The 1153433-nt window shown below is 44.1% G+C and overlaps 6 protein-coding genes and 1 long non-coding RNA gene across 17 annotated transcripts; 6 read left to right on the forward strand and 1 right to left on the reverse strand.

The window, feature by feature from the left end:
* Positions 1–89270: 89270 nt before the first annotated feature.
* On the forward strand, positions 89271–90524 carry LOC116986566 (protein FAM187B-like). The gene has a single exon (XM_033042163.1). The coding sequence runs from the start codon at positions 89271–89273 to the stop codon at positions 90522–90524; it is 1254 nt and encodes a 417-aa protein (XP_032898054.1).
* A 119073-nt stretch (positions 90525–209597) lies between these two features.
* LOC116986567 (protein FAM187B-like) lies at positions 209598–210848 on the forward strand. The gene has a single exon (XM_033042164.1). The coding sequence runs from the start codon at positions 209598–209600 to the stop codon at positions 210846–210848; it is 1251 nt and encodes a 416-aa protein (XP_032898055.1).
* A 110794-nt stretch (positions 210849–321642) lies between these two features.
* Positions 321643–322875, forward strand: LOC116986568 (protein FAM187B-like). The gene has a single exon (XM_033042165.1). The coding sequence runs from the start codon at positions 321643–321645 to the stop codon at positions 322873–322875; it is 1233 nt and encodes a 410-aa protein (XP_032898056.1).
* Positions 322876–361460: 38585 nt separating this feature from the next.
* On the reverse strand, positions 361461–875110 carry nav1 (neuron navigator 1). 11 transcript variants are annotated; one of them, XM_033042454.1, is made up of 35 exons: positions 874871–875109; positions 854933–855039; positions 765933–766044; positions 750060–750199; positions 712673–713642; positions 689827–689933; positions 625453–625555; positions 618373–618759; positions 516926–517064; positions 502706–503000; positions 474924–475620; positions 467093–467527; positions 459849–459890; positions 452518–452642; positions 446745–446930; positions 431182–431234; positions 429271–429294; positions 428886–428963; positions 423683–423766; positions 421940–422051; positions 418517–418638; positions 417431–417439; positions 412791–412969; positions 409686–409839; positions 404917–405085; positions 401776–401873; positions 397652–397747; positions 393039–393207; positions 391089–391324; positions 388109–388263; positions 379859–379930; positions 376731–376927; positions 373127–373245; positions 367003–367200; positions 361461–363306 (listed from the first exon to the last, which is right to left on the reverse strand). In XM_033042454.1, the coding sequence occupies exons 3-35, from the start codon at positions 765941–765943 to the stop codon at positions 363211–363213; spliced, it is 6057 nt and encodes a 2018-aa protein (XP_032898345.1). In that variant the 5' UTR covers positions 765944–766044; positions 854933–855039; positions 874871–875109; the 3' UTR covers positions 361461–363210. The 11 variants fall into 11 exon arrangements, with proteins under 11 accessions (XP_032898345.1, XP_032898342.1, XP_032898350.1 ...); XM_033042451.1 differs by having other exon boundaries at positions 446745–446933; XM_033042459.1 differs by having other exon boundaries at positions 405034–405085; positions 446745–446933; positions 874871–875108.
* Positions 568008–583892, forward strand: LOC116986779. Its single transcript, XR_004415569.1, has 3 exons — positions 568008–568059; positions 581639–581641; positions 583876–583892. It is a non-coding gene; the product is annotated as an uncharacterized LOC116986779 (long non-coding RNA).
* A 34385-nt stretch (positions 875111–909495) lies between the features above and the next one.
* On the forward strand, positions 909496–941549 carry csrp1 (cysteine and glycine rich protein 1). Its single transcript, XM_033042463.1, has 6 exons — positions 909496–909618; positions 926314–926426; positions 933847–934015; positions 937051–937180; positions 938267–938360; positions 940525–941549. Exons 2-6 carry the CDS (start codon positions 926315–926317, stop codon positions 940599–940601), a joined length of 582 nt encoding a protein of 193 aa, XP_032898354.1. The 5' UTR covers positions 909496–909618; position 926314; the 3' UTR covers positions 940602–941549.
* Positions 941550–1060518: 118969 nt separating this feature from the next.
* phlda3 (pleckstrin homology like domain family A member 3) lies at positions 1060519–1069088 on the forward strand. The gene is made up of 2 exons (XM_033042464.1): positions 1060519–1061120; positions 1068653–1069088. Exon 1 carries the CDS (start codon positions 1060704–1060706, stop codon positions 1061088–1061090), a length of 387 nt encoding a protein of 128 aa, XP_032898355.1. The 5' UTR covers positions 1060519–1060703; the 3' UTR covers positions 1061091–1061120; positions 1068653–1069088.
* The last annotated feature ends 84345 nt before the right edge of the window (positions 1069089–1153433 follow it).

Genomic DNA, 1153433 nt, shown 5'->3' on the forward strand with positions numbered 1-1153433 from the left:
CATTCATTAAACAGGCATCAACAACAGAAGAGTATTACCCTTTAAAAGCACACTCCCTATCACAACAGAAAACAACATCAAATACAGGTCCACCACTGATTTTCTGGCATTCTTGGTTCCAGAGCCTTTTTGGATTATCCACTTTTGCCGGACCACCGGAGTTCGCCTCCTCTGAGAGGAGTCAAACGGTACCAGAATTGTTCGGATTGGCCGCCGAGGGACCAAGATACTGGCCCGCAAAGTTGGGATCGGAAGTCAGCTATGGGAACAGATCTGCCGTCTCCGGCCGGGCTGGAGCTCCAGAGCCCCGACCGCAAGGGGCAAATTTGACCCACCCGATGGGCCACAGAAGTCGGCTAAGGGAACGGATCTGCCAGCTTCGGCCAGGCTGGAGTTCCAGATTCCTTGCCACAGAGGCAATTTTGACCCGCCAATTGGCTGCAGAAGTCCCGATGAGGTTAAGATCGGCTGCTTCACCTGGCCTAGGCGCCACATTTTCGGGGGGACTTCTGAAGGTGATTTTAAGTGCACCCTCATCATTTTGTCTGGATTAAAGGAGGTGCCGGACCACCAGTTGCTGAAAAATCGGTGGTGGACCTGTACCACTGCAGAGAAAAAAGCAGAGGGTTATGGAAAAACCGTCATGGTTCATGCAAACCAGCTCTGTGTAAAATACTGGCCCCACACATGTATAAACTTTGCCCCTCTCATCTGAAGCTATGCCTTCTAGGATCACAAAGCCATACAGCCTGGTAACAGGCCCATTGGCCTGACTTGCTCGTGCCGACCAACATGCCCCATCTACACTAGTCCACGTCTGCATTTGGCTTATATCCTTCTAAACATATCCTATCAGTGTATCTGTTCAAATGTCTTTGCAATGTTATTGATAGTACCTGCCACAACTACCTCCTCTGGCGGTTCATTCCACCACCCTTAGCGTAAAAATGTCACCCCTCTGGTTCCTATTAAATCTTTCCACCCTCACTTTAAACCTATGTCATCTGGTTCTTGATTCCCCTTCTTTGGGTAAAAGATTCCATGCATTTACCCTATCTAATTTTGTTACGATCTTACACATCTCTATGAGATCACTCACCCCTGCATCGTCCTGCACTTCTAGCCTGCTCAACCTGAATTAGTGTTTTTCGATTTCTCGTATTTATTTTTGATCAAGTATTTGATATTTCCATCGTGGGGAAAAGGTTCCCAGGATGTTCTGTTTTAAGCTCTTTTACAATTCTTCTTAAGATAATTATTGAATGCTTAGATACTTTTTCAACACTTTATTAAGGAAGGGACTCAATGACGTAACTGATAATTAACAATCAAAATGCAAATTTAGGCAGAGGGAACACTATCTGGGTTGTTACTCCATTAAATAAATATGCTTCAGGAGGTAGAACTATTAGATATAATTAATGCATGTCAACAAACGATTATCAATTATCTCGCACTTTCTGTTTCATTCCATTATCCAAATTGCAAAAGGAGAATAATAACTGATTGTAAAACGTAGGTGATAGTAAATGCCATCTTACATCTCACTAACAAAAGAGAAGAGAATCAGGCAAAATATATATCAGGCAGCCTCTGTATCATTTGTTTTGCCTGCCAAGCAAAGTTAACATTACCTCCACAGACACCTCTGGGACAGCTATCTATTCAACTCTCATTAGCTGTTACCTTGAAACATGCTCTGATAGCAATTCCCTCTCACCTCTCAAGGTTCTGTTAATGGTCAACTGCTCAATTTATTCCACATTAATTATCTCCCTTCTTCAAACTGGAGGGCCCTCTAACACAAGCTGGCACACAGATGCTAATTAACTTACACTCCTGTGTGCTAGAAAATGAATGCAGATCTTGTAGTTCATGCAAAGAGTCTAAAATACATTCAGTGCTTAAGCTTGAGAACTGTTAAAAAATTCCCAGCTAATGCTTTTGAGAAAACTAATAGCAAAAGTACATATAATATAAATATTTATTTTGTAGACAAGTTTAATGACATTGTAGTAAAGTATGCCAAATAATAAATTATAGATCAATTTGAACCAAAGAATTGAAAGTTTATGATAAATAACAATGAAAATGATAAGATCTTTGGATAGAACCATTGACCATGGAAAGGTCTTAACATAAACAAGAGCAATTCTACAGGTAATGATAATAAGGGCCTTTTGCGATGATGGACTAACACAGCTATGGGGTATGCCAAGAACTGGCCTGAACTACTGACTACATTGTATCTCTTTGACACATTTCAGGCATGCTCTAGTTACTGACCTGTTGATTTTATACAGGGTGTCATGCATCTGGGAGATCTTCCAGTTGCTATACACTTTAACTACCCCTCGCATTCCCATACTGACCTTTCTGTCTTGAGCCTCCTCCACTGTCAGAGTGAGGCTAAACGCAAATTGTAGGATCAGCACCTCATAGTTTGCTTGGGCAGCTGACGACCCAATGGTATGAATATTGAAGGTAGACACTAAATGCTGGAGTAACTCAATGGGACAAGCAGCATATTTGGGGAGAGAGAAGGAATGGGTGACATTTTGGGTCGAGACCCTTCTTCAGACTTCAGATTAATATTGATTTCCTTAACTTCAAGTAACCTTTGCTTTCCCTCTCTCTCAGTCCCTCCCCCACCCTAGTTCTCCTACTAGTTTCACGGTCCTCCTGATTAATTTTACTGTTTGTATGCCTTGTTGTCAACTTTCCCTCAGCGAACAATGAACCATTGTACATTTCATTGATCGTCTGCTTTGATCTGTCCTTTTCACACCTTACATGCTTTTTGTACCGTTCCATATCTCTAGTTTCCCTCTCCCCTGACTCTCAGTCTGAAGAAGGGTCTTGACCGATTCCTTCTCTCCAGAGATGTTGCCTGTCCCGCTGAGTTACTCCAGCATTTTGTGTTTATCTTCGGTCTTTCTGCCTGATTGCTTGCATAACAATGTTATCTGTCAATTACAAAAAAAGTGACAACAAGCTGATGTGAAATTACTGGTGAGTTAACCAGGTAGCTATTTCTTCAACATAAGATAAAACAAGATGATAGATTCAAGGTTTGCAACAGTTTGTGAACAAAGACTAAAAGACAAACTTAATTGTGATTAAGTTTGAATTGTCATCAGTCTGAAGAAGGGTCTCGCCCGAAACATCATCCATTCCTTCTCTCCAATGATGCTGCATGTCCCGCTGAATTACTCCAGCATTTTGTGTCTACCTTTAATTGTGATTAACATTAATTTTAACAAGTGCTTATAAAATATTCAGCAATTCCTTTTCTTCTCTAACCATTAAGACTGGTAGTTGATTATATGTATGTTTTACATGGACGTCTGATTCCATGGACTTCCAATTGAATATAAAAGCCATGTGGCTGATTTGTTCTGATTTCCTGCAGTTCAGTGCTTGATCACTGCTTGTCATTTCCCCACTTCAATGTAGCTGAAATCAAAGTTTCTCTTTAGGCAATAAGTTCTGTGGGAAGGCCTTCTGACAACTCTCTTCCTTCAAAACTGCCATTAGCTCACAAATGGTTGTTGAAAAGAATTTAGGAAGAACTTCTCACCAAAAAAACTGTACTGCAAAGCCACGAAACCCAAAGATATCAGGGTGAAAGCTTGTTTAAGAAAGAACTGCAGACGCTGGAAAAATCGAAGGTAGACAAAAATGCTGGAGAAACTCAGCGGGTGCAGCAGCATCTATGGAGTGAAGGAGATAGGCAACGTTTCGGGCCGAAACATTTCTTCAGTTCAGGGGGAGTTGAAGTGCTGGGCCACCGGGAGATCAGGTTGGTTATTGTGAACTGAGCGGACGTGTTGGGCGAAGCGATCGGCAAGCGATCGTCAAGAAGTGAAAGCTTTTGATCAGCATATGAATAAATGCCTTATTGAATCCATGTAGTGTCAAGTTACTGGCAGCAAGGAACAGAGGGCCTGGAGGGAGACTGGCTGCAGGAAGCAGTGCAGTGCACCTTGATGGTGGAGTGGGCCGCTGGAGGCCCTGCAGCAGCCTGGGGCTTGGTTGGATCGGGCACCACTCCAAGACGCCGAGCACGCGGCCCAGATACGGCCTGCAGCAGCACGGAGCAGAGAGCAGCGGAGGAGGACATTAATGGCTACGTATGGCCAGGCTGACCCTGCAATGCCGTCAGGACAACAGGCCTTCATGACCAGGTTCAGAAACTACACCTATAACAATTTAGGCTTGAAAATGGCACTACACCTGACATACTGTCTCAGTGCACTATTCCTATATACTTACACTGAATCTAAGATGCGCTTAAATATAGTAATACTTTTACTGAACTTTATGCAAAAAAGAATTGCACTGCACCTCAGTACATGTGACAATAAATTAATATTGATGGATTGGGATAGTCATCCAGAGTCCAGATCTGGGGACAAGCTTGCAACTTTACACGCTAAGGGGCCTGTCCCACTGTACGAGGTAATTCAAGAGTTCTCCTGAGTTTCCCCTGATTCGAACTCGGAGAATTACGGTAATAGCCGTTCGTAGGTACTCAGGGCTCTCGTGGACATTTTCACACTGTTGAAAAAACTTCACGAGCTTACCGCTTTTTCCCGAGTACCTGCCGTTAGCGTTACGAGCCGCTAAGAGACGTCCCGAGCTCCGACGTACCCGCTACGTACATTCTACGTGCTTACCACGAGTTTGATTATTTTTTTTAACTCGGGAGAGCTCTTGGGTAAACTCGTATTGTGGGACAGGCCCTTTACTGTGTAATTTAAATTCATATTATTCAATAAATCTTGGATTAAGTAGTATAATTCATTCATAACTAAATCAATTCATAACTAAATCAATTCAATCAATAAGTGAGAAAAAACATTAATTGCACGTTGCTATTTAGTTGATGCATTTGTCGCTTTCTTTTTTTTTGTTTTTTTTTTTGTTTATTTTATTAGAAGTTAATACAATACAAAACAATACAGTGGCACCTAATTTTAGGTGCCAACTATGTCATACCATAATCCATTCTATGTACAACCTCTAGTTTTATGTTATGAGTAAGCAAGACAAGAAAAATAAAACAATAGAAAGGGGAAAGAGTGGAAAAATAGATGGTCGAGAGTAGAAAAATGTGAAGTGTGTATATAAAAAATAAAAAGAAAAAAAGAAAAGAAAAAAGAAAAGGTGGAAAGTAGAAATAGAAGAAATGGCCCCTTAAAAGAGAATTTTTCAAATCTATATTCGGAGATGTAGATCTATCCACGTCATGAACTGAAATCAGCAATCCTTATGGTACCGCTGCATCACATGATTCCAAAAAGTCGATGAAAGGAGACCAACTCCTTAAGAATTGGTCATATTTATCTATTAGTCGGAGTCTTATTTCTTCAAGGCGTGCTATGCATTTGTCGCTTTCATAGTGAAAAATTGCATTTTCGTTGAAAAATAATCCACCCCAATTTTTCTTTGAAAAGTAATGCAACCCAATTCCACTACTCTGAAAAACAATTGAAATTACTGGTTGCACTGTGAGTGGTAACAATAATAAAGTCAAGACTATCAGACAAGCAGCTGTACAGCAATCTTGCCAACGTATCAGAAATAAAACAAGATGACGAGCTAAAGATTGCAGCTGCCAGATATCTGAAATAAATGAAACCTGAAAATGCTGGAAAGACTCAACTGGTCAGGCAGCATCAGAGGAAAGAGAAACTCATAGACAGTCAAAGATTCTTCATTATCCCCTCAGGTGCTGTCAGTGTGGGGTTTGCACGTTTTCCCTTTGAACATATGGACTTACTCCGGGTTTCATAGAAAATAGGTGCAAGAGTAGGCCATTCGGCCCTTCGAGCCTGCACCGCCATTCAATATGATCATGGCTGATCATCCAACTCATTATCCTGTACTTGCCTTCTCTCCATACCCCCGATCCCTTTAGCCACAAGGGTCACATCTAACTCCCTCTTAATTATAGCCAATGAACTGGCCTCAACTACCTTCTGTGGCGGAGAATTCCACAGATTCACCACTCTCTGTGTCAAAAATGTTTTTTCTCATCTCGGTCCTAAAAGACTTCCCCCTTATCCTTAAACTGTGACCCCTTGTTCTGGAACTGTGACCCCTTGTTTCCTCACATATCCCAAAGCCATGAAGGTTTGTAGGTTAATTGGCCCTTTGTAAATTGCCCCTAATGTGTAGCGAGTGGATGTGAAAGTGAGATAACATTGAATTAGTGTGAACGGGCGATCGATGGTTAGCATGGGCTAGGTGGGCCGAAGGGTCTGTTTCTATGCTGTATCTTTCAATCAATCTACCTCCACTGCCGCCAGCAAAACACAAAGTGCTGGAGGTACTCAGCGGGTCAGGCAGCACCAGTGGTGGGAATGGATGGGTGAAATGGATAGGTGACATTTCGGGTCAGGGCCCTTCCTCCAAAACACAAAGGTTTCGACGATATATCTCTAAAACTAAAACTAAATCCTATCTCTCAGAATTCTTTCCAGTAACTTACTGACCACTGATGTTAGGCTCAGCGGCTACAGGGTCACCGGACTTCAGTTCTCTGGCTTGACCTTGTAGCATTTCTAAAACAGAAGCACAACATTAACCACTCTCTAGTCTTCCCGCACATGAACCATGGCAAAAATTATTCATTTAAGACCTTGCCTATCTCCTGTGACTCCACAAATACTGTAGACAACTACATGGATCTTTAAGGGGACCAAATTTCTATTTTGATATCCTTTTGCTCTTAATATAGAATCTCAGCCTTCTCCTTTGTTTTATGGCCTTCCCACTTAGGCAACTTTTTAGGCGAGTGCAGGAGACTGCGCTTGCCTCATGATCGCCACATGGCCGCCACATGTTCGCTGTTGGTCTGTGGTGAGTCTCCTTCATGGTCGTGAGGAGTTCCCGCATCCTGGGAACTAGTCGCGGCCTCAATATAGTCGCAGGAAATTTTTCAACATGTTGGAAAATTTTCTGCGACCAAAAACTGGTCGCCATGGAGAAAATCGGTAATCCTGTAGTCGTAGGTGCAGTTGTACTGGGGTCGCCATGTAGTTATGGGTAGTCATGGTAGTCGTAGGTAGTTTTGGTTAATCGCTTTTGCTGACCGGGCATTTTCATTGGCTTATTGGGGGGAAAAAAACGTAAGCACGAGTTTTCAGAACCAGGGATAACTGACCGGTAATGTTAAATGCCTGCCAAACTTCTCAGCTGTGTGTGTCTGGCTTATTAAAAGTTGTCTGGCTTCTTAAAAGTGTCTCCACTCCTTCTCCACCTTTCTCTCCCCCCTGAGAGGGAGTAGGTTACAGGGAAACCATTGGGTGAATGGGACTTGGATATATCATCTTGGATCTGGCATAGTCTCAATGGGCCAAATGGCCTCCTTCTATGCTGTGGGAAATGTGAGAAAGTATGGGGACATGGGGAGGTTTAGTTCATAAAGTTTAGAGATACAGCATGTAAACAGTCCCTTTGGCCCACAGAGTCCACACGGACCATTGATCACTTGTTCATACTAGTTCTATGATATCCCTCTGCCGTATCCACTTTTGACACATTAGGGCTAAATTTACAGAGGCCAACTATCCTACAAGCCCGCATGTCTTTAGGAAGTGGGAGGAAACCGGAGCACCCAGAGGAAGCCCACCCAGTCACTGGGAGAATGTGCAAACTCCAAACAGATAGCACCCGAGGTCAGGATCAAACCGCGGTCTCTGGAGCTGTAATGCCCCTGTCCCACTTAGGAAACCTGAACGGAAACCTTTGGAGACTTTGCGCCCCATCCAAGGTTTCCCTGCGGCTCCCGGAGGTTTTTGTCAGTCTCCCTACCTGCTTCCGCTACCTGCAACCTCCGGCAACCGTCTGCAACCTCCGGGAACCGCACGGAAACCTTGGGTGGGGCGCAAAGTCTCCAGAGGTTTCCGTTCAGGTTTCCTAAGTGGGACAGGGCCATTAGACAGCAGCTCTACCAGCTGCACCAATATTGATGATGGCAACACAGTGAGGTGCTTGGTGCTCAATGAGTTAAATGGTGCTCCCTTTTGCAGCTGCACATATGGAGGTAAATCTGCATTGTTCTTCAAAGTCTTTGTAGCTCCATGGAAGGTCATTCAGAGAGCTGGCATGTGCCTTGTGGATGGTTTTGCAATGCGTCAAATGCCATATATCAACCTATGCCATCTGGAATGATTCATAGGGAAAGATGCTCAGGATGACAATGACCTTCTCTTCCACAGGCACGAGTGAATGAATGGAGATCTGCCCACAGAAGATGCCTGATCTCTACCACAACAGTCTTGGAAGATCATGGCCTCTCAATGAATTTCTCCTGAGAACGACAGTCTTATATAAGACATTGGTGAGGCCACATTTGGAGTATCATGTTCACTTTTGCTCACCATGTTGTAGGAGAGACGTTGTCAAGCTGCAAAAGGTGCAGAGAAGATTTATGTGGATGGTGCCGGGACTCAAGAGCTTGAGCTATATGGAGAGGTTGAACAGGCTAGGTCTTTATTCCTTGTAGCGCAGGAGGATGAGGGGCAAAATTATATAGGTGTACAAAATCATTAGAGGAATAGATCGGATAAATGCACAGTCTTTTATCCGAAGTAGGGGAATCGAGAACCAGAGGACATAGGTTTAGGTGAGGGGGGAAAATTTAATGGGAACCTGGGGTGTAACTTTTTTACACAAAGGGTGGTGGGTGTCCATGTCATATCTCTAAACTAAACCGAGAGAACAAAGCGGGACCTGACGTGGGGCAGCAACAGAGTGAACAAAGGGGGAATCGTGGACTAAATAGAATAGAATCATAGAGTGACACAGTGTAAAACAGGCCCTTCGGCCCAACTTGCCCACACCGACCAACATATCCCAGCTACATTAGTCTCACCAGCCTGAATTTGGTCCATATCGCTCCAACCCTGTCCTATCCATGTACCTGTCTAAATGTTTCTTAAATGTTGGGATAGTCTCTGCCTCAATTACCTCCTCTGGCAGCTTGTTGCATACACCCACCACCCTTGCGTGAAAATGTTACCCCTCAGATTCCTATTACATCTTTCCCCCTTCACCTTGAACCTATGTCATCTTGACTACTTTGTCAGTGCCCTACATGTGGCGACTCTTTGCATACTTTAGTATGCAAACCAAAGAATCTCATGTGACATGTTACAATGAATCATTCATTCATTCAAGAATTTGATTCACTTTATTTTGTATGTAGGAGAGCATAGTGCAAAAAACATAGTGGCAGTAACTTTGGCAATTCTGTCCTCTTCAGCAGAGAGTTTGTCAAGGGAATGGAAAGACGGAGTTTGACCACAAAGCTAATAGCCGGAATAGCCGTAAGTTGTGAATCACAGAGTTGCAAAAGACGAGAATCCCTGCTTTTGATTCCATGGAAAATATATAGCCATTATAGTGTATGTCCATTCAATGCAGCCCGTTGTTATAATTGCAGTTCATACGTTATAGGAGCAGAATTCGGCCATTGGCCCATCAAGTCCACTCTGCCGTTCAGTCATGGCTGATCTTCCTTTCTCTCTCAACCCCATTCCCTTTGCCTTCTGCCCATAAACCCTGACACCCTTATTAATCAAGTAAAACAGAACATCTTGCAGCAATGTTTGCAAATTAGACTGTGCAAAAAAAACTACCACATCCAAATTAGACAGTATATAGGAAATATTTAGATTTACAATCAGCATCCTGTACTAGGAGTAACATATGTGCAGAGCAAACTAGGAGAGGTCCATAAATGGAAGTAAACAAAGACATGGAAGAGTGCAGGCTGAACAATATTTACATTACAGATGACAGGAAAAGACTGCAGTGAATTAATAGCAACATTTCAGATAAATGATGGGAGTGTTGTGAAGAATACTGATACTGCAGCAGATTGTTCAGTTTAATTTTATTTAGTTTTGAGATACAATGTGGAAACAGGCCCTTCGGCCGTACTGACTCCGCTTTGATCAACAATCACCCATATACTAGTTCTATGTCACCCCTGTTTCACATCCTACACACGAGGGACAATTTACAGAAGCCAATTAACTTACAAACCTGCATGTCTTTAGAAAGTGGGTGAAACCGGAGCACCTGGCTGGAGAAAACTAACCTGATCACAGAGAGAAAACTGTACAGACAGCCCCTGTAGTCAGGATCGAACCAGAGTTTCTGACGCTGTAAGTGCTACTGCGCCGCCCCAAAAACAAACACAAAAGAAGAAGAAGAAAAAATGGGAAGGTGGGGCCCAGTGAGTTAATAAACAAGACTTTTAGACCAGTTTCTGCCAAATGTCTTCTGTTCTGGTATTCTTCAGCATTACAATCAATGAGTAATTTTGATTACATAATAAATAATAAATTATAATGGCTGAGCTAAACTACAAATTAACACAAATGGCAAGAGTTATTCTGGAGTAGATAATTTCACAGTCAGGGCTCAATGTTACTGCTGGTCTTCAGAACTTTTCTCAATTAAAATACATCAAAAGATGCCAAGAAACCAATTATCCCTAATAGTGTTCCCAGTTATAAAGCCAGAAACTAGACACTCCCAATATGGCAAATATTTCTTATTATGCTATTATGTTAGAATTGTGTTATCTCAAAACACCATGCTAAGAGAGCTTTAAAAAACTCATTTAATTATTACATTAAATTACTTTAACGTAGAAGTATTAAAAATACACAATGGTGTAAGGAAGGAACCATACAACAATCCAAACACAAAATGGATCCTTCAATCTGCCCTTGGCTTTTTTTCTCACCTCCAGTTCCCTCCACTCTACTTCCAGTCTGAAGAAGGGTCCCAACCTGAAACATCAAGCATCCTCCGGATATGCTGCCTGACCCGCTGAGTTACTCCTGTACATTGTGTCTATCCTGGTTTTTATAAGGTTGGTTATTGTAGGGATGGGATTTCCCCAATCTGATTTCTTGGTTTCAGCGTTCATTTTTACGAATAGTAATTAATGCCTCACCAACCAAAATCTAAAGCCAGCATTCGTTCGCTCGTGTTTCAGACGACGTATAGCTCGCTGTTGGCTTCCGTCGTCGTCCAACATGTTGACAGGATTGGTCGCCCGACGCGTCAGTGTGCATCGTGTCACCGTTTCCGGGGATCGCCACGAGGAGGCTTCTGTCATGATCCCCAAGCCAGCATTAATTAGGTGTAAATAACCATTATCAATCAAAGACCAGCCGAGTGTGAAATCTAAACCATCTCACTAGTTTCCTTCGCTCCATAGATGCTGCTGCACCCGCTGAGTTTCCCCAGCAATTTTGTGTACCTTCACTAGTTTGAGTCTCTTATTTGCATTGGCAACATGGAAATTAAAACATTATTTCATCCCACTGAGAAGGAAAATTTTAAGAAAATGCAATTGATTGGATTGATTGAAAGCTACAGCGTGGAAACAGGCCCTTCGGCCCAACGAGTTCATGCTGACAACTGATCACCCATTCAGACCCGTTCTATGTTATTTCATTTGCACATCCACACCCCACACACTTAACCAATTAACCTATAAACCTGCATGTGTTTGGGATGTGGGAGGAAAGCGGAGCACCAGGAGGAAACCCACACAGTTACATGGAGAATGTTCAAACTCCACGTATGCAGCTCCTAAGGTCAGGATCGAACCTGCATATCTGTGTTGTAGCTCTACCAGCAGAGCCACTGTGAGACTATTTCTTTATGATGTAACCAATTCAATGCTTCAAGAAAGCATTCAACTGCATGGGAAGCACTGTGGAGATTTCATAAATCACAGCAGTGCCCCAAATATAATTACTTTCTTTGAGTTCTATCACGTCACAAATTTAGGCTTCATAATTTCCTTTCTATAAACAATTTAAATGCAGGAAACTTGCTCTCCATGATTTTACGGAGTTGAATAACGTTTCAATCAGGTGTGACTTGAAAGCACAGCAAGCAAGTGAGTGCATTTATGCTTATCATTTATGTAAATCAGTCCAACATTAGGATTTTGGATGTAAAACAATACAACAATACAATTTTGACCTTTTGTTTCTGTGCCCAATCCATCCAAAATAACCATTTTTTTATGTATAGATAGACACAAAGTGCTGGAACAACTCAACAGGTCAGGCAGAATTTCTAGAGAAAAAGTGCTTATCCCTGTGGTCATGAAAGAAGGAAGGATCACGTGTAAGATTGAGAAATGCAAGATCAGTGCATTGTCACAGACAGAACACTCTCCAAACGGACATATACTCTAGACAACAACTATCAAACTACCAGCAAAGCAAAATCTCTTGAGATTGCAATCAACTGTACTGAGCACTGAACCGTAGGAGTGAACACAACACCATCAACATAGACTAAGGAAGAGCATATTGACAGGCAACATAGATAGAACATAGAACAGTACAGCACAAGAACAGCCCCTACAGCCGAGAATATCTGCCGATAATGATGCCGTTGATCAATTATCTACCAGCATCTAATCAATATCCCTCCATTCCCTACTTATCTGAGTGAAATCTTAAAGTCTTGTAAATGCCACTAACTAATCTTACCTCAGCCACAATCTCCATTATCAGTAAAAAATGGAACGGGGACATAAGTGGCAGCATTAGCGGGCGGCACGGTGGCGCAGCGGTAGAGTTGGTGCCTTACAGCTACAGAGACCCGGGTTCGATCCTGACTATGGGTGTTGGCTGTACGGAGTTTGTACGTTCTTCCAGTGTCTACATAAGTTTTCTCTGGGAGTTCCGGTTTCCCCCCACACACTCCAAACACATACGTTTGTAGGAGAATTATCTTTGGTAAAATTTGTAAATTGTCCATCATGTGTAGGATAGTGCTAGTGTACGTGATCACTGTTAGCCGTGGTCTCGGTGGGCCGTAGGGCCTGTTTGCACTAACTTAAACTAAACTAAACATTAAATTACTAAAAAATATTTGGAGATAGACAAGCCAAACTTCATCAATATGGTTCCACTATAGATTTTACAAAAAAGAATTCTGAAAAGATTAATGCCAACACTAAAAATCAAACTTTAAGCATTTGAATTGTGTGACATATATGTAATTCAAGCTTTCTCTTCATAAAATATTCCTTCCTACCATAGAGCACTAGTTGATCGTCACTTTGACTCTATTTTCTGTGTGCTTAAGCAAAGCAAGAATTTCATTGTCCTATACAGGGACACATGACAATAAACTCACTTGACTTGACTTGAGTTTGACAACCAATGCCATTGGGATAATGCAGTGTGGGTTTGGAACCAAGATCCAGGAGCAAGATCCCCAATCCCAGATAACTGAGCATGACTAAGAGGAGCACATTAACGAGTAGCAAGAAACTGCAGAGAATTGTGGACACAACCCAGACCATCGCACAAACCAACCTCCCTTCCAATGACTCCATTCACACTGCCTCAGCACGGCCACCAGCATAATCAAAGACGAGTCTCGCCCCAGTCACTCCCTCTCCACATTTCTCCCATCAACACCTCCAGATTCAGGGACAGTTTCTTCCCAGCAGTTTCTGTTCTTATGTCTTATAGTTTTTTGGTTCTTGTGGCCACAGTTAATATGGTCCAATTCCATCAATCATTATGCATCATGCCACAGTGTATATTATCATGTCTCTTTGGTGTTTTTACATGTCTCTTCAGAATTCTTTCTTTCCAGTTAATCTATCTTGTCTTCACAATTTCACATCCCTTTCATTTTGTTGGAGACACAAGAGACTGCGGATGCAAGAATCTTCATCAAAAAACAAACGGCTGGAGAATGTCAGCAAGCCAGGCAGCATCTGTGGTGGGAAATGGACGGACAACGTTTCATGTTGGGATCCTTCTTCATTGTGAAAGGGTAGAGGGGAGTTAGAAATTGGTGAGAGGAAAGGGTGAGGGAAGTTGGCAAGGGACAGATGGATCAAGGTGAGGAGATGCCCATCACATTGTTCCCTCATCCTCTGTCACTGTAACAGTACCAAGTTGCAGACGAGATTGACTTATCTTGGTATCATGTTTGGCACAGACAAGTGGGCCGAATGGCCTGTTCCTGGGCAATGGGCCTGGCTGCAATATTTTCTTTGTTCTGTGATCTATGAACGTCATATTCACAAATGCTAAACGTTTACTCTAACAGCCACATAAACAATTGGTGCTTTTGTTATATGCATTTTCTGTTGTACTTTAATTGTAAAGAAAAAGTATTTGTTTCAGTTGAAATACAATATTCAAACGAGTCAGATTTATGGTTTTTAGCATGATCCTGACTATGGGTGCTGTCTGTGTGGAGTTTTTACGTTCTCCCCATGACCGCATGGGTTTTTCTCTGAGAACTTTGGTCACCTCGCACACTCTAAACAGGTACAGGTAGGTAGTTAAATTGGCTTGATAAATGCAAAAATTGTCCCTAGTGTGTGTAGGATGGTGTTAATGTGCTGGGATCGTTGTTCAGTGTAGACTCGGTGGGCCAAAGGGCCTGTTTCCGCGCTATATCTCTAAACTAAACTAAACTGAGAAAGAAGACTCAAGAAAATGGAGGACAGATTAGCTAATGATCAGTACACTCTTTGTATAATGGGCCTACAAATGCTTACGTGCTAGCCAATTTATACAATACATGAAACCACAGCAAAATCAGTCGGCTTTAAAACATCAGCCTCTCAGCCTTGACAACATGAAAATTAGGATGAGAGAAATCTCAGTACTTAAACAATATTAAAGATTTCTGCGTAACTTCAACAAAACTATTAAAATTCACCAACCAAATTTTACTTCGGAGTCACGTGAGTGACTACGTGAAGAACCCGTCCAGCACGCATGCGCGACATGAGCGTTCACGCAGTGCAACAACGATGAACGGGAGTACAGGCGCTCTCGCTACAGCTTAAAAAAGACGGACCGTCGGGTAAGTTTATTCTGAGGTAGTTTTTTCCAAAAAGAAGTTGCTTTGTTTTGTCTAACCAGGAATATGAGCAAATCAAGGCAAGCCAAGAAGACCGCCCCCCGTGCTCCAACGGAGGAGCGTTCCATCGGTGGGGGGCAAGACGCGGTAGGACCGCACACCCTGCGATCCGCCATCCCCGACGCCGAGCCCAGTCCCGCTAGCGCAGCCTGAGTAGCGGGCTAGATGTAAATCAGCACGGAAGACCAACCGGCCGGTGGTATCCGACTCTTCGGACGGGGACGTCTCACCGCCCATGCGGGGCAGAGACAGCCGCCTGAGCCGCATGGAGCGGCTCATGGAGCAAATGCTCCAGCGAGACTTGCTTCGGGAGCTGGAGCAGCCTCGCAAAGGGAATTCAGGCACTCCCGCCACAGTGCCTCACAACGCACTGGCCATCGCTTCCCCCTCAACCGAGGGCAGCGTTGGCGACCAGGGCTGGGCTGGTCAAGAAGAAGGGTCACTGGCCGAAGATGTCGGGAGTACGCTTGGGTAACAGGACCAGGAAGAGCTGCTGGGTGTGGTCAACCGCTACGTGATAGCTCCACGAGCAGGACGGCCATTAGAGCCAAAACTGGCGGCCAGCATTAATTACCTGTCCTTCAAGCCCCTACAAGAGCAGGTAGTTAATGAGGCCCTAGAGCTGTATTCGGCCCCAGAGAATTGCGCCTCGCTCAACGTGCCGGCCGTCAATAGCCAAATCTGGGGGCACGTTGGGCCAAACATCCGCAACCAAGAACTAAAATTACAGCGGATCCTCAGGCTCCTGACGTCAGCCATCACTTCCTATCTTCGTTCCGTGGATGAGGTGGAAATGACCACGAATCAGCAGGATACACTGGCACTGCTGTGCAATACCCAATTCGAAATCAACAACCTCCGTAAGGAGATAATAAGACCTGCCCTCAACCTCGAAATTCGCGGGTTTGTGCAAAACGCCGGCCACAGAGCCACAAATCCTGCTCTTCGGCAAGGACCTCCAAAAAAGTAAAGGACATGGAGGAGGAGTCCAAAACATTTGGCCTCATGAGGGCAGGCCCCGGGACGAGCAGACCCACAAAACCCAGACGGCAGTACTCCACCGCGTCCACCAGTCAGCCTCATGGGACTGGTGAAAGCTCGGGGTCCGCACATTATCCCCAAAAGCCTTTTTTAGGCCAGGGCCCAGAGCGGACCCCATGGAAAATGCGCCACCCCCAACCAGCAACACATCAGACAACACATCGTCCGACAAAGAAACAGAAGAAACACCCGTAACCATGGAGGTAGGTGGGTCTGGTTCCTACCAGCATATAAAAAGTGGGGGTTCTATACTAACGGGGGGAGATTACACCTGTTTGTGCAAGCATGGAGGTCTATCACGAATGACAAATATATACTCAACAGCATTCGTGGATACAAAATAGAATTTACTCAAGAAAACATGCCACCAGTTCAGCATACACCCCAAAGGGTCTTTTCCCTCTCAGTTAAAGAAAAACGAGAGGGACAAGCCGAACTGGTGAGGCTAATTACAAAGGGTTTCATTGAAAAAACCAAACATGAACCCTTGGAATTTGTCTCAAATATATACACTAAAACTAAAAAAGATGGTGGATGTCGCATCATCATTGACTTAACTTCACTAAATATGTTTGTTAAGTATATACATTTCAAAATGGAAACATTTGTAACTGCCAAACAACTGATTTCCAAAGGATACTTCATGACAAGCATCGACCTTAAAGATGCTTACTATTCAGCACCCATTCAAAAGGATAATCGCAGATACCTGAAATTTACCTGGATGGGGCAACAATGGCAGTTTAAAGCGTTGCCTAATGGATTAACATCAGCCCCAAGATTATTCACCAAGATACTAAAATCAGCCTTGGCAATATTAAGAAAACAGAAACATATTGTCATGGCATATCTTGATGATATCTTAATAGGAGGCAAAACCATGGAATTGGCTATATCAGCTGTGTCAGCTACCAAACAATTGTTTGAAACCTTGGAATTTGTCTTACATCCAGATAAATCTAAGTTGACGCCATCCACAACCATGTACTATCTGGGATTCACAATTAACTCAGTCCACATGTCTGTAACTTTGCCAAAAGATAAAGCAGCAGAATTGGCACAAACATGTAACAATTTAATGGTCAACGATCGACCAACCATTCGACAAGTGGCAAGAGTAATTGGAAAGATGGTAGCAGCATTTCCAGCTACACAATTTGGACCTCTGCTCTATCAAAACTTACAAAGAGCAAAAGTGCAGGCGTTAAAACGACATGCAGGTCACTTTGACCGAGTCATGAAATTACCCACTGAAGCAATATCAGAGTTACAGTGGTGGGTAGGGAACATTTGGCATAGTTCCAGCCCTATCATCATCATTAACCCCACGTTAATTATTCAAACATATGCCAGTGCTCAAGGCTGTGGAGCAACTAATTCCATATCCAGCACAGGTGGATGATGGACTAACCTAGAGTCATCGTTACTACTTACACTGGGCATAAATTATCTGGAAATGTTGGGTGCATTTTATGGATTAAAAGCATATTCAACAAATATGCATCACCTGCATGTTCGTTTACAAATAGATAATACCACGGTGGTGGCCTATATTAACCATATGGGCGGCATAAAATCGATATCATGTGACAAATCGGTCAACACAATCTGGCAATGGTGTGTCGACAGACATATTTGGCTATCAGCAACTTACCTACCAGGTAAGCTAAATACAGTGGCAGACACCAGGTCACGCAAATTCAATGATAACACCGAATGGATGTTAAATCCCAAAGTATTTGCTAAAATTACAAAGCAATATGGCAAGCCAGATATCGATCTATTTGCATCCAGACTAAATCACCAGGTTCCTATGTATGTCGCTTGGGAACCAGACCCTGAGGCAGCAGCGGTAGATGCGTTCACGCTGGACTGGGGAAAATTCTTCTTTTATACATTTCCTCCCTTCTGCCTCATCAGTCGGGTACTACACAAAATACAAATGGACTCTGCTTCAGGTATTTTGATAGTACCCGACTGGCCTACACAGCCATAGTTCCCAGTGCTCCTCGACATGATCGCCGAGACCCCTATGACTTTCCCCAGTAGCCCAGAATTGCTAACTCACCCAGTATCTGGCATAAGCCACCCATGCCACGATAAAATTAAACTCCTGGGTTGCAGATTTTGAAAAGGCCTCTACTGGGCCTGGGATTGTCAGAAAACACCATCAACACTATGACTGCATCCCACCGCGTATCCACAAGGAGACAATACTTGTCAAGTATCAAGAAGTGGGGAAAATACTGTTCGGACACAGGAACCACATACTCAACCACAACTGTGACCAATGTACTGGAGTTCCTGGCAGGCCTTCACCACAATGAAGGACTCAGCTACAGCGCCATTAATACAGCCAGAAGTGCTCTGTCAGCCTATTTAATTCAGGCACCAGGACAACAGGCCATGGGATCCCACCGGCTGGTGATCTAGCTCATGCGAGGGATATTTAACTCCAATCCCCCCAGACCTAGGTACACCCAAATCTGGGACGTCAGTGTGCTCCAGAAATACCTTAGGTCCCTCACCCTGGAACAATTAACTCTGAAGACGGTCATGCTGATGGCACTTGTGTCAGCACAAAGAGTCCAGTCACTTCACCTATTACGATTGGACAACATGGTTGTAACACCAGACCATATCTCATTTACTATCCAAGGGCTGGTCAAACGGAGCAGGCCAGGAACATCAAACCCAGTCATGGCTTACCCACCAGAACCATGGTTATGTGCCATGACCCATTTACTGAACTATATTGACACTAGAATCCCTCGAAGGAGAGAAAAAGCCTTATGGGTCAGCCACAAGAAACCTCATGGTCGGGTGACGAGCCAAACCATTTCAAGATGGCTCAAGCAGGTGCTGAAAGCCGCTGGTGTAAATACTAACGTGTATAAATCTCACTCCACCAGGGCAGCATCCACGTCGGCGGCTAAGAGAATGGACGTGCCAATGGACCACATCCTGGCTACAGCGGGGTGGTCTGGGGAAAGAACGTTTCAAACATTTTATAATAAGCCGTTGGCAGAACCTGCATCATTTGCAGTAAAAATATTAGAATCTGCAAATATATAATTTAAGCCCGGGGGAGCAATTTGTTTTTTGTTATTGTTTAATAAACACCATTATTGTTTTTACAAACAGATTCATGGTTGATTACGATAACATACTTCCTCCCTCGAACGACTTCGGCAGTGAGTGAAGTATGAACTGTTACACGGTTTGAAATCACAGAGCTTTAAAATCTTCACGTAGTCACTCACGTGACTCCGAAGTAAAATAGTATGATTAAACGAGAACTTACCAGTTTGAAGTTTGATCTGTATTTCATGAGGAGCTACGATGAGGGATTACGTGCCCTCCGCTCCCACCCTCAATAATAGAGATCAACTGATATTTAAGTTCTCCTTTTCTTTACTATGTTTATTTCAATTATTGTGTCTTTCTGTGATTCCACACCGCTGCTTTGAAGTATGTCGCGCATGCGTGCTGGACGGGTTCTTCACGTAATCCCTCATCGTAACGCCTCATAAAATACAGATCAAACTTCAAGCTGGTAAGTTCTCGTTTAATCTTACTATTAATTAGAATCCTGACACCCAATTCAGCTGAACATCTGAAGAGCTCCAAATAATTATATGTAGGAAGGAACTGTTGATGCTGGTTTACACCGAAGATAGACACAAAATGCTGGAGTAACTCAGCGGGACAGGCAGCATCTCTGGCTGGAGAAGGGTCTTGATCCGAAACATCACCCATTCCTTCTATCTAGAGAGGCTGCCTGTCCCCGCTGAGTTACTCCAGTATTTTGTGTCTATCCTAAGAATTATATTGTATTTGAGAAACAATGAAGATAAATGTTGTCACTTTCGCAATGGTCGGTTGCTATGTGCATTTTCAAGTTTCAATGCCCTTCTTTATTAGTCAGAGAAAATCTTTGATTCAGGATGCAAATTTAATAAGGTAATGGAAATACTGACTTTCAAACTTCTGCCTGAATTATTGGTTGCATTTACCGATTGTAATTGAGTAACCTACTTTTATAAACTAAATAGTTTCTGGAAATAGCAAGCATTTGGTGCCCTCTTCTGAACTAAATGCAAAAAGACAACTTTGAAAATCGTGAGTTGTATTACCGGATTATAAATGTGAGCATCTTTGGAGTCTTTCTGATATCTAAATGTTAAACGAGTTTCCAAAAGCTTAATTTATGGATCCCTTCAAATGTATCAGCTTCTTCAGATAACAAAACATAAGAAAAATAAGAAATATCACATGAAATATATCCCGTGCTTTTTTTATGTATCCTGTCTTCACGCTGGTTGGAAATGAATCAGAGGCTAGGGGAATCTGAGCCAAATTCCCAAGTATCTTCTTAAGCAGAATAGACTAAAACAGGCCGTTCGGCCCAGTATCTATCTATCTAATGCCGTTTGTCAACATATGATCCATTATCACCATGCCTTGGTCATTAGAAAATAGAAAATCGGTGCAGGAGGAGGCCATTTGACCCTTCGATTCAAATGCTTTTTCAGATACTTTTTAAGTGTGACACTATCTGCCTTCAACTCGGTCTTAGGCAGTCTAGATGGTAACCACCCTATAGATGAAAAAAAAACACTCTACCGCTGCACCACTGTGCTGCACAAACCATGCATGTCTTTGGAATGTGACAGAAACCAGGAGAACGTACAAACTCCATACAGACAACACCTGCAGTCAGGATTGAACCTTAGACTTAGACTTAGATCCTTTATTTGTCATTCAGACCTTTCGGTCTGAACAAAATGTCGTTGCCTGCAGCTATACATGTAATAATAATCAACAAAACACACAATAAACACAAATTAACATCCACCACAGTGAGTTCACCAAGCACCTCCTCACTGTGATGGAGGCAAAAATCTTAGGGTTACTGTCTCTTGCCTCCTCTTCTCCCTCTGCGCTGAGGCGATATCCCACCGGGCGATGGTAAGTCAGTCCCGAGGGTCACCGAGCTCCGCGAATGTGCCGGTTCAAGCTCCGCGGCCCGGGGTGGTCGAAGCTGCCGCCCTCCAGTCCAGCGGACGCAGCTGTTGCCGCGGGAGCTCTGGAAAACAGGCACCAGCCTGTGACCTGCGAGTTCCCGACGATGTCGCCTACTGGCCCGCGGCCGAGCCCCGGATTCAGGTCGCCGCCGCCGCCTGGTGGTATACCACCGTCACCCTTTACACTGAAGCCTCTCGAGACAAAGACTATTGAGTGAGGCTGGTGATCAACATAATCATATGCAGCTTCCTGCACCAATTTATATTAGCATACGTCACATTCTCATTCGGTAGACACAAAGTGCTGGAGTAACTCAGTGGGTGGAGGCCGGTTCTCTGGATACTTTCAAGAGAGAGCTAGATAGGGCCTTTAAAGATAGCGGAGTCAGGGGATATGGGGAAAAGGCAGGAACGGGGTACTGATTGGGGATGATCAGCCATGATCACATTGAATGGCGGTGCTGGCTCGAAGGGCCGAATGGCTTATTGTCTATTGTCTATTGAAAAGACACACACTGTTGGCGAGGCTGCCATCGTGCGGCGCCCCCTGGTGGTATACCACCGTCATCCTTTACACTGAAGCCTCTCAAGACAAAGCCTCACACCTAGAGTCCACACAGCACTTCACCTCAACATGGTCACTTCCAACACCGTGTGGTATTGAATCAAATCACCCAAAGCCAGCATGTTATCTCTTTAACTATTGAGTGAGGCTGGTGAACAACATAATCATGTGCAGCTTCCTGCACCAATTTATATTAGCATGCTTGACATAATTAATCTTCTCATTCGGTAAACACAAAATGCTGGAGTAACTCAGCGGGTCGGGCAGCATCTCTGGAAAAAATAAAACAGGTGATGTTTCGGGTCAGGACCTCTCTTCTTTGTCATTGGGTAAGCAAACGCAATAATATAAATGCCCCTCATAGTGCCAGTCCAATTCAGTGTCTGATGTGATTAGACCCAGTAATAATCTGCACTTGACCCAATCAAACTGGAATAGCGTAGCATTTACAAAATAACCAGCACGATTGGGGTGGCACAGTGGCACAGCAGTAGAGTTGCCAGAGACCCAGGTTTGATCCAGACTACGGGTGCTGTCTGTACAGAGTTTGTACGTTTTCCTCGTGACCACATGCATTTTCTCAGAGTCCTCGGGTTTCCTCCCACGTTCCAAAGACGTGCGGGTTTGTAGGCTAATTGGCTACTGTAAATCATCCCTAGTGTGTATGATAGCATGGGTATGTGGGTGATGATGGTCAGCATTGACTCGGTGGGCCAAAGGGCCTGTTTCCATGCTGCATCTTTAAACTAAGTGCTACCCAATTGAGTTTCTGGCCTTCATGCACTGAAGGTGATCAAGAGCAGCATCTTCAGTCAGAGGCTGATTGTACCAATGTGCAAAACGGAGAGATACAGGAAGTCCTGTTTACCAGCTGCTATAAGACTTTATAATGAGCATAAATAACTGCACGTTTTTTAAATTAATTGTATTTTAACTTGTATTTTAACGTATTTTAACTTGTTATGTATGGAAGCCTTTTGAGGAAATGTGTGTGTGTTATGTTTGTCTTGAAGCTGTCGTGGCACTGTAATTTCCTGAAAAGGATTATTAAAGGAATAATCAAAATCAATCAATCCATCAGTGACCCTTCTTGGACAATTATTGTGAGTAATCCAAACCCTCGTGGAGCTTGACCGAGGTCCCAACTAAAATGATGAAAACAAAAGACCCAATCCTGCAGTTATTATTTTCATCAATTTCCACAGGCAGCTTGAGGGGGCAAATTTGTTTTTAGCCTAATAAGTCCTAGAGCTTTTCCCATAAGAAAAGTTATCCAATTGAATGGATTTGCAGATGAACACAACATTAACTGAAATCTGACTTTTAGATGGCAATTAAGTTTCTGATAATTACAATGACATTGCAATCTTTCTATAAAGATTTTCATATTCCAGACACCTGGCAATCATTTTACTATTATAATTATATTGCGCCTTTATCCAGGCTCAATATTTGAGATGGCAGTCTTAAATGCTGCGCTAAACTGTTATGTTGTTCCTCTACTGACTGAGGGGGTGATCTTATCAAGGGTCAGGAGAAGGATTAGGACCTGAAACATCACCCATACCTTTTCCCCAGAGATGCTCCAGTACTTTCTGTCTATCTTCAGGGTGATCTCATAGATGTGTATAAAATCATGAGGTGAATAGATTGGGTGAATGCAGTGTCTTTTACACTAAGTAGGGTAATCGAAAATCAGAAGGGCATAGGTTTGAGGTGAGAAGGGCAAGAACTCGAGGAGCACCTTTTTCATTCAGAGGGTGGTGGGTATATGGAACAAGTTGCCAGAGGAGATAGTTGAGGCAGGTACGATAACAGCATTTAAAAAACACTTGGATTGATACTTAGATAGGAAAGGTTTAGAAGGATAAATGTGGGCGAGTGGGACAAGCTTAGATGGGACACTTGGTTGCCACGGATGAGTTCGCTCAATGGACCAGTTTCTACACTGCATGACTCTATGACGTTGTGGAATTTCCAGAAGTAAATAGTTTTTACAGGAGAAAAATATGTTCCACTCTGTATGATCGTGTCATGCAAGTTATATCATTATTGTTGCAAAATTTGGAAGCGATCAACCTAGTGATAGGAGCAAGTTTTGAACGGAAAAGGAAATTTAGCTTATTAGGAGGTGTTCCAATTTTGCCGATGTAAGATTTTTTGTGGATTTTATGCTGATTTCCATGGAATAAAATAATTCAGATCAATCAAAGGTGGCATGATGGCGCAATGGTAGAGTTGCTGCCTTACAGCGCTTGCAGCGCCAGAGACCCGGGTTCAATCCCGACTAAGGGTACTGTCTGTATGAAGTTTGTACGATCTCCCCGTTACTATATGGGTCTTCTCCGAGATCTTCGGTTTCCTCCCACACTCCAAAGACGTTCAGGTTTGTAGGTTAATTGGCTTGGTATAAGTGCAAATTGTCCCTAGTGTGTGCAGGATAGTGTTAATGTGCGGGGATCGCTGGTTGGTGTGGACTCGGTGGGCCGAAGGGCCTGTTTCCGCACTGTATCTCTGAACTAAACTAAACTCAACTTTCTGGTGATTATAAAATTGCCACAAATTACCCATAACAATATTCACATGTCACAGATCTCGTCCTATATGATGTTGATTGCTGAAATTGAACCAGGATGGAATCTAAGTCTTTGGGACATGCAAAGCTTAGCTTTGTTTAGTGAATCAGGCTATTTAATTTAGTTAGCAAACACACGATTGACAAAATGTTTTCATTTCCCTCTCAATCATCAAATGGAGTTGTGAGAAATAACATTTTCATGGTCTTTCTTTCTGTATATCTTTCAAGGGTTGCTTTGTGTGGATGGTGGGCAATAGAAGGGTTTTGTGAATCGCAAATTCGAAACTAGTTCTCGTTTATGAAATGGCGTCACACTGGCAGAACTTCTGCCTCACAACGCCAGAGACCCCCCAGGTTCGATCCTGACCTCAAATGCTGCCTGTGTGGAGTTTGCAGATTCTCCCTTTGGTCCCCTCCCACATCCCAAAGAAATCCAGGTTCGTAGGTTAATTGACTTCTGTAAATTGCCCTAGTGTGGGGAGTGGACGAGAAAGTGCGATAACATAGAACTAATGTAAATGGATGATCAATGGTGGGTGTGGACTTGTTGGGACGAAGGGCCTGTTACCATGCTGTCTCTCGAAACTAAACTAAACTAAACCGTCAGTAGGCTGTCACAATCAGTTTCTCAAGAAGTATGGTTTAATAATAGAAAGTAATACTCCTTACTTTGTATAGATGCAGGTGAACAATTTATTTTGCACCCATGTGATTTACCTGGCAAAATTGCCTGTTACTTCTTCAAACCCTATGCACAAAACGGATTGCCAGCACCACAGGGTTGATTTACAAATGTAGATTAAATATGCTGAGGCGGTTAATCCTTGGAAAGAAGGCATCCGAGGGAGTGATTCTCAAAGTTAGGCAGTGCAGTGGTAGAGTTGCTGCCTTACAGTGCCAGAGACCTGGGTTTGATCCTGAGTACGAGTGCTGTATAGAATGTGCACGTTTTTCCCATGGGTTTCCAGGCAGACCTGCCTGGATTTACTCCGGCTGCTCCAGTTTCCTCCCACATTCCAAAGATATAGAGGTTTGTCGATTAATCTGCTTAGGTAAAATTGTAAATTGTCCCCAGTGTGTGCAGGATAATGTTAGTGTACGCTGATCGTTGGTCGGTGCAGACTCGGTGGACCGAAGGGCCTGTTTCCGTGCTGTATCTCTCAACTAAACTAAACTAACATTTGCAAGCTATCAAAAAGGTAAAGCAAATTATGTCAGAGTAAATCAACACAGCGTGAGAAGGCAGCCGGGTGCGCAGTGTGGGAAGAAAAACAAATTTTGTGCATATATCAGTAATAGCCCTGACATTAAAGATGACACAGACTCAATGGTTGATCATCTTCTTGAGTCCTCCAGCGTACTTCCTTGATTTATGCTTCACCCTTACCTCAGGTACTGCAATGATATTAAGCAGTCACAAATAAATCAACAATTGGAATGTATTTGACAAGGAAAATAATAAAGATGGAAAACCTTGAAACTGTTCTAGATCATGTTGACTGGTGGCGTGGGATCACATTTTGCCTTTGTCAGCTAAAGAGATAAAGTAGGTCCTCATTTTAGAGAGCATTCTCTTAAAATAACAGGGCAGGAATATGGATTCATGTATCTTTATTGTCTACTCAAGGGCTATTTTGCCATTGTAGTCTCCATGGTGCATTTACAAGAGGATCTCCAAGGCAACCCGGGTGGTCAGGTTTCGCACTACCTTGGTAAAGGAAATGTGCTGCAGTCAGTCACTACCCTGAGCATTAGGCCCCAAAGCATATTTAAGAGGTTGCATTCCATTTTGCTGCTTGTAACTCCAATATGATATTAAAATTTCATCTGCATTCCTAATTGCTGATATATTAATGAAGTTCTGGCCCACAGATAGGAGTTGGTAGCCGGAGCTTAGTGAATCTCTGGAGAAGGGCGGCACAGTGACGCAGTGGTACAGTTACTGCCTCACAGCGCCAGAAATCCGGGTTCGATCCTCCCCATTCCCATATGGGTTTTTTGTATTGTATTGTATTCAATTTATTGTCATTATCTCAATTAGAGACAACAAAATGAATTTTCCTTACAGTCGAGTATCATAAAAAAAAAAATAATAATAAATAAATAAAACATATTAAACTTTAAAAAAAGCACAAACACAGAAGTCCACGACACACCATAACACAGTGGCACCAAGTTGAGGAAGGTACCATAGTCCAGCCAGCCTCCTCTCCGATCTTCCCAGATGTTCAGATTTGCTTTTTGCTTGCTGCTTTTGCTAGGTGCTCCGGTTTCTTCCCACACTCTAAAGTGGCTTTTTCACGGGGCGACTTGACGCAAGAGTGAACCAGAGTTTAACATCGTGGGAACCTCGTGCGATAACAGTACGGCATTCGTGGACCACCGTGGACCACCGTGGCGCTAACGGCAGGTAATCATGTAACTTGGTCACTCGGGAGAAAATTCAAGAAAGTTGGAATTTCTCCAAGAGTGACTTGTACACTTGTGGGTAAGCATTGCAACATTATATGAACATAGTGGCCAGTGCGATATCCGTGCGATATCCGTAATAACTCTTGCGGGTACCGTGGGAACTCCTGCGAACGGTGAGTAGCTGAGCAGTTTGATTGTCAGTGCTTGTTTTACCTCATTGTTAAATAAATATATTTTTTATTATCAGATTGATGTCTGCAATTCTTCATTAACACATCACTACAAGATGAATGTCTCTAATGTTATAATCCCTCTCATGCTGAAACACAAAATAGTTGAAGGGAGGTGAAATAATCACATTTTCATTCTTTTTCATTTTTGAGTGTTCAGGTACCTCACTTGCTGAGCTATGTTACTCCAGCAGTTTGTGTCTCTTTTTGTCTAAAGCAGTTTCTAAGACTGTAGGAACTCCACGGGCCAGGCAGCAACTACGGAGGGAAATGGACAGGCGACCCTTTCTTCAGGCTGCCTTATCTCTCTCCCCTCCCCCCTACTCCCACCCACACACACAAATGCTGGAGAAACTCAGCGGGTGCAGCAGCATCTATGGAACGAAGGAAATAGGCAACGTTTCGGCCCGAAACGTTGCCTACTTCCTTCGCTCCATAGATGCTGCTGCACCTGCTGAGTTTCTCCAGCATTATTGTGTACCTTCGATTTTCCAGCATCTGCAGTTCCTTCTTAAACACAAATGCACCGAGTTCCTCCAGCATTTCGTGTTTTGCTCAGTATTCCAGCATCCGCTGTCTCCCGCGTCTCCAATAAAACAAAACTACTGTCAAAAGGGTGAAGAATAGGGGCAGAGATAGATACATTCCTGATTAGTGCGGCTGTCTATAGTAATTTTGCTCCTATAACTAACAAAGATTGTAATTGTTAGGGAAATGTAGTTATTAAAGACGAGGGGGAGCAGAAATGGGCAGTCTGGGATGGCTCGCGAGATACTTGCATAGAGGCACAAAAGTTAAAGAAAGGGCAGATAAACAGAGGGGGGGGGGACTTCCCTCAGTGCCCATCTGTTACCATTAATTGGACAGTTCGGTCTGTGAAACGCAACACGCCAGCCCCGACATCCAGCCCGGTGGTCAGTCCTTTGAAGATAGACACCAGTTGCTTGGAGCAACTCAGCCGGACAGGCAGCAACTCTGGAGAGAAGGAACGGGTGGCGTTTCGGGTCGAGAGCCTTCTTCAGACTGAGGTCAATCCCCTGCATGGATAACAGGAGTCCCAGTCAACACGACAATCGCCCGCTGCACAGTCTCGGAGCTTCCACTGCGAAAACGGTGCCTACATTTGAGCACTTATGTAACTGAACCATCCTAACAACAACCACAGATCATTCCTGAACTACTACCTACCTCATTCGAGACCCTCGGACTATCTTAGATCGTATACTCACTGGCTTTATCGAGTTACAGTGTGGAAACCGGCCCTTCGGCTCAACTTGCCCATACCGGCCAAAATGTCCCATCGAAACTAGCCCCATCTGCCTGCGTCTGGTCCATATCCCTCCCAACCTGTCTTATCCATGTACCTGTCTAGCGATGCTGCCTGACCCGCTGAGTTGCTCCAGCGCTTTGTGTCTTTCCACTAGACCTGTAATAAGTCTCGGCTGGGTGTTTACTGGGATCTCTGGTGTTTAATAGACGTCCTGATGTTGTTTTTGATCGGGTTTACTACTGACAGTATTTAATCAGATCCATATTAAATCATTTCCCCTTCACCTTAAACCTATGTAATCTGGTCCTCGATTCGCCTACTCTGGGCAAGAGATTGTGCATCTACCTGATCGATTCCTCGCATGATTTTAAACATTATCTTGCACACAGCGTTGTTCCCTTCGCCATGTATACACCATTTATGGCTCGATTGTTACTATTTATTGTCTGTCTACTGACTGGTTAAACGTTTGAAAGTTCCACCTCTCAGTAGATAATAAAATAAGACAACCATCACGGCAATGTGAGACAAAGTCTTTATTCCTATTTGACAAAATAAAAAGACGACTTCTTGCACATATTGAGAGAAGGTGCATCACACCAAACAACATTTGTCTAAAAAAAAACAGATTATTCTTCAGCTCATTAAAGAGCTCGGGTGAAATTCTGACAAAGTTTGTGAATGCAATTTTATCCTCTTCGCACAGCACATTAAGCAGCTGATCATATTGTCCAAATTGAGGTCTCCGTTGAAAGATGGGCTTCACCCAGTGAGACTTCCTCTTAATTCTCTTTTTAATTAATCTCACCCTTCTGCCTTCACGCAAGCGTTCTCGATGCACATAGTGGGCTGCTGCATACAGCGCGTCAATGAAAATAACCACCATCCTGTACTCGTAAATACTTAGTATAGGCATGTCTCCAAATGAGCCAATTCAACCAAGGGAGGAATATAGTGTGTGAAAAAAACCAATATAGTGTGTGAAAACAAAGTAACATCATTTGTGCCACGTGATTAACAACACTACAGTTCACGATGTTCATTCAAGATTAACGGGAAAGCTCGGGAGACGGACAAGTCACTCGCACAAATAACAGAAATGCCGAGTACCGTGGGAACTCTTTATCTACCCCCCGTTATATCGTGCGAGACGCGTGCTGGACCACGACCACTTCACTCTGGTGACATCTTGCGTCAACTCGCCCCGTGAAAAAGACGCTTAAAGACGTACAGGTTTGTAGATTGATTGGCATCTGTAAATTGTAAATTGTCCCTAGTGTGTAGGATAGTGCTAGTCTGTGGGGTGATTGCTGGTCAGCACGGACTCGGTGGGCTGAAGGGTCTGTTTTCACATTGTATCTAAAGTCTAAACTGAACAGGAATAATGAAGTCATTTCTTAGGATTACATAGACCACTTAATACAATGTGCAGCTTCCACTGTTTAGTTTAGCTTAGTTTAATTTAGAGATGCAATATGAAAACAGGCCCTTCAGCTGACTGAGTCCACGCTGACCATCGATCACCCGTTCACACTAGTTCTATGTTATCACACTTTCGCATCCATTCCCTACACACTAGGGCCAATTTACAGGGACCAATTAACCTACAAACCCGCATGTCTTTGGGATGTGGGAAGAAATGGATCACTCGAGGAAACCCTCCCGGTCACAGGGTGAGCGTGCAAACTCCACACAAACAGCACCCACGGTCAAGATCGAACCTGGGTCTCTGACGCTGAGACAGCCTTACCAGCTGCACCACTGGGCTGCCCCACATGTTTTCATGCTGATCAAATATTGTGTCTGAAGAAGTAATTTGACCCATTGCTAATACATCACTATGCTTTAATCTAGAACTACCCATCCTGTGGGGAATCTTGCACCATAACCTGAAGCAGAGGAATCATTTTCATTCTCGAGATTTTTAGTTTAGTTTAGAGATACAGAGCGGAAATAGACCCATCGGCCCACCAGGTCCACGCCGACCAGCAATCCCCGCACTAACACAATCCTATACCCACTAGGGACAATTTTTACATTTACCAAGCCAATTAACCTGCTAACCTGCATGTCTTTGGAGTGTGGGAGTAAACCGAAGATCTCGGAGAAAACCCAAGCAGATCACGGGGAGAACGTACAAACTCCATACAGAGAGCACCTGTAGTCAGGATCGAACCCGGGTCTCCGGTGCTGCATTCACTGTAATGCAGCAATTCTACTGCTGCGCCACTGTGACCAACAGAGATCTTACAGGAGATTCACATCAACCCAGTGGAAGAAAGAAGAAAAGGGGACGAGGAAGCTGCTGCAAAGAAACAAACAAGGGAATGAGTGTAGAGCAGCCTCAAGCTTAGAATGACCCAGTGCTTAGGAGGCTAGTCATATCAGCAGTAAAATTATTCCCTCAGGTGCTCTCTCTCTACCCATTCCCTCTCACTTCCTCTTATCATTACCTGGCTTTGGGAAGGAAGTTAATGAACTAGATACAGTGCAGAAGCAGGCCCTTCGGCCCACTGAGTCCGCACCGACCAGCGATCTCCACACACTAACAATACCCTACACACAATAGGTACAATTTACACATACACTAAGCCAATTGACCCACAAACCTGTACGTCTCTGAAGTGTGGGAGGACGTACAAACTCCGTACAGACAGCACCCATAGTCGGGATCGAACCCGGGTCTCCAGCGCTGCAAGCAGCAACTCTACCGCTGCGCCACCTTGACCGCCTGGAAGAGGGGGCAGAAGGATGTTGCCTGGACTGGAGGTTTGAGCTACAAGGAGTGTGTGGATAGTCTGGGACTGAGGGGTACAGATAAGATAGATAGTCACAGTCATTTTCCAAAGGTAGGTCAGTCAAACTGCAGGGCATAGATTTAATAAAATAGATAGTCACAATTATTTTTGAAGGATAGAGGAGTCTAAAACTAGAGGGCATATATTTAAGGTGAGAGGAGAAAGATTTAAAGGGAATTTAAGGATCAATATTTTCACTCAGAGGAATGAGCTACCAGAGGAGGTAGTAGATGCAGATATAATTACATTCAAAAGACATTTGGTCAGGTACATGGATAGGAAAGGTTCAGAGGTATTAGATAGAATTTATTACCATACAACCAGGGTCGGTGGAATTTGGGTTGTCAGCAGCGATACAATAATAAAGAACACACAACCACAATAAAAATGTAACACAAACATCCACCACATCACTGTGGTGGAAGGCACAAAATGTGGCCAGTCCTCCTCCATTCCCCCCCCCCCCCCCCCGTGGACAGGACCAGAGCCCAGAGTCAGTCCAGGATCGGCTCTTCCTCACCGGAGACCGCAGCTTTAAGTTGTTGTAGGCCGCAGGCCGGCGGTCGAGATTTAAAGTCCCCGCCGCAGCGTAGACTGCAGGGCCGGCGGTCGAAGCTCCCCCCCAGGGGTGATGGTACGTCCATGCCGGTCCCGCGGTAGAAGTTGGCCGCGGGCCGGCAGTGATGGCTTCTTCTTCCCCCGGGTCCCCCACAAGGGATCCCGGGCTGTAGACGCCGCACCAGCTGGAGCTCTGCAGACCGCGACTTCAGGCTGCGACTTCAGGCTGCCGGCTGCCCCGGGCCAGCGAAACGGAGCGCTCCCCTCCAGTGAGCCCCAGTGAGGGCTCACCCGCTCCACAACGAGAGTCCACGCTGCGCCCGCCGCTGATGTCCCGGGCGCGTCGATCCTTGATGTTAGGCCACGGGGGAGGCAACCTGGAAAAAGTCGCCTCTCCATGGAGGAGGCGACCGAAGCGGTTTCCCCCACACCACCCCCCACACAAAACACACAAAGGAACATTAAGCACATACTTTAAAACATACTAAAAAAATTAAAAAAGTTGAAAAAACTGACGCGCTGCTGACATGGCTGCTGCCAGAGCAGCGCCACCTACCAAGTGTATATGGGCCAAATGAGATAAACGTAGGTAGATATCTCTGCTGGAATGGTCAGGTTGGGCCAAATGGCCTGTTGATGTGCTGTATAACTGATTCCATGGATCTGTGGTTTTTCCGAGGATTATATGTCTCTGCATCTGTAATCTACATTCAGGACTCAACTCAGATGGTGGTGAAGCATATGTGGGGGGTGAAAGATGGATCATATCCTTGGAGACCAACAGAGATAAAACTCAAAGAGTTATTGTGCTAGGGGCAAGACCACCACATTGACAATACGTGCGATGAGACCACATGGAGATAATGAATGATCCTGAGAGAAGAAAGAAGCAGTTGTGGGTACATACCTCTTGTTGACTTGTCACCTACTCTGCATGTGACCACAGTATATCTACATTCCTCCCGAGTACCACAACATGGTCAACCCAAGGGGGTAGATTTTCTTTAGTTCAGCGTGGAAACATGACCTTCAACCCACCTGAATGTCTTTAGAATGTTGGAAGAAACCGGAGCACCTGCAGAAAACCCACGCAGTCACAGGTAATCGGCATCCTGGATTTCCGCCTGTCCATGTCATCTGGTGCTGTAAAGCAGCAACTCCATCGCTGCGCCACTGTCCCAATGTTATAGACAGTTCATATCATGTTTGGGCGGCATGGTGGCGCAGTGGTCGACCCAGGTTCGATCCTGATTATGGGTGCTTGTCTGTACGGAATTTGTGCATTCTCCCCGTGACCTTCATGGGTTTTCTCTGAGATCTTTGGTTTTCTCCAACACTCCAAAGATGTACAGGTTTGTAAGCTAATTGGCTTGGTATAAATGTAAAATTGTCCTTAGTGTGTAAGGTAGTGTTTGTGTACGGGGATCGCAGGTCTGGTCGCTGGGCCAAAGGGCCTGTTTCTGCGCTGTATCTCTAAACTAAATTAAAAAATGCTGCCTAACCCATTAAGTTCCCCCAGCACTTTGTCTTATGCTAATAGGTAAATTGGGCACAGTGATTTATTCCTAATAATAAGTAACCGGTAGAAATAATCTATGATAAGTTCATGGGTATGTCGTGTCTAGATGGGGCATCTTTTTGATGAATATTGTGACTCCATCTTATAAGAATTCATTTAAAACAGTTTTGGTTATTCAATGCTCTCTGCAAACAAGTTTTTTTTTAAATTAGTAGGCTGCATTTTGATTTATTAATAATTAACAAATTTTGAATGTCCTTGCCACTGATGAATGATTAAGGCAAGCTTACTTTCATACCCAAAATAGATAATGTTGATAGACAAGAATGACTGAAAATCATAATAAATGAGAAGGAATGGCAGGATTTGCTCAGCCCACACAAAATTTAATTTGGGATATTAAATAGGGCCCACAGGTTATGTCTTAGAAGCCTGAAGTATTCAATATTAACAAATACCGTTGTGGGAACAAATGAGGAAACCTGATGGCCTGTTTCCGTGCTGTAATTGTTATATGGTTATATGGTATGGAAATAAAATAATTATTGAGACAATAATCAATGTTGTGGTCTAAATCAATGTAAAGAGAGAGAATAATAGCCTGGTGATACTTTACATCTAAGTAGGAAATCTAATGATTATTTACTACTTGGAAAGACACATTAGTTAAATGTCCCTCATCATGCGAACAAATGCTTTAGATTGACCAAAATATATAAAATGGAAATGGGCCCTTTGGCCCATCGAGTCCATGGCGACCATTGTTCACCCATTCACACAACTTCTATGTTATCCCACATTTTTGTCGACTCCCTGCATGCTGAGGACAATTTACAGAAGCCGATTAACCGACCGACCCGCAGGTCTTTGGGATGTGGGAGGAAAATGGAGCTCCCGGAGAAAACGTACGTGGTCACAGGAAGAACATGCAAACACCACACAGACATCACCTGAGGACAAGATCAAATCGGGATCTCTGGTGCTATGAGACAGCAGTTTTATCAGCTGTGCCATTTTACCGTGTGGGGGACAGTATTGTGGGATCTCTTTGCACTTGCTGCCCATGGTATCAGTATATCCTAGTTTAAGCCTTGGATGATTAATGATATGAGCGTTTGACGGCACTGGGCCTATACTCGCTGGAGTTTAGAAGAATGATGGGGAACCTCATTGAAAGTTACAGAATTGTGAAAGGCCTGTATAGAGTGAATATGGAGAGGATGTTTCCACTAGTGTAGGGTGTAAGTTGCAGCAGGAGTTGAAACTGGCATGTAACAAAGGTAATGCCACTGTGGTGATGGGGGATTTCAATATGCAGGTAGACTGGGAAAATCAGGTTGGTTCAGGACTCCAAGAAAGAGAGTTTGTAGAATGCCTCCGAGATGGATTCTTAGAGCAGCTTGTAATGGAGCCGACCAGTGAAAAGGCAATTCTGGATTTAGTGTTGTCCAATGAACCATATATGATAAAATAACTCGAGATAAAGGAACCGCTTGGAGTTAATGATCATAATATGATTAGTTTTAATCTGCAATTTGAGAAGGAGAAGGTTAAATCGGAAGTGTCAGTGATGCAGTTGAACAAGGGACTATGAAGGCATGAGAGGGGAGCTGGCCAAGGTAGACTGGAAAGGGATCCTAGCAGGAATGACGGTGAACAGCAATGGCAGGAATCTCTGGGCATAATCCGGAAGACGCAGGATCATTTCATTCCAAACAGGAAGAAAGATTCTAAGGGGAGTAGGAGGCAACTGTGGCTGAAAATAGAAGTTGGGGATAGAATAAAACTAAAAGAAAAGATGTATAACACAGCAAAGAGTAGCCGGAAGCCAGAGGATTGGGAAACTTTCATAGGACAACAGAAGGAAACAATACGGGCTGAAAAGATGAAGTACGAAGGGAAGCTGGCCAGGAATATAAAGAAGGACAGTAAAAGCTTTTTTAGATATGTTAAGGGAAAAAGAGTAGCAAAGTCAAATGTGGGTCCCTTGAAGGCGGACACGGGTGAAATTATTATGGGCAACAAGGAAATGGCAGAAGTTGAATAGGTACTTCGGATCTGTCTTCACTAAGAAAGACACAAACAATCTCCCAGAAGTACTGGAGGACAGAGGATCTAAGGGGGTAGAGGAACTGAAAGAAATTTTCATTGGGCGAGAAATAGTATTGGGTAGGCTAATGGGACTGAAGGATGATAAATCCCCTGGGCCTGATGGTCTGCATCCCAGGGTCCTCAGGGAGGTGGTTCTAGAAATAGTGGACGCATTGGTGATCATTTTCCAATGTTCAATAGATTCAGGATCAGTTCCTGGGGATTGGAGGATAGCTAATATTATCCCACTTTTCAAGAAAGGAGCGAGAGAGAAAACGGAGAATTACAGACCAGTTAGCCTGATTTCGGTGGTGGGAAAGATGCTGGAGTCAATTATTAAAGAGGTAATAATGGGGCATTTGGATAGCAGTAAAAGGATTAGTCCAACTCAACATGGATTTATGAAAGGGAAATCATGCTTGACTAATCTTCTGGAATTTTTTGAGGTCGTGACAAGTAAAATGGATGAAGGGGTGCCAGTGGATGTAGTGTATCTAGACTTTCAGAAAGCCTTTGATAAGGTCCCGCACGGGAGACAGGTGACTAAAATTAGAGCACATGGTATTGGGGGTAGGGTGTTGACATGGATAGAAAATTGGTTGGCATAGAGTAGGAGTGAACGGGTCCTTTTCAGAATAATAATAATAATAATAATAAATTTTATTTTTGGGCGCCTTACAGAAATCTCAAGGACACCTTACAGAGATTAACAGGAATAAAAAACATATAATCAGAATAAAATAAATAATAAAGACATCACAGAAACACAAATTAAAAACAGAATTCAGTCCAAAAACAAAAAATCAAAAACACAATGTGAAAAGAGAGCAGCGGCAGCTAAAGCGCGCCAGCGTCCACTGGCAGGCAGGCAGTGGCGAGTGGAGTGCCGCAAGGGGACCACTACTGTTGGGATCGCTACTGTTTACCATATATATTAATGATTTGGAAGAGGGAATAAGGAGCAACACTAGCAAGTTTGCGGCTGACACAAAGCTGGTTGGCAGTGTGAACTGTGAAGAGGATGTTAGGAGGTTGCAGGGTGACCTGGACAGGTTGAGTGAGGGGCAGATGCGTGGCAGATGCAGTATAATATAGATAAATGTGAGGGGGCAGATTATTATCTCAATGGGGTTAGGTTAGGTAAGGGGGAGGTGCAGCGAGACCGGGGCGTTCTCGTACACCGGTCACTGAAAGTTGGCTTACAGGTACAGCAGGCAATGAAGAATGCTAATGGAATGTTGGCCTTCATAACAAGAGGATTTCAGTATAGGAGTAAAGAGGTTCTTCTGCAGTTGTATAGGGCTCTGGTGAGACCACATCTGGAGTATTGTGTACAGTTTTGGCCTCCTAATTTGAGGAAGGACATCCTTGTGATTGAGGCAGTGCAGCATAGGTTCACAAGATTGATCCCTGGGATGGCGGGACTGTCATATGAGGAAAGATTGAAAAGACTAGGCTTGTATTCACTGGAGTTTAGAAGGATGAGGGGGTTTCTTATAGAAACATATAAAATTATAAAAGGACTGGATAAGCTAGATGCAGGAAAAATGTTCCCAATGTTGGGCGAGTCCAGAACCAGGGGCCACAGTCTTAGAATAAAGGGGAGGTAATTTAAGACTGAGGTGAGAAAAAACGTTTTCACCCAGAGAGTTGTGAATTTATGGAATTCCCTGCCACAGAGGGCAGTGGAGGCCAAGTCACTGGATGGATTTAAGAGAGAGTTAGATAGAGCTCTAGGGGCTAGTGGAGTCAAGGGATATGGGGAGAAGGCAGGCACGGGTTATTGATAGGGGACGATCAGCCATGATCACAATGAATGGCGGTGCTGGCTTGAAGGGCCGAATGGCCTCCCCCTGCACCTATTTTCTATGTGACATTTCGGGTCGAGACCCTTCTTCAGAATGAAAGGGAAACGAGAGATATTGATGGTGATATAGAGAAATATAGAACAAATGAATGGAAGATATGCAAGCAGGTTAGGATGTACACTGAAGTTTTCTAATCACACGTTGTGTGAATTATTCCAAATAGTGCAGGTGGAACTGACTGCAAAAGTTTTTATAGATATGTGAAAAGAAAGAGATTAGTTAAAACAAATGTAGGTCCCTTGCAGTCAGAAACAGGTGAGTTGATCATGGGGAACAAGGATATGGCGGACCAATTGAATAACTACTTTGGTTCCGTCTTCACTAAGGAAGACATAAATAATCTGCCGGAAATAGCAGGGGACCGCGGGTCAAAGGAGTTGGAGGAATTGAGTGAAATCCAGGTTAGCCGGGAAGTGGTGTTGGGTAAATTAAATGGATTAAAGGCCGATAAATCCCCAGGGCCAGATAGGCTGCATCCCAGAGTACTTAAGGAAGTAGCTCCAGAAATAGTGGATGCATTAGTAATAATCTTTCAAAACTCTTTAGATTCTGGAGTAGTTCCTGAGGATTGGCGGATAGCAAACGTAACCCCACTTTTTAAGAAGGGAGGGAGAGAGAAAACGGGGAATTACAGACCAGTTAGTCTAACATCGGTAGTGGGGAAACTGCTAGAGTCAATTATTAAAGATGGGATAGCAGCACATTTGGAAAGTGGTGAAATCATTGGACAAAGTCAGCATGGATTTACAAAAGGTAAATCATGTCTGACGAATCTTATAGAATTCTTCGAGGATGTAACTAGTAGCGTGGATAGGGGAGAACCAGTGGATGTGGTGTATCTGGACTTCCAGAAGGCTTTCGACAAGGTCCCACATAAGAGATTAGTTTACAAACTTAAAGCACACGGCATTGGGGGTTCAGTATTGATGTGGATAGAGAAGTGGCTGGCAAACAGGAAGCAAAGAGTAGGAGTAAACGGGTCCTTTTCACAATGGCAGGCAGTGACTAGTGGGGTACCGCAAGGCTCAGTGCTGGGACCCCAGCTATTTACAATATATATTAATGATCTGGATGAGGGAATTGAAGGCAATATCTCCAAGTTTGCGGATGACACTAAGCTGGGGGGCAGTGTTAGCTGTGAGGAGGATGCTAGGAGACTGCAAGGTGACTTGGATAGGCTGGGTGAGTGGGCAAATGTTTGGCAGATGCAGTATAATGTGGATAAATGTGAGGTTATCCATTTTGGTGGCAAAAACAGGAAAGCAGACTATTATCTAAATGGTGGCCGACTAGGAAAAGGGGAGATGCAGCGAGACCTGGGTGTCATGGTACACCAGTCATTGAAAGTGGGCATGCAGGTGCAGCAGGCAGTGAAGAAAGCGAATGGTATGTTAGCTTTCATAGCAAAAGGATTTGAGTATAGGAGCAGGGAGGTTCTACTTCAGTTGTACAGGGTCTTGGTGAGACCACACCTGGAGTATTGCGTACAGTTTTGGTCTCCAAATCTGAGGAAGTACATTATTGCCATAGAGGGAGTGCAGAGAAGGTTCACCAGACTGATTCCTGGGATGTCAGGACTGTCTTATGAAGAAAGACTGGATAGACTTGGTTTATACTCTCTAGAATTTAGGAGATTGAGAGGGGATCTTATAGAAACTTACAAAATTCTTAAGGGGTTGGACAGGCTAGATGCAGGAAGATTGCTCCCGATGTTGGGGAAGTCCAGGACAAGAGGTCACAGCTTAAGGATAAGGGGGAAATCCTTTAAAACCGAGATGAGAAGAACTTTTTTCACACAGAGAGTGGTGAATCTCTGGAACTCCCTGCCACAGAGGGTAGTCGAGGCCAGTTCATTGGCTATATTTAAGAGGGAGTTAGATGTGGCCCTTGTGGCTAAGGGGATCAGAGGGTATGGAGAGAAGGCAGGTACGGGATACTGAGTTGGATGATCAGCCATGATCATATTGAATGGCGGTGCAGGCTCGAAGGGCCGAATGGCCTACTCCTGCACCTAATTTCTATGTTTCTATGTTTCTCCATAAAACTGATAAGTTAAGTGTGTAGGGAAATGTGGGAAGGATGCACACCAATCTGGATTCTATAATGACAATTCACAGCATTTTTGAAATGTTGGTGAGTTCTGTAGATTACCAGCAGCCATCGGCTCACAACAGAAATCAATCCTAAAACATTATTTCAAGAGATTTGTATTGAGTATAGAAGTTGGGAGGTCGTGTTGCAGTTATACAAGACGTTGGTGTGGCCACTGTTTTGGTCACCATGTTATAGGAAAGATGTCAAGCTGGAAAGGGTGCAGAGAGAAGATGTACGAGGATGTTGCCAGGACTGGAGGGTCCTGGTTAACTATAGGGAGAGGTTGAGCAGGCTAGGACTTAATTCCTTGGGGCGCAGGAGGATGAGGGGTGATCTTACAGAGGTGTACACGGGACGACAGATGGCACAATGGGCTAAGTGTTCGGCTGGCAACCGGAAGGTAGCCGGTTCGAATCCCGCTTGGAGTGCATACTGTCTTTGTGTCCTTGGGCAAGACACTTCACCCACCTTTGCCTGTGTGTGAATGTGTGTGAGTGATTGGTGGTGGTCGGAGGGGCCGTAGGCGCAGATTGGCAGCCACGCTTTCGTCAGTCTGCCCCAGGGCAGCTGTGGCTACAGAAGTAGCTTACCACCACCGAGTGTGACTGAGGAGTGAATGAATAATGCGATGTAAAGCGCCTTGAGTATTAGAAAGGCGCTATATAAATCCCATCCATTATTATTATTATTAAAATCATGAGAGGAATAGATTGCGTAAAGGCACAGTCTCTTGCCCAGAGTTGGGGAATCGAAAAGCAGAGGGCATAGGTTTAAGATGAGGAGGGAATGATTTATAAGGAACCTGAAGTGTAACTTTTTCACACAGATGGGTGGTTGGCATATGGAACGAATACAGGAGGTAGTTGAGGCAGGTACTATCGCTATGTTTAAGAAACATTTAGACTGGTGCATGAATAGGATAGATTTGCAGGGATATGGGCCAAACATACTGTAGGCAGGTGGCAATAGTGTAGATGTGACGTTGATTGGTGTGCGCAAGTTGGGCCGAATGGCCTGTTTCCACGCTGTATGACTCTATGACTCTAAAAGTTTATGACTTGAAGAGTTCTGGTATTCAGAAAGAAAGAAGTTACTCTTCACTCATGTAGAGATTAAGAGGTAGTAGCTGCACAGAGGCAGCAGCAGCTTAGTGGCTCAGGTACGTTCAAACACACTGGGGCGGGGCACAGTGGTGCAGTGGTAGAGTTGCTGCCTCACAGTGGCAGACACCTGGGTTCAATCCTAACTACGGGTGCTGTCTGTGCGGAGTTTGTACATTCTCCCCATGACCACGTGGCTTTTTCTCTGGGTGCTCTGGTTTCCCCTCACACTCCAAAGACGTGCAGGTTTGTAGGTTAATCAACGTTGGTAAAATTGTAAATTGTCCCTAATTTGTAGGATGGTGCTAGTGTATGGGGGGATCGCTGGACTTGGTGGGCCGAACAGCCTGTTTCTGCGCTACATCTCTCAACTAAACTCAAATCTAAACCCTGCAAAAATGCGAGGAATTCTTTAGATACTGTTCAAAACTACTATTGTTATTATTGCACTATTATTGGTTGTTTGTTTGTTATGTGCACGTATGTGTGCGTGTGTGTGTGTGCGTGTGTGTGTGTGTATATACACACACTGAACTTTTTTTTTCCTCATTTATTATCTTGGTACAGTGTACTATGTTTACATATTCTCTTGTGCTGCTGCAAGCAAGAATTTCATTGTTCTATCTGGGACATATGACAATAAAACACTCTTGATTCTCTTGAATGTTGGATCTCACTCTCAACAAATAGAGGTGTAAACCCTATGCAATTAAAACTGCCTTCACCAGTTTGGGAGCGAGCAAGTTTGTTCTATGTGTGCATACATTATTTGTATATCATGTTGGAATGATGTACCTGACTAAAGTAACACACTGCAGAGCTAATATTTTTTTACACACAGAACCTGCTGCTTTGAAAGATAATAACTCCACAAGCTCTTTTACAGCCCAGTGAGATTGTACAGGGAATGTACAGCCACGGCACCACAAGAGAAGTCTGCTGATGATGACGGAACTCTCACTGGTGTTATGATAAATCACATCATTTGCTGAGTCCCATGTCTGTAGATGAGGTGAAATTGTAAAGTATTACTATAGGATATTGAGTTAAGAAACAGGAACAGATTGATTAGTTTATACAATCCACAGAAATGAAGGTTGTCTTTTTCAATCCAAAGTGAAGTAGATCTAGTTTGAACGTATCCAGTCTCCATCTAGATCGGATTTCATTATGTACACTTGGCGTACTTTAAAGATGGTAAATATGTTAACACGTTAAAGGCTATCAGGATGGCCCGGTGGCGCAGTGGTAGAGTTGCTGCCTTACAGTGCTTTAGACCCAGGTTCGATCCTGACGACGGGTGTTTTCTGTGTGGTGTTTGTAAGTTCTCCCCATGACCGCCGGGGTTTTCTCCGAGAGCTTCAGTTTCCTCCCACATTCCACAGGTTTGTAGATTAATTGGCTTGGTAAAATTGTAGAAATTGTCCCTAGTGTGTCTAGGATAGTGGAAGGCTGCAGGGATCGCTGGTCAGCGCAGACTCGATGGACCGAAGCACCTGCTTCCGCGCTGTATCTCTAAACAAAAGTAAGCCGAACTAAATCAAGGTGACCACTATGTATTTTAAGTCTCTAACAATAAAACTAGCTTACGATAGCTTGGAATTCACATTTCACTGCGTTGTCCCCAAAAAATGCAAGCGAAGCTCAAAAAGCGATTATGATCTTCAGCACGGTGGCAGAGCAGTAAATTTGCTATTTTACCGTGCTAGAGACCCAGGTTCCATCCTGCCTATGGGTGCCGTCTGTGTGGATGTTGTCAATAAATTCAAATCCAGTGATGACGATTCTTGCCCCTCCAAACCATTCCTTGAATACTTCACATGTTCCAGTACTACCCTTGTTTGCCTTTAGTCATTCCGCTTCTCCTGTTTACCATCATGTCACCTCATTTTCCACTTGGGTAACTTGCAACCTAACGGCATGAACGTTGAACTCTCCAATTTTAGGGAACACCACTGCCTATTATTTGTCTTCTTCCTTCCCCCCCCCCAACCCACCCCTTCCCTCCAACCCGTTCCTGACCGGTCCTCCCACTATTGTGCCCTGTTCTCCCCTGCTCATTCCCAAACTCAACCTCTTCTTAAAGGGATGCGCCACTGAGCCAAACCAAATGGATCTGGAAGGCTACCACGTTCAAAGACTAGAGGATCACCATGAATGAAGACCTGGCGGGCCGTCCACGGCTATGTGCGGCAACAGGCCTGGTTCACCACCGCAAAGAAGGACCCGGTGGGTCGCCGCCTGCAGAGGAAGCTCGGAAGCCGCTGAGCTCGGCCCCGGAGACTGGAGAGTTAAGGGGGGGGGAGCAGCTGGAGGCTTGGACGCGAGGAGTGGGCCGGTAGGAGAGGGATTGAGGTATCGCCTCCAGCGCCTTCTAGGTCGGCTGCAGGAGGTGCCCCAGGACACAGAGATGGTCGGCGAGGAGAGGGAAGTCGGTTTGCAGGCCGAGCCAGTCGAGGGTGACAGAGGAGGGCCTGCAGCAGCCTGGGGCTTACCTGAGTTTACTTGGACCGGGGGCGCTCCAGTACATACAGCATGTGAACTAGACTTTGGACTTTTTCTTTTGTAAATGGCGTTAAAATATGGCGACATGTTCAAGAATTTCACTGCGCATTGCAGACGTGACAATAAAGTACAATTGAACCTTTGAACCATTCAGTTAGTGTTTGTACTGTTCAATATCCTGGTGGTTGTCAGGAAGAAACAGTTGCTGAATCTGGAGATCTATCCATGTCTTCTAATTTGATGTATATACTGTATCTATCAGGGCAGCACAATGGTGCAGCGATAATGTTGCTGCCTTAACTCGCCAGTGACCCAGGTTCGATCCTGACTATGGGTGCTGTCCACGTGGGTTTTCTCCGGGTGCTCCGGATTCCTCCCATACTCCAAAGAAGTACATGTTTGTAGGTTAAGTGGCTTATGTAAAAAAAATTGCAAATTGTCCCTAGCGTAAAGGATAGTGATCGCTGGTCGGCACGGACTCGATGGACTGAAGGGCCTGTTTCCTCGCTGTATCTTTAAAAACTAAAGGTCCAGCGCTCCAGGGAAAACATTGCATCCAAGCTCGTCCCATAACTAAAGTCTTCCAATCCACGCAACCTCCTAGTGACTATCCATTACGTTTTCTCCAGTGCAATTACATCCTCCTTGCAGTGTGGTGACCAGAATTGCACACCACACTCCAAGTGCAGTCTAACCATCACTTTGTAAAGTTCAAGAGCTAAGAGTGTTTTATTGTCATATGTCCCAGATAGAACAATGTCATTCTTACTTGCAGCAGCACAACAGAATATGTAAACATATGTTCTGGAAACAATATAATAATCAAAATAAAATTGATCAGTGCACACACACACGCACGCACGCACGCGCGCGCAAAGGTACACATAAAAAACAAACAACAATATTAGTGCAATAATAACAATAATAGTCTATGTAGTTCAGAGCTTAATGGAGGTTGTAACGTTTAATAGCCTGATGGCTGCAGGGAAGAAGCTGTTCCTAAAACTGGACATTACAGATTTTCTGGCTCCTATACCTTCTTCCCGATGGCAGGGGTGAAATGAGTGTGTGGCCAGGATGGCATGGGTCGCTGATGATGTTGGCCCAAAAGCATCCCAAAATTTTATATCCTGGCTGTGACTTATGAAGCCAAACATACCATGTAACCTCTTCACCAACCTTTGTTTGGCCTTGGACATAGAGAAGAGAGAAGGTAATTAAGCAGTTGTTGGAATCTGCCCTCTATTGCATCCACTAAATATTATACTGTGCACATGTTAAGCTCATAAAATTCAACATCAGTGACTACCATCAAAGTAAGTTTCAGAAAGGATGTTCAGTGATCTTACCCTATTACGTGTTACAAATATTTTTTATTTGACATTCGGAATAGAGCAATCAGTTTTTAGTTTTAGTTTAGTTTAGAGATTCAGTGCAGAAACAGGCCCTTCATCCCACGGAGTCCTTGCCAACCAGTGATTTTACTTCGGAGTCACGTAAGTGACTACGTGAAGAAGGGCCGTCCGTCTGCGTGCGCGTCATTTACGTCTGAACGCAACGCGCGCGACGGACTGGCAGAGGCATTGTGTCCTCCCAGTTCGTCGGGATGGGCAGGTAAGGGTAGTTGAACTACTTACCTGCGTTCTTTCGGGCTTGAAGCTTTTTGTAGTTTCAGGGCCCAGATGTCGAGGAGACGGTCCGCGGGGAAGTCGGCTGCTGAAGACCGCAGCATTCCCAGTAGCGGGGGACAGTCTTGTTTCCCGACATTTAGCGCCGGCAGCTGAACCGGCAGGACACTTGTTGCAGGAGGAGGAGCTCCGTTGGTGGTCCCGGTGGGACGTAAATCCACCCGCAAGTCAAACAAACCCGTTGACTCAGATGAGTCCGGGGGGGAAAAGGGATACCCTCCCTCAACGGAGAGCGTCTGAGGACGACTCTCCCACATGGAGCAACTTGTTGGAGAAGTTGCTCCAACAATGACCTGCTCCAAAGGAGGGAGCTGTGTCAACCCGGGGCATACAGCAGGCAGTACCGGGAGCCTCGCACATGGGGCAGTCCAATGTCTTCCCCATTGGAAGGGGAAGTACATATGGAAGAAACCACTCTGAATCAGAGTACAAAAGCAGGGGGGTGGGAAACCTTCCCATGGACAAGCAGAAGAAAGGAAGTAAGTAAGTATCTTTACTTATATAGCACTGTTTAAGTTCTTGCATTGACACCAAAGTGCTTTACATAAAATAAATAAAAGCACAAAAGAAAAGAAATACTTTTGCAATCATCAAGGTTCCACTGTGTGCTTCCCTGGATAGAGATCTAGCAAATGTCTCCTGCTCTGAGGAGAGGAGCATTCACGGTCAGTTTCAGTCTGACCCAAAGCAAGAATCTCATTTAGGCCCGCTGGAGGGGCCATGTCAGCGCAGGTATCCTCAGGGGCCTGCGGCAGCACCTGCTTTCAGGGCTGCCTACAAATCTCACTCTCAGTGGAGGGGAGTGCGAGTGATCAGTAGGTAACTGATCTCGAATTAAAGTATGAACATACTGAAGCACATGCATATGGCCTCAAGAGACAGCAGTTGGCAGAATATCCGCACAAATGCCGGCAAGGGAACAGCGCTATCAGGGTGACTTTGGAGAAACCAGCCGCTGAATCCTCTCTTCAGGTAAGACCAGAAGAAGGAAGCAAAAGCTGTCGGCCCAATCAAGGTACCAACGACAAGCAAAACTTCATCAGTAGGCGACAACACACCCCACACCTCCATAGGGGGTAAGCAGTTGATTGAAGCCAGTGGTAGCTTGAAAGCTGGGCACGGAAATATGATCAGAGTCGTCTTTCAAGGCACACTCAGAATTATGGCCAGAATTGTCCTACAAGGCAGGCTCAGTATGATGAGGTTTTCAGACCAAGACCCAAGCAGATGTCAGGAGAAACATGGAATCCACACTCCCTACCAGTCCTACTCCCAATCAAGGAGAGAAAAGGAACCCGCTTCAGGGGCCTTTGGGCTTACCACAAGACCACCGGTAGCCATGGAGGTAGGCGGGTCTGGGTTTACTGAAACAAGGGATTGTGGACCAGTTACATGTTGGTAATTTTACTCTTGTGTTTTTGTTCAAAATGACAATAACATGAATTTCAGATCTGGGTTTAAAAAACAGATAACAACATGTGATTATTTATTACTGCACAACATACATAGGTTCCAAGCAGACTTGGAACTCAGACCGGAGTTGTCTTCAAGGCAGGCCCAGTATTTTGGGCAGGATTGCCTTCCAGGACAGGTGACAGATGGAGGATGTCACTTCATCCAGGTTTAACTCATTTGTGCAGTACAGACTTTCAGAAACAGCAATTTTTGTTACGGTCTAACTACTGTTTTATAGGAGCTTCCAATAAAATGGTCACATGGCATGCATCGACCTCAAAGATGCATACTATTCGGTGTCTATTCACTAAGAACAGGAGATATTTGAAGTTTATCTGGATGGCATGGCTCTGCCAAATGGGTTGACATCAGCTCCTAGACTATTGACTAAACTACGGAAACCAATTCTGGGACTACAAAGGTCTCAAAACCACATAGTAATGGCATATTTGGAGGACATTTTCATGTTTGGAGTCACCAAGAATTGGCAGAAGCACCAGTCAAAGCAAACCAAAACCCTGTTTGAAAGAATTGGTTACCTCATCCATCCAGTTAAATCAAAATTGAAACCTACAAGGGTAATTGATTACCTAGAATTTACTATCAAAAACAGTAAATATGTTGGCGTCTTTGCCTAAGGGCAAACGACGATATTAATTAAGCCTGCTATGACCTGATAGTCAAATACTAGCCATCTATCAGGCAAACAGCGAGTGTAATTGGCAAATAGTAGCTGCATTCCCAGCAGTACGTCACGGGCCTATGCATTACCAGAATTTACAGCCAGCAAAGGAACAAACACTCAGATTACATGCAGGCCGAATTGGCAAACTATGGATTGCCAGCAGAGGCCATTGTTGAATAACTATGGTGGATAACGAATGGGAGACAGCTCAAGGGAAATTTTGCTCAAAAGCCATCGGGGGGTTCTTCAGACCTATGCAAGCGGCTAAGGATGGGGAGCCACCAACACAGTCTAAAGCTGTGAGGGCAGATGGAATGAGCAGGAGTCTGTAATTCCCCAACACATGGAATCAATTACCCAGAATTGTTGGGGGCACAATATGGACTCAAGGTTCTCTGTAGCGATATGCAACATTCAAATTCAGATTGTTCAAATTCAGATTGATAACACCACTGCGGTGGCATATATCCATTAACAAGGTTGGTGTAAAATCTGTATCTTACGACAGATTGTCAAAACTTATTTGGCACTGGTGTATCGAGAGGAATATTTGGGTAATCTACGAGGTAGATATAAAACGGTGACAGATGCTGGATCACGAATGTTTAATAACAACACAGAATGGATGTTGAATCAGACAGCATTTAACAAAATAACTACACGATTTGGCATACCAGCTGTTGATCCGTTTGCATCTAGACTAAACCATCAGTTACCAAGATATGTGTCCTATGAGCTGGATCCAGGAGCAAAGGCAGTGGATGCTTTCTCCCTCAATTGGGGAGGAATGTTTATGTATGCTTTCCGCCAATTTGTCTCACAAACCGATGCTTGACAAAAATCAAGCAAGACTAAGCCACAGGCATATTGGTAGTGCCAGATTGGCCTACTCAAGTCTGGTCCCCAAAAATTTTGGGAATTATAGTCCAGCCAGTTATGGCTGTACCCAAGAGCAGGGACCTCCTAATGAACCCAGTTACAGGGAGCAATCATCCACTACATGAACGTTTTAACTTGTTGGTCTGCAGATTCTGAGGAGGCCATTTCAAGGCATAGGAGTGTCCGAACAAATAAAGACAGTTCGGATAACGGATGTCTTGGAGTTCCTATCAACTCTGTACTATAACCATAAACAAAGTTATAGTGCAATCTATAGTGCCAGAGGCGCACTCTCCTCCTATCTGATGCCGGAAGCCTGGCACGGTTCGATAGGAACGCACCCCTTTACAACAAAATTCATGAAGGGAATTTACAATTTAAGACCTCCAAGGCCAAGGTACACAGACACATGGGATGTGAGCGTGGTACTAACCCTATTTTGACAGTGGGGACCGCCTATAACTAACCCTGAAGGTGGTATGCTGACAAAGAGTCCAGACACTGCAAAAGCTACGGTTGGACTACATGACCACCAATATGAACAACATAACATTCCTAATCAGGAACATGATAAAACAGAGCAGGCCAGGAATGCCAAGGATGGAGATCCAGTTCTTGGCATATCCAGAGGACCAACGGTTGTGTGTGTGGTAACATACTAACACCACTATCTGAGAGTTACGGAGAACCTCGGAGGCTCAGAACAATCGGTCCTCATCGGCCATAAAAAAACACACCAAAAGGTGTCAACTCAAACCATCTCCAGATGGTCAAAAGAGGTAATGGCGGTAGCAGGAATAAACATTTATATGGTTAAATCTCACTCCACCAGGGCTGCATCTACGTCGGCAGCAAGAGCTATGGACGTGCCTCTTGACGACATCCTAGTGGCTGCAGGATGGATGAATGAAATAACGGTCTACCGGTTTTATAACAAACCCATAACCGGGCTGGGGGTGTTTGCACGTACCATTTTAAGTTCTGTCCCTTAGTTTCCCCCCAAGGTTGGGAGGGGTAACTTTTTTTAAAACTTTTCTTTCATTTAAAGCATCAGTGTCTTTACTTAACTACGTAATGTCTGAATGCTTTAATGATTACACGCATCCATGGTCAATCCATTCAGTGTGTGACACCTGGATTTGTAACCGGCGTAAAATCACAGAGCTTTGAAATCTTCACGTAGTCACTCACGTGACTCCGAAGTAAAATAGTAAGATTAAACGAGAACTTACCAGTTTGAAGTTTGATCTTGATTTTATGAGGAGTTACGATGAGCGATTACGTGCCCACCTCTCCCACCCTCATACTATCAAGGTCATATGGAAGTTCTAGTTTCTTCACAATCTTACTATTCTCAGGTCTTCTTTTTATCAGTGATTTAACACCGCTGCTTTGAAGATTGACGCGCACGCAGACGGACGGCCCTTCACGTAATCGCTCATCGTAACTCCTCATAAAATAAAGATCAAACTTCAAACTGGTAAGTTCTCGTTTGATCTTACTATCCCTGCACACTAACACTATCCTACACATCAGGGACAATTTACAGTTTTCACCGAAGCCAATTAATCTGCAAACATGTACATCTTTAGAGTGTGGGAGGAAACCCGGGGCACCATGCGGTCACGGGGAGAACGTACAAACTCCGTACAGCCAGGACCCACAGTTAAGATCAAACCCGGCACTATAAAGGGCCTGTCCCACCAGCATGCGACTGCATGCGGCTAGCACGACCTAACGTGGTCGCTTGAGCCAGACGGCCTCGCGGGGCCGGTCCCACTTCTATCGCCGGAGGCGTTTGGAGTTGTGCGGGGCTGGTCCCGACATCGCGCGGGTCTCCGAAAAACTGACTGTCCAAAAAGTCCGCGCGACAACGGCATGTCGGCCCGCAGCCGCATTTAGGTCGTACGCAGCGCCTCGACGGGCATACGCAGCGTCTCGACGTCGTACGCAGCGTCTCGATGACGTACGCAGCGTCTTGACGGCGTATGCCTAGCGCGTGCCGTTGCGTGATGACGTTAGCGCCCAACGCCGTGCGACGTCCAAATTCAGTCGGCCTGCCTCCTGCCCTGCTGATTGGTGAGTATGATGTCGGGACCAGCCCCGCACAACTCCAGACGGCTCCGCAGTTGGAAGTGGGACTGGCCCCGCGAGGCCATATGCCTCAAGGCACCACGTTTGGTCGCGCTAGACGCATGCAATCGCATTTTGGTGGGACAGGCCCTTAAGGCAGCAATTCTACCGCCATGCCACTGTTCCGCCTATAATTTATTCTGCACTTGCCTGGGTAGTTCCTCTGGAAATGGAGAGACTGTTGGGAATGATTGAACAGCAGATTAGCCCACAAAATGTATCTCATCGATATTTTATTGTTTTATTTCACATTTTCAATCAACACAGAATTTTACTTTGGTATAAAACTATTTACAACTCATAAAATTTCGAGTCCCTGAAGTTAAAAAAATCCAAGGGAATTTAACAGGGTCACTAACCACTTATCAAACAGCAAGCACACAATGTTGTGAGTGCATTTGCTATCTTGCCCCACACTACCTAATTCAGCAAGCAAAGACAATTGTACTAATTGCAGTCACAAAACAAACAGATCATGGCAAATCGCATTTTGCGTGGGTAGTTCCTCTGGAAATGGAGTTCAGTCGGGGAGGATTTCAACTGCTTGTTGAATTAACATGGCAAATGATCACTTGATTTTGGCTGAGTTGCCTTATCCAACACAGTTGCTTCATGTGAAATGAAATTCTGTGATGTTTAAATTGAGTGACTGACCAGAACAGATTCCCAATTCTGGTGTCATGGATAATACATACAGGGGGAGAGCACGGCATATAATTGTATCTAACTAACTTTGATACAGCACAATGCTTTGTGGTTTTTTTTTGTGATTTGTGCCGGATGACAATGCAATGGCTGTTTCTAATTTATAACATTGCTTCAAAGGCTATAAAGAGAAATTTAATTCAACAAGCAGAACATAAAGTGCTTCTGTCATGAAACAATAAATGATTGTTTTATGTGCCGGGCCACATGAATGATAAAACTTTACACTTTGCTTATAATTTCATTTTGAAAGTACAGGTCCACCACTGATTTTCCAGCAACTGGTGGTCTGGCACCTCCTTTAATCTGAACAAAATTACGAGAGCGCACTTGAAATCCTCCCCAGAAATCCCGGAAAATGTGGTGCCTAGGCCAAGTGATGCGGTCGATCTGGACTTCTGTTCCGATCGGTGGGTCGAACTTGCCCACTGCGGCCAGGGCTCTGGAACTCCGGCCAGGCCGGAGCTGGCAGATCCGTTCCCAGAGCCGACGTCCGAGGTCGACTTTGCCGGCCAGTATTTCGGCCAACTCGGCGGCGTAGGCGGACCGTTCCAGTAACGTTCTTCTACTCTCAGAGGTCGTGACCTCTGTTGGTCCGGCAAAATGGATAATCCGGAAAGGCTCTGGAACCACGGGTTGCTGGAAAATCAGTGGTGGACCTGAACTTTGTATCAGTTGCTTTCTTCCTTCCAATTTGTATCTTCTAATTTGTATAGTAGAAGGAAAAACAAATAATGTAAATGAAGGAACTGCAGATGCTGGTTTACACTGAAAAAGCTAGGGTAAGTCAGTGGGACAGGCAGCATCTCTAGAGAGAAGGAATGGTGATGTTAGGGGTCAAGGCCCTTTGTCAGAAAAAATAATGTTGCAGGAACAGCGCAAAACAATGACTGAGTATTGCCACCCGATGAAGAAGATTTAAACTATACATCATCAATATTTAATTAGAAAAATCTCATTGTGCATTAATATACAAAAGGCTCTTGCTAACCTATCGGCTGGGCTGATCATTTTTATAGCACTGAAGTAACATTAAGCTTCACATTTATGTGTATTTATTTGACTTTCAGGTTCATAAATCTTTTATTCTTTCCTTGAGCAGCAGTCGTTAAATTATTACTTGCACGACAGCTCTGGAGTATTTGCAACAGAATCAGGAGTTCAGAGTCTCAGATGAAGGATGCTAAATATGAAAGTAACAAGCCACCTCCCCCTACTGCCCAGTCGCACTCACAACACTGCTCTGGTTATGCCAACATAGTCATTATGAACATTGAATTCTCCAATTTTAGGTAATGCAATATCTCCCCAGCCCCTCTCTTTTTCCAATGCTGCCCCACCCCAATGCACGCTCATTTTCCCCACTATCTACCCCTCTTCCCAGTCTCCCTGTCCCCTTCCACACATCCCCTTCCACACATACCCTTCCCACTGGCTTTACATTTCAATCCTCTTCTCTCCTCATCTGACACCCTTTTGCATCATTTTGTCTAACCTTTGTTACTTACCTCACCTCTATGACATCAGTCCCAACCCCCCCCCCCCACCCGCCATTTCATCTGTATCCATCTATCACTTGTAGAAACAAGCAGTTGCAGATTCTGGTTTATACTGAAGGTAGTCACAAAGTGCAAGAGTAACTCAGCGGGTCAGTAACTATCTGGTTGTGGGTTATGGGACAGTGAGTAATGTCTATCCACCGGGTGGCAGGGTGGCGCAGTGGTAGAGTGGTCGAACCCACCAGAGACCCGGGTCCGATCTTGACTCTGGGCGCTGTCTGTACAGAGTTTGTACATTCTCAATGTGACCGCGTGGGCTTTCCCTGGGTGCTCTGGTTTTTCCCACACTCCAATGACGTACAGGTTTGTAGGTTAATTGGCTTTGGTAATGATTGTAAATTGTTCCAAGTGTGTAGGATAGTGCTAGTGTACGGGGATTGCTGGTCAGCTGGACTCGGTGGGCCGAAGGACCTGTTTCTGCACTGTATCTCTAAATTTAAAACGAAACTGAACGAAAACACCTATCACTTGCCAGCTTCATCCCATCCCCCACCGATCTTTTCCAGCTTTCTCCCCCCTACTACACTCAGTCTGAAGAAGGATCCCGATTCAAAATGTTGCCTATCCATTCCCTCCAGAGATTCTGCCTGACCCACTGAGTTACTCCAGCACTCGGAGGAAATCCACACAATCACAGTGAGAATGTGCAAACCCCACACAGACAGTACCCAAGGTCAGGATCGAACCTAGGTCTCTGGCATTGTGAGTCAGCAACTCTTCCAGCTGCACCACTATGCTGCCCTTGAAGTGTGTTGAGATTCACCGAAACAAATAAAACTTAAACACACAATAAATTCTCAAATTATGAAACAGATTTTAAAAAGACACAAAAGTACCATTAAAGACAGTTCGAGGAAGTTAGTCTATTAAAATAAAACGTAAATCCTAAATTTTACCTCCACACTCTTCAGAACCATTCCTCAGTAATTGTATAAGAAACCCAAATGTGGGCTCTAAAAATCTGGAGATAAGTTCAAATCTTACTCACTTGCTCATTTATGAGCCTGAATAAATGTGGAATAAATTGCTTGTCTCAATAATAGTTTTGCTATTACATAATCATTACAGTTTAGTGGTCTGAGAACCGACTACTGGAGTTTTCAACAGATCTTTATTCAAAAGGTCGATATCCAGTATACAGGTTCTTCAGACACGCCTGCCCACAACGGTGATCAGCGCTGAACTAATGCGCGCAAGTGAAAAAACGCGCGAAACAAGCAGCCCCTCCCGAATCATGTGATCGCGGCTTCCAAACGCCGGGTTCGATATCTGCGTGCGCTAGCAGGCGCCGCCACAACAGCACAGAATGACTGGTAATTATATCCTTGTAATATAGTCATAGTCATAGCCAGAGTCATACAGTGTGGAAACAGGCCCTTTGGTCCAACTTGCCCATACGGACCAACAATTCCCATCTACATTAGCCCATATGCCTGCATTTGGCCAATATCGCTCTAAACCTGTCCTATCCATGTACCTATCTAATTGTTTCTTAAACATTGTGATAGTTCCTGCCTCAACTACCTCCTCGAGCAGCTCGTTACATAAACCACCACCATTTGTGTAAAAAGGTTACCCGTCAGATTTTTATAAAATCTTTCCCCCTTCTCTTTAAACCTATGCCCTCTGGTTCTCAATTCCCCTGCTCTGGACTACCCGATCTATTCCTCTCATGATTTTATATACCTCTATTAGATCACCGCTCATCCTCCTGGGCTCTAAGGAATTGAGTCGCAGACTGCTCAACCTTGCCCTATAGCTCAAACCCTCGAGTCCTGGCAACATCCTTGTAATTCTCTGCACCCTTTCAAACTTCACAACATCTATCTTATAACATGGTATCCAGAACTGAGCACAATACTTTAAATGTGGCCACACTAACGTCTTATTTAACTGCAACATGACCTCCCAACGTCTATGCTCAATACTCTGACTGATGAACGACAATTTTGACCTACCTTTTTGACCTACTTGTGCCGCCATCTTCAAGGAACTATGAACCTGATATATATCTTGTAAATTCTTTGGGAGTTCACTTATGTCCCTTTGGTAAGAAAACTTATATTCTTACCCAGTCTATAATGTAAAAATATTCAAACCAGCATCATAGTTGATGCCTGCCATTAATACAATACAATCAGTTTTATTTGTCACTTGCACATAAAGTGACGAATAAAAACACAATAAAAATTAAAAACAAACATCCACCACAGCATTCATCACTGTGGTGGAATGCACAAAATTTGGCCAGACCTCCTCCAATTCCCCCGTAGTCGGGATCTCAACCCTCCGCAGCCGCCGCTGTGGGCGTCCAGATGTGTAGACAAGGTAAAGTCCAGGTAAGTCCAGAATCGGTGCTTCCCCACCGGTGACCACGGCTTCAAATTGGTGTAGGCCGCAGGCCGGAGGTTGAAGATCTAAAGTGCCTGCCGCACTGCAGCCAGAAGCACCGCAGAGCACAGGGCTGGTGGTCAGAGCTCCTCTCCAGGGGTCCCCGGATAGGGACCCCGCTCAGGATGGTAAGTCCCCGCCGCGCCTACGGTAGAAGTTGGCTGCGGGCCGGCGGTCAGAACTCTTCTCCTCCCGGGTCCCCAATGAGGGATCCCAGGCCCAGGACGCCGTACCAGCTGGAGCTCCGCAGACCGCGGCTTCAGCCTGCCGCAGGCCAGCGAACGGAGCGCTCCCCTCTGGCGACCCCCGGCGAGGGCTCGCCCGCTCCGCATCTCTGGGAAAGGCCGCACCGATCCTCGATGTTAGGCCATGGGGGAGGAGACATGGAAAAAGTCGCCTCTCCGTGGAGGAGGCGACTGAAGCGGTTTCCTCCTTACCCCCCCACACAAGACACACAAAGAAACATTAAAATCACACATTAGGACATACTAAAAAGAAAGTAGAAAAAACTAACATGCTGCTGGCAGGGCTGCCGGCTTGCGGCCCCCCCACCGACCAATCTAAATAAAGTGGCCTAACAAAGCCCTACAAAAAAAATCATTGTCTAAAATTTCTGGTAAAATGCCAACAAACACACATAATACTTGTGGACAGTGGGTGTGGAATGTTGGAAGGTGCTGGCGAAGGCATTTTGAGTTTGAGTTTAGTTTATTGAGTTTACCGAGGTACAGTGAAAAGCTTTTGTTGTGGGCTAACCAGTCAGCGAAAAGACAATACATGATTACAATCGAGCCGTCCACAGTGTACAGATACAGGATAAAGGTGATAACGTGAATAATGTTTAGTACGAGGCACGGCATTCCCTTCCACTGCTATGCAGACGATACACATCTCTATCTCCCCCTGAAGCCCAGCAACCGATCTAATCTACTCAGCTTTATCCACTGCCTCGAGGATATAAAGTGTTGGATGGCCCAGAACTTCCTCCAACTAAACAAGAGTAAGTCTGAGGTCATCCTACTCGGCCCCTCGGACTCAATCAAAATGATAGCAGGCAGCCTTGGAAACCTTACCCCATTACTCAAACCTTAGCGTGATATTTGACAGCATTGAAATTTGACAGTCAATGCCGTGGTAAAAGCTAGCTTCTTCCAGCTTCGGACGATAGCTAAAATAAAACAATTCCTCCAATTTGACAACCTCGAAAAGATCATCCATTCATTTATCTCCTCCCGCCTTGATTCACTGGCATCAGCCAATCTTCCCTGTCCCGCCTGCAACTGGTCTAAAACGCCGCAGCGAGACTCCTGACGGGCACCCGAAAAAGGGACCACATCACCCCGATTCTGGCCTTTCTCCACTGGCTCCCTGTGTGGTTCCGAATAAATTTCAAGCTCCTTCTTTATGTATACAAAGCCCTTAACGGGCTTGCCCCCACTTACATCAAAAATCTGCTTACCCACCACACTACCTCCAAGTTCCTCAGATCGACCGACTTGGGGTTACTGACCATCCCGCGGTCTAGTCATAAGCTCAGGGGCGACCGCGCTTTTGCGGTTGCAGCTCCTAGATTATGGAACAGCATCCCTCTTCCCATCAGAACTGCCCCCTCCATCGACTCTTTTAAGTCTAGACTTAAAACTTATTTTTACTCTAAAGCCTTTCTTGAGGTCCTCTGAGGGAGCGCTGTACGTATGTATTTATGTATGTATCGTTGTTCCATGTACCACTGTTTGTAAAACGTTCGTACCTGCACCCATGTAAAGCACTTTGGTCAATGAGAGTTGTTTTGTAAATGTGCTACAGAAATAACATTGATTTGACTTGACTTGATAAAGCCTGATCAAAGATAGTCCAAGGGTCTCCAATGAGGTACACAGTGGTTCAGGACTGCACTCTAGTGGTTGGTAGGATGATTCAGTTGCCTGATAACAGCTGGGAAGAAACTGTCCCTGAATCCGGAGGTGTGCGTTTTCACATTTCGATACCTTTTCCCCATTTTGGTTACTTTCATAGCTTTACCATAGGTTTAAAACTCCATACAAAACAGGATGAATTTCTGTATTACTGATTCCTCCTGTAAAGTTCCGCCCCATGGAGCCGGGAAATCTAAACTGACACCAGATCAGCAACGCTCATGACAGCAATGGCTCTGGGACGTGTGGAGGTAACATTTAGGATTTAATTTAGTAAGGGCAAACAAATGTGCAAGGCCATCTTCATCTTACGCTCATTTTATATTGTGTTTCTTTGCTTCTGTTGAAAGTCTGTCGGCAATATTAAGCAGGCATGTTTCTTGACATGTCTTTCATTTCCTCGTCTTTTGATCTTTTCATTCCTGACGTGATCAGGTTTTTGAAAGAAACCATAATGGACAATACACAGATAATAGAACCAGCGAACATCCACCTGCTATCAGGAAAATGCAGTGGCGCTAATAATCTCAGCATGCCCTCAAAGGCACATTGGAAAATGGATCAACTCACCATCTAGGGCTTGCACTGGAAATGCACAGTTACCATAGTGTTGATGAAGATGAATTAAAAGACTAATAACAGTCGTATCATCATCAACAACAACTCCATGGAAGTACGTGAGCTCGCGAACATGTGGAATGTGTTAGCAACAGAGGGAGATTGGCAAAATGTCAACACAATATTATAGCATCAAACATAGGCTCTTACAGGCTCTTCAGCCCAGCAGGATTGTGCCAACCATCGCTCCCTTTTTACACTAATTGTATTCTAAGCCCAACTCCATTAATAAAGCTAAATTGCCCATTGTCATATCAAAGAATATCCAGACATAGAAACAACGACAAACCTAAGGACATTCCAAAGCATAATACTCGGTGTGTTGGTGTATGCCGTAAAGAATCAGAAGCTTATGATGAATAGCTCACAACCACGATGTATTTCTGATTCTGAGTTATCTGAGAAGAATCTCAAACCAGGGGTTTCCATCAGAAAGCAAAAATGTTTTGCTCAAATGATGAGAAGGAAAATATTGTAGGGTCTTGGGCGAAGGAGAAAAATGCCACTGGACACAATGGCCCCAAACTGCCCTATGCTGGTCATCAAACTACATGCCCAAGTGGGCCATCCCAACAAGCCATGATGTTGATGAATGTAGATACAAGGAGCTGCAAATGCTGCTTTACAAAAAAAGCCACAGAGTGCTGGAGTAACTCAGTGGGTCAGACAGCATCTCTGGAGAAAAGGAATAGGTGATGTTTTGGGTCGAGACCCTTCTTCAGACTGATGTTTCATGTTCCAGGTCAGAATTTTTTTAAGGAAAATGAATGTGTGTGGTCCTGCATGGCAGATCTTCATCAGGCTAACCACACTCAGTAGACAGATTGATGTTTGCCATCTGGTCATGAGGCCATAGAATAACTAAACCACCTGCTGTGTAATTGTGCCAAAGTTTACTGAGCTCATAAACAGAAGAGCAGGCAATAACAGTGGCAATTAAAGTTTAGGTTTATTATTGTTATTATTATTATTATTATTATTATTATTATTATTATCACGACTACTGAGGTACAGTGAAAAGCTTCATTTTGCATGCTAACCAAACAGATCAGATGTGACATACATGAATACAATTAAGTCAAACTCAAGTACAATAGATAGAGCAAAGGGAATGATACAAAGTGCAGAATATAGTTCTCAGCATTGTCGTGCACCAGTTTCATAGATTTTAGACTTTAGAGATACAGTGTGAAAACAGGCCCTTCATCCCACTGAGTCCGCATCGACCAACAATTACCTCGTACATCAGCACTCTCCTACACACTAGGGACAATTTACAATCATCCTACAAATCTGTGCTTCCTTCCTTGGAGTGGGAGGAAACCGGAGCACCCAGAGAAAACCCATGCGGTCACAGGGAGAACGTACAAACTCCATACAGCATCCGTAGTCAGGATTGAACCCAGGTCTGCGGCTGTGAGGCAGCAACTCTACTGCTGCACCAGCTTGCCGCCCTCAACATTACTAGACATTATCATTCATATTTCACCATTTATGAATATTCATTTATATAGAAATGAAAGGTGATTTACAAATCATTATGCTGCAGAGTTTTTTATGTTGTTTTTTTGTTTGCTTGTATACTTTTATTTATCTAATTTTGGTGTGCTTGACCAACCATGCTACGGTATTCAGGCAGTTGTTGCTATAAGCAGCAGAGAACACAAAGTGCTGGAGGAACTCAGCGGGCCAGGCAGCATCTCTGGAGGAGTTAGGTGACATTTTGGATCAGGACCCTTCTTCAGACGGGTGTGCTATAGAATGTATATGAAGGAACTGCAGATGCTGGTTTAAACCAAAGATAGACATAAAAAGCTGGAGTAACACAGCGGGTCAGAGAGCATCTCTGGAGAAAAGGGATAGATGACATTTCTGTGGAAGGGTCTCGACCCGAAACGTCACCTATTCCTTTTCTCCAGAGTTGCTGTCTGACCTGCTGAGTTACTCCAGCTTTTTGTGCCTATCTGGGGTGTGCTATAAACAGCTGTGGGCACCGCAGTGAAGCATTGCCTGAGCTGTATTCTTCTCACAGGCAGTTCATCTGTGCAATGTCACACGGCTTGTGTTATTTATTATCTGATCGAGCAGATACAGGAGGCAACGTGAACTGAATTCCGAATTTGTTACTCTGATATCATGATTAAAAAGGCTTGAGATCACTAAAGTGATCAGTTTCCGATTTCAACTGCACTTGCTCTCCTCCCAATGTGCATCCCGTGGGCCAGTAAAATGGATGCTGCAAATTATGTGTACACAGTGAACAGTTCACCACTGGGACTCTAATGACAGCAAGAGGTCCCGCTCTAAGGATGCTTCTCACTCTCTTGAGAAAGAAACCCTTCAACATATTGCAGCGGCACCTAGTGGTGGGGTGGAGAGGGCAGAACCCTCTTCATTGGTCGGTGAGGTCATGTGACCGCGGGGTGTTGGTTTTCGCAAGCTTTTGGGGTGTGTCGGTAATTAGTCAGTGTTCCTGGGATGTCAGGACTTTCATGTGATGAAAGACTGGATAGACTCGGTTTGTACCCGCTAGAATTTAGAAGATTGAGGGGGGATCTTATAGAAACGTACAAAATTCTTAAGGGGTTGCAGGCTAGATGCAGGAAGATTGTTCCCGTTGTTGGGGAAGTCCAGAACAAGGGGTCACAGTTTAAGGATAAAGGGGAAATCTTTTAGGACCGAGATGAGGAAAACCTTTTTCACACAGAGAGTGGTGAATCTGTGGAATTCTCCCCCGCAGAAGGTAGTTGAGGCCAGTTCATTGGCTATATTTAAGAGGGAGTTAGATGTGGCCCTTGTGGCTAAAGGGATCAGGGGGTATGGAGAGAAGGCAGGTACAGGATACTGAGTTGGATGATCAGCCATGATCATATTAAATGGCGGTGCAGGCTCGAAGGGCCGAATGGCCTACTCCTGCACCTATTTTCTATGTTTCTATGTTTCCATCACAGCGGCCTCGCCGGGCTGTTCCTCCTCGGGATGACTTCGCTGGCTCGCCGTCCACTGCCGTGGTTCGCAGTAAGCACCAGTGGTGTTATCACCACCAACGTTGGTGTGCGGAGGCCCGTCAATGCCGCGCCCCCTTGCTCATTTTCGGGAAATGCCTCAGCCGATAGCCAGTAGAGGTTATCGCGGTCGGCCAGAAACATAGCCTCTACATCAGGGATCGCCATTCCGGGCTTCGTTTCCTCGTGGACTGAGAGTAGGTATGTTGCAAAGCCTACCTGAAGCGTCGTTGAAAATCTGCCGCTGCGGGTGTGCGCGATTTTGGCGGCGTTTAGAGGGGGCGGGTTTAAAACGCGATTTTCTCTAGGCTGTTCAAATTGAAGATGCTCAGCCTAGCTAATTATTAACGAAAAATCGCTGGAAGACCCCGTCGCAAAAGCTATTATTAGGTTTAAAGGCCTCGTAAAATAGTTATAGTAGTTTAAAAATCAATCTCTAAACCCGCGACCGCCAGCAACCGCAGGGTCTCATAAAGCAAACAACTGAAGTTAGGTTGTATATTTTTACATTAAAAAGGGCTTCTAAAGATCCCTTTATACAAAGTTTAATATTGCGAGTAGCTCATTTTGGGCCCATTATATCCCACGGTATTTTTCTGGGCATTCGGGGCACAAATCTACCGCAATGTGAACATTCTAAACCAGCGCGTTCCACAGGGACCCACTGGAAAGCTGATTTAAATGGGCATTTATTTACAGCAATTGAACACTGAATTCCTTCCATTTGGCCTATAAATTAATGTAAATGAGATTTAAAAATCATGTTTTATTGTGAATTATTTGTGAATATTATTTGGACATTTAGGCTATTTAAAAATGTTAATCATTTATTAAGAAATGGATAGATGTTTAGATCTAGTAATTGAAGTCTGAAATTAGCTACAATTAGGTAACTAACTAATTATATGCTTTAATTTCAGGTCATCCAAGTAAGATTATTTTATATTTGTTTCAGAATGCTTCAATCTATGATAACTGAAAATTTCATTCAGTTCTCTTAATTTTTAAGAAAGTTATGGGCTTTTGACTGTTCACGATCACAGCTTTTTTGTTATGTCCATAGAAAATCAATAGGGAACAAGATGCTCATTTCCGAGTATGAAAATGGCCATAACTTTTTAAATACTTGAGATATGAAAGTGAATTAGGTGTCAAATTAAACTTATTTTTATGCTTTATCTGATGGGATAAATTACAGACTTGATTTTTAAAATCTCAAAATTTTGTAACATTGCTACTGAGAGCAGCATCTTACCTTCGACCAGCCTCGATACCCGTGCTGGTAAGCGTAGCCCTGCCCTGATCGCCATTAATGGCAGCCCCATTCGCACCTACGGGACTCGGACTGTTTCATTTGTCCTCGATTCTCATCGTTATTCGTGGCCCTTCACCATCGCGGACGTCTTCCAGCCATTGCTCGGGGACGATTTTTTGTGGGGTTTTTCCCGCATGGTGGAAGTTGGGGCCAGCTCCTCGTTCCACTGACCCCCCCACCCCCGCCTGTGGCCTCGCGGCCCCGTGGTTTCTCCCGATCCGCAGCTCGGGTCTGTGTCGGATGTGGGTGGGGCCTATGACCCGAACATGGTGGAGATCCTGACCCCGCAATTCCATTCGGCTGCTCCTAAGCATGGGATGGTGCATCACATCCTCACTGCTGGCCCTCCACTGCATGCTAGGGTGCACCTCCTCCCGCCCGACAAGTTACGTTTGGCATGAGAGTAGTTCCAACGGATGGAGGACAGGGGGATCGTACGCCGTTCTGACAGCCCTTGGGCTTCCCCACTTCATATGGTTCCTAAGTCGTCCGGGGGTGGCGGCCATGTTGGGATTATCGGCGCCTGAATACCGTCATGACTGCCGATCGCTACCGGGTCCCACATATCCTGGATTTCACGGCTCATTTGGATGGTGCTACCATATTTTTGAAGGTCGCTCTGGTGCGTGACTACCATCAGATTCCCGTCCACCCCGATGATTGAATTGAATTTCCTTTATTGTCATTCAGATCTTTCAGTCTGAACGAAATTTCGTGCCTGCAGTCATACATACAACAATACAATAATAGACAACAGAACAGACAGTAAACACAAATTAACATCCACCACAGTGAGTCCACCAAGCACCTCCTCACTGTGATGGAGGCAAAAATCTTAGGGCTGCAGTCTCTTCCCTCCTCTTCTCCCCCTGCGCTGTGGCGATACCCCACCGGGCGATGGTAAAATCAGTCCCGCGGCTCACCGAGCTCCGCGAACGGGCCGGTTCAAACACAGCGGCCCGGGGTGGTCGAAGCTGCCGCCCTCCAGTCCAGCGGACGCAGCTGTTGACGACGTCGTCCACTGGCCCGCGGCCAAACACCGGACTCAGGCCGCCGCCGCCAGAACGCCGCCTCAGCCACCGGAACACCGTTCCAGCCCCGAGCCGGGTCACCCCCACGGGAGCGCCGTTCCACCCTCGGGCTGGGCCGCCCCGACGGGAGCGCCTGTCAGAACTGAACGAGGAGGAGGACACAAATGCAGGCTCAGACACAGGGAAGATCAGTCTTCGGCGTTTAATCGGTCCAAGTCAGTACACAGGTAGGCAAAACAGAGGCAACAGTACCATATAGGAGCAGGCAAGAACCAGTGGTCGAAAATACAGGCAAAGGTCGCGATCACAAGGTCACAAGATCACAAGATTTCGAGAGCAGGAACGAGGTGATACCAAGTAGCATACACCACGAACTGGCAATGGGAACTAAAACACAAAAGGCTTAAATACAGACTAGCAGGGGATAACGAGACACAGGTGAAACACATCAGGGCGTGGCCAACAGACTAGCAGGGGATAACGAGACACAGGTGAAACACATCAGGGCGTGGCCAACAATCACATGAGGGTAAACGACCTGACAGGAAATGGGACCTGAAACAAGAGGAGATGTGAGACACCAAAATAAAACAAGAATGCAAACTCTAATACTAAAAACCAATAAGAAACAGAAACTAGATCAAACGCGAGACCTGACAGCGCCATTTCCCTCGGGCTGGGCCTCCCCCATGGGAGCGCCGTTTCCCTCGAGCTGGGCCGCCCCAACGGGAGCGCCGTTTCCCTCGGGCTGGGCCGCCCCCACGGGAGCGCCGTTACTCTCGAGCTGGGCCGCCCCGACGGTAGCGCCGCCCTCACGGGAGCGTCACAGCCCCTCACGGGAGCGCCGTTCCAGCCCCGAGCCAGACCGCCCTCACGGGAGCGAGGCCAGGGTGAGTCCTGACAGGCTGCCTCCGGAGCCTCGAGGTCGCCAGCTCCGCCATTAGTCCTCAGCGCAGACGGAGGCAGAGAAGGGGGATACGACAAAAAAGTCGCATTCCCCGAAGGGAGAGACAGCAAGTCGTGTTACAACCCCCCACCCACACATAAACACAACCTAAAAAAACAAAAACTTAGCTAGACAAAACGAAAGAAACAACACAAAAAAGTAAAAACAAACGGACTGCAGGCGAGCCGCAGCCGTGCCCAAGACTGCTATCACCACTCCCTTTGCCCTGTTTGTGGCTGCGGATGCCTTTTGGACTTAAAAACGCAGCGCAGGCTTTTCAACGCCTGATGGACATGGTTGCTCGCGGTTTAAACTTTGTATTCGTTTATCTCATTGACATTCTGGTCGCCAGCCGTTCTCATCGCGAACACTGTGGGCACCGCCGCATGCTGTTCCAGCGGCTCCGGGATCACGCGTTGGTCATTAACGCCGCCAAGTGCCAGTCTCACTACAATATTCTAATTCCTTTGCTGCAAACCACAAGAACACCGGATCATTTTTCTTCATGTTTGATTGCACCATTCTCCAAAGCTTACTTGATTCATTTTGCAGCTTCAAGATGGCCTGTTACATTTCAGCTCCGCATTTGGAAGGGAACATAAAGAGATATCCCAATAATCAAGAGCTGATGTTGAAAATGTCTTACAACACTGCGATAAAAATATGCACCGCTTTTTTAAAATTCTTAATGCAGGACAAAGGGCAGGTTACCATCATAGGGCTTTATCTCCTGGATTTGACTGTTTTATCTTCAGGCTTGTTGAAACACCTTGAAGTTCTCTTGTATAAAGTCATGAGAGGAATACATTGGGTAGACACATAGAGTTTCTTGCCAAGAGTAGGGAAATCAAGAACCAGAGGATGTAGGTTTAAGGAGAGAGGGGAAAGATTTTATTGGAACCTGAGAGATAACATTTTTACATAAAGATAGTGGAATGAGCTACCAGAGCTGGTAGTTGAAACTATCACAATGTTTAAGAAACATTAAGAAATGTTAAGACAGGTACATGGATAGGACAGGTTTAGAGGGATATGGGCCAAATGCTGGCAGGTGGAACTAGTGTAGGAGGGACATGTTGGACGGTGTTGGCAAGTTGGGCCAAGTGGCCTGTTTCTAAACTGTAAGACTCTGTGAATCATTTAGACTGGTACATGGATAGGACAGGTTTAGAGGGATATGGGCCAAATGCAGGCAGATGGGACTAGTGTAGTAGTAGATAGGACATGTTGGGCGGTGCGGGCAAGTTAGGCCATGGGATATGTTTCCATACTGTAAGACTCTATCACTATGACTCGTCCAGACATAAATTACATTACATACCTGTACCTACAATTTGCTTATGATTTCAACAGCATTACTGAACAAAGTCTCCTTTTCAGCCTATATTATGCTATTGGTGATATTTGGCATGCAGAGAATAAACCTAAAGTTTACATGTCCTAAGTGAGATAACGCTTCGAAAAGACAAAGCCTTCTGCCATCAGTGAGCTGCCCGTTGAAACACTGGAGACAACAAAAAACAATGAATAGATACAAAGTGCAAGAGTAACTCTGTGGGTCAGGCAGCATCTCTATGAAAAAGTTGCCAGCCTTTTCTCGCCTCCAGTTTATTCCCCCTGCCCTTTCCCCATATCTACTTTGAGTCCAAAGAAGAAGGGTTCCAACCTGAAACATCACCTATTATATTTATACTGCTTGACCCGTTGAGTTACTCCAGCATTTAGTACATATCTTCAGTATAAACCAGCGTCTGCAGATCCTTCCAACACAGAAAACATGGTACGCAATCTTTGGTAGGCAATCGATGTGTTTGCAAAATACTAAGTGCTGGAGTAGTAGAGCTAATAGAACTTGATGTTTCAATACCTGTAATAAGTTAGCACTCTTGCTATTAGCAGTGGGATTGGAGTAGTGACAGGTAGGGTAGGTACATCATCGGGGTCATCAGGTGGGCACCCTCCTTCTTTGACGTTTCATTGATAAGCCCACAACATCTTATCAGTCTTATCAACAACCCAAATTTCCACCAGCCTGGCTGTGTGGCAATAAATTATATCTAATCTAATCTAATCTAATCTCCAGAGGGCTCAACGGTGATACCTGGTGTCCCAGTTACACCCCCCTCAATTCCATACCCTCCTGTCTTCAACTTGCAGCCCAATTGTTGTCTCTCCTTTTGAATTTGATAATGATTTAATTGCTTGTTGGAGGGAGCGACCCCTCACCCCCATTTTCTTTAATAACCTGGTCATAGATGTAGCAACAAATCCCCTGCATCCCACTTCAACAGGGAAAATCTTGGTCTTCCAGCCATTCTGGGAAGCTTCAGTTGCCAGTTCTGAGTACTTGGTCTTTTTCCTCTCATAAGCTTCTTCAACACCATCTTTGAACTCAGTTGTTCAGAAGAGTTCCTACAGAATTGTGTTTTGCTCAAGATTCCAGTATCTGCAGTCACTTGTGTCTCCAAACTATCATTAGTTAGTAGTTTGGCTCCCCCCTGTGTACAAGTTCAAAATTGCACCAATTCTATAGGTCAGGAAGCACTGGCTTTTAAATACAACATGGATAGATTTAGGTTTATAATGTCAATTGTTCCGAAGAAATATGAGATGCTGTTCCTCCAATTTGTATTTAGCTGACAGTCCTACGCAGAATATAGTTCTCAGCTTTGTCACGCACCAGTTCCATTGACAAAGTCCAATGTCCGCAATGGAGTAGAGGACATTGGACTTTGTCTCTACCCCATTGCTGACATTGTAATTAATACCTAGGCTTATGGAAGTACTGTAAAGAACCATGATAACAGAGGGGGAGAAGCTGTTTCTGAGTCTGATGGTGCGCACTTTCAAACTTCTGTATTTTCTGCCTGACAGGAGCAGGAAGAAGAAATAATAAGCGGGTGGGACAAGTCTTATTTTAGGCGGGCTGATTTTCCCAGCCAATGTGTAGTGTAGATGGAGTCAATAGTGGGAAGACTGGTGTGTGGACTGGTCCGTGTGACGGACTGAGCTATATCCACAACCTTTTGCGATTTCTTGCATTCTTGGGCAGAGCTGTTCCCAAACCAGGCTGTGATGCCACACAATAATATGCTTTCCCTCGTGCATCTGGAGAAGATGATAAGTAACGATAAAATGAACTAACAAAATGACCTTCCACTGGGAAGTGTGATAATTATAATATTAGGGATTTTGAGGAAATTAAAACAGGAGTCGGGCATTGAGTTTGTTTTGTACGTTCCACCGTTCAAGATATTTTACCTCAGCATTTCTTCCCTGTGTTAAAGCCATATCCCTTGGTTCCCTTTATAACTAAAAAAACATTGATCTCTGTCATGAATATGCTCATTGATTGAGCCTCCACAGCTCCATTGGATCGTGAATTCCAAAGATTCACAATCCTTTGGATGAAGAAATTTCTTTGTCATCTCTGCCAGAAACCAGGGCTCGATCCTGACTATGGGTGCTTGTCTGTAAGGAGTTTTACATTCTCCCCATGACCTTCGTGGGTTTCCTCCGAGATCTTCAGTTTCCTCCCACACCCCAAAGACATACAGGTTTGTAGGTTGTTTAAGAAGGAACTGCAGATGCTGGAAAATCGAAGGTACATAAAAAAGCTGGAGAAACTCAGCGGGTGCAGCAGCATCTATGGAGCGAAGGAAAAAGGCAACGTTTCGGGCCTTCTTCAGACTGATCGGGAGTGGGGGTGGGGAGAAGAAAGGAAAAAGGAGGAGGAGCCCGAAGGCTGGGGGATGGGAGGAGACAGCTGGAGGGCTGTGGAAGGGGAGGAGACAGCAAGGATTAACAAAATTGGGAGAATTCAATGTTCATGCCCCCAGGATGCAGACTCCCCAAGCGGAATATGAGGAATTGGGCGATCGTTTCGCCGAACACCTCCGCTCGGTCCGCAAGAACCTACCTGACCTCCCGGTGGCTGAGCACTTCAACTCCCCCTCCCACTCCGTATCCGACCTCTCCGTCCTGGGTCTCCTCCATGGCCAGAGCGAGCAACACCGGAAATTGGAGGAACAGCACCTCATCCTTGCTGTCTCCTCCACTTCCTCAGCCCTCCTGCTGTCTCCTCCCATCCCCCAGCCTTCGGTCTCCTCCGCCTTTTTCCTTTCTTCTAAAAAGAAACACAATAATCCATTTTTTCATCTGATTATCTCAGATTTGTCCATGTTATATTCTATCTGCTATTCATTTGTTCATTCATTTAATGTGCATTTATTTCTCTGATTTGTCTCAGCACCAACCCCTCAGCCCACACAGTTCTGCCACCCAGCTTTTTATCAGCACAAAACTGTTCTGCAATCCCTCGACTTCAAATAGATGGCTGATTTAAACAAATGTATTTACAGTATATTTATATAAAGCAAATAATGAAACAAATTAATTTAAGGAGAACACATCTTGGCAAGTAAATAAAGCAAGTTTTCCCCAATGAGAGAATGTGGAAACAAGGAACTGCAAATGCTGATTTACAAAAAAAAGACACAAAGGACTGGAGTAATTCATTGGATCTGAAGAAAGGTCACAACCTGAAATGCCACCTTTCCATGTTCTCCAGGGATGCTGCCTGACCTGTCGAATTACTCCAGCACTTTATGTCTTTCTTTTCCCCAAATGAGAGCTTTGGGATGCAATAAAACGGTATTTATTCAATTTACATTTAATAGTATATCGGTATAGCTTATTACTTTGGCAACAGTTACAGCATTCACAGATGGCAACATGAAATTTGTCTATTTTTTAAAATATGTAATGTGTTAGTGCAATTTATTTTCCAAATAAAATATTTTGGCATTCACTTCACAGAGATGGGATTTATATCTGATACCTGACTTTCATCATCTCATTAATTGATTGAATGCTCCAGTTACCAAAAAAATGCCATTTGAATATTTGCAAAATTATTCAGTTTGCAGTTTCATTTTCCATCTCTTTGGATCTTCAAATCCTTTTTGAAAGAAATACTCCAATTATCATGTGCAGTTTACTGTACAGAATAAAACTTACAATTGAGGTCTGTGCTTATAAAGATTAAATGCATTCAATGAACTATAGGGATCATGTAAAAGAAAGCTTGAGATACATCCACAGTGGCTCAATATTTGAACAGATTTTAATACAGTACAGCGACTCCTCGACCTACAACGGGGTTATGTTCCAGTTAACCCATCATAAATTTAAAATATCGTATGTTGAAAACGCATTTAATACAACTTGATGACGTGACCGGAAGAGACGTGCGACTTGCTGCTTTTGCACCATCGTAAAGTCAAGATATCGTAAAGTCGAGATAGCGTGTCGAAGCATCGTAAATCGAGGAGCATCTGTATTTGTTTCAACAAAAACGCAAGGAAAATAAGTGTCACCACCACATGTGGTGGCACAGTGACACAGCGGGTAGAGTTGCTGATTTACAGTGCCAGGGACACGGGTTCGATCCTGGCTAAGGGTGCTGCCTGTACGGAGTTAATACGTTCTTCCCGCTGACCAGCTCCACGATGTTAGGCCACAGTGCGGACGGAGGAACGATACGGAAAAAGTGGCATCTCCATCGAGGAAAGAGATTTTAAAAGTTTTATAGTCACCAGGTCAGACTCCATGCTTAACTTCCCATGAGGGTAACTTATACAATAGATCAACGTATGTCGGCAGGGTTTAACAAATCTCTTTCATAGTGTTCCTGAAGGTGGAGCCATTGGTCCAGCTTGCGTTCCATTTCATTTTTGTACCAATGCAGCATTGTTTCATTGCCTGATGCCCACTCACATTTGAGTTGTTCATCTGCATACATACATGTCAGATAAAACAGAGAACAGCACAGCACAAGAATAGGTTCTTTGGCCCCAATGTCAGTGCTGAATATGTTGCCAAGTTACAATGTAATAATAATTAACTGCAGATGCAGGGTTATACCAAAGATAGACACAAAATGCTGGAGTAACTCAGCAGGTCAGATATCATCTCCTTATTGAAAAATGGATAGGTGACATTTCAGGTCAGGACCCTTCTTCAGACTCAATGATGCCAAGTTAAACTGATCTCCTTTGCCTGTATTTTATCCATATACCTACCTAAAGCCTACCTAAACACCAATATCAGATCTGCCTCCACCATTACCCCAGGCAGCTCATTCCAAGCACCCATCACCCTCTAAAAAAACTTGTCTCGCACATCTCCTTTTAACTATGTCCCTCTCGTCCTAAAGCTATGCCCTCTAGTCTTTGACATTTCCACTGGAAATAAAAGGTTCAGACTGTCTACTCTAAATTCTTTCAACTGAGTTCTGACTGGGATCAGGTCACAAATCATTAATGTTTGATCTCGACATTGGCTTCCTCGGTGAAAGACAAACTTTCACGTAAGGTAGTCATTTCAGATTACAATGATTAAGAAATTCACAAGTCCCGAGAATCCTATATGTCAACAGTGGTTGGAAATGATGACACTGTTTGAACGTGTGCCCATGTTGTATGTAATGGCGTTCCTGAAACCACTTTGTGGCTGTTTTGCTTTGCTACAAGTCTAACACAAAAAGCAATGTGATATAAAGCTTATGGCAAATTACCAATAGCAGAACCCAGCATGTGTAGAAAGGAACTGCAGATGCTGGTTTATACCGGATAATGGACACAAAGTGCTGGAGTAACTCAGCGGGTCAGGCAGCATCTCTCGAGATAAAGGATGGGTAACGTTTTGGGTTGGGTCAGTCAGAAGAAGGGTTCTGACCCGAAGCATCACCCATCCTTTTTCTATGGAGATGCCGTCTGACCCACTGAGATTTTCCATCACTGTGTCTATCTACAGAATGTGGCATTTTCCTTGTGAACAGTGTGGAGTCCATATTGTTTTGCACCTAACTGTCTCAGAGATGGACACACTTAAAAATTGGTAGTTTCCATGAAAGGTCAACTTGTTAGGTGTTTCATTGTACATAGAATGTAAAACAATAACTCATATCTCAGTATTTCCATTCACCGTGTCTGAGACAATCTAACTAATTCCATCTGCCTGCACATGGTCCATATCCTGCTAATTCCGGCCTATTTATGTGTCTGTCTAAATGCCTCCTCACCATTGCATTTGTATTTGCTTCTATCCCCTGCCCTAGCAGTATATTTCAAGCTCCTACGACTTGTGGATGTAAAATAATTACCTCACGCAGCGCCATTTAATTTCCCACCCCCACCTCCTCATCTTAAAACAATGACCACTAATATTTGACTGCTCCACTCAAGAAAGAAGACTCAGACTATCTAACCTGTCTATGCCTCTCTCATAAGTTTTTTTCATACATAAATTGGGTCACCCCTCAGCCTCCAACACTCCAGAGAAAAAAATATTTCAATTTGATCCAACCACTCGGAGAGGAATAGATTGGGTAGATGCACAGAATCTCTTGTCCAGAGTAGGGGAATCGAGGACCAGAGGACATAGATTCAAGGTGACGGGGAAAAGGTTTAATAGGAATCTGAGGGATAACTTTTTCACAAAGGGTGGTAGGTATATGGAACAAGCTGCCAGAGGACGTAGTTGAGGCTGGGATCATTTAAGAAACTTAGACAGGTACATGGATAGAACATGCTTGGAGGGATATGGACCAAATGCAGGCAGTTGGAACTAGTTTAGGATGACAGATGGTGCAATGGGCTAAGTGTTCGGCTGGCGACCGGTAGGTAGCCGGTTCGAATCCCGCTTGGAGTGCATACTGTCGTTGTGTCCTTGGGCAAGACACTTCACCCACCTTTGCCTGTGTGTGAATGTGTGTGAGTGATTGGTGGTGGCTGGAGGGGCCGTAGGCGCAGATTAGCGGTGGAGGGTCAGAGCGGTGAGGGCTTGAATCGGGCACGGGGCTTGTTCTCGCGGAGACCCAGGACCGTTGGAGACAGCGGTGGAGGGTCAGAGCTTACCAAATCCCGTGACGTTCCACACTCCATAGGGAGGGTTTCTGGGGAAGCCGCTGATTGGTGGGAGCAGACTAGAGGAAGCAGCTGATTGGGTGCAACCTCAGGTTAGCATTTCTGCTTTTTGGTTAAAGGTACAGTGATTTAGTAAGGGTACAGTGAGCTAAGGGAGGCTAGGGAAGCGGAAAATCAAAATGTGACAGGAGGATCCAGAATGTGTGAAGATAAAGCTCTAGATGTAAAAGGGGCAAAAACGGAAAGGAAGGGTAGTAAAAATCATCTGAAAGTGCTTTATCTAAATGCGCGGAGTATTCAAAATAAGATAAATGAATTAACGGTGCAATTAAGTATATATAGTTATGATATCGTGGCCATTACGGAGACATGGCTGCAAGGGGATCAGGACTGGGAGTTGAATATAGAGGGGTACTCGACAATTAGAAAAGATAGACAGGAAAGAAAGGGAGGAGGGGTGGCCCTTTTAATAAGGGAGGGAATAACGGCAATGGAGAGGAAGGATATTGCGATGAAGGATCAGGATAGTGAAACAGCTTGGGTACAGATAGAGAATAACAAAGGGAAAAAAACACTAGTGGGTGTAATTTATAGACCTCCAAATAGCTGTGACGCTGTTAGTCAGAACATAAATCTGCAAATAGTTGACGCATGTAACAAGGGAACTGCTGTAATCATGGGGGACTTCAATTTTCATATTAATTGGGCAGACCAAACTGGGCAGGGTAGACTGGAGGAAGAGTTTATAGAATGTATTAGAGACGGGTTCCTAGAACAGTATGTCACGGAACCGACAAGGGGGGAGGCAATCTTAGATCTGGTCCTGTGTAATGAAGCAGGATTAATTAAAAATGTCATAGTTAGGGACTCGTTGGGGACAAGTGACCACAATATGGTCGAATTCCATATTCAGATAGAAGGGGAGCAGGTTGAAACTCAGGCTAGGGTGCTTAGTCTAAATAAGGGGGATTATGAAGGTATGAGGACTGAGCTGATCAAAGTTGACTGGGATAGCAGACTCAAGAATCAGACGGTACATGAGCAGTGGTGTACGTTTAAAGGTCTACTGTATAACCTTCAAGATAAATTTATTCCTATGAAGAAGAAAAGGGGTAAGGGTAAGAACAGTCAGCCATGGCTCAGTAAAGCTATAAAGGATAGTATTCGACTGAAGGCAAGGGCATACAAGGTAGCCAGAGGTAGTGGGAGGGTAGAGGATTGGGAAGCATTTAAAGGTCAGCAAAAAGTAACTAAGAGATTAATTAAGACGGGGAAAATAGGCTATGAAAGGGATTTAGCGAACAACATAAAAACTAATAGTAAGAGTTTTTATAGCTATATAAGAAGAAAAAGGGTGGTTAAGGTGAACGTTGGTCCATTGGAGGGTGAGACTGGGGAGTTGTTGGTGGGGAACATGGAAATGGCAAAGGCATTAAACGAGTATTTTGTATCAGTCTTCACCATAGAAGACACAAAAAATATTCCAACGCTGGATAAACAGGAGGCGGTAGGAATGGAGGAGCTAAATACTATTAAGATCACCAAGGAGGTGGTATTAGGGAAATTAATGGGACTGAAGGAGGATAAATCCCCTGGACCTGATGGATTACATCCAAGGGTCTTGAGGGAGATAGCAGTGGGGATTGTGGATGCATTGGTGATAATTTTCCAAAACTCCCTGGAGGCAGGAACGGTCCCAGTGGATTGGAAAGTGGCCAATGTAACACCTATATTTAAAAAAGGAAGTAAACAGAAGGCGGGTAACTATAGACCGGTTAGTCTAACATCGGTGGTGGGTAAAATGTTGGAGACAATTATTAAAGAATCACTAACGGGCCACTTGGATAAACATGAATTCATCAGACAGAACCAGCATGGTTTTGTGAAGGGGAAGTCGTGTTTAACGAATCTGCTCGAATTCTTTGAGGAAGTAACAAGCCGAGTGGATAAAGGGGAACCGGTGGATGTGGTATACTTGGACTTCCAAAAGGCTTTTGACAAGGTGCCACATAAGAGACTATTGCTAAAAATAAAAAATTGTGGGATTGGGGGTAATATATTAGCATGGGTAGAGGATTGGCTAACGAATAGGAAGCAGAGAGTGGGGATAAATGGTTCATACTCGGGATGGCAACCGGTAACTAGCGGGGTTCCGCAAGGGTCGGTGCTGGGACCACAGTTGTTCACAATTTATATAAATGATTTGGAGGAGGGAACCAAGTGTAATATATCAAAATTTGCGGACGATACGAAAATGGGAGGGAAAGTAGGGGATGAGGAGGATAGGAAGTGTCTGCAAAAGGATATAGATAAGCTAGGTGAGTGGGCAACAACTTGGCAGATGAAATTTAATACTAATAAATGTGAGGTCATTCACTTTGGGGAAAAAAATGATAGGGCAAGTTATTTTCTAAATGAGGAGGAGCTGCGTTGTAATGCAACGCAAAGGGATCTAGGGGTATTAGTACATGAATCACTTAAAGTCAGTATGCAGGTGCAGCAAGCAATCAGGAAGGCCAATGGAGTTTTGGCCTTTATTGCTAAGGGGATTGAGTATAAAAACACGGAGGTCTTGCTGCAGCTGTACACGGTATTAGTGAGACCACATTTGGAATACTGTGTACAGTTCTGGGGTCCATACTTAAGAAAGGATGTACTAGCCCTGGAGGCAGTGCAGCGAAGGTTTACTAGATTAATTCCTGCAATGAGGGGATTGACATATGAGGAAAGGTTAAGTAAGCTGGGACTCTACTCTTTGGAGTTTAGAAGAATGAGAGGCGATCTCATTGAAACGTATAAGATCGTGAGGGGCCTTGATCGGGTGGATGCACCGAGGATGTTCCCAATGATCGGGGAGGCTAGAACTAGGGGACATAGTTGCAGAGTGAGGGGGGGCTCTTTTAAAACTGAGATGAGGAAGAACTTCTTCACCCAGAGGGTGGTTAGTTTGTGGAATTCACTGCCCCAGGGAGCAGTGGAAGCAGAAACGTTAAATTTATTTAAGTCAAAAATAGATGGTTTTTTAGCTGCCAAGGGGATAAGGGGCTACGGGGAGAGGGCAGGGATATGGACCTAGGTATGGTTAGTATAGTAGACCTGAGTGATCTCCTGGACAAGTGTCGATCGCCTGGATTGGGGTCGGAGAGGAATTTCCCGGATTTTTTTCCCGAATTGGACCTGGGTTTTTATCCGGTTTTTTGCCTCCCCCAGGAGATCACGCGGTTCTTGGGGTGGAGAGGGGTGATAGCGGTATAGAGGGGAGGGTAGTGTCTTGTGTTCTGTGTCTTGTGTCTACTGTTTGTGGGTAAGTGTGTCTGTTTAGTGTTCAGCCATGAGTGAATGGCGGTGCGGGCTCGACGGACCTGATGGTCTACTCTCGCACCTACTTTCTATGATTCTATGATTCTATGATTAGCAGCCACGCTTCCGTCAGTCTGCCCCAGGGCAGCTGTGGCTACAGACGTAGCTCACCACCACCGAGTGTGACTGAGGAGTGTATGAATAATGCGATGTAAAGCGCATTGAGTATTCTAGAAAGGCGCTATATAAATCCCATCCATTATTATTATTATTAGTGTAGCTGGGACATGTTGGTGGGTATTGGGCCGAAGGGCCTGTTTCCACACTGTATCACTCTATGACCCTCCTTATAGCTAATACACTGCAATCAAGGTAACGTCCAGGTGAAACCTCTTCTGCACCCTTATCATTTGGACCAACCTACAATGAAGAATATCATCAAAGACCTTACATGTACACAACATCCACCGCTTACCCGCATCAGTCACCTTCATCACTTCCTCAAAAAACCACGAGACTTGTGAGACACAACCTCCCCTTGTATAATCTGATGCTGACCACACCTGAAGAAGGTCTAAAGAAGGATTCTGACCCAAAACGTCACCTATTTCATTTCTCTGGAGATGCTGCCTGACCCGCTGAGTTACTCCAGCATTTTGTGTCTATACCCAATATATCCAGAACAAGGGGTCACAGTTTAAGGATAAGGGGGAAATCTTTTAGGACCGAGATGAGGAAAACATTTTTCACACAGAGAGTGGTGAATTTCTGGAATTCTCTGCCACAGAGGTAGTTGAGGCCAGTTCATTGGCTATATTTAAGAGGGAGTTAGATGTGGCCCTTGTGGTTAAAGGAATCAGGGGGTATGGAGAGAAGGCAGGTACAGTATACTGTGTTGGATGATCAGCCATGATCATATTGAATGGCGTGCAGGCTCGAAGGGCCGAATGGCCTAGTCCTGCACCTATTTTCTATGTTTCTAAGTCTATCCCATTCCAAATGTGAAGAAATCCTCTTCCTAAGGATCTTCTCCAAAAATCTCTCCACTACTGGTATAAGGCTCACCATCCTATAATTTCTCAAATTATCTCTGTTAGCCTTCTTAAACAATTGCTCCTCTTCTGGATTTGATATTCTATTTTTGTTTACATGATGAACATCTAAATTATTTAAAAACGCATCAAATGTGTTTTAAAATAAACATTTTCCCATGTGTGATTCTGCTAGATAAAACCATGTTTATTTTGTATATGGAAAAGTTAACATTTGCAAAGAGATTGTTAAGACCTAATGCTTTGAGTGTATGCTTTATTATTCCACATCATACTCTTTTGTACCATTGATATTCTTCCCTTACCTGGTTTGATAGTTCTTCCATTTTGATAGATGTACAGATTTTATTTTATTCCATTATGGCAATTAAATGGATGATTCCACTTTTGCAGACTAGGTGGAAGAATTGCCTTTGAACTCTTAATTATGCAAGGCCAGTTCTATCGGTAATGACACCTTGGGACTTACACACATACAAATCTATTTTTAGCAGCCTTTACACAAAATGTTTGTTGACCAGCAATATGGCACACATTTATCTCACCTCTCCAAGCACTGGAACATTTCCAACCTTCTGTGCATGTTCTACTACCTTGGCATATTATTCATGTTCAATAAATTCCAGAAAACGTTCCTCAAGTATGTGTATGTAGAAACATAGAAAATACTATAATTTTATATGTTTATATAAGATACCCTCTCATCCTTCTAAATTCCAGTGAATACAAGCACAGTCTTTCCAATCTTTCCTCATATGACAGTCCCGCCATCCCGGGGATTAACCGCGTGAACCTACGTTGCGCTGCTTCAATAGCAAGGATGTCCTTCCTCAAATTAGGAGACCAAAACTGCACACAATACTCCAGATGTGGTATCACCCAGGCCCTGTACAGTGGTTGTGTTTAGTTTCAGTGTTTGTTTTAAAGATCCAGCTTGGAAGCAAGCCCTTCGGCCCATCGACTCTGCACCGACCAGTGATCCCGGCACATTAGCACTACCTTACACACACTAGGAACAATTTTACATTTATACCAAGCCAAATAACCTACAAACCTGTACATCTTTGGAGTGTGGGAGGAAACCGAAGAATTGGAGAAAACCCACGCAGGTCACAGGGAAAACGTACAAACTTCGTACAGAGAGCACCCACAGGAGGATCAAACCCGGGTCTCTGGCGCAGTAAGGCAGTGGCTCTACCGCTATGCCACCATGCCGCCCTAAACTGGGGAAATCAACTAATCTCAAGCTACCATGTTTATGAATCGAAAAGCATAGAATCATGCCGCATGGAAAAGGAACTTCAGCTCAAAATCATTCCTGCTGACCAAAATGCCCCATCTAAGACAGTCCCGTTTCCTTGCATTTGGCCCACAGCTTTCTAATTCTTTCCTACCCATGCACCTATACAAGTGTCTTTTAAATACTTTTAGCAGAATGCTGCCTGGTTAGAAGGTTTCAGTTGCAGGGAGAGGTTGGATAGACTGGATTGTTTTCTTTGGAACGTCGGAAGTTAAGGGAGATTGTGAGATACATAGACAGGGTAGATGTCAGAACCTTTGTTCCAGGGCAGAAATGTCCAACACTAGAGGGCGTAGCTATAAGGTGAGAGGGGGAAAGTTTAATGGAGATTTGCGGGATAAGTTTTTTACACAGAGGGTGGTGGGGGCCTGGAAAGCATTGCCAGGGGTGGTGGAGGAGGCAGGTAGGATAGTGGCATTTAGAAGTTTTTCTATAAGCACATGGATAAACAGGGATCATGTACAGGCAGATGAGATCAGTTCAGCGAGGCGTCTTGTTCGACAAAAAAATTGTGAGCCGAAGGGCATGTTCTTGTGCTGTACTGTTCTATATTCTATGTTATAAAAATACTTTTATTTTACCTGCCTCAACTACCTCCACTGGAAGCTCATTCTATATAGTTTGAGTGAAAAACCTGCCTCTCAGATTCCCATTAAATTTTTCTCCTTTCACATTAAACCCCCTGTGTCCTACTTGATTCCCCAGCATTGGGTAAAGGATTTTGTGCGTTCACCCTGTCTATTCCCCTAAGAAGGACACAAAGTGCTGGTAACTCAGCGGGACAGGCAGCATCTCTGGATAGAAGGAATGGGTGACATTTGGGATCGAGACCCTTCTTCATACCCTTCTCTTAGTCTGAAGAAGGGTCTCGACCCAACATGTCACCCATTCCTTCTATCCAGAGATGCTGCCTGACCCGCTGAGTTACCAGCACTTTGTGTCCATCTTAGGGAAGGTACTCACGGACATCACCCCAATTTCCCAGGGGTTCCGGAGGAAGGAGCTGCGGCACGTTCTTTCCCTCCGGCGCCAGCTGTCAATGATGCTGGACCAGGAGGAGGTAGTTGATGGGCGCTTCTGTGTCCAGCAGGATGGGCGTAATTTTACCATCTTCTGGACATCGGAGCGCCCAAAGTGCCATGCCTGTAAGGAAGTGGGGCATATTCGGCTCCAGTGCCACTAACGCCCCTCTCCCCCCTGCTCCCACCCCCCATGTAGTTGAGGCAGCGAATCCTGGGGTTGCGCAGAGCATGGGTGGGGGTGGGGAGGTTCAAAAGAAGGGGGGAAGGTGGAAAAGAAGGTGAAGCACCTGTGGAACAAAACCGCCAAGGAAAAGAGCGATCCACTCATCCCGTCACCTTCCATTAGGGTGTCTGTAAGCCCCATAATCCAGCCGGGGGCAGTGGGGATCGGGCGGGACGAGAGGGAGCCGCAGAAAAAGTTTGCTAAGGCGACCCCGGAGTCTGTGAGCTCCTCCCCTGCGAAGAAAAGAAGGAGGAATCCCTCTAGGGAGGAGCAGAAGGGGGACGAACGGGAATCCTCCAGGGGGGAGGGGAGTACTCTGTTGGAGGAAGACTCCCGCCTTCTGGCTCCCATGTTCTGGAGGAGATTCTGAGGAGGGTGATGATGGGTACCACTCGGGTGTTATGGACCAGGGGGAGATTCCTGTTGGGGAGGGATTCCCGTCAGGCACCCGAGGAAGCCCAGAAGCAACCCACCCAGGACGAAGCGCAGAGCACACCTCTGGAGTTAGAGACTGTAGGTGGAGGGGGGGTTGGGGAAACCAGCCTTTCTCTGCCTCAGGACCCGGCTCCAGAGGGACTCCCTGAGTCTGGTACACCAGAGTCCTCTCTGGGCCCAACTGGGGGAGGGATAGTCACCCCCAATGTCAATGGTCTTGAATTCCTGCGTACACCTGGGGAAGGCCCCTCTACCACTGGTCCCAGGGTTGGGACTGAGGTGGTGGAGAGGCCAGCGGATGGGGAAGAGGCAACCGCTGCACAGGGTGAGGCGGGTGTTTTGAGCACAGAAGGTGTGTCCGGAGTTGGGGATGGTGACTCCATCTGCACTGAGCAGGTGGAAGGGGACTCCTCGGGCAATGAGTCAATGGATGTTCTCGCTCCCCCTGACGCCACTCCACTCATTCCACCGAAGGAGCCCAACATCGGCCCAAACTGGCCTCCCTTCGGTGGCCGAACTTAAAAGGCTCACTAGCTCGCTAAAACTCATCCTCAAAAAGAGGGGGAGGGGCAAGGGGGTGAAGGGGAACGACCGGCGTCAGCTCAGGTCCTTTTTGGACGACCTGGAAAAGGACGCCAAGGCCGAGAGCAGCGTCGTTCCTGCTGAGGGTAGAGGGAGCAGTAGAGTGTCCCTTGTAGCAAAGATCCAGAAGGTAAGACCCACCACCAATCCACCTGGGGTCCGTAGGGGGAGGAGCAGCTCTGCTGTCAGCGACCGGAGGACTGGTGAGGGGACCTAGTGTACTCCTGACATGGCGATCACCATAGCCAGTTATAACATAAATGGCAGCAGGAGGCCTCTCCGCAGGTTTAACCATCTCTCAACCCTGAGGGATAGGAAATATGCGGTGAGCTTCCTGCAGGAAACCCACACCACCCTCGGAGACAAGTCCACCTGGCTCCTGGAGTGGGGTGGCGAGGTCTTAATGAGCCACCTCAGCTCCATTTCCAGTGGGGTGGCCATTTTGTTGGCCCCGAATTTCCGGCCTGAGATTCTAAAGGTCCAGGAACTGGTGCCAGGCCGCTTGCTTCACTTGGCCGTGTGCCTGGATGGCGTGCCGTTGCATTTTGTCAACATGTACGCCCCCAAGCTCGCCGTGTTGCAGACACGCCTGTTCCGGGAGGTGTCTGCCCTGCTGAGCTCCATCGATCCTGGTGACTGCGTGATCCTCGGGGGTGATTTCAACTGTACCCTCGAGGAAGGAGACCGTTCCGGTCTCCAGCGCGGTCAGGAGTTGGTGAAGAAGTTGAAGGAGCTCATGGGCTCCTTTGACTTGGTAGACACCTGGAGGAACCTCCACACCGACTCTAGAGCCTTCTCCAGGAGGTCAGAGGGGGGGTGGGTCTCGCATCGACCAAGATTCCAAGATCAGGCAGCTTGGGAGATAGCTGCTCGATTTGGATTTGTGTCTAAGTCAGATCGTCGGGGACATGATCCTCTGGAGGGAATACCAGAAGAAGAAGGACGCGCTGATGGAGCTACAGTTAGAGCAATCTCGATGCGCGTACGTGAGGTCGCGGATCCAATTGCTCCACGATTTGGACCGCGGTTCACTCTTCTTCTACTCGCTGGAGAAGTGGCGGGGAGTCCGTCAGCAGTTAGTGGAGCTGCTCGCTGATGATGACTCCTCCGTCACTGAACCAGAGGACATTAACGCAGCAGTTTGTTCCTTTTATGGGACCTTGTTCTCACCAGATAGTTCCGGCGGGGACGAGTGCAGTGATCTGTGGGAAGGTCTAGCCACGGTCGACCCGGAGGGTGCCGAGCGTCTAGATGCCCCCCTGACACTGGATGAGCTGACAGCGGCCCTCCTTCAGATCCGAAGGGGCAAAACCCCTCGCCTGGACGGACTGACAGCAGCGTTCCTCCGCACTTTCTGGGGGATCCTTAAGAGGACTACACCATGGTACTGAGGGAGAGCCTGGCGACCGGAGAGATGCCCCTTTCTTGGCGAAGGTGTTGTCGTGGTCCTTCTGCCCAAGAAGGGCAAACTCCGCCGTCTAAAAAACTGGCGCCCAGTCTCCCTCCTCTGTACTGACTACAAGGTCTTTGCCAAGGCAATGGCAAACCCCCTGGGCACTAGGTATGTTGCAAAACTTACCTTCAGCGGCGCTGCAGTTCTGCCGCTGCCCGTGTACGCGACTTTGGCGCCTTTGAGAGAGGGGTGGGTTTAAAACGTGATTTTCTCTAGGGTATTGAAAATTTTATGTTGCGAGTAGCTGACTTGGGGGCCCATTCAAACCCGCAGTGTTTTTCATGCCATATGGGCTTCAAATCCACCGCAATTGCAACGTTCCAACCATCGTGTTCCAGAAAAACACACTGGCAAGCTGATTTAAATGGCCATTAATTTACAGCAATTAAACACTAAATTCCTTCCATTTGGCCTATAAATTAATGTCAAATGAGATTTAAAAATCATGTTTTATTGTGAATTCTTGTGTGAATGTTCTTTGGACACTTAGGCTATTTAAAAATGTTAATCTTTTCTTAAGAAATGGATAGATGTTTAGATCTAGTAATTGAATTTTGGAATTAGCTACAATTGGGTAACTAACTAATTAACTTAACTTTAACTTTAATTGTCATTCAGGTATACACATAGACACAGTGCACATTGAACAAAATTTCGTTGCATTGACTCTTCAAAGTAGCAGCAGAATATAACATTTATATCAGGCGATCAGTAAAAGTGCTTAGTGTGTCCATAAAAAGTGCTTCATGTGCATAGTTCTGTAAAATAGATATGTAGGAAAGCTTTTAAAAGTGGCAATGTATAAGAAAGTTCTCGCCTCGGTTTGATTGTGAGTTCAATAGTCTTATGGCCTGGGGGATGAAGCTGTTGCAGAACCTGGTTGTCCCGCTCTTCATGCTGCGGTACCTCCTCCCAGAGTTCAGCAGTGTAAACAGTCCATATTGTGGGTGTGTGGGGGCTCTGGTAATGCCCTTAGCTCTTGTCAGACAGCGTTTGTAACCAATGTCCATGATGGAAGGAAGAGAAGTCAAAATGATTATTTCCGCTGTCCTCACCACTCTCTGAAGGCACTTCCAGTCCGCAGCTGTACAGCCGCCGCACCACATAGAGATGCAGCTGGTCATGGCTGATTCAATGGTGCTTCTGTAGAATGTGGTGAGGATGGGAGGGTGGAGGTGTGATCTTCTCATCCTGCGGAGGAAGTACAAACGCTGCTGTGCCCGTTTTACCAGAGATGTGATGTTTGTAGTCCAAGTTAAGGTATCCATTATATGCACTCCCAGGAACTTGATGCTTTTCACCTGCTCCACTGCTAAGTTGTTGATGCACAGCGGAGTGTGACTGGGCCGATTTTTCTTTCTGAAATCGACGACAATCTCCTTGGTTTTGTCCACATTTAGGAGAAGGTTGTTCCTGCTGCACCAGCTCACCAGCTGCTCCACCTCCTCTCTGTATGCCTGGTCGTCATTGTTGAGGATGAGGCCCACTACTGTTGTGTCATCCGCGTATTTGATGATATGGTTAGTAGTGGACCTGGCGATACAGTCATGTGTCATCAATGTGAAGAGCAGCGGACTCAGGACACAGCCCTGAGGGGAGCCGGTGCTCAGTGTGATGACCGAGGAGGTGTTCTTCCCCACCCGCACAGACTGGGGTCTTTCAGAAAGGAAATCCAGGATCCAGTTGCATAGTGTGGTATTGAATCCTAGGGGTGCCAGTTTGCTCACCAGATGCTGGGGGATTATCGTATTGAATGCTGAGCTGATGTCAACAAACAGTATCCGCACGTGGGTGTTCTTCTCCTCCAGGTGTTGTAGGCTCAGGTGGACTGCAGAGGAGATAGCATCCTCTGTGGAGCGGTTCGGGCGATAAGCAAACTGGAACGGGTCAAAACTGGAGGGGTGTTTAGAGACCATGTGCTGCTTAATAAGCCTCTCAAAGCACTTCATTATTATTGGTGTGAGTGCTACGGGGCGGTAATCATTCAGGCAGGTTATTGTGGACTTTTTGGGAACTGGTATGATGGTGGCTGTCTTGAAACATGATGGAACAATGGCCTGGTTCAGGGAGGTGTTAAAAATGTCTGTCAGAACCAGGGCCAGCTGGTCGGCACATCCCCTAAGCAGACACCCCGGTATGTTACCCGGTCCGGCTGCCTTTCGCTTGTCAATGCCCTCCAGGATTCTGCCGACTTCAGCAGTTTCAAAAGACAGTGTCTGTTCTCCTGGTTGAGGCTCTAATTTCCTCACTGTAGTGGTGTTCAGTGCCTCAAACCTGCCGAAATTATTATTGAGTTCATTAAGAAAGTCTGTGTCATCCTTACAAGACATCTGAGGGGCCTTGTAGTTTGTTATAGCCCGGATGCCTTCCCACATGTTCCTGGTGTTGGTATCATCTTGGAAGAAACCCTGGATTTTCTGCCCGTGGGCGCGCTTTGCTTTCCTTATTTCACGGTTGAGGTTGGCTCTCGCTGTTCTCAGAGCCCCCAAATCACCAGATTTAAAAGCCGCATTCCGTGCTTTCAGCATGGCACGCACCTCTGCAGTAATCCAAGGTTTGTGGTTGGCCCGGGTTGTGATGTTCCTGATGACAGTGACGTCCTCCATGCACTTCTGTATGTACCCCGACACAGACATGGCATACTCATCCACATTGATGTTTTGATTGTAAGTGGCTGCTGTCCTGAACATGTCCCAGTCCGTGCACTCAAAGCAGTCCTGGAGTGCTTCTAGAGCTCCCTCAGACCAGACTCTAACCTGCTTCACAGTGGGTTTCTCTCTGATCAGCAGGGGCTTATAGGCTGGGATGAGCATTACAGAGAGGTGGTCAGAGGAGCCGAGGTGAGGCCGGGGTGCTGCTCTGAAAGCCTGCTTGATGTTACTGTAGACCCGGTCCAGCGTATTCTCTCCACGTGTAGCAAAGTCCACATATTGATGGAAATGAGGGAGGACAGTCTTCATGTTGGCCTGGTTAAAGTCCCCAGCAACAATGACAACGCCCTCTGGATGATTTCTTTGCAGCTCACTGATGGAACGGTAGAGAATACGCAGAGCCTCCTTAGTGTTGGCCGCGGGGGGGATGTATACAGCAGTAATGCTAACCACAGTAAACTCCCGTGGCAGATAGAATGGCCTGCATTTCACAGTCAAAAACTCTTATGTCCGGAGAGCAGTGGCTGGAGACAGCGGTAGCATTATTACACCAGCTGTTGTTTGTGTAGATGCACACACCCCCACCCCGGGATTTACCAGTCAAAACAGTGTCCCTGTCGAGCCGGAATGTTGTTAGCCCCCCTATGCTAACAGCCGCATCAGGTACAGATGAGTTTAGCCATGTCTCTGTCAGAACTATAGCGCAGCAGTCTCCGGAGGAGGCGCTGTCCTGAACGGCTGCCTGTCCTGCAGCTGTCTGTTTTTTCCCCTTCTTTTTTATTATTTTTAGTTCGTTAAATGTATAGTCAGGGGGTCTAAATCTTTTATGTGTGGGGGGTGGTGGGGGGGAAGGGGGAAACTGCTTTTCTAAGTCCCTACCTGGTCGGAGGGGTTGCCTTCCTCCGAGCAGCGACTTCGACCTGTCCTCTCGGCCTACCAGCGGGTCCTGGAGCGACGTTTCCCTGAGGGGACCTGGCCAGAACATCGGCTTTGGCGGCGGCGCAGAACGTCGGCGTTGGCGACAGTGCAGCGCTGGAGCGCTATTGCGGAGCGGGCGATGCCTTTCCTGGGTCGCCGCGCTGGAACTCCGGTATGCTGGGACCGCCGAGGAAAACATCGTGGAGCCGCGGTTCTGCGGAGCGGCCAGCTGCGGCGTTTGAACTAACATCTCGCCGAGATCACCAGTGTGCGGAGCTCCGTCTGGCGTGGTCTGTTGGCTTGGAAGCCGCAGGCTCCGGTGGGAAGGCGGCCGTTCCTGGCACCCCAAGCTGCTGGGGGTTCTCCCGACGCCGGAGTACCATCACCCGGCGAGAACATCGGGCGCCGTGGCGGCGACTGTGGAGGCCTCAATAGGCCCGACTATGGGTGGACAAGAGGATGGGGACTGGACTTTGTGCCTTCCCCCACAGTGGGAATCACTGTGGGGGGATGTTTTGGTGTTGAATTTCTTTATGAATACTGTGTTGTATTTTTATTAGTGTGCTACATGGACATCAGAATTTCCCCTGAATAAGGGGATTAATAAAGTATTTATCTATCTATCTATCTATTTATCTCTCACCTCCGTTTTTGTTGTGAGATCCAGATGTAAATAATCCATTTTATTTTCCAAAGAGCGGACATTCGACAGGAGAACGGATGGGAGCGGTGTCCTCCACGGGTTAGCCTTTAGCCTCGCCGTTAGCCCACCTCGACAGCCCCGCTTCAGTCTTCTGTAGCGCCGCCTCCGTGTCCTTCTGTAGCGCCGCCTCCGTGTCCTTCTGTAGCGGCCAGTGTTTGTGAATGTCTCCGCGGCTCTGCAGGCCGCTGGGTCCTCCCGACGCAGCAGTCCGAGACAGTGCAGGCGTTCCTCAAGTTCAACGTCCACGTAGTCTCTACTGCTTAACTGTTGTAATTCCAGTAATGACCCATGATCGTACGTTAACTTGCAACCTGCCCGCTGCAAGTTATGAAGCCGGTTTGTAGAAAACTTGTCACTAATCGTAGAAAACTTGTCACTAATCGTAGAAAACTTGTCACTATCACTATCGAGAGTCAATGCTGCCGCAGCCAACCAGGGCGCCGCCATATTGCCAACCTAACCAACCGTCCGCTCTTTGGCCCCGCGCCGTGACGACATTATATGCTTTAATTTAAGGTCATTCAAGTAAGATTGTTTAATATTTGTTTCAGATTGCTTCAATCTACAATAACTGAAAATTTCTTTCAGTTCTCTTAATTTTTAATAAAGTTATGGGCTTTTGACTGCTCTTGATCACAGCTTTTGTGTTAAGTCAATGGAAAATCAAGAGGAAACAAGATGCTAATTTCCGAGTATGAAAATGGCCATAACTTTTTTAATACTGGAGATATGAAAGTGAATTAGGTGTCAAATTAAACTTATTTTTATGCTTTATCTGATGGGATAAATTGCAGACTTGATTTTTAAAATCTCAAAATTTTGTTACATTGCTACTGGGCCCAGTGCTGGCCCAAGTGATCCACCCTGACCAGTCTTACACGGTCCCGGGCCGGTCCATCCAGGACAATATCCATCTGGTCCGGGACCTGGTCTACCTGGCTCAGGAGACCAGTGTACCCACTGCCTTTCTCTCCCTCGACCAGGAGAAGGCTTTCGACAGGGTAGATCATGAGTAACTGTTGAGGACTCTGCGGGCGTTTGGGTTCGGACCGCACTTTGTGTCCCGGATCCGGCTTTTATACGCCACCGCAGAGTGCCTCGTGAAAGTCAACAGATCCTTGACGGCCCCCATTCCCTTGCACAGAGGAGTACGTCAGGGATGCCCCATGTCAGGCCAACTGTACGCCATCTGCATGGAGCCATTCCTTAGTCTGCTTCGGAGGAAGTTGACGGGCATGGTTCTACGCGAGCCGGACATGGAGGTGGTCCTCTCCGTCTATGCCAATGACGTGCTCCTCATGGTCACTGACCCCGTCGACCTGCAGAAGATGCGTGAGTGCCAACGAGTCTTCTCGGCCGCATCCTCTGCCAGGATCAATTGGGGGAAATGTTCTGGACTATTGGTGGGTCCCTGGCAGGTGGACTCCCTCCCGGAGGAGATGAGGTCTTTCACGTGGAGTACCACGCACCTCCTCTACCTGGGAGTCTACCTGAGTCCCGGTGCGGAGATCTGGCTGGCGAACTGGCAGGAGCTGGAGGTGAAAGTCGTCACCCGGCTGGGGCGCTGGGCGGGTCTCCTCAGAGTGCTTTCATACCGGGGCAAGGTGTTGGTCATTAACCAACTCGTGGCCTCCATGCTCTGGTACAGGTTGACCACATTGGTCCCATCAGCCACCTTTGCTGGGATCATCCAGAAGAAGTTGGTGGACTTCTTCTGGGGCAACGGAAAGCACTGGGTCTCTGCAACGGTCCTGAGTCTCCTGATCGAGGAGGGCAGTCAGTCGCTGGTGTGCATTTGCACCAAGTTGGCAGCTCTCCACCTCAGGACCGTGCAGAGATACCTGTACTCAGGGCATCCTCCCAGGTGGCACGTGTTGGTGACGCATTTTTTCCAACGGAGCCGCTGCCTTCAAGGGGGTACGCGGATCCCAATGGTGGGCGTCAGCTGTGCGGTCCTGATGGGGATGCCCGGCTTCTACAGGGACTTGTTGAGAGTCTGGAACCTGGTTGCCGTTGACCGGGCCCCACCTCCACCAGCGGAGGGTGACGGCCCGGGCGTGAGAGCAGCCGGTCCTTGTCCCGCCCCACCGGGTGTCGGGGGGGCTCAAACGTGTGGAGTAGAAACATAGAAACATAGAAACATAGAAATTAGGTGCAGGAGTAGGCCATTCGGCCCTTCGAGCCTGCACCGCCATTCAATATGATCATGGCTGATCATCCAACTCAGTATCCCGTACCTGCCTTCTCTCCATACCCTCTGATCCCCTTAGCCACAAGGGCCACATCTAACTCCCTCTTAAATATAGCCAATGAACTGGCCTCAACTACCTTCTGTGGCAGAGAATTCCACAGGTTGAGCAAGCCCCCGCTCAGCTGGAAGTATTCATCGGACCAAGGCGCCACAATCCATCTCGGGACCCGGTCCCACACAATTTGAGCCGTCTTTCCTCGACACCCTTCGTCTCCCTCCGTGACGCAGGGAGGCGTGTCCTGTACAGCTCCTCCTCCAAACCCTGCACTTCCTCACCCTGGTCCACCGTCCAGACACCAAGTGGCGGTCGGTGTTGCCTTCAGGTCGCGAGGGGGGCCCCCGGTGGGGGTCCCTCTACGCCGGGATTCTCCCCCTCTATATTGGGGCGGAGGGTATTGCACCGAGGTGTTCCCTGCAAGCTGTTTCCCTCACGGTTCACAGACTCGCTAGCCGCCTGCCACTTTTGCGGGCTGGAAGAGTCTGTGTACCACGTGTACATGGAGTGCGTGAGGCTGCAGCCACTATTTGAATACCTAACGGGGCTTCTCCTTGCCTTCCGGCTGCATTTTTCACCCACCATCCTCATCTTTGGACACCTGTGCGTAGGGGAGAGGGTAGGGCTGAAGATGTCCTGGTTGGGTTGCTCCTTGGGCCTGGCCAAGCTGGCCAACCGTGAATCAAGGCGCCAGGCGGTGGAGGGCTCTACCTGAGCCGGCTGCCTGCCCCTTTTCCGGGGATATGTCTGTGCCCGGGGGCAGTTAGAAAGGGAATACGCCCTGTCCACGGGCAACCTGAGGGATTTCCGGGACCGCTGGGCTCCGCAAGGTGTTGAATGTATTCTCAATAAGGATTGTATCATAGTTGTATAGTATGTTATTATGGATATATGTTAGTATTGTATTATGGTGGTGGGTTCTGGCTTGTTTTATTGTAGTGTAATTATTATTTTTTAATAATTTAATAAATTTTTGATTAAAAAAAAAGCTGGTTACCAAGCACGGAACTGGGCCCCTGCGCATCCCTCTACACTTGGATCCCCGACTTCCTCATCCACAGACCACAGTCTGGTCCTTGTAATTAACCTTGTAAACCTACGTTGCACTCCCTCAATAGTAAGAATGTCCTTCCTCAAATTAGGGGACCAAAACTGCACACAATATTCCAGGTGTGGTCTCACTAGGGCTCTACAACTGCAGAAGGACCTCTTTGCTCCTATATTCGATTCCTCATGTTATAAAGGCCAACATGCCATTCACTTTCTTCACTGCCTGCTGTACCTGCATGCTTACTTTCATAGACCGATGTTCAAGGACCTCCAGATCCCGTTGTACTTCCCCTTTTCCCAACTTGACGCCATTTAGATAGTAATCTGCCTTCCTGTTTTTACAACCAAAGTGGATAACCTCACATTTATCCACATTAAACTTCATCTGCCATGCATCTGCCCACTCCCCCAACCTGTCCAAGTCACCCTGCATTCTCATAGCATCCTCCTCACAGTTCACACTGCCACCCAGCTTTGTATCATCTGCAAATTTGCTAATGTTACTTTGAATCCCTTCATCCAATTCATTGATGTATATTGTAAATAGCTGCGGTCCCAGCACCGAGCCTTGCGGTATCCCACAAGTCACTGCCTGCCATTCTGAAAGGGACCCCTTAATCCCTACTCTTTGTTTCCTGTCTGCCAACCACTTCTCTATCCATGTCAGCACTCTACCCCCAATACCATGTGCCCTAATTTTGTCCACTAATCTCCTATGTGGGACCTTATCAAATGCTTTCTGAAAGTCCAGGTACACTACATCCACTGGCTCTCCCTTGTCCATTTTCCTCGTTACATCTTCAAAACATTCCAGAAGATTAGTCAAGCATGATTTCCCCTTCGTAAATCCATGCTGACTCTGAGCGATCCTGTTACTGCAATCCAAATGTGCGGCTATCTCATCTTTTATAATTGACTTCAGCATCTTCCCCACCACCGATGTCAGGCTAACTGGTCTATAATTCCCTGTTTTCTCTCTCCCGCCTTTCTGAAAAAGTGGGATAACATTAGCTACCCTCCAATCCGCAGGGACTGATCCTGAGTCTATTGAACATTGGAAAATTATCACCAATGCATCCACGATTTCTAGCGCCACTTCCTTAAGTACCCTGGGATGCAGACCATCAGACCCTGGGGATTTATCAGCCTTCAGTCCCATCAGTCTATCCAACACCATTTCCTGCCTAATGTGGATTTCCTTCAGTTCCTCTGTCACCCCAGATCCTCTGGCCACTACTATATCAGGAAGATTGTTTGTGTCCTCCTTAGTGAAGACAGATCCAAAGTACCTGTTCAACTCATCTGCTATTTCCTTGATCCCCATAATAAATTCACCTTTTTCATGCTAATTCACCCATTGATGATGTCACGGGGAGTCACAAGGGGCCCATTGATGAGGTCAGGGGAGGCATCGATGTGGTGACATTTACGTCCTTGCTCCAGCCCACAGTTCACTGGACGAAGCATCAGTGAAGCATGATTCGCCGAATACTGCTTTTGACTCTGGGCACGCTGGCTCTAATGGGCGGCTTGCCCAACTTCATGAAACAGGAGGACGACTTGGCTTACTGCTTGGGCACAGCCCCCTGCTCCCTGGCCTTCCTGTCAAACAACCCACTCAGCCTGCGTTGCCCAGCTGCCACTGAAGCACTTGAAGACTCCGTCTACTGGCAGTACCAGGACCTCAGCCAGCCTCAGACCAAACCCCGAACCTTCATCGGACCCGGGCACTTGAGGGTGTACCGTGGGCCAATGGGCAAACTGGGAAGCCGAGCTAAACTACGGAGAGGCTCCTTGATCATGAACAAGGCGGAGACCTCAGACACGGGCCTGTACCTGTGCAAGTCGGCTGATTCCATCCTAGCCGCCTACCAGGTGGATGTGCAGGACTCGTCTCTGCTTTACGTGTCCCACCAAGGGCTGGGGGAGAGCACAATGTCAAACTGGAGCCTGAGGGTGAACTTGGGCTCTTCCCAGTACATGGTCCGGCTCTACACCCGCTGGGGACCATGGCAGGACTGTGACCGATGCAAGGTGATGGGGGAGCAGAAGATGGTGGGCTTCTGCTACGCCAAGCTTAGCGAGATCGACAAGGATGAGGAAGAGGACGAGGAACTGGAGGTAAATGGCGCCACCTTGCCCTGCGGCCTAATGGAGCTGCACATTGTGCAGTCCTTGCCCCGGCGCGGCGCCGAGCTCCACTACCAGATGTGCCGCGAGCCGTGCGAGAAGGAGGAAATACCAACGGAGATCGTAGCCAATCTGTTGCCGGAGATTGGCGATTGGTGGTGGTCGGGTCGGGAGACTGCGTTCAACTGGATGAAGCCTCGCATGCTACTGCAGACGGTGTACCTCGACATCCACGACAACGCCCGGATGACATGCCCGGGTGCGTCGGTGTACACGCCCGTTCTATGGCAGCGCGACTCCACATTCATCACCCGTGGTGGCAACTGTAACGGGTCTCACCAGTTGGACGACACCACGGGCGGCGGCATCTACCAAATCGAAAGCGTGAAGCCCTCCGACCGCGGCATCTACCGCTGCTGGGTGCATGGGCATTGGGTCGCCTCCTTCCACCTCGAGACGCCCGAGCTGCCAGTAGTACGCCGCCGCGTCACCTGGCAACTGCTCAACGGCATGAGAATCTTGGTCGGCACGATCGCCATGGTCTTCGTGATCAGCGCCGTGGCTGAGACACTGTACGCCTGCTTGTTTGAGATCTTCTAGTTCAACTGCCTCCTCCAGAACATAAAAACCACAAGACACAGGGGCAGAATTAGGCCCACCTCCACCACTCTATCATGGCTGATTCATTTTTTCCTCTCAATTCTTGACCACTTCCAAATTCTTCTGCCCTCTCCCCGTAATCTTTTTTATCATTAATAATTACTTATCCATCTCCCAAGGACTTGGCCTCTCATGCCCCAGGCCATGGATGATTCAGCTGGGCTGCAGCAGCAGGGGCAAATGTGCAACTGGGCTGCGTTGGCTCCAGTGGAGCTGCAGTGTGAAGCGCCGAATAACATTGGTGCATGTGGGCTGCTTTCGGGAAATCAGTATGCTGCATGGTAGAGTGCCGACTGCATTGCTGCTGTGTCAGTGTTCATGCTGCATTGGAGCACAATGGGAGCAATGCCACCACCTTCAACGGTCACTGCCCGCTGAGCTGCCCTAGGGGCAGAGCTGCACTGGACACAGCCCTGAGCGACATGCATGTCAGCTTGCTGCAGTGAAGGGACATAGGCAGAAGGGAGAATACTCACACGGCTGAGCGTGGCCTCACCACTTTGGGGCTTCCGCAGTCGGCGGCACTTCCGCAATCAGCGTGACCTCAGCACTTACCAGAAATTACGCAATCAACGCGACCTGTCCACTAAGCGGAAGTCACGAAATGAGCGGGACGTTTGAACCAAATACAGTCGGACTTAATAAAGTATTTATTTCTTCCAAACACAGTTGGACTTAATAAAGCATTGCAGTTTCAAGCACAGGCAGGGCAGCAGGCCACACAACTCATGGCATTGTGATTAAGCCTAACAAATCATGTATTGCAAACACTTGGCAGACTCACAGTTCAGTTGATTCACAGCTTAGAATGAGAGTCGTGGCCTCTCCCTCGTGATCTTGCAGAGTGACCGAGACACGTCCAGGCATCCTTTAGTCCTCCCCCCCCCCCCTCCCCCCGGAAGGGGCGTTACCATCATTGCTGTGATTGACAGGTGAGAGGACCTCAAGGTTTTTTAAACACTCGTAACTTTTTTTTTCATCGATGGGAAACATCCTCGTGGCCTGTTCAGCAGAGGAGGACTTGTGTGAGTAAGATGGGTAAAAATCATAGCGATATATGGTTGCGTTTTTTCTGAAATCAATATACAGCACAGACAGGAAGTGGTCAAGTTGAGACTTTTAATTATATAGATGATGTGAACTGTTAAATAAAAATGATAAATAACAAATGTAGAGTTAGGATTAGGGTCAGTCAGTCTGTCGGTCAATCAGTCGGTCATTCGGATATTCGATCGGTCGGTCAGTCAGTCGGTCGGTCAGTCATTCAGTCAGTTGGTCAGTCGATCAGTCAGTCGGTTGGTCAGTCAGTCAGTCAGTCGGTTGGTCAGTCGATCAGTCTCGGTCAGGCTGTCGGTAGGCCGATGGACGTTGTGGAGGATCGGTCGGGCCGCCAGGCCGCCGGTGGTTGCTGAGAGTAGTGGTCAGTTCGGTCAGGTTGCCGGTGGGTGCTGAGTGTGGTCAGTTGGGCTGTCGGTAGGCCAGTGTTGCAGCAAGTGAGCGGGCGGACTGACGGAGCCAGAACTATGTGGGTGCAGAAAGTGGCCCGGGCTGCGTGCAGCGCCGTGCTGCTCCCCACAATCATCACCACTATGATCCAGAAGGACATGCTGGCCGAAGTGGACGCGCTGCTGGGCCACACGTATGGAGCCCACAGCCGGTCCCAAAGCGGCACCAGCTCCAGCCGTGGGGAGCTCTGGAAGGGGGGCAAGTTAGGGTTACAGTTAGGCATTTTCCTGTCAGTGGAAGATGCCTCAGCCTTCCCCCAGCCTGGCATTGCCTTAGTCCCACTATGGCTGTGACCTCCACTCTGCACACTGGCAGTCAGTGTGGTTCAGTAAACGGGGGAACCTACAGGAACTGCCCTCACCTCTTAATGCGGCTGGTTCTGGAGCCGGACCATTGCGGCAGTCTCATTCAAAATACACACACAATTATTTTCATTATATTATACATATATATATATATATATATGTGTGTGTGTGTGTATATATATATATATATATATAGTATATTATATATATATATATATATATATATATATATATATATAGTATAATTATATATGGTTTAAATAGACCAGCCAGAATTAGGCTCCCCATGGTGTAATATGGGCATTGGACACTAGATGGCAGAATTTTTTAATCTCATTTTCTAATTAAATTAATTAAATAATGTGCAACGTTTAGCACTGACAAGTTAGGACTTTCTTCCCAATTATATTTTATCTAAATCTGTGCAAAATTTAATGTAGTTCCGAGGTCATGAAAGTTAAATTCTAGACACATTTTCGGTGAGGCTGACGTTCACTTGCACCTCCTCCAACCTCATCACTGCACCCGCTGTTCCAGGTGCCAACTTCTCTACATTGGCGCTACCTAACGCAGGCTCGGTGAACAGTTCGCTGAGCACCTCCGCTAAGTCAGTCTTAGCCAACCTGATCTCCCGGTGGCCCAGCACCCACGCCCCCCCCCCCCCCCCCCCCCATTCCTAATCTGACCTTTCTCTCCTGGGCCTCCTCCATTGTCAGAGTGAGGCCCAGTGCAAATTGGAGGATCAGCACCTCATATTTTGCTTGGGTAGTTTACACCCCAGCGGTATGAACATGGACTTCTCTAACATGTGGTAGCCCTTGCTCTCTCTCTTCATTTCCCCCCTTCCCATTTCTCTCACTGGTCCCACTGTCTCCGCCTACATTCTTTCTTTGTCCTCCCCCCTCCCCTGACATCAGTCTAAAGAAGGGTATCGACCTGAAACGTCACCAATTCCTTCTCTCCATATATGCTGCCTCACCTGTTGAATTTCTCTAGCATTTTGTGTCCACTGGCCGCACCAATTTCTCCCCTCTTGCCTGCCTCCATTAACATTCCTTCCTCTGGCTTCACAATTTGCAACTCTTTAATCCTCTTCAGTCTCACACCAGCGTTTAGCAGCTAACATATTTTTCTTAGATAAATCAAAACTCGTTCCTTGCGTTTCTTCGGATCCAAATGGTTGCTAAATCCCAGTCAGTAATCACACTATTTAACGTGACTTTGATGTGAACGGAAGAATAGAATCTGAAGAATAGTAGCCGCGGTCACGTGGCTCTGGAGGGGCTGCTGTTTTTCACGCGGAAGTTGAGTGCTGACCACCGTTGTGGCCAGACGTGTTGTAAGAACCTGTAAGCTAAGAAACTATTTTCAGAATAAAATAAGTTACAAAACTTAGTTGTCGTTCTTGCGAACGCCAAATTTGTGACCCCGACCTGTCTAGTCATCGGTACACAAAAATGATGGATAAACTCAGTGGGTGCAGCAGCATCTAGGAGCGAAGGAAATAGGCAACGTTTCAGGCCAAAACGCTTCTTCAGATTGATGGGGGGAAGGGGGGGGTGCGGGGAGAGGAAAGGAAAAAGGAGGAGGAGGAGCACGAGGGCTGAGGGAGATAGGAAGGGGAGGAGACAGGAAGGGCTAACAAAATTGGGAGAATTCAATGTTCATGCCACCAGGATGCAGACGCCCCAAGCGGAATATGAGGTGCTGTTCCTCCAATTTCCGGTGGTGCTCGCTCTGGCCTTGGAGGAGGCCCAGGACGGAGAGGTCGGATACGGAATAGGAGGGGGAGTTGAAGTGCTGAGCCACCGGGAGGTCAGCTTGGTTAATGCGGACCGAGCGGAGGTGTTCAGCGAAACAATCGCCAAGTCTATGCTTGGTCTCACCAATGTAGATCAGCTGACATCTAGAGCAGCGGATGGAATAGATGAGGTTGGAGGAGATGCAGGTGAACCTCTGTCGCACCTGGAACGACTGCTTGGGTCCTTGAATGGAGTCGTGAGGGGAGGTAAAGCGACAAATGTATCATCTCTTGCGGTTGCAAGGGAAAGTGCCCGGGGAGGGGGTGGTACGGGAGGGAAGGGAAGAATTGACAAGGGTGTTAGGGAGGGAGCGGTCTTTGCGGAAAGCTGACAGGGGGAGATGGGAAGATGTGGCTAGTGGTGGGGTCACGTTGGAGGTGGCAAAACTGACGGAGGACTACTTGTTGTATGTGACGGCTAGTGGGGTGAAAGGTGAGGACTTGGGGGACTCTGCCCTTGTTGCGAGTGGGAGGATGGGGAGAGAGGGCAGTGTTACGGGGTATGGAAGAGACCCTGGTGCGAGCCTCATCTATGGTGGGGGAGTGGAACCCCATCAGTTCCCTGAAGAACGAGGACATTTCAGATGCCCTAGTGTGGAACGCCTCATCTTGGGAGCAGATGCGGCGTAGATGGAGGAAATGGGAGTAGGGGATGGAGTCCTTACAGAAAGCAGGGTGGGAAGAAGTGTAGTCCAGATAGCCATGGGAGTCAGTGGGTTTATAGTGGATGTAGGTCAGAAGTCTATCACCTGCGATGGAGATAGTGAGATCAAGGAATGGTAGGGAAGTGTCGGAAATGGTCCAGGTGTATTTGAGTGCCGGATGAAAGTTAGTGGTGTGGCGGATGAAGTCGGTCAGTTGTGTGTAGGTGCAGGAGGTAGCACCAAAGCAGTCGTCGATGTAGCGGAGGTAGAGGTCGGGGATGGGGCCTAGGTACGCCTCGAACAAGGATTGTTCAACGTACCCGACAAAGAGGCAGGCGTAGATAGGGCCCATGCGCGTGCCCATAGCTACGCCTTGTATTTGGAGGAAATGGCAGGAGTCAAACGAGACATTATTGAGGGTAAGGACCAACTCTGCTAGGCGGAGGAAAGTATCAATGGCCAGGTATAGGTTGCTTCTCCGGTCGAGGAAGAACCAGAGGGCTTTGAGAACACCCTGGTGGGGGATGGAGGTGTAGAGTGACTGGACGTCCATGGTGAAGATGAGAGGATGGGGACCTAGAGAATGGAATGTGCGGAGACGACGGAGAGTGTCTGAGGTGTCTTGAACATAGGTAGGGAGGGATTTAACCAAGGGGGATAGGATGGAGTCAAGGTATGTGGAAATGAGTTTGGCAGGGCACGAACAGACAGAGACAATGGGTTTACCGGGACAGTCAGGTTTGTGGATTTTGGGGAGAAGGTAAAATTGTTATGCTGACTATGACACAATCCATATAGACACAAAATGCTGGAGTAACTCAGCGGGGCAGGTCGCATCTCTGGAGAGACCTTTCTCTCGACCTGAAACGTCACCCATTCCATCTCTCCAGAGATGCTGCCTGTCCTGCTGACTTACTCCAGCATTTTGTTGCTATCTTCGGTTTAAACCAGCATCTGCAGTTCCTTCCTATGACACAATCCATCTTGGTCCAGCTGTGGACTTAATTGTTTGACATATAATTTCTTATGCTATTGATTTTTACTCAATGTTGGCAATGTTTAAAATGTAGAAGATAGAATATAGAGCAAGACAGCAAAGGCATAGGCTCTTTGGCCAACCATGTCTACATGGTTGTCTATCTGATGTCTATCTAAACTACTCCCATCAGCCTGCACATGGCCCATGTCCCTCTATGTGTAGGAACATGCAAGTTTACACCAAAGATAGACACAAAATACTGAAGTAACTCAGCAGGACAGGCAGCATCTCTGGAGAGAAGGAATGGGTGACGTTTCTTCAGTGTTTGAAGAAGGGCCTCAACCTGAATTGTCACCCATTCCTTCTGTCCAGAGATGTTGCCTGTCCCGCTGAATTACTCCAACATTTTGTGTCTATGTCTCTCTATTCTTCGCCTGTTTATGTATCTGTCCAAAAGCCTCAAATGCTGCTATTGTATCTGATTCTTTCACCAACCTATCAGTGCATCACGGACCCCTACCAATTTCTCTGTAAAGAAAACCTCCCTCGCACATTTCATTTAAACTATCCCCCTCACACCATAAATCTATGCCCTCTAGTAGTTAACATTTCTCCCACAGGGTAAAGGCGCTGTCTATCCAATTATATCTATGCCTCTTGTGATTTTATTTCTACCAGTTTATTCCTAAGCCTCTGTCACTTCTGAGAAAATGATCCAATTTTTTCTCCAAACTCTCCCATTTGCTCCATTCTAGATTTACAGTGTAAATTTAAAATGGGCTTGAGTTGAGTTCATTAGTTGTATAGCAACAATAATACCGCACAGCATGCCTTACATACTTGGAGTACACAATGTTCAAATTGCTCACAACATGCCAATTCAGATCTGGTGCAACCAGAATTTTTGGTTAAAACCAATTCCCTACATCTCTTCATCTGTTCCCTTCATTGAAATGTTTCCTTCATCAAAGTATAATTTCCCTATCATTGATTAACTTTTTCAAGGCATCTGAAGGTGCAGATCTGCCATTCTGATGAGTATGAAGGAACTGCAGATGATTTATACTGAAGATAGACACAAAGTGTTGGAGTAACTCAACAGGTCAGGCAGCATCTCTTGAGAAAAAGAACAGGTGATGTTTTGGGTCAAAACCGTTCTGCAGACTGGTCTCAAGTGTGGGTCTGAAGAAGGGCTCCACCCCGAAACATCACCTGTTCCTTTGCACCAGAGATGCTGCCTGACCCGTTAAGTTGCTCCAGCACTTTGTGTCTATCTCTGGCATTCTGATGATGTAGGCTAGTGAATTCATTCAGCAAATTAATGTAATAGAATGGGAAACAAATGGCAGTTTATATGAAGTGTGAGGAGCACAAACTGAAAAGTTAACTTTCAAAGACCAAGGAAGATATCAATGTGGCAGAATGAACTGCAGATGCTGAAGTCTTGAATAGATGAGACAGAGGTTGACATGCATAACATCCATCACTACACCTCCTCCCTCGCCTCAATCCAGGGACCCCAGCAGCCCTTACAGATGAGACAGAGGTTTCCACGCATCTCTTCTAACATCTACCTTTTACTCAAGATATCAAGTTCAAATTCAAATTTATTGTCACATGCACCAATTAAGGTACAGTGATATTTGAGTTACCATACAGCCATATTAAGTGAAAAGCAACAATACACGCAGCCACATAAAATAAAATTTAACATAAACATCCACCACAGCTTAATTTACATACCATACTGTGATGGAAGGTAATAAAGATAAATAATCTTCTTCCTTGTTCGCCCGTGGTCGGGGCTGTTAAACCCTCCGCAGTCGCCGCTGCCGATGGTCTGATGTCTGAAGCCCTTGCGACGGGATGATCGAAACTCCGGCGTTGGGATAGATTGGAACACTCTGCGCAGCATGGAGCTCCCGAGTCAGCCTCTTCGTCGAGTTAAGTGATTGAAAAAAGTTTCCCCCGATCCCCCCCCCCCCCCCACATAAAACAGACCAAGAAACACTAAATCATACTTTTAAAACATACTTAAAATAGTGAAAACAGAGAGGGGACAGACAGACTGTTGGCGAGGCAGCAATTGCGGTTTCGCCACCTGGTCAAAATATATTTGACATAGAATTGAGTAACAAGTTGTCATGTCAGATAATGATAAAAGTTCAAGGATTTCCCTTTCTTATATATGTGAGGGATACATTGACACACCAGAATGGTGTTGTAACCGGACATTTTAGTCATTTCCACAGACTACTGAAAAAAGATTGGGAAAATCCCCGGCTGTGCTATTTTCTTATTAATTTCTTATGATTTAATTATTTTGTATTATTTTAAATCGTAATATGAAAAAGTATTGCGCCAAATTATTTCTGTTTTTATTGTGATAAAAAGATATGAAGACTGGGGAACGTTGGGTCAGTTAATGGAAATGTCTCGATGACAGTCAGAATTTTGGTCATCCTAAAGGATGTGAATTCAGGTGGATAAATGTCCTGGTCCTCAGATATATCTGAGGACATGGTGAGAAGGTTGAGAAGAAATTGTAGGAACTCTGGCTGAGATATATCACGACAAGATATGCAGCACCTAAACTGTGGAATAGCATCCCGCTCCTCATCAGAACTGCACCCTCCATCACCTTTAAGTCACGACTCAAAACCTATTTCTACACCCAAGTGTTTTTGAACCCTGCTGAGGAGGCGCTGTAAACATTTTATGTATGTATCATTAGGTCTGTCTACAGTTGTATTTATCAAATTTAGTACCTGCACTGATGTGAAGCACTTTGGTCAATGTGAGTTGTTTTTAAACGTGCTATACAAATACATTTATTATTATTATTATTATTATTATTATTATTATTATTATTATTATTATTATTATTATTATTATTATTATTATAAGAATGAGTATTAAACAGATGTGGTGCAGGAAGACTGGAGGGTGACTGATGTTCCGCTTCTATTTAAGATGAAATGAGCTGCAAGGAAAAACTTGGGAACTATATCCATAATTTGAACACCTTCTTACATTCGCTTCTTTTCCTCCAACATGAATATTTCAAGATCAATTTTGAGGACACCGGAAGTAGATGCCAAAAAAGACTAATTCCCTGAGTCTACCTCCAGTGAATCATCTTTGCATCCCCACTCTCTAAGGCTATTCATCTTCACGCTTTGTTCCCATTTATCTGAAGTTTCTGTTTTACTTCAATATAACCTGTTATTTGCAGATAATCGTGCTGTTGCCCTGTTATGAAGTCCAGTGTTCAAGAATATTGCTGAATATTGGCTGAACGTATTTTCCGTTGGCATCTGGTATCTTCAACTCTTGCAAGGACGAACGGTACTATTTTAAGAATTACTGCTTGGCTCTCTTGACGTATCCTGGGGCTACATTGAACCAAAGCATTCGGTTTGACAGTATATTTATGACATTGCCAATGTTATAATCCCTTTCATTATCGTTATTTCTAAGCTTTTAATCTTCACCTTGGGTCTATTTTTCGTGTAACATAATATTGCTGCAGCTCTAATTTATGCTGAGGTCTCTGATCTGTGTTGCAGAAGAAGAGAGATAACAATTAGTCTCAAAGCTCGAAGGAAACTAGTTTGGATTTCCTCCTGTGGTCATTGAAACTCACTAGAACATAGTTTATCATAAAAATTATTGATTGCTGCTGAGGAAAGAATGTCACGTTGAATAATGTTTCATGTTCCTCAATATCACCTACAGAGCACTATCAGATTCCTAAAGTCTCTAACAAGGTGGGTAACTGTTTGAGGTCATATTTGAGGGCAGCATAAGCAAATGCCTTGAAGAAACCAAACTGTCGTTGAGCTCTTGTATCATGAGGAAACTCAGAAGTGCGGCATATGTTGGTTTTACAATCAGCTCGAGGATAAACGAGAGGGAAAGCAATGGCAATAGTCACCTTCATGGCCATAACTATTCACAGACTGTTACTCTTACATAGAACATGGATCAGTACAGCACAGGAGAAGGTTCTTCGGCCCACAATGTTTGGGCCAAACATGATGCCATGTTACATTATTTCTCTAATCGAGTCATAGGGCCATAGAACACAGAAACAGGCCTTTCGGCCCAATTTGCCCAACCGACCAAGATGGCCGTCTGCACTAGTCCCACCTGCGCTCGTTTGGTCCATATCTTTGTAAACCTTTCCTATACGTGTGCCTGTCCAAATGTCTCTCAAATACTGTTACAATACCTGTCTCAACTATCTTCTCTGGCAGTTCGTTCCAAACCCACCTCCCCCTGTGGGAAAATTTGCCTCTCAGGTTCCTATTAAATCTTTCCCCTCTTACCTTAAACTTATGTCCTCTGGTTCTTAATTCCCCAACTCTTGAGTTAAAGACTCAAATAGTTAAGAGACAAAGTAAAATAGTTCGGAGCCAACCCTAACTATTTCCCTAATTATCTTACACCTCTATGAGCTCACCACTCTTTCTCCTGCTTCATAACTATGAGATGCTAGACGCATTGCAGGTTTACTAAACACATCACTTAAACAGCATAGTCAGTCGCCATTACCAAGTTTTACGCTTTGTCTTCACTGTATTGTATTGTATTGTATTCTTTACAATTGTCATTGTCTCAGTTAGAGACAACGAAATGAATTTCCCTTACAGGCAGTATCATAAAAAATAAATAAATAATAATAAATAATAAAACATATTAAAAATAAAATAGAATTTAAAAAAAAAAGCACAAACGCTGAAAGTCCACGACACAACATAACACAATGGCACCAAGGTGAAATAGCACCCGCAGTCGCCGCCCCGGTTGGCCCGATGTTCAGGCCCTCACGCCGGGCTGATGAAACACCGACGCCGAACCCCGACGGTGAACATCCTCCTCCTCAGCGGCCCGGACCTCCCAATCAGCCGCCTCCCGCAGCTCCCGAGTCCGCAGCTCCCGAGTCCGCAGCTCCCGAGCCGGACAGAGTCGCAGGACCCCACGATGTTTGTCAGCGCCGCCCGCGTTGGGAGCTCCGCAAACCGCAGCTCCATGATGTCGGTGCAGCAGGTCCAGCACTCCGGGCTCCAGACGGCGATCCCAGTTGCAGACTCCCAGAGAATATGACCTCAACCAGCCACACTGGGTGGAGCATTCTACTGGAGAACCACTGCATTGATGTGGCGAAGGTCATCACATGATTGCCCCTGACACCATCCAACACCGACTCATGTGCTGGCACTGTGAGGGGTGATGAGATAGATTAGAGATGTAGAATACATGTGGAGAGAGACACAAAATGCTGGAGTAACTCAGCGGAACAGGCAACATCTCTGGAGAGAAGGAATGGGTGATGTTTCAGGTCGGTACCCTACTTCAGGTCTCGACCCGAAACATCACCCATTCCTTCTATCCAGAGATGCTGCCTGTGCCGCTGAGTTCCTCCAGTATTTTGTGTCTATCTTCGGTGTAAACCAGCATTTGCAGGTCCTTCCTACACATGTGGAAAGACATCCGGCACAAGGGGGCAGCAGTCATCACCAGAGAGTGAGGGGGAACTGATGTGCAAGTTTGCTGCAGGGGGGGGGGGTCACTCGTTAGCTCTACTCCAGGGGATTTATATGAGGACTAGGACAGGGGAACTGATTCAAGAAGGTTGCTGCCAGTGCATGTCGAAAATCTTGGCAGCAGTTTTTCATACCTACAGTTCTCCGCCCCAGAGAGTTGTAGATGCTGAGCGGAGTACTTTGAAACATTTGGAGTAGTCTGCACAGAGAACTGTTGTTGTACAGTAACCAACACAATAAATGCACAAAATGCAAGTAAAATTTCATATTGCAAAATAAATGATGCAACTTAGAAATTTTGAATTCCAAAGTTAATGCAACACATCTGGCTGTCTCATCATGTCGTGCTGACGTATGCTGTCCTGCGGGTGACGACCGGTTAGGGTTAGGGACCACAGGTGGGCTGTAAAATATTCTTCCTTCAATGCATGGATTTTAAACATTAATATATTAAAATTAATACAATAAAATCAATTGTGCAAATGAAAAGATGTCGGTCCAGTTTTATTTACAGATGTATGGGTCCGCTTCCAGATCCAATCACCATCTCTAACTTTTCACAGGGATGGATTCAGTGAGTGTAACTGAACTCCTCTCTCCCCTCCACGCCCCGCTTCCCTCCTCCCGCCCCAATCCCTCCTTCTCCACTACCCCCCCCCCCCCCACCCTTCTACTCCCCCCTTCTTCCCTTCCCCCCGCTCCACTCTTCTCCCCCTTCGCCACATCACAGGGCACTCACTTAACTTTTTCCCCCTGTTGCCAGCCGGGCAACCTAGGCAGCTTTTTAGGTTGTCAAATGACAGTTTAGGTGGTCATTTAAGACGGCTTGCATGACGCGTGCATTAATGTGCTTGGACGAAGTACGTAGTTACCAGTCGGAACTATGCTCAATGAAGCATTCACATATTCTTTCTGCTTCAAATAGTCACAAACTAAACATATTCACCAATCAAGACATGATATATACCACAATGACATGCAGCAAAATTATAATACAGTATCTCAACACTTTTTACACTGCAATTAATGCAATTTCTATTATTTCTTTCCACTTCCAAACAAAAGTGTGGTTGGATTATTCAGCGTATGATCAACGTGTGTCAATAAATCCTGGACCATGGTAACATATATGCTTAACCATGCACACTACAGATTGATGCAAGCATGTTTTTTGTGAAGGACCAAAAATTATCATGACATGGCCATAGCATGGGTCGTTATTGCTATTGGTACATAAACACTCTCGCTTCCCACATAATTTATCCACAACAAAATATACAGGTTGCAAGGAATGCAGCCCGGACAGTTCCAAACCTCCTGCACCCAGAATCCGCCAAATGATTCGAACATGGCCAAACCCAGCCCAAAACCTCCATATGTATAAGCAAGGAATTGCAAATGCTGGTTTACACCAAAGATAGTCACAAAATGCTAGGCTAACTCGGCGGGACAGGCAGCATCTCTGGAGAGAGGGAATGGGTGACGTTTTGGGTCAAGACCCTTCTTCAGACAGACCCTTGATCGGAAACGTCACCTATTCCTTTTCTCCAGAGATGATGCCTGACCCGCTGAGTCACTCGAGCATTTTGTCTCTATCCCGAACATCCATACATTATATGTGTTCAGAGATTTTCAAACATAACTTAAGTGCATGAGACCTACTGCATTTCAGGTGTAAATTATGGTTGCACCTTTTTCTTTTGCATTCACCGGTAGATTTACTTATGAAATTGCAGTCCACAATTATGCACTCCCCATCCATCGATCAAATTAAAAGCCTTGGTGCTTCAGAAATAAAAGAGTCACTATCTAGGCACGAAGAATGAGCACATTTGATGTAAGGGTAGACACAAAAAGCTTGAGTAACTCAGCAGGATAGGCAGTATCTCTGGAGAGAAGGAATGGGTGCTGTTTTGGGTCGAGACCCATCTTCAGACTAGTCAGGGGAAAGGGAAACAAGGGTTATAGACATATAAGCGTGATGGTGGAATTATATTTACTACCTCTCAATGCTCATTACCAACCCGAGAAAAATGAACTGATTCTATCAATCAATCAATCTTTATTGTCATCTTGCAAAGCAACAGTTGTACAGTGCAAAATGAGAAGACGTTTCCCAGGGAATGCGCATCGCACATGAAACTTAAAACATTTCACAGATAATAACAGTAAAAACAATCCATTCCCTGATGAAATAGTATAAATAGTTAAAAGCTAAGATGACGGTGAGCACAGTCGCAGCAGCCCCTCGGGAGATTGTCGGATTCTACAGAACACAAATATAAATTCAGGAGAGTTGCATGAAGGAAATAATGAACCTTAAGATTCGTCGAAGATACATTATCCGCAACGACCAATAATCATAGATTAACGGAATATTGCAGGAAACAAACTTTTCAAAGTAAAATGGAATATATTTATTGGAACAACAATGGGTCAATCTTAAATATATATTAATTGGAAACAGCAATAGGTAAATATAGTTAAAATATCTGTAGCAGCAGTGCTGGAGTGGTTATTTGTGCACCCTTGGGTGCTGCTGCTGTACTTGTGCACCCTTGGGTGCTGCTGGTGTAGTTACTTGTGCACCCTGGGGTGTTGCTGGCGAGGTTGCTGTTTCTCCCTGGAGTGCTGCTGGTGTGGTTACTTGTGCACCGTGGGGTGCTGCAGCCTCTGTCCCCTCCGCTAATTCTCCCCCTTCCGACGTTGCTGCTCCCGTTGCCAGCCCCTGCTGCTTGTCGCCCCGGCCCCTAGAGCAGGGCAGCAGCCAACGGACCAGGCTGCCAGTGCCCTTGAAACTGCGGGCGCTGTTGGTGGCCACCGCAGGAGGGGAAAAATAGGAGTGGCCAGTAGACACAAAATGCTAGAGAAACTCAGCGGGTGAGGCAGCATCTATGGAGAGAAGGAATTGGTGACGTTTCAGGTCGATACCCTTCTTTAGACTGATGTCAGGGGAGGGGGGAGGACAAAGAAAGAATGTAGGCGGAGACAGTGGGACCAGTGAGAGAACTGGGAAGGAGAGAACTGCCCCATCCTCTTCCTGCCCTTCCACCTCCTCTTCCCCCTCTCCTTCCGATCTCCCCCCCTCTCTCCAACCCCCCTCTCTCCCCTCATCTCCCTTCACCCCTCTCTCCCCTCATCTCCCTCCCCCCCTCTCTCCCCTCATCTCCCTCCCCCTCTCCCGCTTACTCTTTCTCTGCCCTACTCGCTTCGCCCCTCGAGATAGGTTGGGGATGGGGTAAAAGGAGCCAATGAATAATATTAATATAATATCAAGGGGGGTGGTTAGTGTGTGCGTGTGCTGTGGGGGGGGTGGTTAGTGTGTGTGTGACGCCGCAGCCTCCTCTCCCCCCCCCCCCCCCCCCCCGCAACCGCGTGTTGAATGGACAGGACGCTCTTCCCCTCTCCCCTCCCTTCCTCCTCCCCTCTCTCCCCCCTTCCCCCTCCCTCCCTTCCCCCTCCCTCTCTCCCCCTTCCCCTCCCTCCCTCCCCTACCTTCCCCTCCTCCTTCCCCCTCCCCCTACCTTCCCCCTCCCTCCCTCCCTCCCCTACCTTCCCCCTCCCCTACCTTCCCCCTCCCCTACCTTCCCCCTCCCCTACCTTCCCCCTCCCCACTTTCTCTTCCCTTCCCCCTATGCCCCCTTGCCCCCCCACCCCTTTCCCCTCCTCCACCCTCATTCTCCCCATCTCCAACCCCCCTCTCCCCTCCTCCGACCCCCTCTCTCCCCCTCCCTCTCCCCTTCCTCTCCCCCCACTCTCTCCCTCTTCCTTACCCTCTCTCTCTCCCTCACTCTCCCTCTCTACCTCTCCCCCCCTCTCTCTCTCTCACCCCCTCTCTCCTCCACTTTCTTCCCTCCCTCTCTATCCCCCCCTCTCTCTCCCTCACCCTCTCTCTCTGTCGCACATTCACGAACCACAACTGTCAACGTTCGCCCCCCACACACACCTGTCAACGTCCGTTAAACCTCACGGTCCTTGCGCCCAATCGCACCTCCCATCAGCTGTTGACGCCCGTTATTTCCAGCTCGCTCCAGAATATTCTTCTCCAACGGTCATTCGGACTTCGTTTCTCGACAGAGCACCCCTAGCGAAGTTCTGATTCTGATTTTTACAATCTAAACGTTCGCAATAACTAACCCCATCTCCCCCTCCCATTCCGACCTCTACTTCCCCCTACACATGTGACTAGGGACATCCCCTACACATGTGACTAGGGACACATCCCCTACACATGTGACTAGGGCCACATCCCCTACACATGTGACTAGGGACACATCCCCCTACACATGTGACTAGGGACACATCCCCTACACATGTGACTAGGGACACATCCCCTACACATGTGACTAGGGACACATCCCCCTACACATGTGACTAGGGACACATCCCCCTACACATGTGACTAGGGACACATCCCCTACACATGTGACTAGGGACACATCCCCTACACATGTGACTAGGGACACATCCCCTACACATGTGACTAGGGACACATCCCCTACACATGTGACTAGGGACACATCCCCCTGCGCATGTGACAAGGGGGTCTCAGCACCACATAATCCCCCCCTCACACGTGGCCCTTTTCCAGAACATTCATCTCCAACGGTCATTCGGACTTCATTTCTCGACAGTCCCCCTGAAGCAAAGTACCGATTCTGATTTTTACAATCTAAATGTTCGATTTAAACGCTGGATTTCTGCTGTTTATTTATTTTTCATTTGACAAGTTTGTTTTGAAAATCTTTTTATTTTTGATTACATTCATTATTTCGATTTACACTTTTTCCAAAAGGTAGACGCTGTAGACGATGTTTTCAATATTTATTTATATTTGAATAATTCTTTTTGAAAAGATTATTGCATAACTGTTTAAAAACGTGGCGCTTATTTGATCCACTCAACTGAAATCGTCTTGCGAGTAAACGGATAGGCAGTGAGGCACAAAGATTATAGAGACAGACAGAGAGAGAGGGGAGGAAGAGAGAGAAAGGCAAATGGGGCAGAGACCGAGATAGAGAGAGACAGGGAGAGAGAGAGAGAGAGAGAGAGAAGGGGCAGAGAGAGATGGGGAGAGAGAGGAACGATGGCACGTTATAACGCACAGCCGTCCCATTTTGACCGCCGCCGAACCCCGCACCGCACCATTGCACCCTTCTTCACGGCGGCCCAGCGATGTCTCGGCTCTGACAGTTCGAGGGATCTAATCGGTAACAACACTGAGAGCAGCCCCGGGCCGCCGCGCTCCCCGACTCGAATCTGAGGTTAAACTCTCGTGATGGGCCTGATGTGTCTCTCTCCCCATCTCTCTCTGCCCCTTCTCTCTCTCTCTCCCTCTTTCCCTACAGACCATATTTTGGAGACTCCTGCAGTACAGAAACAAAAACAAAAATGACAGAAGAACAAAAATTGGTGACTTTATTATTGTGGTAAGTTTAGATCTATTAAAAACAAAATCTAGTAACTTTCTAATGTACCAACAATCCTAGTTTCCCAATGAGTGTTGATAGGGGAACAAAAAATAACATTTTCAGGACAAAATAATGTCGACAGAAAACAATAATATTTCCTCACCTTTCTTTGTAGTTGGGGAACCTGAAGAAAGACAGGTTGAGTTGTCAACATTGGCGATTAGAGCAATTTACACCGAGCTGTAGATGTGGACGCCATGACGTGGACGTGTGGGGGCAGTCCAGTAAAATTGCGTCGACCATCACACACGTCATACTACGTGTTTTTTGCTGGGTGGCGCATCTTTCTCCTCTAGTAACTGGTGACACAGATCGGCGGCTCTCACACACGTGGCTCTCATCTCCCTCACTCCCTCTCTCCCCCTCACTCCCTCTCTCCCTCCCTCTCTCCCTCCCTCTCTCTCTCCACACCCCCCTCTCTCTCTCCACCCCCCCTCTCTCTCCCCTCTCTCTATCTCCCCATCCATCTCCCCTTTCCCCTCTCTCCCTCTCCCCTCCCCCCCCACTCTCTCTCCCCCTCCCTGTCTCTCCCCCCTCCTCCATCTCTCTCCTCCCCTCTATCTCCTCTTCCCTCTCTCCCTCCCTCTCTCTCCCACTCCTATTATGGGCTCTTGAGGTCATTTGTTTCCAGCCCTGATTTGTTTTGGACTTTTCTCACCTCTAGTTTATTCCCTACCGCCCCTCATCTCTAGTTTCAGTCTCAATGAAGGGTTATGACCCACAAGGTCACCTATTCTTTTTTCTCTAGAGATGCTGCCTGACCCGCTGAGTTACTCTAGCATTTAGAGTCTATCTTCGGTATAAACCAGCATCTGCAGTTCCTTCCTACACATTCTATGACCGCATTGGTTTTCCCATGTGCTCCTGTTTGTTCCCACATCCCCAACGTTTAGTTCAGTTTTGTTTATTGTCACAGGTACAGTGAAAAGCTACAGTGGAAATATGCTGGTAAGTCAATTGGCTACTTCCTGTACATTGCCCCCGGTGCTTGTGGGTGGCAGGAGAATCAACATAGCATGGATGAACATGTGAGAGAGAATGGGTTTCATGAAATGAGGAAGAATGGCACATTGATGTGTCTTGAATGTGTAGACTAATTTGACCGATAACCATCTTCTGTGTAGTAAGCAAATATAATAAGTATGAGATTCAACCCAATGTTTTTCTGGAGTTCGTTCAGTATTGACTGGATTTAATTTAGTTTAGTTTAGAGACACAGTGCGGACGCAGGTCCTGCGGCCCACCAAGTCCTCGCTGACCAGCGATCCCATACACTAGCACTATCCTACACACTGGGGACAATTTATCAAACCCAGGTCTCTGGTGCAATAAGGCAGCAACACAACTGCTGCACCACCATGCCACCCAACTATAAATTTATTACAATTAATTGATAGCGTTATGGATTATTGTATATTTATTTGTGCTTTTACATGAATGAGGCTGTGAAGGTGTAGCAAGTAACTAGCGTTCCCCATACACTATTTCTATCTTATAGATTAGGGGCAATTTACAGAAGCCAATTAACCCTACAAACCTGTACATCTTTGGAATGTGGGAGGAAACGGAGTGCCCGGAGAAATCCCACGTAGTCACAGGGAGAACGTACAAACTCCGTGCAGACAGCACCTGTAGTCAGGATTGATCCTGAGTCTCTGGTGCTATGAGGCAGCATCTCTACTGCTGCGCCACTGTGCCGCCCTGAAAAAAACAAATAAATATACTCCTCGGTAATCCACACCCTAGTTCAGTTTGGCCACCACTGGCCTCCCTATGATTTGTTAGGCATTTGCTTTCGCTGGTTGCCCTCTTGTGTCATTCAGCCTAATCATGGTCCACTTGTGGATCCATTGGAATGCAGCCTGGACAGTTCGAAACCTCCTGCACCCAGAATCCACCAAATGATTCGAACGTGGCCAAACCCAGCCCAAAACCTCCATATGTATAAGGAAGGAATTGCAAATGCTGGTTTACACCAAAGATAGTCACAAAATGCTAGGCTAACTCAGCGTCTTTGGAGAGAGGGAATGGGTGAAATTTCAGTCCACAATTATGCACTCCCCATCCATCGAAGAAATTAAAAGACTCGGTGCTTCAGAAATAAAAGAGTCACTATCTAGGCAAGAAGAATGAGCACATTTGATGTAAGGGTAGACACAAAAAACTTGAGTAACTCAGCAGGATAGCCAGCATCTCTGGAGAGAAGGAATGGATGCCGTTTTGGGTCGAGACCCATCTTCAGACTAGTCAGGGTAAAAGGAAACGAGATATAGACAAATAAGGGTGATTAGATTAGATTAAACTTTATTAAATTAGGGGGGAATTATATTTACTACCTCTCAATGCTCATTACCAACCCGAGAAAAATGAACTGATTCTACAGTACATGAATATAAATAAATAATGAACCTTAAGATTCGTCGAAGATACATTATTCGCAACGACCAAATCAATAATTATAGATTAAAGAAATATTGCAAGGAAACAAACTTTTCAAAGTAAAATTGAATATATTTAGTAGAACAATAATAGGTAAATATATATTAATTGGAAATAACAATGGGTAAATATAGTTAAAACTAGACCAAGTGCAGACCCGTTGGGTCTGTACCCCCAACGTGCGGTTGTGGGGGGGGTGGGGGCGGAGGCGGCATGCAGCGTCACACACACTAACTATCCCCCCCCCCCCCCCGCACTCACGCTAATTACCCCCTTGATATTATATTAATATTATTAATTTGCTCCTTTTACCCCATAACCACCCTATCTACTGACGCATAGCCCCCAACTTGCAGTCACATCTGGGGGGGGGGTGGGGGTAGAGAGTGAGGGCAGAGAGAGAAGGGGCAGAGACAGAGAGAGAGACAGAGACACAGAGAGAGGGGCAAGAGGGAGAGGGGGTGGAGAGGAGGAGAAGAGGGAGGGTGGGTGGGGGAGGAGATAGAGAGGGGGTGCTGAGAGGTGGGGAGCAGGGAGGGAGAGGGGAGGGTGGAGGGAATAGGGTAGGGGGTGGAGGGGAGGGAGGGTGGGAGAGAGGGAGGGGGTGTGCTGAGAGGGGGATGAGGTGAGGAGGGGGAGAGGTGGGGAGCAGGGAGGGTGGAGGGAAGGGGGTAGGGGTGTGTGGATGGGAGGGGGGGTTTAGGGGAGGGACGGTGGAGGAGGGGAGGAGGGGTAGAGAGGGGGGGAGAGGAGAGGAGGGGGGGAGAGGAGGGGGGAAGAGAGGAGAGGGGGGGAGGAGAGGGAGAAGAGGGGGGGGAGAGAGGAGAGGGGGAGAGAGGAGGGGGGGAGAGAGGAGAGGAGAAGGGGGGAGAGGGGGGGGGAGGGGAGAGAGGAGAGGGGGGATAGGAGAGGGGGGAGAGGAGAGGGGGGGAGAGGAGAGGGGGGGAGAGGAGAGAGGTGATTGAGACATTTGTTCAGTGTCATTCAGAGCTCAGAGTGACCTCCATATTGCAGAGACTGATTGAGGCACACCACTTCCTGGTTTTATAGGGGGGGGAGAGGAGAGGGGGGGAGAGGAGAGAGGGGGGAGGTGGGGGAGGAGAGAGGAGAGGGGGGGAGAGGAGAGGGGGGTGGGGAGAGAGAGGAGGGGAGAAAGAGAGAGAAAGGGAGGGAGAGAAAGAGAGAGGGATAGGGAGAGAGAGGAGGGGAGAGAGAGAGAGAGTGCCTTTTTACTTCAACTCAACCCCCCCAAACAACCATTTGCAGGCAGTGCTTTTTTACTTCAAACTAACCATATTTTTATGAGAGGAGGGGGAGGGGGAGAGGAGAGAGGGGGTGAGAGAGGAGAGAGGGGGGGTGAGGTGGGGGTGGGAGAGGAGGGGGGGAGAGGAGAGAGGGGGGGAGGGGAGGGGGGGAGAGAGGAGAGGGGGGGGAGCGGAGGGGGGAGAGAGAGGAGGGGGGGGGAGAGAGGAGAGGGGGGGAAGAGAGGAGAGTGGGGGAGAGAGGAGAGGGGGGGAGAGGAGGGGGGGATGGGGAGAGAGAGTAGGGGAGAGAGAGAAAGGGAGAGAGACGGGGGGAGAGGGAGAGAAAGAGAGAGAGAGGTGGGGAGAGAGAGGAGGGGAGAGAGAGAGAGAGTGCCTTTTTACTTCAACTCAAACCCCCTAAACAACTAATTTGCAGGCAGTGCTTTTTTACTTCAAACTAACCATATTTTCATTTTCAAAACACATTAAGGGTACTCACAGCTGTGTAGACATTTGTTCAGTGTCATTCAGAGCTCAGAGTGACCTCCATATTGCAGAGACTGATTGAGGCACACCACTTCCTGGTTTTATAGTCCCTCCCCCTCCCTCCAGCAGGGGCAGCAGAGAGAATGGTGAATCTTTTAAAAACATTATTTTGCTCTGATTTTTCATCGATGGGAAAAATACTCTGGTCCAGACAGGCAGACGTGGGCTCTGATCGAGGTGGCCAAAAATGACGGCCGTAGATGGCGGCGTTCTCTTGAAAATCGCAGCACAGTAGGCCAAAAGCGGTCAAGATCAGACTTAGTAATATAGATATCTATAGCAGTGCTGGAGTGCTGGGTGCTGCTGGTGTACTTTGCAGTTAGTTATTGTGCACCGTGGGCTGCTGCTGGCGAGGCTGCTGTTTCTCCTTGGCCTGCTGGAGTGCTGGGTGCTGCTGGTGTACTTTGCAGTTAGTTATTGTGCAGTTATTGTGCACCGTGGGCTGATGCTGGTGAGGCTGCTGTTTCTCCATGGCCTGCTGGAGTGCTGGGTGCTGCTGGTGTACTTTGCAGTTAATTATTGTGCACCATGGGCTGCTGCTGGCGAGGCTGCTGTTTCTCCTTGGCCTGCTGGAGTGCTGGGTGCTGCTGGTGTACTTTGCAGTTAGTTATTGTGCACCGTGGGCTGCTGCTGGCGAGGCTGCTGTTTCTCCTTGGAGTGCTGGAGTGCTGGGTGCTGCTCATGTGGTGTACTTTGCAGTTAGTTATTGTGCACCGTGGGCTGCTGCTGGCGAGGCTGCTGTTTCTCCTTGGCCTGCTGGAGTGCTGGGTGCTGCTGGTGTATTTTGCAGTTAGTTATTGTGCACCGTGGGCTGCTGCTGGCGAGGCTGCTGTTTCTCGTTGGACTGCTGGAGTGCTGGGTGCTGCTGCTGTACTTTGCATCCTTGGGTGCTGCTGGTGTTGTTATTGTGCACCGTGGGCTGCTGTTGGCGAGGCTGCTGTTTCTTCTTGGAGTGATGGAGTGCTGGGTGCTGCTCATGTGGTTGGAACCGTGGAGTGCTGCTGGTGTGGTTGATTGTGAACCCTGGAGTGCTGCTCGTGGTTGCTGCCTTCCTCGGAGGCAGAGCTGCCCCAAACCATTGGGCTCCACTTTGCACCACCTCGCCGTCTGGCTCTTCAAGGGCTTGGTCTTGTCGGCAGCCAGTCTCACCACAGCTCTCTGCTGACCCCGCCTGTCCCCATCCTTCGTACGGGGCTGTAGTTGCTAAACACTGGTCTGAGACTGAAGAGGATTATAATTGCAAATGGTGAAGCCAGAGGAAGGAATGTTAATGGAGGCAGGCAGGAGGGGAGAAATGGGAGTGGCCAGTAGACACAAAATGCTAGAGAAATTCAGCGGGCGAGGCGGCATCTATGGAGAGAAGGAATTGGTGACGTTTCAGGTCGATACCCTTCTTTAGACTGATGTCAGGGGAGGGGAGAGGACAAAGAAAGAATGTAGGCGGAGACAGTGGGACCAGTGAGAGAACTGGGAAGGGGGGAATGAAGCGAGAGAGCAAGGGCTACCAGATGTTAGAGAAGTCAATGTTCATACCGCTGGGGTGTAAACTACCCAAGTGAAATATGAGATGCTGATCCTCCAATTTGCACTGGGCCTCACTCTGACAATGGAGAAGGCCCAGGAGAGAAAGGACAGATTAGGAATGGGGGTGGGGGGAGTTGGTGCTGGGCCACCGGGAGATCGGGTTGGCTAAGAAGGACTGAGCGGAGGTGCTCAGCGAATGATCACCGAGCCTGCGTTAGGTAGCGCTAATGTAGAGAAGTTGGCACCTGGAACAGCGGATGCAGTGATGAGGTTGGAGGAGGTGCAAGTGAACGTCTGCCTCACCTGGAAAGACTGTTTGGGTCTTTGAATGGATTTGAGGGGTGAATTAAAGGGACAGGTGTTGCATCTCCTGCGATTGCAGAGGAAAGGGCCTGGGGAGAGGGTGCTTTGGTGGGAAACAACGAGTTGAGCAGGTAATTACGGAGGAAATGGTCGCTGTGGAAAGCAGAAAGCGGTGGAGATGGGAAGATATGGCCAGCAGTGGGATCGCTTTGGAGGTGGTTCCCCCTCCCCCCTCTCGTAACGTCCCAAGTCCCCCTTGTACTCACCTTCCACCCCATCAGCTGTCGCATACAGCATATAGAAGCGGTGGGCCGAGCATCGAAAATGTGTCTAGAATTTAACTTTCGTAACCCATGTCTCGGAAATACATTAAATTTTGCACAGATTTAGATAAAATATAATTGAGAAGAAAGTCATAACTCGTCAGTGCCAAAAGTTGCACAATATTTAATTAAATTAATTAGAAAATGAGATCAAAAAAGTAAGTGCCATCTATTGTCCAATGCCCATATTACACCATGGAGAGCCTAATTCCATGCTGCAGTCTCTTTAAACCATATATTCTTATACTATATGTATATCTGTGTATATATATATGTATATATATATATATATATATATATATGCGTGTGTGTGTGTGTGTGTATATATATATATATATATATATATATATATTGTTAGCCCTTAATGACAATGCCCTGCCTGTGCTTGAAACTGCAATGCTTTATTAAGTCTGACTGTTTGGAAGGAATAAATTCCTTTTTAGGTCGCGCTGATTGTGTAATTTCCGGTAAGTGCAGAGGTCACGCTGATTGCGGAAGTCACGCTGACTGCGGAAGCCCCAAAGTGGTGAGGCCGCGGCCATGTTAGTATTCAAGAAGGTTTACTGTCATATATATGGTGTGTGAGTCAGTGAGTGTGTGTGGATGTGTATGTGAGTGTTAGTGTGTGTGTGTGTGTGTGTGTTTGTTTGTGTGTGTGTGTGCGGGTCTGTGTGTGTGTTTGTTTGTGTGCGGGTCTGTGTGTGCGGGTCTGTGTGTGTTTTGGTGTGAGTGTGTGTGTCTATATGTGTGTGTGTATGTTTTTGTGAGTATGTGTTTGTGAGTGAGTGGGAGTGTGTGTGTTTGTGTGAGTGTGTCTGTGTGTGTGTATGTGTTTGTGAGTATATGTTTGTGAGTGTATGTGTGTGTGTGTGTGAGTGGTCGAAGAGACTGTTGCCAGCCCAAGAATCCATTTGGCCCACAATTTCCCTACTAGCCCTCTGGAAACCAGTCCCTTCGGCCCGCAACACCATGCTAGCGCTCCAGCAAGCCCCCCCCCCACTGGCCAGCAATATTGAAATTGTTGGAGAGGTGGAATATTGCGTTGGGGGACCAGCCCTGCCGTGTGAAGCTGGGACCCAATGGGTCCCACTTAGTCTAGTAACTTTATAAAGACAAATCAATTGAAAAACAAAATTATCAGCAAGGTTAGCAATACCTATATTCCTTGGAAACCTTGTTATTGTTTTGATGTAATTAGGATGCAGCCATGATCCCAGGGTCCTCGCTGCCTAGCGACCATAAAATAAAGCGCGGGATTGGTCAATTTGCGTCCGACCTCAGTCAAATGTGCATTGATTGGACAATTACTCGGAAAAAATTGAGGTTTTTCTCATATTTTAAAAAAATCTGCAGGTTTTGGTCTTGACGAGTTTGAGGTATGATTTATATAATATTTATACACAATATGTTAAAAATTCAGGTAGTTCCGCGAGTTGGGTCACGAACTTGAACAAAACAGTTCCTCCGTCCACAGCCTAACAATCCTCCAACATTTTTGCCACCACCAAAGGGATCCCACTGCTGGCCGTATCTTCCCATCTCCACCCCTTTCTGCTTTCCACAGAGACCGTTCCCGCCATTCCCTCCTCATGCCGCTGTCTCACTTAGGAAACCTGATCGGAAACCTCTGGAGACTTTGCGCCCCACCCAAGGTTTCCGTGCGGTTACCGGAGGTTCCTGAGGTTTTTGTTAGTCTCCCTAATGGTCGAAAATGGTTTCCGCTTCTTCTATGCTCCGGCGATCATTTGAAAAATTTTTAAACCGGCCGCGACTAAAAATAGGTTGCCGTTTTAAAAATCGGTAATTTTTTAGTCGAAGCCGGTTGCGATGCTAGTTGAAGGTGGTTGCCGGAGGTTGCAGGTAGCCTTCCACTACCTGCAACCTATTACCGATTTTTAAAACGGCAACCTATTTTAGTCGCGGCCGGTTTTGAATTTTTTGAAATAATCGACGGAACATAGAAGAACCACTTTCGACCATTAGGAAGACTGACAAAAACCTCCAGTCTCTGTGGAACGCAGAAAGGGGTGGAGATGGGAAGATACGGCCAGCAGTGGTTTGGAAAGGCACACATCTGTCTGTATAAGGTCCCACAGTTGACAGTGCATGTCAGAGCAAAAACCAAGCCATGAAGACGAAGAAATTGTCTGTAGATCTCCGAGACAGGATTGTGTCGAGACACAGATCTGGGGAAGGGTATAAAACAATTTCTGCAGCATTGCAGGTCCTGAAGAGCACAGTGGCCTCCGTCATTCTTAAATGTAAGAACTTTGGAATCACCAGGACTCCTCATAGAGCTGGTCGACCTGCCAAACCAAGCAATCGGGGGAGAAGGGCCTTGGTCTGGGAGGTGACCAAGAACCTGATAGAGCTCTGACATAACTCCAGAGTTCCTCTGTGGCGATGATAGAACCTTCCAGAAGGACAACTATATCTGCAGCCCTCCACCAATCAGGCCTTTATGGTAGAGTGGCCAGACGGAAGCCACTCCTCAGTAAAAGGCACATGACAGCCCGCTTGGAGTTTGCCAAAGGCATGAGAAACAAGATTTTCTGGTCTGATGAAACCAAGATTGAACTCTTTGGCCTGAATGCCAAGCATCACGTCTGGAGGAAACCAGGCACCGCTCATCACCTGGCCAACACCATACCCACAGTGAAGCATGGTGGTGGAAGCGTCATGCCGTGGGGATGTTTTTCAGCAGCAGGAGACTAATCAGGATCCAGGGAAAGTGGAACAGAGCAAAGTACAGCGAGATCCTTGATGAAAACCCTCACCAGAGCATTCTGGACCTCACCTTCGAACAGCACATAGCCAAGACAACGTAGGAGTGACCATGACAAGTCTGTGAATGTCCTTGAGTGGCCCAGCCAGAGCCCGTACTTGAACCCGATCGAACATCTCTGGAGGGACCTGAAAATACCTGTGCATCGACGCTCCCCATCCAACCTGACAGAACTTGAGAGGATCTGCAGAGAAGAATGGGTAAAATTACCCAAATGTGCCAAGCTTGTAGTATCATACCCAAGAAGACTTGAGGCTGTAATCACTGCCAAAGGTGCCGCAACAAAGTACTGAGCAAAAGGTCTGAATACTTATGTAAATGTGATATTTCAGTAATTTATTTTTAATTACTTTGCAAAGATTTCTAAATACCTGTGTAGATTGATGATAAAAAAAATGAATAGGGCTGTAACGTAACAAAATGTGGAAAAAGTGAAGGGGTCTGAATATTTTCTGAATGCACTGTATTTCACTTGGGTAGTTTACACCCCAGCAGTATGAACATTGACTTCTCTAATAGGCTGTGGGCCGAGCATCAAAAATGTGTCTAGAAATAGGTTTTCGTGACCCAAGTCACCAAACTACATGAAATTTTCCACAGATTTAGATGAAATCTATTTGAGAAGGAAGTCATAACTCGTCATTGCCAAAAGTTGCACATTAATTAATTAAACTAATTTGAAAATGAGATCGGGAAAATAAGCGGCATCTAGTGGCCAATGCCCGTATGACACCATAGGCAGCCTATTTCCGTGTTGCAGTCCATTTAAACTATATATTATTATACCAATATATATATATATAACCTGTTAATATGAATGTTATCATATATAATTAAGTATAATTATATTATATAAAAATAATATGATGAATATAATTGTGAGTGTGTTTTTTTTAATGACACTGTCGCAGAGGTCCTGCTCCTGAACTAGCCTAATTAATGGGTTAGGGCAGTTCTTGTGGGTTCCTCCCTTTACTGAACCCCACTGACTGCCAGTGTGCAGAGTGGGGGTGACGGTCATAGTGGGACCGGGGCAGTGCAAGGCAGGCATGTTCCAGTCACTTTAATAGGAAATTAAATGAGACTGCAGCAGATGTTTACTCGATGAATATTCATTTTAAGCTGCAATGAGCTTATATTTATGTTATATACCCCCCCCCCCCCCCCCCCGATGGTGCCTATGCAAATGAGGGCTATTACCTTTGACCTAAAAGAACCCTAAAAGTGTTGCATTGTTTATCTCTAGTTTGTGTGTGTGTCTGTGTATGCCTTTCAAACGTGTATCTGTGGATGTAAGTGCGTATGTACGCGTGGATGGATGTATGTGTGCATGTATGTTTGGATGTGTACATGTATGTCTGCGTGTGAATGGATGTGTGTGCGGATTTATGTGTGCATGTATGTGTGTTTGCATGTTTGGAAGTGTGCGTATGGATGGGTGTGTGGATGTGCGTATGTATGTATGTGTGGATCGGTGGGTGGATTGTTGCAGTCATTCACCGGCACGCCATTATCATAAGTAATTCACTCATTGTTTAAATAATTTGACCAAATAAACAGTGAAACGATCCACATTAAAATAAAACTTTATATAATCATTTTTTTCCACAATTTATTTCTTTTGTGTACTTTGAACCTTTACAAATGATGTAATGCGCTGGTAGGACATAGAAACATAGAAACATAGAAAGTAGGTGCGAGAGTAGACCACCAGGTCCGTCGAGCCCGCACCGCCATTCGCTCATGGCTGAACACTAAACAGACACACTTACCCACAAACAGTAGACACAAGACACAGAACACAAGACACTACCCTCCCCTTTATACCGCTATCACCCCTCTCCACCCCAAGAACCGCGTGATCTCCTGGGGGAGGCAAAAAACCGGATAAAAACCCAGGTCCAATTCGGGAAAAAAATCCGGGAAATTCCTCTCCGACCCCAATCCAGGCGATCGACACTAGTCCAGGAGATCACTCAGGTCTTACTATACTAACCATACCTAGGTCCATATCCCTGCCCTCTCCCCGTAGCCCCTTATCCCCTCGGCAGCTAAAAAACCATCTATTTTAGACTTAAATATATTTAACGTTTCTGCTTCCACTGCTCCCTGGGGCAGTGAATTCCATAAATTAACCACCCTCTTGGTGAAGAAGTTCTTCCTCATCTCAGTTTTAAAAGAGCCCCCCCTTATTCTGCAACTATGTCCCCTAGTTCTAGTTTCCCCGATCATTGGGAACATCCTCGGTGCATCCACCCGATCAAGGCCCCTCACGATCTTATATGTTTCAATGAGATCGCCTCTCATTCTCCTAAACTCCAAAGAGTAGAGTTCCAGCTTACTTAACCTTTCCTCATATGTCAATCCCCTCATTGCAGGAATTAATCTTGTAAACCTTCGCTGCACTGCCTCCAGGGCTAGTACATCCTTCCTTAAGTATGGACCCCAGAACTGTACACAGTATTCCAAATGTGGTCTCACTAATACTGTGTACAGCTGCAGCAAGACCTCCGTGTTTTTATACTCAATCCCCCTAGCAATAAAGGCCAAAACTCCATTGGCCTTCCTGATTGCTTGCTGCACCTGCATACTGACTTTTAGTGATTCATGTACCAATACCCCTAGATCCCTTTGCGTTGCATTACAACGCAGCTCCTCCTCATTTAGAAAATAACTTGCCCTATCATTTTTTTTCCCAAAGTGAATGACTTCACATTTATTAGTATTAAATTTCATCTGCCAAGTTGTTGCCCACTCACCTAGCTTATCTATATCCTTTTGCAGACTCTTCCTATCCTCCTCATCCCCTACTTTTCCTCCCATTTTTGTATCGTCCGCAAATTTTGATATATTACACTTGGTTCCCTCCTCCAAATCATTTATATAAATTGTGAACAACTGGGGTCCCAGCACCGACCCTTGCGGAACCCCGCTAGTTACCGGTTGCCATCCCGAGTATGAACCATTTATCCCCACTCTCTGCTTCCTATTTGTTAGCCAATCCTCTACCCATGCTAATATATTACCCCCAATCCCATAATTTTTTATTTTTAGCAATAGTCTCTTATGTGGCACCTTGTCAAAAGCCTTTTGGAAGTCCAAGTATACCACATCCACCGGTTCCCCTTTATCCACCCGGGTTGTTACTTCCTCAAAGAATTCGAGCAGATTCGTTAAACAGGATTTCCCCTTCACAAAACCATGCTGGTTCTGTCCGATGAAGTCATGTTTATCCAAGTGCCCCGTTAGTGTTTCTTTAATAATTGTCTCTAACATTTTACCCACCACCGATGTTAGACTAACCGGTCTATAGTTACCCGCCTTCTGTCTACTTCCTTTTTTAAATATAGGTGTTACATTGGCCATTTTCCAATCCACTGGGACCGTTCCTGCCTCCAGGGAGTTTTGGAAAATTATCACCAATGCATCCACAATCCCCACCGCTATCTCCCTCAAGACCCTTGGATGTAATCCATCAGGCCCAGGGGATTTATCCTCCTTCAGTCTCATTAATTTCGCTAATACCACCTCCTTGGTGATCTTAATAGTATTTAGCTCCTCCATTCCTACCGCCCCCTGCTTATCCAGCGTTGGAATATTTTTTGTGTCTTCTATGGTGAAGACTGATACAAAATACTCGTTTAATGCCTTTGCCATTTCCATGTTCCCCACCAACAACTCTCCAGTCTCACCCTCCAATGGACCAACGTTCACCTTAGCCACCCTTTTTCTTTTTATATAGCTATAAAAACTCTTACTATTAGTTTTTATGTTGTTCGCTAAATTCCTTTCATAGTCTATTTTCCCCGTCTTAATTAATCTCTTAGTTATTTTTTGCTGACCTTTAAATGCTTCCCAATCCTCTACCCTCCCACTATCTCTGGCTACCTTATATGCCCTTGCCTTCAGCCGAATACTATCCTTTATAGTTTTACTGAGCCATGGCTGACTGTTCTTACCCTTACCCCTTTTTTTCTTCATAGGAATAAATTTTTCTTGAAGGTTATACAGTAGATCCTTAAACGTACACCACTGCTCATGTACCGTCTTATTCTTGAGTCTGCTATCCCAGTCAACTTTGATCAGCTCAGTCCTCATACCTTCATAATCCCCCTTATTTAGACTAAGCACCCTAGCCTGAGTTTCAACCTGCTCCCCTTCTATTTGAATATGGAATTCGACCATATTGTGGTCACTTGTTCCCAACGAGTCCCTAACTATGACATTTTTAATCAATCCTGCTTCATTACACAGGACCAGATCCAAGATTGCCTCCCCCCTTGTCGGTTCTGTGACATACTGTTCTAGGAACCCGTCTCTAATACATTCTATAAACTCTTCCTCTAGTCTACCCTGCCCAGTTTGGTTTGCCCAATTAATATGAAAATTGAAGTCCCCCATGATTACAGCAGTTCCCTTTTTACATGCGTCAACTATTTGCAGATTTATGTTCTGACTAACAGCGTCACAGCTATTTGGAGGTCTATAAATTACACCCACTAGTGTTTTTTTCCCCTTGTTATTCTCTATCTGTACCCAAGCTGTTTCACTATCCTGATCCTTCAACGCAATATCCTTCCTCTCTATTGCCGTTATTCCCTCCCTTATTAAAAGGGCCACCCCTCCTCCCTTTCTTTCCTGTCTATCTTTTCTAATTGTCGAGTACCCCTCTATATTTAACTCCCAGTCCTGATCCCCTTGCAGCCATGTCTCCGTAATGGCCACGATATCATAACTATATATACTTAATTGCACCGTTAATTCATTTATCTTATTTCGAATACTCCGTGCATTTAGATAAAGCACTTTCAGATGATTTTTACTACCCTTCCTTTCCGTTTTTGCCCCTTTTACATCTAGAGCTTTATCTTCACACATTCTGGATCCTCCTGTCACATTTTGATTTTCCGCTTCCCTAGCCTCCCTAGATGAGCCCTCCAATCTATCCTTCCAAAGCACTGCTGTAATATCTTCCCTGACTAGCAATGCAACACCACCACCTCTTGCCCCTCCAATTCTATCACACCTGAAGCAACGAAATCCTGGAATATTTAGTTTCCAATCACAGCCCTCCTGCAACCATGTTTCACTGATCGCCACAACATCATACTTCCATGTGTCTATCCAGACTCTAAGCCCATCCACCTTTCTTACAATGCTCCTAGCATTAAAATATGCACATTTAAGAAACCCCCCGTCTCTTCTTCTCTGTTTATTTCCTTTTTTTTCTTTCTCCTCTTGTGTCCGAGTGCTTCCCTTTTCTGCTTCCTGCCTCCCATTCGGTCTACTAGCTTTCTCTATTTGAGTCCCTCGCCCCAACCATTCTAGTTTAAAGTCTCCCCAGTGACCTTTGCAAATTTCCCCGCCAGGATGTTGGTCCCCCTCGGGTTCAAGTGCAACCCATCCTCTCTGTACAGGTCCCACCTTCCCCAAAAGAAGTCCCAATGATCCAGAAACTTGAATTTCCGCCCTCTGCACCAGTCTTTCAGCCACGCATTTATCCTCCACCTCGCTCCATTCTTACTCTCACTGTCGCGTGGTACAGGCAGTAATCCTGAGATTGTTACCTTTTTGGTCCTTTTCCTTAACTCTCCTCCCAACACCCTAAATCCTCCCTTCAAGACCTCTTCACTTTTTTTACCTATGTCATTTGTACCAATATGTACCACGACCTCAGGCTCCTCTCCCTCTGATTTCAGGATATCTTGGATGCGTTGAGACACGTCCGAGACCTTGGCACCAGGGAGGCAGACCACCATCCTGGTCTCCCGACTGCGTCCACAGAAACGCCTATCTGACCCCCTAACAATAGAGTCCCCAATTACTATTGCCCTCTTCTTTTTTTCCCTACCTTTCGGAGCAACAGGGCCGGTCTCTGTGCTGGAGGCCCGTCCGCTGTTGCTACTCCCGGGTAGGCTGTCATCCTCATCCGTACTCAAACAGGAGTACTTATTTGCAAGGTGTACCGACATTGGAGTACTCCCTCGTTCCTGCCTCTGCCCCTTGCCCTTCCTTAGCGTGACCCACATGTCTCTCTCCTGTGGTTTTGGAGTGACCACCTCCCTATAACTCCCCTCTATGACCTCGTCACTCTCCCTGACAAGACAGAGGTCATCGAGCTGCTGCTCCAGGAACCTAATACGGTCCCTTAGGAGCCCCATCTCTCTGCACCTGGTGCAGATGTGGACGTCTGGAGGGCCATCCGACACCATGACCTCCCACATCTGACATCCAGAACAGTACACTGCTCTGACTGTCATTCTCTCGCCTTACCCTGGATCCGATACCAGTACAATACAATAGAAACTGCTGGGAGAAATCAGCAGGTATCTGACTCACAACAACTGCTCCCTCTTGCCCTTTAAACTGTACCTTTATTATATAAACAAAAAGCACTGTACCTTTAGCCCACTGTACCCTTAGCCCACTGTACCCTTAGCCCACTGTACCTTTACTAAAGCACTGTACCTTTAACCATAAAGCATAAATGCTAACCTGAGGTTGCACCCAATCAGCTGCTTCCTCTAGTCTGCTTCCACCAATCAGCGGCTTCCCCCAGAAACCCTCCCTATGTAGTGTGGAACGTTACGGGAATTGGTAAGCCCTGACCCTCCACCGCTGTCTCCAACGGTCCCGGGCCTCTGTGAAAACAAGCCCCGTGCCCGATTTAAGTACTCACCGCCCTGACCCTCCTCCGCTGTCTCCAACGGTCCCGGGCCTCTGTGAAAACAAGCCCCGTGCCCGATTTAAGTACTCACCGCCCTGACCCTCCTCCGCTGTCTCCAACGGTCCCGGGCCTCTGTGAAAACAAGCCCCGTGCCCGATTTAAGTACTCACCACCCTGACCCTCCTCCGCTGTCTCCAACGGTCCCGGGCCTCTGTGAAAACAAGCCCCGTGCCCGATTTAAGTACTCACCGCCCTGACCCTCCTCCGCTGTCTCCAACGGTCCTGGGCCTCTGTGAAAACAAGCCCCGTGCCCGATTTAAGTACTCACCGCCCTGACCCTCCTCCGCTGTCTCCAACGGTCCCAGGTCCTCTGACATGCCTGCTCGACAGTTGCTGTTTGTTGACTATGATTGTCATGGATCGAAGCAGTCTCTTTGGGGCCGGCTCATCTGCTTCACCATCAGGAACTGCCTCTTGAGGTGATTCACCTGCTTCAGGCTTTTCAGCGTCTTGAACTCAATTGAAAGAGGAAAAAGAAAACAGAAAAGGAATGAAAAGTAAAATAAATCAACATCCTCAAATATATCTTTTCATTTTTCAAAGTAACATCATATGACCATTACCTTTCTTCCTTCTAGACTTTGCTATCGCTCGATTTATTGTTGTTATGTTGCAGAAGTGACGATAGCACTCTGCATGATAACCCGGGATACACTGCTGCCTCCTAATAATAGAAGATAATATGTGTCAGAGTGTATTTTACATCTTTTCATGTTTTATATTATGTAAGACAATATAGACATATCAATGAGGAAATTAAACATGTATGCATGTCCAGGTAGATGTGATGGCAAGTCTGCAAATTATCAAATTAGTGTTCATTAAAGCACAGTGCATGTCCACACAAAACACTTTTTTGTGGACAGGCTCTGAAGAGTGGAGGGTCAGAAGCTGCAGAAAAAAAAATCTCATATTACTTAGGTCTGCATGGACTTCAATTCATAAAGTGTCAACCTCTAATGTCAATGAGACTTACACTGTAATTTACTACAATTGATAAGTTATTTCAAATTTAAGTAGAGGCTACAGAAAAAAAAATCTCACAGTCATTGTCTGCATGGACTTCAATTCATAAAATTTCAACCTCTTAATGTTAATGAGAATAACAATAGGTTATTACCATAGAAAAACTAGTTCAAGTTCACATATCACCAATTCATTTCTACAGAAACATCAACCATTTCTGACAATTTCTCACTGCAATGGCAGCCTATAAAGTGCGATCAATATCCCTCCATTTTTCTCCAGTGGTCGGGCACCCCCCCCCCCTCCCCGCCCGCGGCGATGATCCGCGGCTCCGCATTCGCGAATCGGCCGCTTCTTAATTGAGACCACGGCTTCACTCTATTAAGTACCTAGGCCCCGCGGTCGGAGCACTTTTTCCCGGTAAGTTATCGCAGGCAGCTCCGAGATTAGCTGTTAAAGACTTATTAGACTACAACAAGCTGGCATTAGTTACAATGTTTAATTGACTGTGTTATGGATACATATAGTTTAGGCCCTCAACTTCATGAGTGAATGAATGAATGAATGAATGAATGAATGAATGAATGAATGAATGAATGAATGAGTAAGTGAGTGAGTGAGTGAGTGAGTGAGAGTGAATGAATGAATTTATTCACATTATAAAAGGGTGCAATTAAATTAATTAAAGTCCACACAGATAGATTTTCATAAATTCAGACTTTAGATCTAACCTTTCAGTTAGAGTTGATTCCTGGCTGCCTTCTTTGTGTTCCAGCACCTCAGCAGGGACTTTGCTTTCAAGGCTTTCTTCCACTTAGCAGCACATTCTTCAGCCTTTTTCATGCTTTTCTCACTAAATTCAATTACCTTGCTGCAAGTTTCCACGACATGTATTCCACAGAACAACAAATCGGAATCTCCAGTAAAACAGGCATCAGTGAAGCCCTCTCAGCTATGATGTGTGCTAGCCTGAAGCAAAGCGCGTGATTGGCCAACTGGCATACAACTCAATGTTAAACGTGCTTTGATTGGACTAAATATTACCCGAATTTTTTCCGTTTTTTCTCTAATTTAATAAAAATGTGCAAGTCTTGTTCATGACGGGTTTCAGGGGTGATTTATATCATTTTTTTACACAATATGTGAAAATGTCATGTAGTTTGGTGACTTGGGTCACGAAACAGTAGAATAAAGCTCCTCGGTCCACAGCCTATAACTTCAGATAGCTCTTGCTCTCTCACTTCATCCCCCCCCCACCCCACACACCTTCATATTCTGCCACTAGTCCAACTATCTTCTTTGTCCTATCCGCTCTCCTGACATCAGTCTGAATAAGGGTCTCGACCCCTCCCCAAAGATGCTGCATTTTGTGTCTACCTTCGATTTTACCAGCCACTGCAGTTCTTTCAGAGTTCCCTTTAACACACCTAGGGTGCCATTCTTCCAATGCAAGCATGTCCCAGTCTCGCTGGAGGTGGTGGCATTGCTCCCAATGTGCTCCAATGCAGCATGGTCACTGGCAGAGCAGAAATGCAGTCAGCACTCTATCATGCAGCATATTCACTTTCCTAAAGCAGCCCACTTGCACCAATGTTATTCGGCGCTTCACACTGCAGCTCTACTGGAGCCAACGCAGCCCAGTTGCATATTTGCCCCTGCTGCTGCAGCCCAGCTGCGTCATCCATGGCCTGGGGCATGAGAGGCCAAATCCTTGGGAGATGGATAAGTAATTATTAATGATAAAAAAGATTATGGGGAGAGGGTGGAAGAATTCGGTTGAGAGGGAAAAATTAATCAGCCGCGATAAAATGGCGGAAATGGGCTTAATTCTGCCCGTATGTCTTGTGGTCTTTATGTTCTGGAGGAGGCAGTTGAACTGGAAGATCGCGAACAATTAGGCGTGCAGTATCTCAACCACGGCGCTGATCACGAAGACCATGGCGATCGTGCCGACGATGGATGTTATGCCTTTGAGCAGTCGCCGGTTGATGTGGCGGTGTACCACTGGCTGCTCGGGCGTCTCGAGGTGGAAGGAGGCGACCCTACGCCCATGCACCCAGCAGCGGTAGATGCTGCGGGTGATGGGCATCACGCTTTTGATTTTGTAGATGCCGCCGCTCGTGGCATCGACCAGCCGGTGTCTCCCGTCACTGTTGCCACCTCGGGTGATGAAGGGGGAGTCGCGCTGCCAGAGAACGGGCATGTACACCGACGCCCCCGGGCATGTCATCCGGGCGTTGTCGAGGATGTCGTGGTACATCGACTGCAGTAGTGTTGTGCGAGGCTCCATCCAGTCGAACGCAGGCTCCCGTCCCCACCACCACCACCATCAATCGCCAATCTCCAGCAACAGATTGGCTACAATCACCGTTGGTGTCTCCTCCTTCTCGCACGGCTCGCAGCACATCTGGTAGTGGAGTTCGGCGCCGTGCTGGGGCAAGGACTGCCCAATGTGCAGCTCCATTAGGCCGCAGGGCAAGGTGGTGCCATTTACCTCCAGTTCCTCCTCCTCGTTCTCGTCGATCTCCTGGCTGAGCTTGGCATAGCAGAAGCCCATCATCTTCTGCTTCCCCATCAAATTGCATCGGTCACAGTCCTTCCATGATCTCCAGCGGGTGTAGAGCCGGACCATGTACCGGGAAGAGCCCAAGTTCACCCTCAGGCTCCGGTTTGACAAAATGCTCCCACCCAGTCCTTGGTGGGACACGTAAAGCAGAGACGAGTCCTGCACATCCACCTGGTAGGCGGCTAGGATGGAATCAGCTGACTTACACAGGTACAGGCCCGTGTCTGAGGTCCACACCATGTTCATAATCAAGGAGCCTCTCCGTAGATTGGCTCGGCTTCCCTGTTCGCCCATCGGCCCTTGGTACACCCTCAAGTGCCCGGGTCCGATGAAAGTGCGGGGTTTGGCTTGAGGTTGGCTGAGGTCTTGGTACTGCCAGTAGACGGAGCCTTCCAGTAATTCAGTGGCACTCGGGCAACGCAGGCTGAGTGGGTTGTTTGACAGGAAGGCCAGGGAGCAGGGGACTGTGCCCGAGCAGTTAGCCCAGTCGTCCTGGTTCATGAAGTTGGGCAAGCCGCCTATTAGAAGCAGCATTCCCAGAATGAAAAGCACTACATTTTCTTTACACATCGTACTTCACTGATGGTTCGTCCAGTTAACTGTGGGCTGGAGCAGGGACGTAACTGTCACCACATCAATGCCTCCCATTAGTTTAGTTTAGAGATAGAGCATGGAAACAGACCCTGTGGCCTGCCGAATCAACACCGACCATCAATCACCCTGTCACACTAGTTATCCCACTTTTTCATCCTCTCCCTACACATTAAGGGCAATTTATTTTACAGAGGCCAATTAACCTACAAACCCACACGTTCTTTGGGATGTGGGATATGTCTGGAGCAACCAGAGGAAACCCCTGTGGTCACAGGGAGAGCGTGCAAACTCCACACAGACAGCAACCGACGTTAGGATCGAACCCAAATCTCTGGCTCTGTGAGGCAGCAGCTCTACCTTCTGCACCACTGTGCTGCCTTATTTCTTCATTGACTCTTTGTTCTCATGTCCTGCGCTACTTTTACCTGAGGCCCAGAATGGAGATGTTAATATTTTGTTTTGTTAATTTCATTTTTCTGCATGTTCATCTAATTTTCCTGTGGACAGTATCTACAGAAGTTTCAACAGTACACAGGACTCGTGGGACTGAGCTCTAGGGGGAGGTTGAGAGGGCTAGGACTTTATTCCCTGGAGAGTAGGATGATGAGGGGTGATCTTACAGAGGTGTCCCAAATCATGAGAGGAATAGATCGGATAAAGGTAGTCTTTTGCCCAGTGTAAGGGAATCGAGAATCAGTAGACATAGGGTTAAGGTGAGGAGGACCTGAGGGATAACTTTTTTACACAAAAGCTGGTGGGTGTATGGAACAAAGTGCCAGAGGAGGTAGTTGAGGCAGGCACTATCTCAATGAGACATTTAGACAGGTACATGGATAGGTAGGTTTAGAGGGCCAAAAGCAGGCATGTGGGACTAGTTTAGAGGCATGTTGGTCGGCGAGGGTAAGTTGGGCAGAAAGGCCTGTTTCCACGCTGTATGACACGATGCAATAAATCCGTGGATTACATAGAAATACAGAATTGTTAAGGAACAGATGGAAGCCAAAAGCCCTGTTGAATCTAAGTAGAGCAACCCCATCTGTACGGGTTCCTGCTCTTTCCTCACAGCCCTGCAAATGATTTATCTCATGCCTGTCCAATTCCCCACTGCAGGTACTGATAGATTCTGTTTCTTACACCAAGTTCCAGATCATATGCACGATCTGGGTGAACAAGTATTTTTATACAACTTGTATCTCTTGCTCAAAGGTATTATGTCAGGAAATTCCAGGCACGTAGTTAACAGTGGGTGAAACCCAACATTGAAATGAAGTACATCCTGAACCGAAGCAGATGTGCTGTAAATCGTGGATGAGTTCAGTTACAAATTGCTGGCATGTCTTTAACTCTAATCTGCTACTGGATTCCCCATGGAGTCTAACTTCAAACCCTGATCAAGTGCTGACTTCCCACCATTACAGGTTTAGTTGAGATAATTTAGCTTAGTTGAGTTTAGTTTAATTTAGTTTAGTTTAGATAATTTAGTTTAGTTTTAGTTTTGTTTAGTATATTGTCACGTACACCGAGGTATCGGGAAAAGCTTTTTACTGCATGCGATCCAGTCAGTGAACCAACTATACATGATTACTTACAATCAAACCGTCCACAGTTTGCAGATACAGGATAAAGGGGAATAACGATTAGTGCAAGATAGAATCCAGTAAAGTCCGATCATAAATAGTCCGAGGGTCTCCAATGAGGTAGATGGTTGATCAGGACCACTCTCTCCATGGTGATAGGATGGTTCAGTTGCCTGATAACAGGTGGGAGGAAAGAGTCCCTGAACCTGGAGGTGTGCATTTTCACACTTCTGTACCTTTTGTCTGATGGAAGAAGGGAGAAGAGGGAGTGTCTGGGGTGAGGCTGGTCAGTAAATATGCTGGTGGCCATGCCGAGGCAGCGTGAGGTGTAGATGGTGTCAATGGAAGGGAGGTTGGATTGTGGATGCTCTTGGCTACATCCACAACTCTTTGCAATTTCTTGCCGTCTTGGATGGAGCTGTTCCCATAACCATGCTGTGATGCATCCCGATTGAATGCTTTCTACGGCGCATTGTAGAAGTTGGTGAGGGTTGTTGGGGCCATGTGGAGTTTGCAGATGATTGCTGAAGATATACACAAATTCCTGGAACAGCACATATTTCGCTTGGGCAGCTTACAAACCCAGCGGTATGAACGTTGATTTCTGTAACTTCAGGTATTCCTGCATTCCATCCTCTCGCCACTTCCCCACGTTAGTCATCCTACCAGTTCCGCTATTGACATCCTTGTATCCTCTTGTAGTTACATCGCCCTCAACAATGGACCATTATGGGCTCTTGAGGTCATTTGTTTCCAGCCCTGATTTGTTTTGGACTTTTCTCACCTCTAGTTTATTCCCTACCGCCCCTCCATCTCTAGATTCAGTCTCAATGAAGGGTTATGACCCGCAAGGTCACCTATTCTTTTTTCTCTAAGATGCTGCCTGACCCGCTGAGTTACTCTAGGATTTAGTGTCATCTTCGGTATAAACCAGCATGTGCAGTTCCTTCCTGCACATTCTGTGGTTTTCCCATGTGCTCCACTTTGTTCCCACATCCCCAACGTTTAGTTCAGTTTTGTTTATTGTCACAGGTACAGTGAAAAGCTACAGTGGAAATATGCTGGTAAGTCAATTGGCTACTTCCTGTACATTGCCCCCGGTGCTTGTGGGTGGCAGGAGAATCAACGTAGCATGGATGAACATGTGAGAGAGAATGGGTTTCATGAAATGAGGATTGGCACATTGATGTGTCTTGAATGTGTAGACTCATTTGACCGAAAAACCATCTTCTGTGTAGTAAGCAAATATAAAAAGTATGAGATTCAACCCAATGTTTTTCTGGAGTTCATTCAGCATTGACTGGATTTAATTTAGTTTAGTTTAGAGACACAGTGCGGATGCAGGTCCTGCGGCCCACCAAGTCCTCGCCGACCAGCGATCCCATACACTAGCACTATCCTACACACTGGGGACAATTTATCAAACCCAGGTCTCTGGCACAATAAGGCAGCAACACAACTGCTGCACCACCATGCCACCCAACTATAATTTATTACAATTAATTGATTGCTTTATGGATTTTTGTATATTTATTTGTGCTTTTACATGAATGGGGCTGTGAAGGTGTGGCAAGTAACTAGCGTTCCCCATACACTATTTCTATCTTACAGATTAGAGGCAATTTACAGAAGCCAATGAACCCTACAAACCTGTACATCTTTGGAATGTGGGAGGAAACCGGAGTTCAGTTTGACCACCACTGGCCTACCTGTTAGGCATTTGCTTTCGCTGGTTGCCCTCTTGTGTCATTCAGCCTAAGCATGGTCCAATCATGGATCCACTGGAATGCAGCCCGGACAGTTCCAAACCTCCTGCACCCAGAATCCACCAAATGATTCGAACATGGCCAAACCCAGCCCAAAGCCTCCATATGTATAAGGAAGGAATTGCAAATGGTGGTTTACACCAAAGATAGTCACAACATGCTAGGCTAACTCAGCGGGACAGGCAGCATCTCTGGAGAGAGGGAATGGGTGACATTTTGTGTCAAGACTTCTTAAGACAGACACTTGACCGGAAACGTAACCTATTCCTTTTCTCCAGAGATGCTGCCTGACCCGCTGAGTCACTCAAGCATTTTGTCCCTAACCTGAACATCCATACATTATATGTGTTCAGAGATTTTCAAACATAACTTAAGTGCATGAGACCTACTGCATTTCTTTCTTTCTTTTAAAATCTTTTTATTGTTTTTTTCCCCCAAAAAAAAGTAAAAATAAAACATAAAATAACAGAGCAAAAAGAATAATGATAAACAAAACAATGGTATTGATGCATAGGGATCAGGATTACATTAATAACAGGTATAATCTAATATGAGACCAGTGTTTAAAAGGAAACTTATAAATGTAAAAAAAAATACAGATAAAAAGACTAAAAGAAAAAGAAGCCGCAGGTCTGGTGGACAGTAACACCGGGAGCCCGTGGGTCCCTGGTGGGAGATCGCTTTTCGGGGCTTCCACAACGGCGACTTCTCCCGCCCAAGTTGCGGGGTTGAGGATGACCTGGAGCGGGGCCTTACATCGCCCGGCGCGGCTTTAAATACTTGCACAAAGTGTCTATTGGTTCTAAAATGGTTGCAAAAAGTGTCTATTGGTTCTAAAATGCTTGCAAAAAGTATCTCTATTGGTTCTAAAATGCTTGCAAAAAGTGTCTATTGGTCCTAAAATGCTTGCAAAAAGTGTCTATTGTTTCTATAATGCTTGCAAAAAGTGTCTCTATTGGTTCTGACATGCTTGCAAAAAGTGTCTCTATTGGTTCTAACATGCTTGCAGAAAGTGTCTCGATTAGCTAAAATGCTTGCAGAAATTGTCTCTATTGGTTCTAAAATGCTTGCAGAAAGTGTCTATTGGTTCTAAAATCCTTGCAAAATGTGTATATTGGTTCTAAAATGCTTGCAAAAAGTATCTCTATTGGTCCTAAAATGCTTGCAAAAAGTGTTTATTGGTTCTATAATGCTTGCAGAAAGTGTCTCTATTAGTTCTAAAATGCTTGCAGAAATTGTCTCTATTGGTTCTAAAATGCTTGCAAACTGTGTCTCTTTTGGTTCTAAATTGCTTGCAGAAAGTATCTCTATTGGTTCTAAAATCCTTGTAAAGTGTTTCTTTGAGCTAAATTGCTTGCAGAAAGTGTCTCTATTGGTTCTGACATGCTTGCAAAAAAGTGTCTCTATTGGTTCTAACATGCTTGAAGAAAGTGTCTATTAGTTCTAAAATGCTTGCAAAAAGTGTCTATTGGTTCTAAAATGGTTCCAAAAAGTGCCTCTTGGTTCTAAAATGGTTCCAAAAAGTGTCTCTAGCTTGCAGAAAGTGTCTCTATTGGTTCTAAAATGCTAGCAAAAAGTGTCTATTTTGCTTCTAAAATGGTTGCACTGTCTATTGATTCTAAAATGCTTGCAAAAAGTGTCGCTATTGGTTCTAATATGCTTGCAAAAATTATCTCTACATCGCCCAGCGCGGCTTTAAATAGTTGCACAAACGGTGCTCTATTGGTTCTAAAATGGTTGCAAAGTGTCTCTATTGGTTCTAAAATGGTTGCAAAAAGTGTCTCTTGGTTCTAAAATGCTTGCAGAAAGTGTCTTTTGGTTCTAAATTGCTTGCAGAAAGTGTCTATTGATTCTAAAGTGCTTGCAAAAAAGCGTAGCTATTGGTTCTAAAATGCTTACAAAAAGTTTCGCTATTGGTTCTAAACTGCTTGCACAAAGTGGCTATTAGTTTCAAAATGCTTGCAAACAGTGGCTATTGGTTCTAAATTGGTTGCAAAAAGTGTCTATTGGTTTTAAAATGGTTGCAAAAAGTGTATTGGTTCTAAAATGGTTGCAAAAGGTGTCTATTGGTTCTAAAATGGTTGCAAAAGGTGTCTATTGGTTCTAAAATGGTTGCAAAAAGTGTCTAATGATTCTAAAATACTTGCAAAAGTGTCTATTGGATCTAAAATGCTTGCAAAAAGTGGCTATTGGTTCTAAATTGGTTGCAAAAAGTATCTATTGGTTTTTAAATGGTTGCAAAAAGTGTCTATTGGTTCTAAAATGGTTGCAAAAGGTGTCTATTGGTTCTAAAATGGTTGCAGAAAGTGTTTCTATTGGTTCTGTACTGTAGTTATTTATTGAGCAACATTCACAGCTGTACATTGGATTTATCCAAGTTTTACTTCTACAGTTGGTCATATACATCACGAATTTAGTCGAGATATTTCAGTTGTAATTTTAACGTTAATTCTGAAGTGGGGATGATGGAAACAGCATTTATCAATATATTTTTTTTAATCTGGTGCGTACAAACTGGGTATCTTCATTGCTGTACACAACACATTCATCTAATCTGAATGTCTGGTAATGTGGCGTTTTGACACCTTTAAACATATTGCCAAAAGAACATTCGCTGCATTTATGTCCTTTCTCTTGTTTGTGTAATGTTTAACCTGTCAGATGGTTATAGTCAGTTTTGACAGCTATTATCATAAAAATGTCCTTGCTACCTGTATATTTTGTCGTGGATAAATTATGTGAGAAGCGAGAGTGTTTATGTACCAATAGCAATAACGACACATGCTATGGCCATGTCATGATCATTTTTGGTCCTTCACAGAAAACATGCTTGCATCAATCTGTTGTGTGCATGGTTAAGCATATATGTTACCATAGTCCAGTATTCCATAGACTAAGGAAGAGCATATTGACAGGCAACATAGATAGAACATAGAACAGTACAGCACAAGAACAGCCCCTACAGCTGAGAATATCTGCCGATAATGATGCCATTGATCAATTATCTACCAGCATCTAATCAATATCCCTCCATTCCCTACTTATCCGAGCGAAAACTAAAAGCCTTGTAAATGCCACTAACTAATCTTACCTCAGCCACAATCTCCATTATCAGTTAAAAATGGAACAGGGACATAAGTGGCAGCGTTGGTGCCTTACAGCTACAGAGACCGGGTTCGATCCTGACTATGGGTGTTGTCTGTACGCAGTTTGTACGTTCTTCCAGTGTCCACATAAGTTTTCTCCGTGAGTTCCGGTTTCCCCCCACACACTCCAAAGACATACGTTTGTAGGAGAATTATCTTTGGTAAAATTTGTAAATTGTCCCTCATGTGTAGGATAGTGCTAGTGTACGTGATCACTGTTAGCCGTGGTCTCGGTGGGCCGTAGGGCCTGTTTGCATGCTATATCACTAAATTAAACTAAACTAAACATTAAATTACTAAAACATATTTGGAGATAGACAAGCCAAACGTCATCAATATGGTTCCACTATAGATTTAAAAAAAAGAATTCTGAAAAGATTATGTCAACACTAAAGATCAAACTTCAAGCATTTGAATTGTGTGACATATATGTAATTCAAGCTTTCTCTTCATAAAATATTCCTTCCTACCATAGAGCACTAGTTGATCGTCACGTTGACTATAGTTTGACAACCAATGCCATTGGGATAATGCAGTGGGTTTGGAACCAAGATCCAGGAGCAAGATCCCCAATCCCAGATAACTAAGCATGACTAAGAGGAGCACATTAATGAGTAGGAAAGAAACTGCAGAGAATTGTGGACACAACCCAGACCATCGCACAAACCAACCTCCCTTCCAATGACTCGATTCACACTGCCTCAGCATGGCCACCAGCATAATCAAAGACGAGTCTCGCGCCAGTCATTCCCTCTCCACCTTTCTCCCATCAACACCTCCAGATTCAGGGACAGTTTCTTCCCAGCAGTTTCTGCTCTTATGTCTTATAGTTTTTTGGTTCTTGTGGCCACAGTTAATATGGTCCAATTCCATCAATCATTATGCATCATGCCACAGTGTATATTATCATGTCTCTTTCGTGTTTTTACAAGTTTCTTCAGCATTCTTTCTTTCCAGTTAATCTATCTTATCTTCACAATTTCACATCCCTTTCATTTTGTTGGAGACACAAGAGACTGTGGATGCAAGAATCTTCGTCAGAAAACAAACGGCTGGAGAATGTCAGCAAGCCAGGCAGCATCTGTGGAGGGAAATGGACAGACAACGTTTCATGTTGGGATCCTTCTTCATTGTGAAAGAGTAGAGGGGAGTTAGAAATTGGTGAGGGGAAAGGGTGAGGGAAGTTGGCAAGGGACAGATGGATCAAGGTGAGGAGATGCCCATCACATTGTTCCCTCATCCTCTGTCACTGTAACAGTTCCAAGTTGCAGACGAGATTGACTTATCTTGGCATCATTTTTGGTACAGACAAGTGGGCCGAATGGCCTGTTCCTGGGTAATGGGCCTGGCTGCAATATTTTCTTTGTTCTGTGATCTATGAACGTCATATTCACTAATGCTAAATGTTTACTCTAACAGCCACATAAACAATTGGTGCTTTTGTTATATGCATTTTCTGTTGTACTTTAATTGTAAAGAAAAGGTATTTGTTTCAGTTGGAATATAATATTCAAACGAGTCAGATTTATGGTTTTTAGCATGATCCTGACTATGGGTGCTGTCTGTGTGGAGTTTGTATGTTCTCCCCATGTTTTTCTCTGAGAACTTTGGTCACCTCGCACACTCTAAACAGGTACAGGTAGGTAGGTAAATTGGCTTGATAAATGTAAAAATTGTCCCTAGTGTGTGTAGGATAGTGTTAATGTGCTGGGATCGTTGTTCAGTGTAGACTCGGTGGGCCAAAGGGCCTGTTTCCGCGTTATATCTTTAAACTAAACTAAACTAAACTAAACTGAGAAAGAAGACACAAGAAAATGGAGGACAGATTAGCTAATGATCAGTACACTCTTTGTATAATTGGCCTACAAATGCTTCCGTGGCATGCTAGCCAATTTATACAATACATGAAACCATAGCAAAATCAGTCGGCTTTAAAACACCAGCCTCTCAGCCTTGACAACATGAAAATTAGGATGAGAGATATCTCAGTACTTAAACAATATTAAACATTTCTGCGTAACTTCAACAAAACCTTTAAAAATCACCAACCCAATTAATTAGAATTCTGATACCCAATTCAGCTGAACATGTGAAGAGCTCCAAATAATTATATGTAGGAAGGAACTGTTGATGCTGGTTTACACCGAAGATAGACACAAAATGCTGGAGTAACTCAGCGGGACAGGCAGCATCTCTGGCTGGAGAAGGGTCTTGACCCGAAACATCACCCATTCCTTCTATCTAGAGAGGCTGCCTGTCCCCGCTGAGTTACTCCAGTATTTTGTGTCTATCCTAAGAATTATATTGTATTTGAGAAACAATGAAGATAAATGTTGTCACTTTCGCAATGGTCGGTTGCTATGTGCATTTTCAAGTTTCAATGCCCTTCTTTATTAATCAGAGAAAATCTTTGATTCAGGATGCATTTACCATTCGGTGGCAAATTTAATAAGGTAATGGAAATACTGACTTTCAAACTTCTGCCTGAATTATTGGTTGCATTTACCGATTGTAATTGAGTAACCTAGTTTCATAAACTAAATAGTTTCTGGAAATAGCGAGCCCTCTTCTGAACTAAATGCAAAAAGACAATTTTGAAAATCGTGAGTTGTATTACCAGATTATAAATGTGAGCATCTTTGGAGTCTTTCTGATATCTAAATGTTAAACGAGTTTCCAAAACCTTAATTTATGGATCCCTTCAAATGTATCAGCTTCTTCAGATAACAAAACATAAGAAAAATAAGAAATATCACATGAAATATATCCCGTGCTTTTTTTAATGTATACTGTCTTCACGCTGGTTGGAAATTAATCAGAGGCTAGGGGAATCTGAGCCAAATTCCCAAGTATCTTAACTTAAGCAGAATTGACTAAAACCTCAAGTTATTTGTATTCATTTATGCAATGTGAATTAACGTAATCCTAAAGTAAAGACACTTAAGAATTGTCTATTCAACTAATTGCCTAGGATCAAGCAACAAAGAAACAGGCCGTTCGGCCCAGTATCTATCTATTCTAATGCTGTTTGTCAACATATGATCCATAGCCTACCATGCCTTGGTGATTAGAAAATAGGTGCAGGAGGAGGCCATTTGACCCTTTCGATTCAAATGCTTATTCAGATACTTTTAAGTGTGACACTATCTGCCTTCAACACCCTTCAGAGTGAGAGGTTATTGGGAGCAGTAAGACTGGGGAGGTTACAATAAGATGCAAACTCCGTGCAGACAGCACCTGTAGTCAGGATTGATCCTGAGTCGCTGGTGCTGTGAGGCAGCATCTCTACTGCTGTGCCACTGTGCCGCCCTGAAAAAAACAAATAATAATACTCCTCGGTAATGCACACCCTAGTTCAGTTTGGGGGCTGTGGCGGCGTTCCGGCGGCGGCGACCCGACTTCGGAGCCTCGGAGGCTCGACCGCGGGCCCAGTGGACGACATCGTCGGGAGCTCGCAGGTCACAGGTTAGCGACCTGTTTTTCCGAAGCTCCCACAACAACAGCTTCGTCCGCTGCACTGGAGAGCGGCAGCTTCGACCGCCCCGGGCCACGGAGTTTGAACCGGCCCGTTCGCGGAGCTCGGATTCAGCCGCGGGACTGACTTACTTGCCATCACCCAGCGCGGTCACAACATCGGAAGCCTCAGCGCAGAGGGAGAACAAGGAGAGAAGATACAAGGATTTTTAAGACGTTTGCCTTCCATCACAGTGAGGAGGTGCCTGGTGGACTCACTGTGGTGGATGTTAAATCTGTGTGTTTTTGTTATTTTATTCTATGTTATGACTGCAAGGCACGAAATTTCATTCAGACTGAAAGGTCTGAATGACAATAAAGGATACTTGTTAGTTTGGCCACCACTGGCCTCCCTATGATTTATTAGGCATTTGCTTTCGCTGGTTGCCCTCTTGTGTCATTCAGCCCAAGCATGGTCCACTCATGGATCCATTGGAATGCAGCCCCGGACAGTTCCAAACCTCCTACACCCAGAATCCGCCAAATGATTCGAACATGGCCAAACCCAGCCCAAAACCTCCATATGTATAAGGAAGGAATTGCAATTGCTGGTTTACACCAAAGATAGTCACAAAATGCTAGGCTAACTCAGCGGGACAGGCAGCATCTCTGGAGAGAGGGAATGGGTGAAATTTCAGTCCACAATTATGCACTCCCCATCCATCGATCAAATTAAAAGCCTCAGTGCTTCAGAAATAAAAGAGTGACTATCCAGGCAAGAAGAATGAGCACATTTGATATAAGGATAGACACAAAAAGCTTGAGTAACTCAGCAGGATAGGCAGTATCTCTGGAGAGAAGGAATGGGTGCCGTTTTGGGTCGAGACCCATCTTCAGACTAGCCAGGGGAAAAGGAAATGAGATTTAGACATATAAGGGTGGTGGTGGAATTATATTTACTACCTCTCAATGCTCATTACCAACCCGAGAAAAATGAACTGATTCTACAGTACATGAATATAAATTCGGGAGAGTTGCATGAAGGAAATAATGAATTTTAAGATTCGTCAAAGATACATTATTCGCAACGACCAAATCAATAATCATAGATTAAAGAAATATTGCAAGGAAACAAACTTTTCAAAGTAAAATAGAATATATTTATTGGAACAACAATAGGTAAATCTTAATTATATATTAATTGGAAACAACAATAGGTAAATCTAGTTAAAATATCTGTAGGAGCAGTGCTGGTATTGTGATTTTTTTCCTGCAGATTGCAATATCTTAAAGAGAACATCCAGATTTGCAGCAATTTTCAATCGGTCATCCCTTCTGTTGCTTAGCAACCCACAGATTCTATTCTTCCGTTCACATCAAAGTCACGTTAAATAGTGTGATTAATGACAGAGGGATTTAGCAATCATTTGGATCCGAAGAAACGCAAGGAACGAGTTTTGGTTTATTTAAGAAAAATATGTTAGCTGCTAAATGCTGGTGTGAGACTGAAGAGGATTAAAGAGTTGCTTCTTCAGTTTCTTCTTCAGAGCTTTCTGATGTTGTTTGCAGAGTTTTACCCAGCTCTTTAAGAGGTCTTGTAGTAGGACTTTGGGGAAGTTTCCTCTTTCGCATTTAAAAGTACCGTTATTCCCCGTTATTTAGCGGCGATTTCTGATGACGTCACTTACGCAACGTCAGGCATCTCCGGTGAGTCTTTTTAGATCGGTCCCATCTTCCTAATCGTCTTTTTTAGTGATTTAACGTATTCGTCGGAAGCGGAGCTGAATGCTGCGCCTCTCACAGCTGCATGGCGCCACCAGAAGTCCCCAATAATAGATTTTAAAAATATTGCAAGGAAACAAACTTTTCAAAGTAAAATGGAATATATTTATTGGAACAACAATACGTAAATCTTAATTGTATATTAATTGGAAACAACAATAGGTAAGTCTAGTTAAAATATCTGTAGGAGCAGTGCTGTTATTGTGATTTTTTTCTGCAGATTGCAATACCTTATAGAGAATATCCAGATATGAGAAAAATATGTTAGCTGCTAAACGATGGTGTGAGACTGAAGAGTATTAAAGAGTTGCAAATTGTGAAGCCAGATGAAGGAATGTTAATGGAGCAGGCAGGAGGGGAGAAATAGGAGTGGCCAGTAGACTGCAGACACTGCAGTTCTTTCAGAGTTCCCTTTAACACACCTAGGGTGCCATACTTCCAATGCAAGCATGTCCCAGTCTCGCTGGTGCAGTTCAGTGACGGTGTCTGTAATACAGATTGTCTCCACAGTATCAGTACGCTTAATGCAGCCAGGTTCACGGGCAGAGCAGTCACCAAATGCAGCGCCGTAATTGTCTGCTTACACACCAATGTCTTTCCAATTCAGCTGTTGCAACAGGTTCCATTGTGCTGCCTCTGTCCCTTCACTGCAGCAAGCTCACATACATGCCGCTCAGGGCTGTGTCCAGTGCAGCTCTGTCCCTAGAGCAGCTCAGCGGGCAGTGACCGTTGAAGGTGGTGGCATTGCTCCCAATATGCTCCAATGCAGCATGGTCACTGGCACAGCAACAATGCAGTTGGCACTCTATCACGCAGCATATTGATTTTCCTAAAGCAGCCCACATGCACCAATGTTATTCGGCGCTTCACACTGCAGCTCCACTGGAGCCAACGCAGCCCAGTTGCACATTTGCCCCTGCTGCTGCAGCCCAGCTGCGTCATCCATGGCCTGGGGCACGAGAGGCCAAGTCCTTGGGAGATGAATAAGTACTTAATTAGTAAAGACAAAAAAGATTACGAGGAGAGGGCAGAAGAATTCGGTTGAGAGGGAAAAATGAATCAGCCATGATAGAATGGCGGATATGGACCTAATTCTAGCCCCTATGTCTTGTGGGCTTTATGTTCTGGAGGAGGCAGTTGAACTGGAAGATCGCGAATAACTAGGCGTGCAGTATCTCAACCACGGCGCTGATCACGAAGACCATGGTGATCGTGCTGACGATGGTTGTCATGCCTTTGAGCAGTCGCTGGTTGACGCGGCGGTGTATCACTGGCTGCTCGGGCGTCTCGAGTGGAAGGAGGTGACCCTACGCCCATGCACCCAGCCGCGGTAGATGCCGCGGTCGGAGGGCTTTGCATTATTGATTTGGTAGATGCCGCCGCCCGTGGCGTCGTCCAGCCGGTGGGACCCGTTACAGTTGCCACCTCGGGTGATGAAGGTTGAGTCGCGATGCCAGAGAACGGGCGTGTATACCGACGCCCCCGGGCACGTCATCCGGGCGTTGTCGAGGATATTGTGGTATACCAACTGCAGTAGTGTTGTGCGAGGCTCCGTCCAGTCGAACGCAGTCTCCCGACCCCACCACCACCAATCGCCAATCTCCAGCAACAGATTGGCTACGATCACCGTTGGTGTTTCCTCCTTCTCTTACGGCTTACGTACTTCTTAAGATGCCTTTAATCAAAATTTTAAGTTACGAGAAGGTGACTTGGAGCCCATCCGAACTGGCAGTATTTTTCATGCCGACATGGGGCTCAAATTGACTGCAACCGCAACGTTCCAAACCAGCGCGTTCCACAAAATCCCACTCGCAAGATGATTTAAATGGCCATTAATTTACAGCAACTAAACACTAAATTCCTTCCATTTGGCCTTTAAATATATGACAATGAAATTAAAAAATCATATCATATTGTGAATTTTTGTGTGAATGTTATTTGGATATTTAGGCTATTTTAAAATGTAAATCTTTTCTTAAGAAATGGATAGATGTTTAGATCTAGTAATTGAATTTTGGAATTAGCTACAATTGGGTAACTAACTAATTATATGCTTTAATTTCAGGTCATCCAAGTAAGATTGTTTAATATTTGTTTCAGAATGCTTCAATCTATAATAACTGAAAATGTCTTTCAGTTCACTTAATTTTTAATAAAGTTATGGCCATTTGACTGTCCTTGATCACAGCTTTTGTGTTAAGTCAATGGAAAAGCGATAGGGAACAAGATGCTAATTTCCGAGTATGAAAATGGCCATAACTTTTTTAATACTGAAGATATGAAAGTGAAATAGGTGTCAAATTAAACTTCTTTTTATGCTTTATCTGATGCGATAAATTGCAGACTTAATTTTTTAAATCTCAAAATTTTGTAACATTGCTAGGTACAGGCTCGTGTCTGAGATCTAGCCAAACCAAGCCACGATGCAACCAGTCAGCATGCTCTCTTCCGTGAACCTGTAGAGGTTTAGGAGAATCCTCTTTGTCATGCCGAATCTCCGTAAACTTCTCAGGAAGTAGAGTCACTGATGTGCCATTTTTACAATTGCATCAGTGTGCTGGGTCCAGGAAAGATCTTCTGATATATGCACGCCCAGGAATTTGAAGTTATTGACCCTTTCCACCATCTTCCCATTGATATAAACAGGATTGTGTGTCCTCATCCTTCCCCTACCAAAGTCCACAATCAGTTCCTTGGTCTTACTGATGTTGAGAGCCAGGTTGTTGTGCTGGCACCATTTGGTCAGTCATTCGATCTCACTTCTTTCTATACTCTGTCTCGTCTGTGATTCGTCCAACCACGGTGGTGTCTGGACGGTGGACCAGGGCGAGGTAGTGCAGGGTGTGGAGGAGGAGCCTGTACAGGACACGCCTCCCTGCGTCTCGGAGGGAGATGAAGGGTGTCGAGGAAAGGCGGGTCAAATTGTGTGGGACCGGCTCCCAGGATGGATTGTGGCACCTTGGTCCGATGAATACTTCTGGCTGAGCGGGGGTTTGCTCAACCACAAGTACTCCACACGTTTGAGCCCCCCCGACACCTGGTGGGGCAGGACAAGGACCGGCTGCTCTCACGCTCGGGCCGTCACCCTCCGCCGGCGGAGGGGGGCCCGGTCGACGGCAACCAGGTTCCAGACTCTCAACAAGTCCCTGTAGAAGCCGGGCATCCCCATCAGGACCGCACAGCTGATGCCCACCATCGGGATCCGTGTACTTCCTTGAAGGCAGCGGCTCCGTTGGAAAAAGTGCGACGCCAGCACGTGCCACCTGGGAGGATGCCCTGAGTAAAGGTATCTCTGCAAGGTCCTGAGGCGGAGAGCCGCCAACTTGGTGCGAATGCACACCAGCGACTGACTGCCCTCCTCGATCGGGAGACTCAGGACCGCTGTAGAGACCCAGTGCTTTCCATTGCCCCAGAAAATGTCCATCGACTTCTTCTGGATGATCCCAGCACAGGTGGCTGATGGGACCAATGTGGTCAATCTGTACCAGAGCACGGAGGCCACGAGTTGGTTAATGACCAACGTATCAAAGCACTCTGAGGAGACCCGCCCAGTGCCCCAGCCGGGTGACGACTTTCACCTCCAGCACCTGCCAGTTTGCCAGACAGGTCTCCGCACCCGGGACTCAGGTAGACTCCCAGGTAGAGGAGGTGCGTGGTACTCCACGTGAAAGACATCATCTCCTCTGTGAGGGAGTCCACCTGCCAGGGACCCACCAAGAGTCCAGAACATTTCCCCCAGTTGATCCTGGCAGAGGAGGCGGCCGAGAAGACTCGTTGGCACTCACGCATCCTCTGCAGCTCGACGGGATCGGTGACCATGAGGAGCACGTCATCGGCGTAGACAGAGGACCACCTCCATGTCCGGCTCGCGTAGAACCATGCCCGTCAACTTCCTCCGAAGCAGACTAAGGAATGGCTCCATGCAGATGGCGTACAGTTGGCCTGACATGGGGCATCCCTGACGTACTCCTCTGTGGAAGGGAATGGGGGCCGTCAAGGATCCGTTGACTTTCACGAGGCACTCTGCGGTGGCGTATAAAAGCCGGATCCGGGACACAAAGTGCAGTCCGAACCCAAACGCCCGCAGAGTCCTCAACAGTTACTCGTGATCCACCCTGTCGAAAGCCTTCTCCTGGTCGAGGGTGTGAAAGGCAGTGGGTAAACTGGTCTCCTGAGCCATGGAAACCAGGTCCCGGACCAGATGGATATTGTCCTCGATGGACCGGCCCGGGAGTGGTCAGGGTGGATCACTTGGGCCAGCACTGGGCCCAGACGGTTTGCCATTGCCTTGGCAAAGACCTTGTAGTCGGTACAGAGGAGGGAGATTGGACGCCAGTTTTTTAGACGGCGGAGATCGCCCTTCTTGGGCAGAAGGACCACGACAGCCCTTCGCCAAGACACGGGCATCTCTCCGGTCGCCAGGCTCTCCCTCAATACCATGGTATAGTCCTCCCCCAGGATCCCCCAGAAAGTGCGGAGGAACTCTGCTGTCAGTCCGTCCAGGCGAGGGGATTTGCCCCTTCGGATCTAATGGAGGGCTGCGGTCAGTTCATCCAGTGTCGAGGGCATCCAGACGCTCGGCACCCTCCGGGTCGACCGTGGCTAGACCTTCCCACAGATCACTGCACTCGTCCCCGCCGGAACTATCTGGTGAGAACAAGGTCCCATAAAAAGAACGAACTGCTGCGTTAATGTCCTCTAGTTCAGTGACGGAGGAGTCATCATCAGCGAGCAGCTCCACTAACTGCTGACAGACTCCCCGCCACTTCTCCAGCGAGTAGAAGGGTGAACTGCGGTCCAAATCATGGAGCAATTGGATCCGCGACCTCACGTAGCTCCTTCAGCGCGTCCTTCTGGTATTCCCTCCAGAGGATCGTGTCCCCGACGGTCTGACTTAGACGCAAATCCAAATCGAGCAACTCGCTCCCGAGCTGTCCGATCTTGGAATCGCATCTCTTGGTCGACCCTCTAGTGTACTCCTGACAGAAACTCCGGATGCCCACGTCCCACCATAGCCGCAGGGAGTGAAATCCTCCCCGCTTCCCCTTCCAGGTATTCCAGAACCTCTCAAACGAGTTCCGGAAGCGGCGATCCTCCAGCAGCCGGTTGTTAAAATGCCAGTACCCGGACCCTCCCCTCGTGCGCAGCGGGGTAAACTCCGCCCACAACGGGTGGTGGTCCGAGCACGGCATCGGCAGCATGGAGACCGCCGAGACGCGGGAGACGTACGCCCGAGAAATATACAGGCGGTCAATGCGAGACCCACCCCCCTCTGACCTCCTGGAGAAGACCCTAGAGTCGGGGTGGAAGTTCCTCCAGGTGTCTACCAAGTCAAAGGAGCCCACGAGCTCCTTCAACTTCTTCACCGACTCCTGGGGGCGTATACGTTGACAAAATGCAACGGCACGCCATCCAGCCGCACGGCCAAGTGAAGCAAGCTGCCTGGCACCAGTTCCTGGACCTTTAGGATCTCAGGCTGGAAATTCGGGGCCAACAAAATGGCCACCCCACTGGAAATGGAGCTGAGGTGGCTCATGAAGACCTCGCCACCCCATCCAGGAGCCAGGTGGACTTGTCTCCTGGGGTGGTGTGGGTTTCCTGCAGGAAGCTCACTGCATATTTCCCATCCCTCTGGGTTGAGAGATGCTTAAACCTGCGGAGAGGCCTCCTGCTGCCATTTATGTTATAACTGGCTATGGTGATCGCCATGTCAGGAGTACACTAGATCCCCTCACCAGTCCTCCGGTCACTGACAGCAGAGCTGCACCTCCCCCTACGGACCCTAGGTGGATTGGCATTGGATCTTACCTTCTGGATCTTTGCTTCAAGGGGTGCTCTACGGCTCCCTCTACCCTCAGCAGGAACGATGCTGCTCTCGGCCTTGGCGTCCTTCTCCAGGTCGTCCAAAAAGGACCGGAGCTGACGCCGGTCGTTCCCCTTCACCCCCTTTGACCCCTTGCCCCTCCCCCTCTTTTTGAGGATGAGTTTCAGCGAGCTAGTGAGCCCTTTTAAGTTCGGCCACCGAAGGGAGGCCAGTCTGGGCCGATGTTGGGCTCCTTCGGTGGCCGTGATGAACTCGCGGATCTCCACTGGAATGAGTGGCGTGCGTCAGGGGGAGCGAGAACATCCATTGACTCATTGCCCGAGGAGTCCCCTTCCACCTGCTCACTACAGATGGAGTCACCATCCCCAACTCCGGACACACCTTCTGTGCTCAAAACACCCGCCTCACCCTGTGCAGTGGTTGCCTCTTCCCTACCCACTGGTCTCTCCTCCACCTCAGTCCCAACCCTGGGACCAGTGGTAGAGGGGCCTTCCCCAGGAGTACCTGGGGATTCAAGACCATCGACATTGGGGGTGACTATTCCTCCCCCAGTTGGGCCCAGAGAGGACTCTGGTGTACCAGACTCAGGGAGTCCCTCTGGAGCCAGGTCCTGAGGCAGAGAAGGGCTGGTTTCCCCAACCCCCCCTCCACCTACAGTCTCTAACTCCAGAGGTGTGCTCTGCGCCTCGTCCTGGGTGGGTTGCTCCTGGGCTTCCTCGGGTGCCTGACGGGAATCCCTCCCCACCAGGAATCTCCCCCTGCTCCATAACACCGGAGTGGTACCCATCACCACCCTCCTCAGAATCCCCTCCAGAACATGGGACCCAAGCCGGAGCCAGAAGGCGGGAGTCTTCCTCCAACACAGTACTCCCCTCCCCCCTGGAGGATTCCCGTTCGTCCCCCTTGCGCTCCTCCCTAGAGATTCCTCCTTCTTTTCTTCGCAGGGGAGGAGCTCACAGACTCTGGGGTCGCCTTAGCAAACTTTTTCTGTCCCCCTCCTCTCGCCCGATCCCCACTGCCCCCGGCTGGATTATGGGGCTTGCGGACACCCTAATGGGAGGTGACGGGATGAGTGGATCGCTCTTTTCCTTGGGGGTTTTGTTCCCCAGGCGCTTCACCTTCTTTGCCACCTTGCCCCCCTTCTTTTGAACCTCCCCACCTCCACCCACGCTCTGCGCAACCCCGGGGTTCGCGTGCCTCAACTACATGGGGGGTGGGAGCAGGGGGGAGAGGGGGGTTAGTGGCACTGGAGGCGGAGGCCCCCGCCCTGGATTTGGGGCAATTCCTTCGAATATGCCCCACTTCCTTACAGGCATGGCACCTTGGGCGCTACGATGTCCAGAAGATGGTAAAGTCACGGCCATCCTGCTGGACAATGAAGCACCCGTCAACTGCCTCCTCCTGGTCCAGCATCATTGATAGCTGGCGCCGGAGGGAAAGAACGTGCCGCAGCTCCTTCTTGCGGAACCCCAGGGAAATTGGGGTGATGTCCGTGAGTACCTTCCCCAGGGTGTGAAGGTGGGGAAGGAGGGCCTCGTTTGTGATGCAGGGTGGGACATTGGACAGAACCACCCGCTGCGCAGTGGTCACCAAGGGCTCGACCTGCAAAAACATTCTCCCCACTGTGACCCCTTTACTCACGGCCGCATTCACCCCTTCAACAGACTCAAGGAAGAGCACGGCCTTCCCAAACATTTTGCCCACGTACAGGACACCTGCGGGCTTGGCCGCCACCGCAACGGCAGCCGAACAGTCCTCCAGGTTGATCTGGGGGGGCAAGTAGCACCTTATCCCATGCTCAAACAGCAGGTTCATCATGGGGAACCGGGACCCCAGAGAAGCAGCTGTAGCAGCCACCTTTGCATAGCTCCTGGAAGGCCCCGCTCACCCAGAACACTGACCCGGCATAGTAGCAGATGCTACAATTTAAAACATTGTAGAAAAGCCTGAGACGCATCCAGAAAAGACTGAGACACAGATAGTCCAAATGGCACGAGGCCAAGTCCAAAGACAAAAAACAAATAGAAGTTCGAGAGAGGGAGGCAAATTGGTGTCGCCTCAAATGCTGATAATGGTGGCTCCCCCAAAAAACTGCTGCGTCACCACCTCTTTGCTGGATTATCTCGGTTCTCCTGCGTTCCCTGGCGAGCTGCTGACCTTCGCAGGCAATCCCAGCTGTTCTTCACCGCTCCTACAGCAACAAAAGGGGACATGCCTGCAGTCTTGTTGTTGGAAGCCTCTTACCTCCCTCGGTCTTGCGGAGAGAAAGGAGGCTTCGTCGTCAGCTCCACGCTCCAAGGCCGCAAAAGAAGGTTGAGATGGTGGAGATGCAGGAAACCTCCCACACCCCACGAAAACCTGACCGGGCCGGTCAGCTCCGACGGGGCAGTAAGGGGGTTGTTCTGGACGCAGTTGTGCAAGACCAGAAAGATTTTTCTCCCCTTTTTGGTTCGCAATCAGTTTCCTGGCAGGTTGCCAGCCACCGTAGTGGGAGCTACCCAGTCAATTGATAAGACTGCTTGCAGTCTCAAAGCAAGCAGAAAACTTTAAAACAAGTTGATGTGCACCAAAACCAAGCACTTCATCACCACAGACATTAGTGCCACTGGTCGATAGTCATTGAGGCATGTCACATTACTCTTCTTGGGCACCGGTATTATTGATGCCCTCTTAAAGCAGGTGGGAACGTCAGACCTCAGAAGTGAGAGGTTGAAAATGTCTGCAAAAACTCCCACCAGTTGGTCTGCACAGGTCTTGAGAACTCAACCGGGTATGCCATCAGGTCCAGGCGCTTTCCGAGGGTTCACCTCCCTGAAGGATCTTCTAACGTCAGCCTCTGTGACTGTAACACCGTCAGGGCGAATGGGGGCTCGGGAAGGCACATCAGTGTTCTCCCTATCGAACCGTGCGTAGAAAACATTGAGCTCGTCAGGGAGTGATGCCTCGCTGTCGTTTGAGCTGCCTCCAGATTTTGCCTTATGGCATTCAAGCCCAGCCACAGTTGCCGAACATCCGTCTCATCCTCCAGCTTGAGCAGAAGTCCCTTTCGACCTTTTTGATGGCCTTACCAAGGTCGTATCTGGACTTAAAGACCTCTGCATCGCCAGACCTGAATGCCCGGGATCTGTTCTTCAGAAGAATTGCGGATCTCATGGATCTCCAGAGATGCTGCCTGATCCGCTGAGTAAAGGGCCTGTCCCACTGTACAAGGTAATTCAAGAGTTCTCCCGAGTTTCCCCTGATTCGAACTCGGAGAATTACGGTAATAGCCGCTCGTAGGTACTCAAGGCTCTCGTGGACATTTTTCAACATGTTGAAAAATCTTTACGAGCTTATCGCATTTCCCGAGTACCTGCCGTTAACGTTACAAGCAGCTAAGAGATGACCTGAGCTCCGACGTACCCGCTACGTAATTCTACGTACTTACCACGAGTTTGATTTTTTTTTTAAACTCGGGAGAGCTCTTGAATTACCTCGTACAGTGGGACAGGCCCTTTACTCTAGCGCTTTGTGTCTTTTTAAACATCATTCTGGTAAACCTCTTCCACACCCTTTCCAAAACCTTCACATCCATCCCCGACCAGAACTGCATGCAAAACTAAATGGACTTTGACTTAACCAAAGTCCTATAAAGCAGCATCACAACTTCCTGACTCTTATACTCAATGCCCCGGCCTATGAAAGAAAGCAAACCATATGCCTTATTTACCACTCCACTCTGTGAGATCTTGGGAAGGTAGATGCGGAGAAGATGTTTTCTCTAATGGGAGAATATATAACCAGGAGTCGGCCCATGTAAGGCAGAGAAAAGGTATTTTTTTCCTTCTGGATTATTCTTCCACAAAGGGTGATGGAAACAAAATCTTTGAATTTTCTTAAGGCGGACATGAAAACTTGACAAGCACGGAGTGAGAGGGTTTGAAGAAGGGTTTCGGCCCGAAACGTTTCCTATTTCCTTCGCTCCATAGATGCTGCTGCACCCGCTGAGTTTCTACAGCATTTTTGTGAACCTATCTATCTGCCTTAAACTCGGTCTTAGGCAGTGAAATCTTGATGGTAACCACCCTATAGATGGGAAAAAAACACTCTACCACTGCACCACTGTGCTGCCCAAACCATGCATGTCTTTGGAATGTGACAGAAACCAGGAGAACGTACAAACTCCATACAGACAGCACCTACAGTCAGGATTGAACCCGGGTCTCTGGCGCTGTAAGGCAGCAACTCTGCCACTGTGCCGCCTGATAAACTAAACTAAACTAAACTACCTGTACCCTCTTCAGTCTCCCGGATGACCCTGAGATCATCCAGCTGCTGCTCCAGTTCACTAAAGCAGTCTATAAAGAACTGCAGCTGAATGCAAATGTAGCACTCAGGGACATTGGAAGTCTCATTGACTTCCCACATCCTACAGGAAGAGCATACGACTCCCCTAACTGCCAAGTTTACTGCACCAGAACAAGGAAGATTTATGATAGAAATGAATAAAAACGCAGCCTGTACCTTACAATCATATTCATAATCATAATCATACTTTATTAGCCAAGTATGTTTTGCAACATACAAGGAATTTGATTTGCCATACAGTCATACCATTAAAATGCAACACACAAAATGCATTTTAACATAAACATCCATCACAGTGACTCCTCCACATTCCTCACTGATGGAAGGCAAAAAAAAGTTAAATCTCTTCCCTTCTTTGTTCTCTCGCACTCGGGGGACTCGAGCCTTCCGTTGACGGGACGATCTTGGCTTCCGTAGCCGGCAGTCGGGCCCTCCGCATCATGGGGGGATCAAGCTCCTGCATCGGGAGGATGTCAGCTCACCATGCCGGGCGATCGGACCCCAGGTCAGGGCTGCTCGTAACTTTCTGCGTCGTTTGGAGCTTCCCGACGTTAGTCTCTACCCGAGACTGCGAGCTCCTCGATGGTGAAATCTGCAGGCTTGGAGCGTCATTCCCAGGCAAGGGATCGCAGGCTCCGAAGGAAAGTCAATGGCCTTGCAGTGGGGCTCAAAGTCAGTCCCGAGCAAGGCCTCCAGCTCCATGATGTTAGGCCGCAGAGTGACCGGAGATACGATCCAGAAAACAATTGCATCTCCGGCAAGGTAAGAGATTAAAAAAAAGTTTTCCCCACCCCCCACATAAAACAAACCAGAGAACATTAACACAAACTTTTCAAACACAATAAATAACAAAAAAAAGACGATGTTGGGGGAGTCCAGAGCCAGGGGCCACAGTTTAAGAATAAGGGGTAAGCCATTTAGAACAGATATGAGGAAACACCTTTTCACACGGAGAGACGTGAGTCTGTGGAATTCTCTGCCTCAGAGGGCAGTGGACGCCGGTTCTCTGGATACTTTCAAGAGAGAGCTAGATAGGGCTTTTAAAGATACCAGAGTCAGGGGATATGGGGAAAAGGCAGGAACGGGGTACTGATTGGGGATGATCAGCCATGATCACATTGAATGGCGGTGCTGGCTCGAAGGGCCGAATGGCCTATTGTCTATTGAAAATACAGGCAGACTGTTGGCGAGGCTGCCATCGTGCGGCGCCCCCTGGTGGTATACCACTGTCACCCTTTACACTGAAGCCTCTCGAGACAAAGCCTCACACCTAGAGTCCACACAGCACTTCACCTCCACATGGTCACTTCCAACACCATGTGGTATTGAATCAAATCACTGAAAGCCAGCATGTTATCTCTTTAACTATTGAGTGAGGCTGGTGAACAACATAATCATATGCAACTTCCTGCACCAATTTATATTAGCATGCGTGACATAATTAATCTTCTCATTCGGTAGACACAAAATGCTGGAGTAACTCATAGGGTCGGGCAGCATCTCTGGCGAAAACAAACAGGTGATGTTTCGGGTCAGGGCCCCTCTTCTTTGTCATTGGGTAAGCAAACGCATTAATATGAATGCCCCTCATAGTGCCAGTCCAATTCAGTGTCTGATGTGATTAGACCCAGTAATAATCTGCACTTGATCCAATCAAACTTGAATAGCGTAGCATTTACAAAATAACCAGCACGAATGGGGTGGCACAGTGGCACAGCAGTAGAGTTGCCAGAGACCCAGGTTTGATCCAGACTATGGGTGCTGTCTGTACAGAGTTTGTACGTTTTTCTCGTGACCACGTGGATTTTCTCAGAGTCCTCGTGCGGGTTTGTAGGATAATTGGCTACTGTAAATCATCCCTACTGTGTAGGATAGCATGGGTAGGTGGGTGATGATGGTCAGCATTGACTCGGTGGGCCAAAGGGCCTGTTTCCATGCTGCATCTTTAAACTAAGTGCTACCCAATTGAGTTTCTGGCCTTCCATCCATCAGTGACCCATCTTGGACAATTATTGTGAGTAAACCAAACCCTCGTGGAGCTTGACCGAGGTCCCAACTAAAATGATGAAAACAAAAGGCCCAATCCTGCAGTTATAATTTTCATTAGATTCCACAGGCAGCTTGAGGGGTCAAATTTGTTTTTAGACTAATAAGTGCTGGAGATTTTCCCATAAGAAAAGTTATCCAATTGAATGGATTTGCAGATGAACACGACATTAACTGAAATCTGACTTTTAGATGGTAATTAAATTTCTGATAATTATAATGACATTGCAATCTTTCTATAAAGATTTTCATATTCCCGACACCTGGCAATCATTTTACTATTATAATTATATTGCGCCTTTATCCAGGCTCAATATTTGAGATGGCAGTCTTAAATGCTGTGCTAAACTGTTTAATTTATGTTGTTCCTCCACTGACTGAGGGGGTATTCTTATCAAGGGTCAGGAGAAGGGTTAGGACCTGAAACATCACCCATACCTTTTCCCCAGTGATGCTCCTGCACTTTCTGTCTATCTTCAGGGTGATCTCATAGATGTGTATAAAATCATGAGGTGAATAGATAGGGTGAATGCAGTGTATTTTACACAAAAGTAGGGGAATCAAAAATCAGAGGAGCATAGGTTTGAGGTGAGAAGGGCAAGAACCCGAGGAGAAAAATTTTCATTCAGAGGGTGGTGTATATATGGAACAAGTTGCTAGAGGAGATAGTTGAGGCAGGTACGATAACAGCATTCAAAAAACACTTGGATTGATACTTAGATAGGAAAGGTTTAGAAGGATAAATGTGGGTGAGTGGGACAAGCTTAGATGGGACACTTGGTTGCCACGAATGAGTTCGCTCAAAGGACCTGTTTCTATACTGCATGACTCTATGACGTTGTGGAATTTCCAGAAGTAAATAGTTTTTACAGGAGAAAAATATGTTCCACTCTGTATGATCGTGTCATGCAAGTTGTATCATTATTGTTGCAAGATTTGGAAGAGATCAACCTAGTGATAAGAGCAAGTTTTGTATAAAATTGTATAAACAGGAGGAAAATTATAGAAAAAGTCATTCCTATAGCTATCCGGGACTGTACCTTTAAGAATGCTTATGTAAGCAGATGCTTGCTTGTAGACATTGCTCATCGTTAGTAACCGCAGACCCCGGGCCTTGCGAAAAATAACTATTTTAGTTAGACAAGCAGCTGCAATCTTGTAGACATAAAGCTTACTGCCATTGCTGCAATCACAGATGTCCGATATTATGTGCTGATTGTGGTTTGCACTTTGTACGACCTTGTCCAATATTATGTGCTGACTGTGGGTTTTTACTTTGCTTGACCTCGTGATAAGATAAGATTGTAGTCAAGACCTCCTTGTTTACTCCACTGTATAAAGGACATGCATGGGGAGCTGCTTGGGCAGAGAGACTTCTGCACTCTGTGATTTTCTCTCATTAAAACATTCAGTTATATCCTAATTACTGTGGCTGTCGTGTGTTGGGAAAAAATATTTCTAACATAATTAGCGCCCAACGTGGGGCCCCAATACCTCTGTTGCCTTCTTCCAAAAAACGCTCACTTTAAGGATTTGCAGAAGGTGGAAACAGAGTGACGGGGTCCAATCGACACGACCGAGATAAAACTGAATGTTCCGTTAGAGGGGCCCCCGGGTTAAGTAATTTGACTGTCGAACCGTTTGATTTGAAGGAGATGAAAAATGTATGTTTTTACAAAGTAAACGCAATTGTAAATACTTAGTTATGTGGAAACAGAGATACGGGTTTAGTGGGAAGTTACTGGTTGATGATTGTTGTAAACTAATGTCTGCCATTGCGAGAGATGCCACTCAACAGTGAACAGACAAGGAGAAGTTGAGGTACCAAGAGGCGAGAATCTGGCATGGCGTGGCCAGGGCGAGAAAGGAAAGCCAGAAAGAGAAAGAGAAAAAGACGCACCACGGCGTATCAACAGAAAAGAGACAATGAAGTATTCTACCGATCGCCGGCTGCTGCGCCAGCACCACCACTTGGGTTGGCAAGTGCCCCCCCCCCCTCCATATACAACAGGAGGAGGAGTGGCCTCGCCACCATTGGGAGAAGGGGAAGCCTCAGGACTACCGAGAACGATGGTCCAAGTCCATGGGGCGCAGAATGTTCCACAACAATCAGGTTTGCAAAATCAGAGTGTCACCCGAACAGGTAGGCCTTACAGCCCCTTTGTAGGTAATGTGGTAAATCTAGCCGATGGAGTAAGCCATCCCCTTAGTTCCGTAGCGCCAAATTTAAATGGTCTTAATGGGGGAGGGATTTACCCTATGATTGCGATGCCAAATCCAAACGCCAACGGTGGGACAATATATGTGTACCGTCCGTGGAACAATAAAGACGTAAAAAGGGCCGTAGAGGGCATTCCCCATCCACGAGACAATTTTGCAAGGTGGCAGCGTGATTTTGTAAACCTGGTTGTCAGTTATCGTTTAAATAGTGCTGAATATGAACAAGCGTTGCGAAATGTAATCGGGTGTGATTGGTGTCTCATTGAGGGAGACTGGAATGCTATAGAGAACGGAGAACCCATCCAATGAGTAGCAGGACCAGGAGTATATACCACTAGGAGATAGGCCATAGAGGCACAAATACTGGAATACTTCAGGAGGAAAGTAGATTATAAAAGAATCAAGAATGTACCCAGGTTAAGGATGAGGAGGTTCTCCACTACTTTGCCCGACTTAAAGTGGTTTATAAAGCCCATAGTGGACAGATGCCTCCGGCGGGGGCATACGATGACGCGGGACTATATGCCCAACAATTAAAAATAGAACTGTTAAACGGATTAAAGCCAGAAATTAGTTTGTATATCCGGAAACATATGGTGGGATGGAAAACAAAGGCATTGAAGGGCGTAAAAGATTGGGCGGTCCATGCCGAGGAAAACATTAAAAAAAAGAAAACAACAAAAAATTTCTATCTGACAGACGTGGAGGGGATGGATGATAATATGGTCTCAGTATACTACCAACAAAAGGGAAACCCAAGGGGGTGGGGTAGAGGCCGAGGAAGGGGCGGGGGGGGGGGGGGGGGGGGGGGAACTCCTAAAGGAAATGGATGTTTCGTATGTGGGAAACTCGACCATTGGGCTCGAGACTGCCCACAGGCGAAAAGGGGTCCCGCAGAAGGGGACGAGGCGGGAGACCCAAATCCCCGTGCCCAGGAGCGAGCATGACTGACGGAAGTTAGCGAAGGGGGGTGGGCAGAAATAGAGGACAAAGATATAGATTCTGAAACCAATCGAGACGCACCCTCCAACTCAGACACCCTCCATGTATTGGATCTGGAATGTATATTGCATGTCTTGCAAGATTTTGTGAAACCGACAATAAGTTTAATTGTTAGTGGAAAGAAATTAACCTTCCTGTGTGATAGTGGAGCATGCAAGACAGTTATCACAAAAGACGAAGAGCCCCCGGGAACGGTCTATTCAAAAGTCTCAATAACAGCCAAGTCCGCCACCGGACTCACCAATGTAGAATACCTGACCGAACCATTACAGTTCGAAGAACCCCTGTCCCACGACAAATGGGAAGAGCAGGTACTCGTGTCCGCCACATGTCCAGTAAACCTCTTGGGAAGAAATGTTATGATGGGACTGAAAATAGGTGTCATGCCCATGGCACAAGGAGTGAGGGCGGTACATCTAGCGCCAGGCAATGCAGACATAATGGTTCAAGAAGGGGCAGGCGAACCCCACTATTATTACACCATCGACCTGGCAAAAAATGGACCGGTGGGAATAGGGGACGAATTGACTAGAGAAGTAAATGGAAAAATTCCTCCAGAAGCGGTCTTACATAGACCTGGAGAATTGCATTGTACCATGTGGTTTAAATATACCACGGGGCCAGATAAAAATTATGAGAAAAAGTTCATCAAAGAACCATGTTCAATTATGTCACTGACCTATCTGTACTGGGACGAACAAGGGAACCCGGCCGCTGCTGTCAAATTGTGTAAACAAGACTATGAGTTATTCAGGGGATATCCCTCCCGGCCACATCCTTGTATCCAAGAAACAAGGAGGGAGATGGAGATACTTGGGGGAGCTGGTAGCCAAAGGAGATGCAGAACAGAAGTGGAAAGCTGTGGATGAAGGAAGACAGGTGTTCCGAGGGGACGATACAAAAATATTCACCCGCACGTTGAATTGGACGACGAGGGGAATGAAAGAGGTCCATCTAGCTGAAGGAAGGGGATGATTGGATGAGGAATGGGGACAATGGGTTCTGATCCTCACGGACCAAGAGGAGGAACTGATAGCACCCCTTCCGACGGAACTATGGTCGACAGGACCATCCGATGTGGGACAGATGAAAGGAGTCAGCCCCATACGAGTGACCCCACGAACATCCCACCGACCATACCAAAGACAATACCCCCTGAGAAAAGAGGCCATTGATGGAATAAGGCCAATATTCAAAGCACTAAGGAAAAAAAGGGGTTATAATTCCTTGTGAAGATTCCCCGTGCAACACGCCAATGTTTCTGGTGAGAAAAGCGGCACCCTCCAACGGATGGAGGATGGTCCAGGACCTGCAGGCAGAAAATCGCGCAGTTATTCCCAGGGCTCCATGCGTCTCAGAACCCAGCACCCTTTTAAGTGACATCCACCCCACTCATAAGTACTTCACCGTTATTGACTTGGCAAACGCTTTCTTCTCCATTCCAGTACATCCGAGTGCCAGTTCTGGTTCGCCTTCACGTTTGAGGGGAAGAGGTGGACATCGAATCTGGAAAGATTCACACTCCCTCGAGAAAATAAAATCCTTCTATACGTGGACGACATCCTAGTTTGCTCTCCAACCCTAGAAGACTGTAAGGAAGATACCATACGTCTATTAGAGCTCCTGTCAGAACAAGGTCATAAAGTAAGCAAAGGAAATTTGCAACTGTGTAAGGAAAAGGTGAAGTACCTGGGACATGACATATCCCAGGAAGGACGGGAACTGGATGAAAACCATAAGTTGGGAATGCTCGCCGCCCCCAAAGCCCAACACCAAGAAGGAAATGATGCAGTTCCTTGGTATGGCTAAATATTGTCGGGAGTTATGCTGAAATGACCGGACCACTGCTAGAACTTATCTATCACCAACCTATGGCGGCGAGGGAAAAGATAACATGGACAAGGGAAGGGGAGCAAGCCTTTGAACAGGTAAAGAGAGCACTGGTATCATCCACTGTACTAGCCCTGCCAAACTCGGAGAAACCATTCATCAAAACTGTCGACAGTAAAAATGGATACATGACATCCGTCTTCTTGCTGGAGCATGGACGAAAGCTGAGACCAATAGCATATTACTCGACCAAAGTTGCTCGGGCTCTACCAACGTGCCTCCAAGCAGTAATAGCAGCAGCGCTGGTGGTACAAGCCTCCGCCACAATCGTTTTGTATCGACCAATGGTGTTAAGGGTACCCCATGCTGTGTCGATCCTATTATTACAACAAAAAATATCATACTTGTCGCCAGCACGGCATCTATCCTGCATGGTCATCCTGCTGTCACAACCTAACCTGACGATCGAGCGATGTACGACTTTGAATCCATCCACGCTGATGCCAACTGAGGAAGACGGGGAGCCACATAGCCTGGATGAGACGGATAAATTAGTGATGCCAAGACCAGATCTGAAGGACGTGGCACTGGGAAACTCGGATTTAACCCTGTATGTTGATGGATCCCGCAAGAAGAATGAGACGGGAATTAACCAGTCACCGACACCAAGACATTGAAGGCGCAACCGTTACCAGCCCACTACTCGGCTCAGGCCTCCGAATTAGTGGCCCTCATCGAAGCATGCAAGATGGGGAAAGGAAAGAGAATAAATATTTATACAGACAGCGCATACGCCTTCTCGACAGTACACGTCTTCGCCGCTCAATGGAGAAATAGAGGGATGGCCACCTCCACGGTAAACCAATTCTGCATAAAGACCTCATTCTCGACCTGCTGAACTCAGTCCTGCTACCAAAAGCCATAGCCATCTGCAAGTGTGTGGCCCATACGAAAGGAAAAGATCCAATTAGTAATGGAAACCGCAGAGCAGACACCGCGGCAAAGGAAGCAGCCCAAGGAGGAGTGAGAGAGGAAGAGGTGATGGGACTAGAAATACAGGAGGTGGACCATGATGTCCTTTCAAACATGCACGTCCTGTCGGTGTCACCAACAGAAAAGCACAAGTGGAACACAGAAGGTGGAAAACAGGACGACGGAATGTGGAGACACAAGGACGGACGCCTGATACCCCCAAAATCTCTATTTCGGTATGCGTGTATAATGAGTCATGGGGAAACCCATGTCTCAACAGGAGGAATGATACAGATAATTGAAAAAGTATTCAAGAAATACAGATTCGCCAGTTATGCCAAAAGATATTGTGAGATATGTGCCAGGTGCAATCCACAGAGGGGAGTGAAAGAAACCAGGGAAAGGTCCACAACCAAAATATCCATTTCAAATTTTAAATATGGATTTTATTGAATTGAGCCCCTTGCAAGGGAAGAAATACTGTTTAGTGATTATTGATGTATTTTCCCGATGGGTTGAAGTTTTTCCCTCTGCCAATGCGGACGCATTGACAGTGGCAAAGGCTCTCCTTCGGGACATCATACCAAGGTTTGGGATCCCAGAAAGAATCTATAGTGATAATGGTTGCCATTTCGTGAATTAAATAATAGAGAACTTAACACAAACCGTAAACATACAAATAAAACACCATTATTCCCACCAACCCCAATCGGCAGGGCTGGTGGAAAGGACTGATGGGACTACAAAAAGCAAATTAAGAAAGGCAATGGCTGAGACTGGATTCAAATGGATAGATTGCCTTCCACTGGTAATGCTAAATATGAGAATGTTGCCAAGCGTAAGGGGAATATCCCCATATGAAATACTGTATGGAAAACCCTTTCAATATCCCATCCTACAGAGGTTCTCAGAAACTGTAGCTGAGGACGAGACGTTGGCAAGTTACATGAAAAGTATGTTAATAACCAAATCTCGTATGTTAAAGGGAATAACAAGCACTGAACCAACAGAGGCGGACCTCTCAAAAAGTTGGAACCAGGAGACTGGGTATTCGTCAAGATCATCAAGAGGAAAAAGTGGTCGAGCCCTCGGTTGAACGGGACATACCAAGTGCAACTCACCACTCCCACTGCAGTAAAGATCGCCGAAAGACCAACGTGGGTACATGTAACACACTGCAAAAGGGTAAAAAAAACCTTGGAACAAAGGGAGGAGGAGCAGGGATTCAACGACGGCTGACGGCCTGTATAGGCCCAGTAACGATTGATCCCTGATAAATCTTCCCCCCAGATTGTACCCACGAATGGCAGCTGGAATTGTGTCATAACTGATAGTCAACTGCCTGATATGCGGGGGTCTAGGGGAATACGTCATCTGGCTGAAGGAGGGGGAGACCAGTACATTCCGAATTGACCCTTGTCAAGACTATAGGAGAAAGTGTGCAGACCGGGGAGGTGTTCGGAACAAGGGAATGTTTTGGAAATTGTTAATAAATTGTTGGAAAATTGTAAAAACAGGAGGAAAATGATAGAAAAATTTGTTCCTATAGCTATCGGGGACTGTACCTTTAAAAATGCTTGACCTCGTTGTTAATATTAGTGCGGTTATTCGCCATCTTATTTAGCTATTTATTCATGTTAGCTGCAACCTCCATTTTGTGAATAGAATGCTGGTTAAATTTAAAGATTGACTACAGAAGTCTGCAGAAGCTTGTGAGCATGACCGTCACTAACTAAAGGGAACAGAGATAATGGCCTTTCCCTAGCATCTCGTTTCTTTGCCATTTCAGTGTTCTGTCTGGACGTTGCAATGAATACAATAGTGCTTTCTTGCCTATGTAGCTGGGCCATGTATCTCTATACCCCCATATCTCTTTAATGTTAGTTTGAAGGATTTCCCAATGTAACTGAGGGGACCCATTATGTTTAACTGAAGCCTCTTTGTTATTAACCATGCGCTTATGGCTGTTGTATTAGTATAAAGATGTGTGTAATCTTCTGTATTGCCAGTCTAAATAGCGCCAGCATTTGGTTTGGACGCTCTGTGCACATCGTTGCTTGGGTCTCTCACCTTGGTGAAGTAAAGCTATTGCAGAGATTTTCTGACTCTTTGATTTATTTGAGCATAAACATTCAGGTTATATCTTTAATTGCTGCAAATGTTGTTGGGAAAAACATTTCTAACAGACAGCTGCCTGCCAGCAACGTGTTCGTTATTTCAACTTTTTTTTTATTTTTTAAATGTGTCCAAATGTTTGTTTTAGTGTCTCTCGGTGTGTCTTGTGTTGGGGGTGGTGAGGGGGGATAAGGGGGAAACCGCTTTCGATCATCTCCTCCACAGAGAGGTGACTTTTTCCATGTCGCCTCTCTCGCGACCAAACAGCATGGATTGGAGTTGCCTTTCCCGGAGTTTCAGCAGCGGGAGCAGCGTGGACTTTTCATCGCGGAGCGGGCGAGCCCTTGCCGGGGTCGCCAGAAGGGAGTGCTCCGATCGCTGGCCCGCGGGCTATTACATCATGAAGCCGCGGAGCTTCTAGCTGCGGGCGTGGCGTCCGGAGCCTGGGATCCCCCGCCGGGGATTCGGGAGAAGAGCTCCGACCACTGGCTCGCGGCTATAACATCCTGAAGCCGTGGTCTACGGAGCTTCTAGCCCTGGATGCGGCGTGGACCTTCCGTCTGGAGCCTGGGTTCCCTCACCGGGGACAGCTAGAGAAGAGCTCCGACCGCCGGCCTGTGGGCACATCCTAAAGCTGCGGTCTCCGTTAGGACAGCGCCGATTCGGGACCTCCAAGCCGCGGAGTGTGTTCGACCGTCCCAACGAGAGGGCCTGTACATCCGGCCGCCAGTAGTGGCGACTGCGGAGTTTTATGGCGCCGACCACATGAACAATGCTGTGGTGGATGTTTGTGTTAAATGTTATTGTGTGTTCTTATTTTTTATTGTACCGCTGCTGGCAAATTCATTTCATGCACTTATATGTGTATGTGATGAATAAAACTGATTGATTGATTGATATACAACTGCAGAAGCACCTCTTTGCTCCTATACTCAACTCCTCGTGTTATGAAGGCCAACATGCCATTCACTTTCTTCACTGCCTGCTGTACCTGCATACTTACTTTAATTGACTGATGTACAAGGACCCCCCAGATCCCATTGTACTTCCCCTTTTCCCAACTTGACACCATTTAGATAATAATCTGCCTTTCTGTTTCTGCTACCAAAGTGTATAACCTCACATTTATCCACATTAAACTGCATCTGCCATGCATCTGCACACTCACCCAACCTGTCCAAGTCACCCTGCATTTGCATAGCATCCTCCTCACAGATTACACTGCCACCCAGCTTTGTGTCATCTGCAAATTGGCAAATGTTCCTTTGAATTCCTTCATCTAAATAATTGATGTATATTGTAAATAGCTGCGGTCCCAGCACCGAGCCTTGCAGTACCCCACTAGTCACTGCCTGCCATTTTGAAAGGGACCCGTAAATAGGGGACCGCAGTTCTTGTTAAGACTGGAAATAACCAAAGAAAACGTTGCATTCCCTTCCTTTGCAGTCAGTCTCCAGATTAGCTCATGTTACAAACAGCTCTCTGTGTAATTGCAATGTGCAAAGGTCTGGTAGGAATGGTCTCTGACTCTGAAACTCTTATTTATTAAGGAACCCTTATTGTTAGATGGAGTTGCTGCCTATTTTTCAACAACATGTGTGAGAAAGATATACATTCTCCTCTGATTCCTTCCTATCTCCTTTCATGATAGGCTCCTAATGTGAATATTCAAAAATTCTAACAGAAACTTCTTCCTATTTCATAATTCAAAATTTGTCTTTGATTTTAAATTCACTTAAAAGTTCTCAATCAAAAGAGAGAAATCTTTGATCTGTCCTTTGACTGAAGTCAGGCCAAATAATTTAATAGTGATTTAATAAATCTTTTGTCTTCATGGAAGTGTTTCAATCAGATACCTACTTATGTCGCAATTGAATGTGCAATCTATTTACTGTAAACATGTGGAAAATGGAATGATATAAACACTGATTTCTCCATTGAAACTTTGCTCTTTTGGTAATTAGATAACCGACAGAGAAAAACTGTTAAAAAATGGTTTGAAAGCCATTTTAGAAAACCAAAAATTGTTTCCCAGTTAGAAATCTACGTAAGCGCAGCTTTGAAATGTGGCGGTTCACTTGCACAGCGGTTAGAACTGCTGCTGCACAGCTCAAGAGAACCCAGGTTCAATCCTGACCTTAGGTGTTCAATGTCTGAAGTTTGCATGGTCTCCACGCGACCGTGCGGGTTTCCCTCGAATGCCCCTGTTTCCTCCCACATCCCAAAGATGTGCAAGTTTGTAGGTTTATGGATAAATTGCCCCTAATGTGTCGGGAGTGGATGATGAAGTGGGATAACATAGAACTAGTGTGAACGGGGGAATCGATGGCTGGCGTGGACTCGGTGGGCAGAAGAGCCTGTTTCCATTCCGTATCTAAATATATTGAATTGTTTCTAACCCCATTACTAAATTGCATCACCCTTCATGGGTGAACATTTTCCTACACCATTTGTATTTCTCATCGTTGTTCAATAGGTTTCTTGAGAAGAAGATGTTTTCACAAACATGTTCTTCAAACTCAGCATCACCAGTTTATTTTCTCTGATAGACCATTGAGGTCACATAAGTCTTTATCTCTGACCTTCAATCTATCAGCAACTTGTGTGACAGCTTCTTATTTCTACAAGATGAAAATGTTGATGTGTGTATTTGAGAGGGCCCCTCAGAGAGTAATGGTGTATGATATTGCACTCCAACAAAATAAACTCTACTTCAATGATAAAGGCACAAATTAAAATTAGAACGAGTAATAAATGTAGGTCATTTATCACTTTCCACCAATAAATGTGGAGTTTCTGCTGCGTTAAAATGTTAATGCTTTCTATAATTATTAAAGCCCAGAGGTTATGTTTATTTTCCATTGTTAGAGATATAAATAGTAATAATTCATTAATTCAAAAAAGGGGGGCCCGGCATGGGGGGGGGGGGGGGGAAACCACAACGAGAACAAAGGGGGACACGGCAAGGGGGGGGCACCAAGGAAAAATGGGGACCATTGGCGACTACATTGAACACTTTTTAAAAACTTTGTCGGTGCCCTATACGTGGCGACTCTTTGCATACCTTGTGCATGCAAAACATAGAACCTCACTGTGACATGTCACATGTGACAATAAACTTTCATTCATTCATTAATGATAAATGTGATGAGAGTTCTTATCGTCCTGATTTTGTCTGTAAAATTAAATACTAATGTACACAATAGTTCTGAGAGGGCAGGAATTCAGCCTAATTTCAGATGTATTTTGAGCAAGTTCAGGGTTATTCTACTGACACTTACTCACATAGGATAGTCACAAAAAGCTGGAGTAACTCAGTGGGACAGGCAGGATCTCTGGAGAGAAGGAATGAGTGACGTTTCGAGTCGAGACCCTTCTTCAAATGAACGGTCTGACGAAGGGTCTCGACCCTATACTTTAAAAGTAAAAGTCTATTCACATTCCCATTGCAAACTGAGAGGTAGCCAAGGCATATCCTAGCTTCTTTTAAAAATAATAGGTTTCATAAAATCTCAAGACCAATTAAGGAATGGAAAAAAAAGTTAATATTTACTTTCTGAGACCTCCTTTGATGCTGTGAAATCTTTCACGGAGGCTTAACATCAGCCTTGCAGTGGAATGGAAAGAGGGGAGTCCAGAAGAGTCCAAACACATGTCTAAGTCTCCTCATAGTTTACTCACATTCCAAACCAAATCATATTTAAATGCTTATATGTTCAAGGCAGGAAAAATAATTCACATCTATTTTTTCATTGATATATTAAACATAGAAACATAAACATAGAAAATAGGTGCAGGAGTAGGCCATTCGGCCCTTCGAGCCTGCACCGCCATTCAATATGATCATGGCTGATCATCCAACTCAGTATATTAGTATATTAAGCAAGTGGTTTAATGGGCTTTGAAGAGAAACTCCATTGGTTATACAGAGAGCAGCAGGATAATGATACTAATTGGGGGAAGACAAAAATGCTGCAGAAACTCAGCCGGTGAGGCAGCATCTATGGAGAGAAGGAATAGGTGACGTTTCGGGTCGAGATCCTTCTTCAGACTGATTGGGGGAATAGTTAGGGTGAATGCTTGTTATTATTAGCATTCTTATTATTACAGAGTGTTATGGCAACATTTTCCTTTTGTATTGCAAAATATTTTACTGCAATCCTAACAAGACAACTTTACAAGGCTTTCATGGAACCACTTTACTCAAGGAAGGTGCTCCTCAACGAATTGAGTCAATCAAAATCAATCTAGGAAGGAATTACCATGGCTGGAATATTGACCCACAATTTATGGGAGTTTCCCTTTGTTGTATACACATAGTTTTTTTACCCAGAGTAGGGAGATCAAGAATCAGAGGACATAGGTTTAAGGTGAAAGGGGAAAGATTTACTTGGAACCTGAAGGGGAACCTATTCACTCAGAGGGTGGTGGGTATATGGAACAAGCTGCCAGAGGATGTAGTTGAGGCAGGTTCTATAACACATTTAATAGCCACTTGGACAGGCACATGGATCGGAAAGGTTTAGAAGGATATGAGACAATCATGGCCAAATAGGACTAGCATAGATGAGTTGGACCGAAGGGCCTGTTTACATGTTGTATGACTATATGACCTCTAATCAAGGTTCAACCAGGTGAGAAAAATGGAACATACCCATACCAAGAGTGTTTACTTTATTTAAACCTAATATATCAGGACAATGGTTAAAAATGTATAAAACAATCAAAAAGTCAACTAAGAATAAAAGATGCAGTTTAAATAGCAATACAATATATACATGTTGCATTTGTTGATGACATTTCATGTACCGGGAGAAGAAAAAGCAAATGGATTACTGTTCAGAAACAGGGGCTTGACAGGGGCTTTATGAATTTCCCACCTCCATCTTTAAATAAAATCTGAAGAAATATATAAATTATAACGCAGTTTTGAACCTCAATTCAGATTAATATCTCAGCTGAACATTATTTTGAAATCCTTGACCATTATTTCATTCCAACCAACTTTTATGAAAAAGGTCTATATTTTGGAGAAAATAAATTCCCTTTCTACATGACAGAAAGATCCACTTTGAGAGATGCCAACAGCTAAATTGTGGTTCAATGTCACGGAGCATTTCAATGGGTCTCTGTTTTATTCTCTGGCAAAGTATGGCCTTGGATCTTTTTTATATGGTCCTCTCTTCTGCAAATCGAGCCTTCTGCAACATAATCTAACAAATGATTTTATATCAGTCACGTAGATTTACTTGGAAAGATTAGACAAAAATGACCTTGCCATCTGCCTATCTTTATTATAGCAATCAAACCACTCACTCCACCTTCTGCGCTCACAATAAAGACTACTTTCCATGCATAAAATAGTATATAAAGTAGATTTTTTTTCCTTCATTTCTTAACCATATATTTCACATTGCAGTGCTTAGTAATATTTTATGAGCTTCTTTACTACGCAATTGCCAATATTTTTCAAAGATTAACTCAGCCTTGACATTCTAAAGGGCCTGTCCCACTTGGGCGACCTAATCCGCGAGTTCAGAAAAGTGCCTTCGACCTTCAAGCTCAAGGGCACTTGCCTGGAAAGCCTCGAGCTGGATCGACCGTCCGCGTTTAAACCGCAAGCTGGATCGACTAAACCGCGAGCTGCATCTACAGACCGCGTCGCACACACACACACATACAAACACATCGTGAAGGTGGGGGCCAGGGACAGTGGAGGAGCGCTGTCTGCACGATGAAGAGGAAGGTAAACGGCTGTCACAGAGTACCGTAAGTCCTTTAGAGAGCGCGGAGGGAGGGGGGGGGTTGTTGAGGGGGGGAAGAAGGGGAGAGAAGGGGGGAGAAGGGGAGAGAAGGAGAGAGAAAGGAGACAGAAGGGAGACAGAAGGAGTCAGCCCAGTCAGCGAAGGAGATTGGCGACGGCTACCCTCGAGTGCCTGTAACTATTAGCGACCCCACTCCATAAGTTAAAAAGACCCATGCCAACCAAATTTTACTCGCGGAAAAAGTTTTAAGATGCCGAAAATGTTTCCGTGACCTAGCTGAGGCCGCGAGTAGGCGGGAACCTCCCTCGAGCATGAAGGAGAGTTCCAGCCACCTCATACAACCTCCTAGGACCTCGTGTCGACCATGCTGCGAGTTTGAATCCAGGGCAAACTCTTGTAAACTCGCAGTTTGGGTCGCCCAAGTGGGACAGGTCCTTAGTCACCTTTCAATCTAATCTCTCCTTATGATGTGTGGGGCAAGTATTTGATACAATGGTGAGTGACTGGAAAGCGCTGCCAAGGGTGGCAGTGGAGACTGATACAATAATGGCATTTAAGAGGCTTTTGGATTGGCACATGGATACATCGAAATGCAGGGATTGGAGGAATATGGATCATGTGCAGGCTGAGATAGTTTTAACTTGGCAATGTGTTTGGCATGAACATTATGGGCCAAAGGCCTTATTCCTGTGGTATACTGCTTTATATTCTATGTTCTGAGTTTCTTCTTTTTGAGGATGTTCCAATATTTCATAAGGTTGTGTTACCATATATTTTGTGTGTACTATTTTGCACACACATACATACATATATATATATATATATATATACACATATAATTCTCTGCTGGGTGCATTGGGTTATGGCACTTTCAATGTATAAACTACTCGTACAATGTATAAACTACTTTGATTTATGTTTAGAGATACAGTGTGGAAACAGACCCTTCGGCCCACCGAGTCCATGTCGACCATCGATCACCCATTCAAACTAGTTCTATGGTATCCTACAAACTAGGGTTAATTTACAGAAGGTAATTAACCTACAAACCCACCCATCTTTGGAGTGTAGAAGGAAACCTGTGCACCTGGAGAAACCTGAGCACCGAGGAGAACATACAAACTCCATACAGACAGCACCCATAGTCAGGATTGAACCCAGGTCCCTGGCGCTGTAAGGTAACAACTCTACCGCTGCACCCCGTCAGCTTGGAAAAGTTGGGGAAACATTCCTTTGTTTTGGAAGAAGAGTAAATGGCAACTTCCAAATGATGTTTTGTTAATTAGTATTGGTTGGCAAAATAACTGACCTAGAAAATCCACTACACAAACAATGCAATTCAAAATAAGAAGCATGTAAGAGGCAAGTGCAACGAGTGGCAAGAAAAATGGCAGTAAAATAATAAGCAAAAGTATAAATAATAGGTTTTTTTATTTCTGCAATGCATGAAACTCAGTAATTTCAGCTCTTTGATAATCGTTGAACAACATAACCTGCTTATCTACGCCCATCGATCTCAATTGGAAAAGATTTAAAATAAGGCAATTTAAGACTTGTCAATTCTGTTAGAATTGCTTCAGATTGTTTCACAAGGGCCTCCATAATGACTACCCACAGGAGATGTAATTATACTTTATGTGTGCTTTTTGAAATATTGGCTTAAGGTAGTTTGAAAGATCATCTGACAATGTCTAACTGCAAATGATACCAAATACACAATAGATTTCAAAGCAAATTAATTACTTATTGATAAATATCGCAGCAATGTCAATGCTAATGGATTGTTCAGAATGCATTATAAAAATCTACCTAATAATAGTGAATAAAACTCAAGAAGTGAGTAATGAAAGAAAAGCTGGCAATGTCTATCTGCAAATGGGACCAAATAAACAAAAGATCCTGAAAGAGTAAAGATACATTCCCAAATGTCTGTGCCGAACATGAACTATAACCAAAGATAGACACAAAAAGCTGGAGTAACTCAGCGGGTCAGGCAGCATCTCTGGAAAAATGGAATAGGTGACGTTTCGGGTCAAGACCCTTCTTCAGACAGGGTAAAGGGAAATTAGAGATATAGACGGCACAGAGGGGGAGCAGCGAGAGAGGGTGCTGCATAACTCTTGTCGAAGAGAGGAGGAGAAGTTTTGTAAGAGATTTCGCAGTGGAGCAGACAAAGTAGTAAAGGAAGGTATAGAAAAAAGCTGGAGAAACTCAGCGGGTGCAGCAGCATCTATGGAGCGAAGGAAATAGGCAACATTTCGGGCTGAAACCCTTCTTCAGACTGATCGGAGGTGGGGGGGGGGGGGGGACAAGAAAGGAAAAAGGAGGAGGAGCCCGAAGGCTGGGGGATGGGGGACTGAGAAGGGGAGGAGATAGCAAGGACTAACAAAATTGGGAGAATTCGATGTTCATGCCCCCAGGATGCAGACTTCCCAAGCGGAATATGAGGTGCTGTTCGTCCAATTTCCGGTGCTGCTCGCTGTGGCCATGGAGGAGACCCAGGACAGAGGTCGGAGACGCAGTGGGAGGGGGAGTTGAAGTGCTGGGCCACCGGGAGGTCAGCTTGGTTATTGCGGACCGAGCGGAGGTGTTCGGCGAAACGATCGCCCTTGGTCTCACCGATATAGATCTGCTGACATCTAGAGCAGCGGATGCAATAGATGAGGTTGGAGGAGATGCAGGAAAACCTCTGTCGCACCTGGAACGACTGCTTGGGTCCTTGAACAGAGTCGAGGGGGGAGGTAAAGGGACAAGTGTTGCACCTCTTGCGGTTGCAAGGGAAAGTGCCCGGGGAGGGGGTGGTACGAGAGGGAAGGGAAGAATTGACAAGGGAGTTATGGAGGGAGCGGTCTTTGCGGAAGGCAGATATGGGGTCCTTACCCTCAATAACTTCACGTTTGACTCCTCCCATTTCCTCCAAATACAAGGCGTAGCTATGGGCACACGCATGGGCCCCAGCTATGCCTGTCTATTTGTCGGTTACGTCGAGCAATCCTTGTTCAATACATACCAGGGCCCCATCCCCGCCCTCTACCTCCACTACATCGACGACTGCTTTGGTGCCACCTCCTGCACCCGCACACAACTGACTGACTTCATCCACTTCACCACTTACTTCCATCCGGCACTCAAATACACCTGGACCATTTCCGACACTTCCCTACCATTCCTTGACCTCACTATCTCCATTGCAGGTGATAGACTTCTGACCGACATCCACTATAAACCCACTGACTCCCATGGCTATCTGGACTACACTTCTTCCCACCCTGCTTCCTGTAAGGACTCCATCCCCTACTCCCATTTCCTCCATCTACCTCCAGCACCTCATATTCCGCTTGGGGAGTCTGCACCCTGGGGGCATGAACATCGAATTCTCCCAATTTTGTTAGTCCTTGCTATCTCCTCCCCTTCCTCAGTCACCCATCCCCCAGCTTTCTTTTTGTGTACCTTCGATTTTCCAGCATCTGCAGTTCCTTCTTAAACACAAAGTAGTAAAGGATGTTTGCTGATATCCAATTCATTAATATGGTTCCATTACATTTAACTGCATGTTCTGCTTAAATGGTCATCTTTACCCTGAGGTTTTGCGTGTTCTTAAAACTAAAATTGGAAACTTAACGCTTCAAATATTAAGGATAGAAATTATACTTATAACTAATAGATGCTATGATTTAGATTATTTAATGCCCAAGTTTTTGTGCACTCTGTGATCCAATTTCTATCAAAACATCATTGGTAATCGGAAACCATGTGGTTTTACAGTTCCAATTGCAGTGCCTGATGTACCAATGACTTTGGGCATCTGTGATGCCAACTCATGATATTGAACATGAGCCTACTGTATACCCATAACCATATCCATGGAACTCATGCTCTACAATGCTGAGAACTATGTTCAGCACTCCCTTTGTTCTACCTATTGTATTTGAGTTTGATGTGATTGTATTTATGTATCCTACATCTGATCTCTTCGGATAGCGTGCAAAACCTGGGTACATGTGGCAATAATAAACCTAAACCTACCTAGATACAGCATTTGGATTTTTTAATAGTTCACGTGTGACCTGATAGACCATAAGCCACTCATGGAGAAGCTAGTTCTCGCTGTGTCCGTGGGGGTGTTTCTGCGTTAGTTTAAGGAGCGAGCAGGCCCACTCAAAAACCCTGGGATAAATATGACCATTAATGCAAACATGCAGTGAAGAAAATTGAATCAAATTAATGAATTGGACATCAACACACACCCTTTACCATGGTTCATGTTTAGCTCAGGCAGCTGAGAATGTATCTTTACTCTTTTGGATCTTTTGTTCATTTGGCCCCTTTTACAGATAGACTGTCAGATTTTCTTTCAAGACTCACTTTTTGCGTTTTACTAATTATTGTGAGGTAGATTCTTCCAATAGATTCTGAACAATGTATTAGCATAGACATTGCCGTGATGTTTATGGATAAATAAATAATTAGCTTTGCTACATTCCTCTGTCTACCACTTTTGGACTAACATGAATATTAAAGGAGTTGACAGTGAAATGATGTGAACATTCATCACACCAGCAGAGATTTCTAGTGTATTAGCAATTTACAGGAAAATATGTAAATATACAAAGCACATGCACACTTTTTGTAAATCCATTGATTACCTAAAATGGAGATTTAAGAAAACGTAACAAGTTATGATTAAAGCTTATATGGATGTTTTTAACTTTGCAATAAAATATCAATAAACATTCATACACTTTATACGTGAAATTGTTCTTGATTGTACATTGTTCGATTCGCTCCTGCTCGATTGGAATTCCATGAAAATCAAATTATGATGATGCTTTAATTTATGATGTGTCTTATCCTCTCACTCACTTTCTGACTCTCTCTTCAATCTGAACTACTTCAATTACCAATTTCTACTCTGTTGCTTTTACCATTACTAATTTTCATCTGTTTTGTTTCTGTTTCACTTCCTGAAGTTATCAGTTACAGTCAAATGAGCAATTTCAGCTCAGAATTTGATATTGGAAACAATGGCAATGTTTTTTCTTTAATCGGGATGGATTAAATTTTATAGTTAATCATTTTATTCCCCCACCCCTCCAAAACTTTCCCTTTAATGTTAGGAGAAATATTGATTGATTGAAAGACAAAGCAAGGAAAAAGGCCTTTCTGCCCACCGAGCACAGGCTGAACATTGATCACCCGTTCATAATAGTTCTATGTAATTCCACTTTCCCATCCATTGGCTACACTCTAGGGGTAATTTACAGAGGCCAATTAACCTACTGACCCACACGTCTTTGGGATGTGGGAGGAAACCGGAGCACCCAGAGTCACAGTGAGATCAGGCAAACTCCACACAGACAGCATCCGAGGTTTGGCTTGAACTGGCACTCTGGCACTGTGTGGCAACAACACTACCAGTTGCACCACTGTGCCAACCTTACTAAAGATCTGAAACATACCAAAGACCTGAAGAAAGTGCAGCAGAACAGTCAAGGATTTTAAGCACTCCAATAAGCAACTGATCTTTTTAAGACCGAGAATCATAATGATAAGGAAATATTCCTTTATATTCTTCATTGCAAAGGCAATAGCCAAAATGAAAAGCAGTATTTGTGGTGGTGTAGTGGTAGAGCTACTGCATTACAGCGCCAGAGACCCGGGTTCGATCCTGATTACGGGGCTTGTCTGTACAGAGTTTGTATACTCTCCCCGTGACCTGCGTGGATTTTCTCCGAGATCTTCAGTTTCCTCCCACACTCCAATACGTACATGTTTGTAGGATAATTAGCTTGGTGAAATAATTATACCCAGTGTGTTGGTGTACAAGGATCGCTGGTTGGTGCAGACTGTGGGCCGAAGGGCTTGTTTCCACACTGTATCTCTAAACTAAACTAAACTAAACTCACCACTAGGTGGCGCCCGTAATGGTTGCCTCGCCAACAGCGGCGCAGCACTGAATTCCATCATGAACCAGGACGATGCCTTGCCGGGGATCGCCTGTGTTGAAGCTCCGGAGTGTTGGGCAAGCTGCTTTAACATCGTGGAGCTGCGGTTTGCGGAGCTTCTAGCCGCGGGTGGCACTGACTTTAACATCGCAGAGTCCTAGGATCTTTTGCCGAAGATCACCAGTGTTGGAGCTCTGCCCAGCTCGGCCTGTGGACTTTGGAAGAAGCGGCCTCCGGTAGAAAGTGGCCGATTCGGATACTCCAAACCGCTGAGTGTGTTCTCCCGTTCCGACGCCGGAGCTCTGTGATCCCGGCGAGAGGGCCTGAACATCGTGCCGCCATAGCGGCGACTGCGGAGGGCTCAAAGGCTCCAACCACGGGGAACAAAGTAAAAGATGACTGAACTTTATTGCTTTTCCTCACAGTCGGAAACGTTGATTCTGCTGTGTGGGGATGTTTATGTTAAATCCTATTGTGTATTGTGTTCTTTTTATTCGTATGGCTGTACGCTAACTCAAATCCAATTGATGCATGTGACAATAAATGTAACCCGAACTTGAACTTAACTTGAACATGAACTTGAACTAAACTAAACAGTGTAATCAAGGGACAACTATAGTCCCTGTTTCAGGAGCCCATATCCATAAACCCAGCAGTTCAGATGATGAGGTCCATAAATTAAAAAGCCAATATTTTCAACATCAGTGAACAATCTCCTGGAACTGCAGGAAATAGCTGTGTGCAATAAATGGATTGGAGTATTCTAGTTGCAGGGCTCCAGGTAAAGAGCAGGGAAGTGGTGCTAATTGGATAACTGTTTCCCTGGGTCACAAAGACATAAATGATTTTCCTCTGTGCGGTAACAATGGCTGTTTTTATTATGTTTGCAAGCAAATTGTGGAATGTTAAAAAATAGCATGACAATAAAAGATTGCCTGGCAGTGCAATTTAAATGGTGGTTAGGTCTGGTCTGAATAATTCATACATGCCTGGATATGTGAATAGTGAATTATGTTAAGAATATATATGCAAATTCACAGAGCTCCGAGATGCACTTCAGGCACATTCTTCCTAACAGCATTTTTTTTGTTGTTGTTTAATACAGGACAATTAATAAATATATGAACCACACTTTTATTCAAGTTATTTTCTACTGGACACTTCACAACTTTTTGGGTCAATAGATCTGTGGATGATGCAGTTAACCTGGGCCTGCACTTCATCCTACAGCACCTGGACCGCCAGGGGACCTATGCGAGGATCCTGTATGTTGATTTTAGCTCTGCATTCAACACCATTGTTCCAGAGCTACTACACTCCAAACTTTCCGAGTTGACTGTGCCTGAACCCATCTGTCGGTGGATCACCAGCTTCCTGACAGACAGGATGTGAGGCTGGGAAAGCACATCTCAGAAGCACAAATGATCAGCATAGGAACACCGCAAGGCTGCATACTCTCTCCTCTCCTCTACTCTCTCTACACCAACTACTGCACCTCCATAGATACCTCTGTCAAGCTTCTCAAGTTTGCGGATGACACAACCCTGATTGGACTGATCCAGGATGGGGAGAAATCTGCCTACAGACAGGAAGTGGCACAATAGGTGCAGGAGTAGGCCATTTGGCCCTTCGAGCTAGCACCGCCATTCAATGTGATCATGACTGATCATCCCCAATCAGTACTCCATTCCTGCCTTCTCCCCATATCCCCTGACTCTGCTATTTTTAAAAGCCCTATCTAGCTCTCTCTTGAAATCATGCAGAGAACCTGCCTCCACCACCCTCTGAGGCTGAGAATTCCACAGACTCACAACTCTCTGTGAGAAAAAGTGTTTCCTCGTCTCCGTTCTAAATGGCTTACTCCTCATTCGTAAACTGTGGCCCCTGGTTCTGGACTCCCCCAACATCTGGAATATGTTTCCTGCCTCTAGTGTGTCCAAGTCCTTAACACTCTTATATGTTTCAATGAGATCCCCCCTCTCATCCTTCTAAACTACAGAGTGTACAAGCCCAGCTGCTCCATTCTCTCAGCATATGACAGTCCCGCCATCCCGGGAATTAAACATGTAAACCTACGCTGCACTCCCTCAATAGCAAGAATGTCCTTCCTCAAATTAGGGGACCAAAACTGCACACAATACTCCAGGTGTGGTCTCACTAGGGCTCTACAACTGCAGAAGGACCTCTTTGCTCCTATAATCAATTCCTCTTGTTATAAAGGTCAACATGCCATTCATTTTCTTCACTGCCTGCTGTACCTGCATGCTTGCTTTCATAGACTGATGTACAAGAACCGCCAGATCCCGTTGTACTTCCCCTTTTCCCAACTTGACACCAGCTAGCGTCCTGGTGCCGTCGCAACAACCTAGAGCTCAATGCTCTCAAGACAGTGGAATTGTTTGTAGGCTTTAGGAGAGCTCCCCCTCCCCTCACCCCACTCACCATCAACAACACCACAGTCACATCTGTGGAGTCTTTTAAGTTCCTGGGAACCATCATCTCCAAGGACCTTAAGTGGGGGGGCAAGTCTGGATTGACAAAGCTGCCACAGCCAGACATAAAAACAGTTTTTATCCACGAGTAGTTGCTCTACTCAACAGCCAAAAATCTGTAACCTCCCTTTGATCTGGTATTTTGTTGGTTCACATGCTTAATCAATGGTGTTTTATTATTAATGTTTTATTATTATTAATGTTTAGTATTTTCTGAGTCATTCGTAACTGTCACTGTATGTCATGTTGTTACTTGTGGCGGAGCACCAAGACAAATTCCTTGTATGGGAATACTTGGCCAATAAACTTACTTACTTACTTACTTACTTACTTACTTTTCACAGCTTATACCATGTTCAACATCTACAAACCATCGCTATTGCTTTCATTTTCTTGTGCATCATGTGCATGTTACTATTGTGCTCTGTAAGGCACTGGCTTTGACTGATTAATTGGAATGTGCATCCAAATCTTAATTACATCTATTGACTGAGTGAAACATTCTTGTTAAGATCAAAGTATTGATCTAATGAATAGTATAGTCGTACAGGATTTATTTTAACCTTACAAGACTGTACTGGTTGATTTTATCTCTTCCCTGTACGTTGACACCTCTTGCAATTTGTATCCCTTATAGTTTTGCTCTTATCAATTAATATGTTATCGTGGCTAAAGGGACACTAAGAGATGCAGAAAAGTTTGAGGAAGGATGCATGCTGAGGTGACACATCCATTTCACTTTGCCGTCTATTTCCATATCTGATAGATTATTTAGAGGGTTGGATGGGACAGGTTTACGTGAGACGGCACTCGTGAGAAATATTGGCCTTCGCTGAAAATCTGCCCTTAATTTGATCGCATTCATTCGTTTCAAATTGACTGATCCAACATTTGATACATCATCCGTTGTGCCTCATTGTGTTTCTTCAAAAATTCAATTGTAGCAATAGTTTGCCATGGGCCTCAATTGTAGCCATGGGTGAGAATATTCATAGTTGAATGATTGTGCACTTCACTGGGTTTGAATGTTAGCTCCACTGCGTATCTCCTTTTACAGCGCCTTCTCCTTTGGATGCCGCTCTGATCCGTTTAATAGCTGACAGACCAGGAGAGGCCAATCCTCAGCATCATTGGTAATAGCTGGGTCCAATTAGCTGTTATTGGTTTGCCACTCGATTGGCCCACTCACTATAAAACCCATGCATTCGAGGCAAATGGGAGAAGGGAAAGTGGGAGAAAAGGGCCACTTTACTTGCCTTCTTCCCCCCCTCCCCCTCCCCCTCCCCCCCCCCCCTCCCCCTCCCCCCTCCCCCCCCCCCCCCCCCCCCCCCCCCCCCCCCTCGTCCCCCCCCCCCCCCCCCCCCCCCCCCTCGTCCCCCCCCTCCCCCCCGTTCCAGGTTTGAGGAAGATTGAACCACTGGGACAAACCCAAGTCCACCAACATCACTGTGTGGTCAAGACTGGGCTGTCAGGGAAGAAGCCCTAGACAGCCAGTGCCTCTACCCGAGGCTGACTGAATGGTCAGGGCAAGCCTGAAGTGTCAGAACCTCTTCCTGCCCTCAGACATGAGGGACTGCGCCCGCACATACACACACGGATACAAAGACAAGCCACCAGGATAATCCAGAGACCGCCAGCATTGCCTCTTCAAAGCTGAGTCACCAGGAAGAAACCTGTACCATCAGCACCTCCTCGTGAGGCAACGATGAACTGCAGGAAGAGCCCTGAGATTGCCACGCATCTTCCTTTGTATGCCATTTCTAAGCTGCAGGGACAAGCCCGAGATTGCCATTGTCAACACCCATGTGCATTAGGGACAGTGTGCCCACGCGATCCTGGACATTTTTGCCACTGTAAATAGAATAAATCCCACAAGTTCACCCTACTGTGAGTGTTGGTGTGGTCACTGCTGAATCTGGCATCATCCCCGACACCACGCTCCCTACCCATTGAATGACAATGATTACCTTCTTATCCATTGAATAATAATCTCCCTACATAGTTCTATTCCCCTATACTCCCCTGTACCTTGCTATACAGAACCGGATTTACGTATAAGCTAGACAAGCTTAAGCTGAGGGCCTCGAGATCTAGGGGGCCTATGCTCGCTGCACCAAGGTGTGTTCAACTTTTGAGATAGTCGCGTTGTTACGAACCCTACCATCGGTGGCGCTGTGCTTGCGAATCCGGGGGCTTTGGTGGTGTGGGGGGGAGGGGTTAAAATGCAGGCGAGGTTTATATTTGTTGTGGAGAGGAATTTTCTCCACAGATGCTTGGAAGTGCAGGACAAAGAAAGAGGTATGTAGTTTATTTAACCCTTCCCCCTGCCGAACCTCGCCGCTGCACCTGGGGGCCTATCCACCTCGCATCCACACCTGGCCGACCCACCTCGCACTGGGCCCATCCAACATCGCCGCCGGATCGGACCTACCGAACATCGCCGCCGCACTGGGCCCATCCAACATCGCCGCCGGATCGGACCTACCGAACATCGCCGCCGGAACGGGGCTCTCCGAACATGGCCGCCGCACCGCACCCTACTCACCTCGTCGCCTCACCGGGCTGGCCGATCCGTGCCGCCCCACCCACCATCTGCCCACCGGGACCTGCAACGCATCGCCCGCCGACCCTGACTCTACTGCCCGCAGACTCGTACCAGCGGGTCCGCCGACCCTCGCCACTGCACCTCCCTCCAGCAACCCGCAGCCGTCGCCTTACATGGAGCCTGCACTCTGCACGGGGCCTGAAGCCTCCATGCTGCTAACTCCCACTCTCCTGGGTTTGACTCCACTGGGTCCTAGTGCTAATCTGCCCAGCCTTGTTAACCTCAGTGGCAGTTCCACTGAGTCTTCCCCATCCCCCTCTAACTATGTGACCCCTGCTCTTCCCCACCCACACTACAGCCCTCTCACCCCCCCCCCCCCCCCCCCCCCCCCCCCCCCCCCCCCCCCCCCCCCCCCCCCCCCCCCCCCCCCATCAGATATTGCCTCGGCCTCAGTTCTGTCTTCCTCCGGCCCCAACCCCATACCTGCCGTGTGGTCACCATTCCCCCTGACCGCCCCCTCTCCGACACCAAACGGTCGGTCCTCAGCAGAGGCGTTAACTTTGTCCCCCTCCGTCCCCACCTCAATGAGTTCCGCGCCCACCACGACTTGGAGCTCTTCTACCGTCGCCTCCGCCTCACAGCGTTCTTCCATGGGAAGGAGTCCTCGCCCCCTATTGATGATCCCTTTTCCCGTCTCCAATGAGCTGCATTTAGCGCTGGATTGAGCTGAAATTACCGTTCACAGAAGCCTCGCGCGTGTGTGTGCATGCGCGCGCGGCCGCTTTGATATTCTGTCCGCGGTTGCGATTTCCGTGCCTGACAAGTGTCCGAGGAGCGCTGGCCTTCATCCCACCTCCTCTGCCCATTCCTCTCTCTCTCTCTCTCTCTCGTACGCCCCCCTCGAATCCCCTTCTGAGACCCCTCCTCTCCATCCCGCACTGATCCCCATTCATGTCTCTATTCAGTCCTCACTGACATCCCCTGTGCTCCCCACTCCCCCCCCCCCCCCCACCCCCATCTATAGGGGGGTTGCACGAAAGGTCACTGGATCATAGGGCTCGAGGCACGGAGCAGCTAAATCCAACTGGAAGACATCCGTCACTTCCGGTATATGTATTAATGCTAGAAATGCGTACTTTCCTACCTGTTAAAAACCGCCAAAATTTTGGATTTTTGCGCTGAAATAAATTGTGGAAGTCGGGGTAAGCGTGAGAGACATGTACCCAACTTCAGAATTCCAAAAGTGAAGCGAAATGAAGGTATAGGGAAGCGAGAACTGAAGGGACTACAGTAGCTAAAGTGCCTGGTAAACATTGAAAATATTGGGAATTATCGCATTTGCTCACTGCATTTCATCAAGTAAGGCATTATTTGTGTTTTTTCTTGATTCCTTTGGTATCTAAAAATTCTCAGAAGTGATAAATCTGGCTGTAAATTTTTCTTCAGATGCGTTTTCATTTTGTATGTAAAAACCCACGAGAGCCATGGGCGATTTAAAAAAATGACAGCCAGATTTATCACTTCTGAAAGTTTTTAGATGCCAAAGGAATCAAGAAAAAACACAAATAATGCCTTACTGTTGATGAAATGCAGTGAGCAAACGGCCAGTTTTAACGGGCACGCTACGCTGGAAACAATGGTAAGTGCCTACCTGCTGTACATCGCGTGTACTCCACTTGGCGTAGCGTAACAACAGTACGGGTCATGGGTCGTGACCCGACTGCCGTGAAACCTCCCTATTCATCCTGCACTGATCTCCCTAGCCACCTCGCATTGATTCTCCTGCCACTCCCCATCAATCCTACACTGGTCCCTCAATTCATCCTGTACTGACCCCCCTTCCCATCCATCCTGCACTGCTCATCCCTTCATCCTGCACTGCTCCCCCCCATCCATCCTGCACAGATCCCCCCCACTCAACCCCACTGACATCCCCCGTGCTCTCCCCTCACAATTTTACCTACTCCAACCAACACTCACGAATTCCCCTGCCTCAATCCATCCAATCCACACCGATTGCCTTCTCAAGCCCACCCACCATCTATCCATCCTGCACTGATTCATACACCACCCCCACCCCCCTTCCCAACCCTATTGTGCTGGAAATGTCTTCAGAGCTAACATTGACCATGTTTGATAACGTAATGCAATCAAATATGTTTTAATTCCCAATGTTATTATTTGTTTTAATCCATAAAGATGGATTAATTAAATTTTGAACACGTGAAACATTAAAACCGCAGTGTTCGATTGCCACTGACACGTTATTACAGAATTCATTTTAATGGCAAATCAATGCTGTTAATATGGAGTATCAGTACTGTAGTTATTTAATGAGTAACATTCACAACTATACGTTGGATTTATCCAGGTTTTACTGCTACAGTCAGTCATATACATCACAAATTTGGTCAGGAGATATTTCAGTTGAAATTTTAACGTTAATTCTGAAGTGGGAATGATGGAAAAAGCATTTATCAACAATTCTTTTTAAAAATGGTGCTTACAAACTGGGTATCTTCATTGCCACATACATCTAATCTGAATGTCTGGTAATGTGGCGTCTTGACACCTTTAAATATATTACCAAACATTTGCTGCATTTATGTCCTTTGGCCATCTCTTGTTAGTCAGTGTGATGTTTAACCTGTCAGATGGGTATAGTCAGTTTTAACAGCTATTATCATAAAATGCCTTTAGAAAATTCCTTGCAACCTGTATATTTTGTTGTGGATAAATTATGTGGGAAGCGAGAGTGTTTCTGTAACAATAGCAATAACGACCCATGCTATGGCCATGTCATGTCATTTTCGGTCCTTCACAGAAAACATGCTTGCATCAATCTGTACTGTGCATGGTTAAGCATATATGTTATCAAGGTCCAGAATTTATTGACACAGGTTGATCATACGCGGAATAATCCAACCACATTTTTGTTTGGAAGTGGAAAGAAATAATAAAAATTGCATTCATTGCAATGTGTAAAAAGAGTTGAGATACTGTATTATAATTTTGCTGCATGTCATTGTGGTATATATCATGTCTTGATTGGTGAATATACTAGTTTGTGACTTTATTTGAAGCAGAAATAATATGTGAATGCTTCATTGAGCATAATTCCGACTGGTAACTACGCACTTCGTCCGAGCACGCGTCATGCAAGCCATCTTAAATGACCACCTAAAATGTCATTTGGCAACCTAAAAAGTTGTCCGGCTGGCAACAGGGAAAAAAAATGAAGCGAGAGCCCTGGATCCTAGCAGGAATGACGGTGGAACAACAATGGCAGGAATTTCTGGGCATAATCTGGAAGACGCAGGATCATTTCATTCCAAACGGAAGAAAGATTCTAAGGGCAGTAGGAGGCATCCGTGGCTGACAAGAGATGTTGGGGATAGAATAAAACTAAAAGAAAAGATGTATAACACAGCAAAGAGTAGCCGGAAGCCAGAGGATTGGGAAACTTTCATAGGACAACAGAAGGAAACAAAACGGGCAATACGGGATGAAAAGCATATTTTCTATGTTTCTATGTTGATTGGTGTGGGCTAGTTGGGCCGAATGGCCTGTTTCCACGCTGTATGGCTCTAGGACTCAAAGAGTTCTGGTATTCAGAAAGAAAGAAGTTACTCTTCACTCATGTAGAGATTACGAGGTAGTAGCTGCACAGAGGCAGCAGCAGCAGCTTAGTGGCTCAGGTACGTTCAAACACACTGGGGCGGGGCACAGTGGTGCAGTGGTAGAGTTGCTGCCTCACAGCGCCAGTGACCTGGGTTCGATCCTAACTACGGGTGCTGTCTGTGCGGAGTTTGTACATTCTCCCCATGACCCCGTGGCTTTTCCCCTGGATGCTCTGGTTTCCTCTCACACTCCAAAGATGTGTAGGTTAATCGGCGTTGGTAAAATTGTAAATTGTCCCTAATTTGTAGGATGGTGCTAGTGTCTGGTGGGATTGGTGGGCCGAACGGCCTGTTTCTGCGCTATATCTCTCAACTAAACTCAAATCTAAACCCTGCAAAAATCCAAGGAATTTTTTAGATACTGTTCAAAACTACTATTGTTATTATTGCACTTTTATTGTTTGTTTGTTTGTTATGTGCACCTATGCGTGTGTGTGTGTGTGTGTGTATTCACACACTGAACCTTTTTTTTCCTCATTTATTATCTTGTTTACAGTGTACTATGTTTACATATCCTGTTGTGCTGCTGCAAGTAAGAATTCCATTGTTCTATCTGGGACATATGACAATAAAACACACTTGATTCTCTTGAATGTTGGATCTCACTCTCATCAAATAGGTGTAAACCCTATGCAATTAAAACTGCCTTCACCAGTTTGCGAGCGAGCAAGTTTGTTCTATGTGTGCATACATTATTTGTATATCATGTTGGAATGATGTACCTGACTAAAGTAACACACTGCAGAGCTAACATTTTTTTAGGCACAGAACCTGCTGCTTTGAAAGATAATAACTCCACAAGCTCTTTTACAGCCCAGTGAGATTGTACAGGGAATGTACAGCCACAGTACCACAAGAGAAGTCTGCTGATGATGACGGAACTCTCACTGGTGTTATGATAAATCACATCATTTACTGAGTCCCATGTCTGTAGATGAGGTGAAATTGTAAAGTATTACTACAGGATATTGAGTTAAGAAACAGGAACAGATTGATTAGTTTATACAATCCACAGAAATGAAGGTTGTCTTTTTCAATCCAAAGTGAAGTAGATGTAGTTTGAACGTATCCAGTCTCCGTCTAGATTGGATTTCATTATGTACACCTGGCATACTTTAAAGATGGTAAATATGTTAATACGTTAAAGGCTATCAGGATGGCCCGGTGGCGCAGTGGTAGAGTTGCTGCCTTACAGTGATTTAGACCCAGGTTCGATCCTGACAACGGGTGTTATCTAATAAAACTAGCATGGTGGCAGGGCAGTAGATTTGCTGCTTTACCGTGCTAGAGACCCAGGTTCCATCCTGCCTATGGGTGCCGTCTGTGTGGATGTTGTCAATGAATTCAAATCCAGTGATGACGATTCTTGCCTCTCCAAACCATTCCTTGAATACTTCACATGTTCCAGTACTACCCTTGTTTGCCTTTAGTCTTTCCGCTTCTCCTGTTTACCATCATGTCACCTCATTTTCCATTTGGGTAACTTGCAACCTAACGGCATGAACGTTGAACTCCCCAATTTTAGGGAACACCACTGCCTATTTTTTGTCTTCTTCCTTCCACCCCCCCCCCCCCCCCCTCCCAACCCACCCCTTCCCACCAACCCGTTCCTGACCGGTCCTCCCACTATTGTGCCCTGTTCTCCCCTGCTCATTCCCAAACTCAACCTCTTCTTAAAGGGATGCGCCACTGAGCCAAATCAAATGGACCTGGAAGGCTCCCACAATCAAAGACTAGAGGATCACCATGAATGAAGACCTGGCGGGCCGCCCACGGCTATGTGCGGCAACAGGCCTGGTTCACCGCCGCAAAGAAGGACACGGTGGGTCGCCGCCTGCAGAGGAAGCTCGGAAGCCGCTGAGCTCGGCCCCGGAGACTGGAGAGTTAAGGGGGAGGGAGCAGCTGGAGGTTATGGACGCGAGGAGTGGGCCGGTAGGAGAGGGATTGAGGTATCGCCTCCAGCACCTTCTAGGTCGGCTGCAGGAGGTGCCCCAGGACACAGAGATGGTCGGCGAGGAGTGGGAAGTCGGTTTGCAGGCCGAGCCAGTCGAGGGTGACAGAGGAGGCCCTGCAGCAGCCTGGGGCTTACCTGAGTTTACTTGGACCGGGGGCGCTCCAGTACATCCAGCATGTGAATTAGACTTTGGAGTTTTTCTTTTGTAAATGGCGTTAAAATATGGCGACATGTTCAAGAATTTCACTGCGCAGTGCGGACGTGACAATAAAGTACAATTAAACCTTTGAACCATTCAGTTGGTGTTTGTACTGTTCAATATCCTGGTGGTTGTCAGGAAGAAAGAGTGGCTGAATCTGGAGATGTATCCATGTCTTCTAATTTGATGTATATACTGTATCTATGGTGCAGCGGTAGAATTGCTGCCTTAACTCGTCAGTGACCCAGGTTCGATCTTGACTCTGGGCGTAAAGTGCAAGTGAAATGAATTTGCCAGCAGCGGTACAATAAAAAAAGAACACATAAAAACACAACAAAAATTTAACACAAACATCCACCACAGCATTCATCACTGTGGTGGAATGCACAAAATTTGGCCAGACCTCCTCCACTTCCCCCGTGGTCGGGATCTCAACCCTCCGCAGCCGCGGCTGCGGGCGTCCAGATGTGTAGACAAGGTAAAGTCCAGATAAGTCCAGAATCGGTGCTTCCCCACCGGTGACCACGGCTTCAAGTTGGTGTAGGCCGCAGGCCGGCGGTCGAAGATCTAAAGTCCCCGCCGCACTGCAGCCAGAAGCACCGCAGACTGCAGGGCCAGCGGTCAGAGCTCCTATCTAGGGGTCCCTGGCAAGGGACCCCGCTCAGGATGGTAAGTCCCCACCGCGCCTACGGTAGAAGTTGGCTGCGGGCCAGCAGTCGGAGCTCTTCTCCTCTGAGGTCCCCAACGAGGGATCCCAGGCCCAGGACGCTGCGCCAGCTGGAGCTCCTCAGACCGCGGCTTCAGTATGCAGCGGGCAAACGAACGGAGTGCGACCCTTGGCGAGGGCTGGCCCGCTCCGCATCTCCGGGAAAGGCCGCACTGATCCTCGATGTTAGGCCACGGGGGAGGCAACATGGAAAAAGTCGCCTCTCCGTGGAGGAGGCGACTGAAGCGGTTTCCCCCTAACCCCCCCACACCACCCCCCACACAAGATACACAGAGAAACATTAAAAACACACATTAGGACATACTAAAAAAAAATTTGAAAGAACTAACATGCGGCTGACAGGGCTGACGGCTTGCAGCGCCCCCACCGACCAATTAAAAGTGGCCTAACAAAGCCCTACAAAAAAAATCGTGGTCTAAAATTTCAGGTAAAATGCCAACAAACACACATAAAACTTGTGGACAGTGGGTGTGGAATGTTGGAAGGTGCTGGCGAAGGCATTTTGAGTTTGAGTTTAGTTTATTGAGTTTACCGAGGTACAGTGAAAAGCTTTTGTTGCGGGCTAACCAGTCAGCGAAAAGACAATACATGATTACAATCGAGCCGTCCACAGTGTACAGATACAGGATAAAGGTGATAACGTGAATAATGTTTAGTACGAGGCACGGCATTCCCTTCCACTGCTATGCAGACGATACACAATTCTATCTCCCCCTGAAGCCCAGCAACCGATCTAATCTACTCAGCTTTATCCACTGCCTCGAGGATATAAAGTGTTGGATGGCCCAGAACTTCCTCCAACTAAACAAGAGTAAGTCTGAGGTCATCCTACTCGGCCCCTCGGACTCAATCAAAATGATAGCAGGCAGCCTTGGAAACCTTACCCCATTATTCAAACCTTAGCGTGATATTTGACAGCGTTGAAATTTGACAGTCAATGCCGTGGTAAAAGCTAGCTTCTTCCAGCTTCGGACGATAGCTAAAATAAAACAATTCCTCCAATTTGACAACCTCGAAAAGATCATCCACTCATTTATCTCCTCCCGCCTTGATTCACTGGCATCAGCCAATCTTCCCTGTCCCGCCTGCAACTGGTCCAAAATGCCGCAGCGAGACTCCTGACGGGCACCCGAAAAAGGGACCACATCACCCCGATTCTGGCCTTTCTCCACTGGCTCCCTGTGCGGTTCCGAATAAATTTCAAGCTCCTTCTTTATGTATACAAAGCCCTTAACGGGCTTGCCCCCACTTACATCAAAAATCTGCTTACCCACCACACTACCTCCAGGTTCCTCAGATCGGCCGACTTGGGGTTACTGACCATCCCGCGGTCTAGGCATAAGCTCAGGGGCGACCGCGCTTTTGCGGTTGCAGCTCCTAGATTATGGAACAGCATCCCTCTTCCCATCAGAACTGCCCCCTCCATCGACTCTTTTAAGTCTAGACTTAAAACTTATTTTTACTCTAAAGCCTTTCTTGAGGTCCTCTGAGGGAGCGCTGTACGTATGTATTTATGTATGTATCGTTGTTCCATGTACCACTGTTTGTAGAACGTTCGTACCTGCACCCATGTAAAGCACTTTGGTCAATGAGAGTTGTTTTGTAAATGTGCTACAGAAATAACATTGATTTGACTTGACTTGCTAAAGCCTGATCAAAGATAGTCCAAGGGTCTCCAATGAGGTACACAGTGGTTCAGGACTGCACTCTAGTGGTTGGTAGGATGATTCAGTTGCCTGATAACAGCTGGGAAGAAACTGTCCCTGAATCCGGAGGTGTGCGTTTTCATATTTCGATACCTTTTCCCCATTTTGGTTACTTTCATAGCTTTACCATAGGTTTAAAACTCCATACAAAACAGGATGAATTTCTGTATTACTGATTCCTCCTGTAAAGTTCCGCCCCATGGAGCCGGGAAATCTAAACTGACACCAGATCAGCAACGCTCATGACAGCAATGGCTCTGGGACGTGTGGATGTAACATTTAGGATTTAACTCAGTAAGGGCAAACAAATGTGTAAGGCCATCTTCATCTTACGCTCATTTTATATTGGGTTTCTTTGCTTCTGTTGAAAGTCTGTCGACAATATTAAGCAGGCATGTTTCTTAACATGTCTTTCATTTCCTTGTCTTTTGATCTTTTCATTCCTGACGTGATCAGGTTTTTGAAAGAAACCATAGTAGACAATACACAGATAATAGAACCAGCGAACATCCACCTGCTATCAGGAAAATGCAATGGTGCTAATAATCTAAGCACACCCTCAAAGGCACATTGGAAAATGGATCAACTTACCATCTAGGGCTTGCACTGGAAATGCACAGTTACCATAGTGTTGATGAAGATGAATTAAAGGACTAATAACAGTCGTATCATCATCAACAACAACTCCATGGAAGTACGTGAGCTCTCAAACATGTGGAATGTGTTAGCAACAGAGGGAGATTGGCAAAATGTCAACACAATATTATAGCATCAAACATCCTGGATACAGGCTCTTCAGCCCAGCAGGATTGTGCCAACCATCAAGCTCCCCTTTACACTAATTGTATTCTAAGCCCAACTCCATTAATAAAGCTAACTTGCCCATTGTCATATCAAAGAATATCCAGACATAGAAACAACGACAAACCTAAGGATATTCTAAAGCATAATACTCGGTGTGTTGGTGTATGCCTTAAAGAATCCGAAGCTTATGATGAATAGCTCACAACCTAAAGATTATTTTCAAAGTAAACCCCGATGTATTTCTGATTCTGAGTTTTCTGAGAAGAACCTCAAACCAGGGGTTTCCATCAGAAAGTAAAAATGTTTTGCTCAAATGATGAGAAGGAAAAGCTTGTAGGGTCTTGGAGAAAAATGCCACTGGACACAATGGCCCCAAACTGCCCTATGCTGGTCATCAAACTACAGGCCCAAGTGGGTCATCCCAACAAGCCATCATGTTGATGAATGTAGATACAAGGAGCTGGAAATGCTGCTTTACAAAAATAGTCATAGAGTGCTGGAGTAACTCAGTGGGTCAGACAGCATCTCTGGAGAAAAGGAATAGGTGATGTTTCGGGTCGAGACCCTTCTTCAGACTGATGTTTCATGTCCCAGGTCAGAATTTTTTTTAAGGAAAATGAATGTGTGTGGTCCTGCATGGCAGATCTTCTAAGGCTAACCACACTCAGTAGACAGATTGATGTTTGCCATCTGGTCATGAGGCCATAGAATAACTAAACCACCTGCTGTGTAATTGTGCCAAAGTTTACTGAGCTCATAAACAGAAGAGCAGGCAATAACAGTTGCAATTAAAGTTTGGGTTTATTATTATTATTATTATTAATATTATTATTATTATTGTTATTATTATTATTATTGTTATCACGACTACTGAGGTACAGTGAAAAGCTTCATTTTGCATGCTAACCAAACAGATCAGATGTGCCATACATGAATACAATTGTCAAACTCAAGTACAATAGATAGAGCAAAGGGAATGATACAAAGTGCAGAATAGAGTTCTCAGCATTGTAGTGCCCCAGTTTCATAGATTTTAAACTTTAGACTTTAGAGATACAGTGTGAAAACAGGCCCTTCAGCCCACTGAGTCCACACCGACCAACAATTACCTCGTACATCAGCACTCTCCTACACACTAGGGACAATTTACAATCAACCTACAAACCTGTGCTTCCTTCCTTGGAGTGTGGCAGGAAACCGGAGCACCCAGAGAAAACCCATGCGGTCACAGGGAGAACGTACAAACTCCATACAGCATCCGTAGTCAGGATTGAACCCGGATCTGCCGCTGTGAGGCAGCAACTCTACTGCTGCACCAGCTTGCCGCCATCAACATTACTAGACATTATCATTCATATTTTACCATTCATGAATATTCATTTATATAGAAATGAAGGGTGATTTACAAATCATTATGCTGCAGAGTTTCTATTTTGTTTTTTTGTATACTTTTATTTATCTAATTTTGGTGTGCTTGACCAACCATGCTACGGTATTCAGGCAGTTGTTGCTATAAGCAGCAGAGAACACAAAGTGCTGGAGGAACTCAGCGGGTCAGGCAGCATCTCTGGAGAATATAGTTAGGTGACATTTTGGATCAGGACTCTTCAGACTGGGGTGTGCTATTGAATGTATAGGAAGGAACTGCAGATGCTGGTTTAAACCAAAGATAGACACAAAAAGCTGAAGTAACACAGCGGGTCAGAGAGCATCTCTGGAGAAAAGGGATAGATGACATTTCTGTGGAAGGGTCTCGACCCGAAACGTCACCTATTCCTTTTCTCCAGAGTTGCTGTCTGACCTGCTGAGTTACTCCAGCTTTTTGTGTCTATCTGGGGTGTGCTATAAGCAGCTGTGGGCACCGCAGTGAAGCATTGCCTGAGCTGTATTCTTCTCACAGGCAGTTCATCTGTGCAATGTCACACGGCTCGTGTTATTTATTATCTGATCGAGCAGATCCAGGAGGCAATGTGAACTGAATTCCGAATTTGTTACTCTGATATCATGATTAAAAAGGCTTGAGATCACTAAAGTGATCAGTTTCTGATTTCAACTGCACTTGCTCTCCTCCCAATGTGCATCCCGTGGGCCAGTAAAATGGATGCTGCAAATTATGTGTACACAGTGAAGAGTTCACCACTGGGACTCTAATGACAGCAAAAGGTCCCGCTCTCAGGATGCTTCTCACTCTCTTTAGAAAGAAACCCGTCAACATATTGCAGCGGCACCTAGTGGTGGGGTGGAGAGGGCAGAACCCTCTTCATTGGTCGGTGAGGTCATGTGACCGCGGGGTGTTGGGATGTGTCGGTTAGTTAGTCAGTGTTCCATCACAGCGGCCTCGCCGGGCTGTTCCTCCTCGGGATGACTTCGCTGGCTCGCCGTCCAACGCCGTGGTTCGCAGTAAGCGCCAGTGGTGTTATTACCACCAACGTTGGGGTGCGGAGGCCCGTCAATGCCGCGCCCCCCTGCTCGTTTTCGGGAAATGCCTCAGCTGATAGCCAGTAGAGGTTATCGCAGTCGGCCAGAAACATAGCCTCTACATCAGGGATCGCCATTCCGGGCTTCGTTTCCTCGTGGACACTGGGGTTGAGTTCAGCATTAAGAAACGTTAAGACAGGTACATGGATAGGACAGGTTTAGAGGGATATGGGCCAAATGCAGGCAGGTGGGACTAGTGTAATAGTAGATAGGACATGTTGGGCGGTGCGGGCAAGTTAGGCCATGGGATATGTTTCCATACTGTAAGACTATCACTATGACTCGTCCAGACATAAATTACACGACATACCTGTACCTACAAATTGCTTATGATTTCAACAGCATTACTGAACAAAGTCTCCTTTTCAGCCTATATTATGCTATTGGTGATATTTGGCATACAGAGAATAAACCTAAAGTTTACATGTCCTAAGTGAGGTAACGCTTCGAAAAGACAAAGCCTTCTGCCATCAGTGAGCTGCCCGCTGAAACACTGGAGACAACAAAAAACAAGGAATAGATACAAAGTGCAAGAGCAACGCTGTGGGTCAGGCAGCATCTCTATGAAAAAGTTGCCAGCCTTTTCTCGCCTTTATTCCCCCTGCCCTTTCCCCATATTTACTTTGAGTCCAAAGAAGAAGGGTTCCAACCTGAAACATCACCTATTATTTTTATCCAGTGATGCTGTTTGACCCGTTGAGTTACTCCAGCATTTAGAATATATCTTCAGTATAAACCAGCGTCTGCAGATTCTTCCAACACAGAAAAGATGGTACGCAATCTTTGGGAGGCAATCGATGTGTATGCAAAATACTAAGTGCTGGAGTAGTAGAGCTAATAGAACTTGATGTTTCAATCCCTGTAATAAGTCGGCACTCTTGCTATTAACAGTGGGATTGTAGTAGTGACAGGTAGGGTAGGTATATCATCGGGGTCATCAGGTGGGCACCCTCCTTCTTTGACGTTTCATTGATAAGCCCACAACATCTCCAGTGGGCTCAATGGTGATACCTGGCGTCCCAGTTACACCCCCCTCAATTCCATACGCTCCTGTCCTCATCTTGCAGCCCAATTGTTGTCTCCCCTTTTGATCCAAATTCAATTGCTGCTTTTTTCTGCAGAATTTGATGATGATTTAATTGCTTGTTGGAGGGAGTGACCCCTCACCCCCATTTTCCTTAATAGCCTGGTCATAGATGTAGCAACAAATCCCCTGCATCCCACTTCGACAGGGAAAATCTTGGTCTTCCAGCCATTCTGGGAAGCTTCAGTTGCCAGTTCAGAGAATAATTTGGAGAAATATAGAACAATGAATGAAAGATATGCAAAAAAATAACTGATAAATGTTGACTGTTTGTTGGGTGAAAACGAGAAGCTGGAGCAACTTGAGTGGGGGAGGGTTGGGGAGAGAAGGAATGCCGGGATACTTGATGTTAGAGAAATCAATATTCATAGGTCACTGGGCTGTAAACTGCCCAAGCGAAATATGAGATGCTGTTCCTCCAATTTGCAATTAGCCTCACTGACAGTCCTACGCAGAATATAGTTCTCAGCTTTGTCACGCACCAGTTCCATAGACAAAGTCCAATGTCTGCAATGGAGTCGAGGACATTGGACTTTGTCTCTACCCCATTGCGGACATTGTAATTAATACCTAGGCTTATGGAAGTACTGTAAAGAAGCATGATAACAGAGGGGGAGAAGCTGTTTCAGAATCTGATGGTGCGCACTTTCAAACTTCTGTATTTTCTGCCTGACAGGAGCAGGGAGAAGAAATAATAACCGGGTGGGACAAGTCTTAGGCTGGCTGATTTTCCCAGCCAATGTGTAGTGTAGATGGAGTCAATAGTGGGAAGACTGGTGTGTGGACTGGTCCGTGTGACGGACTGAGCTATATCCACAACCTTTTGCGATTTCTTGCAGTCTTGGGCAGAGCTGTTCCCGAACCAGTCTGTGATGCCACACAATAATATGCTTTCCCTCGTGCATCTGGAGAAGATGATAAGTAACGATAAAATGAACTAACAAAAGGACCTTCCACTGGGAAGTGTGATCATAATATTAGGGATTTTGAGAAAATCGAAACAGGAGTCGGCATTGGGTTTGTTTTGTACGTTCCACCGTTCAAGATATTTTACCTCAGCATTTCTTCCCTGTGTTAAAGCCATATCCCTTGGTTCCCTTTATAACTAAAAAAACATTGATCTCTGTCATGAATATGCTCATTGATTGAGCCTCCACAGCTCCATTGGATCGTGAATTCCAAAGATTCACAATCCTCTGGATGAAGAATTTCCTTGTCATCTCTGCCAGAAACCAGGGTTCGATCCTGACTATGGGTGCATGTAGAAACATAGAAACATAGAGGGTAGTCAGCCACAGAGGGTAGTCGAGGCCAGTTCATTGGCTATATTTAAGAGGGAGTTAGATGTGGCCCTTGTGGCTAAGAGGATCAGAGGGTATGGAGAGAAGGCAGATACGGGATACTGAGTTGGATGATCAGCCATGATCATATTGAATGGCGGTGCAGGCTCGAAGGGCCGAATGGCCTACTCCTGCACCTAATTTCTATGTTTCTATGCGTTGTCGGTGCGGACTCGTTTGGCCGAAGGGCCATTTTCCATGCTGTATCACTAAACTAAACTAAAACTAAACTATACCTCACAAGACAAATTCTTATTCTTGGAATTAATGTAGAGAACCTTTTCTGCATTCCCTTCATTGCAGGTGTATGTTTCATTCAGCATTGAGACCAGGCGCCTTTAGTTTAATTTAGCTTTGAGATACAGCAATACATATCTTGCAGTCAATTCCTCTTACACTAAAGTCCAACACCTTACTAATTCCTCGTTGAACATGCATGTTAACTTTCAGTCATCTGCTTTCAAGGAAACCCACACCCTCTGAATACCTTCAATTTTTCACATCTAAAAAGAAACACAATATCCCATTTTTTCATCTGATGATCTCAGATCTGTCCACGTTATATTCTATCTGCTATTCATTTGTTCATTCATTTAATGTGCATTTATTTGTCTGATTTGTCTCAGCACCAACCCCTCAGCCCACACAGTTCTGCCACACAGCTTTTTATCAGCACAAACCTGTTCTGCAATCCCTCGACTTCAAATAGATGGCTGATTTAAACAAATGTATTTACAGTATATTTATATAAAGCAAATAATGAAACAAATTAATTTAAGGAGAACACATATTGGCAAGTAAATAAAGCAAGTTTTCCCCCATGAGAGAATGTGGAAACAAGGAACTGCAAATGCTGATTTACAAAAAAAAAAAAAACAAAGGACTGGAGTAATTCATTGGATTTGAAGAAACGTCACAACCTGAAATGCCACCTTTCCATGTTCTCCAGGGATGCTGCCTGATCTGTCGAGTTACTCCAGCACTTTATGTCTTTCTTTTCCCCAAATGAGAACTTTGGGATGACAATAAAACGGTATTTATTCAATTTACATTTAATAGTATATTGGCATAGCTTATTACTTTGGCAACAGTTACAGCATTCACAGATGGCAACATGAAATTTGTCTATTGTTTAAAATATGTAATGTGTTAGTGCAATTTATTTTCCAAATAAAATATTTTGGCATAAATTTATACCAATTCACTTCACAGAAGTGGGATTTATATCTGATATCTGACTTTCATCATCTCATTAATTGAATGAATGCTCCAGTTACAAAACAAAAGCCATTTAAATATTTGCAAAATTATTCAATTTGCAGTTTCATTTTCCATCTCTTTGGATCTTCAAATCCTTTTTGAAAGAAATACTCCAATTATCATGTGCAGCTTACTGTACAGAATAAAACTTACAATTGAGGTCTGTGCTTATAAAGATTAAATGCATTCAATGAACTATAGGGATCATGTAAAAGAAAGCTTGAGATACATCCACAGTTGCTCAATATTTGAACAGATTTTAATACAGTACAGCGACTCCTCGACCTACAACAGGGTTATGTTCCGGTTAACCCATCATAAATTAAAAATATCGTATGTTGAAAACGCATTTAAAACAACTTGATTACGTGACCGGAAGAGACGTGCGACTTGCTGCTTTTGAACCATCGTAAAGTCGAGATAGCGTGTCGAAGCATCGTAAATCGAGGAGCATCTGTATTTGTTTCAACAAAAACGCAAGGAAAATAAGTGTCATCACCACATGTGGTGGCACAGTGACACAGCGGGTAGAGTTGCTGCTTTACAGCGCCAGGGACATGGGTTCGATCCTGACTAAGGGTGCTGTCTGTACGGAGTTAATATGTTCTTCCCCCTGACCAGCTCCACGATGTTAGGCCACAGTGCGGACGGAGATACTATACGGAAAAAGTGGCATCAAGTTTTATAGTCACCAGGTCAGTATCCATGCTTAACTTCCCATGAGGGTAACTTATACAATAGATCAACGTATGTTGGCAGGGTTTAACAAATCTCTTTCATAGTGTTCCTGAAGGTGGAGCCATTGGTCCAGCTTACGTTCCATTTCATTTTTGTACCAATGCAGCATTGTTTCATTGCCTGATGCCCACTCACATTTGAGTTGTTCATCTGCATACATACATGTCAGATAAAACAGAGAACAGCACAGCACAAGAATAGGTTCTTTGGCCCCAATGTCAGTGCTGAACATGTTGCCAAGTTACAATGTAATAATAATTAACTGCAGATGCAGGGTTATACCAAAGATAGACACAAAATGCTGGAGTAACTCAGCAGGTCAGATATCATCTCCTTATTGAAAAATGAATAGGTGACATTTCAGGTCAGGACCCTTCTTCAGACTCAATGATGCCGTTAAACTGATCTCCTCTGCCTGTATTTTATCCATATGCCTACCTAAACACCAATATCAGATCTGCCTCCACCATTACCCCAGGCAGCTCATTCCAAGCACCCATCACCCTCTAAAAATACTTGTCTCGCACATCTCCTTTTAACTATGTCCCTCTCGTCCTAAAGCTATGCCCTCTAGTCTTTGACATTTCCACTGGAAATAAAAGGTTCAGACTGTCTACTTTGAATTCTTTCAACTGAGTTCTGACTGGGATCAGGTCACAAATCATTAATATTTGATCTCGACATTGGCTTCCTCGGTGAAAGACAAACTTTCACGTAAGGTAGTCATTTCAGATTACAATGATTTAGAAATTCACAAGTTTAACTGAGTCCAGAGAATCCTATATGTCAACAGTGGTTGGAAATGATGACACTGTTTGAACGTGTGCCCATGTTGTATGTAAAGGAGTTCCTGAAACCACTTTGTGGCTGCTTTGCTTTGCTACAAGTCTAACACAAAAAGCAATGTGATATAAAGCTCATGGCAAATTACCAATAGCAGAACCCAGCATGTGTAGAAAGGAACTGCAGATGCTGGTTTATACCGGATGATGGACACAAAGTGCTGGAGTAACTCAGCGGGTCAGGCAGCATCTCTCGAGATAAAGGATGGGTAACGTTTTGGGTTGGGTCAGTCAGAAGATGGGTTCCGACCCGAAGCGTCATCCATCCTTTTTCTATGGAGATGCCGTCTGACCAACTGAGATATTCCATCACTGTGTCTATCTACAGAATGTGGCATTTTCCTTGTGAATAGTGTGGAGTTCATATTGTTTTGCACCTAACTGTCTCAGAGATAGACACACTTAAAAATTGGTAGTTTCCATGAAAGGTAACTTGTTAGGTGTTTCATTGTACATAGAATGTAAAACAATAACTCATATCTCAGCATTTCCATTCACCGTGTCTAAGCCAATCTAACTAATTCCATCTGCCTGCACATGGTCCATATCCTGCTAATTCCGGTCTATTTATGTGTCTGTCTAAATGCCTCCTCACCATTGCATTTGTATTTGCTTCTACCCCCTGCCCTAGCAGTACATTTCAAGCTCCTACGACCTGTGGATGTAAAATACTTAACTCACGCAGCGCCATTTAATTTCCCACCCCCACCTCCTCATCTTAAAACAATGCCCACTAATATTTGACTGCTCCACTCAAGAAAGAAGACTCAGACTATCTAACCTGTCTATGCCTCTCTCATAAGTTCTTTTCATACATAAATTGGGTCACCCCTCAGCCTCCAACATTCCAGAGAAAAAAAAAATTCAATTTGATCCAACCTCACGGCGTTGGGCCGAAGGGCCTGTTTCCACACTGTATCACTCTATGACTCTCCTTATAGCTAATGCACTCCAATCAAGGCAACGTCCTGGTGAAACCTCTTCTGTACCCTTGTCGTCTGGACCAACCTACCATGAGGAATGTCATCAAAGGCCTTAAAGTACACAACATCCACCGCCTACCCACATCAGTCACCTTCATCACTTCCTCAAAAAACCATGAGACTTGTGAGACACGACCTCCCCTTGTATAAACTGATGCTGACCACACCTGAAGACGGTCTGAAGAAGGATTCTGACCCAAAACGTCACCTATTTCATTTTTCCAGAGATTCTGCCTGATCCGCTGAGTTACTCCAGCATTTTGTGTCAAAATCCAGTAAGCCTATCCCATTCCAAATATGAAGAAATCCTCTCCCCAAGGATCTTCTCCAAAAATCTCTCCACTACTGGTATAAGGCTCACCATCCTATAATTTCTCAAATTATCTCTGTTAGCCTTCTTAAACAATTGCTCCTCTTCTGGATTTGATATTCTATTTTTGTTTACACGATGAACATCTAAATTATTTAAAAACGCATCAAATGTGTTTAAAAATAAACATTTTCCCATGTGTGATTCTGCTAGATAAAACCATGTTTCTTTTGCATATGAAAAAAAGTTAACATTTGCAAAGAGATTGTTAAGACTTAATGCTTTGAGTATGCTTTATTATTCCACACATCATACTCTTTTGTACCATTGATATTCTTCCCTTATCTGGTTTGATAGTTCTTCCATTTTGATAAATGTACAGATTTTATTTTACTTCGGAGTCACGTGAGTGATTCCGTGAAGAACCCGCTCAGCACGCATGCGCGGCATTACGTTCAGCAGAGCAACAGCGGCACAGCGGGAGTCAGGCGCTCCCGCTATGGAGGTGAAAGAACGGACCGTCAGGTCAGCTGACGTCGGGGTTTCTTTCACAGGGAGCCTTCTGCTTTCAGGCAGAGAAGAAAGGCTCTAGAACAAACCTGTCCCCCGCTCGACTCCACGGAGGAGCGTTCCATCTGGGGGGCAGCATCAAGGCGGTAGGATCACTTACCCGGCGCTCCGCTATCCCGACACCGTGCCGAGCCCAGCCCCGCTAGCGCCTAAGCAGCGGGCTGGAAGTACCGCCACGGAAGAGGCGTCCGGCCGGTGGCTCCGACTTGTCGGACGGGACATCTTTCCACCCGCACGGGGGGAAAGACAGCCGCCTGAACAGACCTGCCCCCCGCTCGACTCCACGGAGGAGCGTTCCATCTCGCGGGAGCAGCAACAAGGCGGTAGGACCGCTTACCGGGCGGTCCGCTATACCCCGACACCGCGCCGAGCCCAGCCCGCTAGCGCCTGAGCAGCGGGCTGGAAGTAAAGCCATGGAAGAGGCGTCTGGCCGGTGGCTCCGACTTATCGGACGGGGACGTCTCTCCACCCAGGCGGGGGAGAGACAGCCGCCTGAGCCGCATGGAGCGGCTCTTGGAGCAGGAGCTCCAGCGAGGTGCACCCCAGGAGGGGCGCTCTCGCAGAGGGGGGTCAGGCACTTCCTCCACAGTGCCTTGTGCACTGTCCATTGCTTCCTCCTTTCCAGAGGATAGCTTTGGTGACCAGGACTGGGCTGGTCAAGAACAGGGGCAATGGCTGAAGATCTCGGGAGTATGCAAGAGGTGCAGGAACAGGAAGAGCTGCTAGGTGTGGTGGACAGCTACGTGGAAACCCCACGTACAGGAGGCCGTTAAAAGCCTGACATCAGCCATCACATCGTTTCTCCTCGTTCCATGGACAAATACGGAGATGACCACAACCTTTGTAAACAAGTCATAAGACCGGCCATAAATCCTACATTACGGGATTGTGCATACCCCAGCCACTGAGCCAGACCCACTGCTCTTTGGCAAAAACCTCACAAAGCATATGAAGGACATGCAAGAGGTTTTACAAAACTTTCGGCTCATGAGGGCAGGGCCGGGACGAGCAAACCAAAAACAGTAATTCCTATGCAGCAGCACCCCATCGTGTCCATCAGTCAACGTCTACCATATGGGACTGATGAAAGCTCAGGGTCCGCATTCTATCACCGAAAGTCTTCTTTAGACCAGGGCCCAGAGCGGACCCCATGGAAAATGTGCCACCCCCCAACGTCACCGCCACGTCAAGACGACGTGCAACACTCGTTGGACCAGCAGGAAACTGAAGAATACCCATAACCATGGAGGTAGGTGGGTCTGGTTCCTACCAGTATATAGAGTAATACTAACACATGGGATTCTATCACGAGTGATCAGTATATACTCAATGGCATTAGTGAATTCAAATACAGTTCATACTAGAAACATTGCCACCAAGTCAACATTCACCCCAGAGGGTATTTTTCCCCTCTCCGTTAAAGAAACAAGAGGGACAAGCTGAACTAGTGAGAATAATTACAAAGGGTATCATGGGGAAACCTGAACCCTTGCAATTCGTATCAAATATATTCACTAAACCCAAAAAAGATGGTGGATGTCGCATCATCATTGACTTAACTTCACTAAATATGTTTGTTAAGTATATACATTTCAAAATAGAACCGGTTGTTACTGCCAAACAACTAAATTCCAAAGGATACTTCATGGCAAGCATTCATCTTAAAGATGTTTACTATTTAGTACCATTCACAAGGATCATCGCAGATTTACCTGGATGGGGCAGCTATAGCAGTTTAAAGCATTACCCAATAGGTTCACATCAGCCAAGAGTGTCACCATGACACTAAAACCAGCTCTGGCAATATTCAGAAGACAAAAACATATTGTCATGGCATATCTTGATGATATCCTAAATGGTAGGCAAGACCATGAAATTGACTATGTTAGCTGTTCAGCTACCAAACAGTTATTCGAAACCCTGTGGTTGTCTTACATCCAGATAAATCTAAGTTGAAGCCATCCACTGTCATGGACTACTTGGGCTTCACAATTAATTCAGTCTACATGACTGTAACATTGCCAAGAGACAAAATAGTTGAATTGGCACAATCATGCAACAATTTAATGGTCAACAAACTACCAACTACTCGACAAGCAACAGAATAGTTGGGGAAATGGTAGCAGCATTTCCGGCTACATAATTCGGATCTTTGTACCAAAAACGACATACAGGTCATTATGATCATTTCATGAAGTTACCCACTGAAGTAATATCAGAGCTACAGTGGTGGGCAAAAAACGTTTGACATAGTTTTTCAGCCTATTATCATCACTAACCCTACGTCAGTTATCCAAACAGATGACAATGCTCAAGGCTGGGGAGCAACTAACTCTATATCCAGCACAAGTAGTAGATGGACTAACCCAGAATCATCGTTACCACTTACACTTATAATTAATGGGCATTAATTATCTAGAGATGTTGGGTGACTTTTATGGTTTAAAAGCATATGCATAAATATGCATCACTTGCATGTACGGTTATAAATAGATAATACTACGGTGGTGGCCTACATTAACCATATGGGCGGCATAAAATCGGTATCATGCGACAAGTTGGTCAACACAATTTGGCAATGGTGTGTCCAAAGACATATTTGGCTATCAGTAACTTACCTGCCAGGTAAGCTAAATACAGTGGCAAACACCAGGTCACGTAAATTTAATGACAACATTGAATGGATGTTAAAAACCCCCAAAAAATGTTTTCACAAAAGTTATCAAGCAATATGGCATGCCAGATATCGATTTATTTGCATCAAGGCTAAATCACCAGGTACCTATGTATGTCGCTTGGGAACCAGACCCTGAGGCAGCAGCGGTAGATGCGTTTGCGCTGGATTGGGGAAATTCTTCTATGCATTTCCTCCCTTCTGCCTCATCAGTCGGGGACTACGCACAGTACAAATGGACTCTGTTTCAGGTATTTTGATAGTACCCGACTGGCCTACACAGCCATGGTTCCCAATACTCCATGACATGGTTGTTGAAACTCCGATGGTATTCCCCAGTGACCCAGTGTTATTAACACCCAGTGTCGGGCACAAGCCACCCGTGCCATGAAAAAATCAAACTCCTGGGTTGCAGATTCTGCACAAACCACTTCTGGGACTGGGATTATCATAACAAACCGTCGACACCATGTCAGCATCCCTCCGAACATCCACTAAAATACAGCACTTGTCCAGCATCAAAAAATGGGAGAAGTACTGCTTGGATACAGGGACCACCTACTCAACCGCTACAGTTACCAACGTACTGGAATTCCTGGCGAACCTTCACCACGATGAAGGACTCAGCTACAGAGCCATCAACACAGCTAGAATTTCCCTGCCTGTCTATTTAAAACCAGCTCCAGGACAACAGGCCATGGGGTCCCACCAGCTGGTGGTCAAACTAATGAAGGGTATTTACAACTCTAACCCCCAAGACCAAGGTACACCCTTATATGGAATGTCAGTGTGGTCCTGACATACCTCAGGGGATGGCCACCAGCCAGATCCCTCAACCTGGAACCATCTATGCTCAAAACACTAATGTTGATGGCACTTGTATCTGCACAGAGGGTCCAGTCACTACATCTATTGCGACTGGACACCATGCTCACAGCTCCAGACCAGATCTCTGTCGTTATCCAGGGAATGATCAAACAGAGCAGACCAGGAACACCTAATCCAGTCGTGGAATTCCGGGCTTACCCGTCAGAAACACGGTTATGTGCCATGACCCTACTATCCTACATAGACACAACCAAAATACTCGAGGGAGATGAAAAGCCTTGTGGATCAGTCATAAAAAACCTTATGGTCGGGTGACGAGCCATTTCGAGATGGCTCAAGCAGGTGCTAAAAGCTGCTGGGATAAAAACTAACATGTACAAATTTCATTCCACCAGGGCAGCATCCACGTCGACAGCTAAAATAATGGACGTGCCTATAAACCACATCCTGGCTACAGCAGGATGGTGGGGTGAAAGACCGTTCAGAAATTTTATAATAAGCCGTTGGCAAAACCTGTTTTATTTGCAGGAAAGATTTTACAGACTGCAAATATTTAATTTAAGCCCAGGGGAGCAATTTAATTTCTTTGTTGTTATTGTTAAAAAATACCATTGTGTTTTTCTACAAACAGATTCATTGGTTGGTACGATAACACACTTCCTCCCTCAAAGACTTCGGCAGTGATGTAGTAATAACTGTTACACGGTTTGAAATCACAGAGCTTTGAAATCTTCACGGAATCACTCACGTGACTCCGAAGTAAAATAGTAAGATTAAATGAGGACTTACCAGTTTGAAGTTTGATCTGTATTTTATGAGGAGTTACGATGAGGGATTACGTGCCCTCCGCTCCCACCCTCAATAATATGGGTCAAATTCATGAACAGATGTCTCCTTGTCTTTACTATGTTTACTTCAATAACTGTGTCTATCTGTGATTCCACACCGCTGCTTTGAAGTATGCCGCGCATGCGTGCTGAGCGGGTTCTTCACGTAATCCCTCATCGTAACTCCTTATAAAATACAGATCAAACTTCAAACTGGTAAGTTCTCGTTTAATCTTACTATTTTATTCCATTCTGGCAATTAAATGGATGATTCCACTTTTGCAGACTAGGTGGAAGAATTGCCTTTGAACTCTTAATTATGCAAGGCCAGTTCTATCGGTAATGACACCTTGGGACTTACACACATACAAATCTATTTTTAGCAGCCTTTACACAAAATGTTTGTTGGCCAGCAATATGGCACACATTTATCTCACCTCTCCAAGCACTGGAACATTTCCAACCTTCTGTGCATGTTCTACTACCTTGGCATATTATTCATGTTCAATAAATTCCAGAAAACCTTCCTCAAGTATGTGTATGTAGAAACATAGAAAATACTATAATTTTATATGTTTATATAAGATATCCTCTCATCCTTCTAAATTCCAGTGAATACAACCACAGTCTTTCCAATCTTTCCTCATATGACAGTCCCGCCATCCCGGGGATTAACCGCGTGAACCTACGTTGCGCTGCTTCATTAGCAAGGATGTCCTTCCTCAAATTAGGAGACCAAAACTGCACACAATACTCCAGATGTGGTATCACCCAGGCCCTGTACAGTGGTTGTGTTTAGTTTCAGTATTTGTTTTAAAGATCCAGCTTGGAAGCAAGCCCTTCGGCCCATCGACTCAGCACCGACCAGTGATCCTGGCACATTAGCACTACCCTACACACACTAGGAACAATTTTACATTTATACCAAGCCAAATAACCTACAAACCTGTACATCTTTGGAGTGTGGGAGGAAACCAAAGAATTGAAGAAAACCCACGCAGGTCACAGGGAAACGTACAAACTCCGTACAGAGAGCACCCACAGGAGGATCAAACCCGGGTCTCTGGCGCAGTAAGGCAGTGGCTCTACCGTTATGCCACCATGCCGCCCTAAACTGGGGAAATCAACTAATCTCAAGCTACCATGTTTATGAATCGAAAAGCATAGAATCATGCCGCATGGAAAAGGAACTTCAGCACAAAATCATTCCTGCTGACCAAAATGCCCCATCTAAGACAGTCCCGTTTCCTTGCATTTGGCCCACAGCTTTCTAATTCTTTCCTACCCATGCACCTATACAAGTGTCTTTTAAATACTTTTAGCAGAATGCTGCCCGGTTATAAGGTTTCAGCTGCAGGGAGAGGTTGGATAGACTGGATTGTTTTCTCTGGAACGTCGGAAGTTAAGGGGAGTTTATGAGATACATAGACAGGGTAGATGTCAGAACCTTTGTTCCAGGGCAGAAATGTCCAACACTAGAGGGCGTAGCTATAAGGTGAGAGGGGGAAGGTTTAATGGAGATTTACGGGATATGTTTTTTACACAGAGGGTGGTGGGGGCCTGGAAAGCATTGCCAGGGGTGGTGGAGGAGGCAAGTAGGATAGTGGCATTTAGAAGTTTTTCTATAAGCACATGGATAAACAGGGATCATGTACAGGCAGATGAGATCAGTTCAGCGAGGCGTCTTGTTCGACAAAAAAATTGTGAGCCGAAGGGCATGTTCTTGTGCTGTACTGTTCTATATTCTATGTTATAAAAATACTATTATTTTACCTGCCTCAATTACCTCCACTGGAAGCTCATTCTATATAGTTTCCATCCTCTCAGTGAAAAACTTGACTCTCAGATTCCCTTTAAATTTTCTCCTTTCACATTAAACCCCCTGTGTCCTATTTGATTCCCCAGCATTGGGTAAAGGACTTTGTGCGTTCACCCTGTCTATTCCCCTAAGATGGACACAAAGTGCTGGTAACTCAGCGGGACAGGCAGCATCTCTGGATAGAAGGAACGGGTGAATTTTGGGATCGAGACCCTTCTTCATACCCTTCCCTTAGTCTGAAGAAGGGTCTCGACCCAACATGTCACCCATTCCTTCTATCCAGAGATGCTGCCTGACCCGCTGAGTTACCAGCACTTTGTGTCCATCTTTGGGAAGGTACTCACGGACATCAACCCAATTTCCAAGGGGTTCCGCAGGAAGGAGCAGTGGCACATTCTTTCCCTCCGGCGCCAGCTGTCAATGATGCTGGACCAGGAGGAGGTAGTTGACGGGCGCTTCTGTGTCCAGCATGATGGGCGTAATTTTACCATCTTCTGGACATCGGAGCGCGCAAAGTGCCATGCCTGTAAGGAAGTGGGGCATATTCGGCTCCAGTGCCACTAACCCCCGTCTCCCCCCTGCTCCCACCCATCCCGTCACCTTCCATTAGGGTGTCCGCAAGCCCCATAATCCAGCCGGGGGCAGTGGCGATCGGGCGGGACGAGAGGGAGCCACAGAAAAAGGTTGCTAAGGTGACCCCAGAGTCTGTGAGCTCCTCCCCTGCGAAGAAAAGAAGGAGGAATCCCTCTAGGGAGGAGCAGAAGGGGGACGAACGGGAATCCTCCAGGGGGGAGGGGAGTACTCTGTTGGAGGAAGACTCCCGCCCTCTGGCTCCCATGTTCTGGAGGGGATTCTGAGGAGGGTGGTGATGGGGACCACTCGGGTGTTATGGACCAGGGGGAGATTCCTGTTGGGGAGGGATTCCCGTCAGGCACCCGAGGAAGCCCAGGAGCAACCCAACCAGGACGAGGCGCAGAGCACACCTCTGGAGCTAGAGACGGTAGGTGGAGGGAGGTTGGGGAAACCAGCCCTTCTCTGCCTCAGGACCTGGCTCCAGAGAGACTCGCTGAGTCTGGTACACCAGAGTCCTCTCTGGGCCCAACTGGGGGAGGAATAGTCACCCCCAATGTCGATGGTCTTGAATCCCCAGGTACTCCTGGGGAAGGCCCCTCTACCACTGGTCCCAGGGTTGGGACTGAGGTGGAGGAGAGACCAGCGGGTAGGGAAGAGGCAACCACTGCACAGGGTGAGGCGGGTGTTTTGAGCACAGAAGGTGTGTCCGGAGTTGGGGATGGTGACTCCATCTGTAGTGAGCAGGTGGAAGGGGACTCCTCGGGCAATGAGTCAATGGATGTTCTCGCTCCCCCTGACGCACTCCACTCATTCCAGTGGAGGAGATCCGCGAGTTCATCACGGCCACCGAAGGAGCCCAACATCGGCCCAGACTGGCCTCCCTTCAGTGGCCGAACTTAAAAGGGCTCATCAGCACGCTGAAACTCATCCTCAAAAAGAGGGGGAGGGGCAAGGGGTCAAAGGGGGTGAAGGGGAACGACCGGCACCAGCTCAGGTCCTTTTTGGACGACCTGGAGAAGGACGCCAAGGCCGAGAGCAGCGTCGTTCCTGCTGAGGGTAGAGGGAGCAGTAGAGCGTTCCTTGTAGCAAAGATCCGGAAGGTAAGACCCACCGCCAATCCACCTAGGGGGAGGAGCAGCTCTGCTGTCAGCGACCGGGGGACTGGTGAGGGGATCCAGTGTACTCCTGACATGGCGATCACCATAGCCAGTTATAACATAGATGGCAGCAGGAGGCCTCTCCGCAGGTTTAACCATCTCTCAACCCTGAGGGATGGGAAATATGCGGTGAGCTTTCTGCAGGAAACCCACACCACCCTAGGAGACAAGTCCACCTGGCTCCAGGAGTGGGGTGGCGAGGTCTTCATGAGCCACCTCAGCTCCATTTGAAGTGGGGTGGCCATTTTGTTGGCCCCAAATTTCCAGCCTGAGATCCTAAAGGTCCAGGAACTGGTGCCAGTTCGCTTGCTTCACTTGGCCGTGCGCCTGGATGGCGTGCCGTTGCATTTTGTCAACGTATACGCCCCCAAGCTCGCCGTGTTGCAGACACGCCTGTTCCGAGAGGTGTCTGCCCTGCTGAGCTCCATCGATCCTGGTAACTGCGTGATCCTCGGGGGTGATTTCAACTGTACCCTCGAGGAAGGAGACCTTTCCGGTCTCCATCGCGGTCAGGAGTCGGTGAAGAAGTTGAAGGAGCTCGTGGGCTCCTTTGACTTGGTAGACACCTGGAGGAACCTCCACACAGACTCTAGAGCCTTCTCCATGAGATCAGAGGGGGGTGGGTCTCGCATCGACCAAGATTCCAAGATCAGACAGCTCGGGAGTGAGCTGCTCGCCGCTTCCGGAACTCGTTTGAGAGGTTCTGGAATACCTGGAAGGGGAAGCGGGGAGGATTTCACTCCCTGCGGCTATGGTGGGACGTGCGCATCCGGAGTTTCTGTCAGGAGTACACTAGGGGGTCGACCAAGAGATGCGATTCCAAGATCGGACAACTCGGGAGCGAGCTGCTCGATTTGGATTTGCGTCTAAGTCAGACCGTCGGGGACATGATCCTCTGGAGGGAATACCAGGAGAAGAAGGACGCGCTGAAGGAGCTACAGTTAGAGCAATCTCGAGGCGTGTACGTGAGGTCGCGGATCCAATTGCTCCACGATTTGGACTGCAGTTCACCCTTCTTCTACTCGCTGGAGAAGTGGCGGGGAGTCCGTCAGTAGTTAGTGAAGCTGCTCGCTGATGATGACTCCTCCGTCACTGAACCAGAGGACATTAACGCAGCAGTTTGTTCCTTTTATGGGACCTTGTTCTCACCAGATAGTTCCGGCGGGGACGAGTGCAGTGATCTGTGGGAAGGTCTAGCCACGGTCGACCCGGAGGGTGCCGAGCGTCTGGATGCCCCCCTGACACTGGATGAGCTGACAGCGGCCCTCCTTCAGATCCGAAGGGGCAAATCCCCTCGCCTGGACGGACTGACAGCAGCGTTCCTCCGCACTTTCTGGGGGATCCTTGGGGAGGACTACACCATGGTACTGAGGGAGAGCCTGGCGACCGGAGAGATGCCCCTTTCTTGGCGAAGGTGCTGTCGTGGTCCTTCTGCCCAAGAAGGGCAATCTCCGCCGTCTAAAAAACTGGCGCCCAGTCTCCCTCCTCTGTACTGACTACAAGGTATTTGCCAAGGCAATGGCAAACCCCCTGGGCACTAGGTATGTTGCAAAACTTACCTTCAGCGGCGCTGCAGTTCTGCCGCTGCCCGTGTACGCGACTTTGGCGCCTTTGAGAGAGGGGTGGGTTTAAAACGTGATTTTCTCTAGGGTATTGAAATCGAGGTTGTTCAGCCTGCTTAGTTGCTGATGAAAAATCGCTGCGAGGTTCGTTCGCTGCAGCTATTTCTAAACAAAATTTAATTACTATAGTAGATAAAAAATCACCCTCTAAAGCCGCGACCACCGACAACGGGACGGATCTCACGTAGGGGACAAGGCAAGGTAGGTTGTTTAATTTTACATTAAAAAGTGCTTCTTAAGATCCCTTTATAGAAAATTTTATGTTGCGAGTAGCTGACTTGGGGGCCCATTCAAACCCGCAGTGTTTTTCATGCCATATGGGCTTCAAATCCACCGCAATTGCAACGTTCCAACCATCGCGTTCCAGAAAAACCCACTGGCAAGCTGATTTAAATGGCCATTAATTTACAGCAATTAAACACTAAATTCCTTCCATTTGGCCTATAAATTAATGTCAATGAGATTTAAAAATCATGTTTTATTGTGAATTCTTGTGTGAATGTTCTTTGGACACTTAGGCTATTTAAAAATGTTAATCTTTTCTTAAGAAATGGATAGATGTTTAGATCTAGTAATTGAATTTTGAAATTAGCTACAATTGGGAAACTAACTAATTATATGCTTTAATTTCAGGTCATCCAAGTAAGATTGTTTAATATTTGTTTCAGAATGCTTCAATCTACAATAACTGAAAATTTCTTTCAGTTCTCTTAATTTTTAATAAAGTTATGGGCTTTTGACTGCTCTTGATCACAGCTTTTGTGTTAAGTCAATGGAAAATCAATAGGGAACAAGATGCTAATTTCCGAGTATGAAAATGGCCATAACTTTTTAGTACTGAAGATATGAAAGTGAATTAGGTGTCAAATTAAACTTATTTTTATGCTTTATCTGATGGGATAAATTGCAGACTTGATTTTTAAAATCTCAAAATTTTGTAACATTGCTACTGGGCCCAGTGCTGGCCCAAGTGATCCACCCTGACCAGTCACGGTCCCGGGCCGGTCCATCCAGGACAATATCCATCTGGTCCGGGACCTGGTCTACCTGGCTCAGGAGACCAGTGTACCCACTGCATTTCTCTCCCTCGACCAGGAGAAGGCTTTCGACAGGGTGGATCACGAGTATCTGTTGAGGACTCTGCGGGCGTTTGGGTTCGGACCACACTTTGTGTCCCAGATCCGGCTTTTATACGCCACCGCATAGTACCTCGTGAAAGTCAACGGATCCTTGACGGCCCCCATTCCCTTTCACAGAGGAGTACGTCAGGGATGCCCCATGTCAGGCCAACTGTACGCCATCTGCGTGGAGCTATTCCTTAGTCTGCTTCGGAGGAAGTTGACGGGCATGATTCTACGCGAGCCGGACATGGAGGTGGTCCTCTCTGTCTACGCCGATGACGTGCTCCTCATGGTCACTGACCCCGTCGACCTGCAGAGGATGCGTGAGTGCCAACGAGTCTTCTCGGCCGCCTCCTCTGCCAGGATCAACTGGGGGAAATGTTCTGGACTCTTGGTGGGTCCCTGGCAGGTGGACTCCCTCCCGGAGGAGATGAGGTCTTTCATGTGGAGTACCACGCACCTCCTCTACCTGGGAGTCTACCTGAGTCCCGGTGCGGTGACCTGGCTGGCGAACTGGCAGGAGCTGGAGATGAAAGTCATCACCCGACTGGGGCGCTGGGCGGGTCTCCGCAGAGTGCTTTGATACCGGGGCAAGGTGTTGGTCATTAACCAACTCATGGCCTCCATGCTCTGGTACAGATTGACCACATTGGTCCCATCAGCCACCTTTGCTAGGATCGTCCAGAAGAAGTTGGTGGACTTCTTCTGGGGCAACGGAAAGCACTGGGTCTCTACAGCGGTCCTGAGTCTCCCGATCGAGAAGGGCAGTCAGTCGTTGGTGTGCATTCGCACCAAGTTAGCGGCTCTCCGCCTCAGGACCTTGCAGAGATACCTTTACTCAGGGCATCCTCCCAGGTGGCACGTGCTGGTGACGCACTTTTTCCAACGGAGCCACTGCCTTCAAGGAGGTACGCAGTTCCCGATGGTGGGCGTCAGCCGAGCGGTCCCGATGGGGATGCCCGGCTTCTACAGGGACTTGTTGAGAGTCTGGAACCTGGTTGCCATTGACCGGGCCCCCCCTCCGCCGGCGGAGGGTGACGGCCCGGGCGTGTGAGCAGCCGGTCCTTGTCCCGCCCCACCGGGTGTCGGGGGGGCTCAAACGTGTGGAGTACTTGTGGTTGATCAAGCCCCCGCTCAGCCGGAAGTATTCATTGGACCCAGGCGCCGTAATCCATCCCGGGAGCCGGTCCCACACAATTTGAGCCGCCTTTCCTCGACACCCTTCATCTCCCTCCGAGACACAGGGAGGTGTGTCCTGTACAGGCTCCTCCTCCACACGCTGCACCAAGTGGCGGTCGGTGTTGCCTTCCAGTCACGAGGGGGACCCTCTACGCTGGAATTCTCCACCTCTATATTGGGGACTTGGGGTGGAGGGTATTACACCGAGGTGTTCCCTGCAACCAGTTTCTCTCACGGTTCACAGATTCGCCAGCCACCTGCCACTTTTGCGGGCTGGAAGGGTCTGTGTACCACGTGTACATGGAGTGCGTGAGGCTGCAGCCACTATTTGAATATCTAAAGGGGCTGCTCCTTGCCTTCCGGCTGCATTTTTCACCCACCATCTCATCTTTGGACACCCTGTGCGTAGGGGAGAGGGTAGGGCTGAAGATGTCCTGGTTGGGTTGCTCCTGGGCTTGGCCAAGCTGGCCAACCGCGAGTCAAGGCGCGAGGCGGTGGATGGCTCTACCCCAGCCAGCTGCCTGCCCCTTTTTCGGGGATATGTCTGTGCCCGGGTGCGGTTAGAAAGGGAATACGCCCTGTCCACGGGCAACCTGAGGGAGTTCCAGGACCGCTGGGCTCCGCAGGGTGTTGAATGTATTCTCAATAAGGATTGTATCATAGTTGTATAGTAGGTTATTATGGATATATGTTAGTATTGATTTATGGTGGTGGGTTCTAGCTTGTTTTTTGTAATGTAATTATTATTTTTTAATAACTTAATAAATTTTTGATTAAAAAAAAAAGCTGGTTACCAAGCACGGAACTGGGCCCCTGCGCATCCCTCTACACTTGGATCCCCGACTTCCTCATCCACAGACCACAGTCTCATCCTTCTAAACTCCAGAGTGTACAAGCCCAGCTGCTCCATTCTCTCGGCATATGACAGTCCCACCATCCCGGGAATTAACCTTGTAAACCTACGCTGCACTCCCTCAATAGCAAGAATGTCCTTCCTCAAATTAGGGGACCAAAATTGCACACAATATTCCAGGTGTGCTCACTAGGGCTCTGTACAACTGCAGAAGGACCTCTTTGCTCCTATATTCGATTCCTCTTGTTATAAAGGCCAACATGCCATTCGCCTGCTATACCTGCATGCTAACTTTCATAGACCGATGTTCAAGGACCTCCAGATCCCATTGTACTTCCCCTTTTCCCAACTTGACGCCATTTAGATAGTAATCTGCCTTCCTGTTTTTACAACCAAAGTGGATAATCTCTCATTTATCCACATTAAACTTCATCTGCCATGCATCTGCCCATTTCCCCAACCTGTCCGTCACCCTGCATTCTCATAGCATCCTCCTCACAGTTCACACTGCCACCCAGCTTTGTATCATCTGCAAATTTGCTAATGTTACTTTGAATCCCTTCATCCAATTCATTGATGTATATTGTAAATAGCTGCAGTCCCAGCACCGAGCCTTGCGGTACACCCCACAAGTCACTGCCTGCCATTCCGAAAGGGACCCATTAATCCCTACTCTTTGCTTCCTGTCTGCCAACCACTTCTCTATCCATGTCAGTACTCTACCCCCAATACCATGTGCCCTAATTTTGCCCACTAATCTCCTATGTGGGACCTTATCAAATGCTTTCTGAAAGTCCAGGTACACTACATCTAGCAATGTTACAAAATTTTGAGATTTAAAAAATCAAGTCTGCAATTTATCCCATCAGATAAAGCTCAAAAATAAGTTTAATTTGACACCTAATTCACTTTCATATCTTCAGTATTAAAAAGTTATGGCCATTTTCATACTCGGAAATTAGCATCTTGTTCCCTATTGATTTTCCATTGACAACACAAAAGCTGTGTTCGAGGACAGTGAAATGGTCATAATTTTCTTAAAAATTAGGAGAACTGAAAGAAATTTTCAGTTATTATAGATTGAAGCATTTTGAAACGAATATGAAACAATCTTACTTGGATGACCTGAAATTAAAGCATATAATTAATTAGTTACCCAATTGTAGTTAATTCCAAACTTCAATTACTAGATCTAAACATCTATCCATTTCTTAAGAAAAGATTAACATTTTTAAATAGCCTAAGTGTTCAAATAACATTCACAAAGAATTCACAATAAAACATGATTTTTAAATCTCATTGACATTAATTTATAGGCCAAATGGAAGGAATTTAGTGTTCAATTGCTGTAAATCAGCGGCCATTTAAATCGGCTTTCGAGTGGGATCCTGTGGAACTCTGTGGAACGCGCTGGTTTGGAACGTTCCCATTGCGGTGAATTTGTACCCCAAATGTCCAGAAAAATACTGCGGGATTTAATGGGGCCCCAAATTAGCTACTCGCAACATAAAACTTTGTATAAAGGGATCTTAAGAAACGCTTTTTAATGTAAAAAGCCACCTTTTCAGAAACCTACCTTCCGTTGTCCCCTGTATGAGATCTGTCCCGTTGTCGGCGGTCGCGGGTTTAGAGGATGATTTTTAACCTACTATAACAATTAAATTAACCAATTAAGTTTAAAAATAGCTCCAGCGATGAACCTCGAAGCGATTTTTTGTCAGCAACTATATAGGCTGAACAACCTCGATTTGAATAGCCTAGGGAAAATCGCGTTTTAAACCCGCCCCCCTCTCAACGGTGCCAAAATCGCACACACGGGCTTGGACAGATCTGCAGCGACGCTGAAGGTAGGTTTTGCAACATACCTACTACATCCACTGGCTCTCCCTTGTCCACTTTCCTCGTTACATCTTCAAAAAATTCCAGAAGATTAGTCAAGCATGATTTCCCCTTCGTAAATCCATGCTGACTCTGAGCGATCCTGTTACTGCTATCCAAATGTGCGGCTATCTCATCTTTTATAATTGACTTCAGCATCTTCCCCACCACCAATGTCAGGCTAACTGGTCTATAATTCCCTGTTTTCTCTCTCCCGCCTTTCTGAAAAAGTGGGATAACATTAGCTACCCTCCAATCCACAGGGACTGATCCTGAGTCTTGAACATTGGAAAATTATCACCAATGCATCCACGATTTCTAGCGCTACTTCCTTCAGTATCCTGGGATGCAAACCATCAGGCCCTGGGGATTTATCAGCCTTCAGTTCCATCAGTCTATCCAACACCATTCCCTGCCTAATGTGGATTTCCTTCAGTTCCTCTGTCACCCCAGATCCTCTGGCCACTACTATATCAGGAAGATTGTTTGTGTCCTCCTTAGTGAAGACAGATCCAAAGTACCTGTTCAACTCATCTGCTATTTCCTTGATCCCCATAATAAATTCACCTTTTTCATGCTAATTCACCCATTGATGATGTCATGGGGCGTCACAAGGGGTCCATTGCAGAGGTAAGGGGAGGCATCGATGTGGTGACATTTACGTCCTTGCTCCAGCCCACAGTCAACTGGACGAAGCATCAGTGAAGCATGATTCGCCGAATACTGCTTTTGACTCTGGGCACACTGGCTCTAATGGGCGGCTTGCCCAACTTCATGAAACACGAGGACAACTTGGCATACTGCTCGGGCACAGCCCCCTGCTCCTTGGCCTTCCTGTCAAACAACCCACTCAGCCTGCGTTGCCCAGCTGCCACTGAAGCACCTGAAGACTCCGTCTACTGGCAGTACCAGGACCTCAGCCAGCCTCAAGCAAAACCCCGCACCTTCATCGGACCCAGGCACTTGAGGGTGTACCGCGGGCCAATGGGCAAACTGGGAAGCCGAGCCAAACTACGGAGAGGCTCCTTGATCATGAACAAGGCGGAGACCTCAGACACGGGCCTGTACCTGTGCAAGTCGGCTGATTCCATCCTAGCCGCCTACCAGGTGGATGTGCAGGACTCGTCTCTGCTTTACGTGTCCCACCAAGGGCTGGGGGAGAACATTTTGTCAAACCAGAGCCTGAGGGTGAACTTAGGCTCTTCCCAGCACATGGTCCGGCTCTACACCCACTGGGGACCATGGCAGGACTGTGACCGATGCAAGGTGATGGGGGAGCAGAAGATGGTGGGCTTCTGCTACGCCAAGCTAAGCGAGGTCGACAAGGAAGAGGAAGAGGACGAGGAACTGGAGGTAAATGGCGCCACCTTGCCCTGCGGCCTAATGGAGCTGCACATTGGGCAGTCCTTGCCCCGGCGCGGCGCCGAGCTCCACTACCAGATGTGCCGCGAGCCGTGCGAGAAGGAGGAAATACCAACGGAGATCGTAGCCAATCTGTTGCCGGAGATTGGCGATTGGTGGTGGTCGGGTCGGGAGACTGCGTTCGACTGGATGAAGCCTCGCATGCTACTGCAGGCAGTGCACCTCGACATCCTCGACAACGCCCGAATGACATGCCCGGGGGCATCAGTGTACACGCCCGTTCTATGGCAGCGCGACTCCACATTCATCACCCGTGGTGGCAACTGTAACGGGTCCCACCGGCTGGACGACACCACGGGCGGCGGCATCTACCATATCAAAAGCGTGAAGCCCTCCGACCGCGGCATCTACCGCTGCTGGGTGCATGGGCATAGGGTCGCCTCCTTCCACCTCGAGACACCCGAGCTGCCAGTAGTACGCCGACGCGTCACCCGGCGACTGCTCAACGGCATGAGAATCTTGGTCGGCACAATTGCCATGGTCTTCGTGATCAGCGCCGTGGCTGAGACACTGTACGCCTGCTTCTTTGAGATCTAGTTCAACTGCCTCCTCCAGAACATAAAGACCACAAGACATAGGGGCAGAATTAGGCCCATCTCCGCCATTCTATCATGGCTGATTCATTTTTCCCTCTCAACCGAATTCTTCTGTCCTCTCCCCGTAATCTTTTTTATCATTAATAATGACATATCCATAATCCCAAGGACTTGGCCGCTCGTGCCCCAGGCCATCGATGACGCAGCTGGGCTGCAGCAGCAGGGGCAAATGTGCAACTGGGCTGCGATGGCTCCAGTGGAGCTGCAGTGTGAAGCGCCGAATAACATTGGTGCATGTGGGCTGCTTTCGGGTAATCAGTATGCTGCATGGTAGAGTGCTGACTGCATTGCTGCTGTGTCAGTGACCATGCTGCATTGGAGCACATTGGGAGCAATGCCACCACCTTCAACGGTCACTGCCCGCTGAGCTGCTCTAGGGGCAGAGCTGCACTGGACACAGCCCTGAGCAGCATGCATGTCAGCTTGCTGCAGTGAAGCGACAGAGGCAAAAGGGAGAATACTCACACGGCTGAGCGTGGCCTCACCACTTTGGGGCTTCCGCAGTCAGCGGCACTTCCGCAATCAGCGTGACCTCTGCACTTACCGGAAATTATGCAATCAGCGCGGCCTGTCCACTAAGCGGAGGTCACGAAATGAGCGGGACTTTTGAACCAAATACAGTCAGACTTAATAAAGCATTTATTTCTTCCAAACACAGTTGGACTTAATAAAGCATTGCAGTTTCGAGCACAGGCAGGGCAGCAGGCACACAACTCGTGGCATTGTGTTTCAGGGTTAACAAATCATGTATTGCAAACACACGGCAGACTCACAGTTCAGTTGATTCACAGCTTAGAATGAGAGTCGTGGCCTCTCCCTCGCGATCTTGCAGAGTGACCGAGACACGTCCAGGCATCCTTTAGTCCTAACCCCCCCCCCTCCCCCCGGAAGGGGCGTTAACTTCATCGCTGTGATTGACAGGTGAGACGATCTCAAGGTTTTTTAAACACTCATAACTTTTTTTTTATCGATGGGAAAATTCCTCGTGGCCTGCTCAGCGGGAGAGGACTTGTGAGTAAGATGGGCAAAAATCATAGCGATATATGGTTGTATTTTGCTGAAATCAATATACAGCACAGACAGGAAGTGGTCAAGTTGAGACTTTTAATTATATAGATGATGTGAACTGTTAAATAAAAATGATAAATAACAAATGTAGAGCTAGGATTAGGGTCAATCAGTCTGTCAGTCAATCAGTCGGTCATTCGGATATTCGGTCGGTCAGTCGGTTGGTCAGTCAGTCAGTCGGTCGGGCTGTCGGTAGGCCGATGGATGCTGTCGAGGATCGGTCGGGCCGCCAGGCCGCCGGTGGTTGCTGAGAGTAGTGGTCAGTCGGATTGGGTTGCCGGTGGGTGCTGAGTGTGGTCGGTTGGGCTGTCGGTAGGCCAGTGTTGCAGCAAGTGAGCGGGCGGACTGATGGAGCCGGAACTATGTGGGTGCAGAAAGTGGCCCGGGCTGCGTGCAGGGCGTGCTGCTCCCAACAATCATCACCTCGATGATCCAGAAGGACATGCTGGCCGAGGTGGACGCGCTGCAGGGCCACACGTACGGAGAAATCAGCCGGTCCCAAAGCGGCTCCAGCTCCAGCCGTGGGGAGCTCTGGATATTAGGAGCAGGAGTAGGTCATTCGGCCCTTCGAGCCTGCACCGCCATTCAATATGATCATGGCTGATCATCCAACTCAGTATCACGTACCTGCCTTCTCTCCATACCCTCTGATTCCCTTAGCCACAAGGGCCACATCTAACTCCCTCTTAAATATAGCCAATGAACTGGCCTCAACTACCCTCTGTGGCAGAGAGTTCCAGAGATTCACCACTCTCTGTGTGAAAAATGTTTTTCTCATCTCGGTTTTAAAGGATTTCCCCCTTATCCTTAAGCTGTGACCCCTTGTCCTGGACTTCCCCAACATCGGGAACAATCTTCCTGCATCTAGCCTGTCCAGCCCCTTAAGAATTTTATAAGTTTCTATAAGATCCCCTCTCAATCTCCTAAATTCTAGAGAGTATAAACCAAGTCTATCCAGTCTTTCTTCATAAGACAGTCCTGACATCCCAGGAATCTTAGCTTCCGGAAGTGGCGGCGCTGCCTTGCAGCTACGGCTCGCCTGCAGTCCATTTGTCCTTTCTGTTTTTTGTTTTCTCTTGTCCCGTTTTTAGTTTATTTCGGTTTATTTAGTTGTGTATGTGTGGGGGGGTGGGTGGGTGTAACATGTTTTATGACTCTTCCTTCGGGGGGATGCGACCTTTCCTGCCGTATCCCCCGTCTCCGTGTCTGCGCTGAGGCCTATCTCGGAGCTGGCGGCCTCCAACTACGACCGACCTCGAGGCTGCGGAGGCAGAGCCAGGACTTACCAACGCGAGGCTGGTCAACTTCGGGGCTGTGGTTGCGGTGCGACCCAACTTCCGACCCGATTTTGGAGCCTCGGAGGCTCGGCCGCGGGCCAGTGGACAACATCACCGGAGCTCGAGTTCTGTTTTCCGGAGCTCCCGCAACTACAGCTGCGTCCGCTGGACTGGAGGGCTGCAGCTTCGACAGCTTCGACCGCCCCGGGCCGCGGAGTTTGAACCGGCCAGTTTGCGGAGCACGGATTCAGCCGTGTGACTGACTTACCATCACCCGGTGGGGTCACAACATTGGAGGCTTGGATTGCCTCAGCGCAGAGGGAGAGGGAGAGCAAGGAGGGAAGAGACAATGACTTTGGGACTTTAAACTGTGTTGAGTGTTTGTTATTTATTCTATGTTATGACTGCAGGCTAAACCATTTTGTTGCACTGAAAAGTGCAATGACAATAAATTGAATCAAATCAAATCAAAATCAAATCAGTCTGGTGAACCTTCTCTGCACTCCCTCTATGGCAATAATGTCCTTCCACTGATTTGGAGACCTAAACTGTACGCAATACTCCAGGTGTGGTCTCACCAAGACCCTGTACAACTGCAGTAGAACCTCCCTGCTCCTATACTCAAATCCTTTTGCTATGAAAGCTAACATACCATTCGCTTTCTTCACTGCCTGCTGCACCTGCATGCCTACTTTCAATGACTGGTGTACCATGACACCCAGGTCTCGCTGCATCTCCCCTTTTCCTAATCGGCCACCATTTAGATAATAGTCTGCTTTCCTGTTTTTGCCACCAAAATGGATAACCTCACATTTATCCACATTATACTGCATCTGCCAAACATTTGCCCACTCACCCAGCCTATCCAAGTCACCTTGCAGCCTCCTAGCATCCTCCTCACAGCTAACACTGCCCCCCAGCTTAGTGTCATCTGCAAACTTGGAGATATTGCCTTCATTCCCTCATCCAGATCATTAATATATATTGTAAATAGCTGGGGTCCCAGCACTGAGCCTTGCGGTACCCCACTAGTCACTGCCCGCCATTGTGAAAAGGACCCGTTTACTCCTACTCTTTGCTTCCTGTTTGCCAGCCAGTTCTCTATCCACATCAATACTGAACCCCCAATGCCGTGTGCTTTATGTTTGTATACTAATCTCTTATGTGGGACCTTGTCGAAAGCCTTCTGGAAGTCTAGATACACCACATCCACTGGTTCTCCCCTATCCACGCTACTAGTTACATCCTCGAAAAATTCTATAAGATTCGTCAGACATGATTTACCTTTCGTAAATCCATGCTGACTTTGTCCAATGATTTCACCACTTTCCAAATGTGCTGCTATCCCATCTTTAATAACTGACTCTAGCAGTTTCCCCACTACCGATGTTAGACTAACTGGTCTGTAATTCCCCGTTTTCTCTCTCTCCCTCCCTTCTTAAAAAGTGGGGTTACGTTTGCTACCCGCCAATCCTCAGGAACTACTCCAGAATCTAAAGAGTTTTGAAAGATTACTACTAATGCATCCACTATTTCTGGAGCTACTTCCTTAAGTACTCTGGGATGCAGCCTGACAAGTTAGGACTTTCTTCCCAATTATATATATATATATATTTTTTTTTAAAATAATATTTTTATTAGAAGTAGACATATTATAAAGTATAGTTACATATTATAGTAAAAAAACTTTTCATATACATCAGTCATACATTATTAAAATTTTCAATTGTCGATTACTTCTGCTTCTAGTGTTTTTTTTATATAGAAAAAGAGAGAAAGAGAGAATAAAGAGTTACAAATATCAAAAAAACAAAAAAGGTGGAATGGATTACTTATAATACGTCATTGGAGATAGGTTCGTAGATTATAAAGTATGACTTTTCATCTAATCCTGAGTTCAAGTTTCAGTTGGGTTTTCGTGCTGGACCAATCTATCCCGTCAGATAATTAATGAATGGAGCCCATATTTTATCAAAAAGTTCTTGTTTGTCCATTAAGACAAGTCTAATTCTTTCTAGATATAGGGTCTCCGACATTTCCACAATCCACATTTCAATTGTGGGGGTTGTAGGGCCTTTCCAAAATTTTAATATTAATTTTTTCCCGGTTATTATACTGTAGTCGAGGAAATTTCTTTGGCTTGTTGTGAGTGTTAAACTTTGCTCTGATATTCCAAGTATTATTAATTTTGAGTTTGGATCCAGTTTTGTATTAATAACTTCTGAAATTATTTCAAAAATATCAGTCCAGAAATGTTTAATTTTTATACAATTTGCAAACGTATGTGTTAAATTAGCATCTAGATGTAGACATTTATCACAAATAGGAGAGATTTAGAAATAGAAATAGAAATAGAAATAATTTTATTGCCACACAACCAAGGTCGGTGGTATTTGGGTTGCCAGCAGCGGTACAATAATAAAGAACACAACCACATTAACATTTTACACAAACATCCACCACAGCATTCATCACTGTGGTGGAAGGCACAGAGCTTGGCCAGTCCTCCTCCATTTTCCCCCGTGGTCGGGACCACCACCCTCCACAGCCGTTGCTGCGGGCGTCCAGATGGTAAGGGACAAAGTCAAAGTCAAGGTGAGTCCAGGATCGGCTCTTCCCAACCAGAGACCGCGGCTTCAGGCTGGTGTAGGCCGCAGGCCGGTGGTCAAAGTTTTAAAGTACCTGCCGTGCCGCAGCCGGAAGCACCACAGTCTGCAGGGCCAGCGGTCGAAGCTCCCCTCCTGGGGTGATGTTAAGTCCATACCGCGCCCGCGGTAGAAGATGGCCGCGGGCCGGCGGTGGAAGCTCCTTCCACCCGGGTCCCCAACGTGAGATCCCGGGCTGTAGACGCCGCACCAGCTGGAGTTCTGCAGGCCGCTGCTTCAGGCTGCCGGCTGCCGCGGGCCAGCATAACGGAGCGCTCCCCTCCAGCGAGGTCTCACCCGCTCCGCGCCGAGAGTCCACGCTGCGCCCGCCGCTGAAGCTCCGAACGCGTCTCCGGGAAAGTCGGCGCCGATCCTCGCTGTTAGGCCACGGGGGAGGCGGCCTGAAAAAGTCGCCTCTCCATGGAAGAGGCGGCCGAAACGGTTTCCCCCTTACCCTCCCACACCACCCCCCACACTTAACACACAAAGAAACATTAAAAACACACTTTTAAACATACTAAAAAAATTTAAAAAGTTGAAAAAAGACGGACACGCTGCCGACAGGCGCTGCCAGTGCAGCGCCCCCTACCGAATTTTGTGGGAAGATTCTATTTAGTTTTATTTTAGAGTAATGGAATCTATGTAAGACTTTAAATTGTATTAAAGCATGTCTGGCATTTAACGAACATTGATGTATATGTTGTAAACTTTCGTCCCACAAATCTTTCGTTATAGGATGACCTAATTCATTTTCCCATGTGTGTCTATATGGTTCCGTCGGTGGTACCTCGTTGTTTAGGAGGGTGTTATAAATAAAAGCTATTAATTTTTCAGTGTTGGGATGCTTGTTCAAACATTCATCAAGGATTTCTGGTTCCCTAGTCCTGTAGACTTGTGTGTTAGATTTAACATAATCTTTAATTTGTAGATATCTGAAGAAATTATTTGAGTGCAGTCCATGATTCTGTTGTAACTCCTGAAATGAAAGAAAAGTGCCTTTCCCATAAAGATGTCCAATCTTTTTAATTCCATAATTTTTCCATTGTGTGAAACCCTTATCCAAAAAGGATGGCTTGAATAAAGGAATATTTACAATGGGAAGGCATAGTGGTATATTATTCAATTTTAAAACTTTTTTAAATTGTTTCCAAATTCGTATTCCACTATGTATTATGGGGTTTTCCTTATAGGTTTTTTTGTGCAGTTTTGTGGTAGCAAATATGATCGGACCAATTTCAAACGGTAAACAGTCTTCCTTTTCCATCATTAACCAATCTGGTTGTTGATCCATTTCTTCCAACCAGAAATTCATGTTTTTAATATGGACTGCCCAGAAATAAAACAAGAAATTTGGCAAAGCCAAACCTCCATTTATCTTTGACTTACATAAATGTTTTTTACTTATTCTATGATTCTTATAATCCCAGATAAAACTTGTAACAATGGAGTCGACTTTTTTGAAAAAAGTTTTTGGGATATATATCGGGATTAATTGAAATAGGTACAGTAGTTGCGGTAAGAAGATCATTTTTATAGCATTAATTCTACCAAGCATTGAAATGGGAAGTGTTTTCCAGTACTGAATATTCTTGTGTAGTTTATTCAGTAAGGGTGGAAAATTTAGTTTAAATAAAGAGGTATATGTCTTAGTTACATAGATTCCTAAGTATTTAAATTTATCATTAACTATTTTAAAAGGGGATTGTTGTAATGTATGTAAATTGAATTTTGTTATTGGCATGATTTCACTTTTATTCCAATTAATTCTATATCCTGAGAACTGACCAAATTGAGTTATTCAATTTAATAGATTTGGAATACTAATTTCTAACTGTAATATATATTAGTACATCATCTGCATATAAGGAAATTTTATTCCTTGTGTCTAGTGTTATATCCGTATATTCCTGTATGGGTTCTAACGCTTTCTGCTAAGGGTTCGATTGCAAGAGCAAATAATAGTGGGGATAGTGAACATCCTTGTCTACAACCTCTAGAGAGATTAAATTTAGTTGATAACATTTGGTTTGTTAATATTCTAGCTGTTGGATTAGATTATAACAATTTAACCCATGTACAGCACTTATCTCCCAATTGAAATTTTTCCATCACCGAAAATAAATATGGCCATTCTACCTGGTCAAATGCTTTTTCAGCATCTAACAAAATAATTGCTAGATCTGCATTAGGAATTCTATTGGAGTATATAATATTGAATAGTCCTCTCAGATTATAAAATGAATAACATTTTGGAATAAAACCTGTTTGGTCGGGGTGTATTAATTTGTTAATCACTAAGCTCAATATATGAGATAGAATTTTAGTTAATATTTTCTGATCAGTATTTAAAAGGGCTATTGCTCTATATGAACCTGGGTCTTCAAGATCCTTATCCGTTTTTGGTATGAGTATGATTGTAGATTCATTTAGAGTTTCTGGGAGTTTCTGTTGCGTGTAAGCATATTTGTACAGTGTCTGTAGGCGTGGAGAAACCAGATCATAAATTTTTTAATAAAATTCAGAACTTAGACCATCAGGACCTGCAGCTTTTCCATTTTTTAAAGATTTAATTGACTCTTCGATGTCTTTTATCGTAATTTCAGCACCTAGTGATTCTCTCTCTTTCTGATCTAAACCCGCAAGCTTACATTTCTGTAGAAATGTTTCCATTCCTGCTGATTGTTCTGTCATTTTAGATGAGTACAATTTTTGATAGTATTGTAAAAATCTATCATTAATATCTTTAGGCAGTGTTAGTGTTTCTCCCTTGTCTGTTCTAATTTTGTAAATTGTTTTTCCCCGTCCAGTTTACGAAGTTGTCGCGCTAATAGTTTTTGTGGTTTATCACCAAATTCAAAATTTAATTGTTTTGTATGTTGATAAAGTTTTATAACTTGGTCTGAGTATATCTTGTTCAATTTATATTTCAGTACTGCAATTTTATTGTGTTTTATCATGGATGGTGCTGCTGCATTTTCTATGTCTAATTGCCTTATTTCCATTTCCAATTTCTGTTGTTTGGCCCTATTCTCTTTGTTAAGAAATGATTGAGAAGAGATTAATGCTCCTCGCATAAATGCTTTAAATGTTTCCCAAAGAAGGGAGGCAGAGATTTCAGGGCTATCATTGGCCTCAAAAAACATATTAATCTGTTTTACGAGGTATTCATTACATAACTTTTCTTTTAAGATTTGGGGATTAAGTCTCCATTGTGACTGTGTCTCTACCATTCCATTTAGTTTAATCATAAATGTTAGTGGAGCATGGTCTGAGATTATGATATTATGATATTGCGAGTTATAGGTAAATGGGATAAGTTTTGAGTCTACTAAAAAATAATCTATCCTTGAGTAAGTTTTATGTACTGGTGAGTAAAATGAATATTCTCGACCCGATGGGTTTTCAATTCTCCAAACATCCTTAATGTTGGTAGTATTAATATATGAGTTTAGAAATTCACTTGATTGAGATTTTAGTTTTCTTTGAGTTGATGATCTATCCAAATAAGCATCCAATGTACAATTTAAGTCTCCACCGATTATTAAGTTTTGTTGTGTACATTCCGGGATATTGTTAAGTATTCTCTTAAAAAACAGGGGGCTATCAAAATTTGGTCCATACACATTAAGGAGAGTCACCTTTTTTGAGTATAACTCCCCTATTATTACAATATATCTGCCTTCAATATCTTCTATCGTTGATATATGTTTAAAGGGTATACCTTTACGAATTAATATTGCAACCCCTCTAGATTTATGTAAGAATGAGGAGTGGTACACTTTAGCAATCCATTTTGCTTTCAATCTGTGCTTCCTTTTTAAGGTGTGTCTCCTGGAGAAATATTATATCTGTTTTCAATGATTTTAAATGAGCTAACACTTTGCCTCTCTTAATAGGTTCATTAATTCCCTTAACATTCCAACTACAGAATTTAATTCCTTCACCCCCAATTTTCCTATTCACGTCTTGCATCTTGTGATTAGAGTGGTTAGAGCAGATGGCTCAGCACACTCAACCCTACCTTATACTCGAACATCAGGTAGATGAATTTTAAGTCTCGTCTGTTTTCCATCCGAACATATCTCCCTAAATAAAATATGTAATTCCATTCCAAATACAAAATATAATATATTATAAGGTAGAAGAGGTAATAAAAAATGGTATTAGTAATTTGTAAAAGGTTGAAAAATAAAAAAACTACAACTAAGATTAGTGCAGTTAGTGATAGCCACCCTAATGTGGCTAAGCATCTAAGGACTTCCGTAGCTTTTGGTAAAAAAAAAAAAAATTACTAGCTCCGTACTTTCCTTAAAAGAAAAGTTTCAAATTCAGTGCAAGCAATTTATGGGACGGAAGGAAATAATGGTTATATTACATTAATGATATAATTATTAGTCTCAAATTGAAATGTTAGTCTCGTATAACATAAACATTTGTCAAAGAATAATCAAAATCAAAAATATCAGAGAGAGAACCACTATACATTTTAATTATAAAATACCTGGATCGCACTTTACTTATATTTCATACTTTTAGTTAATTCTTAGTTGATCCAGTTAACAATAATTAGTGTTAATTAGTATTCATGATTATTAATAGTTGTTAGAAATTAGTACTAAAATGTAAATATTATATATCAGTAGCAAGATATTTGCCCAATTCTTGTTGCCGATTTTGGGCAGCTCTTAAATATAATAGTTTAGAGTTCCATATCTTCTCTGCGGGATAACAATATCCAGCAAGTGTTGAGTGTTGAATATTATTCAATCTTCGGTCTTATCCTCGATACTCTTGGCGAATTCAAGTGCTTCTGTGTGCTTGATGAAGAAGTGTTCCTTCTTCTCGTAGGTAACTCTTAATGTTGCGGTGTATAACAGTCCGTATCTCAATTTTTTAATGTTCTTCATTATTCTTCTTGTTTCTGTAAACAACGCTCTCTTCTTGGCAACTTCCACAGGATAATCTCTAAATATACTAATCTTATCTCCTTCAAATACGAGATTTCTGCTTTGGACAATTTTCTTCATCATATCATCCAAAACATGGTCATATTGCACCTTCACTATCAGTTGTCTTGGAGGGGCGCCCTCCCTTGGGCGACGTCTCGATACTCTGTGCGCTCGGGCAAATAATGGTGCTTTATCCAGGTTCAAGACTATTTTCAGTAGCTCTGCAGCAAATTCACGGGGGTCACGACTCCCCTCTCTGCCTTCCTGGACGCCCACGATTCTTAAATTCTGACGCCTCTGTCGTCCCTCCAAGTCAGTACATTTTTCGGTTATTTGATGCAATAACTTTGATAGGCGTTTGTTCTCGGCGATAAGTTTTTTTGTAGTTTCGGTGCTTGTCTCAGCAATTTCCTCTAGTTCCTTTACAATCTCTTGGTGTTGATTTAATGTCTGGAGGATAGGTTCCAACTTAGAATCAAATCTAGATTCCATCGAATTCAGCTTATCATTTACTTCTTCAATATTTTGAGTCAGATTTTCTTCTATATTTAATTTCCAGTCTTCCAGAACTTCATGTACAGTATCTGTAACCTCTTTAATTTGTTCTTTAATTTCATTTTTAAAAGATTTCAGCTCTTCCTTGAAGTTCTGTTTAAGATTTTTTAGTTCTTCCATTAAATTAGAGATTTTCTGTGCAAGAAAATGTTTTAATTCTTCCATTTCAGTCTTTTTCTTCTTTGAGATATCTTCTTGGGATGCTGTTAAAACTGAGGCCGAGGCTTCAGTTTGGCCTACCTCTTTAGCCCTGCCGGTTTTTCTCGCCTTGGGAGGGGAAGTATGCTGTGTCGACATACTGCCGGTGTTGCGCGCCTGATGACGTCACAAACTTACTGCAAACAATCGGTGCCGTTTTCAGCAGGTAGGACCTGTCTTTTTCCCCCGTTTTTTGCGCTTTTTCCCCGGAGCTAGTTGGTGCAAGTCTCTCCTACTCCATAGCGCCACCAATTATATTTTATCTAAATCTGTGCAAAATTTAATGTAGTTCCGAGACATGGGTCATGAAAGTTAAATTCTAGACATTTTCGATGCTCAGCCCTCAGCATCTATATGCTGTATGCGACGGGTGATGGGGTGGAAGGTGAGTACAAGGGGGACTCGGGACGTTAAGAGAGGGGGTGGGGGAACCACCTCCAAAGCGATCCCACTACTGGCCATATCTTCCCATCTCCACCGCTTTCTGCTTTCCACAACGACCATTTCCTCTATAATTCCCTGCTCAACTCGTCCTTTCCCACTCAAACCACCCTCTCCCCAGGCACTTTCCCCTGCAATCACAGGAGATGCAACACCTGTCCCTTTACATTCCCCCCTCAAATCTATTCAAGGGCCCAAACAGTCTTTCCAGGTGAGGCAGACGTTCACTTGCACCTCCTCCAACCGCATCACTGCATCCGCTGTTCCAGGTGCCAACTTCTCTACATTGGCGCTACCTAACGCAGGCTCGGTGATCAGTTCGCTGAGCACCTCCGCTAAGTCAGTCTTTGCCAAACTCCCAGTGGCCCAGCACCAACTCACCCCCCCCCCCCCCATTCCTAATCTGACCTTTCTCTCCTGAGTGCAAATTGGAGGATCAGCACCTCATATTTTGCTTGGGTAGTTTACACCCCAGCAGTATGAACATTGACTTCTCTAACATCTGGTAGCCCTTGCTCTCTCCCTTCATTTCCCCCCTTCCCATTTCTCACTGGTCCCACTGTCTCTGCCTACATTCTTTCTTTGTCCTCCCCCCTCCCCTGACATCAGTCTAAAGAAGGGTATCGCCCTGAAACGTCACCAATTCCTTCTCTCCATAGATGCTGCCTCACCTGTTGAATTTCTCTAGCATTTTGTGTCTAATAGCCGCTCCTATTTCTCCCCTCTTGCCTGCCTCCATTAACATTCCTTCCTCTGGCTTCACAATTTGCAACTCTTTAATCCACTTCAGTCTCACTCCAGCGTTTAGCAGCTAACATATTTTTCTTAAATAAATCAAAACTCGTTCCTTGCGTTTCTTCGGATCCAAATGGTTGCTAAATCCCCGTCAGTAATCACACTATTTAACGTGACTTTGATGTGAACAGAAGAATAGAATCTGAAGAATAGTAGCCGCGGTCACGTGACTCGGGAGGGGCTGCTGTTTTTCGCGCGGCAGTTGAGTGCTGACCACCATTGTGGCCAGACGTGTTGTAAGAAACTAAGCTAAGAAACTATTTTCAGAATAAAATAAGTTACAAAACTTAGTTGTCATTCTTGCGAAAGCTAAATTTGTGACCCCGACCTGTCTAGTCGTCGGTACACAAAAATGATGGAGAAACTCAGCGGGTGCAGCAGCATCTAGGAGCGAAGGAAATAGGCAACGTTTCCGGCCGAAACCTTTCTTCAGCCTGATGGGGGGATGGGGGGGGGGGGTTGCGGGAAGAGGAAAGGAAAAAGGAGGAGCCCGAGGGCTGAGGGAGAGATAGGAAGGGGAGGAGACAGCAAGGGCTAACAGAATTCAATGTTCATGCCACCAGGATGCAGACGCCCCAAGCGGAATATGAGGTGCTGTTCCTACAATTTCCGGTGGTGCTCACTCTGGCCTTAGAGGAGGCCCAGGACGGAGAGGTCGGATACGGAATGGGAGGGGGAGTTGAAGTGCTGAGCCACCGGGAGGTCAGGTTGGTTAATGCGGACCGAGCGGAGGTGTTCAGCGAAACAATCGCCAAGTCTATGCTTGGTCTCACCGATGTAGATCAGCTGACATCTAGAGCAGCGGATGGAATAGATGAGGTTGGAGGAGATGCAGGTGAACCTCTGTCGCACCTGGAACGACTGCTTGGGTCCTTGAATGGAGTCGAGGGGGGAGGTAAAGCGACAAATGTAGCAACTCTTGCGGTTGCAAGGGAAAGTGCCCGGGGAGGTGGTGGTACGGGAGGGAAGGGAAGAATTGACACGGGTGTTACGGAGGGAGCGGTCTTTGCGGAAGGCAGTCGGGGGAAGATGGGAAGATGTGGCGAGTGGTGGGGTCACGTTGGAGGTGGCGAAACTAACATAGGTCTACTTCTTGTATGTGACGGTTAGTGGGGTGAAAGGTGAGGACTAGGGGGACTCTGCCCTTGTTGTGAGTGGGGGGATGGGGCGAGAGAGCAGTGTTATGGGGTATGGAAGAGACCCTGGTGCAAGCCTCATCTATGGTGGGAGAGGGGAACCCCCATTCCCTGAAGAATGAGGACATTTCAGATGCCCTGGTGTGGAACGCCTCATCCTGAGAGCAGATGCGGCGTAGATGGAGAAAATGGGAGTAGGGGATGAAGTCCTTACAGGAAGCAGGGTGGGAAGAAGTGTAGTCCAGATAGCCATGGGAGTCAGTGGGTTTATAGTGGATGTCGGCCAGAAGTCTCGATGGAGATAGTGAGGTCAAGGAATGATGGGGAAGTGTCGGAAATGGTCCAGGTGTATTTGAGTGCCGGACGAAAGTTAGTGGTGAAGCGGATGAAGTCAGTCAGTTGTGTGTGGGTGCAGGAGGTGGCACCAAAGCAATCGTCGATGTAGCGGAGGTAGAGGACGGGGATGGGGCCCAGGCACTACTTGAACAAGGATTGTTCGACGTACCCGACAAAGAGGCAGGCGTAGATGGGGCCCATGCGCGTGCCCATAGCTACGCCTTGTATTTGGAGGAAATGGGAGGAGTCAAACGAGAAGTTTTTGAGGGTAAGGACCAAGTCTGCTATGCGGAGGAGAGTATCAGTGGACGGGTACAGGTTGCTTCTCCGGTCGAGGAAGAACCGGAGAGCTTTGAGACCATCCTGGTGGGGGATGGAGGTGTAGAGTGACTGGACGTTCATGGTGAAGATGAGGGGATGGGGGCCTAGAGAATGGAATGCGCAGAGACGACAGAGAGTGTCTGAGGTGTCTTGAACATAGGTAGGGAGGGATTTAACCAGGGGGGGTAGGATGGAGTCAAGGTATGTGGAAATGAGTTCGGTAGGGCACGAGCAGGCAGAGACAATGGGTTTATCGGGACAGTCAGGTTTGTGGATTTTGGGGAGAAGGTAAAATCGGGCCGTGTGGGGCTGGGGAACGATGAGGTTGGAGGCTCGGGGGGGGGGTGCAGGGAGTTGGAGTTGATGAAGTTGGTGATGGTGCTAGAGATTTCACAACAATTATCCAACCGGGTCTCTAACTGTCTAGCCGTCGTTAGACAAGCAAAGATCATGCAGGAAGACTACTTTCCCGCAGAATCGGCCGGCGCGAGGCAGGGCTCGCCGGGCTTCAAACTACCCTCGTTTTGGCCGGATCAACCTCAGGTGTGGTTTGCCCACGTTGAGGCACAGTTTCACCTGCACCGCTATATTGCGGATGACACCATGTATTTCCATGGGATAGGAGCTCTGCCACAGGACTGTGCCTCGAGGCTGTTGCTTTACATTAGAGACCCGCCGACGATCGCCAAGTATGAAGGTCTGAGGGCCCTCCTGCTCCACACCTTCGGTCTCAATCGCAGAGACAGGGCGGCGAAGATTCACCTTCACAGCCTCATTCATGTAAAAGCACAAATAAATATACAATAATCTATAACGCTATCAATTAATTGTATTAAATTTATAGTTGGGTGGCATGGTGGTACAGCAGTTGTGTTGCTGCCTTATTGCGCCAGAGACCTGGGTTTGATAAATTGTCCCCAGTGTGTAGGATAGTGCTAGTGTATGGGATCGCTGGTCAGCGAGGACTTGGTGGGCCGCAGGACCTGCGTCCGCACTGTGTCTCTAAACTAAACTAAATTAAATCCAGTCAATGCTGAATGAACTCCAGAAAAACATTGGGTTGAATCTCATACTTATTATATTTGCTTACTACACAGAAGATGGTTATTCGGTCAAATGAGTCTACACATTCAAGACATAGCAATGTGCCATTCTTCCTCATTTCATGAAACCCATTCTCTCTCACATGTTCATCCATGCTACGTTGATTCTCCTGCCACCCACAAGCACCGGGGGCAATGTACAGGAAGTAGCCAATTGACTTACCAGCATATTTCCACTGTAGGTTTTCACTGTACCTGTGACAATAAACAAAACTGAACTAAACGTTGGGGATGTGGGAACAAACTGGAGCAAATGGGAAAACCAATGCGGTCATAGAATGTGCAGGAAGGAACTGCAGATGCTGGTTTATACCGAAGATAAGACACTAAATGCTAGAGTAACTCAGCGGGTCAGGCAGCATCTCTAGAGAAATAAGAATAGGTGACCTTGCGGGTCATAACCCTTCATTGAGACTGAAACTAGAGATGGAGGGGCGGTAGGGAATAAACTAGAGGTGAGAAAAGTCCAAAACAAATCAGGGCTGGAAACAAATGACCTCAAGAGCCCATAATGGTCCAATGTTGAGGGCGTTGTAACAACAAGAGGGATACAAGGATGTCAACGGCGGAACTGGTAGGATGACTAACGTGGGGAAGTGGCGAGAGAGGGGAGAGGATGGAATGCAGGAATACCTGAAGTTACAAAAATCAACGTTCATACCGCTTGGTTTGTAAGCTGCCCAAGCGAAATATGTGCTGTTCCAGGAATTTGTGTATACCTTCAGCAGTCATGTGCAAACTCCACATGGACATGTCCCCAACAACCCTCACCAACTTCTACGATGTGCCGTAGAAAGCATTCAATCGGGATGCATCACAGCATGGTTATGGGAACAGCTCCATCCAAGATGGCAAGAAATTGCTAAGAGTTGTGGATGTAGCCAAGAGCATCCACAAACCTGTTCAGACCTTGTGTGAACTGAACTGGTTTAATATCAGAGCATCTAATCATTAACTCAGGGAGATTTTATAGACTACTTATTTCCTTAGCAACAGCTAATGCATCTCATACCACCTGATTCGGTAATTTATGCCAGCCAATTCCTGTAATTGATTTCACCATGAGCCTGCCATTAGAACAATTCTGCGGGTAAACAGAAGCAGAGGAAAGCATCCTGAGTAATCATAATTTGTGGAGGTGACTGAATTTTTTGGACTTCTTAATACATGTCCACTTCAGCTTGTTAAATGCATACTAAGTACCTGGAGTCTGATGCAATGGAAAATGTCCTTGAAAGTTCCCCCCAGCTCTTGCGTATTTAAATAGAAGCAACATCAAAGTGTGATTAAAATAACTGCATCCAAAATAGGATGACATCTTCTGCCAGTAAATATTTTATTCGCAATATTTTTATAAGAATAACAATTTATACTAAATTGAATCATTGCATCTGAATGAAGGTTAAAATCCAAGATGTTAGGAAGTTTTTGGGATGATGGATAATCACATGAAATTAAAATGTTCAGTGTTAAGATTTGAGGTATATATTCATCTCCAATATTTAGTTTAATTTAGTTTGGTTTAGTTTGGTTTGGTTATACAGCAGATACACAGACCCTTTTGTCCACCATGTTCGCGCCGACCATTGATCACCTGTTCACACCAGCTCTATCTTATCCCACTTTCGCGTCAACTATAGACAATAGACAATAGGTGCAGGAGTCAAACCCAAACACTGCGACCGCGGGCTTCACAGTGTTAAAGTCCACAGGCCCCTCAGTTGGAGCCACTATCACAGGTGATCCCCTGCAGAGGATCGCAGGCTCCGCAATGGTAAGTCCGCGCCGCACCCGCGGCTTAAGGCGGTGGGCCGGTCTTCAGGAAAGGCCGCACCACTCCACGTTAGGCCACGGGAGGACGGAGATACAATACGGAGAAAAATCGCATCTCCGTCGAGGTAAGTGATTGAAAAAAGTTTCCCCTGATCCCCACAACCCCCACATAAAACAGACCAAGAAACACTAAATCATACTTTTAAAACATACTTAAAATAGTAAAAACAGAGAGGGGACAGACAGACTGTTGGTGGGGCAGCCATTGCGGTGTCACCACCTGGTGCATAATCAAAATATCTTTGACGTAGAATTGAGTAACAAGTTGTCATGTCACATATTGATAAAAGTTCAAGGATTTCCCTTATATTAGTGAGGGATACATTGACACATCAGAACGGTGTTGCAACCGGACATTTTAGTCATTTCCACAGACTACTGAATAAAGATTGGGAAAATCCCCTGCTGTGCTATTTTCCTATTGATTTTCCTATGATTTAATTATTTTGTCGATTTTAAATCGTAATATGAAAAAGTAATGCATCAAATTATTTCTCCTGTTTTTATTGTGATAAAAATATATGAAGACTGGGGAACGTTGGGTCAGTTAATGGAAATGTCTCGATGACAGTCAGAATTCTGGTCATCCTAAAGGATGTGAATTCAGGTGGATAAATGTCCTGGGCCTGATCAGATATATCTGAGGACATGGTGTGAAGAAATTGTAGGAACTCAGGCTGAGATATATCACGACAAGATATGCAGCACCTAAACTGTGGAATAACATCCCGCTCCTCATCAGAACTGCACCCACCATCGACTGCTTTAAGTCACGACTCAAAACCTATTTCTACACCCAAGCGTTTTTGAGCACCGCTGAGGAGGCGCTGTAAACATTTTATATATGTATCATTAGGTCTGTCTACCATTGTATGTATCAAATTTAGTACCTGCACTGATGTGAAGCACTTTGGTCAATGTGAGTTGTTTTTAAACGTGCTATACAAAAACATTTATTATTATTATTATTATTATTATTATTATAAGAATGAGTATTAAACAGATGTGGCGCAGGAAGACTGGAGGGTGACTGATTTTCCGCTTCTATTTAAGATGAAATGAGCTGCAAGGAAAAACTTGGGAACTGTATCCATAATTTGAACACCTTCTTACATACCTCCATTTACTTCTTTTCCTCCAACATGAATATTTCAAGATCAATTTTGAGGACACCAAAAGTAGATGCCAAAAAAGACTAATTCCCTGAGTCTACCTCCAGTGAATCGTCTTTGCATCCCCACTCTCTTAAGACTATTCATCTTCACGCTTTGTTCCCGTTTATCTGATGTTTCTGTTTTACTTCAATATAACCTGTTATTTGCAGATAATCGTGCTGGTGCCCTGTTATGAAGTCCAGTTCAAGAATATTGCTGAATATTGGCTGAACATATTTTCCATTGGCATCTGGTATCTTCAACTTTTACAAGGACGAACGGTGCTATTTTAAGAATTACTGCTTGGCTCTCTTGATGTATCCTGGGGCTACATTGAACCAAAGCATCATTCGGTTTGACAGTATATTTATGACATTGCCAATGTTATAATCCCTTTCACCATCGTTACTTCTAAGCTTACTTTTAATCTTCACCTTGGGTCTATTTTTCATGTAACGTAATATTGCAGCAGAGTAATTTATGCTGAGGTCTCTAATCTGTGTTGCAGAAGAAGAGATAATAATTAGTCTCAAAGCTCGGAGGAAACTAGTTTGGATTTCCTCCTGTGGTCATTGAAACTCACTAGAACATAGTTTATCATGAAAATTATTGATTGCTGCTGAGGAAAGAATGTCACGTTGAATAATGTTTCATGTTCCTCAATATCACCTACAGAGCACTATCAGATTCCTAAAGTCTCTAACAAGGTGGGTAACTGTTTGAGGTCATATTTGAGGGCAGCATAAGCAAATGCCTTGAAGAAACCAAACTGTCGTTGAGCTCTTGTATCATGAGGAAACTCAGAAGTGCGGCATATGTTGGTTTTACAATCAGCTCGAGGATAAACGAGAGGGAAAGCAATGGCAATAGTCACCTTCATGGCCATAACTATTCACAGACTGTTACTCTTACATAGAACATGGATCAGTACAGCACAGGAGAAGGTTCTTCGGCCCACAATGTTTGGGCCAAACATGATGCCATGTTACATTATTTCTCTAATCGAGTCATAGGGCCATAGAACACAGAAACAGGCCTTTCGGCCCAATTTTTCAACCGACCAAGATGGCCGTCTGCACTAGTCCCACCTGCGCTCGTTTGGCCCATATCTTTGTAAACCTTTCCTATACGTGTGCCTGTCCAAATGTCTCTCAAATACTGTTACAGTACCTGTCTCAACTATCTTCTCTGGCAGTTCGTTCCATTACCCCCCCCCCCCCCCCCCCCCCCCCCCCCCGTGTGAAAATTTGCCTCTCAGGTTCCATTAAATCTTTCCCCTCTTACCTTAAACTTATGTCTACTGGTTCTTAATTCCCCAACTTGAGATAAAGACTCAAATAGTTAGGAGACAAAGTAAAATAGTTAGGAGACAACCCTAACTATTTCCCTAATGATCTTACACCTCTATGAGCTCACCACTCTTTCTCCTGCTACATAACTATGAGATGCTAGACGCATTGCAGGTTTACTAAACACATCACTTAAACAGCATAGACAGTCGCCATTACCAAGTTTTACGCTTTGTCTTCACTGTTGCGGACTCCCAGAGAATATGACCTCATCCAGCCACACTGGGTGGAGCACTCCACTGGATTGATGTAGAGAAGGTCACCACATCATTGCCCCTGACACCATCCAACACCAACTCATGTGCTGGCACTGTGAGGGTTGATGAGACAGATTAGAGATGTAGAATACATGTGGAAAGACACAAAATGCTGGAGTAACTCAGCGGAACAGGCAACATCTCTGGAGAAAGGAAATGGGTGATGTTTCATGCTTTGAGCGTGAGACTCACGCCCTCAAGCAAACTCTCACGCCCTCACGCTCATCAGACATTTCTCACGCTCAGTGGTGAGAGATTTTGTGATCAATGAAAATTTCAAAACTCGGATAAACTGCATGGTCCAGGGCTGCGGGAGGGATGGAAGCAGAACCAGCGGCGGGAACAGATGCGGGGAGCCGGGACTGGTGAGTTTGCGGCACTGTCGAGTGTTTGCGCGGCTAGCGAGTCGCTCGCTACAGCTCTGGCCATGGTGCACTCCGGACAGTTCGAGTGTCCCGGGCCGCTGAGGCGTCGGAAGCTCCGCTGCCGTGAGAGTCTCTGTGCCGAAGGGACAGACTCTCAAAGGGTGGTGGAGAGAGAGAGAGGGTAAGGAGACAGGGAGACAGTGGGGAGAGAGAGAGGGTGGTGAGAGGAGACAGAGGGGGCGTGAATGGAGAGAGAGAGGGGGGAGAGAGAGGGAAGAGAGGGGGGTGAGAGGGAAAAAAAAGGGAAGAGGGGGTGGAGAGGGTAGGAGAGAATGAGAGAGAGGGGGAAGAGAGAGGGGAAAAGATAGAGAGATGGGGGGGCAAAGAGAAAGAGGAGATAGAGACAGAGGAGAACGAGATAGGGGCGAGAGCCAGGGGGAGAGTGAGGTGTGAGGGAGAAATGGGGGAGAGAGGGAGAGGAGAGACAGAGAGAGAGGGGAGAGTGTGCAGGGAGAGATAGAGAGGGAGGGAGAAACATAGAAAATAGGTGCAGGAGTAGGCCATTCGGCCCTTCGAGCCTGCACCGCCACCGCCATGAGTTGGCTGATCATCCAACTCAGTATCCTGTACCTGCCATCTCTCCATACCCCATGATCCCTTTAGCCACAAGGGCCACATCTAACTCCCTCTTAAATATAGCCAATGAACTGGCCTCAACTACCTTCTGTGGCAGAGAATTCCAGAGATTCACCACTCTCTGTGTGAAAAATGTTTTCCTCATCTCGGTCCTAAAAGATTTCCCCCTTATCCTTAAACTGTGACCCCTTGTTCTGGACTTCCCCAACATCGGAAACAATCTTCCTGCATCTAGCCTGTCCAACCCCTTAAGAATTTTGTAAGTTTCTATAAGATCCCCCCTCAATCTTCTAAATTCTAGCGAGTACAAAACGAGTCTATCCAGACTTTCTTCATATGAAAGTCCTGACATCCCAGGAATCAGTCTGGTGAACCTTCTCTGTACTCCCTCTATGGCAAGAATGTCTTTCCTCAGATTAGGAGACCAAAACTGTACGCAATACTCCAGGTGTGGTCTCACCAAGACCCTGTACAACTGCAGTAGAACCTCCCTGCTCCTATACTCAAATCCTTTTGCTATGAATGCTAACATACCATTTGCCTTCTTCATTGCCTGCTGCACCTGCATGCCTACTTTTAATGACTGGTGTACCATGACACCCAGGTCTCGTTGCATCTCCCCCTTTCCTAATCGGCCACCATTCAGATAATAGTCTACTTTCCTGTTTTTGCCACCAGTGGATAACCTCACAGAGAGAGAGAGAGGGGGGGGGGGGGGAGAGAGGGGGGAAGAGAGAAGAGGGAGAGAGAGAGAAGAAAGAGAGGGGGAGAGAGTTAGGGGAGAGAGAGTTAGGGGAGAGTTAGGGGAAAGAGAGTTAGGGGAAAGAATGGAGAGAGGGGACGAGAGAGGGGGAGAGTGAGGTGGGAGGGAGAGAGGGGGAAGCGAGAGCGGGAGAGAGAGAGGAGAGAGAGAGGGGGGAGCGAGGGGGGGGGGCAGAGCGAGTTAGGGGAAAGAGAGGGGAGAGAGTTAGGGGAAATAGAAGGGAGAGAGAGGAGAGGGGACGAGAGAGAGGGGGAGAGTGAGGTGGGAGGGAGAGAGAGAGGGGAAGAGAGGAGAGAGGGGGGGAGAAAAAGAGGGGAGAGAGAAGAGAGAGGGAAGGGGAGAGAGTGAGGGGGGTGAGAGGAGAGAGAGGGGTAGGGGAGAGAGAGAGGGGTTGAGAGGAGAGAGAGCGGAAGAGAGGGGGAGAGAGAGAGGGATGAGAGTGAGGTGGGAGGGAGAGAGAGAGGGGAGAGAAAGAGAGGTGGAGAGAGAGAGGAGAGGGGGAGAGAGAGGGGGGGAGAGGGAGAGGGTGATTGAGAGGCAGGGCTGCCAACTCCCATGCATTGAGCGTGAGAATCATGCATTTCACCAGATTCTCACGCTGATCACAAATTTCTCTCGCTCTGTTGTGAGAAATTCTGTGATCAACGAAAATTTCAAAACTCATATCAACTGCATGGGCCGCGGGTGTTGGAAGCAGAAGCAGCGGCGGGGACAGATGCGGACGGGGAGTGGGGCTGGCGAGTCGCTCACTGCAGCTGCGGCCATGGAGCAGCCTCAGTGCAAGAGTCCCGGGCCGTCGGAGGCGTCGCGCCGCTGCCGTGAGAGTCTCTGTGCCGAATTCGCCCAGGTGACTGGCATGGATCAGGCTGCGGCTTGGTGCATCCTGGAGGACAACCAGTGGCTGCTGGAAGTAAGTACCAAGCACTGGGTAGATACGGTGGAAGATAGTGGACTTCAAATGGGGGTGGTTGGTGAAAGCATCCTGCTTGCCTGCTAGATTTTCACTTACTGTAACTGCAGGAAAAATGTTCCCGATGTTGGGGGCGTTCAGAACCATGGGTCACAGTTTAAGAATAAAGGGGGGGCCAGTTAGGACTGAGATGAGAACAAACTTTCTTCACGCAGAGAGTTGTGAATCTGTGGAATTCTCTGCCACAGAAGGCAGTGCAGGCCAATTCACTGGATGTTTTCAAGAGAGAGTTACATTTAGTTCTTGGGGCTAACGACATCAAGGGATATGGGGAAAAAAACAGGAAAGAGGTACTGATTTTAGATGAATAGCCATGATCATATTGAATGGCAGTGCTGGCTCGAAGGGCCGATGGCCTATTCCTGCACTTATTTTCTATGTTTCTATGCTTGAGTATATGGCAATAAAACTCGGTCACTTGATTTTGAAGCATTCATGCATGGTGGAGGTATAATGTAGTCATAGAGTGATACAGTGTGAAAACAGGCCCTTCGGTGCAACTTGCCCACACCCGCCAACATGTCCCAGCTATGCCACCTGCTTTTGGTCCATACCTCCAAACCTGTCCTATCCATGTATCAGTCTAACTTTTTCTTAAATGTTGGGATGGTCCCTGCCTCAACTACCTCCTCTGGCAGCTTGTTCCATACACCCATCACCCTTTGTGTGGATAAAGTTACCCCTTAAAAAGTTACCTCTTAAAAATATTTCATACAAAAAACATTGAAATCATACTTCTATAGTGCACTAAAACATGATTTTAATACATCAAATTTCAAAAGGTTCCTACCCTGGAAGGGGGGGACACCCTTCCCCACTCGGTTGCTCCACTCCCTCACTGGGTACCCCCAAGGCCAGTGATCAGTGATTGCACAGCCTCCCCCCTTTCAAAAACGCTCCAATCCAATTTAAAGCATATATGTTGCATTTGTGTAAGTTAAAAGACTCGCTACAGTATGCACCATATTGCACAATTTCAAGCTGAAAAATGCAAATGTTCCGTACCAATGGGAGAGGGACACCCTCCTTCCCCCCCCCCCCAGGCCGCTATGCTCCCTCGGGCTTGGTCTTTCGCAATTTCTCACTCCCAACTCTCACCCAATGTTGGCAGCCCTGTGGTACCCTACTTCAGGTATCGACCCGAAACATCACCCATTCCTTCTATCCAGAGATACTGCCTGTCCCGCTGAGTTACTCCAGTATTTTGTGTCTATCTTCGGTGTAAACCAGCATTTACAGTTCCTTCCTACACATGTGGAAAGACATCCGGCACTAGGGGGCAGCAGTCATCATCAGAGAGTGAGGGGGAACTGATGTGGAAGTTTGCTGGAGGGGGAGGGGGTGGTCACTCGTTAGCTCCAAAGATTATAGAGCTCCTCTATAATCTTTGGTTAGCTCTACGCCAGGGGATTTATATGAGGACTAGGACAGGGGAACTGACTCAAGTAGGTTGCTGCCAGTGCATGTCGAAAATCTTGGCAGCAGTTTTTCTTATCTACAGTTCTCCGCCCCAGAGAGTTGTAGATGCTGAGCCTTCAAGTACATTGAAACCTGAGATAGATTATCAGGCATTAGGAGGATCAGGCAGGAATGCGGTGTTGAGACCAATATTTAAATCGCCCATGAGAGGCAAAATGTAATGGGGTTGTGTGGGGCAAATTTTTATACACAGAGGATGGTGAGTGCCTGGAACATGCTTCTTGGGTGAAATGGCTGTTCGAGTTTATCCCGAGCAAATGTGAGGTGTTGTGCTTTAGGAGTTTGAATGTAAGGGGACAATATACAGTTAATGGCAAGACCCTTAACAGCATTGATGTGGAGAGGAATCTTGAGATCCAAGTTCACTGAAGGTGCCAGCACAAGTCGATGGGGTGGTAAAGAAAGAATCATGTCTGCCTTTATTGCTAGTGGCATTGAAGAGTCATGTCACAATGGAGTTATATGAGTTATTGGTTAGGCTGCATTTGGAATATTGTGTGCAGTTGCCTCATTACAGGAATATATTTGGAGGCTTTAGTTTGTAGAGGGTGCAGAGGAGGTTTACCAGGATGATGACTGAATGAGAGGGATTCAGCTACAAGGACATCATGGCCGTCCGAAGAGGGGGGGGGCGGGGGGGGAAGGTGGTGACCAAAGACGCCGTCTCTCCGCGCGTGCGCAGTGGGCGGGATCAGATCGCCGCCATTTTCAATGCATCGCCTCGATGATCCGGGCCTAGTTTGGGTGAGTAGGGCCGTGGAATATTGCGTTGCGTGGAGGGGGGAATCTGTTTGTTTTATATCGGGGGTGTTAAACTACCCGCGAAGGGTCCAATCCGACCCGCGGGGGTATTTTGGGGGGAAAAGGAGATCCCGTTTCTCCAGGCGGGGGTGGGGGGTGCGGTGTCCGCCCGCCCGGTCCATCGGCTCCATCGTCGGCGCCGGACCGTCCCCATCGGTCAGCCTGGCGCCTAGTGGGTCCCGTCCGCTGCCGTCGGTCGTGCGGGGAGACCGTTCTCCCGTCGCCGGGCGGGAAGCAGGAACGACTGACTCTGAACCCAGTCCTGGCAGCGGCCGTGACCCGACAACAGGCGCTGCTCCGGCCGCGTCTACCCTCCCCCACCCCCCCCTTTTACCACCCTTGTAGCGGGCCCACGCTCTCCCTCCCCCCCACGCCGGTCCCTCGCACCCCACCATCTCCTTTATCGGAGTGAATGACGGGCCCCGCGCAGCAGCAGTGGCGATGGCGGCTCCACTTCCTTCTCCACCCTGCCTGCCCTCAAACCGGCCACTGAGTGCCACTCCGCCAACGGCGTTAGCCGCTTCCAAAACAAACCCTCCTGCATTCCGAGGCTGGGAGGAGAGAGGGAGCGAGGAAAGAAGGGGGAGTCCCCCTTCCGTCGTCTGAAGCACCTGCACCGCTCGGCCCCGCACCTTTCTGTTAGCTGGCGGAGAAGAGGAGGCGGTGACGAGGAGGTCCCGACTGCGTCCCCATTTGGCGGTGGGCAGGGACGGGCTGCGGGGCCATGATGCCGGTGTTGTCTGAGGAGCGCTGAATATTTATTCTTTCTCTCCCTCTCTCTCTCCCCCCCCGCACTCTCTCTCCCTCCCCCCCTTACTAGGAGTCTGAGCCGGCATTCTCTCAAGATTCAAGAAGTTTATTGCCATGTCAACAAGTTGATAGGAATGTGTCTTGGTTCGCTCTCAGACAGATACAATACAGTACGATACAACCACCACATACACCACAATAAATAATACAGACAATACCGTACGAAGGACAATATATACAGGAAGGACAGTACCCAGCAGCGTCATGTTAAGCGTAAGTGCAAGTGCAAAAGAAAGTGCAAAGTGATTAGTGCAAATTCAAATATCTGATGGCTTGGAGGTAGGTGCTGTCTCTGAAGCGAGATGTTTTACTTTTAATGCTTCTATATCTCCTTCCTGATGGGAGGAGATTAAAGAGGTAATGTGCCGGGTGAAAGTGGTCTGCTATGATTTTTTTGGCCTTTCTGGTGAGTCTTGTTGAGTGAAGTGATGTCACTGAGGGAAGTCTGCTGCAACCGATGATCTTAGAAGCTCGGCGCACTATTCTCTCCAGCCGAATCTTATCCTGTGAGGTTGTGTGACCATACCAGACAAGCATGGAGAATGTGAGTATGCTTTCTATGGTAGACCTATAGAAGTTTTGTACCGCTTCATTTTTTGAGCTTTAAAAAAAAGATAGAAGTAAAGGAAGTAAGGAAAGTGCGCAAGAGTCGTGAAGGTGCAGGAGAGTGTTGAGAAAAGAAAGCCCCTTAGGAAAGAAGTTAGAGAAGGAAGTAAAGAAAGAAAGTAGACCCTAGAAAAGAAGGAAAAAGAAAGGAGAAACAATCGCTCTATTATAACATTAAACTCCGCAGAAAGGGAACTACCAACCAAGTCCATTTTTGTTGGGGTTTTTTTACCCCCGTTGCCAGATCCTGGCACCTTTTATTTATTTATCTATTTATTTATTTATTTATTAAACTGCTATTGCACCTTATGCTTGTAATAGTTCCAAAAACGTAGACCACGTCTTTTGGAAGTGGTCTGCTTTGCCTGCTAAGAGGAATCTCATCTCTTCCAAATGTAGTGTTTCAAACATATTTGATATCCACATTTTTATTGTTGGTGTAGGCGCATTTTTCCAGAATTTAAGTATGAGCTTTTTTCCCATTATTAGCCCGTAATTGAGTAAATTCTTCTGAAACACGTTTAGTTCAGGGTTACCTTCCGATATTCCAAAAATGATCCATTCTGGTTTTGGTACCAGTTTTATTTTAATTAATTTTGTAAAGATGTCAAATATTTCATTCCAGAATTTTTGGATTTTTGTACAAAAAACAAAAGAATGCGCTATGGTAGCTTCTTGACACAGACATTTATCACAGATGGGTGAGACATTAGGGAAGAGTTTATTTATTTTAGCTTTTGAATAATATAGTCTATGTAATGTTTTGAATTGGATGAGAGTATGTCGTACGTTGATCGAACATTTATGCACCTGTAGTAAGTGATTATCTCAGCTCTCTTTTGAAATTTTTATAGCTAATTCTTGTTCCCAGTCTCTTCTAATTCCATCAGTTGTGGGTATTTCTATGTTTAAGATGATGTTATATAAGTACGATATTAGATTAGCTGATTCCGCCTTTGTCTTCATTGCTTCATCCAATAAGTCTGCAGACATATTATGATAGTCTTTTGTGTATTTTTTCAGATAATCACGAATTTGAAGATATTTAAAATATTGATTATTTTTCAAATTATATTTCAGTTGTAGTTGTTGAAATGATAATAATTTTCCCAATTCATACAGATCTCCGTGCGTTTTGATTCCCATTCTTTCCCATTGTATAAATGATTTGTCTATAATTGATTGTTTAAACGGTGGATTATTAACTATTGGTATTAAAAGAGATGGGTTTCTTAATTTTAGATTCTGTTTTATTTGTTTCCATGTTCTAATTGTGCTATGTATAATTGGATTTTTATTATGATTTTTGTTATTCAGGAGTATTGGTGAGAGGAGAGTCGCTCCTATATTACACGGAGAGCAGTCCTCTCTTTCCATTACAATCCAGTCCACCTGCTGGGCAGAATTGTCCAGCAGATGAATCATATTTTTAATATTTACTGCCCAATTATAATACATAAAGTTAGGGAGCGCTAGACCACCCAACTCTTTTCGTTTATTAAGGTGTGCTCTTTGTATTCTATGGGATTTATAATCCCATATAAAATTTGTAATGTCTGAATCCAATTTTTTGAAAAACTTTTTTGGGAGATATATAGGCATTGATTGAAATAGGTATAGGATTTGTGGTAAAAAGATCATTTTTATAGCGTTTATTCTGCCTATTAGGGACATCGGAAGTGTTTTCCAGAATTTAATCAAATTATTTAGTTTCTTAAATAAGGGATTATAATTGGCTTTAAACATATCATGGTAGTTTCTAGTAATTTCAATTCCCAAATATTTGAATTTTTCTGTGGCTATTTTAAAGGGGAATTTCCGGAGGTGTGTTGAGTCTTTTGGTTTTATCGACATAATTTCACTTTTGTTCCAGTTTATTCTATATCCTGAGAAGGATCCAAAGTCTTCAATTAAATTTAATATGTTTGGTATACTAATTTGTGGTTTTGTGATGTATAATAGTACATCATCGGCGTATAAAGATATTATGTTATTTGAGTATTTTGTATTATAACCATAAATATCCGGGTGTGTTCTTATTTTTTCAGCAAGGGGTTCAATTACCAAAGCAAATAACAGCGGTGATAGTGAACATCCTTGTCTATTGCCCCTTGATAATTCAAATTTCGTGGATAGTATATTATTAGTTAGTATTCTAGCCGTGGGTTTGTTATATAATAATTTTATCCATGCGATGAAGTTCTCTCCCATTTGGAATTTTTGCAATACTTTAATCATATAATCCCATTCTACTTGATCAAACGCTTTTTCTGCATCCAGTGAAATGATAGATAACTCTTGGTCATGAGATTTATGTGAGTGCATTATGTTAAGCAAGCGTCTCAGATTATTGAATGAGTGTCTCTTAGGTATAAATCCTGTTTGATCCTCATTTATCAATCTACTAACATACTTGCTTAGTCTTCTGGCTAGTGTTTTTGCTATTATTTTTTGATCCGTATTTAACAAAGCAGTAGCTCTATATGATCCTGGTTCTTCTATATTTTTATCTTTTTTAAGTATTAATGTGATCGTTGATTCTGCTAATGTTTCAGGTAAGCTTTGCTCTTTAAAAGCATATGTATACATTTTCTGTAAGCGTGGAGTAACTATGTCGTAAAAGGATTTATAGAATTCATTACTGAATCCGTCTGGTCCTGGTGTTTTTCCGTTCTTAAGTGTGTTTATTGTGTCTTCTATCTCCTTAGAAGTAATTTGTGCTCCCAGTTCCTCATGTTCCCTCAATTCTAATTGAGGGAGGTTACAATTATCCAGAAATTCTGAAACTTTATTATTGTCTATTGACGTTTTAGATGTGTATAGATTCTGGTAAAATTGAGCAAATCTTTTATTGATATCCTTGGGTAGTGTTAATAATTCCCCTCTATCTGATTTAATCTTTAGTATTGCATTCTCTTTTTCCCGTTTTTTCAATTGGCGTGCTAGATGTTTGTGGGGTTTGTCCCCGAATTCGAAATGTTCTTGTTTTGTAATTTGAAATAGTGTTATAACTTTCTCTGACAATAATTTATTTAGCTTGAATTTCAATAGTAGAATTTTATTATGTTTACCCATAGCTGGATCTTTAGCATTATCTGTATCTAATTGTTTTATTTGTTCTTCTAAATGTCTTTGTTCATTCTTATTCTTTTTATTTTGAAAAGCTTGAAATGAAATAATGACTCCTCTAATAAATGCTTTGAAGGATTCCCATAATAGCGTGGGGGATATATCTGGTGTATCATTTATCTCAAAAAATAGGTTCATCTGTTTTTGTAGATATATACTCCCTTGTGGGTCTTTTAAAATTTGCGAGTTAAACCTCCAGAACGATTTATTCATAGACATTCCTTCTAATTCTAAAACAAAAGTTAACGGAGAGTGGTCTGAGATTGCATTGATGTGGTATTTAGGGTTCATAGTATGCGGAATTAGTTTTGTATCCACTAGGAAATAGTCTATACGTGAGTATGTTTTGTGTACCGTTGAATAAAATGAATATTCCCTTCCCGTCGGGTTTGCAATCCTCCAAACGTCTGCTATATTTGTGTTTTTTATATATGTATGTAAGAGTTCACTGGTTTTAGATTTCATATCACCTCTTTGTTTTTGCATCGATTTATCTAGATAAGGGTCTAAAACACAGTTGAAGTCTCCTCCAATTATAACATTTTGATAATTAAATTCTGCGATTATATTCAACATTTTATTGAAAAATTGAGGATTATCAAAATTGGGCGCATATATGTTTACCAACGTAATTGGCGTAGTATTGATCTCTCCTGTTACTATAAGGTATCTCACTTCCTTATCTGATATAATATTCTTTGATTTAAATGGTATTCCTTTATGAATAATGATTGCAGTGCCTTTAGATTTGGAAGTGAATGAAGAGTGAAATGTTTGGCCTGTCCAGTTCGCCCTCAGTCTCGTCTGATCTTGATGTTTAAGATGCGTTTCTTGTAGAAACGAAATGTCCGTGTTGTATGATTTCAACTGAGCTAGTATCTTGCCCCTTTTAATAGGTTCATGAATACCCCTTATATTCCAGCTACATAGTGTGATTCCTCCCATTTTCTTTTGATTGTCGTCATGCATTTTTACCAATTTTAATGACCTTATTTATTGCGGTGCATCCATACCTCAGGACTCTGGTTATTTGGGGGGCGTTTATATTATAGACTTCTTTGGTAGTTCCCCTCTGCGATTGTCCTTGAAAAAAAACCACATAGATGTGACATATTGTGATAAAAAAAAAAATAGAACAAGTAAATTTACAGTGTCTGAGTATTCGACACTGTAGTGAGTGTCCCACTCGTCTGTGGGATTCGACATCAATACAGCTTCTGGTGTAGATGTTATGAAGTTAGCCCCGCTGCCTTTATTACCCTAAACCTAGGGGGTCGGTACCATTTCCAAATCGGTTCTATTTCACCCAGTTGCACTATATATATATGTTTCATTCCGACTTATCAAATCTAATCATATATTCAATTACATATATTCCTCACACTTTATCTATTAACTATTTATAATTGGTTTTAGCTTTGTTAATAGTGAGCTGTTCACTGAGAGGATTAACCAGAGTCAGGCTCCTGGAATTATGCCAGGTGCCTGAGTCTCCTCCCCTCCCCACTCGGGCTGCGAAACACATGAGATTACAGTGTTGTCTGCGTTATATAGCAGGCAACGCATTTTTACAATTTTTACCATTATATACCTCGTCAGTTTCCATTATTATTTCTATATTAGTATTGTTAGTTATTAATTATTATTAATTCTCTATATTTTGTGAAACTATGTAAAATCGTAAAGCGCCACTTGTCCTTGTAATGTTTTCCACTTTCAACTCAGCTCAACAGATCGTCACTCCCATGTTTATCAGTCTTTCCTCGTTTGAACACAGAGTGTCCTTGAGTTGGATTCCACAATGTCCGAGGGGAGATAATAATGTCTAGACACGTCTCGTGGAAAAGCTGTCGCGTTTAATAATTTTTAAAGATTGGTGTTATTTCCCTTTTCTTCTAATATTCTCGTTGGGGGAATAAGCAAATTAGTTTGTTCATAACGTCCTGGTGCCGTGATTAATCTTCTGTTCCTACGCTGTGAGTTCTGCCACGATTTCTTGAGCATATTTAAGAGATGCTACCGAATTAGTGAATGTTTTTGAAACTCCCTTGACAGTAATACGCATCCTGGCCGGATAATACACTCCGCATATGACATCCTTAACACCGTAAAGAGCTTCTCTTGTCTGTGAGAACTTTCTTCGCTTTTGCACAATCTCGTAAGGGTAGTCCCGTAGGAGTTTGATAGAATCATTTCTGTACATCATCTTCTCTCCGTGTTTAATTTTTTTCATCAGCTCTTCCACTGTTGAGATATCCCGAAGTTTGACTATGATCTGTCGTGGATAGGCTTGGTCCCCTTGTGATCTTGGTTTAAATCTGGGTAGTCGATGTGCTACTTCAATTACAGGTGCCTCAGGTAGCTTGAGTACGTGTTTGATTAGATTGGCAGTGAACTCACAGGCATTGTCCCCCTCAGCTCCCTCTGTTACTCCACGTATTCGTATATTTTGGCGTCTTGAGCGAGCTTCGAGGTCAACACATTTATCAGAGACTTTTGTCAGTTGACTCTTGAGGCTGTCTAATTCTAACTTCATCGCCTGCATATCTCCGGTCATCTGTTCCACAACAACTTCCATATCTTTCACCGCAGTTACATTTGCAGAAACAGTTTCCTGCACAGCCTCAAACTTCTTTGTGGACTCTTCCTCCACCTTATTAATTCTCCCCATTAGTTCTTCGTGCACACCCTCAACTCTTTTTTGCAGAGCGCCAATGCCCTCAAGAATTTTTTGATTACCGGCATTAATGGTTTGCATATTTTCCATCATTTTTAAGTTTCCAGCTTCAATGTCATTTCTCAAATCTCTTACTGAGTTCTTTATCTCCTCCATTTCGGTTTTCTCTTTTGTGGCCATCTCAGTCTTGGATCGTGTAGACATTCCAGAGACCACTCCAGTGGTCAGTTCTGCAGTTTCTTGAGGTTTCTGAGTCTTCAGCAGGTGTTTTGTAACTCTCCTCTGTGGGCTCTGACCTGGAGACGTGTTTTTCATTTAAAATGCCTTTCCCTCCGTTAAATTCATGGCGCTTACTGATGACGTCATCAGCACAGCAATCCGGGGCTCCGGTAAGTTTTTAAAAACGGTCCCGACCTCCAGACCCGATTTTAACGCGAAAAATCGCGATTTTTTCAGCGGAGCTAAAAATTTTGCGACTGCTAGCAGAGCATGACGCCCCCCTTACTAGGAGTCTGAGCCGGCATTCTCTCAGGGATAGCTGCTGTCCTTGGCTCAGCCCAACTTATGGGTATCCTTAACCAGTAACCTCCTGACTCATCATCCGAGTCAGATGTCTCTGCATTCTCAGTTCTGTCTCTTATGTCACTCCTTCTCAACTGAGGTTTCCTTTGCGTCTGGCTTTGAAGTTGGTTTGGTCTGCTGCGGTGGGAATTCCACTGGTAAATCATTGACCAGTAAAAGCAGGTTTCTATGCAGCGTCCTCAGTTTCCCTTTGCCATCGTTTTCTGGATGAATAACATACACTGGGTTGTCTGACACTTGTTCCTTCACTACATATATCCTCTTCTCCCAGTAGGAACGTAGTTTACCAGGCCCGCCTCGCTCTCCCAGATTTCTAACCAACACTTTATCCCCAGGCTTCAGGACCACTCCTCTCACCTTCTGATCATAGTAGGACTTTCCTTTTGCACTTGAAGACAGACTGTTTCTAATTTTGTAATATATATTAGTATATCATCTGCATATAAGGAGATTTTATTCCTTGTGTCTCTAGTATTGTATCCAAATATTCCTGGATGGTTTCTAACGCTTTCTGCTAGGGGTTCGATTGCAAGAGCAAATAATAGTGGGGATAGTGAGCATCCTTGTCTACAGCCTCTAGAGAGATTAAATTTAGTTGATAACATTTTGTTTGTTAATATTCTAGCTGTTGGATTAGAATATAACAATTTAACCCATGTACAGTACTTCTCTCCTAGTTGAAATTTTTCCATCACCGAAAATAAATATGGCCATTCTACCTGGTCAAATGCTTTTTCAGCATCTAACGAGATAATTGCTAGCTCTGCGTTAGGGATTCTATTGGAGTATATAATATTAAATAATCTTCTCAGATTATAAAATGAATACCGTTTGGGGATAAACCCTGTTTGGTCGGGATGTATTAATTTGCTGATCACTAAGCTCAATCTATTAGATAGAATCTTAGTTAATATTTTCTGATCAGTATTTAAGAGGGCTATAGCTCTGTATGAACCTGGGTCTTCAAGATCCTTGTCCGTTTTTGGTATAAGTATGATTGTAGATTCATTTAGAGTTTCTGGGAGTTTCTGTTGAGTATAAGCGTATTTGTACATTGTAGGCGTGGGGAAAGCAAATCATAATTTTTTTAATAAAATTCCGAATTTAGACCATCGGGTCCTGCCGACTTTCCGTTTTTTAAGGACTTTATTGATTCTTCAATGTCTTATCGTAATTTCAGCCCCTAGCAATTCTCTCTTTCTGATCTAGACCCGCAAACCTACAATTCTGTAAAAATGTTTCCATTCCCGTTGATTGTTCTGTTATTTTAGATGAATACAATTTTTGGTAGTATTGTAGAAATCTATCATTAATATCTTTAGGCAGTGTTAATGTTTCTCCCTTATCTGTTCTAATTTTGTATATTGTTTTTTCCCCGTCCAATTTGCGAAGTTGACGCGCTAATAGTTTTTGTGGTTTGTCACCAAATTCAAAATTTAATTGTTTTGTATGTTGATAAAGTTTTATAACTTGATCTGAATAAATCTTGTTTAATTTATATTACAATACTGCAATTTTATTGTGTTTTATCGTGGATGGTGCTGCTGCATTTTCTGTGTCTAATTGCTTTATTTCCATTTCCAGTTTCTGTTGTTTGGCCCTATTCTCTTTATTAAAAAATGATTGGGAAGAAATTAATGCTCCTCGTACAAATGCTTTAAATGTTTCCCAAAGAAGGGAGGCAGAGATTTCAGGGCTATCGTTAGCCTCAAAAAACATTTTAATCTGTTTTACTAGATATTCATTACATGACTTATCTTTTAAGATTTGGGGATTAAATCTCCATTGTGACTGTGTCTCTGCCATTCCGTTTACTTTGATCATAAATGTTAATGGGGCGTGGTCTGAGATTATGATGTTATGATATTGTGAGTTATAGGTAAATGGGATAAGTTTTGAATCTACTAAAAAATAGTCTATCCTTGAGTAAGTTTTATGTACTGGTGAGTAAAATGAATATTCTCGGCCCGATGGATTTTCAATTCTCCAAACGTCCTTAATATTAGTAGTATTAATGTATGAATTTAAAAATTCACTTGATCGAGATTTTAGTTTTCTTTGAGTTGATGATCTATCCAAACAAGCATCCAAAGTACAATTTAAATCTCCACCGATTATTAAGTTTTGTTGTGTACCTTCCGGGATATTGTTAAGAATTCTCTTAAAAAACAGAGGGCTATCAAAATTTGGTCCATACACATTGAGGAGAGTCACCTTTTTTAAGTATAACTCCCCTATTATTACAATATATCTGCCTTCAATGTCTTCTATCGTTGATATATGTTTAAAGGGTATACCTTTACGAATTAATATTGCAACACCTCTTGATTTATGTGAGAATGAAGAGTGGTACGCTTTAGCAATCCATTTTGCTTTCAATCTGTGTTGTGCTTCCTTTATAAGATGTGTCTCCTGGAGAAATATTATATCTGTTTTCAATGATTTTAAATGAGCTAACACTTTGCCTCTCTTGATAGGTTCATTAATTCCCTTAACATTCCAACTACAGAATTTAATTCCCTCACCCCCAATTTTTATATTCTTGTCTTGCATCTTGTGATTAAGTGGTAGAGCAGATGATTCTGGAGTAGTTCCTGAGGATTGGCGGGTAGCAAACGTAACCCCACTTTTTAAGAAGGGAGGGAGAGAGAAAACGGGGAATTACAGACCAGTTAGTCTAACATCGGTAGTGGGGAAACTGCTAGAGTCAGTTATTAAAGATGGGATAGCAGCACATTTGGAAAGTGGTGAAATCATTGGACAAAGTCAGCATGGTTTTACAAAAGGTAAATCATGTCTGACGAATCTTATAGAATTTTTCGAGGATGTAACTAGTAGCGTGGATAGGGGAGAACCAGTGGATGTGGTGTATCTGGACTTCCAGAAGGCTTTCGACAAGGTCCCACATAAGAGATTAGTTTACAAACTTAAAGCACACGGCATTGGGGGTTCAGTATTGATGTGGATAGAGAACTGGATGGCAAACAGGAAGCAAAGAGTAGGAGTAAACGGGTCCTTTTCACAATGGCAGGCAGTGACTAGTGGGGTACCGCAAGGCTCAGTGCTGGGACCCCAGCTATTTACAATATATATCAATGATCTGGATGAGGGAATTGAAGGCAATATCTCCAAGTTTGCGGATGACACTAAGCTGGGGGGCAGTGTTAGCTGTGAGGAGGATGCTAGGAGACTGCAAGGTGACTTGGATAGGCTGGATGAGTGGGCAAATGTTTGGCAGATGCAGTATAATGTGGATAAATGTGAGGTTATCCATTTTGGTGGCAAAAACAGGAAAGCAGACTTATCTAAATGGTGGCCGACTAGGAAAAGGGGAGATGCAGCGAGACCTGGAGGTCATGGTACACCAGTCATTAAAAGTGGGCATGCAGGTGCAGCAGGCAGTGAAGAAAGCGAATGGTATGTTAGCTTTCATAGCAAAAGGATTTGAGTATAGGAGCAGCGAGGTTCTACTGCAGTTGTACAGGGTCTTGGTGAGACCACACCTGGAGTATTGCGTACAGTTTTGGTCTCCAAATCTGAGGAAGGACATTATTGCCATAGAGGGAGTGCAGAGAAGGTTCACCAGACTGATTCCTGGGATGTCAGGACTGTCTTATGAAGAAAGACTGGATAGACTTGGTTTATACTCTCTAGAATTTAGGAGATTGAGGGGATCTTATAGAAACTTACAAAATTCTTAAGGGGTTGGACAGGCTAGATGCAGGAAGATTGCTCCCGATGTTGGGGAAGTCCAGGACAAGGGGTCACAGCTTAAGGATAAGGGGGAAATCCTTTAAAACCGAGATGAGAAGAACTTTTTTCACACAGAGAGTGGTGAATCTCTGGAACTCCCTGCCACAGAGGGTAGTCGAGGCCAGTTCATTGGCTATATTTAAGAGGGAGTTAGATGTGGCCCTTGTGGCTAAGGGGATCAGAGGGTATGGAGAGAAGGCAGGTACGGGATACTGAGTTGGATGATCAGCCATGATCATATTGAATGGCGGTGCAGGCTCGAAGGGCCGAATGGCCTACTCCTGCACCTAATTTCTATGTTTCTATGTTTCTATTCAGCACACTCAACCCTACCTTATACTTGAACTTCAGGTAGATTAATTTTAGGTCACGTCTGTTTTCCATCCGAACATATCTCCTTAAATAAAATATGCAATTCCATTCCAAATACAAAATATAATATGATATAAGATAAAAAAAAGGTGATAGCAAATAGGGTTAGTAAAGTGTGGAAAGTAAAAAAGAAAGGCAACTACAACTACAATTAGTGCAGTTAGTGATAGCCACCCTAATGTGGCTAAGCATCTATGGACTTCCGTAGCTTTTGGTTTATAAAAATACTAGCTCCGTACTTTCCTTGAAAGGAAAGTTTCCAATTCGATGCATACAATTTGTGGGGGGAAAGAAATATTGATTATATTCCATTAATGGTATAATTAGTAGTCTCAAATTGAAATGTTAGTTTTGTATAATATAAACATTTATCAAAGAATAATCAAAAACGAAAACATCAGAGAGAGAGCCATCAAACATTTCTCATTATAAAATACCTGAATCATACTTTACTTATATTTCATACTTTTAATTAATTCTTAAATAATCTAAATAATCTTATTATCATTAGTTAGTGTTAGTTAATATTCTTGATTATTAATAGTTGTTAGAGGTTAGTACTAGAATGTTAGTATTATATATCCGTTGCAGGAAATATACCCAATTCTTATTGCGAATTTTAGGCAACTCTTAAATATAATAGTTTAAAGTTTAGAGTTCCATATCTTCTCTGCGAGATAGCAGTATCCGGGTAGGTGTTAAGAGTTGAATATTTTTCAATCTTCGATCTTGTCCTCGACGTTCTTGGCAAATTCAAATGCTTCCGTGTGCTTGATGAAGAAGTATTCCTTCTTCTCGTAACTGACTCTTAGTGTTGCGGGGTATAACAGTCCATATCTCAGATTCTTTATGTTCTTCAGTATTCTTCTTGTTTCTGTGAAAAGCGCTCTTTTCTTAGCAACTTCCACAGGGTAATCTCTGAATACGCTAATCTTGTCTCCTTCATATACAAGATTTCTGCTTTTGCCAATTTTCCTCATCATGTCATCCAATACATGGTCATATTGGACCTTTACTATCATTATTCTTGGTCGGTCGCCCACCTTTGGGGGACGTCTCGGCACTCTGTGCGCTCGGGCAAGTAATGGCGCCTGGTCCAGGTTCAAAATAGTTTTCAGTACTTCTGCAGCAAATTCACGGGGGTCACGAGTCCCCTCTCTGCCTTCCTGGATGCCCACGATTCTTAAGTTCTGACGCCTCTGTCGTCCCTCCAAGTCTGTACATTTTTCAGTTATTTGATGCAATAACTTTGATAGGCGTTGGTTCTCAGTGATGAGTTGTTTTGTAGTTGCGGTGCTTGTCTCAGCAAGATCCTCAAGTTATTTTACAATCTTGTAGTGTTGGTTTAATGTCAGGAGAATATGTTCAAGTTTAGAATCAAATCTGGATTCCATCTTATTCAGTTTTTCATTTGCTTCTTCAACATTTTGAGTCCTATTTCTTTCCATATCTAATTTCCAGTCTTCAAGGACTTCGTGTACAATCTCTGTAACATCTTCTTTAATTAGTTCTTTAATTTCTTTTTTAAAAGATGCCAGCTCCTCTTTAACCTCTTGAAAGTTCTGTCTAAGATTTTTAAGTTCCTCCTTAAGGAACGTTTTTAATTCTTCCATCTCAGTCTTTTTCTTCTTCTTTGAGATGTCTTCTCGGGATGCTGTTAAACCTGAGGCCGAGGCTTCAGTTGGGCCTACCTCTTTAGTCTTGCCGTTTTTTGCCTTGTGGGGGGGAGTATGTTGAGTCGACATACTGCCGGTGTCGTGCGCCTGATGACGTCACGGGCTTAGTGCAAAACAATCGGTCCCGTTTTCTGCAGGTAGGATCTGTCTTTTCCCCCCGTATTTTCGTTTTTTTCACGGAGCTAGTTGGCGCGAGTCTCTCCTACTCCATAGCGCCACCGGAAGTCCCATACCTCTTTATTTAAACTAAATTTCCCACCCTTACTGAATAAACTACATAAGAATATTCAATACTGGAAAACACTCCCCATTTCTATGCTTGGGAGAATTAATGCTATAAAAATGATTTTTTTACCGCAACTGCTGTACCTACTTCAATTAATTCCCAAAAACTTTTTTCAAAAAAGTCGATTCCATTGTTACAAGTTTTGCCTGGGATTATAAGAATCATAGAATAAGTAAAAAACATTTATGTAAATCAAAGATAAATGGAGGTCTGGCTTTGCCAAATTTCTTATTCTATTTTTGGGCAGTCCATATTAAAAACATGAATTTCTGGCTGGAAGAAATGGATCAACAACCAGATTGGCTAATGATGGAAAAGGAAGACTCTACCTTTTGAAATTGGACCGATCATATTTGCCCCCACAAAACTGCACAAAAAAACCTATAAAGAAAACCCCATAATACATAGTGGAATACGAATTTGGAAACAAATAAAAAAAGATTTAAAATTGAATAATATACCACTCTGCCTTCCCATTGTAAATAATCCTTTATTCAAATCATCCTTTATGGACAAAGGTTTCACACAATGGAAACATTATGGAATCAAAAATATAGGACATCTTTATGGGAAAGGTACTTTTCTTTCATTTCAAGAGTTACAACAGAATTATGGATTGCACTCAAATAATTTCTTCAGATATCTACAAATTATAGATTATGTTAAATCTAATACACAAGTCTACAGGAATAGGGAATCAAAAATTCTTGATGAATGTCTGAACAAGCATCCTAATACTGAAAAACTAATAGCTTATATTTATAACACCCTACTAAATAACGAGGTACCACCGACCGAACCATATAGATACAAATGGGAAAATGAAATAGGTCATCCTATCACGAAAGATATGTGGGACGAAAGTTTACAACAAATACATCAATGTTCATTAAATGCCAGACACACTTTAATACAATTCAAGGTCTTACATAGACTACACTTCTCTAAAATAAAACTAAATAGAATCTTCCCACAAATCTCTCCTATTTGTGATAAATGTCTACATTTAGAGGCTAATTTAACACATACGTTTGCAAACTGTATAAAACTTAAACATTTCTGGACTGATATTTTTGAAATAACTTCAGAAGTTATTAATACAAAACTGGACCCAGACACAAAATTAATAATACTTGGAATATCAGAACAAAGCTTAACACTCACAACAAACCAAAGAAATTTCCTCAATTACAGTATAATAACCAGAAAAAAATTAATATTAAAATTTTGGAAAGGCCCTACAACCCCCACAATTAAAATGTGGATTACGGAAATGTCGGAGACCCTATACTTAGAAAGAATTAGATTTGTCTTAATGGACAAACAAGATCTTTTCCATAAAATTTGGGCTCCATTCATTAACTATCTGAAGGGATAGATTGGCACAGCACGAGGACCCAACTGAAACTTGAACTCAGGAATAAATGAAAAACGATACTTTATAACCTACGAACCTATCTCCATTGATGTATTACAGGTAACCCATTCCACCTCCCTTGTTTTTCTGTTGTGTTTTTGTTTGCTTTTTTATTTGTAACTTTCTACCCTTTCTTTTTCCCGCTTTCTATAAAAAATAAAAACACTAGAAGCAGAAGTAATTGATAATGGAAAATTTTAATAATGTATGACTGATGTATATGAAAAGTTTTTTTTACTATAATATGTAACTACATTTTATAATATGTCTACTTCTAATAAATAAATTAAAAAAAAAAAAAAAAAAGAAGACAAGACTGTTGTTGTTAGCAACACGGTATGCTTCCGCCATCCTTTTTTTCCACTTCTCAGCATAACCTTTGTGCGTCACTGGATCTATTTCTTCAGCCAACCCAATCAAGAGATCCACAGGAAGGCGAGGGTGTCGACCATAGAGAAGATAGTGAGGCGAATAACCAGTGGACTCATGGCGGGTGCAGTTATACGCATGTACAACCTGTGGGAGATGTTCTTTCCATGTCTCCTTTTCCTTGTCCGCCAGAGTTCGCAGCATCTGCAGCAATGTTCGATTGAATCGCTCTGCTGGATTACTTTGAGGGTGATATGGGGATGTTCGGGAATGTCCTACTCCAGAGAGCTGGCCAAGGGTTCGAAACAGTTCATTCTCGAATTCACGTCCTTGGTCATGATGGAGCTTGTTTGGGAATCCGAAACATGGTACAAAGTCATTGTAAATCCGTTCTGCTGCCGTCCGTCCAGACTTGTTTTTTGTAGGGTAGGCCTGAGCAAACCTTGTAAAATGGTCAATTATTACTAGGATGTACTCATAAACCACTTTGCTCTTTTCCAGGTGTAAGAAGTCGATGCAAACCATTTCCAGGGGTGAGTTAGACTTCATTGCTCATTGGTGCACGCACATGGACTTCTTCTGTTTGATGCAACTGCACTTCTTTGTTACATAGTCGTCAACACACCTTTTCATGTAGGGCCAGTAAAACCTCTCCCTGGCGAGGTAAAGAACTCTCTCCATGCCCACATGTCCCATGTTGTCGTGGAGGTGCTTTAATACCACGGGTTGGTATTTCAGAGGTAGTACTAATTGTTTCCTATCTGTTATTCTTCAGTACAGCAATCCATCCTCGATGTGCAACCTGCTCCACTCATGCAGAAGCTTGCATGCGGTTCCTTTCACAGTTCTTCTGATGTCGTCTGTCAATTTGCTGTTCATCTCTTTGAGCTTTAAGATCTCTCCTATCTCGGGAACTTCTCTTTGAGCTTGAACCAAATCGTCATGCCTAATGCTGTGTAGAGGGGCGCGGGGCTGTAGGACAACATCTTGAGAGGAGACAGCAAGAGCGGCTATCCATGCCACATCTTTCCTCTGGGCTGCTTGACTTCCTTCCCAAGCTGCATTCACCACATCCTGCGACAACTCCTCTGTGCACGTTAACATGTACTTGTCAATATCAAGAGGGACTCGGGACAGAGTATCTGCGTCCGCGTTGACTCTTCCTGGTCTGTACCTGATGTCAAAATGGAAGTCTGACAGTTCTCCCACCCACCGGTGACCAACCGCATTGAGTTTGGCAGTGCTCATGATGTAAGTAAGTGGGTTGTTGTCAGTGAAGATGGTAAAGTGTGGAGCATAAAAGAGGTAGTCCCTAAATTTCTCGCACACTGCCCACTTAAGTGCAAGGAACTCCAACTTGCTACTATGCATATGGTAGTTCCTCTCTGCAGCTGTCAAAGTCCGTGACCCATACCCAACGACTCGCAGCTTTCCCTCCTGTTGCTGGTAGAGAACAGCTCCTAGACCTTGCTCCGATGCATCGGTATGCAGGACGAAAGGCATGTCGAAGTTTGGGTATGCCAACACCGGTGGATGTGTCAACATGTCAATCAGTCTCTCGAGTACACTTTGATGTTCAGCAGTCCACTGTATGGGTGCCCTGGATGACAGTTGGGGTCCCTTGGCTTTAATTTGTCGCGGCTGGACTTGAATTGGGGATTTCCCTTGGAGCATCTCATACAATGGCTTTGCTATCTTTGAGAAGTTTTGAATGTACGACCTGTAGTAACTGAGAAAGCCGAGAACCTTTCTCAAATCACCTACGGTCTGTGGTGTTTTGTCTTTCAAAGCCAGCACAGCATCCAGGTCCTTGGGATCAAGTCGAATAACGTCAGCAGAGACAAGTCGGCCAACATAGCGAACTTCTAGCTTGAACAACTCACACTTTTCAGATTGGAGCTTTACCCCTTGGGGTTGCAAAGCTTGGAGAACCTTGCGGACCACTTCCATGTGATCTTCAAACGACCGCGAGTAGCAGAGGATGTCATCGAGCTAGGGTATACAGCACTCATCCCTCAGAGAACTCAACATCTCCTCCATACTTCTCTGGAATGCTGCTGGCGCGTTTGATAGACCAAACGGGATCCTTACCCACTCATAAAACCCCCAGGGTGTGATGAAAGCAGTGAGATGACGTGAACTTTCAGCCACGAAACCCTGGTGGTAGGCCTTACCCTGGTCAAGGATGCTAAACCACGAGTAACCACCCAAGGTGTCCAGCAAGTCTCGTATTCGAGGCAGTGGGTGTCTATCCGGCACCGTTTTCTGATTCAATAGACGATAATCTATGCAGAGGCGCAGTGTACCGTCTTTCTTCTGCACACACACAACTGGAGCGGCATAGAAGGACTTAGATTTCACAATCCATCCCTTGACAAGGAGGTCTTGAACATATTCCTTTACCTCTCTCAACAGCGGTTTTGGTATGGACGTGTACGTTCTCTGCACAGGAATGTCATCTTTCAGATTTATCACCATTTGCAGGCTTAGGTTGCATCCAATGTCATTTTCATCTCTGGCAAAGGCTTTAGACTCCTCAAATAACATTTTCCTGACAACCTCTTTCTGATTTTCCTCCAGGTGATCAAGGTTCACGGGCGGATGCCACAGTGGTGAAGTTGGTTGAGAAAGTTGAGAGGTGACCTCGTTGACTGTTGTCATGGATGCCACTTTGCTTGGAGGGTCAGCTTCCACAACCCTTTCAATATGCTGTAAGGTGCCCAGGGCTGTCTTGCGTGGCAAGATAATGTCATGGCTGGTGTTGTTGCCAACAGCAATGGTGACATATGGTTTTAAAGGATTCTGCATTTCAACCAAACCTGCTCCTAGATCTAGCTGATCTACAGGCTGACTGCCTTCGTCTGATTCGAACAACACCAGACGGCCATAGGAGTTCATGGTTGGGGGAACCCGGCATCTCACCCAGCTGACTTGTCCAGCTGAAATGACCACGTCCTTTGCACCAGTTCTTAGGCGTCCTTGTGGCATGCTTGGCTCCACTGTCTGAATAAAACTCACCACTGCTTCTGCTTCCTCACTTGAAACACGGGTGGCATTCTGAAACAACTGTATCAGAGTAGGTACTAACCTTTCTGGCTGTCCTTCAACAAGCTGCTCCAGAGCATTAAAACCAATCAACGGTTTTTCCATGGTCAAGCTGCTGACTAAGAATGGGACACTGATGGCAAGACTTGGGTCCTCATTCCCAGGTAAGTTGGTCATTATAGGAACCCATCCATCAAAAGGAATGAGCTCTCCGTTGACTGCATAAACCTTTAGCTCATCCAGTTCCTCAATGATCTCGGACATTGGTCGAACGTTTAGGTCAGGCAGGTGTAGATCTTTCCAGGCACGGCTGATAATACTAACTTGTGCGCCTGAGTCAAGCAATGCAGTTACCGCCAAACCACTTAGATTACATTGCATCAGAGCCTTCTTTCCTATCATGTTGGCGACAGCTTTACGTTTGGTACATTGTGGTTCAAAAGAGAACTGAGAAGATGATTTGCTTTGCTTGTCATTGTACTGTGCTCGCTACTTCTGAAGTAGTGGACAAAGGAAGATCTGTATTGTTGTCATCACAATCAGTTTGAGTTTGGGGACGTTTCTCAGATCCGATCACTGGGTTCCCTGACTCTTCTGTTTCTTTAAGCAGCCAACAGCTCTGTGGCCTTCCTCCCCACATGAGAAACAATGGTTACAGTCTGGGCGGTTTTGTTCAACACATTTTGGACAACCATATGGTTTATCTCTCTTGGGTCTCATTTTATTTTGAGAATATTGGTTCATCACATCTGTTGGTTGTGGCTTAATTTGTTGTTTCATGGCCTCAATCATGCTTGTGAGCTCATCTACTTTGGCTGTAAGCTCTTTAATTGGGTCTGTCTTTACTTTTGGCGTCGCGCTCTCTTGCTTGCTGCACTGTTCTTTTGCTGTATTAGGCTCAAACTGTGCACCATGTGCATGTACTGCAGCCTGCCGACGAAAAGGACCTATCCTCTTTTGTCTCTCACTTTCTTCACTGGTGATTCTCATTACATGGCGCAGTATTGTCTCATCACTTACTTCACCACTGGACAAGAGAGGTTTTATTTCTCTGCGTATGTCACTGTGTTTGTAGCCTAATCCCTGGTAAACTATGTAGGAAGACATCTTGAACAGTAGCTGCACTGTATTTTATGCCTGCGTCTGACAGTTTTTATGTGAATAGGACACGTTGCTTCAAACCTATGACACGATAGAGGAATTGTTGTGTCTCGTTCTCATCCTGTTTGGCACATATTAACTCTTGGAATAACTCTACTGTTTTTTTCTCTTAGGTGAATACAAACGAAAATACATATAAAATTCAAAATTATTTATATTTGAATTCCTGCCAGATTTTACCAAATAAATTAAATCAATGTGGTCACACCGTCTTAGGTGCGCCACAAGAGCATTTATAGTTACATTTATTTAAGAAGTCATATTTTCTCTCCTGATACTTATAACAGAACAACCTCCTGATAACCGTGCTGTTTTACTTATCCGTTAATCTTCTTTGTTAGTTCTTGTGCGTTTTTGTATGCTTCTGGATCAGTAAAAACGTGTTTCAAATTCTTGTAAGTAACCCTCATTTTTGCAGGGTAAATTATCCCATATCTTAGGTTTGGGATTCCTTTCAGGATCCGTCTTGTCTTTGTAAACGGGTCCCGTTTCTTAGCCACCTCCGCTGGATAATCTCAAAAAAATCGAGCAATTTCATCTTCAAACATCAGATTTATTGCGAATGGAATTTTTTTCATAATGTCTTCCAGAGCAGAGATGTCATGAAAATTCACTATGATCTGTCTTGGGGGGGCTCCTGGCCTCGATTGAGCTCTTCGAACATCTATTTTCGGTTTGTCAGGCAGCTTGAATACTTGTTTAGGTAAATTGGCAGCGAACTCCCGGGAATCCATTCCAGTCTACTTTCCCTCTATCAGTCCAACAATCGTTAAATTCTGCCGTCTTGATCGGGCTTCCAAATCAAGGCATTTGTCAGTCATTTTAGCCAGTTGCCCCGAGACACGACCTTGGTCATTCCTCATTCTCTTCATCTCTTCAGACATTTCCTTCATCGCAGTTTCCATTTCTTTCATAGCAGTGCTGTATGCTTCAGTGGTATGAAGAACAGAGTCCAAATTTTCATTGCACTCCTTTTCTACCCGTCCGATTTCTGCACTTAAGTCGGTCTCAACTTCATCAATACTTTTCCTTAGAGTACCGACTGCCTCAATAACTTCCCGATTCCCGAGCTTCATATTTTTAGTCAGACTTGTATCCAGTGCAGAAATCTCCTCATGTAGCATCTCAGCGAAGTCTTTCGTTACCGAAGCTCTTATAGATTGTTGCATTTGTTCCATTTGTTTTTCCTTTGTAGCCATTTCAGTAGCTAATCTTTGAGCTTCAGTTTCTTCTTCAGAGCTTTCTGATGTTGTTTGCAGTGTTTTACCCAGCTCTTTAACACAGAGTTTGTAAGAGGTCTTGTAGTAGGTCTTTGGGGAAGATTCTTCTTTCTCATTTAAAAGTACCGTTGTTCCCCGTTATTTAGCGGCGATTTCTGATGATGTCACTTATGCAACGCTAGGCATCTCCGGTGAGTATTTTTAGATTGGTCCCATCTTCCTAACCGTCTTTTTTAGCGATTAACGCATTTGTCGGGAGCGGAGCTGAATGCTGCGCCTCTCACAACTGCATGGCTCCACCAGAGTCTCCAATAATAGATTCAAGAAATATTGCAAGGAAACAAACTTTTCAAAGTAAAATGGAATATATTTATTAGAATAACAATAGGTAAATCTTAATTGTATATTAATTGGAAACAACAATGGGTAAATCTAGTTAAAATATCTGTAGGAGCAGTGCTGTTATTGTGATTTTTTTCCTCCAGATTGCAATACCTTAAAGAGAACATCTAGATTTGAGATCTAGATTAGCTGCTAAATGCTGGTGTGAGACTGAAGAGGATTAAATAGTTTCAAATTGTGAAGCCAGAGGAAGGAATGTTAATGGAGGCAGGCAGGAGGGGAGAAATAGGAGTGGCCAATAGACTGCAGCCACTGAGTTCCCTTTAACACACCCAGGGTGCCATTCTTCCAATGCAAGCATGTCCCAGTCTCGCTGGTGCAGTGAAAGTGTGCAATACAGATTGTCTCCACAGTATCAGTACGCTTAATGCAGCCAGGTTCACGAGCAGAGCAGTCACCAAATGCAGCGCCGTAGCTGTCTGCTTACACACCAATGTCTTTCCAATTCAGCTGTTGCAACAGGTTCAATTGTGCTGCCTCTGTCCCTTCACTGCTGCAAGCTCACATGCCCGTTGAAGGTGGTGGCATTGCTCCCAATGTGCTCCAATGCAGCATGGTCACTGGCACAGCAACAATGCAGTCGGCACTACCATGCAGCATATTGATTTCCCTAAAGCAGCCCACATGCACCAATGTTATTCGGCGCTTCACACTGCAGTTCCACTGGAGCCAACGTAGCCCAGTTGCACATTTGCCCCTGCTGCTGCAGCCCAGCTGCGTCATCCATGCGCCTGGGGCACGAGAGGCCAAGCCCTTGGGAGATGGATAAGTACTTAATTAGTAAAGTCAAAAAAGATTACGGGTAGAGGGCAGAAGAATTCGGTTGAGAGGGAAAAATGAATCAGCCATGATAGAATGGCGGAGATGGGCCTAATTCTGCCCCTATGTCTCGTGGCCTTTATGTTCTGGAGGAGGCAGTTGAACTCGAAGATCTAGGCGAGTAGTATCTCAACCACGGCACTGATCACGAAGACCATGGCGATTGTGCCGACGATGGATGTTATGCCTTTGAACAGTCGCCGGTTGATGCGGCGGTGTACCACTGGCTCCTCGGGCGTCTCGAGGTGGAAAGAAGCGACCCTACGCCCATGCACCCAGCAGCGGTAGATGCCGCGGTCGGAGGGCTTCGCGTTATTGATTTGGTAGATGGTGCCGCCCGTGGCGTTGCCCTGCCGGTGGGACCCGTTACAGTTGCCACTTTGGGTGATGAAGGTGGAGTCGCAATGCCAGAGAACGGGCGTGTGCACCGACGCCCCCGGGCATGTCATCCGGGCGTTGTCGAGGAAGTCATGGTGCATTGACTGCAGTAGCATTATGCGAGGCTCCGTCCAGTCATATGCAATCTCCCGACCCCATCACCACCAATCGCCAATCTCCAGCAACAGATTGGCTACGATCACCATTGGTGTTTCATCCTTCTCGCACGGCTCGCGGCACATCTGGTAGTGGAGCTCGGCGCCGCGCCGGGGAAAGGACTGCCCAATGTGCAGCTCCATAAGGCCGCAGGACAAGGTGGCGCCATTTACCTCCAGTTCCTCTTCCTCGTCCTCGTCAATCTCCTGGCTTAGCTTGGCGTAGCAGAAGCCCATCATCTTCTGCTCCCCCATCACATTGCATCGGCCACAGTTCTTCCATGGTCCCCAGCGGGTGTAGAGCCAGACCATGTACCAGGAAGAGCCCAAGTTCACCCTCAGGCTCCGGTTTGACAAAATGGTCCCACCCAGCCCTTGGTGGGACACGTAAAGCAGAGACGAGTCCTGTACATCCACCTGTTAGGCGGCTAGGATGGAACCAGCTGACTTGCACAGGTACAGGCCCGTGTCTGAGATCAAGTTTGCAAACCAGGCCACGATGCAACCAGTCAGCATGCTCTCAACCGTGCACCTGTAGAGGTTTAGGAGAATCCTCTTTGTCATGCCGAATCTCCGTAATCTTCTCAGGAAGTCGAGTCGCTGATGTGCCTTTTTTTGTGTCTGCAATACAGATTGTCTCCACAGTATCAGTACGCTTAATGCAGCCAGGTTCACGAGCAGAGCAGTCACCAAATGCAGCGCCGTAGCTGTCTGCTTACACACCAATGTCTTTCCAATTCAGCTGTTGCAACAGGTTCAATTGTGCTGCCTCTGTCCCTTCACTGCTGCAAGCTCACGTGCCCGTTGAAGGTGGTGGCATTGCTCCCAATGTGCTCCAATGCAGCATGGTCACTGGTACAGCAACAATGCAGTCGGCACTCTACCATGCAGCATATTGATTTCCCTAAAGCAGCCCACATGCACCAATGTTATTCGGCGCTTCACACTGCAGTTCCACTGGAGCCAACGTAGCCCAGTTGCACATTTGCCCCAGCTGCGTCATCCATGGCCTGGGGCACGAGAGGCCAAGTCCTTAGGAGATGGATAAGTACTTAATTAGTAAAGTCAAAAAAGATTATGGGTAGAGGGCAGAAGAATTTGGTTGAGAGGGAAAAATGAATCAGCCATGATAGAATGGCGGCGATGGGCCTAATTCTGCCCCTATGTCTCGTGGTCTTTATGTTCTGGAGGAGGCAGTTGAACTCGAAGATCTAGGCGAGTAGTATCTCAACCACGGCACTGATCAAGAAGACCATGGCGATTGTGCCGACGATGGATGTTATGCCTTTGAGCAGTCGCCGGTTGATGCGGCGGTGTACCACTGGCTCCTCGGGCGTCTCGAGGTGGAAAGAAGCGACCCTACGCCCATGCACCCAGCAGCGGTAGATGCCGCGGTCGGAGGGCTTCGCGTTATTGATTTGGTAGATGGTGCCGCCCGTGGTGTTGCCCTGCCGGTGGGACCCGTTACAGTTGCCACTTCGGGTGATGAAGGTGGAGTCGCAATGCCAGAGAACGGGCGTGTGCACCGACGCCCCCGGCCGTGTCATCCGGGCGTTGTCAAGGATGTCATGGTATATTGACTGCAGTAGCATTATGCGAGGCTCCGTCCAGTCATATGCAATCTCCCGACCCCACCACCACCAATCGCCAATCTCCAGCAACAGATTGGCTACGATCACCATTGGTGTTTCATCCTTCTCGCACGGCTCGCGGCACATCTGGTAGTGGAGCTCGGCGCCGCGCCGGGGCAAGGACTGCCCAATGTGCAGCTCCATTAGGCCGCAGGACAAGGTGGCGCCATTTACCTCCAGTTCCTCTTCCTCGTCCTCGTCAATCTCCTGGCTTAGCTTGGCGTAGCAGAAGCCCATCTTCTGCTCCCCCGGTCACAGTTCTTCCATGGTCCCCAGCGAGTGTAGAGCCGGACCATGTACCAGGAAGAGCCCAAGTTCACCCCCAGGCTCCGGTTTGACAAAATGGTCCCACCCAGCCCTTGGTGGGACACGTAAAGCAGAGACGAGTCCTGTACATCCACCTGTTGGGCGGCTAGGATGGAACCAGCTGACTTGCACAGGTACAGGCCCGTGTCTGAGATCAAGTTGCCAAACCAGGCCACGATGCAACCAGTCAGCATGCTCTCAACCGTGCACCTGTAGAGGTTTAGGAGAATCCTCTTTGTCATGCCGAATCGCCGTAATCTTCTCAGGAAGTCGAGTCGCTGGTGTGCTTTTTTTTGCAATAGCATCAGTGTGCTGGGTCCAGGAAAGATCTTCTGATATATGCACGTCCAGGAATTTGAAGTTATTGACCCTTTCCAACACTTCCCATTGATATAAACAGGGTTGTGTGTCCTCATCCTCCCCCGACCAAAGTCCACAATCACTTCCTTGGTCTTACTGATGTTGAGAGCCAGGTTGTTGTGCTGGCACCATTTGGTCAGTCATTCGATCTCACTTCTTTCTATACTCTGTCTCGTCCCCGTCTGTGGTTTGTCCAACCACAGTGGTGTCGTGGGTAAACTTGATGAGCATTATGTCCGTTGACAAGTGTTATGTCCGGCTACGCAGTCATGAGTATAGAGTGCGTAAAGCATGGGGCTGAGCACAGTCTTGAGGTGCTCCAGTACTAATTGTTATTGAGGATGAAGTGGTTCCTCCAATTCGAACAGACTGTGGTCTGTGGATGAGGAAGTTGGGGATCCAAGTGCAGAGGGATGCGCAGGGGCCCAATTCCGTGAGCTTGGTGACCAGCTTTTTTTCTTCTTCTTTATTCCCCGGAAAAGAGGCTGGCAGGCGGCTCGGGCAGAACCCTCCACTGCCTGGCGCCTTGACTCGCGGATGGCCAGCTTGGCCAGGCCCAGGAGCAACCCAACTAAGATATCTTCAGCCCTACCTTCTCCCCTACGCACAGGGTGTCCAACGATAAGGATGGTGGGTGCAAAATGCAGCCAGAAGGCAAGGAGCAGCCCCTTTAGGTATTCAAATAGTGGCTGCAGCCTCACGCACTCCATGTACACGTGGTACACAGACTCTTCCAGCCCGCAAAACTGGCGAATCTGAACCGCGAGAGAAACAGGTTGCAGGGAACACCTCGGTGCAATACCCTTCACCCCAGGTCCCCAATGTAGAGGGGGAGAATCCCTGCGTAGGGGGTCCCCCACCAGGGGTCCCTGTCGTGACCAGAAGGCAACACCGACCGCCAATTGGTGTCTGGACGGTGTACCAGGGCGAGGAAGTGCAGCGTGTGGAGGAGGAGCCTGTACAGGACACGTCTCCCTGCGTCTCGGAGGGAGATGAATGGTGTCGAGGAAAGGCGGCTCAAATGAGTGGGACCGGATCCCGGGATGGATTTTGGCGCCTAGGTCCGATGAGTACTTCCGGCTGAGCGGGGACTTGCTCAACCACAAGTACTCCACACGTTTGAGCCCCGCCAGACACCCGGTGGGGCGGAAAAGGACGGGCTGCTCTCATGCCCGGGCCACGTAGAACCATGCCCGTCAACTTCCTCCAAAGCAGACTAAGGAATGGCTCCACGCAGATGACGTACAGTTGGCCTGACATGGGGCATCCCTGAGGTGGTACTCTGTGGAAGGGAATGGGGACCGTCAAGGATCCATTGACTTTCACGAGGCACTCTGCGATGGCGTATAAAAGCCGGATCCCGGACACAAAGTGCGGTCCGAACCCAAACGCCCGCAGTCCTCAACAGATACTCGTGATCCACCCTGTCGAAACCCTTCTCCTGGTTAAGGGAGAGAAAGGCAGTGGGTACACCGGTCTCATGAGCCAGGTGGACCAGGTCCCGGACCAGATGGATATTGTCCTGGATGGACCAGCCTGGGACCATGTCAGAGTGGTCAGGGTGGATCACTTGGGCCAGCACTGGGCCCAGACGGTTTGCCATTGCCTTGGCAAAGACCTTGTAGTCGGTACAGAGAAGGGAGACTGGGCGCCAGTTTTTTAGACGGCGGAGATGGCCCTTGGGCAGAAGGATCACGACAGCCCTTCGCGAAGACAGGGGCATCTCTCGGGTCGCCAGGCTCTCCCTCAGTACCTTGGTGTAGTCCTCCCCCAGGATCCCCCAGAAAGTGCGGAGGAACGCTGCTGTCATTCCGTCCAGACGAGGGGTTTTGCCCCTTCGGATCTGATTGAGGGCCGCGGTCAGTTCATCCAGTGTCGAGGGGGTCGACCGTGGCTAGACCTTCCCACAGATCACTGCACTCGTCCCCGCCGGAACTATCTGGTGAGAACAAGGTCCCATAAAAGGAACGAACTGCTGTGTTAATATCCTCTGGTTCAGTGACGGAGGAGTCATCATCAGCGAGTAGCTCTACTAACTGCTGACGGACTCCCCGCCACTTCTCCAGCGAGTAGTAGAAGGGTGAACTGCGGTCCAAATCGTGGAGCAATTGGATCCGCGACCTCACGTACGCGCCTCGAGATTGCTCTAACTGTAGCTCCTTCAGCGCGTCCTTCTTCTCCTGGTATTCCCTCCAGAGAATCGTGTCCCCGACCGTCTGACTTAGATACGAATCCAAATCGAGCAGCTCGTTCCCGAGCTGTCTGATCTTGGAATTGCGTCTTTTGGTCGACCCGCTATGTACTTCTGACAGAAACTCTGGATGTGGGCCTTGCCCACGTCCCACCATAGTTGTAGGGAGTGAAATCCTCCCCACTTCCCCTTCCAGGTATTCCAGAACCTCTCAAACGAGTCCTGGAAGCGGCGATCCTCCAGCAGTCGGATGTTAAAATGCCAGTACGTGGACCCTCCCCTCCTGCACAGCGGGGTAAACTCCGCCCACACCAGGTGGTGGTCCGAGTATGGCACCGGCAGCATGGAGGCCGCCGAGACGCGGAAGATGTATGCCCGAGAAATGTACAGGCAGTCGATGCGAGACCCACCCCCTTCTGACATGGAGACGGCCCTAGAGTCGGGGTGGAGGTTCTTCCAGGTGTCTACCAAGTCAAAGGAGCCCACGAGCTCCTTCAACTACTTCTCCGACTCCTGACCGCGATGGAGACCAAAACGGTCTCCTTCCTCGAGGGTACAGTTGAAATCACCCCCAAGGATCATGCAGTCACCAGGGTCGATGGAGTTCAGGAGGGCAGACACCTCCCGGAACAGGCGCGTCTGCAAAACGGCGAGCTTGGGGGCGTACACGTTGACAAAATGCAACTGCACGCCATCCAGGCGCTCGGCCAAGTGAAGCAAGCGGCCTGGCACCAGTTCCTGGATCTTTAGGATCTCAGGCCGGAAATTCGGGGCCAACAAAATGGCCACCCCACTGGAAATGGAGTTGAGGTGGCTCATGAAGATCTCGCCACCCCACTACAGGTGGACTTGTCTCCTGGGGTGGTGTGGGTTTCCTGCAGGAAGCTCACCACATATTTCCCATCCCTCAGGGTTGAGAGATGGTTAAACCTGCGGAGAGGCCTTCTGCTGTAATTTATGTTATAACTGGCTATGGTGATCGCCATGTCGAGTAAACTAGATCCCCTCACCAGTCCCCCGGTCGCTGCCAGCAGAGCCCTATTCCCCACCCGCTGGTCTCTCCTCCATCTCAGTCCCAACCCTGGGACCAGTGGTAGACGGGCCTTCCCCAGGTGTACCCGGGGATTCAAGACCATCGACATTGGGGGTGACTATCCCTCCCCCAGTTGGGCCCAGAGAGGACTCTGGTGTACCAGACTCGGGGAGTCCCTCTGGAGCCAGGTCCTGAGGCAGAGAAGGGCTAGTTTCCCCAACCTCCCCATCACCTACAGTCTCTAACTCCAGAGGTGTGCTCCGAGCCTCGTCCTGGGTGGGTTGCTTCTGGGCTTCCTCGGGTGCCTGACGGGAATCCCTCCCCACCAGAAATCTCCCCCTGCTCCATAACACTGGAGTGGTACCCATCACCACCCTCCTCAGAATCCCCTCCAGAGCATGGGACCAGGGCCTGAGACAGAGGGCTGGAGTCTTCCTCCACACAGTACTCCCCTCCCCCCTGGAGGATTCCCGTTCGTCCCCCTTCTGCTCCTCCCTAGAGAGATTCCTCCTTTTCTTTACAGGGGAGGAGCTCACAGACTCTGGGGTCGCCTTAGCAACCTTTTTCTGCGGCTCCCATCCGATCCCCACTGCCCCGGCTGGATTATGGGGCTTGCGGACACCCTAATGGGAGGTGACGGGATGGGTGGATCGCACTTTTCCTTGGGGGGTTTTGTTCCCCAGGTGCTTCACCTTCTTTGCCACCTTGCCCCCCTTCTTTTGAACCTCCCCACCCCCACCCACGCTCCGCGCAACCCCAGGGTTCGCTGCCTCAACTACATGGGGGGTGGGAGCAGGGGAGAGAGGGGGATTATTGGCACTGGAGGCGGAGGCCCCCGCCCGGGATTTGGGGCAATTCCTCCCAATATGTCCCACTTTCTTCCAGGCATGGCACCTTGGGCGATGTCCAGAAGACGTTAAAGTCACGCCCATCCTGCTGGACACAGAAGCACCCGTCAACTACCTCCTCCTGGCCCAGCATCATTGACAGCTCGCACCGGAGGGAAAGAACGTGCCGCAGCTCCTTCCTGCGGAACCCCTGGGAAATTGGGATGATGTCCGTGAGTACCTTCCCCAGGGTGTGAAGGTGGCTTGCTGAAACTCATCCTCAAAAAGAGGGGGAGGGGCAAGGATTCAATCCACCTAAGGTCCGTAGGGGGAGGAGCAGCTCTGCTGTCAGCGACCGAGGGACTGGTGAGGGGATCTAGTGTACTCCTGAAGTGGCGAACACCATAGCCAGTTATAACATAATGGCCTCAGAATTGAGAGGTTGAAAATGTCTGCAAAAACTCCCAGCAGTTGGTCTGCACAGGTCTTGAGAACTCAACCGGATATACCATCAGGTCCAGGCGCTTTCCGAGGGTTCACCTGCCTGAAGGATCTTCTGACGTCAGCCTCTGTGACTGTAACACCGTCAGGGCGAATGGGGGCTCGGGAGGACACATCAGTGTTCTCCCTATTGAACCGTGTGTAGAAAGCATTGAGCTCGTCATGGCGTGATGCCTCGCTGTCGTTTGAGCTGCCTCCTGATTTCGCCTTGATGGCATTCAAGCCCTGCCACAGTTGCCGAACATCCGTCTCGTCCTCCAGCTAGAGCAGAAGTCCCTTTCGGCCTTTTTGATGGCCTTACCAAGGTCGTATCTGGACTTATAGACCTCTGCATCGCCAGACCTGAATGGTCTTCAGAAGAATGCGGATCTCATGGATCTCCAGAGATGCTGCCTGATCCGCTGAGTAAAGGGCCTGTCTCACTGTACAAGGTAATTCATGAGTTCTCCCGAGTTTCCCCTGATTCGAACTCAGAGAATTACGGTAATAGTCGCTCGTAGGTACGCAAGGCTCTCGTGGACATTTTTCAGCATGTTGAAAAATCTTCACGGGCTTATCGCGTTTCCCGAGTACCTGCCGTTAGCGTTACATCCGCTAAGAGACGTCCCGAGCTCCGATGTACCCGCTAAGTACTTACCACGAGTTTGATTTTTTTTTAACTCGGGAGAGCTCTTGAATTACCTCGTACACTGGGACAGGCCCTTTACTCCAGCGTTTTGTGTCTTTTTAAACATAATTCTGGTAAACCTCTTCCACACCCTTTCCAAAACCTTCACATCCATCCCGACCAGAACTGAATGCAAAACTAAATGGACTTTGTCTTAACCAAAATCCTATAAAGCAGCATCACAACTTCCTGACTCTTATACTCAATGCCCAGGCCTATGAAAGAAAGCAAACCATATGCCTTATTTACCACTGTAAGATCTTGGGAAGGTAGATGCTCTAATTTTTACTCTAATGGGAGAATATATAAGCCCATGTAAGACAGAGAAAAGGTATTTTTTTCCTTCTGGATTATTTTGAGAGACCTCTTCCACAAAGGGTGATGGAAACAAAATCTTTGAATTTTCTTAAGGCGGAGATGAAAACTTGACAAGCACGGAGTAAGAGGGTCTGAAGAAGGGTTTCGCCCGAAACGTTTCCTATTTCCTTCGCTACATAGATGCTGCTGCACCCGCTGAGTTTCTCCAGCATTTTTGTGAACCTACTATCTGCCTTCAACTCGGTTTTAGGCAGTGAAATCTAGATGGTAACCACCCTATAGATGAAATAAAAACACTCTACCGTTACACCACTGTGCTGCCCAAACCATGCATGTCTTTGGAATGTGACAAACCAGGAGAACGTACAAACTCCATACAGACAGCACCTGCAGTCAGGATTGAACCCGGGTCTCTGGCACTGTAAGGCAGCAACTCTGCCACTGTGCCGCCTGATAAACTACACTAAACTAAACTATCTGTACCCTCTTCAGTCTCCCGGATGTCCCTGAAATCATCCAGCTGCTGCTCCAGTTCACTAAAGCTGTCTATAAAGAGCTGCAGCTGAACGCAAATGTAGCGCTGAGGGACACTGGAAGTCTCCTTGACTTCCCACATCCTACAGGAAGAGCATACGACTCCCCTAACTGCCAAGTTTACTGTACCAGAACAACGAAGATTTATGATAGAAAAGAATAAAAATGCAGCCTGTACCTTACAATTATATTCATCATAATCATACTTTATTAGCCAAGTATGTTTTGCAACATACAAGGAATTTGATTTGCCATACAGTCATACCATTAAAAAGCAACACACAAAATACATTTTAACATAAACATCCACCACAGAGACTCCTCCACATTCCTCACTGTGATGGAAGGCGAAAAAAAATTAAATCTATTCCCTTCTTTGTTCTCCCGCACTCGTGGTCCTCGAGTCTTCCGTTGACGGGACGAACTTGGCTTCCGTAGCCGGCGGTCGGGGCCTCCGCGTTGGGAGGATCAAGCTCCTGCATCGGGAGGATGTCAGCTCACCATGCCGGGTGATCGGACTCCAGGTCAGGGCTGCTCGTAACTTTCTGCGGCGTTTGGAGATTCCCGACGTTAGTCTCTACCCGAGACTGCGAGCTCCTCGATGGTGAAATCTGCAGGTCGCGGTTGGAGCGTCATTCCCAGGTAAGGGATCGCAGGCTCCGATGGAAAGTCAATGGCCCTGCAGTGGGGCTCAAAGTCAGTCCCGAGCAAAGCCTCCAGCTCCATGATGTTCGGCCGCAGAGCGACCGGAGATACGATCCAGAAAACAATCGCATCTCTGGCAAGGTAAGAGATTGAAAAAAAGTTTCCCAACCCCCCACATAAAACAAACCAGAGAACATTAACACAACATTTCAAACACTAAATAACAAAAAAAAAGACGATGTTCTGGGTGTCCAGAACCAGGGGCCACGGTTTAAGAATAAGGGGTAAGCCATTTAGAACAGAGATGAGTAAACACTTTTTCACATGCAGAGTTGTGAGTCTGGAATTCTCTGCCTCAGAGGGCGGTGTGGAGGCCGGTTCTCTGGATACTTTCAAGAAAGAGTGAGATAAGGCTTTTAAAGATATCAGAGTCAGGGGATATGGGGAAAAGGCAGGAACGTGGTACTGATTGGGGATGATCAGCCATGATCACATTGAATGGCGGTGCTGGCTCGAAGGGCCGAATGGCCTATTGTCTATTGAAAAGACAGACAGACTGTTGTCGAGGCTGCCATCATGCGGCGTCCCTGGTGGTATAGCACCGTCACCCTTTACAATGAAGCCTCTCGAGACAAAGCCTCGCACCTAAAGTCCACACAGCACTTCACCTCAACGTGGTCACTTCCAACACTGGTATTGAATCAAATCACACAAAGCCAGCATGTTATCTCTTTAACTATTGAGTGAGGCTGGTGAACAATATAATCATATGCAGCTTCCTGCACCAATTTATGTTAGCATGCGTGACATAATTAATCTTCTCATTCAGTAGAAACCAAACACCTCCCTTCCCCCAACTGCCCTCACCACCTGTCTTTAAGCTATCAGCAACTGGATGTCACTCAACCTTCTAAAACTCAATGGAAATAAAACAGAAATCATGCTAATTGGCTCAAAGTCCACACTCTCCAAAACCCACCTGTTCACCATTTCAGTTGATGGCTCACCCATACCCACCTCCTCCTATGTCAAAAGTCTCGGCGTCATTCTGGACAGTACATTTTCCTTTGGCCCCCACATCAGCAATATCACACGCTCTGCATACTTTCATCTCCGCAACATCTCCAGACTCCGCCCCTCCCTCTCCAAAGACAATACAAAAGTCCTCATCCACGCTCTGGTCACATCCCGCATCGATTACTGCAACGCCCTCCTCACTTGCACCTCCAATAAACTTCTTCATCGCCTCCAATGCATTCAGAACTCTGTAGCCCGGATCATCACCCGCACCAGATCATCGGACCACATCACACCCATCCTCACTCAGCTCCACTGGCTCCCTGTGCACCACCGGATTAACTACAAGATTTTACTGCTGACCTCCAAAGCCCTACACCACCTTGCTCCCCAATACCTCTCTGACCTGCTGCTGCCATACACTCCTTCCCGGTCACTTCGTTCCTCCTCAGCTGCAATTTTAACTGTCCCCACATTTAGACTCAGCACCATGGGTGCCAGAGCCTTCAGCTACTCTGCCCCACGCCTCTGGAACATTCTCCCACCTCCCATCCGTCACCTGGACACTATCGATCAATTCAAATCACAACTCAAAACACACCTGTTTACATTAGCATACCCGACATAACTTCCACCATGTTCACCCTGATTTTAATGACTTAAAATGTTTTGTGTGTTTTTTGTTTTTAATCAACTTGATTTTAATATTGATAAATGTATTGTGATTTTATGTCCTTGGGTGTCCAGAAAGGCGCCAGCAAATAAAATGCATTATTATTATTATTATTATTATTAAAGTGCTGGAGTAACTCAGCGGGTCAGGCAGCATCTCTGGAGAAAATAGACAGGTGACTTTTCACGTCAGGACCCTTCTTCTTTGTCATTGGGTAAGCAAACGCAATAATATGAATGCCCCTCATAGTGCCAGTCCAATTCAGTGTCTGATGTGATTAGACTCTGTAATAATCTGCACTTGATCCAATCAAACTTGAATAGCGTAGCATTTACAAGATAAGCAGTGCAATTGGGGTGGCACAGTAGTAGAGTTGCCAGAGACCCAGGTTTGATCCAGACTACGGGTGCTGTCTACAGAGTTTGTACGTTTTCCTCGTGACCACGTGGATTTTCTCAGAGTCCTCGGGTTTCCTCCCACGTTCCAAAGACGTGCGGGTTTGTAGGCTAATTGGTTACTGTAAATCATCCCTAGTGTGTAGGATAGCATGGGTAGGTGGGTGATGATGGTCAGCATTGACTCGGTGGGCCAAAGGGCCCATTTCCATGCTGCATCTTTAAACTAAGTGCTACCCTATTGAGTGTCTGGCCTTCCATCCATCCTTGACCCATCTTGGACAATTATTGTGAGTAATCAAAACCCTCGTGGAGCTTGACTGAGGTCCCAACTAAAATGATGAAAACAAAAGACCCAATCCTGCAGTAATAATTTTCCTCAGTTTCCACAGGCAGCTTGAGGGGGCAAATTTGTTTTTAGCCTAATAAGTCCTGGAGCTTTTCCCATAAGAAAAGTTATCCAATTGAATGGATTTTCAGATGAACACAACATTAACTGAAATCTGACTTTTAGATGGCAATTAAATTTCGGATAATTATAATGACATTGCAATCTTTCTGTAAAGATTTTCATATTCCCGACAACTGGCAATCATTTTACTATTATAATTATATTGCGCCTTTATCCAGGCTCAATATTTGAGATGGCAGTCTTAAATGCTGCGCTAAACTGTTTAATTTATGTTGTTCCTCTACTGACTGAGGGGTTATTCTTATCAAGGGTCAGGAGAAATGTTAGGACTTCTCCTAAGTGTTAGAAACATCACCCATACCTTTTCCCCAGAGATGCTCCTGCACTTTCTGTCTATCTTCAGGGTGATTTCATAGATGTGTATAAAATCAGGAGGTGAATAGATAGGGTGAATGCAGTGTCTTTTACACTGAGTAGGGGAATCAAAAATCAGAGGGGCATTGGTTTGAGGTGAGAAGGGCAAAACCCGAGGAGAAACTTTTTCATTCAGAGGGTGGTGTATATTGAATTGAATTGAATACCTTTATTGTCATTCAGACCTTACGGTCTGAACGAAATTTCGTGCCTGCAGTCATACATACAATCATACATAAAAAACAACAATAAACACAAATTAACATCCACCACAGTGTACCCTCCAAGCACCTCCTCGCTGTGGTGGAGGCAAAAATCTTAGGGTTACTGTCTCTTCCCACCTCTTCTCCCTCTGCACTGAGGCGATACCCCACCGGGGGATGGCACAAACAGTCCCGCGGCTCACCGAACCCCGCGAACGGGCCGACTCAGACACCGCGGCCCGGGGTGGTCGAAGCTGCCGCCCTCCAGTCCAGCATACGCAGCCGCTGGCCCGCGGCTGAACCCAGGACTCAGGTCACCGCCGCCAGAACGCTGTCCCAGCCACCGGAGCACCGTTCCAGCCCTGAGCCGGATCGCCCTCACGTGAGTACCGTTCCTCCCTCGGGCTGGGCCACTCCGACGGGAGCGCCCTTGCTCCCTAGGGCTGGGCCACTCCGATGGGAGTGCCGTTCCTCCCTAGGGCTGGGCCACTCCGACGTGAGTACCGTTCCTCCCTCGGGCTGGGCCACTCCCACGGGAGTGCCGTTCCTCCCTCGGGCTGGGCCACTCCGACGGGAGTGCCGTTCCTCCCTCGGGCTGGGCCACTCCGACGGGAGTGCCGTTCCTCCCTCGGGCTGGGCCACTCCGACGGGAGTGCCGTTCCTCCCTCGGGCTGGGCAACTCCGACGGGAGTGCCGTTCCTCGGGCTGGGCCACTCCGACGGGAGTGCCACAGCCCCTCACGGGAGAGTCTCAGCCCCTCGCCAGGCCGTCCTCACGAGAGCGCAGTTCCAGCCCCGAGCTGGGCCGCCCTCACGGGAGCGAGCTCAGGGCGAGTCCTGGCGGGCTCTGCCTCTGGAGTCTCGAGGCCGCCAGCTCCGCCATTAGGCCTCAGTGCAGACGGAGGCAGAGAAGGATACGACAAAAAGTCGTATTCCCCCGAAGGGAGAGACAGCAAGCCCCGTTTCAACCCCCCACCCCCCCCCCCCCCCCCCACATAAACACAACTTAAAAAACAAAAATGTAACTACACAAAACGAAAAAGAACAACACAAAAAAGTAATGACAAACGGACTGCAGGCGTGCCGCAGCCGTTCCCAACGCCGCCACTTCCGGGTTGGAATATATGGAACAAGTTGCCAGAGGAGATAGTTGAGGCAGGTACGATAACAGCATTTAAAAAACACTTGGATTGATACTTAGATAGGAAAGGTTTAGAAGGATAAATGTGGGCGAATGGGACAAGCTTAGATGGGACTCTTGGCTGCCACGGATGAGTTCGCTCAAAGGACCTGTTTCTATACTGCATGACTATGACGTGGAATTTCCAGAAGTAAATAGTTTTTACAGTAGAAAAATATGTTCCACTCTGTATGATCGTGTCATTCAAGTTATATCATTATTGTTGCAAGATTTGGAAGCGATCAACCTAGTGATAACAACTAGTTTTGAACAGAAAAGGTGATAAAAAAATTAATTCCTATAGCTATCGGGGACTGTACCTTTAAGTAAAATGCTTATGCCAGCAGATGCTTGCTTGTAGACATTGCTCATCGCTAGTAACCACAGACCCCGGTCCTTGCGAAAAATAACTTTTAGTTAGACAAGGAGCTGCAATCTTGTAGACATAAAGCTTACTGCCATTGCTGCAATCACAGATGTCCGACATTATGTGCTGATTGTGGGTTGCTATTTGTCCGATGTTATGTGCTGACTGTGGGTTTTTACTTTGCTTGACCTCGTGATAAGATAAGATTGTAGTCTAGACTCCTTGTTTGCTCCACGGTATAAAGGACATGCATGGGGAGCTGCTTGGGCAGAGAGACTTCTGCACTCTGTGTGATTTTCTCTCATTAAAACATTCAGTTATATCCTAATTACTGTGGCTGTCGTGTGTTGGGGGAAAAAACATTTCTAACATAATTGGCGCCCAACGTGGGGCCCCAATACCTCTGTTGCCTTCTTCCAAAAAACCAAGAGTGCTCACTTTAAGGATTTGCAGAGGTGGAGACAGAGTGACGGGGTCCAATCGATACGACCGAGATAAAACTGAACTTTCCGTAGGAGGGGCCCCCGGGTTAAGTAATTTGACTGTCGAATCGTTTGATTTCCTGCTGACCTGTGTTGGACCTGGCAGGGAAAGAATTCTCCGGGACAAAATTCAGAGAATAGTGCGACTACTTCTCCAAATGGTGCGGCTGTAGGACAGAAGTCTGGGACTTCAAGAGTCGAGTGAATCAGGTGCGACTTGACCACAGAAGCCGTAAGTACTAACGGGAATGTGGGGAGTATGGGTTCGGCAAACTCAAAGAATTATGAAAAATATGTTTTTACAAAGTAGACGCAATTGTAAATATTTAGTTATGTGGAAACAGAGATACGGGTTCAGTGGGAAGCTAATGGTTGATGATTGTTGTAAACTAATGTCTGCCATTACGAGAGATGCCACTCAACAGCGAACAGACAAGGAGAAGTTGGGGTACCAAGAGGCGTGAATCTGGCATGGCGTGGCCAGGGCGTGAAAGGAAAGCCAGAAAGAGAAAGAGAAAAAGACTCACCATGGCGTATCTACAGAAAGGAGACAATGAAGTATTCTACCGATTGCCGGCGGCTGCGCCAGCACCACCACTTGGGTTGGCAAGTGCCCCCCTCCATATACAACAGGAGGAGGAGTGGCCTCGCCACCAGTGGGAGAAGGGGAAGCCTCAGGACTACCGACAACGATGGTCCAAGTCCATGGGGCGCAGAATGTTCCACAACAACCAGGTTTGCAAAATCAGAATGTCACCCGAACAGGTAGGCCTTACAGCCCCTTTGTAGGTAATGTAGTAAATCTAGCCGATGGAGTAAGCCATCCCCTTAGTTCCGTAGCGCCAAATTTAAATGGTCTTAATGGGGGAGGGATTTACCCAGTGATTGTGATGCCAAATCCAAACGCCAACGGTGGGACAATATATGTGTACCGATCGTGGAACAATAAAGACGTAAAAAGGGCAGTAGAGGGCATTACCCATCCACGAGACAATTTTGTAAGGTGACAGCGTGATTTTGGAAACCTGGTTGTCAGTTATTGTTTAAATAGTGCCGAATATGAACAAGCGTTGCGAAATGTAATCGGGTGTGATTGGTGTCTCATTGAGGGAGACTGGAATGTTGAGAACGGAGAACCCAAGCAATGGGTAGCAGGACCAGGAGTATATACCACTAGGAGATAGGCCATAGAGGCACGAATACTGGATCATTTCAGGAGGAAAGTAGATTATAATAAGATTCAAGAATGTACCCAGGGTAAGGATGAGGAGGTTCTCCACTACTTCGCCCAACTTAAAGTGGTTTATGAAGCCCATAGTGGACAGATGCCTCCGGCGGGGGCATACGATGACGCGGGACCATATGCCCAACAATTAAAAATAGAACTGTTAAATGGATTAAAGCCAGAAATTAGTTTGTATATCCGGAAACATATGGTGGGATGGAAAACAAAGGCATTGAAGGACGTAAAAGATTGGGCGGTCCAGGCGGAGCAAAACATAAAAAATAAGAAAACAACAAAAAATGTCTATCTGACAGACGTGGAGGGGATGGATGATAATATGCTCAATATACTACCAACAAAAGGGAAACCCAAGGGGGCGGGGTAGAGGCCGAGGTGGGGGGTGGGGGGGGGGGGGGGGGACGACTCCTAAAGGAAATGGTTGTTTCGTATGTGGGAAACTCGACCATTGGGCTCGAGATTGCCCACAGGCGAAAAGGTCCCACAGAAGGGGTCAAGGAGGGAGACCCAAAACCCCGTGCCCTGGAGCGAGCATGACTGACGGAAGTTAGCGAAGGGGGGTGGGTAGAAATAGAGGACAAAGATACAGATTCTGAAACCAATCGAGACGCACCCTCCAACTCAGGCACCCTCCATGCATTGGATCTGGAATGTATATTGCATGTCTTGCAAGATTTTGTGAAACCAACAATAAGTTTACTTGTTAGAGGAAATAAATTAACCTTCCTGTGTGATAGTGGAGCATGCAAGACAGTTATCACAAAAGACGACGAGCCCCTGGGAACGGTCTATTCAAAAGACTCAATAACAGTCAAGTCCGCCACCGGACTCACCAATGTAGAATACCTGACCGAACCATTACAGTTCGAAGAACCCCTGTCCCACGACAAATGGGAAGAGCAGGTGCTCGTGTCTGCCACATGTCCAGTAAACCTCTTGGGAAGAGATGTTATGATGGGACTGAAAATAGGTGTCATGCCCATGGTACAAGGAGTGAGGGCGGTACGTCCAGCGCCAGGCAATGCAGACATAATGGTTCAAGAAGGGGCAGGCGAACCCCACTATTATTACACCATCGACCTGGCAAAAAATGGACCGGTGGCAATAGAGGACGAATTGATTAGAGAAGTAAATGGAAACATTCCTCCAGAAGCGGTCTTACATAGACCTGGAGAATTGCATTGTACCATGTGGTTTAAATATACCACGGGGCCAGATAAAAATTATGAGAAAAAGTTCATGAAAAGACCATGTTCCATTGTGTCACTGACCTATCTGTACTGGGACGAACAAGGGAACGCGGCCGCTGCTGTCAAATTGTGTAAACAGGACTATGAGTTATTCAGCGGATATCCCTCCCGGCCACATCCTTGTATCCAAGAAACGAGGGAGATGGAGATACTTGGGGGAGCTAGTAGCCAAAGGAGAAGCAGAACAGAAGTGGAAAGCTGTGGATGAAGGAAGACGGGTGTTCCGAGGGGACGATACAAAAATATTCACCCGCACGTTGAATTGGATGACGAGGGGAATGAAAGAGGTCCATCTAGCTGAAGGAAGGGGATGATTGAATGAGGAAGGGGGACAATGGGTCCTGATCCTCATGGACCAAGAGGAGGAACTAATAGCACCCGTTCGGACGGAACTATGGTCAACAGGACCATCCGATGTGGGACTGATGAAAGGAGTCAGTCCCATACGAGTGACCCCCACGAACGTCCCACCAACCATACCAAAGACAATTCCCCCTGAGAAAAGAGGCCATTGATGGAATACGGCCAATATTCAAAGCACTAAGGGGAAAAGGGGTTATAATTCCTTGTGAAGATTCTCCGTGCAACACGCCAATGTTTCCGGTGAGAAAAGCGGTACCCTCCAACGGATGGAGGATGGTCCAGGACCTGCAGGCAGAAAATCGCGCAGTTATTCCCAGGGCTCCATGCGTCTCAGACCCCAGCACCCTTTTAAGTGACATCCACACCACTCATAAGTACTTCACCGTTATTGACTTGGCAAACGCTTTCTTCTCCATTCCAGCACATCCCGAGTGCCAGTTCTGGTTCGCCTTCACGTTTGAGGGGATGAAGTGGTCATATATCAGATTGCCGCGGCGGTATACCGAGAGTCCGACCATTTTTGCTATGGCCATGGGCTCGAATCTGGAAAGATTCACACTCCCTCGAGAAAGTAAAATCCTACTATACGTGGACGACATCCTAGTTTGCTCTCCAACCCTAGAAAGATACCGTACGTCTATTAGAGTTCCTGTCAGAACAGGGTCATAAAATAAGCAAAGGAAAGTTGCAACTGTGTAAGGAAAAGGTGAAGTACCTGGGACATGACATATCCCAGGAAGGATGGGAACTGGATGAAAACCGTAAGTTGGGAATGCTCGCCGTCCCCAAAGCCCAACACCAAGAAGGAAATTATGCAGTTCCTTGGTATGGCTAACTATTGCCGGCAGTGGATCGCGAGTTATGCTGAAATGACCGGACCACTGCTAGAACTTATCTATCACCAACCTATGGCGGTGAGGGAAAAGATAACATGGACAAGGGAAGGGGAGCAAGCCTTTGAACAGGTAAAGAGAGCACTGGTATCATCCACTGTACTAGTCCTGCCAAACTCGGAAAAACCATTCATCCAAACTGTCGACAGTAAAAATGGATACATGACATCCGTCCTCTTGCAGGAGCATGGACGAAAGCTGAGACCAATAGCATATTACTCGACCAAAGTTGCTTGGGCTCTACCAACGTGCCTCCAAGCAGTAATAGCAGCAGCGCTGGCAGTACAAGCCTCCGCCACAATCATTTTGTATCGACCAATGGTGTTAAGGGTACCCCACGCTGTGTCGATCCTATTATTACAACAAAAAATATCATACTTGTCGCCAGCACGGCATCTATCCTGCATGGCCATCCTGCTGTCACAACCTAACCTGACGATCGAGCGATGTACGACTTTGAATCCAGCCACGCTGATGCCAACTGAGGAAGACGGGGAGCCACATAGCTGCCTGGAGGAGACGGACAAATTAGTGATGCCAAGACCAGACCTGAAGGACGTGGCACTGGGAAACCCGGACTTAACCCTGTATGTTGATGGATCCTGCAAGAAGAATGAGACGGGAATTAACCAGTTACCGACACCAAGACATTGAAGGTGCAACCGTTACCAGCCCACTACTCAGCTCAGGCCTCTGAATTAGTGGCCCTCATCAAAGCATGCAAGATGGGGAAAGGAAAGAGAATAAATATCTATACGGACAGCGCATACGCCTTCTCGACAGTACACGTCTTCGCCGCTCAATGGAGAAATAGAGGGATGGTCACCTCCACGGGTAAACCAATTCTACATAAAGACCTCATTCTCGACCTGCTGGACGCAGTCCTGCTACCAAAAGCCATAGCCATCTGCAAGTGTGTGGCCCACACGAAAGGAAAAGATCCAATTAGTAATGGAAACCGCAGAGCAGACACCGCGGCGAAGGAAGCAGCCCAAGGAGGAGTGAGAGAGGAAGAGGTGATGGGACTAGAAATACAGGAGGTGGACCATGAAGTCCTTTCAAACATGCAAAATGCGGCACCACCAACAGAAAAGCACAAGTGGAACACAGAAGGTGGAAAACAGGATGACGGAATGTGGAGACACAAGGACGGACGCCTGATACTCCCAAAATCTCTATTTCGGTATGCGTGTATAATGAGTCATGGGGAAACCCATGTATCAATAGGAGAAATGATACAGATAATCGAAAAAGTATTCAAGACATATAGATTCACCAGTTATGCCAAAAGATATTGTGAGACGTGTGAGAAATGTGCCAGGTACAATCCACAGGGGGGAGTGAAACAGAAACCAGGGAAAGGACCACAACCAAAATACCCATTTCAAATTTTAAATATGGATTTTATTGAATTGAGCCCTTTGCAAGGGAACAAATACTGTTTAGTGATTATTGATGCATTTTCCCGATGGGTTGAAGTTTTTCCCTCTGCCATTGCGGACGTATTGACAGTGGCAAAGGCTCTCCTTCGGGACATCATACCAAGGTTTGGGATCCCAGAAAGGAACTTTAGTGATAATGGTTGCCATTTCGTGAATGCATTGATAGAGAACTTAACACAAACCTTAAACAGTCAAATAAAACACCATTATTCCTACCATCCCCAATCGGCAGGGCTGGTGGAAAGGACTGATGGGACTACAAAAAGCAAATTAAGAAAGGCAATGGCTGAGACTGGATTCACATGGATAGATTGCCTTCCACTGGTAATGCTAAATATGAGAATGTTGCCAAGCGTGAGGGGAATATCCCCATATGAAATACTGTATGGAAAACCCTTTCAGTATCCCATCCTACAGAGGTTCTCAGAAACTGTAGCTGAGGATGAGACGTTGGCAAGTTCCATGAAATGTATGTTAATAACCAAATCTCGTAAGTTAAAGGGAATAACAAGCACTGAACCAACAGAGGCGGACCTCTTGAAAAAGTTGGAACCAGGAGACAGGGTATTCGTCAAGACCATCAAGAGGAAAAAGTGGTAGAGCCCTCGGTGGAATGGGCCATACCAAGTGCTACTCGCCAATCCCACCGCAGTAAGGATCGCAGAAAGACCAACGTGGGTACATGTAACACACTGTAAAAGGGCAAAAACCAACTTGGAACAAGGGGAGGAGGAGTAGGAACTCAACGACGGCTGACGGCCTCTATAGGCCCAGTAACGATTGATCCCTGATAAATCTTCCCTCCAGATTGCACCCACGAAAGGCAGCTATAATTGTATCATTACTGATCGTCAACTGCCTGATAGACGGGGGTCTAGGGGAATATGTCATCCGACTGAAGGAGGGGGAGACCAGTACATTCTGAGTTGACCCTTGTCAAGACTATGGGAGAAAGTGTGCAGACCGGCCACCACAGATGGGACATACGTGTGTCGAGCCCCCTGCACAGGATGGGCCCATGTGTTCCAACACTCAGAATACGGGGGTTATAAGGATAGGAATGCAGAACAAGGGAAAAGGTGGTCTCTGATTAAACCTCCTACCCCGCACCATCGCCCTGGTTGGCAAACATCCGTAACAATAAAACAAATAAGTAAAAAGGATCTGAGGAATTATTACCTATGCGTTGATATGGCGCTGGCCCAAGATAGGTGCTGTCAGTTCAGACTAGAGGTGGAAGACCGGACTGAACCTAAAGCCACCCGAGAGCCAGACCCCGCTTTGACGATAGTAATACCAGAAGAGCAGGCGATCAAAATAATCCCAATAAAAGACCTGAAAAAATCCCTGGAAATAGAAACTAGGTATGCAGACGAGAATGCTTGGCTGGAGTGGATGCGATATACGACTAAGACTTTGGGGCGAACGGATTGTTATGCCTGTGCTTCAGCCAAGCCACAACTCATCCCCACCCCATTTCCCCTGAATTTTAGTAACTCGCCAGAAGGGGTCACACGCATGCTATCGCTGTTCACAGGGGAAGGAAGCACCAAAGAATAAAAGCTGCTCAGACCTACATTATCTGTTCCCGGTATTACTGAAGGACATGGTCCCACCACCATTCACCATCCCAACAGGGGGAGTATTTAATTGCTTCTCTAGGTGGAGTGAGGAAGGAAAGTTGGGCCACTTGGGGAACCGTGTAGCTACAATAAAAATTTCCGGAGTCAAACCAGCTACGGGCCCAATTCCCCTGCTGGGATAAGACGTCAACCTCCTGACTCAACAGAAGGTTGGGAGGGCAGATGTATGGTGGTACTGTGGAGGTAGAATATTAAGAAAAAAGCTACCCCAGAACTGGAAGGGGACGTGCGCAATGACCCAGCTGATGACCCGGCGTTCGGGATGGGGGAATTTTTGGAAATTGTTAATAAATTGTTTGGAAATTGTATAAACAGGAGGAAAATGATAGAACAAGTCATTCCTATAGCTATCGGGGACTGTACCTTTAAGAAAAATGCTTATGCAAGCAGATGCTTGCTTGTAGACACTGCTCATCGCTAGTAACCTCAGACCCCGGGCCTTGCGAAAAATAACTATTTTTGGTAGACAAGCAGCTGCAATCTTGTAGACATAAAGCTTACTGCCATTGCTGCAATCACAGATGCCCGATCACCGCAAGAAATGCAACACCTGTCCCTTCACCTCCCCCCTCGACTCCATTCAAGGACCCAAGCAGACGTTCCAGGTGCGACAAAGGTTCACCTGTATCTCCTCCAACCTCATCTACTGCATCCGCTGCTCTAGATGTCAGCTGATTTACATCGTGGAGACCAAGCGTAGGTTGGGCGATCGTTTCGCCGAACACCTCCGCTCAGTCCGCAAAAACCTACCTGAACTCCCGGTGGCTCAGCACTTCAACTCCCCCTCCCATTCCCAATCCGACCTCTCTGTCCTGGGTCTCCTCCATTGCCAGAGTGAGCAACAGCGGAAATTGGAGGAACAGCACCTCATATTCCGTCTGGGGACCTTGCGTCCTTATGGCATTAACATTGAATTCTCCCAATTTTGCTAGCCCTTGCTGTCCCCTCCCCTTCCTTAACCCTCTAGCTGTCTCCTCCCACACTCCCATCCGCCCGCCCTCGGGCTCCTCCCCCTCCCCCCCTTTTCCTTCTTTCTCCCACCCCCCATCAGTCTGAAGAAGGGTTTCGGCCCGAAACGTCGCCTATTTCCTTCGCTCCATAGATGCTGCTGCACCCGCTGAGTTTCCCCAGCAATTTTGTGTGCCCGATATTATGTGTTGATTGTGGTTTGCAATTTGTACGACCTTGTCCTATATTATGTGCTGACTGTGGGTTTTTACTTTGCTTGACCTTGTGATAAGATAAGATTGTAGTCAAGACCTTGTTTACTCCACTGTATAAAGGACATGCATGGGGAGCTGCTTGGGCAGAGAAACTCCCTCAGACTTCTGCACTGTGATTTTCTCTCATTAAAACATTCAGTTATATCCTAATTACTGTGGCTGTCGTTTGTTGGGAAAAATATTTCTTACAGGCATGGACTCGGTGGACTGAAGGGCCTACTTCCTCGCTGTATCTTTAAAATCTAAAAAAAAAATAAAGGTCCAGCGCTCCAGGGAAAACTTATCCCATAACTAAAGTCTTCCAATCCACGCAACCTCCTAGTGACTATCCACTACGTTTTCTCCAGTGCAATTACATCCTCCTTACAGAGTGGTGACCCGAATTGCACACCACACTCCAAGTGCAGTCTAACCATCACTTTTGAACAAAGTTCAAGAGCGTTTTATTGTCATACATCCCAGATAGAACAATGTCATTCTTAAGCAACTGTCGCACTTAGGAAACCTGAATGGAAACCTCTGGAGACTTTGCGCCCCACCCAAGGTTTCCGTGAGGTTCCCGGAGGTTTTTATCAGTCTCCCTAATGGTCGAAAGTGGTTTCCGCTTCTTCTATGTTCCGGCGATTATTTAAAAAAATTCAAAACCGGCCGCGACTAAAAATAGGTTGCCGTTTTTAAAATCGGTAATTTTTTAGTCGAAGCCGGTTGCGATGCTAGTTGAAGGTGGTTGCCAGAGGTTGCAGGTAGTGGAAACCTGCTACGGAGAAAAATATAGGCACAATCCCATAACATAGTAGGAACATGTACCGAAGACGAACCATGCCGGGAAGTGTGAACCGGGACCAAAGCGCGCAAAACCGAGCCATAAACCAACTCGGCCGATGAGGCTTTGAGGTCCTCGGGCGTTGTTCTGATCCTAAGGAGGACCCAAGGTAACTGGTCGACCCAATCAGGGCCGGTGAGTCGGGTTTTTAACCGCTCAACCAACCAGTTGGACTCCGGGTGATAAGCGGTAGTCTGCGCCATACCACACTACAGGGAGGACATGAACTGGGCCTCACGATCGGTGATAATATCTGAGGGGACCCCGAAACGAGCAACCCAATGCGATACAATGGCCCCCGCGCATGCATTAGCGGAGATATCCGTCAACCGGATCGCCTCCGCCCACCTGGTAAACCTGTCTATGATAGTCAGTAAGTCGGTAGCCCCACGTGAACAAGGCAAGGGACCTACCAGGTCGACATGGATGTGCAGGAACCTGCCTTCCGGGACGGCGAAATCCTGGACCGGTGGATGCACATGTCTCTGCACTTTGGAGGTCTGGCATGGGATGCAAGAACGAGCCCATGCAGCGACTTGCTTCCTTAACCTGTGCCAGACGAACTTCACCGCGACCAAGGCAGAGGTGGCGCGAATGCACGGGTGCGCTAGGCTGTGGATGGTGTCGAAAAAACGACGTCGCCAAGCGATGGGCTCCCCTGCTCAGCGGCTCATGTCTCGCACCACCATGCCCCCGATCCCGGTGGCCCAGCCCTCCCTCATGCCCTCCATCCTCAAACCCGCTGTTGTCCAGGAACGCATTGCCCTTAAGAACGAGGTCCAGAAGCGCTCCCATGATAAGTCCTGCCACCCCCTTCCGCGCCTCTTCCCCGGTCAAGTCGTCCGCCTGCAGTCCCCCTCCGGTCACTCCAGGCTCGCCACCGTCGTCGGCTCCGCGGACTCGCCTAGGTCCTATCTGGTTGACCATGCGGGTACAGTCTACCGCCGGTCCCGCCAACCTGCGGCTCGTCAACAAGCCTCCACCACCGCCCGCGGACCCCTTTGCTCCTCCGCTGCAGTCTCCTGCTCCACCCGCCGCTCCTCGCATGCCTCGGTCTCTGCCTTCTCAGCTCTATCAGTCCTCTCCTCCTCCGGCTCATCCTCCCTCGCCTGCCTGCTGCTGCGCCCGCGTCCCCTCTTTCCTCTCCATCTCCTCCCAGCTCCCCTGTTCTGGTTCGGCCACCTGCACCTGCACCTGCACCTGCACCTGCTCCACTTCTTCCTGCAGGGAGGGAGGATGGCGAGATGCGAACCCGGTCGGGACGTGTTGTCAAGCCGCCTGTCCGTTATGGCGACTTTGCGTAACCGTGTATAGCGAATGAGACGTGGTCGCCCTGTCACTACCTTGTCGCTTTTGTTTCTAAGGGGAAGGATGTAGATGATATGTGCATGTACCTTTAATATAGTTACCTCATCACTACTAACCACTCCCCATATCACAAGTATAATTACAACCTCCCCACCCACTGTTCTCTCTCTAGTTCCCGTGACAGACCACGTACAGCTAGTGCTCACTGTAATGTTACAGTATGAATAAACGAAGTAAAGTTACAGTGTGTTGATGACACTTCTTTACAGCATCCTCGACCTCCACTGTTGCTTTAGCTGGCTCCCCCCCCCCCCCCCCCCCCGGGGCTTCACTGTTACTCTTAAACACCGCTGGCCACTCCGGACCTCCAATGCTGCTGCTGGCTCAGCCGTTGCTGTTGCTTCTGCTGGCTCTCGCTATCTCCACCGGCTGGCTTTTGCTGCTTTGCTGGCCAGCTTGCCTGCTGACCTTCCTCTTTACCACTGCTCCGCCGACTTGCCTGCCTGCTGTCTCCACAGTCCTCCCGGCTGCTACTGGACATGGCTTGTCGCTGGCTCCCGTGGCCACCCTGCGGAAGGTGAAGGTGAATCGCTGCTCGTTTCTGCTGCTGGTCCCCGCTGCTCCAAGCGTCGGGACTGTGCCTCTCAGCTTTCTCCACTCTCAGCCGTCCCTTGCGACCGGGCTTTCACGGCTCTCCGCTTCTCTCGAGGGCATGTCCGCTTTTCTGTTCACGGTCAGGCTGACTCTGCTCCCGACCGGGCTTTCTCTGCTTTCTTCCCCCACCGGGCTGACTGTTCCCGGTTGGGCTGAAGATTCAGCCTCTGTCGGTGGCTCTCTGGACCTGTCCGTGGCCTACACGGTACGAGGCCCTCACCTGACGTCTGGGGCTGGCCGTGGGCTACACGGTCCTCTTGTCGGTGGCTTTTCCAGACCTGTTCGTGGCCTTCATGGTACTAGGCCCCCACCCGACGTCTGTGGCTGCTGCTTGGGCTTGGCTGTGGGCTGCACAGTCCTGGATACATTCCAGGTAAGCTGACACCGTGCTCGGTGACCCTTACTGCCCCTGCTTGTTTTTCTAGCTCTTCCCTGAGCTATTGCGTCCCGTTCCTACCTTTTTTTCTTTTTGGCGCCAATTCAAAACCATTTGTGGCTTGGTGCTGTTCCACTTTGTTTCCAAATACACTTCTATTTTTAAATTTGTTTTTGATTCTTCTTGCTGGCCTTGTTCTTATCTTCGTTCTTTTATCCTCGTCGCCAATTGTTGTGTATTTGGATGCTTAGAACACTTGAATAAAGGCTCGGACACGGGAGGAATCTTACAAGCTTCTTTACTGCAGGACGCCACCTTGAGTCTCCCTTTGCACATGCATACTTGCACAAGATATCACCAGACTCTAATTACATATGTTAATTATCACATACCTAACACATGCGACCACCTCGCACATTGACTAACAGGGAGAACGCACGCAAGAAATCGGCCACCAGGATCGGTTGGGCGACGTCAGCAATGATAAACTTGCACGTGTACTGGTGGGAGTCGAAATCTAGGTGCGAATGTTGCACCTGTTAACGGCCGAGAGGACGGGTCCCACCTTACCAGCTTGATCGTCTCGGGCGCTTGGAGACAGGATACTGGCATGGGCACCGGAGTCCACCAGGAAACGGCGATCGCGGACGAAGCGGAGTACTCTGGGGACTCTATGGACGATCGGCCTGGGCGTTTCCCGGAAACGCCCAAAGGCTCCGGCATCTTCAAGCTTCGGATCCGTATCGTTGGTGGTAGTAGCACCATCTACGTTGGCTGTAGACCGCTGGCCGTGGCGATTCTTCTTTGGCGCTGGACTGGACCGCTTCTCAATGTCGGCTCGGCTGCAACCGTTGTGTGACCAGGGGGCGGGCAAAAGCGAAAACATCCCGCCACCTGTGCGCCACAGTTCATCAGCCCTCTGCGAGCCGTTGTGGGTCGCTGAAATGAGCGGTGAGCATGAGCTGGACTTCGTCGGGCATCTGCTCTAAGAACGCTTGTTCGAAAAGCAGGCAAGTGCAGTGCCCGTCCATCAGGGCTAACATCTTCGCCATGATGGTTGATGGCCGCCGGTCACCAATACAGTCCAAGTGCAGCAGCCTTGCTGCTCTGTCTCTTCGGGTAAGGCTGTAAGCGTTGAGTAACAGGGTCTTCAGCCCGTCGTACTTGCCGCTGGACGGAGGGTCCCTGATTAAGGCAACAGCCTCAAGGCACATTCCTGTGGCAATGTGCCCACCACATGAAAATACATGATGTTGTCCGTGTCAATACGATGAAGGTGGAACTGTGCCTCCACATGGGCGAACCACACCTGAGGTTGATCAGGCCAAAAGGCTGTCAGTTTGAAAGGCGGTGAGCCCTGCCTCGTGCTGACCGATTCTGCGGGAACACTCTCTTCCTGCATAATTTTACTAGTCTAACAATGGCTAGACCTGATAGGGCCACCAATTTAGTGGTCTGAGAAACGACTACTGGAGTTTTCAACAGATCTTTATTCAAAAGTTCGATATCCAGTATACAGGCTCTTCAGTAGTTCGATATCTGCGTGCGCTAGCAGGCGCCGCTACAACAGCACAGAATACCTGGTAAGTATTTCCTTGTAATATAGTCATAGAGTCGTAGTCAGTCACACAGTGTGGAAACAGGCCCTTTGGCCCAACTTGCCCATACCGACCAACAATTCCCATCTACATTAGCCCATATGCCTGCATTTGGCCAATATCGCTCTAAACCTGTCCTATCAATGTACCTGTCTAATTGTTTCTTAAACATTGTGATAGTTCCTGCCTCAACTACCTCCTTTAGCAGCTCGTTCCATAAACCACCACCATTTGTGTAAATAAGATACCCCTCAGATTTTATAAATTCTTTCCCCCTTCTCTTTAAACCTATGCCCTCTGGTTCTCAATTCCCCTGCTCTGGACAATTCCCCTGCTCACTCTACCCGATCTATTCCTCTCATGATTTTATATACCTCTATTAGATCACCGCTCATCCTCCTGGGCTCTAAGGAATTGAGTCCCAGCCTGCTCAACCTTGCCCTATAGCTCAAACCCTCGAGTCCTAGCAACATCCTTGTAATTCTCTGCACCCTTTCTAACTTCACAATATCTATCTTATAACATGGTATCCAGAACTGAGCACAATACTTTAAATGTGGCCACACCAACGTCTTATATAACTGCAACATGACCTCCCAACTTCTATGCTCAATACTCTGACTGATGAAGGCCAATGTACCAACAGCCTTTTTGATCTACCTGTGCTTCAAGGAACTATGAACCTGATATATTTTGTAAATTCTTTGGGAGTTCACTAAAGTGCAAGTGAAATGAATTTGCCAGCAGCGGTACAATAAAAAAAGAACACATAAAAACACAATAAAAATTTAATACAAACATCCACCACAGCATTCATCACTGTGGTGGAATGCACAAAATTTGGCCAGTCCTCCTCCACTTCCCCCTTGGTCGGGACCTCAACCCTCCGCAGCCGCCGCTGCGGGCGTCCAGATGTGTAGACAAGGTAAAGTCCAGAATCAGTGCTTCCCCACCGGAGACCGCGGCTTCAAGTTGGTGAAGGCCGCAGGCCGACGGTCGAAGATCTAAAGTCCCCGCCGCACTGCAGCCAGAAGCACCGCAGACCGCAGGGTCAGCGGTCAGAGCTCCACTCCAGGGGTCCCCAGCGAGAGTCCCCACTCAGGATGGTAAGTCCCCGCCGCGACTGAAGCGGTTTCCCCCTTACCCCCCCATACAAGACACAGAAACATTAAAAACGCACATTAGGACATACTAAAAGAAAAGTAGAAAGAACTAACATGCTGCCAACATTGAGAAGAAGAGAAAGTCCAGCCCAGCCCCACCGAGCAATCTAAATAAAATGGCCTATCAAATCCCTACAAAAAAAATCATGGTCTAAAATTTCTAGTAAAATGCCAACAAACACACATAAAACTTGTGGACAGTGGGTGTGGAATGTTGGAAGGTTCAAAGGTTATTGTATTGGTCACATACACCTAAGTGTAGTGAAATGCTTCTTGCCAATGCAGCACATAAAGAAAGAATACAGACATAACAGTAATGAAGAAATGTAAACATAAAAACATCCCCCCACAATGATTCCCATTATGAGGGAAGGCACAATGTCCGGTCCCCATCCCATGTCCACCCATAGTTGGGCCTATTGAGGCCTCCACAGTAGCCTTTACGGAGTCCCAATGTTCCAGGCCGTTCTTGCCAGATGATGGTGCTCCGGCGTCGGGAGAATCCTCTCAGCGGCATGGGAACCCTGGAATGGCCGCCTCCCTTACCGGAGAGCACGGCTTCCAAAGCCAACAAGGCCGCGCTGGACGGAGCTCCACCACTGGCGATCTCGGCGAGAGATCCCAGGCTCCTGATGTAAAGTTCAGCGCCGCCGCCCACGGCCGGCCATTCCACAGACCCGCAGCTCCGCGATATTTTTCTCTGCAGTCTCAGCATACAGAGTTCCAGCGCGGCGACCCGGGCAAGGCATCACCCGCTCCGCAATAGCGCTCCAGCGCTGTGCCGCCGCCGAGGCACTGGGCGGTCCCTTCAGGAAACGCTGCTCCAGGCCCGCTGGTAGGCTGCGAGGTGCAGCCCGGAGAAAAGCTGCCTCCGACCAGGTAGGGACCCTGAAAAGTAGTTTTGGTGTGTTGGTGTATGCCTTAAAGAATCAGAAGCTTATGATAAATAGCTAACAACCTAAAGATTATTTTCAAAGTAAACCACGATGTATGAACCTCAGAGTTTCCTGAGAAGAATCTCAAACCAGGGGTTTCCATCAGAAAACAAAAATGTTTTGCTCAAATGATAAAAAAGTAAAAGATTGTAGGGTCTTGGGCAAAGGATAAAAATGCCACTGGACACAATGGCCCCAAACTGCCCTATGCTGGTCATCTAACTACATGCCCAAGTGGGCCATCCCAACAAGCCATGATGTTGATGAATGTAGATACAAGGAGCTGCAAATGCTGCTTTACAAAAAAAGTCACGGAGTGCTGGAATAACTCAGTGGGTCAGACAGCATCTCTGGAGAAAAGGAATAGGTGATGTTTCGGGTCGAGACCCTTCTTCAGACTGATGTTTCATGTCAGAATTTTTTTTCAAGAAAATGAATGTGTGTGGTCCTGCATGGCAGACCTTCATCAGGCTAACCACACTCAGTAGACAGATTGATGTTTGCCATCTGGTCATGAGGCCATAGAATAACTAAATCACTTGCTGTGTAATTGTGCCAAAGTTTACTGAGCTCACAAACAGAAGAGCAGGCAATAACAGTGGCAATTTAAGTTTAGGTTTATTATTATTATTATTATTATTATTATTGTTATTATTATCACAACTACTGAGGTACAGTGAAAAGCTTAATTTTGCATGCTAACCAAACAGATCAGATGTGCCATACATGAATACAATTAAGTCAAACTCAAGTACAATAGATGGCAGGTACGGGATACTGAGTTGGATGATCAGCCATGATCATATTGAATGGCGGTGCAGGCTCGAAGGGCCGAATGGCCTACTCCTGCACCTATTTTCTATGTATCTATGTAATAGATAGAGCAAAGGGAATGATACAAAGTGCAGAATAGAGTTCTCAGCATTGTAGTGCACCAGTTTCATAGATTTTAGACTTTGGATTATAGAGATACAGTGTGAAAACAGGCCCTTCAGCCCACTGAGTCCGCACCGACCAACAATTACCTCGTACATATAGTTAGGTGACATTTTGGATCTGGACCCTTCTTCAGACTGAGGTGTGCTATAGAATGTATAGGAAGGAACTGCAGATGCTGGTTTAAACCGAAGATAGACACAAAAAACGGGTAATACAACGGGTCAGAGAGCATCTCTAGAGAAAAGGGATAGATGACATTTCTGTGGAAGGGTCTTGACCCGAAACTTCACCTATTCCTTTTCTCCAGAGTTGCTGTTACTCCAGCTTTTTGTGTCTATCTGGGGTGTGCTATAAACAGCTGTGGGCACCGCAGTGAAGCATTGCCTGAGCTGTATTCTTTTCACAGGCAGTTCATCTGTGCAATGTCACACGGCTCGTGTTATTTATTATCTGATCGAGCAGATCCAGGAGGCAACGTGAACTGAACTCCGAATTTGTTACTCTGATATCATGATTAAAAAGGCTTGAGATCACTAAAGTGATCAGTTTCTGATTTCAACTGCACTTGCTCTCCCAATGTGCATCCCGTGGGCCAGTAAAATGCATGCTGCAAATTATGTGTACACAGTGAACTGTTCACCACTGGGACTCTAATGACTGCAAAAGGTCCCGCTCTCAGGATGCTTCTCACTCTCCTTAGAAAGAAACCCGTCAACATATTGCAGCGGCACCTAGTGGTGGGGTGGAGAGGGCAGAACCCTCTTCATTGGTCGGTGAGGTCATGCGACCGCGGGGTGTTGGTTTTCACGGGCTTTTGGGGTGTGTCGGTTAGTTAGTCAGCGCTCTTCCCAGCAACAGGAGCTATTATTGTTAGTGCAGTCAGACACGCGGATTTCACGGGTCTTTGTTCGTTTTTTAATTTTATATTTCGCTCAACCTGTCTGGTCTCACTACATCTTGTGACCCCGATGATCCGAACGGTTTAAGGATATCTTCTCACCGTGTTCCCCGACGAGAACTTCAACGACTTGCCCGCCCAGCAGAATGCGGTCGCAGTTAAACTGCCCGTGTAGTGGGCGGAGCAGCCTTAAGTGTGGTTCGCACACATCGAGTCCCAGTTTGAGCTCCGCCAGATCATCAGGATGTGACCCGCTACTTCTACGTGGTGGGTGCTCTCACCCATGAAACGGCGTTGTGGTTGCTGTAGAATCCGCCGGCCGTTGGTAGGTACGAGGCCCTGAAGGCGTTGCTGGTGCGCATCTTCGGGCTCAGCCGCCGCGATCACGTGGCTCGGCTGCTACATATGGACGGTCTGGGTGATCGGCAGTCGTCGGTTTCCATGAGTGAGATGTTAGCGCTCATGGATGGACATCAGCCTTGCCTGTTGTTCGAACAGGCGTTCCTGGAGCAGATGCCCGATGACATTCGCCTGCGTCTCGCTGGGTCTGATTTCACTGACCCCCTGCAGCTCGCAGAACGGGCAGATGAGCTGTGGCTCTCCAAACAGCAGGATGGTTGTTCCATCAGCCGGGTGTCTGTGCCGTCATCACAGCGACCTCGCCGGGCTGTTCCTCCTCAGGATGACTTCACTGGCTCGCAGTCCACTGCCATTGTTCGCAGTAAGTGCCAGTGGTGTTATTACCACCTACGCTGGGCTGCAGATGCCCGCCAATGCCGCGACCCCTGCTCGTTTTTGGGAAATGCCCTGGCCTATCGCCAGTAGAGGCTATCGTGGTCAGCCAGAAACATAGCTTCTACGTCGGATCGCCTCTGGGGCTGAGAGCAGCATCATTCCTTCGACCGGCCACGATACCCGTGCTGGTAAGCGTAGCCCCGCCCTGATCGCCGTTAATAGCAGCCCTATTCGCACGTACGGGACTCGGACTGTTTCATTTGTCCCCGAAGGCAGGTACGGGATACTGAGTTGGATGATCAGCCATGATCATATTGAATGGCGGTGCAGGCTCGAAGGGCCGAATGGCCTACTCCTGCACCTAATTTCTATGTTTCTATGTTATTCGTGGCCCTTCACAATCGCGTACGTCTTCCAGCCGTTGCTCGGGGCCGATTGTTTGTGGGATTTTTCCCGCATGGTGGACATTGGGGCCAGATCCTCGTTCCTCTGCCCCCCCCCCCCCCCCCCCCCAGCCTGTGGCCTCGCGGCCCGTGGTTTCTCCCGATCCGCAGCTCGGGTCTGTGTCGGATACCTGGTGGAGTTCCCGGAGATACTGACCCTGCTGCTCCTAAGCATGGGGTGGTGCATCACATCCTCACCGCTGGCCCTCCATTGCATGCTCGGGTGCACCGCCTCACACTCGACAAGTTACGTTTGGCATGAGAGTAATTCCAACGGATGGAGGCCATGGGGTATCGTCGCCTGAATACCGTCATGACCGCCGATCGCTACCCGGTCCCGCATATCCAGGATTTCACGGCTCATTTGGATGGTGCTACCATATTTTCGAAGGTCACTCTGGTGCGTGGCTACCATCAGATTCCCGTCCTCCCCGATGATGTGCCCAAGACTGCTATCACCACTCGGTTTGTCCTGTTTGTGACTGCGGATGCCTTTTGGACTTAAAAACGCCGCACATGCTTTTCAACGACTGATGGACATGGTTGCTCGCAGCTTAAACTTTGTTTTCGTTTGTCTCGATGACATTCTGCTCGTCAGCCGTTCTCACCACGAAAACTGTGGGCACCTCCGCATGCTGTTCCAGCGGCTCCAGGATCACGCGTCGCCAAGTGCCAGTTCGGTCTCTGCTTCATCTCCTTCCTCACAGGGTGCTACCTCCTCCCTGCAAGGTGGAGGCGATTCGGTTACATGTGCCGCTTACCGTCAAGGGTCTGCAGGAGTTTGTGGGAATGGTGAATTTTTACCATCATTTTGTGCTCGGATCATGCGGCCTTTGTTCCTGTGCCTAGCCGGTAAGTTGCGGGATATCGCGTGGACTGCCGAGTCTGATGCTGCTTTCGAGCGTGCCAAGGAGGTGCTAGCTGCGGCCACGTTGCAGGTGTACCCGCGGGCCGCTGCCCTCACCACCCTTACCGTGGATGCTTCAGATGCTGCTGTTGGAGGGGTCCGCGAACAGTTCATCGGTGGTCGTTGGCAACCGCTTGCTTTCTTCAGCCGGCACCTACGCCCTCCTGAGCATAATTACAGTGCGTTCGACCGCTAGCTTTAGGCTCTTTGTTTGGTCCGACATTTCCGGTATTTCCTGGAGGCCAGGACATTTACCGTGTTTACGGACCACAAACCTCTCACGTTCACCTTAGTGAAGGTGTCTGATCCCTGGTCTGCTCGGCAGTAGCGGCACCTGGCTTTCATTTCTGAGTTTACAACCGATGTTCAGCACGTGGCCGGCTAGCTGAATCAAGTGGCCGATGCTTTGTCTCGCCCTGCTGTCCATGCTGTGCTGTCCGCCACCCTGGGATTGGACTATACTGCGCTTGCTGCTGCTCAGCGCGTTGGTGACGAGATGCAAGGATATCGTACTGCTGCTTCGGGTTTGGTGTTGGCCGGTGTGCCGTTCAGCCCAGTGCGATACTTCCACCGGCCAGCCGCGACCTGTCGTTCCGGTTGGTTGGCAGCGGAGAGTTTTCGACTATTCATGGACTGGCCCATCCTTCCATCCGGGCGACTTCTGCATTGGTGGCGGCCATGTTCGTGTGGCATGGCCTTCGTAAGCAGGTTGCGACATGGGCCAGGGCCTGCATTCTTTGCCAGACGTCCAAGGTTCAGCGGCACGTGCGGGCGCTGCTTCAGGATTCTGTGGTTCCTTCTCACCGGTTTGCGCACATTCATGTGGATCTCGTGGATCCTTTGCCGTCGTCTCGTGGGGCCACTCACCTGCTCATGGTCGTGGATCATTTCACACGATGGCCTGAATCTATTCTGCTATCCGCACCTCTGCTGCGAATTGTGCCCGGGCTCTTGCGGCCCACCGGGTGGCGTGTTTTGACATTCCTACTGATATTTCTACTGATCTTGGTGCCCAGTTCACCTCTGCCTTGCGGTCGGCCATGGCTCAGCTGTATAGTGCGCAGCTGCATCATACCACCGCGTATCACCCTCAGGCCAACGGGTTGTTCGAACGCTTCCACAGACATCGTCCCGGTGTATGTTCCGCCGGTGCTTAAGGACTGCTTTTTTGTCTTTGTTCGCAGGGACTTGCATCGCACTCTGCTCCAGAGGCCTTATGAGGGGCCTTTCCGGATGTTGCGGCCTGGTGTCGCGACTTTTGTATTGGATGTCGGGGGTCGTGAAGAGATCGTGTTGGTAGCCCGCCTGAAGCCTGCTCATTTGGATGTCGACAGCCCAACCCCGGCGTTGGGGTCGTCCACCGGCCGCTCTCTGTTCCTCTGTTGCACCTGTTGTGCCTGTTTCCCCTTTTCCGCCTGTTTGCCCAGTTCCGACTGTGGCACCGGTTGTGCCTGTCCCTCCTGTCTCCACTCAGTCTGGTCGGGTCGTTCGGACGCCTGCTCATTTCCTTTCCTTGGGTTCTGGGGGGGGGGATCCTGTTGCGGCACCTAGTGGTGGGTGGAGAGGGCAAAACCCTCTTCATTGGTCGGTGCGGTCATGCGGCGTGTTGGTTTTCGCGGGCTTTTGGGGTGTGTCGTTTAGTTAGTCAACGCTCCTCCCAGCAAAAGGAGCTATTATTGTTAGTGCAGTCAGACACGTGGATTTGACGGGTTTTTGTTCGTTATCATTAAAAATAAATAATAATACTAAGTGTTGGAGTAGTAGAGCTAATAGGACTTGATGTTTCAATCCCTGTAATAAGTCGGCACTCTTGCTATTTGCAGTGGGATTGGAGTAGTGAAAGGCAGGGTATGTACATCATCAGGTGGGCACACTCCTTCTTTGATGTTTAATTGATAAGCCCACAACATCTCCAGAGGGCTCAACGGTGATACCTGGCATCCCAGTTACACCCCCCTCAATTCCATACCCTCCTGTCTTCATCTTGCAGCCCAATTGTTGTCTCTCCTTTTGATCCAAATCCAATTGCTCTTTTTTTCTGCTGAATTTGATAATGATTTAATTGCTTGTTGGAGGGAGTGACCCCTCACCCTCATTTTCTTTAATAGCCTGGTCATTGATGTAGCAACAAATCCCCTGCATCCCACTTCGACAGGGAAAATCTTGGTCTTCCAGCCATTCTGGGAAGCTTCAGTTGGTAGTTCAGAGTACGTGGTCTTTTTCCTCTCATAAGCTTCTTCAACACCATCTTTGAACTCAGTTGCTCAGAAGAGTTCCTACAGAATTGTGTTTTGCACAAGATTTCAGTATCTGCTGTCACTTTTGTCTCCAAACTATCATTAGTTAGAACATCTCCGCTCGGTCCGCAAGAACCTACCTGACCTCCCGGTGGCTCAGCACTTCAACTCCCCCTCCCATTCCCCGTCCGACCTCTCTGTCCTGGGTCTCCTCCATGGCCAGAGTGAGCAACACCGGAAATTGGAGGAACAGCACCTCATATTCTGCTTGGGGAGTCTGCATCCTGCGGGCATAAACATTGAATTCTCCCAATTTTGTTAGCCTTTGCTGTCTCCTCCCCTCCCTCAGCCCTCGGGCTGTCTCCTCCCATCCCTCAGGCTCTTCCACCTCCTTTTTCCTTTCTTCTCCCCGCCACCCCCCATCAGTCTGAAGAAAGGTTTTGGCCCGAAATGTTGCCTATTTCCTTCGCTCCATAGATGCTGCTGCACCCGCTGAGATTCTCCAGCATTTTTGTATACCTTCGATTTTCCAGCATCTGCAGTTCCTTTTTAAACAAATCATTAGTTAGCAGTTTGGCTCCCCCCTGTGTACAAGTTCAAAATTGCACCAATTCTACAGGTCAGGAAGCACGGGCTTTTAAATACAACATGGATAGATTTAGGTTTATAATGCCAATTGTACCGAAGTATAGTGAAAAACTTGCATGATCAATATCAATCAGTGCAGGGGCGGCACGGTGACGTAGCAGTCAAGTTGCTGCCTTACAGCACCAGACTCAGGTTCTATCTGACTATGGGTGCTGTCTGTACGGAGTTTGAACGTTCTCCCTGTGACTACATGGGTTTTCTTTGTGTGCTCCAGACATTCTTCCCACATTCCAAAGATGTGCAAGTTTGTAGGTTAATTGGCTCCTATTGTGTAGGATAGAACTAGTGTAGGGGGTGATTGTTGATCAATGCGGACATAGTGGGCTGAAGGGCTTGTTTCCACGCTGTATCTCTAAACTAATCCAAACTTGAGTTTAGATAACGCTATACATAAATGCAATCAAGCCAAACTCAAGTACAGTGGACAGAGCCAAGCAGAAGATAATGAGTGCAGAATAAAGTTCGAAGAGAGACACAAAAAGCTGGATTAACTCAGCAGGACAGGCAGCATCTCTGGAGAGAAGTAATGGGTGACGTTTTGGGTCGAGACCCTTCTTCAGACAGAAAGTCACGGGAAAGGGAAACGAGAGATATAGACAATAATTTGGAGAAATTATGATAGAACAATGAATGAAAGATATGCAAAAAAATAACAATGATAAATGTTAGCTGTTTGTTGGGTGTAAACGAGAAGCTGGAGCAACTTGAGTGGGGGAGGGTTGGGGAGAGAAGGAATGCCGGGGATACTTGAAGTTAGAGAAATCAATATTCATAGGTCACTGGGCTGTAAACTGCCCAAGCGAAATGTGAGATGCTGTTCCTCCAATTTGCATTTAGCCTCACTGACAGTCCTACGCAGAATATAGTTCTCAGCTTTGTCACGCACCAGTTCTATAGACAAAGTCCAATGTGCGCAATGGAGTCGAGGACATTGGACGTTGTCTTTACCCCATTGCGGACATTGTAATTAATACCTAGGCTTATGGAAGTACTGTAAAGAAGCATGATAACAGAGGGGGAGAAGCTGTTTCTGAGTCTGATGGTGCGCACTTTCAAACTTCTGTATTTTCTGCCTGACAGGAGCAGGGAGAAGAAATAATAACCGGGTGGGACAAGTCTTAGGCTGGCTGATTTTCCCAGCCAATGTGTAGTGTAGATGGAGTCAATAGTGGGAAGACTGGTGTGTGGACTGGTCCGTGTGACGGACTGAGCTATATCCACAACCTTTTGCGATTTCTTGCAGTCTTGGGCAGAGCTGTTCCCGAACCAGTCTGTGATGCCACACAATAATATGCTTTCCCTCGTGCATCTGGAGAAGATGATAAGTAACGATAAAATGAACTAACAAAATGACCTTCCACTGGGAAGTGTGATAATTATAATATATGGGATTTTGAGGAAATTGAAACAGGAGTCGGGCATTTAGTTTGTTTTGTACGTTCCACCGTTCAAGATATTTTCTCAGCAACTCTTTCCTGTGATAAAGCCATATAATAATAATAATAAATTTTATTTAATGGGCGCCTTTCATACATCTCAAGGACACCTTACATAGTAATCGGAATAAAAACATATAATCGGAGTAAAACAAGTAATTAAAGACATCACAATGACACAAATTAAATACAGAATTCAATCCAAAAACAGAAAATCAAAAACACAGTGTGAAGAGAGAACAGCGGCAACCAAATCGTGCCAGCGTCCACTCTCTCTTCACGGCAGCCATCTTGGACACAGACCTACAAGACTACAGTTAGACAAAAAAAATCATCCCCCCACAGTGGATAGCACTGTGGAGGAAGGCACAATGTCCAGTCCCCACCCCATGTTCACCCCAAAGTCAGGCCTATTGGGGCCACCGCAGTTGCCTCTACGGAGGCCCGATGTCCCTGGCCGTTCTCACCGGGTGGTCTTGCCCCGGCGTCGGGAGAGTCCTTTCGGCGGCTGGGCCACTTGGTTCCCTTTTAACTAAAAAAACATTTATCTCTGTCATGAATATGCTCATTGATTGAGCCTCCACAGCTCCATTGGATTGTGAATTCCAAAGATTCACAATCCTTTGAATGAAGAAATTCTTTGTCATCTCTGCCAGAAACCAGGGTTCGATCCTGACTATGGGTGCTTGTCTGTATGGAGTTTTACGTTCTCCCCATGACCTGCGTGAGTTTTCTCCAAGATCTTCAGTTTCCTCCCACACCCCAAAGACATACAGGTTTGTAGGTTAATTGGCTTGGTATAAAAACATGTACATTGTCCCTAGTGTGTATAGGGTAGTGTTAATGTGTGGGGATCAGTGGTCGGTGCGGACTCGTTTGGCCGAAGGGCCTTTTTCCATGCTGTATCACTAAACTAAACTAAAACTAAACTATACCTCACAAGACAAATTCTTATTCTTGGAATTAATGTAGAGAACCTTTTCTGCATTCCCTTCATTGCAGGTGTATGTTTCATTCAGCATTGAGACCAGACGACTTTAGTTTAATTTAGCTTTGAGATACAGCAATACATATCTTGCAGTCAGTTCCTCTTACAATAAAGTCCAACATCTTACTAATTCTGCGTTGAACGTGCATGTTAACTTTTAGTCATCTGCTTTCAAGGAAACCCACACCCTCTGAATACCTTCCCTTTTCAATTTTTCACATCTAAAAAGAAACACAATATCCCATTTTTTCATCTGATGATCTCAGATTTGTCCACGTTATATTCTATCTGCTATTCATTTGTTCATTCATTTAATGTGCATTTATCTCTCTGATTTGTCTCAGCACCAACCCCTCAGCCCACACAGTTCTGCCACCCAGCTTTTTATCAGCACAAACCTGTTCTGCAATCCCTCGACTTCAAATGGATGGCTGATTTAAAGTATTTACAGTATATTTATATAAAGCAACTAATGAAACAAATTAATTTAAGGAGAACACATCTTGGCAAGTAAATAAAGCAAGTTTTCCCCAATGAGAGAAAGTGGAAACAAGGAACTGCAAGTGCTGATTTACAAATAAAAAGACACAAAGGACTGGAGTAATTCATTGGATCTGAAGAAAGGACACAACCTGAAATGCCACCGTTCCATGTTCTCCAGGGATGCTGCCTGATCTGTCGAGTTACTCCAGCAATTTATGTCTTTCTTTTCCCCAAATGAGAGCTTTGGGATGACAATAAAACGGTATTTATTTAATTTACATTTAATACTATATTGGTATAGCTTATTACTTTGGCAACAGTTACAGCATTCACTGATGGCAAAATGAAATTTGTCTATTTTTTAAAATATGTAATGTGCTAGTGCAATTTATTTTCCAAATAAAATACTTTGGCATCAATTTATACCAATTCAATTCACAGAGATGGGATTTGTATCTGATATCTGACTTTCATCATCTCATTAATTGAATGAATGCTCCAGTTACAAAAAAAAATGGCATTTGAATATTTGCAAAATAAAACTTACAATTGAGGTCTGTGCTTATACAGATTAAATGCATTCAATGAACTATAGGGATCATGTAAAAGAAAGCTTGAGATACAAACACAGTTGCTCAAAATTTGAACAGATTTTAATGCAGTACAGCGACTCCTCGACCTACGACAGGGTTACGTTCCGGTTAACCCATCATAAATTAAAAATATCCTATGTCGAAAACGCATTTCATACAACTTGATTACGTGACCGGAAAAGACGTGCGGGTCGCTGCCTTTGCACCATCGTAAAGTCAAGATATCGTAAGTCGAAGCATCGTAAGTCGAAGCATCGTAAATCGGGGAGCATCTGTATTTGTTTCAACACAAACGCAAGGAAAATAAGTGACATCACCACATGTGGTGGCACAGTGACACAGCGGGTATAGTTGCTACCTTACATCGCCAGAGACCTGGGTTCGATCCTGACTAAGGGTGCTGTCCTGACCCAAGGGGTTTTCTCCGGGTGCTCTGATTGACTTCCAGGTTTGTAGGCTAATTGGCTTTGGTAAAATTGTAAATTGTCCCTAGTGTGTGTAGGATAGTGCACAGGGATCGCTGGTTGGCATGGACCTAGTGGGTGGAAGGGCTTGTTTCCGCGCTATATCTAAACTAAACTAAACCACGTTAAATATATAATCGGCAAATTAGTTTCATTTGTAATAAGTTCCCGATCTAAAACCTAAGTCTGAAATAGGTTCCCAATCCAAAAAAGAGCCTATCCATGTTCTCCAAAGAAGCTGCCTGATTACTCCAGCACTTTGTGTCATTTCTCGATTAAAAATAGTTCCTTTAAATAATGAGTTTGAAAGCCATCTTTTGCATGTATCATTTGAGTTATTCAGCTCTCGGCAAGTGTATTCCCAATTTACATTACGTTGCTTAACTATTTGTAAATTAAAGGAGTTTGCGACACAAACAACGCATTAAAAGTCAGTTCGAATAAAATAATAGAAGCAGAATAAATGATAAGCAGAAGTATGTAGCTTATGAACAAAGGAGATCAGTCCTTTGAGATTCTACCTATTTACATGTCTTTGGAAGAGTGGTGTGTTTGACAGGTTATTTGAAAACTAACATGACAAAAACCAAATGGTGGTCCAAAAACACAGACCCACGTGCCAATCTTTTATGGGACTATACGATTTTCTGCACTAATTACACGTAGATGCAGAGTGAGATAAAGAAAGAGGCAAAATTTGGACCAAATCTGGGTTTACATTGAAATTTTAGAATTTATCTTTTCACAAATTAAGTTTTCGTTGCCCCAGTTTCCCCGTGTTGATTTTGCCCGTGTCTTTCGCAAGCTCGAAGATATTACATTTAATTCTTTCACCTAAATATTGTGAATAGTTCCATGCAACCACTAGACCCTGCATTAGCCTAGTCACTGGTTGCTGATAGCAAAAGGCCATTGTTTCTACATATTTCTTGAAGTAGGAGTGGCTTCTCCACTGAAATCTCCTCAAGGTAAGCCTACTTTGAAGACGTTTTCCTCCTCTCTCTCTGGATTGGGCTGAAGAAGGGCCTCCCCCGCGGACCCACGCATCTCGCCCCCCCCCCCCTCCCCCGCCACGGGCCCTTCAACGCTGCGTGGGAGGGAGGAAGGTGAAAGAGGGGAAGAGAGAGGGGATTAGAGGTGGAGGGCAGAGGGAAAGGGGGATTATCTTTAATGACATTGCAAAATTAAGGTGGGTTTTAGAGCTATTAATTTTTCTCCATACGAATGATATTAAACAATATCAAATAATATCAAACAACTGGAACTCCTTTCTTTTCCTTGATAACAATACGGAAAAATATGAATTCCATAGTTTGTGACATAAATACACATTTTAATGGGATCATTATATATAGATGTAACATAGAAACATAGAAAATAGGTGCAGGAGTAGGCCATTCGGCCCTTCGAGCCTGCACCGCCATTCAATATGATCATGGCTGATCATCCAACTCAGTATCCTGTACCTGCTTTCTCTCCATATCCCCTGATCCCTTTAGCCACAAGGGCCACATCTAACTCCCTCTTAAATATAGCCAATGTACTGGCCTCAACTGCATTCTGTGGCAGATAATTCCAGAGATTCACCACTCTCTGTGTAAAAAATGTTTTTCTCATCTCAGTCCTAAAAGATTTCCCCTTTATCCTTAAACTGTGACCCCTTGTTCTGGACTTCCCCAACATCGGAAACAATCTTCCTGCATCTAGCCTGTCCAACCCCTTAAGAATTTTGTACGTTTCTATAAGATCCCCCCCTCAATCTTCTAAATTCTAGCGAGTACAAGCCGAGTCTATCCAGTCTTTCTTCATATGAAAGTCCTGACATCACAGGAATCAGTCTGGTGAACCTTCTCTGTACTCCCTCTATGCCAAGAATGTCCTTCCTCAGATTAGGAGACCAAAACTGTACGCAATACTCCAGGTGTGGTCTCACCAAGACCCTGTACAACTGCAGTAGAAACTCCCTGCTCCTATACTCAAATCCTTTTGCTATGAATGCTAACATACCATTCGCTTTCTTCACTGCCTGCTGCACCTGCATACCTACTTTCAATGACTGGTGTACCATGACACCCAGGTCTCGTTGCATCTTGCCTTTTCCTAATCTGCCACTTCGTATTCTCCCATCTTCACCCATCTGCCCAAGCCCACTCTCCCCCCTCCTTTCCTATGTTCCTTTCCACCCATAAACCTCTCTCTGCCTTTACATTACACTCCTCTTTCAAATCTGCTCTACTTATGTACATGCATTTTTCTTCTTAACTTTTTAGTCATAGAATGATGCAGTGTGGAAACAGGCCCTTCAGTCCAACTTGCCCACACCGACCAACATGTCCCATCTACACTAGTCCCACTCACACGCGTTTGGCCCATATCCATCTAAACCTGTTCTATCCATGTACGTGTCCAAATGTCTCTTAAACATTAGGATAGTCCCAGCCTTAACTACCTCCTCTGACAGCTCATTCCATACACCCACCATCCTTTGTGTGAAAAAGCTACCTCTCAGATTCCTGTTAATTTCTGAAATATTGGTCATAAATTTGGTGCTAAAATGCTCCAAAATACGTCTCAGAATGTATCAGAGAGTATCTAAAACCCCTGGACCCCGGCATCGAGGGACTTCACACTCGTGATGTGCGCAGCGCGCACATTATTTCACATTAAATTTTTGTAATCCGGTCATGCCCCCCCCCCCCTTTTTGAAAAGCTTCGTTCGGGCCTGGAATTTGATTTGCCATATAGTCATACCAAAAAAGCAGCAAGACACACAACTTAAAATTAACATGAACATCACCACAGAGCACTGTGATGGAAGGCAATAACGTATTATCTCGCAGTCGGGGCAGTTGAACCATCCGCAATCGGGGCGATCAAAGGTCCAGCGATCGGGGCAGTCGAAGCTCCTGGAGTCGAAGCTCTCGGTTGATCCCTTACAAAGGGGTCACAACCTCCACGATGTTAAGTCCGCAGCTCACGCGGTGGAGCTCCCAAAAGTCGATCCTCAGCAAAGGGATCGCCAGCTCCACGATGTTAGGCCACAGTGCGGACGGAGATACTATATGGACAAAGAGGCATCTCCATCGAGGAAAGAGATTTTAAAAGTTTTATAGTCACCAGGTCAGTATCCATGCTTAACTTCCCATGAGGGTAACTGATACAATAGATCAACGTATGTTGGCAGAGTTTAACAAATCTCTTTCATAGTGTTCCTGAAGGTGGAGCCATTGGTCCAGCTTGCGTTCCATTTCATTTTTGTACGAATGCAGCATTGTTTCATTGCCTGATGCCCAGTCACATTTGAGTTGTTCATCTGCATACATACATGTCAGATAAAACAGAGAACAGCACAGCACAAGAACAGGTTCTTTGGCCCCAATGTCAGTGCTGAACATGTTGCCAAGTTACAATGTAATAATAATTAACTGCAGATGCAGGGTTATACCAAAGATAGACACAAAATGCTGGAGTAACTCAGCAGGTCAGATATCATCTCCTTATTGAAAAATGGATAGGTGACATTTCAGGTCAGGACCCCTCTTCAGACTCAATGATGCCAAGTTAAACTGATCTCATCTGCCTGTATTTTATCCATATACCTACCTAAGCCTATCTAAGCACCAATATCAGCTCATTCCACGCACCCATCACCTTCTAAAAAAAACTAGTCTCGCACATCTCCTTTTAACTATGTCCCTCTTGTCCTAAAGCTATGCCCTCTAGTCTTTGACATTTCCACTGGAAATAAAAGGTTCAGACTGTCTACTCTAAATTCTTTCAACTGAGTGACTGGGATCAGGTCACAAATCATTAATGTTTGATCTCGACATTGGCTTGCTCGGTGAAAGACAAACTTTCACGTAAGGTAGTCATTTCAGATTACAATGATTAAGAAATTCACAAGTTTAACTGAGTCCAGAGAATCCTATATGTCAACAGTGGTTGGAAATGATGACACTGTTTGAACGTGTGCCTGTGTTGTATGTAATGGCGTTCCTGAAACCACTTTGTGGCTGCTTTACTTTGCTACAAGTCTAACACAAAAAGCAATGTGATATAAAGCTCATGGCAAATTACCAATAGCAGAACCCAGCATGTGTAGAAAGGAACTGCAGATGCTGGTTTATACCGGATGATGGGCACAAAGTGCTGGAGTAACTCAGCGGGTCAGGCAGCATCTCTCGAGATAAAGGATGGGTAACGTTTTGGGTTGGGTCAGTCAGAAGAAGGTTTCCGACCCGAAGCGTCATCCATCCTTTTTCTATGGAGATGCCGTCTGACCAACTGAGATACTCCATCACTGTGTCTATCTACAGAAGTGGCATTTTCTTTGTGAATTGTGTGTAGTCCATATTGTTTTGCACCTAACTGTCTCAGAGATAGACACACTTAAAAATTGGTAGTTTCCATGAAAGGTAACTTGTTAGGTGTTTCATTGTACATAGAATGTAAAACAATAACTCATATATCAGTATTTCCATTCACCATGTCTGAGCCAATCTAACTAATTCCATCTGCCTGCACATGGTCCATATCCTGCTAATTCCAGTCTATTTATGTGTCTGTCTAAATGCCTCCTCACCATTGCATTTGTAATTGCTTCTACTGCCTGCCCTAGCAGTATATTTCAAGCTCCTACGACCTGTGGATGTAAAATACTTACCTCACGCAGCACCATTTAATTTCCCACCCCCACCCTATCATCTTAAAACAATGACCACTAATATTTGACTGCTCCACTCAAGAAAGAAGACTCAGACTATCTAACTTGTCTATGCCTCTCTCATAAGTTTTTTTCGTACATAAATTGGGTCACCCCTCAGCCTCCAACACTCCAGAGAAAAAAATATTTCAATTTGATCCAACCTCTCGGAGAGGAATAGATTGGGTAGATGCCACAGAATCTCTTGTCCAGAGTAGGGGAATCGAGGACCAGAGGACATAGATTTGAGGTGACGGGGAAAAGGTTTAATAGGAACAAGCTGCCAGAGGAGGGAGTTGAGGCTGGGATAATTTAAGAAACTGTTAGACAGGTACATGGATAGAACATGCTTGGAGGGATATGGACCAAATGCAGACAGTTGGAACTAGTGTAGCTGGGACATGTTAGCGGGTGTGGGCGTTGGGCCAAAGGGCCTGTTTCCACACTGTATCACTCTATAACTCTCCTTATAGCTAATACACTCTAATCAAGGCAACGTCCTGGTGAAACCTCTTCTGTACCCTGATCGTTTGGACCAACCTACCATGAGGAATATCATCAAAGGCCTTACATGTACACAACATCCACCGCCTACCCACATCAGTCACCTTCATCACTTCCTCAAAAAACCATGAGACTTATGAGACACAACCTCCCCTTGTATAAACTGATGCTGACCACACCTGAAGAAGGTCTGAAGAAGGATTCTGACCTATTTCATTTCTCCGGAGATGCTGCCTAACCCGCTGAGCTACTCCAGCATTTTGTGTTTATATCCAGTAAGTCTATCCCATTCCAAATATGAAGAAATCCTCTCCCCAAGGATCTTCTCCAAAAATCTCTCCACTACTGGTATAAGGCTCACCATCCTATAATTTCTCAAATTATCTCTGTTAGTCTTCTTAAACAATTGTTCCTCTTCTGGATTTGATATTTTATTTTTGTTTACATGATGAACATCTAAATTATTTTAAAACGCATCAAATGTGTTTAAAAATAAAAAATTTCCCAAACGTGATCCTGCTAGATAAAACCATGTTTCTTTTGCATATGGAAAAAAGTTTGCAAACATTTGCAAAGAGATTGTTAAGACTTAATGCTTTGAGTATGCTTTATTATTCCATTCATCATACTCTTTTGTACCATTGATATTCTTCCCTTATCTAATTTGATAGTTCTTCCATTTTGATAGATGTACAGATTTTATTTTCTTCCATTATGGCAATTAAATGGATGATTCCACTTTTGCAGACTAGGTGGAAGAATTGCATTTGAACTCTTAATTATGCAAGGCCAGTTCTATCTGTAATGACACCTTGGGACTTACACACATACAAATCTAATTTTAGCAGCCTTTACACAAAATGTTTGTTGGCCAGCAATATGGCACACATTTATCTCACCTCTCCAAGCACTGGAGTATTTCCAACCTTCTGTGCATGTTCTACTACCTTGGCATATTATTCATGTTCAATAAATTCCAGAAAACCTTCCTCAAGTATGTTGTTACCGAACTGAACTCACAGTGGAATGAATGCATTAACGGAACCAGTCTGCTGCTGGATCGGAAGTTGTCCCTGCCGCTGACGGTAAAGTCTGTGAAAGTGGCCCCATCAGAGACTGTGAGACCTCGCATCCGCGACTCTGTTACGCTGGCTGTTCCCCCGCTGCTTTTCGCCCTCGGGCGAAAAGCAGCGTTTGTACATCCAATGTTTGGCTTGAGGCAGTGTGACAGAGCCGGGCCGGGCACCAGCGGTTGGGAAAAAAGTCGACGTTTTTCGAGCAGAGCCGGGCGTCAGCAGCCGTTATGGTCGCTGGCCAGCAGGAGGCGACAAAATGGGGGAGGGGGATTTTATTTTAAAATGTGTACATAAAAATGTCCAAATGTTTTGAGGAGTGCATGAGTGAATGTAAAAGTGAATTAGCTAGCGAAATGGAAAAAATGACGGAGTTTCAGCGTGTGGTTTTGGCGGACCAAGGAATCAAAGGCCGAATCTGACCCACAAACACACACACACACACACACACACACACACACACACAGTTTTAATAGTATACTAGACCAAGTGCAGACCCGTTGGGTCTGCTCCGCCAACGCAGCCGTTCCCTACCCATAGCCCCCATGGGAGACGTGGTCCTCCCCTCAAGCGGGTCAGGAATCAGCAGTGCGGCTGTTTTTAAATGGCGTCTTTGAGGGGCGATGCGGGCGCCAGCAGCCGTTATGGTCGCTGGCTAGCAGGAGGCGACAAAATGAGTGAGTGTGGGGGGGGGGGGGGGGGGAGAAGGATTTGATTATAATTGTGTACATAAACACCACAAAATTTAATGAGGAGTGGATACTTATAATGAAAACCACAGGCTGGCAACCACAAGTCAGGCAGAACGCCGGCAGGCAGCCACACAGTTTTATATATAGATAGATAGATAGATAGATGGATATAAGATACCCTCTCATCCTAAATTCCAGTGAATATAAGCACAGTCTTTCCAATCTTTCCTCATATGACAGTCCCGCCATCCCGGGGATTAACCGCGTGAACCTATGTTGCGCTGCTTCATTAGCAAGGATGTCTTTCCTCAAATTAGGAGACCAAAACTGCACACAATACTCCAGATGTGGTCTCACCCAGGCCCTGTACAGTGGTTGTGTTTAGTTTCAGTAATTGTTTTAAAGATCCAGTTAGGAAGCAAGCCCTTCGGCCCATCGACTCAGCACCGACCAGTGATCCCGGCACATTAGCACTACCCTACACACACTAGGAACAATTCTACATTTATACCAAGCCAAATAACCTACAAACCTGTACATCATTGGAGTGTGGGAGGAAACCGAAGAATTGAAGAAAAGCCACGCAGGTCACAGGGAAAACGTACAAACTCCGTACAGAGAGCACCCATAGGCAGGATCAAACCTGGGTCTCTGGCGCAGTAAGGCAGTGGCTCTACCGCTATGCCACCATGCCGCCCTAAACTGGGGAAATCAACTAATCTCAAGCTACCATGTTTATGAATCGAAAACCATAGAATCATGCCGCATGGAAAAGGAACTTCAGCTCAAAATCATTCCTGTTGACCAAAATGCCCCATCTAAGACAGTCCCGTTTCCTTGCATTTGGCCCACAGCTTTCTAATTCTTTCCTACCCATGCACCTATACAAGTTTCTTCTCGCCACCCCTATCAGTCTGAAGAAGGGTTTCGGCCCAAAACGTTGCCTATCTCCTTCGCTCCATAGATGCTGCTGCACCCGCTGAGTTTCTCCAGCATTTTTGTGTATCTTCAATTTTCCAGCATCTGCAGTTCCTTCTTAAACACCTATACGAGAGTCTTTTAAATACTTTTAGCAGAATGCTGCCTGGTTAGAAGGTTTCAGCTGCGGGAAGAGGTTTGATAGACTGGATTGTTTTCTCTGGAACGTCGGAAGTTAAGGAGAGATTATGAGACACATAGACAGGGTAGATGTCAGAACCTTTGTTCCAGGGTGGAAATGTCCAACACTAGCTATAAGGTGAGAGGGTGAAGGTTTAATGGAGATTTGCGGGATGAGTTTTTTACATGGTGGTGGGGGCCTGGAAAGCATTGCCAGGGGTGGTGGAGGAGGCAGGTAGGATAGTGGCATTTAGAAGTTTCTCTATAAGCACATGGATAAACGAATCATGTACAGGCAGATGAGATCAGTTCAGCGAGGCGTCTTGTTTGACAAAAAAATTGTTGGCCGAAGGGTATGTTCTTGTGCTGTCCTGTTCTATATTCTAAGTTATAAAAATACTATTATTTTACCTGCCTCAACTACCTCCACTGGAAGCTCATTCTTTATAGTTTCCATCCTCTGAGTGGAAAACCTGCCTCTCAGATTCCCATTAAATTTTTCTCCTTTCACATTTAAACCTCCTGTGTCCTACTTGATTCCCCAGCATTGGGTAAAGGACTTTGTGCGTTCACTCTGTCTATTCCCCTAAGATGGACACAAAATGCTGGTAACTCAGCGGGACAGGCAGCATCTCTGGATAGAAAGAACGGGTGACGTTTGGGATCGAGACCCTTCTTCATACCCTTCCCTTTGTCTGAAGAAGGGTCTCGACCCAGCATGTCACCCATTCCTTCTATCCATAGATGCTGCCTGACCCGCTGCGTTACTCCAGAATGTTGTGTCTATCTTCGGTGTAAACCAGCATCTGCGGTTCCTTCCTACACAATCTATTCCCCTAATGATTTTGTACACTTTAATGAGCAGATGAGTGAGCTGGAGAATCGAGGTCTGTGTATCTGAACTTCAATAGTCAATAGTCAGATTTATTCGTCACATACACAATAAAGTACAGTGAAATGCACTTTCCAGCAGCGGTACAATAAAAAAGAACACACAATACACTTCCGTTACACTGCAGCCTCACCACTGAATCCAGCAGCCAAACGTAAATCCCATGAGCTGAGAGTGTGTCGTGAACAAAGTAACACAAAGCAAACTAAATAAGGAAACAAGGAACTGCAGATGCTGGTTTACAAATAAAGAGACAGAATGCTTGAGTAACTCAATGGGTCAGGCAATATCCCATTAGGAGATGGATGGGAAGAAAGTAAATATATCTATTTCTTCAAAATCTGGGTTTTCTCCGAGATTTCTGGTCTCCCACACTCCAAAGACGTGCAGGTTTGCAGGTTAATTGGCTTGGTATAGTTGTAAATTGTCCCTAGTGTGTGTAGGATTGTGTTAGTGTGCGGGGATCGCTGGTCGGCGCGGACCTGGTGGGCTGATGGCCCTGTATCCGCACTGTATCTCTAAACTAAACTACAATTCTGATTTGCTTTTTGCTCCAAAAAATGGGTTTCAAAACACATGCTACTTTATGTAACCTAAAGAATCAAGTTACTACTTCAAAACAAATGTCAGCTATTCATTCTCAGGGGGGAAAAAACGCTTCGGTTTGAAGTCTTAAAAACAGCGCGTAACTCCAAAGGGTAACATTTATATAGGGTGGGAAAACTGATCACAGCTTAATTTCCCTTTCACAGCAGTGCAGACAAAGGTGATTGTCTATTGATCGTATCTTCTAAATTTAGAAGTCTCAAGGAGAATCAATTTATAAAGTAAATGGATGAAAATTCTGATTCAAAACATCTGTGCTATCGAGCTCATGCGGTAATATTTGATTAAAACCTGCAGGCTGTGTCGTGAGGGTATCAGAGTTACATCAAATCAGCCTCAGTGTATATTGCCTCAATCCCACACTGTTAATAAAAACACAGATTTTTTTAAGTTTGGAGTGAATTCACTACACTACTTCCCAAGGATGGAAACTAAACTTCCTGAAGGTGACTGGTGCTATTTTCAGCTTATTTAGTAAATCCACTTTCATTGAAATGGAAGCTTGTCTGAGAGATAAATTGGTGCTTGGCAGCCTAAAAGAATTTACCAGCATGGGGGCGGCACAGTGGCGCAGCGGTGGAGATGCTGCCTTGCAGCGCCAGAGACCCGGGTTTGATCCTGACTACAGGTGCTGTCTGTACGGAGTTTGTACGTTTCCCGTGTGACCGCATGGGTTTTCTGCGGGTGCTCCCGTTTCCTCCCACACTTCAAAGACAAGCAGGTTTGTAGGTTAATTGGCTTTGTAAAAATTGTAAATTGTCCCTAGTGTGTAGGATAGTGTTATTGTCCACGGTGAGCTCTGGTTGGCGTAGACTCGGTGTGCCGAATGGCATGTTTCCACATTGTAGCTCCAAGGTCTAAAATAAAGCATGCGATTGAAAGCTGGTACTGCTTGTGATTGTGTGCAGCAACATTTATATTGACCTTTCTATTAAGATGTAATGATTGCTGGGAGATGATTGTGCTTCTGACAAAATAAATAAATAATTATGAAGTACTTAAATCTATTATGATTTTCCACATCATTGGGCAAGCAGCGGACTTTCTTTATAGATGCCAGAGTAAATCAGCTGATAACATAGAGACAGTAGTTTATTTGTAACAGACTGCACATAAAGTGTACATTCAGCAGTGTCGTGCTCTTGGCCTTCGATAAATAGTATATTCAGAATGTGCTTTGCTGTGCAAATTTCAGGCTTCACAAAGCTCAGCACAAAGATGGTGAGGCAGCAAAGGAAGGGAGTTTTGGACGATTTCTCCCCCCAGCCCCCAGTCAATAGGATCTGCTACAGTTCAGCAGCATTCAGAAGCTTCATTTTGTTAATTGCTCTCACACAAGCGTGGGTTTTCTGCTTGGATAGACCCCTGAGCAGACGTGTGCATTTCGCACCTGCCCAACAAGAAATGGATCAATCTTATTTTTTATTTTTATTTATTTATTTATTTATTAGAAGTAGACATATTATAAAATGTAGTTACATATTATAGTAAAAAAAAACTTTTCATATACATCAGTCATACATTATTAAAATTTTCCATTATCAATTACTTCTGCTAGTATTTTTATTTTTTATAGAAAGCGAGAAAAAGAGAGGGTAGAAAGTTACAAATAAAAAAGAAAGCAAAAAAAACCAAAAAAAACACAACAGAAAAACAAGGGATCAATCTTATTTTAATGTTGAATGTGTTTAATGTTGAATGAGGGAAGAAGGGCAACATTTGTGGTATGTGTGTGTGTGTGTTGCTGCATTGCTGACAAGCTCCTTTTCTTGGAAGGAATCACAGCCTCGTGCTGTGTCTTCTGCAATTTGTTTCCAATGCTTCTTCAGATCGTTCGTTCCACTCGCAAACATTTCAGCTGGGCTTGAAGTGGCAAAATGAAAGACCTGTCGTCTTATAACCTTATGGATGGCATGGTGGCACAGCGGCGGAGTTGCTGCCTTACAGCGCCATAGAACAGGGTTCAACCCTGACTATGGGTGCTGATGTATGGAGTTTGTACGTTTTCCCTGTGACTGTGTGTGTTTTCCCCGAGTGCCGCCCTTCCACACTCCAAAGACGTACAGGTTTGTCAGTTAATTGGCTTCAGTAAAAATAGTTAATTGTCCCTAGTGTGCAGGACAGTGTTAGTGCACGGGGATTGCTGGTCGGTGTGTTCTCGGTGGGATGAAGAACCTGTATCTCTGTTACTGTATCTCTAAACTAAAACTAAACTAAACTTAATGTTTTGAAAAGATAGATTAGGTAAAAATGCAAAAGGATTTAATGATTTACTAACTAAGTGGGACCCGTTGGGTCCCATGTTCACACGGGAGGGTTGGTCCCCCAGCGCAATATTCCACCTCTCCACCCATTCCAATATTGGTGGCCAGTGGGTGGGGGGGGCTTTCTGGAGCACTAGTATGGGTGTGGTGGGCCGAAGGGACTGGTTTTCGGAGGGCTAGTATGGACATTGTGGGCCAAATGGATTCTTGGGCTGGCAGTTCATTTGCATTTTGCAGAATGCAGATTGCATTTTCATTTCACTTTCATTGCCATTGCAATTTCAAGCACAGGGCAGGCCAAACAGCTGATTGCATTAGCATTTCATTTCCAATCCCATTGCAGTTTCAAGCACAGGGCAGGCCAGGCCAGGCCAAACAGCTCATTTCATTTCCTTTTCATTTCCATTGCAATTGCAGTTTCAAGCACAGGGCAGGCCAGGTCAGACCAAACATTTCATTGCATTTTCATTTCCATTGCCATTGCAGTTTCAAGCACAGGGCAGTCCAAGCCAAACTGCTCATTGCATTTTGATTTCATTATCATTACCTTTGCAGTTTCAAGCACAGGGCTGGCCAAACCAAACAGCTTGTTTCATTTTCATTTCATTTCCATTGCCATTGCAGTTTCATGCACAGGGCAGGTCAAGCCAAACAGCTCATTGCATTTTCATTTGATTTCCATTGCCATTGCAATTTCAAGCACAGGACAGGCCATGCCAAACAGCTCATTGCATTTTCATTTCCATTGCTATTGCAGTTTCAAGCACATGGCAGCTCAAACAGCACATTGCATCTTCATTTCCATTGCCATTGCAGTTTCAAGCACAGGGCAGGCCAAACAGCTGATTGCATTTTCATTTCATTTCCATTGCCATTGCAGTTTCTAGCACAGGGCAGGCTAAGCCAAACAGCTCATTGCAATTTCATTTCATTTCCATTGCCATTGCCGTTTCAAGCACAGGGCAGGCTAAGCCAAACAGCTCATTGCATTTTCTTTTTATTTTCATTGTCATTGCAGTTTCAAGCACAGGGCAGGCCAAGCCAAACAGCTCATTGCATTTTCAATTCATTTCCATTGCCATTGCAGTTTCAAGCACAGGGCAGGCCAAACAGCTCATTGCATTTTCATTTCATATCCATTGCCATTGCAGTTTCAAGCACAGGGCAGGCCAAACAGCTCATTGCATTTTCCTTTCATTTCCATTGCAGTTTCAAGCACAGGGCAGGCCAAACAACCTATTTCAGTTTCTTTAAGGGCTAACAAATCGTTATTGCAAGTACATTGCAGACTCACAGTTCAGTTGATTCACAGCTTAGAATGAAAGTCCTGGCCTCTTCCTCACGATCTTGCATAGTCTCTGAGTCATGTCCAGGCATCCGGGGTTTCATAGTCTTGCCCCCCCCACCGGAATGAACGTTACCTTCATCGCGGTGATTGACAGGCGAGAGATTCTCAAGGTTTTTTAAACACTGGTTATATATTCTCCCATTAGAGTAAACACCCTCTCCGCATTTACCTTCCCAAGACCTCACAGAGTGGAGTGGTAAATAAGGCATATGGTTTGTTTTCATTCATAGGCCAGGGCATTGGGTATAAGAGTCAGGAAGTTGTGATGCTGCTTTATAGGACTTTGGTTAAGTCAAAGTCCACTTAGTTTTGCATGCAGTTCTGGTCGGGGATGGATGTGAAGGTTTTGGAAAGGATGCGGATGAGGTTTACCGGAATTATGTTTAAAAAGACACAAAGCGCTGGAGTAAAGGGCCTGTTCCACTGTACGAGGTAATTCCAGAGCTCTCTCGAGTTAAAAAAAAAATCAAACTCGTGGTAAGTACGTAGGATGTACGTAGCGGGTACGTCGGAGCTCGAGACCTTAGTGGCGGTAAGCTTGTGAAGATTTTTCAACGTGTTGAAAAATTTCCACGAGAGCCCCGAGTACCTACGAGTGGCTATTACCGTAATTCTCCGAATTTGAATAGAAACATAAGAAACATAGAAAATAGGTGCAGGAGTAGGCCATTTGGCCCTTCGAGCCTGCACCGCCATTCAATATGATCATGGCTGATCATCCAACTCAGTAATCCAATAATCTTCCTAAATCTAGCCTGTCCAACCCCTTAAGAATTTTGTACGTTTCTATAAGATCCCCCCTCAATCTTCTAAATTCTAGCGTGTACAAGCCGAGTCTATCCAGTCTTTCTTCATATGAAAGTCCTGCTATCCCAGGAATCAGTCTGGTGAACCTTCTCTGTACTGCCTCTATGGCAAGAATGTATTTCCTGAGATTAGGAGACCAAAACTGTACACAATACTCCAGGTGTGGTCTCACCGAGACCCTGTACAACTGCAGTAGAACATCCCTGCTCTTATACTCAAATCCTTTTGCTATGAATGCTAACGTACCATTCGCTTTCTTCACTGCCTGCTGCACCTGCATGCCTACTTTCAATGACTGGTGTACCATGACACCCAGGTCTCGTTGCATCTCCCCTTTTCCTAATCGGCCACCATTCAAATAATAGTCTACTTTCCTGTTTTTGTCACCAAAGTGGATAACCTCACATTTATCCACATTATACTGCATCTGCCATGCATTTGCCTAACCTATCCAAGTCACCTTGCAGCCTCCTAGCATCCTCCTCACAGCTAACACTGGCCCCCAGCTTTGTGTCATCCGCAAACTTGGAGATGTTGCATTCAATTCCCTCATCCAGATCATTAATATATATTGTAAATAGCTGGGGTCCCAGCACTGAGCCTTGCGGTAACCCACTAGTCACTGCCTGCCATTCTGAAAAGGACCCGTTTACTCCTACTCTTTGCTTCCTGTCTGCCAGCCAGTTCTCTATCCATATCAATACTGAACCCCCAATACCGTGTGCTTTAATATTGCATACTAATCTCTTATGTGGGACCTTGTCGAAAGCCTTCTGAAAGTCCAGATTTAACACAACCACTGGTTCTCCCTTATCCACTCTACTAGTTACATCCTCGAAAAATTCTATAAGGTTTGTCAGACATGATTTACCTTTCATAAATCCATGCTGACTTTGTCCAATGAATTCACCACTTTCCAAATGTGCTGCTATCCCATCTTTAATAACTGACTCTAGCATTTCCCCCACTACCGATGGTAGACTAACTGGTTTGTAATTCCCCGTTTTCTATCTCCCTCTGTTTTTAAAACGTGGGGTTACATTAGCTACCCTCCAATCCTCAGGAACTACTCCAGAATCTAAAGAGTTTTGAAAAATTATCGCTAATGCATCCACTATTTCTGGGGCTACTTCCTTAAGTACTCTGGGCAACTTACCTGGCCCTGGGGATTTAGCGGCCTTTAATCCATTCAAATCAGGTGAAACTTGGCAGAACTCTTGAATTACCTCGTACAGTGGGACAGGCCCTTTACTCAGCGGATCAGGCAACATCTCTGGAGATCCATGATTTCCGCATTCTTCTGAAGACCAGATCCCGGGCATTCAGGTCTGGCGATGCAGAGGTCGAAAAGGCCGAAAGGGACTTCTGCTCTAAGCTGGAGGTTGAGACGAATGTTCGGCAACTGTGGCAGGGCTTGAGTGCCATCACCTTCTACAAGGCGAAATCAGGTGTTACAGTCACAGAGGCTGACGTCAGAAGATCCTTCAGGGAGGTGAACCCTCGGAAAGCGCCTGGACCTGATGATATACCCGGTTGAGTTCTCAAGACCTGTGCAGACCAACTGGTGGGAGTTTTTGCAGACATTTTCAACCTTTGACTTTTGAGGTCTGAGGTTCCCACCTGCTTTAAGAGGGCATCAATAATACCGGTGCCCAAGAAGAGTAATGTGACGTGCCTCAATGACTATCGACTAGTGGCACTAACGTCAGTGGTGATGAAGTGCTCTGAAAGGTTGGTTATGGTGCACATCAACTCCTACCTCGTCAAGAACCTCGACCAACTACAGTTCGCATTCTGCCACAACAGGCCAACGGAGGATGCAATTTCACTGGCTCTCCACTCCACACTGGACCACTTGGACAAGAAAAACACCTACGTCTGGCTGTTGTTTATAGACTACAACTCGGCATTTAATACCATCATCCCTTCCAAGCTGGTTACACGAGGAGGTGTGGTGATTAGGAGCTCCCGTCCAGACACAAGAACTAGTGCGTTTTACATCTTTATGGAATTCGGAGGAGATACAGCTGTACCATAAACATCTTTGTGTATCGCTGCAATGCTGCAGAGACTTGTTTTAAAGTTTTTCTGCTTGGTTTGGGACTGCGAGCAGTCTTATCAATTGACTGCGTAGCTCCCACTACGGTGGCTGGCAACCTGCCAGGAAACTGTTTGCGAACCAAAAAGGGGAGAAAAGTCTTTCTGGACTTGTACAACTGCGTCCAGAACACCCGCCTTACTGCCTCGTCAGGGCTGACTGGCCCAGTCTGGTTTTTGTGGGGAGTGGGAGGTTTTCTGCATCTCCACCATCTCGACCTTCTTTTGCGGCCTTGGAGCGTGGAGCTGACGACGAAGCCTCCTTTCTCTCGGCAAGACCGAGGGAGATAAGAGGCTTCCAACAACAAGACTGCAGGTAATGTCCCCTTTTGTTGCTGTAGGAGCGGTGAAGAACAGCTGGGATTACCTGCAAAGGTTAGCAGCTCGCCAGGGAACGCAGGAGAACCGAGATAATCCAGCGAAGAGGTGGTGACGCAGCAGTTTTTTGGGGGAGCCACCATTATCAGCATTTGAGGCGACAGCAATTTGCCTCCCTCTCTCGAACTTCTATTCGTTTTTTGTCTTTGGACTTGGCCTCGTGCCATTTGGACCGTCTGTGTCTCAGGCTTTTCTGTGATATGTTTTAAATTGTAGCATCTGCTACTATGCCGGGTCAGTGTTCTGGGTGAGCGGGGCCTTCCAGGAGCTATGCAAAGATGGCGGCTTCAGCTGCTTCGGCTGCTGCTCTGGGGGGCCCGGTTCCCCATGAAGAACCTGCCGTTTGAGCATGGGATAAGGTGCTACTTGCCCCCCCAGAACAACCTGGAGGACTGCTCGGCTGCCGTTGCGGTGGCGGCCAAGCCCGCAGGTGTCCTGTACGTGGGCAAAATGTTTGGGAAGGCCGTGCTCTTCTTTGAGTCTGTTGAAGGGATGAATGCGGCCGTGAGTAAAGGGGTCACTGGGGAGAATATTTTTGCAGGTCGAGCCCTTGGTGACTACTGCGCAGCGGGTGGTTCTGTCCAATGTCCCACCCTGCATCACAAACGAGGCCCTCCTTCCCCACGTTCGCACCCTGGGGAAGGTACACACGGACATCACCCCAATTTCCCAAGGGTTCCGCAGGACGGAGCTGCGGCACGTTCTTTCCCTCCAGCGCCAGCTGTCAATGATGCTGGACCAGGAGCAGGTAGTTGACGGGCGCTTCTGTATCCAGCAGGATGGGCGTGACTTTACCATCTTCTGGACATCGGAGCGCCCAAGGTGCCATGCCTGTAAGGAAGTGGGGCATATTCGGAAATCCCGGGCGGGGGCCTCTGCCTGCAGTGCCACTAATCCCCCTCTCCCCCCTGCTCCCACCCCCCATGTAGTTGAGGCAGCGAACCCTGGGGTTGCGAAGATCGTGGGTGGGGGTGGGGAGGTTCAAAAGATGGGGGGCAAGGTGGAAAAGAAGGTGAAGCACCTGGGGAACAAAACCCCCAAGGACAAGTGCGATCCACCCATCCCGTCACCTCCCATTAGGGTGTCCGCAAGTCCCATAATCCAACCGGGGCAGTGAGGATCGGGCGGGAGGAGGGGGAGCCGCAGAAAAAGGTTGCTAAGGCGACCCCAGAGTCTGTGAGCTCCTCCCCTGTGAAGAAAAGAAGGAGGAATCTCTTTAGGGAGGAGCGGAAGTGGGACGAACGGGAATCCTCCAGTGGGGAGGGGAGTACTCTGTTGGAGGAAGACTCCCGCCCTCTGGACTGTGGGTGGGGCAGAGGCAACCGCTGCACAGGGTGAGGCGGGTGTTTTGAGCACAGAAGGTGTGTCCGGGGTTGGGGATGGTGACTCCATCTGTAGTGAGCAGGTGGAAGGGGACTCCTTGGGCAATGAGTCAATGGATGTTCTCGCTCCCCCTGACGCCACTCCACTCATTCCAGTGGAGGAGATCCGCGAGTTCATCACGGCCACCGAAGGAGCCCAACATCGGCCCAGACTGGCCTCCCTTCGGTGGCCGAACTTAAAAGGGCTCACTACCTCGCTGAAACTCATCCTCAAAAAGAGGGAGAGGGGCAAGGGGGTGAAGGGGAACGACCGGCGTCAGCTCAGGTCCTTTTTGGACGAACTGGAAAAGGACGCCAAGGCCGAGAGCAGCGTCGTTCCTGCTGAGGGTAGACGGAGCAGTAGAGTGTCCCTTGTAGCAAAGATCCGGAAGGTAAGACCCACCGCCAATCCACCTGGGGTCCGTAGGGGGAGGAGCAGCTCTGCTGTCAGCGACCGGAGGACTGGTGAGGGGATCTAGTGTACTCCTGACATGGCGATCACCATAGCCAGTTATAACATAAATTACAGCAGAAGGCCTCTCCACAGGTTTAACCATCTCTCAACCCTGAGGGATGGGAAATATGCGGTGAGCTTCCTGCAGGAATCCCACACCACCCCAGGAGACAAGTCCACCTGGCTCCAGGAGTGGGGTGGCGAGGTCTTCATGAGCCACCTCAGCTCCATTTCCAGTGGGGTGGCCATTTTGTTGGCCCTGAATTTCTGGCCTGAGATCCTAAAGGTCCAGGAACTGGTGCCAGGCCGCTTGCATCACTTGGCCGTGCGGCTGGATGGCGTGCCGTTGCATTTTGTCAACGTTTACGCCCCCAAGCTCGTGTCTGCCCTGCTGAGCTCCATCAACCCTGGTGACTGCGTGATCCTCGGGGGTGATTTCAACTGTACCCTCGAGGAAGGAGACCGTTCCGGTCTCCAGCGCGGTCAGGAATCGGTGAAGAAGCTGAAGGAGCTCCTGGGCTCCTTTGACTTGGTAGACACCTGGAGGAACCTCCACCCCGACTCTCGGGCCTTCTCCAGGAGGTCAGAGGGGGGTGGGTCTTGCATTGACCGCCTGTACATTGCTCGGGCGTACGTCTCCCGCGTCTCGGCGGCCTCCATGCTGCCGGTGCCGTGCTCGGACCACCACCTGATGTGGGCGGAGTTTACCCCGCTGCGCACGAGGGGAGGGTCCGCGTACTGGCATTTTAGCATCCGGATGCTTGAGGATCGCCGCTTCCAGGACTCGTTTGAGAGGTTCTGGAATACCTGGAAGGGGAAGCGAGGAGGATTTCACTCCCTGCCGCTATGGTGAGCAAGGCCCACATCCGGAGTTTCTGTCAGGAGTACACTGGAGAGTCGACCAAAAGACGCGATTCCAAGATCAGACAGCTCGGGAGCGAGCTGTTCGATTTGGATTCGTATCTAAGTCAGACGGTCGGGGACACGATTCTCTGGAGGGAATACCAGGAGAAGAAGGACGTGCTGAAGGAGCTACAGTTAGAGCAATCTCGAGGCACGGTTCACCCTTCTACTACTCGTTGGAGAAGTGGCGGGGAGACCGTCAGCAGTTAGTGGAGCTGCTCGCTGATGATGACTCCTCCGTCACTGAACCAGAGGACATTAACACAGCAGTTCGTTCCTTTTATGGGACCTTGTTCTCACCAGATAGTTCTGGCGGGGACGAGTGCAGTGATCTGTGGGAAGGTCTAGCCACGGTCGACCCGGAGGATGCCGAGCGTCTGGATGCCCCCCTGACACTGGATGAACTGACCGCGGCCCTCCATCAGATCCGAAGGGGCAAATCCCCTCGCCTGGACGGACTGACAGCAGCGTTCCTCCGCACTTTCTGGGGGATCCTGGGGGAGGACTGAGGGAGAGCCTGGCGACCGGAGAGATGCCCCTGTTTTGGCGAAGGGCTGTCGTGGTCCTTCTGCCCAAGAAAGGCGATCTCCGCCGTCTAAAAAACTGGCGCCCAGTCTCCCTCCTCTTACCGACTACAAGGTCTTTGCCAAGGCAATGGCAAACCGCCTGGGCCCAGTGCTGGCCCAAGTGATCCACCCTGACCAGCCCTACACAGTCCCGGGTCGGTCCATCCAGGACAATAACCATCTGGTACGGGATCTGGTTTACATGGCTCAGAAGACCAGTGTACCAACTGCCTTTCTCTCCCTCGACCAGGAGAAGGCTTTCGACAGGGTGGATCACGAGTAACTGTTGAGGACTCTGCGGGCGTTTGGGTTCGGACCGCACTTTGTGTCCCGGATCCGGCTTTTATACGCCACCGCAGAGTGCCTCGTGAAAGTCAACGGATCCTTGACGGCCCCCATTCCCTTCCACAGAGGAGTACGTCAGGGATGCCCCATGTCAGGCCAACTGTACGCCATCTGCATGGAGCCATTCCTTAGTCTGCTTCGGAGGAAGTTGACGGGCATGGTTCTACCCGAGCCAGACATGGAGGTGGTCCTCTCTGTCTACACCGATGACGTGCTCCTCATGGTCACTGACCCCGTCGACCTGCAGAGGATGCAGGAGTGCCAACGAGTCTTCTCGGCCGCCTCCTCTGCCAGGATCAACTGGGGGAAATGTTCTGGACTCTTGGTGGGTCCCTGGCAGGTGGACTCCTTCCCGGAGGAGATGATGTCTTTCACATGGAGTACCACGCACCTCCTCTACCTGGGAGTATACCAGAGTCCCGGTGCGGAGACCTGGCTGGCGAACTGGTAGGAGCTGGAGGTGAAAGTCGTCACCCGGCTGGGGCGCTGGGCGGGTCTCCTCAGAGTGCTTTCATAGTGCAAGGTGTTGGTCATTAACCAACTCGTGGCCTCCATGCTCTGGTACAGGTTGACCACATTGGTCCCATCAGCCACCTTTGCTGGAATCATCCAGAAGAAGTTGGTGGACTTCTTCTGGGGCAACGGAAAGCACTGGGTCTCTACAGCGGTCCTGAGTCTCCCGATCGAGAAGGGCAGTCAGTCGCTGGTGTGCATTCGCACCAAGTTGGTGGCTCTCCGCCTCAGGACCTTGCAGAGATACCTGTACTCAGGGCATCCTCCCAGGTGGCACGTGCTGGCGAAGCACTTTTTCCAATTGAGCCGCTGCCTTCAAGGAGGTACGCAGTTCCCGATGGTGGGCGTCAGCCGAGCGGTCCTGATGGGTATGCCCGGCTTCTACAGAGACTTGTTGACAGTCTGGAACCTGGTTGCTATCGACCGGGCCCCCCTTCCGCCGGCGGAGGGTGACGGCCCAGCCATGAGAGCAGCCGGTCCTTGTCAAGGGGGGCTCAAACGTGTGGAGTACTTGTGGTTGAGCTCAGCCGGAAGTATTCATCGGACCCAGGCGCCGTAATCCATCCCGGGAGCCTGTCCCACACAATTTGAGCCGCCTTTCCTCGACACCCTTCATCTCCCTCCGTGACGCAGGGAGGCGTGTCCTGTATGAGGCTCCTCCTCCAAACCCTGCACTTCCTCGCCCTGGTCCACCGTCCAGACACCAAGTGGCGGTCGGTGTTGCCTTCCGGTCACGAGGGGGCCCCTCGGTGGGGGTCCCTCTACGCAGGGATTCTGCCCCTCTACATTGGGGACCTAGGGTGGAAGGTATTACACCGAGGTGTTCCCTGCAACTTGTTTCTCTCACGGTTCAGATTCGCCAGCCGCCTGCCACTATTGCGGGCTGGAAGAGTCTGTGTACCACGTGTACATGGAGTGCGTGAGGCTGCAGCCACTATTTGAATACCTAAAGGGGCTGCTCCTTGCCTTCCGGCTGCATTTTTCACCCACCATCCTCATCTTTGGACACCTGTGCGTAGGGGAGAGGGTAGGGCTGAAGATGTCCTGGTTGGGTTGCTCCTGGGCTTGGCCAAGCTGGCCAACCGTGACTCAAGGCGCCAGGCGGTGGAGGGCCCTACCCGAGCCGGCTGCCTGCCCCTTTTCCGGGGATACGTCTGTGCCCGGGTGCAGTTAGAAAGGGAATACGCCCTGTCTACGGGCAACCTGAGGGAGTTCCAGGACCGCTGGGCTCCGCAGGGTGTAGAATGTATTCTAAATAAGGATTGTATCATAGTTGTATAGTAGGTTATTATGGATATATGTTTGTATTCTAGTATGGCGGTGTGTTCTGCTTGTTTTATTGTTGTGTAATTATTATTTTCTAATAATTGAATACCTTTTTGATTTAAACAAAAAGCTGGCTACCAAGCTCACGGAACTGGGCCCCTGCGCATCCCTCTGCACTTGGATCCCCGACTTCCTCATCCACAGACCAGTCTCATCCTTCTAAACTGCAGAGTGTACAAGCCCAGCTGCTCCATTCTCTCAGCATATGACAGTCCCACCATCCCGGGAATTAACCTTGTAAACCTACGCTGCACTCCCTCAATAGCAAGAATGTCCTTCCTCAAATTAGGAGACCAAAACTGCACACAATACTCCAGGTGTGGTCTCACTAGGGCTCTGTACAACTGCAGAAGGACCTCTTTGCTCCTATATTCAATTCCTCTTATAAAGGCCAACATGCCATTCGCTTTCTTCACTGCCTGCTGTACCTGCATGCTTACTTTCATAGACTGATGTACAAGGACCCCCAGATCCCGTGATACTTCCCCTTTTCCCCTTCCCCTTGTCATTTAGATAGTATCTGCCTTCCTGTTTTTGCAACCAAAGTGGATAACCTCACATTTATCCACATTAAACTTCATCTGCCATGCATCTGCCCACTCCCCCAACCTGTCCAAGTCACCCTGCATTCTCATAGCATCTTCCTCACAGTTCACACTGCCACCCAGCTTTGTATCATCTGCAAATTTGCTAATGTTACTTTGAATCCCTTCATCCAATTCATTGATGTATATTGTAAATAGCTGCGGTCCCAGCACCGAGCCTTGCGGTATCCCACAAGTCACTGCCTGCCATTCTGAAAGGGACCCCTTAATCCCTACTCTTTGTTTCCTGTCTGCCAACCACTTCTCTATCCATGTCAGCACTCTACCCCCAATACCATGTGCCCTAATTTTGTCCACTAATCTCCTATGTGGGACCTTATCAAATGCTTTCTGAAAGTCCAGGTACACTACATCCACTGGCTCTCCCTTGTCCATTTTCCTCGTTACATCTTCAAAACATTCCAGAAGATTAGTCAAGCATGTTTTCCCCTTCGTAAATCCATGCTGACTCTGAGCGATCCTGTTACTGCAATCCAAATGTGCGGCTATCTCATCTTTTATAATTGACTTCAGCATCTTCCCCACCACCGATGTCAGGCTAACTGGTCTATAATTCCCTGTTTTCTCTCTCCCGCCTTTCTGAAAAAGTGGGATAACATTAGCTACCCTCCAATCCACAGGGACTGATCCTGAGTCTATTGAACATTGGAAAATTATCACCAATGCATCCACGATTTCTAGCGCCACTTCCTTAAGTACCCTGGGATGCAGACCATCAGACCCTGGGGATTTATCAGCCTTCAGTCCCATCAGTCTATCCAACACCATTTCCTGCCTAATGTGGATTTCCTTCAGTTCCTCTGTCACCCCAGATCCTCTGGCCACTACTATATCAGGAAGATTGTTTGTGTCCTCCTTAGTAAAGACAGATCCAAAGTACCTGTTCAACTCATCTGTCATTTCCTTGTTCCCCATAATAAATTCACCTTTTTCGGTCCATTGATGAGGTGACGGGGAGTCACAAGGGGCCCATTGATGAGGTCAGGGGAGGCATCGATGTGGTGACATTTACGTCCCTGCTCCAGCCCACAGTCAACTGGACGACCGATCAGTGAAGCTCGATGTGCAGACACATGATACTGCTTTTGACTCTGGGCACGCTGGCTCTAATGGGCGGCTTGCCCAAATTCATGAAACAGGAGGACGACTTGGCTTACTGCTCGGGCACAGCCCCCTGCTCCTTGGCCTTCCTGTCAAACAACCCACTCAGCCTGCGTTGCCCAGCTGCCACTGAAGCACCTGAAGACTCCGTCTACTGGCAGTACCAGGACCTCAGCCAGCCTGAAACCAAACCCTGCACCTTCATCGGACCCGGGCACTTGAGGGTGTACCGTGGGCCAATGGGCAAACTGGGAAGCCGAGCCAATCTACAGATAGGCTCCTTGATCATGAACAAGGCGAAGACCTCAGACACGGGCCTGTACCTGTGCAAGTCGGCTGATTCCACCCTAGCCGCCTACCAGGTGGATGTGCAGGACTCGTCTCTGCTTTACGTGTCCCACCAAGGGCTGAGGGAGAACATTTTGTCAAACCAGAGCCTGAGGGTGAACCTGGGCTCTTCCCAGCACATGGTCCAGCTCTACACCCGCTGGGGACCATGGCAAGACTGTGACCGATGCAAGGTGATGGGGGAGCAGAAGATGATGGGCTTCTGCTACGCCAAGCTTAGTGAGATCGACAAGGACGAGGAAGAGGACAAGGAACTGGAGGTAAATGGCGCCACCTTGCCCTGTGGCCTAATGGAGCTGCACATTGGGCAGTCCTTGCCCCGGCGCGGCGCCGAGCTCCACTACCAGATGTGCCGCAAGTCGTGCAAGAAGGAGGAAATACCAGTGGGGTTGTTGGATATTGGCGATTGGTGGTGGTGGGGTCGGGAGCCTGCGCTCGACTGGATGGAGTCTCGCATAATGCTACTGCAGACGGTGTACCTCAACATCCACGACAACGCCTGGATGACATGCCCGGGGGCATCGGTGTACACGCCCGTTCTATGGCAGCGCGACTCCACATTCATCACCCGAGGTGGCAACTGTAACGGGTCCCACCAGCTGGACGACGCCACGGGCGGCGGCATCTACCATATCAAAAGCGTGATGCCCTCCGACCACGGCATCTACCGCTGCTGGGTGCATGGGCGTAGGGTCGCCTCCTTCCACCTCGAGACGCCCGAGCTGTCAGTGGTACACCGCCACGTCACCCGGCAACTGCTCAACGGCATGAGAATCATGGTCGGCACGATCGCCATGGTCTTCGTGATCAGCGCCGTGGCTGAGACATTGTACGCCTGCTTGTTTGAGAACTTCTAGATCAACTGCCTCCTCCAGAAAATAATGACCACAAGACATAGAGGCAGAATTAGGCCCATATCCGCCATTTTATCATGGCTGATTCATTTTTCCCTCTCAACCAAATTCTTCTGCCCTCTCCCCGTAATCTTTTTAAAATGTATTTATTTTTTTATTTGTATTTTTATTAGAAGCCATGTACAGTAGTATAAACCGCGGCATATGACAAAATACATTTAATGTACATCTTCTATTTTTAATTTAACAAGAGAAAAATAGAACGAGAGAGAAAGAACGAAAGAGAGAGAGTGAAAGAAATAGTGATGTGTAAACACCTAGACTAGCATAGTGCAGTCCAGGAGTGAACGAGTAAAAGCCTATACAAGAATAAAGTGAAAAAAAAAAAAGAGACCCTTATGTGTTGATATACCTGCTTCATTTCTCACCACACCCATCACCCTGTTCGTGAATCGGTTTAATTCCAGAGTTGTGTTGCACCATACTATACTTGTAATTAATCAATAAAAGGAGACCATATCTTTAAAAATTGCTCTGATTTTCCTGCTAAGACGAGTCTCATATCTTCAAGATGTAGCGTCTCAGACATGCTTGTGATCCACATTTTGAGCGTTGGGGTAGATGCATTTTTCCAAAATTTAAGTATACGTTTTTTTTGCCATTATCAAGCCGTTGTTAAGGAAACGTCATTGAAATATTGATAGCTCTGAGCAGGCTCCTGTTGTTCCAAAAATAATCAATTCTGTATTGGGGTCCAGTTTTGTTTTTAATAATTTTGAGAAGATTTCAAAGATTTCTTTTGAAAATATAGAGTTTTATGCAAGAGGCGAAGGAGTGTGTTATAGTTGCTTCTTGGGATAAACATTTGTCACAGATGGGAGATACATTTGGGAAAATTTTGTTCAGTTTAGTTTTTGAGTAATATAGTCTATCGTATTTTAAATTGGATTAGAATATGCCTTACATTAATCGAACAGTTATGTACATATAGAAAATATTTATCCCATCTGTCTTTGAGAATTTTTTTACTTAATTCCTGTCCCCACTCTCTTCTAATTACATCTGACGATGGAATTTCTATATTTAGAATGATATTGTACAAGTATGAAATTAAATTATTTGATTCTGCATTTCTATTCATACCTTCATCTAATATATCTGGCAGCAGAATTTGATATTCGTGGGTATATTTTTTCAAGTAATCTCGAATTTGAAGATATCTAAAATATTGATTCCTTTTAGATTGTATTTGGATTGTAATTTCCGAAATAATAAGAGGTTTCCCATTTCGTACAAATCTCCAACCTTTTTAATTCCTAGTCTTTCCCAGTGGATAAACGTTTTATCTATAATAGATGGTTTAAACGACGGATTATTAGCTATTGGAGAAAAAAGAGATAAATTTCTTAATTTAAGAGTAAGTTTTACTTGTCTCCAAATTCGTAAGGTGCTGAGAATAATCAGGTTTTTCTTGTGTATTGTATTCTTCAAATTTATTGGGGACAGAAGGATCGCGCCTATGATAAAAGGCGAACAATCCTCTCTCTCCATTACTATCCAGTCTACCTGTTGACCTGAATTGTTCAACCAGTGAATTACATTTTTAATATTCACTGCCCAGTAATAGTATAAGAAATTGGGGAGCGCCAGTCCACCGAATTCTTTGGGTTTACATAAATGTCGTCTATGAATTCTATGTGATTTGTAGCCCCAAATAAAATTTGTAATGTGGGAATCAAGTTTTTTTTTTTTAATTTTTAGGTAGATATATTGATTGAAATAGGTAAAGAATTTGTGGAAGAAAAATCATTTTTATGGCATTTATTCTGCCTATTAGAGACATCGGAAGTGTTTTCCAGAATTTAATCAAAGTAATTTAGTAACTAAAGGCAGGAAGTTTGCGTTAAATAAGGAATTATATTTTCTGGTTACTTGGATACCCAAGTATTTAAATTTTTCTGTCTCTTGTGGTTTTATCGCCATGTCAAAGTCAAAGTCAAAGTCAAAAACTTTATTTACCATTTGTGCTTACACACATAGGAACTCTTGTGCGGCTATTCAGAGAGTCAAGTTACGTTAAAAAATTTAAATTAAAAATTTTTAAATTTTAAAAAAATTTAAAAAGACACACAGAAGACACATAGAGCATTGTAGCTTGCACAAACACTATATCAGGACATCAGTTCATTTTGTTGTGTTTTGGCCAAGAGTCTCACTGTTGCAGGAAAGAAGCTCTTAAAAAAGCGTGTTCTTTTTGTGGCGATACTGTCCGCTCGTCTGTGCCTGAGGTTGTATGTGCAGTTTTTGTGTTTGAGCAGGGAGTGAGCTGGATGTAGTGTGTCTCTAATGATTCTCCCTGCTCTTTTTTGACAGCGCTGTGTGTAGATTGTGTCCATGGAGGGGAGTTCAGTTCTGATGATCCTCTCAGCAGTCTTTATGACTCTTTGCAGAGCCTTCCTCTCTATCTGTGTGGTGTTTCCATACCACACCGTGATGCCTGTGGTGAGGATGCTCTCTACCAGTCCTTTGTAGACCTGTGTGAGAGGGCGACAGTGCAGACCAGCTTTTCTGAGCAGCCTGATGAAGTACAGTCTCTGCTGGGCTTTTTTCACTGTGGCTGCAGTGTTCAAAGTCCAGTTCAGATCTGATGTTATTTGTAGTCCCAGGTATCTGTAACTGTCAGCCCTCTCCACCACAGTCCCCTTGATGATGAGGGGCTGCAGGGGGGGTGGATTTTTTCTGCAGTCCATTATTATTTCTTTTGTCTTGTCTGTGTTGAGGCTTAGGTCGTTCACCTCACCATAGGCAAGAATGTCGTTCACCAGACTCCTGTAGCCCGACTCGTCCCCCCCCTTGATGAGGCCCAGGATGGTGGTATCATCCGCATACTTAATAATGATGGTGTTTTCCTGGGTGGAGACACAGTCGTGTGTGTACAGGGTGAAAAGTTTGGGACTGAGACAGCAGCCTTGTGGTGATCCTGTGCTGACGGTGAGCTCTGCAGACACCCTCCTTCCCATCCTCACCACCTGTGGTCTTTCAGTCAGGAAATCTAAGATCCAGTTGCAGGTGGGAGTCGGGACGCCGAGGTCTGTCAGCTTCTCAGTCAGCCTGCCCGGGCGAATGGTGTTAAAGGCCGAGCTGTAATCCAGGAACAGCGTTCTGACGTATGTTCCTCTGCTGTCCAGGTGTTGCAGGATGTGGTGTAGAGCAATGGCCACTGCGTCGTCCACTGAGCGGTTGGGGCGGTAGGCGAACTGGAGGGGGTCGATCGTGCCCGGGACCATGTGATTGATGTGTGTGAGAACCAGTTTCTCTAGACACTTCATGGCAACTGGCGTGAGTGCCACTGGCCTGAAGTCATTCAGGGTGGATGGGTTTGTTTTTTTTGGAACTGGTACAATGGTGGAATATTTAAAAATACGGGGGACCACTGCTTGGTTTAAAGACAGATTGAAGATGTCTACATACACTCCCGTGAGTTGTTCTGCACAGGCCTTCAGAACTTTAGGAGGGACGCCATCTGGTCCCACAGCTTTGTGGGGGTTCACCTGCCTCAGAGCTTTCAGGACCTGTATGGGTGTCACCTGAAAGACAGTGTCCGTGGGGTTGCATGGGGCTTTTGAGGGGGTGTCTGTGTTCAGTCTGTCAAACCTGGTGTAGAAGGTATTAAGGCTGTCTGGGAGGGTGACATCCTGGGGGTCTGTGGTTGGTACTGTTTTCTTGTAGTTTGTGACTGCTTGGATTCCCTGCCACATACTGCGTGTGTTGTTACTTAGGTAAAAGCTTTCAAGTTTTTGGGAATAAGCCCTCTTTGCAGCTCTGATGGACTTCTGTAGCTCGTACCGGGCTTTCTTGTACTCCCTTTGATCTCCTGACTTAAAAGCTTCCTGCCTTTTCCTGATCTTCTGTTTTATGTTTCCATTGAACCAAGGTTTCTGGTTTGGAAACACACGCACAGTTCTGGGAGGGGCACATATAGATGTGCACCAGCTGATGTAGTCACTCACAGCCTCTGTGTATTCATGAATGTCATCTGTGGCCACCTTAAAGATGTTCCAGTCTGTAGCCTCTAAACATCCCTGCAGGCTAGCCTGTGCACTGTCCGTCCAGGTGTTAACAGTTCTGACTGTGACTGGCTGTGCCTTAAGCCTCTTGGTGTAGGTGGGCTTGAGCCGAATTGCCAGGTGGTCAGACTTGCCGAAGTGGGGTATTGGTTCAGCTGTAAAAGCATTTTTGATATTACTGTAGCAGTGGTCCAGTGTCTTATTTCCTCTAGTTGGGAAAGTCACAAACTGATACAGTTTTGGTATGTTTTTCTTGAGGTTGCAATGATTAAAGTCTCCCAGAATAATAAAAGCAGCATCAGGATATTTGTTTTCATGCTCATTGATCATGTCGTGTAGCTCCCTGAGTGCAGCCTCTTCTTTGGCAGAAGGGGGAATATACACGACACTCACAATAATACATTGCAGTTCTCTGGGTAAATAAAACGGCCGTAGCTTCACAGTTAGATACTCCACATTCTCAGAGCAAGATTTAGAAATAAGCTTGCAGTCGGTACACCAGGTTTGTTTGACGAGGACAGCCGTTCCTCCGCCGCGGGTCTTGCCGCTGTCCGCTGCGCTCCGGTCCTCCCTGAAGGCCGTGTAGCCGTCTGGTGTTATCGCCTCGTCGGGTGTCCCTTCCCCCAGCCATGTTTCACAGAAGCACAGCATGGAGCAGTCCTGTAAGTACCTCTGCGTGGAGATCCGAGCATGGAGCTCATCCATCTTATTTACCATTGACTGGACGTTAGCAAACAGTATAACCGGGAGGGCTAACCTTCCACTGCTAACCAAGCGCCGGAGTCGTCGTTCGGTCCCTCCCCGTCTGCCGCGTCTCCGCCTGGGCCTGTCGTTGTCCGGGTGTCGGCTTAGCGACGAGTCGCCGTAGCGTATTAGCTCAGGGTAGGGGTTAGACGTGCTCGGGTCTAAATGTCCGAAAGGACTGCACTCTCAGCCGTAGTAGGGTCGCCCGGTCATAGACGCCGTTTGCTGACCATGCTGTTACCGTAGTATGGCACAAAATTACAAGAAACAAACAAAAAAACAGGTTGACTCTGAGAGCTCCGCGACGTCGCCCTCTCAGGAGCGCCATCGCCATTATCGCCATGATTTCACTTTTATTCCAGTTTATTCTATATCCTGAGAAAGAACCGAATTCCTGTATTGGATTTAATATATTTGGTATACTAACTTGAGATTTTGTAATGTATAATAATACGTCATCTGCAGATAATGATGTTTTATTATTGGAATATTTAGTATTATAACCGTAAATATTCGGATGCATTCTTCTACTTTCCGCTAAGGGCTCTATCGCAAGAGCAAATAGCAGGGGTGATAATGCACAACCCTGTCTATTGCCCCTGGATAAGTGAAATTTCGGAGAAAGTATGTGGTTGGTCAATATTCTAGCAGCGACCTGTCATATAGTAATTTTATCCATGAAATAAAGTTCTCTCCCATCTGAAATTTTTGCAGTACCAAATACAGTCGGACCTAATAAAGCATTTATTTCTTCCAAACACAGTTGGACTTAATAAAGCATTGCAGTTTCAAGCACAGGCAGGGCAGCAGGCCAAACAACTCATGGCATTGTCATTAAGGGCTAACAAATCATTTATTTCAAACACATGGCAGACTCACAGTTCAGTTGATTCACAGCTTAGAATGAGAGTTGTGGCCTCCCTTGCAATCTTGCAGAGTGACTGAGTCATGTCTAGGCATCCTTTAGTCCTGCCCCCCCCCCCCCTCAGAAGGGGCGTTACCTTCATCACTGTGATTGACAGGTGAGAGGATCTCAAGGTTTTTTAAACACTCATAGCCTTTTTTTTCCGATGGGAAAAATCCTCGGGCCTGCTCAGCGGGGGAGGATGTGAGTAAGATAGGCAAAGATCATAGCGATATATGGTTGCATTTTTTCTAAAATCAATATACAGCACAGACAGGAAGTGGTCAAGTTGAGACTTTTCATTATATAGATGATGTGAACTGTTAAATAAAAATGATAAATAACAAATGTAGAGCTAGGATTAGGGTCAGTCAGTCGGTCGGTCAATCAGTCGGTCATTCGGATATTCGGTCGGTCAGTCAGTCGGTCGGTCGGTCATTCAGTCGGTTGGTCAGTCAGTCAGTCGGTCGGTCAGTCGGATCAGGTTGCCGGTGGATGCTGAGTGTGGTCGGTTGGGCTGTCGGTAGGCCAGTGTTGCAGCAAGTGAGCGGGCGGACTGATGGAGCCGGAACTATGTGGGTGCAAAAGGTGGCCCGGGCGGCGTGCAGGGCCGTGCTGCTCCCCACAATCATCACCACGATGATCAAGAAGGGCATGCTGGCCGAGGTGGACGCGCTGCAGGGCCACACGTACGGAGCACACTGGAAGGGGGGCAGGTTAAGGTTAGGGTTGGGAATTTTCCTGTCAGTGGAAGATGCCTTAGCCTTCCCTCAGCCTGTCACTGCCCCAGTCCCACTATGACCGTGACCCCCTCTCTGCACACTGGCAGTCAGTGTGGTTCAGTAAACGGGGGAACCTACAGGAACTGCCCTCAACCCTTAATTAGGCTGGTTCAGGAGCCGGACCTCTGCGGCAGTCTTATTCAAAATACACACACAATTATATTCATTATTTTATTTTTATATATTATAATTATACATTATACATACATATATATATATGTGTGTGTGTGTATGTGTATATATATATATATATACTGTATATATATATATATATATATACAGTATAATAATATATGGTTTAAATAGACTGCAGCACGGAATTAGGCTCCCTATGGTGTAATATGGGTATTGGACACTAGATGGCACTTACTTTTTTTATCTCATTTTCTAATTAGTTTAATTAGTTAATGTGCAACTTTTAGCACTGACGAGTTATGACTTTCTTCTCAATTATATTTTATCTAAATCTGTGCAAAATTTAATGTATTTCTGAGACATGGGTCACGAAAGTTAAATTCTAGACACATTTTCGATGCTCGGCCCACCGCATCTATATGCTGTATGCGACGGCTGATGGGGTGGAAGGTGAGTACAAGGGGGACTCGGGACGTTACGAGAGGGGGGAGGGGGAACCACCTCCAAAGCGATCCCACTACTGGCCATATCTTCCCATCTCCACCCCTTTCTGCTTTCCACAGAGACCATTTCCTCTATAATTCCCTGCTTAACACGTCCTTTCCCACCCAAACCACCCTCTCCCCAGGCACTTTCCCCTGCAATCACAGGAGATGAAACACCTGTCCCTTTACATTCCCCCCTCAAATCCATTCAAGGGCCCAAACAGTCTTTCCAGGTGAGGCAGACGTTCACTTGCACCTCCTCCAACCTCATCACTGCATCCGCTGTTCCAGGTGCCAACTTCTCTACATTGGCGCTACCTAACGTAGGCTCAGTGATCATTCGCTGAGCACCTCCGCTCAGTCAGTCTTAGCCAACCTGATCTCCAGGTGACCCAGCACCAACTTCCAACCCCCCCTCCCACCCCCATTCCGAATCTGACATTTCTGTCCTGGGCCTCCTCCATTGCCAGAGTGAGGCCCAGTGCAAATTGGAGGATCAGCATCTCATATTTCGCTTGGGTAGTTTACACCCCAGCGGTATGAACATTGACTTCTATAATATCTGGTAGCACTTGCTCTCTCGTTTCATTTCCCCCCTTCCCAGTTCTCTCACTGGTCCCACTATATTCTTTCTTTGTCCTCCCCCCTCCCCTGACATCAGTCTAAAGAAGGATATCGACCTGAAACATCACCAATTCCTTCTCTCCATAGATGCTGCCTCACCCGCTGAATTTCTCTAGCATTTTGTGTCTACTGGCCGCTCCTATTTCTCCCCTCCTGCCTGCCTCCATTAACATTCCTTCCTCTGGCTTCACAATTTGCAACTCTTTAATCTTCTTCAGTCTCACACCAGCGTTTAGCAGCTAACATTTTTCTTAAATAAACCAAAACTCGTTCCTTGCGTTTCTTCGGATCCAAATGATTGCTAAATCCCCCTGTCAGTAATCTCACTATTTAAAGTGACTTTGATGTGAACGGAAGAATAGAATCTGTGGGTTGCTAAGCAACAGAAGGCATGACCAAAGATACTAGAGGAGCAAGATAAACCACTCGACGAAAAAGCTGTAGTACGGTCATGGGCTCATGGGTAATTTGTGGCGCGCCATTTTGGGAATCATATATATTAGGCTTTTTTTTTAATGGGCTTCAGTCATGGCGCCCACATCTACACGCGTAGCGAGCCGTTCTGCTATAGTGCTCGAATCGCCAATGTAAGCGATTCAAGCACTTTATAGCAGTGTTTCTTCAGATTCCCCACTAAAGACGAAAGGTAAGAAAAAAATTATAACTTTCTGTCTTGAGGCCGATCTCTTCCTTTAGCTCAGATCGCGGAGCCGGGGGTCACCAGAAGAATTGCTCTGATCTCTGGCCCCGCGGACTATAACACTCTGAAGCCGCGGTGTGTGGAGCTTCTAGTCGCAGGGGCAGCGTGCACTTTCCCTCGCGGAGTCTGGGATTCCTCGCCGGAGAAAAGCTCCGATCGCCGGCCCACGGCCTATAACATCATGAAGCCCTGGTCTCTGGTAGGAGGCAGCCGTTTCAGGACCTCCAAGCAGCGGAGATCCCGAATCGGCTTGTGTTTAAGCAGGTTTGAAATAGTGTTAAAAAAACAGGAAAAAAATGATGTTAAATATGCACAATGTACACGATCAGTGGTATTTAAAATACATGATAAATAGAGTTATAGGGAACAATGACATGCCACGAGGAGCACACATTAAAGCCTTAATTTCCTTCCCAATGTATGATGAATGTAACATATATAATTCTATTCTTATGATCCTGACAATGTATTATATTATATAAGACATTTTTTGGTACATCAAGTTATTAGAAAGTCTTCTTTTATAGATATAGACTTAGCACAATAATAAAGGTAGACAAAAATGCTACAGCTCCATAAGAATTTCTCCAGCATTTTTGTCTACCTTCGATTTTCCAGCATCTGCAGTTCCTTCTTAAACAATAATAAGGGTATCAATTTTTACACTGCTGTACATTTTTGGTTTTGTTCTTGTCGTAAGGCAGGCATGGTATTGTAAGCTCTTCTACATTTAAGTTAAATCAAGTCAAGTCAAGTCAAGAGAGTTTATTGTCATATGTCCCAGATAGGACAATGAAATTCTTGCTTTGCTTCAGCACAACAGAACATAGTAGGCATGAATACCCTTTATTCAGTAGGAATACATTGACCTACTAGAGGAAAAATGCATCTTCAATATACATGTCTCTCCCCACCCCTGAAAACAATTGCATTTAAGTGACATATCATCCATTCTGCAGTTATGTAGTTAGATTTGTTCTTATAAGTTAATTCTATATGGTATTTTACTGTAATTTCAGATGTTGACAGTGGGTCCAGAATACTCGTTGATAAGATCTCCTACAGCGAACTACGGAGTACTTGTCAAAGAACTGCCGTCTTTGTTCTGAACTCTCGGTATATCTCACACATAAAACAATAAATTATGTAAATCTTACCATAAATGACAGAAATAAAAAGTGTTATCCTTGTTTATGAATTTTGTTGTAGAATTATTTAAAATTGAGTGGATTGATGCAATATACTGCTAACCCACAAATGTTTAGGTATGAGATATTCATATTTAAAAACTCACTCAGAGCTCGGGTGGCTGCGAGCGGCTGCCGGGCCCGGACAGCGGAACCGCAGCTAGACCCGGGGCTCGCAGGTGACCTGGGAACTGAAGCTGGTCCTGGAGGGTCCTGGCTCCTATGCAAAAAATGCTGCGGACCCCTGGACTAAACCAAACCCTTGATCCTGTCCCGCCATCCTTTTTTCAAAATTTTGCAACTCAAATGGTGGTGTGTCTTCATTGCCGGGAAATAAGATAACTAATTTCCCTCAAATATATGTTAAATTAAAAACTAAACTATGGTAGCAATGCACAGTTTTCATGTATAATGCTCGCACTTCTGCATTAATGTAGGTATGTATACACTATATTTCTTTACACTAATATAGAATGAAAAAATATCTTGGCATGTGTTCATTTATATTTTATTCACAATATTAGGATTTCAGAGAGGTTGAATGAAAGAAAAAAAAGTTCAACATAATTAGGAGATCACAAGAAAGAAACTAGAGAAACATACATATGTGTGTGTTATATATTTATATAATAATAATAATAATAATGGATGGGATTTATATAGCGCCTTTCTAATACTCAAGGCGCTTTACATCGCATTATTAATTCACTCCTCAGTCACACTCGGTGGTGGTAAGCTACTTCTGTAGCCACAGCTGCCCTGGGGCAGACTGACGGAAGCGTGGCTGCCATTCTGCGCCTACGGCCCCTCCGACCACCACCAATCACTCACACACAGGCAAAGGTGGGTGAAGTGTCTTGCCCAAGGACACAACGACAGTATGCACTCCAAGCGGGATTCGAACCGGCCACCTTCCGGTCGCCAGCCGAACACATAGCCCATTGTGCCATCTGTCGTCCCGTATATATACATATATATCACACATATATACGCATCATATATACACATCATATAATGAATATATGTGTTTATATATATAAGAAACTAGAGAATTATGCATGTGTGTTATATAATTATATACATCAATATCACATTTATATACCTGTGTATCATATATATATATATGTGTTTATAAAATATAAATATAGGCAAATATATTGGCTTATGGCTTATGTTCCTTATATCTTATAGCAAAATATAAAGGCAAATATAATTGTCTTTATGGCTTATGTACATCATGAGAATGGCTCATGTACATCATGAGTTGCTTTAAATCAGTTGCTTCTGATCTTTGAGGAACTTTGAAATATATTATCTCTATCTTGCCACTCACACACAGAAACACACACATACCGTTCCCCCACAACACTGATTAAACAAAAGATCATAGAATTCATATGGTCCAGAGACCTTTCATTGAGCATTGTTGCTCATTTTATACGCAGTTTCCCTTTTTAAATTTTTTTTTTAAAAGGAGCACCGTCTTTATTATAAACAATGATAATAATAGTCTAACAATGAAGGCTAAGAGAACAAGATAAACTACAAAATCCAATGGACTGACGTGGATTAAACTGCGAGAGGCAGAACGGAGATCGGGGTCTTATTCCTAAAATGGTGAAAGTGACGTTCCATTGCGTTCTGATCCGTACTACACGTCAGCTAAGAATATTAATGATCTGGATGAGGGAATTGAAGGCAATATCTCCAAGTTTGCGGATGACACTAAGCTGGGGGGCAGTGTTAGCTGTGAGGAGGATGCTAGGAGACTGCAAGGTGACTTGGATAGGCTGGGTGAGTGGGCAAATGTTTGGCAGATGCAGTATAATGTGGATAAATGTGAGGTTATCCATTTTGGTGGCAAAAACAGGAAAGCAGACTATTATCTAAATCGTGGCCGACTAGGAAAAGGGGAGATGCAGCGAGACCTGGGTGTCATGGTACACCAGTCATTGAAAGTAGGCATGCAGGTGCAGCAGGCAGTGAAGAAAGCGAATGGTATGTTAGCTTTCATAGCAAAAGGTTTTGAGTATAGGAGCAGGGAGGTTCTACTGCAGTTGTACAGGGTCTTGGTGAGACCACACCTGGAGTATTGCGTACAGTTTTGGTCTCCAAATCTGAGGAAGGACATTATTGCCATAGAGGGAGTGCAGAGAAGGTTCACCAGACTGATTCCTGGGATGTCAGGACTGTCTTATGAAGAAAGACTGGATAGACTTGGTTTATACTCTCTAGAATTTAGGAGTTTGAGAGGGGATCTTATAGAAACTTATAAAATTCTTAAGGGGTTGGACAGGCTACGGAAGATTGCTCCCGATGTTGGGGAAGTCCAGGACAAGGGGTCACAGCTTAAGGATAAGGGGGAAATCCTTTAAAACCGAGATGAGAAGAACTTTTTTCACACACAGAGTGGTGAATCTCTGGAACTCTCTGCCACAGAGGGTAGTCGAGGCCAGTTCATTAGCTATATTTAAGAGGGAGTTAGATGTGGCCCTTGTGGCTAAGGGGATCAGAGGGTATGGAGAGAAGGCAGGTACGGGATACTGAGTTGGATGATCAGCCATGATCATATTGAATGGCGGTGCAGGCTCGAAGGGCCGAATGGCCTACTCCTGCACCTAATTTCTATGTTTCTATGTTTCTATGTTTCAATCCATTGGATTTCGCAGGAGTGGTCTATCTTGCTCCTCTATAGTCTTTGGGCATGACCGATTGAAAATTGCTGCAAATCTGGATGTTGTAGCGGCACCTGCTGGCGCACGCAGGTATCGAACCCGGCGGTCGGAAACAGCGGTCACGTGACTCGGGAGGGGCTGCTGTTTTTCGCGCGGCAGTTGAGTGCTGACCACCATTGTGGTCAGACGTGTTGTAAGAACCTGTGAGCTAAGAAACTATTTTCAGAATAAAATAATTTACAAAACGTAGTTGTCGTTCTTGCGACCGAAATTTGTGACCCTGACCTGTCTAGTCGTCGTTAGGCAAGCAAAGATCATGCAGGAAGACTACTTTCCCGCAGAATCGGCCGGCACGAGGCAGGGCTCACCGGGCTTCAAACTACCCTCGTTTTGGCCAGATCAACCTAAGGTGTGGTTTGCCCACGTTGAGGCACAGTTTCACCTGCACTGCATTATGGCGGATGACACCATGTATTTCCATGTGATAGGAGCTCTGCCACAGGACTGTGCCTCGAGGCTGTTGCCTTACATTAGAGACCCGCCGACGATCGCCAAGTATTAAGGTCTGAAGGCCCTCCTGCTGTTAGCCCTGATGGACGGGCACCGCCCATGTCTCTTCTTCGAACAGGCGTTCCAAGAGCACATGCCTGACGAAGTTCGCTTGATGCTCGCCGGGGCTGATTTCAGCGATCCCTAGCATCTCGCAGAGAGAGCTGACAAATGTGGGCCCACAGATGACGGAACGTTTGTGCCTTCACCCGCTCCCCTGTCACTGCACGGGTGCAACCGAGACGACATCGGGAGGAAGAGGAAGCCCAGCCCAGCGCCGAAGAAGCATCGCCGCTCCCAGTGGTCTACAGCCGACGATGTTAATGCTACTACCATCAGCTCTACGGTACCGAAGGCCGAAGATGTCGAAGCCTCTGTTCATTTCAGGGAAATGCATTGGCCGATCGTCCATAGAGGCTAACGCGATCGGCCCAAACGAATGCCTCTACATCCGTGATAGCCACTCCGGCCACCGTTCCCGGTGGACTCCGGAACCATAGCCAGCATCCTGCCGCCGACCGCCCGAGATACCCGCGTCGGTAAGGTAGGACCCGTCCTCTCGGCCATCAACGAGAGCGACATTCGCACTTACGGTACGCGGACCCTGGACTTAAATTTCGACTCCCGCCCATATAGGTGGAAGTTCACCGTTGCTGACGTCGCCCAACTGATATTGGGGACTGATTTCTGGCATGCGTTCTCCCTGTTAGTCGATGTGCGTGGCGGGCGCATGGTTCCAGTGTCGGACCTGTGCCCTGCCAAGCCGTGTAATCCGTCCACGCCTCGACGAGTTAGCTGAGATCCAGCAACCTTTCGCAGCCCGTCTCACCGAATTCCCAGGGCAGCGCCCAGTCATGGCGTGGTCAACCACATTCCCACCGAGGGCCCACTGGTTCACGCCCGCATACGCCGCCTCTCGCCGATAAACTGCGCATCGCACGAGGCGAGTTCCAGCTTATGAAGGACATAGCGATTGTCCGGCAGTCGGATAGCCCTTGGGCTTCCCCGCTGCACATGGTAGCCAAAGCATCCGGGGGTTGGAGACATTGCGGTGATTACAGGCATCTTAAAGCCGTAACCACAGCAGATCGGTACCCAGTCCCGAACATCCAGGATTTCTCGGCTCATCTGGAGGGCGCAACCTTCTTCACGAAGGTCGACCTCATTCGCGGGTATAATCAAATTCCGGTCCATCCCGACGATGTTCCTAAGCCTTCCACCATCACCCCTTTTGGCCTTTCCGAATGGCTAAGAATACCTTTTTGGGATACAAGATGTGTAAAAATGCTTGTTCACCCAGATCGTGCTTATGATCTGGAACTTGGTGTTAGAAACAGAATCTATCAGTACCTGCAGTGGGGGATTGGACAGGCATGAGAGAAATCATTTGCAGGGCTGTGAGGAAAGAGCAGGAACCCGTACAGATGGGGTTGCTCTACTTAGATTCAACAGGGCTTTTGGCTTCCATCTGTTCCTTAACAATTCTGTATTTCTATGTAATCCAGGGATTTATTGCATCGTGTCATTCAGCGTGGAAACAGGCCTTTCTGCCCAACTTGCCCATGCCGACCAACATGCCTCATCTAAACTAGTCCCACATGCCTGCTTTTGGCCCACTAAACCTACCTATCCATGTACCTTTCTAAATGTCTCATTGAGATAGTGCCTGCCTCAACTACCTCCTCTGGCACTTTGTTCCATACACCCACCACCCTTTGTGTAAAAAAGTTATCCCTCAGGTCCTCCTCACCTTAACCCTATGTCTACTGATTCTCGATTCCCTTACACTGGGCAAAAGACTACCTTTACCCGATCTATTCCTCATGATTTGGGACACCTCTGTAAGATTACCCCTCATCATCCTACTCTCCAGGGAATAAAGCCCTAGCCCTCTCAACCTCCCCCTAGAGCTCAGTCCCACGAGTCCTGTGTACAGTTGAAACTTCTGTAGATACTGTCCACAGGAAAATTAGATGAACATGCAGAAAAATGAAATGAACAACAAAACAAAACATCAGCCCTTGAGAACAGGCGGTGTGCGACCAACTCCTTGCCTCCGAGAGCAAGCAACCCCCTCCCCCTAAGGGCAACAACCTTTGTCCGAGAAGGACAGAAAACATCTAAACATCCTTCCACCAGATCAGAAGAAGGAAACCTATGCAGGGCCCGCGACTGGAGGATGCTGGCGGACATCGGCCGACAACTAGTTTTTCCACCTGAAATTGCTTCCACCAACCTCAGGCCAGACTTGGTGTTCTGGTCCCCTTCACAGAAGACGGCTTACATCATAGAGCTCACAGTTCCATGGGAGAACTCTGTTGAGGAGGCCTATGAGCGTAAGAAGCTGCGTTACGCAGAGCTTGCAGCAGAGGCAACGCAGCGTGGCTGGAACACCAAAGTCTATCCAGTTGAAGTGGGATGCAGAGGATTTGTTGCGTCATCTACCATCAGACTGCTGAAGGAGCTTGGAATCCACGGTCAGGCTCTGCGGAAGACCATAAGATCACTCTCAGAGGCGGCTGAAAGAAGCAGCCGGTGGATTTGGCTCAAGCGGAAAGACCCATGCTGGGCCCCAAGTATTTCAGGGTGAATCTTTGGGACGGTTTGACACGGGACACGCGCTGATATTAACATCTCCATTCTGGGCCTCTGCTAATCATCAGACAAAAGTTGCGCAGGACATGAGAACAAACAGTCAATGAAGAAATAAGGCAGCACAGTGGTGCAGCAGGTAGAGCTGCTGCCTCACAGTGCCAGAGATTTGGGTTCGACCCTAATGTCGGTTGCTGTCTGTGTGGAGTTTGCACGCTCTCCCTGTGACCACAGGGGTTTCCTCTAGTTGCTCCAGACATATCCCACATCCCAAAGAATGTGTGGGTTTGTAGGTTAATTGGCCTCTGTAAAATAAATTGTCCTTAATGTGTAGGGAGAGGATGAAAAAGTGGGATAACTAGTGTGACAGGGTGATTGATGGTCGGTGTTGATTCGGCAGGGCACAGGGCCTGTTTCCATGCTCTATCTCTAAACTCTAAACTAAACTAATGGGAAATTTAAGGCAGATGTACGTAGGTTTGCCTCGAATCTAAATAATTTACACTTCCAAAGGCAGCACATCCCTTGATGAAGATTCATTTTCAGAGGAACTCACCTCCTTGACAGCAGTACTGCGTTAGCCACCATTATCATGAGATAGATGGAGATATTTTTGCTGGGAGGGTTTGGTTTAGGGTTGAGAGATAGCAGACTGACAGTTGTTGTATTCTGACATTCAGTGCATGGAGCCTGAGCATCGTCTGCACATTATTCACCATTGTAGCGCAGCTGACCTGAAGCAGGCATGTACATGCCCTCCCCAGGGTACACCAGGGTTCCATGCCCCTATAACACTGGGGACAATTTACAATTTTACCAAGTCAACCAACTTACAATTCTGTATGTTTTGGAGTGTGGGAGGAAACCGGAGCACCTGGAGAAAATCCATGTGGTCATATGGAAAATGTACAAACTCTGTAAAGACAGCGCCTGTAATCAGGACTGAACCCGGGTCTCTGGCGCAGTAAGGCAGCAACTCGACCACTGTTCCACTGCAAAACATCCGCAGAGCGATCCTCTTCCACATCAGAATGTAGAAGTGTTCTGTTGTTGCAAAGAAGGCAAGACTGGGCATAACTGTCAGAAGGATTGAGTCATGGTCCTGAATTCAGTGTGGACACCGCTTCTATGACCTTACCACGGCATAAAGAGTGAGTTGGACTTGAATGCTCACCAATGTTCAGTTTGAACTGCTCACTTTATTTGAGGATCAAGATCAGAGTCACTTTGACATTTCAGTGAAGAGGAGAATCATTGAATAGCAACAGGCAGTGTGCAATTCCGAGGGCATGTTTACATATTGTGATGATTTGGCGGGTAGTTTGGGGAGCATTGAGCAACATACAGAGATGTACAGAGTCCTGTGCAGTATTTCCTCCCATAAGATGAATTCAGTCCTGAAAGATAATGTGTATTGTATTCCAGTTCTGTCCCAAGTAATCCATGCTGCCATGCCCGGCAGCAGGCCTGATTCACTGCAGCAAAGGAGGTCCCGGAGGGCTGCTGCCGCAGGGGAGGCTCAGAAGCCACCGGGCTCAGCCCTGAAGACCGGAGAGTGGAGGAGGAGGGAGCCGCTGGCGACGATGGATGCAAGGAATGGGCCGGTAGGAGAGGGACCGGGGTATTACCTCCAGCGCCTTCAAGGTCGGCTGCAGGAGGTTCCCCCCAGGACACAGAGGCAGACGGCCAAGGAAAGGGATGCCGGTTGGAGGGCCAAGCCGATCGAGGGTGACAGAGGAGGCCCTACAGAGTCTTGGTGCTTGTCTGGGCTTACTAGATCGTGGCCCTTTCAGCATATCCAGCATGTGGACCAGACTTTGAACATTTTATTTTGTAAATGGCACCAAAATATGGCGATGGATGCAAGAATTTCACGGTGCAGTGCAGATGTTACAATAAAGAACCATTGAACCAAGAACTTTAAAATTACTTGAAATATTGCTCTTAATGAGACATCATTATCCGTTAATAAATCCAGCTGGACTTAGAATGCCATCGATGAAGCCCTGATTCCACCCAAAGTAACAGTGGAAGACAACTGTTGACATTTGGTTTAGATTCCATTCCAAACTCTATTATTCCCAACACGCACCAGCACACAAACACCTTGGGCCGCCCGGAATAGAATTCATCTGTTTTATTTTATTTTAGTAGAAGGCACTTTTAAAAAAATGGAACATGAGATTTTCAAAAACCTAGTTAAGAAAAGATTCACTAGACATTTGGCCCTGAAGCAGTCATATTCCCTATAGTCTTATAACTCACATACAACGCTTGACACTCTTAAGACTTTATTGGTTGGGAGGGAAGGGGTATGGGATGAATTAATTCTGGTTAGTAGTGATTGAATCAATAAAATAAGGAAATGGAAGGCTTACGTGTGTGCCCCTTGCATGTTAATATGTTGATACATCATCACCAAAGATTAATGGATTGATATGTTCCATGATTAGTATCAGGAGAGTACAAATCATGAGTGAAACTAAACAGACTATTGAATGTGGAATACAATTTCCTGTAAGGATTGCAAGCCTTGAAAACGTCAAACTTTCGTTTCCAAATATCATTAATTTGCACATTGTAACCTTTGAACACAGGCAGACTACCTGACTAAAGTTGATAATGTATAAATGCCACTGTATTTCCATAATGGGGCGGCATGGTGGCGCAATGGTAGAGTTTGGGCCTTACAGCGCTTACAGTGCTTACAGCGCTAGACACGGGTTCGATCCCGACTACGGGTGCTGCCTGTACGGAGTTTGTACATTCTCCCCATGACTGCATGGGTTTTCTCTGAGATCTTCGGTTTCCTCCCACACTCCAAAGACATATATGTTTGCAGGTTAATTGACTTGATATAAATGCAAATTGTCCCTAGTGCGTGTAGGATAGTGCAGGGATCACTGGTCGGCACGGACTCGGTGGGTCGAAGGTCCGTAGCCATCTCTAAACTAAACGAAACTGTGATGGATCTCATCATCACAGTGAGGTGATTGAAAGAAAAATGCGGCACAGTGGCATGGCGATACAGTTACAGTGCCATAGAACCAGGGCTTAATCCTGACTATGGGCGTTTGTCTGTCTGGAGTTTGCACGTTCTCCCTGTGACCGATGGGTCTTCTCCGGGTGCTCTGGTTTCCTCCCACACTCCAAAGACTTGCAGGTCTGTATGTTAATTGGCTTCTGTAAATTGTTCCCAATCTGTAGGATATAACAAGTGTGCGGGGATCGCTGGTTGGCGCAGACTCGGTGGGCCGAAGTACCTATTTCCACGCTATATCTCTCCAAAACAAAAGTGTTGTTCATGAATGAAGCACTGAATACTAGTTGTTATCATGCTGACTATGACACAATCCAGATAGACACAAAATGCTGGAGTAACTCAGCGGGGCAGGCCGCATATCTCTGGAGAGACCTTTCTCTCGACCTGAAACGTCACCCATTCTTTCTCTCCAGAGATGCTGCCTGTCCCGCTGACTTACTCCAGCATTTTGTTGCTATCTTCGGTTTAAACCAGCATCTGCAGTTCCTTCCTATGACACAATCCATCTTGGTCCAGCTGTGGACTTAATTGTTTGACATATAATTTCTTATGCTATTGATTTTTACTAAATGTTGGCAATGTTTAAAATGTAGAAGATAGAACATAGAGCAAGACAGCAAAGGCATAGGCTCTTTGGCCTACCATGTCTACATGGTTGTCTATCTGATGTCTATCGAAACTACTCCCATCTGCCTGCACATGGCCCATGTCCCTTTATGTGTAGGAACATGCAAGTTTACACCAAAGATAGACACAAAATACTGAAGTAACTCAGCAGGACAGGCAGCATCTCTGGAGAGAAGGAATGGGTGACGTTTCTTCAGTGTTTGAATAAGGGCCTCAACCTGAATTGTCACACAATCCTTCTCTCCAGAGATGCTGCCTGTCCCGCTGAATTACACCAGCATTTTGTGTGTCTCTATTCTTCGCCTGTTTATGTATCTGTCCAAAAGCCTCAAATGCTGCTATCATATCTGATTCTTTCACCAACCTATCAGTGCATCACGGACCCCTACCAATTTCTATGTAAAAAAAACCCTCCCTCGCACATTTCATTTAAACTATCCCCCTCACACCATAAATCTATGCCCTCTAGTAGTTAACATTTCTCCCACAGGGTAAAGTCGCTGTCTATCCTATTATATCTATGCCTCTTGTGATTTTATTTATTTCTATCAGGTTATTCCTCAGCCTCTGTCACTTCTGAGAAAATTATCCCATTTTTTCCAAACTCTCCCATTTGCTCCATTCTATATTTACAGCGTAAATTTAAAATGGGCTTGAGTTGAGTTCATTAGTTGTATAGCAACAATAATACCGCACAGCATGCCTTACATACTTAGAGTACACAATGTTCAAATTGCTCACAACATGCCAATTCAGATCTGGTGCAACCAGAATTTTTGGATAAAACCGATTCCCTACATCTCTTCATCTGTTCCCTTCATTGAAATGTTTCCTTCATCAAAGTATAATTTCCCTATCATTGATTAACTTTTTCAAGGCATTTGAAGGTGCAGATCTGCCATTCTGATGAGTATGAAGGAACTGCAGATGATTTATACTGAAGATAGGCACAAAGTGTTGGGAGTAACTCAACAGGTCAGGCAGCATGTCTGGAGAAAAGGAACAGGTGATGTTTTGGGTCAAAACCATTCTGCAGACTGGTCTGAAGTGTGGGTCTGAAGGGCTCCGTCCCGAAACATCACCTGTTCCTTTGCTTCAGAGATGCTGCCTGACCCGTTAAGTTGCTCCAGCACTTTGTGTCTATCTCTGGCATTCTGATGATGTAGGCTAGTGAATTCATTCAGCAAATTAATGTAATAGAATGGGAAACAAATGGCAGTTTATATGAAGTGTGAGGAGTACAAACTGAAAAGTTAACTTTCAAAGTCCAAGGAAGATGTGGCAGAAGGAACTGCAGATGCTGAAGTCTTGAGTAGATGAGACAGAGGTTGACATGCATAACATCCATCACTACGCCTCCTCCCTCGCCTCAATCCAGGGACCCCAGCAGCCCTTACAGATGTGACAGAGGTTTCCACGCATCTCTTCTAACCTCATCTACCTTTTACTCAAGATATCAAGTTCAAGTTCAAATTTATTGTCACATGCACCAATTAAGGTTCAGTGATATTTGAGTTACCATACAGCCATATTAAGTGAAAAGCAACAATACACACAGCCACATAAAATAAAATGTAACATAAACATCCACCACAGCTTAATTTACATACCACACTGTGATGGAAGGTAATAAAGATAAATCATCTTCTTCCTTGTTCACCCGTGGTCGGGGCTGTTAAACCCTCCACAGTCGCCGCTGCCGATGGTCTGATGTCTGAAGCCCTTGCGACGGGATGATTGAAACTCCGGCATTGGGATAGATTGGAACACTCTGCGCGGCATGGAGCTCCCGAGTCAGCCTCTTCTTACCGAAGACCGCGGGCTTCACAGTGTTAAAGTCCACAGGCCCCTCAGTTGGAGCCACTATCACAGGTGATGTCCTGCAGAGGATCGCAGGCTCCGCAATGGTAAGTCCGCGCCGCACCCGCGGCTTGAAGCGGTGGGCCGGTCTTCAGGAAAGGCCGCACCACTCCACGCTGTTAGGCCACAGGAGGACGGAGATACAATACGGAGAAAAATCGCATCTCCGTCGAGGTAAGTGAATGAAAAATGTTCCCCCGATCCCCACAACCCCCACATAAAACAGACCAGACTAAATCATACTTTTAAAACATACTTAAAATAGTAAAAACAGAGAGGGGACAGACAGACTGTTGGTGGGGCAGCCATTGCGGTGTCACCACCTGGTGCATAATCAAAATATCTTTGACGTAGAATTGAGTAACAAGTTGTCATGTCACATAATGATAAAAGTTCAAGGATTTCCTTTTCTTATATATGTGAGGGATACATTGACACATCAGAACGGTGTTGCAACCGGACATTTTAGTCATTTCCACAGACTACTGAAAAAAGATTGGGGAAATCCCCTGCTGTGCTATTTTCCTATTGATTTTCTTATTATTTAATTATTTTGTAGATTTTAAATCGTAATATGAAAAAGTATTGCGCCAAATTATTTCTCCTCTGTTTTTATTGTGATAAAAAGATATGAAGACTGGGGAACGTTGGGTCAGTTAATGGAAATGTCTCGATGACAGTCAGAATTCTGGTCATCCTAAAGGATGTGAATTCAGATGGATAAATGTCCTGGTCCTGATCAGATATATCTGAGGACATGGTGAGAAGGTTGAGAAGAAATTGTAGGAACTCTGGCTGAGATATATCACGACAAGATATGCAGCACCTAAACTGTGGAATAGCATCCCGCTCCTCATCAGAACTGCACCCTCCATCACCTTTAAGTCACGACTCAAAACCTATTTCTACACCCAAGCGTTTTTGAGCACCGCTGAGGAGGCGCAGTAAACATTTTATGTATGTATCATTAGGTCTGTCTACCATTGTATGTATCAAATTTAGTACCTGCACTGATGTGAAGCACTTTGGTCAATGTGAGTTGTTTTTAAACATGCTATACAAAAACATTTATTATTATTATTATAAGAATGAGTATTAAACAGATGTGGCGCAGGAAGACTGGAGGGTGACTGATGTTCCGCTTCTATTCAAGATGAAATGAGCTGCAAGGAAAAACTTGGGAACTGTATCCATAATTTGAACACCTTCTTACATACCTCCATTCGCTTCTTTTCCTCCAACATGAATATTTCAAGATCAATTTTGAGGACACCGAAAGTAGATGCCAAAAAAGACTAATTCCCTGAGTCTACCTCCAGTGAATCGTCTTTGCATCCCCACTCTCTTAAGACTATTCATCTTCACGCTTTGTTCCCGTTTATCTGATGTTTCTGTTTTATTTCAATATAACCTGTTATTTGCAAATAATCTTGCTGTTGCCCTGTTATGAAGTCCAGTTCAAGAATATTGCTGAATATTGGCTGAACGTATTTTCCGTTGGCATCTGGTATCTTCAACTTTTACAAGGACGAACGGTGCTATTTTAAGAATTACTGCTTGGCTCTCTTGACGTATCCTGGGGCTACATTGAACCAAAGCATTCGGTTTGACAATATGTTTATGACATTGCCAATGTTATAATCCCTTTCACTATCGTTATTTCTAAGCTTACTTTTAATCTTCACCTTGAGTCTATTTTTCATGTAACGTAATATTGCAGCAGAGTAATTTATGCTGAGGTCTCTAATCTGTGTTGCAGAAGAAGAGAGATAACAATTAGTCTCAAAGCTCGGAGGAAACTAGTTTGGATTTCCTCCTGTGGTCACTGAAGCTCAATAGAACATAGTTTATCATGAAAATTATTGATTGCTTCTGAGGAAAGAATGTCACGTTGAATAATGTTTCATGACATGAATATGAATATGAATGTTCCTCAATATCACCTATAGAGCACTATCAGATTCCTAAAGTCTCTAACAAGGTGGGTAACTGTTTGAGGTCATATTTGAGGGCAGCATAAGCAAATGCCTTGAAGAAACCAAACTCGTTGAGCTCTTGTATCATGAGGAAACTCAGAAGTGCGGCATATGTTGGTTTTACAATCAGCTCGAGGATAAACGAGAGGGAAAGCAATGGCAATAGTCACCTTCATGGCCATAACTATTCACAGACTGTTACTCTTAACATAGAACATGGATCAGTACAGCACAGGAGAAGGTTCTTCGGCCCACAATGTTTGGGCCAAACATGATGCCATGTTACATTATTTCTCTAATCGAGGCATAGAGCACAGAAACAGGCCTTTCGGCCCAATTTGCCCAACCGACCAAGATGGCCGTCTGCACTAGTCCCACCTGCGTTCATTTGGCCCATATCCTTGTAAACCTCTCCTATACATGTGCCTGTCCAAATGTCTCTCAAACACTGTTACAGCACCTGTCTCAACTATCTTCTCTGGCAGTTCGTTTCAAACCCACCTCCCCATGTGAAAATTTGCCTCTCAGGTTCCTATTAAATCTTTCCCCTCTTACCTTAAACTAATGTCCTCTGGTTCTTAATTCCCCAACTCTTGAGTTAAAGACTCAAATAGTTAGGAGACAAAGTAAAATAGTTAGGAGCCAACCCTAACTATTTCCCTAATGATCTTACACCTCTATGAGCTCACCACTCTTTCTCCTGCTTCATAACTATGAGATGCTAGACGCATTGCAGGTTTACTAAACACATCACTTAAACAGCATAGTCAGTCGCCATTACCAAGTTTTACGCTTTGTCTTCACTGTTGCGGTCTCCCAGAGAATATGACCTCAACCAGCCACACTGGGTGGAGCACTCCACTGGAGAAGCATTGCATTGATGTAGAGAAGGTCACCACATAATTGCCCCTGACACCATCCAACACCGACTCATGTGCTGGCACTGTGAGGGTTGATGAGATAGATTAGAGATGTAGAATACATGTGGAGAGAGACACAAAATGCTGGAGTAACTCAGCGGAACAGGCAACATCTCTGGAGAGAAGGAATGGGTGATGTTTCGGGTCGGCACCCTACTTCAGTTCCAGACCCGAAACATCACCCATTCCTTCTCTCCAGAGATGCTGCCTGTCCCGCTGAGTTACTCCAGTATTTTGTGTCTATCTTCGAGCATTTGCAGTTCCTTCCTACACATGTGGAAAGACATCCGGCACTAGTGGGCAGCAGTCATCATCAGAGAGTGAGGGGGAAAAGGAGCAGGTGACGTTTTGGGTCGAGACCCTCCATCAGTCTGAAGAAGGGTCTCGATCTGAAACGTCGCCTACTCCTTTTCTCCATAGTGCCTCACCCGCTGAGTTTCTCCAGCATTTTTTGTCTACTTTCGATTTTTCCAGTATCTGCAGTTCCTTCTTAAACATCAGCCTGTAAGCCTGTATGCCTTTGGAGTGTGGGAGGAAACCGGAGCTCCCGGAGAAAACCCATATAGGTCACAGGGAGAAAGTACAAACCCCGTACAGTTAGCACCCATAGTCAGGATGGAACCCTGGTCTGGCACTGTAAGGCAGCAGCTCAACCGCTGCATCACTGTGCCACTTTGTGAGATGTGCGGGGCAAGTTTCAGCATTTCTTTATCATAGAGTAAAAATTCAGAAACTCACTATTAAATATGATTATGTGCAGACCTTATAAAATGCTTCAAAAATAATTAGCAGAATTAGGGAGGACATGAAATCTGACCTTACTAATGACACCCACGTCCCATGGTTGGACAAATAAAAGAAGGCAGACAATTGCATTTCTATTTCAGCAGATACAATCACCTACTTAAAGTTATTGGCTTACACCTACTTTATAAAGTGACAGGATTTAATTTTAAAACATGCCTGTCACTCCCACCTTTATTTCTTGCCTTATTATTCTGAATAATTGCTTGTGCTGAGTTTGATCAACTCATCAACACTAAGTAACAGGATATGAATATGAGTGTTGTTTCGTTTGCATGGCTACTTTTCCATCTTTGAGCTTGTTGTGACATATTTGAACAGGTGCGTTAAATGCTCACCATCCCTTTCTTGTATATTTATTTCACCATTTTGCTGTTTTGATATTAGTTGTATTTAGGCATATTGGCTTTAGAGTAGTTGTACTTGAGCAGAGAAGTGGGGAGTTATTCTTTCCTGCTTTGGTAGTTTAATACAGTTACGTCACGCCTTGTACACTGTTTCCATTCATTGGGTTCAATAGAATAATTACAAAGCTTATTGACCTGCTTATTGTAGCACGCATAGCATTACCAACAAGGAGTGAATTTCTAGGCAACTATATCCATAAATTCATTCTTTCCGATTTCAATCGAAGACATAATGAATAATGAGTTTAGATTAGTTTAGTTTAGAGGTACAGCATGGAAACAGGCTCATCAGCCCACCAAGTCCATGCCAACCAGCCATCCCCATTACACTAGCTACACACTAGGGACAAGTTACACATTTTACCAAAGCCAATTAATCTCCTAACCTGTATGTCTTTGGAGTGTTGGAGGAAACTGGAGCACCTGCGGAAAATCCACACGGTCACGGGGAGAATGTACAAACTCTGTCCAGGTTACACCTGTAGTCACAATTGAACCCGTGTCTCTGGCGCTGTAAAGCAGCATTCTCAGGACTAGGAAATTAAATGAATCAGCCCCACTAAAGTCTGAATGATGTGCAGGGTCAAGTGTAAGTATTCTGTTGCGAGTGATTCACTAACTTATCCTCTCAATGATCAACAAGGCACTAGGCAATGGTGTGTAACTTGTTATGTATAACTTGTTTTGAATAATTACACTCAAGAAGCTTAACTCTATCCAGACTAAAGTAGATTACTTATTTGGCCCTGCGTCTGCCATAGAGTCATACAGTACAGAAACAGGCCCTTCAGTCCAACTCGTCCAAGATGGCCCATCAGAGCAAGTCCCTTTTGCCTGCATTTGGTTGATATCCCTCTAAACCATTCTATCCTTGTGCTTGGGCAGGTACCTGGATATGGGAGGTTTAGAGGGTTGTTTGAAGACCTTACCTGCCTCAACTATCTGCTTTGGCAGCACACTCCCTATACCCACCACCCTCTAGGCACCATCTTAAACATTTATTCCCTTTATCACTGTTATTCGTAAAGTATTTCTAAACCATTATAAATAACGATCAAGCGTTTGTGCACTACCATTAACAGCATTAACACTTAATACTCAGATCAGTAAAAAGCAGTGGCCCGTGCAGGGATTAATCTTTCCACTATTGATTTCCATACTGAACACACATTAGCTGCAGCTATATAAATACGGCAACTTAAATATGAAGCCCATTCATCATTCAATTGGACAGTAGAAGAATAACTGACAAATATGTAGCATCACTTTAATGGACAGAAAGTTAGACAGATGATAATTTTGTTGCCGTTGAGACATGCTTCAAGTTGGTATTGAGCCAAGAGCAAAGGCAACCGATAGCTTACTCCGGCATAAAGAATAGAATCCATTAGTTTCTTTGAAAGACTACAGACACTTTAAATGATTGCTGTCGCCAACATTGCCTATTTACATTGTATACATTATGATGTACAAAATATAAAGCGAGTTTACAAATAACTGCTTTGCAAAACTTGTTCATAAAAAGTAACTCAGAACAGAGCACCTAGCCAAACATAATAACATGCTAACATGGGAATCTATGACTTCACAGTTTAGTAAACATTTTAATGTTAATGCTTTTAAATCCTAGAAATCCAACTTTATGGCATATAAACAAGACTATTCAGCAATCTGTATTGGCTATTTTGATTTGTTAGGGTACAAAGCGACATATGATCAAGAACCATTGCATGATCCTGGACAGATGCAATAGTGAAACACATTTAATTCCTTTGAAAGTTTTAATTTTAGTGACTGCTTCTAAATTTGTAATTTGTTCCACAAAAATTAGTTAACCATCATACAATTTGCGTGCGGAAATACCTATTCTTTAATCATTTTAATAGATAAAATGACACCACGTCTGAATTTTTAAACATGAATATCAAACATGAATATTATAGAACATAGATATCTTTGACGATTGTTTCTATTCTGTTATAGATTCTTCAATTGTTTATGGATTGCAATAATTTTACAGCTGAAGAAATGCAGCAGAACTTTCCCAGAGATCGAATAGTCTTCCTGCTAATGTTTCAATATCCAATGAATTTGGCTGGCAAAAATGTATTAACTTACATCGGCCTTTAGTTTTAATAATACCTTCAAAACAAGGGGTGTAAACATGTGATAAAATTCAGACTTTAAATCTTCCGAATTAAATTTGCCTCTCCATCGATTCAATTTGATGAAATCAAAGGGTAATTTTGGATTGTCTGGTTAATTCTTTTAATACTTAAAAAAATTAAAGAGTGCCAAAGAGGAGTTGTTATCGGAAAATTTAATAAAACAGGTTGCCGAGAATCCTTAAGAAGCTAACTTTAAAAAAGCCAATAGAAATTGTTACACAGTCTCTTACAATAAATCACTGCTTCTGTTTCGCACATTAATCCACACACAATATTGGAGATACCGATCAGAAGCACATCATCACAGAGGCTTGGTTGAAAGTGGTACCAAACTCTATACTTACAGAAAAAACCTTTTCAAATATATCCTACAACTCCAAAAAACATGACACGAGAGAAACCAGTAAAAAATTCTAAACTGTAAAAAGCAGTTTCTTTTTAATCACTTAACCAGTAACTGTGCAAATACCCTGATAATAAAGCCAAGGTAACTGATCACCTCTACATTTGTATAAAGAACCATTTTGAATTATAAAAGTAAAACAAGGGAAATTAAAAGCCGAGCTTCATTAATAACATTTCTAGTTACACTGAAGAACATTAAAAAAAAAATAAATATTAAAATATTAAGATGCTGTGACGCATTATCATGCTTAACAGATAGTTGCTGCTTATATGTTTCAGCTTTCTTTAAATTTTTGCTCAATTGTACTCTTATATGTATCAACAAAGGAACACAGGCTATTCCACAACTGCTCATATATAAAGTATTCATGGTGCATCTTCCAAATGCACACCTTCAATATCACAGACACTTTCTGCTTGTTGGAAGTTAGCAATCGAGAAAACTAGTAAAAGGCTCCGAGGAACTAATCTCTAACAAGAGCCAAGATGTGTTTCAATGATTTTCATTTACACAATGTGATTAAGCATTAAAAAGAAGCATTTTCAGAGAGGGAGAGAGAAAGACAATGCTTCCAACTACCTGAAATGTCAGTAAAACATTTACAACATTTAAGGGTAAATCTAGTCTGCTGCTAATGGGATTTTGAGATTGCATATTTACACAGTTGACCAGGATGATTATTTTTTGGTTGCTGCAGTGTATATTTACATGAAGGAAGAAGCACCAAATATACCTTTGTATAAGTGTGGCACGATGGTGAACACTTAATCTGCACTTTTTTTTTGCTTTTATGTAATTTAAAGTTCATTTGGAAAAAAAGACATAATAAATTGGTTGAGATATGTCTCACATTAATACAATTCAAAATTAACTTTTGGAATACATTCAAAATTAAAAGATCTTTGATGTTATTTATTAGCAAATATATGTTTGCATTGTGCCTGAAAATTGTATACTTTATTGATGACCCAAAGTGTTGGAGGCAGCATCTCTGAAGCTGAATCCGCTGTTACTCCACCACCTTGTGTCTTTTTGGGGGGTAAACCAGCATCTGCAGTTCCTTGTTTCTATATTTTATTGATGTAGCACTACAAAATTTAAACAAACCTCCAGCAGGATCAACTAAAGGTAACAATTATAACATAGAGAAATAGTTGCTGTCTCTCAAATTTGCCTCCCAAATTTGATGATGCCACTTGTTGATTCTTTTTTAAATTACAATATTTAACTGTTTGGAAACTCAATTGCTAATTGATGAGTAATTGCTCAAGTTGGTGATGTTTCATAATACATAGTTAAAAATGGCAAGAGGAACTTCTGTTGACCGATTCAAACATATTGCACATATAAAAATGCAAGACTATTGCTTAAATTATATATATACTTTAAATCTATAAGGGGATGTCGCAGGTAAGCCAGACCAGTCAATTGAGTTTTTAAAAATAAAAATTAAATATTCATTGTCATTTTCTCATTGGAGAGACCAAATCAGAGTTTTGCATATAAATGACGAGATGTGGATTTAGTGACAATGATCTTAGCTATCAGCCATGATCTTATTGAATGGTGGAGTAGGCAGGGGCCAAGACAAGACATCGGACTTCACTGGCTTTATCTTACACTAAATATTATTCACAATATTCCCTTTATCATGTATCTGTACTCTGTGGATGTCTTGATTGTAATGTATTGTCTAACATGCAACAAAAGCTTTCACTGTACCTCGGTACACGACAATAAACTTAACTGAAATCAATAGGTCTACCTCTGCCTCTTTCTCCCTGTAATTGTATCTCATAACACTTCATACCCTATCAGGCATCTGGATGCTGCAACTCACTATGGGAGTATCCACAATATTTCCACAACGGTTTCATTTGATGGTGTTAATATGCCGTTTGGCTTTGCACAGGAAATTAACTTTTTGAATCTTTCTCTAAAAGATTGTCCTTGGTTTTGATGTACCAGATTGGCAAATTCAGAACTGACACATGGCCAGGTTTACTTTTCATATTCAAGCTGATGATGATACAGTGACATTAAAGATACAAATACCATATACTCAAGAGTACAACAATCAAAATCTGCACATATAAGGGAACAGAACCTAACATGCCCTGATTTGGTGTGTTGAAGCGCGCTGTGTTTTGCCCTAATGGTAGTCTGGGGGGAAAAAAAATCAATAAAAGACATGCTACTTTGCTGCAGGGAAGCGAAGGAAGTGGATCACAACCTTAAAGGACTCACCTCTTGATAGCCACAGTGCAGTGAAATTGATGGCTCCTGACGGGATGCCTTGGGCGAGGTAGACACATCTTTAGTGAGTATGTCCTTTCACCATCCTGTGACTGTCGCCACAGGCTATGGGGCCCCGCACCACTATGATGTACAGACTCACTGATCAGGCAAGGTTTGTAGCTGCACACTATATTGTGCACGGAACACTAACAGAACAAATATACACACGACAAAAGACTCAGGCCTGAACATACAAACAGCAACACATCTACACCCCAACAAGGTCCTTTACTCAGTTTTCTTAATACCCTGTGGGTTTGGATCCTTCCTTTACTGGATATTATAGATGAAGGTTTTCTGTGGTGCTTCATTCATCCAATTGCTGTTGCTAAGGCAGAAGTGAGTGTCGCACACATCAATAACATTATTGAGTTTATTTTAGTTTAGAGATACAGTGTGGAAACAGGCCCTTCGGCCCACCGAGTCTACACTGACCAACGATCACCTGTACACTAGTTCTATCCTACTGACCAGGGACAATTTACGGAAGCCAATTAACCTACAAATGTGTATGCCTTTGGAGTGTGGCAGGAAACCGGAGCATCTGAAGTAAAACCACGTGGTCACAGGGAGAACGTACAAACTCAGCAATCATAGCCAGGATCAAACCTGGGTCTCTGGTGTTGTGAGATAGCAGCAAACTCTACCGCTGTACCACTGTGCCATTCAAATCATGATCCAGAGACATAACCTATGATAGGGGCCAACTGCGAATGGGAATGTCTAGCCCAGTTTTTTTAATTGACTAGAAATGATTGCCTTTACATTAAAACATAAAATAGCTGTTATGAATAATCTATGCATAAAATTCATAAGATTAATTACAACGAGCAACAATCATCCCTCAGATCGAGTCCTATAATTCACAAAGATCCAAAAGGGATCATTCTAAATACCCATCACCTATTCAACATGTAATTGCTTATTTTCTGAGTGAGATACAAATGGACAGTTGTGCAAAACCTCCCACTGTGACTCCAAAGATTTAAACAAGCTCTGGAGTGAAATAAGTAGGTGGCCTCCAATATGATTGAATTAATCATGATAGAATTTGATTGTACTTCACCTTGAAAGCAAGGAACTATTAAGCTGATATCCCATGCATTCATCACATAGCTCTCCATGACGACATTAAAAAAAAACATCATAATATATCGCAATCAAATTTTAAATCGGAACTCTCGTTCTCCATCCTGACCCTTAGAGGGAAATTAATAATCATTCACCAGCTTCCTCTTATGGCTGAATTAGTGTGATGTGGAGACATATCTGAGATACCAATGAACTTAAGAGAAAATAATCAGAAACCACTCTTATTATTATCTGACATGTAGCTGCGGGGAGATTTAGGTTCACTGCGGAGAGCAGACTTCATTTTTTGACTAATTTGCAACGGTTTGGTGCTCTGCCTCGTATTTGTAAATATTCAGAGAGTCACACAGCACAGAAACAGATCCTTCAGCCCACCATGTCCATGGTGATCATCAAGAAAGGTTTAGAGGGATATGGATCTACTGTGGGCAAATGAGACTACAGTAGATGGACATCTTGCTCAACATGGACGAGTTTGGCTGAACAGCCTATTTCCATGGTGAATTATTCTATCACTGCTAATACCTATCTGTACTAACCCATTTATCAACATTCGATCAATGGGCTTCACAGCCTTAGGGATTTCAATGCTCAATCCAGATACATTTTAAATGTGGAAGTACCTGCCACCACTATTTTCTCTGGCAATGTGTTCAACATTGCACCCATCCTCTGGATGTAAAACAAATTATCAGAACCCTTTTAACCCTCTTATTTCTCACTTGAAACCAATATCATATGGTTAGAGTAAAGAACTAAAGCAATGGTGAGTTTCAGAGGCAACAAGAACAGTACAGCAATGGGCTGTAAAATATATCGTCCTTCATACATATATGAAATAGCACTGGTTTAAAAAGCCTTGCTCATGCCAATGTCTGGAATTAATTTGCAGTTTGAGATTTTAAACTGTGGTCTAATAACCTACGATTTATACTAATACCCACCTAACTGATATTCCTGAGATCAAGGAATCCCAAAATTAAAATTCCCATCTGACCTCAGTAGCTGCAGTCAAATTTGATTAATTAATTATATATCAGAGAAAACCTCTTTGCAAATTGCATTGGACACAACATTGCAATTTCTGATTTTCTCCTGTCTTTTCTCTAAATGTGGACTTTGTTCAAAGCTTTTTCCCTGAGAGTCTAAATTAACTCTTGGTATCTGGTCAAGTGCAGCTTGTAAAGTGGTGTTCTGTCATAGTTAAATTATCAGCAGGTATACTAGAGAGATCTCTGCATAAAGAGATCCATCTTTTTCCATTCCCTCCCAAAGGCAAGCTGCTTGCAACGTGACAAACCTTCCCTTTGGGTAAACCAAAATAAAAATGACAGATCTAGCAAACCAACAGACGCAGTTTATAGGTTAAAAAAAAATCATTTGCTTTTATTTATATTCAAAGCAGTTTAACTTATTTCAAAAAAAAATTATTTTACCGGCAAAATGCTGGGAATGTTCAGCAGGTTAAACAACATCTGCACAGACATAAATAAAGTTAATGTTTCAAGTCAATCTCTCATGGTTCTGACCTGAAGCACTAAACGTATTTCCTGACCTACTGAGTATTTCCAGCAATTTCTGCTTTTATTTCAGATGTCCACAATCTGCAGTTTTGTGCTTTGTAATGAAAAAATCTTGAAACTTATTGGAATTTTTGAACCTACGTTAGAACTAGTTATCTTTGGATATTTGAATTAGATTAGAAACATTTCTTATTTTCAATGGTACTCAGTTATGATGAACACCAATGTAAATGCAGAGCTTAATTACACATTAATGCTCGTCTAATAGATTTGGACGAGAATGTACAAGGCATGGTTAGAAAGTTTGCAGATGGCATGAAAGTGAATCGTATTGTATATACCATCCATCCTTGAAAATGGTTATCAAAAGTCACAGTAGGATCTTGATCAGTTGGGCACATGGGTTGAGGAATGGTTAATAAGTTTAATGCAAATAAGTGCGAGGTTTGGGAATTCAAATGAGAGCAGAACCTTCCCAGTAAATGGAAGGGCTATGGGGAGTGTTGTAGAGCAGAAGAATCTAGGAGTGTAGGTCCATAGTTCCTTAAAGGTGGTGCCACATGTAGATTTGGTGGTATATAAACCATGTGCAGGCAGATAGTGGTGGGTGTATGCAACGAGCTACCAGAGGAGGTAGTTGAGGCAGGTACTACTACAACATTTAAAATACATTTAGACAGGTAGATGGACAGGAAAGGTTTAGAGGGATATGAGTGCAAAGTAGGCAGTGAGACTTGAGTTGATGGGCCAACTTGGTTGCATGGCAAGTTGGGCCGAAGGGTCTGTTTTCATGCTGCATGACTCTATGACTACTAGATCTAGTAGCAATTTGAGTAATAATATGTTATACTATTTTGTATTTGACAGTAATGTTATGTTACATTTATAATTAGAAAGAATTGAAACGTGATTAATTAACCTAATCTTCAAGGCATAGTTTCAGCATTTGATATGTCCTAATTATAGAAAAGCAAGATGTTAAGACAGTGATACAAACTTTCAGACAGTAAATAATATGTATTATGTTCTTACATCTAGTTCTTAACTGAAACGTGTATCGTTCCACTGATGCAGTAAAAACAACTTAATTAGATGTTTTCCAATCAGGAGACACTTGGAAACACTGAAAAGATCAATTTTGCAGCAAAGTTGTTAATATTGGGATATTACAGCCAACTAATAATGTGCCCATTTTAAAAATAGTACTTTATTTCTGCTATCTTTTTTAAACTACAAGTGTTCTGCACATGTTGGCTAGCCTGCATGAAGCCTGACCCAATATTAATTGAAAGTCATGATATGATATTTTTGATCAACTAGGTTAAACTGACCAAAACGATCAACAAAAATAAACTAAGTCCACCCAAGAGGATAGCCAACATTAAACCCATTAAATAGTGTCCTAGTTTTTAAGGGACTGTTCCCATAGCATTCAATGAAGATGGCTATATTTGTACAGTTTGGCCCAGATCTTGAACTGACAGTATCAGGTTAAATTTCAACATTCTTTTCATTTGGAGTTACGTAAAGGATGCTATTTTAACTCCTCAGAATGCAGGTTCCATCTCCAGAAAGGGCAGCACAATGTTAAAATACAGAAAACCATGCAATATATGAAATAAGCTATACCAAATGCTAGAATAACAAATAACATACAAGAAAAAAAGGCTGAAACATTTATACCTTTGGAAGTATCTATTGTATTCAATGTTAATTCAGTTGGTCACTGGACAGATACATGGATAGGAAAGGTTTAGAGGGATATGGACCAAATATGGGCAAATGGGACTGGCTTAGATGGACCATCTTGGTTGTCATGTACAAGGTTCCGGTCCATACCTATCCATTCCAAATACCTGTCCAATCCATTATCCAAGAACATTTTGTCTTTGTGACACTTACCCAAAGAGCAAGAATATCCCAGTATTGCAAATACCTGAAAACACAATGAGAACAACATGCAAAATCACCGTAGTCAATTATGCTGAAAGCATTATACAACAACCCTAACACGTTCTGCTCTTGTTTCCGAAATGCAATTCATGGAAGTGAATGGAATTAATTTTGGGGGTAGATTACCACAAGTTGACACTGTTACTGACCAGGGACAAATTTCAGGGCACAAAAATCTGACATGTTAATCATAATCTTTGACAATATTTAGTACGGGTTTATTACAAACAGCTAATATCGTCAACAGAAATGTACTTGGTATTTTTTTTTAACGTTTTCATATTTTTCTTTAATGAAGTTAAACTGTACATCAGTAGCAAGGATTATGGCTCAGGCCTAGAACCGGTTATAGATTTACTTTGCATTTTACTGAAGAAAATTCCGTATCACTCCTTTCAATAGCTACTCAGACCATACATCCTCATGACTTTGTGGAACGAGATTGTCAATTAGAGAGAGTCAGAGTCATACAGTACAGAAACAGGCCCTTCGGACCAACTTGTCCATGCCAACTGAGCTGCCTCATCTATGCTGGTCACATTTACCTGCATTTGGCTCAGATCCCTCTAATCCTTTCCTATTCATGAATTTATCCAAGGGTCTAAGAACTATGAGCAGCCCTATGCAGTTTTCACCCTTATTGAAAGTCTTAACTAATTGTTTTTTGTTTGATCATCTTTTTTTGAAGTCCTCAATTGCCCATGTGTTAAAACCAGTGATATCCAACTCAACTACTCATCACAAAGTAACCCAATGCCTTACATCATGTAAGAAGAAAACTTTACTTTGAAGGATCATTACAGATAGATACTGGAAAATAAATAATAGCTGGAAATAAAACCTGAGATACCTTCCAGTTATTAGATATGATTGTTTCATATTGAACTACAGGCTAAGTTGAAACTCTGCTTTGAGTATGTGCAGCTCCCAGTCCCTTTGAAGCAAGTTATGGGAAACCAAATTATTCTTAATGCCATTCAATGAGGTCAGTACACATGACTTGGAGCACCCATTAATCAGAGCACACTGCAAACAACAATTTATCTTAAAACGATTAGCAGTTCATGTTCAGTAATGTTACATTTTGTGCTTTTGGTCACAGAATCCTTTAAGTACCATTGTTTAGCAAATCAGACATGCATATTGGGAAGTAAATTTCAATTTCAATTTCAATACAATGATCATAAATTTGTCGGAGTAAAGATCTTTCTTAAAGGATGAAATAGAGCTTGCTGACTTACGACATAGTTCTACATAGAACAGCAAGGAAACTCATTGTCACTGATTTGCAATTGTGTAAAAGTACTTGGCAGACTAGCCGTGCAATACAGAAAAATACACAATGTTGATTTTTGTTCTAATTTAAGAAAAATTAAAACTACAATGTTTTAAAGAAAATCACACAGGAAACACCTAGTTATGCATAGTAACTGAAGGCTAGAAATTATATGAGAATAGGCACTGCATCATGAATGAAAATTACAGAGATTTGGACAGGGGGCAGTAATTCCCTATTCTTATCAGCATAATGCCAAAATGTTTAATTGCAAAATTCTATGCACGGTGGAACTTAAATTTGATGTTCTTTTCCTTCCAAAAAATTCCCAAAATTTGAACCGCCCACATATTCTAGAAATGTGAGATTTTTTTCGTCATTTGTATTAATGAAACGCATCACCAAAAAAACACAATCTGTACAATATATATTTGAAAAGCCAGCTACATCATATGTAGCTATATATTTAAAGGTTCGTTTATCCATCTGTGGAGTGCATGTTGCAGGACAAAATGGCTGAATACAAAGAAATTTCACATTTAACACTTACTAAGGCCCAATCTTCACTCCTCTTGCAGAATAGGCAAAATACACCCCAAAAAAAAAATTTACAATGTTTTTACATAGTAACCTCGTAACATTATTTGAATGTTGCATTAACTTTGGAATTCAAAATTTCTAAGTTGCATCATTTATTTTGCAATATGAAATTTTGCTTGCATTTTATGCAGTTATTGTGTTGGTTACTGTACGACAACAGTTCTCTGTGCAGACTACTCTAAATGTTTCTAAGTACTTTTGGGATTGCCAGGAATTTATATTAAAAGAAGAGGGGGAAAAAAACGACCATAGAACAAGGTTTGAGGCAATGTGTACAGACAGAGATGAAAAAATAAAATATTGACAAAATTCCTTGCGCTCCATTTAATTTGGTAGAAATCCATCTCTGCTTTGTTGCAATTGTGTTGAATTGTAGCAGTTGTACATTCTAGTTCGCTTTTAAAATTTTGTTTAATTAAAGTCGGTGAAACAAATTTTCCAAAACAGAACAGATTGAACTACTGCTACTGTTTAACATGTTAAGTGAAATGCATTAGAGATCAAACTCTAACTAACTCTTTGAAAAACTTCAGTTCTCTCATTGTAAATGTACACACTTTGTTAACTTATCATTGATTATTTATGCTATATTTTCTCACACTTAAAGAATAGTCATGAAAATAATAACAGTTACCATCTGGCCGAAATGATAAAATTGAATGTTTTGTGTTAAATAAGAGATGATAGCTTGTGATTTTAGATTCCATACATTTGAGTTGTAATTTTTAAAGTTACACATTGACAGTGAGTTGGAATTATTCTTTTGTCTTATTCATTAACCTGGGTGGTTGAATATTTCCAAGAACGAGTCAAAACATAGAAGAAATGTGGGAGAATTTAGTGTCCTTGGTTATGTGTAGGAAGGAACTGCAGATGCTGGTTTATACCGAAGAAAATGCTGGAGTAATTCAGTGGGTCAGGCAGCATCACTAGATAGAAGGAATGAATGGATGACGTTTTGGGTGAGACCCTTCTTCAGACTGAGATTCGGGCAAGAGGGATTCACAGCGTCATGTTCTTATCCTTGATCTGTATCTTAATTTAAGAATGTATTGCATTTAAATAGCATTTTATTTCCCCATGTGATATATTCTTAAACAGTTTGCTACATCTTTTTAGTGCACTAAGGCTTGAAGTGTTTTGCTTTGTGTTGAAATATTATTGTTGGAAATATGGTGAAATAATGAAAATTCAGGAATTGTCTCAATTCTTCAGTCAAGAAAAGTAGATTCACTGCTGAATCTGAAGGAAGACGGGAACTGATCCCTGCAGTAAAATAAGTTATTTGAGTGTCAAAGAGTGTTTGAATAATTTGATTAAGAACAACAAATAAGCTCAAGAATATAAAGTACATTAACTTAGAAGTCATAGGGGTACTGGATTAAATTAGGCAACATATAAATATAAGGGCAATGTTTGTTTTTTGGGGGAAAGGGGGATGACAGTCACAGATGCACAAACTATGCAATCAGAGCTTACTTTATGTTTTGCAGATTTCTGTTTGGAGCTTTCACGTTCTCCCAATGGCCATGTAGGTTTCTAGGTGCTTCAGTTTCATCCCACATTACACAAATCAGCTGGTTGGTAGGTTAATTGGCTACTGTAATTTACCCCTGTTGCAGATGCTGGCAAAAAAAATGGGTGAGTTGATGTTTGAGAGAGAATAGGTTACAGAGAAATAAGTCGGGAATTGGAACTCATGGGAATGCTTCTGCAGGAACTGCAGATGCTGGTTTACACCAAAGATAGACACAAAAAGCTGGAATAACTCAGTGGGTCTGGCAGCATCTCTGTAGAAAAGGAATAGGTGAAGTTTCGGGTCGTGGCCCTTCTTCAGACTGAGATTCGGGGGCGAGGGAAATGAGAGATATGAAAAGAAACAAATGAATGACAGGTATGCAAAAGGACGAATCAAAGCCAGCAACGATGATCAAGGAAGGGTGGAGCCCACAATGGTCCATTGGTGGCTGTGGAGAAGGTGAGTGAGTCCGGATTAAAATGTAGTCGCAGAGCGGGGAGCGGAAGGAATCACAGCGGGGGTGCAGCGAGAGAGGGTGTTGCAGAACTCTCATCGGAGCCAAGTGGTGTATGTTATATTAAATTCATGGCCAAAGTCCCAGCTTTACAAATAGTTCTATTCAGAGACAGGAGGAAAACTGAACTGATGAATGAATAATGAGGATGAAATTGGTAAGTTGATGATTTGATTTAATCAATAACCAGAAAAATCACAGAATATTGTGAAAAAGCTAGTTCAGAAACACATTAAAATCCTTACAATGCTGCCGTTTACACCATAAGGAAAGTGTACAGGCCAGAAATTCACTTTCTACTGTTTGCCTTAAACGTACAATGTAATAGTGAAGACACAGAGAACTGCAGATGCTGGAATCTTGTCGAAGACAAAGTGCTGGAGTAACTACACGGGTCAGGCAGGATCTCTGGAGGACATGGATAGGCGATGTTTCAGGTAGAGATCCTTCTTCAGACGCAGTCTGAACTCTTCAGTTTGCACGTCGCCTACCCTCGTTCTCCATAGATGTTGCCTGACCCACTGAGTTACTCCAGCACTCTACGTTCTAATGTAATATTGAAATTTGGCTCCATTGACTTCAATAAAATTTGTTAAGTAGAGGCTAATGGACATGGCACTGCTTCAAACATTGACCTCGTACAGCAGAGGGTGAATCTCTTCCCACACAATTTTATTGCAAAAGCTCCAAGTAATAACTCATGCTGCGGGTGTTCTTCATAATAACGTTGAAGAAGTTCAGAAGAAATTTTAAATATGACATTCCTGCATCTATTTTCAAAAGTTGGATATTTGCAGCATTATAAACACAAGGAACACATACTGTGCTGTAGCTAAAATTTAAAAAAAACCTGCTCTTACCATTATAGGTACTCTTTAGGATGACATATGCATATGGACTAGCCATTGGGACACAAGTAATATGCCCCAAAAACAGATAATACTTAGAAGGGATTAAACATTTGTTTGCTGTACATCTTCAAGTAACTAGGTACAAGTAGGTTTTAGGTTATCTCTGGGAAAAGTCAGTTTGGCCCCCTGTTAATAGGTTTAGTGCAGGGGATCTAATGAAACTAATTAACTTAAGCTGCGATGTTGAAGGAGGAAAAATAATTTGTTCCTGAGGTTAACAATTTTGTTTCCATAATGTACACTCACCCCTCCCTCAACTGCCTTTGTTTAAAAAGCCTTCTCATATGTGCATAGGGAAACAGGTACTTAAAGGGTTCCTATAATACACATCAACGGTGAATGAAACCAAAATTTAAAAAAAGACATATCAGTTTGAAATTCAGGATACAAAGACATTTCATTTCCTGTGTGCACCATTTTATCACTTGGGAAATAATAAATTCCTGTTTTAGTGGTTTCACTATGATTCACATTTTTTTAGCTGTGCTTTTGTGCACACAAACTGTGTGAATGAATGAGGTTTTGAGCACTATCAACTGCAAAGTTTGGTGGAGAGTTTCTCCAATAAGCACCGGTGTGACATCTGAGATGATAGCAGTAGTGGAACAGCGACAGTTCCCTGTAATTGTTTGAGTTGTACTTTCGGAGTTAACCTTAATAAAGCTCACTAAAATATTAGTTGTTTCTGCTTAAATGATTGCCATGCACTTTTGAAGATTGAATTATAAGGTACAAACACAGCATTAAAAGTCCATACAGTCAGATTGTATTATTCCTTCCAGATGGCTAGGTGATATGATTTACAATAAATGATCACAGTTAACTTACATATGATTTTGGGCCTTAAACCTACAATTTTACCCATGAATTAATTTAGCCCCCTATCTAACTACGTCTATCACAGAATATACATCTGCCTCAGGACTACAATATTCATAATGTAGTTATGACACATTTAAAAACAAGATGGCTCCCATATTCCTTGCTTTCTTTTCTTTCAATGTGTTGATTGCAAAGATAATTCCAAAACATTGTCTCCTTCACAACTTTGGGTGTAATTGGCTGCCTCCTGGAGCCTCAGTAGCATACTCATCTGTGAATATAAGAGAAGGAACATTTAATTTTGAACTGTTGCTAATGTTGCCAATTAAAGCAAAATACCAGGTTGTCATTATTAGCTATGATGTTGCTTTTGCTAGAATCACTCATAACCCCGTCAACGGACAAAGTTACACGTTAACAGAAAATTGCCCAGGGCGGATAAGGGAGGCACAGTGGTGCAGTGGTAGAGTTGATACCCTACAGCGCCAGAGACCCGGATTCGATCCTGACTACAGGTGCTGTCTGTGTGGAGTTTGTACGTTCTCCCTGTGACCGTGCTAGTTTTCTCCGGGTGCTCCGGTTTCCTCCCACATTCCAAAGACGTGCACGTTAATTGGCTTCTGTAAATTGTCCTTAGCATGTAGTATAGAACTAGTGTACGGGTGATCGATGGTCAGCGGAGATGCGGTGGGCCGAAGGAGAGAGGGAGAGGGAATGGGAATAGGAGGGGGAAAGGGTTGCGGAGAAGGGGAGGGGGTGGGAGGAGGAGGGGGTGGGGGAGTATGAGAGGGAGGGGGTGAGGTCGAGAGGGAGAGAGAGGGGGAGGGAGAGGGAGAGGGAGCGTGCCTGGTGCACCTTGTAATTAAACAGTTCATTTTAGTGGAGGAAGAGGATTTCTGGGGTCTTTAGTTGATTTTGTTTCTTTTAAATTGTTTTTGAATGCTTTAGATCTAATTTAACCTTATGTTTTACATTTTTATAAGAAACTATAACAATATCTTGAATGTTTGAAGCATTTAAAGTATTCGACAACTTTGAGTAAGTTTGGGGTCATGAGTCAGCCAGGGGTCATAGGTCAGCCAGCTGCCAATGTCTTTTACTCGCTGTATGTAAGAGGAGCCTGTTCTGATCACTCTCAACCTTCAACATGTGGTCAAAATACACAACGCTGCAGGGATTGCCAGGAAAAGCTGAGACAGTGCAGCTGTCCTGATTTCTCCAGGCCGTTTTGGGATTTATTTGAAGTTAGCACTGAAAATCAATGCTTGTTGCCGACCATAAATTCTGACCACATGATTTTAAGGATAAATATAATGATCCTATAGAGTCAGAGTCATACAGCGTGGAAGCAGGCCCTTCGGCCCAACTTACCCACACCGGCCAACATGTCCTAGTCCTACCCGCCCGCGTTTGGTCCATATTCCACCAAACCTGTCCTATCCATGTACCTGTCTAACTGTTTCATAAATGTTGGGATAGTCCCAGCCTCAACTACCTCCTCTGGCAGCTTGTTCCATACACCCACCACCCTTTGTGTGAAACCCCTCACATTCCTATTAAATCTTTTCCCCTTCAACTTAAACCTGTGTCCACTGGTCTCGATTCACCTACTCTGGGCAAGAGATCTACCCGATCTATTCTTCTCGTGATTTTATGCATATTACAGTGTACGCCAAACTAATTAGATACAAAAATATCAATGTATTATTTTACTGAATTGTAACTTCAGAGATGTATATTATAAGCAAACACAATTTACCTCTTAAAAAAAAATTGCTTTAAGGGTTATTAGAAAAAATACCTGCTTGGGAATTTGTATTTAATGTTACTTAGAGCTGAATAAATAAGCAGCTCCTAGTCAAATTATATGGAATATAATGCACATTATTGTTCCTTAATGCAGAAACATTAAATTATGTGTAGTTAAAAATCAATGTATTCCAAAAATACTTCACAGTGGAATAAGATGTGGGAGTTCAGCTGGCAAGTCATTTATAAACCATTACTCCTTTTCATGAGACTCTCCTCCTACTCTCTGGTTGAAATTCATTCTAAGCGTCTTCCTTTGTGGTACCAACGTCCGCTGATTTTGTTAAAGGTTCCTTCTCTTGAGGTATTGTACCCCTCGCTTTCAAATCAGTCCTCTCCACAAAAAAAGACCATCAGTTCCTAGAACCTAACGCCCCAACTTCTCTTTTCTCTCGCAAACTTCTTGACTGAGCTGCAGCCTTCTAATTTCTGCCATTATAAAAGCCAAATGGAATGTTAGTACATGTCCACCACTGATTTTCCGGTATCACTTGGTTCCAGAGCCTTTCTGGGTTATCCGTTTTGCTGGACCAACAGTGGTGGCGGTCTCCGAGAGGAGTCTAATGGTTTTGGAACGGGTCCGCCTAGGAGCCAAGATGTCAGCCCGCAAAGTCGGCCTCGGAAGTTGGCTATGGGAACGGATCTGAAGGCTCTGGCACGGTCAGAGTTACAGAACCCCGGCCACAGAGGGCAAATTCGACCCGCCGATCGGTGTGGAAGTCCCAATGAAGTCAAGATGATAAAATTAAGGATGTAATGTTGACGTTTTATAAGGCACTATTCAAACCACATTTGGATTATTATGAGCAGTTTTGGTCCCCATTTCTGAGGAAGGATGTGCTGGCATTGGAGAGGTTCCAGAGGATGATTACAAGAATGATTCCAGGGATTATTGGGTTAACATTTAAGGAACATTTGATGGTTCTGGGCCTGAAGGATAGGCGTGATCTCAATAAAACCTACCAAAAAATGAACTGTCTAGAGTGGACTTGGAGAGTATGTTACCAGTAGTGGGAAAGTCACAGGCCAGAGGGCACAGCTTCAGAATAAAAGGATGTACCTTTAGAATGGAGATAAGGAGGAACTTCTTTAACCAGACAGTGGTGAATCTGTGAAATCATTGCAACAGACGGTAGTGGAGGCCAAGTCATTGTGTATTTTTAAAGAGGAGATTGGTAGGTTCTTGATTAGTAAGGGCTTCAAAGATTATGGGTTGAAGGCAGGAGAATGGGGCTGAGAGGCAAAAATAGATCAGCCATAATCGAATGGCAGAGCAGTTTCAATGGGCGAATGCCCTAATTCTACTCCTATATCTGATGATCTTATGATTATAGATACAGCTTATTTGACCCTCTCTATTTAGTCTTCAGCGGAAAGGGAAACAGTGTTAACACGTTAGGTCAAAGACACATCATTAGTTAGAACCTTTCAGGTTTAACTCATCTTCAACCTAAAACGATAACCGTTTCAAATTCTGCAGATGCCACCTGACGTGTTGAGTGGTTCCATCATCTTCTGTTCACACTTGATATTTCAGTGTGGTTGGTGAACAATGATTCACTGCTGAAAGTGCCAGTTTTCAAGAGAAATGAAAAACCGAGATCCAATCTAAATAACTGGGCAGCTGTAAACAGATCTTAAAGATTTTAAAGCATTATGCAAAGAAGAGCAATTCTTTCAGTTAAAATATGTATTTTTTCCAATTAACTAATATTTCACTAATATTTTTAATTCAACAGTAAAAGTAAACACAGGTATAAACTGCTATTTCAACATTTGATATGCGTGCCTACTTTCACTCTATTGTTAGTAATATTCAGAATATCACCAGCAATAAAGACCGCGCACACAAGCTTTGGAACTTTGGCAGGCGCCAAATCGAGCAAATTGAAACAGAATTCAATTGCGTTTTGCACATGTGACAATAAAGCACCATTGATTCTGTAGAAAGGAACTGCAGATGCTGGTTTAAACCGAAGATAGACACAAAAAGTTGGAGTAACCCAGCTGGTCAGGCAGGCAACATCACCTATTCCTCTTCGACAGAGAGGCAGTCAGAGAACCCGCTGAGTTACTCCAGCCTTTTGTGTCCAAGCACTATTGATTGATTACTATCCATCGATTGATATAAATAATAAAACAATGTTACACTGCTTACAAGTGGGTCAGATTCAATTGACGTTGGTGCCGTCTCTTTGATCTTTCTTTCATCTGCAGGAGGTCCAGTAACATGGGATCCTATGCTTGGAGGAGGCAAATGGAAGATCTTGGAGCGGTCTTGTGGGGCAGTTGACCAAGGTAGAGTATCCTGTACCCATTTGGCAGGGTCTTCCCACACAGCTTTTCTTCCATAGGTCTAAAATGAAATTAAAAAAAAAGAAAATGCATTCCAATAATTATACCCAACAGCTCAAAAAATGTCCCAAAATGTAGACACACATTGGGAATTCATGTAGAAACCCATCAAGTATTTCTATGGTCAATTTTAATTCTCAATTTGATTTCCCATGAGATGTGTATGTAACATGTTGCTTGCAGTGGTTTATTTAAATACTGCCTGTTGCCTCTATAGACATGGGTGGAAATCCCAGGGGGGTGGGGATGGGGGTGGAGGGAGGGGGGCGTGTCCCCCCCCTCCCATTTCTTGAGAGTTGGGGACAATCCCCCCCATATTATCTCTTCCCTGCTTCTTCTCCTGTGGTCAGGCAGTCAAACTGCTGCATCACGGCTCTCGATGTTGGAGCCCCCGCCGGGCAATTGTAGATCCCGCGGCCAATTTTAAGCCACGCCGGGCGCTGAAAGGCCCCACGATCGGGCCAATTCAAGCCCCACGATTTGGGGCGGAAGAAGCTGCTGTTGTTCCTGGAACTCCCGAAAATCGGTCGCCAACTAGGGACCTGCGAGCCTCCAAAGTCGAGTCGCAGCCGCAACGCCACCACAGCCACGGAAGTCAGCCAGCTCCGTGATGGTAAGTAAGATGTGTGTGTGTGTAAGGGGCGGGAGGAGATAAAATTGTTAGTTGTCAAAACTTGTCATGCACACTTGTCATCGGGCTACCAGGAAATTGTGTGTCCCCCCCCCTCCCCCGTGTTTTAAAAGCGATTTCCGCCCAAATCTAGACACTCCCCGACTTATGTAAGGGTTTCATCCTGTGGACCTTTGGGAGCTCCGACACAGAAACCACAGGGGAAGCTCGGACACAGAGACCATGGGGGAGCTCCGACTCAAGACCATGGTGGGAGCTCCAACCTAGAGAGCATGTTGGAGCTCCAAGGTGGAGACCACGTAGGAGCTCTGACGCGGAGACCATGTGGGAGCTGCATGGCGGAGGCGATGTGGGATCATCCGTGAGAACAGCTACTGAGACTACGAGACACGCAACTCAGAAATAAAGCAGTGGGCTTAACGAATTGCTTACGTAAGTACGAGTTTACACAAGTCGCTTATTACGTATGCCAGGGAGTGTCTATACTTCCTTAAAAGATTGAGGAGATTCTATATGTCAACGGATACTCTCTAAAACTTCTGCAGGTGTAAGGTCGTGAGCAAAGTGACTGGTTGCATCATAGCCTGGCTCAGCAACTTGAACACCCATGAACAAAGAAGATTGCAAAAAGTGGTGCATCACAGGTACTGACCTCCCCACCATCGAAGGGATCTACAGGAGTCGCTGCTTCAAAAAGGCAGTCAGCATCATCAGAGACCCACACCACCCTGGCCATGCTCTTAATGTCCCTTTGGGAAGACGGTATAAGAACTTGAAAACTGTAACATCCATGCTCAGATTTAGCTTCTCTCCAACAACCATCAGGCTATTGATCACTACGAACTTCAACTAAACTCCAAATTATGAACTACCTTGTTCGTACTAGGGACCTGGGGGGATTGTTTTTAAAAAAAAATCCTTGCACTATATTGTTCATTTGTTTTCATGTATTGAACTTTTTATTGCTTATTAAGATGTCTACTGAGTACTATGTTTACATATCTGTCGTGCTGATGCAGGTAAGAATTTCATTGTTCTGTTTTGGGTCATATGGCAATAAAACACTCTTGACTCTTGAATATGTGTAATCTTCCCAACAGCTTTGGGCAGTGGTAAACATAGATTATAACTTCTGGAAGATGGTTAGATCTTATTGAATGAAGTACAAAGCGCTCTTGATGGGAAAACAACATATTTTCACTGTCTGGTCTTGAAATGTTTTTATCCCTCATGGCTTTAGTCCCCCCCCCTCCCCCCAAATTAGTCCATAATAATGTGTATTAAATAAATACAATAAATCGACATTTGCAAAGCATGGGTGTCCTTGGGTGACATCAATTAATAATCTCCACAAAGAATGTAACTAATGAGAAACAATCGAATTTGAGTGTTAGTTGGAAGTAGTGGTGGATTTTAGTCATAGCAAATGTGGACCTAATTCATGGAACAGTCATTGCATTTGTACACAAACTCAGAGACAAATTGATTGAGGGAGAATAAAGTCATGGGAAGCAGTATACAATACATGCACACTTGAATGTGAACACTCTCTCATAAATAGAAACACATACTGTTTTGTATTTACAGTTTAAAATCAAGAGGGTTAAATTGTTATGTGTACTGACAACAGAACAATGGAATTCTGATTTGCAACTGCATAACAAGCCTGTAACGCAATACATACAGGTACATATATAATTTTAAAAATTCAATCAATAATACCAGTGCAAAAATATCCAAATTCGTTAGTGCAACCAAAGGCAGTCCATGGATATAGGTTAATGTTACGCTGTGTTCAAGAGCCTGATGTTTGTTGCGAAGAGGCTGGTTGTTTAATACATTGATCCTACCCCCTCTTCTGGAAGGCCACAGAAGGCTGTGGAGGACAAGTCAGTGGAGCTTTTTAAGGTAGAGGTAGATAGATTTTTGATTAGTAGAGATGTCAGGGGTTATGGGGAGAAGGCAGGAGAATGGCAGTTAACAGGAAGAGATAGATCAGCCATGATTGAATGGCAGAGTAGACTTGATGGGCCGAATGCCTAATTCTACTCCTATCACTGATGATCTTATGACTCATGCAGACTGGACAATCATTTTGCTGACCACCTTTGCTCAGTCCGCCATGGACTACGTTCATACCTCTGGGTTGTAAACTGCCCAAGCAAAATGTGAGAAGCCTTTCCTCCAATTTGCGTGTGGCCGCATTCTGACAGTGGAGGAGGCCCAGGACAGAAAGGTCAGAATAGGAATAGAACTTTGCAAATCTGTTTAACACGTCTATCCACCTGTCATAGATTGGGATTCTCACCTACAGATACTTTATCACAAATGAATAATTCCTACTCTGGCTTCTTGGGTATCCCAACCTCAACAACACCGATGCTCAAGGATGGACCTTCATCAAATTGGCCAGGATCAGAGCCATCAACAATCCCTCCCCATCCCTCTATCTCTGTCTCTTCATTTTAAGATGCTCCATGTGTCAAACATCAGCCTTTACTTCTCCTGGTGAAAATCTAGTTATATATAGTTCCAATAAAGCGTCTTAATATGCCAAAGGCACTGTAAATATATATGGTTGTCAAGATCATTTTGCGGATTTTGCTATTATAATTACAAATTATCTCTTCAAAGTATGAATTCATTTTTGTATATAAATCACATTCACTGTTTTCTTCCTAACTGGTCCTTACATTACGAATGTTGAAATGCAATCAAATCTTTTACCGTTCACGAGATACTACAGTCTGTTTTTAAGTGATTAGGAATTACGAGTGCTCTCTCATTTGTGAATCATTGCTTCCTCTGTAGCCAGCCACGCGATTGCTAGCAAAGTTGTCACGAGGGCTTTTTAAAATGCATACAACCCCTACACTTGATACAATTACAGTTCCTCTCTTCCTTTTTAGGCAGCACAAGAATATAGAAGGAGCTGCAGTCCAATAAACTAAACTCAAACAAACTGATCTGGCCTTTCAGCAGTTATCAAGGTCATAGCTGATCTTCTATATCAGTGGCATACACTTTGATTTTCTTAATATTCAGAAGCTATTGATCTGTTTTGAATGAACTCCGTGACCGGAGGCTCCACAACCCAAAGGCTACTTTCTTCACTTCAGTCCGAAGAAATTTCTCCTCATCTACGTCATAAACGGTTTATTCATCAAAAGGTGCTCCCTGGTCCAAGAGAAACATATTCTCTACATTTTAAGGATCCCTTAAGAATTTTGTAAATTTCATGGTCAGAGTCCAACAGCACAGAAAAGTCCCCATGGCCACCGTCCCCATTGCTTTGTCCAACTTACCTAAAGTAGTTCATATATCAGCACATTTACCCACTGTCTTCTTTGCATTGGCAATTCAAGTGCATATACAGATATTTCTTAAATGATGTGAGCCCATGTCCAAAAAACACAGGCAGTTTTTAACTATTTCTAAGTAACTCTTTGTACATTCCATTCTCCTGAGGAGCCTCACTTGTTTTCACTACGCCCTACCTGCCACATGCTTCTCTTTCTGTGAAGGAATTTCTGTTGATATTCCTTCACATTCAGGATCTTCAGAGCTTGCCTTCCTACTTTCAGACTTACAGAGACACATTGGTTCTCAATTCTCACTATTTCATTTTTAAAAGGCCTGCCCCACTTGGGTGAACCAATCCAGGCGTTCTGGCGAGTTTGCCCTCAACTCATACTCGCAGCATGGTCGACACGAGGTCCTAGGAGGTCTTTGTAACTTTCCTTCATGCTTGAGAGTAATCCCCACATACTCGAGGCCTCAGCTAGGTCACGGCATATTTTTCAATATGTTGAAAAATGCCCGCGAGTAAAATAAGGTCACCAATGGAAAAATCAAGTTTTTTTACTCGTAGGTTTAGTCGTAGTAGGTCGGCATGTTAGTCGTAGGTAATCGAGGGTAGTTGAAGGTAATCATAGGTAGTCGAAGATAGTCGTAGATAGTCTTCATCATAGTCGAAGGGAGGTCGAAGGAGGTTGTCTTCACTCTCCATTATTCGGTGTCTAATTTTCCCGAAGTTAGTCGTAGCTAGTTGAAGCTGGTCTTCAACATAGTTGAAGGAGGTGGAAGGAGGTCTTCTACATAGTCGAAGGAGGTCTTCAACATGACATTTTTTCAAACTCTTCTAAACTCGCCAATTAGGTCGCCCAAGTGGGACAGCCCCTTAAGTCTCTCTCTATTGAATTACCCACAAGTAACTGCTCCCAATTTATTTCTGCCAGTCACTCAGACTTACACATATTCACATTCTACAGACACACACACAAGCTCTCCTCACACACACTCTCGACACACACACTTTTTCCCACACATACAAACTCACACACACTGTCAAGCACACAACTCTCTCACTCACCTACTCTCACTCACACTTTCACTCATATGCACTCTCTCACATGCATTCCCACACAACTCTCTCAACAGACACACACATACTCTGTCTCCCACATACATTCACACTGTCACTCACACCCTTACACACACTCACTCACACATACTCTCACCCACACACACTCTCACCCACACACCTCAAGCGTGATATCAAAATGCGTCTAATTCCCCCAATTCAGGACTTTAATTTTCAGTCGACCTATATCCCTTGCCAGGACTATCTTGGAAGGAACAGATCGAAGGCCACTATCCCAAAGACTGGAGACTCCTGCCTGACCTTTCTTAACACCATCAATGTACTGCCTCAATAATCTCGCTGGAAAATTGGAAACTGCTTAATGGGGTAATATTTTAAACATTAACTATACAACAGAATGAAAGGAACTAATTTCACCGTGCTAACCAAGTGGATTAGTAAATTTTATTTCATTAAAAAAAACATTTGCTTTATCATTCTTTAAATTAAAAATATTTACTTGCATGGTCCTTTGTTACTGCTTCAATAGTCTTCCTTTAATAATTTTGATGGCCAAAGTTATAGTCATAGAGTCATAGAGTGAAACGGTGTGAAAACAGGCCCTTCAGCTCAACTTGCCCACACCGGCAAACATGTCCCGGCTACACTAGTCCCACCTGCATGCGCTTGGTCCCTCCAAATCTGTCCGATCCATGTACCTGTCTAACTGTTTCTTAAATGTTGGGATAGTCCTAGCCTCAACTACCTCGACTGGCAGCTTGTTCCATACACCCACCACCCTTTGTGTGAAAAAATATTTTATTGCAATCATTTCAGGTGAGGGACCCATGAAGGTTATATTGTATGACATAAACATTCAATTTGATTTAAAAAAATGACTGGCATATCTGTATCATTAATATAAATAATCACCTTAACACCATCATTAACGCCTTCCTGAAGATAAGGGAGAATGGAATAATTCCACAGGTCAATGAACCATTCTCTAAATTCAGCCATGTTGACAGGAGAAGATAGGAAAAAGCAAGGACCTGGAAGAGAAGAAATAAAAGAGAAGACAATTAATAAAATATAATGTTAATGCATCACAGTGGCTACGATATATCTTAAACTCTTGCCTTGAAACTTAATAAGCCAAATTGAATAAGTCTATGTCTACAATAAAAAAGTCCATGGCTTTACAATGAGTAACTCTTCAAACCTGCCTCACACCTTCCTTCCTATCTTATCTCTGCTGTTGTTATAATTATTTGCCTATCAAAGCCCCCCCCTCGCCTATGTTGACCTATTATCTGCCTTGCTTTGTCCTGCCTCCTCCATGTTTCCAGCTTTCTTCTCCTCTCCTACAATCAGTCTGAAGAAAAGGGTCTCAATCCGAAACGTCACCTATCCATATCCTCCAGATATGCTGCCTGACCCGCTGAGTTATGCCCCTGTCCCACTTTGGAAACCTGAACGGAAACCTCTGGAGGCTTTGCGCCCCTCCCAAGGTTTCCGTGCGGTTCCCGGAGGTTGCAGGTGGTTGCCGGAGGTTGCAGGTAGTGGAAGCAGGTAGGGAGACTGACAAAAACCTCCAGGAACCGCAAGGAAACCTTGGGTGGGGCGCAAAGTCTCCAGAGGTTTCCGTTCAGGTTTCCTAAGTGGGACAGGGGCATTACTCCAGCACTTTGTGGCCCTTTGAACTTTAAATGTCTGCTAAAGTTAACTCATTGGCAAAAGAAAAGGACACATAGTGCTGGAGTAACTCAGCAGGTCAGGCAGCATCTCTAGAGAACATGGATAGGTGATGTTTCAGGTCAGGTGTCTGAAGAAGGGCCATGAACTGAAATGTCACCTATCCAAGTTTTCCAGAGATGCTGCATGACCCACTGGGTTACTCCAGCACTTTGTATCCTTTTATGTATACCAGCATCTGCAGTTCCTTGTTTCTACTCATTGGCTAAACAGCTGTTTAATACCTCTGCTCCATTCATTACATGCCTAATTTCTTACCTGTGGATGGTATCAAATTTTGTACACTCATACATAGACACAAAATGGTGGTAACTCAACGAGACAGGCAGCATCTCTGGAGAAAAGGAATAGGTGAAGTTTTGGGTCAAGACTCTTGGGACTGAGAGTCAGGGGAGATGGGAACTAGAGACATGAAAAGGTGTAGAACAAATCAGAGCCGGCAAGGATGACCCAGGAAAGGTGGAGTCCACAATGGTCCATTGTTGGCTGTGGAAGAGCTGATAACGAGGGGGTACAAACACTGATACAAGCTGGATGATCAGGGTGGGGGAGGAACAGAGAGAGAGAGAGAGAGAGAGAGAGAGAGGGAATGCAAGGGTGACTTGAAATTAGAGAAATCAATCATACTGCTGGATTGTAAACTACCCAAGTGAAATGAGGTGCTGTTCCTCCAATTTATGCGTGGCCTCACTCTGATTAGGGGACAAGACCAGGACAGAAAGGTCAGTGTGGGGATGGAAAAGGGAGTTAAAGTGTTTAGCAACCGGGCCAAGGCGGACTGAGCGTAGGTGTTCATCGAAATAATCGCCGAGTCTACGCTTGGTCTTATACTTCATTTTAAGAAAACCTAACCACTGGGGATATCTGGCTGAATATCTTTAATATTTTCATTCAATATTCAATGGCAGCAGGAGGTATGTGCCAACAATGGTATGCAATGTGATGCAATATAGTGTCTCTGACAACAATGTCACATTATTAATCTGCAATTGTGTTAGATTTAACTGGATTGGGCTCAAATCCAAGCACTGGCGTTATCAGCTGTTCAATATAATTATAGAAATAAATGTTTTTAAAGGATAAAGAACAAGAGCAGCTGTGAAAAGCTAGTCAGTTCCTTGCCCTAAATTACTACCTATCTACATGTTTGCCGCAACCTATACTTGCACTCTGTCTTTCTCGCTCTCTCCCTCTCCCTTTCCCTCTCACACACATCCTCTCTCTCTCACACACATGCACACTCTCTCACATACATGCACTCTCTCTCACACTCTCTCTCTCACACACTCACACTTTTTTTTTCCATTCCAAGAACTTTATTCAACAATTGCATATTACAGTATACCAAAAGCACATAAACGTTCAATGGTCACAATACATCAAGCAGTCATTATAGTACAATGGTTCAATCTTTATCTACAATGCTCTCGACTCCCCGTGGCGACCAGCGTTGACGGAAGGCCTCTAGAGTCCCCATGGACACTACGTGTTCCCTCTCCAGGAACACGCGAGCATGGACGTAGGCCCGGAAGAGGGGCAGGCAGCCATCTCTGGTGTGGCCATCGACCGCCCGCTGCCTGGACCCGCAAATGTCCATCTTGGCTAGGCCCAGGAGCAAACCGACAGGGAGATCCCACCTTCCCGGTCAGCCCTCTCCACTCCCTGCCCTGTGCCCAAACACCAGGATCGTGGGACTAAAATGCAACCAAAACTTGAGGAGCAGCCCCTTCAGATATTCGTACAGGGGCAGCAAACTCTCACTCCATATACAAGTGGAACACGGTCTCTTCACTCTCTCTCTCTCTCACACACTCCCTCAGACACACCCTCTCTCTTGCACACTCACACACTCTGACACACTCTCTCACGCACACCCTCTCTCTCACACTCGCTTTCTCACAAAGTCACACCCTCACACTTTCTCTCTCTCACACTTTCTATTTTTAACCAAAGCCAACTAACTTACAAACCTGTACGTCTTTGGAGTGTGGGAGGAAACTGGAGCACCAGGGGAAGAGTCACGTGGTCACTGGGCAAACGTACAAACTCCGTACAGACAGCACACGTAGTGAGAATCGAACCCGGGTCTCTGGCGCTGTAAGGCAGCAACTCCACCACTGCGCCATCATGCCGCACAATTGGGTTAAAGCGTCTGTAGCCGTGCTGTATGACTCAACACTATAACATACTCTTATGATAGAGTGGTAGCGTTGCTCCCTTACAGTGTCAGAGCCGCAGGTTCGATCCCGACTACGGGCGGTGTCTGTACGGAGTTTGTACGTTCTCCCGGTGACTTTGTTTCCTCACACACTCCAAAGATTGTCGGTTAGTTGGCTTTGGTAAAAATTGTTCCTTGTGTATCGGATAGTGTTAGTGTACGAGGATCGCTGGTCGGAGCGGACGGTGGGCGGATGGGCCAGTTTCTGCACTGTATCTATAAACTAAACTAAGAGAGAGGGGAAGTAACACTTTAAATTGAAGAATTCAACATTGATTTCCATGAATGATTTAGATTTCACATCAAATGCATATACATCATTACTATCGCAACGGTTAAGAAACGTTTAGACAGGTACATGGACAGGACAAGTTTAGAGGGATACTGTATAAGACAAATGCAGGCAGATGGGTCTACTGTAGATGGGACATGTTGGCCAGTGTGGGCAAGTTTGGCCGAAGGGCCTGTTTCCACGCTGTAAGACTGACTATCATAATGATAGACATAAACATTTTCTGATGTTTATTAACCATGTTCTAATATCATCCATTTAGTAGCACCTACCTATGAGGAAGTCAGATGTACTGTGCATTTCCAGAAACGTGTGTAGATGATACCATAACTTGGGCACCCAGTTGAGAATGTTGAGGATTTCGTTATTGTTCGCATTTGCGACGTTCTCTGACTCAATCAACTTTCGCTGTAAGTAGCGACTAAGGAATCCGTTGGCGGGTTCCGCGTTGTTCGAAAATGGGACCAACCTAGTGATTAAAGTTGCAGGTTATTCCATCATTTTAATTTGCAATTTCAGAAAATCCCATGGAAAATAGCTTGTTGTTATCTATTTTCTTACAAGGAAAATACTGCACACAACATTGTGATTTATAAAAGCAGCCCACTCTTGCTCTGTCCCGGCAGTTACTGCATCAATTCAAAGAAATCTAATCATCCCATAGCCACAATTACAAATATACTGTGGATGTGGAGTCCATCAACTCAGCGTACAACCCAGCAGTGTGATTTCTAGTAACCCTCTGCATTCCCTCTCCCCCCCAGGATTCGAGAGCCTGGGCTATAAGGAGAGGTTGAGCAGGCTGGGACTCTATTCCAGGAGGATGAGGTGTGATCTCAGAGAGGTGTACACAATCGTGAGATGAACAGGTCTAGTAAACGCGCAGTCTCTTGCACAGAGTTGGGGAATTGAGAACCAGAGGACATAGGCATAAGGTGAAGGGGAAAGATTTACTGGGAACCTGAAAAATAACTTTTTTATGCAAATGTTGGTGGGAGTATGGAACGAGCTGCCAGAGGAGGTAGTTGAGGCAGGTACTATTACAATGTTTAAGCAACATTTAGACAGGCACATGGATTGGATAGGTTACGACAAGGGTTCCCAACCTGGGGTAAATTTCGCCTTCCCAGGGGGTAAATTTATTGATTCTAGATTTGTACATAATTTTTCTCATTGACTGACTGTGTTTGGTTCTGGTATACCGGTATCTGTTCATCAGTAGTTGTTCATAAATAAGTGAAATAACATTGTTATGCGCTATTAAAGTTGCCAGGGGTAAACGGGACGAAAAAAGTTGGGAACCCCTGAGTTACAAGGAAGATGGAACAAGCACAGGCAGGTGGGACTAGTAGAGTCTCATTTGTGGAGGCCAAGTCAATGGATATTTTTAAGCAGAGATAGATAGATTCCTGATTAGTTAGAGTGTCAGGGATTATTGGGAAAAGGCAGGAGAATGGGGTTGAGAGGGAAAGATAGATATGCCATGATTTGAATGGCGGAGTAGACTTGAATGGCCTAATTCTGCTCTTATCACGTGAATTTGCTAAGGAAAATTAGTTAAGCAAGTTCAAGTTACATTTACTGTTACATGCACCAATTGGTACAGTGAGATTTGAGTTACCATACAGCCATACGAATAAAAAGAACACAATGCACGATAGAGTTTAACATAAACATCCACCCACAGCGGAATCAACGTTCCCACTGTGATGGAAGGCAATAAAGTGCAGTCATCTTCCTCACTGTGTTAGGGGGCGCCGTCCTGTGCGTTAGTTTTTCACTCTTTTTTATTTTTAGTGAGTTTTAGTGTTTTGTTTTTGGAGTTCTAGTCTTTTTTATGTGGGGGGTGGTTGGGAAGGAAGGGGGAAACTACTTTTCAGGGTCCCTACCTGGTCGGAGAGGCAGCTTTTCTCCGGGCTGCAATTTCGACCCGTCCTCGCGGCCTACCAGCGGGCCTGGAGCGGCGTTTCCTGTCGGGGACCGCCCAGAACCTCGGCTTCGGCGGTGGCACAGCGCTGGAGCGCTATCGCGTCGCGGAGCGGGCGATGCCTTGCCCGGGTCGCCGCGTTGGAGCTTCGGTGAGCTGAAGACCGCCGAGAAAAAACATCGTGGAGCTGCAGGTCTGTGGAGCGGCCAGCTGCGGGCGGCGGCGCCATACTTAACATCGGGAGCCTGGGATCTCTCGCTGAGATCGCCAGTGGTGGGAGATCCTTCCGGCGCGGCCTTGTTGGCTTCGGAAGCCGCGGTCTCCGGTAAGGGAAGCGGCCGTTCCAGGGTTCCCATGCCGCTGAGAGGATTCTCCCGACGCCGGAGCACCATCACCCGGCGAGAACGGCCTGGAACATCGGGACTCCGTAAAGGCAACTGTGGAGGCCTCAATAGGCCCAACTATGGGTGGACATGGGATGGGGACTGGACTTTGTGCCTTCCCTCATAATGGGAACCATTGTGGGGGGATGTTTTTATGTTTAAATGTCTTTATTACTGTCATGTCTGTATTCTTTCTTTATGTGCTGCATTGGCAAGAAGGATTTCACTACATCTAGGTGTATGTGACCAATAAAATAACCTTTGAACTTTTGGAACCTTTGTTACAGATTATAATCAGAAAAATTAAATTTTCTTTGCTGTCGATTAATGATTTCCACCTGTATGTCCATTTATTTTGTTTCCTGGACAATGATTTAAGTATAATTCATATTGTATTTCCTTTGTACTTCCTGCTTTGTCATCTATGTATTTCACTTGACGTGATTCAGTGGGAGTTAAAAGCTGAACAGCAGTTCCTCCTTGTAAAAGGTGATATGAAAGAATTGCAGATGCTGCTTTATTCCAAAGATAAACACAAAATGCTGGAGTAACTCAGCGGGTCAGGCAGCATCTCTGGAGAAAAAGGATAGGGGACGTTTCGGGTCAGGATCTTTCTTCAACCCGAAGGAGGGTTCAGATTGAGTCTGTAGAATGGTCCCGACTTGAAACGTCACCAAACATTTTTCTCCAGAGATGCTGCCTGATTCGCTGAGTTACTCTGGCACTTTGTGTCCATCCTTGTTGACTTTAGAGGCCATTACATTGAGGCAGATGCTACATCTGGCAAAGTCTCAGCTGAAAAATCTGTGCATATTTGTGCATGGTACAAACAGCGAAAGGTGTCTCTGCTCCTCCTTCAGTTTCCTTCACCGAATTTGAGAAACTTGCACCTACTATGAAAATTAAATCAAGTCCACAGGGAACGATGGCACATTTACTCAATGTTTTCAAGAGTCAAGAGTGTTTTATTGTCATGTGTCCCAGATAAAACAATTAAATTCTTGCTTGCTGCAGCACAATAGAATATGTAAACATAATACTAATTCATAATACATTCATTTCTAAATATATCAATCAATCCGTACTTTACCTGAAACTTAGATGAAGGCCATGATTTGGTGTTGTCTTGATCGGCTGGTTGGTGGTTCCAATTACGTATGGGCTACATTATAAGAAAACGTTTCACAAAGTTAAAATTAAAGCTAACAAACACATTAATAGCCAAGCTTCCGTATCAATTGGTTTCCAATTTCAGAAATGTGATGAACTTTTGAAATCCATTTTCTGCAGTTGCACGCATGGTTTTATTTATCCAATAATCATTTAACACTTTCACCGATTGTCAGAAATACATAGAATACGCAGTAAAATCACTTATTGCTAACGGGTTTTTTGGTGGTAGTTATTCAATGGTCTGTTACAATATGCTAAATAGCTCATACGTGAATCATATTATAATAATCAAAGAATGTCATAATTTTAAATAATATTAATGTTATTATAAATTATAATAATTATATAATATAATTATAATAATATAATAATATTATTTGGACAAAATCATGAAGTTAGAGAAGTCAATATTCATACCGCTGGGGTGTAAGTTACCCAAGCAAAATATGAGATACTGTTCTCCAATGCGTTGGGCCTTACTCTGACAATGGAGGAGGCCCAGGATAGAAAGGTCAGATTGGGAGTGGGGGTTAAAGTGCTGAGCAACCAGGAGATCAGGTAGGTTAAGGCGGACTGAGCGGAGGTGTTTAGCGAAACGATAGCCGAGCCTGCGCTTGTTCTCGCCAATGGTCTCGCAAATTGGAGGAACAGCACCACATATTTTGCTGTGGTAGCTTGCACCCAAGCGGTATGAACATTGACTTCTCTAACTTCTCTAACTTCTCTAACCAGAGGATATTTGGTGGGCGGCGCGACTTTCGTCAGCAGCGGCCTCTGCAGTCCGTCTGCGTTTTTATTATTTTATATCTATGTTTTTATGTAGTTTTTGTTATTTTTTGTTGGGGTATGTGTGTGGAGGGGTTGGGGTGGTGTGGGGGTAACTTTTAAATCTCTCCCTGCATGGGAGACCCGACCTTTTCTTTGTCGGGTCTCCGTTGTCGTTGGGGCTGCAACGAGGAGCGGCCTCCAACAGGAAGACCGGGGGCTGTGGTGCCGACTACTCACCTCACCGTCGCGGAGCTGGCCGAGTCCGGAGCGGGTGGAGCTGTGGTGGACGCTGCTGCGACCCGACCCCCGGAGATTCGGAGGTTGCAACTGCGGGTTTGGCGGACGGCGGCACCGGGAGCCCGCGGGTCCCTGGAGGGAGACCGCTTTTCAGGACTCCCGCAACGGCGACTTCTCCCGCCCGAGTTGCGGGGTTGAAGAGCTCCTGGAGCGGGGCCTACATCACCGCCCCGCGCGGCTTGGAATGGCCGCGGGACTCTGCGAGCGCCCGCCGGGGGCTCTAACATCAAGAACCCGGTGCGCGACCTTGCATCACCCGGCGTGGCTTTAAGGGCCGCTGGGACAATCGCCATCGCCCGCCGGGGGGCTTTGACTTTGACTTTGACTTTGACTCTGACATCGGGGGGAGAGTGCAGTGGAGAGATAAGTTTTTTTGGCCTTCCATCACAGCAATGTGATGGATGTTTATGTAAATTATGTTGTGTCTTGGGTCTATTTGTTTGTAATGTATGGCTGCAGAAACGACATTTCGTTTGGACCTCAAGGGGTCCAAATGACAATAAATTGAATTGTATTGTATTGTATTGTATTGTATTGTATTGTATTCAAATAGCCTTTGCTATCCCTCTCTCCATCCCCTCCCCCTTCCCAGTTCTCCCACCAGTCTTACTGTCTCCGAATACATTCTATCTCTGTCCCGCCCACTCCCCTGACATCAGTCTGAAGAAGGGCCTCGACCCGAAACGTCACCCATTCCTTCTCTCTAGAGATCTAGAGATGTCCTGCTGAATTACACCAGCATTTTGTGTCTACTTTTGATTTAAACCTGCATCTGCAGTTCTTTCCTCTGCATTTCTTTTGTTAGGTTAAAAGTATAGGCGATTGAAGTGACTGATGACGAAGGGAAAGAATCACGAAGGTCAAGAAGGTGCAAAGAAAGCCTCATTTATTTAATATTTATTTAACAATTTCAAGCTGCATATATTACAGAGGATATACTGCCTCAAGGAGTGCAGCAAAGATTCACTAGACTATTCCAGGTCCGTATGTGAAAAATTAACTGGGCCAGGTTCATATTCTCTAGAATTTATTAAAGAGAACAAATATTGCATTTTACAAGGCTTGACATGCTGGATGCATGGAGGATCTTTCTACTGGCTCAGCCATCTGGAATTGTGGGTTACAGTATCAGAATGATACTTTCAGAACTAACAGAAGCAGTAATTCCTTCACTTAGGAGGTGATGAAAATGTGTTAGGTTCTACTCCAACGCACTGTGGAGGCTCAATTGTTGAATCCATGCAACACAGAATGCTGGCTTTGTAGGAAATAAATGGTTGTGGGTTAATGCAGAAAGATGGCTGTGAGAAGATTGATCAGCCACAATCTTGAGGACTGATGAAGGGTAATTTGGGGTGGCGTATGAGTGCAGTAGTAGAGTTGTTGCCTTGTGGTGCCAGAGACCCAGATTCGATCCCGAGTAATGATACTGGCTGCACAGAGTTTTTTGATTGCTTCCTAGGACCACGTAGGTTTTCACCGGGAGCTCCAGTTTCCTCCCACATCCAAAGACGTAGACGTTTCTAGTTCAATTGGTTTCTATAAATTGTAAATTGTCCCTAATGTGTAGGGTTATGTTAGTGTACAGGGTGATCGCTGGTCGGCAAGGACGTGGTGGGCTGAAAGGCCTGTGTCCACATCTCTAATATCTAAAGGCTAGTGGAGCTGGCTTGATGAAATAGTTGGCCTCTTCCTACTCATACTGTATTATGTTCTCATATAAGGCATAATTTCAATGTACTGTATTTCCCGGCAATGAAGACGCTATTTTTTACCCCAAATTAAGGCACGAAAATGTACCTATGTCTAGGAGGTCGAAGGTTAGGTTGTTAGCCAAGAAAGATAGAGTTGGCTATCCCTCAGTACAGCAACATCAAGAACGATGTTGCTGTACTAAGGGACAACCAAGTCTATCCCTCATTGCTGGCAGCTGATGGGAAGCGGCTGTAAAGTGGGATGCGGCTGTAAAAGGACAGCGCCGCTGGGGGGGGAGAGTTCCTTTCACAGCGTGTGGGGAGTCAGGCCCGGGGAGGGAAGTAGCTCGGGAGGCTGCAAGCGGCCGCCGGAACCGGACAGCGGAACCGGCCGCCAACTCAGCGCCTTCTGCCGGCACAGGCGCAACTGGTGGAGGTGGTGGTTGGCGGGTAGCTACTGGGCGTAAGACTGTCTGCTCCGTCCTGGGCTCTCTTTCTCTCTCTCTACTAGTCCCGGGGCAGGCGACCTGGGAACTGAAGCCAGTACCAGGGATCGCGAGGGATGTGGGAACTGCAGCCAGTCGCAGGCGATGTTACCGACCCCTAGACTAAACCAAACCCTTGATCCCGTCCCGCCATCCTCGTTTCAAAATTTAGCAATTTACATCGGGGGTGTGCGGCTTCGACGCAGGCGCGTCTTCATTGCCGGGAAATACAGAAACTCTATATTATAATGCTGACTGGTTTTAAGGATAAACATTGCTTGCAAAGATATTAATCTTCACTATCTCCTGGTGTGCTAAGCTTGTGCTACATATTTTGCTGACGTTTATTGTGAATTTCATCTTACCTTCCAAAATTAAAATCACAAACTTGAGCAAAGATCAGTTACAAATAGTAATATGGTATGTTCCACACCAATTTGTGTGTTAAGATTTGACTTGCCTTGATCTATCTGGATACCTGCCTTCAGCGCTCACCACCATTGTTGAGCTGGCTGCTCAGAATTGGATTTAGATTGAAGGGTTTAGTTTCCCACAGCAGACATTGTACAGTAGAAACAAAGGCTGTTGTACATTTGTGGGAAGATATGAAGTCTGGATAACACTGTGTCCACTGAACACAGTGTTTCGCTGAACACCTACGCTCAGTCCACCTTGGCCTACGTGATCACTTGGTTGCCAAACATTTCAATTCCCCTTCCCATGCTGACCTTTTGTGTCCTGGGCCTCCTCCACTGTCAGTGAGGCCACATGCAAAATGGAGGAACAGCACCTTGTATTTCACTTGGGCAGCTTACAACCCAGCGGTATGAATATTGATTTCTCTAATATCAAGTAACCCTTGCTCTCTGTCTCTCCCCCACCCTAGTTGTCCTGCTGGTTCCACTGTTTGCACCCATATATCCCTTCGTTAATACCTTTTCCACAGCCAACAATGGATTATTGTGGGCTCCACTTTTCCTTGGTCATCGGTGCTGGCTCTGATTTGTTCTGAGCCTTTTCATGCCTCTAGTTTCCTTCACCCCTGATTCTCACTGAAGAAGGGCTTGGACCCAAAATATCACCTATTTATTTTCTCCAGACATGCTGCTTGACCCACTGAGTTACTCCAGCATTTTATGTCTATCTTCAGTGTAAACCAGCATCTGCAGTTCCTTCCCACTTTTGTTTTGGAATGGAGAAGCGAAAATTACAATGACCATGAGCAAAATACGTAACACAAACTTAGCACATTAATAGAAGGTGAAGACTAATATCTAGGCAAGCAACCTTTATCCTTAAGGCCAGTCAGCTTTAAAATTGGACTTTATTTGATCATGACAAAACAAAAGCTGCGATCAGTAAAGGGAGCTCCAGTGAATAACATTAACCACTGCAAAGCGAGGCTGGGAGATACTACGTGTTGGACGTTGATGTGGTAATGTAGACCTTCTAATTGCTACCTTGTTCCCACATCCTGAACTTCAATTAATAATGAAGATTTCTGCTGGCAGTAGATGAAACATGCATTGTGAAATTTATCATGTCATTATCTCTACAACTAATGCCAGGCAAACATTAGCTGCACTAAAGTAAAACATAGCTCGCCAGCTTTCTAATGATCACTGATCAAACTGGGAAATAATCGCTCACATCTAACATGTTACAATATATGTGCAATTTGTAAAATGCATGCAAATGCACCCATTATCTATGCATTTCCCCTCCATGTAAATACATTTCACTATGTGCAATACTCTCCCATGACTGTAACGTTAATTGCAGAAAGACATTCAGGCCAGTAAAATGAATGAACTAAACAGCAATTGTTAGGTAGATATGTTAGGTGGTCATTCATTGCAATTACTCTTCCTACTTTAGTTTAGAGACACTGTGTGCAAACAGGCCCCTTGGCCCACTGAGTCCACACCGACCAACGATCACCTGTACACTAGTTCTATCCTACGCATTAGGTACAATTCACAGAAGCCAATTAACCGACCAACGTGCACGTCTTTGAAATGTGGGAGGAAACCGGAGCACCCGGAGAAAACCCACGCGGTCACAGGGAGAACGTACAAACTCTGTACAGATCGAACCCGGGTCTCTGGTGCAACTCTAGCGCTACGCCACTGTGTCGCCCCTTAACTATCAGTACACAAGGAGAAAATTATTGTATGATTATTAATTGCTGTATATTCAATATTTCTCAACAGGTGTTTTTGAAGCAGAAATAAATGGCAGTCTAATCCATGTGCAAAAGTGAACTGTCTCCAGAATCAATGAAACAGAGACCAAAGAAATTGAATATGCGTTTTTATGTGAATACTAGACCAAGTGCAGACCCGTTGGGTCTGCTCCCCCAACGCAGCCGTTCCCTACCCGTAGCCCCCACGGGAGACGTGGTCCTCCAACTAAAGCCGTTCAGGACTCAGCAGTGCGGCTGTTTTTAAATGGCGTCTTTGAGGCGAGATGCGGGCGCCAGCAGCCGTTATGGTCGCTGACCAGCAGGAGGCGACAAAATGAGTGAGTGGGGGTAGGGGTGAGAAGGATTTTATTTAAAATGTGTACATAAACACGACACAATGTAATCAGGAGTGGATACTTGGAATGAAAAGTGAAATATCTACCGAAATGGAAACAATCTGGGCGTTTGTGGGTCTGGTGTTGGCGTAGCAACGAATCAAAGGCTGGCACCCACAGGCTGGCAACCACAAGTCAGGCAGAAACACAGCCAGCCAGCAGCCACAGAGTTTTAATATTATATAAATGCCAAACAGTGACTTGATTGCAAAGATTCACTGTAAAAGTTATTTCACAGTGAAAAGGAAATTGCTGGAATAACTCAGCGGGTAAGACAGTATCGGTGAAGGGAACTGGATAGTCTTGAGTTGGGACCCTTCTTGAAACTGATGGAGTATGGAGAGGACATGGTGGCAGGCGGCCGAGGATGGGCCCGTGTGAGTGCTGGAAGTCGAACGGGCCTGCGGTGGGTGCCCGAGGTCGGACTAGGACACGCCTGAGTGACAAAGGGGGACCCAGCATGAAGGAGCCGCCGAAAACAAAGAGGGGCCTCACGGATTATATTGAACGATATGTAACTCTGTCGGCGACCTGTATGTGGCGACTCTTTGCAGACATTGTGTGTGGTACACAAAACAAAGAATTTAACTGTGATCTGTCGAATGCGATGATAAAGTGTAATCAATCAATTAATTAATTGATTTACTCACTCCTTCGTAAAGTATCATTCAGTCATTCATCTAGCTGGTAGAAAGAAGGGAAGGGATTCTTTCCCTTCTGCCGCTTCCACCTCCATCTGCTCAGCATCCCCCCTGCTTATTCCAGAACCCCATATTTTGCCCCTAGCCCTCTATCCACATCTACCCATCCCTCTCTCTGAATCTACATTTCACTCATCACTTTCCTTTCTTACTAGATCCAACCTTGCAACCTCTTGTCTTCTCCACCTCCAGCCTTGGAACTATCTCCACCATATTTCCCCCATTTAACACAACTGCTAATGAACCCTCCCACATGGAGCCACCTATGTCTTGCCAACTCTTGTCCCACTCCTTCCCTCCACTTCTTTCTACCAGTCATATCCCCTCTGATCCATCAAACTGAAGGGACTTGACAACTGGAGGTAACAATGTTTTAAAGTTCTCTACAGCTTCTTAACTACTGCAGTGGTACAAGTCATTCTCGTAATATGATCTACTTTAACACATATTAGTTGACGGCGCGACTCACCCGTTGCAGCGGCCCCAACAGCCTGTCTGTCTTTTTTTATTTTTTGTCTAGTTAAATGTAGTGTTGGTGGGTTTTTTTAATACTAGTTTTAAATGTGTATATGTGGGGGGCGGGGGGAAACTGTTTAAAATCTCTTCCCTGTACGGGAGACCCGACCTTTTCCCTGTCGGGTCTCCGTTGTCGTTGGGGCCTAGCACCGTGGAGCGGCCTCCAGCCTAAACGACCCGGGGGTTCGGGAGACTGCGGAGCTGCGGACTACTCACCATCGTGGGGCTGGCCGGCCTCGGAGCGTGGGGAGCGGCGGTGACTCGCTGCTGCGACTCGACTCCTGGGGCTCGGAGGCTCCAGCAACGCAGCCGCAGGTCCGGTGGACTGGGACATTGGGAGCTCGCGGGTCCGGGGGGAGAGAGAGACTGCTTCCCGGAGCTCCCGCAACACGACTTCTCCAGCCCGTGTCGCGGGGTTGGAACGACCTGGAGCGGGGCTGTACATCGCCCGGCACGACTTCATGGCCGTGGGACATTCCAGCGCCCGCCGGGGGCTCCAACACAGTGACTTTTAGACCGGGAGCGGGGCCGTAAATCGCCCGGCACGGCTTAAAATGGCCGTGGAGCTTAGCATCGCCCGATTGGGGCTTGGATATCGGGAGAGACATGGAGAACAGGGGAGAGAAAATACTTTGCCTTCCATCACAGTGGGTCCACTGTGATGGATGTTTGTGTGAATTAAATTGTGTGTATGTCTAGGAAATTGTCTTTGTTTGTATGGCTGTGGAAACAGAATTTCGTTTGAACATCACTGAGGCTCAAATGACAATAAATTGTAATGACAATAAATTGTATTGTATTGTATTGTATCTATATTTATGGCAGCGCACTGATAATATGTTCAGATTTCCTTCACAAAAAACTGTATAACCTTTTACTCTTGTACCTATATCAAAGCAAGTTACTTTAAACAACATTCTAACAACGCTTTCATTGTCAAAGGATGGGTTAGATTAAAACTGAGCCTTTTGTCTTAACGAATGTCTTGAAAAGCTGCCGTATTGTAAGTTCTGTGTGGTTTTCAGACCAAATTGTGACTAATGACACCAATAGTGAATATCATTAGCCTTGCAACATCATGGAATTAAAAAGATTTAAAATGGTTAAAAAGATAAAATATCATTACCATTTATGATACTTGCATGTAAGGGCACCATTGACAAGTTCACTGAGAGAACCAGGCTCATTGAGATCATCAAGAATTATGACCAGCGGCACATTGCCTGTGCTCGTCTCTCTGTCAATTTGATTGGCGAGGTTGGAAAGATACAGCTGTAAATCCTACAATGGTAATGCATAAACATGTGAAAAGTGAGATAACTTTATACTGATATGATCATTAAAGCAACATATATTAAAGTAGATAGAGACAAAATGCTGGAGTAACTCAGCAGGACAGGCAGCATCTGGGCTTATATTCACTGGAATTTAGGATGAGAGGCGATCTTATAGAAACATATTAAATTTTTAAGGGGTTGGACAGGCTAGATGCAGGGAAAATGTTTCAGATGTTGGGGGAGTCCAGAACCAGGGGTCGCAGTGTAAGAATAAGGGGTAGGCCATTTAGGACTGAGATAGGTAAAGCTTTTTCACACAGACAGTTGTGAATCTGTGGAATTCTCTGCCACAGAAGGCAGTGGAGACCAATTCACTGGATTTTTTCAAGAGAGAGTTAGATATAGCTCTTTGTGCTAATGGAATCATGGGATATGGGAAGAAAGCTGGACTGATTTTTGATCAGCCATGATCATATTGAATGGCTTGAAGGGCCGAATGGCCTACTCCCACACCTATTTTCTATGTTTCTATCTCTGGATAGAAGGAATGGGTGACGTTTCAGTTCGAGACCCATCTTCAGATTGAAGTAGGGTCTTGACCCAAAATGTCACCCATTCCTTTTATCCAGAGATGCTGCCTGTGCTGCTTCTTCTTCTTATCGAGTCCACACGCAAGATTAGAAGTTATTCAGCCAGAGGTGAACACACTTCTCGGCATCTGCATACATTGGTGTCTGTCTTGTGCTTCTTGTGCCTCTTGTAGGTGGTGGTGGAAAGATTGGTGGCAACAGGGCCACGACGTGAACGCTCTTTCTTTGACCCCGCATGTGCTGCTGAGTTACTCCAGTATTTAGTCTCTATCTTTGGTGTAAATCAGCATCTGCAGTTCCCTGCTACATATATTAACGTGAACACAACAATATTTTCTTCATTTCTAAAACAATGTAAAGCTCATTAGCGAGAATTTGTTTAAATGCATGACTTGTACACTGTATACACCATAAACAATGAAGGTTCATGGGGTTTGAAACCACGGAATACTAAAGCAAACCAATACTTAAGTTTATATCAAATCCCTTTGTTTATATTTTAATGAACAGAGTAATTCAATGGTTAGGTGTTAAACATTTGTATAATAATATTCAAACAAACCTATTTTGAGGTTAGTGTTTTCAATTTCACTGCATGATAGGTTCTACTTTACATAAAATTACATTGAATTTACTACAAAATAGGCAATTTCGCAAAATATGTCTGCACAACACTTTATGTTCACACGGGCTTTCTCCCAGCCTATTCTGGTCTTTCACCTTAACTGTAGGGAGGTTCACATTCCAACTAGTGACTAGATTTTAAAAACGTTTACCATGGATTAATCCACTAGATTTAATTAATGCCATAACTCTTTGTCTTCCACATGTCTTATCTTGTCTTGGTCTAACCTACCAAGCCCTCTCAAAATCTTAACAATCTCTGTTAGATCAACATTGTAGCGCATCAGTTCCATGGACAAAGTCTAATGTCCCGTTGAGTATAGAAAGGATCTGCAGATAGAACAAAGGGTGCAGGCTATAGATCTCAGCATTGTAGCGCATCAGACAGACACAAAGTGCTGGAGTATCTCAGCAGGTCGGGCAGCATCTCTGGAGAAAAAGGATGGGTGGCGAATCGGGTCAGGACCTTTCTTCAGTCCGAAGAACTATATCTTGCACTCTGTATTTTCCCCTTTGCTCTATCAATTGCACTTGAGTTTGACTTGATTGTATTTATGTATGGCATATCTGATCTGTTTAGACAGATGCAAAGTTCTTCACTGCACCTCGGTACATGTGATAATAACATACCTAAATCTAAACCTAAATCACCTAAAACGATTTTCTTCCTGCTTCCAACATACATGAAGACGCACATTGTGATAATTATCATGCTGAGGGGCAACTTTTCACACCATGGGTGACGTATATGAAACGAGCTACTAGAGGAAGTAGTTGAGGCAGGTACTATCATAATATTTAAAATATATGTGGACAGGCACATGGATAGGAAAAGTTTAGAAGGATATTGGCCTAATGCAGGCAGGATGCGCTAGGGTAGATGGGACATCTTGGTCAGTGTGGGCAAGTTGGTCCGAAAGGCCCGTTTCCACGCTGTATGACTATAACATGAAGGTTTATGACCTGGGTTACAATTAGGTTTGACTACTGCTTCTATTAACCATAGGAGGGAGTTAACTTGCATTGTTAAATATTACAGAACTGCTTTCCAATCCTTTCATTTCACAGTTAACAGTGCTCATATGTCACAAGCATACTAAGAAGAGTCACAGTGACAAAATGAATCACGTGGATGACATACTACGTGATAATTATCCATGTATTGTATTATTTAGCAGGGACTATTTTCTGCTCACATTCTGTCCGCACTATCAGGTTATAAACAATTAAGCTAAAATTATTTATTTGATACAGTGGAAATATCTAAAAAGTTTCAATAAGTTTTTAAGCCCCGGATATTCAGCAGTTCCTTTCAGTAAATTCAATGCACCAGTCATTGACAATGGGCCTTGGAATTAGGAAAATATAGCTAACTTAAGTCATATTATCCTGTTAAATAAAGACAAGATCTAATGCAAAATAAATCCAGAAGCTTAGTGTTTGAGATACAATGGTCCATTGTTTCTGTTATAGATTAAACATAAAGAAAAATAAGCATATTTTGGAAGTCCTGGTTGAAAAGTTCAAGCCCCTTGCAGCTTCTGCAATATGTAAAATAAACACACTGCAAAGGCAATGCAATAACCACATGGTGAAAATAACTTCTAAAAATTACCTTGCAAGAATGTGTGTCCATGCTAAACGTGACAATGATTTCATCCGTGACCTCTCGTCCTGACCGCTGAACCAAGTATTCAGCCAAACGAATGGACAGGTAGGACTTGCCAGTCCCACTGGGGCCAGACAAGATAAGCCTTCGGTGCTTGAGCAGTAGACTGAGGTAATGCTGCATCATTGGCTTGGGAATCAGTGTTTCAAAGACCAAGCTGTCTATACTTTTCTCTTGTAATCCTGAAAGGGAACCACGTTGGTTATTTTAGACTGGTCATTATTAACACGCAATACATATGGAATACGTAAACATAGCAACATAGAAAGTAGGTGTACGAGTAGGACATTCCCCATATCCCTTGATTCTGTTAGTCCAAAGAGCTATATCTAACTCTCTCTTGAATACATCCAATGAATTGGCCTCCACTGCCTACTGTGGCAGAGAATTCCACAGATTCACAGCTCTCTGGTTGAAAAAGCTTTTCCCCATCTCAGTCGTAAATGGCCCTTATTCTTAAACTGTGACTCCTGGTTCTGGACTCCCCCAACATAGGGAACATTTTTCCTGCATCTAGCCTATCCAAATCCATTAAGAATTTTATATGCTTCTATAAAATTCCCTCTCATCCTTCTAAATTCCATTGAATACAAGCCCAGTCAATCCATTCTTTCATCATATGTCAGTCCCGTCATCCCGGAAATTAACTCCAACGTAGTAAGATTGTAAATCAGGCTACATCCATGGTACCAGATTCACCAGACCTGCAAAATTCCACATTGTAAAATACGAATGGGAATCAAAGCTACATTTCTCGTGAAATTACCAGTCCAATTTTCCTCATGAACGTCACAAACATATGATGAGCGTTTGACAACTATGTGCCTGTACTCGCTAGATTTTTGAAGGGTGAGGGGGGGATCTCATAGAAACTTACTGTACAATATACCATTAAAGGTGGCACTGTGGTACAGCGATAGAGCTCCTGCCTCACAGCGCCAGACACCCGAGTTCGATCCCTACTACGTGTGCCGACTGTATGCAGCTTGTATGTTCTCGCTGTGAACGAGTGGGTTTTGTCCGGGTGCTCCGATTTCCTCCTACATTCCAAAGACGAGCAGGTTTGCAGGTTCATTGGCTTATGTAAATTGTCCCAGATGTGTAGGATAGAACTAGTATACGTGTGGCCGATGGTCGGCATAGACTCAATGGGCTGAAGGGCCTGTTTTCACACTGCATCGCTAAACTAAACTAAATGAAAGGCCTGGATAGACTGGAGATGGAGAGGATGTCTCCACTAGTGGGAGAGTCTAGGACCAGAGGGCACAGCCTCATATTAAAAGGAGAATGGAGATGAGGAGGAAATTCTTAAGCCACAGGGTGGTGAATGTGTGTAATTCATTGCCAGAGCCCAAATCTTTGGGTATTTTTAAAGTGACAGGTACTTGATTAGTGAGGGTGTCACAGTTTTGGGGGAAGGCAGGGGAAAGGGGTTGAGGGGGAAAGATAGATCAGTCAAGATTGATTGGCGGGGTAGAGTTGATGGGCAAAATGATCTACTCCTGCTCCTGTTATAACGATATATCATAATCCATTTCAGTCGCTGCAACTCAATGGAATGAATATTGAATTTTCCAATTTCATGTAACGCACATGCTTGATGTTCTTCACCCATCCACACTCACCTGTCAACCCTAGTTTGCTTCTTCCTTGGTCCAACTTTCTCATCCCCTCCCATCTGGTTCCACCTATCCGCATCTTCCCCCACCCACAGATTATTAAATAGTACTTTCTCTATATTTTCCGTAAAACACAGCCTCCAACAGAACACACATTTCATTTCACACCAGAAACTGGAACAGTGTACAACGATCACAACATTGTCATGTACTAACCATTTGTTCATCTTTAAACATCAAAGGCCGGGAGATACCACATCATTTTTTTGTTACTGACCTTTCAAAGTGACGGAGAAGCTGGTGACTTCTTTTCCCATATATCTGTGGGGCAGCAGGTCTGGTGGTTCAGTTCCAAACACTCGCTTCGCATGATCAACACTATAGCTGTAGATGGCATCTGTACTCAAGCCAAGACAAGACACTGGGTCCACTTTTGTAATGTAGTCCTAAGAGAGATTCAGAGAGTCACAGAGTCAAACCGCACGGAAAATAGCCTTTCAGTCAAACTTTAATTTAGTTTAAGGTAGACATAAAATGCTGGAGTAACTCAGCGGGACAGGCAGCATCGCTGGAGAGAAGGAATGGGTGACGTTTCGGGTCGAGACCCTTCTTCAGTTTAGTTTAGTTGAGAGATACAGTGTGGAAACAGGCCCTTCAGTCTGCACCAACCAGTGATCCCCGTGCATTAACACTATCCTGCACACTAGGGACAATTTACAATTATACCAAACCAATTAACCTACGTCTTTGGCGTGTGGGAGGAAACCGATCTCAGAGACAACCCACGCAAGTCACGGGGAGAACGTACAAACTCCATACAGACAAGCAACCATAGTCAGGATTCAACCCGGGTCTCTGGCACTGTAAGGCAGCAACTCCACCACTGCGCCACCATGCTGCCCAACGCCCAACTTGCCCATGCTGACCAAGATAGCACAAGTACACTAGTTCCACGTGCCCCTGTTTGGCCCATATCCCGCTCAACCTGAGGAGGTGAGAGATTTTACTGAACATTTTGTTTAACTTACCTTAAATTCCATGGTTTGTTCTTCTTGTGGTAATTAAATTAATTGAAAAATGTCATCCTGCCCTAGATTAATGAAATACGTGCACTTTTACTTGGTTTCTGTACTTTCTACGTAAGGATTTTTGGTAACTAAGATTAAGCCATTTTAGGAGAAAGTACAGGAAAGATACATTGGAGAAAGTGACCAATCATTATAACTATTAAAGAATGGGGATCACAAGAGACACAAGAATCTGCAGATGTTGGGATCTTGAAAACACTAAATGATGGAGGCACTCAGCAGGTCCTGTGAAGGGAACGGGCAGCACGGTGACGCAGTGGTAGAGTTGCTGTCTTACAGCGCCAGGGACCCAGGTTTGATCCTGACTACGGGTACTGCATGTACAGAGTTTGTACATTCTCCCCGTGACCGCCTGGGTTTCCCCGGGTGCTTCGGTTTCCTCCCACATTCCAAAAACGTACAGGTTTATTGGCTTCGGTAAAAATTGTAAATTGTCCCTAATGTGTAGGATAGTGTTAGTGTATGCTGGTCGGCGCAAATTCAGTGGGCCGAAGGGCGCTGTATCTCTAAACTAAACTAATGTCAGGCGATGTTTCATGTCGGGACCGCCTTCAGGTTCAGGGATTGTAGAATTTTTAGATCACGTCCCAAATTTAGGGATCTTTGGATTTTCGAACAAAGCAGCGTAAAAAATAAGATAGTTATGGTAACTCTACCGCTGCGCCACCGTGCCGCCTTGGGACTTGATGGGATAGTTCTTAGATCTCTTGGATCAGATGTTTTCTCTGATTTTAGGTTCAGTTACATGAACAGAATAAAGAAGATGGGATTGTTCTTCTTGCAATATAGAGAGTTAAAAGGAGATTTGGTGGCAGTAATCAAAATTATGAATAATATTGATAGAGTACATGAAAATAAATTGTATCCACTGTTCAACAAGATTCAACAGCCTTATTAAATGTACTGCAAGGATTATATTGATATGGAATGAACTGTACAGATGGCAGCGGACTGTAGATTTAGCAGTTACATTCAAAGAAAATAAATGACAAGGGAAAATATTTACATGGCTGAAACAGGGTTGGGATCAATTGGACAGTTCATTTGGTATAGTTATGATGGGTTACATGATCTACTTTTGCACTATAACTTTGTATATTTCTGTCACTTGAGTCTTTAGTGTTTGTGGCTCAAGAGGTTTGCAAAATATATGATTAAATGATAGAAAAGAAAATAGCTTTTGAATTAAGACTGAGAATAACCTAGAAATAATATTCGGCATTTACGATGCATTTCATGTTGTTAGTTATATATTGCTGGGTTTTACATTTCTTAAATCTTTCATGAGGCACAATTAGATAACTCTTTCAATATATTTATAGCTTTTTTATATATGCTATTACCTCCACTATGAACTTTTCAATTCCTTTCTGTTTATTAACTGCATCTTCTTCTGATAGTTGTCATGCTGCCTTTGCATGGCACATTGGATGTGCTTTTTCCCTTCATGAGGTAATGTCCAGTTTCTAACTCCTCCCTTTGTGCCTTTGCCTTAATTGTCATTTCCAGTTTACTTCGGCAACATCCCATTTGAATTAATTGGAATTATCTCTTGAAACCAAATTATGAAGAGCTCACTAATAGGTGAAAAATCTATCCCTTCATCACTCATCTCTCCACTGCCATCGGGTAGAAGGTACAGGAGCCTGAAATCTGCAACATCCAGATTCAGGAACAGCTTCTTCCCCACAGCCATCAGACTATTAAATACAACTTCAAACAAACTATGAACTAAAACAACTTATTGCACTTTATCTGTTTACTGATGTGTGTGTATATATATATATATATATATATATTCTACGGCATATGGACACACTAATCAGATCTGTATTTGTATCAGACCTGAGGAGACTAAAGAAGGTCCATCTGTCTCCTCAGATTCTGGTGAACTTCTACCGCTGCACCATCGAGAGCATCCTTACCAACTGTATCACAGTATGGTATGCCAACTGCTCTGTCTCCGACCGGAAAGCACTACAGAGGGTGGTAAAAATTGCCCAACGCATCACCGGTTCCTCACTCCCCTCCATTGAGTCTGTCCAGAGCAAGCGATGTCTGCGAAGGGCGCGCAGCATCGTCAAGGACTCCTCTCACCCCAGCCACAGACGGTTTACCCTCCTCCCATCCGGGAGGCGCTACAGATCTCTCCGTTGCCAGACCAGTAGGTTCAGGAACAGCTTCTTCCCTGCGGCTGTTACACAACTTAACTCTGCACCTTGGTGATTGCCAGTCACCCCCGCCCCCCGGACACTCCTTTCCCCAGAAAAATTGCACTACTGCTACTGTATGTACATATATATATTTTACTGTTCCATTAGTCTATGTTCGCTCTTCAGAGTGAGATGCTAACTGCATTTCGTTGTCTCTGTACTGTACACTGCACAATGACAATAAAGATCAAATCTGAATCTGAATCTATTTATGACTACAATATCCTGTTGTGCTGCAGCAATGCAAGAATTTCATTGTCCTATCTGGGACACAAGACAATAAACTCTCTTGTCTTGTCTTGACCATCCAGAATATCTACTGTTACAGACACTACTTGTCCAAATTCATCTTGGGCCCCATATATGAGGAAGGGTGTGCTGGCATTGGAGAGGGCCCAGTGGAGGTTTGGGTCTTAAATGAACCATGTCTACATTACTGCTACCGCTTAATAATCCCACAAGACAGGTGACACTGTAGCTCATAGACTTTATCACTATGTTGACCAGATGATGATACAGATAATTGAAATACAAGTTTAGTTTAATTTAGTTAAGAGATACAATGCAGAACCAGGCCCTTCAGCCTACCGAGTCCGCGCCGACCAGTGATCTCCGTACACTAACAGCAACCTACGCATACTTGGGATAATTTTACATTTATTCCAAGCCAAGTTGCAAACCTGTACATCTTTAGAGCGTGGGAGGAAACCGGAGCTTCCCGTAGAAAATCCGCACAGATCATGGGGAGATCGTACAGACTCCGTATAGACAAGCTCCCCAAAGTCAGGAACGAACCCGGGTCTCTGGCACAATAAGGCAGCAACTCTACTGCTGCACCAACATGCCGCCAAGATTGTACAAGTGACAAGCCATTACATAATGAAAAAAAATTTGCTTGATTTCAGAGTTTTCCTAGGAAAAAATTTGGAAAAATTATACCACTCGGTTACCACAGACAATGAAGATTCATCCTTGGAAAAGGTTGGTGCAGGCACCAGCTTTGTATTGAAAATACTTTGTCTGGCACTTGTGATTTGATGTGAAAATAGGGTTTGATGTGGAGTAGGGAAGGGTGGGCAAGCATCTCTGAGATCCAGTTTCTCCATTGCATGTGAGCTAGGAAACAAATTAGAGATTGGTATTTCAAGGTAGTTTGGGTGTCGGTGACTTTAGTTCACTAAATATGCTAATCAATCCCAGTGGAAGTTAGAATAAGATGCAGATTTTTACCATATTTTCAGCAATATAATCAGTAATCGCTGAACTCCAGGTAAAAATGTGTGATTTATCTTTGTAGTTAATGTAGAGTAAGAAGGAGCATTCTTGTTCCATCAAGTTCCAATAGATAACTGCACTCCCCGTCCGGACAGGCCAGATTTCTGACCCTCTCAATGATATCAGGGACATTTTGCGAGCTAGCTTGCCCTTTAAGCTGGCCCTTTCAATTATTTAAATGTTATTAGCGGTGAGCTGCATTGGGGACTCGATAACTAAATACATTGTATTGTTCTTGATAAGAAAATCCCATCACCTACTATGAGAACTTTCTGAAAGGAAACCAGTCATATAAAGCAATAAACTAAACATACCTTAAAAGACTGGCAGATAACTCCATCTAAAGTAGTCCAGTCAGTTGCTCCATTTACTTTGGCAAAACCAAGGAAAAATTCTTGCTGCTTTGTAGTCTGTTTGGAGATAAACAAATCTGTTGAGTTTCATGTAAATACAAGGAACAGCAGAAGCTGGTTTACAAAAAAAAAGACGTAAAATGCTGGAGTAACTGAGCGGGAAAGGCAGCATGTCAGGAGAGCATGGACAGGTGAGGTTTTGGATTGGGACACTTCTTCAGACTCCCATTTCAGGTCATGTTTCAATCTGAAGAAGGATATCACTGGCCTGAAGAGTCATCTGAACATGTTCTCTGGAGATGCTGCTTGACCCGCTGAATTATTTCAGTACTTTGTGCCATTTTGTGTTGAGTTTCATATCTGCATCTGCCTGGAACTTTTGAGACATCTATTTACAATAAGTGTATTTGTTTTGCAATTGGACATGAAGTCAAAGTGGTCCTTTTGCAGTTTTTGAACTCATGAATTTCCTGACAGAAATGTAACTGGAAACGAGATCATTTATCACAGTGTTCTCAGAATTGAGGAAAATTAGACATAATTGGGAAGGCAGGGTTGTTCATTTATCTCAGAGATGTGTAGAAATCTCTTGATACAGAGGGCTGAGAATGTATGGAGCGCTGTGGATGCCTATCCATCGGATTAAGGCAGAGATAGATAGATTCTTGATTAGTACGGGTGTCAGGGGTTATGTAGAGAAAGTTGGAGAAAGGGATTAGGAGGGAGAGATACATCAGCCATGATTGAATGGCAGAGTAGACTTGATGGGCCAAATGGCCTAATCCTGCTCCTATCACTTATCACGTTATGACCTTATGTACTTAAAAGTACCGAAGCACAGATTTTTGGACACTGAAGAAAACAAAGGGATTTGGGGACTGATACATAAATGAGTTACCAAATAGTGGGTTAGGCTTGAAGGGGAAAGATAACGTTTTTTTCAGTGCAACTCACGATTATTTTCTCCTGTGCGCAAGTTCTTCCAAATTACAACGAGAAAAGGTGGATCGGGACATGCAAATTATGAGGGAAAGATATTATAATGCTTCCCATGTTATTTACCAGGATTTACCTTCAAAAACCGGCAAATGAACATTGGATTTGAGAATCCTCATTTTGCAGAATGGTAGTAGCTTAAAAATGGTATCTCAAAATATGCAATCATCTAGCTGTGTACAGGGTAGTGTAGAAACAAGCAACTGCAGATGCTGGTTTACACAAAAATACACAAAGTGCTGGAGTAAATCAGTGGGTCAGGCATCATCTCTGAAGAACATAGATAGGTGAGGTTTTGGGTTAGGACTCTTCTTTGGACTCACATTTTGGGTCATGTTTCAGTCTGAAGACCTGAAGCGTCACCTATCCATGTTATCCAGGGATGCTGCCTGATCGGCTGAGTTACTCCAGCACTTTGTGCCCTTTTGGGTAAAGTGCCGCTAACCAGTTTTGATGGAAACTACATACACTATATACACTGGGCAATACACTATAACCCATTTAGCATTATACACAATAGATATATGTTGCACTTGTGAAATATGCACGCAGGTTTATCACGGGTTGACCTTGAAATGGGGTTGGGGTGGAAGAGGAATATCTATATGAGGGGGAGAGTTGGTGAGATTAAAGGTCCAGTTGGGTGGGATGGTCAGGATTACAGGAACATAAATAGACCTGGGCAAATCAATGTGTAGGAAGGAACTGAAGATAGACACGAAATGCCAGAGTAACTCAGCGAGACAGGCAGCAACTCTGGATAGAAGGAATGGTGACGTCTCGGGTCGAAACCTTTTTTCAGACTGAGTCAGGGGAGAGGGAGACAAAGATAAGTAAGTGTAAGGTGTGAAAACGAGACATCAAAGGGGATGCAGATCAAAAAATGTAGAATAGATCATTGTTGCCTAGAAGAAGCTGACAACGAAGCATACAGAGATAACATTCAATCAGTGGGACAGTCGGACTGGTCGGAGAACTAGGGGAGGGATGGAGAGAGAGGGAAAGCAAGGGTAACGAAGTTAGAGAAGTCAATATTTTATTCTACATTTTCCTTGAGCTGCATCCCGTCTGATGTCTCATTTTCACACCTTACACTTCCTTATCTCCTCTGACTCAATCTGAAGTAGGGTCTCGTCCTGAAAAGTCACGCATTCCTTCCATCCAGAGACACTGCCTATCCTGCTGAGTTACTCCAGAATGTTGTGTCTATCTTGGGCATAGTAATGGATGAGGGTCAAATAGGGATATGTATTGACTCCAGCAGCGAGGCCCAATTGGGATGGGCAGTGGGTGCAGTGGGACAGTTGGCAGATGAGCATAACTAATAAGCTTATGAAGAAAACAATATGTTAGATTCAATGAGGGAACAGAGTAGTTAAGGCAGGGCCCCTTTAAGCAAGTATCAACCATCCTATGAAGGCATACTCCTGTGTGAGTTGCCCACATGGTTTTTCGGGCAATGAACGTATAAATTAAAGTTGGACGTCCCATCAAACACCGTGCATTACATATGTTTGACATCTTTGTGCTGATTGACAATCACTATGAATATGCAAGATTTGCATGAGAAGCATTAAGTAATCTTTCACTTTCATTTGAAGCTTTCAAATGTGATGGGGGACGGGATGTAGGTGAGCGGAAGGAGTTTTAAAAGGCATCTGAGAGGAGAGAGTGATTGATATGTAGAACATGATGCCAGAGAAGGTGGTGGAATCAGATACAGTCTCTGTGCATAAGAAGCATTTAGAGAGGCTCTTAAATATGCAAGGCATTGAAGGATATGTACCTAATGCAGGCAAATGGGCTTTATGTGGCTGGGCAAAAATGATCAACATTGACAGGGTAGGTCAAAAGCCTATTTCTGTACTATGCAACTTTATTGCAGCAAAACTACAATAAGTCATTGTGTGATTAGCTGGGGAGAAATAAATATACTTTTTGCCTCAATTAAATTTTCTATTTTGAACTGTGTACAGAACGATGGAAGGGCTCATAGATTTTTTTTCATTCTGAATGAGAAAGTAGGAACTGTGAAGGTCCAATGGGTTTGGGTGTCCTGGCATGAGAAACATTGAAAAGCAACACACATGCACAAAAAAGGAAACAGGGCTCTGTGGAGTAAAGGGAAGGAAGTTTGGCTTCAGTCACGTAGTGCCTCGGTTGTTCTGCTTTTGGCACTGCTCCTTATAGGGGGATATTTAAAATAAAATTCAACATGATCATGGGGCGTTAAAAGGATTTAAACCCAAGGACAGCTTTTATAAACTTGGCACACTTCCTCTTTCCCTTCATGAGCTCTTCTTAATCTGCTCCTCATCTCCCTTAGTCCTGCCACAAAACAAAGTTCCTCCATTTGATCAATCAGCTACCTAATGGCATGCCCAGGCATGTTACTGTTCCCTTGCTTAGGAACTGCAGGTTGGACTAAAAGGACTTAAACAGTGATACAATCTTTTGCTTTTAATCCACACGCTTACCCCTTTATATGCTTTTTTTGGGATAGAGTCATAGTGATACAGTGTGGAAACAGGCCTTTCACCCAAACTTGTCCACACCGGCCAACATGTCCCACCTACACTAGTCCCACCTGCCTACGTTTGGTCCATATCCCTCCAAACCTGTCCTACCATGCACCTGTCTAACTGTTTCTTAAACGTTGGGATAGTCCCAGTCTCAACTACCTCCTCTGGCAGCTTATTCCATACACCCACCACACTTTGTGTGAAAAAGTTACCCCTCGGATTCCTATTTAATCTTTTCCCCTTCACCTTAAACCTATGTCCTCTGGTCCTCGATTCACCTACTCTGGACAAGAGACTCTGTACATCTACCTAATCTATTAATCTCATAATTTTATACACCTCTATAAATCACCCCTCATCCTCCTGTGCTACAAGGAATAGAGTCCCAGCCGACTCAACCTCTCCCTTTCGCTCAGACCCTCTAGTCCTGGCAACATCCTCGTAAATCTTCTCTGTACCTTTACCAGCTTGTATAATGCAGAATAATGAAGACTTTAATCAGAATTTCACTTTCTCACAAGTTAAACATTGGATTCCCAGTTATCCATGTATTAATATCCATCTTACCTCATTGCAAATCTGCTCTTCAGTCAGTAGGACCACAATTCGAACATTTCTTTCTTCCTTTGAGGAGGAACAGGTCACCCCATCCATTGGGGATGTATCTAAATCAGAGAAGGAAGAAAATAATGCAACAAGACCAAACAAGACCAATGTTTCATAACACACCAATTCTGTATCGTATTACTAGTAGGGATATGAAAACGTGTGTTTTTTTCACAGAAGTAGGAAATCAAAATCAAGTAAAAGTAATTTCTTAGACTGGACTGAGAACATCCTTAAGTGAGTGTGTGAAAATGAGTAATAAACTTCATTACTAATCGACTATCTTCACCATGTACACATAAAAGCTATTATGTACACATGAGCAGTGGTACAGTTTCGAAGGAACGATAGGAAAATGGCAATCTTTTCTCGCCTGTTTCAAATACAGCCAAATGATCATGCTTGTTTGTTATTCTATCATGAATCACATGAAACTGATTGATTGAATGAATTGATTGGAATATACAGCATGGAAATAGGCCCTTTCGGCCCACCGAGTCCACGCCAATCACCTGTTCACACTAGTTCTGTGTTATCCCAATTTCACGTTCACTCCCTATACACTAGGGACAATTTATAGAATGCCAATTAACCTACAAATCCACATGTCTTTGGGATATGGGAGGAAACCGGATAATCCGGATGAAACTCATCCGGTCACAGGGAGAACGTGCAAACTCCACGCAGACAGCACTTGAGGTCAGGATTGAACATGGATCTCTGGCGCTGTGAGGCAGTGGCTCTACCATTTGCACCACTGTATAGCCCTCAATGAAAATGAAAACAAAAAAACATATCTTTACTATTTTGGGTGTGAGCAGATAAATTATACTTTTTTATACAAGGAAATAATTTCACTCCCTCATTAAATAAGTTTAGTTTTATTTCTTCCACACACAAACGACATATTGCCCTAAGTAGATTCATTACTCAGCATCAGGAAAGGTTGGGCCATTTTCTTTTGCTCTGCAATTCCTTCCACTTAGTCATATAGCATGGAAACAGGACCTTTGACCCAACCTGCCCAGGCTGACCAAGATGCCCAATCTACACTAGTCCCACCTGTCCATGTTTGGCCCATATACCTCTAAATACTTCCTATCCAAATGTCTTATAAATGTTGTTATAGCACCTGCCTCAACTACCTCCTCTGGCAGCAAAAGTCACCCTCTTCTTCCTATTAAATATTTCCCCTCTCACCTTATAGGGATGTCCTCTTGTTCTGGATTCCCCTATTCTGGCTAAAAGGCCCTGTGCATTCACCCTATCTATTCCTCTGATGATCTTACACATCTCTATGAGATCACCCCTCATCCACCCCTGTTGAACAAGGAATAAAGCCTGGTCTGCTTAACCTCTCTCTACAGCTCACTTTACATATTAAATGTTCTCATTATGTATGCCAAAAAAAACAAGAATATAACTTACCAGAAACACAGCAGTGACTATTATATAAAATCTACTAATTTAAAGAATCCTTGGTAAAAGATATTTGTCAAGCCTCTAAAAACATGAGATTTTGTTGATGGCTCCAATAGTAGTGACAAAGGTCCAATTTACAATTTGCTTAAGTGCAATTTTCCACCAGCACTGTACAGTTCTATCAATGCAATATCTATTTACATCAAAACAGCTGTTATAATTTACTGATATAATGGAAGATAAATTGTCTAACACACGATCTGCAACAATACAGCCTGATGAAGGGTTCCGACCCGAAACGTCACCTATTCTTTTTCTCCAGAGATGCTGCCTGCCCGCTGAGTTACTCCAGGATTTTGTGCATGTACACGATTAGCTTGAATGGATTCAGGATGATACAACACAGAAATATGTCTGTTAAGTCTGTGTTGGTGTTTCAGTCCCAAAGAATATTTTTACTCAATTCTATCCTGTTACAAGAAATTTCTTGTACATTTTTTAAATAGCCTTGTTCTCCAGAGATGCTGCCAGTCCCGCCAATTTTAACATATTGATGTCCATTACAACTGATATTTAATAAATAAATTAAAAACTCCGCAATTTTGCGGCATCTGCAATTAGTTTACTTTAGAGATACAGCATGGAAACAGGGTTCACTGAGCCCACATCAACCATCGATCACCCACTCATGCAAATTCTATGTTCTCCCACTCTCTCATCCATTTCCTACACACTAGGGGCAATTTACAGAAGCCAATTAACCTACAAACCTGCTTGTCTTTGGGATGTGGGAGGAAACCGGAACACCTGAAGAAAACCCATGCAGTTACAGGGAGACGGTGCAAACTCCACACAGGCAGCACTCGAGGTCAGGATCGAACACGGGTCTCTGGCGCTGTGAGGCAGTGGCTCTACCTGCTGCACCACTGTGTCACCTAGTAACAAGGTTATAAAATTAAAGTGGCGTTAACTACATTCTATATATTCTCATTTGCAAACACCTAAATGAGGAACAAAGACACAAAGTACTGGAGTAACGCAGCGGGTTAGGGAGCATCTCTGGAGAATATGCATATAACATAAGGAAAGAAGTGAAACATAAAGACACAGGGAGGGATATAGGTGGAAGGGGGCAGGGACGGGGGGCGGTGTGTGGGGAGCAGTTTCTGATTGAGGGTTAATTATGAGAATGTCAAATAAAAGGCTGAGCGAGAGGAAAGGCTGACCAGAATTTGGAAGAACAAGAAAAACTTCAACAACTGCTGATTGTAGGGAGGAGGGGCAGGGACAAAACTTTTGAAGCAGAGATGTTGATCTCAAAATTAAACTTACTCTGGCCAATTTAATAATAATCAATAGTTCATGTTCTAGGAGAGGAATTAGGCCATTTGGCCCATCAACTCCACCATTCAATCATGGCTGATCTATCTTTCTCGCTCAACCCCATTCTCCTGCCTTCTTCCCATAACCCCTGACACCCGTACTAATCAAGAATCTGTCGATCTCCACCCTAAAAACATTAATTGACGGCCACCACAGCCGTCTGTGGCAATGTATTCCACTACCAATAAATCTAGTCAACTAACTTTCCACCATAGCATAAATGCGCAGAGACATTTGCAATTTGTGAAATGGAGTGTTGGGAGACACAGATGAAGTAGAAGCTGTATTTAACATTACCTTGGTCAACAGAGTCTGTAAGACTGAGACTGAACGAATGAGCTAATGTGAGCCCTAGTGATGGCCGAGGAGAGGAAGTGGCAGAAGTAATTGGCACAGTTTGTGAAGTTCCTGTACCTGTATCAGATTTAAGACGGTCGTTTTCCATTTTCAGTGCTTCAATTTCCACCTACAAAGACAAGGTTTAGGTTTATTATTGTCACATGTATCGAGGTATAGTTAAAAGCTTTGTTTTGCATGCTAGCCCATCAGGTGGGATAACAATCAAGTCAAACTTAAATGCAAATAGGTAGAACAAAGGGGAAGGTGCAGAGTGCAGAATATATGCAAAGAGTGAACATGATTCAGTAAAAAACACGTGGTTTTCCTTTGAAAATAAAGTTAAATAAGTTAACAATAAAGACAGAAGGCTGTGGAAGCCAAGTCAAAGGATATTTTTAAGGCGGCTATTGACAGATTCCTGATTAGTACAGGTGTCATGGGTTATGGGGAGAAGGCAGGAGAATGTGGTTGAGAGGGAAAGGTAGATCAGCCATGATTGAATGATTGAGCAGACTTGATGAGCCGATTGACCTAATTCTGCTCCTAGAACGTATGCACTTATAAAAGTTACTAATTCAAAACAACAGGAAACCCACCGATGTCTAATATTTCTAATAATATTTTGATTCAATTTTAATATAAACACTTAACTTGAAATTATTCTTTGTTCAAGGCTAATCGGCATAGTGGCTAAATATAGCCTTTCATTTTGCAGAAAATTAATTTGATGGGTGTTTTGAGTGGTTATTTTTGTATTTTATCATCTCATCAAATCTAAAAAGTAAATCCCTTCACGAAGGATTTTATGACGTAATGCACAACTAGAAGATCATATTACATTTTGTGAAATACGGGTGGAATATTGATTCTACATTGATGGGTACAATGCAGGATCTCTTTAGGATCTGTCTGCTTTTCATTCCACTGAAATTACTGGTATGAAAATGTTACCACAAGCAAACTCTACAACATTACCACCCAAGCATTTGAGATGCAAATCTGCCTCATTTAGTCAATCTGTTCAGCCTGTGTAATTTTAGTTTCATAATTCTGAACAGAACAATCATTTTGAAATTGGTAATATGCCACTTGAACAGCTAATAATTCCTCTAAAATTGTACTGAAAGGAAATAATGGTAGGTACAAAGAATTACAATCCATGTCTACAGCACTACAACTTTTAAAATAATGAGCTGAAAAATTGGCCCTTGGTTTCATATTATTGATCAAGGTAAAATAGATTTCATGAATTCATCAGAACATGAACTTGCCACAGTAAATTAGCACGAGTATAAATATATTTCAGCTGCATTCATATTTGTCGTTAAAATCAGGAGCTATGACTCTTTGCATTTGTTACTATGTCAAAGGGTTTGTGGTGTAATAACTGAATAGGAGGCTTTTAGAGAGGCACGTGGATATGCAGGACATTAGAGATATGGATCACATGCAGGCAGAGGAGATTAGCTTAATTTGGCATTATGTTTGTCACAGACAGAATAGTGAAAGGCTTGGACAGAGTGGATGTGGACAAGATGTTTCCACTAGTGGGAGAGTCCAGGACTAGAGGTCATAGCCTCAGAATTAAATGACGTTCTTTAAGGGAAGGAGATGAGGAGAAATGTCTTTAGCCAGAGGGTGGTGAATCCGTGGAATTCTTTGCCACAAAGGCTGTGGAGGCGAAGTGGATATTTTTAAGGCAGAGATGGATAGATTCTTGATTTGTACAGGTGTCAGAGGTTATAGGGAGAAGGCAGGTGAATGGGGTTAGGAGGGAGAGATAGATCAGCCATGATTGAATGGCGGAGTAGACTTGATGGGCCAAATGGCCTAATTCTACTCTTATTCCTTATGACCTTATGACAGACACTGTGAGCCGAAGGGCCTGTTCCGATGCTGAAATGTTCTATGTCGTTGTTCTATACAACGTTGTGAGATTAATTCTCTACTTCACAAGCCTTGATTCCATCTGGCCTGTCAGGTGCAGTCAGAGAAGTGTCTCTTCATGGGAGGGACAGACTTGGCAATCCTTACATTGCCACCAGCGATTGCTTGAAGGGATTGTGTGATTGTTCCCTCAGCTGAGAGGTTTATGTGCTGAATCAAGTCCTTAAATAGACGTTTAAATGTGGCAATGATTGAAGTCGCTATTCATTTTTGCAAACCATGGATTCACACAAAGGGTGGTGGGTGTATGGAACAAGCTGCCAGAGGAGGTATTTGAGGACTATCCCAACATTTAAGAAACAGTTAGACAGGTACATGGATAGGACAGGCTTAGAGGGATATGGATTAAATGCTTGCAGGTAGGACTAGTGTAGCTGGACATGTTGGCCGGTATGTGCAAGTTGGGCCGAAGAGCCTGTTTCCACACTGTATCACTCTATGACTATGGATCAGCAATGAGCTCAGCAAAAATAGAAAAGATATTCAAGGTATGATATGGCTAAACTTGTTCTAATGCTCCATCAATCTGTCCAAATATTGTCGGTGTGTGACTATTAGGTGGTTGTTGGTGTTATATAGCGGAGAAACAGGCTGTTCAGCCCTCTATGTCCATGCCATCTGTACCTATCTACACTATTACATTATTTCCACGTTATGCCCATAGCCTCCTTTGCCTTTGATTCAAGAACTCGTCTAAATGCTTCTTAAATGGCATGAGAATATCTGTTTCCATCATCACTTCAAGAGATGCGTTTCAATTTTCAATCAGCCTCTGTGTGAATAAATATCCCCTTCGGTTCCCTTCTGAGAGACCATGCTTGGAGTACCACATGGCGTACTGGCTGGCCAGTTATTGGAAGGATGTCATTAAGTTGGAAAAGATTATCAAAGAGATTGATCAGGATGTTACCCAGACTTGCGAGGTTGAGCCACTGGGTGAGGTTGGATAGGCAGGGACTTCTTTCTTTGGAGGCTGAGGAGTGACTTTATTGTATACAAGATCATTATCGGCATGGACAGAGTGAGTGCTCACAGTCTTTTTCCACAAGGTAGAGGGTATAGGCCTAAATTGAGAGGGGAGAGATTTAAAGAAGGGATACAGATGCAACTTTTTCATTCAGCAGCTGGTTCGTATCTAGAATGAGCCACCAGAGGAAGCTACAGAAGTGGACCCAATTGTGAGTTTTTAAATAAATTTGGACAGAAGTGTGGAAATGATGGGTTTGGAGGGCTACAGGTCACATGCAGGACTAGCCCAGTATGCAAACATGGACAGCATGGACAAGAATGGCGAAGGGCCTGTCACCGGAATCAATACCCTCATTGTGTATTTTTACTATCTGCCCTATCCACTCCTTCATAATGTTATATACCTCTATCTTTATATCAGAATCAGAATCAGATCAGAATCACACTTTATTCGGCAAGTATGTTTTGCAACATACGAGGAATTTACCTGCGGGACTTTGGTGGCACAGGGGGAAAATGAGCAGTTTGTAAATTAATTAATTTATCCAGATGTAGACTGGCTTCAGGAGTGAATTCATTAAAGTTTCATAATTTCTCATTCAAGCGTCATATAACTGGCAATCATATCTGGTACATGTATTGACATGTTTACACCACTTTTAACATCATCTTTGATTGTAAGTGTTGCACCATCTGCCACAAGTACAAATGATAATGATTTTATAAGACATGAAACATTTTAACTGCTTGCTCGGAAGTACTCACATCAGTGAGAAACAGAATCAAGTGAGATTGCAGCTCATATCATAATCTTAAGGATAAATTAATCTGGCTATTACGAAGCTATTTCTATCAAATGTATTAAAAAAATCACCAACAGCTCACAGCATAGAGGATTCTTTCATGTGCATGAGTGAAATCTATCATGTACTTAAAAATAAATAGGATAGTGGATGTTATAAATGTTTGAAAAACTGAAATTAGACTAATAACATGAATAAATCAATGTGGGCGTGAACAACTCAAGATGGATCAGATATTCACAGATGCTTAGTGCATAATATATCAACATGTCTCTCAAATCCTGTCAAAAACTGATGTGTTTAATTTTTTATCACCGAGAGGATCTGCCATGGTCACACTGGTACAACATTCAGCAAGAAACTGTGAGTCAAATGTTAGAAGCACTGCCTTAAAAATGAGCAGATCATCAACAACAACAAAAGCACACACAAGGTTTTTTTGTTGTGTCTCACAATAATTTTGAAGAATATTTTGAAATTTTTTGAAGGCAGTAAAGTGGTGCATCTGGTAGAGCTGCTGGCACCACACAAGGTGGGAGAGACCCGGGTTCAATCCTGACCTCGGGTGCTGTCTGTGTGGAGTTTGCACATTCTCCTTATGACTGTGTGGGCCTTATTATTTCCGCGCTGTATCACGGAAGTCTAAAGTAAAGTAAAGTCTAAAGAGAGGATCTATGAACCTGGAAAGGTCTCCCCAGAAACATTCTCCCTATGACCACGAGGGTATCCTTCGGGTGGCTCTGCTTTCCTCCCACATCCCAAAGACCTACGTGTATGTACGTTAATTGACCTCTGTAAATTGCGCCTAGTATGTCGGGAGTGGATGTGAAAATTGGATAACATAGAACCAGTGTGAAGGGGTGATTGATGGTTGGTGTGGACTTGGTGGGCTGAATGGTATGTTTCCTGTTGTACCTCTAAACTAAAGCATTTATAAACAACTCCCATTTACTAACGTCAACACTTGTATTCGATTTAATACACTCTTGTTCACGATGTACAACATACCTGCATATTGTGCATAGCCTCTCGCAGTTGCTCGAGCTGGTGAGCTGAACTTAGAGCCTCCAGGCGAATATCCGTCAGTTTCCTTTCCTTCTCCCACAGCTCACCCCGTAGTACTGATACATCCTTCAGGCCAGTCTCACCGGAGTCAAAGGCCCTGTGTTTAAGGGGAGTTCTTATTATTTTCCGGAGTGCAAGACTGATTTAATGTCAGGTTGTAAATTCATCTGTTTGAATTGGTCGGTGGAATTGAATTTTTCCTCATTGTTAAAAATAGTGAACATAATTGGCGCAGCGGTAGAGTTGCGGCCTTAGAAACTCTACTGGGATAAATAAAGTTCTATCGTATCATTACAGCGCCAGAGACCTGGGTTCGATCCTGACTATGGGTGTTGTCTGTACGTAGTTTGTGACCACGTGGATTTTCCCTGGGTGCTCCGGTTTCCTCCCACACTCCATTACAGGTTAGAAGGCGAATTGGCTTTGGTAAAGATTATACATTGTCCCTAATATGTAGGATATCGCTTGTGTTTGGGGATCGCTGATTGGCCTGTACTCAGTGGGATGAAGTGCCTGTTTCCACACTGTATCTCTAAACTAGACAAAACATAATTATGATGTAATATATTAAGGTAGCTAAACCATAGTAATTAGAGTAATTCAACTAAAGTTTGGCATAAAGCTATATAAAACAAATTAAGACATGGCTAAAAGTTTGAGACTAGGGTTAATGGCTACACAGAGTAGTAAAAGCCATATAGTATGTTCACCTTCACTGGTCAGGGCATTGATAAGAAGAGTTGGAAAGTCATGGTGCAGCTCGACAGGACTTTGGTTAGGTCGTATTTGGAGTATTGCGTGCATTTTGTGTTGATATATTTCAGGAAGGATGTACAGGCATCAGAAAGAGTGCCGAAGAGGTTTACAGAATGATAGACAAAAAATGCTGGAGTAACAGCAGGACAGGCAGCATCTCTGGAGAGAAGGACGGATAAGGAGAAGGATGGAGAGATGAATGATGCCCGGATTAGGGGCTATTCTATGGAGAGTTTCGACAAACTTGGATTGTTTTCTCTGGAATGCCGGATGTTGGGGAGAGAACTGATAGAAGTATATAAAATCATGAGAGGTGTAGAGAAGGCAGTCAGAACCTTTTTCCCCAGGGTGGAAATCTCAAAGACTAGAGGACAAAGCTTTAAGATGAGAGGGGCAAAGTTTAAAGATGATGTGCAGGATAATTTTTTGTGTGAACGTGCTGCCAGGAGTGGTGATGGAGGCAGATACGATCGGGGCATTTAAGAGGCTTTTAGATAGGCACATAGATATGCAGGAAATGGAGAGGTATGGATAATGTGCAGACAGATGAGATCAGTTCATCTTGGCATAATGTTCGGTACAGACATTGTGGGCTGAAGGGCCCATTCCTGTGATGCACCTTTCTATGTTCCATGGTCTATAACCACCATATCCCTTTCCATTTCCCAAATGCCACCCCTGTCCCCCCAGAACGTTACAATAAGCCCCACTCCTCTCTCAGAGGCACAGGTACAGCTGATGTCAGTAACTGATGTCAGTAAGCCAACCCTCACTAGAGGTAGACACAAAATGCTGGAGTAACTCAGCGGGGCTGGCAGCATCTTTGGAGAGTAGGAATGGGTGACGTTTCGGGTCGAGGCCCTTCTTCAGATTGAAAGTCACGGGAAAGGGAAACAAGAGATATAGACGGTGATGTGGAGAGATATAAAACAAATGAATGAATGATATGCAAAAAAGTAACAATGGTAAAGGAAACAAGTCATTGTTAGTTGCAGCTAGGTGTGAACGAAAAGCTGGTGTGGCTTGGGTGGGGGAGGCATGGAAAGGGGGGAGAAACAGTGGTTATTTGATGAGAAATCAATATTCATACCCCTGGGTTGTCAGCTGCCCAAGTGAAATAAGCCTCACCAGAGACCTGACTTCAGGAAATGGGGAATGGGGAATGAACCGCGAGTGTGAAAGTCTATTGCCCATTTATTTAGTTAACCGAGGGCTGTTGTTTCATTTCAGCGCACTCTTTAACTTCTTGACATTTAGAAAGCTCCAAGCAAATAAAGAAGTAGCAGAGAAAATAGAGCACATGAAGACCGAAGTGATGAAGTGGCACTTCCAGGAGAAGCCAGGGCCTGATATATAAGACATAGGAGCTTCATCATAGCTGTTCTAGCTGTATGGAGAATCTAGATGCAATCCAGCAAATTGAGGGTATCTGAGGTTTCTCACAGGTAGATCAAATGAGTTGCTTACAACTCTATCACTAGTGCAAACCTTGCACTCACTAATAGTGCCTTTACTCCCCTCCTAATCTGTCAGAATCTGACCGATAGAAATTCAATCCTGTCCACTTACGCTAAACCTTTGTGCCCCATTGAAGGCAATTAAATAGAATTGCAGATACATAATGTCACTATTACACGACCCATTTAGCTCATACGACCAAGGCCAAATCGCTCTCTCTAGCTGTCAAAGGATCTCAGGCAAAGGATAATCTTGGCCAATATTCACCACTCAACGATGTTACTCAAACCTTCACTGCAGCACGATGTTGATGTACGGGGGAATTTTGGGGTCCAAGTCCATAACTCTTGGAAAGTGGCTAACAAAAGTCAATGGAGTGGTAAAGAAGCCATATGGTATGCTTGCCTTCGCTCGTCAAAGGAATGAGCATAAGAGTCAGGAAGTGATAAAGCAGTTTTACAGGTCTTTTTAGACCGCATTTGGAGTATTCCATGTCATTCTTTTTGTGATGTGTTTTGTTAGAATTTAATGCATCAGGCATTTAAATCTCTATAATCATGAAACAAAAAAGTAAATATAATATATTTTGATGAACTATTCAATGGAGAATCTGTTTACTCTTTAAAGATGGATAAATAGAACAATGCAGCACAGGAACAGGTCCTTCGTCCCACAATTTCCATGTTGAACATGATGACACGTTCATTTAATCTCCTTTGACTGCATGTGATGCCCATCCCTCCATTCCCTGCATATCCATGTGCCTATCCTAAAGCCTCCTAAATGCCACTTTCATAATCGAAACAAGTTCACAACAACAAAATTAGCATTTACTTAGTGGTTGAAAATGATGGCGTCATGGAGAGAGGTGATAACTCTGCGTCTTCATGCTGTACTTTGGGCGAGGATGGAACAGAAGAGTCTGGCGTTGCTATCTCTTCAATGTCAGAGTATGAGGACGCTGATTTGGGCGCCTTTTTGAGGGTAAAGGCTTGCTTAAATGAACTTCTCAGCTGAAAAGAGAATAGAGTTTGACAGCATAGTGTAACCTCACAAAACATGCACAGATGACAGCTTGCAAAGTAATGTGCTTCATGTCTGCATACGCACCGGCTGCTCACAGGAAAGAAAAACAAAGAAAAATGATGCAAGTTTGAGTAAAGTTCAATCCTCAAATGGCCTTACTGCACCAGAGACCCGGGTTCGATCCTGACTACGGGTGCTTGTGTGTAGGGAATTTGTACATTCTCCCCGTGACCTGCGTAGGTTTTCTCCGGGAGCTCCGGTTTCCTCCCACACTCCAAAGACGTGCAGGTTTGAAGGCTAATTGTCTTGGTATGATTGTAAATCAGCCCTAATGTGTGTAGGACAGTGTTAGTGTGCAGGGATCGCTGGACTCGGTGGGCCGATGGGCCTGTTTTCGCGCAGTATCTCTAAACTAAACTAAAACAGCATGAAACACATTTCAGTAAATGCTTAAAATAAAGCTTTTATTTTGAAACAAAAAAAAAAATCACTCATTGCTTTTTAAATTTTTCTCCTGGGTCAGACTCGTCCTTTGGTCAGGAGGTACGCAACCCTGGCCCAGCCACTGGGGACAGTGATTTGTTGTATGTGATACCAGCTGTTCACTTCAAATTGTGTTCAATAAGAAATTCCCCCAAGGTATTCCACTAAAAGTCATTCAATGGAAATTGCAAACTAACAGCAGATGCATTTCAATTTTAGAGTCAAACAGGGAATAGATGTCCAGTACTGTACTGTTGTAGATGTCAAGTTAACTTGGACTGCATTTTCACTTTGGTATGAAAAGCAAAGTTTGCTTGATTAAAAAAAGTGTACTTTGTCCTCCAACTCCGCAACGTAGAACTAGAAATAAAATCATCGCAATTTAAAACAATCAAATTATCAATTGGACTTCAGGTCTATGTTTTTGGTTTGAATTAAAACTACAAAAAAAGAAAAATAAGTGGTGCAGCGGTAGAGTTGCTGCCTTACAGCACCAGAGACCGAGGTTCGATCCTGACTATGGGTGTTGTCTGTACGGGGTGTGTACATTTTCCCTGTGACAGCGTGGGTTTTCTCCAGGTGCTCCGGTTTCCTCCCACATTTCCAAGATGTTAATTGGCTTCTGTAAATTGCCCCTAGTGTGAAGCATGTGAACGTGGGATAACATAGAACTAGTGCACAGGTGATCGTTGGTCAGCATGGATTCGGTGGGCCGAAGGGCCTGTTTCCACGCTGTATCTCTAAAACTAAATATCATAGGTGACATCAGAGAAAATAAATCTCAAGATACAAATTATAAAATATTTGCATCAACAGCTTTAATCCTGCACAAATATAATTCTTCCAATAACATACAATTTTACAAAGAAATATAAATAAGAGTTAATACGTGATGATTTTAGGGCTGTCATGACATTGATTCTTTAGAATATGTGGAGATTCAATTAAGAATATTCTATTAATAAATCTTTTCATTTTGCAACTGGCATTAAAATAAATCTGCCTGAAATTATTCCCTAGCCAACGTTGCCATATATTTTCAGCCAAAATAAATGATATCTTTTCCACATTCCATATTTGTCAAATGCATTTTATGGGATAAATGTGAAGGGCAGTAAGAACAACAAATTACATGGGCAGATAAGAAAGGAGAGATTCAACCCAAAATGTGGCTTAAAAATGAACTCAATCTCACACATCCTTTAGTTTCAAATTTACAGTGTAAGGTGAATTGGATGAACAACTAGATAAGTGTCTGAAACGCCACCTATACATCTTTTCCAGAGCTGCTGTCTAACCTGATGAGTTACTGCATCACTTTGTGGTTTGCCTTTTGTAAACCAGCACCTGCAGTTCCTTGTAACACAAAACTAAGGAGGTGAACTAAAAAACTGCATAACAATACCAAGTATCGAATGATCAAGAAAATTATTTTATTTCAATGAATGATTTCACAATTATAGGTCTGGGAATGTGATGAGTTAATACATCAGTCCCACAATGGAACAGTTGGCCTGAGTATTCATCTTAGGGAAGATTAAAATGTGAAGGGAAGGACTCACTGAGGGAAGTGTCAAACGTGCCACAGAGCTGAGCAGAGGGAGCAAGAACACAGTGTTTAGGCGTTTCAATAACTGGAAATGCCAATTTTTCTGCTCAAGTTGGGCCAATGTTTTGAACTTACTGTTTCCTTCCACTGCTGAACCTCGTGTGGTGTATGGTGAAGGAGCCCACCTTTACCTAGATTCATCTGTAACAGAGTGGGCAACCTGCTTCTCTGATTGTGTGTGGAGTCATCCCTGGCACCGGATCCAAGACCACACCAGCGCTAATGAGGACTATGACACGGCAGATTAGGCAAAGGTGACGTTAACCTCTTTAATATAAAATTATGTTAGTGCTATATTCCCTGCATATCCAAAAACCTCTTAAATTACACTATTGTATCTAAGATAGACACAAAATGCTTGAGTAACTCAGCAGGACAGGCAGCATCTCTGGAGGGAAGGAATGGGTTATGATTTGGGTTAAGACCCTTCTTCAGGTTTGAAGAGTCTCGACCCAAAATGTCACCCATTCCTTTTCTCCAGAGATGCTGCCTGTCCCGCTGAGTTACTCCAGCATTTTGTGTCTATCTTCGGTGTAAACCATCATCTGCAGTTCCTTCCCACACTATTGTATCCACCTCCACCACCACCACCCCTAACAGAGCATTCCAGGCACCTAATGCTATCTGTGTAAAATAACTTGTCTTTAATGGGACTGATGATGAAGCCTGCAAGAACGCCTGTCTGATTCCCACTGCTGATGACGACTGCCCTTCTACATTTGGAATGGAATGGAAGACTTCTTTGCCATCATACCCAGGGTATACAAATAGTGGCCACCTAATGCGCTGACAAAGTTACAAAGTACGGCGGCTCCTCCTTTGTTCACCCTCCCCCCGATGACAATCTAGCTTTTGATAGTTAAAGTTGTACCTTCCTCATTTCTACACAAGGTATAGGAGTCTGACAACTGCGAACAAAGGTTCTGGAACAGCTTGTCGCCAACAACCATCAGGATCTTGAACACTACAAACATCAACTAAACTATGAACCATTAACTATTTTCATTGCATTACAGACTTCAGGCTTTTGCTTTGCATTATTCGTGCTTCTTTTTCCGAATTTAATGATAGTTTTTGTGTTTATTGTGTTATCTGTGAGACCTCATATGCTGCTGCCAGTAAGAATTTCATTGTGGATAGACTCAAAATGCTGGAGTAATTCAGCAGGTCAGGTAGCATCTGTGGAGAAAAGGAATAGGTGATGTTTCAGGTCTTCAAACCCTAGAGGTTCTGATCCAAAATGTCACCTATTCCTTTTCAACAGAGATGCTACCTGACCCGCTGTTATTCCAGCATTCTGTGTCTATCTTTGGTATATAGCAGCATCCGCAGTTCTTTCCTACACAATAATTTTATTGTTCTGTTTTCAGTATATATGACAATTAAACACTCTTCACTCTTGAGCCTTCTACTGGCCCCTTCACCACATCATATCCTGTTGGACTTTATCTCTCTTCTTCCCCATCTACATTACATACACCCCTCCCTTCCCTGTAATGCTCTAAGATGACCGTTATAATATTTAGTATGCTTGTTGATTATTGTATAAAACTCATCTATAATTCTCTAGTTATATTTCAGAATAATGTTATGGGAGATTGACAATTATATTAAAATCGTTGTCACTTTTAAAGAAAATGTGTAGTTACTGTGTACATTCACCCAAAATATTTTGCTAATTTCCACAATTTTGTTGGAATCACCACCTCATATTTCATATTACTCACATCCTTGCCCTCACATTTACTTGGACTTATTCTCACTCCTATTGTGAATATATGCTCAGTTACATCACGGGAATTGTTTTAGATACCCCAGAAAATTTTGACTCTAAAAAATCATTTGACACAAAACGAATCAAACTTAAAATGTTCTTAATCAAATACTCATGACAGCCCTATTTAATCAATAAACAGGGGACCACAAACTGTTCATTAGTAAAATATTCAATTCACTCCATTTACATCGATAATAATGGATGCATATCGTTCTTATAAACTGTTTGCATCTACCCTTAAATCACTTGTTGCGAAGTACAATCACATCAGATTTTGACTGAAGTTTCAAAGTGTAGTTAAATTAAGAACAATCCCAACAAGTGATACGGGATAAGCATTATAAAAATTAACAAAATGAAAGTTACAAAGCACAGACTACAATGAAACTACTGCAACAGACAAATGTCAAAGATTGATAAATCATGAGGTCATGCACCACTGCTGGACTGCATGAGGAAGGGAGGGTGGTTTAAGGGACTCAAAGAGGCTGATGGATTTAGATGTCAGGAGGGAGCACTCATCCATACTAGATGAATTATATGATTTCCTCGTATGGTCGACATACTGAGAGTACTTACCTCATAAACCTGAAAAAAAGTTTTGGGTCAGCATGGGAGGAAAAACAAAGCAATACTTGTTACCTTTCTATGCCGTTTACAAATCCAGCTGTCTTCTAATTTTTGGATAATAATGAAATTAAAATTGTCTAATGTAATCTCAATTGTATAGTGCTTAATCATTAATAATATCTATCCACCAGGTAAAGTTTCTGCCTTACAGCGCCAGAGACCCGGGTTTGATCCTGTCTGTACGGAGTTTGTATGTTCTCCCCGTGACCGCGTGGGTTTTCCCCGGGTGCTCTAGATTCCTCCCACACTCCAAAGACGTACAGGTTTGTTGGTTAATTGGCTTAGGTAAAAACTGTCCCTAGTGTGTAAGATAGTGCTAGTGTACGTGGATCGCTGATCAGCGCGGACTCGGTGGGTCGAAGGGCCTGTTTCTGTGCTGTACCTTTCTGTGTTCTATATTATTTATGCTTTCCTATTTTCCCAGTGTCACATCATTCTAGATAAATCTAGAATATTTGCATGGAAGACAATATTTTAATAACTTCTGTGTAATAATGTATGGAATATACATATGAACCGTTTTTGGTTATGAAGGTTACATTTAACTGTATCAATGTAACATGTAAATTCAGAAGTAATCTTACGGTGGCATAGTGGCGCAGCAGTAGAGGTGCTGCCTTACAGTGCCAGAGACCATGGTTCGTTCTGACTATCGGTGCTGTCTGTACAGAGTTTGTACGTTCTCCATGCAACTGTGTGGCTTTTCTCCAGGGGCTCCCATTTCCTCCCACATGTTTTCAGGTTTGTACGTTAATTGGCTTCTGTATATTGTCCCTTGTGTGTATGACAGAACTAATGTATGGGTGATCGTTGGTCGGCACGGACTCGGTGGGCCGAAGGGCCTGTTTCCACCTTGTATCTATCTCAAAACTACATTAAACTAAACTAAACTAAATGGCTGCTTAATTTTTTGTCATCTTGTCATGTTGTAATCTTGCATTACAGAAGTGAAATACAAGCGTAAACTTGAATGCATTGCAGAAACTGTGCCACTGTATCACATTTGACCATCATAGAACTGAACACATCACCTACCCAGCTTTTCTTTTTCTTCTTTTTGGCATCAGCATCTTTACCACTCCCAATGCTGGAGTGGCTTGTAATGCTATTGAGGCTGGAAATACTGTCTGATGAATTCTGCCGTTTTATACGCAATTCTGTAAATAAGACAACTTGGTTTAGGTCAAGTCAAGTTTACCGTCATATTCGCAAGTATGGTAAGGTGCAAGTACAATTAAAAAAGTCTTGCGTAGGAAGGAACTGGTTTAAACTGAAGATAGACACAAAAAACTGGAGTAACTCAGCGGGCCAGGTAGCATCTCTGGAGAGAAGAAATAGATGACGTTTCAGGTCGAGAGCCTTCTTCTGACTGAGTCAGGGGAAAGGGAAAGGAGAAATGTAGATGGTGATGGTAGAGAGATATAGAACTATATGAACTAATATAGAATATTAGATATAGAACTAATGAATATGCAAAAATTTAATTATAATAAAAAGGAAACAGGCCATTGTTCGCTGTGTGTTAGGTGAAAACAAGCACAGACAATGAGGCTCAACAAACAACTTTGAAGCTGGTATGACTTTCAGCTATTTGTCAGCTGGCCAAGTCATTGGGTATTTTTAAAGCAGAAAATGACAGGTTCTTGATTAATAAGGGTATCAAACAGACAGTCATAAGTTTATGTTCAAGGAACAGAATTAGGCCATTTGGCCCATCAAGTCTACTACACCATTCGATCATGGTGGATCTATCTTTCCCTCTCAACCCCATACTCACTCCTGTCTTCTCCCAATAACCCCTGACACACTTACTAATCTAGAATCTGTCAATCCAAGCCTTAAAATATCCATTGATGGCCTCTACAGCCATCTGTGGCAATGAATTCCACAGATTCACCATCCTCTGAGTTAAGCAGGTGGGAACAAAGGATAATGTATAATGCGAGATGTGTTTGGCTGCAATTGTCTTTATGAATGATAAATATATATATCTGTATTTCCCGTGGTGGAGGGAAAGGACATAAAATGTTGCTCCCACAACAGTATTGGAACCGAAGGTACACAAAAATGCTGGAGAAACTCAGCGGGTGCAGCAGCATCTATGGAGCGAAGGAAATAGGCGACGTTTCGGGCCGAAACCCTTCTTCAGTCTGAAGAAGGGTACATTTTTGTGTACCTTCGATCTTCCAGCATCTGCAGTTCCTTCTTGAACAGTATTGGAACCGATCCTCCTTTGTCAAAGAGCAATCGTCTAAAGTGGTACAACTTATTTTTTGAATTGCTCAATAGCAATGGAAAATGAAAGGCAAACTACAGCAGGATATGCAATTGATTATATATTTTCAAGCAAAAAATAATAATTTTTTCCTTCTGAGGTTAACAATTTTCTTTACATGCAAAATAGCTATTTAATTCTAGCTAAACTGTGAAGTCAATAAAATATGTGGGTGGCATGTTGCAATGTCTTTAATTTCTATGAACTTCCCAGTTATTTACAGACAATGTTCAACTCGGTTTTTATCATATTTGTCCTATTTTTTAAGTGTTGGCTTTGTTCGTGCTCCCAGTGTGTTCCACAACCGCTGGCCTCAAGCTGGTGTTATTTGCTTGCATCTTTGTGCTTCCTTTCAAGACCCTTTGGGCATTGCAAAGTGTTGCTTTCTTTCTCTAGGTCGGGCTTAATGTTATTGAATAATTCTATCAACACAAGGTGGTGCGGCACGGTGGCCAGAGACCCGGGTGAGATCCTGACTATGGGTGCTGTCTGTACGGAGTTTGTACGTTCTCCCTATGACTGCATGGGTTTTCCTCGGTTGATCAGATTTCCTCCCACATTCCAAAGATGTACAGGTTTGTAGGTTAATTGGCTTCGGTAAAAAATTGTGAATTGTCCCTAGTGTGGAGGGTAGCGCTCGTGAACAGGAATCGCTGGTCAGCATGGACTCGGTGACCGAAGGGCCTGTTTCTGCGCTGTATCTCTAAACTGAACACACCATGTTCTCCTGAAATGTCATCTATCCCTGTTCTCCACGGTCTGATCCGTTGAGTTACTCCAGCACTTTGTCTCTGGTTTTATTGTAAACCAGCATCTGCCAACATTTTTTTTCAATCGAGTTTAGAATTAAGGGCCTGTCTCACTATGGCGACCTTATTGGCGAGGTTAGGAGACTGCGCTCGCCACAAGCTCGCAACATGGTCGACACATGGTCGTAGGTGGGTCTCTGGTAAGTCTCCTTCATGGTCGAGAGTAGTTCCCGCATAGTGGTCACTACTCGCGACCTCAGTATGGTCGTGGAACGTTTTTCAACATGTTGAAAATTTTTCTGCAACCAAAAATTGGTCGGCAGAAAATCGATACATTTGTAGTCGTAGGTTTAGTCGAAGTAGGTCCTAGTAGGTCGTAATGCTATTCGTAGGTGATCAAAGGTAATCGAGGGTAGTCGAAGGTAAAGCTCGTTGAGAAAAAAAGGTAAACCGACCGGTAATGTTAAATGCCCGCTAAACTTTATTAAACGTTGTCTGGCTTCTTAAAAGTGTCTCCACCCCTTCTCCCCTACCTTCTCTCCCCCTCTCTCGCCTTCTCTACCCCCCCCTTCTCTGCACTCTCTAAAGGACTTACCGAACTGTGCCAGCGTCTTTTACCTTCCTGTTCATCGCGGGTGTGAATTTCAGACCACACACACACCTTCCTTCACCAGCCCATGTGAACATTTTAACCAGCGCTCCCCCCGCTTGCCCTGTCTAAAAAAATCACACGGTGCAAAGCCAAGGTGATACAGACACACGCCACGATGAACAGGAAGGTTGGCGCTGTAAAAAGGTGGCTAAAGATGGTAAGTCCTTTAAAAGAGGGGGGGGGCGTGGGTGGTGAAGGGGGGAGAAGGAGTGGAGACAACATTTAAGAAGCCAGAGATTCACGGCTGTGAAGCTCGGCGGACATTTAACATTACCGGTCGGTTATCCTTGGTTCTGAAACGTACTGCTTACCTTTTTTTGTCCAATGAGCCAATGAAATTCACCGGTCAGCACTGGCTCCAACCTACAAGAACTCCGAGAACCTTCGACCTCCTGGCGACCCACTAGGACCTCCTGCCGACCTACCTACGGCTTGAGAATTCTCGCTACTCTCCACGGCAGCTTCATTCTAGTCGCCGCTAATTTTTCAACTAGTTCCCAGAATGCGGGAACTTCTCACGACCATGAAGGCGACTCCCCGGCAACCACCCGCGAACATGTGGCGACCATGTTGCGAATGTATAGTCTCCTGCAGTCGCCTAAAAAGTCGCCGAAGTGGGGCAGGCCCATTATGCACAGTGATTTGGAGTAATTTGTAGTGAATAAGGTTGTTGTGAGAAGAGGGGATGACTAGAATTAAAGAGATACGAGTGTCCAAAGAACATTTGGAAGAAACCGTTCAAACGCTAAAGAACATCTAGTTTTTAAATTAACGAGAGTTACCTTTGGGTGTTAAGTCTGGGTGGTTCAAGGCTCCATGTATAGCAGCTTGTGCTTCAGAATTCTTTTTGTGCAACATATCAATAGTTTCTTTAAGATCAAATAACTCTGAGTCCTATTTGAAGTTAAGACAACAAAACTTAAGCAAAAAACATAATCTCAAGCAAAATATATCACTGTACGCAAACTAGAGAACAGCACGAAAATAATTCTCTCATAAAAGGTTAATATGGTAATTCTAGCACACAACATCATTTAAAGCACCAAATCACCAATATGACTATAAATAATGCAATTCCTACATGGAGATAATGCAACTATAATTTTTACTTTTAGTATAATTTTAGAAATACAGCAAGGAAACAGGCTCTTCAGCCCTCCAAATTCACGCCGACCTTTCACACTAGTTCTAAGTCATCCCACTTTTGCATCTACTTCCTACACATTAGAGCAATCTACAGACGGTACTTAATCTCCAAAGCCGAACGTCTTTGGATGTGGGAGGAAACTGGAGCACCCGAAGGAAACCGACACAGTTAGGATCGAACCCAGGACTTTGGCGATGTGAGGCAGTAATTCTACCAGATGCGCCACCATGCCGGCCTGTAAGACTGCAGCAGAATGAATTCCTGATCCCTGATTCGAATGAATTCCTGACATTACCTTTATTGTCAGAGTAGAGCAACTCCAACCAATTTCTATCTGGCTTCTGGAACTTCACAGATTAAAATTTAAATGTTTATAACATTGATTATAACATATGATGACATGTGACTTTTGTTTCTGGGGAACACCAGTAAGGGCAGCACGGTGGTGCAGCAGTGGAGTTGCTGCCTTACAGCGCCAGAGACCAGTGTTCAATTCTATCTATCTGTATGGAATTTGTACGTTCTCCCTGTGACCTCATGAGTTTTCTCCGGGTGCTCCGGTTTCCTCCCACACTCCAAAGACTTACGGGTTTATAGATTAATTGGCTTTGGTAAAATTGTAAATTGTCCCTAGTGTGTGTGTGTATAGGATTGTGTTTGTGTGGAATGGGGAACGCTGGTCGGCGTGGGCTCGTGGGCTGAAGGGCCTGTTTCTGCGCTGTATCTCTAAAATAAACTAAACACAGATTCTCCATTGTGAAGCAGACTCCATTTCCGAATGGAGTTTTCTCTCTCCATACTAATATTAGATCCTACTTCTCAATCATAAATGCCACCTTCACACATCTTGCAGAGTATTATCATTAATGTAATGAATTATTTTGCACCCTGATAAAGCAACAATTCCTGTTGTCTACCATCTGCCAAAATGATAGAACAGATGGCAATTTTCCATTGATTTCTTTTCCTCCTTCTCAGTTCTCTCCCACACGTTGAGTTAGTGACTGTGTTCAAAATGTACCTTACTTATGTGGAACGCAATAATATGTAATGACAGTATGATTACACAGAGAGAAAGGTGCTTGGAGCACACCGAAAGGGAAAATGGTGGAAGCAGATACTATAAAAATAATATTTAAGAGTCTTTTAGACAAGGATGTGAAGGAACAGAGGTATATGAACCATGTACAGGCAGATTAGTTTAAATTGGCAATAAGTTCAACCCAGACATTGGGGGCTGAAGGGTCTGTTCCTGTGCTATACAGTTCAATGTTCTACATTCTACATTGCCTATCCTCACCTTAATAACAGAATCAGCATTTATTAAGATTTGGCTTGATTTGGTCCACAATTCACCAAAGTTGGAGGTCACACTCACCTTTTGTTCTGCAGTCGCAGCAAGATTCTGTAGACGAGATGTCATGTTAGTCAAACTTTGCTCAAATGCTGCCACAAGATGAGACTGAAAATGAGGACAAAACAAAATGGCGATTTTTTATTTTACTTTGTCAGCTTTTGAGGTTGTTTGACAAAAGCCCAGAAACAATTGCACGATGACGCATGTTCATCACTAAATCAGTGCATAGTTTAAGTCAGGCTGATTGAATTCCATGCTACAACGTAATCAAAAGTAATATACAGGTCCACTACTGGTCTTCCGGCAACTGGCGATCCAGCACCTCCTTTGATCCGGATAAAAGTACGAAAGCGCACTTGAAATCCCACCTGGAAATTCACCGGTAAATATGACGCTTAGGCCGATCTTTTGACTTCATCGGTACTTCCACGCTGATCAGTGGGTCGAATTTGTTCCCTGTGGTCGGGGCTGTGGAACTCCTGCCCGGCCAAAGCCGGCAGATCCGTTCCCATAGCCGACTTCTGAGGCCGACTTTGAGGGCCAGTATCTTGGCTCCCCTGCGGCCTAGGTAGACTGTTCAGTACCGTTGGACTACTCTCAATCACCGTGACCTCTGTTGATCCGGCAAAATGCACAATCCAGAAAGGCTCTGTTATCATGGGTGTTGGAAAATCAGTGGTGGACCTACAGTTTTGTACGTTTTCTGACCAAGAACCAGCTTCAATGGCTTTGTGTCCAGCTTTTGAAGTTCAAATGGTTCACATATAACATGGTCGATAAACTGATAAAATGGCCGGGTTAGAAATTAGTAACTATATTTGTTAATTTCCTTAAAAACAACATAAACTCAGCAGGTCAGGCAGCATCTTTGGAGGAAAGTGAGTAAATGATGTTTTGAGTTGGCAACCTTCTTCAGACATAGAGTAAAATGGAGAAACCAACTTGAAACATTGGCCAAAAGGGCAGCCATGGTGGCGCAGTAGTAGAGTTGCTGCCTTCCAGCGCTTGCAGCGCCGGAGACCCGGGTTCAATCCTGACTACGGGTGCTGTCTGTACGGAGTTTGTATGTTCTCCCCGTGACCGCCTAGGTTTCTTCCTACACTCCAAACACATACAGATATGTAGGTTAATTGGCTTGGTATACGTATAAATTGCCCATAGTGTGTGTAGGATAGTGTTAATTGTCTGTAAAGCCAACCTGGGTTTTAGGATGGACGGTGATTTTAAACTAGATAAACAAATAGGCGCGGTGGTTAAGTCCAGCTTCTTTCACCTAAGGAAGCTGGCAAAGGTGAAGCCCATTCTCGAGCGGGAGCATTTTGAAACAGTAATCCATGCCTTTATTACATCTAGGCTGGATTACTGTAACGCACTCTACTCTGGAGTCGCACGAGCTTCATTGGCTCGTCTCCAGCTTGTTCCAAATGCTGCCGCTCGCCTTTTGACTGGAACTCGAAAGAGGGAGCACATTACGCCAATTTTGGCCTCCCTTCACTGGCTCCCAGTGCACTTTCGAGTTCATTTCAAAATTATTTTATTTGTTTTTAAATCGTTGAATGGGCTCGCCCCGCCTTACCTCTCTGAGCTGCTCCACCTATATGCTCCTGCCCGGTGCCTCAGGTCAGCTGATCAGCTGCTCCTTGAGGTACCAAGGTCTAAGCGGAAGCTCAGAGGGGATAGAGCCTTTTCTGTTGCTGCTCCGGCACTCTGGAACACCTTGCCGCTGCACATCAGACAGGCCCCCTCACTGTCCATCTTCAAATCCTCCCTAAAAACACATTTTTATTCTTTGGCTTTCGACACTGGCTGAGGCATTGCTCCTGTTTTTAGTGCTTTTAATGTCTTTTAATTTTTAGTGTGTTTTTTATAGTCCTTCGTTTTACGATTTTTAATGGTTTTTAATTGTTTGTAATAGCTTTTTGTTCACGAGTTCTCATGTACAGCACTTTGTGGCAACTGCAGTTGTTTAAAGTGCTTTATAAATAAAGTTATTATTATTATTATTATTATTAATGTGCGGGGATCGCTGGTCAGCGCGGACTTGGTGGGCCAAAGGGCCTGTTTCCGCACTGTATCTCCAAACTAAACTAAATCCGTCTATCTCCCTCCGCAGATGCTGCCTGACCCACTGAGTTCCTCTCACGGTTCCACTGTTGCTCAGGATTGCAGCATCTGCCTCCATTTAATTTTGATGGCTCAAATTAAAGGAACTGCGATAATTGTGATATTGTAAACATGTAGAATGTTAAAATAAATTGAATGATGTGCAACTCGGAAACTCATAGGTCTGATCACTGGTCTGCATTTAGTTAGTTTATCGTGGCTGAGGCAGCATTTATTGCTGATTGGTTTCATCTTCCTCTGATAATGACTGAGAAAGTCACCAAGTCAGTTTTAACTGTGTCATCCCTGTACTTCAAGTGAGAATAGAACTGGTTGCCCTCGACTGAGCTCCAGGATGCAAAAAGACAAAAGACAATTGTTTTGCAGAGAGATGTGAAAGGACTAAAGACAGACACAAAATACTGGATTAACTCAGCCAGTCAGGTAACATCTCTGGAGAACATGAATATGAAGGGCGAAGAGCTACTGCCTTACACCGCCAGAGACCCGGGTTCGATCCTGACTATGGGTGCTTGTCTGTACGGAGTTTGTACGTTCTCCCCGTGACCTGCGTGGATTTTCTCCGAGATCTTCGTTTTCCCTCCCATACTCCAAAGACGTACGTACAGGTTTGTAGGTTAATTGGCTTGTTTTAGATGTAAAATTGTCCTTAGTGTGTGTAGGATAGTGTTAATGTGAGGGGATCGCTGGTCGGAGCGGACCCAGTGAGCCGAAGGGCCTGTTTCCACTCTGTATCTCTAAACTACACCAAACTAAACTAAAAGGTGATGTTTCGGATTGGGACCCTTCTTCAGACTGATTGTAGGGGGGTGGGGAGGACCCTGGAAGCAATAACAGGACAAATCAAGGCCAGCAACAGATTACCTCAGGTAGTCAGGTTCCCTGATAGGCCGATTATTAGCTGGGAACGGTGTGATCCCAAGAAGGACACATTGTTGCAAACTGTGGAACTGGTTACGTAAAAAGACTACTTTAGGTTCGGCAACAATATGAACACAGCAGGGCCTCATGAGCTGTGGGGAAATGGCAAGGTAGTTTTTGATTACCAGAACTTATTATAGTACAACACTGTTGATATGGCATGCCTGGGACTGTGGTGGTGCTGGAACTTTCTGGACTTTTGAATATCATTCTATTAATGCCCCAACACACATTTAAGTCGCTTTTTCCTTTCAATGTTACACAGTGGTATAATATTTTATCCAGTGAACCCAATCAGTTTCAAGGAACCACAGTTAACAAGACCAGGTGCGTTTGAAAGGAACCCAGGAAATAGAAGCAGCTATGATTTAAAGAAGTGCAGCCAACAGGACCAGGTGATTTTACAGGGAAGGTAGGAACCAGGCCCTGGGTGAGTGGACAAGGACCTTGTGAACTGTGAGTGGCTCAATTGTGATCATGTATTATCTTTCCGCTGACTGGTTAGCACGCAACAAAGCTTTTCTCTGTACCTCAGTACATGTGGTCGGGTCGGACTAGAATCTCAGTCTGAGCGCATGGGAAGGAAGCATGGGAGGTAGGGCTGGGCAAAGGGAAAGGGAGCATGGCAGACATAACCTTGTGAGATAGACACAAAATGCTGGAGTAACTCAGCGCGTCAGGCAGCAAGTCTGGATAAAAGGAATAGGTGACGTTTCGGGGCGAGACCCTTCAACGAATTATCTTGTGAGGTCGATGCTGAACCATCAGGATCAGAACAGTCATATAGCAGATGTTTAGAGAATACTGTGGGAGTATTTACACGGTGGCACAGGAGTACAGCGGTAGAGTTGCTGCCTTACAGCGCCAGGGACCCGGTTTTTATCCTGACAATGGGTGCTGTACGGAGAATGCACGTTCTCCCTGTGACCGCGTGGATTTTACCCAGGTGCTCCAGTTTCCTCCCACATTCCAAAGACATGCAGGTTTGTGGGTTAATTGGCTTCTGGAAATTGCCCCTATATAGGATGCGAAACAAGGATAACATAGAACTCGTGTATGGGTGATCGTTGGTTGGCGTTGACTCGGTGGACCGATGGGCCTGTTTCCCACACTGTACCGTCAAACAATAAAGAAGATCCCTGCAGAACTCCAGCCAGAATATCTACCTTCCGCCACAACCTTCCGTCTTCTATGAATGAGTAAAGTTAATTAATTTAGGGCCCTAACAAGCAACAAGGAAAACAATAGTGTTCATTCTATTGTATTATCTAGTTTCAGTGGTAGATCACACGATAGTGTACATGATAAAGCAATTGAATGAGGAAGGGTTTATGCATTCTCATGGATGTTGTGGAACCCTGTGACCTGTTCTTTCAACACCTCGGCACTTAGGCAGAGATGCTGCCCGACCCGCTGAGTTACTCCAGCTTTTTGTGTCTATTTTCAGTCCTGAACTACTATCTGCCTCACTGGAGCCCCTCGGACTATCTCTAATCGGTCTCGACTGGACTTTATCTTACACTAAACATTATTCTCTTTATCATTCACCTGTACACTGTGGATTTATCGACTGTAATCATGTAAAGTCTTTCCGCTGATCGATTAGCAGGACAGAAGCTTTTCACTGTACCTCGGTACACGTGACAATAAACTAAACTAACTATCCTTGGCTGGAGCTGTGAGACCAGTGCTAATGCCATACTGGGTCACAACACTGCACTCACCAAGTTGGTGGTTCAAATGTGACACGAAACCAAAGCCCCATCTTCTCACTCAGGTATAATGAAAACCTTTTATCATGCTGTAATTGAGCAGGCAAATTACCCATAGCTTCCTGGCCATTATTAATGGACAGCATCATCAAAAAAAAGCTGATCTGGTCATTACCACATTGCTTTAAGTGAGAGTTCCTTGTGAATAAAATTGTCTGCTGCCATTTCATCGTAAAGGAAAAGTAGCTCCCTTGGAGGTAAAGCACTTAGTTATCCTGAGCCTGAGGCTGGGAGAGGTATCAAGTCTAATTTTCATCATCAAAGGGCAGCAACTGCTCAGAATAGTCACTCTTTCATGAGCCTACTCAGTATCATGTACTTGCAACAGAAAACCAGTAACAGATGGAGAGAACAAGGTGTTGTTTTATGCCTAGCACCAATGAAGGAAGTACAAAGAAATAACCTACATTTGTAGACAGTTGTGATGTAAGTGTAGAAACCTTGTCGTGTGAAGATTCAAGCTCTCTACGTAGTTTTCGGATATGCTGTAATGAAGAATTCAATATTAACTCGGCTTATTTATAGGGCTGCAATTACAACATAGTTTGCAAGCATCTGAATCAAGACACCCTCTTTATTTAATTGAACAAACCAAGGTGCCAATTACTGATATAGTGTCAGAGATGCAGATCTAAAATAAATTATAGCTTACGTTATCTTGGTATTCAATGTGGATGAGTGACAATGTATTAATTCCTTTGTAAGCTCACGTTAAGTCAACTATATTTTAATTAACCAAGCGCCCATTAATTGTGACATTGCTACATAGCTATAGGTTTTCAACCATCATACCTCTCCTTGGACCTTGTCTTCACTCTGAAAAAATAACAAATAATGATATTTAAAATCTATAAATCAGCTCAAAATTCAAATTTCTTTTAATTGTGACAACTCTCTACACTAGTTTGCAGAATCAAATTTTAAAAAATGAAAAAGAATATTCAAGTCCCTTTTGTTCTTCCAAACACATTGCCACTCAAAATTCCATCATAAGGAACTGAAGATGCTGGAATTTTGTGTAAAGCTCAATGTGTTGTTACTCAGTGGGTCAGGCAGCATCGGTGGAGGACTTGGATCTGTAAAGTTTCAAGACTGGGACCCTTCGTCAGACACAGCTTGCTGCCCGCTACTACAGTCAATCTGATGAATGGTCCTGACCCGAAACATCGCCTATCCATTCCCTCCACAGGTGCTATGTGACCTGTTGGGTTACTCCAGCATTTTATGTATCATGCAATATGCAGTGCAGGTGTAATCAACAGACCTTCATGGTCAGATCAAGATCCCTGCACTTACAACTGGGACCTGAAAATGGTGCCAAACTGGTGACGCTGTATACCAGGAGTTGGCAACCTACGGCCGCTGGGCCGAATGTGGCCGGTAACCCGAAATCTTCCGGCCGGCAGCTGGATTTTTTTTCCCGTAATCATCCGGCCCGCTGAGCGCCGAGCGCAGCCGAGTGGCGAGCTCAGGCTGTACCGCACCCTGAGCAAAGCCGGCGGCACGGTCGCGCACTTTCTGTGAACACGTGATTCGATGCCTGCCATCTGGGGCGGGAATCTATGTGTACACGTGATAGATGTGGCCCGCCATCTGTTCACAGACATGCGTCCTGGTCCCTATGCAGCACCAGGTTGCCGACCCCTGCTGTATACTGTATTAGCGTACTACTGCTATATATTTGAACTGTACCTGAGATGCTTATCCAATATGTTTCTAAGTGCTTACGTATAGTGATACGTACTGACTCCCTGTGGACAAAAATGGATTTCACTGTACCTCGGTACATGTGATAAATAAAGTACCCTGAACCATGAATCAACATCCATACATATCCATACATCAAAGACTCCAGGACGACAACAAAAATAATTCAGTTCACCCGACTTTAGGAAAGATAACCTTCCTTAAGGCAGACTGCCACTCACTTATATCTTCATTGATACACTAATTTCTATGTTGATAATTTTTGAACAGCAATTCATTCCCTCATTAAATTTCAGGTCAAGATATTTCAACTGGGTTTCCTCAGATTATGAGGCAAATGGAATCAAAGGTTACTTTTAAAATGCAGTTCACGAGCATCACAGTATGAATTTTGAAAAAACACCCAACTTTCAGCTGTCAAATATAGCTTCTTCAGATAAACAATTTTATCTGAAACTTTTTTTTCTCTCTCTAAACATTTCAATACTTAATTTCTCAAAATTGAACAGACATGATGGACGGAATGGAATCCAGTCTTGTATTACTCGATGATTTCAAATAAATCGTAATAATGAATATATGGCTTCATTACTTCCTTCTTCGGAGGAGAAACTCATCTATAAATCGAAGTGATGTTTGTGCTGGTAAATGTTGCTGCTGATATCTTGTTTCTACATTAAGTCATTGATTTGGCTTTAGATAGAAAGCAGATTGATTAAGAATATTGATGTGATGGAGACTAATAAACAGACCATGATGTAGATCCACTCTTCGGCACGTTTCATTGTATATTAAATAGGATATCGATTAGGAAGAACACCAGATATAAAAGCACAACTAATTTAACTGTCCTCAAAATGACATTAACTAATATCATCCAATTATGCTATTGTGATGTAAAACCACAAATGTATATAAATCTTTAAATAAATGTATATAAATCTTTACATTTAAAATATGATCCGAGAACTTTATAAGAATTAAAACAAGGCTTACCATAGAATGAACGGATGATGTGGTGGAGGCAAGGGAAAGCACTGAGCCATGAACTGCAAAACAGGTGCTCAATAAAATTAATTATCTGATTATTACATTAAAGTACATTTACATTCTCAAAATAGAACCATCTACCCATAAACTAACACTTGATTGCTGCATCAGGGCCTCATGGTGTCCATTACCATGTGTTGCTCAACTTAGACAACTGTAGGGGAACTTGGGCCATGATATGAGCATGCGTAAGGAGGGCTCCTGTCACAGTGTGATCTGACCATTGCTGCATTTATCTGTGACGCCTGGAAGACATTCCCTCCCTCTGTTCCGCTCCCCACCCCCAAATCTCCAAACCTCCTCCACGCAACCATCTCCCCAAATGGATCTGAATCCCAGCCCCCTTCCTCACCCTTGTATGCGATGGCTTCCCCGACCCCTGGTGTCAGTTCTTTCTTCCCCATTCCCCAATGATGAATGCTGCTTCCTACCACTCCCCCACCCCAGGTCCCCAAGTACCGCAGGTCTCTTCATCCATCCTCCTGTTGGATAGTGTCAATGGGGTTCATGTTTTTGGTTGGCAACCAAGATCAAAATGACAATATGCAATTGTATCTTGTAGAAACAAGGTACTCCAGATGCTGGTTTACACAAAAAGACTCAAAGTGCTGGAATATCTCAGCAGGTCAGGTAGCATCTCTGGAGAACATGGGAATACATCATGTATCGTGTATTAGTACACTGTGGACGGCTTGATTGTAACCGTGCATTGTCTTTCCGCTGACTGGTTAGCACGTAACAAAAGCTTTTTACTGTACTTTGGTACACGTGACAATAAACTAAACTCAAACTCAGCTGGGGGTGGGAGATTGCAACCTTCACGTGGTCCACCCTGTTTCGACGAATGCAATCAACCTGGCGTGCACAATCAAATAAGATCAAATAGAACAAGTTGTCCTACAACTTTAGGCTATGCATGCCATATGCAAGAAGAAGAAGAAGAAACTCAGGTGATATTTTTGGTTGGGACCCTTCTTCAATCTGAAAAAGGATCCCAATCCAAAACCTTACCTATCCATGTTCTCCAGAGAAGCTGGTTGACTCGTTGAGTTACTCCAGCACTTTGTGTCCTTTTTTACCAATTGCTTCTCCACAACCTTTTAGAGTGCCCGGCAATTTACAGGATTGGCTGTTTTAGCATTCGTCAGGCCACTGCAAAAACACTGGTCTTTTCTGAATAGTACCCAAATGCCTTTTAAACACATCCATATACCTGCACTGGATTTCTTACATCCATCTAACCTAGACGTTTATAATCATAGATGAAAATTGGCACCACTTACATCAGTGTACTTTTTGCAGCACAATAAAATCTATGTTTACTGATGTGGGAATAATCACAAAAACATCTACAAAAATCAGTCCTTGGAATGTTCCATTGAAACGTTGCAATTTTCATTGTCCTTTGCTTTGAGCCTAGCTTGAACCAAACCTGTTTGATTATTTGATCTTTTGTTAGTTTTTTCCACAGGAGATCAGTTGCCCCCATGTCCACCTCCTCTTCCTCCCACCTTCTAATTAAACCATGTTATTATATTAAGAAATTTGAAAGATAACTGTCTATCTTCTAAACTCAACAAATGGTTGATGCAATGTGTGCTGAACAATGTAAGGTTGGTTTGAATCTAGTGAGTCCACCTTGTATCCAAGGTCATTGCAATGTTTTCTGGGCTTTGGAGTAAAAAATGGTGCATCGTATTCATAACAGTCTGACAAACACACACTAAGCAACAATTTCATCTTAAGTAAAGCTTGCAATAAATAACATTCACTATGCCAGAAATTCTAAATCACCCTTATATTTGTCTGTTACCAACATCAAAAGGATTTGTTATGCATCATTCCATTAACGTGTTTGTTACTAAGTATCAGGAAAGCAGCAACCAATTCTGAACAACAAAAAAGTGTATTTTTCCGAAACGCCACCCATTCCTTCTATCTAGAGATGCTGCCTGTCCCGCTGAGTTACGCCAGCATTTTGTGTCTACCTTCTGAACAACAAACTTCCATTTACAGAATGGCGACAATGGCAAAAAATATAAATCTTCACCTACTTTCCCTACAATTGTGTCGTTTACCAACATCAAAAGGATTCATTTTCAAGGGGAAGGAAAAGTAACGCTATTTTATTATTGTTCTCCGTCTGGGGTAGTTTCTCAGAGTGAAAATGACGGTTCCATTTTGGGTATTTATTGTGTCACTGGGACATAAAGGGGATGTGGGGATAGATTTAACATGAAGTTTAAATTTGTGTGGAAGGTTTTGGTTTAATTTATAAAACTGCAGCCACGTTATAAACAAACAACACCTTTGAGACACAATCTGCTTCTGGCATTTGATATATAAGTGTCCTCAAGGACTCACACTGGCAGTATTTCTTGTCTGATTTAGAAGGATGAGGGTCTAAGTTCCACTCAAGAGCTTTGAACACAAAAATTACGCAGACTCAAGTCTAGTACTGAGGACGTGCGACGCATTCAGAAGTGCATATTTACAGAGGAGATTTTTTTTTAAATTATAGTGCTGTTTAAATCAAGTGAAAGCAAAATATTTTGGAACAATATTTAGAAAAGGTGAGTGTTCCTTGGTGGCCTCATCAATGCGTTTTAATTTGTTTTAAATTGATGGATTGATTGTGGGTGTATGGAACAAGCTGCCTGAGGAGGTAGTTGAGGCTGGGACTATCCCAACATTTAAGAAACAGTTAGACAGGTACATGGATAGGACAAGTTTGGAGGGATATGGACCCAGCGGAGGCCAGTGGGCCAGTGCGGGCAAGTTGGGCCAAAGGGCCTGTTTACATACTGTATCACTCTCTGACTCTATGGAAACAGGCCCTTTGTCCCACTGTGTCTATGTAAACCACTGATCATCCATGCACGTTAGTTTTATATCATCCAACTTTTGCATCCACACCCAACACACTTAGGACAATTTACAGAGGCCAATTAACCAACCAACCTGCACGTCTTTGGTGTGTGGGAGGTAACCAGATTACCCCTAGGAAACCCACATGGTCACAGGAAGAACGTGCGAACTACACAAAGACAGCACCCACGGTCAGGATCAAACCCGATTGAGAGGAAACCAGAGGATCTGGAGGAAACCACGTAGTGACAGGGAGAACGTGCAAACTTCACACAGGCAGCACCCGAGGTCAGGATCGAACCCAATTTCTGGTGCTGTGAAGCAGTGGCTCTACCAGCTACGCCACTGTGCCACCCTCACTCAACATTTCTAAATTATGAGGTAAAATATTAAGACACAATTGTAGGAAAACTAAGTAAAGCTTTCTCTTTTTTTGTCATGAGCACCATACTATAAATGGAAGTTTGTTGTGTAGAATTGGTTGCTGCTTTTCTTATACTTTAACAGACACTATACCCTTCAAAAATACTTCAATGGCTATAGTGTGCTTTGCAATGTCTCAATGGGAACCTGAAAATGTGTCATATATACCCAGTGGTATGAATATTGATTTATTTAACTTCAAGTATCCCTGCACTCTCTCTCTCCATCCCTTCCCCTACCCTAGTCACACCAGGTTCCTGTTCTCACCTAGCAAACAGCTAACAATGGCCTGTTTCCTTTATCATCATTACTTTTTTTGCTTATCTTTTATTCATTTGTTCTTTATGTCTTTGCATCACAGCCTTTATCTCTCATTTCCCTTTCCCCGACTGGTCTGAAGAAGGGTCTTGACCCGAAATGTCACCTATTCCTGCTCTCCAGGAATGTTGCCTGTCCAGCTAAGTTATTCCAGCATTGTGTGTCTATCTTCAGTTTAAACCAGCATCTGCAGTTCCTTCCTACACAAAGGGTCACACATGTTTGTTCTTCTTACTTTTATTGCTTACGGTTTTGTGATCTGCACTGAACAATATTTGAGATGAATGCAAAACAGATTTGAAGTCTTGTGTGTTCCTAAGAGTTTGCAAACATTTTATTGTCTACACAACTTGGTTATGCTTCTATGCCAGCCTTTTCCAATCTCATACACAATGATCAACTGCACACTAAGGTGGTGTTTTTCAGAGTCGACAACTATTTCAATTACCTCTACAAAATCTGAAATTCAACTCAAATACAATAGAAAAGGGAAACAAAAGCACCGGTGACAATGAAAGAGAAATCTGGACTTGGTTTTCATGCAATGTTAATACAGAAAGGGTTGTTATCCTAAACCATATGACAAGCTTTGGAAAAATTTGAAAAGGCACGTATTGCTTGATTACAAAGGGAAACATGAGCCCCTTATGCCAGGGTTTTCAGTAAAACAAAGGTGAATTTTCAAAGCATTTTAACCGACATCTCGCTTCGGGTCAATCCGGTAACAACCGCCGGATAATTTCACAGGACTTTCCAAAGCGGAAGAATATGGGAATACTGGGGAATATATGACAAGTAATGTTTTTTTTTCCTTTGTAATACACAGAGGCAGGTATAATATGCCAACAAGTTAACAATCGTATTGAGGTGTAGAAAATCACGAGGGGATATATTGGGTGAGTGCACAGCGTCTTTTTACCCAGGGTAGGGGAATCAAGAATCAGAGGACACAGGTTTAAGGTGAGAGGGGCACGATTTAATGGGAATCTGAAGGGCAACTTCTGAACTCAGTGGGTGGTGGGTGTATGGAACGAGCTGTCAGAGGAGGTAGTTGAGGCAGGTACTATAATGGCATTTACAACACACTTGGACATGTCCATCCATTGGAAGGGTTCAGAGGGATATGGGCCAGACATGGGCAACGTCATGTCTTCATAGGTCAGGGCACAGAATATAGAGAATATAAAATATAACGAATATAAGAATATAGAATATTAAATGTAAATGTGAGGCATGGTGGCGCAGCACTGGAGTTGCTGCCTTACAGCGCTTGCAGTGCCAGAGACCCGGGTTCGACCCCGACTACGGGTGCTGTCTGTATGGAGTTTGTACGTTCTCCCCGTGACTGCGTTGGTTTTCTCTGAGATCTTCGGTTTCCTCCCACACTCCAAAGACGTACAGGTTTGTAGGTTAATTGGTTTGGTACAAATGTAAATTGTCCCAAGTGCGTGTAGGTTAGTGTAAGTGTACGGGGATCTCTGGTCGGTGCAGACTCGGTGGGCCGAAGGGCCTGTATCCACGCTGTATCTCTAAACTAAACTAAAGGTTGGGGGCATTGAGTATTGCTTGTCATTTACACAATCTACAAGATCGGGTGAACATTCCGCACAGACAGCACCGAAAATCAGGACAGAATCTGGTCTCTGTTGCAGTGTGACACCAATTCTACCATGAGACACATTGGCCGGCATGGACGAGATGGGCCGAAGGGCCTGTTTCTATGCTGTATGATTTTATGACTCAAACAATTTTACAAAATGTATGGCAATCAAGTGAATCTGACAGAGATTTCTGGTGAAGATAGACACAAAATGCTGGAGTAGCTCAGCGGGTCAGGCAGCATTTCTGGAGAAAATAGGTGCCATTTCGGGTCGAGCGATGGACCACAATGGACCATTGTGGGCTCCTTGGCCATCAGTGCCGACTTTGATTTGTTCTGTATCTATATTGTTTTGATACCTCTAGTTTCCCTTTCCCCTGACTCTGTCTGAAGAAGGGTCTCAACCCGAATCGTCACCTATTCCTTTTTTCCTGAGATGCTGCCTGACCTGCTGAGTTACTCCAGCGTTTTGTGTCTATCTTCAGTGTAAACCAGCCTCTGCAGTCCCTTCCGAAAGATAGATATCTGGCCTTTGGAATCTGTAATCAGTGTGTCTGGGACCCCTACATGATAACCTGTGCACCACAGAAAACTTTCAATACAACTTGAAAGCAATGAATGCCTATTTTTGCAGGACTTGTCTTTGCGAATAACTGCTTTGAAGTTTAACACTGCTAAACGACCACCATAGACTTTTCCATCTGTTCTTAATAAATGTTGTAGAATTCCACAGGAAGGGAGAAAAAAAACCTATGAAAGACTACTTTAAACTTTGGTAGAAGTAGTATTTCCTAAAATGTTAATTGTGGCCTCAAGGTAGCTAATCTCAGAGCTATCTGACTAGGGTTTGAGGTGGTTATTTCCCCATTGGGAATTGCAGGCTTGTACATTGTAATAAAAGCCTGAAACATAGCGTTAATAAATGGGAAGTAAATGTAAAAAATAACAAGCAATGCTTAATTCCCCCAATTATCTGAAACGGCCACAGAGAGGCTCGATGTGATGGAGCGAGTCAAATAACGAAATGTTTACCAATCTGGAAATGAAAAGGTACATAACGCAAAGGCAGGCAGTCCGATTGTAAAACAAAATGAGATCAACTGAAAAAAAAATCTGTAGTAGCTCAGTGCTTCAGGTAGCATCTCTGGAGAACATGGAAGAGAGGGGGGGAGGGGGAGAGAAGGGTAAGGTGGGTGGGGCAGGGGCTTGCAGGGTTATTTGTGGGTTAGTTACCTACAATTTTCATACTGTTGGGTTGTAAGCTCCCAATAGTGGAATATGAAGTGCTGTTCCCCCAGTTTGTATGTGGCCTCACTCAGGCAATGGAGGAGGCCCGGGACAGAAAGGTCAGAATGGGAATGGGGAGTGAAGTTAAAATGGTTAGTATCCAGGAGCTCCAGCAGGCCTTGATGGACCGAGTGCAAGGGTTGGGTGAAATGGCCGCCCAGTCTACACTTGGTCTTGCTGATGTACAGGAGGCCATATCAGGGACAGCAAGAGTAGTAGGTGAATCTCCGTCTCACCTGGAAGGACCGCTGGGGTCCCTGGATGGATGTGAGGGAGGAGGTATAGGGATAGGTGTTACATCTCCTGTGGTTGAAAGTACCTGGGGAGAGGATGATTTGGGTGGGAAAGGATGCTTGAAGCAAGGAGTTGCGGAGGGAGCGCTCACCGCGGCAGGCAGAAAGGGATGGAGATGGGAAGATACGACTGTTGATGGGATCACGTTGAAGTTGGTGGATATGTCGGAGAATGATGTGTTGGATAGCAGAGGGGTGAAAGGGGAGGACGAGGGGAACTCTATCCTTGTTCCGTCTGGGGGAGGAGGAGTGAGAACAGGGCAGAGCAGAAGGGACACAGAGGAGCTATGGTTGAGGGATCCATCTATGACAGCAAAGGGAATGCACATTTACTGGTTTCTCTGAGATCAACTTTGATTTTACATAATGGCATATAATAATAAGATTAAACGAGAACTTACCAGTTCAAAGTTTGATCGTTATTTTATGAGGAGTAACGTTGAGGGATGACGTGAAGAACCCGCCAGGACGCATGCGTGTCATTCTTCAAAGCAGCGGTGTGAAATCACAGATAACAGTAATGACTGAACATAGTAAGATTAGAGAAGAGGATACCAGTTGAACTGTATGATCAAGGGCGGGAGTGGAGGGCACGTAATCCCTCAACGTTACCCCTCATAAAATAACGATCAAACTTCGAACTGGTAAGTTCTCGTTTAATCTTACTATTTTACTTTGGAGTCACGTGAGTGACTACGTGAAGATTTCAAAGCTCTGTGATTTCCTGCCGTGGAAACGAGTTCATGCATCACATCTGCCTTAATTGACTAAGGGAGGAATTGTGTTAACATGTTTAAACATGAATCCGACATTGAAATCCATGATAAAGTTATTAACAACAAATTATAACCCCTATTTCATGGGGTGAAATCATATTACAGAACTTAAAATTGATTCTGCAAAAGTTCCAGGTTTAACCACTGGTTTATGGTAGAATTGTTGGAACGTTTTTTCCCTTGACCATCCTGCTGTCTCCAGGATTTGGTCCATCGGTACGTCCAACTCCATACTGCTGATGTAGCTGCAGCCCTGGTGGAATGAGATTTGAATATGTTAGTATCCACTCCAGCTGTTATTAAAACCTGTTTCAGCCATCTGGAAATAGTTTGAACCGACACTTTTTTGTGGGGTTGCTTGTGGCTGATTAGTAGTGCCATCTCATAGCCTCTGATGTTTTTGGTGTTCTCCATATATAACAATAAATGTCTTATTATACAGAGACGATCACCTATAGGGTAAGCCCTAAATTATATTTTGAGGCCTGTTCTGTTTGACTAATTCGTGAACATGAAAAGTTATATTTCTTGTTGAAGAAGTCATATTGTCCAGCCTTAACTTATGTAAAGACTGTACCCTTTGTGCTGTGACCAAAGCCATCAGAATGACTGTTTTATGCGTCAGTTTTTGCAGGGACAGAGCTGTTGCTGGAGACAGTTCCTTAGCAACGTTAGGACAATACTCACATCCCATATTTGAGAGTACCTGGTTCTTGGGGGATTGATATTAAAAAATTCCCCTCATAAGTTTGGTTACCAGGGGGTGTCCCAACAGAATGACGCTCTGATCCTCGCCATAGATATGCTGAAAGGGCACTTCTGGCGCAGTTAATGGCACTGTAACTGAGCCCCTCATCATAATGGAGGCCTGCCAGGAATTCCTGAACAGACGTTTTGTTCGTCGTACAGTAGTGATGTTGTTCCTAGAACAATATTTCCCACTTCCTGATGTGGACCCGATATAGTTTCTTCGTGGACTGCCTGTGAGCCGCTGTATATGTTCATTGTTCGGTTCGTTAGTCCCAGGTCCGGAAATGGTTACTTAAGATTCTGCTGACGAACACATTTGTCCTATTATGGTAGGGATGATTTTCCCGCCCATTACGGGATGAACCAACAATCTGGTTATTTCGGAACGGAGAGCCATGTTTAGTTGTATTTTGCGTAATACCCGACTGATGAGGCAGAAAGGAGGGAATGCATAGAAAGAACAACCCCCCCCCCAATGCAGCGAGAAGGCATCCATCGCTGATGCCCCAGTCTGATTCCCAAGAAACACAGATAGGCAACTGGCGATTAAGCCGAGATGCAATAGATCAATCTCTGGTGTTTCATATCATGCTACAATGTCAGCAAACACTTTGCGGTCCAACATCCATTCGATGTTTGTCATGAATTTGCGTGACCTGGTGTCTGCCACTAAATTTGAGGTTACCTAGTAGGTAACTAGCTGATATTCAAATGTTTTTCTGAATACACCATTGCCAAATTGTGTTAGCCGGATTATCACGATACCGATTTGATTCCACCCATGTAGTTAGTATATGTCACCATGGTGGTGTTATCAATCTGTAGTCTAACATGCAGGTGATGCATTTCTGAACAGTATGATTTTAGTCCTAGAACGCACCCAACATTTCCAAGTAGTTTATGACATGTATCTGAAGCAATGATGCTTCTTGTGCATCCCATCTATATCCACAACTAGAGATGGGGTTAGTAACACGCCAACCATGAACACTGGCATCAGTTTGTAGCACCACTGAATGGTTGCTGACAATGATAGGGTTTGAACAATGCCCAATATTTCCCCTATCATTGTAATTCCGTGATTGCTTAGATTGGTAGCCTCATTGGCCTCTACACATGACCAGTATTGATTTTAAGTGCTTATACCTTTGTCCTTGTAATTATTGGTAATACAAAGGTCAAACAGTGTGGCTGGAAAGGCCACAGTATTGCCAATTACCCTTGCTACCAGTCGAATAGGTGGTTTACTGATGTCAATGAGGTTGTTGGCCTCAGTTAAGTCTGTACCTTCCTTTGATAAGTTACCCACATGTAGACTAAGTCAAAGGTGAACCCCAAGTAGTCCTTAGTGGTGGAAGGTGTTAGCTTAGAATTAATAACGTCTATAATCCTCCGCATAGGCACCGTATAGTAAGCATCTTTTAATGGATGCAATTCATAAAGTAGCCTATGGAATCAATTGTTTGGCAGTTACAAAGGTTTCCAATTTCGAATTAATTTACTGCACAATGTATTCAGGTTTGTCAGACCTGAATGATTGGTAACCACATCTTTTTGTTTTTCGTGAAGATATTGACACGAATTCCAAAGAGTTGTGTTGGGATTTCCCCATGATTCCCTAGCATCTAGCCTCTCCAGTTCAGCATGCGCTTCCAGTTTTTCTTATCGTGAAGGCACGAACATTCAGTTCGGCACATGCTGAACCGGGAAATTTTGTGCACAAATTCAATTGTATATCCCTGAACACTAGGTAGAAAATAAGTGTTAGTAGTTATTGCACTCCATGCCTCCCAAGAAAATGTAATCTACACACCAATTTGTGTTATTTACACCTCCTGTTTTTTGGAAGAGACCAGACCCCCCTACCTCCATGGTGACCAGTGGAAAGTTTGTTTTCTTCCTTGCAGTCGCCGTAGAGGTTGTGCCGTCGGTTTTTGGATTTGGGGTTGCACGTCTTCCACGAAGGCCGGTCTGGGCCAGGCCTAAAAGACCTCTGTCCTGTAGCCCGGCCTTTGAGCTTTCACCAGCTTCTGTGTGTCTTCCTGCTGGTGGGTGCGTGGAGGTGCTGTTGTCGTGTGTGGGAGATCCTGCCTGTTGCCGCCTTTATGAGCCCCAGGGTATTGGCCTCCTTATTGAGCTCTTTTACCTGTTTTGACAGGTTGCCCCCAAGTAGTAATATTGGTGGTTTAATCCCTCCAGGTCTGCACAGCTCTGCAAACTTAGGGTTTAAAGCTGGGCGGATGGCGTTCTCCTGAGACTATTAATCTCATACTCCGTATTGCAGAATAATGCCACAGCGTCTTAGCTAAACATCCTGCCTTCTGGCTCCCGTTCCAATGTGTTTTCAGATGTAACTGTTCACCGTGGGAAATTTTTGAGGGATACCCATTTTCCGGTGCCAAATATTTGGCAGTAGTGTCTATTACAGCCATGTTCCTGTAGTTGTTTTTAGATGTACAAACTTGGACTCCTTTTCCAGGAGGTTTCCTTGTTCTTGCAACCCCTGCACACTGATTTCTTCCTTCAGCAAAACCCCTCTTCAGAGCCAGCCCAGAATTGGCTCCCAGTACTCCCCTCTGTCGAGGGAGATGCACTGTGCAGCCCTGATAAGGTGCTGCCATGGGTGTATTATATACCTATTGTGCCTAGACTCCATCTCCCAGAGTCTGTCACAGTGGAGCATGTGCTCCATAAGCCGCTCCATTTGGCCCCAGTAACGCTGGTCCCCGCGGCATTTCTTTGCAGTTCGACTTGTCAGCCAAGTCGGGCACTGCTGATCCCACTAACGGTGATCTGGTGCCGTCAGCCGCTGCTGGCTGTCCGCAACTCCGTAGTTCTTCCCAGCCAGTGCAGCCCTTGTGGACTCCTGTCCATAGTTTCCCCCTGTGAAAACCAGCACGGGAAACAAAGCATGACCGCAGTAATTCCCTTACCTGTCGGTCTTGGTTTTAAAAAACTTGCTGCTGCAGGGGAATGCTCCCCCCGCTGGCCGTTTCAACTTGTCAGAGTCAACGGCTCTGATCTGTGTAGCCTTCCCGCCCGGCCGTGGTGTTGATCTGGCCGGCGCGGATGCTAAGTCGGGCACAGCTGATCCCATTCATGGTGATGCTGGTGCCTTCAGCTGCTGCTGGCTGCCCGCAACTCCGCGGTCCTCCCCAGCCAGCTTTAGACGCAGCCCTTGTGGACTCTATTTTTGTCCAGTTTCCCCCTGTAAAAAACAGCGCGGGAAACCAAAAATGACCGCAGAGTAATTCACTTACCTGTCGGTCGCGGTTTCAAATTTACCGCTGCGGGGGAACGTCGTTCCACCCCGTCTGTCGTTTCGCAATGCTTGAAGCGATATGACACGCATGCGTCCGGGCGGGTTCTTCACGTAGTCACTCACGTGACTCCGTAGTAAAATTCACGAATGTAATTGCAGTACTTGAAAGAAGATACTAAATCACGCTGATCCTCTCCTGTTCCTTTTCATTTATGGTTATTATTTAGAGCAAGAAGGTATTTCCCAAGTGCACTGTTCTAAATATATTGACCCTGATACTCGACAAGATTTGTCGTTGCAGCTGCTAAACCTTTGTGTTAACTGTCGTTACGGATACTTTAATAAAGTGGTTGGCTCATCCAGTGCTGGTGGGCTGCAGCAACCCGAAGGAAGAGATTACTAACTGGGCCAGTGTGATCAGTGTAGCATTAGTGGCTGCTTAATGGTGTACGAAGGAACTGGAGATATTAGACATAGACAGTAGACAATAGGTGCAGGAGTAGGCCATTCGGCCCTTCGAGCCAGCACCGCAATTCAATGTGATCATGGCTGATCATCCCCAATCAGAAACCCGTTCCTGCCTTCTCCCCATATCTCCTGACTCCGCTATCTTTAAGAGCCCTATCTAGCTCTCTCTTGAAAGTATCCAGAGAACCGGCCTCCACCGCCCTCTGAGGCAGAGAATTCCACAGACTCACAACTCTCTGTGTGAAAATGTGTTTCCTCATCTCCGTTCCAAATGGCTTGCCCCTTATTCTTAAACTGTGGCCCCTGGTTCTGGACTCCCCCAACATCGGGAACATGGATGCTGGTTTACACTGAAGATAGACACAAAATGCTGGAGTAACTCAGCGGGACAGGCAGCATCTCTGGAGAGAAGGAATGGGTGATGTTTCGAGTCGAGACCCTACCTCAGTCTGTGTCTATTTTGTGTCTACATTCTGTGTCTACCTTTCGCGGCTTAATGTTTGCAGTTTACTTGATGGGCTGAAGGGCCTATTTCTGTTCGGAATGATTCTGTTGTAGTTGCATTGACTATCTCTTAGTCTGCAGAAGTATATAACCTTTACAAATCCTTTTCCAAGGGAGCCAATATCCTGTTGGGGCTTTAAGTATTCTTTAAGGGATGGCACAGTGATGCAACGATAGAGTTGTCACCTTACAGCGGCAGGGACCTGGGTTCGATCCTGACTATGGCTGCAGTCTGTACGGTGTTTGTATGCTCTCCCTGTGACCTCGTGGGTTTTCCCCAGGTGCTCTGGTTTCCTCCCACACTCCTCCAAAGAAGCACAGGTTTGTAGGTTAATTGGCTTTGGGTAAAAATTGTAAATTGTCCCTAGTGGGTAAGAGAGTGCCAGTGTATGGAGTGGCCATCATCTTTGGAGTTTGTGAGGAAGCCGGTGCACCCAGAGAAAACCACGAGGTCACAGGGGGAACATGCAAACTGCATACAGACAGCACCCGTAGTTGGGATTGAACCCGGGTCTCTGGCTCTGTAAGGCAGCAACACTACCGCTGTACCATTGTGTCACGCTCTCGGTAGGAACACTTTGCAAGAGGCACAATCAGAAACTGCCTGATGAGACAAGGCAATCTGCAGGCAAAACATGGCATTACTTACTGGGGAGACGCAATTCACAGTATCAGGCAAAGTGGGCATTTGTATAAACAACATGGTATCCAGGTTATTTTAAACGCCACCGTTCTCCTCCTGAATATGCTATTCCTATTAAATTATGTTGTTTGCTCTTTGAAACAGCAGTTGATTGTGCAAACGATCGAGTGGAACACATGGTGAAAATGTTAATATTTCCACTGGGTTGAAAATATTGATTTATGAATGGTATAAAATGATTAATATTAGTCAGGAAGATTGGATATCAGATTTCACAGGTGATAATTAATGTTCACAATGTTCAGGGGCACTGCTTTGGGATATCCTAAGGTCGTGTAAGTCATTAAATACTTAGCCCGCTTCCTCTTTTCTTTTGTGAGGTTTGATTGAAAGTATTATGTAAAGTTAGACAGGCTTTACAAGTGCAAGGCTTTCATAGTAATGGCTTGGAATTTGCAATCTAAACCAAGGGTCTACTGTTTGCTGACCTTGAGTAAGATTTCTCACAAAGATTTAGCACACTGAGTGTGTTGTGTCTCCTATTACAATGTGAGTTCCACACCAGCAATATCCTTTGACACCATGTGACATCTGGGAATAGTGAAGACATAATGTATGCTGAACAGCCAGTCAGAATGGAGAATTTACAAAGTAAATTGAGAGTGAAAAATTGGGCACAAAATGCCAGGAGTAACTCAGAGGGCCAGGCGGCATCTCTGAAGGGAAGGAATAGGTGACGTTTCGGGTCGAGGTCCTTCTTCAGTCTATTCCTTTTCTCCAGAGATGCTGCCTGACCCGCTGACTTACTCCAGCATTTTGTGTCTCTCTTCAGCGTAAGCCAGTGTCTGCAGTTCCTTCCAACACATTGAAAAAATGGGATTATAAATAACTTTATGCTCATTTTATAGTCAGTGGGAAAACACATGGCATGGCATTCAACAGAAGTAGAAATGTTGTTCCTCAAAAGATTTTATCGGATCCTTTATCATGGGCTGGTGTTTCCGATACTTCACATAAAATTCTATTTTCGGGGACAGAGAGCTTATTCTGCAATATTTATGAAGTAGTGCACCATTACAAACTTGCTTATAACTAATTCAATAAATTGAAAGATACAGCATGGAAATAGGCCATGAAGCCCATCGGATATGCAACAGCCATCGAAAACCTATACACACTTGTTTTATGCCATCCCACTTTCACATCAGCTCCCTATCACCTTTTCCAGGTAGCTATTCTCATAGCAGTATTGACAGAGAAGATGTTACTCTTTTTTCGGGCACAAGCTTCCCAGAGGCTTTGGCCCGAGTCCGTCATACTTGCCCGGGGCGAGCTCCATCTCTCATGCTGTATATTTGATGCTTGCTTTTCCCGTAACGGGTTAGGGTTTTACGGGGTAGGGGTGCCAGCCCTAAGCCAAACCCTCCTCCTTCGTTCAGGCTTGGGACCGGCACTGGCTTGGGGTGTCCATAACCAGAGGTGGAAAAATCACTTTTGGGGTGGTTTATAGAGGCCAATGAACATACAAACCCACATCTTTGGGATGTGGGAGGAAACCAGAGCACCCGAAGAAAACCCACGTGGTCACAGAGAGGAGGTGCAAACTCCACATATACAGCATCCAAGGTGGGGTTTGAACCCAGGTCTGTGACCGTGCGGCAATGACTCTACCAATGGCTCTACCAACTGTGCCACCTTTAATGTTATAAATTGATTTTGCAACTAAAATCGTGCTTAAAATATTGAAATGCACATCAACTACTTTTGATTGCACTGTGCTTCAAAATCACTTCAATTTACCCTTGGTTACCACAGGCAGCAACATCTGGATTTACGCATTTAATTGCTCACTAGGGGAGGCCTGAAGTGGAAGACTACTTTAAAATGAACCAACAGTAAGTGCGAACAGCTTTGCGACCTTTACAACCACATAAGGCAGCACAATGCCGCTGCGGTAGAGTTGCTGCCTTACAGCACCAGAGACCCATGACTACAGATGCTCTCTCTATGGAGTTTGCACGTTCACCCCGTGACCGTGTGGGTTTTCTCCGGGTGCTCCGGTTTCCTCCCACTTTCCAATGAGGTGCGGGTTTGTAGGTTAATTGACTTCTGTAAATGGCCCCTAGCCTGTAGGATAGAACTAGCATACAGGTGATTGCTGGTCGGTGCAGACTGGTTGGGCTGAGGGGCATGCTTCCGTGCTGTGTGTCACTCTAAATATCCTGGGGTGATATTTATACAAGCTGCTGGATGATCCTACACCTTAGCAAGCACCTGAAAAATTATTTAATTAACACGTTGAAAAGTTTAATCTTACCGTCATCCACAGGATCCCTAAATGAACCTGAGCGAATCATCCCCTTTGGTCTTTCCGCCAAAGAAATTGTGCTTCCCATCTGTAAACTTCCATACAAATCGAAGGCGGATTCATGGGTGGGAATGCTGTTGGAACGCATTATCTTCGGGGTGGGGCTGTTGAGCTGTGATACCACTGTGGGGCTTGCTGCTAATAAAGTAAAACAGTGCTTACAATATTGAAGAGGACATCAATTATTGTTACACACAAGTTCAGCTAAGCTGCAAATTGCAAAATGAAAACAGATACAAGTCCATATGTGGAATCATACGTGTTAGAAGATGTACAGAGATGAAAAAAAAGATTCATTTTGTTTTGGCTTGGACAGCATTGCTCATTGACCTGAATCACATCCAGGTAAATGGAGCAGATATTTAACAATTTATGTCTTTATATTATTTTCATTGATGTAATTATGCTTCAAACATTGAGTGTCACTGTTGTTGTCAAGGAACTTGCTTTAATATCTATTTGAGGGGTGTTGATTTGTTCTGAACCTTATCGTTCCCCTCCCCCTTTGACTCTCAGTCTGAAGAAAGGGTTTCGACCCAAAACGTCACCTAATCCTTTCCTTCAGAGATGCTGCCTGACCTGCTAAGTCACTCCAGCATTTTGTGACCATCAACATTTTATCAATTTTTATCAATGCGGTCTGTGAGTAATACAAATCTTTAACAATAGCTGTTTCTAGAAGTAAAGTTGAAGTAAAATGCACCGAATTAAAATGGCAAAAATGTCATTCTCAAAAGTGGATTTTTAACCATATTACGGCAGTTCTTAACTTATTCACCTCCGAAGTATAACCATGACATTACCATCACTTTGAATAGTGCTCAAAGCATTTTGATAATGAAGGAAGTGATCACTGCATTTTTTAAAACAAAATCTTGCTAACTTCAACACCAGTTTATGGGTTAAACTAATAGTATGAACTGATACTTTTAGCACAAGTTTCACTGATTAATAATGAAAACAGATGCACTCTTGAGAAATAAATTTAAAAAAAATTCATGCTCAAAGGTCAAATAAATAAGTTACTGGAACTGTTCATCAAGTAGTCCAAAGTTTAAGATAATTGTCACAGCAATTAAATACAATTTTACTTGTTCTTTGAATACTTTTCCTTGAATATTTTTGATTATGTTTGCAAAGACCACATAATTCCACTAGAAGGATTGGGACTAATAAACAGGTGTTGAATATAACTTAGACTTGATCTAGCATATTTCACAGTGGGGGGCTGTTAATTAGCGATCACTCTGAGAAGCTCACCACTCTTGTATAATTGCCACTTGTTTACTGTGCCATCCACCAGAAAGAGCCCTTTGTCATACATCATGGTCACTAATAAGTCTAAATTAACTGTCAATTCCAGAAACACCTCATTAAGGCGCCAGTTAAACATATTTTAGGTTTAAAACAAAGTCAGATTCTGAATTCATAAATATTATATCTGGATGATTGACTCCATAGAAGTTTGCTTTTAAATTGTCGAAGGTTCTCGGAAATTCTGGGTGGTACATAGGCTAGTCATTATTAAGTTTGCACACTGTAGTTCACACACTGAAATGTTGTGTCAAGGATGGGTTTTAACCACGATTTTGCCATCGGTGTTTGGCTCATCTCATCAGGCCAACCTCCTGTGTAAAAGTGAGGACTTCTTCAATGGAGTGGCAAAGGATCTTCTGGACACCGGGTAGACATCTCATCACAGCGGAGATGGGAGGAAATAGGGAGTTGGGAAATAGGTTGTACGGGAAAGGAGTGCATAAAATAAGTCCCATCCACAGAATTACTGATGAGTAAAACAAACTGCTGGAGAAATTCAGGCTGCATCTGGGGAGGGAAATAGACAGATGACATTTTGGATTGGTAGTAATTTGACAGAATCACTAAGACTCCCCTTAGGCTTAGCCTGCTGTTAAACCGTCAAAACAGGAAGTGTATTTCTGAAATTCAGAATAATTAAAAAAATGTTGAAAACTATGAACATTATTCAAACTATTTAAAAATAATTACTACCTACAGAAGTTTTAAAACAAGAAAGTCACGAAATATTTAAATATGTGCAAAAAACACAGTTATGAATGAACAAAAATAAGGGTTTGTCTTGTACTCTGAGTTAGGTTTAGTTTAGTTTATTATTGTCACGTGTCCGATAAAGTCCGATTAAAGATAGTTCAATGGACTCCAATGAGGTAGATGGGAAGTCAGGGCCACATGCCAACTGATGAGGGAACCGTTCAGTCGCTTGATGATAGTTCGGAAGAAACTGTTCCTGAATCTGAATATTGTCAATAATTACTGAATATTTCATTTCTCTCCATACAATTGAATGGATGTTCAATTAGTGTACAGATTGTCTAGGTAATTAGTTGATTGGCAAATTGTAGGAAACAATAATTCACATGGATATATGTTGTTCATAAATTATATGGATGACAATACACAATAGGTGTAGGTGTAGGCCATTCGGCCCTTCAAGCCAGCACTGCCATTCATTATGATCATGGCTGATCATCCACATTCAGTACCCTGTTCCTGCCTTCTCACCATATCCCCTGATTCCGCTATCGTTAAGAGCTCTATCTAATTCTCTCTTGAAAACATCCAGAGAATTAGCCTCCACTGCTTTCTGAGGCAGAGAATTTCACAGATTCACAACTCTCTGGGTGAAAAAGTTTTTCCTCATCTCCGTTCTAAATGGCCTACCCCTTATTCTTAAACTGTAGCCCCTGGTTCTGGACTCCCCCAACTTCGGGAACATGTTTCCTGCCTCTAGTGTGTCCAATCCCTTAATAATCTTATATGTTTCAATAAGATTCCCTCTCATCCTTCTAAATTACAGTATACAATCAACATAACAGTTCAAAAAGAGGCATCATTCAAATTGTAAGAAAGAAAATGTGGTAACAAACTTTACTCCCCTATGGTAGTGAATTCCAGTTTAGTTTAGAGATGCAGCGTGGAAACAGGCTCTTTGGCCCACCGAGTCTGCATCGACCTGCAATCACCCACACACTAGTTCCATGCTATACACTAGGGACAATTGCTAGAAGCCAATTAACCTACAAACCGGCATGTCTTTGCGATGTGGGAGAAAACTGGAGCACCCGGAGAAAACCCATGCAGTCGCAGAGAGAATGTACAAACTCTGTGCAGACAGCACCTGTAGTTAGGATCAAACCCAGGTCTCTGGCTCTGTATGGCAGCAACTCTACCGCTGCATCATTGTGCCAACCCTTACTACCTGTTCTAACCTGCACCGAATAATTCTAACCTCACTCTGGGTTAAGTTCTCCGGAATTCATTCCTGTCTTACATTACCTGCCCATGTGTTCAGATATACCAGAAGGAAATCTGTAAACCCTTTCATCATCTTAAACACCTCTCGATTTGCTCATTCAGTCTTAATTTCTACTTTTGCCAGCATTTCCTGACAAATATTATTTCACATTCCTGGTATCTTTCCAGTTATAACATTTTTTTTTGCACTTTTCCTTTTTGATGAAACACTGAAGTGCAGTTCAAATACATTTCATTTCATTAAAGGCTTTGTGTGCATTGTTGCAATGGTCTTTGGCAATTAATGACACCTCTCCATCCTCCAATTTGGTATTGATATTATAATTATATTTCCATTTCTCATGCCTATTTCATTTATGCATATGCTGCACAACAGCCGTTAGCCTACCAGATTCCAGCTCCCCACCATTTATCAAATGATTTTGTTCTCTCCTCACATGGAGGTCATCAGGCATTACAACAATCGTCAATTGTCAAAAGCATCTGTGAAGACCACAGTTGTAAGTCTCCACAGATGCTGGTTGACCCACTGAATTCCTCCAGCTTTCTGTTCAAAATCTAACCACGGCTTGACAAACAGTGACAAATGTATTTGACTTGAAATTGCTCTCCATTTTACACTCTATGGGAAATGAAACAAGATAAATGAATGAAACATATTTTGTATGCGGCAGGCATATGATGCTCATACATATGGATTTAATCTGTAAGGTTTACAAAAAAGTGTAACTTAGTTATTTTGTGTATTGCTTTGGATACACAGACCGTAGCCCATTTATTTTAAGCCATTTAAAACATTGAAGTGTGTGTATACAAAAGGCAGCAGGGTTAGGATCAGCATTTATATATAAACGTCATTAATCAAAATTCTTACTTGAATTTTCGACATTCCTCAAATGGCAAAGGTATCTTGGTTACAGTATGAAGCTTTTTTTAAACAATTTGTAAACTAATTTTAAAGTATTCAACGAGACAGCACATATTTGAAGATATGAAGATTGGGCAGTACAGCACAGAAACAGGCCCCTTGACCCATATTGACAGTGTTGGACATCACGTCAGGTTAAAATAATCTCCTCTGCCTGCACATGATCCGTATCCCTCCATTCCCTGCATATTCCCTGGATATATCCATGTGCCTATTTTAAAGCCTTAAATGCCACCACCATATCTACTTCTACCACTGCCCAGGCACCACATTCCAGATACCCCCCACTCTCTCTGTAAAATTACTTGCCTGCACATCCCCTTTAAACTTTCCCCCTCTGACCTTAAAAATATGCCCTCTGTTCTATGACATTACCACCTTGGAAAAAGAGGTTCTGACTGTCTCTCCTATCTATGCCTCCCCTCAGCCTCCGACATTCCAGAGAATACAATCCAAGTTTGTCCAATCTCTCCCTGTGGCTGAAACCCTCTAATCCAGGCAGCATTCTGGTAAACTTTTCCTGCACCACCTCCAGATCTTCCCTATAATGAGATGACCGGAACTGCACACAATGCACCCAAACAAAGTTTCATAAAGCTGCAACTTAACTTGTTGAGTTGCCTCGACCATTAAAGGCAACCATAATATACACCTTATTTACTATTTCAACCACTTATCTTGCCAATTTCAAGAAACAATGGACTTGGACCCCAAGATTCCTCTATACATCAGTGCTGTTATGGTCTAACCATTAACTGATACTTTCCCATATACGCCAAAGTGAAACCTCACGTGCTCAGATTAAACTCCGTGCCATTTATCCACCCTTATCCATTATTGATCCTACTCTATCCTTTGATGGGCTTCTTCACTGTCTGCATGCCCTCCAAATTTAGTGTTGTCTGCAACAGTACGAACCAGCCCATCTGCATTTACATCCATGCCCAACACCATTTCAACCAGAATATCATCCTTCCACCTTAGTCTTCCATGGATAGCCCAATTCTGAATCCAAACTACCAAGTCATCATGGATCCCATGCATCATAATCTGCTGGATCAGTCTACCATGAGGGGCTTTATCAAAAATCCATGTAGACAACATCCACTGCCCAACCCTCTTACCCTCATTGATCACCTTTGTCACTTCATGAACAAACCCAGACAAACCCATGTAGACTGTTCTAATTATCCCATTATCTTCCAAATATAGTAGGAAATATCAAGCTGAAGAATCCTCTCTGATAGTTTCCGTGTCATTGGTGTGAGGCTCACCGGCTGCTAATGTTCAGGATCATCTCTATTTCTCTTCTGAAACAATGAACAACACTTTCCAATCCTCGACGTCCTTGCCTGTGTGCGCGCTTTACTTATAATACTCACTAGCTGATTGGCAAAACGTTTTCCTCCATAAAATTAGATATTAGATAAAAGACAAATGGAAAACCACAAGACTATAGGTTTTGTTTACACCTTAATTGAAAATGAAATGTGTACTTACCTAAATTTGACAATGGGACAGCAGAGGGAGAAGAAATTAATTGGGTATCGGAGTCCATGGATCCACCGATAGGACGTGTGTGGAGCCATTCCTTGGTGTCTTCAGGCTGTAAACTTGTTCCGTATCTGTAAATGAAGTGAAGCCAGACACACATAAATTATCATTCACGTTGCTAATGTGGGAACCAGGCTAATAATGTGGAGTAAAAGCACTAATTAATGTTTTAAGTTGCGGATAGTTTCATGCTGCTTGGTGGCATAAGCTTTTTAATTCATTTTCAAGGAAATGTTAAATGCAGCAGAAGTTTGGCATTAACAAATAGAGAAAATTGAGTTCTTAACTATGTTAGCAGGATGAAATAGAGACGCATTTCTACAAAGGTCATGCTTTAGTTGCTTGTCAGCTGTTCTGCCCAGGGTTCTGAACACCACTTCCATCAGAATGACTGATTTTGTAACTGAACAGAATGAGTGTAACTAAACCAGAGAGGTGGCAAATAATCACTCTATTCCTTACCTTTTGAACTAAGAACATAATTAGAACAGCTTTCTTAATCAAAGATAGTAAGCCTGCTTAAAAGTAGCCACATAGAACAAACACTCAATTTCCCTTTGACACGATTATTTGCTGCTTAAATTCATTCCGAGCTAAAGTTTCCCCACCATAATTCTGATGTAAACCTATTCTGTGTATTTGTTTTGTGCTTGGGGCAAATTTACCTGTATGTGGTAAACTCAAGATTAAATACTAGTCTTCAAGTGAAATTGAATACTTCTGAGTACAATGACCAATTCAAATCCTTGGGTACTATTGGTTTAAAGCCACTATGATTTGACATACATAAAATAATGCAAAGAACATTATTTATTTAGTATTGATTAGTAAGGGTGTCAAAGGTTACGGGGAGAAGGCAGGCGAATGTGAGGGAAAATAGATCAGCCATGATTTAATGGTGAGCAGACTTGACGGGCCGAATGGTCAAATTCTACTCTCTCTTATTGTTTGATATAAACTGTTGAAAGCACAGAACTGGTTGAAAGCCATCACCCTTGAGACCTGATCAGTGCGTGACCATGGAAAATGCTCTGCAATCATCTTCCTCTGAGCAAGAGAACTGGTCTTTTTATGTATAAATACACTCCCCAAATTATGTAAGTGTTCTGAGAATCATCCATCTCAGTTTTCATTAATTGGAAGTAGTGTCGACTGGGATCACTGTCAGCTGAAATGGCAAAAACTGCACTGATAGGTTAACTATTTAGAATTTAGAGATACAGCATGGAAACAGGCTCTTCAGCCCGCCCAGTCCACGCCAAACATTGATCTCATTCACACTAGTTCTATGTTATTCTACTCTCCCATCCACTCTCTACGCACTAGGGCCAATTCCCAGAGGCCAATTAACCTATAAACTTGCACATCCATGCCGACTATCAATCTCCCGTTCACACTAGATCTGTAATCCCACTTTTGCATCAACCCCTTACACACTAGGGGCAATTTGCAGAGGCAAATCAACTTACAAACACGCAAATCCTTGGGATGTGGGAGGAAGCCGGAGCACCCGGAGTAAACCCACGTGCAAAGGGAGATAGCACACAAGATCAGGATCAAACCCACATCTCCGGTGCCATGAAGCATCAGTTCTACCAGCTGCGTCACTGCGCCGCGTTGATTATCCACAGATTCGTACAGATAGATACAGTTTAGATTTTAATTGCAATTAGCTGGCAGTACAGATCGGTATTACAGGATCAAAACATGCTGGACGACAGGAGTTGCTGGACCAGGGAACGTTAGACCACAAAGTTTCAACCTGTAACAGTGAAATATAGACCAAGAAATGTGTGAAATGTGCATTAGCACCATGCTCATTCCTGGTTTGTAGCTTCAAGCAGTCACAGGTCAAGTGCTTCATCAAGAAGCTACATGCACAACATTACACCCATTAGTGGCTTTGAGAGATTTGAAGACCTGACTTAATTTGCATAGTGTGTTCGGTCACAGATTTTTCATCCAGCATCATTTATATTATTTAAATAAGGTTACAAAAACTGACATGGATCACATCTTCCAAATGTGAATTTAAGGTAATTTTATAATGGGCTTGCTCAACTGTTCATTCTTTCATAGTCAGAATTCATTGACACAGAAGGCCATGGAGGCCAGGTCAACGGATTTTTTGTAAGATGGAGCTTGACAGATTCTTCATGTGTACGGGTGTCATTGGCTATGGGGAGAGGGCAGGATAACAGGGTTGAGAGGGAAGGATAATTCAGCCCTGATTGAATGGAGGAGTAGACATGATGGGCCAAATGGCCTAATTCTGCTCCTATAACTTATGAACATGAAATTAAGGTGGACATTTTTTTTTAAATTGCCATTCGAGAGGAAACATGAGAAGTAGCAACATAATTCAATGGAAAGGTTCTGTGAAATGAACAGAACATTTGATATCATTCTATAAAATTAAGTACAGAGTGACAACGTTAGGGAAAAAAAGGAATTGTGAGATAAAAATAGGGTTGAAGGAAATAAAAAGCAAAAAATAAATTTTCTCAATCTCAAAGAGACAGTTTTTCCCACGTTCTTCAACCAATGATATCAAAGTTGCAGAAACCACATGGCAACCCATGTATACCAGTGATAAAACAAGGAAGGAGCGCTTGAGATATTACAACTATTTGGAGTGCGATGGAGATCCTAACTTAAATCGAGTTGCTTTGAATTATGAAGTTTTATGAATGGGGAGAGACCATTTCCCTTTTGTTTTAATTTCGAGGATGTAGATTAGGAGAAGCTTATTGATTTTGAGCTATTGGAGCGGAGATTGTTGCTCTTGGGAATAACTGATGTTTGGAAAATTTTACCTTTTGAAGAAAAATAAAGAAGATACAAGGCCATGCGGGAGGAAAAGCTTTGGTTCAGAACCGAGTTGATCTGACTATAAAAATCCAGCACAGACATGCTAAGTTATCTGACCTCCTCCTGGAAATCTCAATGGTCATGAGCTTCTTAAACTGACATTAAAAGCTTAATTTATAAATATCCAAACTGTTCTTGATTCCATTGCACATCAAACTGGTAATAAATCTTTGCAACATTCTCCTGAGACAAATCTAATGCTATTTAATTTAAAATAATCACTCATGTCAGGTTCAAAATACATCGGTCTAAAATTCCACACCCACACAGCAGAACTTTTAAGTTTATACTATGCATGTGAATGTTATCAAAGTCCAGCTAAATGCGATTAGTCACTTTGTGCATGCAGCTTGTGCATTCAGAAATGCGATTCTGTCTCTCCACATGCAAAAAGACCACCCGAGGAAGGCAGGACAAAGCGCATGCACAATCGCCTCAACTCGCAAGTAATGCATGACTTGCAGCAGTTGCATGATCTTAAACCATGCGTACACAGTTCATAACCAACACTGTCCCTGCTTGCTGTAGCTGGGCTTAAACGGAGGGGAACGTATCCTATGAATGCATAGTCCCCAGCAGGACTAAAGCCAGGAAGTCCAATTAATTGATCTACTTTGCAGCTGGATCTATTTTGCAGTTTTATCTTCCCCCAAATTGTGATTCTCTTACCGCTTTTCTAGAATCAGACCCCAGCCACAATAAGTCTCCACACCTTCCTGATGTTCTGTTTCTCAGAATACTCCCCATTTCTCCACTGACTTTCTGCTGATCTCCCTACACTAGTTCCACCTGCCTGAATTTAACCGATATGCCTCTAAACCTATCCTATCCATGCACCTGTCTAAATGTGTCTTAAACATTGCAATAGTACCTGCCTCAACTATCTTCTCCAGCAGCTCGTTCCATATACCCACCATCCATTATGTAAAAAAGTTGCCCCTCAGGTTCCTATTAAATCTTGCCCCGCACCTTAAACCTATGTCCTCTGGTTCTCGATTCCCCTACTCTGGGCAAGAGACTCTGTACATTTACCCAATCTATTCCTCATGATTTTGTAGACCCCCATAAGATCACCTCTCATCCACCTGTGTTCCAAGAAATAAAGTCCTAGCTTGCTCAATCTCTCCATATAGCTCACCTTGAGTCCTGGCAATATCCTCATAAATCTTCTCTGCACCTTTTCCAGCTTAACACCATCTTACCCCCCTCACCTTAAACCTAAGTTTTCTGGTTCTCGATTCCCCTTCTCTGGGTAAACGACTCTGTGCATTCTCTCATGATCTTACATGTGCGGATAATGTAGGGGGTATTATTTCTGAGTATGTTTTTGGGGTATTGCAGTCATTTTAACTGTCTGCACTGATTCTGTGAATGAGTAAATCCTAGTGCATTCTGAGAACGTCTCATGGGGAAATAACTAAAGCCACATAATGCATCTGTGCCACACAAAAATAAACATAGTTTGTTTATGAGGTGGTCATAAACACATAATGGAAAGCAAACATTGCAACACAGAGCATTATTATTAATGGTTTCACATAAATTTCCTAGTTATATTTTATGACTGGAAGCCTGAAAGTTAGCTCCAGTTCAGAGTTAATTATAACCAGCTAAGAGCATATAATGAGAGATTTCTCTTCGAATGCGTGTGGGATTAATATAACTCTTTAAATTCATTGTTTTCCTTTTAAGGATTTTTTTCTCTAATTTTCTCGCCAAATTTCCTGTTGGGAGACAAAAGCAAGGATATCGGTCATCCCGTATTAATTCACTGACAGATCACTATATACATGGGAGCCTTCACTTTATAATCAATGGTTTACAGTGTGATTTGTTTCTCTCTCCATAGATGGGGCCTGATTTAGTGGTCGATCGATTGCCACAGCTGAGGACATGATTGGAATAGATATCCTGGATTTGACTCCTGCCTGTAGTCCCCAGTTACATTGTCTGGAAGAGGAGGGCCAGATTGTTGACCCACCATGCCTGTGAGATCCTATCACCAACTAAACAGGGGTCCTGATCTACTACATTCCTCATCAAAGACCCTCGGACCATCTTTAATCGGACTTTACTGGATTTTATCTTGCACTGAACGTTATTCCCTTTGTCCTGTATCTGTACCCTGCGGACGGCTTTAGACTTTACACTATAGAAACACAGCGCAGAAATAGGCACTTGGATCCACCAAGTCCGTGCCGACCAATGATCACCCCGTACAATAGCACTATCCTACATACTAGGAACAATTTACAATTTTACTGAAGCCAATTAACCTATAAATCCTGCACGTCTTTAAAGTGTGGGAGAAAACCGGAGCACCCAGAGAAAACCCACGGGTTCACAGGGAGAACGTACAAATGTACTGTACAGACAGCACCCGTTGTCAGGATGGAGCCTGATCTCTGGAGCCATAAGGCAGCAACTCTACTGCTGTTTCACTGTGCTGCCCTTAATGATTGATTGTAATCATGTATAGTCTTTCCGCTGACTGGATAGCACAAAGCAAAAAAGCTTTTCTCTGTACCTCGGTACACGTGACAATAAACTAAACTAAACTAAGATGCAGCAGGCTCCAAGGGACAAGAGTGCTTCACGCAGTCTAAAGATCAAAAATGTTCTGATCCACACCAGTTGTCAAAGGTCTTGAAAATATTATAAATGTCTTTGCCTGTCAAAGACATTAAAAAAAACTATTTAAATAGACTCAGCGAGTTAAATAAAAATTGAAGGTAACACCAATTAATTGAATTGAATTACTAACAGCCAGTTTACAAAATATTGAAATAAGTTGAGCACTTCTTTCAAATGAAAGGGATTGCTGTTTCGATGCCAGCCAGACTTGGCTTTGAGCGGAGGTGCCTACAGCAAACTGCTTCTGGGGCCCCTTCCCTTAATCAGTCACTGCATCACCGCTGGGCTCTGTGGAGAATGGTGCAGGAGGCCCCAAATGGTCAGGATCAAACAGCTTCGCTCAGAGGGTGAACATGGACTTTTCTACACCCGAGGATCCCGAATATTCAGTTCAAGAGCATTTTCAAGACAGGTGTCCATCATAGGTACTGACCTCCATACCATTGAAGGGATGTACAGCATGTTAAAAGTTTGCATATTGCAAACTTCCTCTCTGTTATTAGGCTACCAAACTGTATTTCCATAAACCAGGGTACTATCCAATTCACCTCTTCCCCATTGCGGACATTGGACTTTGTCTATGGAACTGATGCGCTACAATGCTGAAAACTACATTCTGCACTCTGTATCTTCCACTTTGCTCAATCCATTGAACTTGAGTTTGACGATTGTATTTACGTATGATATTATCTGATCTGTATGGATAGCAAACGAAAGATTTTCACTGAACCTTGGTGAACGTGACCATAATAAAACAAACCTACACATTCTCCCTGTGGCCACGTGGGTTTTCTTCCACTTATATCCTTGGATAGAATGGATGTGGAGAGAATGTTTCCACTAGTGGGAGAGGTCATAGCCTCAGAATTAAAGGACGTTCTTTTAGGAAGGAGACGGGGTAAGAATTTCTTTAGTCAGAGGGTGGTGAATCTGTGGAATTCTTTGCCACAGAAGGCTGTGGAGGCAGTCAGTGGATATATTTAAAGCAGGGATAGATAGATTTGTAATTAGTAAGGGTGTCAGAAGCTATAGAAGGCAGGAGAATGGGGTTAGGAGGGAAAGATAGATCAGCCATGATTGAATGACGGAGTGGACATGATGGGCCAAATGGTCTAAATTCAGCTCCTATTTCTTATGATCCCAAAGACATGTAGCGTGGCAGGTTAGTTGCCCACTGCCAATTGTCCCTTGTATGTAGATGAGTGGTGGAATCTGGGAGGGTGGAAAGGGGGTGGGGGGGGGAGGTAAATGTTTCTTGAGTAGTATGGGTGTCAGAGATTATGAGAAGACCGGAGAATGGAGTCGATAGGGACAGACAGACCAGCCATGATTGAATAGTAGAGTAGATTTGATGGGCTGAATGGCCTGATTCTGCTCCTATGACATGAACTTATGAATGTGAATACTGGGGGACTAAACTGGGGTTTCTACTGGATTGGTGTAAATGGGTGCGTGATGGTCAGTGCAGAGCTAACGTGCCAAAGGATGTATTTCCACGCTGTACAGCATAGTACCTCTACGCCTCAAAATATTGTTGCACCTGTCATTTATTTTGTACATTTGACCATATTTTCTGTTCATTGATCCATGGGGATGGAGTTATGGCAAGAAGTAATGGATAAATCCACAAAAATAGTTGAGGGGAGGGGAGAGTTTCAATTTAGTTCCTTTACGTTGGAGCTTTGTACTTCACAACTATATCTACAAAGACATTCTGGGATTTAGTATTTAGCAGCAAAAGATGAACCAAGCTACAGCAAAAGATAGTTTACCTTAGTCCCTTTTTCGGCAGAGTATTTCTGTCACGTTTTGCACTACAAAATAAACAGGGAACACTGATACAACATCATACACAACAACAGACTGTACAACACAGACATGGAATTACTAACCAACTATTCAAAAGAAAGATAAAAAAAAACAGCAAAACAGATGGATTACATTTTGATGGGGGGAGATTAAAACAGACGATGATCTTACACTCACGCCAAAAATGCTTCAGCCTTTGGATCATTAGTACCATTGCTTGCTCCTTTGGTACCTTGGTTCAATTATCATCCTGAGCTGTAGGTTTAGACATTTACACTTCCCTCAGCCTTACACACGAGCCAACCGTTTGATCAGGTTGATATCCAGTTCCGAACGACTTTACATTTCTTTTCTCTTTCTTGCTGGAAAACTTATTTTTCATTGAGAGCGTTCTCATTAAGAAACAGCAAAGACCCAATCTACACCAATCTAAAGTCAGAACATTGGAGCACCTGTAATTCATAATTGACATTTTCTGAATAAATGTTATACATTTCTCATACATTAAATTAAGCCTATGTTATTTGAATTATTTTGCAGCTAAGGTATAAATTTCCTTTTAAAATAGTCTGATTGCAATGCAGTCAAAGAACCATTGGACCAGGATAGACACAAAATGCTGGAGTAACTCAGCAAGACAGGCAGCATTTCTGGAGAGAAGGAATGGGTGACGTTTCAGGTCGTGACCTTCCGAAAGGCCACCCATTCCTTTTCTCCAAAAATGCTGCCTGACCTGCTGATTTACTCCAGCACTTTGTGTCTATCTTCTGTGTAAACCAGCATCTGCAGTTCCTTCCTGCACATTGGACCAGGTTCCTGGATATTTACTGCTGGAAGTTTCCTGGCATTTTTATATAAAACTTGTTTCACAAAAGAATGTATTGCTCAACAAATTTGAGCTTGCATGGGATTAGCAACAAATATATATTCAGAATTCATTCCAATCTGAATGATATCAGCAATTGGTGGTTTCTGTGAAGGATAAAAAACATAACAACTAATGTGTGTTATGTTTCACTCAGTGAATGAATGCCAGTAGCGATCAAAGATAATGTCATTTCATCCGGCATCATATCAAACATCGACGTTTTACTTCCATTGAGTCAACTTGATCTACTTCAACCAAAATGCAATACTATTGCAACTGAACCATATTACCAACTCCTAGAGAGCAGTCCTGAACTACTATCTACCTCATTGGAGATCCTCAGACTATCTTTGATTGAACTTTACTGGCTTTAACCTGCACTAAACGATCTTCATGTTATTCCCTACATACACTGTTGATGGCACAATTGTAATCATGTATTGTCTTTCCGCTGATTGGTTAGCACGCAACTAAAGAAAACACTTGGAACACATCATTTACGTATAAGTCTCCTCCAAAGCACTTCAACTTTACAAAATGCTATATAAAGCAGTTTTATAAATGAATCCTAAAGGAAATGGCAGGTTGGTGGAAGACTTTTGCAATTGAAGCACAAAATAGTTGCTACAAAGTATTGTGCATTTTCAGTACGTTACCAAGGACGACTCCCTTGCTTTCTGAGATTTTCTCCTTGGATTTAGACTTTAGATTTCAGACTTTTGACATACACCGCAGAAACAAGCCCTTTGGCCCACCGAGTCCGTGCTGACCAGCGATCGCAGGGAAAACGTACAAACTCGGTACAGCCAACATGCGAGGTCAGGGTTGAACCTGGGTCTCTGGCGCTGTGAGGCAGCAACTCTAGCGTTGTGCCACTTCAGAACCAAACACTTTAAGCAAGCTTTGATCATACGCCTAATCTCTCTTCCTGGCTCTGCACATTCTACATCGTCAGGGAGAAAGTGCATAAATATCTCCATCAATCAGTCACGCAGTTAGTAATTTGAGAAAGGGAACAAAAAAGGGGCAGGAACTCTTATGTTCTCTTTCATGTGTGAAGTATTAAGATTGCACATTTCAAAATCTTCTAACTTTGAAGAGAAAAGTACTGATTCATTATGTTACCTTGGAGTTTTACAATGCTATGTCCTTTACATATTGTCTAATGCTCCTTTGGTTAATTTGGATTCTATCTATTCCCTGGGAGTTACTGCCTGAAAGTGCAACCCTTGGTTGTCAATGAAGTATGGATGCCAGAAATAAAACCATAACTAACAATGTTGATCTGCAAAGTGAGAGTATTTTGGTTTTATGGATGTGACCTTCTTTTGCTATCTAGATAATTTACCAACAACTTCAGTTTCAAGTGTAATTATTCGATGGTTTCTTTATTATCACATATACCAAGGTACAATGAAGTAAAGTGAATGGGTGTTAGGTTTTTGCATATAGATCAGCAAGGCTATCCCTGTAAATGACCAAATCCCCAGTTAATACTGAATGCAGAAAACAGCCACTGAGTTCCATATGCAAGAGGCACTATATTGGAATCAGAATAGGAGATAATATTGACTAGTTACCCCATGATGATTTGTTATTGTTAATTGTGCACTGCACAGTGGAATTATTTTTGCATAGATCACACATTCACACGAGTCGCCATATTTTGGCGGCATTTACAAAAGTCTAAAGTCTGGTCCATGTGTTCGATGTACTGGAGCGACTTCTGATCCAGGTAAGCTCCAGACTGCTGCAGGGCCTCCTCCGTCACCCTCGAGCAGTTCGACCTACAAGCTGACATCCCTCTCTCGCCCGACCGCGTTTGCGTCCCCGGGGCACCTGTTGCAGCGACCCTGAACGCGATGGAGGCAATTCTCCGCTCCCTCTTCAACCAGCCCACTCCTTGCGTCCTTCGTTGAAAGCAGCTTCCTCCTCCTCGACTCTCTGGTCTTCAGGGATCAAGCTTAGCGGCTTCCGACGACGGCCCTCCGGGCCCTTCTTCATGGCGGCGAGAAAGGCCTGCTACCCAGCGTATTCGTGGTGGCTCGCCTTCCATCGCGGCGGCTAGTCGAAACTTTTTTCATGGCGGCCCACCAAATCCTAAAGCATGCTCCAGTTGCCATTTTGTTGAATGGAGTTCTTTCCATCAAGTAAAGTCAACATCTGAATGCTGAAATGCACTGGGTCTATCAAGCGACGACATCTTCAAGAATATCTGCAGACAACCAAAGGAGCATCCCTGGGTTCACATCCCTAAAGTTTAGTTTAGTTTAGAGATACAGCATGGAAACAGGCCCTTTGGCTCACTCTGTCCACGCAGTCCAGTGATCCCCGTACACTAACACTATCCTACACACACTAGGGCAATTTACAATTTAACCAAGCCATTTAGCCTACAAACCTGTACGGCTTTGGAGTGTGGGACGAAACCGGAGGTCCCAGAGAAAACACACACAGGTCAAGGGGAGAATGTACAAACTCTGTACAGACAGCAACCAGAGTCAGGATCGAACCCGGGTCTCTGGCCCTGTATGGCAGCAACTCTACTGCTGTGCCACCGTGCTGCCCCTCAGGGTGTTACTGCAAAAAGTGGATCATAATGACCAATGGCCTTAAAACTGAGCTTCACTGCGGGGATACAATCAGCCTTCATTTGGTTTCTATACAGCAACCAATGCAGGACACAGGTGCATGATTTCAGCGTGACTCATCGCTTCTGCAACACTGCCAAAGGTGTTATCACTTGGAGGCTGATTCCTGCAGGAAGTTCTTAAATAGACAGACTGTGATGTTAGACATTAAGTGTACCAGCTAATGTCCTTTTATTACATCATGTAGCTGATCATATGCTCTGCAGCGATTTATTCCCTCCAACCACTCTCTTAAGTCAACTACTTGCAGATTCATCGCTGATTAATGTCACTTGGCTGCTGGGCTTATTCTACAGGTAGAGCTTCAGTGCTAGTCCAGAGGGAGCGATGTACCAGCTGATGAAAGTTATTTTGCTTGTATTTCAAGCCTCTTTACATTGGCAGCTTCCATTGATGGCTTTTCCCACAGAGTGTAGCACGTGGGGGAGGCTGAACAGTGAGAATGCAGAGCTGGAAAAAGTGCTGGAAGGAGGAAGGAAGAAGGGGGAATGGGGCAAAGGGGGAGGGAAGGCTGAAGGGGGGAAAAGGAGGGGATAATAAAGGGGAGAATAAATGAGAGAAGGGTGAAGGTGAGAAGGGAAGGGGAAGGGGGAGAGGGGAAGCTAAAGGGGGGAAAGGGGTGAATAAAGGGGGTGAAGGTGAGAAGGGGCAAATGGGGAAGGAGGGGGAATAGGGGAGGGACAAAGGGGGGAGAGAAGAGGGGGTTAAGGGGGAATGGGGGAAGGGGAGGGGAAATGGGGAGGGGCAAAGGGGGAGTGTGGAGGTAGGGGATGTAAAGGGGAAGGGGGATGAGGGGATGGAAGGGAGGTGTGGGAGGGGCGAAGAGGAGAGAGAGGAGAGGGAAAGGGGAAAGGGAGGAAGGGGATTGGGGGGAAGGGAGAATGGCATGGAGAGAGGAGGGAAGAGGAATGGGAACAGAGGAAGGGGGGGGGGAATGGTGGATGTGATGGATGTGCTGGCAAATGTAGTTCAGATGTCCTGGTGATGTGCTTATCCTGCTTACAGAGATGGTAGTTGTGCAACCTTGAAACACAGGTGTCAGATTTGGAGCAGTGTTCTGTGCATGAGGAGAAGAATGTTGTACTTGAGTGCTGATTAGGAAGAGATCATTGATGGATGAGTAATGGAGGTGAGGTGGTCTTAACAGTGTGTGAGATCTGTGCAGTAGTAGTGTGACATCCACAATGTATATAGCTGTCTGAAATATGACAAGTTATCTGTGAAGAAAGAAAGCAAGCACTTCATTTTGTATTAAGAGCTTCTGGCTGCAATAAGCATTTAAATTAAGTGCTTAAAACTACTTTTACAAACATTGTTTACATTTAAATGTACATCTATGCTTATGTGTTAATTCTCATTCGCTGCTTGGTAAATGCTATGGGAAATTTTATATCAATGAAATAGGTCAACATTAAGACAAAAGGGCGGCAAGGCGGTGTGGCGGTAGAGTTGCTGCCTTACAGTGATTACAGCGCTGGAGACCCGGGTTCGATCCCGACTATGGAGTTTGTATGTTCTCCCTGTGACCGCGTGGGTTTTCTCCGAGATCTTTTGTTTCCTACTACCCTCCAAAAATGTACAGGTTTGTAGGTTATTTGGCTTGGTATGAATGTAAATGGTCCCTAGCGTGTGTATGATAGTGTTAATGTGCTGGGATCGCTGGTTGGTGCGGACTCGGTGGGCTGAAGGGCCTGCTTCCACGCTGTATCTCAAAACTAAACTAAACTATTACACGGCAAGAATAGAGTGAAGTTGGCAAATAGCTTTTTAAAAATTCCAACCCATCATATTTTTAATTCTAGTTCACCAAGGAGAATCAAGAACCAGTGGGGAGAAGGTTAAGGTGAGATTTAATAGTAACCTGAGTGGCATCTTTTTCCACATAAAGTGTGGTGGGTGTATGGAACAAACTGCTAGAGGAAGTAGTGGAGGTAGGTACAATATCAATATTTAAAAGATAAGACGTGGATAAGAAAGGTTTGGTGGGATATGGAGCAAACATCAAACATAATTCGACTGCCTGAGCTACAGGGAGAGGTTGAGCAGGCTAGGACTTTATTCCTTGGAGCACACAAGAATGAGAGGTGATCTTATAGAGGTGTACCAGATCTTGAGAGGAATAGATGGGGTAAATTCACAGAGTCTTACCCAGACTTGGGTAATCCAGAACCAGAGAACACGGGTTTAATGTGAAGGGGGAAAGATTTAATGGTAACCTGAGAGGCATCTTTTTCACAAAGTGTGATAGGTGTATGGAATGAGCTGCCAGAGAAGGTAGTTGGGGTAGGTATTATCACAACGTTTCAGAACCATTTAAACAGGTACATGGATAGGATGGGTTTAGAGGCATATGGGCCAAACGCAGGCAGGCAGGACATGTAGGTCGGCATGGGCAAGGTGGGCTGAAGGGCCTGTTTCCCTGCTGTATGAATCTATGACTCTAAACGGCAGACTAGCTTAGATGGGCCATCTCGTTCGGCATGGGCACGACAGGCTGAAGGGCCTGATTCCGTGCTGTATGGCTCTATAATCACTTCCAATTAGTGACATTGTATTTAAGGAACAAGAGATGTTGCTGTACCTCATATTACTCTCAACCTTTCATCCCCAAAGTCAATCAAATTTTCCTCTTGAAAATGCATTGATTTTACTTCCAGGCAAACGCTTGACACAAATCCAATTACTGCATTCTATTTCAAGAATATACAATATCTCTTTGTTAATGTGCTGTAAATATATGTGTAGTTGTAGTATGGAACTGTTGTTTGTGCATGCAATATCTCTTCATAGATTCAGATGTTTTCCCATCACCAAGTTCCGTAAACAATGTAACTGTGTCACAAAGGCATCACGGGCAGGTTAAAGCATTGTAATGAAGTGACGGTGTTTGGATTGCAAACATATAAATTACTCTGAAGCTTTATCAGGTTGTAAGCAGCAAACGAGAGCAGCTCAACGAATCCCATTTAAATCAAATGCTATTATCCCATGCTGATTTAGCAATTGCATCCATTGAGAGCAAAAGACATCAAGAATATAGCCATTGAAACCGAGAATTGACATCTGTGAATTAAATGGGTTACCATTTCATTTGTGGAAAAACAGCATAATTAGTGACATTTTGATGCAAATTCAAAGGTTGGGAACTATCACCAAATGCACATGTTTAACTGAACCACCAATTCAACTTCTCAAATGCATCTACTGAGAGCTAAAGACACCACAAGAGATTAACACTTTTTAACTTACTGCTCCACAAACTGAATGTTCTAATATTGAATCAACATCATTTTATCACATCATACAGTGATTCATTATTCCTTACCAACAATATGATTGCATGAGCTGGATCTTGACATCTATTAAAAAGGAACTCACTTAAATTTAAGATAGATACAAAGTGCTGGACTTACTCAGCGGGTCAGGCAGTATCTCTGGAGATAAAAGATGAGTGACATTTCAGGTCGGGAGCATTCTTCACCCAAAACGTCACCCATCCTTTTTCTCCAAAGATGCCGCCTAACCCAGCTGAGTTACTCCAGCACTTTAAATCTATCTTTGGTATAAACCAACACCTGCACTTCTTTGTTTCTTCACTTAAATTTAATATAATTTATCTACAATCTTGCGCTCTTTCTATCTCCAATTCCTTAACATGAAAGTAACACGTGTCAAATGAGTTACTTACCTCTCCATCTGTGAGAATCTAGAACTTCCAGTCCACGTAAGAGTGCTGTGGTCTTCTTCCCTTGAAAGTGTACGGTTAGGTGGGAATGAACATGGAACACTCAACGGGAGATCCAAAGATTCCATGCTGGTGTGCAGGCTACTTAGCTTAGGGTACATAAGGGTTTCCTTGTTGTTTATGAAATTGCTACCTAGTCCAAGCCCTTGGCTAAAGCTACTGGAATTCACGTTAAGGACAGGGGCAGGGCTTGGAGTTAGACATGGAGTTAAGCTGATTGTACTTGTCTGGACATCGGGGAGTTTGGTTAATGTTTCATTGGCAATACTGTTGCTGATCAAAGGATGTCCTGAGGTGGATGAATCTAGGCTGTTGGAGTTGATTTTGTCAATGTTGGCCATTGTAGGTGGCTTGCTGATTCCTTTTGAGCTTATCACCCTAGAGTGGAAAAGAAATGATGTTCAATCAACAATATTGACAAGGCAATGGAAAAGCCACAATCTACTCTGAGCAAATGTAGAATTAAGCACAACATTTTACTCTATAGAGCATATTTTCATTGCCACAGATGACTGTGGGGGCCATGTCATTATATCTAAGGCGCAAATTAACAGAAAATTCTTGATTAGTACGAGTGCAAAGGATTATGGGAGAAGGCAGGAGAATGGGGTTGAGAGGGAAAGATAGATCAGCCATGATTGAATGGCGGGATAGACTCGATGAGCTGTATGGCATACTTCTGCTTCTATGACATGAACTTGTGAATACTGAGGAAATAAACTGGGATTTCTGCTTGATTAGTGTAATAATGGCCAGTGCAGGCCAAATGGGCTAAAGAACCTGTTTCCACGCTGTATAGCAAAGTACCTCTTTGCCTCAAAATGTTGTTATATCTGACATTTATTTTATCCATTTGACCAGATTTCAGCCATGATTGAATGGTGGGTAGACTTGATGGGCCGAATGGCCTAATTCTGCTCCTATAACTTATGATCTTAAAATTAGTCAAAATGTTTAATAATCAGACAGAAATACCAGGTATTTGAGAAAGATGTTTAAAAAAAAGTGCATTTGCCAAAAGATTTTCCCCCACAAATGGATACACAACTTGTAGACAATCATCTGTGAAAAGTCTTCTCTATGGTTTTTGAAATCATTATGGTATTGATAATGAACAAAATCTTTCTTTGCGGTTTACAGATCAGAATTTTTTTTTAAAAACATGGTAAAGTTCCATTTGGTTTTAAACTAAAGATCACAAAACGTCATCTCAAACAGTATCCCATTAACAAGCAGCTAGTAGAGCTACTGCCTCACAGCGCCAGAGACATGGGTTCAATCCTGGCCTCTGGTTACCTTTGTATGGAGTTTGCATGTTCTCCCTGTGACTGAATGGGTTTCATTTGGGTGCTCCGGTTTCCTCCCACATCCCAAAGACATCCGGGTTTGTTGGTTAACTGGCCTGTGTAAAATTGGCTGTAATTTGTTGGGAGTGGGTGAGAAATTGGGCCAACATAGAACTAGTGTGAATGAGTGAATGATAACCGGCATCGACTTGTGGGCTAAAGGACTGCTTTCCATGTTGTATCTGAAACTAAACTAAACTAAAATTAACTATATTTATCTGTGATGTGCCTTCAAATATATTGCTGTTTGAGAGTTAAAGGAATATTACAATTATATTGAAGATTGACACAAGAAGCTGGAGTAACTCAGCAGGTCTCTGGAGAAAAGGAATAGATGACGTTTCAGGTCAAGACCCTTCTTGAGACCCAAAATGTCACCTATTCCTTTTCTCTTGAGATGCTGTCTGTACTGTTGAGTTATTCCAGCTTTTTGTGCCTATCTTCAGTTGAAACCAGCATCTGAAGTTCCTTTCTACACATTACAATTGCATTGCTTTGGTATAACACAGTTGGAGAACATATCAACATAGAGGCCACGGTATAAAAGCTGTGAACCTCATGACAGATGCCTAACTATTTCCAGTTGCTGGTCTCAGGCCAGTATGGCATTAGACCAAATTGTATCCAAGCCATGTATTAAGTAATCACATATAAAATCACCTCTGCATAGTATCTAAATCCATGAAGAATCTTTTTGATACTAGATGGAAACAGAGGTTCCTCTCCTTTTCATTCATATGTATCCAAATCCAAGACAACTAAGCAACACTTTATATTAATACCAAATGTGCACTTTGTGAAGGAAATATCAATCACACTTCAGGGGAAATAATGGCCTGTGGATTCTGCTGCATAATACAACATTTTGAATGATATGCAATAGTACTTCAACTAAATGTAAACATATTCTATGTCAGCATGCTACAATTTTTCATAACGTTGATTCCAATGTTCCATGCAAAATAATGAGCATATGCACAGAAGCTACAGACCCATGTAGTGATTTTGAAAGACTCACGACTTTTATTTTATTTTTACCATATATCTGCTACATAGGAAAATTGATGGAGTCAGATAATGAAGACAATGTTTACTGGAATCCCTATTCAAAGGTCTCTTCCAGTCAGGGTTGCTGTGGAGAAACTGATTATTTATATTATAGTCATATTGATCTTTAACTTAGGATAGGATATGGGCCAAATGCAGGCAGGTGGGATGAGTGTAGGTCAGCTTGGGCAAGTTGGTCCAAAGGGCCTGATTCCAAGCTGTATGACCCTATGAATCGCTATAACCTACTTCCCTGCAGGGCCTCCAAATCTTCCCAGCCCCCCTATCCATTAACCATCTCCCTGATAACTCAATCTTCCATCAGATCTTCTCTCCAACGCCCTCCCCAAACATTTCTTTAGCCCTTCCTGATTTATTTCCTGCTCCACACAACCATTCCTACCCAAGCTCCCATCCCTGGCCTGAAGAAGGGTCTCCACCCGAAACGTCACCGATTCCTCCTCTCCAGAGATGCTGCCTGTCACGCTGAGTTACTCCAGCTTTTTGCGTCTAACTCCCATCCCTGGTAATCTCCTCCTCACACCTCGTCTTGAACACCTAAGCAATTTGAACCGTGATACTCTCTCCACCAGTCTCCTGCCCGCAATTATCAGTTCTTCAAGTGGTGTCCTCTCATCGATCCTCTCCTCATGACTCCACACTGTGGTGATGAGGGAACATGGAGTGAAATGTGCTGTTCCTTGTGCATATCTGACCTCACCGCATATGATACATTGGACATTGTGTTTGGTAAAATATTTACAACTTCAAGGTCTCAGACAAACTGGCAAAGTTATCTGTCCTATCCCCGACTGATATAGTATCTCCTTAAATAATGGGAATTCCCATCGATGAAGATCTTAGGGCAGCACGGTGGCGTGGCGGTAGAGAGTGGCACGGTGGCACAGCAGAAGAGCTACTGCCTTTCAGCGCCAGAGTCCTGGATTCTATCTTGACTATGGGTCCTGTCTGTACGAAGTTTGTACATTCTCCCCGTGCGTGACCTGCGTTGGTTATCTCCGAGATATTCGGTTTCCTCCCACACGCCAAAGACGTACAGGTTTGTAGATTAATTGGCTTGCTATCAATGTAAAATTGTCCCTAGTGTGCGTAGGGTAGCATTAATGTGTGGGGGTCGCTGGTGGGTGTGACTTGGTGGGCCGAAGGGCCTGTTTCCGCACTGTATCTTTAAACTAAACTAAAACCAAATATCTGTCCCAGTCAGTTTGATCTGAGACTTTTATAATTCCATTTGGCTACAGATAAAAGTTAAAGGAAAACATAATCTGGAAAATGTTACAAGCTCTCCATAGTAACTTCTGATGCCAGAATGTCTCATGGTACCAGAGATCCGGACTCGATCTTGATTATGGGTGCTGTCTGTGTGCAGTTTGCACATTCTCCCTGTGGACCACGTGGGTTTGCTTTGGGTGCTCCGGTTTCCTCCCATATTCCAAAGATGTGCAGGTTTGTAGGTTATTTGGCCTCTGTAAATTGCCCCTAGTATGTAGGGTGTGAAAGTGGGATAACGTAGAACTAGTGTACGGGCGATCGATGGTCAACATGGACTCGGTGGGCCGAAGGGCCTGTTTTCACGCTGTGTCTCTAAACCAAACTAAACACAGAGTAACTGAGATTGCTCCAATGAGTTGGCAGGTTAGAATTGGGCACAGATCACTGGGTTATTAAGAGTTAATTCAACAGGGTTCCTGTGGCCCATACTGCAATAGCATGTTGAGTAAAAACAGCTGTGATACTCTATGGCTTCTGCCACTCACTGTAGAAGCATCCAAACTATGACTGAAAGATAACAGTAAGGGGTGAATGCCTTCCGGGAAAGAAGGAGACAAAGGAACAATGAAACACAAACAATTTCAACCACTGAATTAATAAGGGTTATACATTTAACATTAGAATTAAAGTTGCTTGAATTTTTTTTTGCCTTTTAGTTGGCTGGTCTCTCAAGAGTAATATAAATAGATTAAACCACGTTAAGTAGTCTCGATTTCCTACGGTAGCCAGTTTTAAACAAACCTCAGAAGCACTGTATAAATAATATTGAATGGTTTTATAAATTTTGTGTTCAGTTGAACATCTGTTGGGAACTGAGGCAGTTCATAGATGTCATTTAATAGAAACTCGTAGCAATGGTTCTATTCAGAACAAACCATGCATTTTGAATGACACCAGTCTGATCTACTGTCACAGCACGCCATCCTGATATAATGGGAAAAATAACAAATCATGCTGATTTTGACAGAGCCTCCATGATGGTGAAATGTGAAAAAGCCAGTGACTGTGTTTAGTCTGCAAGGATATGCACAGCATAAATCTGTTTAAAAAAAAAAGCAATTCTGACAATTTTTTGCCTTGCGCATTACTTATTTATTTGTTCTTAGCCAAACAAATTGATAGCCATTCCCACACCAATGTGAAATAAAGAAAATGATACAAAATCCTAGCTGATTGATGGTGAAAAAGCAATAATGCATGCAAATGGCTGAAAGTATGCTTAATGTTCATTTCTGCAAACATTTTTCCTCAGCTCATGGGCATCTGTTCCCTAAAGAGCATGTTAGTTCAGCTGGAATGATGACAGGAGTAATGACTACTTAAAATAAATGGTTTATGATTGCTAGGGCCATTCTGTGTCAGGCTTCATTACAGGCCCGGCTCAAGGCCAAAGGACCTGAATTTAATAGATAATTTCTCTTAATAGACTGCAGATGCTGGAATCCTGAGCCAAAAACAAACTGCTGGAGAAACTCAGTGGGTCGGACAGCAGCGGTAGGAGGCAAAGGTCAGATGATGTTTCAGGTCGGGATCCTTCTTCAGACTGCAATGTGACATTGATGGTATTGACCTATTTTTCTGATAAGTACGGGTGTCAAGTGTAATGGGAAGAAGGCAGGAGAATGGGGTTAAGAGGGAAAGATAGATCAGCCACGATTGAATGGGGGAGTAGACTTGATGGGCTGAATTCGGGCCTAATTCTGCTTATGAACATGAGTTTGGATATCAAGGAAAACTGAAGTCAATGGGAATCAAGGGAACCTGTACAAAGTTAGAAATAAGGAACTGCGGATGCAGGTTTACACAAAATTACACAAAATATTGGAGCATCTTAGTGGGGCAGGCATCATCTCTGAAAAATTCAGTCTGAAGAAGGGTCTCGACCCGAAACGTCACCCATTGCTTCTCTCCAGAGATGCTGCCTGTCCCGCTGAGTTACTCCAGCATTTTGTGTCTAGCATCTCTGGAAAACATGGATAGGTGATGTTTCGGGTCAGGACCCTTCTTCAGACAGTACAAAGTTAATTGATTGCAATTGATTTGCTCTTGCATTCATGTCGGCTCCAATACATTAGGGCGGCACAGTGGCGCAGCTGTTAGAGCTGCTGCCTCACAGCGCCAGAGACCTGGGTTCGATCCTAACCTCGGCTGCTGTGTGTGTGGAATTTGCACGTTCTCCCTGTGGTTTCCTCCCACATCCCAAATATGCGCAAGTTTGCAGGTTAATTGCCTTTTGTAAATTGCCCCTAATGTGTAGGGAGTGGGCAAGAAAGTTTGATAAGATAGAACTAGTATGAACAGGTGAGTGAGGGTTGTCGTGAACTTGGTGGGCACAAGGGCCTGTTTCCATGCTATATCTCAAAACTAAACTAAACATTCCTGCAAGGGTTCCTAAGGATGGTGACCTAGACCCATTTAATATCTTCAGTGGTGTTCCAATATCACGTCGCCAGTGTTCTTGTAACACTGTGCACCCTTGCCACTATTCCTTTCAATTTAAATTAGTGCAGCCACCGTTCCGGTGACAGGTTTTTACCTGGGGCTGCTTCAGTGGGCAATTTGACCAGAAAGTGCTGCAAAGCATTTCCAACTAAGTACTGTCTGTCAACTGGTGTGACGTGGCCCACTGCCAGTGATCGTGAAGAAATAGCAATTAGCCATATGGAAGCGAGGAACATTGCAGGTGTCTCCAATGATAAAAGCAGGCACCATTAAAATAAAAGACCAGAATCAATCATGTTTAGCCTCATTCAAATTGGAAATTAAATTCCACAATGTATAAGCTTAAAACTAAATCCTTAGCAAAATTTCAATAGCTATCAATTAAGTTAACTATAGCAATGTGCAGAAATAAGAAAACGCAGGTGTCTTGAATGATAAAGACAGAAACTATTATAAAAAAGACCTGCAATATTTTGTCCTTGATTACATTGGAAATTAAATTCCATTATTAAAGCACAAAACAAAATATGATATATGAGAGCTTTACATTAGTTTACTCTTACAATAAACTATAATAATAATAACAATGGCAGTACAGTGGTACAGCTAGTAAAGATGCTGCCTCATAGTGCCAGAGACCTGGGTTTGATCCTGACCTCGGGTGCTGTCTGTGTGGAGTTTGCACGTTCTCCCCGTGACTGACTTCCACTGGTTGCTCTGGTTTCCTCACAACTTACTGAATAATGAAAGGCCTGGATAGAGTGAATGTGGTGAGGATACTTCCACTGGTGGGAGAGTCTAAGACCAGAGGCCATTGCCTCGGAATAAAAGGACGTATCTTTAGAAAGGAGATGAGGAGGAATTTCTTTATTCAGAGTGCAGTGAATCTGTGGAGTTTATTGCCAGACAGCTATGCAGGCTAAGCCAATGGATATTTTTAATGTGGAGATTGACAGATCCTTGATAAGTAAGGGCGTCAGGAGTTATGGGGCGAAGGCAGGAGAATGGTGTTGAGACAGAAAGATAGATCAGACATGATCGAATGGCGGAGTCAACTCGATAGGTTGAATAGCCTAATGCTACTTCTAGAACTTATGAACATGATATTGCTAAGAAGTGTAGGTTTGTAGGTTAAATGGTCACTGTAAATTGTCTCTCGGGTGTAGGGAGTGGATGAGAAAGTGGAATAACATGGAACTATTGTGAACTAGACGGCGTGGAGTCAGTGGGCTGAAGGCATCTTTCAATCGATCAAATTATGTGATTTAAAAAAATGCAATTTATTAAAATGGACGGCACGGTGGCGCAGCGGTAGAGTTACTGCCTTGCAGCGCTCGCAGTGCCAGAGATGTGGGTTCGATCCTGAAGGATGCTGTCTGTACGGAGCTTGTACGTTCCTCCCGTGACCCATGTGGGTTTTCTCCGAGATCTTCGGTTTCCCTCCCACACTCCAAAGACGTACAGGTTTGTAGGTTATTTGGCTTGGTATAAATGTAAATTGTCCCTAGAGCGTGTAGCATTAGTGTGTGAGGAGTGAAGGCCGGTGTGGACTCGTTTTTTCCGCGCTGTATCTCTGAACGAAACTAAACTAAACACATGATTGAAATCTATTTGAAATGTGAGCATTTAACGTCCATACAACGTACCTGTGTGTAGTTGGAGATGACATCTCTGAGAACTTGCAGCTTTGCTGTCGCATTCCTTGCAATTTACTTTGACTGTCAGAGGCTGCAGCCATCTTTGCAGAACCTGCTGCACTTGTACATTCAGTATCCGAAGCCACAGCCTTTGCCTTGGCTTTCTCTTTCTCTCGGTCCGTTTGATTCACTGGCCCGGAGCTTGTTCTCCCCAAACCAATTTTCGAGGGTTCCTTCAGGCGGGACACTGGGATCCCCCCGTGCTTGCTGCTGATGAGGCTCGGGTCAATATTGCTGCTGACCGGCCTGTTCATACCCGCCCTGCCAGTGACGCTGACAGAACTGGACTTGGCCGGACGGGGCAGGCTGCGGTACTGCACGGCTGTCCTTGCACTTGACGACATGAAGCCATCGTTGTTTTGGGACACATCCAGGCTGGTTTTCCTGGAGTTTGTCGGTTTAACAGGGATGCCCGTGGATTTCGGAGCTTTCCCCGCAGAGCTCCCGCCAGCCGTCATGACGGTCGCAGTGCCCGTCGTGGGTTTCTTGTAGCCGAAAGAACTTCCAGTGGAAGGCCTGGAAATACCTGACGGAGGTTTTCGTGCCTCTCCAACTCTGTCCCGACTGGCATCAGATGAAGATCTTTGCAAGGTCGTTCCTTTGAGAGCCATTTTTCCTTTGTCTTGGGCTTTAGAATCAATTTTACCTGAAAGGGTAAAAAGAATAACAAGGAATTAATGGTAGGGTCATTGAGGCAAAATAGAGTCTGCAGATAAAACTTTCAAAAGAAAAGACACAAAATGCTGGAGTAACTCGACAGGTCAGGCAGTATCCGTGGAGGATAGCTACAAAATGCTGGAGTCACCATCTCATCTGGAAGCGAGGGAACAACGGTATGCCGGGAAAGACATTACCACCAAGAATCAGTTGTGCACATTGGGTCAGCAATAGATTTAATCAGAGAGCCAGCTTTATCACTTCGTTATCACCTCTTCCCCAGCCAACAATGGCCCATAATGGACTCCGCCCTTCCTTTCTCTTCTGTTCCGAGCCCAGCTTTGTTCTGGTCTTTACAGCTTTATTCTGGTCCATTCCCCTCCCTCTACTTTCGGTCTGAAGAAAGATCCCGACCCAAAATGTCATCCATCCTTTTTCTCCAGAGACGCTGCCTGACTCGCAGAGTTACTCCAGCACTTTGTGTTTATCTTCAGCTCTATAGGACGTTGGTTAGGCTGCAATTGGAGTATTGTATGCAGTTCTAGTCGCCCCATTACAGGAAGGATGTGGTGGCTTTGGAAAAGGGGTAGCTTTAAGGTGGGAGGGGCAAAGTTTAAAGGAACAAGTTTTTTTATGCACAGGGTGTTGGGTGACTGGAACATGCTGCTGGCTCTGGTGTTGGAGGATAATATCGGTGGGGGCACTGCAAGCCGGCGCCCTGTCAGCAGCGTGTTCGTTTTTTTCAACTTTTTAAATTTTTTTTAGTATGTTCTAAAGTGTGTTTTTAATGTTCCTCTGTGTGTCTTGTGTGGGGGGTGAGGGGGAAACCGCTTCGGTCGCCTCCTCCATGGAGAGGCGACTTTTTCCAGGTCGCCTCCCCCGTGGCCTAACAACGAGGATCGGGCGGCCTTTCCCGGAGACACACCCGGGGTTTCAGCGGCGGGCGCAGCATGGACTCTCGTCGTGGAGCGGGCGAGCCCTCGCTGGGGCTCACCGGAGGGGAGCGCTCCGTTTCGTTGGCCCGCGGCTACCGGCAGCCTGAAGCCGCAGTCTGCAGAGTTCCATCTGGCGCGGCGTCCGCAGCGCGGGATCCCTAGTGGGGGACCAGGAGAGAAGAAGAAGCCACCACTGCCGGCCAAATGTCGTGCCTTCCACCACAGTGATGAATGCTGTGGTGGATGTTTGTGTTACATTTTTAGTGTGTTTGTGTGTTCTTTATCATTGTACCGCTGCTGACAAATTCATTTCACTTGCACTTTATGTGCAATGTGACGAATGAAACCGTATTGTATTGTATTGTATAATATTATGTAACATTTAGACATGGATAGGCATATGGATATGCTGGGAACGGAATGATATGGATCATGTACAGACAGATAAGTATCTCTCCAGAGATGCTGCCTGTCCTGCTGAGTTTCTCCAGCATTTTGTGTCTACCTGCAGGCAGATAAGAGTTGGTCTTGGCATCATGGCTGAAGGGTCTATTCATGTGCTATACTGTTCTATGTAAGATCTATATCCACCACTGAGAATTTTGGGGCCCAGAATGTCTTGTGAACAGGAAGGCCATTAATGCAGAGCACACAAAGATAAATAGGGAGATAACAGGTTCAGGCACCAGGACAGTGTAGAGAGTGGAGCACGGGCTAATGGTGTTTTGTAGTGTAGAAAAGGATTGTGATGGGGAACAGGTTTTCATCACATTATTGTGTCAGGGAGAGGGCAACCCATCGGTGGCCATTCAATGACAGAACAGACAAAAAGGGTCTGAGGTGGCATAGTGGCACAGCAGCAGATTTGCTGCCTTACAGCGCCTGAGACCCAGGTTCAATCCTAACTACGGGTGCTGTCTGTACAAAGTTTGTACATTCTCTTTGTACATTGACTAGTGCAGCTGGGACATGTGGTCCGGTGTGGGCAAGTTGGGCTAAAGGGCCCATTTCCACACTGTATAATAATAATAATAAATTTTATATTTAATGGGCGCCTTTCATACAAAATCTCAAGGACACCTTACATAGTAATCGAAATTAAAACATATAATCGGAGTAAAACAAGTAATTAAAGACATCACAATGACACAAATTAAAAACAGAATTCAATCCAAAAACAGAAAATCAAAAACACACTGTATCACTCTATTCTCCCTGTGACCACATGGGTATGCTCCGGGTGCTTCGGTTTCCTGCCACACCCCAAAGACATACAGGTTTGTTGGTTATTTGGCTTCTGCAAATTGTCCCCAGAGTATACGATAGTGCTGTATAGCATATTGCTAGTGTAGGAGGTAATTGGTCGTCAGCGCAGACTTGGTGGGCCAAAGGACCTGTTTCCACGCTGTATCTTTAATGTCTAAAGTCTAAAGACTCTTATGTTATTTACTAAACCATCAATCCTACATTACTTTATTAATAGTTTCTGATCTAAAAATATATATTTCCTTTCCTTTATCACCAAAGTGGGGACATCAATGCACTGATTTTGAAGTAACAATGCACCAAACACGTATTCTCCACTGGCACATATTGGTTGGCATCAACTTCAGTCAGTAGCAATGTGGCATGTTTTGGGCATATCCACAGCCAGTCCATCTGGCAGCCACCTGATCCCCGATTAAACATAGAACAGTGCAGCACAGGAACAGGCCCTTCTACCCACGATGGCTGTGCTGAACATGATGCCAAGACCTACTCTTACCTGCCTACATATAATCCATATCCCCTCCATTACCTGTATATCCCTCTGTCTACCTAATTGATGCAATTACCAATCAAAGTTATAAGGTAGACAAAAAATGCTGGAGAAATTCAGCGGGTGAAGCAGCATCTATAGAGAGAAGGAATAGGCGACATTTCAGGTCGAGACCCTTCTTCAGACTGATAATATAGTTATAAGATAGGTTGTGTAGGAAGGAACTGCAGATGCTGGTTCACACCAAAGATAGACAAAATGTTGGAGTAACTCAGCCCGACAGGCAGCATCTCTGAAGAGAAGGAATGAGTGGTTTTGGATTGAGATCCTTCATCAGACCTATCTTCTTCAAATAGATTGCGTCAGCGCGACTCATAACTTTTAGTTCTTAACCCCAAGATTAAGTTGGTTTATACTCCATGGTTGTAGTTGGCTGTGGGAGTGATGTTCGAATAATGAGGGTGTACTCCAATTAAAATTTGAAATTGACAGCAACTTTGGGATTTTGCAGAAGTAATACTAATAATATCGCCACTGATTCAGCTCAAAGACTCCACTGTTTGTAAGCTAATTGTATAGACCCATGAGAAATCCCTTGAATTCTTCAGAACTACGGTTGCTGGAAATTGGACCCGTTTGTGCAACTTGTTAATCTCTTTGCTCCCATAATTCATTTCTGGCTCAACTAGGGACCATTGGGAAATTGGTCTGGATATTTCGGGGCAAGATTCACATGACTGCCATTATGTATGTGTTGAATTGTTGTCACAATATATTTATGCATTTACTGGCAGAAATTAGCAGCCCAAGATGTGGCCTGTGCTCCGTGTTTAAAGCTCAAGGTTAAACGAAGAGTGGGAAAGAAACATTGGCAAAGTGAAGTGAATTAAGTGGGGACATTGGCATTTTATTCAAAGCTAGCACCAGAATCATTAACTTGTTAATCCTCATTCATCCTTTCCCCAAGCATCACTGATCATGATTGTTGCATCTCCAGGGTCGGCACCTCAGTGGTTGATGCTCTGCTCTCTTGGTCCATAACTTGCAGTGTCTTGGGACCACTTGCAGTAGGGAAGCCCATTGGGTCAGACCATTGTAGAGTTATAGAGAGAGAGAGAGAATCAGTCATACAGCATGGAAACAGGCCCTTCACCCCCAACTTGTCCACGCTGACCAACATGCCCTATTTACACTTGTCCCATCTGCCTCTGTTTGGCCCATATCCCTCTAAACCTGTCCTATCCATGTATTATCCAAATATTTCTTAAACATTGTGATAGTACCTGCCTCAACTACCTTGGTGGGCACATTCCATCCGCCCACCACCCTTGTGTAAAAATGTTGCCGCATAGGTCCCTATTAAATCTTCCCCCCACCCTCACCTTACATGTATGTCCTCTCGTTCTTGTTTCCCCTAACTCTGGGTAAGAGACTGTGCATTTACCCTATCTATTCCTCTCATGATCTTCTACACCTCTTTCAGAGCAACCCTTATCCTCCTGCACTCCAAGGAATAAAGTCCCAGCCTGCACAACCTCTCCCTCTAGCTATAGCTCAGGCCCTTGAGTCTTGGCTACTCAATTAACCAACTTGGATGCTCCAACGAATCACTGGGCCTGCTGCTCATAGCTGCCGCTCCCGCTCCCGCTCTTGCTCCAACCTGCAGTTGCCTTGCCAAGTGAGCCCAGGCACACAGAGTGCCTTGTGTTCTCCTCCCCGTCTATTTGCCTGCCCTCATCCCCGCAGCAGCCTTTATAATGCTGGACTGCAGCTGCCACGGAGAATGTTCTTAAGCAGTTGATTCACTTCCCAGCAGTTACCACGGCAATAATGCAGCAACTGCAAACCTGGCAGGGGGATGGGTACAAGAGCAGAGAGGCAGGGGGGTGTAAAATGAGGGTGGTAGCAAGGTGAAAAGTAAAAGTGGCAGGCAGACAAAACCAGGGCAAAAATCAAAAAGGGCCACTTTTCAACATAATTGTATAAGGGGTAAGAGCGTTGTAAAAACAAGCCTGAAGGCTTTGTGTCTCAATGCAAGGAGTATTCGTAATAAGGTGGATGAGTTGAACGTGCAGATAGCCATTAATGATTATGATATAGTTGGGATCACGGAGACATGGCTCCAGGGTGAGCAAGGCTGGGAGCTGAACATCCAGGGATATTCAATATTCAGGAGGGATAGAGAGAAAGGAAAAGGAGGTGGGGTAGCATTGCTGGTTAGAGAGGAGATTAACGCAATGGAAAGGAAGGACATTAGTTTGGAGGATGTGGAATCGGTATGGGTAGAGCTGCGAAACACTAAGGGGCAGAAAACGCTGGTGGGTTGTGTACAGGCCACCTAACAGTAGTAGTGAAGTTGGAGATGGTATCAAACAGGAAATTAGAAATGCGTGCGACAAAGGCAAAACAGTTATAATGGGTGACTTCAATCTACATATAGATTGGGTGAATCAAATTGGCAGGGGTGCTGAGGAAGAGGATTTCTTGGAATGTATGCGGGATAGTTATCTAAATCAACATGTAGAGGAACCAACGAGAGAGCAGGTTATTTTAGACTGGGTATTGAGTAATGAGGAAGGGTTAGTTAGCAGTCTTGTTGTACGTGCCCCCTTGGGCAAGAGGGACCATAATATGGTTGAGTTCTTCATTAGGATGGAGAGTGACATTGTTAATTCAGAAACAATGATTCTGAACTTAAAGAAAGGTAACTTTGAGGGTATGAGACGTGAATTGGCCAAGATTGACTGGCAATTAATTCTAAAAGGGTTGACGGTGGATATGCAATGGAAGACATTTAAAGACTGCATGGATGAACTACAAAAATTGTTCATCCCAGTTTGGCAAAAGAATAAATCAGGGAAGGTAGTGCATCCATGGAATAACAAGGGAAATCAGGGATAGTATCAAAGCGAAGGATGATGCGTACAAATTAGCCAGAAAAAACAGCATACCAGAGGACTGGGAGAAATTCAGAGACCAGCAGAGGAGGACAAAGGGCTAAATTAGGAAAGGAAAAATAGATTATGAAAGAAAACTGGTAGGGAACATAAAAACTGACTGCAAAAGTTTTTATAGATATGTGAAAAGAAAGAGATTAGTTAAAACAAATGTAGGTCCCTTGCAGTCAGAAACAGGTGAGTTGATCATGGGGAACAAGGATATGGCGGACCAATTGAATAACTACTTTGGTTCCGTCTTCACTAAGGAAGACATAAATATTCTGCCGGAAATAGCAGGGGACCGCGGGTCAAAGGAGTTGGAGGAATTGAGTGAAATCCAGGTTAGTCGGGAAGTGGTGTTGGGTAAATTGAATGGATTAAAGGCCGATAAATCCCCAGGGCCATATAGGCTGCATCCCAGAGTACTTAAGGAAGTAGCTCCAGAAATAGTGGATGCATTAGTAATAATCTTTCAAAACTCTTTAGATTCTGGAGTAGTTCCTGAGGATTGGCGGGTAGCAAACGTAACCCCACTTTTTAAGAAGGGAGGGGGAGAGAAAACGGGGAATTACAGACCAGTTAGTCTAACATCGGTAGTGGGGAAATTGCTAGAGTCAGTTATTAAAGATGGGATAGCAGCACATTTGGAAAGTGGTGAAATCATTGGACAAAGTCAGCATGGATTTACGAAAGGTAAATCATGTCTGACGAATCTTATAGAATTTTTCGAGGATGTAACTAGTAGCGTGGATAGGGGAGAACCAGTGGATGTGGTGTATCTAGACTTCCAGAAGGCTTTCGACAAGGTCCCACATAAGAGATTAGTATACAAACTTAAAGCACACGGCATTGGGGGTTCAATATTGATGTGGATAGAGAACTGGCTGGCAAACAGGAAGCAAAGAGTAGGAGTAAACGGGTCCTTTTCACAATGGCGGGCAGTGACTATTGGGGTACCGCAAGGCTCAGTGCTGGGACCCCAGCTATTTACAATATATATTAATGATCTGGATGAGGGAATTGAAGGCAATATCTCCAAGTTTGCGGATGACACTAAGCTGGGGGGCAGTGTTAGCTGTGAGGAGGATGCTAGGAGACTGCAAGGTGACTTGGATAGGCTGGGTGAGTGGGCAAATGTTTGGCAGATGCAGTATAATGTGGATAAATGTGAGGTTATCCATTTTGGTGGCAAAAGCAGGAAAGCAGACTATTATCTAAATGGTGGCCGATTAGGAAAAGGGGAGATGCAGCGAGACCTGGGTGTCATGGTACACCAGTCATTGAAAGTAGGCATGCAGGTGCAGCAGGCAGTGAAGAAAGCGAATGGTATGTTAGCTTTCATAGCAAAAGGATTTGAGTATAGGAGCAGGGAGGTTCTACTGCAGTTGTACAGGGTCTTGGTGAGACCACACCTGGAGTATTGCGTACAGTTTTGGTCTCCAAATCTGAGGAAGGACATTATTGCCATAGAGGGAGTGCAGAGAAGGTTCACCAGACTGATTCCTGGGATGTCAGGACTGTCTTATGAAGAAAGACTGGATAGACTTGGTTTATACTCTCTAGAATTTAGGAGATTGAGAGGGGATCTTATAGAAACTTACAAAATTCTTAAGGGGTTGGACAGGCTAGATGCAGGAAGATTGTTCCCGATGTTGGGGAAGTCCAGGACAAGGGGTCACAGCTTAAGGATAAGGGGGAAATCCTTTAAAACCGAGATGAGAAAAACTTTTTTCACACAGAGAGTGATGAATCTCTGGAACTCTCTGCCACAGAGGGTAGTTGAGGCCAGTTCATTGGCTATATTTAAGAGGGAGTTAGATGTGGCCCTTGTGACTAAGGGGATCAGAGGGTATGGAGAGAAGGCAGGTACGGGATACTGAGTTGGATGATCAGCCATGATCATATTGAATGGCGGTGCATGCTCGAAGGGCCGAATGGCCTACTCCTGCACCTAATTTCTATGTTTCTATGTTTCTAAACGCCACAGGCAGCTGCAATCAGCAATCACGCATGTGAGATTTCACCACATGATTCGAGGTGAAAAAACATCTTCAATATATTTTTTTACTACATTGCAAATTAATTTTACAAGCAGGATCCACAAACTGAACAGTGGTATTGCAACTCAGCGGGCCAAGCTGCATTTCTGGAGGAAAGGAACAGGTGACGCTTCGGTTCGAGACCCTTCTTCTGACTGAGAGTCAGGGGAGAGGAGAATGAGAGATAGTTGTGGGAGTCAGTAAGTTTATAATAAATGTCAGTTGGTATTCTATCACCTGTGATTTAGACGGTGAGATCAAGAAAGGGAAGGGAGGTGTCGGAGACGGTCCAAGTGAATTTGTGTGCAGGATGGTAATTGGCGGTGGTTAATGAAGTCCATGAGTTCTGCATGGGTGCAGGAGGCAGCCCCAATGCAGTCGTCAATGTAACGGAGGTAGAGTTCGGGGATGGGGCCAGTGCACGTCTGGAACAGGGATTGTTCTACGTATTCTACAGAGAGGCAGGGATAGCTAGGGCCCATGCTAGTGTCCATGGCCACACCTTTGATTTAGAGAAAGTGGGAGGAGTAGAAGGAGAAGTTGTTAAGAGTGAGGACCAGCTCTGCTAGGGGGAGGAGAGGAGGACATCGGCATTCCAAAACACTCTCCTTTGGAATGTTCCATCAACTGATATAATTTAATTTTTAAGAAGGAACTGCTGATGCTGGAAAATCGAAGGTAGAGAAAAATGCTGGAGAAACTCAGCGGGTGAGGCAGCAACTATGGAGCGAAGGAAATAGACAATGTTTTGGGCCGAAACGTTGCCTATTTCCTTCGCTCCATAGACGCTGCCTCACCCGCTGAGTTTCTCCAGCATTTTTCTCTATCATTTAATTTTGAACTTGAACTTGAACTTGAATTTTTATCAGTTTATAGTTCTTTTTGCATAACTATACCAGAGACGAGAAAATCTGATGTGTGTTACTTGCTTCTGAAGTGCAACACAACCAGTACTGTACACCACAGACAAACTAATTATTTTGCTTCAAGTTTCGAAAGGTTCTGTCCAATGCAGTCCAGGACCCCTCTAGCAGCAAGTTCAGTTCACAATGTAAGCAAGTTATAGCGGGTGCCCTGCATTTTGCACTGTGATTTAGTCAAACATCAATAGCCACAGACACCGATAATACACTCAGACCAATTAGAATTAGATCTATATACAGAACCTGTACATCTTTGGAGTGTGGTAGGAAACCGGAGCACGTGTAGAAAACCACACGGTCAATAGACAATAGACAATAGGTGCAGGAGTAGGCCATTCGGCCCTTCGAGCCAGCACTGCCATTCAATGTGATCATGGCTGATCATCCCCAATCAGTACCCCATTCCTGCCTTCTCCCCATATCCCCTGACTCCACTATTTTTAAGAGCCCTATCTAGCTCTCTCTTGAAAGCATCCAGAGAACCTGCCTCCACCGCCCTCTGAGGCAGAGAATTCCACAGACTCACAACTCTAGCGTGTCCAAGCCCTGAACAATCTTCGGGAGAATCATAGGGAGAACGCATAAACTCCATACAGACAGCACCCGTAGTTGGGATTGAACCAGGGCGCTGTAAGGCAGCAACGCAACCGCTGCACCACTGCGCCGCCCTCTCATAGGGAGTGAACAAACTCATCTGTGACAAAAATAAATCATTCATGACTGTGGCTCCCTCAGGGTATTGTGGTTGGCCTGAACAAGTTGTGCCAAAGGGCCTCTGTATGACTGAATAGTACTATACGGTACAGCAATCCAAATCTACAGCACCAGATTTGATCCTGACCTGAAATGTCACGTCTGATTTTAACAAGGCAGCAGTAATGATCCGCAATGTTGTGCTGGCAAAGAGAAAATCACTCTGTCCCCTAACCACTCATTGATTTCCAAAGCCCCCGCTGCAAATCAGATTAACACCAGATTAGATGTGATTTTAAATCCTCTTTGGCCGAATAACCTTTTGACATTCACTGACTGGGTTCACGTGATAAATGAGGGCTGTTAGTTCTGGCACGATCGTCGAATGTTGAAAGGCACTGTTTGCAACAGTGTACACATTTGTGAAAAGAAAATTCAGCAAACAAAGCAGGCCTGAAATTTTGAGTAAAATATTACATAAATCAAGTGCACACAGTCCAACAGGCATGCTGCAGCAGAGTATTTAAGTCATGTTTTTCAGAAAAATAAACTGGCTGACAGTCAGTAGAATCAAAGATTCATGGAGGCATACAACACAGAAACGGGCACTGTGACCCAACTCATCCATGTCAACCAAGATGCCTATTTACGCTACTCCCATTTCCCTACATTTGGCCTATATCCCTCTATTTCTTTCCTATCCATGTACCTGTAAATACATTTTATATAAACTGGGATTGTACCAGCCTTTACCATTTCTCTGGTAGCTTGTTCCATATTCCCACCACCCCCGCAAAAAATCCCGACCCTCTGCCCTCCTGTCCATCACGGGTTCTGACCTCCCCACCATCGAAGGGGTTTACAGGAGTCGCTGCATCAAAAATGCAGCCAGCTTCATCAGAGAGCCACACCGCCCTGATCACACCCACATTTCACTCCTGCCATCGGTGAGAAGATTAAAGGAGCCTGAAAACTGTAACGTCCAGGGTCAGGAGCAGCTTCTTCCCGACAGCCATCAACCTAATCAACATTATTGTTCTCGTTTATTATATTGTTTACAGAATACTATGTTTACATATTCTGTTGTGCTACTGCAAGTAAGAATATCATTGTTCTGCCTGGGACATATGACAATAAGACACTCTTGCTTTGACTCCTAATCCACCTATATTGCTATTCTCAGGAAGTTATGAACTTGCATCCCTAGGTCCCTCCACCTATAATCTCTGGTTTAAAGGTTCCTGCCTTTAACTCTATATCCTGCCAGGCCAAATCACTGGATGGATTTAAGAGAGAGTTAGATAGAGCTCTAGGGGCAGGTGGAATCAAGGGATATGGGGAGAAGGCAGGCACGGGAACGATCAGCCATTGATTGGGGACGATCAGCCATGATCACAATGAATGGCGGTGCTGGCTCGAATGGCCGAATGGTCTCCTCCTGCACCTATTTTCTATGCTTCTATGTTTCTATTAGGCAACCAAAAATGGATTACCTCAACACTCTCCGGGATTACATTTCATCTGCCACCACTCCACCCAACTTCCCAGCTGACCCATGTGCTTCTGTATCCTGAGGAAACTATCTTCATTACTGCAACTCCATCAGTCCTTGTGGCTTCATCTCACTGACTTAACAGACTGTAGACATTCTCAGCCAATGCAAAAATAACAAACTGCTTACGGAACTCAGTGGGTCAGCAGAGCCAGGTTCCAACATCTCTAGCCTCTTTTGTCGACATTCTCATCAAAGTTATATACAGTAAATTCTTATACAGGTGCACAACCTTTTATCCGAAGATCCAAATAACGAAAACCTCCGAATAGCGGACATTTTTTTGGTCCTTGAAGAAAGGTCCTTGAAAACGTTCACCGAGGGCGGCCCGCAGAAGTGACAGCGGAACCTCCGCTCGGTCCTCGAAGAAAGGGGTACTAAATCCCCATTCATAAAAGAGAAGGTGAGGGTATATTGCGCGGGAGGGTTAATAATTGACAATATGCTGCTGCCTGCCCGCTGAGTTTAAAAGTTCCCACGGTAGACTCACGATACACAGTGCAGATTGTCGCTCCCTTCAGTTTCACCCCACCTACGCCCCTCTGCTTCCCGGCCATGTATGTGACCCCTTCCCTCCCCTCTCCAGCTCCCCGCCCATTGCACCGGCGCGGGGGCTTTGCACTGTCTTCCCTTCAGCTCCAGTCCAGGGGGGTGGCCGGAGACGTCAGGACCAACGGGACACCAATACAATACAATAATAACCTGCAGCCATACAAAAAAAGAACCAAGACACACACCAACACAATTCAATTCACATAAACATCCATCACAGTGAGTCTCCTCCTCGCTGTGATGGAAGGCAAAGACTTGTCTCTCCCCTGCTCTCCATTCCTCTCCCAAAGTCGAGGTCAAAGCCCCCGGCGGGCGCTAGCAAGTCCGCGGCAATTTACAGCCGTGCCGGGCGTTGTAAGGCCCCGCTCCAGGTCACTTTCAACCCCGTAATTCGGGCGGGAGAAGTCGCCGCTGCCGGTGCCCCACAAAGCGGTCTCCCACCGGGGACCCGCGAGCTCCCGGTGTCACCATCCATCGGAGTCGGGTCGCAGCAGCTCGCCGCCGCAGCTCTCCACGCTCCGAAGCTGGCTAGCTCCACGGAGGTAGGTCCGTAGGTCCACAGGCTCCACAGGCTCCCACCGCCGCCCACCGACCCCAGGCCCACTGCAAGCACGGAGATCCCAGAGACCCACAGCCAGCAGCAACTCCAGCCCAGCCCCGCTCCAACTCCAGAGGAACACGTAGGGGCAGAAGCTGATGGTGTGCAAGGTACGTCTTGTTCTTGGGGTGGCGGATGAGGGGACGCAGCTCGGGCTGTGGGCAAACTGCCACTTGTCGCCGTAGCGGCCCATCGGGGAGCGGATTCCTCCGGAGTTGGAGGGGGAGGGGGGTATTGTGCTGTTTGATCGCCCCCTGCTATCCCAGGGACAGGGAGACACAGCGGCTTTTTAGACTGGTGGGCAATCACTTCCAAAGTTCTGCCCACACAGTCAGTACACCTCTCCTACACTGCATTTCATACAAACATTTATTCTGCAAGAAAAAACTACATTGAAGACTCAAACTCGCGATCGAGTAACTGCCAGGATCAAGGCGCAAACTCGCGACCTTGCGGATATGAGCCGAGCACTCTACCACTGAGCCAGCCATTAAAATCTACGCTAAAAAAATTCCATTCCGAAGACCGACAAATTCTGAATTACGAAAAGTGTCTGGTCCCAAGGCTTTCGGATAAAAGGTTGTGCACCTGTAATAACAGATTTCTATATAGCGGATTTTGGTTACAGTGGAGCGAAGCTGCCTTTGCACCGCGCCCCCACTTCTGCTGGTGACCCAACGAGCTGGCTCCGGTTGTGGGAATGGAGAGAGCGACCCCTTTGACCTCCCACCCCATCCTTTTTCTCCAGAGATTCTGCCTGATCCACTAAGTTGCTCCAGCACTTTGTGTCTGTCTCTATTCTCCATGCCCCAGTACTATGTTTGGTCTGAAGAAGGGTCTCAACCCGAAACATCACCCATTCCTTCTCTCCACAGATGCTGCCCGTCCCGCAGAGTTACTCCAACATTTTGTGTGTATCTTCGGTTTAAACCAGCATCTGCAGTTCTTTCTTACATTATGTTTACATATCGGTTATGTTGCTGCAAGTCAGAATTTCATTGTTCCGTTTAGGGACTAATGACATTAAAACACTCTCGACTCAAATGCTGACACCAAGTATTCTTTCGGGACATTCCCCGATGAAACCATTCACCCTTCCTTTGAAAAATACAAAGTGAATCCCGTATTTTGCAAAATTGAATCCAAAATATCATACAGTAATAATTAGTTCTCTGCCTTATAAATCCAGGACTTGCATGCGTGTAGGGTCAACAAACCGGAGCACCCGGTTATCCCTGATTGAAAAAACATTCCCTTGATATGGTGGGATTTGTATGTTGTACTCCCCGTCTAAAAAGACAGCTCCACTGAGATCAATACAACTGATAGAAGTGAGGTGTTGCATTTTAGAAAGGAGTGCAGGTACATAGTTCCTTGAAAGTGTCATCACAGGTAGTTTGGGTGGTCAAAAAAGGCTTTTGGCATATTGGCCTTCTTCAGTCAGAGTATTGCGAATAGAAGTTGGGAGGTGATGTTCCAGTTCTACAAGGCACTGGTGAGGCTGAATTTAGAGTATCCTGTTCAGTTCTGGGCACCATGTTACAGGAAAGATATTGTCAAGTTGGAAAAGGTACAGAGAAGATTTACGAGGATGTTACCGGGACTCGAGGGTCTGAGCTATAGGGAGAAGTTGAGCAGGATCCCTGGAGCGCAGGAGGATGAGGGGTGATCTTATGGAGGTGTATAAGATCATGAGAGGAACTGATCGGGTAGATGCACAGAGTCTCTTGTCCAGAGTAGGTGAATCGAGGACCAGAGGACAGGTTTAACGTGAAGGGAGAAGATTTAATAGGAAGCTGAGGGGTAAATTTTTCACACAAAGGGTGGTGAGTGTATGGAACGAGCTGCCAGAAGAGGTTGTGGAAGCAGAGACTATTGCAACATTTAAGAAACTATTCGACAGGTACCTGGATAGGACAGGTTTGGAGGGATATGGGCCAAACACAGGCAGGTTGGACTAGTGTAGTCTAGTGTTCCAGCTGCTACGATCAGGCAAACGCCTCCGTTGCCATGCGGTGAGAACGGAGAGGTTGAGAAGGAGTTTCTTCCCAGAGGCCATTCGGACTGTAAACGCCTATCTCACCAGGGACTAACTCTACTGAACGTTTTTCCTTCCATTATTTATTATGTAAAAGAATATGTGTGTTATGATTGTGTTTATAGTTTGTTTGGTTGTTGGTTGCATTGCCACTTTCATTTCACTACACATCTCGTATGTGTATGTGACAAATAAACTTGACTTGACTTGACTTGTAGATGGGACATGTTGGTCGGTGTGGGTAAGTTGGGCCTGTTTCCACACTACATGACTTTATGACTCTATAAATAGTGACAGCTGTGCATCGTACATGTTCAGCACATAGTTGGGAACTATTTCCTATCCACCAATCTCCTAAAGATGGAAATTTTGATTCCACACATTTCAACCATGACACTGTGATGGAAACAGGAGGTTTGCTTTCGTATGTTTTTCAAACTTGGAAATAAAATGTGCTTTTGTTTATTAGTTTATGAAGTGCAGTGTGCAAATGATTTCATCCTCACATGGAACCATATGTTCTGGTTCCTAATGACTTCATGGATTTCATTCCTCCAAGTTTTCCTGCTCCCATTGAGGTTAAAACAATGTGTGTTCGTCAACCCTTTAATCAGCTGTTTGAGGATCTGGGTGCAGCTGTTGCTCTGATCTGGGATTTCAACATAAAATGAACAATGGCCAGCTTTCCAATCTTATGCTGGTCTCATTCATCTCAGGGAAAGTGAAAATATGGGTCAAAATTGATTGATTGATAGATCGATAGATATTCATTGTCACATGAGCTTGGCACAGTGACATTCTTTGTTTTGCATACAATACACAAAGCATACTAAGAATCGTCGGGTATCATGACAAGGTTACAATTGTATTTAATATGGACCAGATGGTCCCTGTTCCTTCACTTTCTCCCCCCTCCCCCACCCATGCCGTGGTTCTTGGTGGCCCCCTGCTCTCCGGATTCCTCTCGGCTGTGGAGAGGTCAAGGGTTGAGAGATGGCACAGAGCAGATCCCTGCCCTCCCTCCAGGCTAGAAGAGATGGAGAGACAGCCATACAGCACGGAAACTGGCCTTTCAGCCCAACCTCCCCACGCCCACAATGATGTCCCATCTACACTAGTCCCACCTGCCAGTGTTTGGCTAGTACCCCTCTGAACCTATCCTGTTCAAATGTCTTTTAAATTACCTCTCCTATCCCCCAAACTTTACCCACCCCACCCTGACTCCCCGAGCTCACTCATCGTGCATAGCTGTGTGTTGTAAATATCTCCAACTTAACACTGGCTACTGTCGGTGATTCTGAACAAAACCATCAGTGGTGAGCTTTATACTTAGCAGCAAATCCGAGACTTTAAAAAAAAAAAAAGGATATAATGGATTGGAAATACTACATCTATCGGTTCATTCACTATTTTCACTATGAGATAAGTTTCAATGAGGTTCCCCATCTTCCGTTTAAACTCCAGCGAGTACAGGTCCAGTGCATTCAAACGCTCATCATATGATAACCCACTCATTCCTGGGATCATCCTCGTAAACCTCCTCTCCAACGGCAGCATATCCTTCCTCAGATATACTCACGATACACCAAATACAGTCTGACCAGCGCTTTATAATGCCTCAGCTTTACTTCTGAATGTCAAAGCTTTCAGATAGTCATCCCGGGACAGGGCTTCCTCAGTAGGCATTCTCAACCCTATACCACACTTCCTATACACTCACGACTGTGTGACCAAATTCTGCTCTTACTCCATTTATCAGTTTGCAGATGACACCACCATAGTGGGCTAGATCTCGAACAATGTCGAAACGCAATACAAGAAGGCGATAGAGAGCTTAGTAACATGGTGTCAAGCCAACCACTTCTCCCTCAATGCCAGCAAAATGAAAGAGCTAGTCGTCGACTTCAGGAAGCAACGTGGAGTACACGCCCCAGTCTGCATTGATGGTGCAGAATGAAAATGTTTGAGAGTTTCAAGTTCCTTGGCGTAAACATCACCAACTCTGGACTCTCTCCAATGGCAGCATATCCTTCCTCAGGTCCAGGTCTAACCACATTGACGGTGTGGCAAAGAAAGCACAAGAATGCCTCTACTTCCTCAAAAGACAAAGGAAATTTGACATGTCATGAATAAGTCTTACCAACGTCTACAGGTGCACTGTAAAATGCATCCTAACAGTGTGCATCACAATTTGGTTTGACAACTGATTTACACAAGACTGCAGGAGATTACAGAGAATTGCGTAAAGCAGCCTCCCTCCCATTGACTCCATCTACATTTCATGCTGCCTCGAGCAAGTCGCCAACATAATTAAGGACCACTCACACAATAGACATTCTTGTGTTTCCTCTCCTGTTGAGCAAAAGATACAAAAGCTGGAAAGCATCTACTACCAAATTCAGGAACAGCTTCTTCCCTGCTGCTAACAGACTATTGAATGGACCTCACAGAAAGACATGGAACAGTACAGCACAGGAACGGGCTGTACTTTGGCCCTCTAGCGTTGGACATTTCCATTCTAGTAAAAAGGTTCTCACTGTCTACCCTCTTTCTATGCCTGAGCTAAGGATGTATTCCCAATCTCCCAATCTACCTTGTTGCTGCCCTTGCACCTTGGCTATCTGCACTTTCTCAGCAGCTGTAACACTAGATTCTGCACTCCATTTCTTTCCTGTTTTTGCAGGACCGGTTGTACTCATATATGATCTGATTGTGCTCATGTATGGTTAAGAAGGAACTGCAGACGCTGGAAAATCGAAGGTAGACATAAATGCTGGAGAAACTCAGCCGGTGAGGCAGCATCTATGGAGCGAAGGAAATAGGCAACCCGAAACGTTGCCGCCTATTTCCTTCGCTTCATAGATGCTGCCTCAACCACTGAGTTTATCCAGCATTTTTGTCTACCTACTCATGTATGGTATGATTTGGCTGGACAGCATGGGGAGCAATGTTTGTCACTGTACCCCGGTGGATGTGACAATATTAAACCAATGTCAATACCAAGCTACTGCAGGTCCTGCCACGTACATACCTTGTCATTGGAGACAATGATACATTGGACCTCCATTTCTGGACAAGGTGTTGATCGTGCAGGAACGGGGTACTGATTGGGGATGATCAGCCATAATCACATTGAACGGCGGTGCTGGCTCGAAGGGCCGAATGTCCTGCTCCTGCACCTATTGTCTATTGTGATGGAAACTTCAGATGCTTGAGCTGAACATAGCCAGTTACACTTATCCTGCAGTCAATGTTAGACAAAATGCTGGAGAAACTCAGTGGGATAGGCAGCATCTCTGGATAGAAGGAATGGGTGATGTTTTGGGTCGAGACCCTTCTTAAGATACACTGAAGAAGTCTGCATTACTGCAGCATTTTGTGTCTATCTTTGGTGTAAACCAGCACCTGCAGTTCCTTCCTACATATTTCATATGCATACAATCTTCTCAGAATAATGCATATATAAATTAATAATTGCAATACTGTTCATGCATTTACAAAATTAGAAACAGAATATGTTGGCAGCACTATATAGATTTAAATACAGATTATTTTATTTAATGAAAATGGTTTTAGTCAGTTAGAGCAGCACGGTGGTGCAGCGGTAGAGTTGCTGCCTTACAGCGCCGGAGTTCCAGTTCAATCCTGACTATGGGTGCTGTATGTATGGAGTTTGTACATTTTCCCTGTAATAACGTGGGTTTCCTCCGGGTGCTCCGGTTTCTTCCCACACTTAAAAGATCTACAGGTTTGCAAGTTAATTGGCTCTGGTAAAAATTGTAAATTGTCCCATGTGAAGTATGGTGCTATTGTACGAGGTGATCGCTGGTCCGCACAAACATTGTGGGCCAAAGGGCCTGTTTCTGCACTGTATCTCTAAAGTCTACAGTAAAGTCTAAAGTCTAAAAAGACACAAAGTGCTGGAGCAACCTAATGGGTCAGGTAGCATCCCCAGAGAACATGGACAAGTGATATTTCAGATTGGGACCCTTCTTCAGACTGATTGTAGGGGGAGCAGGGGGAGCAAAGAAAGCTAAAAAACAGGAGAGGCAGGACAAAGCGTATCAGGTAATAGCTGAACACGGGCAAGGGGGGATTGTTTGATGGGCAGATAGTTCAGTTGAGTTTATTGTCAATGTTCCGAGGTACAGTGAAAAGCTTTTTGCTGCATGCTAACCCGTCAGCAACAAGACTATACATGAATACAATCAAGTCATCCAAAGTGTACAGATACAAGATAAAGGAAATAACATCCCTTTAGTTGGACGAAGGCCAGAGATGAAAAAAAAGTGTGAGACAAAAGGATTGAAGATTCGCAAATAGTGAAGCCAGAGGAAAGAATGTAAGAATGTAGGTGGAATGTGAAGGCGGGGTGGGGGTGGTGGGATTTGGGGAATTAGGTGCGAGTCCTAGTGGTACACACGGGAGTGTTGGTGAATCATAGTCAGAGAGTTGTACAGCACAGAAACAGGCTCCTTGGCCCTACTTGTCTGTGCGTTGTCTTTCTTTGCTCCGATTCAGCCTATTGCTTCAGACTGAGATGTGCAGGATAAAGAGCTATTTATAGAACCTGAATTTCTGCGGCTTTGTTCAGTGTTCATTCGAAGGAGATGCCAGCATCAACACTGCGATAGGATGCTCCTGTTTCATTCAATGAACACACTTTTTAAATATTCTGCCCGGCTCGTTTGCAGGTTTTATTAGCGAGAGAGAATAACAGAATTCTCCTCCGTGGAATTGATTTGTGCGTTACGGTGAGACCAATCACATTCATCAAGGCTAAAAAAATCAAACAAATGACATTAAATTGAATCGACACAGTGGATAGAAATTGACTGTGATGGCAAATCCACTGAGTTTTTCCATTTGACTTGCGCCAGGCATTAAAGTTAATGCACGGCCACCAGGAGGTCAATGCATTCTCAATGACAATCAAAGGTCAAATTTAGACGCACAATGATTTTACTTTGGCCTCCAAATGTCAGCAAAAAGCAAACCATCATATATCCTTGATATCATTTTTTATAATCACATTTTAATATTGGAGAAAGATCCACTACGAATTAAATTAGAATTTTAGACAGACAATTGATTTTTCATAAGAAAGAGTATGGTAAAATATCATAGTGAGAATAAAGAGCAAATGTGAAATAGATGTTTTGCTATTTTCACCGTTCGTATCACTTTGCTATCACCTCTTCCACAGCCAACAATGGGCCATTGTTTTCATGCCTCGAGTTTCCCTCTCCCCTGACTCTCAGTCTGAAGAAAGGTCTCGACCCAAAATGTCATCTATTCCTTCTCTCCAGAGATGCTGCCTGACCCGCTGAGTTACGCCAGCATTTTGTGTTTATCTTCGGTGAAATAGGTGTTGGTTGAGCCGTGATTGTTTAATCTGACACAGACATCTGATTAAATACCAGATAGATAATAAATCTGGTGCACTTTAATTAGATTGAATGTGCCATTTAGCTATTTTTTCAGATTGGTGACAGAAAGTTCATGATTAGCAGAAGTGCAAATCTGATTAATCGTTCACTAAATTCAGAACTATTTCTCGCCTTCTCTCTCAGAACCCCCCTCCTGGTATAATCACGGTAAATATTGAAGACAGCACTTTAACCGTGGTTTCACTGAGCACCAGGGAATGAGTAATGGTCAGATCATAAGGTCATAAGGGATAGGAGTAGAATTAGGCCATTTGGCCCATCAAGTCTACTCCGCCATTCAATCATGGCTGATCTATCTTTCCATCCTAACCCCATTCTCCTGCCTTCTCCTCATAACCTCTGACACTTGTAATAATCAAGAATCTATCTATCTCTGCCTTAAAAATATCCACTGATTTGGCCTCCACAGCCTTCTGTGGCAAATAATTCCACTGATTCACCACCCTCTGACTAAATAAATGTCCCCTCATCTCCTTCCAAAAAGAACGTCCTTTAATTCTAAGGCTATGACTTCTAGTCCTAGACTACCACTGGTGGAAGCATCCTCTCCACATCCACTCTATCCAAGCCTTTCACTATTCACAGTATTTCACAATGGAGATGCACTCTCCATAGTCTCCAAACTGTCAAGCTGGAAACTCAAAATTAAATATTGCGGTGACCAAAATCACAGTCTTAAATCCTGTTATCAGATCTTCTCCTTTGCCATCAACACTACCCATCTTCCTTGGCGGTAGTCTGGGCACCACGGTGGAGCTGCTGCCTTACAGCACTTGCAGCGCCGGAGACCCAGGTTCGATCCTGACAAAGGGTACCGTCGGTATGGAGTTTGTAGGTTTTCCCTGTGACTGCTTTCCGGTTTCCAACCACACTCCAAACATGTGCAGGTTTGTAGGTTAATTGGCTCTGGGAAAAATTGTAAATTGTTCCTGGTGCGTAGGATGGTGTTCATGTACAAGGATCGCTGGTTGACGCAGACTCGGTGGGCCGTAGGGGCCTATTTCCGTGCTGTAACTCTAAATTAAATGAAACTAAATTCACCCATCATCCAGTGCTTCAAGATTGAAAACACATAACCACTGAGCCTTCATTATAAAGTCTCTGCAATCTAATCCAGATTTATAACTGTATATATCCACTACTTTGGGACTCTTGCACATCTAAAATTTAACTGTTCCTTCACTGCTGCTATGTCTTCACTCTTTGTTTTATCTCTCTCCCTCTCTCCTCCTTTAAGACACAACTTAGAAGCTAGTCGTCAACCAAGAGCTTGGTCGGCTGCTTTAGTATCTCCTTTAGCGCCGAGGCACCAATTTTATTCGAAGCAGCTCGATGAAGATGCAAAATAATGGAAGTTATTGATGCAGCGTTTTCACACCAGGAATCTTAATCCTTTATTTTATTCTGCTAACACTTTCAACTTTTCAAACATCATTTTTAACATAATTTCCTATTTGGCTGATGCTGCGAAGTCATTAAAGTATGAGTGACAGTGCTTTGGTGTAAAATAACATGGCTAACTAAACTAAGATGTATGTGGATATGTTCCTTAGCTCTATGTGAAAGGGCAAAAGCAATTACTTAGAAGATTAAAGGTACACAAAATGCTGGAGAAACTCAGCGGGTGCAGCAGCATCTATGGAGCGAAGGAAATAGGCAACGTTTCGGGCCAAAACCCTTCTTCAGACTGATAGGGGGGGGGGGGGGGGGGGGGAAGGAAGGAAAAGGGGAGGAGGAGGAGCCCGAGGGCGGGGGGATGGGAGGAGACAGCTCGAGGGTTAAGGAAGGGGAGGAGACAGCAAGGGCTAGCAAAACTGGGATAATTCAATGTTCATGCCCCCAGGATGCAGACTCCCCAGGCGGAATATGAGGTGCTGTTCCTCCAATTTCCGGTGTTGATCACTCTGGCAATGGAGGAGACCCAGGACAGAGAGGTCGGATTGGGAATGGGAGGGGGAGTTGAAGTGCTGAGCCACCGGGAGTTCAGGTAGGTTATTGCGGACTGAGCGGAGGTGTTCGGCGAAACGATCGCCCAACCTCCGCTTGGTCTCCCCGATGTAAATCAGCTGACATCTAGAGCAGCGGATGCAGTAGATGAGGTTGGAGGAGATGCAGGTGAACCTTTGTCGCACCTGGAACGACTGCTTGGGTCCTTGAATGGAGTCGAGGGGGGAGGTGAAGGGACAGGTGTTGCATTTCTTGCGGTTGCACCGGAAAGTGCCCGGGGAGGGGGTGGTACGGGAGGGAAGGGAAGAATTGACGAGGGAGTTGCGGAGGGAGCGGTCTTTGCGGAAGGCAGACATAGGGGGGGATGGGAAGATGTGGCGAGTGGTGGGGTCACGTTGGAGGTGGCGGAAGTGGCGGAGGATTATGTGTTGTATTTGCCGGCTGGTGGGGTGAAAGGTGAGGACTAGGGGGACTCTGCCCTTGTTGCGAGTGCGGGGATGGGGAGAGAGAGCAGTGTTGCGGGGTATGGATGAGACCCTGGTGCGAACCTCATCTATGGTGGCGGAGGGGAATCCCCGTTCCCTGAAGAACGAGGACATTTCCGATGCCCTGGTGTGGAACGTCTCATCCTGGGAGCAGATGCGGCGTAGGCGGAGTAATTGGGAGTAGGGGATGGAGTCTTTACAGGGGGCAGGGTGGGAAGACGTGTAGTCCAGATAGCCATGTGAGTCAGTTGGTTTGTAGTGTATGTCGGTCAGAAGTCTGTCCCCTGCGATGGAGATGGTGAGGTCAAGGAATGGTAGGAAAGTGTCGGAAATGGTCCAGGTGTATTGGAGTGCCGGATGGAAGTTGGTGGTGAAGTGGATGAAGTCAGTCAGTTGTGTGTGGGTGCAGGAGGTGGCCCCAAAGCAGTCGTCAATGTAACGGAGGTAGAGGTCGGGGATGGGGCCCTGGTACGCCTCGAACAAGGATTGTTCAATGTACCCGACAAAGAGGCAGGCGTAGCTGGGGCCCATGCGTGTGCCCATAGCTACGCCTTGTGTTTGGAGGAAATGGGAGGAGTCAAACGTAAAGTTGTTGAGGGTGAGGACCAACTCCGCTAGGCGGAGGAGGGTGTCAGTGGCTGGGTATAGGTTGCTCCTCTGGTCGAGGAAGAACCAGAGGGCTTTGAGGCCATCGTGGTGGGGGATGGAGGTGTAGAGTGACTGGACATCCATGGTGAAGATGAGGGGGTGAGGGCCCAGAGAGTGGAATGCGTGGAGGTGGCGGAGAGTGTCTGAGGTGTCTAGAACATAGGTAGGAAGGGATTTGACCAGGGGGGATAGTATGGAGTCAAGGTATGTGGAGATGAGTTCGGTGGGGCACGAACAAGCAGAGACAATGGGTCTGCCGGGAGAGCCGGGTTTGTGGATTTTGGGGAGAAGGTAAAAACGGGCCGTGCGGGGCTGGGGAACGATGAGGTTGGAAGCTTGGTCGGGCAGGGCGTGGGAATTGATGAAGTCGGTGATGGTGCTAGATATGGTGGCCTGGTGCTCGTCAGTGGGGTCATGGTCCAAGGGTAAGTAGGAGGAGGTGTCCGAGAGTTGGCGCGTGGCCTCAGCTTTGTAGAGATCGACGCGCCAGACTACCACGGCACCTCCCTTGTCGGCTGGTTTGATAACCCAATCTGGGTTTTTGCGGAGTGATTCAATGGCCGTGCGTTCAGGGGGGGAGAGATTAGAGTGAGACAGGGGAGTGGAGAAGTTGAGGCAGTTGACGTCGCGGCGGCAGTTCTGGATAAAGAGTTCCAGAGCCGGGACTTTACGAGGGGGGTTCCACGAAGAGGGGGTGCGTTGGAGACGGGAAAAGGGGTCATCATTGGGGGGCGAGGACTCCTTCCCATGGAAGTGCGCTGTGAGGCGGAGGCGACGGTAGAAGCGCTCCAAGTCATGGTGGGCGCGGAACTCATTGAGATGGGGACGGAGGGGGACAAAGGTGAGACCTCTGCTGAGGACAGACTTAGAAGATTAATTTGGTATCTTTCTGTTGTAGGGGGCAGGGGGAGTGGGTTGAGAAATCTGCCCTCGATATTAATTTTCTGACAGAAACAAATCAAACCTTATGAATATATATATATTAACGACATTTTCTTGAGCTTCTTAGTATTCACTTGTTACATACAGTAGAGGAATGAACAGAATAAATATCCCTGCAGGGAACTGTTCTTGAAGTCCACATGGAACTGTAGCCTCATCTTTGACCCTCACTATCTTCAAGCGAAGCTTCCTAAAGGGAATATTAATTGGTGATTTCATGTTTACATTTGAAAACCTAAGCAAACTATGTTTGGTATTATGATCAATTGTGGGGTAATATTTTATTTCAGCCCTGGTGGTTCCAGGTTGATTTAACAATTCCAAATATTATCTTAAATTGCTAATTCAGTACTACATTACTGTGTCATGTGCAGGTTATATTGTGATAATCAATACCTCTGGTTAATACAAGACATTGATCCGATGCAATGAGATCAATAACTGTGAAAATCAAGTTACAGTCATAGTCACAGCATGGAAACAGGCCCTTTGGCCCAACTTTCCCACACCAGCCAACATGCCCCATCTACGCTAGTCCCACCTGCCCGCGCTTGGCCCATATGCCTCTAAACCTATCCGATCATGTATGCTGCATGCATCATCTAAATTCATATTTATAATGCGGACATGACAGAATTAATCATTATTCTGCACTTCTAAATTTATCTTACAATATGTGAACAATCATTTTGTAAAGTGGATACATTTCGGGTTTGTCATTGTGCATTCATGGACTCATCATGATCTTTGACAATCGTGCACTAAAGGGTAGTGAGGTCGTGACTTGGCACGACACAGAGTGAATAGTGGTGCATCCCATACCCACTGCAAATCCATTACGTTTATTGTTTTCAAGAAAGCTATCAGCAGTAACGACATGACATAACGACATAAAAAACTGAGACAAAAGGAACTGCAGATGCTGGCTTGTACCAAAGTGCTTGAGTAGCTCAACAGGTCAGGCAGCTTCTCTGGCAAGAACGGATGGGTGATACCTTGAGGAAGGGTTTCGGCCCGAAACGTCCCCTATTTCCTTCGCTCTATAGATGCTGCTGCACCCGCTGAGTTTCTCCAGCATTTCTGTGTACCTAAGGATGGGTGATATATTGGGTTGGGAGTATCGCGTTGTGGGGGGTGGGGGGTGGGGGAGGTGAAGAACTGGAGACGAGAAAAGACCAGGACCAAAAAGAGCCAGCCACACACTACCTCAGGCAGGTAGGTAGGTTGCATGGTAGGTCCATTGTTGGTAGACACAAAAAGCTGGTGTAACTCAGTGGGACAGGCAGCATCTCTGGAGAGAAGGCTCGACTCGAAACGTCACCCATTCCTTTTCTCCAGAGATGCTGCCTGTCCTGCTGAGTTACTGCAGCTTTTTGTGTCTATCTTCAGTTTAAACCAGCATCTGCAGTTCCTTTCTACACAGGTCTATTGTTGGCTCGGGGAAGTGTGATCTCAAGAGAAACAACGTGGAGAGCTATATATGATGGGATGGAACAATACAAGATGTGTGAAAGGAGGAAACATGGCACTGATGCGCACCATCGCATTTGCTTTTATTTGGCTAGAACATACCTATCCCCAGGCACGGAAATCGCTGGCAAAACATGCGGGGGACACAATTTCTTGGCGGCTGCGCGCATGCGCAAACACGCGAGGCTTCGGCCATGGGCTTAAATCGACCCGTTCATGGGGTCTTTCATCGGCCGGCAGGGGCTTCAACATCGGGAGCCTTGATCGCCTCGATGCAGCAGTTTGATTTTAAGCTGCGATGGGCGCTGAAAGGCCCTGCGAACGGGCCGATTCAGCCCTTAGAAAGCGGCTGATAAATTTCGGATAACAAAACATGGGGGGGTTCGTCCTCCACCTCTCAAAGCAAGGGGGGGACGTGTCCCCTCTACCCCCCAGGATTTCCGCCCCTGCCTATCCCCAGGGGTTGGCTTGGCTGGGAGTTATAGAGGGAGGAGATGAACACTAGAAACACCTCATGTGGCACCTGTTGGTCACTCAATTAACTCACAAAATTATCACAAACATTTTATGATTTTGTGAACAGCTATAAGTTTGAAAACATGCGCACGAGTTAAACTTGACTTGATAATTCAGATATCGTTATTCAATGAATCAAGAAAATTGTTGCAAATGTACAAATGTGAAACAGAGATCCACACCAGACGGCATTTAAAACTTAAAGTAAGCATGTCTGGAAATTAGACACTAAATGCTGGAGTAACACAGCTTGTCAGGCAGCATCACTGAAGAAAAGGAATAGGTGATGTTTTGGGTCGGAACCCTTCTTGGCCTTCACCATTAACAACTTCTCCTTCGACTTTCCCCACCTCCCCAGTCAAAGGTGTAGTCATGGGTACTTGCATTGGCCCCATCCCCTTCCCCTTCCCACACTGACCTCTCTGTCCTGGGCCTCCTCCATTGCCAGAGTGAGGCCACCCGCAAATTGGAGGAACAGCACCTCGTATTTAACATGGGTAGCTTACAACCCAATAGTAATGGACATTGAATTCTCTAATATTAGGTAACTTCCACGAACACTCCCCTCACTCACCCCCCTTGCCCCCCATCAACTGGGAAATAATGTAGCTTGTGTTCTTTTGTGAGCTCTTTAGAGAGATCCCCTCTGTAGATGAGCAGGCCATGATTCAATGCTTTCAAACAGGAGAAAATACAAGTCCACTATGTTCTCTTGATGATGTGGAAACACTGCAAATGCTGGTTTCCCAAGGAAAGACACAAAATGCTGGCGTAACTCAGCGGGTCAGTCAGCATCCATGCAGAACACGGATGGATCATCTGAACAGGTAGCGTCAGTCTGAAAAAGCGACCCGACCCAAAACGTCACCTATCCATGTTCTCCAGGAATGCTGCCTGACTCATTAAGTTACTCCAGCAATTTGTGTCTTTCTTTTCCTGATCCTTCATTTGGCGAAACATAATCCCGAATTAACATGCTAAAAACGGGTGAAATTCAGTTCCTGGGCTGCACACGTTTCTTTGCGAAGAAGCAGACTTCCTTGGAGAAAAATGAGAGCGCAATAACTAAGCAAAGCTGGTCACATACAGTTCCTCTGTGAATAAACAGGGACTAGAGTGAAATATTTTCAGCATGGAGCCACGTCATTTTAAAGGTCACAGTGAACGGGAAATTGGAAATGCAAGGGAAAATACACCAGAAAATTATTTGATCTTTTGTCTAACTGTGGTCTGACACATCTGCTCAAAAGCCTTTCAGCACCAGAGACCCGAATTCGATCCTGACCACGGGTGCTGCCTGTACGGAGTTGGTACATTCTCCCTGCAACCACGAGGGTTTTCTCCGGGTGCTCAGGTTTCCTCCAAAACTACAAAGACGTGCAGGTTTGTAGGTTAGTTGGCTTTGGCTAGAATTGTAAATTGTCCCTTGTGTGTATAGTAGTGTTAGTGTACAGGGTGATCCATGGTCGGTGTGGACTCTGAGCCGAAGGGCCTGTTTCCGCACTGTATCTCTAAACCAAACTAAACTAGAAGGCCTTTGTGTAAAATACGCATTCATGAAGCGGCATTTAGCTTTGTTGACACTCACCAGCTGGTTTCAGAGAGCCTGCTCCTGAACACGTCATTGGGGAAGTCACCCCCACAGGTGCCGCAATCTTCTTTAGTGAACTCGTTTGCACGGAGGGCTGCAGTTTCTTGAGTTCTCCTTTCGTGGTCTCGTCAGCTGACTCGCTCCGAATCCGTCTCCACTTTGTGTTTTGATCCATCTTGAGGTTGCTGGCATCGTAGCCGCTCTCCGACTTCTTCTGCCCTTTGCCTTCAGAGCTGCCGCACCAAGTCAGGCCGCTCTCAACCATAGACCGCTTCTCCGCGTCAGTCCGCAGCTGCAATGAAATCACACAGAGCTGGTGAACAACTGTTCTCCAGTAAAAATCCAAACACCGGCCATTATAGAGGAATATGGTGAAAAAGAACCGAAAGAATTAACAGTGTAGGGAGGAACTGCAGCTGCTGGTTCACACCAAAGATAGACGCAAAATGCTGGAGTAACCCAGCCATTCAGCAGCATTTCTGGAGAAAAGGAATAGGTGACATTTCGCGTCGAGACCCTTCTTTAGACTGCTTAAATCTGAAGGAGGGTCTCGACCCGAAATGTCACCTATTCCTTTTCTTCAGAGATGTTGCCTGGCCCGCTGAGTTACTCCAGTATTTTGTGTCGATCTAAAGAATAAACAACTCACTCCCATCCCTTTCCACCTATATCCCTCTCTCTTGTTTTACTTCTCTTCTCTCCTTTTGCTCCCCTTTTGTCACACTTTTGTATTCTTTTCATCTCTATCCTTTGTCCACCCATCGATCACCTGTACTCACCTATCACTTGCCAGGCTTTGTTCCACCACCAACGCCTCCCTGCCCCTCCCCCCACACACACCTCTTTTCTAGCTTCCCCCCCCTCCCCCCATGACGATCAGTCTGAAGAATGCTGCCTGACCTGCTGATTTAACCCAGCATTTTGTGTTTTGTTATAGAACTAACGAGTTCAAATGCGAACAGAAATACAGTATCTGATTTAATGTGCTAAATAATCTAATGACATGATTCGAGGTTTATAACTGATCCAACTGGTAATACTGAGCCAGGTCATAGGGTGCAGAAAATAAACCTTTATTTTAACCAAATTTGGATTTTCAACTTTCCTTCACATAAGAGAGCCCAGACGATTGCCAGAGTAAGGCTACATGCAAACTAGAGGAACTGCACTTCATATTCCTTACACTGCAACGGTATAAACATTGAATTCTGCAATTGTAAGTAACGAACTTCCTTCCCCCTCTCTCGTTCCTTCGCCAACCCCCACATTCCCCACCCACACCCGAGAGCACCCTGTTTTTCCCACTATCCTGCATCTTCCCCTTCCTTTCTATCTCCTTCCCTGTCCCCTTCTTCCTGTATCCCTCCCTCTGGCTTTACATTTCACTCCACTCTTCTCCTTATCTGATGCCCTATGGTCTTCTTCGATCTCAAACTGAATCTTTGTCACTTACTTCCACCCATGTGGCAATCAATCTCCTCTCACCTGTATCCACCTATTACTCGCCAGGCATTTTCCTGCCCCTCCTCTTTTCCACCTTTCTCCCCCTCTATCACAATCAGCCTGAAGAGGAGTCCAGACTCAAAACGTCGCCTTTACTTTAGGTACAGCGTGGAAACAAACCCTTCGGCCCACTGAGTCTGCGCCGACCACCGATTACTGTACACAATCACTATCTTACACTAGGGCCAATTTACAATTTTACCAAAGCTAATTAACCTACAAACCTGTATGTTTTTTTGGAGTGTGGGAAGAAACCGGAGAGCCGGAGAAAACCCATGTGGTCACAGGGAGAACGTACAAACTCCGTACGGACAGCACCCGCAGTCAGGATCAAACCCGAGTCTCTAGTGCTTTAAGGCAGCAATTCTACCGCTGTGGCACAGTGCTGCTCCTACCCATGTCCTCCAGTGATATGGTAGACAGAAGAAGAAGACATTCTGAAGGAGGATCCCGACCTGAAACGTCACCTATCCATTTTCTCCAGAGATACTGCTTGACCAGCTGAGATACTCCAGGATTTTATGTTTTACTAAAGAATTAACATGTTCATTTGCAAGCAAAAATACTCTATCTGATTTAATGTTGCTAAATAATTTGACTCCTTAATTCAAGATTTATGACTGTTCCAACAGGTAGTATTCGGCCAGGTCATAGGGTGTGGAAAATAAACGGTTATCTTCCCAGATTAATTTTCACCTCCTTCCTTCCCTTCCATCACTCAACGCAGCCCAGTGAATTACCTGCAGTGTATTTACAATCTTCTCACTGAGACCACTATCTACTGTTTCAGGATTACATCACCAAAAGAGAAATGTATGTAAAACCAATGTCAAGTGTATAACCAAGTTTGTCTACGTGTAACGTGCTATATTTGAATGAATCAATTATTCCCCTTTTCTTTCCCTATCCAAAACTGGGATCTTTCAAAATGATATTGCTTGGTGCTTCTCCATGACCCAGTTATCGGAGGGAGTTTTATAACTGCATGGATAGTTGCTTTTAATAGTCTGAGAACAACTGACAACATTGATAGAAGATTAAAAATTATAGCTTCGTATTTTCTGCTGAAATGTTGTCATTCTTACATGTCAGCCCAATAATGAAAATTACATTGGCATAAAGTGCAGTGTGAAGTGTTAAAAGATCACGCCGTGAATATCACAGCATGATGGTGCAGCAGGTAGAGCTGCTGCCTCCCAGCGCCAGAGACTCGGGTTCGATCCTGAACGTGAGTACTGTCTTTGTGGAGTTTGCACATTCTTCCCGTGGGTTTCCTCCGGGTGCTCTGGTTTCCTCCCACATCCCGAAGACGTGCTGGTTTGGGGGTTATTTAGCCTCTGTGCATTGCTCCCAGTGTGCAGGGAGTGGATGCACAAGTGGGGTAACATAGAACGTGTGAACAATTGATCGATGGCCGGCGTGACTCAGTGGGCCAATCAATAAATAAAACAGTTTTAAATTAATAAAGTTGATCTCTATTTAAAAAGAGACAATAATCTTTTAATTGCAATGATTGACCATTTTGATCGATAAGTGTGAGACTGGCTGTGATCATCTTTCCGTGGGAGAAATAGCTGACAATTACAATGTATCGAGGGGTATCGAGAACCAGAGGACATAGGTTTAAGGTAAAGGGGGAAAGATTTAACAGGAATCTGAGAGGTAACTTTTTCACACAAATAACTTGGTCATGGTGGGTGTATGGAATGAGCTGCCAGAGGAAGTAGGAGGCTTAAATATAGCCAATGAACTGGTCTCAACTACCATCTCTGGAACTCTCTGCCACAGAGGGTAGTTGAGGCCAGTTCATTGGCTATATTTAAGAGGGTTAGATGTGGCCCTTGTGGCTAAAGGGATCAGGGTGTATGGAGAGAAGGCAGGTATGGGATACTGAGTTGGATGATCAGCCATGATCATATTTAATGGCGGTGCAGGCTCGAGGGGCCGAATGGCCTACTCCTGCACCTATTTTCTATGTATCTATGTATCTATGTAGAAACAGTTAGACAGGTACATGGATAGGACAGGTTTGGTTGGATATGGGCCAAATGCGGGCAGATGGGACTAGTCTAGATGGGACATGTTGGTTGGTGTGGGCAAGAAGGGCCTGTTTCCAAGCTGTATGACTCCATGATTCTAATTAACATTTGCAATGCTTTGACTCGGATCAGTTAAATTTTCGATAAAGGGCCTTTCCCACGATGGGAGTTTACCCAAGAGCTCTCCCGAGTTAAAAAAACAAACTCGTGGTACTTCATCACGAGTATTTTATTACTCTTGGAAATTTTTCACACTGTTCAAAAAACTTCACGAGTTTCGCGAGCTTACCACGTTTCCTGAGTTCCTGCCGTTAGCGTTACGAGCCGCTATGAGACGCCCACGAGCTCCGACGTACCCGCTACGTACATCCTACGTACTTACCACGAGTTTGATTTTTTTAAACTCAGGAGAGCTCTTGGGTAAAATCACATCGTGGGACAGGCCCTTAAGTTTGAAAAGATCTGTTACATTTGACGGTGTCAGGTTAGGAAAAGGGGAAGTGCAATGAGACCTGGGTGTCCTTGTACATCAGTCACTGAAAGTAAGCATGCAGGTACAGCAGGCAGTGAAGAAAGCTAATGGCATGTTGACCTTCATAATGAGAGGATTTGAGTATAGGAGCAAAGAGGTCCTTCTGCAGTTGTACAGGGCCCTAGTGAGACCACACCTGGAGTATTGTGTGCAGTTTTGGTCTCCTAATTTGAGGAAGGATATTCTTGCTACTGAAGGAGTGCAGCGTAGGTTCACCAGGTTAATTCCAGGGATGGGGGGGGACTGTCATATGATGAAAGAATGGAACAAATGGGCTTGTATTCACTGGAAATTAGAAGGATGAGAGGGGATCTGATAGAAACATATAAAATTATTAAGGGAATGGACACGCTAGATGCAGGAAACATGTTCCTGATGTTGGGGGAGTACAGAAACAGGGGCCACAGTTAAAGAATAAGGGGTAGGCTATTTAGAACTGAGATGAGGACAAACTTTTTCACCCAGAGAGTTGTGAATTTGTGGAATTCTCTGCTTCAGTTAGTTAGATAAAGAGAGTTAGATAGAGCTCTTAGGGTTAGCGGAATCAAGTGATATGGGGAGAAGGCAGGAACGGGGCCCAGATTGTGGATGATCAACCATGATCACATTGAATGGCAGTGCTGGCTCGAAGGACTGAATGGCCTAATCCTGCACTTATTTTCTATGTAGAGATATTATGCCAGAAGAATTTACTGGTGATTATGAAATGTATGATATTATGCCAGAAGAATTTACTGGTGATTATGAAAACTCAGTAAGTTATAATAAGGAATACTAGAAAAGTTTCCAAGACTCACAAATACTACTTAACTTTATTATGCTTCATTAAACACAGATTCACATTATTGAAGACTCAGCAGCGTGCTTCATAATATTTAAAGACATTATTAGTTTTGGCAGATGTCAATTTTTCAAGCCAAAATTTAGTGGAACATTTGAAACACAGCTTCAAAGAACAGATCAACCAGCACTGTGTTATTTCTGAAGAGGAATGTATTGTTTAGTTTAGTTTAGAGTAACAGTGTAGAAAGAGGCCCTTCGGCCCACTGAGTCCGGGCCAATCAGTGATCACCCTTACACTAGTTCTATACTACAGATTAGGGACAATTTACGGAAGCCAATTAACCTACAAACCTGCACGTCTTTGGAATGTAAAAGGAAACCGGAGCACTCGGAGAAAACCCAAGCGGTCACAGGCAGAACATCGAACCACTGTTCAGACAGCACCTGTAATCAGGATCAAACTCGGGTCTCTGGTGCTGTAAGGCAGCAACTCTATTGTTGTGCCTTAATTTCAGAATAGAACAAATAATATTATATTCATCATTGTAAATAAAAGCTTATGAAAAAAAGGTTTTGTGTAAAGACATGTTTCCAAAAATGTTGGGGATGCAGTAAATAAGAACTATACTTTCCCTGATATACTAATTGATTTATGCAATGAATCTGTATAGTTTAAAGAAAGTTGATGTGCACACAAGCTGTGCACAATTTGCCCTGGTTTCATCTTTCATTTACCATTAGTTAAGTTTTGTTTAGTTTAGAGGTACAGCGCGTCCATGCCACCCAGCGATCTTCGTACACTAGCACTATCCAACACACTCGGGACAATTTACAATTTGTTTTACCAAAGTCAATTAACCTACAAACTTGTACGTCTTAGTAGTGCGGGGGAAATCGGAACACCCGCTGAAAACCCATGCGATTACGGGGAGAACGTACAAATTCCATACAGATAGAATCTGTAGACAGGATCAAACAAGGGCCTCTTGTGCAGGAAAGTAGCAACTCTACTGCAGCACCACCACCGTGCTGCCCATTGTCCCAATGAATCTCCAAACCCAGATCAGACCGCCCCGCCTCTCAAACATGACCTGGAGTGCAATTCTCTCTTGACATAATGATGAAATTTGGAAGGTGGAACGGAACACAGAAGTCACATTATGAACTGAAAGCTTTCTACGGACAGATCGTAAATAAGTTGTGCCTTGTTTGCACACATGTTCACAAATGAGACGAGAGGAGGTTGCGTGAAATCGTGCAGTCAGCTGGGGCTTCAGAGAGGTCTCGGTGGATAGATTGGAACATATTGGCGATGACCTCTGTGTCACAGCATTCTGACATGGAGTAGGGTGATATTAAACAGTATTGGGAACATTCAGTCAGGCATTGAATGGATGGAGCAATTGTATCCCCTGTCCATTTTTAATTTATTAGGACAGACAGGCAGTGCTTCGTATTGGTAGAAAGAAACCTCATGGCTTCATCATATTGTGTAGGAAGGAACTGCAGATGCTGGTTTAAACCGAAGATAGACACAAAATGCTGGAGTAATTCAACGGGACAGGCAACATCTCTGGACAGAAGGAATGGATGACGTGTTGGATCGAGACCTGTCTATTTGGAGTTTGTACATTAGTTTAGTTAAGAGATACAGCGTGGAAACAAGCCTTCCAGCCCACCGAGTCCATGCCGACCATGGTCACCCGTTCATTAGTTCTATCCTACACACTAGGGAAAATTTACAGAAGCCAATTCACCTACAAACCTGCGTGTCTTTGGAATGTGAGAGGAAGCCGGAGCACCTGGAATAAACCCATTCTCCTCGTGACTGCCTGGATTTTCTCCGGGTACTCTGGATCCCCATGACTTCCCAAAGACATGCTGGTTTGCAGGTTAATGGCTTTTGTAACCCTGAGCGTGTAGGTAATGGATAAGAAAGTGGGATAACATAGAACTAGTGTGAATGGGAGTTGATGTTCGGCATGCACGGTGGGCTGAAGAGTCTGTATCAATGTTTTATCTCTAAATCTAGACAGCATTATCACAGCTGTCTTTCCCTCCTTTCTCAGTCTGTCCATTCTTCACTATCCGCACATTAAGTAGGTTCCAATCTTTGCTGAGTAGTAACACTTACTCTCTGATTTGCAACTCACTGCAAATTTGAGCTAGACATAAATTGTCTACAGTTCTACAATTTATGAGGCCGGAAGAAGTGTAAACCAGCTGGAAACACTCAGCTGAAGACACACGTACTCAAGTAACTCAGCAGGTCAGGCAGCATCCCAGGAGAACATGGATAGGTGACGTTCCAGGTCGACAACCTTCTTCAGACTGATTGTAAGGGGAAAGCGGGGGGGGGGGGGGGGGGGGGGGGGAGGCAGGACAAATCATGGCAGGTAATAGTTTGCTGCAGGTGAGGAGGGGGTTTGATAGGCAATCGGTTGGAAAAAGGGCAGCGATGAAAAAACATAAGGTGTGAGACAAAAGGATTGAAGAGTTGCAAATTGTGAAGCTAGAAGAAGGAATGTAGGTGGTAAGGGTGGGGGGAGAGGAGAAACAGGTGTCAGTCCATGTGGGTCATAGGGGGAAATGGGAGGGAAGGGGGGGAAGAAGGTGGGCAAGTGGGGAAGAGGGAGGGGGGCAAATGATGTGGACTCATAAGTTCCAGCAGAATCCGTGGAAAGAGAAAGAGAATTAACGTTTCAGATCAAGGACCCCCCCCCCTCCCCGTCGGAAACGGCAAGGGGCATCAGGAGATTGACTTTGGACTTTAGGGGTACAGCACAGAAACAGGCCCTTCGGCCCATCTAATCCGCGCAGACCAGCGATCACCCTATGCACCAGCACTATTCTCGACACTCGGGACAATTTAAACAAATTTACCAAAGTAAATTAACCTACAAACCTCTTTGGAGTGTGGGTGGAATGCGGAGCACCGGGAGAAAACCCACGCAGTCACAGGGAGAACGTACAAACTCCGTACAGACAGAACCAGTAGTCAGGGTCAAACTCGGATGTCTGGCCCTGTAAGGCAGCAACTCTACCGCTGCACCAACATGCCACCCTAAGGATGCTAATAATTTGGGGAGAAATATCTGCGGAGTCATGGTGTAAGGGTCACATCCATCCAGTAAGTAAAAGAAAATGTTTTAAAACATGAATAATTTTGATGAAGGCTTTTTTTAAGCAGGACTAACCAGGGTTGAGCAGAGCAAGCATGTAGCGACACCATTTTACCTCAACTATTGAAGAACGAATAGCAACAACATTGTCAGACAGTGATGTTGAAGAACAAACTAGAACCTGGAACATACTTTAGGGTCAAGGCAGACAAACTTGGGCAACTGCAATGAAATCCAAGCCAGAGCATATTTTTGGTCAACCAGAGACACTGTGCAGATGCTGCTTTTCCTGAGAGAGATAAAACAGTATAGGGATGACGCAAACCTTGCCTAATCCTAAATAATCTTGTATCACTCACTGTTTATGACTAAAAGGAAAACATGATCTCAAGAAAAACGTTGCTGTCTTTCTTCCCAAATAATTGTAGAATCATTGAATCGTTACAGCAGAAAAGGAGGCCATTCTGCCCATTGAGTCCATGCCAGCTCCTGGCAGTGTGATCTTATTCATCCCATTTCACTGCACTCTTCACTGTTTAGTTCCATCGTCTCTCTCAAGTGCCTATCCGATTCCCTTCTGAAGGCAGTGACCAATTCTGTTACCACCAGCCCTCCAAACAGTGAATTCTGAATGACAAACACTCTCTGAGTGGTTCCGTTTTTTAGTTTAGTTTAGTTTATTGTCACGTGCACTGAGGTACAGCGAAAACCAGTCAGCAGAAAGACTATACATGATTGATTACAATTGAGCCGCCCATGGTGTACAGATACTTCAATTACTTGCAATAAATAGCTAGAAGGTGGAAGCCACTAACATGGTTATGAGAATCATCATGTTTGCTGGTGATTGCTCCCCTCATTTCTCTTTGAATGGGAAAGAATTTCCATGCGCAAATTGAAGGACGTATTAAAATAAATTCTAGCATGTTATTTTCTGGAGGGAAACGATTTAGTGTATACTGTCTGTATATTAGACTCCAATATCGGGATAAAAAAACAGCCACGTGTTGCTATCATTCAACTCTCGGTGAATGCAATTCCACCAAAAGGTTCCAGCCACTTCCTTTGGATTGAAATATCTGCTGTCAAATGGGAACAAGAGACTTGAAGCCACTACAGAATAAAGTTAGTGGGTGTTGTTTATACTGACATTCGCCTCTCTCCACCCATATCGCTGGGGTTTGCAACTTTCCTTCTTTTGCAGATGTGAATTTAATCACCCTGCTATATATTACTAGACATGTATATCTCTCTCTGTCATTACTATTGCTTCATCCCCCCTACACAAATTGGCCACAGCTAGGCCCAGTTTTGAATCCGCAAAAAAAAAAATTCCTGAAATATGGGCTATGTACTGCCCAACCTTAATTAATAATATTATTTGAGCTTGTAAATAAAGAACAGCACCCCAGGGGCGGCACGGTGGTGCAGCAGTAGAGTTGGTGCCTTACAGCGCCAGAGACACGAGTTTGATCCTTACTGCGGGTGCTGTCTGTACAGAGTTTGTATGTTCTCCCTGAGACCGCGTGGGCTTTCTCCGAGTGCTCCGGTTTCCTACCATACTCCCAAGACGTGCAGGTTTGTAGGTTAATTTGGCTTTGGTAAAAATAAATTGTGAATTGACCCTAGTGTGTAGTATAGTTCTGTGTACTGGGATCGCTGGTCAGCACGGACTTGATGGGCCGTAGGGTCTGCTTCTGTGTTGTATCTCTAAACTAAACTAGATAGCAATCGGCCCCCACTAGGTATTTTGCTGGGTAGTAGGCAGCCTCCAGTACACACTCACATCTACAGCTCTGCGTCATGCATGTTTCCCTGGGGTGATACATGACTGGAAACCAAAATCCAGTCATATATTAGCTCAGCGAAGCACTAGATATGTACATGGCATAACTATTATGGTCTAACAGATGATTCTGACTGCCTTTAAAAGAGAATTTCTATTACTAAATAATAGTTCTTACAGCATTTGCACTGCTTTTAAAGTATATATTGTAAGCTAACACATGGTAAATGAACCGCTGATACAGTAGTAGAGCTAGACAATACCAGTTTATATTTAGAGTAGCCATATTTACAAATGTATCATTTTTACAAATTAAATAGTTTGGAGCAGGATTCTATATTGCAAATGGGAAAATGCTTTCCCGTTGTATTCCTTAAAGCTACTGAGATGCATCCTCCAAATAAATTAAATGTTTCATAAATTGGAATTTTGTACTACTATTGAGGAACACAATATGTGTATTATCAGATATCTCAACGTGCTACTTTTTTGTAGAAATCTTCAGACATCTGTTATATACAATAAAGTCTTTATCTCTCTTCCTCATCTTTTGTTCCTTTGCGTGAACATAACTGAATGTAATGGAGTCATTTGTTGCTTTATATAAATAAAAGTTACGCAGCTGGAATTTTAATTTGTACAATTGACAGATGTTTCATCTTACAAAACTCACTTGCCTAAAAATATGATCATTTAGTGCCACGTTTTGTGCACGGTTTGATAATATTTCCGTGAAAATTCAACCTTAATGGGATATCCAGATCTCTGCCATTGCATGGTTAGAAATTTCCTTCCTCATCTTCAACACAGCTGATGTGCTAATGGATTGCCGAATGTTTACAGTTTACAGTTTAGTTTATTGTCATGTGTACCGAGGTACAGTGAAACGCTCTTGTAGCGTGCTAACCAGTCAGTGGAGAGACAATACATGATTACAATCGAGCCATTCACAGTGTACAGATACATGATAAGGGAATAACATTTAGTGCAAGGTAAAGGCAGCAAAGTCCGATCAAGGATAGTTCGAGGGTCACCAAGGAGGTAGATAGTAGTTCAGGACTGCTCTCTGTTTGTGGTAAGATGATTCAGTTGCCTGATAACAGCTTTGAAGAAACTGTCCCTGAATCTGGAGGTGTGCATTTTCACAATTCTATATTTTTTTGCCCGATAGGAGAGGGGAGGAGGGAGTGGCCTGGGTGCGATGTCCTTGATTTTGCTGCTGGCCTTGCCGAGGACGTGTGAGATTTAAATGTGTCGAGTGTATGCATTGCTGCAACCAACGCATGCATTGCACCATCACTACATGAGCCACTGAGAGAGGAACAGGTCTTCAGGGTGCTCGTGGAACGTGCCTGACAATGCTCCCATTTATGTGGCATGGCATCGAGAAATAGCCGAGTAAATCCCACGTTAAATTATGCACTAACCCATCAAGTTAACTTTTCCTCATATTACCCATCGCCTACACACTAGAGTTGCTACCTTTCAGCACCAGAGACCTAGGTGCGATCTTGACCACGGGTGTTGTCTGTACAAAATTTGTACATTCTCCTGGTGACCTGCGTGGGTTTTTTCCGAGGTATTCGGTTTCCTCCCACACTCGAAAGACGTACAGGTTAGTAGGTTAATTGGCTTGGTATAAATGTAAATTTGTCCCTTGTGCGTGCGGGGATCACTGGTCGGTGCGGACTCGGTGGTCCGAATGGCCTGTTTCCGCACTGTATCTGAAACTAAACTAAACTTTGCACAGTTCATGCTCGCCTATATGACTTTTAAAACACAATGTACTTGTGCTATAGCACCAGGATAAACGCTCATCCATGAAAACCAGGCCCAATGCCAAAGTAGTATCTTAACTCCCGGCTAGTGCTGCACCAGCGCAGAATGCAGCCCCCAGTGAGCGCTGCGCGGCCTTGCTGGAGCGGACATGGACACTGGTGTGGAGCCGAGAGACCGGACCCCGCTGCCAGTCAGGCAAACAGGGCCGTCAGCAAGCGAGATGGACATCGGTGAGAATGGAGGGTCGTCGGAGAGTCGTCGCCCGCGACAGTGCCTGCGGTCAGCCGAGGAGGCGCCGCCGAGAACAAAGTGAGACCTGGCGTGGGGAGGAGGGGCACTGAGAACAAAGAGAGGCTGGGGGTGGTGGGGGGGGGGGGGGGGAGTGGGAGAAAGGACGAGCGACTAAATTAAATACTTTTGTTACTTTGTCAGCACCCTTTACTCTTTGCATACTTGTGCATTGTTTGCAAAACAAAGCATTTCACTGAACAAAGTAGATGTGACAATAACATAACAATCGATCAATTAATCAAACTACTTATACCCAGTAATGTCAAAGGATAATAACTAACTCCATATTCAGTAATAAACTGTCTACAAGCTAAGTGTTTAACGACAAAACCCAATCCCAATGCCACATGAGAATCTCAGTTGCCTTTACACATAGACTATGGGACAACAAAAACAAAGCGTGTAAATGCCAATATATCTTTGGGTCTAATAAGTGCGCACCTCCGTTCACAAATTTGCCCCCAACATCTCCATTATATTTTCCCACTCCCACCATTATCGCTATTGTGGGACATTTGGGAAAAACCTTTGTCCGAGCACTAAAGAAAATATACTTGAAACAAAACTCACATTGGTCTGTGGTAGTCTGCCCCATGAATGCATCTTAACTGCTACCATTCAACATCTTGGCCATTATATTCCTTTGCAATGTCTTACCGCCATAAATTCACTTTGAGCAACCTGCTTTTTGCTGAAAAGTTAAAACAAACAGCTTCTGCCATACAAAACCTTACTTGGTCAATCCAGTTTTCTACCTTTGTTCATTTCCCTATTTCTTTCCACTACAGAGTTCGACCACTTTGAAGTGAATTCCAAACTCTAGATAGTCTTCCTACTTCCTGGATTTCTTCACTGCTGACCAGTTAACCTGTTTACTCACGGCAGCAAAGAATTCATCTTTAAATCATAAACACCCCGGCAGAAGCAGAAGTTTAATTTCAATATTAACGTTCTGGCTCACCACTAAAAGTGCCTTACAGATGCTCCCCGATTTACGATGCTTCGACTTACGATATGCCGACTTTACGATGGTACAAACGTTGGGCAACAGCAGCGAGCCGCAGCTCACTTCCGGCCACGTGATCACATTGTATTAAATGCGTTTTCGACTTACGATATTTTCGATTTACGATGGGTTTATCGGAACGTAACCTCGTCGTAGGTCGAGGAGCAGCTGTACCCGAAAACGAACAACACATTACCCTTCCATATCTCTATGTCTCCCTCTCCCCTGACTCCCAGTCTGAAGAAGGGTCTCGAACCAAAACCTTGCACATTCCTTCTATCCAGAGATGCTGCCTGGCCCACTGAGTTACTCCAGCTTTTTGTGTCTAACTCCCCAGACAAACTTACTTCTCTTCTGTTGTTGGCAGCTTTCACATTCATTTTCTGCAATAGTGAGCGATAATCCCAGAAGAGAAGTTTAATTCCATCCCAGATTGGAGCAGTTATTTTCTATATCTATGCATTTATACATTTCAAAAATCCCTGTGTATGTCTGCTCCAGCTGACAGATGCTTTTCGAATATGTTTCTAATTGCAGATGAACAGTTTCAAACAAAGACAATCTTTACTATATAAGTCTTTCAAAATTTAGCATTAGCACAGCTGTACTGCTCTACAGATTCCACTCTGCCTTTTGGTGTAACACACCCGATTATTGATGGTTATTTGGCTGCCTTCCATGCAGTACATTATGAGGTGAAAGAGTTGGTTGGGGGAGGATTATATCATGTGTATAAGAAGATATAACTTTCCCTCCTGCACTAGCTTTCTATGTGGATGTAATATTAATCATGCCCCTTTGCCATGCCTGCATCCAACAATCAGTGTGTTGTAACATTCTTCTTGGCTTGTGCCCAAATAGTATGTTAAAACAAAGGGGCATTATAAAACAACAGTATTGCAAAACTTGTAGAAAACCCGCACAATAAAATAACAGGCACTTGTTTCCTTGTTGTAAAACTGCAGAGGAAATACACAGTTCCCCATTTCTCGTTTTTTTGCAGTTTTGAGAAATGGCCCAAAGCAAAAATAAAAACACAAATAAGACAAGCTCTTTTATTGAAATAGGCTCAGTGATCTATTCCTTTTCTCCAGAGATGCTGCCTGTCCCGCTGAGTTACTCCAGCTTTTTGTGTCTATCTTCAGTTTAAACCAGCATCTGCAGTTCCTTCCTACACATCAGCAATGTTACCGGGTCTATGAACAAGTGGTGCAGGATTAAATAACCAAACATAATGAACATCATTCGATTCAAAGAGGTAAAGAGATGATACAACAATGGTCTTAGCTTTTGTTTTCTGGAGGAGGAGATTATAACACCACCATACAAACAGATTGTTATCGCTCTATTTTTTTATCGCCCTATTTTATTCTTACCGCAACACCGGAATTTCGTCTGGATGCCACGGGAGTGGTTGGATAGGAGTTGAGAGATGAACTGGCATTTAAATCTTCAGAACTAAGATTGTCAGAGGTGTCACTGAGGCCACTGCTCACGGAGCTGCTTTCATCCCAACTGAAAGAGAGAAGTGGAAATAAAGTTGAGAAGCCTAATGCAAAGCAAACACATTAGGCTTGAAAAGCAAGTGGACCTGACACGTACAGTTCATTTTAAAGCACTCTGCAGCAGGTTTTTAGAAAGTGACATACATTAATCAAAAAATGTCTTTTGGCTGTCAAAAATACCTTTTGCAAATATATCTAAACTAACTACAGATGACAGAAGGTCATTCATCTAGAGAAGTGTTGAAATCCCACAGCTGCACTGAATTATTAACTAAAATATCAATGAGATTCTAAATTTGCAATATACTAAATAAGTCCTGGGAAATCAATACTTGTATCTATTATCAGAAGCCCCATTTTTAGTGTGCTTATTAGTTCTGGAGAAAAGCAACTATTCCTAAATTAAATTACCACAATTATACATATATAGCCATCCAGTTAATATACCATGAATGTGAAAAGTTTGTGTTTTGGCAATTGGAATTTATTTCTGTGGTCCCTATCTGGCAAAATCGACTTTTCTGCCAACGTTATTGCTTTTTCACGTAATCTCTGGAATTCAATGATTTCCCACATCTAGTTTTCATAGAATTCTTACAAGGCATGTAACGTCTCCAATTTATTGCGCAATGGGACGGAAACTCCCTGGTGATGCCATCACATATAAACTTACTAAACCCTTGGGGTGGCACAGTGGTAGAACTGCTGCCTCACAACGCCAAGACCAAGGTTTGACCTTAACCTCGGGTTGTCTGTGTGGAGTTTGCACGTATTCCCTCTGGCCTCGTGGGTTTACCCCGGGTACCCCACATTCCTCCCACATCCCAAAGACGTGCAGGTCTTTTGGATAAGTGGCCTCTATAAGGTGTCTCTAGTTTGCTGGTAGTGGATGGGAAAGTAGGACTACAAAGAGCGAGTGTGAACAATGGTTGGCGTGGACTTCGTGTGCTGAAGGGTATGTTTACATGTTGTGCCTTCCAATCAATCAACTTATCACAATCCCTTTCCATAATTTTATTGATGGTGGTTGATACATGGCATCCACGCCAACAGCCTGTCTCGTCTTTTTCTTCTTTTGCTGTTTTGGACATATAAGATTATTAAGTGTTTGGACAAGCTAGAGGCAGGAAACATGTTCCCGATGTTGGGGGAGTCCAGAACCAGGGATCACAGTTTAAGAATAAGGAGTAAGTCATTTAGAACGGAGACAAGGAAACACTTTTTCTCACAGAGAGTGGTGAGTCTGTGGAATTCTCTGCCTCAGAGGGCGGTGGAGGCGGGTTCTCTGGATGCTTTCAAGAGAGAGCCTGATAGGGCTCTTAAAAATAGCGGAGTCAGGGGATATGGGGAAAAGGCAGGAACGGGGTACTGATTGGGGATGATCAACCATGATCACATTGAATGGCGGTGCTGGCTCGAAGGACAGAATGGCCCTACTCCTGCACCTATTGTCTATTGTCTATTGGTCTGTGTTGACTTGTATGTTTTTAGTGTAATTTTAGTTTTTGTATAATGTGGGGGCGGGGTTAGGGGAAACCTATTTTATCTCTTTCCTCGACAGTGATGTGCCTTTTTAATCGTATCTCCATCTGCACTGTGGCTTTAACATCGTGGAACTGGCGGTCCCTTTGTTAGGGATCGACTGCGAGAGCTCCAACTGCAGAAGCTTTGATCGCCCCGATGTGGGAGTTTTGATCGCCGACTGCGGGAGCCTCGATCGCCCCAACTGCAAAAGTTTTGATTGCCCCGACCGCAGGAGAAAAAGAGAAAAGAAGGTATAAGCTATTCGTCTTCCATTCACAGTGGGGAATGTGAGGTCGTGGAAAAAACAAGATGGACGTGCTGCCTGCTCTGGTGAGGACTTGGAGGGAGTGCCGTGAGTGCAGTGATCTCGGTGTGTTGCGGGGACATGGCGCAATCAGAACATCCTGGAGTCTACTGCGAGTGTGGATGGCTTTCTGAGTGTTCGGGCGGACAAGGACTGCAGAGAGAGTGACAGCGATCGATACAACTCTGGTCACATCATGGTGAAGCAGTGTGTGTGTGGCCTGGGCTGTGTGCCTTGGAGATTCTCACACGCCGTTGCGGTGGCTGTTTATGTTTAATCTTTATGTGGTCATGTATCTTGTTTCTTTTTTGTAAGACCGTTGGCAAATCAATTCCTTGCATGTTTACATACTTGGCTAATAAATTAATTACAAATTAACTACAATACAATAGGTCCATTTGTTTTATATGGTTAACTATTTCTAATGTGTACACAGTGAAACAGCTGTGTAGCGGAAGAGTTGCTGCCTCACTGCGCAAGATTCCAGCATTCAACCCTGACTATGGGTGCTGTCTGTACGGACTTTGCATGTTCTCCCTGTGACCACGTGAGTTTTCTCCGGGCGGTCCAGTTTCATCCTACATTCCAAACACGCGTAGGTTTTTAGGTTAATTGGTTTCTGTAAATTGTCCCTGATGTGCAGGATAGAACTAGAGGCTGGTGATCGTTGCTCAGCGTGGACTTGGTGAACTAAAGGGCCTGTCTCCACGCTGTATCTCCAAACTAAACTAACCTCTCTAAACTAGCAGAGTGCTAACTTCATGTAAGCATGTTAAGGGCTCATCTCAGGACATTATTAAAGAAGCATCCATGTGATCAAGTTTCTTGTGTATCACATGAAGATTAATAACTGAGCATTAATTGGGATTTACACAGGTAGTAACGCTTTAGGATTGGGATTTATACAGGGTAGTAACTGCAAGCTAAACACCGGAGACAGTTTGTAAGTTGATGGACCTGGAAGCCTTACTTTATGTTCAGAGTAATTTTATTGTCAATGTCAAAAGACCCTATTAAAATGACACTGATTGGGAAATTGCGGCATAAAAATGGAAATGAGTGAGGACTTCATTCCAGCAGGACCAAGTGTAATTACACACTGACAGGTTTTCAATGCAGTGTAACACATGGTGGATTTATACAGTGAGTTGTAAGAGCAGCGAGGAGAGGAGACATTTACGGGAGAGAATTGAATGCCGCATTTGCATTCCATCTGATATTCAGATGCATAGTATTATAGGCACCTCCATCAGACATGCTTGTCAAAGGTAAAAAGGTAAATCAAAGTTGGAAGAAACATGGAGGAGTGCCAAATCAAAAGGATGATCCAGATTGAATTGGAGGTCTGTTAGCCATGAAGAACTACCGAGAAAGTTGGAATGATATCACTCATCTCAGTAGGGGAGGTGTTTAAATGCCGGCATTACATTTCTTAAGGACTAACAGGGATGTTGTGATCAGTTGTGTTGGAAGGAACTGCAGATGCTGGTTTACACTGAAGATAGACACAAAATGCTGGAGTAAATCAGCGGAACAGGCAGCATCTCTGGAAAGAAGGATTGGGTGACGTTTCGGGTCGAGACCCTTCTTCAGAGCAAGGAAATAATCCGTGATGGGAGATTTCAAAAACAATCACGATAATTACTTTTTGTTTGCATTTCTAAGGAGGAAATCCATAAGGGGCTAGAGTTTATGCAATAGAAATAAAATTACTGTGCATTGGTATGGTATCTGGAACTGGAACTCAAGTCAATCCCACAGAGCACAGGCCAACAGTAATGCCAAAAATAATCTGCCTATGTGGTTTGATGCATAACCATTTTGAGATCTGAATCTAGAGTTTTTAAAGTTATAAATATCAATTAAATAGCAGCAAATGTAATACAATTGCATACAAGCATCACAAATTAAAATATTAAAGCACAAATTATATTTAATTAAAATATTAATTAGAATGAAATATGAAAACATACTGGAGTAGATTTTCCTGGTATGATTTCAACAAATGTATAAATGTATCAGTCAAGTACCTCAATAATATTCCAATAGTGAATAAAAAGATTAACAAAAGCCTTGAATTATCTTGTATTGAATGGTGGATATTGTTATAATATTTTTATTTCCTTTCAGTTGTCGATCTTTGGAGATCGGAAATGTGAGTAAGCCATTTGGCCACTTGAGCCTGCTCCACTATTCAATAACATTCAATAGCCGATTCAAACTCGGCCTCAATACCACTCTCCCTGACTCTTCCCATCCCCCTGGATCACACACACCACCGTGCAAAACTGTATCCAAATCTCACTCCTTTCCTATGCCACACTTTTGCATTAAATTCCATTAGTTTCCAAAGCACTTGAACCTGCATGCTGATTTATTCAGTACAGATCCACCACCGATTTTCCGGCAACTGGCGATCCTTAAATCCGGACAAAATTATGAGACCGTACATGTAATCGCCCGCACTTGAGTCAATTACACTAACTCTGTTTGATTGTCCTAGGGTTTGTTAAATGTCTTCTTAATTCCAGCATTTTTCCAATAACCTATGTGAGCAATCTTGCTTATAATTTCCTGTTTTCAGACTTTATGTTTTAGGAGATTTACGTCAGACTTTAGGGATACAATGCAGAAACAGGCCCTTCGGCTCACTGACCAGAGATCACCCCGTACACTAGCACTATCCTACACATTAGGGACAATTTAAAATGTTACAAAGGCCACTTAACTTACAAACCTGTATGTCTTTGGAGTGTGGGAGGAAACCAGAGCACCTGGAGAAAACCCACGCGGTCACTGGGAGAACGTATATACTCCATACAGAGAGCACCTGTAGTCAGCATCGAACCCAGGTCTCTGCTGCTGTAAAGCTGTAACTCTACCACTGCAACAATGTGCCACCCTTCTTTCTTGACTAGGCTTCTGAACATTCCTGCCACAAGCTAGAGTACTGTCCAATTCACTACTACCCCATTGCAGACATTAGACTTTGTCTATGGCACTGATGCGCTACAGTGCAGAGAACTATATTCGAGTTTGGTTTGATTGCATTTATGTATAGTGCTATTTAATTTAATTGTATAGAATGTAAAACAAAGCTTTTCACTGTGTCTCCATCCATGTGATTATAATACACATAAACCTTGAATAGAGGCATTACATTTACTCTCACATTCATTTTTAATCTCTTTATAATTCAATTAATCTAATATCAAAGCCAATTAATATTTTAACATTAGACAAATATTCTAGGTGAATTTTAAATCAATGTGAACTATCCCATTAACCATCTCTCATTTAATGGATATCTTCAGGAATTTCACAAGGATTAATTCTTCGATGTATGGAAAATTGATCATCAAAATCACATGCACAAACTAGATCTCATTAAATACAACTAGCATAACCATCATGAATTTAAGAGAATGTACTTTATAGATTGTATATTAATTAACCTTGAAAGGAATAGTGTTTAGATTCTGTACTCCGAGTTTACTTCACTTACCAGAAGTACGTCAAAGATGTTGACATGTTATTTCACTCAACTAAAGAATCATCAAAAGTGATCATCATCATGACATTTTTATTGTCATGAAACCCTTTACTGCAAGAGGAATTTGCTAAAAGGTTCTGATTGTTGGAACGTTAAAGATCTCGTTGGTTTAACGTGCTATATTTCATCCTATTTTCAGGGGGTTTCATTCATATTTCCCTGAATTTATTATGTGAGGTTCATCGTTACTCTACCCTCCCTTGTAAAACTGATCACCACCATGAAACCTACTACCTGCCCCCTCGACACTGTCCCCTCTGCCCTCCTAAAGGACGTCATTACAATAGCTGGTCCCAGCATCCTCGCCATCTTCAACAGCTCTCCACTGGCCACTGGCACTGTACCTACCTGTTTCAAGCATGCGGTGGTCCAACCACTCCTGAAAAAACCTAACCTCGACCCCACCTTGCCAAGCAACTACAGACCCATTTCTAAACTGCCTTTCCTCTCAAAAGCCCTTGAAAAGGTAATTTTAAGTCAACTTATACCTTACCTTCACCAAAACACTATCTTGGAAACTTTCCAATCAGGTTTCAGGGCTCACCATAGTACAGAGTCTGCCTTGTTGAAGGTACACAATGACCTACTCCTCACGGTTGACTCCGGCGACTGTGCAATCCTGCTCCTTCTTGACCTCAGTACAGCATTTGATACTGTCGACCACACCATCCTAATTGACCGTCTCCGGTATGGGGTTGGTATTGATGGCACTGCCCTGAGATGGTTCATCTCCTACCTCAAAGGTAGGAGTTTCTCGACTAACATAGGCAACTCATTCTCCTCCCCAGCTAATCTCTGCTGTGGGGTTCCACAAGGTTCCATCCTTGGCCCCATTCTCTTCTCCCTGTATATGCTCCCCTTAGGCCAAGTCATTGAAAGGCACGGCATTTCCTTCCATTGCTACACAGATGATACCCAACTCTATCTCCCCCTGAAGCCCAAAAACCAATCTAATCTGTTTAACCTGACCCACTGCCTCGAGGATATAAAGTGTTGGATGGCCCAGAACTTCCTCCAACTAAACGAGAGTAAGTCTGAGATCATCCTTCTCGGCCCCTCGGACTCAATCAAAATGATAGCAGGCAGCCTTGGAAGCCTTATCCCACTACTCAAACCTCACGTCAAAAACCTTGGCTTGATATTTGACTCAGCACTGAAATTTGACAAACAAATCAATGCCGTGGTGAAAGCTAGCTTCTTTCAGCTTTGGACGATAGCTAAAATAAAACAATTCCTCCAGTTTGATGACCTGGAAAAGATCATCCACACATTCATCTCCTCCTGCCTAGATTACTGCAACTCCCTTTACACTGGCATCAGCCAATCTTCCCTGTCCCGCCTGCAACTGGTCCAAAACGCCGCAGCGTGACTCCTGACGGGCACCCGAAAAAGGGACCACATCACCCCGATCCTGGCCTCTCTCCACTGGCTCCCTGTGCGGTTCCGTATAAACTTCAAGATACTCCTCCATGTCTACAAAGCCCTCAATGGGCTTGCCCCCACCTACATAAAAAGTCTTCTCACCCACCACTCCACCTCCAGGCCCCTCAGATCTGCCGACTTGGGGTTGCTGAATATCCCACGGTCTAGGCATAAGCTCAGGGGCGACCGCGCCTTTGCGGTTGCAGCACCTAGACTGTGGAACAGCATCCCCTTTCCCATCAGAACTGCCCCCTCCATCAACTCTTTTAAGTCAAGACTACAGACTTATCTACACTCCCAAGCCTTTCCTGACGTCCTCTGAGTGAGGGCTACATGTATATATGTATGTAGTCTGTTTTGTTGTGCTATTCTTATAACAAATGTAAAGCACTTTGGCCAACGAGAGTTGTTTTTTAAATGTGCTATATAAATAAATGTGACTTGACTTGACTTGACTTGCATAGTTTTGAAGACAAAATTCAATTTTCACCCAAACGTAGTACTGCATGAATGCAATACTAATAGAGGTACCATCTTTTGGATGAGACGTTAAAATCAAGGTCACATCTGGTCTCTCAGGTGGACAAAATGACCCAATTTCAGTTTAGTTTATTGTCACGTGTACTGAGGTACAGTGAAAAGCTTTTGTTGCATGTTGCATGCTAACAAGTCAGTGGAAAGACAATACATGAATACAATCGAGCCATTTACAGTGTATAGATACATGATAAGGGAATAACATTTAGTGCAAGGTAAAGCAAGGAAAGCCCGAACAAGCACAGTCCGAGGGTCACCAATGAAGTAGATAGTAGTTCAGTACTACTCTCTGGATGCTTGATAGCAATTTACTATGGTGAAGAAGTTCAGGGGGAGTTACCTTTGGTGCCACATGCAATATTTACCTCAAGCTGGTTTACAGCAGCAAAGACTCCCACAACATACAACATATGCAGATAACACTTAACTTGTCGACATAGAAAGCTATCGACCAAATGCTGACAAATAGAATTAAAATCGATGGTTGGAATGGACATAATAGGGTGAAGGGATGATTTTACGACTTTTATAAGATCAGTTATATGACACTGTAGAAGGCTTTCTTTGCACAGAATCTTACCAATTATATTCCTCCCAGAGGAAAAATGACATGAGATTAGTTTAAGTTTAATTTGGAACATCAGTGGAAACTACAGTGCCTGCTGTTGTTCATTGGTTACTTTTCACTGTGTTTTCCTTCTCTGTTTAACTATCATTTCCCACCCTTTAGTTCTCTCCTTTTCCTACTATTTTCTTCCCTTCTATGTATTTCTCAGTCATTAAGAACCATTGATTCAGCAATTAAATAATTAGCTCAGTTGTTCACTTTATTCTCTGTAGTCCTGTTGCCCTCACAAGGGAAAAACACATTGAGCTGCTGTGGGAGGGGTAATGCCTTACTAATAGAGCACATGGCAAGATGCTCTGCTTCAGCTCAAGAGGAGATCAGCTGTCTTGCCACTGGCATGATTTAAATTAAGTACAACTGATTGTTCTCGTTAAATGAATAAAAAGCATTGTGCGATCAATTTAAATACACCATTAGAATCCATCAGATGGGCTGAAGGGCCTGTGTCCATGTTGTGTGACTCTAATAGCAGAAACATTTTTTAAACAGGTTTTGTGAAAATGGAAGATAGACACAAAGTGCTGGAGCAACAGAGCGGGTTAGGCAGCATCTTTGGAGAAAAGAAACAGGTGCCGTTTTGGGTCGGAGCCCTTACTCAGACTTGCAGAACTCCAGTCGGAGAGAGGGGAGGAAAACTTCTTCATAGTAGGCATACCTGGAGGAGATTTTGCAGTGGAGCAGACAAAATGTGTGGGAGGATTTCAAGAGAGAGTTAGATTTAGCTCTTAGGCCTGAGGGAATAAAGGGATATGGGGGAAAAGCCAGAACAGTGTACTGATTTTGGAGCTGGCTCAAAGGGCCGAATGGCTTACTCCTGCGCCTATTTTTTATATTTCCATGAAGTCGAAGATAGACACAAAGTGCTGGAGCTACTCAGAGGCTCTCTGAGTTGTTCCAGCACTTTGGGCGTATCTTCAATGAGATGTGTAGGAAGGAACTGCAGATGCTGGTTAATCCGGGAGTTCAATGAGATGCAGCCTGACCCGCTGAGTTGCTCCAGCACTTTGTGCCTAACTATGTAAAAATGGAGTTCCGCGGCATTCATGTTCTCATGAAAAGAGAGGCCACAAGACCCAACTTGTGCATTGTTAGAGCCCAATAGCTTAAATGTAGTTCATAAAAATAATAGGACACTGTGTTATATGATGGTGCCTTTGTCTGCCTGGTGTGATTACACTGACAGGTTAGAGTCACAGCAGCAGATGTCCTGATCCACAGCCTCATCGTGTGATAATGCAGTACTGACCTGCCACATTTACATGGCAGCTGTGCACTGAATGGTACATATATTTTTACAGGACATCTGATAAAGACGTCACTTCTCACTGTCTCTTGTCCAACAAAACCTGTCAAAATCCTTTCCAGGTCATATATCTGAAGAGGTCAGACATACCCAGAGGGAAACAGAATTCAGTAGTTTTACTTAAATCAGTACTTAATTTCGCTTGAATGATTTCCATTTTAATTTGAAGATAGACACAAAATGCTGGAGTAACTCAGCGGGACAGGCATCATCTCTGGATAGAAGGAATGGGTGACCTTTCGGGTCGAGACCCTTCTTCATACTTCGAACAATCCCTGTTCCAGATGTACACTTGCCCTATCCCCAAATACTAGTTAGTTCTCCTTCCATTTTATTTGTATGTGCATTCTAACTACGCAGCAAGAATTTACACTGTAGCTAAGGATTTCTCGTAATTACTTTGCTTACAATGATGATTTGAAATCGATGAAATAGGTCTGAAGAAGGGTCTCGATCCGAAACGTCACCCATTCCTTCTCTCCGAAGATGCTGCCTGTCCCGCTGAGTTACTCCAGCATTTTGTGTCTATCTTCGATGTAAACCAGCATCTGCAATTCATTCCTATACACAGATTGTTGAAGGTTTGTTGAAGTATGTTGATTGCGAATGGAAAGGAAAATTGATTGATTAATTGAGAGATACAGCAGGGAAACAGGCCCTTTGGCCCATTGTGTCCACACCGACCATCGGTCAACCGTTCACCCAAGTTCCATCTTATCCCACTTTCATAAAACACTCCCGACACACTAGTGGAAATTTACAGAGGCCAATTAATCAACAAACCCACAGGCCTTTGGGATGTGGGGCGGAAACCAGAGCACCCGGGGTAAACCCATAGGGAGAACGTGCCCACCGAGTCCACTCCGACCAGCGCTACCCTGTATACTAGCACTATCCTACACATTAGGGACAATTTACAAGTTGAGCAAAGCCAATTCACTGACAAACCTGTACGTCTTTGGAGCGTGGGAGGAAACCGGAGCACCCAGAGAAAACCACCCATGGGTTAAACGTACAAACTCCATACAGACAGCACCCATAGTCAGGATCAAACTCGGTTCACTGGAGCTGTAAGGCAGCAGCTCTACCACTGCACAACTGTGCTGTCCTCATTCAGTAACATTTCTCAGACCAATTCTGTACATTTCTCGTGCAGAAGTATTTAAGTGTTGAAAGATGCAAATTCACAATGTTACATTAATTGCAGACCAGAATCGGAGATACCCTGTAGTGAGCTAAGGTGCCGTAGACAACCTCTAGATTTTAACCCTTAATTTTGCATGTGCTTTCACCATATGTCTCCTATTTACAACTGTGAATATTGTTAGTCTCATAGTAACTTTCATTTGAAATGCTCTAGTCATAATTAGCAAGGGAGATCGTTTAAGGTGACATTTGAAAGAAACACAGTATAGATTTATGGAAGCAATGAAGATGCCCATCAATGAAGATGCCCATGTGATATTGGAAGTGTAAATGTGGTTAGGCTAAAAGGAATCTTCATCATCATCATCGTTGATAACATCAACGGGCAAGGTGTCTTACAATGCTACGTATGACAGTGATGGCAACTTATACTGAAGTGTGGATGGCCGTTGGCTCGCTAGGACCTCGTCCGCCCTTTGGCAGGTCTTGTTTTTGGTCCCGCTGGGGGTCCACGGCCCCCTCCTCACCTGGCAAACCAGGTGGGGGAGACGGTTTAGTCGCCGACTATCCGACCATGGAGCAGAAAGCACGGGATTACATGGTACCCGTGGCGGGGAGGAATTCCCCCCGGCCTGACCTGACTGCCCGGGCGTTTCCGACCAGAAGCGAGAGCCCCTCAGGGCTCGCCTCCCCGCCTCACCGAGTAAGTGAAAAAGCGATCCGAGGAGTGGTATTTCACCAGCAGCCCTGGAGGGCTTCCCACTTATTCTACACCTCTCATGTCCCTTCACATATATCTTAAAGGAATCTTACTTTAAGATATATTCCAATAAGAGTAAGCCAATTGTTTGCATAAATGCAAGTGAAAGATTATAAACAACCCTTAAACGCAAAACATCCAAAAATATTTTTTTTTAAATGTGATTTATATATAACTAACCTTGGATGGAAAATAAATTAGTTACACCACAGAAGAACACAGGAAGAAAGCAGTCCGCCAATTCTTTTCATTAAAAAGAGCTATGAGGTAACTAAAATACATTAAGTGCATATAAGGTACTTGTTAAATGAGCAATCAGCTAATGAGGTCTGCACCTCATCAGTCTTTCAGCAAAAGGAAAAAAACCTTCAACCTCTGTGTAATCCTTCTACTGCTATTTTAGTTATCCTTGAGTTCATGACCTGCATTGACCGCTTGTGTGTGTGCATGTGAGTGTGTGCATGTTTGTATGTGTGCACATGTTGCATGTGTGTGCGTGCATGTTTGTATGTGTGCACATGTTGAATGTGTGTGCATGTATGTGTGTGTCCATGTTTGTATGTGTGCACATGTTGCATGTGTGTGCATGTGTGTGTGTGCGCATGCGTGTGTGCTTGTCTGTGTATCCGTGCTCCCTTGCATGTGATCGATTTTTCCCTCGCTTTTTCTCTTCCCTGGCTGTAATTTTAGAACAGAGCAGGACTGTCTTACACACCATCTAGAATCTACTGGGATTCTATATCAAAGATTTACACAAAGCGCTGGAGTAACTCAGCGGGGGAGCCAGCATCTCTGGAGAACACGGACAGGTGACGTTTTGTGTTGGGACACAGCACTGGTTGCAACTGTCTGCAAATGCTCACAGTTCTTACAGTATAAGGTATTTTACAACTAAGTGTTCTGAGGAAACATTTGCTGACAGGAATAAATTTATTTCACAATATTTATTATGTAGTCCAATATCTTGGCATTAAGATCATTATTTTAAATCTCAATGTCTAAATATCTAAAACATAAACAATATAAATAGCTGAGTTTCTCCAGCATTTTTGTGTACCTTCGATTTTCCAGCATCTGCAGTTCCTTCTTGAACAATATAAATAGCTGTAGTCCAGTCTAATCCTTAAATCTCTGTGCAAATTGATGACCTGGCAGAGTTTAAGGACCTAATACTAATCACTCATAATGTGGTTGACTGATAGGGTACAAATGTCATGCATTTTAACATGGACGCCACCACTGTGGGAGTTACAGCAGACACACAATATGGTTATCTCAAAAATACCTTGGCACTTCTTTAATCAAACCTTTCAGATTTATCTGCAGAAGAATAGATTTTATAGAGGTGGACTAAATCATGAGGAATAGATCGAGTAGACGCACAGAGTCTCTTTCCCAGAGTAGGGGAATCAAGAACCAGGGGACATAGGTTTAAGGTGAGGGGGGAAAGATTTGCTAGGAACCTGAGGGGTAACGTTTTCACACAAAGGCTTGTGGGTGTATGGAACAAGCTGGCGGAAGTAGTTGAGGAAGGGACTATTGCAGTATTTAAGAAACACTTAGACAGCTACATGGATAGGGCAGGTTTGGAGGGATATGGGCTAAACTGAGGAAGGTGGGACAGCATAGATGGGATATGTTGGCTGGTATGAGCAAATTGAGCTGAAGGGCCTGTTTCAACACTGTATGACCATGAATAAGAATGGAAAAAAAATAGCTTTAAGTCAACATTTCCAAATGTCTCTGGATAATGGAATATGAGAACATTCAAGTATATATTTCCCAAGATTAGATTCAATGTCTGTAAAATCTCTGACTGAATGTTCTGGGACCTCCATAGATAGCTCCATATCTAGCACACAAATATCAGGATTGGAACTGACAAGTTGTCTTCTCCATATCAATGTTCAGAGTATAATCATAGTTTCTCCTGCACCTCGACGGCTGGCAGATGCCTTCGTGAAGTAGTTCACAGTTATATGAATAGTCACACTTCTATATAACTTGGTGTGAATTAGTGTAACCACAGGCTTGTCACGTAGAAATTGCAAACTTCCTCTTGTTAATTTATACTGGGGAAAAGGCTTTATGTTCCCTTGTGCAATTCATTACCAATCTAAGTGATTTTCCCAGATATATTACCTTACACAGCAGATGCATGAACACAGTGTCAAAAATGGCTCATCATAAGATTTATGTCCATCTATGAATATATACCACTGTGACTTGCAAATTTCCTAATTAATCCCAAATCCACTAATTATTACATTTCAGAAAAAAATATAAGGGGAGACTTCCTTTGTACGCCAGGCAGCTAAATATCTATGTTATTCATAAATAATAAGTTCGAATTTTGTTACGCCTACCTCCCTGAGGAAGCATTCATGCCAATTTTCTCCCAATTTTCACACTGACTTTCACTTGAAGAGCACCGCCCCTATCAACTCTTTGCGAATAACCACTCTGTGAAGACTACAACAGAGCTGTCAAATGGATTTCTGGGTTGTGGGCTTATTCCCAAAAATTCCCACAAAGTGAGCCTGCCTTCCCAAATGAGCCATAACATGCAGCTGGCAGCTGCAAGACAAGTTTTTTTTTGCAAGCAGCTAAATTGTTCAAGGAATATTAAATGGAGTTTATTTTACTTGATGGATGATAATGGTTTCCAATAGCTTTTCCTTTCCTCATTTTCCTGAATCCATGTTCGCCATCGTGCAGTTAAAAACAAACTGAGCAGTAAGTTTGGAAAGGGCTACAGGTGAAATGATAAAATGTTTTCTACAGCGCATCTGTAGAAGTTGGTGAGAGTTGTTGGGGGCATGACAGACTTCCTGAGCCTTCGGAGGAAGTTGAGGCGTTGGTTTGCTTAAAGGGCCTGTCCCACTGTACGAGGTAATTCAAGAGTTCTCCCGAGTTTTCCCCTGATTCGAACTCGGAGAATGTCCGTACCGGATCCGTAGGAGTTCGTGGATGTCTCGTAGCGGCTCGTACGAGTAAAAAGTAACAATTGTTTTCATCACCAGTATTTATTTACTCGTGGACATTTTTCACAGTGTTGAAAAAACGTCACGAGTTTACCGGATTTCCCGAGTACCTACCGTTACTCGTACGAGCCGCTACCAGACATCCACGAACTCCTACGCATTCTCTGAGTTCGAATCAGGGGAAAACTCGGGAGAATTCTCTTGAATTGCCTCGTACAGTGGGACAGGCCCTTTAGCGATGCAGTCTTTAAAGATGCAGTTGATTTATTAGGTCGTGGCTCCATTCTTCTGCAAAATAGCAAACTTCAAGATCTATATTGAAATAAACTGGTTTCTGCTTCATTTTCTTGTGACTGAAAGTATTTGGAAGCACGACCTTGACAGGTGGGGAAAATACAATCATGCGAGTTGTTTCATGGAAATGCAGTTAATTCCTGTTTCCCAGAGAGAGGTCTTTTCTTAAAAATATTAATTTTTTATTTGTGATCATGGAGTCATAGAATAGTACAGGACAGGAACAGACCCTTTGGCCTACAATATCTGTGCCAAACATTAACTAACTTCAAACAAGATACAAAGTGCTGGAGTAACTCAATGGGTCTTGACTTTTTGAAATGGCTGTCTTGCTCACTGAAAAGTCATTTTGTAAACAGATCCTTCATAATTATTAATTCTCCCTGTAACGTTTTTAAGGCATCTTTTAGTGTATTTTGCAATTCTGCCCCACAGATTTGGCAGTGCAACCAATATCACTGTTGCAGTGAAAGGTTTGTTTAATAGCAATGTTGGGATTGTTGTTGTTTGGGCAGAGGGCTGTGCCTTCAGAGGAGGTGAGATTGGAATAGGCAAGGGGAGTGGAGAAGCCAAGATCGTTGATATTACGCTGGTAGTTGCTAATAAAAAGGTGCAGAGTGTCGAATAAAGGTTGGGAATGTTAGAGACGGGTGAAGGGGTCATCACTGGATGGGTTTATCTGTTTTGACTGGGCTCTGGACCACCTTAAGGGTGGCACAGTGGTAGAGTTGCTGCATTACAGCACCAGAGACCTGGGTTCCATCCTGACTAGGTGTGCTGTCTGTACAGAGCTTGTACGTTCTCCCCGTAACCGCATGGGTTTTCTCTGAATGCTTCAGTTTCCTCCCGCTCTCCAAAGACGTGCAGGTTTGTAGGTTAATTGGCTTTGGTAAATTGTCCCTAGTGTGTAGGAGCGTGCTAGGAGTGTGTAGGAGAGTGTGTAAGAGATCTTTGGTCGGCGTGGACTCGGTGGGCTAAAGGGCCTGTTTCCGCGCTGTATCTCTAAAATCTAAAGTCCTGCAAAATTGGTCTCCTTTGCAGCTGTTTTGCTCCCTGTTCTGATTTCCTTCCAGTTATGTTTGTGGGGAGTACTGACAATAGGCATCTCATGAAGCCGAACAAGTACCAGTTGTCATGAATAAACAAACTGCTACCGGTAGACAACAATTTACTACATGACATGCACTGTAAATCAAACCATGCATGTGCACAGAGCTGCATTGTGTTTTGTAAAAGCACTTACTTGGATGGCTTAGATACAGAGTTTATTTGGAGGAAAGCCAGATGACCACCGAATAGTGGGAACACATCTAGCCTGCTCAACTCATTCTAATTCTTTTGTGCATTTTTATCAAGGCATATTCATTGCCCTTGATTGTAATCTGACACATCAAATTGTCTGAATTTTGCCTGGCATTTTACTATAAAGAGATTGCTCCAAAAGAGAGTACAGCACAGGCGTAGAGTTGCTGCCTTACAGCACCAGAGACCAGGGTTCGATCCTGACTATGGGTGCTCTCTGCATCGAGTTTGTACGTCCTGCGTGGGTTTTCACCGGGCGCTCCAGTTTCCTCCCACGCTCCTAAGACCTACAGGTTTGCATGTTAATTGGCTTTGGTAAAGTATGTAAATTGCCCCTAGTGTCTGTAGGATTGTGCTCGTGTCTGGGGCTCGCTGGTCAGCGTGGACTCGCTGGGCCGAAGGGCCTGTCTCCATGCTGTATCTCTAAACAGAGCAAAACTAATGTGCGAAAAAATCTTGTCCATTGCTCTCCATGTCATTATTTCATGACATTATATCACTATGATCAGTTAGTTTTACAGATATTTTTCCACAGAGAACTGTGTGAAACACTATAGAAAGAAAAAGCCAATGCTGTCTATAGACCATCACTAACGGGCCTGTCCCACTTAGGCGATTTTTTTAGGCGACTATGACAATGGAATCCATCAAAGTCAGCAACGGCGACAACCTACATCACCTGGCGACAACCTACGCCATCCTAGCAACAACCTGCGCCATCCTAGCAACAACCTGCGCCATCCTAGCAACAACCTACGCCATCCTAGCAACAACCTACGAGAACCTACGACAGCACCTACGTCAGGAGAAGACAAGCTATGGCAAGTCCACGGTCGCCGACTGTCGCCGAAAAGTTTTGAACATTTCAAAATCCAGCGGCGACCAGAAAAACGCTACGACTTTGGGTGACTGAGGAGACTACTCACGACCATGTAGGCGACACCCGGCGACCATGGGGCGAGTCTAGTCGCCGGCAGTTGCCTAAAAAATCGCCTTAGTCAGTCAAATTGCAACATAAATATTTTTGTCAAAACTTACACGTACTCTAATGCACTTAGAAAGTGACATGACCGAATATAGCAACTTGTTGCTGTATAACTCTCGAACCTTAGGTAACACACCCCCCCCCTTCCCACACTCTCTTTCTTAAACTCTTCCCACCCCAACCCCACTCCCCCCCCACACCCCCTACCCCCACCAGCCCGGCGCACACCCACCTTCCACAAACATACCCCTAATTCTACAACACGCTTTTTATTTTTATGAGTCCAAAGTCAAATCGGAAGAGCAAATTCCTCTGGCTGGTATAAGGAAGTCCTAAGATTTTAATCTGTGATGAGAATAAAGAAAAACAAGTTCAAATACTTCCTGAATATGAATGCCTACTTCTTCTGTTCAAAATGAACAAAAACAGGAAGCAGAGAACTCTCAAGCTTGGCAAAGACTGAACATTCTTCACAAGGGTACATACTGCCACCTGCTATGATGACAGAAACTATAATGGGGGCACATATGTTCAAGCTGTGTGCCATTATATGTTAATGACAGTGCACTGCACTCTCACAGATCCATTTGGATATCACTGATGTGATTAAATAAAAGCCTGTCTACTATGCATAATTCTAATTATTTTATGTTATTTAATTGAATTATTATTTCCAATAAAAATATAAAGCATCTCCTGAAATATCTGGTGGATATTTCACAGTTCACAGACACCCGTGTGTAGGAAGGAATTGCAGATGAGTCTGAAGGGTCTCGACCTGAAACGACACCCATTAATGAGCCATTCAGTAGAATCCTATGTGTAGGAAGGAAATGCAAACGCTGGTTTACACTGACGATATAGACATAAAATGCTAGAGTAACTCAGCGGGATAGGCAGCATTTCTGGAGAGAAGGAAAGGGTGACGTTTCGGGTCGAGACCCTTCTTCTGAACATTTTGGGTCGAGACGATAATCTGAAGAAGGGTCTCGACCCGAAATGACACTCATTCCTTCTCTCCAGAGATGCTGCCTGTCCCGCTGAGTTACTCCAGCTTTTTGTGTCTATCTTCTATATACACAGTGACTGACTTAGTACAATATTTAGGATTTCTGTGTAGGATATTGCTCCAGGAATCAGCTCCTAAAGCAGTCATTGTTTATATGGAGGTGTGCAACTAATAGTGTTAGATTTTTACCTATGCAGAGTAAATGAGAGCTGCACTGACATTAAAGATAGGATATTACAGAATTATATGTTGAACAGGGAACCTAAAAGTAAAGTTAATACAATACAAAGTGCAAAGGTTGGGAGGAGAATAGCCACATGGGGAAGTCATGTTACTATTGTTACTTGAAGGTGGAGTCGCAGGTAGATAGGGTGGTCAAAATGGTTTTTGGTCTTCATGTCAGAGTGTTGAGGACAGCAGTTGGGAGATCATGCTGCAGTTATACAAAACATTGCTGAGGCCTCATTTAGAGTATTGTGTTCAATATTGGCCACCATGTTATAGAAAATAAGTTGTTAAGCTAGATAGGGTGCAGAGAAGATTTATGAGGATAGTGCCAGGGCCTGAGGGCCTGAGCTATATGCAGAGGTTGGGTAGGCTAGGTCTTTATTCCTTGGAGTGCAGGAGGATGAGGGGTGATCTTATTGAGGAGTACAAAATCATGAGAGGAATTGTTTGGGTAAATGCACAGAATCTTTTGAATCAAGAACCAGAGGACATAGGTTTAAGGTGAGGGGGGAAAGATTTAATAGGAACCTGAGGTGTAATGCATTTACACAAAGGGTGGTGGGTGTACGGAATGTGTTGTTGGAGGAGGTAGTTGAGGCAGGTACTATCACAACATTTAACAGACATTTGGACGGTACATGGACAGCATAGGTTTAGAGGCACAGGAGCCACGCGTGGGCAGGTGAGGCTAGTGTAGACGGGGCATGTTGGTCAGCATGGACAAGTTGGGCCAAAGGGCCTGTTTCCATAATATGACACTATGACACTATAACTATGTATAAAACTTTGATTAGGCCACATTGGGAGTACTGTCTACAGTTCTGGTTACCACACCGTAGGACTGATATGGAGGTTTTCGAGAGGGTGCAGTAGAAGTTCACTAGGATGTTACCGGAATGAGTGCATATTAGCTATATGCAGAAGTTGGATAAACTTGGGGAAACAAGGAATTGCAGATGCTGGTTTACAAACCAACGACACATCATCTCATGGATTGGTGACATTCCAGGTCTTCAGAAATGTCCCGACCCGAAACGTCACCTATCCATGTCCGTCAGAGATACTGCCTGACCTTCTGAGTTACTCCAGCCCTTTTTTTGGATAAACGGATTGTCTTCTCGGAAGTGTTAAAGGCTAAAGGGAGAGCTGATAGAAGTATATTACATTTTGAGAGTCATAGATAAGGTAGATAGACAGTCTTTTTCCCAGTGTGAATGCCTAATACCAAGGTGTACAGGTGTAAGGGGAGGAAGAGGTTAAAGGAGATTTAGGGGCAACTTGTGGTTAACACAGGGAGTTTGGTGCCTGGCACGCTCTGAGAGCAGGGATAAGGTGATATGAAAACAACTTTTAAGCAACACTTATGCAGGTACATGAACAGATGGGGAAATCGAGGGACACAGACCATGTGGCATGCAGACAGGATTAGTTTAGATTGGAATCCTGATCTGTGCAGACATGATGAGCTAAATATCTAGTGCTATACTGATCTCTGTTCTATAAAAGAACAGCAACTATCTATATGCCAGACACATCTATTTGCAGTACAACTGATCTGCAAGCGTGAGTGAGTATATGAGAGTCTGAGTCCCACATATACAAGCCCAATGTGTTTTACTTGTCTTTCAAACATTAGACATCACCATTGCATTTTGAGCACTTCAGAGTCTGTGGTTATAGATGCCTGATGACATCTAAAACCTTGTTTCTCCTTCCATTTAGTTTAGTTTACTTTGAGATACAGTGCGGAAACAGGACCTTCGGCCCACCGAGTCCGCACCAACCAGTGATCCCCACACACTAACGCTGTCCTACATACACGAGGGACAATTTACAATTATACCAAGCCAATTAGCCAACAAACCTGTAGAGTTTTGGAGTATGGGAGGAAACTGGAGAAAGCCCACACAGGTCACGGGGGGAGCGTACAAACTCAGCACATGTAGTCGGGATCGAACCTGGGTCTCTGACGCTGTAAGGCAGCAACTTTACCGCTGCGCCACCGTGCCGGTCAAAATCCTTTAACTGGCCCTGGGATAGTTACACCATTCTCCACAGGGAATGTCAAAGTCATTGACAACTTAACTACCACTCAACCTTGACAAGCAAAGATGACAAATATGTTTCAGACCACAGTCTGCTCCTAAGACATGCCAGTGGTAATTAAGTGGAACACAACTGCATTCCATCAACATCACCTCCTTTCGAGAATAGCTGACATTTTCCTCTTATTATCATGCCAGGGGTTATTTTTATTTTTAATATTAAATTCAATCAATTGAAAAAGAAAGGCTATATTTTCTGGATTAAAAGCATTGAATGAAAATCCAATGAAAAATAAACCTCAGGGTTAATCCCTATTTATTACCTCAAGTAACATTTTAGTTTATCTTAGATTACAGCGGGGGAAACAGGCCCTTCAGCCCACCATGTCCATGCCGACCAATGATCACCCGCACACTAATTCTATCCTACGCACGAAGGATAATTTACGGAAGATAATTAACCTACAAATCTGCACGTCTTTGGAATGTTTATATGTTTCTTTTAGAAGCTTCTTCAATTTTACCTTTGCAAAATTTTATTTCATTATGAGCTGTGGTTACTTGGCCCGAGGTGCATTCTCCTTGACCAAAGAAATATTCTCCCAGCTACAGGGAATTAATGCATCAAAGCCGGGAAAGAAAGACACAAAGTGCTGGAGTAACTCAGCGGTTCAGGTGTTATCAGGTGCTGGAGAACATGGACAGGTGACGTTTTGGATTGTGATCCTTCTTCAGACTGATTGAGGTGGTGGGGGGGGGGGGGGGGGGGGGGGGGGGGGGGGGGGGATTGGAAGAAGGGGGAAGGACAAAGCCTGGCAAGTTAAATCACATATCCATGTTCTCCTGAGTTACTCCAGCACTTTGCCTCTTTTTCTGCGAACCAGCAGCATTCCTGCTTATACATTTTACCGCTCCACTCAGGAAAGAGTTAAGAGCGGACTGCAGAGGGACACAGCCATGCCAAATAGTACCTGCAGACGACATTTGTCCATGATTATGTAGCAATCTTGAATCTGCTGCAGCTCACATGGTGCCATTTCTGCAGAATATAGCTCATTAAATTGACAGTGTATCAGTGTATATAGTGTATCAGTGGATATATGTATGTGCCACATATACAAGCCTGGTTTATTTTACTTATCTTTTAAACATTTCACATTTCATGTGGGCATCGCTTTTCAGAGAGTGCACTTCTGAGGCTGCGGTTCTCGGTGCCTGCTGACATTGAAAACATTATTTCCATGGTTTTTCAATTGGCCATGAGATACTCATACCATTCCCCACAGGGAATCTCCATGTCATTGACAGCTTAACTACCATTCAACCTTGACTAGCAAAGATTACAAATATGCTTCAGCCTGTGTCTGAGCCATACCAGTGATCGCAATTGAAACACAACTGTATTCCATGAACGTCACTCACTTTCAAGACGTTCTTCACTATTATGTCAGAGCTTTATATTATTTTTTAAATTTTAAACTGTTATGTTCAAGAAGGGCGGATTGGACCTGGGCTCTGCGAGACAGCATCTCTCAAGAATCAAGGTTCAATGGTCAACGACTGCATGTTTTGTCTGTGTGGAGTTTGCAAGTTCTTACTAATGTTCTCTGTATTTGAATACATGTAGAAGGCCTAAACTGATGAAAGTTAATGTAAAATGCGGGATATGGAAATACACAGTAAGTACCAAAGATACTAGAGGAGCTCTAGTATCATTGGTAAGTACAACATGGAAACAGATCAACTGACCCAATCCTATTTTTTGAGTAAACACTTCAAGGACAATTTGCATCCACATTATGTTTTTCAATAAAATGCATAAAGCAACCAAAATCTTCAAATCCACATGCCCAGACAGTCTAACCTATCCCACTGTGTGCACTGGAAGGGCATTGTAGAGAGTGCAAGTGAGCACTTTGCAGTACATTTAAAGTTAAGGTTACCAGACTATGAAAGGATCATGCGACACACTGCTTCTACTGCATAATGCATTCCACAGTGTTGAGTAGACTTGAAATTCTACGCATACATTCCCCTCATCGGCAAACACCTACACTTAACCTTTGGACCCCTAAATTTGATTCACTTCAGTGATCTCTGCAACTGCAAAACTCAAGTTCTCCTGCGGGGGAAGAATATTTGATTTTACTTCCCTCTTACACTCAGGTTTACTTGTTTCTGTGGTATTTGCATCTTCAACATAAAGAACAATGAGCGTAGAACAGAGAACAGTGCAGCACAGTAACAGGCCCTTTGGCCCAGAATGCCTGCGCCGAATATGGCACCAAGTTAAACTGATCATCTCTGCCTGCCCTTGTTAGCAAAGCAGCTTTGGAGGTCTGGATTGAATACTGCTGTTCATTGACCATTAAGGTTTTGCAATTCCAAGTACAATGACCATCAAGTTTCCCAAACTGTAATACATATTATCAGTATTACATTAATATTATTAACTATTATTTTTCCTGTTGCTGTATATCAACTGCTGTTACTGAAATAGCTGAAACTACAAAAGGATTCACGAGTAGTACAGTACATAGGACAATACAGCACAAGAACAGGCCCTTCGGCCCACAATGCCTGTGCCTAACATGATGCAAATTTGGCCGAATGAGTCACAGATGACTGACACTTTTGCAGTTTCTGTTGTCTGCGCCACTGTACTTTATGAATTATGACAGTAATTACATTTCAAAAATACTACCTTGGCTGTAAGAAAATAGAATATGCTGATGTCAGGAAAAACAGTCCAGTTTAGTTTAGGGATACAGCATGGAAACAGACCCTTCAGCCCACCAAGTCGGTGCCGACTAGCAATCACCCATACTCTAGTTCTATCCTACACACTAGGGACAGTTTTCAGAAGCCAATTAACCTACAGACCTGTACATCTTTTGAGGGGTGGGAGGAAACCGGAGCACCTGAAGAAAACCCACAGAGGTCACAGGGAGAACGTACAAACTCCGTACGGACAGCACCCGTAGTCAGGATCAAACCCAGGTCTCTGGCACATCGGCAGCAATACAATGTTACCGCTGCTCCTCCCTGGAGGATAGAGGATGAACATAATTTTTAATGACAAAGGTCACAGGTTTGGTGAGTGCCATTGAAAAAACCCTGAGAAGCAGTTTCAGTAATTTGGTAGACTGCACACACTGCTTGTTGCACTGAGGTGAAGAGAGGGAATGTTAAAATAATGAACGTGGCGTCTCTCTAAAATACTATTTCGTCCTGGGTGATGTTAAGCTATGTTACAGTTGTGCTCATCTGAACAAATTATGAGAATAATATCATACTTATCACGTCACGGAAGAAAGCAATTCAACCCATTGTCTCTCAAACTGATGCACTACAATGCTGAGAATGTGTCTCTGGAACTGGTACATAGAATAATGAGATCTTGTCTCTGGAATTGGTGCGCTACAATATTGAGAACTTATCTTCGGAACTAGTGTGTTACAATGCCGAGAACCTGCCTCTGGAACTGGTGCCTGGAGTATTGAGAACCTGTCTCTGGAACTGGTGCCTAGAGGATTGAGAACCTGTCTCTGGAACTGGTGCCTAGAGTATTGAGAACCTATCTCCGGAACTGGTGCTTAGAGTATTGAGAACCTATCTCTGGAACTGAGAACTTCTCTTTGAAACTGATGTGCTACAAGGCTGGGAACTATATTCTGCAAGCTGTATCTTTCCCTTCTCTCTACCTATGGTACTTGAGTTTGGCTTGATTGGATTTATGTGTAGTGTTATCAGATTTGATCGAATTGTATTCAAAGCTTTTCAACGTACCTCGATACATGTGACAATGATAAACCTAAACTGAAACCTAAACCATTGGGTCCGTGCTGGATCCAGCAGATGAATCCTTCTACTTGTTTCCCTCCACCCCTTTAACATATTCACCCTCACACACGTGATTCCCTCCATACAGACCTTCAGTAAAGGGGAATTTACAATGGTCAACTACTTCCAGGACAAATTAAGTCTGTGGGAGTAAATGGAAAATCTTCCGATAACTGGTGTGGTCACAGGCACAAAGTGCAAACTTTGCCGAGGCTGCACCTAAGATCACCGTTAAATCCAGGTCCCTGGATCTCTGAAGCCTACCTGCTGCGTCACCTTGCATCCTGCCTCGGAGGGCGGGAGGACCTTGGGGAGAAAGGTGATGAATCAGTTCCCCACGGATTACCCAGGCTCCAACATCTTGCAAAATTGGAGACTTACTGGTATTGAAATCACAGACCAAACCCCAGCTTGTTAATGTTATTCACGTCTCCACACTCGATGACTCTGCTGTTCCTTCTCATCCTTTCTTTCTATAATCACTGCAACATTCGTGAGTCTCCCCAGCTGGAGGATGTGGTAAGCATAATGGATAACTCTGAGCTGCTTCAGAGCTGAGCCAGATGACCCTGGTCTCCAAGGCAGACAGCAGAGAAAAATAAGACTAAAGGGAGATTTTAATGAATTACATTCCTCACATTTACATTGATTGTCCGATAGAAGGTGCAATGTTTTAAATTAGAGAGTTTATATTCTGAAAAAAGAATCATGATCAAATTGGGGCACGAGCTGCCTTACAGCGCCAGTGACCCGGATTTGATCCTGACTACGGGTGCTGTCTGTATGGAGCTTGTACCTTCTCCCTGTGACCACGTGGGTTTTCTCCGGGTTCTCTGGTTTCCTCCCATGTTTCAAAGACGTGCAGGTTTGTAGGTTAATTGAATTCAGTAAATCCTCCCCAGTGCGTAGGGTAGAACTAATGTATGGGTGATGGTTGGTTATCGTGGACTCGGTGGGTCAAAGGTCCCGTTTACATGCTGCATCTCTAAACTAAACAAAATAAATTTTAACACACTTGATTCAAAAATCGTTTCTCTGTTTCTCCATACCCCACCTAAATCTTTCTCCTGATCACCAGTAGTCCTTTCTTTGACCAGGCCATGTGATGACATTATACTGCATGAAACGTGGCCTTCTGTGATCAAGTCCAAAATGCTCTTGACAGCAAGTTCAGCCTTAAATAAAGATGAACAGATAAATCTAAGATCAAGTTCAGCACCACATGCAATCAGGGACGCCTTCATTCAGCGAAATCCGAGGTGTTATGCTACCTTAATTTGGCGTAAAAGAATGAATGCCTTAAGGCCAAGGATTTGTGCGATCTTTAGTGAATCCACAATATTGAAACTGCTTTCACTTTACATCACTGCTGCCAATCTAAAACGTTTAGATGCTATCTGATTGGGATTGAGGAAACTTTGCCCAATTAAGATTTTTAAACTTCAAGGTCTGAGGCATGTGGCGCTAATGTAGGAAAGGGTTCAACTGATACTCTTTGATTTTTCGATTTTATCCTGGATAGTTCTCTGCAAAGGGCCTCCCGCTGTTTCATCATCCCATATGCAACTGTTTGGCTTTGAAACTTTTCACTATAAATGTCAATGAATTGCAACTAATGAAGTCATGCTTCTACTTAGTTAGAAAACAGACACCAAGGAAGCAAAACCAGACTGTTTATCCCTTCCTCTAACTACACAGCTAAAATTAAACAGACCCATCTCTTACATGAAGGAGGTCACGGCACCTTGTTAGGGTGTACAAATCCACTAGCCACTCCATTTATTATCTTAATTTGTGCATTTCTCCACATAAAATCCCCTTTTGAAAGTGGTATGCTACTGAAGTTTAAACGCACATGAAACACTTCATAAAACTAGCACTTCCTCCCCCAGAGGTTACGCAAAGTAAATTCAGGGGGAGTAATACTTTCAGATTCGGGACACGGCAGATTGTTTAAATCTTGGGCTCATTACCGTTCAGTAGCAGACAGTTGCAACTCAGCATCATTGGCGTTCACCTCTGTCTGCACAGCCGCTCCAAGCCAAAGCCTCAGGCTGGAAGGACTCGAATAACGCCTGCAACTTCTCATCTGCCTGATTTCCGGTGCGAGACACGCTACTGAGGAGGGGGGAAATGTTTTATTCACTTTTCTCTGTAAGACTAACAAAGTCTGAGGATAATTAATACAGGAAGCTCAAACTCTATTGGATTGGTAGCAATTTTACCTCAGTTTCTTATAGTGTAACTGTGTTAAAATGATTGCCACAGTGCCACAGAGACCAAAAGACAGTCTGCATGATGCGTCTATTTTTGTCACCTTATATCTACACCCTGAAGAAAAACATATTCTCATAATTGAATCTTTTTTTTGCTTTTATATTTCACTCTGAATTTTGCATTAAAAATCTATTGACAATATTTATTAATCTTTGCCACTACCTCCAATCAGTCTTGAGTTTGTATAAGTGTGAACCAATGTTCACTTAATAATTGTCATAAAGGAAACAGGCCCTTTGACCCAGCTTGTCCATGCCGACCAAGTTACCTACTTGAGCCTGATTCTATGATTACAAGGATGATCTCAGATTCTTTTACTACCGTGTTTATCATTATCTGGAAATTCCTATGCTAGTTTAAAGGCTGCCCCTAGAACACTATTAGTGCAGTCTTTTTGAATCAGGGAGTCATACAGCATAGAAACAGGCCCTTCGGCCCAACTTGCCCATGACGACTAACATGCCCCATCTATACTAGTCTCATCTGCCTGCGATTGTCCCATATCCCTCTAAACCTGTCCTATCCATGTACCTGTCTAAATTATTCTTAAATGTTGCATCAGTCCCTACCTCAAGAACTTCCTCCGCCAGTTCATTCCATATACTCACCACACTTTGTGTTATCCCTCTGCACTCTTTCCAGCTTGACAACATCTTTCCGATAACATGGTGACCAAAACTGAACACAATACTCTAAATGTGGCCTCACCAACATCTTAAATAACTGCAACATGACCTCCCAACTTCTGTATTCAATACTCTGACTGATGAAGGGCAATGTGTTGAAAGCCTTTTTGACCACCTTATCTACCTGTGACACCAGTGGAATAATGGCCATTTGGTCACTGTCAACCACATCAAATCTTACTTGGTACTCTGCCTTTAATCGCCTGATACTGGGTGTGTTTGAAAATGTCCCGCCTAGTTCTCCACACCTGAGTCTGGATTTAAGAAGCTGGAAGGGGTGTTTGAGCACCCATGGCAACATAGTCAAAGCCATCCTGCAACATTGCAAAATAAAGACAGAATTGTCATTGTATGTGTAAGTCATGATGGTATCACAAGGACAGGTTGTGATTGAGAGTTGCTAGTGAAACATTCTGATGGTCTGATTGACCCAGGAATGGTTGTGAACTTGGACAAAACACAAAGTGAACTTGGACAAAACATCAGAGGTCAGCCAGCATCTGTGAAAGGAAAAGACAGACATTGTTTTGGTTCAGGACTGAAGGAGGAACACGACCCAAAATGTAACCTGTCCATTCCCTCCAAAAATGTTGCCTGATCCATTGAGTTTCTCTAACATTTTGTATTTTATATTTTGCTCGAGATTCCAGCGTCTGCAATTTCTTGTTTGTCCATGCTTGCAAGTTTGATTTATTCTGGGTTAAAACAATTTTCAATAAGATAGTGCCAATAATGTTCAATAAATTATCTAATTCTAAGGTGTGTGTGTTTACTATGCCATTTCCTAGATATGTTCACAAATCTGGTGCATCCTCATCAATCCAACACTATCAACCTATCACTACAGCTGCTCCTTGACCTACAATGGGGTTACGTTCCGATAAACCCATCGTAAACCGAAAATATCGCAAGTCGTAAATGCATTTAATACATTCCGATTACGTGAGCGGAAGTGACGTGCGGCTCGCTGCCGTTGCCGAGCGTTTGTTGCTCGTAAAGTCAAAATATCACAAGTCGAAGCATCGTAAATCGGGGAGCATCTGGACCTCTCCCTTCCTCTCCACCTACATTGCTAAACAATTTGCACGTCACTATTTGCAGCTCTCTGATCTTTTTGTCTCACGCCTTGCGTGTGTTCATCTCTGAATTTTGTCCAACCATTTGCCTGTCAAGAAACCTAGATAGACACAAAATGCTGAAGAAACTCAGAGGGACAGGCAGCATCTCTGGAGAGACAGAATGGGTGACGTTTTGGGTTGAGATCTTTGATCAGACCTTGCCTGAGTTCACTGATGACATGTTTTATCCTGCATCTCCAACCTTGTAGCTTTCTGTTCCTCCCATGCGCAATCAATCTGAATAGGATTCCCGACCTGAAGCATCACCTATCCACGTTCTCCAGGGATGCTGCCTGAACCGCTGAGCTACCCCAGCATTTTGTGTCTTTCCTTGGTAAACCAGCATCTGCAGTTCCTTATTTCTACTATCAACCTCGCAGCAATTTTCAGTATTTGAATGCCTTCCTTTGTGTCTCAACACTGGCTTGGCAATTGTATTTCTGCAGTCCTTGGCTATGCTCAGCACAAGGTCAAGATCGGTAACATCAGTTTCAATTTTATTTTTGCACGCTTCACAAAACAACTAATGGAGAATGCACTTCTTCAGATCAGTACATTTTTCATCCACATTGCTATATCTGCCATTCTCCAAATGGAATGCATGAAAATCTTAGCTTTTAGTATCTAAAATAATTGTTAAGTGTTAATTTTAACAACCATTTATTCTATGATGTTTGTTTCTCACATTTCCACTGTTCATTTTTCTCCCCTTCTCTCTCCTCTTTGAGTAAGTTCCAGTTTATTTACATCACCCATTGCAACTTTTGTTATTCACTGGCCCTTACCACTATCTTTAGGCAGCATAACCATGTAATTCAATCATTCCTGATCTCCATCCAATCACTGGCATTCCTCTTTGTTCTATCATCAGTTCCTCCATTTGTCCACAACTTAAACATTTTTTAAAATCTCTTACATAATCATAGTCATACAGCATGGAAACAGGCCCTTCGGCCCAACTTGCCCATACCGACCAAGCTGCTCCATCTACACTAATCGCACCTACCTGCGTTTGACCCATAAGTTCATAAGATCATGTGACAGGATAGAATTAGACCATTCGGCCCATCAAGTCTACTCCGCCATTCTCTTATCATGGTTGATCTATCTCTCCCTCTTAACCTCAATCTCCTGTCTCCGCTCCGTAACCCGTGACACCCGAACTAATCAAGAATCTATCTATCTCTGCCTTAAAAATATTGCCTTCTGTGGCAATGAATTCCAGATTCACCACCCTCTGACTAAATAAATTCCTCCTCATCTCCATTCCTAAAGGAATGTCCTTTAATTCTGAGGCTATGACATCTGGTCCTAGACTCTCCCACTAGTGGAAACAACCCTTTCCACATCCACTCTGTCCAGGGCTTTCATTACATGGTAAGTTTCAATGAGGTGCCCCCTCATCTTCCTAAACTCCAGCAAGTACAGGCCCTGTGCCGTCAAATGCTCATCATATGTTAACCCATGTATTCCTGGGATTATTCTCGTAAACCTCCTCCAGACCATCTTCAGCGTCAGCACATCCTTCCTCAGAGATGGGGCCCACATTTGCTCTAAACCTTTCCTGTCCACGTAGCTGTCCAATGGACAGGCACATGGTGTCGCTCCAGATCTCATGAGAGATCGACAACCTGAAATGTTAACTCTTTTTCTGACTGACCTCCTGTGTATTTTCACCATTCCGTTTTTGCATTTCAGATTTCCAGCATCTGCATTTATTAGTTTTTAGGATGTTAGAGATGCATCAGTTTTAAACCAATACAGGGTCAGTCAAGGGAGGAGAGGTAGATCATTTACCTCAAAGCTTCAAACTGAAAACACTAATGTTGTTTCTTCCCAACAAACACGTCATGTTCTTTTCAAATATTGTGACGTCTATTTGGACTGCCGACTTATGCAACACCCTGCTTTAGTTCCATACTAAGAAGATCCTTACAGTCATAAGTTAATTGGTCACAGGAGCAGAATTAGGCCATTGAGTCTACTCTGCCATTCAATCATGGCTATTCTATCTTTCCCACTCAACCCCATTCTCCTGCCTTCTCCCTGTAACATCTGACACCCTCACTAATACAGAATTTGTCAATCTCCGCCTTCACCACATTTTCATGCAAATGAACCATCTCATATGCTTTATATTGAAATTCATTCAGCAATTATATTTCTATTATATCTATTAATATTTTATAACATGCCATTATATTCTCCCTTCATGCTAATATCTCTTAATTTAACACTGACCATATTTTTTTAATTATATTTCATTGGCCCTAGTAAGTGGAATACCATGATACACCTTTTGCCAATATCCACTCTGAGCTTGTATTACTGCTTGTTAGATTACTGCTGTCTGTTCCTAATTCCATACGCAGATGTAACTGATGACCTTATGTTTAGTTTAGCTTTAGACGTACAATGTGGAAACAGGTACTCCACCCCCACCGTGTCCGTGCCGACCAACAATCACCCGTTCTCTAGTCCTATCCTACACACTGGTGGCAATTTATAGAGGCCAATTAACCTACAAACCTGTCTTTGGAATGTGGGAGAAAACCGGAACATCCGGAGAAAACCCATGCAGTCACAGGGAGAACGTATAAACTCCATACAGATAGTACCTGTAGTCAGGATCAAACTCAGGTCTCTGGCGCAGTAAGGCAGCAACTCTACCACTGCGTAACTGTGCCACCCTCAAGATGCAGTCTACCGACAAAATCAGTTTGAAAATCTTTTTAATACTTATTTTGTATTGCCCTTGTTTGTATTGCATTGAGTTGATATGTAGAAGTAGAATCTTTGTTTCTGAAATTTGTGCTGACAACACTTGTATTTTCAGTTTCCAAACTTTTTTTTTCTCTTACATCTTTGAATAAAGATGAATATTAAGTTCCCTTGGATGTCCTACCTTCCATACTGAATACAGAAATAGCAAATCTCTCGTTTCTCCTTCCCTGACTTTAGTCTGAAGAAGGGTCTCGACCAAAAATGGCACCCATTCCTTTTCTCCAGAGATGCTGCCTGTCCCGCTGAGTTACTCCAGCATTTTGTGTCTATCTATAGAGATAGCGTTAATTGCCCAGGTCTTCTGGTAATTATCTCTTTTCTAATAATATTTATCCCATCCCCAACTAATAGTTTCAATTGATTCAGATATTTAAAGTTACAGGTACAGAATCTTTTCTCTGTTATGAGGGTTGCACAGTGGTACAGCCGGTAGAATTGCTGCGTCAAAGTGCCAGAGACCCGGGTTAGATCCTGACCTCGGGTGCTGCCTGCGTGGAGTTTGTACGTTCTTCCTGTAACTGCATGGGTTTCCTCCCATATCCCAAAGACATGTGGGTTTGTAGGTTAATTGCCCTCTGTAAATTGATCCTAGTCATAAGGTCATAAATGATATACATGTAACCAAATCAAACATCCAAAGAATGAAAATCAGAATTCCCTTGCTCCTCGTAAGACTCTCTCAGCCACTGTTAGAGATCGACGGCCAGTCTTTATTTTAACCCTGAAGAGCGTAGCAAAAGGTTTTGCAGGCAATAGTTTTACTCCAAATAGCTCTGGGCAGGAACACTTGAAAGCACTCTTTACTCTAAGCGGTTCTGCATGTCAGGTATCTAGTGGAGGTCTGAAGAGGAAACTGGACTATAATATTCTGTATAATTAGTATGGTTGGCAAATGCAATTATATCCACAGTATAGCTCTGGACTCAAGTCCCCACTTGACTCTGAAGAGAAACACAGATTCTGTGAAGGATAAATTTCACAACGAGTGCAATTTCAGCCCAAATACAACACCAGTGAATATCAAACCGAATTTTAAAAGTTCACAGTAGGTTCCTGCCATTTTGTAAACCATCCTTGGGTTAAGCCTATTGAGAGCAGAAATGCATCTGTAAGTGGTTTTAAAACATTTGAAATCCCCCCAAAAATCTGAGAACAATGGTCTGAACACACAGAAAATTCAAAAAGAACATAATATAGATCTACAACAACTCTCTTATAGAAGTAGCCTTCGATTTGTATTCTTTAACATGTATAGAACAAGAGAAAGGTTTTTGAGTTCAATGGGACACATGTAAACCCCATGGTGGCGATGGGATTTTCAACCAGCTATCCACCTCCGTCCCAGAATAGGTGTTTGGATGGGCTCCACTTCAATCACTCTTGGTTTTAATGAAGACAGTATGGGGAGGGTGAAGGGTGCAGGAGTATATTTGGAGTTGAGGGAATATGTTCATAGAAAGTAGGTTGGTTAAATATTATGAGGAAGCTTCTTACTTTTGTCTTATCTATTATTTTTATTTTATAGACTCATACAATGTAGAAACTGGCCCTTTGGCCCAATTTACTCATACGACTAACATGTCCCATCTACATTAGTTCACAAGTTATAGTTCACGTTAAAGGAGTAGAATTAGGCCTTTTGGCCCATCGAGTCTACTCTGCCATTCAATCATGGCTGATCTATACCTCCTAATCCCATTTTCCAGCCTTCTCCCCAGAACCCTCGACACCCGTTCTAATCAACAATTTGTCCGTCTCTGCCTTAAAAATATCCACTGATTTGCCCTCCACAGCCGACTGTGACAGTGAGTTCCACAGCTTTTCCAATGAAGACAGGATGGGTAGGGCGAAGGGAGTTGGTTTTGTTGATATTTGGAGTTGAGGGAATATGTTTGTAGGAAGTGGGTTAGATAAATATTATGAGGCTTATTTTTGAATTAACTATTATTTTTATTTTATGGAGTCATACTATGTAGTAACTTGCCCACACCGACCAACATGTCCCATCTCCACTGGTCCCATCTGCCTGCGTTTGTTCCATATCCTTCTAAACCTGTCCTCTATCCATGTACCTGTCCACATGTTTCTTAAAGATTGCGATACTACCTGTCGCAACTACCTCCTCCGGCAGCTCGTTCCATACAACATCTAACCAGAGTTTACTGGCTCATAGATAACCCAACAAATTAACAGACTGACCATGAGTGAGTCGTTATCCATTGAAGAGGTCTGCCCACCTCTCACAATCGCACGCCACAACCTTCCTAAATATCCTCCGTTGCATACTCATCTTTGGCCAACCCAGCTCCCGACTTTGGCCTCAGATTCCTCCGGGTTGTGCCACGATGGCAGCCTCGCCAACAGTCTTGTCTTTCTTTTCGTCTTTTAAAAAATATATTTTTAGTGTGTTTTAAAAGTATGTGTTGATGTTATTTGGTTTGTTTTATGTGGGGGGTGGGCAGGGGAAACTTTTTCAATCTCTTACCTTGCCGGAGATGCGATTGTTTTCTGGATCGTATCTCCGGTCGCTCTGCGGCCTAACATCATGGAGCTGGAGGCCTTGCTCAGGACTGACTTTGAGCCCCAACGCGGGGCCGTGGACTTACCATCGGAGTCGATATCTTGCCTGCGATCGACGCTCCAACCGCAGCCTGCATCAACGTCGAGGAGCTCGCAGTCTCGGTTAGAGACCGACGTCGGGAGTTCCAAACGACGCAGAAGGTTTCAACCAGCCCTGACCCGGGGTCCGAACGCCCGGCATGAGAGAGCTGAGATTTCCTCCCGATGCAGGAACTTGATCGCCCCGACGCGAGGGCCAAACGCCGCCGGCTACGGGAGCCAAGATCGCCCTGTCAACGGAAGGCTCGAGGATCCCGACCATGGGAGAACAAAGAAGGGAAGAGATTGAACATTTTTTTCGCCTTCCATCACAGTGAGGTATAGGGAGGAGTCACTGTGATGGATGTTTAAAATGTATTTGTGTGTCCAGTTGCTTTTTATTGGTATGACTGTATGGCAAATGAAAATCCTCGTATGTTGCAAAACATACTTGGCTATTAAAGTATTATTATGATTATGATTTTGATTGTGATTACCCAATGCTAGCTTTCTTTCTCCTCTTCAATCCGTTTCCAAATTTGCACTCAACTGTGATCTCCTGTTTGGAATCCAACTCCTATACTCTGTTTTGCTTAAGCAATTCTGCTTTGCTGTAAAATTCAGGTATGGATTCCCATAGATGTATCTGGCATCAGACTCTCTCTCCTTCCTGTTTGTTATCAGACTACAATCACGAGCAAAGGCCTGCACACAGAATAGCTTTTCAGTCTGAATCTAGGCAGGAGAAGAGAGAAGCTAATCGGAACATGCCATTAAACTCAGCAGGAATAGTGACTACAAAATTGTATATTCCAAAATCTGCTCCTTCAGCTTCTCTGGGATCAGATTGAGACCATTAACACTGCATGAATTAACCCAATTTTGCTATTACAAAACTCTGCATCTCATGTGGCTTAAGATTCTGGTGTAAAACCTGGCCCCGGCCTCAATAAATGACTTTTTTTTTCTCTTTCCCAGAACGGAGATAAGACATCTAAACACAAAGCTGCAAATGGGGGCATCAACTTAGCTGTGCAAGAAGATTGAGCCTTATTGCCTCCCTTTGTGATACCGGACGTTGATGGGTAACTGTGCTTTTAGAAAGTAGTTGAACGCTGTAGAACCATTCTTTTTCAGTAAATAAAATCCAGTATCTCAGGCAGTATAAATGTATTCTTACAATTCAGTAAAATATCTTACAGACCAATATGTTTAAGGAGACACAAGGAACAGCAGATGCTGGTTTACCAAAAAAAACACACAAAGTGCCGGAGTAACTCAGTGGGTCAGACAACATCTTTGGAGGATGTGGATAGGTGATTTAGGTCGAGACCCTTCTTCGGATTGTAGTTGTGGGAAAAACAGCTGGAAAAGAGATGGGGGTGGGATAAATCTGGCAAGTGATAGGTGGATACAGGTGAGGGTGGGATTTGTTTAGCAAATGGGTGGACAAAGGATGCAGAGGTTGAGGAGACAAAAGAGTTTACTGTAGGTGGAGGGGGTGGGTGGAAAGGAAAAAGGGAAATAAATGTAAGGATCTTATTTGAAAATATATCATTAATACGTACAAATATCTCTGTACGTTCGGGTCTTTGTACAGGAACTTTGGTAATTACGGACCAAATGTACTTTTAAAGAGCATTTACAGAATCAGACAGAAATATATCATAAATTCAGAAGCAAAAATGCCTGAGATTTAATGTAGTGGTCAGGCACCCACAGTTCTAATGTTGTTTTTAAAACAGATGAAATGGGTAATGGAGTTAGACCACAAGACAGACTACAGATGATCACAGTCAATGGTTATTAGTTGCAGATTTCTGAAAGAAACCAAATACATCCAACCTTCTTTTCAAGCAGCTTAAAAGAATGATCTGTCGAAAACGTTGGATCCCAATAACCACACCTGGGAGCTAACAGTATCGTTTGCAACAAAAATAGACACAAAGTGCTGGAACAACTGAGCGGGTCAGGCTGCAACTCTGGAGAAAAGGAACAGGCGACATTTCGGGTCGGAACCCTTTTTCACCTCTTCCTTTTCTCCAGGGATGCTGCCTGACCTGCTGAGTTGCTCCATGCTCCTCGGTATAAACCAGCATTTGCAATTCCTTCCTACACAGTATAGTTTGCATGCTACATCAGAAATTATATATTAAATAATAGCTAATGTAAATTTCATGATGTGCCATAATGGAGGAGCCGTGATAATCAGGGAAAGTAATGAGCTGGAAATTAAAACTGGAACTCATCATGGTAATAGGAGCATGAAAAGGATGTATTATATGAAGGCTTTCACAATCAGAGGAAGGCCTGACATGTTTTGCCAATGAGTTCTCCTTGCAATGTAGAGAGTGGCATTGCCCACTTGCGCTCAGCACGTTCCCTGAAAATGTAATGTGATAATGATCAGATAATTTTCTGATAATTTTCTTTAGTGACCTTCATTGTTTAAAGTACAAACTAGGTCACATTCCGCAGCCCATTCCACCCCTGTTGTATATCTGTAATTTAGAATGCTATTAATTAGTTTACATTAGTCTAAAGATATAGCATGGAAACAAGCCCTTCAGCCAACCAAGCCCACGCCGACCATCGATCATCCCTTCTCACGAGTTCTATTTTATCCCACTTTCTCATCCACTCCCTACACATATGGGGCAATTTTACAGAGGCCAATTAACCTGCTGCAGGTCTTTGGGATGTGAAAAGAAACTGGAGCACCTGGTGGAAATACATACGGTCACAGGGAGAACGTGCAAACTCCACACAGACAGCAGCTGAGGTCAGGATCGAACCTGGGTCGCTGCTGCTGTGAGGCAAATAACTTATTGGTTACATCATTAAAAAAACGTATTTCCCACAGTCATTTTCCAACAACGACTTTCTTTGCAATTTATAAGCGTCTTAATGAGGTCCATTAAACAAAGTCTGTTTCTCTGAGTGAAATCTTGTAAGAAACTGTTGCTTTTAATATGAACCAACAATTTATTTTTAAATCTTTTAATGAAGTTTTCTAATTTACTGTGTGCCAATTTTTTTCCATATGTTGCCACGCAAACCACCTTATTAAGAGATAATATATCCTTCAATAATGTACAATATCATCTTGCACATTTCTTGTAACTGTACCTATAATAAAATTTAATCTGCAATATAATAGATTTTCTAAACGCCCAGAATATTTGACACAAAATACTAGCTTTTTGTGGACAAATCAGTCACTTGGCATCTCATTTTTGGTTAATTATATTAATTTAATCAATAAAGTTGTCAGAAAGCCTCAAACTACAAATTTGATGCTATTTTTGTTTTAAGTTTGTACAAACCAAGCTGCATTTCATGAGAATCTACAACACAACTTTATAACGAGAGTAGAATCTGGATAGAATAATTGCTGCTATGAAGAAAATTATTGATTAAAAATTCACAATGTCGAAAGATATATAATTAATTTGAACACTTTAACATTTCTGAGTGACTACACTTCAGAAATGTCTTATTGGCTGTATTGTGCCTTCGGAAGTCTTGAGGTGATTTATTTTTACATGGAAGCAGGCCCTTCAGCCCACCGAGTTCACGCCGACCATCGATTGCCCGACACACTAGGTCTGTTATTCCACTTTCTCAAACACTCCACACACACACTCGGGGCAATTCTACAGAGGTTAATTAACCTCCAAACCCACACACCATTGGGATGGGATAGAGCACCAGGAGTAAATCCATGGGGCAAATGTGCAAACTCCACACATACACAGACCCGAGGTCTCAACCAGCTGCGACACTGTGCCACTCTTAAATGATTAATTGATCCACAATTAACTTCCCTGAGTTTCCTACCACCCATGACTTTTTCCACAGTAAACAAATATGAGAAATATTCTTTTAGCGCCTTGCCCATCTCCTGTGGCTCCACGGCCAAATTGATGTATTTCTCACATGGTCTCCTTGGAGCTCCCCCATGGTCTCCGTGTTGAATAGTAAATGTATGCGTGCGCAGTAGCTCTTCCACTTCCAACTGACATAACATCCAATTTATGCTAGGGGCCGTACGCAAGTCAGAGAGCGACTGTGGTAGGTATACCACTCCCACGTACCTATCCAAACACTAATCGCATCTGTCTCACTTGTCCATTAGTCCAGAAATTACTCCATTAGTCTTCTCACTGTCCCTGCCATGCTCCTGTCTGTCCAATGCTTGCTTTGCTATTTGTAACTTCCATACTTGCCACCACCTTCTCATCTGCCTTGTGTGCTGTCCTGGTCCCTCTTCGAAACTAAGGATGTCGTTGATCTGGGAAACTGATCTGTAGTGTGCTGTTGCTGAGGTAAGAATAGGGTTTGTGCAGTGTAGTCGAAGTTGTCTGACCTGAACCTGATGGTGTGGGACCTCAGGCTTCTGAATCTCCTCCCTGACAGTAGCAGCACAAAGAGGGAATGGTTCTGGTGAAGATTCTGGATGACAGAGGCTGTTTACTTGAGCCAGAGCCTCATGTGCTTGCAATGGTGAGTTATTGTTTGGTTTGAAACTAGTTTTAACTAGGTAACATGCTGATTACAATGGAGGCATTTTGTAGTGGAATGTGGTTTGGCTTTTGTGGAGAGTATATTTGTTATTCTTGTTTGATATTGTTTGGATTCTAACTTCCACCTCCATTAGAAAGACCATGACAAATGAAACATAACGCACCAATCCATCTCCCTCGTGAAGTTCCGCGTTCAGCAATCTAGAAGTGCAATACTTTTCCTGAGGGAAGGAGGGTGAGGAAACAAATTGAAGTGATTACTCATCGGTCCAATGCCCAGGAGCGGTTTGGTAATTCAGACTGTTTATCCCATTTTTACTGGCACAGAAAAAAGTGCCAGTAAAGTGGATGCACCAGTAAACTGCTGAGAATGTAAAGTAATAAAATGTGTTCAGTCATACACCGAAATGCACTTCAATGATAAAAAAGAGTGATACTTCTAGACCAACAGTATAAACCAATGGGTGGCACAGTGGCACAATGGTAGAGTTGCTGCCTTACTGTGCTAGAGACCTGAGTTCGATCTGGACTATGGGTGCTGTCTGTACGGAGTTTATACGTTCTCCCTGTGACTGCCTGGGTTTTCTCCGGGTTCTCCGGTTTCCTCCCACATTCTAAAGACATGCAGGGTTATAGGTTTATTGACTTCAGTAAATTGCTCCTAGTGTGCAGGATCGGACTAGTGTATGGGTGATTGCTGGTCGGTGATATAAGTAACAGAAGAACATTGAAATGAATTTCAATCAAGTATTTACATATTTAATATTTTTGGCAAAGAATACAATTTAATAAAATAACCATGTTACTTTTGAACACTTGCTTCTAAATCAACCTGGAAAATCTGCCCATGATATTAAATTATAAATAAAGCAAATTAAGACACAATCTCAAAAGGATGACTTTCCATACACAAAGTTCCTACAATATGTTCATTATTAACTGTGCTACTCAGATAGCTATTGAACACTACATTAAACACTACTCCTGAAATAGTTCATGTTGCATTATATTTCCATTCACACCATTTCCAGGAAAGTTATGCTATATTATCTTCAAATGAATGAAAAGCATGTGCATAAACATACATTTCCACAAAGAATGCAAATAATCAAATATTGCTCTTGGCAAAACTAGGCTAAAACGTTTTCAAAAAATACAAATTAAGAATTTCACACTTTTGTGAAACAAATCTGAATTTTTAGGCAACATTCAACCCACTAGCTCAGAGAAATCGTTACATTTCATAGTAAATGAACATGATTTGCCTAGGTGTGAGCTGTTCAGTATATTTGTGTCAAGCCAGAAAAATAATGAAAAACTTTAAAGGATATTGCAAGGAACTACACAAACTGGAATCTTGCATGGAACACAAAGTGCTGGAGCAACTCAGTGAATCATGCAGCATCACTGGAGCATATGGATAGGTGACATTTCGGCTCTGGAACCTTCTTCTTAGATAGGCGACGTTTTAGGTCAAGACCTGGCTTCAGACTATGAAGAAGTATCCCAAGCTGAAAAGTCGCCTATCCATGTTCTCCAGAGATGCTGCCTGGTGCACTGTTACTCCAACACTTTGTGTCTTTTTATGTAAATCTGCACCTGCGGATCTGTGTTTCACCCTTCTTCATAGTCTGTGAAGTGTCTCGACACAAAACGTCATGTATCCATATCCTCCACATATTGCTGCCTGACCCATTGACTTGTTCCAGCACTTTATGTTCTTTTGAACTCAAGCTGTTTTACTGGTTCACCGTCTATATACTCTTCCAGCCATGTGGCGAGAAGTTGTGGAGAAAATAACACAGTAACTACAATTAAATTGGAAACGTGCCCGTACTGAACATATTAAGAGCTCTGCTTTTTTTAATGAAGTTCACCTGTTCTCCTGCCCTTTAATTACAAGACTCTTTCCTTTCATTTAAAGGGGCAGTGCAGTGGGCCTTAAAGGGGCCTTACAGCGCCAGAGATCCAAGTTCGATCCTAACTACGGGTGTTACCTGTACGGAGTTTGTATGTTCTCCCTGTGACTGTGTGGGTTTTCTCTGGGTGCCCCGGCTTCCTGAAACACTCCAAAGACGTACAGGTTTGTAGGTTGATTGGCTTCTGTTCATTGTAAATTGGCCCTAGTGTGTGTACGATAGTGCTAATGTACGGACGGGGTGATCGCTGGTCAGCGCGAACCCGAATGGGCCGAAGGATCTGTTTCCACACTGTATGTGTAAAATCAGAAAACTAAAGACTGCATAGCATGGTTCATCAGTTATGATAATCATAAATGTATTAAATAGCTTTCTGCTTGGTTATATTCCTGCAAGACTACAACAGATAGAGCAAAGAGAAAAATACCAGAGTGTAGAATATAGATTTTCCAGGATGGTAGCGTTATAATTCCAGAGAAGTTCCAATCTAAGGCTGAAGTAAAAGGAAAGCACTTAGTTAGATCAGCCATGATTGAATGGCGGAGTAGACCTGATCGGCTGAATGGCCTAATTCTGCTCCTATAATGTATGAACGTGAATTTATAAGATTAAGAATGTACTTTCTCAAACAAAAGTCGAATTCACAGAAAAGATGCTGAACAGAATGATGCACAGCACTCTTTCAAGAGTGTAGGAAGGAACTGCAGATGCTGGTGTACATCGAAGATAGGCACAAAATGTGGGAATAACTCAGCGGGACATGCATCATCGCTGGATAGAAGGAATGGGTGACGTTTCGAGTCGAGACCCTTCTTCACGGTCTCAACCTGAAACAACACCCTTTCAAGAGATTGGGAGATGGGCAGTGAGGTGCTAAGACCATTGGGGAGGTCTCTCCAGGAGAACCATAAGCAAGTGGAGATCTCATAGTAGAGAGTGATTTGGTGCTGCTTGTGGAATCATAGTACAAAGATATTTACACTTGAGACTTTTAAACATTAGACTCTAGGCAGTGGTTCCCAACCTTTTTTTGGCCATGCCCCACCTAATCACCTCTAAAATCCTGATGCCCCCCCCCCCCCTTTTTTACCCAAAAAAAATTATTTACTCAAAATAACATCTGAAACATAAACTACATATGTTTACCTGATGGAAAATCCAAAAAAATAAAAATCGAAAATTTGGACCCAGATCTCCTCAGTCGCGCTCAATTGCCCCCCTTAAAAATCAAATTGCCCCCCTGTGGGGCGTACGCCCCACGTTGGGAACCACTGCTCTAGAGGTACAGCATGGAAACAGCCCTGACGGCCCACCCAACCCGTGTCGACCAGCAATCACCCCGTACATTGTTACATAGATAATAGGTGCAGGAGTAGGCCATTCGGCCCTTCAAGCCAGCACCGCCAATCAATGTGATCATGTCTGATCATCCACAATCAGTACCCGTTCCCCCATACCCTTTGATTCTGCTAGCCCAAAGAACTCTATCGAACTTTCTTTTGAATGCATCCAGTGAATTGGCCTCCGCTGCTTTCTGAGGCAGAGAATTCCACAAATTCACAACTCTCTGTGTGAAAAAGTTTTTCCTCATCTCAGTTCTAAATGGCCTACACCTTATTCTTAGAATGTGGCCCCAACATCGGGAACATGTTTCCTGCATCTAGCCTGTCCAATCCCTTAATAATTTTATATGTTTCTAGAAGATTTCCCCTCATCCTTCTAAATTCCAGTGAATACAAGCCCAGTCGCTCCATTCTTTCATCATATGACAGTCCCGCCATCCTGGTACACTAGCACTATCCTACACACTAGGGACAATTTTATAACTTTACCAAAACCAATTGACCTACAAATCTGTACGTTTTTGGAGTGTGGGAGGAAACCGAAGCACCCGGAAAAAATCCATGTGATCACAAGGAGAATGTACAAACTCTGTACAGACAGCACCCGTAGTCAGGATTGAACTCAGGTCTCTGGCGAGGTAAGACAGCTGTTCTCCTGTAGCGCCACTGTGCTGCCCCTGGAGCCACTGTGCCACACCAAACTCAATGTACAATATAAATTACACTTTAGAATTGACCAGCAAGTAAAAGTTTTAGATTTGCATTTAACGGGCACACAGAAATACAAGATAACAGACACAGTTCATCAAGAGACTCAGTGCTTCTGGCATCTGATCCCATTGTAACAGTAGTTGAGAGAGCCTGTCCAAATATAAACACTGGGGAAAAAAATAATAGAAACATAGAAAATAGGTGCAGGAGTAGGCCATTTGGCCCTTCGAGCCTGCACCGCCATTCAATATGATCATGGCTGATCATCCAACTCAGTATCCTGTACCTGCCTTCTCTCCATCCCCCTGATCCCTTTAGCCACAAGGGCCACATCTAACACCCTCTTAAATATAGCCAATGAACTGGCCTCAACTACCTTCCACGATTCAAGTCAATAGATTAGAGGCAGAATAAAAATAATTCTCTGACACGCCTTCCCTAAATATAGATCTTAAACACATGACCTTGGCAGGTGAGTTTATGTAGATAACCTTAGTGTGAGCAATTTGCCACTGTATGGACCCAGCTTCATGCCTGAGAAGTACAGAGAGCTGTTGAAATTTGGGGGAGGGAGAGGAAGTTCAGAGGCAATGCCCCGTCCAAGGTTCAGCTGCTGGAATATTTTAGGCTTGCAAGGTTTTGAGTGGAATATCTGGTTGAAATAGTTTGAATACTGCATAAACACATAAATAGAACATAGAACAGTGCAACACGGGAACAGGCCCATAGACCCACAATGTCGATGATGGCCGAACACGAGCCCACGTTAAACTAATCTCCTCTGCCTGCACGTGATCCATGTCCCTCCATTCCATGCATATCCATGTATCTATCTAAACGCCCTATTGTATCTGCCTTCACCACCAGCCCAGGCAGCACATTCCAGGCACACACAACTATGTATAAAACACTTGCCCCTCACACATCTCGTTTGGCCTTCTCGCCTTAAGACTGTGTCCTTTAGTCGTGGATATTTTTACCCTGGGGAAAAAAAATTCTGACTGTCTCCCATAATTATAAACAGGTCTCTCTTCAGCCTCCAATGCTCCAGAGAAAATAATCCCATTTTCATCCAACCTTTCCTCATAGCTCACATCTATTAATCCAGTGTAAACCTCTGCTGCATTCTCTCCAAAGCCTCCACACCTCTCCGGTAATGGAGCAACCTGCATTGCACATAATACTCTAAATGAGGCCTAACTAATATCCTATAAATTTGCAACATGACATTCTGATTCTTATACCCGATCGATGAAGGTTAAGCATACCATATGGCTTCTTTACCACTCTATTTACTTGTGTTGCCACTTTCAGGTAGCTGTGGATTTGGACCCTCAAGATACCTCTGTACATCAATGCTGTTAGAAAAGGCTAGTGAGGGGGATACAACAGCGATTTTTAAGAGTTTTTTTAAAAATAGGCATATGGATACGTATAGAATAGAGCAAGGGTTCCCAACCTGGGGTAAATTTATCCGCAGGGGGTAAATTTCGCCTACCCAAGGGGTAAATTTGTTGATTCTGGATTTGTACATAATTTTTCTCATTGACTGACTGTGTTTGGTTCTGGTATACTGGTAGCTGTTCATCATTAATTGTTCATAAATAAGTGAAATAACATTTTTATGTGGTATTAAAGTTGCCAGGGGTAAACAGGACGAAAAGGGTTGGGAACCCCTGAAATAGAGGGATATGGATCATGTGCAGACTGAAGATATTAATTTATTTTGACATCATGTTCAGCATAGATATTGCGGGCTGAAGATGTTTAGTTTAGAGATGCAGCATGGAAACAGGCCCTTCATTCAACTAAGACCGTGCCGACCAGCGATCACCCCGTACACTAGCACCATCCTACATATTATAGTTCCCCTTCAAGTCACACACACACACCTGACTTGGAAATACCTTGCTGTTCTTTCATTGTCAGTTGGTCTATGTCTTGGAACACCCTCCGTGATAGCAGAGTAGAAGTACCTCCATCTGAGGCCTGCAGTAATCCAAGAAGGTTCTCACTTTCTCCATGTTAATTCCAGAAGGCAGTAAATGCAGATCTTGCCGGTGATCCGGAGATCCCCAAAAGTTAATAATCGCAAAACATGTCTGCTCAGCATTAAGACAACTGACCAAGGCTGATATGGCAGTACATTCCACCAGCTGCTCACTTCAATAGGAGGTGGGAGGGGGGGGGGGGGGGGGGGGGACAGACTGCATTTGCTTTTCCTAACTATAATCCATTTTCTCTGGTGGACAGTTCGTGTGTGAAGATACTGGACAAGGACAGGTTCAGACTGAGCAGTCATTTCCCCTGCTCCTCACCACTTGATTAGTCTTCAAATGGTTATAAAACTTGACCCTGACCTGCTTCATGAAAGAAGAGGAGAAAACAGTGGCCAGAGGGGAAGCATAATGGTCACAGTTAGATATCCCCAAAAATCACACGGGCACTAATTGCTCTGAAAAGTATTAGACAATCCAAATGATAGAATTCTACAAGCAGACATTTTTTCATCTTTTTGCATCTCCTACGTGAGTAAAGTATATCACTACTGTTAAAACTGATAAAGATTTTTAAACAACCTCATCACAGTAAACAGAAGTTCGATTTAATTCAGTTTTACAGGTTTTGCTGGAGAAAACACCACATGTGCCTGTGGCCGCAGTGCCAACTTGTAATCATCTGCCACGGTATTAAGTTGCAAAGACTTTGCTCAGTACAGTACACAGAGAACACATTATAATGAGTGGATTCAACGGTTTCCAGTGAGGCAAACCTTGAAGCACTCTTGGCCAAGTTACACCACAGCAAGTGCTGGAGTTTTAACACAAAGCTCAGAAAGAACAGTCAAGGTTACCTTACCTTACCTGGAATTAAAATGCATTGTCCGACCCATCTTCGCAAAGGGAAAGTGGATCATTGTATCAATTAGGTCTCTATATTTCCTTCGGCTCGAATTGCATGTTACTTTCCTCCAGCAAGCACAGAGTCGGGGTTGATCAGATCCATTCAAACCCTGCACAATAAGAAACTAAACCACATGGGGAAGTGCAACATGAGCTGCCCCCAGTCACTCCCTCTGATAGCTTTCAGCTGCAGTTACAGACCCAGATTCAAGGCAGCAATCTGACCGGTAAGTTTTCAATCCACCCTTGTGTGGAAAATGCCGATTTGTGTAAATCTCGCTCCTCCACTTTGAACGAACGAGTTCAACAAAAAGTATCAGCCAATGGTCTGATACTAATGCCCGCCAAAGACATCTGTGTTAATTGAACCAATGTGTGGTGACTTGTGGGAGTTCCGTCTCACCCCTGACCAGCACACTAACATTTTTCATAGAGCCCTTTTACTTCACCGAGACACACAGTTGGTCTTTGTAACCGGAACAAGTCGCATCTTCCTCAGCCAAGAACCACACTTAGAAAAGGAAGAAAGACTTAAAATAGATGATCTTTCACTATTTGAGTGGCTACAGGACTGATGTTCAAAACAGCTGATTAAAACACTATCTGCTTCAAAATGGAGGAAAAATACTTTATTTTAATTATTTGACGTTACTGACAGTTTATGAAATTATTTGAGATCGCTCTGAAAAAAAATGTATGCGATGACTGATTTCCTCGCTTGACCTCACATCCTTGAAAAAGATCTGCTAATTCCTCTATGTGTTAGGCTAATCTTTTCATGTTCGTGCCCTTGGCATTTTTGAGATGCTTTAAGATAGTCAATACCTTTAGCTCTGATATGCAGTTAAGGTCGATAAATCCATCCATTCATGTGGCCATAACGTTACACAATATAACAGCCATCAGATGAATGGAACAATAAAATGTAATCCAAACCAACTAATTAAAAATGGGAAGGAAAGGATGATTAGACAGCAAAGGTAAAATAAAGGAAGGAAGATTAATGAAAGCTGTAAAATCTAACAACTTAATAGAGAAAGCAAAGAATAAAAAAAAGCAGACTCATAATGACAAGCACATTTCAGCCAACATGATCAAAGGGCATTGTGACTGATCTTGCCTTTACCACATTTATTGCTTTTCATTCAATTAAAACCTTAAAACAGTCTCACTGTAGAATTTTTGAAGACAACTGGTACATCGCTAGGTCTAAATGTAACCCGAATTAGCCATGCGTTAAATGTTAGCATGGTCAGCGGTCAGAATTAAAACATGTCAGATACTCAGCTGGTTCCCTCTTCCTGTATAATGTTCATTCGAAAACATAGTTAAAGTAAACCACATGCCCATTTAGTTTAGATTAGAAATACAGCACGGAAACAGGCCCTGTGATCCACCGAGTCCGCGCCGACCAGCGATCCCCATACACGAGCACTGTCCCACACACCAGGGACAATTTACGATTTTTACCGAAACCAATTAACCTGCAGGCCTGTACAACTTTGGAGTGAGGGAGAAAACCGGAGATCCAGAGAAAACCCACGCCGTCATGGGGAGAACGTACAAACTCCGTACAGACAGCATCTGTAGACAGGATCAATCCCGCATCGCCGGCACTGTAAGGCAGCAACTCTACACTGCGCCACCAGGCCACCCTATTTGCTAGATAGTTACGTTGTTTTGCCTCCCTATTTATTTTAAAATAAATGTGAAGTTGTAGATTGTAAACATTAATGGCGGCGCTAATTTGCCCACCGAGTTCACGGTGACCATTGATAAACCGTTCCCACTAGTTCCATGTTATCCCACTTTCTCTTCCGCTCCTTGCACATTTGGGCCAATTTTACAGATGACATTTAACCTGCAAACCCGTGTGGGATGTGGGAGGAAACCCATGCAGTCACAAGAAGAACTTGCAAACTCCACACAGACAGCAGCTGAGGTGGGGATCGCCGCGTCTCTGGCGCTGTGAGGCAACAGCTCTGCCAGTTGCGCCACCGCGCTATCCTACTTAAACAAACACATAGCCCATCAGGTGGGTGTAATAGAATCATAAAGTGTGGAAACAGGCCCTTCAGCCCAACTTGCCCATGCTGACCAACATGCCACATCTCCACGTGCCACCTGCCTGCTCTTGGCCCATATCCCTCTAAACCTACCCTATCCATGTAACTGTCTAAATATTTCTTAAACATTGTGATAATACCTGCTTCAACTATTTCCTCTGGCAGCGCATTCCATACACCCACCACCCTTTGTGTAAAATAGTTACCCCTCAGGTTCCCATTAAACCTTTCCCCCCTCGTCCTAAACCTTTGTCCTCTGGTTCTTGATTCCCCTACTCTAGGCAAAAGATTCAGTTTGTTTACCCGATCTATTCCTCTCATGATTTTGTACACCTCTATAAGGTCACCCCTCATCCTCCTGCACTCCAAGGAATAAAGTCCCGGCCTGCTCAACCTCTCCCTCTAGCTCAGGCCCTCAAGTCCCGGCAACACCCTGGCAAATCTTCTCTGAACCCTTTCAAGTTTGACATCTTTCCTATAGCATAGTGACCAAAACTGTACATAATACGCCCTCACCGATGTCTTATATAACTGTTACGTGACCTCCCAATGCTAATTACACATAGTCAAAATCAAAATCAAAATCAAAATCAAAGCAATTGAATGGTGAGAGATTAGAAGGTTTTGGTGTTCAAGGTGACCCACATGCCTTTGTGCACAAATCATTGAGATTCAATAACAAGTTCAGCAAGCAATAATGAAGGACAGCAGTATGTTTTAGCAAAGGGCTTTCTGTACAAGAGTCCAGGCATCTTACTGCAATTATAAAGGGCCCTGGTGAGACCACACGTAGATATTGTGTTTGATCTGATCTTCCTACCTAAGGAATAATATTCTTGCTGGAATGCAAATAGAACTACCAGATTGATTTCTGAGGCGTGGGGGAGTTGTCTCAGGAGAAGAGATTAAATAGACCAGACTTAAACCGTCTGGAGGAATAAGAGGTGATGTCAATGAAACATACAAAATCTCTTAAGGGAGGCTCAAGGAACTGCAGATGTTGGAATCTTAAGAAAAAGACAAAGTGCTGGAGGAACTCAGCGGGTCAGGCAGCATCTGTAGAAGGAATTGACAAATGACGTTTTGGGTCGAGACTTCTTCAGACTGATGATGCAGGGGAAGAAAGATGGAAAAGAGCGGTATGTGCGGGACAAAGCTGGGCAGTTACAGTTGGGACGGCACAGTGACGCAGCGGTGGAGTTGTTGCTTGCAAGAAACCTGGGTTCGATCCTGACTACGGGTGCTGTCTGTGCAGAGTTTGTACGTTCTCCCTGTGACTGCATATGTTTTCCCCGGGTGCAACAGTTTCCTCCCACACTCCAAAGACATATAGGTTTGTCGGTTAATTGGCTTCAGTAAAAATTGTAAATTGTCCCTAGTGCGTAGGTCAGTGTGAATGTATGGGGATCGCAGGTCGACATGGACTCAGTGGGCCGTAAAGCCTGTTTCCACGCTGTATCGCCAAACTAAACTAAACTATAGGTGGAAATTTCTAACAGAGATTGGCAGAGTGGATGCTGAGATAATGTTTTCCCTGGCCACGTGGGCTTTCTGGAATATGTTTTCCCCGGGTGCTCCGGTTTCCTCCCACACTCCAAAGACAGATCCAAAGACTATCAGGTGTAGCTTTAAGGTATGAGGGGAAAAGTTTAAATGAGATGGGGGGGGTCAACTTTTTTTTTTTACACAGGAAGTTGTGGGTGCCTGGAATGCACTGCCAGAGTTGGTGATGTAGGCAGATATGATGGCGGCATTTTAGGTTTTTACATAGACACATTGAATTGCAGGGAATGGGGGGATATGGATCACATGCGCAGGCAGCGGAGATAGATTTGTGTTCAGCATGGACATTGTGGGCTGCTGGGCCTATTCCTGTATTGTACTACCTGTCAACGTTCTATGGTCTATTCATGGAAATACAGGAGATGTGGTTAGTGCAGGAAGTGGAACTAAAGTAAAAGACCAGCTATGACCTTGCTAAATGACAGAGTGGGTACAATGGCTGAATGGCTGACGTCTGCTTCTGTTCCATATGTTTCAAGTTAGCAAAAACATTTACTTCTTTCCTGTCAAGAGGCAACTAGGACTGATAAAGGCAATTCAGAACTTATGGGGAGTAGCAAACAACAAATTACAAAAAGTATCATCAGTTAAGTGCAGTTTAATACTTTACTTTAGACTTTATTCAATGTGGAAATAGGCCCTTCGACCCAGCGAGTCCGCACTGACCAGCGATCACCCACCGACTTCCAGACACCAATTAACCTACATACCTACTACCAATTAACCCATTCCTTCTCTCCAGAGATGCTGCCTGTCCCGCTGAGTTACTCCAGCATTTTGTGTCTATCTTCGATTTGAACCCGCATCTGCAGCTTTTTCCTACGCAACCTACAAACCTGCATGTCTTTGGAGTGTGGGAGGAAACTGGAGCACTTGGAGAAAACCTACACGATCACAGGGAGAACGTACAAACTCCGTACAGTCACCACCAATGGTCAGGATTGAACCTGGGCCCATGGCATTGTAAGGCAGCAGCTCTACCACTGCGCCAGTGTCGCCCTCAATAGTAGGAATTAAAAAAAATACAATCCAAAATCTACCATTAATAGTGAGTTAAATCTCAATATTGAATGTCAAGAAAGTGGACAGGCTCCAGTCTTTGTGTTCAGTCCTGGTAAAGGTCACTTGAGGACGGGAAATATAATAATATTTCTCTTGCAGGAGGATTAGGAAATGAAACTGTCTGATTAATCTGTTATTCTAAACAAGGTTCAGGATACACACATTAAATGCCCCATTGCATACACAAGGCTAAGGCATTGTGACATAAATTGAATTATTTTTCACCCTATTGTCAAACAAAGTTATGTAAATATTTTTTGAAGAAGTTCAGAGTTTAGTTTAGAGTTTAGAGGCACAGTGCAGAAACAGGCCCATCAGCCCACCAAGTCCGTGCCGACCAGCGATCCCTGCACACTATCCTATACTCACTAGGGACAATTCACAATTATACCAAGCCAATTAACTGACAAACATATACGTCGTTGGGGTGTGGGCTCCACATAGGTCACGGAAATAACATACAAATCGCATTCAGACAGCACCCATAGTCAGGATCAAACTCGAGTCTCTGGCGCTGTAAAACAGCAACTCTACCGCTGTGCCACTGTAGCGCCCTCCGTTACTGCTTAACGCCTGGATGTTTGACATTTGACGATACTGCTAATTTAAAATCTGTGATCAGTGTGGACAAGTTGGGCCAAGGGGCCTGTTTCCATGCTGTAAGACTCTATGACTCTGTGTGACTCTAACTTGCTCATAAATGTAAACCCAGTAATGCACACTCAGAGAATATTCATGATTATCAATGCTGTCAAACAATGAGAATATTTCTGGAAACAATTTTAGCTATAGCTTTTCCTTACAGCATTTCATGCTGCCAAGGAATGATTTGTCGACCAACTGAATAGGTACCACTGAATACCAAATAAATTGTAAATTTGAAGAATTACTGAAAAGGAAATGGACTAATGCACTACAGTGACTTCTTACAGTGGGAACAATTGAGCACTTCATATATGTAACGTTTCTTGTTTTATAAGAGTCAATTAACGACATTTCTGTGACTGATATATCTTTGTGTCCAATGTAAGGGAATCCTGTCTCTAGATTTTAATTCTAACGCCTAAGACATCTTTTGTTTCATCAGATGGGAATTGTACCATCGTGAGCCAACTGGCTGTGGTCTACACGAACATGACTGCAGCTGTTCACTCACAAATGCAAACCAGTATAAAGCTTTCTTAACTCTTTGAGGACTATGACAGTGTATAATATAGCATTAGTGCTCTGCGGTATCATGTGTGATTTTAGTGGCCAGGCTGCCGATCAAAATATTTATATAGCACCTTTCACGAGTGTTGGAACATCCCAAACCGCAGGCAGCCATGTACATGTACTTTAACTGCACTGAATGTTAATCACTGGTTCTAAAATCGAGAAAACTGCCGCCAATTTGCAAGCAGCAAACACCTCAGAGTAGAAATATGAAATAGAGTCAAATCATAGAGTCATGCAGCATGGAAACAAGCTCTGCACCCCGTCTTGTCCATGCCGACCAAGATGCCCCTTCTATGCTTGTCGCACCTGCCCGCATTTGGCCCATAACCGTCTAAACCGTTCCCATCCATTAACCTGGCCAAATGTCTTAAATATTCTATTGGACCTGGCTCAACTACATCCTCTGGCAGCTCATTCCATACACTCACCATGCACTTCCGTGTGAACAAATTGCCACTCCGGTTCCCATTAAATCTTTCCCGTCTCACCGTAAACCTGTGTCCTCTGGTTCTGGATTCCACTAGTCTAGAGTAAAAGTCTAGGTGACGTTCTGTGTCGAGACCCTTCTTCAGATTGAAAGACCCAAAGAAAGTTTCCGACCCAAAACGTCACCTATCCTTTTTCTCCGGAGATAATCTGCTGAGTAACTCCAGAAATTTGTGTCTATCTTGGCTAGAAAGCAGCATCTGCAGTTCTTTGTTTCTACATGGAACTACAGATGCTGGAATCTTGTACAGAACACAGTGTTGGAGTAATTCAACAGCTCAGACCAAAGAAGGGTCACGACCCGAAACGCCACCTCTCCGTGTCCTTCAGAGATGTTGCCTGACCTGCTGCGTTACTCCAGCACTTTATGTTCTTCACATGACTTCAATGTGATTAACCCTTAAATGTCCTAGCAAACAACTCTGTTCACATGCAGTTATGGACGACCAATAAATGTTGGCCTTACTAGCTGAGCTCAAATCTTTAATAAAGACATAAATAAATGGAAAAGTCCTATCTGCAATGTTATGAACTTTTTTTTCAGTCCAGTTGTAAAGGGATGGTATGCAAAGAGTTAATTCCAATTGCAGTTGTCTGCATAATCACAGGTCCAAACATGGGTTGTGTTTGGAATAGTTTACATCCACTAACATTTGGATGACTTCTTCACCAGACAGTTTGTTAAAGGTTTCTTGTTTACTAATTTACACAGCAGAAGCATTTATGTTTGTCTTGGATCATTTTTAGCTGTTTTTTTTATTGTCGAAAGCAATATTAACAAGAGAACTGTTGACTTTCTTGTAAGTAAATAAACTACCTATTTTCATGTAAAAAGACACTTAGTAAAATTTAAATAACAAAGCTATGTTAGCAAAAAGAGCAATTTAAAAAAAATTATACAGTTCTACTGACTAGATAGTCTTCAATCAGATTTGCAAGGTTTATTGAATGTATTTTGTCCTGGATGAAAGTGGCTACAGAATAAGCAACATTCGGTTAAGCTTTGAAACAGTTAGATTATAATTGTACCCTTGTCAAATGTTCCTGGAAGCTACCCACAAGATCTATATTTCTTGTGCCCAACATCCCATCAATTTGAACGATGTAGCCAGGTTCACTTGGAAAGTCAGTGCAGCATAAATGTCCAAACATTGAATCATTCTCGTAATCAACTTGAGTTCTGAAAATCCTTTCAAAGCTTTTTGCTCAATAACAAAGATTTTCCTTACATGAAACAAACGCGTGACCTGCATCAAGCCAGGGAAGATTGGATTTTAAACCAAAACATGTTTTCTAAACTGGAATAAAATGTACCGTAATAAAAATTGAATGATGTTCACTTAAAGGGGACCTGGCGTTGGAGGGGGGGGGGGGCAGTGAGAGACCAACGGGGAACCTGGTGTTGGGGGGGGGGGGGGGGGGGGCAGTGAGAGAACGGGGAACCTGGTGTTGGGGGGGGCAGTGAGAGAACAGCGGGGGACCTGGTGTTGGGGGGGGGGGTGCCGAGAACAAAGGGGGACCACAGGGGACTAAATGGACCTCACTGTGACATGTCACATGTGATAATAATAAAGTATTGCTCATTCATTCATTTACGACAGTATGTACTGTTTGCCAATGTTAGCCATAGCTGACAAAACCACATAAATATTACACAATCTCCCCATCTCTACCCACAAAGAAAACCCAACTCAACAACACTGGAACTTTGCCCATAATCTAAAGTAATGATTCACACAGCACAAAAAAAATCCACAAACAATCATGAAGCATCAAAAAGCCAAAACATCTGTTGTGTGTGTTTCTGACTAAAATAATGACTTTCATATATAACAAGGTATATAATTGTAATAATTTCAACATCTATCTGTAGAACAATATATTTTATCACATTCATGATGGAGAATTCTATGTTGCCTCAGTATCAATTCTGTACAACATATATTTGCGATAAAATATCTGCTTTCTTTATGAAACCACTATTCCTATATAAAGCACTTTATTGGACAGCAAAGTTGAATGTTCTATAGCTGCTGTCAAGGAAGATCAGAAAGGTTTAAACAAGATTTGAAGACCTCCAGAATCAATAATAGCTGTTCCTAACTTGGTATTAATTAGAAATTTTAATTTTTATTTCATGACGAGATATTTTTTTTTAAATGCTTACTTCACTTGGTTTCAACAGAACACTCTACCAAACATTTCTTGGAAATAATTTACTTATTTACTTGGAAATTGGAAAATCCTACTGTATCATGTAACGTTTCATCAGAATAGCGTTAAACATAGATAATTAGCTGATATATTTTAATACAATTAATGCTGATATTTAACATTAAAAACATTGTATGAAATATTGTGGAAAACAGTTATTATAAAATAATGAATAATATTTCTTATATCTGACCACAGAGAAATTTAAAAAGTAGCCTTGCTCGGCCTTCTTAATGTAATAAAAGCTCTTCTTAAGACATCTATGTAAATTAACACACTAACTAAAAGACTGCATTGGACTGTATGAAAATACACAAGGAACTACAGAAGGCACACTGCACTTCCAAAAAGATTGGAAATGTCAATTGAAATCTGTGATCGAGAAGCCTTAAAGAAGGGAAAACATAAAGAGTGGCAGCAAAAATGGGAGATTAATGAAAATAAATGATTGGACATAGACGCACTTTGTCTCCTCTCACCTTGTCCGTACTATGTTGTGCAGCTTTCAAAATTAATGCACCATGTACCAAGTTATCTCCTATTCCTTTCCAACAATGCATGTTACAAAGTAAACCAAGAATTGAACAGTGTTAAGTAATTACTTTCTTGCTTATCTTTCAAATATTATTTTGTACTTTACCTTATTATCTCTTGTCTTGAATGCTATATGAAGTTCAGACGGAATAGCCAGCCTGGAGCTGACGATTAGGAGGTGGTTCTACCCCTGGGATACTGGAAACAATGGCCTCTGCTCAGCCACCACCTAGTTACCTGGGTTAATTCACACATCTCAAATACATGGCTGCCTGCAGAAAGCTACACATTTAGTTTATTTCCAGATTAGGGCTGAGGTGACAGTTCAAAATTTCAGGGAAATCAAAGAATTTGTAGATCAGACAGACTATCTACTGCATTGGTGACCCTCAGTCTATCTTTGATCGGACTTTACTGGCTTTTCCTTGCACTAAACGTTATTCCCTTATCATGTATCTATATACTGTAAATGGTTTTATTGTAATCATGTATTGTCTTTACGCTGCCTGGATAGCACGCAACAAAAAGCTTCTCATGGTACCTCTACCTCGGTACATGTGACAATAAACTAAACTGAACTGCACTGGCTGGGAAGGTCTGAAGATGAAACATGTTGAAAAATATGCGGCGACCATAATTAGGCCGCGTCTAGTTCCCAGAATGTGAGAACTCCACACGACCATGAAGTCAACTCCCCGGTAACCACCCATGAACATGTGGCGACCATGTGGCGACTGCTTAGTCTCCTGCAGTCGCCTAAAATGTCGCCGAAGTGGGACAGGCCCATTACTCGTTTTCTCATGATAATTAGGAATGGGCAATTGAATATAGAATAACTAACATAGAACTGTACACTGCAGGAACAGGCCATTCAGCCCACAACGTCCATGCCACATGTGATGTCAAGTTCAATCAAATTCCTCTGTTTGCACGTGACCGTATCCCGCCGTTCCCTGCATATCCATGTGCTCACCTGTCCTTGTCAGCATGGAGTCTATCGTGAGAATAAAGAGCTCTCAGCTTCTATGAGAACCTCGAGGAGAACCTAATTGTAGGGTATGGAACATAGGAACTGCAGATGCTGCTCAGCAAAAAAATGACGCAAAGTGCTGGTGCAAATCAGCGGGTCAGGCAGCATCTCTGGAGAACATGGATAGGCAACATTTCGGGATCCGGGATCAACACTTGTGTCTGAAGAAAGGTCACTTATCCATGTTCTCCAGAGATGCTGCCTGACCCGCTGTGTTGCTCCAACTCTTTGTGTTGAAGAATATGGAGTAGGGTTTGTTCTGTGAGTTTTGCTGGTTTGGGGAACCTAGTATAATAATACCCTTATTTACATTGCAGCAAGTGTCCCCAAGGACACCCATTGTCTCCAAGATACCATTTCAAAGCAAAACAATCAATAAATTCAAATAGAATTAGAATTAGAATAAGGAGTTAGTGGTGGACTTTAGGAGCAGAGGAACACCCCTGTCCCCTGCTCCATTAAGGGTGTGGATGTGTAGTTTACCAAGGAGTACAATTACCTTGGAGTTTACCTAGACAGTAAACTGGGCTGGTCCAGGAATGCTGAGGCATTGTATAAGAGGCAGAGTCCTCTGTACTTTCTGAGGAGGTCTGCTCTTTCAAAGTCTGCAGTAAGTTGCTGCAGATGTTCTGTCAATTGATGGCAGCCACTGCCATCTTTTTCACTGTCGTGTGCTGGAGTAGCTGGGTGAGGGCCACAGACGCCAACAGAATTAACAAGCTCATCAGGAAGGCTGACTCCATCCTGGGGGTGGAGTTGGATACACTGGAGATGGTCTTGGAGGGGAGGATGTTCCTCAAACTGCGGAGCATCTTGGACAATGTAGCTCACCCCTGCCGTGGTCAACCTGAGGTGCACCTTCAGAAACGAACTGCAGCACAGAACGCCCACAGGAGATCCATTTTCCCTGTGGCTATTGAACTGTACAAATCCTCCCCCTTCTGTCATGGGGTAGACAGTCTTTGAACAATCCCAATCCTGTACTTTAATTTCATATTTCATGTTTCATGTATCTTGACGTGTTTTATGACTGTTGGCAGACCAATTTCCCTCCTGGGATAAATAAAGTTCTATCGTATCGTATCGTAGAAAAGTTTTGCAGGAGCTAAATTCCACTTGGAAATGTACACAAGGTGTAATGATTTCAAGAAATAAATTTGAAAAAAGAGAATTATCTTATTTACACCTAGCTTGAATTATGTGACTGTATTAATTTAATTTCATTACTTTTTTTTACTTTTTAGTCCCACTGGGGCTTAGATTTACATTAATATATTTCTTTTTCAATACAGAAAGACTTACCATTTGCTCATTGCTAATTACTTCTGCAGCAAGCATTCTGTCTGACAAAAAAGGAAACTATTAATATAATTAATACCCAATGATTTGACACCGCCCTTTAAAGTGAAGTAAAATATTTTCCTGTCCCTTGTGCCTTGTTACCTTGTGAAATTGTGTCACAACCAGTCAGACATCACATAAGCAGATAATTTCTTTAAGATGTCGAGTTTATTTGGACTATATTTGGCAGTAGGTGAACCACAACTTTGCTATAAAAATTTCAGCCGCTTTAGCAGAACTGCAGAAGTTTAAGCAAAAGTGTAGTTCTCAGTGAAAACCAGGTAAATTATTTTGTTGTTCATTTGAAGTAAACAACAACTCTTGTAAAACTAAAGTTATAAGGTTTGTTAGAGAGTACTCTAGTAGTTTGCTGAAAGTACTGCTAAATACTAACCCTGTAATGGGAGGACACCCCTTTAGGTCCGCGGGGCGTGGACTTAACATCGGAACCGATCCCTTGCCTGGGATCGACGCTCCAACCGCGGCCTGTGGACTTTATCATCAGGAGCTTACTGACCCGGGTAAGAGACCTATGTCGGGAGCTCCAAAACCCGCACAACGTTCGACAAGCCCCGACCCGGGGTCAGATCGCCCGGCGCGGCAAGCTGACATCTCCCCGATGCAGGAGCTTGATTGCCCCGACGAGGAGGCCCGCCCCCGGCTACGGGCGTAAGATCATCCCGTAAACGGAAGGTTACAGGCCCCAGACTGCTGGAGGGAAGAGATTGAACTATTTTTTGCCTTCCATCACATTGAGTAATGTGGAGGAGTCACTGTGGTGGTTGTTTATGTTAAAATGTATTTTGTGTGTTCTGTTGCTTTTTATTAGTATGACTTGAATTGAATTGAATTGAATTGAATTGAATTGAATTGAATTCTTCGTATGTTGCAAAACATACTTGGCTAATAAAGTATGATTATGATTCTTATATGCCTTTTATGAATACGATCTCATAATCTTTGCATTGGGTTAGATGAAAACCTTAGTACACAGGAGAGAAAATCTAATTTAGAATCTAAATCAATGTACTTTATCAACACTTAAAGAATCACCTAGATATTCTTTGTTTCACGAGGCAGGTACAATAACAACACTGAAGAGACATTTTGGCCAGTTATTTGGATAGGAAAGTTTTAGAGGGATACTAGACTAAGTGGGACCCGTTGGGTCCCAGCATCACACGGGAGGGCTGGTCACCAACGCAATATTCCACCTCTCCACCAATTCCAATATTGCTCGCCAGTGGGGGGGGCTGTCTCTTGCGCTAGTATGAGTGTTGCGGGCCGAAGGTACTGGTTTCCAGAGGGCTAGTATAGACATTGTGGGCCGAATGGATTCTTGGGCTGGCATCCAACTGTTGCAACGATTTTAAAAGCCAAGCCAAGGCAAACAATTGGGCTGCAGTCATCTGACAACCAAAATTCATTTTGTGAACACAAACTTGTTAAAAAGGCAAGGCAAACAATTGGGCTGCAGCCACCCGACAACCAAAATTCATTTTGTGAACACAAACTTGTTAAAAAGGCGAGGCAAACAATTGGGCTGCAGCCACATTACAGCCTCATCGCTGGGACTCACCGTGGAATAGACGTGCGTTCAGTGTTACTCGCAGCTCAGAGAGCCGTGATCCTCTCGCTTCCTGGGTCTGGCAGAGACTGAGTGAGGTACTACACTTCCGGGTTTTATAGTCCTTCCCCCTGCCGCCAGTGGGGGCAGCAGAGAGAATGGGGAATTTTTAAACAACACTTATATCTCTCTGATTTTTCATCGATGGGAAAAATCCTCTGGACCCGGAAGGCGGAAGGGGGCACTGAGCGAAGTGGCCAAAAATGACGGCCGTAGGTGGCGACGTTCTCTCGGAAATCGCAGCACAGTGGGCCAAAAGCAATCAAGATCAGACTTTTAGTAATATAGATGGGCCAAACATGGCTAGGTGGGAATAATGTAGATGGGGCATCTTGGTCTGCATGGGCAAGTTGGGCCGAAGAGCTTGTTTCCGTGCTGCATTACTCCAGGACTTTATATCCTCTCTCCAATAAAGCAAACCTTATTGCAAAATGAATGGCTCACAGTAATGAAATGTGCCACAGCACAAGATGCAGTATATCAGTTCCCTTCACTGGTGAAAACTCCACTTCCTTAACTTAGCTGGAGTGAAGGTAAAGGCATTTACCATGACGATAAACCTTTAACAAGTCCTCATCAAAACATGCTTATTGCTTCATTTGCATTATCAGTTAACCATAAGGAACACATGCAGGGCATCCATGTAAAATTCAAGTGTGTAGGAATGAACTGCGAAGGTTAAATGCAAAGATAGACACAAAACACTGGAGTAACTCAGCGGGTCAGACAGCATCTCTGGAGAAAAAGAATGGGTGTTGTTTCGGGTTGAGACACTTCTTCAGACTCTTCTTCACCCTGAAGAAGGGTCTCGACTGGAAACGTCACCCATTCCTTCTCTCCAGAGATGGTTCCTATCCATCTGAGTTACTCCAGCTTTTTGTGTCTACCTTCATTCTAAATAAAAGATATGATCAACAGTTCATGTTTAAAAGCTAACAATCTGCAGCAATAAGGAAACCTTCCTTGAATTTTACATGAAGATAGACACAAAAGGCTGGAGTAACTCAGCGGGTACTTTTTGTGCCCATCTTCGGTTTAAACCAGCATCTGCAGTTCCTTCCTACACGTGCCTTTTATTTTAGCCATGCGAAATAAACATTGAATTCAGGTCATGGAAAATAAAAGGCATTTGCTGCTTCTTTACCTATCAGAAATAAAATCTCCACAAGATACACAAGCACCTAATCCCTGCACCCCAAAGGACATTAAACATTCTGAGATAAACTCACCGCTGTAAAATGAGTTTATGTTACGCTAGATGGTTGAAGTGGTAAACGTTAACTGATGTTGCACAGTTGTGTGGAACTGTTTTAATGACTCTCAAATAAGCGAGAAAGATTTATTCATTCGAGTTAACTTTTTTACGGATAATTGAGAACATTAAACCGGAGGTATAAATTCTTTGCATCTACTTCACAATTAAGTGTCTGATAAAACAGCATTGCAGAAAAACGAGAAAACAATATGCTTCAGTTTTTCTGACACAGATGTTAATATTTAATTTAAAAGTATATGTGAAGCATGGGTAAACTTTTCAATGAAAGTAAGGATCTGGAATAACGCTATACCAAACTATTTTAATTGCTTACAGCCGATGTCTACTTGCAAGTCCATATGATAAAATTATTAACATGCAGTTGCAAACTAATTTTGTAAAGAAGGTTTTAATGTGGTTGAAGAAGGAATCATGCACCAAAAATATTTGTATGGAGTCAATCTTTGGCTTGACCCAAGTTACATAAATCAAGAACTATATAAATATTTTACCTATGAGCATACACTAAAATAAATTAATTTAATGAAAGTTGTAATAATAACAATCAATAAGGGCACGTAAAAGCATTCAATCCGTTTGCCCAAGTAAAAATAAAAGGATAGCACTGGCTTCGGTTTTCCATTTGACACATTTGAAGAAAAATTAATCTTTCATAATCCTACACTAATGGAGGGAAAAATGTTTATTCCCTGCATGTCTTTATGCAATCTCTTTCAAATCAATAACAACCATTAGCAAAGAACAGCTAGCTGTGTTCAATGAACGAGTCTTGGTATCAAGAGTCCAATGTACTAATGGACAGAATAATTTACATCCTGATCTTTGCCTCCTGAAGTGTTTCAAACACCAGGGGGCAAAGTGGCGCATATGGTAGAGCCGCCACCTCACAGCACCAGAGATCTAGGTTCGATCCTGATCTCGGGTGCTGTCTGCTGGAGTTTGCATATTCTCTCTGTGAATACGTGGGTTTCCCCTAGATGCTCACGTTTCTTCCCACATCCCAAAGACATGCGGGTCTGTAGGTCAATTGGCTCCTGTTAATTGTTCCCAAGTGTGTAGGGTGTAGATGAGAAAGTGGGATAACATAGAACTCGTGTGAATGGGTGATCGATGGTCGGCATGGACTCGGTGGGCTGAAGGGCCTGTTTTCAAGCTGTGTCTCTACACTAAACTAACCACAGCAGTGGGATGATTAATTGGAACCGATTTAAATTGGCTCCAAAAGTCTTTGTCAGAAAATTAGGCACAGCTTTGCCCAGAAATAGTCATGTACCGTAAAAGTCGCGTTGCAAATGGCATATATGAAATGTCATGTCCTATCTGGCAATACTAGTCAGATCCCTAACACAACAGAAGGGTCTCGACCCGAAACGTCACCCCTTCCTTCTCTCCAGAGATGCTTCCTGTCCTGCTGAGTTACCCCAGCATTTTGTGTCGATCTTCGGTTTAAACCAGCATCTGCAGTTCCTTCCTACACATTGTAAATTTTCAGCTAGACATATTAATCTTTGTCCCCTTCATTCAAAAACAAGTTTTGTGAGCTGTTGGCCAAAGGAAGGTGGAAGAATAGTGGTGGGCACATTAGGGCCGGGCATTTTGGGTGAGAGTGAGACTAGGAAATGGAGACCAACAATCTACATCGGTGAAGGACCATCATGTACGAAGGGACCAGCGAGGAAAAGAGTGTCATTGTACTTGATCAAGGTTGGTGGGTACTGTTGGGGAGGGCAAAGAGAACCATTGAGAAACCAAGCACATCCGGTAGGGGAGACTTAGTATGGAAGTTAGCTTGGAGATTGGGGGTTGTTCAGTAGGTGGTGGGTGGAAGGATGCAGATACACATTTCACATCCTCAAGCAATGGCCAGGAATGCACACCAATGCCTCAACTTCCTTAGAAGGCTTAGGAAGTTCGGCACATCCCGAACAACTCTCACCAACTTCTACAGATGTGCTGTAGAAAGCATTTTATCAGGGTGCATCACAGCATGGTTTGAGAACAGCTCCATCCAAGACCGCAAGAAATTGCTGAGAATTGTGGACGAAGCCCAGACCGTCACACAAACCAACCTCCCTTCCATTGACTCCATTTACATCTCATGCTGCCTCGGCAAGGCCAACAGCATAATCAAGGATGAGCCACGCCCCGACCACTCCCTCTTATCCCTTCACCTATCAAGCAAGAGCTATAAAAGTGTGAAAACGCACACCTCCAGATCCAGGGTCTGTTTCTTCCCAGCAGCTAGCAGGCAAGTAAACCATCCTACCAACAACTAGAGAGCAGTCCTGAGCAACTATCTACCTCATTGGAGACTCTTGGACTATCTTTGATCAGACTTTACTGGACTTTATCTTGCACTAAATTTAACTCGTTATTCCTTTTATCACGTATCTGTACACTGCAGATGGCTGGACTGTAAATATCTATGTCTTTCCGCTGACTGATTAGCACACAACACAAGCTTTTCACTGTACCTCGGTGCACGTGACAATAAACCAAACTAAAGATGAAATTTAGAAAGGATAGGAGGGGGGGGGGGGGGGGGGGAAGCAATAATTAAATTTAACTTCCCTACAGACCTCCCATTTGGATCCTGAAACTTTAAGACCATGTTGTCCCACATATATCCGACAATATATCCCCACGTTATCTTGCCAATTCATGAAGGGATGCCGCTTGGAGAATTATGCCATTAACTCACATCTTGATGCAAAAAAGCTTTGTATGGGTCTCAAGAGTGGAAGAACTCTGAATAATTTAAATGATTAAAATGATTTAAAACATGCTAAATGCCTTTGTAATAATTAGTACAAGGAACTGCAGATGCTGATTTACTAAAGAAGACACAAAGTGCTGGAATAACTCAGTGAGTCAGGCAGCATCTCGTCAACGTGGATAGGTGATGTTTTCAGTTGGGACAGTTCTTCAGACTCATTGTAGGGGGGGGGGGAAAGATAGCTGGAAGGGAGGAGGGGCAGGACAAAGTGACAAAGCCTGGCAGGAAATAGGTAAAATCAGGTGACAAGGTGTTTTTAACCTATTAGCCCTCAGCCTCGTCCTGCCTCCACTCCTCCTGCTCTCCAGCTTTCTCCCCCGCCCCAACAATCACTCTGAAGAAGGGTCACAATCTGAAACATCACCTATCCATGTTCTCCTGACATGCTGCCTGCCCTGCAGAGTTCATTCGCGATAGGAGCAGAATTAGGCCATTCAGCCCATCATGTCTACTCCGCCACTTAATGCAGCACTTTGTTATTTTCCCCAGTAATACCTTTGCTGCAATTTACTCACGGAAAAAATATATATTTTCTTTCTCTGATATATTGTATTAATGAAATGAATTACCAGGTAATCATTTTTTCTGAAAACACACTTGTGATAAACCAGAAACAAAAAGTAATTTAGGCTTATTGGGCAACATGAGAATAGGCAGTGAAGCATGCTACCAAAAACTAACCCAATTTAAAATTCCTAAATTGGTCACTTGGGAGCATATTCTGCTTCTCAAGGCTCTTATAGAAACCCCTGAGAAATACAATTTCAAAATAAAATAACATTTGTACAGTGATACTTTTTCTTATAAAGAGTAAGTTACATCTTAATGGATCTCACAAACATAATACCAAAATATTTCATGCTGGAATTTCCATTATTTGGTATTTTATTGGTATTTTTTAACAAATACTACATTCAAAAATGAGGGCAGATGTATTAAGGGATTTTCTCTGAATTAATTGAACGTGGTTTTGAAACTATGAAACCTCCAACAAGTGGACTTTCCAATTTATAAGACGATAAGACCACAAGACATAGGGGCAGAATTAGACCATTCAGCCCATCGAGCCTACTGCCATTCAATCCCGGCTGACTTATTTTTCCTTCTCAACCCCATTCTCCTGCCTTCTTCCTGTAACCTTTGACACCCCTACTATTCAAGAATCCATCAATCTCCGCATTAAAAATACCAAATGACTTGGCCTCCACAGCCGCCTGTGGCAGTGAGCTCCACAGGTTCACCATCCTCTTGCTAAAGAAATTCCTCCTCATCTCCATTCTGAAGATATATGTCCTTTTACGCAAGGTAATATATGAATCGGATGTATGAGGAGACACCAAACAATTCACACAATCTTTCTGCGAATAACAAGTTTTCTCATTTATACCAAGTACATACTGTCAACTTATTTTTATTAATGAAATGTGTCTCTTTGTGCCTGGAGGGACTCAGCAGGTCGGCCAAACATGTGTGGAGGGTCTGCCACAGATGTTGCCTGACATTAAATAGCCAGTCCCACTTACGCAAGTTTTTTTGGCGACTTGCCGGCACCTGTCATAGCCGCAGCAGGTCGCTGAAAATTTCAAAATGTTGAAAATCCAGCGGCGACCAGAAAAAGGTACGACTCTTTGGGTGAATACTCATGACCAAACAGGCGTCACCCCACGACATGTCGCCTGTAGGGCGCTGACCTGTGCGCGGCTGCCCAGCCAGCAGCTGTCTGTCTTTTCATCTTTTTTTTATTTTTAGTTAGTTAAAGTGTTTTTGTTTCTGGAGTTCTAGACCTTTTTATGTGGGGGGTGGGGGGGGGGGGGAAGGGGGAAACTACCTTTCAGGGTCCCTACCTGGTCGGAGAGGCAGCTTTTCTCCGGGCTGCAGTTTCGACCCGTCCTCGCGGCCTACCAGCGGGCCTGGAGCGGTGTTTCCTGACGGGGACCGCCCAGAACCACGGCTTCGGCAGCGGCACAGCGCTGGAGCGCTATCGTGGAGCGGGTGATGCCTTGCCTGGGTCGCCGCGCTGGAGCTCCGGTGAGCTGAAGACCGCCGGGAACAACATTGCGGAGCTGCGGGACTGAGGAGCGGCCAGCCGCGGGCGGCGGCGCTGAACTTTACACCGGGAGCCTGGGATCTCGCGACGAGATTGCCAGTAGTGGAGCTCCAACCGGCGCGGCCTTGTTGGCTTTGGAAGCCGCGGCCTCCAGTACGGAAGCGGCCGTTCCAGGGTTCCCATGCCGCTGTGAGGACTCTCCCGATGCCGGAGCACCATCACCCGGCGAGAACGGCCAGGAACATCGGGCCTCCGTAGAGGCAACTGTGGAGGCCTCAATTGGCTCGACTATGGGTGAACTGGGGTTGGGGACTGGACTTTGTGCCTTCCCTCATGGTGGGAGCCATTGTGGGGGGATGTTCATTATGTTTAAATCTCTTATTAATGTTATGTCTGTATTCTTTCTTTATGTGCTGCATTGGCAAGAAGCATTTCACTACACCTAGGTGTATGTGACCAATAAATAACCTTTGAACCTTTGAACCTTTGAGCCTTTGAGTAATCGCCCAAACCTTTTTCTGGTCGCTGCTGGATTTTCAACATTTTGAAACATTTCGGCGACCTGCTGCGGCTATGACAGGTGCTGGCAAGTCGCCAAAAACATCGCGTAAGGCCGTTATCTTCTTCCAGCAGTTTGTTATTCACTCGTAACTTCCCTGATCCTCTTTAGCCATGACTCTGATAGACCTCCTCGATAATATGCTCGCCTTAATGCTGAGGCAAAGTACAATAAACCCTTGTTTTAATGGACCTCTTTATAAGGGATTTTGGTTATGGCGGATGGATCTACCGACTACTGCTGATTCCAACCTCGGCTCACAAGGTTCACCAGCAAACCCCTCGTCACCAGATGCCCCATAACCGTCTGAGTGATGCGTTTTTTTAATCACCGCTCATGTTGTTGCCCTGGATATGATGAGCTGAGTCACCATGGGGCTCCCTCCCCTCTCACCAGCTGCTGCATTTTCCTGCTGTCCGTCGCTTGGTCTACTCGGCCCCTCCCTCCCTCCCTCCCTCCACTGCTAACCCACTATTCCTCCTTCTCCCTGAGTCGTCGACATACTCCGTCTTGGAAGACGACGGGGATCGCGGGGGAGAAGGAGGAGGAGGCAGTGGTGGAGCGGGGAAAGGACAAAGTCACAGCCGACAGAAAGAAGCGGCAGCTGGTGGGAGGGGAGGGAGCATCCTGTTGACCGAGCACATCCTGTCGACGGTGGCGGCCTGAGAAAAGCGCTGTCCACAAGGGCTACAACGTGAGCCCCAACAACAGCCCAGTCAAACGGAGTCAAACGGACCGTGAAGTGGGTGAAGTGGGTGAAGAAGGGTTCGCTGGTGCTGACCAGTGGCATTGGCACCTAGTTTTAAGGTGAAACAACACAAAGTGTTGGAGTAACTCAGCAGACTGAATCAATCTGAAGAAACGTCACTTATCCATGTTCTCCAGCAACTCTGTGCCACCGTGCCATCCTGCTTGGCACAGACATTGTGCTGTGCTGTTCTATGTTCCATGAAAGTGCAACAATACTGCTCGTTCCCTCCAAATTGCACAACATCCTGGCTTGGAAATGGATCAATGGTCCGTCCCTACTGGGTCCAATTCCTGAAACTCTCTCGTCAACAGCAGTGTGGGAGAATTCTCACCAAATCCCATGGAACAGCAGCATTGTTAAATTACATTTCGTTCTGGATACTTTTCTGGTATTTTGTTTGAATCGTTTTAACCCTGGCTCATATTATTTCTTGCTCTGCTGGTTATATATTTCACTTAATAGAACAGCATGGTTTTTTTCCCTTGCAATTTGCTTTTGCTTTCCTTCCAGCCTTCTGAGAAAAGTTCCATATTATTCTTATAATTGGACAGTAGCAGCAACACCTACCCCAATACGAGCTAAACATTTCTCCCACAGGTTCTGTATAATGCATTGAACTCTGGTTTTCAGCCAAAGTATTCACAGATGTATTCTGTAAAAGCAGCAGCATAAATCCCCGTGTATCAGTTTTATGAGACCCAAAGTGTCAAATGTTTCTTATTCATTTGTGTATGAGCTCCAACTATTGCTTCCCTCAAACTGCAATGTTGTTGAGCCATTTGTATTGACAGCACAATCTGTTCCACTGATGTCAAAAATAAAGACTATGCACAGATTTTGATTGTGGTTCTGTGACTTTTTCCCCCCCAGTCATTTGGCTCGGATCCACGGTGAAGACCAGCGAACTAAAACGCCTGTGGACTGCGGTACACTTGACTGCATTCGATATCAAGAATCAGCTGCATCCGTTCACCAGATGTGTCGCATATCTTGTGGTGTCTTGCCCCACAAAGCATGGCCAACGACCAGTGAAGCTCATCAACAGATGGAGATGTGGAATAACCCACTCTGAATCAATTAAGGTAAATTCTTAATGGAAAGTCATCACTTGATTGAAGCTAAATAAATCCTTACAAATATACAGGACAGCTTGGTCCCAATGAATCTTCAACTCAAAAAAATACCCATGGAGCCACATGGAGTCATTCAGCCCAACTCATCCATGCCAAACAAAATGCCCCATCTAAAGATGGACACAAAGTGTTGCAGTAACTCAATAGGTCAGGCAGTATCGCCGGAGGACAAGGACAGGTGACTTTCAGACTTGTCTAAAGAAGGGTCCCAACCTGAAACGTCACCTATCCTTTTTCTCTGAAGATGCTGCCTGACCGGCTGAGTTATTCCAGCACTTTGTGTTTATCTTAGCTATAAACCATCATCTGCAGTTCCTTGTTTCTACATGCCCCATTTAAGCTAGTACTATTTGCCTGCATTTGCCCCATATCTTTCTTAACCTTTTCCTATCCATGAATCTGTGAGTTTTAAAAGTTGTTATAATACCTGCCTCAACTACCTCCTCTGGCAGTTTGTTCCATATATCCACCACCCTTCATGGGGATTAACAATCACTGGGAAACTAAGTGATTTTTTTTCTTTGACTTGATGTGGATATCGTTGGTACAGTCAGAATTTTTAGAACACTTGAAATGTCCTTGAAATTATTTTGATACGCTATCTCAAGAGTCAAGAGTGTTTTATTGCCAAGTGTGCCAGTTAGAACAATGATATTCTTACTTGCTGCAACACAACAGAATATGTAAACATAGTACACTGTAAACAATATGATAAACGAGAGAGGAAAAAAGTTCAGTGTGTATATACACACAACTCACAAGTACTCACATATATATATATATATATATAAAATATATATGCATATCCATATATATATATGTATATATGGATATACATACACACATACTCAAAAAACAAACAATAGTAATGCAATAATAATAATAATAACAATAATACTAATAATAATATTGTAGTTCAGAGCTTATTTGAGGTTGTAGCGTTTAATAGCCTGATGGCTGTAGGGAAGAAGCTGTTCCTGAACCTGGACGTTATAGTTTTCAGGCTCCTGTACCTTCTTCCGATGGCAGGGGTGAAATTAGTGTGTGGCCAGGATGGCATGGGTCTCTGATGATGCTGACTGTGTTTTTGAGGCAGCGACTCCGATAAGTCCCTTCGATGGTGGGGAGGTCGGAGCCGGTGATGGACTGGGCAGTGTTCACAACGTATTGCAGTCTTTTCCGCTTTTGGGCGTTCAAGTAGCCGAACCAGGTCATGATGCAACCAGTCAATATGCTCTCGACTGTACACCTGAAGAAGTTCAAGAGAATCCTCTGTGACATACTGAATCTCCGTAATCTTCTCAGGAAGTAGAGACGTTGATGTGCTTTATTTATAATTGCATCAGTGTGCTGGGTCCAGGAAAGATCTTCGGAAAAATGCACGGTCAGGAATTTGAAGCTTTTGACTCGGCAATCATTGATATAAACAGGATTGTGGTGCCTCACCTTTCCTCTTCCTAAGTCCACAATCAGTTCATTGGTTTTACTAATGTTGAGAGCCAGGTTGTTGTGCTGGCATCATTTGGTCAATCTGTCGATCTCACTTCTATACTCTGGCTCTTCACCATCTGTAATTCTTCCAACAACGGTGGTGTCGTCGGCGAATTTGAAGATGGAGTTCGCACTGCGTCCGGCTACACAGTCACGAGTTTAGGGTGAGTAGAGCAGGCGGCTGAGCACGCAGCCTTGAGGTGCTCCTGTACTGATTGTTAATGTGGAAGAAGTATTTCTGCCAATTCGAACAGACTGTGGTCTGTGGATGAGGAAGTCAAGGATCCAATTGCAGAGGGATGCGCAGAGACCCAGTTCCATGAGCATCGTAACCAGCTGGAGGAAGGTTTTTTATTTGGAAACGTCAGAAGTGTGAAGCCCACAGCTGGTTGCACACATTATGATTAGCCGTACATTTTACTACTGGAAACATTTACATATGCCTCAGGATGTTAAAAACACAAGTGGAACTCACTCCAATACCAGTACACAAAAGGACTATGATCAGATCCAATCTTTACCAATGATTACATCCAAGGAGGTCTGAGCAACACAATTACTGACAGTGCAACAATCAACTATTTCATGGGGACTCCAGAAATAATAATGTATGAGTATCTTAATTTATTTGCAATGTTACCAGAATTATGCATATGAACTCACAATTTCAGCAAATGGTTTCACATTTCCCAGTGGTCCAATATGGTTAACATCAGTCATCAATTTGGTAGAGGCAGGGAATTTTTATGATGGTGGCTAGGGCACTTAATTGCTATATCTGATGCTCTATATCATAGAGCCATACAGTGAGAAACAGGCCCTTCAGTCCATAAACTGCAGTGTAATAATGAGTAGGTAATATGTTTTGGTCATAATGAGTATGAGATATGTATTGGTCGTGGAGACTGGGGATAACTTTTCTGCTCTAGTCGTAGGGTCATAGAGTCATACAGCACGGAAATAGGGCCTTCAGCCCAACTTGCCCATGCTGACCAAGATGCCCCATCTACAATAGTCCCGCCTTCCTGCTTTTGGCTCATAAGCCTTTCCTATCCATGTACCATGTACCAAATGATGTTCATTAGTGCTGGAGTAACTCAGAGGGTCAGGTGGCATCTCTGGAGAACATGGACAGGTGACATTTTGAATTGGGACTCTGCTTTGGACCAGATGGTGTTTCAGGTCAGACATGGCTTGTTTGTGATCCTCAGCTTGGACAAAAGCCTTAAGAACCATCTACACTGAGTTTACACAGGATAAATAAACATTTGGAATGCTGCTGGGGACCAATCATTTGGAAGTTAAAATCAACAGATTCATGCTAGAAACTATGAAAGCATTGAAATAATCCCAATATATGGTATCTAGTTTTTACAGGTTGATTAACAACTCCTTGCCAGCAAACTAAATTCAGTTCTCAGTTATTTGATAAACTTGATTACTCATACATTTTAATACTGAAGCAATTTGTGTTTATTTTAAAATGACCCTCTTACTGCACGAGCATAATTTGTAACTCAATAATGAATAGAGAACTCATTTATTGAAGAAGTTCTGATATGCAGTATATAATGCTTATATATGAACATGGACATTCCATATGAATCAGCGTATGAATATCTATCTTGGGACAGAGTTTGCTGAAGTACAGACTTGGTATGGCTCTTTATATTTTTCAGATCTTTAGTGGAATTTTAAGTTGGTAATGATATATCAAGTTCAAAAGGACATCTGGGATATTTGTCAACAACAGGACAATGAATGTCTTTGATCAGTGAGGTTTGAAGCCTGAGAGATAATGAGAGGAAATATTATGCAGAGGATGAAATAGAAAACTAGGTCAATTCAATGATAAATTAGAGAAATTTATGATAAATTACTTAGAAAATAATAAATTAGTTAAATTACAGAAAGATAAAGAGAGTCAAGTGAGTCTGGGCTAAAACTAATCAAGTAACTGAACAGCATAGTAACGCAGCGGTAGAGTTGCTGCCTAACATCGCCAGAGACATGGGTTCGATCCCGACTATGGCTGCAGTCTGTACGGATTTTGAACATTCTCCCTGTGACTGGTGTGCACACATTTCTCCCGCCATCACTCATTCCCCCAGTTACCTTGCCCCTATGCCCTCCTTCGTATATTCATCTCCGATCCTCAAGTCCCTTATTTGACTTTTTATTCCCCCCTGTTTCCCCTCCCCTTATCCCCTTTCACCCATATTCCACACACCAGGTTTCAGTTTCTCTTCTTCTCTCCCCATCTGACATCCTTTGGTCACTTTTTCACCGTTAGCCTTTGTCACTTACTTCACTGCCAATTAACCCAACCTTCCTCCAACTGCATCCGCCTATCACTCGCTGGGTCTTGCCACCCCCCCCCCCCCCCCCCCCCCCCTCTCTTTTCCAACTTTTCCCCCTCTGCTCCAATCAGTCTGAACAAGGTTCCTAACCTGAATAATCCTTTCTCTGTTCCCTCCATGGATGCTACCTGACCCACTGAGTGCGTCCAGCACCTTGTGTTGTCCTCAGTAACTCTTCATTTGCTGATGCATCTGCCAAGGACACTATCGGACACTTCACATCAGTCTGAAGAAGGGTCTCGACCGGAAACGTCACCTATTCCTTCGCTCCATAGATGCTGCCTGAGTTTGTACGTTCGCCCTGTAACCGCGTGGGTTTTCTCCATGTGCTACGGTTTCCTCCCACACTCCAAAGATGTAAGGGTTTGTAGGTTAATTGGCTTTGGTAAAAAAACTGTGAATTGTCCCTAGTGTGCAGGATAGTGTTCATGTACAGTGCTGTTCGGCACAGACTCGGTGGGCCAAAGGGCCTGTTTCTGTGTTGTATCCTCAGACTCTAAATGTTCAACTCCCTGCCCATAGCACGTTATTTTTACTGACAAAAACATCTCTTCAAATATCATTACATTTTACTGGATTTACATCTTTAGCTTGCTTGCAAAATAATGAGCAAGAAATATCATTATGCTTGTGCATTTGAATAGGCGATTGATAGGGGGTGATGGATTTTGATTTTACCAAAGTTAAAATTTCATGAGAATCCTACAGTATAAATTAAATTGCGTCAACATTAAGCTTCTTTACAAAAATCTACTGAAAGACTTTGTTTAATAATATATTGGCGTATTGGGAAGAAGCAAAGTACAAATTTAGTTTGCCTGTAATATTTATTCCCCAATTACTCAGCCATACATCCTATTTTCTGAGAAATCTTTCCACAGTTTAAATTCAACCTTTTTGGAAACACTAAATACAAGAATAACAAATTACCAACGACCTATAATGCATAAGATTTTGTGTCTCACTTTTAATGTGGTTTCAATTTATGAACAGATTTAGAGTAATTATTTTAACAAAAAAAGGGGAGATGAAGCTAAAAAATGTAATCATGTCGACATAGTCCTTTGCTCCATGCTATTCAGATGACTATCAAATGACAGACTGCACACAGTGCTCTTACAGTATGTTATTTTTAATATAGCTAACAGGCATGCCATCACATTTTCAACCAGAAATCATTCTGCCCTGAACAAAGGCTGATTGTATTTATACCAATGTTCTGCACCCAATTACGTGAAGCATATTTCTGCCTCCCTTTCATTGAGCGGAGAGTTTTCAACTGCAAGAGTTTTCCCATGGCCATCCACATGCCATCTCTGAGTTCTGGGATGGTCGTCACCACAGATGATGGTTCCTGAGATGACTTTGGAACCTGACCCTGGAATCACAAATCCACCTGCAGCCAGTTACTCGTTACTTGCTGAATGAAGGTGGTTCGCTCCATTTCATTTATTTTGTTGCCCCTTTCAGCTTGAAGGGCAGAGCAGTTCTCAAAGGCAGCCACTGACCTTTGGAACATACAGCAAAAAAGAAGCTGGCTGATTTCTTGCTCTTCAGCCGATAGACTTTACTTTGGACTTTAGAGATACAGTGAGGAAACGGTTTTCATCAGATATGCTTTCAGAATGTTGCTGCAGTTATTTTTCTGACCATTGACAGGATCAATGACCTGGGTGAGTTTCGCAGAGAGGGTTTTTCTGTGGAGATGAGAAACGGACATTTGCCCACAGGTTCATCTCCAGCAGAGTTGGCGCATTAGGCTGACTTGCCTCATTGTTGGTGATGATTAGTTGAGCAAGGCTGCAGCACTGCCTTCCAGCTCCAGAGACCAAGGTTCGATCCTGATTACAGGTACAGTCTGTACAGGATTTGTACGTCCTCCCCGTGACCTACGTGGGTTTTCTCCAAGACCTTCGGTTTCCTTCCGCACTCCAAAGACGTGCAGGTTTATAGGTTAATTGGCTTGGTATAAATTTAAATTGTCCCTAGTGTATGTAGGGCAGTGTTAATGTGCGGGGATCGCTGGTCGGTGCGGACTCGGTGGACCGAAGGACCTGTTTCTGCGCTGTATCTCTAAACTAAACTAAACCTCTCCAGACTATTAAAGGTTCGGAAGGTACCACCAATGATGTGCTCAGAATTTATATTTATCCATTGACCAGCATCAATAAAACAAATTGCCGGACAGTTTAAGCAGCTGGTCACAGGTGTGGCCATCCCACAAAACTATCAATAGATGTTAGACTTTATATTACAGATACAGTGTAAAAATTGGCCCACTGAGTCCACGCCGACCAGTGATCATTCCGTACACTAGCACTATCCTACACACTAGGGACAACTCACAATTTTACCAAAGCCAATTAACCTACGAACCTGTACGTTTTTGAAGTGTGGGAGGAAACCTGATCACCCGGAGAACACCGATGTGGTCACAGGGAGAATGTACAAGCTCCGTGCAGGCAGCATTCGTAGTCAGGATCAAACCTGGGTGTCTGGTGCTTGAAGGCAGCACCGATACAGCGTATCGCCCTTAGTAACTATTGCTCTGTTGACCAAGAAAAGTTTTATATAAGGTTCTTTCACCCTGACACCCGTACTAATGGAGAATCTATCTATCTCTGCCTTAAAAAATCTACTGACCTGCCCCCCACAGCCTTCGATGGAAAATAATTCCCCAGAATCCTCCCTCCAGCAATTTATTTCACTTCTCCTCTTCTCACCACACCTGAACCACATTAGTCTTCTTTCTCACCTCCAGTCTTTATCACTCTCTCAACCCATCTCCCAACCGCTCCTCACCCGTATCCACCTATCACTTATCGCACCCACCTCCCTTCCCACCTTTCTTTTCCCTACTCCTATCAGCTTGAAGGAGGGTTCAGACCCAAAACAACGTCTATCCATTCCCTCCGCAGATGCTGCCTGACCCATTCAGTTCTTCTAGCATGTTGTGCTTTGCTCAAGATTATAAAATCTACACTTTCCTGTCTCCAAAAATAACATTTTGTTATTATGTTACATCATTTGCTACGATCACTTTTTCATCCTTGGTGGATGGTTTATAGGCGGAAATACAGGCTTGGAACTAATTAGAAGTACAAAACAATTAGTACCATCCTTACATTGATACCACTATTCTCAGAAGGCTGGAAGGAAAGCAAATCAAATCATAGGGAAATAAACCATGCCGCTCTATTAAGTGAAACAAATAACCAGCAATGCAAGAAATAATATGAGCCAGGATTAAAAAGATTCAAACGAAATACCAGAATATTATCCAGAACGAAATGTAATTTAACAATGCTGCTGTTCCATGGGATTTGGTGAGAATTCTCCACAGTGCTGTTGACGAGTTTCAGGAATTGGACCCAGCAGTAGGGAAGGACCATTGATCTATTTCCAAGCTAGGATGTTGTGCTAGGATGGAGTGAACTAGGAGTATTTATGAGGAAAAAAATGATTTGCATTTTTATAGAACATAGAACAGTACAGCACAGGAATAGGACCTTCGGCCAACAATATCTGTGCCAAACAGGGCAGCACGGTGGCGCAGCAGTAAAGCTGCTGCCTTACAGCGCCAGAGACCCGGGTTCAATCCTGACTCAGTCTGTACAGAGTTTGCATATTCTCCTCGTGATTGCGTGGGTTTTCTCTGGGTGCTCAGGTTTCCTGACACACTCCAAAGACGTACAGGTTTGTAGTTGAATTGGCTTCAGTAAGAATTGTAAATTGTCCTTAGTGTGTAGGGTAGTGCTAGCGTAAGGGGTGATCGATGGCAGTCGTGGACTCGGTGGGCCGAAGTGCCTGTTTCCGTGCTGTATCTCAAAACTAAATTAAAATAAACACTGGAGTACTTTATCTTGTATACTGCAGGCGAAGAAGGTAAGATGATTCTGTGACTAAACTTCAGTTTCATTGGGAAACTGATACAACATGGCAGATCCAAGCAATTTCCCAGCAAGCAAAATACGAGGGGTGATCTAGAGGCTTAACCTGGAAGGAGTATATGGGGTTAAAGAAGCAAAATACTGTAGATGTTGGAAATCTGAAACAATACAAAAATACTCAGGATGAGCAGTATGGATGAAAACTATTTTTATTTGGTTTCTTTATAGCCGCTGCCGGCCCTGCTGACTAATGCTAGATTTTCTGTTTTTACCTCAGAAGGTGTTGAGGTTTGAGAGTGTACAGTGGTAGGGAGGTCAAGGTCTTGAAAGGCGGCATGGTGGTACAGCGGTAGAGTTGTTGACTTACAGTCCCAGAGACCCCGGTTTGCTCCTGACTAAGGGTGTTGTCTGTACGGAGTTTGTACGTTCTCCCCGTGATCACGGTGGGCCGAAGGGCCTGTTTCCGCACCGTATCTCCAAACTAAACTAAATTAATAAAGCGGGATATCAAGGAAGAACATTTTAAACACAATACTTGACTGAATCAAAAGAATGGAAGAAAAGAATGATGGATCATAAGGCACTGGCATTGGAATATGATATTCGGCCCATCAAATCTACTCAGCCGTTTGATCATGGCTGATCCATATTTTCCCCTCAACCCCATTCTCCTGCCTTCTCCCTTTTAATGAAGAAACTATTAATTTCCACTTTAAAAATACCAAATGACTTGGTTTCGCCATCTGTGGCAATGAATTCCAGATTCACCAACCTCTGGCTAAAGAAATTCCTCCTAGTTATAGAGTCATAGAGTGATACAGTGTGGAAACAGGCCCTTCGACCCAATTCACCCACCCCTGCCAACAATGTCCCAGTTACACTCATCCCACTTGCCTGCGCTTGGTCCATATCCCTCCAAACCTGTCCTATCCATGTACCTGTCTAACTGTTTCTTAAATGATGGGATAGTCCCAGCCTCAACTACCTCCTCTGGCAACTTGTTCCATACACCCACCACCCTTTGTGTGAAAAAGTTACCTATCGGATTCCTATTAAATCTTTTCCCCTTCACCTTGAACCTATGTCGTCTGGTCCGCGATTCCCCTACTCTGGGCAAAAGACTGTGCATCTACCCGATCTATTCCTCTCATGATTTTGTACGCCTCTGTCAGTTCTCCCCTCATCCTCCTGCACTCCATGGAATAGAGACCCAGTCTGCTTAACCTCTCCCTATAGCTCACACCCTCTAGTCCTGGCACCACCCTTGTAAACCTTTTCTGAACCCCTTCAAGCTTGACAATATCTATCCTATAACATGGTGCCCAGAACTGAACACAATTTTCTAAATGTGGTCTCTATCTACCTGTGACTCGACCTTCAAGGAACCATCTCCATTCTAAAGGTATCTACTTTTATTGACAGGTTTTGCTCTTTGGTCCTAGACTCTCCCACTACCGGAAACATCTTCTCCACATCCACTCTATCTAGGCCTTAATCTGGGATGAGCAGATGTATTAAAATATGAAGACACCTTATATGTGTGGCCTCCCATAGAACTGCTGTGCATTCCTGATCTCCACTGTCCAAAAAAAATTACAATATAGACACAAAATACTGGGAGTAACTTAACAGGTCAGGCAGCATCTCTGGAGAAAATGGATAGATGACATTTCAGGTCGGCACCCTTCTTCAGACTGATTGTAGGGTCCCGACCCAAAACGTCACCTATCCATTTTCTTCAGAGATGCTGTCTGACCCTTTGAGTTACTCCAACATATTGCGTCTACTTTTGGTATAAACCAGCATTTGTAGTTCCTTTTAATTACAATATAACAATGTGGTTAAGGCACAGAAAAAGTGATATAATTAAGATTCAGAATATTTAAAAGAATGCAAAAACAAAGCGGATTCTGATGAGTAGATCTAAACAGTGGACAGTCAACAAGGAAGACAAGGTTAAAGAAGACCTTGCAAGCTGATTTTAGGTCCTCAAAGGGACGACTGAGGCCAGCTGTTTCTTTAATCCAGAACAGCAGACCTCGAGAGCAGGGACTATGCTGGAGGAGGGATAAATTAAAACTTCATTTGAGTAAATGAGATTTAAATCAATGGAGCAGGGAGACAATAGTATTGATTCATCCAAATGCAAATTACATTTCTTGCAGAAAATAATATTTGGGGGTAAGCGTGTGAGTAATTTGAGACATGGCATATGGCAAATGTATCAGGGGTCGGGAGGAACAGGTGACATTGGAACTATCGTTTGCAAAGCTTCCCATCACTAGGGATTTCCCTCGCATCGTGTCTGTGTCTTTTGTGGACTAATTGATAGAGATTGATTACCATTATTATTGTATCGTCCAATTTCCAAGAGAATGCAAAGTCAATGAGATGCTCCACAATCTAACCTCGTCCTGTAATTCACATGTAGCAACAAACAGCACCACAGACACGCCATCTTCTACACTTGGCATAGCGCTCAACATTAATTCTCCCTGATTTCGAAAAACGAATCGCCAAATGGTCAGAGCAATCACTTACTCGCAACCACACTAACCCACTGCACCATCTCTGACTTACGCTCTCAATCTTTGTAGAATTGCAAGGTGTGATGTGAATTAAATTAAATGTCTTTATATTGAAACTGTTGAAGCCAAACCTCTGCAAAGTTTTGTATTTACTCAAATGTGATTAAAAACACAATGATTCTCAGAACTGAATTTATAAAACAAACTCTGAATTCCACACATCAGTAATTACTGTGCCCTCCGTAATGTTTCGGACAAAGACCCATCATTTATTTATTTGCCTCTGTACGCCTCAATTTGAGATTTGTAATAGAAAAAATCACATGTGGTTAAAGTGCACATTGTTAGATTTTATTAAAGACAATTTTTATACATTTTAGTTTCACCATGTAGAAATTACAGCTGAGTTTATACATAGTCCCCCCATTTCAGGGCACCATACTGTTTGGGACACGTGGCTTCACAGGCATTTGTAATTGCTCAGGTGTGTTTCATTGCCTCCTAATGCAGGTATAAGAGAGCTCTCAGCACCTAGTCTTTCCTCCAGTCTTTCCATCACCTTTGGAAACTTTTAGTGCTGTTTATCAACATGAGGGCCAAAGTTGTGCCAATGAAAGTCAAATAAGCCATTATATAACCATATAACCATATAACAATCACAGCATGGAAACAGGCCATCTCGGCCCTACAAGTCCGTGCCGAACAACTTTTTTCCCTTAGTCCCACCTGCCTGCACTCATACCATAACCCTCCATTCCCTTCTCATCCATATGCCTATCCAATTTATTTTTAAATGATACCAACGAACCTGCCGCCACCACTTCCACTGGAAGCTCATTCCACACCGCTACTACTCTCTGAGTAAAGAAGTTCCCCCTCATGTTACCCCTAAACTTCTGTCCCTTAATTCTGAAGTCATGTCCTCTTGTTTGAATCTTCCCTATTCTCAAAGGGAAAAGCTTGATCACATCAACTCTGTCTATCCCTCTCATCATTTTAAAGACCTCTATCAAGTCCCCCCTTAACCTTCTGCGCTCCAGAGAATAAAGACCTAACTTATTCAACCTATCTCTGTAACTTAGTTGTTGAAACCCAGGCAACATTCTAGTAAATCTCCTCTGTGCTCTCTCTATTTTGTTGACATCCTTCCTATAATTGGGCGACCAAAATTGTACACCATACTCCAGATTTGGTCTCACCAATGCCTTGTACAATTTTAACATTACATCCCAGCTTCTATACTCAAATGATTATGAAACTGAGAACCAAGAATAAAACTGTTAGAGACATGAGCCAAACTTTAGGCTTACCAAAATCAACTGTTTGGAACATCGTTAAGAAGAAAGAGAGCACTGGTGAGCTTACTAATCGCAAATGGACTGGCAGTCCATGGAAGACCTCCACAGTTGATGACAGAAGAATTCTCTCTATAATAAAGAAAAATTCCCAAACACCTGTCCGGCACATCAGAAACACTCTTCAGGAGTCAGGTGTGGATTTGTCAATGACCAATTACTGCAGAAGAATTAATGAACAGAAATACAGAGGCTACACTGCAAGATGCAAACCACTGGTTAGCCACAAAAATAAGATGGCTAGGTTACAGTTTGCCAAGAAGTACTTAAAACAGCAACCACATTTCTGGAAAAAGGTATTGTGGAAGATTAACTTATATCAGAGTGATGGCAAGAGCAAAGTATGGAGGAGAGAAGGAACTGCCCAAGATCCTAAGCATACCACCTCATCTGTGAAACACAGTGGTGGGGGTGTTATGGTATGGGCAAGTATGGCAGCTGAAGGTACTGGCTCACTTATCTTCATTGATGACACAACTGCTGATGGTAGTAGCATAATGAATTCTGAAGTGTATAGACACATTCTATCTGCTTAAGTTCAAACAAGTGCCTCAAAACTCATTGGTCAGCAGTTCATTCTACTACGAGACAATGATCCCAAACATACTGCTAAAGCAACAAAGGAGTTTTTCAAAGCAAAAAAATTGTCTTGAGTGGCCAAGTTAATCACCCAACCTGAACCCAATTGAGCCTTTTATATGCTGAAGAGAAAACTGAAGGGTACTCTGCCCCCCAAAACAAGCATAAGCTAAAGATGGCTGCAATACAGGCCTGGCAGAGCATCAACAGAGATGACACCCAGCAACTGGTGATGTCCATGAATCGCAGACTTCAAGCAGTCATTGCATGCAAAGGATATGCAGCAAAATACTAAACACGACTACTTTCATTTACATGACATTGCTGTGTCCCAAACATTATGGTGCCCGCAAAGGGGATAAGGAACTATGTATAAACACTGCTGTAATTTCTACAATGGTGAAACCAAAATGTATAAAAATGGCCTTTAATAAAATCTGACAATGTGCACTTTAACCACATGTGATTTTTTCGATTACAAATCTCAAATTGTGGAGTACAGAGGCAAATAAATAAATGATGGGTCTTTGCCCAAACATCATGGTGTATAAGGATCTCTCTCTCAGCTCAGTGCAGCAATGGCATCAATTACAATATTGAAACAAACATGAAGAAGGTGAAAATCATGAAATAATGGAGCTATTACGTACGATTCAGCAGCTTAGCTCAATTGGTTATGTGTATTACTTTTGAAACTGTCTCGGCAGTTGATTACGAATCAACTGAAAATTATTTCTGAGTTTGCAAGGTAGTGAAAACACTGTCTACGAGTGTCTATAAGATCACCAGCCAATGGTTTCAAATTAATTTTAAATAGCATTTCAGGAAGTCTGCAGCAGTTACACCCGTGGATCATAACCACTTTAAGAATGATATAGTGGGCTGATTTTTATGGTTACAACTGCAGGTTTGAGTTTAGATGGTATAATTAAATTCAATCAGAATACATTTCCAAACAGCTGCCCGGCAATTTGCATTATGCAATTAATAATAAATGCTGAATTCTGATATCTGTTCTACATTAAAAATGAATTAAAGAAAGTATGATTGCAAAGCATTATCTCAAAATAGTACAACCCTTAAAAACAATATGGGAGGAAATACAAAATAGTCAATTTAGCAATCATATTTGACTGTGACCTGAAGCCAGAAACCTAAAGACATAGTAGAGAAGGAATTCTGATGACACATTTATAACAGCGGCGATATATTAAGCGGAGAGAGTTTATCGACATCACTGGAATATTTATTGTTTTCCTCGAGAAGACAAGCGTTTAGATTTCCTAATAAAAGTGGCAATCGTATGATCCATTTTGACCTTAGCATACAGCATATCAATTTATGGTGAAACAGGCCCTTCGGCCCACCGAGTCTGTGCCGACCAACGATCACCCCAAACACTAACACTATACTACACACAAGAAACTATTTTACAACTTACCAAAGCCATTTAACCGACAAACCTGTATACAGTGTCTTTGGAGTGTGGGAGGAAACCGGTGCACCCGGAGAAAACCCACGCGGTCACAGGGAGAAAGCACAAACTCCTTATGGACAGTACACATACTCAGGATCGATCCCGGGTCTCTGGCCTTGTAAGGCAATAACTCTACCACTGCGCAATTGTGTCACCTCTTGCGTGTTATGCCTTTCATCCCACTGAAACTGTGAGTTATTCCAAGTCATTGCAATAGCTTACTTGTGTGTCTGTGTTATTACGCAATGGTGCAGCAGTCAGTGCAGCTGTCTCACAGTTCTCCGGTTCAATCCTGACCTGAGATGCTGTTTTGTGCAGAACATGCACCGAGCTTGCACGTTCTCTCCGGGATCACCTGGGGTTCCTCACATATCACAAAGATAAGATGGTAGTTTAGCTGATCGTTGCAAATTAGCCCTTTGTGTGGATTAATTGCAAAATGGGAGAGGGAATCAGTTGTAGGAGATGATGGAGAATGGAACTAATGGGATTGCTCCAATGAAAGTCAGCATGGACCCAGAGGGCTGAATAAATTTCACTTATCCTGTAAACATCCTTGGTAACTTCAACTTCACTGCGGTAGTGCAACCTTACAGTGCCAGAGACCCGGGTTTGACCCGGGTGTTATCTATACGTAGTTGGTACTTTCTCTCTGTGACCGTGTGGGTTTTCTCCAGGTGCTCCGGTTTCTTCCCACATTCCAAAGACGTGCATGTTTGTGGGTTAATTGACTTCTGTAAATTGTTCCTAGTGTGTAGGATAGCACTAGTGTATGGCTGATTGCTGGTCGGCCCGGACTCTGTCAAGGAGACGCTATACTTCACCCTCGTTAGACCTCATTTGGACTACGCAGTTGCAGCATGGGACCCATACACAAATAAAAACATTTCTTCCATCGAACGTGTCCAAAGACAGGCAGCTCGATTTGTTACTAACACCTATGAGAGAGAAGCGAGTGTCACCAAACTTCTGAATTCTCTGGGGTGAAACCCTCTCCAAGACAGACGTGAAGCTCACCGTTTGACCTGTTTTTACAAAATGTTAAATGGTCAGCTCGACATAGACTACAAGACCTACACAAAACCCAAACCAATTAGGAGCAGACGAGGGCATTCGATCCAATTTGTGATCCCAGCTACAAAGACAGATGTATACAGCAATTCGTTCTTCCCCCGCACAATTAAAGCATGGAATAATCTCCACCCAACTATAGTTACCCAACCAGATGCAGCTAAATTTAAAGTAGCTCTTTCTTTCCAATAACCCTTGTGTTTGAGCGCAGCAATTTCACCCATGCCAACTATTGCAACAATTTAAAATTAAATCACAAAGAATGCAGCCAGTCAAATCGATTGGTCCCGACAAGTTCCCCCATCTTATTCTCTCAACATTCTTCTAAATGAGTTCTCAGGTAATATCTTCTTGTGTGACTATTTATCTTGTTCAGATGATAATTATATTACGTAATTAGCCTAAATCATGAACAAAGGTTTTAGAATTGTAAAAAATAAATTAGATGTCAGAATTATTCATGATCACTATTAAATGAGATTTCACATCAGACTTATTGAAGCATATTTATTTTCTCCCTTAAATTTATTCTTTATTATATATGACAATTGAAAGTTGTTGACAATAAATGAGGCTATTTGCTTAGACAGTGTGCATTTTCTCTGTTTTTCACACTATTGAAACATTTAAAGGAAAACAAGACCACAGATATGACTTCAAGCAACTGTTTGATTACTGCATTATTTAATGTCAAGTCAACTCTGGAATTTTCTACTTCATTGAATTATATTTAAACAGTGATGAATACATGTTCTGGTAAATATGGTTGAAGATTAGATATATATTGGAAGAGAAAATTAATTCTAAAATCTTGCATCAGCAAATTCATTGGAAATAATATTTGATACCAAGCAATTGTTTAAATGCATTTATAATAATTAATAATGCACTGTATTGTACTACCACTTTCAAAGTGGTACATTTTGACATTAACAATTTAGTGCTGAATTGAATTAATATTTATGTAAAATATTTGATTACACTATGGACAGACAACACGGGGGGAAAAAAAATGAAGAAAATAGTTTGGTTTAGTTTAGAGACAGAGTGTGGAAATAGGCCTTTCGGCACGCCAAGTCTCCTCCGACCAGCGATCACCTATACACTCGTTCTATCCTACACACCAGGGACAATTTACAGAAGCCAGTTAACCTACAAACCTGCACGTCATTTGGAATGTGGGAGAAAAGCGAGCACCCGGGATAAATCCATGCAGTCACAGGAAGAACATGCAAAATCGTACAGACAGCACCCATGGTCAGGATCGAACCCGGGTCTCTGGTGCTGTAAGGCAGTGACTCTACCACTGCGCCACCATGCCGCCTTTAAGTTAAGCACCTTTTTGTACATCTACAAAACCTTGTTCATTCTACCTTTAAGTAAATGAATTAATTGTTCCTCACAACCAACTACGAAATAGACTCATATTTATACGTGAACAGTTGATTTATGCTTAAACGTTATAGATGACAATTGTTAAATGAATAACATTACAAAATATCTGGAAAGGCATTAAAATAGGTGACATTACCCACCAAGTCATCCATGGCTATATTTTGCTTGCAGAATACCAGAGATAAAATCACACAATGCCACAAGCTTCAATTCCTCAAGCATCTGATAGTTATGTTGCTTAAAATGAAGCGGTTCTCACAGGAAATGATAGTGATTTGAAGCTAGCAATGGCCAGAGGGCATGTTTCAGGATGTCTGTTACTATATGGGAACTTTGCATCATCTCCTCATGTGACCCTCTTTTCCTGTACATTACATGACATTGCATGCCAACTCTTTATTTCCTTTCAACTGGAACCCATTATATATTTATATTCCACAGTGGAGTTTATTTTTAAAAATCAAAATGTGCTAAATTAATTAAACAAATGTATATATCAATAATTAAATTTCTGTCAAGACAGATAGTAAATGCTAGAATTTATCTTTTGGAAAACTTGTTATTCGCATTTACTTTGCTTTTTATAATGAGAGGGACTGCTTCAACATTTCTCTCTTCATTTTTAAATACCAACTAGCACGAAGTGGAGACACGAAGAACTGCAGATGCTGGAATCTTGAGAAAAACAAAGTACTGGAGGAACTAGCAAGAACTGTAATCTCCAGGTTACTACCTTTGACCTAATTAGAAAATGAAGATTGAAAGAGTTATCAATTACTGCTACAAAAACAAAGTCCCCAAAATAGTTAGTGTAGGAAGGAACGGCAGATGCTGATTTACACCGAAGGTAGACACAAAATGCTAGAGTATCTCAGTGGGTCAGGTAACATCTCCATAGATGCTGAGTCTGAAGAAGGGTCTCGACCCGAAACATCGCCTATTCCTTTTTTCCCAGATATGCTGTTTGAACCGCTGAGTTACCCCAGCATTTTCTGTCTATCCCCAAAATAGTTGATCTGCATCAGATGGTTCCGAGTTCAATTCCCAATTCAGCAATACAATATCTAAACTGACACTCCTGTGCCGTACCAAAGCATCTCGCAAAGCAAAAGGTACTATCTTAAAGATTTGATTTTAACACAAGACTCCAAAGGAGTCTGCTTTCCCAGATAGATACATTATTATGTCATTAGGAGGAACATTTGAAATATTGTGTTCAGTTTTGGTCACCCTATTATAGGAAAGATGTTGTTAAGTTGGAAAGGGTGCAGAGAAGATTTACGATGATGTTACCAGGATTCAAGGGCCTGGGCTATAGGGAGAGGTTGAGCAGTCTAGAACTTTATTCCTTGGAGCGCAGGAGCATGAGGGGTGATCTTATAGAGAAGTATAAGATCATGAGGGGACCTGATAGGATACATACACAGAAGCTTTTATCCAGAGATGGGGAATCAAGGACAGAGGATCTAGGTTTCAGGGGAGAGGAACCCGAGGGGAAACTTTTTCACATAAAGGTTGGTGGATATATGTGCTGCCAGACAAAGTGGTTGAGGCAGGTAATATCGCAACATTTAAATAACATTTGGATAAATACATGGATAGAAAGATTGAGAAGGATATTTGGCCAAATATAGGCAAGTGGGACTGGTGTGGCAGCAATATTCCATTCTGTATAACTCTATGACCATAGCAGGATAGCTATTCCAGGCTTCACAACCAATACATATCTCACACACCGTATGACCAAAACATATTATCTGCTCTTTATCACAATACAGTTTATAGGAGCATATTGTGTGTAAGTTGATTTTCATGTATTCTGCACTGTATTCTAACAGTGATAACATTTCAGATGGCCTCTTTATATATAAAACAATCTGGCATTTCCACAAGGGACAGTAAGCAGAAATAGATAAATACAAATCTTTCTTTCTTGTACAACACCAGTAAATTCCATAACGTAATGTTTTTAGTTCTAGCCAAAGTAAAAAAGTGAGGAAATTCACTGATCCAGGAAGACAGCAGCAGCTTATGATCAAGTGGCTTGTACTTGAATGAAATATTAATGTACAACAAACAGAATAAAAATCAACAAGGTGTAGTCTTCAGGCAAAGTTTCATCCATAATCAAATTGAAGTCATGCACTCCTTTAAAACAGACAGGTTTTTTCTTCTCGCCATTTAGAGTATGGAATTCATAGAAGAATTAATTGGTAAAGCCTCGAACACAAAGTGCTGGTGTAACTCAATGGTTCAGGCAACATGTTTGGAGGACATGGATAGGCGAAGTTTCGGGTCGGCACCCTTCTTTGGACTGGAGAAATCAGACTCTTCAGTCCGTAGAAGGGTTGCAACCCAAAACGTCACCTATCCATGTCCCCCCCACAGTTGCTGCCTAACCTGCTGTTACAACAGCACTGTATGTCCCATGCTAGATTCTAACATCTGCAGTTCCTTGGGTCCTCATTGGTAAAGCCTATTGCCAACAACAGCCGTATACCATCCAGGAGTCTTACTGATCTCAAATACTAGTCTTGTATCATCCCATGTGTGGCCGATCAACCTACTAATCCATGCATCTTTGATGAGCTTTGAAGTTCCCTAATTCCCAGGACCAGAACCAAGTTGTCAGGATGATGCTGAGCGGGTGATTCTCCGGATGTAATGCTTGAAAGCCTGAACACCAACTTGTGGCCCACTCCTCCTATAGGGCAACCACAAAACCATGGCCGAAGGCTGATGTGAGATGCACAGCAACAAAAGGTTCATAAATGGTTGTCGCCCTTGCGTCAGGGACTGAATACAATCTAGCACAATATCTTGGACAGCAATTTAGACATCACTCCTCAAATCTGCTACGAGTGTTTTGTGGTTGAGGCATGTAGTGTAGTGAATGTTTCACAATCAGACACAGGCCCCTCTACATGCTGTCAAGAGACGTAACATCCACGTGGATGGAAAAGAAGATGAAGAACGCACACAAGTTTAGCTCCAAATGGTTTGAGTGGGAAAGGGCTACAGCAATTATAAATAATATTCTTTCTCTTCCATGACCAGCCATCGAGACAATTCATACCACTGGAATCCTGGGCTTCTCATGTTCAGAGTCTTCTTTCAATTAAAAACCTCTAGCTTTGCCCGTTCCTATCCCTGCAATCGCTTCCAGCTAACATCCTCTCTTATACCCCTTAATGTGAGCTTCTAATTCATTCTATATTTTCACTCTTCCACCACTGGTGACTTAACTGCTTCATCTTCAATGAATCATAGATTTGTACAGCACAGAAACGCCCAACTCGGCCACACCGACTGTCTAACCTACCTATGTTACTCACATTTCCCCACATTTGGTTCGTAACCCCCTATTCCCTTCTTTCAACATGTTCTGCAAAATTCCATTTCCTTGATCAAACCTTCAGTCAGCTGTCCCAATATTAGTGAGGCAATCTGGCTTTAACGAATAACACTCATGTAAAATGCCTTTGGTCATTTTCCAAAGTAATATACGCACATTATTCTGGCTGAAAATCCACATACGCGGAGCCCAATTATGTAAAACTTACAGAATTGCACAAAGTAAAAAGCGGCATTAAATTTCTTCCCCAACTAATGTAAGTTAAATGAAGCCAGCATTGGAGCAATTTTAAACTAAGCACGTTCATTTCATATTGTTACTGCATCTACAAAGGGTAAGTCATGCAAGAATAAATGTTCTACTTTTCAGTCAATAACAGCTAATGGAAATTATAAGTTAGTCTGAGGATGCATGCCATTGCACCATGGGACCCCAGAACAAATACAACATTGTTCATTTAACCGTGCTATTTTCACTGCCCATCTAATCTGGGCCAATAACAATCTTTATCTTAAAATCATTAAGGCCCAAGAAGCTGAATCTTAGAAGTGGATGTTTTGAACATAAATAAATTTGGTTGAATTGGAATTTAGCTATCGTTTAAACAAATATACGAAGCATTATTATTTGATATTGTTTGCTAAATTCAACTCAGGAAATGAATCTGAGAGAGAAATATGTTTTGGCAGATTGTCCGTGATACATCCCACTGCTCACACTCACGGCTTGTACTTTTCCCATGGTCACACTCAGCTTGTATAGGTTTTTGGTGCCAATCGAAATATGAAGTTCTTAAGTTATAGGAGCAGTTAGGCCAGGTCTTCGCAGCCATTCAATCATGGCTGATCCATCTATCTTTCCCTCTCAACCCTATTCTCCTGCCTTCTCCCCACAACCCCTGACACTCATACTAATCAAGAATCTGTCAATCTCCACCTTAAAAATATCCATTGACATAGCCTCCACGGCCACCTGTGCCAAAAACATCCACAGATTCACCACCCTCTGATTAAAATAAATTTCACTCATCTCCTTTCTAAAGGTACATCCTTTTTTTCTGAGGCTTTGGCCTCTAGTCCGAGACTTGTATTTTTGCTGAGGCAAACCAGACCATGATGGAGAAGGTGAGGACAGACTCTACGATGGCCGTATAGAATTGGACCATCATTGCCTGTGGCAGATTGTGCTTCCTCAGCTGCAGCAGGAAGTACCTCCTCCACAGTCAAAAAGGCACATCAGAGGATACTGTATGGAAGCAGGTCCTTTGGCCCACCGAGACCATACCGCCCAGTGCTGCGTTACTACTTCTATCCTACACACAAGAGACAATTTACAAAGCCAATCAATCTACAAGCATGCATGTCTTTGGAATGTGGGAAGAAACCGGAGCACCCGGAGAAAACACACACGGTCACAGGGACAACATATAAACTCCAGCAGCCAGCACCCATAACCTGAGTCATTACTGCTGCACCATTGTGCTGCCCTATTGGTAGCTAATTGCTTTTTAAATTAGTTGATGCTGCATGCACATCCATGCTTCAAATATTGTATAAAATATAGTTATTTGTAGCTAATAACCCCGATCCCAGTTCCAAGGAAGAATATCTAATTGTTTAGGAGAATGTTTTCAAAGATGCTATTGCCAATTATTTAAAAAAAGGGTCTTTACACATCGAAAAAGTCCTTATTTTAAAAACCTGCCAGATGACATGTACAATACTGCAGCTGCAAAACAGCAACAATTCAAAACATCGAGCAGATTGTAAAACCGCACTGACAGTAACAACTTCAACAGCACAAATAGTGTCTCTTGGTCATTGTCCTGTGAAAACTAATTGCCTGCAAGCTATTTCCAGTGATTGCCCTCTGACTGCGTAATTGTGGTTAATTATGACACTGATGTCACTGAACTTCACATAACAGAAGCAAAATAATGCTATCAATCACAGCTGCAGTCAAAAGGAGCAGTTGCATAGAAAAGTCCTACACTGGGTGGGAATCGCTTCAAATTCAAATGATCCAAATGCTACCGAGTTAGAAAGCTCTTTTGCAACGACAAATAAAACTGTTGACATGGAGTGCTACTGCTGTGACAACTACTTATTTTAGATGAAGCAGTGGGATTAGTCACGTACAAGAAAATAATCCAAACTGGGCCATTCGTTCCCCCACAGGTACTTGGCACAATCCCTACCTTGCACCACAGTTTACCAACTGACTGTAGAAACTCTCTCTGGCACTGCACAGCCCCACTGAGTTGCATTTCCTTTGCCTTTCCAGGCAATGAATCATGCTAAGCTAGCTGAGGATGGGCAAGAAATTGAAAATATGATTTGAAACAAATTTCAAAAATTCAGATGCACGGTGTTTTAATAGGAACTTAAATTCACTTGAAAGTCTATGTCTCAATTGCTGTTGTACAGAAATATTTGGGTCGAAGGAATGGTTACCAGAAACCCTCCATAGATGCTACCTGACCCACTGAGTTACTCCAGCACTTTGTGTTTTGGCAATGGTTTCCAGTTTTAGCCAGAATAATATAACCAATTGTGTGAAAAACAGTGGAATAAAGCAAAATGGGCAAAGTGTAATATCAATCAACAGTAATAGTGTAACTTTGTATCCATGTTTCTCATTGATCGAGCTTTGTGATTTGACCAAATCTGTTCAATCTGTAAGATCTAGCAGTAATGATGTAATCGACTAAAAATGCAAATAATAGAAAATAAGGAAGCAACTTCCATAGTGAACATGTTTCCATTTATCTTTAATTTACAGGTCAAAAGTACACAGAGCTGCTGGCATAATAGACCACTTTTATTAGTTCCAGGCTATTAATATAATAGTGACCAGATTGCTTCTGTTTCCCACAAGATTAACATCTTTGAACTTGCCATGCCTTTGCACTTTTTATGATGTTTAACCAGGTTAAGGTGAAACATTAAGTCAAAGTTATTGCTCTGATCACCATTACTTCCACAACACATTATCTTTATAGAGATCAATGTATATTGATCCTATTGTTGCATGTACAATCTAGATTGAAGATGGTTGGGATTTTGCAAGGAGCTGCAAAGTTCAGCACTGCATGTCACAGAATTATTCACTGACTGAAAAAGATGGATTGCATTTGAAAGGAATCTAATTTGGTGACAGAGATTTTCACAGCTGTAGTAAAACTCCAATAATCCGGCATTATTTGGAATTTCCGATGGTGCGGCATTTGCTTCACTCGTTGGTGCAGAATGTAAGACAGGGTTCAGAAAGCAAGGGAAGTAAGTGGCCTGAGCCCCGACCGAAACACAAAGCGCTAAAAACTCAGCGGGTCAGGCAGCATCTGTGCAGGGAATTGACAGGCGATGTTCCAGGTCATGGGGGCCCTCCTTTAGTTCCGACCTGTAACATCACCTGACCATTCCCTCTGCAGAGGCTGCCTAACCCTCTGAGTTTCTAGAGCACTTTGTGTTTTGCTTACGTCCACAATAATTCCTGGGTCAAATTAGGGCATCAGAAGGTTCAACCTGCCAATTCCATACAAGAAATTGCAGGTTCTGGAATTTCGAGCAAACCACAAAGTGTTGGAGAAACTCAAAAGGTCGGGCAGCATCTGCGGAGGGAACGGACCGGTGACATTTCTGATCGGGATCCTCCTCCTGTTCTGACCCAAAACATTGTCTGTTCATTCCCCCAACGGATACTGGCTGACCACTGAGTTCCTCCAGCACTTTGTGTTTTGTCCAAGTTCACAACCATTCCTGGGTCAAATCAGACCATCAGAATGTTTCACCAGCAACTTTCAATCATGACCTGGTCTTGTTGCACCGATAGGATTCACACATACTGCAATACGTAAAGAAAGCTCAATAAATGTGTGACACATAATGCTGGAGTAACTCAGCAGGTTAGGCAGCATCTCTGGAGAAAGGGAATAGGTGACGTTTCGGGTCGAGACACTTCTTCAGACTGAGGGTCAGGGGAGAGGAAAACTAGAGGTATGAAAAGGTACGGAGAACAAAAGAATGAAAGGTCTGAAAAGAACAAATGAAGGCCAGCAAGGATGGTCAAGGAAAGATGGAGCCATTGGCTATTATAGGAGTACAATCCAATACCCCCAAAATTTACCAGTCTATCACAACCAAAGCTCTATGCTGGATTTGGGGTAGATTTACCGTATTTAAGTTCAATTACAAATCAAAGGCCCCTTTGTAACCAGCATGCTTACCTCAGACACGATAAAATCAACTTGATCAGCATTATTAGACTGCACATACTGGCCTCCTCATTAACTTCATTTGTCTCAACTAGTGAATAGTATTAATAGACTGCAAGAAATAACAATGTACTTATTCACTCATTTAGTAATTATGGCCAGCTTGATTAATTTAAGGACTGCAATTACTTTCTATTATATCCACACACAACCCATATTGTCCTGAGATATCCAGTCAGTATTCAGTTTCCGTTGGCCATCGGTATCCTGTCATCTGATGTATTGAAAAGAGGTTTTTAAGTAAGCCCATTGAACCTTTCCCATGCTTTTAAAAGCCATCTTTGTACTGCAAAACACGTCCTTTAGAGTCCTATGATAAAAAAAAAATCCAAGATCAGCTACTTCGATAGTCCTGATTAAGGACTTTAGCTCCCCCAAACAATCGCTGTGGCATACCAATGATGCCACCAGCACATTGACAATTGCAAGACTTCATTTCCTATTGATTTCAGAAAACGGAGTCTCTACAAAGCAGCACTTGTCTGTGTTTGCAGAGACTTCTGTCCTTTATTTTGCATCTGTAATGAGATGTGGTAGTACTCTTCCACTAATCACATTTGGGATGTAAATCTACTTTCCATTTAATTCCATCATAGAGATTGTTCGGCACAAAATGTTGGGGTAACGTTTCAGGTCGAGACCCTTCTTCAATCTGGTCAAGTCTGAAGAAGGGTCTCGACACGAAACGTCACCCATTCCTTCCCTCCAGAGATGTTGTCTGTCCAGCTGAGTTACTCCAGCATTTTGTGTCTCTCTTTGGTGTAAACCAGCATCTGCAGTTCCCTCCTACACATAGAGGTTGTTCCCTTTGTTATAGACACAAAGTGCTGGAGAAACTCTGCGGGTCAGGCAGCATCTATGGAGAAAAAGAACAGGTGATGTTTCGGGTCGGAACTCTTCTTCAGGCTGACAGTAGAGGGGGGGGGGGATAGAAGGGGGGGGGGGGGGGGAATAAACTGTAGGCGTTCCCTTGTTTGCTTTTGTATGTCTAATGCTTCTCTACTTTTAAAGTAATATGGCCCCAAGCGAACCAATCAGCCATTGCACAGTAAATGACAGTAATACGAGGAGTCCAAGTGATTAAGATGATTATGACAATGCAGTAACTTTATTGAAAGAAAGGTACAGTGTGGAAACATGCCCTTTGGCCCACTGAGTCCCTGCCGACCACCGGTCACCCATTCAAATTAGTTCTACCTTATCCCACTTTCTCACCCGTTCCTTATAAATTAGGTGGCAATGTACAGAGGTCAAATAACCTACAAATCCACATGTCCTTGAGATGAGGGAAGAAAACTGAGGAAATCCACAAGGTTACAGAGACAACGTGCAAACTCCACACAGACAGCACCCGAGGTAAGGATCAAACTCATGTCTGGGGTGTTGTAAGGCAGCAGCTCTACCAATTGCACCAATCTGCTGCATCTTGTGTACAGGTTTGAATCATAAAGCAGACAGATTTCCTCATGACACTCTTTGAACATAAGCAATTTCATGTATATATACTTAGCACTGTAGTTCATAGAACGTAAAGGACAGCACAGGATAGGCCATACGGCCAACAACGTCTGTGTTGAACATGCCAAGCTAAATTCATCTCATCTGCCTGCACATGATCATTATCCCTCCATTTCCTGCATATCCTGGTGCCTAATTAAAAGCCACTTAAACACACAATCATATATGCCTCTACCACTACATTTGGCCACATGTTCCAGGTATCCACCATTCTGTGTAAAAAAAACTTGCCCAATACATGTCCTTTAAACTTTGCTAATTTCTCCGTGAGGTTATGCCCTCCAGTCTTTGACATTTACACTCAGGGGAAGAAGAATCAGACTATCTACTTTGGGACTATTCCTTGGAGCACTGGAGGATGAGGGGTGATCTTATAGATGTGTGTAAGATCTCAAGAGGAATAGGTTGGGTAAATGCACAAAGTATTTTATAAGATGACAGGGAAAGATTTAACGGGAACTGAGGGGGCAACTTTTTTTACATAAATGGTGGTAGGTATATGGAACGAGCTGCCATGGAAAGGAAGTTGATACAGGTACTATCACAGCGTTAAAAAAACATTTGTACAAGTACGTAGACAGGATAGGTTTAGAGGGATATGGGCCAAAGACAAGCAGGTGGGACTAGTGTGGGTAGAGCATATTGGGTGGCATAGGCAAGTTGGGCAGAAGGGCCTGTTTCCGCGCTCTACGACTCTACCCTATCTATGGCAAATCATGTTGAGGTCTCAGTTGCCAATGCAGCACAGGAAGAGGCCATTCAATGTCTTGGAGCTATAATGGAATCTCAGTACACTGCCATTCAGGGCCAGCTTCTGCAGCCTGGTGTTGAACTCCCCACCATTGCCAGAGGCCTCAGAGTTATTTTACTCATTCATGAGTCATGAATGCTGCCAGCAATGGTGGCCTTTACTGTACATCTATAATTGCCCCTAAACTGAGGAGGACATTAAGAACCAATAACATTGTTGGCCCAGAGTTACAGTCATGAGTTATAGGAGCAGAATTAGACCATTTTGCCCATCAACTCACTGATCTATCTTTCTCATTCCCTCTCAACCCCATTCTCCTGCCTTCTCCCCGTAACCCCTGACACCCATACTAATCAGGAATAAAACAATCTCTGCCTTAAAAATATCTATAGGACTTGACCTCCACAGCATTGTGTGGCAACAAATTCCACAGATTCACCACCCTCTGACTAAAGAAATTCCTCCTCATCTCCTTTCTTAAGGTACATCCTTTTATTCTGAGGCTGCGACCTCTGGTCCTAGACTCACTCACTGGTGGAAACATCCTCTCCACATACACACTATCCAGGCCTTTCACTATTCATATTCACTATCATTGTACATATAGTCCAGATGGAGTAAGGACAGAGGATTGGGTTCTCTGAAAGGCATTAGTGACCCAGATTGTATAACAGCAGCTGTGTGATCTGTCCTCTGGCAGACTGAAGCTAGGTCACCAAAGCCTGGGCCCAAGGGGGTGCCAGATGTTTTGGGAGCACGAACCTCCTGTACTCTCTTGAGATGACAGCAATCAGCTCCCGTGATGCCACTCCAACAGAGCTATCCATTGATGGGCTAATCCAGTTTGCTACTGCCCAAGGCAAGAAGACATCATCCCAAACCATCCAGGCTCCGCGCTGCTTGCTCTACGAGAGACAACATACAGTCCCTGTATAGCAGCGTGTTTGACACCAACATTTCTCAAATTATTATTTAATGAAACTGTATGACTGTTTTCATGGAGTGGTGCAAACTCCATAAAATGCGTGGCACCCCTCCCCTCTTCCATCAGGCAAGACGTGCAGAAGTTTGAAAACACATACCTCCAGATTCAGGGACAGTTTCTTCCCAGCTGTTATCAGGCAGCTGATTCCTATCACCAACCAGAGAGCAGTCCTGACCTCCCATCTACCCAAAGAAGGGTCTCGACCCGAAACGTCACCCATACCTTCTCCCCAGAGATGCTGCCTGTCCCGCTGAGTTATTCCAGCTTTTTGTGTTTAACCGGTTTAAGCCAGCATCTGTAGTTCCTACCTACACCTCCCATCTACCTCATTGAAGACCTTCAAATTATCTTTAATCGGACTTTACTGGACCTTATCTGTAACTAGACATTATACCCTTTATCCTGTATCTGTACACTATGGACGGCTTGACTGCAATCATGTATAGTCCTTTTGTCGATAGACACAAAATGCTCGAGTAACTCAGCGGGTCAGGCAGCATCTCTGGAGGAAAGGAATAGGTGACATTTTGGGTCAGAATAGTCCTTCAGACATCTTTGTCTTTTCGTTGACTGGATAGTAGACAACAAAAGGTTTTTCACTGTACCTCGGTACACGTGACAATAATAAACTAAATTAAACTAAAAACCTACCTGGACTGGTGTAAAATTGGTTGCAGAAGCTTTCAGGTAAATTTTTAATGCGTTTGATGTCTAAATAACCAGAAGTCTCTTCTTGACCACTTCCTGTCTGCGCTGTATATTGATTTTAGAAAAAACCTTACCATATATCGCTATGAATTTTGGCCATCTTACTCATAGTCCTCCTCCTCTGAGCCAGCCCCGAGGATTTTTCCGATCGATGAAAAATAAAATTTTTATGAATGTTTAAAAAATCTTGAGATCAGCTGATTGGGCCTCTCGCTTGTCAATCACCATGATGAAGGTAACGCCCCTTCCGGGGGGGGCAGGAGTATAAAGCCCAAATGGGATGAAATTGCATTTGAATTGGGTGGCCTGCACTCTGTTTGAAATGGCATGAAATTGCATTTGAATTTGGTGGCCTGCACTCTGCTTGAAATGGAATTTCAAGAAATAGCCGTGAGTGAACTGCCAGCCCACCAGGCCTGAGTGACTGAGCTGCCAGCCCGAGAATCCATTCGGCCCACAATGTCCATACTAGCCCTCTTGAAGCCAGTCCCTTCAGCCCACAACACCCATACAAGTGCTCCAGAAATCCCCCACCCCCCACTGGCCACCAATATTGGAATTGGTGGAGAGGTGGAATATTGCGTTGGGGGACCAGCCTTCCTGTGTGAACATGGGAACCAACGGGTCCCACTTAGTCTAGTATTTCTTACAGGTAAAGAACTTTCAGCCAGTTTTAAATCATTCACATTAAAAATATGTACACGTACATTTTTACCTCAGTGAACTAAATCACAATTTTTACAATCGCATCATTCAAATAACTAATGTGCAGTAAAATGAATACACAAGAAACTGCAGATGCTGGAACTTTGAGCAAAACACAAAGTGCTGGAAGACTGTAACTGTCTGCCCTGCTGAGTTCATCCAATACTATTTGCCCAACTATTGATCTGGTGACTGTATCTCAATTAACCATACAATGTTATGAATCCCATTTTGGCCAAGACCCGATAAGCTGCAAATCTCAAGTAGTTTAGAGGTTGTAGGCATTTTAGAATGATTTATGCATGTACTAATACTTAATAACTGATTCATCACATGATTCATTAAGGGGTGATCTTATCGAGGTGTATAAAATCATGAGAGGAATAGATTGAGGATTAGAGGACATAAATTTCAGGTGAAGGGGAAAAGATTTAATTGGAATCTCAGGGGCAATCTTTTCACACAAAGGGTGGTGGGTGTATGGAACAAGCTGCCAGAGAAGGTGATTGAGGCAGGGACCATCCCAACGTTTAAGAAACAGTTAGACAGGTACATGGATATGACAGGTTTGGAGGAATATGTGCCAAAAGCAGGCAGGTGGGACTAGTTAATCTAGGACATGTTGGCCAGTGTGGGTAAATTGGGCTGCAGGGCCTGTTTCTACACTGTATCACTCTATGACATAATTCATTGACGCTAATGGGACACATATTTTAGTTTAATCAAGCCTCATAATAATTGATACTTATTACCTGACTTTGCAATATATCAAATAATCCCCAAAAGTAAATATTTTAGATATTGAACTGTATTAAGAAACTGGACCAACATAATTAAATTTAAGTTCATTCTAACACAGATTAAATTAGGTTTAGGTTTATTGTTGCCACGTGTACTGAGGCACAGTGAAAAAGTTTAGTTTAGAGATACAGGCTCTTGTTGAGTCCGCGCTGACCAATAATCACCCTGTTCACTAGTTCTAACCTACACTCTAGGGACAATTTACAGAAGGCAATTAACCTACAATCCCGCACGTCTTCTGAGTGCGGAAAGAGACCGAAACACCCAGAAAAACCCCACACAGGGAGAATGTGCAGACTCCATAGAGATAACACCCGTGGTCAGGATCAAACCTGCGTCTCTGCCACTGTAAGACAGCAACTCTACCGCTGCGCCACTGTGAGCCCACCATTTGCAGCATGCAGAGGCAAAAGGATTGGGCTTCAGTGAAGATGCTCAGCCTAAATTTTCCAAAATATCCCTGTAGATTTAAAAATACATCTGCAATCATCCAGTTAGCCCTCGAGTAGAGGATGATATTCTGCACATCACTGCCTAATCCAAAAAATATTCCCCAACCTAATTCTAAATCAAAGCAATATTTTCATCAAATAGCTTAATACATTTTTTAATGGGAACAGTTAACAAAGCAATGACTTATATATGCCGTTCCAGATTTATTTTGGAACTGAAATACATTAATTAATGGAAGTAATGTGAAGAAAGAATGGGCCCAGAGGATTTAAGTTCAGTTTTAAATTTATCAAAACTGACACCACTAATATTACGATGATTCAGCTCCAAGCTGCAGGCTCACACCCCTATCTCAGAGCTCTGTTCTAGCTCCCCAACCATAATAGCCCTCCCCCCAAGTCACTCTCTGTCCTAATCACCTTCTCCCACTTCCCCAATCCCACACCTGCCTCCACCCTTCTCTCTGACCCTATTGAATTTCTCATCTTAACTGTAACTGGGGAATTCAAAGGGAACCATCTCCCTGAATGAATCAGAAACATCCTCAAGTGTTGCGATAGTACGGTGGTGCAGCGGCAGGGTTGTTGCCTCACAGCGCCAGGGACCCGGGTTTGATCCTGACTACAGGTCTGTCTGTATGGAATTTGTATGTTCTCACTACAGGCTCGTAGATTTATTGGCTTTGGTAAAATTGTAAATAGTCCCTGGTGTGTATGGCGGGGCTAGTGTACGGGGTGATCGCTGGTCGGCATGGACTCGTGGGCACAATATCTCCGAAGTTTAAAGGTACATACTTTTATTCTGAGGCCATAGCCTCTGGTGCTAGAACATCCCACTAGTGGAACCATCCTCTCCATATCCACTCTGTCCTGGTCTTTCACTATTCACCTGGAAGGTGCCCTCCATGCCACATACCAACCTGATTTGGAAATATAAATATCGCCGTTCATTCACCATCACTGGATTCTAGAACTCCCTCCCCAAGAGGCACCTCAGGGACTGCAACATATCAAGAAGGCAGCTCACCACCACCTTCTACAGGGCAACTAAGGACCGGCAATTTAAATGCTGGCTCCACCGGTGAAGCCCACAGCACTTGAAAGAATAAAAATACGCAGATATTCCTTTCTCGGAGAATCTACAGTTAACCTGTTAATACATGTGCAATTACCACATCGAGGTCATTTCTTGCCACCTCTCATGAATAATCCACTGAAGTTGTTTCTTCACGATACCAACAAACTCTTCTGGAAATCACACCTCAACGTCAAAACAGGTTGCATCAGGAATATTTACTGTGAGATTGCTGGACAGCATTTTACACCATTTTGTGATTATTTTGTTACTATGCTGGGTTGGTGAATTGAATTAAGAAGTGTAAACATTGCAAGAAACTTTAATGTCTCAATTAAAGTATAGTTTAGAGAGAGAGAGAGAGACAGCGTGTAAACTGGCCCTTCAGCCCATCGAGTCTGCGCCGACCAAAGATCACCCATACACTAGTTCTATCCTACACTCCAGGGACAATTTACTGAAGCCAATTACCCTACAGACCTGTCTCCCACTACCCTTGGCAGTGCGTTCCAGTTGCACACCACTATCCATGTAAAAGGCTTGCCCCACAAATTTCCTTTAAACTTTCACCTTCAAGTTATGCCCTCTAGTCTTTAGACTAGGCTTTCGAGAGACAGCATGGAAACAGGCCCTTCGGCCCACCAAGTCTGCGCCGACCATCGATCATCCATTCACGCTAGTTCTATTCTACATGCTTGTAACAATTTACAGAAGACAATTAACCTACAAACCTGCTGGTCTTTCGAATGTTGGAGGAAACCGGAGCACTAGAAGTAAACCCACGTGGTCACCGGGAATACATACAAACTCTGTAACGACAGCACTCGTAGTCAGGCTTGAGCCCGGGTCTCTGACGGCTGTATGGCAGCTACGCCACCGCTGTGCCAAAGTGAATTCTGTGTTTTATTTTAAGCAGCGTTATGAAGCACACTGTAACCGCACCATAGAGTTGCATCTCAGAGCAATGGATCAAGATGGATCCCCCCCCCCACCTATGCTGATTATTCATTCCTAGCGCTTGTGAATCCTGTATTGAAGTAAAGGACTGCCCTTAGCGAAGGAGGAAAAGAACAAAACAACGAGAGGCTAAATCAACTTGTGTCGCTCCTATAAATCTTTTACCAGCTGCCTTTCTTTAAGCTGCTTGCCTCCCCCTATGGTTCGAAAACATCTGGAACAGCCGGGGAATACAGAGGAATATAAAGGACATTATTTTATGGTGATGGGAAGAATGTAAGAGCTTAATATTTAATTATTTAATGAGATTAAGCTGCCCATTCTGATATTTTTCTACATAAACACCTGCAAAAGCAAAAGATTAGAAGTTTTTTTTGCCTCTTCGAGTTAACTGTTTCCTTGTTGACAAACGTTATTCTTTGAATGATAAAGCTAAATAAAATATTTAAGTGAGCCAAACCAATTGGTGAGACTGGACATCTATATATGGGTAATAGACAGTCATCTTTTGTTTTGGTAAAATATTGCTGCAAATAGCTCAACATTTGGACGGCCCTGTGGTTCAGTGGTAGAGCTGCTGCCTTACAGCACCAGAGGCACAGGTTTGATCCTGACCATATGTGCTGTCTGAATGGAGCTTGTATGTTCTCCCTGTAACCACGTGGGTTTTCTCCAGATGCTTCGGTTTTCTCCCACATTCCAAAGACATGCAGGTTTGTAGGTTAATTGGTTTCAGCAAATTGCCCCTAGTGTGTACGATGTGAAAATTGGATAACATAGAACTTATGTGCGGGTAATCGATGGTTGGTGTGAACTCAGTGGGCCGATGGACCTGTTTCCTCGCTGTAATTCTGAACTACACATCCATTTTACTAGAATCAGCAACCAAAAGGTAAGAGTGATCTTCAGAGAATGGAAAGTCCTTCATTTTCTTAAATCTTGGATCAATCACCTGACTACAACTCACATTTTCAGATCTAAAACATTTCACTAGTGGCAATCATTGTTCTTTCCCCCAAGTCGTAAAGCTGTTGCATGAGCACTACCAATATTCATAACCTTCCCCTAATTGTTCCTGAACTCAACAGGAAGTTAAGAGTTGGTTCTGGATTCACGGACAAAACGGACTGAATTAAGAGATAGCTTTCCTTCCATAAACTGTATGAGTGACTCAGTTGTAAATTACAACAATCTGATAGTTCATGATTACTAAGAGAAGCAGTTAAAAATACATCTGATTTAATCCATAGTTAAACCTACAACTGCTCCAACTTACAAGCCCGTACCTCTGGTTATCAACCTACTAACTCATCCAGAAAACCACCATGTCTCTTAAACCTTATGGGAATGAATGGCTGAACAAAGGAGTATAAGAGGCACTTGAATAAAGACCTGATTTCTGGCAGACGAAAATAATAACTTACCAATTAAATGCTATTACTTGATAGAACAATACTGAACCAATTTACATTCAATCAAGGAAAAAAAGGTTAATTACCATCAAACGTTAATTTAGTTCATGTCATTAGTCCATGTTCATCTCGCAGTGCTCCAGCTTTAATACGACAGCACAGTACATTTACACTGCACCCCAACAGTGTGTGCCAGATACGGTGCAGCTACAATATGCCAGTGATCATGTTAATCATGGTCCTCCATTGAAGGTTAACCTGCCCAATTGTAGGTGCTCCTACTGTCCATTCTTCTATATTGCTCCAAGGATGTTGCAAAGGAACAGCATCATGAGGCAAACCCCTGGATTGAAAGCTTCAAGTTCCTTGGAGTAAATATCACCAGCATCTTGTCCTGGACTACCCATATTGAACCAATGGCCAAGAAAGCACACCAATGCCTCTACTTCTTTGAAAGGCTTAGGAAGTCCGGCAACAACTCTCATCAACTCCTACAGATGCACCGTAGAAAGCATTTTATAGGGATGCATCACAGCATGGTTTAGGAACAGCTCCATCCTAGACAGCAGGAAAATGCAAAGAATTGTGGACGCAGCCCAGACCATCACACAAACCAACCTCTCTTCCATTGACTCATTCTACACTTCATGCTGCCTCGGCAAGGCCACCAACATAATCAAGGATTATGTCTCATCCCAGTCACTCCCTCTTCTCCCCTATTCCATCAGGCAAGAAGCACAGAAGTGCATAACTCATACATCCAGATTCAGCGATAGTTTCTTCCCATCTGCTATCAGGCAACTGAACTACCCCCTCAACAAATAGAGAGCGGTTCTCAGCTACCATCTACCTTATTGGAGACTATCTTTAATCGGACTTTACTGGACTTTATCTTGCACAAACGTTATTCCCTTTATCCTGTATCTGTACACTGTGGATGACTCAATTGTAATCATGTATAGTCTTTCCGCTGAGCATGCTAGCATTTTGTTAGCATGCAACAAAAAGCCTTTCACTGTACCTCGGTACACATGACAATAATCTAAACTAAACCAAACCTTTGAACTTTGGAGAAGTCTGCAATACTGGCAAAGGGCTAAACCATCTCTACTTCTGCAGGTTGAAAGAAAGCAACTGAATTCCTCTTCCCATGAATATGCAATTCGGTGATCTTCATCTACCTCAATATACGTGACAATAAACTAAACTAAACTAAAGAAGTTTTGTTTCCCTCAGGATCATAAGCGTGACTTCCTAGAAGTGGGCAGCCATGTTCATAGAATGACATAAATCAACCATTTCAGAATGCATCTCAGTCTGAACAAAACAATCGATTTCCAGTTACACGACTGAAAAGGTGATAAGAAGTAACTGAATTTATAGGTAGTAGTTTACTTATTTGAAGCAGGATTCAGAAAATGAAATATTCTCAACTCTAAATGGTATTACTGATCAGAATACATAACTGATATCCTACGTTGGATTCGGCAAAGGTGACAAAATAATCCTTGTTTCTCCTTCCACAAACACTGCCTGACTTTCTGCGTATTCCAGTACTGACAGTGTTTTCCGCAATTAACCCATCGTTGCCAAAAACCAAGTCACTTAAACATGCCTTCTAAAATTAGAAGTCATAAGACACAAGCATCACTTCCATGAAACCCAGCAATTTTAACATGAGGAAAGTATTTACTAAAATAAAATCATGAAGGAAAATCTTGAAGGACGATTTTAAAGGTTGTGCTGGGATGATATTGCAACTTACCCGGTTGTAATGTCATCATCGTTCATGGTCTTCCCCAACAAGTCACTATCACTCATATAGCCAGACATGTCGCCACTGATAGACTTCAGGTCCACATCATCCGTATCCAGAGTATCCAGGTCCAAGCGAGAGATGTTACACGATTTACTGGAACTCCGCATAGGCATGGTGTGGGAGTAATGAGAGGAGTCACCACGGACAAACCAGCCTGAGTTCCCTCCCGGCTGACACCCACTGCCCACAGAAGGTGCGTCGCCTGCCTGGAGGCGGGGGCTGGCTTGGCCGTAGCGCCAGGACAACGGTGAGGATCGGTTGGATGAACTTGTGCCGCGGCTTCTGGCATTGACTTCCGCAGTCAGGTCACTGTCAAAGGCGGCGTCCAAAGCACTGCAAAGAAAGTGACACGAGAAATGAATGCAGGAGCAGGAGCAGGAGCAGTGCTCAGCAATGCTAACACATAACTGGAACTGCAAGAAAGAAAAGAGCTACCATGCTTCCAGCTGTATTTAGTTTAGTTGAGAGATACAGCAGGGAAATTGGCCCTTCAGTCCACACCTTCCATCCATCACATGTTCCAACTAGTTCTATGTTATCCCACTTTCGCATCAACTCCCTACACCTGAGGAGCAATTTACAGATGTCTAATAATGCACAAACCTGCATGTTGCATAAAGCAAATGGGGCATTTAGGTGCTCAAAAAGGGCAACATAGTAGTGCTGCCTTACCACGACGGGGGCATGGGTGCTGTCTGTACGGAGTTTGTACGCTCTCCTTGTGCCCATATGGGTTTTCCTACAAACTAGGGACAATTCATAATTTTTACGGAAACCAATTATCCTACAGAAGTGATAGAAATGTTGGGAAGATGCTGAGACCAAGGGGTTGGAGATACAGAAGGAATGGATCAGGATAAAGATAGACTTTAAAGATACAGTGCAGAATCAGGCCCTTTGGCCCACCGAGTCCACGCCGGCCAGCAATCACTCCGCACACTAGCATTATCCTACACACGAGGGACAATATACAAACTTTATCAAAGCCAATTAACTACAAACCTGTACGTCTTTGTAGTGCAGGAAGAAACCAGAGCAGCCTTGAAAATCCAACGCAGTCATGAGGGGAACGTACAAACTGCTGTAAGAGAGGGGCGGTACGATCTCCATGCCCGAGCACCACTTTAACACTCTCTGACCACCCACCTTAGGCGTGTCATGTACAGAGAAAGCTTCCTACTGCTGTAACACTTTCAGTGCTACTTCAGCATGAGGAGACACAAGGAACTGCAGACGATTGAATCTTGAATGAAAGACAAAGTACTGGAGGAACTCCACGGGTCAGGCAACATCTATGAAGGACATGGGCTGGTGATGCTTCGGGTTGGGGCCCTTCTTCAGACTCAGCCAGAATAGAGAGTAGGGTATGCATCTGGAGAGATCATTTTACGCTGCTAATCAGAAATTGCTTTGAATGTTCATTTTGACAAAATGATAGATATTAACCTTGAACGAATAAAGTCTTAGAGGCTGCCCAATATCTCGCTATAGTTCAGGCCCGCAAGTCAGATTCAGATTCAGATTCAATCTTGATTGTCATTGTGTAGAGACAACGAAATGCAGTTAGCATCTCACCCAGAAGAGCGAACATAGAATAACGAGCAGTAAAATATATATATGTACAAACAGTAGCAGTAGTGCAATTTTGCTGGGAGAAGGAGTGTCGGGGGGGGGGGGGGGGGTGACTGGCAATCACCAAGGTGCAGAGTTAAGTAGTGTAACAGACGCAGGGAAAAAGCTGTTCCTGAACCTGCTGGTCCGGCAACGGAGAGACCTGAGGAGGGTAAACAGTCTGTGGCTGGGGTGAGAGCAGTCCTTGACGATGCTGAGCGCCCTTCGCAGACATCGCTTGCTTTGGACAGACTCAATGGAGGGGAGTGAGGAACCGGTGATGCATTGGGCAGTTTTCACCACCCTCTGCAGTGCTTTCCGGTCGGAGACAGAGCAGTTGCCATACCATACTGTGATACAGTTGGAAGGATGCTCTCGATGGTGCAGCGGTAGAAGTTCACCAGAATCTGAGGAGACAGATGGACCTTCTTTAGTCTCCTCAGTAAGAAGAGACGCTGGTGAGCCTTCTTGACCAGAGTTGAGGTATTGCGGGTCCAAGAGAGGTCATCGGAGATGTTGACCCCCAGAAACTTAACGCTGGAAACACGTTCCACCTCTGTCCCGTTAATATGGACGGGGGTGTGCGTGTCGCCCCTAGACCTACTGAAGTCCACAATTATCTCCTTTGTCTTCTTGGAGTTAAGGGCCAGGTTGTTGTCAGCGCACCATGCTGCTAGGAGCTGGACCTCCTCCCTATAGGCCGACTCATCGTTGTCGCTGATGAGGTCAATCACCGTTGTATCATCTGCATACTTGATGATGGTGTTGGTACCATGTACAGGTGTGCAGTCATATGTGAAGAGGGAGTAGAGGAGGGGGCTCAGCACACAGCCCTGTGGTACGCCGGTGTTCAGGGTGAGGGTTGAAGAGTTGTGGTTGTCTGACCTAACAGACTGGGGTCTGTTAGTTAGAAAGTCCAGTATCCAGTTGCAGAGGGAGGGGTCGATGCCCAAGTCGCTGAGTTTGGTGATCAGTTTTGAGGGGATAATGGTGTTAAATGCTGAGCTATAATTGATGAACAGCATTCTTACGTACGTGTCCTGGCCACATCCTTGTAAAACTTCTCTGGATTATCCTTTTTTTTGGTGTCGGACCACCAGATGCTGGGAAATCGAACCTCTACAAAAAGGTTTGACTCGGTTTAAGTCTCACATCCGTAAAAATGTTTCCAGTAATCTGCTTAGCTACTGTCTTCCAAAAGTGGAGACAGTTGGTCAGGAAATACGTAACAGCTGATTGCAGAATTTAGATATCGTGTGGTAAGCAAAAAAATCCTATTCAAGTGGTTTGTCAGATCGTTAGATTCACCACAAAAAGTGCATTGTGCCCAAACTCTGAGGAAAGAACAATCAGTTACCACACCTCATCCAATGTTAAATCCACCAGTTGGACTGTTTGGCTTCATCCAAACTTCCATCCTTAATTGCTTCCTTTTAGTCCAATTTTAGCCTGCATGCATCCTGAATCTATCATTGCACAGAACCGAAAGCCCAGGGGATATTTTGCTGCACTTCCTCCACTATAAGAATATCCTTTTCTAAGTAAGGATCCAAAATTGCACACAGCACACAGGTGTGGTCCGAGTGCGTTAATTCTGAAGATTGGCTCACCAGCAACAGTAAATATAGTTAGTGCCGTCACTAAACCATATCAGGCAACCATTTTGCTCGGTAAGATTTACAACTAGAAAAGGCTCCAAATTCATTTGGAATGCACAACACTTTTAAAGTGCTGCACGTTAGACTTTTGGACTTTAGACTTTTGAGATACAGCATGGAAACAGGCCTTCAGGTCCACACCAACCAGCAATCACCGCCTTCACTAGCTCTACCCTACACACTGGGGACAATTTACAATTTTACGGAAGCCAACTAACCTACAAACCTGTTCATCTTTGGAGTGTGGGAGGAAACTAGACTAAACCCACGTTGTCACAGGGAGAATGTATAAACTCCGTATAGACAGCACCCATAGTCAGGATCGAACCCAGGTCTCTGGAGCTGTAAGGCAGCAACTCTACCGCTGTGCCACTGTGATGCCCCACTTCCACTTCACTCATTCCACATCACTCATCAAATGCAGCCCCGGATTGAACCTTTGTTCCAACATGATCCATTGAACGACTTGCTATATTGGAGAACCCATCTGCTTCGGCTTCACCACTGTGCCAGAATAGCAGGAACGTTATTGTTAAACACAGGGTGCCACTCTCTCCTGGGTGCACCCTAATAGGCTTCAAATGGCAGAGACTCAGATACATAGAGCCAGGCAACACATATGGGATTAAATCAACTCAGCATATTCCTAATGAAGGAGACACAAGAAACAGCGAACAATGAAATCTTGCATGGAACTAAAAGTGCTGTAGTATCTCTTCAGGACAGGCAACGTCTCTGGAGGAAATGGATAGGCAATGGATTGGGTTGGAACCCTTATTCAGTCTGAAACGTTGCATATCCATGTCTTCCAGAGATGCTGCCTGAACGGCTTAAGACAGTCCAAATAATACTAGTTATAAGAGGAAATGTTAATTATTATCATGATGTGAGACCTCAGTAAAGCACAGGCTGTTTTATTGCACTATTATAATTAATCACCAGGATAATTATGTATTGTTATATTCAATATACCTACAGAGATAAATTATTTAGCAAGGGACTCCTGCACTCCTTAATCTAACATCTAACTGCCTAGCTTTTATAATGTTAACCAATTTATTTGCAGTTTCATGGTTAAGACAGTGGATAAAATAATTCCACAAAAATAAATCAAGCATCACAACTGTAACAGCAATATTTTGAGTCCTCATTAGTTTTTTACAGTTATCATTTTGTTATGTTAACTTGATTTCATAATCAAAATATGTCAAAATGCACTGGATTCTATTCATGTGAAACTTTAATAATATTTTCCAATATATTTCCTTTTTTTTAAATGGAAATCAAACTCACCATCAGATCCATCTTCATCTTAAACTGGAGATGCTGAGGCTTACAAGCAATCATTTAACTCAATCCAAAAGCAACCAAACCTACGACTTTTCTAATTTCTATTACTCAGCTAATAATTGGATGAGATATTAAGACACAAAATGCTGGAGTTACTCAGCAGGACAGGCAGCATCTCTGGAGAGAAGGAATGGGTGACGTTTTGTGGCGAGACCCTTCTTCTTCAGTCTGAAGAAGGGTCTCATCCGAAACGTCACTCATTCCTTCTCTCCAGAGATGCTGCCTGTCCAGTTGAGTTACTCCAGCAATGTGTCAATCTTTGGTATAAACCAGCATCTGCAGTTACTGCCTAATGATTAGATGACTTTGCTAACTCATTGGAGGGAGGTCCATAATATTTTGAAACATTTACCACATTCTTTTACTTTCTCCTCTTAAAATACTAGCAGATCTTTAAACCTCAGGAAATTATTGATGAATTACAAGAATTTCATGTGATAGGAGCAGAATTAGGCCATTCGGCACATCAAGTCTACTCCACCATTCAGTCATGGCTGATCTATCCCTTCCTCCTAACCCATTCTCCTGCCTTCTCCCCATAATCTCTGACATCCGTACTAATCAAGAATCTATCTAGCTCTGCCTTAAAAATATCCATTGACGGCCTCCACAGCCTTCTGTGGCAATGAATTCAACAGATTTACAACCCTCTGACTAAAAATATTCCCCTCATCTCCTTCGAACATGAACATCCTTTAATTCTGAGGCTACGACCTCTCATCCTAGACTCTCCCACTAATGGAAACATCCTCTCCATATCCACTCGATCCAAGCCTTTCACTATATAAGAGCAGAGGCAAATGATCTCCAAAGCTTCACACAAAGCTAGTTCGTTACACCAACAAACCAGACCCCATAGACCAAAACAATGCAAGACTAAAGCAGTACATCTCGTACATGAACATCAATTTATTATGACATCAACACAATTCACTTCTGGCTGAAAACATCCAGCATGGAGATTAATAAAAAAAACATTTCAGGAGAAAAAAGAAAATACAGGATGTGATGGTACATGAAGATTATAGCACTTGGCAGTGTGTGGTAGTCAGACCGACACTAACACCGCTCAGAGTGCAATTGCCTTAATGATTGTCATGATCATAAAAGCAAGTGAGAGATTTATTTGGAGAATGAGGAATTCTTATTAACTCATTCTCAGACAGAGTCCGGTAGAATAAATGATTGTCGATCACCGCCACCACCAGACATGGCATGATATAAAGATAAACAACATGCATGACCATGCTAATTCCTCGTCCAGCAGAAAGAAAAATAAATCAGGTGGATGATTCTGCTGTCAAGCAAATGCTTACTTTGTTGCTTCCAAACTGTTCAATGATGCAGGGCTGCACGTGATTTGGAGGTTGAAGGGTCTGAGGGTATTGGTATTAGTATGGTTCAATGATTCGATGGAACTTTATTGTCAAGTCTGCATTTCACAAAGAAATTCGTGCAGTCTTTGCCATATTTTGGCGCCATTTACAAAAGAAATGGTACAGAGAGAGTCCAAAGTCCAATGTCCACATGCGAGATGTACTGGAGCGCCCCCCATCTAGATAAGCCCAGGCGATCCTCAGGCTGCTGCAGGGCCTCTTCCATCGCTCTCAAACAGCTTGGCCCGCCAACCGACCTTGAAGGTGCTGGTGGCATGACCCCAGTCCCTCTTCGACCGGCCCACTCCTCGCATCTTTCGTCGCCAGTGGCTCCCTCCTCCTTGACTCTCTGCTCTTCGGTGCCGAGCTCGGCGGCTTCTGAGCTTCTCTGCAGGCGGTGGCCCACTGGGTCCTTGTCCGTGGTGGTGAAACAGGTCTGATGCCACACAAGGGCGCGGGCGGCGCGCCGGGTCCGTTCCTGTTGGGCTCCATGGCACATTCCCGCGAGGATGTGAAGACACAAGAGATCACAGATGCTGGAATCTGGAGCAAAGAAAGGGATCTGCTGGAGGAACTCAATCCGTCAAGTGGCATCTGTCCAGATGATTTCCCTCCACAAATGCTGCCTGGGCTTTTAGTTTAGCCACGTGAAGGTTGCAATCTCCCACCCCACGCAGGTCATGGAAAGAACGTAAACCTCCGTACAGACAGCACCCGTAGTCAGTATCGAACCCAGGTCTCTGGCGCTGTATGGCAGCAATTGTACAGCTGCGCAACCGTGCCACCCATTGAGTTCCTTCACCGGCTCTTCTTTCTATTCCTATGGGTAGCAGTAGATGTTGATTCTGGCAAATACTTAGGCAGAACTATCTGTCAATGGACGACCAGTTTAGAAGCTTCTTCAACGTTGATGAGAATCCTAAAAATAGGGAACGCTTCGCAAAGGACATATACAAGCATGGTCACATAAAATTGTTTGTTCTAATCACAAAAAGGTCGCAGATTGAAATAAAATGAGATTCATGCAATACCTATGGGATATCTGTGATCCCCTCAAACTTGTCATGGTGTCCTCCAAGTTCTGACGAAGGTCTACAATATTCTGAACAGTCCTTTTTCTCTGGGTCTCTGGGTCTACGAATCAAAAGAATACACATTTAATCACTTTATTCATTTTCATTATTATTTCTCCACATTATTTACAATAGTCAACATATATTTTAGTTTAGTTTAGTTTCGAGATACAGCTCGGAAACAGGCCCTTCGGCCCATTGAGTCAACGCCGACCAGCGATACCCACATATTACCACTATCCTACAACCACTATGGACATTTTTTACATTTACCAAGCCACTTAACCTGCAAACCTGTACGTCTTTCGAATGTGGGAGGATACCAAAGATCTTGGAGAAAACCCACGCAGGTCACGGGGAGAATGTACAAACTCCGTACAGACAGCACCAGTGGTCGGGATCGAACCCAGGTCTCCGGCGCTGCATTCACTGTAAGGCAGCAACTCTAGCACTGTGCCACCCTCCTAATTTCTTCTTTAATTATCGGCAGGAGCAATTTTATAAAAATAATGCCCAAGAAACCAATAGAATTTTTGAAAAACTGGTTGCAAATGGATAAATCGATCAACTTTCCTTCCTGAAACTTGGAATAGAAAACTTGCTAGAATTAAAAGGCAAATTAAATTGAACTGAATTTGATAACGTCAAGACCAAATACAATTTGGACTGAACTCAGCTGATGCTGTCACTTTAGATTCAAGATGTCAAATATGTTGAAAATTCCCATAGACCCCAAAGCAAGTTTTTGGATTATTTATTGTTAATAAAATTAATGCGCGCTAATGAATCAACATCGTTATTTGAGTCTGCTTTTTAGTATTCACATGAAGGAACACACTACAAATGTGGGAATGAACTGCCAGGCTTGCAGCCAGGTGACCCCGTGTCTTCATTCATAGCCAGATGGTTAGAAAGCATGAAGCCAAAGGCTGCTTGCTGCATCCATTCAGTTGTGTCAGCTGAATAAGTTTGAGCAGTTACCAGTCTGGGACACTGCATGAAGCTCAAGGGAAGAAAAACTGACTTCATCTCACCCCACTTGAATCCACCCCCACTGTAGTGCTGCAAGCAGTTATTTTAAAGCCCAAGGCCAACATGATCCCTGAAGGAGATTGTGTGATGCACAGAGCAATCAAATGTTGGGCATCAATGTTGGGACAACATAAAAAAAAGCTTTTGCACACATGACAATAATTAAATATTGTACTGCAATGTTAAACACAGAATATTACAAATAGACCTCTGTTTAATTTTTGTTCACAGTGCCAAAGGAGGCTCCATGTTAAGAAATACCAAATACAAAGAATATACCAAGACACAGTCATCGTTACTACGGGCAACTCAGCTCCCCATCAGTTAGTAGGGACAGCACAGTGGTGCAGCGGTAGAGTTGCTGCCTTACAGCGGCAGAGACTCGCGTTGGATCCTGACTACGGGTGCTGTCTGTACGGAGTTTGTACGTTCTCCCACACTCCAAAGACGTACAGGTTTGAAGGCAATGTGGCTTGTTAAAATTGTAAATTGTCCCTCATGTGTGTAGGAAGGTGTTAGTGTGCGGGGATCGCAGGTCAGTGCAGACTTGTCAAATTAAAAGATAGGTTGGGGTGGGAGATAGCAATCTTCACGTGGTCCACCCTGTTTAGACGAATGCAATCAACCTGGCGTGCACAATCAAATAAGATCAAATAGAATAAGTTGTCCTAAGCTGTGCGCGCCATACGCAGGAAGAAGAAGAAAAGATAGGTTTAAAGTAAATGAACCTGTCAATTTTATTTCTGCATTTTAGATATAAAATGATCTTCTGGGTGTAACATTGCGTAATTCACATTGTGTTGTAATTGAGTCTATAACCTAACATAACTGTATTCTTTTGTTTCTGCGAGAACAAAGGGGAGACCCAGTGGGTAGCTGCCGAGAATGGGGGGGACCCAGCGGGGGGTCACAAAGAACAGAGGGGGGACCCAGTGGGGGGCTGCCTGCTGCCACGTGCAGCAGCAGTTTGCCTGGTTCACCGCTGCGAGCAGAAGACAAGACTGTTTGATGAACTTTATCGACGCCAGAGATGTGAGGTCTGCTGTATGATATTACCGGGTTGTGGGCAAAAACAAAGCATTTCACTCTACCTAGGTACATGACAGTAAAGTATCACTGAATCATTGAATTGAATCATTGTTTTACATGTTTTTTCTGTTATGCTCATCAACATGAAGGATGCGTACATGATGTTTGGGTCATGAGTGTCCATTAAGGATCTCGAAATTACAAATAGCAAACTAAATATATGTCCTTCCTGTGATGCATTGAAAAAAAGATTAGTTTAATCTTGGCTCCAGAAGGGCATTTATTCCTGCATCCATATTTTCCAATTCCCTTCCAGCTATCATAAAGGCCATGATTCACTGATTTAATTTTAATAATAATTCATGCTGAATTGAACACAGCAATGGTGCTCTTGGCCTGCAGTACATGGATGTTTTGGTTTGTACATAGTCTGGGTGGAAGGTGGGGGTGCTGGCTTGGAGGGTAACTGAACGAAGAAATCATAATGTGTAGGAAGGAACTGCAGATGCTGTTTTAAACCGAAGATAGACACAAAGAGCTGGAGTAACTCAATGGGTCAGACAGCATTTCAAGAGAAAAGGAATAGGTGACGTTTTGGGTCGAGACCTTTCCTCTTCAGAAATCAAAATGATGTGGAGAATATTGTGCAAGGTAAAATCTAACGATACTTTCTTTTTTCCTTCCATAATTTGTTCCCATCACTGGCTGGGCCATCATTTGTTGCTCATCATTAATTACCTGTGAACAATGGTTTGAGGGACCATTTTAGATGGCAGGTAAGAATCAGGCACATCGATATTGGTCTGGAGTTGGGTGTAGACCAGACTGGGTAAGGATGGCATATGTTATGTTCAAAAGGGAACTGCAGTTGCTGGAATCAAGTCTGAAGAAGGGTTTCGGCCCGAAACGTCGCCTATTTCCTTCGCTCCATAGATGCTGCTGCACCCGCTGAGTTTCCCCAGCAATTGTGTGTACCCTGGCATATGTTATGCTTGCTTTTCTAGGTTGGAGCATTGAGTATAAGAGTCAGGAAGCCATGATGCAGCTTTATAAAACTTTGGTTAGGTCCCTTTTGGAGTATTTCATGCATTTCTAGTTGTCCCATTACGGGAAGGATGTGGAGGCTTTGGAAAAGGTACAGAATGAGGATCACCAGAATGAAGCTTCAATTAGGGAGTATTAGCTACAGGGAGAGGTTGGACTTGGATTGCTTCCTGTGGAATATCGGAGGTTACGGATATAAGTATATAAAAATATGAGAGTCATAGACAGGGCAGATCATCAGAAGAACCTTTTTCCCAGCTATAGAGCGTATAGCTTTATGGTGAGCGGGATAAAGTTTACAAGAGATGTGCGGGACATGTTTGTTTAAACAGAGGGTGGTGAATTCCTGGAACGTACTGCCAGGTGGTTGAGGCAGATACCATTTTAGTATTTAAAAGGAGTATGTATGGGATGCAGGAAATGGAGGGATGTGGATTATGTACAGGTAGATGGTCATGGCATCATGTTTGCTACAAACAATGTGGGCCTGAGGGCCTCTCTTGTGCTGTACCCTTCTATGTTCTAATTCCTGTTCTTGAGTTTATTATTGAACAAGATGGGTGATCATGACAATCCCATACTGTCATAGACCCCTTTTCTGTTACTAGCTTTTGAATTTTCTATTTATTTATTTACTTAGAGGTGGTGGTCTCTTGGTCAGAGGTTCATATGTTATCGGAAGAGAATTGGACCATTCGGCCAATCAAATCTACTTCGCCATTCAATCATGGCTGAGCTAACTTTCCCCCTCAACCCCATTCTCCTGCCTTCGCCCGATAACCCTTGTCACCCTTACTAATCAAGAATCTGCTCATCTCCAGCTTAAAAATATTTATTGACTTTGCCTCCACAGCCATCTGCGGCAGTGAATTCCACAGATTCACCACCCGTTGACTAAAGAAATACCTCCTCATCTCCTTTCTAAAGGTACATCCTTATATTCTGAGGCTATGGCCTCTGGGTCCTAAACTCTCGCACGAGTGAAAACATCTAGGGTCCTGCTTCTCTGGAAAGTAAAAGATTAATTTTTCACGTCAAAGACCGTTCACCAAACCTGTAATATTAACTAGGTTCCCCTTTCCAGATACTACCTGATCTGCATTCAATGTGCAGGAAGTAGTAGTGTTCTATTTAAAGAAAAGATGAAAGACAAAAAAAAGTGGCAGCAAATAATGAAGTCTGTGCACCTTACAAGGTCCTCAATGTAGATTCCCTTTTTATTACACAGGTGGGGGGTCAGGATTGTTAAGGGCAAAAATGAAATGGATTCAAGATGGAGTTAATTAAGATGCGAAAGCTATAATGGGCAGCAGAATTGATGGACAGATACAATCCTATGCTCATTAATTTTGTATTTGTAATTACCTTACTTTATGTGTCTCTCTCTATGGTACGTATGAAACAAGGGGGTAATTTTTTTGCCATAGCAATTAGGTAATCTTATAATTTTGGCATAAAGCCATACTTGCTGGGAGCGTATATTGAAAATTAAATTGGGGGCAGGGAGGTGTTTTGACTTTGTACTTATAATAGATACAAGAGTTATGGAAACATGAACTTAATTAGGAGATATTTGCTTCAAGAATGATCACACTTCACAGCAGCAAACATGTTGCCCCAATATGGCGACTCTGTCCATCATATTAATTGTCTATCCTACAATCACTCTCGTGTCAGTACCTTTCATCTTCTGCACTGTTCCAGTCAAGCCCAGTGAAAGTTCAAGGAGCATTACCTCATAACTCTAATCTGAAGAAGGGTCTCGACCCGAAACATCACCCATTCCTTCTCTCCAGAGATGCTGCCTGTCCTGCTGAGTTACTCCAGCATTTTGTGTCTACCCTCATAACTCTACACATATTGCTGCCTTCAGGACTCAATGTTAAATTCAAATTTCTGATAACCAACCTTTCCTATCTGTGTCAACACTGTTGTTCAGATGTAAGCCCACCTGCAACATAAACCCATTTTCTTCTGTCCACGGATGGTGAATACAGTGGTTATTTCCACCGTACTATTCGGTTTCAGATTTTCAGCAACTGTGCTATTCTGCATCTCACAGTTCCAGCATAGTTTTCTTTGGTACCCATCTTTCTTTGTTACCCTTTCATTGATTCATTAGCCGGATAGCTCCAAAATCTCCTCCAGTGGCATAGAGAGGTGGCGTGGGACAGTGAGTGGGGCCAGTGGAGTAGACAATGGAGTCATGCAATGAGCAGATCTTATGGATCTTCACAATGCACAAGCGAGCATTGACTAATAACCTCTCTGCCAAAACCTGCCACGTTACAGAAAGCACGTGGAACTCACGCATTTGGTGAGCGATGCGAGTAACACTCTTAGTGACCTCTTACATAGAAACATAGAAAGTAGGTGCAGGAGTAGGCATTCAGCCCTTCAAGTCAGCACCGCCATTCAACATGATCATGGCCGATCATCCAGAATCAGTTCCTGTTTTTTCCTCATATCCCTTGATTTTGTTAGCCCTAAGAGCTATATCTAACTCTCTCTTGAATACATCCAGGGAATTGGCCTCCACTGCCTTCTGTGGCAGAGAATTCCACATATTCACAACTCTCTAGGTGAAGAAAAATGTCCTCATCTCAATTCCAAATGACCATATTCTTAAACTGTGACCCCTGGTTCTGGACTCCCCCAACATCGGGAACATTTTCCCTGCATCTAGCCTGTCCAATCTTAACCACAATTATCCTCCAGCAAGCCCTAAATTATTCCCTACGTTACTACAGTTGTTTTCTTTTAAGTATTTTTCCAAACTTGAGAAAAACTGGTCTTCATTTTCCTGAATGCAAAAGGAATTGCAGATGCTGGAATCTTGAGGAGAAACACAACATGCTGGAGGAACTCAGTGGGTAAGGTAGCATACATGGAGGGAATGGACAGATGGTGATTCGGGTTGTGATCAGTCTGAAGTCCTGACCAAAAATGTTGTTTTGCTTCATTCATCTGAGTTGTTTCAACCAAATATCTTGGAACTTACTTGTGTGTTGATTGAGTCAACTACGTACTGTGGCCTGTCATGTGCAGACTACATCAAATGAACTGGTCTTCATTTTTCTGAAGACACAAGGAACTGCAGATGCTGAAATCTTGAGGTAAAGAAGATTCCTTGTCCTGAAGAATATGGTGGACACTTGAAGCCAATGGACACTTGGCTGACAATCTAATATTTATCAATGTGAAAACAAATAACTGCAGATACTGGTCTATACCATAGCTAGACACAAAGTGCTGGATTATCTCAGGTCAGGCAGCATCTTCTGAAGAAGGGTCATCTATCCTTTTTCTCCAGAGATGCAACCTGACCCAGAGTTACTCCAGCACTTTGTGTCTACCGTCAATATTCTTCAATGCCTGGCTCATGGGTTAACAAAAGTTTTGATTTCCGTTTCATGGCAACCTACAGTGGAATGTGGACATGATCTGAGTTTGACACTATAAGATCACAGCAAACTCGCAGAATGCCATTCATGTCTCAATCAACCATTTTAAAACGTTCAGCTTACGGCCCTAGGGTGCCTCAAAAACCATTAAAATTTTGTCATTAGATAAATCATCTCACTGCTTCAAGCATTTGGCAGAAGGAGTGCCTCAATAATATGCAAAGACGGTGACCTTGATTCATTGCACAAGGTTATTTCATCCGGCTACGGGCAAACTTACTGCTCAAAGGGCAAAGCTCCAGATGTCTCAACATCAGGCCCGTGTTACTGGATCCCTCGTAAAATCCACCTCATCTCCCAAGGGAAAGCTCGGCAAAACTTTCCAAAGAGGTCCTTCCCCCAACAATAAATTTAATTTTGCAGAACATTATTTATCTAGATCAGAGGATGCGGATTGAACAATTAGGACACAGAACATGGAACAGAACAGAAGATAGACACAGAATGCTGGAGTAACTCAGCGGGTCAGGCAGCATCTCTGGAAAAATGGAATAGGTGGTGTTTCGGGACCGAACCCTTCTTCAGACTTTAGATCCATTCTAAAGATGGGTCTCCACCCAAAACGTCACCTATTCCTTTTATCCAGAGATGCTGTATGACCCGCAGAGTTACTCCCACATTTTGTGCCTATCTTCGGTGATAAACTCCATGGCAATACATCGCATGATTCAATCTAGAACCGAAGAACTGCAATTGCTGGTTTACAAAAAATGACATACAGTGCTGGAGCAATTCAGCTGGTCAGGCAGCATAGAGTCATACAGAATGGAAACAGGCCCTTTGACTCGACTTGCCCACACTGATCATTATGCCCAATCTACACTAGTCCATGAAGGGTCTCGACCCAAACCGTTGCCTATTCCATTTCGACAGAGATGCTGCCTGACCCGCTGAGTTACTCCAGCATTTTGTATATCTTCGGTGTAAACCAGCATCTGCAGTTCCTGCCGACACATGGAACAGTACAGCATGGGAACAGGATATTTAGTCCACAATGTCCGTACCAAATATGAAACCAAGTTCCTCCGCCATTTTTGCTACAATATTGAAGGTCTCTGTAATGAATGTTGCGAGACATTAGAACTTCAAATAGGATGGCCAACTATTTACCTACTAACGATGAAAGAAACCCACACTAAAACCAAGACTGAGATCTGCAATTTTGAAGGACATATGAGTAAAGCTATTCTATATTCTTCATGAGGCCTGATATGAAGCAACAATGGTCTTTAAATCAACTCTATCTTGCTATAGAAAATTAGTGGTTGTTTGCAAAGTAATCTCACTTTACCTCCCCTCATATGCTTGTCAATTGGCATGAATTTGTAGAATTGACACATTTGAAACATGATGCTTACATATTACAATGGAATGAGGCCTGCGATACCACACAGATCATCTCACCCACAGCAATATCAGATGGTTAAACTAAAGCTTCATTGACTATCATGAGATAGTTGCAGAATGAGACTGGTAGAGAACCATCAAATGTCAAGTGTGTTTCCATGTCATATGCCCTGAAACATTGCAGTGAAATTCTTACTTCCAGCAGCACAACAGATATTGCTCAGTAGACACCATTGTAAACAAAAAAAATAGGTTCAACAAAAAAAGCAAGCAATATAGAGCAAAAACCAAATCGAAACACCCTGAGAAGAGCAATCACAGCAGTTTAGAGTTCGGGGTTTAGTTGAGTTGAGTTGGTAATGTTTAGTTGAGATGGTTGTTGCCAATAAGCTGCTCCTGAACCTGGACATCACAGTCTTCTGTCTCCCATATCTTCTTCCTGGAGGCAGGTGTGGAATGAGAGTGTGGCCAGGGTGGTGTGGCTCAATGATGATGTTGGTGAGGCAGCACCTCCAATAGATCCCATTCGATGGTGATAATGCAATGGTTGGTACGTTATAAAGTCTATGTGAAAGCTTGCACTAAACAACAAAGTATATGTAAACCTGGCACAGGACTTGCCTGGAGCTTCTAACCAAGCGTGGACCAAATGTCTTTGCAGACTTGTTTACGAAAATAAGAAATGCCCTCAGGAATTCGTCAGTGGATCCTTTGTTCAAGCAGAGGTACCCTAACGTTGGAAAATCCAATGGAAGTTGAGTGTACTGCCATTAAAAATCATTTTGCTTCCAACACCAGATTCAATTTACTGTCACCATGGTCATCAGGTCGGGGTGTAAAGAGGCTCCCAGGGTGTCAAGGTAAAGCAACCATCTGTTTTTCAACGTATTATTGGGATTGTTGAGGCAATGGTTCCAAGATGAGTGGTTCTGCTATTCTTGATGGGCAGCACAATGGCACAGCTGGTAAAGCCACTGCCTCACAGCACCAGAGGCCTGGGTTTGATCTTGGCCTTGGGTGCTGTCTGTGTGGATTTAGCAAGTTCTCCATGTGACAGTGTGGGATTCCTCCAGGTGCTCCGCTTTCCTACCACATCCCAAGGACATGCAGAGCGGTTTGTTAATTAGCCTCTGCAAAATTGCCCCTAGTGTGTAAGAAGTGTATGTAACAGTGGGATAGCCGAGAACTAGTGCGAGCAGGTGATCGATGGTCGGTGTGGACTCAATGGGTCGAAGGGCCTGTTTCCATGCTGTATCTTTCCAATCAATCAATCTTTATCAGGAAGACAACTTCTATCCAGCGATGCTGCCTGTCCTGCTGAGTTACTCCAGCATTTTGTGTCTATCATCGGTTTAAACCAGCACCTGCAGTTCCTTCCTGCAACATTTGTCTTCCAATGTCTGCCACTGCACTAGGACTCTAGCTTCTGCCTGCCTGGACAGCTGCCGCCCACAAAACAGATGGTGAGTCAACAGCTGTAAAATCCCAGCCAGAGAGTAGAAGCACTTTGAGGTCATCCCGCAAGGTCATGCCAATCTGGTCCTGTGAAAGTCTGCAGCCGTCCAACATGCGTGAGATATTGGGTTATGCATACAGAGCAAGAAGGCAATATACGTCCCAGTAGAATGCGCTAGGCTTGACTAGTGGTAGAAACAAGGAACTGCAGATGCAAGGTTAATACATAAAAGGACACATAGTGCTGAAGTAATTCTGCAGGTCAGGCAGCATCTCTGGAGAACATGGATAGGTGACGTTTTGGGTGGAGGAGTCCATGCTGAAGGGTCTCGACCCGAAACATCATCTATTCATTTTGAAGGGGCTCAACCCGAAACGTTACCTGTCCATGTTCTCCAGAGATGCTGCCTGGCCTGCTGAGTTACTCCAGCAGTTTGTGTCGTGGGGTGTTTAGTTGACTTTTGTAATCAGTCTTGTTTCACTTGAATTACAAATTTCGTTCAAAGCGCGATGGCATCTGGGGGATTGGGGAGGGGGTTGGGGGAGGGGGGTTGGGGGGGGGGGGTGTTGAAGTGGATCGGGAATTATTTTTTAAAAATTGATCAATGTAGTGAAGTACTTTTCCAGCTCTCAACTCTCCTCCTATTATCAATCTAAGAAAGGGTCCCAACCCAAAACTTCACCTACCCATGTCCTCCAGAAATGCTACCTGACACACTGAGTTACTCCAGCATAAAAGCATTATCTTCCCATAATACAAAATAAAAGGATCGATAGTTAATCAAGATTGTCGGCCAAAGGGTCTGCATTTGTCAATGATTCTACAAGATGGGCCCCACATAAGACCTGATTTCTGACCTATCCTTATATCCACGACATTTAAGTCTTTGGTCCTTGGTGCTGATATTGCGATTGAAAGTCAAGAGAAAGTGTTTAGAATCACTCTTTGCTAAAAATACTAATTGTTATGGTAATTATTCTTGTCAGCTCTCAGCTCAAATCTAGACATTGCCCAGTTTGAACAAGGATTGCTTTGTTATCCAAACTGTGTGAATGAAAACGAACACTATGCATCATCTGCTAACATCCCCATTTCTGATCTTATGATGGAGGAAAGGTCATTGATGAAACATGTGGTTGGATTTGGGACACAACCCTGCAGTAACAAGGTCAAGAGTCAAGTATGCATAATTGTCATATGTACTGAAAACTGAACAATACATTTCTTACTTGCAGCAGCATAAAAAGGCTGTGAGTGCAGTACTCACATATAACACAATAGACAAAAAAAACCTAAACATCAAAAGTTGTACAAAACAAGTCAAGTCAAGGGAGTTTATTGTCATGTGTCCTAGATAGGACAATAAAATTCTTGCTTGCTGCAGCACAACAGAATATACAGAATAGTTCAGTTCAATATACACATAAATAAGCAGATAAAGTGCAATAGGCTGTTGCAGTTCAGAGTCTGTTTGTTGGCGAGTTTAATAGCCTGATGGCCGTGTCGTTTAATAGCCTGATGGCAGCTGTTCCTGATCCTGGATGTAACAGATTTCAGTTCCTGTACCTTCTGCCCGGTGGTAGCAGAGATGAGTGCGTGGCCAGGATGGGGTGGGTTCTTGATGATGCTGGCTGCCTTTTTGAGGCAGCGACTGCAATAGATCCCTTCGATGGTGGGGAGGTCAGAGCCGATGATGGACTGGACAGTGGTTACAACTTTCTGCAAAAGCCCCAAGTCACTAGTAACAATGATAGACCCAAAACCTGGATTAACTCAGCAGGTCAGACAGCACCTCTAGAGAAAAGGAATAGGTGACGTTTTGGGTCGAGACCCTTCTTCAGACTGGGCAACAAAGACAGCTCATAGTTTAGTTAGTGTTTGTAGTGCGACGTGGATGACCAGCTTCTCGTTTTCACCCAACATTCCAACAATAACCTGTTCCCTTATCATCGTTACTTTTTTGCATTTCTTTTATTATTTGTTCTATATCTCTCTACATCATCGTCTCTATCTCTCCTTTCCCTTTCCCGTGACTTTCAGTCTGAAGAAGGGTCTCTACCCGAAACGTCACCCATTCCTTCTCTCCAGAGATGCTGCCTGTCCCGATGAGTTACTCTTCAGTTTAAACCAGCGTCTGCAGTTCCTTCCTACACATTTCACGCCGAAGCCTTGAAATCAGAAGAATATTTTTCAGCATCAGCCGCAACACTCATTATGGTTTTTTTCTTTTCTTTTGGAACTTAAAATAATTACAGAAAACAGAAAATGTTTATCAGATTGTAGTTAATACCAGAAGAAAGCAAGCTAACAGCTAAGCCGAATGTGGTCGATTGCCACAGTTAATAATGCAGTTGTTAAGGGCTAATGATTTTTGCAGCTTGCAATAACTGAAGAAGGCAACAGGCACATAAGAGACACAAAAGCCTTGTGCAAATACAAACTACTGGAAGAAGTATAGATAGACACAAAGTGCTGGAGTAACTCAGCGGGCCAGGTGGCATCTCTGGAGAAACAGAGACAGGTGATGTTTTGGGTCGGAACCCTTCTTCGGACTGAACGTGGGGGTGCAAGAGCTGTAGATGAGAATAGACCAGTCAGAGCTGGCCACAAATCACCTCAGGCAGGTGGTGGTTTGGTGGGCCCATTGTTGTCCGGGGTGTGAACTCAAGAGGGATACAATATGGTGAACTGTGGATCAGGTTAAATGATTAGGGGGGAAGAAGGGGGGAAGGGGGGAGCGGAGGGGAGTGTAGGAGGAAGTTACTTAAAATTAGAGAATTCTATGTTCATACTGCTGGGTTGTAAGCTATCCAAGCAAAATATGAGATGCTGTTCCTCCAATTTGCGTGTGGCCTCACTCTGGCAATTCACTGATGAACTCAGCGTGTCAGGCAGCATCTGTGGAGGGGGGGGAGGAATCGGGCAGGTGACGTTTTTAGTCAAGGCCCTTTCTTCAAGAGTGGAGTAGATGGGAGAAAACTGGTAGAAATAGCTGAGGAGAAGGAGTGGGGTCAGAGTTGGCAAGCAATAGGTGGATGCAGATAAGTCTGAAGAAGGGTCTTGACTCAAAACATCACTTATTCCTTTTCTCCAGAGATGCTGTCTGACCCGCTCAGTTACTCCAGCTTTTGTGTCTATCTGCAGGTTAGACACAAAAAGGAATAGTTGACGTTTCGGGTGGAGACCTTCTTCAGACTGAGAGTCAGGGGAAGGGGAACGGGAGAAATAGATGGTGATATAAAGAGATATGGAGCAATGAATAAAAGATATGCAAAAAAATTAAAGACAAAGGAAACAGGCCATTGTCTTGGGGCTAGGGACTAGGTGAAAATGAGTTACAGACAACGGGACTCAACAAGACGACTTTGAAGCTCATACGACTAGGGTGTGGGAGGGATGGTGAGAGGGATGATGAGAGGCTCGTCCTCATCTCCAGGAAACATTAGGCAACATAAGCCACAGCCCTTGAAGTACAGAAGGAACGAATGCCCATAATCTGGACACTTATGATGATCAAATTGCATTTTCATGCCATTTCGCACATGGTAAATTGCATGAGCCATTGTTTCAATGTCACAATGCACCCACTGATAAATTGTCTGTGGCACCTCTGCCGTGATTCACCTTGACATCTGCCCGATATCAGCTGCACATTTAATGATGTGAGCAGTGCCTGTCCCCTCCCTCTGCTACCACAAGTTGGAACTTCCGGTGAAACCTGCAACCTTCAACATCAACTCACAAAAACATATTGCGCAAAGTTCAGGAAAGAGACATCATTTAGTGTCTTCACTGTCATATCGATAACCTGTCATGTCAATACACAGAATCATTTTACAAAGGCCAGTATTAAATTGGATGAATTCCATTACAGGCGGCAGTATTTTTTTCAAACCACTTTTAATATGTGATACTGTCTCCATGGTCAACCGTGGGTTGGGGTAACGCGGAACATGGAAATCATCAGGCTGGGACTGGGGTCTAAGATACATAGCGTAAAGGGCCTGTCGCACTTACGCGATTTTTTCGGCGACTGCCGGCACCTGTCATAGTCGCAGCAGGTGCCGAAAATTTTCAACATGTTAAAAATCCAGCAACGACCAGAAAAAGGTACGACTCTTTGGGCGACTACTCACGACCATACAGGCGTCACCCCCTGACATGTCGACAGAATGAAAGTCAGTGTCAAACAAACCGAAAGAGGGAAGTCTAATTTCTAGAAAAATGATTATGGTGATGTAGGAAAAGTTGGTATCTGACATTAAGCAGATTGAAAGAATAAGGATGAAATGCTGAAATGAAAGAAAGAATAAGGGGAGCAGAGCGAGTGTAGAAAAGTAGACGGTAGCAAACTAAAAAGGTGTAAAGTACAAACATGTCAGAAGATGAGGTGCGAGGAAAACTACAGGCCCAAAATAAGAACTTGCCATAGATCACAGAGACAGAGAGCAATGCAGAATTTCCAAGGCACAGTAAAAATGGTCAGTAGAGATAATGGATAGAATAGATAATGGTTAATAGGTCTGAGCAATGTTTCAATTGTTGCAAAAAACGGCAGTAAGTGCTGGAGTAACTCAGCAGGTCAAGCATCTCTGGAGAACATGGATAGCTAATGTTTTGAGGCAGGATCCTTCTTCAGACTGATTGTTGTGGGAGCCGGGGGGGGGGGGGGGGGGGGGGGGAGGGGGAGAAAGCTTGAAGAGAGGGGGGGACATAACAAAGCCTGGCAGGTAATAGGTTGATACAGGTCGGGGGGGGGGGGGGGGAGATAGACAGATGGTTGAACAAGGTTAGCGATGAAAAGGCAGAAGGTGTGAGACAAAAGGATTGAAGCTAGGGAAAGGAACGAAGGTGGAAGGGGAGGTGGGGGAAGAAATCGGTGTGTCTAGGTGGAATACAGGGGAGGGTGGGGGAGGGAAAGAAGGAAGAGGAAGACACAGGAAAGGGGGGGTACTGATAGATTGTTAGAGATTGATAGAATTGGAGAATTCAATGATCATGGTTGGGTTGTAAGCATTACATTCTCCAATTTTAGGTAACTTCTAACAATCCCCCTCTCCCTGTCGCTTTTCTTCCCCATGCACCCACTTTCTCCCCCCCCCCCCCCATGCCCCAACTAGACTCGCACTGATTTTTCACTTCCTGCTTTCCTCTTCTAACTTCACAACTCCTCAATCCTTTTGTCTCACACCCTTTTTTACATCTCTGGCTTCTGTCCAACCATCTTCCAGTCAATAACCCCCTTGTCTGTGTTCACTAATTGCACTCCACACTTTGTCCTGCTCCTCCTCTCTTCCAGCTTTCTTCCACCACCCGCTCTCCTCCCCACAATCAGTCTGAAGAAGGGTCCTGATCCGAATAGTGAAAGACCTGGCTAGAGTGAATGTGGAGAGGATGTTTCCACCAGTGGGAGAGTCTAGACCCAGAGGCCATAGCCTCAGAATAAAAGGATGTACTGTTATAAAGGAGATGAGGAGGAATATTTTTAGTCAGAAGGTGGTGAATCTGTGGAATTGATCAAGTCAATGGATATTTTGAAGGTGGGAATTTACAGTTTCTTGATTAGTAAGGGTGTCACGGGTTATGGGAGAAAGCAGGAGACTAGGGTTGAGTGGGAAGAACAGATCAGCCATGATAGAATGGCGAAATAGACCTGATTGGCCAAATGGCCTAATTCTGCTCCTAGAACATAACTTATGAACTTTTATGAACTTCTATAACTTATGAATCCATGATTTCCATGGATGCCGTCTGGCCCACTGAGTTACTCCAGCATTTTATGTCATTTTTTTGGAAACCAGCATTTGTGGTTCTTTCTACACTTACCTCTGCAAATGCACTCCAGGCAGTATCCTACATCCAACCAATTTCCATAGCTTCATCCATAAATTTCCTTCCCTCGCAAGATCAGAGATGGGATGTTTGCCCATTATTGTGCAACGTTTAACTCCATTGACAAATCTTCCATAAATTAAGCAGAATATGCCTAAAAGCTGCAAAACTTTTAGAAAAAGCTGAGGCAACATTTAGAAAAAGGCTGATATCACATTCATACCACAGAAGTGCCAAACAAGGACCATCAACAAGGTGGCACGGTGGCGTAGCGGTAGAGTTGTTGCCTTACAGTGCTGGAGACCCGGATTCGATCCTGACTACATGTGCTGTCTGTACGGAGTTTGTACATTCTCCCTGTGACCCATGTGGGTTTTCTTCAGGATTTCTAGTTTCCTCCCATACTCCAAAGACTCCCTAGTGTCTGTAAGATCGTGTTTGTAAGTGTGCGGGGATCACTGATCGGCACAGACTCGATGGGCTGAATGACCTGTGTCCGCGCTGTAACTCTAGATTAAACTAAACTAAGAGAGAGCCTACCTAATATTGCAGAGAATTGTGGTCGCACACCAGACCACCACACAAACCAATCTCTGTTCATTTACACTTCATGCTGCCTCGGCAAGACCACCCACATAATCAAGGACGAGTCTCACCCCAGTCATTCCCTCTTCTCCCATCAAGCAAGAGGCACAGAAGTGTGAAAAAACACACCTGCAGATTCAGGGATAGTTTCTTCCCAGCTGTTACCAGCCAACTGAACCATCATATCAACACCTGATGCTACCATATGCTGAGCTACCTTCTTCCTCATTGGAGGCCTTGGACTATCTTGAATCAGACATTACTGGACTTTATCTTGCACTAAACATTGTTCTCCTTATCTTGTATCTGTATGTGGTGGATAGTTCGACTGTAATCATGTATAGTCTTTCCGCTGACTAGACAGCATGCAACAAAAAGCTTTTCACTTAACCTCGGTACATATGACTAATAAACTAAACTCTCCTCAACACAGATCTTATGAACAATACTGGTTCCCACTCCAGGAACATAATGGGTCACAACTGACCAGAAACTCAAATGGACCATCCAATACATTCCATGACTAATAAGTAGTTCACAGTCGGGATATCCTGCAGTGAGTGACTCACCTCTTAATACATCAAAGCCTGACCACTATGCACATGGCACAAATCAGTAGTATAATGGAATAGCATTTTGTTGCCTGAATGACCACAGAACCAATGACACAAGAGGGCTGAATAGCAGCCTTCTTAATTGGCACCCCATTTACCACATAAAAACGTATTCCCTCTATCGCTGGTTTACAGTGTCTGAATTGTCTACAAAATACACTACCCTTGTGGGCCTGTCCCACTTAGGCGACTTTTTAGGTAACTACAGGAGACTATGCAGTCGCCACATGGTTGCCACATGCTCGCGGGTGGTTGCCGGGGAGTCGCCTTCATGGTCGTGAGGAGTTCCCGCATTCTGGGAACTAGTCGCGGCCTCATTATGGTCGCCGTGAATTTTTCAACATGTTGAAAAATTAGCAGCAACTAGAATGAAGCCGTCATGGAGAGTAGCGAGAATTCTCGTGCCGTAGGTGGGTCGCCAGGAGGTCCTAGTGGATTGCCAGGAGGTCGAAGGTTCTCTTAGGTTCTCGTAGGTTGTAGCCGGTGCTGACCGGTGAACTTCATTGGCTCATTGAGAAAAAATCATAAGCAGTAGTTTTCAGAACCAGGGATAACCGACCGGTAATGTTAAATGTCCGCCGAGCTTCACAGCTGTGTATCTCTGGCTTCTTAAACGTTGTCTCCACTCCTTCTCCCTCCTTCTCTACCCCCTCTTTAAAAAGACTTACCGTACACAGCGCCAACCTTCCTGTTCAACTTGGCTTTGCACCGTGTGAATTTCACTCAGATGGCACTCCCCCCGCTTGCCCTGTCCCCCACCTGCATAACGGGCTGGTGAAGTAAGTGATGTGTGTGTGTGTGTGTGTTCCACTCTGACAGTCGCCGTTCCATTTGCTGGTTTTTCAGGAGACTGCTGGCAACTTGACGGTCGCCGGCAGTCGCCTGAAAAATCGCCTGTGGGACAGGCCCATAACTCCTCTACATTGACAACACCTCCCAAAGACTTGTCCCACCCAGGTCTTTCATAGAAACATAGAGACATAGAAAATAGGTGCAGGAGTAGGCCATTCGGCCCTTCGAGCCTGCACTGCCATTCAATATGATCATGGCTGATCATCCAACTCAGTATCCTGTACTTGCCTTCTCTCCTGCTTTCTGTCTTCTCCCTGCTCCCATCGGGCAAGAGGTACAGAAGCTTGAAAGCGCGCACCACCAGACGCAGGAACAGCTTTTTCTCCCCTGATATCAGGCTTCTGAATGTGCCTTCCATAATCTAGGGTACTTTCCGATTCACCTCTACCCCATTGCCGACATTGGACTTTGTCTGTGGAACTAAAGTGCTACAATGCTGAGAACTATATTCTACGCTCTGTATCTTCCCCTTTGCTCTACCTATTATACTTGAGTTGGATGTGATTGTATTTATATATAGTATTATCTGATTTGATTAGATAGCATGTAAAACAAAGATTTTCACTGTAAACATGACAATAATAAATCTAAACCCAGGTTCACTAAAAAGGAAAAGGGCAGCAAGTGCATGGGAATTCCCCTCCAAATTAAGATTATCTGCTGGTCCTTCAATAACGCCAGACCTAAACACTTGCACACCCTTCCCAACAACATTGTGGGCATATCGTCACAACAGGGACAGCAGAGATTCAAAGCAGCTGACCGCAACCTTCTTAAGGGTAAAGTCAGGATTAGCAAACACTGCCTTTGCCAATAATTCCTATATCCAATAAAAATATAATAGTTTTTTTAAGTTAATATTGCACATGGGCAATAATATCAGAAAAGGAGTCTGGAAATACTTGTGCAAAAGCTTCTGATGGTGGGAGTTAAAATATATAAAAAGTACCTCAACTTTGCAAAATCAAGCACCAACCATCTATAAGGATATAGCCTGCTGAGTTACTCCAGCATTTTTTGTCTACGGTGTGAACCAGCATCTGCAGTTCCATCCTACACATATCTATCTGTCTAATCCTCTATAAGACACTGACGATAGAAAATGGACTATGGGATCTATTTATGGATTCTGCAGTTTAGAAATGCAATAAAACCCCCAAAAATATATCTAGAAGCTAAATCAGAATGTTATCACATTGAGGGACTTGAGTAGATGTTTAGAAGGGAGATGCTAAAACTCTTCACCTTCGAGAAGAAAAGGTTTCAAGGCAAATTGATAGCAGTGCTCCAGAATGGGCGGTACGGTGGTGCAGCAGTAGAGTTACTGCCTTACAGCACTTGCAGCACCAGAGACCCGGGTTCGATCCCGACTACGAGTGTTGTCTGTACGGAGTTTGTATGTTCTTCGCGTGACCTTCGTGGGTTTTCTCTGAGATCTTCAGTTTCCTCCCACACTCCAAAGACGTACAGGTATGTAGGGAAATTGGTTTGGTAAATGTAAAAATTGTCCCTAGTGTGTGTAGGATAGTGTTAATATGCGGAGATCGCTGGTTGGCGCGGACCCGGTGGGCCGAAGGGTCTGTTTCCGCGTTGTATCTCTAAAACTAAAATAAAGAGAATGATGTGCAAAATGTAAATGTTTCTCTTGGAGGGAAAGGGTCAATACTGGAGCTTAATGATCTAAGTTAACTGGCAAAAGAACCCAAGGTCACCCAAGGAAGAATTGCTTCACACAATGAGTAATTGCGGGTTCAAGTTCACCACCTGAAAGATCGGGGGGAGGATGATTCAATTGTGGATTTCAAAAGGAATTAGATACCTACTTCAGGGGGGAAAAGCAGCAGAGCTGTTGGGAAAGGAGCACGGAACAGAACTCACCAAATCTCTCTCAAGAAAGCTCGATGGGCCAGATGTCTGCTGTTTTGTACTGATTTTATTATTCTAATTATATGGTCTTTCCATTAAAGTGTAAGGAATTATTGGAATTCATTAATGTTTTTTAAGCAGGATTACCCCCTCAATACTTCAGAAGTATTGTGCACCATGATTTTTTTTCAGCTGGCTGTGAATCATCCACATTTTTAAGAGAAAAATCTTTATAACTATTAACTTTTGTAAGTGGCATGTGATCATGACATGGAATATTGTGGAGGTTTTACAGAGCACCACACTTGCATATGCTCATCATGAGCTCGAAATGTTCGTTATTCCTACATTGTGAAAGCAATTACAAGGTTTCTGATGTCTCATAACCATACTTTGGCGTAACAAAGGTTGCATTTATTAATGATCAATTGAAACAAAACAATCATTGTCTCTCAACGAGTTTACCAGTCACAAGTATTTGCAGCAAAGTTTCAGAAAACACAGAATTAAATTAAATCATTTTATTCTCAAAATATGTTATGTTCTTACTTCTGAAATGGACCTTATACTCCAGACAATGTGAACTTGATGCAAAAATTATGCACTGTTAGGTCTGAATCAAAAGCATGTTCCTTACTTTATCAGCTACATGCTGTTTTCAAGCTGTAAGCAGAGTTTGGCCAAGAAAAGATGTTCAATTTTTCACGCAAGATCATTTATGGATTTTTGCCTCAATCGATTTAGAGAATGTTGTAATGGGTCAGATGATGTTTTTGCATTATTTTTCAGAAAAGTGCATTTTACATGAGCAAAGTTACAATGTGCTGTAAGCGCAGAATGTATAAGCATACTGTTGAAAGTGGGAGCAAATGTAATTCAATTTTACTTGTAAAAATGTACTGAATATCTCCATTAGAAATAAAAAAAAGTTTACGAGAATCTTATTCTCGGCAGTGGCGACGACGTGAAAGTATTAATTGAAACCTTCGCAGATTTTTAAAAAATGTTTCAACTGCCATCTGGTTTAACGACATTCTAGACCTGTGAGAGTAAACGTTGGTTTATTGCAGCTAACAAAAGTTGTAAACTAAGAACTTTCTAATGATGGGGAATATTTCCTCTGGCAGAACCGATAATGGAATTATAAATGCATTTCTTATTAATACATAACTGCAGAGTGCTTGGAAGTAATCTTATCTTATTTGTTGATATAGCGTCTGGGATATTCAGGCCCTTCAGCCCTTCGAGTCTGTGCGGACCAGCAATTTACAACAGTTTTATTTTCCTCATACTTTTATTACCTATTCCCAGATGTTACCACCCAATTCCACACTAGGGTCAATTTATAGCGGAGAATTAACCTATGACTCATATGCCTATGGGATTTGGGAGGAAACTGGAACAACGCAAGGAAACACAACAAACTCCACACAGACAACACCCAAGGTCAGGATTGAACCCAGGTCTTTTGCATGCGAGGCAGCAGCGAGGCTAGCAGCACTACCATGTGGCTCAATTTACACTCAATAATGTTTAGACTTTTAAGATACAGCATGGAAACAGGCCCTTCGCCCCATCAGCTGTTACTATCCTACATATTGGAGACAATTTACAATTTTACCAAAGCCAAATAACCTACAAACGCAAATATCTTTGGAGTGTGGGAGGAAACCAGAACACCCGGAGAAAACCCACACAGTCACAGGGAGAATGTACAAACTAGATACAGACAAGCACCCGTAGTCGGGATTGAACCTGGGTCTCTGGTGCTGTAAGGCAGCAACAGCTCTACTTCTACGCCGCTGTGCTGCCTTAGTTAACCAACAGTCTGAAGCTAACTTAACTAGTTATTATTCTGGATAAGTGCATTTCATACAAATATGTTTCTGCTTGTAAGATGGCATGTATGGATAGGCAACAAAGAGGCAGAAAGGATCTGATAAATGTTCCAAATATGTACTTGCTGTAGGAGTTTCATTACGTCCCACATAAAAGGCTGGTTAGCAAATGGAAGCTTAAGGAATAACAGGGTTAATCTTAGTATTGATAATTAAATAGCTGAGGGTAGAAAACAGAGACTTATTGTTCTGAAGACTAAAGGGAAGTGTATTGTGCTGGAGCAACTGAGCATGAAAACAGGCCCTTCTGCCCAACTTGTCCATGCTGACTAGGTTGTCCCATCCACGCTAGTCCCATATATTAGTGATTTAGACAGGGATGTGAATAATAACATGTAACAATTTGGATGGAGGATGGTCCATGTGAAGAACTGTAAACTTCTAGAGAGCATAGAGGTGGTGAGATAAAAAATCGTGGCAGATGAAATTAACTTTTTTAGAAGGACAAGGTGACACACTTTGGTAGGAAGAAAAAGGAGAATGAAGATCAAATGGTTCAATTGGTGTAGTGGAACAGAAACCCTGATGGCTTTTTCAAAGTGGCAGACATGAGGAAGTGTCGATTTTTAACAAAATAACTCAGCAGGTCAAGCACCATCTCTGAAGGAATGGATAGGCGATGTTTCAAGTTGGGACCCTTCTTCGGACTGATTATAGTGGGGACAGAAAGCTGGAAAGCAAGTGTGGGTAGGGCAAAGTCAAGGTGGATACAGGTGAGTGATAGGTGGATACAAGTGAGAGGGGTTGATTGCCAGATGGGTGGACAAAGGTTATAGATGCAAGGGTGAGAATAGGGAGTAAGATGAGACAAGGGGATGGGAATGTGAAGCCAGAGGACAGGATATTAATAAAATGGAAAGGCAGAGTAATGCAGGGGGTCCAAAATAAGAATAACATTTATAAAACGCTAGTTGGACCACAACTATAATTTAGGACAATGTGAATTGCCAAGAGAGGGGGTAGAGAGGATTTATTAGAATGGTTCCAGAAATTAGAGATTTTAGCAAATAGGGCAAGCCTGAAGAAACTAACATTGTCATCTGCGGAGCAGAGAAATATCACTGGGGCCTCGATAGAGATGTACAAAATCACAACAGGTTTAGATAACTCATGCAATGAGAAACATTGCCAGAGGACACAGTTTGACATGATTGGCAAAAGATTGCAAAGCTGGAATAAGGAATAGTTTTCTTTATATGTGGTAAATGTTTAAGATCTAGAATCTCTTGCCTGAATGTATGGTAGAGCAGAATCGACTGCAGCTTCCTAAAGTGAACATTGTAAATAATTGAAGGCAATAAAATATTGTAGTTACAAGAAAAGGGATTACTTGTCAGAAAGGATCGCGTACAAACTCGATGAGCTTACCTGCTTGATTCAGTGGTGTAAAGTTTCTACAGTGGTACATGCATTTATTTATACAGTTCTTTTCTCAACCTCAAAAATACCATGTACTCTTGAGCCAACAAAGAACTTTGAAGTAGGGCCAACTTCAAAATAGGAAATTAGTGCTTCATTCCAAATCCTTTCTCTGTTTGAAAGCTTTTTTCTCCAAAACCTTTCTTACAAAAAGCTGCCTTTCACTGGCATGAAGAAATTTGCTGGAAGCACAACTGGAAATGTATCATTTTAATATAATTTAATAATCTAATAGTCAGTCTGAAGAAGGGTCTCAGTATTCTTTTTCTCTGACCTGCTGAGTTACTCCAGCTTTTTGTGTCTATCTTCGGTTTAAACTAGCATCTGCAGTTCCTTCCAACACAATCTAATAGTTTATGCCGACTTGAACAGTTTTTTAAAAGCATTGAATAATGCCCCTGTCCCACTTAGGAAACCTGAACGGAAACCTCTGGAGACTTTGCGCCCCACCCAAGGTTTCCGTGCGGTTCCCGGAGGTTGCAGGTGGTTGCCGGAGGTTGCAGGTAGTGGAAGCAGGTAGGGAGACTGACAAAAACCTCCGGGAACCGCACGGAAACCTTGGGTGGGGCGCAAAGTCTCCAGAGGTTTCTGTTCAGGTTTCCTAAGTGCGACAGGGGCATTAATACTCTTCTTATTCCCAAAAGACAAAAAATGTACATTATTCATATCCATTTTATTTCTCTATCTCTAATGTGAATTACATTTGCTGCGCCTTAGCTATCTATATATTCACACACTCATTGTTTCATTTAGATCATATATATAAAACATATATAGAATGCCTGAACGCAAGTTGCAAGAAAACCAATTGGTAAGAAAGAACGCACGACAAAAGCACACCTTTTATAAGGCTGGGTGTTCAAAAGCTCTGGATAATCAACACATAAATGCTGTGGTCATGGTTACAAGTAGGTAATATGTCAAAGATAGTCACAAAATGCTGGAGTAAATCAAGGATACACAGTAGGTGAACAACCAGATTCATTCAGCAGGGGCAAAAAAAAATGTTCTTCCTTCCAAAACTAAGAAGTGCAGGATGATGAAACGACGGCCACATGAAAATGACTGTTGCTCAGCACAGTCGTATGTAGTAAATATTCAAGACTAAGGTGGCTGAAAACCTTCAATTTAACATCTGAACCAGCTTCTCACTACCATTCCGTAACAGAATTGGATTGGTAAGAAAAATGTGGATTATCCATTCATTCATTATACTGGAATTTCATGTTTCATGTTTTGGAGATTACAAAGAAAGAAAGAAAAAAAAGAGAGCTGAAGAAAACATAAAAATAGATTTGGGCAGTGGGAGGGAGAAGAAAGCAAATGGCAGCCCTGTAATTACCTTTTCCTCCCTTTTATATCATCTTATTATACAATTTGCATCAAAACTTTACTGTAACAAAAAAACCCATCGGGGAACCAGTATACAGGAATCATTTTCTTTCATATAACAAGAGCCTACTAACAAGGACATAGAATAGTCCAGCACAAAAACAGGGCTCTTTAGCCCACATTGTCTCAGCTAAACAAATACAACCACATCAACCTGCACAAAACCCATATCCCTCCATTCCCTGCATATCCATATGCCTATCCAAAATAATTTCAAGTCCCACTAACGTACCTGCTTCAACTACCACCCAGGCAGTGCATTCCAGATGCTCACCACCCTCCACCCACCAACCTAACCCGCACACCTCCTTTAAACTTTGCCCCTCTCACTGTAAATCTATGCCCTCACGTTTTTGAATTAATCAACTCACCAGTTTGTGTAGAAATGGCTGGCATGTGGCCGGTGGATTGCCACTTTAGTGAAATTAAGATTGCATTTAACTTTGTAACCAGGCTCACGCTACCACTCAAAGATAATATTTCTTTTTCTCCATCACTGTGATCAATGAGGGTAGGGCAGTGGATGTTGTCCACGTGGATTTTAGTTGGTCAATTTGATAATGTCCCTCATGGTAGGCAGATCTAGAAGATTAAGATGCATGGGAACCACGGTGAAATTGTCATTTGGATTCAGAACTAGCTTTGTCATGACAGAGAGCTATGGTAGAAGGCTATTATTCTGGCTAGATGTCTCTGACCAGTGGAGTTCCACAGGGATCCTCAGTAAATTTGCAGACAGCATCAACATTGCTGGAGTTGTGGAAGATTGTCACAGTATGCAGTGGGATGTCGATCAGCTAGGAAAAATGGTGGAGAAATGGCAGATGGAATTTAATCTAAGTAAGTGTGAGGTGTTGTAGTTTGTGAGGTCGAATGTAAGGGGAAAGTATACAGTTAATGGCAAGACCCCAAGCAGCATTGATGTACAGATGGATCTTGGGCTTCAAGTGCATAGTCTCCTGTAAGTGGTAACTAAAGTTGATAGAGTGGTACAGATAGCGTATGGCGTACTTGTCTTTATTGGGTGGAGTATATGAGGTGGGAAGTCATGTTGCAGCTTGCTTCGACTAGTTTGGCCGTAGTTGGAACAATGTGTGGAGTTCCAGCCCCCCCCCCCCCACCTCCCCCCTTCACAGGTAAGATGTAGAGGCGTTGGACTGGATGCATGAGGTTTATCAGAATGCTACCTGGATTAGATGTTATGAGCTATAAGGAGAGATCAGACAGACTTGGGTTGTTTTTTAATGGCGCACCAGAGATTGAGAGGAGGCCTGTAATAATATAATAAATTATGAGAGGTATAGATAGGATAGACAATCCCTATACCTCCCCCCTCAACTCTGTCCAAGGACCCGACAGTCTTTTCAGGTGAGGCAGGTTCACCTCCTCCAACCTCATCTACTGTATCTGCTGTTCCAGGTGTGGGCCAAGCAAAGGCTCGGCGACTGTTTCGCTGAACAACTCCGCTCCGTCCGCCTAAACCAACCTGATCTCCCAGTTGCTAAACACTTAACCCCCCTTCCCATTCCCACACTGCCCTTTCTGTCCTGGGCCTCCTCCATTGTCAGAGTGAGGCTCTGCGCCAATTGAAGGAACAGCACCTCATATTTTGCTTGAGCAGTCTACACCCCAGTGGTATGAACATTGACTTCTCTAACTTCAAGTAACCCTTGCTTTCCCCCTCTCTCCATTCCCCCACCCCCCCCCCCCTTCCCAGTTCTCCGACCAATCTGACTGTCTCCGACTACATTTTATCTCCGTTTGCTTTGTTGTTATCGTCTCCCAGATAACAATGCTTTATTCTACATTTTCATTGATCTCCAAACCCTTTGTCCTATTTTCACATCTTACACTTCCTTATCTATGTATCCTCTCCCCTGACATCGGTCTGAAGAAGGGTCTCGACCCGAAACGTCACCCATTCTTTCTCTTCAGAGATGCTGCCTGTCCCATTGAGTTACTCCAGCATTGTGTGTCTATTATAGACAATCAAAATCTAATTCACCAGGGTGGAAATGTAAAAGGACTCAAGGGCATTGCTTTAAGATGAGAGGGACAGAGTCTACAAGGGATGTGTGGTGCAAGCTATTTTACGCCACATCTATAATAAACACAAAATACTGGAGTAACTCAGTGAGACAGGCAGCATCTCTGGGCAGAAGGAATGGGTGACGTTTCGGGTCGAGACCCTCCTTCAGATCTATCTGGCTAATATGACATTGCACGTATATTTCATTTTTTATAAATATGGAATCAATATGTAAAATTTTACATATTGTTTTCAATGATGTTTAAGTTGCGTGCATGATGTGTACAGTGTTTTAATTAAAATTAGCTCTTAGAATTTTTTACACAATAACTATTCAATCACTTTGGCAGTTGTGTGGGTAACCATCATAGCGAGAAGACAATTCAACTAATAGTCATAGGGTCATACAGCGTGGAAACAGGCCCTTCGGCCCAATTTGCGCATGCCGACCAACAAGAAAGTAGGCAGGCAGGTACAGCAGGCAGTGACGAAAGCAAATGGCATGTTGGCTTTCACGGCAAGAGGATTTGAGTATAGGAGCAATGAGACCCTACTGCAGTAGTACAGGGCCCTGGTGAGACCACAACTGGAGTATTGTGTGCTGTTTTGGTCTCCTAATTTGAGGAAGGACATCCTTGCTAATGGGGGAGTGTAGCGTAGGTTCACCAGGTTAATTCCCGGGATGGCGGGACTGACATATGATGAAAGAGTGGATCGACTGGGCTTATATTCACAGAAATTCAGAAGGATGTGAGGAGATCTTGTAGAAACATATAACATTCAGAAGGGATTGGACAGGCTAGATGCAGGAAAAATGTTCCCAATGTTGTGGGAGTCCAGAAACCTCAGATTAAGAATAAGGGGAGGCCGTTTAGGACTGAGATGAGGAAAAACTTTTTCTCTCAGAGAGTTGTGAATCTGTGGAATTCTCTGCCATGGAAGGCAGTGGTGGCCAATTCACTGGATGTATTCAAGAGAGAGTTAGATATAGCTTTTAGGGCTAATGGAATCAAGGGATATGGAGAGAAAGCAGGAACCGAGTACTGATTTTGGATGATCAGCCATGATCATATTGAATGGTGGTGCTGACTCGAAAGTCCAAATGATCTACCCCTGCACTTATTTTCTATGTTTCTATGATCCATCTACACTAGTCCCATCTGCCTGCATTTGGCCCATATTCCTCTAAACCTATCCTATCTTTGTACCTGTCCAAATGTTTTTTAAATGTTGTAGCAGTATCTTCCTCAACTATCCCCTCCAGCAACTCGTTCCCCTCAGGTTCCCTGAAAATCTTTTCTCCCTCAATTTAACCCTATGTCCTCCGGTTCTTGACTCCCCAACACTGGGTAAAAGTATTAGATTTTGAATCATGGAAACATTCCCTTTTTCAAGGCATGATTGGTAAGTTTGCAGATAACATTAAAGCGGGTGGTATTTTAGATAGCGAAGATGATCAACAAAATATATAATTTAGAAGCTTCGGAATTATGGGACTGTGTCAATGTTCATACATCAAAATTATGGTTTGCTTTCCAGAACTCATTAAAGAACAAAGTTCTTCTTTTAAGCATAATTTCTATTTCAATTGTATCCAGCATATCAAACTATTTAATGGTTATTGTGCTGAACCCTGAGTAATGTATGAATAATACAATGTCCAGTTTAGTGGGATGTAAAACACTGCAGTATTTTGAACAGTGGTCATGCTGCAATAGCACTCCATTATCCCTCAAATGATTACAATTCTTTTAGTGGGAGGTCCAATTTCACCCATGCCTATGACAACTAAGTTAATGCCGCAGAAATGGAAATTACAGTGTCATGTATTGAACTAAGCATCAAAACCTTGAGGTCCCTTGTCAAACTCATAAATCGATACTAAAGAGTAAATCTTGGCCGTTAAACAAACATGCCCTCTTTTATTCATAAAAAAAGCATCACATTAGATTCATATAATTCACCTGTAGTTACACAGAACCAATTTGCAAAGTAAATGACAACGGCTTCATAAAGAGGTAAGTAAATGCTTCTGATTTAAGTCTCAATCTGTTGTTTGCAAATGGACACAGCAAAACATAGATCCTCTGTCATTCCTGATCATTTTTATGCAAACAATGTTATTCAAAATATTATAGGGAGATATACATTAATTTCTAAACCTGTGTTCATTTACCACCTCAATCTGACTATTACATGAGTGCAATAATGGTTGGATTTTTATATGGAAAAAATAGTTCTACTCATCAAACATGATAATTGTCAATTTAGAACATAATCAATTTTCAATTCGAAAATATGAATTCAACATCCCAACTGTGCTGTATGTTGACTTTTAAATACTACATAACATGTTCACATTAAAATAATGCAAAAATCATTTAATTTAAGGAAATTAAATTATTTGTTGATAAACAATTTAAATGTCTATTTATTGGTTTTGTGCTCAGTTTTATGTTGTTATAGACAATAGACAATAGGTGCAGGAGTCGGCCATTCGGCCCTTCGAGCCAGCACCGCCATTCAATGTGATCATGGCTGATCATCCACAATCAGTACCCCGTTCCTGCATTCTCCCCATGGCTGCGTTGCCGGACATAGTGCGAACTCCATCATCAAGTTCGCTGATGACACCACTGTTGTGGGACATATCATTGATGAAGATGAGTCAGAGTATAGAAGTGAGATTGACCGTTTGACCAAATGGTGCCAGCACAATAACCTGGCTCTCAACACCAGCAAAACCAAGGAACTGCTTGTGGACTTTGGAAGGGGTAGGATGGGGACCCATAGTCCCGTTTATATCAATGGGTCGATGGTGGAGAGGGTCAAGAGCTTCAAATCCCTGGGCGTTCATATTTCCGAAGATCTCTCCTGGTCCGAGAACACGGATGCAATTATAAAGAAAGCACATCAGCGCCTCTACTTCCTGAGAAGATTACGGAGAGTCGGTTTGTCAAGGAGGACTCTCTCGAACTTCTACAGGTGTACAGTAGAGAGCATGCTGACCGGTTGCATCGTGGCTTAGTTCAGCAACTTGAGCGCCCAAGAGTGGAAAAGACTGTAAAAAGTTGTAAGCACTGCCCAGTCCATCATCGGCTCTGACCTCCCTACCATCGAGGGGATCTATCGCAGTCGCTGCCTCAAAAAGGCTGCCAGCATCATCAAGGACCCACACCATCCTGGCCACTCACTCATCTCCCCGCTGCCTTCAGGTAGAGGGTACAGGAGCCTGAAATCTGCAACATCCAGGTTCAGGAATAGCTCTTCCCCACAGCCATCAGGCTATTAAACGCAACTCAAACAAAACTCTGATCATTAATAGCCCATTGCACTTTATCTGTTTATTTATGTGTGTATATATATATTCATTGGTATATGGTCACACTGATTAGTTCTGTTCTGTATTTATTTATGCCTACTATATTCTGTTGTGCTGAAGCAAAGCAAGAATTTCATTGTCCTATCTGGGACAAAATGACAATAAACTCTCTTGAATCTTGAATCCCCTGGCTCCGCTATCCTTAAGAGCCCTATGGGGCTCTCTCTTGAAAGTATCCAGAGAACCAGTCTCCACCACCATCTGACTCAGATAATTCCAGAGAATTATGTTAAGTTGTTCCATGTGATTAAAATAATGAAAAGGTGTAAAAAGAAATTTCTGTTCTTAATAATTGTTTTTTTTCAGTCAACGTGAATGCTAATATCAGTGGGACTGACCTGCTCTCTTGCAAGTGGAAAATCATCCATTTACAGCAGAAGCACATTATCAACTATGGGACATACAACTTTATTTTCATGAAGATTGTTAAGATGTAAAGCATAACATGATTGAATCAAAAGGATGTATTACAGTTGAACAGAATCAACTTAATGCGTGACAATGTATCAATAATTAGCAATAACGGAACTATTTACATAACGAAAAGAAAGTAGAAATAAGGAAGTGCTGATGCTGGTTTACAAAAAAAGACACAAAGTGCTGGAGTAACTCAGTATAAGAAAGAACTGCTGATGCTGGAAAAATCGAAGGTAGACAAAAATGCTGGAGAAACTCAGCGGGTGAGGCAGCATCTATGGAGCGAAGTTTCGGGTCGAGAACCTTCTTCAAGTCAGGCAGCATCTCTGGAGAAAGACACGAAACGCTGCAGTAACTCAGCGAGTCTGGCAGCATCTCTGGAGAAAGTAAATAGGTGACGTTTCGGATCGAGACCTTTCTTCAGGATCTCAACCCGATAAGTCACCTATTCCTTTTCACCAGAGATGCTGCCTGACCTGCTGAGTTACTCCAGCATTTGATGTCAACCAGCATGTGCAGTTCCTTCCCAAGTTTCTGTGGAAAACATGGATAGCTGACAAATTCGAGTCGGGACCCTTCTTCAGACTAATTGTGATTGTGGGCAGGGGGGGTGGGAGCTGGAATAGAGGCTGGGGCAGGTCTTAGTGCCAGGTTTTGTGTGTGTGTGTCGTCGTTCCCCCCCACCCCCTCCTCCCACCACTATCAGTCTGAAGAAGGGCCCTGACCTGAAATGTCACCTATCCATGTTCTCCAGAGATACTGCCTGCCCTGCTGAGTTACTGCTGCACGTTATGTCTTTGTTTTATTTAAATAAGAATGTTACCACACAAAATATTATCCATCAGTTATTTTTAAAGCAGTTCGGACAACAAATGTGACAGAACAGATATCTGTACCCATATTAATATTTAATTCTCATTTTTCAATAGAATTTCTTCCTATGGTTACAAAAAAAGTCTGGATTGTCAAGTGTAAAAGAACATTTTAAAATCCTTCCAATGGACAGTGCATGTTTAGTCACCAGCCACTCCATGGTGTGCAGATGGTACACAGACGGTTAAGGCACAATTAAAATGCGTTATGAGGCTGCAAATGCAGCAACTCACCGACCAAGGCATCACTGCACTGCATCAGTAATTAAAGATGACAATTTTAAGTGAGTCAAGGAATGCTATTAATACAACAATGGCCCAATTATAAACATCCTTCTTTGCATTAATTCTAATGACAGACCATTAAAAGGGTGCCTTTTTCAGTATGTATGCCGGGGTAAAAGTGACAACTGTGGGTGTGAACTGCAACAAATAAACTGGATGTAAAGAAACCGAATGAGTTTCTATTTAATGAACACAATAAAGCATAAAACTTACCCAACATTTGGCTAAATAACAGCTGTTCCAGGTCACCCAGCACCGTGACAACCAGCTCGGGGTCCACCTTTAAATAAGCTTTTTCCTCTGGTTGCTGGGCCTTACTCGTCGCTGCCGTCTGCTTTTTGATATTCTTTGCTTTGCTGGACAGAATGTCATCGTCGGACTTGGTGCCATCCCCTGTGCTGCTGCTGGTGCTGGTGGTGTCCGTGGGCTTGTTGAGCGGCTTCACTTCAGCCCAGGGACCCCTGGGGATCCTGGTGGGGATGCCGCGGATGGCAGAGGTGGCGGCGAGGGGTTTGATCACACTGGGCGCGATTTTGCACTGGAGCAGCGAGTGCTCGGACCGGGACAGGGTCTTGGACATCGGCGCCTCCTTCGCCCTCAGCCCCCCAGCCTTGCCCAGTGTCTGAGCCGGCCTCGACATGTCGTCGCACCACCTGGGCTCGTACAGCTGCATCTTTTTCTCCGCATCCGTCAGGAAGGAGAGGTTGGTGAGCGATTTCTGCTTCCTCAGGTTAGTCCCACCTTTGAACACCTTCAGCTCGGCGGTTCTCTGCATCGTCGGGCTTTTCGCCTTCTTGGCGTGTTGCGCTCCCTTGGCGTCTGGGTGCCGCTTGCTGTAGGTCTTCACGTCTTCCTGAACCTCCTCGCACACCTCAGCCTCGCAGCGCTTGACATTGGCACCGAGCATGGTGTGTGTGCTCGCCTCGCCTCGCCTCGCCCGCTAGGAAGCAGCCAGTCATTCGCCTGCAGTGCAGCCGAGCGGCGCGGTGACAGGAGGGGCTCCTGGCTCTTCCTCCTCAATGCTGCTCAATGCACACACACACACACACACTCTCCCAAACAGCGGCTCCTTCCCCGGCTCCTTCAGCCCAGCAGCTCGTCGCTGCATCAGATGCTCCAGTCCCGCCGCCGGCAAATCGATCACCAGAGGAATGTCATCACCAAACGCCCTCCCCTCCTTCCAAGATGCTCCGTGCGAGGAAAGAAAAGGCTATTCCATCATCCGCAGCAAACGGGGGAAAATCAGACAGCGGCTTCTTTCTCGTTCAATTTTCCCCTCGGTGGAATTGCTTTCCCTTTCTCTCCCCCCAACTCAAAACAGGGGCTTCATTTCAAACAGCTACCGCGATCACAGCCTCCACTCCGGCTTTAAATCAGCTCAATTAGCTGAAGCAGGAAATAGCGAGCGCATGTGTGTGTGTGTGAGAGAGAGAGAGAGAGACAGCAGGGGAATGGGCTGGACTAAACTCAACATGCAGCCCACATCCCCGAGTGTATCCCAGCTTCCTTCACTGCAGTGGCTGCTCCCTGCTACCATGGCAGCAGAAATCTCCATGAAAATCCCAACCAGAGCATTAAAACAGAACATTAAACTAAATAAAGACCAAACACCCATGTCCAGGCAGAAATGCAGAAGCGGCTTGCTTCATCATCTCATCTGCTGCCAGTGCATCTTGTTCCATTAGCAATAACCCTCAGTGATGCTGCCGCACAGTTATTAATTTTTTAGAAAGTGCATCTGAGGATGGAAGGTACCACACCATACCTGCAAAAGGGTGAACAGGGACCTATGCTCATTTTTTCTTTAAGCGTGCCATTAAAATAATTTAAAATGCAAGCGGCGGATTGTCGGATATTCACGAATGGGGAAAAAAAAAAATCTCCTGACACAATTTTCCGACATGATATTTTAGACATTTAAATTCAATCTGCCCCGTTACAAATAGAGGTGTAACCATTTCATTGTCTCAGAAGATAAGTCACATAAATCAAACAGATCACTGACGCTTAGTAACATAATTAGGGAGCTAGTAAAGAAAACAATAGCCCTGTATGTGGAATAAGAGTGAACATTTTAATTCCTGTCTTCCAACAGGAAATGGGAAAGCCTCTCAGAACACATTTGAATCATTTTCCCCCAGCTCTCAACTTTCATTTGCATCCATTTACTCCGTGTAATGCATCAAATCACGGACGCCTCCGCCGCAGAGATTGCCGTGTGACAATATTGAAAACTAACAACAATAACCATTCAGAACAAATCTGGTGTTCAATTTTAAACAGTGAGTTGCCAGCAATGGAGGACAAAAAAAATAATCAAAAGGTACTTATAACGGAGGGTTGAAACTGAAATAATTACAGAAATCCGTAAAGTAGAAATTCTTTTGAGAAGCTTCATATTTTTTTGCACAATATGAATTAATTTTATCGATATTATATCTGCATGCAGATAATGCTTCTGCATATTCCCTCAAATGGTGTGAACCACTCAAGCTGAAACCAGCCTTAACCGGTGTGATAAAGCCTGCTGGATCATGTTAAAAGGGTCATGTTTAGTTGGACCCCTGCATTGACATGATGGCACAGGTATTAAATCCCACACACCCATCCCTCTGGTACTACTGATTTTGCAAGATTTGGTGGCTAGCGTTTCGCCACTATAATGTTTCTTCCATACAGAGTAGTGGGGTAGTGTTGAGAGGAATGGGATGGTCAGGCACATGGCCAAAATGGCTGACTGACCCACTGATTACCCCCCCCCCCCCCCAACGAAGACCATAGTGAGCCTGAAGGTCTTCAAAGACCTTGGCACAATGACCCAGCGGTAGAGTTGCTGCCGTACAGCGCCAGAGATACGGGTTCAACCCTGACTAATGGTGCTGTATGTACGGAGTTTGTATGTTCTCCCCGTGACCACGTGAGGGTTTTCTCTGGGGGCTCCTGTTTCCTCCCACACCCAAAGGACGTGCAGGTTTGTACGTTCACTGGCTTCTGCAAAGTTGTCCCCTGCGTGTAGGATAGAACTAGCGTACAGGTGATTGTTGATCGGCGCAGACTCGGAGGGTCAAGGGGCTTGTTTCCAAACTGTATCTCTACACTAAACTACATTAAACTCAATGCCTATAACTGCTAATTCAAGGCCAGTTCCTTCCCACGTCCCATTTCTCTCTGGATTCCCCATTCCTGCATCCCATTCTTTCATAATCTCACCATTCATGATCCATATCCCACCTGGTTTTGAATGGAAGGACCCAAAAATGTCTTTGAACAACAAAAAACATGGTGTTGTTAAGGATCGGCTTAACTAAGAGAGGAACAATTTTGTGGACATTTCTGTGCCTTAGTACCATTGGAAAATTCAATTTCAAATTTTGCAAAACCAAATCTCTATTCCACTAGTCTTTCTTTCATCCAAAAATACCCCTGTGGGAAATCAACAGTAGCGAAAATTCCCAAGATTCAGCTCCAGTGAGATTTTCAACCTTGGTGGGCTGAATATTGCTTGTTCTTGTTCACTCAAACAGCTGCCTTTTACTAATCTTTATCACCACAGTAGTCATCTTTATCATCACAGAAATCTGTATCCTCCAGCGTAGACTAACAATTGACAGCTTTGCCCGTGGAATTTATGTTGAGAGACTCAGCTTCTTGGTCTGAGGGATGCTTCATGCTGCAACTATTAATCTGTAAAATATCTCATCCGTCTATAGAAGAGTTTCAATGCCTCTTCAGGAAAATCACCCAATTGCATATTCATGGGAAGAGGCTTTAGGTTGCTTTATTTCAACCTGCAGAAGGTTTGGCCCTTTGCCTGCATTACAGACTTCTCCAAAGTCCAATGGTTCAGTTTAGTTTAGTTTAATTTATTGTCACATATGATACAATGATAAGTTTTTTCAAAAAGTTTTTGTTGCCTGCTAACCAGTCATCGGAAAGACTATACATGATTATAATCGAGCCATTCACAGTGTACAGATACATAAAAAAGGGAATCATGTTCAGTGCAAGAGGGAGTCCGAGGGTCCCCAGTGTGGTAGAGAGTAGTACAGGATCGCTTTCTACGACGCATCTTTACAAGTTGGAAAGAGTTGTTGGGTACATGCTGAACTTCCTAAGCCTTCTAATACAGTAGAGGCGTTGGTGTGCTTTCTTGGCCATTGCTTTACGACAACATGGGTGCTCTACGACAAGTTGCTGGCGAGTTTTAGTCCTTGGAACCTAAAGCTTTTAACCATCTCTACTTCGACTCAATCAATGCATACCGGATTACTTCTTGAAGTCGATCACTATCTCCTTTGCCTTGCTGACATTGAGATAAGGTTTCTTTGTGCTCACATGTACCAAGGTAACATTTTTTTTTTGCATACAGATCAGTAAGATTATTGCAATTCATTATGCAGCAACATTCCCCAGTGCCTGGAAGAGTGTTTTTTTTAATTTTAGTTGTTTTCTATCTACCTTAAACGGCGTGTAAATTTGCAAAAGACCAAACTATAGTGCATGCTGAATCAAACCCAGCACTACATTACATAGGGAAACCTGACAATGCTTTCCACAACATTGATGTAGTGATGTGTGCAATGCTACTTTAACAGCTCCTTCCTACCATGGTGATATATGTCAGGCCTGTGTCAACTGCACTTTGTAACAAGTCATCAGCAATCTTGTAGTATGAAAAGAGAGGAGTTTGGGGAAAAATATCCGTAATCAAGGACCAGAGGACAGATGTTTATGGTGAAAAGGAAAAGATTTAATAGGAATTTGAGCGGTACCTTTTACATACAAAGAGTGGTGGGTGTATGGAAGAAGCTGCCAGAGGAGGTAGTTAAGGCAGAGATCATCCCAATGTTTAAGAAACAATTAGACAGATACATGGATAGGACAGGTTTGGAGGGAATATGGGCCAAATGCAGGCAGGTGGGATTAGTGTAGCTGGGACATGTTGGCCGGTGTGGGCAAATTGGGCAAATGTGGGCAAGTTTCCACGCTGTATCACTCTGTGACATGAGGTCCACAGGTGTTTGTAGTGAGATTCTCTTCCATTATCCAAAATCCAGTAATTGGAAAGTTGATGGCCAAGATGCACAATAGTTTGTTGTTATTTTAACCCTCCACCCAACTTAATCCTGTCAAATGCTAGAGATTAAAATATATTTAGCCTAAATGATTTTTAATGTTCCATTAAAACACTTTTTTATGATGTACAGATACCATCGTAAGCTAGATATCAGCCTCTTTTCTCTGATGCTTTGTTTTAACTGCATCCTGTGTATAAAAATCATGCATAGCAAACCAAATCCAGAACAGCTGACACAACAACATTATGCAGATCACAATAAAAATGACCAGATTGAAAGTACATGGGAGCTTGTTACAAATTAAGTTACAGCTAAATTGTGCGTCGTGTTACATATATTCCAGGGCTAATATAAAGTGCTGAAACAATTCTGGGATTCAAACATTTCAGATATTAAGTATATTTTCTGAGATTTCTGAAGTTGGATTTTGCTGCCTCAATTGGTTAAGTGACAATAAAAGCAAACTCGAACTCGAAAAATAAGGAATATATTTGTTACAATATTCTTAATATCCCTCATGCAAAAACAGGCTTCCTTTAATTAATCACCATCTAATTTAATTGTGGGGTTTCTTTGAGTCAGGCCTCATCCTAAACCTTTCTCGAGTTGTCTCCCCTTTGAAACAGTATTAACGTCAACCTAATTTCCTGAATGTGCCTTCCTCTGTAATGTGATGTAGAAAAAGAAAGCCAAATTTGCTCATTGTCTGCCCTCCACAATGACTGGGAAATATGAAAAGCTATTGGTTTTCAACCACAAATGTGATCTATGGATATGAAGCACAGTCTGCATCAAATGCAGACATTTTTCCTTAATATGAATAATAAGGCCGACTCACAAGGCATCCTGTCTGTGATATTCTCAATTGAGTCATCTGTTTTCTCTCTTCATCATTCGCTGTGTTGTGTGCCCTTTTTCCCCCCCTTGATGATCCCTTTTAAACTACAGCCAGATCCTCACCAGATACCTCAATCGCCCACAGGAAATGGGCAGTTAGGTTATCCTGGTCTTTTTCATCCTACTTTCCATATTTAATTACTTCTCACTAATCTTCTGTTGATTTGGATAAAAGAACCGTTTTGGGAAACTTGTTCCATCTTTAGTTTATGAATTTGTTTTCCCGACTAACCATATAGAAATGGTTGATTTTATAAACCTCGATCTCCAAACTCGCTCCTTGATGTCTAGTTTGGCTTTTGGCTGGAAAGCTAATCCTTACATAGAACATGAAACAAAGAACAGTTCGGCACAGAAACAGACCCTTTGGCCTACCATGTCTGTGCCAAACATGATGCCAAGACCAACTCTTATCTGCCTGTACATAATCTATATCCCTTTATTCCCTGCATAGCAACGTGCCTATCCATAAGCCTCTTAAATGCCACTATTGTATTCACCTCCACCACCACTTCCACACAGTGTTCCATGCACTCACCACCCTCTGTGTAAAAAAAACGGGCCACACATCTCCTTTAAACTTTCCCCCTCTCACTTTTCTTTCTTTCCACTTTTTTTCTTCTCTTCAATGCCGTATGGGGTTCTCTTCACCTGACTCAAATCAGTTCTTCTCTTAAAAGATACAACGATGTCTGCCTTAACTAGGGCGACACAGTGGCCTAGCTTGTAGAGCTGTTGCCTCACAACATCAGGGACCTGGGTTCGATTCTGATCTCAAGTACTGTCTGTGTGGAGTTTGCATGCTTTCACTGTGACATCATGGGTTTCTTCCAGGTGCTTCAGTTTCCATCCACATCCCAAAGACATGCAGGTTTGTAGGTTAATTGGCCTCTGCAAATTGTCCTTCGTATACGTAGGAAGTGGATGTAAAAACAGGATAACATAGAACTAGTATGAACGGGTGATCGATGGTCGGCATGGGTTCTGTGGTCTATATGTCTAAACTTAAACTAAACTACACCCTGAAGCAAGACTTTCATTCTCTCACATCTTGGGGCATAATCCTGGGACAGTTTCTTCCCAGCTGTTATCAGGCAACTGAACCATCCTATCACCAACTAGAGCGGCCCTGATCTACCTCATTGGATCCTCGGACTATCCTTAATCGAACTTCACTGGACCCCCCTTGCACTAAACATTATTCCCTTTATCCTATATCTGTACACTGTTGACGGCCTAATTGTAATCATGCATAGTCTCCAACTGACTGGATAGCAGGCAACAAAAAAGTTTTTCACTGTACTTCGGTACACGTGACGTTGATAAACTAAACCTTTCCTCCCTGGACAGTGGCCATTTAAAATTATAATTATAGTCACTGCCTGTTAGACCAAAGGAAATTATTTTTCTAATCCAATCAACCTAATGTCTGCCAACATTTTAAAACCCCTCTACATCTTCTTTTGACATTCTCTTCTGCACTGTATATAAATCCAGAATTCAAATCTCTTATCCATGTGTCCCAACCTTTCCCACAACCAACACAAGGTTCATTTATTTAAAATAAATAATCTTCAGTGGTCCACAGGTCACTTTGCCACTCTTCAAGATGTTTGCTGGTCTTTTGTCACTGACAGTGAAATCCATGCGATTATATCTTCAGTATTGCTTAGAAATTCACCCTTGGTCGGTAGGCGCCAAATTAGCTACATAGTTATGTCAGTGGAATAAAACTCACAAGACAGTGTACAGTGTATTGATGAGACAACTAAGGATAAATTTACAGATAAATGTTAATTGAATTTCTAAGAGTTGCAGTGAACTTTTTGTTATTTAAATGTTAACCAGTAACATAACTGTAATGTTTATAATGAAGTGCAGATGTAAAACGTTCAGTAAGGATATAGGAAGAATAGAGTCATGTGTAGGAAGGAACTGCAGATGCTGGTTTACACCATAGGTAGACACAAAATGCTGGAGTAACTCAGCGGGCCTGGCAGCATTTCTGGAGAGAAGGAATGAGAGATGTTTTGGGTCGAGAACATTCTTCAACAGAGACATGATCCACTCTGGTGTTTAAATGAAGCCCTGCCACCGAATTGATCCAGATCTACTGGCATCCTTACTTCCCTATCCGTTTAAAGAGATTAGTCATATCATAGTCACATAGACATACAGTGTGGAACAGGCCCATCAGCCCAACTTGACCACACCGACCAATATGTCTTATCTACACTAGTCCCAACTGTTTGCGTTTAGCCCATATCCCTCTAAACCTGTCCTATCCATGTATCTGTCTAAATGTTTCATAAACATTGCGATAGTACCTGTCTCAACTATCTCCTCCGGCAGCTCATTCAAAATAACCACCACCTTTTGTGTAAAAAAGTGATCCTTCAGGTTCCTATTAAATCTTTCCCCTCTCACCTTAAACCTGTCCTCTGGTTCTCGATTCTCCTTCTCTGGGCAAGAGAGTTATTCCTCTTCTGATTTTGTACACTTCCAGAAGTCCAGCCCTTATCCTCTTGCACTCCAAGGAATAGAGTCCTAGCTCCCTATAGCTCAGGCGCTTTGAGTCCTAGCAACATCCTCGTAAATTTTCTCTGCACCCTTTCCAGCTTGACAACATATTTCCTATAACATGGTGCCCAAAACTGAACACAATACTCTAAATGTAGCTTCACCGACATCTTAAGTAACTGCAACATGAACCTCAACTTCTATACTCAATACTTTGACGGATGAAGGCCTTTTTGACCAACCCTATCTACCTGCAACACCACTTTCAAGGAAGAAAACTCACTGAAAACTGTAACAAACTTCTGCAGATGCATTGTAGACAGTATCCTAACTGGTGCATCATAGCCTGACATGGCAAGCTCCGACACATAGGAATGCAAGAGGCTGCTGAGAGTGATGTACTCAGCACAGTCCATCACTGGTATAGACTTCCCCACCATCAAACGCATCTACACGAGGCGCAGCCTCAAGAAGGCGGCATCAATCATCCAGTATTCCCAGCATCCCTGCCATGCCTTCTCCATGCAGGAGATACAAAAGCCTGATCACACACATCAGGTTCAGGGCCAGCTAGGTTTTGAAACAACCTTAAACATACCTTGACAACAGAACACTATTTTGGACCAACCTTTTGCACCACTATGGGCAAGAATATTTTATTTCTAATTCTGTTTTACACTAATATCTTGTGGGGTTTTTTTACACAATTTTCTTGCAAAATGTTGTGAAATGTATCTATAATTTATGTTTTTTGGGTGGTTGAGTCTATGTGCCTTTGATGCTGTTGCAAGAAAGATTTCCATTGCACCTGTACCTCACCATGCCTGGGACAAGAAACTCAGCTTGACGACTTGACTTATGCTACCTTTACATGTGACATGAGCCAGTGAGTCTGTGACCAGTGAAATTCTGTCAACAATCATATTGAAGGTTTCCCACTGCAATGCGCAAGGGCAAAATTGAAAAGCTAAAACTGGATGAGTCTGGCTTGATTGGTAGATTCTCAAAATCTGCCGTAAAGCAAACTTGCCTCATTTCCTTCAATCCAGGGTTCAATGCAAGCAGCAAAGAAGTAACCAAATTTTACAGTATACAGGAGATAGGCAATGGGTGGTGAACGTTCCTTTAGGAAGGAGATGAGGAGGAATTTCTTTAGTCTGAGGGCGGTGAATCTGTGGAAATCTTTGCCACACAAGGCTGTGGATATTTTCAGTGACAGAGATAGATAGATTCTTGATTAGCATGGGGTTGTGATGGAGAGATAGATCAGCCATGATTGAATGGCAAAGTAGACTTGATGGACCGAATGGCCTAATTCTGCTCCTACCACTCATGATCGTATGGACCAGTTATAGAGTCATAGGGTCATACAGATTGGAAACAGGCTCTTCGGTCCAACTTGTCCACGCAGATCAACTTGCCCATCTGCTCTAGTCCTACCTGCCTGCGTTTGGCCCCTATCCCTTTGAACCTATTCTATCCATGGGATACTTTATTGTCACATGTGACCAAGCACAGTGAGATTATTTGCTTGTAAACCCAATGTATACAAATAGTGGCCACCTACTGCGCTGACAAAGTTACAAAGTACGCCGGCTCCTGCTTTTGTTCTCTGCCCCCCCCAACAGTTTCTCACGCCGGGTCCCCATTGTCCTTTGTCCCTCCCCCCCCCCCCATATTGACCATTGTTCTACCCTCCCCCGCTCATGGTGGTCCTTCCACGCTGGGTCCTCCATTGTTCTCCCCCACCCCCCCTCACGCCAGTCCTCTACACTCTCATCGTCCGTCCACCCGCGAGGCTTCACCACCGCCGAGGCCCCATCTCCGCGAGGCTTCACCGCCAACGCCACTTCACCGTTTCTTAAATGTTTCTTCCACATTGCGATTCAGAGTTGTTGGTTGTAATTCTGTCTGAAATGCACGGTGGCTGAGTTTCCCAGGCCTGCAAGAGCCAGCAGGTGAAAGGAAGTCAAAAGGGCTGAGCCCAGAATGTAACTGACTACAACATAGTAATTGTCATTTGGGGCACGGAAACAGGCCCAACTTGCCCACACCATACAACATGTTCCGTCTGCACTAGTCCCGCTGCCTGCAATTGTCCCATATCCCTCTAAAGCAGTCCGATCCATGTATCTGTCTAAATTGTTCTTTATCATTTATCTGCCTCAACTACCTCCGCTGGCAGCTCGTTCCATACACCCGCCACCGTTTGCGTGAAAACTTTGCATATTTTCCATGGAGCGTGGCCAGAAGAAGCAGGGGTTGTTTCTTGCCAATCCCAAATGGTTAACTATAAAATCTCCCCACTCCCTAAGCCCTATGATCTATCTGCTTCCCCACTTACATGAATGGCATCTCTGATACTGTATACCTCCCCACCCCAACCAGGTCGCCACATGCTCCCTTCCATTTTTGCAATCACTCATACGCACAACTACCATCCCAATCACTCGTTCCCACTCCCTTTAAGACAGATGCCTATTTCAACTCACCTTCCACACTGAGTACCTTACTATCGCAGGTTTTTTGCCCAAGTGGTAACCAGTGCATAACTCCTTTCTCTGCAATGATCATGCTGCTGCAGTAAGATTGGGGCCAATACCGAGTCAGAGTGTGATTTGTTCTTATAATGATGGTGAGCACTGTTTGAGTTTGAGTTTAATTTATTGTCACGTGTACCATGGTACCGTGAAAAGCTTTTGTTGGATGCTAACCAGTCAGCAGAAAGACAGTATATGATTACAATCGACACATCCACAGTGTACAGATACACGATAAATGGAATAACGTGAATGACGTTTAGTGCAAGATGAAATCCAGTAAAGTCCGATCAAAGATAATCCGAGGGTTTCCAATGAGGTAGCTAATAGTTCAGGACTGCTCTCTAGTTGTTGGTAGGATAGCAGCTGGGAAGAAACTAAACCTGAATCTGGAGGTGTGCATTTTGACCCTTCTCAACCTTTTGCCTGATGGGCGAGGGGAGAAGAGAGAGTGGCCGGGGTGCAACCCTGTCCTTCATTATGCTGCTGGCCTTGCCGAGGCACCGTGAGGTGTAAATGGAGTCAATGGTTGGTTCGCGTGATGATCTGGGCTGCATCCACAATTCTCTTCAATTTCTTGTGGTCTTGGATGGAGCTGTTCCCAAGCTCTGTTTAAAAACTCTGTCAAACTGTTAGCCTTGCACATTTTATTCTCACAAACTCTGTCCCTTCACATTGATAACAATAATCAGTTACAAAACCCTTTAACCTATACTGTGAGGAATAGCAAGCAGGAAAGAGCTTGATATTTTTTCCCCATTTTGGGACTCATTCATTTAGCACATGCAACTAAACTTTCAGTTAGGGGCATACTGTAATGTGCAACCACGTTGATGTCATCAAACCTCAAGCTTTTTCTATTTTCCTTAAGTACAATAATTTTCTTCCATAATATGAAAGTAAATAAGGTAGTCACATCCTTGAACTTTGGATTTTTGGTGCAACCAGTAATTACAATATAACATTTGGCTTTTCCATTGCGAAAAAGCTCAAAATAATTATAATGAATGGAAGTAATAATAATGTTAGAAGGTAGAGTTACGACACTTTATTCAACACAGATTTAGAGCAAAATACTAAGCACTGTTTAGGCATGATTTGAATGTACTGTTTCCGATCTCAAGTCATTCACAGATGTGATCCATTTGAGGCTCAACAGAAGGCTTACTGACACCAAAGCTGCTTATAAATCAAATGTCAATTTAGCAAATGCATCAATTGCTAAATATGGATGACTGCAACCAAGTTCTGGCCCGAAATGAACTTTAAACCAATTTATAGACACAAGAAGCTGGAGTCACTCAAAGGGTCAGGCAGCATCTCTGGAATAGGTGTTGTTTCGGGTCGAGACCCTTCTTCAGACTGAGTCAAGGGAGATACATGAAAAGCTACAGAGAACAAATGAATAAGATATGCAAAAGAACAAATCAAACTAAACAAGCATTTGCAGTCCCTTTTCGAACATTTAGACCAATTTATCTCCTTTAAAAAAATGGTGCTCCTGAACAAAATAAGCAAAACATTTAGTCAAAGACGCATGGAGCATGGAAATAGGCCCTTCAGCCCAACCTGCCATGCTGACCAATATGCCCCAAGTACACTCACCCCATCTGCTCGCGTTTGGTCCATATCCCTCAAAACCTTTCCTATCCATGTACTGTACCTTTTAAAGTGTCTTTTAAATGTTGTTGCTTTATCTCCCTCAACTACCTTCTCTGGCAGCTCATTCCATATACCCACCTTAATTGTTTCGGAAGGAGCTGCAGATGCTGGTTTACGCTAAAGATAGACACAAAATTCTGGAATAACTCAGCGTGTCAGGCAGCATCTCAAGAGAAAAGGAATAGATAATGTTTCGGGTGGAGACCTTTCTTCAGACCGAAGAAAGGTCTCGACTGTAAGTCTGAAGAAAGGGCTTGACTTGAAACCCGAATTGTTGCTGAATTTCAGTGCAGTCAGAATAACAATTGAACATGGGTTGATTTGGGATTGTAACACAATTTCCTTCTTTCAAGACCGAAGCATAAAGTGCTGACCTACTTGGATCTTGACCCAAGCAATGACATGTTATTGTGTTCACAATGCTATGAGCAAAAGCAAGTATTTCACTGACAGGAGGAGAAGGGACATTTTTCAAAGACACAAAACCAATTTTTTTAAATTTGGTAAGTGAACCACACGGTCTTACTTCAATTGTTTTATTTATTTACCTCTTTTTTTCCCTATTTTTTATTTATTTTTAAATTTTGATTGTTTATCTTATTTTGTTTTATTTATGGTGATGGTGTTGCACTGTTTTGTATATATCTCTGTGAAAAATCAATAAAAGCTTGAGTGAAAAAAAAAGACAAAACTATCAATAAGCTTAACATTAAGTACTTCCTCTAATATGTATCTAAACCTTTCTACATCCACTATTAATTGTTTGAAAGCTTCATTCCTGAAACACAGTAGCTGGTTTGTACAGAATCAGTTCATACCTCTATACCAATAAAACATTCATATTAGGATAATAAGTACCTTGAAGATGAGTAACACATTCCATAACATAACAATTAAAATTAATTAATATGCTCAACACTAACTGTGCTCAATTAGAAGGATTTATTCTGCGTACTAAGTGTAAGAAAGTCTCAAATCTATTCTTCGCAATTCTAAATTAGTGCAGAAATCTTTTTTTTTAATTTAGAGATACAGCATGGGAACAGACCCTTTGGCCCATCAAATCAATGCTGACCAACGACTGCTTGTTCACACTCGTCCAATGTTATCCCACTTTCTTGTCCATTCCTTACACATTCGGGTCAATTTTACATTGCATTAAAACATTTCATTTGCTTTGTGTTTTTTCTCTCCTTTCAGTGCCCGTGTTGGAGATGGAACCAATTTTCATGAATAGACGATCGCTGACCACACAACCCATGCCAAACACTCATCATTTTACAGAAAGAAGGAAAAATCCAACTTATTTACAAGATTCTGGAAATTAAATAGAATTAGATTGTTTTGCGAAGAGAAAACAATGAGATTACAGCATAAAAAAGCACATATATTATGAGCTCATATTCACCATAAAGCCTTAAAATTTAGTTCTTCAATTCGATTTTAGAGATACAGTGTGGAAACAGGCCCTTTGGCCCACCGAGTCTGTGCCGACCATCGATCACCTCGTACACTAGCACCATCCTATACACTCGGGACGATTGACAATTTAGTGAAGCCAATTAACCTACAGGACTGTATGTCTTTGAAGTGTGGGAGGAAACCGGAACACCTATGCAGTCATAGGGAGAACGTGCAAACTCCATACAGACAGCACCCGCAGGCAGGATCGAACCCGGGTCTCTGGTGCTGAAAGGCAGCAACTCTACCACTTTGCCACCGTGCTGCCCTTGACTTAAGTTGAATGGTTTGAGCAGGACATACCATACATTAATTTAAGTAAACTTCGATCAGCTATTTTGGTCTTTGCTCTTATAACTCATAATAGCTAAGTAAATCTATTTTAAGTACAGTTTTCTATTATACATCATAATTTTGTAACCATGGAGCAAAATTGGATTATGCATTTTGGCTGATGGAATAAGAATATTCCAACTGGCACAACAATGAACAAAGGCCAAAAATAAATATAAGTTGTCCATTGTGTTTAGGTAAGAGTGTGTGAATTGCTGCTCAATAGAACAACTTACATGTTGAGTTTTAGACAACTCATTATTTACAGTGAGGTTGTGTAATGCATTTAATCAGCCCACAGAGAGCAGGTATGAAGGGAATGTGCAGGAAAGAACCGCAAATGCTGGTTTATACCGAACATAGACACAAAATGCTTGCTGCAGTAACTCAGCGCGTCAGGCAGCATCTCTGGGGCAAAGGGATAAGTGACGTTTCGGGTCGGAACCGTTCCTCAGACTGAAAGATAAGAGAAGGCCAGAACAAAACAGGGCCGGTAACAAATGACCTCAGGAAGGGTGGAGTCCTCAATGCCCCGCTGTTAGTTGGGGGAAAATGTGCTTAAGTTAGGGATACAAGGATACAAACAGTGGAGCTGGTAGGGTGACCAGGGTGGGGGGAAGCGGGATGGGGGAGGGGGGGGGATGCAGGAGTTACTTGAACTTTTCAACATGACTCGTGTGGCATCATTCTGATAGTGGAGAAGGCCCAGGACAGAAAGGTCAGTATGGGAATGGGAAGGGGAGTTAAAATGTTGGGCAACCGGGAGATCACGCAGGCCAAGGCAGACTGAACGGATGAGGCATAAATGGAAGGTGGTAGAACAAACCTTTTTCAATGGAGCAGATGGATTATATGGACAGTAGACAGGATTCACAACAAACTACAGATGCTGGAATTTGAAGCCAAGATAAACCGCTGCAATGACTTGGCAGATCAAGCAGCATCTGCAGAGGCAAAGGGATGGTCGACATTTTGGACTGAGACCCTGCAACAAGACAAAATAGCCAGTATGGAGAGGTGAGATAGAGGAGTGAGGCGCAGGTGATAGATCAAAACAGATGAGGGGATAGAAACATAGAAAATAGGTGCAGGCCTTCGAGACAGCACCGCCATTCAATATGATCATGGCTGATCATCCAAAATCTGTACCCAGTTCTTGCTTTTTCCCCATATCCCTTGATTCCATTAGCCCTAAGAGCTCGATCTAACTCGGTCTTGACCTCATCCAGTGAATTGTCCTCCAGTGACAGAGAATCCCACTGAGGGATGAGGGAATGATGAGCAGAAGAAGCCAGACAGTGTTGTGAAGAGGAGGGGAGAGTGTTGAGGCAGCGGCTTGTAGGTGGAAAACAATAGGGAAGAAACCATGGGCAGATGGAAGAGGGATGATGTGGTTATGATTTTTCATTGATTTATTTTGCACAGCTGCTCAGTGGTCTGTGAATATTTGATGCAGAATATCCCAATCACAAGAAAATGGAAGTGACAGGAAATAAAACATCTTCCGAGACTCCATGGACATAAATATCATTAGCAAGTCAACGTTCTACAGTTCATAGTTAGATATTCAGTCAGTCGTTGACCTGTATCTAATCTTGCGCTGTGTATCTGGAGAAAAGGAATAGGTGACGTTGCCTATTCCTTTTCTCCAGAGATGATGCTTGACCCACTGAGTTACTCACGGCATGGAAACCAGCACTTCAGCCCACTAGGTCCACGCGGATCATCTAGATCACCTGTTCACATTAGTTCTATGCTATCCCTCTATCTAATCCACTCCAGACACATTTATAGAATTGCCAATTGACCAACAAACCTACATGTCTTTAGGATGTGGGAGAAAACCGGAGCACCTGGAGGAAACCCTCGCTGTCACAGGGAGAACGTACAAACTCCGTACAGACAGCATCTGTAGTCATCTCGAAACCGGGTCTCTGCTGCTGTAAGTCAGCAACTCTACCAAGAAAATTCTCCCTCCACCACCTCCAGTTTAAATTCCATTTGGAATATTTTGGAGGACCAAGAAACCAAGAACCAAGATAACTTTAGACTTTTGTAAATGGTGCCAAAATATGGCAACCCACGCATGTGTGAGCTATGCAAAAAAAGATTTCACTGTGCAGTTTAGTTCAGAGTTTAGAGATATAGCGCGGATACAGGTCCTTCGGCCCACCGGTCTGCACTGACCAGCGATTCCCGCATATTAACATTAACCTACACCCACTAGGGACAATTTTGACATTTACCAAGCCAATTAACCTACCAACCTGTAAGTCTTTGGAATGTGGGTGGAAACCGAAGATCTCGGAGAAAACCCGTGCAGATCACGGGGAGAACGTACAGACTCCGTACCGATAGCGCCCGTAGTCGGGGTCGAACCCGGTTCTCCAGCGCTGCATCCGGTGTAATGCAGCAAGTCTACCGCTGTGCCACCGTGCTGCCCAGTGCATACGTGGCAATAAAGAACCATTGAACCATATGCTCTGTGGCAGCATTAAACCATGCGTTGAGTTCCACCATAGGTTCGAGCGTGACTTGCAACCGTCAGTCAAGGTCACTTTGCTCCTCAATGCAGCATCTGGAGCACCTGCAACATCAGCTGCTGCAGAATGCATCAAGTGAATTATTAATGTAAATGTCAGCACTGCCAATAATCTCATCTCAATTTATAATGTACACAATAAGGGAAAGTTGCTCTCCTCATCTAGGTCACTGCAACTTGCCTCACTCTAACCCCTCATGGTCGCTAACAGGATCCCGGTTTGTTTAACCAATGCTATAAACACGGGTGATAAGATTGCTGTGTGCACATTCTGAATCAAAGACAGAGATAGCAGGTTGTTGTTTTAGGTTGGTTAACACTGCCCAGTCCATCACGGGTCATGACCTACCCACCATCAAAGGGATTTATGGACAATAGACAATTGGTGCAGGGGTAGGCCATTCGGCCCTTTGAGCCAGCACTGCCATTCAATGTGATCATGGCTGATCATCCCCAATCAGTACCCTGTTCCTGCCTTCTCCGCATATCCCCTTACTCCATTATCTTTAAGAGGAGTCGTTGCCTCAAAAAGGCAGCCAGCGTGATCAGAGACCTACACCATCCTGGCAACACACTCAATTCATTCCAGCCATCGGGAACAAGATATATGAGCCTGAAAACTGTAACGTCCAGGTTCAGGAACATCTTCTTCCCTACAACCATCAGGCTATTAAACACTACAACCTCTAAATAAGTTCATGTTATTGCAGCAACATGCAAATAAGTGATGTTGCTGCACACTGAATGCTTCGTGTGCGTGAACTGTTCACTGTGTGTTCCCCCCGGGTACTCTGGCTTCCTCTCACATCCCAAAGATTTAGAAAGGAGATGAGGAGGTGTTTCTTTTGTCAAAGGGCGGTGAATCTGTGGAATTCACTGCTGCAGAAGGCTGTGGAAGCCAAGTGAATGGATATTTTTAAGGCAGAGATTGACAGATTCTTGATTGGTACGCGTGTCTGGGGTTATGGAGAGAAGGCAGGAGAATGGGGTTGAGAGGGAGAGATAGATCAGCCATGATTAAATGGTGGAGTAGACGATGGGCCATATGGCCTAATTCTGCTTCTACAACTTATAAATTTAAGTGCAAGTCATTGGTCGGTGTAAATTGCAAGGGGTAGAATATGAGGGGAATTGATGAGAATATGGGGAGAATAAAATGTACGATTAATGTAGATGGGTGGTTGATGGTTGGCATGGACTTGGTGGGCTGAAGGGTCTGTTTCTGTGCTGAGTGGCTCCAGCTCAAACATTTAAGCTTCGTATCTGCTGCATAAAGGGGCTGACCCACTTGGGCGACCTAATCAGCGAGTTCTGGTGAGTTTGCCCTCGACTCATACTCGCAGCATGGTCGACACAAGGTCATAGGAGGTCTTTGTAACTCTCCTTCATGCTCGATAGTAGTCCCCGTGTACTCGAGGCCTCAGGTAGGTCGCGGCGTATTTTTCAACATGTTGAAAAATCCCTGCGAGTAAAAAAAGGTCGCCATGGAAAAAATCGTTTAGTAGGTCGTAGGACGTAGGTCGGCATGTTGGTCGTAGGTAATCGAGGGTAGTCGAAGGTAGTCGTAGATAGTCCTCATCATAGTCAAAGGGAGGTTGAAGGGAGGTCGAAGGAGATCATCTTCACTCTCCACTCTTCAGTGTCCAATTTTCCTGACGTTAGTCGTAGCTAGTTGAAGCTAGTCTTCTACATAGTCGAAGGAGGTCTTCAACATGACATTTCAAATTCTCCTAAACTCTTCTAAACTCACCAATTAGGTCGCCCAAGTAGGACAGCCCCTTTAGGCATCATAATAATCGGCAATAGAAATTCTCACCCTGACTAACCTCTACTTAACTGATGCAAAATCTGTTTACTGCATACTTTGAATCTGACCATATCAGTATCCTGCTTCCATGGGATGATCTCGAGAGCCAATATTTGCAATGTGGAGCAGTTACAGCAGATTTAACAACAATTATAGTTACAGTAGTTGCTTTATCGGGAGAAATGGTCCTAAACTCCACTGGACATTCTGCTGCTGCAATTTTGGTGGTGACTATTTTACAAGGGTGGTGAGAATTTCATTTGAGCCAGAAAATTACTATTCCTCGGAGATGCAATGAAAATATGAAGACACTGTGGCAAAATGACTGAGATCATTTGGGACTTGAAATTAAATATGAACTAGACTAAGTGGGACCCGTTGGGTCACAGTCACACGGGAGGCCTGGTCTCCCAATGCAACCCATTCCCTAATGCAATATTCCACCATGGTGTGGGGGAGGGGGGTTGTGTGGGCAAGGGGGTGGTGTGTGTGGGGGGGGGGGGGGTATTTATTCAACATGCTCCTAGACAGAAAAATATTTGATTGTGCAAATCAACACAGAACAAATCCCAGCACTGTTTAATGTTTCCACTCCAATAAAAATCACTTTTATGTTTAGTCCTATATTCACTCATACGGACATAATTAAAAGTTGAATTATATTTTAGACCTCCGAGATAATCTGGCATGTGGTGTATTACCAATGCATTACCACAGAACTGGATGCACATCAAAATGGCACAATGTGATTTAAATCTTCCATCTCTGTTCTCTGTTGACTGTGAATACAGATGTTGTTCATGCAGCCACATAGATCATAGCGTTTCACATTCTTTTTCTGAATGAAGTTGGGGAACGGTTTAATAAAGAGAATGATTAGACTTCAGCTGTGATATCCTTCTCAGAATGAACAGCTGTCTCAGATTCATACATTTGAGATCAGATGTGAGAGAAAAAAATAAACGCAATGACTAACCAAAGTGCCAATGATAATCTGTGAAGCCAAGATTCAGCTACTTCAGAGGAAAATATTAAATTGCTACAAGGCATCATTAAGAAGCATCAAGAAGATCTGATTTAGATTTACTTTTAGAGATGGAGCGCAGCACCAGGCCCTTCGGCCCTCTGTGTCCATGCCAACCAACGATCCCCGCACACTTAACACAATCTTGTACACACACAACAATTTACACTTTTAGCAAAGCCAATTAGCCTACAGACCTGTACATCTTTGCAGTGTGGGAGGAAACTGGAGCACCCGGAGAAAACCAGCGCAGGTCATGGGTAGAACGTACAAACTCCATGCACACAATACCTGTAGTCACGATCGAGCCCGGGTCTCTGGCGCTGTAAGGCAGCAACTCTACCGCTGAGCCACCGTGCCTTACCACAGCGGCGGCACCATGCATCCCCCGATTGTATTCATGTATGGTATAATTGGTTTGGTTGGAATGCACACAAACAAAAGCTTTTCACTGTATCACCGTACACTTGACAGTAATAAACTAATTCCAATTAGAGACAATAAATATTCACAACTGAATTATTCATCTCAGTGTAATCTCAAGACAGTACAATGAATGCAATAAATCGAGCTTTAATTGTGGAACATTGTTAGTACTGGCATTTTCCTTTGAAATTTGCATAAGTTTACTTCAGTTTAGTTTAGTTTATTGTCACGTGTAGCGAGGTACAGTGAAAAGCTTTTGTCGCATGCTAATCAGTCAACTGAAAGACAATACATGATTACAATCAGGCCATTCACGGCGTACAGATAGATACATGATAAAAGGAATAACATGAATAACGTTGAGTGCAAGATAGTGCATAACTCACCACATTAAAGTGTAATAGCAGAAAAATGATGGAAAACTGTGAGAAAGAGCAGCTGAACTTTAACTGGGGTTATCCACAATGGAAAGCAAGTAAGGTAGCATTGGACGGCAGGGCAATACCATATCAGGTGTTGCAGTTGGACATAGAGGGCTAAACCTATGCTTAGATAGGGTGAGAATCTCCCTGTACTTACACTGACCCGATAGAAGACTTAAGCTGGCACTGTGACCCCCCTTTGACACACTGCATTAAACCTCAATCAAATGTCACATCCAAGTGGGGCTGAAAGACTGGAACACCAGCTTGGAAAATCGTAGTCCACCACCAACCCATCCCTTGACTACAGGTCTTGTATAGGGCGATGAAGTTCCATCCCAATCAAGATCATCACAGGGACACGACAAATCTTCATGTAATGTCTAGACTTCCAGACTCTGTAAAGGTCTCGTCAAAACCGATATGTGAATTCAGTCCATCTACAACCACTTAAGGAGGAGACGATGAACTCAAAACTAGATTTAACATAAGCTCGTCATTAATTGAGCTCATTAGTTTCTTGTTGAACTTGGGATACAACAGTGCAGTGACACTTGGTGATGTTTTTACAGAAGACATTAATAGCTTCAGCATGCAGGTATTTCAATAAAACAGAGATAAATTAGTGATTAGTTTAGCTGAAAGCTTTTTAGTAGAATGCGCTAGTGAATAATGTGTAGGATGCGTTGATTTCTCTAATTTCAAGTAACACCTGCATTCCCGCCCCTCCCCTCTCTCTCCCTCCTCCCCACCCTAGTCATCCTACCAGTTCCACTGGTCGCATCCTTGTATCCCTCTCGTTATCACACCTTCCCCCGCCAACAGTGGGCCATTATGGGCTCCACTCTTCCTGAACCCATCTGTTGCCAACCCTGGGTTGTTCTGGTTCTTTTTTTGTCTCGTGTTTACTCCCCCACCCCACCCCACAGCTCTACTTTCAGACTGAAGAAGGGTTCCTACCCAAAACATCACCTATTCTTTTTTTCTCCACAGGCGCTGTCAGACCCGCTGAGTTACTCCAGCATTTTGTGTCTATCTTCATGCTTGTGAATTAGCCAGTTTGGAGATAAAATGAATCGACAGGTTTGCTGTCATTGAAAATCTCCCTGAAAATTCACTGATTTCACAATTTAGGAACAGTTCGCATTGAGATTTACTTCAAAATTGCCGTCTGGATAGGTCAATGTGCGATGATATCTTACTTCACGCAGAGAGGCATCTGTAACTATAGCAGACACCAGAGGCTGATCTATCTAACGAGCTCTGGTCCCTATGGCAACAATTATTTGTTTCTATGATGAAACCAACAGAATATTTAACGGTAGCTTATTGAAGGATGACAAAGCAAGTTGCTGTCATTTAAATGTTATTCAGTAATAAATAATGTATTCCATGAACATTATCTTTTGGGACCATTTGGTAATCAGTATCAATAATGCATTTCCACTAAAAGGTCTCCTAAAATTGGTGGGGTTGCCAGTTCCCAGTTTTCATTCTGGGCTATTTCTGTGTTGACACACTGATGACTGAGGACCTCAATCATTTGCAGGACCATTAAAAAAATTAGCAACGTGTCTAGGCTTCTCCGTGGCATATGTGAGAGAGCCATTCATATGCAAGAAGGCTTGGCCAGCTTTGGTATAATTTAATGGGACTTTCCTGAGTGGCTCCCAGATATTGGGAATTCAACTCAGTTACATTATTGTTAAGTATTTTGTACGCCCAGCACTCTCTCAGCAACCCCCACTTCAATAGTAACCCTGCCTCTCCTAAAAGCCCACAACCCTCCCATTCAAAAGATCTCATGTTCAGAAGTCATAAGACAGAATTAAGCTATTTTGCTCATTGAATCTACTCCGCCGTTCAATCATGGCTGATCAAAATTTCCCTACAATCCCATTTTCCTGCCTTCACCCCATAACCTTTGACTTACCCATATAATCAAAAAACCTGTCAATCTCCGTTTTTAACATACCCAATGCCTTGGTCTTCACAGCCATCTGTGGCAATGAATTCCACAGAATCACCACCGTCTGACTAAAGAAATTCGTCCTTATCTCTAAATGTACTTCCTTTTATTCTGAGGTTGCACCCTCTGGTGCTAGACTCTCCATGATCAACCACCTTACCAACCCTAGGTTCTCCCTAATATCCAACAAACCCCTGAACTCTCTCCAATACAAATGGCACACATGAGCATGGACCTTCACCTCCATTATTGTTCGTTGCACCTCAATCACCCCATTTTCTGAATGAAAATCACATTCTAAACTGAACGTCCCCATCCCTTGGGGATTGCAAATGTCCCCCGACCCAACTCTTTACCCCCTTCTGACAGCACCACTTGATTCCCAGCGATCCTGCAACCAACCTGAAACCCAATCCCTCTACTGAATGATCAACAATCTTCTGCTTCCACTCACCCAAGCTTCCGCCATACCATTTACCCATAAGATCACGACATGTTACATTATTTGAATTGGTATTGTAATTTATTTTCACTCCATCAGCAACTCCATAGTCCTGGCTCAGACTAAATGATTAGTCTAGTTTACAGGTACTGTGTGGAAACAGGCCCGTTGGCCCACCAAGTCCATGCTGACTATCGATCATTTGTTAACACTTATTCTATTTGGTCCCACTTTCTCATCTACTCCCTGCACACTAGGGGCAATTTACAGAAGGCCAACTAATCTACAAACCTGCACGTGCTTGGGATGTGGTAGAAAACCCACACAGTCACAGAAATTATGTGCAAACTCCACACAGACGGTACCCAAGGTCAGGATCGAACCCGGGTTTCTGGCACCGTGAGGCAGCAGCTCCCTTTGGTTATCACTGCAAGGTGACTGGCCTATTGCTCAGTAAGAACCAAGGTTCTTTCCAGTCACTGAACAATTTCCAGGCTGGTGTTTAAGAAGGAACTGCAGATGCTGGAAAAATCGAAGGTAGATAGAAATGCTGGAGAAACTCAGCTGGTGAGGCAGCATCTATGGAGCGAAGGAATAGGTGACGTTTTGGGTCAAGACCCTTCTTCTGAAATTCTGAGACCCTTCTTCTCCAGCATTTTTATCTACCTTCAATTTCTAGGCTGGATAATGCTTGTATCTTAAGATGGAAGGCCCTCACCTCAATACATTATAATGTCTGTGACATTGATTCCAAGGAAATGACTAAAGATGGGTTGATTTCCATCTCGAATTGCCTCAAGAAAGTAGCAATTGAACTTCACAGTAATTATTTGAGCCACTGTGTGGCTTATTAATCTGGTTCAGAGTATGTGAAGAATAAATGTATAGGAATGAACTGCAGATGCTGTTAACCTGAGGATGGACACAAAAAGCTGGAGTAGGGTCTGAAGAAGGGTCTCGACCCGAAACAGGATCTCAACCCGATTTGTCACCTATTCCTTTTCTCCAGAGATGCTGCCTGACCCGCTGAGTTACTCCAGCTTTTTGTGTCTATCATACATGAAGAGTGAGTCGAGTATTGTAGACACAGATGACAAGACCATTCCAGCCAGAATTTAGCTGGTTCCATTATTTCAAGAGAACTTGTAAAGAGGAGCAACTTTGAGTAACACGGAGGCAATTTTCATTCTAATTTTTCCTGATGCTATTTCTAAAATTTTCCTGATGCTATTTTTCTTTAAATATGGAGGAAATGTTCCTTGTCAATGACTGTTAGTTCTCTGATCATTTAAATGTGCATTTGGCTGCAAAGGATGCACTGTCATTGCAGGAGTGAACAGTGGCACTAAATGAAAGAGACTATCTAACACATAAACCTTAAGATCATGACTGTCACAGCATTTGAATTGCACTGATTATGAGTTTCACTCAAGTCAGAAACACATCCATCACGAAAAGAAGAAGAGGAAGACTTATTTAAAGAGATAATTCTTGTTTAAAAATAACCCTACGTCATGAACTAACAAATCATATTATGCAACAGAAAAGTGTGTATTCTAATTTGACTCATTATTCTGGTGATACAAATCTCAGAAATGTGATTATTTTGAAGATTGGAAGCTACAGCATGGAAACAAAACCTTCGGTCCACCGAGTCCATGCTGGCCATCGATCACCCGTTCACACTAGTTCTATGTTATCGCACTTTCACATCCTATTCCACTTTCATATTCACTCCCACACAATTTCACATACACACTCCGGGCAAGTTTCAGAGGCCAACAAACCAGCAATAACCTACAAACCAGCATGTCTTGTGGATGTGGATGGGGAGAGGATATTTCCACTAGTGGGGCAGTTGTGGAGCGGAGGCCATAACCTCAGAATAAAAGAACGCACCTTTCGAAAGGAAATGAGGAGGAATTTCTTTAGTCAGATAGTGGTGGATCTGTGGGATTCATTGCCACAGAAGGCTGCAGAGGTCAAGTCAATGGATATTTTTAAGGCAGAGATTGACAGATTCTTGATTAGTATAGCTGTCAGAGGTTATGTGGAGAAGGCAGCAGAATAGGGTTAGGAGGGAAATGGTAGAAAAGCCATGATTGAATGATGGTGTAGACTTGATGGGCCAAATGGCCTAATTCTGCTCCTATAACTCTGCCACAGTCACAGGCAGACATGCAAACTCCACACAGACAATACCCGAGATCAGGATCGAGCAACAATGTGGATCAAATTCCTGTCCCAATGTTTAATGTTCTAATTAACCTACCGGCACCTCTTTGGGATGTGGAAAAAACAAGACAAAACCACGTGGTCAAGGAGGGATCATGCAAACTCTGCGCAGACAGCACCAGAAGTTCAGATTAAACCAGAGTCCCTGGGGCTCTAAGGCAACAGCACGGATTGCTGTGTTACAATACCACCTTTGAACCTGGAATAAATAGCAGTACAGCACAGAATGGGCATTGAAGCTCACAATGTCCACACCAAACATGATGCCAAGATCATCTCTTATCTAGCTGCAGGTAATCCACACCTCTATCCTCCATATCCATATGCCCATCCAAAAGCCTCTTAAATATCGCTATTGTATCTTCCCCAAGCACCAACCCTGGGAGGCATTCAACACACTCTGTGTGAAAAAGTTACCCCGTCCAACTCCTTCACAATTTGTCCCTCACCTTGTTAAATCTATTCTGAATAAACCTAAATTATTATGGTATCATACAGCATAACAGATAGTGTCATAATTGTGAAGATGGGGCTAGCTCGGTGGTAATGTGTTCACAGTATATGGTGTTTAACTTTGAACTATAATGTACTTTGACCTCTGCATATTTGCTAATTCAATGCATCAAGTGGTCTTCAGCACCCCATCAGTCTGAAGAAGGGTTTTGGGCCGAAACGTTGCCTATTTCCTTCGCTCCATAGATGCTGCTGCACCCGCTGAGTTTCTCCAGCTTTTTTGTGTACCTTCGATTCTCCAGCATCTGCAGTTCCTTCCTAAACACACATCTTCAGCATGGTGTTCAATGTTAATCAGCTCTGGGAGGGTAACACTCCTGAATAAACAGAAGGTTTCCTTGCCCATATCTGATGCTTTGATAGCTCCTGATGCTATTGGCAATGCTTAAGATTTCTAGTCCTGCCTCTTCCCCATCACTCTGTGCCTCCAGGATATTCCACAGTTGATAATGGAGAATTCTCTGAAGATAGACACAAAATGTTGGAGTAATTCAGTGGGACAGGCAGCATCTCCGGAGAGAAGGAATGGGTGACGTTTTGGGTTGAGACCCTTCTGATTGTCTGAAGAAGGGTCTCAACCCGAAATGTCGGGATAGTTGTCCCACTGAATTACTCCAGCATTTTGTGTCAATCTTCAGTGTAAACCAGCATCTGCCGTTCCTTCCCACACACGGGTATTCTCTGATGTTGATTAAAAGGTACAAGTGTGGCGACATTGAACTTCTACTCGACTAGCTTGTGGGTTTGCATTCCTAATATTTTCCATAACTCAAAAATCAGTGAAGAAGAAAACATAAAGTGCTGGAGGAACTCAAAGGGAGGGAGCGGACAGGCGATGTTTCCGATCAGGGTTCTTCTTTAAAATGATTGGAATAGTGGGGGGGGGGGAGGGGGGAGCTGGAAAAGAGAGGTGGGTGTGAGACAACACTTGGCTGCTAATAGATTAAAAACAAAAATACACAAATTGTTGGAGTAGCTCAACGGGTCTGAATAAGAGTCCCGACACGAAACATCACCTATCCATGTTCTGCAGGGATGCTGCCTGACACGCTGAGTTACTCCAGCACTTTGTGTCTTTATTTCTGTAGACCAGCATCTACACTACACAAAGTAATAGATGAATACAGATGAAGGGGGGCTTGATTTGCAGATGGGTGGAATAAGCGACGATGACTGCAGGTCAAAACAAAACAAAGGGGTGTCAGATAAGGAGAGGAGAGGAGAGGTGAAATGTAAAGACAGAGGGAGGGATGCGGATGGAAGGAAAGGGGAAAGGTGGGGATTAAATAGGGAAGAGGTCTTTGCTTGATTTATTGGTCTTCAGTCACACTCAAATTCAGTGCCCGAGTCATTGTTAATAGTTTATCACGTTTTATCCGTATAATTATTTTCATAAGTTCATGTTCATAAGTGATAGGAGCAGATGATTCAGCCCATCAAGTCTATTCCACCATTCAATCATGCCTGATCTAATTTTCCCTCTCAACTCCATTCTCCCGTCTTCTCCGCATAACCTCTAACACATGTACTAACCAAGAATCTATCCCTGTCTAAGAAATATCCATTGACCGCCTCCACAGCCTTCTGTGGCAAAGAATTCCACAGATTCACCACCCTCTGACTAAATACATTTCTCCTCATCTACCTAGATAACTAAGAGTCTCATCTTGACCACTTCCTGTCTGCGTTGTATATTGATTTTAGAAAAAAGCTACCCTACATCACTATGATTTTTGGCCATCATACTCACAGTCCTCCTCCACTGAGGCAGCCCCGATAATTTTTCCGATCGATGAAAAATAAAAAAGTATGAGTGTTTAAAAAATCTTGAGATCAGCTGATTGGTCCTCTCGCCTGTCAATCACCACTATGAAAGTAACGCCCCTTCCGGGGGAGGGGGTGGGTGGCATGACTATAAAACCCCAGATGCCTGGACGTGAGTCAGTCACTCTGGAATATCGCGAGGGAGAGTCCACAACTGTGATTCTAAGCTGTGAATCAACTGAACTGTGAGTCTGCAATTTACTTCCAATAAATGATTTGTTAGCCCTTAATGACAATGCAATGAGTTGTTGGGCCTGCTGCCCCTGCTTGTGCTTGAAACTGCAATGCAAAATGGGAAATGAAGTGACAATGCAATGAGTTGTTTGGCCTGCTGCCCGTGCTTGAAACTGCAATGCAAAATGGGAAATGAAGTGACAATGCCATGAGTTGCTTGGCCTGCCCTGGGCTTGAAATGGATTGACTTGACGTGAAATGGATTGACTTGACTTGACTTAACTTGAAATGGATTGACTTGACTTGTCTTGAAGTGGATTGACTTGACTTGAATTGGATTGAAATGGATTGTTGGCCCTGCACTCACTGTGCTTGACTTGACTTGACCCACAACACCCATGCTAGCGCTTCAGAAAGCCCCCTTCCCCCCTGGCCACCAATATTGGAATTGTTGGAGAGGCGGAATATTGCGTTGGGGACCAGCCCTCCCGTGTGAACCTGGGACCCAACGGCTCCCACTTAGTCTAGTCTCCTTTCTAAAGGAACGTCCTTTAATTCCAAGGTTATGAGCTCTAGTCCTAGACTCTCCCACTTGTGAAAACATCCTCTCCGCACATCCACTCTATCCAGGTCTTTCACTATTCGGTAAGTTTCAATGAGGTGCCCCCCTCATCCTTCTAAACTCCAGCAACTAGAGGCTCAGTGCCGTCAAACACTCATCATATGTTAACCCATTCATTCCTGGGATCATTCTTGTAAACCTCCTCTGGATCCTCTCCAGCGCCAGCACATCCTTTTGTAACTTTTTACATCCCGGTTCCGTGCAGATACATAAAGGCACCACAGGCGAATAGTTGTATATTTCCCTTTCTTAAACAAATTAGTGGAGCAGCTGTGTTTTTACAACAATCCCATACTTTCATGTACTCCATTATTGATTCCAGCTTTGTTTAATTAACTGTATTTAAACATCCCAGATGTTGTGGTGAGATTTGAACTCACATCTCTGCATCATTTATTTATCATCTGGACTACTGGTCCAGCAACATATCACTATGCTATTGAACCCTTTTTAAGTGGACGCATCCCTCTTTGAGTACTCTGGGTGAAGATGATTGCCCGCTGAGAGCTCTCGACTTTTACTGGCTCTCTATCGCCCTTCCAAAAACATTGTGCCTGTTGTAAATTGCAGACGTATGTAATTAATTATCTGGACCTAAATCCTCAAATAAAGATTCTGTTGCAGTTCCTTGCAACACAACTCAAATGTTCGCCGCAACATTGCAACTGTTCAGATTTTGTGAGTGTGGATGAGGACATTCTGTTTGCAACTGTGCGCTTGTGCAGAATGATGTGTCCACTTGCAGCATCTACTCTTATAGATACAAGGAACTGCAGATGCTGTTTTACAAAAGAAGAAACTAAGTGCTGGAGTACTCAGCAGGTTGGGCAGCATCTCAGGATAACATGGATTGGTAACGTTTCAGGTTGGAACTGAAGAAGGATCCCAACCTGAAATGTCACTTGTCCATGTTCTCCAGAGATGCTGCCTGGCCTGCTAAGTTACTTCAGCACCTTGTGTCTTTTTTCTGTCAGCATTTATGTTCATAAGTTGTTGGAACAGAATTAGGTCATTCGGCCCATCAAGTCTACTCTGCCATTCAATCATGGCTGATCTATCTTTCCTTCTCAACATTCCCCTCCTTCTCCCCTTAACCCCTGACACCCTTACTCTTCAATAACTTGATCCCTGAAGCTCATTTTGCCAGAACCACTCTCGGAGATCATCACAGTATTGCACTAAAGCAATGAATTCAGAGGCAAGATGAGAGTGGCTGCACTTGCCATCAAGGCATGGTTTGACCAAGTTACAGAAAGTGGCCATGGTAAAAGTGAAGTCTAAAGGGAAATAAATTCCACTGGCTGGAGTCCTAACTTTCACAGAGAAAGGTTGTTGTCATTATTGGAGATCAATAATCCCAGCTCCAGGATATCTCTGTAGGGGTGAGGCAGGTGGTAAGCTTGAAGTCGATACGGAAATCAATAACAGTGAGTTCAGTAGATTGGGCAGGCAGGAACACAGCAAGGAGCAAGGATGGATGGTTGGATTAAATAGCATTGATTTCAAAGCAAGGGGCCTAACAGGTGATGTGGAAGAATGATAAAAAAACTTGGCTAAGGAAGGGACAGGACTGGAAGCAATGTTTCCGTGTAGCGAGTCCAAGAGTCATAGAGTACAGAAACAGGCAACTTTGACCCAACCTACCCATGCTGACCAGGATACCCATCGAAGCTAACCCCATTTGCCTTTGTTTGGTCCATATTTGTCTAAACCTTTCCTAGCCATGTTCCAGTGCAAGTTTCTTTTAAATTATGTTATTGCACTTGCCTCAACTACCTCCTCTGACAGCTCATTCCCTATATCTACCAACCTCTGAATGAAAAGGTTGCCCCTCAGGTTCCTTTAAAATTTCGCCCGCTCACCTTAAATGGAATAAATCCCATCGGCCGGAGTTGTACCTATTTCAGAGGAAGGATTTTGTACAGGTGCACTTAGCAGGCTAGAGGTTCATAAGTTTATTAATATTCAATGGGAAATTAATTCCAAATGAGCCTGTATGAATAAAGGACACGGCACAATGAATTTATTACACAGGAGCTTGCCCCACCATGCCTGTGCCAAACATGAAGCCAAGTTAAACTATTCTTCTCTGCCTGCATGTGATCCACATCCTTTAATTCTCTGCATATTCATGTGTCTATATAAAAACATCTTAAATGCCACTATCATATCTGCCTCCACCACCACCCCTGGCAGCACGTTCCAGACACCAACAACTCGCTCTGTAAAAACCAGTGATGGAAATGGGGGGGTACACAGGGGGACGGCGTTCCCCTACTTTTCAGTTCCCAGTTTATATCCAATTTCTGTACTAGAAGGGTCAAAGACATTTATTAGCTATCCTCATAGCTGCCAAGTAGTACGGATTTTCCGTATTTCGTACAGAAATGCAATATGAATACGGAAATACGAATTTGTGTTGTTAAATACGGATTTTTAAAAAAAACGACCATGGATAATCGTTACAACGAGTCACCGCTGCACCAGCCATGAGACATAAACGATCTGTTAACTACCACTGTTAGCACTTGTTAACAGCCAGTAGTTAATACCTAGTTATACAATGTGTCATCAATACATCGATCCACATTCCTCAGTAAATGTAATTGTGTTTCGACCAAGTATTAATGATGCTGCGTTCCTTTGAATAAAATTCATGGGAGAATTTCTTAAAACTCACTGTCATTGAGGGCTCCGGACCGTGAGCAAGGGCTTCTTCCTGGTGTGCAGGTAAAGTTATTCACCCACATTATTTTATTATTCCCTCTCTCTCTCTCTCTCTCTCTCTCTCTCTCTCCTCTCTCCCCTCTTTCTCTCCCTCCATCCCTCATTCTCTCTCCCTCTCTCGCTGTGTCTCTCTGTCTTTCGCTCTCTCCCTCCCTCTCTTTCTCCCGCTCCCCATCTCGTCTCACTCTCGCTCTCTCACTCCCTCTCTTTCACCCTCTCACTTCGGCATTCCCGGAATCATTTGGCGTTTTGAGGGGACGGCTGTATCTGCGGTTCCTTCCTGTTGGGGGGGAGAGGGGAGCCCTGGCCCGTAGCGGCTCCTGGTCCGTTCCCTCCGCGGGTGCCGCCTGGCCCGCTGAGTTCCTCCAGCACTCTGTTTTTTGTTTGCCTCTGGAGTTGAAGGTGGACACGGGGGGCTGGGGTGGCTCAGCAGGACGGGCGGCGGCTCTAGGGAGTGGGTGGCATTTCGGGTCGAGACCCTTCTTCAGACAATCACAAGTACTCTCACCAATCAGTCTGAAGATGGGTCTTCTCTCCAGAGTCGCTGCCTGTCCTGCTGAGTTACTCCAGCTTTATGTATATCTTCAATTTCAGAGTTAAATAAAAAACACAGAGCGCTGGAGGAACTCAGCGGGCTAGGCGGCATCTGTGGAGGGAATGGATTAGGAGTTGTTTCGGGCCAGGGTTCTTCTTCAATAGGAAGGAACTGCAGATCAAATATACTAGAGTGGGTACTAGTATCTTTGCTGCAGATCAGGCATGATATTCTTCCGATTTAAATCGGTATTCTGATTTTATTGTTTTCCTATTTGTCAATTTTATGTGCCCGATTATTTGGCAGCCAATCAACTGCTGTCTCTAAGGGGGCTGCGTCCAATCACCGACCAGCTTCCCTTAAATTTCCCGTCCAATCAACAAATCGGTCTCCTCCCATGCAATCAGTTGCTGTCTCCAAGGGCATTGTGTCCAATCACATAATGCGCTGGACACTCGGTGGCCAATCAGACACAGTCTCCGAGGGTCATTGTGACCAATCACCGACCTGCTTCCCTCACCAAAGCAGAAAATGGCTGCAGCCAACACAGAGATAGATAGAGAGAGAGAGAGAGAGAGAGAGAGAGAGAGAGAGAGAGAGAGAGAGAGATGCAGGAAAGCAGCTGACATATAATACACAATAAACAAGTTATGCATTCTTGTACACTTACATGGGTATGACCGCACATAACCCCCCCCCCCCCCCCCCCTCCCTTCCTTCCCAACCTCAGCCTCACTGTCCTTAGCATACCCCAAGTTCCTAAAACCCATTTCCATCACTGGTAAAAACACTGTTCCACTCATCTCCTTTACACTTTGCCCCTCTCACCTTAAAGGTATGCCGTCTAGTCTTTGACATTTCCACATCGGGAAAAAAGTTTGTTAGTACCCATCCTATCCATCCCTCTCGTCATTTTATATAATTCCATCATTTCTCTCCTCAACCTTTGACGTTCCAGAGAAAATACTCCAAGTCTGCCCAACCTATCGCTGTCACTAATACCCTATCATCAAGGCAGCATTCTGGCAAACCTCTTCTGCACCCTCTCCAAAGTCGCCACCTCCTTCCTTGAACGAGGTGACCAGAACTGCACACACTACTCCAAATGTAGCTGAACCAAGACCCTATAAAGCTGCAACATGACTTCTTATACTCAACTTGCTGACTGAGGAAGACAGGTGTACCATACACCTTCTATACCACTCTATCTACTTGTATTGCTACTTTTAGGAAGCTGCGGTCTTATAGTTTAGTTCATAGTCACGTGTACTGAGGAACAGTGAAAAGCTTTTTGTCGCATGCTAACCAGTCAGCGGAAAGACATTACATGATTAAAATCGAGCTGTCCACAGTGTAAAGGGATAACATCTAATGCAAGATAATGTCCAGTAAATTCCAATTAAGGACAGTCTCAAGGGTGTCCAATGAAGTAGACAGAAGTAGATATACTTGGACCGCAAGATCCCTCTGTACTTCAAACCTGTTAGTGGCCTTGCCATCAACTATATACTCTCACCTTACATTCGACCTCTCAAGGTGCAACGCCTCACAGTTGTTCTGCTGCTTAAACTCTAATGTATTGCAGATCCATGTATTATATAGCAGATAAGAATGTCAAAAATGTTGCATGGAATAATAGCTTTCATTGAACGGTGAAGATTTGGTAAGAAATATATATCAAACGATTGCAGTTCATTAACCCATCATTATACCAGCAAAAAAACATTTCAAGAAAGTGTTGAATATATTTAAAATTGACATTACCAATGTCCTCAAGAGATTTTTTGTGTTTCCAGTTGTATTCCGCTGTGTTGGGATAGGCGGCAGGCTCCTTTAGTTCCACGTTAATACCTTCTCTATTCGTTTCACCTCTGAAAGATGAAAATAAAATGATTTGATGTAAAACTCATATTTTCATGATTAAAGATTTAAATCAACTATACAAGCATTGAAGAATATTTAAAGCTTACACTATTTGCAAGAATGAAGGCAGGATTATTGTACTGCATCTCAAAATATCAATGTCAGAAGTTCTTCACTTTACTTAAGAGATACAAAGTGAAAACAGACCCTTCAGCCCACTGAGTCCACGCCACCCAGCGAACACCCCCATACACATGCACTATCCTACATACTAGGAGGCAATGTACAATTGCCAATCAACCTACAAATCTGTATGTCTTGGAAGTGTGGGAGGAAACCAGAGCACCTGGAGAAAACCCACATGGTCATAGGGAGAACATACAAACTCCATACAGATAGTACCCGTAGTCAGGATCGAATCCGGGTCTCTGGTGCTGAAAGGCAGCAACTCTACCACTTTGCCAATGTACTGGACAAAATTTGTTCAGTGTACTTTGCAAGGTACTTATGAGATAATGCTGAATATAATATTTTATTGATCTAAAGAGGTCAATTTACACATTTCAGATCTGCTTTAAGATCTGCCGATGAAACTTATTCACACTGTTAATAGCTCCAACAAGCCACCAAACTGACAGCACAGTGAGTTGAGACATGGCAAGTTGATTTTGATAACTAATGTTAATTGAAGTGTGGAAACAAGGAACTGCAGATGCTGGTTTACACAAAAGAGCACAAAGTGCCGGAGTAACTTTCTACAAACTGGAAACTGAATGGGTGAATGGCAACAGGATGTATGATCAACATCCTCATGTATGCATTTATTAGTGAGCCATTCAGTAGAATCCTGGGTGTATGAAGGAACTGCAGATGCTGGTTTACATTGAAGATACACACAAAATGCTGGAGTAATTCAGCGGGACAGGCAGCATTTCTGGAGAGAAGGAATGGGTGACGTTTTGGGTTGAGGCCCTTCTTCTGACTATTTAGGGTCGAGATGAGAATCTGAAGAAGGGTCTCGACCCAAAATGTCACCCATTCCTTCTCTCCAGAGATGCTGCCTGTCCCGCTGAGTAGCTCCAGCATTTTGTGTATATCTGCAGTGTAAACCTGTGCTAATGGTGAAGTTTGCAAATAGTATATTGGCAACTGTGCACTTTGGAAATTTTTTCAAATACTCAACTGGTCGGGCAGTTGCTGTAGAGTGAGAAACTATAAACATTTGACTTTGCTGACTTTACATCACAAACACTCACTCCACCCCACTCTCCACACAGTTTGCCTGAGCCTCGACATACATTCAGAGTAGAACAGTGGCGCAGCAGTAGAGTTGCTGCTTACAGCACCAGAGACCCGGGTTCAATTCTGACCATGGGCGCTGTCTGTTCGAAGATTGTACGTTCTCCCTGTCACCACATGGGCTTGCCCGGGAGCTCCGGTTTCCTCCCACAATCCAAAGATTGGATTGTAACTTGCCCCAAAGGTCTGGGATAGAACTAATTGATCAGTTGATCACGGTCGGCATGGACACAGTGGGCCAAAGGGCCTGATTTCATGATGTATCACTAAACTAAACTAAACTAAAACTCCAGCATTTTCACTTTTTAACCTTCTCTTGGGGGAATTGGCAATGATAATTCCTTTGAATGAAAAAGAGATTGAGACTTCTACGTAATACAAATTGTCTTTGCCAAGCACACATTGTTCCAGGCTGAAGAGATTTATTGCATTTGATGATGGACTGTCTGACTTCATGGTGTTAAAGGAGCGCCTGAAGTAAATTATAATGCTATTAGCTTTTATGTCCAGAGTGGATATCTCATTATCACCATTTGTCCCTCCTCTTCTTCCCCTACATCCTCCTGCTGTCTGACCAAGGGATATAGAACATACAGCACAAGAACAGATCCTTCGCCCCACAAAGTCTGTGCCCAACATGATGCCAACACCAACCTGATCTGCTTGCAATGATCCCTATCCCTCCTTTCCCTGCATATCCGCATGCTTATGCAAAAGCACATCGTACCAACAACTAGAGAGCAGTTTTTCTCTACTATCTATCTCATTGGAGACCTTTGGGTTATCTTTGACTGGATTTTACTGGACTTTATATTGCACTAAATGTTATTCACATTATTCCCTTTATCGTGTATCTGCACACTGCGAACGGCTCGATTGTCTTTCTGCTAACCGATTAGCATGCAACAAAAGCTTTTCACCGTCCCTCAGTACGCGTGCCAATAAACTGAGCGATAAAGTGCCTCAATCTGCCCCCACCACCACCCCCAGCAGTGCTTTCCAGGCTTAAAGCTAAGATGTGTCATGGGTTGAAGTGGTAGAAAACGGCGGGTGGTTTTGGGTGGGTGGCACCAGATGAGTACACAAGTCAGGACCCCAGCTTCAGGATGCTCCTTCATGCTCCAAGTTGCCCTGTCAATGTAGATGTAATTATATTTCCCAGCCTACTAAGCATTCAACAATGCAATGAGCTACTAACGTGTCTTCTGACTACGGGATTATAGTCATTGTAGACTTTAGGTGTTGTAGGAAAGATGTTGTCCAACTGGAAAGCAGCAGAGAACTTGGAGCGCAGGAGAATGGGGGGAGAATATAGAGGTGTACAAAATCATGAGAGGAATAGATCGGGTAAATTAGTTAACGGACAATGTCTTACGTAGAATAGGGGAATTGAGAATCAGATGACATAGGTTTAAAGTGAGGAGCAAAAGGTTTAAAATGAACCTAAGGGTTATTTTCTTATATAGAGGGTGATGGGTATATGGAACGGTCAGTGTATGGAGGAGGTAGTTGAGGTAGGTACTATTGCAACGTTTAAGAAACATTTAGAGGAATATGGGCCAAATGCAGGCAGATGGGACTAGTGTAGGTGGGACATGTTGGTCAGTGCGGGCAAAATGGGTTGAAGGAATGTTTCCATGCTGTATGACTGCACGCTGCATGACTGTCCGGCTTCATAGCCGAACAAAGTTGGGTAGAAAAAGGATCGCTTGGTATCTAGAAAGCATGCATCCCTGACACACAAGATTGACCATCAGAGTATTCTGCTGCTGGTCGCATATTATCAGGGGATTCAAGGAATGAATGCATTTGCAGTTTGTAAAGAACTCCTTGTTTGATGTTTGGTACTCACTGCCACATGAGTATACTCTACCACTCAGGCACATAATGACCCCAGCAATGAGACGTGCTCATCTTTATTCAAGGGGAAAGAGATTTGTTTTTAGATTTAGAGATACAGCGTGGAAACAGGCTCTTCAGCACAACGTGTCTGCACCGACCAGCGATTATCCATCAACTAGTTTCATCCCATGAACTAGCAACAATTTTACAGAAGCCAATTAACCTGCAAATCTGCACGTCTTTGGAATGTGGGTTTTTTATTGGTATGACTGTATGGCAAAATAAATTCCTCATATATTGCAAAACATACCTGGCTAATAAGGTATTATAATTATGATTATGAAACCGGCAGACGGTAGGAAATCCACGCGGTCACAGGGAGAATGTATAAACTCGGTAAAGACAGCACCCATAGTCAGGATTCAACTCTGGTCTCTGGCGCTGTAAGGCAGCAACTCTACCACTGCACCACTGTGTCATCCATCTGGAAAGGCAGCAAATCTGCCACTCGGAAATACTCTAGATCTGCTCCATATCATTCCTGAACTATTTAGCATTTCTTCAAAATCTTGAGCTGAGTCTAGTTTATTGTCACGTGCACTGAGGTACAGTGAAAACCTTTTAGTTGTGTGCTAACTAGTCAGCGGAAAGACTACACATGATTACAATCGAGCCATCTACTGTATTCATATATCTGATCAAGGGAATAAGTTGAATAATGTTTAGTGCATTAAAATCCAGAAAGTCCAATCAAAGATAGTCCGAGGGTCTCCAATGAGGTAGATGGTAGTTCTGTACTGCTCTCTAGTTGTTGGTAGGATGATTAAGTTGCCCATTAACAACTGGGAAAAAAACTGTCCCTGAATCTGAGGTGTGAATTTTCACACTTCTATACCTTTTGCCCGATGGTAGAGGGGAGAAAAGGGAGTGGCCACAATGCGACTCATCCTTGATGAGTCGTCCTCTGAGTGAGGGCTACATGTATATATGTATGTAGCTTGTTTTGTTGTGCTATTCTTATAACAAATGTAAAGCACTTTGGCCAACGAGAGTTGTTTTTTAAATGTGCTATATAAATAAATGTGACTTGACTTGACTTGACTTGACTTGATTATGCTAGTGGCCTTGCCGAGGGAGTGTGAGGTGTAAATGGAGTTAATAGAATGGAGGTTTGATGGTCTGGGCTGCATCCACAGTTCTCTGCTGAAGGGAAGATAGACACAAACAGCTGGAATAACTCAGTGGGACAGGCAGCATCTCTGGAGAGAAGGAATGGGTAACGTTTCGGGTCAAGACCCTTCTTCAGACTAGTGTCTTCTGACTCCCACCAGTCTGGAGAAGGGTCTCAGTTACTCCAGCTTTTTTGTGTCTATCTTCAGCTTAAACCAGTATCTGCAGTTCCTTCCTACACATTTCTCTGCTGAAGGGGATGGATAATGAATGTCCTAGATAGAGTGGACATGGAATAATTGTTTCCTATAATGGGAGAGTCTCGAACAAGAGGGCACAGCCTCAGAATAAAAGGACGTACCTTTAGAATGGAGATGAGTAAGAATTTCTTTACCCAGAGGGTGGCGAATCTATGGAATTCATTGTCATAGGCAGTTGTGGAAACCAAGTTATTGGGTATTTTTAAAGTGGCGATTGATAGGTTCTTGATTAATAGGGTGGGGTGGAAGATTACAACCTTCACGTGGTCCGCACTGTTTCGACGAATGCAATCAACCTGGCGTGCACAATCAAGTAAGATCAAATAGAACAAGGTTGTGCACGCCATACGCAAGAAGAAGAAGATTAATAGGGTGTCATAGGTTACAGGGAGAAGGCAGGAAAGTGTGGTTGATTGGGAAAAAGAGATTAGATTTAAAAAAGAAAAAGAAAAAGTAGACTTGATGGGATAAATAGTCTGCTCCTATGTATTATGGTTTTAGCATAGTGCTTAGATGTGTTAGGTGTACAAAATCATGAGAGTAATAGATTGAGTAAATGCACAGAGTCTCTTGTCCAGAGTAGGCAGAATCAAGAATCAGAGGACAGAGGTTGAAGGTGATGGGGTTAAAGATTTAATAGGAACCTGAGGGGTAACCTTTTTACACAAAGGGTGGTGGGTATATGGAATGAGCTGCCAGAGGAGGTAGTTGGAGCGGGTATTATTTTAACACTTAAGAAACACTTAGACAGGTACATGGATATGACAGGTTTAGAGGGATATGAACCAAACACAGGCAGGTAGGACGAATGTAGGTGGGACATGTTGGTCGGCGCAGCAGGTTGGGCCGAAGGGCCACATTGTATGACTCTATGATACAGGCATGAGACCGTTTTCTTTCAGGGCAGTGCTGCATGGATTGACACCACTAGTGCAAGCCCTGTGTCGCAAGCATAAACATAAACGTGTCGGTGGGGGCGCAGCAAGCCGGCGCCCTGCCAGCAGCGTGTCAGTTTTTTTCACCTCTTTTTTAGTGTGTTTAAATGTATGTTTTTAATGTTTCTTTGTGTGTTTTGTGTTGGGGGTGGTGTGGGGGGGGGGGGGGTGAGGGGGAAACCGCTTCGGTCGACTCCTCAACGGAGAGGCGACTTTTTCCAGGTCGCCTCCCCCGTGGCCTAACAACGAGGATCGGTGCGGCCTTTCCTGGAGACGAGCCCGGGGCTTCAGCGGCGGGCGCAGCGCGGACTCTCGGCGTGGAGCGGGAGAGCCCTCGCTGGGGCTCGCCGGAGGGGAGCACTCCGTTTCGCTGGACCGGGGCAGCCGGCAGCCTGAAGCCGCGGTCTGCACAGCTCCAGCTGGCGCGGCGTCTACAGCCCGGGATCTCACGTTGGGGACCTGGGAGAGGAAGAAGCTTCCACTCCAACTGCCGGACTGCGGCCTACTGCGGGCGCGTCATGGACTTACCATCGGGAGCGGGGTTCCTCACTGGGGATCCCTGGAGGGGAGCTTCGACTTCGACTGCCGGCCCTGCGGTCTGCGGTGCTTCTGGCTGCGGCGCGAACTCTAAATCATCGACGACTGCGGAGGGTTGAGGTCCAGACCACGGGGGAAAATGGAGGAGGACTGGCCAAATTTTGTGCCTTCCACCACAGTGATGAATGCTGTGGTGGATGTTTGTGTTAAAATGTTATTGTGTTTTTGTGTGTTCTTTCTCATTGTACCGCTGCTGGCAAATTCATTTCACTTGCACTTTATGTGCAATGTGACGAATACAACTGATTGTATTGTATTGTATTGATTGTATCACATGCACACAAGCAGCTAACCAAAGATTGATCATGTGCCTGAAGGTAGCAATCACATTTCACACTCAGTCAATGTTGCAGCATTGAAAGAAGAAGTTCCATATTATTGAATTGCTCGGCCACTTACATTCGCCTTGTTTTTCGTCATGTTTACCATAATAAATTACCAAACACTTACACTGATATGTATGGGCTCAACGTAAACTGGATTTCAAATCAGGGACAAATAAAACTTTGACCGAACAGGCATTAAAACGACACAGCCTCAGAGACCTGTGGTAAACCATGTTGATGAAAAGGCTACAGAATTTTAATGTAAACTCAATTGGCTTTTTACCCAATTGAACCACTTCAAGTGAATGCAGCAGTGTAAAATACCTCATCCGAAAACAACAGTGTATTCATATTTGCAGCTGTTTCAGATTAACACAAAGTCTAATTTAACAGAATTTACTCATAATTAACAAGCAGGGATCCTTTAAGACTAGTAAAAGTTAGTATTTTAAAGTAGTGACTTTTATTTAGCATAAACTTTAAAATATGTTGTTAAAAAGTCTATCTGAATAGCAAACACAATAGGGGTTGAACCAAGCGTGCGTTGTTCCGACCAGCAATGGTCAGACTAACCTCCTCAGTTAGTTGGTACAAGACAAAAGAAGGTACAGTATTTCTAATATTGCTCATTTTTCTTCACAATCACGCAAGATTATGGATGGCACAGTGGCACATCTGGTAGAGCTACTGCCACACTGCAGGGATTCGAGTTCGATTTAGCCTTGTATGCCATCTGTGTGGAGTTTGCATGTTCTTCCTGTGACCCGGTGGGTTTCCTCCGGGTGCTCCGGTTTCCTCTCATGTCCAAATGACGTGCGGGTTTACACATTAATTGCCCTTTGTAAATTGTCCCCAGGGTGTGGAGAGTGGGTTAGATTTTTCTGTCAACATAGGAGGCAGATGGCTTACAGGTATTTTAGTTTTGATACCGAGTCCACGCTGACCAACAATCACCCAGTACACTAGTTCTATCTTGCACCCTTGGGAGGGGTGGGAGATTGCAACCTTCACGTGGTCCGCCCTGTTTCGACGAATGCAATCAATCTGGTGTGCACAATCAAATAAGATCAAATAGAACAAGTTGTCCTACAACTTTAGGCTGCGCACGCCATACGCAAGAAGAAGAAGAGGAAGAAGCACTCTTGGGATAATCTAATGAAGATGATTAACCTACAATCCCGCATGCCTTTGAAATGTGGAAGGAAACTGGAGCACCCTGAGAAGACACACGCAGTCGCAGGAAGAACATGCAAACTCCATACAGACAGCACCTATAGTCAGGATCGAACACGGGTCTCTGGCGCTGTCAGGCAGCAACTCTACCGCTGTGCTGGTAAGAGGAGAGCACGTGGGAGTTTTTTTGTAAAATGGAGGAGACAGTAGTCAGAAACAAACTTTTTTCAATCGCTGAGGATCAACATGAGTGAATATAGATACAAGGTTTATTACAATTGATTTGGGCAGAAAGCATAATGGAATCGTTGAGTGAAGTAAACGATTAATGCTGTGATAATATTAACATTTAATGGCTTAGAAAACTGAAACTGGGATAAAAGAAGAAGGAAACTGACAAGGGCAAAGATCCATTCCAATGGAGGATAAACATCAAAATGTATTGATTGGTTTCAAAGACCCATTTGTATGTTGCATTTTTAATACAATTGTGCTTCTAATCATTTTTGCGATCGTCATGCAGTTTTATTACAACCCTACAAGCCTGATAAGCATTGCTTATTTCTTCTTAAAGAGACATACAGCATGGTTTATCCATTTAGCCCAACTTGACCAATTTGCCCTGTCTCCACTAGTCCTAACAACCTGCGCTTGGCCCATATCCTTCTAAACCTTTGTGTAAGAAGGAACTGCAGATGCTGGTTTAAACCAAAGATAGACACAAAAAGCTGGAGTAACTCAGCGGGCCAGGCAGCATCTCTGCAGAGAAGGAATGGATGGCGAAAAGTCACCCATTCCTCTCTCCAGAGATGCAGCCTGTCCCCCTGAGTTACTCCAGCTTTTTGTGCCTATCTGCACCTTAAACCTAAGTTGTCTGTTTCTTGATTACCCTACTCTGGGTAAAAGACTTTGTATATTAACCCAACCTATTCCCCTCATCAGCTTAGGCACCTCTATAAGATCTATAAGATCACCCCTCATCTTCCTGTAGTTGCTTGGCTGCTTTAATGAAGCTTGGATTTGTAATTGCAAAACCTGGCAATTTTGATCGTTTTGCCTCGTAATTGTACCAATCACATTAAGACACTGGTTTAATTTAGTTTAGTTTAATTTAGAGATACAGCATGGAAACAGGCCCTTTGACTCACTGAGTTTGTGCCAACCAGCGATCCCCGCACATTAACACAAAAGCCTACACACACTAGGGACAATTTCCACTTATACCAAGTATAAAAACCCAAGCCAATTAACCTACAAACTTGTACCTTTGGAATGTGGGAGAAAACTGAAGATCTCGGAGAAAACGCACACGGCCAATTGGAGAACGTACGTACAAACTCCGTACAGACAGCACCCGTAGTCGAGATCGAACCCGCGTCTCTGGCACTGCAAGCGCTGTAAGGCAGCAACTCTACTGCTGCGCCATACTCTTATAGGTTATAGGTTTCAAAAATGTAGCTCAAAGTATCAGCTATACAAAATAAAAGACAAATAATATAACCATCCAGAAGAAAAAATATTGCCAAATGGATCGATACTGAAATGTTGACAAAGTGAAAATTTTGCAGACAAACCCGACTTTGAAATAATAATTCATCGGAACAGATTTTTTTTTCAAAGCAGCTCATGCTTCCCGAGTAACAGTGGAGTAGCGATATTGGAAAAAAAGATCGCTTTCTTATTTATTATACCATAAAAAGTTGCAATACTTCCTTTTTAAAGTCTACCCAGAACATTGAATTTGTGATGGCTTTATTCCAACAGAAAAGTCTTTCAGTTTAATTGGTTAACCAGATAAAGTTCAGGATAGTCATATTGGGAGGAAACTTATCACAACCAACAGGGGATAGAGATTCAAACTTTTTGGGGAAGGTCCAAGTTATATAAAACTAGCATGTGCAGGCCATGCATTAATATTTAAGTGGGGGTAATCAACCAAATGTCGAACTTTAGCTTGCTTATGTGTTTTCCAGCTGGGTGCCTTAATGCTGCCACAGATTAATCCTTCTTTATGTGGTCCCATATTAATGTGATACTCCATCACATTTTTATTTGAACTTTGCCTCAGTTAAAATGTTTGCATCCATCAACATCAGTATATCAGAGTCCTGATTCTGCTCTTTTCAAAGCTTGCCACATTTATTATAGTCCTCCTGTAAAATGCAAATGTAATCTAACATTTCTTCAGAACCAAATTACTCTCCACATATCACACAGTCGTGAGCACAAAATAAAAGTTGCAGATATATCGATGAAGATTTCAACCAACCCATTAAAGGAGATGAGAACGAATAAGCTAAATATTGTACCAGGCCTGAAAAGCCAATTTAAATGTAGGAAGATAGACACAAAAAGCTGGAGTAACTCAGCGGGACATGCAGCATCTCTGGAGAAAAGGAATGGCTGACGTTTCAGGTCGAGACCCTTCTTCAGACTTGTTAGAGATAAGGGAAGAGAGATATAGATGATGATGTGGAGAGATAAAGAACAATGAATGAAAGATATGTAAAAAAGTAATGATGATACAGGAAACAGGCCATTGTAAGCTGTTTGTTGGGTGAAAATGAGAAGCTAGTGTGGCTTGGGTGGGGGAGCGATAGAGAGAGAAGGAGTGCTGGGGCTACCTGAAGTGAGAGAAATCAAAATTCATACCACTGGGCTGCAAGCTGCCCAAGCAAAATATGAGATGCTGTTCCTCCAACGTGTTTAGCCTCACTCTGACAATGGAGGAGACCAAGAACAGAAAGGTCTGTGTAGGAATGGGAAGGAGAATTAAATTATCCAGCAACCGGGAGTTCAGGCGGGCTGAGCAAAGGTGTTCCGCGAAACAATCGCCCAGTCTGCGTTTGGTCTCGCCTATGTATGAGTCCACATCTTGAACAACGGAAACAGAAGATGAGTTTGGAGGAGGTGCAAGTGAACCTCTGCCTAACCTGGAAGGACTGTTGAGGGAGGAGGTATAGCGACAGGTGTTGCATCTTCTGCGGTTGCAAGGGAAGGTACCTGTGGAGGGGGTGGCTTGTGTGGGAAGCAATGAATTAACCGGGGAGTTGCAGAAGGTGGAGATGGGAAAATGTGGCTAGTGATAGGATCCCGTTGGAGGTGGCGGGAATTTCAGAGGATTATATGTTGTATGCGACGGCTGTTGGGGTGGAAGGTAAGGCCTAGGGGGACACTGTCTCTGTTGCGCCTAGCGGGAGGGGGAGAAAGGGCGGAGCAAGGGGTACCGAGGTGACATGAGTGAGGGCCTCACCTACGATGGGAGAGGGGAACCCTTGTTCCATAAAGAATGTGGACATCTCGGATGTTCTAGTAATGAACACCTCATCTTGGGCGCAGATGCGGCATAGACGGTGGAATTGGGAGTAGGATATACAGTCTTTGCAAGGAAGCAGGGTGAGAAGATGTGTAGTCAAGATAGTTGTGGGAGTCAGTGGGTTTGTAAGAGACGTCAATCAACGTCAGTCTATTTTTCCTGTGCGGGAGACTGTGAGATCAAGATAGAGGAGGGAGCTGTTGGAGATGGTCCAAGTAAATTTGAGTCCAGGATGAAAATTGGTGGTGAAGTTGATGAAGTCCATGAGTTCTGCATGGGTGCAGGAGGTAGCACCAATGCACTCATCAATGTAATGGAGGTAGAGTTCAATGATAGGGCCAGTGTACGCTTGGAACAGTATTCGACTTACCCTACAAAGAGGCAGGCATAGCTGGGGCCCAAATGTGCCCAGAGCTATGCCTTGGACTTGGAGGAAGTGGGAGGAGTCAAAGGAGAAGTTGTTGAGGTGAGGACCAGCTCCGCCAGGTGGAGTAGAGTGTTAGTAGAGGGAAATTGGATGGTTCTGCGGTCGAGGACGAAAAGGAGGGTTTTAAGGTCTTCCTGGTGGGGGATGGAGGTGTTGAGTGACTGCACATCCATAGTAAAGATGAGGGAGTGGGGGTTCGGAAAGCGGAAGTCATTAGAAAGAAGAAGGTCATGTGAGGTATCTCGGACATAGGTCGGGAGAGATTGGGCCCGGGGGGATAGGATGGAATCGAAGTACATGGAAAGAATTTCCATGGGACAGGGGCAGGCAGAAACAATGGGTCTGCCAGGGCAGTTGTGTTTGTGGATTTTGGGGAGAAGGTAAAACCGGGCTGTGCGGGGCTGGGAGTCGATAAGGTTGGAGGCTGTGGAAGACAGAGAGCCAGAAGTGATGAAATCAGTAATGGTGCGTGAGATTAAGGCCAATTGCTCATCTGTGGGATCATGATCCAAGGATAAGTAGGAGGAGATGTCTGAGAGTTGTCCTCAGGCAGACTACCACGGCACCTCCCTTGTCAGCGGGTTTGATTATAATGTTAGGGTTGCTGCACAGTGAGAGGGGCGGTATGTTCAGATGGGGTGAGGTTGAAGTTGGAAGGGGAGTGGAAAAGTTGAGACGATTGATGTCATGCCTACAGTTAGAAATAAAGAAGTCTAGAGATGGTAGAAGGTACACAAAAATGCTGGAGAAACTCGGCGGGTGCAGCAGCATCTATGGAGTGAAGGAAATGGGCAACGTTTCGGGCCGAAACCCTTCTTCAGACTGATGGTAGAAGTCTGTCCTGGGGAGTCTAAGTGGAGGGGGACCTGTGGAGACGGGAGAAGGGGTCATCACTGGGTGGAGAGGAATTCTTCCCATAGAAAACAGCACGGAGGCAGAGGCGACAGAAGAGAAACTCTATGTCATGGTATAGGAAGTGTCGGAAGGAACTGGTTTACACCGAAGATAGGCACAAAATGCTGGGTAACTCAGCGGGTCAGGCAGCAACTCAGTCTTGTCCTGCTGAGTTAGTCCAGCAATTTCTGTCTATCTCAGCCAATTAAAGTGTTGGTATGAGGGTCTCTTGTTAGCTTTGTAAAGCATATCCAGTTATAATATTGGAATAAGTCTGAATGAGTAGAATTCTATCATGTGCAAACACTTTTTATATACAAAATTACAGCGGAGCTTACAGAATAATGTAACGGAGCCTCGGGTTGCAGGCAGTGGAGTGAGGATTCAATGGGTGAGGTAAAGAGAATTGGGGAAAGATTGTGAGGAGCACAGGAGAACTAGAGAAGATATGTACGGGGGAGGTGGGAGTGGGCAGCCAGTGAGATGATTGTCGATGGGTAATGGGCATCAAGATCATCAAAAGGTTCGTCAGTGCAATTAACGGGGACGTGTTGAGCTGGGGTTCAAGGTGATCAGCTTAAACAACTGGGGCAGGAGATGGAGCAAGAATTGGAGTTAGTTATACATCAACAGTGCAGAGGTACCATGGAAACAATCACTATGGAAAAGGAACTGCTACTGAAAGAGGAATCCACCCAGGAGATGGAAACCAAGGACTCATTGCAGCAGCCAAATACACCTAGGGCTGTTTTCCAATTCAACTAATGGCAGAGCAACTGCTTCAATATTCATGCAATGACACAGTGGCACAGCTGGTTATGCTGCTGCCTCACAGAATCAAAGACCGGGTTCAATCCCGGCATCGGATGCTGAGGAGTTTGCATGTTTAGATTTTAGACAATTTATTTTACCACCGCCAATTAACCTACAAACCTGTACGTCTTGGTATGTGGAAGGAAACAGGAGCTCCTGTAGAAAACCCACGAGGTCACAGGGAGAATATACAAACTCTGTACAGACAGCACCTGTCGTCAGAACAAAGTGCTGGAGTAACTCAGCGGGTCAGGCAGCAAACCTGGAGAATATGCTTAGGTGATTTGGAGATGGGGACTCTGCCAGAGCCCAGCCTGTGAATGTGGAGCAGAACAACAGACAGCCAACCATGTCATCTCTGGGTGCCCGCTCTACCACCCACCAAATGGAGCTCAGGGCCTGGCAGACATTGACGGAGAGACAACAACCTGGCTGCTCAACAAGCGGCTTGAGATCTTAAGGGCCTGTCCCACTTACGCAACTTTTCAGCAACTGTCTTTGACCGTCAAACTTGAGGGGACTCGCCTGAAACACCTTGAGCTGAATTGACTGTCAGCGATGCAACCGCGCGCTGGATCGACCATCAGAGAGCACACACACACACACACACACACACACACACACACACACACACACACACACACACACACACACACACACACACACACACACACACACACACACACACACACACACACACACACACACACACACACACACACACACACACACACACACACACCGCAAAGGCGGGGGCCAGGGAAAGTGGGGGAGCGCTGTCTGAAATTCACACCCGCGATGAACAGGAAGGTAAAAGACGGCTGGTACAGCGTGCGGTAAGTCCTTTAGAGAGCGGGGGGGGGGGGGGGGGAGATGACGGAGGGAGAAGGGGGGGGAAGAAGGGGGGGGGGATGACGGGGGGAGATGACGGGGGAAGAAGGGGGGAAGAAGGGGGGGGAAAGAAGGGGGGGGGGAGAAGGGGGGGGGGAGAAGGGGGGGGGGGGAGAAGGGGGGGGGAAGAAGGGGGGGGAAGAAGGGGGGGAGAGAAGGGGAGGGGAAGAAGGGGGGGGGAAGAAGGGGGGGGGGAGAAGGGGGGGGGAGAAGGGGAGGGAAGAAGGGGGGGGGAAGAAGGGGGGGAAGAAGGGGGGGGGGAAGAAGGGGGGGGGAGAAGAAGGGGGGGAGAAGAAGGGGGGGGAGAAGGGGGGGGGGAAGAAGGGGGGGGGAAGAAGGGGGGGGGGGAGAAGGGGGGGGGAAGAAGGGGGGGGGAAGAAGGGGGGGGGAAGAAGGGGGGGGGAAGAAGGGGGGGGGAAGAAGGGGGGGGGAGAAGGGGGGGGGAGAGGGGGGTGGAAGAAGGGGGGGGGAAGAAGGGGGGGGGAAGAAGGGGGGGGAGAAGGGGGGGAAGAAGGGGGGGGGAAGAAGGGGGGGGGAAGAAGGGGGGGGGAAGAAGGGGGGGGAGAAGGGGGGGGGAGAGGGGGGTGGAAGAAGGGGGGGGAAGAAGGGGGGGGAAGAAGGGGGGGGAGAAGGGGGGGAAGAAGGAGGGGGGGAAGAAGGGGGGGGGGAGAAGGGGGGGGAAGAAGGGGGGGAGAGAAGGAGTGGAGACACTTTTAAGAAGCCAGACAACTTTTAATAATGTTTAGCGGGCATTTAACGTTACCGGTCGGTTTTCCTTGGTTCTGAAAACTCCAATGAGCCAATTAAAATGCCCAGTCATCAAAGGAGATTGCCTACAGCTACCTCGACTGCCTATAACTACATGGCGACCCCACTACCACTGCACTACGAGTTCAAAAGAACCATGCCGACCAATTTTTACTCGCGGGAAATTTTTCAGCATGCTTAAAAATTTTCCTCTACCAAACTGAGGCCGCGAGTATGCGGGACCTTCTCTCGAGCATGAAGGAGAGTTACAGTGACCTCCTAGGACCACGTGTCGACCATGCTGCGCGATTGTGGCGAGCACAAACTCTTCTAAACTCGCAAATTAGGTCGCCATAGTGGGACAGGCCCTTAACTGTTCTTTTGGTTTATGTTTCATTCGCAAGAAGAAAAAGAACAAGGTGATGTTTTGGGTCAGGACCCTTCTTCAGACCATGCTGTCATTGGGTAAAAGTTCTCTTCAAGTCCTCAAATCTCTCTAAGTCCTCAAATCAACGTTGCTGTACAGTCACCTCATGTTATCCAGCTACTCAGGAGACACATGACTGGACATGGCATTAGTGTTCAATGTTTGCAGGTACTTCCCTCACACTGAAGTAGAATGAAGCACACGGCACATTCACACATGCACCGTCAATAGAATTATAGTTGCAGTGAGGTCGCGCTATTGTAACCATAGTCTTCAGCAATGTTTCTCAGTAATTTTTATGTGATGTAGATTGAACCTATAAGCACCTCATGGTATTAATAAAACGGGAAATTAAGGTTCTGCTTTTCCACTGCATCAATTGATTAGTAAGAACAGTTAATACTTATAGGTGACTTCCAATGGTAAATGAATTCCAGGATCAAAGATGACTTACTGTTCTTTTTGTTGGGAGGGGGGAAGAAAAGATCACGGGGAAATAATTAGTGATAGTATTTCTATGAGGGGTATCATGGATTTGATGGGGCAAAAAGCCCTCTTCCATATCACTGGCCAACATGGAAATATGTAAGTTGAAGAGTGTTTTATTGACATATGATCCAAAACTGAATAATGAAATTCTTACTTGCAGCAGCACAACAGATATGTAAACATATTACTCTGCAAAACCCATAATGAACAACAAAAAAAGATCAGCATATAAATAAAAAAACAATCAGACTAATCAATAGACAATAGTAGTAGTAAACAATAGACAAATTTAGGCAATAGAAACATAAAAAATAGGTACAGGAGTAGGCTCTTCGGCCCTTCGAGCCAGCACCGCCATTCAATATGATCATGACTGATCATCCAAAATCAGTACCCCGTTCTTGCTAGCTCCCCATATCCCTTGATTCCAATAGCCCTAAGAGCTATATCTAACTCTCTCTTGAATATATCCAGTGAATTGGCCTCCACTGCCTTCTGTGGCAGAGAATTCCACAGATTCACAACTCTCTGGATGAAAACGTTTTTTCTCATCTCCGTCCTAAATGGCCTAACCCTTATTGTTGAACTGTGACCCCTGGTTCTGGACTCCCCCAACATCTGGAACATTTTTCCTGCATCGAGCCTTTCCAATCCCTATAGAATTTTATGTGTTACTGTACGATCATATAAGATCATATGTAAAATATTTTTCTGTAGGCTGATGCATAGTTCTTTTTTATAGAACAAGATGCAACCATAATAATGATTGGAATTATATTTAAATATTGTAATATTCAATTCTACCACAGGGTGGAATAAAGCAGGATCATCATATCTGTTTCAATGATAAATAGGAATGTGGTAAAGAATACAATAAAAAGGGAAGGTATAAAAAGAAGCGCATGTTGCCACATGGAAATAAAATAAAATTAAGGAAATATTGTTCACCTTAATTTGGGTTGAGAAGGAGAATATTTGTGGGAAGATGCCGGTATTGCGATTCTAGTTTAGTTTAGTTTAGTTTAGTGATCCAGCACAAAAATGGGCACTTCGGCCCACCGAGTCCGCGCCGACCAGCGATCCCCGCACACTAACACTATCCTTCATGCACTAGAGGCAATTTACAATGTTACCTAGCTAATTAACCTACAAACCTGTACGTCTTTGTCGAGGACCCAGAGAAAACCCAAGCAAGTCACGAGGAGAACGTACAAACTCCATACAGACAGCACCCATAATCAGGATCGAACCCAGGCCTCTGGAGCTGTAAGGCAACAACTCTATCGTTGCACCACCGTGCCGCCCATATTCTTAAAGTATATACATTAAATAACACAAGAATACAAAGTCTGATTTAGCAAAGAATGCCGACAGTTTAAGAACATTGAGGACAGATACAGTGACAAAGACAGCACAGTGGTGTAGCTGGTACAGCTGCTGTCTCACGGTGCCGAAGGCCATGAGTTCGATCCCGACCTTGGGTCCTGGCTGTGTGGAGTTTGCACTTTATCCCTGTGACCGTGTGGGTTTCCTCCGGGTGTTCTGGTTTCTTCCCATTCCGTAGGTTAATTAGGCCTCTGTAAATTGTCCCTGGTGTCTCGGGAGTGGATGTGAAAGTGGGATAACATAGAACTACAGAGAAAGGGTGATCAATGGTCGGCATGGACTCGGTGGGCCAAAGGGTATTTTTCCATGCTGTATTTTTCAATTAATTCAGTCAGTCAAAAACTGTGTTGACAGTCACATAAACTATCTATGGAGATAGACACAAAGTGTGAGAGTAACTAAGCGTGTCAGGCAGCATCTCTGTCTTCAGTAAAAATGGTAAATTGTCCCTAGTGTGTAGTGTGTGCTGGTGTAACGGGGATCGCAGGTCAGCGTGGATACGGTGGGCCGAAGGGCCTGTTTCCACACTGTATCTCAAAACTAAACTAAACTATATACACTGTGACAATGATATTTCACTTATCATCCAGTTATCAATCAAATAAATTGCTGGCAAAAACTCAAAATTGATCATAAAAGCAAATTTGTTCCAATAGATAATTTCAAATTACACCAATTATACTTTTGAAAGGATTACAGCTGATATGAACAGCCACCACTGAGAAGCTGTCATTAGCAGAGGTATAACATGTCTTAGTCAGTACAATTATCATCAAACATTTAAATAATGCATTGACAATTTTTGTAACCGAGTTGACACGGTGGCGCAGCGGTAGAGTTGCTGCCTTACAGCGCTTACAGAACCAGAGACCCAGATTTGATCCCGACTACGGGTGCTGTCTGTACGCAGTTTGTGCCTTCTCCCCATGACCATGTGAGTTTTCTCAGAGGTCTTCGGTTTCCTCCCACATTCCACATTACAAAGACGAACAGGTTTATTGGTTAATTAGCTTGGTATAAATGTTAAATTGTCCCTAAAGTAAAACATAGAAACATAGAAAATAGGTGCAGGAGTAGGCCATTCGGCCCTTCGAGCCTGCACCGCCATTCAATATGATCATGGCTGATCATCCAACTCAGTATCCCGTACCTGCCTTCTCTCCATACCCCAATCCCTTTAGCCACAAGGGCCATATCTAACTCCCTCTTAAATATAGCCAATGAACTGGCCTCAACTACCTTCTTTGGCAGAGAGTTCCAGATATTCACCACTCTCTGTGTGAAAAATGTTTTTCTCATCTCGATCTTAAAGGATTTCCCCTTTATCCTTAAACTGTGACCCCTTGTCCTGGACTTCCCCAACATCGGGAACAATCTTCCTGCATCTAGCCTGTCCAACCCCTTAAGAATTCTGATCTACAGCATAGAACAGTACATCAATAACATATGAAAGTCCTGACATCCCAGGAATCAGTCTGGTGAACCTTCTCTGTACTCCCTCGATTGCAAGAATGTCTTTCCTCAGATTAGGAGACCAAAACTGTACGCAATACTCCAGGTGTGGTCTCACCAAGGCCCTGTACAACTGCAGTAGAACCTCCCTGCTCCTATACTCAAAGTATATAGGATAGTGTTAATGTGCGGGGATCGCTGGTCGGTGCGGACTCGATGGGTCGAAGGGCCCGTTTCCGTGCTGTATCTCTAAACTAAACTAAGTGCCAATGGCAAGACTAAAGCATTTGCAACGATTTTCTGTTAGCAGTGTGGATAAGGTGATCAATTGTATATTGCACCCGATATCCCTGCCATCACGGAAATAGTCTTAAGCTATTAAGGCGCAAAATGCTGGAGAAACTCAGTGGGTCAGTCAGTATCCCTGGAGAACATTGATAGGTGACGTTTCGGGTCAAGACCCTTCCTTCTTCAGACTGATTGCAGTGGTGGGTGTGGGGAGAAAGCTAAAAGAGTGGAGAGGCAGCACAAAGCCTGGCAGGTTCTAGTCTTAAGCTGATTAGGTTCACTCTATATTATTTTGATAGCTAAAAACTAAGAACATTGGATGGCTCACAGATTCTGGAACTGAATATCTGGCTTTAGTGCTACATGGATAAGAAAGGTTTAAATGGATATGGACCAAATGTGAGGAAACGGATCTAGCTTAGATGGGAGCATCTTGGTTAATGTGGACAACTTGGGCCGAAGGACCTGTTTCCGTGCTGTATGACTCTATGACATGCTGTTGGACAAGTTTACCTCTACTCATGTTCTTGCACTAAAGTTGGGGCTTTATCCAGTGTAAAAATATTGCCGAGTTGTGTCGTGCCTACAAGGAGCAACTATCACCCTGACGATCTACTACCAATGATCAGCAATGCAAGGTGTTGTTAAAATGCTATTTAATGACATGTACTCATAAATAACCTGCTCACCAAAGCTCAGTTTGCATGTTAACAGTTCCACTTAACTCCTGAATTCCAGAGGTGAGGTGAAAGTGGCAGCTCTTTTTCTGAGGTGGTACGTAACATAGCGTGGCTTCAAAAATGACTGGTAGAGCTGAAGTCACCAGGCATCAAGAGGAAAGCTCTCCGATGGCTGCCCACCATCAAAGGGATTTACAGGAGTCGCTGCTTCAAAAAAGGCAGCCAACATCATCAGATACCCACATCATCTTTCCCACACTCCCATGCCCCTCCTGCCATTGGGAAGAAGATATAGGAGACGTAGGAGCCTGAAAACTGTGACGTCCAGGTTCAGGAACAGTTTCTTCCCTATAGCCATCAGGCTATTAAACACTACAACCTCCAAATAAGCATTAAACTACATAGACTTGGGGGAATTTGTTTTGTCCGTTTGCACTATGACTGTATGTTTATGTGTATATATATACTGTATACAAGATGATGCCTAAATAAACTAATCTCCTTTGGACTTCAGAGATACAGAGCGGAAACAGGGCCTTTGGGCTGCCAAGTCCGCGTTGACCAGTGATCCCCATTCCCTAACACTATAGTCTGAAGAAGGGTCTCGACCTGAAACGTCACCCATTCTTTCTCTCCAGAGATGCAGCCTGTCCTGCTGAGTTACTCCAGCTTTTTGTGCCTATATATATATATATATGTGTATGTGTATAAATAACACTATTTAGAACAGCAGCCCACTGTATCCATCTACCTGTACTCACTGTGCCCACTGCAAGTGGGCCAGGGTTGTAGGTGAATTGGCTTTGGTAAAATTGTAAATTGCCCCTTGTGTGTAGGATAGTGTTAGGGAATGGGGCTCGCTGGTCAGCGCAGATGTGGCTGGCCAAAGGCCCTGTTTCCGCTCTGAATCTCTGAAGTCTAAAGAAGATTAGTTTGTTTAGGCATCATCTTCGATACCGATATTGTAGACTGAGGGGCATGTTCTGGTGATGTACTGTTCTATGCTGTAGATCAGAATTGTTGACCACTAAGTACACTAAAGGGCCTGTCCAACTTTCACGACCTAATTCACGACCTCTGCCGAGTTTGCCCTTGACTCATACTCGCAACATTGTCGTCACGAGGTCATAGGAGGTCGTAGGTATGTCATAGGAGGTCGTAGGTATGTCATAGGAGGTCGTAGGTATGTCATAGGAGGTCGTAGGTATGTCATAGGAGGTCGTAGGTAGGTCGTAGCAGGTCGTGGTGCTAGTCGTAGGTACTCGTGGCATCAAGTAGGTCGGGGCGTTTTTCAGCATAATGAAAAATGTCCACGAGTAAAAAAGGTTGTGAATTAGGTCGTGAAAGTGGGACAGGCCCTTAAGAATGAAACCAAGGAAATGTTTGGTCCAGTAACTTACAGTATTCCTTATTCTTATCCTTGAAATCCATGCGCATTTAATCATTTACATAAAAAATTGATGATGTTTCTCTTTAAAAAGTCACGGCCCTGAATCATTAACTCCGTTTATCTCTCCACAGATGCTGCCTGACCTGCTGGGTGCTTCCAGCACCTTGAATTCAGATTTCCCGCATCTGAAACTTTTTAAAAAGTTTATTTCATGCCACTGTCAAATTACATTATGCTGTTCATACAAGCAATCACCAGCAGAGTTAGACTGGCAGGTTAGGAAAATATGTATCAATGTTCTCAGTTGCAAAATAGCAGGAGATAGGAAATTGCCCATAATCAGCTCCTGATCTCATCTGTTCTGTTGGAAGAGTTTACAAACAGAAGTCATATACTCAACAGAATGAGGGGGTAAAATATCAGGTGATAAATCACCTCAATTATCCCATTGCACCTCATTGTGTTCATCCAGAGTAAACTTAAGTTTGTTTTAAATTTAGGGAACAGCATGGAAATGGACCCTTCGGCCCATCACGTCAACCATCAATCATCCATTCATGATTGATGATCGACATGGACTTGATGGGCCGAAGGGTTCACACTAGTTCTATGATATCCCACTTTCTCATCAACTCCCTAGGGGTGGAAGATTACAACCTTCACGTGGTCCGCCCTGTTTCGACTAATGCAATCAACTCGACGTGCACAAACAGAAGATCAAATAGAACAAGTTGTCCAACAACTTTAGGCAGTGCACGCCACACAAAAGAAGAAGAAGATCAACTCCCTACACACTAGGGGCAATTTTACAGAGGACAATTAACATACAAACCCAGACATCTAATAGGAACAAGGGCACCTGGAGGAAACCCAGACAGTCACCAGGAGAACGTGCATGCTCTACAAAGACAGCACCCGAGGTCCGGATCTAACCCGTCCAGATCTACCAGCTGCAGCACTCAGAGTTGATGCCTCACAATGCCAGAGACCCAGGTTCAATCCCGTTTGTACATTCAACCCATGACCACGTGGGTTTCACCCGGGTGCTCTGGTTTCCTCCCACACTCCAAAGACGTACAGGGTTGTAGGTTAATTGTTTTCGGTAAAGATTGTAAATTGTTTCCTCGTGTGTGCAGGATAGTGCTTGTGTACGGGGATCATGGTCGGCGTGGGCTCAGGGAACCGAAGGGCTTGTTTTCACCCTGTATCTCTAAACTCTAAAGAGTCTCTCATTTTGAAGGATGAGCAAAACCTCTTTTAAGCTTCCCACACCAGTCGCCACTTAGAGTTGTCAGATCTTGGTCCAAAGGTGAGAAGATCCATCCCAACTGCGGCACACATTACGGAATTCCTATTTACTTCAGGAATCCTAGGACTTCTGCCAGTAATTCAGTCTTCCTTCAGATTTTACCTAATTTTCTAAATTTTTCAATCGAATCAAAGGAACGCTTAAACAGACTGAAGAAGGGTTCCGATCCAAAACGTCACCCATCCGTTTTCTCCAGAGGTGCTGCCTGACCCACTGAGGTACTCCAGCTGTTTGTGTCTACCTTCAGTATAAACCAACATCTGCATCTCATTCCTACACACTTTCCTAAAGATTTGGGAAACAGGACAATGTACTGCAAGCAGAATCCCTAAGGTAACTAAGGTAGGAAAAACACAAAAATAATTAAAATTACAATTATCAGGAGTAAAAAATAAATTCCCGTTTTTATACACATTTTTCCAAATATAGTTATTATGTCTCGATGTTGATTAGTTACCACACATGCATAAGGTCAAATAATCTTGGGCTTAAGAGTGCACAAATAATAACAGCCTACATAACAATGCAGCATTAAACCTTTAATTCTAAATGTACAAACATTAAAAGGTTAGTTGATCTTTGAGCTGCAACTTTCCACATTTTAAAAAGCGTTGCTAATAGTTAAATATGACTTACTTGTACATGAAAGGAGCTACTGTGGCTGTGTTGGGGTGGCTGTTTTGTGTCGGAGATGGAAGCTTGATGACGTTGCTATTGATGTACATTTTCACGCCACCCGTCACAGTACGCTTTGGAGAACTCATGGAGGAGAGAGAAAGTTCGGACAAATCTTCGCTGTCGTCTAAATGCAAATTGGAGAAACTGTAGGACTTCCAGCTAACATCAGATTTCCACTGCCTTTGACTGGAACCGTGTTTGGGTTTCTCTGTATCTGTTGCACTTCCACATCTGGACAGCTGCAATAGATTATCATTTGAAATACTGAGTCTGGATTTACACTTTCCCCTGGGCGGGAGTGTTGCAATGCCCTTTTGCACATCGTTCAGAGCTCTGCTCCTCGTATGGTTCAAGCCAGCAATTCGAGAGGCTTTTGTAGAAGCTACTTTCCCCCTAGTGTTGATCCCGCTTGTATCATTCTTCTCTTCCTTTGGACCTCTGTCCGGAATTTTTGATGCGAATTTCGGCACGTTCTGAGTTTTATTCAAAGACTGACCAATTCCCTTCCTTGGTATCCTTGGACTGTTGTATGTAAATTCTCCGCTATCTGGTTCAGTTTTGCACAATTCGGAGTTCCCAACATCCACTGAACCGTCCAGCCCCTTGTTGTTCAAAAATACTTCAGCTCTGCCCTCTGCACTATGTCGGGAAGTTTTACTGTGGTATTTATGTTCCTCTGCTGATTTATTTGCATTAAATGAACTTCTTTCATTTCCCGGGGTTGACACCTTCTCCAGATCATTTATTGAGGGAGAACTTGAAGGATTAAACTGCCTCGCTGTTTGTTTGGAGGATATCTCTGAGGTTTGCTTTCTGTTCGGTTGTAGGTTTCGTTGTTGAGAAGTGTCTGAAGAGCACTGGTGCATTGTCGAATTTAATTGCACATTTCCATTCATGGCTGGCAGTTGAGTTGTATTGTCCGATAAATCTGAAAAAGATTAAAAATAGGCTTTAGACTGTCTATTCTGATCACGATTTGCAAATTGCTTCTGATTTAAACACGCAGTTAAAATCAAAATGGTGCAATGTATAGTAAATGGCTATTAAGAACATACCGCAGCAGCAAGATAAATGTTCTATATAGATGCAATCTTGGTCGGATCTACTGGCCATCTTTCAAATTTTTATAATGGCTGAATAAAGTAGAACCTTTTTTAAAAATAAGTTTATATATAATCGCAAAAATTAAGGTGGAGTGAAAGATTTACTCTCTAGATTTAGGTCCTCAAAGCATTTCCTCACCCTTCCTGTAAAAAAACCCATCTGGTGTTACTCATGTAACAGCTGGGGGTTTTTTTCTGGAAGTCACAAATTTTCTCCATTTGTGTGAAATGAGAGCAGCGTGTAAAATATTGCCAAATGGACACAACCTCTCAATTTATGCAAATTTAGCCAAGTAATTAATGCTCGGCAATTTTAAGACCAAGATAACACTAAATTATGAATATAGACACAAAATGCTGGAGGAACTCAGTGGGAAGGAATGAGTGACATTTTGGGTCGAGACCCTTCTTCAGGCTGAAGAAGGGTCTTGACCCAAAACTTCATCCATTCCACTCTCCAGAGATGCTGCCTGTCCTGCTGAGTTACTCCAGCATTTTTTGTCTATCTTCGATTTAAACCTGATCTGCAGTTCCTTCCTACACATACCAAATTATGAATATATCTCTATATAAAAAACTACCAAAACTGCAGTGCAGCATTTAATAGCATAGAATAGAACATGTCAAAAGATTACCATCATCATTTCACATAGATAATCTTGTTCTCACAAATACTATGACGTGGTAATAACATTTACCCAAACTAGTGAATGGCAATTGGGAAAAATCAGTATTCTGATGTCAATGGGAATAAAACAACAGAATCTATTCAATCTGACATCTAGTTTCCATTCTTGACTCATTGCTTTTCTTGGCATAATAACTATATGATCCAATAATTCAGTAAACATTATGTCCCACCCAGTGTTGAAGCAGCATATCCACCATTCAACACCACTCCCAATGAGAACATTTCATGAACACTTTTAAAACTTTTAACCATCTGTTTGCCATCAGTCTCGAGAATTTGTCAGTCGGTTGACAGGTTTTATTTGTTTGTAGCTCAAATACTGTACATCTTAAATAAATTCTGGAGTAATATACATTTAATGCTACAGTAATATCAAACAGTAATAAACATCTGGAACATAATATCATACGAAAACTTTAAAAACACGATTATATTTTCATTGCTCTTCCTATTTCTTCCATTAACTGTGGGTTTTCAAGCAACGTCTGCAAATGAAGAAGGGTCTCGAACCGAAATGTCGCCTATCCATTCCCACCCCTGATGTTGCCAGACCTGCTGTGTTCCTCCAGTACTTTGTGTGTTGCTTAATGAATTACTAATAGCGCTTTCTCACGGGGCGACTTGACGCAAGATGTAACCAGAGTGAAGTGGTCGTGGTCTAGCACGATATCACACGATATAACGGGGGGTAGATAAAAAGTTCCCACGGGTACTCGGCATTTCTGTTATTTGTGCGAGTGACTTGTCCGTCTCCTGAGCTTTCCCGTTAAATCTTGAATGAACATTGTGAATCCCCATTCATAAAAGAGAAGGTAATTGCGCGGGAGGGTTAATAATTGACAATCTGATGCTGCCTGCCCGCTGAGTTAAAAAGTTCCCACGGTAGACTCACGATATACAGTGTATCGTGAGTCTTGCGTGGGAACTTTTTAACTCAACGGGCAGGCAGCAGCAGTTTGTCGCTCCCTTCAGTTTCACCCCACCTACACCCCTCTGCTTCCCGGCCATGTGTGTGACCCCTTCCCTCCCCTCTCCAGCTCCCCGCCCATTGCACCGGCGCGGGGGCTTTGCACTGTCTTCACGTCGGCGATGCCAGCAGGTCAGTGCCAGTCACCGGAGACGTCAGGACCAACGGGGCACCGACCCCCAGGCCCACTGCAAGCACTGAGATCCCAAAGACCCACAGCCAGCAGCAGCGCAGCCCCGTTCCAACTCCAGAGGAACACGCTCCCCGTAGGGACAGAAGCTGATGGTGTGCAAGGTACGTCTTGTTCTTGGGGTTGCGGATGAGGGGGCGCAGCTCGGGCTGTGACGTCTCCGGCCACCCCCCTGTACAGGAGCTGAGACTGGGAACTGTGGGGTTGTTTGCAGTTGCAGAGGGAGGGGGCAAGGGCGGTACAGTTCAGTCTCAGCTCCAGTCCAGGGGGGTGGCCGGAGACGTTAGGACCAACGGGACACCGACTGCAAGCACGGAGATCCCTTGTCGCTTGCCACTTGTCGCCGTAGCAGCCCATCGGGGAGCGGATTCCTCTGGAGTTGGAGGGACAGGGAGACACAGCGGCTTTTGAGAATGGTGGGCAATCACTTCCAAAGTTCTGCCCACACAGTCAGTACACCTCTCCTACACTTGTCTCCCGCACTAAGATCATCTCGCAGAGAATGATCCCAGCCTAACAGCATGTTCATTCCAGATTACTCACCTTCTGTCCCCTCTGTCCAGCTTCCGGGTTCACCGTTCGCAGGAGTTCCCACGGTACACGCAAGAGTTAATACGGATATTGCACTGGCCACTACGTGCATATAATGTTGCAATCTTCAACCACAAGTGTACAAGTCACTCTTGGAGAAATTCAAACTTGCTTGAATTTTCTCCCGAGTCACCAAGTTCCACGAGTACCTGCCGTTAGCGCCACGGTGGTCCACGGTGGTCCACGAATGCCGTACGGTTATCGCACGGGGTTCCCACGATGTTCAACTCTGGTTAACTCTTGCGTCAAGTGGCCCCGTGAGAAAGCGCTTTAACATCGTTAAATATTTTATAACTTTTCTATTTTATTGTGCTCATGTACATTTTTCTTCCTTTGAAGGCTTTTTCTATTTTGGAGATGGAATAAAACATTTATTTTAAACTCCAGTGGTTTAGTTTAGTTTGGAAATATAGCATGGAAACAGGCCCTTCGGCCCACCAATCCGCACTGACCAGTGATCCCCGCACATTAATACTATCCTACACACACTAGGGACAATGTTACATTTACATATTTATACCATGCCAATTAACCTACAAACCTGTACTTCTTTGGAGTGCGGGAGGAAACCGAAGCTCTCAGAGAAAACCCACTCAAATCGCAGGAAGAATGTGCAAACTCCATACAGACGGTGCCTGTGGTCAGGGTCGAACCCGGGTCTCTGGTGTTGTACGGCAGTAGCTCTACCGCTACGCCACCATGACACCCTATGTGATTATACTAATGTATAAACTCCATAAAGAGCATTTCAAACAAGCTTTTTCCTACTTTAAATGCTTACATTCAGAAAGCCATGATGGCTAACTGAAGCAGGCACAGGAATTCAATAGTTGCAAAATTAATCACAGGTTGAAAATTCTTTATAAACCTTGCAGCAATTACAATGGTCCCAATCCTCAAAACAAATGGGGCCTGAAATTAGTTTCACTGATGTCGTTTGATTGGTAGTATTATAGATATTTTGATAGTGAAACTGCCACTTGATACATTTGCTCACACACTTCAGCTATGAATTGTGCTGGATACCATATTGGAAAAGTTATTAATATGCACAGAGCTAAAGTCTGACACAGATTTGCACGACATCACTCTGTATTTAAAGTGAATTTGATACCAATACATCGTTTTAGAGATCACGTTTGCAACCTAAAGACACAGAGTGCTGGAGCAGCTCAGCGAGCCAGGCAGCATCTCTGGACAACGTGGATAGGCGACGTTTTGGTTCAGGACCTTTCTTCTATTTGAAGAAGTGTCCTGACCTGAAATGTCACCTGTTCATGTTCATCGTCACCTATTCGTGTTCACTTATTCTGCTCAGGAAAACATGGATAGGCGATGTTTCAGGTCAGGACGTTCTTCAATCTGAAGAAGGGGCCCGACCCAAAATGTCACCTATTCATGTTCTCCTGAGATGCTGCTTGACCTGTTGAGTTACTCCAGCCGCCTATCTTCTTTAGTAAAACCAGCATCTGCATCATTGTCCCTAAATCTTCAGCCTATGCAGATTTGTAGCCTGCACAGTAGAATGAATAGTCACCAGTAAAAACTGGCCACATGAACTATTTGTGTAGGAAGGAACTGCAGATGCTGGTTTACACATAAGGTAGACATAAAGTGCTGGAGTAACTCAGCGAGACAGACAGCATCGCTGGAGAAAAAGGAAGAAGTGATGTTTCGAGTTGAGACCTTTCATCACATGAACTATTTAGGATCTGTTTATTATGGTCATGTGTAAAGAGATAGGTTTGCGCACAATGCTGGCAATTTATACTATAGGGTATGGGTTAGGTACATTATGTTGGACAAAATAGAAAATAAATAGAGTGCAGATTAGTGTGTTACCACTACAGAGTAAGGGCCAGATAAAATAAATGCAAGGACCCCAATGAGGTTGATTAGAAGTTTGGTAAATCCTTAAGGGCCTGTCCCACTTACGTGATTTTTTCGGCGACTTGCCGGCACTCATCATAGTTGCTGCAGATGGCCGAAAATTTGTCGTGGGGTGACACCTGTATGGTCGTAAGCAGTCGCCCAAAGAGTCGTACCCTTTTCTGGTCACCGCTGGATTTTCAAAGTTGAAAATTTTCAGTCTCCTGCTGCGGCTATGATGGGTGCTGGTAAGTCGCCGAAAAAATTGCTTGAGTGGGACAGGCCCTTTAGTATGTGCAAGGTCAGTTCAAGCGTCTAATCTTCAACATATCTATACGAGTCATCAATTTATAACAGGCTGTTTTTTGATATATTTCTACTTTAGCTTCTTTCTGAGGTAGTTTTAAGTTGCAGAAACCTATGGCGAGAGATGAGATAGATTCTGAAGAACTTTTTGCCGATTCAAAACTTCTGCACAGATCAAATGATCGGTAGTACTGGTGCATTTGTGGAAATTGCCTTTGGAATGAACAGAGGGTCATACATTAAGACCAGATGTTATAAGTCAGGTAAATAAAAACACAGGCAGGACCAAGATAATGAATACAGTAACCCCCTGTTATAACAGACGATGGGGGCGGGGAATGGTATCTGTTATTGCTGAGTATCCGTTGTAACCGACTAAGGGATTACCAAATAATAAGAGTACCATTATATAAGTAGGCCAGGCAGCATCTCTGGAGAACATGGATAGGTGATGTTTCGGGTGGAGACCCTTCTTCAGACTCTCGGTCTGAGATTGGGCCTTGAAATCCAGGTGGGTTGACGGCCCTGGCCTGCTGGCCGCCGTGGGAGAGGCAAGGATTGGCGGAGTCCACGGTCACGACCAGGGGGTGGCCGAAGTGCAGACAGTGGTGGTGGCGCTGGCAGGCGTGGCCTGGAAGTGACCGAGGAAGCTGTGTGGGCTAGCGGTGACGGCAGAAGCTGCCGGGCTATCGGTGCGGGCCAGGGATAACGTCGATTGCCAGGTCCGGCGGTGAAGATCGACACAATATGCTGGGGTAACTCAGCACTATGTCCATCCTCTATAATCATAATCCATTATAAAGAGGTCCGTAATAATAATGGTTCAATGTAGAGCAAGAATGATAGTCTGAAGTGCATTTATTTTGAATGCAAGGCGCATAACAGGTAAGGAGAATGAGCTTATAGCTTGACCTAGTGCATGAAACTACAATAATTTAGCAATTGTGTAACTTGGGTGAGAGAAGGGCAGGACTGATAGCTGAACGTTTCAGGATACAGATGTTTGTTCGCTCGTGTGTCAGACGACGTTCTGCCATCGCTTTGCCACATCTGTGCCTCTGCGGAGATCGTCCACAGTGCATGCCTCTCTGCCGCAGGTCTGTAGGTGGGCCATGGTCTGTACCTCTCCACAGTTGTCACGAGTCCGAGAAAGCCCACTTCATCAGGTTGAGTCCACAACATTCCACTCCAGTGTAGAGGCGGTTTAGGGTTTTCCAGGTAGTATAAGGCAGGTGGTGCCGTCTGTTGTTTGGTTTTGGTGCCTGGCACGGTTGGCTCTAGTTCCATGAAGCTGTTGCGACTCTTCAAGCGTTTCTTGGCATGTTGGTGATTTGTGCAAAGGGCCACGGTGGTCTGTGTCCACATTGAAGCGTTCCACTGCAGCTGCCCGTTCATGTCTTCGAGATGGTTCATCAGCCAGCCGGCTCGTGCAGATGTTCAACCTTTGACGGCTTCAGGCATCCTGTGGTTTTCCTGCAGGCAGTCTTCAATGCAGAGTCCACTTTGCGTGCATGTTTAGAGCGACTCCAGACGGGGCTTGCTTATTCCGCCAATGAGAAACAGAGCGCCACGGCTGCAGTACGGATTGTTGTTGGGTCACTTCTAAATGAGCTCGATGACATGTGTTGACCTTTGCCTTGGTTTTCTCAACATGTTGTCGATATGATACAGATATGATAGAGAGGGATGTAAAGAGGTAGGAGAGTTTCATTACTGATCAAGGTGAATACCATGGCTGCACTACGAAAGGACATCTTGGAATGTTCATCCAGTGTGACCATATGGGTAGAACTAAGGAATAAGAAAGGGCAATACTAAGATTGGATTGTACAATCTGTCTCCTAACAGTCAATGGGAGCCAGAGGCAGACAGGTCATGAAAAGATGTAAAAATAAGGGTTATTACAATGGGTAATTCTAACTTCCCCAATATTTACTGGGACTTCTTTGGTGCCCGAGTGATCTTGAGGTACAAGTACATTGCTTTCTGAAATGGCAACACAAGTGGATAGGATGGTAAAGAAGGTGAGAGTATGTTTGTCTTCATTCAGTCGGAGCAATGATTGCAAAATTTGGGAAGTCACGCTGCAACTATGTAAAACTTTGGTCTGGCCAAATATTTTTATATTGCGTGCAAATAAGATCACCACACTGCAGGATGGATGTGGAGGTGCACAAGAGATTCATCCGAATGTTGCTTGCGATGTTACTATGTTTAAATATTCTGGTGTGCTGCTGCAAGTAAGAATTTCATTGTTCTATCTGGGACATATGACAATAAAACACTCTTGACTCTATTGACTATAGAATCGATTGTTTACTCTGAAGAATAAGAAGCGGTGGAGCGACTTGAAATAAGTATATACAATTATGAGAGGCATAAATAGGGTAGATAATCATAGTTTTTTTCTTTCTCCTGGCTGTTTATGTCAAATATTAGAGGACATTGGCAGATAGTTAGAGAGGGTTAGTTCAAAGAAGATTTGTTCGGCAAATTTTAATACCGAGAAGGGTATATGACAAGGGAGATGGTCAAAGTAGATACAATAGCAATGTTTAAGAGGCACTTGTACGGATACATGGATAGACTTCCCAGCTGTTATCAGGCAACTGAATCATACTACCACAACCAGAGAGCAGTGCTGAACTGCTATCGACTTCATTGCTGACCCTCAGACTGTCCTTGATTGGACTTTGCTGGCCTTACCTTGCACTAAACGTTATTCCCTTATTATGTATCTATACACCGTAAAAGGCTCGATTGTAATCATGTATTGTCTTTCTGCTCACTGGAGAGCATGCAACAATAGCTTCTCACTGTATTTCTTCAAACTTCAGTCTTTAGTCCTGACCCGATACGTCACCTGTCCATTTTCTCCAGAGATGCTAGCTGATCTGCTGCGTCACTCCAGCATTTTGTGTCTATCTTTGATATCGACCAGCATCTGCAGTTCCTTTTTATTACAGATTAAATAATTCTTAGTTTAGTCCCTCACCGCCATTCCCCTCCATTGAAATGACAGGAGAAGCATTCCTTGTTTCTAGACTGGAGCAGTATATCCAAGAGGATTCCCCTTCATAACTGCTTCCCCCACCTTTTGTTACAGCGCTAGAGCATTTCTATCAAAAATATCTTAGACAAATTACTTTCCATTTCAGACATTTGTGAAGAAACTTGAGGAGCTGCCAAGAGTTATACAGTACATTAATTCCGAGGCAATATCGGCACTTCAATATGATGTTCTGAATGGATCAGCAATCTGCAACACATACAATGGTAACATCTGAGCAGTGTGCTGACCAATTTACCAAAGGTGACGGTGACAAGAACATCTTATTCATCTCGATCCTTCCCGTTGCACTTGGAGAAGGTTGAAATCTCATACTTTTCCAGTCACTGTTGAGTATGAAAGGTCACTGAGGCTTTCTGTTCAAAACACAATGAATTGCATTTCATTGCCTTTTGCAGAGACCATCATGTAAAGGCAGCAAAGAGGAACACAATGTGCTGGAGTAACTCAGCGGGTCAGGCAGCATCTCCGAGAAAAAGGATGGCTGACATTATGATCGGAATCCTTCTTCAGACTGGAGTCTGAAGAAGGGTACCGACCCTTCTTCAGATTGATGTGACAATGTGTTAAATTTGATGTGTCAGTAGGTTAATTAGTTTCCATAAAAATCGTAAATTGTCCCTTGTGTGTAGGATAGCACTAGTGTAAGGAGTTCAAGTTCAAGTGAGTTTATTCTCATGTGTCCCTGCTAGAACAATGAAATTCTTGCTTTGCTTCAGCACAACAGAACATAGTAGGCATTGACTACAAAACAGAGCAGTGTGTCCATATGCCATAATATAAATATATACACACATGAATAAAGAAACGGATGAAGTGCAAATAGCAGATAATGGGCAATTAATGTTCAGAGTTTTGTCCAAGCCAAGTTTAATAGCCTGATGGCTGTGGGGAAGTAGCTATTCCTGAACCTGGTCATTGCAGTCTTCAGGCTCCTGTACCTTCTACCTGAAGGTAGCAGGGAGATGAGTGTATGGCCAGGATGGTGTGGGTCTTTGATGATACTGCCAGCCTTTTTGAGGCAGCGACTGCGATAAATCCCCTCGATGGAAGGAAGGTCAGAGCCGATGATGGACTGGACAGTGTTTACTACTTTTTGTAGTCTTTTCCGCTCCAGGGCGCTCAAGTTGCCGAACCAAGCCACGATGGAACCGGTCAGCATGCTCTCTACTGTGCACCTGTAGAAGTTAGAGAGAGTCCTCCTTGACAAACCGACTCTCCGTAATCTTCTCAGGAAGTAGAGGCGCTGATGTGCTTTCTTAATAATTGCAGCAGTGTTCTCGGACCAGGAAAGATCTTCAGAGATGTGCACGCCCAGGAATTTGAAGCTCTTGACCCTTTCAACCATCGACCCGTTGATATAAACAGGACTGTGGGTCCCCATCCTACTCCTTCCAAAGTCCACAATCAGTTCCTTGGTTTTGCTGGTGTTGAGGGCCAGGTTATTGTGCTGGCACCATATGGACAGTCGCTCGATCTCTCTTCTATACTCTGACTCATCCCCATCAGTAATACGTCCCACAACAGTGGTGTCGTCAGCGAACTTGATGATGGAGTTCGCACTATGACCGGCTACGCAGTCATGAGTATAGAGTGAGTACAGCAGGGGGCTGAGCACGCAGCCTTGAGGTGCTCCCGTGCTGATTGTTATCGAGTCTGACACATTTCCACCAATACGAACAGACTGTGGTCTGTGAATGAGGAAGTCGAGGATCCAATTGCAGAGGGATGCGCAGAGACCCAGTTCTGCGAGTTTGGTAGCCAGTTTGGAGGGGATGATAGTATTAAATGCCGAGCTGCAATCAATGAATAACAGCCTGACATATGAGTTTTTGTTGTCCAAGTGGTCCAGAGCAGAGTGGAGGGCCAGCGAGATCGCATCCACCGTTGATCTGTTGTGGCGGTAAGCGAACTGCAGTGGGTCCAGGTTTTTGTCGAGGTAGGAGTTGATTTGCGCCATGATCAACCTCTCAAAGCACTTCATCACCACCGGTGTTAGTGCCACAGGTCGATAGTCATTGAGGCACATCACCTTACTCTCATCGCTGGTCGGCATGGAATCAGTGGGCCGAAGGGCCTGTTTCCACACTGCATTTATAAACTAGACTAAACTAACTAAACTAAACTAAACTACTGGCTTCATATGACACTGACTGCCCAGGGATGTGACACCAACCTCTCAGACTCAGCTCTTTCTGTGACCTTCCTTCCATCATGCAGTCAGGAGTGAGAGTATTTGCTCGTGATTGCACCACAGATAATTCCTACTTTAAAAAAATCAATACAGTCAGAGAAACATTCAGACTTAGAACAAATAACATTTGCTTCGCCAAAGAGCCATAGAATGACCATCACCAAGAGAAAATCTCACTGTTTGTTTGCTTTGGCATTCAATAGCTTGACTATCACCAAGTCCCCCACCAAGAATATCCTTTGGGCCATCAGAGACCAGACCTCAATTGGACCAGTCACTTAAATGTAAGATCACATCAGCGACAAGAACAATTGCCTCAGTTTCTGTCACCACAATGTCTTGGTCCACCGTGCGAAATCAGCAGCATGATGGAAAACTCTACACTCACCTGATGAAGTGTATCTGCAACAACTCTCAAGCAACTCAACACCATTCAGAAAAAAAGCGGTCTGCCTGATAAACCACCCAAGACTTTGCTCCCTCTACTTCTATCATTTCCTGGCAACACGATCTCCCAGTTCCCAAGCATTTTAACTCCCCTTTCCATTCCCACAGCTAAAGAAGCGTCTCGACCCGAAACATCACCTATTTATTTTTCTCCAGAGATGCTGCCTGACCTGCAGAGGTACTCCAGCTTTTTGTGCCCATACTGACCTTTCAGTCCTGGGCCTCATCCACTGTCAGAGTGATGCCACACGCAAAATGGAGGAGCAGCACCTCATATTTTGCTTGGGCAGCTTACAACCCAGCGGTATGAATGCTGATTGATCTAATTTCAAGTAACCCTTGCATTCCCGTCCTTCCCCTCTCCTCCCCCCACCTAGTCATCCTACTAGTTCCATTGTTCAGATACCTGTATCCCTTCATGATCACATCTTCCCCAGCTAACATTGGGCTCCATCATTTGTTGGTCATCTGTTGCTGACCCTGCTCTGTTCCGGCCTTTTCTGACCTCCAGTTCCCTCCCCTCTACTTTCAGTCTGAAGAAGGGTTACCCGACCCGAAAAATCACCTATTCCTTTTCTCCAGAGATGCTGCCTGACCCGCTGAGTTACTCCTGCACTTTGTGTCTATCTTTGGTATATACCAGCATCTGCAGTTCCTTTCTACACATCATTGCCTGGCTGCAATTTGTACAAACTACAATTGTCGCTCATCGAGCCTAATCCAACCTCCCAAGCCGGCAGCCTCGACCACTAAGGGCAAGGACAGCAAGTACACTGCAGCTCCATCACCTGAATATTCACCTGACGTTGCCTATTTCCTTCGCTCCATAGATGCTGCTGCACCCGCTGAGTTTCTCCAGCATTTTGGTGTACCTGAATATTCCCCTCCAGGTCACACACTTCCTTAATGTGTCAATGTATTGTTGTTCTTTCATTGTCATTCCTTCTTTGAGATACTGGAAATCTCTACTCAACTAGGCTGTGACAACACCGTCCCCTCAAAGACGACAGCCCACCATCACCTTCAAATAGACAATGAATGATCGATAATGAACATTAGCCTTGCCAGCCGTATCCATATGTCATAAATGTGTGTGTGTGTGTGTGTGTTTTTTTTAATACATATTTGTGGGTTGTGTTCACAGAATTATGAAATTTCCTAAGTCAGCGATTCAACAAAGCACAAGATGCTATAGATGCGCCATAGAAAGCATTTTATCCAGAGGCATCACAGCATGGTTTGGGAACAGCTCCATCCAAGACCGCAATAAATCGCAGAGAATTGTGGATGCGGCCCAGACCATTGAAGCAGGCAAAATGTGTAGGAAGGAACTGGGGATGTGTAGGAAGGTGGGGACTGGACATTGTGCCTTCCTCCACAGTGCTATCCACTGTGGGGGGATGATTTTTTTGTCTAATTGTAGTCCTGTAGGTCTGTGTCCAAGATGGCTGCCGTGAAGAGAGAGTGTACGCTGGCGCGCTTTGGCTGCCGCTGCTCTCTCTTCACACTGTGTTTTTGATTTTCTGTTTTTGGATTGAATTCTGTTTTTAATTTGTGTCTCTGTGATGTATTTTTTACCTGTTCTATTCCGATTATATGTTTTTATTCCGATTACTATGTAAGGTGTCCTTGAGATGTCTGAAAGGCGCCCATTAAATAAAATGTATTATTATTATTATTATTACAGATGCTGGTTTACACTGAAGATGGACACAAAATGCTGGAGTAACTCAGCAGGACAAGCAGCATCTCCGAGAATAGGTGACTTTGGGGTCTGACGAGGCGTCTTGACCTGAAATATAATTTAGAAACGTAGAAAATATGTTCTATGTAGGGGGACGCCATTTGGCCCTTCGAGCCAGCACCGCCATTCATTGTGATCACGGCTGATCATCCACAATCAGTAACCCGTGCCTGCCTTCTCCCCATATTCCTTGATCCCGCTAGCCTCGAGAGCTCTATCTAATTCTCTTATAAATTCATCCAGTGAATTGCCAGAGAATTCCACAAATTCACAACTCTCTGGGTGAAACAGAGAGTTTTTCTCATCTCAGTTTTAAATGACCTCTCCTTTATTCTTGGACTGTGGCCCCTGGTTCTGGACTCCCTGAACATTGGGAACATTTTTCCTGCATCTAGCTTGTCTAGTTCTTTTATAATTTTATATGTTTCTATAAGATCCCCTCTCTCCTTCTAAATTCCAGTGAATACAAGCCCAGTCTTTCCAATCTTTCCTTATATCATAGACCCGCAATCATTTGTTGAATTTTCTCCAGAGATGCTGCCTGACCCGCTGAGTTACTCCAGCATTTTGTCTCTATCTCCCTACCATTGACTCCATTTACATCTCACGCTGCCTCGGCAAGGCCACGAGCATAATCAAGGAAGACGCACCCTGGCCACTCCCTCTTCTCCGCTCTCCTGTCAGGGAAGAAGTATAGAACTGTGACAATGCACACCTCCAGATTCAGGGACAGTTTCTTCTCATCTGTTATCAGGCAACTGAACCTTCCTACCAACAACTAGATATGATACAATGATACCATTTATTTGTTGTCATTTGAACCTCATTGAGGTTCAAACGAAATTTGGTTTCTGCAGTCATACACACAAGTAGAAGAACCAAGACACAACACAATTTACACAAACATCCATCACAGCGAATCTCCTCCTCACTGTGATGGAAGGCAAAGTCTTATCTCACCCCTGCACTCCCTATTCTCCTCCCGATGTCAAAGTCAGAGTGGTCCTGAGCTACTATCTACCTCATCGTGGACCCTCAGATTATCTTTAATCAGACTTTACTAGACATTCAATGTCCAATTATACTTTATTGTCACATGTACCCACGTACAGCAAAATGTTTCGTTTTTGCAAACAATCTGGTAATGTCTTAACATCAAACCTCGCCTAGGCAGTTCACAAAGAGTCTCCATTTTTCTGGGGCCAAGAGAATTTCAAAAGTTCTTGGTACAGTTTTATCTTCTCGCAGTGGCAAACCAGGCCTGCCTCCGCACGTGGCCAAAGACAGCCCACCGGTTCCTCTTTGTACCCGGCAGCCCCCTGGCGGATCCCTCGTTGTACGTGGTGGCCTCGTGCCGTTCCCTCTCCGTTCTCGGCGGCCCCCTGCCCGGTCCCTCGTTCTCGGCAGCGTGGCCCGCTGGATTGCTCACGGACCGCCGGGTGGTACGGCTCCGGGCACATCCCGGGAGTCTTCATCTTGAAAGGAAACATTATTCCCTTTTATCCTGTATCGTACATTGTGGACATCCCGATTGTAATCATGTATAGGCACAAAATGCTGGAGTAATTCAGCGACACAGGCAACATCTCAGGAGAGAAGGAATGGGTGACATTTCGAGTCGAGACCCTTCTTCAGACTATACGTGTAATCATGTATATTCTTTCTGCTGACCGGATAGCATGCAACAAAAAGCTTTTTGCCGTACCTTGGTACATGTGACATTAAACTAAACTAAACTTATCTATTGAATGCTGTGTTTACGAACCTCTTGTGCTGCTGCTGGTAAAAAAATTATTATTCCGCTTGGTACATATGAAAAAACACTCTTGACTGATGAACACCGCAAGTATTGTGCGAGTTCTGTGTTTCTCAAACTTCCAAGTGACTTGCTATCTGGTGCCATCTATAGGGCACCTGCGGCCTCAGGAGTTGAATGTTTTACAAGCGATCAGATTCAGATTCAGATTCAGATTCAACTTTAATTGTCATTGTCCGTGTACAGTACAGAGACAACAAAATGCATTTAGCATCTCCCTGGAAGAGCGACATAGCATATGATTTGAATAAATATTTACTATGCATATATACAGACATAGTGTTTTTCCTGTGGGAGGAGTGTCCGGGGGGGGGGGGGGTGATTGGCAGTCACCGAGCTACGTTGTTGAGTAGAGTGACAGCCGCCCGGGAAGAAGCTGTTCCTGGACCTGCTGGTCCGGCAACGGAGAGACCTGTAGCGCCTCCCGGATGGTAGGAGGGTAAACAGTCCATGGTTGGGGTGAGAGCAGTCCTTGGCGATGCTGAGCGCCCTCCGCAGACAACGCTTGCTTTGGACAGACTCAATGGAGGGGAGCGAGGAACCGGTGATGCGTTGGGCAATTTTCACCACCCTCTGCAATGCCTTCCGGTCGGAGACAGAGCAGTTGCCATACCATACTGTGATACAGTTGGTAAGGATGCTCTCGATGGTGCAGCGGTAGAAGTTCACCAGGATCTGAGGAGACAGATGGACCTTCTTCAGTCTCCTCAGGAAGAAGAGACGCTGGTGAGCCTTCTTGATCAGAGTTGAGGTATTGTGGGTCCAAGAGAGGTCATCGGAGATGTTAACACCCAGGAACCTGAAGCTAGAAACACGTTCCACCTCCGTCCCGTTAATGTGGAAGGGGGTGTGCGTGCCGCCCCTGGACTTCCTGAAGTCTACAATGAGCTCCTTGGTCTTCTTGGAGTTAAGGGCCAGGTTGTTGTCAGCGCACCATGCTGCTAAGTGCTGGACCTCCTCCCTGTAGGCCGACTCATCGTTGTTGCTGATGAGGCCAATCACCGTTGTATCATCTGCATACTTGATGATGGTGTTAGTACCATGTACAGGTGTGCAGTCATAGGTGAAGAGGGAGTAGAGGAGGGAGCTCAGCACACAGCCCTGTGGAACGCCGGTGTTCAGGGTGAGGGTTGAAGAGGTGTGCTTGTCTAACCTAACAGACTGTGGTCTGTTGGTTAGAAAGTCCAGTATCCAGTTGCAGAGGGAGGGATCGATGCCCAGGTTACCGAGTTTGGTGATCAGTTTAGATGGTATAATGGTGTTGAATGCTGAGCTGTAATCGATGAACAGCATTCTTACGTAAGTGTCTCTGTTGTCGAGGTGGGAGAGGGCGGAGTGAAGTGCCGTTGAGATGGCATCCTCCTTACTCCTGTTCTTGCGGTAGGCAAACTGATAGGGATCCAGTGTGGGGGGTAGGCAGCTTTTGAGGTGTGCCAGGACCAGCCTCTCGAAGCACTTGGTGATGATGGGGGTAAGTGCAACTGGGCGGAAGTCGTTGAGGCTTGCCGCAGTGGAGTGTTTTGGCACTGGCACGATGGAGGTGGTTTTAAGGCACGTGGGGACAACTGCTTGGGCAAGTGACAGGTTGAAGATGTCAGTCCAGACGTCTGTCAGCTGCGCAGCACAAGTCCTGAGCACGCGCCCGGGGATGCCGTCAGGGCCAGCAGCCTTACGTGCATTAGTCCTACTCAGTGCCACGTATACGTCGTAGGGGGTGAGTGTGAGGGGTTGGTGATCGGCAGGGAGCACAGCCTTGATGGCTGTCTCTAGATTGTCCCTGTTGAAGCGGCCATAGAAGTGATTAAGCTCCTCAAGGAAGGAGGCGTCGCTGGATGTGGGGGTGGTGTTGGAGGGTCTATAGTCCGTGATGGCCTGGATGCCTTGCCACATGCGTCGGGGTCGGAGTTGTTGTTCAAGTGCTCCTCAATCCTGAGCTTATGGCAGTGCTTGGCCTTCTTGATGCCCCTCTTCAGGTTAGCCCTGGATGAGCTGTAGGCTCGAGCATCGCCTGACCTGAAAGCGGTGTCCTTTGTACTTAAGTACTTTGTGAAGTGTAATCACGAGTGTAATGTAACACAATATACAAGTATCGGTGGTAGACAAAGCATCTGCAATTGGTTAAGTTACACTGATAAAAGTCACCACCCCTCCGAACAATGACACATTCTTGTGGAAGGATATTCCATTTGAAAAACTGTATTCCAATGATTCCCTTACCAGTGAATGTAAGAGTCAAAACATAAAATAAACTGAATACAAATTGATTCCCATAAAATTCAAGACAAAATCGAGGCTGTGAAATGACAAGCATTGAAATGCACACATTTTCTAAATGAACATTGACAGTGGTAAAATCTTCTCCGTCGGTCTGGAAATCCTTATTTTCCAACTAAAAGAAAAACTTCAATAAAATATCTCCTAAAGTAATACCATATGCTTATTGTTTCATTACAAAAAAAAAAATTAATTGGAAGAAGGCTACAGAAATTGAAAATGCATTTCTAAAGGATTTAATTAATCCAATTTTAGAAAATAAGATTTTTTGGGATCACCATTTGATCGCACCAAGTAAACAAAGTCTGAAGAGTGGTCCCGTCTAAAGGGTCCCAACACAAAACATTGTCCACCGTGTCCTCCAGAGGTGCTGCCTGACCCGTTGAGTTATTCCAGCACTTTGTGTCCCACATCTGCAGTCTCATGTGTCTCCACCAAATAAATAATCATGATTTTGGTAACAGGAGAGGAAGTATCATTCAGTATTTTTATGATGCCACAAACATGGCTTCTTCCCTAAAGTCATCAGGCTATTAAACACAACAACCTCCAATGAGCTCTGAACTACATAGGCTATTATTGTCAGTGATGCAGTATTATTGTTTGTTTGTTGTTTTATGTGTACATGTGTGTATGTGTGTGCATATATACACACACACACTCACACATAACTTGTTTCTGGTTTATTATATTGTTTGCAGTGTACTATGTTTACATATTATGTTGTGTGCTGCAAGTAAGAATTTCATTGTTCTATCTGGGACATTGGACAATAAAACACTTTTGACTCTTAACGTCTCTTGTTCCAATTAAAGTTATTTTATCCCATTATTATTTTGAAACAGAATCCTTGCTCTGCATCTCTGTTTTTTTGAGAACTTGCCAGTATCCTGCTCCTAATCTTAAAACAGTCAACAGAAAAAAAATCGAAACTCAATTAACGCTGATGGAAACTGCCGCTCGAGTAATTGCTAATAACAAAACAACAATAGGAGTGTAGTGGTATATATTATATCAAAATACAACATGCATTAACAGAATGGATTCAGGTGTGGAAGGCAAGATTGTCACAAAATGCTGGAGTAACTCAACAGGTCAGACAGCATCTCAGAAGAAAAGGAATAGGTGACGTCTCGGGTCGAGACTGATGGACTTCAGTCAGAAGAAGATGTCTCGACCCGAAACGTTACCTATTCAAAGGTATCAAAGGTATCAAAGGTATTTTATTAGTCACATTCACATACACCCAGGTGTAGTGAAGTGAAATGCTTTTTGCCATTTTGCAGCACACAAAAAAAGAATACAGACATAACACCAATGAGAGTCTTAAACACAAAGAACATCCCCCCACAATGGCTCCCACCATGAGAGAAGGCACAATGTCCAGTCCCCAACCCCAGTTCACACAGAGTCGGGCCTATTGAGGCCTCCACAGTTGCCTCTATGGAGGCCCGATGTTCCTGGCCGTTCTCGCCGGGTGATGTTGCTCCGGCGTCGGGAGAGTCCTCCCAGCGGCCTGGGAACCCTGGAACGGTCGCTTCCGCACTGGAGGCCGCGGCTTCCGAAGCCAACAAGGCCGCGCCAGTTGGAGTTCCACAACTGGCGATCTCACCTAGAGATCCCAGGCTCCCGGTGTAAAGTTCAGCGCCGCCGCCCGCAGCTGGTCGCTCCACAGACCCGCAGCTCCGCGATGTTTTACCCGGCGGTCTCAGCTCACCGGAGCTCCAGCGTGGCGACCCAGGCAAGGCATCGCCCGCTCCGCGATAGCGCTCCAGCGCTGTGCCGCTGCCGAAGCCGAGGTTCTGGGCGGTCCCCGACAGGAAACGCCGCTCCAGGCCCGCTGGTAGGCCGCGAGGACGGGTCGAAGCTGCAGCCCGGAGAAAAGCTGCCTCTCCGACCAGGTAGGGACCCTGAAAGGTAGTTTCCCCCTTTCCCCCCCCCACATAAAAAAAAGTCTAGACCTCCAAACAAAACACTTAACTAACTAAAATAAAAAATAAAAAGATGAAGAGACAGACAGCTGCTGGCTGGGCAGCCGTGCACAGGACAGCGCCCCCCCCCCCCCCTTTTCTCCAGTGAAGCTGTCTGACCCGCTGAGTTACTCCAGCCGTGTGTGTCTATCTTCAGTTTAAACCAGCATCTGCACTTCCTCCTACACAAGGCAAAATTATTCATTGATATTATTTAATACATCCTTACCAAAGGAATCATGTCACTGAAAGTACATACTAGTCAGCAAAAAGTCATTTTTAAAGTTCCAACTGGTTATTAGGAAATCATCCAGTACATTCCCTTGACAACATTAATTTCTCACTTGGCAATTGATTTGTCAAGGCATATATTATGAATTACGAGACAATCAGGTTTACAGAAGACTTAAGGGAGAAGGCAGTTATGAATAATGATCATACAGTAAATGTTCTTTCCTGCTGCCAGGAATTGAGGGCTTGAGCTGAAGGGAGAGGTTGGATAGGCTAGGACTTTATTTCATAGAGCCCAGGAGGCTGAGGGGAGATCTTATAGAGGTTTATAAGATCACGAGGGGAATAGGTAGGGTAGATGCACAGTATTTTACCCAGAGTTAGGGAATCAAGAACCAGAGGACATTGATTTACAATGAGAGGAGAAAGATTTAATAGGAATCTGAAGGGCATTTTTTTTTCACAGATGGATTGAGCTGACAAAGGAGGTAGTTGAGGCAGATACTATAACAACATTCAAATATCATTTGGAAAGGTACATAGATGGGAAAGGTTTAGCGATATGGGCCAAACGCGAGCAGGTGAGACTGGTGTAGATGGGGCAGCTTGGTGGGCATGGGCAAGTTGAGCCGAAGGGCCTGTTTCCACACTGTATGTGTTAAGACGTGTATAAACCTTTTCTTTATGGTGGTTTATAAACGTCTCTGGACAACTGATGTACGAGGGAAAACGGCAAATTGTTAGTGGATGTTCATGAAAATCAAGATGGAGTTAGGCCTCTGTTCATGGATGCAAGAAGTAGAGGAAATCTAGAGAGAGTGAGCACCTTGCCCACCCTTCCCCAAACTCAATCGTTGACAAAAGTAACCTCTTCTAATTTGTTTCTCTGCAACTTGGCAGAGGGGTGTGATGATCACCACTGATTCTTTCAGCCTCTTGACAGACAGTTGCAATACATATGATGATGATACTCTATCACCACTTTACCAAGGTACAGTGAAAATCTTTTGTTTTTGCATACAAATGAGTCGCCACAAAGGAGCCGTCAAAGTTATAAAAAAGTTCTCAACACTTCTTCATCAAGTCAAGTCAAGTCAAGTTTATTTGTCACATACACATACGAGATGTGCAGTGAAATGAAAAGTGGCAATGCTCGCAGACTTTGTGCAAAAAGACAAACAAACAAACAACCAAACAAACTACAAACAGAATCACATATTCTTTTACATATTAAATATTGTGGGCGGAAGGAAAAAGTGGAAAGAAAACCCCCCCAAAAAAATGCAATAATCAAACCAAACTCAAGTACAATAGGTAGAGCATAGGGAAAGATACAGAGTGCAGAATATAGTTGTCAGCATTGTAGTGCACTAGTTCCAGAGACAAAGTCCAATGTCCACATTGAGGCAGAGAATAATCGGTCTCCTCACTAACTTGTGAAAGGACAGTTCGAAACCCTGATAGCAGTGAGAAGAAGCTGTTTCTGTGTCTGGTGGTGTGAGCTGCTAAGCTTCTACCTGATGGGAGCGGAGAGAAGAAGAAATGACTGGTATAATACATAGGACGGGTTTGGAGGGATATGGACCAAGCGCGGGCAGGTGGGACTAGTGTAGCTGGGACATGTTGGCTGGTGTGGGCGAGTTGGGCCGAAGGGCCTGTTTCCACACTGTATCACTCTATGACTATATGACCATGACTGAGATGGGAAAGGTCTTTGATTACGTTGGCTGTTTTCCTTGTGAAGTGTAGATAGATTCATTGGTGAGGAATGTGGATTCAATGGTGAATCAATGTCGACTGCCTGTCAGAGATAACACAGAAATGTTTCCCAGAACCAATATGCACAGATTGTAACTTTTAGGATGCTAAAGTTCTGGAAATGTTTGACATTAAGAAAGTTATCACATACAGTAAAATATAAATTATGCACAAATATTTCATCACGTGCAACTTCAATTGAGTGCAATTGAGGAGAAAACTATGTAAAAACATGCAATGAATGATTGAAATATTCTCGTGATGGGTAGGACTCATTAATAATGTGTGTGCAATAAGGTTCCATATTCCCTAATGGGTATTAATCCCCATAATTCATCACTTTACAATATTAACATAGACCATTTATTATACAATGTAAAGTGCTTTCCAAAAATCTGGCTTGAAATATGTAATTTATTTTTGGAATATTAACAATGGTGCAGGTAATGGAATAAAATAACTGTTTGTGAATGTTTGCACGGTGGCGCAGGTAGAGTTGCTGCTTTACAGGGCTTGCAGCGCCGGAGACCCGGGTTCAATACCGACTACGGGTGCTGTCAGTAGGGAGTTTGCACATTTTCCTCATGACCGCGTGGGTTTTCTCCGAGATCTTCGGTTTTCTTAAGACTGAATATTGGACCTGATCCGAAACATCAACCATCCATACAGGTATGTAGGTTATTTGGCTTGGTGTAAGTGTAAATTGTCCCTAGTGTGTGTAGGATAGGGTTAATATGTCGCTGGTCGGTGTCGACCTGGTGGGACAAAGGGCCTGGTTCCGCGCTGTATCTCTAAACTAAACTAAATTGTATAAAGTAATTACTGTTGGATTATTTATTACTTAATGCTCAAATTAACTGTTTGTTCTTGTTCGTTCAGCCGATAACTCGTTATTCAGGCAAACAAACCTGGAAAACAACATTATCCAAGGTCAACTATCAATTGATAAATGGCACAGCAATGTTGTTGATCTTCGAGTCCAGCTTTCCCGCAATAACAGAATTGCCTTGGTTGTCACCCTTGCCAAGAACAAGAAGTCCTTGTAGGATAATGTGTAAAGAGTCGTACCCTAGCCCAAATTCTCCCTTTTTACAATTCTAAAGTATAATATTTAGCATGAGACATGCACAGTACAATCATGTAGAACATGGGCAACTTCAAATTCTATTCTTCTGCAGCATCTGGCTCCTAGCTACGACAATATTTCATATCGCTCAAAAGTTTTAATTCAAAGTATTTTTTCAAATATTCATAACTTACTAGTCTCAAAGTTGTACTTTGTAAACAGTTATTATAGCTTAGCAGTTTAGTTTAGAGATGAAGCATGGGAACAGTCCCTTTAGCCCACAGTGTCCACGCCGACCATCGATCACCCGTTCACACTACTTCTCTGTTCTCTCACTTTCTCATCCGCTGCACATTAGGGATGATTATACCGAGGCCAATTAACCTACGAAGACCCACATCTTTGGGATGTGGGAGGAACCTGGAGCGTCCAGAGGAAACCCATGCAAGTCACAGGGAGAACAAGAAACTCCACAGAGCCGGCACCCGAGGTCAGTATCGATCATCGGTCTCTGGCCCTGTGAAGCAGCAGCTCCACCCGCTGCGCCACTGAAAAGCTTTATTTTTCCTCTAGATATTTCCTATAGGTGTTAAGTTCAAGTTATTTTTTAGTTTAGCTTTGTTTAGAGATACAGCACGGAAACAGGCCCTTCGGCCCACCGAGTCCACGTCGACCAGCGATCCTCGCACACTAATGCTATCCTACACACATTGGGGACAATTTACAATTTTACCAAGCCAATCAACCTACAACCCACACGTCTTTGGAGTGAGGGAGGAAACCCGAGGTCCCGGAGATAACCCACATGATCACAGCAAAAACATAAAACTCCATGCAGGTCGCACCCTTATGCCCCTGTCCCACTTAGGAAACCTGAACAGAAACCTCTGGAGACTTTGCGCCCCACCCAAGGTTTCCGTGCGGTTCCCGGAGGTTGCAGGTGGTTGCCGGAGGTTGCAGGTAGTGGAAGCAGGTACGGAGACTGACAAAAACCTCCGGGAACCGCACGGAAACCTTGGGTGGGGCACAAAGTCTCCAGAGGTTTCCGTTCAGGTTTCCTAAGTGGGACAGGGGCAAAAGTCAGGATCGAACCCAGGTCCCAGGCGCTGTAAGTCAGCAACTCAACCACTATGCCACCGTGCTGCCCCAAAATACAATCGGAAGTAAAAATCTAAAATTGATAGATATACTCTGCAGCTCAGGCAATGTCTAGGAGGAAAGAGGCAAAGTCCATATTTCCGGTGAATAACCTTTCATCAAGGGAGCATCTGTGTGCAGAGAAATGGTGTCAATGTTTCGGGTCAATGCTCTTCCATCCATTTCATTACTAAAAGGAAAAGCGGTCACTGGTTAACGTGAATTAGCTGAATCAATTGAAATAAGTGCAAGCACTTCACTCCCAAGTGCATGCAGGTCAGTACACTTGGTAAACATTGCAATTATTTGAAAGGAGTTCACACTGGAAAAGGATCCTGATACTGATTTCTATTTCCAAACAATTTTGATATCTTAACAGGTCATGGTTGTGAACTGTTTAGATAATGGGTTGTCCAGGTTGTCCAGGGGGCGCTGTCCTGTGCACGGCTGCCCAGCCAGCAGCTGTCTGTCTCTTCATCTTTTTATTTTTTATTTTAGTTAGTTAAGTGTTTTGTTTGGAGGTCTAGACTTTTTTTAATGTGGGGGGTGGGGGGGGGAGGGGGAAACTACCTTTCAGGGTCCCTACCTGGTCGGAGAGGCAGCTTTTCTCCGGGCTGCAGCTTCGACCCATCCTCACGGCCTACCTGTCGGGGACCGCCCAGAACCTCGGCTTCGGCGGCAGCACAGCGCTGGAGCGCTGGAGCGCTATCGCGGAGCGGGCGATGCCTTACCTGGGTCGCCGCGCTGGAGCTCCGGTGAGCTGACACCGCCGGGTAAAACATCGCGGAGCTGCGGGACTGTGGAGCGACCAGCTGCGGGCGGCGGCGCTGAATTTAACATCGGGAGCCTGGGATCTCTAGATGAGATTACCAGTTGTGGAGCTCCAACCGGCGCGGCCTTGTTGGCTTCGGAAGCCGCGACCTCCAGTGCGGAAGCGGCCGTTCCAGGGTTCCCAGGCCGCTGGGAGGACTCTCCCGACGCCGGAGCAACATCACCCGGCGAGAACGGCCTGGAACATCGGGCCTCCGTAGAGGCAACTGTGGCGGCCTCAATGGGCCCGACTATGGGTGAACTGGGGTTGGGGACTGGACTTTGTGCCTTCCCTCATGGTGGGAGCCATTGTGGGGGGATGTTCTATGTGTTTAAGACTCTCATTGGTGTTATGTCTGTATTCTTTTTTTGTGTGCTGCAAAATGGCAAAAAGCATTTCACTTCACTACACCTCCAGGGTGTATGTGAATGTGACTAATAAAATACCTTTGATACCTTTGATATATTTATATATAGAAGGCTGACATGGGAATCTGTTACACCCTCATCTCTACAAGTGTGCTATCAGACTGCAGATAGATGCCATGCTGTCATATTCCCTTCCTGAAAGGCAGGAATGCACTGCATGCTTGCACATTTCCCTCATCAATTTAATTTCAAAATGGGTATGACATTGCCAAAGAGCTGATACGTGCAATCAGCATTTTAATGCTTTCTCCCCATCTGTTACACACCAAAGGTTAGTATAGTACCAAATAAAACTGTCGCCTAGTTTTCCCCCATTTTTCTCTATATGTCGGCCTTTTTGATTAGGAAATTGAATTGAAGGGTGAGTTAAATATATCATTCTTCAGCTTGCACTAAATTACTCCTACCAATGACACAAGGCAGGCAGGGCATGGAACATATGCAGGTCAATTGCCAGAGCTCTTGTGTATTTACAGCATTTTGCACTTTTACTTCATAGTTATCAAGATCTGTGCCTTTTGATTTTTGTTTATTGATTACAGATGGTGTTTAATTTTATTTAATATGAGTTAAAAATCGCTCCGACATACGTTCTCTGAAGTTTAAAAAAAAAACTACGCTGGATAAGTGGCAGCGCTGCGTGGTGGCGCTGCCTGGCAGCTGCGGCTCGCCTGCAGTCCGTCTGTTTTTTTCTTTTTTGTTGTTGTTTTCTTTTGTCTGTTTTAGTTTAGTTTAGTTTATTAGGTTGTGTAAGTGTGGGGGGGGGAGGGGGAGAAACATGGGTTTAGTCTCTTCCTTCGGGGGGTGCAACTTTTTCTTGTCGTGTCCCCCGTGTCCGTCTGCGCTGAGGCCTAATGGCGGAGCTGTGGCGGCGTTCCGGCGGCCCAACCTGGAGCTGTGGCGGCGTTCCGGCGACGGCGTGGCTTCGGGGCTGTGGCGGTGTTCTGGCGGCGGCGGTGGCCCGACTTCGCGCGGACCCAATGGACGACAACGTCGGGAGCTCGCAGGTCACAGGTTGGTGACCTGTTTTTTCGGAGCTCCCGCAGTAACAGCTTCGTCCGCTGGACTGGAGGGCGGCAGCTTCGACCACCCCGGGCCGTGGAGTTTGAACTGGCCCATTCGCGGTGCTTGGATTCAGCCGCGGGACTGACTTGCTTGCCATCGCCCGGCGGAGTCACAACATCGGAGGCCTGGATCGCCTCAGTGCAGAGGAAGAACAAGGAGGGAAGAGACAAAAATTTAAGACTTTTGCCTTCCATCACAATGAGGACGTGCCTGGTGAACTCACTGTGATGGATGTTAAATTTGTGTTTATTGTGTGTTTTTGTTATTTTTATTATATGTATGACTGCAGGCACGAAATTTCGTTCAGACCGAAAGGTCTGAATGACAATAAAGGTAATTCTGATTCTGATTCTGATAATTTAATAGCAGGAGTAAATTAAAAAACGTCTTCTAAAGCCGTCAAGGCCGACAACGGGACGGATCTCACGTATGGGACAAAGCAAGGTACGCCGTTTATTTTTACATATAAACGTGCTTCTTAGGATGTCTTTAATCAAAATTTCACGGTGCGAAAAGGTGACTTAGGCCCCATACGAACCGGCAGTATTTTTCCTGCCGATATGGCGTTTAAATTCACTGCAAATGCAACGTTCCAAACGATCGTGTTCCACAAAATCCCACTCGCAAGATTATTAAAATGGCCATTAATTTACGGGAATTAAACACTAAATTCCTTCCATTTGGCCTATAAATTCATGACAATGAGATTTAAATATGTTATATTGTGAATTCTTGTATGAATGTTATTTGGACACTTAGGCTATTTTAAAATGTTAATCTTTTCTTAAGAAATGGATAGATGTTTAGATCTAGTAATTGAATTTTGTAATTAGCTACAATTAGGTAACTAACTAGTTATATGCTTTAATTTCAGGTCATCCAAGTAAGATTGTTTCATATTTGTTTCAGAATGCTTCAATCTATAATAACTGAAGATGTATTTCAGTTCTCTTAATTTTTAAGAAAGTTATGGGCTTTTGACTGTCCTCGGTCACAGCTTTTGGAACTCACAGTCAATGGAAAAGAAATAGGGAACAAGATGCTAATTTCCGAGTATGAAAATGGCCATAACCTTTTTTAATACTGAAGATATGAAAGTGAATTAGGTGTCAATTTAAACTTCTTTTTATGCTTTATCTGATGGCATAAATTGCAGACTTGATTTTTAAAATCTCAAAATTTTGTGACGTTGCTACTATTAGTGAGCTATCACTTGCAAAAGCTGGAAAACAATGAGGAACAGTATGTTCCACAAACTGTTGCAATCCTAGGAGAAAGACTAGTCTTGGAATTCAAGAAATAGCATACAATATATGTTTTTAAAACTTTATATTCCATGCGGGAGAGTGATGAGGTAATATTTGCCCATAACTTCTGATTATATATGGCATCTCAATCCTTTGAATCTGATGTTCAGATATAAATATGCAGGAACATGTGGAATTATTCCTGGCACAAAAAAAAATCAATTCCTGAATAAGATTCTGACATTGTAAAATTGGCAAGCATTTCAATACGTTACATTACAGGAAGATAGGAGTCATACGCGTTTGCTGATGGCTGTGGAAAAAATGTAGGTCAGCTCTTCAGAGTATATCTTGGTCTACATGTAATTGTCAGATAACAGACTGGAGTAACAGCAGTAATCGACCAGAGGAATCAAACCAGTGCTTCTGCAATGTGCAGAATGCACAGCACGCTGAGAGCACAAAGTCTTCTTCGGTTTGGTGATCATGCAATGTTTAACTAGACTTTTATGACTTTTGCTATCTGGGAAGTCGAGACTGAAAATCTTTTTTCCCAAACAGGGAAGGGAAAATATAATCATTGTAAAATGGAAAGTTGGTGCTCTATGCCATGGATATTTTGATATTTTAATGTTAACTTCTGGACATAAGCCTCAGAATAAAATGACCTAGCTTTAGTATGAATGAGGAGGAACTTCTTTCGTTAGAGGTTGGTGAATCTGTGGAATGCATTGACATGGACAGCCATGGAGGCCAAGTCATTTGGAATTTTTAAAGCGGAAGTTGATAGGTTCTTGACTAGTAGGGGCGTGAAAGGTTATGGGAGAGTGTTAGATTTAGCTCTTAGGGCTAAGGGAATCATGGGATATGTGGAAAAAGCCAGAATGGGGTACTCATCTTGGATGATCAACCATGATCATATTGAATGGCGGTGCTGTCTCGAAGGGCCGAATGGCCTACTCCTGCACCTATTTTCTATGCTCTATGTTTCTATGGGAAGAAGGCAGGAGAATGGGGTTGAGAGGGACAAGATAGATCAGCCATGATTGAATAGCAGAGCAGGCTTGATGGGCTGAATGGCTTAAATCTGCTCCTATGTCTCACGATATGTTATGTTGCTTGATCCACTGAATTACTCCAGCACTCCGTGTCTTTTTTAGCTGTATGTTATTTTGTAAGTTGTATCACAAGACTTAAAATTTACGTATTTTCAGAAATTACCGTTCATCGTAAATAAAAAGAGACTAAGTGCTGGAGTAACTCAGCGGGACAGGCTACTTCTCGGGAAGACACGGACTGGTGACTTTTCAGGTCTGTCTGAAGGAAGGTCCCAACACAAAACACCACCTAGCCATTCCCTCCAGAGATGCTGCCTGACCTGCTGAGTTATTCCAGAACCTTGTGTTTTTTTTGTTAAGCAGCATCTGTAGTTCCTTGTTTCTTCACTGTTCATCGTTTCATCTGATTGAACTACATAAAGTGTAAAAAAGAGTAAGTAGTAAGATAGTTCATAAAGTTTGAACCGGCCAAACTTTGATGCATCTGAAGTGATGTTTATACACTCAGTAGTCACCGATTAATGATACACTTACTGCATACCGAAATTTCAGATCTCCTAATGGCCACCAAACCCTAAATATTATTACGATAAGGGTGGCATGTTGGCACAGCAGTAGAGTAGCTGCCTTACAACACTGGTTTCGATTCTGACTACTGGTCTGTACGGAGTTTGTACGTTCTCACTGAGACCACGTGGGTTTTTCCCCAGCGCTCGGTTTCCTCCCACACTCCAAAGACATACAGGTTTGTAGGTTAATTGGCTTTGGTAAAAATGAAATTGTAAATTGTCCCTAGAGTGTAGGATTGTGCTGGTGTACGGGGATTGCTGCTCGCATGGACACGGTGGCCTAGAGAGTCTCTCCAAACTAAACTAAAAGCTGATACTGGGAAAGCTTTGCACTTCCAGTTCCCTTCAAGCTGAGACTTAAAGTATACAAGACAGCTGAAATGTCCAATATGCATGACACTTACACGCAGAGAGGGGGTATGGGTTTAAGTATGAAAATAAATGAAGAGGTTTGTTGGAAAATAAATGTGGATATACAGTGACCTTAGTTTAACGGACCCCTTTATAACGGATTTTGGTTCTAGCGGACAGAGCTGCCGATCCCCTCCCCCAGCTCGCACCACCTCCCCGACCGCCTACAGCCCCGGCTTCCCACACTACTCGCAAGGTGTTTAAGAAAGAATTGCAGATGCTGGAAAATCGAAGGTACACAAAAATGCTGGAGAAACGCAGCAGGTGCAGCAGCATCTATCGAGAGAAGGAGATAGGCACCGCTTCGGGCCAAAACCCTTCTTCAGATTTTTCAGCCCGAAACGTTGCCTATCTCCTTCGCTCCATAGATGCTGCTGCACCCGCTGAGTTTCTCCAGCATTTTTGTGTACCTACTCGCAAGGTGCACCAGCGAGCCCTTCTTTACCCACTGCACGGTCCAGCTGACGTGGCTATTGTTGCGGCTCACGTTGTTGCCCCTGGGGACAGCGCTTCCTTCAGGCCGCCTCCTCCGACAGGACGCGCTTAGTCACCCTGGGGCTCCCTCCCCTCTCACCAGCTGCCGCTTCTACCTGTCGACCATCGCTTCACTCCCTGGCCCATTGCCACCTCCTCCTCCTTCTCTGTCCACTCGGCATCATCCACGGAGACCATTGTTGTCTCCTCCTCCTCCAGTTCCTTTGTCCACTCCCTCCTCCTATGCCGTCTCCTCCTCCTTCTCCCCCAGAGTCGCCGACATACTCCACCTTGGAAGAAATTAGCAACTGGGGGGAAGGAGTTAGAGGAGGAGGCGGTGTTGCAGCGGGGAGTGAACAATGCAATGGCCGACAGGAAGAAGCAGCAACTGGTGTGAGGGGAGGGAGCCCCGAGGTGATCGAGCTCGTCCTAAGGGTGGAGGCAACCTGAAGAAAGCGCTGTGAGTATCCTTGAATCAAGGATTCATTCATTCATCTACATTAATTTAAAAGTTCAAACTATATGCTCACACACCTGGAGCACAAAGATATCTTGTCAGCTACTGTTGTTGAGTATGAGAAAGTTTGTTAATCTAACCAAAGAATTTCCTTCAGGCTCAATAGAGAAGAAAACTAACACGGTGGGAATAAGCTGCAATTCATCTTGTGTTGCACGCCACTGGCAAAGAATAAAATCACAGTCCGTGCCCTGAACTACCATCGATTCCCTATGTGGCAGTAGAATCATATTTATATAAGCGCAGGAATAGGAATCTCACCCCTCTACATCCCTGCCAACCATTTTACCCATCCAGTCCCATTTGCCCACATTAGCCCCATATCCTTCGATGTCGTGCCCAGTTTACAGCCTTTCTAAATGTGTCTTAAACATAGTCATTCTGCCTGATTTCATCACCTGCTCTGGCAGCAAGCTCGGACTACCAACCATTCTCTCTGTAATAAACATTTCCCTCAGATGCGCTCTGCAATTCCTACCACTCAACTTAAAACTATGCCCTCTTATTTTTGATACCACTACCATGAGAAAATGATTCAATTATTTACCCTGTCTATAGCTCTAATTTCATGTATCTCCATCAGGTCACACCTCAGTTTCCTTTAAGGGGCTGTCCCACTTGGGCGACCTAATTGGCGAGTTTAGAAGAGTTTGGAAAAAATGACATGTTGAAGACCTCCTTCGAATATGTTGAAGACCAGCTTTGACAAGCTATGACTAGCTACGACTAACTTCGTGAAAATTGGACACCGAATAGTGGAGAATGAAGACGACCTCCTTTGATCTCCTTCGACCTCCCTTCGACTATGATGAAGACTATCTACGACTACTTTTGTCTACCCTTGATTACCTACGAACAACATGACGACCTACTACGACTAAACCTACGAGTAAAAAAAGTATCAATTTTTTCCATGGCGATCTTTTGTTACTCGTGAGCATTTTTTAACATATTAAAAAAAACACTGTGACCTAGCTGAGGCCTCGAGTACACGGAGATCACTCTCGAGCATGAAGGAGAGTTACGAAGACCTCCTATGACCTTGTGTTGACCATGCTGCGAGTATGAGTCGAGGGCAAACTCGCCAGAACTCGTGGATTTGGTTGCTCAAGTGGGACAGGCACTTGACTCTACGAAATATTAACCCAGCCTATCCAGTCTCTCCCCATAACTAAAGCAACCTACGATAGTCCTGGGGACTTATTCACCTTCATGGTGGGCCCCATGATATGTAATACATTCCCCATTTGAATAACAACATGCTCTGGATTATTCATGCTCACCTCCCTCAACTCACTATCTTCAATATTCTTCTCCTTGAGGAACACAGAAGTATTCATTTAGGACCTTGCGTGGCTTGACACATACATTATCCCAGGTGAGTCTTCTTTTCCTGGCTCTGCTCTTGCTTCTGATAAAGTTATAGAATGTCTTTAATATCATTTGCCAAGGATATTCCATGGTCTCTTTCTGCCTTCCTACTTTCTTAAATCTTCTCCTACACATTCTATATTCCTCAAGTGACTTCCACCATCCCAGTTATCTCCAGAGTTTCTCCAGCATTTTGTGTCTGTCTTTGGTATAAACCAGCATCTGCAGTTCTTTCCTACTACTTAGATCTGCCGTACATTTCATAGAACAATATAACACACGAACAGCCCCTCAGACCCACAATATCCATGTTGAACATGATGCCAAGTTAAACTAATCTCCTCTGTCTGCACGTGATCCTTCCATTCCTGCATGTCTGTGCTTATCAAAAAGCTTCGTAAATGCCACTTTCATAGCTGCTTCCACCACCACTGGCAGCACAATCCAGGCACCCATCACTATGTGAAAACTTGCCACACACATCTCCTTTAAATTCTGCCCCTTTTACCTTAAAGTTCTGCCTTCTAGTCCTTGACATTTCGGCCGTGGGAAAAAGAATCTGACTGTCTACCTTATCTATGTCTTGATAATTTTGTCATATCATAATGTCATGGTGGCGCAGCGGTAGAGTTGCTGCCTTACAGTGAATGCAGCGCCGGAGACCCGGGTTCGGTCCTGACTATGGGTGCTGTCTGTACGGAGTTTGTAGTTTCTCCCTGTCACTTGGGTGGGTTTTCCCCGAGATCTTCAGTTTCCTCCCACACTCCAAAGACGTACAGGTAGGTAGGTTAATTGGCTTGGTTAATGTAAAAATTGTCCAGTGGGTTTAGGATAGTGTTAATGTGCGGGGATCGTTGGTTGGAGCGGACCCGGTGGTTTAGTGTATCTCAGTTTAGATACATTAGATAAACTTTTATCAGATCTCCTCTTAGTCTTTGATGTTCCAGAGAAAACAATCCAAGATTGTCCAACTACTCGTTATAGATAATACTGTCTAATCCAGGCACCATTTTGGTAAACCTATTCAGCACCTTTTCCAAAGCTTCCACATCCTTCCTTAAAGATAGCAGAGTTAAGGGATATGGGGAGAAGGCAGGAACGGGATACTGATTGTGGATGATCAATCATGATCACATTGAATGGCAGTGCTGGCTCGAAGGGCCGAATGGCCTACTCCTGCACCTATTGTCTATTGTAATAGGATAACCAGAACTGCACACAATACTCCAAATGCAGCCTAACCCAAGTCTCATGTTTTCTTCCATAGCTTGCTTTTCCAAACTTGTTATGGCCAAACTTGTTTCAGCCTGTGTTTCAGCGTGTGTTTCTTGTGATCTCTAACAATCTTTAACTTTTATGAGTTGAAAGTAAAGGAAAGGTTACCAACGACCCAAAGACAGAATATCAAAATATGTTAGAGGGAACAATAAAATGTTCACAATGACTATTTATACAAAGAATAAATGTAACAAATTTATTACCATGGAAAATGACATTATGATATGGCAAAATTAAAAATTTAGGGACTATTAAAATGGTGCATTTACACAGCGCCTTTCTCGACCAGTCGATGTCCCAAAGTCAAGGAATCGCTTCGGACGATAATTTTCTTTTGTAATGTAGGAAACACAGTAGCAATTCGAGCATTAAGGGGTCCCATCAACACATGTTTTTCAATGCCCAGATCTACTTTCAGTCTGAAGAAAGGTTCCGACCCAAAACGTCACCTATTCCTTTTCTCCAGAGATGCTACCGGATCCACTGAGTTACTCAAACATTTTGTTCCTATCTATTTTAGTGGTGTTTGATACTGGCAATGTCGCACCTGGCATAATTCAAGGAAATTCAATTCAAAAATTCAATTCAATAAGGTCGCTGTGGTGGAGTGTGTATAATGAGCAGGCAGGAGAGATTAGTTTAATTTGACATTATGGGCCTGTTCCTGCATTGTACCTTTCTGTGTTCTACATTCTTCAAGAGTGCCACAGGTCCCAGTGTGTAATTCCCAGAGGAAAGATGTGTCCCAAGTCTACTTTGCATCCAAAAGATGACACTTTGAAGAGGGGACTACACCTCTATACACAGTACTGGAATAACAGCCCAGATTATTGTGTTCAGCAGTACAGTGACGCAGTGGTAAAGTAGATGCCTTACAGCGCCAGAGACCCGGGTTCAATCCTGACTATGGGTACTGTCTGCAGTACCTTCCTCCCATGACCTGTGTGGGCTTCTTCTGGGATTTCCAGATTCCTTCCACACTCCAAAGATGTACAGGTTTGTGGGTTAATTTGTTTGGCATAATTGTAAATTGTCCCTAGTGTGTGTAGATTAGTGTTAATGTGCAGGGATCGCTGGTCGACACGGACTCGGTGGGCTGCAGGACCTGTTTCCGTGCTGTATCTCTAAACTAAGCTAAAAATATATACGCATACAAGACATACACAAGATAGACCCAAAAAGCTGGAGTAACTCAGCGGGTCAGACAGCATCTCTGGAGAAAAGGACTAGGTGACGTTTCGGATTGAGACCTTTCTTCAGAATATATATTATATATATATATATTTGCGCACACACACACACACACACACACACACACACACACACACACACACACACACACACGCACGCGCACACACACACACGCACGCATAAAAACAAACAAACAATAATAGCACCAATAGGAAGGTTGATCAAGACAAAGGTAACCAAATTTAAGATGTGGAAAAAATATCAGGAATAAAACTAGAAAAGCCACTAACTGCGAAGAACATGACATTTTCTAATACTTCCTTGATGACTCTCCTATATACAAATATACTGGAAAAGTAAGCCTCCAGTTTGATTGTTTCCGTAATTAATTTTGGCACTTTGCAATTTAAGTTTGCGTTTGAAGGGAAAATAGCTAATAGCAAACATCTGGTGTTGATCTAAGAGCACAGTTGTGTCATGTTAGGCGGTATTCCAGACCCAGCGATTTTCCAAATAACCATTGCATTTATAGAAAGTTTCTGAAAAAAATTACTGTTGTGAGCATAACATGTTATTAACACTTTGATTGATCAGATTAAGATCTATTCACTGGCATTTTACCTATTGTTATTAGTAGCAGGAATGTCACAAGTATTATTCCTTGTTAACATTTTAAAAAAGCTTGAAAAATAAAGCACAATTAAAATTGCCTATTTTTGATTGGCGATCATTTTGATTTTTAGTGATAAACAATTTAGCACAAAATCAAAATGGCTGCCAATTGAAAACAGGCAACTTTAATTGAACTTTACTTTTAAATATTTTATTACAACATCAATTGTGATAGGTTGGTCAAGTCTACATCTTTTCCAGGTACAATTTACATTGCCTTCAATGGAGATGAATATCAGGAATTTTATAAAAGGGGAAATTGTATAATTATTACCCCAAATCACAATTAAGACTCGGGTATAAACCATTCCTACTATAATACATAATTACCAATATTCAGTGCCATACTTGTTAAAGCTTTTGGCTAGCTCTCCCTGTCTGCATATTTTTCCAGTAACATACAATCCTACAACTGCTTACAGTTAATGAACTATGCAATTTGTTCATATTTGATTTTGATAATATTAATTATCCTTATTAAGAATATTGCAGAGCCTTTTAGTGTTATTCTGCCATTGAATACTTGTGTTTCATGACCGCTTGCAATGTCTTGAATACAGGCAACATTGTTACAAAAGGCCTGCTTATATTACAGTTGTGTGACACCATTTTATCATGCTTAAGGAAAGTATGCCTGTAACAAAATGTCTTTGTACCAATAAATAACGAAGCCAAACCCTCATCTAACATTGCCGATGGAACAGGAGATGTGTGTTTAAGTATTAAAACATCAGGTAATCTGCATTTGCAACCAGAATAAGTATTTTAGCATAAGCCGTGGGCACGTAATTCAATATTGGCAAGCACTTCAAATGAATGAAGACATCATTTTCAATTCAGATCATCCTCGATTAAGCTACATTCAATCTCAAAGGTTACAACATAAATGTACCTTGACTGCCAATCCATGAAAATTCACCTTTACATAGGGAAAATAAAACATTGGGATGAAGCATTCAACAGTTTACTGAAGTGCATTGCAACCCTTCTTATGACCATGAATTCATCTGGGTCACATACCTGACTGCAACTAATTTTATCCACAAACAGATGTCATCAATCAATAGATTAAAATGTTGGCAACATATTAAAATCAAGGATGTTTTTTTTTGAAGTTCTCTTACCTTGGCACAGTGATATAAAACTTTTATTCGCCACATTAATATTCCGATAATAATAACCTGGTGACCTGTTATTTTAAGTAATTAGTGACACTTGGGACAGTAGTTTGAAACGTTGATCACTCTTTCACCGTCTACAAGTTCAGCCAGTCCTGAACTTTTAACTATTCTTGCATTTTGTGCTTAACAAAAAATAACGGATATCTCAGCATCTCTTCCCCGTCATAGGAGTTGGCCAAATAATTGGAAATCGGTAACCATAACTCAATCTCCAAGTTGCCAAACATTTTTAAGTCGCCTTCCCATTCTGACAGTGGAGTCTGCTACACTGCCTGAGTGAGGCCACATACAAAATGAAGGAACAGCACCTCACATTTCAGCTTAAAACTCAGCAGTATGAACATTGATTTCTCTAATTTCAAGTAACCCTTAAAATCCCTCTCTCTTCGCCCCTCCCCCCCACCCTAGTTGTCCTGCTAGTTTCACATATACCTTCATTATCACCTCTTCGCCAGCCAACAATGGACCATTGTGGGCTCTACCTTTCCTGAGTTATCGGTGCCAACTCTAATTTGTCCTGAACCTTTTCATACCACTAGTTTCCCTGTCCCCTGACTCTCTGTCTAAAGAAGGGTCTCGGCACAAAACGTAACCTATTCCTTTTCTCCAGAGATGCCGCCTGACCCGCTGAGTTACTCCAGCATTTGCATCTAACTACAACTCAATTCAATGAATGTATTGGTGAGCTTTGTCCCACATATATAAATTGGAAGTCAAAAGTTGTTTCTTCTTTCCATCGCCTTTAAAATGCAGCCAACACAGAACATTTTGACTGAAAAGAGTTAGACTTTGGTTGCACGACTTAGCTGCAGATATTTATCTTTCTCAGCTACTTATTATCACAATAATAGAAATACTAAAACATACTTATATCAACATTAGGTTTATTATTATGTATACTGAGGGGCAGTGAGCTTTGTTTTGCATGCTATCCAAACAGATCAGATGAGCCATACACAGATACAATCAGTTCAAACTCAAGTACAATAGATAGAGCAAAGGGGAAGAGACAGAATGCAGAATATAGTTCTCAGCATTGACGCACATCACTTCCACAGGCACAATCCAATGTCCACAATTGGGTAGAGGTGAATCAGATGGTAACCTGTCCTATGGAAAGACTGTTCAGGGGCCTGATGACAGAGAAGACACTTCCTCTGTGATCTATTTGTTTAGCTTTGGTATTAAATCAATAAAAGATTACATAATAGCTGGCCACTTAAACATATTCTTTCATAGAGTATGTTACAAATTCAATGGCAGGACGTGTAGAGTAATAACTAGAAAGGCACCTTTTAAGGCACAACGCCCTGGTTAGAGAGCTCAGTGCTGTGAAGCTTGGGCTTTACATGACTGAATTTCACTCAAGATTGCTTTTCTCTTACATTCATGTTAATAACATTGTTCGATTGAACACATTGTTGGTGGGACAGTAATTCCTTACAGTACAATGCAGAATCTTCAAGAACTACAAACCTTTAGAAGGACAAATTACGTCAAATTAGCGTCCCTATAATTAATCCTGTTATTGCCCTTTTAATCAGCGTTAGACTTACCAACGTTGTGTTGCCCGATAATCAAATTAGTTTTGGCTAACTTCAAATCCAGCTAACTTTTATAATGCACCAATACATAATACAGTCCTTACCTTTCTGGCTGCTGGACTTGCTGGGCAATGCGTTGTGCTTATTCATACAGCTAACAGTTTGACCTTGTCTGTTCATAGTTGTGAGAGCCTTAGAACTGCTGCCGATTGCTGGAGTCGCCCTTGCAGTGGGGCCAGGAATCCTGAAGGAAAAAACATACTGGCTTGAGCGTAAATATGAAGCAGATTCACAGGGAAGAGAACAGCTTTGTGCAGTAGTAACAAGACGGTCTGGGTTTAACCACAAAGGGATGAGGCACTGAAATCACCAACTGAGAGGGGGGGTGGGTGGAAATAAACTTTGAATTATGCTGATCCACGTATAAGGACTGAAAGTTAAAGAAATTACCTCACCACTTGACAGAAATATGATAGGTCTGCAGGATTTCAGATCTTGTGGGTTTTTTAAATTTCAGATTTTGAGATGTAGCCCAGTGGTCATTTTAATTCTAACTACGTACTAAAATGCAATTACTGACAGGGACATATGCGGGGCGGGAATGGGCAGATCCCCAAGCCAATATTAATATTGAACATAAGTCATCCGTTACTGAATCACGAGCAGAGCGTGTCCACTGCTGAGTAGGGAATCCTAATCCCATAATTGAACAGTAGCGTGAGATAGAGAAATAACGCAAAACGCCGAGATTCGTACAGCCAAGGTATCTCGAGGAGGCGCTGCCTCAAAAAGGCAGCAAGTATCATCAAAGACCCTCACCAACCTGGCCACAGAGTCATAGAGTCATACAGTGTGGAAACAGGCCCTTTGGCCCAACTTGCCCACACTGGCCAACATGTCCCAGCTACACTAGTCCCACCTGCCTGCGCTTGGTCCATATCCTTCCAAACTTGTCCTATCCATGCTCTCATTTCACTCCTGCCATCAGGTAGAACGTACGTAAGGAGTCTGAACCTTTAGGTTCAGGAAAAGCTTATTCCCAACAACCATCAGGCTCTTGGACACTACAAAACACAACTGAACAATGAACAATGGACTGCCAAAGGACCAGGCTTCTATGCACTGTTATTAGGGATCATTGATTTATTGATTTTTATGCTGTTTATTATGTTATCACGAGTATTGTGTTTACAGGCCTATTATTCTGGTGCAGGTAAGAATTTCATTATTCCGTTGTCGGTAGATAATGATAATTAAAAGTTTTGACACTTGTCTATTGACAGAATCAGTCTGAAGAAGGGTCTCGACTCAAAACGTCACCCATTCCTTCTCTCCAGAGATGCTGACTGTCCCGCTGAGTTACTCCAGCTTTTTATGCCTATCCTCTTCTAGTTTGTTCATCAAAGTTTACCAAAGATTGTCTATTTAATCATTTAGAATGTATATATTTATAAAAGAGTGATTAATAAACCAAATAAGAATTGCAGTTAAGAACATTTCTATGATATCAATGTTCTTATTTATTGGTCCCAGGTTGGTCCCTGCTGTAGGCATTTCATCAGAACCGTAGTGGAGGGCAAATATGTATCAGCTTCAGTCTAAGAAGGGTCCTGACCTGAAAGGTCACCCATCCTTTTTCTCCAGAGATGCTGCCCAACCTGCTGAGTTACTCCAGCGGTTTTTGCCTATCTTCGGTATATACCAGCATCTGCAGTTCCTTTCTGCACATTCAAATGTGTGTCTTTGCTTCTCCTGGGTAGTTTCCAGAAATAGAGGATGACTTGCTTCTAACCCGGTGCGTTGAATGCAGAGGAGACAGATGAGGCCAGTACAAGACCAAAAGACTCTACTTCAGGTGGGCCAGTTGGTGCTTGAATGGACAAGTTGGATAAGTAACTAGGAAAGTAGTGAATCACCTCCATAATTAACATGGGGCCACTTTTGGAAGGAGAATTTTTAGAATACCCTTGAACTATTTCCTCTGTCAACTTGGTGCAGTCTCTTCCTGGGGTATGGCACTAGAAATGTAGCTGTTTTGGGTTTTGGGTCACCAAACGCTGTGTTCTGCAGATTAGGGATGACTGAGTGTAAATAATGCCTCGATGCAGGCCTGCCTGATGATACCGATGGTGGTTCACATATTCTGGTTGTGGATTTAGTGGATCCCACAGAGAGAGAGTTGGTAATATCTCTCCGGTGCTTTGATGTGCCTGCTGTAGGCAGTTCATCAGAATCAAAGTGGAAGGCATGCAGGACAGTGATTGATTGACCACGAAACCTGGAGGCACCAAAGACTGCAGATGCTGGTATGTGAAGCAAAGAAACAAGTTGCTAGAGGAATTCAGCAGGTAAGGCCGCATTTGTGGTAGAAAATTGACAAGCGGCATTTCAGGTCGGGAGCCTTCTTCTGGACTTGAGCTCGCAAGTCTTATCTTGAGATGCAAACTTGTTTTCCTCTACTCACCCAAACTTGTGCTGGTGTACTGAAGTCAATGGCGAATGTCATCTGCAATGTCTGCGATGGTTCCTAATATATGAGAATTTGTCCAAGGACTTATCATGGACCTTTATTAGTCAGGGAGTCATAGAGTCCTCTCGCATGGAAACAGGCCCTTCGGCCCAACTTGCCCACATATCCCATCCACACCAATCGCACCTGTCTGTGTTTGGTCCATATCCCTCTAAACCTGTTCTATCCACATACCTGTATAATTGTTTCTTAAATGTTGGAATAGTCCCTGCCACAACTAGCTCCTCTGGCAGCTCATTCCATACAGCTACCTCCCTTTGTGTGAAGCAGTTACTCCGCAGATTCCTATTAAATCTTTCCCCCCTCACCTTAAACCTATGTCCTCTGGTACTCGATTCTCCTACACTGGGCAAGAGACTCTGCGCATCTACCCAATCTACTCCTCTCATGATTTTGTACACCTCTATAAGATCATCCTCCTGCGCTCCAGGAATAGAGTCCCAGCCTGCCCAACCTCTCATTATTGCTCAGGCCCTCGAGTCCTGGCAATGTCCTCGTAAATCTTCTCTGCACCCTTTCCAGCTTGACAACATAATTACTGTTGGATAACACAGTACATTGGGGACAGGTTGGTAGTGGACCTTTATTTTGTGGATGTTAAGCATAAGCTTAGATAGTTTGCAAGTCAGAAATGCAGCCACCCAGCAATATACTTGAATAAATCCTAGGCTATCTTGTAGTTAAACCAGGACATTTAACTCAACAATTCAGATATAGGCGGAAACTTAGTTCCTTCATGGCAGAGAATGTCTGTGGCCCAAAAGCAAACCCATCCCACCACTCTGCCAAATGCTTGTTTATACGTAAGGGTAGCACTCAAGTCAGGCATTCATGGACTAGAGAGGACCTGTATTTCAATCAGGTCACCCCTCAGCCTTTTTTGCTACAGGTAAAACAACCACAGCCGATCCAATCTTGCTCCATAACTAAGTCCTCCAATCCAAACAAAATCTTGGAAAATCTCTTTGGCATTGGCTGCAATGCAACCACATCCTTCCCATTGTGTGTCGGCCAGAACCACTCTCTGTATTCCGAGTCCAGCCCGAGATCAGGTCGAAGATATACACAAAAAGCTGGAATAACTCAGCGGGACAGGCAGCATCTCCGGATAGAAGGAATGGGTGACCTTTTGGGTCGACACCTTTCTTCAGATCAAGTCTGTCGAACCTATTGCTTAAGATCTCAAAATATTCATGGCAATTTGCCCAAATAAATTGGACTAAGAATTCACTGGGAAATGCCAGCACCTCCTTCCCAAAGGATAACAATTATTCCTGTAAGCAACAGGAAGTCTGGAACTGAAGTACAAACCTAGAAGCCGCACACTCTCTGGTAGAAATCCGTTGGTGATTTCCCAGCTATGTTCCACATCGAGTCAACATCTGAACATGACCCAGTTGAACTCCCTACCAGTTCTGTTGTGACCTTAAAGGTTGCACACAGTCAACTGCATTAGGATGTGATCAGCAGCGAGAGATCCAAAGTAAACTGAGCATTAAATCAGAAAAGCTATAAGGTACTTAAAAGTAGTAATAAATAGCTTATGCCTATTTAAAGACGAGAAAAAAGTCTCTTCATTTTCCATTTTCCAGCAGAAAGACAAAAATAGACCTCCAATCATCTCCTAGGTTTAGACTTATTATTGACATGTGTGTCAAGGTACAATCCAGTTTGTTTTGCATGCAATCCAATCAGATCAAATAGCACTATACATAAACACATAATCGTCAAACTCAAGTACAATAGATAGAGCAAAGGGGAAGATGCAAAGTGCAAAATATTGCTCTGAGCATTGTAGTAGACCAGTTCCATAGACATAGTCCGATGTCCGCAAAGGGTGCGGCACGGTGGTGCAGCGGTAGAGTTCCTGCCTTATAGTGCTTGCAGCGCTGGAGACCCGGGTTCGATCCCTACTACGGGTGCTGGCTGTACAGAGTCTGTACGTTCTCCCCGTGATCACGTGGGTTTTATCTGAGATCTTCGGTTTCTTCCCACACTCCAAAGACGTACAGGTATGTAGGTTAAGTGGGTTGGTGTATATGTAAATTGTCCCCAGTGTGTGAAGGACAGTGTTAGTATGCAGAGGTCGGCGTGCACTCAGTGGGCCGAAGGGCCTGTTCCTGCGCTGTATCTCTAAAACTAAAACTAAATGGGGTAGAGGTGAATCGGATGGTACTCTAGCTTACGGAAGGACCATTCAGAAGCTTGATAACCGAGGGGAAGAAGCTGTTCCTGAATGTGGTGGTGCACACTTTCAAAGCTTTTCTATCTTCTGTCAGATGGCAGAGGGGAGAGGATGGAACGAGTCTATCAGTTCTCTGGTTTTCTATTGCCAACTTACTTTTGTGGCTCAACACAAATAAATCACATTCTCTGATATTTAACATGAATTGGCTCTCAATTCTAAAACACTGTTCTTGGTTTTTTAGCCTTTTCTGCACTTACACTCCCCCTGAGCATCTTATCTCACACATTCTAAATACTTCAGCCAATTCATACACACCAAATGTCTTTATAAATCAAACCCATAGCAAGGAATTTTCTGAAGACAGTTTATATCTGGTACTGACCTTAACACAAAATCAAATTTAGACACTTGCTTTTGGTATCTCATTTAGTTTAGTTTAGCTTAATATCGTCACGTGTACTGAGGTACAGTGAAAGGCTTTTTGTTGCTTGCTGTCCAGTCAGTGAAAAGACTAGATATGATTCAGATACGAGTCTGAAGAAGGGTCTCGATGCAAAACGTCACCCATTCCTTCTCTCCAGAGATGCTGCTTGTCCCGTTGAGTTACTCCAGCTTTTTGTGTCTATCTTGTCGGTCACATTGGGCGGCAGGGTGGCATAGCGGTAGAGATACAGCGTCAGAGACCCCGGATTCGATCCTGACTAAGGGTGCTTGTCTGTATGGCGTTTGCACGTTCTCCCCGTGACCTGCGTGGGCTTTTTCCGAGATATTCAGTTTCCTTGCACACTCCAAAGATGTCCAGGTTTGTAGGTTGATTGGCTTAGTATTAATGTAAAATTGTCCCTAGTGTGCGTCGGGTAGTGTTGATATGCGGGGATCGCTGGTATAACATTTAGTGCAAGATAGTGCAATAAACTCTGTTTAAAGGTTGAAGGTCTCCAGTGAGGTAAATGGAAGGTCAGGACTGCACTCCAGATGGTGAGAGGACAGTTCAGTTGCCTTATAACAGCTGGGAAGAAACTATCCCTCATTTCAGTTGCTAACTGGCACAGTCTCGTTACATTTACAGCAATACCTAAATAAATAACGGTTTTGTTGTCCAATATTAGCATGCAAGCACGTGGGTGGAATTAATTAAAAAAAATAAGAGCTGAGTAATTTTCTCATATGCTCCCATCAAGTTATTAAGAGGTGATTTCTTTGAAGTTTTCAGTGCATTAAGGGGAATTGTTAGGGTGGTAGAACCATTGCCGCTGTTTGGGGAGTTTCAGACCAGAGGGGCACAGTCTGAAAATTGGAGCCAGATTTTGCAAGCCTGAATTCACAAATAGCTTCCACGTGCAGAGTGCTGGAAATCTGGAATTTTTCCATAAATGGCAATTGGTGATAATTTCAGATCTAAAATCAATAGATAAATGTCAACCAAAGATTTAAAAGGATATTAGGATATTAGGAGATACATGAAAATTGGTCACAGATCAGCCAATATCTCAATAAATGGGCCTGTGAGATTAAAAGATGTGCTCCTGCTGTTTGAAACATTGGTTTATTGATGAGAGGTTTACTTATCATCAAGTAATATTCTTTAAAAATGTTATAATGATAAGGAACGCCCTTCACAAATAACTTCATTCCTTTGGATTAACTACATATTATAAATGAAAATGAAGCAGACAGATTCAAACTTTTTTGACTCACTGTCAAACCTCTCTCAGTTGCTTAGCGCAATTCAAGCATAACGTTTCTAGATAACTACGAGACATGGAGGGTAACCAAAACTAGTCTTAGAATCAAAAGCACCTGAAATTACCAGCGAGTAGGGCAACGACCTCCTGGTCCTGCCTGTTGCCCAGAATGCCAGTAAATGTCGATGCTGCTTGGAGTGAAAGGGAGAGAAGCTTCAACGACAAGTGTGTTGGCCAACCATCCCCATCTATGGGCATCCCGTGCATGGAGGAGTGGGTGGGGCAGAGGATGTCCTGGTTGGTTTGCTCCTGGGCCTGGCCAAGTTGGACATTCGTGGGTCATGGCGCCAGGCAGAAGGCGGCTCTGCCTGAGCTGACTGCCTGGAGCTTTTCCGGGGCTACGTCCGTGCCTGTTGTCCCTCGAAAAGGAACACCATAGGGAATTTCCGGGACCACTGGGAACTGCGGGTGGGATGACTGCATTCGATTGTAATATAGTTATTTAATAGTTAGTTATGGGGAAGCACTGGTTGATTGATTAACAAAGAATCAGATGATTGGTTAGGCTCGGAACTGCGCCGCATGGCGGCAGAAGTCTCTCGGGATGCGCCGCGGAGCCGAACAACTGGAGGGCCAAGAACAATCCGGCAGACGGGCCGCCGAGAACAAAGAGGGACCTGACCGGGGGGGGGTGGGGGGAGGCTTCGCCGAGAACAACGAGCGTCCTGGCAGCTGGCGCATAGCCACCCAGGTTCAATCCTGTCCTCGTGTGCTGTCTGTGTGGAGTTTGCATGTTCTCCCTGTTACCTTATGGGTTTCCTCCAGTTGCCTCGGTTTCCTCCCACATCCCAAAGACGCGCGGGTTTGTAGGTTGATTGACTTCTGTCACTTACCCTAAGTGGATGCTAGAGTGGGATAACATAGAGCGAGTGTGATCGAGTAATTCAAAGGTTCAAAGCTCAGTTTATTGTCCCGTGTACCAATTAAGGTGCAGTGAAACTCAAATGACCATACAGCCATACTAAAAAAGGCAACAATACACACAACTATATAAAAGTTAACATAAACATCCACCACAGCGGATGCCCCATATTCCTCACCGTGATGGAAGGCAATAAAGTCTAATCTTCTTCCCTCTTTATTCTCCCGCGGTTGGGGCATACAAGCCATCGGCAGTCAGGGCGATCGAAGCTCCCGCATCGGGGCGATTGAAGCACCTGCGGCTTGGAGCTCCCAAAGTCGGTATTTTTGGAATACTCCAGTTAATTGCCTTGGAATGATTCTGTCGATCATCTACCATGTAAGGGGCGGCACAGTGGCACAACCATAACGTTGCTGCCTTACACGCCAGAGACCCGGGTTCGATCCTGACTACGTGTGTTGCCTCTTTGGAGTTTCAACGTTCTTCCTGTGGCCGCATGGATTTTCTCCGGGTGCTGCGGTTTCCTCCCACATTCCAAAGACGCGCAGGTCTGTAGGTTAATTGGCTTCTCTAAATTGCCGCTAGCGTGTAGGATGCAAAACTGGGATAGCATGGAACTGGTGTGTGGGTGATCGTTAGTCATCGCTGAATCAGTGGGCCAAAGGGCCTGTTTCCATGCTGTACTTCAAAACCAAAGTAAATGCAAAAATCGGTTCCTGTTGTTCTTGAAAATATCAGATTTTGCTTTCAATAAGTAACTGAAACCGATTTGCAAATACAGCAATAACTGATGTGGTGCTGCTTGTATACGCGTACGTCTACCTTTTTAAATTGGGCCAAATGGTCTTACTTTTCATGTACTCCTGAAGCCAGTACAGCCACAACTAACTCGAAAGAAAGGCACCCTGTCGATACCCCTACCTCCACAAATTGCTTTGGACAGTCAAAGAGTCTGTAGACATTGCTCTTTCAGTCACTTCAATGAAAGCACACAAAAAAACTTTTTTCCATTACAGTCTTTTCATTGTTTGCCAAAATCTATTCCTGCAGAGCATAATCCTTTGGGGAAATTGCAAGTGTTAAACCTACACTTCCCAGTTGTAATGTCCACATGCCCAAAGGCATTAGTGATTGAGTACCGAAGCCCTTTACAGGAGAACAAATTTGAGTTATGGTTTTGATCTTCCTGTGAGTAAAAATCTAATATGAACATATTGAGAAGTTCAGTCCCTTGAGTCCACATCAAAACCAAGCAAGAACAATTCAGATCTGACCATAACTTTAACTTGGCATTCCTGCCACCCCTATAACTTTCCCTCTTACCAATAATTTATCTACCTCTGCCTTGAAACATTTCCTGTGCTTTTACCATACTTCGAGGAAGAGAAATGCAAAGAATTATAACACTCGAAGGGAAAAAAAATCGACTCATCTCCGTTCTCATGTATGACTCCTTATTTCTAAACTGTGACTCCTAGTTCTCGACACAAATAGCTCAGCGGTCAGGGAGCTTCTGGGATGAGATTCCTCCAGCACTTTGTGTATTTTCTCTTGATTCTAGCATCTGCAGTTCCTCATGCCACCCCTAGTTCCAGGTTCCCTCACGCGAGTAAACATTCTCTCCAAATCCTCAACATCAAACCCTTCCTGGTTTTGCCTCAATTAAGTCCTCTCTCACTCTTCAAAACTCATCCGACACGAACATAGTCCAAATTTTTCTCTTAAGACATTCTACCCCTTCCAGACCTTAGTCTGGTAAACCTTCTCGGAAGTATCTTCTGCTATAACTTCCGGCCTTTGGTCCAACCATCAATCTATCAAACACCCCCTTGCCTGTGTCTGCCTATTACCCTGCCACGCTTTGTCCTACCTCCCTCCTCCTCATCCCCCCGCCCCCCCTCCTCACCCCACGCCCCCCTCCTCCTCACCCCCTGCCCCCCTCTTCCTCACCCCCCCGCCCCCCCCTCCTCACCCCACGCCCCCCTCCTCCTCACCCCCTGCCCCCCTCCTCCTCATCCTTCCGCCCCCCTCCTCATCCCCCCCCTCCTCCTCACCCCCCGCCCCTCCTCCTCACCCCCCCGCCCCCCCCCTCCTCACCCCACGCCCCCCTCCTCCTCACTCCCCCGCCCCCCCCTCCTCACCCCACACCCCCCTCCTCCTCCTCACCCCCTGCCCCCCTCCTCATCCCTCCGATCCCCTCCTCCTCACCTCCCCACCTCCTCACCCCCCCCCCCCACCTCCTCACCTCCCCGCCCCCCCTCCTCCTCACCCCCCCCCCTCCTCCTCACCCCCCGCCCCTCCCCTCCTCCCGACAGTCAGTCTGAAGAAGCGGCCTGACTCGAAACGACACCTATTCATGTTCTCCAGAGATGCTGCCTGTCCCGCTGAGTTACTCTGGCATTTTGTATTCTTATATATTGACTTAGCGCGTTTTCATCAATGAATGATCTAAAAGGAATTTATTTTATCAACAACGAGCCCATCAGCCAATTCTATCAAAACAGCGGCAGGGAGTGCTGGCCTTCCTTATATTATCACATCATTATTAAGATGCTTAAGCCCACAACTAATTGACTCATTGGCAATGGAGACACAATTCTGTCTGCATGAAGAAGGGTCTCGACCCAAAACGTCATCTGTCCATTCTCTCCACAAGTGTTGCCTGACCCATTGAGTTCCTCCAGTACTTTGTGTTTTGACTCATAGGAAATTATGCCTCTGCTGAGCGAAGTCACCAAAGATTTGTTCCCAGTCACAGGAATGCACATGGTTCAATGCCAGCTGATGATTCATCTCACAATCTGCTGATCTTCATGCATTCAAAATATCAGTGCAGCCATGTTTTTCTAAAATATCCCACACCCTTCAGAAGAGATTTGTGTAAGGCCTTAGAAAATGCAAGCCACGGCCAAAATTCAATGGTCAGCCAAGCCCTGAGAACACATTGTTCCAAGTATAAGATATTTGGTGTTATATGGCTTCCCTTCCTTTTCTTCAGGCATTTGAGTAGGACTAAGAAATGCACTGGATAAATCACGTTAAAATGAACCTGTCTTGTGAATGACTCAAGAGTACAGAACCAAGAACACTGAAGTGAAGTGAAATGAATACAGTGAACCCTTGTTATAAACAGACCATGGGATGAGAAGTCATGGATAGATGATGTTTCGGGTCGGGAGCCTTCAACCTTCAGATATTGGAGTGAATCCACTTGTTTCCACTATTGGTTCTGAGTGGATCGGAATTTAGTAACACCGAAATAAGGCTGTAAAAAGAATAAGAACTGAGGATGCTGGAACAACTTTTCTTTGACCACAAAGTTAGACACAAAATGCTGGAGTAACTCAGCAGGACAGGCAGCATCTCTGGAGAGAAGAAATGGGTGACGTTTGGGGTCGAGACCATTCTTCAGAGCACCCTCACTACCCATATGCTGACCTGATACTGTAATGTGCAGTGAATGTTTGACATTCTTGCACATACTGAATGATGAATTGAGAAAGCCTGAGGGGTGATGTTACCTGGCACCGATAGTTACTGAATAGTTCATGGCCTCCATCCCGGGGAATGTGGCTGTAACATTCAAATGCAAGGCGTAGAGGTAGACACGAAAACTACCACGCTGAGCGATTGATTAGCAACTGGTGCCATTGGGTATTTCATAAGATTGATGCTCCTCACCCTTGGTTGAGTGTGCTCTCTGCTTCCCTTGATCTTGGAATTTAATGAGATAAGACAGCTTTCACTGGAGCAGGTAACACTGGTTTCCTTTGTAGCCATCCATCCGTTTCTCCCGGCCTTTGAAAACAGCAGTGGGTTACATAAAATAAATAAATCGCAGCTACTGTCGAGCTGAACGGCCCGCTCTGCATGTGGCTTCCAATTGGGAACTGCTTGAAAAGCAGCCGGTCAGAGATACTGTTACAACATTACGATTAGCTTCCCCAGCTCACATTCCCATCGAGCGCAGCTCCCTCACCGTACAGCTAAGATCAGTGAGTGCGTACCAGTGCTCACTGCCAAACCACACACACCAAGTATTTCATTGCGCAAGAAAGCCTGGTCTGGGCAGAGGTTTCACAGAAGCAGAAGGAGCTGCCAAGTCAAAAATGTTTACAATGACATGCAAAGCCCAACGAGGAACAATCTGACCTCCAGCTCATAATGAGGTTCACAACCACAAATGGAGCTCAGCATTTTATCCTGATGCTTGTTCCATCGTCAGGAGACCCTACACAACACTCTCCCCAGCCCAGCGAGGAGTCTTTAGTTGGTCAGGAGGCAACTAATGGGCCTGTCCCACTTAGTGGCCTGTCGGCGACTGTCAACTGGAAAACCGGCAACTGAAACGGCGACTGTCAGAGTGGAACATACATACACACACACACATCGCTTCCTTCACTAGCCTGTTAATTTTACAGAAGCCAATTAACCTATAAACTCACACGACTTTGGGCTGTAAGAAACCCACACAGTCACAGGAAGATGGTGTAAACTCCACACAGGCAGCACCCGAGCTCACAATCAACTTCTGGCGCTGTGGGACAGCTCTACCAACTGTGCCACTCTACCGCCCATTGTGTTGTGGATGAAGGAGTGTGCGCAGTATTGTTAACCCAGCAATCTCTGCTTTAATCAGGTACAATAGCTACAGTACTTAGCACCATTGCATGGACTAATTAGTGCTGACACTCAATCGTTCTTTTGTTTAGTTTAGTGATATAGCGTGGAAACAGGCCCTTCGGCCCACCGAGTCCGCCAGGCTGCCCACACATACACACACACACATCGCTTCCTTCACTAGCCTGTTAATCAGGCAGGGGACAGGGCAAGCGGGGAGCGCTGTCTAAAAAATTCACACGGTGCAAAGACAAGGTGAAACAGACACACACCGCGATGAACAGGAAGGTTGGCGCTGTAAAAAGATGGCTAAAGCACAGTGTACGGTAAGTCCTTTAAAAGAGGGGGGGAGAGGGGGGAGAAGGAGGAAGAAGGAATGGAGACAACTTTTACGAAGCCGGAGATACACGGCTGTGAAGCTCGGCGGACATTTAACATTACCGGTCGGTTATCCTTGGTTTTGAAAACTACTGCTTACCTTTTTTTCCCCCAATGATCCAATGAAATTCACCGGTCAGCACCGGCCACAACCTACGAGAACCTCCGACCTCCTGGCGACCCATTAGGACCTCCTGGTGACCCACCTACGGCACAAGAATTCTCGCTACTCTCCATGTTGGCTTCATTCTAGTCGCCGCTAATTTTTCAAAATTCACGGCGGCCATAATGAGGCCGTGACTAGTTCCCAGAATATATTGAACAGAAACTGTGAAAATTTGGCATCGGGTTCACTCGGTTTCAAGTTTAGTTTAGTTTAGAGATTCAGCGCAGAAACAGGCAATTCAGCCCACCGAGTCTGCACCAACCAGAGATCTCCACACTATCCTGCACACACTGGGGACAATTTATATTTATACCAAGCCAATTAACCCACAAACCTATACATCTTCGGAGTGTGGGAGGAAACCGAAGATCTCGGAGAAAACACACGCAGGTCACGGGGAGAACGTACAAACTCCGTGCAGACAACACCCGTAGGCGGGATTCTACCCGGGTCTCTGGTGTTGTAATGGAGCAACACTACTGCTGCGCCACCGGGCTGTCCTTTTACACCACAGTGTAAGATGAGGGTCTAGAGGGCAAGGGGATGTGCAGGCAAAGCCAGGGGGCTGGAGTACGTTTGAGAGCAGAGGAATACCAGGGCTCAATAGGTGGGTAGTTTACTGACGAAAGATCCCAACCCAAAAACGTCATCTGTCATTTTTCCTCCACAGATGCTGCCTGAGCTGCTAAGTTCTGCCAGCACTTTTTAAATTTGATATTCCCCATGAACCAAGTTAGCCAAAAATCTTAAAGGTAGTAAAGAATAGTGCTTTGAAAGGTAGCAGTATGGTAAGAGTACGGTATAGAAAAACGCTGCAATGTTTGTGTCTTGGAAGTGGACAAGGCCATGTACAGTACATTAAACCTGAGGAGTGAAATAATACAACAGGCTTTCTGCTGGCTGGATAGCTTGCAACAAACGCTCTTCACTGTACCTCGGTACATGTGACAATAAACTGAACTGAAACTGAAAATGAAACTGAAAAAGTGCTGGAGTAACTCAGCAGGTCAGGCAGCACACAAAATTGCTGGGGAAACTCAGCGGGTGCAGCAGCATCTATGGAGCGAAGGAAATAGGCGACGTTTCGGGCCGAAACCCTTCAGGCAGCACCTCTGGATGGGTGAGATTTTGGGTCGAGATAGACAATAGACAATAGACAATAGGTGCAGGAGTAGGCCATTTGGCCCTTTGAGCCAGCACCGCCATTCAATGTGATCATGGCTGATCATCCCCAATCAGTACCCCATTCCTGCCTTCTCCCCATATCCCCTATCTTTAAGAGCCCTATCTAGCTCTCTCTTGAACGCATCCAGAGAACCTGCCTCCACCGCCCTCTGAGGCAGAGAATTCCACAGACTCACCACTCTCTGTGAGAAAAAGTGTTTCCTTGTCTCCGTTCTAAATGGCCTACTCCTTATTCTCAAACTGTGGCCCTGGTTCTGGACTCCCCCAACATCGGGAACATGTTTCCTGCCTCTAGTGTGTCCAAGCCCTTAACAATCTTATATGTTTCAATGAGAACACCTCTCATCCTTCCAAACTCCGGAGATCATTCTCCAGACGGATTAGAGGGGAAAGAGGAAAGCTGGAAGAGGGGAGATGCAGGACACAACATGGCAGGTAATAGGTTGACACAGGCGAGAGGGGTGTTGATAGGCAGATGGTTGGAACAAAGGCAAGAGACAAAAACAGAAGGTGTGAGACAGGATGTAAATGTTGCCGAGAGGAAGGTAATTTCAAGTGGTGTTGCAATCAGCAATCCCTACACACTAAGGGCAATTTTACAGAAGCCAATTAACCTATAAACCCACACAGCTTTTGGTTGTAAGAAACCCACACAGTCACAGGAAGATGGTGTAAACTCCACACAGGCAGCACCCGAGCTCGCAATCAAAATCTGGCGCTGTGAGACAGCTCTACCAACTGTGCCACTCTACCGCCCACTGTATTGTGGATGAAGGAGTATGCGCAGTATTATTAACCCAGCAATCTCTGCTTTAATCAGGTACAATAGCTACAGTACTTAACACCATTTCATGGACTTGTACTCAAGCTAATTAGTGCTGACACTCAATAGTTTTTTTGTTTAGTTTAGTGATACAGCGTGGAAACAGGCCCTTCGGCCCACCGAGTCCGCCAGGCTGCCGACGAATGATTACCCATACACGCTAGTTCTATCAGACACACTGGGGATAATTTACAGAGGCCAATTAACAAACAAACCTTGCACATCTTTGGAATGTGGGAGGAAACCGGAGCACCCGGAGAAAACCCACGCGGTCACAGGGAGAACGTACAAACTCCGAACAGACAGCACCCAAAGTCAGGATCGACCCCAGATCTCTGGCGCTACAATAAAGGCACTACCACCTCAGACTGCACGCATCCCAGGGTGCCTGCAACTCCTCTTTACCCTTGATGTGCATCTTTCACTCATATGTACAATTTTGATTTAAAAGCAAAGGAAGAAAGGAAATATTTCCCGTTATATCAGGGGATCTTAAGGAAAGATTTAATCTTGAACACAAGCAACTCACTCCAACTTTATAAGGTATCACTCTAACCTAACTATTCCTGCATTGTAGTTGTTTGACAGTTATCTGCTGTTCACTTTGTAATAATGAATGGGGTCAAGGAAAGAGCATTCACGTCGCGGCCCTGTTTCCACCAATCTTTCCACCACCATGCACAAGAAGCACAAGACAGACACCATTGTATGTAAATGCCGAGAAGTGTGTTCAGCTCTGGCTGAACAACTTCTAATCTTGTGTGTGGACTCGATAAGAAGAAGAATCAATGAATTAAAATGTCAGCACAGTTGAAGAACTCATTAACTCTGTCACACTATGACTCAAATCAACCTCTTTTCCATTAACTCCATCTACACTTCATGCTGCGTCAGCAAGGCTACCAGCATAAATAAGGACCAGTCTCACCCTGGCCACTCCCTCTTCTCCCCTCTCCCATCAGGCAAGAGCTACAGAAGTTTGAAAACGCACATCTCCAAATTCAGGGACAGTATTTTTCCCAGCTGTTATCAGGCAACTGAACCATCCTTTCACCAGCTAAAGTGCGGTCTTGACCTCCCATCTACATCATTGGAGACCTTTGAACTATATTTAACCATCTTGAACTAAATGTTGTACCCTTTATCTTTTGTCTGTACACTGTGGACGGCTTGAATGTAATCATCGATAATTTTTCTTTGACTGGATGGCACACAACAAAAAGCTTTTCACTGTACCTCGGTACACGTGACAATAATAAACTAAACTAAACATATGCCTACATATGTCTGAAATCCACATATATTTTGATGGAAGTACTGAGTTTACAAGAACATCCATCAACGCAAAAGGCTTGACCTGTTTCACTGGCCTGTTTGGGCTACTTAGAACCTTAAGAACAGTTTATCATGAATGTATGAAAATTTAGTGTCACATAAATGTTAAATACGGTGAGATTATGAGTATCAGAGCGGCACTAACCTAGACTGCATGATGACGGGTTCTTGAGGACGAAGGAAGTGTTAGTCAAATTTCCTTGCCTGATCGTGGAATTTTGGATTAACGATAGCCATTAATGTGCAGTTGCCTCTGTCTGGAAATAAAGGAAATCACATGTTACACTCAAAATTTTAAATATAATTCAATTCAAAAAAATCCTAAAATAGTACAATTTCCTTTACTTAATGACTTGAGATTTACAAAATAAAGACAATTCTTACACAATCTACAATTTTAATGAAGAGTTAAAACAAATTTGCAAATCCCAAATATTTCTTCACATTACCTTAAACATTAATCTTTTACATTCTGCAATCCATTTTTTAATGTAATTGATGGAACATACAGAGGATTACACATGAAAATACACACGACCAGACTTAGGAACAGCTTCTTTCCCTCTGATATCAGGGTTCTAAATGATCCTTCCATAAGCTAGGGTATGTTTACGAAAGAACTGCAAATGCTGAACTGCAGAAATTGAAGCTAGACAAAAATGCTGGAGAAACTCAGCAGGTGAGGCAGCACTCATGGAGCGAGGAATAGGTGATGTTTCGGGTCGAGACCCTTCATAACTCTTACACCCAAATAGGTGCTACTTGGTAGTAATGCATATAACAGTGCACCATAACAGTGCATGAGGTCATGGACAGATATGTTAGACTGGGGTGGGACGTAAAATTAAAGTGGCCAGCAACAGGAAACTAGGACAGCCCAATGGACTGAACATAGAGTGACTGGTAAAGGTAGACACAAGGTGCAGGAGTAAGTCATTGGGTCAGGCAGCTTCTCTGAGGAAAAGGAATAGGAAAGTTTCGGGTCAATTGACAATAGGTGCAGAAGTAGGCCATTCGGTCCTTTGAACCAGCACCGCCATTCAATGTGATCATGGCTGATCGAGACCATTTATCAGACTGAGGAAGGGTCTCATAAACTCATTAGGTCATGAGTTATAGGAGCAGAATGAGGTCATTCAGCCCATCAAGTTAACTCCACCATTCAATCATGTAAGGGTGTCAGGGGTTATGGGGAGAAGACAGGAGAATTGGGTTGAGGGACAGATAGGACAGCCATGATTGAATGGCAGAGTAGACTTGATGGGCCGATGGGTCTAATGCTGCTCCTGGAACTTGTGAACTTATAACCATCTAGATCACAAGAAACACCCGTTAACCATGTCAAATATCACTGAAGAAAATTCACCGCAGCCTCCAGTTCACCAGTAACATAGTGTCCAAAAGCAAAGGCTTCAAACTAGCACCAAGTTCAAGTTTACATTTATTGTCCCATGTACCAATTGGTACAGTGAAACTTGAGATACCATACAGCCATACCAATAAAAAGGACACAATACAGAATAGACATCCACCACAGTGGAATCACCATTTCTCACTGTGATGTTCAGTCACTCTTCATCTGTGGAGCAGCAGTGATCCCTCCTGTTTGGCTTGATTTGATTCGTATGTCGTATTATCTGATTTGATTAGATAGCACGCAAAACTAAAGCGTTTCTCACAGCACCTTGGTACACGTGACAATAATAACCCTAAACCTAAATTTGCTGTTTCGAGCTTTTTTTCCACGCGCAGTAGCTCTACTCAACAGCCAAAAGTCTGTAGCCTATTTTTACTCCAGTACTTCATTTTCACATGTTTAACTTATAATGTTTTATTTTTAATTGTCTGCTGTATATCGTGTTTTTATCCTTTTGCGAGCAAAACACCAAGGCAAATCCCTTGTATGTGTACATACTTGGCCAATAAAATGTTTTATTCATTCAATATTCATTCTCATTCAGTGCAACTAAAAGACAGATATACTGAGATCAAGGATCTGGGCCCTCCTGAGTTGCCGAGTGATACGGAGGGGGGCATACATTTGCTGTCCGCCTGAAGATAATTCGACAATTATCACAGGTGCTGTCTGTACGGAGTTTGCACGTTCTCCCTGTGACGATGTACGTTTTCCTCGGGTGCTCCGGTATCCTCCCACATATAGATTGTTCCTAGTGTGTCGGATAGAACTAGTGTACAGGTGATCGATCACTGGTCGGCGTGGACTCTGTGGGTTAAAGGGTCTGTTTCCAAAATAAACTAATTTCTAAAATAAACAAATTTGTAATGTTTTAAGACAAAGGACAAAGCCGACATTTGGAGAGATACAGCGTGGAAACAGGCCCTTCGGCTGAACGAGTCAAAGCCGGCCAGCGATCCGCGTACACTAACACTATCCTACACACTAGGGGCAATTTTCAATTTTACCAAGCCAACTAGCCTACAAGCCTGTACGTCTTTGGAGTGTGGGAGGAAACCGGAGCACCCGGAGATAATCCACGCAGGCCACGGGGAGAACGTACAAACTACGTACAGACAGCACCCGAAGTCAGGATGAAACCCAGCCCTTTGGCGCTGTAAGGCAGCAACTCTACCACTGCGTCACCGTGCCCTCCTGTCGACATGCTGAACGTCAAATTCTATCCTTAAAATTCAATAATGACCGCAACCAGATAAACGGTTGGGCAGTTAGAAAATTACAGTATTAGTTAACACTTAGCAAAATATGGCATAACATCAAGGTATTACTTTTAAAGCTTAATCTCAGGCAGTGGAACATGGTTTTATATTAAAGTGAAATCAAGCATGGACATGCAGTAAAAAATTGCAAACTAGCATCAAATCCAAGTGATCCCCTCTGTGGCAAGATGATGAGTCAGTTATTCCTTTCATAAGGGAATAATCCAGAAATGCCAAAAAAGTTAGGAAACTTCAAGCAAAATCTTTGGAGCATGAGGGTAATCCTTTAATTATCCAAGAGATTTTCTCTCCAAAATAACATTCTTTTTCTGAACAACCCATCCAAGTAATCTCATACATGTGTGACAATGATTAACCGTGCACTTGGATAACAGCCTAGTCACATGAATATTATAAAATAGAGCACCCAGATGAATTGATAGATATAAACATGTGTTATTCGCCATTGAACCATACAAATCAAAATGGTATAGTGCATTGTTCCAATCTTTAGTTGGATTCTGGACAGTTCAATCGGTTATCTGCTTCCTTAGCTTGTCCCAACTAAGGAGTTCAAAACAAATCACCCACTGGTTGAAGGTGCAGAAGCTTGAAAGCACACAAAACCAGCCTCAGGAACAGCTTCTTCCCCTCTGTGAACACGCTTCGATACAGTCCTTCCATAAGCTAAGGTGCTATCCAATTCACCTCTGCCCCATTGTGGACATTGTCTCTGGAACTGCCGCGCTACAATGTTGAGGACCACATTCTGTACTCTGCATCTTCCCCTTTGCTCCACCTATTGTACTAGAGATTGAAGAAGGGTCTCGACCCAAAACGTCATCCATTCCTTCTCTCCAGAGATATTTTGCCTGTCCCGCTGAGTTACTCCAGCATTTTTTCTCTATCTTCGTACTAGAGTTTGACGATTGTATTTATGTATAGATTTAGATCTGGCTGGGTAGGCATGCAAAACAAACCTTTTCGCTGTACCTAGGTACACGTGAGAAAAAAATAAACCTAAACCTACAGCCTTTATAAGCGAACCTTTATTATCAGAGGGTCGTGTTGTACGTGAGGGGAATGCTGGAAGAAGTCGGTGATTTTGCAGAATTCTACGACCCATTGTCTGGTATGCCTTAGTGAAGGAGCCAATGATGACTTGAAGCTTTACCTCCAAACATTGGCAACCATCATACTGCAGCACGATGTCTAAAGATGTGGTGGCTTTGGTCTTAGAGTGGAGTGAACAACCTGCAAGGAACGGCGGTGGAAGTAGCCGACGGCATTGCATCGGGCCAGGCTGGACCCTGCTTCACTCCAGTATCCGTCAGCACACCAGAACTTGAAGTAAGAAATATAAGAACTTGCATCTCATTTTAGGACAAGATCGCACTTTTCAGAGACTTGGAAGTTGCAGGATGGTGCTGACTCTCTCTGTGCTGTTCCAGAAAAGGATCTATTGTACTCATGAAAAATATGATTCAACTAGACAGCATGTTTAAAAGCATTTCACTGTTCACGTCATAGGAGCAGAATTAGGCCATTCAGCCCATCGAGTCTACTCAGCCATTCAATCATGGCTAATCTATCTTTCTCTCTCAACCCCATTTACCTGCTATCTTCTTGTAAACTTTGACTCTCTAACTAATCATGAATCTATCAATCTCCAGTTTTAAAATACCCAATGACTTGGCCTCCACAGTCATCTGTTGCAATGAATTCCACAAATGCACCACACTCTGGCTAAAAAAATGCCTCCTCATCTCCTTTCTAAAGGTTGTGTATTTCTGTGCATGTGATAATAAATACACAATTGAAACAGGTTACAGGTTGAACAGTTCCCCCTGTAATTTGTCCAATAGGTTACCTTCACTACAATTGGTTGTGAAGATTGTGAGGTGCAGCATTGCGACAAGAGAAACTGAGAAAAGCCATGGGGCATTGGTGCAACCTTTTATGCACTAGTCTGTACTGAATTGTCAGCTGTGAATTATTCCTGATTAATTTTACTGTTTATATGCCTCTTGGTCACCTTCCCCACATCCAAAAATGAACCAATGTACATTTCTTTGATCATCATCTGCTTTGATCTGTTCTTTTCACACCTTACATGTTCTTTGTACCCTTCCATATCTCATTTCCCTCTCCCCTGACACTCAGTCTGAAGAAGGGTCTCGACCCAAAACGTCACCCATTCCTGCTCTCCAGAGATGCTGCCTGGCCCGCTGAGTTACTCCAGCATTTTGTGGCTATCTTAGGTGTGAACCAGCATCTGCAGTTCCTTCCGACACATATTCTGAAGGAAAAATATCCAAAGAAGAACAGATTTTTTGTTTTTTATTGTCTTTAGTTTTTTTGGCCATTTGGGAATGGAAAACAATTGAAGATAAGGATCCAAATATTAGATCTGCCGATTTGGAAACATCTTCAACGTGCTGGGAATTCTGCCATCTACAAATCATACCTCTGATCTAAGAGTTATTAGCATAGTCTGTGGACCATGATGACTCTGTCGGTGGAATTGTCTTCCTCAAACGAATAGAAATTATTGCAGTATGTCCCAAAAACACACATTATAGGGTTGTTTTGTTAGCTGAAGGAAGTCATGGCAAAAGGCACTTTATGCAGAAAGATGCTGAACCCAAATTGGAAGCAAATATTATATAATTTCTCCACCATTCAGTCTTCCTGGTGCTAAAGGAAGAAATACAAAATAATGAAACATTAGGAAAGTTAGGAGACCAATATTACAATGGGCAGCTACAACCCAGCGGTACAAACATTGATTTCTCTAACTTCAAGTAACCCTTGCATCCCCTCTCTCTCTGTCCCTCCCACACCCTAGTCGTTGTACTAGTTTCACTGTCATCCTGGTGAGTTTCATTGTCTGTATAACTCATTAACACCGAGCCCACAGCCAACAATGGACGATTTCCTTGATCATCATTACTTTTTTGCATTTCTTTCACTCATTTGTTCTATATCACCGTCTATAGATATCTCTCGTTTCCCTTTCCACTGCCCTCAGTCCGAAGAAGGTCTTGATCCTAAACGTCATCTATTCCTTTTCTCGAAAGATGCCTCCTGACCCGCCGAGTTACACCGGCATTTTGAACATGGTATGATAATGAACAATGTTATAGACACGAGATGGAGAAGGCGTCTGAGTTTGGTTGGAAGGTAGAAAGATCAAGGCAAATCACAATTTGCATCTTCATTTAGAATTAAAAGTGTCTCAAGAGTGGATTATTCAAAATTGGTAATAAGGGTGACAATTGATTACTCAAATTTGAGCTGAGTGCTGATAATGCACAATCTACATATAGAATAGAATATGCAAGTACACAGAATATGCAAGAACTTATAATTTGATAGTTGTGGAAGCATTCAATTAAAAGCAATAATTAAAAAAGATATGAAGGATGGAAGCCAGGGTAGATAATCAGTCAATTTAAAAGTTCCCAATATGAAAATGCCTGTTAATTCCAATGGAGATTGCAGAATACTGTCTTCTTGAACTGTTTGACTAAGGTTGTTAAATATAGAATGTTTCTCATACATCCTTTAAAATTAAAATATGCTTAATTGTCCATTCATTTATTTTTCAACAGAACTACATAATTTTATGAGGTCAATGAATATTTTACAGATAAAGGTAATGCTGTATTTATATAGAACTTTTCAGGAACTAAAGATGTCACAGATTTCAAAACACTATCAAAGTAATTCTGGGTAAATCCCATTTGTCAACGCCAACTAAAGTAGTTTCAGATCTGATTTAAAATATCATTAATCTAAAACATTAATTGTATTTCTCTATCATAGATGCTGTCTGAACTATTGAATGATCCAACTTTTTTTTTGCAAAGTAGGAAACATTAAGCCACAACATACTGTAATACTTGAATTTTCAACAACTACCATAAATTAACAATAGACAATAGGTGCAGGAGTAGGACATTCAGCCCTTTGAGCCAGCGCTGCCATTCACTGTGAGCATGACTACTCACAGCAGGTGAATAAATCAGACTAAAATCTGGAGACACCAGAGACTGCAGACACTTGTGCAGCGTCCTGGACAACCTGGCTCCACTGCGTTTCAGCGACTGCGGCAACAGGACCACAGCAAGCGCCATCTGCCTGGTCCTACACTCATCGCTGGACCATCGGGATAACAAGGACACCTACGTCAGAATCCTATTTATTGAATATCGCATTGCCTTCAACACCTCCATACCTCCAACCAAACTAATCTCTAAACACGTAGGGCAACACGGTAGAGTTGTCACTTTACAGAGCCAGAGACTCGGGTTTGATCCTGACTAGGGGTGCTGTCTGTGTGGAGTTTGTAAATTCTCCTTGTGACCTGCGTGGGTTTTCTCCGCAGATTGATCAATCAATCAATCAAGTCAACGTTTTCTCCATGCTCTCCAAGCCAGCTTTATCCTTTCTCAATTAAACCAGCCCCAAAACTTTGAGATTTAGCTGAACAGATTAGTTATGCATTAACGGGAAGTCCAGAAAAATACTCTGAAAATATACAACCATAGAAATAAATATTGGCATGAAAAAAATTGAAGCTAAGAGGGACAAAGTTGAAAGGATATGTGGGAGGGGGGGAGGAAAGAGTATCATTTTTCCACAGAAGGTGGCTGGTGCCTAGAACCCACCTCCAGAGTGGATGCTCCAGTATAGTGGAACTTCAGTTTGGAAACAGTAGTTTTACAAAATGGCCGAAGCGGTCCTATGCTAGTGGCACCCAGCGGCATGGACAAGGGAGAAGGCCGTGCCAACCTCTGCTCGCTCCCTGAAGAGCAGAGACAAGGACGATGGAGCCGGTGACGACGGGTGACGATGGAGGCCCGTAGAGAGAAGATGGAACCGGATCTGGCCTCTCGCGCCCTCACAGCCGGTTTCGAGAGGCCCCCCCCTCTGTCGTGGGGTGACGCCTGTTTGGTCGTGAGTAGTCGCCCAAAGAGTCGTACCTTTTTCTGGTCGCCATTGGATTTTCAACGTTGAAAATTATCATGGGTGCCGGCAAGTCGCTAAAAAAAGTCGCGGAAGTGGGACAGGCCCTTTAGCAATCATGTCCTAATAAATGCTGGACAGCTTGCAAAGTGGGTCTTCTTTTAAGATGTGTAACGGGAAATAAATCATTCACATAGAATTAACAGATAACACATGTGGTCGCACGATCCCTTGGGCTAGTTTTAATTGCCAACAAGGAATAAAAATAATTTTCCATAAGAAAAATGTTTTACAGAATACTCTGTCTTCAATACGATTCTCAACCTGGGATTTTTTCCCCCTTTTTTTTGCCTCTCCCATGAACTTACTTCATTACATTGGAATAGATAAGACCCTCCATGTCATGAATGTGGGGCAAGATGCAGAGATCTGATGGCATTTTTTTTCAAAATGTCACTTATCATACATGCTACCCTTAATGGGACACAATGTCACTAATTTGTGATAACCATGAATAAAATTCAAATAACTACTTGTGGTTGAGCTCTGACTACTTCAATTTAACTTTTGAGTTGCAATATCAAGTGCTTTATTTTGAAAAAATAAATAAAAAATAGACGCTTTCCAGTCTATTGAGATCAGCATTACACGATTATAGGCTTCTACACTGCATTGGCTTTGAATGCTGCAACAGGACCCCATCACTGGGTGCTGAGTAGCTTCAATAACAAGAACCCTTCTCTTAATCACTCATTTTCTAGAGAGGCTGAGGGAGACAGAGAGGGAGAGAAGTGGGGGAGGGAGAGAGATGCCGAGAGGAGGAAGCTATAGAGGGGAGGGAGGGAGAGACAGAAGATAAAAGGGAGGAGGAGGAGAATGGTAGCAAGGACACAATTACAGACGTAAAAAAACTAACACAGAATCACGCATCATTTTAAAGATATTCAACATTCAAAATGAACAAACGGTCCAATATAAACTGATTTTGTTCAATTTTACTTTCATCAGGTGAAGAGTTATGTTAAAAGTAAATCTCACCTTATCCAAAAACTATAGCATAATCTGCCACGCTGTCTGTTAAAGATGTTCCTTTGCTTCCACTGTAGTCCAATGCTGGATATGATCCTGACTGATTCTATTTTAGGAAGTGTTAGATTGGTCTGTGTCACCCCGCTAAACCTTCTGGCCCTCACTGGTGATTGTTTGTTTCTGGCTTTACAGGAAACCAAGGGCTTTGCCTTCAATTTCCTCCAGGCTTTTTTCCCAGACACAGATTGGTCAGCGAGATGACTGATTAACCCAGATGTTTCCACACGTCCGAAAAGGTTTTCCTGCAGTACTTCCTGCTGAGCTTGTAGTGAAGAACGACACCAGAATAACTAGACACAAAATGCTGGAGTCATCCAGCGGGACAGGCAGCATCTCTGGATGGAAGAAATGGGTGACGTTTCAGGTCGAGACCCTTCTTCAGACTGAGCTTCTTCTCCATCCTTGTCTACCTCCTGTTTTTTTTTTTTACATCTTTTTCTTAAATGCTTTCTGTTTGATTGTCTCAGTTGCTCCCTGTGATGGCAGAATCAAATGTATATTCCTCTTAAATTGCCCATTGGAAAGTCTGATAATTTTGCTTACTGCTCAACCATGTTTCCTTTTCTTTGTCCTGCACAGGTTGAAGGTTTCTCCGAAGACCTTGTAATAATTGCCACAAGCAATATTTTCTTCTGAACCACCATTTTCTCCGACAAAAACTTTCATAAGGAAGTATTTGAACTGGGCGGCACAGTGGCACAGGAATAGAGTTGCTGCCTTACAGTGCCAGAGGCCTGAGTTTGATCCTGACTACGGGTGCTGTCTGTACGGAGTTTGTATGTTCTCCACGTGGGTTTTCTCTGAGAACCTCGGTTTCCTCCCACACTCCAAAGACGGACATGTTTGTAGGTTAATTGGATTGGTATAAATGTAAATTGTCCCTAGTGTGTGTAGGATAGTGTTAGTGTGCGGGGGTCGCTGGTTGGTGCGGATTCGGTGGGTCGAAGAGCCTGTTTCCGCGCTGTATCTCTAAACTAAACTAAATTTAAACTCAACAGGGTTTCAGAGAAGGGAATCCACGATGAACATCAGAAAACTGTATTTAAGTGAGATATGATCTCTGCTTTCGCAACCTGACTCACTTGGTATCAATCATTTCTCTGAACCAAAGGCCGTAAGTTCAAATCCCACTCTGAAACTCAAGGATAACATTCTAGATTGACTACTTGAATGAACTACCAAAGGACCATCATCTATTGAATGACTTGACACTTCGAAAACTTTGAAGTCCCTCTTGAAAATATCTTGTTTTACTACTTCAAAGAATACAGTCATACAACAGGGAAACAGCTCCTTCAGTCCAACTCGATAATGCTGACCACGATACCCCACCTAAACTAGTCCCATTTGCCCAAATTTGTCCCATTTCCCCCTGAATATTTCCTATCCATGTACCTGTCCAGGTGTCTTCTATCCCAAAGGACATACCCATGGAGTTGAGACACAATATACTGGAGTAACTCAGCGGGTCAGGCAGCTTCTCTGGAGAAAAGGAATAGGTGATGTTTTGGGTCAAGGCCCTTCTTCGGACATCCGAGGAATGGTCTCGTCCTGCAACGCCACCAATTCCTTTTCTCCAGAGTTACTCCAGTATTTTGAGTCTATCTTCGGAGTAAACCAGCACCTGCAGTACCTTTCTAACCTTAGAGGTGTCTTTCTTTGGATGAAGAGTTAAGCAAAGGGCTCTCTGCTCTCTTCAGCTGAAGTAAGTGTTCCCACGGCACTACTTTGAAGAATCCTATCTCGTACCTTATCCTTCATTTCCTATCACCAAAGCCGATTATCTGCCCTTCATCACTGGGCTGTTTGTCAAGCATTGCTGAGCCTAATCTGTCTGCTGTGCTTCCTTCATTGAAATGATTACAGCTAATGAAGCATTTTGAAGTGTACCAAATGCTTCTCTGTAATAAAGTCAAAATCCATATTTGCTGTTAGAATTGTGCATGCTTAGATTAGCTGTCAATTTATGCTGATGGATGCTGCTCTGCTGAAGAGGGAGCAGACTTCTGGTAGAATTATTAAGACAAATGTATTTTACTGCACAGTTCATATCTCTGTGTCTGACTCCGTTAGACTACATCACAGAAACAATGGAGTTCTGGTTGAGCATGCAATTCAGGCAATTTACCTGGTCTGGCTGATACGGTATCATTAAGGGACGATGATAACATGATATTCAAACACAACAGGATCCATGATTCAGAAGTACTGTAGACAAGCCGGATGCATTCATTCAGGAGCAGAAACAGAGGTGGGTGGTGGCCGGTATACCTGCTGCCTCACAGAGCCAGAGACCCGGCTTCAATCCTGACCTCAAATGCTATCTGTGTGGAGTTTGCGCATTCATAAGTTCACAAGTTACAGGAGTAGAGTTAGGCCATTCAGCCCATCGAGTCCACTCCGCCATTCAATCATGCCTGATCTCTGCCTCCTAATCCCATTTCCTTGCCTTCTCCCCATAAACCTTGACACCCGTTCTTATCAAGAATCTGTCTATCTCTGCCTTAAAAACATCCACTGACTTAGCCTCGACAGCCCTCTGTGGCAATGAGTTCCACAGATTAACTACCCTCTGACTAAAGAGGTTCTTCCTCACCTCCTTTCTAAAAGAGTGCCCTTTAATTCTGAGGCCATGACCTCTGGTCCAAGACTCTCCCACCAGTGGAAACATCCTTTCCACATCCACTCTTTCTATGCCTTTCATTATTGTATAAGTTTCAATCTCCCTGTGACTGTGTGGGTTACCACCAGGTGCTCCGGTTTCCTCCCACATCCCAAACATTCACGGGTTTGTAGCATAATTGGCATCTGTAAATTGCCCCTAGTGTGTAGGGAGTAGATGAGATAGTGGGATATCATAGAACAAGTGTGAATATGTGGTCGATGGTCGGCATAGACTCGGTGGGCCGAATGGCCTACTCCTGCACCTATTTTCTATGTTTCTATGTTTCCATGTTGTATCTTAATTTAGTTTAGTTTAGAGATACAGCGCGGAAACAGGCCCTTTGGCCCACCGAGTCCGCGCTGACCAGCGATCCCCGCACACTAACACTACCTTACACACAATAGGAACAATTTTTATACCAGGCCAATTAACCTACAAACCTGCACATCTTTGGAGTGTGGGAGGAAACCAAAGAAATCAGAAAAAAACCCATGCAGATCACAGGGAGAACGTACAAACTCTGTAAAGATAAGCACTCATAGTCAGGATCGAACCCGTGTCTCTGGCGCTATAAGGCAGCAGCCCGACCACTATGCCACTGTGCTGCCCAAAAACTAAAATTAACATTAGTAAATGCAAGTTGAAACAAATATTGACACAAGAAATTGCAGATGCAGGAATCTTGAGCAAAACAACAAACTGCTCGAGGAATTCAGCATCTACAGAAGAAATGGACAGACAGCATTTTGTGTTGGGATCCATAATTCATGTACAGTGAATGAAAGGAGAGGAAGATTTCTCAGTACTTCACATGAAGAAATTGTGCTGGAACAACATCCCTCATTGAAGTACTGAATCTCTAATCTGGTTCATTGTTATTGGTATTGGTTTATCATTGTCACATCTGGCAAAGTGAAAAGCTTTCTTTGTGCCCTATCCAGTCAAATCAAACTAGACATTAGTATAACCAAGCCATGCACAAGTACAACACCAATGCAAAGAGAAAAATACCGGAGTGCTGATAGAATATTACAGTATGATGGCATTATAATTACAGTAGTCTGATTGAAACATAGAAACATAGAATATAGGCAAGGCAAGGCAAGGCAACTTTATTTATATAGCACATTTCATACACGAGGCAGACTCAAAGTGCTTCACATAAAAACATGTCATCCAATAAATGAAATAATAAAATGAAATAAAATAGAAGTACTAAAAGAAAAGAAAAGCAAAATTAAAAATGCATTATAAAAAGTGCAAAAGTTAAAAGTGCAATGTAGTTAAGATTTAGCTGAAAGCTAAAGTAAACATAAAAGTTTTCAGTCTTGTTTTAAAAGTGGTCAAAGTTGAGGCAAGTCTTAAATCTTCAGGAAGTTTATTCCAGCTATTTGTTGCATAGTAACTAAATCCTGCTTTCCCATGTTTTGTATTTACTCTGGGAATCACTAGCAGATTGGTTTCAGAAGGCTTATATAGTGGAAGCATGTCAGTGATATACTTTGGCCCTAAACCATGTAGTGATTTATAGGTGAGCAGCAGGATTTTAAAATCAATTCTCTGACATACAGGGAGCCAATGTAAATATAGGTTCAAGAGGTGGCCATTCGGCCCTTTGAGCCATTCAATATGATCATCCAAAATCAGTACCCCATTCCTGCTTTCTCCCCATATCCCTTGATTCCGTTAGCCCTAAGAGCTATATCTAACTCTCTCTTGAATACATAAGAGATAGAGGGGAAGAAACGGTGGCACAGCGATAGAGATGCAGCACCAGACACCCTGGTTCAATGCTGACTACCGGTGCTGTCTGTATGGAGTTTGTATGTTCTCTCCGTGACTGTGTGGGTTTTCTCCGGGTTCTCCAGATTCCTCCCACACACCCAAAGGTTTGTAGGTTAATTTGGCTTCAGTAAATTTGTGAATTGTCCCTAGTGTGTAGGATATTGTTAGTATACAGGGATCACTGATCAGTGCGGACTGAATGGGCCGAAGGCCCTGTTTCTGCGCTGTGTCTCTAAACTAAGTTAAACTAAACTAAACAGTTCCTGAATCTGGTGGTATCTGTTTTGAAGCATGTGTATCTTCTTCCCGACAGGAGAGGAGAGAAGAGGGAATGACCGTGATGAAAATCATTGATTATGTTGACTGCTGTCCCAGGCATTGTGAAGCGTTGATGGAATCGATGGTGTGGAGGCTGATCTGTACTATGCAACTCACTCTCCATCTGCAACTCACTGCAATTTGTTGAACTGTACATTCATTAGAAAATAAATTCTCTAAAACTTGTGTCTCCGAAATTGTGTTTATGTGCATTGCACGACCTGTGTTTGCTATTTCCGCAATTTGTCCAGTTGTCTGAAGATAAATTTGATAAACCTCAACTAATGTCAGCAAACTGTTTTTCACACAACAGTTTTCCACAACTAATGGAATTTCACTACTTCCATAAGGAAATCTTTGCACCTTAATTAATCATAATGATTAAATGTTTCCTTCCAAAATTACTCTATTTTTGCTGTATTGTATTCCTTAAATGTTGTATTAAATTCACTTCTACGTTAATTAAATATTAACATTGGGAAATGTTTTATATCATAGTTGCCTTTTTCAATTTTCAGTATATTTCTCTAAAGTGCTACTTTAAGATTATCTACAAAAGAAAATGTTCAATTTGAAACCGCATGTACATTACTCTGTGTTTTTTTTTATTTGACACCACTGATTTCACTGGAACTGAATTTTCAAATGGATTAAAATATTCAATTGTTACTATTTCCCCCTTATAAAGCATAGGACTTTTGAAACCTCATTACCTCTCAAAATGCCTGGCACTTTGCATTGCAATTAGTGAATGCAGGCAAAAAAAAAGGACAATTATCAATCAAGGGCGGCACAGTTGCGCAGCGGTAGAGTTGCTGCCTTACAGCGCTAGAGACCCGGGTTCAATCCTGACTATGGGTACGTTCTCCCCATGGAGACATTTCTTCTCTAGGTTAGTTATTTAAAATTGGACAGTTCAATATTCATACCGTTAGGTTGTATGACACCCAGGTCCTTGTCAGTACTTTTCTGTAATGGATGTCACTAGTAGCAAGGTAACCAATTATTCCTCTCATTGTTGTTTGTACAGCATTGTCTGTGTAAATTTAGTTAATTTAGTTCAGTTTAGAGATACAGCGCGGAAACAGGCACTTTTTCAGGAAACAGGAAACAAGCGGAATCTGACCACCAATCCCCGTACACTAACACTATCCTACATACTAAGGCCAATTCAGTCTTTACCGAAGCCAATTAACCTACAAACCTCCACGTCTTTGGGATGTGGGAGGAAACCGGAGCACCCAGAGTAAACCCACGCAGTCACAGGGAGAATGTACAAACCCCATATGGACAGCATCTGTAGGCAGGGTTAAACCCGGGGTCTCTGTTGCTGTAAGGCAGCAACTCTACCTCTGCACCACCGTCCTGCCCATGTTATTTCATAGATACATAGACAATATGTGTAGGAGTAGGCCATTCGTCCGTTATAGCCAGCACTGCCATTCAATGTAATCATGACTGATCATCCACAATCAGTACCCCGTTCCTGCCTTCTCCCCAAACCTCTTGATTCTGCTAGCCCTTGGAGCTCTATCTAACTCTCTTTTGAATGCATCCAGTAAATCGGCCTCCCTTCTGAGGCATAGAATTCCACAAATTCACAACTCTCTGTGTGAAAAAGTTTTTCCTCATCTCAGGTCTAAATGGCCTACCCCTTATTCTTAAACTGCGGCCCCTGGTTCTGGACTCCCCCAACATTGGGAATTTGTATCCTGCATCTAGCATGTCCAATCCCATAATAATTTTAGATGCATCTATACCCCTCTCATCCTTCTAAATTCCAGTGAATACAAGCCCAGTCGCTCCATTCTTTCATCATATGACAGTCCCGCCATCCCTTCGTGAACTTACGCTGCACTCCCTCAATAACAAGAATGTCCTTCCTCAAATTAGGAGACCAAAACTGCACACAATACTCCAGGTGTGGTCTCACCAGGGCCCTGTACAACTGAAAAAGGACATCCTTGCTCCTATACTCAACTCCTCTCTTTATGAAGGCCAACATGCCATTAGCTTTCTACACTGCCTGTTGTACCTGTATGCTTACTTTCAGTGACTGATGTACTAGGACACCCAGTTCTCGTTGTACTTCCCTTTTTCCTAACCTGACACCATTCAGATAATAAGCTGCCTCCCGTTCTTGCCTCCAAAGTGGATAACCTCACATTTATCCACATTATACTGCATCTGCCATCCACTCATCCAACCTGTCCAAGTCACTCTGAGAAATAGATGAACAACTGAAGTCATACATGATTTGGCAACAAAACAACCCATGCTACATACAAATAATGTAACAGCTCACTATGACTGGGAGTAATTGCTATGGATCGACATTTGGAGTCTTGGATTCAACAATTCCAGATACTGTAATATTTTCCTTATTTCTATTTTAGTTAACTTCTATTCTTTGTTCTTTTATTTGACTTTTAAAGTTGTCCACCTTCCCCTCACAGGAAGCCAATAAAACCTTTCAACGAAATGCAGCCAATGTAAATCATCTGAAACGTAGAACACCTGGCATTATTTAAGAAAACATACAATGTAAAGGCACTTTTGCAAAAAAAATATTCATAATGTAAACAGTACAAAAAAAGCATAATCGAGACAACATAAACAGCCTCTACTAGAAAGAGACTCTCTAACAAAAATATTATAACTGCAAGGGAATTGACTTCAAGATTGGCAATGCGACTAGACCACATTAAATCAGATCAGAAACATGCGTCACAACAAATTTGCTTCTTGTGCATTTAGAAGTCACGAGGTGTCTCTGAATAGACAAAAAATGATTAATGCTGTATGGCTTTTAACCAAACACATGCATGCACACACACGCACGCCCACAAACACACACGCACACCCTCTCTCACACACACACACACACTCTCTCTCACACACGCACGCACACACACACTCTCTCACACACGCACGCACAAGCACTCTCTCACATGCACGCACAAGCACTCTCACACACACGCACGCACACTCTCACACTCTCTCACACACGCACGCACAAGCACTCTCTCACATGCACGCACACACACACTCTCACACACACGCACGCACACACACACTCTCACACACACGCACGCACACACATACTCTCACACACACGCACGCGCACACACACTCTCTCACACACGCACGCATGCACACACACACTCTCACACACACGCATGCACACACACACTCTCTCACACACGCACGCACACACACACTCTCTCACACACGCACGCACACACACACTCTCACACACGCACGCACACACACACTCTCACACACACGCACACACACTCTCACACACACGCACGCACACACACACTCTCACACACACGCACGCGCACACACACACTCTCTCACACACGCACGCACAAGCACTCTCACATGCACACACACTCTCTCACACGCACACGCACTTTCTCAAAAGCACACACGCACTCTCTCACACACACTCTCCCACACGCACGCACACACGCAAACTCTCTCTTACACACACATACGCACACTCTATCTCACAGACACTCTCCCACACCAATGCACGCACACACCCGCACACACACACTCTCACACACACTCACGCACACACACACAGTCTTACACACATTCTCTCACTTTCTTACACACTTGGTCACATGCACACACTCGCTCACATGCACACATTCTCTCACACACTCTCTCACTCACACACGCGCGCAAACACGCACACCACACAAACACACACACTCCTCACGCACACACACACACATACTGTATGTATCGAGATAAAACAAACTGCAGATGCTGGTTTACAAAAAAAGACACAGGTCCCGACCCGAAACACCATCTATCCATGTTCTCCAGAGATGTAGAAACAAGGAATTGCAGATGCTGGTTTAGCAAGGAAAGATACAAATGCTGGAAGAACTCAGCAGGCCAGGCAGCATCCCTAGTGAACATGGCTGGTGATGTTTCGGGCTGGGCCTTTCTTCAAACTGATGGTCGGAAGATGCTGCCTGACTTGCTGAGTTACATCAGCACTGTGTCTTTGTTATTAATGTAACACTGGGTAGCACAGCGTTCAGACTTGGAAACGTATTGCTATTTAGAGGTCATTACAGTGTCCAGAAGTACAATTCCTATCCATTTTTTAGCAGCAACAGAATTTAGCAGGAGTGTCAATGACTGGGGCGAACAAATGATTAATTATCTATTTCAACTGTCCACGTAATTATTTAGTTCCTTTATTCATTTGATTTATCTATCAGGAACTAGGCATTGCTGGCAAAGCCAGAATTTATTGGTCGTTTATATTTGCCCTTGAGGTGGTGAATATACACTGACTGTGTTCCTGCTCAATGCAGGCCTTCTGGTGAAGCTAGTGCCACAGTGACATGATTCCAGGACCGAGACACTGCAACAACCTCTAAACTGCGATATGCTCCCACATCTGAACTCAGTGGTACTTTGAGGGCCACATGCAGGTAGCGAATGTTACTGTGGACACACTGCCGTCATACATCTGGGCGGCAGAGGCCACATGTTTGAGAGGAGCTGTTGTAGTATCAGAGGCAAGGGTCAGCAAACATTTTGCAGATAGTGGTTCAAGTTCAAATTTATTTGTCACATGCACCATAAGGTGCAGTGAAATGTAATTTACCATGCAGCGTTACAATTAAATAAGGACACAATACACAACATAATTCAACACAGACATCCACCACAGCATTCTTCACTGTGGTGGAAGGCAATACAGTTCAGACAGTCCTCCTCCTCCTCCTCCTCCTCCTTCTCCCTTGTTCACCCTGCAGCCACTGTGCAACGCTCAAGGAAGTAACAAATGTCCAAGATGGTGGACGAGGTACTAATCGTGTCGCTGCTTTGTCCTGGATGCCGAATATTTTCACTGGTGTTGGAGCTGTATTCATTCACATGACCCCCTAGACATAGGAGCAGAATCAGGCTATTCAGCCCATCACATCTGCTCCACCATTCAATCACGGCTGATCTATTTTTCCCTCTCAGCCCCATTCTCCTGGGTTGGATTAGTCCTACATTTTGTGAACAGGATATTGCTGGATCATTTTCCACATTTCCATAATATTTCATTGTTGTCACTGCATTGGGAAAGCTTGTCTGAAGGCAATGCTGTTTCTGGAGTGCGGACAGTCACTGCTGCAGTTGGATTGTGGTCTGACCCCATTGCCTTTGGTGTATTCAGTGCTCTCTGCCTTCCCTTGATATCACATGAAGTAAACCCAACAGTATGAAGAATGGGTAGGAAGGAACTGCTGGTTTAAACCAAAGATAGACACAAAAGGCTGGGGTAACTCAGCGGGTCAGACAGCATCTCTGGAGTAAAGGAATAGGTGATGTTTCGGGTCGAGACCCTTCTTCCGAATGAAGATACGTCACCTATATTCCATTTTTCTAGAGATGATGTCTGACCCGTTGAGTTATTTCAGCTTTTTGTGTCTATCATCAGTATGAAGAATGGAGTTCTCAGGAGAAAGCCACGACAGTCCACTCAGCACTTCCGAGTGAACAAATGCTTCTTCTTTGTTTTCTTTAATGTGCTGGGCTCAGTATTGTTGAGGATGGGGGAATTCCTGGAGCCACTAGCTGTTTCATTTCTGCCCACCAAATCCGCACGGAACCAGCGATCCCCGCACATTAACACTATCCTACACACACTAGGGACAATTTACACTTATACCAAGCCAATTAACCTACAAACCTGTACGTCTTTGGAGTGTGGGAGGAAACCGAAGATCTCAGAGAAAACCCACACTATCTCAGGGACAACGTACAAACTCTGTACAGACAGCATCCATAGTCAGGATCGAACCTGGGACTCTGATGCTGTAAGGAAAAACATGCAAAAAAGTAACATTGATGAAGGAAACAAGGCATTGTTAGCTGTTTGCTGGGTGAGTACCAAAAACCGGTGTGACTTGGGTGGAGGAGGGATGGAGAGAGAGGGAATGCAGGGGGTAACTTTAAGTTAGAGAGATCAGTATTCATACCACTAGGTTGTTAGCTCCCAAGCAAAATATGACATGCTGTTCATCTTATTTGTGTTTAGCCTTGCTCTGTCAATGGAGGAGGCCTAGCACAGGTCAGCCCATTCCCACACAGGCAAACAGCTACCAATGCCCTGCTTCCTTTGTCATTGTTACTTTTTTGCAGATCTTTCATTCATTTGTACTATATCCTTCTACATCATTGTCTATATTTCTTGTTTCCCTTTCCCGTGACTTTCCTGATGAAGGGTCTCAACCCGAAACGTCACCCATCCCTTCCCTCCTGAGCTGATGCCTGTCCAGCTGAGTTACTCCAGCATTTTGTGTCTACCTTCAGTTTAAACCAGCATCTGCAGTCCTTCCTACACAACCTACAAACCTGTATGTCTTTGGAGGGTGGGAGGAAACCGGAGCACCCGGTGAAAACCCACACAGTCACAGGGAGAATGTACAAATGCCGTACAGACAGTAGCCGTGCTCAGGATTGATCCATGGTCTCTGGCGCTGTAAAACAGCAACTGTACCACGCGGCCACTGTGCGCAAGACTAATCAATACAATATTGATACTTCTGCACAACGTTCTCATCACACATTGAAACCTATGCAAAAAGGTAAGCCAAATGATGTTCACTTTTATTAGTATTTCACACTGTGGGCTACTGCAATAACACAAATGCAACTTGCCATAATTGTCCTGTGCAAGGAATTACATTTTCAGTTTTTGGAATGACAGGAAAATTAAACTTCAAACACAGCACAAAGAATATTTACAGCCAAGCCATTCTGTGCTTGGACCACATGTATGAATACCCATATAATAACATTTAGAAAAGGCAGCAGCAATAGTGAAATGCATGTGTACTTAAAAACCGCTCTTACGGTCATTATTTTAAAATGTTAGCAATTAAACTATAATTTTCAACAGTTAAAAAAAGAAATGGAAAATAAGTTTATATGGAAAGCACCTCATGAAGTATAAAAGCATAAAAACATAAAATATACACTCAATTGAAAACCGTGGAATATAATGGAATACAGTAACATTTGTGAATGGCAAAATCCACATTGTCAAGCCACGAATTTATTAAACACAGGATGTTCAATGTTTGCATTCTTTTTCCAGGAACCACCGTGGTTCAAATTTGGGATATTAAGCACAGATGTGGAAGAAGGATATTAAGGAAAATGGACGGTAGGCTAGGATCCAAAAAAAGTCAAGGTCGCTTTCTTTCCCTCATTTTTTTTTAAAGCAGAAAATTGTCAACATAACCTACAAGAACATGTGTAAGCTTCAGTGTAAGCCCCACAGAGCTCTGTGTAAAACAGTAAAACATAAAAAGGGATGAAGTACAAAAGACAGGTTCAAGGATATATTTCTGCATGTCCGAAGGAAAATATTGTCCTTGAAAGGCAACCACAGCAAACCAACCTCCTGTTTCCATAGTTGGTTGTGTTTGACCTAGAATGACTCCATTTCACTTAAGTGAGCCAAAACTAAACCACCAACACCATTAATCTGAGCAACAGCGCAAATGAAAACCTGGCTTATCTCCAATTGTTTTTCAATATAGATGTAGGTTTCTTATTGCATGGGCACCTTTTTTGAAGTTTTTAAGTACCATTGCACTAATAAAAACCATCAAAATTCACGCTGGTTTACATTTTCTGGCTCAGGTTCATGCTCAGCACAAAAGTAGATTCAAAATGCTCTTTCCTGAAATGGTTCCTTTACCCGTTTCATGTTAAAATTTATAGTACTGTATTTTCTTTTCAAATCATTTGTTAATTTTTTTTACATACCATTCAAACAGCAAAGCACATAGTCGACACAAGGAACTGCAGATGCTGGTTTACCAAAAAAGACACAAAAAACTCTTGGCATAAACTGCTGGAGTAACTCAATGGGTCAGGCAGCACTTCTGGAGAACAAGGGTAGGTGATGTTTTCGATCTGGACCTTTCATCGGTTTGAAGAAAGGTCATGAAATGAAAGGTCACCTATACAAATTCTCCAGAGATGCTGCTCGACCCATTGAGTTTAGTTTAGTTTAGAGATACAGTGCGGAAACAGGCCTTTCGGCCCATCAAGTCCGCGCTGACCAGCACATTAACACTATCCTACACACACTAGGGACAATTTACACATATACCAAGCCAATTAATCTACATATCTGTACGTCTTTGGAGTATGAGAGGAAACTGAACATCTTGGTGAAAATCCACATAGTCACGGGGAGAACGTACAAAGTGTAAGCGCTGTAAGACATCAACTCTGCCACTGCACCAGCGTACCACCCTAAGCCATCGTGCCGCCCAAGAGTTACTCCAGCACTTTGTGTCCTTTCGTGTAAACCTGCATCTGCAGTTCCATGTTCAAGAAAGCAGTGAAGCCTCACTGAATATATTTGCGGATTTTTGTTATTGAGTGCATGGAATGAAATGATGAAGCAATTATTTTTAATGAGTTCATGATTTTATGAGATGCACTCAGAAGGCAAACCTTTATAAATGCATTTTTTCAGGTTAAGGTCGATCATGATCAGGCAAATTATCAACCTATTTTTGTACAGATATAGTAGTAAAATTCATTCCTTTCACCCATCTTATCCTTAATAGAAGATCCTTCTTCTTAGGGCATTACTATTGCGAATATAAGCTACAGATAGTTTCTATAACAGGGCTTCACTTGATAATTTTAAAATAAATTGTAGCCAATGAAGTTTGCTGACATTCCCAATGTTAGATCGATCAGTCCTTCTACAAACAATAATCTACTACAAACTACTAACAATAAAATAGTGCACCAACAATAAAAGCTATACTTAGAGGGTGCTCTCTATACGGAGTTTGTAAGGTCTCCCTGAGATCGAGTGGGTTTTTTCTCCCACCCCACATTCCAAAGACATACAGGTTTGTCAGCAAATTGGCTTCGGTAGAAATGTAAATTGTCCTTAGTGTATAAGATTGTGTTAATATGTGGGGTGATCGCTGGTCGGCACGGACTCAGTGGGCAGAAGGGCCTGTTTTATCTCTGTATCTCTAAAGCCGCAAAAAAAATCATATGTGGGACAGGCCCTTAAGATTTTCCTTGTACATTTCGGGACATATGGCAATAAAACACTCTTGACTCTTCACCAAAACTGCTTGCCATAACCAAAGTCCTAGACTTGCTTCATGACTTCCTGACTCTCATATTCAATGTTTCTAGCAATGAAGGCAAGCATACCATCCATATGCCTTCTTTATCACCCTATCTACTTGTGATTCACGAATGTATCATTGAATCACTGACCCTATCTACTTGCACTTCCACCTTCTGTGAGCTATGAACTTGGACTTCAAGACCCCTTTGCACATCAATGCTGTTAAGGGTTTTGCCATTAACTGCAAACTCTCTCCTTACATTCAAGCTCCCAAAGTGCAACACCTCACTTGGGTTAAACACCATTTCTCTGCCTATCTATACCCAACTCCACCTATTGCACCCACATCTCAAAGACATGCTGGATGGTAGGTTATTTGGTCACTGCAAATTGCCCCTAGTGTGTAGATGAATGGCAAATTACAAAGGGAATAGATGGAGAATGCAGGGAAAATTAAATGGGATTAGTGTAGGAATAGTGACAACTTGTACTTGTTGGCATTGTGGACCCAGTAATCGTATGGGTCTGCTTCTGATTTAATTAAATTGTTGAAACTGAAAAATTTACATATCTATCACAAGAGTCAGAACAAAAACTAATGAACATTAAATAAACAAACTTAAACTTCTATAGTGTTTTCATAGTATGGCCACTGTATCTCCCAAAGTGCTTCACAGTCAATTAATTAGTGCAAAGTGTGCAGGAAAATACAGTGGCTGTTTCTTACGCCATTAAATTACGCAAATAGCAGACGGCATAAAATGAACATGTTGAGATAAGGGGAGGAAGTCGTTAAATTGAAAATGTGCAGAAACGGACATTGGGGCACATAATAATGAGTGCCATTAAACTTGCCAAAGTGCTGACCAGCTCATCAAATTGATTAGTTTAGCGAGGATAAAGACCATGATCACCTCATCAACTAATTAAATTAGCAGGGTGAAAACTGGAGACTAAAACGAAGACGTTTAATATTGAATTGAATACATTTTATTAGCCAAGTATGTATACATGCAAGGAATTTGCCTTGGTGCTTTGCTCGCAAGTAACAACATACAGTAATACAAAGTACAAAACAACATACAAAGTAACGATTGTATACAGTCGACAATTAAGAATAAAACATTATAATTTAAACACGTGAAGAATGAAATAAAATGCCAGAGCAAAAGGAGGCTACAAACCTTTGGTTGTTTAGAGCTGCTGCTCGTTGAAAAAAGCTGTTTTTGTGTCTGGCTGTGGCGGCTTTGACAGTCCGGAGTCGCCTTCCAGAGGGAAGTGCTTCAAATAGTTTGTGGCCAGGGTGAGAGGAGTCAGAGATGATCTTACCCGCTCGCTTCCTGGCCCTTGCAGTGTACAGTTCGTCAATGGGGAGAAGGTTGTAGCCAACAACCTTCTCGGCTGATCGAACGATTCGCTGCACCCTCCGGATGTCATGCTTGGTGGCTGAGCCAAACCAGACCATAATGGTGAAGGTGAGGACAGACTCTACGATGACAGTATAAAACTGGACCATCATTGCCTCTGGCAAATTGTGTTTTCTCAGCTGCCGCAGGAAGTACATCCTCTGTTGGGACTTTTTGACCGTGGTCTCCCATTTTAGGTCCCTGGAGATGATGGTTCCAAGAAACTTAAATGACTCCACAGATGTGACTGTGGTGTTGTTGATGGTGAGTGGGGTGAGGGGAGGGGGAGCTCTCCTAAAGTCTACAATCAATTCAACTTTCTTAAGAGCATTGAGTTCTAGGTTGTTGCGATGGCGCTGGACGCCAGCTGTGTCACTTCCTGTCTGTAGGCAGATTCCTCCCCATCCTGGATCAGTCCAGTCAGGGTTGTGTCGTCCGCAAACTTGAGAAGCTTGACAGAGGAGTCTGTGGAGGTGCAGTTATTGGTGTCAAATGAGTAAAGGAGAGGGGAGAGTACGCAGCCTTGCGGTGTTCCTATGCTGAGGGTCTGCGGGTCCGAGATGTGTTTTCACAGCCTCCCATGCTGCTTCCTGTCTGTCAGGAAGTTGGTGATCCACTGACAGAGGGGCCAGACACAGTCAACAGGAGAGTTTGGAGTGAGGTAGCACGGGCACAATGGTGTTGAATGCAGAGCTAAAATCCACAAACAAAATCCTTGCATAGATCCCCTGGCGGTCTAGGTTCTGGAGGATGAAGTGCAGGCCTAGGTTGACTGCTTCATCCACCGATCTATTGGCCCGGTATGCAAACTGCAGGGGGTCCAGCAGGGGTTATTTTTCAGGTGGGCTAGCAATAGTCTTTCAAGGGTCTTCATGATTGCAGAGGACAGTGCGACTGGCCTGTAGTCATTAAGACAAGGAATCCTTGGCTTTTTGGGTGCGGGAACAATAGTGGAGAATTTGAAGCAGGCAGGGACAGTGCAGGTTTGCAGGGACTGGTTGAAAATGTCTGTGTAGATTGGTGCCAGTTCCAGTTGTTCAGCCAGACCTTGTGGGTAGAAGCGGAAACATTGTCCGGTCCTGGTGATTTCCGGCTTTACTGAATCGTGAATAGTTTCTCCATCTCCTCAATTTCTATTGTTTGTCCAATTTCACAAAGAGAAAAGAGATATTTCGCCAACAAACTACTGAAAAATCTTATAATGCTCTCCGATACATGGGAAAATAGCGTGAGATTTAAATGTCTGAGGAAAGAATGAGTCTATCAAGGCGATTGTGCTTCATCTCGACTGAAGCCTGCTCATCACTACTCACATTCTGACTAAAACAAGATGATCAAGTGGGCCCATCACTTTACTTTCAGACATTATTAATCCGTTTACCTCAATGGTAATGGAAGAACATTAGCCAGATTGGAGGCACACTGCAAAGAACATTAAGATAATAGATGACAACTGTTTTCCTTCCAAAGACACCATTCACATTGACCTAGACACGCTCATGGAGACTGGTTTTAAAACCCAATCCAAAACCAACGCTCTAACCATGCAACACTCTCTCAGTAACAGAAACTAAATGATCTTTCTAAATTACGTGCAGATTTTCCTGAAGGGAGTTTAGATCAGGATCTTGATGGAAGCAATGATTTTATGAGCATAAACAATAATAAATTCAAGTTAGTCACACCTAAAACTACTTCTGCTTGTAATGCTTTTAGTCAGACACTCTGTTGATTTCTGTACACCTCAGCCATTATCCTAAGTGGATGGAGACTTTATCCCTCGAAATGCAGTTGGTATTTAACCAAAACTGCAGTGCACCACTAAGGTCTATTAATGATTCAAGAGATACAGCATGAAAACAGCCCCTTCGGCAATCATTGGTCACCCATTCACATTAGACAATAGGTGCAGGAGTAGGCCATTCGGCCCTTCAAGCCAGCACCGCCATTCAATGTGACCATGGCTGATCATCCACAATCAGTACCCCGTTCCTGCCTTCTCCCCATATCCCCTGACTCCGCTATTTTTAAGAGCCCTATCTAGCTCTCTCTTGAAAGCAGCCAGAGAACCTTTTACGCGACCTCGTCGTCGCGTTGAGACGCACGGGTAGCGTGTGGGCCGCGCAGGACGGTCGCATGGAGAAGCGCGGAGGGGGATGGAGTTACGCGCGGTATCGCTCGGCACTCCAGGGTTTTGTAGGGAACTAAGTCTTTGCGCGCCTCCGGCGTGAAGTATAGCGTACGCACGTGGGGGTATTGCAGCCGCACGCAGACGTATTGCGGTCGCACGCAGGCGTCCTGACCCCGTACATGTAGCACGTGGTGACGCATGGTTATGTCACTGTGCGTAACCATGCTCCGCAGCGCTCCGCCCATACGCCCGCCTTTTACGCGTCATGGATATAAGCATGCGCGATTAAAAAATTCGCACAGTTTCATACAGAAAACTACGTGGTGTACACCAAAAACCCATCTGTGTTCTTCACAGATGCTGCCTGACCTGCTGAGTTACTCCAGCATCTGAAGTTTATTTTTGATTCCACATGGATATCCTTGGGAGATTGGTTTCAAAATCTTGTCCTGAAACAGCACAATAACCATGCAACACTCCCTCTGTACCAAGAGAAATGTATTTTCCAACACTGTCAGGCAAGAAGCTGAAGAACATGAATAACTGGGGCAAGGAGGAGCCATGCAGTAGAAAGCGGGGGAAGCCACTTTCCTCTATCAATGATCACCAACTTCCAAGCAAAATAAAAGTTGTAATGAGATAATATACAATCAGATATACAGTGGCTTGCAAAAGTATTCATACCCCTTGAGCTTTTCCACATTTTGTCACGTTACAACCACAAACGTAAATGTATTTTATTGGGATTTTATGTGATAGACCAACACAAAGTGGTGCATAATTGTGAAGTGGAAGGGAAATGATACATGGTTTTCAAATTTTTTTACAAATAAAAAACTGAAAAGTGTGGCGTGCAAAAGTATTCAGCCCCCCCGAGTCAATACTTTGTAGAACCACCTTTCGCTGCAATTGCAGCTGCAAGTCTTTTGCGGTATGTCTCTACCAGCTTTGCACATCTAGAGACTGAAATGTTTGCCCATTCTTCTTTGCAAAATAGCTCAAGCTCAGTCAGATTGGATGGAGAGCGTCTGTGAACAGCAATTTTCAAGTCTTGCCAGAGATTCTCAATTGGATTTAGGTCTGGACTTTGACTGGGCCATTCTAACACATGAATATGCTTTGATCTAAACCATTCCATTGCAGCTCTGGCTGTATGTTTAGAGTCGATGTCCTGCTGGAAGGTGAACCTCCGCCCCAGTCTCAAGTCTTTTGCAGACTCTAACAGGTTTTCTTCCAAGATTGCCCTGTATTTGGCTCCATCCATCTTCCCATCAACTCTGACCAGCTTCCCTGTCCCTGCTGAAGAAAAGCATCCCCACAGCATGATGCTGCCACCACCATGTTTCACAGTGGGGATGGTGTGTTCAGGGTGATGTGCAGTGTTAGTTTTCCGCCACACATAGCGTTTTGCATTTAGGCTAAAAACTTCAATTTTGGTCTCATCTGACCAGAGCACCTTCCTCCACATGTTTGCTGTGTCCCCCACATGGCTTGTGGCAAACTGCAAACGGGACTTCTTATGGCTTTTTTTCAACAATGGCTTTCTTCTTGCCACTCTTCCATAAAGGCCCGATTTGTGAAGTGCACGACTAATAGTTGTCCTGTGGACAGATTCTCCCACCTGAGCTGTGGATCTCTGCAGCTCCTCCAGAGTTACCATGGGCCTCTTAGCTGCTTCTCTGATCAATGCTCTCCTTGCCCGGCCTGTCAGTTTAGGTGGAAGGCCATGTCTTGGTAGGTTTGCAGTTGTGCCATACTCTTTCCATTTTCGGATGATGGATTGAACAGTGCTCCGTGAGATGTTCAAAGCTTGGGATATTTTTTTATAACCTAACCCTGCTTTAAACTTCTCCACAACTTTATCCCTGACCAGTCTGGTGTGTTCCTTAGGCTTCATGATGCTGTTTGTTCACTAATGTTCTCTAACAAACCTCTGAGGCCTTCACAGTACAGCTGTATTTATACTGAGATTAGATTACACACAAGTGGACTCTATTTACTAATTAGGTGACTTCTGAAGGCAATTGGTTGCACTGGATTTTATTTAGGGGTATCAGAGTAAAGGGGGCTGAATACTTTTGCACACCACACTTTTCAGTTTTTTATTTGTAAAATAATTTGAAAACCATGTATCATTTTCCTTCCACTTCACAATTATGCACCACTTTGTGTTGGCCTATCACATAAAATCCCAATAAAATACATTTACGTTTGTGGTTGTAACGTGACAAAATGTGGGAAAGTTCAAGGGGTATGAATACTTTTGCAAGCCACTGTATTAACCGTATTCCTCTCTGAATAAATGCTGCCTGCCTGTTGGCTATGTCTCACATGTTTTATTTTATTTTTAGTTAAAGAATTGAGTTGATATTGCGAAGATAGACACAAAAAGCTGGAGTAACTCAGCGGGACAGGCCGCAGCTCTGGAGAGAAGGAATGGGAGACGTTTCGGGTCGAAACCCTTCTTCAGACAATATTGTACTTTGAACTACGGAATTTTATTAAGGTAAAACAGAAAAAATAATAATTTCCACCAGTTAATGGGGTAATTTACCCTCAGTTACTTGTCCCAGATGAAAATATATCCTAAAGACTTGAAATTGTATTCCATGTCTGAAATTCGGTTGAAATTAATGGAGCCAATTTTAAACACAGACTACAACACATAACTGCTCATAAATTGTTTATTTTGTGCAAACAGCAAATAAAGGAATTTCCATTCCACTGGGTGCATTATTTATTAAACTCGGTAGTTCGATTATGTAATTCCAACATGAATTATTCGTTAAGTAAAATCCATGATAACCTTATGAAGAAGATGACAAATATTTGATGCAAAAAAATCTTAACTTGATTGAAGCTAAATCGAGGAACTAGATAGAGTTTCAAAGTTATCAAAATCACAATGTATATATAGTTTAGTCACCCTGGCCTACTTTGAAGCTCGATACACAGTATTCTAATGCCATCTTTTCTGTCAGCTGCATTACTTTTGTCAGCTGCATTGCATCAAATTGGACATGGCCTTTCTTTAGTTCTTTCTAAGTCTTTGACTTTTCCTCGATTTTATTTGCAGCAATCATTTGCATGTCTTGTTTATACTTTTCCAATGACCTCTTTCATTTAACCCTCACATTTCTGATACTCCTCTCTTGCTTTCTGCAGCATTGAAGTTCTCTGTGTCTTAAACTCTTACTTATTTTTTTTGCATTATCATTGAGTCATACAGTGATACAGTGTGGAAACTGGCCCTTCGGCCCAACTTGCCCACACCGGTCAACATTTCCCAGCTGCACTAGTCCCACCTGCCAGCGTTGGGTCCATATCCCTCCAAACTTGTCCAATCCATGTACCTATCTAACTGTTTCGTAAATGTTGAGATAGTCCCATCCTCAACTACCTCCTCTGGCAGCTTGTTCCATATGCCCACCACACTTTGTGTGAAAAAGTAAACAAGTAATTTCAAGAGAATACTAGATTTGTGCCCTGTCTTCTCATTAAAATATACAAACATTTTCACTGAACTATCACCATTTCCTCATTGAATGTTTATTGGTGTTCTGACATCTACCTTCTCGTAGCTGTTTGCAGACTATTTGTTAGTCTGTAGAAATAGAAATGTTTTCTCTCTTTTCCTCCTGGTCTAATTTAAATGTACCGTGAGATGCCACCAATAATTTGATGAGCTCTTTTACTAGGACTATCACAGCAGATATCATTGGTATTACTGCACAATCAACAGAGAAGTGTCAATTGTTTAAGAATTGCACTTGAAGGTGCAGGTCTATAAGACTTTGGATAGCCCACATTTGGAATATTGAATGCAGTCCTGGTCACCTCATCACATAGGGGGCATAGCGGCTTTAGAGAGGATGCAGAGGAGATTCAATGCTTCCTGGATTAGAGGGTTCTGCTACAAGGATGAGTTGGATACATTTAACTGTTTTCTCTGCAACATTGGAGGTTGCGGGGAGACTTGATTGAAGTATATAAAATTATGAGGGGCATAAGTAGGGTGGGCAGATAGAACATTTTTCCAGATTGGAAAACTCCAACACAAGAAGGCATAGCTATAAAGTGAGGGAGGGAAACTTTAATGGAGATGTGCAGGACTTTTTTTTAACACAATGAGAAGTGGGGGCCTGGAACGCATTGCCTGGGGTGATGGTGGAGGTAAATACGATAGTGGTGTTTAAGAGGCTTTTAGACAGTGCACGGAATAAACGGATATGGATCATATATAGCCAGGTGAGATTTGCTTATCTTGGCATTATGTTTGGCACAAAAATTGTGGGCCGAAGGGCCTATTCCTGTGCTATACTGTTCAATTTAAGTTGGGTATTTCAGAAAGAAAAATAAAAGAAAATTGACAAAAAATATCATATTATTATGATTCAGAACAGATGTATTAGTCATATTCATTTCTGGATAAAATTACTTCACATAAATAAAGTTTTATTTAGAATTTATCTCAGTAAAAAACACAAGATGTATTGGATTTCTTGGGCCACACTTGTTAAATTGTTTCCCTTGCGATTCAAACAAGATTTACCCAAAACAATGTAAAATATCTGCTTTCATTGTTATTGGCTGTTTCTTTCATACCGCAATACTTTCGGCTGCTTAAGATAAGAGCAGAATCAAAAGAAATGTGGGATGGTTCTCAGAACATGTTCCTTCTTTAAGATCTTTAAACAAGATAGCAATTATACAATTACACTATGGTCCAACGTTTCTTTATTATCGCAGACGCACTGCGCAGCAACATTATTTTTCTATAGCTCACACACGCACAGTCGCCATATCTTGGTGCCACTTCCAAAAAGAAAAAGCCCAAAATCCACAGTCTGGCCCACATGCTGGATGTACTGGAGCGCCCCCGATCCAGGTAAGCCTCAGGGTCCTGCAGGGCCTCCTCCGTTACCCTCGACTGGCTCGGCCTGCTAACCAACGTGCTCTCCCTTCCCGACCTCCTCTGTGTCCCGGAGGTGCCTCCTGGAGACAATCTTGAAGGCAATACCCCGGTCCTTCTCCTGGTCTCCCAACCTAAGAACGTTGGGGTTACCAAAATTCAGTGAGATGAATGTACCTGCAATAATGATCCTTTGACATTTATGCTCCGAACTACTCAATAAATGCAAATGTAATCAGAGCATTGAGTATGGAAGTTGGGATGTAATGTTAAAATTGTACAAGGCATTGGTGAGGCCAATTCTGGAGTATGGTGTACAATTTTGGTCGCCTAATTATAGGAAGGATGTCAACAAAATAGAGAGAGTACTGAGGAGATTTACTAGAATGTTGCCTGGGTTTCAGCAACTAAGTTACAGAGAAAGGTTGAACAAGTTTGGGCTTTATTCTTTGGAGCGCAGAAGGTTAAGGGGGGACTTGATAGAGGTCTTTTAAATGATGAGAGGGATAGACAGAGTTGACGTGGATAAGCTTTTCTCACTGAGAGTAGGGAAGATTCAAACAAGGGGACATGACTTGAGAATTAAGGGACAGAAGTTTAGGGGTAACATGAGGGGGAACTTCTTTACTCAGAGAGTGGTGGCTAGTGGAATGAGCTTCCAGTGAAGGTGGTGGAGGCAGGTTCGTTTTTATCATTTAAAAATAAATTGGATAGTTATATGGACGGGAACGGAATGGAGGGTTATGGTCTGAGCGCAGGTATATGGGACTAGGGGAGAATACGTGTTCGGCACGGACTAGAAGGGTCGAGATGGCCTGTTTCCGTGCTGTAATTGTTATATGGTTATATGGTTATATGGTAACAAAAAAACCTTAAAATCGAGAACTGGTGAGTCCAGCACTTTCATAGAACATTATTTTCAATAGCTTTACCAGAAAAATGGTTTACTAATCAGAATTTGGCTTTGATGCTGAACTTGTAAGCAGCACCGGACAATAATATAGCAAAACGGAAAGGAGAACTTAGAAGGTTCGATAATAGATGGATAATTTATCCACCAGTGTACTTTCTTAAAAACCGCAACTATGTTATCGACCTGTTACATAAAATGGTAAAGAATTAACTTTATAAAAAGCCAAGAATCTATCTTGATCTCGAGTTTGGAAGAACATCATAGAATTTTATGAAAACAACTGACTCAGCAACACCTCGGGAGTTAGCAGGAGAAAATGTTCAATAAGATTGAATCAATAGTCAACATGGATGGGTCTACTTGCTCGAGGGATCAGATAGAATAACAATTGTCCAATATTCTGGTTCAGCCCAAAGTGGGAGTGGGGAATGGAACAGATGCAAGAGTACTGTAGTTTATGTTTGAGGATCGAATACAATATCTTTAATTTGTTGATGCCTTCCAGCGCCAGAGATCCAGGTTCGATCCTGATTATGGGTGCTGTCTGTACAGAGTTTGTACATTCTCCCCGTGACCACGTGGGTTTTCTCCAGGCTGCTCCGGTTTCCTCCCATAATCCAAAGACGTACAGGTTTGTTGGTTAATTGGCTTTGGTGAAATTGTAAATTGTCCCTCGTGTGTGTAGGACAGTGTTAGTGTACGGGGATCACTGGTCAGTGTGGACTTGGTGAGCCGAAGGGCCTGTTTCTGTGCTAAACTAAAAGCCAAAGGAGGGTGGCAAGGATAGAAACTGGGTATCCTGAATGAAAATCACTGAAGTAATGTCCTGATGTGTGCTACCTGCCACCGCACGTCTATGAGTCAATGTGTCTAATACATGGAAGGCTCAGAAACAAATGGCTGATCATCCACAATCAGTACCCCGTTCCTGCCTTCTCCCCATATCCCTTGATTCCGCTAGCCCTAAGAGCTCTATCTAAATCTCTTTGGAATGCAAAAGAGTGGAATGAGCAAGGCTCTGAGCTGGACAACAAGGAGAGGTAACAGAGGAAGATCTGCAGAACCAATGCTAGAAATCTGATGGAGAAGAACAAGGATGAAGATTTCCAACCATTTCTGGCATATCAACGCCACCTGAACACTGTGGAGGAGCCGAAATCTAATGGACATAAAAATGGGAGAGGACATGCCCATTGTAGCAGGGGTGAGGGTCAATGTTGAAGTTAATCCAAAAAGCATTGGGTCAAGTAAAAGATTCGAAGTACGAAGAGAGCAGTGAAGGGTCAAGAAACTGTTGGCATGATTAGGTAACAAGAAACTTGGTGAAAACCAGGTCTTCTAATGGGAGATACTGAGAAAGGCTGAGCAAGCAAATGCAGACACAAGGAATTGCAAATACTGTAACCTTGGTCCACCTATCTGCCAGTCAAAATTCCCCCTCATCTGCATCCAACTATTATTTGCCAGGTGTAGGAAGGAACTGCAGAAGGGTCCCGACCCAAAACGTCACCCTTTCCTTCTCTCCAGAGATGATGCTTGTTCCACTAAGTTCCTTCAGCATTTGGTGTCTATCTTCCGTTATTTGACAGGCTTTGTCCCACCCTCATTTCTCTTCCAGCTTTTTTTTCATCCTCTAGAATCAGTCTGAAGAAGGGTCCTGTCCTGAAATGTCACCTATCCATGTCCTCCAGAGGTGCTGCCTTACCCACTGAGTTACTCCAGCACTTTATGTCATAAGGCTGAGCGAGAAACTGCACCACTTTCAAATAAAGAAGAAAGAATGACAGCGAAATGCTCAGTAAGATCAAATCACAGTAACCATAAGCATCTGCTATCAAATTCTTCACATGACATAACTGTCGGGAACAATTTCTATTTTGGAAACAATTAGCATTTTCATTAACCAGATGAAAGCGCGTAGAACATGTGTAGTTTGTGTTCCTCTCCCTCCACCATTTACAACCATAACCTGCGGTTGGAAAGTGTCCAACATTTATTGTTTCTAATAAAATAATTCCACCAATAACTTTTGGGGTGGCACGGTGTTGTCACAGCGATAGAGTTGCTGCCTTACAGCGCCAGGAACCCAGGTTCGATCCTAACTGCAGGTGCTGTTTGCACAGAGTTTTTATGTTCTCCCCGTGACCTGTGCGGGTTTTCTCCAGGATCTCCGGTTTCCTCCCACACTCCAAAGACGTACAGTTTGTATGTTAATTGACTTGGTATAACTGTAAATTATGCAGTGATCCAGAGATGCTGCCTGGCCCAATGAGTTACTCCACCATTCTGCATCTTCGATCACTTATCTACCTGCACATAACACATATCCCTCCATTCCTTGCATATCCATATGTCTAACCACAAGTGTTTTAAATGCCACTGACTAAAATTGTTGCTTCAACCCACCACCCCTGGCATTACTTTCCTGGTATCCATCACCCTCTATGTAAAAAAAAAACTTGCCTTGCACATCTCCTTGAAACTTTACCATTCCTACCTTAAAGCTATTCCCATTAGTATTTGACTCCTATATTCTTATACATAATTTCAAAATTGTATTCTTCAACGTTAATGTAATGCATAACAAGTAGCAGAGTCCTGAAAATCATATAATTGCAGCAAAACTAATGTTCTTCTAGGAAAGCTTATAACCACGAGAAGAATATAGGAAAAGGAATTAGCCACTTAATTCCTCAAGCTTGTTCTTCCTTTTGATTAAATCAAAGTTGATTGCTATCTTAATTCTATCTCCTGACTTGATTCTGCTAATCATTAGCATTGTTGTCAAAAGAAATCCATCTCGTTCAGTTTTTAATGTTTAGTTGACATTTCCTCAACTGTTATTGCAGGAAGAGTTCCCCGTTTCCATCAGCCTTAGAGCCTGGTTCAAAATGTAACAAAAATTCCCCTTGTTCTGAACAAGTCAACCAGAAGATCTAATCAGAAAGTGAGTGTGCGCACATGGATTGAGCTGCCAGAGGAAATAGTAGAGGCGGGTACAACATTTGAAAGACATTTGGAAATTGCATGGGTAGGAAAGGTTTGCAAGTCCGGTGCAGTCAAGTGCGATCAACTTGCACAGGCAATTTGGTTGGCATTGGTGGCACAGCAATAGAGTTGCTGCCTTACGGCGCCAGAGATCCAGGTTCAATCCCAACGACGGACCAAACATTAGTTTTGCTGTCAGTACAGTTCTCCCCTTGACTGCAGGCATTTTCTTCAGGACCTCTGGTTTCCTCCGAAGATCTACTAGTTGGTAGATTAATTGGTTTCGGCACGAATTATAAATTGTCCCTAGTGTGTAGGATAGTGTTAGTGTACAGGGATCACTGGTCAGCATGGACTCGGTAGGCAGAAAGACCTTTTTCCGCACTGTATCTCTAAACTAAACTAAATTTAGGTTTACAAGAATGATCCAAAGATGCTTAAGTTAATGTATGATGAGTATTTGATGGTGCTGACCCTGTACTTGCTGGAGTTTAGAAGAATGAGGGGGACCTCATTGAAAGTTAACGAATAGTGAAAGGACTGGATAGACTGGACGTGGAGAGGATATTTCCACTAGTGGGAGCATTTAGGACCAGAGGGCATAGCCTCAGAACAAATTGAATTGAATTGAATTTGATTGGCAGGTGGGCGGCGCGACTCTCGTCAGCAGCGGCCTCTGCAGTCCGTCTGCGTTTTTATTATTTTATGTCTTATGTTTTTATGTAGTTTTTGTTATTTTTGTTGGGTTATGTGTGTGGGGGGGGGTGGGGGTGGTGTGGGGGGGGTGGGGGTAACTTTTAAATCTCTCCCTGCACGGGAGACCCGACCTTTTCTTTGTCGGGTCTCCGTTGTCGTTGGGGCTGCAACGAGGAGCGGCCTCCAACAGGAAGACCGGGGGCTGTGGTGCCGACTACTCACCTCACCGTCGCGGAGCTGGCCGAGTCCAGAGCGGGTGGAGCTGTGGTGGATGCTGCTGCGACCCGACCCCCGGAGATTCGGTGGCTGCAACTGCGGGTTTGGCGGGCGGCACCGGGAGCCCGCGGGTCCCTGGAGGGAGACCGCTTTTCAGGGCTTCCGCAACGGCGACTTCTCCCACCCGAGTTGCGGGGTTGAAGAGCACCTGAGCGGGGCTTTACAGCACTGCCCCGCGCGGCTTGGAATGGCTGCGGGACTGCGAGCGCGCACCGGGGGCTCTAACATCAAGACCCGGTGTGCGGCCTTGCATCACCCGGCGTGGCTTTAATGGCTGCGGGACAATTCGCCATCGCCCGCCGGGGGCTTTGACTTTGACTTTGATTCTGACATCGGGGGGGAGAGTGCAGTGGAGAGATAAGTTTTTTTGGCCTTCCATCACAGCAATGTGATGGATGTTTATGTAAATAATGTTGTGTCTTGGGTCTATTTGTTTGTAATGTATGGCTGCAGAAACGACATTTCGTTTGGACCTCAAGGGGTCCAAATGACAATAAATTGAATTGTAATTTAAAAAAAAATTGAACGCAATGTCGTTACCATACAGTCATTGCAATATAAAGCAACAAAACACACAATTACATAATTTTAACTTAAAATATCCATCACAGTGACTCTCCTCCAGGCACTCCTCACTGTGAAGGTAAAAAAAAATAGGATGAACCTTTAGAAATGAGATGAGGAGGAATTTCTTTAATCAGAGGGTGGTGAATCTGTGGAATCCATTGCCACATACAGCTGTGAAGGTGAAGTCTTGGGTATTTTTAAGGCAGAGGTTGACAGGTTCTTGATTAGTAAAGGTGTCAAATGTTACGGGAAGAAGCAGGAGAATGGGATAGAGAAGGAATTATAGATAAATCAGAATTTATTGAATGGCGGCGAAGACGTGATGGGCCAAATGACTAAATTCTGCTCCGATGACATGAATTTGGCACAGGCATATTGAGTTGAAGGGCCTGTTTCTGTGCAGTAAAACTCCGTGACAATAATTGTTTCCATTATCTTGAACATCTAATGTATCATTCCTTAGTTGTCTACAGGTGAACCAATGCCATGGTTCTGCCATTCCTTAATAGGTACATTGCCAGAACTGCATGCAGTACACTAAATGAGATACAGATATTTATATAACTGCAAGTATATTAAATCAAACCAGATTCCAAGCAGGAAATTGTGGGAATCACATGAGCAAGCCTTATAGAGTGAGCTTACTAAATTTCAATCAAAAGTTAAATTTGGAAAGAACATTAAAGTCAGATCCAGCAGCATGAAAGTCATTTTCAGGATCTGGCGTGCCTAACACACACCAGAATATATTGATATAATATAGGCTGATTATTAATATAGACTGCATGCAAATTACAATAATAAATGGACATAATTATAGTGACACAAAACAATGGGCACCAAGCCCACATTCCCTGTTGTTTAGTATAGAGATACGATACCTTACGATACGATGGAACTTTATTTATCCCAGGAGGGAAATTGGCCTGCCAACAGTCATAAAACACAACAAGATACACGGAACGTGAAATTAAAGTGACAAGTGGAAAGTCCAGGATTGGGGATGTGCAAAGATTGGTGGTGGGGGGGGGGGGGGGAAGGGGAGTCAGTCTATCCCATGACAGAAGGGGGAGGAGTTGTACAGTTTGATAGCCACAGGGATAAAGGATCTCCTGTGGCGTTCTGTGCTGCATTTTGGTGGAACCAGTCTGTTGCTGAAGGTGCTCCTCAGGTTGACCTGTGTGTCATGGAAGGGGTAGACACAAAATGCTGGAGTAACTCAGTGGGGCAGGCAGCATCTCTGGAGAAGGAATGGGTGACATTTTGACATGCAGGTAATGAGCTGTATTGTCCAAGACGCTCCGCAGTTTGAGGACCACCCTCCCCTCCATCTCCAGTGAACCCAACTCCACCCCTAGGACAGAGCCAGCCTTCCTGATGAGCTTGCTAATTCTGTTGGCGTCCGCGGCCTTCGCCCTGCTACCCCAGCACTTGACAGCGGAGATGATGGTACTGTCCACCACCAATTGGTAGAACATCTGCAGCATTGAAACAGGCCCTACAGTTCACCGAGTCCACGCCGACCATCAATCACACGTTCAAGGCAATCTTATGAAAATATTTATCCATACTATGGAACACCAATCTGTTGCAGAACAGGATATGAACTGGGAATACCTCAAAACTTCTATCCGAGTTTAATCCAAGCAAGTATTAAACTATTGAACTTTGGGAGTTCATATATAAGATGTGAGCATACAGTTAACAGCAGGACCCTTGACAACAATTATGTATAGCGGGATCTTGGGGTCCAGGTCCACAGCTCCTTGAAAGTGGTAACAGAAGCAAATAGAGTGGTAAAGAAGGTGTATATGGTATGCTTGTCTTCAAAGGTTGGGTCCTCGAGTAAAGTGGTCAGGAAGTCACGTTGCAAGCCATGTTGGACTTTGGTTAGGCTGCATTTGGAGCGTTGCATGCAGTTTTGGTCATCCCATTACAGGAACGATGTGGAGACTTTGGAAAGGGTGCAGAAGAGGTTTATCAGAATGATGCCAAAATTAAAGGGGTATTAGCTATGAGGAAAGGTTGGTAAATCTGGATTATTTTGTTTGGAGAGTCAGAGGCTGAAATGTCAAAGAAATGTCAAAGCCTCGATGATATAGCTTAAAGGTGGGAGGGGCAAAGATTAAAGGAGATGGGAATTCTGTTTTGCACAGAGAGGGTGAAAAGTACCTTGAACATGCTGCCAGGGGTGGTGCTGGAGGCAGATATAATGGTGGCATTTTAGGGGCTTTTAGATAGGCATGTGGATATGCAGGAAATAGAGGGATATGGATCATATGTAGGTAGAGGAGATTAGTTTAACTTGGCATTACTTTTGTCAACATTGTTTAGTTTAGTTTATTGTCATGTATACTGAGGTTCGGTGAAAAGCTTTTGTTGCATGCTAACCAGTCAGTGGGAAGACTATACATGATTACATTCGAACCATCTGCAGTGAACAGATGCAGGATAAAGGGAATAACATTTAGTGCAAGATAAAGTCCAGTAAAGTTCGATTAAAGATAATATGAGGTTGGTATATCCCTTTTAGCTCTTTTCTTTACTTTTATCATATCTTCTGTCTTCTGTTTTCTTTCTCTCTTTTTCCCTTTCTATGGCTTACTTCTTAACTTTTTTTTCCATCTCTCTGTGTCTAAGGGTCTTTTTTTTTATCACTCTTTCACACATTCACTATCCTATTTCACTTTCTTTACTTTTCTTCTTTTTAAAGTTTAAAATATGAAGTGGTACAAGAAATGTATGATGTTATTTTTGGCTTATATTATTGTAATGTACACTACTTCTAATAAATAAAATTATTTAAAAAAGAAGAAAAAGAAAGATAATACGAGGATCTCAAATGAGGTAGATGGTAGCCCAGGACCGCTCTTTTATTGTGGATAAGATGAATTTGGAGGCGTGCGTTTTCACACTTCTGTACTTCTTGCCTAATGGGAGAGGGGAGAAGAGAGAGTGACCAGGGTGAGACACATCCTTGATTATGCTGGTGGACTTGCCGAAGCAGCATGAAGTGTAAATGGAGTCAATTGATGGGAGATGGACTCAAAAAGTCAGAGTAACTCAGTGGGTCAGGCAGCATCTCTGGAGAAAAAGGTATAGATGACATTTCGGGCCGAGACCCTTCCTCAGACCTGAAACGTCACCTATTCCTTTTCTCCAGAGATGCTGCCTGACCCGCCGAGTTACTCCAGCTTTTTGTGACTATCTTCGGTGTAAACCAGCATCTGCACTTCCTTCCTACACATCAATTGTTAGAGTGAAGATCTGAGGTGCGTCCACAATTCACTGCAATTTCTTACAGCCTTGGATGGATCTGTACCCAAACCATGCTGTGATGCATCCCGATAAAATGCTTGTGGGCTGAAGGGCCTGTTCCTGTGCTGCAGTGTCTAGTGATCTATGTTCTATTAATGTAAAGTGAAATAGTATAGGGCACTCATGCAGTAGAGAGTCTCCAGGTTACAAGGTTGTGCTGTCTGTACACAGATGGGTCCAGTTATCTCTCCTGGCTCCAAGCCTTCGGCATGCACAACCATCGTGGGTTTCAACTGGATTAAGTCACTTGGCTTGAAGGGCTGTATGTTTGAGCGAATTAAAACATTGTGAAGTGACGAAATCCATGAGGAAATCGTGCTTTGGGATGTGCTACTCAGATGGATTTAGGAGGCACCAAGGTTTCTGTAGCTTTCAGGCAAATCTAGAGCTTTAATAGTCACGAGGCACAATAAACTGATGGTGCTGTTTCACTCCCTCGAAATGTAAGAGACTATATATTTTGAGCTGAGAGTACAGTGAGGGACATCATAGCAACAGCTTTTATTTCGTAGAGGAAAGAGAAAAAAAATTACTGTGGTTACCGAAACTGAAGTGGAAGACAAGATGCCACACTGGCGGTACGAGAGGGCATAGCTTTATTTATTTACTCATTTATCCATTTAGCTATCCAACTTTATATCCATTTATCCATATATCCACCCACCTATCTACATTGTACTACTACCACTACCAGCTCTAGCACTTGTATTACTAGCACTAGCACTACTATCACTAGCAATCAATCGCACTACCACTACTATCACTATCACTACCACTACATGTGTTGAGTGCCTGAAACATGATGCTGGAGGTGGTGGAGGAGATAGACACAATAGGGGCATTTAAGAGGCTTTTAGATAAGCACATAGACATGCAGAGAATGGCAGAATATGGATCACGTGCATGCGGAGGGAATAAGTGCAACTTGGCATCATGCCCAGCAGGGAGATTGTGGGCTGATGGGTCTGTTCCAGTGTTGTGCTGTTCTATGTTCTCTGCTCTTTGCTACTCCAGATGCTGGAATTTGGCGTATAACAAGATAAATGCAAGAACATATTGGGTCATGCAGCATATGTGGAGCCAAAAGAATAATCAATGTTTTTCAAGGTCTCGACTGAAAAAAACATCAACCACCTCCTTGCCTCCACAGAGGATGTGAGACAGGATGTGTGCGGAAGCTTAAAGACGAAGAGACTAATTCAATGTTATAGCACTAACTTGAATCTATAGCACTAACTCAATGTTATAGTATTAATTTGATGTTATAGCATTAACTCAATGTTATAGCACTAACTCAATGTTATAGCACTAACTCAATGTTATAGCACTAACTCAATGTTATAGCACTAACTCAATGTTATAGCACTAACTCAAATCTTTAGCACTAACTCAAATCTTTAGCTCTAACTCAATGTTATAGAACAAACACAATATTATAGTACTAAGTCGATGTTATAGTACTAACTCGATGTTATAGTATTAACTCGGTTATAGTATTAACTCGATGTTTTCGTACTAACTCAATGTTATAGTACTAACTCGATGTTATAGTATTAAATCGATGTTATAGTATTAACTCAATGCTATATTATTAACTCAATGTTATAGTACTAGTCAAAAACTGAGACAACTGTAGCATGCGGAGTGAGATCTATCATGGAGGAAGCTAATTGATGATGTGATCCATGAGGATTATCAATAATGAGAGTCAATACGACTAAGATTTCAAGCATAGATTTATGTACGGTAATTTATTAAAGAGATAACTTGAAGAGTATAATATTTAGTTCAAATTAATACTCTAATATATACATGTGTACATATATATAATTTATAAATAATTAGTTAATTGTATGATTTCATGTGGCAGCAGTTGACAGTCTAATTTAATGCATCAGTTTAATCATCCAGCACATGTCTGGAGCTTTATTTTTAAAAGGGTGAAAGTAAATAAATATGAATGTACCTTTAAGAACAATTGACTTTTTGACATATCTTTTCATCCACTTTTGCACAAGTCACTGCAGGTAAATACGTATTGATTACTGTAACTAATGAACATTGTGTTTTAAAAAAATTGAATTTGATTGAAAGACACAGCATGGAAACAACCTCTTGGGCTCCCCAAGGCCACACTGACCACCGATCACACATTCACATTAGTCCCTTTATTCAATTTTCACATGCACTCCCTGTATACAAAGGGTCATTTAGAGAGGCCAGTTCGCCTGCAAATCCACACACCTTTGGGGTGTGGGAGGAAACTAGAGCACCCAGAAAAAACCCACACAGTCACAGGGAGAACAAGCAAACTCCACACAAACAGCACCCGAGGTCAGGATCGATTCCTGGTCTTTGTTGCTATGAAGCAGCAGCTCTACCAGCTGCGCCACTGTGCTGCCCTCACTTCTGGTATCAGCACTCCATCTTAGTTATTTGTCATAGTGAACAGCGACATACAAGGGCTTATGAACATTACGAAGGCAATGAAAAAACTTCCCTAACACTTATATTATCTTGCCCTCTAGCAATTAAACTCCAAAGTCAAATGCAATTTCCATTCTGCAGCTCAGTCCTGTGAAAAGCTGCCTTCGGGTGTATTACTGACTGGCAAAAATAAATTGTTGGCTGAACAAGGATGTGGATTGACAAATGCTGCCAGGCATGGTCCAGGCATATTAGCTATTGAAAGTGCCTCATTCTTCATCCTAACAGCCCTCAAGTTGGATTTTAATAGCAAAAACAAACTTGACCAGACCTGAGTTTTCAATAGTCTTAAGAGAACCTTAACCTATTAATATTCCAAACACCTAGTTTTATTTTAATAAAACATTTGACAGTTTCGATTTAGATTAGAGATACAGTGCGAAAACAGGGACTTTGGTCAATCAAGCCCGCGCTGTCCAGCAATCCCCGTACACTAGGGACAATTTAGAATTTTACCAAAGCCAAATTAATCTACAAACCTGCACGCCTTTGGAGTGTGGGAGGAAACCAGAGCGCCTGGAGAAAACCCTCGTGGTCGCGGGGAGACCATACAAACTCTGTCTGTATAGACAGCACCCATAGTAAGAATCTAACCCGGGTCTCTGGCGCTGTGAGGCAGCAACTCTACCGCTGCTCTACTGTGCTGCCCTTGTATCAGGGAAACTCTTATACCAATGAAATATACTCTTTAACTTGGATGAGGAACAGGAGAAGGGGAAACCTTCAGTATGCAAGCAGATCAAATTGTAGGGAGCAATTGAACTAGCTGCAGTTTGCAGAATATCTTACAAAATGGATACCGTCCAGTGAAGAAACTAAACTGAGGATACAAATATTTTTGCCGATAAAAGTAAAACCAATAAAGACATAAAGAATGACGATGCTTACCATCGGCAAATTGCAAACCATCTTCATGAAAAACAGCATTGGTGCTTTTTTTCTGCTCACGAAACATGATAGAACAACAAGGAAATTCACTAATGGGCCTGTCCCATGGTACGAATTCATTCCAAGAGTTCTCTCGAGTTTAAAAAAAAATCAACCCCCCCCCGCACACACACCTGTATCCACCTATCACTAACCTGGCCTAGCCAGCCCTAACCCCTCCCCCCCCCTGTGCAGCTTCCCTCCCACTACTGTCAGTCTGAAGATGAATCCTAACCCAAAATGTCATCTGTCTGTTCCCTCCCCAGATGTAGCCAGACCTGCTGAGTTGCTCCAGCTCTGTGTGCTTTGATCAGGAAACTCACTAAGATGTCCTTAGTTGTTAAAGAGACTTAACAAAAACTAACAGAGAAACTGCGAAGATAAATTGTTTTATTGATCTGCATGCTTCCTCCCAGAATTACTCACTATTTATTAGTATTGGTGGAATATTTGAGGATATGCATGTGTGTGGGTGTGTGTGTGGGTGTGTGTGTGGGTGTGTGTGTGTATACACATATACATATACACATATAAGACTGAAGAAGGGTCTTGATCCGAAACGTTACCCGTTCCTTCTCTCCAGTGATGCTGCCTGTCTCGCTGTTACTCCAGCATTTTGTGTCTATCTTTGATTTAAACCAGCCCCTGCAGTTCTTTCCTACACATATATATTATATACACATGCATAAAAATATGTACACATACATACATATATATACACAAACGTACACACATACATATACATATACATTTACACACACACACTTGTAAAATAAATCCTACCTAATTATTTACAAAGGAAATGCTTGCATGCTAAACATTTTTTATTGGTCAATTTAAAGAAAATCTGCATGCACAAACAAAAAGAACTAGAGATTTGAAATTCAAGCAATGCATGCAATCCACAATTTATTCTGATCTCAAAATAGAAGACACAAAGATTTTTCAAAGCATCAAATGATTGGTATTTTACTGTGCTGAAATTGGGCTTTTTTTGAAAAAAAACATTTTGCTGGCAATATAACATCAATGAATACTGCAACATATGCATTTAGTCAAGGTTATCTTTAATTTAAAAACAGCAACGTGATTCCTGCATACCTTTTCCTGTGCTTATTTTTAGAGTCTGTCCGGTAAAGATCAACAATAGATTCAGCTGATAGTTCAGCTGCCAACATGACAAGGAACTGGGTTGTGCAGGTCAACTTGTGATCCTGTTTTGTGCCGAGTTAGCTAACTGAGGCCAAGACAATAGATTAGTCACTTCAGAGGGAAATCAGCTCCTGGTTCTGTTTCAAGCATCCTGCGAGAAATAAGTAAGTGTGGACATGTACACTGGGTATATACAGTAGCGGACTGGGTCTAAAAATATTGGTTGCCAGGAGACAAAGGGGGCCCACTTCATCAGGGGCCCACTTGATATAGGGGGCCCACTTCACCAGGGGCCCACTTGCCATCGGGCAAGCTGACACCCTGGCCAGTCCGCCACTGGGTATATAGACACAAAATGTTGGAGTAACTCAGCGGGACAGGCAGGATCGCTGGATAAAAGGAATGGGTGACCTTTTGAGTCCAGACCCTTCTTCAGACTGAGCATCAGGGGAGAGGGAGACACAGAGATACGGATGGGTAGGATGTGAGAACGAGAGATTAAAGGGAATGAAGATAAAGGAAAATCCAGAATAGGTCATTGTTCATCTAGGGGAAGTTGACAATGAGGCATACAAAGATAAAATTTAATCAGGAGGACAGACAGGCTGGTCAGAGAACTAGGATGGGGAGGAAATGGAGAGATAGGGTTGCTTGAAGTTAGAGAAGTCAATAGTCATACTGCTGGGTTGTAAGCTGCCTAAGTAAATTGTGCTGTTCCTCCAATTTACATTGGGCCTCACTCTGACAGTGGAGGAGGCCCACGACAGAAAGGTCAGTGTGGGAATAGAAAGGGGTGTAAAAGTGTACTGGGTGGTCGGTATCAGCTATGGTGTCCCTGGTGGCCATTTTTTAATCTTTTTGTCAAGATTTATACTGCAGTTACAAAGAGCCATCAAACACTGCACATAGCAACAAAATAACCTCACATTTTTTTCAGATATGCAGATATAATAACATTTTAAACTGCAACTAACAATTCTTTACCCAGAAACTAGATTAGGAAACTTATATTTGCTTTTCTGCACAAAATTGTGCAGAAATGTTTTGTCCAGGTTTTGTACTGTTTACACTCATCTACAGAGATCCAGCACAATAGGGCGGTCACGGTGGTAGAGTTATTACCTTACAGCGCCAGAAACCTGGGCTCGATCCTGGCTGCGGGTGCTGTCTGTACGGAGTTTGTACGTTTCCCGCGTGACATGTGTGGGTTTTCTCCGAGATCTTCGGTTTCCTCCAACACTCCAAAAATGTACGGGTTTGTAGGTTAATTGGCTTGGTGTAATTGTCAAATCGGCCCTAGTGTGTGTAAGTGTTAATGTGCAGGGATCGCTGGTCGGCGCAGACTCGATGGGCCGAAGGGCCGGTTACCGTGCTATACCTCTAAATTGAACTAAATAAAAAATTTGACCAGTCCCTTCCAGTTACAATTCAGTCCATCACTGATTTGGATGAATCATGACCTCATTGCTCACTCACCAAAGGCAATGAATAGTGAGTAATACGGAAATATAGGAAGCATACTTGACACGAGAGGTCACCACTGGGACATGATTTTACATCGACTGACTCCTTGCATTAACATTGATATTCTGCTCTTCTGCACTCGGGCAGTCCTGAGAAAGACCACCCATTACAATCTTGGTGTACAGGGTCTTGGTGAGACCACACCTGGAGTATTGCGTACAGTTTTGGTCTCCAAATCTGAGGAAGGACATTATTGCCATAGAGGGAGTGCAGAGAAGGTTCACCAGACTGATTCCTGGGATGTCAGGACTGTCTTATGAAGAAAGACTGGATAGACTTGGTTTATACTCTCTAGAATTTAGGATATTGAGAGGGGATCTTATAGAAACTTACAAAATTCTTAAGGGGTTGGACAGGCTAGATGCAGGAAGATTGCTCCCGATGTTGGGGAAGTCCAGGACAAGGGGTCACAGCTTAAGGATAAGGGGGAAATCCTTTAAAACCGAGATGAGAAGAACTTTTTTCACACAGAGAGTGGTGCATCTCTGGAACTCTCTGCCACAGAGGGTAGTCGAGGCCAGTTCATTGGCTATATTTAAGAGGGAGTTAGATGTGGCCCTTGTGGCTAAGGGGATCAGAGGGTATGGAGAGAAGGCAGGTACGGGATACTGAGTTGGATGATCAGCCATGATCATATTGAATGGCGGTGCAGGCTCGAAGGGCCGAATGGCCTACTATACAGGAACGATGTGGAGGCTTTGGAGATGGTGGAGAGAGACCCGCAGTCCGCGGTCGACGAGGGCGGAGATAAGCCACCGTGAGGGAGGGGGAGGAAGAAAAATGGAGGAGCCGGCATGGGGGGAAACACCAGGGCATTGAGGTGGGGGTAGATAGAGAACAAGGGAGGAACCAGCAAAGTTTGTAACTTTGTCAGCGCCACCTTAGGCATGCAAGCACAGATTTCACTGTGCCTTGTCACATGTAGCAATAAAGTATTACATTCCATTCCATTCCTTAGACGATTTAGCAGAATGCTGCCTGGATTAGAGGGTTGTAGATAAAGGGAGAGGTTGGAAAGATTTGGATTGTTTTCTCCAGTGCGTCAGAGGTTGAGGGGAGGCTTGATACAAATATATAAAATTATGAAAGGCCTAGATTAGGTAGACAGTCAGAACTTTTTTTTCCTGGCTGGAAATATCCAACATTAGTGAACGGAGCAATAAGATGAGAGCAGGAGATTTTATTGGAGATGTGCACAGCAAGTCTTTTTTTTTATAGAGAAAGTAGTGGGGGCCTGGGGTAGTGGCAGAGGCAGATATGACAGTGGTGTTGAAGAGGCTTTTAGATAGGCACATGGAAGTTCAGGAGTGGATGGATATGGATCATGCATGGGCAGATGAGATCAGTTTAATTTGGCATCATGTTTGGCACAAATATTGTGGACTGAAGGGACTGTTCCTGTGCTGTACTGTTCTATCTCCATTCTCTGAACCTCAGCAATAATGTTGTGATCAACATGCCTGGTGTTTCCACAGCTCTCAGTTACAATTACCCCAATTGAAGCCACGGAGCATGGTCTGGAGTTAAGGGGGGGGGGGGGGGGGGGGGCGAGTGTGCCTTTTTTCCACTCCCCGCATCCAACCCATTTCACACCCCAACACTCCGTTCTCTTTGTGTCTCAGTGTCACATGGAGAGTGCTCTTTAGCCGAGCTGGCCCGCTACCCCGTGGGCAATGTATGATCGATAAGAAGCTGCCAGCACTCCATACAGCTGTAGTAACAAGGAACTGCATATCCATATTCGCCAGAGATTTGTAGGAGGGCAGTGCAGATGCTGATTTATACCAAAGACTGCACAAAATGATGGAGTACCTCAGCGGGACAGGTAGCATCTCTGGGGAAAAGGAATAGGTGACGTTTCAGTTCAGAACCCTTCTTCATACTCTAAGTAGATGTGCAGAGGGTCTGAAAAGGTTTCTGACCCACTGAGTTACTCCAGCATTTTGGGATTTCCATCACGTAGCTACCTGCGCATAAACTGGAGAACATGGATCAGTCTGAAGAAGGGTCTCAACCCGAAACGTCACCCATTCCTTCTCTCCAGAGATGCTGCCTGTCCCGCTGAGTTACTCCAGCTTTTTATGTCTATCTATGGAGCGGTAACATTTTGGTCGGGACAGTTCTTCACACTACATACAGCTGCCCTTGTGGACTCAATCAGTGCTTCCAAGTATCTGTACTTACTGATCCAGCATGGCCAGCAGAGATAAACAGAAGCTGCTGCAGCAACAATGGGAACTCGGCTACAAGGAAATCCCGGAGAAAACATCGAGGGAAGCGGGGGGGGGGGGGGGGGATTCGGAATAGGCTGAGAGCCCAAGCCTTTCGTCCCCCCCTGCCCAGCATTCTTCTGGCGAATGTCCAGTCCCTGGAAAACAAGCTGGATGACCTCAGGGCGAGGATCAGATTCCAGCGGGACATAAGGGACTGCAACATCCTCTGCCTGTCTGAAACTTGGCTGACCTCGCTGATTCCGGATCAGGTAATCTGCCCAACCGAGTACTTCACTGTCCACCGTGTTGACAGAACAGAAGCATCTGGGAAATCCAAGGGTGGAGGAGTCTGCTTCATGACCAATAACAACTGGTGCAACCCTGGAAATATCAAGATGCTTTCCCGTTCCTGCTCGCCGGACCTGGAGCACCTGACGATCTCATGCCGCCCATTCTACCTTCCCCGGGAGTTCGGCTCAGTGATCGTCACAGCCGTCTACATTCCACCGCAGGCGGACACCGACATGGCACTATCGGCCCTACACGATGTGCTATGTCGACATCAAAACAAGTACCCGGATGCGGCTATGGTGGTGGCTGGAGATTTTGATAAATCAAATCTCAAGAAGGTCATGCCGAACTTCTACCAACACATCACGTGTGCCACCAGGGGGAGAGAACTTTGGACCACTGCTACACGCCGTTCAGGAAAGGCTACAAGGCCGTTTCACTCCCTCCCCTAGGAAAATCTGACCACGCTGCCATTTTCCTGCTGCCGGAGTATAAACAGAGGATAGTTCGGGAAGCGTTAAAGACGAGGGACGTAAAGCGATGATCCGACCAGTCAGAGGCCATGCTGCAAGATGCACTGAGCGATGTCGACTGGAATATGTTCGAAGCAAGTTCCAGTGACGTCAGTCAGTTCGCGGAAGCAGTCACGGACTTCATCGCAACAGTAACCGACAACATCGTCCCCACGGTAAGGGTAAGCACCTTTCCGAACCAAAAACCCTGGGTAGACAGGTCCGTTCGTGTGGCCTTGAATGCTCGCACCGCTGCCTACAACTCGGGCCTGGCATCAGGAAACATGGACGTCTACAAGGTAGAGTCCTATCGACTGCGAAGGGCGGTGAAGGACGCAAAAAGGAGGTACAGGGACAAGATGGAGTCACAGATGGAGCAGCAGGACACCAGACGCCTGTGGCAGGGGTTACGGACTGTAACCAACTACTGGAGCACCCCACCCTCATCCGCAAGTGCCGGCACCTCCCTAGCTGATGACCTGAACTCCTTTTACGCTGGTTTCGAGATGGGCAACACCACCCCAGGTCTGCCGACTATCGACAATACCGCCAGCGGGCTGGCTACCGAAGCTGCAGGGAGGAATGTGCACACATTCTCGCTGTCCGAGCACGACGTGAGGAGGGCTCTGACACGGGTGAACACGAGGAAAGCTGCAGGCCCCGATGGCATCTTGGGGCGAGTACTCAAGTCCTGTGCTACGCAGCTAGCTCCAGTGGTCATTACAATATTCAACCTCTCCCTGGACAAGTCCATGGTCCCTGCCTGCTTCAAAAAATCCATCATTGTACCGGTACCAAAAAATGTCTCCCCAGCCTGTCTGAATGACTACCGTCCGGTGGCCCTTATCTCGGTAGTCATGAAATGCTTTGAGAGGCTGTTGAAGAAACATATCTGCGCCTTCCTCCTCGCAACATGGACCCGTTGCAGTTCGCATACCGTCCGAACAGATCCATGGACGATGCGGTCTCCCAGGTCTTGCACACCGCTCTCTCCCATCTGGACAGCCAGAAGGGGGGCTACGTGAGGATGCTGTTCATAGACTACAGTTCAGCCTTCAACACGATAGTCCCCACCAGACTGGCCGGGAAGCTACTGGAATTGGGGCTCAACACCTCCCTGTGTGCCTGGGTCCTGGACTTTCTCACCGCCAGGCCCCAGGTAGTCAAGATGGGAGGGAATACATCGAAGTCCCTCACCCTGAGCACAGGATCGCCCCAGGGTTGCGTCCTCAGCCCCCTATTGTACTCCCTGTACACACATGACTGTGTGGCTAGGTTCAGCTCCAACTCAATAATTAAGTTTGCTGATGACACTGTGGTGGTGGGCCTGATCTCAGACAACGATGAGAAGGCCTACCGGGAGGAGGTGGCTGATCTAGCACTCTGGTGCCAGGACAACAGCCTCCTCTTGAACATCAAAAAAACTAAGGAGCTGATCGTGGACTTTAGGAGGGCACATCATCCGAGGACGTACACACCATTGAGGATAAATGGGGATCCTGTGGATAGGGTGAGCTGTTTTAAATATCTGGGAGTCCACATCTCTGAGGATATGACATGGACATCACACGCCGCAGCACTCGTGAGTAAGGCAAGGCAGCGCCTTTACCACCTCAGGCAATTGAGGAAATTCAGAGTGTCTCCGAGGATCCTCCAGTGCTTCTACGCAGCGGCTGTGGAAAGCATCTTGTCTGGAAATATTACCATCTGGTTTGGGAATTGCTCTGCCCAGGACAAGAAGGCTCTGCAGAGAGTAGTGCGTTCGGCCGAACGCACTATGGGAACTTCACTCGCCCCCCTGCAGGAACTATACATCAGGAGGTGCAACTCCAGAGCCAACAATATCATGAGAGACCCCTTCCACCCATGCAACGGACTGTTCCAGCTGCTACGGTCAGGCAAACGCCTCCGTTGCCATGCTGTGAGAACGGAGAGATTGAGAAGGAGTTTCTTCCCTGAGGCCATTCGGACTGTAAATCTCACCAGGGACTAACTTTACTGAACGTTTTTCCTTCCAATATTTAATATGTAAAAGTATATGTGTGTGTTTATGATTGTGTTTATAGTTTGTTTGGTTGTTTGTCTGTTTGTCTTTTTGCACAAAGTCCGCGAGCATTGCCACTTTTCATTTCACTGCACATCTCGTATGTGTATGTGACGAATAAACTTGACTTGACTTGACTTGACAAGTGGCAGAAAACTTAGATAGCAATCTCGGAATAAAAGGCTGCGGAAAGTTATGATTTTTACGGTGATCTCCAATTTGTGCAAACAATCTTTAGTGCACAGAGTAAATCTCACATCCAATTTCCAGGCAAAATTACTTTCCACTGTCTGATATTATATCATGGTTTATTCTTGTTTGAAAGAAATAAACACTTCTTAGATGTTATAAAACAAAATTGCACACAGGTTGTAATAGAAAGCTACTGCAATGCTGAACTTATCATAAAGATCTAAATACTGTAGGTAATTAAATTAAAATCCAATGCGATTTCTTTGACAAAACCTATTAGTCTATTGTGGTGTGTAATTGAGCCATCAGTCGTGCATAGGGATTTCCTAGCACTACAGCTAATCGTCGAGAGGAGTAAAGTTATAAAGTCTCATTGAAATATCCTCATGAATTCTGTCCAGTAAATCACTCACAACCATTATCATCAACATTCCTGCACCTCCCCTGTGGTCACCCAAATCCTTTTCATCTGCTGGACAAAGACTATATAGTGTTTAAGAAGGAACTGCAGATGCTGGAAAATCGAAGGTACACAAAAATGCTGGAGAAACTCAGCGGGTGCAGCAGCATCTATGGAGCGAAGGAAATAGGCAACGTTTCGGGCCGAACCCCTTGGGTTTCTGCCCGAAACGTTGCCTATTTCCTTCGCTCCATAGATGCTACTGCACCCGCTGAGTTTCTCCAGCATTTTTGTGTACTTAAAGACTATATAGTCTTTGAAATAGAAAATAAAAAGCAAGAATATAGTCTTAGATTTATAAATGATTTTACACAATTGCCCTTTGTGAAATCATTTTAAAGGCACCAGGTTTGAAGAAGGATCTCGGCCCGAAATATCAGCCCCAAAAAAAAAGACACAAAGTGCTGGAGTAACACAACAGGTCAGGCAGCATCTCTGCAGAACAGTAACCCAATTGTGTGATTATTGTCACGTGTGCGGTGTGCAGACACAGTGAAATTATTTTTCTTACAAACAGTCCAGAAGAGTCTGGATTAGCCTCTCTTAATTTTTATACACTTCTATCTGGACTCCCCCCAGCCTCTAACGCTGTAGAGAAAACAATCCAAGTTTTCCGACGTTCCAGAGAAAACAATCCAAGTTTGACTCAGTTAAACTAATCCAAGTTAAACTAAACAAATTACCTCCTGATATTCTCAACCGCACCTGTAAATCCACTAGAGCTTGCATTGTAAATGTGTGCTTGAGTAACCTCCAGTGGCAGTCCAAGATTATGGAATCAGATGCTCGCTAACAACATTTCAAGTAACTTTTGCTCAGAGTTCCTGAAATTTAAGTCCATTAGCAGGGGGTTTGGACACATGGTGCTCTTCTCCCAGACCAACATTCCCAACATTGAAGCAACACTTACTCTAAGCTGGTTACATAAGTAAGGCCAGCTCATTTACAGCCTTTCATTGCACTCCCGAAACACTCTATTCCAAGGTTCATGGTGGGAAGAGGTTACCAGGCAGACAGGTTACCACCCATCCTCTGACAGAGTCTGAAGAAGGGTCCCGACCCGAAACGTCACCCATCAATTTCTACAGAGATGCTGCCTGACCCGCTGAGTTACTCCAGCACTCTGTGTCCATCTCTACATTTTAATCACTTCGTTGTCAAATGCACGAATCAATCATTTTAGTTTGCTTTACCTCCTAATTTGAATTCAGAAACTTCCACATAGTCAGTAAAAAGGCAAAGCAATTCTCTTTCGAGAAAACATTTAAAGTGATCTGCAAGACCCAGTTACAGGAAAAAATTAGTAAAATGCTATTTTATAGCAAGAATATAAGGTGTCCAGGTTGTGATAGGACACAAGACATTGTGGAGGCAAGTCATCTTTAATTCTCGAAGTGCAAAGCGTCTTGGTTAGTTTTGTTTATTGTCATGTGTACTGAGGTACAGTGAAAAGCTTTTGTTGCGTGATAACTAGTCAGCGGAAAGACAATACATGATTGAAATCGAGCCATTCACAGTGTGTAGATACATGATTAGGGAATACAGTTAATGCAAGATAAAAACCAGTAAGGTCCTATCAAAGATAGTCCGAGGGTCATCAATGAGGTAGATAGTAGTTCAGGACTGCTCTCTAGTTGCAGTAGGATGGTTCAGTTGCCTGATTACAGCTCTTAAATGGTAATACAAAATGAATGGTTGCAGCTATTTTACACACCACTCAGTTTTCTTCTCACTGTGATTTTCTCTCACTTGACTCAGATTTATATGTGAACACATTCCCAATTTGCTGTCATCTGTTTTCCCGATAACTTTCAAACCTTCCTCAGCCCATCATCCTACATGATCCCCATGTGTAACTCCTTTCATTCAGAATCCCTGTAGGCCACAGTGCTGGAAGAATGTGTTTGCACGAGAGAAAAAGTGCCGAGTAGCTTTACAAGGATGTGGCCAAGATTGGAAAATTGTGGGGGAAAAAAAAAAATGGGATAAGTTAAGGTTGTTTCCTTTGCAACAGAGGAGGCCGTGAGAGGCCTATCTGAGGTCTAACATTATGAAGGGCCTCCATCTTGCAAACAGAAAACTTCACCGATCCATGTTCTCCAGAGATGCTGCCAGACCCATTGAGTTACTCCAGCACTTTGTATCTTTCTTTATAAACCAGCATGTGAGGTTCCTTATGGCTACAATATCTTTTTTCTCAGCAATGGTTATTTAAATAATGTTGATCCCATAATAATTACCTCAAGATTTAACATATTTAGATGCAGCTGTAAGCATACATGGTTGTAATATTTCTTCTTTAAAATAATAATTATTATTAACCAGAGAACACTATTGTTGGAAAAATAGACAATAAATAACTGTGTAACCTCTGGCTTAATGTCAAAGCTTTCATTCACTAATTTGTAAGAGCTGTTCTTATGTGCTACAGAAAACCAATCATTTATAGCACTGTGATGAATTATTATTTACTCCCCTTGTTTTTGTGAATATAAACTGTTTTAATTGTGTCCTTTTCTTACTTTGTATTTAGACTCATATTCAGAAAGTTGTACAAATCACCACTTATATTAATGCTTAAACTGAGAAAAGGGTTTAAGAATTCAATCCACATCTATTGTCAAAAGAAGCTTTTGATGCATCCAAGGAAGGCTGGAATACAACCTTACGACACCACAGAGTCACGGTTTAATTAGCACCTCAACCAACATTGCTATTGGAGAAGCCTCAGGAAGCTCGTTCAATTCCCATTGAAATCTGTTTGCTATGGGAACACAAAAGTCTTCAAAACGATGCATGCCTTTGGGACTAATAGACACCTTAATTTCTGGTGATTCCCATCCATTTGATGAACCTGCTAGCTATTAGCTTCATTTCCAATTAGCTCTCTTTCTCTCTGGAAACCATTCTAATTGCTTTTCTAAACCATTTGTGCGTTCTTCGCCATTAACTAGTTTCACAACTTATCTATTCTTGTGTAAGATATAAAAACTGATGGGCCAGAAATGTATAAAGGCTGGTTCTACAGTGTTAAAATGAATGCTGAGATCATAGAGGCCAGACCACAGGAAAATAATGCTTCAAATTCATCCAAATAGCGTGACAAGCTGTGAGGAGTTGTTATGATGTCAAGCCATTTTGCCAGACTATGGCAGCAAATATGTTTCACTGGTCGGTGATCCTTAGCAAGTGCTAAATTGAGGAGCAAAGCAAGAACAATGGTACAAAGCGATTGCCTGCTAACTATCTTCCTAAAGTGAGCCAGCATAATCATTTATCTGCTAAATTTAGTTTAGTTGTGAGATACAGCATGGAAAAGGTCCTCTGCCCACCGAGTCCACACTGACCATCGATCGCCCATTCACACTCGTTCTATGTTATCCCACTTTATGCACTGGGGCAATTTACAGAGGCTGATTAACCCTACAAACCCGCACGTCTTTGGGAGGTGGAAGGAAACCGGTGAACCCGGAGGAACCCCACACGATCAGAGGGAGAACTCCACACAGACAGCATCTGAGGTCAGGATTGAACCCAGGCCTCTGGCGCTATGAGGCAGCAACTCTTCCAGCTGCACCACTGTGCCAGCCCACAACTCATCTTGCTGTTGGTTGTTGTTGTTGGTGAAATAACTCAAACATCCCCCTTTCAATATAAATTAATTTCAATATTGGGAATCTAGAAAAATAGAAATGTCATCAAAAACAAGTGATACTAATATTCTTGCCTCCAGTTAATTCCCTTCCCCCTCCCCCCCCAACTCCAACATTTTGTGTCTGCCTCCTTAAATATTCAACGTGTAACTTGCTTAAATGTGCTGCCAGTCAAATAAACCACTGTCTCTAGGGACACTCACGCTGTGTGTTAATTCATTTGTGAAGGTACCACGCAAATAACAAACAATTCATAATCGTGGCACAGGATAATTTTTAGAAAAAGTAACAACTTCAAACATTGACATCAGCAGGATCATCAGACCAAATGTACAATTAATATCAACATCAACCATTGGACTTTGTATTCCAAAATAAAAAGAGCATATTCCCACTTACAGAACTGCAATTTCATCAGGTATATTCAAGTTTCCGCTTTATTTAGTTTTTCATCTTAAGTTATCCTTGGTCACAGCTACAGCAACCTGCTTTTAAAATGGATCGTTGTGTTATTTCCCTGGAATAATTGTGCCTGCATGTCTTACATTTTAAAGTGTTCTTTCCAAAGTGGTAATTTAGAGACACATTGCCCCCTGTTGCTCAACCCTAGGAATGTATCGGAGATATAGATGACAATTCCAACAGATACTAATGATTCAATGGTTTTTTATTGTCACGTATGCGCTGCACAGTGGCATTCTTCCACCCATCAGCATATTTTGGTGCCATTTGCAAAAGAAAAAGTCCAAAGTCCTGTCCACATGCTTGATCCACATTTAAAGTCCAACAGCATTGAAAGTATACTTTGAATGCAAGTACATGATATTGTAGTTTATATGTATTGCACCAAGATTGCAACCTTCACGTGGTCCGCCCTGTTTCGACGAATACAATCAACCCGGCATGCACAATGAAATGAGATTAAATAGAACAAGTGCTACAACTTTAGACTGTGCTCGCCATATGCAAGAAGAAGACCCATCACCTGATTGCCCAATTGTCTCCAACTAGCGTTGCAATCGCAAGAGGTGGCATGGTGGTGCAGCTGATGGAGTTATTGCTTCACAGCACAAGAACCCAGGTTTGATCTTGACCTTGGGTGTTCTGTGTAGAGTTGGCACATTTTCTGTTTTTCTCCGACTGCTCCGGTTTCCTCCCACATCCCAAAGATGTGCGAGTTTGTAGGTTAATCGGTCTCTATAATTTGCCGAAGGGCCTGCCTCCGTGTTGTATCTCCACAGTCTAAAGTCTAAAATCTAAAGAATTTATATAAAAGAGTCACTGCTAGATAATGCATCAGGTAAATTCTATGCAAGTAGCAAATAATTGTGTTATACCTTAAAAGGCCAACTAGAGTCAACTTACTGCAGTTCAACAAGACTCAAGATTGTTTAATTGTCATATGCACTGTGAATGCGATGAAATTCTAACTTGCTGTAGTTTTGCAGGCATATTAACACAACACAATCTTACATAGAGTCATACAGCGTGGAAACAGGCCCATCAGCCAAACTTGCTCACACCAACCATATGTCCCACTTGCCTGCGTTTGGCCCATATCCCTCTAAAACTATCCATATACCTGTCTAATTGTTTCTTAAACATTGCACTAGTCCCTGCCTCCTCTTCACTATCTCATTTGGCAGTTCATTCCATACACCCACCACCCTTTGTGTGAAAAAGTTACCCCTCAGATTTGTGTGAAATCTTTCCCCCCTCACCTTAAACATCTCCTGGTTCTCAATTCACCTACGATCTAACCTTCTATTCTTCTCATGATTTTGTACACCTCTACAAGATAACCCCTCATCCTCCTGCACTCCAGTGAATAGAGTCCCAGCCTGCTCAACCTCTCCCTATTGCTCAGAACCTCGAGTCCTGGCAATGTCTTCGTAAATCTTCTCTGCACCCTTTACAACCAGGCAACATCTTTCATACAAGTGTACAGTAAACAATAATGCAAACTGATGTATGTGTAGTGAATCCCTAAAAGTCCACAGTAGTTTTGGTGTTGAGATTGGATTGTGGTTAGTGTTGTGCGAGGTGGTTCTTGAACGTAGAGGCAAAGATTCACAGGCATATGTAGCAGCAGGTGAGAACATGGTCAAGATGGTGAGGAAATATTTTGAAGTTGAGATCTAAATCAAGAGGATGTTCTCCCTGCCAGACCTAGGCTAGAAAATGAAGTTACAGAGTGAGCTGAATGGATAGTTGTAACAAATAGACTTGTCGTTGAAGCCGACTTTAGACTTTAGAGATACAGTGCTGAAACAGGCCCTTCGGCCCATCGTGTCTGCTCCGACTAGCAATCTATGCTAACCTACATACACCGGGGGCAATTTTACAACCTACAATTAACCAACAAACCCACACGTCTGGGAGGAAACCAGAGCACCCGGAGAAAACATACGCAGTCACAGGGAGAACGTGCAAACTCCTTACAGGCAGCATCTGTAGTCAGGATCAAACCCAGGTCTCTAGTGCTCTCAGGCTGTAAGGCAGAAACTCTACCACTGCGCCACTGTGCTGCCCCAAAGAGATGAAGAACAGTGGTTTAATTGGAAGGACTTATTTAAATAAAAGCTAAGGTTTATCTTTGCATTTTAAATAATAGAAAACAGGACACGGATATAACTAGTACTCTAGCCAAATACCGTATGTGATGAGTTGGTCACCACGTACTGAATCCCACTGACAACCAATTAAAGTGAATGGGAACATTACAGAAGAAAGAGCAATATATTTTTAATGGATTGGGCAACAAAAATGAAGTTGATGGTATGGTTCAGGTTGATGAAATGGTGCGTAAATGAAGAAAGAAAGAAAGATGCTGGTTTACACAAAAGGATATAAATTGCTGGAAAAAACTCAGTGGGTCAAGCAGTATCTCTGAAGAACATGGCTAGGTGACATTTCAGATTGGGATCCTTCTGTCTGATGATGGGTCCTGACCCAAAAAGTCCTTATCCACATTCTCCAGAGATGCTGCCTGAGTTTCTTGAACACTTTGCGTCCTTTTGGCTACATAAATGCTCTGATTGGAGGCAGCAGCACCAGGCAAGGACAAAGGGAAACATGCACAAAGAAGTTTTATGCGATTTGGATGTTACTAAATTGATTTGAATGAGAATGCTTTCCAATGGTATAAATGCAGATACTCAAATGTTGGAATTGGAATAAATACAGTCAATGTAACAGTAAACAGTGTGTCACTGAACCTGAAATGTCTTGAATGTGCAAGAACTTGGCTTGGATGGATTCCAATTGTTATGTTTTTATTGACAAGGTAAATTAAAGAAAATCTATCCCAAAGCATTCTTGCAAGCCGGCATTGTTCTATGATGGAGATAGAACAAGTGGAGATACAATAATCAATGTCAGTTATTGCCCAGATAAGAATCTGGCTGGTTACTCCAATAAAATTACATCAATTAACAAGATATTGAGGCAGTGCTGCTGCTTCTGAGATCAATGGCCATTGCCTACAGAATGCAGTGGTTTTTTTTAATTTGAAATGTATACTTTATTTAAGCACTGAAACAAAATTGGTACTCATCTTTCTCTACATTCATTGTATCACCAATTCAACACCCTCCTTTGTTTTCCTTCCTACACCTTTCTGGATTATATGTTTTGCTTGACCAACAGAGGTCATGGCCTCAGAGGTGATGAAAAATGGTATCTGAATGGTCTGTCAAGGTTATCGAGGAGATGACATACTAGCCCACAAGGTCGGCTGCAGAAGTCGGATATGGGAGCAGGAGTTCCAGAATCCGGGCCGCAGGGGGCAAATTGAACCTCAACATGGACCTTTGCAACCATTTCCAAAATAGACACAAAGCATAGGAGTAACCCAACGGGTCAAGCAGCATCTCTGGAGAGCATGGATAGAAGACGTTTTGGGTCGGGGCTCTTCTTCATACCTGTATGGATGTGACGTTTTGCATTGGGACCGTTGTTCAAACGGAAAAAGGTCCCAAGCCAAAACGTCACCTATCCAAGTTCTGTAGAGGTGTTGCTGCTGACCCGCTGAGTTACCCAGCACTTTGTAAACCAGCATCTGCAGTTCCTGAAAACTGCATCCTCTTCCAAATCTTCATGGCAACAACAAGGAGATGCATAATTATTTTACCGACACCAGGTTCATCTTATCAGCAGCGTGCATTAGGTGTGAGAGTCCGGCTGTGCAGGAAGGACCTGATGAGGAAGACCCCTGGGGCCGACAGCTGAACAACTCTTACTGCTTGTGTAGGAAGGAACTGTAGATGCTGATTTACACAGAAGATAGCCACAAAATCCTGGTGCAACTCAACGGGACAGGCAGCATCTCTGAAGACAAGGAATGGGTGACGTTTCGGGTCGAGACCCTTCTTCAAACTCTTTTGGGTCGAGACCCTTCTTCAGACTTCAGTCTTCTGAAGAAGGGTCTTGACCGAAAACATCACCCATTCCTTGTCTCCAGAGATGCTGCCAGCTTGTTGGTGAGTTCTGTCAATGAAGTGTTGTGCCAAATGACTTTGACCTGTCTTCTTTAATGAGTCGGTGGTGGAGAGAGTCAAAACTTGAAATACCTGGATGTACATACTCTGAAGAACCGTCCTCGACCCAGTACATTGATGCAATCATAAAGGAAGCCCATCAATGCTTCTACTTCCACAGAAGTTTGGGAGGATTCAGTATGTCAATGAACCTCTTGAACATCTACAGGCGATCGGATTAGAGCATATTGACTGGTTGCCTTACGGCTGGGTTCGGCAACCCAAACACCAAGAAACAAGGAAGACAGAGCAAAAATGGTGGATACCACCTGGACCATCACGGGTGCTGAGCTTCAACCATTGAAGGAATCTACAGCAGTTGATGCCTCAACAAGGCCACCAGCATGATCAGAGATTCACACTACCCTGGCTTCACTCACATTTCATTCCTGCCATTGGAAAGAAGGTAAAGGAGCCTGAAAACTATAACATTGAGATTCAGGAACAATATTTTCCCAACAGCCATCAAGCTATTGAACATTACGAACTTGAGCTAAACACCGAACTACAAACTGCTTTGACTGCACCAGGGACTTGGGACTTGTCTTTGGCTTGGCACAATATTGCTTGTCTGTTTTTATATGTTGAACTTACTTTTTTATGTTCTTTGAAGGGTTGCGGAGTCTAGGTCACTGCAGTTAATAGATACATTTCTGAAACTGGCACAGTTTGGAACAAATTAGCCATGATTAAAGTTAAAGGCAGCGGCAGGCTCGTGGTGCAGAGTGCAGAGAATGTGGGGTTACGGATCATATACATGCAGATGAGATGAATCCATCGTGGTATCATGTCTGGCACAAACATTGCGGATCGAAGGGTCTGTTTCTGTGCAATATGGTTCTATGTCAATTGCTATTCTTACTTGCTGTAGTTTTATGGGTACATTAACACAACACAACCCAACAGTCATAGAGTACAGCATGGAAACAGGCCCTTCGGCCCAACTTGCCTACACCGGCCAACATGTCCCATCTACACTAGACCCACCTGCCTGCGTTTGGCCTATATCCCTCTATACCTATCATAACAATGTACCTGTCAAAATGTTCAGTCTCGACCCGAAACGTCAGACATTCCTTCTATCTAGAGTTGCTGCTTGTCCCGCTGAGTTACTCCAGCATTTTGTATCTATCTTCAGTGTAAACCAGCATCTGCAGTTCCTTCCTACACGTTCAGTTATGGACTTAGCTGCCAGCAGATCTGGGCAAAGAATCTGCTCCCATGAATTAGTTACACAAGATTTTAAAGACGTTACCTATCCTATTGGGACCACTGTCTACATGCTAGTAAATAATGAAGCAGCTAGTATCAATTAATTATCCCGAAATGTGTAAGTTATGTAAATATCTAACACATGGTTTACATTTTGAATATGTTCCATTTACAAGTCCAATTCATTTATTCAAGTTACCCTTCAGAACATTACATTTAGTTTTCCGTTAAAGATAAAATATTGTTTTGCCTTTAAAACCATTAATTTTCGCTCAAGTGTTCAAGATGAATCAAAATGAGAAGCTGAGGGCACAATCGGAAAGGTGCAGAGAGAGATTATTTTCCATTGATGTGACGGCACGATGGTGCAGCGGTAGAGATGCTGCCTTACAGCACCGGAGATCCGAGTTCGATCCTGACCATGGGTGCTTGTCTGTATGGAGTTTGTACGCTCTCCCAGATACCTGCGTGGGTTTTCTCCAAGATCTCCAGTTTCATCCCACACTCCAAAGACATACAGGTTTGTTGGTTAATTGTCTTGGTATAATTGTAAAATAGTCCCTCGTGTGTGTAGGATAGTGTTAATGTGCAAGGAATCGTTGGTCTGTTCAGAGCAGACGAGGTGGGCGACGAGCCTGTTTCCGCGCTGAGGAATAACGGGTTTCAGTGTTTGAGAGTTCAGAGTCAAATTCAGAGAGTTTATAGCTAATTTGGGAACCACTTATAATAGAGAGAACCACCCATCAAACTGTTTCCATTAATTATCTATATTGCATTATACAAACAAATATTTTATTGATGCTTACCAGCAATAACACATTGCGATTACTGTATGTAAGCATCATTTCCAATATCAGCTGCCCGAAGGTTACACAAATCGAAGTCACTTGACATGAGGCTGGACATCCGGTGGCGCTGTTGCTAGCTGCCTCCGCCCACGGTCTGGCTGCCTTTTTTTATTTTGTTATGTTTAGAGTGTGTTTTATTTTGTTTTTTAGTTTTTTTTCAGTATTTTATGTGGGGGGGAAGCGGGTAGGGTAAGGGGGAAACCGTCCTTCAGTCGCTTCCTGCGAGGATGCGGCTATTATCCGAGTCGCGTCCTTGCCCCCCCCCACCCCCTCGCGGCCAACCAGCTGGATTGGCGTGGCCTTTCCTGCTGGGACCGGACCAGAGCTTCATCAGTGGCAGCGAGGCGTTGGAAACATCGCGGAGCAGGAGAGGCCTTCCTGGGAGCTCCGGAGTGCTGGGTCGCTGCTCCAACATCGCGGAGCTGTGGGTACGGAGCTCCCAATGCGGGCAGCGCTGACTTTAACATCGCGGAGTCCTGGGACCCTTTGCAGGGGGTCGCCAGCGCAAATCTCCACCCAGCGCGGCCTGTGGACATCGGGAGCTGCGGACTCCAGTGGAAGGTGGCCGACGAGAGGTTCCCGGCGAGAGGGCCTGAACATCGGGCCGCCTGTAGCGGCGACTACGAGGTGTTCGGGAGACCCCGACCACGGGTGAACATTGGGGAACATCGGCGAGGAGGTTGACTGGACTTTGGTTCCTTCCCTCACAGTGGGGAACTTTGGTGCTGCTGTGGGGATGTTTGTGTTGTGGACGACTGTGTTCTGTGTTTTGTGTTTTTTTTATTTTATTTTTTTTATATGACTGTAAGTGAAAAAAAAATCGTTGTCACTTCATTGAAGATAATGAGAATAAATTAAATCAAATCAAATCAAATCAAGTCCAAATGTGGTTTGACCATGAGGTATTCTGGCATGGACATTCACACAGCAGGGAACAGAACAGGCCACTATCATAATTTTGTCCGGATTAAACGAGGTCCATCTGTTGCTGCAAAATCCGTGATGGAACTGTCTTGCAAAAAGATTCAATTACCTCACTAGGATAATGATGGAAATGAATGTCAACAACACATGCTGAAATTATTCAATTTTAAATCTGAATTCCAAGGACTAATGCGCACAATAAATTATTTCCTAAGTATTCAACATGTAAATATTAATATACACCATGTAAAATGTCATAGTTTGGAATTTAATGAAGGCCGGGTATTTCAGCTATAAAGTCATCTCAGCCATACAGAAGAAATGTTGGCAGTGAAAGGGGCAAAGTTTAAAAGATACATGTGGAACAAGTTTTATTCTGCTCCAAGGGTGGTGGATGTCTGGAATGTGCTGCCAGGGGTGGTAGTGAAGGCAGAAGCAATAGTGACATTTAGGAGACTTTTACGTAGATGGGCACATGGATGTATGGGGAAATGGAGGGACCGCGATCACATTTGACATTAGTTTATCTTGGCGGCAGGTTCAGCACAGACATTATGGGCCGAAGAGTCTGATCCTGTACTTTTCATTGTTCTATGACTGAATAAACTCCACATAGTATCATGGACAACAACAAATGGGCAGGTCCTTGCTTTAAAACATCAGCCTTCCAGATGAGAAACTAATGTCTGAGCACTTCCACTGAAGTGCACGTAAATAGCCTACATAATGTGTTTAAAGTCTGTGAAATTGGGATTTAAAATTGAATTGAATTGAATTGAATCCTTTATTTGTCATTCAGACCTTTCGGTCTGAACGAAATGCTGTTGCCGGCAGCCATACATGTAATAATAACAACACACAATAAACACAAATTAACATCCACCACAGTGAGTTCACCAAACACCTCCTCACTGTGATGGAGGCAAAAGTCTTAGAGTTACTGTCTCTTCCCTCCTCTTCTCCCTCTGCGCCGAGGCGATACCCCACCGGGCGATGGTAAGTCAGTCCCGCGGTTCAAGCTCCGCGGCCCGGGGGTGGTCGAAGCTGCCGCCCTCCAGTCCAGCGGACGCAGCTGTTGCAACGAGTGCTCCGGAAAACAGGCATCAACCTGTGACCTGCGAGCTCCCGACATTGTCCTCCACTGGCCCGCGGCCGAGCCCCGGATCCAGGTCGCCGCCGCCAGAACGCCGCCTCAGCCGCCGGAGCACCGTCTCCGCCCCGCACCGGGCCGCCCACACGGCAACGTCTCAGCCCCGCACCGGGCTGCCCCCACGGGAGCGCCTTCCAGCCGGGAGCCGGTCCGCCCTCACCGGAGCGCCTTCCAGCCGGTAGCCAGGCCACCCACACGGCAGCGTCTCAGCCCCGCACCGGGCTGCCCCCACGGGAGCGCCTTCCAGCTGGTAGCCGTGCCGCCCGCACGGGAGTGTCTCAGCCCCGCGCCGTCCGCCCTCACCGGAGCGCCGAGTCGTGCCGCTGCCCGAACGCCGCCGCAGCTCGAAGACGGCCAGCCTCTCGTTGGTGAGTCCTGGCTGGTCCTACCTCCGGTCCCTCGAGGTCGGTCGCAGGTTGGAGGCCGCCAGCTCCGCCATTAGGCCACAGCGCAGACGGGGGAAGAGAAGGGGGATACGACAAAAAAGTCGCATTCCCCCGAAGGAAGAGACAGAAAGCCCTGTTTCACCCTCCCCCCACACACATAACACCACCTAATAACCAAAAAAATTACTAAACTAGACAAAAAAAACAACACAAAAAAGTAAAAACAGACAGACTGCAGGCGAGCCGCAGCCGTATCACAGCGCCGCCACTTCCGAAAAGCTGTCAATTAAGTCAAATTAATAAAAATAAAAATTATAGCGTTAAGAGGAGAATTGAATAGTTTTTGAAATACTTGCACATGGTAGCAAAAACACTGATAGCTCAAATTGCATTCAGGATCTTCCTAGGAATGAGAATACACTGGCTCTACATATAGAAAACAGAGTTACTAACTGTGTGCTATGCAGGCCACCCATCCCTGCTCTCCCAATGATACTACAACATATGGAGTTAAGTGCTAGCTGACCCCAGAAATGGTTCACACTCGGCATGCCTGCCCTGCAGCATGGCGAATCTGTGGAATTATTTGCCATTGAAGGCCGTGGAGGCCAAGTCATTGGATATTGTTAAGGCAGAGATAGATAGATTATTGATTTGTACGGGTGTCAGAGGTTATGGGGAGAAGGCAGGAGAATGGGGTTAGGAGGGAGAGATAGATAAGCCATGATTGAATGGCGGAGTAGACTTAATGGAATGAAAGGCCTAATTCTGCTCCTATTCGTTATGACCTTATGAAACTCAGCAGGGAGCGGCCACACTGCCGAATCCAGCCCACACTCCATCCCAGCTCCCTCTCTGAGCCAAGAGCAATTCATCGCTGTGTGTAAACCACAAAAGGATGAAGGGGTTTGTGCCAGATTCCTGACATAATAGCATGCAGCCAGAGTGGATGCCTTGTTTACAGGACTGTGGGGTATTTGGTGTATTGTGTGCAGTTATGATCGCCCCATTACGGGAAGGATGTGGAGGTTTTGGAGAGGGTGCGGAGGAGGTCTCTCCGATAAGAATTCTGCCACACCCCCTCTCGCTGCTCCCCATCTGTGATTCCTCCTGCTCTCCAGTGCTACACCTCGTTGAAACCTTCCCCTCAGCTAACAATGATCCATTCTACATTTCCCTTCAACTTTGTCCCCCTTGACCTCTCATTTCCACACTTTACCCTTCTGTGTCTCTGTGTCTCCCTCTCCCCTGACTCTCAGTCTGAAGAAGGGTCTTGACCCGAAACTTCACCCATTCCTTCTCTTCAGAGATACCGCCTGTCCCGTTGAGTTACTCCAGCATTTTGTGTCTTTCTACCAGAATGCTGCCTGGATCGGAGGATTTCAGCTACAAGGAGGTTGGATAAACATGAATTGCTTTCCCTGTAACTTCAGAAATTGATACATGATACAAATGTATAAAATTATGAGTAGTATAGATAGGGTAGACAGTCAGGGTCAGAGACAGAGACCCTTTATCTCAGGGTCAAAATGTGTAACACCAGAAGGCATTACTATAAGAAGAGGAGAAAGTTTAAAGGAGATATACAGGGCAAGTTATTTTTACACGCACGAACACATACACACACACATAGACACACACAGTGGTGGGGGCCTGGAACGCATTACCTGGGGTGGTGGTAGCGGCAGGTACAAAGGTGGTATTTAAGAGGCTAAGATAGGCACATGGAAGTGCAAGGATTAGAGGGATGTGGCTCATGTACAGGCAAATTAGATCAACTTGACATAGGTATGTTACAAAACTTACCTTCAGCGGCGCTGCAGTTCTGTCACTGGCCATGTGCGCGTCTTTGGCGCCTTTGAGAGGGGGGCGGGTTTAAAATACCGTTTTTCTCCAGCCTGTTGAAGTCGATCTTCGTCAGGCTGTTTAGCTGCTGAAGAATAATCGCTCCGACATCCGTATTATCAAGTTTTTTTTTTAACTGCGCTGGATAATTTCATAGCAGGAGTGAATTAAAAATCGTCTTCTAGTGCCGTCAACGCCAACAACGGGACGGATCTCACGTACAGGACAAAGCAAGGTACGCCGTTTATTTTTACATATAAACGTGCTTCTTAGGATGCCTTTAATCAAAATTTCACTTTGCGAAAAGGTGACTTAGGCTCCATACGAACCGGCAGTATTTTTCCTGCCGATATGGGGTTTAAATTCACCACAAATGCAACGTTCCAAACAATCGCGTTCCACAAAATCCCACTCGCAAGATGATTAAAATGGCCATTAATTTACATGAATTAAACACTAAATTCCTTCTATTTGGCCTATAAATTCATGACAATGAGATTTAAAAATCATGTTATATTGTGAATTCTTGTGTGAATGTTATTTGGACACTTAGGCTATTTAAAAATGTTAATCTTTTCTTAAGAAATGGATAGATGTTTAGATCTAGTAATTGAATTTTGTAATTAGCTACAATTAGGTAACTAACTAATTATATGCTTTAATTTCAGGTCATCTAAGTAAGATTGTTTCATAGGTACACAAAAATGCTAGAGAAACTCAGTGGGTGCAGCAGCGTCTATGGAGCGATGGAAATAGGCAACGTTTCGAGCAGAAGAAGGGTTTCGGCCCGAAACGTTGCCTATTTCCTTCGCTCCATAGATGCTTCTGCACCCGCTGAGTTTCTCCAGCATTTTTGTGTACCTTCGACTTTCCAGCATCTGCAGTTCCTTCGTAAACAAAAGATTGTTTCATATTTGTTTCAGAATGCTTCAATCTATAATAACTGAAAATTTATTTCAGTTCTCTTAATTTTTAAGGGCTTTTGACTGTCCTCGATCACAGCTTTTGTGGAAAAGCAATAGGGAACAAGATGCTAATTTCCGAGTATGAAAATGGCCATAACTTTTTTAATACTGAAGATATGAAAGTGAATTAGGTGTCAAATTAAACTTATTTTTATGCTTTATCTGATGGGATAAATTGCAGACTTGATTTTTAAAATCTCAAAATTATGTAACATTGCTACTTGACATCATAATCGGCACGAACACGTGTTCCTGTATTGCACTGTTCTATGTTCAATGCCCCTGAGAACACAGATTGGAGTACCAAGAGCATAATAATGAAAAAAAAACACTTTGTGGGTTACACCAAGTTTGAGTGCACTGTTCATCAAAATCTCTGCCACAATTTATAGTAAAACCACACCTCATAAATTCTTTACCGAGTGATTATTACTCCAAGCAAGTCACACAAAGAGATTGGACAAAGTATATTTCAGAGGAAGACAAAGAGAAAAGCACCACTTGCTCGATGTTACAATATTTGTTCTATTTACCATTTTAACGTTTAATCTTTTCCTGACATCATTAAATTGGGGAACATGAACAAAAATGTGAATGACGTTTTTTTTTCTTCTTTAATTTCTTCAATTCTTTTGTGCATCACTGGCAACACAGAGCAGGAAAAAGAACATTTATGTTAATAAAGAAACTAATTCCAGCAATTAAATAGTCATGACATTCTGGAGTGCATGAGAAATGACCAGTGCGATAGCCCAAATGGAAAGCATCCAAGTGCACTAAATGTACAGGCCTAAGAGTGTCCACAGGGGGGGGGAAAGCTGATCAAATCTCTCCATTGTACAAGGACAATGGAAAGCACTTATTAGATTAGGAAATTATTCAGTAAAAAACACGAGCCAAGGAATTATAACCCAAGAGCCAATTATCAGAGCCGGCTCAGCAAATCTGGAGAAATGGATACACACATCGCAAATAAGTCCCCAAACCACATATGAAATACAATATCCAGTTTCTCAAGTACTAAAACAGAGGCACTGGGAAGGATTCAAGGAGACTGGAGTTTAGATTAGTGAATTGCATGACAAGCAAACGGTGCAAATCCTGGACACGTTGTGTAGCCATACATCGGAGGACATGAGAAAATCATATGTTAAAATGAAAATGCCAGTTTTCATCAGAATTTCCGCTAATGAAATGACAGATTAAATTAGTCAGCAAGAAAAGGCAACAAATCATGACACCCTTGCTTAAATGATGCTCCAAATCTATTCACCATTTAAAAAAAGAGCCACTTTACTGATATATAAATATGTGACAATATTGCCACGGAATGACCACTCAGCAAGTTTAGAACTTTTGTTTTTTCCATTCATTCCATCAAATGCTCGTGCTAAGTGAATGGTGTAAGGCAAATGACAGACTGCCATGCGTTGGAAGGAACTGCAGATGCTGGTTTGAACCGAAGATAGACACAAAAACCTGGAGTAACTCAGCGGGTCAGACAGCATCTCTGGAGAAAAGGAATAGGTGACCTTTCGGGTCGAGACCTTTCTTCTTAAAGAAGAATCCCGATCCGAATTCTTATGTATCCATGTTTTTCCAGGGTTGCTGCCTGATCCACTGAGTTACTCCAGCATTTTTGGTCTTTCCTTGCTAGACCAGTATCTGCAGTTCCTTGTTCCTAGTTTAACACATAATTGTTGCCTTAAACTACTAATAAAAACAACGGCAGATGGATTTCGTGAACAGATCATGGGATTTTTGCTGATCCGTACACCTGCACAGTGTTTAGTTTAGAGATACAACGTGTAAAACAGGCCCTTCGGGCCGCCGAGTCCGCACCAGCCAACGATCCCCACGCATTAACACTATCCTACACACGCTAGGGTCAATTTTACATTGATACCAAGCCAATGAACCTTCAAACCTGTACGTCTATGAAGCGGTTCATCTTGCTTGAATAGTTGGTGAAGTGATGTCACCACTGTACGAAGACTGGGTAGGAATCTGGCATTGTACTCCATCGCGTCTGAAAGCACATGAGCTCAGCAACTTTTCCATGTTTCCTAGCTTTGATGATGATCTCAGATTCCTCTTTTCCTGGCCGCAGCCCCCTCTCATCTGCTTGTAGATGTACTCTACATTATTTTCTTATGCATAAAAGCCCATTGTTGAAACCTGTATTACGCTGTCGTGGAAGCCAGTTGCTCCCTTACAGCACCAGAGATCCAGGTTCGATCCTGACTACCAGTGCTGTCCGTACGGAGTTTGTACGTTCTCCCCGTGACCGTGTGGGTTTTCTTTGGGTGCTCCGGTGTCCTCCCACACTCCAAAGACGTACAGGTTTGTAGGTCAGTTGGCTTTGGCAACATTGTGAAAATTGTCCCTAATGTGTAGGACAATGCTAGTGTATGGGGGTCGCTGGTTGGTACGGACTCGGTGGGCCGAAGGACCTGTTTCTGCACTGTATCTCTAAAGTCTAAAATAAAGTGTGCTAACTTTAATAACAAGGAACTGCAGATGGTGTTTTTTTAAATCAAAGATAGACACAAAGAGCTGGAGTAAGAGCATCCCTTGAGAAGATGGATAGGTGATGTTTCAGGTCAGAACCCTCCTTCAGAATTCAGACTAGAAGAATAACCTTCTACAATTCATCCTCAACACTTTTAACCAACGTCTTCCTCACAAGGCGATCCATTGATATAATTTCCTACTACAATCAGTAGTTTTACCTTCCACCACATGCTCCATTTGTCCTAATGTGTTCATGAGCTCATCACACCACACCTTAACTTTAAAATGCTTCTCAATGGTTCAATTGTGCTTTATTGTCACTTGTGTGAAGTGCTAACACAGTGAAATACTTTTTGTACAAACAGTCCAGTCAAGTATTGCCATAGCCCCCATAATCCTTGATTAGCAAGTATTGCCATAGCCCCCAAGTGAACTGAAATGGCCTAGTAAGCCCACATGCAAGAGGCACCATGTTTTGGTACCATTTACAGAGTCCGTGCTCCAGTTTTTATGAGTGGTGCCTGTTCCAGGCAAGTCCCAGGCTGTTGCAGAATTGAGACTCCTATGGCACCTGCCAATATTTCTGCTTTACACAAAAAGCTGGAGTAACTCAACGGGTCAGATAGCATCTCCGGAGGGACGGAATGGGTGACGTTTCGGGTATCACAATACTTCTTTGGTTTATACTATTGTACACTGCTTCTAATAAAAATACAAATTTAAAAAAAAACAAAAAGAAAAACACAATACTTCTGCTGTATCTTCTTCCTCAATCGCCTGTGTTTGTGACCAAATCCAAATCCTGTCCCAATGATTGAAATGAGTGGCTGCTGGTTTAAACCGAAGATAGGCGCAAAATGCTGGAGTAACTCAGCGGATTGTAGGTCTCTTTGTCCTTCCCCTCAGCTAACAATGAACATTCCCCTCAGCTACATTTCCTTTCAGCATCTGCTTTGATCTGTGGTTTCACACTTTACTCTTCCATATCTCTTTGTCTCCCTCTCCCCTGACTCTCAGTCAGAAGGAGGGTCTCGACCTGAAATGTCAACCATTCCTTCTCTCCAGAGATCCCACCTGTTCTGCTGAGTTACTCCAGCATTGTGTCCAGCAACGATTGAAATCGCTGGTTGGAGTCAACACTTGTGATATATATATAGTGCACAAACCGTTTCACACTTTGGTCATTGATCTCATTGTGTTAATCTCCCTTCTGTGGACTTCAACTGTAATCACTTCCCATCCTGTGGAGTTTTGCTGAACGGCCACTATTCTGGTTCACTGCATCCTCACTGGCCCCTCGGGTCTCACAATACTCTGCTGTCTATCTGTGGTTTAAACCAGCATCCACACATTTCAATCATTGGCACAGGATTTGGTCACAAACACAGACTGTTGCATTGAGGAAAAGGATACAGTAGTGGAGATAACACTGTGGGTGCTGGTTTAAAAAAAGGTTGAACTTTATTGCCTTCCATCACAGTGAGGAATGTGGGGAATCCACTGTGGTGGATGTTTATGTTAACCTTTATGTGCTTGTGTGTCTTGTTGCTTTTCACTTAGTATAGCAACTCAAATTTCACTTTACCTTAACTGGTACTTGTGACAATAAACTGACCTTGAAACCTTGAACACCGAAGATAGACACAAAATGCTGGAGTAACTCAGTGGGACAGGCAGCATCTCTAGATAGAAGGAATGGGTGACGTTTCGGGTCGAGACCCTTCTTCAGTCTCATGTTTTGGGTCAAGACCCTTCTTCAGATTCCCTGAAAGGGGGGGGTCTCAAGCAGTAGTGTCACCCATTCCTTCTATCCAGAGATGTTGCCTGTCCCGCTAAATTACTCCAGCATTTTGTGTGTATCTTAGATAGCGACGCTGCATGCATTCGCCTGTGGCAATTAAAGCATTTCACAACTATGAATCAATAAGTATGGCTATGTGGTTCCCTTGACAACGGTAGTAAAATTTCCTACCACAGCCATATCCCACAAGACCCAAACTCGTTATGGAAAAATCTTGCCATCTTTTCCTATCTTGCTTCATTTACATCAGCGTGCCATGCTAGTCAATGTTCCTGTGCTTCCTCAAGGGCATTATAAGCTCATAAGGGTATAAGTGATAGGGGCAGAATTAGACCATTCGACTCATCAAGTCTGCCCCGCCATTCAATCATGGCTGTCTTTCAATCATGTGCCTATCTTTGATAAAAACCACCATCTGCAGTTCCTCCTATATCCATTCTCCTGCCTTCTCCCCATAACCCCTGACACGCGTACTAATCAAGAATCTCTCTATCTCTGCCTTAATAAAATATTAATTGGCTTGGTCTTCACAGCCTTCTGGGGCAATGAATTCCACAGATTCACAACCCTCTGACTAAAGAAATTCCTCCTCATCTCCTTGTTATTGGAACGTCCTTTAATTCTGAGGCTGTGACGTCTGGTCTTGGACTCTCCCACAAGTGGAAACATCCATTCTATTCAAGCCTTTCACTATTTGGTAAGTTTCAATGAGGTGACCCCTCATCCTTCTAAACACCATTCATGTTGCAATCCTGTTTGCCCATTCCAATGTTACATTGTGCACATTTAGTTACTTGGTTTGGATAAGTTAATCCACAAGTATACATGCAAAGCTTTCTCTGTATCAGATCTAAAACCTCATGTGAATTACATTGCTGTAAAAGTGTTTTTCAATCAACTGCAATGGTTTGTTCCAAGCCTTCTTATTTGCACGCTAGACATAAAGTGCTGGAGTAACTCAGTGGGTCGGGCAGCATCTCTGCAGAAAAATGTGTGTGACGTTTCGGGTCCCAACCCAAAACATCATCCAAAAAATTGTTCATTAATCTCTTCTATTGTCACTTTAATTTTTTTAGTTTAACCTGGAGACACAGCGCAGAAACGGGCCCTTCGGCCCACCGAGTCCGCACTGACCAGCGATCCCCGCACATTGACATTAACCTACACATACAAGGGACAATTTACACTTATACCAATACAATTAACCTACAAACCTGTGCATCTTTGGTGTGTGGGAAGAATTCAAAAATTTCGGGAAAAACCCATGCGGTCATGGGGAGAACGTACAAACTCCATACAGGCAGCACCCGTAGTTGGGATCAAACCCAGGTCTCCTGCACTGCAAGTGATGTAAGGCAGCAACTCTAATACTGCGCCACCATGCCGCCTATCTGTAACTGACTTTGTAAGCAAATATCAATGATATCCCACTACCATCAGACCCATTTCCCTTGTGCAATGAAAATCTGGTAAACAATGTAACACGCAGACTTTAGCACTTTTAGCTTGAGAAAGACCTGTATTTTTGAAAATCCTCCAAGAAAAATAACTTTGTTATTACGCATCTGAAACTCTTTTGCTTCTAATCCCCTATCCCCCTGCGATGACGTATCCTCCCGCGGGGGCTTTTTCATTTACAGGGCGATGGGTCCCTGGAACATGCTCCAGGAGTAACGGTGGTGACATATGCAATAATGGCTTTGAAGTGGCTTATATATAGGCCCATATAGGGGCAAGGAATGGAAGTAGATGGATCATGTGTAGGCAGAGGACATTAGTTTAACATGGCATCATATTTGGCACGGACTTTGTGTGCTGTGCTGTTCTTTGTTCTAGCTGCTCCCACCCAGTCACTGGCCAGATCACGTTGCTTACAGTTTATCCCCAAGATCACCCCAATTTTACCCTAATAGTGACTTCACCCCCAGATACGCTGGTCTGCAGATTAACATGTTTTTTTCTCTTCTTCCCAATTCCCACGAAAGACCTTCAACCTGAAACAATGAGTCTGAAGAAGGGGCCCGACTCAAAACGTCACCTCTCCATGTTCTCCAGAGATGCTGCCTGACCCACTGAGCTACTCCAGCATGTTGTGCCTTTCGTTGGTATAAACCAGTTTCCTTGTTATTAATTTTCCCACAAATGTGGCGAGGCCTGCTGAATACTTCCAGCATTTACTGCTTCATTTCCAGCATTTTCCATTGTTATTTTAGATTTCCAGCATCTGCAGCTCTTTTTTTAATGCTCCTCCCTAGTTATTTTGTCAGAACCATTAATTGTTTTTGAATAGGCGAAACAAATCTCCTCTAACTTCTCAAAAGAAAATTAAAGCCTGTTCTCCTATCATTCCACTTGTGAATGTTCTCATTCCAGTCATCACTTGGTAAACATCTTCCGCAGTCTTACCAAGGCCTTGGCTATAGAATTGGACACAACGTGAACATGAATGGTAGGGCTCTGGGGAGTGTTGTAGAGTGGAGGGATTGATTGATTGATTGATAGAATTTATTGCCACACAACCAGGGTCGGTGGAATTTTGGGTTGTCAGCAGCAGTACAATAATAAAGAACACATAACCACAATAAAAATGTAACACAAACATCCACCACAGCATTCATCACTGTGGTGGAAGGCACAGAACTTGGCCAGTCCTCCTCCATTTTCCCCCGTGGTCGGGACCTCCACCCTCCGCAGCCGTTGCTGCGGGCGTCCAGATGGTAAGGGACAAAGTCAAAGGCAAGGTAAGTCCAGGATCGGCTCTTCCCCACCGGAGACCGCGGCTTCAGGCTGGTGTAGGGCGCAGGCCGGCGGTCGAAGATTTAAGGTTCCCGCCGCGCCGCAGCCAGAAGCACCGCAGACCGCAGGGTCGGTGGTCGAAGCTCCCCTCCAAGGGTGATGGTAAGTCCAAGAAGTTGGCCGCGGGCCGGCAGTGATGGCTTCTTCTTCCCCCGGGTCCCCCACGTGTAGACGCCGCGCCAGCTGGAGCTGTGCAGACCGTGCGCGGCTTCAGGCTGCCGCGGGCCAGCAAAACAGAGCGCTTGGAGTGCAGGAACATAGTTCCTTGAAGGTGGTATCACAGGTGGATGGGGTGGTCAGAAAGGCTTTTCGCACATTGGCCTTCATCAGTCAGAGTATTGAGTCCTGAAATGTGTAGCAAGGAACTGCAGATGCTGGTTTACATCAAAGATAGACGCAAAATGCTGGAGAAACTCAGCGGGACAGGCAGCATCTCTGGTGAGAATGAATGGGTGATGTTTCGGGTCGAGACCCTTCCTCAAACCGAGTCAGGGGAGAGGGAAAATAGTGATATAGAAGGGTAAGGTGTGAAAATGACAGATCAAAGCAGACGATGATTAAAATAAATGTCGAATGATTCATTGTTGGCTATGGGGAAAGTAACAAGACATACAAACGGTAACATTAATTATTTAACTGATTATTTTTAGCTTTTATGCCTCGCTGTCACCTTCCCCTCAGCCAATAATGAACCATTCTTCATTTTCTTGATCATCATCCAATTTGACCTGTCGTTTTCCACACCTTACCCATATCTCTAGTTTCCTTCTCTCCAGAGATGCTGCCTGCTCCGCTGAGTTACACCAGCATTTTGTGTTGATCTTCGGTGAAAACTAGCATCTGTAGCTCCTTGTGTAGGAAAGAACTGCAGATGCTGGTTTAAATCGAAGGTAGACACAAAATGCTGGAGTAACATAGCGGGTCAGAGAAGGAATAGGTGACGTTTAGGGTCAAGACCTTCTGCGGACTGAGGGCAATGGAAAGGGAAATGAGAGATATAGACGATGATACAGAACAAATGAATGAAAGAAATGCATAAAGTAATGATGATCAAGGAAACCGTCCATAGTTGGTTGTTGGCTCGGTGTTAACGAGTTGTACAGACAATGAAACTCACCAGGATGACAGTGAAACTAGTGCAACGACTAGGGTGGGGGAGCAACGGAGAGAGAGGGGATGCAAGGGCCATGTTGCAGGTCGAGACCCTTCTTCAGACTGATGTAAGGGGAGGGGGCATGACAAAGATAGGAGACAGTAAGACTAGTGAGAGAACTGGGAAGGGGGAGGGGATAGAGAGGGAAAGTTAGAGACGTCAATGTTCCTACCGACACATCCATTATAAAGAGGGTTTACTGCACTTATTTGTGGAGCACATTGTACATCCATGTAGTCATAGAGTCATACAGTGTAGAAACAGACCCTTCAGCCCAACTAGCCCACACTGACCAACATGTTCTATCGACACTAGTCCCACCGGCCTGCGTTTGGCCCATATCCCTCCAAACCTACCCTATCCATGTACCTGTCTAAATGTTTCTTAAACATTGCGATAGTACCTGCCTCAACTACCTCCTCCGGCAGCTCGTTCCATACACCCACCACCCTTTATGTGAAAAAATAACCCTTCAGGTTCCTATTAAGTCTTCCCCCTCTCCTTAAACCTATGTCCTCTGGTTCTCGATTCCCCTAGTCTGGGCAAGGGACTCATTCTATTCTTGATCTATTCCTCTCTAGTCTGTCATTACCTGATCTATTCCTCTCAAGTCTGTCATTCACCACTCTCCTCCCACTACCTTTTGCTGAGCTCGTCCCACAAAAGCAAGTGTTGAATTACTCATCTGCTCCCTTACATCTGCTCCGCCATACTGTAATGCGCTTCAGCTCACCCCCAGTTCCCCTCCTTTTCCTTTGCGCAAAAAAAATGTGTCAATGTTCTCAGTTTTCAGTGATGTTACAGAACAACTTCACACTCGCAGTCCACTGCAGAATGTGAATGGGGAAATGACATAAACTAGAAGCTTATTAACCACAGACAAGGAAAAGATTTGTGAGAATTTAAAAAAACAATTCAGTTTGTGGAGGGAAATTTACCAATTAACAATAAAATTATCAAGGAAGAAAAAAAATAGAAACAGCAAAGTATTCCAAAGATACATAAAAGGGAAAAAGAAAAATAATCATCATGGTACACCTAAGAGAACTAAATGATAAATAAAACAAGTTCGGTAATTAGTGATAGCAGAAATTGTTATTACCATGTCTGCTTTTTAACGGGTTGACTAATATAATGGAAATAATATTTGGAGAAGAATAAATGCAGATATACAGTAATCCAAGATAAAAAAGGAGGTAGTAAATATACACTAAACAGAGGTAAATCAAAGTCAAAGCCAAAGTCAATTTATTCATCACATGCACCCGAAGGTGCAGTGAAATGAATTTGCCAGCAGCGATACACTTAAAAAGAACACACAATACACAATAAAATTTAACACACACATCCACCACAGCATTCTTCACTGTGGCGGAAGGTAACAAAGTTCAGCCAGTCCTCCTCCTTTGTTCATCTGTGGTCGGAGCCTTGAACCCTCCGTAGTCGCCGCTACGGACGGCCTGATGTACAGGCCCTCTCGTCGGGATGATTGAAACTATAACTTTGGGATGGTCGAACACACCCCGTGGCTTGGAGGTCCCGAATCGGCACTTTCCAGCAGAGGCCGTGGCTTCAGGTTGTTATAGGCCGCAGGCCGGTGGTCGGGGCTCTTCCCGGCGATGGACCCCAGACTCTGGGTGGTAAGTCCACGCCACGCCCACGGCTAGAAGCTCTGCAGACTACAGTCCATAAAGTCACCAGGCCAGCAACCGGAGCACTCCTTTCTGGCGCCCCCCGGCAAGGGTTTGCCCGCTCCACGATGGAAAGCCCGCGCTGCGTCTGCTGCTGACGCTCCAGGCCCAACTCTGGGAAAGGCCGCTCCAATCCATGGTGTTCGGCCACGAAGGAGGCGACATGGAAAAAATCGCCTCTTCGTGGAGGAGGCGACCAAAAACTGTTCACCCCTTTCCCCTCCCCACCACCCCCCACACAAGACTCACCGAGAGACACCCAAACCAACACTAGACACACCAAAAAAAACACCAAAAATGTAGAAATAACGAACACGCTGCTGGCAGGGCAACCGACTCGCAGCGCCCCCACCTATCAGATAAAGCCCTTACTGGGGGCAGCACAGCGACACAGCAGTACAGTTACTGCCTAGCAGCATCAAAGACCCGGGTTTGATCCTGACTATGGGTGCTGTCCATACAGAGTTTGCACTTTCTCCCTGTGACCGCATGGGTTTTCTCTGAGTGCTTCAGTTTCCTTCCACATTCCAAAGACATGCAGGTTTGTAGGTTAATTGGCTTCTGTAAAGCATGGTGGATAGAACTAGTGCACGGGCGATCATTGGTCGGTGAGGACTCTGTGGGCCGAAGGGCCCGTTTCTACACTGTATCTCTAAACTAAACTAATCACAGCAAAGCATACTTTCCTTATGATTCCCAATCACTTCAGTTTGGGAAAGCCCCTCCACTGATGTCAAAGGTAGTCACTTCCACCTCACTTCTGGTATCTAGATCACCATGTTGCTTGAGGGTCTGAGTTACAGGGAGACATTGAGCAGGATATGACTTTAATCCTTTGAATGCGAAGTGTGAAGGTTGATATGACAGAGGTGTATAAGACCATGAGGGGAGGGGAATGGATAGGGTAGATGCGTCGAGTATTTTCTCCAGAGTAGGGAATTAAGAACCAGAAGATATAGGTTTAAGGTGAGGGGGAAAGATTTTAGAGAACCTGAGGGGCAACATATTCACACCGACAGTGTGGCTATATGGAACGAATTGCCAGAGAAGGTAGTTGAGGCAGATATTAGAACAAAATGTAAGAGACAATTGGAGAAGAACACAGATAGAGTCTCAACCCAAAACGTCATCTATTCCTTTTCTCCACAGATGCTGTCTGATCCGCTGAGTTACTCCAGTTTTTTATGTTTATCTAATGGTTCGAGGGATATGGGCCAAACACAAGCAAGTGGGACTTATGTAGAGATGGGGCATCTTGGTCGGTGGAAGAGATTTGGGTCTTAAGCCCTATTTCCATGCTGGATGACTCTATTAGCATCTCGGGGTCCCCACCACTAATATGCTGGGTGTCACCATTGACTAAAGACCCAACTGAACAAGCCACATATATGGTATACCATTACCACAGGATCAAAGGCTGGGTATCCTGGGGCAAGTGACCACCTCCTGAGACCCCAAGACCTTTCTGCAACCTCCAAAGCACAATGGATGTAATATTCTTCATCTTCACCAACATCTCTGAAGAACCTCAGCATCGTCCAGAAGCACGCAACCTTCTTCATTTCTAACCCGCCCAGCACCCTAAGCTTTCCTTCCTATTGCGACATGCACAAAATATCATCTAGAATAGTGGTGCAGCTGGTAGAGCTGCTGTAACACAGCGCCTAACTTCGGGTGCCTTCTGTGTGGAGTTTGCATGTTCTCCCCGTGACTGTGTGGGTTTCCTCCTGGTGCTCCAATTTCCTCCCACATCCCAAAGACGTGTTGGTTTGTAGGCTAATTAGCCGCTGTAAATTGCCCCAAACATGAAAGGAGTGAATGAGAGAGTGTGATAACATAGAACATAGGGCAGCCTGGTGGCGTAGCTGTAGAACTACTGCCTTACAGCCCTAGAGACCCGGGTTCAGTCCTGACTACGGGTGTTGCCCGTTTGGAGTTTGTACATTCTCCCCGTGACCTGCGTGGGTTTTCTCAGAGATCTTTGGTTTCCTCCCACACTCCAAAGACCTACAGATTAGTAGATTAATTGGCTTGGTATAAATGTAAAATTGTCCCGAGTGAGTGTAGGATAGTGTAAGTGTGCGGGGGATCACTGGTCGGTGCGAACTCGGTGGGCCAAAGGGCCTCTTTCTGATCAGTAGCTCTAAACTAAACTTAGTGTGAACAGATGATTGATGGCTAGTGTGGAGTCAGTGGGCTGAAGGGCCCGCTTCTATACAATGTTTCTAAACTAAATGTGCATGTTTGTAGGTTAATTGACCCCTGTCAAGATTGCACCTAATGTGAAGGGAGTGGATGAGAAAGTGGGATCACATAGAACTAGTGGGAATGGGTGATCATTGGTCGGCATGGACTCGGTGGGTTGAAGGGCAGTATCTCTAAACAAAACTTTCCTAATCCATTCCAACGGTACCTCCCAGATCAGCAACCTCAACCACCACGAAGTGGAAAGACGACCGCTTGACGGTGCCCCTCCAAGTGACATACCATTCTGATTTGGAACAACATTCTTCATCCTCCCTGTATCGACATTTTGAGAGTGGCCACCTCACAGTAGCGAGGAAATACACATGCTAGAAGGACAAAGACATTTCAAGGCAACTGATCCCAACCATCTTCCCAAAGGTAATTTACTTCGACCAATTCTTTGAACCAATTGTACAATTAAATCATACCAGATTCTTGTGTGTGGGGGGAAATGGGGATTATAATTAAAGTGGAAAACTGAGAAAATATAATAAGGCATTAACAAACTTGCTGACTAGGGTGGCACAGTGGCGCAGCAGTAGAGTTGCTGCCTTAAAGCGCAGTAGACCCGGGTTCGATCTTGACTACAGGTGCTGTCTTTACAGAGTTTGTACGTTCTCCCTGTGACTGCGTGGTGTTTCCCCGGGTGCTCTGGTTTCCTCCCACACTACAAAGACGTACAGGTTTGTAGGTCAATTGGTTTTGGTTAAAAAAAAAAAGTAAATTGTCTCTAGTGTGTAGGATGATGCTAGTGTACGGGTTGAGCACTGGTCGGCAAGGCCTGTATCCTCGCTGTATCTCTAAAGTCTAATGTATTTTAGAAATAAATTTAAAATAATTTCAGAAACAAACTAAGCCGAGAGACTTGAAATAAGTGTCCAAAAGAGGTGGATGCACAGCAATACACATTAATTGGTAGTTGCAACATATTAGTCAGGTAATTGGAAAAAATAAACAAAGCAATGGGGTTCATTTCAAGAGGAATGGAATTGAATAACAGAGAAATAACATGCATGGAGCCTCTGATATCTCAGTACATTAAATATGTATGAAAATAATTTACTGATTATGAAACCAGGTCATACCAGTTAGGAAATATTAAACAGGTTGGTTCTCTGTTCTCCAGAAAAGAAAGGATTGAAAATATATTTAATCCTTTGATGGAGTGCGAATTCAGAAATAAATAAAACTTCATTTACCTAAAATACACAGTTAAAAGGATCAGCATAGACGTAATTGTAGTACCAGGAGAAAAACAAATGAGGGGGAAAGGTATAACAGGAGAGTGTTGTTTTAAGTAAGGTCCAATAGTCTGAAGAAGGATCCCGACCCAAATCATCGCCCTGGTCCAAAGAGTTGGATGAAGCAAGGTGGAAGGAGAGCCAAGAAACACCAATACGAAGACTGCTGGTGAAAGTCTGTAAATACAGTGTATCCACTCATTCCATCGTACTGAAAACCAATGCCATTCCTTATTGCCTTTAACCTCAGCTTCAATCATGAGGAATACCAAAGGCTGAGCAATTGGTTTTTGTTTCCTTGCACTGGCGCTCATATTTTTGAGCTGTGAGAAATGCGTTTTTGCGACCAAGATTCTCTACCTGTAGGTTAAGCTAAACCACTCCATCAACAGAAATACAACCCATGATCAAATAGCTTGCATAGCTTGAAGGTGAGAGGGGCAGAGTTTAAAGGAGAGATACAGGGCAAGTTTTTTTGTTACTTAGAGGGTGGTGTGTGCCTGGAACCTGCTGCCGGTGCTGGTGATTGAGGCAGATACAATAGTGGCCTAGAAGAGACCTATGGACAGGCACATAAATATGCAGCGATCGAAGGGATTTGGATGATGTGTAAGCATTGGATTATGCATTATGTTCGGCAAAGACATGGTGGGCCGCTGTAGAGTTGATGACTATGGGTGCTTGTCTGTACGGAGTTTGTACTTTCTCCCCATGACCTGCATGGCCTTTCTCTGTGATCTCCAGTTCCCTCACACACTCCAAAGATGTACAAGTTTGTAGGCTAAGTGGCTTTGGTATAATTGTAAATTGTTCCTAGTGTGTGTAGGATAGCGCTAGTGTGCGTGGATCTCTGGTCGGCATAGACTTGGTGGGCCAAAGGGCCTGTTTCTGCACTGTATCGCTAAACTAGACTACAAAATCTAAATTGTACTCTACTGATCTATGTTCTATGGTCTATGGTCTATGTTCATGGATCGACTTCCTGACCAAAAGTGAGTTGTAACCAATTTGGCCGATGTAGTTCAAATAGATGTCTCTCATACATCACTCGCATTGTATCCAATTCGTATTATTAAAACAGAACTGCGCCAATGTTGGATAAACTATCTTTGTTCCCTGGGGAAATCAAATCCAAAGATGACAGGTCTGAACATTTGAGTCTGACAGTTCAGGTACAATTGAGAAACATCCATGCACCAAGCTCTAGAAATAGCAACTAAGTGAGATGAACTGTCATTCTTACATCTGAGATTATTATGCTTTATGAACCAAAGAGTACCAAAGAATGAAACAAAAGTACCAAAAAGATAGTCCTGTGCCTGTTTTTTCACCTCAAACAAACACAACAGAAATGGCAGCAAGAGGAAAATGACAAAAAAATAACAGCTCGCTGCTTTAACAAATTAAATTACTCATTTAAAACGTATAAAAGAAAAGGACACAAAGTGCTGGAGAAAATCAATAGTATCTCTGGAGAACATGGATAGGTGATGTTTCAAGTCGAGACCCTTCTTCATCTGCAGAAGGGTCCCAACTCCAAAACATATCTGAAGAAAGGTCCCGACCGGAAAAGTCATCTATCCACATTCCCCAGTGATGCTGCCTGATCCACTGAGTTACTCCAGCATTTTGTGATTTTTTTTTTGTGTAAACCACCATCTGCAGTTCCATATTTCTACTATTCCTATTAAGGAAAGACTGGACGATAGAGCCTGCAATTTCACCTTGTGGTCAGATGATATGCAGAAAAAAACTTAAATCCTCTTGCACATGTTCAGATTTCAGGTGAATCATCTCAGAGCTTGAAACCCTGACCAGCGGCAAACATGGATAATTGGATGTGTACAAGCCATTCATCCGCCACAGAGATGAAGGAGGAAAACAAGAAACGGGAAAGAGTCCTCAAATAATCAAAATATTGGCGCTACTGACTCTGCTGCACGAGAGCGAATGCAAATGAGCACAGTTTCTGCGGGGAACTATAATCACAAATAATAACAATGTTTGAAGTGGGGTAACACTGTGGGGACACTGTTCATGTGCTGCAATGCAAGCCTTTAAATCCCAAGATACAATCTGAAGCAGTTGTTTAAGCTATTAAATCTAGGGAGTGCCTCAATTCAAAGTTTTAAATGACCAAGTAGACCTTGAAAATGAATGGTTGTTTCTTTGAAAGGTTTAACAACTTAATGTTTGAGGATTTACACCTGAATTTCTTGCTTGCAGAAGGAACATAATTGATATTAATTATTACAATTTTTCTTTAATCACAGTAACTGCAGTGCGTAGTACACACTTCAACCCCGTAGGACGACTAGTGTAGGGAGGGCATGTTGGATGAAATGAAAGCCTTTGTTCGGGAGAGCATCCAGGCATGTTGGGTGCTGAGGGAGCTTCATTCACCCAAGTACCTGTAGAATATACCAGCCTCGTCAATGGAGAACATGTTTCGGGGTGTCAGCGGGCAAATAACTCACTGCAGGATTCCCAGTCTATGACCAACTCTTGTATTGATCGTGTTTGTGGCTGAAACAGCTGAATCGGTGGAATTCTTTGCCACAGAAGGCTGTGGAGGCAAAGTCAGTGGGTATATTTAAGGCAGAGATAGATAGATTCTGGATTAGTAAGGGTGTCAGAGGTTATGGGGAGAAGACAGGAGAATGGGGTTAGGAGGAACAGGTAGATCAGCCATGACTGGCTGGTGGAGCAAACTTGATGGGACGAATGGACAAATTAAACTCCTGTCACATGATCTTATGAGCTGTTTCTGGTCGATTTAGTTTAGTTTAGAGATACAGCATGGAAACAGACCGAGTCCACACTGACCAGTGATCCTCGCACACCAACACTATCCTACACACACAAATGATGATTTACAATTTTACCAATACAATTAACCTACACACCTGTACGTCTCTGGAGTGCGTGAGGAAGCCGGAGCTCCCAGAGAAAACCCATGCAGATCACGGGGAGAGGGTACAAACTCCAGGCAGACCACCCCCAGTCAGGATTGAACCGGGGTCTCTGGCTCTTTGAGTCAGCAACTCTACTGCTGCACCAGTGTGCTGCTCTGATCGTTGACATTTTAGAAAATCTTCTGAAATTCCAATGAGTTTATGCACATTGGAAAAACAAAGTCACAAAAGGCTGTAGAGGCCAAGTCAATGGATATTATTAAGATGGAAATTGACAGATTCTTGATTAGTAAGGGTGTTAGGGGAATTGGGGCGAAGGCAGGAGAATGGGGTTAAGAGGGAAAGATAGATCAGCCATGAAAGAATAGCCTAATTCTGCATGTATAACTTATGAATTTATGAAAGTCAAGACAGAAGTGAACTAGGTCTGAAGAAGGGTTTCGGCCTGAAACGCAGGGCCGGCGTTAAGCCGATTTGACCGATTGCTCCCAATTGGGCCCCGCGCCTAATGGGGGCCCCGCACTAATGTTCAGTATTTCGTACGGAAATACGAATTCTCTTTGTTAAATAAAGATTTTTTTTAATTCGCCATCCGGATTTTTTTTAAACGAACATGCATAACAACCGCTGCACGGCCATCATACACAAACGATTTGTTAACTAGTGCTGTTAGCACTTCTTAACGGTAAGTAGATAACACCTTGTTATGCGATGTCATGAATCTGCATCTATCCACATTCCTCAGTAAATGTTATAGTGTTTTGAACAAGTATTAATGACGCCGTGTTCAAAAGGGAACTGCAGATGCTGGAATATCGAAGGTACACAAAATTGCTGGGGAAACTCAGCGGGTGCAGCAGCATCTATGGAGCGAAGGAAATAGGCGACGTTTCGGGCCGAAACCCTTCTTCAGACTAATTTAATGACGCCGTGTTCCTTTGAATAAAATTCACGCGGCGTCATTAATACTTGTTTAAAACACAATTACATTACTGAGGAATGTAGATCGATGACACGTTGAGAATTTCATTTAACTCACCATCATGAGTGAGGGCCCCGGACCACGAGAAGGGGCTTCTTCCTGGTGTGCAGGTTAGTCATTCACCTACCGACCCACGTTGTGTCTCTCTGTCTTTTGCTCACTCCCTCCCTCCCTCTTTCTCTCGCTCTCTCTCTCCCGCTCCCCGTCTCGTCTCTCTCTAGCTCTCCTACTCCCACTCTATCACCCTGTCCCCTCAGCATTCCCGGAATCATTGATGTTTAGCGGTAGACAAAAATGCTGGAGAAACTCAGCTGGTGAGGCATTCGCCTGGCCCGCTGAGTTCCTCCAGCACTCTGTGTTTTTTGTTTGGCTCTGAAGTTGAAGGTGGCTCAGCGGGACGGGCAGCGGCTCTGGGGAGAGGGTTGTGTTTCTGGTCGAGACCCTTCTTCAGACAATCACAAGTACTCTCACCGACGCGAGTTCAGTTCGGTCTGAAGAAGGGTCTTCTCTCCAGAGTCGCTGCGCTGCCTGTCTGCTGAGTTACTCCAGCTTTATGTCTATCTTCAATTTCAGAGAAATACAATTTCTCACGGGGGGCTTATAACGTCTCTAAACCCCTCTGGGACCCTCTGAACACCTCTAAACCCCATCTAGCCCCCCTATTTCCCTCTATTCCCCTCTAAACAATTGTAAACACACCTGAACCCATCTGAAGCCCTCTAAACATCTCTAAACCGTTTAAACCCCCTAAGGCCGGCCATGCATGCACACACACAGACGCATACACACAAACACACACACTCAGTCACACAGACACAGAGACACAATCGCATACACTCATAAACACACACACACACACACACACACACACAGAATGCAGAAGAATGGGCTCCCGCAAGGGTCAGTTTTAGCCCCAACCTTGTTCAACCTTTACACAAATGACCTACCCACCACCAAATCCCGCAAATTCATCTATGCAGATGACATCTGTTTGGCCTTCCAAGCACCAGATTTTGGTACATTGGAACAGGTGCTCAATGAAGACCTTGCTAAACTGGACGAGTACTGCAAAACCTGGCGCCTAAAACCAAGCCCAGCAAAAACGGTCTCTAGTGTGTTCCACCTCCATAATGCAGAAGCCACAAGAGAACCAAACATCTATCTGAGCAGGACCAAACTGAAGTATGCCCCCACTCCAACCTACCTCGGAGTGACCCTTGACAGGACCCTATCCTTCAAGGAACATCTTAAAAGAACAGCAGCTAATGTGAAGTCCAGAAACAATCTCCTCAGTAAGCTTGCTGGCTCAAAGTGGGGGGCAGCAGCCTCCACACTGCGCATTTCAGCACTAGCCCTTGCATTTTCTTCAGCCGAATATTGTGCCCCTGTTTGGTCCAGGTCATCCCACACACACCATGTGGATACCCAATTGAACTCAACAATGAGGATCATCACAGGAACAATCCGCTCAACACCACTCCCCTGGCTCCCTGTCCTATCCAACATAGCCCCTCCACACATCCGGCGAGTAGTCCTCACTCAAAGGATGCTCCAAAAGACCAAAAACTCCCCTCATCTGCCAATTCACATGGACATCTTCAACCCACCCATTGCTCGACTTCCATCTAGACGACCAATTTGGAAGAACCCACCACCAGCTGATTTCACCATCCAATCAGCTTGGAAAAGGGAATGGGAGTCCTAGGACGTCCCAAATAAACATCTGGTGTCAGACCCCACCCTACCGGTCCCTGGCACAAATCTCCCAAGGAAGCAGTGGACGACGCTGAATAGATTCAGGACTGGACATGGCCCCTGCTTGGCCAGCCTTCACAAATGGGGCAGCAGTCCAACCCCATGGTGTGCTTGTGGAGAGCAGCAAACAATGCAACACATCATTGAAGCATGCCCTCAACAAAGACTCAAAGGAGGACTTGTCACCCTTCATACAGCAGATCAAGAGGCAACTGCTTGGCTAAAGGACTTTGCATTCGCTAAATAAAATAATCTTTCAAAGTGCCGCTCATTTTATTAGATGTGTGACACTTTCATATAGTTTTTCAAAATTTTAGTATATCAAGCATTTAATGTTTTTTTTGGTTAAAGACGAGCATACTACACGAAATATAAACATACATAAATTTTTACTTTTCTAGAGTAGGGGCCCCGCCATCAATTTTCTAATTGGGCCCCGCAATTCCTAGCACCGGCCCTGCCGAAACGTTGCCTATTTCCTTCGCTTCATAGATGCTGCTGCACCCGCTGAGTTTCTCCAGCATTTTTGTGTACCAGTGAATAAGTTATGTTCCTGTACAGACTTGCCTTCAAGGGCTTAAAATTGGTTAATACAATGGTAGCTAATTTATCCAAAGCAAAACTCCGAAAACATTGATACAATAATTTCCACTTGGGGGAAAAAGTAGACAAGTAGACAAGCACTGCTGCTGCTCTCTGGTACGAACTAACTCTGAGACACTTCAAACAAATCAGAGCAGTTGAGAAATCCCCCACAGAGTTAAAATGTTCCACAAAAAGCCAGGAGTAAACAGAGGTCACATTATTCTTGATGCACAGCTTTTACACTCCAGAGATATTGTGCAAGCAACTTACGTACATGTGATAAATGTTACATTGGGGAATGGTATAGAGGCAACAAAGAAAGATTTTTTCACTTGGAAACAACAAAACTTAGAAACAAGATGCTGGTTTATATTAAAGATAGACACAAAGTGCTGGTGTGACTCAGCATTTCTGGAGGAAGAGGATAGGTGGTAAGTTTCAGGTCGGGACCCTTCGTCAGAAGCTAAAGAGTCTAAAGAAGGGTCCTGACCCAAAACGTCATCTATTCTTTTCATCCAGGGTTTTAAGATGGGTCCCGAACTGAAACATATAAGATTATTAAGGGTTTGGACACACTAAAGGCAGGAAACATGTTCCCGATGTAGGGGGAGTCCAGAACCAGGGGCCACAGTTTAAGAATAAGGGGTAAGCCATTTCGAACGGTGATGAGGAAATCCTTTTTCACCCAGTGAGTTGTAAATCTGTGGAATCTCTGCCTCAGAAGCCAGTGGAAGCCAATTCTCTGGATGCTTTCAAGAGAGAGTTAAATTGAGCTCTTAAAGTCAGGGGATATGGGGAGAAGGCAGGAACGGGGTGCTGATTGTGGATGATCAGCCATGATCACAGTGAATGGCGGTGCTGGCTCGAAGGGCCGAATGGCCTAATCCTGCACCTATTGTCAATTGTTTATTATTTATCCTTTTCCTCCAGAGATGCTGCCTGGCCCACTGTTACTCCAGAACTGTCTAACTTTCATGTTACGCCTGATTGTGCTTTATAAATAATGTAGAAATATTTGTAGTAAATACTCTACAGGAAGGTTGAATTGTAGACATCACAGTGAAATTATTTTATATTTGTGAACACACTTGTTCTACGACAATATGCTGAAAATCCAACACAACTATCTTTCTCACGACACTCATTTCAGATGCAACCCTTCAACTCTTCGAACCTGCGGGCAGCACAGTGGTAGAGTTGCTGCCTTGCAGCGCCAGAGACCTAGATTGAACCCTGACTATGGGTTCTGTCTGTATGGGGTTTATACGTTCTCCATGTGACTGCGTGGGTTTTCTCCAGGTGCTCCAGTTTCCTCCCACATTCTAAAGACGTGCTGGTTTGTAGGTTATTAATTGGCTTCTGTAAATCGTCCCTAGTGCGGCGGATAGAACTAGTTTGATTGAACGGGTGATGGCTGGTCGGTGTGGACAGTGGGTTGAAGGGCCTGTTTTCACACTGTATCTCTAAACTAAACTAAACTAATGAACCAAAAATGTTGACAAAGTGAAATCAAAATGAGTTCCCGGCAGTTAAATTTAACAACCCAAACTTCAAGGTGGTCTTTGGCATCGTGAAACCTGGGCTTGCTATGGGCGCTTGCTAGCACAAAATGACTGCTGGTCCTGGAAACTTTTAAATTGGAATAGTCACCTCCTTAAAGCATTAAATAGAACTCAACACATACCATGCAACATAATCCCCAAATGATGTAAGACATCTCCCTAAGGGGATCTCGAGCTGCTGTATTTCAAATTCAGATCAAGTTTGGCTCCAGAGTTATACACTCCGTCGGTTGTGCACTTAAATTTAAAAAAATCAATTGCCGATTCCTTCCTATACAACCATCTGCTTTGATAAAGTCGTAGCTATTTTTCTTAAATGCAACTTCTTCAGTCCTTCCTTATCCTTACAATTCGGTAAAGTGGTGTATTTTTCTTTGTTAGACACAATTCAAGAGACAAGTTTTCGCTTAAAAGAATCCCTTCATGAAGAAAACTACTCAATCAACGAGGCTACTTGTCTGCCAAAACTGGACAGCCAATAATTTTAAGTATAGCTTCTTTATGTCGATATTTTCATTACATAGCTGAAATCTTTATCTAAGTTGTGATGGCAGAGTAAAAGAAAATGGCATACACAACTCGACAAATAGGACATATTTAAAGCAAGCCATTTAAATGAGCTCAAAGTTAATTCGATTTGCAGTTTCATTTACACTCAACTCAAGAATATATTCAATACGAATATGTGCAATTACATAAAATAGTTACATTAGAAGGTACTTACGATTGGTGAAAAGCTGGTGCCTAGCAAGTTCCATTTCAATTTATACTCCAATTTCATCGATAAATATTTGCTTCATATTCAGTTCAGAGAAGATACTCCTCATAAGACTGGGGGTGGGGGAAGAAAAATAAATCATGTTCAAAGATGATTAGTCTCACGTTTTTAATCCCTACAACATATTTACGCCACTTAATTTGCATTTTGGCACTAGTCAGCTTCTACACTTCCAGTAAGAAGGCTGCCATGCAGTTTACAATAGAGGTCTTATGGCATTTCAAGAAGACTGATCTCCTCAGTGACCGTGTCTCATTGCATATCAGTGCCGTGCATTTAGGAAGATCTCATTAATTGCTGCAGCAGTTGCAAAGGAAACACCCTCATAGAATTAAGCAACAAAGCTCCTTTCACATAACGTCTGGAGCCACCAACTCAAACTCAGGGAGGGCAAAAGCCTGCTTAAATAGCGCAAAAACAGAAGTTGCTCTTTCAATATTCTGGATTCACCATTGATAACCTAATTGAGGCAACAATTTTATTGCCACAGAGCCCAAAGCAGATCTGTGCTTTATGAAAATTTGCTGTCGTTAACATTATCAATAAAATGTCTGGTTTTGGCTCTTCCACTTAAAATTGAATTATGAAGTTTTGTAAATCAAAACTGACTTATGCTACGAAACATTGCAGTGAAAAAATATTATAATTTCCGATAACCCCCAAACAGAGTAAATTAAACAAAAACAAACACATTGAAATGAACGTTATCTGGAAACACTTACCTTGAACAAGATTAGCTTCTGACGACCCTCAAATTTAGCTATAAATCTCACATTTAGTAAACAATAGAAATCTATTTTAGAGAGACACATTTTTACTTCAGATCAGCATATTACAGCGGGTTCAACATGCAGCTGGAGCTTACGCACAATGAGGCTGCTGGAAAGCAAAAGGGGCTCGTGCAAGGTCCTCATGACAACAGCAACATCAAACAGCAGAAAAAAAGACACTGTAATAAATTAATAAGAAATGATTGGCCCGAACAAAGACGCACACTTTTGGCAGCTATTCAGTATTTTCCACCAAATTAATTCCCATTTTAAGTCAATGTTCATGTTTCTAATGGAGGGGGGGGGGGGGGGGGGGGGTGAAGAGAAATTTATACAACAGTAAAAATGGCCAGAAAACTAAGGGAAATACAGCTGTGCACATCATACAAAACATATTTTAATACAAAGTTATTTCTAAAGGAAATTAAGGATGACAAAAGATTGCATATAAATTAATATATTAACTGTATCCAATCTGTCAAACAGAGCTAAATTGCTGCAATTACTCAACCTACACTGTCAGCAGGATAAAATCTGTGCAATTAAACAAAATATAAACTTGATGTAAAATAAAATGTAAGAGAAAGGAACTGTGTTCTTTACGAGAAGACAAAGGTTTAAGGTGAGGGGAGAAAGATTTAATAGGAACCCGACGGGTAACTTTGGGTGGTGGGTGTATGGTACGAGGAGGTAGTTGAGGCAATGTTTAAGAAATATTTAGATAGGTACATGGATAGAGGGATAGAAGCCAAATACAGGCATAATACCAGTGTAGATGGGACATGTTGGTCAGTGTGGGCAAGTTGGGCCGAAGGGCCTGTTTCCACACCGTACGAATCGAAAATGGCACATCCATAATATATATTATTTCTCATTAAACGTTAATCAGAGCACTAACTTCAATTTGTTGCTAAAAAATCTTCCATGAAAATTACAATAATTAACAGATGGATTGTGAAGTAAACAACCTGGAATTTTAGTTTTAATATAATGTAAAGAGAAAAGTTGCAGAGATAAGAGTTGGACATCGATAGTGAACCAATCTTATTTTTCCTTCAGGTCAACTAAAATAAGTCATTAGTTCTACTCTTGGTAAATGCCATATGATTTTCCACTCTGCACCCTCCTCAATCCCCCCTTGACACTGCATCCCAAACGGCATAGATGAAAATCAATATCTTTACACCCTTGATAGCAGCTCAAGGTAATCAGTGGATCATTAACAAGATACAAATACAACTGTTTCTATGCAGTACAAATACTTAATTACTGCAGGTTAGCTGGTCTCCCACTGATCAAAAAATGTTAATGATCCTAAGTAGGTTGTCATTTAACGACAAAGTCAGTAAAATGATACCCTTCCAATGTTCGTAAACTCACACTGCAAACAACAAACATGACTGGAATTCAAATAGCTGTGAAAATATGTTAATGGTTTAAACACAAAAATAAGCCTTTTATCTATTTGGGAGTGGCACAGCGGTGGAGTTACTGACTTACAGCACCGGAAATCAGTGCTTGAACCTGACCACAGGTGCTGTCGACACGGGATTTGTACATTCTCCATGCGACTTTGTGGGTTTTATCGGGGTGCTCCGGTTTCCTACCACATTCCAAAGACATGTAGGCTTGTAGGTTAATTGTCCTCTGTAAATCGTCCTTAGTGTGTAGGATAGAACTAGTGAACGGGTGATCGCTGGCCAGCACAGACTCGGTGGGCCAAAGGGCCTGGTTCCACGCTATATCTCTAAACTAAACCAAATCTATGTTGAAACTAATTTTTTTCTCATTAATTACGAAACAATTTGCAAAATGTTCGTTTCCAGTCAATTCAGGTCTTCCCATTTTAAATAATCACGATAGTTCTTTTTTGATATGGTGTACAGTAACTCTTAATAATATACCACTGGTATTTCACAAGCAGCCAAAGCCTTGGGCAGCAAGAAGTTACATTTATTTTGCTTAAATCATTTTTTAAAAAGCTCTCATAAAAAATCCAGATGGCCTTTATAAAAATAAAATCTCTTCTTTCTGGAGACTCTCAGACTACCTTGAATCGGACTTTACTTTGCACTAAACATTATTCCCTTTATCCTGTATATGTACCCTGTGGACGGCTCAATTGTAATCATGTATAGTCTTTCTGCTGACTGGTTAGCATGCAACAAATAAAAGCAGAAGGGTCTCGATCCGAAACCTCGCCTATTCCGTTGCTCCATAGATGCTGCCTCACCCGCTGAGTTTCTCCAGCTTTTTTGTCTACCTACAAATAAAAGCATATCGCTGCGTGTGACAAAAAATTCAACTAAACTAAAAATCTATTTAAGCTACCGAGCTCCCATTACACTCTGTGCAGGAGGGAACTACAGATGCTGGTTTATACCGAAGATTGATACAAAATACTGGAGTAACTCAGCGGGACAGGCAGCATGTCTGGAGAGAAGGAATGGGTGATATTTCGGGTCAAGACCCTTCTTCAGACTTCAGACCTGTTACCCTCGCATTTCTGCTATTATTTTCCACAATATTAATTTAACAATAATGGGTAGAAGAGAGGGTGGTGTGAAAATACACAAACTCTCTTCTTCCCATCATAGTTAAATTGAGATTGTGGAAAATAGTAGCAGAAATAACAGATTTCTATTAAATAACATTAACAAATAACAGATAAGTAACATATTTTACTCACTAAATGTTGCAGCCCAGTTATTGCCCTTCCTGCAGAACTAACACAAAGGAAATCCTTCACCCGACTTATCTGGATGGAATAAGATCTACAGATGGCAATTAGGCCGGAATAGATAATAAAAATAATTAACTTTACCAGATTAATGCTGATGTTAGCTCATTTTCCAAAAGCAAGCCAGCACAGCAGTTGTAAAATGCCATCAGTAAGATATGCAAAAAACTGACTAACCTTAACGTTTCAATGCCTCCACAAAGGACTCCAATTACAGATTTGCCTTTTAATAGCTCTGCGCATGAATTTAAGTAAATTTTTTTGCAGCTGCCAAGTACTTCCACAAGATTCAATGTGTTGGGCCGTACGTTGATGACGGAGATATCAATAACCACATTATGGGAGTTGCACAGAGGTGTATTATCACTGAGGTGACACCACAAAGCATTGGACTATGTGCTGTGGGATGGTCCTGAACATCGGCGGCGGCACGGTGCCACAGCGGTGGAGTTGCTGCCTTACAGCGCCAGATACCCGAGTTTGATCGTGATTTCAAGTACTGCACAGAATTTGTACGTTCTCCCCGTGACCGCGTGCGTTTCTCTGGGTACTCTCTGTAGGTTCATTGGCTTCAGCAAAAGTTATAAATTGTCCCCAGGATAGTGCCACTGTGCAGGGTGACCGCTGGTCGGCACGGACTCGGTGGGTCGAAGTGCCTGCTTCCACACAGTATCTCCAAGGTCTAAAGTAAAGTCTACCGCTGAAGCCTGTTGTATGAACACACAGGTTCTTAGGTGCAGGAATAGACTGCTAACCCCTGGTAGGTTAATGGTTAAATCTGACTGTGACCTCACCTCCACATTTCCATCTTTGCCTGACTACTTTTCACCTCTTCTGGTAGATTTTAACAAATTAACAGGGTGGTTAACACTGAGTAAGAAAGTTGGGGGGGGGGGGGGGCAAAGTGACAAATGGAATTTAATACAAAGAAGTGAACTATAAAGCACTTGGTGAGAGTAACAAGATAAAGGGATGGACAGCAAATGGTAGGTATTTAGAAGCAATAAAGAACAAAAGGGACCTTACAGCATGTTGTAACAAAAGGGACTTTACAGCACGATCCCTAGGGCTTATCCAGTGAGGGAGTATGTCCTGGAGGCACAAGGAACTACTGATGCTGGAATCTTGAGCAAAACACAAAGTACTGGAGAAACTCAGCAGGCGAGACAGCATCTTTGGAGAGCATTAATAGTTGCAACCATTCTTCAAACTCCCAAGTCCACCCCCCCCCCCCCTACCATTCTTCCTCCCCCTCCTCTTCCTCCCCCCCTCCTTCTTCATCCTCTCCACCCCTCTCCTTCTTCTCCCCTCCAACCCCTTCTCCCCTCCATCTCCTCCTTCTCCCCCCCCCCCCGAAATATTGCCTATCTATTCCACCCACAGATGCAACCTAACCCGTTCAGTTACTCCACACACTTTGTGTTTTGCTCAAGAATTGTGACATGTATATCTTAGTGAGCATCTTCTAAGATACACTTCTTCATTGGCTGAGGCAAAACTAAGTTAACATTAGTACAAACTAACATGCTATGTTTACTGGTGTTAACATCATGCACTCTGGTCAGCATGCTACACGATACCACAAGATGCCATTGGAAACTGCTAGTGCAGACAACATCTACAAGGACAATAAAAAGAGGAAAGCTAGAAACACTGAGCAGATCAGGTGCCATCAATAGACATCAAGGTGGCACGGTGGTGCAACGGTAGAGTTGCTGCCATACAGCGCCAGAGACCCAGGTTTAATGCTGACCATGGGTGCTGTCTGTACGGAGTTTGTACATTCTCACCATGACCGAGTCGGTTTTCTCCAGATTCCTTCCACACACCAAAGGTGTACAGGTTTGTAAGTTAATTGGCTTTGGTAAAATTGGAAATTGTCCCTGGTGTGTAGGTAGTGTTAATGGAGGGGTTTTGACAATAGACAATAGGTGCAGGAGTAGGCCATTTGGCCCTTCGAGCCAGCACCGCCATTCAACGTGATCATGGCTGATCATCCACAATCAGTACCCCGTTCCTGCCTTCTCCCCATATCCCCTGACTCCGCTATTTTTAAGAGCCCTATCTAGCTCTCTCTTGAAAGCATTCCTTCTGAAAACCCGCCTCCACCGCCCTCTGAGGCAGAGAATTCCACAGACTCACCACTCTCTGTGAGAAAAAGTGTTTCCTCGTCTCCGTCTAAATGGCTTTCTCCTTATTCTTAAACGGTGGCCCCTGGTTCTGGACTCCCCCAACATCGGGACCATATTTCCTGCCTCTAGCGTGTCTAAGCCCTTAACAATCTTATATGTTTCAATTAGATTCCCTCTCATCCTTCTAAACTGCAGAGTGTACAAGCCCAGCTGCTCCATTCTCTCAGCATATGACAGTCCCGCCATCCCGGGAATTAACCTTGTAAACCTACGCTGTACTCCCTCGATAGCAAGAATGTCCTTCCTCAAATTAGGGGACCAAAACTGCACACAACACTCGAGGTGTGGTCTCACTAGGGCCCTGTACAACTGCAGAAGGACATCTTTGCTCCTATATTCGATTCCTCTTGTTATAAAGGCCAACATGCCATTCGCTTTCTTCACTGCCTGCTGTACCTGCATGCTTACTTTCATAGACTGATGTACAAGGACCCCCAGATCCCGTTGTACTTCCCCTTTTCCCAACTTGATGCCATTTAGATAGTTGGCGTGGACTCGGTGGACCTGTTTCCACGCTGTATCTCTGATCTAAACTAAACTAAGCATTTGTGGAGACAAAAACACATAGCACTTCAGGTCTGAGATTCTTAAGTAGACTGTCTTTGTCTAATGTACACAAAATTGCTGGGGAAACTCAGCGGGTGCAGCAGCATCTATGGAGCGAAGGAAATAGGCGACGTTTCGGGCCGAAACCCTTCTTCTTTGTCTAATGATAGGTTCCGGGTTAGAGTTTGGAGGCACAGTGTGGAAACAGGCCCTTTGGCCCCGGGTCCACGCCGACCACTAGTTCTATCCCACTTTCACATCCGACGCACGAAAGGAAATTTCACAAACACAAATTAACCTTCAAATGTTTGGAATGTAGGTCAGCAGAAAGACAATACATGATTACAATCAAACCAGTCACAATGTACAGATGAATGATATGGAAATAACATTCAGTGCAAGATAAAGCCAGTAAAGTCCGTTCAAAGATAGTGCAAGGGTCTCCAAGGGACTGCACTCTAGTTGTAGGATGGTTCAGTTGCTTGACAATAACCGGGAAGAAACTGTCTCTGAATCTGAAGGTGTGCATTTTCACACTTCTATGCCTTTTGTCTGACGGGAGAGGGAAGATCATACTCCATCTGTTATATCTCTTCCCCTATTTGTAAATGATCCATATCCCACCGTATCTAGTGACAATCTTCGGCACTTTCCTCAACACTACCTATGTTTGATGCTAACCAACCCATCTACATCTAAAGATAGACATAAAAAGCTGGAGTGATGCAGCATCTCTGGAGAGAAGGAATGGGTGATGTTTCGGGTCGAGACCTTTCTTTAGACCAGTTAGGGATAAGGGAAATGAGAGATATAGATGATGATGTGGAGAGATAAAGAACAATGAATTAAAAAGATATGCAAAAAAGTAACAATGATATAGGAAACAGGCCATTGTTAGCTGTTTGTTTGGGTGAAAGCTAGAAGCTGGTGTGACTTTGATGGGGGAAGGATAGAGAGAGAGAGGGAATGCTGGGGTTACTTGAAGTTAGGGAAATCAATATTCATACCTTATATGTATGTATGTGTATATGTATGTGTACATATAAAAATAAAATATATAACAAATAACAGAGGTCTCAGCACTGATCCGTGCTGAACTCCACTGGCCACAGACCTCCAGTCAGAATAATACTCTGTCTTCTGTGGCCAATACAAACTACCAAATCACTATGGAACTCGTGCATCTTAATCTTCTGCATCAGCCTAATGTGAGGGATCTTATTAATTGATCACGTTTTCGACATTAATCCAGATGTATAAAATTAATCAGCTGGTTAGACGGCATGCAGAACAGAGAGAACAATAACAGGTTTGAGGGAACTGAGAGAGAGAGAGAGAGAGAAACAAAATCACCCAGAGAGTCTGGAACTGACTATCTGAAAGTGTGTTGGAAACAGAAGCCTTGATCAAATTAAAAAGTAACCAGATAAGCATTTGAGGTGCCAAAACCCAAATGATGTAAAGCGAGAACAGGAAGGTGATTAGCAAACATTGACCTTTTTGGCTGACATGCATATAATGGGCCACACAGTACCTTGTCAGCCAGAAGTTGATTTTATGATAGATTGAGATGGTATTGAACGCAGAGTTTCAGCCAACCCTGTAGTCAGTTCATGCCCACGGTGGCGCAGCAGTAGAGTTGTTGCCTTATAGTGCCAGAGTCCCGGGTTCGATCCTGACTATGGGTGCTGTTCGTAGGGCGTGTCTACGTACTACCTGTGACTGTGTGAGTCTTCTCCGGGTACTCTGGTTTCCTCCCACATTCCAAAGACATCCAGGTTTCTAGATTGACAAAAATGCTGGAGAAACTCAGCGAGTGAGGCAGCATCTATGGAGCGAAGGAAATAGGCAACGTTTCGCCTGTTTCCTTCGCTCCATAGATGCTGCCTCACCCACTGAGTTTCTCCAGCATTTTTGTCTACCTTTGATTTTCCAGCATCTGCAGTTCCTTCTTAAACAGGTTTGTAGGTTAATTGGTTTCTGTAAAATTGTCCCTAGTGTCTAGGATAGAACCAATGTAGGCGTGATCGCTGGTTGACACGGACTAGGTGGGCCAAAGGGCCTGTTTCCACACTGTACAGTATCTCTAAACTATTGAGAAATCAGACAGTAAAGCACAAAGTCAGTAACTCAGCAGATCAGGCAACATCTCTGGGGAGCATGGATGGGTGATGTTTCGGGTCACGACCCTTCTTCAGACAGATTGGAGTAGGGGGGAGAAAGCTGGAAAAAAAGATGGGGGTGGGACAAAGCCTGGCAAGTGTTTGATGTATCAAGCCTGGGTCAGAACATGGTCGAAGAGGAGAGCAGCAAGAATCACAGAGGGGGGACAGTGAGGGAAGGTCTCACAGAACTCCCGTATATGCTCTCCGTAATAAAATAGAAAATTAGTTCCACATTAAGGACTCACAATGCAAACATCTGACAAATTTAGGTGAAATAGGGGGTTTGATTACTTTTGAAGTCACCCATTTTATAATTTAGGTTTGCGTAGTATTAAATCCAGGGGGTTTGCAGACTTTGTTTTGTTCTTTAATTTCTCTGTGAATTTCCCTTTACTTATATGAATTCATTTTAACTTTCCTTGTCATTATATCCTTAGATCCCCAAGCATTTCTGATAACTATGTGTAGGAAGAGGCTGCTGATGCTGGTTTGCACTGAAGTTAGACACAAAATGCTGGAGTAACTCAGCAGGACAGACAGCATCTCTGGCGAGAAGGAATGGGAGACCCTTCTTCAGACAATATATCTGAGAAATATATTGCATCTTGCACTAGATCCAAAATTTACTCATCTCATCTACTGTATCTGGTGTTCCACATCCCGATGTGGCCTCCTGTACTTCGATGAGACCTAGTGTAGACTTGGCGACCATTTTGCTGAAAACCTGCACTCGGTCTGTCAAAGCCTGTTGGATCTCCTGGTTGGTAACATTTTTTACTCTTCTTCCCATTCCCGCACTGACCTTTCTGTCCTGGGCTTCCTCCATTGCCAAAGTGAGGTTACACGCAAACTGAAGGAACAGCAACTTATATTCCACTTGGGTATCTTACAATCCAGTGGTATGAACATTGATTTCTTCAATTATAGGGAACTAAATAACCAACCCCCCCCCCCCCCATCCCCCCCATTCATCTTCCCCATTTTTCCCCATCCCGTGTCCAACTTGGACTCACACCAATTCCTCTTCTCCCCTTACCCTTCCAACTACATTCCTTCCTCCAGCTTCACAATTTGCACTCTTCAATGTTTTTGTCTGTCACCTTATGTCTTTTCATCTCTGGCCATTGTCCAACCATCTGCTTATCCAGAAACACTCCTCGCCCATATCAGCCTATTACTCCTGCCAGGGGGATCATGATAGAAGCCTCCTTGTGGCGATCCCCAGAAACGACTTCACGATGCACTCTGTGACACGTCGGGCGACCAATTCTGTCAACACGTTTGACGACGACAGAAGCCAAGAGCGAGCTATACGTCGTCTGACACATGAGCGAACAAACTCCTGCCAGGATTTGGCCAGTTGCCCCTTTTTACCAGTTTTCTCTCCCTCAATCAGTCTGAAGAAATGTCCCAATCCGAATCGCCACCCATGATCTTCAGAGATGCTGCCTAACATCCTGAGTTACTCCTAGACTTTGTGCCTTTTTCTGTAAACCAGCATCTGCAGTTCCTCATTTCCACATAATTTCTTTAACACCTCAACAATTTATTTATTCCTTGCTTCTTTGCTTCTGTAACAAACCTCCATTTTTTTTGTGCTGCTCTTATTTTGTGCCGAAGGAGGACCCAAATTAACTAGATTAATTGTTTTACAAAGGTCTTACTAGTTTGTTCTCTCTACCTCTGGATATTCATCTTTTTGAGAGTTAAATAAAGAACAAAACTTGTATTTGTATTTTCCCATTTTGACCCCCAACAAGAACAATTCAAGTTCAAGTTCAAGTGAGGTTATTGTCATGTGTCCCTGTATAGGACAATGAAATTCTTGCTTTGCTTCAGCACACAGAACAAGTAACAGAATTAAACAAGTAACAGTGCAAAAACTCAAGTGATAACATTTGGGTAATCGATTTGTGTCTTCAATCTATTCAGTAATGTGGAACGGGGTATAATAGGTGGGCAGATGAGGAGGGATAATTCCCTGCACTTTAAAATAATGCTGCAGGATTGTGTAGCATTGATACAGGATTGTTCAGTTCAGGGCACCGTGTTATAGGAAAGCTGGAAGGAGTATAGAGAAGATTTACGAGGATGTTGCCAGGACTGGAGGATATGAGCTATAGGGGGAAGTTGAGTAGGCTGGGACTCTATTCCTTGGAGCGCAGGAGGATGGAGGGGTGATCATATAGAGGTGTATAAGATCATGAGAGGAATAGATTGGGTAGATGCACAGAATCCCAGGGTGGGTGAATCGATGACCAAAGGATGTAAGTTTAAGGTGAAGGGGAAAGATTCTAAAGGAATCAGAGGAGTAATTTTTTCACACAAAGTGTGGTGGATATATGGAATAAGTTGCCAGAGGAGGAAGTTGAGGCAGGGATTATCCCATCATTTATGAAACAATTAGACAGGTACAGGGATAAGACAGGTTTGGAGGGATATGGACCAAATGCGGGCTGATGGGCCTAGTGTAGCTGGGACAAGTTGTGGGCAAGTTGGGCCGAAGGGCCTGTTTTCACACAGTATCACTCTATGATGCTTTGGTCAGGTCTTCGTCTTAAACCTTTGTTTGAAAAATAGACCATGAAAGCATGCAGCACACGAGTGGGGGCCAAGAACATTGTGTTCCAGGGTCCAGAGTGGGATTTAGATTCATGGAGTAAGAGATGAATCAACTGAGATCCATCTGATGTGGAAATTAAAGATCAAGGTTATTCCTGTCAATATACGAAGAAAGATTAGGGATCGATGGCTAAAGAAGAAAAAGTTAAATAGCATGGAGGTAATGTAAAATCATTGATTGCAAAGTGTATGACAGAAAGATAGTTTGCATTTTCATCTGCAGGCATTCATCAAACTCAGAGCAGCTAATCAATCTTTATATTTTTTCTCATTTTCACGTTGATGCTGTGAGACCTGTTAACATCCGAGTCAGGTTTGCAAGCTGGGGGATTCTGTGCAGGCGGTGATAGATAGTGGGTGAAGGAACAGGGGGAGAAGAAATCCCTGCAGAATTGGCCTGAAAGTCAAACTCCCAAAATTTCAGAAAATTAGTGTAAACTACAAATGCTGGTTTAAAAAAAAAGACACAAAGTGCTGGAGTAACTCAGACCTTCAGGCAGAAATTCTGGAAGAGATGAATATGGAATGTTTTGGTGTTTAAGAAGGAACTGCAGATGCTGGAAAATCGAAGGTACACAAAAATGCTGGAGAAACTCAGCGGGTGCAGCAGCATCTATAGAGCGAAGGAAATAGGCAACGTTTCAGGCTGAAACCCTTCTTCAGACTGATGGGGGGGTGGGGGGAGGCGGGGAGAAGAAAGGAAAAAGGAGGAGCCCGAGGGCTGAGGGAGAGCTAGGAGGGGGAGGAGACAGCAAGGGCTAACAAAATTGGGAGAATTCAATGTTCATGCCACCAGCATGCAGACTCCCCAAGCGGAATATGAGGTGCTGTTCCTCCAATTTCTGGTGTTGCTCACTCTGGCCGTGGAGGAGGCCCAGGACAGAGAGGTCGGATACGGAATGGGAGGGGGAGTTGAAGTGCTGAGCCACCGGGAGGTCAATGTTTTGGGTCAGGACCCTTCTTCAGACTGATTGTAATAAGGGGCTGGAAAGCTGAAGGAGAGGTGGGGGCGGGACAAAGCCAGGCAAGTGATAGGTGGATACAGGTGAGTGGGTTTTATTTGGCAGATGATTGGACAAAGGCCAAAGGTGAAAAGGCGTAAGCTTGTGAGACAATGGGATACAGGGAGAAAAGGCATGGTGTGTAGCCCGAGGAAGGGATATAGATGGAAGGGGGACAGGGGGAAGGCAGAGGCAGGGTTGTGGGAGAAATGGATGGGCATCCAAGTGGGGCACAGGGAAGCAAGGGGGAAAGGGGTGGGGGAGTTGTCTGTTGGTTAGTTACCTAAAATTGGCAAATTGAATGTTCGTACTCTTATGTTTTGAGCCACCCAAGTGGAATATGAGATGCTGTTCCTCCAGTTTGTGTGTGGCCTCACTTTGGCAATGGAGGAGACCCAGGACAGAAATGTTGGTATGGAAATGTGAAGAGGAGTTAAAATGGTTCGGAACCAGGTGAACAAGCAGACCTTGATGGACCGAGTCAGGCAGCATCTCTGGAGAAAAAGGATGTGTGACATTTCGGATCAGAACCCTTCTTCAGGCCCAGACTCTACTAAACACATGTATTTGACAAATAGGGCTTATGTTTAAAGCTTTTTTTTAACCAATGTGATAAATTTAAATATGTTTTAAAAGTATTTATGAGAGTTACATTTACATTAATGCATCTTATCTCTAGACTGCAAAGAGAAATTTCACAAGAGCACTAAGTATTCCCTCATATATGGCAAGATTCCATGGCTGATGACTTTGACTAAGAACTAAGAAGCTTCTTACACATATTACATGATTATTCTTAATGTGATCGTCCTTGGTCACTTAAAATAGAACAGCTTACGAGAAGGCATTTTAGGAAGCATTAAACAGATTTGAGGAATTGTATCATTTTACTTCCCGACACTAGTCTTATCAATTTCCTTCATCCAGTTGCTCATGTAGTCCCCATTAAAGCTCGATAATACTTTTTTTCCCACTTAAACAATTCATCTGATGCATTACAAATGATAAATCCCAACTCAAGCTCTCAGATGTTCTGCCCCGTGGTTTAGAAAAATCGAGGTTAAAATGAGTTCCCCAGCTGATGTGGGCCAGGGAAAAGAAATGATCAGGCAGTCAAGAGCTAAAGTGTTCATCGACAGATGTCCTGGCCTCATCTGCCAACCTAAGAAGAGCACAAAATGAGTTCACAGGGATTGAGAGGGCAGCAGTGTCATTAATCATTTGGCAGGACAAGTTGATGTTACCAGCTGGCAGGTTAGTCATGGGGTTAGTCAGGTTTTTCTACGGATGCAGCTGGAGGCACAGAATGCAAAGCCACAAGTTTCCTCATGGAGCCCTGAACTTTCGTAATGCATTCACTTAGTGAGAAGCCTCTCCGGGCACCAAGTTTAAATTTCAACCAGAATCTCACAGGTAGATAGGGTGGTCACAAAGGCTTTCCGCACATTGGCCTTCACCAGTCAGAGTATTGAGTGTAGGAGTTGGAAGATGGGCACAAAATGCTGGAATAACTCAGCGGGATGGGCAGCATCTCTGGAGAGAAGGAATAGGTGACGTTTCGGGTCGAGACCCTTCTTCAGGCCTGAAACGGCACCCATTCCTTCTCTCCGGAGACGCTGCCCGTCTCGCTGAGTTATTCCAGCTTTTTGTGTCTATCTTCGGTTTAAACCAGCGTCTGCAGTTCCTCCCTACACATAGAAGTTGGAAGGTCATGCTGCAGTTTTACAAGATATTGGTGAGGCCACCTTTGAGAGTATTGTGTTCAGTTTTAGCCATAGGAAATATGTTGTCAAGCTGGAAAGGGTGCAGAAAAGATTTACCAGGATTTTGCCAGGATCAGAGGGCCTGAGCTATTGGGAGAAGTTGAACAGGCTCGGAGTGTAGAAAGTCGAGTGATAATCTTATAGTCATATATAAGATGTTGATTCTATCTTCATATATTGACAGGATGTTTAGAGGGATAAGGGCCAAATGCAGGCATGTGTAAATAGAGCATGTTGATCGGCGTGGGCAAGTTGGGCCAAAGGGCCTGTTTCTGTGATATATGACTCAATGACTCTTTAACATAATTGCACCACCATTTGTAAACTCCTGTTCATACGCAGCCACCAAACCACAATAACAATGGTGATAAGGAGAGATGAAATGGTAAAGCCAAATGCACCATCTTAATGATATATATACCTTAACCTTGGTGAGAAGACTAAATAAAGTTTAAACCATAATCAACGTTCATTATTTAAATTCAAGCACTGGTTCTGGATCCAAATTAGTTGTGTGCGCATTTAATCCCGGAAAACTAATTAATCTTATTCCTTCTCGAATCGCATCTATTTATATAATTAAGGAATTCTTGTACTCTCCGGAACTTCACTTTCATGGTTTTAAAAGAACTCAGAGTTCTCCAGAATTGGCATCTTAAGACTTTGGAAAAAATTTCCATTCCCCAGCAATCCATGAGTTATGTGGAAATCTGAAGAAGGGTCTCAACGTCACCTATTCCTTTTCTCCAGAGATGCTGCCTGACCCGCTGAGTTACTCTGGCATTTTGTATTTACCTTTGGTTTAAACCAGCATCTGCAGTTCCTTCCAACACACGAGTTATGAGGATTGCTTAAAGATGAATATCATGTTTGGCTGTAGACCATTGTCAAGTTAAGGAGAAAAATACTGGCAGGTCTTTTAAGGAGACAGAAGAAACTGCAGGTGCTGGTTTACAATAAAAGACACAAAGTGCTGGAGTAATTCAGCAGGGTCAGGTGGCATCTCTGGAGAACACGGACAGGTGATGTTTTGGGTTCTTCCTATTTTAAACAGCTGGCAGTGAGGAAACCACATACTCTATTAGCAAAGTGCTTACAACTGGCTGGATTCCAACTTAAATAATTTCATAAGTTTTACCTCATTTCTTAGTGTACAAATGTTATAAAATAGATATTTTAACAATTAACTGAACTTCTTTCTCACACAAGTTCCCCTGAACAAGGACGTAGAAGAACAAATTATTTCCCTGGTTTATGCAGGTCAGACAGCATCTCTGGAGAGAAGTAATAGGTGATGATTCAAGTCGAGACACTTCCCTCAGTCGGAAGAAAAGTCTCGAACCGAAATGTCACCTATTCCCTTTCTCCAGAAATGCTGTCTGACAATAGACGCAGGAGTAGGTCATTCGGCCCTTCGAGCCAGCACCACCATATCATGTGATCATGGCTGATCATCCACAACCAGCTGAGTTACTCCAGTTTTCTGTGTCTATCACTGTTTTATGCATCAGGAGAGCATGCAAATCCATCCTGATTTCTTAAAATACTTTCCTTTCCTTCATTGTGGAAAAGTATCAAAGTTTATACAGAGAATCCTGCCAACTCCATAGTCAAAATAAGGAGAAAAATCTACAGGCCAAGGAGACGACTTTTGTGTTGGCTTCTCTTGCACTGCAGAATAGAATGAAACTAGAAGGCCCTATTGGCCTTGCAGTTGCCCGAGAGAATATATCAAACTGACCATTTATTAAGCATTCAAGTCTCAAGAAGGGTCCCGACCTGAAATGCCACCTAACCATGTTCTCCAGAGATGCTGACTGACCCATTGAGTTACTCCAGCACTTTCTGTCCTGTGGTGAATTTTAAGGAAATGAACTAGTTCTGGCTGGTTATTTTGCATTGTCATAGAGCCATACAATATGCAAACAGGCCCTTCAGCCCAACTGGTCCATGCTGACCAAGATGCCCCATCTAAAGTTAGTCTCATTTGCCTCTTTCAATGGTTCAATGGTGTTTTCATTGTTACATGTGTGAATCATGACAGAAGCCTCCTCGTGGCAATCCCCGGAAGCAACGACACGATGCGTCGGGCGGCCAATTCTGTCAACATGTTGGACGACGACAGAAGCCAACGGCGAGCTATACGTCGTCTGACACACGAGCGAACGAACGAACATGTGCGAAGTGCAAACGCACCGTGAAATTATTTTCTTATAAACAGTCCAGTAGCGTATTGCCATACCCAAGCATATCTCGATCAGCAAGTGTGCTGAAATAGTCCACTGAGCCCGCATGGAAGAGGCACCATGTTTCGGCGTCATTTTCAAAGACCAGTTCGTGTTCTGGTTGTTATGTGAGTTACCCGTTCCAGGCAAGCCCCGGACTTGGGCCTCCAACTGTGGACTACCTTGGACGTCTGGATCAACATGTGAACCATCGTCCCTTTTGGCCCATATCCCTCAAAACCTTTGCTATCCATGTACCTGTCCAAGTGTTGTTTAAATGCAGGTTAAAATACACGCCTCAATTACCTCCACTGGTAGCTCATTTCATTTATCCACCACCCTCTGAATGAAAAAGTTGGCCCTCGGGTTCCTGTTAAATTTTGTCACTCACTTTAAACCCATGTCCTCTGGTTCGTGATTCCCCTACTCTGGTAAAAAAAAATAAACCTCTCATTTGCCCTATCTATTCCACCTTTGACTTCAGAAAACCTCTATAAGATCACCCCTCAGCTTCCTGCGCTCCAATCTATAATAGTCCTTGCCTGCCCAAACTTTCCCCACCCAGCTCAGACCTACATGTCCTGGCAACAGCCTCGTAAATCTTCTCTTGCACTCTAAACTGTGCACTTGTTGAAAATAAAATCAACGCTATTGACAGCTGCTTTCATTTCAGATTCGTTAAATTCTTTCCCCCTTTCTTGCCCTGCCCCTTCCTCCCATCGTCGCCAAGGCCTTTAGTTCACGGCATAAAATCCCATAGAGATCCCCAAACAAACAACAATCGTGTAGTGACTAGTGCCAGTCACTGTTCTTGATATGAAAGACAAGATAAGGCACTGAACACTGAGCTGTAGTGTAATAAAGTCCAATTCTGTCCACACCCTTCGCTGGAAAAGTACAGTTGAGCCAAACATGTCATCTGTTCAGAATTAAAACAAAGCACCTGAACTGAAATCAGATAATCAGCACATACCAAGCATCACGCACTCATCCGTATAATTCTGCTCTCTCTCACTGAACAACAACTAAATTTGGTGTTTAAGAAGGAACTGCAGGTGCTGGAAAATCGAAGGTAGACAAAAGTGCTGGAGAAACTCAGCGGGTGCAGCAGCATCTATGGAGCGAAGGAAATAGGCAACGTTTCGGGTCCGAAACGTTGCCTATTTCCTTCGCTCCATAGATGCTGCTGCACCCGCTGAGTTTCTCCAGCACTTTTGTCTAACTTAATTTGGTGGCTGCTTTTGAACTGAAACAAACAAAAAAAACCACAGTAACTTCAGTTGTAATCCTCTTGCAAAACCACTTTCATTTAATCATTGAAAATGATTTTAAAAATGAGAGGCATTTCCACCTACTTTATTGTTTTGGAGCCACAACATGGAAACAGGCCCTTTGGCCCACCGAGCCCAGGCTGACCATCGAGTATCCGTTCACACCAGTTCTATGTTATTCCACTTTTTCCATTCATTCTCCACATATCCATTCTCCACTAAATAGTGGGAGCCATCTTGAGGAACGGCTGCTAACCAGCAGCCTTCCGTTTAATTCGCTTTTTTTTCAAGTTTTTAGTAAGTCCTATGTTTCGTCCGTTGGAGAAATGGACTTTTTAATGTGGGGGGTAGGGGGCAATTTTACTTCTAGGTCCCTACCTGGTCGGTGAGGCAGCTCTTTCTCCGGGCTGCCCGTCGACCCGTCCTCGAGGCCTACCAGCGGGCTTGGAGCGCCGTTTCCTGGCGGGGACCGCCCAGCACCTCGGCTTCGGTGGCGGCACAGCGCTGGAGCGCTATCGCGGAGTGGAGCGGGCGATGCCTTGCCTGGGTCGCCGCGCTGGATCGACGTGCTGGAGCTCTGGTGAGCTGGACCGCCGAGATCAACACCTCCGGGCTGCGGGGCTGCGGAGCGGAGCGGGCGGCGCCGATTTCAACATCGGGAGCCTGGGAGCTCCAAACCGGCGCGGCCTTGTCGGCTTCGGAAGCCGCGGTCTCCAGCTAGGAAGCGGCCGTTCCAGGTGGCCCAGCCGCTGAGAGGACTCTCCCGACGCCGGGGCAAGACCACCCGGTGAGAACGGCCAGGAACATCGGGCCTCCGTAGAGGCAATTGCCTAGAGGTGGCCTCAATAGGCCTGACTTTGGGTGAACTGGGGATGGGGACTGGACTTTGTGCCTTCCCTCACAGTGGTATCCATTGTGGGGGGATGATTTTTGTCTGTAAGGTAATCCTGTTAGTCTTTGTCCATGATGGCTGTCGTGAAGGGAGAGTGGACGCTGGCGCGCTTTAGCTGCCGCTGCTCTCTCTTCACATTGTGTTTTCGATTTTTTGTCTTTGGACTGAATTCTGTTTTTAATTTGTGTTTCTGTGATGTCTTTATTATTTATTTTATTCTGACTATATGTTTTTATTCCTGTTAATCTCTGCAAGGTGTTCTTGAGATGTCTGAAAGGCGCCCAAAAATAAAATGTATTATTATTATTATTATATCGGGGGCAACTTTCTTTTGTGAAAGAGGCCAATTAGCCTACAGACCCGCACGTCTTTGGGATGTGGGAGGAAATATACATGGTCACAGGGAGAACGTGCAAACTCCACAGGGATTGCACCCGAGGTCAGGATTGAGCCTAGGTCTCCAGCACTGTGAGGCAGCAGCTCTCACAGCTGAGCCACTGTGCTGCCCATATCTATTACAATATATATCTATTGTGTACTGACATCGCTATCATGGATTGCAGCAATATTGCAGCATACACAACTTAGCAATGAGATTCAATAATGACACATGTAGAAGATATATATTTTAAATCACAACCACAGCCTCCTAATGACACAACCACATCCCAACCAGTTATCCATCAAGAATGAAAGCAGTTTGAAACGTAATGTCCTTCATCAATTAGATTTTTTCACAAAAATGGCTGCACAAAATAAAATCACACTATTTTTCCTCCATATCCTCAATTATAATAGCAAACACAGATGAAACAAAGTTAATATCTACAGTTGAAAGTAAATAAATCTTGCAGTATCTGTACACATATTTCATAAAGGTGATTACATTTAAAATTAGCTGCAATAATAAACAATATCAAACTAGAATAGAATGGACATCTGCTAATTAAATCTAATTTATAGTTGGGAGTCCAGATTGTGCAGTTCCATGCTCTGTGATTGGGGTCATAGATTTTACTTTAAGCTCAAAGTAATAGAATTGCATTTGTCTTTGTGCTGTCTTTATATGTGACTGTGCTTCAATGTTTCTTGGAGGGAAATGCCAAAATAACCCACTTGGGGTTGTCATCGTCCATGCTGCAAGCCAATACAGAGATCATCAACAAAGATGGTGATCGATGGCACGTTAAATGATCAGAAAGAGATAACAACGCTGGTGTTCGACACACAAATGCTGGAGTAACTCAGCGGGACAGGCAGCACTAGTATATGTGGGCAGCATCTGTGGAGAGAAAGGAATGGGTGACATTTCGGGTTCAGACCCTTCATCAGGGAGGGGGAGGGGGGGGGGGGGGCGTAAACGTCATATATAGACGGTGATGTGGAGAGATATACAACAAATGCTGGTGAATGGGTTTGCAAACGTGCAACACGGCTGCAACTGCAACTGAGTTGAGAGCAGGTTCAGCAGTGGAACAGTCGACTGTAGGGGAAGGCAGCCTTTAAAGTTCCCTATGAGGAGCAACTGCATCAGCTAATTGTATCATTCTTGCCTGTGTGTTGACTGACCCGCCGTGTCTCCCATTGCCAGGGCTGTGTTTACCCGCAGCCCTTCATGCGAGTTGTTCCCATTGTGTGTTGCACACAAGCAGCGCACTTATTGTACATCGGCACACTTCCCTTTCTTCTTGTGTTACCTTTAAAATTAAATCAATGCAGCCACAACGTTCCTGACGGAGCCCAGTTGTCGTTGTCGGCGTGTTGTTGGTGTTGGTGGTGAGACGCACCTCACTGTGTGCAATCCGCCTCGGGCACAGTCATCTCTCGCTTTTTTTTCTTTAAAGGACGTTGAGCAGCTCCACGCACGCATTTGGAAGCAGCAGTCGGATACTCGGCGCTACAAAGCATTTACCTTGCACTAGCAGCTCAGATCCGCCTTCCCACAGCTTGTACCGCCCACGTCCTCTCTTTCTCTCTCCTCCTCTCCTCCCCTCTCCTCCCTCCCTCCCTCTCCTCCCTCTCCCCCTCCCTCTCCTCCCCTCCCCTCTCTCCTCCCCTCCCCCCTCTCTCCTCCCTCCCCCCCCCTCTCTCCTCCCTCCCTCCCCCCTCTCTCCTCCTCCTCCCCCCTCTCTCCTCCTCTCCCCCCTCCTCTCCTCCCTCCCCCCCCCTCTCTCCTCCCTCCCCCCCCTCTCCTCCCTCCCCCCTCTCTCTCCTCCTCCCCCCTCTCCCCTCCCTCTCCTCCCTCCCCCCCTCTCTCCTCCTCCGCCCCCTCTCCTCTCTCTCCTCCCTCCCCCCCCTCTCTCCTCCCTCCCCCCCTCTCTCCTCCCTCCCCCCCCTTCTCACCTCCCTCCCCCCCATCTCCTCCTCCTCTCCTCCCTCCCCCCCCTCTCCTCCTCCCCCCCTCTCACCTCCCTCCCCCCCCCTCTGCCTCCTCCCCCTCTCTATCTCCTCCCCCTCTCTCCTCCCTCCCCCCCTCTCCCCTCCTCCCACCCTCTCTCCTCCCTCCCCCCCTCCTCTCTCCTCCCTCCCACCCCCTCTCTCCTCCCTCCCCCCCCTCTCTTCTCCCTCCTCCCTCCCCCCCCTCTCTTCTCCCTCCCCCCCCTCTCACCTCCCTCCCACCCCTCTCTCCTCCCTCCCCCCCCTCTCTCCTCCCTAACCCCCCCTCTCTTCTCCCCCCCCCCTGTTATTCATTGATTACAGCTCGGCATTTAACACAATCATCCCCTCCAAGCTGGTTACCAAACTCGCAGAACTGGGTCTCTGCGCATCCCTCTGCAATTGGATCCTCGACTTCCTCATTCACAGACCACAGTCTGTTCGTATTGGTGGAAATGTATCAGACTCGATAACAATCAGCACGGGAGCACCTCAAGGCTGCGTGCTCAGCGCCCTGCTGTACTCACTCTATACTCATGACTGCGTAGCCAGTCACAGTGCGAACTCCATCATCAAGTTCGCTGACGACACCACTGATGTGGGACGTATCACTGATGGGGATGAGTGACTGTCCATATGGAGCCAGCACAATAATCTGGCCCTCAACACCAGCAAAACCAAGGAACTGATTGTGGACTTTGGAAGGAGTAGGATGGGGACCCACAGTCCTGTTTATACCAACGGGTCGATGGTTGAAAGGATCAAGAGCTTCAAATTCCTGGGCGTGCACATCTCTGAAGATCTTTCCTGGTCCGAGAACACTGATGCAATTATTAAGAAAGCACATCAGCGCCTCTACTTCCTGAGAAGATTACGGAGAGTCGGTTTGTCAAGGAGGACTCTCTCTAACTTCTACAGGTACACAGTAGAGAGCATGCTGACCGGTTGCATCGTGGCTTGGTTCGGTAACTTGAGCGCACTGGAGAGGAAAAGACTACAAAAAGTAGTAAACACTGCCCAGTCCATCATCGGCTCTGACCTTCCTTCCATCGAGGGGACCTATAGCAGTCGCTGCCTCAAAAAGGCTGGCTGCATCATCAAGGACCCACACCATCCTGGCCACACACTCATCTCCCTGCTACCTTCAGGTAGAAGGTACAGGAGCCTGAAGACTGCAACAACCAGGTTCAGGAATAGCTACTTCCCCACAGCCATCAGGTTATTAAACCTGGCTCGGACAAAACTCTGAACATTGATAGCCCATTATCTGTTATTTGCACTTTATCAGTTTATTTATTCATGTGAGTATATATTTATATTATGGTACTAGACCAAGTGCAGACCCATTGGGTCTGTTCCCCCAACGTGCGGTTGTGGGGGGGGAGGCGGCATGCAGCGTCACACACACTAACTATCCCCCCCCCCCCCGCACTCATGCTAATTACCCCCTTGATATATTAATATTATTAATTTGCTCCTTTTACCCCATAACCACCCTATCTACTGACGCATAGCCCCCAACTTGCAGTCACATCTAGAGAGGGGGCGGGGGTAGAGAGTGAGAGCAGAGAGAGAAGGGGCAGAGGCAGAGAGAGCGACAGAGACACACAGAGAGGGGCAAGAGGGATAGGGGGGTGGAGAGGAGGATAAGAGGGATTGTGGGTGAGGGGGGAAAGGTGGCGGAGGAGGGGAGGAGAGAGAGAGGGTGAGAGTGAGGGGGAGAGAGAGGGGGGTACTGAGAGGGGGGGTGAGGTGGGGAGCAGAGAGGGGGAGGGAGGGGGAAGGTGGAGGGAAGAGGGTAGGGGGTGTGGAGGGGAGGGGGTTTAGGGGAGGGAGGGTGGGGGAGGGTATGGAGGGGGGGGAGGAGGGGGGGAGAGAAGGGGGGAGAGAGAGGGGAAAGAGGGTGAGAGAGAGGGTGTGCTGAGAGGGGAGGGGGAGAGGTGGGGAGCAGGGAGGGGAGGGAGGGTGGAGGGAAGGGGGTAGGGGTGTGTGGAGGGGAGGGGGTTTAGGGGAGGAATGGTGGGGGAGGGGAGGGGGGAGAAAAAGAGGGGAGAGAGAGAGGGGGGAGAGGATGGGGGAGAGGAAGGGGGGAGAGGAAGGGGGGAGAGGAAGGGGGGGAGAGGAAGGGGGGAGAGGAGAGGGGGGAGAGGAGAGGAGGGGTGAGGAGAGGAGGGGTGAGGAGAGGAGAGGGGGGGAGAGGAGAGGGGGGGAGAGGAGAGGGGGGGAGAGGAGAGGGGGGGAGAGGAGGGGGGGGGGGGGGGTAGAGGAGGGGGGGGAGAACCTAAAAACATTTTAGAACCAAAAAAGACACATTCTGCAAGCATTGTAGAACCAAAAGAGACACTTTTTGCAAACATTTTAGAACCAATAGACACATTCTGCAAGCGTTTTAGAACCACTAAGGACACTTACATTTGAGTAGACATGTGTTCAGTGTTATTCACATCTCAGAGAAACGTGACCCTCTGCCTTCCTCCAGCTTGCAGACACTGATTGAGGCACACCACTTCCTGGTTTTATAGTCCCTCTCCCATGCCGCCAGCAGGGGCAGCAGAGAGAATGGGGAATTTTGTAAAATCATTAATATCTCTGTCATTTTTCATCGACGGGAAAAATCCTCGGCACACATACGGCGGAGGGGGGCTCTGAGCAAGGTGGCCATCTCGGAAATCGCAGCACAGATGGCCAAAACCGGTCAAGAACAGACTTTTAGTAATATAGAAGATATGGACACACTGATCTGTTCTGTAGTCAATGCCTACTGTTGTGCTGAAGCAAAGCAAGAATTTCATTGCCCTATCAGTTATTGACACTTGACAAATAAGCTCTCTTGAATCTCTTGAATCTCTTGAATCTCTTGAAGTCAACACAACCAAATTCTACTGATATTTTCTCAATGACTTGTTTCCATTTTAGTTTAGTTTACTTTTGCTCAGAGATACCTCATGGAAACAGGTCCTTCAGCCCACCAAGGCTGTCACCCATCCTGTGTTCACGCTAGTTCCGTGTTATCCCACTTTCTCATCCCCTCCCGATAAACGAGGGACAATTTACAGAGATCAATCATCCTGTAAACCAGCACATGTTTGGGATGTCAAACACATGTGGTCACGGGATGAAAGTGCAGACTCCACGTAGACAGCACCCAATGTCAGGATCAGACTGGGGTCCCTGATGCTGTGAGGCAGCAACTCTACCAGCTGCGCAACTGTACCACATTTGCTACTTCATGCTCCACAATTTCCCTACCGCTGACATGAGGTTGTGTGTTCTTACCAATTTTTCTCCCCTCCCTTTCTTAAATAGTTGGATTGCTTTTGTGGCCTCCCAATCTTTCAGAATCATATTCTAAAATCAATGGAATTTGGAAAGATGATAATTAGCGGGTCCACTGTCTTCCAAGTCACCTCCTTTGAAACCTTAGAATACAGAGCATCATATCTTGAGAATTTATTGGTTTTCAAGGCCATTAATTTCTCCAATTTTGTTTTTACTAATACTCTGGCAAGATATATAAAAAGGAAAGTACACTGTTGAGATTACATAGAGTGCCCAAGTGCATTCCAGAGGTTTGCCAAGCATCAGTGGATTTAGTAATAACTGATTCAAAACTAGTGATATCTATCTTTATAGTGTCATCATGCAAGTCAGCACATAGATATGGGGAGGAATGCTTCGAGGGAATGAGACCAAGCAGTTCTGAAAATTGCTTGCCATTTCTGGTTCATTTTAGTTTTTCTATGTGATTTAAGGGTTTGCTCACTTACCTATCAAAGCAAAGAATAGCATTCTGTCAGACTACTGTTACTTAGTTTTGTTTAGGTTAGAGATACAGCATGGAAGCAGGCCCTTCGGCCCACCGAGTTCACACTGACCAGCGATCCTCCCACACATTAATACAAGCCTACACACACTCGGGACAATTTACACTTATACCAAGTCTACAAACCCAAGCAAGTTGATCAACAAACCTGAAGATAGGGTCTCGACCCAAAACTTCATCCATTCCTTCTCTCCAGAGATGCTGCCTGCCCTGCTGAGTTACTGCAGCATTTTGTGTCTATCTTTGGTTTAAACCAGCATCTGCAGTTCCTTCCTACACAATCTCCAACCCTGTACATCTTTGGAATGTGGGAGGAAACCAAAGATCTCGGAGAAAACCCACACGGTCACGGAGAGAACAAATAAGCACCTGCAGTCGGGATCAAACCTGGGTCTCTGGCGCTGCAAGCGCTGCCCCTGTCCCACTGAACAGAAACCTCTGGAGACTTTGCGCCCCACCCAAGGTTTCCGTGCAGTTCCCGGAGGTTTTTGTCAATCTCCCTACCTGCGTCCACTACCTGCAACCTCCGGCAACCACTTGCACCCTCCGGGAACCACACGGAAACCTTGGGTGGGGCCCAAAGTCTCCAGAGGTTTCCATTCAGGTTTCCTAAGTGGGACAGGGGCATTAGGTGTCATGAAGGGCTGAATTTTAAGTTCATAGAGTGATACAGCACAGGAACAGGCCCATTGGTCTACAGTCCATTCTAACCAATAACTATTCAATGACACTAATCTCATCTTATTCTCTCCTCATTCCCTTCAAGTCTCTCCAAGTTCTATCACGCACACATACAAGGGCAGAGCAACCTACAACCTACACACTTTTGTGATGAGGGAAGAAAGAGAATCACCTGGGGGAACATACACCCAGTTATTGGATAACATACAAACAGCACCAGAGGTTGGGGTTGAACTGAGCTTACTGGAGCTGTGAGGCAGCAATTCTACCAGATGTGCCACAATACACCAAGGGTGAGATGGTGTGAGGAGGGAAGGTATGGATCTTTGATTAGGAGACCCAGTATTTCTTTGGCAGTGCCTTTGTCAGAACAAATTCAACTCATGCAAGATAACATGCAAGAGAAAAGCTGTTTGCTGTACCTTGGTACAATGTATTTTAGTTTAGTTTAGAGATACAGCATGGAAACAGGCCCTTTGGCCCACTGAGTCTGTGCTGACCAGCGATCACCCATACACCAGTTCTTTCCTACACACTAGGGATAATTTACAGAAACCATCTAGCCTACAAATCTACTTGTCTTTAGCATGTGGGAGGCAACTGGAGCACCTGGAGAGAACCCACACAGTCACAGGGAGAACTTGCAAAATCCACACAGACAACACCCGTAGTCAGGATCGAACTCAGGTCTCTGGTGCTGTGAGGCAGCAACTCTACCATTGCGCCCTTGTACACGTGACAATAATAAACTAAACTAAACTAAACATTATCTAAGCTAAACTAAACTTTTCATTATCACTCCATTATCACTAAATTGTGACGTGAAAATTGCAGGTTTCACAATAATGGACCTCTACTGTAATGTTATGGCTCAGGCCTCCAGCACCTCATTCATTCCCACATACTAAGTATTGTTTTATTTAATAACACAGCATGGAAACAGGCTCTTCATCTTCGTCCCACTGAGCCCACGCCAACCATCAATCACCCATTCACACTAGTTCTTTGCTATTCCATTTTCTCATCGACTCCCCGCACACTCTGGGAAATTTACAAAAAACAATTAACCGACAAACCAGTGCATCTTTGGGAAACTGGAGCACCCGGAGGAATCCTCCATGGTCACAGGGAGAACCTACAAATTCCACACAGACAGCACCCAAGGTCAGGATCGAACCCTGATTTCTGGCGCTCTGTGGCAGCGACTCTACCAGCTGTGCCACTGGTGCCACCCAGTGGCAACAGTGCAAATCTTCTTTCTCACAAAGAGTACTCGCTCTCCATTCACGTTGTTTAGGAAGGAACTGCAGATGCTGGTTTACACCGAAGATAGACACAAAAAGCTGGAGTAACTCAGCGGGACAGGCAGCATCTCAGGAGATAAGGAATGGGTGAAGTCCTTCTTCAGTCTGAAGAATGGTCTCGACCCGAAACGCCACCCATTCCTTCTTTCCAGAGATGCTGCCAATCCAGCATTATGTGTCTATCTCCATTCACAGAGTTGAATTCAGGAAAGAAAGAGATAAAAAAGGCATTAGTATGTTGGTGAATTGTGTGCATGGGATAGGGTCTGAAGTCTCACTGCAATAGTATAAAGAACTGGCGAGTGTAATGGGAGAGTTGTAGGTCGGGGAGCTACCTACAGGTTACCTAACATTGGAGGTACATTGACAGGAAGGTTGCTCATGGAGTGCTGCAGTGCTGCCTTCACTGAGGCTCCCACTAGGTGAATATGTTGGCGGGTAAAAGCTGGATAAAGTATTTCCTGTTCATTTTTCGACACAGGAGTTTGAGCAGCCTCTAGTGAGACCTGAAACCTCATTCAAAGTCTACAAAGTGTTCCTTCCAATAATATTGATGATAGGAAGAAAGTAATAAAATGTGCCCCAGTTGTAATGAAACTGTTCCACGTATGTGGTAAGCCTCATCCTTGCCTTAGTGTCTGAAGAAGGGTCTCGACCCGAAAGTCACCCATTCGTTCTCTCCAAAGTTGTTGCCTGAATTACTCCAGAATTTTGTGTCTATCTTGCCTTTATTAGTTGGGGCATGAATTATATAGATGAGACATCATGCTACAGCTATACATGATGATGGTGAGACCACATCTGGAATATCGTGTATAGTTCTGGTCACCATACTATAGCTGGTTTGTGATTAAGCTACAGGGGATACAGAAGAACTGCACATCTTTGGGATGTGGGTTCAGGCCGGTACAGTGGTGCAGAGGTAGAGTTGCTGTCTTACAGCTCCAGAGACCCAGGTTAGATCCTGACTATGGGTGTTGTCTGTATGGAGTTTGCACGTTCTCCCTATGATCGCATGGGTTTTCTCCAGATGCTCCGGTTTCCTCCCACATTCCAAATATGTGCTAGTTTGTAGGTTAATTGGCTTCTGTGGATTGTCTCTGGGTGTAGCAAGGAACTAGTGTACGTGGTGTTGTTGGTCGGCACAGACTCGATGGACCGAAGGGCCTGTTTGCAGGCTGAATCTCTGAACTAAATCTAGAGATTCAAAAGGTTATTGCCAAGATTGTAGGGCTTGAGTTATAACGTTAGATTGCAGAGATTGATTGAAGCATGGACACCAGAACTTCGGCTCACCGAGTCCACGCCGACCATCCATCACACGCTCACACTAGTTTTGTTTTCCCACTTTTGCATCCACTTCCTATACACTCGGAGCAATTTACCGAGTCCAATTAACCTACAAAGCCATATGTCTTTGGGATGTGGGAGGAAACCGGTGCACCCAGAGAAAAAAAAACGCAGTCACAGGGAAACCGTACAAACTCCATAGAAGTTGTGCCCGAGATCAGTATCGAACGCTCTCTGGTTCTGCGAGGCAGCAGCTCTACCTGCTGCACCACTGTATTGCCCTGGGATATTCTGGGACTATTTTTCCTGGAGCAAAAGGAGGCTGAGGGGGTGACCTTTAGAGATTTACAACATCACGAATGAGAGGCGTAGATAAGATGGATTGTCACAGTCCTTTGCCCAGTCTAACTCTAGACGGCATAGTTTTATGGTGAGTGGGAGAGATTTAAAAGGGATTTGAAGGACAGGTTTTTCCACACAAATGTGTTTATGGAATGAGCTGCCAGAGGGCGCTATAGAGACAGGTACAATTATAATGTTTAAAAAACATTGGATAGGTAAGGTTAAGAGGGAGAAGGAGCTCAGAGGGGAGCAGTGAGAGAGGGTTTCATATAACTCCTGCTGGAGAGAGGAACATGGCTACCTGAAACTTCACCTATCTATGGTCTCCAAGACTCACTAAATTACTCCAGCACTTTGTGTCTTCCAAGGTTTAGAGGGATACTGTCGGGATCAAATTCAGGCAAGTCGGACTAGGTCAAGAATGCACCTTGGTCAGCACGGATGAATTGGGCCAAAGGACCTGTTCCCATGCTCTCTAATTCTTTGACTATTTTTGCTTGAATTTCCAGCAAAATGAATAGCCTTGATAAATATGTGATGTGGTGGTGCAGTGGTAGAGTTGCTGCCGTACAGCGTCAGAGACCTAGGTTCTATCCTGACTACTGTTTGTTACGGAGTTTGTACGTTCTCCCCGTGACCGCATGTGTTTTCCCCGGGTGCTCTGGTTTCCTCCCACACTCCAAAGACGTACAGGTTTGTAGGCTAATTGGCTTCGGTAAAATTGTGAATTGTCCCTAATGTGTGTGAGATAGTGTTTGTATAAGGGGTGGTCGTTGGTCGGCACGGACTCGGTGGATCGAAGGGCCTGTTTCCGCGCTGTATCTCGAAACTAAAAAAACAAATAAAGTGTAAATCTGTGGAGCAGTCAGCACGAGGAAATTAACAGATATACAGTGCATTCAGAAAATATTCAGACCTCTTCACTTTTCCACATTTTGTTACGTTACAACCTTATTCTAGAATGAAATTTTTTTTTAAATCATCAATCTGCACACAATACCCCATATTTAAAAAAGTGAAAACAAGTGTTTAGAAATGTTTGCAAAGTAATTAAAAAGAAATAACTGAAATATCACATTTACATAAGTATTCAGAATACTTTGTTGAGGCACCTTTGGCAACAATTATAGCCTCAAGTCTTCTTGGGTATGACGCTACAAGCTTGGCACACCTGTATTTGGGTAATTTCTCCCATTCTTCTCTGCAGATCCTCTCAAGCTCTGTCAGATTGGATGGGGAGCGTCGATGCACAGCTATTTTCAGGTCCCTCCAGAGATGTTCGATTGGGTTCAAGTCCGGGCTCTGGCTGGGCCACTCAAGGACATTCACAGACTTCTCACGAAGCCACTCCTGCGTTGTCTTGGCTGTGTGCTTAGGGTCGTTGTCCTGTTGGAAGGTGAACCTCCGCCCCAGTCTGAGGTCCAGAATGCTCTGGAGCAGGTTTTCATCAAGGATCTCTCTGTATTTTGCTCCGTTCATCTTTCCCTCGATCCTGATTAGTCTCCCAGTTCCTGCCGCTGAAAAACATCCCCACAGCATGATGCTGCCACCACCATGCTTCACCGTAGGTATGGTATTGGCCTGGTGATGAGCAGTGCCTGGTTTCTTCCAGACGTGACGCTTAGCACACAAGCCATAGAGTTCAATCTTGGTTTCATCAGACCAGAGAATCTTGTTTCTCATAACTTTTTTTATCCAACTTCCAACTTCCAACTTTGCAAAAATGTCTAAACACCTGTTTTTGCTTCTTCATTCTGGGGTGTAGTATGTAGATTGATGATAAAAAAATGAATTTAATCCATTTTAAAATAAGGCTGTAACGTAACAAAATGTGGAATAAGTGAAGGGGTCTGAATACTCTCTGAATGCACTGTATACAGAATTCCACATGGTGGCAATATTGTAGAAGATATTGCACTTGAGCAAACGTTCTTGTTTATGCAGTTCCCTGCTGCACAGGCTTCAGTCATAAATAATAGTCTGAACTCATCGACATCAAATAAAATAAAGTCCCAATATGGGGCTGCAAACTCTTCTCTCCGTTTAACGGCTAAATAATTGCAGCAGAACTGAACTTTAGAAAGCAAGTTCAGCACACATGCTTTATCAATGCCGACAACAAAAGAGGGCTTTCTGTCTTGCTTTGTATTTAGAGCTGGTTAAATTACCTAACTTCAGAGTAGAAATGGGGATCATGGTACGCAATGAACTCATGTCTTTTGTTTCTGAAACAGGAAGGAGGAAAGGAATGAATAGGTGACGTTTCAGATCAGAAGGGCTCTAACCCAAAATGCCACGTATTTCATTTCTCCAGAGATGCTACTTGTCCCGCTGATTTACTCTAGCATTAAGTGTCTATCTAACAGTTCAGTAAGGCTGCTTGACTGCGGGTACATCATTAAATTCAGATCATATTGACATTAGAATAAATGAACTTTCATTTTAACGCATGCTAAAAATTGATACCTATCAATTGTTATAAGAAGTGTCAGACTTTAACAAGTTAAAGAAACAATTCACTTAAGTGATGGAAATGGAGCAATAACTATTTGTGATTATAGTTCCCAGTTCAGAGATGCTTGAGATTGTGTAGAAAAACCCAAGTCCTGCGTGGGTTTTCTCTGGTGTTCCGATTTCCTCCCACACACCAAAGACGTACAGGTTTGTCGGTTAATTGGCTTGGTAAAATCGTAAATTGTCCCTAGTGTGTGTGGGATAGTGCTAGTGTACAGGGATCACTGGTCGGCATGGACTTGGTTGGCCAAAGGGCCTGTTTCAGCTCTGTATCTCTAAAGTAAACTAGAAAAAAACTATAAAATAACAAGCAACAGTGGACTCAGGACAGAATCCTGTTGGACACCACTTGTTACAGGGGTCCTTTATGAAAACAACCCTCTACTGCCAGCCTCCGTCTCCTCCCTTCAAGCCAATTTTGTATCCAATTTTTAAGCTCACCCTGGATCCCATATGATCTAACCTTCCGGACCAGTTGACCATGCAGTACCGTGTCAAAGGCCTTAAATCCAGGTAGACTATTGTCCTCATCCATTTTCTTGGTCACCACTTCAAAAAAGCTCATTCAAGTTTGTGAGTACTGGATCAACCGTCAGCGATGAAACCGTGAGCTGGGTCGACCGACCACACACACACACATCGCAAAGGCGGGGGCCAGGGAAAGCGGGGGAGCGCTGTCTGAAATTCACACCCATGATGAACAGAAAGTTAAAAAACGGCTGCACAGTGTACGGTAAGTCCTTTAGAGCAGTGATTCCCAACCTGGGGCCATGGCAAATTTCAGGGGGGCCACAGAAAAATTTTGGGATTTAGGGGGCCACAGGTTCAATGAAGGGGGCCACAGAGCTACCACCCTGTTGCCTCCTAAATTTCAGTTCTAATCAATTTAAATCTATGTAGTTGAAATATTTTTGTTGTTTGTGGAATAGAATAAAAGAGAATATATATGCAATTAATAGACACTGATATTTTTATGGAAGGTATTGAATATTGAATATTGAAGTACTTTTTTTCCGCTAATAATGTCAGGGGGGGCCACAGAAAAATTAAAATATTCCAAGGGGGCCATGAGCTAAAAAAGGTTGGGAACCACTGCTTTAGAGAGCGCGGGGGGGGCGGAGAGAAGGGGAGAGAAGGGGAGTGACGGGGGGGGGGGGGGGGGGGGAGAAGGAGTGGAGACACTTTTAAGAAGTCAGACAACGTTTAATAAAGTTCAGCTGGAATTTAACCTGAGGTTAACCTGTTGGTTTTCCTGAGTCCTGAAGACTCCAATGAGCCAATTAAAATGCCCGGTCAGTGAAGGAGATTGCCTGCGGCTGCCCTCGACTGCCTGTAACTACATAACGACCCCACTCCACTGCACTACGAGTTCAAAAGAACCATGCTACCAATTTTTACTCGTGGAAAATATTTCATCATGCTGAAAATTTTTCCGCGATTAGCTGAGGCCGCGAGTATGTGGGAACTTCCCTTCTAGCATGAAGGAGAGTTCCAGCGACCTCATAGGACCTTCTAGGACCACGTGTCGACCATGCTGCGAGTTTGCACCGCAGTGGGACAGCCCCTTTAGTTTTGTTTATCGTACAACACTCACTATTCCTATATCCCAGTCTCATGAAATTCAGAGTCAAATCAAATCAGAAAAGTACAACCAAACAATGACATTCCTTTTAGGACGGCACGGTGGCGCAGCAGTAGAGTTGCTGCCTTAGAGCACCAGAGACCTGGGTTCGATCCTGACTATGGGTGCTGTCTGTACAGAGTTTGCACGTTCTCCCCGTAACCTACGTGGGTTCCCTCCAGGATATCCTCCCACACACCAAAGACGTACAGGTTTGTAGGTTAACTGGCTTGGTATAAATGTGAAATTGTCCCTAGTGTGTAGGATAGTGTTAATGTGCGGGGATCGCTGGTCGGCGCGGACTCGGTGGGCCGAAGGGCCTGTTTCTGCGCTGTATCTCTAAACTAAACTAAATGAAATTACTCACATAATAGCTCATGTGTGATCCTAAATAAGATCATCACAGTTATTAATAAGTAAATGCTATCTCCACTATTATTTTTGGGATCATATTGGTCTTATCCTACAAAGGATGCCATCTTGTTCGATTGGTTTCGTTACCTGTAGGAGGGAATTTTGTGCCATCCGTATTCGGTATCTGGCTTTACTCAGATAGGCACAGACACAAAATAAAACAGCTCGTAGTTCAGTGGTGAGTCTATTGTACAAGTCTGCCCCACAGATTAATTTACTCATTGACATTTTTTTAAAAACCAATGCTGCTAAATTCCCCAATCTTTAAGTGCTTTCATGCTCAAAATAGGAGTGATTTTTACATTTGCCACTGTATATGTACATATATATGTGCATCTCATATTTCGCATGGGCAGGTTACACTCCAACGGTATGAATATTGACTTCTCTAACGTCAAGTAAACCTCGCTTTCCCTCGCTCTCCATCCCTTCCCCATCTGAGTTCCCTGACCAGTTTGACTGTCCTCATGGTTAAAGTTTATCTTTGTATGCCTCGTTGTCACCTATCCCTTGCTAACGATGATCTATTCTACATTTTCCTTGATCTTCGTCTGCTTTGATCTCTCATTTTCACACATTACCCTTCCAGATCACTGGGTCTCCCTCTCCCCTAAGTCTCAGTCTGAAGAATGTTCTCGACCCGAAACATCACCCATTACTTCTATCCAACGATGCTGCCTGTCGTCCTGGTAAGTTACTCCAGCATTTTGTGTCTATACCCAGTGTCTATGTGCACACTTGCTTATTTCTAGCAGGATGCTTGAAACAGAATCAGGAGCAGGGCCATAGCTGATTTTCCTCTGAAGTGACTAATCTATTGTCTTGGCTGAAGGCAGCTAACTCTGCACAAAACAGGACCCAAAACGTCTCCCATTCCTTCTCTGCAGAGATGCTGCCTGTGTTGATCCAGCATTTTGTGTCTACCTTCAGTTTAAACCAGCATCTGCTGTTCCTTCCTACACATTCTTTGCACCTAATGGTAAGAATAAAAACTGGCTCCACTAAACTTCTAGTCTGCTACAATTACTGTACAATGGACACTTTTGGGTATTCATCATAGAAGATGGGGGCAGATGTAGAATAGTAATCAGTTCAGCCTAAAACTATACACATTCTCTTCTCTGACCGAAACACAGCATTAACAGTAGACTCAGAACATCTCGGCAACCTAATTTTACTCAATCAGTCTCACAATGACTTAAAGAAACAGGAAAACAAATAGAATAATGTTTTTTTTGTGTGCTACTCTCCTCTACAAAAACATTAACTCATTTCATTGAGATAGCAGAATAGTTCGTTTTTGATCTTACTGAAACTTGTTTTACATGTTGCAAAATTTCATTGCTCTCCTGGGTCAATTTTAAGTAAAGCTATAGAATTTAATCAAAATAAACGCTAAAATTCTTCCTGTTCTTGAAAAACACATTTTATTCCGTACCGACATGGCCTCTGTGTATAAGAATTATACATTTTATGTTGTCTGTGCCTGCGTAACACCAATCATCACTGGTTTCTTTCTCAGTAATTAATTTGTTTTGCTCTTTGATATGCTGTGATGTTTATGAACCTTGCTCAGTTTATAACTCACAAACCCTTTAAGACTGACATGTACATGAACCATACAGCACAGCTATTGGAGACTTCCAGCTAATATACACACTAACCAGTCAGATACAATGGGTCACATCAACAAATGAATGCATTTGGCTTAACGTGTGTTCTTGGCTCCATGCAGATGTCTGGTGTGTTTCTCTCCGAGCTCATTGCAGTGCCCAACTGAAGTTTTAACCGTGACAAGTGAAATATCTGAAGATAGTTTTATTCCTTTAATTTAGAAACTATTACCTTGATATTGCAACAAACTCACATTTGTTCCGAATTACAACCCCAATCACAAGTGTTGATATATTTCCCTACGATTAAAGTCAGATGGGAAAATGTGCTTTTCTTTGGCGTTAAAACGGGCTATGAATCATAAAAGTACCTAATGGATATTCCATTATTTGAATTCTGACAACTTTTCCAGTGACGCCCTGTATAACTCAGTGTAAATGTCAAACTGTTTTTTAATGCTGTCTGGTTCACATTCCTCTTCTGAGAAACACAGATTCCGACCTGGATTAGGTACAAAAATGCTTTCGTAACTCAGCAGGACAGGCAACATCTATGGAAAGAATAAATGGGTGACGTTTTGGGACGAGACCCTTCTTCAGACAGGCCTATGTCACCTATCCCTTCTATCCAGAGATGCTGCCTGTCCCGCTGAGTTACTCCAGGATTTTGCATTTATCTTCGGTTTAAACCAGCATCTGCAATCCTTTCCTGCACATCCTACCTGGATTATTGGTTAAACACAATTATACCTTCCAGAATGGTCTAGTCTAGGATTAGTGCGGCAGTTTTGCTAGATAATTCATTTTAGTTTAGTTTATTGTTGTCACGTGTACCGAGGTACAGTGAAAAGCTTTTTGTTGTGCGCTATCCAGTCAGTGAAAAGACAATACATGATTACAATCAAGTCATCCGCAGTGTACAGATACAGGATGAAGGGAATAATGTTTAGTGTAAAATAAAGTCCAGTAAAGTCCGATAAAAAATAATATGAGAGTCTGTATATTAGCTCTACCTGCTATGGATTCTTCTGTAAAAAGATAGATATAGGAAATTCTTCTAAAATGTATCCAGAGCTGTCAGATTGTTCTTTGTAAGAATACATTAAAAAGCTTAACTTATTTATAATTTGCAATATTAATTAATTTTGCATCACTGTTATCAAGACTCAGGTGCTACGAAGAACCAAAATATATAGTAATATATTATATACTTTAATATATAGATCCTGTTGTCCTTTCATTGATGTTTGGTTTTAATTATATACCATTAATTAATACTCAAATATTTATCAATGTGCTTTCAATTTCATTAAATGTTGAAGCATACATTGATCATACTTTATACAGACTATGAATTATTCAAGAAGAATCAAATTAACCAAATAACAACTGCTTTGTTTGGGACAATTAGTCACCAAAACAAAATACTGACGACAGACCAACGACAGAAACATATTAAAGATAGACACAATATGGTGGAGTAACTCAGAAGATGCACCAGGCAGCATCTTCGGAGGAAATGGATGGATGACGTTTAGGGTTGGGATCCTTCTTCAGACTTCTTCGGGTCTGAAGAAGGGTCCCGACCCAAAACGTCACTCATTTATTTCCTCCGAAGATGCTGCCTGGCGCGCTCGTATGTTGCAAAACATACTTGGCGAATAAAGTGTGATTCTGATTCTGATTCTGATTCATTTTCTCCAGAGATGCTGCCTGGCCTGCAGAGTTACTCCAACATATTGTGCCTATCTTTGGTATAAACCAGCGTCTGCAGTTCCTTGCTATTACATTTTGCCAGAAACACATTGATTTTTTTGTGTTCTAATTGGCCTGTTCAGGGACCTGCAAGAATAGATAAGCCCTTAGTTTGGAACACAGTTTTGCAATTAGAAAGAATTAACTTGTTTGAACATGGCGGATGATGGTTGATGCACACATCATCACCTGCGTATGTGCCAATATTCCAGCCTCTTGACATAACCTATTTATTCATTATTGTTGCATCCAAGCTACTGGACAGCACAATAATAGCCGGCAATGTTGTATGTGAGCTGACTTTATCCATCATTGTGTACTGTGCACGTTATGCTTTAGTGTTGAGAGAGGGTTATTAGTATGAACTACATATGAAATCATAAATGATTTATGTTTTACATAATACGGTATAACAAGGTTATTTCGTCCAGAGTCGCCGTTGTAGTTCAATGAAAGGATAATCCATTTATTTTCCACGTTGTGACATTTTCCAAACTTCTTTGTTATATAGTATTTCAATTATTTATATACTTACAACTTAGCTGACAGATTTCCAACAAGGTTTTCACTCGGGTTTTCCAGATTGTAATTCTGTTTTATAGTGAGCATTACTGGTTGAAATTGAAGCGAAGTTCAACTCATGAAGGTCACCATTCCTTTCACCCGCTTAGTGTTGCCGTAGAAACAAGATGTCTTTCACCACCATAAATGTGAAAATGCAAGGAATTCAAAGCATGTGAGATATCCCTCCATTCTGCCCATATTGAAGCTAATGGCCTGAATTTTACAGGATCTCAAGATAATCATTGTGAAGTGCCTCCATGAAGCAACAGATCTAAAGGGTGAACTTGTTTATCAAACATATTGGGCCGCACAGTGGTGCAGCGGTAGAGTTGCTGCCTTACAGTGCCAGAGACCTGGGTTCGATCCTGACTATGGGTGGTGTCTGTACGAAGTTTGTACATTCCCCCTGTGACCTTTTCTCTGGGTGCTCTGGTTTCCTCCCACATTCCAAAGATATACAGGTTTGTAGATTAATTGGCTCCTGTAAATTGTCCCTAGTGTGTAGGATGGTGCTGGTTTGTGATTGCTGGTCGGCACGGACTCGGTGAGCCAAAGGGCCTGTTTCCATGCTGTATCTCTAAAATCTTAAAGTCTAAAGACTTTGTAGTTGTGGTAATCTGGGCTCCTTGCCTTCATAAACCAGTATTTACCTGCTCAAGGCTTTGGTCCTGGTTGAGGCCTTTCATGGCAGCGTTCTCACCTGACTTTGTCAAGCAATAAACGGGAATTCAGAAGTCCAATAGTTTTATACAGTAGCAATATTCACAAGTTCACAAGTTATAGAAGAAGAATGAGGCCATTCGGCCTATTGAGTCTACTCCATCATTCGATCGTGGCTGATCTCTGCCTCCTAATCCCATTTTCCTGCCTTCTCCCCATAACCTCTGACACCCGTTCTAATCAAGAATTTGTCTATCTCTGGCTTGAAAATATTCACTGATCCACAACCCTATGTGGCAATAAATTCCACAGATTAACTACCCTCTGACAAAAGAAGTTCCTGCTCACCTCCTTTCTAAATGAGCATCCTTTAATTCTGAGTCTATAATCTCTGGTCCTAGACTCTCCCACCAGTGGAAACATCCTTTCCACATCCACTCTATCTATGCCTTTCATTATTCTGTAAGCTCCAATGAGGTCCTCCCTCAACCTTCTAAACTCCAGCGATTAGAGGCCCAGTGCTGTCAAACACTCATCAAATGCGAACCCACTCATTCCTGGAATCATTCTTGTAAACCTCCTCAGGACCCTCTCCAGATCCTTCTTCAGATACGGAGCCCAAATTTGCTCAAAGTACTCCAAATGCGGCCTGACCAGCGTCTTATAGAGCTTCAGCATCACATCTCTGTTTTTATATTCTAGTCCTCTTGATATAAATGCGAGCATTGAATTTGCCTTCCTTACTACCAATTCGACTTGCAACTTAACATTTTGGGAGTCCTACACCAGCACTCTCAAGTCCCTTCGCACCTCCGATTTCTATATTAGCTTCTTTGTGTCAGTCCACCCACCCACCCGTTCCGCCACTAGTTGTTACTAAATAATACCCTGACACTAGGTGAAGATCCAAGGCCAGGTTTCAGCTCGGCAGACCACTCGGCAATTCATTGTTGCTGGAGACTGGTATGAAGATTCCTAGTTGAAATGTCCAGAACCTGATCAGGTAGATCCAGCAAAACCGTGGGAAGCTCAAGAGGAAACTAGGTTTGGTGGAGATATATGAATTATCGTTACCCTTGGTGATATGCCAGAAGACTGGAGAATGGCCAATGTTGTGCCTTTATTTAAGAATGGCTGAGAGAAGAGGCCGACTCGGCAGCTCCATGCCACGGAGAGAGTTTCAACCGCCCCGACGCAGTAGTTTTGATCACCCCGACGGGGGCTTCGATCATCGGCTGTGAGGGCTTTGATCGTCCCGACTGCGGGAGAACAGAGAGGAAGATTGAACTTTATTGACTTGCATCAAAGGGAGGAATGTGGAATCCACTGTGGTGGATGTTTATGTTAACTTTTATGTGGTTGTGTGTCTTGTTGCTTTTCACTTAGCATGGCTGTATGGTATCTCAAATTTCACTGTACCTTAATTGGCACATGTGACAATAAACTGACCTTGAAACCTAGAAACCTTGAGGAAAAAAAACTGTACTGTAGACCTGTAAGTCTAAAGTCAATGGAAGGTCGATCACGGGAATAGATTCAGAGGAATAAGATGCACTTGCATTTGAAAAGACAGGGTTTGATTAGGGATAGTCTGTGTGGCTTTGTGCTTGGCAGATCATGTCTCATGAGTTTGTTTGAGTTTTTTTGAAGAGATATCCAAGAGGATTGATGAGAGCAGGGCAGTACATGTAGACTATATGGAGTTCAGCAAATCCTTTCATAAGGTTCCACAAAGGCTGCTCAGGAAGGTTAGATGGCATAGGATGATAAGAAAGCTCGCAAAGGACACACATTGAATTTTCCAATTTCAAGTAAGCCATCCGACCTTCACTTGTCATTCTCCCCTCCCTTTGCTCTCCTTTCTCCTACTATCTCCCACTCACCACACAGCCCTCCCTACTTTGTGTCTACCATTTCACTTTTATTGCCCCCCTCTTTCCCCTCCCCCCCATTCGCTTCCACTCATATCCCTCTTAGAGGCTTTGCATTTCACTCCTCTTCTATGTTCCATGGTCCTCCTTCCTTCATTATTTGACACCAGTTTGTCTACATTTCACCTCTGGCCTTTGTCACTTACTCTGCCTATCTACCATTCACCTCTCCTCACCTGTATCCACCTATCACTTACCTGGTTTTCCCCACTCCTATTTATATTACCAGCTTCCCACCCCCATCAGTCTGAAGAAGGATCCCGACCCAAAATTACATCTATCCATTCTTCTCACCGTCCATTCTTCCGCCATCTGCCCAAACTTTTTATCCTGTACATTAATTATTAGATCACTCCATCTCGGAAATATTTCCATCTGCAAAGCAGGTGTTCAATATCTATCAACTGGAGTCACTACATCAGAACCACAATGTATACTGGTGTGTGTATATTAAAATTGTTTGGTATTAAATGGGAAGGGTTCCAATCTCATCACTAATGAGTCAAATTACCTGAAGTCCTCTTGATCATGGACATAAAAAAAATATGGTGATTTTTAGCTTCTGATTATGGTACAAAGAACCAACTTCTCATTTGGAAGTATTCAAGAGAAGAATCTATAAAGCTACAAAGCTATCAAAAGAGTGGTGAAGTGGTAAAAATGATGAAGAAAGAAGCAGAAATAATGAAAGAAAATTTCATATCAAGGAAAGTGGTTGAAGGCAAGGGCATCAATAGCAGGAAAGGCACAGTTTCAGGGACAGTTTCTGCCCAGCTGTTATCAGGTAACTGAACCATCCGAACACAACTAGGGAGCAGCCCTGAACTACTATCGACCTTATTGGTGACCCTCAGAAAATCTTTGATCGGACTTTACTGACTTTATCTTACACTAAACGTTATTCCCTTATCATGTATCTGTACTCTGTGGATTGCTCGATTGTAATCATGTGTTGCCTTTGTGCTGGCTGGTTAGCACGCAACAAAAGCTTTTCATTGTAACTCGGTACACGTGACAATAAACTAAACTGAACTGAATTGGGATTGGGAAAATGGAGACATAAAAACAGAAAATTCTAGAAACTCTCAGCGGGACAGGAACATTTAGAATCATACAGAAAGGAAACAGGCCATTCAGCCCTACTTGTCCATGGCGACCAAAATGCCCCATCAAAGCTAAACTCATTTGCCTGCACTTGGTCCATACTCTTCTGAACCTTTCCTATCCATGGACCTGCACAAATATATTATATTATTATAGTTCTTGCCTCGACCACTTCCTCTGCCAGCTCATTCCACATATCCATCACACTCTGTGTGAAAATGTTGTCCCTCAGGTTCCTATTAACTCCTTCCCCAATGGAATCTACCCGCTATTTAATGAAAGAGAAACTGAGTTAATTTTTTTAATCTTGCCTGAAACAATAATTGTTTTTCCTTCCACGGGTGCTGCCTGACCTGCTGAGTGTTTCCAGCACTGTTCTGTTTTTATCTCAGATTTCAAACATCTGTGGAATTTTTAAATATTCATTTTGAAGAATGAGTGTTTATATTGTGTGATGCTGTATTGGTGTCAATTCCAGATATAAGAAGAAATTAGCTTATTGAGGGATTTAAGCACAAATCTAAGAAGTATAAATTTCTGTCTTTGGGGACTAATCGAGTAAGAGTAGGGGGCTAAAGAGAAGGACACAGGGAGGCTATGCATTCTGATGTTGAAATAAAGGGTGTTTCATTGTTGGGTGAAAACATCAATTATTTTTTTTAGTTTAGTTTAGTTTAGAGATACAATAATGAAAACAGGCCCTTCAGGCTACCGATTCCGCGCCGATGGTGAGGTGACATTTCGGCCGGGACCCTTCTTCGGACTTAAACATCACCTATTCCTGTTCACCAGAGAACTGCCTGACTCGCTGAGTTACTCACTCACTTTTTGTATCTTGTTTTGTAAACCAGCATCTGTGCTGCCTTGAATACTCACATAAATCGTTTCTAATTATTGCAGCTATTTAACCTTCGCTGGCTGCACAAGATACTCCAGCACTTTGGTCCTCTGGTCCCCATCGCTGGCTCCTGCCCCCTCCCCCATGATATCCCCCTCTCCCCCATGGCTCTACCCCCATCTTTTCTCCGAGCTCTCTCCCCACCCCCCACACCCCCTGTCGTCCACACGCCGGCGTGGCTGTAGCTGCTGGTGTTTCCGGGCCGATCCGAGTCCTGGCTCTGAGGGCGCCGACGGCTGATGCTCCTCCGGGGCACGCAAGAAGGGAGAGGAGCGGCAACCTCGAGATCCTGGGGAGGGAGAGTGGGGGAGGAGAGGGGATAGGGAGAGGAGGGGAGTAAGGGAGGGGAGTGGAGTTATGGAGGGAGGGCGGGAGGGATGACTGGGGGCTGGGGAAAAGAGAGGTGAGGGAGGGATTGGGGGAGGGGAGGATGAGAGGGAAAAGAAGAGGGCGGAGGTGAGGAGGGAGAGTGGGGTAGGATGGGGAATAGAGGGAGAGGGGAGGGGAGTACGGTAGAGGAGGGGGTGTGGGGGAGGTAGGGAGTTGGGAATAGAGGGAGAGGAGGGCAGTGGGGGAGGTGAGGAGGGATAGTGGGGGGTAGGAGGAGGTGAGGAGTGGGGGAGGTGGTGGATAGGAGGGGGGAAGGGAGGGGAGAGGAGTTATGGAGGGAGGGAGGGAGTGGCTGAGGGTAGGGGAAAGGAGAGGGAGAGAGAGGTGAGGGAGCAATTGGGGGAGGGGAGGAGGAAAGGGGAAAGAATAGGGAGGGTGAAGAGAAGGAAGAGAGAGTGCTAGGGATGAGGGGAAATGAGATGCGCCTGTGCAGTTGGGGCTATGGGTGAGTGGTGGAATGTTGCGTTGGGGGACCAAGCCTCCGGTGTAACAGGGCCACTTGGTCTAGTTTGAACTAATTTTTACACTGAATCTTTCTTCCTTACCAGAATCACGAGTTCACTTCAAAGTCTCTGAACACGCGTACTGACCTGAAAAAGCAGATTAACAAATGCTTCCAAAAATGTTTCTAAGACTCGGTAAATTTAAAGAAATTTCTGAAAAACCCATTCTTGCTCACATTTTTTTTCTGAAACCTTGCCTCTGGCTCCTCCATGAAACTCAGGCTAAAACCTATCTGAGTGGAATTTTTTCTAGATTAGCAATATCTCCAATTATTTAATTGAGTTGTATTTAAGCAGCTTCCCCCTTCCCCTCGCTCCTCCACCCACCCCCCCTCCCCCCTCCCGCCCCTCCAACAGGTTTTTAGAATCCATTTGTTTTTGTTTAGTTTAGTTTTGTGATGCAGCGTGGAAACAGGTATTTCGGCCCACTGACCAACGATCACCCATACGTTAGTTCTATCCTACACACTTGGGACAATTTACCGAAGCCAATTCACCTAAAATCCTGCATGCCTTTGGAATGTGGGAGGAGACCGGATCACCTGTAGAAAACCCACGCGGTCGCAGGGAGAACGTACAAACTCCGTACAGACAGCACCAGTAGTCGGGATCAAACTCGGGCCTCTGCCACTGTAAGGCAGCAACTCTACCACTGCGCCACTTTCTTGTACTTCAGACTGTCGAATTTACCAATTGCCTGAAAAATAATTGTCATCCCAGTTCCTCTCTACACTGAGAGCATAACAGCTCATGGAAGCAAAAACACACAAGCCCATGAAGTGCTGCCAAAATATTAACAGTAAATAGGACTTGGCAGTGTACATACATCACATGATCAGCCAAACAAGGACAAGACTTTCTAAGAAGCCGTCACAAGCAATTTCACAACTCCGTGGTTAGTCTTGTAGAACTAGCAGTAATCCCTCCCTCAGTTTCATGAAATTGCTTCATTTGTACATTGATTGTCGTTTAAACTTGTCACTGAAAATTAAGGCTGCCATCACAAAATACACAAAACTGGGAAAAACTAACATTAATCCCTTCAGAAGCCCTTACAGTACAACATTGTCACATTTGTATCTTCACCGCCGATTTCGTGTTGATGCAAGCTTTTGTTCACTGTTCAGTGAATTCTTTAGTTTCTGAAGTTGCAACTTAAATTATGTGCTTGATTCCATGTGAAATTGGGTGGGAGTGTGACCTTAAATTTGGTTTCTCCTTTTAATTCAACGCAATCTGTAAATTTAATCACTTTTGGTTGAGGTTCTGAATTCTAGTTGTTGATGTAAATTGGAAACAGTTGTGATTCCTTGGAATTACTGATGTTTACATCCTACAGATTTCATTGAAAACACAAGACATTGCAGATGCTGGAATCATGAGCAAAAAACTGGAGGACTGGAGAAACTGAAGTCTCAACCCAAAACATCACCTATTCCTTTTCTCCAGAGATGCTGTCAGACCCGCTGAGTTACTCCACCTTTCTGTGTCTATCTTCGGTTTAAACCTGCATCTGCGGCTCCTTCCTACACATACTGGAGGAACTTGACGGGTCAGGTGGTATTCTCCAGAGAGAATGGACTGCTAGCATTTTGGGTTGGGTCCCTAGTTCAGACTGATGGAAGGGGAGGGGGAAAAGCTGGAGAAGAGAGGTGGAGGTAGACAGGTGGGAGAAACAAAGAACTACAGATGCGTAGGAAAGAACTGCAGATGCTGGCTCACACCAAAGATAAACGCAAAGTGCTGGAGTAACTCAGCAGGTCAGGTAGCATCTCTGGGATTGGTGACGTTTCAGGCCAGGACCCTTCTTTAGGCTGAAAGTGGGGGGAGGAGCAGATGAAGAGTTGGAGGCGAGAAAAGACCAGGACCAATCAGGGCCAGGCACAAATGACTTCAGGCAGGGCATTGCTTGGTGGATCAATTCTTGGCTAGGGTAGGTGTGATCTCAAGGGAAACAATATGGAACTGGTAAAATGACTCGGGAGGGGCAAGGAGGCAAGGAGGGAGGGGATAGGGGAGGGGAATATGAGATAAAGTTACTTAAAATTAGAAAACTCAACCTTCATACCACTGGGTTGTAAGCTACACAAAACAAAATATGAGATGCTGTTCCTCCAATCTGCGTGTGGCCTCACTCTGGCAAAGGAGGAGGCCCAGGGCAGAAAGGTCAGTATGGGAATGGGATAGTTGGAAAATGGGAGATTCCATAGGCAGGTGAATACAGGTGTGGGGGGGTGACTCGTAAATGGATGGAGTGACAAAGACTTGAGGTGAAAAGGGTATCAGATAAGGAAAGCAAAGAAGTGAAATGCAGAGCCCAAGGAAGGGATATGGTTATCATATCCATACAAGGCTACTTTTATTATTAATATTTGCAAAGTAAAATATACAATTACTTAATTATTTTAATTACCTATTAACTATTGTATGAAAGATGTCCTCTCCTTAAGCCTATTGATGTAATTATTTCCGCTGTATCCTCGTGTTTCAACTATTGGTCCACAGTCTCGTCTTTATCCAAGACAAGGCAGCAGGGTGGGGATGGGGCATGGATACACCTTTCATCACAATTGCTAAATGTGTACGTGAGTGTACACGCTCTGATGCAACCAAATGTACAGAGATGCATATATACTTGCACACATTTAGCACCCAAAAAGATTATTATAATTGTACATTCTAAAATTCTCTCCAGTGATTTCAATAGGGGCCGGTCATAGTTTCGTTAAAAAAATTTCATTCTACCATTCTTAATCCTGATGATATTCTTTTATTTTTTTATTAATTAGAGTCATAAAGTGATACAGTGTGGACACAGGCCCTTCAGCCCAACTTGCCCACACCAGCCAATATGTCCCAGCTAAACTAGTCCCACCTGCCCACATTTGGTCCATATCCCTCCAAACCTGTCCTATCCATGTAATCCATAATTTTAGTTGATAAGATTTTAAATGCCATTGATGGTTAGGTTAATCTGTGGAATTCTCTGCCACAGAAGGCAGTGGAGGCCAATTCACTAGATGTTTTCAAGAGAGAGTTAGATATAGCTCTTTGGGCTAATGGAATCAAGGGATATGGGGAAAAAGCAGGAATGGGGTACTGATTTTGGATGATCAACCATGATCATATTGGATGGTGGTGATGGCTCAAAGGGCCGAATGGCCTACTCCTGCACCTATTTTCTATGTTTCTATGTTTCCCCCTCTCTCTCTTTCCCCTGTCCCTACCAACCCACTGTGTTTCCATTTCTTTCACGATCCCATCCCCATTCCCCCTTCCTCCCATACATTACCATCTATATCCCCCCAGGCTTTACATTTCACTCCCTCTTCTCTCCTTATCTGACATTCTGTTGTCCCCTTTTCAGCTTTAGTCTTTGTCACTTTCTCCACCCTTCTGTTTATCAAACATCCTTCACCTATAATAGACACAAAATGCTGGAGTAACTCAGCGGGACATGCAGCATCTCTAGAGAGAAGGAATGCATGATGTTTCAGGTCAAGACCCTTCTTCAGAAGGGGGAGTCAGTCTGAATGGCTTTGACCCAAAATGTCACCCTTTCCTTCTCTCCAGAGATGCTGCCTGTCCCACTGAGTTACTCCAGCCTTTCCTGCCTGTTTTCTGTGTAGACCAGCATTTGTAGCTCCTACACCCTTGACCTATCTTTACCTATCACTTGCTAGGCATTGTCCTACAACTACCTCTTTTCCAGCTTCCCATCTACTACAATTGGACTAAAGATGGGTCCCGACCTAAAATGTCGTCTATCCATTCCATCTACAGATGCTGCCTGACCTGCTAGATTACTCCAGCACTTTGTATTTTGTTCAAGACCCCTCACATGCTCTTCGTCTCCTGCATGACTTCTGTTTTCCAGGCCCCACTCCCTCGACTTCACAGTGGATTTTCAGTCACTCTGCACCTCCATCTCCCACCAGGAATGTCTTAAAGCCCTCCGTTTCTTCCACAACCGCAGAACCAGCCAATTTCCATCCACCAATACTCTCCTCCTTACCCTCAACAACTTCTCCTTTGACTCCTCCCACTTCCTCCAAATTCAAGGTGTAGCTATGGGCACTCGCATGGGCCCTAGCTATCCCTGCCTCTTTGTAGGGTACGTCGAACAAATCCTTGTTCCAGGCGTACACTGGCCCTATCCCCGAACTCTACCTCCGCTACATTGACGACTGCATTGGTGCTACCTCATGCACCCATGAAGAACTCACAGACTTCATCCACTTCACCTCTAATTTCCATCCGGCACTCAAATTCACCTGGACCATCTCCGACATCTCCCGACCGTTTCCGTATCTCACCGTCTCCATCGCAGGTAACAGACTACTGACCAACATCTACTACAAACCTACTGACTCCCATAGCTATCTTGACTACACTTCTTCCCAGCCTGCGTCCTGTCAAGACTATCCCCAACTCTCAATTCCTCCATCTACGCCACATCTGCGCCCAGGATGACGTGTTCCATAGTAGGGCATCGGAGATGTCCTCATTCTTTAGGGAAATGGGGGTTCCCCTCTTCCATTATAGATGAGGCTCTCACTAGGCTCTCCACTATATCCCGCAGCTCCGCTCTTATTCCCCCTCCCCCTATTCGTAACAAGGACAGAGTCCCCCTTGTCCTCACCTTCCACCCCATCAGGCGTCGCATACCACATATAATCTTCCAACATTTTTGCCACCTCCAACAGGATCCCACTACTGGCCACATCTTCCCATCTCCGCCCCTATCTGCTTGCCGCAGAGACCATTCCCTCTGTAACTACCTGGTCAACTCGTCCCTTCCCACCCTAACCACCCCCTCCCCAGGTACTTTCCCCTGCAACCGCAGGAGATGCAACACCTGTCCCTTTGCTTCCCCCATCGACTCCATCCAAGGACCAAGGAGGCAGAGGTTCACTTGCACCTCCACCAACCTCATCAGATTCAGATTCAAACTTTATTGTCATTGTGCAGTGTACAGTACAGAGACAACAAAATGCAGTTAGCATCCCCCTAGAAGAGCGACATAGAATATGAGCAATAAATAAATATATTTACGTGCATACAGTCGTAGTAGTGCAATTTTGTTTCTGGTGGAGGAGTGTCCGGGGGGGGGGGGGGGGGTGATTGGCAATCACCGAGGTACAGTGTTGAGTAGTGTAACAGCCGCAGGGAAGAAGCTGTTCCTGGACCTGCTGGTACGGCAATGGAGAGACCTGTAGCGCCTCCCGGATGGTAGGAGGGTAAACAGTCTGTGGTTGGGGTGAGAACAGTCCTTGACGATGCTGAGCGCCCTTCGCAGACATCGCTTGCTTTGGACAGACTTAATGGAGGGGAGCGAGGAACCGGTGATGCGTTGGGCAATTTTCACCACCCTCTGCAGTGCTTTCCGGTCGGAGACAGAGCAGTTGCCATACCATACTGTGATACAGTTGGTAAGGATGCTCTCGATGGTGCAGCGGTAGAAGTTCACCAGAATCTGAGGAGACAGATGGACCTTCTTTAGTCTCCTCAGGAAGAAGAGACGCTGGTGAGCCTTCTTGACCAGAGTTGAGGTATTGTGGGTCCAAGAGAGGTCATCGGAGATGTTGACCCCCAGAAACCTGAAGCTGGAAACACGTTCCACCTCCGTCCCGTTAATGTGGATGGGGGTGTGCGTGCCGCCCCTAGACTTTCTGAAGTCTACAATGAGCTCCTTGGACTTTTTGGAGTTAAGGGCCAGGTTGTTGTCAGCGCACCATGCTGCTAGGAGCTGGACCTCCTCCCTATAGGCCGACTCATCGTTGTTGCTAATGAGGCCAATCACCGTTGTATCATCTGCATACTTGATGATGGTATTAGTACCATGTACAGGTGTGCAGTCGTAGGTGAAGAGGGAGTAGAGGAGGGGGCTCAGCACACAGCCCTGTGGAACGCCGGGTGTTCAGGGTGAGGGTTGAAGAGGTGTGCTTGTCTAACCTAACAGACTGGGGTCTGTTGGTTAGAAAGTCCAATATCCAGTTGCAGAGGGAGGGGTCGATGCCCAGGCCACCGAGTTTGGTGATCAGTTTAGAGGGTATAATGGTGTTGAATGCTGAGCTGTAATCGATGAACAGCATTCTTACGTAAGTGTCTCTGTTGTCGAGGTGGGAGAGGGCGGAGTGAAGTGCTGTTGATATGGCATCCTCCGTACTCCTGCTCTTGCGGTAGGCGAACTGATAGGGATCCAATGTGGGGGGTAGGCAGCCTTTGAGGTGTGCCAGGACCAGCCTCTCGAAGCACTTGGTGATGATGGGAGTAAGTGCAACTGGGCGGAAGTCGTTGAGGCTTGCCGCTGTGGAGTGTTTTGGCACCGGCACGATGGAGGTGGTTTTTAGGCACGTGGGGACAACTGCTTGGGCAAGTGACAGGTTGAAGATGTCAGTCCAGACGTCTGTCAGCTGCGCAGCAGAGGCCCTGAGGACGCGCCCGGGGATGCCGTCAGGGCCAGCAGCCTTACGTGCATTAATCCTGCTCAGTGCCACGTACACGTCGTAGGGGGTGAGTGTGTAGCAGATCTACTACATCCGCTGTTCCAGGTATCCACTTCTCTACATCGGCGAGAACAAACGCAGGCTCGGCAATCGTTTTGCTGAACACCTCTGCTCAGTCCATCTTAACCTGGCTTATCTTAACTCATCCAACCCCCTCCCATTCCCTTTCTGTCGTGGGCCTACTCCATTGTCAGAGTGAGGCCCAGCGCAAATTGGAGGAACAGCACCTCATATTTTGCTTGGGTAGTTTACATCCCAGCGGTATGAAAATTGATTTCTCTAACTTCAGGTAGCCCTTGCTTTCTCTGTCCATCCCCTCTCCCTTCCCAGTTCTCACACTAGCCTTACTGTCTCCGCCAACACTCTTTCCTTTTCCCGCCCTGACATCAGTCTGAAGAAGGGTCTCGACCCGAAACGTCACCCATTCCATCTCTCCATAGATGCCGCCTCACCCTCTGAGTTACTCCAGCATTTTGTGTCTACCATTGCCTGGGGAACTAGTTGTAAACACAGAGAAGTGGTGCATGCTTAACATAATGCTTACAGCATTGCGATATAAATCACAGATTACAGAGGTGTTATTGAAAACTGAGATTGTGAACGAACATAAAATCTCATTCATAATATAGATGTGCCTTTATAAATTGTTTGGATCAAGCAAAAAGGTCAATCCTCAGAGGTCATTACATTGATTGATTATTCATGGTGAAAGTATAACGTTGACCTTTGCAAAGTACTTGATAAGTTCCATATTGAGATGGGGAGTCCATAGATTGAAGTCAGTTATTTTTAATCTATAAAGGTAAAGGAACTTCCATTACCCACTGTCAATAAAATATTGTTTTATTTTCATTTTTAATAACTCATAAAGTTCTGGGATGTAATTATTTTTCTCGCCCAAGACAGCAAAAGCCAAGCTGCTTCATAAATCAAGTCATGTGTAAAATGAAGGCAGGAATGAACAGGATCATTTATTGTTACCTTGCATGAAGCCAGACATGTTTAAAAGCCTGAAGGTTATACAGTGAAAGAAAGTTTGAGAGCTGCTCATTTCTTTGATTGTTTGAGGTTCCTGGAAATAAATGAGTTCTGGAAAAAAAAACCTAGGAAATTTGTCTTGATTTTAAAACAGAAGAAGTGTAAAGAAAGGGGTCGCTGATTAAAATAATATATCCAGAGCTGAGAAACACCAAAGGGAAAACCTCGTTAAAATTACAGTCTGTACGATAGGAAATCACAAGGAACCTTGTGCAGAGAGACGTTAGATATTGACGTCAAACAAGGTGGCAATTATTCTTTTGTTCAGTTTGAAAATTAGTAGGGATATGCACAGAGCCTGCTTAAATTTGTGAGAATTATTTTTTTATTGGGGGGAAGATAGGATTTGTAATCAAACATTACCAATTGTTCTTGAAATTCTTCAGCACACACAATGCAGTGCAATAATTCATAGTGCAGGGCAGACCAATGAATATTTTGTTTGTGGGCCCATCATAGCAGTGCTTCAACATGCATGCAAAACAAAATATTGTGAGCGTTAGAATAGGCTTCATAAGTGTGGTGTGCAGTATATAAAGGTAAACGTACCTTTAAGAACTGGGTATACCAGATGGTATGATTTGAATCAAATGAGATATTTATATTTTATCAGTCTCGTGAATATGTGTGTGTGTGTATACGCAGTGTACTTTTGTGAAAAATAAAGGTCCCACACTGGCAATTGCTTGACTGAAATTTCTGTCTGTTTCTGTCTGCATGCCACAACTGAAATATCTTACAATAAACTTAACACAGTCTCTCACACTCAGCTCTCACCATCATCCCTCCCCTGTATGTTCCTCTCCCATTCCCCAGTCCCATAATTCCTTTTATCCTCTATCCCCTTCCCCATATTCCCCTCCACCCATATCTCCCCCCCGCAATCCACCCCTCGCTTTACATTTCGCTCCACCTCTTCTTCCCTTGTCTTACACCCTTTGTCTCTTTTGTACCCCTAGCCTTTGCCACCATCTCCCCCCCCCCCTCCCCCCATCACCTATATCCACCTATCACTCGCCAAGCTTTGCCCCAGACCCACCTCTCTTTGCCAGGTTTCACCCCATTGGCACAAATCTCTGCCACTCAATGGAACAAAGAACTATATCAGAAAATCTACATTGAAACGTTGTCCAACAACAAATGGGGCCATGCAACAACAAACATAACTTCTATTACTAAATGTGGTAATAACACTATTCTGTGACAAATGGAGAAGCAGTAAATGCAGTTTAAAGAGCATTAGATAAAGATAACAGTAGCCTGTTCCTTAAGATAAATTGTTTATGCCTGTTCTGCAATGATGATTAATAGATTCATATCACAAAGCATCTGAACAGCAGCTCTGGAGTCAGTGACTCTAGGCTTTGCTTGAAGCAGTTTTGTTCCTGAACGGTATGTTTTGCTATCAGCACCTTTTGGGTACAGTGGTCACTAAGTCTTATTTACTTGTATATTTGCACCATCATCAGGTCTAACAGATTCAAATCCTGGAAAAGCCATGTAGGAAAACAGTCCGAACTAGTCAGCACAGTGGCGCAGCTGTAGAGTTGCTGCCTTACAGCACTTGAACTGCTGGAGACCCAGGTTCGATCCTGACAACGGGTGCTGTCTGAACTGAGTTTGTACATTCTCCCCGTGACCGTGTGGGTTTTCTCCGAGATCTTCGGTTTCCTCCCACACTCCAAAGACGTACAGGTTTGTAGGTAAACTGGCTTGGCATAAGTGTAAATTTCCATAGTGAGTGTAGGGTGGTGTTAATGTGTGGGGATTGCTGGTCAGTGTGAACCCGGTGGGCCAAAAGGCCTGTTTCTGTGCTGTATCTCTAAAATTAACTAAACTAAACGAACTAGGAACAAATTATTTACAAGCTCTTTTCTTCTTCACGTATTACACCCAGTTTAGGAGCTCTTGAAAAATGGGTGGAATAAAATTACCCCAAATGTTCAATCCAATGCTTCAATGGTGCTTCAATTGTCACATGTGCGAAGAGCAAACACACAGTGAAATTATTTTCTTACAAACTGTCCAGTAGAGTATTACCATACCCAAGCATATCCACGATTAGTGAGCCTACAGAAATAGTGTACTGATTCCGCATGCAAAAGGTGCCATTTTCAAACTCCAGTCCGCTCTCTAGTTGTCATGACAGTTGCCCATTCTAGGCGAGCCCCAGGCTGCTGTGAGGCCTCCAGCCATCGCCTCCCTTGGATGTGTGGATCGACCAATGAACCGACGTATTGGACAGGTAAAATGTTTCAAAGATAAATTACTCTTTACCACAAAGAGATAACATTCAGCTACTTTTCATTAATCTCTTCAGAAATGCCTCAAGCAAATTTATTAAACGCAAATAAATGACTTCATCTGTACAATTACTCAATGGGCCAGGGAGGTAAAGCACACGCAGTAATTAAAAAATGTTCATAAACTTTGAATTCATCTTCCATTTTTACCAACAGAGAATAATCAAATGGCCTTATATCAATTGGTAATATTGAGATCAAAGTCTTTGAGATAATTTTGATTTTTTTGTTCAATATCAGAAATTCAATTGACCCAATGCAAGGGTGGCATGGTGGTGCAGTGGCAGAGGTGCTGGCTTACAGCGCCAGTGACCCGGGTTCGATCCTGACTACAGGTGCTGTCTATATGAAGTTTGTACGTTCTCCCCGTGACCGCGTGGGTTTTCTTCGGGTGCTCCAGTTTCCTCCCACACTCCAAAGACGTGCAGGTTTGTAGGTTAATTTGGCTTCTGTAATTTGTAAATTATCCCTATTCCATAGGATGATGCTAGTGCACAGGATGATCGCTGGTCAGCGCAGACTCGGTGGGCTGAATGTCCTGTTGCTGCACTGTACCTCTAAACTAAACTAAACTGGACAAACTTCTCTCTGAGTCACATTATAACTTTGTCACTGAAACTTATTTAATGGACATTTGAGTTAGAAAACATTAATTTGTTCGTGGAGATCTATGGTTTAGAGTAGGCCGTCTTGACCTTTTCAGATGCAGTATAATACATTGATTTATAAGCCATTTCAACATTGCAAGTGAATGTTGTATGAGAACAAAGGAACGCAGTAACCTTCTGCATCTTGAAGCACTGTATTACTGATGCCAGATGTCAAATAATAATCGTATAAAGCGATGCACAAACTATCAGTTCCACGATCCACAAATGCATCTAAATTGATATATTAAAGCTTCGAATCATCCGTTAAATCATTCACTTGGTTAAATAACTGTGGTCCAGTCATCCAAGCAGCGGGGTCAAGGAAAGAGCATTCACGTTGTGGCCCTGTTTCTACCAATCTTTCCACCACCACGCACAAGAAGCACAAGAAGCGACAAGACAGACACCATTGTATGCAGACGCCGAGAATTGTGTTCAGCTCTGGCTGAACAATTTCTAATCTTGTGTGTGGACTCGAGAAGAAGGAGATCCAAGCAGCAGCAACTTCCATAGTGTAATATTTTCCAAGTGAAATTATTTCATTACAGTTTCTCAAGGGGCGGCATGGTTGCGCAGCAGTAGGGTTGCTGCCTCACAGAGCAGGTTTGATCCTGGCTATAGGTGCTGTCTGTACGGAGTTTTCATGTTCTCCCAGTAACCGCGTGGGTTTTCTTCGGGAAGCCTGGTTTCCTCCCACACTCCAAAAGAAGTGCACATCTGTAGGTTAATTGGCTTCGGTAAAACTGTAAATTGTCCCTTGTGTGTAGGACAATGCTTGTGCATGGGGTGATTGCTGGTTGGCATGGTTTCGGTGGGCTGAAGGACCTGTTTCCGTGCTGCATCTCTAAAGTCCAAAATCTGATCAACGAGGTCCTGAGCCACTTGAGAAAAATATGGGTTTAGAAAGGAGAGAGAAATGAAGGAAAAGAGACACAAAGTACTGGAGTAGCTAAAATGTGTAGGAAGGAACTGCAGATGCTGATTTATACCAAAGATAGACACAAAGTGTTGGAGTAACTCAGCAGGTCAGGCAGAATCTCTGAAGAACACGGGTAGGTGATGTTTCAGGTTGGGACCTTTCTTCAGACTGATTTTCATGAGGGTGGGGTGGGGAAGAAAACTGGAAGAGAAATTGAGGCAAGCCAAAGTCTGGAAAGTGATAGGTGGATACAGGCGATAGGGGGTGTGTGATAGTTGGAGGGGGAGTTGCCCTATCCATTCCCTCCACAGATGCTGCCTGACCCACTGAGTTACTCCAGCACTTTGTGTTTTGCTTAAGATTCCAGCATCTGCGGTTCCTTGTGGCTCCAATATTCAATGTGCTGAGTTTATGGCAATATTGAAAGACCAGGCATTCACCTTCCTGCCGTCTTTAAGTCTGTAAGACATAGGAGCAGAAATAGGCCATTTGGCCCATCAAGTCTGCTCTGCCATTTGATCATGGGATCTTGACCAAAACACAAAGTGCTGGGGGAATTCAGTGGGTCAGGCAACGTCTGTGGAAGAGATGTACAGATGAGGTCTTGTGTTTACTTCATTCAGATTGAAGAAGAATCCCAACCTAAATGTTGCCTGTCCATTCCCATTCCCTCCCCTAATGCTGCCTGACCCGCTGAGTTCCTCCTGCACTTTGTGTTTAGCTTAACATCTCCCCTTGGCTCGGGTTAATTTATTTTAAAAAACGACATTTCTTGTCAGTCCTCATTCATGACAAAAAACAATTACTTAATATGAGAAACTTGTCATGAGTAACAAAATATCTTATTTTAATGTATTTCAGAAACAAGCGAAAATTGTCATGAATTCTGAGGAATCTAATTGAATAGAATACTTTATTATCACAATTGAAGTCACAGTGATATTCTTTGTCATTTTTTGTAATCTAAACCTTTGTAATTAAAAGTCATGAATTAAAAGAATAACAATAATCTTATTTGCAAATGGTCAGTTTAAAGTTTTTTTTTTTAAATGAGAAAAACATGTTGAGGCCTTAAAACTTTGATAGAGAGTGATAACGTCATGCTTCGTGCTGAGTGCAGAGGAACTAGGCGTTGTCTTTGGCCGGGGTTCCGCCTTAAATTCAGCGCGGGTTCCAGCCGCGTGTGTCTGTCTGTCTTGTGGTTTGTGAGTCGGATTCGGGACACGGGCAGTGTTACCAGCAGGTAAACTTGTAGAGCGCTGTTCAGGAGCCGGTTCATTGCACATGCACTGGAAGACGGTTGTCTATTTCAGATGTACTTAACATTGGATTTCTACCTGTGCTTTTCTTTTGTCAGCGCCGCAGGGGAAGGCAGTCGGGAGGGACAGTGAGCTTTTGCGAGCACTGGCTGTGGGTGGGGAACTCCAGTCGCGTTTAGCGTGGTGGGCAGGCAGGCAGGCAGTCGGGCTGCCGGTCAGCTTGAACCTACTTTCCAAGTTAGGTTAAAAAAAAAAATCTCAGAATGCGGTAAATGTGATAACTTTGTGGAAACTTGTGCGTTTTCTCTCCCTCTCCCCCTCCCTCCCCTGAGCGAAGTAAAGCAACTCTTTTGACTAGGCGTGACTGGAAACAATAGTAGTGTACAATTAGCATTCATTCCCGGCCGGGCTATGCAAGGTCACTGAATCAGACCATGAGACAGCTAGACACAACATGCTGGAGTAACTCAGTGGGTCAGGCAGGCATATGGAGGAAGGAACTGTAACTCAGTGGGTCAGGCAGGCATATGGAGGAAGGAACTGTAGATGCTGGTTTACACTGAAGATGGAGACAAAATGCTGGAGTAACTCGGGGTCAGGTCAGGCAGCATCTCTGAGAAAAGGAGTGGGTGATGTTTAGGGTCGAAACCCTTCTGCCTCTGTAGCAGAACACGGGACAACGTGCGTTTCATGTGCTTTGTGGTGATTATATTGGATTGGATTGGATTGCCCGTACAGAATTAACACTTAACCCGGGTTCTGAAGAAGGGTCCCTGTCCTTTTTGGGTGGCGTTGCGGGTCGAGTCTCTGCGGACTGGGAGTCGGGGGGGAGGAAAGAGGGAAATAAGGAAGTGTAAGATGTGAAAACGAGTCATCAAGGGGGATGAGATCAAGGAAAAGTTAGAATAGATCATGGCTGGGTGTCTATTCCACATTTTCCTTGAACTCATCCTCTTTGATGTCTCGTTCGCACCTTACACTTCCTTATCTCTGTATCTCCCTCTCCCCCGACTTGCCTTCTGAAAGAGTCTTGACCCAAAACGTCACCCATTCCTTTTATCCAGAGATGCTGCCTGCCCTGCTGAGTCACTCTAGCAGTTTGTGTCTATCTTCGGTATAAACCTGCATCTGCAGTTCTTCATTTCTACATTATGCCCTTGTTTGCAATCTCCAGTAGCAAACCTGAGAACAGAAGAGAGCTGCCTATTTCAATCCCAAATTTCTGACTTAGTTTAGCAATGTATTGTAAAGGCATTGAAATTGGAGTGCTCTGGATATTGAATACATTTTATTTTGATATGAATTTTAAACTAGATTTTTTTAAATGGAATGACAGTGGGTGAAGTGGAAAAATGGGGCATATCATGAATGATTGTGGGGAAGAAAGATTTTGTGGATGGGTAAAAATATATAGGTGGGGCTGTTCTAATACCAGCATATGTTGTGGAGTCAGAGGGCTTGGCTATTCAATGAGCATTTCGCCTCTGTGTTTACTAAAGATGATGTTTCCTATGTTATGGTCAAGAAGAATAGCGAAAATGGATAGAAGATGGCAGCTGTTTATGGAAAAGTTAGTTGGGTTGGATTAGTTTGCATTACTTTTTTGGAGAGAGTTATGATTAGAGAGAACGGGCTTTGGCTGCAATTGTCCAGCCCTTCCTGAGTAAGGAAGTGGTGCCAGAAGACTGGAGAATTGCTTATGTTACGTCCCTGTACAAAAAGGGGAGAGAGTGTGAAATAAATTGGTAATGACAGTACTGCTTGTCAAATGATTGTAGTTGGGAAACTTTGCAGTCTGTAATCCAAGATAAATTTAACTTGCTTGCAAGGAAATCAAGTAAAACTCGGCTAGCTTGGAACTTTGGACGGCACAGTGGCGGAGCTGGTACACCTACCTACTGCCTCGCTGTGCCAGAGACCCAGATTTGATCCTGACCTCTGGCGCTGTCTGTACATTCTCAGTGGGTTTTCTCCAGGTGCTCCGGGTTCCTCCCACATTCTAAAGATTTGCAGGTTTCTAGATTAATTAGCTTCTGTAGATTGCCTCTAGTGTGTTGAGTGTGGGGAAAGTGGGATAACAAAAGGCTAGTGCGAGTGGGTGATTGATGGTGGGCTGATGGGCCTGGTTCCATGCTCCATCACTAAACCAAACTAGGTTAAATTGGAAGATACTCTAGACTTTTCAATGCTACTTCTAATAATACCCCATATACTTTAAACTCACTTTATAATTATGACATTTTAATTTAATTTTTCCAGTGATGTCAGGTATGTTGCAGGAACAAGGGAACTGGGACTCGAGTGAAAAGGGGGTGTAGCAAACATCACCTCTTGAACCAAGTGGGTTTGTGAATTTTCTGATTGTGTATCAGTGTTTATTACAGTAGAGTAAGAAAATAAACTGCTGGAGGAACTTGTGAGATCAGGCAACATCTGTGAGGGAAATGAGCAACCTATGTTTTGGGTGTGGGGCCCTTCCTCAGATTATAACTTTCCTTTACTACTGCCATTTCACTGGACTCTGAAGAAGGATCTTGACCCGAAATGTTGTCTGTATATTCCTTTCACAGATGCTGCCTGACCTGTTGAGTTCCTTCAGCAGTTTTGTTTTTCACACAAGATTCCAGCATCTCTAGTCTCTTGTGTGCCCAGTATACCATTGTGAAATGGTTCGGACTTCCAGAAAGTATGCAATAAAGTGCTGCTCAGAATGAGTCTATTATCACGATTTGAAGCCCATATAATTAGTAAGGCTGCAGCCGTGTGGAAGTGGATTTGGTTAAGTGAGAGAAAGCAGAGAATAGTGATCTTGTTGTGTAGGAAGGAACTGTAGATGCTGGTTTACACTGAAGATGGACACAAAATGCTGGAGTAATTCAGTGGGTCAGGCAGCATCTCTGGAGACAAGGAATAGGTGACGTTTTGGGTCGAGATTATGTTGGGTTATTTCAATGCCTTCAGTTAGGTTATTAGGATTGTTGGTCTTTTGTTACTAATAAACTGCGTTTTCTTCAGTGGGAAGAGTATACGTTCACATTTTAAGGACCGTAGCAGTGCTTGGCATTGAGACGAGAATAGTAGTGGTCTTTGGAAGAGAATAGTGAAATGTGATCCAGGGATAATTTTTTAACTAAGTCATGTGATAAAGAAAATGTTCTGCAAACCTCTTGTATATAGCTGAATGGAGCATAATTAAAGGATTGTCTTATTGTGGCTGTAACAGTATTACCCCCAAAAAAACCTAATTGTTGGAGAGTATGGAATGCAGATTTGAAATTATTAGTGAGGAGGAATGATTTGAGTATGGTTGGGAGATTGTAATGTTTTTCTTGGAATTATAAAGTCATACAGGCCCTTTGGCTGGATGAATCTGAACAGCATTAAGCTTCAGTTGACACTAATCCCACAGTTTTTTCCATGATCCCATCAACTTTTCCTTTCCTGTCCCCTCCTCCACAGTAAATTACACTCTAGGGCAAGTTACTGTAGCCAATTAATCTGATAACTGGATGTCTTTTGAATATGTACGGGAACCAGTGCAAACTGCACAGGCGGCCTGGGTTAAACCTCTGTCACTGATCGATCTGGCAACTGCTTCATTAGGTGTCACTGTATTTTTCAGAGGGAGTGAAGAGGAGATTTAATTCAGTTAGTTAATCAGCCCACTGAGTCCATGCCGACTATTGATCACTAATTCCACGTTATCCCAGTTACGCATCCACTGTTTGCACACTAGAGTCAACTTTACAGAGGTGATTAACCTACAACCCGCATGTCTTTCGGTTGTGGGAGGAACCTAGGGCGCCACTCTTATCCAAAGTGGTGGACTGTTTTGCTGGAAGTGCTCTTGTCTTAATGGGTTTACTAGTTTTGTCATCTTGTTACACTTGTGGTTTAAACTGCTCCACTTTAAAATGCCGTCTCCCGCAATGGATCCTGACTAATTCTGGTAATTGCCTTTTTTCCTGATTTGCAAACTGGGATTCCACAATGCAATTAGGAACGCTTGCCATTTTGCACATGGTCGGTTCCAATGAGTAGTTTTGAAGAGAACAAGTTCCAGCAGACTATTTAACCCCTTGTGGCTGCCATTCAGTGACACCATGGTTTATATTTTGGCTCGGTGCCACAATCCTGCTCTGGCTCCATATCCATCAATTTCCTTAATATCTAAAATTTCATCAGTCTGTCTTGAATATATTCAGCAATTGGAATGACTTGGTCTCCAGTGTTCCTGAGATTCCTAAAAAAAGGATTACCTCTGGATGAAGAAATGTTTTGCCTTTTCAGAACAGCCGACCTTTATTTGAGACCGACTCCTGTTTCCAGAGATGGGAATCTGCTCCATCTACCTTGTTAATCTGGTGCCCTTCACTAACTAGCCTTACTCGGGCAGGGAGACCAAAGCTGCTACCAAGATTAATTTTCATTCTTGGGGCTCGCTATCTAATTAAGATGAGAGTGGGGCCAGATTCACGAATGGCTTCATCTCCTCTGTTATCAGACTAATGAACAGTCCTCCAGAAACTAGGTGTAGTCCTGAACTTCCAACCTACCTCATTGCAGAGTGTTTAAGAAGGAACTGCAGCTGCTGGAAAATCGAAGGTACACAAAAATGCTGGAGAAACAGCAGCATCTATGGAGCGAAGGAAATGGGAAACGCTTCGGGCCGAAACCAGTCCTCAGACTGAGGTAGTCCGAGGAAGGGTTTCGGCCCGAAATGTTGCCTATTTCCGTCGTTCCATAGATGCTGCTGCACCCGCTTAGTTTCTCCAGCATTTTTGTGTACCTCATTGCAGACATTGGACTTTTTCTCTGGAACTGTAACACTACACTGCTGTAAAACTATTTTCTACGTTCTGATTTTTTTTTTCCTTTCCACTATCAATGATAGTATGATCTGATGTAATTAGATTGTACACAGACAAGCTTGTCATGTTATCTTAGTCCATGTGATAAATACTAAACAAATATTCTTGTGCTCATATTCTCTTGCAGTGAAGGCCATTGTACCACTTGCCTTCTTTGTATGTTATCATGCAGTGATTTGAGTACAAGTACATCTCGGTCTCTGTACTTGGTTACTTGGAGATACAGTGTGTAAATAGGACCTTCGGCTAACTGAGTCTAGGCTGATCAGTGATCACCTATTCATACAGACTTTCGAGATACAGCGTGGTAACTGGCCCACCGAGTCCGTGCCGACCAGCGATCACCCTCGTACACACACTACCCTACACACTATGGACAATTTTATCGAGGCTAATTAACCTACAACCCTATATATCTTTGGCGGGTGGGAGGACGCTGGAGCACCAGGAGAAAACCCACGCGGCCACAGGGAGAATGTAAAATTAAAAAAACTAGTTCTAAATAAATAAACATACCTCTTGGAAACCTCAGAGTATATATAAAAAGAACCCTTGAAGACAAGTTTTTCAGTCACTATTTTCAGCTAATAATCTGCTTTTCGAACTTTCTAACAAATTAGGAGGATAGTGAAAGATCTCCTGTCTGGTAGGTTTGGATTTTTTTTTGTTCTGGAATCCATGGAAACAATCTAGGTTACTATGGCCCTTGCATGATCATCCTTTACAATCTTTTATTCTCCACTCACTCACTTACCTTGTTGGCAGCAGCTCTGACCTGATTTCTGTTATAGAACTCGCTGTGTGAGGAAGCTCTGCACCTCGCTTGATGAATGTGCTTCAACTGGGATTGAGCCTAGCTTGTCTTTGCCAAGTCTCTCTGGTGCTCTTGCCTCATTCAGCTGGCTGCTTGCCCCTCCTAATCCATCTGTTGAGTATGGGGCCCGCACTCGCTGTGTTTGGGTCAAAGTGCATTCCTGGTAGCTTGCACTAAATGGGCAGCATAGTAGTGTATTGTGCTCTGGATCTGAAATTCAAGGATTGGAGTACAATGATCATGCTGGAGATTTGTGCAGTCAAGAAATGAATTTCTGCTGTTGGAAATCTTTTGATATTCATTTACTTGTTCATTTTTTAATTGCAGGCAAATTTAAGTTTAACCACCTCTTGCCTGCAGCTGCCATTTTCTTCCTTGGTTTACTTTTTCCTGTAAAAGGAATTGTTCATTATTGAGAGTCAGATAACATAGATTTGCAAATCCCAGCCTGTAAGTAGAATTCTGTTTTGTTCATTCTGCTTGGTTCTGACTCAGTCAGTTACAGAAAGAATGCACGCATTTCCCAAGTTTCTGGGAGATACATTTGCAAGAATTCCAACAAAGCTTTTGCTTCATGTTGACCTTTTAGAAGGGGTGTTGGCTTTTTTTGTGCTTTTTAAACAGGAGAGGTTCTGCTGCGAATTAATGATTTGTGACCATGATGATTTGTGATCATGGGTTTTAATCTGCTTTTTCTTTGATGGAGACTTGACCTTTAGACATGTGCACAAAATCAATGCTTCTGACAAAATAACAGTCAATGTCTTCGTATCAAAAACCTTCTCAGTTTGATCCCTTGGGTTCTCAAGACTTTTGAATGGTGTTGATAAATCAAATTATTTGCACCAATTTAGTTCATTATCAGAAACATTGTTTTGCAGGGTTCAAAAGAAATGCAGATGAAAGGCATTGTATATTTTAGTGGGTGGTAGGAATTGTTATTTGTTCTTGATGTTGCACAGCTTCATTAAAAAAATTGCGTTTGGAGATCTCTAAAGATGGAGATTGTTAAGTTGGAAAGGGTACAGAGAAATACAGGGATGTTGCCAGGACTCGAGGGTTTGAGCTGTAGGGAGAGGTTGAGCGGCTGGGACTCTTTTCTTTGCAGCACAGGAAGGTGAGCGGTGATCTTAGAGCTGGGACTCTTTTCTTTGCAGCACAGGAAGGTGAGCGGTGATCTTAGAGGTGTATAAAATCGTGAGAGGAATAGATTGGGTAGACGCACTGTCTCTTGCCCAGAGTAGTGGAATTGAGAACCAGAGGACGTAGGTTTAAGGTGAAGGGGGAAAGATTTAATAGGAATCTGCGGGGCAACTTTTCATACAAAGGGTGGTGGGTGCATGGAACGAGCTGCTAGTGGAGGTAGTTGAGGCAGGAACTATTGCAGCGTTTAAGAATTAATTAGATGGGTACATGGATAGGACACATTTAGAGGGATATGGGCCCAGTGCAGGCAGGTAGGACTAGTGTTGATGGAACATTTTGGTCAGTATGGGCAAGTTGGGCTGAAGGGCCTGTTTCCAAGCCGTATGACTCTATATGGTTGTTGCAAAACATGTGTGGCAATTTGTTTAATGAGATGACCAGCATAGGTCTTTTATTTTGAAAATTTATCTTAACATTTGAAAATGTATAATACAGTATAATTGTTTTTTTTTAAGTACAGACCCTGTCATTCCATTAACGTTCACCATGAACCTTGAGTTCATGGATGAGCATGTCCTTGTATGTCACTGTTGCAGCTCCAGTGCAAGTCATTGAGTAAACATGTCCTTTTGAGGCTAGCCTATCTGATTTAATGTGTAGTGCCAGTATTACTTCTTGGTTAAGGCCAGAAAGCCATGGTAGCTGCAGATGATAGTTAATACAAAAAAGGGCATAGAATGTTGGAGTAACTCAGTGGGTCAGGCAGCATCTCTGGGGAAAATGGATAAGTGACGTTTCAAGTCGGGAGAAGTTGTCTTTGACCCAAAAAGTGACCTATCCATTTTCTCTAGAAATGCTGCCTGACCTGTTGAGCATTTTGACAATGTTTGATATAAAGCAACATCCAGTTCCTTAGTGTTGTTGCCATTTTCCCTTCGATGGCATGTTACGCACATTTTTGGAGTCTTAAACCATTATTCCTAGTGTAGTCCTTGTACATTTGTGTAATTGAATTTGTACTCTTGCATCTGTGTGACGGGTAATGAGTGGTAGTTTTGTTTAGCAATACAGTGCGGAACCAGACTCTTTGGATCACCGAGTCCGCACCACCCAGCAGTCCCCGTACACTAGCACCACCCAGCACCACCCAGCAGTCCCCGTACACCAGCACCACCCAGCAGTCCCCGTACACTAGCACCATCCAGCACCACCCAGCAGTCCCCGTACACTAGCACCACCCAGCACCACCCAGCAGTCCCCGTACACTAGCACCACCCAGCAATCCCCGTACACTAGCACCACCCAGCAGTCCCCTTACACTAGCACCACCCAGCAATCCCCGTACACTAGCACCACCCAGCAGTCCCCGTACACTAGCACTATTCTACACGCAAGGGACAATTTGCAATTCTTGCAAAGTTAATTAATCTTCAAACCTACGCAGTCCCAGGGAGAACGTACGAACTCCGTACAGACAGCGCCCGTAGTCAGGATCAAACCTGGGTCTCTGGCGCTGCAAGGCAGCAACTCTACTGCTGCACCATTGTGCCGCCCTGGAACTGGGTAAAATTCTGACACTTTCTGGATGGCTTACTGTCAGATTTTGCAGTCCCCAATATCTAATTTCTCTGTTCACAACATCTGTTGCTTATTGCAATACTGACTAAAATTATTTAACGATTAAGAACAGTCCTGGAAATGTTTAATTTGTTATGACACCATATCAGGAAGTGAAACCAATGTTTTATTTGGTTTTCACTATAAATATTGCATCTGTCCACTAACTGTGCATGTTCTTGCCCAAATGCTAACTGCATCTTCAAAAGGGCATGCGATTGCTATAATTTATGAACCCCATAATTTGAATTGTTTGTGTGAACTTCAAACCATTTCCTTCGAGACACATCTATCCCTCTAACTGCATGAGCAGAAGGAATTAATGGAAATATTTTGGCTGGTTAGATTTTTCCTTCCTACCAGTATTCTGATGACAGGTCAGAAAATTATTTTTGCATAGATACATAGACAATAGGTGCAGGAGTAGGCCATTCAGCCCTTCGAGCCAGCACCACCATTCAATGCGATCATGGCTGATCATCTACAATCAGTACCCCGGTGTGGTCTCACCAGGGCCCTGTACAACTGCAGAAGGACTTTTTGCTCCTATACTCAATTCCTCTTGTTATGAAGGCCAACATGTCATTAGCTTCACTGCCTGTTATACCTGTATTCATAACTGACAGAAGATGAAATAGGGGTGGGGTGTGGGTGGAATGGAAAGACGGATCAGTCTTAACAAGTCTTGAATCAATTTGCCTAAAGTATAGTTTTACTTTCAAACTTCACTGCACTTTAAAATAAAATGCAATCGGCAAGATTACTGTGGAAGTCTTCAAATTCGTGTTGATTCTTGAGAGAATGTTCCCCTTTTGACCGTTTTGAATTGAGAGGGAAAATTTGTTTATTTTCATGAAATTCTATACAGGATAATTTCCTGCTTTGACTTGTATGTTTGTGACTCTGATATATACTTGACCTCCACACAAATGTTAGGTGGGGCAGCTGGTAAAATGCCAGCGTCTTGTACAAAGGAGCACCATTCTTTGTCTAATCTTGCTGTCTCACTTTACAATGAACTGTTAGTTATTACGAAGTGTGGTTAATTGGTGCAAAACACTGCCTCTTAACTCTTTAAGAAATAATTGCAGATGCTGGAAAAATCGAAGGGTTGAGCCCCGAAACATCGCCAATTCCTTCTCTCCAGAGTTGACCGCCTCTTTTTAAATGTCTGATGAAGCAACTGCTGGGATTTTGTCCATGATAAAAAAAACATCCAAAATTACAAATGCCAAAAAGTTGGGGGGAAGAAATATCTACTTTCAAATGTAGATGGTAGCATCGTACATTCGGGTCTTATTTTTAAAAGCAAGTTGCACAGGTAATTTGTTTTATCATTTGTTACTGTATGTCGAACTGTATTTTTACCATTTTTAATCTGCAAGTGGCAATATTTTGGCTTTAGTTATTTACAATATGAGAGGGTTGGGGTGAAATTAAGCATTTCTGAAGTACTTATTCAAGTACATTTTTGAGCTTTTTACATATTTTAAAACTCATTGATATTGATGCAGTGAGCAAAAACAGCCCCATGTTATTCCAATTATCTCTGAATTGATTTCTAGTTGGCATTAATTTCAGAAACCCAGATAGAACCGCATTTTGGTATTTGGAGTTTAGATAGTGGTGCGGGGTGAGGGGGTGAATGGATAAGACTTTGTCTTGAGAATTGGGGATTGTTAAAATGTTGACTTGCAACTAATGTGGTTTGTGGACAGGAGCCAAAGGCAAATAGGACTTCCTTTCCAGATGGAATCAAAATGCTGGAGCAACTCAGCTGGTCAGGCAGCATCTCTGGAGAAAAGGAATAGGTTTTGTGTCTTATCTTCATCAGACTGAGTTGGGGAAGGGGGTAGAACTAGTGGTATGAAAAGGTTTAGACCAACCCTCCCCCCTCCACCCCCAACTCTGATGGGTTTTGATTCGAAACATGAACTATTCTTTTCGTCCAGAGATATTGCCTGATCTGTTAATTTATTAAACATCTATCAAATATGCACTTGTGTAAAATACTTGCTTTCCTAGATAAAAACTAACATACAGCTGCATCAGCACCTGTTAAGTTAGCAACTTTTTAATTTGTTTTTGTGTAGTTTCCAAAGGGAAGCTAACAAAGGTCTCACTTGGTTCTAGATCTGTTCTTGTCAATGTAAACATGTTCGGTTGTTATGGAGGTACTGGTGGATGTGCTGTACTTGATTTTTTCAGAAGGCATTTGATAAAATTACGCTTCAGAGGTAAATGCTGAAAATCAAAGCTCGTGGTGGACGTGGTAATGTAGGCATGGATAGAAGATTGCTTGGCTAATGGGAAACAGAAGGCATAATAAGTCTTTTGTTCTGGTTGGCAAGACAAACTGCTGCAAATAGTTTCAGTTGTTAAAATCTCTGCCAAGTGGACAAAGACTTATGCCTGTAACACTTAGTGCCCAAAATCAACTGGATTGTCCAGGAGTCGGGCAGTGACAACTCCATGGAGGCCGTAATCTTTTTCCATACAGTAAGTTACTGTACTTCTGCTGTTTACTGAATATTCTGAGCTCCAAGATCAAAGGTTACGAGGAAAAGACAGGAGAATGGGGTTGAGAGGGGGAAAAATATGTCAGCCATGATCGAAAAGTGGAGCAGACTCGATGGGTCGAATGGTTTCATTCTGGTCCTATGTCGTGACACCATATCTATACCTCTGGTGTCCACTATTCTAATGCACGAGCCCACAAGGATTGCTAATGGTCTATTCCCTTTCCCTATCACTTGAGAATATTTACTCTAAAGCAAACTAATGGCGCGGTAGTTAGTATTGCTTCCTTATCAGAGCTCTTACTTGCAGTGTAGCCTTGAGCCTGTTGCACAACTTGTGTCCTCAAGACTGAGTCTCAAGTGCTGAATGTTTTGGATTTATTCTGGCATGTTTGAGATTCCTCCATTTGAACTGCAGTATCTCTGCACCATTGCTTGCATTTGTTGCTAGCACAGGAGAGTATGAACACGAGCCTTGGCATCTGCCATACGGTGCAGTGGCACAGCAGTAGAGTTGCTGCCTTGCAGCACTGGAGACCTGGGTTCAGTTCTGGTGATGGGTGCTGTCTGTAGTTTGTATGTTCTAACTTTGACCACATGAGTTTTTCCCGCATGCTTGGGTTTCCTCCCACATTCCACATACGTATGTGCATGTTTGTAGGTTAATTTGGCTTTTGTTACTAGTGTGCAGGATAGTGTATGGGTGATCGATGGTCGGCCTTGGCTATGGGCCGAAGGGTTTGTTTCCACGCTGTACCTCTAAACTAAACATACCATTGAGATAATATTTCCATTCAGAAGCTTGGTACTCGATTAGCTTTGTACAAATGGAATTGCACAACCGATGTAGATAATATTCTTTTGAAATTATCCTCAGATAAATCGGAGCATAAGAGCAGTGATGAATGACAAGAGCATGGTGCATGACAATGTAAGTTTAGACTTGAGATACAGCACAGAAACAGGCCTTGTGGCCCACCAAGTCCACGTCAACCAGCGACCACCACGTACACTAGCACTATCCTACAGACTAGGAACCATTTACAATTTTACTAAAGCCAATTAATGTACAATTTTTGGTGTGTGGGAGGAAACTAGAGCACCTGGAGAAAACCCACCTGATCATGGACGACATTCAAACAGCACCCGTAGTCTGAATCGAACCCGCGCCAATTAGGTTGCCCAAATGGGATAGCCCCTTTATTCTACTGTTGTGCTGCTGGAGTTGATGGCCTGTGAGCAATGGAGGAGCAGGAGTAGGCCATTCAGCCCTTCGAGCCAGCACCGCCATTCACCGTGATCATGGGTGATCATCCGCAATTAGTACACCGTTCCTGCCTTCTCCACATACTCCTTGACTCCGCTATCTTTAAGCGCACTATCTAACTCTCGTGAAAGCATCCAGAGAATCGGCCTCCACTGCCTTGAGGCAGAGAATTCCTCAGATTCACAACTCTCTGGGTGAAAAGGTTTTTCCTCATCTCTGTTCTAAATGGCCTACCCCTTATTCTTAAACTGTGGCCCCTGGTTCTGGACTCTCCCAACATCAGGAATCAAATCTAATAGAATTAAAAAGCATCTCATGCCATTGAAACCTGATTAAGATCAAAGTCCTGCTTTTGTTTAAACTTTTGGGAACTGTATCATTTGGTGCAAGATGATTAATCTCATTTAGTGATCTGGCTTTTGAAGAAATTCATAAAATCTTGATTAAAGCTCCTGCGCCTGGCAACAACAGAGTGGGTTGGGGCTTCATTAATTCACCATCTCACCAAGATTTGTATCCCAGTACAAAATAGGGCAGTGTGGCATGAGAGGAGTTTGACCCTAATCTAATCTGTTTCTATTTATTTTAAGTTTTCTGTGTACACTGAATAGTTTGGGTTATTTGTCAAATCCCTTCACGTGGCTCGTTTGATTTTGATTCTATATCTTAAATGTCATTAGATTGTGAATCTTCAGACTAAGATCTCCACAATGTTTGGCAGGCAACTTTATTTTAGTGTTATGGCATGGAAACAGGCCCTTCGGCCCACAGAGTCCACACCGACCAACAATCACCCCATACACTATTTCTATTCTACATATGAGGGACAATTTACGGAAGCCGCGGTACGGTGTGGAGCAGCGGTAGAGTTGCTGCCTCACAGCATTTACAGCGCCATTGACCCAGGTTTGATCTTGACTAGGGGTGCTGTCTATACTGAGTTTGTTTGTTCGCCCCGTGATCGCGTGGGTTTTTCTTCTTCGATCTTCGTTTTCCTCCAACACTCCAAAGACATCCAGTCATGTAGGTAAGGGTTTCGGCCCGAAACGTTGCCCATTTCCTTTGCTCCATAGATGCTGCCTCACCCGCTGAGTTTCTCCAGCATTTTTGTCTACCTTCGATTTTCCAGCATCTGCAGTTCCTTCTTAAACATGTAGGTAAATTGGCTTGGTAAATGTAAAAATTGACCCTAGTGTGTGTAGGTTTAACACTTAATGTGCGGGGATCGCTGGTTGGCGTGGGCCCAGGGGCCTCTTTCTGCGCTGTATCTCTAAAATGAACCAAGCCAATTAACCTACAATCCGAAGGCAATACGTTTAAGTTCATAAGTCGTATTACAAAAATAGGGCTATTCAGCCCATTGAGTCTACTTTGCTATTCAATCATAGTTGATCTATCTTTCCCCCACAAGCCCATTCTCCTACCCTCTCCCCATAACCTTTGACAGATTCTTGATTAGTAATGGTGTCAATCTCTGCCTTGAAAATACCCACTGACTGCCTCCACGCCCATCTGTGGCAATGAATTACACAGAATTGCCATCCTTTGGTTTAATACATACCTCCCCATCTCCTTTCTAAAGGTTTCGCTCATTCTTGTTTCAACAACTTGCGGCACCATAATTGTTTTTTTGAGATTCGCAGGACCACCTGTAATGGACACAGTTGTTTTGCCCAGAGTTGCATTTGAGAATCCTCACAAATTACACTTTTTTTAATACTTTTGTCATGGATCATAGTATTTGTGGTTAGACCGTAAAGGCCTTGCCTTGGGCAAACTCTTCTCTGATTGTCTGTCTTCCGCTGCTCTGCATGTCAACAAGTCATTAGTAAAATGTTTCATAATCCGATTCCAAAAAGCGCAGGACATTTCTAAACAGTTGAAATCGTGTTTTTAAGTTTGTATTGCATTAATAAAAAGTTCATTGTAAGTTCTCAACACCAGATTGTTGGTATGCTTCATTACACCCACATAATCTATCTTGCTCAATTCTCCATATTAATAAACTTGCAGGTCACTTACAGACTAATTAAGTTTTATCCCTGTTGACTTTATTTAGTATGTGGAGGGATGCCTTGGTGAATATTTCCTTAATCTCTTATCACACTCTAGTGTTGACTTATAGACAACAGGTGCAGGAGTAGGCCCTTCGAACCAGCACCGCCATTCAATGTGATAATCGCTGATCATCTACAATCAGTACCCTGTTCCTGCCTTCTCTCGATATCCCTTAACTCCGCTAACCATAAGAGCTCTATCTAACTCGCTCTTGAAAGCATCCAGAGAACCAGCCTCCAACGCCCTCTGAGGCAGAGAATTCCACACACTCAACTCTCTTGCACCTACTTTTCAAGCACCGGATATAAATGTTTTCTTTTGCAAAACTAATAACTTCTCCTAAACGCAATAGCTATGCAACTGCATGTACAACATCACTGATAAAATGTAATTACTTATTGTGACTGTTGCCAAGTCAAAGTAACTCTAAATAACATGGTTCATTCATCTTGTGACATGACATTAGATGCCACAGAGATGAAAGTAATTTAAAAAGCATTGTTCAAAACGTACTTGGAACAGGGCAGTGGCACAGTGGTAGAGTTGCTGCCTTAGTGCCACTGACCTAGATTCAATCCTGACTACTGTTGTTGTCTGTAAGTAGTATGTTCTCCCTGTGACCGTGTGGATTTTCCCTGGTGCTCCTGTTTTCCCCCCCCCCCATTCCAAAGATGTGCAGGCTTGCAGGATAATTGGTTTCGACAAATTGTCCCTTGTGTGTAGGATAGAAAAAATGTACGATTGATTGCTGATTGGCTTTTTCGTTGAGAGTGCCCTCACCAGCTTTGAGTATCTGGCTCTGATGTCTGTATCCAAGGTCAAATCTGATTTTTGTGAAGGCGCACCATCAACATGCTTTTGTTTTGCAACAAATCATGGGATTGTCATCAGTCTCGTCTCAACCCAAACTACTGCAGTTGCATGCATTATGGAAGATCATTTCTTTCCTTGCCAACCAATGTTGCCTTGTTCCTTTGGGGATGAATGATGCTGTACTGGATCATTTGGTAACTTTTGGTCATTCCCTAGCAGAGCTGGTAGAGCACTTTTTTTAATCTTAGAATAATTTAGCAGTAACAATTTTTTAAATTATTGCCCTTGAACAACTATTAAAGCCTCCAGGAAGAAATGCTCTGGACAAAGATAATTGCTGTGAAATGTTTGAGTTTAGTTTATTGTCACAAATCCGAAAAGCTTTTGTTGCGTGTTACCCAGGAGGGAGGGAGGGAGCGAGCAGGAGTGAGAGGGAGTGGGGCTCTGGCACCTGGTAACCCAGGCGGGCTTCCATCCAAGTATTAACCAGGTCTGAACCTGCATAGCTTCTGAGATGAGGTGTTTTCAGGCTAGTATGGCCATAGACATGTGTTTATATAGAGCAAGGGTTCCCAACCTGGGGTAAATTTCGCCTACCCAGGGGGTATGTTTGTTGATTCTGGATTTGTACATTTTTTCTCATTGACTGACTGTGTTTGGCTCTGGTATACTGGTATCTGTTCATCATTGGTTGTTCATAAATAAGTGAAATAATATTGGTATGTGCTATTAAAGTTGCCAGGGGTAAACAGAACGAAAAAGGTTGGGAACCCCAGATGTAGATCATGTTAACTGTTGCACTCTCAGCACAGGCTGCCTGACCAGCCGAGTGTTCCTAGAAATTAGTTTTCTTCCAGGTTCCCAGCCATGGTCCTTCAATATGCCGGGGTACTGTCTGATTTGCCTCTACCCCCTATTGTGGTCCATGGAACTGATGTGCTACAATGCTGAGAACTACATTTTGCACTCTGTATCATCCCCTTTGCTCTACCTATTGTACTCGAGTGTTTGAGTATTTATATATAGTACTAGACTAAGTGGGACCCGTTGGGTCCTATGTTCACATGGGAGGGCTGGTCCCTAACGCAATATTCCACATTAAGGGCACTCGAGGTCAGTAAAACCACACTCACAGTTTAGTAGAAATGTGTTCAGTGTTATTCACAGCTCAGACTGAGAGACGTGACCCTCTCGCTCCCCCATCTTGCAGAGACAAGCACTCGACACTTCCTGGTTTTATAGTCCTTCGGAAAGGGCGTGGCCTTCAGGAGAGAGAATCTCAACATGTTTTAAACACTAATAACTTTTATTTTTCATCGATGGGAAAAATCCTCTTGTCCTGCACAGCGGAGGGGGACTGAGTAAGATGGCCAAAAATGGCAGCGTTTTTTCTAGAATCAATATACAGAACAACAGGAAGTGGTCAAGATTAGACTTTTAGTAATATAGATTATTTGTTTTGATGGTATGCAAAAACAAAGCTTCTTGCTGTATCTCAGTGCACATGAAATTAATAATCCTGAACATAAAATCTATTTGAACTTTTGCAGTAATTCCTGTTTTCTTCATTGTAGAATGCCTAACTTTGGAGGAGGAAACATGTGTGGCGTCTGCGAAAAGACTGTCTACTTTGCTGAGGAGGTGCAGTGTGATGGGAAGTACTTCCACAAGTCGTGTTTCCGATGTAGTAAGTAATCTGCAAAACTTAACTTTGTAATCTATATACCTAAGTAAGTGATAATTGTCACTTGCCTTTTTGGGCGTTTCTCCATTTCCTTTGTGTTACAAAATTAAACACCTTGGGAGTAATAATCAAACATGCAAATATTCAGTTTGTGTACTTAAAATTATGCCTACATTTATAAGTATGCCTGTTTTATTCAGTTTCCAAGTTCTATAGATGGTCCTTGCAGGTAATGCAGAGAATTCTGCACTATTCCTAATTACATTTGGTTAGTAGTTTGAAGTTAGCATTAGATTCTTGGACATATCTGAATTATACATGCATACGCATACACAGCTGGAGTAACTCAGCAGGTCAGACAGCATCTCTGGAGGAAAGGAATAGGTGACGTTTTGGGTTGGGTCTGAAGAAGGGTCTCAACCCGACATATCACATATTCCTTTTCGCTAGAGATGCTGTCTGACCCGCTGAGTTACTGCAACTTTTTGTGAGTTTCGCCATAGCAATGTCTCTCCTTCAAAGCCAGTATCTTGGAAGTTAGTGGCTATCTTTTGGCTGAAACTGAGTTTCACACCTTAGGCTAAATTCAAAGCATCTGGTCACAATTGCCAATTCCGAGTGGGAGACTGCTGATTATTTGAAATAAACTCGGGAATTAAAATGTGGAGATTTTCCTTAACTCTTGTGTGAGTACTTTTTTTTCTTTAGCCTGTAATGGCAGATATGTAAAGGGAACAACATATCTTGGACTAATGCTAATGGTCAAAGCTAATGTTATCTGAGGAATAGAGAAGTGTGTAGTTATTCAAGATAGACAGAAGATGCTGGAGTTACTCACCGGGTCAGGCATCATTTCTGGAGAACAGGCGATATTTTGGGTTGGAACCGTTCAGACTGAAAGTAGAGGTGGGGGAAATGAACTGGAGACGAGAAAATGTCAGAACAAGTCAGGGTCAGCAACAGATGACCTCAAGAAGGGTGGAGCCCATAATGGCCCATTGTTGGCTGGAGAAGGTGTAACAGCAAGAGGGATACAAGGATGCAACTAGTGGAATTGTTTGGATGTCTAGGGTGGGGGGCAGGGAGCGGAGGGAATGCTGGTGTTACTTGAAATTAGAGAAATCAATGTTCATACGGTTGGGGTGTAAGCTGCTCAAGCAAAATTAGCTACTCATTTTTATCATTTGACTAGAGTGCAAAACGTGTCTTGACTTGCCTTTCAAGAAGCTACTGTTTCAAACCATTTCCCCCCCCCCCCCCCCCCCTCCCTTATTTGGCAGTATTCGTATTGCTCAATTGCCCACATCAAAATGATCACCAAAGCATTCTTGTCTACTGATGTTATGAGCCACTGCTGTTTACATGACATCATTGAAACCAGTTGACTGATGAATGAGTGTTCATTTCCTGTACTTATCTCGATGTTTGAAAGGAATCCGCTGACTCTATGTCTAAGGTCTCTGTTGTAAAATAAGTCCAGATGAGCATTTTGTAAATTTATAGTGTAGGATTCTTACTTTGTCCATTTAATTATGCAATGCCACGGATCCTCAATTGTCCCTTTCCTTCCATTCATTAGCATTATACTAGACCGTGCCTGTAATGAAGGTTAAACTACTAAGTTTCGGCAAATTTGTTTTGTAATTGATTTTAAATATTCAATTATTGTACATATTTGACAGAATGGGAAGTTCAGTTTAGAAATATAGAGTGGAAATAGGCCCTTCGCTGACCAGCGATTCCCCGTACACTCGCACTATTCCACACACTAGAGACAATTTTACCTTTTACCAAAGCCAATTATTCTACAAACCTGTGCGTCTTTGGAATGTGGGTGGACACCCATGCGGTCACGGGAATAAAGACAATCTCTGTACAGACAGCGCCTGTAGTCGGGATCGAACCTGGTTCTCTGGTGCTGTAAGGCAGCAACTCTTCTGCTGCGCCACATTTACTGCCCGATGAAATTGTAAGAGTAATGAGTTTTTATTCCCTTTCCATGTGGTTTTCTCACTGCTCCATCAAATAAGCTCTTAATTCTTAAAGCAGTTTAGTAATCTGCATTACTTATTGTGATCGTAGTGCAAGTGTATGGGGGTGATCAGTGGCTGATGCAGACTGAAGGGCCTGTTTCCATTTCTGAAGTCTAAAGATACTGGAGTGTAATTTTTCCAGCCAGTGAGCCTGGTTGATTTGACAGGAGCTCAGGAAATGGGGCACCAGTGAACTAAATAAAGACCAAACAACTGGTAATGAATTATCTGAGTTTTGCTGTCCGAGACTTGTTCCTCCAGTGCAGTGAAAGGGTTGCCAACTTAACTGGTGTGGCATTATCTGTTAATTGCAAACATCCTCCATTTGAATTCATTTGGTAAAACCTGTTCCAGCATACTTGCTGGATTTAAAAGCAATGTATTTGGCAACCAAACCAATCCCACGCAGCTGGGAAGGAGTTTATTATCACATACCACAGTATTTGACTGAAATAGTAGGAATTCAAAGACTTTGGCTGTCAACTTGTACCATTCCTATTTGGAATAAAGAACCTTCAGACTGAAGTGATGTATCTTCGGTTTAAACCATCATCTGCAGTTCCTTCTTGCACAAAGAACCTCAGATGCTGGTTAATCAGCACATTACAGGCTTAAGTAACTCAGCACGTTGGGTAGCATCTGAAGAGAGCATGGATAGGTGAAGTTTTTTGGATTGAGACCCTTGTCAGACAGTTGTCTCTTATGTTGTTTGTTGGGTTTGGATAAATAGCCACTCCTATCCATATAGTTGTGCTGGGTAAGAATATATGTTATCCTCATTCATAGATATACATGTCCACTTTTTACATTGAAGTTGGCCTCTTCGGCTTGAAATAAGGGCTATGTTATGACAAAGACACAATGCTGGAGTAACTCAGTGGGTCAGGCAGCAACTCTGGAGAGAAGGCATGGATGACGTTTTGGGCTGAAACCCTTCAACAGACAGCAGGGGGAGGGAAACTAGAGATATGAAAAGTTATGGAACAAATCAAAGCCAGCATTAATGACTCAAAGATGGAGCCCACAATGATCCATTGTTGGCTGTGAAAGAGGTGATAATGAAGGGAAACAATCAGTGAAACTAGCAAAGGTAGACACAAAATGCTGGAGTAACTCAGCGGGTGAGGCAGCATCTCTGGAGAGAAGGAATGGTGAGGCAGCATCGCTGGAAAGACGGAATCTTCAGAGTCTGAAGAAAGGTCTCGACCCGAAATGTCGCCCATTCCTTCTCTCCAGGGATGCTGCCTCACCCGCTGAGTTACTCCAGTATTTTGTGTCTACCTTCAATTTAAACCAGCATCTGCAGTTCTTTCTTTCACAGTGAAACTAGCAGGATGGTTTGGGTGAGTGAGCGATGGAGAGAAAGAGGAAATGCAAGGCTTACTTGAAATTGGAGAGATCAATATTCATACTGTTGTGTTGTAAGATGCCTTAGCAAAATATGAGGTGCTGTTCCTCACATTTGTGGCATCACTCTGACAGTGGAGGGGGCCCAGGACAGAAAGGTCAGTATGGGAAGGGAAGTTTAAATATTTGGCAACTGGGAGATCACGTAGGCCAAGGAGGACTAAGCATATGTTATGCCTGACACTTAACTATTTGTGAAGAACACACTAAACAAAATGCACCCCAAATTGCCATTTTTGTTAACACAAACCCAGTAGATGAAATATTAACACAATATGGCATTAAATAAGCACAGAGTTTTCTTTTTGGATATCCAGCTGTTGTGAACTCTTCCAACTGGAGATTTTAAGTTTTAAAGCCTGTGTGTGATGCTTGCCAACTTAATGCCTAAGACTAACCATAATTGGTAAAAACTTTGACAGTCTGACAGCCATGTATGGGGTGAAAGGTGGGCCAAGACATTGGAATGCTTCAGGGAGTGAAGGCTGCCTGTGTTGAATATTCTAGATTTTTCACTTGAGCAGCTTGTTAAGAGATGGATTTTTGGAAGATACTGCAGCTAAACTAATCTATATCTAAAGATTAGCTGATTCGGTAACATTTCCATAATTTGGTAATGTTAGTTGGGTTTTAAAATGTGTTGGCTATCTTTGATGATACATTATAATTTTCCCAAAAGGTTCCGTTGTTTCAGCTGAGGTTTTCCTCAATTATCTCAAGTGGAATCTCCTCAAGAAGGAAAAATTAATGGTATCCGTTTAGAAAGTTGGATTTTTTATTTAATTTATGATTTATAATTTTATGTAAATAATTTATGGAGAACCATTGTTGCCATGGGAAGGTTACTACCTTGCAGCGCCAGAGACCCAGGTTTGGACCTGACTACGGTGCTGGCTGTACGGAATATATACATTCTCCCCGTGACTGCGTAGGTTTTCTCCAAGCGCTCCAGTCTCCTCCCACATGCCAAAGCCTTGTAGGTTAATTGTGTTCTGGAAATTGTCCCTACTATGTAGGATAGACCAGTGTACGAATGATTGCTGGTCAGCATGGACTCACTGGGCCGAAGAGACTGCTTCCACATTGTATCTTTAAAACTAAAAGCTAAACAATTGAGATCAATTTGTGGAAAATGTTGAAAAGTACAAGTCTTCAAACATGGATATATCTGGCATAATTCCCATTTTAAAAACAAGTTCACAAAGATGCTTAGTTCTTACTTCCACCATTAGCTGAATAAAGTAATTGTGAACATATTGACAATTTAAGATGTCAAAGAATCTATTTAATACTTTAAGTGCCAGAACACTTTTAGAAAGGAGGCGCAAGTCTTTCTGAAGAATATCAAAGTGCCAGTGTAACATTTGAATTGGCTTGAATGTAAATGTTTTTTGTCTTTTAAACCTACCTAACTTGCATTGTCCTAAATATTCTATTATTTGTCGACAGTGTAGTTCATGGTCAACTCGAACATTTGAGCAGCAAAGTCAAAACCGATGTTCGTGTCCAATAAATATAATGTTATTATGTGAGATTATTGCAGGGTGAATAAGCTTGTGAATTGCTAATGTGTCCTTTCAGGTTGGTCTCTATAAGAGCATTGAGAAAAAATGTAATTGAGGATATTTTTGTTCTGTGCTATTACCTGAATAAAATAAATTGTATATCCTACTAAGAAGGATATTGTCTTGGGGCTCCTAACTCTTATTATTCTGTTTGACACAGAATAGGGATGGGCTGCCATATGCAACTGAGCCAATATTTAGTAGTTTGGCAGATCTGTTATAGATCTATGCACTCTTGTGTGCATTCGGAACTTCCTACATCCATTGCAGACTGTGTGGACTTACAAATATGAGCCATAGTGAAAGGAAAGGTGCTAACCTGATACATAGCCTCTCCATTCCTTCTGCAGATGCAGCCTGACCTAATATAATACTCTGAGTCTGAAGGAGGGTGTCAACCCGAAACATCACCCATCCCTTCTCTCCATAGATGCTGCCTGTCCTGCTGAGTTACTCCAGCATTTTATGTCTATCTTTGGAGTTACTCCAGCACTTTGTTTCACCGAGTTAAAAATATGTTCTTTATCTGGGACTGTTCAGAGATTTGGGTTTGCAACTTTCTATGAAATTTGCTTGCATGACAAAACCCTTAAAGGGACATTTGTAATTTGAAATTTCTACGTTATGAAGTGCCTCTAATGTTTATATTTAACCTGTCCCTTTTTATAGGCAGTCAATATCATGAATACACTGCACTTTGAGCTAACGGCTATGATTAAAATGCAGTCAAATGTAACTCTTCAAATTTGCATTGATCATGGAGAAACATTAGTCATTCAGTGTGGTAACTGGTCCTTCGGCCCAACTTGCCCATGTTGACCAAGATGTGCATTTATATTAGTCCCACCTGCCCACATTTGGCCCATATTTAAACCTTTCCACGTACCTGTCCAAATGTCTTTTAAAATGCTGTTATATTGCCTGTCTCAAATAACTTTTGGCAAATTGTTCCAAAAACTCACCAACCTATGAGTGAAAAGATTGCTCCTTGGTTCCTATTAAATTTTCCCCTCTCTCCTTAAACTTATGCCTTTGGTTCTTGATAACAGATAATAAAAAGGTCAAAATATGCCTTGGGAATTTTTTGGGGGGTTTTCTCCTAAATCTATAATAACCAAAATATTGCATTAATATAAAATGAGTAACTGCCTGTGTGGTGGAAGAGTAGATGGCTGCTTGGAATATTTCTAAGTGATTTGATTTGGAGAAAAAGAGATGCTTCATTATCTAAACATTATTAATTGTTCATAGTTTAACTTCAGTGTTCCAAAACACAAAAGTTAAGGATCCTCTTGGGCCTGTTACAAGTGTTTGTTATTCATGACTGAATTGCCATCGGAAGAAAGCTTCATAAATTCACTCATGTTTAAATATTTGACAATGAGACGAATACTTAACTAGTTTGGAATAACCTCTATAAAATAGGAATACAAGTTATAGACACAAACTGCAGACGTTGGAATCTTGTGCAAAAGACAAAGTGCTGGAGTAACATCTTTAATTGAAGCAGTGGTGTACCATAAGTCATAGTTGTACAGCATGGAAATGGGCCTATTGTCCCAACTTGCCCACAACGACCAACATGTCTCATCTACATGAGTCCCACCCACCTGCGTTTGGCCCATATCCCTCCAAACCCGTTTTATCAATATACCTGTCTAATTGTTTCTTAAATGTTGCAATAGTGCAGCATAAGTTCACCAGGTTAACACCCGGGATGGTGTGACTGACATATGATGAAAGAATGGGTCGACTGGACTTGTATTCACTGCAATTTAGAAGGATGAAAGGGGATCTTATAGAAACATTTAAAATTCTTAAGAGATTGGATAGGCTAGTTGCAGGAAAATGTTCCCCATGTTGGGGGAGTCCAGAACCAGGGGTCACCGTTTAAGAATAAGGGGTAGGCCATTTAGGACTGAGATGAGAAGCTTTTTCACCCAGAGAGTTGTGAATCTGTGGAATTCTCTGCCGCAGAAGACAGTGGAGGCCAATTCTCTGGATGTTTTCATGAATTAGATTTTGCTCCTAGGGCTAACGGAATCGAGGGATATGAGGAAAGAGCAGGAACGGGGCACTGATTTTGAATGATCAGCCATAATCATATTGAATGGTGTGCTGGCTCAAAGGGCTGAATGGCCTACTCCTGCACCTATTTTCTATGTCCCTGCCTCAACTACCTCCTCTGGCATCTTGTTCCATACACCCACCACCTTTTGTGCGGGGGGGGGGGGAAGCAACACTGATTCCTATTAAATCTTTCCCCCGTCACCTTAAATCAATGTTTAAGTGCTGGAGTAACTTAAGTGTTAGATGTGAGACCAGATATTTGCCCTTACTTGCTTGTAGGCTGCATTACATAATTTGAGGTGGTGAAAGATCCCATCAGTTAACAAATCCTCTTGTGTTCTTTGTCAGTGGCCTGTAAAAAGAACCTTGACAGCACCACACTCACCGTGCATGGAAATGAAATCTACTGCAAATCATGCTACGGCAAGAAGTATGGTCCCAAAGGTTATGGCTATGGCCAAGGTGCAGGTACTCTGCAGATGGACTCTGGAGCGAAATTGGGAATAAAGCCTGTGCAGTAAGTATTGATCAAGTTGTTTGACTTACTCAGTTTTATTAAACTTTTAAGAATGTACCTTGTCTGTAATGAGCTTAAACCTGAATGCCTGCATGTGTGGCCCTCTATCTTTCACTATCTGCTCTTTATAGCACAAGCATTGCCTTGCTTTTTTTTTACTTTACACTCAACAGATCTTGGTTACAGAAGATAATCTTGGTTTCCAAGAATATTATTTTTTGTTTTCAACTTTTCCCCCTCGTGGATTTCATGCAATTGTTCTGTTTCTCAAGAGTAACACAGATTTATACAATCCCGTAGATACTGATTAGACCGGTATCTATTTATTTACTTTATTGATGATTTCAATTAAATATTGGGAACATCAGGCCGCAAACGTTATTTCTTGAGCGTTAGTGCTGGACTTTGACTCGACCTTCCTAGTTAGCCGGCGCCTGAGACTGAGCCAAGCAATGTCCAGACCTGACTTCAACACAAAGTGATGGAGGAACTCAAAGGGTCAGGCTCGTCCAACGCTCTGTGTTTTGCTCGTGATTCCTGCATCTGCAGTTCCTCGTGTCTACAGACCAGAGTTGCCACTTGACTCCGAGATGACCATCACAGAGCATACGGAAGATAGACACGAAATGCTGGAGTAACACAGCGGGACGGGCAGCATCTCTGGAGAGAAGGAATGTGTGACGTTTCGGTTAGAGACCCTTCTTCAGAGTCTCGTCCCGAAACGTCACCCATTCCTTTTATCCAGATGCTGCCCGTCCAGTATTTTATGTCTGTCTCCAGTATTACTGTGTCTATCATCGGCGCAAACCAACATCTACAGTTCTTCCCGACACATTAGAGGATACCGTCTCGCCATCACTCGGATTACCCGTTTCATTTCCATAACGTTGCCACCTCTCTTTACTTTGCTTACTGAAGCCTGATCCTTGTCACACCCAGTGCTCTATCGCCCAGCCTCTCATCTTTCAATCGGGTTCGGCCAGGAAGGAACTGCAGATGCTGGATTAAAACGAAGATAGACACAACATGTAGCTCAGACGGGTCTCGACCCGAAATGTCACCCATTCCTTCTCCCCAGAGATGCTGCCTGCCGTCGAGTTACTCCAGCATTCTCTTTAAACCGGCATCTGCTGTTCCTTCCGACACATGCACAAGAAACAGGCAACTTTTCGGGCCGAAACGTTGCCTATTTCCTTCGTTCCATAGATGCTGCTGCACCCGCTGAGTTTCTCCAGCATTTGTGTGTGTGGGTGGGAGTTGGGGGGGGGGGGGGGGGGGGGGGGGGGGGATTCGAATCGGAACCCTTCTTCAGACATCCTAATCGGAATTGAGTCTGAAGATGTGTCTCGTCCCGAAACATCACCTATTTTTCTCCAGAGATGCTGCTTGACTCGCTGAGTTACTCCAGCTTTTTGTGTCTGTCTTCGATTTAAACCAGCATGTGCAGTTCACTCCTTACACGGGTCTCTGGAGAACATTGATTGGTAGCGTTCCGGTCCCTGCTTCGGAAAGGCATCGATCGCTAGTTGGCGAGGACTCCGAGCTGTATCTCTCAAAGAGGTACATGTGAAAAATTTCTCACGGACCCTAAAAATGCGGGACCTTTCAGTAAAGTCCCTTTTAAAGATTCTTGAATCTCATTAACATAACTCATGAATAAGTTGATGTCCATATGTGGATGCAAATCTTTATTTTTTAAATTCAATCCCACAGAAGACAATTTTTACTCACCTTCTGTCCAGCTTCCGGATTCACCGTTCGCAGGAGTTCCCACGGTAACCGCAAGAGTTATTAAACATAGAAATTAGAAACATAGACTTGAAAGGAAAGTCTTTTCTCTAAGTTGTGTTCGTTACGATAAAACATTCCGTAACATTGAAATGGAGCCCATAATAAATTCTTTTGACGTTGGCAATTGTCTCCATTTCGATGAGGGAGTCTTAATTGTTTTGCCCTCGTCTGCATAATTAGACGAGTAATTCAATTTGCTGCTGTGCTGTTGTTTCACTTTACTACCAAGCAAAATGGTGTTTACAGCTGGGATACAAAAGCTAACGGCATGCCGAGCTTCCTCGTGGCATGCCGAGCTGCTCTGATTGCTTTTGGATGTTCTGTCCTCCATCACTAGACTCCTGGCTGGATTTGGCAGCAGAACAAGGGGTGAAATGGCCATTTGAGCTCCAGCACCTTTCTGAGTACTGCCACATGAAAGTGAACCCCCTTAGAGTTATGGTGAAAGAGTGCTTCTCATAGAGAAGTGGTAAGTTTTCATGGGTATTGACGAGTTAACATTACATCTCTATTCAAGTAGCGATGCTGTGAAGGGTATTCTTTCTTTGGTTTGACAGGGGGTGATCTTTCAACCCTTCATCATCAGGTTAGACATTGAATTGTGCTGCCCCCCCCCCCCTTGTAAATGGCTACTATTGGGACACATTAAAACCAGTTTGGAGATCCAGCATGGAAATGGGTCACAGATGTACTGGTTTCTTGTTATCCCATTTTCTCACCCACTCCCTACATATTTTGGGGCAATGTAGAGACTAACTAACCTACAAACCCACATATCATTAGGGTGTGGGATGAAACCAGAGCACCCAAGGGTCAGACTGCATCTCTGGAGAAAAAGAGTGGGTGATGTTTCGGATTGGGACCTTTCTTCAGACTACGCTGCCTGACCACTTTGGTCAGTACTCCAGCACCTTGTATCTATCTTTAGTATATGCTAGCATCTGCAGTTCCTTTCTGTGCACCATGGGGAAACTTACACTGACAGGAGAACTTGAAAATTCCACACAGCTGAGATCAGGATCAAATCCAGGTCTCTGGCACTGTGAGGCAGTAGCTCTATCAGCTGCATCACTGTGCCACCCTTGTGTCTGGGTTAATTCATTAAATAGCACATGGAGGGCTAGAATACTTAATATCTTTGAATATTGGAATGGGATTTTGATGCCTCTCTGAGGACTCTTAGACTGCTTCCAATATGAATATAGACTGCAATATTTTCCTGTTTTCATTCTTTGCATTTACAGACCTCCACCTCATTGCCCAACAACCAATGTCAATGAATCCAAGTTTGCTCAGAAATTTGGCAGTTCGGAAAAGTGCCCCAGGTGTGAAAAATCCGTTTATGCTGCTGAGAAAATTATTGGAGCTGGCAAGGTAATTGAAATTCTTGCTATCTTTTCTGCACAGTAGTTCAATATTTTCAATGTGTAGGAATGAACGGCAGATGCTGGTTCACAGTTAAGATAGTCCAAGCTGAGTATATTCAAAGAGGCTATCGTATGATATTTGAACGGATCCAAAGATTCAGAGCAATATGAAACAAAGGGGACCAGCTCAGATGGGCACCTTGGTCAGCATGAGTGAGTTGAGTTGAAGGTCCTGTTCCATGCTTCATGACTGATATTTAATATAGTCTATACCATTAACAGAACTTCTTCAAAAGATACAAATAATAAGAGTTTAGAATTTTGGTTATTTGCTTGAAGTAACGTCCACATAATAAGAGCAATATGACTGGGAGAAACTCATTGATCTATTTTCAAGTAGGCACCAAAAGCACCCACCTAGAGTAGTTTTGTGGCCAAAGTTAGCATTCGGTTCTGATGGAATTTTATCTCCGTTCTGTGTGGGGAAGTTATCACAAACTTCACTACCAGTTGAACCTAATCTTGAAGTTTGCTCCCATTTAAGGAGTCCAATAACATTTTGCCCTGAAACATCTTAATCCAATCTGTACAGTAAGGTTCATGAGACACCAAGTGTGATAACACCTAGTTTTCTTTTCCTTCACGTATGGCTTATCCATTGTTGATGGAAAGTGTGCACTGATTCATAATTGCCAATATTTCAATGGTGCTATTTTGTTTAGTTTAGAGGAATGGGCCCTTCGGCCCACCGAGTCTGTGCCAACCAGCAATCCCTGCACATTAACACTATCCGACACACACTTTAGTTATACCAAGCTGGTGACAGGGAGCACGTACAAACTCTGTAAAGACAGGGAGCAGGTACAAACTCTGTAAAGACTGGGAGCTCGTACAAACTCTGTAAATAGTCGGGATGGAACCTGGGTCTCTGGTGCTGCAAGCGCTGTAAGGCAGCAACTCTACCACTGTGCCGCCCATACTGGACACTTAAGTTTCTCATGAAGTCTTCTGTAAGAAGCGGCAAAGACCTTGTATCTAGATGTTTTAATTTTTAAACATTAAACTATCACTCGCTTGTCTGTCCCTGTTTTAGGCCTGGCACAAGGCTTGTTTCCGCTGTGCTAAATGTGGTAAAAGCCTGGAGTCCACAACATTGGCTGATAAGGATGGGGAAATCTATTGCAAAGGTTTGTGTTTTTGATTTGTTTTCAATCCTTGACTTAACATTGAACATTTCAAAACCATGAGCGTAAACCGTTTGGCTCTTTTGAGCCTGCATTTAACTGCCACGTTTTGCATATTTTTGCCCACTCATTCGGTCTCCGTGTGAAATATGTGAATGCTCTGCACGATTTCGTAGATTCAGTAAACTGAAATATCACTCCTTCATATTCAGATTAATTTAAAGTGGATTTACTGCTGAGGTACATTTCTTTAATGTACAATTAATCCACAATACTCGTTGTCAAACAGTAATTCCCAGAAGGGCTGTATTAGTCAAGAAGGCGGCACACCATGTTCTCAATAGAAAGGAGATAAACAAATGGCAGAGACGCTGGCTGTGCCAGTGCTACTCAGCCTCTTAAGAAAGATGTACCTCGGCAGTAAGTCCACTTTAATATAATCTGTATCCCAGCATTGACTGCAAATCCAGCAGTGCAAGTTATTGTCATGTAACTATGACTGCACTTTGAAAGACATTACTACCAAGTTCATGAGCAGAATTAGGCCATTCGGCCCATCAAATCAGCTCTGCCTTTCAATCATGGCTGATCGATCATTCTCTCTCTCAACTCCAGTCTCCTACCTTCTCCCCAAAACCCCTTACACCTATACAAATCTAGAATTTGTCTATCTCCGCCTTATAGATATTGACATTGCCTCTACAGCCCTCTGTGGCAGAATTCCATAGATTCACCACCCTCTGACTAAAACAAGGTGTTTCTGACTACCAAAATAAAACTATCAACGTAACTTCCCAAGCTGATTTGGGGGGGGGGGGGAAGAAAGAACAAAGCACGGCGTTTTAGTGGGTTTTTGCCTCCAGACTGCATCCCCCAGACAGTTTAGTTTGGCAGAACAGCGATCGTGATGAACAGGTAAGGTTCCATAGGTGGAGGAAGTACCTTAACCTATTGTAATTTAGCTTGGCCAAATTATATTTATGTATAGTATTCTGATTTTAATTGGACAGTGTGCTAAACAAAGCTTTTCACTCTACACATGACAATAATAAAATACTGACTTTATCAGTAAAAAGACTGATTTTTAGCCCACCTGAAAATTGCTCGTTTCTAAGCTCCCCGCAGCCTAGTTTCAGTAAAAACACTGAATCAAGCACTTGAAACAACTAAATTTTATTTTAACAAAAGCGTGTCACGGTTCGATCCTCGTATCTGCCTGTTCAAGCCCTCTAAGCCTCGCTCAGACAGAAACACTCCAGAAGATCACGCAGTCCCAAGCGCTCTCCCAGAAGATCGACGCTGGACCTCGTGGTAGCGAACTTTTACATGTCCCGGGACCTCGAGGGGCTGAACCACATGGGGGTGGTCTCCTAATAACCCAATTACTAATATCGATTAACCCCATACATAACAGACATTTCCCTAACCCAATGATACAACAGCTCATACATTTGAAACGTGTGCCCTGAGATTCAAACAATTTCTCCAAAGCTCAACAGTTCGACCAATCATCAATTAACAGGATGCCCGTCTTGCAACATTATGTATACTGTTTTACAATGCTTTTGCAGCAACCCAATAGAAATGATGCATTTAAGGTTAGTTTGCAAAACCACTATACATGTTATCAATTTAAGAGCAACTTGGAGAACACCTGGACCCCTTACCATCCTGTATATCAGTCAGTGCTTAGACTGGCTAACGCCAATCAGAGCCTGTAAAGTTCAGCTGACAAGGGTTAAGCAATTCTGACAAGTGCAGGGATCGTCCATTTTATGGTGTCTGTTATTTAGCCAATATTAACACACCAAATCTGTGCCAACCAGTGATCCTGTACACAACACTATCCTACGCACTAGGGACAATTTACAATTTTACCAAAGCCAATTAACCCACAAACCTGCATGTCTTTGGAGTGTGGGAGGAAATCTGAGCACCCAGAGAAAACCCATGGAGAGAGCGTACAAACTTTGTACAGACAGCACCCATAGTGGGATCGAACCTGGGTCTCTGGCATTGTAGGACAGCAACTCTACCACTGTGCCACCTGGTACAAGAAAAACCCGACCAACTTTTTTATGTCTTTTTACTGGTGTAAACATTGTTTTCAAATAAAAGTCTGCTCGTTTGAAATTCTGTTTTTCAAATCAGAATTTTTTTTCTATAGCTTGTTACGGTAAGAACTTTGGACCTAAAGGATTCGGCTTTGGCCAAGGAGCTGGTGCACTCATGAACACACAGTGAAGAGCGTTGTATGTTGAATCCAATGGAAGCCATGCACACGTGTGGAGACCTTAACTACAATGTATTTGCTGGTTCTTGTAGTAATAGCTGTGGTAGTTCAAATTATAACACTGTGTATATAAACAATAGGATGTCTTCTAGCATTGCTTGGCACACCTTGCATGTACCATGTTATTAAAGTGAAATTTCTTCCCCCAACTGAACAGCTTTACAATTAAATATACTAACATGAAAACCAGAATGAATGATGACTGGTCAAGTCTAAAATCTAATTTTAGTGCATTATATATTTGGCAGCCAAAGTCTACAGTCCTCTGCACTTCAATATTTATACGTTTTATTTAGCACTCTTTCACAAAATTACTTTTATAGAGTAAAATATGTTTTCTCTTGTACTGCATGTAATTGTAGAGATTTAAAAAGCTGCTGTGTAGATAAACTGTCCAGATCCTCTTGGAGCTTTTCTTGCCTACACAGCGAGGTTTAATTTGATTTGGATGTGATCATGCTAATCTAATTTAATAGCTGTAGCCAATGCAGAGGTTGAGTCTGTGATCTCTTAAGTAATATCAAAGTATCACATGATAAAATGGGTGACTGAGCACTGAGGTTTATTCACATTTAGTCTGCTGCGGTGAACTTTACTTTGTGGCCACTTTAAAATCTGTGATTGAAATAAATAACCAGGTGCTCTTTGTTTCCAGATACTCAATGACTCAAGCTTGTACTAAAAGCATAACTAACATATGAACATGTTCATTACTATGCTCTTGCTTTCTGAGTACTCACTAGGTTTTAAACAAAACAGATAATGATGCATGGAGTCAAATTTTTGTGGTTCATTCTGTCAGTAAATTGATGTAAATCTTTCCCCAAATAAATGTACTTCTTGGAGGCCAACAACACATGGAGTTTCTCAAATGTTGGTTTGTATTAAATTGCTCTCTAATATAAGTGGACGATATATCATGGTTTGCCTCAATTCAACTTGTTTTTCCTAATTTGATTATTATCTGTGAGGCTTTGAATCATTTTCTAAACTAATGTTTTTCTGTTGCTTGAAAGCAGAGGTCTTTTATAGTCCTGAGCTATAAAGGCCAGCTGGCTTTTCCCGCAGCCTAACCTTGACCTTGAAGTTGCTTTTTATTAGGGGGGGGGGGGGGGTGATGGGATGGGGATGTGGGAGGGAAGGAAAATTCTGGGCAGCTGAAAATTTTAAGCAGTTTTTCCTAATTTGGTTTGAGATCTTTCCTGACTCTGGGTGGTGGTTACTTTTTGAAACTGCCAGGATTTGGGTATTCCAGCTAACATTGATCCATGGTATTGAGCAGACGTGCTGTAAATCCATGCTAAAAACAAAGAACTACAGATGCTGGTTAATACACAAAACGTTGCCGTTATTCAGCAGTTCCAACAGCATCTCTGAAGAACATTGATAGGTGATGTTTAGGCCCAAGATCCTTCTTCAGCCGGCTCGTAGACAATGTGGGAACGCCAATTCGTATCACGTTCCCACTTCATGTCCCAAGTGGATGAAGATCTGAAGGGTACATACTTGTGTGTGTGTTCAGTCTGAGACACCAAGAATACAATAATGTTGGCACTCTATGGTATATCTTTAAACGGGGTGCAGGGGTACAAGCCTAGCTTGTCCAAACATTCTTCAGGAGAAACGATCACAAGACATACTGCAGAAGCAGAATTAGGACATTTGGCTCATCGAGTCTGCTCCGTCTTTCAATCATAGCTGTTCTATCTTTTTCGGCCCCATTCTCCTGCTTCTACCAGTAAGATTTTACTGCTTTAAAAATGCCCAATAACGGCATCCACCGCCGCCTGTGGCAATGAATTACACGTTGACCATCAATAACCCATTCACAGTAGTTCTGTGTTACCTACTTTCTCATCCATTGCCTACATACTAGGGGTGATTTACAGACCAATTAACCTACAAACTGGCATGTTGAGAGATACAGTGCAGAAACAGGCCTTTCGCCCCACTGAGTCAGCGCTAATCACTGTACTCTAGTTCTAGCCTACACATTAAGGACAATTTACAATTTTTACCGAAGCCAATTAACCTACATAGCTGTACGTCTTTGGAACGTGGGAGGAAACCGGAGCACCCGGCAAAAACCCACGCGATCACGGGGAGAACATACAAACACCAAACAGACAGCCCCCATAGTCAGCATCGAACCCGGATCTCTGGTTCTGTAAGACAGCAACTCTACCATTGCGCCACAGTACCGCCCCACTTTGGGATGTGGGAGGAAACTGGAGCACCCAGAGGAAACCCACGATGTGATAGGGAGAACGTGCAAGCTTCACATAGACAGAGCACCGAGCTGGTCGCCACGGGAGGTCAAGTGTAATACTGATGAGGATGACGCTATTTTAAAATTGGTGACTTGGCTTGTAAACTGCCACAAAGGTAGTTATGATCATGTTACTTTTTTTTTTTTAATATGTTTTTGTTTTCTGAATAAAAGTATTTGTATTTAAAAAAAAAAAAAAAAAAAAAGAGGTCAGGATTGAACCCGGGTCTCTGGTGCTGCAAGCAGCAGCTCTACCAGTGTGCACCACTGTGCTGCCATTGAACCTTGGCCCATGCCATTTATTTCATCTTGTGCAACCAGAAAACAAAAGCAGTTAAACTGATCCTGTGTTTCTTGTTGGTCGGCCAATTTTCCATTCACACCAATGTACCATGACTTTTATTTTCAACAATAGTCTTTGATGTGGTGACGTATTAAAAGGCCTCTCAAAATCTTAGTACATCCATCAGTTCCCTTTTATCTACAGCATATGTTTCTTCAAAGAACAATAAGTTGGGCAAAAATGATGTTCCTTTCACAAAACTATGTTGACTTAGCCAAGTTATTTATTTTCTTTAATTCCCTCCTCACATTCTCCCCAGTGCCGACTGGATAAACATTTTCAGCCCTTTAGGAACAAAGATTGTGTCCTATGCATTTGATCTTAATGACTTGCAGCCTACCACAACAACTAATTTTATTCCATTCATTTACTTCCACCGCATTGCCTAGGAATTGGTCGACCCTGCCAATAGTGTGTGGCAGATTAGTTCAAGAATCTATCAATCTCTGCCTTATATACATTGACTTGGTATCCACATCTGCCTGTGGCAAAGAATTCCACAGATTCACCACCCTCGGATTATAGGAATTCTTCCACATCTCCTTCCACAAAGCAACGTCCTTTAATACTGAGGTTATGCCCTCTGGTCCTAGACTCTCCCGCTAGTGGATGCACCCTCTCCACATCCACTCTATCCAGGCCTTTCATTATTTGGTAAGTTTCCTGAATGAGGTCCCCCTCATCCTTCTGAGCTCTGAAGCATGTACAGGCTAAGTGCCAACAAACGCTCATCATATGTTAACCCAATCATTCCTGGCTTTGCATTGTTTTTTTATCCATAAATTTTATTTAACTTCTTTTTTAGATTTGTTTATTATATTATCTAATGACCACAGTGTCTACAAGCCTGTTGTGCTGCTGCAAGTAAGAATTTCATTGTTCTGATACCTAGCTGGTTTTGCCCCCCCCCCCCCCCCCATATCAGACGATCCATCGTCGCCCAAGACGAGCGGAGAGCACAGGAGATCGATACCAGGCACCCCCTGCACGGACACACAGCACCTCCACCCCGACTGAAATCCAGAGCCAGTTTCTTGCAGACAGTCCCACCTCTCCAGACAACCAAAGAAACAGCAAGGACCAACATCTGGAAAGATGAATGGAACCAGCTCAACACACGAGCCCACGATTGGTTGGAGAGAGGAATCACTCCGACTGAATGCCTTGCCAGCGGGCACGACCTCCCATGGCCAACCTGGAAGACCCTCAACAGATTACGAGTGGAGCAGGGGAGGTGCAAAGCACTTATGAAAGCATGGAACTACCAGGCAGAAGACACATGCAGCTGTGGAGCAGTGCAGACAATGTCCCACCTACTGGAGTGTGACGACGCCCCCCAGTGCAGCCCCCAGGACCTGGCTGAACCGACCCGACCAGCTGTGACCTGCGCCAGATACTGGCAGAACGACATCTGAGATTGCAACGGACTCGAAGAAGATTGTTCTGATATGGCACAAATGACAAAAAAAAAACACTCACAACTCCTGACTCTTGACAATACACTTGACCAAAAAAGTTGTTCATTGTACCTCTGTTACACATGCCAGTAATTTAAATGAAATGAAATGAAGCTAAGCTAAACTAAACCAAACTCTGCAGAAATATTGAGGGAATATTTCCAAATGTTGACATCTCGACCCGAAATGTCAACCATTCCTTCTCTCCAGAGATGCTGCCTGTTCCGCTGAGTTACTCCAGCATTTTGTGTCTATCTTCGATTTAAACCAGCATTTGCAGTTCCCTCCTACACGCTTCATTGTCACATGTACCCAGATACAGTGAAATTCTTTGTTTTGCATACAATGCACAAAGTACACAAAGAGTTGACATGTTTCTGGTGCCGAAAGTTACAAAAGTATTTGGGTATCTTGTTATCCTGAATTTATAAATGAAGTTTTGTTCATTTTTTTTAAAACAGCACGACAGAGGATGGTCTGGTGCTGCAAAGATAAACTTTCACCTTATCCCTCAAATGATTACTGCTGAATGAGTAACTCCTGTTAATATTCCACCCACCAATGTTTCCCTCCATCTGCTATCATTTCCTGTTGGCCTCTATGTTGTCTTACAGTAACCACATACATGTATTTTTGGGATACAAACTCAACTGTGCCTTTTAAACTAACACTTGACAATATTTCACCCTGTGGGTCTGCCTTGGCGGAAGAAATAAGGTAAATTCCGTGCAAAGCATCATTGCACTGCTAGTTTAATTTGGACTGTTATAAATTATTCCAGTTAGGTTCTGCATTAGAAGACTGCAAGATGGAGTAACCTTTCAAAATAATAAGCAAAGTGCAAAGGCTGAAGCTTTCATTTCTGACTTCCTGTGCAGTTCACTGTTACGTTTCGTAACAGGAAGCCAGTGACCTAGACTCTTCTGCTAAGATCATTTTCATCCGGAATTCCTATCAATAAACACAAGCCAAATTCAATGGCTTTGAAGGGGTCTGTGACGAATGTGCACGTGGTATCAGTGTTCACAAGATATGTTAAATGTATTTGGTTTTTGGGGGGGAAAAAGACCCAATTGCTTATACCTTTAAAGTTCTTCAGTAAACATCCCTTAAATGATCACAAGATGGGAGTATAAAATGAATCAATTTGGCTCGTGTTCAATGGTAGGAATTGTAGACAATAATGATTTTAACAGAAGACAAGTCACATTCAGTTCTGTTGCATTACGTTGACAGACGTAAATATAATTATAAAGCCTTGCGGCATCTGGAGACTAATTATCTTCCAGGAATTCCCTTTGCGCTCATCACACATGGACGTTTTTTGAGTGCTTTTTGTTCGTGTTGTCAGTGCAACTTTTGTACTTGCTGGTATACTTGCTCCCCAGTTTCCCTACAGGGGAACAAAAGGCTGTAAAATTTTTGGACTCACTATTGGCATCAAGAACATTCACAAGGGTGTTCGAAGCAGTCAATTAAATACCATAAGGTACACAAAAATGCTGGAGAAACTCAGCGGGTGCAGCAGCATCTATGGAGCGAAGGAAATAGGCGACGTTTCAGGCCAAAACCCTTCAGACTGATGGGGGGTGGGGGGGAGAAGGAAGGAAAAAGGGAGGAGGAGGAGCCCGAGGGCGGGGAGATGGGAGGAGACAGCTCGAGGGTTAAGGAAGGGGAGGAGACAGCAAGGGCTAGCAAAACTGGGAGAATTCAACGTTCATGCCATCAGGACGCAAGCAACCCAGGCGGAATATGAGGTGCTGTTCCTCCAATTTCCGGTGTTGCTCACTCTGGCAATGGAGGAGACCCAGGACAGAGAGGTCAGATTGGGAATGGGAGGGGGAGTTGAAGTGCTGAGCCACCGGGAGTTCAGGTAGGTTATTGCGGACTGAGCGGAGGTGTTCGGCGAAACGATCGCCCAGCTGATTTATATCGGGGAGACTAAGCGGAGGTTGGGCGATCGCTTCGCCCAATGTTCTCCAGAGATGTTGCCTGACCTGCTGAGTTACTCCAGCACTTTGTGTCGTTTTGGATATTAACCAGCATCTGTAATACTTTGTTTCTACATATTGGAGTTTCAGCTTCAGACAAAAATGTCAATGTGACATTTCAATTTTCTAAAACCAGCCTTTCATTCCTGTATAGGTAACCCAAGTAACCACCAAACTTTGAAGGCTTCCTTGCAGTGGAATTTGTAATAAAATGGTTGGAGATATGAGCAAAAAACAGGACATTTTTAAAACATTCTCAGATACAGCAGAGCATAAATACTTTTTTTTCCAGGAGCTTTTTAGTTTCTAGCTATGCTTTAGAACTCTGTATTTTATGTTCCTCGGTTGGTCAAAAGTCTGTATCCTGAAGACTTTTCATATGTTTCTCACAGGTGAGGTATATACTGTATACTAATTTGGCTTGTAATCCATTATCTTTTACTTCCTTCCCTCTAGTTATTTATCCACCACATTCCCATTTGATTTACTTGAGAGATACAGCGCGGAAGCAGGCCCTTTGTCCGCGCCAACCTGCGATCACCCTGTACACTTACACTATCTTACACTCTGGAGACAAATTTACTGAAGCCAATTAACCTCCAAACCTATACGTCTATAGGCCATTTAAGACTGAGGTGAGAAAAGACATTTTCAGCCAGAGAGTTGCGAATTTGTGGAATTCCCTGCCACAGAGGGCAGTGGAGGCCAAATCACTGGATGGATTTAAGAGAGATTTAGATAGAGCTCTAGGGGCTAGTGAAATCATGGGATGTGGGGAGAAGGCAGGCACGGGTTATTGATTGGGGACGATCAGCCATGATCACAATGAATGGTGGTGCTGGCTCGAAGGGCCGAATGGCCTCCTCCTGCACCTATTTTCTATGTCTTTGGAATGTGGGAGGAAACCAGAGCACCCAAAGCTTACCCATGGGGTCACATGGAGAAGGTACAAACCCAGTACAGACAGCACCCATAATCGGGATTGAACCCGGCTCACTGGCACTGTGAGGCAGCAACTCTATCACTGCTCCACGGTGCCACCCGAAAGTAATTATTCTTTTACTTTTCCTTGATGTGAAATAGAAATTAATTTAAGAGGTGGTTCTCAAAATATCTTTGTGTTAGGTGTTCATAGGAATACATGGCACAGACCAAGGCAGGGAAAGAAAGAACTCTCATTTCTTACACTTTCTTTTGAAGAGAATAGCAAAGGTAGACTTTATACTCAGGACTACTTAGATTTATTCACAAAGATGCTGGAATAACTCAGCGGGACAGGCAACATCTCTGGATAGAAAGAATGGGTGATGTTTCGGCCCGAGACCCGAAAGTCTGAAGAAGGGTCTCAACCTGAAACGTCACCCATTCCTTCTCTGCCTGTCCCGCTGAGTTACTCCACCATTTTTGTGTTTATCTTCGGTGTAAACCAGCATCTGCAGTTCCTTCCTACACATTTCGATTTATTGTTCGGACATTGAAGTTATTATTCTTCCTTTTCCTCAATCACCTTTTGCTAATATGACCTTTATTTTTTCCAAAGGTAAACTTTATTATAAAAATGTATACAAAACAAAAAAAAACTCTGCAAAACCTCTCCACACATTCTCACTGTTTATACACTCAATAGTGTCATTTTCAGTAGTGTTTGTATTTAACTACAAGCAAAATACCCTTGCCACTTGTGTGGCCTCCAAGGGTGATACCCCATTCCCTAGTGAAGGGGTGTCTCCACTAGATTCAGCCCCTCCAGTGGCGGAAGAACCCTAGACTGTGGTCCTGCCCCACAGAGCCTTGGCATTGGCTGTACCGAGCTTTGTGGAAGTAGATATGATCACCACTGGTTTATTTGGAGGCAATCTGTGCACCTTTATGGCTTCAGATCCAGGAAGGACAGACTGAGGGTGGTGGTGGAATTGTGAGGGAAAGCTATTTTACTTCAGAGAGTTTTATGATCTGGATTTCACTTGCTGTGAAAGGGCAGCACAGCGGTACGTCTGGCAGATTGCTGCCTCATTGTGTCAGAGACCTGGGTTCGATCCTGACCTCAGGTGCTGTCTGTGTGGAGTTTGCACGTTCTCCCTGTGACCTCCTGGGCTTCCTGCGGGTGCTCTGGTTTCCTCCCATTTGCCTCTACAAATTGCCCCCAGTGCGTGGGGACTGGATGAGAAAACGGGATAACATCGACCAACTGTGAACGGGTGATCAATGGTTGGTGTGGACTTGATGGACCGAAGGGCCTGTTTAAACTAAACTGAACTATGGGTGTTAGTTCAGAAACAGAATCAATTCAATGCTTTCAAAATGGAATTGGATAGGTACTTGAAGAATAATTTGCTGGCAATGGAGAAAGAGGAGAGGTCACTGTCCAGAGTCAAATTCTGTACACCGTGTCCATACAACTCAATGATTTAATAAAAATGGTTCAAGGATTTATAAAGCTGGATGAAAATCAACATCCTTGTTTGAACAGTTGCAGTTAAGTCTATTATACATATTGGACTGGACTTGACAGCAGTAATTCCTTTACCCACACTTGGCACATTTTTCTTCCTCTCAGTTTGTTGGTGCTTGGCTGTGTATAATGACTGAATGGGAACCAAGTGCATTTACGAGTCGGCTAGCCAGTTTGTTCTGTGTTTTACAGGATGTTTAGTTTAGAGGTAGTTTAGAGAGACAGCGTGGAAACAGGCCCGTTAGCCCACTGAGTCCACGCCGACCAGCGATCCCCATACACCAGCACTATCCTACACACACTAGGGACAATTTACAGTTTTTACTGAACTCAAATTAACCAACAAACCTGTAGGTCTTTCGAGTGTGGGAGGAAACCGGAGCACCCGGGGAAAACCCACGTGGTCACGGGGAGAAAGTCCAACCTCTGTACAGATAGCACTCGTGGTCAGAGTCAATCCCAGGTCTCTGGTGCTGTAAGGCAGCAACTCTACCGCTGCACCACCATGCTGCACAGGTAGTGGATCACATAAAATCTATGAGTTATCAGGGGATCACATCTTGTTCATAACTTGAGCAGACTGGGTGGTAAGTATCTCCATGAAGTGTGAACATAGAGTTTCTTTCTCTCTATATTTTACTGTTGGGATTTTCCACCAGAATTAATGAGGACTTACAATACATCTGCTCACAGGTGGGGAGGCGGTTACAGTACGATGCTAACAACTGAAATGTTTTTTCACAGTTGATTCCACAGCAATGATGGGTGAGGGGAATGTTGATTTGTGCCTTCCCTTCCATGTTGCTATGGCAGTGGAACTCGTTGGAAAAGCTATTTACATTTTTACAGGCCGCACAATCATTCACAGAGCAAATCAATCCTCGCAGTCAAGTCACTTTTGTTGAGATAATAATCTTCAGTTATTTCTAACCCAAGGCTGCCAACTCTGTGAGATTACCAGCCTTGTCAAATCCATTCTCGGACAACTCGGCAAAATTACAGTAAACCCTCGTTATAGCAGACCATATGCTGGGGGAATGGTGTCCATTACTTCTGATTGTCCGTCCTAACCGAGTCAAGGGTCATCATTGTATAAACTGGTACAAACAAACAACTGCAGTTGCTGGTCAATACACAATGGGCGCAATGTGCTGCAGTAACTCAGCAGGTCAGGCAGCATCTGGAGAATACGAATAGGTGACTTTTCGGGTTGTGACCTTTCTTCAAAGTCTGGGTCCAGAATTGAGCCTGGAATCCAGGTGGGTTGATAGGCCCGGCCTGCTGGTTGCTGGGGGAGAGGCGAGGTTCGGCGGAGTCACTGGTCGCGACCCACGGGTGACAATAGTGCAGGTGAGGGTCAGCAGGTGCAGGTGGTGGGAGCAGTGGCGGAGGCAGGCGCAGCCTGGAAGTGACCGAGGAAGCTGTGTAGGCCGGTGGTGGTGGCAGTAGTTCTGGCCTGGAAGCGGCCGGGGGGGGGGGTGGGGGGGGCGTTGGTGCTGTCCGCTATAACCAAAATCCATTATAAATCATCATCATCATCGTTGAAAACATTAGCGATGCAGTGGCGCTGGTTTCTGCCGGGAACGGTGACGGACGCACTGCACATCTCTGTCCCCCACTTCCTGCGGACTTCCGGCGCTGGAAGTAAAGGGTTTTGGTATGTGCGCTTTTACAATGCTATGACAGTGGGTGCAACTTCTACTGAAGTGTGGATGGCCGTTGGCTCGCAAGAAACCTATCAGCCCTTTGACAGGTCTAGTTTTTGGTCCTGCTGGGGGTCCACAGCCCCCTCCTCACCTGGTAAACCAGGTGGGGGAGACGGTTTAGTCGCCGACTATCCGACCATGGAGCAGGTAACACGGGATTACATGGTACCCGTGGCGGAGGGAACTCCCCCTGCCTTGATTATAAAGAGGTCCGTTAAATTAAGAATTTACTGTGTACAAAACATGGACCAGTAGAGAGGGGGAAGAAAAAAGATGGGGGTTAGGGGGGTGTTCAATTAAATTCTCCAATTTAACTAAGCTTTTTTTTCTCCCTTGTCTCTCTCTTTTTCAACCAATCTTCAAAACGACAAAATACCTGTTCACAATTTAACCCGCAAGGAGACTTTCAGTCTATTGAACCCGATCATTGGATGTGGGACCGTCTGTTATTGTCCTATTGAGGAAAATAGTTAATTATTGAAACCTCCATGATGCAATTATGGAGCAACCACCTCTTGTATTAACCAGAGACTGAAGAAGGGGCCCGATCCGAAATGTCATTTATCCATGATCTCCAGAGATGGCTCCTGACCCGCTGAGTTACTCCAGCACTTTGTATCTTTTCTTGCATTAACAGATAATTAAAGTCCATTCCCTGCCACTCAGTACAGTGTCTGTTGTATCACTTAATATTCTACTCTTTATATAACCAGGGGGCCACGCAACAACACAAAAAATATATATATTTTGGAGTGTTCAAAAGGGAACTGCAGATGCTGGAATATCGAAGGTACACAAAATTGCTGGAGGAACTCAGCGGGTGCAGCAGCATCTATGGAGCGAAGGAAATAGGCGACGTTTCGGTTTACGGTGAGGGGGAAAAAGATTTAATAGGAACCTGAGGGGTAACTTTTTTTACACAAAAGGTGATGGGTGTATGGAACGAGCTGCTGGAGGAGGTAGTTGAGGCAGGGACTATCATAATATTTAAGAGACATTTGCAAAGGATAGGATAGGTTTAGAGTGTTATGGGTGATCGAGAATCTCCTGAGGACAGAACCCAGACATCCAAAATATATAAGGTACACAAAATTGCTGGAGGAACTCAGCGGGTGCAGCAGCATCTATGAAGAAGGGTTTCGGCCCGAAACGTCGCCTATTTCCTTCGCTCCATAGATGCTGCTGCACCCGCTGAGTTCCTCCAGCAATTTTGTGTACCTTATATATTTTGGATGTCTGGGTTCTGTCCTCAGGAGATTCTCGATCATCCATAACACTCTAAACCTATCCTATCCTTTGCAAATGTCTCTTAAATATTATGATAGTCCCTGCCTCAACTACCTCCTCCAGCAGCTCGTTCCATACACCCATCACCTTTTGTGTAAAAAAAGTTACCCCTCAGGTTCCTATTAAATCTTTTTCCCCCTCACCGTAAACCTATGTCCTCTTGTTCTCTATTCCCCTACGCTGAGCACAAGACTCCGTGCATTCACCCGATCTATTCCTCTCATGATCTTGTCCACCTTTATAAGATCACTCCTCATCCTCCTGCGCTCCAGGGAATAAAGTCCTAACTTGCCCATCCTCTCCCTATGTCTTACGATCACACATATGCAATTCCACAAAAGTCTAACTGCTTAGATAGACACAACACGCTGGAGTAACTCAGCAGGTCAGGCATTTCTGCACAAAAAGGATTGGTGAAGTTTCGGGTCGAGACCCTTCTTCAGACCCGAAATGTCACCCATCCTTTTTCTCCAGAGATGCTGCCTGACCCACTGAGTTACTCCAGCACTCTGTGTCTATCTTCCCTATATAGTCTGACTGCTTGATTGTCATTGTATATAAAAGGCTCTGGATAACATCTCTAAACTTAACCAGTTAGGTTTTGTGCCAAGGCGGTGGTCAAATTATGCAGTAATGATTAGGATTAATAAAATAGTTAACAACCCATGTAAGCAATAGGTGTTCTCAGTAAGGGGTTTCTGAACCTTTACCTGAAGGTTTAAGTTCCTTCTATTATTTGGTTGAAGCATCATTGTTCTATAATTTATTGCAGTGCTGTTACAAAGGCAAACTTACAAAATAGGAAATGAGGAAATTAAAATATAATAGGAAATTAGCTTCAGTTCACCCAAGACCTGACTGCTGAGTAAGAATCAGATTATTGATATTATACTTCCTTATAAACAGTAAATTGAAGAACTACACTAAGCTCCAGATGATTGGGCAAAGGGAAATAAAATGTGTCCTTTTGCATTCTTGTAGAGTTACAGCACAGAAACAAACCCATTGGGTCCACTAGCCGCCAAGACCATGAAACACGGGGTGGCACAGTCACAGTGGCGCAACGGCAGAGTTGAAGAGTGCAAGAGACGCGGGTTCAATCCTGACTGCTGGTCGGAGTGAACTCTGTATAGAGTTTGTACGTTCTCCCTGTGAACACTTGGATTTTTATCCGGGTGCTCCGGTTTCTCCCACATTCCAAAGACGTACAGCTTTGTAGGTTAATTGGCTTCCGTAAATTGTCCCGCGTGTGTAACATAGAACTAGTGTACGGGGTGATCGCTGATCGGAGGGGACTCGGTGGGCTGAAGGGCCAGTTTCCACACTGTATCTCGAAACTAAAACAAAGCCAGCCATTAATATTAATCCTATATTTATGATTTTTATTTATTTTCCCAATTCCCTGTAGATTCCACGCTCACTGAGATGCGAGGGGTAATATGCAGTGACTCCATTACTCTACCAATCTGCATACCTTTGGGATGTGGGAGGAAACCAGAGAACTGAAGGAAACCTACGCAAACACAGGAATGTGCAAACTCCACAGAGACAGCACCTGAGGTCACGATCAAAGCATAGGATGAGTAATAATTTAACTACACATCCAGATTTATGGTCAGGATGTGCGGACGTCTTAGCTTTGATCTCTAGTTGTCCTGCTGATTCAAAAGCCAGAAACATCATCAAAGCTGTTCAACATTTGCATTCCCCATTCCTTCCTGCTAAACCTGCTCTCGTGCAAAATCCCCCAGTATTACTTTCACAGCTGGAAACAGCCGATATCCAAGTCTGACTCTGCAGGCAAAGCTGTCAAAGAACTTGAATATGTAGGAAGGAACTGCAGATACTGGTTTACACCGAAGATAGACCCAAATTACTGGAGCGGGACAGGCAGCATCTCTTGATAGAAGGAATGGGTGATGTTCCAGGTTGCGACCCTTCATAAGATAACATTTCGGGTCGAGACCCTTCCCCGTCTTTCTCAAACATTCAAGAACCATAGAAATAAGCATGCTATTTTTTTTAAATTATAAAAATACAAATAGTCCTTTTGAAAACACAAGAACAAGTAAATATATTTGGAGAAAAGGAATAGGTGATGTTTCAGGTCGAGACCCTTCTCCAACCCGAAACGTCACCTATTCCTTTTCTCTAGAGACACTGCCTGATCCACTGTGTTACTCCAGCATTTTGTGTCTATCTTCAGAGTAAATCAGTTCCTTCCCACACATTTGTTGATTAATTTAAATAAAAAGGTGAATTAACTGCAATTTACCTCTCTCCACTACATTTGCTCCACTTTGAGTCATATGGCATGGAAACAGGCCGATTGGCCCAACTCTGTCGAAGACGTCCCATCTAAGCTAGTCCCATTTCCCAGCTTTGAGCCTATATTCAATAGGAAGACACAATGGGCAGAATGGCCTCGTTCTGTTTCTATGTCTTATTATGGAAAGTGGGGAGAGGCAGCTCACTTGTTCTTGACCGTGTGTGGTGCCTGGATTTTGTCAGAGAACCACGAAGGTTGTGGATTGCAGCAACGGAAGTCAATAATGATTCAGCATGTATATAGAACCAGGTTCTCCACCAGATCCCTTTTGCTCTTGAAAAATGTTGAGGATTTTTCAATGCAATTGCTAAAACCATTTTCAAACCGCTCCAGAGTATCCAATTCCCTGATCTGATATTTCCTGATTCCTGACCTTTTTCATTTCCGAGCAAACGTTTGAGCAGGATATCCTAATTAAGCTTGAAAAGAATCCTGACTTGTAAACAGACACAACACAATACAAGAGACAAACCCACCTTGAATAAGTCAACATGTTATCAGTACCAGATGCCATTTGAATTATGGCTGTACTAACCCTAATCGACGTTTTAAAAACATTGCATTGACAATTATATTCTCAATTACTCCAGAAAAGAGCAGTGCAGAACAATGAAACCATCAGCACAGTGCAATTATCCAAGAACAAATGCCATCATTCTGAAGGGATTTCTTTCACCGCGAACACTGAAACAATTAACACTTGAAAATCATAACATACATAAATCATGGGATTAGATTAAATATAAATGTGGTGACTTTTATATTGGAGTTACTCAACTGGACAAAAGCAATAACTGAATAGTATTGTGCACAAACCTTTCCATTCTCTATCCTTTTTAAACCACTGCATTATTTTGTTACATCCATATGCAGTCAGATAAAGAACACCCCAAAGTACGCTTCTCTCTTCCTCTTGAAAGTCGTTCTGAGGTGCCTTGCTGCAGAAAAAGCAGTCTGATTGTGTTGCTATGGTGCTTTTTTGCAGCTTCGTGTTGCTATGCTGCTGACGATGGCTAATGGATGTCTTTAAGGACAAGGTTGAAAGTGTCATATACCCTAAAATCTCTAAATAGATCTTTATTTTGTAAAGTGATGTTGATGTTGTCAAGCTGGAAAGGGTACAGAGAAGATTTGCAAGGATTTTGCCAGGACTAGAGGCTCTGAGTTATAGGGAGAGGTTGAGTAGACTGAGACTCTATTCCTTGGAGCCCAGGAGGAGGAGTGGTGATCTTATAGAGGTGCATAAGAACATTAGAGGAATAGATCGGGTAGATGCACAGAGTCTTTTGCCCAGAGTAGGTGAATCGAGACCCAGAGGACATAGGTTTAAGGTGAAGGGGAAAAGATTTAATAGGAATCTGAGGGGTAACATTTTCACACTAAGGGTGGTGGGTGTATGGAACAAGCTGCCAGAGGAGGTAGTTGAGGCAGGGACTGTCCCAGCATTTAGGAAACAGTTAGTCAGGTACATGGATAGGACAGGTTTGGAGGGATATGGACCAAATGCTGGCAGGTGGGACTAATGTAGCTGGGACATGTAGGCCGGTGTGGGTAAGTTGGACCGATGGGCCTTTTCCACACTGTATCACTGTACGCTGCCTTTTACAAGAACATATCTAGAAATGTAGAAGTGCAATAAAAGATTGTGTGAATCTGCCAGACTTGGTCATTGATCGAGAGATGTGCAATTACGGATACCTACAATGAGCGTCTCACCACTGTTGGCAGTGTTAAGGTTCTGAAAATTGGTCAACCCTAATCAGCGGACCTTAATCAGAAAATTAGCGGACTCAGTGGGCCGAAGGACCTGTTTCCATGCTGTATCTCTAAAGTCTAAAGTATATAACTAGTGAACAGACCCACGCAATGAGACAAATAAAAAACATTGAAGCTGATGGAAAACTGAAATGGAAAGGATTCAGGATGTATCTGTGGAGAGAGAAATAGATAATGATCTTTCACCCTGAAACATATTTTTAAATGTGGAAAACCCCACAGCTAATTTGCCCGCAGCAAATTTTGCCAAAGAGCAGTGTGCACAGAGCAAATAGTTCCTTTTGTGATGTTAATTGAGGGGAAGTGACTCGGGATAATTCTTCCAAACGTTTTGAGAGAGCATCCGACATCTCAAATAAATGGGCTGAAGGGCCTGTTTTCATGCAGTATTTTCAAACTAAACCAAGATAAGGATGTATTCCCCGTCTTCTAATTTACTTTGAATATAGACACAAAATGCTGGAGTAACTCAGCGGGGCAGGGAGCATCTCTGGAGAGAAAGAATACGTCACGATTCAGGTCCAGACCTTTCTTCAGACTGAGAGTCAGGGGAGAGGGAGACATAGGGATTATGGAAGGGTAAGGTGTGACAACACAGATCAAGAGGGACAAATATCAAAGAAATGTAGACTGGTACATTGTTAGCTGAGGGAAAGGTGGCACTAATTTGATTGAGGACGATCAGCCATGATCACATTGAATGGCGTTGCTGGCTCAAAAGGCCGAATGCCCTACTCCTGCACCTATTGTCTATAGTCTATAACTTACTTTGCTACACCCCATGCACCTATTAGAAATCTGCACTCTCTCTGCAGCTGCAATGCAACTGTTTGCTTTCCTAGTCAAGTGTTGCAACCAGCAAACCTCTCCAACTATCGTGTTTCGGAGTGTCAGCCAAGTGTCTGGAGTAAGACCTGAACCCAAAGTTTTTGATTAAACAAGCAGGAAGCTACAGCTAAAGAAACAAGCAAATTGCAAAGTTTCAGGTGAACTCTATTAAGCCCCGATAGGAAAATGAAGCACTGACATAAATAAATTTGTATTAACAATAGATAAAGTCGCAAAATTATCAGCGCATTCCACAAGTTCCACGCTAGAATCTGTCGTGTGTAGTCTACAATACAATCACATGCCTGAATCAGACGGTACATTGAACAATTACACAATTCAATTGGAACGGATTTTTCAGTGTCTCAATAACAATGACCTGGGAAAGGCTATATTATTTTGACAACACGCTCACCCCATCCACTCTTTTGAACCTTCGGTTGCTCTCTGCTCAATCATTTACCAAGCCATTAAGAATAAATATTTGCACAGAGGCACAGCGGTAGAGTTGCTGCTTTACAGCGCCAGAGACCCAGGTTCGATCCTGACCTCGGATGATGTCTGTATGGAGTTTGCACGTTCTCCCAGTGAATGGCAGGGTTACCTCTGGGTGCTCCAGTTTCCTCCCACATCCCAAATACATGTAGGTTATTTTGTAAATTTCCCTTAGAAACCAGGGAGTGGATAAGAAACATAGAAACATGGAATGTTGGTGCAGGAGTAGGCCATTCGGTCCTTCAAACCAGCACCGCCATTCAATATGATCATGGGTGATCATCCAGAATCAGTACCCTGTTCCTGCTTTTCCCCCATATTTCATGATTCTGCTAGTCCTAATGCGGCTTTTTCACGGGGCGACTTGACGCAAGATGTAACCAGAGTGAAGTGGTCGTGGTCTAGCACGATATCACACGATATAACGGGGGGTAGATAAAGAGTTCCCACGGTACTCGGCATTTCTGTTATTTGTGCGAGTGACTTGTCCGTCTCCCGAGCTTTCCCGTTAAATCTTGAATGAACATTGTGAAGTGTTGTTAAATCATCACGTGGCACAAATGATGTCACTTTTTTTTCACACACTATAAATATCCTCCCTAGGTTGAATTGGCTCATTTGGAGACATGTTTTACTATGTATGTGGGAGACACAGATGGACTGAGCACAGTACCTCGGTCTTACTGTGTGTGGGAGAGGGGGAGAAAGAGACGTACACTCACAGAGGCAGAGTCTCTCAGCCTGTGTAAGAGGGAGGGAGGGAGAGAGAGAGAGAGGCACACACAAGGTGGATGTGAAATCTCACCTGCCTGTTTCAGTGACAGACACCCGCCGCCAGTAAATGAAGACACCCCCATCTGTCTCCCCCTCCTCTCCCTCGACTCCCCCACCTTTCCCTCCCAACTCCAGTCCCGTCCCGACCCCCTGGGAAACTGAATAGAGCAACAATCAACTGCTGCCTGTGCGCTGATATGACAATAAAGGCTACTTTACTTTACTGAGTTAAAGAGTTCCCACTGTAGACTGTAAAACTGGGACCCTGGTTCTGGACTCCCCCAACATCGGGAACATTCTTCCTGCATCTTGCCTGTCCAATCCCGTAGATACTGATTAGACCATTATCTATTTATTTACTTTATTAATGATTTCAATTAAATATTGGGAACATCAGGCCGCAAACGTTATTTCTTGAGTGTTAGTGCTGGACTTTGACTCGACCTTCCTAGTTAGCCGGCGCCTGAGACTGAGCCAAGCAATGTCCAGACCTGACTTCAACACAAAGTGATGGAGGAACTCAAAGGGTCAGGCTCGTCCAACGCTCTGTGTTTTGCTCGTGATTCCTGCATCTGCAGTTCCTCGTGTCTACAGACCAGAGTTGCCACTTGACTCCGAGATGACCATCACAGAGCATACAGAAGATAGACACGAAATGCTGGAGTAACACAGCGGGACGGGCAGCATCTCTGGAGAGATGCAATGTGTGACGTTTCGGTTCGAGACCCTTCTTCAGAGTCTCGTCCCGAAACGTCACCCATTCCTTTTATCCAGATGCTGCCCGTCCAGTATTTTATGTCTGTCTCCAGTATTACTGTGTCTATCATCGGCGCAAACCAACATCTACAGTTCTTTCCGACACATTAGAGGATACCGTCTCGCCATCACTCGGATTACCCGCTTCATTTCCATAACGTTGTCACCTCTCTTTACTTTGCTTACTGAAGCCTGATCCTTGTCACACCCAATGCTCTATCGCCCAGCCTCTCATCTTTCAATCGGGTTCGGCCAGGAAGGAACTGCAGATGCTGGATTAAAACGAAGATAGACACAACATGTAGCTCAGCGGGACAAGCAGCATATCAGAAGGGTCTCGACCCGAAATGTCACCCATTCCTTCTCCCCAGAGATGCTGCCTGTTGCGCTGAGTTCCTCCATTTTGTGGCTACCTTGGGTTTATCCAGGATCTCCCTGTTGATGTCCTAACTCGCTTTGGTTTGTTATTATTGTCTCATATCGAGAACCAGCAGATACAGGTTTAGGTTCGGGGGGAATGATTTAATGAGAGCCTAAGGGGTAACTATTTTACGCAAAGGGTGGTGGGTGTATGGAATGAGCTATCCGTTAAGGTAGTTGAGGCAGGTACTGTCGCAATGTTTAAGACGCATTAGACTGAAGCATGGATAGGATAGGTTTAGATGGTTATGGGCCAAACGCGGGCAAGTGGGACTAGTGTAGATGGGACATATTGGTCGGTGTGGGCAAGTTGGGTCGAAGGGCCTGTTTCTACGCTGTATGATTCTATGCAGGGAATAAACATTTGTTTGCGTGCTATACAATCATATCAGATAATGCTATACATGCCATGTACAGTCTGAAGAAGGGCCTCGACCCGAAACGTCACCGTTCCTTCTCTTTAGAGATGCTGCATGTCCCGCTGAGTTACTCCAGCATTTTGAACCGTCGAGTTACTCCAGCATTCTCTTTAAACCGGCATCTGCTGTTCCCTCCGACACATGCACAAGAACACCAGGTAGAGCGAAGAGGAAAATACCAGAGTTAAGAATATATGTTTTCAGGACAGTTCCAGGGGGAAAAAGTCCAATGTCCGCACTGAGGTAGGTTGGTAGGTCGGGTCAGTGCACAGACGAATGGAAGGAAGAACCGTTCTGAAGCCGGATAAGAATAGGTGGTCGGCGCGGACTCGGTGGGCCGAAGGGCCTGTTTCCGCGCTATATCTCTAAAATCTGAAGTTAGGTAATGTCTAAAGGAACTGCTGATGCTGGTTAATATGCACAAAAGGACACAAAATGTTGGTGTAACTCAGCAGGTAAGTCAGATCTGGGAAGAAAAACATAAAAAGCTGGAGTAAGTCAGCGGGTCAGGCAGCATCTCTGGAGAAAAAGAATAAGTGGCGATTCGAATCGGAACCCTTCTTCAGACAGCCTAATCGGAATTGAGTCTGAAGATGTGTCTCGTCCCGAAACATCAGCTATTTTTCTCCAGAGATGCTGCTTGACTCGCTGAGTTACTCCAGCTTTTTGTGTCTGTCTTCGGTTTAAACCAGCATGTGCAGTTCACTCCTTACACGGGTCTCTGGAGAACATTGATTGGTAGCGTTCCGGACCCTGCTTCGGAAAGGCATCGATCGCTAGTCGGCGAGGACTCCGAGCTGTATCTCTCAAAGATGTACATATGAAAAATTCCTCACGGACCATAAAAATGCGGGACCTTTCAGTAAAGTCCCTTTTAAAGTCCCTTTTAAAGATTATAGTTATTTTCTGGAATCTCATTTACATAACTCATGAATAAGTTGATGTCCATATGCGGATGCAAATCTTTATTTTTAAAATTCAATTCCACAGAAGACAATTTTTACTCACCTTCTGTCCCCTCTGTCCAGCTTCCGGGTTCACCGTTCGCAGGAGTTCCCACGGTAACCGCAAGAGTTACTACGGATATCGCACTGGCCACTACGTGCATATAATGTTGCAATGCTCAACCACAAGTGTACAAGTCACTCTTGGAGAAATTCAAACTTGCTTGAATTTTCTCCCGAGTCACCAAGTTACACGATTACCTGCCGTTACCGCCACGGTGGTCCACGGTGGTCCACGGTGGTCCACGAATGCCATACTGTTATCGCACGAGGTTCCCACGATGTTAAACTCTGGTTAACTCTTGCGTCAAGTCGCCCCGTGAAAAAGCCACTTAACTCTTTCTTGAATACATCCAATGAATTAGTCTCCACGGCCTTCTGTGGCAGAGAATTCCACACATTCACAACGCTCTGGGTGAAAAAGTTTTTCCTCAACTCAGTCCTAAATGGCTTTACCCCTTATTCTTAAACTGTGACCCTGGTTCTAGATTCCCCCAACATCGGGAACATTTTTTCTGCATCTATCCTGTCCAATCCCTTAAGAATTTTATATGTTTTGAAAGGATCCCCTCTCATCCTAAATTCCAGTGAATATAAGGCCAGTCGATCCATTCTTTCATCATATGTTACTCCCGCCATCCTGGAATTATCCTGGTGAACCTACTCTGTACTCCCTCAATAGCAAGTCAAGTCAAGTCAAGTCAATTTTATTTCTATAGCACATTTAAAAACAACTCTCGTTGACCAAAATGCTTTACATCAGTGCAGGTACTAACATGCTACATACAGTGGTACATAGTTCCAACAATACATACATAAATACATACATACAGCACCTCCCTCAGAGGACCTCAAGAAACGCTTGAGAGTAGAGGTAAGTTTTAAGCCTAGACTTAAAAGAGTCGATGGAGGAGGCAGTTCTGATGAGGAGAGGGATGCTGTTCCACAGTCTAGGTGCTGCAACCGCAAAAGCACGGTCGCCCCTGAGCTTATACCTGGACTGCGGGATGGTCAGTAGCCCCAAGTCGGCCGACCTGAGGGACCTGGAGGTAGAATGGTGGGTTAGCAGATTTTTGATGTAGGTGGGGGCAAGCCCGTTAAGGGCTTTGTATGCATAAAGGAGGAGCTTGAAATTGATTCTGAATCGCACTGGGAGAGAGGCCAGGATCGGGGTGATGTGGTCCCTTTTTCGGGTGCCCGTCAGAAGTCTCGCTGCGGCGTTTTGGACCAATTACAGGCGGGACAGGGATGATTGGCTGATGCCAGTGTAAAGGGAGATGCAGTAATCAAGGCGGGAGGAGGTAAACGAGTGGATGATCTTTTCAAGGTCATCAAATTAGAGGAATGGTTGGATTTTAGCTATCGTGCGAAGCTGGAATAGCAAGAATGTCCTTTCTCAAATTGGGAGACCAAAACTGCACACAATACTCCAGGTGCGGTCTCACCAGGGCCCTGTACAACTGCAATAGGACCCGCTTGCTCCTATACACAAATCCTCTCATTATGAAGGCCAACGTGTCATTAGCTTTCTTCACTGCCTGCTGTATCTGCATGCTTTTTTTCAGTGACTGATGTACAAGGACACCTAGGTCTTGTTACACCTCCCCTTTTCCTAATCTGACACCATTCAGATAATAATCTGCCTTCTTATTCTTGCCACAAAAGTGGATAACCTCACATGTATCCACATTATACTGCATCTGCCCACTCACCCATCCTATCAAAGTCACCCACAGCCTGCAGCCTCATGGCATTCTCCTCACAGCTCACACTGCCACCAATCTTTGTGTCATCCACTAAGAAAGTGGGATAACATAGAACAAGTGTTTTTGGGTGATCGATGGGTGAGGAATTCATGGGCCTTAGGGCCTATTTCTATGCAGTATTTCTAAACTAAACTAAGCTGATATCAAAACATGGCACATTTTTTGAAACTGGAGTCAATACTGATAGACATTTAATTGTTAAAGTCTTGATAAATTGTTCCAGAAAGCCTATCAATGTATTTCAAAAGGGTATTAATACAGCCTTGCAAAAAAAACCACAATTTCTTTCAGTAGCACTTGAAATTCACAACAATTATTTGATCTCATTCAACCGTGTGAATAACAACTTTCCATAACAACTGCTGTGAAAAGAGGTTGTTAAATGAAGCTTCAAAAAGATGCAGTCGCTAGAAAAGTGCTTGAATTCCCAGTTGGACAGGTAGCATCTACGGAGGGAATGGACGAACGACAGTGTAGGTCGGGATCCATCTTCAGCCTGAGTTCCTCCAGCATTTTTTTTTGTTAAATGAAGTATTATTTCATGTTGATAAGACATAGGAGCAGCATTTGGCTATTCAACTCGCTGATCTATCTTTCCCTCTCAACACTATTTTCCTGCCTTTCCCCCGTAACCTTTGACACCTGTTTTAAAAATACCCAATGACTTGACCTCCACCACCATCTGTGGCAATGAATACCACAGATTCACTACTTTCTGGCTCAATAATTTCCTCCTCATCTCCTTTGTAAAAATGTACTTCATCCCTCTGGTCCTAGACTCTCTCAGGAATGGAATCATCCCCTCCACATCCGCTTAATCGAGGCCTTTTATTATTCAGTAACTTTCAATGAAACCCCCCTCATCCTTTTAAACTCCAGTGAGTACAGGCCCAGAGACAACAAACGCTCATCGATAGTTATCAAAATGGCATCCAGTGTCTTTATTGGCACAGATTTTTGTGCTGCTGCCTCACTGCTCTGAGGATCTGGGATCGACCCTGACCTCGGGTTCCTCTTCTCCCAGGGACTCGCAAAGATCTACTGGCTGGTCTGTTGGATGTTGTTCATTATGACTTGGTATCATTCAGTGGCATAACAATGGAGACATGAGGGGGGTAATGAGATTGTTGGGAGCTGGCATGATTATTCTCAACAGTTTCCTTCTGTGTCATAATAGTGTCAAATGTGGTAGGTATAGAAATAAAAATAGAAATAGAATGCCTTCATTATCATTCAACCAAACAAAGGTTTGAACGACATTTCGTTCCCTGCAGTCATAACAGCTAAAAATAAAATTTAAATTAAAACAAAACACACAATGAACACAGTTCCACACAAACATCCAATGCAACAAGCTGCCAGAGGAGGTAGTTGAGGCAGGTATTATCATAACATTTACGAAACATTTGGACAGGTACATGGATTGGAAAGGTTTGGAGGGATATAGGCCATATGCAGGCAGGTGGGACTTCAGTAGATGGGACAAGTTGGTCCGAAGGGCCTGTTTCCAGGCTGTATGACTCTATAATAGGAAAGTAATTAGAACAGTCTGTTACACCACATTTTCAAGTTAATGGTCAAGTAAACGTGGCACACCTGATTGAGCTGCTGTCTTGCAGCGCCAGAGGCCCAGGTTCGATCCTGACCTCCTGTGTAGAGTTTGCACGATTTCCCTGTAAATGCATGTGTTTCTTCTGGGTGCTCTGGTTTCCTCCCACGTCCCAAAGACATGTGTGTTTGTAGGCTTATAAGCCTTTATGAATTGCCCCTTGCGTGTAGAAAGTGGATGAGAAGTTGGGATAACTTAGAACTAGTGATCGATGGTCGGTGTGGACTCAGTGAGCCAAGACGACTGTTTAAGTAGTTGGTCTTAGTGCTGCCTTTAAATTCTTCACCAAAGTGATGTTTTTTACTAAACAGACGAGAAACAGGCATTTCTTCTTGGCAATGCTTTATTGCTCTTATGCCTGAAGCATTCAACCAAAATTATACCCGGGGCAGGAAGATTGAAAGACTGGTGAAACTGATATGTCTCGAGCAAAATTTTGCAAGGTATACAGAATATATAGAAGATTGTATCATAGGATCTTGGTGTAAGGGCTAAACCATCTAAATATTTGGCAATAGCAATGAAAAGGAAAAGCACAACAACTTTGAGTAACAATATTGGGGGACGCTGGTCTGGTGAAGGCTTCAGTGGATGGAAGCAGTGGTGCAGGTGAATCACATCACCTTCAGCAGCTGGCAAAACACAGTGGATTCAAGAGCCTGCGGAACATAAAGTGAAGGACAGAATTGCTGAAAAAAAAAAAAGAGCAGGACAGAGTGAGAAGGAAGAAAAGAATAATTAGACTTTGTCGAGGTGATCTTATAGAGTTGTATAAAATCACAAGAGGAATAGATCGGGTGGACGCACAGAGTCTCTTGTCCAGCGGGCGGGAAATCGAGAACCAGAAGACATAGGTTTAAGGTGAAGGGGGAAATCTGATGGGGATCTTTTTCACATATGGTGGGTGTATGGAGCTGCTGGAGAACGTAGTGGTGCAGGGACTATTGCAACATTTAAGAAACAATTGGACAGGTACATGGATAGATACAAAATGCTGGAGTAACTCAGCGGGACAGGCAGCATCTGTGGAGAGAAGGAGTGGGTGACGTTTTGGGTTGGGACCCTTCTTCAGACTAGTCAGGGGAAAGAGAAATGAGAGGTATAGACAGTGATATAGAGAGAAATAGTAAGATTAAACGAGAACTTACCAGTTCGAAGTTTGATCGTTATTTTATGAGGAGTAACGTTGAGGGATTACGTGAAGAACCCGCCAGGACGCATGCGTGTCATTCTTCAAAGCAGCGGTGTGAAATCACAGATAACAGTAATGACTGAACATAGTAAGATTAGAGAAGAGGATACCAGTTGAACTGTATGATCAAGGGTGGGAGCGGAGGGCACGTAATCCCTCAACGTTACTCCTCATAAAATAACGATCAAACTTCGAACTGGTAAGTTCTCGTTTAATCTACTATTTTACTTCGGAGTCACGTGAGTGACTACGTGAAGATTTCAAAGCTCTGTGATTTCATGCCGTGGAAACGAGTCCATGCATCACATCTGCCTTAATTGACTAAGGGAGGAATTGTGTTAACATGTTTAAACATGAATCCGACATTGAAATCCATGATAAAGTTATTAACAACAAATTATAGCCACTATTTCATGGGGTGAAATCATATTACAGAACTTAAAATTGATTCTGCAAAAGTTCCAGGTTTAACCACTGGTTTATGGTAGAATTGTTGGAACGTTTTTTCCCTTGACCATCCTGCTGCCTCCAGGATTTGGTCCATCGGTACGTCCAACTCCATAGCTGCCGATGTAGCTGCAGCCCTGGTGGAATGAGATTTGAATATGTTAGTATTCACTCCAGCTGTTGTTAAAACCTGTTTCAGCCATCTGGAAATAGTTTGAACCGACACTTTTTTGTGGGGTTGCTTGTGGCTGATTAGTAGTGCCATCTCATAGCCTCTGATGTTTTTGGTGTTCTCTATATATAACAATAAATGTCTTATTATACAGAGACGATCATCTATAGGGTAAGCCCTAAATTATATTTTGAGGCCTGATGATCCCGGTCTGTTCTGTTTGACTAATTCGTGAACATGAAAAGTTATATTTCTTGTTGAAGAAGTCATATTGTCCAGCCTTAACTTATGTAAAGACTGTACCCTTTGTGCTTTGACCAAAGCCATCAGCATGACTGTTTTATGCGTCAGTTTTTGCAGGGACAGAGCTGTTGCTGGAGACAGTTCCTTAGCAACGTTAGGACAATACTCACATCCCATATTTGAGAGTACCTGGTTCTTGGGGGATTGATATTAAAAAATTCCCCTCATAAGTTTGGTTACCAGGGGGTGAGTCCCAACAGAATGATGCTCTGATCCTTGCCATAGATATGCTGAAAGGGCACTTCTGGCGCAGTTAATGGCACTGTAACTGAGCCCCTCATCATAATGGAGGCCTGCCAGGAATTCCAGAACAGACGTTTTGTTCGTCGTACAGTAGTGATGTTGTTCCTAGAACAATATTTCCCACTTCCTGATGTGGACCCGATATAGTTTCTTCGTGGACTGCCTGTGAGCCGCTGTATATGTTCATTGTTCGGTTCGTTAGTCCCAGGTCCGGAAATGGTTACTTAAGATTCTGCTGACGAACACATTTGTCCTATTATGGTAGGGATGATTTTCCCGCCCGTTACGGGATGAACCAACAATCTGGTTATTTCGGAACGGAGAGCCATGTTTAGTTGTATTTTGCGTAATACCCGACTGATGAGGCAGAAAGGAGGGAATGCATAGAAAGAACAATCCCCCCCCCCCCCCCCCCCAATGCAGCGAGAAGGCATCCATCGCTGATGCCCCAGTCTGATTCCCAAGAAACACAGATAGGCAACTGGTGATTAAGCCGAGATGCAATAGATCAATCTCTGGTGTTTCATATCATGCTACAATATCAGCAAACACTTTGCGGTCCAACATCCATTCGATGTTTGTCATGAATTTGCGTGACCTGGTGTCTGCCACTGAATTTGAGGTTACCTGGTAGGTAACTAGCTGATATTCAAATGTTTTTCTGAATACACCATTGCCAAATTGTGTTAGCCGGATTATCACATGATACCGATTTGATTCCACCCATGTAGTTAGTATATGTCACCATGGTGGTGTTATCAATCTGTAGTCTAATATGCAGGTGATGCATTTCTGAACAGTATGATTTTAGTCCTAGAACGCACCCAACATTTCCAAGTAGTTTATGACATGTATCTGAAGCAATGATGCTTCTTGTGCATCCCATCTATATCCACAACTAGAGATGGGGTTAGTAACACGCCAACCATAAACACTGGCATCAGTTTGTAGCACCACTGAATGGTTGCTGACAATGATAGGGTTTGAACAATGCCCAATATTTCCCCTATCATTGTAATTCCGTGATTGCTTAGATTGGTAGCCTCATTGGTCTCTACACATGACCAGTATTGATTTTAAGTGCTTATACCTTTGTCCTTGTAATTATTGGTAATACAAAGGTCAAACAGTGTGGCTGGAAAGGCCACAGTATTGCCAATTACCCTTGCTACCAGTCGAATAGGTGGTTTACTGATGTCAATGAGGTTGTTGGCCTCAGTTAAGTCTGTACCTTCCTTTGATAAGTTACCCACATGTAGACTAAGTCAAAGGTGAACCCCAAGTAGTCCTTAGTGGTGGAAGGTGTTAGCTTAGAATTAATAACGTCTATAATCCTTCCGCATAGGCACCATATAGTAAGCATCTTTTAATGGATGCAATCCATAAAGTAGCCTACGGAATCAATTGTTTGGCAGTAACAAAGGTTTCCAATTTCGAATGAATTTACTGCACAATGTATTCAGGTTTGTTTTCTTCCTTGCAGTCGCCGTAGAGGTTGTGGCGTCGGTTTTTGGATTTGGGATTTGGGGTTGCACGTCTTCCAGGAAGGCCGGTCTGGGCCAGGCCTAAAAGACCTCTGTCCTGTAGCCCGGCCTTTGAGCTTTCACCAGCTTCTGTGTGCCTTCCTACTGGTGGGTGCGTGGAGGTGCTGTTGTCATGTGTAGGAGATCCTGCCTGTTGCTGCCTTTATGAGCCCCAGGGTATTGGCCTCCTTATTGAGCTCTTTTACCTGTTTTGACAGGTTGCCCCCAAGTAGTAATATTGGCGGTTTAATCCCTCCAGGTCTGCACAGCTCTGCAAATTTAGGGTTTAAAGCTGGGCTGATGGCATTCTCCTGAGACTATTAATCTCATACTCCATATTGCAGAATAATGCCACAGCGTCTTAGCTAAACATCCTGCCTTCTGACTCCCGTTCCAATGTGTTTTCAGATGTAACTGTTCACCGTGGGAAATTTTTGAGGGATACCCATTTTCCAGTGCCAAATATTTGGCAGTAGTGTCTATTACAGCCATGTTCCTGTAGTTGTTTTTAGATGTACAAACTTGGACTCCTTTTCCAGGAGGTTTCCTTGTTCTTGCAACCCCTGCACACTGATTTCTTCCTTCAGCAAAACCCCTCTTCAGAGCCAGCCCAGAATTGGCTCCCAGTACTCCCCTCTGTCGAGGGAGATGCATTGTGCAGCCCTGATAAGGTGCTGTCATGGGTGTATTATATACCCATTGTGACTAGACTCCATCTCCCAGAGTCTGTCACAGTGGAGCATGTGCTCCATAAGCCGCTCCATTTGGCCCTAGTAACGCTGGTTCCCGCGGCATTTCTTTGCAGTTCGACTTGTCAGCCAAGTCGGGCACAGCTGATCCCACTAACGGTGATCTGGTGCCGTCAGCCGCTGCTAGCTGTCCGCAACTCCGTAGTTCTTCCCAGCCAGTGCAGCCCTTGTGGACTCCTGTCCATAGTTTCCCCCTGTGAAAACCAGCACGGGAAACAAAGTATGACCGCAGTAATTCCCTTACCTGTCGGTCTTGGTTTTAAAAAACTTGCCGCTGCAGGGGAATACTACCCCCCGCCTGCCGTTTCAACTTGTCAGAGTCAACAACTCTGTCTGTGTGGTCTTCCCGCCCGGCCGTGGTGTTGATCTGGCCGGCGTGGGTGCTAAGTCGGGCACAGCTGATCCCATTCATGGTGATGCTGGTGCCTTCAGCTGCTGCTGGCTGCCCGCAACTCCGCGGTTTCCCCAGCCAGCTTTAGACGCAGCCCTTGTGGACTCTATTTTTGTCCAGTTTCCCCCTGTAAAAAACAGCGCGGGATACAAAAAATGACCGCAGAGTAATTCACTTACCTGTCGGTCGCGGTTTCAAATTTACCGCTGCGGGGCAACGTCGTTCCACCCCGTCTGTCGTTTCGCAATGCGTGAAGCGATATGACACGCATGCGTCCTGGCGGGTTCTTCACGTAGTCACTCACGTGACACCGTAGAACAAATTAATGAAAGATATGCAATAAAGTAATGATGGTAAAGGAAACAGGCCATTGTTAGCTGTTCGCTACGTGAGAACGGGGACCTGGTGCGACTTGGGTGGAGGAGGGATGGATAGAGAGGGAGCGCAGAGGTTACAATAAGATAGAGAAATCAAATTCATACCATGGGGTTTGAAGCTGTCCAAGCAAAACCAGCATCTGCAGTTCCTTCCTACACAGGTACATGGATAGGACAGGTTTAGGGGGATATGGGCCAAACACAGGTAGGTAGGACGAGTGTAACTGGGACATGTTGGCCGGTGTGGGCAAGTTGGGCCGAAGGGCCTGTTTCCACACAGTATCACTCTATGACTCTTTAACTCTTTGACCTCGGTAGTTTCAAAGTAATTGAAATACATTGAACAAAAATGAGGTTGGAAAACCTGCAGCTTCATTATACAGAGCCTTTTGGAACATTCCTTGTAGATTAATATACCAGCGTTTCAGTAGGAAAACAGAATGATTGAAATATAAACACATATGGTTCACATCATCTTGATAGCTCTGGAATTTAAATGTTAATCATTCCTGATTATCAACTCTTACCAAGCAAAGCTTTTAATATTTCTGCAGCAATATTTCTCAAATCATAACCTGCACCTAGTTCTGGTGGGTTTAGAGTTTTAAAGTTTGGAGGTACAGCACGGAAACAGGCCCTTCGGCCCACTGAGTCCACACCAACAAGCGATCCTCGCACACTAATGCTATCACACACACACTTGGAACAATTTACATTTATACCAAGACAATTAACCTACAAGCCCGTACGTCTATGGAATGCGGGAGAAAACCAAAGACCTCGGAGAAAACCCACGCAGGTCACGGGGAAAACGTACAAACTCCGTACAGACAGCACCCGTAGTCAGGATCGAACCCGGGTTCCTGGCGCTGTAAGGCAGCAGCTCGACCGCTGCACCTCCGTGCAGTCCCTATGGTTAAGAAAAGAAGAAGCATAGAGAATATACATTCGGAGTCTAACGTCCTTTTACAGCTGATCTTTGTTTCCTGGGGAATTTTGTAACTTGGCTGCTCTTTAAAATGGAAGGTTTGCTAAAGGCAGTTTCATTATTTCCAATAAGTGAGATGTGATACTGCTTCATGGCAGCAGTTCTTCATTACGTGGGAGAAAAGAAGAAGGATTCTCTGGCAATGAGGAAGGCAGCCGCTGCACTATAAGGTTACGTCTTGGTGCGGAGAAAAAGACCATTGCATTGACGTATCTAAGGTAACTGGAAAAAAGATAAAGGATGAGTTCAATTTAAGCAACTGGCTGAAGGGACAAGATTTTAATGCAGCGATAATAGCAGCTCAATTAATAGCAAGACATCCAAAAGCATGGCAGGTGCTGGAAATCTGAAGTAAAAACACAGAGTGCTGGAGTAACTCAGAGGCCAGGTAGTATCTAAGGAAGGAATGGACAGGTGATGTTTCGGGTTGGGACCCTCCTTCAGACCGATTATAGCACGGGGGAGAAGGCTGGAAAAGAGAGGTGGTGGTTGTTAAAGCCTGGCACGTGATGGGTGGATTGCCTTTGTCCTTTGCCCGTGCATGTTCTCTCTCACCCTCTCTGCAAGTTAAAAGTTACTTTTAAGAGAGTGAAGAAGGGTCCCAACCTGAAATGTCACCTGTCCATTCCCTCGACAGATGCTGCATCCTGCTGAGTTAGAGTCCATGATTCATACAGCATGGAAACATGCCCATTACCCCGATTTACCCAAGATACCCCATCTACACTACTCCCACCTGTCCCTAATTCACCAAATTACTTGCATATCCATACCTGTCCAAATATCTTTTATATGGTGTTATAAGGTGAGGCTAACAATGGTCCATTGTTGGCTGTGGGCTAGGTGAACCTCAACAGTTCGACAGTGAAACCAATACGATGACTAGGGTGGGTGTGCTGGACCACATTCTGTTTATATGCATTAATGCCACCTGCTGGATATTCTGGTTCCTACAGCTTTGAGTTACCTTCCCTGTTATACAGGAAGTTATCATAAACTAGGAGGCGAGCCCAGACGGTACTTCATGGTGTAGACAGTGTTATTCTCAGTGTGTAATCTATCGCCATCCTACCCCACCAAATTTGTTAGACGCAATGTCTGTGAGTAATTATGTTTGTTAACAGCATCTTTATATGTTATAAACGTTATTGAGCAGGATTGTTGTTATTAACAAAGTTAGGAATGTTTCATGTACCCTGGTTGGTTTCTCACATAACAGCACTGTATATGGTGGTGGCATCACAGTGTATGTTCCTATACCAAGTGTATAACGTAACTAAATATGCTATTTCCTTTTCTGCTTGTATGTTACAGTTGAATACAGCAAAGCATCAACAACATATTGTGTCTACGGGTCTTTACTGGATTAATTGTTTAACTTGCTAGATAGCTGGATAGGGACATTCAGCAAGTCCAGTATAGTGGGGGACGGACGGACGGAGAGAAAGAGAATGCAAGGGTTAAATAAATTATTCCCCCATTATTTCTAGTGCTAAATTAATACCGGGAGTTAACATGAGTGAAAGCAATGATCATCAGCTTTAAAGGGACTGGATGAAATCAGAATCTTCACTGTAAAAAAACCCACTCCAGTAAACATGGCAGCCTAAAGAAGGGTTCCGATCCGAAATGTCACCTATTCCTTTTCATCCAGACATGCTGCCTGGCCTGCTGAGTTACTCCACTACAGTAAACCTTCATTATAACGGTCCATGGGAGGGGAACGATGTCCGTTATTGCCGATTGACCACTATAACAGAGTAAGGATTTATCATTGTAGAAGCAGAAGAAATAAACAGCTGCAGTTGCTGGTTAATACACAAAAGGACACAAACTGCTGGGGTAACTCAGTGGGTCAAGCAACATCTCTGGACAACAAGGATAGGTGATGTTTCTTGTCCTCAGGCTCTCGGTCGGGAACTGGGGCTGGATTCCAGGTGGGTTGACGGCTTCGGCCTGTAGCGGCTGAGTTAGAGGCGAGGATCGGCGGAGTCAATGTGGCCCGCGGGAGGCCGGAGTGCAGGTGAGGGGCGGTGGCGGTGGGCACGGCCTGGAAGGGGTGGGGAAGCTGAAACCAGGCCTGTTAATGGCCGGGGAGGTGGTACATGTCGGGTGCCGTGGGCAGCCTCTATAGTAGGATCATCTGCTATAACAAAATCTGTTATAAAGAGAGACACAAAATGCTGGAGTAACTCAGCAGGACAGGCAGCATCTCTGGAGAGAAGGAATGGATGACGTTTGGCTCAAGATCCTTCTTCAGACTATTGTAACTGTGTTCAAACTCTGTTATAAAGAGGCCTGTTAAAACGAGGGCTAACTGCACTCCAATTGACATTCTCTCAGGGGTCACTAAATGATGTTGAGAATAAGTATGCTGACAAGCTCTTTGGATTGAGTCAGTTAAGTGATTATTAAACATTGAAATGTTTGTCTTCCTGCTGTTGTTGCTCCTATTGTTGAGTTGAGTTTAGTTTAAAGATAAAGCATGACACAGTCCTTTTGGCCCACCTTGTCCACGCTGACCATCAATCACCCCTACACTGGTTCTATGTTATCCCTCTTTCGCACCATATGTGCGGGGGGAAATTTACAAATTTACCAACTCAATTAACCTACAGACCGGCACGTCTTTGGATTGTGGGAGGAAACCAGAGCACCCGTAGAAAACCCACGAGGTCACAGGGAGAAGGTACAAACTCCATACAGACAGCAACCGTAGTCAGAATTGAACCCGTGTTTCTGGCGCTGTGAGGCTGCAACTCTACCACTGCACCACCATGTCGCCCGGTGTTTATGTTGTTGCCATAGTAACATTAGTAGTACGGTAATTTTATCTCCAAAATGTAATTTATTTGTTGAAATATACATTAATCATTTCAGGGCAAGTTATGATCTTCATTTGTTGCACCCCAAGCAATTTAAAACCTACAAAAAGAGTCAAAGTAATTAATATTTCATTCCCAAACATTTGAACAGTGAAACATTAAAGAGTGGCTCAGTGTCGCAGCTGGGAGAGCTGCTGCCTCACAGCACCACAGACCTTGGGTATTGTCTGTGTGGAGTTTGCACATTCTCCCTGTGATCGTGGAGGGATATGGGCCAAACGCAGGCAGGTGGGACTAGTGTAGCTGGTGCATGTTATCTGGTGTGAGCAAGTTGGGCTGAAGCGTCTGTTTCCACACTGTATGACTCTGTGACCTCATGACTCTAAAACCGCCTGGGTCTCCTCCGGGAGCTCCGATTTCTTCCCATATCCCAAATACATGCTCTATTTGTAGGTTAATTGGCCTCTGTGAATTGGCCCTATTGTGTAGGGAGTGGATAAGAAAGTGGGACAACATAGAACTTGGTGGGCCGAAGGGCCTGTTTCCATACTGTATTCTAAACTAAACTAAAGGATGTTGCACAGGCCTCAGTGATCGGTGATGGCTGGAGATTGACTATGGTCCTTCCTCTCAGAGCCTTTGTCGAGGCTGCACCATGCTCCACTGCCTCTCTCAGCATGTATTTTGTACCTTGGGCTGTGGCTATCTTACACTGGGACACCATTCGGTTTGAGGCAGGCTAGAGAGTGTATTTCGCCAAGCTGCCGTTAATGTTTAACAGTGTTCTCACTTCCGAACAGTGTTTTTAATGACCTTGACAAAGAGCAGTGCTTCCCTTTCTAGTGCTTTCCTTTTCTAGCGCCTTTACCACCTCAAGCGATTGAGGAAATTCAGAGTGTCTCCGAGGATCCTCCAGTGCTTCTACTCAGTGGCTGTGGAAAGCATCTTGTCTGGAAATATTACAATCTGGTTTGGGAATTGCTCTGCCCAGGACAAGAAGGCTCTGCAGAGAGTAGTGCATTCGGCCGAACGCACTATTGGAACTTCACTCGCCCCCCTGCAGGAACTATACATCAGGAGGTGCAACTCCAGAGCCAATAAGATCATGGAAGACCCCTTCCACCCCTGCAACGGACTGTTCCAGCTGCTACGGTCAGGTAAACGCCTCCGTTGCCATGCTGTGAGAACGAAGAGGTTGAGAAGGAGTTTCTTCCCAAAGGCCATTAGGACTGTAAACTCCTATCTCAACAGGGACTAACTTTACTGTACCACTCTACTGCTTTTTTTTTAATTGCTGTTTTTTTTCCCTTTTTCCTTCCGCCCACAATATTTAATATGTAAAAGAATATGTGATTCTGCTCCATTCTATTTGTAGTTTGTTTGGTTGTTTGTTTGTTTGTTTGTCTTTGTGCACAAAGTCCGCGAGCATTGCCACTTTTCATTTCACTGCACATCTCGTATGTGTATGTGACGAATAAACTTGACTTGACTACAGCAGGCTATTTTTTTTATTTTTAGTTAGTCTAAAGTTTTGTGTTGGGGGAAACTTTAACTTTTCTATGTGGGGGAGGGGGGCAGGGTAAGGGGGAAACCGTTTCCCAGTCTCTTCCTGGCGGGGACGCGACTATTTCTCCGAGTCGCGTCCTTGCCCCCCACCTCGCGGCCTACCAGCTGGATCGGAGCGGCCTTTCCTGCCGGGGACCGGGAACCGGACCAGGGCTGCTACAGCGGCGGCGCAGCGCTGGAGTCACCGCGGAGCGGGCGATGCCTGCCTGGGTCGCAGTTTTGAGCTCCGGAGCGTTGGGCCGCTGCTCCAACATCGTGGAGCTCTGGTGCGGAGAGCTTCCAACGCGGGCAGCGCTGAACGGCATCGTGGAGTCCTGGGGCGCCTTGCAGAGGGTCTGCAGCGGCGGTCTCCACCCGGCGCGGCCTACGGACTTTGGAAGCCGCCGACTCCGGTAGGAGGCGGCCGACTCTGGTGTCCACGCCGCTGAGGATGTCCTGCAGCCCCGACGTCGGACTTATATCATCCCGGCGAGCGGTCCTGGACATCGGGCCGCCCGTAGCTGCAACTGCGGAGGGCTTGGGGAGGCCCTGACCACGGGGAACAGTGGAGGAAGAGACTAACTTTGGTGCCTTCCCACACAGTGGGAAACTTTGATTCTGCTGTGTGGGGATGTTTTATGTTAAATTCTATAGTGTGTGTTCTTTATACCCTTTCTGGCTTAATCCCTCCCTTCACCACCTCCAGTTTAAATTCCAGTTGGAATATTTTGGAGGACCCAAGAACCAAGAACCAAGACTTGACCTTCTTGATGAACCACAAGGAATTGGATAATGTAATAGTAAAGTAACTGTAGGTGCTGGTTTATATCAAAGATATAAGTGGATAAGTGACGTTTTGGGTCAGGACCCTTCTTCAGTCTGTCAGGAAATATGTGTGTCAGGTCAAGTTTAGGAAAGGTTTAGAAGGATATGGGTTAAACTCAGGCAGGTGGGAGTAGTGTAGATGGGGCACCTTGGTCAGCATGGGCACGTTTGGCTGAAGGGCTTGTTAGGTGCTGTATGACTCTATGAGTGTAGGCAACAAATGGCGGCAGTGTGGGTACAATCTACAGGAACAATAGCCATACAGCATGGAAACAGGCCCTTCAGCCAATCTTCCCTATGCTGACCAAGGAGCCCCATCTTTGGAGTGTGAAAGTGACCCACCTAGTCCCAACTGCCTGGGTTTAGCCCATATCCCTCTCAACCTATCCTATCCATATATCTGTCCAAATGTCTTTTAAATGTTATTATGGTTTCTGCTTCAACCACCTCCTCTGGCAGCTCGTTCCACATCTCCACTACCCTCTGTGTGAGAGAGGTCTTCAGTCTTCAAGGTTCACGATACCCTTCTTGTTCATGTTAAAGTACAAATATAAGGAGCGAGTTGGTGAGATTAATTTAAAGGGTGGTACAGAGGTAGGATTGCTGCCTTACAGCGCTAGCCACCCAGATTCAACCCTGACTATGGGTGCTGTCTGTACGGAGTTTGTACCTTTGTACCTTCTCCCCGTGACCTGCATGGGTTTTCTCCGGGATCTCCGGTCTCCTCCCACACTCCAAAGACGTACAGGTTAATTGGCTTGGTATAATTGTAAATTGTCCCTGGTGTTAGGATAGTGTAAATGTATGGGGGATCGCTGGTCGGCGTGGACTCGGTGGGCCAAAGGGGCCTGTTTCCGGCCGTATCTCTAAATTAAACACAATACACAGAGAGCAGACCTGAGGATAATGTCAGGCTAGAGATTCAATGATCTCGTGTGTCAGGTGAAGGCTAGTAGATGTATCATCAAACTGCACCATTAGATTTGCACAATGCTCAGTACAACACACTCCCCTCAGCCACCCTTATTCAGTCTAGTGGCCTAAACGGCTTACATCCCCCCAGTCCCTGACACAGTCTCATGATTGCACCTCACAACACATTTCTTGTACACATTGGTAGCAATTCAACAACAGCCTGTCACCAAACCCTCACTAATACAGATTCATGTAGAAACAAGGAACTGCATATGCTGGTGTATACCAAATATAGGCACAAAGTACTGGAGTAAACCAACGGGTCAGGCAGCATCTCTGGCGAAAAAGGATGGGTGACGTTTCGGGTCGGGACCCTTCTTCAGGCAAATTGGAGGGACAGCATCTTATGTTTCACTTGGATATCTTATAACCCAATGGTATGAACATTGAATTCTCCAATTTTACGTAACTTTTACTTATACTCCCCTCTCCCCTTGTCCCCTTCCTACTCCCAAGTCGTTTTCCCAGTTCCACAGTTCTCCACATTGTTTCCCTCTTGAGATCACACCTTGGCTCCAGCTCTTCACCCCCCCCCCCCCCCCCCCCCCCACCACTCCTCCCCCTCCCCCCAACCCCTACTTTCAGTCTGAAGAAGGGCCCCGACCCGAAACATCACCAATCCTTTTTCTCCAGAGATGCTGCCTGACCCGCTGAGTTATTTCGGCACTTTGTGTCTATCCTCACTAATACACGTCCCTTTCTGAAGGACAGTTGATATGTGCGTCAACAAAGCCCAACCTTCACCCACCCCAGCATACTGCATGGTGACCTTTATTAGGGCTGCCTTCATTACAGTTCCATGTTGAGTCTATCTTCTCAGTTTTGCTCTATATCAACAAACATAACCGTACAGATGCATTTTACAGCTTCAGTGTTTAGTATAAGTTTGCTTAAATATCACTAACTTATACAGACACGACTCATATTTCAGTTTGTGTATATACCATCTAAAGAGTAGGTTCACATATTTATTTTTAAATCGTTTTTCATCAACTGAATCATGAGAAATGTCATGTTTTTTTAAACCAGTACTGTAATTGAGCCCAGGCTATTAAAGGTAATCCACATATTTCTCCTAAAATGGGAATAGAAAGTCTTTCCCATGATTGGGTTAACTGCTTTGGACAACACTGCTTCCATACTCAACCACAGAAGCGCCAAAGGGATGTTATTGAAAACTTCCTTAAATGGAAACAGTTTAAACAGTAGCGTGAACATGAAATGTGCTGAGTAATAAGGATTTCTGGTGTCCAGGAAATATTTGGGACATAGTTTGTGGATGAGGAAAGTCCTGGCAAACTGAAAGACCAGGGATATAAATAAGGCTTTCACTGAACAGTATGTGAAGGAGAAGATATAGGGCAGCATAAGGACATTTAGAAAGTTAAACAAAAATGACCATGTGCTGGTGAAATAGGTAAATGATAACTAGAGTCTGTCAGGAAGCAGGTCATAGAGTCATATAATCATACAATGCGGAAACAGGCCCTTCAGCCCAACTTGCCCACACTGGAGTGGAGGTCAATTCACTGGATGTATTCAAGAGAGTTAGTTATAGCTCTTAGGACAAATGGAATCAAGGAACAGGGTAATGATTCTGAATGATTAGCCATGATCATATTGAATGGCGGTGCTGGCTCGAGGGGCCGAATGGCCTACTCCTGCCCTTATTTTCTATGTTTCTATTTTGTGCCTATCTTCGGTTTAAACCAGCATCTGCTGTTCCTTCCTACAACAAAGGTTCTTTATCTGAATTATTCACAACAAGATGTGAATAATATGGCTCCCTCGATAATATGGCTCACTCGAGATATTGGTGGTGCAAGAATGGCAGATTTTCAAACGATTATGGCGGCACGGTGGCGCAGCTGCTAAATCTGCTGTCTTGCAGCGCCAGAGGTTTCGTTTCAATCCTGACCTCGGTAGCTGACTCACTTGGGTTTCTACCGGACCTTCCAGTTTCCTCCCACATCCCAAAGGTGCACGGGTTTGTTGGTTAATTGGCTTCTGTAAAATTGTCCCTAATGTGTGTAGGGAGTGGATGAGAAAGTGGGATAACACAGAACTCGTGTGAATGGGTGATTGATGGTCAGTGTGGACCATCAGGCTATTGAACACTATCAGTAAGAATGCCAATGATCTGTTTCAATACAAATGACAATGAAACAGACGTGACTCTTGACAATTGACAACAGGCATTAATATGTCCTGTTACAGAAAGCTGAAGATGTGACTATAACAAGTCGTCCCAGCCTCATTTTTTAGTTTATTTTATTTTAGTTTACTTTAGCATTATCATGATAATGGTAAAGTGAAAAGTTTTTGTTTGCATGCTATCCAGTCAAAGGAAAGACTATACATGAATACAACCAAGCCGTCTTCTAGAGTACACAGTTAAAGGATAAAGGGTACAATATTTAGTGCAAAGATATAACATTAAAGTCTGATAAAAGTCTCCGATGAGGTAGCTGAGAGGTGATGAGAGTTTAGTTTAGAGATGCAGCGTGGAAATAGGCCGTTCGACCCACTGAGTTTCCACCGACCACCCTATCACTAGTAGTACCGTGCACACGCAGGGACAATTTGACAAAGGTCAATTAACCCACAAACCTGCACGTCTTTGGAATGTGGGAGGAATCCGGAGCACCCGGAGAAAACCCATGCGGTCATGGGGAGAACGTACAACTTCCACACACACAGCACCCGAGGTCAGGATGGAACCTGGGTCTCTGGCACTGTGAGACAGCAGCCCTGCAGCTGCCCCATTGTGCCTCCCCAGAGAGGAATGTTCAGTTGCACTGGGAACAGCTGTTATCAGACAACTGTTCCTGAATCTGGAGGTATGTGTTTTCATCCCCTCTGTACCTCTAGGCTGATGGGAGAGGGGAGAAGAGGGAGAGTTTGGACATGTTTGTGTGCATTCCCTGGAAGTCTGGTTCTGTTGTCGCTGTAAGCCTTTCCAATTGGCAGTGCAGGGCAGAATCTGTCCAGTTGCCACAACAGATCAACGGTGGATGCGATCTCGCTGGCCCTCCACTATGCCCTGGACCACTAGGACAACAAAAACCCATATGTCAGGCTGTTTTTCATTGATTACAGCTCGGCATTTAACACAATCAGCACCTCCAAGCTAGTTACCAAACTTGCAGAACTGGGTCTCTGCGCATCCCTCTGCAATTGGATCCTCGACTTCCGCATTCACAGACCACAGTCTGTTTGTATTGGTGGAAATGTGTCAGACTTGATAACAATCAGCACGGGAGCACCTCAAGGCTGCGTGCTCAGCCCCCTGCTGTACTCACTCTATACTCATGACTGCGTAGCCGGTCATATTGCGAACTCCATCATCAAGTTCGCTGATGTGGGACGTATCACTGATGGGGACGAGTCAGAGTATAGAAGAGAGATCGAGCGACTGTCCATATGGTGCCAGCACAATAACCTGGCCCTCAACACCAGCAAAACCAAGGAACTGATTGTGGACTTTGGAAGGAGTAGGATGGGGACCCACAGTCCTGTTTATATCAATGGGTCGATGGTGGAAAGGGTCAAGAGCTTCAAATTCCTGGGCGTGCACATCTCTGAAGATCTTTCCTGGTCCGAGAACACTGATGCAATTATTAAGAAAGCTCATCAGCGCCTCTACTTCCTGAGAAGATTACGGAGAGTTGGTTTGTCAAGGAGGACTCTCTCTAACTTCTACAGGTGCACAGTCGAGAGCATGCTGACCGGTTGCATCGTGACTTGGTTCGGCAACTTGAATGCCCTGGAGAGGAAAAGACTACAAAAAGTAGTAAACACTGCCCAGTCCATCATCGGCTCTGACCTCCCTTCCATCGAGGGGATTTATCGCAGTCGCTGCCTCAAAAAGGCTGGCAGCATCATCAAGCACCCACACCATCCTGGCCACACACTCATCTCCCTGCTACCTTCAGGTAGAAGGTACAGGAGCCTGAAGACTGCAACAACCAGGTTCAGGAATAGCTACTTCCCCACAGCCATCTGGCTTTTAAACTTGGCTCGGACAAACCCTGAACATTAATAACCCTTTATCTGTTATTTACACTTTATCAATTTATTTATTCATGTGTGTATTTACATATATAATGGTATATGGACACACTGAACTGTTTTGTAGTCAATGCCTACTATGTTCTGTTGTGCTGAAGCAAAGCAAGAATTTCATTGTCCTGTCAGGGACACATGACAATAAACTCTTTTTTTTTTAGGGCATTAGGTGCCATAGTGGGGCCAGTCTGAAGAAGGGTCTCGGCTGGAAACGTCACCCATTCCTTCTCTCCAGAGATGCTGCCTGTCCCGCTGAGTTATTCCAACATTGTGTGTCTAGCTCCCAACAGAACAGCCAGCACCTCCCCCATCACACAAGGCTTCCTGTCCGTACAAGGACACCATTATTCTCTGTCCAAATTAAAATGACATGCAGATCCTTGTTACGATCCCCAGCTGTTTCCACCAATTATGAAACATTTCCGTGGCATTTTTACTGCACTGGTGTAAATAATTATTTCAGCTACATCGACACAAAGGATGTTGGAATTGAAATTAAAATCAAAAGGTAGTGGAAATGTTCAGTAGATCAAGGAGCATCTGTGGATAAGGAAACGGTTAATGTTTCAGCACGGCAACCCTTCATCAGAACCTGCGTGCAAGGTCCTAGTCCTTAAATATTGTCTGTTTCTCATCCCACCATTAATGCAAAATAAACTGAGAAAGAGGAAGAGAATGTTTTATTGAAGATAGACACAAAATGCTGGAGTAACTCAGCGGGACCCTTCTTCAGACCTGTATATCCCATATATCGGCGAGACCATTTCGTTGAACATCTCTGTGCTCAGTCCGCCTAAACCTGCATTGCTAAACGCTCCCCTTCCCATTCCCACACTGACCTTTCTGTCCCGGGCCACCTCCACTGTCAGAGTGAGGCCCAACGCAAATTGGAGGAACAGCACCTCATATTTTGCTTGGGCCGTTTAGAACCCAGCGGTATGAATATCGACTTCTCTAACTTCAAGTAACCCTTGCTCTCCCTCTCTCTCTCAACCCACCCCCATCCTAGCTCTCCGACCAGTCTGACCGTCTTCCTAATTGAATTTTATCTCTGTTTGCTTCGTTGTCACCTTCCCCCAGCTAACAATGATCTATTCTATTTTCCTTGAACTTCGTCCCCTTTGATGTCTCGTTTTCACACCATGCCGTCCATATTTCCGTGTCTCCCTCTCCCGTGACTCTCGGTCTGAAGAAGGGTCTCGACCCAAAACGTCACCCATTCCTTCTATCCAGAGATGCTGCCTGTCCCGCTGAGTTACTCCAGCATTTTGTGTCTATCTTCAGTGTAAATCAGCATCTGCAGTTACTTCCCACATGAGTGGCTTATTGTCCCAAACAGAAGATTGAAATTCTCACCTGCAACAGCACAACATAGTACTCTGTAAACAATATAATAAATTAAAAAATTTCAGTAGGTATATATATATATATATATATATATATATATATATATATATATATATATATATATATATATATATATACTGTAATGTGTGTGTAGCCACAAACAGCAAAGGCCCCATCACAGGCTTCCAATTAGATTACAAAACATCCATAGAAACATAGAATATAGGGGCAGGAGTAGGCCATTCGGCCCTTCGAGCCAACACCGCCATTCAATATGACTGATCATCCAAAATCAGTAGTCCGTTCCTGCTTTTTTCCCCATATCCCTTGATTCCGTTAGCCCTAACAGTTATATCCAAATCTCTTGAAAACATCCAGTGAATTGGACTCCACTGCCTTCTGCGGCAGAGAATTCCACAGATTCACAACTCTCTGGGTGAAAAGGTTTTTCCTCATCTCAGTCCTAAATGGCCTCCCCCTTATTCTTAAACTGTGACCCCTGGTTCTGGACTCACTCAACACCGGGAACATTTTTCCTGCATCTAGCCTGTCCAATCCACACCACTACCCATTGCCTCCAAATACCAAGCCAATTTTGGATGTAAAAGCTGCCCTGATTACAGTGCAGTTAATCTAAACAGTGAATCCTCACCATAGCGTCGATAGACTTGAAGGTGACACACAAACAATGCTTTACATTTACAGCCCAACACTCCCACCTACTGGAGGTACATGTTATGACAGGAGTAAACATCTCCGTTTCAGATATCCATTGAAAGCACTGTAGAGGCAATGTGACATGCCTCCCCTCCCTCAAAAGATTGCAAAATTGAAATCAAATTCTCCCTTGATTTGTCCCAGAATGTATATTATATGGGCAGAATTTTTCAATGTAAATGTTACCATTCCTAGCATATCGAATACACGAGAAACTAGTTCTCTCTCCTTCTTGAATCTGATGCAGAACCACCTACAGTCCCACGTAGATCAACTCTGGGATGATGCCAGCTGTGAACAACCAAATTAAAAGCTCATACAGTAAGTTTAGAAGTCATAGTAACAGAATTAGTCCATTAAGTTCAATCGTGGCTGATCTATCTTTCCTTCTCAATCCCATTCTCCATAACCTTTGACACATTTACTAATCAATCTGTGCTTTAAACAGACTCATTGAATTGGCCTCCACAACCGTCTGTGGCAATGACTTCCACAGGTTCACCATCCTCTGGCCAATTAAATTCCTCCTCATCTTTTTATAGGTAATTCCTTTTATTTTGAGGCTGTACCCTCTGGCTCTAAACTCTCCCACCAGTAGAAACATCCTCTCCACATAAACTCAGCCCCAGTAACATTTCCCAGCTGTTATCAGGCTGTTAAGGGCCTGTCCCACTTTGCAATTTTTTCAGCGACTGCCGGCATCATTGACTGACGTATCAGGTCACTGAAAAATACGTGCCGTGATGTGGCATGATGACGTATGACGCGGCGGTGACGACATATGATGCGCGGTGATTTTTCAAGTGTCGCAACATTTTTTTTGTCGCCGCTGGATTTTGAAATGTTCAAAATCTTTTGGCGACACTGATATGACGCCTGCAAAATCGACAAGTGGGACAGGGCCTTTGTCAGGCAACGGAACAATCCTTTCAACAACTAGAGAGCAGTCCTGAGCTACTATCTACCTCAGTGGAGACCCTCTGACTATCTTTAATTGAACTTAATTAGACTTTATCTTGCACTAAACGTGATCCCCTTTATCTTGTATCTGTCCACTGTGGATGGCACGATTGCAATCACTCATAGTTTTTTCACTGACTGGTTAGCATGCAACAAAAGCTTTTCACTGTGCCTCAGTACATGTGACGATAAACTAAACTAAACTAATTATTGTTAATAGGCACAAAATGCTGGAGTAACTGAGTGGGACAGGCAGCATCTCTGGATAGAAGGAATGGGTGACGTTTCAGGTCGAGACCCTTCTTCAGACTCAGAATGAGGTGAGAGGGAGACACAGAGTCTGAGAAGGGTTCCAATCGGAAATGTCACATATCCTTTTACTCTAGAGATGCTGCCTGACCCGTTGAGTTACCCCAGCACTTTGTGTCTATTGCTATTATTGACTGGGATTTTGATGAGTCAGTTTCACCCCATATTACTTTTGTTTCTACCGGCAATTGTTGTACTGAGGAAATGTTTTTTTGTGTAGCACAGAACGTCTTCTGAAGGACATGTGGCTAATGCCTGTTGCGTTATCTGCTACTGTGATTGCTTGTGATTAAAGAAATTCACTTTTAAAGTAGCAAAATAATTACCCACAGCCCAGAGTGAATGGAGTAATCAAAGCCAAAAGCTTAGGGTTACATAGAGGTTTCTACAGTAGACGACGGATCGCAGTGAAGGCCAAATTCTCAGTGTTATCACATCTGACACTGCTATGAGTTAGTCAAAAAGTTACATAGTCTGCGTATTTAGCCAGGGAGCAAATGAGGAGGGAAGACTGCAGGCATCTTGTCTATTACAAACCCAGAGAATGGAGGGCCTGGGAAAATTACTGCATGTCACTGCATGTGATGATAAAGTAATGGCAGCTAAAATTAAAGTGCACTTTATAGCGGGCGAATAAGCAAGCCACGCATGGTGAATCAAAGAGGTCTTGATTGCTGAAGTAAAGAGACCAACACACACGCGAATGGGGGAAGGCTGACCCGGGGCTGAATACTTATACTAGGGCACACCCATATACCTCTTGACAACTCCTTCCCACCATTACCCAGTCACGTGACTCTACCCCGACTGCCGATGGTTCACATAGTAAGTGGCCGAACCACCGGGTGGCGCCACAACTTGGAGAACAGAGGTGAAGGCCCATATGCTGAGTGGGAGTGTAAAGTGCTGAAGACACAGACTCAGTAATGTAGAAACAAGGAACTGCAGATGCTGGTTCACAAAAAAATACATAAAGTGTTGGAGTAACTCAGCGGCACCTCTGGAGAACATAGAAAGGTGATGCTTCAGGTCGGGACCCTTCAGAAGAAAGGTCCCGACCCAAAATCAGTGATGTGCCTGATTGACTATATGCAGGGTCTGAGGTCAAGTAACCAAAATATACAGACTGATGCACACTATTTATCAACCAGACTGGGAAACAAACAATTCCTTGCAATGTTTCCCCACTGAAGTATATTAAACATTGTGTGAATGAGATGCAAGGATGCAAACCTGCAAATGCTGGTTGAAAGACACAAAGTGCTGAAGTAACTCAGCGGGTCAGCTAGCATTTCTGGAGAACATGGATATCCTCTAGAGATGCTGCCTGATCCGCTGAGTTACACCAGCATTTTGCGTCATCATTATATAGTTGTTGTATTTGTGTGGCAGGCACATTATCTAAATCACCATAGAAAGACTTATTCTGTTTAACATCTAAGATCAAAAGTAAGACTTTCTATATGTCCATAAATCTCCAATACTGAAACTGAGCTTTCACAAATATGCTGTCATTACTTTGGGATTTAATTGTTATAGTTTAGAGGGAGTTTAGAGATGTAGCATTGACACAGGCCCTTCAGCCCACCAAGTCCGTGCCGACCATCGATCACCTGTTCACACTAGTTCTATGTTATGCAACTTTTTCAACCACTCCCTACACACGCTAGGGAGCAATTTACAGAGGCCAATTAACCTACAAACCCGCATGTCTTTGGGATGTGGAAGAAAACTGGAGCACCCGGAGGAAACCCACATGGTCACAGGGAGCACATGCAAACTCCACATGGACAGCACCCGAGAATCAGATTGAACCTGCGTCTCCAGCGTTGTGAGGTAGCGGCTCTACTAGTTGTGCCGCTGCACCACCTTGAAATTCAGTTCATTATCTCTCAGCCTGTTGCCTGTTTTAACATTGAATTCACCCACACTTGGGTACACACCCTGCCACCGCAACGTTGATTTCCCAATCTGTCAGTGCCTGGCTTAGGATATTCAGCACCTTGTTTACCATGGCCCAGATGTCATCGTTCCCTCACTGAGATTTTATCAGCTCAGACTGCCTGCAAATTCGCACGCAAGAATATATAAAAAGTCCAAAGAGAGACACTATTAGACGTCTCGCTGAAGCAAAATCTGGGCCGTTTCAAGAGATCAACAGATAGGAATAATGACCCGGTGGGATGGGCAAGGGCAATGACATGATAGATGGGCTTATTCAGAGTTTGGGAACGGTTTGAAGTTCAGCCGTGCATAAAGCACCACAAAGTGGTTTGAGATATCATTTGTTGAAAGCTGCCCAGATCTGGGCCAAAATAAACTAACAGTTAATAGCACACTATTTATTTTGTGCTGGCATTCGATACGATACATTGTGATATGGCATCACTTTATTTATCCCAGGAGGGGTAATAGTTCATCATAAGTTTTAGGAACATTCTTTCTGTGTAGGAAGGAACTGCAGATGCTGGCTTACACTGAAGAGAGACACAACAAGCTGGAGTAACTCAGCAGGTCAGGCAGCATCGCTGGAGAAAAGGAATAGGTGACTTTTCAGGACATGAGTTCAAGATCTAGGAGCAGAATTAGGCCATTCGGCCCATCAAGTATTCAGCCATTCAATTATGGTTGATCTATCTTTCCCTCTCAACACCATTCTCCTGCCTTCTCCCCATAACTCCTGCCACCCATACTAATCAAGTAAGATTAATATTACTAACAGAGTAAGATTTTTTAAGTGGATTGTATGTAAAAAAAGAATTTCACTGTAACTAGGTACATGAGACAACATAAGAACATAAACCATTGATCTGACAAGAATCTGAAATAATTTTGTAGCCTCCCGAGAACATCTAATGGACAATTATAAATATGACATTGTTCATGCCTGGAATTAGACCACATTCAGATATAAAAGCCGAGTGAGATGATGCTGCCGAGCGGACTGGCCTCTTAATCCTGAGCAGTCACGAGGCAAAGCAAAGACCCATCCATCTGATAATTCTGCCGTTGACGCAACAATGTAAAGTGATTGAATACTGCCAGTCTGAAAATTCAACGTCACCACGACAATTGCATTAGGAATTCGAAGGGCCGAATGGCCTACTCCTGCACCTAATTTCTATGTTTCTATGTTTCTATGAGTACTCTAAATGAGCAGCAGGTTTAGACAATAGACAATAGGTGCAGGAGTAGGCCATTCGGCCCTTCAAGCCAGCACCACCATTCACTGTGATCATGGCTGATCATCCACAATCAGTACCCCGTTCCTGCCTTCTCCCCATATCCCTTGACTCCGCTATCTTTAAGAGCTCTATCTAACTCTCTCTTGAAAACATACAGAGAATTGGCCTCCACTGCCTTCTGAGGCAGAGAATTCCACAGACTCACAACTCTCTGGGTGAAAATGTTTTTCCTCATCTCCGTTCTAAATGGCCTACCCCTTATTCTTAAACCGTGACCCCTGTTTCTCGACACCCCCAACATTGGGAACATCCCGGGAATTAACCTTGTGAACCTACACTGCACTCCCTCAATACCAAGAATGTCCTTCCTCAAATTTGGAGACCAAAACTGCATACAATACTCCAGGTGTGGTCTCACCAGGGCCATGTACAACTGCAGAAGGACCTCTTTGCTCCTATACTCAACTCCTCTTGTTTCAAAGGCCAACATGCCATTGCCTGCTGTACCTGCGTGCTTATTTTCAGTGACTGATGAACAAGTACCCCCAGATCTCATTGTACTTCCCCTTTTCCCAACCTCACATTTATCCACATTAAACTGCATCTGTCCACTCACACAACCTGTCCAAGTCACCCGGCATCCTCATATCATCCTCCTCACAGTTCACACTGCCACCCAGCTTTGTGTCATCTGCAAATTTGCTAATGTCACTTATAATCCCTTCATCTAAATCATTAATGTTTCTTGTAAATAGCTGCGGTCCCAGCACCGAGCCTTGCAGATCCCCACTAGTCACTACCTACCATTCTGAAAGGGACCCGTTAATCCCTACTCTTTGTTTCCTGTCTGCCAACACCATTTCCTGACTAATGTGAATTTCCTTCAGTTCCTCTGTCACCCTAGATCCTCTGTCCCTTAGTACACCTGGGAGATTGTTTGTGTCTTCCTTAGTGAAGACAGAACCAAAGTATCTGTTCAACTCGTCTGCCATTTCCTTGTTCCCCATAATAAATTCACCTGTTTCTGTCTTCAAGGGACCCACATTTGGCTAACTAATCTTTTCCTTTTCACATACCAAAAGAAGCTTTTACTATCCCCCTTTATCTTCTTGGCTAGCTTACCTTCCTACTTCATCTTTTCTCCCTGTATTGCCTTTTTAGTTACCTTCTGTTCTTCTTTAAACGTTACCCAATCCTCTGGCTTCATGTTCATCTTTGCTATGTTTTTCATCTTCTCCTTTTGTTTTATACTGTCCTTGACTTCCCTTGTCAGCCACGGTCGCCTCTTAACTCCCCTTAGAATCTTCCCTCCTCTTTGGAATGAAATGATCCTGCATCTTCTGGATTATTCCCAGAAATTACTGCCAATGCTGTTCCACCGTCATCCCTGCTAGGGTTCCTTTCTAGTCTACTTTTGCCAGCTCCTCCCTCATGCCTCCATAGTCCCCTTTGTTCAACTGCAATACTGAATTTTACCATCTCCCTCTCACATTGCAGATTAAAACTTATCATATTATGGTCACTACCTCCTAATGCTTCCATTACCTTGAGTTCCCTTATCAAATCCGGTTCATTGCACAACACTAAATCCAGAATTGCCTTCTCCCTGGCGTGGGCAGGTTGGGCCGAAGGGCCTGTTTCCACACTGTATGACTCCATGACTCTGTGATTCTATGAACATTAATGCAAAAACACTTTTAGAAATAAAGACGTTAGGATGGATTTGAGGGAAATAAAGATATTTACTCAGAGGGATAAAATAGGATTAGTGATTTACAGAAAGTAAACCTACAGTTAGTCACCAAACCTTTATACTTCAAAAGAAAGCTGACTTCAAAACGAGAGTGTCAACAGAAACTACATATGTAAAGACCACACATTAGCACTAATAAGTGGGAACAGTAGCCTCATTGTTATGTGAGCTATTACGCTGGGCATTAATCAGTTCATATCAAATGTTCATGTGACTTCTTATTTTAACTTTGTTTTATCCAAACTAACATAAACTTTACAAATCTGTAGATAAATGTCCTGCAGTATTTGTATATCTGAGATTAGATCAATGTTATTTATTCTTTCACTGTTGTAAAAAAGAAGAAATATTAATTGGATATTTAAAAATTCTATAAAATCTAACTTAATTTTAGATTGCAACGTTGGGTAATATGAAATAAAAGCAATATTGATTCTGGATGAAAATCATGCTTTAAAAGGTTTTTTTTCCGAAAAAAATTCATAATAAAATGTTCTGGAAATTGTCCACATTATTTTTGGTTCCCCAACAACATGCAGCAAATGGACTTCAGACACACTCTGTAGTCCCAATAAAATTAGCAAAAGTTCGTAAATTCATAAACTCATAATTTCTAGGAGCAGGATTAGGGCATTCGGCCCATAAAGTCTACTCTGCCAGACCTTGCTGTATCTCTAAACGGAACCAATTTTAGTTAGCTAGTTTAGTTAGTTTAGTTTATTGTCATTTGTACTGAGGAACAGTGAAAAGCTTTTAGGTACACAAAAATGCTGGAGAAACTCAGCGGGTGCAGCAGCATCTATGGAGCAAAGGAAATAGGTGAAGTTTCGGGCCGAAACCCTTCTTCAGACTGATGGGGGGTGGGGGGGAGAAGGAAGGAAAAAGGGAGGAGGAGGAGCCCGAGGGCGTGGGGATGGGAGGAGACAGATCGAGGGTTAAGGAAGGGGAGGAGACAGCAAGGGCTAGCAAAATTGGGAGAATTCAATGTTCATGCCATCCGGACGCAATCCGGACGGGGTGGTACGGGAGGGAAGGGAAGAATTGACAAGGGAGTTGCGGAGGGAGCGGTCTTTGCGGAAGGCAGACATGGGGGGAGATGGGAAGATGTGGCGAGTGGTGTAAAATGGTAAATGGTACCAAAATCAGGTGACTATTGCACACGGACTCTGTGATGTTTGGTGGACTGTGTGGGATGGGAGGACCCGTTGCTCCTCACGTGCAGCAGGTGGCGCTGCACAGGAAAGTGTGATGTTTTGTATATAGTTTATCCTGTCTGTAGACAGTGTGAATCAAAGATCCTATAGCAGAGCAAGATGGGTTACTCTCACGCAAAAGTGTAGTACGTTCATGGGCGGATTCATGGGCGATTTTATGACTCATTTTAGCAACCTGCACCCGCCATCTTGTTCCGCCATCTTTTTCCGTCATCTTGCTCCGCCCTCTTGCTTCCGGCCAAAGATTGGATCCGCAGCGGGGAGAAGGAGTGCGCGGCCCGGGGCAGCGGGGAGGAGGAGTGCGGGGCAGCGGGGAGAGAGAGTGCGCGGCCAGGGGCAGCGAGGAGAGGGAGTGTGGGGTCCGGGGCAGCGGGGAGAGGGAGTGTGGGGTCCGGGGCAGCGGGGAGAGGGAGTGTGGGGTCCGGGGCAGCGGGGAGAGGGGCATAGGAGGGGGGGAGACATTGTAGTGAGGGGGCAGGCGAGGGAGTGCTGGGGGTGGGGGGGGGGGGGGGGGAATAAGGCCTAGTGTGTGTGAAGTTGCGGGGAGGTTTACAATGTTTCTTATTTAATGTCCCTTGTCTAGTCTGAAATAAAGTTCATTGTTGGATCAGAAGAAATATAATTGAGTGTGTTATATGATTATATACATTTATATAATTTTCATGTGTGTGTGTTTATAAACATTTTATTCTTTAACAAGAATTAACAGAATTATGAATCTAACCCTATATCACGCACAAAAAGTTCCCCCGCAATGTCAATCACCCTGCGAGTCGGGTCAGTTCCGGTTACTACAAAATCAACTCAAAACACTGCTTGTGAGCCATTTAAAAATAAATGATTTAAAAAACATTAAAAAAGACAATTACCAGAATCAAATTTTATTCTTGACAAGAAGTATGAACTGACAGATTTATGAATCTAACCCACACAAACTGTTTCCCCGCAACATTGATTACACTGCGAGTCGGGTCAGGTAGGCTCAGGTTACTAAAATGGGCGTGGAAAAATGCCCAGGATCCCCTCCATAGCGTACTACACGTCAGCCCATTGTATTTCGCAGGAGTAGCCTATCTTGCTCCGCTATAAGATCTTTGGTGTGAATGGGCAGTCAGATTCTGTGTGCAGCCATTTTAGAGTAGTCTTGCTGCCAGCATTGAGTAAAGCATTAAAGACTTCTGTTGTAAATTAAAAACTTTGAAGTTTTGTGCAGACCTAGAAAACGAACACGAAAGATTTGGTGGGCACTTTCTATGCATGTGGTACTTAATCCGGGGTTGTTTTTGTGTCTGGCAATAATCTCATCGATCTATGTAAAAAAATGTATTACACTGTACCTTGGTACACACGTCAAAAAAAATGTAATTGAACCATCCGGCAGATGGCTTGCGCCTCCAGATTCCAGCATCTGCAGTCTCTCATGTTAGCGTGTCACAGTCATATGGCTATCTGTGGGAGATGACTGCGTATATAGTATTAATTTTGTGCATCATTGAAGACACTAGAGTGACAATCATGAAAAAATACTAAGTGGAAGAAATAATCACACTAGGCATTTAAGTATACAAGGGAAATAGTGTAAGAAGGAACCGCAGACGCGGGTTTAAACCGAAGATAGACACAAAAAGCTGGAGTAACATAGAAACATAGAAACATAGAAAATAGGTGCAGGAGTAGGCCATTCGGCTCTTCGAGCCTGCACCGCCATTCAATATGATCATGGCTGATGGCTGATAACTCGGTGGGACAGGCAGCATCTCTGGAGAGAAGGAATGGGTGATGTTTCGTGTCGAGACCCTTCTTGTGTGTGTGTATATAATATACATATATATATATATATATATATATATATATATATGAATAATCGTGCATCAAACTCGCAGGTACGTGGGCAAAGTGTCAGAATTAAAGCAAACACACAAGGCATGTTAGCGAAGACAGTTTCGCTCCACTTCAAAATGCAATGCAGTACAACGCGGAGATTATTTCTAATATAGAAACCCGAACAGCACATAGTGCTGAATACAAGAGCAGGGAGGTTCTACTGCAGTTGTACAGGGTCTTGGTGAGACCACACCTGGAGTATTGCGTACAGTTTTGGTCTCCAAATCTGAAGAAGGGCATTCTTGCCATAGAGGGAGTGCAGAGAAGGTTCACCAGACTGATTCCTGGGATGTCAGGACTTTCATATGAAGAAAGACTGGATAGACTCGGCTTGTACTCGCTAGAATTTAGAAGATTGAGGGGGGATCTTATAGAAACTTACAAAATTCTTAAGGGGTTGGACAGGCTAGATGCAGGAAGATTGTTCCCGATGTTGGGGAAGTCCAGAACAAGGGGTCACAGTTTAAGGATAAGGGGGAAATCTTTTAGGACCGAGATGAGGAAAACTTTTTTCACACAGAGAGTGGTGAATCTCTGGAATTCTCTCCCGCAGAAGGTAGTTGAGGCCAGTTCATTGGCTATATTTAAGAGGGAGTTAGATGTGGCCCTTGTGGCTAAAGGGATCAGGGTGTATGGAGAGAAGGCAGGTACAGGATACTGAGTTGGATGATCAGGCATGATCATATTGAATGGCTGTGCAGGCTCGAAGGGCCGAATGTCCTACTCCTGCACCTATTTTCTATGTTTCTACGTGCTTTGGACTAGTTGTACGCAACTGTGGCCCGTCTGCATTGCTCCGTTTTGCAAATAGTATCAATATTTACGCGTTTTCTAACGCTGTGGGGATATTGACTGCTGTGAGGTGACGTTGTAGACTAAAGGTAATTTCAGAGGCAGACGAGAACCGACAATAATCCCAAAGATCAGTCAATACAACCGCCCTCTCCCTCCCTCCCCAGTTTCCAGAATGACTAAGTGCCGTGGAGAAACAAGCCATCAGTGTGCTGTACGTCAGTGGAGGGGCTGGGCAGAGAAATGCTGCATTGAATAAAAAGCTATCTTGGGCATGTTACAACAGATCCTAAGAGGGACAAGAGGGGGGGGTGGAGAAGATCATCGGCGTATATGCGTGAGGGAGTAGGGGTTGGATTAGTTTAGGTAGACAAAAATGCTGGAGAAGCTCAGCGGGTGAGGCAGCATCTATGGAGTGAAGGAAATAGACAATGTTTCGGGTCGAAACCCTTCTTCAGATTAGTTTAATTTGGTTTAGTTTGGAGGTACAGCGTGGAAACAGTCTCTTTGGCCCACCGAATCCACACTGACCAGCGATCACCCTGTGCCCTAGCATTATCCTACACACGAGTTAATGTACAGACACCGATTCACCTACAAACTCTCATGTCTTTGGGATGTGGGAGGAAACCGGTCGGTGCCTCTGGAGAAAACCCATATGGCCAAAGGTAAAACGTACAAACTCCATGCAGACAGCACCCGGAGTCAGGATTGAACCTGGGGCTCTGGCGCTGTAAGACAGCAACTCTACCGCTGCGCCACTGTGCTGCTCTGGGCAGATGAGTGGAGTAAATGATAATGGAGACAGCAGGGTGTCAGATAAGGAGAGTAAAGGAATAAAATGTAATGCCAGAGGGAGGGATATAGGTGGAATTGTGGGGGGGGGGGGGGGGGTGGGGGGGGGGGTGGAGTATGGGCGGAAATCCCGGGCGTGTGTCCCCATGTATTGAGAGGTGGTGGCAATCCCTTCCATGTTTTCTTGTATGTGGAAACGTGACTTAGGTCTATTCTCTGGCCCCTTTACCCTCCTAAGTGCTCCCACCCACCACGGAAGGAAGCTAGCGCTACACTCTTCCCAATTAAGCTAATGCTAATTGTAATTGCCGTATCATGCGTACATCAGGGGTCTCCAAACTATGGCCCGCAGGCCACATCCGGCCCGACATGAGATTTTACCCGACCCGCAGCAAGCTCATAGAAACATAGAAACATAGAAAATAGGTGCAGGTGTAGGCCATTCGGCCCTTCGAGCCTGCACCGCCATTCAATATGATCCTGGCTGATCATCCAACTCAGTATCCTGTACCTGCCTTCTCTCCATACCCCCTGATCCGTTTAGCCACAAGGGCCACATCCAACTCCCTCTTAAATATGGCCAATGAACTGTCCTCAACTACCTTCTGTGACAGAGAATTCCAGAGATTCACCATTCTCTGTGTAAAAAATGTTTTTCTCATCTCGGTCCTAAAAGACTTCCCCCTTATCCTTAAACTGTGACCCCTTGTTCTGGACTTCCCCAACATCGGGAACAATCTTCCTGCATCTAGCCTGTCCAACCCCTTAAGAATTTTGTACGTTTCTATAAGATCCCCTCTCAATCTTCTAAATTCTAGCGAGTACAAACCGAGTCTATCCAGTCTTTCTTCATATGAAAGTCCTGCCATCCCAGGAATCAGTCTGATGAACCTTCTCTGTACTCCCTCTATGGCAAGGATGTCTTTCCTCAGATTAGGAGACCAAAACTGTACACAATACTCCAGGTGTAGTCTCACCAAAACACTGTACAACTGCAGTAGAACCTCCCTGCTCTTATACTCAAATCCTTTTGCTATGAAGCTCAGTGCAGGATGGAGCGTGTGTCAGTTAGGCGTCAAGTTGGGGAGCACGGCAGCCCGGAGCTGCTCTTAGTGTTGGTACAGGGTAGGTCGCTCGAATTGTCAGAGTCGAGACATCACTGGGTCGCCGTGAAGAAGGGTGCAATGTTGGAGGGGGGGGGGGGGGGGGTGGTGCGGTGTTCAGTAGCGGCCAAAATGGGTCGGCGGTGGCGGTCAGAATAGGTTGGCGTGTGATTGTTCCTCTCTCTCTCTCCCCCCCCCTCTCTCCCCCCTCTCTCTCCCCTCTCTCCCTCTTCCATCTCTCCCTCTCCACCCTCTCCCTCCTCTCTCTCTCCCCCCCTCTCTCCCCTCTCTCTCTCCCCCCCTCTCTCCCCTCTCTCTCTCCCCCCTCTCTCTCCCCGTGTTCCCCCCCCCCCATGTTTTAGAAGCGATTTCTGCCCACATATAAGAGACTCGGGGAATAGAGGTGAATGTACAAACGAGGGGACTGAGGAGGGGGCGGTGTGGGAGAGTGTAGGCAAAATGGGTGAACGCTCACATGGGGGGAGGGGGAACAAAGAGGACACAAGCAACTGCAAATCCTGGAATCCTGAGCAGAACACAAAGTTAGTCAGTCTCCAAAAAATATGTATATATACGTAAAAAACAAAGTAATGGGCTAATTAAGCGCAGCACAGTGGCGCAGCGGTAAAGTTGCTGCTTTACAGCGCCAGAGACCCGGGATCAATCGTGACTATGGGTGTTGGCTGCAGGGTGTCTGTACGTTTGTCTGTACGGGCGCTCTGGTTTCCTCCCATACTTCAAAGAAGTACAGGTTTGTAGGTTAATTGGCTTTGGTATAAATTGTCAGTAGTGTGTGGAACGGTGCTTGTGTACGGGGTGATCGCTGGCCAGCGCGGTGCGGTGGGCTGAACGGCCTGTTTCCACACTGTACTTCTAAAGGAAAGTCTAATGCATGTAATTTCAAAGATCAGGACATCAAAAACAAGGCAGCTGTTTCCCATTGTGGTTGCCCTTCCTTCAGTAAGATCAAGCGATCTATTATGTCAGTACCACTTTCCTGTTCTAATCCTTTACCGCTTGACTTAATTAATATCCAAAGCCTGCCATTCTCTGTGGTGAGTATGCTCGGTACCTGATTCTCTGCAACTCTCTTGGCAGAGATTTCCAAAGAGTTTCTTCCATCTCTGTGAAGAAGTCTGTCTCAATGAATTTCATCATTTTTATGACGTTGTGCGGAGGTAAAATGGGTACATGAATCACAATAAGGATTTAATCTAGAACCTTCTGAAAGAGGCTGTGCACCATCTATGCATTGTCTGCTAAAATGATTTTAAAATGTGACTTTTCTTTTTCATCCCACGATCTCCTTTGCATCATGGCCTGGCTCAGCAACTCAAAAACCTAGGAACTAATAGATTACAGTGAGTGGTCGACACACAAATAGTGAAAGACTTGGATAGAGTGGATGGGGAGAGGATGCTTCCACTGGTGGGAGAGTCCAGGACCAGAGGTCACAGCCTCAGAATTAAAGGTCGTTCCTTTAGGAAGAAGATGAGGAGGAATTTCTTTTGTCAGAGGGTGGTGAATCTGTGGAATTCATTGCCACAGAAGGATGTGGAGGCCAAGTCAATGGATATTTTTAAGGCAGAGTTAGATAGATTTCTGATTAGTACGGGTGTCAAGGGTTATGGGGTGAAGGCAGGAGCATGGGGTTAGGAGGGAGAGATAGATTGAATGGTGGAGTAGACTTGATGGGCCGAATGTCCTAATTCTGCTCCTATCAATTATGAACTTAGCTTATTAGTTTAGCTTATTGTCACTTGTACCGAGGTACAGTGAAAAGCTTTTGTTGTGTGCTAATGAGTCGCTCGGTGCCTAGTAACGATGTTTTGGTTTGTCATGGTGGCTTGAACGCAGAGTCACAGAGGATTGGCGTGAAATGAAAACATCAGGGTGACAACCAGTATGTTAATACTTGAGATACTTCCTGCAAATCAGCTCTCAGTGGGTAGACATTGAAGGATGGGACACTCTCAGTGTTGATATGCAATGCATATGAAAATCAGTATGAATGGAGCTGTTGGCACCTTGAACCAAGGGCAAGCCAGTGACCTTTGTGAAGCAAAAGTCCACTCTGTGTGTCACCCTCAGGCATGAGGACAAGATTCTAATTGGCTTTCTTCAAGTACGGGGCTTCATTACAATAGAGAAAGGGGTTATAGATACCCCTAGTTCCGCCACCAGCTCACCTCCAGCTCTTCACCTCCCACCCCCCACCCCACCCCCTACTTTCAGTCTGAAGACTATCTTTGGTATAATCCAGCATCTGCAGTTATTTGATCCTATATAAAACCCTATGACCATGAAGGCCTTTGCAAGCAATGGAAATGAGGTCCTCATTACATGTTTAGTTTAATTTAGTTTAGTTTAGTTTAGAGATACGGCATGGGAAGAGGCCCTTTGGCCCATCGAGTCCACGCCAACCAGCAATCATCCATATACTGGTTCTATCCTACACACTGGGGACAATATACAAAAGCCCATTAACCTACAAACCTACACGTCTTTGGGATGTGGGGGGAAACCGGAGCACCCGGAGAAAACCCACGTGGTCACATGGAGAACATACACACTCAGTACAGACAGCGCCCGTAGTCAGGATCAAACACAGGTCTCTGGCGCTGTAAGGTTGCAACTCCACCACTGTGCCACCGTGCAACCCAGTTAAGTGGGGTTTTATCTAAAGTATTGCGTGTGAGTGGGGGCTGTGCAGAATTACCACCTCCTCCCACAGCTGCCCCTCCAGTACGGTGACCATCTCAACCTGTGTCAACAATGCATTTGTTTTCATTCGACACGGTTTAAAAGTTGATTTAGCTCAACACTTTCACCTCGCTGAGCAAACCTTTGCATTCTCACTTTTCTCTTATTCTAGTCTTTCAATTCTCCTTCACAATAAGTGCGGATGTTTGCCTTGTGTCACCTAATTACAGGGTGGAGGTTGAAGCCGTGTCGGTGTGATGTTACATCATGCCCGCCCTTTATGCGCTAACGTGCGATCAAATCCCACTCTGTCGTGTTAAAACATTCCCAGCGCGCAATAGGGTTGCTTCTTCTCCTTTGAATCATAGAGAAATTGGCTACTGCTGCGGGAGGTTGAAGTGTAAGCCAGGCTGAATATTTTATTGTGTAGGCTGAGGTTATTATGCATGATGCAACAGGTTTGCAATCAAAAAATGATTGCTCAAGCCAATAGGGCAGGTGGACAAACATGTCAAAATTCTATCATCACTCCCTTTGAGTACGACGCATACACCAGCAGACAACTTTGGACCCCATATCTGGGGAAGGATGTGCTGGCATTGGAGAATGACCCTGGGGAAGATTGGGTTAACGTATGAGGAGTGTGAAAGGCCGAGAGAGATTCAAGTTTCCAGTAGTGGGAAGGGTCTAGTTAATGTTGTGAAGCATTCAAGAGCCTGACGGTTGTTGGGAAGAAGTTATTCTTGAACCTGGAGATCACAGTTTTCAGATTCAGATTCAGATTCAGATTCAGATTCAAACTTTATTGTCATTGTGCAGTGTACAGTAGAGACAACGGAATGCAGTTAGCATCTCCACAGAAGAGCGAACATAGAATATGAGCAAGAAATATATATACGTACATACAGTTGTCGTCGTAGTGCAATTTATTTTTCTGGGGGAAGAAGTGTCCGGGAGGGAGGGGGGGGGGGGGGGGGGGGGGTGATGGGTTGAGGTATGAGGAATTCAGACTTGTAATCTCAAGAACCTATCCATGTTCACGGGAGATGCTGCCTGACCCACTGAGATACTCCGGCACTTTGTGTATTTTTTGTATAAACCAGGATCTACAGTTCCTTGTGTCTTCCGATTCCGATTCAGATTTCATACTCCTCTGCCGCCTTCCCGCTGGTAGGAGTGAAGTGAGAATGTGGCCAATGCAATGAGGGTCTTTGATGATCGTCAGTTACTGGCTGCCATTTTGTGGCTGCCTCGTGTAGATCCCTCCAATGGTCAGGAGGTCAGTACCCGTGAAGGACTGGGCAGTGTCCACCACTTTTTGTAATCTATTTCATTCCTGGGAGTTTGAGTTATCGAACCAGGCCGTGATGCAACCAGTCAATATGTTCTCTATCGTACACATGTAAAAGTACAAGAGAGTATTAGTGGTAAAGGAATGGGTGACGTTTCGGGTCAAGACCCTTCTTCTTCCTGTCTGAAGAAAGGTCACCCATTCCTTCTCTCCAGAAATGCTGCCGGTGAGTTACTCCAGCTTTTTGCGTCTATCTTCCTACAACAATTTCAAATTTAATATTTTAATGTTTGAAACACCCCACCATTTTATTAAATACACAAGTTTATAACTTCATAAGTTCATAAGTTATAGGAGCAGAATTAGGCCATTCGGCCCACCAAGTCTATACCGCCATTCAATCATGGCTGATCCATCTTTCCCTCTCAACCCCATTCTCCACCTTTCTCCCCATAACACCTGACAGTCGTACTAATCAAGAGTCTGTCAATCTGTGTGTTATACATACCCAATCACTTGGTTTCCACAGTCGTCTGTGGCAATGAATTCCACAGATTCACCACCCCCTGACTAAAGAAATTCCTCTTCATCTCCTTCCTGAAGGAACGTCCTTTAATTCTGAGGCTATTGTATTGTATTGTATTCAAATTTATTGTCATTGTCTCAATTAGAGACAACAAAATGAATTTTCCTTACAGGCAGTATCATAAAAATAAATAAATAAATAATAAATAATAAAACATATTAAAAATAAAATTGAATTAAAAAAAAAAAAAAAAAAGCACAAACACAGAAAGTCCACAACACAACATAACACAGTGGCCCCAAGGTGAGGAAGGCACCATAGTCCAGCCAGCCTCCCCTCCGATCTTCCCAGTTGTTCATCCGTGGTCTGGGCCTTCCGAGCACCCGCAGTCGCCGCACCGGGCGGCCCGATGTTCAGGCCCTTACGCCGGGCTGGTGGAACGCCGACGCCGAACCCCGACGGTGAACATCCTCCTCCTCAGCGGCCCGGACCTCCTGATCATCCGCCTCCCGCAGCCGGATTCCGCAGCTCCCGAGTCCGCAGGCCGAGCCGGGCGGAGTCGCAGGACCCCGCGTTGTTGATCAGCGCCGCCTGCGTTGGGAGCTCCGCAAACCGCAGCTCCATGATGTCGGTGCAGCAGGTCCAGCACTCCGGGCTCCAGACGGCGATCCCCGGTAAGGCATCGCCAGCCCCGCGATGTTTCAGCGCTGTCCCGCCGCTGCTGGAGCTCTGGTCGATCCCGGCAGGAAAGGCCGCGCCAATCCAGTAGGTAGGCCGCTGGGGGGGTGAGGACGCGACTCGAATAATAGTCGCGTCCTCTCCAGGAAGCGACTGAAGGACGGTATCCCCCTTACCGTGCCCGCTTCCCCCACATAAAGACATTTAAAAAAACATAAAAAACACACTTTAACATAACTAAAAAAAACAAAAAAACAAAAAGATACTGGGCTGAAGGTGGAGGCTGCTGGCACCAGCGCCATCGGAAGTACAATGGCCCCTGGTCCTCGACTCCCCCACTAGTGGAAGCATCCTCTCCACAATCACTCTATCCAGGCCTTTCACTATTCGAGTCCATACTGAACACTTACATTAGTTCCATGTTATCCCACTTTAGCATCCACTCCCTACACACTAGGAGCCAATATACAGAAGTCAATTAATCTATAAACCTGTACGCCTTCGGGATGTGGGGGAAGACTGGAGCACTCGGAGGAAACTAACGCAGTTACAGGTAGCTCCTGCAGACGGGATCGTAACCGGGTCTCTGGTACTGTGAGGCAGTAGCTCTACTGGTGTTGGCATCATGTGCAAAACAGGTAGTGCTGGAGGAACTCAGCAGGTCAGGCAGTTCTGAGTGGAATGGTACCATTCGGCGCCTCCGTTTTGGAGGGTTAGGGTTAGGGTTAGGGTTAGCATTCAAGACTGCTTTTCGTGAGGGATGGCCGATGGGGGTTTTTAACGTTTTAGAAAGTTCATCAAAATTTACTGACCTGCATTTCATTTAATATGTTTTCTATTCACACTGCAGCATGCTCTTGAATTTATTTTGTCATATGTATTTAGCATTAGCACTGACATAAGATTGTGCTAATGTGCCGTAGGGAATGAAATAAGTAGAAACTTAAAGCAGATTGTTTCCTTTGCAGCGCCGAAAAGTACCCAACCCAACCCTAACCCTAACCCTCCAAAACGGAGGTGCCGAAACAGCGGCGCCGAAACGTACCCGACCCGTTCTGAGTTGCTCCAGCACTTTGTGTTTTGCCCAGACAAGTACTTGAGTCACCAAAGCATAGAAGCCTGCAGACTTAATGTGAGCAATTGGAATTAATGCAGATAGTTACACCGGGCAGCATGGTCAGCATGGGCCGAAGAGCCGGTTTCTGTGTCGGACACCTCTAATTCATGCTCACCCTTTTTACTATCTATCTGCACTTATGCAGTTTCTGATGTACAATTCAGATGAAGCAATTTGGTCACTTCAATAATAAAGGTTCCACATTTTTGGGGAAGATCAGTTATTCTCCTGAGGCAACATTCTTCCTTGTCTGAAGTAAATAAAAATTGAAACACTTAAAATAATTTCAATTGAGCAAAATAAGTGGGTCGCTATTGTTATAAGCTCTTGCAAGGTTCACAAGAATTTTAAATGAGGGATATAATAACACATTCAGTTACACAGCAGTAGGAGATAGTGTTGCAAAAAAGAGATGCACTTTAATTGACAATTAACGCCAACTATAATCTCTCAGGGATTAGTGTTTGCGGACAGCACCATTGCAATCTATTTATAGCTGATGCTTTGAAAATAGAAGGGACCAAATGAGTATTTACCAGGTTCTCCCTTATGAAATGCCTGGGTCAGAGAATTCAACTGCGACAACAACACCAGCATTTAAAGTCACACAGTGGTAGAGTGATACAGTGCAGAAACAGGCCCTTCGGCCCAACTTGCCCACACCGGCCAACATATCCCAGCTACACTAGTCCCACCTGCCCGAGTTTGGTCCATATCCCACCAAACTTGTCCTGTCCATGTACCTGTTTTAAAAGTGTGAAAAGGTTACCCGTCAGGTAAAAACGAATTGGAAAAATAATAAAAACTAACAAAAAAGATTTATAAAAACAATTTAAAAAATCACACAATGGGTGGAGGTTGTATGGAACGAGCTGCCAAAGGATTGATTGCTTGGTACTTATTGTCGCCTGTACTTGGTACAGTGAAATTCGTTGTTTTGCATACAATACACAAGTATGCAAAGAGTCGCCACGTAAAGAACGCCGACAAAGTTACAATAGACAATAGACAATAGGTGCAGGAGTAGGCCATTCGGCCCTGCGAGCCAGCCCCGCAATTCAATGTGATCATGGCTGATCAACCCCAATCAGTACCCCGTTCCTGCCTTTTCCCCAAATCCCCTGACTCCGCTATCTTTAAGAGCTCTATCCAGCTCACTCTTGAAAGCAGGGTCCCTCTTTGTTCTCTGCATTGCGTCAGAGGGAGAGATTGAGGCAGGTACCATTGTTAATCCTGGTCAAATTGGGGAGGCCAGGACCCTAAAATTGAGTAAAGGCTTCTGGGCTGCTAGGCCATTTGGTCAATTTAAAAGTGCTTTCTGTAGAAATGGGACAAGCTGCAGAATGGTGCCAGTCTATCTAGAGCCTAGATCAGAGCTGCAGGAAGAGAATAGGAACATCTGCAGACCCTGACAATTAGGTGCAAAATGCATAGAATGGATTGGATGAATGCAAACCAGACATACACATTGTAAATAATGTTGCAAAGCTTTACTTTGCTGAATGTTGATTGATAACAGGGTAATACGGCATTGAGATCGAGTGTTTGTAAACTGTGCGCTAGCGCATTCAATCATTTTTGTAAATTGTAAAAATCTAGCTTTTTGTGTTGTTATTGGATCTGAATTGTGTAAATATTCTGTGTATGTAAATAAATTTAGTGTATTAAGACATAGAAAGTAAGATTAAGAGTGTGTTAAGTTCGCGGGACGTTATTTGTATTGCTGCATGTGTGAGTGTTTAAGGATTTAGATATTGAGGTAAAAGTGTGTTTGAATTAAATATTTGTAATTGTTTAGAGTATAATATTGTTAGAATCTGAGTCGTGAGGGTTGGATCACGGTTTGTACTCTTTCGATCGCTGTGTCGAGGGAGAAGTCATTCCGCTGACCGATTACGTCACGAGGAGAATTTATGAGAGTGCGTGATTTATAATAAATGAATGAATGTTTGTGGTTTATGTAGGAGTGTGTTTGTGCCCGATAATAATAGGTAGCGTGATTTCCTGCTTGTATACTGTTTTACTTGCTTGTCTGAAAATCATTTTCGGGTGTTTCGATTGAGAATTAAATGAGTGCGAGAATGTATTTGATTGTGCTCAAATGTGTTTGATTATTCCTTGGAGTACTCTGATCCTTGAATGATTGGGGATTGAGAAAATTGTAAGGTTGAAAGGGTGTGGACTTGTGGGAGATGGGAGAAGAATTTGAATAGGAGAGTAGGATTGGTGGGGCAAAGGAGTTAAGGAGAGAGCTTGATAAATTTAGGGATCAAAAGGAAGCAGTGGAGGATTTAGGAATTCTGTTTCGGGTGTTCGGAAACATGGGGAATAATATGGATCGAGATGACAGTAGAGGAAAGGTGTCCATTGCAACTAATGTGTAATGAGTTCCCACTCAAGGCAGAGAAATTAAGAAATTTATCAGGAGCGTTAAATAAGAAATTAGGAAACAAGCTATGGCCGCAGTGGGGCATTAGCACAGTAACAGGGATAAAATACATAGAACAGATTATTTGGCAGCATACTAATAACAAAAGTGCAAAAATAATTAATAGGGTTATGGAGAAAATATTATGAGGAACGGTAGGCGAATAAAGAGGTTAAGAGAATGGCTAGTGAGGAAAAAGCAATCGCTAAACTTGAAATAGAACTGAAAGCAGGTAAATTAGATCGACCTCCAGGCAGTGGGAAGGACAGGAGTGGAGGTGAAGGGAAATACGCAGAACAAGGGAAAGGCAGATCTCCTGGAAGGAAATTAGTCCCTGTAGATTTAACGATTGGGAAGTCGATGGTTAGTGCTGACTTTGAGGAGGAAGAAGATGAATATTTGGAGGAATGGACAAATGTTAACGCTAGTGGAAGTTCACAGATCCCACCATGTTCCTCTTGCGTTTCCCAGGCTTCACTAGCACCGTGTATGACTTGTGTCCATAATAAATATTTTAGGTCTGCAGAATCTGTAACATCTCCTGCAGATTCTACATCTGAACAGATTCTACCAACAGCAGATACTGGGGTATCAGATTCTTCGATCCTATCCACGCCATCATTGATAGATTGTCCAGTGGCTTATGCACCCAGAGTAGAACGAAGAGGTTAGCTCCGGTGTATAAAGAAAAGGAAGGTATGTTAGATATAGTGCAACCGCCAGAATGAGCCACAACCTAGACACGAGTAGTAAGAAAGAGTAACATTTATTTGGACAGTATCGGGAAACCCCTAGCGAATGGGAGGATTCGTCTGAGGGTGAGACAGTGATTGAAGATACCGAGATAGATTTTGACTTAACCAAAAGTTTACAAATTAAACAGATATCCCATAGGCAGTTCCCAGTAAGGGAAGGGCTGGGTACAACAGATTAGACCAGTGCAGTAAGTATGAATGATCACCGTGCCACAGACGTCCATACTCCATGGAAGCCCCATGAAATAATGGCAGTACTAAACAGAATCCCTGATAGGAAGAAGTCACCTGCTGCCTTTATAGATTATTTAAGAACCACAGTGCGTAGATCATGCAAATTCCCGGGATTTGTGGGAGACCACACAACAGATAATTACTCCAGCTGAAAATACAAATTTCTAGTAGCCCTAGGACACCCAACTTATGAAACCTTGGCAAACGTAGTAATTGATGACAATGCAAGAGAAGAGGCTGTTTTAACGGCCCTTGCAAAAATGTTTCAGAAACCAAGCGAATTCTGGAAATAAAACCAGAAAAGGGTGAAGGAGCAGACGAATTTCTAGACCGTTTTTCAAAATTATACATGGACCAATCAGATGACTTAGACTATCAGAATGGAGCAAGTTCCCCTCAATATTCTGCTATCTTGTTGAGTTGTCTCCCCACTAAAGTAGCGAATTTAATTAAAACTGACAACAGGAACTGGTCTGAGAACCGAGCCAGTCAAATAGCCAGAGCTATGAGGCGATATTGGAAGGAAGGTAGGAACCAGGAAAATGATCCTGTAACTAGAAGAGAAAGTGAACGCATTGCCAAGAAAGAATTGCCAAGATCTAACTCTGAACCATGGATTCCCAGAGTACCAGGAAATTACGGATTCGGAGAAATTAGGGTTCCAAATTACTCAGATTATTATAAGTCCCCATTTGGTCTCCCAAATAGCTGACTAGGCAGATGCAGAGGGGGGTGGTTCTGGAACGCCAGAATGCACCGCTGAGCCTACTGGAGACGTCGTGGGCTCAATCAGCGAAACGTCGATGAAAGTAGGTGCCCACTTGATAACCCCAATGACATGTCTGCCTAGCCTTTCGCAACATCGGAGGAGCATAGGTGAGTGCAGAAGGCTCCCATCACCATCGGGAGTAAATTGATATTTGACACTTTGGATTTTTAACATCTTGTCCTGTGTATTTGTAAACATCACCACTACACTCCCAATTTAGAACCCATTCCATTGGAACTAAGGGGTAGAATAAAACCAACCACATTGCCTAATCAATGCTATACTTGTGGGGGAATGAGACATTGGAGTCGAGCCTGACCAACAAGGTAGCGAGTGAGAGATAGGGGTCAAAGAAGAGATTTCCAGGATTACGAAGAAATTAGAGATCCTAGAGAATATAGAAACATCCGAGATCCCAGGAATTATGGGAGGTCCTTTAATTCAAGAGACTACTGGGACCCAAGAGACCAGAGAGAGAGATGGCCTGAATGTCAGGAACTAAGAAGTCACACATTCTCAAGCTCACCCATTTCCCCAGTCCTGACTTACCAACCCGCCCTGGAATTGTGGGCGTGGAGACATGACCCCTACTCTAGAACCCCCTCAAGTAATTTACCAGAATGAATGAGTTGGATGCACTATTGTAGTAAAAACTGAAAATCACATAGAAGAAAATTGCAAACAATCTTATGACTACCCCAGAAAACCCCTTAGTGTAAAGAAAATTGCGAATCAAGGAGCTTGTTACAACTGTACACAACTAGGCCATTGGAGCAAGGATGTCCAGCAAGAAAACAGAATATAGCAGGGATAGTATTACAGAATTACAGTGAATGTATGGGAAAGCATTGGGTCATGAATTTGCTTTGCTCTGTCGCAAGTTTTTGCTAACTTGCTTTGTCCCACGTTTTTCAGGAAATATAGGCTATAGGTTCGACTATGGAAAGGGATGGAAGAATGGGCAACAACACATATGGAGGGAATTCGCACCCACGAAAACTAGGGAGATGAAGACTCATCAGACGGAAATTGTGAAGCTATGTCCACAAAAACTCGGGAAGCTTGACAAGATTCTGGGAAGAAACATCATCGTCTTGTGTTGTTAATAGATGGAGAATGTAATAGACACATATATGTATACCTGGTTAGCTGATTATTTGACTATTTGGTTATCATAAATGATGGGTTATCATATATGATAACAAAGGAAGGAATGTTAATCCTGGTCAAATTGGGGAGGTCAGGACCCTAAAATTGAGTAAAGGCTTCTGGGCTGCTAGGCCATTTGGTCAATGTAAAAGTGCTTTCTGTAGGAATGGGACAAGCTGCAGAATGGTGCCAGTCTGTCTAGAGCCTAGATCAGAGCTGCAGGAAGAGAATGGGGACATCTGCAGACCCTGACAATTAGGTGCAAAATGCATAGAATGGATTGGATGAATGCAAACCAGACATACATATTGTAAATAATGTTGCAAAGCTTTACTTTGCTGAATGTTGAATGGATTAGGTATTGAGCCTTGTCTGGTTTTCTTGCATATCAGGGCAAATGTTGCGTTGTTCGTTTCCTTTGAGAAACACTGTTTGTATAGAATGTATTAGCCACTGTATTATTGGGTTTGGGAAATGTCTGTCATGTATGGGGTTAATCGATATCTGTAATTGGATTGTAAAGAGACCACCCCCATGTGGTTCGGCCCCTCGAGGTCCGGGGATCTATAAAAGTCCGCTGCTACAAGGTCGTGCGTCAATCTTCTGGGAGAGCACTTAGGACTGCGTGACCTTCTGGAGTGTCTCTGTTTGAACGAGGCCAAGAGGGCTTGATCAGGCAGATACGAGGATCGAACCCGCGGTCGTTAGGTACAGTAGTGGGAACTGTAATTGTGTTTTGTCAAAATAAAGTTTTGATGTGCAAGTGCTTGACTCTGTGATTTTTGACTGAAACTGGACTGGGGGAAGCTTAGAACGAGCAATTTACACCATTGCAACATTTAAGAAACATTTGGACAGGTACATGGATAGGACAGGTTTAGAGGGAAATGGGCCAACCGCAGGCAGGTGGGGCTAGTGTAGACGGGGCATGTTGGTCTTAGGTTTATAAAAAGTACACGGACATTATAGTTTTACTCTAGTATCACACAGAAGTTTGGAAGAATATTCAGCTTTCTGTGCAGATTTGAATATATCTCATAAATGTAATGCATCCTTGCTGCAGTTGGACATTTTCCATGTTTGAAACAATTCTGGAGGTTTAATTAAACCATCATTAATACCATTTAGCTCAGTTACATCAAGGCAATGTATATTGTATGAATCTGTAAACAAGGGAGTAACTTCTATGCTATTCATGGGTGATACAGATAGGTTTTCAACAGCCAGCCTGTGTAGTTTAACATGGGCAAAAGTTAATCTTCAGAATGATAACTGGATGCTTGAGAGAGAACATTGAAATAACTTCACATTTTCCATTCCTCATTGGCTAAAGAGTTCTCGTCCAAATTAGGCATGCATTACTTTGAATTCCAAATTACCCAGTCATGGAGACTGCTGAGTTAATATTCACACGAGCACCAAATGCATGAATGAGTTGCAGCTGTGAAACGTACTCACCTCACTGCACTGAAACCAATAGATCTAAATGTAATGAACCAACTGCAGAGAAGAGGTATACTGGTGGATTTGTTTAAGGCTGATATGAATGATATACTCAAAAATGCTGGAGCAACTCAGTGGGCCAGGCAGCATCTCTGGAGAAAAGGAATAGGTAACGTTTCGGGTCGAGACCTTTCTTTGGACTGAGAGACCGGGAAGAGGTCACTTTGCCCATTTTCCATCTACCCTGTCTCTCAGTCTGAAGAAAGGTCTCGTCCCAAAACGGCACGTCTTTCTTTTCTCCAGAGATTCTCCCTGACCCGCATTTTGCGTCTATCTTCGGTTTAAACAAGCATCTGCAGTTCTTTTCTCCAGATAAGATCTTTCAAAGTTTATCCCATTGTATTTCTTACATGTGGCAGAGTTTTTGATCAATTGATTGAAAGATAGAGCATGGAAACAGGCCCTTTGGCCCATTGAGCCCCCACCGACCATCGATCACATGTTCACACTAATTCCATATTGTCCCACTCTGTCATCCACTCCCTACAGACAAAGGGCAATTTTACAGTTAACCTGCAGACCCTCGCGTCCATTGGATGTAGGAGGGAGCTAGAGAACCCGAATGAAATGCGCGTGTTCACGAGGAGAATGTGAAAACTCCACACGGACAGCAACCAAGGTCGGGATCGAGACTGGATCTACAACGCTGTGAGGCAGCTGCTCCACAAGTCAATGTGCTGCCAATTGCCACACAGCTGTAGAACTATATAGCATTAACAGAGATAAATTAATCCTACATTAACAATTTGAAAGAGTGATCCATTCTCTTTTGCTTTCTCAATAGTCAAATTTCAAATATTTATCGAATTCTCCTTTGGAGAATTCTCTTTTATTAACAATTCCAATGCATCCAATTTCAGATTTTGCAAACATCAAACAACCAAAGGTATAACATTTTAAAAAGTATTTCATTACACCCACTCGTTCCCTTGGGAGATGTGTTAAATCTGTGTCTTCTGATTGCCAACCCTTCTGTGGAGCAAATAATCAACGATCCTTTGTATCTCAGCAAACACTTGGCTAAGTAGATTTAAACTTAATAAGTACTTGAATGGGAGGCCATTTGTGTCAGCCCCACCATTCAGTAAAACTATCTTCTACCTCAGCACACTTTCCTGCATTGACCTCATATTTGTTGATATTCCTAATTTCTAAAAATCTATAATTCTCTTTGTTGAAACTACCCAGTTACTGTACCTCCACTTCTTCTGGGGTAGAGAGTTCCAATGACGTACTATCTTTTGGATGCATCTGATCTTATAGAGGTGAATAAAATCATGCGGGGGCTAAACAAAGTATTTTTCCTGAAGAAGGGTCTCGACCCAAAACTTCACCCATCCCTTCTCTCCAGAGATGCTGCCTGTCCCGCAGAGTTTTTCACACAGAGAGTTGTGAGTCTGTGGAATTCTCTGCCTCAGAGGGCGCTGGAGGCTGGTTCTCTGGTTACTTACAAGAGAGAGCTAGATAGGGCTCTTAAAGATAGCGGAGTCAGGGGATATGGGGAGAAGGCAGGAACGGGGTATTGATTGAGGATGATCAGCCATGATCACATTGAATAGTGGTGCTGGCTCGAAGGGCCGAATGGCCTACTCCTACACCTATTGTCTATTGTCTATTGAGTTACTCCAACATTTTGTGTTTACCTTTGTGCAAATTACCTATTTTTCAACCATTTGCCAATCAAACCCTCCCTCACCTTCAGAACTAAAGAAATGCAGATGCTGGTTTATATCAAAGATAGTCACAAGGTGCTGCAGCAACTCAGCGGGTCAGGCTGCATATCTGGTGAAAAGTGCTCGATGTCATTACCCGTAACATCACCTATCCATGTTCTGAGGAGATGCTGCCTGACCCGCTGAGTTACTCCAGTAATCTGTGTCCATCCACCCTCGCCTTTACTCACCTATCACTTGCTAGATTTTTCCCCATTCCCATCTCTCTTCCAGCTTTCACTCCTTTTATTAGTCAGCCTGAAGAAGTTCCCAAACCAAAATACCAGGGTCTCGACCCGAAAAGTCGCCAATTCCTTCTTTCCATAGATGCTGCCTCACCTGTTGAGTTTCTCCAGCATTTTTTGTCTACCTTCGATTTTTCCAGCATCTGCAGTTCTTTCTTAAACAACACGTTATGTATCCAGTCTGAAGAAGGGTTTCGGCCCGAAACGTTACCTATTTCCTTCGCTCCATAGATGCTGCTGCACCCGCTGAGTTTCTCCAGCATTTTTGTGTACCTTCGTTATAATAATAATAATAATACATTTTATTTAATGGGCGCCTTTCATACATCTCAAGGACACCTTACATAGTAATCGGAATAAAAACATATAATCGGAATAAAACAAGTAATTAAAGACATCACAGTGACACAAATTAAAAACAGAATTCAATCCAAAAACAGAAAATCAAAAACACAGTGTGAAAACACAGTTATGTATCCATGTTTTGCGGAGGTGCTGCCTGACCTGCTGAGTTATTCCAGCACTTTGTATCTTTTTTTTTGTACGCCAGCACCTGCAGTTCCTTGTGTCCAGAGATGAAAGTTGTTCACTTTCAGATACTTTCTCCAGTTGGCCTGCCTCACCTCATCCTACCTATCTCTAGTTATTTTTCTCGCTGTGTAGGAAGGAACTGCAGATGCTGGTTTAAACGGAAGATAGACTTAAAAAGCTGAGTGACTCAGTGGGTCAGGCAGCATCTTTGGAGAAAAGGAAGAGATGATGTTTTGGGTTGAGGCCCTTCTTCAGGTTTCTTTTCTCTCTGGTTGAATGTAGCAGGGAACCAAGTCTGCTTACCAGTCATGGGTGGATGGGGGCAAATTTATAATTTTGATGAAGCTGTGTTTTAAATTTAACATTGAATCACTGGAGACTGAATCCCACTGAACCTAGTAGCTGATGGGGGGGGGGGGCAAAATAGTTAGAACACGCATGGGGAGTGTTTTTACAGCGCTACAGTCACCTAAGAAGGGGAGACCTTTCCCATCATATTGACTCTTGCAATGACAATCACACCACCACCACTTCCATTGTTTGATGTGGTCACGGTTTATCCCAAACAGCTCCGTAACAGAGGACTCTCTAATTTGCAGGCTGTTCCCAGGAACACATTTGGAGGTGGACATCAAGTGCTGCTGGAAGGTCATCATTCAGTGAAAGACTCTCTTTGGTCAGCCCAAAACTTGTTGACCTCCCAGCAGAGCGAGATGTCCGTCAGGGGATGTTGCCGACTGGCCCGCTGCAGACTGCAGGAGTACGTGCTGAGGGACGCACTGAAGCTCGGTGCAGCCAATACCAAGGCTCTGTGGGGGAGGACCACAGTCTAGGGTCCTTCCGTTGCTACACATTGTGGTGTGGTGGTGATGCCCCTCAAACAAGGGAAGGGATATGACCCCAGCGGGCCACATCAGTGACAAGGATGTATGGTATAATAGTAGCTCTGTGGACACAACCAAATACAACACCACTGAATGTACGTATAGCCTGTGAGAATGTCGGAAGAATTTTTGCACAGTTCTTGTTTTGCATGTATCTTTTATTCTAAATAAAGTTTATTTTTTGGGAAAGAACATCCCTTGATCTCCGGTCCTCTTGTGATTGGCGGGTTGAATTTGCCCCCTGCGTCTGGGGCTCTGGAACTCTCGCCCAGCTGGAGACGGCAGATCCGTTCCCATAGCCGACTTCCAAGGCCGACTTTACGGCTCTGTGTCGCGGATCCTCGGCGGCCTAGACACACCGTTCCGGTACCTTTGGACTTCTCTCGTGACCTCTGTTGGTCGGCAAAACAGATAATCCAGAAAGGCTCTGGAACCAAGGATGACGGAAAATCAGTGGTGGACCTGTATCTTAATAAAATCCCCTCTCATTCTTTTTAACTCGAGAATACAGACCCAGTTTGTTTATTCTTTCTTCATACGACCAACCTGTCATGCCATAAGTCAGTCGATGAACATTTATTGCACTCCCTCTTTAACATCTGTATCCTTCATTAGCTCAGGAGAACAAATTAGTTTTGATTTCAAAAGTATGCTTTATTCAATATATATCCTGCTCTACTCATTATATTCCAGGTGTGGTCTCCACAGAGCCCTATATAATTGGATCAAGCCATCTCTACTGTATTCAAATACATGTGTGTTTACAGTAAAAGTTAGCACACTGTTTGCCTTCCAATTATTTACTGTGGCTGCATAGCAACTTTCAATGGCGTGCACAAGGACACTCAAGTTCAAGTTCAAGTTCAAGTGAGTTTATTGTCATGTGTCCCTGATAGGACAATTAAATTCTTGATTTGCTTCAGCACAACATATCCCTCTGAGCTCCAACACCTTTCAATCATGGCACACGAGGAATTGCAGATGCTGGTCTACAACAAAAAGTCACAAAGCTCTGGAGTAACTCAATGTGCCAGGCAACATCTCTGAAGAAGAGTCTGAAGAAGGGTCTCGACCCGAAACATCACCCGTTCCTTCTCTCCAGAGATGCTGCCTGACCCACCAAGTTACTCCAGCATTTTGTGTCTCTCATAGAAACATAGAAACATAGAAATTAGGTGCAGGAGTAGGCCATTCGGCCCTTCGAGCCTGCACCGCCATTCAATATGATCATGGCTGATCATCCAACTCAGTATCCCGTACCTGTCTTCTCTCCATACCCTCTGATCCCCTTAGCCACAAGGGGCACATCTAACTCCCTCTTAAATATAGCCAATGAACTGGCCTCGACTACCCTCTGTGGCAGGGAGTTCCAGAGATTCACCACTCTCTGTGTGAAAAAAGTTCTTCTCATCTCGGTTTTAAAGGATTTCCCCCTTATCCTTAAGCTGTGACCCCTTGTCCTGGACTTCCCCAACATCGGGAGCAATCTTCCTGCATCTAGCCTGTCCAACCCCTTAAGAATTTTGTAAGTTTCTATAAGATCCCCTCTCAATCTCCTAAATTCTAGAGAGTATAAACCAAGTCTATCCAGTCTTTCTTCATAAGACAGTCCTGACATCCCAGGAATCAGTCTGGTGAACCTTCTCTGCACTCCCTCTATGGCAATAATGTCCTTCCTCAGATTTGGAGACCAAAACTGTACGCAATACTCCAGGTGTGGTCTCACCAAGACCCTGTACAACTGCAGTAGAACCTCCCTGCTCCTATACTCAAATCCTTTTGCTATGAAAGCTAACATACCATTCGCTTTCTTCACTGCCTGCTGCACCTGCATGCCCACTTTCAATGACTGGTGTACCATGACACCCAGGTCTCGCTGCATCTCCCCTTTTCCTAGTCGGCCACCATTTAGATAATAGTCTGCTTTCCTGTTTTTGCCACCAAAATGGATAACCTCACATTTATCCACATTATACTGCATCTGCCAAACATTTGCCCACTCACCCAGCCTATCCAAGTCACCTTGCAGTCTCCTAGCATCCTCCTCACAGCTAACACTGCCCCCCAGCTTAGTGTCATCCGCAAACTTGGAGATATTGCCTTCAATTCCCTCATCCAGATCATTAATATATATTGTAAATAGCTGGGGTCCCAGCACTGAGCCTTGCGGTACCCCACTAGTCACTGCCTGCCATTGTGAAAAGGACCCGTTTACTCCTACTCTTTGCTTCCTGTTTGCCAGCCAGTTCTCTATCCACATCAATACTGAACCCCCAATGCCGTGTGCTTTAAGTTTGTAAACTAATCTCTTATGTGGGACCTTGTCGAAAGCCTTCTGGAAGTCCAGATACACCACATCCACTGGTGCTCCCCTATCCACGCTACTAGTTACATCCTCGAAAAATTCTATAAGATTCGTCAGACATGATTTACCTTTTGTAAATCCATGCTGACTTTGTCCAATGATTTCACCACTTTCCAAATGTGCAGCTATCCCATCTTTAATAACTGATTCTAGCAGTTTCCCCACTACCGATGTTAGACTAACTGGTCTGTAATTCCCCGTTTTCTCTCTCCCTCCCTTCTTAAAAAGTGGGGTTACGTTTGCTACCCGCCAATCCTCAGGAACTACTCCAGAATCTAAAGAGTTTTGAAAGATTATTACTAATGCATCCACAATTTCTGGAGCTACTTCCTTAAGTACTCTGGGATGCAGCCTATCTGGCCCTGGGGATTTATCAGCCTTTAATCCATTTAATTTACCCAACACCACTTCCCGGCTAACCTGGATTTCACTCAATTCCTCCAACTCCTTTGACCCGCGGTCCCCTGCTATTTCCGGCAGATTATTTATGTCTTCCTTAGTGAAGACGGAACCAAAGTAGTTATTCAATTGGTCCGCCATATCCTTGTTCCCCATGATCAAATCACCTGTTTCTGACTGCAAGGGACCTACATTTGTTTTAACCAATCTTTTCCTCTTCACATATCTATAAAAACTTTTGCAGTCAGTTTTTATGTTCCCTGCCAGTTTTCTTTCATAATCTATTTTTCCTTTCCTAATTAAGCCCTTTGTCCTCCTCTGCTGGTCTCTGAATTTCTCCCAGTCCTCCGGTATGCTGCTTTTTCTGGCTAATTTGTACGCATCATCCTTCGCTTTGATACTATCCCTGATTTCCCTTGTTATCCACGGATGCACTATCTTCCCTGATTTATTCTTTTGCCAAACTGGGATGAACAATTTTTGTAGTTCATCCATGCAGTCTTTAAATGTCTTCTATTGCATATCCACCGTCAACCCTTTTAGAATTAATTGCCAGTCAATCTTGGCCAATTCACGTCTCATACCCTCAAAGTTACCTTTCTTTAAGTTCAGAACCATTGTTTCTGAATTAACAATGTCACTCTCCATCCTAATGAAGAACTCAACCATATTATGGTCACTCTTGCCCAAGGGGGCACGTACAACAAGACTGCTAACTAACCCTTCCTCATTACTCAATACCCAGTCTAAAATAGCCTGCTCTCTCGTTGGTTCCTCTACATGTTGATTTAGATAACTATCCCGCATACATTCCAAAAAATCCTCTTCCTCAGCACCCCTGCCAATTTGATTCACCCAATCTATATGTAGATTGAAGTCACCCATTATAACGGTTTTGCCTTTGTCGCACGCATTTCTAATTTCCTGTTTGATACCATCTCCAACTTCACTACTACTGTTAGGTGGCCTGTACACAACACCCACCAGCGTTTTCTGCCCCTTAGTGTTTCGCAGCTCTACCCATACCGATTCCACATCCTGCAAACTAATGTCCTTCCTTTCCATTGCGTTAATCTCCTCTCTAATCAGCAACGCTACCCCACCTCCTTTTCCTTTCTCTCTATCCCTCCTGAATATTGAATATTGAATACACTCTCTTTAGTGTAAACTGGCATCTGCAGTTCCTTCTTGCACGTGATAGGTGGATGCAGGCAAGGGAAATTTGATTGGCAGATGGTTGGACAAAGGCCTGAGGTTAAAGAACAAAAGGCTTTTGAGATAAGGAAATGAGGAGAGAAGAGGCGTGAATGTGAACCACCTTCTTTCTTTCCCCCCACTTCCCATCCACATATCCCTTCACCCTGCTTTAAATTTTCCAGCTTCATTTCTCCTTATTACAATCTTTCTGAACAACGGTCCCACATGAAATGTCGCCAGCCCATTTTCTTGAGAGATGCCGCCTGACTCACCGAGTCACTCCAGCAATTTGTGTCCTTTCAATGCCTTACCATTTAGAATGTTCCACCGTCGTAATTTCCAATCATAGACATCTCTCATTTCCAGACCTCTAAATGACTTACTGGTAATATTTTTATTGTTGGTCTATAACCTATTTCCATGTAACACTTCACAACTGGTTTTATAGAAATCTATATGTGTAGAAAGGAACTGCAGATGCTGGTTTAACCCGAAGATCGACACAAAAAGCTGGAGTAATTCAGCGGGCCAGACAGCATCTCTGGAGAAAAGGTGTAGGTGATGTTTTGGCTCGAGACCCCTCTTCAGCCTGAGAGTCCGGGGAAAGGGAAATGAGAGATATAGATGGTGATATAGAGAGATATCAAACAAATGAAAGAAAGATATGCAAAAAAGTAACGATGAAAAAGGAAACAGGCCATTATTATATGAGCTAGGTGAACACGAGTACAGAAAATGAAACTCAACAAGATGGCTTGGAAGCTAATACAACAACTTGGGTGGGGGAGGGTCGGGGAGAGAGGGGAATCAACGGTTACTTGAAGTTAGAGAAATCAATATTCATACCACCGGGTATGAAATCTATGCTTTTGATGGATCATCGATGGTCTGTGGCTCTGGCTGCTTCAAAATTAATCTGCTTTCCATATAGAACCTTTGCCAAATAACATGACTGAAGGCAGGAAGTGAAATTATCATTTATGTAGTCAGCAAGCTGCATAGTGTTTATACAGTTGCAGTTCCCAGCAGGGCTTGAAACTCATCTTTTATTGATGTAGAGGAATTGCTCAATTTCAATAGACGGTTGTGTACTAAACCGTAGATTATGTCATTATACAGCAAAATGTTCTCCTTTTAAAGTGATTTTTTACTCTAAAATGTACAACTTTTTTAACTACTTTCGGAAAATGTGACAGAAAACAACAAGTCCTCTTGCTTAATGTTAATATTTATTAATGCTTTTGAGGATTATAAACACAGAAGTTTAACAAATAAATAACCATTTTAAGGAGTTAATGGACCAATTGGGACCCGTTGGGTCCCGTCCCCTCAATGCACGGTTACGGGAGGGGGAGGGGAGGGGAAGGGGGGGCAGCCTACAGCGTCACACACGCACTAACCACCCCTTTGATATTGTTCATTCGCTCCTTTTATCCCATTCCCCGCCCTATCCACTCACGTATATCCCCCAAATTGCAGGCGCGGCTCGAGAGGGAGAGGGAGGGGGAGAGTGGGAGAGAGGGAGAGAAAAAGAGAGAGGGGGGGGGGTCAGAGAGAGGGTCAGAGAAAGAGAGAGAGAGGTTCAGAGAAAGAGAAAGGGAGAGAGAGAGAGAGAGGGTCAGAGGGAGAGGGGGTCAGAGAGAGAGAGAGAGAGAGAAAGAGAGAGAGAGAGACAGGGAGAGAGAGGGCCAGAGAGAGAGAGAGAGAGAAAGAGGGGGACAGAGAGAGAGGTGGGGGGGGGGGCAGAGAGAGAGAGAGGGCAGAGAGAGAGAAGGCAGAGAGAAGGGGCAGAGAGAGGGAGGGGCAGGGAGAGGGAGGGGGGCAAAGAGAGAGGGGAGCAGAGAGTGAGAGGATGCAGGGAGAGATAGGGCAGAGAGAGAGGGTGCAGAGAGTGAGAGAGGGCAGAGAGAGAGAGCAGAGGGAGTGGGCAGAGGGAGGGGGCAGAGGGAAGGGGCAGAGGGAGGAGGCGGGGGCAGAGGGAGGGAGCAGAGAGAGAGGGTGGCGCAGATAGAGGGGGCAGAGAGAGGGAAAGGGGACAGAGAGTGGGAGGGGGCAGAGAGAGGGAGAGGGCGGACATGAACTCGGCGAGCGGGGCGGACGGCCGAGCGGGGTGGATGGCGAGTGGGCGGAGCGAGCGGAGAGCGGCAGGTGGGCGGGCGGTGCAGGCGGCGACCAAAGGAGTTCAGCGGCTTCTGTCCAGGGCTCAACTTCATCTCCGGTGGCGTCTTTTGAATAACGGGGGGGGAGGGGTCGGGGGTGACATCACTCACAGCACTTGGAACACCGCGCAGGCGGTGCGGAGCAGACCCGTTGTGATGTCATCAGCAAGACCATCTCGTTTAGATTCAAAGTTTTGTCAGATGTTTCAACATTTTCAGTAATAACAAGAAATAGAGCATGAAATTTTCAGATAAGGCGAATTTCGGACTCCAGGGGGGAAATCTCTACCGGAATATGTAAAAGTTTTACCATTGCCGCGTCGTTTTTTCGCGAAGATGTGATTATTCATACACACACACACTAACAAATAAATATACAAGATCAGACATTTAGTTATATAGATATGATGTCTCGGGGAAGTCTTTCAACCAATTGACGGTCTGAATTTTGATAAAGTTATTATCTTCACGTATGATGAAGTGCCAACGACAAAAATGCTGACAATGAAATATCGCCAGGCTTTTTTAAGCTTTATTGAATGATTCAGACATTGCTGGAAGTGGACACAAAATGTTGGAGTAACTCAGTGGCACAGGCAGCATCTCTGGTGAGAAGCAATGGGTGACGTTTCGGATCGAGACCCTTCATCAGTCTGAAGATTTAAACCAGCATCTGCAGTTAATTCCTACAAATTGCTGGAAGTGGTTTGCTGTTGCCACACTGATGAGTTTGAAAGTATTTCTTCATTCCCCCATATTCATCCACACGCCACGGACCACAGAGGTTCAAGAATGCAACTCAACTCCACCTCGTCAAAGGGCAATTAGGGATGGGCAATTGTTTGCTGCCTCAGCCTGCAAAACCCACATCCCTTGAATGACTAATATTAGACTGGCCTAATGGCTCGACAATGTTTCTAAAGAAACCACATTTCCTGGTTACATTATCAAGTGTCCAATGTCAAATATCCAAAGTAACTCTTTGCCATTGAACTTTATCATCTAATGTGAAAGAATTTCTATTTTTTTCAGATACTCATAAAAGTTAATGTTCGAAAGGTCATAAGTTGTAGGTGCAGATTCAGGCCATTCAGCCCATCAGGTATGCTCTGCTATTCAATCATGGCTGATCTATTTTTTCCCTCTCAACCCCACTCTCCTGCCTTTACCCGTAACCCTTGACACCCTTACTAATCAAGAACCTATCAATCTCCAGCTTAAAAATATCCATTGCCTTCTGTGGCAATGAATTCCACAGATTCACCACTATGTGCAGAAAAAGCAGCCTACCAGAGGACTGGGAGAAATTCAGAGACCAGCAGAAGAGGACAAAGGGCTTAATTAGGAAAGGGAAAATAGATTATGAAAGAAAACTGGCAGGGAACATAAAAACTGACTGCAAAAGCTTTTATAGATATGTGAAGAGAAAAAGATTAGTTAAAACAAATGTAGGTCCCTTGCAGTCAGAAACCGGTGAATTGATCATGGGGAACAAGGACATGGCAGACCAATTGAATAACTACTTTGGTTCTGTCTTCACTAAGGAAGACATAAATAATCTGCCGGAAATAGCAGGGGACCGGGGGTCAAATGAGATGGAGGAACTGAGTGAAATCCAGGTTAGCCGGGAAGTGGTGTTAGGTAAATTGAATGGATTAAAGGCCGATAAATCCCCAGGGCCAGATAGGCTGCATCCCAGAGTACTTAAGGAAGTAGCCCCAGAAATAGTGGATGCATTAGTGATAATTTTTCAAAACTCTTTAGATTCTGGAGTAGTTCCTGAGGATTGGAGGATAGCTAATGTAACACCACTTTTTAAAAAGGGAGGGAGAGAGAAAACGGGGAATTACAGACCAGTTAGTCTAACATCGGTAGTGGGGAAACTGCTAGAATCAGTTATTAAAGATGGGATAGCAGCACATTTGGAAAGTGGTGAAATCATTAGACAAAGTCAGCATGGATTTATGAAAGGTAAATCATGTCTGACGAATCTTATAGAATTTTTCGAGGATGTAACTAGTAGAGTGGATAAGGGAGAACCAGTGGATGTGGTGTATCTGGACTTTCAGAAGGCTTTCGACAAGGTTCCACATAAGAGATTAGTATACAAACTTAAAGCACATGGTATTGGGGGTTCAGTATTGATGTGGATAGAGAACTGGCTGGCAGACAGGAAGCAAAGAGTAGGAGTAAACGGGTCCTTTTCACAATGGCAGGCAGTGACTAGTGGGGTACCGCAAGGCTCAGTTCTGGGACCCCAGCTATTTACGATATATATTAATGATTTGGACGAGGGAATTGAATGCAACATCTCCAAGTTTGCGGATGACACGAAGCTGTGGGGCAGTGTTAGCTGTGAGGAGGATGCTAGGAGGCTGCAAGGTGACTTGGATAGGCTGGGTGAGTGTGCAAATGCATGGCAGATGCAGTATAATGTGGATAAATGTGAGGTTATCCACTTTGGTGGCAAAAACAGGAAAGTAGATTATTATCTGAATGGTGGCCGATTAGGAAAGGGGGAGATGCAACGAGACCTGGGTGTCATGGTACACCAGTCATTAAAAGTAGGCATGCAGGTGCAGCAGGCAGTGAAGAAGGCGAATGGTATGTTAGCATTCATAGCAAAAGGATTTGAGTATAGGAGCAGGGAGGTTCTACTGCAGTTGTACAGGGTCTTGGTGAGACCACACCTGGAGTATTGCGTACAGTTTTGGTCTCCTAATCTGAGGAAAGACATTCTTGCCATAGAGGGAGTACAGAGAAGGTTCACCAGACTGATTACTGGGATGTCAGGACTTTCATATGAAGAAAGACTGGATAGACTCTGTTTGTACTCGCTAGAATTTAGAAGATTGAGAGGGGATCTTATAGAAACTTACAAAATTCTTAAGGGGTTGGACAGGCTAGATGCAGGAAGATTGTTCCCGATGTTGGGGAAGTCCAGAACAAGGGGTCACAGTTTAAGGATAAGGGGGAAATCTTTTAGGACCGAGATGAGGAAAACTTTTTTCACACAGAGAGTGGTGAATCTCTGGATTTCTCTCCCGCAGAAGGTAGTTGAGGCCAGTTCATTGGCTATATTTAAGAGGGAGTTAGATGTGGCCCTTGTGGCTAAAGGGACCAGGGGGGTATGGAGAGAAGGCAGGTACAGGATACTGAGTTGGATGATCAGCCATGATCATATTGAATGGCGGTGCAGGCTCGAAGGGCCGAATGGCCTACTCCTGCACCTATTTTCTATGTCTATGTTTCTATGTGACTAAAGAAATTCCTCCTCATCTCCTTTCTAAAGGTACATCCTTTTATTCTGAGGCTATGGCTTCTGGTCCTAGACTCTCCCACCAGTGGAAATATCCTCTCCACATCCACTCTGTCCAGGCCTTTCACTATTTGGTAAGTTTCACTGAGGTCCCACCTTATCCTCTAACTCTAGTGAGTACAGACCCAGTGCCATCAAACACTCATCGTAGGTTAACTCAATCATTCCTGGGATAATTCTTGTAAAATTCTCTGAAACCAAACACATAATTGTGGTAAATAGCGTGGAACTTCAATTTGAATGTTAATTGTATCTCTCAACTAATGCCTTACTCACTGTATCTTTTAAGCTCCATTCCTGCTTAACATGGATTCTGCTTGAGATGAGATAAGGGTGATGGATAGAGGTTCATCCATTGTTGCCCAAATTATTCTGCGTATGCGCAACAATAACGAAACATCAGTTTTCATTTGTAAACATGAGAGTACTGTACAACTTTGGACATTCGTCAGGACATCTGATAAGTTATAGAAGCATGGAAATTAAACGAAATGTCGGCAGATATTTATTTTCATACTCAACCATGGAACAAACTGCCAGCTTTTGCAATCAGCCTTCATTTGCTGCACTTCTGAAAACTATTTTTTTCCAGAAGTGGAACATTAGTGTAATTGTTTCCAGATGAAATGTGCCCCCATGGAAATTCAACTCGGCACTTCGAGTCACGAATCAGATTGCGTACCTGATGCATTTTCTGACTCAAACACGTCAAACAACATCAACGTCACATTGTGTTGCTAGGGAAATTAGTACACATTGTTCCAAGGATGGATTGGTCACTCCTGAGACAATCATAAACCAAATGGGAAATATAGAAACATAGATACATACAGACTCAAAACATTGTCCGAAGAAGGATGCTGACCATAAATGTCACCTATCCATGTTCTCCAGAGATGCTGTCAGGCTGGCTGAGTTGAATCGGTTGTAAGGAAGGCAAATCTGAGGAAAGACATTCTTGCCATAGAGGGAATACAGAGAAAATTCACCAGACTGATTCCTGGGATGTCAGGACTTTCATATGAAGAAAGACTGGATAGACTCGGCTTGTACTCGCTAAAATTTAGAAGATTGAGGGGGGATCTTATAGAAACGTACAAAATTCTTAAGCGGTTGGACAGGCTAGATGCAGGAAGATTGTTCCCGATGTTGGGGACGTCCAGGACAAGGGGTCACAGTTTAAGGATAAAGGGGAAATCCTTTAGAATCGAGATGAGAAAAATATTTTTCACACAGAGAGTGGTGAATCTCTGGAACTCTCTGCCACAGAAGGTAGTTGAGGCCAGTTCATTAGCTATATTTAAGAGGGAGTTAGATGTGGCCCTTGTGGCTAAAGGGATCAGGGGGTATGGAGAGAAGGCTCTGAGTTGGATGATCAGCCATGATCATATTGAATGGCGGTGCAGGCTCGAAGGACCGAATGGCCTACTCCTGCACCTATTTTCTATGTTTCTATGTTTCTAAAGGCAATATTAGCATTCAAGAGGTCTAGAACATAAAAGCAGAGGTCTAATGCTGATACTTTATAAGGCACTGGTCAGACCACAAGCTTTAGGCCGCATATCTGAGGAGGGTTGTACTGGCATTGGAGAGGGTCCAGAGGAAGTTTACGACATACGGGGATGATTGGGTTGATGCACGATGAGCGTCTGATGGCACTGGGCCTGTTCTTCTGGAGTTTAGATGGAAGAGGGTGGGGGGGGGGGGGGTATCTCATTAAAACTGACCGAATAATGACAGGTCTGGATAAAATGGATGTGGAGAGGATGTTTCCATTAGTGAGAGAGTCTAGGGCACAGCCTCAGCATAAAAGGACGTACCTTCAGACAGGAGATGAGAAGGAATTTCTTTAGTCAGAGGGTGGTGAATCTGTGGAATTTATTGCCACAGATGGTTGTGGAGGGCAGGTCAGTGGATATTTTTAAGGCGGATATATTGACAGACTCTTGATTAGTATGGGTGTCAGGGGTTATGGGGCAAAGGCAGGAGAATGGGGTTGAGAGAGAAAGATAGATCACTCATGACTGAATGGAAGGGTAGACTTGATGGTCCAAATGGCCTAATTCTGCTCCTAGAATCTATGAATTAATGATCCAGAAGCAGGAGGGAGTCGGCAACACCAGCGGACACTGGCAGAGGGTCGGTAGGAGAACCGGGGGTCTTACCTTTCACTCCTTCAAGGTCGGCTGCGGGCGGTCCCTCTGGGGCACAATGCTGAAGGTCTCGACAGGAGAGAAAGGACTGCTCGCTGGTGGACAGAATGAGGTGATGTCTGTAACGGGACTTTATGGACTGTAAAATGGCACCAAAATCTGGCTACTATTGCATATGGACGCAGTGGGCTGTTTCCATGCATGGGGTACTTGATCACGGAATGTCTTTGTGCATGGCAACAATCTCACTGATCTATATGCAAAATATGTATTTCACTGTACCTTGGCACTCATGACAATAAAATAACTATTGAACTATTCGAGGCCCTGATTCCTCACTACACCAGGGTTCGCAACAAGTCACCAATTTCTCACCAACCTCTATGCATGTCCTGAAACCTAGCTCTCTCTCCTTCCAGCCTCACTGAACCCAGTCACAGTCCTGACCACCCTACGCTCCTCATGCACTTTAGACCCTGAGCCCACTGAACCTCACAGCAACAGATCTATGACTTTTTAGTTTAGTTTAGTTTAAAGCCGCATGGAAACAGGCCCTTCGGCCCACCGAATACGCACTGCCCAATAATCCCCGCACACTAACACTATCCGACGCACACACGGGACAATTTACACTTATACCAAGCCAATTAACCTCCAAACCTGTATTTCTTTGGAGTGTGGGAGGAAACCGAAGAGAAATTAAAAAGCAAAGCCCGAACCTCTCATTGTGCGTTTGTCTTACAGATGAGTGTGTTTGATTTAATGGGTTTCTGCAGAGCTAAATCTATCCATTGTATACATCTCTATCCATCCTCGAAAGAATGAGGATGACAAAGTTATATCTATTCATTTAAAATGCATTTGTTTATAAATTCATAAAAGCAGCAGAGTAAGGATTATGCATAATTACAGTTTAATTATTTAGTGATTAAATCAATTAGACAATCTGTACAGAAATACAGGATTAGAGAATATTGCAAAGGATGAGAAATATAGGATCAACACTTCAAAATGTCATGAAGATACTGTAGATACAAAATGCTCGGTCAGGCAGCATCTCAGGAGAAAAGTAATAGGTAACGTTTCAGCTCGAGACCCTTCTTCAGACTGAGAATCAGGGGAGAGGGAAACTAGAGGTATTAAAAGGTACAGAACAATCAAGGCCAGTACCAACGCAAGGATGGCCAAGGAGCCCACAATGGTCCATTGTTGGCTGTGGTGGAGGTGATACCGAAGAAACATAGAAACAAAGAAAATAGGTGCAGGAATAGGCCATTCGTCCCTTTGAGCCGAATGGCTGATCATCCAAAATCAGGACACCGTTCCTGCTTTCTCCCCATATCCCTCGATGCCGTTAGCCCTAAGAGCTATGTCTAAAGTGCCTGTCCCACTGTACAAGGTAATTCAAGAGCTCTCCCGAGTTAAAAAAAAAAATCAAGCTCGTGGTAAGCACGTAGAATGTACTTAGCGGGTACGTCGGAGCTCGGGACGTCTCTTAGCGGCTCGTAACGCTAACGGCAGGCACTCGGGAAATGTGGTAAGCTCGTGAATACTCGTGAAGATTTTTCAACATGTTGAAAAATGTCCACGAGAGCCCCGAGTACCTATGAGCGGCTATTACCGTAATTCTCCGAGTTCGAATCAGGGGAAACTCGGGAGAACTCTTGAATTAGCTCGTACAGTGGGACAGGCCCTTAACTCTTGAATACATGAATGAGATAAGAACAGTGAAACTACCAAGATAACTAGGGTGGGAGAGGGACAGAGAGAAAGGGAAGGCAAGGGTTACTTGAAATTAGACAACTCAATATTCATACAGACAGTGGAGGAGGCCCGGGAAATCTGCCAAAATAAACATTTGAAATACAAACTGAAAGGGAAAGAATCATTGGAAATGTGTAATACTATGGAAGGGACAATCCAGTCTGACGTGTGGATACTGGGAGGCGGGGGATGGTGATTACTGCATGCAGAATGATGACATATCTTCAATGTTGCATCAAGACACTTCAGAATTACAGAATGTAAATTCTTTCAGGAAGTCCTGAGGTCAGGAAGAGTTTGGCATGAATGGAAGTCTTTATTTCCAACTGTGATGGTTGACAAAAGAGGGAAAATTTGATTTGCCCGTGACTGATTCACTGGTTACGTGGTTAATGAAAATGCACGGAGATGGGTGCTTCACAGACAGGCCGGGCAAAGGGCAGTTGTTTCATCCTTTTGTCATTCTGCATTTCCTCACCATCTACTTCCTCTGTATTCCCTTGACCTTCAGTTGCACCCCATGAAGTTAGTGCTGTGTCCATCTGATGGAGAGGGTGTACAGGATGCAATAAACCACCATGAATCCTTACGCACACGCAGCCATGTACTTCAGGACTCCCCCTAAATGACCCCGATGTTGAAATCAATGCGTAGGAAGGAACTGCAGATGCTGCTTTAAACCGAAAATAGACAACACAAAATGCTGGAGTAAATCAGCGGGTCAGACAGCACCTCTGCCTTACAGCGCCAGAGACCTGGGTTCAATCCTGACTACGGGTCTTGTCTGTACGGAGTTCGTACGTTCTCTCCCCATGACCTGCGTGGGTTATATCCGGGACCTCCGGTTTCCACAGACCTCCCACATTCCAAAGACGTACAGGTCTGTAGGTTAATTGACTTGGCATAAATGTAAATTGTTCCTAGTGTGTGTAAGATAGCGTAAGGGAATCACGGATCGGTGTGGACGGTGGGCCAAATGGCCTGTTTCCGTGCTGTATCTCTAAACTAAACTAAACTAAACTAAACTAAACTAAACTAAACTAAACTAAACTAAACTAAACTAAACTAAACTAAACTAAACTAAACTAAACTAAACTAAACTAAACTAAACTAAACCGAATAGGTGATGTTTCAGGTCAAGACCCTTCTTCAGACTGAGAGCCAGGGGAAGGGAAACAAGAGATATTTTTTAAATATTTTTTTTATTAAAGGTAATCAATTACAATGCTTCAAACAACTTTATATCAAATTAATTCAATTTGCATTAAGTAAAACACTAATAATACTTATCTACTATTTTTTTTTAGAAATAATGATAGAAAAAGAATAGAACAGTTATAAATCATTAAGAAAGTGATTAAATAATAAATTGATTATATATAAGAAAGAAAAGAGAAACGAAAAAAAAAAAAAAAAATGAAAAACCACAATATGTATTGTTAATAACACTACTACAAGTGATAGTATCAATAAAGACATATATGTTAATTCCAATATAAAAATGAATTATTCTCATCAAATCCCGCAGGGTGCACGCCGAGCTGTGTTGCCAAGAACAGCTACTTCTCTAAATACTGTATATATGGAGACCATATCTGTTCAAAAGAATTATACTTGTCCAATAGGACAAATCTAATTCTTTCCAGATGTAACGTCTCCATCATCTCTGCTGCCCACATTTTGTTTGTGGGGGATAATGTTCCCTTCCAAAATTTCAATATGATTTTTTTCCCAATTATCAAACAGTAATCAAAGAAATGTCTTTGATTTGCTGTAAGTGATAGATGTAAATCCGGAATTCCAAATATTATTAGCTTTGGGTTAGGGTCCAATTTAACTTTGATGACTTCAGAAATAACTTTAAAAATTTCTGTCCAGTAATAATTCAATTTAGGACATGTAACGAAACTATGTATTAAATTTGCCTCTGCTTTCTTGCACTTATCACAAATAGCGGAGAGATTCGGAAAAATACTATTTAATTTAGTTTTCGAATAATGTAACCTATATAATACTTTAAATTGTATCAATATATGTCTGGCGTTTAATGAACACCGGTGTATTCGTTGTAGACTTTCTTCCCAGTTTTCTTTTGTTATAGCCAATCCCATTTCATTTTCCCATGCTTGACGATATATTTCCGTTATTGGATTCTCCTTATCCAAAATGATGTTATATATATAGGCTATTAATTTTTCTGTATTTGGATATAAATTAAACAGTTCGTCTAACAGTCCTGCTTCTTTATTTTTATAATCTTGTGTATTGGATTTAATATAATCTCTAATTTGTAAATACCTAAACAAATGTTGTGGAGACAATCCATAAATATCTTGTAACTCCTGGAATAAAAGAAATTTTCCTTTTCTATAAAGGTGTTCTATCCTTGTAATTCCTAAATCATCCCATTGTTTAAACCCCCCATCTAATATAGCAGGTTTAAACAATGGGTTATTCATAATTGGTAATCTAAATGAGAGATTATCCAAATGTAGAGTCTTAACTATTTGTTTCCAAATACGTCTATTATTATATATTATTAGGTTGTCTTTATAATTTTTTTTTTGTACTTCCGTTGGTGCAAAAATTATCGAACCCACATTGAAAGGTAGACAGTCTTCCTTTTCAATATTTAACCATGTCGGTTCATGATCCATATTTACCCACCAGAAATTCATATTCTTAATCTGAACAGCCCAAAAATAATATAAAAAGTTTGGAAGTGCTAATCCTCCATTTATCTTAGCTTTGCATAGATGTTTTTTATTTATTCTGTGATTTTTATAATCCCAAATAAAACTATTAACAATATTGTCAATTTAAAAAAAAAAAGTTTTCGGAAGAAAAAAAGGAATAGCCTGAAACAAATATAACAACTGTGGTAGAAATACCATCTTTATGGCACTTATTCTACCAATCATGGATATAGGAAGTGTTTTCCAATATAAAATATTTTTTCTAAGTTTATCTAATAGTTGAGGATAGTTGGATTTTATTAATGAGTTATGAGTTTTAGTTACGTTAATCCCTAAATATTTAAGTTTGTCTGTAACTACTTTTAATGGGTATTGTTGTAATGTATTTAGATTTATTCCTGTTATTGGCATAATCTCGTTTTTATCCCAATTAATCCTATACCCAGAAAATGCACCAAACTTAGTTATAATATTTAGCAGGTTGGGAATACTAATTTCCGGTTTTGTAATATAAATCAAAACATCATCTGCATATAAAGAAATTTTATTAATTGTTGTATCCGTATTATAGCCATATATTTCAGGTTCAGATCTAATTTTTTCCGCCAATGGTTCTATCACCAATGCGAACAATAAGGGTGATAACGGACATCCCTGTCTGCATCCCCTAGAGAGTTTGAATTTGGCTGATAAAATTTGGTTAGTTCCGTATCTCGTATTCTTTTTGAATATATAATATTAAACAAGCGTCTGAGATTATGGGATGAATAACGTTTTGGGATAAAACCTGTTTGATCATAATGTATTAATTTAGAGATCACTAAACTTAATCTCCTAGATAAGACCTTAGTTAATATTTTTTGGTCTGTATTTAAAAGGGCAATCGCTCTATATGATCCAGGATCTTCCAAATCCTTATCTACTTTAGGGATGAGTGTAATTGTGGATTCATTTAGAGATTCTGGTAATTTTCCTTGGTCATATGCATATCTATACATTATTTGTAATCTTGGAGAAATCAGATCTTGAAATGTTTTATAAAATTCTGCACTCAGGCCATCCGGGCCCGCTGCTTTTCCGTTCTTTAGCGAACTAATTGATTCTATAATGTCTTTTACTGTTATTTCAGCATTTAACAATTCTCTACCTTCCTGATCTAAGCTATTGATTTGACATTCTTGTAAAAATATTTCCATACTATCTGTTTGTCCTGTTAGTTTTGACAAATAAAGATTTTTATAATATTGTAAAAATCTATCATTAATATCTTTTGGAGTAGTCAGTATATTTCCATACTCAGATCTAATTCCGTGTATCATCTTCTCATCTTCTAATTTTCTAAGCTGTCGTGCTAGTAATTTTTGAGGTTTATCTCCAAATTCAAAATACACTTGTTTAGTTTGTTGAAAAAGTTTAATAACTTGATTAGAATATATTTTATTTAATCTATATTTTACTGATGCAATTTTATTACTTAACTCTTTGGAAGGCTGTTTTATATTTTCATTATCTAGACGTTTTATCTCATTTTCTAAATTTTGTTCTATTTTTCGATTTTCTTTATTGAGATGTGCTTGTGCGGATATTATTGCGCCACGCATGAATGCCTTAAATGTGTCCCAAAATAGTGATGGGGAAATTTCAGGATTATCATTAGTTTCAAAAAATAATTTAATCTGATCCATCACATATTTACAACAGTCATTGTCCTTTAATATCTGAGGGTTAAATCTCCAGGTAGTAGTTTTATTAGATATATCTTTTAATTTTATCTTAAATGTTAATGGCGCATGATCCGAGATGATAATATTATGATATTTTGCGTCATACGTAAAAGGAAGTAATTTAGAATCTATTAAAAAATAATCTATCCTCGAATAGGTTCCATGTACGGGCGAGAAAAAAGAATATTCTCGTCCGGATGGATTATCTAACCTCCAGATGTTTTTAATATTAGATGTATTGATAAAAGCATTTATGAATTTACTTGATTTCGAGGCAGCTTTCCTTTTTGCAGATGATCTATCTAGATAGTTATCTAAAGTACAATTTAAATCACCTCCAATTATTAAATTGTGTTGAGTGGATATAGGAATATTATTAAATATTTTCTTAAAAAATAGTGGATTATCAAAATTAGGGGCATATATATTCATTAAAATTACCTTTTTTGAATATAATTCCCCTGTAATTATTACATATCTGCCTTCTTTATCCTCTATAATAGAACTTTGTATGAAAGGTATACCTTTGCGAATAATTATTGCAACTCCTCTAGATTTATGTATAAATGTAGAATGATACACCTTAGAAATCCATTTAGCTGTTAATCTATGTTGAGCATCTTTTTTAAGATGAGTCTCTTGAAGGAAAATGACATCTGTCTTCAATCTGTTCAACTGAGCTAACACCTTTCCCCTTTTAATTGGTTCATTAATTCCTTTTACATTCCAACTGCAGAAGGTTACTCCATCACCCCCAGTCTTCACCTTTATATCATGCATTTTACTATTAGGGCGGCTTTTTTTGGAGTAGCCTTCTTGACTCCCCCAGCTCCCCGTTGCGCCCGGACATCGATCCAATGAGAATTTCTATCCACCTTAATCCGCATCTATGTCTTCTTAAACTAAATACACAATATCCTTCACATCTACATTCAAATAATATATAATATAAGATCAATAAAAAACAAAAACAATAAGAAATATCAATAATAAAAAAAAAGTAAAGGGTGTTAATAGGGTGCTCAGAAAAAAAAGAAACTACACTTATATAGTGTGTAGTATGTGAAGGTGAAAGCCACATTAACGTGGCCATTAATCTAAAGACTTCCGTTTTTTTAAAGAAAAAAAAAAAAGATGTTAATTATACCAGCTCCTATCTCAAATGCTATATATATTGGGGTGGGGTACTAACTTTATATACTTAGTACTTAGTGATTATTTCTATTATTCATATTACTATTTGCTAATTACTAATATCAATTGTATTTAATACTATAATATGTAATACTATTATCATGGAATAATTAAGTATTTTCTAATAATTAATACAGAACTACAACTAAATGTCCATTATTCCACTTCCTTCTAAGTGAGTATTTCATAACCACAGGTCGATGATAAAAGTTCAGCTCTCTCCTTCTCCCTCGGGTCCTTCCTCCGCGTCTTCTCTCTCTTCATCTTCTGGATTCTGCTGTATGTCTCGGGCGAATTTCAATGCTTCAGTATACGTAACGAAACGATATTCCTTGTCATCATAAGTTACTCTCAGTGTTGCTGGGTACATCAAGCCATATCTCAGATCCTTAGTATTCTGTAAATTCCTCAGGATACCTCTTGTTTCTCTAAATAGTGATCTTTTCTTGGCCACTTCTGCTGGGTAGTCTCTAAAAATACTGATGTTGTTTCCCTCGTATTTCAGGTTTCTCTTTTTTATTATTATCTTCATCATTTCTTCGAAGACATGATCAAAGGCCACTTTTACAATCATTTGTCTGGGCGATGAACCTATCCCAGGGGCCCGTCTTAGAGCCCTATGTGCACGGCTCAACAGGGGTTCTTGATCCAAATTCAGAATATCCTTTAAAAGTTTTGCAACAAATTTTCGAGGATCTTGACTCCCCTCACGACCTTCGCTCAGACCAACTATACGCAAATTTTTACGGCATTGGCGTCCCTCCAGATCAATACATTTCTCGTTTGTTTTGCGTAATAATTCTAAGAGGCGTTTGTTCTCGGCACGGAGTTTTTCGGTCTCCTTAGTATTCAGTTCAGCAATCTTAGTTAGCTCTTTAATTGCTTCGCCTTGTTGGTCTAGCGAAATTATAGTAGGATCTATCTTGCCATCCAGCTTTCTTTCCATCCCAGCAGCTATATCCTTTACCTCCTCGATTTGAGTTTGTAACTCGGCATTAGCCTTTTCCTTCCACTCATCCATCATACTTCTTACCGTCATTATAACTTGTTTTATTAAGTCATCTTTAATTTTCTCGTGAGACACCAGCATATCCGCTTTTAAACTTTTTATCTCCTCCTTATACTCCTTCCTCTGCTTCTTTATCTCACCTAGAATGGTAGTCTTGAGTTCCTCCATTTCAGCTTTCCTCTGTGAGACACCTTCTTGAGAAGCAGCAGCAGCACCCGAGCTTAGGTCTGTTTCCCTTCTCATAGATTTTTTTCCAGTGGTGGGGGGAGGGGAGCGCTGGGTCATAATTTCTTCTTAAAATCGCGCGCCTGATGACGTCACGCACCTTTTAAACGCTGCCGGAGCCGTTTGCAATCGATCTCCTGTGGTAAGTGCGTTTGTTTGACCCTTTTACCCCCGTTTTTAATTCAGTTTTTTGCGGAGCTGTAATGGCGCGATTCCACTCACATCATGGCGCCAACCGGAAGTCGGAAACAAGAGATATTGACGGTGATATAGAGAGATATGGAACAAATAAATGAAAGATATGCAAAAAGCAACGGTGATTAAATAAACGGTCCATTGTTAGCTGTGGGCTAGATGAAAACGAGTTACAAACAATGGCACTCAACAAGATAACTGAAGATAGTATAATGATGGGTAGGGGAGGGATAGAGAGAGAGGGGATGCAAGAGTTACTTAAAGTTAGAGAAATCAATATTATACCGCTGGGTTGTAAGCTGCACAAGCAAAATCATTGTTTCAGGATACCAAAGGCATTGTCAAACACATGACTTTAGACTTCAGCGATACAGTGTGGATACTAGCCCTTCTCTCCCAGGTCAGCATCCCCAACATCAGCTGGTTCTGTAAGGTCAGCTACCATCGATCAAATGCCTGGCACCTCGGTCCCATTACATGCACTGTATTCCATGCTCTGTCACAATATGAATACACAGGGAAAATGTTTCCTTGAAATAATATACATGTAGGAAAGAACTGCAGATACTGATTCATACTGAAGATAGACACAGAATGCTGGAGTAACTCTGTGGAACAGGCAGCATCTCCAGCATTTTGTGATCCAGAGATGCGGCCTGTCCTGCTGTGTTACTCCAGCATTCTGTGAGCCAGAGATGTTGAACGAATATAATATCCTTATCAACATACAGGAATCTATGGCTCATGTCAACTCAAATCAGAGAAGCAACATCTGGAATGTTGGAGCTTGTGGAAGCCCAGTGAAAATGGAAGGAGTGAAACACTATTACACGATTATAGCCACCCTGTGCCACCAGTAGCAGAGACCGAAGAAGCCACTGAATTACTGTTAAAACACAAGTACATGCTATAACACCAGGATAAGCACTTAAGCAAGAATAACAAGCCCTATGCCAAAGCAGTATCTAAACTACCTCTACACACTTATGCTATAGGCCAATAACTAACTCCAGGTTCAGTAATAGGCTATCTATATGTTAACAAATACATGCTAAATGTTTAACTAAGAAGCCCAATTTCAATGTCACATGAGAAGATAAAATGTGCCCAGTTAAACTATGGGAAAAGCGTAAATTAAGCATGTAGACCATTGGGGTTGTCAAGTGGGCCCTTGTCTTCGCTAGTATTTCGTTGAGTTAGGCCCACGATACCTCGGGAAGGTTCAACATTTAGTTTTGGCGTCCCTTCAGCTTCTGTTAACTTCATCCACCACCTTAAAACCACCAAACTGGAGCGGAAGGATGTTTTCCTTGATCCTGAAGGATAACAAAGAAAGAAGACATGACGTGGGTGTGGATTGTACTCATGGGTCATCAATCATGTCAACATTATGCAATCAGTGTGGTCTTTATTGAAGCATGGTAGCTGCAGGCCAACTGGAACCATGGACTGACGCAGAATGGAGGCACAATAAGGGCAAGTAGCAAATTGATCATTGACCATTCTCAGGGAGGAGAAAGCCTAGTAGTCCCATGAAGAGGGCATGTACAACAGGGGCAAATCAAATTGTCATAGAGTCATGCAGCATGGAAACAGGCCCTTTGGCCCAACTTGCCTACACCAGCAAACATTTCCGATCTACACTCGTCCCACCTGCCTGCATTTGACTTATATCCCTCTAAATATGTCGCTTGTCTAAATGTTTCTTAAAGGTAGCGATAGTACCTGCCACAACTACCTTCTCCGGCAGCTCGTTCCATACACCAACCAGCTTTTGGGTGAAAACGTTATCCCTCAAGTTCCTATTAAATCTTCCTACCCAATACCCCCGCCCCAAACACACCTTAAACCTATGTCCTCTGGTTCTTGATTCCCCTACTCTGGGCAAGAGAATCTGCACGTCTACCCGATCTATTCCTCTCATGACTTTGTGCACCTCTATAAGATTACCCCTCATGCTCCTGCGCTCCAAGGAATAGTGTTAACAGCAGACCTTAGAGAAAAGTTCTATCCGAGGAAAAATAATACATGATTATGTGACACGGGCCAATGAAATATGCTCTGTGTCCTTTTAAGTGGAAGTGAATAACAAACTGAGATATAATGATAAATCAATAAGGAACGAAACTGTAAATAAAAAAACTTTTACCTGTGTGTTCAGGGTGAATAGATTGTTTACTTATCTTCAGTGCACTTTAAACCACTCTATTTTTTAATGGTTGACTTGGAGAAATAATTATCAATCCAGTTTGTTAGTTAACTGGTTAAAAGCAGGAGTGTATCACTGTATTTACTGCCCGCAGAAGGGGAGGAAGTGGAGCAAAAATTCAAAAGAGGAATCCAGAAAAACGAGAAGAAAAAAGGACAGAGAAAGAGAAGAAAAGAGCCGAGGAAAAGAGAGAGAGAAAAGACGAAAATAGCAAAAGAGAAGAAAGAGAAAGCTCTCACTCACTCAGTCTTCAAAATGCCGACCAAGCAAAATCCAGCAATCAGAAACCCTTGCAGAAAGACCCTCGAACGCGGAGATCCCATTTAGAGGGAAACAGAGAAGAGAGAGAGAATCGGGAGAACGAGCAGAGCTAGCATCTTCGTCCTACCTAGGTCCGACATCTCGAGCAGCAAGATGAACGACCTTGTCTTCTCTGCCCAATTCGGCTAACTTCTGCGGAAATCGAGCAGAAGACATTAGGCCTCCGTCAAGCCCCCCCAGCTAGCCACTCTTCCAGTGCATTCTCTGCAAATTCCCCGTCCCTGCTCCGTCAGAAAGAGAGAGAGGAGCAAGAGTCTCAATTAGAGAGAGCTAGCCGAAAGAGAGCGAGCGAGAGTGCTAAGCCAGAGAGCAGATCTAAGTGGCGACGACCACAGAGAAGTGAAGGAAGGAAAGAGAGCTCTCTGGAGACGGAGAAAGAAGAGAGAGGAGGGTAAAGAAGAGAGAGAGTAGGGAACAGAAGAAAGAGAGGGAACGAGAGAGAGAATGAGAGAGTGAGAAAACAGAGTAGAGAGAGAAGAGAGAGAGCACCCGGTCACTCTCCCTAGTCATCATCTCTGTCACGATATCTTCTTCTGTCCCTTCCTCTCTCCTCTCTGTCCCTCTCTCCCTCTGTCCCTCTCTCTCTCTCTCTCTCTCTGTCCCTCTCTCTCTCTCTGTCCCTCTCTCTCTCTCTCTCTGTCCCTCTCTCTCTCTCTGTCCCTCTCCCACCGTGGTCATCGTACTAGAATCATTATCATCCTGTTGTGTTTCACTGTCTGTATAACATTATCAACTACCGCACAGCCAACCATGGACCACTGTGGGACCACCTGGACCATCTTTAGACCAACGATGGACCATCTTTCTTTGATCATTGTTGCATTTTGCATATCTTTCATTCATTTGTTTTCTATATCTATTTTCCCTTTCCCCTGACTCTCAGTCTGAAGAAGGGTCTCGACCCGAATCATCATCTATTCCTTTTCTCCAGAGATGCTGCCTGACCCGCTGAGTTACCCCAGATTTTTGTGTCTATCTTCTGTGTGAACCAGCATCGCCAGTTCCTTCCCACACATTGTTTGCTAACACTGTTGAACTTGCACCTAATTCTAAGTTTTGCAGAAAAGAAGAGCAACAAGGTGTATAATTGAACGTGCTCTGAGATGTAGTTACCTTGGAAACTCTGCAGGAGCTAATTAATTTTCATGGGAAAAAGCTGCTATTTTCTTTTATATTGTTGCAGCTGGCAAGTGGCACTTACTATAACCTCTTGTTTATAACAGCCTCCCTTTGTTCAACAAGTAGATTTGAACACCAAGGTGGCCCACATCATGTTTTGTGAGGCTAACTGAGCTTTTGCAAGAACACGGGACTCACAAACCTACCCTGACATTTAATGTGGCCATAACTCAACCAGTGTAGCACAGTGGCGCAGCTGGGAGAGATGCTGCCTTACAGCACCAGAGACCCTGGTTTCATCCTGATCTTGGGTACTGTCTATGTGGGGTTCACACGTTTGCATGTTCCCCCTGAGGCCACGTGGGTTTCCTCTGGGTGCACCAGTTTCCTCCCATATCTCAAAGATGTGGGAATACGAGTTCCCTGTCAACTCTTGACTGAGAGTCACCATGAATACTCAGCGTTTTCCTTCAGAGTGGAGATTAGGCTGAATCAGGAATGACCTCCCAGTCCTTTGACTGAAACCACATGTCTAAGTTGCCAGAGTGCACAACGCAATCTTTCGACCCGCCACTCAATCAGGAATACTAGTATTGAGAGCCTATGGATTATTATAAATACATTGTTGATTCACAACATGAACCTGCAGGTCAGATAAAGTTTTATTATATGCCAGACGAGCTTCCTGCTGGTAACTACCTGTCCCAGAGAGGATGACAATGATGATTCCAATGAACCAGGAACTCTACTAACTGAGGAGAAATAAAGCATATGTTAAGAAAAACGTGCTTCCCTGGTCATTATGACTCCTATGGCCAGCCAGGTCCATGATGGTCTACCGAACTACAGAGGTTACTATGCAAGGCACCTTGCCAATGTCTACGTCAACCTGATCTATCGCAGAGACAGTGAAAATGACTAGACAGCCCATGCTGGCAGTAAACCCAACCTGGGCCGACAGACTGCTCCATTCCGGAGTTTACGGAGGTTAATAATGAGACCTTACTTACCAGCGCCTCTAACCCCGGGTCGATTTTTTTTTTTTTTTTGAAGCTTCAGTGAAGTTCCATTTGCAGACCCTGTCTATCATGCTTGTCATTCCTGTTAGATAGCTGATGCCGCTGGCCAACTTCTCTTGTAGTGGCTTGTCCGTCCACGAGGGAACAGCAATTTTAGAGGCAAGAGCACGCAGCTCTTCCTTATGCGATTGTCGCACATCATGCATTAAAGCATGGGATCCCGGCACATAGTCATGTTCGGGGTCATGTTTGGAGTCAGTCCATAGTGGAAGAGTCTAGGACAAGAGGGCACAGCCTCAGAGTAAAAGGATGTACCTTAAGAATGGAGATGAGGAGGAATTTCTTTAGCCAGAAGGTGATGAATTTGTAGAATCTGAGTCATTGGTATTTTAAAGCGGAAATTGAGAGGTTCTTGATTATTAACAGTGTCAAAGGTTATGGGTGGAAGGCAGGAAAATGGGATTGAGAGAGGGAAATGAGATCAGCCATGATTGAATGGTGGAGCAGACTCAATGGACCAAATCGCCTATTTCTTCTTCTATGTCATGTGGTTATTTCCCAGATCTTCAAAAAATGATCTACTTCCAAATGATCCAAACCTCTCTTCCCTCCGGATTAAATAATTCTTGGAGATTCACCATCTTCGGTGAGAAGATCCTCCCCACCTAACTTTTAAATGACCAACGTAGTTATGTCCACTTGTTTGAGATTTCCCCACCAGTGGAAGAACTTGGACATCTAATCCGTCTTGTCTCATCAAAATCTTATACGTACGTTTCAGTAAGTTCACCCAAAGAAACTCCAAAGAAGACAGATCGATGTTAATGCCATTGGCCATCCTAACCATTTGTTGCATCTGCCTGATAACTTTTAGCAATCCGTGCACAAGATCACCTCGGTCCCTCTGCACTCTTACAGACTTTTCCTCTTACAGACTGTCGTTAGGTTTCTCTCGCCAAAGTGCATGACCTCACAAATTGGCATGTCAAACTTCATTTGCCAAGTTTCCTCCAACTCACTCACCCTAACCTTCACATCCTATTGTGGTGCCCATGCCCCCCTCATGTCCTCTCCCACCCATTCCATGCCATCAGCACATAGTTTTCTTTGTTTCGTGCCAGGCAAATGGAAATAACGTGATTGTGTCTCAAGGCCAACAAACCCAATTCAACCAGAGGTCCAGTGCCAACAAATTATTTCCGGTGGGAAGTATTAAAAAGAATAATATCAGTGCATCGCACACGGAATCCAAATATTTTTCCACTAAAATTAAATGTATTAGAATAAAATGAACAAAGGCAGGGTCAATTAATGTCAGCCTTTTGGCTTTATTGCATTTGTACAGGGTGTATGTGAGGCCTCATCTGTACAGTTTTGGCTTGCTTACTGAAAGAAAGATCTGTATATTTTGGAGGTGGCACAAATGAGGTGCACCAGGCTCATTCCTGGGATGCGAGGGGCCCTACCATGAGAGACTAAAGGAGACACTAAATAAGGTTATGGGAGAAGGCAGGAAAATGGGGTTAGGAGGGAGAGATAGATCAGCCATGATTGAATGGCCGAGTAGACGTGATGGGCTGAAAGGCTTAATTCTACTTCTATCACTTCTGACCTTATGGCCTAATGACACAGAGTGTTGGAGTAACTCAATGTGTCGGGCAACATGTATGGAGAACATGAATAGGTGACATTTCTGGCTGGGATCCAACTTCACACTGAGGGGGGGGGGGGGGGGGGGGGGGGGGAGGAGAACTGGAAGAGAGAAGGGGACAAGACAATGTCTGGCAGGCAATAGGTTGCTACTACAGGTGAAAGGGTTTTGATAGGCACTTTATTGGACTAAGGTCAGAGATGAAAGGAACAGAGGTTGTGAAACAAAAGGATGGATGGGTTTCGAGTTGTGAAACAAGAGGAAGGAATATAGGTGGAAAGGGAGGGGGAGGGGGAAATAAGTGTGAGACCAGGTGGGGGACAGTGGAGAGAGGTGGTGGAGGGAGGGGGAGAAGAGAGTCCAACCAGTTTGGGTCTGTAATCCTTCAATTTAGACCTTATTCAAACATAAACAAATGTGTTCATGAGTGGGAAAGAGTGAGAAAGTAAAGGGCCTGTCCTACTTGGCGTCATTTGCACATTTGTGAATCCCAAAATCCTGGGATGCCTCGCGTGATCGCGTGTCACTGCCTACACCACCACGCCTCACCACGTTCCATGCGCACATCACGTGCGCGTCGTGATGCGAAAATTATGTTGCGTAAATGACGCGCAAATGACGCTCAAGGCCCTTAAAGGAACATAACTCCAAGATAAAGGGGTAGGCCACTTAAAACTGAGGTATGTTGAAATTTCTTCTTGTAGAGATTCGTGAATCATAGGAATTCTCTGCCCAGTGGGTGGGGAAGGCTGGATCATTAGAGGTATTAAACATGTGGGTAGACAAATGTTTGATAGATCAAGGAATAGAGGAATATGGAGATGTGGCAGGGAAGAGGAGCTGAGGATGGCATAGATCAGCCATGATCATGTTGAATGGTAGAATTGTGCGGCACGGTGGTGCAGTGGGTAGAGTTGCTGCCTCACAGCGCTTGTAGCGCGGGAGACCCAGTTTCGATCCCGACTACGGGTGCTTGTCTGTACGGAGTTTGCATGTTCTCCCCGTGACCTGCGTGGTTTTCACCGGGATCTTCGGGTTCCTCCCACAACACAAAGACGTAGAGGTTTGTAGTTTAATTGGCTTGATATAAGTGTGTGTAGGATAGTGTTAGTGTGCGGTGAATCACTGGTCGGCGCGGACTCGGTGGGCCGAAGGGCCTGTTTCCGTGCTGTATCTCTGACCTAAACTAGTAGATCTGAAGGGCCTGATATCCTACTCCTACTGTCTAGTGTTCTTATATTCTTTTCTGCCATCTATACGATCACCCAAACTTCTATGGATTCCACTACCAAGGCTGAAGAGCATGGCATTCCTACCCTTAGGCCCAAAAGCAGGGAGCTCTCCCTCCACCATCTTGCTCTGTCCAACTTCAGGATGTATCACAAAGCACACTAATTAGGCAAAGCTTTTAATCGCTTGTGCTGGTATCTCATGGGGCTTAGCATTAACTTATAATTCTCCTGACAAGAAATTCACAAAATGCTGGATTATCTCAGCGGGTCAGGCAGCATCTTTGGAGAAAAGGAATAGGTGACGTTTTGGGGCAAGACCCTTCTTCAGACTTTTGTGTCTGCCCTCGGTTTAAACCAGCATCTGCAGTTCCTCCCCACACATTCTCCTGAAAAGGATCCTTGATTGTGTTCTTAAATGAATTACATGAATACCAGTTGCAAGTCTCAGAAGTCCGGTTTGTTTTATCGCCTCATTATAAGAGAGGAAAATAAATCTTTGGGGACACATCGGAACGGCAGATGCTGAAATGTTGAGCCAAGATCAAAGTGCTGGAGTAACTCAATGAGTCAAGCAGCATCTGTGGACAAAATGGACAGTACAACCAGAGGCAGTCATACTGAGGTTAGTGTTGTGTGGTGTAGTGTCCAAGACCTGATGGTGGTTGAGAAGAAGCCACTCTTGAACCTGAGTTTGAGGAAGGGCCCCGACCCAAAACGTCATATATCCACGTTCTCCAGAGATGCTGCCTGACCTGCTGAGTTACTCCAGCACTTTGTGTCCTTTTGCTCTTTATGGGGGTTGTCTCTGTCTTCCTACCAACACTTTAAAAAATAGTCCATTTGCTGAAAAATCTGAAAAGGCGCTTTGATTTATGAAATGCTGCTTTGATCTATTATGTGTCGGAAGGTACTGCAGATGCTGGCTTAAACCGAAGATAGACACAAAATGCTGAAGTAATTCAGCGAGATAGGCAGCATCTCCGGAGAGAAGGAATGGGTTTAGTCCCTTCTTCATTATTACTGAATTTATTGCCTTTATCTCAATAGGTTCAGAAAGACTAAAGAATACGGGCAAAATATATCTTGCAAGCTAGATTAAGAGTCATCCATTAACTGTAGCACTACTCCATACATAGGAAACCGCCTGTGTGAGTTTTGCCCAGGTATTTAGCTTTTGGTTACGTGCTGGAGATACACTGGCACTTGATCTGAGGCACACAATAGATGCCAGACGCAAATCAACATCACACGCGATCCCAAACTTCCTTTTCCTTGACAGATTAACGTGAGAACAAAGCAGGATGGTAAACAAGGATGCAATTAACATACTAAGCACATAGTTCTGTCATGGATTGTTTTTTTCCCCTCTGGGGTAAGTACACAGACTTAATGAAATGTGCATTCTCTGAATTAAGTTGACAATCGATTGTACCTGGGAGGCACAATATGAAAGAAAGATAATATACTGTGAACAAAGTACTCAATTTTGTTCTTTTAAACCTTCCTGAAGGTGAAATGGTTTGAGTGTCCCAGTGTGTGTGTGTGTGTGCGTGTGTGCAGATCAGGATGTTGTGTAATAACAGGTTTAGGCGATGTTTCCCACGATCAGAAACCTTGCTGATATGCACATTGTCAGGACTCATAATAATGGTCACACAAGGTGGAGGTGTTTGAGGCAAAACAATGCACAAAGAATTTTGCAATTTATTTTTGTTTGGCGATGTTTCGGGTCAGGACTCTTCAAGAGGCACCTGGGGGAACGACCTGGGGGTCAGGATTGAACCTGGATCACTGTAGTTATGAGGCAGCAACCCCATCAGCTGCACTGCCCTCTGTAACATTGCCCCTCTCTGCTTCCGTCCCCGGCTGTCCAAGGCTGGGTTTTGGATGCTTTTCCTGAATGTGTCACAGCATTTGCATTTGTGATCACCAAAGCAAATCCAGATGGTCTTATTCAACATGATTTAGTTGTTATCGAGCAAGCCAAGTGCACGGTGACATTTTGTAGTCTGTTGCTTTCCCCAGAGTATTTATGTTGAGCCTGGCCTAAGATATCGTCCACAATGACAAATGGACTTCATTACTAGTTTGCACTGAAATCTAATTTAACAGCAATTGTCACACAAAGACTCACAGTGAGTCTGAAGAAGGGGTCCAAACCCAAAAGTTTGTCAAAACAAGGAACTGCAGATGCTGGTTCACAAAAAAAAGACACATGTTGTTGGTTGAGACTCTTCTTCGGAGTCTGGGTTCTTTGTGTCCTTTTGTGTATTAACCGGCATTTGCATGTGTAGGAAGGAACTGTAGATGCAGGTTTAAACCGAAGATAGACACAAAAAGCTGGATGGAGTCAGTGGGTCCGACGGCATCTCTGGAGAAAATGAATAGGTAACGTTTCAGGTCGAGGCCCTTCTTCAAACTAATTAAATCTGGTTCTTCAGACCAGCATCTGCAGTTCCTTGTTTCTAAGTTACTCCAAAAAGAGCAATTGGATTATTGGATAATCCGTCTCTGGTCATGTGAGAAAATTAGCCAAAATATCAAACATTGCGCTGTGATATCTCACGTATTGTTCAATATAGCCTGATTGCAAATGCAATCTAGGAACTTTAGAGGAGCCTAAACCAACAATCAGCACAGTTACTTAGGAAGGTTTCTGAAGGATGAGACAGATGTTCGGCAGCTGTGGCGCGGCCTGAATGCAATCATCTCCTACAAGGCGAAACCAGGAGGCAGCTCGAATGTCGGTGAAACATCACTCCCTGACGAGCTCAATGCGTTTTACGCACGCTTTGACAGGGAGAATACTGATGTGCCTTCCCGATTCCCCATTCGCTGTGATGGCATTTCAGTCTCAGTCACAGAGGCCGATGTCAGGAAATCCTTCAGAGGGGTGTACCCACGAAAAGCACCTGGACCTGATGGTATACCCGGTCGTGTTCTAAAAACCTGTGCGGACCAACTGGCGGGAGTTTTTACGGACATTTTCAACCTCTCACTTCTGAGGTCTGTCCCGACCTGCTTTAAAAGGGCATCAATTATACCGGTGCCCAAGAAGAGTAAGGTGACGTGCCTCAATGACTATCGACCAGTGGCACTAACGCCGGGGGTGATGAAGTGCTTTGAGAGGTTGATTATGGAGCAAATCAACTCCTACCTCGACAAAAACCTGGACCCACTGCAGTTCGCGTACCGCCACAACAGATCAACGGTGGATGCGATCTCGCTGGCCCTCCACTCCGCACTGGACCACTTGGACAACAAAAACTCATATGTCAGGCTGTTATTCATTGATTACAGCTCGGCATTTAACACAATCATCCCCTCCAAACTGGTTACCAAACTCGCAGAACTGGGTCTCTGCGCATCCCTCTGCAACTGGATCCTCGACTTCCTCGTCCACAGACCACAGTCTGTTCGTATTGGTGGAAATGTGTCAGCCTCGATAACAATCAGCACGGGAGCACCTCAAGGCTGCGTGCTCAGCCCCCTGCTGTACTCACTCTATACCCATGCCTGCGTAGCGAACCACAGTGCGAACTCCATCATCAAGTTCGCTGATGACACCACCATCGTGGGGCGTATCACTGATGGGGATGAGTCAGAATATAGAAGAGAGATCGAGCAACTGTCCATATGGTGCCAGTGCAATAACCTGGCCCTCAACACCAGCAAAACCAAGGAACTGATTGTGGACTTTGGAAGGAGTAGGAGGGGGACCCACAGCCCCATTTATATCAACGAGTCGATGGTTGAAAGGGTCAAGAGCTTCAAATTCCTGGGCGTGCACATCTCTGAAGATCTTTCCTGGTCCGAGAACACTGATACAATCATCAAAAAAGCACATCAGCGCCTCTACTTCCTGAGAAGATTACGGCGAGTCGGATTGTCAAGGAGGACTCCCTCTAACTTCTACAGGTGCACAGTCGAGAGCATGCTGACTGGTTGCATCGTGGCTTGGTTCGGCAATTTGAGCGCCCTGGAGAGGAAAAGACTACAAAAAAGTAGTAAACACTGCCCGGTCCATCATCGGCTCTGACCTTCCTTCCATCGAGGGGATTTATCACAGTCGCTGCCTCAAAAAGGCTGGCAGTATCATCAAAGACCCACACCATCCTGGCCACACACTCATCTCCCTGCTACCTTCAGGTAGAAGGTACAGGAGCCTGAAGACTGCAACAACCAGGTTCAGGAATAGCTACTTCCCCTCAGCCATCAGGCTATTAAACCTGGCTCGGACAAAACTCTGATTATTAACAACCACTTTCTGTTATTTGCACTTCATTTATTTGCAGTTTATTTATTCATGTGTGTATATATTTATATCATGGTATATGGACACATTTATCTGTACTGTAGTAAATGCCTTACTATTTTTCTGTGTGCTTAAGCAAAGCAAGAATTTCATTGTCCTATACAGGGACACATGACAATAAACTCACTTGAACTTGAACTTGAACTTGGAAGGACCGGCAGATGCTGATTTATACCAAAGATAGACACAAAAAGCTGAAGTAACTCATCGGGTCAGGCAGCAACTCTAGAGAAAAGGAATAGGGTCTCGACCCAAAACGTCACCTATTCCTTTTCTTCCATGTCATTAAATGCTATGAGATCTGTTGCTATATTAAACACATTATAAGTTGTTACCTTAATAATATTGTTGCATTTTAATTATTTATTTGAAAGGAACTCACGATCGTTAACAGCTGAAAATATACAGGTCCATCACCGGTTTTCCAGCAACTGATGGTCCAGCACCTCCTTTAATCCGGAAACAATTACAAGAGCGCACTTGAAATTCCGCCCTCTCCGGAAGTCCCCGCTAAAATATAATGAGGAGGCCGATTTCGACATTATCAGGGGGTTCCGTGGCCGATCGGCAGGTCGAATTTGCCCCCTGCTGCCGGGGCTCACAACACCGGCCCAGCTAGAGCCGGCAGATGCGTCCTCATAGCTGACGTCTGAAGCCGACTTTGCGGGTCGGTATCTCGGTCCTTCAGTGGCCGTTCTGATACCGTTGGACTCCTCTTACAGATGGTGACCTCTGTTGGTCCGGCACAATGGACAATCTAGAAAGGCTCTGGAACCAAGGGTGCTGGAAAATCGGTGGTGGACCATTACATTGGAAAGGACAACCGTAGGACATCTTAGAACACACAAATGAAGATAAAGAAATAGTATATAATTAGTGGATTGATCTTGGGGTTTAAGTCCATAGCTTCCTGAAAGTGACAACACAGGTAGATGGAGGGGCGTAGGCATATGGTATGCTTGCCTCCATTGGTCAAGGCATTGGGTATAAGAGTCAGGATGTCATGATGCAGCTGAATAAGACTTCGGTTCCGCCGCATTTGGAATATTGCATGCAGTTCTGGTCGCCCAATTGCAAGAAAGATGTGGAGGCTTTGGAAATGACACAGAGGAGATTTACCAGAATGTTGCCAGGATTAGGGGGCATTAGCTCAAAGGAAAGACTGGACAGAATAGTATTGTTTTCTCCAGAACACTGGTTGTTGTAGGGAGACCTGGTACAAGTGTACAAAATTATGAGAGGCACAGATAGGATAGCTGTTCAGAACCTTTTTCCCAGGATGGAAAAATCAATTCCTATAGGGCATAGCTTCAAGGTGATGGGAACAAAGTTTAAAGTAAAGATAGACACAGAAAATCTGGAGTAACTCAGCGGAACAGGCAGCAGCTCTGGAGAGATTCCTGGATTCCAAAGACGTACAGGTTTTTAGGTTAAGTGGTTTGGTATAAGTGTAGATTGCCCCTCGTGTGTGTAGGATAGTGTTAGTGTGCGGGGATCGCTGTCTGTTTCCATGCTGTATCTCTAAATTAAAACAAAAATTAGAAGGAATGGGTGACCTTTCGGGTCGAGACCCTTCTTCAGACTTATGTGTGGGGCAACTTTTATACACAGAGGGTGGTGAGTGCCTGGAACATACTACCAGGGTTGGTGGTTGTGGTAGATGCGATATTGGCATTTGGATAGGCATATGGATATGGGGGCATATGGATTATGAGCAGGAGAATAAGATAGTCTAGGCATCACGTTCAGCACAGACATTGTGGGCCAAAGGGCCTGTTCTTGTGCTGGACTGTTTTATGTTCCATGTTCTAAATTGTATTGCCTAGTTTTTTGCAAAGTTGGATATATTTGCAGTTATGAAATATTTGGTTTCATTTCCTATATTAATGGCTTATTGGCTCCGAGGTGGGTGGTCTTTTGGGGCCAGATATTTACATGGCAAATAGCAAGAAATGACTGTGATGATTAAACATTGCTGAAAATCTGCCAAGATCCAACGCACATCATCAATCATGTTTTTACTCGTTAGAGTCATCAGCAGAGCAAGGTACAATGTAGCAACATGAAAGTAATTAGTTTCTGCTTTTCGTTACAGGTGGTGCATGCACTGGAGAAGGTGATATTGTGATATTATGTTTTTTACTGAACTGACGTCAAAGAACCTGATTTACTGAGAGATAACAAAGCTTATTTATTTAAACCTCTTTAACGCTCTCCACATCCATTTTCATCTCACCCGAGAGCTCTATTAGGTTTTCCAATGTTTTCCTTACCAGAGGGCGGCAGAGTGGCACAGTGATAGAGCTTACTGCCTTCCAGCGCCAGAGACCCGGGTTCGGCCCTGACCACGGGTGCTTGTCTGTACAAAGTTTGTACGTTCTCCCCGTAGGTTTTCTCTGAGATCTTCGGTTTCCTCCCACACTCCAAATGAGTACAGGTTTATAGGTTAATTGGCTTGGTGTAAATGTATAAATGTAGAATTGTCCCTAGTGTGTGTCGGGTAGTGTTAATTTGCGGGGATTGCTGGTCGGTGCGGACTCGGTGGGCCGAAGGGCCGGTTTCTGCGCTGTATCTCTAAACTAAACCAAACTAAACTAAACTGAACTAAACTAAATGCCATTCCCATGGACCATAAATGGCCTTTCACCACAATAACCAAAGATATACAAGATCCTCCCTTTCCACCTTCCCTGCCTTTAAATTATTTCCGAGTGTTCTTTAACCAACACATTGGGGCAGGCTCAGCTGCGATAACAATCTAAACCACAAGTTTGTAATTCTACACTTAATCATACACGAATCAAGTGTATTTAATTGTCATAAGTAGCAAAAGCAGAAGCGTGAAATTCTTCCTTGTAGTTGCATATTAGACCTATAAACAAAATGCACGTAGATAATATATATAATAAACAAAAAAATCAATGAATTCATCACAATGTTTTTTAATTTTTAGAGATACAGCGTGGAAACAGGCCGTTTTAGCCCACCGAATCTATGCTGACTGGCGATCACCAGTACACCATCCTAAACAATTTACAGAAGCCAATTAATCCACAAACCTGCAGATGTTTGGAATGTGGGAGGAAACTGGAGCACCCAGAGAAAACCCACGCAGTCACAGACTGCACCCATCGAATACCAGTGCAAGAAGAAAATCCAAAGTCGTTAGTGCAACCAAAGACATTCCATGGAAGTGACTAGTTGTGTGCAGTGTTCAGGAGCTGAGTGTTTGTTGGGAAGAAGCTATTGTTGATTCTGGTGGTCACGGTTTACAGGCACATGTGACCCGGGACACAAGGAGAGGAGAGGGACGTCGATTTGCGGGAACTGCTCCGCTACATCGTGCCAGCCGATCAGACTTTGGACTTTGAATAATGATACCAAAAATGGCAGCGCCCGCATGTGTAATATGTGCAAAATGAATTACATTGTGCAGTTGCATATGTGACATATAAATAACTATTGACCTATTGACTATTGAGCAGGACTGTGGAAGAAGGCAGTCTGGAAATAAGAATGCCTAATCCTCCTCTTTAAGGTACAATGCTGTACAATTGTAATTCAATTGTGGTTAGCCACACACTAACCACCTTCTCCCCCACACCCCCCTTCCCTCTCTAGACTCACCCTTTCTCCCCCGCACCCCCCTGCCCCACCTGGACTCACTCCTATTTCACCCCTCCACACACACCTCTATCCCAGTCCTGCTACTTTCCTCTCTCTGCCTTCACCATCCGCAACTCTTCCAGCCTGTCTCACACCTTCCTTTCTTACCACTGGCTTTTGTACCAATCATCTCCCTATCAAAGAAAAACCCTCTTGCCACTCCCCTTTACTGGCTTTCTCTCCCCCCCCCCCCCCCTCCCCAACAATGTCTGAAGAAGGGCCTTGTCCCAAAATATCACCTATCCATGTTCTCCAGAGTTACTCCAGTACTTTGTGTCCTTTTGAGTATTAACCAGCACCTGCAGTTCCTCATCTCTACATGCTGTGAGCACTGCTGCTCCATCTAGTGGAACATTCCCTTATTACATCAGGGATTCCTCTTCCAAACAAAATCATTTCATTTAGCCGACGAGCATTGTAGAATGAAAAGAGATTGTAATAAAAAGTGTTAATTAAAATTCTTAATCAAAATGTGATATTTAAATGACATGATTTAATAATGAACTGAATGGAGACCCTCGGACTATCTTTGATCGGACTTTACTGGCTTTATCTTGCACTAAACATTATTCACTTTATTCATGTTATTCCCTTATAATGTATCTGTACACTGTGAGTGGCTGGATTGTAATCATGTATTGTAATTCTGCTGACTGGTTAGCATGCAGCAAAAGCTTTTCACTATACCTCGGAACACATGGCAATAAATAAACTAAACTAAACTAGGTGTTTAGAATTGTGTACAAATTCTCTCTCAGCTTTACATTGACATCAGCTATATCAAAATAATTATGCCATGCTGCAGAACCAGTTATCATTGCTGCCTTCTTCAGGGCAATTAGTGATGAGCAATAATTGTAATGCCTTATCACCAGAATTTTCCAACATTCATTAAGATCTTTCCAGTCTAGGCAAAGATACTTATTAGATATTTCATGCGCAGCCAGAATCACATCCCCATCCCATGTTCATAGGTTCATGTTCTAGGAGCAGAATTAGGCCATTCGGCCCATCAAGTCTATTCCGCCACTCAATGATGGCTGATCTATCTTTCCCTCTCAACCCCATTCTCCTGCCTTATCCCCATAACCTTTGACACCCGTACTAATCAAGAATTTGTCAATCTCTGTCTTAAAAATATGCATTGACGTGGCTTCCACATCGTCTCTGGCAATGAATTCCACAGATTCACCATCCTCTGACTAAATACTGTAAATTTCTTCTCATCTCCTTTATGCTGTCATTTCTCCTGCCCAAATGTATGTTTTATAAGAAAGAGATGTAGTAATGTTTATCAAACGCAGCTTAACATAAAGTGCGGTGACCTGCAGGCTGTTCCCAGGGACACACAAACATAATCCGTTGAAGTGACAGCCAAGAAGGCACACCTACGCCTCTACTTCCTCAGAGCCTTAAGCAACTCGGCATGTCTCCAATGACTCTTCCAAACCTGGTTTGGGAACAACTCCACCCAAGTAATTGCAGAGAATTGTACTAAAATGAGGGAAGAAGAATAGACTTTATTCCCATCCATCACAGTGAGGAATGTGGGAAAACCACTCTGGTGGATATTTATGTTGATTTTTATGTAGTTGTGTGTCTTGTTGCTTTTTTTTAGTATGGGCTGTATGGTAATACGAATATCACTACCTTAATTGGTACACGTAACAATAAAAGACATTTGAAACCTTTAAGATGCACAGGGTGGCATTGTACAATGGCAGCCTCGCCAACAGTCTGTCTCATCCTTTTCTTTCTTTGTTGTTTTTAGTTTTTAGTATGTTGTTAAATGTATGTGTTAGTGTATCTCTATCTTTGTATTATGTGGGGGGCGGGGGAAACTTTTCAAAATGTCCTTCCTCGACAGAGATGCGATTTTTTTCCCGTATCGTATCTCCGTCCGCACTGCGGCCTAACATTGAGGAGCTGGCGGCCTCTTGCTGGGGATCGACTTTGAGAGCTCCAACCGTGGGAGCCTGCGGACTTAACATCGTGGAGCTTGCGGTCCCTGGTTAGGGATCGACTTCGGGAGCTTCAGGCTTCAATCTCCCCGATCGCGAGAGCTTCGATCGCCCTGACCCGGGAGCCTCGATCGCCGGCTGCAGGAGCTTCAATCGCCCGGACTGCTGATGGTTCGACTGCCTCAACTGCGGGAGAATAAGGAGGAAAGAAGATAAGACTTTATTGCCTTCCATCACTGTGAGGAATGTGTGGAAGCCACTGTGATGGATGTTTATGTTAACTTTTATGATAACAGCTCCGACCTTGCTGCCCTGGGCCTCCTCCATGGCCAGAGTGAGTCCCACCGCAAATTGGAGGAGCAGCACCTCATATTTTGCTTGGGTAGTTTACACCCCAGCAGTATGAACATTGACTTCTTTACTCCCACCAAGTCTACCCTCTAGATTCAAGGACAGTTTCTTCCCAGCTGTCATCAGGCAACTGAACCATCCCATCAACAAATAGAGAGTGGTCCTGAGCTACTGCAGTGCCCTCCATAATGTTTGGGACAAAGACCCATCATTTATTTATTTGCCTCCGCACTCCACAATTTGAGATTTGTAATAGAAAAAAATAGTAAGATTAAACGAGAACTTACCAGTTTGAAGTTTGATCTGTATTTTATGAGGAGTTACGATGAGGGATTACGTGAAGAACCCGCTCAGTGCGCAGGCGCGGCATACTTCCAAGCAGCGGTGTGGAATCACAGATAGACACAGTTATTTGAAGTAAACATAGTAAAGATAAGGAGACATCAATTTATTAGTTTGATCCATATAATGAGGGTGGGAGCGGAGGGCACGTAATCCCTCATCGTAACTCCTCATAAAATACAGATCAAACTTCAAACTGGTAAGTCTCGTTTAATCTTACTATTTTACTTCGGAGTCACGTGAGTGACTACGTGAAGATTTCAAAGCTCTGTGATTTCAAACCGTGTAACAGTTTCATTTCACTCACTGCCGAAGTTTTTGAGGGAGGAAGTGTTATCGTAATCAACCAATGAGTCTATTTGTAGAAAAACACAATGGTATTTTTTAAACAATAACAACAAAGAATTAAGTTGCTCCCCTGGGCTTAAATTAAATATTTGCAGTTCGTAAATCTTTACTGCAAATAAACCAGGTTTTGCCAACGACTTATTATAAAATTTCTGAACGGTCTTTTCCCCCCACCATCCTGCTGTAGCCAGGATGTGGTCTATAGGCATGTCCATTCTTTAGCCGTCGACATGGATGCTGTCCTGGTGGAATAAAATTTGTACATGTTAGTGTTTATCCCAGCAGTTTCTAGCACCTGCTTGAGCCATCTCGCAATGGTTTGGCTCGTCACCCGACCATAAGGTTTTTGTGACTGACCCACAAGGCTTTTCATCTCCCTCGAATATTTTGGTTGTGTCTATGTAGGATAGTAGGTGGGTCATGGCACATAACCGTGGTTCTGGTGGGTAAGCCACGACTAGATTAGGTGTTCCTGGTCTGCTCTGTTTGATCAGTCGCTGGATAACGACAGATCTGGTCTGGAGCTGTGATCATGTTGTCCAGTCGCAATAGGTGTAGTGACTGGACCCTCTGAGCGGATACAAGTGCCATCAACATGAGCGTCTTTAGTGTAGCTTGCTCGAGGCCGGGGGATCTGGCTGGTGGCCATTCCCTGAGATATGTCAGGACCACACTGATATCCCAAATATGGGTATACCTGGGCTTAGGGCTTGATATTGTAAATGCCCTTCATCAGTTTTACCACCAGTGGATGGGATCCCATCGCCTGTTGTCCTGGCGCTGGTTTGAGATAAGCAGAAAGATCACTCTGCGCTGTGTTGATGGCACTGTAGCTGATCCCTACATCGTGGTGTAGATAGGCCAGGAACTCCAGTATGTTGGTGGCTGTAGCTGTTGCGTATGTTGTCCCTGTTTCCTGGCAGTACTTCTCCCTTTTTTGATGCTGGTTAAGTACTGCCTCTTGGTGGATGTTCGAAGGGATGCCGACATGGTGATGGTTTGTTTGGACAATCCCAGTTCCAGGTAAGGTCTGTTCAAACTTGCAACCCAGGCGTTTAATTTTCTCATGGCATGGGTGTTTAGCTTACCTGGTAGGTAAGTAGCTGATAGCCAAATATGTCTTTCGACACACCATTGCCAAATCATGTTGACCAATTTGTCGCATGATAATGATTTTATGCCACCCATATGGTTAATATAAGCCATCACCGTAGTATTTATCAATTTGTAACCGAACATGCAAGTGCTGCATATTAGATACATATGCTTTTAAACCATAAAAGGTGCCCAACATCTCTAGATAGTTAATGCCCAGTGTAAGTAGTAATGATGACTCTAGGTTAGTCCATCTACCACCTGTGCTGGATATGGAGTTAGTCGCTCCCCAGCCTTGAGCACTGGCATCTGTTTGAGTAACTAACGTAGGGTTAGTGATAAAGATAGGGCTGAAACTATGCCAAACGTTTTCTGCCCACCACTGTAGCTCTGATATTGCTTCAGTGGGTAAGTTCATGACACGATCATAGTGACCTGTATGTTGTTTTATTGCCTGTACCTTTGCTCTCTGTATTAATTTTTTGATAGTGCAAAGGTCCGAATTGTGTAGCCGGAAATGCTGCTACCATTTCCCCAATTACTCTTGCTACTTGTCGAATAGTTGGTCGCTCGTTGACCATTAAATTGTTGCATGATTGTGCTAATTCAACCATTTTTGCCTTTGGCAAGGTAACAGTCATCTGGACTGAGTTAATTGTGAAGCCCAGGTAGTCCATGATAGTGGATGGCTTCAACTTAGATTTATCTGGATGTAGGACGAACCCTAGAGTTTCGAGGAGCTGTTTTGTAGCTGATGCTGCTGCCACAGCCAATTCCATCATTTTCCCTACTATCAGAATATCATCCAGATATGCCATGACAATATGTTTTTGTTTTCTTAGTATTGCCATGGCTGGGTTCAATATTTTGGTGAATAATCTTGGGGCTGAAGTTAGCCCATAGGGCAATGCTTTGTACCATCCAGATAAATTTTAGGTATCTGCGATGATCCTTGGATATGGATACTAGATAGTAAGCATCTTTAAGATAAATGCTTGCCATGAAGTGTCCTTTGGAATTCAGTTGTTTGGCAGTAACATATGTCTCCATTTTGAAATGTATATACTTAACAAATTTGTTTAGTGATGTTAAGTCAATGATGATGCGACAGCCACCATCTTTTTTGGTTTTAGTGAATATATTCGATACAAATTCCAAAGGTTCATGTTTGGTCTTTTCGATGACCCCCTTTGTGATAAGTCTCACCAGTTCAGCTTGTCCCTCACGTTTCTCTTTGACGGAGGGAGAAATACCCTTTGGGGCCATTGTTGAACTGGCGGCGTTTTTTCTGACATGAATTGTATTTTATATCCACTAATGCCATTGAGTATATACTGATCACTCGTGATAGACTCCCATGCTGCTTTAAACTGGTGCAATCTACCTCCTGTTAGTATTAAGCCTCCACCTCCCAAAAGTTGATAGGAACCAGACCCACCTACCTCCATGGTTACGGGTATTTCCTCTGATTCCCTTTGGTCGGACGAGGCTTGCGAGGTGTCTGATGTGGCGTGTTTGTTGGGGGTTGGCGCATTTTCCATGGGGTCTGCTCTGGGCCCTGGTCTAAAAAAGACTTACGGTGAAAGTAAGCGGACCCCGAGCTTTCACCAGTGTTGAATGGCGGATGTTTACTGGTGGATGCGGCGGGGTGCTGCCACTTGGTGGTGTGTGTTTTCAGTTTGCTCGTTTTATACCCTGCCTTCATGAGGCCTTGAGTTCTTGAGGCCTCGGTCATGTCCTTCATGTGTTTAGGTAGGTCTTTCCCGAAGAGCAGCCTGTCTGGCTCATCGGCTGGTGTTTTACACAGCCCCGCAAATCGAGGATTGATGGCAGGTTTGATGATTTCTTTCCGCAGACTATTAATTTCAAACTGCGTGTTACACAACAACGCAAGTGTATCCTGTTGATTGGTGGTCATCTCGGTGTTGTTTATAGAACGAGCAAATGAAGTGATGCCTGCTGTCAATAGTCGGAGTATACGCTGCAGCTTTAGCTCGTGGTGCCGGATGGTTGCCCCAATGTGTCCCCAGATTTGGCTGTTCGCCGCTGGTACTTTTAGAGATTCACAGTTCTCCGGCGCCGTATAGGTATCTAACGCTTCATTAATCACCTGCTCCTGCAGAGCTCTGTTGGACAGGTGATTGATACTTGCCGCTAGTTTGGCCTCTAGCGGTTCCCCTGCACGGGGTTTTGACACGTAGCGGCCCACTACACCAAGCAGCTGTTCCTGCTCCTGCACCCACTGCATACTCCCGAAATCTTCAGCCATAACCCCTTGTTCTGGACCAGCCCAGTCCTGGTCCCCAAAGCTATCCTCTGGAAAGGAGGATGCAATGGACAGTGCAGGAGGCACTGTAGAGGGAGCTCCCCTCCCGGGGTGCACCTTGCTGGAGCACCTGCTCCAAGAGCCGCTCCATGCGGCTCAGGCGGCTGTCCCTCCCCCTCCTGGGTGGAGAGACGTCCCCGTCCGACGAGTCGGATGCCACCGGCCGGTTGCTCTTCCGTTTGGCTTTGCCTCCAGCCCGCTGTTCAGGCGTTAGCGGAGCTGGACTCGGCTCGGTGTCGGGGATAGCGGAGCGCCCGGATAGCGCTCCTACCGCCTGTTGCTGCCCCCCCTTCTCCTCTTGCGGAGGTGGACGGGGGGCAGATTTCTTCGAAAGTCTTGTCTTGAGTGTGGACATTCTGCAAGAGAAGACAGCCGGCTCTTCTTCGGTAAGGAAAGCCGACTTCTGTTCACTTACCTGACGGTCCGTCTTTGAAATTGCAGTGGGAGCATTGACTTCCGCTGCTGCTGCTGTTGCACTGCTGGCGTAATGCCGCGCCTGCGCACTGAGCGGGTTCTTCACGTAGTCACTCACGTGACTCCGAAGTAAAATCACGTGGTTAAAGTGCACGTTGTCAGATTTTTTTATTTTTTTTATTTTTTTTATTTATTTATTAGAAGTAGACATATTATACAATGTAATTACATATTATAGTAGAAAAAAAAACTTTTCATATACATCAGTCATACATTATTAAAATTTTCCATTATCAATTACTTCTGCTTCTAGTATTTTTATTTTTTATAGAAAGCGAGAAAAAGAGAGGGTAGAAAGTTACAAATAAAAGAGGAAGCAAAAAAAAAAACAAAAAAAAAAAAAACACAACAGAAAAACAAGGAAGGTGGAATGGGTTACCTGTGATACATCAATGGAGATAGGTTCGTAGGTTATAAAGTATAGAGTATAGTTTTTCATCTGTTCCTGAGTTCAAGTTTCAGCTGGGTCCTCGTGCTGTGCCAGTCTATCCCTTCAGATAGTTAATGAATGGAGCCCAAATTTTATGGAAAAGATCTTGTTTGTCCATTAAGACAAGTCTAATTCTTTCTAAGTATAGGGTCTCCGACATTTCCGTAATCCACATTTTGATTGTGGGGGTTGTAGGGCCTTTCCAAAATTTTAATATTAATTTTTTTCCGGTTATTATACTGTAATTGAGGAAGTTTCTTTGGTTTGTTGTGAGTGTTAAGCTTTGTTCTGATATTCCAAGTATCATTAATTTTGTGTCTGGGTCCAATTTTGTATTAATAACTTTTGAAGTTATTTCAAAAATATCTGTCCAGAAATGTTTAAGTTTTATACAGTTTGCAAAAGTATGTGTTAAATTAGCCTCTAAATGTAGACATTTATCACAAATAGGAGAGATTTGTGGGAAAATTCTATTTAGTTTTATTTTAGAGAAGTGTAGTCTATGTAAGACCTTGAATTGTATTAAAATATGTCTGGCATTTAATGAACATTGATGTATTTGTTGTAAACTTTCGTCCCACATATCTTTCGTGATAGGATGACCTATTTCAATTTCCCATTTGTATCTATGTAGTTCGGTCGGTGGTACCTCGTTATTTAGTAGGGTGTTATAAATATAAGCTATTAGTTTTTCAGTATTAGGATGCTTGTTCAGACACTCATCAAGAATTTCTGATTCCCTATTCTTGTAAACTTGTGTATTAGATTTAACATAATCTCTAATTTGTAGATATCTGAAAAAATTATTTGAGTGCAGTCCATAATTCAGTTGTAACTCTTGAAATGAAAGAAAAGTACCTTTCCCATAAAGATGTCCTATATTTTTGATTCCATGATTTTTCCATTGTGTGAAACCTTTGTCCATAAAGGATGATTTGAACAAAGGATTATTTACAATGGGAAGGCAGAGTGGTATATTATTCAATTTTAAATCTTTTTTTATTTGTTTCCAAATTCGTATTCCACTATGTATTATGGGGTTTTCTTTATAGGTTTTTTTGTGCTGTTTTGTGGGGGCAAATATGATCGGTCCAATTTCAAAAGGTAGACAGTCTTCCTTTTCCATCATTAGCCAATCTGGTTGTTGGTCCATTTCTTCCAGCCAAAAATTCATGTTTTTAATATGGACTGCCCAAAAATAAAATAAGAAATTTGGCAAAGCCAGACCTCCATTTATCTTTGATTTACATAAGTGTTTTTTACTTATTCTATGATTCTTATAATCCCAGACAAAACTTGTAACAATGGAGTCGACTTTTTTGAAAAAAGTTTTTGGGATATATATCGGAATTAATTGAAGTAGGTACAGTAGTTGCGGTAAAAAAATCATTTTTATAGCATTAATTCTCCCAAGCATTGAAATGGGGAGTGTTTTCCAGTATTGAATATTCTTATGTAGTTTATTCAGTAAGGGTGGGAAATTTAGTTTAAATAAAGAGGTATATGTCTTAGTTACCCAGATTCCTAAGTATTTAAATTTATCTTTAACTATTTTAAAAGGGGATTGTTGTATTGTATGTAAATTAAATTTTGTTATTGGCATGATTTCGCTTTTATTCCAATTGATTCTATATCCCGAAAACTGACCAAATTGAGTTATTAGATTTAATAGGTTTGGAATACTAGTTTCTAATTTTGTAATATATATTAGTATATCATCTGCATATAAGGAGATTTTATTCCTTGTGTCTCTAGTATTGTATCCAAATATTCCTGGATGGTTTCTAACGCTTTCTGCTAGGGGTTCAATTGCAAGAGCAAATAATAGTGGGGATAGTGAACATCCTTGTCTACAGCCTCTAGAGAGATTAAATTTAGTTGATAACATTTTGTTTGTTAATATTCTAGCTGTTGGGTTAGAATATAACAATTTAACCCATGTACAATACTTCTCTCCTAGTTGAAATTTTTCCATCACCGAAAATAAATATGGCCATTCTACCTGGTCAAATGCTTTTTCAGCATCTAACGAGATAATTGCTAGCTCTGCGTTGGGGATTCTATTGGAGTATATAATATTAAATAATCTTCTCAGATTAAAAAATGAATACCGTTTGGGGATAAACCCTGTTTGGTCAGGATGTATTAATTTACTGATCACTAAGCTCAATCTATTAGATAGAATCTTAGTTAATATTTTCTGATCAGTATTTAAGAGGGCTATAGCTCTGTATGAACCTGGGTCTTCAAGATCCTTGTCCGTTTTTGGTATAAGTATGATTGTTGATTCATTTAGAGTTTCTGGGAGTTTCTGTTGAGTATAAGCATATTTGTACATTGTCTGTAGGCGTGGGGAAAGCAAGTCATAAAAATTTTTATAAAATTCCGAATTTAGTCCATCGGGTCCTGCCGACTTTCCATTTTTTAAGGACTTTATTGATTCTTCAATGTCTTTTATCGTAATTTCAGCCCCTAGCAATTCTCTCTCTTTCTGATCTAGACCCGTAAACTTACAATTCTGTAAAAATGTTTCCATTCCCGTTGATTGTTCTGTTATTTTAGATGAATACAATTTTTGATAGTATTGTAGAAATCTATCATTAATATCTTTAGGCAATGTTAATGTTTCTCCCTTATCTGTTCTAATTTTGTATATTGTTTTTTCCCCGTCCAATTTGCGAAGTTGACGCGCTAATAGTTTTTGTGGTTTGTCACCAAATTCAAAATTTAATTGTTTTGTATGTTGATAAAGTTTTATAACTTGGTCTGAATAAATCTTGTTTAATTTATATTTCAATACTGCAATTTTATTGTGTTTTATCGTGGATGGTGCTGCTGCATTTTCTGTGTCTAATTGCTTTATTTCCATTTCCAGTTTCTTTTGTTTGGCCCTATTCTCTTTATTAAAAAATGATTGGGAAGAAATTAATGCTCCTCGTACAAATGCTTTAAATGTTTCCCAAAGAAGCGAGGCAGAGATTTCAGGGCTATCGTTAGCCTCAAAAAACATTTTAATCTGTTTTACTAGATATTCATTACATGACTTATCTTTTAAGATTTGGGGATTAAATCTCCATTGTGACTGTGTCTCTGCCATTCCGTTTACTTTGATCATAAATGTTAATGGGGCATGGTCTGAGATTATGATGTTGTGATATTGTGAGTTATAGGTGAATGGGATAAGTTTTGAATCTACCAAAAAATAGTCTATCCTTGAGTAAGTTACGTTGTCAGATTTTAACAAAGGCATTTTATACATTTTGGTTTCACCATGTAGAAATTACAGCAGTGTTTATACATAGTCCCCCCCCATTTCAGGGTTCCATAATGTTTGGGACACAGCAATGTCATGTAAATGAAAGAAGTCATGTTTAGTATTTTGTTGCATATCCTTTGCAGGCAATGACTGCTTGAAGTCTGTGATTCATGGATATCACCAGTTGCTGAGTGTCTTCTCTGTTGATGCTCTGCCAGGCCTGTATTGCAGCCATCTTTAGCTTATGCTTGTTTTGGGGGCTAGGCCCCTTCAGTTATCTCTTCAGCATATAAAAGGCTCAATTTGGTTCAGATTGGGTGATTGACTTGGCCACTCAAGAATTGACCATTTTTTAGTTTTGAAAAACTCCTTTGAACCGCCGGCCAATAAGTTTTGAGGCACTTGTTTGAACTTGAGCAGATTGGATGTGTCTATACACTTGAGAATTCATTATGCTACGACCATCAGCAGTTGTATCATCAATGAAGATAAGTGAGCCAGTACCTTCAGCAACCATACATGCCCAGGGCATAACACCCCCACCACCGTGTTTCACAGATGAGGTGGTATGCTTTGAATCCTGGGCCGTTCCTTCTCTCCTCCATACTTTGCTCCTTTTTGCAAGACCTTTTTCCAGAACTGTGGTTGCTCTTTTAAGTACTTCTTGACAAACTGTAGCCCGGCCATTCTATTTTTGCGGTTAACCGGTGGTTTGCGCCTTGCAGTGCAGCCTCTGTATTTCTGTTCATGAAGTCTTCTGCGGACAGTGGTCATTGACAAATCCACACCTGACTCCTGAAGAGTATTTCTGATCTGTCGGACAGGTGTTAGGGGATTTTTCTTTATTATAAGAGAGAATACTTCTGTCATTAGCTGTGGAGGTCTTCCTTGGCCTGCCAGTCCCTTTGTGATTAGTAAGCTCACCAGTGCTTAATTGTGTAGTACAGAGGTAAATAAATAAATGATGGATCTTTGTCCCAAACATTATGGAGGGCACTGTACCTACCTCATTGGAGACCCTCGATCATCTTTTATCACACTTTACTGGACTTTATCTTGTACTATGTTAATTCCGTTATCCTGTATCTGTGCACTGTGGACAGCACGATTGTGATCATGTCTTTCCGCTGACTGGAGAGCTCGCAACAAAAATATTTTCACTGTATCTCGCTTCATGTGACAATAAGCTAAACTAAACAATGGTGTCATATTCAATATTATTCTCACCTATCTTCAAACAAAACAACCTCGCCACTCGTGTGGCCCCCCTGGGGTGATATCCCTTCCCTTGTTTGAGCGGTGTCCCCCACCAGATCCTATCCCTCAATGTCCAGCAGAGGAAGGACCGGAGACTGTGGTCCTCCCCCAAAGGGGCTTGGCGTTGGCTGCATCGAGCTTTAGCGCGCCCCTCAGCACGTTCTCCCGCAGTCTGGAGCGGGCCTGTCGGCAACATTCCTTGTAGCCTCCCAGCTCAGCGAGATGTCCATCATGGAATAGTCTGAAGAAGGAAATCATCCCAAATCCATGTTCTCCAGAGATAGAGATGCTGCCTGGCCCGCTGAGTTACTCCAGCACTTTGGGATCCTTTTTCCAAACCAGCATCTGCAGTTCTTTTTTTTCTCCAGAGATGCTGCCTGACCTACTGAGTTACTCCAGCACTTTGTGAATCTTTTTGCAAACCAGCATCTGCAGTTCTTTCTTTCTCCAGGAATACTGCCTGACACACTGAGTTACTCCAGCACTTTGTGTCTTTTTTTTTGGTAAACCAGCATCTGCAGTTTCTTTTTCCTGCAGAATAATTGCAGAATTGGGTCGTGGAAGCAAGACAAGGCCTGACGAGTGCACCATCCTGCGCTTGCATGTATCTAAAACGCAATTGCTTTCAGAGACCCGAGCATTCGGGGAAAGCGGTGAATTAATGTAGATGGCTGAATGAATGTCTTCGCAGAACCCACGTTTCAGCCTACGGACAGGGATAAAGTCTAGCCATAGACAGACGGCGTGTGTGTGTGTGTGTATACATATATATAAACATATAAGAAAGATCGTGCATCAAACTCGCAGGAACGTGGGCAAAGTGTCAGAATTAAAGCAAACACACAAGGCATGTTCTCTCCACTTCCAAATGCAATGCAGTACAACGCGGAGATTATTTCTAATATACAAACTCTAACAGCACACAGTGGCTTGGACTAGTTGTACTCAACTGTGGCCCGTCTGCATTGCTCCGTTTTGCAAATAGCATAAATATTTGAAACGCGTTTTCTAACGCTGCGGGGGTTTTGACTGCTGTGGGTGACGTTGTAAAGGTAATTCCAGAGGCAGACGAGAACCGACAACGATCCCAAACCTCAGTCAATACAACCCCTCCCCTCTCCCCTCCCTCCCTCCCTCCCTCTTCAGTTTCCAGAATGACTAAGTGCCGCGTAGGAACAAGCCTTTGATGTGCTGTACGTCAGTGGAGGGGCTGGGCAGAGAAATGTTGAATTGAATAAAAAGCTATCTTGGGCATGTTACAACAGATCCTGAGCAGCGCCGCGGTACTAGAAGCAGGAGGGACGAGAGAGAGAGAGAGAGAGAGATATGAACTAGAAAGGGCCATCGTCGCAAGTTCTTAGATAACATTTGCAGTGAAAGGGAACACAGGCGAGATGAATGGGCAGAATATTCTGAAGGAAGGGCTGCTGGAGAAAAGGAGCGACGGGTTGTTGCAGCTTTGGAAGCGGAAAAACTGCGTGTTGACGGACGAAGGGCTTTGCATCCACGACCCGAAGGCGAGCCGGTCCAAATGCAAAGTGCTGGCGTTTGAGAACATGAAGACGGTGGACTGCGTGGAGAGGAAGGGGAGATATGTCTATTTCACCGTGGTGATGGCAGACAGCAAGGAGATTGACTTCAGGTGCCTGGGGGAGTCGACGTGGAACGCCGAGATCACCCTGGGCATGGTTCAGTTCAAGAACCGCCAGGCTATCCAGTCTGTGAAATCCAGACAACTGGCACACATCTGCACCCCGACAGCTATCAGCACCATGTCCTGATCCAAAGACACACACACACCCACACAAGGGGTGAGTTGCTCGTCCTTAATAAGGATGGGGAGGGGAGTAGTTGTTTAATAGTATATGTGATATTGAAGAATATTGGTTTGACTTGTATCATGGTGGAGGGTTTGTTTTGAACTATTTCGTGCTGTACATTATATATTATTGTAAATAATTGATTATATTATTTTTGGTTAAAACAAAAAAAGATGAGTTGGTCATCAGCAGAAGGGTCGTTTTGTCTCGCCACCCTTTCTCCCCCCCTCCCGTCCTGCATGTTATTACACTAGCGAGCACACGAATGAATGAACAATAACCCAGTTAAATGCCGAGTGAGATTGGATCAAAAGGCGACCGTCTCGCTGTAAAGTCGCTGACGACTTAAATAATCATTCCCCATCGTAGTCCCTGAGCAACTAAAACTCACGTGGGACATGCGCCCGGTATAACCCGGCTCACGGTTCCACCGGCTGGTTGCATCGACAAGGAAGAGTCAACGTTTAGACTAGTAAAATAAGGTATCAAGAAATAGCGTGGTCTCTCTTTATATCAGGCCCGGTTGTTTGGGTTAGGAAGATGCTGGTAGAATGGTACAACGACCCATCATGCGTGGACCGCATTGTTTTGTTTAATAGATGAGAACTATTTTAACGAAAGCCACATCGTTGGGCATTTTCTCCCAGCAGAAATCGACAATACATTCCACAGTATAGAATTTTAAGAGTCACAAGGTCATGCAGCTCAGAAACACCTTGCCCATGCTGACCAAGCAGCCTCACCTACACTAGCTCCACCTGTCTGCGTTTGACCCGAACCCCTCTAAACCTTACCTGTCCAAAGGTCTTTTAAATGTTGTTATAGTACCTGCCTCAACTACCTCTTCTGGCAGCTGTTCCTATTAAATCTCTCTTCTCTCACCTTAAACGTGGTTCTCGATTCCCTGACCAAGGGGAAAAGACTGCATCTAATTATCTATTTCCTGACTGATCTTATCACTCCTCATCCTCCTGCACTCCAAGGAATACAGTTCTAGTCTACCCAACCTCCCTCTATAGCTCAGGCCCTCAGTCTCGGCAATATTATTTATATCAGTACAAAAAAAAACTTTTTGAAACTCAGCCAATTTCAAATGTATTTTGAATAATCTAAAGTGAATGGAGTACATGTGTATAAAATATATCTCCTATGTTGCCTCTACTGGCCAGGGTGCTGGAAATTCCGCAGATCCGTTCCCACTGTGTGGGTTTCCTCCAAGTGATCCAATTTCCTCCCACATCTGAAAGACGTGCGGGTTTGTTGGATAGTTTGGTTTAGTTTAGGGATATATCATGGAAACAGGCCCTTTCGGCCCACCGAGCGCGTCAACCAGCAAATATCCCGTTCACTAGCACTATCCTACAAACTAGGGACAATTAAAAAATGTACCAACCTACAAACCTGTACGTCTTTGGAGAGGGGGAGGAAACTGGAGCACCCTGAGAAATCCCACACGGTCACAGGGAGAAGGTACAGACTCCGCACAGAAAGCATCTGTGGTCAGGATCGAACTCTGGTCTCTGGCGCTGTAATGTAGCAACCGCTGCTCCACCGTGCTACCCCACCGGTTAGTTGGCTTCTGTAACTTAACCATGGTGTGTTTAAAGTAGACGACAAATTATGAAAACATAGAGCTAGTGTGAGAATTGGTGATTGATGGTCGGCGTGGACTTGGTGCGCCTAAGGGTCTGTTTCCATGCTGTAGCTCTAAACTAAACTAAATACCATCCAGGTGGTGTTACTGTTGCTTCACTTTGAGCTGTGTTAGGTCTGTGCATTGTGTATGAAGGCGTCATGAAGGATTTAAGTAATGAACACCTAACCCCATTGTTAATACCCAGTGTGGAAGACAAAAGGAAAACCAACTCCTGGTTATCTGAAGTTTTTGACAAAGGAAAACCCAGTCCTTAATCCAAGTTAGAAACAAATCTTTCCATCAAAACATTCTCCAATTGTAAATGGTGATCTTGGAATTCATGCAGCATTTGTGCACAATAGCTACTTCAGGATTATAAACCAACACATTTGAGTTCAATACTAACTGGTTTCTTTGTGTGAATTGTGAATGGAATACACACCCATAGTTAGTTTCTGAAATATTGCTTCAAACCCCTCCCTGGTATTAGAAGCAATCAACATCATGTGTCATAATGACATGGTAATTTTGTAGATTTTCATTCATTGAAATAAGTTTGGAGAATCATTATCACAGGAAATTGTCTCTGAAGTTCAGCTACAAGGGAATGTGAAAAGATTCAACCACCATATCGCCTATCCATTTTCTCCGTAGATTAGTTCAGAGATACAGCGCAGAAACAGTCCGCACCGACCAGCGTTACCCGCACACTAACACTATCCTACACACATCAGGGACAATTTACAATTTTACTAAGCCAATTAGCCTACAAACCTGTACGTCTTTGGAGCAGTCGGAGAAAACCCACGCAAGTCACGGGGAGAATGTATAAACTCTGTACAGACAGCACTCGTGGTCAGGATCGAACCTGGGTCTCTGGCGCTGTAAGGCAGCAACTCTACCGCTGCGCCACCATCTTGCCTTGAACCACTGCATTATTCCAGCTCTTTGTGTTTTGCTTAAAGTAAATGACTTGTATTAGTTGAAAGTAGCTAAACATGGAAATGGACCGACACTATCGAGTTTATGATTATATTTTGAAGTATGAGAAACAATAGAATTTTATGAACACTACTGTTCTTCATAAAAGATGAGGTTATTTTTCTTAGGGCACAGGTTCTTTGCAGTTTGCTGATATCCCAAGCCAGATTTGAGCCCCATATCTGACGACGAGAATGATCCTAGGGATGATTGGGTTAATGTATGAGGGCCTTTTGATGACTCTGGGCCTGTATTCACTGCAATTTAGATGGATGAGGGGGGGGGGGAGGGGGGGTTCCTAATAAAACCTACCAAATAATATGTGGCCTAGATAGAGTGGATGTGGAGAGGATGTTTCCAATAATGGAAAAATCTGGGACCAGAGGACTCAGCCTCAGAATTAAATGGCGTACCTTTACAATGAAATCGAGGAAGAATTTATTTAGCCAGAGGGTGGAATTCATTGCAGAAGTATTGTTAAAGTGGAGATTGGTAGATTCTTGATTGGTAAGGATGTCAAAGATTACGGGGAGAAGGCAGGAGAATGGGGTTGAGAGAGAAAAATAGATCAGCCATGATCTAATGGTGAAGCAGACTCGATGAGCTGAATATCTTATAACTCATCATGCTTACTGGCGTCAGCATCCAGTTAAATACAGATTATTTTAAACCATCATGAAGAGTACTACTGTACATGTGGATTAACTTGCCACTTTGATGATTTGGACAGATTACTGCTTTCCGAGTATGTTTGGACCATTATCACTTCAATCTCAATTTATAAATCACTTTTAATGTGACAGAATTGAGTTGATGGAATAAAATTTCACAATTGAACTATCATTTTAAAAATTAACATTTCTAAACTGAAATAAATTAAATGGAAACAAGTCACTACTAATATTTTTATTCTTGGTAATATAGAATTGTACAATTAACTAAATATGATTTTTCTCGACATGCGTTTTGGTGTAGCCATGGTGTCTAATATATGAACCTGAAAGTTCAGATGTATTTAGACTTTAGAGATAGAGTGTGGAAACAGGCCCTTCAGCCCACCGAGTCCATGTCGACCAGTGATTACCACCCCCCCCCCCCCCCAATGTTTTCAGTTAATTTGCAAAGTAAGGTTCCAAATAAATCAGGGCTCTAATCTAATCTTCAGTTTAAAATCAGTACTGTGTATATGGGTTGCCATGTCATATAAAGCATGCAGTAGACATATTTTGATGATTTGAATCCATTACGGTCCATTATTGCTCCATAATTCGTACCATTCAGGTTTAAAAGTACTGGTATTATCACCCAAAGAAAGGATTTGCTTTTAAACTCCCATCGATAAAATTAAAGCCACTGTCATTCAGCAGGAGTTTTACCTGGCCTAAGAGTGCAGTAATTCATCAGAGAAATACAGGTCTGAAGAAGGGTCTCGACCCGAAACGTCACCCATTACTTATCTCCAGAGATGCTGCCTGTCCTGCTGAGTTACTCCAGCATTTTATTGCACTACAATTTTAGCTAACCAACCAACCAACCAACCCCCACTTTTTCTTTCCATTCTCTTCTCTGTGCCCCACCTGATTTCTCCCACCATCCCCTTCCCCAGTCCCCTTCCACTTACATCCCTTTCTCTGGCCTCACGATTCACATATCTTCTCTCTTTATCTCACAATCTTTTGTCTCATATAAGATCGTTAAGGGCTTGGACACGCTAGAGGCAGGAAACATGTTCCCGATGTTGGGGGAGTCCAGAACCAGGGGCCACAGTTTAAGAATTTAGAACAGAGACGAGGAAACACTTTTTCTCACAGAGAGTGGTGAGTCTGTGGAATTCTCTGCCTCAGAGGGCAGTGGAGGCAGGTTCTCTGGATGCTTTCAAGAGAGAGCTAGATAGGGCTCTTAAAAATAGCGGAGTCAGAGGATATGGGGAGAAGGCAGGAACGGGGTACTGATTGGGGATGATCAGCCATGATCACATTGAATGGCGGTGCTGGCTCGAAGGGCCAAATGGCCTACTCCTGCACCTATTGTCTATTGTCTATTGTCTAATTTTCATCTCTGGCTTTCTATCTGCCAATCTGTTAATCAACCCTCCTCACCTGTATCCACACCTCACATGCCTAGTTTTGACCTGCCCCCATCTTTACCAACTTCCTCCCCCCCTACTACAATGAACCTAAAGAAGTGTCCTGAGCCAAAACGTCACCTACTGTATCTTTGTCCTCGATAGATGCTGACGACCCTTCAAGATGCCACCCAAGCCGGGCAACTTTGTGTATGCGGGTCACAGAATCCGATCACTCATTACAATTGCTCCACTCTTTCAAATCTCTAATCCAACAGCAGCATTTCTTACTTTAACTATATATTTCTTAATCTTCGCTCTGATCTGTCGCTAGCTCACTAGAGTCCCTCAGACTATCTTTAATCGGAATTTACTGGACTTTATCTTGCACTAAACGTCATTCCCTTTATCATGTATATGTACATTGTGGACGGCTCAATTGTAATCATGTATTGTCTTTCCGCCGACTGGTTAGCATGCAACAAAAGCTTTTCACTGTACCAATGTGACAATAAACTAAACTCAAACATTTGAATCTTAATATAGGTATTAGAAATCTAAAACTCTTGAATCTTTGGCTTTCTGTGTCCCTGAGGGCAATGAATGCTCAATTAATGAGTATATTCAAGGCTGAAGTTAACAGGTTTTTACACCGGAGGGAATGAAACGATGTGGAGGTCAAAAAGTAAAAGGAGTTGAGGCTTGGATTAGTCTTGATCCCATAAACGCTGGAGACTCACAGAAAAATTACGGTTTCCTTTCTTTTGTTCTGACGGCAATGTAACTGATTAATCGGTTTGCTTTCACTACTTCCTGCGTTTGTGACTCTGTTCTGGAAATATATTAATTCACCATTGGCCACATCCTGCCCCATCTGTGAAAGAGACCGATCTTCCCAAATTGGTCTCATTAGCCACAAATCCGGAGTTGTAACTAGGTCATCCTCAATCCCGGAGGAGGACGGACTAAAAAGATACAATTTATCACTTTATTTGCAAGGACAAATTGCAGCTTTGTATTTAAATGCGACGGTGCAGAAACCATTTCCCAAGCTCAGGCTTGCTGTAGTGGTCCATATCATGTATCATATAATGTGAAGATAGGTAACTTTACATTTTATTGCGCTTGAGTATACACTCATTATTTTTAGAATCTGTACACTGTATCTATACACAATGGACGGTTTGATTGTAATCATGTAAAGTCTTTTCTCTGACTGGATAGTAAGCATTTAGAGCTACAGCATGGAAACAGGCCCTTCGGCCCACTGAGTCCATGCAGACCAGCAATCGACTAACACAATCGTACACACTAGGGACAATTTAGAATTTTACCAAAGCCAATTAACCTACAAACCTATATGTCTTTGGAGTGTGTGAGGAAACTGGAGCACCTGGAGAAAACCCACACGGTCACAGGGAGAACGTACAAACTGCGGACATACAAGACCCGCAGTCAGGATCAAACTTCGCTCTCTGACGCTGTAAGGCAGCAGCTCAACTGCTACGCCACATGACAATGATAAACTAAACTAGAATCGACCCTATTTAGTTGAGCAGGATAATTTTAGCACAGGTGACAGTGAGAAGACTACACTTTGTTTCTGTTAGTAAGGGAAAATAAATATACGTTTGGATTTTTCCAGTGAGTGCCTGTGTGTGTCAGTTCTGAGCAAGGACAGAACTGGATTTGGCAGCAATCACCAAGCGGCCTGCTGCAATTTACCATTGAGGCACGTTAATTATGACTAACCCAGGTGAAGCATTGGGGCAATACACCCTGCATATGGGACCATCTTTTAACTGACTCAATGCCACATGCAAGACTGATTAGGTAAAGTGGAACTTTAAAAAAATCTTCAAGTGGCACAGTAGCGCAGCTGGTAGAGCCACTGTCCCCCAATGCCAGAGACCTGGGTTCGATCCTAACCTTGGGTGCTGCACGTGCGACGTTTACACTCTCTCCCTGTGACTGTGTGGGTTTCCTCCAGGTGCTCTGGTTTCCTCCCACATCCCAAAAACATACAGGTTTGCAGGTTAATTGGCCTCTGTAAATTGTCCCGAATGTGTAAGGAGTGGATGCCAAAATGGGATAACCTGAAAAAAACAGTGTGAATGGGGTGTTTGAGAAAGAACTGCAGATGCTGGAAAAATCGAAGGTAGGCAAAAATGCTGGAAAAACAGCGAGTGAGGCAGCATCTATGAAGCAAAGTAATAGGTGATGTTTTGGGTCGAGACCCTTCTTCAGACTGATGTGGGGGTGTGGGAAGAAGAAAGGAAGAGGTGGAGACAGTAGGCTGTGGGAGAACTGGGAAGGGGAGGGGAAGGAGGGAGAAAGCAAGGACTACCTGAAATTGGAGAAGTCAATGTTCATACCACTGGGATGTAAACTGCCCAAGCGAAATATGAGGTGCTGCTCCTCCATTTTGCGGTGGGACTCACTCTGGCCATGGAGGAGGCCCAGGACAGAAAGGACAGATTCGGAATGGGAGGGGGAGTTGAAGTGCTGGGCCACCGGGAGATCAGGTTGGTTAGTGCGAACCGAGCGGAGGTGTTGGGCGAAGTGATCGCCAAGCCTACGCATGGTCTCACCAAGTGTGAATGGGATGGTCAGCATGGACACGGGTGGGCCGAAGGGTCTGTTTCCATGCTGTGTGTCGAAATCTGGCTATCAGACAGAATGCCTGTGATACTATCTCACAGCTGTATCGAGCTTGTTTATTTATGGGGGGGGGAGGTTTTCAAAATTCAGTTTTACATTTTTCATTCTTACTATTTCTTTTGACTCTCTTAAAGTCTCGTTCGGTATCTAACTTTTAAATGTCACTTTTTTTGTCTCTAGGCATTAGCAATATGCAAAAGCAACGAACAATTCTCAACCTGCGACCAAACAAGACTGAGTGTGACAGCATTAAAGATGTGTCTGCAGTCAACATAAGAATATACATCAGTTCAACCAAATGACAATCATGAATCACAGTGGATTATTTTTCATGAGATGGACTAGAATAATTTAGAGAACAGATTTATTATTCACAAAATGCTTCGAAGTCTTAATTTTTTTATTTATTAAATGACCAATACTCAAATGTAGTGATGACTTCATTATTAGTCATGCATAATACATTGTAAATTACTATGCCTACTTTATTTATTTAGATTTAATGTCTTCACATTGTGACTTTACTCTGCCAAATGGAAAACCTTGCAATCTGTATGTCAATTTTCTTTTTGTCTGTTATGCTGTAAATAAAAAAATAGATGATTATGTACTGAAACTATTTTGTATTTAGCAGCAAAGATACCTATGAACACTTCTCCGAAATGTCTTCAGAAATAATGGGATGGTTCAAGACCAATACGGCAGGGAGGCAAAAAGGTTTAGGAAAAAGAACAGGGTGACAGAACAATGATAGCTTGTGCTTGTTTATTCAAAGATGGAAAAGTGTAGAATATTGCTGGCGTTTTATCACATCAAATTTTTCCTTTGTTGTTGCAAGCTGTGAAATTTTACAAAATTGTATGTCCCTGTCCTTGCCCAACTCTAATATATCCTGCAGTAACTGTCCAAAATTCATTTGATCTGAACCTTCTGAAAAATACACAAAGTCCTGCAGCAACTCAGTTGGTCAGGCAGCATCTCTGGAGAACATGAATAGGTAATGTTTCGGAATGGGACCCTTCTGAGTAATTGTAGGTGTGGGGTCATAAGGTCATAAGGAATAGGAGTATTCGGGTCTTCAAGTCTACTCTGCCATTCAATCATGGCTGATCTATCTCTCCCTCCTAACCCCGTTCTCCTGCCTTCTCCCCATAACCTCTGACACCTGCTACTAATCAAGAAACATTGCACTAATCAAGGGGGGGGGGGGGGAAAGAAATTTGGAAATAATCTTTCTGAAGTTTGGTTTTGTTTTGTTATTGTCACATGTACTGAGATACAGTGAAAAACTGCTTTTACAGTTACATCCTTTTATCCCAGTAAAACATAACGGTTTCTCGACGTGAATCATTGCACTAGACACATTGTCAGTCTGAAGAAGGGTTCCAACCCGAAACATCACCTATTCCTTTTCACCAGAGATGCTGCCTGGCCTGCTGAGTTAGTTTGGCATTTTGTGTCTATCTTCGGTATAAAAAAGCATCTGCAGCTCGTTCCCGCACATATGGTCTTTCAATCTTGGGTGGGACTAATGGTGGAGTCAGCCATGTCTGAGAATAGGTTATAACTGCGTGCATTAGAATGGTGGGAGTAGCTTTTGCAATCAAAAGGACATGGAAAAAATTGTACAACGAAAAGGTTCCCATTTCAACAATGAGGTAATAGAGCCTTTGAAATAAAGACCGATGCCAATACAGCATTGCCTAGGCATAGTTTAGTTTAGTTTATAGGTATAGCGCGGAAACAGACCAACAATTCCCCCACCATTAACATCATCCCACACACACTAGGGACAATTTTACATTCATACTATTTTACTGAAGCCAATTAACCTACAAACCTGTACGTCTTTGGAGTGTGGGAGGAAACCAAAGATCTCGGAAAAAACCAACACAGTTACGGGGAGAACGTACAAACACCGTACAGACAGCATCCATAGTCGGGGTCGAACCCGGGACCCTGGTACTGTAAGACAGCAGCTCTTGCCACCTTGCCGCCCGTGGTTGTTAAATGTTGCATGATGTTTGACAACTGCAGAGGTATTAGTGGGGAGATTACAGCATTGTCACCATGGAGGATATTAGATCATTGTTAAAAGGTTCTATGACCTTACTACAAAGCATCTTCCTGATATTGAGGCCAAATTTTATTCTATTGTGGAGTAGAAATTGTCTGCTTGCTTTATTTAGTTTTTAGTTTTAGAGATATAGAGGCCCTTTGCCCCTCCGAGACCATGCCAACCATCGATCACTCGTACACTAGTTCAATGTTATCCCACTTTTGCATCCTATGCACTACAGGGAATTTACAGAAGCCAATTAATCTACAATCCTGCACATCTTTGAGATGTAGGAAGAAACCGGATAAAAACCACACGAGTCACATGGAGAACGTACAAACTCCACACAGACAGCACTCGCAGTCAGGGTGGAACCCTTGGTCTCTGGCGCTGTGAGGCCTCAACACTACCGCAACGCCAATGTGTGAGAGGGAGAACACAACCAGCTACCACATAGTCATGATCTTGGCCCAATGCCAAGGAGATCCAAGAAGAGTGGAGACGAGGATCCGCTGCACAGATGTAGTACACAAACAAAGCACACACAGACATATTCTGACCACTCATCATGAACGCAGACATGTGATCTGCACACACACACTTCCTGAGCTCAACTCCCTCTGGCCCTCACGCTCCATTCATGCGATACAGTGGCGCAGTGGTAGAGTTGCTGCCTTAAGGGCCTGTCCCACTTTCACGACCTAATTAACGACCTCTGCCGAGTTTGCCCTTGACATACTCGCAGCATGGTCATCACGAGGTCGTAGGAGATCGTAGCAGGCCGTGATGCTAGTCGTAGGTACTCGTGGCATCAAGTAGGTTGGAGCGTTTTTTCAACATGATGAAAAATGTCCATGAGTAAAAAAGGTCGTGAATTAGGTCGTGAAAGTGGGACAGGCCCTTTACTGCGTAAGAGACCCGGGTTCGATGTTGACTACAGGTGTGTCTGTACTTGAGATTGTACTCTCTACCTGTGACCACGTGGGTTTCTCCGGGTGCTCTAGTTTCCTCCCACACTCCAAAGACGTACAGGTTTATAGTTTAATTGGCTTTGGTAAAGATTGTATATTGTCCCTAGTGTGTAGGATAGTGCTATACTAGGGGTGATTGCTGGCCGGCGTGGACTCGGTGGGCCATAGGGCCTGTTTCCGCACTGTATCTTTAAAGTCTAAAGTCCTCTATCCTGATTCTTTCCCTCTGTATCTACAACTCCTTGGTCTCAGCACCTTCCCACCTTTTTTAACACTTCTTTTCTCGTTAGCCCATTTCATATTCCTCCCTTTCTCAAAGTACGCTACACTGCCTCTCCGTGGTTACCCAATCTCCAGCTGCTGGTGAAACCAGCTAGCTTCCCTGGATCATTCTTTTCAGCTGCCAGCCACCATGTTTCCTGAAGCCCATCGCTTTGCTCAGAACCTCTGAAAGAGAAGGAGAATTTTTATTAACCCTCCAGGTACTGCCTGATGGCGAGAACAAGGATGGACCCTTTAGTCAGAGAGTATCTTTAGTCAGAGGGTGATGAATCTGTGGAATTCTTTGCTACGGAAGGCCATGGAGGCAAAGTCAGTGGATATTTTTAAGGCAGAGATAGATAGATTCTTGATTAGTACAGGTGTCAGAGGTTATGGGGAGAAGGCAGGAGAATGCGGTTTGGAGCGAGAGATAGAGCAGCCATGATTGAATGGCAGAGTAGATTTAAGGGGCCGAATGGCCTAATACTGCTCCTATCACTTATGATGCTGTGATCTATGACCTGGGTTGTGCCGCGAGGAAAGACCCGGTGGGCCGTTGCCTGCGGGAGAAGCTCGAATGTGGCCGAGCTCGGCCCCGAAGACCGGAGAGCCGAGGAGGTGGGAGCCACTAGCGACGACGGATGCGAAGGGTGAGCCGGTCCTTTGGTCCAATTTTCCCGCTCCGACCAACATGCTGCATCTATGCTAGTCCCACCTGACTGTGTTTTGCCCAGATCCTTCGAAACCTTTCCCATCCATTTATCTGTCGTGAAGATTTAGGAATGCTTTATTTGCCATATATCCGGAAACAGAACAATGAAACACTTGCAGCAGCACAACAACAAAGAGTTGTGAAATACTGCAATAAACAACAAGAAAATGTTCAGTATGTAAATAAAAAGCACGATTTATATGTGTAACCACAAACAATAATAGTTCAAAGACAAAGACTAAAACAATGTTCTCCATATGTCCTTTAAATGTTGTTATAGTACCTGCCTCAACTCCCTCCATTGGCAGCTCGTTCCATACACCCACGTATGAAACAGTTGCCGTTCAGGTTTCCATTAAATCTTTCCCCTCCCACCTTATACCTACGTTCTCTGGTTCTTGATTCCCCATATCTGGTTAAAAACTATGCACATTCATCCTATCTATTCCAACTGAGGACGAATAAGGTCACGGAGAATAAACTAGACACAATGCTAAAAGGGGCAACCCAGTGGCACCTCTGGTAGAGCTACTGCCTCACATCACCAGAGACACTGGTTCGATCCTGACCACAGGTGCTGTATGTGTGGTGTTAGCACATTCCACCTGGGACCGCGCTGGTCTCCTCCGGGTGCACCGTTTTCCTTCCACATCCCAAATACGTGTGGGTTTGTAGGTTAATTGGCCTCTGTAAATTGCCCTTAGAGTGCAGGGAGTAGTTGCAAAAGTGGAATAACATAGAACTGTTGCATGTTGCAGTTGTATAAGACGTTGGTGAGACCGCATTTAGAACATTGTGTTCAGTTCTGGGCACCAGGTTATAGGGAAGATATTGTCAAGCTTGAAAGGGTTCAGAGAAGATTTACGACGATGTTGCCAAGACTAGAGGGTCTGAGCTATAGGGAGCGGTTGAATAGGCTGGGGCTCTATTCCTTGGATAGCAGGAGCATGAGGGGTGATCTTTTAGAGGTGTATAAAATCATGGGAGGAATAGATCGGGTAGATGCACCGAATCTCGTGCCCAGAGTAGGGGAATCGAGGACCAGAGGACATAGGTTTAAGGTGAAGGGGAAAAGATTTAATAGGAATCTGAGGAGTAACCTTTTCACACAAAGGGTGATGGGTGTATGACACAAGCTGCCAGAGGAGGTAGTTGAGGTTTGGACTATCCCAGCATTTAAGAAACAGTTGGACAGGTACATGGATAGGACAGGTCTGGAGGGATATGGACCAAGTGCAGGCAGGTGGGACTAGTGTAGCTGTGACATGTTGGCCGGTGTTGGGCAAGTTGGGCCGAAGGGCCTGCTGTATCACTCTATGGCTCTATGGCTCTATAACTAGTGTGAATGGGGGATCGATGGTCGCCGTGGACTTGGTGGGCCGATGAGCGTGTTTCCATGCTGTATCTCTAAAACAAAAGTGTGCAGAAGGAATTTGATCCGCCATCAGTGCACAGGGGATACAATGTGAACTGAGCTGAACTCCCTGTATTAGAATTAGAAGGAACGTAAAGGGCAAAAGTAGTAATACTTTAAATCATGTTACTGTTTGCTTTGCATAAGTGTTATTTGTGCAGCCTGTGTATGTACTTTGTGATTATTTTTATGATCTTGCATGCCTGGAGGTGAAAGTCATTTGCAGCTTTATTGTTTTCCACATTGACAGAATGCATTCTGACCTTGTACCATTTCATTGAGGGTAAGGATGGGAATGGCTGACATAGTGTTAGACTCCTCTACTCATTTTACTCATTCAGTGCCAAGAATGTTTGGACTCTGCTCACGGTGAGCCGCATGGGGCGGCAGAAGCTCCTGGCGACCGTGTGGAACGGCAGAAGATCTTGGCGAGCCATGCCCATACTTCGACAGTAGGCCTGGCTCTCCCTCTGCGGGACCACGAACCCACCCTGAGTCCAGTTTAATTTATTTTGGTTTAGTTTAGTTTGGAGATACAGCACGGAAACAGGCCCTTCTGCCCGCTGAGACATCGCCGATCACCAATCCCCGTCCACTAACACCATCCTACACACTGGGGACAATTCATAATCTTTACCAAAGCCAATTAACCTACAAACCTGCGCGTCTTTTCAGTCTGAAGAAGGGTCTCGACCTGAAACGTCACCTATTCCTTCTCTCCAGAGATGCTGCCTGTCGCGCTGAGTTACTCCAGCATTTTGTGTCATCCTTTGATTTAAACCAGCATCTACAGTTAAACATAGAAACATAGAAAATAGGTGCAGGAGGAGGCCATTTGGCCCTTCGAGCCAGCACCACCATTCATTGTGATTATAGCTGATCATCCACAATCAGTAGCCCGTGCCTGCCTTCTCCCCATATCCCTTGATTCCGCTAGCCCCTAGAGCTCTAACTCTCTTTTAAATTCATCAAGTGAATTGGCATTTACTGCCTTCTGTGGCAGAGAATTCCACAAATTCACAACTCTCTGGTTCAAAATGTTTTTTTCTCATCACAGTTTTAAATGGCCTCCCCTTTATTCTTAGACTGTGGCCCCTGGTTCTGGACTCCCCCAACATTGGGAACATTTTTCCTGCAGCTTGTCCAGTCCTTTTATAATGTTATGTTTCTATAAGAGTCCCTCTCATCCTTCTAAATTCCAGTGAATACAAGCCCAGTCTTTCTAATCTTTCCTCATATGACAGTGCCGCCATCCCTGGGATTAACCTTGTGAACGCTGCACTGCCTCAATAGCAAAGATGTCCTTCCTCAAATTAGGAGACCAAAACTGCACACAATACTCCAGATGTGGTCTCACCAGAGCGCTGTACAACTGCAGAAGGACCTCTTTACTCCTGCACTCAAATTGTCTTGTTATGAAGGCCAACATGCTTTTAGCTTTCTTCACTGCCTGCTGCCCTGCATGTTTACTTTCAGTGACAGGTGTACAAGGACACCCAGGTCTCGTTGCACTTCCCATTTTCTTAAACTGACACCATTGAGATAATAATCTGCCTCCTTGTTCTTGCCGCCAAAGTGGATAACCTCACATTTATCTACATTTTACAGCATCTGCCATGCATCTGCCCACTCACACAACCTGTCCAAGTCACCCTGCAACCTCCTAGCATCCTCTTCGCAGTTCACACTGCTACCCATGTGTCATCTGCAAATTTGCTCATTTACTTTTAATCCCATCATCTAAATCATTAATATATATTGTAAATAGTTACGGCCCCAGCACCAAGCATTGCAGCATTCCACTCGCCACTGCCTGCCATTCTGCTAGGGACCCGTTTATTCCTACTCTTTGTTTTTTGTCTGCCAACCAATTCTCTATTCATGTCAATACCCTACCTCAAATACCATGTGCTCTAATTTTGCCCACCAATCTCCTGTGTATCAAAGGCTTTCTGAAAGTCCAGATACACTACATCCACTGGCTCACCTTCATCCATTCTACTTGTCAATTCCTCAAATAATTCCAGAAGATTAGTCAACCAGGATTTCCCATTCATAAATCCATGCTGACTTGAACCAATCCTTTTACTGCTATCTAAATGTGCCGTTATTACTTCTTTAATAATTGACTCCAGCATCTTCCCCACCACCGATGTCAGGCTAACTGGTCTACAATTCCCCATTTTCTCTCTTGCTCCTTTCTTGAAAAGTAGGATAACATTAGCTACCCTCCAATCTACAGGAACTGATCCTGAATCTATAGAACATTGGAAAATTATCACCAATGCATCTATGATTTCTATTGCCACCTCCTTGAGTACCTTAGGATGCAGAACATCAGGTCCTAGGGTTTTTTTCAGCCTTCAGTTCAAGTTCAAGTGAGTTTATTGTCATGTGTCCCTGTATAGGACAATGAAATTCTTGCTTAGCTTCAGCACACAGAACATAGTAGGCATTTACTACAAAACAGATAAGTGTGTCCATATACCATAATATAAATATATACACACATGAATAAATAAACTGATAAAGTGCAAATAACAGATAATGGGTTATTAATAATCAGAGTTTTGTCTGAGCCAGGTTTAATAGCCTGATGGCTGTGGGGAAGTAGCTATTCCTGAGCCTGGTTGTTGCAGTCTTCAGGCTCCTGTACCTTCTACCTGAAGGTAGCAGGGAGATGAGTGTGTGGCCAGGATGGTGTGGGTCTTTGATGATACTGCCAGCCTTTTTGAGGCAGCGACTGCGATAAATCCCCTCGATGGAAGGAAGGTCAGAGCTGATGATGAACTGGGCAGTGTTTACTACTTTTTGTAGTCTTTTCCTCTCCAGGGTGCTCAAATTGCCGAACCAAGCATTCAGTTCCTTCAGTCTACCCAATAATATTTCTTGCCTAATGCAAATTTCTTTCAGTTCCTCTGTCTCCCTAGATCCTGTGTCCTCTACTACATCTGGGAGATTGTTTGTGTCTTCCTTAGTGAAAACAGGACCAAAGCACCTGTTCAACTCCTCTCCCATTTCCTTGCTCCCCATAATAGTTTCTCCTGTTTCTGCCTTCAAGGGACCCACATTTGTCTTTACTAATCTTTTTCTCCCTACACAAAGAGAAGGCAGTGTATGTTCACTATGCACATGCTTATTGGGTCACGTCATAATCACTAGGATTTTCAGATTAAATTATTGGCATTCCTAAAGCCTGACATCTCGATTAAATTCGCCAGGGGCATCTCACTTCCAGAGAAAGCAAAACTTGCAGATTTCCTAAAAATTATACCTCCCTTGCTTATCACTGAGTTCCTCCTGGCACTGATGTGTATTAGTCCACACAATGCAGTGCTCCTAACCTGCTGCTCTCTCTGCATACAGCACACGGATGGCTGATTAAACTACTTCCACGTGAGCCCTTGCAAATAAAGTGCCCCCGGGACGATGCTAATTGGCCTTCTCTTGTGGAATCACAAGATGAAGGTCATCATCTGAGTGTTGCAGTTGCCAGACTCGCCAGAGTACCGCTATCCTGAGATAGAGCAGAATGCAGTTGTGTTAGTTTAGTTTAATTTATTGTAACGTGTATCGAGGTACAGTGAAAAGCTTTTGTTGCCAGCTAACCAGTCAGCAGAAAGACAATACATGATTATAATCGAGCCATTGCGTGCATGCGAGTGTGCGAGTGTGCGAGTGTGTGTGTGTGTGTGTGCGGCATGTGTATTTGCATGTGTGCGCATGTGTGTGTGCGCATGAGTGTATGTGTGCGTGCATGTGTGTGTTGACGTGTGCATGTGCATATGTGTGTGCACATGTATGTGTGCCTTTGCGTGTGCCTGTGCGTATGTGTGCGTGGTATGTGTGCATGTGTGTGTGTGTGTGTGTAGTTTTATAATTCACGAGATGATGTGATGGGATGGATAACAATGAAGACAAATGTAGACAATTACCACAACCACTGCAATGTACTCAAGAGTAGCAGTGCCTGTGTCTTGCCTCATGTCTCTGTCTATTTGCTCCATAGAGGATGCCAACTGATGGAGAGAATCGAGCTATAAAGAGGTCATATCTGATTATATATACCTGCAATAAAAAAGAACTGCAGATGCTGCTTTATACCAAAGATAGACACAAACTGTTGGAATAACTCAGCAGGTCAGGCAGCATCCCTGAAGAACGTGGACTGACGACGTTTGAGGTCAGACTGAAGAAGGGTTCCAACCCGAAACGTCGTCTATTAAATATACCTGGGCTGGTTAAGGGTGCAGAATTGTAAAGAATTCTACTTTTAAGAGAAGTATGTGCAGCACGGTGGCGCAGCAGTAGAGTTGCTGTCTTACAGCGCTTGTAGCACCGGGGAGCTAGGTTTGATCCCGACTACGGGCGCTGTCTGTGCAGAGTTTGTACGTTCTCCCCGTGACCGCGTGGATTTTCTCTGAAATCTTCGGTTTCCTCCCACACTCCAAAGATGTACATGTTTGTAGGTTAATTGGCTTGGTATAAATGTAAAATTGTCCCTAGTGTGTAGGATAGTGTTAATGTGCGGGGATTGCTGATCGGTGCGGGCTCGGTGGGCGAAGGGTGTGTTTCCGCGCTGTATCTAAACTAAACTAAGTACAATATTGTTCATGTGCTATAGCTTTAAAGAGAGTTTATGATGCAATGTGGAATGCGGTGCTGTCTGAATTGTTCTGAACCTTTTCATACTTTTAGTTTTCCTCTCCCCGACTCTTAGTCTGAAGAAGGGTCTCGACCCGAAACATCACCTATTCCTTTTCTCCAGAGATGTTGCCTGACCCTTTGAGATACTCCAGCATTTTGTGTCTATCTTCACGTATTGAATCTACCACTTGGATAAACTGTGGATGATGGCTGGACTTCATGACGGGTACTTGCGTGACTGCACGCAGTTATAAGTAGCCTGATCTTTGCAATAAAGAGTCATTGTTCAGTTCCACACTGAGCAATACAAGTGCCAAGACAAGTAAGACGACTGCAATCCAGACAGTGATGAGTAGCCCGCCAAGCCACTTCAAAGAGACCAGGATGAAAAGAAAAAAATGCAGTACCATGGGTGTGAGGGCAGGGGAGTGGGACTAACCTGTTGCTTTTGCATAGAACCAGCATAGACCTGATGGGCTGAATACATTCCTTCTGCATTCACACTGGCATCTCTGAAAAGTTGAACCTAGGACACCTCAGTCCCAAAGCTTCACAGCTTTGTATCAGACGGCGCAGTGACGCAACGGTAGAGTTGCTGCCCTACAGCGCCAGAGATCCCGGTTCTATCCTCAATATGAGTGCTGTCCGTACAGAGTTTGCACGTTCTCACTGTGTCCATGTGGGTTTCATCCAGGTGCTCCGGTTTCTTCTCACACTCCAAAGACGAACAGATTTGTAGATTGGCTTCTGTAAAAATGTAAATTGCCCCTAGTGTGTAGGATAGCATTAGTCGATTGCTGGTTGGCATGGACGCGGTGGGCCGAAGGGCCTATTTCTGCGCTGTATCTCTAAAGTCTATTGTTTAAAGATCATCTCCTGATTTGAAAAACACCAGAGCATTTCCCTCATTCTGTATCCGGCTCATTCTATTCCCCTGTGGACTATGAATTGTATTGAGCATGATCGTCCTGGTCTATTATTAATTTGGTCTGTGTACTTGTTTCAAGGGGGATGAAGATTGATGATGTATGGAGAGAGTTTCTGGCAGTTCACAAGCATAACATCCAGGGTCCCTTTTCATGCAGCTTTTCTGCTTTACTTCCAACTGCTCCACTATGCCACCATTTTCATTTTGAGTTACGATGAATGAATAAAATTCAACATATTAACAAACAAAATAGAAAATAACAAAAAACAAATAAAATACTGGCACAGGAGTGCAGCAGGTAGAGCCACTGCCTCACAGCACCAGATACTCGGGTTCGATCCTGACCACGGATGCTGTCGGTGTGGAGTCTGCACTGTCTCCCTGTGAACGCGTGGGTTTTCTGCGGTGCTCTGGTTTCCTCCCACATCCCAGAGATGTTCGGGCTGCGGGTTAATTGGCTTCTGTAAATTAACTCCAGTAGGTAGGGAGTAGATGCAAAAAGCGGAACAACATCGAGCTGGTGTGAACGGGTCACAGAGTCATGGAGTCTTACAGCCTGGAAACATGCCCTTCGGCTCAAAATGCCCACACCGACCAACATATCCCATCTACACTGGCCCCACCTGCTTTGTATTTGGCCCAAATCCCTCAAAATCTGTCCTATCCATTCTACCTGTCTAAATGTTTCTTAAAGGTTGCGATAGTACCTGCCTCAACAACCTACTCTGGCAGCTCGTTCCATAAACCCTCTACCGCTAAAAAAGTTACCCCTCAGGTTCCTATTAAATTTCTCCCCCTTCACCTTAAACCTATGCCCTCTGGTCCTCAATTCCCAGACTCTGGGCAATAGACTCTGTGCATCTATCCGATCTATTCCTCTTATTATTTTGTCCACCTCTATAAGATCACTCCTCATCCTCCTGCGCTCCATGGAGTAGAGTTCTAGCCTGCTCAACCTCTCCCTATAGCTCAGGCCATCGAGCCCTGGCAACATCCTCATAAAGAATGATGATCAGTGTGGATTCGATGGACTGAAGAATTTGTTTCCTTGCTGCACCTCTAAACAAAATAGTAAGATTAAACGAGAACTTACCAGTTTGAAGTTTGATCTGTATTTTATGAGGAGCTACGATGAGGGATTACGTGAAGAACCCGCTCAGCACGCATGCGCGGCATACTTCAAAGCAGCGGTGTGGAATGACAGATAGACACAGTTATTGAAGTAAACATAGTAAAGACAAGGAGACATCAGTTTATCAGTTTGACCCATATTATTGAGGGTGGGAGTGGAGGGCACGTAATCCCTCATCGTAACTCCTCATAAAATACAGATCAAACTTCAAATTGGTAAGTTCTCGTTTAATCTTACTATTTTACTTCGGAGTCACGTGAGTGATTCCGTGAAGACTTCAAAGCTCTGTGATTTCAAACCGTGTAACAGGTATTATTTCACACACTGCCGAAGTCCTTGAGGGAGGAAGTGTGTTATCGTAATCAACCAATGAATCTGTTTGTAGAAAAACACAATGGTATTTTTTAACAATAACAATAAAGAAATTAAATTGCTCCCCTGGGCTTAAATTAAATATTTGCAGTCTGAAAAATCTTTTCTGCAAATAAAACAGGTTTTGCCAACGGCTTATTATAGAATTTCTGAACGGTCTTTCCCCCCACCATCCTGCTGTAGCCAGGATGTGGTCTATAAGCACGTCCATTCTTTTAGCCTGACTCCCGCTGTGCCGCTGTTGCTTTGCTGAACGTAATGTCGCGCATGCGGGCTGAGCGGGTTCTTCACGGAATCACTCACGTGACTCCGAAGTAAAATTGATCACTTTTTCACAAATAACCATATAACCATATAACAATTACAGCACGGAAACAGGCCATCTCGGCCCTACAAGTCCGTGCTGATAAAGGCCTCTGATTTATAAAGGCTAGCATACCAAAAGCTTTCTTTACCACCCTATCTATATGAGATTCCACCTTCAAGGAACTATGCACGGTTATTCCCAGATCCCTCTGTTCAACTGTATTCTTCAATTCCCTACCATTTACCATGTACGTCCTATTTTGATTTGTCCTGCCAAGGTGTAGCACCTCACATTTATCAGCATTAAACACCATCTGCCATCTTTCAGCCCATTCTTCCAAATGGCCTAAATCACTCTGTAGACTTTGGAAATCCTCTTCATTATCCACAACACCCCCTATCTTGGTATCATCTGCATACTTACTAATCCAATTTACCACACCTTCATCCAGATCATTGATGTACATGACAAACAACAAAGGACCCAACACCGATCCCTGAGGCACCCCACTAGTCACCTGCATCCAACCCGACAAACAACCATCCACCATTACCCTCTGGCTTCTCCCATTCAGCCACCGTTGAATCCATCTTGCTACTCCTGCATTTATACCCAACAGTTGAACCTTCTTAACCAACCTTCCATGAGGAACCTTGTCAAAGGCCTTACTAAAGTCCATATAGACAACATCCACTGCTTTACCCTCGTCAATTTCCCTAGTAACCTCTTCAAAAAATTCAAGAAGATTAGTCAAACATGACCTTCCAGGCACAAATCCATGCTGACTGTTCCTAATCAGACCCTGTTTATCCAGATGCTTATATATATTATCTCTAAGTATCTTTTCCATTAATTTGCCCACCACTGAAGTCAAACTAACAGGCCTATAATTGCTAGGTTTACTCTTAGAACCCTTTTTAAACAATGGAACAACATGCGCAGTACGCCAATCCTCGGGGACTATTCCCGTTTCTAATGACATTTGAAATATTTCTGTCATAGCCCCGGCTATTTCTACACTAACTTCCCTCAATGTCCTAGGGACATACAATGTTCCCAAGTATGCAGCATCTATGGAAATGTTCCACCCCACCACAGTGTGGCTGCTGCCAGTGACTAATAACATTAACCAGAGCAAGGGTGAAGGCAGATGTTGCATTGAATCAAAGGTACACAAAATTGCTGGAGGAACTCAGCGGGTGCAGCAGCATCTATGGAGCGAAGGAAATAGGCGACGTTTCGGGCCGAAACCCTTCTTCAGAATCAAGGTCTCCAGTCCAAAATCTATTTGTTTTTAAGCCTTTGCATCCCCCCTTCAGCTGAACATAGCAAATCCACAGATACTGGAGTAATTTAAATAAATCAGGGAAAGGCCATGCAGGGTGAAACTTAGAAAGCTTACATTTGCTAGAAATGTTTGTAATTGATATAAATATAAGGTTGGCCAGACGCTCAATTCGTGAACGAACGGACATTTTTCATTCTGTTGGCTTGATGCGTTACTTGAACTTTTTTAAACCTCTTCCTTCAACGGGGATGCGACCTTTTCCCTGTCCTTCTCTGTCTCCGTCTGCGCTGAGGCCTAATATCGTGGAGCTGGCGGCCTCCAACTGGAATCGACCTTGGGGGCTCCAGTGGCAGAGCCTATGGACTTACCATCAAGAGCTGGCTGACTTCGGAGGCTGTGGTGGCGCTGTGGCTGTGACCCGACTTCGGAGCTTCGGAGGCTTCGGCCGCGGGCCCTGTGGACGGTAACATCGGGAGCTCGCAGGTCCCAGGTTGGTGACCGATTCTCGGGAGCTCCCGCAACAACAGCTTCGTCCGCTGGACTGGAGGGTGGCAGCTTCTTCCGCCCTGGGTCACGGAGTTTGAATCGGCCTGTTCGTGGAGTTTGGAATCGGCCGCGGGACTTACCATCACCCGGCGGGGGCCTCAACATCGAGAGCCTCAATCACCTCAACACAGCGGGAGAACAAGCAAGGAAGAGATAAGACTTTTTGCCTTCCATCACAGTGAGGAGGTGCCTGGAGATTCACTGTGATGGATGTTTGTGTTAAACTGTATTCATTGTATGATTTGTTGCTTTTTTTGTCATGACTGCAAGGTACACAATTTTGTTCAAATTATTGTTTGAATGACAATAAAGGATATTGTATTGTACCCTGTATCAGTGTTCAGATTCAGAAGGGAATCATGTTTTGGACGAAGATTTACAATCTCAGAATTGTAACTACATTGGGTTTCGTCACAAGGAATATTTGTTCAAAGGCAGTTTATTGAAAATGGGAAACAGCTTGAGGAATGGTTGACTGTAATCAGCTCCGACATCCCATAAGCTTGTCTTGAACTCAATTGGCGTCTTCATAGAAATGAGTCACATCCTTGAGACTAACTGTTTCCTGTTGCTAAATGGAAAGCCTTTTGGAGTGTAATTAAGAATGTCATCTCGGATACCAACAAGATTAAAAGATTTAGGTCCAGAGCCTTTTGTTTACTGGAACTGATAACGCATCTTGCAGAATTCTTTTGTGACATCAATGATATGTTATTGACCATTTAAAAAAACTTTTTGTGTGTTTGTTCTATGTCTCAGTTCTTGGTTCTTGGTTTCTTGGTCCTCCAAAATATTCCAAATGGAATTTAAACTGGAGGTTTGCTGAAATATTATTCCTTTTGTTTACTGATCTGGACTTGTTTTCCATAAAACGAGTCAAACTTTACCTAGATTAATTGGCTTCTGCAAAATTGTAAATTGTCCCTAGTGTGTAGGATAGAGCTAGTATTGCTGGTCGGCGAGCACTTGGTGTGCCGAAGGGCCTGATTCCATGCTGTATCTTTAAAGTCTAAAGTAAAGAAACGGAAACTTTTGTAAAACCAAGAGAAAAATGTAGAAAATTAACAAAATTAAAGGGCTACAGATTTAAATCCACAATTTTTCATGATTTGCTTCACTGCATAGAAATCATTCCTTGTGAATCAAAAGGTAATGAAAATCCCTGAATTTGTGATCATTATCTTCTCCTCTGATTTTTTTCCCCACTGCAAATTTGCAGTTTAAACAATCTTTAAATTTAATTCAACTTTTATCCATTGGTACTCTGAGATGATCATGCTAGAATTTTTGGTGATTGTAGAATTGCCTGTGTTGATTGCCTAATTCTATTCCTATCCCTTAAGATGCAATTCTGATACAGGACCTGGGAACTAAAATCTAATCCATCGTTCGTTGAACTTTTATTGAAAGGCTAATTCTACCATATCCTGCTCATCCTGCAATAATAATTCCACGATGTTGAGGCTGGTACACTAAAGACATTTAAAAGATACCTGGACAGGTATATGGGTAGGAAAGGTTTGGAGGGCAAAACACAGAGCAAAATGGAACTAGATACCTCACAGTCCACATAACAGCAGTGCAAGCAAGGCATAGAGCATTGAGTCATACATCATAGATACAGGCCCTTCAGCCCAACCTGTCTAACTGATCAACATGTCACATCTACACTAACCCACCTGCCTGCGTTTGACCAATATCACTCTAAACCTGTCCTTCCCATGTACTAATCTAAATGTTTCTTAAATGTTGCGATAGTACCTGCCTCAACTACCCCCTCCGGCAGCTCGTTCCATACACCTAGGCGTCTACACTGTTCTTTACAAATCGAGTGGAAGCAAGTCTTGCCCGCCAACAAGGCTTCTCCTAACAAGGATATTCCCTCAACCAGAAACTGCCAGGTTTTACAAAACCAAGAGAAAAATTGAAGTAAAGTACATGAATGGGATGCACCCGTCAAAAAATCATGAGGTCCCAAAATGTAGATAGCACAAGCCAAACAATAGGAAAAAAATATGTATTTTGGTTTAATGAAAAAGGAGCAGGTTGAATACCAGTTTAGAAACAGTTAAGAATGCCAACAGAATGAATGAACCCTATTTTAGATTAATTATTTTTGTATTTAGATTATTATTGTTCACACGTGTCATTTGATCCTCTCTGACACCTGTCATTCATAAGGCAAGTGACCTATTTCCAGCTTTGTATAATGTTTCTTTCCAGACGTATACAGAGTAGGCGTATATGGGGAGAAAGTGGGAATTTGCTGTTGAGATAACCAGGAATATATTAAATGGGATATATTAAATGGAGGATCAAGGCTTGAGGGCTGAATGGCCTGCTGCCGTTTCCCTTCCTGTATTTGCTATGCTTTGTAAGTGGCTGTTGATTGACAGTGTGGCTTGGGATAACTTATTCTTTTGTTGTTCCTTTCCTGTGCTGAAGCAGTTCAGAACCCATTCAACTGTAACTGCTCGAAGTTGAAACTCATGATTTGAAACATTGACACGACTGACTGGCAAGGCAGGTTGCTGACATTTATGGCAAATTTAACCTCTGCACTAATGAAGATGCTTGGAATTAAATTGCCAAGAATTCCGGTAAAGTCTACAAAGGCCCTCTTTATTAACAATTGTAGAAATGCAAAAGCTATGAGATTCTTTGAAGATTAATTCACATTTTGTTATACTGGAAATAATCTGCCTTGCCAACACAAAGGAATCATGAAAACTGATGTAGAATTTCAACTAGGTTTCAATTTACTGATCATGTTATCAAATGGCGCATCCAGAGATGTTGCCTCTCAGCACCAGAGACCTGGATTTTATCCTGACCTTGGGTGCTGTCTCTGTAGTGTTTGCATGTTCACCTTGTGACCATGTGGGTTTCCGATGGGTGCTCCAGTTTCTTCCCAAATCCAAAATACCTGTGTGGCTGTCAGTTCATTGGCTTCTGTAAATTGCCCCAAGTGTGTGAGGAATGGATGAGAAAGTGGGATAACATGGAACTAGTGTGAACGGGTGATCGATGGTCGGCGTGGACTCGGTGAGCCAAAGGGTCTCTTTCTAGAGCCATTAAGAATTCCAAGAGGGTGTTCTGGACTAACCTGGAATCTCGACGCAATGACATGTACTGTGGCATGGCTTGCCTGTTGTAAAGGGCTACGAAGTGGAAGCGTGCAGTATGGTTTGAACAGAAGGTCAATGGTGGGAATACCACTTGCCCCATCTGTCTCAGGTGTGTCTGCACCAACAGTTGCTGAGATCGGCTTCCCTGAGAGTGATTCTGAGGAAACAACTTGCCCAGATGGAGTCCCTATCTGTGTCCTCAGGACCTGTGCAAATTAGCGGGCACAGGTATTTACAGACTCTTTTAACCCCTCACCTCCATTCTATTCCATAATCCCCACCAGCTTCTAAAAAACCAACAGCAACCCAGTGCCGAAGAAAGGTAAGGTAGCGTACCTTCATTACCCCAACATCAATGACTTTCAGGCACTGGTGTTGGGGCATATTAACTCCACCCATCCAGCCTGTCTAGATCCACTGCAGTTTGCTTACCGTTGCAACAGGTCCACAGCAGATGACATCTCCTTGGCCCTAACCACATCTCTCGAACACCTCTTTAGCAAGGATGTTAGATGAATATTTATCGATTATAGGTCTGCCTTTGCATCATAATCCCATCCAAACTATCTCCAAACTCCAGGACGTAGTAATCAGCACCCCCCTCTGCCACTGACTCTCTGACCCACAGACTTCAGTCAGTGCAACATCATCATCATCATCACCATCAACATAATTGAAAACATCAACGGGCTACAATGCTGAGAACTATATTCTGAACTCGGTATCTTACCCTTTGCTCTATCTATTGTACTTAAGTTTGAACTAATTGTATCTATAGTATATTTGATTTGTTTGTACGGCATGCAAAACAAAGCTTCTCACTGTACCTCGGTGCATGTTATACCAATAAACCTAAACCTTAAACCTAAACAATCCCAATTTGTTAAAAGGGTCTCATTTTTGCACTTATTTACCTCCTTTTGCATTTCAATACACATTGTAGGAAAATAATATGTTTCTAACTATAAAGAGCTGTTGTTCTAAAAGCTATATTTTTGAAGGTACATTCGGACTTTAATTCAAATCTAGTTTTATTTCACATTTATTCCGATTTATGAGAATGATCCCAGGAATGAGTGGGTTAACATACGATGAGCGTTTGAAAGCTCTGGGCCTGTACTCGCTGGAGTTTAGAAGGATGAAGGTGGACCTCATTGAAACTTATTGAATAGTGAAAGGCCTAGATAGAGTGGATGTGGAGAGGATGTTTTCAGTTGTGGGAGAGTCGAGGACCAGAAAGCCACAGCCTCTGAATAAAAGGTAGTACCTTTAGAAAAGAGATGAGGGGTAATTTCTTTAGTCAGAGGGTGGTGAATCAGTGGAATTCATTGCCACAGACGGCTGTGGAGACCAATTGAATGAAGGCAGAGATTGACAGATTCTGTAAGGGCGTCAGGGGTTATGGGGAGAAGGCAGGAGAATGCGATTGAGAGGGAAAGATAGATCAGCCATGATTGAATGGCGGAATAATTCTGCTCCTGGAACTTATGAACATGATAATTTTGAGCAATCTCATGTTAGATGCTGTTTTTCTAGAACTCATACAGTTCATAAGGACACTTAGTATCAAATTACAGTTGAACTTACTTCACAGTTTTGCAATCTTGATTATACCCAATGTATTAACAATGCCACACTGATGAAACGCAGACCCATATTGCAGAAAGGAGATTTAGGTGGGTGAATGGAAATTGCTGAGCACAGTTTACTCCTTCGTTTTTGATGTGTGCATAATTTTCGCAAAGGGCAAGTGAACTATGAGCATAAGGGAAAGATTTCCATGGCAACAGGATGACTAATACGATCCAGACAATGTTGCAATAATAACATTAACAACACACACAAGGAGGCTGAATTTTCCTGCTATTATTTGTAATTTATGTGCCTCGAACCTCTTGATTTTAAAAGCCGGAGTTTTTAATGTTTACACCTTTATTGATAGAGAGGCGAGTTAAGTTACTTCTTTACTCAAAATAAATCAGCTTTTTAATTAGGTTTGCAGCACTACACAATCCCAGGTTACATGCCCCCAGCTAAGAGAGGAAGTGAGACTTTCACATTGATATATGGCTTGTATTGCCAATGTAGCTTTGTGTAACCATGCGTAGAAAAGCTGATTGAAGTCCAGTATTTACTTCTTGTGCAGAGCAATAGACATTTTGGGTCCAAAAATGATGATTAACTCTTGAAATACCCTTTTGTGCAATTTGGATTTGGATTTTCTTATTTTTTAACATGAGAACATGAAAATAGACTCTTCGGCCCAACTAGTCCATGTCGATCAATTTGGCTATTCTGGGCTAATCGCATTTGCCTGCATTTGGCTCATACCCATCTAAATATTTTGAGATACCTGCGCGGAAACAGGCCCTTCAGCCCACCGAGTTCGCGTCGACCAGCGATCCCCACACACTAACAGTATCCTAAACATTAGGGACAAGTTACAATTTTACTGAAGCCAATTAGCCTGCAAAGCTGTACATCTTTGGAGTGTGGGAGGAAACCGGAACTCCCGGACACCCACGCAGTCACAGGGAGAATGTATAAACTCCATACAGACAGCACCCGTAGCCAGGATCCTACCCGGGTCTCTGGCGCTGTAAGGCAGCAATTCTACCACTGCGCCACTATAGGATCTATTAAGTGAGGAAATTCCATTCACAAAGTGCAATTCAATGATGAGATGCCAAGGAATGAGAGCAAAAACAATACACTGTGAGTTGAATCAATTAGGCAACGGCGTGCAAACTTACCCACCAGGCGATTTTCTTCTTAGGTCTCTTTGGTCATGGCTGACCATGGGTGTCTGTCTCCAGGGTGCTATTCCCTATATGGAGGACGCCTGTGCGTGATTTTATTTAATGTGGGGAAACTGGAGCACAGAAAGCCATCCCACGGTCCTTGACAGATCTGGGTCAGGATCCAGTGGCATGGAGTCCAAGATGACCGAAGTCCCTTTTCTGCTGCAGCCTTCATCCGCCTTCCCAGCCGTTATGACGATCCACTAAGGTCGGCCATCGTCCTCTGCCTGTTTCACCGTTGAGGTCTTTGTTGGATTGCTCTTTGTCAGAGACCTCTCCCTCGACCGTACCACCATGGGTGGCCCTATCAGGAGCATCGCTCCAGACAGCATTGCTCTCAGGATCTCAGGTCCACACAAACTTCTCCACCACGACAAGGTGACATTCCACAGATAAGTAAAACAGATATTAAATCATTTGCTGATAATATAAATACTGTGATCAAACATGAATGCAAACAACTATATCAAGTGATGATCAATAAGAATTAAAAAATGAAATGATAATGAAATGGAGGTTCTGTGGAATCCATTGTGGATTCTTTGGCCATTGGTGCAGGCTCTGATTTATTCCGTACCTATTCATACCTCTAGTTTCCCTCTCCCCTGACTCTGAGTCTGAAGAAATGGTCTCGGCCGGAAACATCCTCCTGTTCCTTTTCTCCAGAGATGCTGCCTGACTTGCTGAGTTACTCCAGTATTTTGTGTGTCAATCTTTGGTGTAAACCAGCATCTGCAGTTCCTTCCTTCTCAGGGAATTGTGAACTTGTATAAAAACCATTGGGAAGATGGGTCCCAATCTGAAACGTCACCTATCCATGTTCTCCAGAGAGGCTGCCTGACCCACTGAGCGCTCTGTGGGTTTTTTTTTTGGTACAAAACGATAAATATATACATTACATATCTGATATGAAAGCCTAAAAATCTAATTATGTAGACATGGCCTTCAATTTAGTGACTTGTGCTCAATTAATCCTGCATGTGATGGCATGGATTTTTTGAGTCAAAGTGCATACTCTGTAGGTTACAACAGATTCAGGGCCAGGCCGATTGTAATTACAGTAATGAGGAGCTGGCATGAATTACATTTCTTATTTTCATTCTGCCAAATGAGAATAATGTGTAGGACTAATCCCTTTCACTTCATTAAACATCTGATGAAATCTGAAAAAAACCAGCACTAAATCTGAATCATACAACTTGACTTACAATCTGAAGAGTTCACCCATCATTTCAAAACCATCTGTGTATTTCCAGCAAGAATAATTCTCACTGAACTAATCTTTCCTCATATGTGCTGGTCCTGTCCTCTGTCCACCCTTCCAAAGGTTTCCTTGTTCCTGAAAGTAGCAAATGTTTGACTTCTGTAGGGGTTTTGTGTTTCCCTTTACTCCACAAAAAGGATTCCCCTAGGTTCTAGACCTCGGAATTATGGTGGGATATGATAAAAAGGTTGAATTGACCAGAGTGTGCTGATGAGAGAAAACAGAAACCAAGATGGACTCAAAGCAAGTTTAAATTACAGGCTTTATTAAACAATGAGAAATCGAATCTCACCAACACTACATAATCAGTGGCTAAACTTATGCTTTAAACTAAGACTATGAACGGAAAACTAACGGGCACGTCGTGAAACTTACTTTAACACAAGTTTACTCCCCCTCGACCTCTAGTCTTATTTCGGGAATTTTCACCAGGTCACCAGGATACTCACAGCTAAGTCGATGCAGGCCCACGAGCTGTCCAGCAGAGCAGGAAGAGCAGGAAGAGAGAGAGAGTTCTGGCTTGACTTCGACTTTTATACCTGAGCTTCCTTTGAAACCCCCAGGTGGTCCTCTGGATAAAAGGGGTTCTTTTGATGTTTCCCAGTTTCGATCTGGCATGAACAATAGGCTTCCGATGATAAGGGGTTTGCTGATGTCATGATCCCTCAGCCTGATCGTTATCATCCCCGATGGTGATTGTGCTTGTGCTGGCCTGTTTACCACCGTCTGCTGAGGCTTGGTTCCTCCCTTTGTGTATCCAAGAGAATCTCGTTATCTCCGTCTCAGCCTTTCCTGTTCACACCGTTGTGTGATGTCCAAGTCCACAGGCCAGACGGGTTTGATTCTTGATGTGGATTGGGGGGGGGGGTTTCCGTTGCAGCCAGCAAATTTGTCTTTTAAAATATCCATGTCCTTGTCCAAGTCCGGATTGGCCCCAATAACTTACACATGTTTGCTATTTTTGGTAATACTGCTTGATTCCTGCAACATCTCACCTTGCCCAATCCTTGTTTAAGTTTAGGTTTATTATTTTCACGTGTATCGAGGAACAGTGAAGAGCTCTGTTTTGCATGCTATCCTATCAGATCAGACAATCCTACACACAAAGACAATCAAGTCAAATGCAAGTATAATAGGTAGAGCAAAGGGGAAGATACAGTTCAGAATGTAGTTGTCAGCGTTGTTGTGCTGTGAGCAACTGTGGGCCCCATATCTGAGGAAGGATGTGCTGGCTCTGGAGAGGGTCAGGAATGAGTGGGTTAGCATACGGTGAGCGTTTGACAGCACTGTGCCTCCACTCGCAAGAGTTTAGAAGGTTGAGGGGGGACCTCATTGAAACGTACAGAATAATGAAAGACATACCTGTAGATAGATTGGTTGTGGAAAGGATGTTTACACTGGTGAGAGAGTCTAGGACCAGAGGTTGTAGCCTGAGAATTAAAGAGCGCTCTTTTAGAAAGGAAGTGAGAAGGAACTTCTTTAGTCAGAGGGTAGTTAATCTGTGGAACTCATTGCCACAGAAGTCAGTGGATATTTTTAAGGCGTAGATAGACAGATTCTTGATTAGAATGGGTGTCAAGTGTTATGGGGGGAAGGCAGGAAATGGGATTAGGAGGCAGAGATCAGCCATGATTAAATAGCGGAGTAGACTTGATGGGCCGAATAGCCTTATTCTACTCCTAAAACTTGTGAACGTGAACTTGTTGTGTACCAGTTCCAGAGACAAAGTCTAATGTCCGCAATGGGGTAGAATGCGTGAATCGGACAATACCCTTGCATATGGAAGGACCATTCAGAAGCCCAATAGTAGAGAAGATGAATCTGTTTCTGAGTACGGTGGGGCGCCGCTTTCAAGTTTCTGGACCTTCTGTCAGACGGGAGCGGGGAGAAGAAAGGATGACCGGGGTGGGATGGATGCCTTTGATTATGTTGGCTGCTTTTCTGAAGCAGCATGAAGTGTAGATGGAGGCAATGGTGGGGCGTCTGGTCTGTGTGATTCTTAGAAGCAGCAAGCAAATAATCACTAGGTGTGATTGAGAGCAGGCCAAACAAGTTGGAAGAGCCATAAGGTTAGAGATGGGGAAGTAAATGACCATTTCTAGGTTAGAGAGAGAGAGGCTGAAGGACTGATGGAGATGAGCAATGCTATGGAAGTAAAGATAGTCAGTTTTGTCTTTGAGGGAAATTACATCAGAACTCAGCTTGTCATTTTTAGTAATATAGGAAGGAACTACAGAAGCTGATTTACACCAAAGAAAGGCACAAAGTGCTGGAGTAATTCAGCGTGTCAGGCAGCATCTCTGGAGAATAGGAATTGGTGACGCTTTAGATCGTAACCCTTCTTCAGACTGGATTTAGTCATTTAGTAGGTTAGAGTCATAGAGTGATACAGTGTGGAAACAGGCCCTTTGGCCTAACTCACCCACACCAGCCAACATGTCCCAGCTACACTAGTCCCACCTGCCTGCATTTGGCACATAAACCTCCGAACCTGGCCTAACCATGTGCCTGCCTAACTGTTTCTTAAACGTTGGGATAGTCCCAGCCTCAACTACCTCCTCTGGCAGCTTGTTCCACGCACCCACCACCCTTTGTGTGAAAAATGTTACCCCTCAGATTCCTATTAATCTTTTCCCCTTCACATTAAGGCTTTGAAGAATTAGTTTTAGCATGGGATAAAGAGGATAAAGTTGAGGAGGATAAAGATATCTGAATTGCAACAAATTGTTGACATCTGTGGGTAATTATGGCCGTTCCAGGACTGGACATCAGACAAGCTGCCCAACAAAACTTGCTTGGGTGCTCAGCTGTGTTAAAAGTCCCACTCCAAGGACTTAATGCCAACAATTCCACTTCCACTGCAGTGCTATGGTTAACCTTGAGCTTCATCGCTGTTCTTTTTTTGCTAAGACATAATTCTGACTCAAAACATCACCGGGTGGTGCCAGCAATGACCGCCTTGCCAAAGGTCTGTCACGTCCCTTCCTTCTATGTTGTTATTTTAGTATGTGTTAAATGTCTGTTTTAGTGTTCTTTAGCTTGTTATATGTGTGGGGGTGGGGGGGGGGGGGGGGGGGGGGGGGGGGGGGGAGGTTGTGGGAATTTAAAAAAATAATTTAACTCGATGGAGATGTAATTTATTTCCGTATCGTATCTCCGTCTGCACTGCGGTCTAACATTGAGGCGCTGGCGGAGTCTGCTGGGGACCGACTTCCAGAGCTCCAGCTGCAGTAACCTGCGGACTTTAACATCAGGAGCTCGCTGTCCCTTGTAAAGAACGACTTCTGGAGCTCCATGCTGCAGGAGCTATGAACGCCCTGAAGCGGGAGCTTCGATCACTGGTTGTGGGAGCTTTGATCGTCCCGCTTGCGGTTGGTTCAACTGCCTCGACCGCGGGAGAATAAAGAGGAAGAAGAATAGACTTTATTGCCTTCCATCATAGTGAGGAATGTGGGGGAGCCGCTGGGGTGGATGTTTATGTTGACTTTTATATAGTTGTGTGTCTTGTTGCTTTTTTTAGTATGGTAATTCGAGTTTCACTGTTTGAGAAATGACTTAATCAAAGTTTACAGTATAATTTTATCATATGCATTCTGCTATACATTAACATGGTAAATATTTTATTTGAAAAAAACATTGTAATACAGAAGGAAACAACAAATTACAAAGTATTACCAAAATAAATAAGAACGTGTGCCATTTGGCCACTATTTCTTTCTTTGTTTCAGTGTCGTCAAGTTATAGTTGTCCACCTAATTAATTGCAGATTAGGACTAGATATATTTATATTTAATTTACATTTCACAACTATTGTTAATCAGACGGCCTGGAACATCGGGCCTCCGTAGAGGCAACTGTGGAGGCCTCAATAGGCCCGACTATGGGTGGACATTGGGGATGGGACTGGACTCTGTGCCTTCCCCGATAATGGGAACCATTGTGGGGGGATGTTTTTATGTTAAAGCTATTTATTATTGTTATGTTTGTATTCTTTTTTATGTGCTGCATTGGCAAAAGGAATTTCACTACATTTAGGTGTATGTGACAATAAATCAACCTTTGAACCTTTGAACCTTTAAGAACCGTAAAAAGATTCAATTCACACCCATTTGATCCAAACAAGTGAGCACATAACATTCGGAATGAACAGTCTCAATACTTAAACAATGAGCAACATTGGAGTAACAAGAAACATAATGGTCATTTTGCCACTTGCCGTGAAGGAGTGGCGTATTGGTGGAGCTGCTGCCTTACAGCGCCAGAGGCGCAGGTTCGATTCTGATGTACGGAGTGCTCCGGTTTCCTCCCACACTCCAAACATGTACAGGTATGTTGATTCATTTACTTTGATAAAATTGTAAATTGTTCCTAGAGCATAGGATAGTGTTAGTGTACTGGGATCACTGGTCGGCGTGGACTCGTTAGGCCAGAGGGCCTGTTTCCGCACTGTATCTCTAAAGTCTAAAATCTAAATTTATGCAAATAAAGTACAATTCATCTTCAGGTAAACTATTTCAATATGCTATTACCTGTGGTTATTTGCAGATAAAAGTAAAGATCACTCATAAGCAAACTGCGCTTGTTTTGGCTATGGATATAATTATGTCAAAATTGAATTGAATTGAATTGAATCCTTTATTTGTCATTCAGACCTTTCGGTCTGAACGAAATGCTGTTGCCTGCAGCCATACATGTAATAATAACAAAACACAATAAACACAAATTAACATCCACCACAGTGAGTTCACCAAACACCTCCTCACTGTGATGGAGGCAAAAGTCTTAGAGTTACTGTCTCTTCCCTCCTCTTCTCCCTCTGCGCCGAGGCGATACCCCACCGGGCGATGGTATCAGTCAATCAGTTCAAGCTCCGCGGCCCGGGGGTGGTCGAAGCTGCCCGCAGCTGTTGCAACGGGTGCTCCGGAAAACAGGCACCAGCCTGTGACCTGCGAGCTCCCGACATTGTCCTCCACTGGCCCGCGGCCGAGCCCCGGATCCAGGTCGCCGCCGCCTCAGCCGCCGGAGCACCGTCTCCGCCCCGCACCGGGCCGCCCACAAGGCAGCGTCTCAGCCCCGCACTGGGCTGCCCCCACGGGAGCACCTTCCAGCCGGGAGCCGGTCCGCCCTCACCGGAGCACCTTCCAGCCAATAGCCAGGCCACCCACACGGCAGCGTCTCAGCCCCGCACCGGGCTGCCCCCACGGGAGCGCCTTCCAGCCGGGACCCAGGCCGCCCGCACGAGAGTGTCTCAGCCCCGCGCCGTCCGCCCTCACCGGAGCACCGAGTCGTGCCGCTACCCGGACGTCGCCACAGCTCGAAGTCGGCCAGCCTCGCGTTGGTGAGTCCTGGCTGGCTCTACCTCCGGACCCTCGAGGTCGTCGCACGTTGGAGGCCGCCAGCTCCGCCATTAGGCCTCAGCGCAGACGGGGGAAGAGAAGGGGGATACGACAAAAAAGTCGCATTCCCCAGAAGGGAGAGACAGAAAGCTCTGTTTCACCCTCCCCCCACACACATAACACCACCTAATAACCAAAAAAATTACTAAACTAGACAAAAAAAAACAACACAAAAAGTAAAAACTGACAGACTGCAGGCGAGCCGCAGCCGTATCACAGCGCCGCCACTTCCGGAATCTAATGATAGTTCTTTACTAATTTACAACTGTATAAGAAAGTATATTAGTCTTACAATTTGGCCGTAAGGAATGTGTTAAAACATCTGTTTTTTGGAAGAATTACTTAATAACTCTGCATATTTTTCTAACAGCTAATTTGTTTAAGATGATTATTCACTGTCAGTGTATGGCAGCTAGAAGTGGATGAATTTATGTTAGTCATTGTTTCTGCTCAAAGACATTAAGTAGGAAATCTTCAGTAAGATCATTAATTTTGACTTCTTTCAGTACTACTGTCCAAACAAATGGCTAATGGGAGGATAACACTTAAAAATGCCTGACTAACTATTTAAAACCAATACCATAACTAACACTGGGATAAACACCACTTCATGTCGTGGGATTGAGCTAAGAAACAAAATAAAAGCATAAATTAGTTTTACGGTTTTGTACATCATCAGCATAAGTCTCCCTAATTACTTATTGAAGTGATATTTATAATATCAGATGCAATGTGCTAAATGAGAGAACCCAATTCATCTTCCTGATGTTTAATTTCTCGAACATCAAAGAGGGGGTGGGAATTAATTATTTCAGTAAATAATAAATTGAACACAAGATTGGTGATTGCAGAGATCTTCATCACACTTAAAAGGAGGCTGCGTGACCATTGTCCATTCTGCTGGACCAATAGAGGTCCGGGCCACGAGGGGCCGAGATACCGGCTCGCAAAGTCGGCCTCGGAAGTCGGCTATGGGAACGGATCTGCCGGCTTTAACCGGGTCTGAGTGCCACAACCCCAGCCGCAGAGGACAAATCTGACCTGTAAATCGGTCACGTAAGTCCCGACAAGGTTCGAGATCAGCCTCCTTTCCCGGCCTAGGTGCCACATTTCCGGGGCAACTTCTGGGGGGGGGGGGGATTTCAAGTACGCTCTCGTAATTTTGTCCAGATTAACAAAGGTGTCGGACCACCAGTTGCCGGAAAATCAGTGGTGGACCTGTATCTTCTGGGAGTCCAGTGATTTGCTTGCACTTCATCCACATAAAGCTCTGTAAAAACCAAACACTCAGTGTTTTTACACATTGACAGTTATTTCAAGAGTCTGAAATTTAATGTTTTTTCAGAAACAAGGAACTACAGATGCAGGTTTGTAAAAGAACACACAAAAAGCTGGATTAACTCAGTGGGTCAGGTAGCTTCTCTGGAGAACATGGATAGGTGATGTTTCGGGTCGGGGCCCTACTTTAGTCGAAATGGGCATTTAACCTGAGATTAAATGGACATCTGTTGGACAATTGTTTCTCTGGGACACTGCCAATAGATAGTTTCAAATCTGCATCAATAATTGCAATAGTTGGTGTCAGTAATGATGTCACACCCATTATGTTTGTGTCAGAAGGTTCAAAATCTGAACTGATGGATATTCTCTGAAACAAGGTATGAAACCGTAGTTCTGCTTGCACTTTCAGAATTATAAACTGTGTGTAGGATAGTGTTAGAGTATGGGCATCAATGGTCGGCACAGACCCAGTGGGCCGAAGGGCCTGTTTCCACACTGTATCTCGAAGCTAAACTAAACTGAACTGACTTACCAATCAGTCCTGGACTACTATCTACCTCATTGGTGACCTTGGACTATCTTTGATTGGATTTACCTGGCTTTATTTTACACTAAATGTTATTCCTTTGTGAATGGCTTGATTGTAATCATGCATTGTGTTTCCGATGACTGGTTAGCATGTAACATAGAAACATAGAAAGAAACATAGAAAGTAGGTGCGAGAGTAGACCACCAGGTCCGTCGAGCCCGCACCGCCATTCGCTCATGGCTGAACACTAAACAGACACACTTACCCACAAACAGTAGACACAAGACACAGAACACAAGACACTACCCTCCCCTTTATACCGCTATCACCCCTCTCCACCCCAAGAACCTCGCGATCTCCTGGGGGAGGCAAAAAACCGGATAAAAACCCAGGTCCAATTCGGGAAAAAAATCCGGGAAATTCCTCTCCGACCCCAATCCAGGCGATCGACACTTGTCCAGGAGATCACTCAGGTCTTACTATACTCTACTATACTATATAACAAAAGCTTTTCACTGTACCTCATGACAATAAACGAAAACTAAAATCGATATCTTAGTTAAGCAAATAACAGAAAACCTGTTAATCCACTTCAATTCAAGATTGGTGACATATATGTTAATCCACTTCAATTCAAGATTGGTGACACATATACATTTGGAAACTATACTCAGAGGGTGGGACAGCTGGTTTGTGATTACATTGTCATTCTAAAACAATATGTTGCAACTTTGTGATTTTTTAGGTGCTTTTGTACAGCTCATTGTGAAGTTTGGGTGTGGACTAATTGAGGAACAAATCCAGTCCAAGTCACCAAACATGCTGGATCCAACATTCAAATGGCCATGTGTAGGAAGGAACTGCAAATGCTGATTAAACCAAAGATTGACACAAACAGCTGTAGTAACTCAGCGGGTCATTCAGCATCTCTGGAGAAAAGGAATAGGTGACGTTTCGGGTTGAGACCCTTCTTCAAACTGAAAGTCAGGGAAAGGGAAATGAGAGATATAGACAGTGATATATATATATATATATGTGTGGAGACATAGAACAAATGAATGAAAGATATGCACAAAATTGACAATAATAAAGGAAACCGGCCATTGTTAGCTGTGGGCTAGGTGAAAATGAGTTGCAGACAATGAGACTCAACAAGATGACTGAAACTAGTACAACAACTTGGATAAGGGAAGAACAGAGAGAGAGGGGATGCAAGGGTTAATTGAAATTAGAGTATTCAATATTCATACCACTGGCAAATGGGCGTGTTAGGTTGGTGATTATGGAAACAACCTTTGAAATTGTGAAGGAATTTTGGCTAATATAATTAATGTAAAGAAGGCGAATGTAGAAGCCATGGGGGAGAGTTCTGAAATTCAGCACTTGGTATGAAAAGTGGGTCTTGTGGGATGTTTAGCTACTCAATGCAATGGAAAAAAATTCAGTTCAAGTGGGTCATTTCAGAGCATTGAGTTACTGAAGTTATAGTCATACAGTGCGGAAACAGGCCCTTCGGCCCAACATGCTCCCACCTACCAGTATTTGGTCAATGTCGCTCCAAACCTGTCCTATCCATGTACCTATCTAACTGTTTCTTAAATGTTGGTATTGTCCCTGCCTCAACTACATCCTCAGGCAGTTTATTCCATACACCCACCACCCTTTGTGTGAAGTTGCAGGAAACAAAATGTTACATAGTCTCTGTTCGTAGTGGTGATGGAGTAATGCAAGCCAAATTAGTACGATTCAAGCATATCCCAACAAAATTCCTTTAGAAAACCACAGGAAGCAAGCTCACTTAACGAGGGGATGAGGAATCCAAGGAGCCTGGGTTAACTAGTAAGTCCATCCCCAGAGGCGATAAACACCCCCAGCAATTTTAAAATGAGAATGTAATGATCAAGGCAATGTGAATATTGACACAGCTAGTAACTGTTTCATAATGGGAAGTTTAGTAAGGTGTCATTAGCAACAAGCATATTAAAGGTGATAATGCATACTGATAAGACTCTGGAACTGTTTAGTTTAGTTTAGAGATACAGCGCTGAAACAGGCTCTTCGGTCCACCGAGTCTGCGCCGACCAGCGATCCCTGCATACGTATACTATCCAACACACACTAGGGTAAATTTACCAAGCTAATTAACCTACAGACCTGTACGTCTTTGGTGTGAGAGGATTCCGAATATCTCGGAGAAAACCCACGTGGTCACAGGGAGAATGTACAACCTCCATGCTGACAGCACCCGTAGTCGGGATCGAACCCAGGTCTCCGGCACTGTAAGGCAGCAACTCTACCACTGCACCACCGTAACACTCTGTGCTGGGACAATTGTACAAAGCAAGGCTACTGATTAATTTGGCTGATAGAAAACTCTGATGACTTGTCTACTCTGTCTGTTCTCAGTGTGGATTCCTATATATCGGCAAGAACAAGCACAAGGGGGGGCATTTCGATGAACACCTTCGCTCAGTCTGCTTTGGTCAACGAGATATTCCAGTTGCCAAACATTTTAACTCCCGTTCCCATTCCCACTCCCACACTGACCTTTCTGTCCTGGGTCTCCTCCACTGTCAGAGTGAGGCCACATGTAATTTGGAGGAACAGCATCTCATATTTCGCTTGGGCCGCTCACAACCCAGCGGCATGAATATTGGTTTCACTAATTTCAGGTAACCCTTGCATTCTCCTCTCTCTCCGCCCCTTCCACACCCTAGATGTCCTGCTAGTTCCACTGTCCGCCTCCATATATCCCTTTGTTATCCTCTTCCACAGCCAACAATGGACCATAGTGGGCTCCACCTTTCCTGATCTCTCGGTTGCTAAATACTTTAGTTCAAGTTCAAGTTCAAGTGAGTTTATTGTCATGTGTCCCTGTATAGGACAATGAAATTCTTGCTTTGCTCACAGAAAATAGTAGGCATTTACTACAAAACAGATAAATGTGTCCATATACCATGATATAAATATATACACACATGAATAAATAAACTGATAAAGTGCAAATAGCAGAAAGTGGTTGTTAATAATCAGAGTTTTGTCCGAGCCAGGTTTAATAGCCTGATGGCTGTGGGGAAGTAGCTATTCCTGAACCTGGTTGTTGCAGTCTTCAGGCTCCTGTACCTTCTATCTGAAGGTAGCAGGGAGATGAGTGTGTGGCCAGGATGGTGTGGGTCTTTGATGATACTGCCAGCCTTTTTGAGGCAGCGACTGCGATAAATCCCCTCGATGGAAGGAAGGTCAGAGCCGATGATGGACTGGGCAGTGTTTACTACTTTTTGTAGTCTTTTCCTCTCCAGGGCACTCAAATTGCCGAACCAAGCCACGATGCAACCGGTCAGCATGCTCTCTACTGTGCACCTGTAGAAGTTAGAGAGAGTCTTCCTTGACAAACCGACTCTCTGTAATCTTCTCAGGAAGTAGAGGCGCTGATGAGCTTTTTTGATAATTGCGTTAGTGTTCTCGGACCAGGAAAGATCTTCAGAGATGTGCATGCCCAGGAATTTGAAGTTCTTGACCCTTTCAACCATCGACCCGTTGATATAAATGGGGCTGTGGGTCCCCCTCCTACTCCTTCCAAAGTCCACAATCAGTTTCTTGGTTTTGCTGGTGTTGAGGGCCAGGTTATTGCGCTGGCACCATATGGACAGTTGCTCGATCTCTCTTCTGTACTCTGACTCATCCCCATCAGTGATACGTCCCACAACAGTGGTGTCGTCAGCAAACTTGATAATGGAGTTTGCACTGTGGTTGGCTACGCAGTCATGGGTATAGAGTGAGTACAGCAGGGGGCTGAGCACGCAGCCTTGAGGTGCTCCCGTGCTGATTGTTATCGAGGCTGACACATTTCCACCAATACGAACAGACTGTGGTCTGTGGATGAGGAAGTCGAGGATCCAGTTGCAGAGGGATGCGCAGAGGCCCAGTTCTGCGAGTTTGGTAACCAGTTTGGAGGGGATGATTGTGTTGAATGCCGAGCTGTAATTGATGAATAACAGCCTGACATATGAGTTTTTGTTGTCCAAGTGGTCCAGTGCGGAGTGGAGGGCCAGCGAGATCGCATCCACCATGGATCTGTTGTGGCGGTAAGCGAACTGCAGTGGGTCCAGGTTTTTGTCGAGGTAGGAGTTGATTTGCTCCATGATCAGCCTCTCAAAGCACTTCATCACCACCGGCGTTAGTGCCACTGGTCGATAGTCATTGAGGCACGTCACCTTACTCTTCTTGGGCACCGGTATAATTGATGCCCTTTTAAAGCAGGTGGGGACCTCAGACCTCAGAAGTGAGAGGTTGAAAATGTCCGTAAAAACTCCCGCCAGTTGGTCCGCACAGGTTTTTAGAACATGACCGGGTATACCATCAGGACCAGGTGCTTTAATTCTCCTTCCCATTCCCACACTGACCTTTCTGTCCTGGGTCTCCTCCCCTGTCAGAGTGGGGCCACACGGAAATTGGAGGAACAGCATCTCATATTTCACTTGGGCAGCTTACAACCCAGTAGTAAGTCGTGTGAATTTTAATTTTTATAACTTCAGGTAGCCCCAGCATTCCCTCTCTCTCTATCCCTCCCCCACCCAAGTCGCACTAACTTCTCATTTTCATCCAACAAACAGCTTACAATGGCCTGCTTCCTCTATTGTTGTTACTTATTTGCATATCTTTCATTCATTGTTCTTGATCTCTCCACATCATCGTCTATATCTCTTGTTTCCCGAATCCCTAACCAGTCAGAAGAAGGGTCTCGACCTGAAAAGTCACCCATTCTTTCTCTCCAGAGATGCTGCCTGTCTGAGTTACCCCAGCTTTTTGTGTCTATCCACCTTTCCTTGCTGTATTTCCAAACTAAAGAAGCGCAGAGCAACAGAATCCAAATGTGAACGTATTACTTTCAGGAAAGAACATGACAAGCAAGGTTTTGTAATTCATTACATGTCTACTGAGCAGCGAAGACTGAAGTTAAGATTCATAAATATATTTTTTATTCACAATGTAAAATAAAACATTGGCCTGGATCACCTTGTGGAAATTGATGAGAAATTCAGAAAAGTCCACAAAACCTACTTGATCTTAACATGTAATACCTAGAAGAATAGTGAAGATGACTGCAGGAAAATTATTGAAGAGGAACTAACACATAATATGGGCTGCCACGGTGGCGCTGGCGTAGAGTTGCTGCCTTGCAGCGCCGGAGACCCGGGTTCGCTCGACTACAGGTGCTGTCTGTACAGAGTTTGTACGTTCTCCCCGTGACCATGTGGTTTTCTTCGAGATCTTCGGTTTCCTCCCACACTCCAAAGGTGTACAGGTATGTAGGTTAATTGGCTTTGTGTATGTGTAAAGATTGTCCTTAGTGTGAGAAAGATAGTGTTAATGTGCGGGTCAGTGCAGACTCGGTGGGCCAAAGGGCCTGTTTCTGCTCTGTATATTTAAAACTAAAACTAAAACTAAATAATATTTATGAATAGAGTAAAGGGGAGACAATAGAACTGAGCCTAGAGACCGATGATATCTTTTGATTAGTACACTTCATTAGATTAGTACTCGAGATCAAGAACTAATATCTTGATTAGTACATGTGTCAGAGGTTATGGGGAGAAGGCAGGAGAATTAGGTTAGGAAGGAGAGATAGATCAGCCATGATTGAATGGCAGAGTAAACTTGATGGGCCAAATGGCCTAATTCTACTCCTATTCTTTCTGACCTTATGACCTTGTATTTAACAATCACTGCAAAAATTCAACAAATATAACACTTGACCAACTATCGGGAGTGCCTTGGTTGAATTCATAAACATATACTGTGTCCCATTCAAGATTATGTCCTGTGACTAATAGCTTTCTGGCCTGCAACAGAGTGTGTGGAAAATTCCAGAGGTGTTCTGTAAAGAGCCGTTAACTGAATCGCGCAGTCTGAAGGAGGGTCTCGACTTAAAATGTCACCTATTCCGTTTCTCTATAGATGCTGTCTGACCTGCTGAGTTACTCCAGATTTTTGTGTCTATCTTCAGTTTAGACCAGCATCTGCAGTAACTTTCTATACAGTACAATACAATACAATACAATAATACTTTATTAGCCAAGTATGTTTTGCAACATATGAGGAATTTCATTTGCCAAGTCAGTTGTATGAATAAAAGGCAACAGAACACATGCCCCGTGGTGGGACTCAAAGTCAGTCCCGAGCGAGGCCTTCAGTTCCATGATGTTAGGCCGCAGAGCGACAGGAGATACGACCCGAAAACAATCGTATCTCCAGCAGGGTAGGAGATTGAAGAAAAAGTTTCCCCCTCCCCCTCCCCCTCCCCCTCCCCCTCCCCCACATAAAACAAACCAGAGAACATTTAGGCAAACTTTTAAAACACACTAAAAATAACAAAAGAAAGACGAAAAACAGACCAACTGTTGGTGAGGCTGACAAACGTGCGGCGCCCCCTGGTGGTATCCTGCGCATATTTTGAGTTCTTTGTGGATTTACATGCATCAATCTGTATGTTCTGCAATGGATTTTGTTAGATGTGAAGAACTCACTGAGCTCAAAAAATTTCCACAGTCACATTTGCAACCCAAGTCAGAGGCTAAAAAATGGTGGAAAATGACACAAAAGACAGTTGTGTGGAAATCAAACTACTGGCCTTTAGAGCAGGCAAAATCACTGCTGCTGCACCCGCTGAGTTTCCCCAGCAATTTTGTGTACCTTCGATATTCCAGCATCTGCAGTTCCCTTTTGAACACAAAATCAGCAACTTACTGGGTCAGGCTGCATCTCTGGAGATCTTTGTCCTACCTCCAGTTTCCCCCCCCTCTACTTTCAGTCTGAAGAAGGGTTCTGACCCGAAACGTCACCCATCCTTTTTTTCTCCAGAGATGCTCCCGACCCGCGGAGATATACCAGCACTTTGTGGCTATCTTCGGTATTAACCAGCATCTGCAGCTCTTTCCCACGCATCCTGACTAGGGTGAAACAGGAACAAGCTTTTGTTTCGTGGGAACCAATGTATGTTGCAAAACAATACTTGGCTAATAATGTATGAGTATGATTATGGTTATGGTTAACTGAAAGCCTTCTGAGGAATGGAGTTCTGAGATCACCAGTGGTATTGCAATAGATTTGTAGTCTTATTGTTACAGGGGCATGATTTAATACCATATTTATTGCCATTAAATACAATTTTTTAATGCCATTACACACACTAAATAGGGCATTAAATCATGCCCCTAAACAAACATGTAGTGTGGAGCAGCACAGTGGGGAAACTGGTAAGGATGCTGCCCCACAGTACCAGAGACCCAGGGTCAATCCTGACCTCCTGTGTCCTTTGTGTGGAGTTCGCATGTTCTCCCTGTGACCATGTGGGTGTCCTCCGGGTGCTCTGGTTTCCCCTCACATTCCAAAGATGTTTAGGTTAATTGCCCTCTGTAAAATTGCCCCCTAATGTGTATTGAGGAAGTGGGGTAACGTTGAACTAGTGTGAACGGGTGATCGATGGTCGGTGTGGACACAACGGGATGAAGAGCCTTTTTCCACGCCGTGTCTCTATACTAAAGAAGCACAGAACAACAGAATCCAAATGTGAGAGCATTACTTTCAGGAAAAAACGTGAAAAATAAGATTTTGTGATTAATTTAGCTTAGTTTAGTTATGAGATACAATAAGGAAAGATGTCCTTTGGACAACCAAGTCCTGAGTGACCAGTGATACCCTTATGGGCCTGTTCCACTTACGTGACTTTTTCGGCGACTGCTGGCACCCGTCATAGGTCGTTGCAGGTCAACAAAAATTTTCAACATGTTGAAAATCCAGCGGCGACCAGAACAAGGTACGACTCTTTGGGCGACTACTTACGACCATACAGGCTTCACCCCGCCCGCCTCAGTCGCCCAAAGAGTCGTAGTGTCTTTCTTGTCGCCGCTGAATTTTCGGCAACCTGCAACGACCGATGACGGGTGCCCGGAAGTCGCCGAAAATGTCGCGTAAGTGGGACAGGCGCGTTACACGAACACCATCCTACACAGACTGGGGACAATTTACAATTTTACCAAAGTCAATTAACCTACAAACCTGTGGGAGAAAACCGGAGCACCCGTAGAGAACCCACGTAGGTCCGGGGAAAACGTACAAGCTCCGTACGAACAACACCCGTCGTCAGGATCGAACCTGAGTCTCTGGCGGCAGCAATTCTACTACTGCGCCACTGTGACGCCCAAACAGATTACACGTTTAATTATGCATCTACTGAGCAACAAACTGATGTTAAGATTTATAAATATTTTGAACAATTCTTGTTTATTCACAATGAAAATTAAGACATTGACCCAGTAAGAAATGGTTGTGCTTCAAAATACAATTAGCATTCTGTGCTGGGAAAATCAGGTTTGTGCAGAGATCTAAAACTTGGCATCTGGGAAGCATCACATCTTTCAGCGTGTTTACACAAATCAAACAATAACAAGTTTCTTTACAGACCTTGTAATTTATCGCCCTAACTTGGCTTCTTATCTTTTACACAAAACATCTGTGAGCTAATAGCAGCTGACATCAGTGAGTTCAGCAGCTTAGGTTTCAGAATGCAATAAAGAAGTTGTCTTTCTTAATTAGGGTCCAAAAGGCCTGTGGGGCCTTTACCTTTACCTCGTGATTACAAACCTTTTAGCTTGCCATCTGTGAAGAGGAGAAAAGGAATATAGCACACACTCAGAACCAAACATGCCTTCTAGCCTGTGTAGAAATGAACTGCAGATGCTGGTATACACCAAAGAGTAACTCAACGGGTCGGACAGCATCTCCAGAGAAAAAGGATGGGTGGAGTTTTGTGGTCGGGACCCTTCTTCAGACACAAAGATGTTTGAAGAATGGTCCTGACCTGAAACGTCACCCATCCTTTTTCTCCAGAGATGCTGCTTGACCGCTGATTTACTCCAGCACTTTGTGTCTGCCTTCGGCATTCCTTCTAGCCTCTTGTACTGCCTACAAATTGAGTCACTTGAAGCTGTAATAACAGAATAGAATAGAATAGAATATATTTTAATGGTCACATAAACCTAGGTGTAGTGAAATGCTTCTTGCCATGCAGCACATAAAGAAAGAATACAGACATAACATTAATAAGAGATTTAAACATAAAGAACATCCCCCCACAATGGTTCCCATTATGAGGGAAGGCACAATGTCCAGTCCCCATCCCCAGTTCACCCATAGAACCTAGTGAGTTTGTCATTCGGGGATAGTTCCAAGGACATGATCTCAACAGGCAGCAGATGCATTCCTCTGAGAAGTACCTTTCACATTATTACAGCTTCCAAGATGGCGGATGTGCGGGAGTGGGCGCCGTCTGTGTATGGCAGCCTGCCCGCAGTCCGTCTCTACACCTTTCTTTATTTTATTTTATTTTAAGTCATGTTAAAAAATGTTAGTGGAGGTCTTCTATGTGGCGTGGTGGGGGTGGGGAAGGTGGAAACTTTATTCTTAGTCCCCTTCCTGGTCGGAGAGGCAGCATCCCTCCGTGCTGTTTCTTCGCCCCGTCCTCGCGGCCTACCACCGAAAGTGGAGCGGCGTTTTCCTGTCGGGACCGGCTGGGACTACAGCTTCGGCGGCGGTGACGCAGCGCTGGGATACCAACACGGAGCGGGCGATGCCTACCGGGTCGCCGTGCGGTAAGCTCCGGAGCGCTTTGGTCGCCGACTTCCAACATCGCGGAGCTGTGGCTGCGGGCGTCCGGCCGCGGGCGGCGCTGGATTTGGATTTGGAGCGCCGCAGAGCCAGGGATCGAATTCGCCGGGGTCGGAGCTCCAGCCGGCGCGGCCGGAGGACTACGAGTGCCGCGGTCTCCGGTCTCCGGGGAGGGGACAGCCGCTCCAGACTTTTCCAAGCCGCTGAGGAATGTTTCACCCGACGCCGATGTTTCATCTTTACGGCAAGAGGGCCCTGAAAATCATCGGACTGGCTGCACGGCCACAAATGGGCCCTGACCTCGGGTGTTTCACAGAGGAAGAGGACTTAACTTTCTGGTGCCTTTCCCCCACAGTGGAAATGTTTTGATTATGCTGTGGGGGGATGTTTGTGTTGAACTCTGTAATATGGGGTGTCCATTTCTATTCTTTTTTTTAAAAAAAATTAAACCTTTTTCTATAGTTTGCAATGGAACTTATTATTTAAATTATGTGAAGCACTTTGGGGTCAATGCTAGTTGACTTAAAATGTGCTATATAAATAAAGTTTACTTACTTACTACTTACATAGACACCTTGCAAAAACATCCGTTCTGTATCTAACCTTGGATACACTCCTTAAGCTAACTGAAGGTAGACAGAAATGCTGGAGAAACTCAGCAGGTGAGGCAGCATCTATGGAGCGAAGGAAATAGGCAACGTTTCGGGCCGAAACCCTTCTTCAGACCTTAAGCTAACTGAATGGATTTGTCATAATCTTTATGTTAATAGGGTGATTTGTGCACAAAATATAAAGGAACGCTACATATTTTATCACAATGAGTGAAATGTTATTTTTATAATGTTTCTTGTTAGCTATCATCAACGTAAGTACGTTTTTATATTTATTCATTTGCATCATAGTATGAACTAAATATTAAATTTGGTCCATTCGGTTTCCCAGCAAAGCATCACACTGAAGAACATGAGCAAAATGTTGTTGTTTGTGGGAATTACTGCCTTAAATCCATTCATCATTTACCCAAACTAATCAATGTCAGAAGACCTCTAAGATGGAAGCATTAAGGGCCTGTCCCACGAACATGCGACCTGCATGCGGCAAGCGCGACCAAACCGGATGCGGGGGCCGTGCGGAGGTCGAGTGAGTGACGTGAAGTTCGCGCAGTCCGTGGGAAGTTCATGCGTGATGTACGGCGTCAAGACGCTGCGTACGGCGTCGAGATGCGGAATTTTTGAACACGGTCAGTTTTTCGGAGTCCCGCGCGATGTCGGGACCAGCTCCGCACAACTCCATACGGCTCCGGCGATCGAAGTGGGACCGGACCCGCGATGCCGTACAGCTCAAGCGACCACGTTAGGTCGTGCTTGCCGCATGGAGTCGCATGCTCGTGGGACAGGCCCTTTAGTCAAATCAAATTATTATTATAAAGTAGCAACAGATAGAAACTGTTCATTCGGTTGGTAAAGTCACCTGAGATCTAACAGATTTATGCTTCAATGCTAGTCTTGAGTAAAACACAACGTGTTGGAGTAACTCAGTGGGTCAGGCAGCATCACTGGAGGATATGGATTGGCAATCTTTTGAATAATAATATAATTTGTATTTTATACAAAACCTGTACCAAGATTGGATGGATGTAACCTCCCGAAAACTAGAAAAATGTGGTGCAACTTGGCTAATTGTGGGGGTGGGTAGGGAATTGGATAGGGGCGAGGGGTGGTTGAGGAAAACTTTGACCCGTATAAAATAATCAACCGTCTGGACACATTTTTTGTAAAGACTCATAAGTTCATAAATTTATAAGGTGTGGGAGCAGAATTAGCCCATTCAGCTCATCAAGTATATTCTGCCATTTAATCATGACTGATCAATCTCCCCCTCTCAACCCATTCTCCTGCCTTCTCCCCATAATCCCTGTCACCCATACTAATCTCCATAGATTATATTCTAGCAGTTCTACGGGAGTGAAAAAGTCAGTGCTCAGTTTATTCCGTTCTAAGGCCTGTTTGAGCTGGAGCGTGTAATACACTTTTGACTTTCTAAAACTCAATTTCACTCAAAGTCAGGATCAGTGGCATCCCTCCAATGCGGCTCTCATTCCTCATGAACTGGAGTTCATAAATTCATACGTTCATAAGTGATAAAGTGGAATTAGGCCATTCGGGCCATCAAGGCTGCACTGCCATTCAATCATGGCACATCTACCTTTCCCACTTAACCCCTTTCTCCTGCCTTCACCACAAAACCCATGAAACCTGTAATAATCATAGTTTATCCCATAAACTCAATAATTGATGATGCAGCAAGTCCAAAAGTTAACATGAAATCCTTCACATTGCACACGTCTCTCATGCACAATCTTGTTTTCTCTCTTACGTGGAAAACTGCAAGAATATCCATTCTGCTGAGTTAGGCTGTAAGTAATGTAAACAAATATATTAAAGCCAGATGAAGTGCTGTGGCCAAGGCATTAAAAGAGTCGATGTTTTCAACGTCACATTATTGTTTATTATAGTTTTCACCTCAGATGAAACAAACTAGTAATTGTGATAAAAAGGAATTGTAGATGGTGCCTCTTCTCTGTCTGTTTTTAAATCTCTTCTTAAAACTCTCTTCCTGTTAAACAGGCCTCTTCTCTGTCTGTTTTTAAATCTCTTCTTAAAACCCATCTCTTCTCCGTGGCCTTTGATACCCAGTAAGATGTCGACTTTATTTGCTTGATTGGTTTCTTATTTTGATTGCTTATTGCATGGCTATTATTTTTACTCATGTTTTATGTCTTTTGATTTATTGTTGTATTTCATATGTGATTTATGCGCCTTATGTGAGCTGTTATGTTATGTTCTGTTATGTTGTCTGTTTATGATGTCTTGTTTTTTCTTCTGTACAGCACTTTGGTCAACATTGGTTGTCTTAAAGTGCTTAACAAATAAAGTTGGATTGGATTGGATTGGATGGTGGTTTATACCAAAGATAGACACAAAGTGTTGGAGTAACTGAGCTGGTCAGGCAGCGCCTCTGGAGAAAAAGGATGGGTGGTGCTTGGGTTTGGGGCCCGTCTTCAGACAGAAAGTAGGGGGCAGAGTGGGGGGGGGGGGGGGGGGGGAGGAGGCAGGTGAAGAGCTGGAGGCAAGAAAATACCAGGAACAATCAGGGCCTGTTGCAAATAACTCAGGCAGGGCAGTTAAGTGTTGGCTCGGGAAGGTTTGATCTCTCAAGAGAAATAATGTGGAGAACTGTGGAACTGGTAAAATGATTAGGGAGGGCGAATGTTCATGTTCATTCAGCTCAGCGCCGTCGCTTCCAAAGGTCTTGAAGCAATTTGCAGCAGAGCAGTATGCAACAGTAGTAGATGTGGACGACACGGCCAAAGCAAAGATAGGAGTGCGGAAACGGAAGCCAGGTTACGGAAATGGGGCCGAAGATTACCCATGAATCTGCCCATGACCCTGCTATGTCTTTTTCGTCGAGTGCACTAGCTTGTTTGCTATAGGATCTTTGGTGGTGCCTGGAACATGCTGCTGTGGGTGGCGGGGGGAAGATACAATAGTTAAGAGGCTTTGTCTAAAAAGTCTCATGGATATGCATGGAATGGGGGATTATAGATCGCGTGCAGGCAGAGGAGATTAGTTTAACTTGGCATCATGTTGGGCACGGACATTGTGGACCTAGTGGCCTATTCCTCTCCCATACCGTCCCATGTCTCATCCATTGTCAGCCATGTAATAATTTCACATTCCCCATTACTAGAAGTGGTCCAAAAGCAGGAAAATATCTCATCATCTTCCTCTTTTACCCCCTTCAGGAGCAACGAGGCGTTCCGATCCACGAGCACGTTTTGATGCGCAAACTCCCAGCGGATATTAGACCCTTGATACTGCGCGAGGGTCTTATCATTATATGCGGCAATTTGAACAGCACCTTTAATCCATGAAACGTTGATCAGTGCACCGTAATGGTTGGATATATAACAGGGCAGCGTAACAGAATCACCCAGAGATGCAGTTACCACCTTAACACTAAGCGAGAAAGGCTGATTGCTGTTGCTGTCAGAACCAGGTTTGTCCTTGCATTGTGAATGGTAGGTTTCATTTAATTGCCGAGGTGCCCGTGCTTCCTCTCCCCATTCTCTGGCGATCGGACCTGTTGCAGTTGCAGAGACTTCCCACACCATCTCCACAAGGACCATGAATCCTATCCATCTCTGCAGTCCCATGTTCCTGTGGGTGAAACAATGGGTCACATTGCAACTCAGTGGGATTTATTATGACATTCTCTAAACCTGCTGTGGCAGCCACCTGTATGTAGCTTCTTCAGCTCACCGTCTGGTTAATTTCAAGTTGCTTTGATGTGTCGTGGACTAACCACATTGAGGTGGCAGCCATGGGGGCACACACACCAATGCATCTACTTCCTCAGGAGACTGAGGAAATTCGGCATGTCTCCAAACGTTTACAGATGCACCATTGAGAGCATGCTGTCGGGTTGTATCACAGCTTGGTTTGGGAACAGCTCTGAGCCCAAGACCACAAGAAATGTCAGAGTTGTTGATGGAGCCCAGTCTATCACACAGACCAGATTTCCCACCATTGACTGCATCTGCACTTCATGCTGCCTCAGAAAATCAACCAACAAAATCAAAGACTTGTCCCACCCCGGTCATTCCTCCTTCTCTCTGGTCCTGTCTAGCAGAAGGTACAGAAGCTTGAAAGCGCACATCACCAGACTCAGGAACAGCTTCTTTCCCTCTGCTATTAGGCTTCTGAACTGGGGGAACAGTGAAGAGAGACAATCCCACCCACATCACTCACAGACACTTGAAGGATCCACAGGGGTGTTTATCAGCTCCGGAGTCTCCACAGCCAGGTGACATCCAGGTCTTGATCACATCCCCTGCCATCGCTCGCTCCTTTTATACCTACTCCCGGCTTCTCCTGACCCTCATTGGCTGCTCTCCCGTACTTTCAACCAATCACTTCCTCCCACGGAGCATTGGCCGGAGTCACCCTCTGCCAAACGTGTTGTTGCATCAGTCGTTAACGTTTATCAAGAACAAGGCCATCCCAGCTGCCAGCAGACAACCAGGCGCCCCACACATCCTGCTTGTGTCTCCACCACGTCTCTCTCTGGCCACCCATCGGACTGGATGTCCCAGCCACTCCACGTCACCACCACAGTCCTGGCACCTGTACTGTTTTCACAGTTTATCTTCAGTCTGAGCAGCCGATGCGGTGGAATTGGTCGCGGCTGACTCCGGCCAATGCTCTGTGGGAGGCAGTGATTGGTTCAATTATTTCTTCCCAACAATAATCAGGCTCTTGAACACTACACAACACTGAGCTCAATGATGAACTTCTATGTGCTGTCTTTGGAAGAAGATTGGACTTTGTTGTCTTCCATCACTGTGAGGAATGTGGGGAATCCACTGTGGTGGATGTTTATATTAACTTTTATGTATTTGTGGGTCTTGGTGCTTTTTTTTTTGGTATGGCTGTATGGTAATTTGCATTACCTTAATCGGTACCTGTGACAATAAAAGACCTTTGAAACTTTTTAAATCTTTGTTTGCACTAAGGACGTTGGCTTTCCACACTAGTATTTAGTTTTAGAGACACAGCACAGAAACAGGCTCTTTGGCCCACCGGGTCCACGCCAAAAAAGCGATCCCCGCACATTAACACCCTCTAAGGACAATTTTTACAGTTACGATGCCAATTAAACTACCAACATGTACGTCTTTGGAACTAGTATTGTGCTCTTTAATTTATTGAATTATTTTGCTCTTTATATATTATCTGTGTGTTTTATTGCATAAAAGGCTCCTCAACAAAGGCCACTTTCCAGTCATGGTTTTCCATCTTTTCCCCAGGCTCAGTGGCTGATGACCAAACACTTTGGATGAGCCATGTTGTAGTCTCTAGATTTTGATGACTTCAGTGGAACAAGATGTAAAGAAGGTGTTTATCCTTTGAACAACGCAATGCAATCCCTCCTCAACATTTATGGTTTGGATCAATTATTATTTGCTTCCCAAGTCAAACTGAACTGCAATCACTAGTTACATTCCAGTATATTTTAACAGACCTGAGCAGTGAACTTAAGTGTCATGGAGTTGCCTTTAGATTAGATTAGTTTAGATTAGTTTATTTTATTTTACATTAGTTTAGTTTAAATTAGTTTAGTTCAGATTTGCTTAGAATACACAAGTTCTAACCTGCACACTAGGGACAATTTACTGAAGCCAATTAACCGACAAACCTGCACATCTTTGAAATCTGTGAGGAAACTGGAGCACCCGGAAAAAACCCACGCGGTCATAAGGAAAACGTACAAACATCATACAGACAATAGTCAGGATTGAACGGCGGTCTCTGGTGCTGTAGGGCAGCAACTCTACCACTGAGCCACCCTTGCATTGGCCTCTTGCACTGTTAGGGCTGTTGATTACAGTCCAGTTTTGACCCTGGTTGGGAGTGTAGATACATAGAAAACCTATAAAATTGGTGCAGATGTAGGCCATTCGGCCCTTCGGGTCAGCACTGCCATTCAATATGATTATGGCTGATTATCCTAAGTCAGTACCCCGTTCCTGCTTTCTGCCCATACCCCTTAATTCCGTTAGCTCGTCAACTCTCTCTTGAAAACATCCAGTGAATTGGCCTCCACTGCCTTCTGTGGCAGAGAATTCCACAGATTCACAACTCTCTGGGTGAAAATGGTTTTCCTCATCTCTCTCCTAAATGGCCTACCCCTTATTCTTAAACTGTGACCCCTGGTTCTGGACTCCCCCAACATCAGGAATATTTTTCCTGCATTTAGCCTGTCCAATCCTTAATAAATTTTATATGTTTCTATAAGATATCCTCTCATCCTTCTAAATTCCAGTCAATATCAGCCCAGACAATCCATTCTTTCATCATATGTCTGTCACACCATCCTGAGAATTAACCTGGTGAACCTGGTGAACCTACGCCGCGCTCCCTCAATAGCAAGAATGTCCTTCCTCAAATTAGGAGATCAAAACTGCCCAAAATAATCCAGGTGCAGTCGCACCTGCGCAACTGTAGTAGGACCTCCTTGCTCCTAAAGGCAAGGCAAGGCAAGGCAACTTTATTTATATAGCACATTTCATACACGAGGCAGACTCAAAGTGCTTCACATAAAAACATGTCATACAATAAATGAAATAATAAAATGAAATAAAATAGAAGAACTAAAAGAAAAGAAAAGCAAAATTAAAAATGCATTATAAAAAGTGCAAAAGTTAAAAGTGCAATGTAGTTAAGATTTAGCTGAAAGCTAAAGTAAACATAAAAGTTTTCAGTCTTGTTTTAAAAGTGGTCAAAGTTGAGGCAAGTCTTAAATCTTCAGGAAGTTTATTCCAGCTATTCTGCTTTCCCATGTTTTGTATTTACTCTGGGAATCACTAGCAGATTGGTTTCAGAAGATCTTAGCGGTCTAGAAGGCTAAACTCAAATCGTCTCGCTATGAAGGCCCACATGCCATTTGCTTTCCTCACTGCCTGCTGTACCTACATGCTTACTTTCAGTAACTCATGTACAAGGACACCCAGGTCTCGTTGCACCTCCCCTTTTCCACATCTGACACCATTCAGATATTAATCTGCCTTTCTGTTCGTGCCACCAAAGTGGATAACCTAACATTTATCCACATTATACTGCATCTGCCATGCATCTGCCCAGTCACCCAATCTATCCAAGTCACCCTGCAGCCTCATAACATCCTCCTCGCAGCCCACAACTTTGTGTCATCCGCAAACTTGGAGATGTTACATTTAATTCCTTCATCTAAATTGTTAATATATAATGTAAATAACTGGGGTCCCAGCACTAGGCCTTGCAGCACTCCACCAGTCACTGCCTGCCATTCTGAAAAGGACCTGTTAATTCCTATTATTTGCTTCCTGTCTGCCAACCAGTTCTCCATCCATATCAATACCCTACCCCCAATACCATGTACTCTAATTTTGCACACTAATCTCTTGTGTGGGACCTTTTTGAAAGCCCAGGTACACCACATCCACTGGCTCTCCCTTATCCATTCCACTTGTTACATCCTTAAAAAAATCCAGAAAATGAGTCAATCATGATTTTCCCTTCATAAATCCATGCTGACTTTGACCCATCCTGTCACTGCAAAGTTGTGTTAACTCTGCTGACCAGGAGGAAGGTCACAAGCATCCTTCTTACCTCCGTATGGAGTCTGGTCTTCCAGCTCACACCACCCTGGCCACACTCTCTTATCACCACCACCAAAGCGAAGAACGTACAGGAGCCTGAGATCCGTGACCTCCAGGTTCAAGAACAGCTTCTTCCCAACAGGCATAAGGTTGTTGAACCAGCCTGCACAACCCTAACCACAATGCTCTGCCACCCAGCTCAACCCTACACACAATGGACATTGCATCACTGCTGATGCCCCACGTACTATGTCTTGTACGGTCATGGTCTGGTTTACTTGGAATAACTGAGACCTTACTGTGTACTTATGGTGTAAGTTTAAAGTCATGATAGGCGAGGGTAGACATTGGAGGGCTGCCACTACAGAGACACCCAATAGATCTAATAGAAGTATATAAAATTATGAGAGGCATAGATAGGGGAGATAATCAGAACCAATTTCCCAAAGGCTTTGGATAGAGTGCAGAAGAGGTTTCCTAGCATGATGCCTGGGTTGGAGGCTGTTAGTTATAAGGACAGGTTGGATAATCTTGGATTGTTTTCTCTAGAACTTCAGATGTTGAGGGGAGACCAGACAGAAGATTGTAAAATTATGAGAGCCAGACGGGGTGGACAGTCAGCACAAATTTCCCTGGGTGGAAATGCCAAAGACTAGAGGGTATCGCTTTACGCCATACGGTTTTCTTGCACGGAGGGTGGTGAGTGCCTGGAACACGCTGCTGTGGGTGGTGGGGGAAGATACAATAGTTAAGAGGCTTTGTCTAAAAAGTCCCATGGATATGCATGGAGTGGAGGATTATAGATCACGTGCAGGCAGAGGAGATTAGTTTAATTTGGCATCATGATGGGCATGGACATTATTCAATGTACACACCCTGAGAATGGATGAAGAGGTTTCATATTTGTTTTGTTTTGTGTCTATTTTTTATTCTGAATAAAGTTTATTTCTGAAATAAAACCACTGGCATTCCTCTCTGGGGTTCAATGGGGTGGGGACAAACGCAGTCCTGGGCCGACCGATGTTCTCTGTTTGTGGTCACCACCCCACATGAGCTCTCTACTGAACAGGGACATGTGGACCAGCTGTTCTCCGCACTGCTGCCTAGCAGTAGTCAGGAGGTGCGCAGATGGATCCATGCGGCTGCTTCGCAGGGTGTACAAAGTAAACATGCAGGGTGAGCAAGCAATGAGGAACCAAACCATGCGTCATGCGGTCATGATGTCATAAGTAATAGGAGAAGAATTAGACCATTCTGCCCATCAAGTCTACTACACCATTCAATCATGGCTGATCTATCTCTCCCTCCTCACCCCATTCTCATGCCTTCTCCCCATAACCTCTGACACCTGTACTAATCAAGAATCTATCTATCTCTGCCTTAAAAATATCCACTGAATTTGCCTCCCCGGGTTTTGGCAAAGAATTCCACAGATTCACCACCCACTGACTAAATAAATTTATTTTATCTCCTTCCTAAAATAACATCCTTTAATTCTGAGACTATGACCTCTAGTCCCAGACCATCCCACTAGTGGAACCATCCTCTCCACATCCACTCTATCCAAGCCTTTCACTATTGTGTACGTTTCCACGAGGTCCCCCCTCATTCATTTTAACTCCAGCGAGTACAGGCCCAGTGCTGACAAACGTTCATTATAGGTTAACCTACTCATTCCTTGGATCATTTGTGTAAACATCCTCTGGATCCTCTATAGAGTCAGCACACCCTTCCTCAGATATGGTGCCCAAATTTGCACCTTATAGAGCCTCAGCAATACATCCCTGTTTTTATAGGCAAGCCTTTGAAGTTTGAATTGGGAACACATATCTCAAAATATATCTCTCAAACGTATAAAAAGCAGCTAAGTAAACACATAATTAATCCAAAGGAATCCTTTTGATGTGTCAGGTGCCTGACCAACATCATTGCATTTGTGATGGCAAATACTTTGATAATTAATGGAGGATCTACACAATGGCTGTTGTGTTTAGTCATTGAATTAAGCACACCCTATCTTTGCATTTTTTAAAGTATATTTGCAGAGGGTCAATTTCCTGTGCATTCACCGGAAAGATAAATATTGAATCATATCTGTAAGAGTTGAAGGTGGACAAGAATGCTGGAGAAACTCAGCGGGTGAGGCAGCATCTAGAGTTGATGTATTTTAAGCTTGATACAAGTTTAGAGTGTTAAAAAAAATCTCCCAGTAGAGTGAGATGTCCAGGGAGGAACCGCAGATGCAGGTTTAATCGTAAGACAGACACAAAAGGTGAAGTAACTCAGCGGGTCATGCAGCATCCCTGGAGAAAAGCAATAGGTGACATTTCGGGTTGAGACCCTTCTTCAGACCGTGAGTCAGGGGAAAGGAGAGATATAGATGGTAGTTAGGAGAAATGACTGGAAGATATGCAAAGAGCAATGATAATCAACGATATGTGGGGCACACTGTTGGCTGTGGGATAGGCGATAACGAGTATACAGACAGAGGAACTCCACAGGACGAGAGTAAAATTAGTACATGACCAGGGTGGGGGAGGAACGAAGAGAGAGGGGATGCACGGGGTTAGTTGAAATTTGAGAAATCAATACTCATACCACTGGGAATAAGCTATCCCCCCTCCCCCCCCATCCACTGGCCCGCTCCAGGCTGCAGGAGTACGTGCTGAGGGACTTACTGAAGATCGGTGCAGCCAACGCCAAGGGGCCCTTTTGCTGCTGGACATTGGGGGGCAGGTATGCTGGAGACACCCGTCAAACGAGGGAAGGGATATCACCCCAGTGAGCCACATGAGTGCCAAGGGTGTCAGGTATAATGATGGTTTTTGGGAACACAACCAAATATTACACTAACAAATGTATCTAGAGCCGCTGAGAATGCCACAAGAATTGTGCACTCTCTTGTTTCGTACATATCTTTTTATCCTGAATAAAGTTTATCTTGATTAAAAAAACAAACTTGCATACGGCGACATAATAAAATGTGAATTTGGTTTAGATTGATGACTGACTCCCTGTTGTCTTTGCCTGGTGATTAGTCCTCATATTACTAGAGGCAGTGTTCTGTTTAATGTGTTAAAAGTAACTTAATTCAATTACCTTGCTGACCTGCAGCAATTTCCATCTTATTGGAAAATAGCGTATGGAGGCACTGGAGAAGGTATAAGAATTGATTGATACGGATGATACACAACTACTAGATTATTGCGGACGCAAGGAACTGCAGTCCCAGAGATACAGCGCTGAAACAGGCCCTTCGACCCAAGGAGTCCACACTGACCAGCAATCATCCCGTACATTGTCCTCTACACCCTGTGGAGTTTTGCCTTTATGGCAATCAAGATTCTTTTGTAAGGTAGTAGCACTAGAAACTGCATACCTTTACTTTATACTGCTATGAACAGGGGATTGCAAGATACAGAGACATTCTTTCAACATAGTTCTTGGCACAACCATGGCAGGGATTGAAAACTTGGCTGGAAAACTAGAAAACAAGGGACCCAGGAAGACAACATCTAAATGAACTGCATAGGGGCCCCTGCAAAAGTTATTTGTAAAAGCTGGTGAGTTAGATTTTAGAACTTGAAGATACAGTGTGGAAACAGGCTCAACGGCCCACCGAGACCCACCCACGCTGAACATTGATCACCCCATACCCTAGTACTCACCTACACACTAGGAACAATTTACAATCTGCAGAAACCAATTAACCTACAAACCTGCACATCTTTGGAGTGTGGGAGGAAAAGGGAGCACCCGGAGAAAACTCACGCGGTCACAGGGAGAACATGCAAACTCCACACAGACACCACCCGCAGTCAGGTTCAAACCTGGGTCTGTGACGCTGTAAGGCATCAAATCTACCACCGCACCACTGTGGCACCATGGTCATAGATAACTTCACCTGGTGGGTAGAGGGTTTCCCAATAAAACACAACCACCAATAAGGTGGTACTGATACCAGCTCAGGTGATCCTTCCCAGGTGAAGATCTCCAGGCCAGGTAGATTCTGATCAGGTAAGGGATGTTGATGAAAGAGATGTGCAAACCGCTAGAGATCTAGCCACCATTCAAGGTACTCCACCACCGCCAATCTCCAAAACATACCAAATAGTGACCTGGATAGAGAGAATGTGGAGAGGAGACTCCACTAGTGGGAGAGTCTAGGACCAGTGGTCATAGCCCCAGAATAAAACAACATACTTTTCGGAAACAGATAATAATAATAATAATGGATGGGATTTATATAGCGCCTTTCTAATACTCAAGGCGCTTTACATCGCATTATTCATTCACTCCTCAGTCACACTCGGTGGTGGTAAGCTACTTCTGTAGCCACAGCTGCCCTGGGGCAGACTGACGGAAGCGTGGCTGCCAATCTGCGCCTACGGCCCCTCCGACCACCACCAATCACTCACACACATTCACACACATTCACACACAGGCAAAGGTGGGTGAAGTGTCTTGCCCAAGGACACAACGACAGTATGCACTCCAAGCGGGATTCGAACCGGCTACCTTCCGATCGCCAGCCGAACACTTAGCCCATTGTGCCATCTGTCGTCCCGACACAAGAAGCAGAGGACATTGGTTTAAGAGGCAGGGGAAAAGAGGGGTAATTTTTTCACACAATGGGTGGTGGGTGTATGGAACGAGCTGTCAGAGGAGATGAGGAGGGTGGTGAATCTGTGGAATTCATTGCCACAGAAGGCTGTGAAGGCCAAGTCAGTGGATATTTTTAAGGTGGATATTAACAGATTTGTGACTAGTGAGGGTGTCAGGGTTATGGGGAGAAGGCAGGAGAATGGGTTTGAGAAATAGATCTGCCACGATTGAATGGCAGAGAAGACTCATTGTGCCGAATGGCCTAATTCTGCTCTTAGAACTTATGAACTTATGAAAATGGTAAAGAGAGTGCAGTGAAGGATCATAATCACTTTAGCTTAAGTGGGGTCGAGGTGTTGTCCGTCCATTTTCCTTCACAGATTCCGCCTGACCCGCTGGAGGAATCCTGTTCTTTGCTCAAGATGCCAGCCCCATGCAGTCTCTCTGTCTCCACCTGCTCCGACCCGGCTAACAAACGGGGAGATAGAAGTCTGCGTTGGGACTGAGCACGGACAATCATTCACAGTGCCTGTGGTCATTAAACACGCAACTCCCTGCTACTGTCTGCATGCTTCGGATTCACTCTTTGAGATATTTGTGCGAGCCATGAAGCAGCAGGGCTGTCTGCGATTACGTGTAACGTCACCAAGCCAGAAAGGGACAAGATGATAATTACTTCCAGCAGGGAGATTATATCGTGGAGTGTTTTTGAAAGAAGCATTCTAAATAAAACTAAATGATGTGTGCTGTCATTCAGTTGTGTCATTCTATATTTTTATCCTTATCCACTCATGGTCACGCAGCTCAGGGAATGAGAAACTTCCGTGCAGTGACATGGTGCAAATGATGATTCAGGAATATCAGCGGCTTTCAAGATTGACCTTTCGATTGAACGGCATTAGATTTTAGTTTAGGTTAGATGCATAACATGGAAACAGGCCCTTCGGCCCACCGAGTCAATGCGGACCATCGATCACCCATTCACACTAGGATGAGAGATGATTTTATAGAGGTGTATAAGATTATGAGAGGAATACCTTGGTTAAACACACAGAATCTTTTACCCAGAGTAGGGGAATCAAGAAGCAGAGGACATTGGTTTAAGAGGCAGGGGAAAAGAGGGGTAATTTTTTCACACAATGGGTGGTGGGTGTATGGAACGAGCTGTCAGAGGAGGTAGTTGAGGCAGGTATTATTGCAACTTTTAAGAATTTTTTGGACAGGTACATGGATAGGACATGTTTCGAAGGATATGGACCAAATGCAAGTAGGTGGGGCTAGTGTAGGTGTGACCAGTCGGTCGGTGAGAGCAGATTGGGCCAAAGGGCCTGTTTCCATGCTGTATGATTCTATGACTTTCTGACTCTTTATTAGCTACCTGCCCTAATACAGGCAACTCCTCCAAATCCTTCATGTTCAGAAGGAACATTTGCCATTAGATCCCTTAATCTCTGATGATACTTGCAAAATAAGAGAAAGTTCTTATGTATTGCTGCTATGATAATATAGTACAGCATGGAAACTGACCCTTCAGCCCAGCGAGTCGACCATCCATCACCCGCTCACACTAGTTCTATGTTATCCCACTTTCTCATCCATTCATTACATGCAGAAGTAAATTTACAGAGGCCAATGAACCCACAAACCTGCACTGCTTAGGGGTTTGGGATGAAACTGGAGCACCCAGAGAAAAACCACGTGGTCACAGGGAGAACATGCAAACTCCGCACAGACAGCACCTGAGGTCAGGATCAAATTTAAACTTCCGATGCTGTGAGGCAGCAGCTCTACTAGTTATACTTGTAGTTATACTTGTGATTAAATACAAACTAATATTAAAAATCAATAGGTGATTTATTAGAAAGTAATTAACAGCTATTAAATTTTTAATTTATTTTTTAATATTTGGGTGAGGTGCAGTCAGAAGAAATTCTCAGGGAGCATTAATGTCAGTATCTACTTCTTATATCCAAATCACCAGTTTCCATTTTCTGAAAACAATGAAATACTAGGTAATGCGGTGAAACCTTTATGAACCCATGTGGTATCATTTAATTTTGTTTCTAGCCCAGCAAATTTTTCAGTAAAGAGTCCAACTGTAACTATTTCATACTGGAAACAGTTCCTTCAGCCCAACCTGCCCACGCCGACCAACTTGACCCATCTACACTAATCCCACCTGCCTGCGTTTGGCCCATATTGTTTCAAACCTTTCCTGTCCAAGTACCTGCCCAAATGTTTATTAAACGTTGTGATTGTACCTGCCTCAACTACCTCCTCTGGCAGCTCATTCCATACGCCTCCCACCTTTTGGGTAAAAAAGTTGCCCCTCAGGTTCCTATTAAATCTTTCCCCCCTCACCTTAAACCTATGTCCTCTGATTTTTAATTCCCCTACTCTGAGTAAAAGACTGTAAAGGACACAGATTTTGGAAATATATATAATAGTGGATGAAGAGTTAAGATTGTTTTGGTGCTCTAAATAATTTTTGTTGCCCCAGAAAGAAATAATACTCCTGACCTGACATTTGAGAAATGGCTACTTGGCATCACTAACATCATTTTATAAACGTCCTGAAGGGGAATGATAACCAGCTGTGAAAACTGATGATCTGTAAAATGATACCATCTGGCTTTAGACGTAGCCTGCTTGAATCATTGCACAAACCGGTTGGAGAGGAAGCTATTTTGATTATAATGGTCAGAGTGTGTTGTGAAGAATTTTGTGTTTTACGGAAAACATCACACAAACGACACAAAATGCTGGAGAAACTCAGTGGGACAGGTAGCATCTCCGGAGAGAAGGAATGGGTGAAGTTTCGGGTTGCGACTCTTCTTGTCTGAAAAAGGGTCTCGATCCGAAACATCACCCATTCCTTCTCTCCAAAGATGGTGACTGTCCCACTGAGTTTCTCCAGCATTTTGTGTCAATCTATGGTTTAAACCAGCATCTGCAGTTCCTTCCTACACATCACACACAAGATGTTCATTTATCTCAGCTTCTGAAATTAATGGAAGTAGATTTCAAGATCAGAGTACATGTTTTTAAAATGGAGACAAGAAAGGACAGATGGTTTAGTTCAGTTTAGTTTAATTCAGAGATACATCTTGGAAACAGGACCTTTAGCCCACTGAGTCTGCGCCAACCAACTATCATACACTACTTCCGTCCGACATACTAGGGACAATTAACAGAAGGCAATTATCATACAAACCTGCACAGTTTTGGGATGTGGGAGGAAACTGGAGCACCAGGAGACAACCCACGCGGTCAGAGGGAGAGCGTACAAACTCCGTACAGACAGCACTTGTAGTCAGTATTGAACCTGGGTCTCTGGTGCTGTGAGGCAGCAACTCTACCGCTGCGCCACTTTACCTTCCTCTGGTTAACAAAATGCTGGTGCCGTTGCCAGCTAACAAGCAAAGGCACAAAGTGTGCTGGAGTAACTCAGCAGCTCAAGCAGCAGGTCATCTCCAGAGAACATGGATAGGTAATGTTTTGAGTCAGGTCTCAAGATGAATCCCAATCCAAAACATCACCTATTCATGTTCTCCATAGATGCTGCTTGACCTGGTTAGTTACTCCAGTGCTTTGTGACATTTTTTTTTACAATACTGGGCAAGATTCCTTCTCAATAAATATACCATGAACCTTATTATTTGATCAACTTTTTTTTATAGTTCAATAAAAGCAGAGGGTAATTTGAAAAGTCTAATGTTGAATGGTGGCGGGAAGTGGAACTGGTTAAAAATTTCAGACAAACACAGGAGACCTAAACCTAACCGGCCTGTAAAGAGCCTGGTTCTGGTTTATATATAAACAGAATGAAACACCTGCTTCACTGACGAGAAGATGTCACTCTAATTTTAATGAGGTTGTGTGCCCAAGATATCATCCATCTTCGAGATTTAATGCCAGCAGACTGGATTACTGCAGCCTTGGGAAAACGTGTAAATTAAGAGTAATGATAATGACAGGATGGAACAGGGAAGTACATTTTCCACTGACAAGGTTAAAAATAGGCACAAATTCAATGCTCTTAGGTTGCACAAGGACCTCATAGCCCGCCTGGGTTGCTGACAACCTGACGGTATGTACATTGAAACCTCCAATGTCCAGCAACTACCCTATAGAGACGACCAAATTTCCCAGTTGCCAAACACTTTCACTCCCCTTCCCATTCCCACACTGACCTTTCTGTCCTGGGCCTCCTCCATTGTCAGAGTGAGGCCAAATGCAAATTGGAGGAACAGTACCTCATATGTGGGGGATGGAACTGCAGATGCTGGTTTAAACCAAAGATAGACACAAAAAGCTGGAGTAATTCAGCGGGTCAGACATCTTTGGAGAAAAGGAATAGGTGTCGTTCCAGGACGAGACCCTTCTTCAGACTCATTCAGACTGCAGTACCTCATATTTCACTTGGGCCGCTTATAACCCAGTGATACGAATAGTAATTCTCGAAATTCAAGTAACCCTTGCATCCCCTCTCTATCCGTCCCTTTCCCACTTTAGTCGTTGTATTAGTTTCACTGTCGGCTTGGTGAGTTTCATTGGCTGTGTACCTCATCATCAGCCATGATCATATTGAATGGCGGTGCAGGCCCGAAAGGCCGAATGGCCTACTCCTGCACCTATTTTCTATGTTTCCATGTTTACCTCGTGTCATCGAGCCCACAGCAAACAATGGAACGTTTCCTTGATCATCATTACTTTTTTGCATATATTTCATTTATTTGTTCCATATCTTTCTATCACTTTCTATATCTCTAATTTCTCTTTCCCCTGACTCTCAGTCTGAAGAAGGGTTTCGGCCCGAAACGTTGCCTATTTCCTTCGCTCCAGAGATGCTGCCCCACCCGCTGGGTTACCCCATGGTTTTTGTGTCTATCTTCAGTTTAAACCAGCATCTGCCGTTCCTTCCAACACATCAAAATGCCGATGTTTGGTCAGCATTGATGAATTGGGCTGAAGGGCTTTTTTCTATGCTGTGTTACCATAAGATTCGAAATATGTTCAGTGTCGGATTATGATTTTGGACTCTTTCCTCAGTGACTGTGTCCAACCTGTTGCCTTGGCTTTCCTTTCTGACACCCATGCAATCCCTCAATCTGTCTAACTCTCAGTTCAGAAGCTATTCTTGAACCTGGAGGTCATGGTTTCTGATGCTAGAAGTGAAGTGAGAATGTGGTCAGGGTGGTGTGGGTCTTTGATGATACAGGCTACCTTTTTGAGGCAGTGCCTCCTATAGATCCCTTGATGATGGGGAGGTCAATGGTCGATGGTTCTTTCTTATCACATGTGCAGGCGTAGAGTGAAATTCTTTTTTTATATACTGTTCATTAAAGTATTGACATACCTAAACACAATCCTCGATTAGTTCAAAGTGTATAGAAATAATCTACTGAGACCACGTCCAAGAGTCACGGGGTTTTGGCACAATTTTCAATGTCCACGCTGGTTCGCGCTCTCGGTCTACTGGAGTGGCTCAAGATCCAGGCAAGGCCCAGGCTGTTGCTGGGCCTCTGTCTGTCATCTCTGTCCGGATCATCCAGCGAACCATCGTCCCTCTCCTCGCACAGCCAACCTCAGCCTTTGTTTGCGGGGGGGGGGCGTCACCAAACCGCAGACCTTGTTCAAGTTCCGAATCATGCTGCAGTTCTGTAGGTAGTAAAGTTAGTAAAAAGCAGAAGTAAAAATAACTGTGTTGACTACCAGAGGGGATAAGGTTAAGGCGAGGAGAAAGAGGTTTGCAGAGGATGCAAGCAAGATTTTTCCACCCACTGACTTGGAAGGTGGTAGAGGCAGTGACTCACTTAACATTTAAGCATTTGTATAAATACTTGAATCACCAGGACATCAAAGGCATTGTAGCAAGTGTTGCTAAATGGGATTAGTTTGGTTAGGCGCTAGATGGTTGGCAGGGTCAAGGTGGGCTAAGGGCTTATTTCTTTAGACATTAGACTATAGAGATATAACACCAAAAAAGGTCCCCAGGTCCACTTAGTCCGCGCCGACCAGCGATTACCCTGTACACTAACAACATCCTACACACTAGGGATATTTTACAATTTTACCAAAGCCAATAAACCTAAAAACGTGTACGTCTTATGGGTGTGGGAGTAAACTGGAGCTCTGGGAGAAAACCCACGCAGTATCTAAATATGAAAGGCTTGGATAGAGTGGATGTTAAGAGGATGTTTCCACTAGTGGGAGAGTCTAGGACTAGAGGTTATAGTCTCAGAAAAAAAGGGCGTTCCTTCAGGAATAAGATGAGAAGGAATTTATTTGGTCAGAGGGTGGTAAATCTGTGGAATTCTTTGCCACAGAAGGCTGTGGAGGCCGTCAAATGATATTTTTATGCAGAAATAGATAGATTCTTGATTAGTTCGGGTCTTAGGGGTTATGGGGAGAAGGCAGGAGAATGGGGTTGAGGGAGGGAAAGATCAGCCATGATTGAATGGCGAAGTAGACTTGATGGGCCGAATGGCCTAATTCTGCTCCTATCACTTCTGACCTTGTGACGCAGGTCACAGGAAGGACGTACAAACTCCATACAGCCCAGCACCCATAATCAGGATCGAACTCTGGAGTTGTAAGTCAGCAGCTCTACTGCTGTATCTCTCTGCCACCCTTTCTGTATTGTATATTTTTATGATTGTCAGATAGATACTGCTGTGAAATTTACTAATCTGCACCTTATTCTAAGTTTCTGTCCATTAATAATTCAGCCAAGAACTGACGATTCCATGAACTGGCACTGCACCAGAAGTTTCCTGTAAATGAACATGAAGATCTTTGTGCATACTTAAAGGACGACATTTAGCAACTCTGTTCAGGTCCATTTTATAACATTGGCTTCAAATCAGCTATTCATGAAATCACAATTGGCCTTTGCTGCAGAAATGACTGTGCAGGCACATTAGCCACACTTCATCCCTCTTCCACCACCCACACTATACACCCATGTGTTGAAATCGCAAACTATAAACATGCATGCATTGGTCATTATATTGGAATAACTCCAGCGTTGGCTGTGCTATACTGTTGTTTTGCAAAGACGTATTTTTGTTGCCAAGGCCCCGACTTCACCAATCTGCAGACTGTATTTATTAGCTCTTCAAAGATTATTGCTCAAACACCAAGCAGACTTTGACCTAGAGAAGTGACATTTTTAAAACCTCCCTTCCATTGACTCCACAAACACCACTGGTTGCCTCAGCGAGGCCACCAGCATAATCAACGAAGGCCAACAGCATAATCAGGGATGAGTCGCCACTTTCTCCTGCCCTCTCTCATCGGGCAAAAGGTATATATGATCAGCCATGATGATATTGAATGGTGGTGCAGGCTCGAAGGGCCGAATGGCCTACTCCTGCTCCTATTTTCTATATTTCTATGTTTCTATGTTTCTATACTGCAGGTGTGAAAATGCACATCTCCAGATTCAGGGACAGTTTCTTCCCAGTTGTTATCAGGCAACTGACCCATCCTACCAACAACTAGAGAGCGGTCCTGAGCTACCATCTACCTCAATGGAGACACTTGCATTTTCTTTGAACAGATTTGGCTGGACTTTATCTTGTACTAAACGTTATTCATGTTATTCCTTTTATCATGTATCTGTACACACATCTTCACACACATCTGACAAGATGGTGCCCAGGCCAGGCGACTCTCTGCGTGCTGGTCCCAGAAGCAGATCTACGATCACCCATTACAATCACTCCACTCAATTAAACCTCTACTCCAACAGATTCCCTTTATCCCGTATCTGTAAACTGTGGATGGCTCTATTGTAATCATACATAGTCCGAAGGTCATAAGGATTAGGGGTTTGCCATTCGGCTCATCAAGTCTGCTTTGCCATTCAATCAAGGCTGATCTATCTCTCCCTCCAAGCCCCATTCTCCTGCCTTCTCCCCATAACTTAAATAGTCTTTCCACTGACTGGATAGCAAGCACCAAAAAGTTGTTCACTATACCTCGGTACACGTGGCGATAAACTAAACTAAACTAAACTAAACCGTTGAGTCACTGTAGCACTTTATGTCTTTTGCTCGAGCTTATTGATAATTGGTTTGCCTGTCATCTATCTAATATGACCAGAATGGAATGTATACTAGACAGTGCTGTTAACAGATCCAAGATGCCAGCCAAGCCAGGCGACTCTGTGTGGGTCTCAGAAGTGGATCTGCAATCACGCATTACAATCACTCCACTCATTCAAATCTCTAATCCAACAGCAGCATTTCTTACTTTAACTCTGTTCCTCTTAATCTCCTTGTAGATCTGTCGCTACCTCGCTGGAGACCCACGGACTTCACTGGACTTTATCTTGCACTAAACATCATTCTCCTTAACGTGTATCTGTACACTGTGGATGGCTCGATTGTAATCAAGTATTGTCTTTCCGTCGACTGGTTAGCACGCACCAAAAACCTTTCACCACACCATACGTGACAATAAACTAGACTCAGACTCAAACTCAAATTACTTACCATTGAAACGCTGCACTGTTTAGACATCACTCCATCAGCATGATTAAACATTCTCTTTCAGCTGTATCTGGTTGACGTTAAATGCTGATTTTACTTTTAGTTAGCTTGTCAACTCTAAAGTAAACTCAAAGAAGACAATACCAGGAACAGCTCCATCTTCAGCTGGATGAGTGGCACAGTGGCACAGTGGCACAGTGGCACAGCTGGTAGAGCAGCTGCCTCGCGGCACCAGATACCTTGGTTCAATCCTGACCGCGGGTGCTGTACATGTCGAGTTTGCACTTTCCCCTTTCAACCGTGTGGGTTTTCTCTGGATTCCTCCCACATCCCAAAGAGGTTAATTAGCCTCTGTAAATTACCCCTAGTGTGTAGGGAGTGGATGGGAAAGTGGTTTTAACATGGACCGATCGATGGTTGGCTTGGAGTCAGTGGGCCGAAGGGCCTGTTTTCATGCAATATCTCTAAACAAGAAATTAAACCAGCTTCATCCTGAGATGACTACCAAGCTATAGCCAAATCACTTCACTCCTGCAATATTATGAACCAGCTGAAAGAATTGGTTGCAGCCAAAGCTATGGGGGATTCAGATTCGAATTTTATTGTCATTGTGCAGTGTACAGTACAGAGACAACGAATTGCAGTTAGCATCTCCCTGGAAGAGCGACATAGAATATAAGCAATAAATAAATATATTTACGAGCATACAGTCATAGTAGAGCAATTATTTTTTTCCTGGTGGAAGGAGTGTCTGGGGGGGGGGGGGGGGGGAGGGTGATTGGCACACACAAGGTGTGAGACAATAGTTCAGAGTGTAGCCAGAGGATTGACAAGGCACAAATTGTTTAGGAATACGGGTAGAGAGGGGGAGAGATTGGTGCAAGGTCAGCCAGAGGGAGGGGGAGGGGTAAGAAAGGGGGGGGGGGGGGGGGGGGGGGGGGGGTTGTAGAGGTTACCTAAAGTTGGATGGAACATAACCCTATAGAATCTGGTTTTAAATCATGAGATACTTGACCAAATGTATAATGATCAATTAAACCAAACAGAGACAAGCGAGTTAGGGAGTTGCCAACTAAACCCAAATAGGAGTGAAGGTGTTAGTCAGCATAAGAATGTTAATCCATGTCGGAACTTTGAAAGGCCAGGAGCGTAGATAAGATAAGGGCAGGAAACGAGGTAATAGATCAATGAGCTATAAAAGAGCAATCAGGCAGTGAACAGGAACTAGATGGGCTAAGAATAGCCATCGGATATTAAGCAGACAAATTGTAAATGGGCTAGGTGGCAGAGTTACCAATCCATGTTCTGCCAGATCCGTCGAGGTACTCCAGCATTTTATTGTATTAAATTGAAGTAGTCAACTGGATCTGGTCAGTGAACTGAAGAAAGGATTGATTACAGTACATTTTACTTTGTCACCCACGGTTATGTCTGTTTGGTAATTGGGTCATTGTGTTTAGGGTATGTCTCCTTTGTCTATGGAAACCCAGGTGGAGTGTGGGCACCTGTGAAATGAAAGGCTGGGGGGATGCATGCTAGGGGCAGAGTGATGAAGCTTGTAGATATACATTAGCAGATGAGATACTGGGTAGCATTAACTATGAAACACTGACTTCTAATCTATTTCTACCATTGCTGCAAGTTACCATTGGTTCCCATTCTGGCAGACCGTGCTGGCTATTTTAGCCAAATCACTTCACTCCTGTAATTTTAAGAACCAGTTGAAAGAATTGGATGCAGTCAATGCTATGAGGGTAGACTTTCAAACTGTGATTTTGAAGATTTGTGGTCTAAAAAAATCTCCCATCTGACCATCTCATTCATCAAAATGTCTAGGAAGAATCTCTGGAGAGAAGGAATAGGTGATGTTTCGGGTCGAGACCCTTCTTCAGATTGAAAGACATGGGAAAGGGAAATGAGAGATATAGACGATGATGTAGAGAGATATAGATGATGTACACATGTGTAGGAAGAAACTTTGGATGCTGGTTTACACCAAAGAACACAAAAAGTAACACGACAGGTCAGGCTGCATCTCTGGAGAAAAGGAATAGGTGACGTTTTGGGTCTAAACTAAACTAAATGTAATTCTTCACAAAAAGAAATCAACGGTCAACATAGATTAATTGGGCCAAAGGGCATGTGTCCACACTCTAAAGTAAAGTAAACTAAACTAAACTTAGATTAGCTCTTAGGTCTAAAATAATCAAGCAGGAACGGGTTACTGATTTTGGATGATCAGCCATGATCATATTGAATGGCGGTCTGGCTCGAAGGGCTGAATGGCCTATTCCTGCACCTATTTTTCTATGTTTCTATGCTTCTTAACTAAACTAAACTAAACTAAACTAAATTGAACTGAACTTAACTAAATATATTTCTTACAAAAGAGATAGCAAAGGTGCGTTTCTGGAAATTGATCAAATCTCTGATTTAAAGCAGCTACTGACCTTTTCAATAAAAAATAAACCAGCTGCTTCAATAATGTAACTTGGGCAAGCACATACTGTACATTTCCATCCTGGTAAAGTCATCCTCTCCCCACCTCCCATTGTTCTCAATGACTCACAGAAATGTTCAGCTGTTCTTGATAAACAGCTCATGAACCATTGGCCAGCTGTCCAGTCTACTTCCTCTGAATGCATCTCACAAGGGAAAATGGCAGCTGTTTTACTTTTCAAAGATTTACCAGCGAGGCAATGATTACAACAGCAGCCCTTCAAACCAGCGCAATGCTAGAATTCCTCAAAATACTTTGTGATGTCAATTATATAACTATAATAACAAGGAATAACAGGCAGCCAGCCAGCATCAAAAAGGACCACACCACCCTTGTTTTATTCCCATGGGAAGAAGTTATGGGAGTCAGAAACCATGACCTCTAGGTTCAGGAGCAGCTTCTTCCCAATAACCATTAGGTTATTGAACATTAAAAACATCAACTAAACAATCTACCTGACACCTACAGGTGAGGGGGGAGAGTGGCTTGATTGCATTGGGAATTCAGGGTATTGCTTTTTGTTTTGCACTAATATTGTTTTTTTTTGTAAGTTATTGGTAAAATCACTAAACTCAGTTTGGATTTTGCTGGGACTGCTCTAATTAAGTCATTATTAGCTAGTGTATCAGTAAAGCCCCTGCCCCATTTAGGAATGGTCGAAAGTGGTTTCCGCTTCTTCTATGTTCCGGCGATTATTTCAAAAAATTCAAAACCGGCCGCGACTAAAAATAGGTTGCCGTTTTAAAAATCGGTAATTTTTTAGGCGAAGCCGGTTGCGATGCTAGTTGAAGGTGGTTGCCGGAGGTTGCAGGTAGTGGAACGTAAGACCTTTTTTTCACCCAGTTTTATTCCACCAGGGATATCAGGTAGCATCTGTGGAGGGAATAACATACGACTGTTTGGGTCGGGATCCTTCTTCACACGCAGTCTTTGGACTTAGTCTGAAGGGTCCCAAGCTGAAACGCTGCCTATCCATTCCCTCCACAGATGCTGCCTGATCCGCTGAGTTCCTCCAGCACTTTGTGTTTTACTCTTTAGCTCAGCTGCACAAAGTCTATGACTTTCAACATTAAAAAATAACATAGCTTATATTCAGGAAAGATTTTTTTGGCCTAGAAATCTCATTACCATTCTTTTGATTTTAGAAATCCATTCCCAGAATTGTTTAAGCTGCACAAGGCCATCTGCAAATGTGTTTTAAAAAAAAAAAAACCCACAGAATTTTAGAAACATGTTTCCAAAAGGCCTTTCAAACCTACAAAATATTTACGTCTGGTTTATCTTGACAAATGCTAATCGTATTTTACAAGTTTCCTACAAAATATTCTGAGCATAATCTGCAGTAGAAGGTCAGGGAGTTACTAGTTTCCAAAACATGGCAGTTTTCTCCTCCTTCCCTAGTGATGTTTTTCTTAGAACCTTTTCATCAAACATTGGTGGTACCAGGATACTAGATAACTCTGATTGTGTTAGTTGGTAATTAGTAATAGGCCTCTCATTGCAGTGTTATGTCTTGAATAATATATCTGGACCTCGGTGTGAAAAATATACATCCTCTAGATGCGCTCTGATGCATCCGCTGTGATGTGATCTGGGGTCATCGGGTGTTTCGGGTCTCACAACATCAGACACCCTCGCCCAGGCGACCCAGCCGGGATTGATCAGGCCCCGACTTGGGTCCCAGCAACAACCGCCCACGGATCAGCCATCTAAATAACTACTCTGCAGGGGTTGGGAGACTCTAGTGTGTGGAGGGACTGGGCTCTGTGGGGTGAGTCCTGGCCGGACTCCTCCTGCGTCTCACCAGGTTCAAGGCCTGTGCGCTGCACCTCTTTCTCCTTCTCCGAGCATTTCATTCTCGCCTGATGGATTTTTAGGCCATGGGGGTTCATTAGGCCTTTCCGTAGCTTTATTGGGTGACTTTCTCATGAAAGACACAGACTGGGGTGCTAACCCAGCCTGTCCCGGGTGCCGTCTTTCCGTGCCGTCAACTGTCTCTCCAGTAGTCACCAAACTATTCTTGGTTGTCACCCAGTCTATTCCTAGGTGCCTTCTCTAAGTTATTTAGTTTGGTTGGGTTTTAATTTGGTTTATTGTCGCATCTGGGGGTCTGGGGGTCTTACCTTCCGCGCCCCCTCAAGGTCGGCTGTGGGAGACGTCCCTGGGGCACGAAGGCTGAACATGGCCGGGCAACGAGAGGGACGACGGTTCGCTGGAGATGGGAATCATGGCGACAGCTGGAACAGGTCTTCATCACCAGCTGCAGCTGCGACTTGGAAAATGGCACCAAAACCAGGAGACTCTTGCACATGGACTCAGTGGGCTGCTTCCATGCAACCTGTACATAATTGTGGTTGTACTTTTGTCTGGCAATAATCTTACTGATCTGTGTAGAATTATTTATTTTTACTGTACCTTGGCACACGTGATAATAAAGAACATAGAAACATAGAAACATAGAAATTAGGTGCAGGAGTAGGCCATTCGGCCCTTCGAGCCTGCACCGCCATTCAATATGATCATGGCTGATCATCCAACTCAGTATCCCGTACCTGCCTTCTCTCCATACCCTCTGATCCCCTTAGCCACAAGGGCCACATCTAACTCCCTCTTAAATATAGCCAATGAACTGGCCTCGACTACCCTCTGTGGCAGGGAGTTCCAGAGATTCACCACTCTCTGTGTGAAAAAAGTTCTTCTCATCTCGGTTTTAAAGGATTTCCCCCTTATCCTTAAGCTGTGACCCCTTGTCCTGGACTTCCCCAACATCGGGAGCAATCTTCCTGCATCTAGCCTGTCCAACCCCTTAAGATATATAAGAGAGACATATAAGAGAGAGATTCAGAGAGTTAGATTTAGCTCTTAGGAACTGGCTGAAAGGAATCAAGAGATCTGGGGAAAAAGCAGGAATGGGGTACTAATTTTAGATGATCAGCCATGATCATATTGAATGGCGGTGTTGGCTCGAAGGGCTGAATGGCCTACTCCTGCACCTATTTTTTTTTAATGTTTCTATGTTTCTATAACAACACCGGAGGAATTATTGGACCATTTGACCCAATCTGGCTCTCAGAAAAACAATCCCATTAGTCTGATTCCTCTCCTGCTTATTTCCCTGTACCCCTACAATTTACTCTCTCACATGCACGGCAAACTTAGGCATTTGTTTCTTTCCACCACCCCCCCCACGATCCTTGCTAATTGGACCCAGATGTGACATGCCTGTTTCCCTTTGAATTCCTTGCAAGGAAAGGCCTCTGCACTTTCATGCTTCAGAATTTGTCTGGAACACTAAAACGTTCACTCGCTGCGGCACTGCGCCACCACTAATTCCTCCTTCTGTTTAAATGATTCCTAATTATTTTTGATATCTGTGATCAGTTTGTTACCACTTTGAACAAGAATCGTACACAGACATTTCTTTAATTTAATAATAGCTCCAATTGCAATGTTGACTGATTGTGAACAATATCTTAAAAATAGCATTCACGGTCGTTTGTGCAAGGTGGCGCAAGCGGTAGAGTTGATGCTTAACAGCGGCAGAGACCCAGGTTCGATCCTGACTCTGGGTGCCGCCTGTACAGAGTTTGTACGTTCTCCCCGTCACCTGCGTGGGTTTTCTCCGGGTGCTCCGGTTTCCTCCCACACTCCAAAGACGTACAGGTTTGTAGGCTAATTGCCTCCGGTAAAAATTGTAAATTGTCCCTAGTGTGAGTAGAATAGTGTTAGTGTGCGGGGATCACTGGTCGGCGTGGATTTGGGCCTGTTTCCACACTGTATCTCTAAAAAAACAAATCTAAACTAAGTCTGAGAAACAGAGAGAACAGTATTTTTACATCTGAATCAAATCTCACCACAGTGATGTCTGTAACACAGCTCTTCATTCACTCCCTTTATGGTGGTTTGCTGCATTCTATGTCTGGTTAACATCAGTATAACACGTTGTTTTTATAGACGTTTTTATGAAACAACTGCTTGAAAGTTATTTTCCTCGTAGGAGTTGCCTTTTGTTTGTTTTTCTCCTTTCCTGCATCCATCCACATGAAAGTAATAGTGAGTGGCTTTTGGGTTGGTCAGGGACACATGTATTATCATCAGTTCATATCGATAACTCGTGCAAGTTGGCAAGTAAAGCTGAAAAGAGGGCTGAATGTTTTCATTATGGTATTATTTGTCACCAGTGCTGCAACATATCCGGAACTGCAGCGGCACAGATCTCCTCACTAAACCATTAAATATCTTAACACATATCTTTTTTATTTTGTGAAATCATACTGAACAGTTTACAGGCCCTCGGGAGCTAAAAAACACATACGCAGGCTATTGTTCATAGATGGACACAGAGTGCTGTTGTAAATCAGTGGGTCAGGCAGCATCGCTGGAGAAAAAGGATGGATGACATTTCGGGTCGGGACACGTCTTCAGAGGGGGTTGGGGGGAGTGGGAGGTGAGCAGTTGGAGGCAAGAAGTGAACATGACCGATCAGGACTGATTTTTTTGTTTTTTATTGTCCAATTGATTTGAAAGACCTGTAAATTGTTAAGTATGATTTCACATAATTAAAAAGATACGAGTTGAGATATTTAATGGTTGAATGAGGAGATATGAGACGCTGCTCTTCCAGATTTATTGCATCATAAGATCATAAGTGATAGGAGCAGAATTAGGCCATTCGGCCCATCAAGTCTACTCCACCATTCAGCACTGTCTCAAAGAGGCAGCCAGCAGCATCAAGGAACCACACCACCCTGGGCAAGCTCTCGTTTCACTTCTGCCAGCGGGAAGAAGGAATAGGAGCGTGAAAACTGTAACATCCAGTTTCAGGAACAGCTTCTTCCCAACAACCACCAGGTTATTGAACACCACAACCTCCAAATAAACTCTGAACTCCAAACTGCCTAGGTTATTTGGGGTTTTGTTTTGTTTTTGCACTAAATTGATTTTTTAAATTTATCAAACCTTTTTTTGTTATTTATTCATTATATCATCTATTGAGGGATGGTGTTTACATTCCTGTTGTACTGCTGCAGCTGCAAGTAAGGATTTCATTCTTTTGTTTCAGTACATGACAATAAAACACTCTAAACTCTTGAACTTTTTGGAATTCGGTGAGAGCTTCAAGCAAGAAGTAACTGCTCAAGAATCACTTTGCTTCATTTTACAAAGTAATATTTGAAGGCTGCACTTCTGGAACGAAAACACAGTAAAAGCTTGGTTGCTGGCACTCCCCAACTTACGTCAGTCTTATGTTCCACAAACTCTTACACAAGTCAGATCTTACGTAAGTCAGAATCACCGACTCTGGGTCTTTTTCCATCCCATGCCCAAAATAACTCACTGAGAGTATTGTGTAAGAAGGATCTGCAGATGCTGATTTACACCAAAGATAGACACAAAATGCTGGAGTAACTCAGCGGCAGAGGCAGCATCACTGGAGAGAAGGAATGGGTGACGTTTCGGGTCGAGACCATTCTTCAGACTGAGAGTCAGGGGAGAGGGAGACACAGAGATAAAACGGAAGGCGTGAAAACGAGACTTCAAAGGGGATGACGCTCAAGGAATCCAGCGAAAATCTCTTTCCACATGCGCGACAAATCCTTGCATCTCTCTTTGCTCAACCAGTGAGTCAATGCCGCTGAGCTCACTGAGCTCACTGTCTCAGTGGCACCTAGTCGAGATCCAGCAACAGTCTATAACTCCAAACCTCGCCACAGCATCTGTGGAGAAGATGTGTATTCATGTCCTCCAGAGATGCTGTCTGAGCCGCTGAGTTACTCCAGCACTTTGTGTTTTGCTCAAGTTACTTGTGAACTTGTGAAGTTGAGTTCTGTCTCGCCGTTGGGGGGCACTTTCTGCGATGCATGGCCTTCTGGGTAGGCACTGCCGCCATTGCCGGCTTGTTTCCGATTTAAACTCATAGTACAGTGTTGTGGAAATTACAAACTGCCTTGGTTGCACCAGGGAATGAGTACAGAATTGTTTATGTAAGCTCGGGTTTACGTAAGTCACCTATTGTAGTAGGCGAAGAGGAGTATCGGTTTCTGGCAACTGCTATAGTTGACAGGCAATAGGAAACTAAATGTCTACCCGAGTGGTCCCTGTAGTGCTGCCAAATGTCAATCCTAGTGCTGCCTTTGAAGTCCTGGTTACCAGACCATGCTGGCCAATAAATATTGCAGAACTGATCCTTTAATGTAAAATCATTCCACTCAGGTAAAGTAATATTGATTCATCACTGTTCCCTGCTTTCCGTCCCATGGTAATTTTACAGTCCTTCTAAGTCGATCCATTTTAATTTAGTTGGTGTCTATTATGTGGTACTTTGCCGAATGGATGTCATTGTTGTTATGTCTCCTCATGGATAAATCAATGCATTGGCTGTTGTCTATGAAGTCATTGACTTTTGACACTTAATTAGGTTTCTGGTTTCAGTTAAGTTAGTGATAGGTCACCTATACTTCCGCTCGAACTATTGAAGGAGGATTAGAATAAAGCAGCCACATCGCAGCCACAAACAGAGTCCAGAAGCCAGACAAAGAGTGGGAGAGTTATTTTATTCAGTTGGCTGGTTGCCATTCATCTGTGGAGAATGGCCACTTGGTGAGCAGTTTCTTTGTGTTTGTGGAAAGCTAATCTGGCACGAACTAGAGAACAAAGAAAGAAGGGGAGGGAGATACACTCGTGAGTTTAAATGGGGAAGTAACTAATTTATTAATGTGCATCAATACAAAATATATGAAATGCCTGTTCCTGCAATGCCAACACATCTATTTAAAAAGTAATTACATTCCCACACTCTGCACGTTTTCATTCTGTTCATAAGTCATAGGAGCAGAACAATATATATTAATGATCTGGATGAGGGAATTGAATGCAACATCTCCAAGTTTGCGGATGACACGAAGCTGGGAGGCAGTGTTAGCTGTGAGGAGGATGCTAGGAGGCTGCAAGGTGACTTGGATAGGTTGGGTGAGTGGGCAAATGCATGGCAGATGCAGTATAATGTGGATAAATGTGAGGTTATCCACTTTGGTGGCAAAAACAGGAAAGTAGACTATTATCTGAATGGTGGCCGATTAGGAAAAGGGGAGATGCAACGAGACCTGGGTGTCATGGTACACCAGTCATTGAAAGTAGGAATGCAGGTACAGCAGGCAGTGAAGAAAGCAAATGGTATGTTAGCATTCATAGCAAAAGGATTTGAGTATAAGAGCAGGGAGGTTCTATTGCAGTTGTACAGGGTCTTGGTGAGACCACACTTGGAGTATTGCGTACAGTTTTGGTCTCTCAATCTGAGGAAAGACATTCTTGCCATAGAGGGAGTACAGAGAAGGTTCACCAGACTGATACCTGGGATGGCAGGACTTTCATATGAACAAAGACTGGATAGACTCGGCTTGTACATGCTAGAATTGAGAAGATTGAGGGGGGATCTTATAGAAACTTACAAAATTCTTAATGGATTGGACAGGCTAGATGCAGGAAGATTATTCCCGATGTTGAGGAAGTCCAGAACTAGGGGTCACAGTTTAAGGATAAGAGGGAATTCTTTTAGGACCGAGATGAGAAAATCATTTTTTACACAGTGGTGAATCTGTGGAATTCTCTGCCACAGAAGGTAGTTGAGGCCAGTTCATTGGCTATATTTAAGAGGGAGTTAGATGTGGCCTTTGTGGCTAAAGGGATCAGGGGGTATGGAGAGAAGGCAGGGATGGGATACTGAGTTGGATGATCAACCATGATCATATCGAATGGCGGTGCAGGCTCGAAGGGCCGAATGGCCTACTCCTGCACCTATTTTCTATGTTTCTATGTTTCTAATTAGTCCATTTGCCCCATCGAGTCTACTCCACCATTCATTCATAGCTGATCCATTTTCCCCTCTCAACCTCATCTCCTGCCTTCTCCCCATAACCTTTGACAACCATACTAATCAAGAATTAATCAATCTCTATTTTAAAAATACCAATTCACTTGGCCTCCACAGCCACCTGCGGCAATTCCACAGATTCACCACCCACTGACTAAAGAAATTCCTCCTCCTCTCCGTTCCAAAGGTACTTCCTTTTATTTTGTGACTGTGCCCTCTAGTCCGAGACTCTCCCACCAGTGGAAACATCCTGTCCACAACCTCTCTAACCAGGCCTTTCACCATTAGGTAAGTTTCAATGTGGTGGCCCCTCATCCTTCTAAACTCCAGCGAGTATAGGCCCAGAGCCGTCAAACGCCTATCAGATATTATGTTCCTCCTAATCTTATAATACTTATGTTAATGAAATTGTAAAAGAACATATGCTGTTTCTCATGATGAGCACTGGTTAGAAAACATTGGGGGGTTCATAATAGCTTATGAATTGAGGGTGTGCTATGGAGAAATCAGAGCAAGGATTTGGAATTTGGCCCAACATTAGATTGTTGACCTCTAAACCCTTTTTGTTCTGCTTTAAAATGTATAATCCTATCCTAAATAAAAATGTGAATAGAAAGTTTATTCACTCTTCATATACTCTGCCAAATGTTATGCAGACAATCTAACCAGTAACGTTATACTTTGTATTGTAGAGGAATCTAATTCCGTTCCCTCCAGATTTCTGACACAGATGGCAACCTGCCTTCCACTGTGGCTCCTGAGGGTCTTTGTGTGGACAACTCCGCTGATAATGTCTAAATGCGGTACCAGATGTTCAAAACTTTGCAATCTTTTGACTAGGACAACAGAGTTAAAAAACCTGCATTTATTATAACGAGTTGGCATGGTAACAATACAGGAAATGTTCCAACCAACTTTAGACTTGAGACTTTAGAGGTACAATGTGAAACCAGGTCCTTTGGCCCACCGAATCCATGCCGACTAGTGATCACTCTGTACATCAGCACTATCCTACCACTTAGGGACAATTTACAATTTTTACTGAAGTCAATTAACCTACAAACCTGCACGTCTTTGGAGTGTGGGAGGAAACTGGGGTAGTTGGAGAAAATATACTATGAGAGAATACATATTTCCCAATTAAAATTCGTGCCAAAAGCTAATAAATAATTTCCACTTGACTTGCCCATGCACATAAGTAATGAATTTGTATTGATAAAGATCCAAAATAATATTTCAGAAGCACTCGTGAAACACATGGTTATGATGGGTAAAATTCATAAGTAGAAGAATGTATGTGATGTTTGTTACTTCAAAGAAATTAGCAACTGTTAACAAAAAGGGATTAAAAAACAAACAAGACCATGACAGCAGGTTTGAGTTGTATGAATCCAAAGCACTCAATTAATTTAATCATTTTCTCCCTGCAGAGAGTTCCACTTTTAACAACATTTTCCTTGATTGAAAACGTGTTCTTGAATTTTTTGTGCAGGCTTTATTACATTAGAATAATAAGATTGTTTTCTCTTGCATTCTTAAGATCAGTCTGAAGAAAGGTCTCAACCCGAAACGTCACCCATTCCTTCTCTCCAGAGATGCTGCCTGTCCCGCTGAGTTACTCCAGCATTTTGTGTCTACCTTCGATTGAAATCAGCATCTGCAGATTTTTCCCACACATTCTTAAGATTAACGTGCACTGACTTATGAAAGTCACTATAACATCTCATTGACATTATTAGCTTCACCCAAAACACCTAATACAAATTCTGTGGAGATCCGGATTATACAACTATATTTATGCATTGATGCAATACAATGTAATAAGGAGAATGACTTCAACAACATGCTACAAACTCAACATCATGGAGACACATGACACAAGAGGAACTTGAGAAAAAACAAAGTGCTAGCAAAACGCAGTGGGTCGAGCAGCATCTTGGAGGGAAATGGACAAACGCCATTTCAGGTTGGGTTGACCCAAACATCATCGGTTCATCTCCTCCCACAGATGCTGGCTGACTCAATGTGTTACTCCAGCAGTTTAGGTTTAGTTTAGGTGTGTTAAGGGGCCGTCCCACTTGGGCGACCTAATTGGCGAGTTTAGACGAATTTTAAAAAATGACATGTTGAAGACCTTCTTCGACCTCCTTCGACCTCCTTCGACAATGTAGAAGACACGTTTCGACTAGCTACGTCTAGCTACAACTAACTTCGGGAAACGTGGACATCGAATAGTGGAGAATAAAGACGACCTCCTTCGATCTCCTTAGACCTCCCATCGACCTCCCTTCGACTATGATGAAGGCTCGCCAGAATTCGCGGATTAGGTCACCCAAGTGGGACAGGCCCTTTACATCTCTGTAAAGGCCTGTCCCACCTGGGTGACCTAATCCGCGAAGTAGCAGGTCTGGCAGCATCTCTGGATAGAAGGAATGGGTGATGTTCCAGGTTGAGACCCTGTTGCCTTTACATCATTCTGCAATCTGGCTGTATATCTCTAATAAATGTTTTGTCTGTAATACCATGTTAAAGACTTAATTCTTCTAGTGCAATAGACTATATATATATATACACACACACACACACACACACATATATACATATATATATATATATATATATATATACTATATATGCTATATTTAAGAGGGAGTTAGATGTGGCCCTTGTGGCTAAAGGGATCAGGGGGTATGGAGAGAAGGCAAGGATGGGATACTGAGTTGGATGATCAGCCATGATCATATCGAATAGCGGTGCAGGCTCGAAGGGCCGAATGGCCTACTCCTGCACCTATTTTCTATTTTTCTATATATATAATATTCAGCTGGCCACACGGGAGTACTGCTCAGTGTTTTTAAGAAAAATACAATAAACTGTGGATTATTGCAAGAGGTCATATATATATATATATACACACACATATCTATGTGTGTGTGTGTGTGTGTATATATACATATATATATATATGACCTCTTGCAATAATCCACAGTTTATTGTATTTTTATTAAAAACACCGAGCAGTACTCCCATGTGGCCAGCTGAATATGTTTTCCCTTATTGTGCAGATATTTGCCAAAGTAATATTTAGAAACACAAGATTAGTTCCAGCAAAGCTGATAATTAGTGTGGTGGTAACATGGCAAAACAACAGTTGCAATTAATCCCTTTATGATCCAATTGTTCTTACAAATTTTTATACAAAGTCAAGGTCCAGGCAATCAAATAAAGATAATGGCTTAATGAAAAGAGGAAGGAATGCTTCCTAAAATAACTATCAAAGGTTAATACACCGTTTAAAAGTCTGGGTGTATTCTGAGAACTGGAAAAGGAACAGTCAGTTCCAGATAGAGGTGAAGAATTTTTTAGGGGAATTGGCAGCACATTGATCATCAGAGAAGGTTTTGTGGACAGATCGGGAGGCATCAGAGAGAGAAGAGCTGTTATCAGGCAATGAAATTGACATTGGAGGATTGGAAGAGAGAGCAGGTGGGAGTGAGTTGAGGGGACAGGCACAGTGATGCAGTTAGTAGATCTGCAGCTTCACAGCACCAGAGACCCAGGTTCAATCCCCACCTCGGGTTCTGACTGTGCAGCATTTTCACGTTCCAACCATGACCGCCTGGGTTTCCGTGAAGTTGCTCCTTCAGTCTCCAGCACTCCAGAGCAAACAGTACAAGTTGGTCCAGACTCTCCTTTGAGCTAATACGCTCCAATCCAGACAATATCCGGGTAAACCATTTCCGCCGTCTCTCCAAAGCCCCTACATTTGGTTCAGCCACATTTAAAGTATAGTGTGGCAAAGGGAACAGTGGCCTGAGCTAATTTTTATACAGCTGCAGCTATAGTCTGCCCAACTGTTCAACCTAATGCCCGACCAATGAAGGTAAGCGTGTTGCAAGAATTCTTTTTCATCTCTTCACGTGTTGCCACTTTCAGAGCTCAGGACTTGCACACCAAGATCCTTCTGTATTGCAGTTCCCAGGGATTCTGCCACTTATGGTGTAATTATATATATATATATATATATATATATATATAATGTGTATAGATGACTCCATGATGCTCTCTGAAGAAGGGTGCCAACCCAAAACATCACCCATTTCTCTCCAGAGATGGTGCCTGTCCTGGTTGTGTCTATGTTCGGTGTAAACCAGCATCTGCACTTCCTTCCAACGCATTATCACTTTCTGTGCTTTGCATTTCACCTCGTTCCTCCCTCTTCTGTCCATATCAACACCCTTTTGTCTCCATAGACTCCTATTGCCTCCTTTCCATCTCCAACTATGTCCACCCATCTGCTGATCAAAAGAACGCCCTCACCTGTATCCACCTGTCACTTACCAGGGTATGTCTCGCTCCCCCACTCCTTTTCCAGCTTTTACTCCCCCTGCGACAATGACTGAAGAAGGTTCCCGACCTGAAACATCACCTATCCACATCCTCCAGAGATGATGCCTGACCCATTGAGGGACTCCAGCATCTGCAGTTCCTTATGGCTAGCTCTTAAACATTTTGTTTTTATCTTTGATTATTTTCATCCTTTAATTGCAGTAGATGTGCGAATGATTTCTCCCACACAGCCAGTGTAATTTAGATATGAAGTGTAACCCAGCTGTGTTACTCATTGTCAACCCCTCAGTGGCCATTTCATTTAAGGGAGGGAGACCATTTACCTCCCACTGAAACAGAAGAATCTGTTATTAAACAGTGATGTTAACCCATTTGACATTTCTCATATAAATTACAGTTGCTGAACGCTCTGTAAATAACACACCTATTAAAACATATCATCTTGCCCACATTGAGGGCAATTCATGTCAATTGCGTAGGAGTACTTGTGAACAGTATGTGGTTTAACAACAAAAATATATACATTTTCCTTATCAAAAACAGGTTTGAGATGACTTGCAATTGAAACAGCGCTTAAGAATAACTTTAAGCAATCTGGGTAGGTAGCATTTGTAATGTCATGCCCTTAAGAGGCAATCTAGTCCAATGTTCAAGCAAAGCTTTTAATCATAAGGAGAGAGAGAGAGAGAGTGGGAGAGAGGGAGAGAGGGAGAGAGGGGGGAAGGGAGGGAGAGGGGGAGAGGGGGAGAGAAAGATGTGCAGAGGGTATTTAACTAATTTCAATTTTGTAAAGTCAGCTGCTCATATCATATGGCTGTGTTTTAACTAATAAAAGCCATGTATAAAGCAGGCTACTACCTTGTTTTCATGTTGTGAACGATCACATAGCTAAGATCAATAAAACACAATGGAAGATGGAGAGGCAATGATGCATGTTCTCCTTTCCTTGCTGTGAAACCAGAGGAGAGAGCTATTTGGACTGGGTTGAAAATCACTTTTGTGAAACGAATGCAGGGAATGTGTCGCAACTCCTTTTCTAGAGTTGGTGAATCAAAGTACTGCATTTGTATGTCCTCCAGGTTGAGGAATTGGTAAAATGTGAGTTAAAACTAGTTTTTCAATTTCAGAGATTTTTTTCGAGAGCAATCATATTCCAGATTCTCATATAACTCTGAGTCCCGCTGGGTTACATGGCATTTGGTTCATAGGTTGGTTATTTAACCTGTATCTCTAGTTCTCTTGATAACCTTGGAGCTCATAAACCACAGTTAATTCAACCACTTCGGGCATGCTGGGCAGTTTCCCACGACATACTGACATTTTGTTCCATTAATTTAACTTGCATTCCTTCCTGTAGTTAAATAAAGCTCTGAAGAAAAAACAAATAGGTTACTAAAAAAAAAACTTGTTTTTACAGCAGATATGTCTGACAGTTAAACGGATGAAATATAGCTGGGGAGATTAGTCCACTTTTGACCCTTGATTTTGCAAATATAATAAATCTTTATTTTGTTCATCATATTTCAATCAGAAGGAGCTGCAAGGGGAAAGTCCACTCTCAGTAAGAGGAACAATCTTTCAAAGTGTTGCTAATCAAGAATCTATCAAAACATCCATTGACCTGGCTTCCGCAGCGTTCTGTGGCAATAAATTCCACACATTCACCCCCCTCTGACTTGTTGATTCCTGTCTAAAAGTATGTCCCTTTATTCTGAGGCTATGGCCTCTAGTCCTAGACTCTCTCACTAGTGGAAACATCCTCTCCACATCCACTCGTTCCAAACCTTTCACTATTCTGTACGTTTCAATGAGGTCCCCCCCCCCCATCCTTTTAAACTCCAGCATTTACAGGCTCAATGCTGTTAAATGCTCATCCTATGTTAATCCACTCATTCTAGGGATCATTCTCGTAAACCTCCTCTGGACCCTTTCCAATGTCAACACATCCTTCCTCAGATATCGGGGCACAACATTCCTTATGCAGCCTGACTAGTGCCTTATACAGCCTGAACACTACATCCCTGTTTTTATATTTTAGTCCTCTTAAAATCAATGCTAGCATTGCATTTGCCTTCCTTACTGCCGATTTGACTTGCACATTAACCTTTTCGGAAACCTGCACCAGCACTCTCAAGTCCTTTTACACCTCTTATTTCTGAATTAAATCACAGCTCCATCACGGGTACTGGCCTCCCCACCATTGAAGGGATCTGCAGGAGGTGTGGTCTCAAAAAAGGCAGCTAGCGTCAACATGGACCCACATCACCCTGGCCACATTCTCATTTCACTCCTGACATTGGGAAGAAGATAGGATTCTGAAAACTGTAACATCCAGGTTCAGAAACAGCTAGTTCCCAACGACTATTATACTATTGAACACCAAGAATTAAACTCTGAGCTAGGAATTTGGGACTTGGAGCTTTGTGTTGTTTTTTAGCACCAGATTGTAATTTTTATTTATTGAACTTTATTTTTCTGTTTGTTTATTATGTTATCTATTGAGCACTGTGTTTACAACCCTTTTGGGCTGCTGCAGGTATGAAGTTCATTGTTCCTCTTCAATAAATGTGACAATAAAACACACTTGATTCCCTTAATTCTTGACTTGCTGTCAAGAACCGGCTCATGTCATTAGATGCAGCATAGGCTTGGGCCAGACAAATGTCCAACCCTACGGGCCACAGCTATAAGGTGAGAGGGGGTAAAGTTCATTAAGATATGCGGGGCAAGCTTTTTACAGAGAGAATAGTGGGAGGCCTGGAATGCATTGCCAGGGGTGGTGGTGGAGACTGATCTAATAGTGGCATTTATGAGGCTTTTAGATAGGTGCTTGAAAGTGCAGGGAATAGAAGAATTTGGGTCACGTACAGGCAGATGAGGTGAGTTTAACTGGGCATCATGTTTGGCACAAACATTATGGGCTGAAGGGCCAGTTCCAGGAAGGAACTGCAGATGCTGTTTTACACCGAAGATAGACACAAAATGCTGGAGTAACTGAGCGGGACAGGCAGCATCTCTGGTGAGAAGGAAACTGTGACATTTCAGGTGGAGACCCTTTTTCAGGCTGAGAGTCTGGGGTAAAAGGAAACTAGAGATATGGAAGAGTACAAAGGTGAGGTGTGAAAAGGACAGATCAAAGCAGATGATGAGCTGGAGAGACTGAGGAATCACAAAGGGGGAGCAGCGAGAGACGGCGTTGCAGAATTCTTTGTATCCTTGATGTAGCCTAGATCATCAGTCAAATCAGCCTCCCTTCCACCCCAGACACTTCCTCTCCCCCCTCTCCCATTAGGTAAGAGGTACAGCATTTTGAAAACGCATGCCTCCAGATTCAGGGACAGTTTCTTCCCAGCTGTTATCAGGCAACTGAACCATCCTCTCACCAACTAAAGAGTGGTCCTGACCTCCTAATTACCACATTGAGACCTTCAAATTATTTCTAATTGGACTTTATCTTGCACTAAACATTATACACTTTATCCTGCATGTGTACACTGTGGGCGGCTTGATTGTAAGGTGTAGGAAGGAACTACAGATGCTGGTTTACACCGATTATAGACACAACATGCTGGAGGAACAGAGTGGCTTCGCTTTGATTGTAAACATGTGTAGTCTTTTCACTAACTGGACAGCACACAACAAAAAGCTTTTCACCGTAAATAAACAAAACTAAACTACCCAATAGTGTCATGCAAGAACCTTTACCAGAAGGGATGAAGAAGAATAAGATAGCAGATCGCTGCCACCTTATAAAACCCTATTAAGGCCGGGCAATTCATGTTTGCCTTGTCAGCACAATGCACATCCTGCAAAGTGAATAAATATGGTCACAGTCCCATTTCAGCAACCTGTATGGAAAATGCTTCCATGAGCATTCATATGCAGCACAGAACGCCACAGGAGATCCTTTTCCCCTGTAGCTATCAAACTGTACAACTCCCCCCACCCCCCCCACTTCTGTCGTGGGGTAGAGTGATTCCCCCCCCCCACCCCCCCCCCCCCACCACCAATCTTTGCACATCCCCAATCCTGGACTTTCCACTTAATTTCAAGTATCTTGTTGTGTTTTATGACTGTTGGCAGACCAATTCCCCTCTTGGGATAAATAAAGTTTTATCATATCGTATTGTATAGTTTGAGGAAGTCAAATGAAGACGGGATCAGGCAAGATACCGTTAAATATTTTGGCTGTGAGTGCATACGTGAAGATTTGTCACTGGGTCATGTTTCTTTGAAGACTATGGCAGCTAGAGTGAATCCTAAAGCAGGGAAAATACTGTGTTGAGTCTGAAGAAGGGTCATAGAGTCAGAGAGCCTTACAGTGTGGAAACAGGCCCTTTGGCCCATCTTGCCCACAATGGTTAACATGCCCATCTGCACTAGTCCTACCTGCCTGCGTTTGGCCCACATCCATGCACCTGTCTAACTGTTTCTTAAATGTTGCGATAGTACCTGCCTCAACTACCTCCTCTGACAACTCGTTCCATACACCCATCACCCATGTGTGAAAAAGATGCCTCTAAAGAGCTTATTCGATTTTTACCCTCTCAGGTTAACTTTATGTCCTCTGGTTCTTGATTCCCAAGACTGTGCATTCTGTGCATTTGTGTGAAAAAGTTACCCCTCAGGTTACTATTAAATCTCTTTCCCCCCCCCGCCTGATGTCACCTATCCATATTCTCCAGTGTTGCTGTCTGACCCGCTGAGTTATACTTGCACTTTCTGTCTTTTTATAAATAATGCACAACCGAACCAGCATGTTCAAAAAAGTTATTTTAATTTTTAATTCTTCGGTTAGACATGAGCTGACTGTGAATGGAAAATTTTGATCATATGTTATCTCGTTCAATTTAATCTACACTTATTTATTAATAAAAGGGAACACTGTTTCATTTCGGCATTTGAAATACCGAAAACACCAGCAGGAAATAACAAACGGGTTTTTGAAAATATATTTGTCATTCACTGGGAAGAATGCTTAACAAATCCACCTACGCAAGAATGCTCTGACAACCAACAATGCCCAAGAGATCTCAAAAAGGCCTTCTGCTCTAAATTTACTGCTAATTACATGTCATACTACAATTTTGTAAAAGCAAACACTATTGGAGGTCCTTAGAAATGTTTGGAAGTTTTAACCTCTGGAGCCCAGATTCTGACCCAACCCAAACTGGGACTATATTTACACTGTGAGCTTTGAGGGATCGTTAAGTTAACACTGTAAATTCCAAGATAAGATTCATTCTGTTCACACAATAGAAGGACACTCTCTGAAGCCCATAATACCCCCATCTGCTTGGTCCCGTAGCGTAGCACATCGACGTTCATGGTGTAAATGCAGTGTCAGAATCACCTTGCAAATTGTTACAAGGGACTTAATGCCAATATCTTACATTTAAATGTTAAAAGAATGGACACAAAGTACTGGAAAAGCCCAATGGGCCAGGCAACACCTCTGGAGAACATGGATAGCTGAAGTTTTTTTGTCAGGACCCTTCTTCAGGCTCATTATGGTGGGAGGAGGGGGGGGGAGGGGGAGAAAGCCGGAAGATAGGAAAGGCAGGACAAAGCCTGGCTAGTAATACCTGTAGGTGTAACAGAGCGGAACTGCAGATGCTGGTTTATACCTAGCAGGTCAAGCAGTATCTTTGGAGGAAGTGGATTGGTGACGTTTCGGGTCTGGACCCTTCTTCAGATTTCTTTGGCTGCAGAAGGGTCCCAACCCAAAATGTCACCTATCCATTTTCTCCAGAGATGCTGCTTGACCCACTGAATTACTCCAGCATTTTGTGGCTATCTTGAAGGGAGAAGAGGGAGTGAGACTGGTCCTTGATTATGCTGGTAGCCTTGCCTAAGTAGTGTGAAGTGTCGATGGAGTCAATAGAAGGGAGGTTGGTTTGCATGATGGTCTGGGCTATGTCCACCACTGCCAAATCTCTTGCGGTCTTGGGTGGAGCTGTTCTCAAACCTTGTTGTGATGCATCCCAATAAAGTGCTTTCTACGACACATCTGTAGAAGTTTTAAAAAAATATATATATATACTGAACCTTTTTTTGTTTTTTACAATGGGTTTTACAGAGCATGATGCCTATATATCTGTTGTGCTGCTGCAAGTAAGAGCACCATTGTTGCATGTTGGAACATATGGTAATAAAACACTCTTGTCTCTTGACTGCCCCCACAGCAATAACAGTCAATGTTTGCAGTCTCGACAATGTGTTGATATGTCAGCGAGCAAAGCAGCCAGTTTATCTGATGCAAATTCCACAGAGTAAAGTGTTGAAGGATCAGTTAAACTGTGGTTGAGTGAGAGGTGACTGTTGCCCAGAAGAGACACCTCTTCTCTCTTCAAAAGTGTAATTAATTACTTAACTCTGCTGGAAATGGAATTCAGTTTGATTATGAGTGGGTGGGTGGGTGGGTGGGTGGATGACTAGCTTTCAAGGACTGAAAGAAAGTGTAGGTAAACAAAAAAGGAGATGAGAATAGTGGAGCACATTGACGGACTGTCGGTACCTGCAATCCGGGTTGGGTCTGAACTGGGAGTTCTGGAAGCAAGGTTGGATGTCCCGAGGCAGAAGACGGAGGTGTAGGCAAGTCTGAAGAAGGGTCTCAACCCGAAACATCACCTGCTTTTTCTCTCCAGAGATTCTGCCTGTTCCACTAAGTTACTCCAGCATTTTGAGTCTATCTTGAGAATGGAGAATAGAGTGCGATACGGTGGCACAGTGGTAGAGTTGCTTACTTACAGTGCCAGAGACCCAGATTCGATCCTGACTACAGCTGTTGCCTGTACGGAGTTTGTACGTTCTCCCCGTGACCTGTGTGGGTTTTCTTTGATATCTCCAGTTTCCTCCCACTCTCCAAAGACGTATAGGTTTGTAAGTTAATTGACTTGGTATAAGAAATTGTCCCTAGTGTGCAGAATAGTGGTAGTGTGCAGGGATCGCTAGTCGGCACGGACCCAGCAGGCCGAAGGTCCTATTTCTGCACTGTATCTCTAAACTAAACTAAACTAAAGGAGTTTTCTGTGGCATTTGTGGAAGTGTAACTGGCACGAAGCAACTGGGCTGAATGGTCTGCTCGTGAGACAGTGGTTCTACCAGCCGCGCCACTGCGCTGTCCTTGACATTTCTTATACTAGATTATATGGATTAAAAGGGGGGTGTAAGTAAACACAAAAGGAGAAGAGAACAGAGGAGATTACAGTGACATTTGTGGAAGCTTGATCAATTGGGCTGAATGGTCGACGTTTGCTTGATCAAATTCAATGAAACAAAAGTGAATGCTGAAAGATTCAAAATAATCATGCACTACAAAGATGCTAATAAAAATATGTCCTCTAGTGCCTTTAAAAAGGGTAGGGATGAACAAAATTATTTCTTTTGTGCGATATTGTATTTGAATTGAACTTAATTGAAAGATACAGCCTGGAGATACAGCAAGATACAGCATGGATACAGCATTGGCCCCCATTGATGCATAGAGTCCATGCTGATCATCGAACATCCATTCGCACTAGTTCCATGTCATCCTACTTTTGTGTCCATTCCCTACGCACTAGGGGCAATTTAAAGAGGCCAATTAACCTACAAACCCACAGGTCGAGGGATGTGGGAAGAAACAGGAGCACCCAGAGGACACCCACGCGGTCAAAGGGAGAAAATGCAAACTCCACACGAATAGCACTTGGAATTAGGATCGAACCTGGATCTCTGGTGCTATGAGGCAGCAACACTATCAGCTGCACCATTGCACCGGCCTCTCTACCTCATGCTTCCTCTGTTGATTCAGGGGTATTTTCTTCCTTGAAGTTTCCTCTGCCATATTACCTGACAAGTCTAGAATGAATGGGTTAATGCCGCCTCACGGCCAGATGTTTGGTGAATGAGCAGATGTTGGCAGCAAACACAACTGTGTCCAGATGTAAATAGATCCTGCAAATCAATCGCCACTATTTATTGATGGTTTCGGCAGCATAGAGCTGTCAGGTTCAACTGACCTCTGAAGTTGTCTACTTCCCTCAACACAGCAATATGTTCATTGTCAATGGATGCTGCATCATAGACCCTGACATAAAAATACCATCCTGAGAAGTAAACTTATTCTGGAGATCAGAAAAGAACAAATGTGATATAAAATATGCATTGTTCACACATTAAAGAACAGTGGTGAATTTACTTGGCTGTTATCAGGCAATTGCCAGCTGTTATCAGACAACCAATACAATCCTATTTCCCAGCTGTTATCAAGCAACTGAACCTTCCTACCAACAACTAGAGAGTGGTGCTGAGCTAATATCTACCTCATTGGAGACCCTCAGATTAGTCAAATTCTACTGGACTTTATCTTGCACTAAACGTTATTCCCTTTATACATATCTGTACATTATGGATGATAGATACAACATGCTGGAGTATCTCAGAGGGTCAGGTAGCATCTCTGGAGGAAAAACGATGGGTGATGTTTTGGGTCGGAACCCTTCTTCAGATTGAAAGTTACCTCGGTACATGTGACAATATACAATAAACTGAACTAAACTACTCTTGTTAATTTTAAAGCTTTATGACTAATTTTGTTCATCTAAATTCTTCTACTTCTTAGGCCCCCCCTCAGTCATGGCTGACCATGGGTGTCTCCAGAGTTGGAGGACGCCTGTGCGTGACTGTTTAATGTGGGGTGACTGGTGCATAGACAACCACCACACGGTTCTTGTCAGATCTGGATCAGGATCCAGTGGCATCAAGTCCAAGACGACCGGAGACCCTTTTCTGCTGCAGCCTTCAACCGACTTCCCAGCCGTTGTGACGCTCCACTGAGGTCAGCCATCATCCTCCGCCTGTTCCACCTTTGAGGTCTTGGTTGGATTGCTCTTTGTCAGAGTCCTCCCCCTCGACCTTACCGCCATGGGTGGCCCTACCTGGAGCATAGCTCCAGACAGCATCGCTCTCAGGATCTCAGGACCACACAAGCTTCTCCACCACGACAAGGTGACAATCCACGGAGAAGAATACATTGTGTAAAAATATCCATGGTTATAAATATGGGATAGATAGGATAGACATTTTCCCAAGGGTGGCAATGTCAAAGATTAGAGGGCCTAGCTTTCAGGTGGAAGGGGCAAAGTTTAAAGGAGACTAGACCAAGTGCAGACCCGTTGGGTCTGTTTCCACAACGGCGTTTGGGGGGGGGGGAGAGGAGGAGGAGGAAATGGGAGAGATTTGGGAGGGAAAGGAGAGCGGGGTAGGGGGTTAGAGAGAGGGATGGGGGAGGTGTGGGGGAGGGGGGGGGATGAGGTGTGGGAAACATAGAAACATAGAAATTAGGTGCAGGAGTAGGCCATTCGGCTCTTCGAGCCTGCACCGCCATTCAATATGATCATGGCTGATCATCCAACTCAGTGTCCTGTACCTGCCTTCTCTCCATACCCCCTGATCCCTTTAGCCACAAGGGCCACATCTAACTCTCTCTTAAATATAGCCAATGAACTGGCCTCAACTACCTTCTGTGGCAGAGAATTCCAGAGATTCACCACTCTCTGTGCGAAAATTTTTTTTCTCATCTCGGTCCTAAAAGATTTCCCCCTTATCCTTAAACTGTGACCCCTTATTCTGGACTTCCCCAACATCGGGAACAATCTTCCTGCATCTAGCCTATCCAACCCCTTAAGAATTTTGTAAGTTTCTATAAGATCCCCCCTCAATCTTCTAAATTCTAGCGAGTACAAGCCGAGTCTATCCAGTCTTTCTTCATATGAAAGTCCTGACATCCCAGGAATCAGTCTGGTTAACCTTATCTGTACTCCCTCTATGGCAAGAATGTCTTTGGCAAGGGAGATGGAGAGGGGGGAGGGAAGGGAAGGGGGGAGAGGGAATGGGGGTGGGGGAGAGAGGGATGGGGGTGGGTGGAGGAGGGGGAGGCGATGGAGAGGGGTGAGGAGAGGGAGATGGAGAGGGGTGAGGAGAGGGAGATGGAGGGGGGAGAGAGGAATGGGGAGGGGGAGAGAGGGATGGGGGAGGGGGAGGGGGAGAGAGGTGGGGGAGGGGGGAGGGATGGGGTAGGGGAAGGAGGGGTAAGAGTGTGGAGGGAGGGGGAGAGGGGTGGGGGGAAAGAGGGGAAATAGTGGGGAGGGAGAGGAGGGGGAGGGGTAGGGACAGTCCATCTGTTCCCCATTCCCTTTCACCCCCAATCTTCTTTCTCTATTCCCACACACGTGATGACGCACTTCGACACAG

This window comes from Amblyraja radiata, chromosome 24, assembly GCF_010909765.2.
Source record: "Amblyraja radiata isolate CabotCenter1 chromosome 24, sAmbRad1.1.pri, whole genome shotgun sequence".
NCBI lineage: Eukaryota > Metazoa > Chordata > Chondrichthyes > Rajiformes > Rajidae > Amblyraja > Amblyraja radiata.

Bases quoted from the DNA above. Each gene is read 5' to 3' on its own strand.
- LOC116986566 (XM_033042163.1), top strand. From the start codon at position 89,271: ATGATTCGCCGAATACTGCTTTTGACTCTGGGCACGCTGGCTCTAATG.
- LOC116986567 (XM_033042164.1), top strand. From the start codon at position 209,598: ATGATTCGCCGAATACTGCTTTTGACTCTGGGCACACTGGCTCTAATG.
- LOC116986568 (XM_033042165.1), top strand. From the start codon at position 321,643: ATGATACTGCTTTTGACTCTGGGCACGCTGGCTCTAATGGGCGGCTTG.
- nav1 (XM_033042451.1), bottom strand. The intron at 431,235-446,744 runs GTAAGATTAAAC...CCTGTTTTGCAG, and splicing joins TAGGGATCCTGTGGATGACG to TTCATGGCTCAGTGCTTTCC. The intron at 423,767-428,885 runs GTAGGTTATTTC...CCTCATTTTCAG, and splicing joins CATCACAACTGTCTACAAAT to TCTCATCTTGTGGCAGCATT.
- csrp1 (XM_033042463.1), top strand. From the start codon at position 926,315: ATGCCTAACTTTGGAGGAGGAAACATGTGTGGCGTCTGCGAAAAGACT. The intron at 926,427-933,846 runs GTAAGTAATCTG...GTTCTTTGTCAG, and splicing joins CAAGTCGTGTTTCCGATGTA to TGGCCTGTAAAAAGAACCTT. The intron at 934,016-937,050 runs GTAAGTATTGAT...TTGCATTTACAG, and splicing joins TTGGGAATAAAGCCTGTGCA to ACCTCCACCTCATTGCCCAA.
- phlda3 (XM_033042464.1), top strand. From the start codon at position 1,060,704: ATGAATGGGCAGAATATTCTGAAGGAAGGGCTGCTGGAGAAAAGGAGC.